The 1,060,898-nt window shown below is 42.3% G+C and overlaps 15 protein-coding genes and 4 long non-coding RNA genes across 41 annotated transcripts; 11 read left to right on the top strand and 8 right to left on the bottom strand.

Annotated features, from left to right (window-relative positions):
* The first annotated feature begins 6,726 nt into the window (after window positions 1-6,726).
* Window positions 6,727-34,383, top strand: RIC8B (RIC8 guanine nucleotide exchange factor B). 2 transcript variants are annotated; one of them, XM_082241197.1, is made up of 10 exons: window positions 6,727-6,917; window positions 9,339-9,386; window positions 14,240-14,848; window positions 16,191-16,285; window positions 25,019-25,181; window positions 26,760-26,855; window positions 27,510-27,654; window positions 28,359-28,503; window positions 29,344-29,463; window positions 34,003-34,383. In XM_082241197.1, exons 1-10 carry the CDS (start codon window positions 6,837-6,839, stop codon window positions 34,112-34,114), a joined length of 1,614 nt encoding a protein of 537 aa, XP_082097323.1. In that variant the 5' UTR covers window positions 6,727-6,836; the 3' UTR covers window positions 34,115-34,383. The 2 variants fall into 2 exon arrangements, with proteins under 2 accessions (XP_082097323.1, XP_082097324.1); XM_082241198.1 differs by having other exon boundaries at window positions 6,733-6,917; window positions 9,344-9,386.
* Window positions 34,384-51,669: 17,286 nt separating this feature from the next.
* Window positions 51,670-65,073, top strand: TMEM263 (transmembrane protein 263). Of its 4 annotated transcripts, none has more exons than XM_082241232.1 (5): window positions 51,670-51,887; window positions 54,686-54,734; window positions 56,966-57,045; window positions 60,599-60,668; window positions 63,056-65,073. In XM_082241232.1, exons 4-5 carry the CDS (start codon window positions 60,605-60,607, stop codon window positions 63,340-63,342), a joined length of 351 nt encoding a protein of 116 aa, XP_082097358.1. In that variant the 5' UTR covers window positions 51,670-51,887; window positions 54,686-54,734; window positions 56,966-57,045; window positions 60,599-60,604; the 3' UTR covers window positions 63,343-65,073. The 4 variants fall into 4 exon arrangements, with proteins under 4 accessions (XP_082097358.1, XP_082097361.1, XP_082097360.1 ...); XM_082241235.1 differs by having other exon boundaries at window positions 56,951-57,045; XM_082241234.1 differs by lacking the exon at window positions 51,670-51,887 and adding an exon at window positions 52,187-52,451 and having other exon boundaries at window positions 56,951-57,045.
* A 1,085-nt stretch (window positions 65,074-66,158) lies between these two features.
* On the bottom strand, window positions 66,159-69,524 carry MTERF2 (mitochondrial transcription termination factor 2). The gene is made up of 2 exons (XM_082241224.1): window positions 69,241-69,524; window positions 66,159-67,716 (listed from the first exon to the last, which is right to left on the bottom strand). The coding sequence occupies exon 2, from the start codon at window positions 67,679-67,681 to the stop codon at window positions 66,515-66,517; it is 1,167 nt and encodes a 388-aa protein (XP_082097350.1). The 5' UTR covers window positions 67,682-67,716; window positions 69,241-69,524; the 3' UTR covers window positions 66,159-66,514.
* A 5,909-nt stretch (window positions 69,525-75,433) lies between these two features.
* On the top strand, window positions 75,434-106,897 carry CRY1 (cryptochrome circadian regulator 1). 4 transcript variants are annotated; one of them, XM_082241185.1, is made up of 14 exons: window positions 75,439-76,227; window positions 92,114-92,222; window positions 93,353-93,495; window positions 94,424-94,608; window positions 96,523-96,611; window positions 97,294-97,434; window positions 97,534-97,845; window positions 99,046-99,197; window positions 99,295-99,497; window positions 100,279-100,380; window positions 101,552-101,647; window positions 102,835-102,906; window positions 102,994-103,101; window positions 106,223-106,897. In XM_082241185.1, the coding sequence occupies exons 1-13, from the start codon at window positions 76,070-76,072 to the stop codon at window positions 103,095-103,097; spliced, it is 1,866 nt and encodes a 621-aa protein (XP_082097311.1). In that variant the 5' UTR covers window positions 75,439-76,069; the 3' UTR covers window positions 103,098-103,101; window positions 106,223-106,897. The 4 variants fall into 4 exon arrangements, with proteins under 4 accessions (XP_082097313.1, XP_082097312.1, XP_082097311.1 ...); XM_082241184.1 differs by having other exon boundaries at window positions 75,440-76,227; window positions 102,832-102,906; XM_082241187.1 differs by lacking the exon at window positions 102,994-103,101 and having other exon boundaries at window positions 75,434-76,227.
* LOC309541954 lies at window positions 76,339-78,366 on the bottom strand. Its single transcript, XR_014224017.1, has 3 exons — window positions 78,086-78,366; window positions 76,926-77,972; window positions 76,339-76,886 (listed from the first exon to the last, which is right to left on the bottom strand). It is a non-coding gene; the product is annotated as an uncharacterized lncRNA (long non-coding RNA).
* Window positions 106,898-146,785: 39,888 nt separating the features above from the next.
* On the top strand, window positions 146,786-361,336 carry ABTB3 (ankyrin repeat and BTB domain containing 3). Of its 6 annotated transcripts, XM_082241163.1 has the most exons (19): window positions 146,786-149,599; window positions 279,504-279,653; window positions 288,085-288,289; window positions 303,022-303,174; window positions 316,584-316,749; window positions 322,383-322,472; window positions 327,414-327,515; window positions 331,725-331,818; window positions 331,909-332,044; window positions 335,327-335,365; window positions 335,729-335,949; window positions 338,774-338,952; window positions 341,219-341,290; window positions 347,305-347,410; window positions 349,386-349,488; window positions 351,492-351,573; window positions 352,774-352,842; window positions 354,527-354,640; window positions 356,232-361,336. In XM_082241163.1, exons 1-19 carry the CDS (start codon window positions 148,378-148,380, stop codon window positions 356,439-356,441), a joined length of 3,513 nt encoding a protein of 1,170 aa, XP_082097289.1. In that variant the 5' UTR covers window positions 146,786-148,377; the 3' UTR covers window positions 356,442-361,336. The 6 variants fall into 6 exon arrangements, with proteins under 6 accessions (XP_082097289.1, XP_082097292.1, XP_082097290.1 ...); XM_082241166.1 differs by lacking the exon at window positions 327,414-327,515; XM_082241164.1 differs by lacking the exon at window positions 335,327-335,365.
* Window positions 361,337-367,283: 5,947 nt separating this feature from the next.
* Window positions 367,284-372,092, top strand: LOC309542427. Its single transcript, XR_014224234.1, has 2 exons — window positions 367,284-367,817; window positions 367,849-372,092. It is a non-coding gene; the product is annotated as an uncharacterized lncRNA (long non-coding RNA).
* A 1,614-nt stretch (window positions 372,093-373,706) lies between these two features.
* On the top strand, window positions 373,707-390,835 carry PWP1 (PWP1 homolog, endonuclein). 2 transcript variants are annotated; one of them, XM_082241219.1, is made up of 16 exons: window positions 373,707-373,871; window positions 375,003-375,061; window positions 376,401-376,579; window positions 377,701-377,786; window positions 379,468-379,564; window positions 380,642-380,752; window positions 382,213-382,343; window positions 383,436-383,509; window positions 385,104-385,200; window positions 386,789-386,850; window positions 387,254-387,365; window positions 387,805-387,895; window positions 388,366-388,487; window positions 389,089-389,194; window positions 389,591-389,707; window positions 390,798-390,835. In XM_082241219.1, the coding sequence occupies exons 1-15, from the start codon at window positions 373,806-373,808 to the stop codon at window positions 389,701-389,703; spliced, it is 1,506 nt and encodes a 501-aa protein (XP_082097345.1). In that variant the 5' UTR covers window positions 373,707-373,805; the 3' UTR covers window positions 389,704-389,707; window positions 390,798-390,835. The 2 variants fall into 2 exon arrangements, with proteins under 2 accessions (XP_082097345.1, XP_082097344.1); XM_082241218.1 differs by lacking the exon at window positions 390,798-390,835 and having other exon boundaries at window positions 389,591-390,712.
* Window positions 390,062-408,152, bottom strand: PRDM4 (PR/SET domain 4). Of its 5 annotated transcripts, none has more exons than XM_082241174.1 (12): window positions 408,133-408,152; window positions 403,069-403,202; window positions 402,410-402,586; window positions 400,914-401,702; window positions 399,534-399,683; window positions 398,805-398,852; window positions 397,628-397,746; window positions 396,732-396,817; window positions 394,543-394,670; window positions 393,734-394,048; window positions 392,784-392,952; window positions 390,062-391,059 (listed from the first exon to the last, which is right to left on the bottom strand). In XM_082241174.1, the coding sequence occupies exons 2-12, from the start codon at window positions 403,199-403,201 to the stop codon at window positions 390,747-390,749; spliced, it is 2,427 nt and encodes an 808-aa protein (XP_082097300.1). In that variant the 5' UTR covers window position 403,202; window positions 408,133-408,152; the 3' UTR covers window positions 390,062-390,746. The 5 variants fall into 5 exon arrangements, with proteins under 5 accessions (XP_082097300.1, XP_082097302.1, XP_082097298.1 ...); XM_082241176.1 differs by lacking the exon at window positions 408,133-408,152 and adding an exon at window positions 407,640-407,942 and having other exon boundaries at window positions 400,914-401,597; XM_082241172.1 differs by lacking the exon at window positions 408,133-408,152 and adding an exon at window positions 407,640-407,940.
* A 3,575-nt stretch (window positions 408,153-411,727) lies between these two features.
* On the bottom strand, window positions 411,728-424,316 carry LOC309542432. The gene is made up of 3 exons (XR_014224239.1): window positions 424,256-424,316; window positions 423,037-423,207; window positions 411,728-413,499 (listed from the first exon to the last, which is right to left on the bottom strand). It is a non-coding gene; the product is annotated as an uncharacterized lncRNA (long non-coding RNA).
* ASCL4 (achaete-scute family bHLH transcription factor 4) lies at window positions 414,033-415,868 on the top strand. The gene has a single exon (XM_082241231.1). It carries the CDS (start codon window positions 414,947-414,949, stop codon window positions 415,511-415,513), a length of 567 nt encoding a protein of 188 aa, XP_082097357.1. The 5' UTR covers window positions 414,033-414,946; the 3' UTR covers window positions 415,514-415,868.
* A 7,353-nt stretch (window positions 424,317-431,669) lies between the features above and the next one.
* RTCB (RNA 2',3'-cyclic phosphate and 5'-OH ligase) lies at window positions 431,670-442,180 on the bottom strand. The gene is made up of 12 exons (XM_082241217.1): window positions 441,989-442,180; window positions 440,613-440,691; window positions 439,970-440,037; window positions 439,411-439,510; window positions 438,415-438,571; window positions 437,827-437,983; window positions 436,685-436,844; window positions 436,268-436,443; window positions 435,615-435,803; window positions 435,109-435,219; window positions 434,575-434,694; window positions 431,670-433,594 (listed from the first exon to the last, which is right to left on the bottom strand). Exons 1-12 carry the CDS (start codon window positions 442,079-442,081, stop codon window positions 433,487-433,489), a joined length of 1,518 nt encoding a protein of 505 aa, XP_082097343.1. The 5' UTR covers window positions 442,082-442,180; the 3' UTR covers window positions 431,670-433,486.
* Window positions 442,181-444,068: 1,888 nt separating this feature from the next.
* Window positions 444,069-465,641, bottom strand: BPIFC (BPI fold containing family C). Of its 4 annotated transcripts, XM_082241222.1 has the most exons (17): window positions 463,899-465,641; window positions 463,541-463,638; window positions 461,309-461,443; window positions 459,577-459,688; window positions 457,880-458,008; window positions 456,687-456,842; window positions 455,202-455,265; window positions 455,046-455,106; window positions 453,163-453,254; window positions 452,430-452,603; window positions 451,388-451,441; window positions 451,039-451,209; window positions 449,873-449,940; window positions 449,168-449,210; window positions 447,330-447,393; window positions 446,237-446,313; window positions 444,069-444,744 (listed from the first exon to the last, which is right to left on the bottom strand). In XM_082241222.1, the coding sequence occupies exons 3-17, from the start codon at window positions 461,409-461,411 to the stop codon at window positions 444,658-444,660; spliced, it is 1,455 nt and encodes a 484-aa protein (XP_082097348.1). In that variant the 5' UTR covers window positions 461,412-461,443; window positions 463,541-463,638; window positions 463,899-465,641; the 3' UTR covers window positions 444,069-444,657. The 4 variants fall into 4 exon arrangements, with proteins under 4 accessions (XP_082097348.1, XP_082097346.1, XP_082097349.1 ...); XM_082241220.1 differs by having other exon boundaries at window positions 463,541-465,641; XM_082241223.1 differs by having other exon boundaries at window positions 456,687-456,839; window positions 463,541-465,641.
* A 2,353-nt stretch (window positions 465,642-467,994) lies between these two features.
* FBXO7 (F-box protein 7) lies at window positions 467,995-482,124 on the top strand. Its single transcript, XM_082241199.1, has 9 exons — window positions 467,995-468,322; window positions 470,495-470,798; window positions 471,664-471,891; window positions 473,276-473,417; window positions 474,274-474,357; window positions 476,389-476,481; window positions 480,293-480,469; window positions 480,806-480,843; window positions 481,438-482,124. Exons 1-9 carry the CDS (start codon window positions 468,201-468,203, stop codon window positions 481,798-481,800), a joined length of 1,551 nt encoding a protein of 516 aa, XP_082097325.1. The 5' UTR covers window positions 467,995-468,200; the 3' UTR covers window positions 481,801-482,124.
* Window positions 482,125-484,154: 2,030 nt separating this feature from the next.
* Window positions 484,155-668,122, bottom strand: SYN3 (synapsin III). 2 transcript variants are annotated; one of them, XM_082241196.1, is made up of 14 exons: window positions 667,742-668,122; window positions 649,468-649,935; window positions 641,272-641,329; window positions 639,471-639,562; window positions 625,683-625,839; window positions 618,841-618,930; window positions 515,173-515,235; window positions 500,756-500,898; window positions 499,685-499,759; window positions 497,189-497,291; window positions 491,778-491,912; window positions 488,711-488,783; window positions 487,489-487,786; window positions 484,155-485,812 (listed from the first exon to the last, which is right to left on the bottom strand). In XM_082241196.1, exons 2-14 carry the CDS (start codon window positions 649,779-649,781, stop codon window positions 485,680-485,682), a joined length of 1,734 nt encoding a protein of 577 aa, XP_082097322.1. In that variant the 5' UTR covers window positions 649,782-649,935; window positions 667,742-668,122; the 3' UTR covers window positions 484,155-485,679. The 2 variants fall into 2 exon arrangements, with proteins under 2 accessions (XP_082097322.1, XP_082097321.1); XM_082241195.1 differs by having other exon boundaries at window positions 667,805-668,122.
* On the top strand, window positions 565,410-614,784 carry TIMP3 (TIMP metallopeptidase inhibitor 3). Its single transcript, XM_082241230.1, has 5 exons — window positions 565,410-565,895; window positions 602,112-602,194; window positions 606,523-606,634; window positions 607,441-607,562; window positions 609,604-614,784. The coding sequence occupies exons 1-5, from the start codon at window positions 565,760-565,762 to the stop codon at window positions 609,799-609,801; spliced, it is 651 nt and encodes a 216-aa protein (XP_082097356.1). The 5' UTR covers window positions 565,410-565,759; the 3' UTR covers window positions 609,802-614,784.
* LOC309542434 lies at window positions 666,415-667,718 on the top strand. The gene is made up of 3 exons (XR_014224241.1): window positions 666,415-666,648; window positions 666,728-666,804; window positions 667,514-667,718. It is a non-coding gene; the product is annotated as an uncharacterized lncRNA (long non-coding RNA).
* A 23,392-nt stretch (window positions 668,123-691,514) lies between the features above and the next one.
* On the top strand, window positions 691,515-743,075 carry LOC309542420 (uncharacterized protein). Of its 2 annotated transcripts, none has more exons than XM_082241229.1 (3): window positions 691,515-691,772; window positions 692,727-692,984; window positions 742,768-743,075. In XM_082241229.1, the coding sequence occupies exons 1-3, from the start codon at window positions 691,730-691,732 to the stop codon at window positions 742,803-742,805; spliced, it is 339 nt and encodes a 112-aa protein (XP_082097355.1). In that variant the 5' UTR covers window positions 691,515-691,729; the 3' UTR covers window positions 742,806-743,075. The 2 variants fall into 2 exon arrangements, with proteins under 2 accessions (XP_082097355.1, XP_082097354.1); XM_082241228.1 differs by lacking the exon at window positions 742,768-743,075 and adding an exon at window positions 696,058-696,919 and having other exon boundaries at window positions 691,606-691,772.
* On the bottom strand, window positions 721,729-1,041,790 carry LARGE1 (LARGE xylosyl- and glucuronyltransferase 1). Its single transcript, XM_082241177.1, has 15 exons — window positions 1,040,694-1,041,790; window positions 953,866-954,049; window positions 896,396-896,697; window positions 886,330-886,412; window positions 871,753-871,876; window positions 858,768-858,939; window positions 801,186-801,290; window positions 787,535-787,647; window positions 784,105-784,230; window positions 772,937-773,092; window positions 759,540-759,703; window positions 751,588-751,866; window positions 741,785-741,931; window positions 737,035-737,230; window positions 721,729-723,445 (listed from the first exon to the last, which is right to left on the bottom strand). The coding sequence occupies exons 2-15, from the start codon at window positions 953,969-953,971 to the stop codon at window positions 723,248-723,250; spliced, it is 2,271 nt and encodes a 756-aa protein (XP_082097303.1). The 5' UTR covers window positions 953,972-954,049; window positions 1,040,694-1,041,790; the 3' UTR covers window positions 721,729-723,247.
* Between the last annotated feature and the right edge of the window lie 19,108 nt (window positions 1,041,791-1,060,898).

Here is a 1,060,898-nt window from a genome sequence, read left to right as displayed (position 1 = left end):
TCAGCCTATTAGGCTGGTAGGATCATAGAATGCAACAACTGATTGGCCTGCAGGAAAAGACCAATCAGGCTCCAGGAGGGAAGCAGAATCAGCCAATCAGACAGGACTCATTGTGTAAATAATGTACATAAAAGCCTGAGGTTTTGGGGGAAATTCAGTCACTGTTTTACAAGCTGCAATAATGAGCATGAAATCACTGCAGGACTCTGAATATATTTCATTTTCGAACTGCTAAGTTGGCAGGAGCTGGGACAAAGCAATGGGTGCTCACACTGTCGTGCAGATTCAAACTGCCGATCTTCCAATCAGCAAGCCCAAGAGGCTCAGTGGTTCAGATCACAGCATGACCTGCATCCCTCTATGGAATACAAATGGGGTAGTATGGTGAGTTACTCCAACCAAGCAAGATTTTACTGCTGCTATAAAGCATGGTTATTTTGGTGTTTTCTACAGGTGTCATGCAATTGGCCTAAATTAGTTACAGCCTCACTAACCATTGAAAGTTGCTGTATCTGAACTGAGTTCCTGCTCCGTAAACATAGCTGTTACAATTTGCCAGCTTCACAAGAGCCAAAGCTCCTCAGAGAATGCCAGAGGTATAACGGACTTGAAAACGATCCAATCTAACTCTCAGAAATAAATCTACAAACTCCTCCGCTCATTAACCCACATCTGCCCCAAATTACGATAAATCTTCCTCCCATTTTCCTGCTTGTGAGCCCCAATTTATAGTCGCACCTGTATGGAGTCTGCATTTCTATAATCTCACCACAGGAGTTCAGAAATGGATATTGAGTGGAGAAATAGGTATCCTGGGAAAAAATCATTGATTGCAAAAAGAAGTTTCTAGCCTTTGAGAAATGTGTTGGAGAAATTACAGTGAGATCTCAGAGGTAGGAGAAGTGGATTTCCCAAGGCCAGAAATGAACACTTCAATGCCTTGTACATCACACTAGGAGTGTCAGCTGGGTAGTTGCAACCTGGCCTCGGCTATTAATTCACTAAGGTGCACGGTAGGCTTGACTGCAGCAAGCCCATGCCTTAGTACTGTGTCATTGCCAATTTATCGCAAACCCAGAGTCGGCCACGACTGGACCTAATGGTGAGGGGTCCCTTTAGGCATGTCCAAAGTCGTTTCAGGGGCCCAATGCAGCCCGCTGGTTGGTTTAATCCGACCCCAGTTTATTTCCTGGGTGGAAATCCTAAAAAAAGCTCAACAACTTTTCAAGTCTAAGAGAAGGTCAACAACTTTGGTTGGCCCTTTGGTCGGCCGTCACGCATGTTTACTTAATCAAATCTGGCCCTCTTTGAAAAAAGTTTGGACACTCCTGCGAGAGAGGTAGTTGAGGAATTAAATGCAGCATAGGTGTGTGGAAGAGGGGTGTTTATATTCTGCTCCCACCCATCGTTCCCCACCTACGCTGCAAAACTCTTCCCTGTTGTTTTCCTTCCAGGGAGTGCTAAGGCTGGAAATAAGCCCCATTAGGAGAATAGCATCTGTGGAGAAGTCCAGGATGTTGCACAGATGACAGAAAGGTGCAGCATGTCCCTCCTGCCTATGCTGTGCTTTAAGCCCCCTTCCTTGGCTTTGTAGGTCTTTGCCTGTGCCTGGTACTAGGCCACCCACACTCTCTCCACCAGCCTATCTCAGACAGCGGTGATATTAGCCTGCCTTTCCAAGCCTTGTAAGGACTACGGATAATATGGGAAGTGTCTGAGTGCTTGATGTACAATATATACTTGCTAAATATTAGTAGCCTCAGAACAAATTATGCAAATTGAGAAACTATATGCAAATACAATTAATTTGCATAAGGGACTCAGATTGAACAGTGTTTTGTTTTCTTTGCACAGGTTTTGGTATTATTATTGTTATTATTATTAGTGCAGCATACACACAGCCCTAATTATTGTGCCCTCCAAGCAGAGTGCAAGTACAGAAAGCAAGATGTGTGCTACAGGGGGGTCCTGGCATGTTCAAAGAACGAAGCAAACCAAATAGAGCCAAGCTGTGACGTGAAGGGGAATGCAAGCCGTGCCCTGCACCTGGTTCGTTCAAACACCTCAAAGCAGCTTTCTGAGCAGCAAGGAGATATCCCACTTAAGCACTCTTTTGAGGCAGTCTTTTGATTTAGTCACGTCCTAAGTGCGCCATGTTTTAGTCCACCATTCTAATCTTATTCACAAATTTTACATGGTCTTTAAGGAAATGTGCTGGGGTGAGAAATCCAGCCCATACTTTTAACTAATGGCAGATGGATCCAAATTATTGCCTCCATTCTTTAACTTACTGGTATAGCTCCTTAAAGATGCTTTGTTGGGCTTCTTCTGTTGTCCCCGGATTCCTCTTTGAGTAAAATGGCATGTGGCAGTGCTCCAGTTTACATGTAACTTTGTATCCATGACACATCTTTCTATTGATCAAATAAATGTTAGTTTGCAAAGTGGAAGACATAGAGTACTGGGTGAATTGCTGACTTGTTGGCCGTGTTTCTGTGCTGTGTTATCACCATAAAGGTAATGGGCCCATAATGACAAGGAATGCCTTGCCACCTTGCGTGTGTCAAGAGCTCATTGGTACCAACATACCTTCCCCCCAGTTGTCAGTTCCACAATTCCAGTAGGCAAGTAGCATTGGCCAAGCGGCTCACTCCAAGGTGAGGTCCTTCCACACATTCACATCCTTGGGAATATCCCAGAGATTGAGCTTCTCTAAGTCCCCACACACATCTCTATTCCTGCCTTCCCTAGTTGTCTGTGAACCGGTCCAGAGGTCTAGGGGAGAGTAAGATGCTGGAACTTTGGAAGGGTCTCATGGACTGAACATCTTGGTCTAGATGCACCCAGCAGGGTAGCAGCTAGGAAGAGGGAATATACAAGCTCCTATACAAGCTCCTTTGGGGCACACTTCTCTGTGTGGGGGGACAAGTATTTTTGCAGCCAACCTAATGGCACAGGAAACCTCATGATCAGTATTGTCAAACTGCACAAATGTGTGAGAGTTGCAATGCAACACATACACACCTAAACAAATCCTCTACTTACCTACAGCTTAAAATGAACTTCATTCCCAGCTTTCTTGCCAGGACAGTTCCATACACTTGTACAGAACTCAAAGTTGTGCCTTTGAACCTATGCTGTGTTATGTATGTGTGTGCGGGAAATTATTGTATTTTGGGGGGGGTTTCCCGTTGGTATTTTTTGTCAGATTCATAGCTCTTTGTCAAATTTTTTTTGTTTGTTTGTAGAAAATTATTAACATAGGGGTTTTTTGCTTCTGTATTATATATATAAAAAAGAAAAAGCAGCAAGCAATTATGGTGGACTTATTACCCTATGGGTAAGATATAATTACATGGAAATATGACATCAGGCATTTTAATAATTGTTTTGTAAATAAAATATTTGATAGCACTCGACAGTGGTGATAACCGTGTTTATGGTTAAAATGGAAATGTGTTATTTGTTACCCAAGGTATATGAAGGATTTTCACACTTAAATAATAAAAACAATCCCCCAAAAATGAAATCAGGGTTCTTAGCTTGATTAATAGGAGAAAGTTTGAGTTGCAAGCTGGTGATGTGTGAGGTGGTTTCCACAATGTAGACCAATTCCCAAATCGTGTTCCAGGGGACAGCAGGTAAACTGATTTGCAAAAATTGCCCTAAATTAGGCTTGGATCTTAGAAAATTTAAGGACTTGAGATTTACAGGGGGGAAATGGTGGTATCCAACTAAGATGTATCATTAGTGCAAAGATTAATGCACAAAGGAACTTTCCCCTGCACTCTCACTAATTATGAAGAGTTGAGGTGACCCCCAGGAACAGATTTAGGGGACACGTGGATAGGGAAAAGAGAGAGGGAAGTTTCGCTGCACAAGTACAAATCCTTGAGATGACAGGGTGAGTTACTCATGCTATGTTAGATACAACTCATTGTTTCCCATTCTCCTTTCACCTCAAGCTCTCTCTGTGCCTCATCCCACCCCTCGCCTCCAAGGTTTCCCCCCAAGCAATCAGAGACTGAGTCTGCACATTGACACCAATCTCTCCTCCGTCCTTTTCATGCTTCTGATTCTAGGAAACAAGGGGGGAGGGGAGCTTTTTGCAGTCGGAGGGGGAGACACCCATGACTTTTCAGCAGCCTGACTCATACCTGCCTCTTGGCCTCCCTCCTCACTTGCTTCATCCTCTGTCTCTGATTCTGGACTTCTCTGGCACGGGCTCTCCCAGCTCACTATGCCCTGTTAACCCCCCCCCTTCAGTTTCTGACACCTCCTCTTCCCCATCTTCTCCCTGTGACCACTTATCATTGTCCCACCACTGCTCTGAGCCTTCTTTCCTTGGTGGTTCCCCAGCTGGTTCCTTCCACCATTCCTCTATATCCAACCAGTCCCTCAAAGAACTGTGATAAGATGCCCCTACTGTTTACTCCCATTCCCACTTGCATCAGGTCTCCAGGCTCTGGAGCATTTGTGGGTGGGTGGTGGGGACAGTCTACCTCTGGCTTTGAAGTTATTCTCCTTTGACCAAAATGACCCCTGACTTTCCCCAGTTCAGCAATTCCATTATGAACCCCCCCCCCCAAAAAAAAACTGCTTTCTGAAGCTGAGCTAAAGCTAACTGTTTTTATTTATTTATTGTACAAATTTATAAACTGCTTCACAGCTTGAGGGCATCAAAGCAGTGTTTGCTAAGGGTTGTTGGGAATTGAGACTGTGTTTCAAAATGTGCTTTAAAGCTATAGCCTGTACACAGCTGAATAAAGCTTAGTTCAGCTCAGCACAGCAGCAAAAAGATGGGAGGCTCTAAATTCCACTTTGGGAGCCTGCATGCCATAGTTTTGGCTTAGCAAGATGTGTGAACCAGGCCACTGAATCTAAGAACTAATACCCAAAAAAGTTTATTTGAGGACTTACTTGGATTGCTTTTGGGAATTCTGTGAATTGTTTTCCTTCTATCAAATTAGGAGGATTGAGTGGCAAGATTTCCCATGGTCATTCAGAAAGTAAAGTGAATATTTTTCAGTATTCAAATTGTAGATTGTAAGCCCATACATTAGCCAGTAGGCTCTTTTATGTTTGATTTTTAAAAATATTGGTATGAGGGGTTATGCTATAAATTAAATTTACTGAGGGACTGTATTGTAGTTAAGGGCAAATGTTGTTTTGATGGCTGTGCTCTACCTCTGCAGCCGCAGGCAGGAATGTTTCCATATATCAGTTGCTGGAAACCACGTGAGGGAAGACCGCGCTTGTGCTGGGAACCTGCTTGCTGGTTTCCTATAGGCATCTGGTTGGCCACTGTGAGAGCAGGCTGCTGGACGAGATGGGGCATTGGCCTGATCGAACAAGGCTCTTGGGTGCTTATGATAAGGCCAGTCCAAATCTCACTGAAAGCGGCTAGGAAGGTGCAATATGGGTGCAAAGGTGTGCATCTAGGCGGAGGCACTGCCCGCTGCAAAACACTTCTTACATAGCCTGCAATCCGACATACACTTGCCAGTGTGTAGGTGATATTGAAATCAATGAGGGTTTCCCTCCTTTCTTCTGAAGACACATACAGTGGTACCTCAGGTTAAGTACTTAATTCGTTCCCGAGGTCTGTTCTTAACCTGAAACTGTTCTTAACCTGAAACTGTTCTTAACCTGAAGCACCACTTTAGCTAATGGGGCCTCCTGCTGCTGCCGCGCCGCCGGAGCACGATTTCTGTTCTCATCCTGAAGCACAGTTCTCAACCTGAGGTAATATTTCTGGGTTAACGGAGGCTGTAACCTGAAGCGTATGTAACCTGAAGTATATGTAACCCGAGGTACCACTGTACAGAACTGCACTAAAGCAATGACAAACCTAGACAGCATCTTAAAAAGCAGAGACATCACCTTGCCGACAAAGGTCCGTATAGTAAAAGCTATGGTTTTCCCAGTAGTGATGTATGGAAGTGAGAGCTGGAACATAAAGAAGGCTGATCACCGAAGAATTGATGCTTTTGAATTATGGTGCTGGAGGAGACTCTTGAGAGTCCCATGGACTGCAAGAAGATCAAACATATCCATTCTGAAGGAAATCAGCCCTGAGCGCTCACTGGAAGGACAGATCGTGAAGCTGAGGCTCCAATACTTTGGCCACCTCATGAGAAGAGAAGACTCCCTGGAAAAGACCCTGATGTTGGGAAGGAGAAGGGGACGACAGAGGACAAGATGGTTGGACAGTGTTCTCGAAGCTACCAGCATGAGTTCGACCAAACTGCGGGAGGCAGTGGAAGACAGGAGTGCCTGGCGTGCTCTGGTCCACGGGGTCACGAAGAGTTGGACACGACTAAACGACTAAACAACGAGAGTTTAAACTGGTCCGCCAACCCTAGAACAACAACGTCAGTCAACCAGACAAGCCTCCCGTAAGAGATTCTTTTGTCAAAGATGACCGCGCCCTAATCAGTAGCTAGCCAAGGAGCCCCACCATGCACTGCGCTCCGCCGGAGGGTTTGCAAAGCTCCTCGGGAAATGTAGTCTTCTCTAAAGAGCCGCCTCGGCGAAGCGCTCCCCGAGGTAAACAGAATCCAGCCAATAGCAAGTGAGCCGCCCGCCCACTCGGCCCTCTGCCAGCCAATCGAGGAGCTAACACTGCTCTCCGCGGGGCGGGGCTTGCTGCTGCGGCTGCTTCTCCCACTGCGCGTGGCGTAATCTGAGGTGAAAGGTAGAAGGGTCAGGGGAGGCGGCCACGGAGGCTGTTGCCATTGAAGCTGCCGCGCGCCGGCGAGGGAGGAGGGGGAGGAGGCGGCGGCAGCGGAGCAGAAGAGGCGGGAGGGGCTGCCTGGCCGCGCCCTGCCTCAGGGATGGCGTTGGAAGCGGCGCTGGCGGCGGTCGGTGGGCGCGGCGGCGGGGCCGAGAGGGACCTGAGTCGCTTCAATGAGCAGGTAACGACGAGGCAGCCGGCTGTGCTCGCCCCGCCTCGGAGCGCCTTTCCTTGCTCATGGCCCCTCAGGAGAACGCCCACCCTTCTCTCGCCGGGGGCCCCTCGGAGCGGCGCCGCGCCGGGTGGTCCGTTGGAATGCGGAGGGAGGGGCGGGACCCCGGTGGGCTGCTACTGGCGGAGCACCGGCAGGCCCCGTTCTTGGGTCTCCGAAGCGATTCGGAACCTTCCCCCCCACTAACAGCTCTTCTCTGGCCATAGGGCATTTAGGCTGCATTTGGCACTCGCTTCCCAGAAGAACTGGGTCCTCGGTGCCCCCTTCGTGGCTGCGAGCAGATCTTTGCCAAATCTATCCAATCTGAAACAAAACAAAATTAAATATTTGATTTTGTTTTGTTTCTGAAAATCAATAGAAAGCATTTAAAAAAACCACAACAGATCTATCCAATCTGATCAACCCAGATTAATTCTTGTAGCATTTACCCCAGTATCTTAATATTTTGCTGAAAGCCGCCCAGAGTGTCTGGGGAAACCCAGCCAGATGGGTAGGGTATAACTAATATACTGTATTATTATTATTATTATTATTATTATTATTATTAGCAGCAGCAGCTCTGTGCAGTGTTAGCATTTCTTTCCCTGTGGGAAGCATTATTTGTCTAATCTACTGTGTTTCGTATTGTAGGCAATCCTAATTATACTTGCCCTCCTTCCCCTGTCACCACCATCAGCAGCCTGCAGTTTCTCTTATATTTATTTAAATAGGTTCTTTTTATGTTTTCCAATCATCTTCAAATCTGATAATGACCCCAACAGAATGCACACCTTCCTAATAGATGTTATTATTTCTTTTCTTTTCTTTAGTATAATGGTCTCTTCCCTTTCTTAAATGGTTGCATATTAATGCAAAGATCTGTAACAAGTTCAGAGTGTGTGTTGTAGCAAATATGTGTGGCCATAGCTATGCACATCTCTGGGTAGACTAAAGGGCACGTATTATAGCATGAGGAGGTTTGGAAACAAGGAATGCTTTAAAAAAAACACACCAAGGTGCATTAAAATAATGGCTATCTTCCTACAGTGTTGTGGCTACTAGAAGCTCCCTCCCCCAAATTTGTAGTATTTCCTGTTAGTTAGATTATTATTATGTGGTATTTCCTGTTAGCTAGATTAGACAGCTGTCATACTCCCCCCACCCTTGTGCTGTGGATTGATCCATTAAGCATCCATGCTGCTTTGAGTTGAATGCTCTAAGCAAGGTTACCTTTGAAGCTTCAGTTGGCCCACCAAGCTGGTTGCTTAGTTACTGGAGTGCCAGCTATAGCAACATTGTTCCACTGATCTACATTGCATTCTAGTGTATTGCAAAGGTAATTAAAATGTCTGATCTAAAGCCGACTGGTTGAAATATTTATTTCTTGATAGGTGTGTATTATATTCAAAGTGTATTATATCTGGGTTCAGATTTCAGGTTGCAGCCCATACCAGGAGATAAAGATACGTGTTTAGTAGTTTTACATTTCTATATGGAGGTCAAATTGTCAGGCTCCTTATGCACCATGTTTAAAGGCCCTCTCTCTTGTTCTGCTCCAGCTGTGCATTCATCCTGAGCAGGGCAGTAAAGGGCCTCTCCTTCGGATCTCCGGGAGCAAGCAGGATAGGAGGAAGTGATCCCTAAAATATCCTTCTAAGCCAGGGGCCTCCAGTCTTTTAAGACCAGGGGCCACATTTGGAATTTTGGGAGGTTGGGGTGGGTATATGTCACAAAAATTAACTGCCGAAGGGGTGTGGTATAATGGTTTCAACATAGGAGAAGCTGAGCCAGTGCAAACAGGAACTGAGCAGGACACACAAGCCGTCTCTCATAAATTTCCCAGAAAATTTCCCAGGGACTTTTTGTTTTTCTTTTCTTTCTTTAATAAATTTCAATACCACCCTTCATCCAAGGATCACAGAGGAGGTGGGGGTTTACAATATAAAAACATAAAAAATAATTATTCCCACACAGTTGAAAAGGTCATACATAGATTGTTTAATTAGCCAAAAGCCTAACAGAAGAGGAATTAACTGGTGCCCCCTGTCCTAAGCCATTTAGGGCTTTAAAGATAATAGCTGGATCGGTGTAATGTGATTAAAGGCCATCTTAGCAAGTGGTATACCTATAGTCTTGGCAAGCATCACTTTGCTAATAAATTGAGTATCTGATAATAATACTATTAGAGTTCAAACCTAAACGCACATACTAGGGAATAAGCCCCACTGAGCTCAGTGGAACTAACTTCTGAGTAAATGTGCTTGGAGTTGCACTGTTGACATCCTAAGGTTAGCCTCTGAGGGGATGATAAAGCATTTTCTGGCAAAATCAGAAAGCTTGTATGAGGACTATTTAAAACGTTTTGAAGAATGGATTTTTGTTTTTTTTCAGAATAGGTCAACCTTCAAATTTGAAGCAACAGATGAAGAGAAAAGAAAGGTAAGAAACACAGAAACAGGCGTGCGGGGGTGTTTCTTCAGGGTACACTGAGTTATAGGGTTCTTACAGGCTATAGGTAGTCTGTTTTCCTCTCCCTGCTTTGCGTCTGTTATAACAATGCCAGGATTTGTTGGTGACCATTATACTTAGGGTTGTTTCTGTTGTGTATATTTGAGGTTTGTTGAATTTAATAACTTAAAATCAAACTTGGGCCTGGGCCTGTTGTTGTTCAACATCTTTATAAATGACTTGGATGAAGGTATTGAGGGAATGCTCATCAAATTTGCAGACGACACCAAGCTAGGAGGGGTAGCCAATGCTGCTGAAGACAGAATCTGGTTTCAATATGACTTTAACAGATTAGAGAACTTGGTCTAAACTAAAAAGAAAGAAAGAAAGAAAGAAAGAGGATTTCTATAGCTGCAAATGTAGGCAGGAAAAACCATCTTCACAGATATAAGGTGGGGAACACCTGTATTGACAGTAGTACATGTGAAAAGGATCTAGGGATCTTAGTAGACCACAAGCTTAACCTGAGCCAAAAGTGTGATACAGAAGCGAAAGCAGCTAGTGCTACAGTAGCATTGTACCATCAGCAGGCGTTCTGTTCCCTTAGATTAGAAGATGTCAGTGTGGAATCAGCCCCCCTTTTTTGTTTGTGTATATATAGGTTTCACCTTTTTTTGGTATCATAATTTGTAAACACGAAGTTGCCGAAATTCAGAACAATATTCATTGTTGGACATTAGTAATTTTGGGCATTTTAAAAGTCACACCTTCCAAATTGCAATGAATCCAGAAAATAAGCATTAATATGTATAGAAGGGCTTATTTTTGCATGTGAAATTATACAGATAACTATATTATCATGTTTTATATACTCTGATTGCACTAGTAGTAAATTTGTTCCTTCCGATCAACAATATAACAGTTGAAAGCTATGGGGAAATGGGCAAGAAGGTAAAATCTTTTCCTTCTTAAAATAGGAAGAGACATAGTTGCCACATCTTTAAAGAATTAACATTTCATATCAGTTGTCCCAATGCATACATCTGTTGTTAATGTGAATTGATCATTTTATTTTACTTTAGAAGATGTATTCGTACAACTATTTGGATTTAAGAGATGATAAGTTATGTTTGTGACAGTACACTTTCTTTGGGGAAAAACGGCTTTATGGGTCATGATAGTGACTCTGCCTTTTCACCTTATTTGTGGTGAAGTTTAACAATGATATAGACAAGTAGGTTTCTAATTTGTTACAATGGTAATTTGCTAGTTCATGGAGATGTCCGTATCCACTCTTTGACCGCCAAGGATTTTATAAATTTTGCCTTGGGTTGCCTGTTCACCATAGTCTCTCTTTAGGGCAGGGATGTGAAAATCTGTGGTCCCCAGATTATTATTATTATTATTATTATTATTATTATTATTATTATTTTATACCCCGCCCATCTGGCTGGGTTACCCCAGATGTTGCTGGTCTAGAACGCCCAACATGGCCACTTGTCAGGGATGATGGGTGCAACTGGAGGGCAACTGGTTTTTCATCTCTACTTCAGCACATCTAGATTATGGGTCACATGGGGAGACACCATAGTATACCTAAAGTCAGTGGAAGATGCAGGTGAATGAGTGAATAATATTCACCTGCAAATTTCACATAAGCGCTAGTACCGTTGGTTGATAGAGGAGCCTTTTTGGCACTGCTAGTGTATGTGTAATTACTGCCTAATGCATTAGAGACCTTTTTGTTGTTCCTCAGAGTCTGCTCTTCTCCCTTCTCTCTCCCCACCCCCCTCGCCACAGTAGATGAGTCATCAGTTGCAATGCAATCAGGGGTTTCTCTGGAGAACATGCTTTAAAAAAAAAAAACCCACATATTACAAGCTGTCTTCTAACTGTAATAAGTACATATCAGATTCTTAAAAGATAGGTGAATGCTGATTGTCTAGGCCTGATTGCTTTTGCCTTAAGGTGGGGAAATGAAAGTAATTGGGAAAATAAACACTAAAAACAAGAACTGAGTGTAAAGAGATGACTTATGGCTCCCTGAGAATGCTGGCAGTCTGGAACAATATGGAGGCAAGGCGTATAATTCACTGACTCACTAAATGAACTTAATCTGCAACTTAATAGGGGTGGTTCAAATTCTGTTCTTTTAAATCCTTAATTGCTGGCTGTTCTAGTCACTAAGTTATTCAGCATAATTCATTTTCTCCATGACTAAAACGTTTGTCCTTGTTGTCTTCACCAGTATCATACTATGCTGACAAAAGAACCCGTAAGCAATGCAGATAAGAAAAAAGTGTTAATATTTTTTCCCCAACCCAAAATTGTGTTTTGCTAACCATAGGTAGCAGGAACAAATTATCCGTGTAGGGCTCCGCACGATGTGATGTGCCTTCTTACCGTGTCATGTTCCATTCTCATGCTCTGAATACTCCCCCCGCCTCTCCAGTTTAGCCACCCCAGGAGCACAGCATGCAAAAATATTTGACAGTGGACTCTATTATTAGATTCTAAATCACTAGCATGCAGCTTAAATTAAGGTGCCATGGTTTAAGTGGCACCAGGGGTCAACAAAACCCACCTTTCCTGATTGTCGTAGTAGACTAATGAATTTCTCTCTCTTTAATATATCTTAGGCCAGTGTTAGCTGGGTGTTGGCTGTTATTTTAGATCACAATTTCCCACCATCCCTGGTCATTCACCATGTTGTCTGTGGTTGATGGGAATTGGAGGTCACCATGTTGGATACCCCCTGCACACCTGCTTTGGCAGCAGCTGCTATCCATATTGTGTGTAGCTGGGCAATACCAGAAATATCTAGAATCCTCCTGCATCATAGAGACTTACGTGTTTTGTGGTATAAACTTTCACTTTGTCAGATATATTAGGTGATGTTTGTGTAGGTGTGCCTTGTTATGGACAATTGCCAGCTACAGTTTGCATGGCACAACAACTTGCTGGTCTGTGTTTGGCAGAATAGGATGTTTTGCCTCCCTTCCCCACCCTCCCAGGCCAACTTGGGTTCAACTTGAATAGCACTTGCTATTCTCAGGGGCTATTTTCAGGTCAGATTTTAACTAGCCTCTTTATCCTGCATAGGCAACAGTAGGAATGCTATTAGCCCATACAAGAGTGGTGTGAGAATTATAGAGTAACTAGACAGAGATTCCAGCTTATTTATGGACTACTTTATTCCCAGAGTTCTCATTGACTTGATTATAGTCATTCTGACCAATGAAAGGCTTCAGAACTCAATTGAATTCAATAAATTAAGAACATGCCTATCTCATGAGCCCCCTAGGGAGGGCTTAATTAAAATCAACTGAGAATTTAAAATTGAGAAGACCCTGGGTCAAAAGACATAATGAACTGCAAAATCTTAAGGCCAGGCCAGGAGAAGGAAGCATGACATGATGCCAATTATTATTTGTTTGGGAGGCTAGGAACATCATGTACTTTAGTAAATAATCCCCAAGGAGACTAAAATACTAGGGGCTGCCAGTGGCCCTGTTTAGTGTGGTACGTGACACTTTTTTCTGGCTGGGCAATTTTGTAGGGTGTTTTTTTGTTTTGCTTCTCTGCTCTTTTTGCTTCCCAAGTGTTTCTAGAGCAAAAAACACCCCACCATGTAGAATTTTCAGTGGAAGCTTCCACAAAACAGTCCTTTTTGTATTGTTTGGTCTCTACATCGATGAAAACAAAATGGCTGCAAGGTTCAGTAAGATCTTTGCAATTCCACAATGGCTAGATGAAGTATTTTACTTTGCTATATGTGGGAAACTGCATTTGGACAACCCCATGGGGGTTCTGCATTCCTGCATGCCTTTATCTGATCTGTTTACGGTAATGGATTTGGAGTTGATAGCAGAATGCTCTCTGGCCAACATGGTACTCACTGGTTTTAGAGTGATACTTGTTGCTTTATTTCTAATCTCTTATTAAGCATTTATGAACCTAACACAAATCAATGTCTGAGTTAGTGCACCGAGCAAATAAAAGAAAGTTCAGCTGCGTAGGTGATAAATGTTGAAGAGAGAATTTTCTCATGTCTCAGAAATTATCTTTGTTGTACAGAGTACACACTATGCTTACATTTGTTAGCAACCTGGCACTGTTACTTGAAAATGACACAAGCCACTATACAGCTTTGTAGAGCTTTAATATGGTCATCAGCCCCTGAACTTGGCCATAATTTGTACATAAATGCGGTAGGTTTGTGCCATATACTTGCAAGTTTGTGAGAGCTGTACCCTAAGAGGCAGTCTAAAACTGGTAATTTAAAAAAACTTCTTGATTTGATAACCACTTTATAATGTGGTAGTACATAAATTTTGTTAAATAAATAAAATATTTTGTTTGTTTTTTTAACCTAAGTTAAAGGATGCATCAATAGTAGTAGTAGTAGTTACTGTAGTCCAAAGTGCCTACAGCTATATGCATGGGTGCAACTTGCTTTTTACTTAAAAAACTGAGTTCCTGTGATTATATCATCCTATTCAGGAGCATCCTATACTTTCTGTGGCACAACTGAAGACATTCCTGTATTTTGATGCTTTAGATCAGAGCCAGCAATTGATATGCTAGAGAAAAGCCAAGTTGTACTATTCTTATTTGAATCCATTTGTTGACCAAATCAGACATAATCTAGTTCTGATTGATGCAGCCTTCCTTTTGATATAATTTCACAAGCTGTGAGCCACACAGCATACGATAAGCTGAAGCTAAAATATTTTTAATACCATTGATACTCTATGACAAATCAGAGGTGGGGATGGGTTATGGGTGTGTTACATTGCAGGGCAGAATAGTAAAATCTCATTCCTTTTTTCCTGTATGTTCAGCAACTATGTGAAGGAATATTGCTTTTACTGGACAAAGATATAAAAACATCCTGTAAAGTCATTTGCCTGGAGGCTCTCCGCATACTCTCAAGAGACAAAAAAGTATTGGTTCCTGTAACAACAAAGAAAAATATGCAGATCTTGATGAAGCTGGCAAAGCTGGACACTATGGAGGATTCTTTGGAAGATGTGACAGATTTCCCTGTCATAGTGGAAGCTTTAAAATGCCTTTGCAACATTGTTTTTAATAGTCCGGCCGCACAGAAACTCAGTCTGGAACTGAACCTGGCAGCTATGCTTTGCAATCTCCTGAAAAAATGCAAGGATCAACAATTTGTCGAAGACATTAAATGCTTTGATTTGCGTCTCCTCTTCCTCCTCTCCCTTCTGCACACAGATATCAGGTCACAGTTGCGTTATGATCTCCAGGGATTGCCACTGTTGACTCAGGCCTTGGAAAGTGCATTTAGCATAAGATGGACAGATAAATACATCACAGCTGAAGACCAGGAAATGTCACCGTTGTCACTGCAAGAGACAGATTGTGCCGTCGAAGCACTGAAAGCTCTCTTTAATGTAACTCTTGACAGCTGGAATGTACACAGTGAGGTAAGATTTGAGTCTGACATATCTTGCCCAGGGTTATTTCTCTGCCAGAGGATTGCAGCTGAAACTACAGTTTTACATCCTTGTCATTGCAACAGTTGATTGGGAGTAGCATCCCAAACACAATGCAGGATGCAGCATAAATTTCAAAAGCAGAGTCATCTGTTTATCTGAAATTGAATTTTCCAGTTTCTGGAGTCCAAGCTCAAGTGTCAGGACAATAGGACCTATGATTTAGCTAAGTGTTGCATAATGGTGCCCTCATTATATGGCACAGACTATTCTGTCCATATTACTTGAACTATTGTTTGGATGCAGTTTGGCTGACTAGAAAGGCCCCACCACCACCAAGCAGAAAAGTAATTCTTCTTGGTAGATGTGAACACACCAGAAGAAATAGGAGTAACTTAATCTCCAATGTGCTGGCCTGCAAACAGTGCCAAAGAGAAGTACTACTCCTGTTTGAGTGTGAAAGAAAACACACCATATGTAACTTTTAGCTGCCAAGTTTTAATTGTAAGTGGACATTTCCAAAAGATATTCAGCATGGCTCATTATGAAAGAAACCTTGTCTTACATTTCTAATAATCTAAAAGTACTGTAAATGGTACACTAACAACAGAATTGCAAGATGTTGCAGATATACCGTATTTTTCGGCCCATAGGGTGCACCTAGTTTTGGGGGGAAATAAAAAAAATATTTTTGGGATGCAGGCAGCTCCGCTGTGCGCCCCGGGTTTCGGGATGCAGGCTGCTATCCGCAAGCCTAGGGTGCCCGGCGGGAACTCCCGTGGGCTCCCAAGGCTTGCAGATAGCTTCCTGAAGCCTGGAGAGCGAGAGGGGTCGGTGCGCAAATTAATGAAAGTAACATACTATTTCTTCCCATGGGCACAGTATTGCTTCTTGCATGTTCTGCCCCATCTTGTTTTGGCCCTTAGTAAGGAGAAGAGCAAAGGAAGCTATGGGGAAGGGCAAGACTGAACTGTGGATGATCTGACTATGTATGTAAGAAGGCAGTGTTGATGCGGTGGGGGAATTGTTTGTTTTAACACCAGATTTGAAGAACTGTCAAGAAGAGCCAATTAGAGTTGTGGAGAAAATAATACCTGTCAAGAATGGCATGATTTTGCATGAATAATAATTGAAGCCTTACTTCTATTACTTATTTTGAAGACTGAGAAAACACGTGAACATATGAAGCAAAGTTCACACACCCATACGGGTTTTGTACTGTGCCAGCCCTTTTATTTTAATTTAATCCCTGTTCTAATTAGGACTCTTAGAAGTCCCCATTTGCAGCCTTGATAATTAATTATGTTTCTCTTCATAATTTGTATGTCCACAGAACGATTCTCATGAATTTCGTTACATGACTGCCATTCTTCGTCACTGCTTATTAACTCTGGGTCCTACTGAAGACAAAACTGAAGAGTTGCACAGGTTAGTGAAATTGCAGGTCCATTTATTTTAGAGATAAATGCTTCTTGTTTGGCTAGGTCAGGGTTAGGGAACCAGTGGCCCAGGCATCTAGCAAAATCTGGAAGGCCGCAAGTTCCCCATCCTAGGGGTAAGTGCTTGTCTGCTTGATCTAACACATATTTGCTTGCAGCACTCTGTTAACCTTTGGGTTGTTTTTTAAAGTGAAATCAAATGCATGTAAAATCTTTTTCTTTGAATAAGTAAAACATAAGGGTTGGTGCGGAATTATTGGAATAAGACTTTTGCCAGTTGCCTCAAAAGCAGTACTGTTCGATGGCAGTAGTTTGCTGAGCACTTGGACATGTTGCCAATCAAACGACTTACCTAACAAGTGTGTACATGTGTGCAGAGAAGTGAAGTGGATTACCTCTACTGGAGCAAGGATGTACAGTGGTGCCCCGCAAGACGAATGCCTCGCAAGACGGAAAACTCGCTAGACGAAAGAGTTTTCCGTTTTGGAGGTGCTTCGCAAAACGAATCTCCTATGGGCTTGCTTCGCAAGACGAAAATGTCTTGCGAGTTCCTGCGGGTTTTTTTTCCTCCCCCCCTTTTTCTAAGCCGCTAAGCCGCTTATCAGCTGATCCGATAAGCCGCTAATAGCGCTAATCCGCTAATCCGTCAGTGGGCTTGCTTCGCAAGACGAAAAAAACGCTAGACGAAGAGAATCACAGAACGGATTCTTTTCGTCTTGCGAGGCACCACTGTATACTGAAAGCCCAGAAAGGCTGATGATTTGTTTTTTTGGCACTGGATACATATTGTCTAAGCCAGGATTAATTTCCATCCTTCCTGAAGCATTCACGGTGGTGAATCTAAGTAAAAGTGTGGATCTTAAGATACAACATTGTGTTGGAGGATATTTGAAAGCTTTTTCCTCTGTTGTATATATTAAATGGAAGATTAAATTTTGATTCAAAAACTCTGGAAATATAAGACTGTGTTGTGTGGCCCTGTACCTGCCATTGCATATTTCCTTTGTACACCAGACCAGCACATGGCTTCCAATGGTGGACTCTCCTTCATTAGAGGTTTTGAAGCAGAGGCTAGATAGCCATCTGTCATGGATGCTTTAGCTGAGATTCCTGCATTACAGAGGGTTGGACTAGATGACCCTCTGCGTCCTTTCCAATTCTGTGATTCTGCAGCCTTGACAAAATGGTGGAAGGGCTCACCTGAGTGAATTGGCCTTAAGGATAGATAGGTTGGGGGGGGGGTTGGGCTGCTGCTTAAGGCACAGTCTGGTAAGAATTCTAGTTCTGGGGTCAACAACCAGAGACAGCACAGTCAAGTCATTTGTGTATGGGCACACAAACATGCCCCTTAATACTTTGGTCCTCAAGCTCTGAGCCTCCATATGTATGTATGGTACTTCAAGTAAAAGTCAGAATCTGCTGTAAATAAGAACATAAGAGCCTGCTGGGCCAGGCCAGTGGCCCACCTAGTCCAACATCCTGTTCTCTAAGTCAGTGTTTCCCAACCGGTGTTCCGCGGCACACTACTGTGCCGTGAGACATTGGCTGGTGTGCCGTGGGAGGGAGGCGGGCGAGTCGGGCGGTGAGAGGCGGCGGCGGCGAGGATCCGCGTCGAGCCGGGGGCGGCTCCGCGGTGGTGGTGCCGAGCGGCGGGGCAGCGCGTGCAAAAGGGAGGAGCGCGAGACAGCGGAGGAGGAGGAGGCCGGCATGTCCGGGCAGCAGCAGCAACAACAGCAGCAGCAACTCCCGGCGACGGCTCCTCAAGCCCCGCCGCCGCCCCCTCCTCCGCCCGCCACCACCACAACAGCCACCGCCGCCTCAGTTGCCGCCGTCCCTCAGTCCCTCGCTCTGCTGCCTCCTCCCACCCCCAAAGCTTGGAGGTTCCCTGGCAAGGGGGAGGGAAAAAACTTTCACTTTCGTGCGTCCCTCCCGGCGTGACGCTGCGCGTTGACGTCACGGGGCGGGGCTTTAATGGTGGTGTGCCGCGAGATTTTTTTTCAGTAAACAGGTGTGCCGTTGCCGAAAAAAGTTTGGGAAACACTGCTCTAAGTGGCCAACCAGGTGACTGTAGGAAACCCACAAGCAGGATTTGAGCACAAGAGCACTCTCCCCCCCCTCCCCTGCTTCCCACCCCAACCCCATGGTTTCCAGCAGCTGATATAAATAAACAGTGGCCTTCTGTACCAGGTACCATTGAGATACCTAGAACCTCATTAATTGCTCACTTGTTTCCCTTCTTCCCTGCCAATATCTCAAAACATTTGTGGGTTGGCCTTGGCATTAAGAGCATAACCTGAAGCAAAGCCTGCCAAAGGTGAGTTTCTTTATCTTGCTAACGCCTAGCTCTGCCTGATCCCTTATGTTAGGCATTTAACAGCTGCAGCCACACTACTGTGTTAGTAGCGCTCTGTGATCAACCCTGCTCCGTTATTTCTGACTCCAGACCCAGTTCTGCAGTCTTCCCTGGCTCATCATAACCTAGTCTTTCTACCCTGCACTCTGTAGTTAACAATTCCGTTCCTTGTTCTCAATAGCCCTATTCAGGCATTCTTAATGTCGCTTAAATGAATACATGAGGAGCATAGAGCATGCATGAATGTGCATAACTGTTCTCCCTCTGCATATTCAAGGGCAACTGTCAGCAGTAGGAAGGCTTCCCTTCTGCAAACAGTTGCCATTCAACACATGGAGATAGGAATGATGGAGCAGAGCTAACAAACTTGTGCACTCTTTCCTTCTCACCTGTTCATTTAAGCCCCATTTACGTACACCTGAATAGGGCTAATATGTTGTTTTGTGCTGTTACCTGCTCATATCTACCTTAAGGCCTGTTCAGGCATTACTTTGCTCTTCCCCTACATGGTGAGTTCAGGGACAGTCCTCAAACTCATGCACTGCATCTCTGCTCCGTGTTCCTGTGCATAAAGAGGGTAATGCCCAAACCATCATTTGAACACTTGGTCTCTCTTGACCTGGATATCTAACACACACACACACACCCTTCTGACAGTGAATGGGGAACAGAGAATGAACACAACCTCAAGGTTCATCTTGCTTGAAGGTGAGGACGGGGGAGTAACATCTGAACAGGCCGTGGGATAAGAAACCCTTTAGGATTCTCTCCTGTTTGGTACTATCCAGTGGTTGGTGCTGTAGTAGTAGTAGTGTGTAGCCGTTTTAATATTTATATTTGGCTCTCACATGACTTGATATTTCTTCATTTGGACCTTCTTTGGCTAAAAAGGCCAGGTGTTTCTCTGCTTGTTCTGTTATGTCCCTGTTCTATATCATCCTGAAACATGTAGGCCTGTTAATATATCCTGGAGGAGGCAATTTTCTTTCTTTTTGCTAATGCTCGCTTTCTTTTTGGTCAAAATCACTGTGCTTCATTCTCGCTAAGCTCAAGCTGTCAGGAAGGCTCATGACTGTAGAAGACCTAGACAACTACATGTCCTACCAGGTGTTTCCATGAGATTTGGTGAGGGAATGCTCCTTGCTCTTTGAAAATTTAATGGCAGAAATAACATTAAGCCTAGTTCTGATGTGATGACACACCTGCCTTTTTTATTTAGGAAGTATAAGTAGTACTTACTCCACATTTTTGTTCAAGAGCAACTGTCTGAACTGAAGTTTTATGCTTGCTTCTGATGTATTTTTGAATGATATGTTAATTGTTAGTAATGGAGTACATAACCATAAAAAGTTACTATGACTCTATTACAGACTTCTTATTTTAGTAAACTGCTTTGAGCACAAAAATGGTTTGTACTTTAGTATTTTTATTTTGCTTTTTATGTTTTCCTTTGAAGGCCAATAAGGTGGAAAAGCAATCTAAAAACCTAAAAATATTTTGCGGTGGGTTTCTTTGTAACCATAGAGGATTGCAAACTTTATAATGAACAGATACTTGACTCATTGTGGTTAGCATGCAAATGATCAGCCTTGTCAACCCAATGAATTATATAAGATGGATGGAGGCTTATTGGTGGTATAGTCCTGTGCTCGAACAAAATTGTTAATGTGCGCAGAGGGGTGAGAGACCACAGAACTGCTTCACTCTCTTTGCATGGAAGATTTAGGTCTCTTAACAGAAGGTGTATCAAAGTCGTCAAAGAGAAGGGTTGGTTTTATCAAAGAAATTTATTGGTGGTTATAACAATTTAATTTTTTGTTTACAAATGTTGCCCCTTATTCACCGACCCCAAATTGCTCCAGAGGATTGGGGATCATATAGGAGGAGAACAGGGAAGTTCTCTTTCACTCACAAACTGTATTCCACATACACCAGGGGTCAGCAACCTTTTTCAGCTGTGGGCTGGTCCACCGTCCCTCAGACCATGTAGTGGGCCGGACAATATTTTTTTGGAAAAAATGAATGCGTTCCTATGCCCCATAAATAACCCAGAGATGCATTTGAAATAAAAGGACACATTCTACTCATGTAAAAACACCAGGCAGGCCCCACAAATAACCCACAGATGCATTTTAAATAAAAGGACACATTCTACTCATGTAAAAACATGCGTCCGCAGGCCGGATTGAGAAGGCGATTGGGCCGCATCTGGCCCCCGGGCCTTAGGTTGCCTACCCCGGATATACACAATTATTTACTCAGATACAACCCAGAACATTTTCATTGTCCAATAACACAATCCACACCCTTGGTTATGCAGCCCTCAACTGCTTATGAGTGCAATTGTGAAATTTAAAATTTAAAATTTATACCCAAGTAAGAAACACGCGGGTGGTGCTGTGGTCTAAACCACAGAGCCTAGGACTTGCTGATCAGAAGATTAGCGGTTTGAATCCCCACAACAGGTTGAGCTCCCGTTGCTTGGTCCCAGCTCCTGCCAACCTAGCAGTTCAAAAGCACATCAAAGTGCAAGTAGATCAATAGGTACCACTCCGGCAGGAAGGTAAACGGCGTTTCCTTGTCCTGCTCTGGTTTGCCAGAAGTGGCTTATTCATGCTGGCCACATGACCCGGAAGCTGTACACCAGCTCCCTCAGCCAGTAAAGCGAGATGAGCGCCGCAACCCCAGAGTCGTCCATGACTGGACCTAATGGTCAGGGGTCCCTTTACCTTTACCTTTAAGAAACTAAAGAACCGCTTGAAGTAGAATTTTCTATATGCGAAAACTGATATTTGTTTCAGAATAGTGTGTGTGCATGACATAGAAAACAAATAGCCATTCTATTGGCCTAGCCTGAAACTTTAACATTTTCAAATAGAAGGACAATATAGTCATACCTCGGGTTAAAGTTGCTTCAGGTTGAGCGTTTTCAGGTTGCGCTCCATGGTGATCCGAAAATAACGGAACGTGTTACTTCCGGGTTTCGCCGCTTGCGCATGCGCAGATGCTCAAAATGATGTCATGCACAGAAGCAGCAAATTGCGGCACACACAGGCGTGGGTTGCATTCTGCTTTGGATGCGAATGGGGCTCCGGAACGTGCCATTTTATCATAAGTTGAATTCTTGACCTTTAAAAGTAGCAGGGGATGGAGAAGTCTACCTGAGACCCCAGAGAGCTTCTTAGGCGTATACTTTCTGCTTTATTCATTCTTCTACATTGAAAAGCAAGCTCTAATTCTGTGTGCTTGTTATATGGACATGGATTTAGTTTTAATAGACCGTGAATAGAAACCTAAATATATATTTTTGGAAACTTGGATATATATGTTTAAATTACATTTACATTTAGAAATCATTTTAAGGGGAAAAAATAAGGGACAAATTACTTTTAAAAACACTTATATAAATTGGTTGCCTTTAAATTATAGAATACTTTTTATTCCTCCCTGTTTCTAACAGGATGCACATGAAAAGCTTATATATCTTATAGTGCTATCCATCATGTCACTTAAAATATTTGAAGGTACTCTTTAAATTATTGTATGCATTAAAGTAAATGCCATGTTTGCCAACTAACAAGATTTTAATCAAGGCTTTCAGTGGTGCTAAACAGTTGTTTGCTTTCACATTTGCATATCAGGAGGGGGCTGAGAGCGTGAGTAGGTGGGTGTCATGTCCCAGTGATTAATGATCTCTAAGAAGCTGAGAGAGGGGATAATATACACAGCATTTCTACCCCCTGGAGGAAGAATGCAAACACCATTGTGCAGATCTGTGCACAGTCACTGACTTCCTGGTAGCTGGAGAATTTCATACACTTCTTGGCCACAAATAAAACTGTCAGGCGGAGTGACAAAGATCAGAAAGCCAAGCTTTGGTTATTGAAAAGAATAGCTCGAGCACAGTGATCCAGAAAATTAATTTTGTAGGTGTTTGGGAACACCATTCTTATTAAGAAACCAGTAAAAAGGGGCCTTCTGTGGAAACTATCCAAGCTGCCAGTCCCCATCCCCACCCCTGATTCGATTTTGCTGTTTTCTTGCCAATTCAGTTTTACTGAAAGCAAGTTACCTTGCAAAATGTGAGGTAGCTGCAGCAAAACCCAGCCTCCCATCTTGTGTTCTGCATCTCACTTTCTCTTGATGCTGCTTCCAGAAAGTAAAAAAGGAGAATGAGCTATACAGTAGAGGCATGGTGAAAGATGTTGTGCAAAAAAGAACTTCTGGTAACTACTTCTAAGTAAAACGTTTGCACAAAGTGAGATAAGAGACAAGAATTAGTGACTGAAGCCATTTGCTGACTTAGATACACTAGAAATCAGTGGAACTTGCCTGTATGGTCTGTATGAATCAGAATAAAAGTGAATGTATGTTTGCTCTTTGCCTGTGCTAATGTTGTGGCTTAAATGCCTTCTAGGTACATAATGCAAGCAGTTTGTGAACTTCTAAATTTAATGCCAAGAAGAGATGTCTAGCCTACAGTGTTATCTTTCAGCCATCAAAATTGTAACACACTAATCTTTGGAAGTATGATTTTAAGATTAGCTAGCTACACAGGTAGTTTGGGTGGGGGTGGAGGTTGAGAGAATGGAGATTTTGAAAAACAAAGCTTATCAAAATTGCTTAAGAAAGCCTTTTGCAATGCTTTTCAAGCTAACAACTTCCCAGAATGGAAATAAACCACAAAACAAGGAATACAAATGAGCTAGACTAGATAAGCCTAAATTGCAGTTCCCACTACATGATATCTTAGTGGTGTGTATTAGAATAACAATGCAATTTTCTCCTAAAACCCTTCTCTAGGTTGAATCTTGCTATTCTAGAACATTATTTTTTCAGCATGGGAACTTTTAATTTGCTTAATACATAGAAACCATAAAGTGCTGGGTCATAAAATTTATATACAACAGGAAAAGGAATGCAAATTATACACAAACAGAACAAAACCACTTATCAAAATGCAATATAAATCCTAACACAACTGCCAGTGCTGAGTAAGCATTGTAAAGGTTTTTCTTCTTTTGCAAAAAACAAACCCAGAACAGACAAATTGGTATAAATTGCTATTCCCAGTGCATTTCAAGAAGCATCTCTTACCTAGGGAACTGAAGCCTGCTAACAATCTTGACGCTGCTGTTTACCAAAGCAGCTATTTCCTTTGTCTCCAAGCTATTGCTATATAATAACGTAGGATGACTCCTACTGAAGCAGGTCAAAGGCCCATCTAATCAACATCCTGTTCTCACAGTGGCCAACCAGAAGCCTGAATGGGTGGTAGGGTTATATGTATAACATCACTGGTGCACAAATTCTAATGCAGACTGCTCACTTGTGTTCTTTCCCTCAGACTTCGCCTTACTACTTTCCCATAAGACTTTTCTCTCTACTGCCAGTTGCCTGTAGGATTGCCAGTTCTTGAAGTAAAAAATTATGGAACTTAGGCAGGGCCCACCTAGGGGAGTGTGATCCTTTTGTGGCTTCACAACAGTCCTTGCTGCCCTAGGGCTTGTTTGAGAGAAATGGCGAGATCTGGATTTATTATTATTTTTTTATCACATAATCTCAGGAAAGCCTCTATTTCATTTGAGTCCCTGCCCACCATGTAGTACTATCTGTGCATGCCGTTGGGCCCCTGCACAGACCACAACACACTCCAGGCTATATATGTGGCACAATGAGAAGGCAAAACATACTCACAGAATATATGCTTCAAATGGGCCAAACCCCAGACTACATGCGACATCATGTGTTCGTTACATGGCCAAAGACTTCGGTGTGTGTGAAAGAAACAAAACAGAGGTTTTCTGTGTGTGCCCATTCATGGGAAGCTCTCACACCAGGGAGTAGCTTGGTCTCTTCAAACAAGCCTTTAAAGTAGAGATCTTTCCCAGTCTGCATCTGTATTGGAATTATTTGTAGACATGTTATTCTTTGGGCGTTTGCCACTCTTGGGCTCCTTTGAGAGGAAGTGTGGCATATAAATCTAATAAACAAATTTCAAAAAGGCTAAGAACTTGCTGCTGCTTAAAAATGCTAAGAATTTTAGGAAGATGAATTCCGTACCTTCTTCTACACTTCATGCTTCCATTCCATTGAAGTATACCTGCAATCCTGTTGTTATTTAAACTTTGGAATTTACCTTCTCCTTTATCTGATAATCTCCCCAAAGTCTACCAAATCCCTGAAAATTATTTGGAATCTAAGATGAAATCTTAGAATGGGGTGTACAGGTACAGCATTATAATCTGCTGTTATGCTAGAACATACAGGTTCTTCAACACAAATGCTTGGCATTCAGATGTGGTGTTTGCTGGCACGGTATGAAGAAAATAGTGTCATGAATGAGAATGTTTTTAAAATCTGTTTCAGCAACGCAATCAACCTTTTAAGCAACGTTCCAGTTTCTTGTCTGGATGTCCTTATCAGTCCATCGACACAAGAGGATCCCGAGGACACAGATATCAAATACAATGGCATGAATATGGATGCAATTCAGGTGCTATTGAAGTTCATGGAGAAGAGAATTGACAAGGTTAGATTGTTTAAAATAAGAGCTAAAATCATTGCTTTTATACATTAATTAGATGTTCGTTGTGTTGTTACAAATGCCATCTTTTAAAACAGCTGTGCGTGGAAAAGCCACCTCTGGAAAGACTTTGGTTTGGAGAAAAGCATTAAGCATCCGCCTCACCTCCTGGTCACTTCACCAATCACATTCACGGCCTTTTGTCACTTGAATAAAAGCACACATTGTTGCGAAGCTGTTATATGGTTTGCAGTATAATGTCTTGTTGGGCCTTAAAAGCTGACACAAGCTATCTCTTAATAACAAAAAATGGGCCTGAATCAGAAATCCCCAAGTTTTTACCTATTCTTAACCATCTAATGTTTTCAAGGTTGGAAGATGGCCTCGGGGAAATGCAAAATCAGGTAGTTGGGTCTACCTAGGTTTTTTATTTTAACAAATTGTGTTACATATTCAGTGTTTGCCTGCAAACCAAATCACATACAAGTGTGTAGAAAGATGAGTGTGATTGATATCAATATTTTGATTAGATACTAGGGGGGCATAAAAACAAATATTTATGCCATATTTGAAGGATCCTCTGTACAGAGCAAACAAAACAGCACGTGTGCACACAAACATACAGCTATTTCTCACTGAAGCACTGCTTTTAATATCAAACCCACAAATGAAACATAGACTGATTAGTTGTATTAAAGTAAAAGCTATTTGTTGCTTCTTACAATCAGCGGAAGTCCTCGTGTGTGTGTGTGTGTGTGTGTGTGTGTGTGTGTGTGCGCGTGCACGCAAAGGTACACACACACACACACACACACACACCCCAACATATCATCACATAGCCATTAAAATAATACAGTACAGATGAAACACATCATTCATCCAAAATCAGAAAATATCATTTCCTAGACAAGAATGAACACCAAACAACTATTGAAAGGCAGACCGCTAGTGCTGTCTAATACATGGAAGGCAGTGTTGGGACCAAGTGAGCTTCCTTGTGCAAGGTGTTCCATAATTGGGGGGCTACCACAGAAAAGGCCTGTTATCTTCTTGCTACCCTACAAGTATCTCTTGGTGGAGACACACAGGATGTCTTCAGATGATGATCTCAGTGTTTAGATAGGCCTATACAGGGGAAAGGATGCCTTAAGGTATTGGTGTCTTGAAGCTTGGAGGTCAAAGGCAGCACTTCAGAGTGGCAGCCAATGTAGTTTTGACTGCGTAGTCCCAGTTCATGTTTTGGCTGCTACATTCTGCAGTAGCTTTGATTTCGAACCTTTTTCAGAGATAGCCCAATGTACAATGCATACATCATGATCAGGAATATTTGAAAATCATCCGCATGTCTGAAAACATGTCATAAACACGCCTGGGAACATTAGCAAATCACAGCTCTGGAGGCATTCATTTGTGAATTTTCAGGTGTGGAAATGCTCTTTAAATGGTATGGGAAAGACACGAGGGACCTGCTGTGGAAACTTGGTGACCTGTTTTGAGAAACACTAGAGCAGGAATATGGAGTATGACAGAAAATCCCAGTGTTCTTGGAAGAAAAATGATGTGTCTTGTGATTTCTTATTCTAGGGGAGCAGCTATCGGGAAGGTCTCACTCCAGTTCTCAGTTTGCTAACAAGATGCTGCCGATCTCACCGGAACATAAGGAAGTTTATTAAAGCTCAGGTGAGATACCACAGAGATAAAGATAACAAAGGAATGCAAACACTTGACAGGAAGGCTATTTTAAATATTAAGGGATCTTGTTTATATTTTCACAAGGTATATAATACCTTTATCTTGCTTTATAGCCCTGGGAAGCCCTTAGAGTTGCTTGCAAAATTATTGCTTGCAAAAAACTCACATTCAAGTGGGGGAACCTTTGCCCATTGAGATGGAGTTGGAATCTAGCAACCATTGTCCCTGCCCATTGGCCAGGCTGACTGAGACTGACAGGAATTAAACACCAGCAGCTTCCGGGGCGGGGGGCAGGTTTCCCATCCCTGGAGTACAGGAAGGGAAGCTGCATGATGCCCATATGGAACCAAGATTATTCAGGCAACATTTCTTGCTCTTATCCTTTTCCCTTGGTCTCCTACCTGGCACTGTTTCCCACTGATGACCTCTGAGGCAAGCGAGTGGGTCTGAGCAGCTGGGTCTCTTCCCTGTATTCTCTTACTAGTAGTTGCTCAGCAGCAACAAAGGAATGGGGCTAAGACCTCGTTGTAGAGCTAGGCAGAGTGTTAAAGCAGAATTTTTACAAATACTTTTGAATAAGAAAGTGTGGTGAACACTTTCCACTGGAGATTAATTGCTCTTATTACTTGTTTTTGTCTTTAGGTGTTGCCTCCCTTGAGAGATGTATCTAATCGCCCTGAAGTTGGCACAACACTGAGAAACAAACTAGTGCGACTCATGACTCACGTTGACCTAGGAGTGAAGCAAATCGCTGCAGAATTCCTTTTTGTTCTTTGTAAGGAGAGAGGTACAGGCTGGTTCTTATAATGAAAGTGGGTGGTTATTCCAGACTTCTGAACAATTGCTTGCCTGGTTATCTCTTGACAAATAGAATATGCTTCTGAACAATCACAAATGAAAGTTTTTTTAAACTGGTAGAGTTTATTGAAGTTGTAATATGTAACAAATGCCTACTTGAATATGGGCAGGTGGGACAATAAACCTAGTGGGTTTATTTTGCATGTCTGAATTAGAGGCAACGCTTTGACTCCCCCCCCACACACACACACATTAACAGTGTTGTCATTTCACCAGTATGGACAGTTGTACTGTATAGTTATATATAAACATCTTGCATTTTATGTAAGAAATTGGAAATACAAGTATTTAGTTGCCACAAGAAGTGTAAAATTCTAAAATCAAGGTTTAAATTTGATTATTTTAGGTGACAATATTTTCCTTAAGCCCTGCATGCTGCTTTTCTTAGTTGAAGAATTTTTTTCTTTTTTCTTTTTCTCAACTCTTAAGTTCTGTAGAAAAGCAGAAGACATGCCAACTTCACTGGCATCTTAAAAAGAGAACTGTTCCATGCCACATCAGACAGGGCGCATTCAGACAATCTGAAGACTTCGTTTTGTTTGAATGTGACTTAAATTTAACAAACTTGTAGAACTTAAAACAATAGCTTAAAGATGTTCCCAAGTCAGCTCTTGTCTCTCTCTCACTTTTCAGTTGACAGCTTACTGAAGTACACTGGCTATGGCAATGCAGCTGGGCTACTGGCAGCAAGGGGCCTATTAGCAGGAGGAAGAGGGGAAACCTGGTACTCGGATGACGAAGATACAGACACTGAAGAATACAAATCTGCAAAGCCAAAGTATGGTACTGCTTGGGTCTCTCACCTCAACCCCCCTCCCCTCCAGTGTGGTAGCCAGCTTTGTATCCTCCAGATGTTTGGAGTACAACTCATATGACCTTTGCTGATGAAAGTTGTAGTCTACAACCTCTGGAGGAGTACCATGTTGCCCACCCCTGGTCTCATCTCTAACGTTGTCTAAGATATGTTCTTTATCACAAAGGGCTGAATTATGGACTAAAACTTTGATTACCGTATTTTTCGCTCTATAAGATGCACCCAACCATAAGACACACCTAGTTTTTAGAGGAGGAAAACAAGAAAAAAATATATTCTGAATCAAATGTTGTTGAAGAGGCTTTGCACAGCTATCCCTGAAGCCAGAACAGCAAGAGGGATTGCTGCGTAGCTCTCCCTCTTGCTGTTCTGGCTTCAGCGATAGTTGCGCAGCCTGCATTCGCTCCATAAGACACACACACATTTCCCCTTTTTAGGAGGGAAAAGGTGTGTCTTATAGAGTGAAAAATACGGTAGCTTCAAGTGACCTTGATTGCAATGGGTGCCCAAGGTACTCCTAGAATTGCCTGCCTGGTGAGCTTATTACTAAGAGTTCTTTGGTAGATAAGCCAAACTAGATAAGCCATTGTAGATTTGAAAGTTGGGGCTACTCACAGGTTTTGGTGCCATTAAGCATTTAGGTATGTTCATGTGTCTTAGATGTCAGCTATCAAGTCAATAAAGAATAAGCTTTGTGAAGGATTATTGGTTATATTTGGGTTTTTTTAAGCTGCCTCATGTAAAAAAAATCTTATTTTTTCTTATATTCTCTTTCCCCCTCCCTCCCTGCCCCTGACCACAAAGCATTAACCTTATTACAGGTCATTTAGAAGAACCAATGCCCAACCCAATGGACGAAATGACTGAAGAACAAAAGGAATATGAAGCAATGAAACTTGTCAATATGTTTGATAAGCTTTCTAGGTAATGTAACTAAGTTGCTTTTCATTTCTGAGGGAGAAATTCTTTGTCTCTATAGATTGGGCTTGAGACTAAAATGGCCTGGGTAGCCCTGACAGATGATTTCTGAGATAGATGGAGTCTCTTATTAATTTTCCTGGACCTGTCAGTGGTTTTTAGTACCATCAGCCCATAGTATTTTACTGGACACACTTGGTGGGTTGGAAGCAGAAGGCACAGTTTTGCAGTGGTTCTGCAAACCAGGCCAGTTCCAGAGGATAGCATTGAGAGGCTTCTGTTTGACCCTGTGGAAGTTAATCCATGGGTTTCCTGAGGGCTCCATTCCATCTCCACTGCTGTTTGACATCTGTATGAAGCTGCTTGATGAGGTTACCTGGAGCTTTGGAGACTAGTTGGCATCCTTCTATTTCGAGAGACAATGGAGGAGTGTGCCTTTGGGGGTGAGATCAAGCTGTTGGAAGGTTGTAGCGCCTGCTGTGGCTGTAGAGACTGATATGGGAAAGATATGTTTTGTTGCAGCTGGGGCAGATGAAGACATCCAGCTGTGCTGCTGCAAATGCACAAACCCAAATATTCCTCAATAGCCATATATTGAGCATGGAGCTTTCCAAATAATTGGATAAATGGTTTGTATTCTTTTGGGCCTAGACACATTTTCTTCATAATTTAGATGTTATGAAGAACATCAAGGTTGTTTGACTTGGAGAGTCTTAGTAGGATTCCTTTTAAATGATGAATCATGTAAATACTCAAAGAGTAGCAGTAGAAAGCTTTGCACAGTATTCCAGAAGAGTGCTAGATATCTCATGTTTAAGAAACTGTTTTTCCTAATCTGTCAGACACTGGCATTCCCAAAACTGCCCTCTGTTTTATAAAATGTAAAATATAGCTAAATTAAACAACTAGTCTGCAATTCTTTGTGTTTGTATATCATGCATGCCTGGATGTTTTCCGTATTAATTAAAATGCTTATTAAATACTTTTGCCTGCAGTTATAAATTGGTGGCACAGTTATGAATTAATAGTCTGAATTAAAACGACAGAGTGCTTTTTCCAAGCCAATGTTGTATTAATAGCAGGAATGCTTTTGCTGATGAAACAGTCCCAATTACCATAGTTTGGGTTTTGTTGTACATTGACACGAAGTCAACAAAACAAGTATGCCACAGAACTGGCCTAAGTAGCAGCCTTACTCATTAAAAATACAGAATTAATCATGGCAGTGACTGAAGAAAGCAACGCTTCCATAGGTTTTTCCTCGCCTTTTCTAATTGTGGAACAAAATATTGTACATAAAAGGATCGGCACTATTATGTAGCACTCAATTACAGGGAGGTGAATAGGTCCCCAATACACTATTTTATCAAAGGAACAGGCCGGTGTTTGCAATGTGATTGTTTCATTACAGAGAACCGCCATTAGTTCCATGTGTTAACACTGACCTGTTGTGCACAGGGCAGGCAAGAAAGAAAGACCCTTGAAAACAAGGGAATGGTTTTGGAGTCGTTATCAAGCTAAATGGCAAGCAAGAGGCAGAAGCAAAGATTGTGTAGGTGAATCTGAAGGGATTAATGGGGTATCTGCTAACAGAGAAGGAGAATGCATCATGTTAAGGTTTTCATTATGGCATGTTTTCTAAGAATTGTTGAATATAATCCTTTTTTATTTATAAAAAAAATCCTCCAGACTTATTTGGCAGTTCTCAATCAAGGGTCAGTCAAACATGTTCATAAAATATATTAATACATGTATCTCTGTTTGGGAAAAAATTATGAAAAGTGCCCCAGAAGTCATAATTCTGCCTTGTAAAATGTTTGGTTCTGATGGTTTCCCCTTTGCTTCATTTAGAAGATTAAAAGATTCTGTGTGTGAAATAGTTTTCTTATAGTGATGGATTATGGGCCATACTTCATATTTTAGAGGACAGAGCTAAAATTTCTACCCTGTGGTGGTCAGGTTTTTGGAATGTGGCAAGTAGTTCTGTATTACGGAATTATTGCATAGGAATGAAGTCCACTATTCTCTTAATTTTCCTGTAATCTTCCTGCACCTGCATTACTCAGAACATGTGTTGCTGCGCTATTGAGTTTGTGGCTATATTTTATAATAAATTGCTACTCCGTTATATATGTTTAATCGGAAATAAGCTCCATTAAGCTCAATGGAACTTAAAGCCAGGTAAGTATAGGGGTCGCAGCCTTAATTGGTGGAAGTTGTTTGGCTCAAAGTACCCTATTTCATGTCTCTCTTATAATCTTGGTGATTTCATTCTTTGTATAACCAATTTTGACACTGTGATGGGTCTCTCCTAAACCAGTTTTGAAACACCTGCGAGACACCTGTGAAGAGTGATGTATACTTAAAAAAATAATCTCTGAAAATATGGTGTGGGGGTGATGGGGTGTGGGGGTTTTTTTTTGTGTGTGTGTGTGTGTGTGTTTGGAGGATCAAAATGTTGCCCTCCTTGGCCTTACAGCTTTTTCCATAATCCACATATAATAAACGAGATTATAATCAGATGTGAGGCAATGAAAGGCTTAAATAAATCTTTGCTAATACTGTTTGATTGGCTTAATCAATAATTAATCATCTTTACATGAGGCTGTAGCTTGTGGAGTAGATATAATTGGATTAGCTGTGAGAGGCCTTCAGAGCTTTGAAGAGATTAAAATGGCTGTCAATCCTGTAATTAAACAGCTGCAAACAAAAGCAACAGTTTAAAAAAGAAAAAGGAGGGGTGGCAGAGAGAGAGAAAGCTGACTGAATCTAAATGAATCCACAAGTCCTTAAGCACCACTAGAGGCTGGCTGTGTCGCCCAGATCTCTTTTCCTGACTGACTACTTTCACTCAGTGAAATGAATATGTATGCAGTTGTGGTTTTAAGCAGGAGGGGTAGCTGCTCCCCACATGACAGGTGGGATATCGACAGCCATGTTAGCAGGATTTAAGAATTAACAAAGGCAGTTTCTTTATTTCCCTATTTTTACTTAAACAGAGAACCTGTTCTTTGTCCTTAGCCCATTAGTGGTTGACTTCTCTTTTTTTCATATTGGTCTTAATTGGCTCCATCAATGTGGCCTGCCTGAATTAGGTCTTTATTAGTGTTGTGCTCCTGTTTCCCCCACCAATCAATTTTGTATGAAGCTCTGTTCACTCTTTCATAGTAAGGATTTGAGCTCCCTCAAAAATGAGAATGACTTAATATCTGGATTTTTTCCCCCAATTAGTGTTGGCTTTTTCATTTAGATAATTATTCTTTATCTAATGAAAACATACAGTTCAGTATATACATAATTGGTCTATTTGCTAATGCTTTTATATACTTCTAAATATACATATTAAAATTATGACAAATTGTCAATAAATCTAAAACATGTTATTGCCTAATTATGCTTCAGAGCAAGAGAGGGTACTTCTTTTCATTCCTTTCCTTCTTTTAAATAAAAAAATGATCTACTCCTTGAGATTTTTAATCCTTTTTTGTACATTGTGTTACTAAATTCAAACTCCTTATAATTTCTAAACATTTTTCTGTTTTGAGTCATTTGTTCCCAGAGTTTCCTTACTAAATCCATTCTATTAGGTTTCTGACTATTTTTCCAGGGTTTTTACCAGTTATAATATGCAGTGCTTGCTTCTGATGGTTTGGGTTTATTTGATTTTATTTTACTTCCATAATTCAACAAAAACAAGAGGGGATTCTATGAGATTTCACAGCAATACATATATATATATATATATATATGCTTTCGTAGATTTTCACGGGTACAGGAATGTAGGTTTTGGTGTCTTCGGGTGTCTTCCCGTGTAAGAGTCGGGGTGTCTGGGCGACGTTTCGACGAGGTCTCACTCGTCATCTTCAGGCTGGTGCTTTCGGCTTCTTGTTACTGGAACAGAGCAGAATCTGGTGTTTGAGTTCTTTTCTGAAAGCAAGTGGGAGTGGCCCAGCTTTCAGAAAAGAACTCAAACACCAGATTCTGCTCTGTTCCAGTAACAAGAAGCCGAAAGCACCAGCCTGAAGATGACGAGTGAGACCTCGTCGAAACGTCGCCCAGACACCCCGACTCTTACACGGGAAGACACCCGAAGACACCAAAACCTACATATATATATATATATATATATATATATATATATATATATATATATATGAGTGTTGGTGACCATGGACCAGAAAAATATGCATCAGAAGACATTTTGAATTCTCTTTTTAATAAGGTCTGCTTTTTCAAAAGCTACCTAGTGGGGAAATGAGGAGAAGAGATGGCAAATGTTGGCACTGTGGTAGAGATAAAAGTGATTTCATCCACCTATGGCGGAAGTTTGGGAAACCTATAGTTTTGTTGTAGGCCTACAATTAATCTGACGCACAGAGCTACTGAAGTGATCTTGAATTATGAGAACAGAAAAATCACACTTGAGTAGCTGAGCATTACACTTACAAGTATGTTGTGGAGGCACGTTGCCTGTGAGGTGAATAGGCTAGTTCTCTCTGATCTTATTTTTAATTAAAAAAACTTATATACTTTTCTTTTTTGCAGGGACAAGGTTATAACACCAATGGGAGTGCGACCAGATGGCACAATGACGCCTTTGGAAGAAGTAGTCTGTCAGTATCAGACCAATGAGCAAGAGAGTTCAGACTCTGACTAGAATATCAGCTGCTTTTCTTTCGCATCCACCTTCCCTTCACCCACACCATCTTTTATTATCTAAATATTAGACCCTTCAGTGTTGCAGCAAATGTTTTATCCATCAAAATGGATTGAATTATAAATTTTGTGGTGTAACTATACTAGCATTTCTAAGGCCTCGATTTATATAGCAACAAAACACCCCATTTATTAACTTAAAAGCTAATTGTATGGGATGAAAAGTGTAGTGTGAAGTTTTAAAATAAATAAATGTTAATATTTATCTGATACACACACCCCTTTTTTTAGATGCCTTACATCAGCCCTCTGTCAAAAGGCAGGAAATAGATTGCCTAATTAGATGGATAAATGTTAAATACATGTTAGGGGAAATGTTAAATAAAAGTTGACACAGTAAAATTGTCACTGTAGTGGAACAAGCAACCCAAAAGGCGCATCTTTTTAAATCTCCGCTCTGTGTGTGTGTGTGTGTGTGTGTGTGTGTGCGCGCGTGCGTGCGCCTGGCTGTCATAATTAAACAGTCTCTGAAGGATGGCCAAGTCTTATTAAAGCATTCAGATTTAGATCAACTGAATATCTATTTTGTTAGAACACTTTCATTTGTCCCCAGAGATAATGGGCTTGAATCCTGTGACTGCAGAGGGGCTCTCTACGTGGCCTAGGTCAGGCATGGCCAAACCTGGCCCTCCAGCTCTTTTGGGACTACAATTCCCATCATCCCTGACCACTTATGTGAATAATTCTATTTAAAAAACCACACACACCCTGGTCTTGGGACAGTGGCTGGCCTGGAAACATGGGTTGACAAGGCTTTATAGAGGCTTAAACTAAAGAGTTGGGAAAATGCCGTGTTAAACATTCCTTTTTGCTGCTCGGATGTCTTTATAAAGAATTATGTATGAAAATAGTCTCTAATGTATGAAGCAATGGAAATGGAGGGCAGATTGTGTTGAATTATGTTGCTTATGTGGAAAGAACCTAACTATAATAAATGCTCAGTGGCGGACGTGTTGCATTCTATCAATAAAACTTTATATAAATTAAATATGTAGCATTGTGAATTTTTAGAACTGAAATTCCCATGTAATTTCGCCACTCCTCCTTTCCTCCTTAATCTACCAAGAAGTGTTTGCTAACTTCAATGGGGTTTCCACTGTAGAACTTCCTAGTAGATTGTGTCCTTGCTCAATTCATTTCCCTGTCTGTAATAAGTTTGGGTTCAATACATTGAGGCAAAACATTATTATTATTATTATTATTATTATTATTATTATTATTATTATTATTATTTATACCCCACCCTCCCCAGCCAAGACCGGGCTCAGGGCGGCTAACAACCAATAATAAAAACAAGTTGATTAAAATACAACTTAAAAAACAAGATTAAAATAAAACATTAAAACATTAAGATGCATCCTCTTCACAGGAGGTGAAAGGAAAAAAGAAAGGGGGGGAGGGAATCAAATTGATTCTAAGCCAAAGGCCAGGCGGAACAAGTCTTACAGGCCCTGCGGAAAGAAATCAGATCCCACAGGGCCCTGGTCTCATGAGACAGAGCGTTCCACGAGGCCGGAGCCAGTGTTGAAAAGGCCCTGGCTCTGGTTGAGGCTAATCTAACTTCCTTAGGGCCCAGGACCACTAGGGTGTTGCTAACACAGTGAATTTCATGAATTTGCAGCCACAACTAGTTTTATGCTGAAGCCCCTTCAGCCAAACAGGCTTCATTCACCCCATCACACTGTTCTCCAGAGATCATCTTGACGCTCCGATCCCAATGTTTCTTTTAAAGAAATGTCTTTAAATTACTACAATCATGACTGTCTAAATTGCTTGATGGGATAATTCATGGTTCCGGTCATTGGACTGTACCCAAAACTAGTTCTACAGACCCATGAAAGTTAATGGACTTTGGTCTATTAAGGTCAGTGGATCTGCTGTGAATTGAACTTTGATGGTTTCTACCCATTGTATTTGTTCTTCACCCAACCACATATGGTATTGTCTGCATCTTTGTTTAGGAATAAGTTGGTAAAATTTTTAAGTTGATGAAGTGATTGCTGTCGAGTAGCTGTTGCTTTGCATGGTTTGAGCACCAATAAGTCATTATCCATTCTATGGGCGGGTTTTATACCAAGTAGCCACCCTGCAGTCATCGCTAGGAGTATGCAGCCTGCTATGGCAGTTGTGTGCAGTTGTCATTTGTGTGGATCGGGTCCACGTTGTGGGGAGTTTACATGGCGTTTAAGGACCTGGGATAGTTCAGTCAGTACAGCATGGGACTTTTAATCTCAGGTTTGTGGGTTCGAACCCCTCACTGGGCAAAAGATTCTGGCATTGCAAGGGTTTGGACTAGATGACTCATGGTTTTTTGCAGCTATGATTCTACACTTAGCCATGATTTCAAGGGCAGACTGAAAAGAGGCCCCTGTACCAATTTTACCAATCCATGGTGAATCCATCACGTTCCTCCATCAGACCTATTCACAGTAGCCAACTAATAGTACAGTCTCTGGGCCTTTATTGGCCCAGATATTTCCCTTTGCACTTCTTACCCCAGCTCCATCAGATCTAATATTGTAGATGATGACTGTATAATTCTTCCTGCAAAGGGCATGGAGAAAGTGAATCAAGTTGTTGGTAGTTCTGCATTAAGATTCTCCAACATACTTGAGGTTTTCCTGTTCTGAATCTCACTTGTTTTTAAACAGTCTACAGGTGGGGTAACATGAATACCAGCTTTCCTCTTGTAAAGAGAGCTTATAGGAATTGCTCTAAAATGTTACAGTTTGGAGGGGAACAGAGATCTTGCAGAAATTGTCCGTTGAAAAGGGAGTAGAAAGGAAGCAAGGGGAATGAAATCAGCCTCTGCTTCTTGATACCGGTCTCCTTGGTATTCTTTGCAAAACAAGTGTGAACTCAAGGGATCCTGTTATAACAAGTGTATAAATTTTGTGTCTGATGTAAGAGCACATGTGTATTCTTATACTCAACTATATGTGTGTTGCACGATTCTGTGATTTGCATGGTGCAGATGCTTTGTGCAGAATTCACAAGCTTTGACAACCTTTAAAAAAACTTTTTAGCATTTGATGCTAGAATGAAAGTTAAGTATACAAAAGTGGGCTAAAAAACTGAAGCTGGAGGGCAGTAGTTTCCAGTGGTCAAGGCATATGCCTTCACTGTCTCCTGCAGCTCTGTGCTGCTTCCCTTGACAGACAGATAAGAAATGTGTGTGTGTCAGAACAATGCTCCTTTTTCTCCAGTGGGAACAGAGAAAAAGAGATAGCAAAACTATTCTAGAAGGTGATGAACCTGCCTCAATTGCCCAATACTGCATGGACATCATTATTACGATGTTATACAGTCACATCAACACAGGCAAATCTGAGCTTTGGTGGAGCATCACAAACAGGACAGCAATTTCTAATATGTGGACCTGATGGAAATCATTGTTTTTTCCTCAGTTTTTCAACAACTGTGGATATAGGTTTTTTAATTTTTTTAAAAAAAAAAAACTTTAAAACTTTTAAAACATTTTTTTAAAAAACAACTGGGCAGGATTCACCTATCAAATCCTATCATCAAGAGGCCTGCACAATGGCTTCTGCTTGTACAATGGGGATTTCCCCTAAAACTGGCTATGGGTGAATCAGGAGAACACCAGAACAATCTTGCTTGAAGGAAATGTTTGTAATGGCGCAATGTTGAATTCTATCCATTATATTAATAATGCAAAGAAGCTGCCATTTTAAAAACCACATTTTAATGTGAGACCATTTTTCTTTTTCTTTTTTACTTAATATGGATTTTGTATATGTAGACCTGCCAAAAGTTTTTAATGAGTTCTATTTAATCACAACGCAATTATCATTTTTTTAATTAATGGCTATGAGCTACCTCGCTAAAATAGTAAATACCCACAATGGTTTTAATGTACGACATTCCCTCCCCCCCCCTTCCAGTAGAGCAAACATTACCATATTAATCCACCTCTTGCATCTTATTCAGAAAGAGCAAAGTAAACTGTAGTGTATGCAGAATTCTAAATGAGAATTCCATCAGATTCTCTTAGCACAAAACAGCTAATGAAATCCTGGACTTTAATAAGACAGGCTGTAAAAAGACTGTTCTACTGCTCAAACTGTGGAAAAAGAGACTTTACAAATCTTCGATGAATAACAAGTTAAACAAGCCAATGTGCAAGACTGAGTCTTTTCTAATGCACCTGTCAAAGATACACATTTTTATTTTATTACATTACACGTGTATACCACTCTTCAGCCAAAGATCACAGGGCAGTTCACAACATAAAAATACACATTAAAACAAAAACAAACCAATAGCCCCCCAAGCACATTTTAAAATGCATAGACTGTTAATCAGCTAAAGGCCTGGTTAGAAACATTTTCACCTGGTGCCTAAATATGTATAATGATGGCGCCCGGTGGGCCTCTCTGGAGAGAGCATTCCACAAATGAGCAGGTATGTCAGCATCTCCCTAGAATCTGTTAATGGAAAATACCGTATTTTTCCATGTATAAGACTAGGGTGTTTTCTTTACCCCCCCCCCAAAAAAAAGCTTTAAAATAGGGGCTCGTCTTATACACAGGTAGTGCTGAGGGGTGTTTTCTTAATTTGGAGCCCCCCAAAATAGGGGGCATCTTATACATGAGAGTGTCTTATACACGGAAAAATACAGTAATTGCTAATATTTGCTTTGGGATTTTTAGAAAAAGAAACTGATTTGTGCCAGCCAGGTATGCAGCCTTTGGATCGGCAAGTTCTGAAATTAATTTGACTTTTACATCACACTGTTACATCACACTGAAACCACCGTGATAGAAAGGCATGTCTATCAAAATTCACAACTGCCAAAAGAAGACCCTCCAAGCGCCCCTAATTTCCAGGGATGTCCATGATTTAGAGAAACCGTCCCGGTTTCTGATTTGATCCCAGAATGTGTCACTTTTCATTAGGAAGTCCCTATTTTCATTGGAGAAATGTTGGAGGGTATGGAATTATCTGACCCGTAAGCCGTCTGAAGGCAATCCTGTATAGGGAAGTGTTCTTTTTAATGCTTTTTTATGTTTTTATATATGTTGGAAGCTGCCCAGAGTGGATGGGGCAACCCAATTAGATGTAGAGTATAAATAGTAAAATTATCAGTATGGAATGAGACGTCCCTATTTTCATTGGAGAAACATTGGAGGGTATGTACAGTGGTGCCCCGCAAGACGAATGCCTCGCAAGACGGAAAACTCGCTAGACGAAATAGTTTTCCGTTTTGGAGGTGCTTCGCAAAACGAATTTCCTATGGGCTTGCTTCGCAAGACGACAATGTATTGCAAGTTCCTGCTGGTTTTTTTCTCCCCCCCCTTTTTCTAAGCCGCTAATCCGCTTATCAGCTGATCCGATCAGCAGATAAGCCGCTAAAAGCCGCTAATAGTGCTAATCCGCTAATCCGTCAATGGGCTTGCTTCGCAAGACGAAAAAACCACTAGACAAAGAGAATCACAGAACGGATACTTTTCGTCTTGCGAGGCACACTGTAAAAGTAAAGGAGCAGAACAGACCAACTGATCTCAAGTTTAGGTTCTCCTTATAACATATAAAAATCATTGAAGCACCATTCTATGGAAGAAACAGTAACTTGATTAAAAGCAGACAGATTAAAATGTATTCCTCTACTAATTTAAAAGGCAAAAGTATGATAGTTTGTCTTAACTTAAAATCTGCTAGAAAAGCATGGTTGTCGAATAATGATTTCAACGGTTCCATATGATAACTGCAACAGGTTGTAAAATTAACAGGCTATGCCCTACGTAGTACTTCAGCATTCATGCCCATGAATTTGTAGGTGTGTCCTCTAAGATGTATCCAGTCCCATCACAGATAGATGTGCCAACCATATAATACTTACCTGAGAGTAAACTGCACTAAATAAAGTTTCTGAATAAATATGTGTGGGATCATACTGTTATCTTCTAATGCTGAAGTCCCCCCCAGTACACCCAGACAAACACCCTTCCATGCACCTGTCAAATAATAATAATAATAATAATAATAATAATAATAATAATAATAATAATAATAATAATGTTAAGAGTTACAGTATTGACATTTTGCTGTTGTTTGGGAGGATTTTGTGTGCTTTGGAGGTGTTCCCTGCTTTTTTGCCTGTTTTAAATTTTTTTTTTTGGGGGGGGAGATTCTGAACATTATCAATTTTTTTGTCTATGACATTAATTATTATTGTTTGAAAAATTCATCCTTCCTTCTTCCCAGAGAAGCCCAGAGGAACACAAACAACAAAGTGGCAATTTTAAAACAATGCAATTTTTAAAAAATAAACATTTCAAAACATTGGGTGGCATTCAACTAAGCTTTATGCAGAGCCAAGCCTATTTATATTAATAAATCTAACTCATTCATTTCAGTGAGTCTGCTCTGAGTAATAGTTAGTTGAAGACCACTCATTAATAATATCTGTAAACATCTGCCTATCCAAACAGCTAATCATTTAAAGATTGCCCAGAACAATATCTGTCTCTCCTGTTGGATGAAGAGGAATGCTTTTAAATTCCGCCTCTAGGTTTATAATGAGGAAATCAGATGGGCCTCAGGGAGATTATTCCACAAATTGGGAGCTACCACCAAGAAGGCCTTGTCATGGGTCAGCACCACTAACTTCCCTGCCAATGGAAGGGCAAAAGTATTCGGTGGTGCCCATGACAGTTTGTTGGATTTTGAAAATCTAACTGCCAAAAGGTTGGGGATTGTTTGAGAGAGGCTGGGGTGAGAGAGCGCTGAAAATGGAAGAATAACAGTGCCAGAAACTTGCACTTACAAACATTTTAACAAACCATCCCTAAAAGGCCAAACCAGGGACAATTTACCAGCAACAACTTCTAGGAAATGTCAACCGTAAATAGGGACAGTTGGGATGAATGCTTTCCTTCCAGATTTCTAGACATCTTTAAGGGCAATTAGTACTTTCTTTTACAAAACACAAATGCTGTTCTTTTATTTATTGTTATTGAGCTGTCTTTAACTCCCAACTGGAGAAGAAAGGTTTGCTCATTCCAAATTGCAATATGCATGCATTATACAAGATGGAATTGGTGAGAACAGAGCCAAACAAACCCACATCTTCCTGGGCACACATCACACTGTTGTGTGTTTTGTACAAATTAGCATATTATGAAGCCTGATTGTTGCTTTCTCTTTTTTATTCTTCAGAGAACTAATATCTGACAAGCTTTTCTCAAGCTCTGAACTCTTCCACACTTTTGCTTGATTACGGCCAAGTGACCCATATTTTAAAAAGCGTTTACAAAAAAATTAATAGCTCTTGCTTTTGTTCTCCTGGCTTTCCCAGTGAAAAGCTAAAATGTTTTTAAATTGTCACTTTTTGACGGAGGTAATGGCTGTAATATATTTAGTCTCTTTCTCCTTCTTGTGCTTAGAATGACTATGCTAATAAAGGGCACAGCTGTAGATTCTTTATGGCTTGCTTTTGTGGGGGGGGGGTGATGGAGGACATGGGGGGAGAGAGAGAAACCTCAAGCCCAGAATGACTGTGTGTGTGTCAACAAATGCAGCTGGGAAAGAGAAAAAGAAGCCCCTTGCAGGCCTCTGCAACTTAAAGTCCAAGATAAATGATGTTCCCATTTTAAAAAAAGGAAAAGAAAATGGAGGTTAGAATTCAATAAAAGGGAGGCTGAAAAAAAAGGAGAGAATTGCCTAAAACTAAAGCCTTTCTCCCTGTCCAGACAGCTTACAAGAGAAATGAGCAAAACTGAGCACAAAAAGAGGGGAGAAGCTCGGAAAAAAGGGAAAACAAAGACTTATCTTGCAAAATATATTGCACTACCAAATTATCAGGAGTGCATTTTCCCTTGGGGCTAGTGAGAATACAGTTAGATGGGGATGCAGTAGCCAACTTTTAGAACCTTATCTGTTGGCTAGGCAAGGAATAGGCTTTATTTTTTGGTCAATAAATCCAGTATTTCTGTGCACTATGAAATATGGTTTATTGCAACTGTAAAAGTCAGCTATGGAGTCAGTTCAAACATGTATTGAAGAGTTTCTGAAAATATGCAGCTCAAACGTGGTTTTGCTTGGTGCCAATTGGGGACTAATCCAGATTATACATTTAAAGCACAAACAACACACATTTATTCGCCCCTAAGAATCCTGATAACTGTAGCTCAAGGAAGCTGAGAATTGTAGCTCTCTGGGGAGAAAACTGGTGTTGATCTGCCCATAGTGGGCATGAGGGAACTTAAAACTGAATTTGAGTTTTAAAATGAATTATTTGAAATGCCTATTTTGGGGAAACACTTTCCACTAGAGTCACCTTTTGGGAATCACTATTTATATCTACCAGGTTCTAGCGCTTTGAATTGGACCCAGAACCTAATCAGCAGTCAGTACAGCTGGGACAGAATTGGTCTTATAGGCTTGCCTATAACCGTCAAACCGTCTTCAGAGTCTTGCCAGGGGAAAAGGTGAGGTATAAAATAATAATATTATAATAATAATAGGCAGTCCCATGTATAATGAGTTGTAATAATTTAATCTAGTTGATGGGCTTTTCGGAGCTAGCCAGCCTGACGGGAAGAGTCCGTGACCAGAAGGAGGAGGAGTACCAGGAGGAATGGATTAAATTTAAAGACTATTTATTTAAAATGTTAAGATAACTTAATTGGGAAAAAAAACTTGCAAACACCAGATTGTCTTAGGATTTAAATATGTGATGTTAGAGAATAATATGTTTAAAGTTAAAATGAAAAGAAAGAAAGACGTTAAGTGATTAAGTTAATTTTATGAGAAAATTGGTTTTGGAAAACTGTTACAATGATATACATTGAAATTCATCCAAAGGGATTAGAGAAAGTCACTTAACAATGTTACTAAGATTGGATTAAGTACAGTTAAGATTTATGTTTGTTTGTTGAAAAATTTGGAAAATCAATAAAAAAAATTGAAAAATAAGAATAATCATCTAATCTAGAGGTTACCAGAGCATAGACAACAGAAGTTAGGCTATCTCTGCCCAGTTAGGGGTGCAGCTGGACCACCAGTTGAAGCTGATGGAAGGCATTCCCTGCCACTGAGGCCACCTGAGCCTCATGAGACGGCAATGGATCCAGGAGTACCCCCAAGCTACATACCTGCTCCTTCAGAGGGAGTGTAACCTTGTCAAGAGCAGGTCACCTCCCATCCATTCATTTTAGGGAACCACCCACTAACAATTTCTCACTCTTATCTGGATTGAGCTCCCCCCCCCCACCCCGAGATTGATATTTCTTTTGTGAAATGGTTAATTTCTCCCCACGCACGATGCCTCATACTTGCGAAATCCAGTCTTCAAAAACATTTGCATTTAAAAATTTCCAGTTTGTTACAATCGCTAATCCAGCTGCAGTTAATAAAAGGAGGATGAGGTCGTTCTTGGTTATGGTATGTTCTTAATCTGAAGAGTGAAATAATATGGTAGAGCTAATTCTGGCAGTAGTGATTGTTCCATCATTTGATTGTATGTATATTGATAAATATTGATGTCAATATCACCCTGTGTGGGTCTGTAATATATGCATTTGTACACCAAGCAAGCAATTTACATGCTCAGTTTCATTTCATCCGGTTAGGCCAACAACTGCTCACAAGACGCAGTGTATCTGATATCGGTGCCTTGTTCTTATTCATGCTTCTGCCTTCTTTGCGAAATCTTCTTGGTTTTGTTTTGTTTAAACCCCCAGGGGAGACTGTTTTTTAAGAAGCTACTCAGGCTGACACTCCCCCATTTTCATTTTGAAAGGTCAGGCTGAGAGTTGGCAGTTGTATAGGAGCCTGTCTTCTGTAAAGAAAGTCTTAACTAGCCAGGCAGGGACTTAACCCAGCCATCTAAAAACTAACATTGTCACTAGGATATGGAGAAACCATGGTGAAGAACTAGCAACAGCCCGGCCACGGCAGAGTGAGCGGTCGGCATCTGCTTGGCGGGCCTTTACCGTGTCGTGTTGTTTGTACGATTCAAAACGCGCAAGACGATTGTTGAGATGATGTAGACAAATTGACTCAAATTAGTTTAGCATGGGCCAAGCAAAGTTTAAACGCGCTGCGTCCAGACACATAGCAACAAGTCCGCTGCACTTTTGGAAAGGCGTGTATTGGAATTGCTAATTTGAGAGAGAGAGAGAGAAGATCGTTGGGAACGCAATGAGGGCTGCTGCTTTTTTGCTTTTTTAATACAATAATAATTACAGTGGAGTTTTCGTATAAAAACAGATTTATCTCTAGCAGTAAATGAATTTGTAGGAGTACTTATGTGCTTGAACAGTTTTATCTCGGGAGTGTTATTTGATGGCAAACAAATTCACAAAGAACTACTCCCACCAAAAAACCCCCAAAAAAATTTAAAAGGATTTTGAGGGGTTTTTTGTTCTTTGCTTTCAATCAAACTTTCCCAAATCCTGCAGCATAATACTTTAGTGCCCTGTGCCATCCATGGACCACCAGGGGTGAGCATCTTATAGTATTTACAGTAATCTAATTACACCAGGTCTTCAATTCACAGCCTGCTTTGGTATACAGGCTTTCAACTTCCAGTCAGGGTTTCAATTTTTTAATCTTTTAAAATAACAGGGTAACAGACAGAAGGGGAGTGAATTGGAAAAGTTAGTTGTGACTAATCCAATTCCATTGCTTTCATGACTAATGTTTATTGAATTGTGCCTAATGTGTGAATTGCCATATTACCGCTTTTCTATTTTTTAAAAAGACACTTTTTTATTAATGTTGCTTGATATATGGACATTTATTAACTTCTAAGAAGATACTCCACAGGTGAGAAAAAGTGAGAAATGTGTCCTCCTGAAATCAATGGGACTTAGATAAGCTTTGGCTGGATCTTTCCCAAACTGTCAAATGGAAAAAGCCATGTTGGTACTTCTAATTGTCTGTCTGCATGGCTACAGCAGGAGAATAGAATGTTGAAATATTCTGATTGAATTAAAGAGTACAATTTTATTTTCTGTATTAACTTCTAGGAAAGCTTCAGTATTCAAACTTGTTACTGATACCTACTTATTTTTTATTTCCTTTATATATAGGTTGGGAGAGATGAATGGAAGCCATGAATGGAAAATTGGCTCCCCCAATTTCTACCAATTCCTCCTTCCTGCTGCAGCCCCCCATGCCACATTCCACACCTTTCCAGAGGTTCCCCCAATCCAATTGAATAGTTTTTTCAGGGTGCAATGAAGGCAGGAAAACCCTACCATGCAAGTGGAGTTTAATTTGCACATGTTTGGGTCCAGTCCTTAGAGCTTGACCCAAACAAAGCTGTATGTGTTGCAGTCCAAGCCTATTCACATTTACCTGGAAGTAAATTTAACAAAAGTAATTCCCAAGGAATATAACTGTAGCATTAGTGCCACATAAAACCATTGAAGTAAAATATTCAGATACACCATTTAAGTCTCTTGAATAAGACTGTTATCTTCTTCTAGATTGCACGCAGTGTTCCAAACTACAAATTCCACACCCAACAACAGCATCAAAAACCTAATGGGGCACCTGGCATGCAACAAACATGCCAGATTTATGGGTTTTTATGCTTTTTGCACATGTGGTCCTATATGCATCCAGAGCCATGTCTGCATGTATATTTCCAGCGAATGCACACACAGAGGTAATTTGGATATATATGTGTATATACAGTAGGGAACATACAAGTAGGGAACATCCCATCTACCTGAAATACTTAACTAGATATGCCAGTGATTGAATTTGGGATCTTCTGTATTCAAAACATGTGTTTTATGTGTTTATTTTAGCAAGATTTATATATCACTTTGTCTCCAAAACAGTCCTAAGTGGTTTACATAACAGTATTTTAAAGCAGAAATAAAAACAGACTTCTTCAAGATAGCCTCAAGTAGTGGCACCAATGTGTGCTTCTCTTTCCCTCTCTCTTCTGCTTACCTTAATCTCAGCAAATTCACTTTGAGCCGCTGTAATTGGGCATGAAGTTTTGCATATTGGAGGGAAGAACTGTAGAGACCTTGTCAGCTCCAGAAGAGAGCCCCGCTCCTTATGAAATAGTTTGCTGGCATTGTTTCTGTCCCCTCTGCTGACAAGTGACCTTCTGCGTCAACTATGCTGGAAGAGGCCTGTGTGGACATAGGAGGTTTTTCTGTTTAGGTATTGAGATTTACCACCTGCCAAAGGGGTCCAGCAGATGAAGGGCAAGGAGCCCAACGGAAAAACAGACAAGATCCGGAACAAACATGAAGGCATTGTTCCAGCTCCATCTATACAAACTTTGATCAAAAATACCCTTACTTTTATTGTAGATTGTAAAAAAACAAAAGTCAATCCTTCAAGAAGCTACAAAAACTACCTAATGGATGTGCCATTACTGCCATCTAGCTGTACGAGGAAATGCTTATTCCTTGAAGATAGTGTATTTATTGGGTTTTTAGCTATTCTAACCTGTCTCTCCAAATGAGCCCAAGGAGACTTACAATAAATGAAAATAGTGTCATCTGAGACCACAAACCAGCAAACTAATGCAGCACAGAATGAAAAACCGAAACAGCAACAGCCGCAAAATCCAAAAACAAGAGAACTCCCAAAGATAGATTCTTCATTCCTCATAAGCCCACGACAGGGGAGCTTAGTATGCCCTTCTAAAACCAAAAAGGAAGCGCACTGATGGGCCTCCTTTCAAAATTTTGTGAGATGGCACCACTGCTAAGCTATTTTATATCAGTTCAAACTATCCATTTAGCCCAGTTTCGTCTACTCTGCCTGAGAGTCCGGATACAGCATCCGTGAGCCACATTGTTTAATTATTCTTTCCCCCTTACTAATCCCACCTATCTTCCAAGGAACATAAGGTGGCATACATTGTTCTGTCTCTCCACACCCGTTTAAATCTCGCAACTGCCCCATTTTGAAGGTTAGGCTGAGAGATGGTCACTCAATGGTCAAATGGGGATTTGAGCCTAGGTTTCCTGGACTGACGCTCTAACTGCTATGCCATATTGACACCCAGGTGCATCTTAGACACTCACTGGCAAGGCATAAGGGAGGCAGCCATGCCATATTGCTCAGCCTCTGGTAATATAGCGATGTGGTTCCCTTGGGATCCATTTTTACATTCTTCTCACTCAATTAAGGATAATCGCATCCACTGGAATTGTGCAAGAAGAGGAAGACGCTAAATCTGGTCAACCTCCACTGAAAGCTATGCAGGTAATTTTGTCTTGCTGTGTGCTAAAGGAATTCCACTGAGCCCAGGACCCATGAACAATGTGGGGCTCAACAAACCCTTCACCCACCCACATTTCTGTCTTTTAATTACTATGTTATTAATCCAAAGCAACTATATGATTTAAATTCAAGTGCATTGCTTTAAATATTTTGTGGATTGGCCTTATTGGATCTGTTTTTGTATTATTAGTATTGTTAACTCATTTGACTTATTTTTAACTTGTTTAAAAAGCAGTTGCTTAGCTGGACGGAACACACTGTTCCAAGGAAATGCTGTTGCAAGAGCTCCACCTGCTGTCATTTTAAAAGCATTGCTTCTCAGCAAACATTAACAAAAGTGATGCTGGCAGATTCTTCCTAATCTGGGCTGGAGACAGACCAATAACATGTTTTCAGGGAGTTGAAGGGTGGTATGATAAAGGCATTATGTTTTATGCACTCACTTTTCATTCTTCAAACAGGTGTTGTATAGTTTTTGTAGTGTTCTGATAACTCAAGGTTCTTGTCAAGTGCAAGAAAACGCAGATGAGCCAGAAAGAACAAGAAAGCAAAACAGTCCAGTCCAAGGCACCAATTTACTTATTTTCCCCTGGCTGACTGCTGAACAAAAAATGAGGCATGTGGATGGATGACTAGGCATTGGCAATGCTCTCCTTGCTGGGATAGCAGGGCATAATGAGACATATGCTATCTTCTATGAGGCTAGCTATGAGGCTCGGAGGAGTGTCTCCAGAGCGGAGCAGCTGTTCTGGTTGTCAAGCCAATGGTTGCTAAAGTGCAGAGAGACTTTTGGGAATGTGATGCTTCAATCTGAAGGAATCTGAAAAGTGTCATGGGCTTTGAAGACACTCGAACTCAGGATGACACGGAGAAACGTGCTAAGAGGAAGGCACGCTTGGCAAACCCTCACCATGATCAATTCCCGCCCAGAAACTTATGTCCCCACTATGGAAGGATGTGTAGATCCAGAATTGGCCTCCACAGTCACTTACAGACACACTGTTAAACTGTGTTCATGGAAGACAATCTTACTCGGCTACAAGTGATCACCAAAGAAGAAGAAGAAGTCTGTCTGAAATATCTTGCATCTGGTAAGTAAACAGTTTTGCTTTCTATGCGCTTGCCTTTCGAATGGGACAATTTGAGGTTGGGATCATCTTGCCCTTCTAAAATAAAATCCATTGCATACTTATAATTTTTGCAGTACAGAGATGGGATTGTGGTTCTGGCCTGTCATTCAAGGGACCAAAAATAGAATCACTGTATCCTTTAATTTTACTAGAATAGATGTGTTGATTCTGTTAGCATCTAAACTTCCTGCACTGAGAGCAGCAACATGCTGAGAACGCATCTAAAATTTAGCACTGAAAAATCTGTTAGCCAAGATTTGGCTTTTAGTTAACTGATGATGAATCCATTAATTGCACATATGAATAAAATTCTATGATGATGCATCCAGAATCCTCTTTTCCACAGTGGCCAACCAAACGCCTCCATGAAGTCCACAAGCAGGTCATGAATGAAGGCAAGGCCTCCATTGTTTGCTTTCCCCCCACTGTTTGCTTCAGCAGCTATTGCCTAAGAGAGATTTACTGCTTTTCACTCAGAGTAATGTATGCTGTTTTGCTGCATTTTTGTACTTTTACAGTACTATTTTTTCCTGCTTGGTTTTTTTTAAAAGTAATCTGCCAATCTTTAGAGCTGTTTTTGTTTTGTTTCTTACTTTGGGCTGTGTCCCACACTGTAAACCACTTTATATACACTGCTTAGAAACACTCGTGATGAAGCAGTATATAAGTGCCTTAAATAATATAAACAAACACTAAAGGGGCAAAGTTCCATTTGTATAATGGGACTTCCCCTTCCTCCCCATCCCCAAGCATTCCTAAAATCAGCACCAGATGGTTCTCCAGCCCTCTGGGGCAGGTTTTGAGGGTGCACAGGAGGCTGTAGGGGGCAGGGGGGGATTCAAGCAAAAGTGCGGGATACAATTATTTTTTCTGCTACATCAAGGTTTTTTTTAGGTAAAAGTGACTAGCAACAATTTGGAAAGAAACAAATGGATTATGATAAAAACAAGGCACTGAGTCAAAGAAGAAATAATGAAATAAAAAATGGAACAGCATAAAAAGTTATGACTATTAAGAGACAGGGTCTAAAGTGTTCAGTTACTCAGACCAAAGGCCCAAAGGAAAAATATGTTTAATTATGCGTCAAAATGCCAAACAAGGGGCCATTTGAGCTTCTCAAGGAAAAGTACTAAAATCTGGGTGTCACAACGAAAATATATCTGTCACACACTTTCACTTTAATGGAATGTTGTTGTTGTTGTTGGCATCCACCTGTCTCACTTCCAGGGGTGAAGTCAAACCACTTTAACTGTTCGCAGAACCAAAGTGACCTCCCCAGGGCACAAGCCTCAACAGTGTGTATGGAGGTCCTGGGCTGCCCAGACAACAAGGAAAGCAGAGCAATATGTTTGGCAACAGCTTGGCTGCAGGAGTTGCCAGAAGGAGGTGTACAAGGCACCATCGAGCCATCTTTGGGACTCCCTCCAGATTTATGTAGGGGTTACTCCTTAGCCTTTTCTTCTCCCAAAGATATCCCACAAGAAAGCAGGGGTTTAGGATCAGTTTTCATTCTCCTGGATGGGCTACCTTCTCAGGTTGACAAGCCTCATTTGCCCCTCACTTTCCGCTGCAGCACATGCAGAAACCACCTTCTTGACAATATTTGGTTGTGTCCACTCAATCTACCAGAGCCTGTCTTCGCATGCAGGGGAAATCCCTAACTCGCTGAGGGTTTGAGACCCATCGGCCATGGGCATAGCCAGGATTTTTGTTGGGAGGGGCAGTTAGTTAAGTATTTCTGTTGTTTTACTTGATCTAGGGGGGCAGCTGCCCCCCTGCCCATGCCCATGCCATCAGCTAACCTCACCTGGTTTAGCCGGCCAGTAAAAGCTGTTCCCAAGGTGTGGCTGCTGTTACATGCTGACAACTTCTAGGAACCCCGGGTGGACAAACTACCCCAGAAGGAGCATGACACCAGAGATATTAACACCCCATACACCTACTCAGACTAGCAGTGGCTTTTCAGGATCACAGACAGAGAACAGGCTTTCCCATCACCTGCCCTCTGATTCTTTTAACAGGAGATGCCAGGAACTGAATCGGGACCTTCTGTATGCAAAGTATGCCGCTGAGCTATGGTCCACTGCAACCATGTAACTGGACAACCTTCAAACATAGCTTTCCCCTGTTACCTAGCTCATATATGTTATTCTGATATCTGAGGACACATTATCAATTGACATGTCTCTTGCTTTCATTTGTGAATGAAAATTATAGTTTAAAGATTATGATTTTTTTCCCTCCAGGGCCAGCAGCATTTTTCTTTTGTGGTATCTGAATATGGCAAAGTGTAAACCTGTCTATGCTGCCGTGTACATGATGCAAAATATACAATTGCCATTTCATCAGCCCCTGAAATGAGTAATTGCTCATGCATCCTGGGAGAAAGAAATCAGCGGCTGCTGAGCACAAACAAGGCACCACAATAATTAGCCATTAGAAGCCTGGGACAGGCTGCCAACTCCGCTTCCGTTATTGGGACCTTGTGCACATATTGTTGTGGATTTTGGCATGGCCACTGGAATTCCTGCGCTCATGACTCAGATAGGTTGTACCTGCACAGAAGCCATTGGGTCGAGCCAACCTTTCGGGATCTGATCTCTGACTATGCCTAGGGCATAGTCTTCTTATTTCCAAACCCAGCTGACAACTGCTGGCAAGAACCCCATGCATGTGAGCGGGTAGCAGCAATGCCACCTCTTTCTCTTGTTTTGCTTTTTTCAGTGACCGGTGTTGCTTTCCCTGTGGTAGCCCCTTCTGGCAGAAAAGGCTTTGCCTCTCTTGCATTTCTGCCTGAAAGGCGGCACAGGGTCGCTATCTTGAGGAAAGAAATGTTGGCAACTGTAATAATTAGCCAGGCAAATGCTGACTTTTGGACACATAAACCCGTCCTTAGTGACGGGGAAATTGGGAGATGGGGGAAAGGGGTGTGTGTGTGTGTGTGTGAGAGAGAGAGAGAGAGAGAACATAAAACGTATAAGGTATATCTATATCTATATATGGCTGCTGTCCCCTTCATCCCTCCTTTTGGTTCCTCAGCATCAGAAGGCGCCGGCGGAGGAGCGAAGCGCCCGTGTGGACGGGCCTGGGCCTAGGCTGAAGCGCCTGCGCGCCCCTCCGAGCGGCGGGGGGCGCTGGGGGCCGGCCCGGGGCGGGTTCTCCGGGCGGAGACAGGGCGAGGTGCGTAGGTCGCCACGTCGGCAGGCGCCGAAGGAGCAGCTTCCACAGCAACGCGAGGGGAGCCCGAGTTCGCTCCGCCGTGGGGGAAGACGCTGCTGCCGCCGCCGGCGGAGAGGAGAGGGGCGAGCGGAAGATCCCTCGGCCAGGCGGAGCCGCGAGCGAGCGGGCAGGACGGAGGTGAGCCCGAGACGCGGCCTAGTCAGCCGCGGAAAGAGGGAGGCGAGGAGGGCTGGGCAAAAGCATCTCTCCCCCCCCCCCATGGGAGAAAAGAGGGGCGCGACCCCCCTCCACCTCGCCCTACCCTTAAGGGGTCTCCTGTCGCCCTCCATCCGTGGACTCTGGGGAAGGCAGGAGGGAAATGGGGGGCACTGAATGACACCCCCCAAGGGTGGCTTAGGAAGGGGAGCTCGTAACTGAATGGCAGGGTGTAGAGAAATGGCCAGAGGGAACCAGTTTTGAACAAGGGCGCCCACAGACGCCGCCTCTTTTCCTCCGCTCCCCAAACTGCAGCTTTTCGGGGTACGCCAGGAAAACGGGGGGGGGGCGGACGGCGCGGGGGCAGTCTGGAAAATAAAAGAATGTCCGTTTCGTTCCAAAATAAACAAATGCAGTTGAGTTTTTGCCTTGGAACGGTTGTTCTTTCCTGCTCTGGAAAACGGTTTACAGGGCAGCCCCCCACCCTCCCAAACCGTGTTTTCTCCGAATTAAGTCCCGCTGTGTTCAGTGGAGCTGACTCCCCAGGTAAGCGTGCACGGAATAGCAGCAGCCTTAAAAGCCGACCTCCTAAAATGGCCAGATGTAGGTCGTCGTGGAGCAGGAGAACTTGGGGTGCGTTTTGTGTGAGAGGGGAATCTGTGCAAAGTATCAGAAGCTCCCAGTCTTGTCTTTGCATATAGACATTTGCCATATATGATGTCCACCAGCCTTCCCTAGAGAGCCTGTTTGTGCAGTTCTGTTTACAGCTGGAATGGAGCGCGGGGGAGGGGTGGCGGGGGATTTGAGGAAAGACATTAATTCACAGTAGAATTTGCTTCTGAGTGCAGATGGCATGAGAATCTGTAAATGGAGGAGGGGGTGGTGGTGGTTGTGGCAGGGGGGGAGAAGGCGGGGGTTTCCTGCCAGTGCTGTTCTGGCAGGAGACTTTGAGCACCTTCTCTATTAGAAAGGAGCACCGTGTTCAACGTGGAAGAGCCCTTTAGAGGGCGGGCAAAAGAATCCAGGCAGCAGCACGTCAACAGCTGCATGGTTCCAGGTTACATCTCTCTCTCTCTCTCCTGCCACGTCACTGCTGTGATATAGATCCGTGATTTTTTCCTTGTGTCTTCAGGGTTCCCATTTAAAGCTTCCTGCAGCAGAAAGTAGTAATGCTCCCAATCTGCCATTTACAGGCCTGTTCTCAGCTTGTTTTTCTGCTTCTTTCTCTCCCAAGACTCCTTTGACTTGATGTACCTAATGCTATTCCTGAAAGTTTCTGCTCCATAAACCTTTAGTGCTAGATGCCTGGCCAGGCTTATTAAACTGCCTAACCATTCATGCAAGGCTCCATTTGTGTGAGTCCCAGACCTAGAGAAGATTGATAGGGGACATGCTCTTCAAATATCTGAAGGGCTGTCCCATAGACTGGAAAACAAAGATTTGACCTGCCTTCAGGGACAGCACAGCACAAGCTCTAATTGGCTTAAGTTACTGGAAGGTAGATTTTGGTGGAAAATTAGAGGAAACTTAATGATGTTAAGAGTGGTTTCACAATGAAACAAATTACTCAGAAACATGATGGACTCCCTTTCTTTGGAACTATTCAAGCCCTCTAGATAGCCATTTGCTGAGGATTCTCTGATGGTGGATTTCCTGCATGAAGCAGGTATTTGGACTAGATAGCCTACAATACCACATCTTACTCTATGATTATCTCACCATCTGGATAATGCCCTTAGAATCATAGAATTGTAGAGTCGGATTGCACCCTGAGGGTCAGCTAACCCAACCCCTGCAATGCAAGAATCTCAACACACAATCCCTCATCCAATTTGAAACCATACTGGACCCTGCTTAGTTTGCAAGTGTGCTAGCAATTATATGTCTGCACCACTAGGAGATGCTTACTTCAGCTTTTGCTATTCTAAACCCAGAATAGGCAAGCTTTATTCTCCAGAAGGCTGTGGGATAGAGAGCGGCTGGAAGTACATTCTGTTGCTCAACACCCCGCACAGTGCTTTATTATAAAGTCTGAGTAACTATTAGCCAAAGCGTTTCTTTGGGGGAAAGTGAGTAGAACTATGGAAATTTTTAATAATACATGTAATTTGTTTTGGGTAGAATTCAATGGAGAATTGAGGTGGTGGTGATTTGGCCAGCAGATTCCCCAGTTAGCAATAATTGCTAAACCACATTCTTCTAGACGGTTGCTATTTTCAGGTGCGATTCAGTCACATAACTGCACATTCAGGTTGCACAATTATAGTTGATTTGACTTTCTTGCCTAACAATCCCACTTATTTGACTTTTTGTGACAAGGGAAGTGATGGGAAAACGACAATTCTCTCCCCCCCCCCATTTGCTTTTCTTCCATTCTTTCTTTTCTGGGACACCAAAGTACATCATACACTTCAATGGTTATACAACCTCCCCTTTCTCTTGATTTTCCTGGCATGTGGGGAGGCTGAGTACTACTAACTGAACTCCCTATGCTTCCTCATAGTTAAGAAGCTTGATAGATGCCCACAGAGATAGAGTGTAGGAACTTGATTATTAAAGCAGTACATTTTAAATTATGGCTAAATGGAAAACTTGCTCTGGGGCATCTTGATTCGCCTTTCTTAGCAGTTCAAAGCTTTGCATTAATTATAGTTCTTTAAAAACCACATAAATAACTTGCATTTCTTCAGGCCATTGTGTGTTGCAGCTGAGATTTAATTGACATTCTGAGAAGTCTATTGTACAGTATATAAATGTTAATAAGCATGTTACTTTCCTAGGTTTTCATATAGGAAACCACAGTAGGACTTTTGAATACAGAAACAGTTGGTAAGTCTTGGTTTTTATATATATTTAGTTTTAAGTAATTTATTTTTTTAAAAAAAATAATTTTAATTAACCGACCAATCAAATCAAATCACATCGCATCACATAAATTCGGAATTACAAAGCCGAATTTTAAATTTTTGTTGAGGGGACCCATATTTCAAGTTCCGAGGGGGAATTCCGATCATCTTCTTGCTGCTGCGTTAATATCCACAAATCTGTCCAAATAATATTCATAATTCTATCCAGTCTTATCTTGCTGTTTCTATTTAGTTTTAAGTAATTGTAGGTGTACCGTAAGTAGACACTGAGAAACCTAAATGGGGGCAGAGGGGATCAAGAGAGTACAGTCATACCTCGGGTTGAATATGCTTCATGTTGAGCGCGTTCGAGTTGTGCTCCGTGGCAACCCGGAAGTAACGGAGCGGGTTACTTCCAGGTTTCGCCGCTCGCGCATGCGCAGACGCTCAAAATGACATCACATGCATGCGCAGAAGCGGCAAAAAGTGACGTGTGCGTGCGCAGACGTGCCATCGCTAGTTACGTTTGCTTCTGGATGCAAACGGGGCTCCGGAACGGATCCCGTTTGCATCCCAAGGTACCACTGTATTTGCCAATGACAGATGCCACCTAACTTTGCAGGAAAGCATTGGAAACGGGTGATTCTGACCTCGCTTCTGCATTTGCCACCACCAGCCCCCAAAACATGGCCTGCTGCAAGGTTGCAAATGTGCACTTCTCTCAGCTGTTGGATAATATCCCATCAGTATAGGAAAATGCAAGGGCAGAAGAGTAAAGCTGTGTAGGAAGTCCAGGGAGGAAGGCAAAGGCAGGGAATGTTCATAAAGGTGCAAGTCCATTCCAAACGTTGACATAGAATTAATGTTATGCATTTCGTGTAGAATGTGGTCTTGTATTCAGCTGAATATTTGCAGGGAGGCAGTTTGCAGTGTAGTGACAATACATCAATCCTGATTTCTTAATTTATTACAGAATACTCTACTAATTAACCCAGTCAAAATAGTTTGTTATGCATATTGTTGTGTTCACCTTACCTGTAAATATGAAGAAAAGTACCCTACTGCAAACATTTAAGATACTGAAAAATCACTCATAAAACAATAATCTGGCCAGTTTGCTCACTTGTTTTACATGGTTGTTGTATAAACCATATACTGTGGATGAGGAAAGGAACTGAGGTTGGCTTGCCTCGGGTTGCATCTGGTGTAGGGATGATGCTCTCCAGATGTTGCTGGACTACAACTCCCAATTCCCATCATTGGCTACACTGGCAGGGCTCACAGGAGAGTGGATTCTAACATCTGGACGGCTGCAGATTCCCCACCCCAGACCTTTTGTCATGGCAGAGGCAAGATTTGAACCAGGAACTCTCTGGCTCACAGCTTGGGCTCTTAGCCTATACACTATACAAACGGAGGACCTATTTACACATTTTTACTATATCGATATTGGGGAAATTGTTTTCAGTAAAATAACTGAGAGACAGATTTTGTATGGGATACCACTTCATGTCAGAAATGCCATTAAATCTGCTTTTATACTATCACACATGATGGATGGACACACACACATCTACTTATGGTGAAAGTCCCAGTAGATGGCAGAGTTCCCTGAAAAAATGGGCTTATGCACATTTGTTGCATATGGTGATGTGTAGATAGGCAACATGCAGCTTTCCACAGGAAGAGCCATGAAGGACACATGTGCAGCAGCTCCAAAATGTTTATATTTTAAGCTTTTGGTGCAACCTTCCACCTTGTGCCTATACACTGATAGAAACTTGGATGATTGCAGGAGGCTTGACTCTTTTAGTATATGGTTCATTTGGCACCCCCAGAATAAGTATGAATCTACAAAATTTGTGTGTGTATGTGTTTTTACAATTTAGCGTCTGTCATTTCAGTTGAAATCTGAAGTTGCACAATAACAGCAAGGGCACACATATTTATATGTATCATCCATTAAAATGCTTGTCTTCTTCCTTTGGGTGGTTCTCAAAGATGTGGATACTTGTTTGTTAAACGTATATGATTTAAAGATTAGCCAGTGAAGTGTTGCTTCACTTGAAAAAGCACTCCAGAATGTTTTGGACATATTTTTTTATAAGGACACACCAACCTTTCTTTTACTTCTGGAAATTTCTTATATTATTAAGCTCACTGGATACGTGCTGTTTTTGTATCTGTTGATTTGACCAGTGTTTATAATTGTAGACTGCTGTTTAATAATAAGGGGAAAGAAGGAGAAAACTTGTGCTGGTCATCTTGAAGCTACACAGCAAGGCGTTAAATAGGTATGTACATTATATGTGGTGTAAAATATTTATATTTAATACTACTTGTTTAATTCTAGTGCTGCATAATGCTTCTTAAACAAACGTAGTGTACTTGACACTTATCTACGTGTTAGCTGCTTAATTTTGGTAATTTAATTATTTTTGTTGTGCATTTCTTCTAAAAGCCTAAAACGGAATGTTCAGTTCTGCTTAAATGATAAAAATTCGTCATTGACTTTGGGAAGTGAATTACAGATACGATGAGAATAATAAACCCTGTTATTCAGCACTGAATATGTACACTTCTAAAATGTGTGCTACTTCCAAAATAGCAACTTTCAAAGAAGCTTTTTAATACTACAGTGGTACCTCGGGTTACATACACTTCAGGTTACATACCCTTCAGGTTACAGACTCCACTAACCCAGAAATAGTACCTCGGGTTAAGAACTTTGCTTCAGGATGAGAACAGAAATCGTGCTTTGGCGGCGAGGCGGCAGCGGGAGGCCCCATTAGCTAAAGTGGTGCTTCAGGTTAAGAAGTTTCAGGTTAAGAACGGACCTCCAGAATGAATTAAGTACAGTGGTGCCCCGCAAGACGAAATTAATTTGTTCCGCAATTTTTGCCGTCTAACGAATTTTTCTTCTTGCGAAGCACGGTTTAAACGGTTTAACAAAGTCGCAAGACGTTTTCGTCTTGCGAAGCAAGCGCACAGGGGAATTCGTCTTGCGAGGCAAATCGCGAATGAAAAAACCTTTCGTCTAGCGAGTTTTTTGTCTTGCGAGGCATTCGTCTTGCGGGGCACCACTGTACTTAATCCGAGGTACCACTGTACTGTATTCTAAAGACAGGAAATAGGGATTAATGCTATATCCAATTAAAACTGTAAGAGATATGTGGCTGGAATGTGGCCAATACAGTAGTGTTAATACCACATCTCTTGGCAAAACTGTATCTGATCTCACTGACCCTAATTAAGGACTGGGAAATTAATAAGGCAACATGTCCTGCATGGCATTATTGAACTAACTCTGTTAGATGGTATTACTTGGCTGCCTTCCTTTTAAATGCTTCCGACTGGTAACCTTGTATGGTATGAGGGGGAGGCGTCTGACACTTTATTTTAAACTTACTTAATTGGAATTAAGACCTACTGACTTCCGCAGAACTTGTCTTAGCAGATATATTTAGCATCATGGTATAGTTCTGATCTCTCTCTCACACATTTAACTGTATGTTTCACATTAAAATAACAAGCAGCCATTTAAAAACTAGATAACTTAAAATGTGTCACTTTTAATTAATTAAAGTCAACAAAATTTATATACCACTTACCGGTAATTGTAAATAAAACCTCTAATAATATTTATTTGTTAAAATTGTCAATAAAAATCAAAGTTAAAAAATCAAAATATGACTAAAACCCTCAGTTAAAAATATACATTATAAGTTAAAATTACAGATTAAAATACATGTCTGGGTAGGCTCACCTAACAAAAAGGTTTTTAGCAGGTTCTGAAAGGAATACAGCACCTGCCTAATGTCAGTGGGAAGGAAATTTCAGAGTGTGGGAGTTGCCATGCCAAAATATTTTCTCCTTACAAGTGCAGAATGTATATTATTCCACAGATCAGAGTGGTTGAATGGGCATGTATGGGGTAAGGTCATCCTTTGAGTAAACTGCTACTAAGCTGTAAACACTTTGAACTTGGTCCAGTAACAAATCTGCATCTGGCGCAGACATCTGAGCAGGAATGTTATATATTCACAGGATCTCATTTCATCAGCAGTTGATAAATATTTGCACTTGCGGATGAGCTTGTCCTGGTGATTTTAATATTAATAGCCCATCAAAGTCCAAAAGTCAGTTCATTCATTAGTTCAGCATTTTTTAAAGGGTTGCAATGTAATCTACTACAATGGCACACCACTAAATCAACTTCTTTTGTTTTTGCATTTTCTACTTGTTCAATATCCATGCAACCTCAACTCTTCACTGTTTATTGAAAAACTGTATAAATGGTTGGAATTAAGAACTGTGAGGTTCTGCTAGTGTCCAGGAGTCCATAACTTTTGCTGGGCTTGGTAACATTCATTGTATTTGGTTGCCAGCAAGACTGCCTTCTGTGCCCCTTTTGCACCCACTGCCTTCTGAGTGGACTTTACAGGGGAAGAATAGCAGGAGCTGTGTGTATAGGAAACCCTTTCCCTCAAACCCATGACCCTGAAGATATGTTCAAGCACAGGGCATCCTATTACCTATTTGGAAAACATGCACTTTGCCTCCAGTGGCTGCCAATGTGTTTTGTTTTGGGGTGTTTTTTGTTTTGTTTTGAAAGCTTGTCATTGCTAGGGTGGAGTTTACCAGACGTTTTCAATTCTTGACTGTTCAAATCAAATTTATTGTTGCCCCGATAACCATATTTGAGGATCCCTGCCAATGTGGCTACCCACTGGATTTTATTGCTGAAGAGAGACCTGTTCTCAGCATAATTCTTACATCATTTTTGTTAAGTCGTAGGGAAACATTTATTTATTTATTTAAAAGCATTTCTAAACCGTTTAAAATTTTAAATCTCCAAGTGAACAAAAATACACAAAAGCCCCCAGTAAAATAGTATCATAAATGCAAAACTCTAGTAAGGGCCCAATATTATTGGTCAGGGAAAGACTAAGCAAAAATGTTTTATCATTACAAGATGCCTGAAGCAACTGATGGAAGATGTTTCATGTATGGTAGAACCTTTCTCCGTGAACTAAAAAAATCAGCTTGCTGAACAGGAGATCTTGAATAGGGTGCCAATATCTGGGTAGACTTGTCTGAATGAATACAGTGGTACCTCAGGTTAAGATATTAATTTGTTCTGGAGGTCCGTTCTTAACCTGAAACTGTTCTTAACCTGAGGTACCACTTTAGCTAATGGGGCCTCCCGCTGCTGCTGTGCCGCCGCCGTGCGATTTCTGTTCTCATCCTGAAGCAAAGTTCTTAACCCGAGGTACTATTTCTGGGTTAGTGGGGTCCATAACCTGAAGCATCTGTAACCTGAGGTACCACTGTATTGCCTAATCTGTTGTAAGGAAGGCTGACTCTTCAATTTGTGAAGTATAATTTGTGCAGTATAATTCTTGACAGTAAAGTACTGTTGTTAGAAAGTGAGACAAAGTTGCTTGTTCCTCAAGTATGGAGCTATTCTTGCAGTTTTGTGCTCTTTGAATGGCTGCCCGTGGTTGCTTTTTTTATACTGATGCAGTATATCATGTATTATTCTTTATTCCATTCAGTGATGTTTTTGTTTGTTTTTTAAACCAATGCAGGCTGGATTGGCAGGTTTGTACTTAACTTAGCACAATGTGAAAACTGCCATTGCTGGCTCTTGAACATCAGATTGTAGCACTCATATAATGTCATTATATTGGATTGGCATGGCAGTTGGTACAACGCAACTGGCTGTTGTAGCAAGTATTAGGATTAGGCTGTACATGTTCTTTCCTATTTTAAAGGGAGGTGAGTGAAAGATTGACTTGTGCCTATATTGTAAATGAGAACTCGGTGGTTGTTTTTCTCCCACAGGCAATAATGAACCAAACAGACAGAAATGAACAAGATGTTCCTGCATATCTTAATGAGGAGCCACCAGAAGGTAAATTTCAATAACAAGTTTACCATGGTTCTGTCAGCTTCAAGGTTTCGGCTACTACCCTGTTTGTCCCTGTGTTTCCTGGGTGTAAGTGCCATTGAATCCAGTGAGACTTACTTATCAGTAAACTTGTAAAAAAGAAGAAATATTTGTATGTTACAGTGCTGAAGGATTTCATCAAGCCTACTTCAGAAAATGATTGCTCTTAGTTCTGAGAAGTCGAGCAATGCAATGTGGGGGCTGAAATGTAGTCCATCTATTTATTATTAATCAGTTATTTACTAAATTGTGAATAAGTTTCCCTCTTATGAACTTATTTCAGATTCAAGACTATAGCTGACTCTGCAAAGAAAATCACAAAAAAAATATTTTTTGATTAGTTTAAAATTGTGTTTGCCCATGCTCACACAGTGTGCTTCACAGCTGAGGAGGCATTAGGTTTTTAACAACCAGGTCCAACTCTTAGCATCTTATCTTCCCTGGCATATTCTTTTTGGTAAATTCTGCAAACCTTTGTTTCCCAAAACACTGCTGATTCCTCCCTATGTATGGATGGTGTTGTTTTGGCTGCATAAGGATCCACATTCAGAGAATGAGATGCTGTTAGTGTATAGGACAGCACAGAAGCTGTACATGCTTATATGCCAATAAATCCTCTTTTATTTCTTGCATACCTTGGCCTGTTGGTTTCACTTACGTTCCTGAATTTCTATTTTAGGCTGCATATGTCTTGCTATTACCAGCTTATTGGTTTAAATGAAATTTAGGAATTTGTTTCTTGCATAGTTTGTCATATCCAATAGGCATGAGTTTCACAGTGGTCAATTCCATTTTATTTCATGGACTTGTGTGCTTCATAGCATGTGGTTCAGAAATTCAGATAACTTAGACACTTTTCACATAGAGAACTAATGTTATAAAAACTGAAATTCACAGGCTTCTGAAATGAGTGATCACCTAACTGATCTGTCAACCACTCTTAGGTTTTCTCCTGTCTCCTCTGCAGTACTTAGATACACAATCAGGTTTAAGTGGTTGTTAATACTGGACTGTGCAGTTCTTGAGCATACTTTTGACTTTAGTCACTCTCAGTAGCAACAGTTGAGTAATGCCTATCATCACCATCACCACCACCACCACCACCACCATCATCATCATCATCATATAACAAGGGTGTGGAAAGAAGTATCTCTCATTTCTTAGTGATTATTTTAGAGCTTACAGTCATTGTGTTGGCATGATGGTAGCTGTGTTCTCTGTACTACATGGACAAGCAGCCATCAGCATGGGAGTTGACAGTAGAAGTGAGACTTGTGGGTGCTCTAGAGAGCCAGTAATCTACAAAATGTTATGTCTGGAAGCACCCGATTATTCTACTGCTCTGAACCTGTTTAAGTCTGGTAAAACAAGAAAAAAATGGTGTTAATTCAGAGCTATTCAGAAGCAAGTCCCATTGAGTTCAGTGGAATTTACTCCCAAGTAAGTGTGTAAAGGATTCTAGCCTATTCTTTTCTAACATGGCATGCAGAGTTTGGCACTTAGGAGGTGCATCCAACATTAACCATACACAGAGCAGATCTTTTAAGGCAGGCATGGTCAAATGTCGCCCTCCAGCTGTTTTGGGACTACAATTCCCATCATCCCTGGTCACTGGTCCTGTTAGCTAGGGATGATGGGAGTTGTAGTCCCAAAACAGCTGGAGGGCCAAGTTTGGCCATCCCTGTTTTAAGGGTTGGGTATATGAGCTACTTCTCAGTGGGGAACTGGTATGCACATCTGGAAGAAGCCTGGAAATGACATTGAGGCATTAAAAATAAGAAAACATCCTGGCTCCTGATTATCTGAGGGAATGTTCCATCCTTACTATATTTTGAAAGGCAGGTCAAAACTTTTCTTTTCCAAAGAGAGTTATGAAAATGGTTAAACCCTAGTTCTTCCCAAAGCATACACAATATGCAAGCAAATCATAACCAAAGGTTGCAGGATTCCTTAGAGAGGAAATCAAGGACGAGGCCATTTGTAAAAGTAGGTTTGGGTTAGACAGAATCTTCCATGTGCTCCTGAAAGGTTCTCAGGCTCTGGAAATTTGTGTTATCCCCCCCCCAAAAAAAAATAAGCACTGCTCCAGTTTATTTACAAGACTGAAGTCAAGAGGCAACACCTTGAAAAAGGAAAACGTGGTGCAAGTTTAACAATTACGCAAAATATTTTAATATCTTTTTTGAAAATGTTATCCTTTAAAAAAAAACTTGCAATGGCTTCTTCCAACAGCCATCCCATAGAATGCTTATAGTCCATGTGGTATATGTCATGGTAGAAGGATCTGCAATTGTTTGTCTTAAAAACATTAAAATATGATTTGAACATTTTACTATCTCTCTCCTTCTCAGATTCATTAAAGGATCATCCACAGCAGCAGCCCGGCATGCTTTCTCGTGTGACTGGTGGCCTCTTCAGCATAACAAAGGGAGCTGTTGGTGCCACAATTGGTGGTGTAGCATGGATAGGAGGGAAAAGCCTAGAAATGACCAAAACAGCAGTAACAGCCGTGCCTTCCATGGGAGTAGGATTGGTAAAAGGAAGTGTTTCTGCTGTGACAGGAGGTGTTACAGCTGTAGGATCTGCTATCACAAGCAAAGTGCCTTTAACAGGGAAGAAGAAGGATAAGTCTGACTAAAAGAAAGAGCAACTGAAGCCAAGGAAGTTGCTTCTGTGGTTGTGGAATCTGCAGAAATGGACTGCTACAAAACCACAGGTCTTAAGACTCCTATAAAGAGCTGTGTGAATGACTTTCACCTGAAAGGGACAAGAGCTGTGTGATACCCCAGTGTCTGGAATTTCATTTAAAACGATAGATTTCTTCAAGCACTCATCTGTGAAATGTTACACTTGATGAACATAGAATCAAGTACATGGATCTGAAAGGGTAGCTCACATATGAATATTCACTGTAGATCTTTTTTGCAGTCTTGAACTAAAAATGTGAAAATAATAATGGAGGGGATGACCTAGCAAAAGGTGAAGCACTTTGAAGTCCTGTTGGTCCCAATGGGAGGGGCTAAAGCCTGTGCTTACCTTCCCCTTTAGAATCAGTTGAACATCAAAGTGCTTTAAATATTGGCTAGATCATGTCCTCAGTTGGTAACTTCTACAGTACCATAAATATATTGATGTTCTAGCTGCAAGCCTATGGCGTCTGTATTTTTTTTTTATAAAGAATCATTGAACTGCTTAAAGGGTCTTCATATATCTTTGCTTTTTGAACCTATTTTTATACACTCTATAAACTCTGAATGGTGACTGCATTCACTCTGTGTGTGCATGTGTGTGCGTGCGCCTCTATATATATGTAGTTGTGTGGTATACCAATCTAATCATTCATGCCTTATGGTGAAAAACAATCTATTTTTTCTTAGTGACTGGAAGGATTTTGTAATTTCCCTCATTTCAATGCAGTCTGTGAAAGAAGCTTTACTTTTTTAACACTGTTCATACTGACTGAAGAGAAGACTGCTAAATCTCAGGTGTAACTTGCTGGTTTCCAAACCCCCACCTCAAAATGAAAACTCCTTTGTGCTGTTAGTTTGTTTAAACTGAAGTGTATGTCCAAGTTTACAGTCCATACATTACTGGATAACTTCTAGCTTAGAATAAAAACACTTTTTGTGGCTTCTAGTCCAACAATACAAATGATTCTAAAACCCGCTTCTTGAATACTGCCATGAATTCAACAGCAGCTGCTGCTATGCATCATTTATTTCAGTGTTGCAGATTAAAATGAGTAGAGTCTGTGCAGCAGCCGTGGTTGATGGGTTAGACAATACCATTTTCACTATGAAAACATAGACCTTCCTAGAATTTGCACCTCAGTAGGTAGTTTTGCTGAAAATGGGGGCGGGGGGGGGGAATGATGACAAAATAGCACTGAAGACTGGCAATGATAAAATCCAAGTGATTAAAAATAACTAGGTGACTTGCATAGAAATTAATTTAACACATACATTTTCAAGGTTTCCTGAGCAACATTTGTTCTCTTGCTCCTAATTCATAATCCATTAACTCCAAAGTAGCCCTCAAATTAGTGGACTGTAATGCGGGTTAATGGGGTTCATGCCTTGCAAATTTCATTTGGAAACTCTTCAGCGTGTTCTTGTTGACTTTGTAGTGTTTTTGGTAGTATAAAGATGGCTGAAGTACACATGAAAATTCTGTATGCTGCATTTCCTAAAATGTATGTGTTAAAATCAAGAAAAAGCTAAGCACCTGAGCTTCATTGATTCTAATTCTAAACAGTAGATTAATGTTTTTCATTTTTGTTTTGTTTTCCTGACAGCCAAAAGCCATTGTTTGTAAAAAAATCACTTATTCTAGTTTCTAGAATTTTGTGCATTAAACAGTCTGATATAAATGATCCAGCTGTTGCTATCTATTTCAGCTGCCAAGGGAAATGACAGTAGCTTAAGTGGTAGAACACATGCTCTGCCTGCAGGTTTAACCCTGATTTCTCTTGCTAAAAAAATAAATTATGTAGCAAGGCTGGGAAACATCTGTACTCAAGACCATGGGGGGAGCTGTTGCCAGTCAGAGAATACCATGCTGGAACAATGGTAAGGCAGCTTCATAATATTTTACTTAAAATATTTCTATACATCAAACTTTTGTAAAGGATGAGAGAACAGAATTCTTCAAACCCAGAATGTGATACATCAAACCATCCCAACATAAGGATTTTATCACCGCTACTCTCTGAATAAGTGTTTTTCGGGGAGCTGAATTAAGACAGCAAAAGACTGTAAGAAGGCCATGGCTATATGAGAGCTTAAAAGGAGCTCTTCATCTGGGATACCTTGACTAGCATGATTGCAGATATTGAAAACTTTCAGTTTACTGCTCCATGCTGTTCAGCCACACTCTAACAAAGATTCCTAAAAGCATTTATTAAAGCAGAAACATCCAATTCCTTTTTGTTAAGGATCTTTGTAAAAATCATTCTGAGTGTCTTCCAGATGTTTGACTTTTAATTGGTTTGTATGTGGATATTATTTTTAGAATGAGTAGCCAGACTGAAACAAAGCGATAGAACAGAGAAATATTTAGACATGATGCTGTAGAAATTAATTGCCATTCAAGGTAGCAACCCTCCACTGAGGGTCTTAAACTGTAAATGAAATATTGTGATCACAGTGTTGTCTGGTTACATATGCTTAGTCCTACTGGGGATAAAAGAAATGTAACGTGCAGAATTGATGTGGCTGATTTTAAAAGCATCCTTGCTGATCCAAGCTTACTTAGTTCTCTCTGGTACAGAGTGCCTGCCACAACAACTAGTGCCCCTGCTTAATTATAAAAGCTTTCAAAAAAGTGAAAACCCAGGCTGGTTGTTGGATAGGAAGAGGAGTGCTTAGAATCCAAAAGACTCCCAAAAGACTCTTAAGGAGTGTGGCAATCCTAATAATAGGATGTTAAAATAATGCAACTGTGACACAACAGGGCTATTTCCTTAAGGCATTGTTTTGAAAGCTTTTATTTGTCAACTTACTGAAAACTGATACAGAATGACCTGGTGGGTTTATTTTTCTTTTGGTTAGTTTCAGCAACACTTGTTAACAGCAGCATCATTCAAGTTAAGTTTCTGATAAGATGGTGTCCAATTTGGTGGAGAAACTTGCAATCCCATTACTCACTGAGTTCCATGTTTAAAAAAAAATCATTTAAACTGAAAGAAGTAGGGTGTGAATAAAAGTCCATTTTGAGTATCAATCACATTCAGTGTTCTCCAAGTATAAAAAGTCACCCAAACCTCTTTCATCCCAAACTCCCATGTGGCAGTCTTAAATACATTCCAGAAATTAATCTTCAATGTTTAAAGGAGCAACTGGATTAAATATTGGCCTCTCCTTTTTTTCTTGTATCTTTCCGTAAGTAACTTCAAAATCCTTTTTTGTCCCATTCAGGTATTCTAGAGTTCTGCCTTTTAGACTGTATCCTATGGCATCTAATTTTTTAATCCTATATTGCACTATTTCTGCTGACAGTTCTAACACCGCAGGTGTTTGTTTAATTTGGTCCACAGAAATTCCCACCTTCAATAGCCCCTCCAGTCTTTCTTCCAGAACTGGAACTGAGTAGTAGAGAAGGGCAGGGCATTTAATTATTAGCTCTTTTAATTCTTGATCACTGCATTTGAAGATGTTCTGGGAGAAGAGCAGGCTGTTCTGCATGCTACTAGGGTTAAGCTGAAAAACAAAGCCCTTCAGCTTGGATAGCAGACTCAAAACTTCAAAGTCAGTGAATTTGTTCTTCTGAAAAAACCCCAAATTTTCTTCAACAGCAGCCGAAGAATTTAACAAAATAAATGGGTTTTGACTCAGTAATTTCATCATCCAGTTCTTCATATTCTCCTGTGAACCTCCTAGCCTTATATAGTTACTTTGTAGGGTTTCTATCATATGCTTGTTCTTTGCAACAGGATTATAAAAAATATTTGATGCGCTTGTTAGGAGCCGGCTGATAACCGCATTTTTCAGTCCCAGATCTTTGAAGAACCTAATGTTGGCTTTCTGGTTTTCATAGTTTTTAACTGTAAAAAAGGAGTCTGGGAACCGTTTTATTAATTCAACTAGTTGTTTTTCATTTTGGCAGACTGATAACCACAATTCTCTCTGATAATGGATATCTGTAGGGCTACAAAGAATTGCCTCAGGACAACGTTCAAAAATATATGCCACAGAACTCTTGTCAGCTCCCATTTCTTGCAAAATCTTAGCTGTTTCCTTGACGTGCGTCACCTCTTTTGAGAGCACCCATGGCTTTAGCCTACGGATCTTCTTGATATCCACAGATAACTCATAGAGGCTTTGTACAGTGGCCTTGTTCTCTCCAGCAGCGACATCAGATGTATATCGAAAATGCAGTAAAAAGTTTCTGTTTTGTCTTTGATTCCATAAGGCTGAAAGAGCTGGCAACAGCAGGCGAGGCTGAGATCGCATAAATAGATTTGGAGCAACGTGGGTCATTTCAGTTTGTGATTTAGCACTATGTCTGAGAAGGCCTGAAAGAATGAAAGCATTTGAGATAATATTAATACTGTGCCTGTTCAACTTTTCTTTTTTTTGGGGGGGGGGGAGAGAGAACAAGAAAACAATCTTTTCCCCACTTTCCCCCACTACTCCTGTTTAACAACAATCTTTCCAGGCTGTAATTATGCTCCACTCTGTGGCAGCTGCATTCAAATATTCATATTTAAATAATGGGCATGCTGTGAAGTACTTTGCACCTTCTGTCTCAGTCAGATATAAATTATAAACGACTGTTAATCTGTAGCAGAATTTATGTTAGTAGGTCAACAGAAACTTGCAATGCAAGAGGCTGGTGTAGCCTATTGCTACACCTCCTGAGACCTAATGGGGGTAAAATAAAACCGCACGCTTTAACTGCTGGAGGAATTGATCAAGAGGACTAAGGAATGGATGGGAAAGCACAACAACCTGCTACATCTGTATTGTTAAGGTAAGTGCACCAGTCACCTTCACACACCCATGACAGTTAAATCTATTTGTTTTCATTTTTTTAAAGGTCCCATTTCACAACCTTACTCTCGCCTATTTTGCGAGGCCTCTCTTTTTTCACCATCACAGAAGCAGGTCGCACTATGCTTGTGGCAAAACTTTAAAAGAGCTTCAGTCCCTTGAAGTACCATGGAGGTAGACATGTTACTGAAAAACCCTCCCCACAGGGGCTCCCCTATTGTACAACTTTTGTTATATGCTGAAGACGCACCTCTTTTTTATACTGATAGGAGATTTGGGGGGGGGTCAGTCTGGATGATGCCCCTCTGAGATCCTGGATCTGTGCAAGCTTGCCAAACCAGTTCCTTTATCTTTAATGGCTAGCCATTTAAGCACCGCAATCAGGACAACCAAATAAGTTACCCTGCTTGGAAATTGGGGTGGCGTGTATCAATATATTTAGGATGCATTCCAGTTGTATCTGCTATGGGAGGAATGCTAAAATTGGGTTGTAAAGTCCGCTTATTTATTTCATTATTTTAAGGTTGGCCTAAGCAGGACCGGATTTAGGTTTGATGAGGTCCTAAGCTACTGAAGGTAATGGGGCCCTTTATATGTCCAGCTGTCCTTTGTCAACAACAAATTGTTGCTGTTTTTTGTGTTGAATATATGCTATATGGTAATTTATGGACCTAATAGGTATGCAAAGCCATTTACACATAACAAAATATGTATTTTATCAAAGTAATTGTTGAACTGAAATGCAATTAAGAAGCATATTAATAGTAAAATAATTATTAAGCCCTAACTTTAAATGATTGGGGGCCCATTACTTACATCACAGGAGCCTACACAACACTAAACACTGTTGCTGTATGTAGGTTTTATTTTATTTGGTTTTTTTTTGGTCTTATATTTTGGAAATGTACATTCTGGGGTTTTTCCATTTTGGGGGACCCCCCCCCCAAGAGATTGGGCTTGTTTAGCTGATACGTAAATCCGGCACTGCATTGGTGGCCAGGTGTGTGTCAAACACCGGACTGTCTCTTCCAGCGAGAGATACTTACTAAACCGGAGCTCAACCCACACACCGCCCTTGCTGGATGACCGTCTGTTTCCCTTCCGTAAAGCTGCTGCGGCCGGGCTTTGCTGCTGCCTCCGCCATTCCCTCCAGACCAGGCCTCGGCGATCCCTTGGGCGCTTGACCTTGCACTGCCCCGTCCGGGATCCCCATCCTCATTGCAGACCCCGCGCACGCGGCAGCTCCTCCGGGCCTGAAGTGCGACGGGAGATCCGGAAGCGCAGCAAAGGGGCGCCTGCGTTTCCACCAATGGAGAGGCGGCAGTAACAGCCACCCGGGCACGCTTCTTGGCCATACCATTCATTTTGCGAGGCAGAGGGAGGGGTGTAATGCTGGCGGAGCGAACCATTTCCACTTTTGCAACTCGGGTTGGTGACAAGCCAGAGGAGTGATTTGAAACGGATTTGTTGATGTTGTGATTTTTTTAAAAAAGGAAAAATAAGCACAAGACGAACACAATGTTCCCTGCAACCTCCACTTTTCCATAATAACCGCAAAGGACAGAAACACTTATTTGCAAAAGAGTGGGAGAAACTGAGATACTAATTCACAGCATACATATTTAAAGCACATTTCTACCACTTTTAACACTCGTGGCTTTCCCCCAAGGAGTCTGGGAACTGTAGTGTACGTAATGCCCAGCACCCTCAAAAAGCTACCGTTCCCAGGACTCTTCTGGGAGACCTATTCAAGTGAGCGTTGACACGGACTGACATTTATTCAGCAGCAAGTTTTGAAATTTGAAATGGTGCAAAGTGGACAATGGCTTCACTTGGACCGGTTAATTGATGAAACTCCCTTCATCTGATTGTCAATCTTGACTGACACCAGCACAAACAGAATACATTCCTTCCTGAAGCCATGAAGCACGCAAGTTTAGTATGCAAACTAAACATAAAAGTAAATGTTAATGTAATTGCCTAATTTTTAAGAAGTATGAGAGGTTCTTTTTAGGCTAGATCAGTAACGCAGTAGTCAAAATACTACAGGTATAGATTCTAATTATTATAAAAACAACTTGCAGGAAACTGCATCACGTGGAAATCTTAAAAAGAAACATAACTTTTCAGGTGTGGAAACATGTCATTAAAAGCACACTCAAGCAACACTAACATCACCTTGCACTTAACGTCATAACAAGCACCATATGATTAGCAAATTACAGGGTTTGTTATACTCCTGGCTTTCAAAGACATTAGATGCTTTGGATTTCTTTCTTGCTTCATGGTACACGATGTTCTGCCAAGCCTTAGTACAGTACTTAGTGCAAAGAGAAGTAGTGTGGTCAGGGCCGGATTTAGGTTTGATGAGGCCCTAAGCTACTGAAGGTAATGGGGCCTTTTATATGTCCAGCTGTCCTTTGGGAACAACAATTTGTCACTGTTTTTGTGTGTTGAATATATGCTATATGGTAATTTATGGACCTAATAGGTATCTAAAGACATTTGCACATAACAAAATATGTATTTTATCAAAGTAATTGTTGAACTGAAATACAATTAAAAATAAGGATATTAATAGTGAAATACAATTAAGAAGTATATTAATAGTGAAATAATTATTAAACTCTAACTTTATGTAGGTTTTATTTTATTTGTTTTTTAATCTTATACAGTATTTTGGAAATGTACACCCAGGGTTTTTTTCCCTTTAAATTTTTTTGGGGCCCCCAAGAGAGTGGGCCCCTAAACTATAGCTTGTTTAGCTTATATACATAAATCTGGCACTGAGTGTGGCACAACTATGTTTCTTCAGGAGTTCTTTATCCATCCAACCTTATATAAAGTGGGGGAAATTCAGCTCTTTAAATTGATGGCCATTTGCAAAGCCAAAAAGGTGCCTATTACATGATATTTAAAGCTTTTACTTTGTGGTCACTTTTGAAAGACGCTGCTTGTTCAATTATTTAATGGTTGCTATGCAAAACTGAGAATCCTTACCTTCACACACCTGACTCATTACTACCATAGTGATTATTGCACCCCCTCAACGAAATACATGATTCCGACATGAGAAAATTATTCTTGGCAGTGGTAAGCTTCATTTGTGAGGAAGGTTGCTTATTAATAGCCCAAAATTACTAGGTACTTCCTCAGTGAGAGCTAGTGAAATAGTGAGCACTGGTGAAACGGAGGAGGAATGAGGGAAGGGTGCAATTCCAGGATCCTTTTTCAGAGCAGGGGGTAATGATATCCTCTGCTGGGCACCAGGATAATATACACATCTTCTGCTTCAGCAAGTGAATGAGACTTTCACATTTTCCTATTATTTCCAATAGATTAGCATACAGGAAGTCAGGGAAATAAGGAAAGGTTAGATATATTTTTTCCCTTTTCTTTGATGGGGTTCCCACTAAGGGCTGCATTTCAGCTGGCTGAAGATCTTTTGTTAGATTTCAGTGAGTTTTGTGAGTTGAATTTATCCTATTAGAGTCTGTTCAATGACTGTCAGCAGACTTTATTGAATTGGGTGTTTTTCTATTTGTGCTTGTGATGGTATCTGGGTGGTTATACCTGATCTTGCCTTGCATACTGTTTGCACCTTCAAACATTTTGAGGTAGACACACAGTGCTTCATTCACATTCCTCCACTGCGTTGGGCTTATGGAGAAACCCTTCCCTTGGCTATTAAAGGAATGTCTTTCAAGTCCAGGTCTACCCTTAAAGACAGTGGGCCATGCTCTCTATCCTGAATTCCTCGGTTCCTTTTTCTGTATCTGCATGGTACTTTTGAAGGGGATGGAGGTAGATTACATCTAGCACACATCTAACTCCAGTGGTCAGGCTGTGCCTGCAACTTCATACTACTGTAGTGACACACGTGTCACTATTAATCCATGTCAACTGCAGAATGAACAACCATTGGCTTTGCAGTCTGTGATGCCAGGAGCTAAGTATCCGAACATGTGGAAAACTGCAAAACGTGCACATTTTTTAAACTGCTGATGCAATTGGTTATTTGATTGTATTTCCTGTATTTTATGCTGTACCTCACCTCAGTGCCAGAAGGACACTGACAAACTGGAACGTGTCCAGAGGAGGGCAACCAAAATGGTCAAAGGCCTGGAAACGATGCCTTATGAGGAACGGCTAAGGGAGCTGGGCATGTTTAGCCTGGAGAAGAGGAGGTTAAGGGGTGATATGATAGCCATGTTCAAATATATAAAAGGATGTCACATAGAGGAGGGAGAAAGGTTGTTTTCCGCTGCTCCAGAGAAGCGGACACGGAGCAATGGATCCAAACTACAAGAAAGAAGATTCCACCTAAACATTAGGAAGAACTTCCTGACAGTAAGAGCTGTCCGACAGTGGAATTTGTGCAGTGTGGTGGAGTCTCCTACTTTGGAGGTCTTTAAGCAGAGGCTTGACAACCATATGTCAGGAGTGCTCTGATGGTGTTTCCTGCTTGGCAGGGGGTTGGACTCGATGGCCCTTGTGGTCTCTTCCAACTCTATGATTCACCCTGAGAGACAAAACTGAAGATCAGCTAATAATTTTTTCCAATAAATAAAGCAGTACCTACATTCTTAAGATACACAATCTTCATATGCCCCAGCTTCTAACTTAGCATAAAAGTGAAAGTGTAGGAATCTGGGGTTGAAGAAGCCCTGAATTGTTAAAAATACAGGTCACTCTTTTAACAGGATTAGTTTCCTGTGAAAGAGGAGGCACTGGAGATTTGTGGTGTCTTTGTAGCAATCCACTTAATTGCAAGTGAATATGCTGAGCAGGTCAAGCACACTGTTAATACTAGATTCCCAGCGACATTATTTTGGCCCCATAAAACCTACACCACCTTATAGTGTATTAAATAGAAGCTGTCTGCAACCCCCTCCCTCTCCCAAGCCTCTTAGATGCTGTTAGAGTTAGACCAGGCATGCTTCCAAAGTGGGTGTGACCCAAGGTGGCTTGGATGCGAACACTTATATACCTCATTATCATGAAACCAAAGTCCCTAAGGCAAACTCTCTTCACATAATGTTAAAGATATTATTCTGTTGCACAATCATCTGGATGTGCCATAGGCTGTGTACACACTAAACCTAGAAAACACATTTGAATGGTATTCTTTCCCTCAAAGAATTCTGAGCACTGTAGTTTGTTAAGGGCTGCTGGGAGTTGTAACTCTGTGAAGGGTAAAGTAACAGCGCCCAAAATTCTTCGCAGAAAAGAATGTGTTTCAAATGCTTTGTGTGTATACAACCCTGGTCTTCAAACTCCCACTGAATCAGCAGCTCAACTTACTAGGGTCACATCCATGACATACATTTAAAGCTCATATCTTCCCCCAAAGAATCCAGGCAACTGTTGTCTAGTAAGGGTACTGGAAATTGTAGTTTTGTGAGGGGCAAAGCTACAGACCCCATGATTCTCTAAGTCTAATAAGGGAAGTCATGTGCTTAAATACATGGTATCTTCAAGTGGCTTTGAAAGCAGATATTCTGAGAAAAAATGCACTCTGGGAAAAGTATGTGAATTAATAGTTTTGCTTGCAGCTACTTTCCAAATGGTGTAGAAGAGCAAGTTTTTAAAAAGGCTTCTGTGTAGTAAGAAATGACAGGGTATGTGTTTATTTTGGTGCAAAGTGGATGAAAATGCAGGATAGCCTTGACTAATCTAATGTCTGTTTAATCTAATGTTGTTGGCATAGGAGATACTTCCTATTTCTGTCTAGCTTGTTTAGAGCAAGATTAGGGTATCCACTTTATCAAATATAGACTTTTTCATTTATGAAGTTAGGCTTTGGAGAGGGAATGAGCAATTTATCCCATCAAACTGGCTTTCTCCTGTCCCATTATGGAAGCTGTGAGGGGAGAAAGTAGGACAATGGTTCCACTCTTTCAACCACATTACTGTTATTTTATTATGTTGTAATTGTTTTTGTTGTGCTATTGTCTTCCTTTCTCTGTGGAGTGTGAGAAAGAGGGAGAGCCATTAGATGCTCCAGATTACCGAGGCAGTGTAAACAGTACAGCTTCCAAACATGAGCCATCAAATGTTCCCACACGACAGTAATGTGCATGGTAGAAATAAGTACCAAAACCCGCCTTCCCATCTGTGTCTCCTCATTTGCCTCAGCATCTCCGTCAGTGCTGCAGGTCCTTGGCAGCCAGGGACTGGCCTAAAGGGGCTCTCAGATGACACAATCTGGGTTATCGAGTAATGTGAGAGTTTATGCATTTTGTAAAAATATGCCAGCAAAAACTGCAAATCGAAGGTCTTGAAACTCTCTTTTGAGAAAGGTCTGCAAAAGTCCATTTCCAAGGCACAATTACCAACACTCAGCTGCATCCTCATATTGGTGGGTGAACCTTTAAGTGAACTGGCACTGGTAAATAAAGCACGAGCAGAGGTGGGGTTTTATTTTGCCCTTCGGAAGAGATTCTGGGCTTTTATTTGGCTGCAGAGCGTGGCGAACTAAGTAATAATATTTAAATTAAAACGCAGCGCGTGACTTCGGACCGTAACAGTAGCAGGGCGGAAGCACCGCTGCGAGGTGACAGGGAGGCCGCAGCCGCCTCACGCACTTCAGTTACATAACGACGACTTCTCCAAGGTTCGCAGCGCTGCCTCTCGCCGCCCGCGCGCTCCAGGCCGCCCCCGTCGCCACCCGTGCGAGCGGAAGGACCCGAACAGCGCGCGCGCCCACGCCTCACCCATGTGTTACAAACACGAGCCGCGCACGGGCTGGCCCAGGCGGCTGCAATAAAAGCGGCGGGGGGGGCGGAGTAGAGACACCAGTGCGCGCACCCCGTGCGTACGTGCACGCGCGCATACGTAACCCAGCGGATCCGGCGCCCGCGCGCATTTACGCGGCTCGCCACGCGCTTAGCAAAAACCTCCACCGAAGCCCCGTGCTCATCCGGGACATTCGCGCCCGCCCTGAGGGGCGTTGCCAGGAGCCGGTTAGCCACGCCCCCTGGCCTCATTTTGTATTTGTTTGTCCGTCGACGGAGGACGGCTCGCGGCTGGAGCTTCGCCGTTTCAGACGAGCTCGTCCCTCTGTGTGTGTGTTGACACTGCTTTAAAGCAAGCCGTTAAGTTTTGCTGCTTTGGTTCCCTCAGCCCCGCGTTGCTCCCGAGCTGTGCGCTGCGCGCGCGGAGGGAGATACCCGCTTCTTCCCTCCGCCCCTCCCTCCCTCCCTCCGCCCGCCAAAAACCCGTAAACACATTTCAGAAACGTGAGGCGGCCGGAGGTCACGTGCCGCGCGGGCAGCCAATGGGGAGGAGGGGGCGGCGCTGGGCGGCTCCTGTAGTGCAGGGTTGCTGCGTAGAGTCACAGGGCGGGCGGCGAGGCGAGCGGCGGCAGGTTTGTGGCTGCGTGTGAGGGGAAGAAACCCAGGAGGGGAACTAACCGCCGTCCGTTCAGCTCGAGTCCGTTCAGCTCGAACTCCGCGGAACTCTTCGACCCTCCCCTCCATCTCCTAACCGCCAACGGCGTGGAGCGGGCGCGGGGCTGAGGAAAGAAGGGGTAATGCGTTTCTCGCTGGAGGCCGTCGCCACTGCTACTGGAGCTGCTGCCGCCGCCGCCTCCACAGCCGCAGCTGCCGCCTCCACCGGGTCCTAAAGCCGCCGCTGACTACGGCCCCCCGCTCCCCTTGGCTCCCCTGTTCCTTCTTCTGTACAACCCCCCCTGAGGGTGTTTCCCCTCAGTGGCGGGACCCCGGCTCGGCATGAGCCGCGACGCCGACTTCATTTATTCCTGAACAGCCGGTCTTCCCTCCGACTGATCTTCCCCCACCCGCCGCCTCAACATCCACCGGCCTCCGCCGCCAGGAGAACCTGTGAGGGGAGTGACCAGGCGCCCCTCGGAAGATGGGGGTGAACGCGGTGCACTGGTTCCGCAAGGGGCTCCGGCTCCACGACAACCCGGCGCTGAGGGAAGTCATCCAAGGCGCCGACACGGTGCGCTGCGTCTACATCCTGGACCCCTGGTTCGCGGGCTCCTCCAACGTGGGGATCAACCGGTGGAGGTCAGTGAACGGAATGAGTGGGCGCGAGGATGCGGCTCTTTTTTTATTTAGACGGTCGGTTTTTATAAATCCCCATTCAGAAGGTTCCCGGTTGCGGGTAGGAAAAGGGGGGGGAGGAAATGGGAGAGGTTTGGGCGTCGTCTGCGCACGCGCGTTGGCTGCTGGTTATACAACGCCGTTTCAGGTACTATGTGACGCCGGTGAAATCAATCTTGACGTCCTGGCACTCGGAGCTAATGAAAGGACGGCGCACTTCGGCCACCCGCTTATGTTCTCAGCATGACTTGATTTTTAAAGCTTGCCATTTCCCACGGGAACGGATTGCGTAGTTAACTTCTTAAGCAACTGCGCTTCTCTCACTGCATGCAAAAGAGTGCTGATTTTTAAAGCGGTGAATAAATTCTAGCCCATGTTGGTGGTGTCAAAAGGATTTTTGGGTACTCAGAAAAATTATATAGTTCAATACTTATACAAACAGAGCTGGCCCAATTAAAAAACAAAGCAAAACCCACTAAATCTTCCCTCCGTTTCCTGTTCTCCAGCCGATCAGGGTAACAAATTATTTGTGAAAGGCTCCAACAGTTATACCCATTACGTGTTTGTCACTGACTGCTTTAAAGATGTGATCTTGAGTCTTAGCTTTCACTTTAATGCCCTTGCTGTGCAACAGAGGCTTTGCCGTCCTGGGTTATATACACGTGTGGCCATGATGCTCATCTTCCTCTTGCTGGCTATGACCTACTCCTAATTATGCCCTTTCCAGCCTCTTCCTGATGCTGGCAGCACTGAGGTAGTTGCACTTGCAGTTCCTTCTGTTGCTGTGCAAAGCAAGACATAACCTCACTTGGATATTTCGCAAGCAGTATTATGCTCATTTTCCAAACACAGACACTGTGAGGCTAAGAGGCCTACTAAAAGTTGCTTTGAATCAATAAAACATTGGAGAAACTTGTGTATATTTGTATGTAACTGTTCCAAATGGTGCTGAAAAATTAGGCAATGAGAGCTGTATCTGACTTTTTTTGGTGAGTTCAAACTTAACAGGATAGCTCTTGTCACATAAACACTGTTCAAAACTGGTACCTGGTCAGTAGCAAAGGTAGACAAATGATATGGACCACTTTGACATTCGTGGAGCACAATAAAGATGAAGAGGATTATCAATCGCTGTAAGCGGTGCATGTCTTTCAAAGGAAGCTTCTTAGTCAGTTGCATTCTGAACTAATTAAACCAGTTTATTGTGACGCAGAACTGCCAGATATCCACATGTGTTCCATGGCTAATTCACAGATAACTAGAAAACTTGGTACATAATGCTGCTGGGCAACTATTACTTGAAGTAGAACTGGTGTGGGGGCAGGGACAGGAGTCTAGTCTAGTCTTCTAGTTTATATTATGCTACTAACTATGCAGTATGGTTGGTAGCAATTTCTTGGTCATGGCAGATAGTAAATATTTCTTCCAGGGCCTCTTTTGGGTCTGGATTTAAGCTGCTAAAGGTATGCTATCTGTTCACCATTTTAAAAATTGTGATTTTAGAAGGCAAAAATAGGGTACTGAATGAATACTTGGTAAAATATATCAACACTATATAGTAGGCACAAGGAAATACTAGTGGAGATGCTTAAAACTATACAGATGCTGTAAGATGTAAGGAAAATGCATGGTACACTTGTGAATGAATTTTATCTATTGCTGTCATACTGACATGCCAGATGCCTTATGTGGTGTTACTGACCTCCTTTCTCTTGTCCCCATTCCTGGTGCATTTGTTATAGTTCTCATAATATAAAAGCTTTAAAGTTGAGTCTGAGTCTCTTTGTGTAATGTTTTTAATGCACCTTATTTCTTAGCTAACAAGTTGTTCAAGACGAAAGTGGCTCAGAATATTTGTGACAGATCCTGTAATGTGTTGTAGTAGTAAGACTTCTGTGAATCTTGCTTTGAATTAAGTGGCTAGCTTTCATTTGGATGCTGTTGTGGGAGTCAGAACAGTTTTAGAATTTCTCAAGTTTTGCATTAAATTAACATTGAGATAGTATATTAATTTAAAAATCTACTTTGAGACATATTAAGTGAAGTGAGTCATACATGGCAATAAATATTTCAAAAAAGAAACCAATATTCATCATTTCAAAACTTTTTTTGGTCCTGGGAATTGGTTTGGTTTAAAATGGCGTATTGAATATGTGTCACTTTTGATTATTTGCTGTCACTCCTTGAGTTGTTTTTAGATTTTCTTGGCTAATGGTAAACTTCCTTTTGTAAATTTATTACATGTTCAGCAATACTTCTTATGTATAATTTTTTCTTACATTGTTTAATTAATTGCCAGGGGTAGTAGATGAAGGCAACGTGAAGCATTCTCTTTTTTGTTCTTGAACTCTGGTAAAATGCAATACCAGTTATTGGTTAAACAATTAGCCACAACAAAAGGACTTCATAGGTCGGGGATTATCAGTTATTTTTTAAAAGATCAGATCTAGGCCAGAAGTGTACTTAAATCTTAAAAGAAAATAATATTGTAGTCACTTGTTAAAATGCTTAGGGGGCTGGTTAGACATATATCATTGGGCCATTTCTATCATTAGTCCCAGGGTCCTTCAGTGTCTTATTCTTTAGTTAGCTAGCTTACAAGATTTTTTGAGGTTCTAATAAAGGTATTGCCTGGTAGTGGATTTTTTATTTTCTTTCTTTAACCAACAAAACTTCACATGCTTTTATTGTCTCTTTGATTTGTCTCTGTATACCCGAGGTAAGCATTACCATCATCAAAACTGAGTTCCTTGTGAATGTTGACTTGGGCCCTGCAGTTGAGGAAAGTTGGAGTATAAATAAATAAAAGTTAACTGGTAGTGGCATTCATAATTTGAGTTGAGGAAATTCATTGTGACAGAGTAACTGGAGCAAGTAGATAGAACAGCCTTTCTTCAACATGCTGCCCTCCAAATGTTTTGGATTCAGGTTTCATCATCCCAGACAATGTGTCATGCTGATTGAGGCTGATGGGAGTTGGAATTTGAATCATTTGGAGGGCACCAGGTTGGAAAAGCTTAAATAGAACACTGGACTTCTGTCTCAGCTAGCCACAGATTCAGTGACTTGCCCATTTGTAAAATGAAAGGGGGGGAGCATTTGCAGCGGGTGCTGTAACTATGAATTAAGAATGATTTGAGAACTGAAAGGTCCCACTGCATAAATACGATATATTGTAACTTTGTGTAGTAGCAAACAAACATAACTGCTACTGCTGTATTACTTAAATTAGTCTTCTTGGAAGTGTGTGTATGCCTTGTTCTGGGCAATATAATCATTTGTAGACATGTTTTAAAATTGCAGTGGAACCTCGGGTTACGTACCATCCTCCTTACAAACGCATCGGGTAACGAGCTAACCCAGAAATAGATGCTTCTGGTAGCGAACTTTGCCCCAGGATGCAAGCGGAAGTCGTGGCACAGCTGCAGCAGGATGCCCCATTAGCGAAAGAGCACCTCAGGTTAAGAACGGTTTCGGCTTAAGAACGGACCACTGTAAACAAATAAATGTTAACATTGATCAGATAGGTAATTTTATTTTTTGCATTTGGAACAAGAATCTTTCAAACATGTTTTTAATTGATTTACCTCTGCAAGAGTCATGTCGTGTTTTAACCCATGTTTTCTGAAATGGGTGCATAATTCTGGTGTAGAGCAGGGAGTATATTCACTATATTTTTATGACAATACTTTAAATGAATGGCTTCCCTACTCCCCCTGAAAATCCCCTTGTAAGGCAAATAGGATCCAGTTCCTGGAATCCTCAGAAGGAAAGAGTGCTGTTGTGCTCAGGTCCTGCTTGCAGGCTTCCGTATGCATTAGGATGGCCACTGTGAGAACAGGATGCTGGATTAGGTGGATCACTGGCCTGATCCAGTAGGGCTATTCTTACGTTCTTGTGTAAATATAGTGGGTATAAGAGGAATCTGGTGGAATGGGGATAATCAGTGTCCTTTCAGGGCTCTCCTGAATACATAGAGCAAAGAAATGTGTCTTAAGGGTGGTGTAGCACTGCATGTCAAAGAGGGCATAGAAACCAATCTAGAAAAGATGCAGACTCCCCCACAGAAGCAGGATTTGAAAAATAATGTCATTTCTGGAGACATATTATAATGCTCCTCCCCCCCAATCAAGTTGAACTTGAAATGGAGAAATAAATCGGAGGGATCCAAAGTGTTAATAGTGGGTAACATTGAATAGAGTGATATAATGACAAAGAGACAACGTTTCTAGATAACCTAAATGACTGTTTCTTAAAACAGTTGGCTAGGGAATGAATGGGGAATGGAGCTGGAATTAATTGTGTTGACCGGGACCTAGAACAAGATGTAAGTGTTGCTAAACTAAGGGGAACAGTGACCACAGCGATATGAAATTCAATATACATGTAACTGAGAAATTCCCGGTAGAAATCCAAGGTTCTGTATACGCTATATCTTTAAAGCACATTCTTTCCCTCAAAGAATTCTGGGCACTGTAATGAGGAGTTTGATGGGAGTTGTAACTCTGTGAGGGCTGAGCTACAGCGCCCAGAATTCTTTGAGGGAAAGAATATGTTTTGAACATTCTTTAAAACTATAGTGTGTACACAGTTCAAAATAGTCACTTTTGACTTTGAAAAGTAAACTTATTTTAAAAATGAGTATGACAGGGAGAGTCAAGAGAATCACATCTCTTTTAAAAGCTTAGAGGTTATTTAAAGCCATGGCAATAGAAGGTCAACTAGAACATATGCTACAGATTCAGGGGCAAGAAAGCACCCCCCCAAAAAAAAAAATTGAATAAGCGAACATGAAAGCAAAAAGAAGCAAAAAAATTATGCAAAAGAGGAAAGCAGAGGGAAGGAATTGAGTATATTGTTAGATACATTAGCAGCACAATCCTACATGTGTCTGCTCAAAAGTGAGTCCCATTGAAACTGGCTATAGGGTTGAAGCCTAAAACAATAAAAACTGATATGTTTGAATATGTTGGAAACAAAAACTGTCCAAGACATGGGTCTCTCTTATCATGGATCATGATAAGAGATGGAAAGGTGTGCTAGGGAAAGATGGAGAGCTTGGAGAGAGAGTTCTAGTACTAACTGACAGATCACTGGGGCAATAAATCCACTTGAGTTCTTAAGGAACCTAAATGTAAAATTGCTGATCTTCTTACAATAATGTATAACTTGTTCCTAACATTAGCTTCTATACTAGAGGGCTGGAAAGTAGCTAATTGAACATCCAGGAAGTTACCAGCTAATTATAACAACTGTTCTGTATAAATTGGTAGAAAGCACTATCAAATTATCAAACAAGCTTCTGCCCTGCTAACATTTTTTGAGAGAATCAAGAACTGAAAGGATAGGGAAGATCAAAATGATCAGGAGGCTGGAGTATAGTCCCCACAAGGAAATGTCACACTGGCCTGGTTTCCATGACATGGTAAACCAGACTGACTTCCTGGAGTTGTATGGGCTCCTGGAGAGACGCTCTAAACTTCATTGCTCCTCCCCAGTCTTGAATAGTCCCATGGTGAGCTAAGCAAGAGTTTGACTTAGCTAGCAGTTTTAATCCAGTGCTGTGGTTAAGCACTCTCCTCGCTAACCATGAATTGTAGCCTAGGGTTATTCCTGTATTGCATGTGGACAAGGCTGTTTTGGGAGGGAAGAATTGTTCAATATGGCTCTAAATTTGCATACTGGCCCAGTGTAACAACATGCTATAGTTTGAATATGAATGAGCTGACATGAACTGCAGGCCCACTTGCCAACCTCTTTCCCTTTTTACTCCATGAGAAATGATATAAAGCTTGTATTACTGGTTAGCAACATATTGTTTGTTGCTGCACCCAAACTGGCAAGGAGTTGTTTGTTCACACTACAGATTGCTAACAAGCCAGAATACCAAACCAGGATTGAAGTCTGTCTTGTGTGATTTGCTTCCTACACTTTTATCTCTAGTGTTTTAACCCTTATCTTAAATTGCTTTCAGCACTCTTAAAATTGTCTACAAGTAAAACACATAACTGTTTAAATGTGGAACAGTATTCAGTAACCACAGATTTAATAGGTATAAGCTTTTTACTTACAAGTATGTGTGGTCCCCTGTGGAATAGCCTGTTGTTAGGCCTTCTCTGCATTTATTTATTCATACATACATGCATACATACATACGTACATACATATACCACTTGATTGGAAAAAAAATATTAAAGTGGTTTAGAAAAATATAAAACAAATTTGAGAAAAAATCATAACCATATTGAGTTACTCTGTTTCTGTCTGGGGGCACTGGTTTACTTTACTTTCATATTGACTAGGCATCAGCAAAAAGGTCATTATGTGCTTCAGATTATAGTAACTGAAGGAATCCCTAAAATTCTAAGAAATTCTCATTGTGATTCACTCTCTAGGCTTTGGACAAATTTTCATCCCCCCCCCCCAATTTATTAGTCACTTGCTACCCAAAGATTGAGGGACACAGGTGGCGCTGTGGGTTAAACCACAGAGCCTAGGACTTGCCAATCAGAAGGTCGGCAGTTCGAATCCCCACAACGGGGTGAGCTCCCATTGCTCAGTCCCTGCTCCTGCCAACCTAGCAGTTCGAAAGCATGTCAAAGTGCAAGTAGATAAATAGGTACCGCTCCGGCAGGAAGGTAAACAGCGTTTCCGTGCGCTGCTCTGGTTTGCCAGAAGCGCCTTAGTCATGCTGGCCACATGACCCGGAAGCTGTACACTGGCTCCCTCGGCCAATAAAGCAAGATGAGCGCTGCAACCCCAGAGTCGGTCACGACTAGACCTAATGGTCAGGGGTCCCTTTACATTTACCCAAAGGTCTTGAAGCTACTTACAGCAAAAAAAGACATACAATACACAATACCATAAGAGGGAACTCATCAATATTTCATATAACATAATGTCTGGGAGGGGTAGCAAACAGCATTAACAATACTCAAATAAGAAACAAAGCAATACTCTGACCCATTAATTAGCAAATAAACAAAACCTCAAGCTTCCCCAGTCCAAAAATCATTCACATAAAAACAACACCCTCCTCCCCATTTTAACCTCTCTACTCCACTCAGAAGTATGGTGTCAACACCATCTGTTAGAAATCAGTGGGTGGGTCCAGTGTCTTCCAGGGATGATCTGGCATCTCTCCTCTCCCTTCATGGGGAGAAAGGTAAAAAGCAAAGCAGGAAGATGGTAATGAGAGTTTAACCTGCTTTGCAGTTGACCTGGTCACTGCTCCTCTCCAGTTGTTGGTGAGGGAGTGGTGGGTGATTGTAATCATAACCACCATATAACTACAGGCCATGGAGGTCAGACTAACAGTGCATACAAGCACTACTTCCAGCTTGGGCAAGAGGGGACAGACAGTCATGGTGCTTGCTGTTGCACTTGTAAACTCTGTTCTCCTGGTACCCAAGCTACATAACTGTCCCTTCAAGAAACAGATTCTGGCAGGTAGAATGTAGGTAGGTAGTTTTCTCTTTCTCTTGGTAATAACCTAACTAAGGTGCTTCCTTTTAGAAATTATTTTGTCTCTTAAGTTCGGATTTAGTTTTATGCAGAGTTCTATCTGACTTTATTTCTGGTCCGAAAATGTAAATAAATGTTTAGTTGATTAACAAAAGAGTGAAATAAGCCTGTTGAAATCAAAAGGAATTATTTTAGAACATCATACTTTATCAACCTTATACATGGTGAATGCTGACGAGAGCTTTTGAAACTACAAGACTGACATTCTGAAGCATATTAAAGCTCTTCATAGGACAGTTTGATACTGCTGTCTGGGATATCACTTTTAAAAAAAGAAAAATGGCTTCTGTGTAAGATGATAAAATGAACAAAAGCAGTAGCATCATTAGTCCGTTATTTGCCTGAATACTTCAGCTAAGACACTATAGACCAGTACAGTTGTATAACTAACTGAATGAGTCATCTGTTAAAGAAGCAAGTGTTTTGAGAACTAAATAATGTCAAGCAGTATATAAAGATTTGGTTATATCGGAGAAGACCAGTTTGTTCAGTTATGTATAAATACAGCATAGTTTGTACAATGATAGTGACACAATGGACTTTACTTGCAATGAGCAAATGTGTTTACCTGCTATATTCAATGTGGTATATAGATGATGGAAGAGTCTGTCCTAGAAACCTTTACCTGTTTATCTGGCATAAATTCTATTTATGATAAGCACATGTACGGTAAATAGACTTCACAACACTTTTTCTTCCATGAGTTCTTTCTACTGTTAGTTCTCATTGCAATGGACATTCTTAAATAGCATTTTAATTTTCATTAATGGGAATCCAAATATGGAAGATTTTAACTTTAGTTTTTGTGTTTGCTTTTAATTGCATGACTAGAGTAAATGTTCTCACTAGTTTAATTCTCGTTCATTGAAGCAATATCAGTACTGCTTTTCAGGATCATGGATCCTTCCAAGGCAATTTATACCGCATTTTTCGCTCCATAGGGCGCATCGGACCATAGGGCGCACCTAGTTTTTTTTGGGGGGGGAATAAAGGGGAAAAAATATTTCCCCCCCCCAGCCCCAAAGAGCAAAGCAGCCAAGACAGGCAGCGGGATGGATCCTGCTCGCTGTCTTGGCTTCGTTTTTAGCCGCAGGGCTGGGGCGGGGGAAGCTTGGGCTTGGGCTACCCCAGCCCCCCAAACAGGTCCAGGAGCGGCGGCAAGATTGCGCACAACCTCGCCGCTGCTCCTGGAGCTTGCGGGGCTGGGGGCGTGGGAAGCCCGAGCTTCCCTCGACCACAGCCCCCCAGAACAGGTCCAGGAGCGGCAGCAAGATTGTGCACAACCTCGCCACCGCTCCCGGGGCTTGTGGGGCGGGGGAAGCCCAAGCTTCCCCCAACCCCAACCCCAGCCCCCGGAACAGGCTGCTATCCGCAAGCTTTCTGAGTGCGGCGGGAACTCCCTCTGGGCTCCGAAGGCTTGCGGATAGCTGCCTGAAGCCCGGGGAGCGCAGCAGGAATTGGCGCTGCGCTCCCCGGACTTCAGGCTGCAGGCTGCTATCCGCAAGCCTTTGGAGCCCGCGGGAACTCCCGCCGCTCTCAGAAGGCTTGCGGATAGCTGCCTGAAGCCTGGAGAACGAGAGGGGTTGGTGCGTACCGACCCCTCTCCCTCTCCAGGTTTCAGCGAAAGCCTGCATTCGCACACACATTTCCCCTTCATTTTTGAAGGGGAAAAAGTGTGTCCTATAGAGCGAAAAATACGGTACTTAAAATAAAAGGTGACAGCAATAATGCAACATTGTTAACTACAGAATTGAAATCAATACAATGTTGATATTACAAACAATAAAACAAACCAACAGCAGATGATATAACCGTATGTATTACAGCCACCCCCTCACAGTGGTACCTCAGGTTAAGTACTTAATTCGTTCCGGAGGTCCGTTCTTAACCTGAAACTGTTCTTAACCTGAAGCACCACTTTAGCTAATGGGGCCTCCTGCTGCCACCGTGCCGCTGTTTCTGTTCGCATCCTGAAGCAAAGTTCTTAACCCGAGGTACTATTTCTGGGTTAGCGGAGTCTGTAACCTGAAGCGTCTGTAACCTGAAGCATCTGTAACCCGAGATATCACTGTATAGGATACCAGCTTAACCAATTGGAAATGTAGTTTGTAGGATCTGTCTAAAACAAATCTGAACAGCTGTCAGAGAAGGAAGTTCTATAGATGGGACTGCCACCAAAAATCCTATCTTATATGTCTGCCAGGCTAATTGTACCCACAGCCTCCAAGGCTGATCTTAAGATCTAGGCAGCTTCCTATTTGTAGGTGATCCTTCAAGTATCCCAGTTCCAAACCATTAAGGTTTTCAAACGTCATAACCATCACTTTGAATTGGACCTAAAAATGAACTGGCAACCATTGCAGCTGTTAAAACTATTGTAGTTATATGCTCTGAGCACCTCATCCAACCAACATTTGGGCAACGGCATTTTACCCTAGGTGAAGTTTCTGAAATATCTCCAGAGGCAGCCCCACATGGAGTGCTTTGCAATAGTCAGACTGGATTTAACCAGGACATCACTAACTGATTCAAGATCTGTTTAATCTAAGTAGGGCTGTTGCTGGTACACCAGCTGAATTTGGTAAAAGGCACTCCTTGTCCCACCATCTGTGCTATAAATGCCCATTATGCTTACTCACCTAAATTCTTTGTTATAATTACATTCTATCTAGTGGTGATTCATATTTTCCCAGGTTCAAAAAATAGTGTTTTGTCAGAACTGAAATATGTAATATTTAACTAGATGCTAACTACAGAAATTTATGTAGATAGTGTACAAAAATGAGTGTTTCTTACACACACAAAAGTGATTTTGTGGCACTGCCTTAGAGAAGTTGAGGGAATTTTGGTGGAAGTGGATTTCCTAGCTCAGTTGATAGACTCCCGCACCCCAATTGTATCAGATCCAAAAAGAGGTAATTAATAGGTAATAAAATTAACATTTTTTGAAAATGGAAAAACTCTAATCTAATGACAAGTAATAAAAACATCTTAATTCACAAGGTGAGCCTCCCCCCTTTTTTTTTCAAAATTGAAAAAAAGGGTGAAATTCCATGTTAGTCATACATTTCAGTAGGTGAGCATTAGTATGTCTTGAATGGGTATTGCCTACTCTTTTTATCAGGACATCCAAAGTCCGTTTCAGGTACCTAATTCGGCCCTTCACTTCATCAAATCTGGCCCTCTTTGAAAAAAGTTTGGACACCACTGCTTTATATATGTTGACTTTCAATATTCAGGTTTAACTTCTGTGCATCCAGACTTTGGTCAGTAGCCCTACATAGATATTGTTCTGACTGCTGCCTATAAACGGTAAAAATTACTATTTGTGATACTAGTTTTGATCACATGCATTTGGGAGAATGGAAGAAAACTAGGTTGGTTGGCTTCCTTACACTGTATTATATTCTTTCATGTTGTGGAAGGCTTTCTTATACTATTTCTTACACCTTTCATAGCATAGTTGCAATTTTAAAATAAGTTTTTTTGAGATTTGAATATTGTGTGTTCAAAGATGTAATTTTTCTGCAAATTATGGCAGATAGTTCAGCTGTGGTACCCTTTTTCTGTTTCAGCAAATGTCTGATTTATTTCTGGCTGGTAATGCAGTGTGATCTCTTCAAAACATTGCAGTGATTAACTTGAAATTCTAGTTATGAAACTGTGTTGTAGCATGATCCTTAAAGTAGGTCATTGTGACGGGAGTAGTCCAAACAGGCTGCTGGTTGCTAGAGCAACGACCTATTTAAGAAGCCCTTTCTGTTGATTCATATTGAAACAATCCTTTAGAAATCATATAAGGAAATGAATTAAAAGCTAACACAGATGGAGAGAAATATTAAGGGTTTGTTATACTGGGTGTCTTTCTCTTCCCTACTCCCTTTCCCCAATCTGTTGGGGACTTTGAAGATTAAATTGTATATGTTCTGTTCTCAAGAGGTTCTCTTTCCATTTAGGCCTCCTTTGCACACATAGATTGATTATCATTTTTCTTAAAGCATGCATAGTATTGTTTCATTTAATTCTAACTTGATAAACTTACAAATTATTCAGTGTGTCTGTATATTGAGTTTTCATGCAAAGTACTTAGGCATTTTAAATAGAACAATGTAATTCTGATTATGTGCAAGGAAATAGTTGGATATATTATGCTAATAGCTTGCCTTTTCCTCTGGAAAAGTGAAAATGGCATTTTAACCTTAAAACAATTCTGAAAGAAGTAGCTGAGGCTGAGAGATTATATGTTTGCATCTGTAGTTAGTGAGGAGATTTGATTCTGGATTTCACACATCCAGACTCTAGTCATTGCAACTACACTGTAAGTGTATGCATGGATGTACACACAGAGTAACAAAAACGGATACATACGTATTTGAAAATCTTTGGTTGATCAGCAGAGGAATGCTTTGATCAGCTTTCAACGTAGCATTTGTCTACTCTGTAAAAGTTGAAAAGGTAGATGTGAGAGCCGGGTAGAAAATACTTCTAGAATCTCAGAAGGGATTGTCAGTAGTGGCAGCATCTTCCTTTCATCTGCATTAGGCGAACAGAAAAGCTAATAATGAGTTGTGTATTTTTTCTTTGCTTAGTTTTGCCCTCTAGATTCACAAACAAAGAACCAGTGTGATCTGAAGTTGAGAAATCAGATCAAGATGGAGTGGGGGATCAAATCCTTACAGCCAATAAGTTCACTTGTGGACCCTGGGCCAGTCACTGTCTCGCAGCCTACCTGTCTCACATGATTGTAGTGAGGATAATATGGAGGGAGGAACCAGTACCCTGCACATCTGCAAAACCTGCTCCTGTGTATTGGGGACCTTCTGGAGCAGATTTGGGGTGGGGGGGGGTGGGGAGGAGGAGAAGAGAGTCCTGTTGCATAAACAGATCTTTACTGGTACAGCATTAGATACAGCTGTCTGTGTGCTGCATCTTGAAGCATGTGCTTCTTGGAAGAAGAGGCAGGATATAAAAATTGCAAATGAATAATAAGTGCATGAAGAATATCAGTTGAGCTTGGGCAAATAATATTTTCCATAGCAGAAGATGTCTAAGAATTATGAATAGTAGCTTTCACCATTCAAAAATTAGGGCTTATAATGGAAGTTTGGGGGGCAAATGGGGCTGGGAATGAGAGTCTAGGATCCAGCAGCTATGGGCATCTCTGCCTCTGCTCTAGAAAAGAACCACTTTTTGAGGTTGGCACTGTTCATTTGAAATGAGGTAATTTTGATCAGACTTGGGTGATAATTTAAAACCGTTCTTTAAAATTGTTAATTTACATTTTAATAAATTCATATAGTTGGATGGTTGCTATACAGATTATAGGTCACTTTTGACACTTAAGACTGCATACAGACCATCACTGCTGTTGAATAAGAACAACTTCCTCTTCCACTTGACTGAAGTACCGTATTTTCCGCCCTATAGGGCGCACCGGCCGATAGGGCGCACCTAGTTTTCGGGGGGGGGGATAAAGAAATTTTTTTTCTTTGCCCGCCCCCCCCCAGGCTGGGGTGGGGGAAGCCCGAGCTTCCCCCAACCCCAGCCCCCAGAATAGGCTGCTATCCGCAAGCTTTGGGAGCCCAGCAGGAACTCCTGCAGGCTCTCCAGGCTTGCGGATATCTGCCCGAAGCCCGGGGTGCGCTGCTCAGAGCGCCCCAGGCTTCAGGATGCAGGCTGCTATCCGCAAGCCTAGGGAGCCCGGCGGGAACTCCCTCAGGCTCCCAAGGCTTGCGGATAGCTTCCTGAAGCCTGCATTCGTCCCATTGGACGCACACACATTTCCCCTTCATTTTTGGAGGGGGAAAAGTGCGTCCCATAGGGCGAAAAATACGGTACTATGTTTGGAAATAAGATGGGTGTTACATAAATATCTCCTATAGCTTCATCTCTGATTATATGGGCTAAGAGCACTCAGGTTATAATATCAGACTTGTAGTGTACATAATAGAAGTCCTCTAAAAATGAATTATTGAATTGTGGCTGTTCAACTGGTTGCCAGTCTGCTACTGGGCCCAAGTTCAAGGTGTTGCTATTATTATACAAAACCCTTAATAACTTGGGACCAGTTTACCTACGAGATTGCCTACTTGACTGCTTCAATCAGCGGAATTGGCACTAGTATAGGTGCCACAAAATACCCATTCCACATTTGTGAGAACTCAATTGTTTAGTGTGGCAGCACCTGCACCTTGGAACTCCCTCCTTATTGATATCTAGCAGGCATTTTCTTTGTATTCTTTTTGGCGCCTACTAAAAACATTCTTATTTAGGCAAGGCTACTGAGATGCTTAGAAATGCTGGTGTGAATTTTAATCTGTTTTAGTATTTTAATGTTTTGTTGTTTTAAAGAATTTTATTTATCTTTTTGTAAACCGTGGTGAGGTGTTTTTTGTTTTTGTTTTACAATCAAGCTGTTTATCACTTTTATGAAACAAACAAACAAACAAAAATACTGATTGCTAGAAAGAAAGCATTCCAGTTTGCAGTTTTCTCTCTCTTTGCCACTCAGCTGCATTTTTTTGGTCACAGTGAGGTTTTAATGCAATCCTTTAAAACAATAGTTGACATGTAAGTCTGTCTTAAATATCAGTGCACATCTGTGTTTCTGAAAAATGAGAAACATACCCATCAAACTATAGGAATATTGCAGAAGACCTGTAGGATTAAGCAAGGCAGGCAGTTGACTTAGTATTGCTATTCTATAATTACAATTGTTCTAAGTCTGATAATTCAATTTAATAAAGGAATTTAATTATGCAACAATGAACTATTAAACATTTCTAGGAATGCTACCATAAATATATGAGATAAACTAGAAAAAGCTTAAAGGTAAAGACTTATACATTTCTTAACAAAACTGCTGATCTCAGCCCCCTTCCCCTGGGGTTTGGCTATCTCATGCTTAATTGAAAGCAAAAAATAGGTTAGCAGCTTTTTGATGCTTAAATTAAAATTGTTTCAGGAGAAAAATGCATTTTAAAGTGTATATCTAAATTTATTCATTCTAGTTGACCCTGCTATTATAGCTCTACTTAAGCATTCTGTGTTGAACCAGACTCTGATCCCTAAAAATTAATGGTGTGATAAATCTGTTATCATTAAGGTGCCATAGGGCTCTTTGTTTTTGCTGCAAAAGACTAACTTGGCTAACGTTCTGGAATTTCTTACAGTGTAAGATCACTCTTGCGCCATTCAGGAAAATGAAGCTAACTGTATTAACATTTCAAGGTAAAGGACCCCTGACAGTTAAGTCCAGTTGTTAACGACTCTGGGGTTGCGGCGCTCATCTCGCTTTATTGGCCAAGGCAGCCAGCGTACAGTTTCTGGGTCATGTGGCCAGCATGACTAAGCCGCTTCTGGCGAAACCAGAGCAGCACACGGAAACACCGTTTACCTTCCCGCCAGAGCAGTACCTATTTATCTACTTGCACTTTGACGTGCTTTCAAACTGCTAGGTTGGCAGGAGCTGGGACCAAGCAACAGGAGTTCACCCCATCGCGGAGAATTGAACCACCGACCTTCCAGTCAGCAAGCCCTAGGCTCAGTGGTTTAACCCACAGCGCCACCCGCATGTATTAGGCACATTTAGCAGCACATAAAATTCAGTAGTTTCCCATAAATTGTTGTACCTGAAATATAATATAATATGAAATTAAAATTAATGTAGCAAAGTACCTGAATTTGCTTTGATGAAGAAAGCAAAAGTGTTTGACAGCTAATAGATTCTGTGGAAAACATTCTGTGCAAAACATTTAAATCCTGTCTGAGCTTAATCGTCTTAAGAGTTCCAAAAGTGTATATTGGTCCTGCTGTTATTCCATTACAGATATAACCAGAGTAATACATCTCTGAATTTGCTGACATCTTTGACATCCCCTGTAAACTGCTCTGTGATCCACAGATGGGCAATATTTAAATTTATTTAATAATAACAATAATCTTGACTATTGATTTGTTTGGCAAATCATCTACACAGTGAAACTATGCACTGAGAAGATGTGAGCAGTTGCGTGTTCCCCATCCTAGTGCCCATCTACTACATGCTGTTGGTCTGGAAATAATAATCTCTGACCATAAGATATGCTAGCCAAGACTGGTGTAGTGCAGCAGTATCTAGGGGGTACAAGGTTGGGGAAGGCTGCTAAAATGTGAGGTTTTATTATAATCCCAGTTTTTACACTATTAGAACATTAACATGAACCCTTGAATGTGGCATAATTGTGACAGTTGGGTCACAACTGTTCCTTCATGCAGAAAATCTTGTTAACTTCAGGGAGGCTTTTCAGAAAATAAATGTATTTTTTTTCTTATATCTTCCTTACAGGTTTTTGCTTCAGTGTCTTGAAGATTTGGATGCCAACTTACGAAAGTTAAATTCTCGTTTGTTTGTGATTCGAGGGCAGCCTGCAGATGTGTTTCCCAGGCTTTTTAAGGTAAAATCTGATGCTTTTCTCCAGTGCTGCTTCTGTGCAACTTCTATACATTTATCAAGTTGTTTCAACGTAACGTAACGTATTCACATTTGATTTGGAGAGCTCTTGAAGCACACAGGAACATGAACAGATCCAGCTACTCTGGATCAATGTTCTTTTATTTGAGTGCTATGGCAAAATTTGAAAAGCAGTACACACAACAAGTTCAGGTGTGTAACTTTTCTCAGATATATATAAAAATGTTGAAAATTAAAACTCTCTTCAAAAAATGTTTATTTTCATTGTGATGCAATACTGTCACAATACACTGTACACAAACATTAAGATGTTTGTAGCTACAAACAAAAAGCTACTTAGGGTATGTTTCGGTAACAGTTGTATCTGCTCATTCCTTTCTCTTTTGTTCTTCCTTCCTACAAAGCTGTCAAAAATTGGTAGATATTTTTCAAGTGAAACAAAGGTAGAGTGTGTGCAAACAGACTTATGAAAGAGGAAAGGCCTGCTTCCATATATTAATGATCCTGTTAATCTGGATTATGCATCTGATCAGTTAGTCTTTTCAGGCAGTGGCTGAAAAAGGTGAATATTAGGAATATAGTTGTCAAAGTACAGTGGTACCTTGGGTTACACTTCAGGTTACAGATGCTTCGGTTACAGACTCCGCTAGCCCAGAAATAGTACCTCGGGTTAAGAACTTTGCTTCAGGATGAGAACAGAAATTGTGCGGTGGTGGCTAAAGTGGTGCCTCAGGTTAAGAACAGTTTCAGGTTAAGAATGGACCTCCAGAACAAATTAAGTTCTTAACCCGAGGTACCACTGTACTCTTAAGGCCTTTGAGATTGCATTTGGGATATAGGTTCATTTTTCTGCCTGTGCTGTTACAGCTATAGCTTCCTGAGAGGAGGGAGCTATAGATACTATTTCAGTTTGCTTAAATCTTTCATGGCAGAACTCTTGGCTCACATATTCTGTGCAGCCAACTACAGTTTCAGAAATTCAGAATTTTTTTGGCTGTCCATATGCAGTTGGCCACTTGTGTTTTTGGTTTGACTGTATTAATGTTCATATGTTATCCCTATTTCTCCATGTTCTGAAACAACTATCCTTTTAACCCTTTTTCAAAACTGCAGGAATGGAACATTTCAAAACTTTCTATTGAGTATGACTCTGAGCCATTTGGGAAGGAGAGAGATGCAGCAATTAAGAAGTTGGCTAGTGAAGCAGGAGTGGAAGTCATTGTACGAATTTCACATACTTTATATGACCTAGATAAGTAAGTTAATAGTTTTGTGAATTTAAAATGAGAAAGATAAGCTTCCTGGTAACATAATATGCAATATATATAAGTTTTAGCAATAATGTGAAAAAAATTTATTACCATATTTTCCATGAATATTTTCCTATTTATGAATGTATTGCTTCATAAATATTGTCACATAATGATTTGGTACCATACCAGTCAAATTTGGCAGTTTACTTACCAGTGTTTTCAGTGTTCTGTTTATTTTTCACATCTTGGAATACTCAGTATTCACAAAATAATAATAATAATTTCCAGGTGGGGAGGAAAAAAAGCTGCCCCAAAAGCTGCCCTTTGAAAGCAGTGCATGGACACCAATCTTCTCTCTTTTGCGAAGCACTCCCAGGCATCGCTCCTCCCTCCTGTTTGAGCCCTAAGTCTCAATCACCTGATAGGGAGAGGAGCAAAGAAGGTACTTTTTGGGAAACCTCAGCTGCTGGGGGCGAGAAAACCCTTGGACTCTGCACTTTCACCAGTCAGCTGACCTCATGAGAGGCATCAGCTGATGAATAGGTGGGCATAGTCTGGTGAAAAAGGCATTGCAGGCCAAAATTGGCTCTTCATTCCAGATGAAAACTGCAGTGTATGGCTTTCACTAGTTTTCCTGTCACCTTTTTATAAATATTTCTGGTCTAAATTATTTCTATCATTAATTCATAGGTTAGTTGTTTGCCTGGATGTTAATGCTTACACTTGCAGTCTAATACAACTACAGTAGTTGTCTCTTTAGGCCTTTCTGTGGACATTTGATAAAGGAATTTAAGCTCTGTAATTGCAATATAACGTGACTGTTATTTGTAGATATAAGAGAATTCATGTCAAGGGTAAGAAAAATATGCAGTTTCCTACAGTGTTTTGTAACAACATTACCTTAAGTTAAAATTTTCTTCCATGTTTTTAGGATTATAGAATTAAATGGAGGACAGCCACCCCTTACCTATAAGAGATTCCAGACTTTAATAAGTAGAATGGAGCCATTGGAGATGCCTGTAGAAACTATTACTGCAGAAGTAATGTCAAAGTGTACCACTCCAGTTTCTGATGACCATGATGAAAAATATGGTGTTCCATCTTTGGAAGAACTAGGTAATCCAAGAAACTTCATTAATATTCTTCCCACACTACAAAAATAAATGCCAGTATTTTTAATGGCCCTTCTGTTGTACTGTCTGTGTTTAATCGTAGAAAATTGACAATCAGGGCTGCACACAAAAAGTCTGTCCCTGGTTTTCCCTCAGCCTGTGACCAAAGGGATTATAAATCCCTGACACTGTAGGATACAATAGCTGACTTGAAGAAGAATAATGAGCAAATGCTGTTGGTTAGTTAGTATCACATGTTGATAGAAATATCCTTAAATTAATTCACAGTTTGAATGTCAAGAGAAGCATTTTTCCGAATACAGTACACTTAATTTATTCTCCCAGTACCATATTCAAGGTGGAGTGTCTAAAGCTAGTAACTTTTACAAGAAGAATTAATAATCTCTCTTCAGATGACAGTAACACTTTATTGACTTACAACCATTGACTTAAGAAAACTTTGATTATAACAGAAAATAGACTGGGTTTGTTTGACAAGAAATCTCTAGTATTAAGACTTTGTAGGGGATCACATACCTTTTATTTTAGTTAATTACAAACATTTGGTCAAAGGATATAAATCTAGATGCATGGGCATCAGAGACCAATTATAAATTCTGTATTCAGCAATCTCAGAATTGAGGTGGAAGGGATCCTGAGGGTCATCTAGGCCAACCCACTACTATGCAGTGCATCCATAACAGATGGCCATCCAACCTCTGCTTAAAAACCTCCAGGGAAAGAGAGTCCACCACCTTCCAAGGGAGTCTGTTCCACTGTTGAACAGCTCTTAGTACTACTACTACTACTTTTATTAATGCTATATCATATGGATATAAGCATTTTCTCCCATAGCAGGGTTACTTCTGAGATGATGAATGTAAAAATACTGTTATGAATCACCTTCCACATCCCTCTTAAGGAGATGTACAGAATATAATAAACAGCTAAAACAATTAAAAATAACAAGAAAATGTGTTTAAAAAGAAACCTAGTCAAAATACGTGAAGTTGATTGCTATCGTTTATCCTTAAAAATTCTAAGGGAAGCTGTTTTATTACTAAATGAAAACAGCTCTCTGTTGTTCACTTGCTAGACATTATTGCATTACAGCAAACGTTTCAGACACAGCAAGAACAATTTGGGCTGTGTTCAGTGGTGCCCTTCTATTTTCAGAAGCCCATTTCATCCGACAGAGACCTCTAATAGTGGTGGTGGTGGTGGGGTGATTTTTGTAGATTTCTGCACCCTGTAAACCAGCTTTGGAGAGTTAAGAGACCCTTGGGGGTAGTGTGTTGAAAAACAGCTGAAGGGAAATGGGGAATCACCTTCTTTCCCCACATCAGCAGAGACCTGTGGTATTCAGAGAGTACAGTCCTACCTTGGCTGACAAATGCCTTGCGACTCGAACATTTTGGCTTCCAAACGCCGCAAACCTGGAAGTGAGTGTTCTGGTTTGCGAACGTTCTTTGGAACCCGAAATGTCTGACATGGTTTCCGATTGGCTGCAGGAGCTTCCTGCAGCCAATCAGAAGCTGTGCCTTGGTTTCCAAACATTTTAGAAGTCAAATGGACTTCCGTAACAGATTCCATTCGACTTCCGAGGTACCACTATATCTGCAAATGAAGGAATCATTCCATATGTTGAAGGGTATTTATGGATATAGCTACTTGTCTGTTAATTAGGAAATTAAATAAATGATCTTTATTAATTTGGTGGGTAAATATATAGCACTTTTGAAGCCATGCACATCTTTGGAATCTTTTTGGAACCTAGAAGCTTGTAGTATTTGGATATTTCCCCCTCTGTTCCTTGATTCTTAGCATTGACATGCTAGCAAACAATTTCTCACTTGGGAAAATGACATTCTTGACAAAATTGTTTGGCTGCTATATTTATAATTATTTTATCTTGCAGGTTTTGATACGGATGGATTGCCTTCTGCTGTTTGGCCAGGTGGAGAAACAGAAGCTCTTACAAGATTGGAAAGACATTTGGAAAGAAAGGTACATTCACTAGTCTTAACAGACATCAGTTAATCGTGGTTTATTACCTTGTACAGAGGTAAAAAGGTACTGACTAGCATCTGAGGATTTCTATGCTACCTTTCAAAGCACACCACGTGCCATGAAGGCTAAAGTTTGGTACAAAAACTTCTTAAAATAACATCAAATATTAAATACTAAAACACAAAGAGCAGCACAGAACAAAGTAGGCCAACAGACAAACAATTTAAATTGTACCCACCATTTCCCAGAAAGATGAACTGAAATAAAAAGCTCTTTTACACCTACCTAAAAAGCAGATGGAGAGGAGTGAAATGTATGTCCCTTGTAGAGGTGATCTTCCAAATATTCTTGTTAACTCTTCTAAAGAAAAATAATTCAGCTACTTGTTTATGCCTTTATTAACTGGCTCAAGCTTATGGCCCTTGAGGGAGGAGTCAGTATTGTATTGTCGCTGTATTTTCACATAGAGTTCACCTTTTCTCAGTACCTTTTGATTGAAGAGCAATTGTTGCTTCTATAATTCACAGGTAAACAAACTGAAGCTGGTAAACGTCAGTGGTTCCAAATTCTGAAATCTAGGTGTGCCGTTAGCTGTTCCCAAGTTTCCTTATTTTAAAAAGTGATAATAAGGGAAAAAACCTGAATGAAAAATGTACATAACCTTTTCATTTTCCTTAAGGCTTGGGTAGCGAACTTTGAACGACCACGAATGAATGCAAATTCTCTTCTTGCAAGTCCCACGGGACTTAGTCCTTACCTACGATTTGGCTGTTTGTCCTGCCGCCTGTTTTACTTCAAGTTAACAGACTTATACAAAAAGGTATGAACCAGCCAACTTGAACTGTCAAATACTCATTTAATAATAAAATAAAACTTTCGTTTTTAAAAAAATGAATAATTTATTGTGCTATCATTTCAGGTAAAAAAGAACAGCTCTCCTCCTCTTTCTCTCTATGGCCAGCTGTTGTGGCGTGAATTCTTCTACACAGCAGCCACTAATAATCCACGCTTTGATAAAATGGAAGGCAATCCCATATGTGTGCAGATTCCATGGGACAGGAATCCTGAGGCTTTGGCAAAATGGGCAGAGGGCAGGACAGGATTCCCTTGGATTGATGCTATTATGACCCAGCTACGTCAGGAAGGCTGGATCCACCACTTGGCCAGGCATGCTGTAGCATGCTTCTTGACTCGAGGCGATCTGTGGATTAGTTGGGAAGAAGGGATGAAGGTACACTTCCTTGTTCCTTAATTGATGATGATTTTTCTTTAGTATTGGCATTTTAAGATTTCAGTTTGATATTTTAGTTATGCAGATATTTCTAAATTTCAGGCAGCTTTTGCTACACAACCTATTTATACAGAATATGTTGTATCTAGTGCTGCATCGTTGGTTTTTCTGTTCATCAAGTTATATATATTAGGCATAGTATTAGGCCATGGTATTTGTCTCATCCTTTGAATAAATACTCTGAGAAGGCAGTCCTAAACACACGTACTAGGAAGTAAATCCCACTGATGATGGAATTTACTTTTGAGAAAACATGCTTAGGATTATACTGTAACGGTAGATATTGCTATGGCTTTAAAGTGGAATTTATAGTCCCTTAAAAAATAGTGAATGCTATGTGCTACTTGTTATATAACTTAAGCAAGGCTAGCTAAATAGCATCATCTAGTGGAGAACAGGCATTATTACATGCCATGCTCAAAGCTTCCTATGTGAATTTTCCTTTTCTTTACACTGCTCCCTACCTCAAACACAAATGCACAGCTCTAAAGCTGTTGAGAATAATACCATGAACATCTGATCCTGTGGACTGTCTTCATAGCTGCAACAATATGAGCAGTTGCTTGGCCCAGTGCTTCTAAATCAAGTTAAGACACTAGCGAAGGGGCAGCATCTCCCACTACTGCCTTGCTTTCAAAGAACTGAACAAACCTATTATGTTCACATTTGTTCAGTACAGTACGTATCTTATATTTAAGCCAGGTGAGCAGGCAGCAGTGTCCAGGCCAGCAGAACAGCCTAGGATCCCTTAGATCTCCTTTTGCAATGATGCCCATCTTAAGATCTCCTTAGTTTTGTTTCTCATTTTTAGTCTAAGTTTATGTATATGAGCCACTTTGTGCTTCTGGTGCAGATGAACTCACCTAGATAAAATTATTACTGCTGATTAAGCACAGTTTGGAATTCTGTTGGGCTCTGCTGTGTGTATCCTCATATGCCTTGCCTCAACAGGGATTTGGAACAAGAATTTACAGTATACGTTCCTCTGCATTATGTCAAGAGTAGGAGTTTTATGTAACTCGTCATAGTCATTTTAGCAGCCATGACTCTGATGGCTTTGTCTTAATGCTTCAAAACTGTACAGCATTGAAAAAGTATTTCTGAAAAACTGTTTGGGCTAACAAAGTGTTTGTTTTAAAGGTATTTGAAGAATTGCTCCTGGATGCTGACTGGAGTGTGAATGCAGGAAGTTGGATGTGGCTGTCCTGTAGCTCCTTCTTCCAGCAATTTTTCCATTGCTATTGCCCTGTGGGCTTTGGCAGAAGAACTGACCCTAATGGGGACTATATCAGGTTAAGTATCATTGCCAATTATTAGAAAAATTAAAGGGTTAAACAAGCTGTTCCATAAAGGACTCTTACTTAAACTTTTTCTTCTTTTCTTTATAAGACGCTATCTGCCTGTACTCAGAGGGTTTCCTGCAAAGTACATCTATGATCCTTGGAATGCGCCCGAGGGTGTCCAGAAGGTTGCAAAATGTGTAATAGGAGTGAATTACCCTAAACCAATGGTAAATCATGCTGAGGCAAGTCGCTTGAATATTGAAAGGATGAAACAAATCTACCAGCAACTATCACGATACAGAGGATTAGGTATGGTAAAATGTCTTGATTTAGAGAAGTTCACTTCTTTCTGTACTTGACTGCTTCTCTATATAGCCAAAGGGCCCAGGCATAATGAGTGTAACTAGGTGATTGAAAGGATTGACAAATGAAAGACTGTTTCTCTTGTGCATTTCATTCATGGCAACTGTTTTATGTTGAACTGTTGTGTTAAATTTTGTGAACCACTCTATAAAGGGTTTATCCATCTAAGGTATACTCTGAGTAGACCCATTGAAATCAATGGAATTACATAACTCAAATCAATTGATTTGGTGAGAGTACTCTGAGGATGACTTGACCGGATGCATATCGGAATTTTGCAATGATCCATTGGATTAGATTTTTTGAAAACATGGAGTTAGATCCATTTGTTAGTCATAGTAAGTGTCTAACTTTAGTTGGATACAGCTCATTGCATTCTTCTGTCTAGAAAGAGAAAATGAACATCCATATGAAATGAGAATTTGCTGCTTTTACATACTTTGCAGATACGGATCTTGGTGCTGCCTTTGCGCCCCCCGCCCCCCCTTCCTGCATTTAAAAAATCTTTGTATTCGAATTCAGACTATGTTCTCATGCCTGGATGTACATTCATAAATTTAACAATACTGCCAATCCTTGTAATTTTCTTCTATGATCTGTTTCTTGGAGGACCTAATTTTCGTTTTGGATGAAATACAGAAAGGCCACCAGCAGAATTGGAAAATATAGTGACTAAACAAAAGTGTATGTTCTTCATTCTGATGCTAATGTATTTTGTTTTGATTAGGTCTGCTTGCATCAGTGCCTTCTAATGGGAATGGGAATGGAAATAGTGGCCTAATGGGATATTCACCAGGGGAAACCCTTCCTAGTTGTACCAATGCCAGTGGTAAGTTCTACCTATTCTTAATAAAAGTAGGCTGGGAAATAGAGAGCAGTAAAATCTACTTAAGACTCCAGTGACATTGTATTGTTTAGCAAATCTATCTTATCAACTTTCCAAAATTAGAACTTCAACAGCATATGGTCATTATTATTTATAATCACTCAGTTAATAGGTAAAGTGGACATCTACACACAGACTACAGATGGGATAGGGTTTAATTCACTCCACAGCTTTTGAGGGAGCATCATGCCTCTTATCTCAACACCTGGACTGGAACACAATTAGCCAATAGTCAATTACTGCATTTTCCACAAATAAATGCATACTGAAGGCAGTTTAAATAAGTAGTTTCCAATAAAATAAAGTACATAACCATAAAAGGTTAAAAGAACTCCAACACAACACTAACAGTCTAAAAAAAACTAGCAAGGAAAAATGTTTTCATTTTATTTGTACAGCATCCATTCTACTGATACCCAGTTGCAGGTAGAGGTCCTTTCCACTACTAAAGGGGAACTATTCAACTTTCTTAGTGTTTACATCTGAGTATGTAATATGTATATATTAATATTGATAGGATATGTATTAATAATATAAAATTCAGTTGTGATGACTAAATATTTAATAGTTCTTTTCAAAATAATATGCAGTTGTAGTTCTACAATACAGTATTTAGAAATCGGGATTAAGGCCTTTTCTATCTTGGTTACTTTGAACCAAGAAGAAAGTACTTGCAAGTCATTGTTTGCATGTACTAAGATTCCTGTCCAAGTTCAGTTAACATGCGAAAGTAGAGATTGCAGATAGATTTGGTTAAGAAAATGGGCTATGTAACTAGCACACAAATACACATAAGCAGCTCAGGCAGTTTAGTATTTCACATGCTGAAGAAGTTCTCATAGCTTTCAGATTATAATCTTTAAAACCAAAGAAAAATAGTTTGGAGGACTGACCAGAAAGTCTAATTTCTTGAATGGCAAAGGAATAAATGCTTCCTTCAGGCAGGATCATAAATGAATTGATAGTCTAGCCAGAAATTAATTTTATTGTGACTGTGGAAGTGTCTGCATTGCACTGGGACAGAGATACCATTAAAACAAATTAACTATTGATAGGAAGCCTATACCTTCCCAGAAATTAGTAGAGCTAACCATGCAGATTTGTGTTCTTCCAGGATCTCAAATGGGAGCAAATGAAGCCCATTCAGGAAGTGTTCAAACATGCACGTTAGGAGAATCTCATACAGGAACTAGTGGAATTCAGCAGCAAGGTAAGACAACATTGCTTCAGTTTTGCATTAAATTCCTCAGAAGTCTTACTTATTCCAATACTTTGGATTATACCAGTTGAACAGGGGGAATGAGGCATTTCCTGCCATGCTGCCTGTAATTATGTGCACCTTGTCTCTATAGGACAGGTTCCTTTTAAACCTTCTTTAAGTGAATGTATCTGAGCAAAAATATCTGGCCCTCTCCAAGAGGAACCAAAATAAAGTTAAGAGAACTTCATGCTGAAGCATAAGAGTTTGTAAATCAAAGAAAAGTTTTTCTCCCACTCACCCCTACAAAGTTTCAGATGCTTTTAGTACCAATTCCCCGGCTACCCTCTGTGTAAGTGTGTTATTGAGGACCAAGGTGCAAGAGGAAGAATTCTAGAAAATAAATGGGACTTCCTCAAGTGGGATTTGCATTGCATTGCCAGCAATCATACAGGTTGTCATTTAGAGAGAGCTAAGTATGCCTGAATAATTAAGCACTGAAATCTCACTGGCTTTAGAGAAAGTGAGATAGTTCTGTCAGTATTTATCCACCCATATGCTGGAGTTCTACCATTTTCAGCTATGCAAGTTAACCACAGATCCCAGCTGGAAAGGTGGAGAAGGAAGTAAAGCAGGAACACATGGGATTTCAAAATTTTAGCCTCTTAGGTATGCACACAGCCAAAAGCTGTTCCTTAGGGCCAAGGACATGGGCTGCAACATGACCTGCAACAAGACTAATCTTTAGATTTCCCTATGTCATGGATAGGCAAACTCAGGCCTGGGGGCCGGATCCGGCCCAAATGCCTTCTAAATCCGGCCCATGGACAGTCCAGGAATCAGTGTGTTTTTACATGAGTAGAATGTCTGCTTTTATTTAAAATGCATCTCTGGGTTATTTGTGGGGCATAGGAATTTCTTCACACACACCCCCAAATATAGTCCGGCCCCCTCCAAGGTCTGAGTGATAGCGGACCGGCCCCCAGCTGAAAAAGTTTGCTGACCCCTGCACTATGTATTCACCAAGCCTAGACAAGTACCTTTTAAGATTTATGTAGCTTACAAAATTGACAGCCCAGTTGGAGGCACTTACATTAAAATGTATTATAATTGTATGAAGAATTTCTAGAACTTTGATCAGAAATATTTATTGCAGATCTTTTACACATTTCAAAAATATTTTAATGTGTTTTTAGCAGGTTACCCTCAAGGGAGTGGTATTTTGCATTACGCTCATGGGGAAGGCCAGAAAACACACTTAATTCAGCAAGGTAAGTTCTATAAACATGTGTGATGGCATTATCTGAAACTCAAATAGATTCTTAAAGTTAAAGTAGGTCTTTGGTTTCAATTTGCAGGAAGAGCATCTCTTGTTGCTGGAGTGTGCACTGGGAAACGTCCAAATCCAGAAGAGGAAACTCAGAGCATTGGTCCCAAAGTCCAGCGACAAAGCAGTAATTAATTGGGTAAAAATAAGAACTCTGAGGAAGATATTAATGATGTCAGAAGGAAAAACTAAACATGCCTCCTGAATGGTTAAGAACATAGCTTCCATTAGAGGAGTGGACCAAATATCATTGAACCTAACATCCTGCGTGGCAGTGGCCAAGAGTCCTGACATTCAGTTTATGCTTTTAGCAGTTGCATGGGACTACTATATGACTTGTATTGCCAGTTCTGCTCCATTTAGCCTAACTTGCCCTCACCCCTTAAAACTGTACATTAGCTTTGTCTATTTTTTGAGCTTGCTGAGTGATGATAACCATCCACTTCAGTCATCAGGTATTTGTGTAACTTTCTTTGAGCAGGGAAAGGGAACGATTTTGTTTTATTTGACTCCACTCATTCTTATGCTCTTATGCATAGTTTTTGTACTGAGAAAGTGGAAGTTTCCTTTCATTTATTACCATTACATTATACAGTTGTCCATCCTGCAACTTGTTTTTTTCCTCCCTAAGCTGCAGCAGGTCTAAGATACTGTCCTGTTGGCAGCTTCGAATCTGCACCCCTATAAATATTCATGTTCTGCTCTCCCCCTTTAGAGATAATATCCAAATGCATACCCAGTGTAAACACTGCACATAGATTTATCTAGGTTGGTTGCAGTATTTTTCTGTAGTTCTTGCACGTCTTTATGTTGCTGCAAATGTGCATCAGTAGGCCTATGAAGTGTGCGTTTAGAATAAGTAGCCATGCCTGCTCTGAAGCATATTTTGTACTGAAGCAGTTACTCTGTTCTAGCCTGTTTAGAATAGCTGGGGCCATGTGTTTTCTTCTGCAGCTGTAGAGCAGGATTTGGAGCAGTTAACAGAAAATTATTCTGCACAACAAATTACTTAAACGTCCACATAGTTGGGAAATCTCACCTATCTTGCTATGACGACCATACCAAAAAACCTAAATATTCATATAACTGCTGAGTATTATCAGCTGACATAGAAGGGTTGAACAGTTTATTTTACTGTATTTTTCTCTGTATGCCTGAAATATTTATTGTAAGTATGAAGAATTGCTCCAGCAATTACGTTTTGATGTGTCACCTCAGTTCTGAGTTTTGTTTAAAATATTGTGGCATTGTGATCTGAAATATGCCATTATGGATAAACATATTGTCAGACTTCACTTAACATTGTGCTTCCATCAAATTCAATCCATTTTGCCACTCTACACACTCCTTTGCCTCAATCGGCAGCTTCTTGACTAATTTACAAGATGTAAAAACAGCCATCTATTTGCCCTGCACTATTTATATTCTGTTCAAGTTTTATTGACTCCCTCCTTTATTTTACACTTTGAGGTACACCAAAGGTTGTAGGGCTATACCTCAGGGGGAGAGGTCCTAAGTTCCATCTGGTATCTCCAGGTAGAGCTAGGAGAGAAACTGTGAAAAGCGGCTGCCAGTCTGTAAGCAATAGTGAGCAAGATGACCAAGTGCTCCAAGTATAAGGCAGCTTTCAGTGTTCCTAAGATCTAGACTTATAGGTCAAGCTCTTATGGCTAATTTTGTCATATTATCTCTCCAATAGGCCTCTAGAAAGACTTTACTTTTGTGAGTTACTGAAAGTTTAACATAGCATTGTGTGGATCATGTAAAATTTGGTAGCTTACACAAGTACTGAAGATTGGGAAAAAGACCAGTCTGCTCTTCTTAAAAACACAAATAATGCATTCTGTAGCTGCCCATTATATTTGGAAATATTTTTTACCTACTCAGTTTTCACAGCAAATATTTGGCTGCATTCCATCACACACTTCCCTGGGAGTATGCCCAGTTCAACTCAGGGGGGCTTATTTCTGAGAAGACATGCATGCAATTTCATTGTTAGTTTGCAATGCATGTGTGTCTATGGACAGTTGTCTTTTGCCTCTTTTTCTTACCTGTTATTTTTTGACAGGGCTGTTTACAATATAAAACACAAAAATATATAGCATAATAATGATAAACATAAATAATAATAATAATAATAATAATAATAATAATAATAATAATACACATAATTACACACACACACCCCTTTAAAAGGCCACAGATCATTTAATTAGCCAAAGGCTTGGGAGAAGAGGAATGTTTTTGCTTGGAGCCTAAAGATATGTAACAAAAAAAGGGCCAGGGAAGCCTCCCTCGGGAGAGCATTTGACAAGTGGGGAGCCACCTCATAAAGGGCTCATTCTTGTGTTGCCACCTCCAGACCTCTTGTGTAGGAGGCAGATGAAGAAGGGCCTCAGGTGATTACTGCAGGGTCTGAGTCAGGTCATACGGGGAGAGGCAGTCCTTGAGACATTGTAGTCTTGAGCCGTTTACGACTATAGGTCAGAACCAGCACTTTGAATTGGGCCCAGAAACTAATTGACAGCCACTGCAGTCGGGCCAAGGCTGGTGTTATATGCTCAAACCATCTTGTCCTCGTGAACAATTCTGGGCCTAAACCGCGATTGAAATGGATCTAGAAAATTTGTTTCCTCCAAGAGTGCCTAGATCTGGTCTGCGACTGCTCATTCAATAACCTTGCCCAAGAAGGGGAGGTTGGTAACTACTGAGCAGTAATGACTTAGATTACTTGAGTGGTTTTACCACTGCCTCCTTCAAGCCGTCAGGGACCACTCCCTCTCACAAGGAGGCATTAATCACCTCCCTTGCACAGCAAGCTCTCCCATCTCTGCTAGTTTTTATCAGCCAAGAGGGGCAAGGGTCCAGAACACAAGTGGTCACCCTGACTGATCCAAGCACCTTGCCCACAATTCATTGAACATAACAGGATCAGACAGTGCTCTGGTCATCACTTACTTGTGTTCTGAAATTCCCAAATCACCATTCTTTTTTGTTTGGACTTCCACTGCTAGCAAGAAGCTACACATTGTACTCTTATGGCACCTTACATGCAGCACAACTTATGCAAGTGATGAGCCAGTCATTAAATTAAATTATGAACAGACAATGTATGCAGAAAATGTGATTCATTACATATAAAAACATATTAATAAATATTAAAATGTATGCAAGGTATGGTAACAAATTTCAGAAAGCGAAAACATATAATATTTATTGAGAATTAATTCCTAATGGACTGATTCATTTTTGTCTTGCAGCTTTGCTGAAAGAGAAGGATCCACACCCTAAAATTTCAGGGCAAAATTATTTCACTTCATATTGGAATTAAATGTTTTTGTGAGAGTACTTGTATTAAAATGTGCATTTTCATGCATTTATTTTCACACAGTCTGAACGGTTGTAAACAAGTATGTTTTTTAATGCATTGTTTCTAACTGGTATTTCTATGGTTTTTAAACTTTTAATGACTTACAAAGGGGAAATAGAGATTTGTAAATAAAGCATTTGGTGATGAATTTGGTAACTTACTGTAAATATAAACATTCATGATTAGTGATAGACTCATCAATATATTTTTGATATTTCATGTATGGCTTTCAGAAAAGGCTTTAATTGGATGGATATAAAACGGAAAGTGTCCAGACAATGATGACCTTGATCATTTTTAGATTTAATATTTTTAGATTCGGGGCAGGATTTTTGACCCCTTTATGAACCAAACTGTCTTTTCAAAATGGTCAACTCTTATATGTCTGTGTATAAAATATGATAGAGATGTTACTCTATGAAAATACAGCTGTATATAAGTCTCATATGCCAATATATGAAGTTGTCATGTCTGATGTTTTGTCCTTGTATTTCCCACTGCCTTGTTCAATCACAGTGAGGATGCCCTTGTTAATAAAAATGTATATACAGGTTGTTTCATTTAAGTCTTGTTTTTGAGCAGATTTTGTATTGGTTTTTAAGAAGTGCTAGCATGCAAGTTTTGAATTGCTTATACCTTGTGTTTATAGAATTTTATAGCTTCAAATAGCATTTGAAGAGTTTAATGACCCTTACTAGCTATTGTCCTAAGCACCCACAGCCAAGGAAGGCACATATCTGATAGCTAATCCTTTACTGACAAAAATGTGTACTTAAAGCAACTCTTACAGTGCTCCAGAAGTCCAGTTACTGAACTTAAGTATGGAACATGTTTACTTCTGATATTTTGCCTCTTATCAGGGTAGTAGTTCCTGTTATTCCTTTCACAATGAGTCCCTCTGCATTGCTTTTCTGCATTCAGCTGAAAGCAGGTTTCTCCCTAGTTCCATATGGCATTTGTGGCAATGCTATCTTCTACATTGCTATCCTGCAGTGCCAGTACTTGCTCTGGTTTTTAGTAGTAAATATGTGCTTTAGCATACAAAGAATTTAAACAGGATATAAAAAGAAAAGGGCAAACATTGCCTGTTTAATTCCTGGGATCAGGTAACATATTACAGGAAATAGCTGATTTTTTGAATTTAACTGTGAGCAAGCATCATAGAAAAGTGGAGATTTTCTCTGTCACCAACTGCTTCACAGTTCCACTCTGCCATGCAAGGTGAGTTAATACCACTTTCCCAGTTCCCACATGAGAGGTTAGCACTGCAATTGCAATTAAAGTTAGAAAAAACACTGCAGCCCAGGTCTTGAAACATGAAGGACTCCCAGGAAAACACTTGAATGCAGTAGTTTTTGCAACCATTTTGTCTGGATTTCCCAGAAAACTAGAATAAACTACTTAAACACCAGTTCTAGAGAAATGGTTCATATGAAAGCATTCTTTATGGTTTATTACTATCCATATAAATCTTTAGGAATAATAAAAATCCAGTGAATTTATTTGTTAATCTGAATGGTGAAAGTAATCAAGCTTTTGCAGAGTTCTTTTTTATAAAATAAAACCTCTATTATTGTCAAATTGACCTATAGAGGGTGCTCCAAGAGCTCAAGTATGATTTCTTCTTCTTCACCTCATACATCTCTGGGATAGCCAGCACTTTTGTAAACAGTATACAAACAATATGCCCAGCCAGTGCTCCATAATCTAGATTCAGAGAGTAACATCAGTTCATCTCTTGTGAAGAGCGAAGGCGTGCATCTGATGGTCAATAGCTACCTTTCTGAAGGGAATGTGAAAGCCTGCTTTCATCTTTAATATAAACAAGAATGAGTGCCACAGAAGGAAACACTTTATTTCTGAGAACCGCAAGTGCCCCCCATCTGTCTTGCAGTGTGGGGAAGTGCTTTTTAAACCATTCTTAAATTGTAAGCCAGAAAGTGTTTTCTGTTCTGCACGGTAGTAGTTTATTCTACTAAAAGGGCACTTGTGCATCCCTATAAGTATTTGCAGTTGGATCAACACTTACATCCCAGACCTGCTAACTGGATAGAGAGTTGGTGCTTTTTGTTACGACCTGGAGAGAAATCCCTTATTGTAATGAGAACAGTTCTTTATAATTTGTTTTAATACATTTTTGCCCTGCTCTTCAGCCAGAAAGGGATCTCAAGTGACTTACAAAAAAAATCAGCAAGCTGCCTTTGGCCCTCCCTGCCCTCAGCCTTACAGTTAAATTAACAGACACAACACAAAAGGGGGAAAGATGAGGAGGGAGGAGGAAAAAAGTAATCTTTGGCACCAGGTCTTAAAAATTACTGTTCTTAGAATGTTCGGTTGGGATGGGACAGTAAATAAAACGGATCCATTGTTGATTGTGTGGCAAGTGTCAGTTAACTGTTGCTCTTCAAATAGCAGCTTTTGACAGCTCCCCCCCCCCCACTTTTGTTCTTTCTCATGTCTAGACACTTCCTCTCCTCCCTCAGGTCTTATTTGTGCCCAGCATTCTATGCTTCTCCCTGCTACCTACACATTTGAATGAACAGTCAAGATGCATCTATTTGATGCATCCTATTTGATGTAGCATCCTGCTAAATGCTAATCCTAAAGCAGAAATCAAGGGAAGTGGTGAAGTTTTCACCTTTTGACAAGACCTTACAAGTGACCAATTTAGGAAGCAGTTTCATAGCACGCATGCTGTAGTCCCATTTTGTAGGTAACAATTTCAGGCTTCAGACTTGAAAGAGGAATAGAAACTGGATTACAGGGGACTCTGGTGTTCATGCATGCAGGTTCTATACAACATCTACCCACTGTTCTCTTGAAAATACAGTCCCATATTTCCCGTTTAATTGAGATTTACCATTGATACAGAATATCTGAAGTCAAACAAAACCCGCAAATACTGATTAAATGGTGGAGGGAAAATATGGAATGGCCTTTTGATGAAGGCAACACGTGGACACTACCCCCCCCCACTGCATGCATGAATCTGAATACTCACTCTTAAAGCAGTAGCAGCTCCCAACCTAAAACAAAAACTAGTGTCCTGCCTTTTGTATGCCCCTCCAGGTTGTGGAGTATGCTGATCTGGTTCCTATTACGCTACCAGGTCCTGTATTCCCCCCATTGCATTATTTTGCACAAGGAGAAGAAAGGCAAAGGGCTGGATCAAGAATACACAGATGCTTTTCTTTGGTGCTGGGAGAAGGTGCTTCATCATACTGATTATGGAAGGTAAGAAGAGATGAGTAACGTTTTGCAATGGCCGCTTAAAACAGGTGAAGCCTGGGAAGATGGCAAAACACAGTGGGGGAGTTTGTGAAATTTCCAAGTGTTCCCAATTACACTAGCAGAGCCTTAAAATAGTACAGTGATTTGTTCAGCATTTAGCTTTGATACTGATTTGCTACAGCATGCCTGCAGAGTCCTTATTGAAGTGATGCTTAGAGGGTGAACCATGGTCAATGCCATAATCAGTACAAAATAATTTAGGTTTGGGAAGTACAAAATGATGGAAGCATTAATCTGGTCTTCCTTCTGTGCATCTGGTGCAGTAAGTAGTGGTGGTGGTGGTTAAAGATAGTAATTGAAATATTCAGCTAACTTCCATTGGATTTAGTTTAATGTACCAAAAAGCAGATGACTGTAATATTTGCATTTGTAAAATTAAAGGCTGGAATAAATGACTTACCTGGGAGTGTGAGCCCTATCGAACTCAATGGGGCTTCTTTTTGATCAGACATGAAGAAGAAGAAGAAGAAGAAGAAGAAGAGGAGGAGGAGGAGTTTGGATTTGATATCCCGCCTTTCACTCCCTTTAAGGAGTCTCAAAGCGGCTAACAATCTCCTTTCCCTTCCTCCCCCACAACAAACACTCTGTGAGGTGAGTGGGGCTGAGAGACTTCAGAGAAGTGTGACTGGCCCAAGGTCACCCAGCAGCTGCATGTGGAGGAGCGGAGATGCGAACCCGGTTCCCCAGATTAGGAGTCTACCGCTCTTAACCACTACACCACACTGGCTTTCATGTCTTGGGTTGCACTGTCCGGCAGCTGTTGACAGCCCAATTCATTTATTGAGGACAGAGGATGCAAGAATATCGGCAGCTACACACAGTAAGCATCCCTCCTTCCATCATTATCTCTAATATGTGCTAATGACTCTATAGCTAGATAGAGGAGACTGAGTAATTCTGATAGGCCCCTCTGGCCAAGTAAAACTCTTAAGATTTTCATAATTAAAATCCATACAGAGTTCATTAATTGAAGAAAATGAATAGACTTCCCCTGTAATTAACTCCTTCACTCAAAAGGCTAAAAAAGAAAAAAACCAAACAAAAACATAAAAGCAGTTGCGGTCATGTGGTATCAAAGTTGAGCATAAGATAACGGTGTACTTATTCACTCTCATCAGTCCCCTCTAATTAGGACCACAATCTCACTTATTGTTCAAAGTCTTAGCTGTGAATGGTATTCGAGAGATGTTTTACATTAACTCACAGCAGCCAAGGTCCAGCTCATACGGACTTCAGGTTGACACAGGGGCCATGGCAGTAGATTTTATTTTATTTAAATTATCTATTTCCAATGTTTGCTTTGAATACAGAATCCAGCATCCTTGATCATTGGCTATACCGGCTGAGGATAATGGAGGTTGTAGTCCAACAAATTTTGGTTGCCCAAGATTCAAGGAAGGCCATTCTATGACATACCTATTTGGCAATGTCGAGGCCAATGAAAGTGAACAGTAGACAGCAGAGAGACTCAGAGAAGTTGCTGTGTTAAATGTAGGAGGGGGAGTGAATGAAAATGGCCAGCAGGGTTGGTGGTGGGTCACAGGTTCTCCATCTGTGTTTGCAGCAAGCAAAGGGGGGCAGGAATCAAGGTTGCCCTAACAATTTGGGGGAGAGCAGCAGTGGCACATTCTAGTCCTTTCTCTGCTGTTGTCTACTCTCCACTTCCTCACTTCCAAGAGGGAACCCTCCAAGTTGGCACTGCTGTCCCAGTTTAGGCAGAATGGTTTCTATAGATGAGGCCATAGTTCAGTGGTGCAAAATCTTCCTTGCATGCAGGAAGTCCCTGATTCAGTCCCTAGCATCTCCATGTGGAGTGGGAATGTCCCTTTTTCTGAAACCCTGGGCAGCTGCTGCCAATCAATGCTGATCATACTGAGCTAGATGGACCAACACAGTCATACCTCATGTTACGGATGCTTAAGGTTACGTGTTTTCAGGTTGCGGACCGCGGGAAACCCGGAAGCACCAGAACGGGTTACTTCCGGGTTTTGTCACTCGCGCATGCGCAGAAGCGCCAAATCACGCTGGCACCTGCACAGACATGGCGCTTCAGGATGCGAATGCTGCGGGTTATGGACGTGCCTCTGTCACGGATTACGTCCGCAACCCGAGGTTCCACTGTAGTCTGACTTGATATAAGGCAGCGCCCTATGGGTTCTTCTTTGAAGAGCAATGCTCAGACTTGCAGCCGTATCATTTGTTTCATTTACTTGAGGCTCTCAGATCAGCGAGAAAGTTCTCTCTTTTTATGATCAATTATTAATCAAAGCAGTCTAGATTTCACTGAAGACACACAACTTTCTGCAGCAAGATACAGTCGCCCTGATCCAGGGAAATTAGGCTTTCGCACACATATTGGAGAATTGCATGCAGTGATCAGATACTTACCTGAATATGGAAGTCGTGGGAAGAGAATTTCCTCCCTCCTCCCTCTAGCAGCCACTCCACCCCACCCTTTACCGCTCAGGAGGTCCCTCTGACGCCTTGGGGCTAGAGGTACAAATTCTAATGCATGTCCAGCCACATAGATCAGTGAAAGGTGCATAGGTGACCTCCGTATTTGGGTTGTTATTCCATTTACTCTTTATTACTTACTTGATAATAGATGGCAAACAGAAGCACAGTGGCTAATTACTGCTTAATTTCTACCTCCTCCCACCGAGAGGTCCTGTGCCTTTAAGAAGTCTAACAGGCAGAAATAGAACAGGTGAAGCTTTTCCAATCACTACTTTTTCATGTCAGGCAGTTTAATGTGCTTCCTGTCTCATAGTGCTAGAATGATGTTGTGGCAGGAGAAGGTGAAATTTCAGTGATCGGCAATTGCCAGTCAGGAAAATGGGTGACTCCACCCCTTTTCATTTAGTGAAGATGGGATCTAGCTGTTTGTGGGACTTGATAAACACTAGCAGCTCTATAGCACTAACCGCAGGCAGCACTTTGGAAAGGCAAGAGATACTGTATAGTGATGATGCTGGGGGGAAAAGAAGAGAAATTGGGGTCAGGAATGAAAAATACAAAAGATGAAAGTGAAAAGGAAGCGCTGCTCACAGAAATGACTAAGGCGAGTGAAAGAGGTATATTATAAAGAACATCTATTTTAAAAATATTAAAAAGGAAACTGATGCAAAGTCATACAATGTTCCAGAAACACAAGCGAAAGAAAATTTGTAACACTAACAGGAGACAAAAAAATGAAAGAGATGTTTTCAGAGTTAGTATATGCAGCAAATCTTAACTTTCCTTTTTTACTCCCTTTATTCCTTAGAAAAATACCCATTTAGGTCACAGAGTCTGTAATGCACTTTCTCCTGCGGGTTAAGAGGAGAGGATCATCACTGAGGTCCACCAGGCCTTTGCCCTTTGTGTTAATTCAGATGAGACAACATAGCTCAATATGAGCACATGCACAAACCTATAAGTGGTCTGTTCACCTCCTTCTCAGTCCACCTCAGGCATGTATCGTGTGGAGAGCTGACCCTACCACAAGGCAGAATGAGGCCTTGGGCAGGAAATGCTATGGGACAGAAAGTTGACAAGAGTTAATGCAACCATAAATGCAGCCTCAGTTGCAGTGGAGACCACCGTGTTGGAAGCACAATAGCAGGGATCATTAAGAAAGTAAATTAAGGAGTTAATTCTGTTATTGTTCTGGATGGCAGCTGATTCTAATTGGCTGGAGATTGGAGTCAGCTGTGAGGAAGACTGTTATTTGATAGTTGGAACTGGAGGGAAGGAGAGTTCTGAAGCAGTTTTCCTCCTTTATGTAGGCTTGACCTCTAGTTTACTTTTCCTCAGGTTTCTGTTCAGCTTATGAAGTAATATTGGTTTCTTTTTGTCTCTGGACTGCCAGCTATATTTCAGTCACCTTGCTAAGTGGGAGAACCAACTTGTCCTTCACCTCAGACAGCAAAAGGCCTTTGCCTGGCCTACAACTGGGAGGGCTGCTTTGTGAGTGGGGCTGCTGTTTCCTGTGAGGGAGAACATGGCTCTGAGCAAACTGAACTGATGGTTGACTAACAAAGCAACTTGCTCCAAGGTTTGTGGGCTGACTTGCCTTTCAGGTCGCCGCGGCAAGCCCTGACTGGACTCAGAGTCCTCAGAGGATGAACCACACCACAGACCACAGGCCAAGGCTCTTGAGGCGCAGGCAGGACCCCCTGGAACCAGAGCTGAGGATCCCTGCTGAAGAAGGCTTGGGGTTGTCTGGGGAGGAGGTGGGCTCATCCCCCAGCCCTCCAGAACAGGAGTGGCAAAAGGACCAGGCTGCAGAACAATGGCCTAGCATGTGCCTACAGCCATTGTGTGGCTCATGAGTACGCAATCCCTGAAACACCTTTGCTACAAGCAGCTTGGTTTGGGGTTTGCTCTAGGAGGCCAGAGGTTTCCCTCTTGAGTCTTCCCGCTGTTGAAAATGACACAATCTTCTGGAACCTTGCTGCTTATTTCAGCTCACCTCTCCTTGCAGTGCCTGAACTCCTCGTTACATGGACTTTACCTCTGGATTATGTTTTGAACCAAGATGGTATTTCTGTGCTTAACCTTGGTTTGTTTGGCCTGGACTGTACCTGCAGCCCTACCTATCTCTGGGAGCGTTTTGCTAAGAGGCTTCCTTCCACCTCCTGAGATTGGGACCCTAGCATTTGAAGTCACCCACAAAAGTTTGAATTTGTGACATAGATTGGTGAGTACAATAAATTAAATAAACCCACAGCTGTATGTGTGTGTATTTGGCCCTATACTTCAGGGATGAGGAACCAGTGGCTTCCTGATGTTGTTGGGTTCCATCTCCCATCAGCTTCAGCCAGCTTTGCTCATGGGCCAGGAATGATGGGAGCTGGAGTCCAGCAACGTATGGAGGGCCACAGGCTCCCCATTCCTCCCTATAAATGTTCTGGGAAGATTTAAAGCTGTATAAATAATCTTACAAGGATAAGTAGTTATCTCTCTTGACTCCTTCTTGGTCTACACAAATGTCCTATTTGTCCAGTCTAATTAGTGTCAGCTTCTACAGGTGTATAGCATCTGGAGCATATCCAATTAAATGAGGGGACTTTTTACAAAAGAAAACAGACCAGGGTGGGAAATTCTGAGAAGAGTGACTGAGAGCAGAAGCTGAGAAAAGGTTAGCTGAGTTTCCTGTTAAAAAGCTCCTAATTGACATGAACACTGTTTGCTCTGAGGCAAATCCTTGAACAGGAGTGTGGTGGTCCTGTAACTGGGTTGTACACTTGGGGAAAAGCATGTGGGGTTTTTTTTTTACACCGGATGGGCTCTTAAACAAATTGAGGAACTGTAATCCTTTTACTTCGCTAGTTTGTAAAAGCAGTTTACCAAACTACAGTGGTACCTTGGGTTAAGAACTTAATTCATTCTGGAGGTCCGTTCTTAACCTGAAACTGTTCTTAACCTGAGGTACCACTTTAGCTAATGGGGCCTCCCGCTGCTGCTGTGCCGCCGCCGTGCGATTTCTGTTCTCATCCTGAAGCAAAGTTCTTAACCCAAGGTACTATTTCTGGGTTAGTGGAGTCTGTAACCTGAAGTGTATCTAACCCGAGCTTTTGTCTCTCTCTACTGAAATACACTTTTTGTGTCAGCTTTTGCCATATGTTTTCTGCACAGTTTGTCTGTGAAAAGTGGTGGACCAATAACCTCAACCTATGCGGTTTTGAGGTGGCATGCTTGTGGCACTTGTTATATTTGTGTTATATGCTAAGACATTTATTCTAATAAATAGAATTTTACTACTTAACAATAATAAGTTACATACTTAATTAAATACTTTTATTTGCATTTCTAAGTGGTGTGTCCATAAAACCAATCCAGAGAAAATGGGGTGATAAAATGATAAAAAATATCATTAAAAACCATTCCATCAGTGATAGGTTTGATTTCCTGCACCTAAGCGGTTCATGCTGGCTGCACTAACCTATTTCCCCCCTTGCTGCTTCCCTGGCCTAGGAGTACATTCCCACATACAGCACTACTTCTGCTAAACAGGAACACTTCATCAAAAGTAGAAGCTCTGGTGAATAAGCAGTAGTTAGGGGGACCTGTCCAAATACCTAAGACTTGTACTTAGGTATGGGTGAACCTGTCAATTTTGGTTTCATCCAGTTTCTAAGTTCAGTTCTGCACATTTCTGCAACAGTGTACATTTAAAAAAAAAAGTTCTCATGAAAATTCACCAGCATTTGAGTGCAGATTTCTACAAATGTACACATTTTTGTGTGCACTTTTCCCTAATATAATGCATTTTTATATTATTCTCACTAATCTATTTTTATGCATTAAAATATTTTATACATTTTTTGTTTGAAGAACTGAATCGCAAAATTTGCAGAAGTGTGAATTTCAAAGAATACCTGTGTTTTAGTTTGCAGATTGTTTCGGAAAGCATGAATTACTGTATTTTTTGCTCTATAAGACTCACTTTTTCCCTCCTAAAAAGTAAGGGGACATGTGTGTGCGTCTTATGGAGCGAATGCAGGCTGTGCAGCTATGGCTGAAGCCAGAACAGCAAGAGGGATTGCTGCTTTCACTGCGCAGCGATCCCTCTTGCTGTTCTGGCTTCTGAGATTCAGAATATTTTTCTTTCTTGTTCTCCTCCTCCAAAAACTAGGTGCATCTTGTGGTCTGGTGCATCTTATAGAGCAAAAAACACAGTAGGTAGATTCACATTAGAATTCAAACTGAACCAAATTTCTCCCCTACTTGTACTGTATCCATGCTTCTAGTGGCCCACATACTGCAAACCACCTGCAAAAACCTAAGCTGGACGAGTAAAGACTGTACTTGGTATGAATACTCAGTTGGTTAGAGAGCAGTGCTGATAATGCCAAGGTTGCAGGTTCGATCCCTGTGTATTCCTGCATTGCAGGGGCCTGGACTAGATGATAATCAGGGTCCCTTCCAACTCTATAATTGTCCTATGATTCTATGAAATAGGGAGCTTACATCTTTCATGAATTGTATCCTTTCACATCTTCAAATACTGTACTTCAAACTCTTCCAAAGCAGATTTTCATGGCACAAAATTGCCTGATTATTTTGCACACTGCTCTCCCCCTTCCCAATCAGGTTATAGTGAAAATACAGAGCAAAGATAATGCCTTTGCAATACCAACTTCCTAAACATAATAAGTTCCATAAAGGGCTTAGGTATTAATATAAAACCTTATTTTAAAACTCTTAAATTCTAAGCCATTTAAAAGCGGTGGCAACTTAATTCTGTTTAATCTTAATGCTCTTCTGAATGTAATGTTTAACTGGTGTGTGTGTGTGTGTGTGTGTGTGTGTGTGTGTGGTACGTATGCATATGCAAAGCAAATACTCCAAGATAAAAAAGAACCTCACCAGGAATCAGCCAAATAGATCCATTTTCTGTTTTATAGTGTTAAAATAGGGCCCTGCAGATACTGTTGTACTCCACATCCCATCAGACCCAGTCAGTGGCGTAGCGTGGGGGGTGCAGGGGGGGGCGGCCGCACCGGGCGCAACATCTGGGGGTTAGGGTTAAGGGGCGCAAATCCATGGGTTAGGGGGCGCAAATTACTTGCCTTGCCCCGGGTGCTGACAACCCACGCTACGCCACTGGACCCAGTCAGCAAGGCTGGGGGTGATGGGAGCTGAAAATGAACCACATCTGGAGGGCTGCTGTTTCTCCATCCTTGCATTAAGTGTTTGCGCCACTGGAGTAATCCACTCTTCTTAGTGAGAATGCATGTTTCCAAGCTATTTTTTTATAGAGGACTCATGAGCTTGTGGCTCTCTGGGGCTGGTAGGAGTTGCAGTCCAACTGCACCAGGAAGACCACAGGTTTCCCATCCATGCCAATGCCAGTAGAGGCTGCTCCATTGGAGTAAATGGGGTACCCTTTCCACCTCAGTCTTGATTCTTTCAAACCCACCTGCCTTCTTGCTTACAACCAGTTCAGGGAGTGGCACTGGCTCCCAGCTTCCTCCTACTTAGTCTTAGTATTACGGTACTCTTTTAGAACTCAGCAGAAAGGAGGATGACTGCAAAATAAGAACTAGTTGTGTCTGTCTGTCATGGGCTCTAGCTCCATCTGCTGTTAGTCTCCATGTCTTATGCCCTACTAGTCACCACTGGCTAACTACCCCTCTCTGATGTGAATACCATGCAAATGTGGCTTGAAATGCAGCCGGGAAAATGTTTTAATCTGCTAATGTGAACATACTCTTAGAGTGACATTTGTAGGAGGAGGCAGATTAAATGAGTCAAGGTTTGTTGGTTAAACCACAGAGCCTAGGACTTGCTGATCAGAAGGTTGGCGGTTTGAATCCCCACAACGGGGTGAGCTCCCGTTGCTCGGTCCCTGCTCCTGCCAACCTAGCAGTTCGAAAGCACGTCAAAGTGCAAGTAGATAAATAGGTACCACTCCGGCGGGAAGGTGAACAGCGTTTCTGTGCGCTGCTCTGGTTCACCAGAAGTGGCTTAGTCATGCTGGCCACATGACCCAGAAGCTGTACGCCAGCTCCCTCGGCTAATAAAGCGAGATGAGCGTCGTAACCCCAGAGTCGGCCACGACTGGACCTAATGGTCAGACCTTTACCTTTACCTTTATGTTTTCACTGTTCCTCCTTTGGCATGTCCCTTTAAAGTGCCTGGAAAAGTTCTTATTATCAGGCAAGCTTATCTGATGTAGCTTTTGCTTGTCGCCCATGGTTAAGCTTCAGTGGAAGCTAATCAAGATCAGAAAGGTTAAGTGTTCTGCTCTGTTCCTGTGGAATTCTATCTATGAGATGAGACAACTCTCTGTGGTTTTTTACAAGACCCAACAGGACACATATATCGCCACCCCAATCGGCAAGAACCCAGCCAGCCCCAATGAGGACAGAATTCCAGTGAGCTTCCTCTCTGAACCAATGCTGAGTTTGACATGTCAAGAAAAGCTTCTTATTATGGATGCTTTAGTTTAGTTGATATTCCTGCATTGCAGGGAGTTGGACTAGATGGCCCTCAGGATCCTTTCCAACTCTACAATTCTAGGATGAACAGCTGGTCTCAAGGGTCAGCAAGGCTGGGCAACTGCCTTCAACTCTGCAGGGGCCACTAACAAGTCCCCTGGACTGGCTGTAGTGAGACTGTCGGCTCCCTGAGGGTGGATGGGTGGGGGTCCATAGAGGATGACTTGGCAAGGGCCCTAAAAAACCTGAGTTCAACTTATGCTGCCAGCTGAGACTATGCACCTTAGGCTTCCTGAATAAGAATGATGGGGGATCAGGAGGAAGAAGCCAAGCAGTATGCAGTTGCCTCTTCTCTGCCCCGTTGTGCAAAAAACAAAACAAAACCAGCAACACCAAGAACCCATTCATTCCATTTTGACTGCCTTTAGGGTATGTCTAGCTGAAAGCTTCCTGTGCTCGTTTTTGGTGCCTTAACACAGGAAGGGCAGAAGGTATATTCTCGGGGTTATTTGCAGAAGATTAGCAAGACATGCTGATTCCCAACAGGATAGCAGTTGTAGCAACAGCAAAGACTAAATCTCCCCCACTAAATTGAACCGCTGAAATGAAAGCTTAGCTGTGGGGAGGGGAAACCAGGACTGGATTTTTGTGTGTGAAAGGAGTGCGAGCTGGTTCCTAGTACAGTGCTACCTCAGGTTAAGAACTTAATTCGTTCTGGAGGTCTGTTCTTAACCTGAAACTATTCTTAACTTGAGGTACCACTTTAGCTAATGGGGCCTCCTACTGCCGCTGCGCTGCCGGAGCACGATTTCTGTTCTCATCCTGAAGCAAAGTTCTTAACCCGAGGTACTGTTTCTGGGTTAGCGGAGACTGTAACCTGAAGCGTCTGTAACCTGAGGTACCACTGTACTAAAACGTATCTTTTTGGTGAGCATAAGAGGAAATCCCTTAATTTTAAACTTGGGATCCCTCTTAAGCCTAGGAGGGGGAGGAAATAGATAAGCAAAACCGGGTTATCTGCAGGTACTGGATTAATGCCAAAGACATTCCAGTCTAGGTAAGTCATGTTGCCCCACAGGTAAAATGTACATTAATTGCTCTCCCTCTTTAGCCTCTGGCCCAGCCCTTGTCTTTGGAAGGTTGTCTTAAAGGGAATGTGGCCCTTGAGCTGGAAAAGATGGATTACCACTGCAGGAACAGATGACAGGAAGGACCTCTAGCTGTCTAAGACCCTGGAATGCTCCTGCCATTCATGGTAGACACCAGTGGGCTAGATAGACCAATGCTCTGACCTGGAATAAGATAGCTTCCCTTGTTCTTAAGTTCTTCCAATCCAGTCACACAGAAATTAATGGGAGATGTGCAAGACTGCCCAACAGACAAAATGGAGCCTCTTTGCCTTGGCTTTTGATACCTGATATATAGGATCCATTCTATTCATTTACTGTAAAAAAAACCACACAGATATTTATATTGAATCTTTATATTGGTGTAAGTTGTCCCTTGGACCTTATGGTAAAGGGCGGGTAAAAAATCCAATAAATGATATTAGTAATAATCAATAAAGTTCATTAGACTAGATTGACAGATGGACTGTTCTTAAATTCCAACTACATTTTTGCTGATGCACTAAAATCTATGTAATTAATGTGAATATTGACAATGTGTTAGGCCCCTTCACATGTCTACAGGAAGATACATACCTGGAAAAAAACAACAGGAAGATACATACCTGGAAAAAAACAACAATCCCAGCGCCATCAGACAAACATTAAAATTCTGTATTTTTTCCAACATGGGGTAACGTCAATGTTGATGGAAGTGATGGTGGAATGGGAAATGATCCTCGCTGTAAATGCAACTGTTTTTCCTAGAGGCTCTTTAATGAGAATGGGTATTGGCTCAAGTCCATGAGGCCCCAGTCTACTTCCAGTTACATAAAACAACAAGTAGCCCATGAGCATCCTTTACCTGGTGCCTCCCCCATTCAGCTATAGCTTCCAACATTTCCAGCTGGCACATTCCCCAATCACTAGACTTGCCCAGTTCTGGAAATTATCTGAAGCGAGGTCCAGCGCTGAGGGCCTTCTGGCAGTTCCCTCATTGCGAGAAGCAAAGCTACAGGGAACCAGGCAGAGGGCCTTCTCGGTAGTGGCGCCCGCCCTGTGGAACGCCCTTCCAGCAGATGTCAAAGTGATAAACAACTACCTGACATTCAGAAGACATCTTAAGGCAGCCCTGTTCAGGGAAGTTTTTAACGTGTGATATTTTACTGTATTTTTGGTTTTTATGGAAGCCGCCCAGAGTGGCTGGGGAGGCCCAGCCAGATGGGCAGGGTATAAATAATAAATTATTATTATTATTATTATTATTATTATTATTATTATTATTATTAGCAGCTGAGTTCCACTCTGTGGTTGTTCAAAGCAGGACATTTAATGTGGTGGCACCCCTCTAGGTGGAATATTCGACATGCACCAAAGATTTTTAGTCTTTGGCAAATGTTGAAAGCTCATTTGTTTACACAGACTTCCCAGAGCCATTTCTCTCTCTCTCTCTCTCTCTCTCTCTCTCTCTCTCTCTCTCTCTCTCGGGCTAAGGAGATTTTTGATATTGTGCTTTATGTTGCCTTACTAAGATTTATATTGTATGCTTTGCAAATTTGCAAATTTTGTACGTGGCTTGGTGTTTCCCTAAATAAAAATATTTGGAAATAATTCAATATAAATATCCATTAGCATTGGCAGGAAGGGGAAGCACACATGGGGTTTTCTACCTCGAGACTGTTTCAATGCACAAGGGATGAGCAATTCTGTCCATTTCCATTTCTAATTTTTCCAGTATTAAATTCACTTTTTCATCTTTCCACATCAGTTTGCAAAGTTTGAAAAATAACTTCCTGTGAAAATTCACCAGCATTTTCATCTGAATTTCTCTTAACATACACCTTTGCATGCAATTTTGCCTAATACACACATTTTTGCAGAGCAATTTCCCTTAATATTTGCTTCATATGCATTTCTGTACTCATCATTAGGCTGGAGAACTACATTGCAAAATTCTGAGATCTATGAATTTGAAAGCATAACTGGGTTTTGGTTCTTGTATTGTTTGGAAAAGTGTGAATTAGGTAAGTTTGTACTTAAATGCAAACTGAAGTGAATTTCTCTTCCATCTTGGAAGAGAATTGGTATGTGTTGGATGTGTTCACTTGGTATATATGTGTCATTTCCTACTCCACCTCAGACAGCCAAATGTATTGGGCCAGCTCTCCATTGAGCTCATTATGTCAACTGGGCTCAGCTGAACACTTAAGTGCTCCACCCTTACACATAGATCATAATCTTTCTCATAGGATGTTCATAAGCCAAACGAGGACCAGGGCCACAGAAGCAGTTCATATGTGCATGTAATAATGTACCTGGTCTACAGACAATAAAAGTCAGAGACAGCCTTTTTGGACCAGTGGGCACACTTTGAATTTTGAGAGGGTGCTGTGGGCACCAGTTACCGAAAAGCTGCTATTCTGGGGAAGGGCAGCATGTCATAATACAAAATTAGAGAACCTTCCCTCAGAACCTCATCCTTACCATAGGAAGTCAGCTATGTCCTGCTGGTTCTGATTTTGGATATCATACAATATTAGTTTTATATACATTGATGTTGTTGCTCTTTAAGAGCAACAAGGAGCATTACTCAGTACCAAGAAAAATATTCAAAGTGGCAGTGCCACACTCACTCTCATGTCACAGGAATTGCTTAGAGATTACCTGCACATTGTGCCCCATAACTTTCTTTTCATGAGGCCTAGAAACTTATTTGGTTTTAAATGAAGCTTAGAGTTTGGGGCACCTTTCCAGAGGCACCAGTGAAAGCTTTTGCAGGCATCAGGTTTGCAACCCCTGAGATACAATATATGGTTATCATGACAATCACAGCAGAGAAGAACACAATATACATGCGCACAGATGGTGAATTTTGTTATACTCTTATTTTGAAAAGCACAATCAAAATAGTTTTTAAAAGGCTTTGACTCAGAACTTATCTCCCCTTTAAGATGAGTGGCCTAGTTTTGATGGTTACAGTGAGGAACTTGGCTATATGTTCCGTAGTTTTAGGGTTGGATTTTTCCATTAAAATTGAAATGTCTGTAACAAATTATGCTTGTAAAACACCCTTCTGCAAGAGAAACCACAAAGCATGGTTCGCCTAAAACCCTAGAACAATATCTGTAATTAGTAACAATTAAAACCATAATCATCTATTTCTTTAGAACATTTTTGATGTCTCAACACAAGGCCACGATTGCAAATGGTGGCTGAGCAATGGCTGAGGGCATAATTATGGAAAGCACACTGGCTTTTCCTCCTCTGCCAGTTTTAATTAGGACAGATTAAAATATCTAGCCGATGCAGATCTTAATAAATCATTTATAAGCACACATGTGAGATAATTGCATGAAACTGGTCACAGGCATCTTTCAGGGAAAGATAGGCATACTAAACATGGAAAATTGAGTCCAGTAAAATTCTCATTTTAGGTTTACTCCAAATAGTGCCTGCATTCAGATATAATGGTTTATTTTTTATGTAACTAAGATTAGCCTATCCCTGGGTTCATTAGCTCCACCTTCCCCTCTTTCCCTTCAGTGTAGCCACAAAGAGGAGTTTGCATAATGGAATCATAGAACTGTAGAGTTGGAAGGGATCCCAAGGGTCATCTAGACCAACCCCCTGCAATGCAGGAATCCCAGACATATGGCCATCCAACTACTGCTTGAAAACATCCAGTGAAGGAGAGTCCACCACCTTCCAAGGTAGTCTGATCCACTGTTATGGTCAGAAAGTTCTTCCCAATTTTTGATGCTTTCACTTCAATTTTTGATGCATTATACATTGACATTTTGTCTGCGTCTGACAAACTGGGATTAACTATGGCTTAATCTGTCTAGACTAGAGGCTTCTATGCATACAAATTAGCACATGCAATTTTTTTTTCATGGACCTGTTCCCAACTAGTTGAGTTGCCTACCTAGCAATGCACCTGGCTGTAGTCACATTTTCAGATGTACAAAAATCATAACGTGATGCAGCACTGGGACAGGACTCTACCCATAGAACCTGTTATTCTCTCCCTCTTACTATGAGAAAGCTAGCCAGGATATGAGCAACAGGGGACTCAGGTACATTGGCAAAATAAAAGTGCTTTATATGCACTCTTTACGCATTTTCTAACACTATGGTGCCAGATAGTGAGGAACTTGGCTATATGTTCTGGGGAGTTCCGTTTTTGCCAACCTGATTTCTCATCCAAATTTAAAACGCATTTAACTGAAACGCTTCTTTGATGTGTCCAGATCCAGCCCGGGACTTTGCTGCAACAAACTACTAGGGGGGAAAGCTACAGTTTCAGGGTTTGTCATTCTGGTGCTGTTGGAGGGCAAGCAAAATGAAAGAATTCTTGTCACTGTAGTCCTGGAATTCACTGGTTATTTAGTGTAGTGTAATCAGTCTGTAGTGTAAATTAAAGGATTTTCCTGTCTTCACCTGCTTGTGTTGGCTGTCCATGGCCCCCAGGAACACCTTAGCCATCTGTGAATATAAATAGTCTGACTTTGCCTCCCAGCTCCCCTCAGAGAAGTTCTTACCCTTAGGAAGGGCACACCTCCATTTTGTAATCTTAACAAAATGGAGCTGTGCCTTTCCTGAGGGCAGGAAGCCTTTGTTAATATTATCCTTGGTATGTCAGGGAAATGCATGAGGAGGCAGTAAAACCAGCTCTCCTCCTACTTCATTGGTTTCCAAACTGTGTTGTTTGAGCCCAGGCATTCCTCAATCATGGCGGACATCCTTTCTGGAGGGACAGTTTGTTCGGCACTACCTGTCTCCCCCTGCAGTGCATAGCCCAAGGGGCTTATCCTCTCTGGGTGTGATCCTCGCTCATGCAAGGCAACAGGGGAGCCTAATAAGCCTGGCCAGAGCGCCATGTTAATTGTGTGTACCCTAGATTATGCCTCCCCCCCCCAATATTCTGACACATATGCAAGTGTTCTTTGGAACACAAACTAAGAGAATCCCTGAAAGAAGAAAGTTTGGAGACTATGGATCTATTGCAGGATAAACTGCACTGAAAAAGGAAATTGAGATGTGAACCCTGATATCCCCACCTGTGCCCACAGCTAAGGTCTGATATCCCAGTTGCTTCAGAATAGCTATTTCAGATTTTGGGGACCTGCATATCTGATTTGGGGCTAATCTATGCTAAGTTCCAACATCTGAATGGATGGCTTGAAGGGTAGTAAAGCCCACACTTGTCCTCCTTACCTGCGTTAATGTGTGAGTCCAGTGCCATTTGAGGTATATGCTGCTGTTCTGCAAAAAGTTGAATTGGGCTATCTAGTCCCCTAGGTTAAAACTGCCTGGATGGACCTGAGCATGCAGAATGTCCCAGGTTCAATCCCTGACATTTCCAATTGAAAAGATCAGGTAGCAGATAAGGTGGAAGACCCAGTGTTTGAGACCCTGGAAAGCAGCTGCTAGTCAGAGCAGAGAATACAGGGAGAGAGACTGGCAAGGATCTGCTGCAACACTGCTTTTTATGTTGCCTCCCCCCAAAAGGAGTAAAAACAACAATAACAATGCGTGGGCTTTCTTGATTGCCAGCCAATGCCATCGACCCCATGTGGCTTTCAGGGAGTTGCTGTAGCATGAGCAAAGACAGACTTAGCAGCTGCTCTTCACAAACCAGATTTGGTTTGAAGTTTGCCGGTTGCTAACTGTTATCTTATTTGACAGCTTCAGTATCTAGAACATGATTTACTTATTGTTCCTTTGTCACATGAAGGTGGATTAGTGCAAACTAAGGGATGGGATTCCTGCCAACCTAGCAGTTCAAAAGCACGTCAAAGCGCAAGTAGATAAATAGGTACCGCTCTGGCGGGAAGGTAAACGGCGTTTCTGTGCACTGCTCTGGTTCGCCAGAAGTGGCTTAGTTATGCTGGTCACATGACCCAGAAGCTGTATGCCGGCTCCCTCGGCCAATAAAGCGAGATGAGCGCCGCAGCCCCAGAGTCAGTCACGACTGGACCTAATGGTCAGGGGTCCCTTTATCTTTACCTTTAAGGGATGGGAAGAAATTTATTTGAGTTCACATTTAAAGGTGACTTTATCAAATCCACACTTTCCAAAGCAACATGAGAATTGAAACAACCATCCTTCGAAATCCACACTTTTCTGGATTTTGCAATGCAGTTCTTCAACCAAATAATGTTTACCAAAAATTCATGTAATAGGGAAAAGTGCACATAAAAATCAATATATTAAGAGAAAATAAACACACAAAAATCAATTGCTTGCAAAAATTAGTTTGATTTATAGATTTAAAATTTAGTTAAAACTGCATGCAAAAATCTGTTCGTTAGGAGAAATTTGCACTAAATGTTGATTTTCATGAGGATTTTGTTTTAAAAAAATCTGCAGACTTCTTCAGAAATATGGAGAAGTGAATTTAAGATTGGAAAAATGAGAAAATGGGGGAACCAAAATTGACAAAGCCTTCTAGTGCAAACCCTCCTTTTTCTCTACCCCAAAATGTCATCCTGGAGATTGGCATAAAAGAAGATCTTGCAAAGTGCTCAACACAGAATAGGATCATGGACTACCTGCATTCTGCAAGATTGATAATTTGGCCCTGAGCTAAAGTCTACTAGCCAATTGGAAGAGAGCATAAGACTAACCAACACTTGTCTAAGCTTTATGAACTAAAGCAGCTGAAGGGACAGCTCAGAATTAAAATAATAATAATTATTATTATGAAAGCTTCCAGGAGCGGTAAAGCCCTTTAGCTAAAAAGCTCAATGCTATGCGTTGAGACACCCTAGGAAAATATAGATGAGCACACTGGAGATTTATGGTGACTTTGTAACACTATATTTTCTTAATAAGGGAACAGGTGGAGCAGGAATGGCAAGGTTGCAGGAGCAAGCACACAGGCAGTCTGTGTTATTCCCAAAGTAGCAGCAGTCAAGCATTCTGCCAAGCAAACCAGCTCACTGCTAGCCAGACCCAAGCTGCTGCCGCCCAGCTTTTCCAGACAAGCATCAGTACCAAAGGGAGATGATCAAGGCCTTAAGCTTAAGACTGGGTTTACAGAGCCAAGCCTGAATGCAGACACAAGACCATGGAAGGCAACACAAAGGAAAGCATAAAAACAAATGAAGGAGACAGTATACCTGGGGACATCAAAAGTCTCTGGGAGCCCCTCCAAATGTCCTTTTTATTGTGTGTTCATATTGATGGTGCTCGCCATGCTATCGGAGTGGTCATATGCAAGCCCACTTTCAGCACTATTTATACCTGCAAGATTTTTGGTGTTGGTCATGCTGATTCATTTCAGGATAGCTCTGCTCTACTTCAGAAGAAATGCTTCTGAATACCAGTTGCTGGAAACTGCAGGAAGAGAGTGCTCTGCAGCTCAGGTCCTAATTGGAAGTTTCCCATAGGCGTCTGCTTGGCCACTGTGAAAACAGGATGGTGAACTAAATGAGACATCGGCCTAATCTAATGCCTCGATTTTCCTAATGCAAACACAACCCTTGGTTGAATGCCTGGAACCCCCCGAAATCTTGCTACTGCTCAGCAGAGATTAGTGGTGGTGCATAACCTTTGTAACAGTATGAACCAAACTCTCCTGTCCCTAGCTAGGAGGTCCTCCATCCAGCACTATTTGGTCTTACGTTGTAATTTTATGAAAAGTATTATTCAAACATGGTGCAAATGAGTCCCGTGCAGTTATGCACAAAGACTAATCCCTATTATTTGGCTTTTCATCATTCAGTGAAATCGGTACCTTCCATATTCAGAGATAATCTTGTCCTATCTAATATTTCACAAGTATTTTACACATGAAAGCAGTATTACTGCTCTAACACTAATAATGAACCCAATCTACATTTTGCATTATTTTTAAAAACTCCAGTTATATTTTCCAAAGCATTTCAGTTCAAATGCTTATTGACTAAAATAAAAATCAGAATGAAAATATTTGTGCAGTAGATGTAGCTGTAACAGAGGACGGGAGAATCTTCTGCTATACATTTTGGGGAAAAATGTGTTCTCCACACACTGGAAGTTTCCCATAGGCATCTAAGATACGTAAGATACCGTAAGACACCTCTAAGATATGGTAACCAAATTTTGCACGATGTTTGACTTATTGGTCTTTGTAGAATTGACATTGAACCACTATCTCTCAGTTTCAGCCCTCTTCATTGGAATGATAGCATTGGCCTACACTACAGAGCTTGTTGTGAAGGCTATTTACAGTGTATGAGAAGTGTTTCAAGCATGTTGGAAAAAGTGGTGCATGAATGCTAAGTATAGTAATTAAATTAAACATCTATTAGGCAATACACTTTCTTAAACAGGTCCAGTGTTAGACAGCAGAAAGGCAGACACTGAATGGGTCAGTGACTTTCTTATTGCTGCAGGAATAAATTTTCAGAAGTACCAAGTCCCTTTAATGTTTTCCTCCTCTTGATATAACTGACACTGTCAATATCAGAGTTAATCTTCTTTTAACTGCAATTTTAGTGGATTACTGTTGCATCTGGTAGGATGACCCCGTAGCTTACTCTTAAACTATTCATTATTCATTTATAATGCAAACCCTTAATATGTAAATCTTACATATTTGAATTTTATTAGGCAGTCTATCCATTGGTAAGTTGACAGTGATGGATTCCATTTTGATTCTTGCAGAATTTTGAAAATGTTACAAAATATTACGATTGGTGGAATTCTGTTTCAGATAACTTATGCTATGGGGCAGCTATATAAATTCAGTAAATAAATACATAATAAATTCATATTGGGTTGCATCAAATACTAGTTCTACTCTGAGGAGACTTATTGAAATTAATGACTATGACTAACAGATTGGATTTTTAAATTTAACTTATATCTAACTCTGTAGACGATCTCTATGCAGTTTACAAATAAAAATGTAAAAACCATTTCTTAAAAACTCTGATAAAAGCAAACAATAAAATATACAAATATTTTAAAAAGCAACATATTTTTTTAAAAAAGTATATAAATTAAATCTGCCATTTTAAAGTATAATTACATGTCTGGGTAGGCTTGGTGAAACAAAAATAAAATAAAATGGCAGGTGCTAAAAACAATACAGTGAAGTCGTCTGTCTAATATAGATAGGCAGGGAGTTTTAAAGAGTAGGGGCTGCTGTACTGAAAGGTGGGTTCCTTCGCATGGATGGCAAGTTGTCCCATTTTTAAAAAACTGAGCGCTACCACTTGCTCATCACAACTCTAAAGCAGAACTCGTGTTTGATGTGTGCCCATCCATATGTGGATGGATCGTTGGCACTGTAAGCTTCTATGTGCATGACCTACACAAATTAAAATTGTGTCTGGTTCCTTTATGGATTTTTTTTTAAAAAAATATTTATTAGGGTTTTTAACAATAAATCACCAAACACACAAAATACCATCACCAAAATAATACAGACAAAAAAAGAAAGAAGAAAAAGCAAGAAAGTTTACACAGAATAGAGAAAAAAAAGTACAAACAAAATCAAGTGTCCAGAAACCATATTTCCATAACCTTTCGGACTTCCTCACATCTCCCTTTCATGCGTTCCCAGTTAGAAATTATGAACAGCAATTTATCATCTTATTTCAACTCATTATCTATGTAATTTTCAAATATTATATCTCCAGCTTTAGATGTTTTTATCAAATACTTAAATAATTAACTTAGACATAATATTAATCCAGATTTCATCTTTGTTCTTAGACATCACTTATTCTCGTATTTCTTTCAACTAAGTTACTGGTGCCGTGTTGTTTTCTAACCTGCATCTTTTTAACATTCATACAATTTACAATAGGGACGCGGGTGGCGCTGTGGGCTAAAGCCTCAGCGCCTAGGGCTTGCCGATCGAAAGGTCGGCGGTTCGAATCCCCGCGGCGGGGTGCGCTCCCGCTGCTCGGTCCCAGCGCCTGCCCACCTAGCAGTTCGAAAGCACCCCCGGGTGCAAGTAGATAAATAGGTACCGCTTACCAGCGGGAAGGTAAACGGCGTTTCGTGTGCGGCTCTGGCTCGCCAGAGCAGCGTTGTCACGCTGGCCACGTGACCCGGAAGTGTCTGCGGACAGCGCTGGCCCCCGGCCAATAGATGTGAGATGGGCGCACAAACCCCAGAGTCTGTCAAGACTGGCCCGTTCGGGCAGGGGTACCTTTACCTTTACCTTTACAATTTACAATATTTTTGTAGGTAGTCCTTGAACTTTTTCCAATCCTCTTCCACTGTCTCTTCTCCCAGGTCTCGGATTCTGCCAGTCATTTCTGCCAATTCCATGTAGTCTATCAGTTGCGTCTGCCATTCTTCCAGGGTGGGCAAATCTTGGGTCTTCCAATGTTTTGCGATAAGTATTCTTGCTGCTGTTGTTTCCTTTATGGATTTTTTGGGGGGAAACTTTAAACTGCAAAAATATGTGAAAAGTGACTGAGCAGGGATGTTCTAAGGAAACTTGCCAGAACATTTCCCAGACAATGTAGCCTCCTTCTGCTTCTTGATGTTGTTATGGTTCTTATTTGGGAATGCTATGAAAACTCTGGGATATTAGAGAGAATCGAGCAACAAAGCTGTTAAGTGGAAACCTTACTCTGCTCCCTACATTAAATTGACGCTTTGGTTAACTTTCACAAGCTGGTGTGGCAGCTGATTAATGAATGAGAGAGAGTGGCTGCTGGTGTCACAGTGGCTGGCTCCATTACTGCTTTTGCTCAAGCTGTGCCCTTGGGTTCTAAACATAAGCTGAATTGAGTGTTAACTTTGCTAAATTATTTTATTTCTTTGCAAAGGTTGCAAGCTTATTGCCCATTATCATCTTAGATGGAGATCCTGCAGTAACTTGATTTGGGGCTTTATAGTACCGCAAGAAGTGCAGGAAACGAATAATAACCACCAACAGGGATCAGTCAGAGAGTAGCCTAATAGGATGGATGAGAGAGCTCATTGTTAGCAGTAACTGCCTCCCTTCCTCCCAACTGAAATGTTGCACTGGTATATCTGATTAGGAATGGAAAAGAGACTGTGAATTTGTGGTTTTCCACAGGTATGTCTCCAGACTGGATGGGTTCAGTAAAGATCAGTTATGTTTAAGGAAGGTAATTACTATTGCGAAATATGCAGCATTTACAGGGCCGGTCCAATATATTTTACTGCTTGAAGCAAATGACAAAATGGTGTCAACTTCTCCCCCCCCCCCCAATTCCTTATACTGGAGTGGCAGTTGAATCTGACTTCAACAATGGTGATGGGGTAACATCCTCCACCACATCTAGAGCATTTAGCTATCATAGGAGGCTTGGTGTGGGTCATGCCTTTGTCGTCTGTCTAAAACCATCAACTGCTGCCTGACTCTGCCTAATGGTAGAGCTGGGCCTAACCATTAGGTGAAAGCTTGTATCCTGTTCTGCTGGGGCTTGAGGCCCTCAGGGTGTGAGTGAGTGTCGTAATAAATACTAGAGCTGCTTCCAAGCCAGGCCAATAAGGACCTCGAGCAGCTCCTGGACAGTCCTGCAAGCTGAATTTTGGGAAGAAGCTGTCTCAGCTTAGAGTCATCTGAAGCCTTTGAAAGGCTGATAGGCTTTGAACTTCCAGGGCTCTCCCCTTCAGACCTCTCCTCTGGCCCTTGGGACTTTCTGCAGGCCACACCCCTCACTGCCTTTGCGTTACACCATCCTAGAGTGTTTGTGCCAGGCTGGAATGTGTCCTCTGATGTCTCCTGCTTGCCTGAATGGAGGATGAAGAGGGTTATGCATGATGATGTTGTAGAATTGAGTGTTCTGTGTACTGTGCAGTGCTAACATTTGTTCCCATTGCTCTGCCCACTTTTGCCCCTTGCCCCTGGAAGGTTGCCCAGTGTGGTGTAGTGGTTAAGAGCGGTAGTCTCGTAATCTGGTGAACCGGGTTCGTGTCTCCGCTCCTCCACATGCAGCTGCTGGGCTAGTCACACTTCTCTGAAGTCTCTCAGCCTCACTCACCTCACAGAGTGTTTGTTGTGGGGGGAGGAAGGGAAAGGAGAATGTTAGCCGCTTTGAGACTCCTTCGGGTAGTGATAAAGCGGGATATCAAATCCAAACGCTTCAGAAAGGAATGGATTCCACAGAATGAGAAGGGTTCTTTCCCCAATGTAGAATTGGGGACATATTGTAACTATAACTGCCCCTCATCTTACACCTCATCTGCAATGCTCTTCTGCCCTGTATAAGTTTGTTCTAGGCAGTCTCTCTCCCCCCCCCCCTCAAGATCCTGGTACAGAGGGCATCCACATACCTCTCCTCTCCTCCCCAATTAGAGTTGGGGATTAGAGTTGGGTGGGGAGGAAAAGGAAGGAGGGTTGTGGTAGCAGAAGGTGGAAGTAGGCTAACCATAAGTAAAGGCAGATCAGGCCAAATGTAGAAAAGAGGGGAATGTATGTATATTATGGGAAACCCAGCCAGATGGGCGGGGTATAAATAAATTATCATCATTATCATTGTCATTGTCACTGTCATCTTACACCTGCCCCAATTCCCCTCTTCTATGTAACTGTTGCACAGGGATCCTGGCTTCCCCTGATCCAGTCCAATACATAATTGCTCACTGTTGTAAGACTGTAAAAAGCATCTTTACCTAACTATTATAGTGGATATTTCCAGTGCTAAACATATGTGAGTGCAGCTAATTTTCTCTTGATATTGTCTCCTGAGTAATTCAGAATTCCCCCTGCCTTGGAATTATCAGTGAAAAGGGGCCAGATTAGACAATACAAATTAGTGTACCCAGCTCCTCTAAGCCCACCCAAAATGTTCTCCCTAGCTCTGCCATTCATGCATGTATAAATGGGGGTGGAACATCTGAATATTGTATACATGTGTACAGTTCAACACCTATAGGTGAAAACCAGGTGTTTTCTTTAGTACATTAAAGCAACCAGAGATATGAATGGTGGAAATATGTTATGCTGCAGGGTGAGAACTCAATGCAAGGCAGTGCCCAGATTTTTATCCCCCAAGCTTTGTGGTTGTGTGATACATGGATGTGTGCAGCAAATGCCATAGAAACCTAACATGGCGAGTCGCCATACCTGTACAGTGGGCCACAGCACTCCAACCGTGTGATCGTCACTTAAGCAATTTGCTCAATAAGTATACTGTACTGAAAAAAGAAGTTGCACATGCTAATGAAGAAACATCTATGAGGAAAGCTTGTGGGAAAGATTAGTATTGTGATTCTCTCTGATCTCCATTCCTTTGAAGTGAAGGTCTAGTTTGTTCAATAGATTCAAGTACTCCCCACTGGGGAACTGGATGTATGCTATGGGAGACTCTTCCTGTTGCAATATGTATGTTCCTAATTGCTTGCAGCATTGTGCAAGATGGAACCAGATTTTTTTCTTGTGAGCAAAAATGGTTCATTTCAGTTGTGAAGGTGCCATGTGTATGTCATCTGCTCTCAGCTGCTGTGAAAATTCTGAATAGGACTGTGGAGCAAAAGTAGCTTCAGGCTCTGTCACTTTGAAAGCAGGTCTTGCTCTTGCTAGTGGGCATAAATCGTAGTTGAACTGCATGAATACCTCCCCCCCCCCAGCTCCTTTAGAATAGTGGTGTGGAATTTCCAGCACATAGGTCTAATTAGGCCCACCAGGCTGTTTTGGTCAAGCCACGCCTACCTGTTCTACGCATGATGACATAGATTTGCAGGCTCTATCAGCTGATCACTGGAGCTTACGTCTGCAGTGCCATGCAAGCCCTGACAATTAGCTTGCAGGGCACAGGGCAAGGTGCTTTGTAAACCTCCTTAGCTGCCTGAGACAAAGGACGAGGTGGCAACCCCCCCTTTCAGATTTTTTGACAGTTGATTCTTACTTTAATTCTGATGATGGGGCATCTTCTCCCACCCCACTTGAGGGCTGCTTTACAGGGTTCATGGCAAGCTATGTGGCACACACAGAAAGCTCCAGTACCTTCCTGCAATTCGCTATTCTTTTGCATCTGCCCCATGACTTGGCAGCCTCATTCTGCCTAATGGCAGGGCTTTCCTGGTGCACCTTAAACTCAAAGATGGAAGGTGCAAGCAATTCAATGTCCCATCCTTAAAAGATGCCATCAGTAACTAGAATAGCCTCTAAGTCCCTCTTCACCCACCTCTAAGATCCCTAGTTTCATGGTAGACCTCAGCAGCATGACTAAAAATCCTTGGGAATTGTGTCAGTGAATGTAGCTCTGGGACTATTGCTTTGCCTGTAATGTATATATTAGGAGAAAAGCAGACAAATATTTGTATAAATTCTCATGCAGACTTTTAAAATTATTTTTTTTAAAAAAACAACCCTGCAAGTGTTGGTAGAAATTAGGGGAAGGGTGAACTGAACTTAAGACTGGAAAAATGAGAAACTGAAGAGTTCGTCCCTTGTTGCAGCAAATAACAAAGGACTGATCAACTTGAAAATGATAGAATTTTCAGGAGTAAATGAAGCAAGAAGTATTAAATCACAATTAGGTTCAGTGCTCAGAGAACACCTTCTCCACCAATCTTTTAAATCTACAGATTCTTTTTTTGGGGTGGGGTGGGTGTAACACGTACAGTTTGGAACAAGAGCTTTTTGGCAAAAGGAATTGCCACTGTCAGGTGGTGGGTGCCAAGAGACATGGAGCCAAAGCAAGGAGGTATCAGAATTCTTGAGGGAACTCCAAGGTTTGCTGAAGTAGAAAAAAATTTGTTGGAACACCGAGAAGCTGAAAAAAATGGGGGCAGGCACAGACCAATGAGAATATTGTCAAGTAATCAGACACTAAGTCAGAAGCTGCAGGGGCACCAGATGGGGAGTCATTTCAGGGCACAGAGGTGATTGCTAATGATAGAGAGAGCATTGTACCTGAAGCTGTTAGGCAGAAGCTCCTAGAGGAAACTCCCAGGCCTATAGGGACAGAGACTGGGTGCCTTCCACCACATGACAACAGTCCAGTGGTGCAAGGAGTGCACTGGGAGGAAGCCTATGGAACAGAGGAGGGGGACCCCATCTTCAGGCTAGAGAACTTGCCCTTTAGGGCTCTGAAGGTCTCTACAAAGAGGTGAAGACTGAAGGAAAGCATCTGGAGACAGAGGCTTAAAAGGCCTCATTCTACTTCCAACCTTTGCTAGAGCAAGTTTCTCACTTATAGCTAACCGTGGTCTGGCAAGCTTTGACCCTGCCTCACCTTGTCCTTTGTGAAATCAGACCAGAACATGACAGATGTTGTATGTCAACTGGAAAAGAAAAATGGAAACTGAAGATATGGGAATAGAATGGCTTGCTGGAGGAAGGCATGGCTGGAACCATGAAGAGGAACAATCCTATTATGAGTTTATCCTGTAACATATTGTTGCAGGTCACACTCGTAGAACAGGATTCTTGGGGGTTTGCACCAGTCTTTATGTAATTTTGGTCAGCAGGTAACAACTGTTAGATATAAACAAGCATTTTTTTAAAATGCTTAAATATCCACCTTTATGACTCCTTTCTTGTTTGTTACTAATGACAGTTTCCCTCTTAATTATTGTTTACTGTGATCTTATGCTTGTTTCATTGGGCTTATTTCCATTTTGACAGCCACCTTAAATCCTGTGAATGGCTGGGTAAAAATAGCCTTTTCACAAGACTGTCATTCCAATCCAGAGAGAGAGAGAGAGACCCTGAGCATCGGTGTGGCTGATGTGGTGGGTGTGCATTGTGTTGCTACTCCAGCCCCGCTGAACTTAATAGATGCTTCTGATGAGGATGCGGAAGTGAATTCCCCTGGGACCCCGGGTGGCATGTAAACAATAGAACCTATTCTGGTGGTGAAAGCCATTCCTGCAAATTTCAGTCTTGCTACATTGAACAGCGGTGAGCTCCTGCTGAAAAGCCTTTATTAAAACACTATCACTGAAGCATGGTTTGCAGGCTTTTATTTCAAATACAGCTCATTGGGGAGCCGTAGGGCTGCAAAGGAGAAAGTATATCCATTCTCCCACTAGGACACACTCTGCCACTTCACTAGTCCTCTGTACTGCTAAGCCTTTAGGCATCTGCTGACTTGAAGGATATTTAAGTTACAAGAACTGGAAGTGGCAGCTTGGTGGATCATATTTCTCTTAAGTACACAAATCTCTGTTTAAGTCACCAGCTGTGCAAAGTGAATAAACCACAGTCCATTCCCATACTCTAAATAGTTTGTCTGCTACTGGTATGTGAGGGTGGTGTGGTGTTTGGGATTGCCTGAGGGGTTTTCCAAAGGGACAGAATCTACCACTGCATTTAGCCTATTCCACACACCCCTCAATTTCTCCTTTGTTAAGGTGTCATACTTAACCTTCAAGCTATTATCTGAGATCAGGACGTTCAAGGGCAATTTGGGGTGGAGTGAAGGGGCTGGCGCCTTCTCAAAAGAAAACTCTGTTGGAAAAATATATATATGGGTGTGTTCATGGAATGTACTGCATGCACATTCCTCTAGGATCCTGATCCAGACTTATTAAGGATTGTGACAGAATGCACGAAGCTGACTGAGCAACTATAATAACTCTGATCAGCTGGCTAATGTGTGAGATTACCTTCTATGCGCATGAACTACACACACACACCTCATTTTAACTAGGGCTGGAACTTAATAATAACAATTAATTGCTTAATTGTGTGGATTTTAACTGACCATTCTGTTGAGTAAATGTGCCCATCTGGGTAAATGCAGTATTTGTTTGCTTTGAAAATTTAACGAAGAAAAGGATGGGGGAAGAGGGAAAAAAAATTAAAGACAGTAAAATAAAATAAAGAGAATAGATAGATAAAAACAACAACACACCACCCTGCTATTCGATCCATGAAAATAATCCTAAAGCAAGAGGTATTGCCTCTTGTGTTAAAAGAGAAATGAGTGCTCTTCTTTTAAGATGGTGCTTCTTGTCAAGCTTATTTTTATCAGCACTTGTATCAGGGACATAAGTAGTTGCCTTATGTGGATTAGGTGCACTGGTCGATCTAGTTCAGAATTGTTCACACTTACTGACAATGGCTTTCCAGAGTCTCAGGCAGGGGGCTATGTGATAGATAGATAAAATCTGCTGCTTCAATTGTGGTTAGTTGTTGCAATGTTTTAAAATTAATCTAGCCATTTATTACTCTATTAAAAGTTGCAGCTCTAATTTTATCTACCACTAGCTCCTACACACTGGCCATGATACTGTGGCTACCAACTCAAATTAGCTTCCACTTAGTCCTTGTAGCAGATATGACAGATGTGCAGCCTGACTTATTAGGTATTGTGCCACCTTATGCATGTTTAGGAGGGTTAGGATAGGTTCTGTGTCAGCAGTGTCAATGCACTGGAGCAGAATGTCATGTAGTCACAGCAGCACAGGGCAGCGTGCTACAACAATAGCAGCAGCCCCTGTTGCTGGAAATAAAGTAATGGCCTTGCACAATGCAGTTGTATGATGCAGAATTGGACACAGAGGTATGTGGCATTTGGGATTATTCATAAATTACATTGATTTATGTTTAATGAACTCTGCTGCACTGAGAAGCCTGGAATAAATATATTTTATTGAACTAGCTCCAGGTTAAAAGGAAGGAAGCGTTTCCCCACTTCTCTCCCATACTAGGTACCTCCAGCAATGTGGCCCAGTGCAGGGACCAATGAAGAAATGCATTCTATTTGCACCACTAGGGAGGCCACATTTAGAAACTACAGATTGTCTCCTCCACTCTTTTTCATTTAACCCTGAGAAGGAAGGAGGAAATTAGAAAGGAGGTTTGGGGTTGCTCAGTGCAGCCTGTATGTACATTGCCATACATTGCCAAAAAAGAGAGAATGCATCACTAAAGAAAGAGGACCTTAAGGGGGCATGTTGTTGTTGTTTAGTCGTGTCCGACTCTTCGTGACCCCATGGACCAGAGCGCGCCAGGCACTTCTGTCTTCCACTGCCTCCCGCAGTCTGCTCAAACTCATGCTGGTAGCCTCGAGAACACTATCCAACCATCTCGTCCTCTGTCGTCCCCTTCTCCTTGTGCCCTCCACCATAGGCGCCGACTCCATGGGGCCTGAGGGGGCCCGAGCCCCCTCAAAAATTTGTTTGGGGGGGCTCTGCCCCCCCAATAATTTAAGAAAATTAGTTATATTATGCTTTGCCGCACCGGGCGCAACATCTGGGGGGGGGCGCGCAAGTCCAGAGGGCCCAGCCGCGTCGTGCCCTCGGCCCGCCCCTATTGTCAGAGGCTCAGCGTGGAAGTGTTAACAAAGTTTCAGAGGGGGGAGCGAGTGGGGGGGACGCGGGGAGGGGAGGGGGTCCCCGCTTCTCCGGCCGCCTTGCAGAAGCGGCCACCACCCGGCGGCTCTGCCTTTGCTCGCAGGCCTGCCTGGGGGCTCCCTCGGCTCCAGCGCTGAGCTGGCGGCCCCGATCCCGGGAGCAAAGAGGCGTCGCGGGAACGGCTAGGCCTGCACCAGGGCCCTGACCCGACAGCTTCTCCGGCTCCCCAAGCCGAGGACAGCTTCGGCTGTGAAGCTGCGCCTTCTGGGCTGGCCCCTTCTCGGCTGGGCCTCGCCTCTCCAGCTCCCGGTATGTGTGCTCCGCGGTGGTCCCCGCTCCTTCCAGACCCTTCCACTGCCCCCTGCCAAACTGGCTGTAGATACAAGAAGGGCAGCTGGGGTGGGCTATAGAGGACCCTGCCTCCCCCTGCGGGGCTCATCTCTGGCAATTGGCTCAAGGAGCCCCCTGAGTCTTGGCATTGTCTCTCCGCGCCCCCCACCCCCACCCCGCCTCTCTCCAGGAGCTTTATGGAGCCGCCTGGATCGGGTCTGCTTTGGAGGAGGGGAGCCTTCCTTGACCAGCATGGGCCCCCCCAATATTTTTTATAAGACTGACACTCACTAAAGATGGGAGACTCCCTAAGACTTTTTTTGAAATGACCGAGAACATGGACCTAATAGACATTTGGAGAACAAGGAACCCTCTTGAAAGAGAGGGAACCTTTTTCTCCCAAGCACAGATGACCTGGACCAGAATTGATCAAATTTGGATCACTAGTGGAATGGCTCCGAGGATTAAGACGGTAGAGATCTGCCCAAAAACCTGCTCCGACCATAACGCCGTGAAGATGGAAATGAAACTTACAACAACTGGTCAGTTTAGGTGGAGAATGAATGACACCCTGTTTCGAGATAGAGAATTCCACTTGAAGGCCCAAAAAACTTTAAAGGACTATTTCGAAATCAATCTAAGGGGCAATGTGGAAAAAAGAGTGGTCTGGGACGCAAGCAAAGCTGTGATGCGAGGGTTTTTGATTCAACAAAACTCAATAAAGAGGAGAAGGCAGAATGAGAAAAGAGAAAAAATTTTGGAAAAGATAAAAGAAGGAGAGAGAAAATTAAGGTCAAAACCAAAGTCCCAGGAGATTTTGAGGGAGATTAAATTATATCAAACACAATATATGGAATTGATGAACCAAGAGATAGAGTGGAAAATAAAGCAAATGAGACAAAAGTCATTTGAGTCGGCAGACAAATGTGGCAAGCTTTTGGCATGGCAACTTAAGAAAAGACAGAAATTAAATACAGTTACAAGTTTAGAAGTGGATGGAAGGACTATATCTAAACCAAATGAAATAAGAAACTGTTTCGTGAGTTATTTTAAAAAACTCTATTCTCAAGGAGCACAAAATGAAGAAGATATAGATAAATTCCTTAACAAATATGGATTACAAAAAATCTCCCCTCAAAGTAAGGTGGACTTAAACCAGAGAATATCAGAACAAGAGATAGAGGGTGCCATGCAGGACATGCAATTGGGCAAATCTCCAGGACCAGATGGCTTGACTTCCAGATATTACAAATCGCTAAAGGAATGGCTGATTCAACCGTTAAAGGATGTCTGTAATGAGATCTTAGAGGGAAAAAAGGCACCCGAATCGTGGAAGGAAGCATATATTTCACTCATACCAAAGACAGAGACTGAAAAGACTCAATTGAAGAACTACCGCCCAATCTCGTTACTTAATGTGGATTACAAAATTTTTGCAGACATTTTAGCAAAAAGATTTAAAAGAGTATTGATGGAAAAGATCCACAGAGACCAAGCAGGCTTTCTCCCAAAGAGACACCTCTCAGACAATGTTAGGATTATAATAGACATTTTGGAAAAGTTAGAGGTGAATATAAACACCAAAGCAGTTTTGATATTTGTGGACGCGGAGAAAGCCTTTGACAACATTTCTTGGAGTTTTATGAAAAAGAATCTTCATGGGATGGGGGTAGGACAAGGTTTTGAGAATGGTGTGGGTGCAATATACTCTGAACAAAAAGCTAAGTTGATTGTAAATAATGTGATAACGGAGGAACTTAAGATAGAAAAAGGAACACGACAGGGATGCCCAATCTCCCCATTGCTTTTTATTTCTGTCCTGGAGGTTTTGCTGAATATGATTAGAAATGACCAGCAGGTTAAAGGGGTACAGGTCGGAGCAAAACATTACAAGTTAAGGGCTTTCGCAGATGATTTAGTCCTGACTTTACAAGAGCCATACACTAGTACGAAAAAGGTGTTGGAGATAATCCAACAATTTGGCCAGGTAGCCGGATTTAAGTTGAATAAACAAAAAACTAAAGTCCTAGGGAAAAATTTGACAGATATAGAAAAGAACAAGTTTCAAGAAGAGACGGGTTTGACGGTGACTAAGAAGGTGAAATACCTAGGGGTTAACCTAACATCTAAAAATTTGAATTTGTATAAGGACAACTATGAAAAATGTTGGACAGAAATCAAAAAAGATCTAGAAATATGGTCAAACTTGAGATTATCAATGTTAGGCCGAATTGCAGTAATTAAGATGAATGTATTGCCTAGAATGTTATTTTTGTTTCAAACTTTGCAAATACTTGACAAGATGGACTGTTTCAAGAGGTGGCAGAAAGATATCGCGAAATTTGTCTGGCAGGGCAAAAAGCCCAGGATAAAATATAAAATATTAACAGATGCAAAAGAAAGAGGGGGATTTGCCCTGCCGGACTTAAAATTGTATTATGAAGCAGCAGCATTCTGCTGGCTGAAAGAGTGGATGCTCCTCGAGAATACAGATATCTTGGACTTAGAAGGTTTTAATAATGCATTTGGTTGGCATGCATATTTATGGTATGATAAAATTAAAGTGCATAGTGCCTTTAAAAATCACATTGTAAGGAAAGCGCTGTTCAATGTTTGGATGAGATATAAAGACTTGCTGGAAAATAAAACCCCTAGATGGTTGTCACCTTTAGAGGCGAAGGCCCACAAGAAACTCAATATGGAGGTCGGATGGCCAAAGTATTGTGAGATTCTAGAACAAGATGGAGAGAGACTGAAACTAAAGAGCCATGAAAACCTAAAACCCAAAGTACAAGATTGGCTACACTATTACCAAATAACGGAGGTTTTTAAACAAGACAGGAAAATTGGCTTCCAGGTGGAAAAATCAAAACTTGAGACAGAATTGTTAGAACCCAATACTAAGAATCTGTCAAGAATGTATAACTTGCTGTTAAAATGGAATACACAAGATGAAGTAGTTAAATCAGCCATGATTAAATGGGCACAGGACATCGGTCATAATATAATGTCAGCTGACTGGGAAAGGTTGTGGAACACCGGAATTAAATTTACGGCATGTAGTGCCTTAAAGGAAAATGTAATGAAAATGGTTTATAGGTGGTACATGACCCCAGTCAAGCTGGCAAAAATTTATCATTTGCCCGACAATAAATGTTGGAAATGTAAAGAAACTGAAGGTATTTTTTATCATCTTTGGTGGACGTGCCCGAAGATTAAGGTCTTTTGGGAGATGATATATAATGAAATGAAAAAGGTATTTAAATATACCTTTCTTAAGAAACCAGAGGCCTTTCTCTTGGGCATTGTCGGCCAATTGGTGCAAAAAAAAGATAGAACTTTCTTTATGTATGCAACAACAGCAGCAAGAATATTGATAGCAAAGTATTGGAAGACACAAGATCTACCCACCGTGGAAGAATGGCAGATGAAAGTGATTGACTACATGACTTTGGCGGAAATGACGAGCAGAATTCGAGACCAGGGGAAGGAGACTGCGGAAGAAGATTGGAAGAAATTCAAGATTTATCTTAAGGACCATTATAAACTTGAGGAAGTTTAGAATGTCGAGATTCGACAGAGATAAAGGGTTGCAGTAATATAAGATTAGAATAAGAAAGGACTATAATAAATTAGAGTTGGAAAAATATGTATAAGTTGCTGTAAAATTTGGACATGAGGATGCAGAAAGGGGAGGTATGGGGAAGTCCGAGGAAAGAAGTCTACGAAATGACATTATGAAACCACACTTCTTTGTTTGTTTGTTTGTTTTTTTTTTGTGTTTGTTTGTTATAAAAACTTTTGTAAAACTAATAAAAAATATTATAAAAAAAAAAATATTTTTTATAAGTCGGCGCCCCTGCCCTCCACCTTTCCCAACATCAGGGTCTTTTCCAGGGAGCCTTCTCTTCTCATGAGGTGGCCAAAGTATTGGAGCCTCAGCTTCACGACCAGTCCTTCCAGTGAGCACTCAGGGCTGAATTCCTTCAGAATGGATAGGTTTGATCTTCTTGCAGTCCATGGGTCTCTCAAGAGTCTCCTCCAGCACCATAATTCAAAAGCATCAATTCTACGGCGATCAGCCTTCTTTATGGTTCAGCTTTCACTTCCATACATCACTACTGGAAAACCATAGCTTTTACTATACGGGCCTTTGTTGACAAGGTGATGTCTCTGCTTTTTAGGATGCTGTCTAAGTTTGTCATTGCTTTTCTCCCAAGAAGCAGGCGTTTTTTAATTTTGTGGCAGCTGTCACCATCTGCAGTGATCATGGAGCCCAAGAAAGAGGGCATGTAGTTGCAGAAAAATTGCATTTGCTGATTTATATGTATATATGCAAATTTAGAAATACTTGCTATCATGTAAAACAGGAGTGAGGAACTTCTGGTCCACCAGGGGTTCAAACTTAACCTGTAAAGTTGTTTTCCCCAAAATCTCCTGTTCTCCCCAACACTTGACACCGAATGTGATGGCAGGGCAGTTAGAGATGTGGCTGCCAATGCTCAATTGGAACCTTCAAGCATGCTCCTGATTGTGCACTGGCAAATCAAAGCAGGTTTTTATTTTACCAACCAGTGCTGGAGTAATAGCACCAGCAAGTTTCCTAAAGGTGACATCAGGTCACTGGCAAGTTGGCTTCTTTGCTTACCTGTCAAATTTGGCCCACGAGGCTGGGATTCAATAAGAATCTGGTTCATGGAGCCGAAAAGGTTCCCTCACTCTGATTTAAATATAAATGCAATAGATCTTACCTAGAGGGAAGAATGGGACCAGGTGACCTGCACATTCTCAGTCTGCTATCAATCTGCAAGTTGTAGAGGGGCAGCTTCAAGGCTCCTGCTGCTCCTCCTTCTTATGGTTCTTTATCTTGAAACCACACTTGGACCAGGAAACCCTTTGGACAGAGAACACATTCAAATGGATGGCAGCCTCTAACAGTTCCTCAAAGAGGACTGTTCTCTGTCAATTAAGATGCATGGCATCCTATCAGCCAAGGAAAGATGTATTAAAATATGGAGTCATTCTTCTCCCAAGCTTAGGCCCTTTCTACTTTGCCATAGCAAGTGGAGAGGCCACAAGGAGTACAGTAGATTACTCCAAGGCCAGATTCACAGTATACAGAGTTCCCTGTAAAGAGCGATTGATTGTTAAACCACTCTGAGAATTGTAGCTTTGTAACAACTCTCAGAACTCTTAACAAATGACAGCTCCCAGAATCATTTGGGGTAAGCCATGAGTGTTTAAAGAGGTATCATAGTGCTTTAAATGCATGGTATGAATGTGGTCTTAGTCTCTTACACAAAGCAGAATGAGTCTGTGGGCCTAATTTCACAAGAGGGCCATTTTGAGGAAAGGATGAAGGCTCTTGGGCCAATTTCATACACATATCACCCAGGGAACTACTAGCAAGTCCCAATGCCAAGGCCACCAGTCCTTCCATACACTTTCCTGGGCAGAGAGCCAGACCGACACAGTTTATTACATGAAGCAAAAGACAAGATGGCGCCCCGTGCTCATTCCATGTACAGAGGCTGACTAGACTTGTAGGTAAATCTTGTGTCAGTCCTGACAATGGAATGACATCTTCAAGGGTACCTGTGGGCAGCAGGCTAGTTTAGGAGGTGTATGACAGGGTTGTAGATGGCCAGGGTTCAAGAGGAGTTGGTGGGGTGTTGACCTTTAAAGCCCTGCATGGCTTCGGCCCTGTATACCTGAAGGAACGTCTCCGCTCCTATTGTTCAGCCTGGACACTGAGGTCCAACTCTGAGGGTCTTCTGGTGGTTCCTTCACTGCGAGAAGTGAAACAACAGGGAACCAGACAGAAAGTTGTTTTGGTAGTCATACGCACCGTGTGGAATGCCCTCCTGGCAGATGTAAAAGAGTTTTAAAAACTGCATAATTTTTTGTAGCCTTCTGCTTCAGGAAGCTTTTAATGCTTGATGTTATTGTTGTGGTTGTTGTTTTTCCCATATTTTTGTTGGAACCTTCCCAGATTGGCTGGGGCAACCCAGTCAGATAAGTGGGGTGTAAGGAATAAATAAATAAATGTTGTTGTTGGTATGCTGCATCCCAGCACATGAGATCTTGAGGTGATTGCCTCACTCTGCCTAATGGTTGGGCCAGACTTGCCTGGGCAGATGCACTTAAAAGTTAAGTCATGTGATCTTACTTTAGTTAATCACTGTAGTTTATATTGATGGTAATGAGTATAAGGTGAATGTTTATAAATGACTAAAAAGTGTTTCCACAAGAGTTATGAAAATATAACACCTTTGGTTAATAAAAACAGATATCAATCAGAGGCTAGAGAATCGGGGGGGGGGGATAACTCTTGCATCAAAAGAGATATATGTTGGGCTTGTTCCATAGTATAAACTATGCTGACCTCTTACTGTTTTGTTTACAGTGATTTAGTTATTCTTGGGTGGAGAAGGGAGCTAACCTTTGGCTGAGTTCATTTTTACTCCCCTTTTAAGGATGCGCCTCCACCCACAATCCGTTTCTCATTACCCTGACCAAATAATGATACATAAGGGGGGGAAACAGTGTCAGTGTTATGTCCCTCCTGGTATGGTTTGTGGAAACTGCCTGTTTGCTGTCCAGATGGATGGACTGACTTTGAAATGCCTGGCTCACTTCTTTCTAACACCGAGCAAAATAAACTTTAGGAAATAATGTTGAGATCAGCTACATCCTAGTTCTGCTCAGGCAGTTTGGGAGTGTCTAATATAGATGGAATCCATCATCATCAATAAAATAGCAACAACATCAGATTAGAAACTCAAAAGTGTTTTTCCATCCCAGGAAACAGAGGCCCTCAAACATTTCTACTTTCTGATTTGTTATTTTGACCTTATTCGTTCCTGTTACGCAACATAAGCTACAGTATCCACACTGGACTCTTGCTGGGAGAGTCAACAAAAGCCTTTCCATCAGTTCTAGTTGTTCCAGTATGTTGACAGTAATATCTAGTGTGTTCATTGTTCATTTATTAATTGTAATTTTAAAAAATGGTTCTTGGACTCCCATTTTGGAATCCAGCCCATTAGGAAGGGCCTTTGAAAAGCTCAGTGGCATTTCCTATTTGTGTGAACTGCCTGTCAGTTTCTTCTTTATTTACGTGTGCTGTGTGAAATCTAATCTATGTCGCTTCAGGTGAAATCTCATCTGAATTTCTGCAGGAAAATTATTGCATGTTATAATTAATATTTGCTCAGACATTTCCCCCTGGCAGATCAGTATGCTTGGGACAGGCATGACTAATTGCTGTCCCATAGAGGGAGACAAAATTTGCTACTTGTTTTCTTTATTTAACACATTCTTTAAAAAAATAAACAGTAACAGAAAAAGGAGCAAACTCGAGAAAAGATGCACAAGAAAATGAATGCTGATGGTAACCATTGAGAGAGTAGCACATAAATCAGTAACATAAAATACTGTAGGAACCTGAACTGTCTCAAATCATAAACATTTCCAAATAAAACTATATTTTAAAGGGATCTGCTGACTCACTGTCTCTGATGACAAATAGATTACAAATACATTTCTATTTCACCCTTCAAAAATATTGCCCCCGAAGATGCAGGGTATATGTCCTGGTCAACACTGTTTGCCTCTGAGCTCTACCCCCTTGTCCTGCCACTGGTCATGCCTTTACTTTCTGCAACCTCTTCTTAGTTCTGGACCTGGTCTCCTGAAGGTGCTGCAACCACTCCCACTGGCGAATTAGTTAATCCAGTGTGTCGAGAGCAGAAGAATTCCTGGGCAGCCAGTGTGCCAGGTTCAGGTGAAAAGTTTGTGGGTGAAGCATGTCACCTGCCAGGGCTGCCTCCAGGTTTGAGAAGGCCCTTGGCAAAGCGCCATCTTCTGGTGCCCTTTCTATGTCAGTGCCCCTCCTCCTATGTGGGCAAGCTTACCTGTGGCAGTGGAAGGCTGCTGTAAATGGTTACCTGTACTGCTTTCTCTCCCTTCTTGGAACTGCCTCTAAATGTGTTGCTTGCTGTGCTTTTAGCCCCTGGCTGTGTGAGTGTATCTCACTCTCTTGTGGGACTTCCCTGCCCAGCCTCTTCTAGGCTGTTTGGCTCAGCTCTGCAGCTGACTGTTGAGCTAACAGCATGAGCAGGGAGCTGCTGCACCAGCTGTTTCTGACACACACACGTGTGGCTGGTGCTTTAAAAAGTACAGGATGGCAGGTCCCTGCCCCAAGGTGCTTACAATCTAAAACCTTGAGTAAACATAGGGTTACAGTGGATCTTGGTGGCACTGCAAGGTCTTTTGCTGTTTAATTAGTGGGCTTTATAGGCAAACCCCCAAGTGGCCATGCAAGTGTCCTTCCTTTCCAAATGGTCACTGAAATACACTGAGATTGCTGAGTTTCTTCCCAGCCATGCGGAAGCATCAGGAGTACTAGATGCCATTGTTTTTAATGCCATTCCCCATTTGGGGCTTCTTGGCTCTGAAACGGTTCCATTGTGTAGAGATGCTCTATTGAGATGCTCTGTATTAAATCTGATAACCCAGCAGGGCCTGAGGTTTGACATCCTGGCCCAAAGGATAGATGACAGAAGGCTGGGACTCCAACTCCCATCTGCCCCAGCTAGCAGGGGCAACAGTCAGGGACAGTGCGATTTGGAGCCAGCATCTGGAGGGCTACAGCTTCTGCATCCCAGTGCCAAGATATTTCTGGGAAGTGCTTCGTTTTCAGTTTAATGTAACCTGCATACAGTTTCCCCACAGTGAACTGCGTCCTCCAAGGCAGCTCAGGATTAAACATAAACTATCAATACACAGCATCATAATCGTGATTGGGATGTATGTGTATTACAACCAGGCACCTCGAGGGCTCGTGTTTTGAGTTGGCGTTAGATAATCTTGGGCTGGTTAGGAAAGGCTCGAGCAAATCCATTACTCTGCACCACGCAGAGGCTCTTTTTCGTCACCCTCCTCCTTGTTTTGAAGTACGTGTTGCTGCGCCATCTGGGCTCCCCTGTAACGATGCGTTCTGTAGCCAGTGCCAACGGTGCTCGGATCCCTTCACACACACACACACCCCGCCGCCCCACAGCACGCGTTAAGGAAAAGGCATGAGACTACAGGTCCTCACCTGCAGAGGAGATGCCACACATCCCAAAAAGGTTTCCTGGCTCTGAGCTGGAATGCTAATATTTCAGGGCTCTAGTGTGCAAAGCAACTTGACAGGCACTCCGGCAAGAATCTGCAGCTGCCGCTGCCGCAGCCTTCGTATCTTGGTTTCTAATTTCTACTACCTGCTTCAGAGAAATAAATGCATGCCAAGTCTGGAATTTGTAGGGCTGGTCCAGCAAACGAAAATCACTGCTGCTCATTCCCACCGTCTATTTTGGATCAGCTAAATATATCCTGCGGGTTCCTCTCTCTCTCACTTTTGGCCCTATTTTTCCTTCCCCTCATCTCTCTCTCTCTCTCTCCCCGCACTTCTCAACTGCAGAGTAACGGAGAAAGACAAATAAAATCACACTGGAGCGGGCTCCGAGACAGCGACGAAGGAAACCCTCCACCCACTTCCAGCTCAGCGCACCCAAGCGAACGTGGGAGAGAGCGAGGCGGCTTGGAGAGCCTGTGGATCCCACTACGAATTCCAAAAAGAAGAGAGGGGGAGAAGGGGAGGGGAAAGTGACGCGAGGGGAGAGGGAGGGTTGGGTGGGAGAAAGGTAGCAATGAAATTAGCATCGGCGCTCCCATTGGATCTCTCTGCGTGCGATTTGCATTAGCCTCGCCTCTTCTCCCAGCCGCCCCTCCCGCCTCTGCCGTTCTTTGGTTGGCTTGGGTTTTGCGGGCTAGTGCAGTGCAGGAGTCAGGGAACCGAGGAGGAGACAAGCACCCGAGGCGGCCAGCGCTGCTGCCGCCGGGAGTTGGGGAAGAGACCGAGGGACCTTCGACGCCGCGATCCTTTGGCCGCGCTCGCTCGCGCGCTCTCTCCCATGCCTGTGCGCATCGCGTTTGCGGGTGGCGGCGGCGGCGGCATTTCTTTATTTTGATCGCGAAGGAGCAGCTCTGCGCGCGTGCCAAAGCGAGGAAGCTGCGAAATAAGTACGTGAGAGAAGAGGAGGAGGAGGAGGGCGAGGGCGCAGGTCTGTTACTTTCTCTTCTCAAAGTTTCCTGCTGGTGCAGTATGAAGTGCAGCGATGGCAAGGAGAGGTAAGACGGTGGTGAGGACGCTGGAAGATCTGACCCTCGACTCGGGTTATGGTGGTGCGGCAGACTCCGTCCGGTCCTCCAACTTGTCTCTGTGCTGCTCCGATTCCCCCCACGCGGCTCACCCCTATGGAGGAAACGGCTGGCAGCATCTAACTGACTCGATGCACAGTAGACACAACAGCTTCGACACCGTCAACACTGTCCTGGTGGAAGACTCCGAAGTGCTGGACTGCGCCGAGCAGCACTGCTCCAGGCTGCTGCCTGACCTTGAGGAGGTCCCCTGGAGCCTCGACGAGGTGGAGGCGGTTCTCCTCCTCCTGCAGCGCAAAGAGGCCAGGGGGCCGGTGGGGGTGGGCGCCGCCGCCGCTGCCGCCAGCTCCAGCAGCGTCGCCAGCTCCACCACCACCATCAGCAGCAGCAGCGGCGGCGGCGGAGCCCCCCCTTCCAAAGATGCCCTGGCCAGGCTGTCCACCTTGGTCAGCCGCGCGCTGGTCCGGCTGGCCCGGGAGGCTCAGCGCCTGAGCCTGCGCTTCGCCAAGTGCACCAGGTACGAGGTGCAGAGCGCCATGGAGATCGTCCTGGGCTGGAGCCTGGCTTCCAGCTGCACGGCGGCCGCCCTGGGCGCGCTCTCGCTCTACAACATGAGCAGCAGCGGCGGCGACCGCTTCAGCCGAGGCAAGTCGACCCGCTGCGGCCTCACCTTCTCGGTGGGCAAGTTCTACCGCTGGATGGTGGACAGCCGGGTGGCCGTGCGCATCCACGAGCACGCCGCCATCTACCTGACCGCCTGCATGGAGAACCTCTTCCGAGAGATCTACGCCAGGGTCCTGCAGCTGGGCGCCGGGGCCGCCGCGCCCCCCCTCCACCCCCAGCACCCCCTCCAGGCGCAACAGCACCCAAACAACCCCCCTCAGCTGCCGCCGCCGCCGCCACCGCACCACCACCGGGGCCAGTGCTCGGGCGCCGCCGCCGCTCTGCCTCCTCCGGCTCCTGCCGCCGCTCCTGCCGCCGCTTCGGACAACAAGGACCGAGAGAGCAGCGGCAGCAGCAGCGCCGCCGCCGCCGCCAACAGCCACCACCACCACCACCACAGCAACGAAGCGCCAAAGTTTACGCTGGAGTCCCTGGAGCAGACGGTCAACAACGACTCGGAGCTGTGGGGGCTGCTGCAGCCTTACCAGCACCTCATCTGCGGGAAAAACGCCAGCGGTGAGTCAGGCGGGCGATGCGCAGGGCCCTGCCCACCTGTTGTTGTTGGAGTGCCAGGGAGGGGGGAGAGGGCTGCAGGCGAGGCGCGCGCTTGGCTGGCTGGCATGCGTGCGCGCGCGCAGCCTGCCCACTAGGGGTGGATGGATGGGGGAGATGTCTGTGCACCTCCGAGGGCCACCCAGTAGGAGGGACACACGGTGTTTGGCCCTTACAGGAGAAGACCAAACATCTTGTGGGCGGGGAATGGCCAAAGGATGACTTGTATGGGAGTTGCACCTGCAAAGTTTGCTTGCCATTATTGGACTGCAATCCTTATGCAGGCTTGCGGCTTCCAGAGCTGGTGGTCTTCTTGTTCCTTGTGGGAGAGAAGCCTCAGTGAAGAGATGAGACTTGTGTCTAGGGTTGTGCTGTAAATCTGTACATGAACTTGGAGGCATCTCCAGGCACTTCTGTTGTGCTTACTTGGGAGTCAGCTCCCATTGAACTCATTATTTGCTTGTGAAAATTAATGGTATTTCCTGAGAGGTACCTTGGAGTTGTTGGGGTGGGGTGGGGTGGGGAGAGTGGCAGTGCAGTTGGGATGTTATTTCTCATCCACTGTTGTTGGTTTTACATCCATGCTCTTGATGCTAACGCTGAGTGGCTGAACTTGATTTCCACTTACCTGTAACAATGGAATAAGCTGCTCTCCCAAGGTTGCCAATTCACCCCTCTGACATGGCTCCTGTGTAGCATGCCAGAGAGAAATGAGTTGCTGCTCACCACCAAATCTCCATACAGGGAAAAGCTTCAGTTTCTGCCTGCTGTGCAGCTGTTGAATAAGAAGGTCTCTTCCCTGCTCTGGAATGTGACAGCTTCAGTCTACTGTTAATAGTGTTCTTGCATAAGGCTATACTTTGTGCCCAATTTTGATGAACAGCTGTATTCTGTGGTTGTCTTTGGAGAAGGGCTGTACACTGTAAAGACAAGATGTCAGGTGGTTCTAGAGAAGGTGGTATTCTGTTTCCTTTGATAGTATCTGTGTTGAAGTGGGCTGTGTGCTGCATACCTGTAATTGTTTTCAGTGGAGAGATGTACACTGCAATGCTAAGTGTTGAGGAGAAAGCTTGTGAACTATGCTTATCTAAACTGCTCGGAGCTAAGGGTTGTGTGCTGTTCCCAGACATTTCTTGTGCAGAGATGCTCATGGCCATGCTGAATGTGGTTGTGCTTTGCACCCACTTGTGTAGTCACTAGGTAAAATGTAGTTCTGGTAAGAAATCTGAGCAGAAGTGTTCCTGAAATATTGCCTCTTGCTCTGATAATGGTGTAGAAATGGTGAGACTGTGCTGTAAACGGCTGCACTTCATGTCTACCTGTAGTGCATGGAGATAGGTAATAGGGAAGCAGTTTTTTGGGGGGTGGTAGGATGCTCAAGAGGGCTGTCTTTCTCCTGTACCCTGTATGATGCATTGTTGGGCATTCTGGGGGAATTATTCCACCTAGGTTGGCTTCATCACCATCTTAGATTTCTTGCATTCTTTTATTCGCAATGCTTCAGGGATCTGCTTTAAAATCTACCCATCTGTAAACCTGGCTGGCTTCTAGAATAATAACCTACTTCTTAGGGGAAGGGCTATAGCTCAGGGGCAGAGCATCTGCCTTGCATACAGAAGGGCCCAGGTTCAATCCCTGGTATCTCCAGGCAGGGATAGTCTGAAATCTGGAGAGCCCACTGCCAGTCAGTGTAGAGAGGTTTGTGCAATGGTCTGACTTGCTATAAGGCAGCTTTCTCCGTTGTTCTCCTCAGCCTCCCTCAAACCTTCAGTATGTTACATTTATTTATTCATATTTTATATAGACCTCTGAATCATAAAACTGTCTTAAGTGGTGTACACACTAAAATTATCAGTAAAACACAAATAAAACCAGCAAAATATTTTTAAAAGGCCAAGCATACAGAAAGCAATTGCAGTATGACACGGTTGGATAAAACAGTAAGCAAATAGTTGCATTAGCAACTGTTGGGGAGCTGGGCTCCTTAGTTTCACCAAATCCCACTGGACTTTGCGCACTTTCCAGATGTGCCACAGCCAGTTAAGAAGCAGCTGATTTGGCATGCTACAAAAGGGGAAGAAATCCTCAGCCCAGGTGATGGGAAAAGTGCCAGCTCCCAGCTTCCCAGAGACTTCACATTAACGACTTCAAAATGGCTTTGGATATGTCACTGATTAATCTTCGTTGCCACTACTCTAGTTCAGCCACACGAGGCTCATCTATACTGTTGTTTGAAGTGGATTATAAGCTTCCTGCACCTCCATTAATTTGCCATTGTCCATATGACCTCCTCCAAATTGCTATCTCCACACACTTTCCTCTCCCTCAGTCTGGATTTTCTCATACCAAGGATACTCTGGAAAGGGGAGGGTATGTGCAAATTTGTGATCTTTCTTCAACAAAGGTAACCACAGAGGTACCAGCTGCAACGAGTGTGTTGGGTGGAACAGGGCACTGCCCCACTGAGCTCAGTCTGCCCTTAGTTAGCTCCCATCTGTCTACTTCCTCACTTACAATCAATCCAGGGAGTGGCTCTGGCTGCAGGTTTCCTCTTCCTTCATCTCAGTTGGGAGGAGGAAGGAGACAAATTAGCTGGCCCTGCCTGTCATTGGCTTTGGCATCACCTACTGTAGGCTGCTCTGCCTTCTGTTTTACTAGTCCCAACGGGCACCAGCCACCACTTTATGCTCCCTCTGTTCACAGCTGTGACGGTCACCATGTTTCTTGCCAGCTAGTTTGGAAGAGTTTTCCTGCTTGCCTAGTCTGTGGCTGTAGGTTTTACACTGAACAATGAGGTTTGTGGCTGTAGGTTTTACACTGAACAATGGAGGGCTGACAGTGTGCTTCACATCAAACCTTTTGCACACGTGACACAGAAAGCACACGAGGACACTGAAATATGAATGCGGCCCTTAACTGATCCTAAAAACTGGGTGCATGTGCATTCAAAAAGCCATTGCTATTGTCCCCATGCACGTGTGCACACAGCTCAAGGCAAGCTCAAGGTGTCCTCCAATTCGCAGGACAAGGCCTTTGAATCCCGTCCCATTTTTCCTTCTTCTCCTTAGTGGCTCACCACTAAGACAGAGCTTGGTGGTTGCCTTCAGGTTTGGGCTTGAGGCAATCATGAATAAACCCCACCCTGCTGCTTCCTCATTCCAGTTCCTTCCTATGTCCTCTTCATTTTGAGACTGCTAAGTAGGTTTTTATTTTTAATGTGAGGTAGCAGTATAATTATTTTAAGAAACCTACCTTTTTACAGTCCCCAAGTCCTTTCCACCCCTTAACTTCTAACAATTTTAATGGAACATGGAAAAGCTGAGAACCTGGGATGGATACCAGCTTCTTTGTTGAATTTTGCCCCTCTTTTCATTTTACCAGCCCCTTTCCCACTCATCTCTCTCCCCACTCCCATTTGTGAGCAAAGCACTGAACTGTTGGTGGCTACCCATAAGGTTTGAATCATACAGATCTAGGGATGTCTGGTGGGGGGAAGAGACGGGGACCAGGATTGTTATTATTATCTTCACTTGTGCATCTCCAGAAATGTGCACAGTTCTGTTAAGGACTGGTGGCGGAGGCAGGGGAAACTTCCTGACATTCCTGGCTTTTCCTTTTCAGTAGGTATGTGTGTGGATAAGGATAAAAAACACATGTGGTACTCCCTCCCCTCCTCCAGAAACTGCAGCTACAGTGGATGGCATGGTGGGAGGGAGGAAAGAGATATTTGGGGAGGGGGACGTCTCTGAGCATTATTTACTATAACATCTGCAGTGAACTCCAGGACCGAGTGTTTGGCTGAGTACCTCTGTTTTGTCTCCCTCTTCGCTGCTGTGTATATTTTTGTAGAGGCTTCTCATATGTTTGGGCTGCATATTGCGTACACACACACACACACACACACACACACACACACACTTCAAAAGCCTTCGTTTTTCCACAGGAAATGCTAGAACTGTAACTGAAGCTGAGAGACAGAGAGAGAGAAGAAATAAAATTTTGTTACGTGGGAGCTGCTCAACGCAGTCTTTTGCTGGGGAGATTTCATTCATGTCGCTGCTTGTTTACTGAAAGCTTCAGGCACAGAAGATGCAACAAAGCTGATGCATCAGCCTCCCTGGGATAGTTTTTCATCTTTTAAAAAAGGTGTCCAACCAAACTGTAATGCTTCTCCTCCCTGCCAACAAATCCAGACAGCTTCATAATGGGAAAGGCATTACAGTATGTTATTCAGATGCATGCATACTGTAGGTGCAGGGCTGCGGTATGAGCTTTCACGTTCAATGGGATCTAAGCTGTGTTTGCATTATTATGTGTGTCTCACCTCCACCAAGAGATGTACCCTTCTGATATAAACCTTGGGAAGCAAAACCAGAATCTGAACAAGCCAAGGTGCAGAATGGTGAAATCAAGGGAACCAAATTGAAGCAACTGATTGGAATCTCTTGTTCTGATACTCTGTTGTATTTTAAGATTCTTCTAAAGGGCACAAAAGGATATTTCATAATGACCGACTCATGTTTAACACTGTACAGTGCTAGCTTTCCTTTTGTTATTATGGCCCAGTTTGCACATAACACGAAGCCAAACCTAGCATGAATGAGCCAATGTTCAGGCTTCCGGTGAGGAGATTGTCGCTGCTTTGCTCCTCTCCAGTCATTCTGCTCCTGTGCTGATCTTAGACCATGGTTTGGCTTAGTGTGTCACCTAAGCCAGGGCTTGTGGCTTAGCTTTGTCCAGACGGCCAAACACAAGACCATCCATAGACAGTTTAGCTTAGGTCGTAATGACTCTGGTGGTGCAACAGATAAGCAAGTAGCATTATGAGACACAGCTGAAAGGAGGACCTTCTCATTTTACATTCATGGATTACCAGGGCAAGGTTTAGCTGTATCCCTTAGCTCATGCCATATAAGTGATTGGTTAATATTCATTCCTATGGGGGAAATGAAAAAGCAGCATGTGACAAGATTATGCTTGCTAGCTCACTGTCCCAACCCTGCATGGCAATTCTAGGGCATGACTTCATTGATGGATGGGAGGGTGAGGGGTAGAGCAGAAGGATTCAGGTAAGGAGTAGAATCTTCCCATCCCTTCTAATCAAATTTAGCTAGTGTGAAATAATAGTGCATGCAGTTAACAGTAAGAGTCCATCTGTCACTAGAATCAATGGGAAGACTTCCACTGATTACAATGGACCATGATCACACCATCTCTGTTGCAGCTTACTCTAATATTTATGAATGGTCAAGAGTAATGCTAGTTGCTACTCAATGCACGTACCTGGCCATAGTCAATCTTCCCTTATTTGTAAGACAGAAGCCTCCAGATGTTGTTGGACTACAATTTCCATTGGCCATGCCATTATATGTACATTCTAATTTTAACATACTTACCTCTTGCAATATTTGTTGATTTCATCATACAAATAGTTCTCCTTCAATCTAGCAGCTCAGCTCATGCAAAGCTTATTGTTAGAATCACCAGATGCAATGAGACCAGAGATTCTGTACCTCTTAATCATTGTGCAGAAGTAGAGGAAAATTCAGCAGTCACAGCTTTCCTGATCCCTGCATGATGAGTTGCACTCACTGAAGCTCCCTTGTAAAAAGTTACAAGAGCTCTTCTACCCTTTGGTAGAATACACTATCTGTATTGCAGTGGCATGTTCTTGCAATGGAGGTTGCCTTGATCTGTCAGGCTTAGCATTTGCAAAGCTTTCTGTGCTATAGCGTTACTTAACATCACAACACTGGTGCATTAACCCTGGATTTTGGAGGTAACTAAGTCTTACAGTACAATCCTATGTGTGTTTACTCAGATATTGAACTGGTTCAATGAGTTTTGCTGCAATATAAGTGTGCATAGTATTGACAGCATGTTCATAGTAGAGCTAGTTAGTGGTTATAATAATGAATCTTGTCTTATTGGCTACTCCTGCATTTGGCTTAATTTATTGCCAAACAGTACAATGCTATCTTATGTTAAAAGAATAATAGTGTTTAGAAGGCTTGCATGAAGTGTAAACATCTTTTCAGAAGATAAGAACAAAAGCTAAAAGCAAAGGAGGTAGATAAGATTACTTCCCTTTGTTGAAAGCTCAGACATACTCTGAATTTTTAGAATACCAAAAGGGAGGTTTCTGCCCCATATATCACCCTGATTCATGGCTGAATTCATACACCAGAAACTCTTTGGTTCAGGTACAGGTATGGAACATAAGGTAGTAGATCAAGGAATTGGCACAAAATTGGAATTGCATTAATCAAGGTTTCACCCTGAACAAGTACAATGTATCTTTTCCATTCAAATATCTGATGAAGGAATAAAGGTGTATTTCATCATAATGAAGAGTCTGCCAAGGCAGTTCTTTATAAAATTAAAAACAGCTGCCCTCACTTGGTTGCTTCTGTTTAACCCATTTCAGTCTTTTTGGTTTCTGCCTCTCCACTTCTGTGCTGCTCTTTTGTGTACTACTGTTGTTACTGTATTGTAGATGTGTGCTTTACTGTATTGTTTACAGCGTTGGGTGCCATTGGTAGAAAGCCAGGATATAAACAGTAATGAATAAAACAAATAACACGAATTGATTTCATGGGCTGCCTAACAATTTTTGGGCACCATTCAAAGTGGTGATTATGACTTGGGACCAGTATATTTAAATGACTTATTGCTGATAAATGAAACCAACAGGACAGACCTTTCTGGTAGACATACAAAATAGGCATACTTAGTAGCAGTGCACAGACTGTAGAGTTCTTGGTTTTCAGAGATCCATTTATCACCCTCTTTTTGTTTTGGGTGACTTTTGTTCTCCGCTTACCTTGATTTCCTTTGTTTGCACCTTCTGATACTTTTCTTTTTTTAAGGCAACCGCTTTGCTGTTTTTGCGATGGTTGTTGTTGTTGTTGTTGTTTTTATAACGGAGTATGGCAGCCTTTGCTTACCTGTTGCCCTACTGAGGTTTTGGACTAAAGTGCCTATCAGCCTTAGCCTGGCATGTTGACTGCCTTCACCAGGCTGGTGCCCTCCAAATCTGTATGTTGATCAGGGCTGATGGGAGTTGTAGTTCAAAACATTTGGAGGACACCAAGTTGAAGGCTGATGCATTTTTAATTGAGGTTAGTCAATAGCCACCTTGATGTATTTTTAATTGCTATTGAGTGCTCTGTGCTTCAAACTGGAAAAGCAGGTTAACAGTCTCATAATACTTAAACAGCTGATGAAGTGGACTGTAGTCTCAAAATGCTTGTGCTCTAAAAAATAAAGTGCATTAATCTTTAGGGTGCTACAAGTCTTTTCATATTTAACCAGCTACTTCAAACGAAACATGGCTATGAACCTGGAAAGCATATAGTAACTTGTGTTCTTTGCCGACTATTGTTGCTGGAACTTTGGTCTGTAAAGGTGTTATCCAGTATGAAACTTGCTAGATCACTGAAGGTGCTCCAAGAGATGTTACATCCTGTGTCTCATACTATACCAGATATTATACTAATGATGGCATAAGGAGGAGGAGACCAGTACTGTATGTGCATCAAATCCAAGATGTGCGTTTATAGGTAATGCTTCCAGGTGAGGATTTGGAGCTTGTGTTCTCTTGCTTTAAAGTACAGTGGTACCTCAGGTTACATACGCTTCAGGTTACAGACTCCGCTAACCAAGAAATAATGCTTCAGGTTAAGAACTTTGCTTCAGGATAAGAACAGAAATCGTGCTCCGGCGGCGCGGCAGCAGCAGGAGGCCCCATTAGCTAAAGTGGTGCTTCAGGTTAAGAACAGTTTTAGGTTAAGAACGGACCTCTGGAATGAATTAAGTACTTAACCTGAGGTACCACTGTGCTAGATATGGAAGACAGGTGAATGGGTCTGTCATTATATTACATACCCCAGCTGTGGAAAATCTCCACTGCTTTGTTCTCTTATCATGTTTTTCTTTCCTTGGTCCTCCAGGAGTAATGAAGTCATAATAGCTTACAATTTTATTGGGCTGCTGCTAGTCCCCTAAGGTATAGCTTGGATTCTTTAAAGGTGAACATACCTATTTCACACTTTCCAAAACAATATGCGAACCGGAACACAAGCCCTCCTTCAAAATTGGCATTTAGATGAATTTTGCAATGTAGTTCTCTAGCAAAATAGAGCAAGCAAATATGCATCTACTAGCCATAAGTGGGCATATAGTACTACTGCCAATATATAATATATGCATTATATTAGGGGGGAATCCTTTGCAAAAGAAATGTGTACATTAGGAGATGTTCACACTAAAATGCTAATGAAATAATGCTGTAAAAATATCACAAAGGGAATGCAGAGAACTAAAGAGTGGGGAAATGTGATACAGAGAGAAACTGAAACTGACAGGTTTGCCCATCTCTGAGGACTAGCTATGTGCAATGCGAGTGAGAGAAACAAGCATAGTGTGGGGTCTGATATCACTGAACTAGCATGACATCATGTGGGCTGAGCTGGCATATGGTGAAGCAGTAGCATGCTCACAAAACTGTGGTTAATAGCTTGGCTTGATGGAAAATATGACTCTGGCTTGAAGCACATCTATGACTTGTGCACAGTCAAAATCTACCACTGCACATATTCATTTGTGAAAGTAAGAGAGGTGTTTTTTTTCTCTATCAAGCCCTTAGCAAGAATATTAGACCTACAAACACTGGGATGCATGGGTGTGTGGAATCCATGGGGAAGTTCCTTTGCACAGTTTCCCACTGAAGTGAATTGGTTTTGTGCAAAAATGTTTTTTTAAAAATAAAAAAACTTAGTCCTTATTAATTTCAGTGGGGCTTGCACACAGGGTGGGTTGTTTTCAGAATGTTTGTGTCTGAATGTTTGCGTGTCCTGGGAATACAACTTGCAATCAATTTCCCCTTCACACATTCTTAAGAAGGTCCACCTGGTAAGCTGCCTGAAGATGGGTAGCTTTTGTAACATTTGGGTGGTGGGATGAACATCTTCGGATGTGTGTCTGAGAAACACTTTAAAAGCTGTAAAATTATGCATAGTAGCTACCTCCTTGTATCGTTGATGAGAACTGCACATGTCCCTGAAAAGTCACCAAGTGGCCTAATTCTGATTGGGACTGTAGCACATGGGGAGAGGCAGATAGAACTCTTCCACTTGCCATGCCACTTTCTCCAGGAAAAACCCAATATTTACCACTGAATTGGAACAAACGTCAATGGGATTGATGTTTGCTCTGATTTAGTGCTAGTGGACAACTGTTATGCCTTTCCTCCAGCACACTGTGGTTCTGATGAAAACTATTCCCTACAGAAGCTTTTGTTTGACTTGGAAAGGAAGCTCCTGGTGGTCCCTGATTTTGAGAAGCCCCTGTTGCTTCCACCCCTCCTGCACCCAATCCCACTAGGGCTGGCCGAACCACCAGGCAGAGTGAGGTAGCTGCATGTGGTTGCAGATGCTGAGTGGTGATTGGAGCCCCTGTTCTTGATCTCCCTAGCCTCCAGAGCCAGCACTCTGGAGTTGGCAGTGGCTGTTCATTGCTGACCTGGGCGAGGTTGCTTATCTTGCCTATTCATTTTCTCCCAATGCCTCACAGACTGTTAGAATTTCTGCTCCATGATTGCAGTCATGTGTTTTTTGTCTATCACATGACGGTGTATGTTTTGACTCCACAAAGTGGGAAGTGATGGAGACAGGATGTTTGTGTTACTGTGTTCCATGAAGTGGGGCTATTATCCTTTGTTCTTTCTCTTTGCTGTCTGATGCTAGAGAGAGAGGGAGCCATGTTGCAGTGCTCCGTGTGTGTTTATATGTAAATAAAGTAGATTAGCCAAAATGCTGAGTTGCTGAGGTCTGTCACGTGAACTGCAAAGACTCTGCAGATCCCTAACTATGCCGGTGTCTGTTGGCATCGGATGCTGTGATGTTCGGGCAGAAGAAAGCTTTTGAAGCTCCCAAATGAATGGCCAGGAGGGAGAGAACATGCCAGTTGGGTATGTGTCTCTGCCAGGGTCCTACTTGAGAGTAGGATGAGCTCCTGACACAGACATCACTGGGGGGGGGAGGCCCCTTGACCCGAGTGAGCAGGCATTGTGTCTGCCTGATACTTAAAATTGCATTGCAAATGCGTACACATTCTCTGGTGACATGTTGTTATGCTGTTGCCAACCTGTTACAACATTTGTTTGAGCAGCCTGGGATCAGGTGCCAGGTGGAGTAGCGAGTGAGTGGGTGCAAGAAATTGGAGGACAGAGGCACGTGTGTCACATGGCCTGCCATGGCCTCCTCCTCTCCCCTTCTAGCCTTCTGCCCTCAGGTGTGGTGGAGGATGCTCTCTCATTGCCAGTGTTGAAGCAAGATTCAGTGGCCAGTCTGTTTGGCTCCTGGATGTGGAATTTGCTCTTTGCTTCAGCTAGCAAAATATATTGGGGGGGGGGGTGCCATGCCTCTCACACTGTCCAACAGAGCCCAGCAATCCTCCAGAGATGCTCTTCTTTTTTAAGGGTGTGTGTGTGTGTGTGTGTGTGTGTGTGTGTGTGTGCAGGTGGCAGCAGTGGAGTAGAGAGGATGGGAAAGTCCCCTTCTACAGGCTTTATTCTTCTTCAGCATCTCTGGATCCAAGCCATTGTATTATTTAAACCTTTGTTCAAAAATTAAGTTAACGTTTAAAAAATCAATTAATATTTAAAGCACTGCTTGATGGAAGTTCAAGCAGAGAGATTAATAGCAGTGCAAACTTAACAGTATATTGTTGGATTTGGCAGTTGCAAAATGAGAGGGTCTGAAAATCTCTCCTATCCTTCCAGTGTCCTTTGTAAGAGAGTGAATTATGCAAGCAAAGCATGTGAACTCGTGTGTACAAACACAAAATCTGAAAAATTGTACCTACTGCTTTACTTGTCAAATGATTTCCTGTCTATTGAGCCAGTCTGCTATGAAAAACGTAATAGATTGCATGTCTTTTCAGCTTGGTCGAGCCAAACTGATTTTCACAGAGGTAAGGAATTCCTAAGCTGTTCAGACAAATATCAGCGCAGACAGCTCATTTAAAGAAATCCTCTGCTTTGTTCATAACACATCATCAGCATTGTCCAGAGGATCTGAGGCCCCAAATAGCCCTCCATTGCTTTCCTAAAGCGACCTGGTCCAGTTGCACTTGGAGTTCTGAAAAATGACATGTTATATAAGGACCTTGTTAGGCAAAGAGAGGCAGCTAAATAGGGTGACAGGAAGGGGCAGCAAACTGAGACTTGTTTAATGTATTGTTCTTGCATTTTTACTGCCAGGGAGGTGGAGATGTGCCTGTGGGGTTTTTTTTTGCCTAAGGTGCCAAAGCAACCTTTCCTGTGCCTTGAAACTTTGCATTGTGACTTTGGGAAGGGGGTGTCATTTTGTATTGTTTTTTTTTTTAGTCCTGGTACCACCAATAAATTTCAAGGATTGGTAGGGCATTTAAGAAGGGGGAAACTGGAGTCACTTACTGAAAATCGAGAGCGATGGGACGTAAAAAAAACCCAATCACCATGGCGGAAGAAGAAAAGGTAATTTAATTTTGCCCTGGGCACTCAGACTGTGTAGCTGTTTCAGTGCTACTGGGCAGAAACCTAGGAAACCCTCTGAAGACAAAACATAATAAAAGTGCAAGCAAGGCGGTGTAGTAAAACAACTGAGAAGTGCCTTCTTGGTGACCCCCACAAGTGGCATGTCTGATACTAAAGAAGTTCAAAGCATGAATACAGGCAGTGCTTTTTTCCCCCTCTAAAAAAATGGGTACTTCATTTTGACACAAGAAAACCACCATTTTATAGTTCAAATCGGGAAAATAAATACAATAAATAGACAAAAGTACAAAGATTCACAAAATGTTTAGAGGGATGCATACCCCTACGTCCCCCCAGAAAAAAGCACTGAATACAGGTCTGATGGCTGGTGAGGACTGTAGCTCAGTGGTAGAGCATATGTGTCACATTGACAAGGTGCTCCATTCAGTTTGTGGCATCTCCACTTAAAAGCATCCAGTAGTAACAGATGATGCAAAATGTTTTTTTCCTAAGACCGCGGAGAACTGCTGTCAATCAGCATAGACAGTTGGACCATGACTCCCATCATATCTGGCCATTGGCCATGGTGTCTGGGGCTGATGGGAGCTGAAACCTGACATTATGTGGAGTGAACCACATTGGCAACTTCTAGTCTAGATGGACAAATAATCTGGCCTGGTATAAGGCAGGTTCCTGTAATTCCTCAATATCTCAAATTTACATTCCCAGAAATTTGTGTGTGAAGATGGGCAGTGTCTGAGTGGGTGGCTGAGTACCAGCTCCAGTTGCCCTTCCCAATTAAGTTTGCCCACCTTTTCCCCTTGGTCCATACTTCCTCTGTTTCTCCATTTATTTAGATTTTTGTCTATGTACCTTCTTTACCCAAAGCCTGTACTGTCACTCAGTTGCTCTCCAGACAGTGACTGTGTTAGTGCTACTGTGGTCCATCATGCATTGACAATATCACAGTTAGTCTACTTACTGTAAGGCACTGTTGTTCTTGGTTTGGAAACTGTAGCTAGTACAGAATGCAGCAGCTAGGGTGCTCAGTGAGACCCATAGTTATATACACACCACAGCTGTGCTGCAATAACTGCACTGGCTGCCTGTTGGGTATCAAGCCATGTTCAAGTTTTCATTACTGATGTGTAAAGCTCTAAATAGCTTGGGATCTGGAAACCTAACAGACCACCTTCCTCACCTTCCTCATTATCTCCTTGGCCAATCTCTCAGATACTCCAATGAGGCTTTGCTCATAATATCTGTAATTGGCAGAATGTCATCGTATGATAACTTGAAAGTGGGCCTTTTCAGTAGTTGCACCCACTCTCTGGGACACTCTCCTACATGGTGTTTATGAGGAGGAAACAGTGGCAAGTTTCAAATGCTTTCTGAAGATCCATCTAATTGTGCAGGATTTCTCTGGTTCACAAAATTCAGTGCACTGCTCTGTTTTAGTGATTTTTTTTTTTTTACTAATGGATACTCTGCTTTTGTTGATGTTATTTCTTCTTCTTCTTTTGTTCTTATGTGGTACAGACATTTCTTTTTCTTCTTTAAGCATTTTACTGTGTTTTATGTAAAGTACATAGAAATGTTTCATGTTAAACATGGTGTATGTAAATGAATAATCTGGTGCCCTCCAGATTTTTTTTGTACCAGGTTGGCAAATGCTCCAGTAAGCTATGATGGCAGTAGTTTGTGAATTGCAGTGATATCTATTAAAGCTGAATTCAAATCCCCACTCAGCCACATGTGCCATCTTCTTTTTTTATTAACAGAGCTAGAAACACAAGGTGGATGATTAGCAAATATATATATTAAAAACCTGCTGAGCCACTTGCAATGCACTGCAGAGGCGATTGGCAAATCCTTGAAGAGTTGAGCAATGTTTCCTTTGCTGAGCGGATGCCAAGTTTTTCAGCAGCATCAGAAAGCTAAAAAGAAGAAAGAAACATAGAAGGTCTGCATGTGAATCTGAAATAAAATACAATACAGAAAACAACTGGAGAAGGTTTATTTTTCAAAACTTATTCTGGAACCTATTTTATGTCATCAAATGCCACAATACCTGGTGGGTGGGGGAATAAATTACTAGAACTGGTGATATGGACTAATTGGCACATGGCTTGAAGAGAGAGTGAGCAGATGAAACCTTGCACATGTTTTCCTGTGAGTAAGAGCCACTGAACACAGGTGGACTCACTTCTGCTTAGGGCTGAGCCACCCAGGGTTCCAGTTATGACTGACCGGATGCTTATAAGACAGTCATCACAGAGCCTGTTTGATTTGATTTGTGTCTCCCCCACCTTTTAGAAGCCATTTCCATGTTAATTTGAAATTCTCCCCCCCCCTCTTGTGTGTGTTTTGGTCCTGTGCTGGAATGACAAAGATGGGGCAGAAACAAGATTGCACTTACAAATTGCTTTTGAGTTGTCAGCTATCTCTTTTTCTTTATTTCTAGCTTAGACCTTTCTCTATTTGGGGAACCTGTAGTGCTCACCTCACAAGCTTCTCTGGGGGGAAGGGGGGGAGGAACCAGAAATTGTTAGACTGCATTGAAGGTCTCTGGTCCCCTCTGAGCAAACATGAACTTGGCAGACGGTATATGGTTGTGGCACATATGTGGGCACATCCTAGGTCACAGCATTTGGAACAGACTACATGCAGCTGTTCTTAACCTAGCAGAAAAGGCAGATAGCTCATTCTGAACTTCTAAAAGGAGGGTTTGGACTACTTCCTCGTGTAGCTATTAAAATTGAGGGGAAATGCTGATGACAAAAGATTATCTTAAAATGGGTATGTTTTTAAGATTCACAGGGTTTTTTGCATATTTGTTTTGGGGAGGAACCTTCTGTTAAGTTGTGGGTGAACATATCAGACAACACAGCGATTCTTCAAACAGCTCTTGTTTATTCAGAGGCCAGAGCAGAACTGAACTGAAGAGCTCAGTCAGCCTGCTTATATAGAGCTCCAGAACAACGTAACTGTAGCAACTTTTTAAAACTATCCAATCAATGAACATCACTTTCGATCCTTCATTTACATACAAACTATCCAATCACTGAATGTCACTTTCGATCCTTCATTTGCATAACTATCTACAGTATCCCCCTGCTGGCCCAGGGTGAGAACTTCAGTACATAACACCTTCCTTGCACTTTCAATGAACAGCATCCAGCAGTGTCAAACAAAGCTATCAATGGCCACAACCCATGGTGGCTGTGTGCAATCTTCGGTACTGGAAGTAGTATGCCTCTCAGTATCAGTGGCTGAAAATATTCACATGTGGGAAAGTGCTGTTGCATCCAGGTTCTGCTTGTAGGCTTTTGCATAGACATCTGGTTGGCCACCATGAGAACAGGATCCTGGATTAGATGAGCCACCAGCCTAACCCAGCAGGGTTCTTACGTTCTTAGTAAAAGACGCAGAATGGGCAATGGGAACTGGTCCTCAAAGCATCATTACAGAGCCATGTGAAGTAAGCCTCCCCTTCACCACAGGAAGTATACATCTTGACAATCTTAATGGGGGCAGATAGAGCATGAGTGAAAGGGAACCTCAGTGCTGGTGGGGAGATGAAGAGGAAGTGTCCCACAAAACAGTCCTTGCGGACTTCAGTATGAAGCATGGGTACCACATATGAAACAGAAAGCAGGTGTGTATGGCAATTTGGACAGGAGCAAGGGAGCCCCTCAGAGGGATGGCACCCCATTAAGCTTATATACGGTACTTACCTACTGCTTCTACAGCACTAGGGCAAAACTATCCTTAGGAAGTGGAGGAAATGGTTGAGAAGTGATGATTATCAAGTGCATTCCTTCATGCTTTGGATTTGATGCAGCACACTTGCCAAAAATAAGGATGGTCACCACTGAGAGTTATGTTCTGTTTATCATTACAGAGCCACATGGTGCCTGTTTTCCAAGTTGTTAATTTACTTAACTGTTTTGCACAAGGTTAACTATGAAACCTCTAACCATGAATCAGAAAGCTCTAATCCACCAGCAGGCTGTTGGGTGCTTGGGAAAGAAAGCGTTTTGCAAGCCCTATGCTTGGCACTTCCCAACTGCCAAGTGTAGGGCTGGCAAAACCCCTGCACAGCAGTTTCAAGCTGGTTGTAGGACATTTGGGAGACTCTGCGCAAGGGACTTTGACAGCTGTCAGTAACCTGATGTCAATATGATATCAGGTAATTAACAGGTAGCTTGTTCTGCCCACCTGCCAAAGTTGGCCTGCGCGATGGGAAGAGATAAGAATCTTACCCCACTGGGCCAAAAACTTCCCTCCTTTCACTCTAATGTGACATTATACCTCAGGACGGAATCAAGAAGCAGATTTCAACTTTAAGTGGGCAAAGCTCCTGCTGATTTCACATCAGTAGGCTTTGTCTGTCTCCTTCCTATCTTTAATAGAGAAATAACAGGAAGACATTTATAACAGTATTTTGTAGTGTCCTTTCATAGCGCACTTTGAAAATTGATCAGTCACTTTTCGAAAGGATTCCAAGTGGCACAGATCTGCTGGAGGGTAACTTTTTTCTTCCTTTAATGTTGAAATAATAGCTGAGTTTTAGCTTTTAATTTTAGTTTAAAAGCAACTGTGACACATTTAGCTGCATCGCGGACAGATATTTCTAAGGCATAATATTCTTCTGACTCTGTTTGTAGGTGATGGCAACCTAGTACAAAACCTGGATACTTTCTGAGAATCAGATGTTAATTTCCTGACTTTAAGCTGCTTCTTTCTTCAAAACAAAACTCAAAAGGGACTGAATGAGATAAAACACCTAGAATGTTCTCAAAAGCAGCTTGGGCACAGGTTACAAAAAGTACCTGTGTTTTGCATTTGGCAGCTATGGGGTTATGCAAGTGATGTGGAATGCATCTTCACATCAGTGGAAGAGGACTGTTCTTATTTGTGCATAGGAAACTGGTTTGTACCAGGGTCAGACTATCTATCCAGCTCAGCATTGTCTACCCTGACGGGCACTATGTCTTCCCTACCTCAGTTACCAGGTCCTTTTAACTGGAGATGCCAGGGATTGAACCTTTTGTATGCCCAGCACTGGAGAGCCAGTGTGGTATAGTGGTTAGAGTGTTGGGCTAGCCGTGTTTCTCTAACTTGGAACTCCAGCTGTTGTTGGACTACAACTCCCATTATCCTTGACCACTGGTCCTGCTAGCTAGGGCTGGTGGGAGTTTTGTAGTCCCAACAACATCTGAAGACCCAAGTGTGAGAAACACTGGGCTAGGGCCTAGGAGACCAGGGTTTAAATTTCCACTGTTTTTTTAAAAATAATTTTTATTAACTGGCCAATCACATCAAATTAAATCATATCACATAAATTCCGAATTACAAAGCCGAATTTTAAATTTTGTAGGGGGGGCCCATATTTCAAGATCCGAGGGGGAATTCTGATCATCTTCTTGCTGCTGCGTTAATGTCCCAATCAGTCCAAATCAGTCCAAACAGAATTCATAATTCTATCCCATCTTATCTTGCTGTTTCCACATCACATCTTGTTCATATATTTTCTCTTTTTTCTTTATGATCTCTTCTGTTTTTTAAAAAAAAGATTTTTATTGAAGTTTCAAAGATTATATAAAAACTAGACAAAACAATAATACAAACAAACAAATAAAAAAAACAAGTATAATTTTAATCCCTTATTTTCTTGTAACTTACTTCCCTGACTTCCTCATACCTCCCCTTTCTGTATTCCAATTTCCAATTATTAATTCAGCAAATCCTCTCCCTTATTGTCCGTTTAAATTTTTAGCCTTTCTTTTCTTTTTACTTAATCATTACAGCTAGAAGCCACATAATTTCTAAACCAACGTCATTCTAGCATTCCATAATTTTACAATGTTTCCTAAGATAGTCCTTAAATTTCTTCCAGTCTTCTTCCGCTGTCTCTCTTCCCTGGTCTCGGATTCTGCCAGTCATCTCTGCCAGTCCCATATAGTCTTCTGATAGTCTCCTTAAGCCGATAAACACCAATAGTAATAATAGTCCTGTGTGAATTTTCCGTTCTTCCAATCCTCAAATCGAGATGGCTTCCATATACCATCTCCTTCATAGATAACATCACTCTTTCCATCATAGTCTCGTAAAACTGTCGCTCTTTAGTCCCACTGAGGAGTTTAACCCACAATATATAAACAGCTCTATTTCTCTCTTTCTCCTCCCAGACTCAAGACCTCCGACAGAGCTTCCCAATATGGTGATGGCATTTTTAACTGCGTCATTCCAAAGCTCTTACACATTCCATGCTCTTCTTAAAACGTGCTTTGGTTCGAAAGTTTATCTCCACACAGCCTTAAATCCACAGCTTAGGTCCTTAAAACGACATTTCTGACTCGTGAGGGGAGGGGATTCTTGTTTAATCACATAAGAAAAGAAGGGAGAGTTTTTTCCCCCTCCCCCCTCAGTCATTTGCCGTACCTTGTCTTGGCGTATCTTCTCATGTTTTATTCTTATCTTGTTTTGTCAGAGATCTCTTCTGTTAGCAGTCTTTACTCCCCCTTCTTTCTTGAAATATGTGCATTCCTTTCATCCAAATTCTTTGTTTTGAAGTTTTTGCATCTAGTGGCGCGAATCAGGGACGGCGTCCAGGAGTGCTGAAATCCCACAGGAGGGCTTTGTGCCTAGTGCCCCCACCCCCACAAATTCAGGGGTGGTATAGGGCACAGCAGGCAAGGGCCGTCCCCCCCACAATCCTGGGGGGGGGTTAAGGAGGCTAATTACCCCCATCATAGCCTCCAAATTACCTCGTGTGGGTCGGAGAGATGTTATTGTCAGCCATCTTCCAATGCGCCCCTAGTGGCCCCCCGGGTTTAAATTTCCACTTAGTCACGAAGCTCACCTGGAGTGACCCTGAGCCAGTGGCAGAATCTTAGCCTAAGCAACATCACCAGGTTGTTGTGAGGATCAAATAGGGAAGAGAGAATGCTTGACTTCCTTGGAAATAAGGTGGGATATATATGTTTTAATACAATAAAGAATAATAATAATAATAATAATAATAATAATAATAACAACAACAACAATTTATTTATATCCCGCCCTCCCCAGCCGAAGCCGGGCTCAGGGCGGCTAACAACAATAAAATAATGCAGCATTCTAAAATCATTTAATTATAAAATTAATTCAAATCAAATTGATGGCAACCATTGGGCTAGAGTTCTGTGAAGATTGCCAAAGGAGGGAGTCAGGCTGTGCCCTGACCAAAGGCCTGGTGGAACAGCTCTGTCTTGCAGGCCCTGCGGAAAGATGTCAAGTCCCGCAGGGCCCTAGTCTCTTGTGACAGAGTGTTCCACCAGATCGGAGGCACAGCCAAAAAAGCCCTGGCTCTGGTTGAGGCCAGCCTAACCTCTCTGTGGCCTGGGACCTCCAGGATGTTTTTGTTTGAAGATCGTAAGTTCCTCCGTGGGACATACCAGGAGAGGCGGTCCCGTAGGTACGAGGGTCCTATGCCGTATAGGGCTTTAAAGGTTAAAACCAGCACCTTAAACCTGATCCTGTACTCCACCGGGAGCCAGTGCAGCTGGTATAGCACTGGATGAATGTGATCTCGCAGCGAGGACCCTAAATAAGATAAAAAGCCTTTGCTCTGCTTACTAGTACATAGTTATACATGTATAATATAGTTTCGGTGTTTTTGCATGAATTTTGCTGCTTCAGCTATTTTAAAAGCTGTCATATTGAGCAACTTTTCTAGAAACCCTCCCATAGTATCTCAGAGCAGGGCCTTTGGCGCTGCAAAACCAGACCTGTGGAAAATCTGACCTGGTGGACATTTGGCAGGCACCAGCTGTACTCGGTTTTTGATGCCCACTGAAGACTTTTAAAAAATTTAGACAAGCCTTCTTAGAGGATTGATCACAGCTGTGCATACTGTTATTTTATATGAATGGTAAGAACTGCTTTTTTATTATATACAGATGTGTTAAATTCTTGTATTCCACTTTGAAATGTTCTAAATTTAACACAATTAACTTTTTTAAAATAAATATGCACATCATTTTAAAATTATGCCTTTTCCCTTCCAAACCATTGTTTTAGACGTATGCAAATGTATGCAGATAATCTCATCCAAGATTTTTTAAAAAATAATAATTGGGGAACAGTAGCTCTAATATTTATTCCTATAACTTCCAGGATTGCCATCTGCTGAAAGCAAGGGAATGCTCAGAACAGCTTAAATACTTTACTGTTTCTGAGCTAACCAAATAAAACTAGCTTGATGTTGTGTTCTCCATACACGGTGAGCAATATGTCAGGCAGGGCAAAACTGTCCTGTATAACAGGACTGGTTATTTACAGGGCTAGTACCAGACTTGAGAGGATCCTCAACACTGCGCTGCCACTGGGCTCCCAGTCCCCCAACACCCCCTCCATGTGGCTGTGCAATATTTCCCCCCTCTGTCATTCCTGCTGCTGTGCAGGTGGAAGCATCATCATTGAAGGAGCGTATTACAATATAATTGTTCTATTATTGAAGGACATGCTTAAATGTTACATTGCAAATGGGGCCTCGGAATGTCTAGCTTGGGCAGATAGAGATAAAGAACAAGGATTTATTGCCATACCAGGATGAGGGAGGTTGCAGGAAGGAGGGAGAGAAGACCAAGACCTTATATGGTAATATAGGAACTTATTATAAGTTTCGATTTCCCAGAAATCAGGTGGTTTACAAGAAATCAGGTGACTTACAAGAGATCAGGTGGTATTCTATTTTGCAACTCTATATAAAGGGGCGCACCCTGGCTACTGTGTACAGGTTGCGTACTGATCGCCCTGTGCCTTTGTTCTGCATATGCACTTCAAATAAAAACCCTGTTAATAACATGCAAGAGCGTTTTGCCACTTTGTGTGAATCTGTGCTTCAGGGATCCAAATAGCAGATATGTGTGGTCCTTCATCATCACTGACCACCCCACCTCCCAGAGACCCCTGGGCATCTCTCTTTGATGGCTGGGCGGAGGTGCTGCTTTTGAATTGGCTCTAATACTGGCTTCCATCTGCAGTGGATGCTTTCCATCTTAATTTACCCAGAATGCAATACCCTACCCTTGTGAAATGTGGTCTAGAGAGGGGCCCTTCTGAGTCTCTGAGGCTCAGGTTATAGATTTTTTTTGTAATAAATAAACACAAAAATATTCAAAATTTTAATTGAAAACTTGCTTCCTGATTAATTAGGAATTCCTTTTTATAATGCAGCCCTAAACATGTTTACTCAGGAGACAAGCCTATTGAGTTCAGTGAAATTTAGTCTCTAGCCTAGAAAGTGTGTTTACAATTGTGTCTTTTTAAAAAGGTTTTTAGTCTATTAATTTAACTGCACCCTAGTCAATGCTCACAGCAGCTCTGCTTCAACACTCGCAGTGTGAAAATCTGGAAGGCATCTGGGACTGTCAAGCAGAGACTATCAAGCAGATAATATCTAAAGAGTCCTCTAAGGGAATGTTTACAAAGTCTGGGGCTCTTTAAAACAGCCTTGTAAATAAGTCTACTAATGTTACTAGCCTGCATTTTTTAAAATTAGCCTGTTGGGGGTTGACAGAGGTGGGATAAAAACTTGGCCTCTTCTCCAACAGCCTGATGGCTATTTGCATTGGTGTGGAGGAATGGAGGGCCAGAACACCCCATCTGTCTTCTGCCAGCTTTTTCACTCATGGCGTCCTGCAGGAAGGGCCATAGCTCTGTAGTAGAGCATCTAATTTGCTTATGGAAGGTCCCAGGTTCAATGTCTGGTAGACAGTATTGAGCTATATGGACCAATGGTGAGCACCTGAATCCCAGGCTCCTTTAACAAATGCATCTGTGAGACAGATGTGGCTCCCTTTAACTAGATGAAGACCTTCTACAAGGCTGGGTTTGAGACCTGCTCAAACAAAGTTTGTGCCAGTGATTAAAGCAAAGGAAGCAGCCCATTTAAACCGACAAACGAGCAAAACTTTCAAGGAACTCGGCAAAAGAGTCCAGTGCTGAAAAGCAGCCAAGACTGCTGTGCAAGTAAGTACTGGACTGACCTGTTCATTAAATGCAAACGGTGTTTGGCTTTGCTTGATGTATGAGAGGAGTGAGGAAAAACCTTTGCACTGGTGCAGCTGATGCTGTCCCCACTCCCTTTAAGGCACCAGACGCCAAGATGATCACAGAGAGGGACAAGCAAATGTCACAGTGGAGGAGACTCTATCCTGAGCTGTGATTTTGGAACAAACGTCTCTCAAAATTTCCAGATACAGGTAGCTTGACATACAGCCCATGCAAACAAAAGTGTGCCATGGCCTTGGCAAGTGGAAAGGCACCTGAAAACGATGCCATGCTAGTCAAAGGCCTATAGGCATTTAATGTGCACACTTTTAATCTTTAAATAGCAGCCATGGGAGAGGGGTAGAGATTGTGACACATGGGTATTTCCCCTACTATTAGTGCCAGAAGGGAAAATTTCCATTGATGCCAGTGGAAATTTTCCACCTGGGGCTAAGCTGCACAGCTCATAACAGTTAAAAAACATGCTTCCGTAGCTGTGGTCCCTCCAAAATGAGATCAGACTGGCACCCTCCTTGTTGAACTTCAGGTGACATAGAGCAATAGATAAATATGTACATATATTTAACATCATGTGTAGTTTGGTACAGAGAAAAGTCTCAGCAATAACTAAAGGAGCCGTGAGAATAAGGAATAGGTGCCTATTGCCAGGGAATGCTTGTTATCAGACCTGTACTTTTAAGAATCACATGTTGCATTTCTAAGGTGCATCATAAAAACATAAAGCATGAGACTATCCCAAGTGTGGACGGACCAACTTGTTATTACATTTCCATGGTTTCAACTTGGTTACTGGAAGAGAAATAATCATTTTGAGGCCATGCATTATACTATCATTGCATAATTTTATATTCATTCATTTCATTTATATCTGCCGTTTTGCAATGCAACTTAAGGTGGCATGGCATACATAGCACCCCCATTTATCCTCATAAGAACCATGCAAGATAGTTTATCTGAGCGTTAGTGACTGGCCCAGGGTCACCCAGTGAAGTTTGTGACCGTGGGTCTCACTGATCCTAGATTGACACTTGTAAAACTACTATACCACACTGACTCTCAAAGATCAATGGTGACACTAGAGACTGCAGAGATTATCACAATGCTAAGATAAATATTTGTGTAAAACCTCTTTCTCCATTGGAATTGAAGAGGAAAGTTCTATACCATAACTAGGGATGGGGAAGAAATTCTACTCAATTCATGTTTAAATATGAACCTACCTAATTTTCCCTTTCCGAAACAATGTACAAACTGAAATGCAGCTAGCTATCTTTTGAAATTTGTACTTCTCTGAATTTCGCAATGCAGTTCTCTTGTAATGTATACAAAAATACATATACGAAGGTGCATAAAAATGCATGTCTTAGTGAAAATAAGAGACAAAAATTGATTATTTTAGAAAATGCTTTGCAAAATGAGTATATTAGGCAAGGTTGCATACAAAAATGTGTGTATGAGGAGAAATTCACACTAAAATGTCTATGAATGTTCATGAGACCCCCCCTTTTTTTAATACAAACTGGTATGGAAATGTGGAGAACTGTAGAGTAGAAAAATAACAAATTGAGAAAAACTGAAATTGACAGGTTCTCCCATTCTTGCCCTCAACAAATAGTTGAATCAGGGGCTGAATCCAGAAAAAAATGGCTGAATCACATGGAAGTGCCTGTCTTAGTAAAGGAACACATGTTTCCTTTTGACAGTTAGAATGATCACTTATTGTTCCTGAATCTGTTGTGTACTCCTCAAATGTGATGCTTTCAGACATAAAAAATGATGCTTGAAAATCGTCCCCCCCCCCCAAGTTGATCTTCAGTTACTTTCTTCTTTGTTGTATTCTGAATGCCACTATTGAGGGAGGAGAGCTCTGGAGTGATATGCACTTAATCATCCACAAAGTGAACAACTGACACCAGATATAAGTACATATTATATCAAAAGCTTTAGTGTTTCACTCATCTGTAGCAAGCAATGCTGAGACGGATGCTCCCCTCACCTGGCAAATTTGCCATTCCCATCAAGTGGCACAATGACCTGTTGCTATCAGATTGCCTGGTACTTGCTGTCAGAAATAGCTGGCAAAATTCCTCTTCAGGTACTCAATTTTTTCTAAGGGCTTGCTGCTTTAGGGCAATGTCCAGATCTTCAGCTAGTTAGGCATCAGTTTTGTCCAGAGGTGACTTAGTGTTGGATGGAGAAGCACAACACTGAACATGGGTGAATGTTGAGGCCATCCTCCATGAACATTGTAGATGTGCAGTGATTTTACATTTCGGACTTTCAGGCAGTATGCAAGTCTCAACAACTTGGGGCAAGGTGAATTAATGGATCCACCTTGTCACATACAGTATATCCCTGTCTAGCAAGTGAACTCAGATGGGGCAGTGCTCAGAGTATCACATGCCTCAAAGGTGCAATTACTTTGTACTAGAAACTGGCTTTTTAGTGTCACAGTGCCAGCCCTCTGGAATAGAATACCAGCAGGAATTAGACAGGCACCCAGTATTTAGGCACCTACTGAAGATGTTTTTGTATACAATGCTGAACTAAATTGAGCCAACAGTCTGACTCCGTATATGGTGGCTTCCGATGTCCCCTTATGGCCTTCTTGCTTAAGCATGGCTCAGCTGAAACTGAAAGTCTTTGATATTCCTTTCTGCCCAGAAGGATCCAAGGGCCACCTTCAGCAGGCAGTCCAGGGCCAGAAGGTTCTTCACTGTGAAGGCTGCCAGCTGCGGTTCAGTGACACAAGGCCGCTGCATACAGATCCAGCAGTTTCTGACAGGTCACCCTGTTAACAGATGGACAAAGCTTTCCCTCAAACGTGTCAGGTTCACTAGACTCTGGAGTGGGTTAGGGAGGGAGGAAATGGGCATTGAACGGACTGAGAAACCTTTTCCCCGGGCATGTCAGTTTCACTGCAATGGTGAGGGAAAGCAACAGTGGAACTGGGAGGCAGACTGTGCAGAAAGAGGGCACAGACCATCGACTGTAGCCTACCACATCATGATGGGCATGCATTGGAGGCTAGCTGCAGCCATGGAAGCAGAAGAGGAAAGGGGACTGGCCTCTCCCCCCACTAGCTGGAGGGAATGTGGTGACCTTTAAAGTGAGAGAACCTGAATGGAGGTAGTGTGCATTAAACCTGGCGCTGATAAATATTACCAAGTGGCCATGAAAGGGTTTGAAAATGCATGTATGGTTTCAGCCATCTAGCAACATGCTTGATAGGCAGGGCTGATGTCTACATCCTGCTCTAAAAAGTGCATTGTCAAGCCCTTTAATAACAACTTAGTTCTCCTTTCCTTGTTTTTTGCCAACCCTGCTCAGATAATGTTGTATTTCATTGTGCTGCCTTTTCTTTTACATCCCTTAAAGGGGCTCCCTGCCCTACCTTTTGTGTGTAAAAGGGAATGGTTCCTGAATCTGCTTTTGGGAACTGACTGTGGAGTTGGTGCATTCTTTGTCTTCATCTTAGCATAGACAGACCTAACACAACAGCAGGTTGCTGAAATGAGGAGTAGCTGGCTCAGGTTGTGTCTACAGCCTCCAGTGCAGTTTAGGCTCTAGAGATGCTCCTGCTGAATAATTTTATTTAAATGTAAATTTGGGTTACATCCACAGCAAATGGATGGTGTTGTCATGTATCCCATCTCCCTTGGTACTGGGCAAACTTGGGCCAGTTTACTTAATAGTAGCAATTTACTGTATTGTTTTACTGCTCGAGAGAAGCCAGATTTCTGTGCCTTGGAGCAGAGCAGATAATGGAAACCAAATGGAAATTAAACTGTGCTTGCTCTAGCTGCTTTATGCATGCAGAAACTGTAGGAGGAAAGAACATGTTCTTTCCAGTCCTAAGAAATTGCTGGACAATACCCTGTCCAGCTGGCCTGTTTGGAATTGGAGGTCAAGCAGAGGCTCCTTTGTAAATATGTTTCTTCTCCTTCTGAAGATATGTTTCTAGCATAGTCAGAAAGGCAACACAGGAAGCCAGACCAGGGAAAAATAAAATCCCATAATACCTTCAGGGACTTTATCAGAATCTTGCCAAGACAGTTGGCCACATCCAGAAAATCCTGAACATATGATGTATGGGAGTGGGGACTACAATTTTTTTCAAGATACTGTAGGGCCAGTCTCCCTAGCGAAGAAAGATTTATCTTGATGCAGTTATGCAAGCAACTTTTCTGGCATGCTGAAACAGGTGTCTCTTATTGGGTGTTTTGTACGTTCTAAACAGGTATATTATTCCAGTTTTAATCAGTATTAACTTTGCTGTGATTCAATGCTATGGAAACTTGTTAGTTAAACTATGGAGCTCGCTAGCACTTGGGTGGCTTTAGGCAAATTCATGGAGGATAAAAAGGCATCGCTCACTACTAGGCATGATGGCTAGAGGCAGAATGTCTTTGAATACCATTTGCTGGGAATCACAAATAGAAATGGTGCAGTTGAACTTATATCCTGCTCATGGGCTTCTCATAGGCATCAGGCTGCCCACTACAAGAACAGAATGCTGGACTAGATCGGACTTTGCTCTGACACAGGAGGGCTTTTTTATGTTCTTATATCCTAGCAGTTAAACAATGATCCAGGCTTTTGGCAACCACAATCCAGAAATTTCCCTGACCCTCACATGAGAGCTTATATTTCGTGATGGCTTCTACAGTGAACAAGAAGCAGAGTTGGCAACGCTTCCATTGTAAGTGGGAACCATGACCCAGTTTTAAGGTTGATCCCCATCATGCTTTGCAATTTTGGCTATATTACTGCTTCATTAAAATCATTTTGCACCCTTAGCCTCTATTTCTATCAATCTTGTTGTCACTGAGATTTCCTAAAGCATATTAAAAGATATGCAGACTAACCTGACTGCTGTGGACTGAAAGCTGCTTCTTTGCATTATGCAGCCTTCATAGAATAACGTATGCAGCATTAGGAATTATTCCACATAAGCAACAAGTATTCCTACTGCACACATTCTGCTTTCTGCTTGCCATTAATTAGAATACCTGCTGCCTCTAGATTCTGGGTTTCTCTGTATACCTACTAGGCCAGGTTGAAGGTTCTTTAGTTAATTCACAAAGACTTAAGCACCTTGGGTTCAAAGTAGCTTATACTCCATCTTGATTACTGAGATTCTCTGATGTGGCCATGAGGTTCAGTTGTCCTAAACAAGGGACCAAGCTTTTAGGGTGGCAGGTCCTGCCCTGTAGAACTCACTGTTAGAGGTTCAGCAGGAACCAGCCCTGCCTTCTTTCAAATGCCTTCTGAACGTGGTACTATTTAGACCAGGTCTGCACACATATAAGATGGTGGATACCTGGCTTACTAGTAGTACATGTGAAAAGGATCTAGGGGTCTTAGTGGACCACAAGCTCAGCATGATTCAGCAGCAGCAGCAGCAGCAGCAGCAGCAAAAAAGCCAATGCTATTCTAGATCCATCAATAGAAGTATAGTGTCCAGATCAAGGGAAGTCATAGTACCACTCTATTCTTTGGTCAGACTTCATCTGGAGTACTGTGTCCAGTTCTGGGTGCCACCATTTAAGAAGGATGTTGACAAGCTGGGATGTGTGCAGAGGAGGGCAACCAAGATAATCAAAGATCTTGAAACCAAGCCTTATGAGGGGCTGGGTATGGTTAGCCTAGAAAAAAGGTGAGTGAGAGGAGATATGATAGCCATCTTCAAATATCTTAAGGGCTGTCACATGGAAGATGGAGCAAGCTTGTTTTCTTCTGCTCTGGAGGGTAGAACTCGAACCAGTGGCTTCAAGTTAAAGGAGATAGGAGATGCCAACTCAACATCAGGAAGAGCTTTCTGACAGTAAGAGCTGTTCAACAGTGGAACAGTCTTCCTTGGGAGGTTTTGGATTCTCCTTCCTTGGAGGTTTTTAAGCAGAGGTTGGGTGGCCATCTGTCATGGATGCTTTAGTTGAGATTCCTGCATTGCAGGGGGCTGGACTAGAGGCCCTTGGGTCTTCTCCCCAGCTCCACAATTCTTTGATTCTATGAATTTTTCTTTTAACTAACCAGTATTTGTTGATATTTTATTGCTGTTTTTATATTATGTTTTATATATATTTATAGACTGGTTGTATTGTATTTTCATGCCATGAGCTGCCTTGATATATTTTAGGAGTAGTAGTAGTAATAATAATAATAATAATAATAATAATAGCAATAAAATATAGCTGATACAGGACAGGCATCTGTCAGCGAAAGGGATTTGCTCATACTGTCTTTTTCTTCTCTACCTGCACCCTGATCCAGTTCTGACTTCTGTCACTTTTGAGCTATCTGCAAAGAAGACTTGCAAGCCCAGAAGTGGAAAATTACTAACAGCTGTTGTAGCTATGGTTCATCATATTGATCCAAAGGAATGTCTGGAGCTTGAGACAGAAGACATCATCTTATCATAGCTAGGACTACTTACTTTTTGTTTTGTTGTTGCCTACTCTTTTGTTCTACCGTCTTAATGACAGCTCGACCTGCAGACCTTAGCAGGTGATGATGTTCTTTCCATGCCATGAAGTTTCATCTGCTGATTCCTGTTGATCGGTCTTCTGTAAAACGCACAAAAGTAAAGAAGTAAAGCTTGAGTCTTCCCTTGAGTCCTCCCAGCCCTAAGAAGGCACTGTGAATCACAGTCCTGTTGTGAAAGAAAGGTGCTACTGTAAAAGATTTCCTAGATGTGGCTCCCAACAAAAAATTAAAAACACAATAAAACCTCAAATATTAAAAACTTCCCTTCAGATGTCATCTAAAAGTCATATAATTGTTTATCTGTTTGACATCTGGTGGGAGGGTGTTCCACAGGGAAGATCCTCTGCCTGGTTCTCTGTAAATTCTCTTCTGCAATAAGAAATGGCCGAGGCTGTTGAAGGCTTTAAAAGTCAGCACTTTGAATTGTGTTCGGAAATGTACTGGGAGTCAGTGCTGATCCTTTAGGACCAGTGTTATATATGGTCCCAGTGGACTACATATATATACTTGCCCAGGGGTGGCCTGCCCCATTTTGTTCCCTGGGGCAAAATAGGAGGGTGCAGAAGCCCCACTTACTGGGGTTATGTGGTGGTTTACTCAGTCTGCCTAATGGGCGGGCTGGCCCTGTGCTTGCCTCATCATTCTGTGACAGGTCATGATTTTTCTCCTTTTAAGAGATAGGGAAGAAAGATCGATCAATTAAAACTTGCCAAAGGCCATCCAAACTGTATTGTTGACAAGAATTGAGTTCTTCTAGGGCAGCCTTCAATAGCCTGGTGCTCTTCTGATGTTTAAAGCTACAGCTTCAAGCCCCAGCCAACATCTAGGGGGCACCTGGGTGCTGAAGGCTGTTGCAGGCCCAGATGTAATCCTGTATACCATGGGTGCATTCTGCTTGCTGCCATTCCCCCTTCTATGCAGCATTCCTAACCCTTGCATGACAAGATATGCCTGCTGAAATTCTGTTTTTCATTTTTCTTAAAGCTATAGGATACCTTCCCTTTGTCCCTGATCACCCCAGCCCTTTGACCCTTCCTCACTCAATTTGTTGAAATTAATTTAAAAACTTCATCAGTTGAGAAGTTGGGGGGTGGGGAACCAGCTAAATATATTGAAACTTAATTAAATTGTGGGAGTTGCCAACCCTGTAGCATAGAAATAGGCATTTGGGAAGCAAATAATGATTAGCTGAATAATAATAATTTATGCAATACAACCAGGAGCAGCAGCAGCGGTAACTGGAGGACTGGGGTGTTTGTGTCATTGTTAACTACTCTTTTCATATATAGAGCAAAGGAGATGGGTATTCGTCAGTCTTTCAGAAGCTCACACACCTGCTGTAAATGCTTTGCAACACTTATCAAAATGTCTATTGCAGTGTAATTTTCCACTATAAACAGCAGTTGTCCCAGGAGAACATGACAACATTTTCTCTCTTTTTAATGATGCACCACCTTCACACAGTCATGCTTGTGACAGCTTCTTTTTAAAGAAAAGTTTGGAAAACGTCAAATAATATATAAAACTGTATTTTAACGTGTTGTAATGTTAAAGCAGGGATTGCCTTCTAGATGTTGTTGGACTACAGCTCCTAGAATTCTTGATCGTTGGCCATATCCAACACCTTCAACCTTTTCTTATAGGAGTTGGTCTCAAGTCCCTTCACCATCTTGGACACATTCCAGTTTACTGACATCCTTCTTAAATTAGAGTGCTCAGAACTATAGGCGTCAGATGAGGTCTGACTGACACAGAAAGGATAAAAGGGTGGCTTTTAGCCAAATGATTTTGCAGTTTGAAGAAGTTATCTTTGCTCCTGGTTTCCACTATCTAGAAAAAGCTAGCCCCAAAAATTATCCTGCTTACATTGAATATTTCAGCGCTAAAAGATGTGTTCTGAGATCCAAGGCTACGAAAAAGTCACTTGAAATAATATGTGGTTTAGTGAATGAAATGCATGAAAATGAAGATGGCTTCATTTTGGGCTTCTGGGAAAGGGGATATTATGGACAATGCAGGCAGGAAGAAAAATTGATGGGTGATTGAGGATTTTTATCTTTAAATTTGACCATACTGAGATGTTTGAGAATCGCTAACATAAGGAGGGAAATGTGCACATTTTAATGGTGATTTCCATGAGGACTAGTGAACCTGAACAAAGAAGGAAGTGCCCACACCGGTTTAGATAAATTTGATCTGCTTAAGGTTTTAAGACCCCTATTCCAATTAAGAAAAACAAACATATGTTTGCATTTGTTGGCCTTTTGACTTAAAACAATTATAATAAGGCATGCATAGCTTTTGTAACAGAATAATTGTAACTCATAAGTTGTGGGAGCTATAGAAATGAACCTTCAAGTTATAATTTCTAATGTCAAGCTTCTGCAATGCAATCAATATTTCCATACAACAGTAAATAGAAAGATGTTATGTGGATACAGTCTCCAGCTGTGTAGATTAGCTGCCAGCTGTCGCAAGGTAGCTATGCTGTTAGCTTGTTTTTATATGCTAATAATGCCTCTGACTTCTAAATCTATGAACTATTACTATGTTTTAATGCTCAGATGGATCACAGTGGACTCCTTTGGTATCAAAACCTTTTGAAGAACATGAGGTGACGTTCCCTGTGCCTTACTGTAGATTATTTCTTTTTAAAGAAGCTGTGTTCATAAGATTACGTTAAATATTCTGTTTTAATTTCTGAAATTAGCAATGCCTGCATTCACACACCGTGATAAAGTTTGCAGCTAAACCATAGTTTATTGTATGTGAATGAGTCTAGGTGAGCCTTGGGCTTGCATGCTCCCCTCCCCGTAGAACAAAATCTAGTTAATATTAATTACAGTTAGTTGAGTCTGATGAAACGACAAACCACAGTTAAACAAAAAAAAAGGGAGTGAAAGCTTCTGAACTCCTTCTCTGCAGGGAAAAAGAAAGGGGCAGGATGTAAGGCCAAGAGCTGCTTAAGCCCAGTCACATAATGATAAACTGTGTGCGACATACAAACATGTCCATTTTGTCTCCTGCCCTTTTTGTAATGAAGCCACCGGAATTGTGTCTGTACAGACATGTAGTTCTTAAATTGCCCTAACCTAAACAGTACAGGTCACTCCTTCTGTGTGTGCCTCATTTCATACATTGCAGACCAGCTTTCGCTTCACGGCTGCAGTGTAGTGAGCTTCGTTCCAATTTGCTATCCACTTATCGCTTCCCAAATTCTTCCCTGTTGTCTGAGCAAATGCCTTTCATTTTGCACTTGTGCTGTGATTTGTTTTCCCTAAGTGTATTACTGTACATTTATCTAAATGAAATCTGATCCTATTTGAATTTGCCCATCTCCCTCAGATCTCTGGATCATTTTGTACTTTCAGTCTCTTTGCCACTGCGTTGGCAAATCCTTCTAGTTTAGCGTTATCTATAGACTCGATCAAAGGACAATATACTTTATCCTCTTGGCTTTTAATGAAGGCATTGAATAGAAGCTGTACCAAGCACTCCCTCTGGTCATGCACTTCTTCTTTGAGGTCATTCAACCAACTTCACAGTAAAATATTTTTAACAAGGCAATATCTGGGATACTGAGGGCAAGAGTTACGCAAACATTTGAGCCGATGGTTGTGACAGGCTGGGTTGTTAGTGTAAAGGCTGATCATTACTGTCCATTACTGCCCATCATTCCCTGAGCCAAGCCAAGATCAGCTCTTTGAACTCACATCACACCTACAGATCTCCTCACAGTTTTGGTTTGTTTATTTACTATTATTCATTCATTCATTGGACTTCTACCCAATCCTTCATCTTACTGGGCCGTAGGGCAGCTAACAAGAATATTAAAGCCATACAAATGTCGTAACATCATACAAATATCATAAAATAACAGTTAAAATAAGAACAAATCAACATAAACTTTTAAAAATACAGCGGCAAAGCAAGACCTACAGCTAGTAAACCAAATGCCCAACAAGTTTATATGTCTTTAAGCAATGCTGAAACTTCCGCAGTACTGGGGAAAATCTAATCTCAGTTGGAAGTTCTATAAGTGGGGAGCTGGCCCAAAATATCATATGAACAGCCCGTTTGGCTAGTTATGTTGTAGAGATCGTTCTCCCCCATATTTCTTCTATCCACCCTTATTCATTTGCCTTCAACATATGTCACAGAAGTGTTCAGACACTTAACAGAGTTGCTCTGTGCTTGAAATTATGCAGTGCTGTGTCATGAGCACATATTATTTAAAGATAAGCCATGTAGCTCCTCAAACTTTGAAGTGGTTTGTTGAGTCAAACTGAACTATATTGAATTCATTGTCTTCCAGCTCCATTTCCCCCCTGTTAATAGTGACTGAAAAGACATATTGCTTTTTGTCTTGGTAGGACACATATGTACAAGTGTATAAAACCATGAGTTGGGGCTGATGGGAGTTGGAGTCCAACATTTGAAGGGGGACAGGTTCCCCATCCCAGCTATAAAAATAACCCTTTTGTGTTGTCTTTTTGCATTGTGCATGCCTTCAAGGTGGTGGGTGGGGTTTTGGTTGTGGGGAGTCAGCAATAACAGAAAGATACAGGTTTATGATGGGCTTATTGGTCTCATGGTGACTTGTCTGTAAGGATGCAGATTGACCTTAGCTGAGTCATGCAGTACATTATTTGCATGCTTAATGTCCTGGCCTTAGCATCCTCATCTTTTCCACTGGGGAATAGTTCTGCCTGAGACCTAGGGAGCTGCTGTCTGTCAGAGAAAGCATTGTCATGATTGATAGGCAATTAGTAAGACTTGGTATATTGGTAACCTATGTTCCTTTTTTAAAGTTGCAAGTGTGGAGATAGAACAAAACTTAATAGAGCAATTTTATGCATGTCTTATGCATCCTTCACAGAATTCCCCAAAACAAACTACAGTTCTCATGCTTCTTCGGGGGAGGCAATGTGACTGAATTGTATGGTGTGTGCACAGCCTTATTCTTAGTTAAGGAAGTACGGTATATGGACATATAGGAGTTTTGTACCCTAAGATGAGTAACAGGGAATTTGTTCTGTTCTCTGGCTACTGGGCAGTTTTTATGATCAATTCAATTCACTTGTCACATTTAGAAGCTGAACCATTTAGATTAGCCTCTGTTTTCATCTATACTGCTATATATACATATAGATACACAAAATTAAGGTCGTAAGTATCCTATACATGCATGCACACACTCAGCAAGTCTTAGTGAACTAAATAGTTTTACTTCTTTTTAATGTATTTTTATTAAAGATTTCTTGATTTACAGTAGTATGTGCAATGTCTCTTTTTTCAAGTTACATTTTCTACAGATCAGTTTCATTTGTTGAGACATTAGTGTTACATTAGGAAGAAAAGGGGGAAAGAGGTGGAATGGGGAATGGTGAGTGGGGGTGGGGTCGGGTGGCGATGTTTCTATTTTACTTAGTGTATGTGTGGGGTTTTGTGTCAGCGTCGCTTGTGCAGGTTCTCTTTGCTATTTGCTTGTGTTCCTTTGGTAGTGAGAGAGGTTGGGGTTGGCCTAAGGTGTGGTTGTTCGTTTGTGATTGGCTGTGGTGAACTTTGTTTTCATGTGTGAGTGGGGTGGGTGGATGTTTTGGATCAGGTTAGCCATATTGATTCATATGCTGCTGGTGGATTCTTGTCATTGTCTTGTTGGGCTGTGTATGTGATAAAGGGGAGCCATACTGGGGTGAAGGTGTCTCCTTCTATTTGTCCCCGTGTCAGTTTCAGTTTATTGGTTAATTTTTCTAGTAAGGCTGTTTCCCATACTGTTTGGTACTGTTGGTCCATGCTTACTCCTGGCAGGTCTCTCCAGTGTCTGGTTATGATGTTTCTGGTTGCTGAGAGTATTTGGGTTATAGGTTCTTTGTGATGTGAATGGGCATTATTGTCTTGGAAGATGTTTAATACGGCCAGTTCTGGGGTTATTTCTAATACAATACTTGCTTAATTATTTTGCATATTTATTTTATGGTTGTCCAGAATAGTTGGAATTTGGGGCATTCCCACATGTGGAAGTATGTGCCTGTGGAGGTGTACCCTCTCTGGCAGTTTTTTGAGGTTCCTGGGTGTATTAGAGCTAATTTCCTTGGCGTTAGGTACCACCTGTAGGTGAGTTTTAGAGTAAATTCTTTCCTTTTCGTTGATATGGATTTAAAGGGGGTTTAGACCACATTCTGGTCCACTGAGTGGGGCTAATCTCATAGCCTATGTCGTCCTCCCATTGTTTTTTGATTACGTCTAGGGGGTTCATGGGGTTTTGGAGTAGCAATTTGTATATTGCGGATACCATCTCTTTGCCGTGTCCCTTTGTTGTTAGGAGGAGGTTTTCAAAGGTTGTCAGGGGCCTAGTTGCTGCTGATTTTACTACTGAATTGTTTAAGAGGGCATGTAGTTGGTGTTGTGTTAACCAGGACATTTGGGTGTCTTCTAGTTTGTCTTGTATTTCTTGAGTTGATAAGGGTTTGTTATTTTTATAGAAGTCTGTTAGGCGATATAGGCCTTTGGTTTGCCAGGTTTTTATTTGGAGGTTTTGTGCTGCGTGATGGAATAATGGATGGTATGCCAGGGGAATTAGTGGGGATGGGGATGAGGTTGGGGACAGTTTACCTATTTTTGCTTTCCATGCTTTAAGCATGGTCTGGGTGTACCTGTTAAGTTTTGTGGGAATTTTCCTTAGTTTGTTTGGGAGGAATGGGTATGCTGTGGTGTAGGTGTTTTCAACTGTGTCCCTCTCTAGATGTATCCATTGTTTTGTCTCATCTTCTAGAATACATGGGATTATGTGGCATACTTGGTTGGCAATGTAATATGCTTATATGTTGGGGATTCCCCATCCTCCCTCTGAGGAGGGGAGGTGCAGGTATTTGTGGCTTATTCTTGTTTTTTTGTGTGAGAAGATAAATAAGTGTAGTTTTTTCTGCCATTTACGGAGTTGGGTTGGGGGAATCCAGATTGGGAGGGTTTGGAATGGGTAGGTTAGTTTTGGGAGGGTGATCATTTTGATCTGCAGTCTTACTTCTCTGTAGATATGTGTAGGATTGCACTGTACAGCTATGGAGTTATTTTTCAACTCAGTCTGTATTTGTCTATTCAGATGTAAGTTTCACAGAGTTAAATGGAGCTTCATCCAGTGTAAATATAGGTGTGCAGCCTTATATTTCCATGGGGATAGAGTTTAAAGAACAGAATTTAATTAAGCATTTTACAACTGACCTTGAGAAGGTTTACATAAAAAGCTATGCTCTTGTTTGTACACCTTTGCTGTTGTAGCAGCTACAACAATATGACACTTTAATATATAAGAAGTATTCCTAGAACCTTGATAAATTGAGCACTTTTCTAGTGCAGTACATTTGACCTACATAGCATTACTTCCTTTTGGAATCTCATCAATTCTCTGTGGATTTCAAGAAATGATAATTGATGGGTCAGAGTCCATACTGTGCATTTCCTTTTGTCAGACAATCTTCATTCCAGCTTTAACAGGTTTGCTGGCTATATATTTAACAAAATATTAAAATGTGAAGCCTCCCCAGTCTTGAAGGTTATAATCTAAATAATATTATATATTCATATGGATTGATACATTAAAAGCAGATGAAGTGAAAGAATGGTAATTTGAAATTAGCTAGACATTTCTGGGTCACATTCATATATTGTGTCATGCCAGTATGTCACTGATTTTATTTGAGTTTCACAATGGGAGAAAATTGGCTCATTAATTTCAAACAGCTATCCTTTCACTTCTCTATTACTGATTGTTTATGCAGTTCTCATGCAGATTGATATCCACATCTCATCTGTAAGATCTGCTCTCTCAATTTCCCCTTCATCCTTCAAAGAGTTTCTGGCGCTTTAAGGCTAGGAGGAAGACCACAGACTTCTACTGTATAAGAAGGGCTGCTGCAGTCCGTGTCCCCTTTGCATCATTTGGATTGTTAGAAAATCTAGGCCACATTGCAAGAGCCCAGGATGTGGGTCCAGCAGTGCCCTATTTCCTGCTGGAGTTGCAGCATTGGTATGGGAAGTAATTGCATAATGAACTTCCCATTACCAGAGTAGCACAGAAGTGACACATTCTGAATTGGTTCACATGCTGCAAAGTAATGCCGGAAGAGGCCCAAAGACAGTTGTGCATGCAGGCTCCCTAGTGCAATCATGTGGGCAGCAATACGGAGGCTGCATGTGTTGTTTGATGCACATTGATGCACTGTCAGGGAGTAGCAATTATCCAGAGAAAGCTATTGGTGATTAAAGGCAACATTCAAGTTTACATGCTGAGAATGAACTTCAACGATGGCCTATTATGGAAGGATGTTTCAGAATTGGGGGCAGGGACACCGCAAAGAACTCATAACCCACCTACTTTCAGCAGCCAGAAACACCAAAACCAGACACTGGAGAGACCTGTCAGGAGTAAGCATGGACCAATGGTACCAAATAGTATGGGAAACAGCCCTACTAGAAAAATTAACCAATAAACTGGCATGGGGACAAACAGAAGAAGACGCCTTCACCCTGGTATGGCTCCCCTTTATTACATACACAGCCCAACAAGACAATGACAAGAATCCACCAACAGCATACAAATCAATATGGCTAACCTGATCCAAAACACCCACCCACCCCACTCACACAATTGCTGGAAACTGGGGGAGAGGAGAGTGCTGTTTTGCTTATGTTCTGCTCCCTGGTTTCCCACAGGCATCTGGCTGGCCACTGTGAAAACAGGATGCTGGACTAGTTAGGCCATTGGCCTGATCCAGCAAGCTGTTCTTTTGTTTTCATGATTTGAACCTGGGTCTTGCAAATCCTAATCCAACCTTCCAACCGCTGCACTGCGCTGTCAGAGTTAATTACCGAAAGGTGGGCTGTCCATGTTTCCTTGTGTTGCTTGCTGAGCTTTTTTTGTAAAAGGACTTCTGAAATAACGTCAGGTTGCTGAATCCCTACATTATGAGATTGTGAATACTGACAAGCTAGTGACCAAAAATTAATGTGCCCCTTTTCAATTAGCACATTATAAGCTGGTTGAGCTGTTTGGTTCTTGCCATAGGTGAAGTCTAATTTTGTTGTTTGAGTCTCTAGTCCCATGGCCTTTTTACCTATTGATTTGCTTGTTGCCTCAGCATCCACGTACCGTTCCTTGTCGGTGGAGATGACCTTGTGCCCATGAAATACCCAAGTGATAGCAATTTACAGCTGAATCAGTCACAGCCTCTGAAACCCTATCAGGGAATAACATGACTTGATAAAGGTTTGCCATGTACTCAGGGTTCTGTTTTCATTCTGCCGGAATTTAAATATCCTGAGACCTGCTCTAGGAAAACAGACTACTCATTAACAAGGAGCATTTAAAGGTGCATAGACGCCTCAACGCAGGGATCCAGAATTATGCAAGGCTAGAAATGTCCCTGCCATGCATTAAGAAAAAGGGCTGGGGAATAGGTTTTTTTTATTTATTTAGTTTTTTCCTATACTGATTAACGTGTGCAAATAAATATATAATGAAATAATAAAAAGGACTAAAAATAAGTGATGCAAAGCACACTAAAACAACAACAAATGTTACAAAAATACACACCATTAATGTAAATTACTGCTGTAATAAAAAAATACCGTTTAAAATTCTTTTTTCTGACACACTTGCTCAGTCAACACCTTTCAGTCTCCTGATTCTCACCAAAGATGTCTGTCTATTTGTAGTTAGAACTGACATGTAAGATGATCTGTAGACAGAGACAGAGCTGAGGAGTAATGGTAAAACAGTGGCCAGGCTTGAGGGACAATATGGGATGTGTGCCCACCTTACATGAGGAATCTATTTCATACTTCTTTAGCATGACTTTCGTGCGACAATCAATCAAGAAGTTAATCTCCCATCAGGAATTGGAGTAGCATTGGTTGTTTCTGATATTTATAGGTATGTATTTTTCTTTTTTAACAGCTAGATATCCTAGCCAGGGAAATAAAATGAGCCTGTGGAACCGAAGGGAGATGAGCCATCTGAAGGCTGCTCCTTCTTTTTGTTTACCATTTTTGTTGGTTATTCTGGTGACACCCCCCTGAGCCTGGTAATTCTGTTGCTTAAGGTCAGATTGGTAACTGGTAATATACCTCACCAACCAAACATTAAATGCTGGAAGAGCATGCTGACCTGGAAATCTGGTTGAGCAGGGAGAGAAAGTGGTTTATTGAGTCAAGAACTATGGAGGTCATGAACCCTCTTTGACCCAAGTTGTGGTCAAGTCCTACTTTTTTTTGTCAAGTGTGGGCCAGGTGGGCATGGCTTAGGGAAAGCAGGCTGGTAGGCCAAATTGTGCTGGAGTTTCCCTAACCTATAGTAATGGATTGAATTAGCTGATTAAAACATACCTCTTTGCAAGAGCATTCTTGAACACTGCGTTTTAGTATTGGCTCTTTTAGGAATTTTGGATCTCTGCGGTATTTTTGTGTTTTTAGTATTCTATGGTCTTTTGTATTGAATTTATGTTATAAACCACCTTGTTCTTTTATATGAAAGGCAGTCTATAAAGGTTTTAATGTTTTTTAAAAAATAAAAGTGAACACTTGGAAAATGCTATTGAGACCTTTTAGTAGCAAAGGGGGGAAACATGGTTTTTTTTCATGAAATTGTGTGATATGTTTCAAATTAATATCACGGGCAAAATGGTAACAATTTGTTTCACAATAATAATACTGCTTTCTAGTGATGTATAATTAGGATAAATTTCAGACCTCTGTCAATAAAATTTGGAATAAAAATTGGACTTGGGGAAGTTGGATAACTGGGCAAGGGTCAACAATACTGGGATTTTAACAAAGCAGTGTGCAAACATTAGTTTATTTGTGGAGAGCAGATGGAGACAGGTAGTAACATCAGAGAGCAGTACAAAACGGAAGGGGGAAAAAGGCTGAAGTGTTGCCATGTAGAGTTCCTGTCTGAAAACACCCCTTCAGAAACAGAACATGCAGTGTGGTGCTATTGCAAAACAAGCACACACAAGTGATTTCGCAAGTTCCTGCTGTTGTGCCTTTTTAAAGCCTCTGTGTACAATAAAGAGGATTCTGTGGCTAGTGCTGCAAACCATTATTAATTTGACAGTACTTTTAATGCTCACAAATGAGTACATAAAATAATGCTTTGAAGCAGGCCTGCACAAATCCCAAGAGTATGGCATTGATAGCCTACCAGAAGGCTTTTGTAAACAGAGTATAAATAGGCACCCTTAGAGGCTACCTCAGCCATGATGCCTCACTCTGGTGGTGGTTTGTTGGAGTGAGGTCTTGTCAGATGTGAGGTCCTGGAGAGCCCTGCTGGGCTTGCAGTGCTGCAGCGAGGGAAAGAAAAACAGATAAACAAGTGGGTGGCAGGTGGGGGAAGGAGAAAGGGGGGTCAGCGTGTGGGGCAGGGAAGGCCTCAGGCTTGTGCTAGGCCTGTTCTCTCCTGAGGCTGATTTTGAGGTAAGAGGAGCAAAATAAGGAAGTCACAGACCAATGAAAGCGAAGGTGATAAAACACCCATACAGCAGTGGACTCAAACATCCAACATCATTTCATGTAACATAATACAGCTACGGATAGCAACCATTTATTTATTTATTGAATTTATAGCCGGCCCTTCCTCCCCATGGAGCCCATGTGTCAATGTATCAAATACCCATGTGTCAATGAATATACAGTACAAAACTCAGTGGATAAACCAGTATGAAGGCTGTGCAGAACAGAAATAATAAACACTCCCGTACTTCTAATCTTGTTCTCGTGAGTGTTTATAAACACTCCCAAGAAAGCTGTATGTAACTTTCTGGTTTACTGTCTTGAGGTAAGAGAAGCAGGTGCTAGCTACAAAATGTACTCTCACATCAGCACCGTACAATTAAGGCACATTTATACCACTTTAACAGTCATGGCTTCCCTCTAAGTCTCATGGGAACCGTAGTTTAACACAACTACAGTTCACAGGATTTTTTAGGGGTGGGGGAAAGCTTTAAATGTATGTTGTGGATGTGACCTCAGAAACAAGGGGTGATTATGGTAAGAACTGCCTCTTGGATTCAGATTCTTCTGTGCAGGAATGAGAGGTCTAGACATCCCTAGAATTAGGAATTAACTGGATGCTATTGTGTGCTTGCTGTTGAATTGGGTGTGGAGACGAGTTTTTAATTCCTGTTCACATCCCAGCCTATTTCAAATACTCTTCAACAAGATGAACTGGTAAATCTGCCCTCCTAAATTCCAAAATGCATACAGAGTGGTGGTGGGGTGGAGAGAGCTGGTGGTTCATTTGGAAGTAGTTTGTGATGGCCTGGGAGTCTGATTCAGAGGCTGAACCAGAGGAATCCCAGCCTGCACAGGAGTCCCCGCCTCCAGGGCCGGCTGAGCTGGGGCAGGGCCTTGAATCGGAAGCGCCTGCACCTGTGCCGGGTCCTCAGGTGCAGACACCAGATGGATCCACTCTGGCTCCGGAGGTGATTGAGGACCCATTGCCTACAGGTGCGCCTCTCCCAGCCCTGTCAGGGGAAGGTGAGCCTCCCCCTGGGTCCAGTAACCCTCCAGCCTCTCCTGAGCTGCAGAGGCTCAGGGCAGAGAGGTGGAGGGAACTGGTTTCTCCCAGGAGGAGTGCTCGCCTTAAGGCCAGGAGAGGCAGGTCACCTGTGGGCCGGGACCGCCCCTGGCCTCAAAGGAGATAAAGGCCAGTCAGCCCAGTCCCAGGTTATGGGAGCAGGTTGCTGGAAACCTGCTTCTGCTAGCACCCAGTCCTGTTCTTCCGGAGTTCCCGACTCCGCCCGGCTTCTTGCTTCGGATCCCGCTTCGCCCTGTGTGGACTGTCTCTAGACCCGTGACCCAGGACCGGACTCTGACCACGCCTGACGGTAACCTCCCCCCCCCCGGGACCAGCACAGAGTTTGTCATTTCCTGAGGGATAAACCACACCAGCCTAACCTAATCAGGTGTTGTCCATGTTTTGGACTAGAACTCCCACTATCCCTGACCATTGGCTATGATGGGTGGGGGCAAAGGGGAATTGTTGTTCAAATCATCTACAGGGCACCAGGTTTGGGAAGGCTGAACTACACATTACATACAAAAATACACAGAGAAGCTCTGATGGGATTTTTTTAAAAAGTTAATTATTTATTATTTGTATTTTAAAGATGTCATACAGAAAATGAATATTGACCTTAGATAGCTGTCATCCTGAGTGAATGAGATGCTTAGATTTCTCTCATGCATCTGTTCTTCAGCTCAAAATCAGTACCCAAGTTGTCTTTGTGCTCCTGTTGAGGTTCCAGATGGATGTTTAGGGAATGCTGTGGGTTGGAAAGCAGCTGTGGTGGAATTGTGAGCATCAAAATATCTGGCAAGGGAAATTTTGCACTCCCCTTCAAAATTCCAGTCTTCCAAGTCTGTTGAAAACACATCAAACCGCTGAGGCCTTGTTACACATACCAATATGTAATTTGTAGCTTGCTTGTGAATGCATTATTTTCAATTTTTACGTATGTTATTTTAAAGGAAACCTGAGGAAATGAAGCTTCCTAAAGCCTTTAAGGGGCTTGTAATTTCAATTCCCATTAAAGTTAATATGTGAACAGAGCCACCAAACTCCTTAAGTTGGGGTTGAAAACAAGCATCTCAATATTATGTTTCCATGTTAACAGAAAAGTTGCCCTGGGGGTGTCATTTTAATAGATGATGGACAAGAGGGTAGTTAAGAGCTTCACAATAGTGAGAATGAACAGGAAGAGCCATGTGTCAACAGGAAGAGAGGACAGTCTCTCTGGAAAATACTCCTCCGTGCTACAGAAGTGTTTGTAGCACCCACAAGTCCCTTTCTGGCTATTTAACTAGCTTTATGGAATGCATTTCCTCTTAATTTCTTCACCAAAATCAATCCATTTGTTTTATGACATCTTTATACAAGCAAAGAGACTGTCTTCTTATATAGCAACTTTGTCCCAGTCCCTAAAGCAATAGGAAGCTGGTTTCTTAATCCTTGCTAATGATTTAAACCCCCATTCGCTGAACATCAATCATCTCAGCCTCCAGTGCCTAATTTTTCAGTCACTTCCTCAAAAATATTATATAGTTTTCTACAGGCATCCTCTGCACTTTCTTGCACAACATTTTGAAGCCCTCAGCTTCCCCGCTTCAAATAAATTACACACATTTCCAAAATTACAGAACTGTGCTTTTCATGTTTGTTTGCAGACTCTTTAGGATAGAATCTGGAAACTTACGAGGCCTTGAATAGCTGGTGGAGCCAATGGAATGATGGGACTTCGGAGCTATCGGTGGGCACAAATAGTTTCAGATAGTGCCTTGGGTCAAGGATAAAAAAAGGGAATGTAGAGCACAGAACCCTCATCTTTTGGGAACATGGCCCATGATACAGCTTTGGGGAAACTTAGCAAATCCGTATTTGATAGGTTCCTTCATGGAAACCTACTTGGGAGGCCCATATATGGAATGTATGGAATGTAGAGAGTATTGGTTTCAGGCAGTTCCCAATGTTTCTCTGTACAGTGGTACCTTGGTTTAAGAACAGCTTTGTTTGTGAACAACTTGGATTAAGAACTCTGCAAGCCCGGAAGTAGGTGTTTTGGTTTGTGAACATGTTCTGCTTCCTGTTGAGTGTGTTCCATTTGTAAATTGAGTCCCTTGCTGCTATGGGAAAGCACACCTTGGTTTAAGAACGCTTTGGTTTAAGAACAGACTTCCGGAACAGATTAAGTTCATATCAAGGTACCACTGTATATGCAAGTCTGTTCCATCCCCTTTCCATATTTATCTGGGATTTAAAGAAAAACTGCAAGATAATTTTGTACTGAAATGCACTTTTATCACAAAAATACATATTTAAATATATTTTATCTTAATATACTTATTGTACTGTAAAATATGCATATGTAGCACATTTTAGTAGATTTTTTTTTTTTTGAGCCAAGAACTGAGTGGCAAAATTAAGAAAAGCGCAGAATTCAAAGGATAATTATGTTCTGATTTGCACATTAGTCCAGAAGGCACAGATTTGGTTAGTTCACAGCAATCAAATTATTCCATAATGCCTATATTAATGCATATTTTCAAGCTATTATTATATAGAGCATGAATAAAAACTCATTGGGGGAAGAGAAGGGTTATTGGCTTTTTGAGTTTGCATGTTATCAGGCAAAACTGCACTAACCTCAAACCTAAATTCAGTATCTGCAGACATTGCTGATGAGAGAGAGGATATAATCCTATATCAAAGTAATGTAGCCACTGCTATCAGTTGAAGCTCATAGAGATTAGGCAGAGCAAATAGAAATTGGGAAAAGTTGGGTTCCAATGAGATGTGAAGTTTTTACAGAGCCCTGGAAGGTACTTGCAGTCATCTTAATGTGGAAAACAAATGTACAACCTAGAAATATGCTGAGTGAAGGGCTTTTGGTGGCTCCGAGCAGTGTGTGTCAATGCCCTCAGTCCACTCCCCAGAAGTAGCTATTTGTGTATGGTTGTGCGGCGTTTCTGGGCTGTCACAATTAATCTTCAGCATTCCTTTTTGAAAAATTCAGAAATAGAAAAGAAATTATCTTGGTCTTCCCACCCTGTAATTCTGCAGCATCTGAATGCTACTGCAGTATGTCAAAGGGTGAGCGTAGAAATCAAATGTTTGAAGAAACATTGCTTCCCCAAACCTTTATGCCTTTTTCGGATTAGCTTTTTAAAAAAGCATTTGCTCCCACTAGCCCCCATCTTCAGTGAGTTCATTATCACTTGAGATATAATGGAAAAAACCTTTTCATCCCTGCAGTAACATGAATTCCCTCGTGCTTGGAACAGCCCCTTTATTGGGAAATGTCCTCTATAACCTTAACAAAAACAAAATAAAGCATACTGAAGTTTTATGCCTAATAATATGAGGCAGAAAAACTAAAAAGGGATATGAAAAGTGATACCCTTTTATTTTCAAAGGCAATTAATAGGAAAATCTGTATATTTTTGTCCTTTCTTTCTGTTGGACTGTTACCTGTTTCTTTCCACATGCCTGTACAAAGTATATGCAGGTTTGTGTCAGGTCAGTTGGCTTTGAATGGTGGTACTAATGTTGCATTCTTCACACTGTGTATGGAGAGAGGCATATTTTGTGCAGATGGCTTCAGGGGTACAATTTTTAATCTCAGTCTCAGTGTTGAAAAGCTTTCCACTGGAGGGAAAACCCCTAGTGTAGCTATTTCCTATTCTATAGAATACATGGGTCCTTGGGAACATGTATATGTGAAAATATAATGAGCGAATGCCACAAAATACAACTGGCTTTGTTATGGTGGGGTGTTACTATAGCTCGAGGGTCTAATAACCCTCTACATTCTTTGCCAAGTCATTTGCATTTACTTGTCATTACACATGCAAGGAACTGGTATATTTGCTTCAGGAAATGTTCTTAATGACCTTTAAAATACACCTCCCCCAAAGAATCACAGGATCTGGCTTTTTGTAAGATTTCGCATTGGTTGAAGATTTATATTCCTAGATACACTCCTAGACCAGTGAACATTTTTGACTTTCAATGGTGTTGGTTTTCTGCCTAGATGATTTTTATTTTATCTATTCCTCCTCTGTTACCACCATCTTTGGATATGAATGTCTGAGTAGTCCTCAGGGTAAGTAAAGGTAAAGGTACCCCTGCCCGAACGGGCCAGTCTTGCCAGACTCTGGGGTTTGTGCGCCCATCTCACATCTATTGGCCGGGGGCCAGCGCTGTCCGGAGACACTTCCGGGTCACGTGGCCAGCGTGACAACGCTGCTCTGGCGAGCCAGAGCCGCACACAGAACGCCGTTTACCTTCCCGCTGGTAAGCGGTACCTATTTATCTACTTGCCCCCGGGGGTGCTTTCGAACTGCTAGGTTGGCAGGCGCTGGGACCGAGCAGCGGGAGCGCACCCCGCCGCGGGGATTCGAACCGCCGACCTTTCGATCGGCAAGCCCTAGGCGCTGAGGCTTTAGCCCACAGCGCCACCCGTGTCCCTAGTCCTCAGGGTACCTTGTCTTAAATTGTCATGAAATCTTCTTCCCCAGTGAACTGAATGGTTTGCCTTCCAGAGATACTTTAGTTGCGTAGTCTTCAGGTTTTTCAGACCCGCTTTTGTCCATGAACTAATGGGATCTAGTTTTAAAGTTTTTGTAAATGTATCATAGCAACATAAGAAGGTATTGTATATTATGTCAGCCTGTTTAACCATATAACCCATTGTTGTCTACTGAGCCTGGTAGCAGTTCCATAGGCCTGATCACTTTGCCATCACTTGCTATCTGATCCTTTTAACTAGAGATGTCAGGGATTGAACCATAGTCTTTCTGTGTTTTTCTCAATTTAACATATTTTTCAGTACTATAGGCAGGCTTGTTCAACCGTCATTCTTTCCTTTTTTCTAAATATCCATGGGAAACTGTTTGTGGGTGAGTGTAGAAATCCTGAAGAGAATTTTTGCTGCACAGCTATATTGCAGTTCCTCATTGGTTGAATTCTGTACCTGTACAATGGACTTTCCCCTCCTTTCCTCTCGTGTGCCCCTGCACCCCTGAAATTGGCTATGTGTCTTAAAGATCAGCAGCTTGTAGCTCCAACTGTAACAAAAATACGATTTGTAATTGTTGTCTGAGCAAGCTGTAAAGTACTTTTAATACACCAGATGTGACAATTCTATGGTAAACCATGCTACACATGGTGCATTTTATATTGCTAAAGTAACAAAGTGACTTTTGGTATGTAAAGCGTACTTAAGAAAAAAACCAAGCATGGCACCCCCCCCCCCACAATTTTCCCAAGGATTTTCTGTTCCTCTGTAAAACGCAATGGAAAATTATTATTATTATTATTATTATTATTATTATTATTATTATTATTATACTGCCTTATACCCGGAGGTCTATGAAGTGTTATAGTTCTCTTCGTTATATTAGGTTTTGCTGGTAGGTGCCACAGAGGCAGCATAGTTCCAAGTGTTTTAAGAGCTTAGATTTTAAAAGTTCTTTTAAAAAATATTATTGTGGTTTGCTCAAATAATCCTGTGTGCAAATTGGTTATCTCATAGACCACAGGAGCAGAGCTGGAGAGACTTCTCAGTGGATTCTGAAGCTGAGAGATTCTTTGATTACATGGACAGCTGAACTTTCAGTTTCTGTTATATGCTCAAAATAGATGCGCCTTGCTTCCTGGTCTCCTCAGTTTTCATTTTCTTCTTTAGGCCAAGCTCTAGAAGGCAGTACAATAAGTATAATGACTAAGTTATAAGTACATTCTGGTCCTCTACAGATTTTCCCCCCAATAGCAGTGCTGAAATACTTTTGGATGACTTCATCCTGAGCTGATATTATAGCAACTAAAACTTATGGATGTGTGTACGCTTTAAGAGCTTTTTATTTTAATTCAGTTAATTTGAAAAAAATGAGTTTAAGTGCTTAGCTGGGGGGCGTGGAGCCACTAACACAATCTTCCAAGTTGAAGGCTAGCATTACAATTAGCACCAGCTTTTTGCTGGTGCAAATAGCAGCGGGAGGGGAAACCATGGCTGAAACGCCACTCTACTGTATTCCCCTTGCTGCAGCTGTTACCCGGTAAAGAAAAAACAAGTATGGGAGGGCCAGTCATGTTATTCGCATCTACTTTGGCATGTTTGTGATTATTATTGGAAATGCTAGCTACAAATAAGAATGCTGGAATCCCTGGTAGGAAATTGGAAACAGGGACAGATATATACTCTTTATATGTATTATGAACCTCCACATTTCACTGAATTGTAAACTAGTTTTCTCCTCTGTTAATATGCACAGATTGAGCAGGGTCTGAAGGTATATCAAATGTGGCCAGGTTGGCTGACTCCACCCCCACAGCCTCTTGACTCCTGTACATTTTCTATCACGCTCTGGTAGCCATTGGCAAAATTGACAGCATTTTGCTCCTCACACTAAGGGCTCAGCCACACACCAGAGACGTTTTTATTTGGTCCCTGTGCTTTCCCTGGGAAAAGCAGCAGGTTTTCTGTGGGTTGACATTTGTTCTGATTCAGCAGTGTAAACTATGTTTTTCCAGGGAAAGCGGCAAGAAAATAGACCCATGCCTAGAAATCATGGGACAAAGGGAAGTGTGGATGATCCCAGAGCTGATTTCTAATATTCCAGTGTTCTTTTCTTAGAAAGCTGAAGTGTGAAGTATGTTATCCCTGGAGGGCAAAAATCCAAAACAGCTGTTCTGTGTACTTTTTAGATCCTTATGTGCACACAAAAATACATTATGAATGGATTATGATTAGGATTAAGGAGGAAAAACCATTCAGGCATCAGTTACTTTTATTAGATAACAACACATACAGTTTTACAAGGTTTTCTTTAGGCCTTCACTGATGCAGCAAATGGAATTAAACTGTCCAAACAAATTAAAACTATTGACATTATTATATCGTTAGAAAGTTTCCCCTTTCCATGTCATTCAAGATGATTCAGCCAAAGTTTTATCTTCCACAATCATCTGACCTGCATTCCTGCCACACCCTTGCGTTTAGAAGAGTTTTATTTTCTTTCGCTTAGAGACGGTGAACTCTTGACAGTGCATTCCTGAGCAAAGCTAGAGCCAGTGGGTAGGCTTTGGGAGGATATTTTAGACCACTCTTGTGCATCTTTCCCTTGAGTCATCATTGGCTATTGTGAATCCGCTGAACTCCGAATCCTAGTTCAATAAACGTCTTAGCATAAAAACTCCGGGTTTATTTATTTAATTTCTATGCCGCCATTCGTTCGGTCCCAGCGCCTGCCAACCTAGCAGTTCGAAAGCACCCCCGGGTGCAAGTAGATAAATAGGGACCGCTTACCAGCGGGAAGGTAAACTGCGTTCCATGTGCTGCGCTGGCTCGCCAGATGCAGCTTGTCACGCTGGCCACGTGACCCGGAAGTGTCTGCGGACAGCGCTGGCTCCCGGCCTATAGAGTGAGATGAGCGCACAACCCTAGAGTCTGGCAAGACTGGCCCGTACGGGCAGGGGTACCTTTACCTTTACCTTTATGCCGCCATTCATCCAAGGATCACAGGGCGGTTTATAATATGCTAGACTTACTCAGAGTAAACCAACTGGAGTTAAAGGACATGACTAATTTAGGTTCATAAATTCAGTGATTCAATTCTGGGTATGTCTTAGTTGGATACAACCCACCATGCCTTGGGTTTTGCTTTCTGACTTCCTTCATCCCCACTACTTCCACCAGCTATCATAAACTGCGGGAGCCAATCCAGCACCTGCCAGTGCATCCACACATTGCCAGCCTCCCCACTGTCTGAGACATCCCAGTAACTACTAGCTATGCTGCTGGTGTGAGGTCAGGTATGCAGCAGCACCCTTCCCCATCAACCATCTCTGCTGCTGATATGTGACCTCTGATAGATTGCTCCCAAGGGAATGTGGCTCTCAACAGGAAAAAGTTGGTTTTTTTTGCTAATTTCTTTTGTTTTGTTTATTTATCCATTGTAGGATCATTCTGATTACAGAGATGTATAAACCAAAGGTTATAAAATTCTTTCTGGGAGTGACCTGAAGGTTACAGATGCAAATAATACTATTAATGAAAGTAGGCTGGAAGAAAAAGGCAGGTGAATGGAAACTTTAAAAGTTGATGCCAGCACCTGGATTTTTTATATTTTCCCAAGTTGGACAGGTTTGTGAATAACATTCATGGTGAGGGCATTCTGGATTTCCTGTCTTCACTGAAACTTATAGTTTTGACAATTGATACCTACAACATTCTATACAATTTTGGACCTGGTTGGCCAGTTTTATAAATGCAATGTAATAAAGCCTGATTGAAGGCCTCAATTAGTAAACAGGAAAATCCGCATGGCTATCATAATGCCAAACTGTTATGGAATTCTGCAGCTTGGGTAAAATTTAAAATGCAGGTAGGTAGCCCTCATGGTAACAGAGACAGTGATAGGAGGAAATTCTGCTATTTTCTTTTTGCAGAAAAATCTCATATGGTCTATCACCTAGTGCCCATTCTTCTCAGTCTTCCTGCTTTTAGAAATCTATTCTCTCTCTCTCTCTGGCTTTTCCCACGAGCCCAAATCCTTTCTTTGAAGTACAACACAAACATATGAATTCCAGATTCTGAAAAACAGATGGATGGCTTGCGCAAGAGTGAAAACGCCAGAAAAAAATAGTTGGGGAAGGAAAGGGGTGACAAAAATGGAGAGCAGGGATTCTGCCACACAAACTAAGTATAAAACTACTGTGACTGAAATCCAGGGGAAGCGATTGGGGTAGTGGGAGATACTTCGGGGTGGGGAGCCCCCAATTAAACATATCTACATCCCGGTAGATATCTGACATGCTTTTATTGGGTTAAAAGACATTCCAAAAAAGCATTCCAAGGATCAGTGCAATGAAGGCCTATTCATTATTATCTTAGGGCACACCCATCACCCCAAAGCATGGTAAATTGGTTTTGAAAATAATGAAAACCTTGTCTGAAGGAAGCATTCGGTGTCAGAGGCAAATCAGCAGATTCTAAAACATTTCTACATGTACCAGGGGTAACATAGTGCTAGACTGTTTGAATATCCTACAAGCACTCATTGTTCACCCAACAGAGATGTGCATCAGGCTACAGAGGAACCATTACTGCAGAGTTTGGCATTTTTCAATGGCATGCAAATGATCTAGTGAGTGCAGAAATCAGTGAATACCATAGTAGATTTTACTGCTTTGTGCTCTTTTACACAAATCTACCATTGATTTTACTGGCAGCTTTGGACACTTTTTTCATAGAAATGTATGAGGCTACTTTATACTGAATCAGTATAAAGCTCAGCAACTTTGGGGCTTGTCTAAAAAAAGCTCAACAACTACTTTTGGGGTGTCCTGGTTCTTACTTTTTGAAATATGGCAACCCTATTGAAGCTAACAGCCATACACCATTTCTGGGGTGGTTTGAGGGGTAGGAAAGATGGGTTGTTTGGCACCACAATATTTTAAAGCCAAGCCAGAAAGTGTATACTATCAAGAGAGGCCTTGATCTGCCTGTCTGCTCCCCTCCCACACCCAATGCATGCTGGGAGTTCAGAATAAGATTTGCAGCTGATGTCATGGAAGGCTTGCAAACACCCTAATATTTGGGTGCATGAGGGCTATCAATATAGGATAATTTGTGGCAGGCTTCAGCTATAAATAAAATGGATTCTAGGCGTGCACAGATTTCCTTAAACAGCAGCCTCTTCCAGCGCACTTGAGTACTATGGAGCAAGGCTTTTCAGGTAGCTGATATTGTGACAAGACAAGTGTGAACCCCTTTGTAGTAATTAAAAGTTATGGGTGTTATCAATAGGATATTCAAAAATAGCTTATGTGAGGGAAGTGAAAGGTCAGTTGGTTCAGCTGTGCAAAAATTCTCACGGCCCAGGAGCACGAGCAATTGTATTGGCAGGAAAAGCAACCAAATAGAAAGGGAAGCTGAGGGAGGCAGCTTATAGGCGGAATAATTGAATTAAGGGAGCATAGTGGACAATAGGCTGAGGAGGCACACACCTGAAGGCTGCAAAGGAAGAAGCAGCTTGAAGCCTCAGGGAACTGTGCAACTGAGGAAATTAAGAGCAAGAATCTCTCACAGAAGGTTATTTTAGGATCATTCAAGTATAGAGGCTATACTTCCATTACTTATTATGAAAACAGTGGGCTATCTCCCCTGCACCCCAGTACATGTACATTTTCCTTGGTTGCATTGATACTTCAGCTGAACATTTGCTGAATTGCTTCTTTTGGTAGGAAAAAGAAATGTATGCACTGTGGTGCCTTCTCATTAGGAAATGTGCACATGGTTTGCCTGTAGTCATGAGAAAAAGTGTAGCAAAAGCAGTTGACTTGCTACTTGCCGTTGAGAACTATCACTAGCCTAAAAATGTGATCGCTCAAAGAAGCCTCTTATTGCTAATGCTCTCTTACTGTCTGACCTTAAACAGGTTTATTCTGAAGTAAATACCAGTCAGTTCCACAAGAGTTGCTTCCTGATTTGGGCCTAGTTAGTACATTGGTACCTTGGGTTAAGAACTTAATTCGTTCTGGAGGTCCATTCTTAACCTGAAACTGTTCTTAACCTGAAGCACCACTTTAGCTAATGGGGACTCCCGCTGCTGCTGCCGCACTGCCGGAGCATGATTTCTGTTCTCATCCTGAAGCAAAGTTCTTAACCTGAGGTACTATTTCTAGGTTAGCGGAGTCTGTAACATGAAGCGTATGTAACCCGAGGTACCACTGTACTGGGACTCACTGAACTGAATGGAGGGCTAGTTATAACATTTACTTATCCTAGAATAAGCTACCCATTTATTTGTAGATTCATGTGGAAGGAGAGGATGAGATGAAGGAGAGGTGGAAGAACCCCTGATGAAATGTGGAGCTCTTGACTTCCCTCCCTTTCATCTTTGGGTAACTGACCCATGTAAGTCAGGTGTGGGAAGCCTCAGGCCTGGGACCAAACGGGGGCCCTCCAGTGCTCTCTATCTGGCCTGTGGCCTTCTCTGAAGGCCACACCCCTTACAGACCCTACTCCATACACTGCTTGAGTGCTTTTGCCTGACTGGAATGTGTGCTTGAGCTGTGATAAACTTTGTTTCCTGAATAGAGAGAAGTGTGTAGGGATGTGTGCATAGAAACCAGTGACTTGCATGGCTCTGAAAAAAGTTCTCCAGCCCTGTTGTATGCACTAACAGGGTTGCTATTAATCTCTGGCGCAAAGAGGTGACAAGAGTTTTACATCTAACACACAGTAACTTGTAAATGACTGTCCTTGGTTTTAATTGTGCTGTTTTCATTTTTGTAACTCTTATATGGTAGTATTGCGGATGCTTTCTTGTAGCTTCTTCCCATGTTTCTGAAGTTCCCAGCAGTCAATCACAGCATTGGCCTTATTCTTATGGATCCTGGATGCACATGTTACTGGAGCCGTGTGGGAAGAAGTCATAGTGAACCTACACTGCTGCTGGTAACATGTGAATTACTTTCTACTCAAAAGCAATGAGAATTCCATAAAATGGAATGGAACGAAGTGATTCAGTATGCTCTTTTTTTTGCCTGCAACCCAACCAACTAACCTTGTTTATACAGATTGTGTGTTCATTTTTCCCCAGGTCCAGGGTAGCCTGCGTGTTGTCTTCTGGATATTGTTGGAGTCCACCTCCCATCCTCCCTCATCATTGGCCATGCTTGCTGTGGCTGATGCCAATTGGTACCCAACAACATTCTGAGTACAACATGTTGGCTACCCCCTTTCAGGTGTTCCACACACACACAAACTAGCTAGCTTGTGTAACAAGCAAGCTAGCTGTGACTTGTTGCCAGTAGCAAGCTTGTATATGTACCTAGAACATTTCTCTGTGAATAAATCTCTCACCCTGTTGTTGCTCATTAATGAACTGGGCACCAAGAATAGAGAGAATTAATTTGCAGAGCAGATGAGTTTGGAGTCTAAACCCTTTCAGGCTTAAATTCCCCACCACCCTTGTTTTTAAATACAAAGCATAGGCTGTGAAACAGCCATTGGAAATCAACAGAAGCCTTGTATATCTGAGCAATACTATTAACATTAACAATATTAACCTTTGGTAAATAAAAGAAGAAAAGCTGTTCAGCACCTCAAGATATTTGCTCTGTCCGTGACAAAAAGAAGCATAATTAGCTATGAAATTAGACATGACATTGGAGAGAGCATTTTGGCACTTAGAAAAGTCAGCAGTGGCATCGGATGCAGTTTTGTGTGAAGCTCTTGCTGAGTGACGTAGAGCAACCAAATCCTCCCTTGAGGCTTCATCTCAAACAGAGCAATGATCTTCACCAGTAGTACGGCGCTGCAGGAAACTCAGACAGAATACTAATGATAGAGCAATGCACAAACAGAGCCTTGCTTCAGCGTGGGAGGGGAGGAAATCCCCCAAACAAATCAAGAACATCACCACCATGAATTTATTCAACAGAAGTTTTGTTGGTGAAGTTAATAATTTACAATTGTAGCTGATACCATCACACACAATAGCAATGTGCTCACAAGGCTCCTGATGCTATTAAATATGCATGGAACTGCTGGATGAGATTTCAGAGTAATTAGGGTGAGGAAAGAACGGGGCTATCAATATGTAGATGTGTGCACCATAACTCTTAACAGTTGCTCTAGCATAAGATTTTGTCAGGAAGCTGTTCTTCCCCAGCATCTTTCAAATTTAACTGTGTTGTTTTAAAGAGGGATGCTGCTTTCTGTTCCTTTGATGCTGGTGTACAAGAGAGATAAGGGCAAAGCAATAGAAACACCATCAGTTAGCAGATTGGTTAGTTAAACATTAAAATAATGTGAGAATGGACTTTTTCAAATGCACACCTCCTGTTTTGCAAAAATAAATAAATCACAGCTCTGTTGACAGTGATGGCTGGAGCTTCTAAATAGAGCTATTTAATTTAGCGGTGAGGAACCTTGGGCCCTCCAGATGCATAGCTGTCAACTGTCCCTTATTTGGCGCGAAACTCCCTTATCCCAGCGCTGTGTCCTGCTGCTGTCCCTTATTGATGATGTCCCTTAAATTTCCCAGGTTTCAAAGGAAGCAGCTCCTCTCCCTCCCTCCCGGCCAGGGAGGAGCGAGGCTGCAACAGTGTTGCTTGGCTGCGTTGCTCACCCAATAAGGAGTCTAAGAACGACTGGGGGGTGGAGCTTGCATGCCTTGTGCCGATCAAATCGGCCGCGTTGCTGGGGGCTCGCCTTTGCTCAGCACTTCCCAGCGGAGAGGTGACGGTGGTTTTCCTTGCTTCATCCCCTTTGCCAGGTTGCTGCGCTGTGGGAACCACCGCTTGAGGCTTTGTTTGGCTGCTGGCTGGGCTTTCTGCCTTTGGCTCGGAGGGGCTCAGAGGTTGAACATACCTGTGCTCCGAAAATCCCTTATTTTGGCTGCTGATCCCTTATTTTCGAGGCTGCTGGTCCCTTATTTTCAAATCTGTAAATTAGCAGCTATGTCCAGATGCTGTTAAACTACAAGTCCTGCATCCTTGCCCATTGGCCATGTTTGCTGGGCTGATGGGGTTGTAGTTTAGCAAGATCAGGAAGGCCAAAGTTCCCCACCTCTGGTGTAATCTGATGCTGCAGGATACAGTTTTAGCAAGTGCTGCTAGGTGCACAATCCAGAAATCAACACACAATGCCTGTTTTAAAATACAGTAGCTGTATTTGTTGCAGGTTTGTTTGCTGGCTGACTTCATAGGGCTCACATTAGTGTTTAAAGCCTTAAATGGCTTAGGCCTCAAATATCTCAAAGACTGCCTCCTGCTCTACAGATCCTCCTGGCAGAAGGGCCCTCTTGGTAGTTCCAACTCCTTCCTGGGAGAGGGCATTCTCTAAATGGCCCTCAAGATACACAGCAGTACATCTGGTGCCTTCGTTATGTAGGGTTTTTTAAGGTAGTTGTATGCTGAACATGCACTTTTTTACCCTTTCCTTTGACACCTGAGATACATATTTTAGGACCCTATTCTCTTGATCATAATTTGTTTTAACTTTTATTAATATTGTGTTTTTAAAATGTTGTAACTTGCCCTGTGAATGTAAGAAATCTTAATAAAAATAACAATAACAACAATATATAATTAATAATGGAATTGCACTGACCATTGATGTGGTAGTGGATGCATTGTAATCTCTGGTGCACATGTGTATAAGGGCATGGATGGAAACCAAAGCATCATGCTGCACACTTGCTTAACATGAGGATATATTTTGAACTGTTCATAATCATGTAAGAGAACAGCATATCTATAACCCAAATAACAAACACTCTCAGGTTTTTAAACAGTGGAGGATGAAGCTATTGCAGAGTAAATAAATGCAGTGCCAATCTTATGAGGTGGGGTTTTCAGCAATTATGTCAGGGTGGAGGAAGTCTGGGACGCAAACTGTCATAGGAAAAAATGGGTTGCAACAATGTGTGTTGCATTTGTAAAATGTTGAAGGGTATGTTATCGCCTGCTCTCCTTTAACAGACAAGACTTTTTCTAGTTGACTAGATAGGCTTCTTTAAACCATTGTGGTGTAGTGATTAGAATGTTGGGATTAGGACCTGAGAGACCAGGATATAAATCTCACTCAGGAGATTCCACCTAAACATTAGGAAGAACTTCCTGACAGTAAGAGCTGTTTGACAGTGGAATTTGCTGCCAAGGAGTGTGGCGGAGTCTCCTTCTTTGGAGGTCTTTAAGCAGAGGCTTGACAACCATATGTCAGGAGTGCTCTGATGGTGTTTCCTGCTTGGCTGGGGGTTGGACTCGATGGCCCTTGTGGTCTCTTCCAACTCTATGATTCTATAAAGCTAGCTGGGTGACCTTGAGCTAGTCACTATCTCTCAGCCTGACCCACCTAGCGGGGCTGTTTTGTGGATTAAATGGAGAAGGGATTCCCTGTACATCACCTTGAGCACCTTTGAGGAAAGGTGGGATATAAATGCAATAATGATGGAAACGATGTGGAAAAGAGTTTGCATCGTCCGAAGGCATATGATGTAGCAACCATGATAAAGCTGAACATGTGTAGAGTCTCGTCAGTGCCTGAATGGAAGACCACTAGGGAACCCTTTGTATGATGCCTTGAGTTCCACAGAAGAAAGGCAGGACATAAACTTAGAAAATATGTTTTCCCCTTTTGGGCCACTGATGTGCCACATCAGAGTAGTGAAAATGTCTATGGGCTACTGCATTTTATGGACCTGTCTTCAAGCCTACATTAGCAGTCACTAGCTAAGGCACTATCCAGTAGTTTAAGACAGCTTCATGCAGTAGTATTCTGCTTCCTAGTCTTAATGATTCCAATTTGTGGTTTATTTTAAAGTCAAGGTGACCTGAAGAAGCTGTGTGCTGTTTTTAGGGTGGTGGATAAATGAGTCGCTCTTGCAATTACACAGGATACTCCACAAAGCTTCAAACTGCACATCTTGAACATAAATGAAAATGTCCTTTATTTCTCATTGCTTTTTTGCTCACTACTTTGGCCAGGCTCTTCCCATTTTGGTTCTTTTGCAGCACCTAGTGAGCATGGATTGGCACTGAGGTCACTTCCAGACTGTTGCTGCTTTGTGGGTGGAATTCACTCAAATATTAGCAAATTCCGTTTGCTCAGTTAAAGTGAGTATGTTGCTCTCACCAACAGACCCACTTCCTTTTGTGGTAAGGAAAGCAATGCGAACATACACTTTAAAGTGTGGAGTAACAATTGCTTGAAGGGATGTTGTGTAACCTCCCTGCAAACAAATCAGAATGAATGCTTAATAAACAGTTTATGTCATAAAATCTACCTGCAAACATCACAGGGTGACTGCTAAAAATAAACAGGTCATCTGGAAGTGCCTGCCCTCCTCCAAAGCAATTTATGGATAGTTAGCTTTCAAGATGTTTGCTGAATTTTATCTCTAAGTATGATGTGAACTACCTTGGTAGGGTTAATCCCTGAAAGGTGATCAATAAAAAACAAAAGATATTTTCCCAGGCTTTTAATTTTTGATTAAATTGTTTGACTGTTGTTTTTTCTGTTGCTTTGATTACTGTTTTACTGATGCTTTAAATTTTATTGTTATTTCGTAAGCTGGCCTGGAAATGTTTACCACCACTGCAGGCTGAAGTTTATAAAATAAATGCAAAAATTTCTTCCCTGACGTCTAACTTGTATGCATTACTCAAGACAGCGTACAACCTTTAAAATAACTATATCCCTGTAAAACAGCAGTACCAAATGAAATGGAACGCAGTGAAGGATGGCACATCCCTTTATAGCCAGTGGGAAAGGAGCAAGAACAGTCTCAGTTCCCCTTTAAGAATCTGAGATCACAGCATCCGAACTTAAGCGTATGTGTAAAGAAGGGATGTGTGTTTGCCTCATGGGAGATTTGTAGGATCAAAAAGTGTATGTTTGTGGGATGATCTGACGATAACTCAACCCTTCGACTTTTACATTGTTTGTTTTATTATTTGTGTTAGTTTGACTTCTGTTGCATGGAAAGATAAATGTTCTTTGATGGAAAAGAATGCATTGTTCCAAGTGACTCTACCTGAAGTCTATCTAGCTCATTTTGATGAGGCTAACAAAACAGTGTGCCATCATTTCTTAGACCAGTTTTACAACTTTTTTCAGTTAGAATCCAGCTAACTAGAGAACCACATGATAGATCAGCATTGCAACATTTGTCTTGTGCTAGAGTTGCAGCATTTTCTGGCACAAGGCAAGATTCTTAATGAAGTAATGAGCTTATCACAAACCACATTTTTCTCCAACTAATCCCTGAGTGGCAACATTTGTATAAAATAACGAATACTGTATGCCGTAACTCCTAGTCCAAAGTATAAATGCTGAAAGCCATCTCATGCTGTGTGTTGAGGGATCCCTTCCCTCCAGCTATGTCATTGAGCCACACAGCTAAAAATATAAAACTTGGAAGAGGTGGGAGCCTGCACAGATAGAAATGGCTGGCTGCTTCACAAATCACCTTTCCACACATAAGGAGCTGGGATAAAGCCCATGGCTTTGGGGTGGTGGCGGCAGCACTAAACATGTAGCCCCTTGTATCCTTGCACGAGTAACACACAGAGAGGGCTTAATTCATGAGCAGTGCTGCTTTCGTTGTCATCATTATCACTTTCATTTTCTTATGGCTCGATGCGCAAACTACTGCATTCACACTCCTTTTTTTCTCATGGTATTGCTTCAGAAGGGCAGTACTGTAGTGCAACACCAAGATGAAAGTTAGCTCCTACTAATCCAATTAATTGGTAGAATGTATGGTTTTTCCAGTGACTAGAACTCCTTTCATTCTTATTCTCATTTTAATGCATGATTGGGTTGAGGATGAGTGTTAGAGGTTTAACCAAGGGCAACTTTAATGGTTAATAACTTATCAGGGATTTGAAGGCAGGGTTCTCAGGTCAAATCGGTCCATGCTATCTGCTAGGTCATGCCGGAAATTTAGTTAGAGATTACCAGACTAAAATCAGTATTAGGATATGTTGGCCTTTGAGAGTTCCCTTTTTGAACAGAAGATGGGTCCAGACCAGAATTCCTAGTAATTTTTCATCTTGTCTCTCTCTGCTTTGACACCGTTTTTAACACTGTTTTACTTAGATTCCTCCTTGAAGAATTGTGAATGTGGATTTTTAAATTTTCCCTTCCCAGGAACGCAGAAGTTGTCTAGTTGTACCTATCTAAACACTGATAAACATTTACTAAAAAATCAAAATAGAGAGCTGAGGCTTTGCTTGTTGAAATTAGATTAACAAGAACTGTATGCAATGATGTATATTCTCTCTGACCTGCCTCCTACCCATCCTGTGTCTACTCAATCTACTGATTTGGTTGGGAGGCAGAATATCAATCCAGCTCCCAGCTCCTGTTGTTGAGGAGTTGTCCATGAGGTTGTTTCCCACTTTTACCAATGATTAACTGTATTAAAGGATTCCTCTCAGAACCACATGGTTCTGAGCTCTATCATTTGCTTTGATCTGCTTATGTTCTTCTGAGGATAAGAGTGTGGGGTTTTGTGTCATGTCTTTTCTGAATGCTGTTACCTAGACTTGCTCTATTGGAGTTTGGAAAACATCTTCGTAAATGGAAATTTCCTCACCGCATCATAAGGTATTGGGTGAATTCACATTCTCTAGGATCAGTTCATGGAGGTTCAATTTCATAATGCGTGGAAAGGCTGAAAGGGTTGGGATTTTGAAGGAGAAAGTAAAATGACATGTAAGCAGATTGGTCTGTGACTGCTGCAGTTTTTCAAAAGTTTGTACGTGCCATTTTGTTGAAACCACTATGTGGGGCAATCAAACCACACTGCTGAAACGTTTTATCTCCCCTGACTAAGCCCCTCACCAGCCTACTCTATTGAACTGCATTTAAACTGTGATAGACTCTCTTGCTTGCCTGGATGGTGTGTGTGTGTGTGTGTGTGTGTGTGTGTGTGTGTGTGTGTGTGTGTAGCAGCAGCAGCAGCAGCAGCAAGGGTTGTGTACAGCCCCCCAGATCCATTTTGTGACCTATTCCAGCACTTCATGGTAACCCCAACCAGGGTCAACCGGAGTGATCTAACTTGGATGCAGACCACAAACCAAATTTTGTGCTTGCATAGTGTTTAAAATACTAATTAAAATGTGGTTCAGAGGAGAGGGAAGACTCCACTGTATCCTGGATCCCAATTTGGTTCAGGATCTAGGATTCATCTAGAATTGGTGCACAGCTCTATGACATCTGTATGGCTGGAATGTACACTACTGCACATAGCTAAGAGTCATACACATTGATTCCCCTTGTTTTAGCCTTTGGCCCTTTCCACCCTTGACAGGTGTTGCACCTCCTGGAAGATTGGTCATGAAGAAATTCTGCCCTCGGACTGAAAGGGTTCCCAACCCTGTTAGAGCCTTCAACCCTGTTGAATACCTTCTGAATTGGGGAGCACCACACAGCGAAAAAGAAGCCCAAAAATGTAGCAAAACCATGCAAAGTCCTACTGAATGCGTATGTGTATTCTGGACTTGGTTTTTCACATGATAGAATCACAGACCTGGCTGTTCTTCCCGACAATATTTGCGTGTGGTTGAAGATTAGAATAATCGCTAGTGACAACAGTTCTCTAGAGGAAAATGGCCATGAAATTTCCGAGTTCTTTACTAAGGGAATTTAATTACTTTGGACCAGTAATAGCTTTACAGAAAGACAATCCAAAGCCAAATAAATTGCTACAATGAAAATGGATTATTGTCTTTTAAGACAAGACTGTCCATATTATGCAAATTGCAGTGCTTAGCATGCATTGATGTAGAGATTAAAAAAAACATCAATTTATCATGGAGTTCAGGATACTCTGGAGAGCTAAGAGGAACGGAGCATTCCGCATAACATATCTTCTAACATTCTTCAGCAAAGGGAATATGTAAATCATTTTTTCACTTAATTTTTAGCCAATGGGCTATTCAAGCAGGGTAAACTTATGGAGCTAATTTCCATACCTCAAAATGAGAAGTTCAGTTTCCATTGGGGAACATTGGTACGTAGGTCCTGTATATTTAATAACATTGCTGTAGAATTTGGAGGCATTCTTCAAAGAACGGAGTAGGAGGAACATAGATCTGTACTCTTTTATCCTATTATTATAAGAAGAAAACCATCTGGGTACATATCAGCATCTAGTAAATATTCTTTGTCCTCCAATCCACCCAGGACATGGTGATTTTATTAGTAAAGCATCGTGGTGAAATCGGGGTTATCATGGATAGGGCCTGAGAGTTTTAGGTTTACAAAACATTTGCAGTTTAGTGCTGTATCCCTCCAAAGCTGGAGGGTGTTTTTGATTAACCAATTATCCTGAGCCCCTTGAGGGAGATTTTGAGAATTCAGAGTGGGAAGAGAGGATACTGTGAGTGGATGAATATACAAATCTGTTCACTGCTGAGCCATCTAAGCAGCATTTGGGCTATAATCAACTCACTATGTAATGCAAATTAAAGGTCCATATGAAATGGACTCAAGTCAGGGGAATGTAATCGTATCTGTCTGTCTTTGAGGATGAAAGCACAGTCTTCAGAGGCTACTTCTGGTATTGGATGCTATAAGAATTCCTTGACAAACAGAGTGGAAGTGGTGCATTAGAAGTAATTGTGGTTTAAAGGATGGGGAGTCTCCCCCCCCCACACTTTTTTTGTTGTTGAACCTTTCATCGCTTCCTGCTCTCATGCAAACATCCCCCCCCCCCGCCGTTCTGCTAAGTGGTGTAACAGAATGTGTAGTTCAGGGCTGGCAAACCCACAGCTCATGGGAAAGAGGTGGGGTCAGGCAGTAATGAGACTGAACCAGAACCATCAGGCCTTATGGCATCCCGGCTGTTACCATCACCAATAGAGAGTCAGGACTCACAGGCAAAAGCTGAGCCACCTCCAAGCCCAAGAATAACTTCCATACAGGCTGTGAACCTGGTTTCCCTGTGTGTATGGCATCTCTTGCTGATGTTCTCCGGCCTCCACACATGACCTTGGACTGTGGTATGACCTTGCTCTCTGGACCATTCCATAAATGGGCTGTTACATGGCAGTCAGCTGCTCCTTCCTTCTGTTTTAAGAACAGAAACAGAGTACCCTTACTCACTAAACTACTTTACCTTCGTAGAATCCTGGAATTCTATGAAGTTGGTGTTGGAGTGGACCCCAAGGGTCATCTAGTCCAACCCCCTACAGTGCAGGATCTTTCACCTGACATCGGGCTCAAACCCATGACCCTCAGGTTAACAGTCTCATGCTCTACCAACTGAGCTGTGAGCTGGATTTCATCTTCTTCCAGACTTCCCTTTCCTTTATTAATGTGTGTGTGTGCATTGGGAGTTCAGCTGGAGACTGCTCAAGGCCCAAATCCATAGTGGCTTAGAGTCGTTCAAATTCTGTGCTGAGAAAACTATGGAGATAAGTTAATTTGCATAGGTTTAGATTGATTTATTTTGTTTGCAAAATTCAGGTTTTCAAGTCGGTTGCAACTTGAGCAGGAAGAAATCAAATTTGAATAAAAGAACAAATAATGTTATGCGGAGAGTTCAAGGAACTGTGCAGGGCACCAAAATCCCGTCTTTAGACCCCTGGAAAACAAACCCCCAAATTTGCTTCCTCTCTCTGTGTTTGAGACACATGGTCAACACTTTTAAAACACCAGTTTTTCAAGTTTTACATGAGCTTTCAAGTTTTGCACATTTTGAAGTTGTAACTTAAATTCTTAGGCTGACAGACATTATGTCCCATGTTTACGTGATAGATCTGCAGAGATTTTGTAGCCCCTGACTTTAATAGAGCGAATGTTACTCTTTTTAGATTTTTTTTATTTTTATGCATGGATTTTTGTTCAACTAAGCAGAGTCACTTTTGGAGATAAAGGGATTTATTTTACCCTTGCAAGATTAGAAGCTCTGTAAGACTTGCCTTACACTGTCAGGGATGCCCAAGGTGATTACTGAGGCTGTTGATTCACTATCTTTGGTTGCTGTCCGGGGTCACTGTTGGGTGATTTGCTCTGAATTCTAAACTGTGCACACCTCTGCATGCAAATACCAGATAATGGCCTAGAGTGCTTCTTACAACCATTAATCTTCTACTGAAAGAGAGAAATGAAGCAAGAACCCACAAATTATCTGGACATTTTTTCTTTAGCTTCCATCTCCAACTTGCTTCTTATTAACCCTCTGATAAGGTAAACTATTTGAACATGTGCTTAATCTCAGGTTTAAAAAAACAATTTGATTTCTAAATCACCACACAATGCTTTTGTTTATACTTTTTATGTGTTGTATTTAGTGATAGGTGAATCTGTCAATTTCAGTTCCTATGAACAACATCCAAATTTGAACACACAGGGGAGAGATGTCTGATATATCTTCTTTATGGTTTTTTATATTGAGTTCTCCACATTGGTTTGCAGTGTTTCTATCTCTCAAGATTCATTAGAATTTGAGTGTGCATGTCTTCTAATATACACATGTTTACATGCAATTATTTACATGTGTAAATAATCCTGCTCAATTTCTTATGATAACCCCAGTTAGTATCCCACCCCTACTCCCCAACCAACTGCTCTAGGGATCAAATACCCCTTGTAGTCTAGGAGGGAAAGTAAACTAAAAAAAAGTCTTGTCTGGGTTGAGGACGTAGGAGACTGAAAGTCACAAACTCTAGAAATGTAGCAGAGCCACTCAGGTGATGCACCACTGATGATGCCTTGGTTCTTTGTGGGCATGGAAGCCTCTGTATTGACTGTGTTGCAATTTGCTGGCTCTGTTTGTTCTTCTTCAGACTGGCCCAGAGAGCACATAGGGAACTCTTCTGAAACGAAATATCAAAGCTTCTTTTATTAAAGTTAATTTAGCCTACAAAGCAGAAAGTGGTGGTTTGAGAGAAACAAACCAGAAAAAGAACATGTTACATAATTTCCAGCACCCTGTGAACAACATCCAAATTTGAACACATGGGGGGAGAGATGTCAGATATAACTTCTTTATTTTTTTATATTATTTTATTATTTATTAAATTTATATACTGCCCTATACCCAGAGGTCTCAGGGTGGTTCACAGAATAATATCAAAATATAACAACACCCCAATAGCCCCCACCCCCCATTTTAAATGGGCATAGGATGTCAATCAAATCAGCCAAAGGCCTGGTTAAAAAGGAACGTTTTTGCTTGGTGCCTAAGGGTGTATAATGAAGGTGCCAGGTGAACTTCTATGGGCAGAGCATTCCACAGACAGGGGGAGGGGAGCACTGCAGAGAAGGCCCGTTCTCGTGTTGATCCATTACAACGTAAACTGAGCATTGCTAAAATCTTTCTGGCTTCAGGCGGATTGAAATACATTCTTAACTAAACAGATTTGGTTTGCAAAAACAGGAGGGTAGGAGCTTATGTTAAATGTTTAGACCATATTGTGTTTTGTTTTGTTTTGTTTTCTTAAATCACAGATACTTAAGTTTTGTTTTTTTAATGAGAGTGGATTTGCCAACATTAAAATAAGCAACCAGTAAATTTAGAATTGTTCCTGGCACACCTTCAGAAGAAAACATATTTCACTGAATGCAATAGCACACAAACACACAGACAGACAGGCTAGTTATAACACTGGTTAAATAGCTCCATGGTTGGCAATACCCTAGATAATGCAGGGCTAAATAATGCAGTTACAGTAGTTATAACAACTGTGAAGAATGTGCATATCAAATTATCACCATGACCAAAAGTACTGACATACAGCTGTTGGTGAGGGAATGTTACAATGCACAAAACCAGTTATCTTATGCTACCAATACTCATAATGCCTGTCATGGAGGTTTTTAAAACCAATGCATCTGATTATCACTGGGGGTATATCACTATAGTTAATCTTTCCACTGTGTGTCTGTTGGACTAAAGTGTCCTCTTATCAGCTACTTCAACTGGTACTTGGTTGTGGCTTGAGACGTACTAAAAATACTTGATATTCACACGGTTTGTGCCCAGCATTTCTGAAAGCTAGATTTCTTAAAAGCTTATTTGGTTTAACTGGCAGGGACTTAATCCTTTTTTTAAAAAAAATACTTGCTAGTCAGTAGCAGCCAATGGGGCAGTGCAGGTGGGTCTCTGTTGCTCTCCTTGCTTCCCAACACTGCAGGTTGCTGCTGCTTACTGGGATATATAGGATGCAGGGATCTTGATGCAGTGCTGCAAATGGGGGCAGCAGCATTGGATTGGCTGCACCATGTGTTGCCACAAAAGCAACAGTGACCTGCAGTGTTGAGAAGCTGGAAGAGCGACGGAACCCGAGCTGTGCTGCCCACACCTGCTGCGGCTGTTGCTAGTCATAACCTGTAGTTGCAGCTTCAGTAGTTCATTCTGCACTTGTCAAAAATGCTTTTGAGTCTTTTGAGGCATCTCTGCTTCAATAGGGAGACTTATTAGGGGAAGTTAAGCAGCAAATGATCAATACAAATTGCAAAAAATAAGGCTTTGGAAATGTAACATGTACCCAAAATGGGACTTTTGAAAGGGTGATACAAAGAGGATACTGATTGGGGTATAATTATCTCTAACTACATGATGAAAAATGATGGCGAACATAAACATAATATCAGTTGAAATGAATAGCAAAGGATTTAAGATATTTCTGGAGAGAACTAGAAGGCACTGAGAAAATAACCATGGCAGAAAAGGAACAAAATTTGGCGTTACCTTTCTGAGCATGTACATCCTTTAGTACTGCAAAAACTTCCATTGGTAGTTGTATGTACAAGCTAATAGGCTTCTCATTTGGGGGGATTACATCTTGCCCCACACAGTTTCTGCATCTCTATCATCTCCCAGTTTGCTGCTGCTCTGCTCAGCTGTACCTAAAGTGATAGGAGGTGATTATTATTTTTTCCATTGGCATTTCTTGAATTATGTTGCTGCCAGTGGAGATAAGTAAAATAAACTTAGTTGCTGCATTAAGCCAGAATCCACTTAGAAGAGCATCAGTGCAAGTTACTGAAGCAAGTTAAGCTTTGTGAGACATCGCTTTTAAGCTGAGATTTGTAGGAGTTGTCACATTACCCCACCTCCCAAAGATTTAACTCACTTTTCATTTATAAAATGTGTACACTTCTTTTCATTGCAGTTCTTTCTTTTGGGATTTCTTATGAAATATACACAACTTGAAAGGAAAAGAAACATTGAAGGCTGGAATACTGACTGTTTACATGGCCAATGCTTCCTCCCAGCCTATAGGAGTACTGTAATTCCAAGACTGAAGGGCTGAGTAGACTTACTGATTTAATTTATAAATAATTTTCTGTAAGAATCCCAAAACTGTACTTCCAGCGTCAGTCTTAAATAGAAATAAAAGTGCGTCAGCTGCTCGGCTCATTCCTGTATGTGAACCACTGCACATGCATTGAATAACTCAGGAGCCTAAGAAGAATTCTTGACTATTCTTTGCTAATGTGCACACTGGGTAAGAAAACCTTTGCCCCGAATTCTTAGAATTGTAGAGTTGGAAGGGACCACAAGGGTCCTCTAGTCCAACTCTCTGCAATGCACATAACGAGGGTATAGCTCTGCCAAAGCCTGTCTGCTGCTGCTCCTCACACCACAGAGGAAGAGGTTAAAAAGCCCTTTGTGTTTGTGTCAGTAGGGGAAGCAAATGTTGCTGCCCCATCAGCCCTTCCTCAATTCAAATACAGTCATACCTCATGTTACGTCTGCTTCATGTTACGTTCTTTTAGGTTACGTCCCACAGTGACCCGGAAGTACTGGAAAAGGTTACTTCCGGGTTTCGCCGCTCACGCATGCACAGAAGCGCAAAATGACGTCACACACATGCGTAGAAGTGGCGAATCGCAACCCGCACGTGTGCAGACGCGCCACTGTGGGTTGCGTTCTTTTCATGTTGTGAATGGGCCTCCAGAACGGATCCCGTTCGCAACCAGAGGTACCACTGTATGGTCTCTGTGAACAAAAAGGCCCAGAAGATGTGACATCAGCCTTGCCCAAACAGGGAGGAAATTGTCATGGAAATGTGATTGCAGCCCACTCACAGTATTCTATAAATGGCATTGATTTGAAGGCCAGTGACTGTCGGTGTACAATGAAACAAAAATGTTTGTGTGATTATGAATCTGACATTGCACTGTCAGCTAAGGCTGGCGTCTTGTCACGTTTTTGTTCCTGATTCTCTATACTTTCCCTTAACCATGCTAGCTCTTTCAAAGGGCGCTGTTTACAAGATTTAAATGCGGGACTAAAATGGATGTGTCAATATGAACAAAGGTGTAGAAAATTATCCTTATTATTATTATTATGCTTATCACATGCTTGGGGACAAAAACGTGGAGGGCAGACATAATCCTGTCTTCTGATCTTCCTTGGTTGAACTGAAATCATAGAAGGGGTTGAGAGCAAGCCTAGATGAATTGTTACTCAGCATGGAAAGTCTTATGTTCTTAAAGAAGTTAACTGGGCAGCTTAAAAACTCAGAACACCAAGTCTGCAACAATGAAACCACTTATTTTGAACCCATGCCATTTTTTTTTAAGTTAGCAAGGCCACCTTCAGAGTAATTTGTTATAGGTTGGGGTGATTATATATATAGTTTAAGATTAAGAGAAACATTTCTTTGTATAAAGATATCTAATAACGGGAGTGTTTAGACTTGAGAATTGCTGATTTCTCCAGAAACAATTGGCTTAATGATGCTGCATTTATGAGGAACAGAGAAAGAGAAATTGGAAGATTAAACAACAGTAGTGAAAAATTTGTGCTGCAAAACAAAAATTGTATCCTTCTATTCTGAGCGGAAGCCTGCAGTACAGATTTAGCTATGATTAAATCTTACATTTTGCAGAATGTATAAAAACCACCCATTTAAGTTATCAAGGATGATTGCTCCTCATGCATGATTTTGCTCTGAAAAGATGTCGAACAGCATCTTTTCATTCTGTCACAGCAAAGCTGCAGTTTCCCGTTTGTAAAAAACAGATGTTCAGGATTCTGCTTCTTTCCTTCCCAGCTCCAGCACCTGTTCAATTTTAACATCATCTCTCTTCTTGGGGTGCTTTCAGATGTATGCTGTGCAGGTTACTGGTGCTGTTATCCAGAACATCAGCTACCTGCATTGTACGCATTCATAGTGCTGGTGGTACAAACCAGTGCTGTGCCAAAAATATCTCCTGCAGGCTTTTCTTTTAACCATTCTACATCAATTAATGAGAAAAGAAATTGTATTTGAAAGTTATTAAAGAGGAGAGAAGAGTTCAGTGAAATCCTCATAGGTGGGGTGCAAGGGTAAGTTATAACGAGTCAGGTAAATTATAAACTCCCATATCCCTGTTGAATATGAAATATTCTTAGAGACCAACTACGTTTGTTATTGGTATGAGCTTTCATGTGCATGCACACTTCTTCAGATACATCTGAAGTGTATCTGAAGAAGTGTGCATGCACACGAAAGCTCATACCAATAACAAACTTTGTTGGTCTCTAAGGTGCTACTGGAAGGAATTTTTTAATTTTTTATTTTGTTTAGACTACGGCAGACCAACACAGCTACCTACCTGCAACATGAAATATTCTTGTTGAATAGCAATAGATCTTCTTCAAACAAAGGAGGGGGGGGAAATCTAGAGTTGCTGCAGGAGATTAAGGAATTATTTATTTATTTGAAATGACCCCTGCATTCAACAGCTCTTTGATTTAATAACAGGCTATGCCCTAAGAGTGGCTTGTAATCATAGTTAGTTGGGGGATCCACAAATCATGATCCCTGTTTCAGAAGGAACAGAAAACCAAGTCTTCCTGATATAGCTCACTCACGGCAGGGGAGGAGCAAAGTGGGAGTAATCAGGCAGTGTATACTAGCATGCTGCTTATTCACAGTAAACCAGTGTGAGGAATCTTTGTTGCTCCAGATGCTGCTAAACTGCAACTCTTATTCAGCCCAATGTCCAGGCATCACAGGGCTTGTAGTTCAGCAACATCCAGAGGGCCAAAGGCTCCCCACACATGTAGTAAACCACAATAAGCCAAAAAATCTGGCTTATATTGTTGATATGTGCAAAAATGGCAGTGTGTGTGTGTGTGTGTGTGCGCAGTTCTAGCACATCTGCACAGGCAGCCAAGGAAAAGAACATTGGAAAAGAGCTGCTATGCTGTTGAAAACAACAGCTAGTCTTTTGTAGGATCTTTGGATATCTTCCTTATCCTTTTGTTGAACAGTCTTCCAAAAACTTGTGGTGGAAAGCTGGAAATGTGTGTCTCTAACTTTCAGGCTAGGTGCCTCTGTGCTTGAGATATATATGCTGGTGCAGCAGGCACATTAGAAGCAAGCAGATTTGACAGAATCACCTAGAAGGCTATTTGCAGTGAGATACAAGCCTAATTTCCTCTCTGGGGAGACCCTGACATATCTTCAATTGGTCCTAGAAAATTAGAGAGAGACGGGGAAAGAAAGAAAGCTTGTTTGGGGGCAAGGAAGCCTTGGCTCTTTCAGCCTTGGGAGAAATACAGTGTGAAGGAAGAATTTGTGCAGCGACAGTGTGTAATGCAGAAAGCCTGTAGGTCAGAGCCTGAAAGAATGATCAAAATAAAGTGGAGAGATAACTGCCAGGGGGTGGGAGGTTGGAAAAAGCCTTAGACCTTCCTACAGCCTTAGCTTCCCAAGGCAGGATGGTCAAACACCCAGAATTCTCTTGGCCAGTATAGAAATTTACTGCCTTATCTGGAACAGTTCACCCTATGTGATTAATTGCCTGAAACCTAAGTTCACATACTGTTATGTGAGGAAAGGACTCCAGGCCTCTGTGCTTTTTGCCTGTTGTTATTCTTCCCAAATGGCACCTCTTTCTAACTAGTCCAGGGGTAGGAAGTATGGTGCCCTGCAGAGGCTAGAGCTCCCATCAGTTGTAGCTGTCATAGCCAATGGTCAGGGATGATAGAAGTTGCAGCCCACCCTCTCACCAGCTGTGCGGCATATCTGAAGCCCTGCTTGCTGCAGAAGTTGTGGGGTCCTTTTTTTTTTTCATTGACACGCCAGTTTTATCAGCTTCAGGGATTTTTAAATATAAGAAGAGCCTGTGGCCCATCTAGTCCATAGGCCAACCAGATGCCTATGGGAAGCCCACAAACAGGATCTGTGCACAAGAATGCTCCCCTGCCTCTTAGGTTGCATTACTTCCTCCAACCATGGAGACAGAACATATTAGTAGCCATTGGTAGCCTTACTCTCCATAGATTTGTCCAATCCTCTTTTAAAACCATACAAGTTGGAAGCCATCACTGCCTCCTGTGGTAGCAGATTCCATAGTTTTACTATGTGCTGTGTACAGAAGTGCTTTCTTTTGTCTGTTCTGCATCCTCTGCCCACCTGCAATCTGAAGTGCTACAACCCAGATACAAGTTTATCCTTCAGTGAGAATTAGGCCAGTAAAGTAGTGTTCAGATTTTCAATGGCCACCTTGCATATGAGAATGTGGATAATGCTACCTGGGAATACAGCAGAATACTAAGGATTGCTGTGCCGTTTTTAACCAAATCAAGTCAGTAGGTTTCTGCTGTTGGCATTGTTGGAGTTAGGGGTTCATCCCTAGCAAATAATCATCAAAGCTTCTAGATCCTTGGATGAAAGGTACTGTAGATGCTTCAGATACCTCATGTACTTAATTAAATTCATGTTCCATGCAAAGAGATCTGGAGCTCATGTCCTAGATATACTGAAAACATTAATAATCAAAGATGAAAAAAGGTAGACATTTCACTCTCTCTCTTTTTGCTTCCTGGTGTATTTCAAAGTAAGTATTCCACCCCTCCCAAACCTTTATACTAGATTCTGACACTTGATTTTAGAGGATGAATATCTATTTCTCATATTACATTCAGAGAAAAACATGAGTTCTTGCTAGCTGCACAGGAGCCTTGCAGTGCAACCCTATATGTCTACTTGGAAGTAAGCCGTGTTAAATATAGTGGGACTTCATCTCAGGTAAGTGTGTATTGGATTGTACTGTTAATGTGAATGAACATGTAATGTGGTGTTTCAGATGTTACCCAACCTTTGCCAGTCATTCCAACCATGTTCTTATGTCTATAGGTTAAACAGATTGTAGCACCAGAAGAAGAGAAAAGTAGGGACAGGAATTATTCAAATCCAGAGTTTCAGTATGGAAGGGGAGGGTCAGGCTTGGAACATGACCCTTTTGCATTTGGGATTTACAAGCTAGAAGCTGCACAGTGATAACCCCAATGTAGCCTTCCCCATTCAGATTAAGGCATTTCCCCTCCCTGCCTCTGGGGTTAAGTATAGATTCCTTATTCTGCAGAGACTCAGCATCTGAGAAGAGTACCATTTTTGAGAGGCTTTTGAGAGCACCACGTGGAGGTGCTTCTATTATTTGTCGGAAATTGTGAGCTTTCAGTGAACACGGGGACCAAGTGGGTCTGAATTGCAAAAAGACACCCACACATTTGCTTAAAAAAACCAAGGCCTAGACAGTGACCTGATGTGCCCACATGATGGAATGAGGGTGGGGTGGGGGGAGGCTAACAAGTGCTATCGAGTTTAATACTATTTCCCATTCCTGGGTTGAGACCACACTGCACTATACTCTGGGGAATGATGTTACAAACATATTTAGCAGAGGAAAATCTTCCTCAGGGGAGTGTTCAGCTTGTGACCTTTACCAAAAAATTAATTGGTATTGAAGTCAATAATGAATGATGCTTCTGGGCCATTTTGCAGAACCAAATTATCTTGTATAAAACCTGATGGCTCTTTCTTGTTCGTGTGATGCTCCTTTTGTGTGGGGGAGCAGGAAGGTTGCAAGTTAGGGAAGGTGAAACTGAGGAAAAGTGGACAATGTGGCTTATAAATATCCTGCATTAGCAATACTTCAGACACAGTACTTGCTGTTCACTCATCAATAGATCCATTGGTGGAAAGGGCTCCTGTCCGCTGCTTAATCTTGGCTCCTAATAGTCAGCTGATCTACTACATCAGGGTTTCATTTATTTATTTCATAAAATTTATATACCACTTGATTGTAGAAAGCACCTCAATGCAGTTTACAAAAAAAAAAAAGTCTGGCATGAGAGGTGGCAACCCTGCTCAGAGGTAGGGCTGCAGCCAAATGAAATACGGTTTAATTGACAAATCATATGAGTCTTAGTCGATTAATCAAGTAATCTATCAGTTACCTTTGCGTGTGAGTAAAACTATATTCTACACCAAATACATATTTTCTTTGTTTTAGATCATGCACGTGAGCATCGTAGGAGGAGGCGTCTTAAGAAATGATCCTCCTGTGTGTGAGGAAACAAAGAATGCCTCTTTTAAGCTGGTGCTTGCCATCTGCATGTGTTTTTTATTAGCACTTGCATTAACCCCTCCCTGCCCCCCAACTTAAAATATGCTCCTGGATTTATCAGGGCCCTTTTAAAAACCAGTTAATGGTGTAAATCTAAGCAGTTAATCAACTGAATGTTAAAACAAAATAAACAAAATTATTTTGACTACGGCAGACCAACACGGCTCCCTACCTGTAACTACAACTGAATGTTGGCAGCTCTACTCATGAGTAGTCCTGCTCTTTGTCTGCATGGGCTGCACATCTGCAGCTTCATACAGCTCCTAACTGTTGGGGGGAGGAGATGGAACAAGGAGGGGCGACTTTTATTTCCTTCTCCCTGGAAAAAGAGCTACATGGTGCAATTGCAGCCTGAATTGCCAAGGATGCCCTTGACCTGTTTGTCCATATTTTTCTTTTTAAAGCCTATGAGCCATTAATAGGTTGAGGTTGAGTTGTTGCGATGACCTTCTTTTTTTCCAGCAAATAACAAGTGCCTTTCATTTGCTGTCCTTTGCACACCCCTTAGCCTGAGAGGGAGCAGAAAACGCCTGCAGTGATTCTCTGCTCAGCACTCTCTCCCACTAGTTGTCTGATTCTAATGTGGGACTCATTAACATAGAAAAGTCACCACTCTTTTGAGGCACCACTCTTTTATTCTGCCTCCCCCTCGCAGTAATGAATGACCTGAGGGAGGCAGTTGGCAAAGAAGACAGGCCTGCCTTGGGTCAGATGAGTGACCCAGTCAGGGATGTCAAGAGTTCTTCTTGTTTATTTTTTTTAAAGAAAAAAAAATCCCCCTGGGAGGAGAGGGGGGAAATCACTTGCTCATGGCTGGGGTTACAAAACTCCCTCATGTAAATGCCAGCTAAAATCGATATATATGCAAAATAAATAAAGACCGAAGAACAAGGTCAAGCGAAAAGCAACAACTTAGAGTTGAACTGCTTGGAAGAATTCTGTTTCAGAGGAAAAATATTCCGTAATTTTATATCTATCCCCTTGTGATGTATAGGCACGGATAGGAGTCACATGCCTTTAAGGCATGCATATATATGCATTAAGAAGTGGGCATCACCTTGACTGGGAAACAAAGGACTCGCTGGGGAGAAATTTGTCTTCTGTGCAAATCTTTAAAGGTCTATGAGCTGAGTTCTCTTCATGTCTGGACTTTGCAACCCCATTTGTCACATTCCCAGAGTCAATAACCTATTCATAAATAAGAGGTGTCTGTTTTTGAATAGGAAGTATGTCATTTGCCTGATTCCCTTTGACAATAAACACAGTGCCCAGATCCATATATGAATGGAGCCAAAATGTAGTAGTGCACCTTGGTAGTTTTAGACCTTGGATGTAATGATCTTACACCTCCTACCCCCACTTTAGACAGCCATGTTTAGATGCAAAGTACATTGTACTTCATTCCTGATATGTTAGAGGAGAGATGGGCAATGTTAGAGCTGGCAGCCAAATGTGGTCCTCCAGGTCTCCTCCTCTCACTGGCCCATGGAACTCAGGCCACACCCCTTCATTGGCCCTGCTCCATACTTTCCTCAAGTCCTTTTTCCAACTGAAATGTGCCCCTGAACTCTCTCTGCTTGTCTGTGGAGGATAGAAAGATGAATAGGTGTGGGTGGTGTAGAAACCCCTGTGTTTAGTATGGCGGAAATGTAGCCTATTGGAGAAAGCTGTGAGTTGCTCTCATGCTCCATCCTCTGGCACTGTCCACCATTGCTAGGCTACCCAAGAGGGAGTCTGTCATTAAAAAGCAGGAGGGAAATACTCTGAGCATGTCCAGTTTCACATTTGAAACTTGCTTAAATCATAGCACCATCATGAAAACAGGAATAAATTTGAACTTGCTTGTGTTGCCAGGATGCTGAATACATTTACTTGAGAATAAGCTCCATTTTGGAAGTAGAAAAGGATAAAATATATGTTGTTAAATTGAAATATATATCCATGTTCATTCCTAGCCAACTTCCAACAAATTATGCTGGGTGGGGTGGTGGTGGATCTAACCTGTGGCTCTCTAGATGTTGATGGACAACAACATCAACCCTGGCCAGCAACAACTAGAGTGGCAAACACCAGCCACTCTTGGCCTAAGGCAAATGAGGGAAAGGCAGCAGGAGACACACCCTGACCTAGAATCTTCATAGCAGAAGAAGACTATATGTGGCATTGCAAGACTTTCACCTGGAGGGGGAAAATGGGCCCCCCAAAGCTACAAGGCACTTGAAAGAAGTATGACTTTGCTATGAGGAAGAAGCACTTTTAAAAAAATTCACCTATAATATTAATATTTTTCCATTTGTAAATGCCTACATTGAGACTGTCTGAATTGCTTAAGTGCAGTTTTATGGGGGGAAAGAGTACTCAGCCATGAACTGAAAGGATATATGTTTAATCTACGAAGTCTGCCTCCCTGCTTATCTGTCTTTTGACCAACAACAGCTTTGCAGATTGCTTTCCAAGCACAGTGCCCAAGTGACTGTGGATAGATAGTGCTGAGAAACCTCACACTTGGGGGAGAGTATATTGGTTTCGGTGAGTCATCCATTGCTGAAAACTTGATGACACATTATTGCAGTAACAGATTTGGGGAAACAAGTTTGTTTCCTTAAAACACAGGCTGCAATGGAATACATCCTTTCCTTTGCAATGGTGACCTGCAGTATGGCAACACTTAGTCAGCTTCATCAGGTGGTGGAATGTCATACATCAAACATGGATTTTATGGGACTACCTTTGCTGTGCCCTTAAAAGGTCGTCTTTGTTTTTTCTTACCATTCCCTTAGTTGTGGTTTGATTTGATGTGTTCCCACATCTTGTTTGTTACCTTTAACTTTAGGTGCATGTTCTGACATCAGTGGCACTGGTCTGGTTTTCACACGAAACCTTGGCTTATTAAACAGTGGCTTATGGTGTAGTGTTATATGTGAGCCCTGTCCAGCAGCTTAACTATGGTTTGTTTACTGATAAAAATAATCATGATACGAAGCCATGCTTTATTGTTTGCATACAAACTTTTGTTAGTTTTAACTATGGCTTGGTGTTATGTGTGACCATAGCACTCTTTCTTAACCATGGTTTGTCTGACCACTCCCTCCCAGATGCCCACTAAATGTTGCACTATTTTAGTGTTGTTAGCCGCCCTGAGCCCGGCTTTGGCTGGGGAGGGCGGGATATAAATAAAATTTATTATTATTATTATTATTATTATTATTATTATTATTATTATTATTAAACTAGAAAGACACAAGGCAAGAGCAGCTGGAAAACAAAGCAGTCTTTGGAGAAGCTAGCCATGATTTGTCTGTGAGACAAGTTGTGGTTGGCTTGTGACTTGTTAAATGGAACATTGCTTAGCTTAACATGTGAACCAGGCCATTATTTTTAGAATCTTTGCCTTAGGGTGGGTTGAGCCTAATAACACATTTCAGACAATGTTTAAACAATAATAAGCAAACATCTCACCCAGCCTTCTCATAATAGCTGATTGAATGGCTTGTGGTGGCAACAGAGACTCCCTTTTTACCACTGCCCTCTTCCATCTTATGGTGTTGGTTGCGACTAGTAAGCAGGTGGCTTTGACGAAGAGTAGCAGCCGCAGCTGAAACTTCCCAAATACTCTTCTTAGATATTTTTTGGGGGGTAGGGGGTGGGAACAGAGTTTCTTCATTTTATTTTATGCTTGCTTCTTATTAACACCTAGTGCCTGCTGCTGCTACCACCACATTCTTCTTTGTGCCTGCACACAGAAAACAGTGATGAGACTTTTGTGTGCTTGTGCTTCTTTTTGCTATTGTGGTGGTAAGGATGAGCACCTGCAGCAGACTGCTCTGGTAGGTAGAAGGCCCCCTAAGGAGGCATGAACCTTGGTAGATGCTGTTCTGACCTTGAGCAGAGGCCTACAGGGCATAATGCAGCAAGGCAGACCAGTTGCTTCAGCACCATGGAAAGGTCCAAGTGAGCAACTTGCTCACCAGTGTCTGGGAGCTGACTGGAGCCTTTTATGACCCAGATCTAGATCTCCCACTTCCAGAAGTGGTTGGATTCACAGCTCTCATAACGTCTAACATTTGACCATGCTGGCTGAGGATGATAGAAATAGGAGTCCAACAACATCTAGAGAGCTGCAAGCTCCTTACCCTTGCTTTGCTAAGCTTAAAAGACAGCAGGGCTCCCATTTAACTCCCATCAATAGATTGATTGGGTCTCTTGCTTAACAAATGCCATGACCCTGGGTAGTCCAAGGCTACTGGGCATTTTAAAATTGCCCGGTCACTGATATTGAAAAGAACTTATGGAAGCTGCTTTTCTAACTTAATGAGCTGAGCCATGCTTTGCAGGAATGATTCAGTCTTCCACAGGCAGACTTCCATGGAAATGGACACACGTTCTTGCCTGAGATTTTCCATTCTAAATCAAGAGATTATAAATACGTGCAAAAATGGATCTAAAGGCTGACCACCTGCTAGTGTTCCCTACCTCTTAACACAAAGAACAGACCAGCTTCTAGGTGCAAACTCCACCATTCAGAGCTTCACATTTCTGTATCGAAGAGCTTATCTAAAATGTTGTTTCTGCAGGGGGTAGGTAGGAATCAAGCAAGGGCACCCATATGTTGCATGTTGAGTACAGCTCGGAACTGAGCAGTGGGCTGTAGGTTTTGTACTGCTTCTGTATTCATATGAGAAATCTGATTAGCATGAATTAGTTTTGCAGAGACATTGCTGGTGGCTAAAGGTCCGTATAGTAAAAGCCATGGTTTTCCCAGTAGTGATGTATGGAAGTGAGAGCTGGACCATAAAGAAGGCTGATCGCCGAAGAATTGATGCTTTTGAATTATGGTGCTGGAGGAGACTCTTGAGAGTCCCATGGACTGCAAGAAGATCAAACCTCTCCATTCTGAAGGAAATCAGCCCTGAGTGCTCACTGGAAGGACAGATCGTGAAGCTGAGGCTCCAATACTTTGGCCACCTCATGAGAAGAGAGGACTCCCTGGAAAAGACCCTGATGTTGGGAAAGATGGAGGGCACAAGGAGAAGGGGACGACAGAGAATGAGATGGTTGGATGGTGTTCTTGAAGCTACTAGCATGAGTTTGATCAAACTGCGGGACGCAGTGGAGGACAGAAGTGCCTGGCGTGCTCTGGTCCATGGGGTCACGAAGAGTCGGACACGACTAAACGACTAAACAACAACAACAAATCTGGCCATTTCTGTTAACGGTCAGCAATTTGTTGTAATTTGGCATGTTCTATACCTATTAACAGTTTCTCTTCTTGTTAGCACCTGGCATGTTGTCTCGCTTAGCATCTTCATCAGATTAGTATTGGTTAACTTGAGAAATGGTGCGCTTGGACTTCTCTCTCTTTTTGATGCTTATTCTGCTTGGCCCACTGTGATTTCTCTCAGGGGATTGTCCAGCTTAATTTGTATTAGTCAATTTCTGCAGTGAGTTGAACTGCTTACTAGTAACTTTTGAGATTTAAAGATTAATTTGGGTTAGACTGGTGCCTTAAAAAGCCCTGGTTAAATTCATGCATCTAGCAGAATCAAAACAGTTGATTGATGGAAACTTCCTTATCCCAGAATCCTATTTGTGTAACCTGATATCTCTAGCACCTAGCATAGATGTATTCAAACTGCAGTCTGAAAAGATTTTAATTAAATAAGAAAATGTGATGGTGAGATGATCTGTGAAGCCTTATCTTCATTTATACAGTAATTAATTTTATACAAATAAAAATCTATATGTAACATCCCAAGATTTTCTTACTCCCTTCCAAAGGTGAATGCACTGGAAATTCTTCTGTGATGCTTTGTTTTTCTGCTTAATCTTATGCATCGAGAGGTACAGGACTAGGGATACAGTATAAGAAGACATAAGTTTCTATCACAGCCCATGTTCATCATATGCAGCGCTGTTTTGGTTCTGCAGCAGTTTAGCTTCCAATAAAAAATATATAAAATTATGTTTTTATCATGTTACTCCATTTCATTTTAGCGCAAAGGAAACACTTTGCAAATGGGAAAAACTGTTATCAATTACATATTGTTTGAGGACTAAAGACAACAGTGAATACGAATCATATTGACTGGATAACTAACATGGAACTATTCAGTGTACTTTGGTAATTCCTTCTTCCATTTCCATAGGAATTCTTCATCCTCTCTATACCAGACTCATGGGTTGTATTCAACATAGCACTAAGCAGTGCACAGAATTATTTCCCCCTCGCCTCCTCCCATACCCCAAACCCTCCAGAGCAGATTGGGGATGACACAGGTAGCGCATGGGAAGGGGAGAGGGGGAAGATACTGCAAAAAATGTCATTGAATGCCCCTCATGTAAACAGAATATTTAAAAAACAAATATTGTCTAATTTTACAAAAGTTTAGTAGATATTCAAGAATCCTTTTAAAGAAGCAGCATGCGGATGGCTTAGCTTATACATCAACTTTGAAAACTTTATTGTGTGGCTTTGGCAGAATTATTCAAGCCCTGTTAATTTAATTGATTGACTGTATATTTTAAGTAGAGGGGAGTTCTTCGTGTTCATTGGGAAATCTTACAGCCTCAGATGCTCCTTGGCTAATTACTGGATCAAAGTGCGGCATGCAGAACATGAGCAGATGGGGAAAGGCAGATTAAATCCATGATGGACTCATTACATTTTTAGATCTAGAACACCAGAGGGTTGTCTCAGCAATAGTATTCCAATTTTGGAATACCCTCTCCTCTGGTGTTTAGGCTGGTGCCAACTTCGGTCATTTATCAGCATCAGCTGAAGAATCTCCTCTTCTGCCAGGCATGGTGAATGGGGCTTTATGAGCTTGAGAGACAGTATGCAAGCAAGTAAGTGATATAGTCAATAGATGGACATGGGTGTATTTTAAAGTATTTTTTATTAATATGTTTGTGTTTTACATTGTTGTGACCTGTCTTGAGATCACATGTGGTATGGGACAGGATATGAAATAAATTAACAATAAAAAAATAAAAAAATATTTGTATCAGCATCAGAACCAATAATGCAGAGAACATTTCCCCTGTACTGCTCCATCCCAACAGTACAGTAGCCCTATAACTGAATATGAACAACTGAGGCCAAGTCTGACTTCTCTCAGAAGTCTTAGATTTTTTTTATGATGCAACAGATACAGATTTATTGTCATAATGTTAAAAATGTCAGATTGCGAACAAAGGATTTCACTCTATATTTTGTCTACTTGGGGACAGATGGATTCGTTTGTCTGAAGGAAGTTTATGCTGAAATTCTTCCGAGTGTGTGTGTGTGTTTCATCTGCTTTCTTTCTGGACTTGGAACAATGCTTTCAGTATAACTTTGTTTTGTTTTGGTATCTTTGACTGAAAATAATTCATTTCTAAAAAGACAGTTTTAAAGGCTTCCATAAATTCTTTTGCCTGTTGGCATTTCGGATTTGTAAAAAGATTCAACATGAAGCTTTATTAACTGTAGCCATAGTAATTTCAGAGACACTGGTTATGCTGGAAGGCTTTTGGACACTTTGTATTCATAATGTTCTGAGAGTGTCTAAGACAGTGTGATCTATAGCTTTTAATCAGCTAATGGGTTATCTCCCTCGAAAAAAACATAACTGCATTCAATCTTGTTAGAACAGAAAGGGGTTTTCTTAACTTGGAGTAGGATTCCATATGTTCTAGAGCAGGGATGGGGAATTCCTGGCCCTCCTGATGTTGGTGGACTCAAAATCCCATCAGTGCCAAGAGGCATGGATGGCCAATGGTCAGGAGTGATAATAATTGTAGACCAGCAGCCACAGGTCCATGTCCCTGTTCTCTACTCTCTGCTAAAGCTGCAAGTTTTGGGCCATTAGAATGACACAGCAAGTAATACTAAGTTAAAAATAACATACTGTTTTGGTTAAAATACTGGTGTAGTGGCTGAAGCGAGTAAATGTTATAGCTGAACTGGGATCTGGGAGACCAGGGCTTGAGTCTCTCACTCAGTCATGAAGCTCGCTGTGTGATCTTGGGCCAGTCATTGTCTCTGAGTCTTTGAGCTCCTTGGAAAAAGGTGGAATATAAATGTAATACATAAAACAGAACAAACCACCTTGGGATATTTTATTCTGCAGAGGTTTTAACTTTGGAGGGTTATCCTGTCCGGCTTGCCGAGTAGAGAGATTTTCCTATGATGGTAAAAGAGCAGAGTTACATTAGTCAAGCAGAAAATTCATCTTTCGTCTCTGGAATTGGAGATGGGGAAGGAGTGACAAGCATTTACTGGCTTCTAGCTACTCCTCATTGGTCAACGGCACAAAGTCATTCCATCTCACTGTTTACAATGCAATGTGCTTGACAGTCTCCCTCTCAGGGGGAGGATGGACTGATGTGCTAGAACAGAAGGAGGAACAGGACAGGAGTGTCCTGCTAGGCAAAGCCTGCAGGGAGGAATGCACAAGCCAGCTGCCTGGTTAGTTAATTTCTGTGCTATCTGACCCAACATTTCATCTCATTTTAAAAATAAAATAAAGGTAGAGTAGAGAAGATGCTTATACTGATGCAAGGCAATCTATATTTGAGTTATAGCTTGGCTGGGAGCACCTTTTCAGTCATTTTATCTGCTGCATTTTTTCACGTGTCAGTTTCTACAAATATGAAATGTAGGTACAGTATAAAGTGTGCCTTTTTATAATTTCTCTTTTCAAAATGTAATAATAATTAAATTTCCCCCTATTTTGTGCAAAAGAACTCCCTAGTGGGCGTTTAGTCATTTTCTACTAATATAATAATGCTGGAAAGACTGATTACAAAAGTGTAGATATAAGATGCAAATTCTGTAAGGGTAGAATGTCATGATCCAGAAAAGATGATGTTGCACTGTAATGCAGCAAAGTCTGAAGATGTTTGTAGTCAGTATGCAAATGACACTCAGCTCTGTCTCTCTGTTCCATCTGAATTAGGAGAGGTGGCTGAGCTGTTAGACCAGTGCTTGGAGGCAACTATGGGCTGGATGTGGACCAGTAAACTGAAGCTTAATCCTGAGGTGTTATGTGTCCTGAGTTCTCATGTCTGGGAGGTGAGGAGGCAGCCTGCCTAGGATGAAATTGCACTCCCCTGGAAGGAGCAGGTTCGCAGCTTGGGGATATCCCTGGTCCAACACTGAAAGCTCAGCTGACAGATATGACTTGGCCACTGTGCTCCATGTTCTGGTAACTTCTAGATTGGACTAGTACCATGGGGGTACTAAATGGGGCTGCCCTTTAGAAAGCAAAATCAATTAGTCCAAAATGCAGCAGCTAGATTACTGGCTGGGGTTCTAGTTTTGTTTTGGGGGACTAATTCAAGGTGCTCACATTAGTGTTTAAAAGCCTCAAACCAAATCTGAGAGATCATCCCTTTACCTGCAGACCCATTCAGGTCCTAAAGTGGGCAGGGGTCCCCCTCTTGGTAGTTCCTCTGCCCTCAGAAGCTCAGGGGGTAGTAGCCTAGGATTTGACATTTTCTGTGGCACCCCTAAGTTGTGGAATTTCCACAGAGGAGCATCTGTTGTCCCCTTCATTATTCAGCTTCTAGTGGTTGCTTGAAGATGCACCTCTTTACCCTGCTTTTGACAGTTGAAGGACCTACCTTATTTTTGTGATTGTAAGTTGTCTTAAACGGTTTCTAATACATGGATGTTGCAACCTGCCCTGAGACCTTAGGGTGAAGAGTCCCTGAACCAGTATATGGATGGGAGGCCACTTAGGAACCTTAGGTACCATGCTTTGATCTCCTTGGAGGAACAGTGGAATGTATACACAACAACTGAATGCATTGATACCACCTGAAGATTTCATCTCTTGATAGGGTACTTTAGCCATTCTCCTCTGAGTAACACAAAAGCTCAACAGTGCATTGCACCACTCACCTGGGGCATGTAAAATCCCTTCAAGGCAAAAAGCTTTGCAGATCCACTGCTGAAGTCTTTTTATGACTCATGTGCAGGTGGGCAGGCTGGTAAAAAATAACCTGAGTCAACACTGTTCCCCCACCATCCCCTGTACACGTTATGCTTACTCTTCCAGAAAGGGATTTTATCTCAGACTTTCAGTCAGTGGAATAAATTGAAGCCCCTGCTCCAGCTTTCAGATCAAGTCTGATTCCGAATCCTTCTCAGCCATACCGTTGATTAATTAAGTGTTGTTCTTGTTTTGTTGCTGCTGCTCTTGTAGTACTTGATTATTTATTTCATAACATTTATACACCACTCGACTGTAAAAAACCTCAAAGCGGTTAACAAAAGACAAAGTAGCAAATTCAATAAAATTTACAACTCTACTTCAAAACCAACAAAAATTAAAATACTAAAACAGATTAAAATTACCCCAACTTTCTAAGCATCTGGGTAGGCTTGCCTAAAGAGGAATGTTTTTAACAGGTCCTGAAAAGAGTACAGTAATATAGGCACCTTCTTGATATCAATAGGCAAGGAGTTCCAAAGTGCAGGTGCTGCCACATTAAATAATTGAGTTCTTACAAATGTGGAATGGGTATTATGTGGCACCTGTAATAGCGCCAGTTTGCTGATCGAAGCAGTCGAGTGGGCACATGTGGGGTAAGGCAATCTTCCAGGTAAACTGCTCCCAAGTTGTTAAGGGCTTTATATGCTAATAGCAGGGACGCGGGTGGCGCTGTGGGTAAAAGCCTCAGCGCCTAGGGCTTGCCGATCGAAAGGTCGGCGGTTCGAATCCCCGCGGCGGGGTGCGCTCCTGCTGCTCGGTCCCAGCGCCTGCCAACCTAGCAGTTCGAAAGCACCCCCGGGTGCAAGTAGATAAATAGGTACCGCTTACCAGCGGGAAGGTAAACGGCGTTCCGTGTGCTGCGCTGGCTCGCCAGATGCAGCTTTGTCACGCTGGCCACGTGACCCGGAAGTGTCTCCGGACAGCGCTGGCCCCCGGCCTCTTGAGTGAGATGGGCGCACAAACCCCAGAGTCTGTCAAGACTGGCCCGTTCGGGCAGGGGTACCTTTACCTTTATGCTAATAGCAGCACCTTGAACTTGGCTCAGTACAGTGGAACCTTGGTTTTTGAACATAATCCATTCTGGAAGACCGTTCGACTTCCGAAATGTTTGAAAACTAAGGAGCAATGGGCGATCAGCAAAATCCATTGAGAAAAAAGTAAAACAGACAGCAGAAGCCATTCGACTTCTGTTTTTTTTTTTTTTAAAATGATATTTATTGAGAATTTAAAATTACAGGGGGGAAAAGGAAACGGAAAAAAGAGAGACAAAAAAAGGAATTAAACAATACAAGTCAATAAAAAGAAAAAAAGAAAAAACAAAACACACAATACATCAAAACCAAAAACAAAAGCAAACAAAAAATTTAAAAACAAGTCCAATATTCCCAAATCTTTATCTTTCATTAAATTGTTTCATCGACCTCCTCACACCTCCCTTTTTTGTATTCTAGTTATTAATTATCTCAGCAAATCCTTTCCATCTTTCACTATATTCTGTCATTAAATTGCCTTAATTTATTTTAACCTTATCTTACCATAAAAAGCCCTAAAGCTTAAAACCTAAAACTTATTTATACATAATTCCTTATAGCATTTCTACTAAAGCCAAATAGTTTCATTCCAACATTTTTTCTAACACTCATTAATTTTACAATAATTCTCTAAATGAATTTTTAAACTTTCTTCCAATCTTCATCCATCATCTCTTCTTCCTGGTCTCGGGTTTTGTCAGTCCTTTCTATCCATTCCATCTAGTCCATTAACCTGGTGATCTTCTATCCGAGGCTCTTAAGTCTTTTCCATGTCCCTTCTGCAGGTCTTCTTCATGTTTATACTTGCACTTTACTTTCTCTTCTGCTGATCTTATTCTTAATTTCCTTCCTTTCTCACTGAGGGGTAGATCTCGGGGAGACTCCAACCTGACAATATCTTTATCCCTTCTCGACAGGTCAGCCCATTCTCCATAGTCAGCACTGAAATCCAAAAGATATTTGAAGGCATGTTTCAAAGTCCCTCCAAAGTTAAGGGCCCCCACAACTCCAAACTCCCCCAGGCCCAAAACCAGATCCCAGAAATCAAAACATCCCTGCATAGGGGGATCTATCCAACTTCCCATCTCCAAACCAAACAGTACTCCATCTCTCCAAATCTGACTTTCTCCAGGTTCAGTCGTCAAAAACAACAGCTTATGTTCCTGCAAGGCCGCGGCTCTCTCCATTTCTATTACTTGAGGTTCAGCAACCACCTCCTCCTTTGTCTTCTGCACAACTTGCCCTGTCAAAGCAGATTCCTGGGTTGGTTCCTGAGTGGTTTCTATATAGGTATTCACTGTTTGTCCAAAATTGCTAACTGCAACAGTCATCAAATCCATCTTCTCATGTAGCTGTTCCAGTAAAGCGCTTGTCTTGCAAAAAGCAAGCACTAAGGCTGAAGCCTTTTGACTTCTGAGATGCGTTCGAAAATGGAAGCAATTACTTCTAGGTTTTTGGCATTTGGCTTCCAAAACGTTCGACTTATGAGACGCTCAAAAACCGAGGTTCCACTGTAGCAAATTGGAACCAGTGCAGATCTCTGAGCACAGGTGATATATGCTAGCAAGGCCTCACTCCTCTTCCAAGTCGTTCTGGTTCTGATCTGGAGGCTGGGGGAAAGAGAAGCAATAGGTAAAATTTAGTATCGGGATTTTTGGACCAGGGCAGGAACTTTCTTGAACAGGAGCTCTAACTATACAAAACCCTCATCACTTACAATGTGTCTTTGTACTCCTTACTGATGCAAGCTCAGTGCTGTGCCGTAAGGTGACTTATTTTGGTAACTCTCTTCTGAGTTTCAAAGTTGCTTTCATACCCTCAGAGTTTTGCATGCCGATGAAACAGAAGAGCCTTATTTCCATTATTAGCTCTGCCATCAGCTGTTTCCTTTCATCTTTGACATTACAGTTCTGATGCTGCGTTTTAAGCGTAAATAAATAAATAAACCAGATTGTGTGTTTTGAATTGAGTTCTAGGAAATGACAACTCAGTGGAGATAACAGAGAGTGTGCAGTGTTGGGCCAGGAGCCTGAGAAGAGGGTCTTTCCATGAACTGCAGCTACTTAAGGAGTGACAGAAATATTTATGCTCTTCAAATGCCTTGGGTACAGTCAGTAGCTGGGCCGTTCAGAGCATGCAGTAATGCATTAAGACAACTGTGTGTGTGTGTTTTTTTGGGGGGGAGATCTTGACCTCCAGACTGATTGGCTCCAAATTCTATATGATGCTTCAGAGGTTTTGTATTGCTGACACAAGTGTGTTGGATGCTGAACTCTGTAAGACCAATGCATATGACTTTCTAGAGATTCAGAATCATAGAATTTTAGAGATGGAAGTGACTGTGAAGGTCATCCAGTCCAACCCTCAGCCCCTTGCTATCCTTATGCAACTAGAGAACCTTATGCAACTAATGAACTTTTAACTGAATTAAGATTAAAAAAGGATGTGTACAAAAAATGGAAAAGGGGGGAAACCACCAAAGAGGAATTCAAACAAATAGCCAGCACGTGTAGACACAAAGTCAGAAAAGCTAAAGCACAGAATGAACTCAGGCTTGCTAGAGAGGTTAAAAGCAACAAAAAAGGCTTTTATGGGTATGTTCGTAGCAAAAGGAAGAACAAAGAAACAATGGGGTCACTCAGAGGAGAAGATGGTGAAATGCAAACAGGGGACACAGAAAGGGCTGAACTACTCAATGCCTTCTTTGCCTCAGTCTTCTCCGATAAAGAAAACAATGCCCGACCTGAAGAATTTGGAGCAAATGATTCAGCAAAGGAAACACAGCCCAGAATAACTAAGGAGATAGTACAAGAATATTTGGCTAGTTTAGATGTATTCAAGTCTCCAGGGCCAGATGAACTGCATCCAAGAGTATTAAAAGAACTGGCAGATGTGATCTCAGAACCACTGGCAGTCATCTTTGAGAATTCCTGGAGAACAGGCGAAGTCCCGGCAGACTGGAGGAGGGCAAATGTTGTCCCTATTTTCAAAAAGGGGAAAAGAGAGGACCCAAATAATTACCGCCCAGTCAGTCTGACATCAATACCAGGGAAGATTCTGGAGCAGATCATTAAGCAAACAGTCTGTGAGCACCTGGAAAGGAATGCTGTGCTCACCAAAAGTCAGCATGGATTTCTGAAAAATAAGTCATGTCAGACTAACCTGATCTCGTTTTTTGACAGAATTACAAGCCTGGTAGATGAAGGGAACGCAGTGGATGTAGCCTACCTTGATTTCAGCAAGGCATTTGACAAGGTGCCCCATGATATTCTTGTAAAGAAGCTGGTAAAATGCGGTCTTGACTATGCTACCACTCAGTGGATTTGTAACTGGCTGACTGACCGAACCCAAAGGGTGCTCATCAATGGTTCCTCTTCATTCTGGAGAAGAGTGACTAGTGGGGTGCCACAGGGTTCTGTCTTGGGCCCGGTCTTATTCAACATCTTTATCAACGACTTGGATGATGGACTCAAGGGCATCCTGATCAAATTTGCAGATGACACCAAACTGGGAGGGGTGGCTAACACCCCAGAGGACAGGATCACACTTCAAAACGACCTTGACAGATTAGAGAACTGGGCAAAAATAAACAAGATGAATTTTAACAGGGAGAAATGTAAAGTATTGCACTTGGGCAAAAAAAATGAGAGGCACAAATACAAGATGGGTGACACCTGGCTTGAGAGCAGTACATGTGAAAAGGATCTAGGAGTCTTGGTTGACCACAAACTTGACATGAGCCAACAGTGTGACGCGGCAGCTAAAAAAGCCAATGCAATTCTGGGCTGCATCAATAGGAGTATAGCATCTAGATCAAGGGAAGTAATAGTGCCACTGTATTCTACTCTGGTCAGACCACACCTGGAGTACTGTGTCCAGTTCTGGGCACCACAATTCAAGAAGGACACTGACAAACTGGAACGTGTCCAGAGGAGGGCAACCAAAATGGTCAAAGGTCTGGAAACGATGCCTTATGAGGAACGGCTAAGGGAGCTGGGCATGTTTAGCCTGGAGAAGAGGAGGTTAAGGGGTGATATGATAGCCATGTTCAAATATATAAAAGGATGTCACATAGAGGAGGGAGAAAGGTTGTTTTCTGCTGCTCCGGAGAAGCGGACACGGAGCAATGGATCCAAACTACAAGAAAGAAGATTCCACCTAAACATTAGGAAGAACTTCCTGACAGTAAGAGCTGTTCGACAGTGGAATTTGCTGCCAAGGAGTGTGGTGGAGTCTCCTACTTTGGAGGTCTTTAAGCAGAGGCTTGACAACCATATGTCAGGAGTGCTCTGATGGTGATTCCTGCTTGGCAGGGGGTTGGACTCGATGGCCCTTGTGGTCTCTTCCAACTCTATGATTCTATGATTCTATGATTCTATGATTCTAGAGCATCCCTTCCAGATGGCACTCTAGACTCTGCATAAATACCATCAGCAAAAGAGAGCCCAACACTTGCCAAGGCAGCCTGATAACAATATTATCACAAGGCTGCCGTTTACAGTTGCATTACATCTACCAAATTCACAGGCCAGGATTTCTCTGGCAGCAATAAAAACCAGACTTAACAGTGCATTCTGGGTAAATAAGATACTTTTACTGTCTCAAAAATTAGTTCAGGCTCATAGAAGATAAAATGAAGCGTGGGCAGTTGTGGGTGCCAGAACAAGAGCATACAGAAGTATTAGTGCCCAGAAATTGACTGCAGAAGCTTTGTGCTAAATGGTGCAGGTTCCCCACCAGGGTTCTGAAAATAGCAGGATTTTCAGGTGAGCTAGCTGTTTGGGGCATAGACACTTCACACAGTTGGATGAATATGTTTCTTAACTGGATTAAGCTACAACTGCAAGAGTTGAATTGCCATGCAGGAGGTGCTCTTTGGACAAAATGGGTTTCAGCTAAACAAAATAACATTGATTATTCCCTTGGTTACATATCCAAGTCTGGCAACCACATTCAAAGGAAATTGTTCAGCAAGATAAATTCAGTTAGCACAGCCCCGCAAAGAGTAGGCCCAGGAATCCAGGTGTCATCTTGGCAGAGATAGCTGGCTAGAATCTGTTTTTCATCCTGTCCTCCAGTGCATTCTTGCAGAATAGTGTTTGAGCTATGTTAAAAATACTGTTGCATGCCAGCCCACTCTCCGAGCGTTGTGAAACTCCAGGGCTTTGGTTTCTTTGGAATGAGGAGCAGTAAAGGCTGTGGTGTCTTTAGGATATATGGGTTATTTACACACACATATACAACCTGAACATATGATGGAGGGGCTCACAGTATTAGCTCTCTCTTTGCCACTTCCCCTGCCCACCACCAAACCAAAAACAACAATCAGGTTTTTTTGTAAAAAAGAGTTCTCAAGAATTCAAACCTGAGAACCCTCATCCTCTGGTGGTTGAGATCTTGTGACATAACGGAGGACAGTGCAGTTGTCATGGCAGCAGAGGCGGAGCTAGCTGCTCGTGCACCTGGAGCTAGCTGCTCGTGCACCTGCGGGGGCGCCACCTGCGCTGAGTGTCAAGCGTCCCAAGGGGGCTGGGGGCGATGTCACCCCCCTTCCTCCACCAGTGCATGGCAGAAGGAACATCTCAGTTCCATACATTTCTGGGTGAAGCAGATTTCCTTGAGCAGCCTTGGATGTTTGGGACTGCAACTTCCATGGCTGGGGCTGATGGAAGTTGCAGTCCAACAATATCGGGACTGCAGTTGGAGAAGCCTGAGCTTGAGCCATTCCTTATTTATTACATTTTTGTGCTACCTTTCCTTCCACGGTGCTCGGAGTGGACTACATGCTTCAATTCCTGCTCTTTTGATCCCTGCAACAAACATGTGAGCTAAGTTACACAGAGAAATATAGTGACTGACCTACGGTAAGTCAGTAGGAGAGTTTCATAGCTGTGAGAGATCTGGGTCTCCCTTCTCCTAGTCCAGCCATGTCACCAGAGGCCTGCTGATGACTTCATGCAAGAAGTGAGATGTATTACACCAATTCCTCAAATATACACAATTTCCTAACTAACTAACTAACTAACTCACTAAAGCAAGCAAGCAAGCTAGCTTGTATCAAAATTGCATATTTAAAAAGACAAACACTTCTTGCTGGGTATCTTGGACCTCATGCCCCATCCTGCCTCATGTAATAAATTATATCTCCACACATTCTGTTAATATACCTACTTATCCCTTCCTGAGATGCACCTTTTGATCATCCCTGCTGCCCTGCACCCTTTCACTTCCCCTCCTCTCACACATGCTTCCTCATAGTTCTGAGCAGTTGTTTTTTTTTAAAGGTGCCAGTACCCACAATGTAGCTGTTACAATAAGTGCCACACTTTTAACATGGGAGAAGGGGGGGAGGTGCTGGTTCTGCGTACCCTTGAGTACCTCCAGGGGGGGGAGCACTGGTTCTGAGTCTGCTGGATTCATTGTCTGTTCCTCCTGGCTGCCGGCTGCCTCCTTTATCAGTCCCTTGCCTCCCTATGGTGTCAGGTTCTCCATCTTTCTTTCATTCCCTGAAGTCTCAGAATAACAGAAGCATGTGGACTGAGGTGATGCTGGGTAAGAGAGAGTTCCTTTTATCTCCTGCTGCTGCTGCTTTTGAAGCTTAAGTGCCTCTTCTTACAAAGTATGGCTCCAGGCAGCGGCTGCTATTGTAAACCACTTTGGGGGTTGTGATCATGGGGAAGCAGGATAGAAATACAAAAAGTCAAGTGGGACCAGAAATAAGAAGTCTCAGAGTGGTCCTCTTCAAGGTTCAAGCCAGTCATGTCCTTTTCCAGCTCACTTAATTCCCTTCCTCCTCCTCCCCATTGCCACTTCTCAATAGTCACTCAATAGTTTGTAGCCACTAGGAATAGGGGAGCAATTTGATTTTGTCTTCATTCTGATGAAAAACTACCTAATTCACACACCTTAAACCAATACACCAGATGAAAACACAGCTATCCTTTGAAATTTGCAGTTCTCTGAGTTTTGTGATGCAATTCTCCAATCAAAATGTACAAAAAGGTACATATTAGGATAAAGTGTGTGTTATGTTTGTGGAAACAACATTCAAAAAAAATAATGATATAACATTATTATTATTATCCTGCTCTGAAGGAACTCTGGGAGTAGTAATTCATGGTAAGAGTTTCCTTTTGTCCTTCAACTTCTGTATTGCAAATTCAACTTCTCTGAATTTACAATGCAGCTTTCAGCTAAAAAAAAAGATTCATATTTTAGGAAATCCTACTCTGAGCAGACCCACTGAAATTAATGGACCTAAGTTAGTCATGTCCATGAACTCACATTGGTCTACTCTTAGTAGGTCTTGCACTGGATACAAACCATGCAAAATTGAAACAAACTGGAAATAGAATAGTCTCAGTTGAAGGAGTTCAGATTGAATGAAAGGCATGATCAGCTCCTTCAGCCCATGTGTGTCTTCATGCCAAACTGGTCTCCTGCCTGTCTCACTCACTATCCAAACTGCAGGGGATGGTGATTGCTATTCATTTTGCATGGTTAAAACTTTGAACCTGCAAAAAACCAAAACAAAAAATCAATCACTGACTCATTTAAGGTATTCCCCTTATCCTGCTTTCTACTCTGTTTTTCCTTGCAAGCACTGAATGAGAAATTGGGAAGCTGCCACCTGGGTTTGTGCCCACATTTGTTCCATGAATCATAGAGAGATTGATGTTAAATATGTCTGCCAAATCCATAAAACTTCAATGTATAAACAGAATTTTCTTCCAGAACTGACTAGGTTTTGGCTGTACAATTAGTGTACTTATGTGACCGACTTCAGATTCTCCCCGTCCCCTTAGTCTAGTCTATTTTTCCATATGTATAATATGGAGTTTGTCCAGGTATACAAAAGGCTTGCTTTAGACCTTCTGTGCCATTTAAGTTCAGTTCAGGAGGAATCAATCTCAGCTGATACAAGTAAAACTTCTGCTTCGTTCCAATATAGTGGGTGTCATGGGTGAACAATGTCATTTTGTGTGTATTGTAATTGCTTTCGATTCTGTGGAAGTTAGATGAATAGCAAAATGGAATTTTCAGTATTTCTGTAGCAAGAGGTCAAGGGGGAAGGACAGCCCTGTTGCTGAATATATTATACTGAACCAAATCTATGTTGCCTTTTCTCAGCAGAGCCATCTGTTTTTATTGTATAAATTAGCTGGGCAGCAACATCTAATCCCCTAACTGGTTGGTGGAACATCTAATCCTCTAACTGGTTAGATTACTCAATTAATCCGTTATAAACGTGCTCCCGGTTAAATCAAGAAGCAGATTTTTAATGTTTTGAATTTTATTTTTAGTGCAAGAATATGGCTACTGGTCTTATAACAGACATTCCTTCCTGTGTAAGAAAGAATGATATGTGATGCTTATTCTGAGATGGTGTTTGCTGTGACATATGCATTTTTCATCCAGTAACAAAATAATTGTATTGTTTTATTTTAAATTGTTGGGGATTATTTTTTCTCATCTGCAAGTGTTTGTGAAGTAAATTGATTGCTCAACTAAATTCATATGATTAGGCAAATTCATGAAAGATAAGGCTATTAATGGCTACTAGTCATTTTAGCTGTATATGACCTCCAGCATCAGAGGCACTATGCCTCTGTGTGCTACTTGCTGGGGAACAACAATAGAAGAGGGCTTTGTATGGGAATCTGGTTGACCACTGTGAGAAACAGGATGCTGGATTAAATAGACTTTTCTGATCCGGCAGAGTTCTTCTTATGCCTTTATACATAAGCATCTGGAACAATGTGCTTCCTGGGTTTCTCAAAATACTGCAGCTTGAAAGTTAGATACAGGTCTCTTTTTTTAAGCTGAAAGTGATTCTTCTGTTTGACTTACATAAAACTAAGTCTTCAGGTTTTGCAAATGAAGAGGCAGTAATAGTAACTCATTTTCCAGGTCAAAGAAGCTGGCGTCTGGCTTTATGGCTGAAGGTAGTTTTGTGGCAGAGGACATTTAATTGCAAAAGATATTGCGCTCTCAGTTGGTGGCTCAAAATTCAGTCTGTCCTGAAGCAGATGCTGTAAAGCAGGTGTGGTGTGTCATTTTTTGTACAGTTGGCATATTAAAACCCTAGCTGAATAAACAGATGGTAGGAGACCGCAGGTACTATAGCTCTATGCTTAGGTATGTATTCCATTGATAGGTAGAAGAAACATTGGGGCAGTTGTGTATGATGCCTTTAAGTTGCAACCAGCAAACCTTACATACAGCATTTGCATTCTTTGTGTTACTGCTTATAATGCTACTACAACTAGTTGTTATATATCATCTACAGTATCTTCATCCTTAATAAATATTAGCATTGCAACAAAGACTTGATCTAGCAGCCAAAGTGTGGAAATTATAATAGCAAATACAATATCCAGTGCAAAATATGTAGTGTATGTATTACTAAGAATAGGGATTCAGATCTAGAATTGCCATCTGCAGTCGTGGATTATAAGAACATTAAAAAGAGCCATGCTGAATTAGACCAGGTGTCCACCTAGTACAGGAGCTTAGACTTTGAGGTTAGACAGATGATCTAGCTTCAAATCCTGAATGCACTTAACGGTTTCCTATATGATACATGACTTACCTGCTAAGGCATTTGTATTATTTAAATATACCCCTTTATCACAAAACACTAGACTTATTTACTACACATATTATACATATAGTTGCTGGATTGTAGGGTTTCTGTGCCTTTAGAATACAAGGGGACATTCCTTCTTAAAAGGTGTTATGGGTTAGTGGCAGAAGTAGGATACTCTGATATGGGAGGATCTGACTGCCAACCACAACAGATACAATGACTGCAAAATTGATTAAAGATTCAGGTCATCATTTTCTGAGCTACTCTTCCTAAAAGTGACAGCACTATTAGAACACAGTATCTGCAAGTGTTTGTGGTATGTTGTCATTCCACACTACATTCCTGTAATCCCACATCCACCTGCAGAATACAAAAGGGTAACTTCCCTTTTGTTCCCCTGCCTGTGTAATATGTGCTCCAGCAAACAGCTTGATGTGTAGAGCATTTTTTTTGGGGGGGGAGGGGTTTGGTTGCATGGGGTTCTTTGCAGTTACTAGATTAGTGAGGAAACAATGCGGAATAAACAATGAAATATAGTGGCCCAAAACTGGTTAACTGTTTCCAATCTCACAAGCATAGTTTGGAGACTGGGAAAGTGTTGCAGGCTCTTGTACTCCCTCCCCTCTCTTCCGTTTTCAGAGCTAACCATGGTTCAGCCTGGACCAGTGTTGATACAAATGTCCAGCTTCAAGCCAGAGTTTGCAACCATGATTAGAAGCCTGCTTACAGCTAGCCATGGCTAGTGATAAAATCAGTGCTGATAAAGTGCTGTATTTTGAATATGACTAAGAAGGAAAAGGGGGGAGAGCATGCAAACCTGCAGCACAGACTCCATGCTCAAGCCATGGTTAAAATATTGGGGATATAAGTAACAAGGAATCACTGTAGTTTTATGGTCTGAGGGGAAACCCAGTATGTCCCTAATAGAAGTGCTATAGAGCAAATGGATGTATGTGCAAAGAGACTCTTAGGGCATACACATTTTTAAAAGTGTAAATGTTCCTGGTTTTTCCTGGACCCTTTTGAATAGTGTTCTCTTTCATCTATGCTTAATGTTTTCTGACCTTACTGGAAAGTTATGGTGAAATGAGCTAAGGTTTGTATGAAGAAGGGTAAGATTCCCACGGCTGTAGTGTAGTTTCAGGCCTCCTGGAGCACCTAGAGGCACTGTGCATACCACAAGGATGCTCCCTCCCCCAGGAGAAAGCATCCCCAACGGCTGTGCACAGAACTACAAATAAGCCTTTAATTTGAAGTGCTAGTCAAGCTGCCTTTTGCATTTTGTATGAATAAGCTTGTTATAATAACCCATTTACTATGCACCAGTCTCTCCAGCTGCTCTCTTTACATTGAAGCATGTTGTTATTTTGACCACCTGGTCAAAGAGAGCATCTGCTTTAAATTAATTAGGTTCCACTTCTTCTCTTTTTTTTTAGTTTTTAATTAAGAGGCTTCCTGATCCCTTCCTTTGCTTTCTTCCAAATCCTCTCCAGCTCTTTGTATGTGCCGACAAAAAAGGAAGTAAATCATCTGATAAATAAAAAGCAATGTCATATTGGAGTCGAACTACAGTGAGCCCTGCCAAAAAGATGCACAGAGCACTGTCTGAATCCAGCTGATTTGCCCTCCAACTGATTTTGACAGCGTAGTGGCAAACAAAAATAGTAATAAAAAAGGGATCCTGCTTATACTGCAGTAAGCTTAATGAGCAAAGGAAAACGACACAATCTTGCAATAAGAGGATTAGAAGGCAGAGAAGGCACTAGAAATAAGATGTGTAAATCCTGTTGTGTTGAAGGTTCTGGTCACCACAAGACTCCGTGTAGCAGACCCTGCCCATAAAACAATAATTGAGTATGAACGGTAGAGAAACAGACTTCCTCTCCTGTCATATGTGACTCCTCATCTTGTCTACTTCTTGCTCTCTGCTTCAAAGGGGTTGGTTTGCACAAAATAAATTTTCAACAAGCTTACAATGCCTCTCAGCGACTCTAAGCTGCCATAGCTAATGCCCCACCCCAATAACTTAGGCAGCCTATGCAACAGATCATAGAATCATAGAGTTGGATGTGACCCTGAGGATAATCTAGTCCAGCATTTCCCAAACTTGGGTCCAGTGGCGTAGCATGGGGTGTGCAGGGGGGGCCGGCCGCACCAGGCGCAACATCTGGGGGTTAGGGTTAGGGTGCGCAAATCGGGGGTTAGGGGGCGCAAATTACTTGCCTTGCCCCGGGTGCTGACAACCCACGCTACGCCACTGCTTGGGTCTCTAGCTGTTTGTGGACTGCAACTCCCATCATCCCTAGCTAGAAAGACCAGTGGTCAGGGATGATGGGCAGCTGGAGACCCAGGTTTGGGAAGCACTGAACCCCCTGCAGTGCAGGAATATATGGGAATCAAACCTGAGGGAATCATGACACATGTATAGATGAAGGCACCTGAGATGTACTATGAAGTTGCTTTCATTGATTAGTTAAACCAGAGTAACTTATGGATCAATAAAAACAAGGTATCCCCTACCCTCAGGCTCGCGATCTAAAATACAAGACAGAAAAGGGAAGAGATATGTGGGGAAAGAGGAACACAAAGAAATCCAGGCACCAGCTCTTCAAATGGCCAGCTGGAATGGAAATAGCTTTGGGAGAGGATGCAGCAAAAGGAGTTTGTCCCTAAGCAGAGCCAGTGGATTGGCCCCAGGGAGGATAAAAATCAATGTTTAAAAAAACAAAAAAATGGATTTTTTAAAAATTTAAATCAGATTTTTACAATCAAATGCTTTTGGAGGAAAAATCTTTCTAAAGATAGTTTTCTATTTAAGTTACATTCTAGTCCAAAGGCTATTCATCAGGAAATAAAGATTTGTTTTAAGTTTTTCATGTGTGCTAAAACTCAGTGTAATAATAAAAAAAATCATTTAACCAAATCAGTTAACAAACATGCATACATATGCTATAATGTTATTGTTGTAGTTAAATAAATAGTTTAAATTGTTATTAAGGAAATGTTTGTTTTTCTCCTTCCAATAAAGTACAGCAGAAAAGTTGTCCAAATATAAACACTAATTTCATAATTATCTGTCTATGTGTTTCTAATTGTATAACCAAATCAGTAATTTTTGATATAACTGTAAAAACTACTCTGAACATTTATTATTCCAAAAACGAAACCTTCATCTGGTTGTAGACATTAAGATTATATCAGCAAGAACGAGTCTTTCTGTAAAAAAAGATGTAAATCAAGTCTTACACACTGGTGATTTAAATCGTGATTTAAATCAATTTGATTTAAATCAAATCCACCCTGAGTGGCCCTGCTTCCCGTCTCTCTTTCTGCCGCATCCTGATGGAATGGCTGCTGCCTGGTAACAGATGAAGAGGGAAGCTGCTCCAGGAGAGGACTATCCCTCAGATACATCACAGTATTTCTGTACAGTATTTTATTTTTTGGTCTGGCATTTCCAGAATCTGGGTTTGAGAGCAGAGTCATGGAACTACTGCTTCTTTTGTGAAGTGAGGGCACTCTTTGTGTGTAACTGCACAGGATAGGAGGCCCAGGCAGCTTTCTAAGGCTTAATATGGTTTCTAGCAAGGCTTTCTTGACGCATGCCCTTCCAAGTAGTACAGACAGGATATTATGGAGTGTGGCAAAGGAAGGAGGAGCAATTATTCAAAGTACTTTTAATCTTTCTTTAATTAGAAGACATGCTAAATTAAAAGGCCCAAGAGTGATCCCGCAGATGTCAGCTTAGTTTGAGATATTAATTGGTATAAGGAGCTAATGTTGTGCTAAGCTGAATATCTGCATTGTTATGCTTATACATACTGTATTAACATTTTAGCCAACTTGACCTATATACGGTTCATGCAGTGTATTGTCTCCTCTCCACCCCCCCCTCCAGTTCTGATATTGGGGAAGTCTTATTTAGAAGTTAACAAACAACCCGGCATTTCATAATCCCTTCTCACCCCACCCCCCACTTTAGAGGCCAGATCCCCTTTGAACCCTTTGAAAAACAGTGTTCTATTGTGGCAGCTTTGTTGGGGAAGGTAATCAGGATGTATCTGAACTGTATACAATCACAGTTGGATGCTTACAGAAAAGCCATGCCCCTTGCTTTGAAAAATGGAACTTTGTGTGTATTTAGTTAGTATTTGTGCAGCCAGCAAAAAAGGAGGAGAAAGTTAACTGTGTCTCTCCTCTGGTGCTCTCGGCAAGAATCCAATGTGTAGAATTTCAAAGGCACTAGTGTAGATTCAACTGAATGTATTTTCCCCATCCCTCCCAAAAAAGAATCTTAAATTTTGTTCCAAGTCAGCTCAGGAAAAACTGCAGCTAATTTGGTATAGATGGCAGCTTGCTGAAATGAGACCCAAGATGGTTGTAATGCAGAGACTGAAGAAGGCAACGTTTGCTTCCCTGGAAGGTTATCTTTCTTAGGCAGATGGAGGAACATAGAAATGAGCAACTCTGTGTGCTTCTTTCTATAATTTATTTATGAATACAAATGACTCCAATATGTTCCTTGCCATTTTTTTCCTTCCTCAGCAAGCACAAGACCCCTAGGTAACTGAGCATAGATGGAAAAGAGCTGGGCATATTGGATTTAGTATCCACATGCCCTGTTGGTTTATTTGTATCCAGCTTCCTCCTGGTTCACCCACAAAGTCAAGCCATGGTTTGTTAAACAATTGTTTAATGATCATGAACTATCCCACAGACAATCAAACAAGCCATGGTTTATTTCTCCAAAATTTGGGTTGTTTTCCAGCTGCCTTTGTCAGTTGAGTGTCTCAAATGGGATAGCCAAACAAGCCATGTTTAAGGAAGGGTGCTATGTTTTTGCACAACTCCAGGCCATAGTTAAAACAAACCAAGTTCATAAGCCAAAAACAAACCGTGGCTTCAGATGGTTGTTTGTTTACAGTAATCAGAAGGTGGCCAACTTTTTCTGGGCCATTTTGAAAAGTGAGTGTAGCAACCAAACATATTGTTAGGAGTCATTCTGCAAAGAAACAGAACAGATGATTGTAACTTTAAGAACTGTTTCTGTGAGTGGTTTTCTAGGCTGATTAGGTACCGCTGGTGATGAGTACAAAAGGAGGAGAAGTTGCAGTTTGAATTTGCCTGCAAAAGAGAACACCCACATGCTTTCTGTTTGTAAGGTTGTAAATAAAACTCTTGCTTGAGTATTTTACACCTGTCTCACGGTTCTGTCGTCTGCTGACAGGAGGATACAGTGCCAATACATATGGCATCAGGTGACTGAAACTTCAAGTCACTTCTGCAAATGAAGCACCAGGAGTGTAGTCTTAAATGTGCCCCCAATTCTTCCTTTGCAGCCATAGCTTGAATTTGGCGCTTTTATGGCACATTTTTCTGCCACTGTGCAGAAGCTCTTTTATGATTTTATTGTCTAAATTATGTCAATAAAGGCATGAATTCCCATGCCTGATGTCATAGGATTTCAGGCATGGGAAAGGTGGGTCTGGTTCACCTGGCATACACAATCTCTGAGGCCTAATGGGATACATGGGCCAGATGTTCCTCACTATTTCACTGAATGCTTCTGAATATCAGTTTCTGGAAACAGGAGAGTTGAGAATGCTGTTGTTATGCTAAGGTCCTGCTTGAGCATCATATTGCTGGATCTGCCTTGGTACACCTATTTTGTATTGCCACCAGTGCTTAAAATTAGGCACTTAGCACATAGCAACATTCTTAACAGCACAGTGAATTTGCTCATGCACAGCTAAGGGTGACAATACAGGGGGGGGGGACTGAGCAAGCTATGCTCCACTCTGGAACGGGGGAAAGACTTGGACCACTGTCCTATGAATATAGATTTCTCTTTCATATGCAAGAGCATTGACACACACCTGGTTCTGAATAGTTAAATTGGCTTTTATCTCTTGCATCTGTTAGGAGATCTTTCCCCATGCTCTGATGAACATTTCCTTCTGCTGATCAGAGCTCCAGTCACTTGTCACTCGAGTACTTCTGCACCTGACAAGTGAGTTCTTATATGAGCATATAACAAGCAGCAGTATGGGCAATACAGTTGTGTTGAAATGACAATTGTGTGTGTGTCTGGCACTTGGCAATCAAAGTTCTCTGGACATTTATTTACTTCCTTCATTTTGCCCAGGGCAGCCTAAAGCAATTTACAACCAAACAAAACCCCCACACTGATGCATTAAAACCAATTAACACTAAAACCACCCCACCCTGTCTCATTCTCACATTTGAAATACATATTAGAAGATTTTGAATTTGTTCAAACAAATATATGGTAGCAACTGTATTCCTGTTAAGAGAAGTGTGGTTTCTTGGTAAGCTGAAATTAATTGCTAAGTGCAATCAGTGAGACTTCTGATCCCTGTTGAATTAATGGGATTGGAAATATTCAAGGCTGCAATAAAAATGCTGTTAATAACATAGGAAGAGCCTGCTAGATCAGGACAGGCCTACCTAGTCCTTCAAACCGTCCTCACAGTAGCCAAGCAGGTGCCTATGGGAAGCCTGCAAGCAGGACCCAAGCACAACAGCACTCGCCCTGCGGTTTCCAGCAGCTGGTATTCAGAAGCATGCTGCCTCCAACAGTGGGGGAAGAACAGATCCACCAGAGTTGGCAACAGCTGATAATCCACAAATTTGTCTAATCCTCTTATAAAGTCATCAAGTTGGTGGCCACAATCACTGCCTCTTGTGGGAACTAATTCCATAATTTAAGTATAAAGGTAAAGGTAAAGGGACCCTGACCATTAGGTCCAGTCGTGACTAACTCTGGGGTTGCGGCGCTCATCTTTGGCCGAGGGAGCCGGCGTACAGTTTCTGGGTCATGTGGCCAGGATGACTAAGCCGCTTCTGGCAAACCAGAGCAGCGCACGGAAACGCCATTTACCTTCCCGCCGGAGCGGTACCTATTTATCTACTTGCACTTTGACATGCTTTCGAACTGCTAGGTTGGCAGGAGCTGGGACCGAAGAATGGGAGCTCACCCTGTCGCAGGGATTCAAACCACTGACCTTCTGATCAGCAAGCCCTAGGCTCTGTGGTTTAACCCACAGCGTCACCTGCGTCCCAATTTAAGTATGCGCTGTGTGAAAAAGAGCTTTCTTTTGTACCTTCTGAATCTTCCAACATTTAGTTCCGTTGGATGTCCTTGAGTTCTAGGGTTGTAAGAGAGGGAGTGAAACTTTTCTCTACTTTCTCCTTACCGTGCATAATTTTATACATTTCTATCATGTTGCCCCTTACTCACCTTTTCTGTGAACTGAAAAGCCCCCAGTGCTATAACCTTTCTTCATAGGGAAGTTGCTCCATCCCCTTAATCATTTTGGTTGCCCTTTTCTGAACTTATTCCAACTCCACAATGTCCTGTTTGATGTGAGGCAACCAGAGCTGTACATGGTATGCCAAATGGGGTCATATTGGCAATGACTCCAAGAATAGATAAAGAAAATTGAGAGAGGATGGGTGGGAATTAGTAATGTACATTTTCCAGTAATAATTTTTCTAACTTCAGCAGAGTTACTGCAAAAGTTAGGATATGGGTCAGCAGGGAGAGAATGAAAGTAATATATTAGAATTCTTATCCTGTCTTCTAGGACTAGGTGGATTTTGAAACTGTGTGAATGAAGTGGAAATCTTGGCTATGAGGCATGTATGTGTGTGTCTTTTTTATTATTATTCCCTCTGTTGTGGTTTCAACCTTCTGTGATTTAACAGTGTGGTGTAACAGTCATCAAAATCCCCCCACCCTCTCACAGAAGGTTTTAAAAAGGTCTTTGTTTTATGGTTACTCCTCTAGCAATTCCTGTTCTGACACAGGGGAAAGGAGTGACTGAACATTTTTGCAAGCGTTAGTGTCTGCACAAATCATGTTAAATCCACATTCAGAAGGTGATGAAAAGGCTTGGACATATGATTGCACACAATCTACATTGCTGATTTGCAGTGTATAAAGTAAGGTTGGGTAAATCAAATAGAAGTGAAAAGTGATTACAGAATGCCAGCTGAACCTCCCCCCATGTTGTGGGGTGATGGAAAGTGGATGTTGGGGTTAATTAGTAATTAGCAATAAGGCGTTGGGGAACAGCAATGCATTCTTGTGTGAGGTTGGCTTCAGTTATGTTTACTTGAGCATAGGGGCATCATTGTGTGAAAGGCAAGCTAGCAGGAAAGCATAGATAGTATAGTCAGGCTGTGTTTGCAGGTTATGCTAAATCATGGTGGATAAGCTTGAAGAAAATACTGGGCCCACATGCTCCCCTTTTCCACATGGTGAGAACGATGACTTCAGCTGAATTCAATTTCACATTTACAAAATCCCAGATTAACACACTTGAACCAGGAATCCTTGTTTAAAAGAAATTTGGGTTAGTTTAACAAATCATTGTTAACAGCTTCATAACCTATGGTTTGAAGTTGCGTTGATAAGACACTTACATTTGAACATAATACCATGCTGGGATTCTGTAAAAAGCAAAACTAAACTCTGCTCCACATGGGAGAAGGGAAGCTCAAGCTTGTCAGCATATAACACTACCTTCTGGGCACACCCCGAGGATCTAAATGACTTAACTTCCTCTGATTGCACCCTGTTTCTCCAAACTCAAAGCCACCAAAGGAGGGGAGGATCATTGCCTAGTGCAGATAACTCTATAACAGTGGTGCCTACAGTAGAAGCCTTGTCAAAATTGTCTGCCCTGGAGGTTCTGGAGTTTGAAAAGGAACTGAAAAGGAGTTCTGCAGAATATGGAAGAAGTGGACAGTGGTACGTTTCTCTCTTCAACCTGGAGCCATTCAGTGAAGGTTGGATGGTGTTAGGCCAATTTGGATTAGGTAAATTCATGGAGGATAAAGCTATCAGTGGCTGTTCGCCCTGGTGGTTATGTATTACCTCTAGTGTTGGAGACAGAATGCTCTGAATACCATTTTCTGGGAATCACCTGTAAGAAGAGTGCTGTGGATTTTGACCAGATGTGCCTTTGGTCTGATCCAGCAGGGCTCTTCCTAAGTTTTTTTTTATGTTCCAGCAATTAACCAGTGTTAAAATGCCAGTGCTAACACACCCAAACTTGAGTCATTTTGCTCCCAATTTACTGCAATGAAACTAAAGCAAGTATCAGCCTGAGGGCAGCAACAGGTTGCATATCCAGATAATGAGGCACTGAGGATCAAGGATGGTTTCAGAATTCCACATTTAAATAGCAAAAGATCAAATAAATGAAGTAGGGAATATCTTTAACTCCCAAGGAGGACAGACTGCCCTTACGAAAAGGTTCCAGTAGGAACACCCTGTTGACTGCCTTTATATACTTAATTCTTTCACCTTTTCTCCTCCTTTTCCTAAGATTGCATTCCTGTTAAAACAAGTTAGCTCTGTGCTTTCAGATTTGATCTAAGAACAGCCTCCCACCCCCCAAAAAAGAATGGCTTTGTTTTTAGGGAAAATACAATACTGAATTGCAAAAATTCCATAGACTTGAATTCGATTTGCATTTTGTGTTTTGGGAGGGTGAAAGTACATTTTAAAAAAATCATCTGTACATGAGGATTCACTTGCGATTGCTCATGTGATTCTGATTTACAAAGCCACTTCCGGCTTGCCCAGGAGGTGGGGTTGCGGGCTTCACACCCACCCCACGTGAGCGGGGGCTGGTCGCAGCCCCCGCGAGAGCAGGGGAATCCCGGCCGGGCCTGCCCCCCCCCAGCCATTAAATTCTGATTTACAATGTTAGCCATGCACTTCCCCCCACAGCAGTTTTCCAGCTCCAGGCTGGTACAGACATAGCGTCAGCTTGCCTGTTAACTAAGGTTAAGGAAGTAGGAAGAGTGAGCCAACAGAACATGATGTCCCTCTCCCAATCTCTGCCCTACTGTGTACACATTCACCCCACCTACTCCTCCTCTAACACAGTAAGGTCATATTTGTGTCTGAATGCCCTTAACCCTGCTTACACATGGAAGTAAACTCTGAAAACCTTTGAAACCCATTGCTAATCCCTTGACCCTAGTTTAAATCGGAATTGCCACTGATTTGTTTAAAAATGCTATTGTGATTATTGTGAGCCGCTTTGAGCTCAACATTTGTTGTTGGAAAAGCGGAATACAAATATCAAATCAAACCAAATCTATTGACTCCACTAGGATTTTTGTGGGGGTTTCAGGCGTTTGAGGGGGTGGAAAGGCAACAAATGCTTAATTACCATCTGGTATGCCTATGCCTTCCAAACAGGTCTCAAGACTGTGTTCTGACATATTGTTTAGCTTCCAAAACTGATGCATGACAAGTAACAAAGGTATGTATCTAACTCATAGCAATTTTCTTGCAACTGGCAAAGGCTGCAATCCTGCACATTGTTATGCTTCTTAAATCCCATTGAGGTGAAAAGCCGATTGCTATTCTGTGCAGGGATATAGCAGAAGAACTAAGTATCTCAGCATCTTGTAAAGTAGCTAAAATGCACACAGAGGTTACACACACACACACACACACACAGCCCAACATACGTTTTTCAGCGTTAACACTGCAGTCATGCACTCTCTGCCTTGGGAGCAAGCTCATCTGAACTCGGCAGGAGTAGTAAACAGGCATAGGATTGCACTGTGAAATGTTCAGAATCCTAGATACTGGATTTTAGGATTACTTTACAATTCTAAAAAGCTCCCCCCTGCTCCCCCCACCCATCCAAATTATACCGTGTAAAATCAATCTAGTACAGAGGAAACAGTTCAGATCCTGTTTGAAGCCAGAGCCATAATCATCATAATTAGTCTATGTTTCTGTTTGCCTGCACTCTTCCTAGAGAGTGAGAGATGATATTCTGTCAAAATGGAATAAAACCCTTGCATCTGCGGGTTCTTTTGGAAGGAATTGCATTCCATTGCAGCACGCTGGTCTTCCTTCTCTCTCTCTCTCTCTCTCTCTCTCTCTCTCTCTCTCTCTTTCTCTCTCTCCCCACCCCCCTCCATCTCCACCCTTCAACAGTAATGGCAGTGGAGATATGAAATACCTCCAAGAGATGCTGTGGCAGAGACTGGCTGGAAGGAAAAGAGGAGGACAAACTCTCCAGCAAGTTCTACTGGGGAAGCCTTATTGAAAAGGAGAGTTGCACACCAGAGCACATAGTGGTAGTAAATCCAACTTTGACCCAGTCTGGGCTTTCTCAAAGGCATGGGAGCATTATACTTGGTCAGAGCATTGGTCAGTCTGGCTGAAGACTGTGTACACTGACTGGCCACAGCACTCCAGGGCTTCAGGCAACAGACTCTCCCTCACCCACAGAAAAAAGACTACCCAGAGTTTTGGGACTATAGCATTTCATTCACTTCTGTATTCTGGGTTAAGAAAAAGGTGTTTGCAGAGAGAGAACAGATGGAAATTAGACAAATTTTGAGTTATAGATCAAGTTGAATTTATGGCATACACGAAGAATTAATAAACAAGACTAATAAAATAAACTACTATTCCTCCAGTTTCTACAAAGGAAGGCGTCTTTTAAAGTTCCTGCATATTTTTTAAGGAATGACTGCATTTGAGTAGCTCTCTCTGTGTATGTTTGTGGTGTTAAAGCATTGATTTCAGAACTATTCAAGTGTTTTCCCCGGGTCCCATAAGAAAAGAAGACAGAATCTCCAGTAAACTGAAAGAAGGATTTGGAAATGGAAATAACTGAGGAGGGGCTAGGCAGATGTGGCAGAAAAAAATATTTCTATTTAATTTTTTTCCTGTTAATATTCAGATTTTGAGCAGATGGTTTGCAACATCTGTGTGGATTCAACACATATGTAAAAAGGACAGTAGGGCATGTTGAAAAGGATGTGGAGAGGAAAGGCTGTCATGAGCATATGTGGCTGTGTTGTGAATTTTTGCAAAAATGGAATAGAGAAGATTTAAAAGATCTCTAACCATGGTATTTCCCTGTGCCTAAAATTAACCTTGTTAAATGGCATTTAGAGGTGTGTGGACTTTTTAAGTTGCAAAAACATTGGCAATTGATTTGCTTATAGTTGTAAAGTTATTTGCAGCTTTGTATTAGAAAATGTTCAGGTTCCTTACATGGCAAGCATTGATACATTGTAGTTTTGCAAAAAAAAAAAAAAACCCAAAACCCTATATGGACAGTTAATGGTGTTCAGAAGAAAATTGGCCCCCTTTTCTGACAAATAAGAATAATCTATTTCTGAAAGGTTCAAAATCATTTCTATTTTTTATAAAAGCAAAGGTTGTTTATTTTGGCAATCCATCATGAACTGTACATCTTTTAACACCCTAACTGGCTTGGAAACCAGATACCCTAAGTTCCAGTTTCTTGTGTGTGAACCTGCCAAAGTATTAACGCCATCTTTGGAAGCTTGCTTCTGGGCTCTTCATCATTACAGGTGAGGTGGCTGGTGAGGATAGAAGAAGGGTCTTCTTAGTTGTGGTACCTCACTTTAGAAATCTCCTGCACCAGGCAAATCCCCCCCCCCTTTTGTCCAGGCCTTGTAGATCTTTTAGTTCTGTTCTTTGTTGGTGCTGATATTAACATTTTATTGAAAAGTTTAATTTTATACATAAATTATTTCCACCTCGCCTTCTCCCATCTTCCACCCATAGACATACATCTGCAGTGACTAAACAATATGGCAATGTCTCTGCTGCCTTCTTTGGTATGTTAATGTTCTTTATATTGCTTTATTGATTTTTTTATCACTTAGCTTTTTTGGTAAGCTGTTCTGGAAGTCCTTTTTGATTGAAGAGTGTGATATTAAATGCTTTTAATAAATAAATAGAATTATCATGTAGTTTAAAACCTTTGAGTATAGGATGGGACTGTGTGGTTTAATGTTGCTGTTATTGTCATAATGCTCCATCTCTGTTTGGAAGCACATTTTTCTTTAAAAATCAATTAACATAAGTATAAAAAAGAAGAAAAATACATTGGCCAATCTAAGTACTAATGTAATGGGTTAAATCCATCTAAAGTAATGGATTTGCAAAGAAAAAAGTAAAAAGTTGTGTTAACAAATGTATTTATCCTCAATTTAAAAAGGTAAAAGTAAAGGAACCCCTGACAGTTAAGTCCAGTTGCAAATGACTCTGGGGTTGCGGAGCTCAACTCATTTTACTGGCCGAGGGAGCCGGCGTTTGTCCGCAGACAGTTTTTCTGGGTCATGTGGCCAGCATGACTAAGCCACTTCTGGCAAACCAGAGCAGGGCATGGAAATGCCGCTTACCTTCCTGCTGGAGCTGTACCTATTTATCTACTTGCACTTTGACGTGCTTTCGAACTGCTAGGTTGGCAGGAGCTGGGACCGAGCAACGGGAGCTCACTCTGTTGCGGGGATTTGAACCACCGACCTTCTGATCGGCAAGCCCAAGGCTCAGTGGTTTACACCACAGTGCCACCCGCGTCCCAATTTACATTTTAGTATTATCTCTCTCAAAAGACACTGAAGATCAAGACAGCCTTACAGAAATGAAGAGGTTTAGAAAGTGGGGCATGAAAATTATTTTGGACTGAATAGGTGCACTCCAAACCATGTGGAATCCAGATGTTTCTTAAGCTTTCTGGTAATGTAACACATCCTAGAGCTGATGGCTAAACAAATGGGAATTCTGTTACTGAACACAGTAGGACTTTTAAGAAGAGGACGTGAATAGGCAGGGTAAATGCTACTTTGCTAACCCCTTCTTTTATGCTAACCTTTATAGCAAACTGAAAGAATGACAAGGAAATGAAATAAGATATAAAACAGAAAGCAAAATGTTGCCATCCTTCCCACTGTTTGTCACAGTGGTTTTGCTGAGTGCTGTTCTACGTGTCAGCTAGCCTGTCTTCTCTCCCACAATGTGCGCTAAATAAATCCTTCAAGGAGTATTGTCTCAGAATTACCAGTGCTAATTGTTCAGTGGCTTCAATTACTGGTAATTTGTACTGCAAAATTTGAGTGCTTTGGAAGAGAGTTAGGACGTGTTCCAACGTTGTGGCTCTAAGCCTGAATCCAAATTATTTCGAATATTATAGCTATCATAGAGACAAATTTGAGCACTGTTCAGCCTCATTGGGATAGTTGAAGGTTTGAAATAATCTGATAGGCTAAGGGCCAATGTGGGATTCCTTCGCAATGCAAATATCATCTTAAAATGGCTCTTGAGGGCTGCAGCAAGAGAGAAAAGGCTAAAATTCACCCTCCATGCCTCTTCCGACCCTGTTTTCTATCAGTCCCCACAGCCGGATCAGATTGCATTATTTTAAACTGTACGTTAAATGCAAAGATGTGGTAAACGTGACATCTAATGTGTTCCATAGATCATATATTTTTTCCTTTCCTAGTCTTTTCACAATGTCATACTAAGAAATGTTCCTTGGCTGTAAAAGGAGACTGAAACTACATTCCAGGAATATTAGTAGCTGATACGGGTGTAGACAACAGATTTAGATAATGAAATTCTTTTTTGCCAAAAGAAAAGGAGGAAAAAACAAAGACACACACTCCTGTTTGAGAATTAATGACACAGTTTCTAAATGTCACACTGTCAGCATCCTCATAAATTTCAGGCAAACCCTTTGTGCAGACTTCTGCACATTAATATTTGTAGGGTTCTTGGAAATCTGCTGCTGCTTATTATAGCAACGAACCTTTAAATTGACCTTAAAACATATGATATAATGAGATGGCTTTTCATTACAAGAGTATGTTTTAAACACCAGCAAAGTGGAGGGAGCAATGTATTTCCAGAATGTTTCCCAGTCTTTTAGCAGTTATTCAGCTGCCCTACTTAAGGGAGAGGAAGCTGTTGCCTTGGTTAGGCAGGATTTCACATAAGTCCTTTCTTGTGCACGCACACCCCTTTGCAATACAAAGCTTGAATCCTGGGAATTGAAAAAATGTTTTTACTACCCCACACCAGACAAATTTGCTCATTCCTTTCTTCTCAGGAAGGAAACTGGGATGAATGAAAGGCAGAAGAAAAACAACCACAATCTTCTCTGAAACAAAACAAACCCCACCAGATTTGGGAGTAAAGTAGCAAAGGGGTGCTTTGTATCTGCCTTGAAGATCTATCAACTAATGCCTAGATATCTTTGGGAGAATATGACACGCATCTGTTTGATACCAAAAGTAGCAGGGCCATGCCCCTGTCTCCCTTTTCTCCCAGTAATTGCTCCCTGTAACAGCAAACTCATGTGGTGACACTGAGAAATGGAATATCCTGGAAACTGGCTGACTATAACCCTGAACAGGAGCACTCTTCTTAGGAGGTAAGGACTCACTGCAGCCTTTTGTTGCAGGTGGTTCAGTTTGTGCTTGTAATACAAAACACATGACAGGATGTCATCACAGCCCATATTTCCCTGCTTCCTCAAGTGGCAGCCATGAAGTGGAATGGAGCCAAGGAAACTTGCAGTGCAATGATATCACCTCATGGCCATAATCCAGCACAGAGTTAGTTGCATTTATGCTATTAACTATGCCTAAGACTGCATTGGCCTGTGCATTTTGTATTATTAAATGTTACAGGCGAGAGAAGAAGAGGAGATGTGTGGCAGTGCCAAGTGTGGAATTCAGTGCCAAATTGTCTAGTGCAGTGATGGCCAAACGTGGCCATCCAGCTGTTTTGGGACTACAACTCCCATCATCCCAGTGGTTAGGGATGATGGGAATTGCAGTCCCAAAACAGCTGGAGGGCCAAGTTTGGCCATCACTGGTCTAGTGGAATGGGGTGTGTGGCAGGGATTGACAGAGCAAAAGCCCTCTGAATTGGAGATGCAGGTGGGCAAAGAGCATATTGTTTCCATGCTTCAATTGTGAGCTTTGCCGAGGAATCTTCCTATGAGTTTTTGGAAACAAAATGTTCGACTTTGCAAACCTGGTGCCTTCCAGACGTTTTGAACTACAGTTCCCTCAATCTCAGCCAGTACTGCCTGGGTCTGATAGGAACTGTAGTCCAAGACATCTTGAGAGCACCAAGCTGACAAAGACCAGACTAGATGGACCCTTAGTTTAATCCATCAGGGCTCTTCTTAATGCACTAGAAGAAAATATATATAGTGACCAATGGTAATAATAATAGTAATAAAACAACGACAGCAGTTGAAAGCTAGACAGAAGCTGATATACAGTAAGCATCACATTGTAGTTATCAGTTAGGAAGATGAAACAGTAATAAGAATGAGAATTACTGTTTTTCTTCAAAACAAAATTCAGAAATGTTGTGGCTACTTTTTGCAGTAGCCATGGTAACAATGTCATAGTAGAAGATCAAGTCAAACTAAGAGAGAGATACCAGGTGATCTTTCTCCTAGATGAGGTGATGAAATGCACCAAGCACATGAAAAGCATGATTAAGATTCTTGCTGGATTTTTCTTACAGCAAAGCAAGTAACATTAAACAAAGCCAACTCAGCAAAATACAGGAACCTTGGTAACATATAAAGCATACAGGAATAAATAAAAAAAGTGACTTGAGCAACTCGGAGTCATTTCCCCCACGGAAATGTGTTTGTCATTTAAATGTTCCATGTACATTCTCATAAGCTGCTGAATTCTCAGTTCTGTTTAATGTGGGTCTTGAATGTTGTGCACGATTTATTTCCTCTCCATCAGTGGGGTGCAAAATTGTAATAGGTTTTCTAGGAAGAGAGGAGAAATGATGAAGGGGTTGTGTGTGTCAGTGAAGAAAACTACAGCAGATGTAGTTACTATCTCGTGAATGTGCAGAACACTTGTTGCTTTGAAAGCATTGTATATGTTCATGGCTGCCAGGCTGTTGCAAATAATTTAAAAACAGTCAGCTCTGCTGAATTGCAGAAGAATTTTAGATACACCCTGAAGGTGTCTGGTTAGGTTGACATAGTTGCTTCTTGTAGGAGGACCATGTGTCTTTCTTGCTTCAGAGACGACAGTCTTCTATTTTGAAGGGCTGTCAAATGACTCTCATCTGAAAGAGGCCTCTGTTTGAAGGGCTCTCCACTCCAAGCCCAGTTTAATGATAAAGAAACATAGGAAGTAAGAACAACCGTTGTGCATCACACTTAACAGCAACTGGTCAGCAGACTGAGCAGGCACACATGGTACCTGATGTCTTCCCCCCTAGAGTGTGATGTATTGTATTTTCATTTAAATTATAGTAATTGTTTCTGAATTTTCAAAAAATGTATCCTTTCTGTATCCTTTTAAATTTGGATTGACAAGTACAGCTTTAATCAGGAAGTTTCCTTTCCTCAGGAATTAGGTGTTAGTAGATGAGCTATGGATGAGATGCCTCTATTATCAGGCTAGGGTGGATTATGCTGTTCTTTGTGTATTTCCACATTACTTTATTATGTAACTTTTACAAAACGTAAACTTACGCAAACCACTTGCAGAGATATGATTTCAAGTCATATTGTGACCTCAGAAGTTCTTGTGTTTCAGAACGATAGAACAAAGCACTTTTAACTCCAGTGAAACCATGTTAGACATCCTTTCAGAGGTTAGCCTTTTCTTAGTGAATCACTTTAAAGTATTCCCCAGATTATCTGTTAAAAATATATTTTGCAGTATTCAGTTCAAAATAGATCAAACTTGGGTAGCAAACAGATTTGTCTTGTTTCTTTGGCTTTTCATATTACATGCATTATGATTACCTGTATTTGTGTAGATATGCAAAATAAGTATCAGGTTTAATGTTGAACTCACTGAAATATATGGTAGTAGTGCCGATGACAGAGAAAGCAGATTTGAAATCATATTATATAAGCTATGGCATGCTTACTCAAGCTGGATGTATAATAACCCAGTAAAGGAGATTCTGTAGCTGTGCTCTTAGCACCTTCCATTCATATATTGCAGTACTGGCCCTTCCACTAGGCAAAGTGAGACAACTGCCTCAGGCCCAGATGCTGGAGATAGCATTCTCTTCCATTGAGCTGTGTGTGTCACACAGCCTGGCCTGTGCCCCCATAAAGTAGCCTGGTGCCCTCAGTTGCCGTGGAAGATAATATCCCGTTGCCTCTGTTGAAGTAACATTCAATTGCCAGTCCAGTTGGCTTCTGTATGTGGAAAAGGGCCAATGTCTGCCCTTTACTGCAGGCAGCAGAAATTTTGGACTAGCCCTGAAATCTTTGTACACATACTCCATAGTTAATCTGTTGCCACAAAAACAAAGAAGAGTCCTGTGGCAACTTCAAAGACTATCAGATTTTGAAGATGAGGGTTAGTCTTCAAGGTGCCACAAGTTGTCTGTGCAGTCAAGGGCATATACGGTATGTGTATAGGTATTGTCCTTTGAGGTAACTGAATGCAAATCGTGAGCTTCCACTTGAGATCCCCTCTGAGAGAGAGCTGAGGTCATTGCCTGATCAGGTTCACATGGAAGATCCTATTATGGATAAAGGATCATGTATGCTTGACTGCCCCGATTCCCATGATAGTGGTGAGACTTTTTCAAACAACTGCCATCACAGGGATCAGGGTGGCCGTAGATACCTACACATAGACAGTGGACAAGCTAATATCCTGGTGAAGTGGGCAGCATATTCTGCATAGAATTCATTTATGGAGCAAAATGTGGTAACTACTAGCTCAGATGCCTTTAAAAGAGTAACTTAGCTTGGATGTCTTTAAAGGGGAATTAACTCAGCCCTGGAGGATTTAGTCATCATGATAGCTGTGTGGAATTTCCAGTTACGGAGGCGGTATGCCTCTGAACAGCACTCTGGGGAGCAACAGTTGGTGATAACTCGTGCATTTGCACTCTGCTTATGGGCTTTGCAGAGGCATCTGGCCAACTACTGTGGGAAGCAGAACACTGAACTGTATGGACCTTAGGTCACATTCAGAAATACTCCCTTTATGTTCTTATGTTGGCAGCTGCACATGTGAACCAAGCCTTAGCTTCCATTATGTTTAAAATGTTGTTGCTCTTGCTCTGCAAGAAAGATCTGCACGTGAAAAAAGTGTCCAATCCTAATTTTAGTGTGTGGGTGGACATTCTTGAATGCAGTAGTCTGGCTTCAAAAGATTTCAGTCTCGGCAAGAGGAATATGGCAACCACCCAGAAAGCAGTGCCTCCGGCTTTGACTTTGGCCAAAGCCTGTGTAGACTTTGTTAATCTCATGTTTTGGATTGTGCATCTAACCTATACATCTTTTAATCTGCAAAAGCAGTGTGATAGCCAGTGGGACATGTGTGAGCACTGGTGGGTTTGTTCTGCAAGAGCATCAAATCCACTTTGATTGTGTAACCTGAACTTACCAGGGTGCAACCAATAGGCAGTTGAATCCCACCTGCAAAATAATGACTGACTGAAAGCAGCCCTGGTCCCAAACCATTCAGAGCAGCTTTTGCCAAGCTGGTGCTCTCCACTTGGTTTGAAGAAGGAGTTTGGATTTGATATCCCGCTTTACCACTACCCGAAGGAGTCTCAAAGCGGCTAACATTCTCCTTTCCCTTCCTCCCCCACAACAAACACTCTGTGAGGTGAGTGGGGCTGAGAGACTTCAAAGAAGTGTGACTAGCCCAAGGTCACCCAGCAGCTGCATGTGGAGGAGCGGAGACGCAAACCCGGTTCCCCAGATTATGAGACTACCACTCTTAACCACTGCACCACACTGGGAGTTGAGCTACAACTCCCCTCAGCCCCAGCCAGATTGTGCTGGCTGGGACTGAGGGAAGCCATAGTCCAAAACACCTGGAAGGCATCAGGTTGGTGATTGCTAATTTAGGACTTTAAAGGTCAATATTTTGATTTTAAGTTGGGCCCAGAAATGCACCGGCGCCCAGTGCAAGTGATGCTGTATAGATGTCGCATGTTCTGCCTTCCTGCCTCTCACCAGTGCCTGGGCAGCCACATTTTGCACCAGTTGACGTCCTTCAAGGCCAGATGTTGCATGACTGCTACTTGTGTGAATGTAAGCTTCCCCCAAGGACATGACAACTACACAGATAATGCACCCATTTAGGAAACTGCACTTACCGGCTTCATGAACTGCCATGAATTAAACTGTACAAACAAGTCTTGTACGCTTCCAAGGTTAGGGAGAAAGTGGCAAGCCAGGAAGAAAGAAGGCTTATTTTTAAATGAACGATTTTCATTTTAAGTCAGATAACACTTCGGATTTGTCACCCATGACTGCGTCTCATTAATTATTTTTGTACAATTTCATGAAACGTTTTATTTGTTCTGATTATCAGTATTTCTCTTCAGTTGTGACCATTGAACTATATTCCATCTCCCCCTCTCCCTTTCTTTCTTTTTTAAATGGCCATTAGCAAGAGTTGAATGAGCTTTCCTCTAACGGGAGAGAAAAGTGATAAAGGGGTGTGCCAAAGTTTAAACAAAAGCAGATGACTGTGATAGATTCTCTGGCAGGGAATACAAAGGAGTGCCACTATGAATCTCTTGACTAAGTGGCTAGGAGATACTTAGGGAACAGCACAATAATAATTCCACTAGTAGGAATGTTCGTGAAGCAATGTTTTAAAACTAATAGACTGCTTCACTAAAGTACTTTAAACCTCTGCTGAACAGTATGAGATGAATTAATCAAACTCATAACTTAGTTTAGAAAAATGTGTCGTCCCCCTTATTTTATCGGCTTCTTCAGATTGCTCAGGGCCATTAGAGACACCCTTGTTTTATTGGGTGCACTGCACAGCTGCCTCTAATCTTCCTGGGTAACGTTACTGCAGCACAGGCAATGTGGTTGTTTTCGGGAAACCAGTTTCTTACTTCAAACCACTCACTACATTTCTTGGCAATACTTGCCCAAGAAGGCACAAGTATTGTGCATACTTTACTGCAGGGGTAGTCAATATGGTGTCTTCAAGATGCTGTGGACTGCAACTCCCAGTTATGATCCAACAGAATCCAGAGGACACAATGTTGGCCATCCCTGCTTTACTGTATTGGTGGTAGTTCCAGGGGTGTATTGGGTGTTAGCGGAGGGGTAGTGACTCTTGTGAGGGGTCTCCTTCTTTGGAGGTCTTTAAGCAGAGGCTTGACAACCATATGTCAGGAGTGCTCTGATGGTGTTTCCTGCTTGGCAGGGGGTTGGACTCGATGGCCCTTGTGGTCTATTCCAACTCTATGATTCTATGATTCTATGAGGGGCATGTGGTCTCCTTCTGGGGTAGTTTGTCCACCTTTGTTCCCTACCCTACACTCAGCTCGCACTTGTGGCTCCTAGAAGCTGTCCACAAGCAACAGCAGCCACACCCCAGGAAATGGCTTCAACTGGCTGGCTAAACCAGGTGAGGGTAGCTGATTGGATCTCAGAGTTAGGGCTTTTTCTGCATGTGAAGACGGGCTCTGGCAGATTGTGTGGACGAGACCAATAGTGGGTCCAACAGTCAAGAAGGCAGTTTCTTCATGCTGTAGTGAGGGGCAGATGGGGCTCATCAACCTGGGAAGGGAAAATTCTGGCCCTAAACCTCCACTGCCTTGTTGGGATAACTTTGGGAGAAGAAAAGGCTAAGGAGTAAACCCTACACAAATCTGGAGTGGAGTCCCCAAGATGGTTGGATGGTGCCTTTTACACCTCCTTTTGGCAACTTATACAGCCAACCTGGAGCCAGATGTATTGCTCTGCTTTCCTTTGGACCAAATTAGGGCAGTCCAGGACCTCCATACATACTGCCTAGGCTTGTGCCCTGGGGAGGTCACTTAGGTGCTGCTAACACAGCAGTTTGACTCAACCCCTGGAGGGGCACTCTCTTGTTTCTCGAGACTGACTTAGGGGGTAGTACCCGTGAGATCCCTAATAGAAAAGTCACAGGTTTCTTCCCTGCCTCCTTTTGCCATTAAGAACACAAGAAAAGTCTTGTTGGATCAGGCCAAAGGAACCTTTGGAATTATCCAACTGTTTTCAACTGTTTTCCAGCTTTCTTTCTTTCTTTCTTTCTTTCTTTCTTTCTTTCTTTCTTTCTTTCTTTCTTTCTTTCTTTCTTTCTTATGATGCTTTCCAGACTTTGTATACACATAAACTACAGTGAAACAAAACAGCAACATGTACGCACCAAAGCAAAGCTATCCTTTACCCACTTCTATTACATAAGGATATGGATATCACTTTCTGTGGTTTGCACTGCTAAAGACAGAAAAGTGTTATCATCACAGTAAGATAACTAATCTAGAAATGCAACCTCACTCTGTTCTGTTTTAAATTACTCACCCAATCACTTCCACGTTTATATTTTATAACAATAAAATTGCATTTTTGTGCTAAATTAAAGAAAGTTCGGCTAAATGTTTGTTTCAAACTCAAGCCCTAAAAAGCCAGAAAATGCAAATAGATACTTTTAGCGTTTACTTCTTGTGCACAGACAGTCTTGTTATTGTGTGTGGGTTATGGACAAAATCTAGAAGTGAGGGCATATTGAAATTCACCAGGCTGAAATTAGATATGCTCCTTCCTCTGGGTGTATCTCTAGACATTATGGGGAAGAAGATGTATTTCTTGATTCTCTCAACTATGATGGGATTTTCAGAATGCTTTTGGGCTATTGGGATAGAGACATGTGAAGACTTATTTTTTTTCAGCTGCCTTTCCAAATCTAGATATTATTTACTTTTTATGAGCACAGCAGGCAGATATTAAAAGGAAAGGATACATTTCTCCACCTGTCTAGTCAAATTTACTTCTCCCTCTTTATTTATTTTTACTACATCTAGGTTTGCACAGATTTGGCTACATCTAGATTTGCATTGTTTTGTCCCATGCAGCTGCCCCATTTTAAAACAATAGATCTTTTGCTGCATCTTGATTTGCAAAGGCAAATAGATAAATACCTGGGTATTTGCACAGACGGAAGGAAGAAGACAAATAAATGCACAATGGTGAATTGTGAAATGTTGTGGTTTCTGCTTCTGGTTGATTTTTGTGTGGGGGTGTAGGGGCAATGCCTATATCTTTGCATACTGAGAAATAACCTATTCCTGGTCCTCAGTCTATGAGAGAAATATGTGGTTGCATTTAATATGTTCCCACCTGAAGTTCATTCGCAGGTGTGAGGGCGCCCAACAAAAATCACTCTCCTTAAGCTATATTTGCTGCATGAGGTAAATGACAACTGAAACTGAAAGCAGATTCTGGCCCTTAACAGATAAAAACTTCGGGAGATGGGGGTTGTCACTGAGGCTATGTGGAGGGACAGCTTAACCCCCTGCATTCTGGACCCCTAATCCTAAATGCCCCTTTGTTGCTGCTGCTTGAAAAGAAACCCAAGATATGTGAAATGCAATGGTAGATTTCACACATCATCTAATGTGACCACTGGGTTAGGAAGCCAGCATCATCTCCATGCCAGTTAGCATATACAGTGGTACCTCTGGTTATGTGCTTAATTCGTTCCGGAGGTCCGTACTTAACCTGAAACTGTACTTAACCTGAAGCACCATTTTAGCTAATGGGGCCTCCTGCTGCCGCCGCGCCGCCAAAGCACGATTTCTGTTCTCATTCTGAAGCAAAGTTCTTAACCTGAAGCACAATTTCTGGGTTAGCGGAGTCTGTAGCCTGAAGCGCATGTAACCCAAGGTACCACTGTATTGTAACTGTCCTTGCAACTGAGGACATTTTTTCATATGAGGAAACTTAAAATAGTTTTTCTTCTCCCTTGAATTAATCTGCAACACTGCATGTTAAAGTACTGGCTAGATTGTATGTTTGATTTACAAATGGCTCCCTTATGCTAGGAACTGCATGAAAGATGGAAAGGATTTGCTGAGATAATTAATAACTAGAATACAAAAAAGGGAGGTGTGAGGAGGTCGATGAAACAAGTTAACGAAAGATAAAGATTTGGGAATATTGGATTTGTTTTTAATTTTTTGTTTGCTTTTGTTTTTGGTTTTGATGCATTGTGTGTTTTGTTTTGTTTTTTCTTTTTATTGACATGTATTGTTTAACTCCTTTTTTGCCTCTCTTTTTTCTTTTTCTATTTTTTTCTCTGTAATTTTAAATTCTCAATAAATATCATTTAAAAAAAAGGAACTGCAGTTGATTGCAGGCAATTTTTCTTGTGTTTTCATTTAATCCCTTCTGCTTTCTAACATTCACATATGGCAGACATAGCCAAGGAGAGACTCGAAAGAACTTGGTACAGTCATGTGTGCAAACTATTTTAAAGAGAGCGTGTTTCTTGGGAGCAGTGCTTCTGTTCTGCAAGCTATATATAAAAAAAGAAATTGGGAGAGGGAGATGTAGGAGTAGAGTATTATGATTTACCTTCTTTGGTATTGTATCACAGAGATTAATTGTGTAATTGTTGTTAATTGTTCTCAGGATGTATAGTACTATGTATCTCACAGTGTGTGTGAAGCATTTGTAATACTGCTTCCTTTATTGTAGTAATACATCTCACTTTATGGGTCTTATTTTCAAGTGAGATATTTAATCCTCTTGTAATAAAACCTAAGGCACCAATGTACTCATCAAATGCAAGCACTGTACCAATTTAAATTAACAGACTAACAAACTATGAAGCACTTACCAACATACACAGCTGCTTCCACCCCATCCCATGTCCCCCAAGTTTTAATGCTGTTGTTTCTGTTGTGCATTTAACTCTGGATATTTATATTTTAATGTTTCACTTTCTTCTGGTTTTTATATTTTGTAAACAGCTTAGAAGCCTACTGCAACATTAGGGCATGTTTAATTTTTCAGTTTTCAAATGTTAGGGGTACTTAAATGTTATAACATGGCTTGGTAATTCAAAATATATTTTGGTTAAATTAATATAATTAAGTTTTGCATATACGTGTGTGTGTGTGTGTAAAATGTGTGTAAAATTGCATAGAAATAATTTAAAATCATTGCCAAGTACTTGCATATACAGTGGTACCTTGGGTTACATACACTTCAGATTACATACACTTCAGGTTACAGACTCTGCTAACCCAGAAATAGTACCCCAGGTTAAGAACTTTGCTTCAGGATGAGAACAGAAATCGTGCTGTGAGGGCGCAGCAGCAGCGGGAGGCCCCATTAGCTAAAGTAGTCCTTCAGGTTAAGAACAGTTTCAGGTTAAGAACGGACCTCCAGAACGAATTAAGTACTTAACCCGAGGTACCACTGTACATGATTGATAGATAGATAGATAGATAGAGCATTGCTTGACATTTTCAGAAGGCAAAATTAAAGTTCTTTGGTTTTCCAAAAGCAGTTTATGTGCTTTTTTATCAGATATAGACTTTCCAAGCAAAATGTTGTCCAATCACAAAAATAATGGCAGATTTGAATTCCTCACACCCCAAAAACCATTTTTAAGACCCCTTACTGAGAAAATTTGCAAATATTAAGTTTCTCTCCCTAAAATGTCACATCTTACTCTGGCATTCACACATACATAAAGCACACATTCCAGTCATCAGCTATTCCCTCCCTCCCTCCCACACACACAAATATCCACACACACTACCCATCCATTAACCAAAACAAAAGAAAAACCAAGCCAACCTGCTCATGCACCTATGCTGTGTGCTGCCTTCTAGACTAAGGTTACCAGACATCCCCGGATTTACGAATCAGTCCCCTGACAAAATCCATCTATTTAGTAGGAAGTTGAAAAGTGTCCCCCAATTCATTGAAAATAATCTGGTAACCTTATTCTAGACTACTTTATTGCTTTGCGCCCCTCAGCTATGATAGTTCTTCAAAGAATTTAGTGCTGTTGCTGCTACTGCAGAATTTACATTGTAATACATCCCTTCCGTACTTTGAGCTACCTTGGTGGTTGTTTCCCCGGTGCCCATTGTAATTTGTGCCTCTGCCCTGGGAAGAGAAGACCTGGCAAGCAGGAGACCGAAACACAGAGCACACAGAGCAGAGGGTTGTTCTAGCTACTACATTCTGTGATTTGATGGTGTGTGCGTATGACTGCCTACTAGACTAATTGCAGACTTGGGCAGTGGCATCAACTAAGGGGGTATTTGAAGGCACATGAGATGAGGTTCACAGGTTGTCCATCTCTGCTCTAGGGAGGCATAGGAAGGCCAACAATGAGCAGGGGATTCTAGTGAGAATGACAAGAGAGAAACAGAAAGTGGGTCAAGGGCTGAGAGCAAACTGCAGTTGAGTGTGTATCACTGCATGTGACACGTACACTTCATGGTCTTCATGCCACTAGGGACGCACAAGTATGATCAATTCACACATACTTTAGTGTAGGAAACGCATCGTATGTGAAGAAAAGAGTTAATTTATTCAGTTTAGCCCTCCCTATGTGTCCACATGTCCACAATCTGCTCTGCTTCACTTTTAGAAAGCTTAGAGCAGTTTACTCCCTTCCAGTCACTGATCAAGTCTGCACCTCCTGAAGCTTTACCATTAATCTAGGTTAAGGTGCTCCAAGACCACTGGGCAAACTGATGTTGAAGGCCATGGTTAGTGTAATTCACAAGGAAGGATGACACGCCCCATACAGAAGAGGCCCAGGGAAGGTATGCCTTACAAGACAGAATGGATATGCACAAGTAGAGCTTTTTTAATTCGTTTTATGGAGGAGTCACCCCTCTTTAAGCTAGTATTTAAAGTGAACAGTGGCATGTTTCTTTAATAAATGGGAATGTTTTTGTAAAACTAGCTGGCAAAGATCCAAATACTCATTTGCATCATGGACCAAGATCTTTGGCTATGCAAAAATATATATGAATACAGTGGTTGCTTCTCCTTCCTTTAACTTCTGTGACGAGCAGAAAGAGCGAACAATATTGTCCTTGCTTTTATATTTTTTCACCTTTCAAGCTGTGTGCATATTTGTGTTTGACTCCTTATCCTTTACCATGTGTGCAAAGAGAAAAGAGTGTGTTACTGTCTCCTTATCCTTTCCTTTCATAATACATTCTTTGGTGCTGACATTCCAGTTATGCGTCTCCGTAACACCACCTCAATCATAATTGCATTCATCCATGAAAAACCTTCACCCAGCATATTTCCCAGGGTTCAGAAGATATGTCAGAAAGCCTTTTTAAACTTGCTTTTCTCCTATGCTTTTCTACCATTACCTATATTAATCATATTCCCCCCCTACATTCCCCTCTGCATAATAGTCTTGGCATCCCCTGCCCCCCGCTTAGTGAAATTATTTTCACATTGTCATTCATTTGCAATGTATGCTTCTGCCATTGTGGCCTGTTTCCATATCTCCTAATGTATCTTTCTTGCACTGAAAAGCAAATTTTGGGTGAATTGACAATACTACTCCTTGGATATATACTGGAGACAATTGCAAGCTACAGACTGGATTGCATTGGATGGAATTAACTTGTGTAATTTGGAGAAACCAGTCTGAGTATGCCTGCTCTGGGGAGCTAGTGATAACCAGTGTTGTTGCAATTGTAATATGAGTGTGCGTTATGTCTGTGTATTTAAGGGTAAAAAAATGATTTGGGTATCACAAGAATGGCTTTTGTGGGTTGAGATTCCAGTACAGAAAAAGAGTGGAAAGGGTTAGTAGATTACACAGACTTACCCACCCACCCATTACCTGTACCATATGCTCATTTAGTGTTGCAGAGATGAGGGTTGAGGATTGATTTTATATGCAGTCTTGTGGTGGAGTCTTAGAGAACCCCCCACTTGGGTGTAGGGAGAGAGGATGAACAAGGAAGGTGAAAGGTTACCTGCACAATAGTACCGGTAGTTTTTCCCCATCTCACAAGAGCAGATCAGGAAAATAGAGAATGGGGGGGAAATATTACGTCTGGATTTGGTATTACTGTCTTACCATACTGGTGTATACATGTGTGGTAGTATCTTCATCCAACGCTTCATTTGTCATATTCTGTTATCCACTGCCTCTAGAGTTCCCAGACAGTAATATCCTCCTCTCTCTGCCTCTTGCCCCAGGCTCCATTCACTTTCAGGCAGTGGCCAGGTGTAAATTATCCATAGGCAGTATCAAACAGCAAAGATAGCAGGAAGGAGGACTGGTGGGGTACATTTTTTTATTAGGAAGGCGGTTCAAGTTCAGGACCTCTCCATTAGCTTTCTCTGAAATTTTGCAATGTTCTACAAGGCAGGTAAAAATAGAACACTGCAACGTATCAGAGCCCCCAGATGTGCTTTGTGCACCTCTAAAAATAGCTTCAGTGACACTTTCTTCTGCCAATGGTCCTTGTAGGCAAGGATTAAAGCAACCACGGAGAAGTGGTAGACAAAAGACAGAAATACTAAAATAGAACAATGTTGGTGATACCCCAAATATAAATTCCTGGGTCCAATAATAGCTAGTAAATCACAGCACTGGAGAGAGCTTGCTTCAGATTACAGCACTGTCTGCATCTTTGGATTTTGAAGTGGTATATTTGAACTTCAAATGGATAATTATGTCATAAATATGCATACCAAGTTCTGCTGCAAGATCTCATATATTCATATTACAGTGTCTTTGCTTGACAAGCTTCCCCTGAAAATGGGCGTGGGTAGTCAAGCTGATGTCTGAACTCAAATTGAGAGCACACAAGCTGACTTTCATTCCACTCTGTCAATCTTCAAGGGAGCTATCCCATTACGATGCATTTTGCATCTGTCTCTTCCCCCTACTGCCTCCCAGGTCTTTAAAACAGGTGCAAAAGTTGAGTTAGTATTCAAATAGCATTTCCCCCCACTCTGATCAAACTTTTTTTATGGTATAAGGAATGACCCAAATGCAAAATACCATTCTAGTACTGTATAATAATGCAATATTGTTACAATAGTATAAGAATGGATTTTTATCTCTTTCATACCAATGAGCAATTTGTCTTCTTCCACTAATTAGTTCTTCGTTAGAATGACAGCATGTTTGAATCTTTAGATAGGACTTGAAATAATGGGTACTTGATTGATGTACTTACTAGTTTATTAATTGCAGATACGTCTTCTATTGTGGAGCACTTTGATACTGTGTAGGGTTTCAAAGGTTTGTCAATCAGCCACAATCCCAGAGTTCTATGATGCATGTATATTTTACTGGAGGGGAGTATCTGAGTAACACATGTCCATAAACAGAGGCTTCTGTTCACAATGGATGAATTCGTTCCTGTTACTGGGTAAATCTTAAGACATTAAAAGAGAAATAGGGGCATACACAAGCTGAGCTGCTGCTATTCCCCCCCACCCCAATGACAAACAAGTACTATATTGTGCTGTGAAGAAGCTACAATAGTAAAATAAAACAGAAGTGTTTAAGGACCAGAATGTACATCCTAGTTTCAGTGTGCATATAAATGCCTATATTAGTGAAAATAACATACAAAAATGCATTATATTAGTGGAAATTGCTGTGCAAAACCGTGTATATTAGGAAAAAATGCATACCAAATGAGTGTATTAGGATAAATTTGTACTAAAATGCTGATGAATTTTCAGAACGGCCTTTTATATATAAAAAATGCAAACTAATGTGGAAATGTGGATAACTGAATTTGAGAAAAACCAGAATTGACATATGTGCCCATCCCTAACTCACATAGCCACTATTTTGTACCTGACTTTGGTTGGTGTGTAGACTACAGTGTCCTAGTAAAAAACAAATCCAGTAAGCCTAAAGTCTGCCTGCCCCTAGTCTAGCGCAGCCCCTGAGCACTAAAGCCCTCTTAGAATCTGCAAGACCTTGTGTGCTATTAGCAACCTCAGCTGATGGCCAGACATGCTCTTAGCAAAGGGAAGGGTTAGCTTGCCCCCCCCCCCCAAATGGTTGGGAGGGAGAAATTTCCAAATAATCCTCCTTTCTGCTGGAATATACTTTGGACTTTAGGAAAATCAGACTTGGTCCATAACACGTATTTATTTAAATATCATAGGAGCCATATCTTTTCGAATGCAATATTCTACGGCAATTACATACAGTTCCAAGGGCACTGTAAGTAGGTATGTAATAGTTAATAGTACTTTACAAGAAAACTGAGGGGAGATTAGGGATAATTGTAAGTATTTGGGTGTGGAACTGGTGAAGAGTCATTTTATTGCCTTATCTTTCTCAGCTTCCGTCTGTTTACGTGCAGAGAGGTGGGGAAATGATTTTCAAAAATGTAGAGGTCAGTTGTGTCATCAAGTTAATACTCCAAGTCATGCTTAGTCACTTGTCAGTTGGGCAGATTTGTATTTACTATGTTCTTTCTTTATTGTTTTTTACACTCAGTTCTACCTTTCTGATTCTCAGAATTGCCAGTTGTTAAACAGGAAATAGTCACTTCTGTGCCAGTAAACTAGGGGTCAAAATAAAAGTTCAGATTTAACAAAATTATTTCATCATGTTCGAGACAGTTCCCTAAGATGATATATCTTCATTTTGAAACATTTGCCTCCTTGGCTCATATGTTGACCCAGTGCAGATGTTATCATCAATCTCTTTAAATATATTTATGAGATTGGGAGTGGTCCACAGACTTGTGTATTCCTTTCCCTTCCCATGTCTCCTATCCAAAAACCAATTTCTCCACTTAGCATTTATTTTCTTGTCATTAACCATGGTTTCCCATTGCATGTGCACAGATACAGCTTCTACTCTGGAGCATTAAACCATGCAAACCATGGTGTGGAGACATTGCTCCAGATGAGGAACAGCCAACATGGTGTTCTCCATATGTTGTTTGACTCCAAACTCACACCAGTCCCTGAAAGCATGGCCAATGGCCAGTGATGATGGGAATTGTAGCACCAGCAACATCTGAAGGGTGCCATGTTGGCTACCCTTCTTCAGACAGAGAGAAAGGAGGGTGAAGGTAAATATTCACTCAGTTTACATATTTGGACACAAATAGATTTGTTGTGTTGCATCTGCACTGAAGCTCCCTAAACAGAACATCTGGTTGACATTAAGCTTAAATTATCTTTGTATGATTTAACAATATGTTGTTGTACTTTTGTTGTTTTACCATTGAGGGTGATGGTCGGGTTCTCCTTTGCTATTCCATCTTCTTCATAGAATCATGGAATTGTAGAGTTGGAAGGGACCCTGAGGATCATCTAGTCCAACCCCCTGGAATGCAGGAATCTCAACTAAAACATCCATAACAGATGGCCATCAACATATACTTAAAAACCTCCAAGGAAGGAGAATCCACCACCTTCCAAGGGAGTCCATTCCACTGTCAAACAGCTCTTACCATCAGAAAGTTCTTCCTGATGCTAAGTTGAAATCTCATTTCTTGTAACTAGAATCCATTGGTTTGGATCCTTCCCTCCAGAACAGGAGAAAACAAGCTTGTTCCATCTTCCATGTGGCAACCCTTGAAGATGACTATCATATCTCCTCTCTGTCTCCTCTAATTCAGGCTAAACATACCAAACTCCCTCAACTGCTCCTCAGCTTCTCCTTGCTTATCATCTTGGTCACCCTTCTCTGCACCCTTCCGGCTAGTTAATAACCTTCTTATATTATGGTGCCCGGAACTGGACACAGTATTCCAAGTATGGTCTGACCAAAGCAGAACACAGTGGTACTATTACTTCCCTTGATTTGGACACTATAATTTTGTTGTTGCAGCAAATAAAATAGCAAAATATAACCACTCAAGTCCATTTTGATTCTTCCTCATAAACTGGTTCTTCCAAACACATCCCTTATATTCAACTACTTCAAATTTATCTGCATCTCCTGAACACTGAGATAAAAAGAAGATACTTCCTATTACAGTGGATGCTCGGGTTGCATATGTGATCCGTGGGGGAGGCACGTTTGCAACCCGCAGCGCCGCGTCTGCGCACGCGCGGGTCGCGATTCAGCACTTCTGTGCATGTGCAAAGCGCCAAAATCTGGAAGTTACCCGTTCTGGTACTTCTGGGTTTGGCGCGGTGCACAACCCGAAAACACGCAACCTGAAGCATCTGTAACCCGAGGTATGACTGTATTTGTAATCTCAATGCCGTGTAGAGAAGAAAAATAATATTGATCATTGCTTCAGCATCTCAGCTTGAAAGAAAATTGCTGTTATAATAGAATTTTATTGACTTCGTCCCGTATACGTTAACAAAATAAACTACATTTAAACTCCACATAAAAGTATAGTACATTTAAACCTCTACATAAAAGTGTACATAAAATGAAAATCTCATTGTAAAAACACCTCAAAATCAAGCATTAAAATAAAATATTGAAATAAGGAAGATTGTAGTTGTCTAAAATAAAATACAGATACCTTTTCCTAAAACTGGAGGCTTTTACTGCAAAAGAGGCTACCTTCCAAGTTACATATTGATCACTTCCTTGTAACAGAAAGCTTAATTCTTAGGTTACTCTGCAATAGTTCATGTTCTTTCTTAAGGACTTTGAACAGCAACTATAAAGAACCTTATAGATCCTTATAATCCTCTGGGCCTTTCTATCTGGCCTTCATTATTCTCTGCAGGCCACACCCTTCCCTGGTTCTGTTTTGTACCTTCCTTGATAATTTATGTCTGGGTTATGTGTCCTTAGACACATTAATTTTGCTTGCTTGGCTTGAGGGATGTGTCCCTCTGTCCTGTACAAAAGGAAAACTAACATTCATTGCTCCACCCCCTTTGCATTTGGCCCCACCCACCCCTGACCTACAGCCCCTGCGGGTAGCCTAGAAGGGAATGTGGCTCTTGGGCTAAAAAGGCTATAGGGTGTTCTCTAATATCAGAATAAAGCTGACATCCAAGAATATAATGAGGCAAATAGAATTGCTGTTGAATTATGCAGAGTTGCATCCATGAGTACCTTTTATATAATCACATCAGAAGTTTATTTACAGTTAATAGCAGTAACCTCTGGTTCCATTCTAACAACTGAAGTGCAATTCTTCCATTAAACAGAACACTTTGACCTTCTTCTTCCTTCTTTCTGGGCTTGTCACTCTTTCATCCCCTCCTCCCATTCTCATTTTCACTTCAAGGAAGGCAAATAATAATAATCTTGTGGCTCTGCCTTTTGCTGTATTTGTCAAGTGGTGGGAAATATACCTTTGAGAGTGGGAAGGGCTGGTCGTGTCTTCTGGCTAATTCATATAATCGGCAAAAGGGTGAGCTATCGCATACCCTCCAACATTCCTCAGCTGAAAATTGGGACGCGGCTTGCGCTGCTGCGTGAGTCAGCTAACCACCTCGCCTGCCGCAGCAGTCCTTACCTGGCAGTGGCTCACTCCCTTTCCTCCACACTCGCTTCCTCCACCCGCTCTTTACCTAAGACCATGACAGCAGTGGCAGCTTTGGCGGCAGCAGAGAGGGTCTGGTAAGAGCATCGCATGTGTCTCCCACCTCCGCTCTAGTGGTGAACTGCTTCCCCTGTGCACAAGGGCTCTGCTTCAGAAGGGTTCCTCAAGCACCGGCTCATCACCCTCACCAAGTTTGGCAGCAGCAATGCTGGAGGGATAAAACGGGACATTCTGGGATCAAATCAGAAGCTGAGATGGCTTCTGTACCTTCAGGAATGCCCCGGGAAAATAAGGACACTGGAAGGGTATGCTATCATGGGATAGGCCTAATCACATCTCAGCTTTCTCCAGGATGATTGGCCGGGCATGGATGTTTCGCATGACTGGGTTCTGGAAACAGTACAGTGGTGCCCCGCAAGACAAATGCCTCGCAAGATGGAAAACTCACTAGACGAAAGAGTTTTCCGTTTTGGAGGTGCTTCGCAAAACGAATCTCCTATGGGCTTGCTTCGCAAGACGAAAATGTCTTGCGAGTTCCTGCGGGGTTTTTTTCCTCCCCCCCCTTTTTCTAAGCTGCTAAGCCGCTTATCAGCTGATCCAATAAGCCGATAAGCCGCTAATAGCCGCTAATAGCGCTAATCCGCTAATCCGTCAATGGGCTTGCTTCGCAAGACAAAAAAACTGCTAGACGAAGAGAATCACAGAACGGATTCTTTTCGTCTTGCGAGGCACCACTGTAGTTGCAATTGTAATGTCTAGAAGTGTGATTGTCTGATATGTCTTCAGACTATATAGATCAACAGACAAAACAAAGTGCCAGGCTCTCTAGCATGCTTTAGAAAAGCTGTGCTGCTTTTTAGCACTTTTGCAAAGAAGACGAGTGCATGGCTTTTACTACATTACAATATGAGTTCTGACTGTAGGATGGCAGAACTTCCCAAGCAGACTGAGAACCTTCACTTTCCACTGCTAATAACCAGAAGGTTCAAGTTTTGCATATGTTTCTACCCTTTGGGAGTTATTGACTGGAATCCAGACTTAGTCATGCCTGGAGTAGAGTCATTGAAATCAATGGAATTTAAGTTAGTCAGGGTGAGTCTGCTCTGAGCACGATTAAGTCTGTATCCTACCCACTATGTCATTGCTGCTGTACAAAAATGTTTGCTTTTAATCATTTCAAGCCAGTTCTAAGCTAAAAATAATTGGATATATGAAGCTATTGTGTACCACATCACCTAAATAGTCCATTTAACCCAGTTTATTAATTGCCTGCCCTGATTGATAGTGGGTAATCATGGTCTCAAGCAGATTGAATGTAAGGGTTTGTCCACATTTTTGCTTGTCCTGCCACTTTTCCCTGGGAAAACCCGCTCTCTGCTGAATCGAAGTAAATGTCAGTTGGGTTTTCTTCAGATTGATGCTTGCTCTGATTCAGCAGTTTTCCTGGGGAAAGTGGCAGGGCAAACTGAAAACTGCTCAGATCCATGCCTAGGAAGCATGGGACAAACAGAAAACCTCTCAGAACTTTTCTAGGCACCGGACAAATGAATTGTAAATGAGCCCTAAGGTTTTATAAATACACAAAAACATAAGAAAAGCCTTGATGGACCCTGATCCAGAGTCCATCTAGTCTAGCAGCCTGTTCATAGCCATGGTCAGCCAGATGCTTTTGGAAAGTACACAAGTAGGGGAGATGGCAATTGTATTCCCCTCATTGTTTGTTCCTATTATTTGTTACTAAAAGCTATACTACTCATGAACATGGAGGCTCTATTTAACTATTTACTGTTGAGCCTTTTTCACACTCTCAGAGATCAGCACAAATCCACTGAGGATTATTGAAGCTTATCATTTCCATCACACATGGACATACACTAGCCTTGCAAGGGGGTCTATAGAAATTGGAAGTCCACAGTAGGTGCCGAGATACACTTGTGTTAATAATTTCTGGCACATCATCAGTTGTCAGGGACTGTCTGAATGAAGAGAGTGGTGGAAGGCACCAGCTGGGGAACCTCCAAGGGAAATCCCAGAGGAGGAATGCTCAGAGCCCGGGAATTGGTAGTGGGACACTGAGGAGAGGTCAGAGGAGTAGCTGGATACTGAAGGGACAGCAAGGTTTAGTGAGCAGGAGGAACCTGTGAGAGGGAGCAGTTCAGACTGAGGCTGAAGCAGAGGAGATGGGTCAAGAGATTGCTGGAGAACCTGTGGCACTCTAGATATTGTTGGACTCGAGTTCCCATCACCTTGACAATTAGTCATGCTGGATTGCCAAAGGTTTCCTACCCCTGGCATAGGCTTTCCTCTGATAGCTTGAGGGGAATGGGTGTCTGAATCCTGGGCCATGACTGTAAGTAAATGTATGCACAATTAAGCCCCGAGAGCTCCAGGATCCTCAATCAGGTTCATTGTCTATATGTCACTGGAGCAGCACAGATATTCTGGAGAAAACTGAACTGGACCCAGCTTCTGCTGTGTAATGTAGTCATGTGCAGAGTAGAAGTAATGAGGCTGATTGACAGGAGCCAGGCATATGAGGAAACATGCAGTACCAAGTAACAGAGCAGTACAAAGAAAGGACATTTATTAGCATAATTTTCCAGTGACACATGAGAACAGATTCTGCAGTTACGAGTTTATAGAGATGTTGTGCAGGAGTCTTTGATTCAGAATGACAGGCAAAAAATATGGCAGTAATAGCCAGCAAAACAGAAGACATCTCTTGCATATTCAGACTATAGGAGCCTGACATGCCTACCTACTTGTCAGATTTAAACAGTGTGACTGAAGCAGAAAAAATACACAACTCATTAAGACTGTATTGAAATAAGGAAGACCTTGAACTGAGTGGGGGCATATGGAGTGATTGCTTCTTCAGGGATGCTAGGCTTTTCAATTAGAACAGGTCATCTTCAACCTTAACATTTTCTAAATAGAGCTAATGTGGTCTCAGAGCTTGGATAGAAGTGGGATCACATTTTGGCCCCTTACTCAGCCCCTTTTGCTGAGGGGCTGGTAAATAAATAAAGCCAATAAACTGGCCCAATAAACTGGATTTATGTGCTTCTCTCAAACATACCCTTGCTTTCCTGTATAAGCGGTGTATAATAAGTCTAACTAATTCACATAACAACAAAAAAGCTGAGTGAATATATGTTGGCTTGGCTTACCAACCAGTCACTATCTGTGTCACTACTCACTTCCTTTGCCATCTCCTCAGGCCTCTGACATGCGCAAAAGGCTTGGGAGAAATGCAGGGTCTTCTTTCATGTGTTGGAGTATGGAAAAGGCAAGAAATATTGTAAGTCTCTCTTGTTGGTCAGAAAGGACTTGTGCTGCTCTTACCTTCTTGAATACAACAGTATAAAGAAAGCAGATTTTTTTTGTGGCACAAACGTTTGTGAACTAAAGATAGTCCATAATAAAGTTGTTTGTCCTCAAAACTTTGTTGTTCTATAGGATAGTTTTGTACACAGTTCACCTTTGTCCCTCAAAAGTATTGCAGCAGCTATATAGAAGCAAGCTTAGCCAGTGTCCTGCCCAAGCGGTGAATGTTTCCTAAAACACTTTTCTACAACTCTTTGCAAAGCACAGGAATTCTGTGTCCCACGCCCTGGGATTCCGTCTCAGCAGATTAAACTCTGTCAAAAAGATTCCCTGAAGGCAGGATTTTTGAAAAACACAATGATGCATGATGCTGAATTTCTGGAGTGGCTGGACATAAGTAGGACATTCAGCTACCGAGCATGTCACTGCCTCCAGGTAACTGGAGTAACTGCTTCTAGAGTCCTGATTAATTCAGCACAGTCTCCAAAACCTTATCCTCTGCTAACTGTGTGGCAACTACTATTCAGGAGCATCAGCAGCTTTCCTTTATTCCCAGAGGTCTCCCCACAAGTACAACTGAGTTTGTCACAGGCATCAATATTGGCATTCTCATCAGAGAAAGGCCAATTATTTAATGGGGTAGGGAAAATGAATCGGTCCTCCATTTATCAATATTGGGATACATTAGGACCTATTATTAGGCAAAAGGGGCTGAGTGAGGGGACTTGCTGGATTTGCTTTCAGATGTGTATTTAGGTGTATCTTCTTTGGGGAGTGGTGAACATTAGGGCCAGTTTATTGGCTTTGTTTATTTACCAACCACTTTGTGCCCCATTTTTTTTAACCAAAAGTTTTTTGATGACTTGGTCAGCTTCCATGCTGTTTTTCTTCACATATGTTCTTAAGATGTTGTGTTGTAGGAAAGTGACTAGAAGATGAGGAAATTTGTAATTTGGACATCTAGAAAAATGGTCCTGGTGTACACATTCTACTTGGTGAGAGATTCATACAGGAGAAATGATGTGAGACTAGACAGGGGCCATGGCTTGGTGACAGAGCATGTGCTCTTCATGCAGAAGCACCCCCGGTTGACACACTGGCACCTCTGGTTTAAAACGGGCCCCAGGATTCAGTGCTGGGAAATATATCTGCTTAAGAAGCTGAAAGGTCACTGATAGAATCAGTGTGTGGCTCTGATAGAATTGGGGTAGGTGGACCAATGGCTGCGATTCATTACAATGTAGCTTCGTGTGTTTGAACAGACCTTTAAAGTGTCCTTTAAAAAGGAATAATGAAAAGCTGCAGTAGCCTTGATTTTAAAAATTGCACTGAACACCCCCCTTTCCTTCTCTTTTAACTCCAGGTGTCCCTTGCTTGCCAGAAAGTCTGAATCTTCACAAAGACCAGCAAAGGTCAAATAAGCCAGGGGAAGTCCAGATGTTTAGCCAATCAGAGTTACGGACCATCGAGCAATCTTTGCTTGCAACACGTGTGGGAAGTATCGCAGAACTCAGTAAGTACAAAATCATTCCTAACCTTTCCTTCCATTACTTTTTATGAGCAATTATGTTCCGGTTTACATAGAAAAACTCATCAGGGTTGTGGAGGGAACCTGCTGTGGCAGGAAGAAGCAGAGTGACTTTTATACCCTACCAGTGGAGCAGTTTGTAACTCAAGTTTGAATAATGGTTAAACACTTTGCAACGTAAGACCCAGGGAAGAAAAGAAGCCAGCCATTTCAAGCTTGTTCGCAGGATTTTCTAGAATATTGCGTTTTTGTATTTCCAGAGATGGAGAATCAGCTATTGTTTGTTTGCTTGTCACAACAGCTCCCAGAGCCACACACATAAAAGAATGAGCTGGTGAGGAGTGGTACAGTGGTCAGCATATTGGACTTTGATTGGAGGGACCTCAGTTCACATTTTCTCAGCAATGAAGTTCAGTGGGTGGCCTTGAGTAAGTCCTCCTAGCACAGACCTGTCGTCCATTCCCTACCCTACCCAAAACTTAGACTATTAGCAATTACCACTCTGGCAGAAGACATTATCAGTTGCTCTTGTTGTGCTCTCCTGTGTTCCTTCTCCACTACCACACATTTACCCACTTGCCCCTGAAATCATCAGTCAGAGTATACCTCCCCTCAAATTCACAGCATGTTCACTCAGCCCTAAAAAGAATGCACCAAGTGAAAAAATAAAACACCTTTGTTTGCACCTCTATAAATGGAGAAGCTAAATGGAGTATTTGTCTAGTCTTTCACCCAACCCTGCTGCTCCTAATTGTCATTGAAGGACTTCTAAAGACTCCCTTCATCACTGAGCCACCTATTCACTGATGTGCTGATTCTACATTTCTTAAAATAGGCAAATGAATCGGCATGTTCTGTCAGAAGCTGCTGCTGCTGCTGCTCTCTCCTGACATGCCGATAATAGCACCACTATTTATTCAGAATGTGTTTACGGGCTTTTGCATTCTTGGAGAGCTTTTGTTCCTTCAGGCATGGTTAATCAACTGAACTAGAGACCCTGGCACAGGGAGGGGGCAACTGGAATCCATGGACCGCTTTCTCTTCTGACATGTCCTCCAGCTGGGGCTGCAACTTCTTGAACTGGCTGTGCATCCATGACTTTAACACAGCTGGGCACATGGAAATTTAGCAGTGAAAGCTCTCCCTGGCATGGCTATGGGTTGATGGTGGTTGTGGGGAATTAACATGGCAGCTCCCAGCCACCCACTGGAATGCTTCCCACCACTGCTGCTATGTAATTCCACCAGGGTTTATCAGCAGAGGATGGAGCCCACTGGAGGGCATTTCCCCCTAGACTCCGCTCCAACCTGGAGCAGGCTTTAATGGACAGCATAAGGAAACTGCTAGGGCCACTTTTCCAAACACCCCACCAAAGTCATTCTCTTCTCCTCCTAAATTTGTCAAGCTGCCAGCTTTCACGCTTCCTCAACCAGATTTCACCCAAGCATCTGATAAGTAGAATTTTCCCCACCACCCAGCTGTCCACAGCAGCTGATCCCTTCTCTACTCTGTCAGAGCCTAGTTTTGCTTCTGTATTGTAGTAGGGAATGGGGCTTCCTCACCGCAGACACAGATTACATCAAGTAATTTAAACAAGACGTTAAACCTGGGTTTGGATACAAAGGTGCTTGCCTGAGGATGATTGGCAGTTTCTAGCATCCTCCTTGACATGCAGTTTTCATGTCCATTTACGGCTGTTTCCAAAGTAACGTAGTTTCTTGGAATTAGAATATCACTTCTCAAGAAATACACACAATAAAACATCATGTTCGGATGCAAGATCTGTCAAAGAATGCATTTTCTTCCATGGAGGAAAACATTGAAAGCTGAACGGCATGTTCAGAAATACAGCATGGCAGATCCCTCCTGGGAAAATACCACTTCAAATTGAAGGTGGAAGCCCGTATTCCTGAATGTTTCTTTGCAGTAAACAAACTCCCAGCTTGTTGAAGCTAAGGACCTTGGTAGTACAGGGATTCTGGCGAAGGCAAAATTTCAGGTTCGGGCAAAGCAAGACAAGGTAAAACAAAGCAGGACAAGGTCTAGATTCTGCTAGATGACCAAGAAATTGAGGACCAACATAACAGTAGTTTATCATTTTTTGAACTGGGTGAATGTATAAAGAGACCTTCAAAACATAAATTCAGTCTATCCCAAAGCTACTTAAAGACAGCCTCAAAGTAGATTCATATCACCCAATCTCACTGATAAACCAAGACTACAAAATATTAATATCAATCTTGGCCAACTGCCTAAAATGCGTCCTACACAAACTAATTGCCCCAGACCAGACTGGCTTTGTCCCTGATCGCAATATAACAAACCTTGTTAGGAAACTACTGAATCTGAACACAGCTAAACAACCAAATCCACACTGACGATCATGTCCCTTAAAGCCTTTGACTGCATGGAATGGAAATGCCTAATAGAAGTACAGTGGTACCTCAGGTTACAGACGCTTCAGGTTACAGACTCCGCTAACCCAGAAATAGTACCTCGGGTTAAAAGCTTTACTTCAGGATGAGAACAGAAATCGTGCGGCGGTGGCGCGATGGCAGCGGGAGGCCCCATTATCTAAAGTGGTACCTCAGGTTAAGAACATTTTCAGGTTTAGAACGGACCTCCAGAACGAATTAAGTTCTTAACCCGAGGTACCGTACCACTGTATTAACCAACAAGACACTGCAGGGACCTGTCAGGAGTGTCCATGAACCATCGGTACCAAGCCATAAGGAAACCACCCTACTAGAAAAGCTCACAAGCAAACTGAAACTATAGCAGGGACAAACAAAGGAAAACACTTTCACCACTCTGTGGTTCCCCTTTATCACATACACAACCCAACAAGACAATGACCGACCCACCCTGCCATCAACATATGAATCAATATGGCTAACGTAACCTGACAACGACACCCTCACACAAACAAAACATTCTGCTACCAATCAGCCACAACCAACCATACCTTGGGCTCTCTGACCTCACGCTCAGCCAACAAATAAAACACCAGACATGTGACCCTGACAAAAAAGCTCCACTCAAATATTCTCCCTCATCTCTTCCTTCCCCCTCCTAAAATTTCTCTCTCTACTTTCTCCCCCCTCCCCCTCTCTTTCCTCCTCAACTTGACATCGTCTACAACAAAAATTGTTTCAAACTGACTGTAATTTGTTTAAAAACAGAGACACTGAATGTACTTTTGTTACTTACGAAAAATCAATAAAAACATATTTTAAAAAATATAAATTCAGTGTAAATAAAGTAGAATTGAAGTTTAACAATCAAGCATAAGAAAGCAGAACTTAGCTAAGAAACTCAAAGCAGAACAATTTATGTTTTAATGGGCAACAAGATTGCTTTAATTCTGTCTGCACTTCTAGATGATACCATAAAAGAAAACAAGACTTGAAGATAAGTTGCTTTAGAAGCGCATGACTTACGAAATGTAAGGATAAGCTAGGCATAATTAAGCCAAAACCCATGAGATTAATATTTTATATTAATATTAACCAGGTAATTAATATTTTGCAGCAAAAAAAGTTGAAGAAGAAATTGCAAACTTGCTACCATTACTTAATCATTTGTGAACCTTTAATATGATGTCCAATTAATTAATGGTTAAAACTCAATTCCTTTTATCACCTCATCCCTCAAGTCAGAGTTAAAGCTATTGTGCTAAAAATTAGAAATTGCTTAGAAATTAGAAATGCTTAATATTGAATTATTTTGCTTTTGGTCAGTTTACTTGTCTTATCCTTACACCAGCTTAACTTCGCATCCCCCCCCCTTTATTTTAGCCATTGAATGATGATTTTGTTGATGCATTACAAATTTCAGTTATTATGGGGAATAGTAATCAGAGCAACAGATGGGCATCAAGAAAGATACACGACAATAATAATTTACTCTTTGTATTTCAGTATTACATTCTGATATGCTCCATCCTTGATTGAGGACCTGCTGTTGCTAGGCAACTCATAAGAAATGGTCCCTTGTTTAGATTGCTTTGGTTCCAAACAAAACAAGGCAAAGCATTGAAAGGGAAACAGAGGCACAACATCTGGATTAGGAATAACAGCCAGGACTTTTAGGCCCAGGACAATGTTCTCCAATGTTGCATCTCAAATGAAAACTGCCTACCACCTAACATCTTCAAGATACTGAATCATGCTAATCTTAGAATGGTGTGCCTATGCACCCATGATTGGTGGTTTCAAGTATATGCACCTAAAAAGAGAGGAAAGATTAATTTCCCCCACTTGTATACTGCCTAAAAGGGTCATTTCAAGGCGGTACATAATTTCATAGACATATGCATTAAAACAATACAACAATAATACACTAAGTGAAGTGCAGCTGATTACTCAAATAGTTGGAGAATTAGCTTTCTATGTGCACAAATCATATCAAAAAATGCATGGTGTGGTTCGCATGATGTGGAGGTACTGTAAATTACAAGGTATTTCCAAAAGGTTTGTTTCTGGCAGTGCAGTGAGCTGGTTTGCACAACACACTAGGACATGTCCTTTTAGGGGGTGAAACTTAATTTTTGCAAATTTATTCAGTGAGGGGTCTTAAAAATATGTTTTTGGGTGTGAGGAATTCAAATCTGCCATTTTTGTGATTAGACAAAATTTAGCTTGATAAGTCTACATTTGATGAAGAAGCACATAAACTGCTTTTGGAAAACCAAAGAATTTCAATTTTACCTTCTGAAAATGTTAGGTAATTGGTTCAGATAAGTATCACAAATAAAATTATAAAGGGTTTAAACAATAATTCACCTGAACTGAGTAATCTTAGGGTGAGCATCCTGATTCAGGTAGTAGCAGCTCTCAATTTGTCTTCATTTTCCTCTCTATATTTTGATGGAAGTTGGCTAACCAAACGTTTCTACAAAATATTACATGGTTTCAAGGGATTGGTATGCAGTGGAGCACACATCCATTTGGCCCTGATTCTACAGGATGACTGCACACCGAATCCATTCTCCCTTTTTCAATCTTTTGGGGAATTATAAACATCTGAGGGATGTAGGATTCATTCTGATCATAGTCATTTCCTAACAGCAGGAAAAGCGGGTGGGGAGTTGTTAAAATTAAAGGTTTGAGTCATAAGAATATTGTAAAGTAAGCAAAAATTGCAATACTCTGAAATCATGGTGGCTGCAGTTTGTTGGTTTATTCCTCCTGTGCCAGCGGTCATCTTCTGTTTTTGGTTTTAAGACTATATTTTTCTGGATGATTAGTCTGTGCCTTTTTGTATTCTTGCAAGTTACTGCAGCAACAGTTCTCTTGCATGCAGGGACGTGTGTGTGTGTGTGTTTGTACTTACCAGATAGCGCTAATTGATGAATTAAGTGATGACGGCTACATCACACATATACTTACAGCTATGGTGTCCTTCTGCAAGAATCCTTCTTTGTAGCAAGCCCACAATTTGTGATATCTTACCTACTTGATTTCTTGCCAAATTCCAGCCTGAGCTTTCTACCAATACCCCTTATTAAATCTAAGAAATTTTTATGGCATCTCCAAAATTTACAGTGCAGTTGTCCAGCAAAGCAGCACAAATTGAAAACATACATGCGCAAGAGGAGAGTGTTTATAAAAATGCATATATTGCTGAAAATAACTTATACAAATTCATTATATTGGGGGGGGGAGATTGCTTTGCAAAATGTGAACATTGAGCAAAATGCATACAAAAATGTATACACAAATGCACTACAATGATGATGAAGTTTCATGGGAACTTTATAAAAAAATATGGAAATACAGAGACACTGAGAAACCAAAATGGATACATTTGCCCAACTCTGATTGTAATAGGTTGTAATAATATAAAAATAAGAATCCATTAAAATCTCTCTCTCTCTCTCTCTCTCACACACACACACACACACACACACACACACACACACTACCACTACCATCACCAGCAGTCCTTTGTCCACTGGTTGCTGGATGAAGCCAAGCTGGCTTTCTCCTTGCCACCATCTTTATAACTGGTTGGCAGGAGACTGTCATTCCATATGAGACTGAGACTCCAAAACCACAATTCTAGTAAATGAGTGTTGCCAGTGGAGTTTTACTCCCTGTCTCTCACACCTACTCCATTAAGTGTAGGTATTTATATTAAGATCATGGTTATTCTGAAGCGTATTCCAGCTCCACATATGTTCCTATTCAATACTGCATGAATACCAGGAAATCTCGGTTATGCAATCCTAGGTCTCCAACAGAAGATTAGCAGATGTAGAAGAAAGAAGAGAGTTTCTGCTTCTTGAAATAGAGGTGGAATTTGACCATATGCTTTTAGTCACAAGGAAAACAAATACTGTGTGCTGAAATGAATTTCTTGCCAGGAGCAACATATTGGAATGTGTCTGGCTCCTTTTGCCAAAGGAAGTCATCTGATTCAGAAACTGTGGCTTCAGATTTGGGTATAACATATGTTCCATGTGCGATAGCGCTATTTCCTAGTGAGAAAATAGCAGCAGCCTTTTCCATTGGTGGGGGTGCCTTTGAGATATTTCCTGAAGGGAATATGTAGATTTGTCAATTTGTTTGTGTAGTGCCACTTACTACACATTATTTTATTTTAATTGTATTCTATTCTCAGCCCAATATAATGTGCTGCTTCCCCCCCATCCCCTTATACATTACTGAAATTGCAAGATACTCACTACCCTGGGCATATTGTTCAGCAACCAACTGGTGCCTGGACATCATGGGTATATGTAGATGATAGTATCTGAGTGATTGGCACTGAATAACAAAAGGGGTTCATGCATTTTCCCTAAGGATTTTCTGTATTTTCTTTTCTGTATTAAAAAAAGAATGTAGGAAATAGTACTGAGTTAAATCACAGGCAGAGCAGGAGTGCCATGTCTTCGTAGTATTAAGCTGCCTTGTACTGACCAGGTGGAATAAAACATGTCTCTCCTACATCAGTCTCTACAGCCACAGCAGGCGCTGCTACCTTCCAACAGCTTGACCTCACCCCCAAAGGCATACTCCTTCATTGTCTCCCGAGGCAGATGGATGCCAGAGATACTGACCACTGCCTTAGACTGGTGCCACATCTAACCTGGCATTGTCTACTCAACCGTACCAGCTCTCCAGGGTCTAGGGCAGAATCTTTGCCATCACCTGCTACCTGATCCTACCTGGGGTTGCCAGGGATTAAGCCTGTGTGCAATGCATGTGCTGTACCACTGAGCTACAGTTCCTTGGTAAAGCTCTCTAGAGCAGGCATCCCCAAACTTGGCCCTCCAGCTGTTTTGGGAATACAACTTCCATCATCCCTAGCTAACAGGACCAGTGGTCAGGGATGGTGGGAATTGTAGTCCCAAAACATTTGGAGGGCTGAGTTTGGGGATGCCTGCTCTAGAGTCTCTTGCAGGGGTCTTTCCCCTTCTCTCCCACTGAGCCATGGTCCCTTCTTGCTCTTTAAAGTGAACCGAACCTGTACCCTGAGATCATCATCTGAGGCCGTTCTTCGTGCACCCCCTCCACAAGAAGTCCAGAGGGTGGCAACACAAGAATTGGCCTTTTGTGCAGTGGCTCCCTCTTTGTGGAATGGTCTCCCCAGAGATGTTCGTCTGGCACCTTCATTGTACACTTTTAGGTCCCAGGCTGATTAACATATGATACCTTTTAATTGTGTTGTGGGGTGGGGATTATTGGTTTGTTTTTATTATGTGTTTTGTGGGTTTTTTCTTTTGTTTTTATGTTGTGAACTGCCCTGAGATTTATGGATGAAGGGCATTATACATATATATACATACATACATATATATATGAATGCCTGTACTTCTGAGCTGAGCTGTTTGTATGAACATCACCTGGGTAGTGCATGCTCCACAGCTTCCAAGAATGCCTTAGTCCGTTATAAAGAGAGAATAATTACTTCCTGGCTGCAGAATGTTGTTGGATGTTGCTGTGCCTTCCCATTACTACTTTCACTAATACAAAATGGATAGAAATTGAAATAATAAATAACTCTTTCTTGGAAATATATTGTTTTGCCTTAGAGTGTGTGAGCAGGCCTGGTGTTAGGGGTCAGCATGGTTGGGCGCCTGCCCGTGGTCTAGAGTTGATCCTGCTAAGCCTGTAGCATACAGCACAGGGGCTGTGATAGTGGCAGGATGGCAGAGGCAGCACCACCAAGCAGGTGGTGTTGGGCAGGGGCTCAGTGGTAGAACCATGCAGAGGATCTGCTAAAGCCTGGTGCCAACGGCACATCAGTAATGTTTGCTCTTCTGAATAAATCTTACAACCTAACATGAATTGCCACTCTTTATGCAACCACAGCCTCTATATTTCAGAATGGTGCTTAAACAAAAGAAGGCCTGAGGCTGAGATATAATTACACCCAGCCATAGCAATGATCCTGACTTCTCCCTTTCCAGGCGATCTGGTGTCTCGAGCAATGCATCACCTGCAGCCGCTCAGTGCGAAGCAACATAGCAACAGCACCCCCATGCACCATAAGCAGGGGTCGCTCTACTGGGAACCGGAGGCCTTGTACACGCTCTGTTATTTTATGCACTGCCCACAGATGGAATGGGAGAACCCGAACGTGGAACCCTCCAAAGTAACGCTACAGACGGAAAGGTAATGATCTCCTTTACCAACAGATCCACAGTTTTCTTATTAGTTACCGAACGCGGGCTAGGCACTGTAGATTTCTCCATTCAATCTATTTTGGTTATGATTGCTTTTTCTTCCTGGAATAAATTTCGCCTGCCATTAAGTGCTCTGTGGCTGACCCAGAATATATCAAAAATGACACCCAGTGGCTACATACTGCAGATTGGTTCCAGATGTCTATTTTGGAGAGATCTCTTTCACCCCCCACCCCCCAAACTTTGTTCTCTTTTTGTCTCTTGGCTGTGCCTGTGATTTTGGAAAGTAAAATTAGAGGTTCTGTTTGTAGCTTAACAGGTTTGGTTTTAAATGTGTTTTTTTACAAATTTAATGGGCTTCAGCAACTGTAATTTGGGACTCAGGGACTGAGCAGAATATACGCAGTATGTGAAGAACAAGTTGTGGAGTCTATTACATTGCTAGTAATGCCTGTTGACATTCAGAGGTGACTTTGAAACATGTTCATCATTTAAGCCCTAGTTTTCTGGTTTTAGCCAGACTTAGAAGGCCAAAGAAGGGCCAGGATAAGAGTTGCATGCGTACAATGTGTGTATGTGTGAAATAAAATGTCCTAACTTGAGAAATTTGTTTGAAATAAGGGGAAATCTTTTGGGAGATGTTAAAGATCTGCATGCCAGAGGATTCTGGTATAACCTGGGTTGACCAAAAGTCAATAATGCTTCTGTTGCCTTCCAGTAGTCCATGAATAGATTTTGGATCTACAACAGCTGTTTGCAGTAAAGCATCTTGTGGGATCTGTGGCTGAGTTTATCTCAAGAAGTCAGTATATTTTGTTATGGGAGAGCTGCATAACCTGTCACCCATGAAGCCAAACTGAGTCCACCAACAAGGCTGGCTCCATATATGAGGGGCCTCTCAGCTACATGTCATCTAGAGGGCGGCACTAGTCCAGTTCAGCTCCCCCACTTCTTTGCAGACTTGCCCTAGAATGGGCTTGCTTTTAGTACGGTGGGTGACAGCAGCAGAAATCTGCAGCAGCAACCTGCCATCTTGATTTTTTTTCCACAATACCTCTACATCACGGATGTTGCTGAACTACAGTTCCCATAATCCCCACTTTTTGGCCATGGTTGGTGTTCATGTGAGTCCAATAACACCTGAAGGTCTACAGATTCATCATCCCTGCCCTACATAGCATAACTTTGGGGCATTGTAGGAATGTCAGAATGCTTCCCACTTCCTTGCTGCTCTCACACAGTAAATTTGAGGCAAGTAACACAGTTAAGCAGGAGGGACCACCTGAAACACTACTGGGCTTCAGTAGCTGCTCAACTATGCTGGGTACTGCTTTGGGAGAAGGGTTATAGTTCTATGGTAAAGCATCTGCTTTGCTTGCAAAAGGGCCCAGTTTCAGTCCCAGGTAAGCTGAGGGAAACCCCTGCCTGAAACCCTGGAGAGCCACTGCCAATCATTGTTGAATATACTGAACTAGATGGGCCAATGATCTGACAGGCAGCTTCCTGTTCTACTTCCTAGCGGTTCAGTTAAGCTTCTGTTTTTGCTGCAGGCTTTCATACATGGCTGAAGGGCTGCATTTGGTTTGGTGAGTCACAATTGTGCAATCCTGGGTTATGGGTTAGGTCAGTTTGACATGTTTCACCTGAGTTCTCTGTTCAAGTGCTCTCAAACTGATAAAAGAAGAAAAGAAAAGAAAAGAAAAGAAAAGAAAAGGAATTTTGATATATTTAAGTATACTGCTCATATGATCTACTGTTTATTCAGTAGTTATTAATTTATATGCTGTACAATAATAGGGATGGGCAGGCATCAAACTTGAGGGATCTATTATGTTTTTCTCAGGACCCCCAAAGTCTACCAGTTGCAGCCAAGTGCAAAACGGTGGCTTAGAAAGGGAAGGCAGATTTAGAAATAAAGAGCAGGGTGCCTCTGAGTATATATTAGGACAGGAATTACCGATAGTTTTCAGTACCAAAACTGAGCTCACTGTTTTTTTTGTACATTCTTTCCTTGTGTCCCCACCCTCCCACCAAGTTTCCATTTCAACAGCCTAATCTGGGTGGAGTGGGGTGGTAGTGGAAGTTGTTGATAATACTAAACAATTGGGAGTTAAGAAATCCTTGGGGATCTCCTGAAAATCACCTAGAGATCCCAAGCTACGTTTTGCCTGCCTCTTCCATACAGAATGTGGAAGTGGCACAGCCACGGCTAAAAGGAGTTAAAATCTACATTGGGCAAACAAAATTGGATGAAAGAAGTTTGGTCCCTTCACAGGCCTTCCTCATCTGTAGTAGCAAGCAGAAAAAATACAGCTTTTTATCATGGCAGATAGGGCAGGAGTGGGGCAGACGATGCCCCAGCTGGATCCCCCCCCCACCTCCTTGCCATCTTCAAGATTTATGAAGCATTTATTGGTTGCAAACTGGCACCTTTACAAAGAATGGAACAGAACTTAGGGTATATATAGCCAGGTGCATAGAACAATGTGACAAGCAGGCAAGGAGAATTAATGGTGATTCACACAAGGTCATGTTTAGTTGTATATATTATATTTTCCCATCCCTGCTTTCAATAATGAATCTTAGTTTGTCTATTCTCATTCCTTTACACTTATGCACATTTCAAATAACATGAAAATAATAATAAGGAATAAAAATAATAAAAGGTAATAAAATGCAGGCTAGTTTTGACATTTGTCAACAACTGCCCCATCCCCTAATTTAGTTACGCTGCTGCACTTATTAAATTGTTAGTATTCTTGAAGCAGTTGGACTGTATTGAAATCAGACAAAGGTCTGTTCCTTTTTAAGCCCTGTTTGACAAATTCTCTTTCCCTGGAAAACCACTTTAGGAACTGTGGTAATGTGGTAAAGGCCAGAGTAAGCTTTCTGTATTGTTGCCAGGACCTTGTGGTTGGCTTTGGAAGGAACAAAGATACCTTCTGCTGCCTAATCAGATGTGCTGTGGTGTTTAGCAACAGAAATCTCAAGCGCAAAGGATATTATAGAGGCCCAGATCTTTCCATGGACTGAGTTATGTAATCTGCTTTTTCTGTTCCAGTTTTCATGCTGCCTCACAAAAGCAATTGGTTAATGTGGCTTTCAAAAGTTTTCTTTTGTATTTTAATTTCCACCAAAGGGATAACTGGTGGTATTCCCTACTGTAAGTCATCCTTTTTAGTGTGTGATTTATTGGAAGCATTTCCCCTTGTGAATCTCCCTCTCCCTCTCTCTGATGCTTGAAAGAAAAATGAAATTATTCTTAGTCACTTTTTTTCTAAGCATTTTGCTTTATCTTATCTGACTTCCAGGTGTTTTTCTCTATTCTTATTAACTTTGCTCTCATATTTGCATTTTGTTTTGTTTATAATGGAAAGAGTTAGATTGTTTCTCATTCCCTGGCTGTTTTATCTTGGCTTTCTAAATTTGACCCTCTGTAATTCAAAGTGAGATGTCCTTGGATGTTGTCACTGTAAGTGGCTTCCCTGCTTTATACACACTGCTTTATAAACAGACACACCTCTTCCCAGGGCCGGCCCACCCATGAGGCAAAGTGAGATGACAGCCTTAGCCGTCAGAATCGACAGGAACAACAGACCTCGATGTACAGTAGATCTTTATTCCCTGCTTGTTCCTGATATAGATCATCATTCTCTGACAGGGAGGGGGCGCCATTTTGTGGTTCACCTTAGGTACCAAAATTTCTTGTGCCAACCCTCCACCCTCAGACAGAATCTTAAAAATAAGAGCACAGTTGTGCAGATTATTTAAATGGTGGAGCATGAATAGCAAAAATCTATTGCAGGGACGGCTATTCCATCTATCACATGCACCCCTCATATTGTTTGTGCTCCCCAAATTCTCCTTCCAAATTTGTCATTAAAAAAAATTTTTTTGACAGGGCCTCTGCTGTGATGTCAACAATTTATCACCCCAATTTTATCCATTTAAAACAAAAAAATAAACAAACATATTTCCCCCTGACTTTTGTGCTCCCTCAATGCCCTCCAAGATGTGTCAGCCTTAGGAGGAAGGAGAGGAAGAATAACTATTTTGCTGAGCACTTCAACAGGTTCCCTCCTTTAAGTAATGCAAAAAGGTTTTGTGGCTTCCCAAATGTGTCCTTAAAAATAAAGCCACACCCGTTTTTACGCTTTGGCCATACCAGGGAGAATATCACTGCTGAGGTGCTGTAGCATTGTATTTTTCAGTATCCATACAAGTTCATAAGGATCTGGGAGTGTTTACCGCCAAATAATCTACACCCTCTCAGCCTTTCAAGTCTGCTATTGGTTTTGTTTCTCTCCATTCTGTGTGTGCTTGTAAATTTGATATACCCCCCCCCAAAAAAAATAACAGCCACATTTCAGGAAGTGGGGGTAGTGTCTTCTCAGTCTTGCTGCTCCGCCCTTTTGAGCAAATGGTATCACTGCTGGGGTGAGGAAAGTGAGTGTGGCAGCACTCCTGTTCTCTACTGCTCCCACATTGTGGTGTTCCCTACTGACATAGTTTATTTCTGAGCATTATGTCCTATGGGTTTTCTGGATATTAAACAAAATGTATAAGTCAGCCCTCCTTTTCTGGGCCTACCTACATTTATCTTTAAATGCATACTGTTGCTTTACACCTGAAGCCACTTTTTATAGTCCCAACAGGATCAGCAGGACTAAATCAAATTCAGTGGCATGCTTCCTCCTTCTTCAGTGTGCTAACTCAGTAGAGGTGCTACGTTGATTGTTGGGGGTTCCTTGCCAGAGCTGGTTGGCACATTGTCTCTGCTTGCTAATTTGTGTGGGCTTCCTTTCCTTGGTAGCACCTCGCCTGCCAACTATATTGGCACGACCCTTATCATTGCCCCCAAACTTGCTGTACAACAACTTTCTTTTCCTATTATTCTGACTGAAAGTGTAGTTTTAACTGTCTTGGAATCCACATTAATTTTATTTGGCAGCATACTGGAATTCCTCTCTGATGTTTGGGCTGTTTTTTTGGGGTTCATCCTATGGCCTTAGGGTGAAAAATTCATTTTAACATTTCTGCTGTCTCCCCCAACTTTTCTTTTTCCCTTGAAGCCTTAAATGATTTGAAAGAGTCTGTCCACCATCCCCATTCCCTACCCTGCCTTTTAATTTCCAGTCTGACTTGTGTGTGTTTGTCTCATATTGTTGAATGTTATAGCAGGTGTAGTCTCATTTTGCATATGTGTTTTCCTGCCAATGTATAGTGGGACCTGTTAAGAAGTAAAAGGGCAACAGGAGATGGAGTTGGGGCGGTGGGAATGAAGACACATTAAATTAACGATAAACCACCAGAGGGCTTTGTGCATGGCCTATTTTTTTGTTTTAAAACTCTGGGAATATATCGCTAATATTGCTGGCTCCTATCAGTTGTTTCCTGACTAGGTGTCATAGCACATGTCTGCAGTAGTTATAACTATTGTTGTACATAGGAAATTTCCATAAGCACAGATGCTTATAAAACAAAACAATTATTTCTTTATTAAATTGATATGACCCCTTTTGTGCAAAGACCACAGGGTGGCTTACAACACAGAACACAAATTTCCGCAGGTGGCATAATATCTGTACAACATAAAAATCAAAGCAGTTCTATAAATACTACTATAATAATAATAAGGAAACATAATAAGATACATGTTCTCATAATAGCAACAGCATAAAATAGGAGAGGAGCAGTGGGATGTCTAAGTTACAAAAACAGTGCACAGCAACAAAATATTCTGTCTATCCATGTTGTTGTTGTTTAGTCGTTTAGTCGTGTCCAACTCTTCATGACCCCATGGACCAGAGCACGCCAGGCACTCCTGTCTTCCACTGCCTCCCACAGTTTGGTCAAACTCATGCTGGTAGCTTCGAGAACACTATCCAACCATCTCGTCCTCTGTCGTCCCCTTCTCATTGTGCCCTCCATCTTTCCCAACATCAGGGTCTTTTCCAGGGAGTCTTCTCTTCTCATGAGGTGGCCAAAATATTGGAGCCTCAGCTTCACGATCTGTCCTTCCAGTGAGCACTCAGGGCTGATTTCCTTAAGAATGGAGAGGTTTGATCTTCTTGCAGTCCACGGGACTCTCAAGAGTCTCCTCCAGCACCATAATTCAAAAGCATCAATTCTTCTGCGATCAGCCTTCTTTATGGTCCAGCTCTCACTTCCATACATCACTACTGGGAAAACCATAGCTTTTACTATACGGACCCTGTCTATCCATAGGTAGCTCTTATTTCTGACCCCCACTGAAAATGGACAGGACCCCCCCCCAGCTCTCATCTGGGAGCTTTCCTCTCCTCTCCCAGTCTGTTATCCTCAACTTCACTTCCTGCCTTTTCACCATCTATCTGCCACTTTCACATATACCAGAAGTTGAGAATCTTTTTTTTCCTACTGAGGCCGGAATCCCTCAGGTGCAATTTGCTGGAAATTTATCATATGCTAATATGTTTATGTGCAAATCTAGAAATAATTCCTGCAATTCAAATAGGAAAACAATGCATCTTACCGCAGTGGGAAAGGCTTGTGATCTGGTGCATTGTGTACCTGCTCAGTTTTCAGGCTAAGTGCTAACTTTTCATGGACCACTTAAAGGCCCCTGCTTCCCCTCCTTAGGGTTCATTATCTTTAAACCAGGCCTGCCGCAGACAGGCCTTCAAACAGAGGAGTGTCTTCTGTAAAATAGGGCATATGGCCACCTTTTTTTTATTTCCCCTATCAGTCAGGTTTAAAAAAAATGCTGTGTGAGACTGTAAATCTTTTTTTCTGAGAAATGTTTATTTTTTTCCAGTTGGCAAACATTTCCCACAGCCTTTCAGCTCTTCCTTTTGGGTAGCTTTAATGCCTTGCTTGTTGAATAAGGGAAGTGCATGAACGTTATAAATCTTGCAGTTTATAAGTATAAACAAAAAACGCACACACCTGATTAATTCTTACAGGCTCAGACTTGCTAAACAAATTACAGGTATAGCCCCAGATGCAATACCCCACCCCCGCAGCATATTAGACATTGGGGTCACATTTTTCATCCTTCTTTAGTACTCTATTTTTCAACTCTCTCCCCCCCCCCCACCTTTAACGTTACAGGTTCATTATTTGCTTGAGAAGGCATAAAATAAGAAAGAGGTTTCAAGTCTCTTAACGATGTCAGGAAACAGAGAGTGGAACACACTGTATATCACAGTGAATAGCTATGTGGGATATGCCCAATTGGGTCGTTTTTTTGCTCTGAAATTTGAGCTACAAGAAGGAATGGAGAAACTCCAGATCCTGGGACTTGCCACCTTTTGTGCTCTATTGAGCATGTTTGGGTTTGGGTTTATTTTTACAAAACCATATATCTGGTAAAAGAGGTACAAGTTTGTGTTTTATTTACTTTAATTGTTTAAAAATGATATTGTGCTTTTGTGAACACATGCACTCATGAGTTCTCAAGACAGATGAGAATAAGACTCAAGAAGAAGAAGAAGAAGAAGAAGAAGAAGAAGAAGAAGAAGAAGAAGAAGAGTTTGGATTTGATATCCCGCCTTTCACTCCCTTTAAGGAGTCTCAAAGCGGCTAACATTCTCCTTTCCCTTCCTCCCCCACAACAAACACTCTGTGAGGTGAGTGGGGCTGAGAGACTTCACAGAAGTGTGACTGGCCCAAGGTCACCCAGCAGCTGCATGTGGAGGAGCGGAGACGCGAACCCGGTCCCCCAGATTGCGAGACTACATGACCGCAGTTATTGGGGTGGCCCTGGGGACCTCGACACACAAAACTTGCAGCTTTTGAAATATGTCATTTTCAACACATCTAAAATTTGTGGTAGGGGCTTTTAGCAACCATTAGCATCAAATTTCTGAATTTTTATATGGTCACCTAGAAGAGAAAATCTTGATGTGTTCCTCTCTCTGGCCATTGCCCTCCTTCCATTTTCAGTGGCTTTTTAGTGGTGACTATGTACCATTAAGGCAGGATTTTGGAGCCTGGGAGAGAAAAGAAAAATGGAGGGACCTCTTAGGTGTCACCATCATTGAGATATCACTTTGCCACTTGCATGATTGGTATTAGTCCTGCACTCACTGATGCTTTGGTGTTCACAGCCAGGGGCAGGCTGCCTTTCAGATTTTCAATGGATCAACATTTCTCCTTTCCTATTTTGGATGCATCCTAAAAACCACTCACAGAAATACATTCACAGATATTTTAGAAGCTTAGCATTTTGTTTACAGTACTTACATTTTTAATGTTTATATTGTTTAGCTTTTTAAGAGATTATATATGGTTATTTTATACAGAGCTCCTAATTAATACGTAAAGTGCTTTAAAAATAACTTTTTTTAATGCAATCATTTAGAGCAACTAAACTTTTCTGGTTGTAAGTTCAGTTGTGTAGTGAAGAGAAACCAATTAATGCATGCTGCTAATGCAGTGTTGGATTACAGTGTTATCCCACAGAAAGCGATCTCTAGTTTATTTTTATCCTACTGCCTTTCAAATTACTGCACCGCTTTAATTTTGCCTTCCTTATTTTCTTCACAAGATTACACAAACATTTAAAGAAATCCCTGTTGGTGCTCCATGTTGATTCTACCCAATCAAGACATTTCACATATAATTCAGTCCTGCACAATTTGTGACTCACACAACCTATGTGTCAGACCACAACCCACCAGCCATGGATTCAAAGTTTGACAACCAGTAAGCCAATGGCTTGGTGGGGCTGTGCTGCTTCCCTATACCTCCCTCTGACTGAGTCTCAATTGTATTCTGGGACAGAGGAGGGAGGTGGCAGTGGGGACAGCATGATGCAAATGTGCCAATGAAAGCCACTCTGTGCACCGGCCAGAGTGTTTGCACCTCACCACCACCTCACCCCTCCTTATCCACCCTGATATGCAGCAGCAACTCAGTTGGAAGGAGGTCAGGTAAGTGCCATTATCCCACCATGCCACCCACAACTGTTTGATAACCCCACTGCTTTTGTTATACGAGATTGGCAGCAAAAACAGGAGGTTTATCAAGCTCTGGGTGGGTTGCTTGTGGAATGCCCTCCCTTAGGAAGGTTTGCCTAGTGCCAAAGCTGGTATCTTTCTGGCCCCAGGGGAATATCTTTTCATTTGCCTGGGTCTAACAGTATATCAACGTATCTCATTTAAATTAGTTGATTTTATTGATTCTGCTTATTCTTCTCTGCTGTGCTGTGCTGCTTCCTGTGGTTTTACTGGTTTTTTGTTGTTGTAAGGGCAGAGGGAGCATAGCATAGTGCCAGAGTAAATGCTCTGCATGCAGAACATCCCAAGTTCAGGTCCTGGTATCTCCAGTTAAAACGAGCTTAGGTAACAGCTGATGTGAAAGAACTATGCCCTAGACCCTAGAGAGCTGCTATCAGTCAGGATAGACAGCAGGAATGGAGGAGAAATTTGGTCAGTTCAAATTTCACATCTTCAAGGTAGTCCTGATTCAGAAACAACAGAGCAAAATTACATAATTTTATTTATTAAAAGACCCTGATGTTGGGAAAGATGGAGGGCACAAGGAGAAGGAGATGACAGAGGACGAGATGGTTGGACAGTGTTCTCGAAGCTACCAGCATGAGTGCCTGGTGTTCTCTGGTTCATGGGGTCACGAAGAGTCGGACATGACTAAACGACTAAATAACAACAATTTCTTAATGGTTGAGCATCAGTCATGTTGCATGGGCAGAGCATAGCTTTGTTGCCGACCCTTTTAAAAAAAGAAGAAATAAAAAGGCTCAATGCTGTGTGTTCCAGCACATAAGAAGGGAAATGCAAAGTCTGCAGAGAGAGGATTTTCCTGAGAGCTAACACTGATCTTCCGAAGCCAAAGCCCGGAGAAGCTGTTTGACAGTTTCATCTCAGCAGCAAGTCCAGCAGAAGTCTTGAGGCAAAGTCTGAAAGGAGGTTGCAGTGCAATTGTATTTCTTCACATTGTGCCTATAAAATTTTCATCTTGCCCAAAATGAATGGGTACCATATTTGAGGCTTTTTAATCTAGAAAAAGAAATGGCCAGCATAGCTATCCTAACCATGGCCACAACTGCACAATACATTTTAAACAGTATCGTATCACTTTAAACAATCATGGCTTCTCCCAAAGAATACTGGGAACTGTAGTTTCTTCAGGATGTTGGGAGTTGTTTGAACACCTCATTCCCGGTTTAACCCTCTTCCTAGACACAGAGCATTGAGATCCATGCTATTGGAGCTTCAGGATGTGTGTGTTGTCATCTGAGGGATCAGCTTTTGGCCTTGTCTCTGTAGACACCGACTCCTCAGTATCCTGCTCTACCTCAGCAGAGGATGCCTCCTCCAGTTTGAAATCCAAGTAAAAGTGGATCCTGACAGGGAGGAATGCTCCATCTCCCTAAGGACTGGATCCTGCTCTGGACCTTCATGTATTCTCTTCAAGTGTCTTGTGCCCCCAAGGAAGTCTTACCCCAGAATTTGAGATGGCCACAATACCACAATATGGTACAGGCATGAAGAAATCAGTTGCGCTGCTCGTTATCGGTGATGTCATGGAGCAGATATGCTTTCCAAAAGACTCCTGTGATACTTGCATAGACTTTGGTCTTTCGCCTGGGGAAATAATTCCATTGTCAACACTGGACGTTGCACTGAGATATCCTGTGTTCTTACCTGTGAATATGTCCCAGCAGACATGCATAGGATTGCACTGAAAGCTTTATTTATTTATCATTGTTGCTTCAGTTGGAATAAAATGTCAATATCTTGAAATCTATATATCTTCCTTTTTGTGCCTAGAGAGTCTACGCTTTCTCCCTTTACTTCTCTCTTCTGTCCCCCAAGCCTTGTTCTAGCTGCTTGTTCATCTATCATTTATGCATTTCTTTGATTGCATGCTTTAAATATCATACCAAACGTGTCCTGCCTGTCTTTTTGGCTGGAAGCATACATACTAATCAGAGGCTCTGTGGTGGACCAAGGGACTTCTCTCCCCAAATCATATCTCCATCAGAAACTGTATTCCTAAAGGCACTCTTCCCAGCACTGACCACCACTACTGTCAATGTAGATTAAGTTGCTCATGGAGCAATCATGGAAGACAGAAGAGTACTTCCCTGTCAGTCCACTTTGGATTGGTAGCTAGGTTTTTGGGCTGCCTATAGGCCTCTAAAGCTATATATAGTGAGTATGGAGTAGTGATAGACATTCAGCAGGTGATAAATAATCTTGCAGATTTTTTTAAAAGCCATGCATAGTTTAAGGTGCCTGTGAATGCTTCCCATCATGCCCTGAGCAGGTGCTCCAGAAACTTGAGCTTTTTTCTTTTCCAGTAAGTCTGTAGCCCTCCTAGAAAGAAAGTTATGGGGCAATCTGTGCAGATAACTTCTAAGTGATTTATGTGGGGGTGGTGAGGTTACCTTGTATGTTTTTCCTAGTTTTGAGGAATTCTTCCTGCTGTTATTAGACAGCAGCAGCAGCAGCAGCAGTGTTTGTGTGTATTCGTGAGATCACCATAATCAAGACCAACAGAACCTAGCTGACTTCTTATGGTAAACATGAAGATGATGATGATATTTGTACTCCAACCATCTGACTTGGTTTCCCCAGCTACTGCGCGCGGGGGGGGGGGTGTCCTTCTGATTTTGTTTTATGCCTCACCCTCTTCATGGCTGCCATTTTGTGACTGGCACCTCCAGCACTCTTTCACAATTCAAAATGTGTTTGGTAGTCCAAAAAGGATGGCAACCCTTGGTTTGTGTGGGGGTGGGGGTGGCTATTTTTCAAACTTTGAAGATGGGCAGCATATTGAATGTTTATGAACATCCCATAGCATCACAGGAGCTCAGCCACTTGGTGGCAAAAATGGTCCTTTCAGCAATGTAGCTTTCTGCTGCTTCTGCCTTAGAAAACAATGAGAGACAAAGAACCAAAGTGAAAGCTCACCAAGACCATCATAGTGACACTTCTTGCTAGCAACTGGTGTAATCCGCTGTTTTGCCATCCTCATCTTCCCAGTTCAGGTCATCCAAAACTGCAGTTGCTTTCTGTGTGGGGTAATCCCCCTTTGTCCTTACACACATTTTCCTTTTCTGAAATGTTATACCAAGCAATACCTGTAAGAAGCCTAGTGAGGTCATCATTTTTGTACACATTGTGTCATAAACCTGAGCACACCTTTCCCCAGAACTCTGCATCTTTGTCTTCGGTTTGTGTATGTGGGGCAAGAGGAGCACCCTTTAGCCTAGACCAGTGTTTTTCAACCACTGTTCCGCAGCACACTAGTGTGCCGCGAGATGTTGCCTGGTGTGCCGTGGGAAAAATTAAAAAATTCAAAAGATTTTTTTTTAAAAGTCAAATTTTCGATTGGGGCGCCGTCCCCGGAGGGAGGCGGGTGAGTCGGACGGCGAGATGCGGAGCGGCGGCGGCGAGGAGAGGCCGCCCAGCGCGGGGCTCTCGCCGTCTGCCTGCCTGGCTGCCTGCGAGCTCGGCGGGCAGCGCCTCCGTCCGCAGCGCCCGCCTCGCAGCTCTCATTCCCTGCCCCTGCCAAAGCTCACCCAGCCAAGCCGCGCTCTCCTTCCTGCCTCGCTTTGCTGCCTCCCCCACCCCCAAAGCTTGGAGGTTCCCCGGCGCCGGCCCGCAGGTTTGACCCCCTTCTCACACCTGTTTGCGCTCCTTGCACGGAAAGGGGCGGATGGGGAGGAACGGGGCTCGCCGCTGCCTCCGCTCGCCCTCCCCCCTCCTTCGTGCGTCCCTCCTGGCGTGACGCTGCGCGCTGACGTCACGGGGCTGTAACGTGGTGTGCCTCGAGATTTTTTTCATGAGACAAGTGTGCCTTTGCCCAAAAAAGGTTGGGAAACACTGGCCTAGACTACAAAGAAGATTGCCTGAGGCAACCTGTGACTCTCCCCAACCTCCTGGTGATGTTTTTTTGTAGGGAAATGATAAATCTACACCTGGCTGGAGCAGGATGAGAAAATAAGTGCTCCGCTCTTCCTTTGCTGGCTCAGAAAACAAAACCTGGTCTAGTCAGTTTAAAGTATGCAAGGGTAATTATTATGAGGGGAGGCTTGTGGGATAGGGCACCCAGCCAGGTTCAGAACACCTTTCATACAAAAAGGGGAAAAAATTGAATAGACCAAGAGCTGTGATGAGCTGAGAAACTAAGAATTCAAAATAAGATGGGCATACCAGAGAATCTGAATAAAAAATGAATCCTTCAGGGTGACTGAGGCTGGTGATTATGAGCAGAATTGACTGAGAATGGTTTTGAACAAGCCATGGTGGGTTGAATGGGAGTTTCTTGAAAGCTTTCTTATTATTTTGAATGGCTGCAGTGATCATATATAACTCTTGAAAATAAGGGGGAAGGAAATCTGCCCTATTTTCTCCTTGTATCTATGAGGTTTTCGCACTGCAACTGCTTGAAAATAAAGATGACAACAAAGGATTGCAGTGTGGAGTGGAATTGTTCTAAAGTGGTATCAAATATGTCTCTTTTTATGAGATATAAATGTAAGAAATCAATAAAATAAATAAAAACAAAATAAATAAGTTTCAAGAGCTGCAGTGGTAGGAAAATAGAGTAAGAAGTTTGGGCTCAGCTCATAGTTAGGCCAGATATTTCAAACTGATGAAGTTAATTCTCCAAACACCCCAATTCCAAACTTCAGTTGCATTGCTACCTATAATGGGAGAGACCATTCAGGTGTATGCATAGTTTTGTGTGCACACAGCAAGCTTTCTACTGGGTTTCCCAAACTGCATTATTTATCCTGTATGTTCATTTCACCAGTAGATTTCTACACAGGCATCAGATGCTCTTTTCATGATGAAAGTCGGAAGTGCTCACCTTCCTGCAAGGCACTGGGCATGCTACAATGTTAGAATTACAGTAGGAGACCCCATTAGATTCCTGGATCTTCCGGCTCAGAATCAGTGGTTGTCATCCTGAAAAACATTCTCTTGATAGCAGCCTGAAAAGAAACATACTGGTTTTTCATGAAAACTGTAACAGGGTCATCCTTCTTGGTAATTTAAATGTATTTTTAATATTGGGCAGACTTAAGTTCAATCATATTCTGGACCAGGTTTGGCATTACACTAGTTTTGAAATTAAAATTTCATAATGTCATTTTTAAAGCTTCTGTTGCCTTTTATTCAAGAAGGGGGAGTGAATGATCTTCCCTCTCACTCCGTTTTGATCTGGGGTTGGGCAGATAGAGCTTTGGCAAAAAGGTACTTTATAGTGATTTTAAAGAAATCTGGTGGCCGTTTTCATTGTGACTGTGGGTCTGAAGGTTTTAATAAGACTCAGGTTGACACAGAAGCGTGCAAATCTCTCCCCGCAATGTATATGTTCTAGAAAAGAGCACTGACCTGTGAGTTTGGGGACTTGCTGTCTTAGCGAAGCCAATTCAACCCTTCCAATTACAGTTCCTTACAAATTCTCTGCACTAATTTTCATTGCCTCTAGTATAGATATGGATATCATTACCCTGGCTTTTAAGATGTTTTGTTCGGTGAAACCTACTTCTTTTGTTGAATCTATACTGTTCTGTTTGGGTTCGTAAGGTTTTTACTGTTTCACTTGTTTTTATAATTGTAAACTGTTTAACTTCCCCTTTTTATAACTGTTTGATTATATTATTGTAACAACGTTGAAGGGCAGGTAAGAAATATTCTACGCAGCACACAATATACTGCAATGGGAGGAAAAATAGCTTCTTTGTCTTGTTCTTCGTAGGCCGTTCATTGTGCTGCCACCTCTGATGGAATGGATCAGAGTGGCTCTGGCTCACGCAGGGCACCGTCGCAGTTTCTCCCTGGACAGTGATGATGTACGGCAAGCGGCCAGGCTATTGCTACCAGGAGTTGACTGTGAACCTCGGCAGTTAAAGTAAGTCTGTGCAAAAAAAAACCAACCCAAAAAACCCCCAACCTCAATGTGATTCGTTAAAGACATTGCTGTGGTTTAACAAGCTGAGCAAGGGTTCAGTTACATATTCTATCTGCTGATTTGCAAGTTGCTTTCTAATCTCCCCCGCCCCCTTACCATTTCGCTTTTTTAAAAAAAAAACAACTGTATTTCCTTCACATGGACGTTGAGCCAGTTTTGGAATCTGCAAGGCTTATGTGCCTGCATGTTTAAATAGCTAGATCAAGCCCCCTAAGCCTTTTCTTTTGAATTCTGTTTGTATTTCCCCTTCTTAGCCATCAGATGCTGTTTCCGTAATGAGAGAGTGAAGTGCTCACCTAATTAGCTCGGTCTTGCTGTGTTCCTTTGCAAAATTCAGAGGTGTTATCTAAAAGGCATCTTCCCCTTCTTTGCAGCAGCCATGGTTTAAATAGCATATTTTTCACTGAGAAGTACTTCCAGCTCCTGCTGTAAGATTTCTGTTTTTCATGCTGAATTTCTGTTTCTGGAAAAGAGGTTGCTAAGAGGTTGCATTGCATATTTTTAAAATAGAAAAAGTATGCAGCGGTATTGCAGCTAGTGATTTCCAAATGCCGCTGTCAATATGTAAGTTATGCATACATTTTGTATTTTTAAAGAGCTTGTTGCCATTGTGCTCATGTATGTGAAGGTACAAAAGTGTTGGGTTTTGATGTATCCTTCATTGCGGGAGATTTTATTTAGATTCGCTTTTTATATGGAATGACTTATGCTTTGGCATTATGAGCCTGTAAAGGCAGAAATTCGTCATCTAGTTTCTTAGTAGCTTCAGAGGAGAGTGAAGCTGACAGTCCTTGGGCTATTCCTCAGAGACCAGTAGATTCAAACCCATGTGTGCATATTATCATCATCATCATCATCATCATTTATTTTCAGCAGCTTCACAGTGAGTTATAAAAGACTACCTTCTTATATGTGGAAAGGATTATATGTATATCCCTTGAGACAGCAGCCGCTGTGTTGGCAGGGTCTGATGTTACTTGCTGCAATGCAAAAATAAGTCTATGCATCTCAGATTGTTTAGAACCACGAGAGACTGTGCATGGTAGTAGCTTATGGGGAAATGACATCACTGATTAATTTATCAGAAGCCCCTTATTAATGAGCCAGATTAATGAGTTGCCCCTTTTTTGTATGTTAAATCTCCAAGGAAGAGATAGACATGTTTCTGTATGCCTTCCTCTTATTTTTGTAACTTTGCCCTGGTGATTGTGTTGTTGTTGTTGTTTAGTCGTGTCCGACTCTTTGTGACCGCATGAACCAGAGCACGGTGCCAGGCAGTCCTGTCTTCCACAGGAGTGTGATTGTGTTATGGACAGGTTTTTGCTACCCCGCTTATTACACACTTACGTGTATTTCACTGAGCATAATAACATACCTCTGTTTGATCAAACTGAAGGCTTATCTAGTCCAGCCTCAGGGCCAGCCCTATCATTAGGCATAGACTGAGGTGGCTGCCTCAGGTAACAGAAGGGAAGCAGGGCGTGGTGCAAGGTGTTGGGAAGCGGCCTGCCTCTGCCCCCTAAACTAGGCTGCTGCCCCCAGGAGGATGCCAGTGTTAAAATAAGAATGGACTTGCAGTTCTGTCAGCTTCTTTTATGTGAAATGGGGGTGGCATGTTGTCCTTCGCCTTAGGCATTGCAGTGTCTTGGGCCAGTCCTGAATCCAGCATCCTGTTTATCACACTGGCCTACCAGATGCCTATTGTAAACCCACAAAACAGGATATGAAGGCAAGAGCACTCTCCCACTGTTGTTCCCCAGCAATTGATATTGAGACTTGCTGCTTCTCAATAAGTGCTTAGGGCTAAACAAATATCCCCCCCCCCCACATATTAAGGATCACTCAGCATTTTCTCCACTTTTGCTTCAAATGTGAATTTGAGTGAATTGGATCTTGCCTTCTCTTCCCAGAGCAGCTGTATCACACCCACTGGTGTAGTTGGGTAGTAGGATGAACTTGCAAAAAAGTGGTAGCACCCCCCCCCCCAATAATGTGTAAAGTAAATTGTAGCTCCAGTAGTAGCTTGCAGCGGAAGAAAAGAACAAAGATTTATTAGCGCTAGGAGCCAGTGACACAGCATTATCATTTTCACATAAAGACATGATAAATTTGTCTATATATATATATTGCCACAACATAGCCAAGAGGCCAGATTTCTGTTATCAGAGAGCAAATACTTGAGGAATAGGGGCAAAAGCAATTTAAGAAGTAATAAGACCAAGTGTGTTTCAGGTCATCGCTAGAAGCATCAAAGCAAAAAATATTACAGAGATCAACTATGAAAAATGACTCTCTCTCTCTCTCTATATATATATATATACATGTGCACATGTGCACAAACACACACTTAGGGTAATATATATTCATGTGTGTAGACATACACACATAAATACACATATCTTACATAGTATTAAACAGTATTTAACAGAATTTGCCCTTCAGGTAGGTTTGGGCAAGACAATAAGGCTGTGGTATAAGGGACAACAAGAACCCATAGAAATTTTTCTAGAAGTGCAGGATGCAAGTTAGTCCTGTCTCTGTCTGCTCAAGAGAAACATATATGCAATGCAAACTTTTGTGCCACATTTCTAGGTGCACTTTAAAGCTCCAAGTCCAACTGGTTTGTTGTTTTTTTGCCTCAAAGCTCCGTCTAACCCAGCAACCTCTTTCTCATAGTGGCCCACCAGATGCAAAGAGGGTGCTGGATTATAACTCATTGGCAGAACACATGTTTGTATAAAGAAGGTTCTGTCCCTGGCATCTCCAGCTACAAAAATCAGATGATAAGTGATGGGAAAGAACTTGTCAGAGCTTCTCCTTAAGAAGAGCTCCCTGGACCATGAAATGCTAAATGACTATTGCCCAATGGTGAATGTTCCCTTTGTGGGCAAGGTGTTGTGAGTATGTGGTATTGGTGGTCTGGCTTCAGGCATGCTTGGAGGAAACTGATTACAGTGGTACCTCGGGTTACAGACGCTTCAGGTTACAGACTCCTCTAACCCAGAAATAATACCTCAGGTTAAGAACTTTGCTTCAGGTTGAGAACAGAAATCATGCTCTGGTGGTACGGCGGCAGCAGGAGGCCCCATTAGCTAAAGTGATACCTCAGGTTAAGAACAGTTTCAGGTTAAGAACAGACCTCCGTAACAAATTAAGTTCTAGGATCTGTACTAGGATCCATTTCAGTCTGGCTTCAGGCCTGGTCATGGCACTGAAACTGCCTTGGTCATTCTGGTTGATGACATTTGTTGTGAGAGAGATGGGATGGGAGTGTGTCTCTGCTCGTTCTTCTCAATCACTCAGTGGCTTTTGATACTGTTAAACACAGTATCAGATCCTGGAGCATCTCAGGGAGGTGGAGGTTTTGGGCACTGTGTTTCAGTGATTCCGCTCCTGCGTCCACGGCCTCAGAAGAAAGTTCAGTTGGGGCTTGCTCCCACGATTGCAGCCTTCATGTATCATTATTGTTTTGGTATTGCCAAAGAAGAGGAAGGTGCTTGTGGTATTTTCAAAATAACATGGCCACTACTGGGCACTATGCACCTTGACTTTGGGGCAGTAGGGAAATTTGCTGCTTTACCTCCTGCTAGTTCTGCTTCCAGCTTAAATGATGCTATAAAGAGTAGGAAAGCAGGAGGTCTTTTCAGAGCCAGCTAATAATACAAAATGAGTTACCCATCTAATGAGATACAGCACCCTTTTCCTATGCCTCTCTCCTTGAGCGTCCTTGTTCTCATCCCAAATTTTGAATAATCCTCTGATTCCAGCTATGACTGCTGCAATAATTAGGTATGGAAACACCAACCCAGCATGTAGCTGCAAACAAACTCCTTGACAAACATACAGCAGTCCCTTGGTACGGATGATTCCAGAGGATAAAGAGGATTTGAATACTTACAAGGTCATATACAGGTTTCCTGATGGGAATCTCATCCTCTTTTGCTAACCTGGCGTCTAACACCAGTAATGAGGAATTATTGAAGTGTTGTCTCTTCTCCCCCCTAGTTCACTTCAACTCTTAATGCTATGGGAGATACAACTTCAAACATTACCGAATGTATGATTTCCTCTCTTATTCTCTTATTATGTACATGTCATGTTTACTCAAGGCCAAACTGGATGAGACATGAATGGGGCTCTTGAATTGGATCGGCACTGGAAGAGAGGTAGTTAGTTCACCCACCTCATGCCATTTCTCTGACCTAGTTTGCTCCCCCAAAACTAACTGCCCTAGTGGGAAAAACGTACAAGTACCTTCATATTTCCTCCAGAAAAATAAATACAGTGGTACCTCGGGTTACATATGCTTCAGGTTACATATGCTTCAGGTTACACACTCCACTAAGCCAGAAATAGTGCTTCAGGTTAAGAACTTTGCTTCAGGATAAGAACAGAAATCGGGCTTTGGCGGCGCGGCGGCAGCAGGAGGCCCCATTAGCTAAAGTGGTGCTTCAGGTTAAGAACAGTTTCAGGTTAAGAACGGACCTCCGGAACGAATTAAGTACTTAACCCGAGGTACCACTGTAGTAACTTTGGGGAAGAATCAAGGGAAATGGTGCAGGAAAAATACAAAACTCCCAGCTAGCCAAGCATTCAGCTTTGATCCAATTTCCCTCCTCCTATGGTTGAGCAGTCAGTGTCAAAGGGACCCTCCACTTCCTTTTCAAATTTTCAGCCACTTCCAGGTCTGCTCTAAAGCTGCTGCAGAGATTGGATCTCTCACTCACTCACTAAAGTTGCATCCTTCTGGGTCTTCTGATGTACTGTGTACCTTGAGGCTGAACAACATGACTGTAGACCAACTGCAAGCTTTGCATATGCAATAGCCTCCTGGAACTTGGCATACATTTCATATTTCCAGCTGATTGCCTCCAACTCCCAAATAAGAAGGGAGGTGTTGGTTTAAATCACTGATTTCCTGTTTGGGATTTAAAGATCAGAGAGGAAGAATATAGGAAGCCACCTTGTAATAGGTCAGACCATTGGTTCATCTAGCTAAGTATGGCTTGAACTGTCTGGCAGCAGCTCCCCAGGATTTCAGACAGGGAACATTTGCAGACATGCCTGGAATTGATCCTGGGACTTAACTTGCATGCAAAGCAGTTGAGCTAAGCTGCCCTACTGAAAATAAAGCAAATAGATGCGAATTTGTAGCATTTTTAGTTAAACATACTTACTCAAAAGTAGGTCCTGTTGATTTCAGCGCAGCTTATTCCTGGGTGTGTAGATACAGGACTGCAGCCTAAATATATGACTTAAACTACTCAGCCAGTGCTGTTATTGGGAATCCTGCTCCCTGCCTGTTTTCCCCCTCTCTTGTTTTTAGAGCCTACTCCTGATTCTCTTCAAAAATAAGTTTGCATTTCACAAATGAATATATGGCTCTCTTTAAAATGAAATTCTACCCACCAGACAAAACTTTTGTCTGATTGGAATCTCTTTTCCTGTCTCCGTAGGTGGGAGCCAAGTGTTGATCTTTCGGCAAGGATCTTTCTCCCTTCCCGCCCTTGCCTTCCACTGTTGCCCAGCACTCTGCCCCTTCCATTAGTAAAAACAAAAATCTTCATCAGGCAGGAGAGGAGGCCACTGGGGTAAATGGATTGCAAACACTGTGAGACAGGGTACCTTCATGTTGAGTACCTTCAGTTGCCATTTAGCAAGGAGAGGAGAACTTGGGGCTCTCCAGATGGTTGCTAGGTTTTTCTAGGGGCTGGTGTGCCACCTGCCATGGCCTGGTGGGCAGAATCTGGCCTGTTGGTAGTGCTCCCTTTGACCATTGCCAGCTGTGCTTCTGCGGAGGGGATGCTTTCAAGTTCGTCCTGTTACCTCTGGGTTGCAAAGATAGCAGGCAAAGCAGTTTGAGGCTAAGATGCAAGTGGTTCATATGTCTGAATAGTGCTCTAGTCTGTATGAAATACAGTGGTACCTCAGGTTACAGACGCTTCAGGTTACAGACTCCGCTAACCCAGAAATAGTACCTCGGGTTAAGAACTTTGCTTCAGGATGAGAACAGAAATTGTGTGGCAGCAGTGCGGTAGCAGCGGGAGGCCCCATTAGCTAAAGTGGTACCTCAGGTTAAGAACAGTTTCAGGTTAAGAACAGAACTCCAGAACGAATTAAGTTCTTGACCCGAGGTACCGCTGTACTGTATCTTGCTACCAGTTTTGGATTTTTCTTAATCAAAGAAGATAAATATTCAGCTGTCGATATTGTTGAGAATTAAGTGCTCCTATCTTTTTGCATACAAGTGCCATTGTTGTTTGATCAAAGGAAATCTGTTTGATTGCTTTTGCGCTGGAATTTAAATCACAAACAAGAAGGAAGAATACATATACTTTAAAACAACAGGGCATAAATAGCTAATCACAATCCCAGGAGAGGTAGCTGTGTTAGCCTGCTGCAGCAAAAACAACAAAGTCTTAGCTTCTTAAAGTCTTAGTCGTGTAGCTTCTTAAAGACTAACAAATGTTGCTCCAATAAATTTTTTAGTCTTCAAGCTGGTGCAAAAGTCTTTATTGTTTAATTATAAATTACTTTCCTAAATTGAAACGAATTGAGATTATGCTGTCATCCATGCAACCTGAACAATTTAAGAGGGTGCTGGCATGGGAGCACGTGTTGATAGAAAAACTGTCTTTTTCCAAGTAATTTTTTTTCACGTGAGAAGCTGTGATGGGTGGCTGTGTGCTTTTTCAACCTTTTCCTGGAGCTTGCTCCTTTCCAAAACCCGGAGCTGAACTCTGACAACATGGACAGATTCCCGCTACATCAGTTAGGGTTTAAGGATCGCTCCTCTATAGTGCACAGCAATGAATCACAGGGTAGATGCCCTCATGCACATTGCTGGGATTTCCCTGACTGACATGTGTTCAGTCAACTAATGGTGGCTGGGAAGGGGGATCCTTTTAGTTTGAACAGTGTGCAGATTTCCTGCAGTTACGTGAGCAATGCACATTTGATTGTTCTGCCAGATGTGCAGGGTGGTCACTAGGGTTGAGATACATTAGGCACCCACTATCTGTACTTTCCAGGGGTGGGGGGAATGGAATACATTTTTCTTTTCACGAGCTTCTCTAGCTGGATGAAAAGGTTGCTGCCTTAGGTGTTCATTGTGCATAATTTTTAACCTAATTCCAGATGATCATGGCGGTTATAACAAACTATTTTAGCTGTTTTTTAATGATGTGATTGTAAATTGTCTTAAGACATATATGTAAAAGGCAATCCATTAATTAATTGCCTGATACAAAAGAGTACAAGAGTCCTGCACCTTTTAATAGCTGCATCTCTTCTGCACAACAGATAAAAGTGAAAGTGTCCTCTTCTCTTTTGCATCTGGTTACCATAAATGTTGCAGCACCTTTTCTCCTCTCCCCCAGGCATTCACAGATATTTAATTCTTGCTGTTCCTGTGCTGTTTTTGTTTGTTTGTTTGTTTGTTTGTTTGTTTGTTTTGGTATAATAGATTTTAAAACTGGGTTGCACTGATAGCTTCTAGTTTGATTTGCAAGCTGCCCTGGAAACCTTATGGTCAGAATGCAAGATCATCACATTATTCATATGTTGCCTTTCCATGCTCAAAGTGGCTTACAACAATACAAACCAAAATCAACTGTCACAAGTACAATATCATAATAACAGCAATAATAAAATAAAATGCAGCAGCAGAAAAGGCACATTTCAGTAGCATATAACGTCTAGCATCAGCAAAAATAGTGTTAGAAGCATTTTAAGCAAATAACTTGGATAACGTTTTGATTCATGAGAATCTCAGCTTTCCTTAATGCAAAAAAGGCAGAACATTAGTTTCTGACAGTGTGTTTCCTTAGAACTGCATGGGTTGCGTTTCTGATCCACAGTCATATGGCTTTGGCAAAAGACTAGTGTGGTGAAATCTCTGAAAGAGGCTCCCCTGTTCTGAAACACACCTGAATAGTCCTTGTGACCAGCACACAACACATGCACACCACTCAGTGCCTCATCACTGGATGACTCGCACGTAAACCGTCTCGACAGAAAGGATTGTGTAGGAGGTGAGGTGTAATCTGTCTGGGCTGCTTGATTGTGGTAGCTGTTTCATACAAGAACGTCATCCATTGATAAAAGTCATTAGCTGATGTGCTAATGGATGATTTCAACATACCCATATCTTTCCCCCTGACATCACATAACTTCTTGCAACAACAATAAAATATTGCACACCAAAAAAATATGGGGAAAGATGGGGAATGAAGCATATAAATGTTGAGCACACCTCTTGGAACAGACCATAGCTCAGTATGAAATGATGAATATGAAAATGATGCATCACTACATTGGCTACCTCTGAGTAGACTGAGAAACAGCACAAGGTCAAGTGGTGAGCTTCATGGCTCAGTGTGAATTTAAACTTACAATGTCCATTGCTCTAGTCCGGGTTCAATGCTTGTCTCCCCTATAAACTACTGCCTTTCCAGTTCCATTTTCACAATTTATAAGGTAAGCGGTGGAGCCTCAAACTCATTTATTTTAAAAAATTAAAAGAAAAATGAACACTAGCTGATTATCTACTTCTTCATTTTTACAGGCTACATTGCCACAAAAAACAGTAGATTCAGATACACATGCATGGTAGAGGTGAAAGGGGAAATTTCACAGTACTTTGATGTCATCTGTCTTTTCTTGCCAAGACAAATGTGTTTCTTGCAAAGGATTGGCATTATCTTTGGACACATAGTTCTAGCATGGAGCCGGTCCTGTTTTGTGGGTATGTGTGTGGCACTTCAAAACCTGCAAGCAATCTCTTAGGAGCAGATCTGTAAATCTAGACTGCTGCATTTGAGTAGCTTAGCTGTATTTGCATTGGCCGACGTTCTTAAGGGTCACCTGTACTGAAGTTTCAACTTCAGTTGTAGAAATAGTTCTCCTTTGTGGTACCAACTTCACACGCCAGTGCTTCAACATACAGTCCTACAGGTTAACCTTCCCTAACTGTTTCTTGCAGGCCTTTCAATTTGTTCATCTTTTTGGCTTCTTTATTTCTTGTTGTGCCACATTGGCCTAGTGCAAACACAATGGTCCCAGTCTTAGATTGTGAAAGGTGCAGGTCTGTGTGCTGTTCTTTTGTGTCACTGGAACAAATTGTCTTCTCCCCTTTAGTCACAGAAGAGAGACCTAACCATGTTCAAATCTTGGTTAGCTCAAATTTTAGATTATGGTGGCCAACCATTCAGGCATGGGGAGAGAATTCACTTCAGGAAAGGAGTGCAGTCTTGCAGCTCACATTGAGTTGTACCCAAAAGTGGCCTAACAGTGTAAGCCTCTCCCTTCCTCCAAACCTGATCTCAGATGGCTGAAATAGGTAGGTGATAATCAGGTACCTTGGATTGTGCAAGCAAAAACATTTGCTACTATGAGAATTCAGCATTGGCTACAACCCTCCACCTCTAAACTATTGAGCACAGTGAAGGAATTCGTCCCATTCCCATCTGTACTCGCCCTGTGTTGTTGTTGTTTAGTCATTTAGTCGTGTCCGACTCTTCGTGACCCCATGGACCAGAGCACGCCAGGCACTCCTGTCTTCCACTGCCTCCCGCAGTTTGGTCAAACTCATGCTGGTAGCTTCGAAGACACTATCCAACCATCTCGTCCTCTGTCGTCCCCTTCTCCTTGTGCCCTCCATCTTTCCCAACATCAGGGTCTTTTCCAGGGAGTCTTCTCTTCTCATGAGGTGGCCAAAATATTGGAGCCTCAGCTTCACGATCTGTCCTTCCAGTGAGCACTCAGGGCTGATTTCCTTCAGAATGGATAGGTTTGATCTTCTTGCAGTCCATGGGACTCTCAAGAGTCTCCTCCAGCACCATAATTCAAAAGCATCAATTTTTCGGTGATCAGCCTTCTTCATGGTCCAGCTCTCACTTCCATACATCACTACTGGGAAAACCATAGCTTTTACTATACGGACTGTATAATAGTATAAATGCACTGCTGCATACTCATAAGTAAACTGCTTGTTTTGTACTTTCAAATCCACTTTTTCTGGTGAAAGAAGTTCTCAAACTTCGCTTTCCAGAGCCAAATTTGTCCAGAGCAAAATTGTTCAATGCTCCTTGTATTCAGTGTGGGATGCAGTGGCTGTCAAACTGCTCCTTCAAAGTGATATTGCACTGAATGGTTGTTGTTGTTTTAAACAGTGCAGCTGCTTAGCAATAAAAACAACAGCACAACACTTGGTATATAGAAAGGATACTCCATGCCATGAAGCTCAAATTAAGAAAGGGAGGCATTCCTAATATTCTCAAAATTCCAAATGACTAATTGTGTAACTAGTTGGGGATGGTTATAAATAGCCCAGTGATTATCTCAGATCCTGTGGGCCTGATTTACATTTTATCATTCAGAGTGAGTGGCTGATTTGTAACTAGTTGGGGGCAGTTATAAGTAATGCTATATAAGCATCATAAACCCTTTATGCTCTCAGGTTCTGTGGGTTTGATTTGCATTTTCTTTATGGCAGCATAAAGAGTGCTAACTGGACAGGAATTTAATCTGCAATTATTAATTAAGCTATCTGCAACTGAATTTAATGGAATTCTTGGAGGCCTCCTGTAATTATCCTTAGCATGTTTTAATATCAAATCCTCATTCAGAGATGGCAACCCACAGAACTATTTTTAATTATTTATTTTTTTTGAAATCACAGGTTTTCACCTGCACATATTGAACATGCCTAGAGTGTCATTCAAATGATCTTGGCCTCGTCCCCATAAACAAGTGGAGAGGAGGAGAGGCAGAGCTTGTGCACCAGATGGGTGAAGAGGAGCTCCTCTTTGCTTATTGGACCAGATTGGGGGAGATCTATAACCCAACACTGGCAACAAACCAGCAATTAAATGATAATGAGGCAGAACACTTCATTGTATGGAATACAATAGAATGAATAAATTGCTATACATCAAATAGAGCTTGAATCATGGGCTTGGAAGTGATCTTGGAGATCATCTAGCCAGGGATTTCTTTGTGGCCCTCGGGGCTCTCCTTGGCCAAGCCCTCTCCCCAGCCACACATCTCACACATCTCACCAGCTCTGCACTAAACTGTTCTCTCCTGCTGGAATATGTCTTCGAACTGTCGGGGTGCCTCTTGCTTGCTTTGATGGGCTATGGAAATATGTGTTTGCTTGCATATAGAAACCTCTGTGTTTTGTTTGGGTTCAATGTAGCCTACTGTACAAAGACAAGAGTCAAAATAATTGTTCTGGCCACTTTTGCCTTTGGCCCCATCCATACCTGACATGAGACCCCTGGAGGGTTCCCCATGAAGAAATGAGGCCACTGGGCTAAAAAAATTAAAATGTTTCCCCATTCTTGAGCTTGTCCCACCTCTGCTCAGTGCAGAATGCAGCCACAGCATCCCTAACAAATGGCTAGGATAACTGGATGAAAAGGGGGATATGGGGTTCCTACACCTTTAATTATTTGGTAGTAGAGATACTAAAGATGTAGGAGCCCATTCCTCTTTCACCTGGACACCATACAAAGGATGTCCAGCAAAGGAGAGAGCCCACTACCTGCAAAGGCAGTTCTGTTGTACCATCAAACAGCTCTTATGATACACAGATAAATATCAACAGTTCAAGGATTGGGAAGATGTAGGCATTTACACAATCCATTACCTGCCACCCAGAGGGAAAGCAATTCCAAAGAGGAACTGCAAGGTCAGTTAAAAGTCCTCCCTGGTTTCAGGTAGCTCAGGCTCACTCATTTGCACTTCATTTGGAGCACAGGGGAGAGGGCCTACGCATACTTACCTTGTCTGAATCCTTATGCAGCAGGCCAGCATATGAACCTGAAAAGTGCTGCTTCCCTAATATACAGCAAAATTGTACGGGAATCAGATTTAGGCCACCCAATTGGGCATAGACTCCACCCTGCACCACAGAGAACTAGTAGGCTTCCTACTGACCGCAGCATAGTTAGCGATAGCTCAGCAATACTCCATAACATATGGGAAAATAATATCTGGGATGCACAACATCTGAGCACCTCACCAGACACAGGAGGGCAATTAATGGCATTACAAATGGGACACCTTCCGAGAAAGGTGGACCCCTTTCTTTAACTATGTTAATTACCAAAATCAAGGCCTTGCTATACCAACCGCTCAGTATTCTCAGCGGAGAGGTTATGTTAAGTAATATGTTTGAATGTTGAATGTGTAAGTGTATGTCTAAAGACCATGGATAAAACCAATACCATTTGATGTATTGCTGGATAAATGTTTAAAGGTTTTTGTTTTTGTGTTTGTATTTGTTTAAAAACCAATTAAAAATTGTTTTACTTTTATTTTTTATTTTTTAAAAACAGCTCTTTACCTTTAAGAAGTTTCCATTTATTTATTTATTTATTTATTTATTTATTTATTTTACTCCTAGCTTGTCCTTCACCAAATGGTCCCAAGCCACGATGCAAACCATGTCACAAGTACAATTTACATTAAAATCATAAAATAAACTCCCCAAACAACCAATGCCAGGCAAAAATGTTTCTCTATGAACAGGCCTTTGGCTGATTAAGCATTCTATGTCCTTTTAAATGTGCTTGTGGAAGGGAGGTTTTTGGGTTGTTGTGTTTTGGGTTTTTTTGTTACATACTTAGTGTTCTTATTTTGTATTTTTTTGCTGTGAACCGCCCTGTGGACTTTGGGTGTAGGGTGGTATACAAATTTAATTGATTGATTGATTGATTGATTGATAATAAAGCAGCATAGAACAGCAATGCAAGATGTCTAATTAAAGAATCTGGCTAAAATCTGCTTCCCTGAGATTTCTACCCATTGATTCTATTCCTGGTTGCTACCTGAGAGGTGCTTTTTAAGAGCTGCATGACAGGCAAATATCCAACACGTGCTGATTTTGCCATCACTTCATCTCTGCCCTGGAAACATCTACCTAGTCTTAGGTTCCTTCTTGCTGCATAAACGACAGAGCCCCCATCAGTCTCCGTTTGGCAAACATAGCTAGAAGAATATGCACATACACCATAAATTTAGAGCACATACACACACCCCTCCCTGGAATTCTGGAAACTGTAATTTACCCCTCACAGGCCTGCTGTTACCAGCACCCTTAGGAAATTCCAGTTCCCATGATTATTTATGGGAAGCCATATGCTTTAAATGCATGGTGTGTATGCAACCGTGGTGAGGTAGGATTCATTGCGTATAAGCTTTCATTGACAAATTGTCATAAAGGATGTTTGTAGCTATGATGGTCTTTATAGTTCATAGACAAAACGTGGCAGCGGTCAAATGAATGGTGGAAGTCTGCTTTCAGATTATTTCCTAACATAACTGTTTTCTTCAATTTGCAGAATTGACGACTGCTTCTGTGCTTCTCGGAAGCTGGATGCAGTAGCCACAGAAGCCAAATTCAAGCAGGACCTTGGGTTCCGAATGTTGACCTGTGGCCGTACAGATCTGGTCAAACAGGCCATATCTTTGTTGGGGCCTGATGGAATTAACAGCATGAGTGATCAGGTAAAAAGAAAGAAAGAAACTTACCGTATTTTTCGCTCTATAAGACGCACTTTTTCCCCTCCAAAAATTAAGGGGAAATGTGTGTGCGTCTTATGGAGCCAATACAGGCTCCATGGCTTCGCGAAAGCAACGCGAAGCCTGGAGAGCGAGAGGGGTCGGTGCGCACCAACCCCTCTCGCTCTCCTGGCTTCAGGGATAGCCGCCTGAAGCCTCCGGAGCGCAGCGGGAGCTCCTTCTGTGCTCTGGAGGCTGTGTGTTGCTTTCACTGAAGCCAGGAGAGCAAGAGGGATCAGTGTACACTGATTCCTCTCGCTCTCCTGGCTTTGCTTCGCTGGAGAGGCACTGCACAGCTTTCCCTCTCTGCGCAGCGCTCCTTCAGCGAAGCAGGAAGGGGCTCCGTTTCTCTTGCCGCTTCGCTGAAGGGGTGCTGCGCAGAGGTTTTTTTTCTTGTTCTCCCCCTCTAAAACTAGGTGCGTCTTATGGTCAGGTGCGTCCTATATAGCGAAAAATACGGTACTGATTTTTTAAACAATGGGTTGACAATTTGAAATTGTAAAATTGGTCTAAATTTGTTATATATATATATATATATATATATATATGCAGGTTTTGGTGTCTTCGGGTGTCTTCCCGTGTAAGAGTCGGGGTGTCTGTGCGACGTTTCGACGAGGTCTCACTCGTCATCTTCAGGCTGGTGCTTTCAGCCTGAAGATGACGAGTGAGACCTCGTCGAAACGTCGCACAGACACCCCGACTCTTACACGGGAAGACACCCGAAGACACCAAAACCTGCATTCCTGTACCCGTGAAAATCTACGAAAGCATATGCTTTCGTAGATTTTCACGGGTACAGGAATGCAGGTTTTGGTGTCTTCGGGTGTCTTCCCGTGTAAGAGTCGGGGTGTCTGGGCGACGTTTCGACGAGGTCTCACTCGTCATCTTCAGGCTGGTGCTTTCGGCTTCTTGTTACTGGAACAGAGCAGAATCTGGTGTTTGAGTTCCTATAAATACTGTTGAGGGGTGTGGTGTATAGCCTCCAACGTTCTGGGCAGAGAGGAAGTTCCTAGATTAGTGTGCCTTTTCTTCTTTTGTTCCTTAATTACTTGAGGGATATCTTGAGTGATTTCATGAGTGATATTCTGAATACCACTGGGTGGGTCATTAAGTGTAGATTAGTTGCTAAAGCTTTCGTGTCTTGACCTCTTGAGCTTGTGAAGAGTTTTTCTGAGAAGATGGCTGTGCTGCATTTAGTTGTGCTCTGGCTTGGCTTCGTGTATAGGGGCGAGCTGTAATTTTGTGCCTTGTGCCAGCCAGATCTGTGTAGGGATTGCAGGGGGGTGCAGCATCCGGAGGTGCCACTATAGTTTGGCTACTGGATGGAGTCTGTAATATGTCTGTGGAGAGGGTCTGTGTGCCAGAGGCACACAGAACGCCGTCACCAATCAACCACACCAGACCCAAACCCAGACCCTCTCCACAGACATATTACAGACTCCATCCAGTAGCCAAACTATAGTGGCACCTCCGGATGCTGCACCCCCCTGCAATCCCTACACAGATCTGGCTGGCACAAGGCACAAAATTACAGCTCGCCCCTATACACGAAGCCAAGCCAGAGCACAACTAAATGCAGCACAGCCATCTTCTCAGAAAAACTCTTCACAAGCTCAAGAGGTCAAGACACGAAAGCTTTAGCAACTAATCTACACTTAATGACCCACCCAATGGTATTCAGAATATCACTCATGAAATCACTCAAGATATCCCTCAAGTAATTAAGGAACAAAAGAAGAAAAGGCACACTAATCTAGGAACTTCCTCTCTGCCCAGAACGTTGGAGGCTATACACCACACCCCTCAACAGTATTTATAGGAACTCAAACACCAGATTCTGCTCTGTTCCAGTAACAAGAAGCCGAAAGCACCAGCCTGAAGATGACGAGTGAGACCTCGTCGAAACGTCGCCCAGACACCCCGACTCTTACACGGGAAGACACCCGAAGACACCAAAACCTGCATATATCACTCTTCACCTCAAACTATGTAACAAAATCCACCCTGCACTCTGGGACAAAATGCAAACAACTAGCCGTCTGGAGAGCTGAAACTGAGACCTCACATAAGACAGACAGACACACCAACAAACTCTACAAACTAGAGAAACGCCAGAAGCCCAGCCACCCTCCACAACAACCCATGAAACAAACAGTACATAACATATCAGACAGGATCCTCACCCCAACTGAAACCAAAGTACTCTCCAAAGGTTTCAACTTTGCAGTCGCCCCGAGACGCATCCCCACGGAAAACATCATATGCGGAGTCGAACCAAAATCGACCCAGATGAAGCCAATAAAATCAGACTTGAAGTCACCAACATCCTCTGCTCCAGCAAACCACCCAGAAGCAATTTACACAAAGAAGAACAGAAAGCACTCACCAGCCTGAGGAAAGACAACAACATAATCATTCTCCCAGCAGACAAAGGCAACGCCACTGTTGTGATGAACACATCGGACTACCAAGCAAAACTATCAAATCTACTCCAAGACCCTACCTACCAACCTATAAAAACAGATCCCACCACCTATCTGGAAAAAACCACCAAATCCAAAATAAAAGCCTCTCCTATCAGTGAAGAAATCCAGCTAAGAATCATCCCCAGAGAAAAATCATCCAGATGCCCCAAACTCTACGGTCTCCCCAAGATACACAAAGAAGGAACACCACTCAGACCAATAGTCAGCTCCATAGGCTCACCTCTACAAAATCTCGCTAAATTTCTCGCTAAGCAACTTCAGCCCTATGCAGAATCCATCGCTTCACACATTACTAACTCCTTCCAGTTCATAGAAACAATAAAGAAGCAATACCTACATCCCGATGACCTTCTTGTGAGCTTCGATGTTGTATCTCTCTTCACTCAAGTACCCATTAATGAAGCCTTGACAGCCATCCAAAACAAATACAATCCCCCCAAATACATCCTGGACCTGACCAACCACTGCCTAACCAACACGTACTTCATCCACAATGGACAAAGATACAAACAGATAGAAGGAGCACCTATGGGATCACCCCTCTCACCGGTCATCGCAAATTTGTACATGGAACACTTTGAAACCAATGCTTTAGACAAGTCAGAACACAAACCCAAACTTTGGCTCAGATATGTTGACGACACCTTTGTAATTTGGCCACACGGGAAAGAAAAACTAGATAGCTTCCTCACACATCTCAACAGCCTACACCCCAAAATACAATTCACTATGGAAATAGAAGACAACAACCAACTCCCCTTTCTTGACGTCCTAATCTACAAAAAACCTGATGGCTCCCTAGGACACACTATCTACCGGAAAAAAACACACACCAACCGCTACTTACATGCACAATCACACCACCACCCTGCACAAATAAACTCCGTAGCCAAGACTCTCATCTCCAGAACCAAACGCCTGGCTGACAAAGACCACTTGACAACTGAGTTACAGAATCTCTCAAATGTGTTAATCGCCAATGGATACCAGAAAAACAGGGTTACGAAGCTAATCCAAAAAGAAACACCCCCCAAAAACCAAGACACAGAAGAAAACAATGGCATGGCCCTCCTTCCTTATATCAAGGGCACTACAGACAAAATTAGCAAAATCCTCCATAAACACAATATCAAAACAGCCTTCTGCACCAACCAAAAAATAGCCAATATCCTCAGAAACCCAAAAGACAAAATCCAGCTGGAAAACCAAGGGGTCTATGAAATACCCTGCAAAGTCTGCCCAGCCACGTACATTGGACAAACAAACAGACGAATAAATGCACGTATCGCAGAACACAAGAATGCCGTCAAAAAAGAAGAAAAAACTTCCTCTCTTTTCCAACACATGAAAGAAACAGGACACGAAATTAATTTTGCAGATTCCAAATTGCTCTTTAACATGGAACATCACCACAAGAGAATAATCATGGAAGCCATCGAGATAGAGAAACACCCTCACAACATGAACTAGCGTGACGACACGTCCCGCCTGCCAGACATCTGGAAATTAGCCCTCCCCACAAAAACCGACACCAGAACCAGAGGCACACAGAACGCCGTCACCAATCAACCACACCAGACCCAAACCCAGACCCTCTCCACAGACATATTACAGACTCCATCCAGTAGCCAAACTATAGTGGCACCTCCGGATGCTGCACCCCCCTGCAATCCCTACACAGATCTGGCTGGCACAAGGCACAAAATCACAGCTCGCCCCTATACACGAAGCCAAGCCAGAGCACAACTAAATGCAGCACAGCCATCTTCTCAGAAAAACTCTTCACAAGCTCAAGAGGTCAAGACACGAAAGCTTTAGCAACTAATCTACACTTAATGACCCACCCAGTGGTATTCAGAATATCACTCATGAAATCACTCAAGATATCCCTCAAGTAATTAAGGAACAAAAGAAGAAAAGGCACACTAATCTAGGAACTTCCTCTCTGCCCAGAACGTTGGAGGCTATACACCACACCCCTCAACAGTATTTATAGGAACTCAAACACCAGATTCTGCTCTGTTCCAGTAACAAGAAGCCGAAAGCACCAGCCTGAAGATGACGAGTGAGACCTCGTCGAAACGTCGCACAGACACCCCGACTCTTACACGGGAAGACACCCGAAGACACCAAAACCTGCATTCCTGTACCCGTGAAAATCTACGAAAGCATATATATATATATATATAGACTATTGAAGAAAATATTCATGGGATTCTTCTCAAAGAATAACCCATCAGAGTTCCACACACATTTTTCTCTTTCTTACAGTCTGGTTAAACCTTTTTATGAGATGCAATTTGGAATGTGGACTGTGGAATATGGGCTGGGTGTGTACTCCCAAGTGTGGGGTGAAATAACGTCTCTCTTCCAGACCTATTTTCTCACCCGTCCTCAAGTTAAGAATGTGGTTGTTTTTTCCCCTGTGACTTATGTGCTGCACATAACTATTCTTTCCTAACTGCATCTGTGTCTAATGCCATTGTGAAAGTTAACACTAATCACAAGGGATATGTGTTGATCAGCTGCAGTGGGCATTTCAGATTAATACAGATTGCAGCCAGGAAGTCTTTGTAGTGAAGGGTCAGTTAATCTAATTTTCCTCCAAACAGGGCAGCATTTCCCTAGAGCTAGCAACTTTCAACAGTGCTGTCTGGCATTTCATTTAAAATTAAGTCACTGTGTATCATGGACAATTGTACAAAAGCATCTACTCCTCCAACTGTTAGCAATATTGGCAGTCAGTATAAAGTGCCCGAGTCTAACGTGTCAAAAAGAAGCTCATTAAATTGCTAGAGGAACATTTTCACAAAAGAAGGGCCTAATATTCTGATTTTTGTACAAGAGAAGTGTAACACAATGGATTCATGACACTGCAGAAGAAAATGGAATTTTAATGTTTATCTTGAGGAAGGCAAGGCAGTGTTCACAAAAACTCTACTGATTTTTGCAGGAAATTCTTAAAATTATACTTTTATTGAAAACATCCTACACCATAAGTGACATGCCTTCTTATGACATCTACGAATCAAGCCTTAAATAAAACCATCCCATTGGAAGCTGATCAATGTGTTGACTTTAATGTTCCCACAGGGCATGACTCCACTGATGTACGCTTGTGTGAGGGGCGATGAGGCCATGGTTCAGATGCTACTGGATGCTGGAGCAGATCTAAATGCAGAGGTGAGACTGTTTTTGTGCTTACATGCGTTTAGCTCACATTTTCATGAACATGTCAAATTTATGGAGAGCTGCAGCTATCCGAAATCAAGGATGCAAACCTCTTTGGGTCTTCCCAGAGCAACTTGGTATTGAAATAAAATCTATTTAAGAAGACTAAAAAAGAAAAGAAAAAAGGTTTTCTTTGGTGTCAAATCCAGATTAAATGTCATAAGGCTCCCATCCTGAACCATATTCAGGAGCTTCAGAGCTCTCATCCATCTACCACATTTTCTCCTCTGCCACGTATGATACATGGATTTGGTGGAGAGGAGAGAAGCAGCACCCTCTGGAGTCAGGGCTCACTGATATCAGGTGCAGTGGTTAGCTGTCAACACCATCAAAGACCTAGCTCTTTCAAGGTGGTGGTGAATCTGTGTCTGTGCTGTACCACTTCCAATTGTTGTCAGGAATTGCGTAAAATGAGTGTTTTTCCTTTAAAACCAAAACCAAAACGAAAAGCCTCCACACAGCAGATTATGCATCAAACAGAAGAGTAGTTAGGCTAGCATTCTACTTAGTGTGCTAGTTTCCTAAGTTCAGGAAAGCATTTTGTATAGAGGAATATTTGGCTATCTGAGCCCCCACCTGCATTCTGCAGTGGTACAGTCCAGACACAACTTAGCCACTTCAGGAGAAACAGGCCAACAAATGACTTGTTGGTTCAAATCAGAGAGCAGTGTGGAGAAGCAAAAATTACAAGTGACAGAATTTAATCCATATGAGATCTTTGCCTTTGTAGAGGCAGCTGTTTACATATGGTCTTGCCTCTGCTTGGGAACATAAAATACTGTGTGGTTGGGATGATGTTGTTAGTTATTCTTATGCTGGCAACATGCATCAACTGTGTCAACCTACCTACCCACAATTTAGGGCTTGCCCCATACTTTCTAGGCACAGGTCTGAGCAACTTGATTTTGAAAAACCAGTATATGAATTCTGTAAAATGTGGCTGGAATGCATTTTGGTAACTAAGTTTGATTTGGACAGTCTTACAGCACAATCCTATGCATGTTTTTCTGGAAGGAAATCTAACTGTATTCATTGGGCCTAACTTCCTGGTAAGTGTGTATAGGATTGTAGCTATGCAGTGCTCTACTGTGCATACCCACTTAGAAGTAAGTCCCATTAAGTTAAATTGGTCTTTCTCCCATGTAACTTTGTGTGCACACATAGTTGAGATTAAGGCCAACTGAACTCAATGTGACACACTTTGAGTAGACCTGTACAGGATTGTGCTGCACAGCAACAGACTTACTGTACTGTTAATGAAGGAAAGCTTGTTTATTATATTGAATAAATCTGGGGGGGTTTTATTGTGATCATTGTCTGACAGACTCAGTATGCCAGTTTCATTGAATATATTGTGATTATTGTGATAAGAGTGTCTGTATACTATTCTTGGTTAAAGACCAACTTCTTTTCCTGTCTACACCAGAAATTTGTAGGTTATCCATCAAACAGACTCTGCCTGTCTGTGATCTAAACTATCAATATAGAAAAATAGTGTGTATTATATAGCTGTCAAGAATAATAATTTCAGTATATGTTGTCTGAACATACTGGTATATATTTGGTTCATTATTTGTATTCCATTTGAATCATGGCAGCTATCAAGTTAATTTGTCTAAATTAGCATACAAGTTTATAATATAAGAAAAATGTGCTAAACAAACCAAGTCATTGTTTCCACACAGATTGATATAATTATTGTACAGTGACTGAAAAATTGAGATTTAAGTCTGCAGTCTTTATACACCCTTTCTAGGGAGATTGCCCTGTTGAAAGCAGTGGGACATAATTCTGAGTAGGCATGCAAAAGGATTGCATTGCAAATGAGCCCTTTTACCATCCTTACCAAAGTTCCAAAATACGTTAAGTCAGTTTGGTTTGTTAGCAAGTGAAATCCACTATTGTCTGGTTACTGTTTGCTGAAATATCTGGTTGGTTGTTAACTTCAGTTCTCAAGATGTTCTCACCTATCATGCTAAGAGGTCTTCAAGCCTGCAGTGCTTCACTTGAGTGTGTTGCCAGAGTGGAATAGACAGGAGAGAGCCATTTACACATAGAATGTATTTTCTTAACACAGTTGGCTTTGCCATTCATAACAGAGGTGCAGGGAATGCACAAAGCAATTTAAAAAGCATCATTTCTGAAACTTGCTTTGGAGTCGATTTGCACAATAAAAAAAATGCTTGGCTGTGGGTGAAACAGTTGTCACACGTTAGCAATCACAGACCCTTTTTAGTTATGCACTAATAGAATGCAATCCGCTTACCATATAGAAACAGCATGTAAGCAATTAACATGAACATGCTTTCAAATTAAAAACAAAATACAGTATCACCGGTGGGGCCCAAACAGGATTGGAACTGCAACGTGCTGAGAAGGGCGTGTGTGTTTTAACCCTTCAACCTCTGCGGCAGTTCTACGTGTATCCCTCCCAAAGTCCAGGAGGGAGCTTCCTTATGAGCCTATCTTTCCCTATACACTGCAGTCCCAATTTTGCTCTCCCTGCAGCAGCTATTTAATTTTTATTAAATGTGCACATTAAAAAAAAGTATTCTGTTGGTTTTCATAGGTGCATGCTAACTGTTCTCACACAATTAACCTCAAACTTCATTTGGTCCCAGGTTTCTATTCAGACTTTCCAAAGGGGCAGCCATATTACAGCAAAAACAAGCTTATTGTAGCATAAGCTGTTGTGGGTCAGAACCAAATTGTGAGATGTAGTAGTCAGACTTCAGCACATGCCTTTCCTCTGCTTTTTATGTTTTATTTTTACCTTGTGCCAAGGAAAAAGAAATGTACTCCTGTTGAAGCTAAGGGATATATATCCCATCTGCTTTCATACAGTCTGAGCATGAGAACTGCAAAAAGTACATTGCCGAGATTGTGCTGTCCTTTCAATTTCCTTGCTTACCCTCAAACGTCGCAAAGTGGCCTAGCATGGGAGTGCTCAGAGCTGAAATTGAGATTCATGGACATTCTTTGTTATACATGAAACAAAAGCATGATTGGGTTGGCAACTGCTGTGGCACGCTCAGGAGCAATCAGCTGCAACTACTCTCATGAATCCCGAATTCTTACTGTGTTTGGCCACTTTAGAAGCTATAGATATTGCCATAGGGATATCTATTCCCCTTGTGAAGAGAAAGTGCATCTCCAAAGGGAAAACAGTTCCTTTAAAATGATAGATAGATTTCTTTGCTGTCAAATCATCAGCGGAACAGAAAATAATGCAGGGGTCAATTCAGTGTGTGTGTGTGTGTGTGTGTGTGTGTGTGTCTGCACCTAATCAAAATCCACTGTAGTCAATTAAAAAAGAACATGGTGTAATTTTAGGGCTGAAAATGGCATTTAAACATTAAATCTAAATGAGTGATTTTTCACACCATCTTCCTTCAGGGATCTGTTTGCTTTCATTTGTTTCACATTTTTTAGAATACTGACCTCATTTGTACCTTTTGGCTTAATTAATGGAACATAATTATTTTCACATTCACACTTCTCCATATTTTGCAATACAGTTCTCGGTTCAAAAAGTGTACCAAAATGTTAAAAAATTGATATTGTAGGATAAACTAACATTTAGTAATGCACATGAAGATACAGAATGCATAGTTAAATACAAATTTTGGTGTAGATTTTTTTATTACTAGATATCTCACATATGACTTTGGAAACAGGACAGAAAAGATTTATGGATGAATACAGCGATCTCTTTCTGAGAAGTGCATCAGAAAGGAACCCTAGGAATCTGGAGAGTGTTTGGGGGCATATTTTATGGTGCTTACTAAATTATAGTGGGGTATTTGGGTTTCAACATTGCCTTGTAAACTGAAAGTACTCCATAGGACATACAGTACTCACTGTTCCCCTTCATCTCCTTACTATAGGGGGAGCTGTGATCAAGTTGTCTTTCAGGGACGATTGTCCACCATTCCTGATCTTCTCATTCATAAATCTCCATAAAGCTTCCAATGAAGCACATTGTTCTTTGGAATGCAATTTAAAAACCATGGATCTAGATGATAGTTATGAAATCCTCAATCACAGCTCGTAGCTAATAAACTAATAGCAATCAGGTACAATAGAAGTGACATAGGCCTCAGTTAAAGGCACAGAATAAAGTTAAGGAAGTGTGTTGATTTGCTAAGTAACATTTTGATTAGATAAAAGGGGGATGGCAATGCAGAGGGTTGTATCCAGTGGCGACTTTGCCTTGGTGGAAAGGGGTTCCATTAGCCAAAGTTGGAGAAACTGATTTTTTGCTGATCACCCCACCGTGCCTATTTGCAGCTCTCCACCCAGTATCCTGTTCTGTTACAGAAGTCCTTAGGAACAGTTAAGTTGTGGGCGAACATATCAGACGACACCGCGATTCTTCCAAAGCAGCTCTTTATTTGTAAGCTGGAACAGAACTGAGCTGAGGAGCTCAGTCAGCCTGCTTATATAGAGCTCCAGAACAATGTAACTGTTGCCATTTTCAAAAACTATCCAATCACTGAACGTCACTTTCGATCCTTCATTTGCATACAAACTATCCAATCACTGAACGTCACTTTCGATCCTTCATTTGCATAACTATCTACAGTATCCCCCTGCTGGCCCAGGGTGAGAACTTCAGTACATAACAGGAACTGCTTTCAGCAGGGGATGAACCGTAGGGTGCAAGTGGGTAGCAAAACGTGTGAAAAGAAGCACTTTTCCGCAAGGGCACCAGCACTATTGGATGCAACCCAGAGACAATAATGGTCTAGAGTGCCTTTTGCATGCTTGCTTGCTTTTTCCTCTGTACCAAAGTGTGCCTGGCATTCTGACGAGCTTGTTTTGTTTAGATATAGCCTTTTACCCTCCCCTCAAGAGCCATTTATGAAAGAAAACTCCTTTATCTGTTTATAGGTTATCAGTACTCCTCATAAATATCCATCCGTCCACCCCGAGACCCGCCATTGGACCGCTCTGACATTTGCTGTGTTGCATGGACATATTCCTGTAGTTCAGGTATTGCTGTATTTCCCTCTGCTCCATCTCATATTTTCTTTCCCATTTGTTAGGTTTTAATTGGCATTCATCCCCATAATTGGCAGCCATTCTCATATTGGTTCCTCCTGCTTCTTCTTTGTTTGCTGTATAGATAGAGATAGAGATAGATTATATATATATATATAATAGCATTATTATATATAGTTATCAGTAGGACTGCAATCCTAAGCATGTTTACTAGGGAGTAATCCCTAGTGGACACAATGGGACCGACTTCCAAGTAAACATCTGTAGGATTGCACTGTAAGCCAATACGAAGCATAAACAGGGCAATTTTAAAATGAAGCTGTACCAGTTATGTCCTGCCGACTCGTTCTTGGCCATGTGTTTTGTGTTTCTCTGTATTTGTGTTTCTCTGTTTCTTTTTCTAATTTTAGTGAAAGTAAAAGCTCTGTTCCTTTTTTCCTAATGTTAGTGAACATAATGTTAATCTGGTTTCTTCTCCCCCGTCCCTGCAGTCCTTTGTTATGTTCCAAAGCTAAAAAGACTGATTCAACTCATAGATAAGAATAATGCTAAATAAAGAAAATGTAGAGCAGTCATTGCCAACCTGGTGCCAACTTGGACTGCAACTCCCATCAGCCTCAGCCAGCACCTGCTATTCCTCTCTCAGAACACCCATCCAATGAATTCTGATAAGTCAACAAACAAAAAGAAACACTCCTTTGTGCACTGCATAATTAACAGTGGGATGCATGGCCGGGAGATGCTGGTTATTATCACAAGCTTGGATGGAGGATGAATATATCAGTGGTTATAAAGCCTTGACTGCTGAAACTAGAACCTCCACATTAAGCGATGCTGTACCTCTGATGGACCAATTGCTGGCCACAAGCATAGTGACTACTTCTATCACACCCAGCTTATGAGCTTTGCAGGGGCATCTGATGGGTTTATCTCAGCTAACTGTGATCCAGGAAGGCTGGTTTTATGCTGACTGTCTTTAATATGATTTTCCCCATGGCATTATTTTGTGGTGAACGGATGTATCTGCAGCATATCATCTAAGGCCCTGTCTGTTTGTGCAACTGATAGGGCTGTCCTCCTATGGGTCCATGACCAATACAGTCAGCCCAATACATTTTTCCAGTGCTATCTGTTGCCACTTTCACAGTTTCCTTGAGTCAGTCATTTAAAGCATTTTCATTGTTTCTAGAGAAGTGTGGCATTTTTCAACCACACCACATCACTTTTATCTAAGCAAATTACATAGACCAGATTGATCTCTAAGGTGCTTGCCAGTGTGGCTGGGCTGCAAGGTAAAAATTGCACACCTTAATCTAGAGCCCTGCTAAATTGTTATGCTGCTACTTTTGTTGAATGGAGAATGAGGAGATACTCAGAATGAGGCATAGAGGGCACACATCTGACCTGTTCTGTCTCTCTCTCCCCTCCCCCATAGTAACAATATGCATTTCCAATTCTTTCTCACTAGATATACCAGTCGGGATTTATTTAATTTTCCTTGAAAAAGTGGCTATGTAAAACTTCTGAAGAGTTTAATTTGCTGGTGCTTATATATTGTACAATTTACAAATATCTTAGTTACTCTGACAGACAGACAGACAGACAAAAATAATTATTTGCATTCAGAAGGTCCCTGGTTTAGTCCCTGGAACCTTCAGTGAAATGGATCATGGAAGGCTGATCTGGGAGAAATAACTGCCTGAGAACATTTTGTTCATTTTTGTTTATTCATTATTGCATTAATACCCCAACTTCCCTCGAAGAATATCAAGCTGCCGTATGTGGCTCTCTCCCTTTCACAACAACGCTGGGAGGTAGCTTAGGCTCAGCACTAGTGACTGGCCCAAGGTCACACAGCGAGCTTCATGGCTAAGTAGGGATTTGAACTTTGGTCTCCTAAGGTCCTAGTCTGATACTCTAACCAATACACCACACTGGCTTTCTGGAGAATTGCTGCCATTGTGCACAGTACTGGGCTTGATAGACCAGTGGTCAAAAGTCAATAATAATAATAATAATAATAATAATAATAATACAGCAATAATAATAATAATTTATTATTTGTACCCCGCCCATCTGGCTGGGTTTCCCCAGCCACTCTGGGCGGCTTCCATAAAAACCCCCAAACACTAAAATATCATACATTAAAAACTTCCCCGAACAGTAGAAGTTCACATGACTACACTGATCTTAAATAAACTAATGCTGACCTTTAGGTGAAAGGTTTCTCCAAACCCCCTAGCTCTTTTTTTACTGCATCTTTGCCCAACTCCCAGGAAACCCATTAAAGTGAGGGTGGAAGGTGTTTGCCTCAATCTGATGAGCTTCAGAATGATGTTATGAGATGCTTCCCTTATAACATCTATTTCAGTGAAATCGTTGGGGGTTTTAAGTGCACAAATTAGTCATGTCCCATTGATTGCTAGTTCACATAGCCTTCAGGCATGTACATGACAATTAGGTGCACTGTGCAGGGAGTTGTGAATGGTCCATACTTGTTTAAATGGCCAGGTGTTTCTGCAATGAACTTAATGATTGAAAAAAATAAGGCGTGCAGGTTCTTTCCATCTGAGCTCAACTTTTTACAAGCCTTAATTTGGGTATGCCCAAAGAATTTCCTCCATCACTGGCATAGGCTGCCATTTTGTATTTCTTTATTTTATCAACATGTTTTTTTAACAACTTTCAAGGTAAAAACTTTTTCAAGGCAAGAAAATGTAATTCACCAAAACATCTGCATAAAACATTCCACTTGGGTGCTACACAAGCCAGTAACGGTTAAAACTACACCTCATAAAGTGTAGGTTAAATGTCATTAATCAATTAAAAGCAGTCTGAAACATCCAGGTATTTAAGGCTCATTTAAAAACAGGTCCAGGTCACAGACTACATTAAACCACAGCTTTGCTGTTCTCCTGCTTCTCCTGTTGCTGAGTGGAAGCTATGGTTTAATGCAGAATTTGCCAATCTGGCGCCCTCTAGATGTTTTGTAGTACCACTCTCGCAGATGAAGCCAGCAGATGCTGACGGAGGCAGATAGAGTTGTAGTCCAGAACATCTGGATAGCACCAAGTTGGTAAGACTGATTTAATGAGATGAGCTACCCAGGAGTGCTCAGGGGACTGCTTCCCTGCAGACTTGGGCAACATGAAACACGTCGCACTTCTCAAAACCCTTTAAGCTCCGGCTCTAACAGCTTGTCATTCCAATACAAACAACCCCATGCCTAAAGCGTATACCACTCTTAACCTACATATGTTGTCTCTAGAACATTTTCCCAAACCCACACCTTTTTTAATGCCTGTAACATATAAACCTGGTTTATTGCATGAAAATCAAATGAAAAGTTATATAGGAAAAAAAGTGGAACCCTCAAGCAGGGCAATTGCAACGCTGGCCTTAGATATCCTGTGAGAGCGTAGCAGGCAGGAGGATATTTGAGAGCAAGTAGGTGTCTGGCTGAAACCAAATAGCAAGCCAGCTGGTGATGTATCACGACAACCCCCCAGAGAAAGCTGGCAGGGCAAATAAACTTTTGGAACAAGGGTGGAGAACCTTTGTCCTCCAGGTGCTGTTAGATCCAAACTTCCATCATGCATAATCATTGACCATGATGGCTGGGACCGATGGGAGTGAGGAGTCCCATAGCTTGTGGATGATCACAGGTTCCCCACCCATGTTTTGGAACATTTTGAGGGAGAACAAAGAGCATGTGGCTGTTGTTAGGAAAGATGGCTGCCAGGGCAGTTTAGTGGCTGTAGAATTCAGAGGCCTAGCTTCACTTTTCTAGCACCAGGGTTTTTCCAATGGTGGTGCAATATACTTTTTATAGGGAGTCAAGAGAAAACAAGGAAAGGAGCTTATTGGCACCCAGAAATGAAGCACTAAACAGTTGGGTTAGGTGAGCTTAAATGCATGGAACATGACATCTCATTCCATCCAATGCCTTCTTCTTGCCTACTTGTCCGGATTCCTCCCTTTATTGAAGATGAATGAAATACTGTCTGAATAACCAGCAACAGAAGTGGGGTGGACAAAAACATCCCTGGGTGGCCAATTGGCTACCAGTTGTTGTGTAACTTGGCCCTGAATTGGGTGGCCTTTAAGGCAGTTAAACTTCCTTCTGCATCTGTGGAGCCTCCCAAATTCTTACTGTTACATTTAAATCAGCAGCTTTAAATGGTGAATTTCCTTTTGTAGCTGTTGCTGGATGCAGGAGCCAAAGTAGAAGGTTCTTTGGAACATGGTGATGAAAACTATTCAGAAACTCCCTTGCAACTGGCAGCAGCTGCAGGTAAGGATTTTTCTGATCATGAACATTCCTTAGCTTAAAAAAAAATGTGGCTAAAGGGACTGAAAAGCACTCACTTTTATTGATTTACAGGAAATTTTGAACTCGTTAGTTTGCTTTTGGAGCGAGGTGCTGACCCCATGATTGGAACCATGTACAGGAATGGCATTTCCATGACTCCTCAAGGTGATATGAACTCCTTTAGCCAGGCTGCTGCACATGGACACAGGTAGAGTTGGAAATGCTAATTTAAATGTTTTAAATGTTCTCTTTGTGTCACGATGCAAAAATTGCAAACGGTGCTTCTGCGTTGTACATATATTTTTACATACGTAAGCATGCTACCAGATATGTGAATAGATATTAGCCACAGCAGCTAGATGGAACCTAGCTGTATTTCTGGGGCAGTATTTCTGAGTGCCAAAAACATTGCTAGAAACAGACAATGGAGGAAGGGCCTTCTGTCGTTGCTGAGCTATAGGTGGCTCTCGAGAGGGGAGACAAGTCAGCACTGGGAGATCAGCACAAAGAGAACAAGCCAGGAGTCCCAAAAAGGGGAGGAGAGAGAATATAATTGCCTAGACAAAGTTCCAGCCTGAACAGGAAGCCTTTATAGCTATTCTAGACAAGGAGGACTAATGGTCACCCAAGGTGGGCAGAGTCACATATATTATCTAGGGAGATGCTCCAAGCTATAGCTCTGATGGCTCAGGACATTATGTAGCAGTCTGGAGAAACTCCTGACACCTTCCCACCCTGCTTGCAATCTCCCAGAAGCATCTGGCTGCCCGCTGTTCAAAAAGAGCAATGTAACTTTGGTCTAATCTTGGAGGATCCTTATGTTCTTAGTAAAATGTCCGTGAAAGGTAGTCTGCCTGTTTTCTTTTGAAGTTCATCATCAACAAACCTTTTATTGGCATCACGTACAAACATCCAAAACAATCAATACAGAATCACCACTTCCCCAGTGGCACAAAACATTTGCTAAAAGAAAGGAGGCAGAGCAGTCTATCGTCGCATCTCTAGGTCTCCAGGGAGATCAGACGTCTGCAGTGTATTTCGACAACAAAAAACCAAATAGAGATATTTAGCCACTAACTTGGTGAGCTCCTGATCATTCCCCAATAATAGAAAATGTATGACCTCCAACTCTGGTTTCCATTTGGGGATACAGAGTTGATCTAGAAATTACTCACAGAGATCAGCATATAGTTTACAATTAAGAACCATATGTGTAAGGGTTTCCACCAGGTGGTCTTCACATGGGCAAGTTCTTTCTCCTTCCACTCTGCCTGAGAACCTTCCCCAAATGAGGTTGGGGAAATAGAAGTTAAGGCACTGGCTGCAGTCCCATGATCCACAGCTGCATCTTAACTAGATTTCCTCCTTAGTTTTTCTAGGCAGCAGATCTCAGTGTGGCTTTCAGGATTACATGTTCATGAAAAATGGACTTGGGAAGGGGATTCACTGGGAGGTGGTTATGTAGTCCTGTCCATTGCAGAATTGAAAGATCTCAGCTATGGTCCCTGTGCACAGATGAGGAGCTTGGTAAATAGTTGGAAGCTTTGGGAGAGGTCTGTGAGAATCAAAGCTGAGCGCAGGAAGCAATCCAAGAGCTGTTCAGTCTGAAGGACTAGTGAGGACTGCAGGCACAGAACTATTGATCTGCCAAGTCTGGAGAAAGCAGCAAGGCAAGGGGGGTAAAGAACCACAGGAGGTCAGACCTAAAGGGGATGATTTAGAGGCTGGGCGAGAGGGGTCTAAGGACAGAAGAAAGGTCATAAGAAATGAAAGTGATTTTAAGGTGGGAAAGAGAGGAGGAATAAGCATGCCAGATGCACATATCTACCAATGTATGAGATAGAAAGATTGAGGCCTGGTTCATACATGCACATGTATCACTGAAAGGCTGATAACTCTGAATGTTTAAATAGTTCCACTGAAAATAATGACCTCTGAGGTGTCATGAGGTGACAAACAAGCTCTCTATGGTGTTAGATCAGCGATGACCCACTTTCACAGCTATGTCCTACCTTGGTGTTGCAGTGACCAAACATGCACATGCGGTCTCTCTCTTAGAAGGGAAGGGTCTGTTTGTCTGTGCAAGAAGGCAAGGAGTTAAGGTGGAAAAGGGGGACTACTGAATGGCAGTTTCTCCCAATCCACAGTACAAAACCCCGAAGAGTTACCTTTGCCACCAGTCTTGCTTTACTGTTCTCTGAGCCCTTCCAGCAAAGTTCTGCTCCCACTCCCTCATTTCCTTCCTGAGTTTTATTAATTCAGGGGCTGAACTGATACCCTTCTATAGAGGGAGCTTAGCTGTCAAAGCCTGCACTTACTTATCTATTTAAAAATTTTATATATATATATACCACTGTATCAAATATATATATCACCACGGTTTACAATAATATAAAGATATAAAACCAGACAGTAAAATCATAAAAAGTTAAAAGAAGTCAAAAGCATAAATAAAACCAGCAGATCACTACTCGTGTATTCATAATTGCCTTCTGCTTTGTGCTTTGCTTTGAACACACAAACTCTCAATTTACCCGGGAGATCACGGGTAAATGTACAGGGATGGAGAAACTGTGATCCTCCAGATATTGTTGGAGAGCCAACTCCCATCAGCCCAAGCCAACATGGCCAGTGGTCATGATAGGAGCTGGAATCTAACAGCATCAGAAAGGCCACAGACTCCCTACCTGTGACTTAATGTCACCTTCAGGGTCTACAAATGGCAACAGTTGTAACTGAGCACAGAGTACACTTGAGATTCTCAGGAATCTGAATTATCTGCCAGATACCCAGTTCTGCTCGAAATTCTATAAAGATGCGCAGGAAAATCTCAACATCTCTAGCTGTAATGTGGAGTAAGAATTTGCTGCAGCCTCATATTGGCTAAGGATGAATACAGATGTAACATCTGGATAGCAGTGGGCTTGTTTGTTAAGCTAGCAGTGCAAGCATACCTTTCCCCTGTTGAGGGTTGAGCTCTGAATAAACAGATTCTGCATGCTTGTAATCAAATCTGATAAGCTAGTGTGTGCAATGTCACCAAAGAGCCTCTCCCAAACCCAGAACAGTTTGCAACTGTTTATTTTAGTTTTTTCATTTTTTTAAAAGGTGGATGAATGTATAAACAAATAAATGTACAATTGGTTCTTTAACTGAGAAGAGATGTAGCTTCCTTGAAGCTTTCGGTGGTGGCCCCAGGATTCAGTTTGATGGAATTTCTATCTATTGGGCAAATCGTACGCCCAGCCAGGCAGCCAGGCCCATCAGTGAGCATCTCTTTAAATACCACATCTGTCTTCACCCTGAGAGCTGTGGATTGTGCTATTGACTGGAAATATTGAATATGTATCCCCCTTTATTTCATTGCATGGGATAACACACACCCGTCCTCTTGACTAACAGGGGAAATATCTTTCCTCCTTCTATAAATACATTCACACACTCGTTAGCCCATCTGCTCTGGAAACATTGCTTATTCTATCCCCCACAGGACTGAACATGCGCAGCTAGCAAGATCTAAGCATATAAGGTAGGTGGGAGGTAAGGGAGAAGATGCACCCTGGTTTTGATTGATTGTTTCTAACAGTTCATCAATTGGGAGTGTCTCCATTGAAGATGAATGGCATCACACAGGTGTAAGCCTGTTGATGAGCAGAGGATGAGAGTCTCTGTCCTGGATGCTGGACTTGCAGCTGCAAGCCCAAATAAGTTATACTGCGCAAAGAAAGGCATTGCTTGAAAGCTGATTTGCTAGAGGATCTAGTTAGGTGAACTAACTAGATTTAGCATTCACTAGATAGCTAGTTGGCTCTGGCTTAAACTGTTAAGAGTTCCAACCCAATGGCCTTTCTCCTCCCCCACCCCCACTCTCTTTTTGCCCTGTGATTGACAGGAACGTGTTTCGTAAGCTGCTTGCTCAGCCGGAGAAGGAGAAGAGTGATATCCTGTCCCTGGAGGAGATACTGGCTGAGGGAACTGACTTGGCAGACAGTGCTCCAGCTCCTTTGTGCGCCAGCCGCAACAGCAAAGCCAGACTTAAAGCTCTGAAAGAGGCTATGTATCACAGTGCTGAGCACGGATATGTGGATGTAACCATTGACATCAGGAGCATAGGTCAGTTTTGGTTTCCTCCATGCTTTTCTCTCCCATGAGCAATGACTGTCAGAAATCTGGTTTGATGGCCTCTGTCAGCTGAGCTGACCATTTTTTATTTGTCAAGGCAGAAATTGGGTAACTTTCAGATGTGCCTGGGAATTCAGGAGAGAATTTTAATATTAAAAAGGGTTTGAATACATGGCTAGAGGTTTTTATTCTTCCTATCTTTGGCATTTTTGTGGATTAGATAGTAAATTGGGATTGTCTCTATCCGGACTAGATTACCTTTGAAATATGCTAAATGATATAGGTCTGACCATATTAAAGCACTTGTTTAAGTCATGACATCAGAAGCATCTCTTTGGATGTGCCCCACCTGTTCCCCTACCCCCACCTCCTGCCATCTCTCTTACTAAGGAGCTGCAGTTTCTGTGAATTTTCCTATTTCTGTGATCATGTCCCAGTAGACTTTTGTGCTGTACTTTGGGTATTTGTAGTCCGTACACACACAAAGCAGCACAGGCATTACTTTTAAGCAGGGCAGTCACTCTGTTGAAGGAATCATATCCACTTAATTGCTTGAAAGCTAATTGATTAAATCTGGATACACTTGCATGTGAATAAACCATCATTAGCAAGGGAAAAAATGCCTTCTTTGATTTTACACCTAGGCACCTTTTTAATTGATTAAATGATGATTGATTTGATTATGATGACATGCAACCCTCCTCTTAAGTGAGCACGCTTTCATAACAAGAGACTGGTTGGGGGGTACTTACTCATGAATAGATCCTTGGGTGAGAAGGGCTCTGTTTGACATTGCAGGCCAGAATCCTTTGCATGCCAGAAACTCAAAAGCAACTATCTTCTGGTCCTAGTCAATTTTTCACTTTAAAGACTAGGAAGGTCTTTTCTACTTTTGGATTGAAATTGACTAGATTAAGGACTACTTGTTCTGGCATTGAAAAGGGAAGCTGAAGGCCTGTGCCAAAAAAGGAAGAGAGTTAAAAGCAGCAGTATCAAAGGCCCAAGCAAAACAAAAACATGTGTAAATAAGGAAGGCTACTTTATTCCCATTTCAAGAGCAACGCTTTTTCAAGAGAGGAGTTAACACATCTGCAATTAATAAACACATAAATAAAAAATATGTGAAAATGGTATGTTATTCTACAACATCAATAGCTGCTTATTTATCAAAAATAATAATTATGTTGTGGATTTGAGGCATGAAAATATTTAAAAGAGAGGCCAGTGTGAAACCTCTAATACTAATATCAAATAAATCTTTAATTCCTTTAATTTAAGTATGTTAGTTGACTTAAATATTTAATTTAGGTATGTTAGCTTATAAGGCAGAGGTACAGAACCTGTGGCCCTCCAGATGTTGGACAGCAACCCTCTATGCAACAACATCTGGAGGACCACAGCATTCCCATCCCTGTTATAAAGTAAATAGCAAAACCATGCAGGGGAGAGGACAGGTTCAAGGCAACCTCTATGTAAGGGAAGAAACACTTAGTAGGTTCCTTTCTATGCTAAATGCATAGAATAAGGACAGGGATAAATTCAGTTCAGTTCAAATGTTAAGGCGAACCTACTGAATTCCCCCTTTCCAAAACAATATTCAAACCAAAGCACAGTCATCCATCAAAACTTGCCCTTCTCCAAATGTTGTGATGCAGTTCTCCAATCCAATAATGTGTACCAAAAAAATCACCCATCCCTACTAGACTGCTATGGCAGCATATCTGTCATGCTGTTATTTCTTGGTTAAAACTAAAAACACTTTTCCAGCTATATTTTTAAAGTAAAATATTAGCAAAATTCTACTAAAATGAAAGTGTCATAATGCTATGCTGCTAATTTTTAACAAATAAAGTGGGCAGGGGAATCCACTCGATCACTTCCACTTTAGCAATGTGTTCCTCCCCCCAATGATACCTTCAAATGTATACATCAGATCTAAAACAAACATGAAATACCATGGGGTTGTTGGTTTCTTTGGGCATTTCATGGGTTGTAAAGGGCAACCCCATTTAAACGAATAAGTACTTACCGCCAAAAAACCTAATTGATTTATTGTGTTTAATGTTCACTTGTAATTGTTTTCCAAGTGGCTACCAAAGGAAATTGGATTTTGCATACCCATGGGCGTCTATGCCATACCCATTGATGTAGCTGATGCTTAGCAAGATGAAATTATAGGGGGTGGGGAGTGCTGTATAGCAAGCCAGGTGCAGTTCTGCTTGCAGCTTACTTACAGCAGAAAAGCAATGATTTATTAGTACTAGGAGTCACCAATCTGAAAGCAGCTGAGACATAAAAGATATACAGGGATTTATAGCTCATTGGGGGATGTTGACGAGTGTCAGTTCCGGGTGGGGTTTTTTTGTATGTGCGTGCAAGATGCTGTCAGTGTGCCCACCTCCCGCTGAGTTTGTACACTTCCTCCTCACCATCACTGTTGTCGCTGCCTGTTCACTTGCCTCTTCCACTCAACATCTTCTCCCCAAGGGAGAGGTGGGTCTTTCTGCATGTTCTTTTTTCTCATTTTTCTGCCTGCCTGCTTGCTTGAAAGGCCAACTGAAAACAGTAGCAACAGTAAAAAAGAGGAGCAACAGGCCCAGGAGGTTCTAAGGCGTGACAGTGGGCCCCAAATGAGGTGTGGGCTTTGTCAGGTGCCCATTGAGGCCAACTGCTAATGGTGATCCCAGCAGAGGAAACAGAATAGGTGGAATGGAATTCAAAATGTGGTCCAGCATAAGATCTCCATGTCGTTAATCTAAACCTGGGTATTTAAGATATGTGCACATCTTTAAGATAATTTTAAATTTTTATACAGGTGTCCCATGGACTCTGCATACATGGTTAGAGTCCTTGCGAACTGCCTTTCAGCAACACAGAAGACCACTCATCCAGTGCTTGCTGAAAGAATTTAAATCTATTCAAGAGGAAGAATACACTGAAGAACTTGTCACGCAAGGGTTGCCTTTGATGTTTGAGATCTTGAAGGCAAGCAAGGTGGGTGAAACTGGCATTATTACACCACAATTGGGATATATTACTGTTATTGTTTATTACTGCACTGCTCTTCTGTTCGTAAAACACTCAAAAGTGGCTTAGAAAACAAAATGCCCAGATAAAAATAGTAAACTATAATAAGAACATTGCATCACTAAAACCATCACAATTTGAGTGCAGAACAGTCTTTACATTAGCAAATGATCAAATGTTAAAAGCTTGTTGAAATAAAAAAAGTTTTCAGCTGAAGTCACCCTGCTAAGATAGTATGCAGATCCATGTAGGACTGGGAGCAACTGTTAGCCAGTGTCAGCCATACTGGGCTAGATGAACCCATATTCTGGCTCAATGGAAGACAGCTTTCTGTGTCCCTAATTCAGTGAAGGGCACAGGAGTAGGAGTAGGAAGGAGTAGGGAGGGAAGAACATGCAGACACAGCTGTCTTTCTCATAATGCTAAGCCATAGATTCGGGTCTGAGCCACTAAGATCTACACCATACATTTCAAGCACATGCAATTCACATCTAAAGCTCATGACTTCCCCTAAAGGATACTGGGAACCATAGTGTTTTAAGGGGGTTAATGATAGCTCTGCGAGAGGGAACTTTCAGTTCCCAGTATTCTTTGGGGGGACTCATGTGCTTTAAATGTGTGTTGTGTATGCTTTAACTGTATGGTGTGGAACTGCCCTTAGACATTTAGTCAATTTTGCAAATGCATAAAAGCAACTGTGTCGCTTTAAAAAGAGAGAGCCAATGCTCTCCATCCACTGCAAGAATAGCTTAATATTCACACTCACAGTGAGCTCAAGAGCCGACAGAAGCCAAGTCCTTGCGGTAAAAGTGAGAGGCATGCAGATCAGGCAATAAAATACAGGCAAGGGAGGCTGATATCCAAAGGAGCTGAGATGTTAGTTTAATCTAGCTGACTACTTAGAATGGTCCAAGAAGGGAATTGTGTGTGTGTGTCAGTTTTCAGATCAAATGAATTACTTTTCCCATATTTGTTTTCCTCCCTTTAAGATTTTTGAGATGAGTTGATATGACCTATTTGGCTTTTAAAAAACACTCCTTACATGTTTACTAGGAATTTTTTTCCAGGCCCATTTTGAATTTCATGCCAAAGAGTTTGATACAGGCGTATGTTCACACATTTTGAATATTTCCTTTAAACAAATACTAAACAGGTTTTGTTTTTTTTGAAATGCAGTAATTTGACAAGGGTATGTATTAGTATTGTCAGAGATGTGAAACACACACACATACACACACGTAGGGAAATTGGAGATAAACTTTGTTTCACTATATATAAACTATAAAAAAAAGGTAAAGGACCCCTGACAGTTAAGGCCTGTCACAGATGACTCTGGGGTTGCAGCGCTCATCTTGCTCTGTAGGCTGAGGGAGCCGGTGTTTGTCCGCAGACAGTTTTTCTGGGTCATGTGGCCAGCATGACTAAGCCGTTTCTTGCGCAACAGAACATCGAAACCAGAGCTGCGCATAGAAACGCCAATTACCCTCCCGCTAGAGCGGTACCCATTTATCTACTTGCACTTTTTGGCATGCTTTCGAACTGCTAGGTTGGCAGGAGCTGGGAATGAGCAACGGGAGCTCACCCCATCACGGGGATTCAAACCACCGACCTTCTGATCGGCAAGCCCAAGAGGCTCAGTGGTTTAGACCACAGCGCCACCCGTGTTCCTTATATATATAAACTAGGTAACACAATACAGTGGAACCTTGGCTTTCAAGCATCTTGGAAGCTGAACAATTCGGAACCTGAATGCCTAAAACCCAGAAGTGAATGTTTCTGTTTTCGAACGTGCCTCAGAAGTCGAATAGCTTCTGAGGTGCATTTCTTCAATCTCTCGATGGAATTTTCCGACTGCCCATTGTGCCTCGGTTGTCAAACGTTTTGGAAGTCGAACAGTCTTCCAGAATGGATTACATTTGACAGCAGAGGCACTGCTGTAGAATAGAAGATAAGGAAAGGCTTCATTAAGTTCTGTGCATGTGGAAGGAAATAAATTGTGCCAGGAGGAGGGGGAAGAGTAGCATTTTTTCTGAGCTTTTGCATCTCTAGTTACCAAATCAAATAAAAAAGACAAGTTTATAAAATTTCAGTGAACAGGGAAGAATGGAATGAATCCCTTCCCTCTCCTTAAGGTGTGAATTTTCCCCTGAGGTAGATTTATTCTAAATGCTGGTGACTGTTGTGGCATGTAGCATTACCTGTCATCACTTTCAGTACCTCTGTGTTAAAACAGTTCAGAATAACCTGGACCCGAAGTCTCCATAAATGTGCGTCTTGCATTCTCCATATGAGAAGTGAACATCAGGTACACCAATGTGGCATGCTAATATAACATGCAATTAACTACTGTCACAGAAAATATAGTGCAGCAGCATGGATTTATCTGGAAACTAACCTTGGATTACCCTGCACTTAAATCCTTAGTCATAATATCTCCCAAAGGGATATTTCAACAGTGGTTTCACGAAGACCCCTGCTGTTTTTCATAACAAGGAAATGCTTGCTGAGACTTCCTCTAGGACTTGTATGCCCTCTTCTGGTCTGATACTCATAGACCTCAGACTATGTTCTTAAATCTGAGCTTTTGCTACACAGGTTTTAAAAATCCCTTCAAAAGAGAGTCATGTCATTGCTCCCAGCAACAATTTATGCATCACCTCTGATAAATCGTGCTCTGTTGTGAAAGACCCTTAGCTCAACTCTAACATTTTAAAAAATCTATTTTGTCAAGCTATTCACTGTGTCTAGCTGTTACTACCAGCCTCTTGGGGTTCCCTAGCTCACAAATGTTGACTAACAATGATGTATGTGCTTCTTAATAATGTACAAGTAATCTTACAAAGTGACGCTTAATCAGTTTTCATGGAGCTCATACATGATTTGCGTGGCAAGTTACCTCCCCCAGTGAAATGAAGACACGGACACAATGATATAAGGTTAATGGGCGTAAATGACCACAACTTTATTGATTACGAAATTGAAGGTATTGGCCTTAGGCATTGGCTCCTATCGACTACCCGGCATGGTGACCGGGAAGGGTTGAACACAAACCGCGGGAGTCCTGTTGAAGTACGCCAACTAGGATCCCACGGGTGTCACCGCTCGGGGGCGTGCCGGGGGCCCTACCTCGCAAGGCTTCAGACAAGGCCACGCCCCCCGGAGTCCTCTACCGGACTACCCCTTCACATTGGGGGAAGGTGATGGCGCTTCCTTCCCCCCTCCATTTGTCTAACCATTGCCCCATGCCAATGCCTAACCGCCACACGAGCAAAGCTCGCCGCCAATACCTTCAAACCCGCAACCAATCCCTAATCCCTGCACTGATGTCCCCCAACCTCATATCGTTTCCTGCATCTGACAGATGCACGCCATCCCATCTGTAGAGGGCCTCATTGTTGAACTGGATGCCAGGGTGACCTATGACACACCCACCCAGATCTGCCACTCTACGCTCCACAGCCCGCTCCAAGACCTTTCTAGCCTTATTGATTCTCAGCGCAAAGAGAACTAGAGAGAATCAGGGCAGGCTGCCTTTTTAGAACTAAAAAAATGTCCAGGGTAGAGAAGGATGATGTCACGCCATCTGTAGAAACCTAGGATGCTTCCAGACTGCCACTGTTTTCAGGTGGGATTCAATTATATACCAGCAAATTCAGGTTAAACAGTTATAGATGATTGGGAGATCCTGGATAATACACCCTTGTCCCCAAAATATTGGATTTGGGGTGATAAAAAATGTGGCAAGAAAATGCACTGGAAAGTGTGGGGTGCTGCTTGATGCAACATCATATGCAACATCATATAATCTTCCTGCTGCAAGCAAATCGGAATGGATGTTCATTAAATAGCCAGTGGCATCTAATCTCCCTGCAAACAGGTCACAATGAATGCTCAGTAAAGAGGTTATCTGGAAGCACCATCAGCAACAGGATATTGCTCAAGTGTTGAATGAGTTACCACTGGATAAGGAAAAGATGGTCATCTGAAGAGTCTTACACAAGGGCGGGGGAATGACAATAATAATCCCACATTGTTTAATCTTACAGGAATAAGATGGAAAAGCTAAATAGATACTTTGTGTGACAGCTGTTCAAAGATCAAACTATGGAGTGTCTTATGTTTAGGACAATACATTTCCTAGCCTTGTGCCATGTTTGTTAGCATTACCAATTGCTCAACATCTCTTCATTTCAGACTTCAGTCTAGACACTTACTTTACCCATTCATTTTTAAGTAAGCAGTGACCATCAGCCAGTGGTGGACCCTGTGCTTGCGTGCAAATGATCCTAGTTTCAAATGCTCTCAGACAGTAGGGCTGCCAAAGACCTCTGTAGCCGAGAGGAACTTGCCTTGGAGTCCTGCTGCCTGTTGAAGCAGACAGTATGATTTGACTTAAAGCAGGCTGCACAATAAGAATTCATGTGCAGTTCATATATTTTCTCACACTGAACATTGGAGAAACTTGGGGCAGGGTGATGGGAATCTGCCTTAAGCTGAATTATTTGGTCCATATAGTACAGTATAGTTTGCACTGGCTGGCACAGGTCTCTGTGATTTCAGACTGGGGCCCATTGTGGCTGTGAGAAGGCCTGGCGGGGCCCGGCCCCTTGCTTGAAAATTGGGGGAGCCTTGTCCCACCCACCCCTGCCACCCCAGATGGCGTCCCTAATGCACAGTCTCCTTCTTTCCTTTCTGTAATGTATTTAAAACATTTGACTGCCTCTTCCTCTTGGCAGAAAAGAACCAATGTGGGAATGAGAAGGCAACACCTCCAAGGCAGGCACCAATTCTAACTTATCTTCTGTTACAAAGTGTTGAATTTTTATTTTTTTACTGTGCCATTAAAGGATTGCAATTAAAATACATTAGGTGAAATAAATTAGAATTTAATGCTCCTCAGAGACTCTCCCTTCCTCTCCAATTAGAACTTTTTGCTTTGGCTGATGCCCAAGCCTTGGATTACTTATCCTGGAGCAGGTCTACCAACAAGCTCGGCAGAGAGGAGCAAAGTGATCACAAGCTTCCTGACTTACCTTATCTTGTGGCAGTCTGTTTCTTTAAGCCAGGGATAGCCGACATGATGGTGTTGCTGGACTCCAACTCCCATCATGCATCACCATTTGTCATGTTGGCTGGGGCAGATGGGAGTTGGAGTTCAATAACATCTGGAGGACACTCCAGATTTATTTATTTTTTACTACAGCTTCCCTTATCCTCAGCCAGCATGGCCATGTGACTGGGGATTAGGGGAGTTGTTATCCAAAACATTTGGAGGGGACACCAAATTGGGAATGAATGCTTAAAGCAATGGAGTGCAGCAAGTTAAGGTAGGCAAGAAGGTATCATTTTCCATCCTTCTTTAAATATGAATGGGGCAGAGGATGGCGCTGCCCCATCACATATAGTTTGGCTCCTTAAAGGTAAAGGTAAAGGCACTCCTGACCATTAGGTCCAGTTGTGGCCGACTCTGGGGTTGCGGCGCTCATCTCGCTTTATTGGCTGAGGGAGCCGGCGTACAGCTTCTGGGTCATGTGGCCAGCATGACTAAGCCGCTTCTGGCAAACCAGAGCAGCACACGGAAACGCCATTTACCTTCCCGCCAGAGCGGTACCTATTTATCTACTTGCACTTTGACGTGCTTTCGAACTGCTAGGTTGGCAGGAGCAGGGACCGAGCAACGGGAGCTCACCCCGTCACGGGGATTTGAACCGCCGACCTTCTGATCAGCAAGTACTAGGCTCTGTGGTTTAACCCACAGCGCCACCCACGTCCCAGTTTGGCTCCTTAGCTGGACACTAACTTAACTGGGGTAGTGTGTTTTTTAATGCTTCTCACAGTTAAGCATGTGACACTTGACATGCAGAGTACTAGCATGTAAAGTAGAGGGCTGGGTGGGAACCTTTCTCTCTTACAGATTCATTTCCCACAAGTGAGGATATTTTATGTGGGCGAGTATTTCAGCAGCAGAGTCTGTGACCTGGAATCTGAAGCGGAACAATCACTCTACTATGTGATTTTCTGCCCCCTGTCAGAGTCATACATGTTTCTGTTCTTCATGTACACTGTCTCAGCCCCATCACCAAATCTAACTGCATTCACAATGGCATGCACATTTTTGTTTTGTTTTAAATTTGATGGTTTGTACAAATCACCCATTTAATGGTTTGTATATTGCTTAGAGCAATTATTTTATGAGGCAACTAATAAATATACATTTAAAAGCATGCAATTCATCTAGCATTTTTGTGGTTTTCTTCCCTGATTTCCTAATCATACATTATGGTCATTTTACAGTATCCTCTTTCATTACACACTGCCAGGGGACAGAATGCTAACCATTTTCTCATCTTCCCCAGGAGCAGTCAGTTCCTTTGTATTCAATTTTTTCTATCCAGTCTTAGTTCATATCAGTAGATTCCTTTACAGAGTGTTCTCTTAGCTTTTAATTTCAAGATCACCATTTGATTTTAAAATGTTCCTAGCACATGGAGTCTAATTTAGTGTTTGCTCTGTAAGTGAAACTGAATATCTCTCTGCCTATTCCTAACAATCCCTGTGCAGGATTACTGTATGTTAGGTGACCTTTTCTACCTGTAAGTCTTGCTTGCTTCAAGATTCCTCTGAAGGAAAATGTAGAAGATACTGGATTTCTGGTGGCATTATATCAGGAGAAAGTATGACTAAAAGTCTGCCCTTGGCTCTGTGGGATCAGTTCCCATTGATGTCAAGTTACATATACTTCCTCCACAAAAGACTACAATTTGGCCTTTCTTTTTAACACCTGCAGATTTTCTGGGCTTCTCAGGAGCCCATGGCAATACACTTCAGTTTTATTTTATCATTTCTCATAACTAGAAACCATTGTTTTGTTGTTTCTCATAGCTAGAAACCATTGTTTGATTATCAGGCACCAATATGTCTTCAGGTGCTCACCTAGACCATGGGTAGGCAAACTAAGGTCCAGGGGCCGGATCCATCCCAATCACCTTCTAAATCTGGCCTGCAGATGGACTGGGAATCAGCGTGTTTTTACATGAGTAGAATGTGTCCTTTTATTTAAAATTCAACTCTGGGTTATTTGTGGGGCCTGCCTGGTGTTTTTACATGAGTCGAATGTGTGCTTTAATTTAAAATGCATCTCTGGGTTATTTGCAGGGCATAGGAATTCATTCTTTTCCCCCCTTCAAAATATAGTCCAGCCCCCCACAAGGTCTGAGGGACAGTGGACCGGCCCCCTGCTGAAAAAGTTTGCTGACCCCTGCCCTATGCCACTGCAGTAGCACATTTAGAAAACATGGTCATATGCTTTTCTGGACAGGTTGGATTTCTCTTCCCAGAGCAGTGGCATGTCCTTTTTGGCTTATGAACATAGGAAGCTATCCATTTGTCCCAGAATTGCCTATATCAGTGTCTCCCCACCTGTGAGCCATGACTTGCAAGTAGGCCATGTAGCCTGTGCAGATGGGTTGCAAGCTTTATAAGTAAATCCAATATAATTATAGCTTGTAATCCCTAATTGGTATGATAAATACCTCTTAACAGCTTTTTGTTTTGTTGGCATATTATAATGTTGTGTTGACACCTATAACCAAACTTAGGAAATGGTTGAGTCTTTCATTTTAATGCTTGGGGACTGCTCTTTGGTGGCGGAAAAGTCCAAAATCCATGTGACAGTAAATTGATGGGCGAGCATACCAAGTAAATTTGGGCTTGTGGGTTGCCGTACCAAAAAAGTTGGAAGCCTTTGGTCTACACTGACTGGCAATGGCTGCCTAGGGCCTTAGATTCAGACAAAGGTCTTTCACATCACCCTTGAACGGAGACATCAGGAATTAAAGCATAAACCATACCATTAACTTATGATCTTGTCCAGGTAGGTTTTCTCAGTTAAAGCCTTCAGGGATGCAGTCTTGAATACTTAGGTTTCACATGCTGCAGTTTCAGTACACTTGTCTGAGAGTACACAGACCTTTACAGCCTCTGCAGGAAATGTAGGATAATTCAGAAATCCTGCAATTCTCTGCAGCCTTGTCGTGTTTTAACTGAGTGCCACTCTAGATATTCTAGATTCTAGATATAACCACTGTTATATGGATTAGTTGATTTTAGGAGCAGCGGGGGAACCTAATAATGTCCCAGAGCAGTTGTTTGAGATGATGCCAGAGAAAGTTAGAATATCAGCAAAGGTTTGCATGCTCACATTTTCTGGAATCCATGAGCATATGCTAGTCATTCAGCTAACTCCCCAAAGTGAGTCTTCTAATCTTCAAGTTATATTTGCATTTAGTGTTTATTTTGTTGTATTGTTGTTTGTTTTAGAATGAAGTGATTAGTCAACAACTGGCTGTCATATTCACTCATTGCTATGGACCCTATCCTATTCCTAAGCTTGTTGAAATCAAACGCAAGCAGACATCTCGTTTAGGTAAGTGTGCTGTGAGTTGTAGAACATGTGTGGCACTCTCTGTTGATCCGCACTGTTGTGCAACACACATTTGGTTCATTGAGGTTTGTCACTGGGGGAAACCAAGATAAATAACAGAAGTATAGGATCATATAGACATGCTTAATCATGATGGACATCGCATACAGTTAGAAATCAGAAGGGGCCATTAAATCAGAAGGGCTGTCTGCACTCAGCCACATGCATACATAAGGGACTGCATCCATTCATGATCATGCCTTTATACATGAAATACACATGGTTTGGCTAGACAGAAAGGCACACCAGTTGTTCTGCAGCTGTCCTTTCCTTCGGAGGTCACCAAAGCTTGAGGATTGATGTCTTCCAGAAAACTGAAATTTTGTCATCCAGACATTGCCACCCAGGTTTAGAATTTCACACCAAAATCCAAGTTTTGAAATGTGCAATATTTGGAGTGCATATAGCTAGGTTTTCTTCATTGCTATGAATGGTGGAGATGGTAGAAAGAAAATGTCCTTGTCATTATACCCTAGAAGCTGGTGTCCTCTGATACAATTGTTAGGCAGTAAGTTCAGAATTGACAACACGTAACTTGTGGAATTCACTGGCGCATGCTGTGGTCGTAGCTACTAGCTTAAACTGATTTTTAACAAAGTAATCCTGTACTCACAACATGCTGGGATCAGAGCAATGCTACCACTACACTGGAATTCATATTGTAAGAGCGTTGTGCTTTGTGGTGTCACCTTGTTGTGGATCTGAGGGCTTGCCCACACTTCCACTTGTCCCATGCCTAGAAAACACAGATCTGAGCAGTTTTCCACTTGACCCACACTTTCTAGGCATGGGTCTGAGCTGTTTTCCCCTTTCCCCGCTCCTTTCCCAAGGAAAACTCACTCTTTAGTGCTAAATTGGAGCAAATGTCAATCCGGAGAAAACCTGAGTAGCTATTTGCTCCAATTGCACACTAAAGAGCAATTTTCCCCAGGGGAAAGCAGTGGGGCAAGAGGAAGTATGGATAAGCCCTGAGACAGAGCATGGGATATACAGTGGTACCTCGGGTTACAGATGCTTCAGGTTACAGACGCTTCAGGTTACAGACTTCGCTAACCCAGAAATAGTACCTTGGGTTAAGAACTTTGCTTCAGGATGAGAACAGAAATCGTGTGGAGGCAACAGGAGGCCCCATTAGCTAAAGTGGTACCTCAGGTTAAGAACAGTTTCAGGTTAAGAATGGACCTCCGGAACGAATTAAATTCTTAACCCGAGGTACCACTGTATAAGGAAGAAAATCTTTAACTAGCAAGCCTAATACTTTTCATTCAGCACTCTCATTACAATCAGTGAAGGTGATGGTTATGACTGAGGTCCTATTTTGTGTCCATTAGCATGGACAATTGCTTTAATTTGTTGTGTTTGACAACACAGTGGTGTCATTATTGACAAATAATGACACCACTGTGTTGTCAAACACAACAAATTAAAGCAATTGTCCATGCTAATGTGTGCACAGTCTTGTTAATGACGGAAAGGTGCACCAGATTTAAAGATCTGTTTACCTAGCTATGGAAGTTTAAAGAAAATGGTCTAAAAAGGAAACTGAATCTTCCCTAGATTGTCACTATTTTGCCTGAGGGATTGTTGCATACCAGCAAATTTAGGTTTGTACAATTACAGGGGATTAAAGTACTCTGATACAAACCCACTTGTAAATTTTATATATATATATATATATATAAAAATTGATTTTTTTTATTAAAAAGTGACAAGAAAATGGATGAGAAAGTGTGGGATAACAATTGATAGAAAGTTGTCCAAACTCCACACAGACAAATCAGAATGAATCTCAGTAAAAGCACATGCCTGTCTCAGAATGAATCTCAGCTATCGTCTACCATCAGGATCAAGCACACCTGTGTTTTACCTTACTCCCAACTAAAATGTCTTCCCACTCATTTTTGTTTTATGATTCCAGATCCTCATTTTCTTAACAATAAGGAAATGTCAGATGTTACGTTCCTTGTAGAAGGAAGACCCTTTTATGCGCACAGAGTATTATTATTTACTGCATCCCCAAGGTAAATATATATATTTGTAAATAAACCTGATGAAATCTAATTTGAGTATCAGGGAGAATACAAAGCAGGAAGCATTTATAGGTTATACAACAGGAGCTTGCAGTGAAAGTTGTATTTTAGCAATAGAGAACGCATCATAAGCTGCAGAAGTTACCTGTGGATGGTTCCTTGGAAGAACAGACAGAGACAAGCTTTGGGGCTGTAAATGTATAGGCTAGTAGAAAAATCCGTTGGGAGCAAGAATTGGATTTCAAAGTAGGGGAGGAAAGTTTGCATAGAGGAGAGGTGGGTTATACTGTATATGTTATTCAGAGCTGCCAAACTGCTTTCCTGCAGCAGAAAGTACATCTGCTGAAATCCCCTCATTTACACAACTGTTTAAGGTCCAAAAGACCTGTCTTCTATTCTATCTGACTAGCAGTGCAGGAGCCTAGCTTCCAGTGGCTTGTCAAAATAAAAGAGTGCTGGCTGGTCTTTAAAAGGAGATGTAAGCTTGAGCAGAAAGCCTCCAGGGCCATCCCAGAGGAAGCCCTGCTCCTAGGGAATAGCAATCAACCATCCAAGAGAGGTCTTTGGCGGCTGACCTTACATTGTGTAGAGGGAAACGTAAGGGACTCATAGCATAAATATGTAAAATGTCATATTTCCCAGGCAGCCTTTTTGTTCCCCCCTGTATAATCTCCCCCCCCCCCAAAAAAAATGAAATTGGACAGCTTCAGTAAAACATATTAGACCTAGAATGCAAATACTTTTCTTGCTGGATTTGCCAAGTCTCTTGTTTCTGACAGCCTTGTATTTTAATCATGCAGCTGGCAACTTAGGCAGGAAGGAACTGCATGCAAGGGAGTGCGTGGAATGTAGGTGCATCAGCAGGCTGGTGGGTAGGACAGAGTGTTCCACCCCTTCTCTGTGCCCAGCCTAGAAACCCAACAGGATTCCCAGAGAAGGGAAGCCCCCTCTGCCTTGCCCAGACTGGAAATGCAGCAGAGCACTGCTGGAGAGGCTGAGCTCTCTTTTTCTCCTTTGCAAACCTACAGCAAGCCAGTATTTTTTTATTTTTGTTGGCAGGCCAGTAACTTTTATAGGCAATTTTACAAGGCTGTTTTAAAGCTTTCTGCCTGCCAATAAGTTTCATATGGGCAGAGCTCAAAAACATTAACAGTTTGTAGGCAATATAAACAAGTCTAAGCTACTGGGTTTTTTCCAGCCTTGCATATCAGCCTCTTCTGACGTTGCCGCTTTGCTACCGCTGCCAAGTGGCTGTTCCTGTGCCTTTAAGAGACGCTTGATAAAGATATGCAGAAATCAGCAGATGAGACTTTTCATGATTCTTCAATAAACATAACCACTTGCTGGTTGCTATGGATCACACTCTTACTAAAAGGGTAGCTGCAGGATACCTCAGGGACCACCTTACCCCTTAATGTTCCTGTCCCATTGCTGCAATTTTTAGGAGGGACACTATTTCTGGTTCCCCACATGCCTGAGGGCTGCTTCACTTCCACTAGGAAGTAAGGGTTTAAGTCCAGTAGTACCTACCCTATGGTAAGCAGCAGCAACTATGTGCTTTTGACAGTTAATTAAAAACCTTTCCATTTAAGCAGGCTTCCCTTCATATGTGACCCTGCTGTTTATAACTCACTTTGGAATTTTATTTTGAATGTTATATTTTATGTATTTTTAAAAAATTTCTTGCATTAAATACTACTTGATGTGTGCCTCTCTGGTGTTCTTTCGAAGTTTGTCCATATAAATAAATGCAGGGAGCAGCTCAAGAATTGACAACTAATAGCTTGGTACAATTTTTTTGCATTGCATTTAGTATCCCAATCCTAGAATACTGTGACTGTGTAGTTGAGTGACATCTTTGTTATGCTGACATAATATTGTGCTGACGTGCAAGCTGGTAGCCGCCAGCCCATGAATTTTTTCGATGGCACATTATTCTCACAATCTGTCATGAAAAATAACAAAAATCAGTGTGTTTGAATATTTTTGCATAGGTTTAAAGCCCTCTTGTCCAGCAAACCTGCATCTGACAGCACTTGCATTGAAATCAGTTATGTGAAGTATCCCATTTTCCAGGTAAAGTTCAATACACTGCGGTGTCTTTGTATAATAAGCCAATGGTAATTTGCGGGAGAGAGAAAATATAACCAGTTGGAAGCCAGATCACAAGTGAATGGTGGTTAACTGTTTTATGGCCTGTGTATGTAATCTGTGTTGCAGTGTGATATTGTGAAGAGACAATTAAATATGAATTTTATACCAGTGTAACCCAGAGCTAAGGAAATTCTCAAACCTGAAATGATGACGATCAAGCAAACTAGAAGGGCTAGTTGCACAGGACCCTGGAGTACCCCTCCCCTGACCAGTACATCTCCTTCTCAGAGATCCGTGTAGTTCCAGAAATTTCACTAAGTAGGGGATGATTCACACAGATTCAGGCTTATCTTTACAGCTTTCATTATAGTGGTTTCCACCCCCCTTTTCTGATATTCTAGTTCCATTGCGCTTGTTGTCTCATGGCAGGAGAAATCTGCATCTGAGTTTGACATTCCTTTTATCTTTTGCTTGTGCCTGCTCTACATTCACCAGCTTGCTAGATGTTAAGGATGCATCTAGTTCTTTTCTGTATGGAATAGACAAAGGGTGCTTTTCAGACAGGGGCTTAATTTGTAAATAGGTCATTGGTAAAAGTCTGTATTTTTTACGTACCACAAAGGGTAACTCTGGATTAAGGAAAGGAAACGTGGGGTGACATTTTGATGCCAGTGATATCATGTGGACAACAAACATCTGTCTTAGAAGCACCCTTGGTCCTCACTAAGCTACACAATCTCCAGTCTGAGCTTGTCTTAATACCCTGCTTGTATGCAAGGCAGAAGTGGGTCACAAAGATCTCCATTCAGAGACAAAAACCCTCAGGAGCCAAAGTCTGATGTCAATAAAGGACTCCCATGTGATCCATTGCTGGCTGAGATGCTACCTTCCTGGCCATTGTCTTGCCAAAGTAGTACATGCTCTGGTTATCTTCCACCTAGACTACTGCAATGGGATCTATGTGGGGCTACCTTTGAAGGTGACTCGGAAACTACAATTAATCCAGAATGCGGCAGCTAGACTAGTTACTAGGAGTGGCTGCCGGGACCACATAACACTGGTCCTAAAGACCTTACCACTTATTTTATCTTGTGTGCAGTAGCCCATAAATGGGGTGGGAAGAAGAAATACGGAAACTACGCTTGCATTTTTTGTGATCTATCAATCTCTTTGTTATTTCAGCTCATAATGCAGTATCTGTACTATGGAGGTGCAGAGTCACTTCTCATTAAAAACAATGAAATAATGGAGGTAAGAGGCAGCTTGCTCTACTGGTTCATTATAAATATGCAAAGAAACAGTAAAATAAAAAAGTAGACTTCACCAATTGTGAAAGGGCTGTGATTCCACATGAAATAAATTAATGAATCAATCAATTGTCGGAAATATGAAACTGGGAGGGAATAGAAAAAGGAGAAGTTCATTCACCAGATCAAAGTTCAAAGTGTAGTTCAAAGCAGGCACAAAGCCCAGTTAGTCCTCCTGTTACGTTGCCTGAGTATTTAGCCAGCATAAGAACAATAGTTTTCAAAGACTTGAAAACAGTAAGATAACATAGAAAACTGCCTTATACAAATCAGGCCAATAGTTCACATAGCCTAGTAGTTTCCCCTCTGCAGTGGTCGTGGTTTCATACAGGGTTTTAGTTTCCAACCCTTTCTGAAGATTCCTGAAATATGAACCCGGGGCCTTGCGGCCCTTCCCTTCTGCCTCTCATTCTGTCATTGCACACATATGCAGCCATATATTTTTGACCCACGGTGATCAAACAGGTCTTTCAAGCACTATAAAAATCCATGCACTATTTTTAGTAGTGACCACATTTTCATAGGGGGCAGGGGATAAACATGAGATTGCAAAAAGGCAGTAGACTCTGTAATTTTTGGGGTCATCTTATTTTATGCACTTTAGATGCATTTTGAAACCTCCACATTTTCCTCAGTGAAGTCTGACATTTGATCTGACTGGTTTTGTAGCTTGCCATTCACCGGCAATGAGTCCTCTAGGTTTGGTCTCATCACTCTCCTTTCCTCTTTGTGGTGGTCAGAGGTAACATAGCAAGAAGAATTATCTGAATAATATGGTACAAAGATTTGCCTTAATTCAGCTGAGCTTCAGTTTGGGCAGCATAAAACATTTGAAAGAAAAAGAACAGGAAATGAGGTGGGGGATGAAAAAACTTTACTGCTAATGCACACCCCCTCTTGTTCCCCTCCCTCCCTCCCAGGACTCTGGTATATATTGTCACATGGCACCCATATCTCCACAACAGTGTGAGATTTCAGGGTTTCCAGGCACTTACCCAGGGTCTGTGTTTCCTTTGGAAATGAGGCACAGCAGAGACTGTGGTGTCTTTATGATATATGGTTTTATTTACCCACATATACAACCTTAGTCTATATGGAGGGAGTGCAGAGCCTTCACATCCTAAGAGGGTCTTGTCTTCTCCATAAGTACAGCATTAGATTCAAAGAACAGAAAAAAGCCATCCTCTGGGTCTCTTTGTTCCAGTCTGTCATCTCCAGCTCACATGGTGTTCCGCCCCTCCTTCTTCCTCTCACTGCTAACCCAGTGAAACTGTTTCCTCCTACATATGTTATCCAGACTTGAAATCCAGACCCTTCTTGTCCACCAACACATAGCTGGAGCAGGCACCCCATCCCTCCTTTGCCTGGCAGTCTTCACCTTCTGCTGGTTTCCTTGATGGGCCATCACTGGCCTTTGTCCCCTGCTAATGGTCCATTTTAGTGGCTATGCCAAGCTGTCCTGGTTTGTTAGCATAAATTAAATCCAGGGGGTTTCAGCATTGGGCACAGTTTAATCATATATTGTTTAGTTCTAACTTTTACTAAATTCAAGAATTATGGGTGCCCTTGCACCCACAAACTCTGGAACCAAAGCACATAACAATATTTTCTTTTCTCCTGTTTTTCAGCTTCTGTCTGCTGCTAAATTTTTCCAGCTTGAAGCATTGCAACGACACTGTGAGATCATCTGTGCAAAAAGTATCAACACAGAAAACTGTGTGGATATTTATAATCACGCCAAGGTAAAACTGCATTACTCATTTTTTTAAAGCGTTTTTATACCACCATTCATATGGGATCACAGTGTGGTGTACAATCAAATGTGGGACACATATTATTATTATTATTATTATTTTTAAAAGCATGCCCAACCGACAACTGAGCAGAGGATTTCTACCTCAGTGTAAATAGTGACTTTGTAGCTGTCAGGAAACTGACATCAGAGCAACAGGCGAAGGAGAGGCTCTCTGATTCTGCAGGGGAAGGAACAAGCACTAGGGGGAGACGCAGCTTGATGGAGGGGGAAGGAAATCAGCGTAACACCAAGGAGCCAGGAGAGCAAATGGGAGAAGAGGTGGAAGGGCTCTGGGATTCTTCCTTGGAAGTCAGTGAGGAGAGCCCTGGTCCTCCACTACCCACGCCCACCCTGCGCAGGAGACTCCCGCGCAATGAGAGGCGGAGACGGTTGGGAGTCAAACAACTCTTATGCTGGCAACGGTTTAAGAAACGCCCACAGACAGACTCTGCGAGCGACTGAGGCAGCCACGCTGAGATGGGCTGTGCAGTCAGGACGGTTTAACCCAGGTAGCCAAGCTCCCAAAGGGGACAGTTTATGCACGAGTAACTCCAAACCACTACAGGAGCCTAGCCAGGAACATGCTCACAAGACTCCAATGGCACATTCCCTCCTGGCATTCACCATTCTAGGCAGATATACTCAAGAGTCTCTCCAGGTGTCATTGAGCTCCATTGTCCATGGGCTTCTTGTATGTGATATTTTCATGTGTTGCTCTTCGATTGCAGCTCCCACAACTCCTTAAGAGTCTTCACACGACTGCCTAATTTGTCCATGCACGTCCCTTCTTGATTTATCTAGACAGCCATCTTTCAAATTCCTTACTGTGTGTGAGCCTTGAGTGGGAAATCACAGCCATCGCTTTCATCATTCATGGCTTGGAGCAACAAAGCAACTGAACTTAGGCAGGCCCAGTAGAAGTTCTGGTGTTTTTGTCATTGAAGGGCAAACCTCCATGCTAAACTGCACGCTTACATCCAAAGGTCCCTTCCATTTCAGCAGCAGAGTGCCATCTTGCAGCGGAGGTTACTGTTGAAGAAAAACAAGTCCAAATCTCTTGTCTTGTCTGCAGAACTACTTTCACGGAGGGCGGACAAACAGAAGTACACACACACACACACACCACACACACATTGCTAGGCTATGGAACTTGGGACCACACCATATAGTAATGGCCACCAGCTTGAATGGCTTTAAAAGGGAAACAGGCAAACTCATGGTGGAAAAAACTATCAATGACTGCCTGTCAAGGTGGCTGTGTTACTTCCAGTATCTAGGGCAGCATGTCTCTGAATATCAGTCCTGAGTGGGAAGAGTACTGTTGCACCCATATTCTACTTGTGGGTTTCTCATGTGCTTCTGGTTGGCCACTCTAAGAACAGAAGAATAGTTTGGTTTTCTTGGTCTCAACCAACAGGGCTCTTCTTAAGTTCTTATGGATTCTGGCCTATATCTGTGTATAAACTTGACTAATTTTTTTTTTCTTTTCCTTTTCTTTTCTTTCCCCCTGCTCTGGGCCTCATTTCCTCTGTCTTCAGTTTCTTGGAGTAACAGAACTAGCTTCCTATTGTGAGGGTTACTTTCTAAAAAACATGATGGTCCTCATAGAAAACGAAGCTTTCAAACAGCTGCTGTACGACAAGAACGGAGACTCGTCTGGCCAAAACGTACTACAAGATTTACAGAGGACGTTGGCATCACGGATCCAGTCGATTCATTTGTCGTCTTCAAAAGGCTCCATTGTATAAAGTTCAGGAAGAGCCTGATGTTTCTGACGGGGGGGGGGAGGGGGAAGCACCGCAAATGAAAATGTTGCCGGTGCAGTTTCTTAAGAGAATATACAACGCTATTTTTTCCTATGGGAGTATTACATTGCGGTTGTGGGCCAAAGGTGCTGTCACTTGCTTAAAACTTCCTTTGGGCAAAAGGTTATGGTACATGTGACTCCTATGCATTTTTGGAACTACAAGGATGTATTGCTGTTCTGTGAGTTGCTGTTCAGATTCCGAACGCGGAAGTGCTGTCGTGCAGCTAATGCCAACTTCAGCTGGGCCATGCACCCGTACGTAGCAGAAGCCCGTCCTAGACCAAGAATGCCACGAAACAATTATTTGACAAAACCAACACATCAGGTTGTTTTTGTAACACAGTGTCATACTTCTTCTTCTTCGACTTCTTTTGGAGACCTGCGCTCTCCCTGCCCCATAGTCCATTGTATTGTGCATTTGAGAAACATAAGATCTGGTAGTATGGCGAATTTTTAGTGGTGGGAACTTTTTAAAATTGTTCATTAAAAAATGGGGTGGCCTCTTAGGGTTCCCTCCCACTTTATTTTCTGAAGCTCCAAATTTTGTTTTCAACATATTTGAGAATGTATGTTACATGTTAAGTTTGGGGTTCATTTTTTTCTAATTTTTGTTTTTTTATGGTAAGATGTACACTGTGTGAACATACATCTGAAAAGGTTCTGCTCATAAACTTTTCTTTAAAAAGTGGTATAATCTTGCCCCAATGGCTCACGGTTACACCAAAGAGGTGCATTACCAAGGACTCAGTAGTTGGGGTGGGGAAAATTGCATGCTAACTGTGGTTTGGGGTTTAAAACAGCAATGAAATTTTAACATGCATTTGCATGGTAACGGTACCTGTGAAATGTTACGTTTGTGCTTAATTTTGCCAAGAAAAAGAAAACAATGCAATGTTAGTTCTTTGTCAAACTCCATTTGTGAAATATATTTCAGAGTTTCGTTTTCTGGGGGTTCACAATTCCCATGGAGAATAATTTTAGAGAAGATGATTTGTAGTTATTATATGAGAGAGGTCAATACTGGGTCAACAATTCATGGGAAATGTTGGTATTTTGCTACTGGGAAGAGGTTATGAAGAAGATGATTTATTTTAATTATATATTAAATATGTACTATAGACTGATTTCTTGCCGTATAATGAGAATGTGTAAGTTATGTGCTCATGGAAGCCTGTAGCAGGCCTCAAGTTGTTTAGCAGCATATTTTTAGCAAGACGAACCTATTAAGTGCCACACAGATTCCTGACCATTTAGTTTTGCAGGGACCACAGTAAAAGATCATTTCCATCAGAATCTTTATCAAGCTACCTTTTGTTTGATGAAGTTGTGTCAATTTGCTTGCCCTGCCTCGCTCCACCCTGTCGTGCCCCTGGGAAAATTATGTCTGGTTCATAAACTTAGGAAATTTTCATAATGCCAGTTCAAAGTAAATCCTAGGTCTTTTCTATAAGGTGCTAATTCACACTGACAGATTATTTTAAATGTTCAGGAATCCAGGTTTTTTTTATATTGGACAACAAGAAAAAAAGGGGCTGTTCTGTGGCTCTAAGCGTCAAATCCTCCTTTTTTGTTTTATACCATTCCTGCAGCAACACTGCAAAATTGCCTAAACTACCGGTAATGTTACAGAGGCACAGCATGGCAATTGAATAATGGAGTAATGCTCACCCCGGAGCCATTGTCTATAATGGGCAACTTGGCTTACTGTGAATTTTGCACTGCAGTGCTGACAGGGACAATAACCTGACCAGTGTGATTACTGTTCCCTTGGGTGCTTCCTTGCCGTGCTTCCTTGGTCACCGCAAACAGCCGTACACAAGGGATGGGTTGCTGTAACCCTTCTATGACATTTGAAGGGCCTCCTGGGTGTTAACTGCTGAGCTGCCAAAGAGTGAGTGTTGGGGATCAATGCAGCAGGGAAAAGACTCTTGAAGGATGTTTTTCACAAGCAATACCAAGAGTCATCATTTGTGAATGTTGTTAATATGGGGATAGTAAGCAGGGGTTGATGGTTGCTGTTTTTTAAGTTGAATGCATGTTCTATTCAATGCAGTTGGTTGTGCAGTTTTCAAATGCCAAAAGCAATTTTATGCATTATGGTATGTGATACAAGGCCATGGTCAAATTGTGGCTTCTTGTAGGCCATCATTCAGCATTAACTACTTGTGAAAACAACCAGAGGCTATTGTTACTCACAGACCAGTTCAACTCTAATATAAGGGGCAGCCGACCTGGCGGCCTCCATACATCAGTGGACTACAACTCCCATCAGCCCTAGTCAGCATGGCCAATGGTCAAGGATGATGGAATTTGAAGTCTGCTGACATCTGGATGGCACCACATTGGCTACCCCTGACCTAAGGCATACTTTTGTAGCTGAACTGGGTGGGGGAATAGAGGATTATATTCAACTAAGTTTTTCCCATAGCTTTTGAGTTCATTGGGTCTGCTCTGAGTATGACTAGGATTGGGCTACAACCCAAGTTGTAGTCTTGGCTATTAATTTAGAAACTATATAGCACAATGGTTTGGATCTTAAGATAACAGAAGAAAGGTATTCCCTCCCAGCTGCCTGCACCCCATCCTACATTATTCAGGGGGTCTCCTCCTTTGCAGAGGGCTGCAGGCATGAGTGGAAATCTAGCTCAAAAAGACAGAAGGCCCCCAGCAGGTGATATGAAGCGGTGGTCAAGTTGGGGCCCCTTGCAAGTCAAACGTACACGTTAAGCACCTCAGCCAAGAGACAAGCCAAACAAACATATGACTATATAAAAAAAAACCTGAGGTGTTCTAAAGTTTGCTGTAGTCTGTTTAATGGTGTGAATGTATATAAAAATCTTTCGATTAAAATGCCATTTAAAAATAACTGAAAATTAATTTTCTAGGTATTTCAGTTTCATTCTGTTAAGATAACAGAAGTAAACGGTTAAATATGGAAAACCTGACAGAAGTAAGAAGTTAATACCGGGACCTCAGTAATAGTTAAGTGGGCTGGGACTGTGCTTTAAAATAAGTAGGTAAGCTGGTTGTAAAGGTGAATGGGAAAGCTTCCTTGTATGGAATTTCCTTTCTTAGGATTCCAAGCCAATGATGGGGTTGCAAATGGAAATGATGGCAAGAATTGATCGCTTCCTTGCTACAGCAACACCTTCTACTTTTGATTATCCTTCCAGATGTTTCTGCTGTGTTCTTCAAAAAGAAGATTGAAACAGGTCTGCCATTTCCCTCAAATGTCTGAGCTTTACAGGTATATCGCTGTCATTGCATCTTGGATTAGTGTCATGGAACCAATTTAGGTAACCTCCTCTCCTCACTCCCTCCTTCCCCACTTCTCCCTCTAAATCTAAAATCCCTCCATAGATTCCATCCCTTATAGCATTTGAGAAGGGGTCTTAAGGATACAGTATATGGTTCCGAGTCAGTGAAGTATTACAGTGTGATCCCCAGAGGGCATCACGTGAGAGTGAGGCTGTGATTTAGCTGAAACCAGAACACAAGCCATGCTGGATCAGGCCAGTGATCCGTCTAGTCCAGCCTCCTGATTCCCACAGAGGCTAACCAGATGCTGCCAGGAAGCCTAAAAGTGAGCCATGAAGGCAGCCGTCCTACCCCATTGTATACCCCTGGCACCTGGTGTTTAGAGGTGCACTGCTTCTGAAAGCGCACACCCATTTAGCTGCCCTAGTTCGTAGACTTTGACAGGGTTATCCTCCATGAATGTGACTCATTTTTCTATTTGCTCAATTACATAAATATCAAGAAATGAGTAAGCAATCCAGTCATCTCCCCGCCCCCAAACAAGCCATATAATCCAAGCTGGGGATTGTTATACACTTTTTTATTTTTTAAAAAATTAAATAATTAAAGGTTTATTGGCATGAACATGTACAGAATAAAAATGATGGATATGGCAAACAAAAATAAATGTAAAAGTAGAAAATAAAACACCGATACAGAGGAGGGGGTAAAAAAGAAATCAAATCTAGCACAATCTTTGTCTGAAAGATCAACTGTTGGGATTTTTGAAACCTTTCTTTATCATATCTATCCAGGTGGACTGTTTGCTGCATATTAATGTTTATAACCAAGTTTTATATCCGATATCTAAATATTTCTCTGAATTTACTCACAGTTAATATTTCCAACAGACCTTTATGCCTTTAAGAGCTGTGTAGGAAGTATAAATTCAGTGGGTGCAACCTTTACCCTATGATAGAGATACGTAGTTAAGAAAGCCTGTACCTGCACCTTTTGAATATATCTTAATTACACAGTTCGTAAATGTTATCATTTCATCAGCTTCCATTTAGCTCTTCAGCAGTGTGATCCTACACCTGCCTGTTCCAAAGTAAGTCCCACTGATTTCATTGGGGCTTACTCCCAGGTAGGTGAGTATAGGATTGCTGCCTAACTCGCCTCCAAAAACCTAAAAATGACTCTTTTCACTAATAAGTTGGTAATTTTTCACTCTCCCCAGTTTTTCCTAAAATTTCCTTTAGGCATCTGCAGCCAGCTCCACAATAAAATAGCTCTCATCTTCTTCCTTTTTTGTAATTTATTTTAAAATGGTTAGGTAGAGAACTATCCTTAGGTATGACTCTTAAAGGGTGATATTTTCTCTCAAGAGCCTAAAACAGGGCCTTCCAGGGGAGGGGGTGGAATCACACAACTTGTTCTGTATTTCAGAACTTTTCTATATCCTTTTATAAGAGCTAATCTCCATATGTTTTCCAGTAGGAAAATGATCAGTTGCCTATGGAATATACTGTGTTAGGCAAAGCCGTATGGTGAAGTTTATTACCCATAGACTTGAAAAACTGAAACAGGATCATAGGTGGCCATGTGTTTGTACTGAAAACAAACAAAAAAAAATATTCAAAAGGAATAAAATCTGAAGCGAGAGAAGCAGGCTGAGGGCTGGATACAGAATGCTAACTGCACTGGACAATTTTTTGAAAAGGTGACCATGGTGACCTTGAAACATTTTTTTCAAAGACAGGTGTAAGATTTATAGAGCAGTGAAGGCAGGTTTGGAGGGACCCTCACTGCGTTCAATGCAGCTTTGTTTTGTTCTTTCCGGGGTCAAGGGGAAACAGCTATGGCAATGAATTGGCTAGTTCCCATGATGTCACCAAAATACAACCACAATCCTGTAACTTTCCTTTTAACATGCTGATCGAGAAATGTATATGTGTGCCGATAAAGTTACATGTGTGACAGACAGCTTAAAGAATAAAAAGGCAGGCAGTCTGCATGGAAACGGGGGAGGGGAAAACTGACAAGCAAATAACAAGGACATTCTTTTTGTACAACTTCATAAGCAAGGACACAGAACCTGCTGTGACTCCTCTTCAGATGTTACATCTGCCTTTGTTCTTAAAGATGTGAAATAGATCAAGAGTTTCTAAGGTAAAAAGGGAGATTGGTAGTTCCTGTATAAGTCACTTAACTGTTATTTATGGGGGTTTAGCGGTTTCCCATTTGTCCGCAGTGCCTGTTACAGAATAGTTTGCTCTCATTCTGATTCCAATAACTAATCCAGGGATAGGGGATCTCTGGCCCTCCAGATATTGTTGAACTGTAGCTCCAGTCATCCCTGTCCATTGGCGTCCTCATTGAGGCTGATGGGAGTTGGAGTCCAGCAACATCTGGAGGGCCATAGGTTCACCATCCCTGGCCATAGATGGAAGAAATGGAATAGGGACGTAGAGCACTTCCCTCCTCAGGCTGCCAAGCCCCAACCTTGTGCCTGTTTTTCTCTGTTAGAGAAGTAGAAAGTGTTGCATGTGGACATCAACATGAAATGAAAATTCAGCTTTAACTGAGTTTAAATTGTTCCATTGTGTAGGCTGATGTGAATTTGTCTGAATGTACTTTTCTGATCAAATTTGATTGTCTTCATTCAGGCCACAATCTTTTATCCAGTAAGCCCCATTGAATTCAGTGGGACTTACTTCTGAGTAGGCACACATAGGCTTGCATTGTCACCTTTCTTCCCTTTGTACTGATATATTCCTATTGAAAAGTTTGTGGGAACATCAGCTACATTCTCCTTAGCACTTTTCGGAAGCGTGTGGAGAGAAATTCTTCAGTCTACTAAGAAATAATGTGTGTGTAGAAGTATACACATGCTGGGGAGTAAAAGATGAACATGACTATCATTTTATTTTGATTTCTTTTTTAAATTCACATTTGAGCCTGAAAATGACTGGGTTTGGAAATGATTGGGGCACCAAAGTACACCTAGTAATGGCAATCCTAAAGCTAAAGACCAGTATATAATGTTATATTTTTAGGAGCATGCCCAATATATTTTAAATTTACATGTAGAAATATGAAGTGTGAATGCAACAAACACAAATTATATACAGTGCAATCCTATACATGTCTATCCAAAACGAAGCCCCACTGAGTCATTTGGGACTCACTCTCAAGTAAGTGGGTCTAGCACTGCAGTCATATGCCAAGTTATCTGCTATCTGCACTCAATGGCAACCCCATGTTTGCCTCTCTGTGTTGGCCTGAAGCCAGAAATGGAGAGTTTGTGGCCCTCCAGAGGTGGTGGATTCCCATCAGCCCCAGCCAGCCAATAACCAGGGATGGTGAAAACTCTAATCCAGTCACATCTGAAGGTCACAGGTTCCCTATCCCTGCCTTGAGCTTTCAAGCTACTAAAATCAAATCCAAATTTTGAGTCATGGCAATGTTTATTCATCCTGCAACCCTTCTTTGGGGGATAAATTAAATATCCGGCCATTTATTATTCTGGGTTACTTAAATGAATCCTTTCTTTTTTTACTTTCCGTTCAACTGTTAAAACACTCGCCACCCCCCACCCTGCGCACACATATACCCTTGGCCAAATATTCCCGTCTTGTGTTTCGGCTGCCCACAGGCCACAAGCCACTTAACATTTGTGCCACTTCAAAGTAAACAGTCTGTGAACTGCAGCTGTTCTCTTTCTCAATAGTGCCATTAAGCGTTGCAGTATAGGAGCCCCATTAAGTTTCCTCCACAATGAAACCATTATGTAAAGGCAAAAGGATCTCATAACCCAGTTTGTTTTGTCAGAAACCTGAGGCTAGCCAACTGCCAGAGAACACAGGCATTCTTCAGGTTCAGTGTGGGTAACTTTGAAGGTGGTGTCCGTCCGTCCCCCCCACCCGCCACTCACTCACCCACCCACCTTTGCAACAGCATCAGGTCTTGGCATGCCAGTTGCTGAAGGCAACACCTTTCAAAGACTTTACCCCATTAAAGTACCTCTGTTTCTGCTCTCTCCCCTCCCCACTCTCTCTCTCTTTTTAACTGGAATAGGTTCAAGCTGTCAAACTAAAGCCCTTGCCAGATTATCACTGAAGTAGTTACACCGTGCTCAGCAAAATTCCACAGAGAATGTATTTATTTCCTGCCTTTAACTTCTGTGTTGTGCTGTGGGATATTAAACTCCTTATTGTGGCTGTATTCCAAATTAGGTTTTCATCTCAAAATGCCCCTTTTTTAAAAGGACACAAAGGAGCTATGAAGTTCACTTTCCAGGGAGTTCTGTAGAGCAAAGATGCTTTGACAATGTGATCAGCTGAATTCCGTCTCCATTGTTCCATTGGCCTATAGGGGGTTCAGTTAGAGATTTCACAGCGCTGTGGTGAAATTCTCTTTCATGAAAATGTACAGAGCAGTACTGTATGTATGGTTCTCTGGAAGCCTTTCCCAACCTAGTGGCCTCTGGATATTCTTGGACTCCAACTCCAGTTACTCCTAGCCAGCTTGGCCAATGGTCAGGGTCTATGGCAGTTGTAATCCAATATCACCTGAAGGGTAGAGGTAGGGCTAGATCACTGGTATGTTCTGTGGAGGTGAGGATTATTTGTATTCTGTTGGGTTCTGTGAAGTTGTCTGGTGAACTATCTAGAATTCTGAGAAACTTCTGTTGTACAAAAGACCTGTTTGACTACATTGCTCTCTGGAATACCCTGTTTCAAGGTTCTAATGAATGGGTGTATAGTTCTATTAACTCAGGGGTGCTCTCTGACAAAGATACGGGATATTCTTTATTATGTATCCATTTGTGTGTTTGTCTGTATACACATACATGAGATCTAATACAGGCATTTAAGTAAATTGGGGAAGATATAACCCTTCCTGGTTTTCATTCAGGTTCATTTACACAATGGCAGAGACAGAGATTTAAAAGCTCCCGAGTCCTAGAACAGTTGTAAGTCACTTTGGATTGCCTTCGGCAAGATAAAGCAACTGACAAATTTTAATAATAGTAGTAGTAGTGGTGGTGATGGAGAACCTGTGGTCCTCCATATGGTTTTGAACTGCAACTGAGGCTGATGGGAGTTGGAGACCAATAACAGGTACCCTATCCCTGTCTTTGAAGAAGGCCAGGCCAATTGACTGTGCTCATGTTTTAAATATTATTCTTCACTCCAGTTCTGTCTTTGCTAGCAAATTAGTTGTGGCAATAGAGGTGATCAGAATCTGCTTCTTGACAGCAAGCAATGAGAAAAGGTTGTGCACCTCTTGAGATCTCTGTAAGGCCTTCTAGCCACCACAAAGTAGCCTGGGATCAGCCCAGGGACTGGGGGCACATGCTGTAAGTTCCCATGGGCTCCTATGGGAGGAAGCGGGGTATAATAACAATAGCAGCCACAACAACATTGTGATGATTAACGCACTAGATGAAATTGTGACTGGCAAGTTCATCGTTTGATCTGCTGCTTGCTAGAGATAGCCACTTCTAAAGTTCCATTTCTGCCATGAGGTCATACGGTTTGAGCTAGCCACCTCTGAACTCCTAGCCTTGATTTTGCTGTATTTGCTTCAGTGGCCTGATAGATAAAAGAGTTGGATTTGAATCTGGGAGATCTGGTCTGAAGTTCTGTCTTCTGTCGTGGAGGCATGCTGTTCCCTTGCACAAGGCACAATCTCTTTGCCTCCGTTCCCTGAACCTACCTCACTATCTAGTGTGACTTGTGCCTATTTGGGGCATACCCAGTGTTTGATAGGTGGGCGCCTTAAACTCCACCCCAACAAGCAACCCCTTGGCCATTCAGAAGAAGCACAGTACATGTGCATGTGGTCCTATCTTAGTCTGGCAAAATGCCCAGAGGAAGAGAGTGGGCGTTACGCTGCCAGGCATCTCTGCAGGGCCATCACTGGCATTAAAATAGTAGTTCCATGTGTATTATGCAGTTGTGACCAATCTTTTTTGATGAGTACACCACCAAATCCAATCTAAAACTGAGAGGGTGCCACATCCCAAATGAATGCAGCTGTTTCACCTTCATCCCACTTACGACTCAGTGTGGTTTTGCTTCTGGGTCTGATGAGATGAAAAGTGTTGGAGAAGCAAAAACGCTTGTGACCTTTCCAGGAGTGCCACACTTCCCTGCTACTCATGCCACAGGTTGGTCAGCTATGATGGTTAATGGGTGATCCTGAACTTCATGATTTGCAACTTCATGAACTGATTTGCAATCGAGAAGGAAATTCTGCATTAGCCATATGGTGGCTGTTTGCTCCTTCTGTCTCCCAAAATACGACCTGTGAACACACACCAAAATTGATGTCCTGTGTGTGTGCACACTTTTTTTTTTAAGTGCATAGAAAATCTGCTGGTGACTAGAGCTGTGTTGCTTTTCAGGGGACCTGCTGGTTACTTTTGGAGGAGAAAGCACTGGGGAACTGTTCTATAATCGGTTTGTTTTCAGATTCATAGAGCAGATAGGACAGGGATCTCAGAACAAACAGCATTAGATGTGTATCAACCCAGAGCAAATGTAAGTAAACTCCAAACAGATGCCCCCACCCTCGAAATCTCTCTGTAACTTTTCTAATCAGCTCAAAACACAAAAATGGTTGTTTCAAGCTGTCTGTTCTCTGCACCTTTTGCTCTAATGGGTCGAATTAGTTTCACACTTTATTCCCACCTTAGCCAAAATGATTTTCATCTGTCATGAGGTTAGGTCCAGCTTCTGTGCTTAAATTGGGGAGAGGAGTGGGGGACATTGGGGAATGTCTATGGAGGAGATAAACCAGAGTGGTTTATGGAAATATACAATTGTTTTTGCCAAGAATGGTGAAATCATGAGTGTGGGTATGTTGTCACAAACCACCTTGGAAGCTGCAAAGGCAGAATGTGTAGTTGCTCCCATTAGTTTGGGTTTCTTGAATCCTGCTGATGCATTTTGGCATCTGAAAGATGAATTTCCCAAATTCGTCAAAATGTTAGTACCTGCTGTTAGGGATCAGTCAAGCCGTGTCAAAACTAAAAGGAATAATAGGACTGCATGCCTTAGTCATCTCTTCCTCTATGACATAGATAGTCTGTGTGAATATAGCCAAACAATGGCTGTTACAGGAAATTATGTGTTCCAGGGAGACTGCCTCTCAATTACAGTTAGCTCGCCCTGATGACAAGCACTAATTAGCCATGATACCCAAAAGATTTATCTTTGTGCAACACTTGAATATCCACAAATATTTAATACAAAACTCTAAATAGGAATTGGTATATCACATGCACATCATACAGTCGTGCCCCGCAAGACGAATGCCTCACAAGATGAAAAACTCGCTAGACGAAAGGGTTTTTCGGTTTTTGCGTTGCTTCGCTAGATGAATTTCCCTATGGGCTTGCTTCGCAAGACGAAAACGTCTTGCGCTTTTTTCTTAAAGCCGCTTGAAGAGGCGCAGTTGCGACGGACCGTGCTTCGCAAGACAAAAAGACTAGCGGAATGAATTAGTTTCATCTTACGAGGCACCACTGTAGATTTAAAGCACATTTTTACCATTTTAACACTCATGACTTCCCTCAAAGAATCCTGGGAACTGTCATTTATCCCTCACAGAGCTACAGTTCCCAGCATCCTTAATGGACTATTATTGTTCCCAGCATTCTTTGGGGGGAGCCATGTACTTTAAATGTGTGAGCTCCAGTGGAAGATTTCTGCCCAGGCAGAGTGGGGGCCAATTTCATTTGAGCCCAAAGTGGTGGCAAATAGTTAAAACTCCCCTTCCCCCATGTCATGGTTCTGACCTGATTTGAGGCCCTCCATACTAGCTATCGGTTACAGAAAAAACAACTATTCAAGGGCAATTTACGTCACATCTGTAGATTTTAATCCTAAAAACTGTTTTGTAGCATGTGGGAAACTGCAAAGCTTTCTTCCAGGTAAATACGTTTACTATTTTGGCATGCAAGTTATTGAGCAGTAATGTCCACTGTGCAGATGGCAATCAAGTAGAGGCAAATTATTTGGAAGACGGCATTATGAATAGAAAAGGGTTTTTGTTTTTTTCAAATAGTGTAATGGAACAAGTTTGCTGCACTAAGGAAGTAAACAAGTTTCCTGCACTAAGGAAATAATGCAAGGACAGCAATTTATTTTACTCATCCCTTGGAAGCAGAAAAAGAGGATGCCATGTATACAATGCCAGCAGCCTAGCATATGAGTTTCAGTTTGTTAATACGCTACCATTTTGACGTTAGCATTGAACTGGCTTTTTTTAACTGTCAAAACAAAAGGTTTTGTTTTCAGCATAATATATTCAGTAGGCGGCATGGAGTGAATCACATATGTTCAATCACGCAATTAAATGCTGAATGTCTCATGTAATTTTCCAAGAGCACACCTTAGAATATTTTAAGCACCAGTCTTCCTCTTGCTCATTCTCTTAAACCCTCTCAATGAGATTAGGATCCATACTTTTGCCAAATGTAATTTTGCAAATCTGTTTTGCACATTGTATTAGACGCACAGCAACATTTGAGACAAGCAAGTTGTCATTTTAATTGTGTTACTCAAAAACGGGCTAATCTGATTTGCTCTTCAAGCGTAAAATCATTAGCTCTTTCCCGGGAGCCAACTGTACGTGACTTGGTTGATCTAAAGCCAAGAAGCTGGTAGCACAAGAAGATAATTGAGACAGGTTTAACTGATACTATAGAGTCATTAAAAGATGAATCCGGCCTCCCATACAGATCCTCTTATTACTGACTTGACTTGGAGAGGGATAGGGCTCATAGTAGGACAAAATGCATCACCATCACATATAATCTCTTTACATTTTCACAGGTCTGTATGAATTCTCAATTAGAATTAGAAGTTTCAACATGAAAATGTTTTATATGTCTTCCAGATTGTATGGCATGTTCTGGGACCCCGCAAATTTCTGAGCCATAAAGCCCATTGCTCTCTGCTACACTAGAGGCCACTTTGCACAATTAGCCATTGAACTCTCCATCAACCTCTTTTGCTTGTAATTTCAAGAAGTAGAGTGCGAAAAGCCCTGGAAAGATCAGGGGATCTTGATTTAGCACTTCTTCCTTGTTGAATTAAAGACCCTTGAAACATCTGAACTGTGTGGGAGTGAACAAGTTAGATGAGTACTGCTCTACAAAGTTTAAATGACACCCCCCCCAATGTGGGCTGTGACTGAGCTCATGGGTCTTTCCCATGGAAACTGTACTCACCTGGTATGATTTTCTAGGTTCTGTATCTTTGGTCTAGAGAAAAAACTGAAAGGTATGGAGTTGTTAGTACAACTTGCCTGGGGTCCAGTATAAGTATTTTTCTACAACAGCCTTATGGGACTTCTAGTTCATAACATCTGAAGGGAACAAGGTTGAAGAAGCCTGGTGTAGAAGACTCTGGAAAGTCTTATGTGTGTATTTTGACTTGGATAATAACCCCTAAGTGCTGGTCAGTAAACAAGCCCTGTGTTAAATCTACCCTAATGCCTGGGTAGGTACATACACAGAGCTTATTTGTCCCATCCTGTCTTGCCCTTAAACATTCTGCTACAGTTTCCTGGACTTGTTAAATTTTTGTTCTAATTGGCCTGTTCCCCTGGCTGTTTTCAGAAGGAACAACTACTCTGCTTTCCCAAATATGTCAGATTCCATAGGGGTCCCCTCATTGGTTCTGTCTCCTTGCCTGCCCTGGCTGTATTCCCTGGGCCTGAGTTGGCTTCATCTCCTAGACCTGTTCAGGGGCCCCGTGTCATTAAATGGACCCTACTCATAGCTTGATGGAGACAGCTAAAAATGCAAACATAGGTTTTGCCTGGTTGCAAACATCAACACTCAGGCCATAGGCCATTAAAATTCATGGAAAAAACTGGGGCAAAGAAGAAAATGGAAATTAATAGGAAGGTCCTGTTTATGCCTTACAAATCCAAATTATATACCTCTTTTGAAAGGGATAGATCTTGATTCATGATGTGATTGGAATTTTCCCTGTATTATCCAAACCAAATCAGGATACATAGCAATGTGTGTGTTTTTGTGTGGCTTTGTGAGAGAGGACGTTATTGAAATGCTTAAACAATAGCTATTGCAATGTTCAGGCTTATTGACATGATGTTAGGAGATTGCATATCTGGTCTATCTGCTAATCAACATTTAAATTGGTATATGGAAGTAGACTTCACCTATATCAAGAGAGCATGGAAGTGACACTCAATGGTCTAGTTTTTTTGGTGTGTGTGTGTGTGTTTAAAGGGATTCACTGAGGTCATATCTTACTTGCCTTACTCCAAGGTTCGAGATTTCAGTGAGCAAGATTTGGTATCTTATAGTTCAGTCATCACAGTCTGAATGCAGACACAACATCAGTTAGTTTCAGTGAAATCAATTCCTTCCAACAAAAAAATAGTTTTTGTGCCAATTCAGCCTACTTTGTATACATCTGAAAGTCAGCTGAGTGACATTAGAGGTGACTGTAGCCCATTCAATCTACCATGTACTGGGTGAGTTTTGTTGCTTCACAAGGATTGCATTGGTAGGTAGCCAACAAGTGGCTGTATTTGTATTCTGTAAAATGGTCTTGCAGCACAAACAAGTTAAGCCTCTATAGCTGGACTCAAGCTACATTAGCCTTGTCTGCTTTAACTGCCAGCACTCTGGCTTAACTGCTATGTGGATCATGGCTATAGCGACTTCGCAATAAAATAAGGTAAAGAACATTCTTTGGAGCATACCAGGGTAAATAAAGTAGTAAAATGTGTTGCATCTTGATTTTTTTTTAAATGAAGCTTGTTTGTATATATTAATATGCACATTTAAATACCAGAGGATACATTACAAGTCCTCCTCTATTCATACTGGATTAGTTTGTTGATGGTGCTGTGCACTACTGCATTAAAGGGATCCAGATTCTTGAGGATGTGGTTCTAAAGCTGTGGTTTTCAACTTTTCTACCTTTAGGGAAGCCTTTTCACATCAGCTTGTGTACTGAAGGGCCCCTGGTCACCTGCCATTGGCCTGGTTTACATTTAACATTAAGCCATTGTTTGTTTAGCCACCAGTTTGTTCCACAGATGATTAAATAAACCATGGCTTGATTCTCCAAAGCTTGGTTTGTTTTCCAGCTGCTCTTGCTGTTGTAGATTAGTGTCGGGGTTTGGGGGAGGGAGAAACCATGGTTCAGGTAGAGTGCTTGGTTTGCATATAACACCAAGCCATAGTTAAAACAAACCAAGATTCATAACCCAACAACAAACTATGGCTGTGGTTTCTGGTAGTAAACAAACCATAGGTAGGCTTCAGGTTATCAAATAAACCATGCATTAAGAAACTATGGTTTTATTAACCATGACTTAGTGTTGTGTGTGAACTAGGCTATTATTGCAGAGGATCTGGGGGCATTTTCTTGGGAACACTACTAAATGTTGAGGCAACCTATTCCCCATCAACTAAGAGTGCCCCTTGGAAAACAGACAACACTCCCCTGCAACTCCAGATTGAGAGAACAGACTATAGTGGTGGGCAACCTTTCAGGTAAGCTTCTTTGTCATAATTGTGCTAATCAAGGATTCCTTGCTGAAATAACCAGCTATGGTGGACAAGTTTTACTGGAAAGCTTGCCCATCACTGTAGGTGCTCTGATTCCCTGGAACAGAGTTTGAAAACCATTGTTTAAAGGGTGTTAGAACCAGACTACAGCATGCTTGGCATCAAGCAAAATGAAGATGTATGTGGCAACCTCTCACTTCAAATGATCCAAGGACTATGGATTAGAATCAATATTGGCTTTGGAGGTGGACACTTGTGTTGCTGACTCCTGCCCCAACTCCCAGCCAATGGTTAAGTGCCTCATTTACAGGGATCTAAGGTAGAAATCTCAAAGAGTTTATATTGGTGGTCTGTATCGGCAGGTAAATACTCCAAATCTTATTTTTGGATGTCTATAATAAGGACCCCGTAGGGTAGAGTGGGGTGCTTCAACGGAACACAGAAGGGACCACACAAACAGCAACAAAAATATAAGTGTATGTATATATTTATCTATAACCTAATGTTTCTGTATTTGAATGGTTTTTGGAAATGTCAACAAGTGATTGTTCCTATTGTGTTTACTGCTCTGAAATTCTTTGCATGACTTCTGGCATAATAAAATTCTTTAATAAGGAAGTTATCTACATCTATATACATATATCTATATATATTGTTAGCCTGCGAAACATTCTTGTCAGATCAGCCATGTTTTGTGCAAATTGTATATTTCTGTTGTAAGAGCACCATTGGAATTTGACTTTGAATTAGTTGTTGGCATTAAAATATGTTTTTATGGATAATAAACTTGTCATTTAGTGTGCTGGGGCTGGCGAAATGCCGCAGTCATCCTTACAATTTCACAAAGTCACTAGGGAGTGGTGAGTAAATAGGTTGGTATGTATGCAGTGATAGTCTCTTTGCACTTGGTACCGTATATGTGCAAAGCAAGGTATAGCTCTCTTGGCTTAATCAATGCTTCTCATCTTGGTTTGTCTCTTAGCCCAAATCCTCATTAAGAAGTCAAATCAGTGCAGCAGCATGCCCCCAATATTAGGCAAAGGAAATTATGTATATACTTCTGCTATTAATAATTTCTACAGTAGCTTGAAGTGGGTGAAATGTTTTGCCACACAGCTTAATTTACCCCCTCCAAGGCCCCTGTGAAGTAGGTTAAGGTGAGAGATAATGACTTGCCCAAAGCTGTCCAGTGAGCTTAATGGAGTGAGTTGGGATTTGAAGCTGTATCTCCTGTTACCAAATTAAGCCTTCAGCAATGGCATCAGCCTTCCCCAACCTTTCTGGAATGTGAGACAATTTGTTGATTTTGCTGTTATAGCCATTTATTTCACAGATTTCTAGCCTGCTTTTCTGGCAAAACCTCTACAGTGCGAATTACAACACAGGCTAAATAATCAGTCCTTTCAGTGCCTGAATAATTAAAATAACAAATAAGATAGCAGCATATAAAACTTCAATTCAAAGTGCAGTAACCAAGTAAGTATTTAGAATCTCCTAAAGGTCTTGCATACATGGAAAGGGCTATACAGTACTAACTTCCCAGGGCAGTTTCCAATAGATGTGGGTCCACAAACGTTTCAAGACTTATCTTAAAATATGCAGATTTGGGGCGAGAGGACATGACATGTTGATTTTCTGTCTCTCACTCAACTGTGCTAAGAGACACAAAACCTCCATGGGGGAGAGCTCTGGAACCCTAGATGTTTGTCTGACTGATACATTAAACTACCCTCACCATAGTACTCTTCAGATCCGCCACAGATTACCCCCACCCGCCTGAAGATGGCAAAATTGCCATTAGAGAATCGGGAAGATGTATGTGTGTATGTTTACTTGAAAATAAGTCATGTTGAGTTCAATGCTCCTTGCTTCCTAATAAATGCGCAAGAGAGATACGGTAAACCTGTAATCCTTCGGGGATTTTTTTATATTATATTAATATGCATAGGTAATAGAATTATACTGTACGTACACACGTGTGTGTATTTATGTAATTGCCGGACTACAACTCCTATCACCCCTCACGATCGGCCATGCTGACTGGGGCTGATGGGAATTGGAGTCCATCACCGCGACACCCCCATCTCTCTCCCCGCCTCAGCATCGCCTCGCAAAACGAAAGAACCAGAGTGACGCAAGCACAGCTCGTGCCCTATCAGCAACTGCCCCACTCCCTCCACAGCATCTGCGGGTGACGTTGCAAGAGTGGGAAGGCCCGACATCACCCCGCCCACGAGAGAGGGAGGAGCTGGGTGTGTGTAAAGGAATTAGCGTCTCAGGTGCTTGGCGCGTACTGATGACATCACGACCTTTCGCTAAGACCGGAGAAAGCGATAGGTCGTGCGCCAGGCGTAATGATGGGAACGCCGGCAGCTGATAGGGTGGAGGCGGAACGGGAGGCGGGGCGAAGCGGGCCCTTGCCGGAAAAAGCTCGCACGTGTCCAAGCGGGGGACGCTTTCTAGGGGGTCGCGTGGCTTTCTCTTTTGCCAGCTGAGGCCATGAGCTGCCCCGTCACCTGCGCTGCTTGGGTTCCTCGCGGCGTCGCCAAGGAGACGCCCGACAAGGTGAGCGTGGAAGCGGGAAGCGGCTTTCCTTCCTGGCCCCAGCTGCCTCTGAGCGTCTCTCTCGTTAGTCCGAAGCAGCAGCGGTGCAGTCACTTGTAGGGCTACCAATGCAACGAGGGAGCTTTATCAGTGCTCAGGCAGGAAAATGGTCGAGAGAGGGGGGGGGGCGAAGCCAGTTCTGGTCTGCCGTTTGTAACAGCAGCAGCAGCAACAGCGCTGTGGAATTTCTCAGCGCAAGCCCTGCACGAGTCTGTTCAGAAATAAGGCCGTCGAGCTAAGTAGGGCTTACTCCCAGGTGTGTGTGTTTGTATTGGGAGCTTAAGTAGGCTTGGGCGTGTTAAACTGTCGGATGGCAGCAAAGACCGTACGAATAGACAAGCCATATCTCCTGTCTCCTGGAAAATATAAAAGGCAACATTTATTAGGATCTGCTTCTTGGATTGCAGTGCCCTCCCGGTGAGACATGTTCTGATTAATACATTGTGATATATATTATTATACAATGTTTATATCCTGTCTTTCATTCTAAAGTTTATAACGTGACTTAGAACAACTTCTGTTTCATGTAAAATCAATCTAAACCCCCCAGCAAGGGAATAGTCATAAAAAAACCTGTTGCCTCTTTTTCTTTTGCCCCCTAATGGAGCCATGTTGCTACTTTTACCATTTTTGCCCCTTTTCTTTTGTGTAACATCCCTCACCCACCAAGCCTTGGCCCAATATTTACTTGTAGCATTCAGCCGCCTTCTTGTTTTTGCTTGAGGATTGCTGATGGGGCCTTATTGGAGAAGTCTCTAGTCATAATGAAAAGTTGCGTAGAATGTGGATATCTGTTACTTTGGGACACTCCAATTCCAGCTTGTCCACCCAGTGCCTCTCATTGTTGAAAATATTGTTCTAAGGTTACTGCACAGCTGTTCTGTGATGTTATTGATTCTCAGTTTCCATTTGTTTTCAATGGCTTATTTGATTGGGCTGAATAAAAGCATGCTTTTTAAAAAGTCAAGGATGCTACTGTCTGTTAGACTGTGTTGATAGAACTTCTTTACAAACCTATTCAAATGTCCTTTTAAATAAAAACTACCTGACATGAACTGTGTGTACTCTGTACTCTGTGTGTTCACTTTGCAGGTTCATCTTGAAACAGATGAATTGAAACGCTTGGTCTCTGAAGCCAAAGAGAGACTGCAGTAAGTCTTGGTAATATTGAAGCAGAAATTAGGGGAAAGTTAATATATTGTAGGTCATACTGGTGTTTTTTAATCCTAGACAAGTTAATCTAGGAACTCAGCTAGATTTGTAAAGAAAAGGCATTTTATATGTGTTGTATATATGATATAACACTGTGACATCAGGTGACGCTGTGGTCTTTCCCTACCGGATTTCCCTGTATGAGCTTGTAATACGTTTAACTGAATCGCTGCTTTGACTTGCCTAGATAAACTGTAATTTTACTGCATTCCAGCACCTGTCAGGTGGGCAGGTTAACAGAGTGAGTTGAATAAGAACATAATAAGAGCTTGCTGGATCAGACCAGTGACCTATCTAATCCAGTATCCTGTTCTCACTGTGGCCAACCAGATGCCGGTGAGAAACCGTCAAGCAGCAACTGAGCACACGAGCCTTCTTCCCTCCTGTGGTCTCCAGAAACTGGTATCCAGAAGCATTACTGCTTCCAACTGTGGAGGCAGAACAGAGCCTTCATGGCTGGTAGCCATTGACATCTTATTCTACATGAATGGTGAAGAAGCATAGAATTGTATAAGTGAGAATATAAAAGAAAATCGTTTCTTGCGTATTTCTAGGTTTGTTCTTTGTTACACCTTTGTTTGCACATGTTCATAAGACATAATAATTTTAAAAGATTATTGCTCATGTGTTACATTTTTGTACTTGATTGCCACGGAACATCTCTCAGCCCAGGATAGCAAAATAATACTTATTTGCAGGAGTAAACCTGCCAAGAGCAAGGATATGAATGTTAACTTTCACATCCCTGCTTTGTAACTTTTTTGGTCTATAGAGGAAGCAAAACATTTGAAAATAGTATGGGAGGGGAATAAAATATAGCTACACAAGCTGAGGATGCCACTGTGTATAAGGTCATAGTGAACTTATGAACTTGAGTGATGTGGTGGCTTATATGGAGGGTATTTGATTCAGTTTAGGTGCACACAGGTTCCTTCATGTTAGGAGGAGAGTAAAAGCTGTAGCTTTGGCACCTTGATGTTTGGCCTGTTCATTTCTGCCATTAAGGTGGTTGCTGCTGCTACTCAATACTAATACACCAGTGAACCTCAAGGAAGGAGGCGTGAGACTTACAACTGAATCCTTTCCATATGAATGCTTACTTGGGAGAACATCACACTGAGTTCAATGGGATTTGCACCACAAGGAGTGTGTTTAAGACTTGCAGAGTCAGTGGAAAAGAAGTGATACGGAATTGCGTGTTAGTGACTAAATACTAAGTGGTGACATTCTAGTGACATTCAGTTGAGCAAAGTATGTTGTACTTTTTCTTGCATAAAGAGATGCTAGTGATGATGATGATGATGAACAGGAAGAGGCTTCAGGAGGCACCATGGATGTTGCTGATGCTGAGGCAACTAGCTCAGCTCCCAACGATGAGGACCATGAAGAAAATGAAAAGCTGGATGACGATGAACTGGCAGAATATGACCTGGATAATTATGATGAGGAAGATGAAGGTAACATGACTTGTTTCTGTGTTTCCTACCATCCCACCAGCAAATTCTTCACAAGTTGTTGTAATATGTTTGCTCTGAGCATTCGAAGATAGATCACAAAGGGTCAATGTTGCATAGGAAAGAGTATAGAGTTGAAAACACTCCATAGGAATTAGTACTTGTATGAAATCAAGGGAAATGGATTTATACATTTTATGGGCAAGGAGCTTCATTTGAAGTGCCACTTGACTTTCATCTGTTTTTGATAATGCAAAGGAGGTTTGGGCTTCACAGGGTTTGGAAGATCAGAAAGGGCTTTGGGGAAGGATCCTCCAATCCCAGGATCCAAAAACTAAGAATCTACCTGGGAATAAGGCACATTGAATTTAGGGGCACTTATTTCTGAAGGCATGGATAGGATTACATTGCAAAACTTGCAAGTTGAATGAATACCTTCACATGATTTGTATCTGGTTGGCTGCAGTGAGAAAAAGGGTGGCTGATTAACCTTTGCTCTGATCTAACAATGCTCTTCTTATTATCTCAGGAGAGGACTCTTATCACTAAGCCTGTCAATTATTTAAACCCTGAGTGTGGAGGAAAACTTGATCCACCAAATCTTTTTCAAAAGCAATCACTCTTCCCCATTAGGACAGGATGGGGAAAATTTCTAATAAATGGTGGAAAAAGGCTACTACAACTGAAGCACCAGAATAAAAATAATTAGGTATCCATCATCAATTTATTTGGTTCGGTCTTGAACCCAGATGCTCTGTGCTCTAAACACTTTTTCTGTAGCGAGATTACCCTGCAATAGGTGGATATTTTCTCATCTTTACATTTAAATTGGTTCATAGTAAATATATTTCAGTGAATTTTCATTAAGCTCCAGCTTCTAAAACCTTGTGCTGAAGGAGAGCCGTGCTTTTTGCTAAAATGTTGTTTTTTAAAGGCAAACCGTTTTATGACAATTCAAATAGCATTTCATTGTTCCATCATAAAACATTTTATGTTCTCTCTTGTGCTTCATTTTGACCAATAATTTTACTAAGGAAACAGTTGCTTGCTAAGGTTTCACGTCGATGTAAGTTTGATATACCTAGCACAGTCTGCCATGTGAAATTGTTAATATTCTTTTACAGGCACTGAGAGTCTTGGAAAGACCCTAGCAGGTCTCACAGTGTATGGAAGCAATGAAAATGATCCTTACGTCACTCTTAAAGATACAGTGAGTACTTTTGTTGAACAAAAGTGGATGCAAAACCTACTAAACTCTTCCTAGCTGTTTGATCTATTCACATCAAGCAGTGGTACCCTTAGGGTTACATGTGCATGTAGCCTGCATATTTGTGTATTGGGTTTTGTCTTACTTCATATGGTGTCTAGTTATTTAACCCACGTCCCTTGTTACAGAAATATTTAAATTTGTAAAGAATTAGTTGAGTTTGTTCCTTCACTCATAAGTATAGCCTCATTTGGAACTGCTTACACTCAAGACCAGCTTTTTGAGGTGACTAATTTCTCACCTTCAATTGTATTCTGTGTTCAGGGTTCCTTAAACTGACCTCTGTTGATGGTTTTCTCTAAGCGTGAAGTTGGAGTGATGATCTTCTTGTCCTTTTCAACACTGTCACTTACTTTAAGCTGACTGCATTTCCTACTTAAAGTAAAGGTACCCCCTGACCGTTAAGTCCAGTCATGGACAACTCTGGGGTTGCAGCGCTCATCTCGCTCTATAGGCCATGGGAGCCGGCGTTTGTCTGCAGACAGCTTCTGGGTCATGTGGCCAGCATGACTAAGCCGCTTCTGGCGAACCAGAGCAGCACACGGAAACGCCGTTTACCTTCCTGCCGGAGTGGTACCTATTTATCTACTTGCACTTGACATGCTTTTGAACTGCTAGGTGGGCAGGAGCTGGGACCGAACAATGGGATCTCACCCCGTCCCAGGGATTTGAACTGACAACCTTCCGATCGGCAAGCCCTAGGCTCTCTGGTTTAGATCACCTGCATCCCTTGCATTTCATACTTATTTGGGTCTAAATCCCAGTGAAGTAGGTCAATCAGGAAATCCCACTAACCACGCATATTCAATTTATATACTGCTCTTCATCACATAATAAAAGCAAGGTAAACACATGCATGTGCACGCACGCACAAATAATCATATTTTTGTATGATTCTTTGACAGTTTTGTCTGAAGGCATTCTGCTTTATCCTCTGGGAGGCTTGGGGTGAGGTGGATTATCTTGCTACTCTTTTTGTATACTCTGTGGTGGTGCTGTTCTGAAATACGGGGGAAAGGAAGGGATGGCGGGGATGAAATGTAATGGTGCATCTTGACTTTATTATAACGAAATGCATATCTAATCTGTATATGTAGTAATTTTGTTAGGTATGTGAAAATCACAACAATATTACTTGAGGTTTCAATTTTGGGCACTGCTATCCCAGTTCTTCCTGCTAATCATCAAGCTCTTTCTGAATGCTTAGACTGCAACCCTAACCCCACTTACTTGGGAGTAAGGCCCATTGTATTCATTAGGACTTATGTCTGAGAGAGCATGGTTAGGATTGCACCCTTATTTATCCCATCAGGCACAGTGCTGTTTTTGAATGCTTTTTGACCCCTATATTCATAGAAGCTTAAGCTGATATCCAAAGAATCAAGTCACTATTTTAGTACACCCAAAGCAATTGAGATTTTGTTCCCTTGGGCATCAGTTCCCTATATCACATGGCAACTGCTTTTGAAACAGTGGGGAATTTCAAGAGTAAGTAGCTATGTGGAAGGGGAAGTGGGTGGGGGCATACTGGTCATTCCCAAGTGTTTGAACGCACCTAAAATAGCCTTCGATTCTGACCATTGCGTACAGCAGTGTTCTAACATTACTGAGCATTCTCTTTTAGGAGCAATATGAGCATGAAGACTTCATGATTAAGCCCAGTGACAACTTTGTCGTGTGTGGCAGAGTTGATAAGGACCACTGCAGTCTAGAAGTGCACGGTGGGTAAAGCCTTCTTGCTTTTAATATAGTGCTAGCAAATATTTGGTTTATCTGTTATTACGGTCAACTGATTCTTTCGCCTATGGATTTCCATCATCTAAAAACGAGTTAACTTCAGACATTACCTTTTACAGTTGCAGCAGGGGAAGGGAACGTTTTTGGCTTGGTGGGCCAGATCTGCATCTGTTCCCACCCTTGCGAGCTGACTTTGGCAGATGAGAATCGCCTAATGTCCAGGGTGGTTGATAGGTTGGAGTCTGCAGACCAACCGTCAGAGTCCAGTGAGAGAGGTGTTTCCTTGCAGCTCAGGATGCTCTGGTGTCCAAACCAATACGGGATGAACCACAGAGTGGATCCATCTCTTTGTAGCTGCAGTTCCCAGAGGAATCATCCTTTGATGAATCCTGGTCTAGGGCCACAACACGCCTGAGTTGTCATCTTTCACCTTTACTTGCACTATTGTTTGCCCAGTGTGTTTCTTGTTTGGGGTGGTTAGACTTGCTAAATGCAGAAGTCAAACTGTTGCTGTTGACAACACAACTTTGTGTCTCGCTAACGACGCTAGGAGACTTTGTCAGCAACTCTGCAATACATCAGTTTTCCCCGCCTCCTAGAAGGCGGGGAAAGAGGGAAAAGTTCATGCCTGTCAGGCTTGAATTGTAAGTTGTGTGGGCCTGACCTAAAGTAATTATACTGTGGTGCTGAAGGATCTTGGAAATGCTTTCACATACCTAACATTCGGTGTTTTCAGTACTTGATGCACACTGGCATAACTGCATGTTTGCTTCATATTCAAGGGTCTGCTTTGTTAACCAGTCTACTTTTTTTTCTCCACAAGAGGTTTTTTTTAATTATTATTTATTATTATCTCTAAGCAACATACATATGAAAGCTTTCCCAGCAGAATGGTCTCTGCCATGGGTGTCTCTTTCATTTGCTGCTCTTTTCTGTGTTTTTAGCTGTTATTTAAAGCTGTTTTTGTCATATTGTGTGTCACCTTGACATATGTGGAAGAAGTTTAAGATATTATCGACAAAAACAAAAAGTATATAAATTACAAAATTTAATTCATACAGTTTATAACCATGAGGAGGACTCGTTTTACGTCCATCATGATATCCTCTTATCAGCATATCCTTTGAGTGCGGAATGGCTGAACTTTGATCCTAACCCAGAGGATTCCGCAGGTAAGTTAATTGCAAGATTTTTCTAAATTCCATTTGGAGCTTTTTGGATAGCAGTTTTGGCACATCTGGCCAGCACACTCCCCTGCCTCTTCCCTCCCCCCCAAAAATCTTGTTTTAAAAGACTAATGGCTCAGGAATTGTTTTTATTTATGCATTTCTATACCATCCTTCACCATGCAGTCACCATGCGGTGTACAGCATATTAAAACATACTGGAACATATTCTAAACCCAAGGGGAAAATATGAAGTAAATGCAACATAAAATAAAATAGAGGGTGCAATTTCAGACAAGGTATACAGTTCTTTGCTTCCCAAAGCCTAGTAAAGGAGGTATATCTTCACCTTCCTTCTAAAAGAGTACAATGCTGAGGTATGTTGCATCTTAGTGGGGAGACAGTTCCATAGTTTAGAGCTGCCACTAAAAAGGCCCTATTATGCACCCCTATACTGCTGATATGGTCCCTCATTTTTTATCTAGTGCAAGCTGACAACTGCTGTTTATTTTATTGTGAGAATTTCTTATAATTACTCCAAGTAGCTTTTAAATGTGTGAATTTTCACCTTATATTTATATTGAGAAATGTGTGCTGGATTTGGATGTAGGCAACTTAGGTTCAGATTTCCAATTGCCTGTGAAGTTCACTAAGTGTTTTTTGGCAGATTATTGTGTCTCTGAAGGAATGCAGGATACAAAGACAGTGATTAAAATCCTACTCTGTCTCACAGCACATTTTAATTGAAATATATTATGACAATACTATAAGGCTGGGGAACATGTGTATTATATATGTGCATATTTGGTAGTATATAATATGTATGTCTGTTTAAGTACCACAGAAAAATGAACAACTATCTTTATTTTCAATGAGAAGTGGTTTATTTACTTAGCATTTATATCCTACTTACCTATGGTAAACTGAATCTCAAGAAAGCGTACCCATAGAAATCTAACATTGTGAATTCATGAGATGACTTGCTTTAAAAATTGCAATCCTACTGAGGTAGTTCCATGAGGAAATAGCAGACACTAAAGGTAAAGGTAAAGGTACCCCTGCCCGTACGGGCCAGTCTTGCCAGACTCTAGGGTTGTGCGCTCACCTCACTCTATAGGCCGGGAGCCAGCGCTGTCCGCAGACACTTCTGGGTCACGTGGCCAGCGTGACGAAGCTGCTCTGGCGAACCAGCGCAGCACACGGAATGCCGTTTACCTTCCCGCTGGTAAGCTGTCCCTATTTATCTACTTGCACCCAAAGGTGCTTTCGAACTGCTAGGTTGGCAGGCGCTGGAACCGAACGACGGGAGTGCACCCCGCCGCGGGGATTCGAACCGCCGACCTTTCGATCGGCAAGTCCTAGGCGCTGAGGCTTTAACCCACAGCGCCACCCACGTCCCTAGCAATGTGTTAAAAATGTGTAGGATTCATGAAGTAACTTGATTATTTTGGGTGTTCTTCCATCAGGGAATTATGTTGCTGTAGGCACAATGAGTCCTGTTATTGAAGTGTGGGACCTTGACGTAGTGGATAGTTTAGAGCCAGTCTTTTCCCTCGGAAGCAAGAAAGCAAAAACGAAGAAGAAGAAAGGGAAAAAGGTAAGTAAGCTGACTTTATTATCAATATCATAGTCAGTAGTAACTTTTTGGGATGAAGGCCAAAAGGAGCTTCTCACTTTCTGTGCTTACACATTGCATTTTCAAACCATTGGATAGATTTGTTATTTACAGAACCACCGGATAGTGGTTTTGTTTCTTTTGGAAACAGTTTACAGATACCCAAGAGGGGGGAGGAATTGATTGATCATGTTTGGAACTCGGTATTGGAGAATTGTCGTAACTCATTAGGAGTGTCTCTATGCATAGGTCTGAACAGAGAGAGGTAACTTGGATTTAATTCAGAAGTATTTGGGTGGGACTAGTTCCCCGTAGACTGTTCCCAGTGATGATAGCCACTTTGACAAAGATGAGAAGTGGGGATTGGGGGCACTGTGGTTGGAATCAGGTGGAGGTGGGCAGCATCTTGTGGGATCTTCAGCTAGTCCAAAAGTATTTCCTCGAGACATCTAGCCTCTCTTCTTTGAGCTTCAGTTTGTGAAGGGGCTTGTCAGCAGAAGGGCAGAATGGGGGAAAGAGACCAAGGATTTAGGTTGCAAGTTCTGCCCATGGAAAGAGTCTGGCTGTATCTTGGGAAGGGCTGTAGCTCAGTGGTGGAGCACGTGGTATGTGTGCAGAAGGCCGAGCGTTCAATTCCTGGCACCTCTAGGTAGGACTGGGATAGATTTGCGTCTGAATCCCTGCACAGCCGCTGCCATTCAGCATAGGCAACAGTGAACTAGATGCTGGACAACTGGTCTGACTTGGTTTAAGGCTGCTTGCAAGAGAATATAAACTGGAAGAGTTTATAGAATATAAACTGGAAGAGTGGGGCAAGAGAATATAAACTGGAATTGCCTCAGAAGCTGTAGGAACTCTCTGGACCAGGGCTGCGTGTCTTGAAATGATTGGGCCTAGGTTATTCATGTTAATATTGGTGGGCCAGCTCTGAGTAGGATCAGCACTGGCTAAAACCCTGTGCTTTTTCCATGTTTGTTCCATGTAAAGGAGCATTGGAATTGGCTGCTTGAGCATGCTTGCTTATTGAAGTAAATGTGGAAGCTATAAAGGACTTCTTAATGTTTTTATATAAAGAATGCATCTAAAGAAGACCATCAAGAAGGGCATACCGATGCAGTGCTTGACCTTTCATGGAATAAACAACTCAGGTAAGTAAAAATGAAGGTAACATAGCGTAAAGATAATTTGTAGAAATATTTTTGCGCGTGTGTATTCGCATAAAGGTAAAGGTAAAGGTACCCCTGCCCGAACGGGCCAGTCTTGACAGACTCTGGGGTTTGTGCGCCCATCTCACATCTATAGGCCGGGGGCCAGCGCTGTCCGGAGACACTTCCGGGTCACGTGGCCAGCGTGACAAAGCTGCATCTGGCGAGCCAGCACAGCACACGGAACGCCGTTTACCTTCCCGCTGGTAAGCGGTACCTATTTATCTACTTGCACCCGGGGGTGCTTTCGAACTGCTAGGTTGGCAGGCGCTGGGACCGAGCAGCGGGAGCACACCCCGCCGCGGGGATTCGAACCGCCGACCTTTCGATCGGCAAGCCCTAGGCGCTGAGGCTTTAACCCACAGCGCCACCCGCGTCCCGTGTATTCGCATACTTGACAACAGATAACAACAGATATTGAAGAATTGTGCTCAAGTGTATTCGCATACTTGAGCACAATTCTTCAATATCTGTTGTTATTGGAAATATGGTAGAAAATAGATTTCTGCCCTTGCTATGCCATAGATATTTAAGGAAAAAGTTAATCTATGTGGGAAAGGGAGATTTACACCAATTTCTGGTGTAGATGTGTATTTTAAACGTCTATATTTCTCTGGAGCTCCATTTTAAGTCCTTTTCAGATATTAGGTCTAGCCCTCTGTGCGTAAAAGGCCACACGGGGGGGGGGGGCAGACTCTGCAGATCTGCAGTGCCCATGTGCTAAGGCATGCACAAGCCTGTGCTTGTCGATGTACATTCAAATGTAGAGGTAGTACCTGCTGCCACCGTGTGTGTGTGTGTGTGTGTGTGTGTAAGATTAGATCTAATGTCTAAACAAGGCTTTTGTGTTTATTTTTGCTGGGAGTTCACTGGCAACTTTAATTGCTTTAGTTTTTTTAGTGTCTCCACTCTCCAGAGGTCCCCATTCCAATCTGACAGTCTGGTTTATTAGGAATCATGGTTATTAGTTGCTCCAGGACAATTGCAGCAGATGGCTCTTAGCTCAGATGCTTTTTAGTCAGCAAACCACAGGGCCTTGCCCTTTGAATATTCTAGCTGTTGGCTGTGAGACTAGGTAGTGTTGGGTAAGTAGCTGAAACCTCTGCCAGGTAGGCAGCAGCAGCAGCAGGCTGGTCGTCTTCCTCCTTAGCTCTAGCTTGCCCCTGGAATCTCCTACCTTTTGTAAAGGTTAATTAAATAGTTTAGGAAACAGAACTACATTACCCATTAAGATAGGATGCTGGGATCAGGAAGCAAATTGCATCCAGCCTTTGCCAATCTTTGTTTACCTTTGTAATGCAGTCAGCACACCTTTCAAATACTAATATAAGCCATTAAAAACGCATACGCATTTCAGTGGCTGGAATGACTACTTAAAACAATATGCACCCATTTTTTGTATTTAGGCAGCACTGTTTTGTATCTCTGAGCCTACAGCAGAGTTGAAAAGAGACCAAAATGGGTATGGAATGGGTCTACACTTGGGCCACTGGGCATTCACTTTGTTCATATGAATCCACACACCTCTTTCTTTCAGATCTGTGTTGGCGAGTGCGTCAGCCGACCACTCCGTAATTCTTTGGGATATGTTGAGGGGCACACCAGCAGCAACGCTTTCTCTTCACACAGACAAGGTATGTTGACGATTCCAGAACCATAGACTGTAGTATTTTGGCAACAACAAAACAAAAGAAATGTGTGGCGCATTTAAAGTCTAGCTATAAGCATAAACTGCCATGGACTTGGTAACCCATTCCCCCCAGTGTTTAACTTTTTACCAGAAAACAGCAAAGAGAGCGCCCACCAGCCAGCTGGCTTCATGCAAAATTTGTGTGACCACTTTACTGGTAACTAGGTTAATCAGCTTCTTACTGCCTTGCTTGCAGTACATTTAGCACCTGTGTGGCAAATGAGAGTTTATTAAGGCCCCCGGCACAGAGGAAGTTTTACCTGCTGCATTATTTCAGTCTTGTAGTTCTTAAGGACAGGAGCCCTGCCTGAAAAAGCAGTTAGAGCTCTGGGTGTTTATCAAAAGCAATCTCTGATGGTGTATTCCTGCTCTTCTCCCTTCTGGGAGCTGGTAAGATGAATAGTGCCTTTGCAGGTACTCTGTTAATAGCAGAGCTTTCCAGGTGTAAGCAAGATAATGGTAGGAAGGTTTTTATAAGCACTTAATGTGATTGAAGGGACACGTTTATTCCTTTGAGTTTTCATTAGTTCTTGATTTAGATGAAAAAAGAAATGACAGGTTAGAAGAGGTGTGGAACATGAGGCACCAGTCAAGCAAGGTTTTATGACCTGAGAGAAATGTTGTCTGCCAGTTGTAAAACTGAAATGAAACAGATTTTGAAAGAGTTGTTTTTGTAAAAATAATCAGATTTGAATGATTTGAATGTCAGCAGGCAAACATGAAGATGGAAAAAAATCAGCTTTGGGTTCAAAACCTCAAATTCACACTTCAGTCACACCACGTCTAACAAGAGTAATCAAATCCAAAGGTGGCTGGGGCTCATTCCTTTAATAATGGCTATGGGGTGTTTCAGCAGGTGCTCGTCTTAAATGTTGCTTCAAGGATGAAAAAACACCTCTACTGCCATTTTCTGTTCTGCTGTTTAAAATCACAGCAGGCCCACCATCTCTTGCCTCTGGTAACGCTAAGTGCAAATACCACTGAGACAGGTTTTAGCAGCATACGAAACAACTTAAGTTTCACAACCAAAATATAACACAAAGGAAAATGCCTCTTAATTTTGGGTTTCACCTTTAGCTGCAATTTTCTTAGAAGGGCAGGTGGTGGCAGCTCTGTGATGGAAATTGAGGTCAACTATCAAATTTGATTAATCAGGTGAAACACCATTTCAGCTTGTAATGCTCTCTCTCCATCAGGATGTCTAGATTGCAGAGAGATGAGTGCTGTAGGAATGCCTGCTTGCTACTGTCAGAAACTGTAAATAAAAAAAGTAAATAAAATTCTTGGCCAGGCACCAGGACTCTCCTTTTTCTTTCTCCAACATCCGCAACTTTGATCCAATATTTATTTTGCATGCTAAGGAATGGATCTATTTTGTTTAAAGGTAGCAGGTAACCAGATTTCCAGAAACCTGGCTCTTTGAAGAAAAATTCTCTGTATCAGGAATTACACAAAATGAGATCATATACAGTATATCTTGTGCAACTGAATTTCAGTTGAACTGTGTTTCTCAAATCTAATGTTCTTTGCAGGTGCAGACGCTGCAGTTTCATCCGTTTGAAACACAGACTCTTGTCTCTGGTTCTTACGACAAGTAAGGAAGGGCATGTTATACTTTCACTGCTCTATTTGTACAGTGTAGGAGCTGCATGATTGTAACAGGAGTACAGAAATCATAATGTGGCACTAAAAACACTTTTTGCTTCAGTGCAGGGTTTGGCTTACTCTTTTGTTAACCTTATGTTGTCTGACACACTGGTTTGGTTACACTTCCTTCCTCGGTGATCTCTGAACGGTAGTGTTCAGTCTGATTTTCTTACCGTTACAACCTCTGGGGTATGCTATGCTTTTCTCAATTACTTAACCTAGAATTAAAGAGCTTTTGAAAAGTTTGGCACGGGTGTGGAGGGAGAAGGTTGAACAAAAACCATTTGCATTTGACCAAATAAAAGAACTTCATACCCTGCTTGAGTCAACGCTCTGTTTCTGCTTTCCAGATCAGCAATTTTGTATGACTGCAGAAGTCCACAGGATAACCATCGAACCTGGCGCTTCAGTGGGCAGGTTGAAAGAGTGACTTGGAATCATTTTTCCCCTCACCACTTCTTGGCAAGTACAAGGTTCCCAGTTACCTTTTTCTGCCTTGTGTTTTATGTATTTATGTATTTACACCTATTTATAACATACAAAATGAATGGACAGCAAATACTAAATCGGGACATGCCACCCACAAAAATTAAACTAATCATCAGGCTTGAGGTCTGCTATCTATTGCTGTTCCACTGTACCTGCTACCAACAAGCTCTGCCAAAAACAAACTTCCACCAATGGTGATGGGCCAGACACAGTCCCCAATTTCTCCCAGAGACTCTGCCAACTCCTTACTGCCGCAGATGCTGCTCATCCGCACCCCTCTTTTGCTTCTGGGTATGGCTTGTGTGAGGCCTGATGGCATCATTTGTGGGGCTGAGCTTGACCCACGCATTTCCAGATGTTGTCGTATTGATACCTTCTGCTTTTTAACAGTGCTTGGAACTGTTTTCTCTAGGCCAGCACAGAAGATGGATTTGTATACTGTCTGGATGCTCGTTCGCACAAACCAGTATTTACAATGAAAGCTCATAACGAAGAAGTATCTGGTAAATTTTCTGTTTCTGCCCCAAACAAATGCTAGGTCTCATTTCTATATACAATATAAACCGGGATGGGGGTTAGTTATCCTGTATAGACATGCCTGAGACAAACATGTACTTGCCATTGTGCAGTGTATAAGAGATGACAGATGAAATAGGAAATCTAAGATACCTTGTTTTTACCAGAGGAAGGGGAAGCAGTGATTGGTTGGTTGGTACTGCTAACCAAGGACTTTGAGAGTCCTCAGTGTGTGCCCTTAACGTGAAAAGGAAAGAAGGGTGTGTGTTCAAGACAGTAATGCTCTTATTGGGTCCCAAACGCCAATGTTTTTTATTGGGTCAGTAGGTCCTCTGGCAAATATCCAGCCTTGTCAACCTCTAGGCCTTGCCTTGTTTAATGCAAAACTTGGATTTTAGCTCATTGCAATTTCTTTTTTAAAAGTGCTACAGTAGAAATGTATCCTTGTGTTTTGCAGGACTACAGTTAAGCAGCCAGATTAAAGGATGTCTTGTGACAGCATCTGCAGACAAATATGTGAAAATTTGGGACATATTGGGAGATAAACCTAGTCTGGTTCATTCCAGGGACATGAAAATGGTAATTTCAGTCTTTCTAAAAAAACAACAAACAGTCTTCTCTTTTTAGGATTGTCTGGCATATGGTCATTCAAATGAACCAGGTGCAGATCAGTCTTAAGAATTATCTAATGTATCAAGAGTTTCAGAGTTTTAATTATTGCACACTCACAACACCCGTGAAAGATTTGGAAGTGGGTGTAGAATAAAATATCAAATTAAATATCAAATTAGTAGTACACGTCCACCCAAAAACGATTGTAAAACAAATGCTAGTATTATATAAAGCACATGTATTAAATATGAACATTCAAAATACTGAAAGATCAGTAACTTCATTTAGTGGAGAATACATTGGCCCCAGGGCAATGTGTCCAAACATTATGCAAGTTGTAGTCCAGCAGCCTCTGGAAGCCTATAGGTTCCTCATTCCTCCTCTCAACTATTGATACTATGATTCCTATGCAAAGTTTTATACACTAGCTTGAGACTGGATATGTAGCAGGAAGCTGTAGCAGCACCTGTCCATATTAAGCATACATTCTCAAGTCTCTCTTAGGAAAGGTAGGTAGCTGAGTTTCCAGGGGATCACAAACTAATTATGCTTTGTTTTTTGCCCACAGGGTGTCCTCTTCTGTGCAGCATCTTGCCCAGACTTACCATTTGTTTATGCCTTTGGAGGAGAGAGACAAGGATTACGTGTTTGGGACATAAGCACAATTTCTGCAGGTGAGATTGCTGTTTTTATCTGCATTTAGCATTTAGTTCTAGTTGGCGTGTTCAATCCTGAGAAAGCGATGCTTTGACTAGGCAAACTGCCACAGGAAAATAGGGTATAAAATGTCAGAGAAATGATCAACTTAGCATCCCCTACCATCTATTACAAGAGATTACGCCAGCTGCTCCCAAGTGTGGTAGAGTATACTCCTAAGGCTTCCTGAATTTCTTCTGTAAATGAGGGAAGGGATTGTCAAAGGTGTACTGCATCTGTGGATGTCATTGCATTATTTCCTGGTTTAAAAGAAGTGTGCAACAAACACATTAAGATGGCTTACATGGCAATTATTAAAGGCCAGAATTAATGTAGTAGTACTAACAGAACTACTCTTCTTATTTGTGTTACAGTGAATGAAGTGTTTGGAAACCGACAGAGGCTGGTGATTGCCACATCAAGTTCTGAAGCAAAAAATTCTGCTAGTGGCTGCAGCAGTGATCCAGATGCTGCAATGGAACCGTGATCTGGTATTACATTTTGCACTGTATAATATAAAGTGAATATTGATACCATGACTGTGCAAAAATGATTTATCTACACCTTGGAGGATATTGGGCAAATCTAATCTTACAATCTGTTAATGTAAAAGCTTGAGCTGCCCACATAAGCTGTTCTCGCTAATGAGCAGTGAGCAGAAAGGGAAATTACACAAAAAACTCGCCTCAGCACTTGGTTTTCATGCAATGTATTCATTCTTTGGGAAGTGAAGATTTTAAAATATGTATCTAACTTCATCAAGAAGTCCTTAAGTGCTTCAAGGGGGGAGAAAAGATTCCTACATGAGCAGAAAAGGTTTGAGGAAAAGAATGGTAATTAATGCATGCGTTAAAAAGCAGTGTTTTAATTTTTCCATAAGGAAACAGATTTTAAATGAATCTTCATTCCATAAATATATTAGCAGCAGAACTCCCCAAAATACATGGTTATTAGTAACCATACAGGTAATACTATATGGCACTATATACAGCAAATTGCTGGCTCATGCTAAAACCAAATCTGCATTATAAGCATGCTTTCCTGTATTGATCCTGTACTGTATATTAACAGTATCATCTGCAAATACTAGTTGTCTTAACACATGGGCAATTCATTGGTGTACAATGAATATTGATTTAAGTAAGTTCATATTGAGCCCAAACTAATGTATACATCACTTGGGGTGGGGGAGGAGTCAGGGCACTGTTCTGCTGTGATGGCATACAAATCAAATTTATTAACTGTAAATGAGGGTATCTGTTCTTGTTCCAAGCAGCTGACAAGAAAAACTGACAGCTACACTTCTGTATTCTAAAGTCATGCATTGCACTTCAACCAAATCACCAGTAGCAGTTTCCACACTTGAAGTGGATAGGTGATAAGTTTGTTTTTACCCTTCTTGGAAACCTCTGAGTGCATGCGCCATTTTCATAAGGGGGTGAGATCTGGTCCTTGCCCAGAAATTCACTGTAGTGTAATAAACATGATTTTAGGAAGTCGAGTCGATTTATATTTTAAGTCCTCCATTTCTTATTTGTGGCAAGAGAGTGCGTCATTTGTCACATACATGTTTGTATTAAGCCTACAGGTGTCACTCCTCACAGAGTTTATCAATTCCTCTTCCTCTGAAGACTCATCCTCCTCATCTTCTTGGGCTGAGAGACTGGAGGTTGGTCCTTTACAGATTTTTAGGTGGCGAGTGAGATGATATTTTGTTAAATAAGCCTTGGAGCATTTTTCACAGACATAGTCCCGCTTCCCTTCATGAGAATTTAAGTGTTTCTTTAGATGGTTTGTCCTCAAGAACAGCTTCTCACATTGGGGACATTTAAGTTGGCGTTCTCTAAACAAGGAAGAAAATAAGCATTTGTAATTATGATTGAATGTAGACTGATAGAGATATATTTATTTATCTATCTATCTAAAAAAAAACACCACTTATTGATCTGGTTTCCATGTCACCAGTTGAGCTAAGCTGTGGTTTAAAGTAGGGCTGGGTGATAGCAGATATTAAACATGGCAATACACAGTGATGATGAAACAAGCAGCTGCGTTGGCTCCAGCCCTGTGAGGCACCAGGGTGAAACTGCCACTACTCTTAACGAAGGAGCTGAGGTGGTTTCACCCCACCACCTCATGAGGCTGGGGACAGTGCAGCTTGTTCCCACTGCTGGGAACAGGCGGCCCCCACCCTGGTTCCTTGCCTGAACTGCCTTCTGCTGGCGGGGGGAGGGGGTAGGAGCAGTTTAAAGATTCCAGGGATGAACAAGCTGTATTGGCCTGGTGGTACAGCTCGCTTCTCCCTCTGCCACCAGTGGCTTATTTAAATTTCTCCATTAAGAGGCGCCTGGATGCCTGCCCCTCAGCAGAGAAGTCTTAAGACAGCTCCACCTCCAGCCTGCACCACCTCCAGCCTGCACAAGCAGGGGGGAGGCTTTGTTGGCCTTCTCCTCCCACCCATGCAAAGGCAGGTCCGTGTGCTTGCCTCAACCACCTCTGCCTTGACACAGGTGGGCTACCATTATCTCCCAGGAGCAGCGGTAGCACCCCTGTGCGAAGGCAGACTTGTGAACTGAGCCTGAGAGGCTTTGTGCACTTGGCTGCTGTTGCCTGGGAGGGTGGTCAATCACTCTGGGAGTAAAAACACAGCATAATTGAACAACCACACTCCCTCTGTAAGGTGCGTAAGAGACAACACCTGCATTTCTGTAGAAAATCTGGTGTTCTAAATTATCTTTCCCCTGCAAGTTACCGTATTTTTCACTCCGTAAGACGCACTTTCCCCCTCCTAAAAAGAAAGGGGAAATGTGTGTGCGTCTTACGGAGCGAATGCAGGCGGAAGGCAGGCAGGAAAAGCCCCCCACAAACTCCACGCGGCTCTTGCGGGCTTTTCCTCAGGAGGGAGAAGGGACTGATGCAGCCAGTCAGTCCCTTCTCCCTCCTTCTAGAAAAGCCCACAGGAGCCGCGTGCTTCTTAAAGTGTGGGTGGCTCCTGTGGGCTTTTGCGGGAGGTGGGGGTATTGCCATAGCCACGTGCAGCCTCTCCCAGTTGGAGAGGTTGCGCGCAGATATGGCAGAAGCCAAGACATCAAGCAGGATGCATCCCGCTCGCTGTCTTGCCTTCTTTGCTCTTTGGGGCTCGGGGTGGGGGAGGAACCCGGGTTTCCCTGGCAGCCCCGAGAAGCTCGTGGAGCAGCTGCACGCCTTTCCGCTGCTCCCCAACCTGGTATTTCCCTCGCCAGCCCCAAAGAGCAGGTTGAAAGGAACCCGAAGTCTCCAGAGCGTAGCGGGAACTCCCGCCACGCTCCGGAGGCTTCAGGTTGCCTTCACTGAAGCCTGGAGAGCGAGAGGGGTCGGTTCGCACCGACCTCTCGCTCTCCAGGCTTCCAAGGTAGCCGCCTGAAGGCGACTGAACGCACCTTGAAGGGCAGCTTGTTTTAGAGGGGGAGAACAAGGGGGGGAAATTCAGCGCCTCCTGCCGCTTCGCTGAAGGGGCATAATTTTTTTTTCTTGTTCTACCCCTCTAAAACAAGGTGCGTCCTATAGAGCGAAAAATACGGTACCTACTGGGTATGTGTGAGCACATGCTGTTTGAGATCCTGCCGTCGCATGAACAGTTTGTCACAGTAATCACACTTGAGGTTTTTCTCCCCTGTATGGATAACCATGTGAGACTCCAGGTGGGCCTTCTGAGTAAAGGACTTTTCACAGAGAGCACAGCGATAATTCTTCTGACCTGGAATTAGTTAAACAAGGGGTATAAGACCATTTTACATTGTTCCTTCTACCTAATTGTATGAACACTTTAAAACCTAAGCCAGCATCCTGTTTGCCATTAACAAGGAATGATTATGTGCGGCAGCTGCATGTTCACATGCCAGGGAGCGTGTATCCCTGAGCTCTCCTCACATTTTACTACTGACAGGATACTGCATCATCCTATACCCAGTGTGATCCATCACAGGGCCACACAACAGTCCTGCCCATCATAACACATTATCTCCCTGTGTTTCCTCTTTGGAAAAATGTTTCAAATCTGGCTAAAGGCTAAAAGCAGAGCATTTAGTCAAATACGTATTGAACAGAAATGGTCTACTGGGATAGAAGGATGTACAGAAAAGGCATGCAAGCAAGATAATAAAGCTCATTTCCATATGTTCTTTCTATTTTGTGCAGGGGACTTTAAGCAGGGCTCTGGGGCACACAGTATGCAACAGCTGGGACTTTTGCCTACAATGTTCATTTCTAGTGAAAGAGGCTTGGTAGGAAGGAGGAGACACTGCAGCCCAAAGATGCTGCCAAATACCTTGGACTTTCTGACAAAGGCAAAAAAAGAATGCTAATAAAAAATTAACCAAGTCACTTAGAAACAAATTTAGTTTCTTTCACAGAAATAAAAAACTATACTGAGAGCTCATACTGAGTTTGCCTGTGGAAGTTTGTCCACAGCAATACAGTTCATTAACAACCCAGGCAACTCACATTATCAACTCCAGAACTTTAAGGTCTTCACTTACCTGTGTGTATTTTGAGGTGTGTACGGAGATTGCTAGGGTCACTAAAGGCTTTGCTACAGAAATCACACTTGTGTGGCTTCATGCCCATGTGCCCCATGAAGTGAACATGAAGCTTAGACGGTGAGATGAAAGCTTGAGGACACATGGAGCATTTCCACTTTCTCTCCTTACTGTGGCCTGGTCCATGGTTGCTGCTGTGCCCCTGGCTGGGGAAGTGGCTGTGGATGTGACTACTCAGGTGCGCCTTGAATTCCGTGTAGGAAGCACATTCTTTTCCACAGTGACAAGTGTGCACATCAGGATGCTCAGGAACACCTTGAACGCAAAAACAAGATCTCAGACTTTCAAGCACCACAGCTCTCGTATACCTGCAAGCTTGGCTCTGCTTAAAGGTGACTGGTCTTCCCTTTTTATTCAGTGCATTTTGCAGGAACAAAAGACAATAAAATAACCCTGACTAAAAAAAAGGCACAGAAAAAGTTGCAAACTAGTAGCTTTGTGCAAACAAATGGTCAGATAGCGCTGTAAAGCCAACAATGTGCAAATTGGGCATTACAGAGTTTCTGTTCCTTGGTAACTGATGTTGCACAAGCTTCAAAGCTCATAACTGAGCTTCCCAGCCTGCAAAATAACCCAGCTTGGCAAACATTTTGTAAATTACCTAGAATTAGAATTCCACATTCTGGACATGAATAAAATTAACAACATGGAGCTAAATCCATTCAAACATAGCTCTGATAAGAGGCAAACTGAAGGCAAGTGGATGCTTTCTACAGGTTACATTCAATTAAGTGCATCAAACTGCTTACCGATTTGTCTGGCATAATCTCGACTATAGTAAAATAGAAGCTCATGCTCTGGGGGGATATCACGTGAGGTGCAGAAGTAAATCTTTCCATCATGAGGATAAGCCACCAGATTTTGTTCTTCCCGATTCCTGTTATATGCAGGGAAGAGGGGAAACCAATTTAAATGTGACATAGTATTTATATTTATTCCATCAATATTTCTGGAATGCTTAACATTCTTAGTACAAGCTAATTCAAAACAGTAACTGACTAGTTTTGTAGCTGTCAGAAAAAAATATTTCTGCTGAATGAAGAAGTGGACCTTTCTGAAATTCAGCTTTGTAATACAGTGGTACCTCAGGTTAAGAACTTAATTCGTTCCGGAGGTCTGTACTTAACCTGAAACTGTTCTTAACCTGAAGCACCACTTTAGCTAATGGGGCCTCCTGCTGCCGCTGCGCCACCGGAGCACGATTTCTGTTCTCATCCTGAAGCAAAGTTCTTAACCTGAGGTACTATTTTGTAACCTGAAGCGTATGTAACCTGAGGTACCACTGTACTACTCATTTCCATCCAGTGGTCCACACAGTGGGTGACTTCCATCCTGGAGCAGACAGCTTCTTTAGAACCGGGATGGGGGAATGTGTGTCCTTTCAGATGTTGTTGGACTCCAATTCCCATCGGCTCTAGGTAGCATGACCAATAGTCACATTATTCCCTTGCAAGATTCAGATGTCATTGTTTTACTTTTAAACATTCCCAATGTCCACCTCTGGACTCCTGGATCCTATGTCCTTGACACCCTGCATATTTTACTCCCCGCGACTTGCATCCAAACTTACTGCAGCCCATTTCAGGAAAGTCTGCTGTGAATATGCACCAAAACATTTGACCCTTTTTGCCACGAACTTCTGTGCCAAACAATACAGCCGGAAGCTTAGAAGTGGAGGTTAACTAGTTGTACAGTGGTACCTCCGGTTGCAGAGCTCCGGTTGGATTCCGAGGTTTCCGCAGCTGAAGATACTGCTGCGCATGCATGCAGTGAAACACTTCTGGATTTGCCGTTCATGTTACCCAAAGGTAACATAAGCCGAGGTGCTACTGTACTGGTGAAAGGTTTAAGTGGGCCTAAAGAAGGGCAGAGCAATCCTACTGAGGAATGGGTGAAGAATCCATAGCAGAGCTACTGCACTACAGCCTATGCCCTGCTTCCAACTATGACCAAGGCAGGAGGGGAAGCTGTCTCTGTCCCCTTCCATTTAATCACAGTAGGAGCGTATTAACTAACCCAGCCCCAGAGCTGGCATATTTTTGGGACATGTCAGGGCAACAAAGGGGCTTAGGATCTTGTAATATATAGTTTCTGACTCACACCTGTGTGCATGAAAGGTGAACCTGAACCGAAGTTGCCAGTGTGGGTGTGTTAGTATTATTTTTATTATTATGATTTAAACCTTCAGCGGGGAACCTATTTCAGTCTGAGGGCTGCATTTCTTTCTGGGGACCTGTGGTAGGTCAAGAGTGGCAGAGCAGTGAATGTAAAGTTCACCTTTCTACAGTAGGCTAGTTTCTATATACACACACAAACACACCCCTACCTCTATCCTCCATTTATATAAATGACATGGGAGTTCAAGTATACAATGTAGTCAAGCAAAATCACTCCCAGGGACCAGACAGCAAGGCTTTGAAGGCCACATTTGGTCCCTAAGCCTAAAAGTTACATTGCTCTAAGTGCCCCAAATTCAGATAGTGTCTCAGAAGCCAGAACATGTGTCTCAAAAGCCAGAACAGCATTTTCAGTTGGGTCCAGAAACCATCTGATAACCAGTGTAGTTCTATGAGAACACGTATGGTTGGAATAAGTTTTCCTGAATTACACTTCCTGAATATTGGACTAAAGCAGGCATAGGCAAACTCGGCCCTCCAGATGTTTTTCAGACTACAATTCCCATCATCCCTGACCACTGGTCCTGTTAGCTAGGGATGGTGGGAGTTGTAGTCCCAAAACATCTGGAGGGCCGAATTTGTCTATGCCTGGACTAAAGCAGTTAAAGAAAGCAAGAGTGCTATTTCAAGTAAAAATGGGGGCAGAGAAAAGCGAGATAGAATGATAAGGTTCTGATACAATACATGGAGGAATGCATATCATATCAGTATGACTGTTCCACTAAGATACCTAACCCTGCCTAAGTGTATCGTTTTCTCACCTGGCTTTCCGCACAAACATCATCCAGTTACATTCATTTTCATCAGTTGTGATGATATAGAACTCCAGGACATTGTTGTGGTACATCTGATGAGAGAAAAGTAAGACAGAAGTGCCAGTTGAAATGTTTGGAAAATCTCTCCACAGAGACTGTCGCTGCAGCAGCATGGAGGAAATATTACATGGAGGAAATATTACAGCCAGGACTTTCCTGCAGCAAATTTCTTAAGTGCTGGAAACAATCTAAAAAGATGGGGTAAACTAAGCATGAAGACATCATACTATGGACCATCCTTTATTAGAGAATAGCTTCATTTCTAAAAGCACATTCTCCCTCCCACCCCGATTTCCAAGATGCCATGATCTGAACCTTTGTAATGCACTATGTGCTAGAGCTCCCTGACGGCTTCAGTTCACAAGGATGAAAGGAAAGAAGGACGAGGCAGCTATAAAGCCCACAGTAGTAAACTCAATTTTGCCTGCTGTGTAGACAAACCTTAAACAGGTGTAGGGAACCTTTGGCCCTCCAGATGTTGCTGTACTAGAATTCCCTAGTCATTGGCCATGCTTGCTGGGACTGATGGGAGTTGTAGTTCAGCAACATCCGGAGAGCCAAAAGCTCCATACACCTTTCTTAAGAGAACATTATATTTCTTAAGAAAAGCATTATAGCTGGGGAAAAGGAAGGCAAGTCTCAAGCATTTTCAAATGTGAAAATGGAATATTATACATACAGATACCACTTAATTCAGGATAACTTGCCACTTTTCTCACCATACCCAATGTCATGTTGCCATTTTTTTGTGCATGCACACAAAAGAAGACAAGGCAAACCCACGTTGTCTTTTTTGCACAAGGTTCAATAATGAAGAGGAGGACATGACAACACAAACTGACCTTCCAAATGTGATTGGCAGCTTTGTCTGTCCAATCTGCTACTTCCATGGAGTGGCTCTGCTGCCCAATGAGGGGTCCAAAGCAAGTGCGTACAGGAATAGTTTCTCTAGCCAGCACACCTGCCAAGAGGTTTAAAAACAACAATCCACTGATTACACCTAACAAATTCCAACACCACCACTGCAAAGATGTAATGTTGTATAGCACTCAGAGGACTACTGCTAAGCATCAGCCCATGAAAGCATCTACAAAATGAGATAGTCACAGGAACAACTACTATCACATAACACTCTTGGGAGTACGCTCAACTGTTAATCACTGCATCAATCTATTTTTTCTTCTAATATCAAATCATTTACTTTCAGTCGAGTTGTGAAAGTGAGGTCCTGACCTCCTGCGCTCACTTAAGTTTTCAAGGCACTTCCTGCAAAAATAGAAAATTTTTATTTCAGAAACTGCAGAAGCAGCCAGGAATACAGCAAGCATCTCAGGTTGCCAATTCTTTGCACAGTTAGAATAACTTGGTTCTCCATAATCTCCCCAGTTACTCCACTAAACATCTCTGTCCAGGCTGTTAATTCTCACTCCAAGAGAGTGATGCCTTAAGGCGGAGGGTTTTCAACAAAGGGGTTCCAAATGTACTGCTGTAGGAGAGAGATAGGTCATACTATCAGTTCAAGAAGACAAACCCACCAGACCTGGATGGTGTGGCACATAAATTGAATGTTAGCTCTTAGAAGATACCCCAAGATCTCCTGAAAGCCGTAAGAGACATACAAAGGTTCTGTAACAAGTTAGTCGCTGCAGAAAGTGTCTCCTGAAGATATAAAGTTTGAAAGTCATTGGCCTGAAGGCTTTCAAGCCCTTTATGAGCACTGCAGCAACAATGTCATGGCAGTTTTAGACTCAAGCATCACTCCTCCCACCGACTTATCTTTGAGTTTAATTAAACCCTTGCAAAACAGAGATTAGGTCAAATAAAAGTTCCTACTTTAGCGGATCTGGAGCTGCGTTTTCAAGAGCACAAGTAACTAAATATAACGTCACAGGGCTTAAATGAAACATTTAAAGACATGGATATAAATACAACCAATAAGTTTCTATGAATGCCCAGGCCTAATTCCACTAACTGACTGAGTCAAGAGTTTCATTGCCAAAGTTTATCTAGTGGCCATACCCAAGGAGGAAGATCCAAGACATGTTGATAACTGACAATACTGCCCACCTGAAGAGAAAAGGTGACAATCTCTATTAGTGTAAACTAATGTACCTTTGCAGACATAAAAAATATGCTACAGAGAATACTACCTATTAAGAATCTTGCACTGAGTGGGAGTGAAATGACTTGCTGCTAGACTCTTGACATTCTAATTATCTACCCCTGCCTCCAGATCAACTACCTTCCTTAAGGAGCTGTGAGGCACTAAAATTTTATAGGGCTATATAATAGTTGCTGTAGCTAGGTTAACTGTTCTACATAAGAAAATGCAAACATGGTGGGGAAGCAGATGTTGTTAGACCCCAACTCCCATCAGCCCCAGCCAGCATGGTCAAGAGTCACAGATGATGATAGTCCAGTAACATCTCAAGGGCCACAGTGTAGCCACCCCTGATCTAGGCAACAAGTCTCGACAATGTTACTGCTTTCCTCATTAATCACTTAATAATAAGCACTGGCACAATATAAAAATACCTCCCACCATTCTCTGCCTACAAAACAGATATTCTTGTCTTGTACACCCATTTACAAATGAACTGCCCAGACTCAATTTCTTTCCAAATGCCACCTTTTAATTATCTTGTTTTCCACTATTACCATATGAGGTTTTATTCATTTGGGATCTCCTTTTCTCTCCCCAATCAACCATACCCCACCTCATAAAAATCTAGTTAACGGTATCCTTACCAACTTCGGCTCCCATGAGAGACTGGCGGATGACAAGCTGTTTCGGGAGAGAAAGCCTGGCTCTGCTCTCGATTGGGGTGTCTGAAACAAAGGTCACAGGCCCGTGATCTGGACAATCAGATGGGTAGGCCTTGTCGCAGAGCGTGCACCCTGCAGTTGAGGGAGGACACAGAACATTGGGGATATTGTTACTGTAGCAAGTCAGGCAAGATGAGGGTGTCACAAATACAAAAAGTCAAGTTACAAATAGTTAATGCAAAGAGCCTGCAGTCTCCTTTTGCTAATCCTGCACATTTGTAAATACAGTAATGACTTGTCCGGCTCTTTGTGGAAATTAAAAATTGCCTTCAAGTGACCAGGGCAGAAAATATTTGCTCAATTTTTAATTTATTTATTTGAGGGAGGAAATACACATCATTAACATACTGTAGGTCTGCATGGACAAGACCAATTTACACTAAATTAAAATGTGATGGAAAGACAGGTTCTTTATTCTGAGTAGCAGGTGGAGGTGAATTATTCCTATGTGCAGCAGGGATGGGGAAACACATGGAAGGGTGCTTACAAATAGACATAGTTTTAGTTAGAGGAAAGCCTGTTGTGGGAGCATAGCCACTTAAAAGTCAAGACACACAAACTTGATCAAGTTTTTCTTCCAGTTTCTAGCCCAACAGCACTAACTGGCAAAAGGGTCCACCAAACAGGAAACCACCTTGTACCTTTCTTTGGGCAGAGCAGATTTTCAAGGGACCTACTTCTATTGTCTTCTATTCTGTTTCGATTTTAACTTTGCAAGATAATATTGCAACCTGCCCTGGGCCTTTATGGTGAAGTGTGGCTAAGAATGTCTCCAAATAAATATAAATAAGTGCTAAAAAGGGAAACAGGGCTGGTGTTCTTTTTTCAATAATGAAAATAACAAAACACCAAACAAACATGTAAGCAGGGAAAACACTTGGGACAATTAGAAAGTGGGGGGAGGGGCAAAGAACTGAGCTGCATTCACTTTAGAGCCTGTATGTATAGACGTGAGGGAATGAGCAGTGACAGTGGAACAACCCACACCCACTCCTGTGTCTAGGTATGTCTGTATGCACTATGAGCTGAAAAAACTTGTTGTTTTTTGTAATCTGGAAGGGAGAAATCAACTGGGCTGACAAAAAAGGAAAAAATACACACCAAAGTGTTGGTTTCTTTAAATGACAGTTCTGTACAATGTAAGATTTAGCCCAGTTTTCCCCAACTTCTGTTAGATTTCTTTTATGGTTCAGCTGGACTCTGCCACCAGAAGTAAATACGTTTACTGCAAGAAACGTGCTACCTTGCAATGCAAAAAAAATACCTATAGACTGAGGCAAGCATACACTGACAAACACTCACATATGGTAAACAAGGTAGCCATGTTCTCCTTGTTTGAATTGGAGTCCTCCATCTGCAGCGATGACGGCACAAAGGAAAGGTTGTCTGGGGAGACATCCACATGAGTTTGTCCCATGGCTACTTCCTGGCTTATGGAAGTCACAGGCTCCAAACTGAGACCCACTTCATGTAAGGAGACAGATTCCAGGGATGTGAGGTTGTGTGAGGTAGAAAGTGCCACACTCACAGAATTGCTGCTCATGGCCACTGCATGAATGGAGTCGCCAAGCGTCCTGTCAGATAGACCACTGACACGGCCTGCAATGTGGTCAGGCTCCATAACAACAGGAAGCTCCAAGCTGCTACCATGAATAGGGAGGACGCCATTATGACCTACAGTGTCCGTGGTTAAGCTGCTACCCACAGCATCCACAGCTAGAGGCTCATGACTATGGCTTCCATTTGCAATCTGTGAATGATCCCCAGCCACATCACCCATTGTAAGTTCCTCAGCCATCCTGTCAGTAGAGATTGGGCTGGTAACCCTCGAAACACTTTCCATGGAGATTGTGGTATCCAGAGCTACCTCATGGCTGTCGCTGGGATGCAAGCTTTGGGTGCTGTGTGTGTTCACTGAGCGGGAATCCATGGAGACAATGCCTGGTTCGAGACCCACCGTTCCATTGGGCTGGTAGGGATCTAGGCCTGAAGGGTTGTTGGAGACAGATAAAGCTGGATTACTATCAACATTTATATTGTTGGGGTGGATGTACTGAGGTGGAGGTCTGTCAGCTAAATAAGATAAAAGACCTGAAGAAGGAGAGAAAAGAAAAAGAGAGGGGAGAAAAAGAGAAGAGAAAGTGAGAAGAGGATCAGTTTGCAATAAAAAGTCAAGTTTCAAGTGGCTGAACCTAACAGCAATCTATACATACAAATAAAAATCCAACACTTCTAAATCTCTAATAGCCAACATGGTGAATTCCAGATGTTTTGGACTTCAAACCCATCATCCCTGATCACTTGGCAGCACCTGCTGGGGCCGATGGGAGTGTAGTCCAAACATGCGGAGGGTGACATGTTGTCTACTCCTGTTCTAGAGGCTGTTGCTCCTTAAAGCCACCTTGAACTCCTTTGGGATGAATGGCAGGATATAAATTTAATAAATAAAAACTCTAAATCATGAAAAAGTTAAGACTCACAAATAGCAATTCTATGCAGTTCCAAGATTTCTCAAGCCATGAGAAAAAGAAAGCAAGACATACGACTACAATTCTGCAAAAAGCCTGCTTCTGTATATGACTAATGGTTAAACATTTTTTTAAAAATGGGAGAAACTTACTTAACTTACCAAGTTTTTAACCCTTTCCCTGAAATATATATCCTGCCATCTAACCCATGGGGGCTTTCAGGGCCAACATTATTACTCATTCCCCCTGCAAGAGGTTCTCCCATAAACCTTCCTGCTGAGTAAAGACTTTCAGTCTCAACACACATCTCCATCCAGCCGCACTACTCACCAGGTAGAATGTGTCTGAAGTAGCTGCTCTCCAGGTGAGGGTATGGCGGTGGAGGTAGGGTATAGTTTCTCTCTGGTATTCCACACATCACTCCCCGATCCCCAATGCCCATTGGAAGCATCAGGGACAAAGCAGAGGGTAAGGAGGGCCCCAAATTTGGAATTGCAACTGGTAATCCTAGCAGAAACAAAATGCAGATAAAATGCAATTATACTGCCAATAAATTAAGAAGAAGCATGGGGGGGGGGTTAAAATGAGGAGGATCATTGAAAGCATTGGTTTCTATCACAATGGGGGAAATGCTGCTTAAGCTTCTTTTAATAGTTTTTCACCCCCCTTTGCTGCTGTTCTTGGGAGTTGCTTCACAGCAGAACTCTGCACTGTGTGTGGACATTGTATTTTTGGTAGCATTTCAAAAATGCTCATATAACTGAAAGTGTGTGGAATTGCCACCAGGATCCACAGATGCCAAGCTTCGGTGGCAGGAGCACCATAATATGAGACAAAGGACCAAAGTAAGAGCAACTTCCATTGAATAGAGGAATGCAGGCCTCCAACCTTTCCTAGGCTCGGTCAGCTACACACCTTCCCCTAGTCTGAACAGCACAAAGATATACATAACACAAAAAAGAGTCGTCCCCCCCAGCTTGCTATGTTACCTGGTGCTGGTATGGCATTGTGTGTTGGTGAGGAAGCCAACCCTAAGTGGCTTCCCGAGACAGTCAGGGCATTGCTCACAGAGGAAGCCGTCAGCTGCTCCATCCCTACAGGGTTCAGGCTCATTTCATTCATCCTAGACAAAAGAAAACGTGTAACACATGCAGATAAAAAGAAAACGTGTAACACATGCAGATAAAATTCCAGCCAAGCAAGTTTTCAGACCTGCTCCTTATCTTGCCCAAAGTTTTCCACTTAATATACATACATTCACTGCTACAAACAGTACACTACATAGTTATATGTTCTCAAGGGCCTTACAAACCATTCCCCACAGAGATTAGATCAGGGATGAGGAACTGTTGGGTCCCAGCATGTGTCCAATGATCATGGATGATGAGAACTCAAATCACACAGCAACAGACGTATATCAGGTCTACAGAAAAAAACTTATTTATACAGAACATTTCTGCGTACAGCACAATGCAACTCAAAAACTTAAGAGAAGCCTTGCTAGATCAGACCAAAGATTAATCCAGTCCAACATATTTTCCATGGTTACCATCCACATGCCTATGAGAAGCTCACAAGTTCAATTACTGTGATTTATTTAAAAGAATTTTCAGCCATCTAAAATCATCATCAATACAGTGGTACCTCGGGTTACATACGCTTCAGGTTACATATGCTTCAGGTTACAGACTCCGCTAACCCAGAAATAATACCTCGGGTTAAGAACTTTGCTTCAGGATGAGAACAGAAATCAGGCAGTGGCGGCATGGTGGCAGCGGGAGGCCCCATTAGCTAAAGTGGTGCTTCAGGTTAAGAACAGTTTCAGGTTAAGGACGGACCTCTGGAACGAATTAAGTACTTAACCTGAGGTACCACTGTATTGGCAGCATACAATTGCCATTAGATGCACAGGGGTTTTTGCATAATCAATGTTGTATGTGTAGCAGGACCTAGAAATCACATTATTTAATATTGGGTGCCTGTCCAGTGATGTCCTTCTGTGGGCAGAAGGCACTTTGTTCTAATGAAGGCTTCCCTCAGCAAAATGGCAAAGGAGGCCATCTTCACCAATTCACCCTCCTCCCCTCCAGTTTCTTGTGTGACCTCCCATGCTGCTCCAAGAGTTTCTCAATCCTCTGGAGAAGATTCCGTTTTTTTCCTATTTCCCCCCAATTCCCCTCCCCCTTCACACCATTTTCATGCCATTTCTTTTTTTCCTATGCACACCATTTTTGCATCACAAAACAGGCAAGTGTGTATATTAAATAAGCGCAAGTTGTAAGTTATCTGTATCTGCATGGATAGCTTTTTGCTACATGTTAGAAAGTACAACAATTCTATCACTGAATGATAGAATAGTAGGGGAGTTAGCTTAACAAGGTGTAGATACTGATTAAGAAATATTGCAAGCTAAATTAGTAACACTAGCAGTATCGTCCTGTTGCATTTACACAGAAGTCCTTGTGGGTTCATTTGAGACCTTTGCCTAGTTAAGTGTGCTGAGGTCTGTGGCATTTATTTGGACTATTTATGAACTGCTTAACATTACAAAATACCATAGTGGTGTACAATAATAAAACAATAAAAACGTAACAAGTAAGAACAGTTATAAAAAGAAATTAGATACTGCCCACAATTCAACTCCTCCTCCTGGGAAAGCCAGTAAAAATTAAGCTTATAGCATTTGAGAAGTATGGAGCCCAGGTGTATAACACACATAATGGCCCAATATTATTTTACAGTAGTACCTCGGGTTAAGAATTTAATTCGTTCTGGAGGTCCGTTCTTAACCTGAAACTGTTCTTAACCTGAGGTACCACTTTAGCTAATAGGGCCTCCCGCTGCCACCACGCCGCTGGGCGATTTCTGTTCTCATCCTGAAGCAAAGTTCTTAACCCAAGGTACTATTTCTGGGTTAGCGGAGTCTGTAACCTGAAGCGTCTGTAACACGAGATACCGCTGTACAGGTTTTGAAGAAATGAAGCATATGAGAAGTTACTGTTCAACAAACAAAAGTAACTGTGCAGCGCTAGAAGGAAAGGACACCTTTACTTTTTCTCCTTTTTCATCCTCTATTACCTGAACACATCAGAAACAGGTAGGTAGCCGTGTTGGTCTGCTGTAGTCGAAACAAAAAAAATAATTCCTTCCAGTAGCACCTTAGAGACCAACTAAGTTTGTTATTGGTATGAGCTTACGTGTGCATGCACACTTCTTCAGTATCTGAAGTATCTGAAGAAGTGTGCATGCACACGATAGCTCATACCAATAACAAACTTAGTTGGTCTCTAAGGTGCTGCTGGAAGGAATTTGTTTGTTTGTTTGTACATCAGAAACAATGTTCTATCAATTGTTAACACAGAGTGAGTTTACAAGACATAACGATTACAAAATTGGCCCTCATTTTAAGCTGATTAATCAGTTTATTAAAGTTTTCAACTTTAATTAAGACAAATCAAGACAAATATTTACCTTTCCTTTGAATTAAAGTTTTCAACTTTAATTATTACCTAACTAGGCATACACACTTTATTATTTTCCTTCTTCCATCTCTTTGCTCATGTAACTGAATATTTAACTCTGTTATAAATGCTCAGTCACTCAAGACATTACACAGAGAAGCACTCTAGTTGCTTAGAAAGCTGAGGTAATTTTAATCTGTTTTAGTATTTTAACTTGTGTGTTTTAAAGTATGGTTGTAATTTTTTCTCAGTGTTATCTTGTAAACCGCTTTGTGGTTTTTTAGAAGCAACTGGTGTAGAAATTTTAAGAAATTATTTTTTAAAAAGAGAACAGAAGCAAGGAACCCCCTCAAGACAAATATTTAGCTTTCCTTTGAATGCTGTCAGACAATTCTGACAAATAGTCAAATACTTCGTACTGTTTTCTACAGTTTTCTCCAGTTTGCTCTAAAACTCCCTGCACCTGCATAATCTCTGTGATAATCTTGAAAAGAAAACAATGCTCTGCGCTTGCCTTCACAAAAACATGAAGATGTATCACATCCATCCACAACTCTTCAAAACTGCTGATATGGACAAGGATCAATGACTTAACAATATCCACAAAGTGTTTAAGACATCACTTTTTTGTGGCCTTAAGGTCATAGTTTGCATCACCAACATACTGTATGTCTTTAATGAACTTTTTGTTTCCAGTGTTGAACTGTTTCTTGTGAAACTTGTAAACTGCTCTAAGCAGTGCTTTTTTCAGGGGGTACTCAAGGGTACACAGTACCCTTTTTGTTGTTGTTAAAAAACTGTGGCACTTAATGTAACAACTTCATGGTGAGTACCGGCACCTATTTTCTAGGAAAAAGAACACCGGCTCTAAGCAATATAAGGCAAAAAAACAGGCAAAAATAAATGCCTTTGGACAGTTCTTTTTTTCAGCCAGAACTCGCCAGATTTCAGTTCTGGCACCTCTCAAGTGGGTGCCATTGCCATTCTAAGAAAACAATTATTTTTTTCTGTACATTACTGGTGACGTTCTTTCCCTCTATCACCCTTAAAATGAATGGTGAATTATGTAAAAATGACATAAAAGTGCTTGAAGTGCATGGCATGGGTGCAATCTAATTTGTAAACTCCCTGTGTAGGGACCAAAGTAGCAAGTCCATCAATCAGGCAACTTAACTACAACTTTAACAGCAAATATGAGAAGCAGACTGCACTTCCAAAAGGGATTGTGAAACCTGAGGTGGGGTGAACACTCTGTGGGAAGGCACTGTTACAGCTGAAAGGCACAGCATCTTTAGTGTGTTGTGTGCTTTAGCATGTTGTGCATGCTGAGAACCAGCTATGCATACCTCTTGATGCAGACTAGAGTGCTAGAAATTACAGTGAATAAAAAGCCAACAGGCAAAATGGAATGACTGTACTGCCAGCTTCTGCTTTTCAAACCACAAATTCTTTTAATTATTCTCACACCTCGTCTCTCAACATAGTGCTGCAATATTACAGCAATGAAAAAGAGCATCAGTTATCACCTTTTGTTTGGCATTCCAATAAAGTTAAGCATATTTCTACTCTACACCAAACCCATCAGTATCACATATACGTTACACCATGTTATCATATATGATCCTGCCAACTCCCAGTGTTTAATGTACCATCCTCTCCAGTTGGGAAGCTGTTTAATAAATACATAGCTGCCTTAAACCAAGTCACTTCTAGTTCACTATGTGTTTCAGGCAGAAATCCTCTCCAACACCTGAAAACGCCAGGGATTGAGAACCTGGAAGCACCTGCGTGCAAAGAAGCCTCTGAGCTTCAATGCCTGCCTTCGACCCTTCCTAAGACTTAGCATGATAGAAATCCTGGCTCCTGCTGCGACTATTCCGTGAAATCTCCATCTCTGGAGCGCTTTCCCTCCTTGGACACAAGTGCCTGCTGCAAAATCGCAGCCTAAGGGATTAATCGTCTAACGGCACTCTGGACGCGCCCAGAGGCACCCCTCTCCACATAACCCAAGGCTCAACTTCGGGGGGCTGCAAACGAGGCTCGGCAACCGGCGCAAACTCGGCCCCGACACACACAAACGCACCTGTGAGCCCTCTCACCTGTGATGCATTTACCTGGCGAGGCCGGTGGGGCTGAGGGGGACCCGGCGGCGGCAGCGGCCTCCTCCGCCGCCTCCTCATCTGGCCTCCCCGCTCAGCCGCCGCCCTTCTCCGCCCCAGGCAGGCGAGCAAGCGAGCAGGCATCGACCTAAGGCAACAGCAGCAGCGGCCCCGGCCGCCTCCCGCCCCACCTCAGCGCAGGCCCCGGCCTCCGCCAGGGGAGCCTCATGGGAGGAGGCGCGGCGCGCCAGCCGAAGGAACAGCGCCCCCTTCCGGAAGGGGAGGTGGCGCAGCTCCACAGAACAGCCGCTCCCTGAGGGGACGAGGCGCGCGAGAGGGGGGGGGGAGAGCGCGCGCGCTGGCAAAAGCCGGGGAGGGGAGGGAGGGGGAGCCGTGCTCAGAACGGCGATGGCTTCCGCTCCGTTCCGCGTCCAGGAAGCGACCCCCCCCTCCTTTCCTCAGCCCGCGCGCCGCCGCTCTTCTCTAGACTGGCCTGTTCGCCCTTCGCTGCAACGGCTGCCCTTTCGCTCAGGAGTCCTTGCGCGCGCCGGCTCTGTCCTGACGAGAAAGGGCTTCTCACGGCCGCTTGCACCTTCGCGCATGCTCAGCAGTGCTTCCCTCTCTCTCTCGTGCTCTCCATTCCTGCCGCGATTGGGCGGGGGCGAGCGAGCGGGGTGGGGGAGCAGGGAGGGCTGGTAATACGCGTGCCTGGTGGTCGACCCTCGTGCAGCCTAATGCACAGTTACCTCGGAAGTAACACCTCCCCTCAAAACACACACATAACTAGGAAGGGGCTTGCTTGCAGGCAAGCGGGTGATAAGCTCGCAGCTTGCTTTATAATCAGTTTACGACATGGAAGTGATCGCCTAATAAAACCTGTGTGTATTTGCTACCACGCGTCGGATATTTTCTTCGCGCAACTCTGATCTCTTCAGCTTCTCCCCCCCCCCAAAAAAAAAACACAACCCCGATATATTTGGAGAAGGCAATGCAAAACGATCAAGGGCATGAAAATTTTTTCCCCATGAGTATGGTATCTGGAGCTCTTTAAAAACAGGACAAGGGATGGAAGGGAGCCCGTTAAAGGTCCTTGATTACCCAAAGAAAGGGTTGGGGGACATGATGGAGTTTTGGAAGATGGTGTGCGGAGAAAATGGGTAGGGAGACGTTTCTCTCCATATGACTAGATGCGCACAATGAAGCCGAGTGGTGGCGCACTTAAAACTATGGAATTCGCTCCCATGGGATGTAGTGATGGCTACAAACTTCCACGACTTTGAAAGACTAGGCAAATCCACAGCGACTGGCCATGGTGGGCTGTTTTCCCTCCGCTGCTGGAGGCAATAGCCTCTGGGCTCCCTTTGCCGGGAATTGCCAAGTGGGGAGTATGCTGTCACACTTCGTTCCTTCTTGTAAGACTTCCCATGGGCATCTGGTTAGCCACTGTGATACTGGATTAGATGGGCAGCACGGCTTCTCTCAGATTCTTAAGTAAACCCTGTTAATCTTTGTGGGGTTTACTTATGATTTAGATGCACATGGGATTGTGCTGATTGGGGTGGAGTGGGGAACATTAATGTCGCATCTTAAGAGACTGAAGAGGCATATTTCTTTGTCTGATATATTGGCTGATTTCTGCCCCAGCTTTTCATCCAGAAGGAGTGCTCAAGCGACTTGAATGTACCTTAATTATTTCTTGCCAGTAAAACAGAAACCAATGAACTTATAATAAAAAGAAGAAGCACTATAATGAACAAAAAATAGAATACCTCAGTAAGAAACAGAATGACAGCAGTAAAACATCAGTAGTAACACACTGTGAGTGGGCAGTACTAAAATTTCCTTGAGAACATAATAAAACAGCAAGCTAGTGGTAAATAAAAGTTTTTATCATCTTTGAAAGTGTGCATGCATTTAACATGTCCTGTTTTTACATTAAAAATTAGAGTCTCCAGGATTTCCAACCAGGAATGGGACCACATGGAGAGTGGTTTGTTTGCTTATTGCATTTATATCCAACCTTTTTCTCCAAGGAGCTCAAGGTGTACACGGCTCTCCCCTTCCTCATTTTATCCTCACAACAGCCCTGTGAGGTGGTCAGGCTGAGAGGCAGTGACTGGCCCAAGGTCATCCCGTGATCTTCATGGCTGAGTGGGAGTTTGAACCCTGGGCTCCCAACTCCTAGACCAACACTAAATGCTATATCACACAGTCCCTTTCCCTCCTGTTGTGATTCCATTGAAATCACTCCCCGCTTCCAAGCTGTTATTTCCCCCAGGAGGTAATCTGCCATTGGTGGTCTATTGCAGGAAGCATGGAGACAGATTCCTGTTGCTTACCTGCTGGATCAGAGCAGGGAATTCCCAGGCCCAAGGTAGCTTGGATGGAGTCTGCTGGAACAAGCAATGCAAGATAATTTTTAAAGCTTTATGCTCAGGGCTACGTTAACATCAAATGTGTGTCTTGACCTTAAAAGGCTACTTTTTGTTTCTGGTGATTTTGTCATCCATTGTCACTCAGTACTAAGAAGAAAAGAAATATATCCTTCAGTTCACAGAGGCTGTTCTAGGTTTCTGCACATTTCAAACAAAGATGTCATTGGCGGAGCATCATAGATTCTGTTTCAGTATCGTATTTCCCCAGCTCCGTTCTTTAGAGCCAGAAAGCTGCCAAAATCTAAAACACCAACTCAAAAGATAGTGACTAAATTGTTATTCACAGACTATCCTTAGAAAACTATGTCATGTTATTTCTTGCAATCCGCCGTCATGGTGGTTGTATGAACTGTAAGCTACCCACACAATCACCTACTGTACTACCAGTTGATGACACATGCATGCAAGTTGCAAATGCTGCTTAAATCAATCCACAAATTTCTCCCAGACCGTAACAGCAAATCCCGCAAAATGTGGTGGCGTGTGCTGATAAATTTGAAGCCACTGCAGTATTGAAAGGAAGTGCCAGAGGAGAATGTCAGTGCAGGAAGAAACTTGTAGGCATTCGGCTGTCTGTACCTCTACCTTTTGCTCTTATAAAAGGAAACACAGGAAAAAAGCAAAACATTTTCAGAACTCAACAGATTATTTGGTGCCAACCTATCAGTTTCCTATAGTGCATCATCATGCACTGAAAATGTTCATGCACCTACACATTCCAGAGATGGTCCTGTTCTCAGTCACCTCCATTGGTTTCTTCATAGATATGACAAAGTTTTCCTCAAATGAATTCAGAGTTAAAACACTATACAGCAAACAAAGTCACTGCGGACTGCCTCGCCAGAGTGGTGCATGCTCTGGTTATCTCCCGCTTGGATTACTGCAATGCGCTCTACGTGGGGCTACCTTTGAAGGTGACCCGGAAACTACAACTAATCCAGAACGCAGCAGCTAGACTGGTGACTGGGAGCGGCCGCAGAGACCACATAACACCGGTCTTGAAAGACCTACATTGGCTCCCAGTACGTTTCCGAGCACAATTCAAAGTGTTGGTGCTGACCTTTAAAGCCCTAAACGGCCTTGGTCCAGTATATCTGAAGGAGCATCTCCACCCCCATCGTTCTACCCGGACACTGAGGTCCAGCACCGAGGGCCTTCTGGCGGTTCCCTCACTGCGAGAAGCCAAGTTACAAGGAACCAGGCAGAGGGCCTTCTCGGTAGTGGCGCCCGCCCTGTGGAACGCCCTCCCACCAGATGTCAAAGAGAACAACAACTACCAGGCTTTTAGAAGACATCTGAAGGCAGCCCTGTTTCGGGAAGCTTTTAATGTTTGATGTATTATAGTATTTTAATATTCTTTTGGAAGCTGCCCAGAGTGGCTGGGGAAGCCCAGCCAGATGGGCGGGGTATAAATAATAAATTATTATTATTATTACTATTATTATATGAATAGGGATGGTTGAATCTGGAGTGTTGATAGCCTGCTTTTCATTTAATATTTTCAGTCCCAGAGTGGGGAACAAAGTAATTATATACACACACACACACACACACACACACACACACAAAAAAAAAAAAATTACAAAAGTATATAAACAAGCACAATAAACAACAAATTGACAATTCTTTAATTAACGCGGGAGCATCTCATGCTCTCTGCATTTCCCTTGAGGAATACATCAACCCCTTTCTCAAATGAGGTTGGGGAGTCTGTTTTCTAAATCAGAAGTCTCTATGGCTGCAATCCTCACCCCATTTACCTGGAAGCGAGCTACATTGAATTCAATATTCTGAGTAAACAGGGTTAGCACTGTGCTGTAAATGACCCAAGCTAGCTCTGGTCTATGCCTTGCAGTAGCCATTTGAAGCAGTATTTGCATGCTCCACTGACTGCTCTGCCATGTGGCACCTGCAATATGTACCCTGGTTTACTGTGCAGATCTCTACCATCACATGGGGTTTCCATGCCATGATCGGAAGCTGGCAGCTGGGAGGCCTGGTGTTGGCATATTAATTTCCCCTATTCTCAAAGTGTGCCATAATATCAATAAAGGGGCAGCCTGGATTCTCCCATGAGGAAAACGATCTATTCAGTACAGTATAATTCAAAACTTCCAGAAAGTTGGCCTGAACATGTGTATTTTTGTGTGTGTAAAGCCTGATTAAGGTTTTTTTTAAAAAAAAATGCAAAAGAGAAATATAACAACAAAATAAATGCAAGATTTACAATCAAAGTAGGGAGGGAAATCCGAAAATTTACACTTGGGAGCTCCCAACAACATACTTTGATCCTTCCCTGTTAATGAATTTTTGTTGCCAAAGCTCATAATTACCTGGTATGGAATGTGAATTTGCTCAGCTAAATAATGCTCAGGCACAGTAGGAATCAAATGTTACTTCCCTCAACGGTTTGTTGCAGTATAATGCAGCTTTCCTATCTTTAACCACTTTGGTTAACAACTAAATAACCATTTACTCTTCTTTCCAGGTGTGGCTTGATGAAGTTAATTATGATTTATATTGCTGTGTGAAAGGATTCCACTGCTAAGAATTTACTAGGATTAGGAACAGAGGCAGCAGCCTTTTGCTGGCTCAGTACTGAGATGTCTGCACTGGATGGCAACATCTCTGTGTCTGGGGATTCAGGCAGGAATCTTTCCCATCGCTACCTGGAGATGCTGAGGACTGAACTGGGACCTCTGCATGCAAATCATGTGCTCTGCCGCTACTGAGCCATGACATCATATATATATATGAAAGGGGTTGAATGGTGAAACCCAGCTCTACTAAAATCAAGCAAGGGAAGTTCCTCGCCCTCCCTCTCTCATCATATTTTGTTACGCACAGCTAGGATTTCATCCAAAATGGAAACTAGGGTATTAGGAACACTGAAGAATGTGGGGGCCAAGATGCAATGCAATGCATATTTGCTCAGAAATGTGCCTGCTAACTTCAGAGAGAAGTTAGTCCTTGGTAAGAATTGCCTATTCTGAAACAGGACTAGCCTTGTTCAGATTCATATCTGGCACAATGAAATTGCTTGTGGGTTTTCTTTTCCTTTTTGTATATTACAGCCTGGATAGTTGGTTCCTGCGCTCCCCCACCCCCCTTCATAAGCAAGAGATGACATGCCCAATGGGGCATTTTACACTCCAAAGTAATTACTTTCATTTCTTGGGGGCGATAGAGTGCTCTGCAAACCTTTTCAAGACTATTTTCTTTGTACCGCTTGCAAAAAGAAGAATACCATATCATTTTCTCTAATCTCACAAGATGACACCTTTATGCTTACATTAATTTTCTTGCAAACATTTATAAACCTTTTTTTTAAAATGGAAAATGTAATCATCTTGATCGTGGGCTAGAATTCAGCTCAGGAGTAGCAGGTGAGTGTACAGTCTACACTGAAGTAGGGCGTCTAATATCTAGAGAAAGAGGGAGACTTTACACTACAATAATGAAATGTAATTCTGGCAATTGACTTCTGGCTGAAGGGTTTGGGGAACATGGTCCCACTCCAGCTTAAGTTATTTGCACTATTAACCAGCAGCTACTACTAGACTGCATATGGGTATAATCTCTACAGTATCAGAGCTGTATACCTTTAAATACCGGTAACTGGGGATCACGAGTGGGAGAGTGCTTTTGTGCTCATGTCCTCCTCCTGGACCTCCCATAACTCCATAACCGCCCACTGTGCTTCCATATTTCCTTTGTAGCTGTTGCACAAACACACCAGAAAACAAAACAATCCCTGACTTTGTACACATTATCACCTTAAAATGCAGCGAGGTAATTTCCCTCTATTGTGTTTCAAACTTTTGCATGATGTGTTGTACACGTCCATCCAGAGGGATGTGTTTTCACCTGTCTGTCCACACCAGGGAGTGGAGAGGCGGTGTGGATGTCTTCATATGGCTTGTGTTTTCAAATTGGGTTGAAGCTGGTTTGGGGAGGGGAACGCATCAAAATGCAGCATTTCTCAAGAAATTGCAGCAAAGATGTGGATTGTGGTTAACACTGTGTGTTCACAGCTTCACAAACCAGTGGTAAGAATGCACTGGATGTAGAGTAAACCAGATTGTGTTCACAGCCCCTCTGGTGTTTGCAAAGCACATGCTTCACTTGACAGCTTTCAACCACAAGGGAGCACTCTTTCCCTTGATTTTCTATATCTCCCAATCCTACTACCCCCCACTCTCCCCCCCAAAAAAGTAGTCAGATAATGGTATAAGTTTGCAAACTTTTCTATAAGCTTCTTCAGTTTCTTTAGAACAGCGGAAGCCAGAAAGGCTGACCTTACCCCTTTGGATTTTTGGTATCGAAAGCCCTTGGCTAATTTTTCAGCAGACAGGAGATCCTTGCTTCTTGAGAAGGAGGAGCTCTGGCAACACTTGGCAGCTGCCTGTAAACTTTTCAAGTTACCCATCCTTTTGGAGACGGGTAATATCAAAGGGCACTATGGATTACAATACATGAGGAGTGTTTACAGCCTGGAAGATTATTTATGTTTGGCTTTGCCTCTATAGTCACACATCCAAGCTAGGAGAAAAGGAACACAGGAACCCTCTCATTATCTTTTGAAATATGAAGATCAGAGGAAAACCTGGGTTTAACGTGTGGAGTGATGGTCCTAGAAGCCTGCTTATAAATTAGAAGCCATCCTACCTCTATAATAACAGATCCAGGAGCAGAGCTGATATCCAGACACAACAGCGGCTTTCTGGAATCATTACTGCTGCTACAAAAGAAACCTTGGGCGCATACTACTGCTCTGACCACCACAAAGATATATCTGGTCCATTTGGCCTTCTCATCAATGGATTAACTCCGTAGAGCCCGTGTTGGACGCTGGCACAGCATCACTTCAAAATGGGAAGTAATAGCGACGAGGGGCTACTGAACAGGATCTCATTCTCAGGGCCAGCATCCCTCGGAAACGGCCACCTCAACCCTCATGGGTTACCACTCCGAGAACCACTTGGTGTTCCTTTCCATTTTGACCCAGCATACTGGGACCACCAAGCCTACGGTGGATATTCAGGAAGGTTCTCTTACTTGCCCTTTTCTGGGTACGTAGGCGTCTATGACTACTCTTTTGAGCCTGCCTTCATTCGAAAGAGGAACGAGAGGGAGAGGCAACGGGTTCGTTGTGTGAATGAGGGCTACACGCGCCTCCGAGACCACCTGCCCAAGGAGTTTGCTGACAAGCGTCTCAGCAAGGTGGAGACTTTGAGAGCTGCCATTACTTATATCAAACACCTCCAGAACTTGCTGGACCATCAGCCTTTAGGGACAATTCCTAAAATAGCAGTCCCAGCTGCGGAGGCCGCTGGTGCTTCTGATCTTAGCTTAAGAAGGGAATGCAACAGTGATGGAGAATCGAAAACTTCATTAGCTTCATCGCCCTATAGCGAATTTGAAGAAGTCTGCAGTTAAGAAAACACCTTCAGAAATGGACACCTTCTTCAAGCCTGCCTCTTAACTGTTATTATTAAAGAGCTACATTATTTTTCAAAGGACAAAACTAGTCCCCAGCAAAGGGATGAAAAAGGTATCTTCATTATTTGTTCTGGTCAGTTTTTGGCCATAGGGAGGAAAAAATCTGTATTCTTCCTAATGTTTCCTTTTTGTTCCCAGTGTTTTCTTATTTATGCTATTAACAACTGTGTGGGAGAGAGCAGAGAGGGAACTAATAACTGACCTTGTTTTTTTGAAATCTGAAATATTCCTCACTTTCTGTGATCTTTGTTCTGTCTGTCAGCCAAAGGGAACAATAAAACCAAGTGAAAGAGTTGGTTTCAAGATATCTATATGTGGGTATTCATATATGATAAATAATTAGTAGGGCATTTTTTCCTAAATACAAGTGAACATATTGACCCTGATCCAGAGAAAGTTAGTTGAGCTTGAGCCTCATTGAAATCCATGGGACTAAAGTCACAAATATCATAATTTCAATGGAACTTAAATTCATTGTGATATACTTATTCCATTGATTAGAATGGCATTGAAACACATTCAATCCCGCACACATCGGGGCATTTTCATCCAAGGTGTTTGGAGGCTGGAAAATGAGAACAGAAATTCCATTATGTTTCGTCAGGCTGTGATTTCAATGAATGTCATAATAATAGTGATGATGTCATCGTTACAGACACTTATTTAAGTAATAAGTCAGTTAACAACCAACTCAAAGTCCCTTTAGAATCAGTGAACATTTTATCATTAACATACGTTTAGCCTTTATTTCATTATAGATAATTCTAATTTAGAAACATGATATATTTTGCTTCTGCTGCGGTGCCTCGGGAAAATAGGAGCACATAACATCAGTTACTGTGAGATGGATTCCATGTGCATGTGTGTCAAATATTGGGGCAGATCTACTATGAAACTAATTAAGCTTCAGGGTCCCCAATTCCAGAGGGCCCCCAGAAACGACTTTAGTCGCTTAAAAAATCTTATTCACACCAGTGACTTTGACATGTGAGATAATCCAGAGCACCAATTTTAATCAAAATCTTAGATGTAATAGTTTTGTTCTTTTAATGTGGTGGTCTGTTGTGGAACAGCCCCACTGAAGCAGGTAACAGTGATTACCCAGACCTCATTGCTGGTTGTGAAGCAGCCCCCCAGGACTGTTCAAGTTTCAGGGCCCCCCAAAATGTAGGTTTGCCACTGTGAAATATGCCAACACGCTAGCATGTAAGAGTGAGAGAAGGAAAACAGGAAGAAAAAAACACTCTATTTGGTGTGGTTTGTTGGCGGATGATATCCAAAATAAATAGGTGATCAGAAGTCTAAACAAACAAGCAACCTGTATGTGATTAACTAATGGGAGTTGTTCTACGGGGGAGGGTCACAAAGTGCATTTGAATAAATAATTATTCTGCGTAATTAAAATTTCACCAATGGAATTCTACAGGAAAACCCCCCACATCTTCTGAATGAAAAATGTGGGCATTTTAAAGATTAGAAATACTTGCTAAAATATAAAGCCTAAACGTGCTATGGTTGAAGTTTAGATTTAATGTTTTGGCCCTTTAAAGTCATAACTTAGATAACTGAGAACCTACCATGGGCTCATGCCCTCTCTAATGCCACCTCCTGCTCTCTCCTTTCATTGTGTGCTCTAATTAAATTATTTACCTTTCAGCACCAGCTATACTTTGTTGTTCCATCCACATCACCAAACTGTGATTATCACTTGCCATGCAACCCAAAACTGCAAACCAGGATCAAGCCAGTCATCCTGGAGGGCAAGCACAAACCCCAGTTTACCGGTTGTTGTGTTACAGTGCACTATGGTATGCATCCCAGAGCCGGTGCACTGAGCAGGCCTGGACCTCAAACAAGGTAGAGAGCGCTTAAAAGCTCTTGCCAGGTAACCCCAAGCAAACCAGGTGCAAAAAGAGCTTTTAAGATCTCTACCTTGCCTTGGATTTAGCTTGCACAATTTCAACCAGCCTTCCTTCAACCAAGTTTTGTTGAAATTGTGCAACTAAGATGCAATCATACTGTATTTTAAGTGTGCTTTAACTGTAAAAAAATAATAATATTGGTAAAAAGCCCCTGGACGGCTAAGGCCAGTCAAAGGCGACTTGGGGGCTGCGGCACTCATCTCACTTTTCAGGCCGAGGGAGCTGGCATTTGTCCGCAGACAGCTTTCCGGGTCATGTGGCCAACATGACTAAACCGCCTCTGGTGCAATGGGACACCATGACAGAAGCCAGAGCGCACAGAAACGCTGTTTACCTATTTATCTACTTGCACTGGTGTGCTTCTGAACTGCTGGGTTGGCAGAAGCTGAGACAGAGCAAACTGTATGGTGTGTGTGCAGCCTCAGTGCTGCTCTCTGTACAACTCAGCAAAGAGGAGAATGGGAACAAAACTAGATTTAGGGCATGGACATGTTAGTGGCTTAAAGCTAAGTAAGGTCGTTTCCTCCTGCTGCATTTCAAGTCGCGTTTTACTGAGCTGTACACACATTACCCGATTTGCTTCCCTACGCCTTTCTATTCAATGAAGTTGTCACCTGATGTCTGAAATGCGTACACCTCCGCTTTTTAATTAGAAGGAAGCTAGTTTGAGGAGAAACGCTTTAAATGCCACCATGGGAGTGCACTGGAGCCAGAGTAATGTGTAATTGGCCTTAACTGGATCTGCCTGTCATTAGCCGTGGCTCCACCTACTGCCTTACCAGTTCCATTAGGTGCCAGCCATCACTGGGAAGGGGCTCCCTAAAACCATTATGTCCAGAGTCTAAGAGTTAATCCACACTTCCACTTGCCCTACGCTTAGAAAGCACAGATCCAAGCAGTTTTGCCTTTGCCCCACTTCTTCTCCCCGGAAAACCGCTCAGAACAAAGACAATCCATGGGAAACTTGACTGCCGTTTTCTCCAATTCAGTGCTAAATTGCAGGTTTTCCTAGGGGAAAGCAGTGGGGCGAACAGTGTGGATAAGCCCTAAAATTACCTCACTGTGCCCTCTTGTATCCGTAAGCAGTGTAGCTCAAGAGTGGGTTTCTACCACTGTTTTGTTGCATTATATCTAAAGTGAGGATTCCAAGTCACACCCACCATTTTGTGTACAATGCTAAGGGCGGTGTTTATTCTGGATTAACGTGGACTACCTGGGAGTGAGGTTGTGTGTGTGTGGCGCGAATCACATTTTACACTTAAACAGCCGTGCTGAAGCTGCCTTTCATCGCCTATGACTAATGGACATTTACATTCAGAAGCACAAGAGGAACGTTCTGAAGCAAAATTGGGAGCTAAGTGCCACAAAGATGAAAAGCCTTAGACAAGTATAATTATCTTTGCTATTAGCTGTAGTAGTAGTAACAGCAGCAGCAGCAGCAGCAACAACAACGAGTCACTGGAAGAAGCAAACCACTAAGCATCATGGTAGTGGAAGCTCTTGAAAAGAGCCCCTTTTGGGGCTGCCTCCTTTCATTCAGAAGCCAACTTGCATTACTACTGTTCATTTGTTTCCTTTCCTAAAATTTATACACTGCTGGATTGCAAAAAGCGCAATATTACCTCTTAGCCACATGAAAGGAAGTCACTGACCTTTTCTGGGTGTCTTTTTGGTTACTTTTAACGCCTTATGATTATGATTATTACAATTTACCCGCCTTTCACCCTAGAGTCCTAGCGTGGGTTACATCGATTAAAGGACAACATTAAAAACAGTTTAAAACAACTTACTGTCATAGAAATAAGGTGGGTCCTAAAATATACATCTCAAGTGTCAAAAGCCAGACTAAAGAGATGTTGTGGGTGGGCTAGCCTGAGCATCATTTCTTAGCCTGCAGACCTACATCTGAAAGGAGCGAACTGCTTCGTCCAACCCCAGCAGGGCTGTCACCCGTAGGACAGCTGTGTGGGTGGAATAGCATTATTGTGCTTCTTCAACCTTCCCATTAAAAAACACCAAATAAATTATTTTAAATAATAATACATTGGAAGAAACTGCACTAGCCCCTGGGCTGGTGTCAATACCTGGTTTGAAGGAATGCTGGGGGACTGAGAAGACTATAGATCCAAACCTTCCTCTGGCCTTCCCCCCTTATTCTGCCCCACCCATGTTGCAATGTCAGAGCAGGGGCCTTGGAGTGGTGGGGAAGCCCAATCTAAGTCTCCAAGTTCAGAGCTATCTCTCTGGCCCCCACTCTCCCTAATTCAGATCAAAGCTGGTTGGGGGGGAATTAATCAAAACACATAACAAACAACAGGCTAGATAAAAGATAGATTTGGATTGTGGCTTATCTCATGTGGGAGCACAGTGAGGGTGTGCTAGAATCAGAGTAAACAGGAGTATGAACTTCTGTTACTTTCAATGGGGCCATGGCTGCATTCATTTAAAGCACATTTCCTCTCCCAAAGAATATTGGGAACTGTAGTTTGTTGAGTGTGCTTGGAATTAAAGCTCTGAACAGTAAACCACAGTTCCCACAATTCTTAGTGGGAGGGGAGACGCTCTTTAAATGTATGGCGTGTTAAGCCAAGGTTAAGACTAACTTTCGGTAGATTGCATTTTGTCAATTTGATCTGGTTTCTTGCAGTTCAAATGCCAAAACCCTGAGAAAGCACAGTATATTGGCCCCTAAAGATCTCCCAAATACAGATAATTCCAGCCATAAATGCAACGAAATCAGCAGAGGTTTCAAATGAACTGTACATTTTGAAATCTTTCCTAAGATGTCTTTTGTCTAGACAAAGTTTTCTTCAAAGTCTGCAGAGCATATCATTACCAAACTTTGAAAGATAGTGATCCAACTTGTCACTCTTGGAATTAATGTTTTAATAAAAACAGACCAGGAGATGTTTCTCCATGTTGTGTGATTACTGGTTACCATAAAAATACTTCACAGATATTCTTAGGCACATGTTCAAGAATTTTATCAGCTTTCTGCACACTTTATCTATCAAACATGGGTAAAAAAGAAATATAAATCCCCATTAAATTACAAATCAACCAGCACTTTGATACTATCACTATTTTAAAGATGTATAATCCGAGCCATGAGATTGTTTTGAAACCCCTAATAGCTTATAAAGTTGACTTCCCCCTCAGGAATAACTAGCTCCTTTCAAGTTGCATTACTCAGTGTCAGTAAACGGCCAAAGAAAAACAGAAGGAGCTGTAATAAAGCACTCAAAAGTAATTAGTCACTCAATATCTATTTAGAACTTGGGAATGAGCAGGGTAAGCTTCAAAAGGAATTCCTTTTTGTATCCACACAGAGCGTATGTCCCTGGAAATCTGAAATAAGGCTTGAAGAATCTTTTTCATGTTAGACAGATCTGCTCCCCAAAAATTTGTTTGCCAGATATATTTTTTTTACACTAACTTCATCCCCCCCAACTACAAGACAAAAGAATACTGCTATGAAGAAACCCATCTATCTATCTATCTATCTATCTATCTATCTATCTATCTATCTATCATCTATCTATCTATCTATCATATATGAATGTGGTCTCAATTCCCCAAGTGCCAGTAGGCAAGAAAGCTTCACTCACATGAAAGAGGGAGTATCAGCAGGTTTGGGGGGAGCAGACCACCAAAGGTTGCAGAACTATGACCAAACTTTGGGGGTAGGGGAGCTCAGTGAAGACTGAGCATGTCCAGTAGATCTGTAATGCCGATTGATGGCATGGAGAACCAAGAGGGAGGGAGTAATGAAATGGAGTAGTCTGGAAGATGGCTGTTTGCTCCAGTTCCACTTTGCACCTCCATATTGAATAGTGCAGGAGGTACCTTGTTTCAGACAGAACCTTGAAACGACACCCAAATGGGAAAATCAAACCCATCCATTCTTTTCTTCTTCCCTTTCTTCTACGGTTTCTCCATGGGAGGGATTCGTTCTCTCATGAAAGACCTGGCAGCTCCTCTAAGACCTGAACCTCATCCAAGTGATAATTACATCCGTTTGAAATTCCATGAACTGAGAACCAGCCTCCAGCTATTCAACGAACGCTCCTGCAGATCGCATGCTTTCGCAACATGCCCCTTCTCTCTTTGCATTCCTGGCAGCCACAAGTTCTGGGCTACCACTGATTGCCCTCTATTCCTTGGGTCCACAATGGCAACTGGGATCCAACTCTGCAGTGTTTAGGAGCCCTTCTGCTGAAAGTGTCATTGGACTTCTGTCTCTTAAGGTCTACCCTGAGGGTACCTCTGCAAAGACCCTTCCAGAACCGAGGGCGACCCATTCCCTGAGTCCTGCCTTGAGCTTGCCAAAGGTATTGGAGGCCAGGGCAGGCTCTGTCTCTCCCACCGGACAGGAAGTGAGAAGTCCTGCATTCTTTTGTGATGTGTGGGGAAATGTCTCAATTCATAATGGGCTTTTAGGGGCAGAGAGTCCACTTCAAAGAGGCTTATCATTGCTGCCGGCGACCAGAATTGTTGCTCCCTCTTTCATCAAGCTCATACACAAGGCCAGCCCAAGACATTTTACTTCCTGAAGTAAACAGGTTGGTAGCCTGATGTTGCATTTGCATGTGCTTATACATCTGAATACTAACCATGCTGGGCATGAGGGAGCCATTGCAATGCATAATATGGCTCAGAAACTAGATTAAGGTCCCCTTCAGGATGACATTTTATGTGGGTGCATTCTGCAATCTGTTCTTGACACAATAATGGTGCAATAGTGGTGGGTTCATTCTGCTTTGGTTTGTACTGCAATGCTTTCCCTAATGCTACCACATTGTTGCTGCCGGGAGGGGTTATATTGCAACAAAAGCAGGACAAGAACGAAACATTTTTAATGTTTTACAGTCATACCTTGGGTTACAGTTGCTTCAGGTTGCATTTTTTCGGGTTACGGACGCACCAAAACCCGGAAGTACCGGAAGGGGTTACTTCTGGGTTTCAGTGGTCGCGCATGCGCAGAAGTGCTAAATCGCACTTTGAGCATGTGCAGAAGTGCCGAATCGCAACTTGCATGTGCCACTGCGGGTTGCGAACGCTGCGGGTTGCAAATGTGCCTCCCGCACGGATCACATTCGCAACCTGAGCATCCACTGTATTACCAAACATTTGTGGTATAAAAAGTTATGGCATTTAAGCAGGGTGTTATGGGATATGCACTGACGCAGTGTGACCACCCCAAACATTTGCAGGTGCCAGGAGTATTGAACATGGGGTTGTGTGGGGCTGCCCAGATAGCATCATGAGAACAAGGAATCACAAATGCACAACAACAAGAATCTCTGGAGGAAGCCCAACATGTCAAACTATCATGCGAATACTGCAGTGGCTACAAGCCACTCTGGTGCTCATCCCATAAACTCAGCAGTGTGGAACATTAGTAGGTATTTTCCTCTGCCACTTCCAGACTGTAAACAGTAACAGATCATTTACTCGCGAATGAAAGCAAGCTATCTACTTACTTGGGTGTGTGTGTGGTTTTTTTTAAAAAAGGAGAGAGATGAAAAGAAAACTCACTTCAAAAAGGGAAATTTCCATTTGATGTACTGACAATTCAAAGCAAAGGTGAAGTTCCTTCTCCAAAGCAGCTCTTTCTCTTTGGCACCTCCCGTATCAGTTTCTTCTGACAACATCATGGCTTCAGGTCAGGATAAACAAACACCACTTTGCTGGTATTATGTATTATCACTAGCATCAAATGAGTGAAAATTAAGACAATGAGTCACTAAGGAGTAGGCAGAACGTGGCTGCAGAACACAGCTTGATCTAAATAAAAACAGATATACTGTTCTAAGGTGTGGTGGAAAGGCAGCATGTCTTGTTAGTGGCAACACCGCTTGTGTGGATTCCTGCAATGCACTCTGTGTGGGTCTGCCTTTGAAACCTGACTGGCAACTGCAGGGGGAATTCAAAGGAGATCGCTCCGTCAGCGCAAGTGTTTCTGCTTGCCTGATGGAAGGATTTCCCCTCTTCTCCCCCTTGTGCACTGTTCTGGGAGGTTCTACCGTCTCCCCTCTGCCATTGAGCCTATTGGGGAATGCACAAGGTGAGGAGAAGGGGCAGAAGTTGGTTGCACTAGCGGGACTCATTGCACTGGCTTCTGCTAGAGCAACTATCTACTTGAATCTGACCCTGCAGCTGGTGCAGAATGCTGTGACCAGCTCTCAGACTGGAATTGGGCTCCTCTGGGCTCCTCCAGATGACCTGCTCATTCAACATTCTTCCCGATTTGCTTGCACAATGCTTACAGGGTGGTTAGACTTTGCCTGGTCTTTAATGAGCATTTCTTCTGCTTGTTTTTATAGAGCAGTTATACAGGGATAAACATTTGCAGGGGTAGGGCGGAGCAGGTGGAAAGGTTTGCCGCTTGATTGTTCCAGCAGTATCCCTCCCCCCACTGTAGCAATGTTTCCCAGGCAATTCTAGTGTTGCCCCCTGCTCCTCCCTATGGTGTTCTCAGATGGTAATGCTGAACCTGAGGAAGAGGAAGCTTGTGGGATGGGTTTCAATAGGTAGGAGAGGATATATTAATTGCAATTTATCTCTCCAGGCATGCACGTGTGTAGGTGGAACAGAATTTTAAAATCCCATCCTTGGAAGAAAAAAAATAAAAGCATAGGAAAGCCTTGTTTTGAGCAAGAACAGCTAACGAAGTAAACTGGCTTCCCCCTTCTTATCCCGCTTAATCAGGCAGCAACTTGTAAAGTAAGTTTTAAAATAAGGTTTATTTACTTACCAGCCTCCAAAGCTGGTCAAAGGAAGAGAAAAAGGAAAAGGAAGTACTATGTGGTCCTTCCTCTCCAGGAGAGGAGGGGAAATGACATCACACAGAACCCTCTCTACCAATTGTATTCTTATGGTCTGAGTAGCTGCCTATCAGGAAGACAGCCCTGTTATTAGCTCTTTCTCATGGATTTGTTAGGCTTGGCTGCTAATCTTCCACAAAACCAGGGTGTTTTTTTCAATCAGCTGAAACTCACTGGAACTCAGCCCTGCCCCTCTCAGGTGGGTGTCATTGCTATTATAAGAGAACAAGAGAGGCATTTGTGGTGAGTTCAGGCACCTCTTTTTCTAGACAAACAGCATTGCACAAAACTGACAGTCAGGACTACCCCTTGGCCTGGTTAAAAGGAATAAGGCAGGGCAAACGGTGGTTGGTGGGGAGCTGCCCCCTTTGCCCCAGTGGGCCAGCCTCCATTGCTGATATTCAGATAAGAGATTATTGTCTGAAAAAGAATGATTTATTCTCCAGGCAAGAAGACTAGAATTCCCCAAGTGACAGGAAGGATTGGAGGAAAGGAAGGGACATATTCGGAAGGAAGTCAACTATATTAACAGGGAAAATATATCCATTGTTCTCCCCCTCCATGGTGTTTTTTTAAAACTGCATTTTAAAATATGACGTGTGTCTCTGAACAATGTGCTTCGTGTGTCTTTTTCAGGAATTGAAGCTGGCCAGGGACAGCATTACTCTGAGGAGCTGCCCCTGGCAAACTCTTATGTAAAACAGAGGGTAGTCTGGTTTATTTTTCACCAGGAGCATTATTATGGCTTTGAATTTTAAAATTAAAGTTTCTCCAGGGCGGGGCAGGGGGGAACCCAAACTGTATCTGTATCTTCCCTTGGAGACGTCCCTGGAGGTAATTTTTGTTATTGCTGATAGTTATCAGAAAGTTCTAATGCATGTGTTTTTTAATGGAAAGGAGGCCATGTGCTTCTCACTGAAGATCTTGTCTATTTCTGGTCTGGTAACCATTAATGGAAGAGCTATGAGCTCCAGCCTGAGGATTCCATGGAAGGAGGATGTGACTGTTTTCAAAACACAAGTGCTTGGGGTTCTGACTTTCATTTGATGTTTTCTGAAACCAGAAAACAATTGAAAATTATTCTAATCCAGTTTATGCTGTAATAGGATTGGAGTTATTTTTGCTCTGATCTCTGATCAAGGGTTTTCCAGCTCCCCCATCTTCCAGCTTCCTTGACATATTCTCATTTATCTGACTCTCAGAGTATAAAGGGAACAGACACTGATCTGTCATTATCACCAACTATTATATTTTCCCTTCCACTAAACCGCTGATACAAGAGTGAAATAACAAGTTTTACCCTGCTTTTAGTGTGTGTGGTACTTTATAAGAAACTGCCTTTGTTCCTATGATGGACTAGGGAATCTGTGGCACTCCATATGTTGATGGACTACATATCCCATTGGTCATATTGGCTGGGGCTGGTGGGACTTGTAGTCAAACAACAGCTAGAGGGCCTATTAGCTCATGAGTCAGAAGGGATTTGAAGCTCAACGTTCCCTACAAGCAAGGATGGGGAACCAGCGGGGATCCAACCTCTAGGGCTTGGTGGACTACCACTCCCATCAGCTTCAGCTGGTATGACCAGTGAGGATGAGAATTGCAGTTCTGCAGCATCTGTAAAGTTTCTGATTTCTGACCCCTGCCTTTAAAGGACTGCAGTGAAGGCCATAAAGCTGATTGCTGTAAATCTTAAATATGGTGACAGCTTCCTTCCCAAGTTTTATAAATGAAAAAATGTTACTCTCTTGCTGAATAAGACACTTAGATGTTTCATTTTGTAAACTTGGAAAGGAAACTTGTGATGCATTTCCTCTTTTTTTACTGCTAAATAAGTTTCCAGCTTAGAAGCAATAGTTCAGTGGCAAAGCACCAAAGGAATCCAGTTCTCCTTTGGAATATTCCAGGTCCTTTCACTGAATTATCAGCTTAATAAAAAAACATCTCTAGCCCTTTATATATAAAGACAGGCAGCAAAATGTGTTGTCAAAATTCTTGCCAATTGTTCACTAAGAAGGAAGTCTGTTTCTGCCTTCTGGGATAAATGATGAGCATTTCTTTTAAAAAATTAAAGAATTAAAAGTGTATTTTATAATTAATATTTAATGCAATTAATTTGAAACCTATTATGCTGACGGTCACAATATGTCCTACTATACAGTGGTTGGTTCTCCATTTTGAAGGGCTGTCAGAGGACATTACTTGAGGGGATTCTCGGTTTCAGGGCTACCTGGTCCAAATCTGGTTGAAAGATATGGAACCATAAGAAGGGAGAGCAGGAGCCTTAAAGCTGCCTATCCATAATTAGCAGAACCTGGTCAGCAGACTGAGCAGGCACACAGATCAGCTGATGTCTTTCCCACTAGTCATCCCTTCTAAATTTGCATCTATATATAAAAATGACTACATGCAAATCTGTGTCCCTTTTTTGCGACGCAGCCCACCTTTATTGTTTTTTGCCAATGCATAACTGACACCCCTAATTAGGCTGCATGTATGACCTTAGGACTCTACATGCATACATGTTTGGCATGCATAATGCTCCAGGTTTGCTCCAGTTTAAGGATTTAAGGTCCCAGACCTAAGGCAGTGAGGACAGGGAATAACAAGCTGCCAAATGGCCTTTTGGATCTGCTGATTACAAGGCAGCTGAGCTCCTTCTGTTCCTGTTTAGGATGAAAAGACTTCTGTGTTAAAGTTACGGCAGTCTCTGAGCCCAAATTGTTTTTCTGCACCATTAAAAAAAGAAGCCCAAACCAACAGTTTGGTGCTTAGCATAATCCCCAGTAATGATCAGTGGCAGCTAAGCATGCAGCTTGCAAGATGACAATTAGAAAGTTCAGAATTATCACTTTTATGTTCTTCTCTAGGAAGGAAGGGGCAAAGGATATTGTTTGTGGGTGGCAAAAGCCCTGTAATAAAAATATGTGCAACTTATATTTGGCTTCTAGCAGGTAAAAAAATCAAAAAATCATAACACTTTTTTCGTTCCTTTGCATGGAGACCAGCATGGCTCATGTGTGGTGACCAGAAAAATGTGCCATCTAGCCCTTAGAACTGGTTCGTTCAGCAATGTTAGCAGCAAAGGAGAAGTCATATGAAGGGACAGTTGGGTCTTGGCCTCCAAGTAGTGTAAAAGATGGCAGATAGCCATCTGTATCTGAAGCACAGGAGCAGCACTGGGTAAAGACATTTTGCTGTCCAAGACTGACCAACGAATGAACCTCACCACTATGCTGGAGTCAAGGTGCATACTACCAAAGGCCAGCCAAGTTATTTTGACACCTGAGGCACTCTTCTAAATTTTTATAGCACCCTTGTAGCGAGCATTGCTTGGGAATTCTAATAAACCATTAAAAAAAATCAGTGGTTTGGAAATCAGCAGTTAAAATCAGTGTAGTTTTGAAATATGCCACCTGCCATCTTGATTTCTAACGCCGTCTCATCGTATCCAAGCACAGACAAAAAAAAACACTCCTTAATCTGAGGAACCTCTATGTAAAATTTGGTTGTGACAGCTTAAGGGGTATCCAGATTCAGAGAACAGAAGGACAGACAAGACAGCTTTCCAAAATATATAGATTTGCTTTGTGCCGTTGGGTCATATAATTATATCATACTTGAAACATGCCAGGCCATAACATAGCACACTTCTCCCCTCAATTAATTTCTTAGCACCTCATCAGGTTTTCTTTTTCCTTCTTTTTTGCATTGAAGCTAAACTCGTGGCCGGTTAAGTTTTAAAAACCGCTTTGAGGAGGCTAGCAGCTTTGGGTCTCCGCCATGCCTTAACCCATCACCGGAAAAGGACAAAGGGAAAGAAATACCAGCTACAAACCAGGCTCTCGCTCTCTCTTTAATGGAAGGTTTCCGGCTGAAGCCTCGCACACATGTTGATACATGCTTGAGGCAGACTCTCTCTTTGAAGAGAGCAGGGAGCTAGTTAAGCATATTTATAATATAGAAGAACAAAGGCAACAGCGCAGCTGCCTTTGCCAAGGAGGAGTAAGTGCACACTCCTAAAAAGGACTGTGCAGAAGGACCACCAGCTTAGAGGCAGGTGGTATGTGGGTTTGGGAGAGTGTCTACGATGGCCTGACCTGTGGAAAAATATCCCCTTGAAGAGCTGGAATGGAGGGAAGGGGCACACGGTGGACACAGCAACAGAATTGCTTTCTTCCCTTTCTCCGAATACAGGCTTGAGATCAGCCATGGTAACGGACAACTGTTCAGAAAGCTGTTGGGAAGTGCTTCTTTACTGCAGGGGTCAGGTGTATTGGGATCTACTGGAGAATAAGGCTTTCCAACTGGCAACAATTCCAACAATTATTTAACAACTGGCAAGAGAGCCATTTTTTGTTCTTGCTGAACTGGGCTGTTGGAACCCCTATCTGTAATAACTCAAATATAGATTTGTTTTTCATATTCATCTGACATATGGATTACGGGGTGCAGTAAGCCTTGGCCCCCTAAGCTACCATTTGGCATCTGGTTTTCTTCCCTCCTGAGCTACAGTTTGCACTTGGCTTTGGTTGATTGGTAGACTTCAAGTCTCTAGCAAAGACAAACACACACAAAAGAGGTCCCACAAGCCTGAAGTCTGTTCAGTCCTATTTTACACAATGCACGATTCTCCACAGAACTCTCATGTAGGAGCTACATTTGGGGGCCCTGAAGCTTGAACTGATATGGGGGCCCCTTCGCAACCAGCAACAAGGTCTGGAACAAGGGCTTCGGTGGGGTTTTTCCACAACAGATCGCCACTTAAAAAACAAAAAACAACTGCTCCATGGCACAATGGGTCAGTGCATCTCTTTGTTAACCAGAAGGCTGGTGGTTCAAGCCCACCCAGGGACAGCTGTGATTGCAAGGGATTGGACTAGCTGCCCCTTTAGGTCCCTTCCAACGTCACAATATGATGATTCCATGATCTCAGATTTTGATTTAAATGGATGTACAGTCATGCCTCGGGTTGAAGTAGCTTCGGGTTGAGCGTTTTCGGGTTGCGCTCCGCGGTGACTCAGAAGTAACGGAACGCATTACTTCCGGGTTTCACTGCTCGCACATGCACAGACGCTCAAAATGACGTTACGCGCATGCACGGAAGCGGCAAATTGTGACGCAAGTTGCGTTCGCTTCAGGATGCGAACGGGGCTCTGGAATGGATCCCGTTCACATCCAGAGGTACCACTGTACTGGATTACCTCACGTCAAAGTCACTGGTGTGAATATTTCCTATGCCTCAGAGTTTTCAAGTTTTGTGGGGTATGCATGATTAAAGTCACTCCTGGGGACCCACCAGGATTAGGAGCTGTGAAGCTGAAGCTTTGTGAGTTTCATAGTGCATCCGCGCCGCCTACAATGGATCCTCACCTCCTGCTAAGAGCGCTCCTGTGTAGAGTTCCAACCAGCCATGCCATCCTGTAGCAGCAGACTGTTTAATCTCAATTTTCCTGCTCTTGTTTCCCTTTTGCAATGGAGCCTTAGCATTAGTCCTGAGCAACCTCAGTCCCTGTAGCAGACAGCAAGTTGAGCCACCAGTGCCGTCTCTGCCAGGAGGAATAGGTGGAAGTCAGCGCAGTGCAAAAGCACCAGGGATCTGTAATCAGATCTGTTTAAAAGCCCATCTAATTCATCCCTTTGGGATACAAGCTTGTAGGGCAAACGGGCTAGGCGCCAGTGTCACAGAATCATAGATCTGAAAGGGACCCCAAGGGTCATCTAGTCCAACCCCCTCCAAGACAGGATTTTTTTTTTGCCCAATGTGGGGCTTGAACTCAGGACCCAGAGATTAAGAGTCTCATGCTCTACCATCTGAGCTATCCCAGCAGATATGTATTCATGGTTTACTACAAAGGTGGTGTACAGTTTTTTCAGCCCAAGAGCCACCTTCCCTTCTACATAACCTTCTGGGGGCCACATGCTAGCGCTGAGCAGAGCTGGAGGCAAAAGGGGACCAAGTAATGAATGTGCATTTCACTTCTGCCCAGCAGGCTAGTTGATTCACACTCACCCCTGCTTCCCCATTCTCCATCCACGAAAGCAGGAGGTATTGCCAGACTTCAAGAATGTTATTCCAGCCAGGCGAAAGCAGGGCCGACAAAGGGTGTAACTCAGGAAGGTGTGTGGCCTGGGGAGAGGCCCAACAGCCAGATAAAAAGCCACACTTGGTCCCTGGCCCCAAGGTCTCTCATCCCCAGAGAATGGACAGGATATGTAAGTCTTAGTGAAGATTTTGCACTAGCGTAGGGCAGAACTGCTTTCACCAAGTTGTCAGCATGCCACGTTTGCTAGGCTTCTTCTGCCTTCTTAAGTATGAAAATGTGCTCAACGCCACTCTTAAATAGTAGTGCTAAGCCAACATAAGGGGTGAGGCAATTCAGCTTGCACGTGAGTCATCCTAGTGCCCTGGAGGGTAGATTTTATATAGCCATTACAACCATTTTGTTGTTGTTTTGGCCTGTGTTTCAGCAATATTGCATTTTATTACCCCCTTTTAAGTTAATTCCAAGTCACTGCTGACATCAGCAAGCATCAGTTAGAACAATCTTTTCCAGAGGAATCCACGGAACAAGAAAGGGCCAGGTTGGATTCTTTACCAAGCGGCTTGTTTCAAGCTCTCCTAGAGAAGTTACTCCACAGCTTCTGCATTTCTTATGTTTCCCTTTAGCTAGATGCCCCCTACTGACTGTAGTTGGATTTACACCATTTAGCTGGGGGAAAGTCACAGTGAAATCCTACACAGGTCCACACCCCACTGAGTACACTGGAACTTACCGTATTTTTTGCACCATAACACTCACTTTTTTCCTCCTAGAAAGTAAGGGGAAATGTCTGTGCGTGTTATGGAGCGAATGCCTGCGGGTGGCGGGGGAGATCTGCTGCAGTCGTGAGCAGAGGATCCATGGTTTCCCTTCCTTCCCTCCTCCGTGGTTACAAAGCACAGATCCACATGGATCCTCAGGATTTTTGCATTGGGCTACTCCAAATTCACTGTCCGATCACATGTCTGTGGCCACAGCATGAACCACAAAAATCATATATCCACTATTTCGTTTAGAATATTTTTTTTCTTGTTTTCCTCCTCTAAAAACTACGTGCATGTTATGGTCTGGTGCGTGTTATAGAGCGAAAAATACGGTACTTAAATATAAACAAGTATAGCATTGCAATCTCAGATAAGTAAATTGCAAAGAGGTGATTTGCAAAGTTCAAGGTTAACTATTTTTCCACAGCATCTGAGGTAAGTGTGAGGATCACCAGGTTACTTAAGGAGACTTCCATCTTATCTCTAAATTAAATGTAATTTTCTTTACATGAAATATAAATAATGACACTTTGCAGTGACTTTCTTGCATTCTCTGTTTATTTGTCAGTTTAGAGACCTCTCTAGAAAATCACTTCCAGAATGTCAATAAAATTCAAACAATGACTTTGCAAATCATGCTTATTGTGGAATAGAGCAGCCATCACTGTTACTTCATGAGAGGATGGCAATAGTGTTTTCAAAATCTAACCATCCAACAGATCAAGTACTGGAGCACTTTAATGTAAACAGAAAACAGCAGTGCCAGAAGGGGGGAAATAACCTATGCTGGTCCTGCTGAAATCATCCTAATCTGTACCCAAACAGAGGTAACTTTGCTGCTTCCCCACCCATCTGCAATGTGCATGTGCGAACAGCAGCCCATGAGATGAGGAGTGAACAATTCCCCCTTCTACATAGTGAGCCAGTTCACACATAAAGCAAAGTCAAACCATGGTGAGAACACGCAAGTATTGCCAGGGAGGAGACTGCCAACACTACTCCTGCTGTGAGCTAAACCATGGTTTGGCTTAGCATGTCACCTGAACCTAGGATCGTGCTTTGTCTCCTTTAGACAAACCATGAGCTGTGAACCCAAGAATGAACCCTGGTTATAGCTTGTGGTTTATGTGAAGCGAGACAAACCACAAGCTTGTGTACAGACAACACTAAGCCATGCCCAAGTTTAGCTCACAGCAGCAGGACTTGGAGGAGGGAGTGAAGTGGCTTCAATCTCCTCTCTGGGAACCTGCATTTTTGTGATAATTGGTTTAGCTTTGCATTTTATGCGCACAGCTAACTGACATGCTCCTTTGCAGTTTTAAAGAGCAATCTAAAGCTTTACTCACTGAAAAGTAGCAAGACTGCTGGGTAAGTTCTCCAGCTTGCTGCTTTAAGAGGAAGTGTTCCTTACCTTTTGAATGACCAGGTGCAGTGGAAGACAGGACTTATGTACCTCGAATGGTTGCTCAGCTTATGTTTCTCATTTTTCTAGTGCTAGGACACAATCTGTCCATGCCAAAGCAATCACAGCTTCTATAGCACCTGGATGCCCTGATTCATGAGGGACATCAAGGGAGAGTTAGCTTCTCTTCAAGGAATACCAATTTTTCTCTAACAAAGTTTTCCAACTGAGCTGTAATCAGGGATTCCAGTAAACATACATACACAGAGAACCTGCTGTACCAAGTGAATCATGGGCAACACAGCTTGTGCAAACCTACCACCCCTCATTCAACAGAACCACCATGCTAGTGCACTTATGGGAGCAACTATCTGATCATAGACTTTTAAAGTAGAGTACCTGTGACAGTAGTCATGCCACATAGATGAATGATATTGTTCAGGCTTTATTGCAACTCACAGTGCAAAAAAAGATTCCCTTTCTATCTCCAATAGTACAGATTGGTACATTATAAAGGAGATCAAACAACTCATGTCAGGAGAAAAATACAAAAACAACCAAGTGAGAACAGTAGTATTTGTACTTGGTCTACACCAGAGAAAGCCTCCTTGCAGATTGGTGGCTATCAAATCAACATTGGTCAGAATCTCACCATGAAGGGCACAGATAATTTATTAAGAGTGAAGAATCTTCTGAACAAGGTTGCTTTTAGATTCTGCTAAAAGAAATTCACCCAATTTTAGATACCACTCTAGAAACGAAGGGCTATGTGTCTTGATTTAGCTCCTCTTAGCAAAGAGAGCCCCTCACCCCCAGGCACAAACTTACTTTAATGAGTTCTAACATAGAGTCTGTGTCAGTTTGTATTCTAGATGGAAACAACCTTCAAGCACTCTGGTGGGAAAAGGTCTTCAGCAAGAACAGTGCTGGCCTGTTCAGGGAAAGACTTCCTTAGCCTTTGATCACTGCTATGGGTCTCAGTTTAATGGCTTTCTTGCTGATGCCAGCTGCATGGCAGGTGTTAACCACATCCGTCACATTCTTGTAAGATTCAGGTGCCTGGGATAAATGAGATGTAAAAGGAGAGTTAAGAATATGTTTTGAGGTCTTTTTCTGTTAATAATAATAATAATATCAATTTCTATTCCACATCATTCAAAAAGCTACCAGGCAGCTTGTAATACACGAGGCTCTCAATACATGCATACATTCATAAGATTAATATAATGTTAGAATAAAAATCATTTTAACTATTTGATTTAATTTCAAAAATCATCTAAGCAAAATCGCTTAGGCTTTCCTTGATACAAGGCCAGTAATCTCAGATAAACTCTCCAAAATGTGTGCTTAAAAGAGTAATGCCTTCCTTTGATTTCTCAAGATTTTGGTTAAGGGGAGGTTCTTAAAGAATAATTAAGCAGATTGGTGCTACCACTGAAAAGGCTCTTCTTCCTCCTCCTATAGTAGCTCCCTCAAAAAAAAAAAAAGGGGGGGGGGCTTTCAGCAGATCCCATACTACCAAACTTAAAAAGACAGGATAACTTACACAAGGAGAGCACCTATTTTCCCCCCATTATTGTTTATGAAAGACTATATTAAGTCCTTTTGAACAGGTGTACTGTAAACCACCCTGTGATTGTCCGATGAAGGGTGGTATAGAAATGTAGCAGTAGTACTAGTAGTAGTAATAACAACAATAATTTTCAACAAGCTTCCCTCAATGTTTAGGGAAAAAACTGTTTTTTGGGCATCAGAAGAAATAACTGAAATGAAATGTACAACATTCGCTTGCTTTTCAGACTCTATTAGTGATACAAAAGGAATGTTCTGAACAATGACATGGGACACTGGATGTTCCCAAATGAGGGAGGGGAGAGAAGAGGAAACCATTTTAGCCTGGAAGAGGTTTAAGGTTCTTAGAATGGCAGAGTACAATAAAGTGTTGTGTCCCCTTGTTGCTGGGAGACGTTAATACTTCACCAGGAGAGGAAGCTCACTCCAGAAGTAAATTCCCACAAAGAAGTTTATAAATCACCTACTTCTTCCATAACCAGTTTGGGGGATGCAACCCGGATTGCAATCCCCATGTCCGCCAGCTTGTCCAATACGTCCTGGAAATCCAAGTTGCGCCGAGATTTTGCACGTGACAATGCACGGCCCTGAAAACGACAATCACTGTTTCAGTTACTGCCATATACTTCGGGGAAAAGTTAAAGGGAGCGCTGAGCAGAGCCTGGGATACATACATTTTTAGGAGGGAAAGTGCATCTTATGGAGCAAAAAATACGGTAAATGTGAAGCGAGGAAGCACTTGAGTAAGAGCAGTGATGGGCAAAGTAAATCTGGATCTACCAGTAAATCACTGGGTGTTTCAAATTTACTTGCTAAATCTACTGCCTGACTCCCAGCTATTGTTCTCCTGCTGGAAGTATTTCATTGGAAGCATATGTGTTCTGCACAAGGCTCCAGTTGATGAAACTTGGGGTTCTGGTAATAAACAACCTATATCCAACTAGATGGAAAGCTGCCCACCCGCAAGCTGGGTGAAAGTTGAAAGTTGCTTTGTTACTCACCGCTCCATGGCAGGTGGTACCAAAGGTTTCAGTCATGCCTTGTTCGGTACCAGTAAGGACATAGCTACAAGTTCCCATTGTTCCACCAATCAGGACAGGCTGACCAGTCAGCTGCAGAGGCAAAAGAAGGGTGCAGAGTCAAGATGACACATCCCCTCAAGCTGTAAGCATATGCTGCTCAGCAAGGGTCCACTGAAGGTCACTACTGATCCACTCAGGGTCAAGCTTCCATAGTGAATCAAGGAAATGTCAGACAGGAGACATGCAAAATTTGACCAATCGGGATGTTTTGAATGCAATACAGTAGTACAGCAGACACTGAGAAATATAAGTCTTGACAGCCAGAAGGTTGTATGGTTACATGAAAAGGAATAAGGTAGAAAGGTGCACCAATGCAATTGTAGGAACATGAGCTGTTAGGTGTGGAAGTCCACGAGGAGTAACAAATATACTATTTGCAGGACCTGCTGGCAGTGGCAAGAAAGAAAAGGGCAACAAATTTGTACCTGGTAATCAACCGCAATGAGGGGGTGGTGAGGAGGGAAAGCCCTGGTTGTTCCCTTCCGGTGCACCAGCAGGGTCCGTTCTTTTCCATCTACCACATGCTGCTCTACTTTGGCAATGTTGTGAGATACATCATAGATCACATGCAGATCCAGATCATCAGGGGTGGTATTGAAGACTTTAGCAAAAGCCTAGAAAACATTATAGACATAAGCAGCAGTCCTCTGAATTCAAAAAAAGAGCCCAAATAATCTGATGAACACATAACTTACGGCTATTACCATGATGGCAGTGGTGGAAGCCCACCTCTCTGCAGTGCCCTCACATAGCTCTACTGATCGTAACTCAGCAGTTTAAAGTTCAAGGGGAAAGTCCATTTTCCTCCCAAGAAAGACAAAACTCATTAATGGGGCCCAGCCCCATTCATACATCCTGTTTATGAGGAAGATGACAAGGCACTGCACCACCAATCCACAAGCCAGTTAAGCCAATCTCTTCCTACCAACATGGAGTGATATGGACTCACTTCTGTTACAAAATAATTTAATTGTTCCAGAAATGTTACACAGGTGTCAATCAATCAGAATGCAGCTGAATAGATCCCACTGGGGCTTAAAGAGATGGAAGTGAACAAGTTCATGCTCTTTCTTCGCACCTGTCTGGTGAGGAAAGTCATGGAAGAACGATTGACCCATGCATAGTTTCCAGCTGCTGCCATTCCCTTCAAGTAGTCCTGTCCCTCCTGGGAAGCAATCCTGGCACATGCCAGCTGGCGGTCGTTCACTATGATCTTGTCTCGCTTCATAGCTTTTTCCATAGCCACTAGGGCATCTGTAAAAGGGGTGGGGGGTGGGAAGAGAGACAAAAAGCAAATTCAGTGTAGGTCTCCATTAAGCCCATCTAAACTAGCATAGCCAGAAACTGGACATATCTGAGACTTCCACAAATGCCAATGACATGCATGAAGATTGGGAGGAAATAACCCATAAAGCAGTAACTGGAGTTTGTGGATACCTTCAAGAAGGGGGGAAAGTTTCAAGGGCAAAGAAGAAGGAAGAAAAAGCCTAGATACCTGTAGCTACTTGGTGGCCAAGGCCTCTGCTGCCACTGTGGATCATCACACAAACTTGGCCCTTGTGGTCTATGCCCATCTTCTTGGCAGCATATTCGTTAAAAATTTCATCTACAACCTGGATCTCAGCATAATGGTTTCCTGCTCCCAAAGTCCCCAGCTGTCGAATAAAACAAGAAAGCTTAGCAGATACTGAAATGGGGAGCAAAATGGAAGACAACTGGTTTCCCTTAGAAAGGTTGAGGCAATGGCCTGCCAGTCTTTGATGCCATGCGGCATCTCGCTAGAGGAAGAGATACTGCTGAGAGCAAAGGTTTCAGCTATAAGCCTGAAATCTACCTGAGTGTTACAGTTAACTGAACTGTACATTATTTGCCTCAGTTTAGAACTGTGGGAATATAAATTTCCTTGGCCCATGTAGTCAATGCCCTGTGCTTATCTTCATCTGCAGCCAGACACCTCTGCAAAGCTCAAACCCAGGACATTGATGCCATGACCTCCATTGATCAGATGCTGAGGAAGGGTTACTGTATCTGTACATGGAGGTTTAATTTTTAGCTATTATCCTCCTACTTGATATTTCTTGTTGCTGTTGGTTTCATAAGTTAATCATATATTGGACAACGCAAAAATTGACCAATTTTTTTTACATGGGAGCTCAAAGATGAGGAACTTGTTGCCTTCAGATTATTGTGGGACTCTTAACTCCCATCAGCTCTAGCCAGCACGGCCAGGGATGAAGGGAATTACATTTCAACAGGATCTGGAGCAGCATAGGTTTCTCATCCTTGTCCTAACAAAGCAGCATGCCAAGACATTGGTTTTCAGGAAATTCCTTGAGCTTACTCAGAACTGAATGATACTTGAACATAGATTCTGCCCTCCCTGGCTACCAGCAAGTCCAGCACCTTTAGTCAGTGTAAGTTGTTTTAAACTGTTTTTAATATTGTGTCTTAATTGCTGTAACCCCCTGTGGGATATTGTGATATTGTGATTGTGATAGCAATAGCAATAATAATAATAATAATCCTCTCATCAAGACTTATTTTTTCCTTGCATATTCACACTCTGCTGAAATGTACCCAAGAAGTTAGCATGAAGTTCTAAGTAGTAATGCAACATCATCTCAGCAGACCAATTACCTGGGGCAAACCCCTTTTCTTAGCCCTCGCAGAGACTTTATTTGGATCAGCTTGCAGCATCCTCCCATATTCTTCACAGTGCTCTTTATCCTCAGCCCAGGCATAGCCTTCTCGGAGGGACCAATCTACCCCCATCTCCAGAGCCTCCTCTAAATCCCTGGGGCAAGACAGAGAGAGATTGACTTCTAGTAATTGACGCAACTGATTGCTATTGTTGTACTGATTACATAAGAAAAACAATCCTGAACTTTTGTAGATATCCAGATTTTTTTGGTTGCTCTCAGTTAAATCATTTCAGACTGCTGACTGTGGATTCTTACTGTGTATTTTCACTATATACAGTGCAATTTTGGTTAAGGGGGTGCTATTTTTAAAAAAACAATTAAAAAAATACAGGACCGAATTAACAATGACACATGGCTGTTTATTTCCTACTTCAACATGGCTAGATACTTGCCTGTTAAGGTACAGTTAGGGCTTATTAAATTTATACATTGCTTCCCACACAAAAAGACAAGGGTGGAAGGAAGAAGGAAGACACTCTTCCAGTATGGAGATGCTGCTGGAGAAAGGAAAGTTAACACTTACTTGGCGTTCATAGGAATGACACCCTTGGATCCCACACCAACAGGAATGTGGTCAAACATGGCCTGAGCAAGCTGCTCCTTCACAGGTTGGACATCACTCTCATCAAGATTGGTGCGCAAGAGCCGTACGCCACAGTTAATGTCAAATCCGACACCACCTGCATGAGTAAAATAAATACAAATGCACCCTTCAAAATTCATACATACAATTGCAGAACCGACTCATCACCACAATCAAATGTTCTTCAAGAGAAGTTATAGTTAAATATTTTTCAGCAAATGTCCCCTGACGTGGGACAAGTAAAAACATCAACCCCTCAGTTTTGTTAGTCAGAAGGAACACAACTAATCTGCACTGGTTTGGAAGGCACAAATTACAAAAAGATAGCACTTCATGGAACTTCTGCTCAAGGAGCCTGAATATGCAGAATTCATAAGGGTTATTTTATTATTAAAAACAAATATACCCTTCTTACTCTAAAGCAAGCATTCCTAAATTGTATTTGTTTTAAGTTTGCTTCAGGGTAGATGTATTCATTGCTACAATACATTACAGTTAATAGTGTCCTAGGAATGGATTTCAGAGAGTCCAGTGAGACAATAACTGTAAGTTAATTGACAATTTACATATTCATCTGCAATGGTACCTCCATCTGAATGAGTACAGTGGTACCTCCGGTTGTGGACGGGATCTGTTCCGGAGCTCCCATCAGATCCCGAGATTTCCGCAACTGGAGGGGCCGCTTCTGTGTGCGCATGCACATGCGGCAGTAGACCGCTTCTGCGAATGCGTGCACAGCAAAAGCCCGGAAATATACTTCTGGGTTTGCTGCTTACGTATCCTGAAGTTTACGTAAGTGGAAGGATACGTAAGCAGAGGTACGACTGTACTGTGAAACACATTTTGTTTTCCCATCTGGTTTCAATACACTGCATAGATCTGCAGAATAAGGGTTCTCTCCCTGCACAGAGAATATCACATTCAAACTGCTCATACCTGGTGATACTACTGCTTCTGGGTCATTCATATCAAAGGCAGCCATGTTACCAATAGCAAACCCATAGCCTGAGTGGACATCTGGAAGTCCTATAGATCTCTGAAATTCATTTTAAAAATAAACAAAAGAAAGGCAATCAGTCATAAGATGTGAACAAATGAGGATTCGATGACAGCGTGGACTCAAGTTCTACTTGCCCTGCCACACAGACACTGCAAAACGGGCATTTCTTTTAAAAAATCCTGTTCCTAGCCAAAAACTCAGCAGAGTAATGAAGGGCAGCTCACAAATGTAGAAATTGGCCAGAATAAGTTGCATGTAGGCCCCCTTCAAAAGTAAGTGGTGAATGTAAACAGCTGTCATCTTGCCCTGGATTGCTGGTGTTTAAATGTCAGGAAATTGTTGTGATGGGTTAATTTAATGAAGGCTGAATTATTTCAATTTTTTTTTTGGAATAATTAAGAGGGCAATGCTACAAATGCTGACAACACATATGGGGCTTCTATTTTGAAACAATGGGTCAACAGGATATAGGGACAACGCTTTAAAATCACTCACATGAACAATGCCAGGCAGTGCAGCTACATTTCCGATTTGTTTCATGGCTGGGAGGAAGCCACCAGCTCCTACAAAAGATAGATGATGAGAAGCACAATCATCCTCCTTTCATACAAATTTGTGGTTGATGACATCACATCATTACATCAACTTTCCTTTAAATTTACATGACCATGTTACACAGGTGAAAACTTCACTGTGAAGCACATCTACTTAGAACTGGCACAAGGCAAGCTGTGACCAAGAACACAGATGTTTCAAAGCCAAGATTAAGGGGTATTTGGTTTCATTTCAGTACAGTTAAGATCCCTTTTGACAGACCAGTAAGTACTAGCTTAAATTAAGCAAGCAAAATTCTACAGCATGTTCTACTTCTAAATGAAGCCTAAGTCTTAAAATAAGTTGTATTTCACCATAGTCTGACAAATGGCAGATTAATTATAGAGGGAACATTTTCATGAAGGCTCATAATATTTTTCATCAATTAAGAATCACTCTATGGTGCCTGAACATATAGGCAGTCCTAAACTCTAAATGCATTGGTTGAATCTATGTGAATTCTGGATTCATCAAAAGTGAATCTGGAGCTAGGATTCCACACACAACAAACCAGTGAGATTGGGTGACAACAACACATACTAACCTCCACCTCTGCATGAATTTCTTAACTCTTCAAACATTAACTTCTCTAAGGGATCGTTCACGTAGAAGACGCCTTCCACCTACAAACAGAAGAATGAGGAAAAAGGGAAACAAAATGCATCAATTCTTACATAAGGGCAGTAATAAAAATTTACCATTCACGCAGAAGCTGGAATGTAGCTGCATCTAAGCAGGCTACAAGGCTTAGCCACAATTAGGGAAACTTTAGTCACTTCTAGTAAAGGTTTAGATGGACTAAAACTAGGAATATAATAAGCTTGGCTGAACACTTGTTATAGAAGCTGTTGAGTTTCAGTAAGAATTTCAGATATCTTGAATCATGGAACAAAATGTATCTTCTGACCCACGAATGACACCAGTGCTGTAGTTAGTAATCTTCAGTTAGAGATCAAAAGTGAGAACTTTGTTGAGGAGTCCTAGAGACTCTCATCTAGTTGTGACAAAATGAGAGGTAGCTTCTCAGAAGTACTTGAAGCCCTAAACATTTCTAAAATACAGTTTCCTTCTTATGGGGCAATCTGGGAAAGTCTGTATCTTGGCTCTAGGCCACAGAAGCAACCCAGACCACTTCTGAGAACATGAAGGACACCAAGACCTAAATACAGTGGTACCTCTAATTTGTTCCGGAGGTCTGTTCTTAACCTGAAACTGTTCTTAACCTGAAGCACCACTTTAGCTAATGGGGCCTCCTGCTGCTGCCGCGCCGCCGGAGCATGATTTTTGTTCTCATCCTGAAGCAAAGTTCTTAACCCAAGGTACTATTTCTGGGTTAGCGGAGTCTGTAACCTGAAGCGTATGTAACCTAAAGCGTATGTAACCCGAGGTACCACTGTACTGATTGCTGGTAGCCCTTTTTAAGACAGCAAGAATACAGCAACACCCAGCAGTGATGGAAACCTGCTTCAGGAGGCATTTTTTAAAAAGAGATTTTATCATGAATATATAGGTTTACTTTCAAGCGGTTTTAAAACCGGTTGAATACCACATTCATCTCACTAGAGAAAGGTTTCAGCAGTGCTTTAACGCTCCACATGCATAAATAGTGCAATCATAATGCTACTAATAATCCGAATGTAGCATAAACTAACTTCAAACCGGGATTTGACACTTAATGTACTGAAGGATGATGTACGTCAGAAGGCATCCCCGCCCAACCAGGTACGGAAAGCAGCTGGGAATGCGGTTCTTAAATCTTGAGGAAGCGGCACTCTGCACATGCGTAGGGGAAGTCTTAACCATTACTTCACTTAAGTAATAAAAGCGAGCCGGGGGGGGGGGCTAAGCACCGGCTGAGACTGAACCCGCCCCTACGTGCCTGTCCACACACAGATCCCCGCCGCCCTCCGACCCACTCACGTTCATGTTGGGCACGAAGCCCTTCTTGATACGCCAGCAGTGCTTGTCCAGCTTGTCCAGGTACTGCAGCTCATCGTTGTAGCTTCGGCTCATGGCGGCGATTCCTAGCGAGCTCCGCTCTCTGCCGTGGCTCCGTGTCACTGAATTCCGCCAAGGGCGCGCACACGCTCCTCTTCAGCGCCGCTACGGAAGCCGAGGAGGTCGCGCGCGGCCTCCCTCAGGCAGAAGCTGAGGAGGACTAAAGGATTGGACGGCGCCCGCAGAGGCACAAACTTCGTTCCCCTTTCGCGAACCAACCAGTGGCTTTCTTCTCCCCCCCCCCTACCTCCGTTGCAGTGTCCAAAACGGGACCGCGTGTTGAATTAGCTGGTTGTGGAAGTGACCGCGCTTGGTGTGGGTCAAATATCAAAAGAACGGAAGATCTTGTGAGCAGCCTTCTTGCGCCGCTTTAAAGGCTGCAGTTCTTAACCCTGCTTTTCTGGTGAGTAAGCCCCACTGAATTCAGCAGGGCTTGCTTCTGAGTAGACATGGTTAGGGCTGCGCTGTAGCACATTTTTTTTAAGGCATGAGATGTTTACTGCAAAAGATGGGTGGACAAAACCTTTGGAACCTCTCTGGTGCTTTATTGTGGGTATATTCTGCAACATATTCTTGACACAACTGTAGTATGTTAGTGGTACGTTTCTTCTGCTTAGTAGTTATGCAGGGTGGATTTGATTTAAATCAAAGCAATTTAAATCACAATTTAAATCACTAGTCAGTAAGACTTGGTTTAAATCATTTTATTTTATTTTTTTACAGAAAAAAAATTCTTGCTGGTATAATCTTAATATTTACAACTTGATGAAGGTTTCATTTTTGAAATAATAAATTTTCAGAGTAGTTTTTACAGTTATATCAAAAATTGCTGATTTGGTTATACTATTATAATTATAAATAATAGCTATAACATTCTTGTGGGGCTTAATAGGTTAACTGTTTATACTTGGACAACTTTTCTGCTATACTTTACTGGAAGGAGAAAAATAATCATTAGTAACAATTTAAACAATTTATTTAACTAAAACAATTAATATTATAGCATACATATCCATGTTTGTTAACTGATGTGGTTAAACGATTTTTTTTTAAAAAAAACTGTGTTTTAGCACACACAAAAAACTTAAAAGAAATCCTTATTTCCTGATGAATAGCCTTTGGACTATAATGCAACTTAAGCAGAAAACTATGTTTAGAAAGATTTTTCCTCCAAAAGCATTTTATTTTAAAAATCCGATTTAAATTTTTAAAATTCTGATTTTTTTTATTTTTTTTAAAAAAACATTGATTTTTATCCACCCTGTAGTTTTTTTTTTATCCTTCTCCAATGCTCCCCCCATTATTGCTGTCCAGAGGGACTATAATGCACAACATGGAAGACAAAGCCTGTATGGATCAAAGTATTATGCAGGCATGAAGTTTTGAATACTAAGATAACCCTACTTTTTCAATAACTATAATGCTAAAGTGGGATTATGCGGGGGGGGGGGGCATTAAAGGCAAGTTCCAAGAGATTAGGACAAGTTTCCCATTACAAACAACACCTGATGATGCTTCAGAGAACCCACAACTTGACTAATATCTTTTAACAGGCTCTTATTACTTTGAATAGGGACGCGGGTGGCGCTGTGGGTAAAAGCCTCAGCGCCTAGGGCTTTGCCGATCGAAAGGTCGGCGGTTCGAATCCCCGCGGCGGGGTGCGCTCCCGCTGCTCGGTCCCAGCGCCTGCCAACCTAGCAGTTCGAAAGGACCCCCGGGTGCAAGTAGATAAATAGGTACCGCTTACCAGCGGGAAGGTAAACGGCGTTCCGTGTGCTGCGCTGGCTCGCCAGATGCAGCTTTGTCACGCTGGCCACGTGACCCGGAAGTGTCTCCGGACAGCGCTGGCCCCCGGCCTATAGATGTGAGATGGGCGCACAAACCCCAGAGTCTGTCAAGACTGGCCCGTTCGGGCAGGGGTACCTTTACCTTTACCTATTACTTTGAATACCTAATCATTTCGGTCTTAACACAGTCCCTGCAAAGGGCATTAAGATACACATTTGTATAATTTTTAAATTTGTTTTTATTCTGAAAAAGTACAATACAAAATTGCATATAAAATCGTGAGTAAAAGATCAATACGTAACAGTATACTGACATTCTAAGAAACCTCTCTCTCATTCCTTCAATTACTCAGGAATGAATGTAATATCTACAGCATTGTTGAATCAATTCCCAATTCACTCTTGATGTAACGCACAACTGTGTTCAAAGGCTCCCACCATCTGCTTTGCATGCAGAAGGTTCAATGACTGACATCTCCTGGTTGGGCTGGGAATGTCCTCTGTCTGATACCCTGGAGAGCCTCTGATAGTACTGAGCTAGATGAGCCAATGGTCTCACTATGTATACACTATGTATATGGCAACTTCCTATGTTCCTTGTCTGCATTCCTTTCTGAATGGTTTGCTGGCCCATTAACAGATATTACTTCACCTGTTCAATGTCTTTCAAAGGCACTTTTACACACACACACACACACACACACACACACACACACACGACCACACAGAATGTTTTCAATCATTATCATTCACTTTCTTGTTACATCTTCCCTCTTGAAACAGAACAGAATAAATTTCGAGGTTTCATGCATCTATAACGAAAAAGCCTTCATAATCTGCTTGGTCTCCTTCTTCATCATACTCCAGGTCGGTGGAAATCAGCAAATAGCCCTGAGAAGATATACAAACATTTATTTGAAGTTGCCACAAGCTGCAGCTTGCTAATGGCTTGGCCATGACTAATACACCTTCAGATACAGATAGGTAGCCGTGTTGGTCTGCCATAGTAAAAAAAAAAATTTCCAGTAGCACCTTAAAGACCAACTAAGTTAGTTCTTGGTATGAGCTTTCGTGTGCATGCACACTTCTTCAGATACACTGAAACAGAAGTTGCCAGATCCTTCTATATAGTGAGAAGGTGGGGAGAAGGTGAGAAGGTGAGAAGGTGGAACACCTTCAGAGGTATTGTGAACTGAATGTTAGACATACATTGTCATTTAACAGAGAGAGTGTAAGCACTTCTGATGTGTAACTGACATGGATGTCAATAAAGTAGAAGGATGTTGCACAGCAGCTGTGCTTTGTAGATTGCTCTGAGAGGGAGAAAATATATTAAAAAGCCAGTTGTCAGTTGTTCAGCCATGCTGAGCCAGACAGATCAGGTGGGGTGGTGGATGTTTCCCTTCCATCTACTGCTTGCAGTCCCTTCCCTCTTTGCTAAGCCTTCCCTAACTTGTATGGTCCAAGTGAAACCTGGAAGTTTGCAGGAGTCGAAAAAGACTTCTATTAAACACACAAAGGTCTGTAATCAATGTTTACTCTAGCTGGGGTTACTGGTTGCTCAGAAAGTATTCTGGGGTTCTTGTGAAGATACCGTCATGAAGAAACTAAGAAATTCTCTTTAGGTTATGTGATGATCAGAGAAACAATGTAAAACAGAGCTAATCAACTAACGAGAGTGGAGAAGTCAAGATGTAAATATGGTGGTCATCAGAAACTGTTGATCAGGCTTTTTGCTAACCATACACTGCTTGTTTGGTAATTATTGTTTTTAGTGTGCATTGCTTGTTTCCTTACAGTTCTTATGGATTTTAAAATACAAATTATGAACATTGACTTGTTTACACCAGGATACCAACAAATACAAAAACACAGGAAAGTGTTTGTCTTTCTTCCACAATGAGTCACTTTGAAAAATGATGGCCAACCTTTCTCTGAACTACAAAGTGTTCGTCGAAATGCTTGTCTCTATGTACAAGCTTTCCCTCTTTTATTTAAAGGGACTCTCTTCAGCCTGTGAGTCAGGCAGCCTGAAGACCCTAGGACAGGCATGACCAACGTCTGTTTCGGGGGCCTAATCTGGTCTGCTGGACGATTTAATCTGGCCCCTGTGGCAGTATATGTCCTGGGGTAAAATCCTTTAAAAAGCACAACTTTAGAGTAAAATTAAATCCTTAAAAAAGCTCAACAACTTTGGTCTCCCCTCGGTTCATCAAATCTAGCCCTCTTTGAAAAAACTTTGGGCACCCCTGCCCTAGGATGTGAGAACATGGCAACATTCTGATGACAAGTCCCACCAGGATTCAGAACTTGCATCACATCACCCTAACCAACTCTCTCTCGGCACACAGGACAGACAGGTGTGGGCACTGCAGAATCTCACCTGGTAAACTGTAACTACAGGTTCCACAAGCATCATGCTGTCCATTTTAGAGAGAGGAAGTCCTTCCTTCAGTTTACCTTAATAAAAGAGAGAAGAGATTCTAAGCGCTATTGTTTTTTAACAGCAGGCCCTGCAGTTATGAGTTATTATTATTACCATTAGCCTTATACCCCATCCTGCCTCCAAGGAGCTAAAGGTGGCATAACATGGTTCTCCTCCATTGATTTTATTCTCACAACAACCCTGGGAGGTAGGATAGGCTGAGAGAAAAATACTGACCCAAGGTTATTCAGTGAGCTTCATGGCTAAGTAGGGATTTGAACACTGGTTCCCCAACACTCTAACCATGCTGGCTACACAGTTTAATCCATTGCTTTCATTTAAAATCTGATCACAAGTCATATATTACTGCCGAAGCAAGGGCATTTTAAAACGTATTTATTTTATTTTGGGGTTCTTTATGTTGCTGAGAAGCAGAGTAGTACCGTTATCCTGATTTTACACTTTATATGCCCAGTACAATTTTGTTATTTTGTAAATGCTGTAAACAACCAATAAATGGTTGTTAGAAATGCAATACAGACAAGAACTGCAGAAGTTATCTCTTGTCACGTAACTACATACTCATCAGAATATTACAGTGTTAAGTGTACAAAGAGTCTCCAGGGCCAATGCCTCCAGTCATTAACCAGTGATAACTTTATTGCCTTACTCTGAAAGGAAATATACACCAGATCCATTGAAGGAAAGGCAAGAAAGAATAAGCACTCCTTTATCAGCAGTTGTATGCGGACATGTTCACATGGTCTTGTAAATCCAAATTACCAGTAGTTGACAGTGTGTACTGGGTCTTCTGACAAGACAACCGGATTGACATTCTAGTGCAAAGCATTAAGCATCTTATAATCTTATTGGAGCAGTATGTTCCTTAAAGTATTTGCCATAAAGAATGTGATACCAATCACGACACGCCATGCCAAGTGACGAAAATACAAGTTCCATCGCAACTACTTCTCATTCTCCAAATAAGATTTTCTGTAATTTCCATGAAGTAACAATGGTGATGGGGAAACAATCCCAACACAACACTTACCATTGGCTGCTGGTATTACTCCATTCCGTAAAATGTAAGACATGAAGTTCTTCAAAAGTGAAACCTGCCATGTGAGAGAATTTGGATTTAGTGGCACAGGCTGCCTCTACACTTTATTGTGGATTATCTATTGTGGATTTCTCACACTTTTGTCCTCTGTTTTTTGTGAAGCATCTGCTTGACATCATGAGCAAAACACCCTCTTTCCACGTTTCTCCTGTTCAGTTTCTGTTATTTCTCAAAATTTGACATTTTTAACACAATAAAGCAGCTGCACTGCCTAGAGATGACTGATTCAGTGGTATACAAATTGTTGAAATAATAATAATAAAAAATCATCAGGTGGAGATGATCTATCACACAGCTGTTCTGGAAGATATAAGCCAGTAAAGACCTGTATAGATTGAGCTCCAGATATTTCATTTTCTTTGGTCTCTCTCTCTCTCTACCAGCTCTAGTGCCTTCCCATTCCGAATTGCATTGCCTTCCTATCAATTATCTTGCCCCTCTCCGCCATCCTCCAAAATTGCAGGCAGCAAGGGAAAGGGGGAATTCTTAGCAGCAGTTCCGTTTGGGGGGGCACATTTATCCCTTTCCCCACACCAAATAGTTCCAAGGATAGTTGATTCGCTTTCCAAAAATGCCATGATTAGGTGCTGCTATGAACATTCTATATCTTTGAAGCACCTTCTTTCCCTCAGAGAACTCTGGACACCGTAGTTTCCCCCTCACAGAGTTAAAATTCTCAGTAACCCTCAATAAACTACAGCAACCAGAATTCTCTGAAGGACATAATGTGCTTTGAATGTGCTTTAAAGGTATAGCGTGTACTCAGCCTGAATCATCCATATTTGGAAGAACCCAGAGTAAGAACAACAAAGAAAATGTTATGTCAGTTCCAGTTAGAGAACTGCTAAGAGATAATGTTACAAGGCCCACTCTTGCTTTTCTTATCGATACAGTGATACCTCGGGTTAAGAACTTAATTCGTTCTAGAGGTCCGTTCTTAGCCTGAAACTGTTCTTAACCTGAGGTACCACTTTAGCTAATGGGGCCTTCTGCTGCCTCCGCACGATTTCTGTTCTCATCCTGAGGTAATGTTCTTAACCCCAGGTACTATTTCTGGGTTAGCAGAGTCTGTAACCTGAAGCATCTGTAACCCGAGGTACCACTGTATTGTATTATGATGGCTGTGGGCCACCCCCTAGGAAGTTTTGTAAAGTGAAAGCAGCATCTGGATGTAAGAAAGAGAGAGGGGGACTGGTTCCTATGTTATGATTTTAAGCCATTTATGATGGGGATCTAATCATTAGCGCATAAGCACTGCATGACATGTTATGTTCACTGTGCGCCTCCTGCTTTCAAAATCATGCCATCATTCACCACACAGATCAGGCCATTTTATTTGTGTTATTGCAGGTCTGAGTGCAGTGAATTTTGGCAAAAACAGAAAAACACAGTCAGTCTCCGCAGCAAACAGCAGCTGCGTACCAACAGCTCAGCCCATGGTTATGGCCGCCCTGTGGAACCATTTAAAAGCAGGAGATTTGTGATCGTGTCTCCTGACACTTCTTTTTCTTTGTCGAAAGCAGCTCTGGAACTGGTTCTGGAGGGGAGGGCTATCTTACCCTTTCCCCCTGTGCTGTTTTCCTGAACTAAATCACACATAGCCCACACAATGAGGCTATTTGCCCCTTTGGGGAAAGCCTATTTTCTCCAGAAGGAAAACCATGGCTTCAGGAAAGAGGTTTAGATCAGAAAAATGGCATGGGTAATTCAGCTCTATCTACAAGCTGAATCTGATTTGTTCTCTTTAACTCCCCGTCCTCTTTATTTACCTTGAAGAAGCCAACATTGGAGTGGGTCAAGGATAGGTGGAAACTGTGAAAGGAAAGGAAATATTGGAAAAGACATGATTTATTTGTACAAACAGCTCAAGATGGCATACTTGGTTCTGCCCCACCTCTATTCCCCCTTCACAGCAACCCTCTGAGGTAGGTTAGGCTGAAAGGCTGACTGGCTCAATTCCCAAAGTTCCCTTGGAAGAAGGAATCATTGTTAAACCACTCTGGGAATTGTAGTTTTGTGAGGGGAATAGGGGTCACCTAACAAATCTCAGCACCCTTAACCAACTACAGATTCCAGGATTTTTTTGTAGGAACCATGTGATCAAGATGGATTACTCAAACACCCACAGATACAAATATTTAAAAAACGCCACAATTTTAGACCCGCAACCCCACTAATTTGCAATATTTCAGATGCTGTTGGACTCCAACTCCCATCAGCCACAACCATCATAGCCAATAGTCAGGGATGATGGGAGTAATAGTCCAGCAACATCTGCTTCTTTTTACCTGTAATAGAGCAATGCCAGTATTTTAGCTGGAAGATTTTTTATTTTTATGTAATTGCTTTTTTAAAAAAATTATTTATTGTTTTAAATGGAGTGGCAAATTTAATTAGTGGTTTCAGCAATTCAAGAGGCCTTTGGGGGATACAGTGGGGTTAAAAACAACAACCAACCATTCAAATTTTGTTACCTGTCCAGACATAGAGAAGGTATCAGTTTCTGTTCAAATATATTCAGGCTGGCATGGGTTTTGGCAGTCTGTGTGAAAGAAATGTCTGTTTACCACCTAGAGTATTCCTGTTGTATAGACAGGTAAAAATGCAAGGCCTTTTTGAAAGGTAAAAAAGGAAGGTCAGTTACTCTACCTGCTTCATCCAACTCCCCACCCCAATGTATCTCTCTTGCTTTTCCAAGCAGAGCTCAGGTGTCTAAAAGTTTTGCAAAGCCTATCCTGCAGATGGCATTTGTACTTAGAAAGTCTGAGCACCAATTTGTACTCAGATTTTTTGGTTTCTGCTATGATTTACGATAAGGAGCCATTAAAAAGGGAGAGCAGGAGCTTTGACCTTGCCCAACCAAGTCAGCAGAGGGAGGAGCCACACAAGTCACCTGCTTTCTTTCCCACTGTGGTGAGATGTATTGCATTACTATTTAAATTATACACTAGTGGTCAGAATTGTAGAAACCTTATGGGAAAAGTGTGTTTCCGAGGTTTGATGGCTCAAAACACCTGATTGGCTCTCTAAACACTCATGCTCATTGGCTATATTCAGATGAAGGAAAGTTACTGCATATCAACCTAAGGAAGCTGTGCTTCCTTTTTCTGGTTATTTGGCTATAACTTTTGATAGAATACAGATACTTGAACAAACTTTATTGCATTGCAGTCTCCATTAAATTATCTTTCCATTGATACGTAATTTTATGGTATTATGCCAAAAAAGTAGTGTTATGAGCCATCAAACCTCAGAAATACACTTTTTCCAAAAGGTTTCCACAATTTTGGCCGCTAGTGTAGAAATATTTCTAAATTTGCATTTACACCATGTATATTTTTATGCAAATCACACACCCCCTTTGTCCACTTCTTTGGTGATGCAAACCTTTTCTGGCAATGCATAGCTGATGGAATAAAGAAAGGTTTGAGGCTGTTTTGGTTTTGCTATTTTTTTAATGAGTTAGGAGACCCAAGTCCTTGCCAGTTTACTGCAGATTACTCAGATCCTGATCAACATTCTGCACACCCCTTGCTTGTGGTGCCAATTTCTGACGTTGACCCAAAACAGCAACAGGTCATGGCAGATGGGGGGGGAGCCAATGGCTTGAACATTATTCTGCCTGCTGTGTGGTACTTACTATGCTCAAGGTGAACATGGATTGGGTGGTTGAATTCTTCAGGACTACCAACACTTCCATGGAACCAGCAATCTCCAGCACAGCACTGCCATTATGCAGCCAGATCACAGGGGCTGCCGTTGGTTTTAGATCCAGGATTACTGGGCGTGGTGTTTTGTAAGAACGCGCAATCTGTAGAAGTTTAAAAGCAACCAAGAGTTTGAGAGCAGGATTAGATTGGATTAACAGAATTACATAGCAAATAAATTCTTCAGCAGAACAGTTGCTTTGAGGCAGGCATTCTCTGTTGCAGAAGAACTCCCAAAAACATTTCCCTTAAAATAACGGTTATAGATATAAAGGTGCTTACCTTAGGGATAATGGTGCCAAAAGAATTTGTAGTTAATCTGAAGTAAGAGGAAAGCTGTGGAAAAGAGAATAAAATTAGGCTACCTAATTAGAACTTTGTGACAAGCAAGTATTATTATTATTATTATTATTATTATTATTATTATTATTATTATTATTATTAAAAGAAGCAACTATGGTACAAAATCAATTTTCTTACTAGCCTGCAAATAATATCCATGTTTGCAAAAGGAGCTCCATTGCTGCTTTGTCCCTCCCGGCATAATGGTCTTCAATATGTGAATCAAGCACATTGTATGGCCATAACCTAATCATGGTCTGGGCTATTACTATTGTGCAGCATTTTCTGCCCCCATCCTGACAGTTTCAGACTTTCCTAGGATCAAAATACCCCCATTCAAAGGGGGAAGGTCTGGGACAACCCTGGGATAGGGATGGCATCACTTCCCTACAGTCCGGTGTGCATTTTGTTCCAGTGTGGATGAGGAGCTAGTTCCATGTGGAGTGAATTTCTTTTAAACTGATGAACATTCAGTTATACGAGCCCCTTACCTGCTATCGGGATAAAAACAGTAAAAGGGGAGCGGGTGGCACTGTGGTCTAAACCACTGAGCCGCTTCGGCTTGCTGATCAGGAGGTCAGCAGTTCGAATCTGCTCAACGGGGTGAGCTCCTGTTGCTGTCCCAGCTTCTGCCAACGAAGCAGTTCAAAAACACACCAGTGTGAGTAGATAATAGGTACCGCTGTGGCAGGAAGGTAAACGGCATTTCTGTGCACTCTGGTTTCCGTCACAGTTTTCCATTGTGCCGGAAGCAGTTTAGTCATGCTAGCCACATGACCCGGAAAGCTGTCTGTGGACAAACACCGGCTCCCTCAGCCTGAAGCAAGATGAGCGCCGCAACCCCATAGTCGCCTTTGACTGGACTTAACTCTCCTTTACCTTTTTACCTTATCTGGATCTAGGTTCTCATCACCGTAGTTACATCTAGTTCGTCACAGATTATATAAACAGTCTTTAAAAAGACAACAGTTGGTGCTCTCACCTCCTTTTCAATAGAGACATCAAAGGCCCCAGCAGCATAATAAACGAATGAAGCAGATTGCAAGAAATATTCTGAGATTCCTATTTGGAGCATGGAGTTATTCTCATCTGGGATATTGAATGGTGCAGGCTTGAAGGGAGTCTCTAGGTCATTTCCCACTGGGGAGATTGTTCCCTGCAAAGAATTGCATGAATGACAAAATAACAACAACAACAACTCTCAGACTTTGGATTTCAAAACCAGGGACAAAAGCTATCAGGGCATGGATCATCAGTGACCCTTGCACATAGGGACACACTGGCCGAATCATTGCTAGCCGAAGGATTAATATAGGTCAAGCACAGGAAACCTGTGTAGCCCTCCAGGTGTTCCTGTCCCATCATCCCTCATCACTTTCTGGAGCTGACAGGAGCTGGTACCTGGGAAAGGTAATGCCATCATTGTCATTAGAGGTTGCTTGTGTATGTAGGTGCTTGAAATGATAGCAATCCCAAGAGGGGACTCAATGCACAAGCATTGCTTACTGTGAGTAGTCCAGAGGGTAGTAGTTCCTGCTAACCCTCTATACTTTGTTTCTGCTGCTGGCAGCCTTCTCTCCACCACACTCAAAGAAGTGTTCTTAAAAATAACTCTTTAACTAAAGCCATCACGCCCATTCATTCAAGAACAGAGATGCCTCAATGCAGTTCCCTAAATAAATAAATAAATAAATAATAGCAGCCAGTTGTGTTACCTTTATATCAAAGTTAATAGATGTGTCAGAGATCACCGGAGAGTTCACCAGCGAGTAGTCTACTTGTGCAAAAGAATCAATCTGGGCTTGGACTGTTAGAACAGGGGGCAAAACAGCCGTGATGAGATAGTGAAACAAATACCTCTCTTAACTTGATAAGCAGGATCCAAAATGGTTTTGACAAGACCTTTTAAAAGTAATTTTATAAGGACTGTCTTCAAATTATATTTCCTTCCAGTGGGAAGGCACACGGTTCTGTGCACGTTTTCTTGTACGTACACAGCCCCACTAAGCTTATCCAAGCTTACTCCCAAGTGTGTGAACGACTGCAGCCACAGCTACTCAAAGATTAGCACCTGAATAACTGTTGCTGTTATCTGTAGAATTATGATTATTACAGTGGTACCTCAGGTTACATACGCTTCAGGTTACAGACTCCGCTAACCCAGAAATAGTGCTTCAGGTTAAGAACTTTGCTTCAGGACGAGAACAGAAATTGTGCTCCAGCAGCGCAGCGGCAGCAGGAGGCCCCATTAGCTAAAGTGGTCTTCAGGTTAAGAACAGTTTCAGGTTAAGTACGGACCTCTGGAACAAATTAAGTACTTAACCTGAGGTACCACTGTATTAGACAAGAGTAATACAATCATGGGTAAGGAAGCTGAGACCCAGGGGCCAAATCTGGCCCTCCAGGCCTGTTATATCTGGGCCTTGAGACTTTTTCCAGGTCACACCCCTTATGGCCCTGCTTTGCTCCCTCCGTAGGTGTTTTTGCCAGCATGGAATGTGTCCTTGAATTGTGATAAAGCCTGGATGAAGGCGAGAGAGACAGACAGCACACATAGAAACTAGCTTACTGTACAAAGGTAAAATTGGCATGTGTCGCTCTGCCCATTCTGCCTCTGGCCCTGCCCACTGCTAGCATGTAGCCCCTGGAAGGTCACCTCAAGGGGAATGTGGTCTCAATCTGGGGGAAAAAAGTTTCCCAACCCTGATTTGGCTGTACAAAACACCTTACTGTAGCTTTTAGAGGAGGGAAAAGCAAAGCAGAACATAAAACTCTGAAGTCTGTCTGTGCACCGTATTTTTCGCTCCATAAGACACACTTTTTTCCTCCTAAAAAGTAAGGGGCAATGTATGTGCGTCTTATGGAGCGAATGTGTGGACGATCGCTGCCTCCCAATCCAGCCCCGCCCCCTTGCCCAGGCCTCCATTGTTGAATATTCTGCAGACAGAGGCTGTTTGTTTCCCCAGCGACATGTGACTGGCTGATTAGATTATGTGTCTGGAAACTGTAGAAACAGCTCCCTTTCCTTTCCTAAAGAAGCTACAGAACTGTGAGTTGAATCCCATAAAAACAGGATTTTTTCCCTTTGCAAAGTAAGCTCAACAACTTTGAGCTGAACCTCAAAAAAGGGGGACTTTTCCCCTTTGCAAAAGAAGCTGCACAGCTGTGAGCTGATCCCCCCCCAAACGGGGCTTTCCCTGTTTCCTCCTCTAAAAATCAGGTGCGTCTTATGGAGCGAAAAATACGGCATATGTAGGTTCTAGATATCCCATATGCAGGGACATACCTTGCACTGCTGTTGAAACTGAGAGCTAGGAATATGCAGTATCTTTTAAGAGAACATGCCAAGACCTCCTGCAAAAATTGCATAAGCATGTGACCAGGGGCTTTCCTGTGCAATCTGCACTGGTCATCCATTTGTTGTGCAGACCTTAATTCGCTACTTGAATTAGTATTGCTTTTCCCCAGCACTGAAACTGTGTAATATTGTTCCTGGGGAAATGTGGTTATTACTTAAAAGCTCTAATGAAATTGGGGTACCCATTAGCTTCTTTTAAGGAGCCATGCAAGTAGCAAGGATGAAGCATGTGCAACCTACCTTTGTGTTCTCTCAGTTCTGCATTAATTTTTTCGATCTCAGAACCAATGAATGGGCAAATCTGTATAAATACATGTAGCAGTTACTGTTCTGGCCAACAGTTATTGAAGGAGTGATGGTGATGGAAGGATACTATAGTAATACTTGGAGACTTACATTCTTGCTCAGACTGTCACAGATAGGCTTTTCCAGATGATTAACAAAGTATTTATACAGCCAGCTGGGGGGAAAATAAAAGAAATAATATTGTTACAAAATCCCGGTGCCCGCCCCTCTCTCCACCAAGCAGTGGCCAGAGCGCATGGGGTCACAGGCACACATACAGGGTCTGTGTCCCTTTGGAGGGTGGGTGGAGACTTTGAGAAATAGGGTTTATTTACGTATTTATACCTTCAGTCTGCATGGCGGGGGTCCAGATCTTACAGCATGGCCCAAAGCATTGCAAGTAGTTCTTCCTTCCTCCTTGGCAAGATGGATCTCAAACTTTCTTCCTCTCTCTTCTTCCCAGAAGCACCTTGCCCTCCCCCCAGAGCAGTTACCCTGACAACCTTCCAAATCTCCAGTCTCTGGTCACACCTGGACAAGAAGTTCTGTTGTCTTGTTGATGACCCTCAGTGGCTCTTTAATATAATGCTAACAGTCAGCCAGCCAGACTGGTTTGCATAAGTCAGCCCAGGAATTCCCTGTCTGCTACAGCCCTGCAGTTTATGTTTTAGTCCATTCCCCAATTAATCAAAATCTCTGGCATTTATTAATTTCTAGGGTTTACCCCCAAATCTCTAACAATATTACTGTCTATCAGTTATTAAATCACTCTAGCCATTTCTTTCTTTATGGTCCATCTCTCCTCTCAAGGAATCAATATCACTTTAATACTTCTCTTTCCAAACAGCATTGCCTTAGTTCTTTCTCTGTCTCCTCCCCCTCCCTGCACCTGCCAAAAAGAAATACAAGTGGGGTGTTGTCGTTTAGTCGTATCCGACTTTTCGTGGCCCCATGGACCAGAGCACACCAGACCTGAGCCCACTAGGAAGGAACAGTGGGTTATGAATTTAACTACAGTATTTTTCGCTCTATAAGCCGCACCAGACCACAAGACGCACCTAGTTTTTGGAGGAGGAAAACAAGAAAAAATATATATTCTGAATCTCAGAAGCCAGAACAGCAAGAAGGATCGCTGCGCAGTGAAAGCAGCAATCCCTCTTCCTGTTTTGGCTTCTGGGATAGCTGCGCAGCCTGCATTCGCTCCATAAGACGCACACACATTTCCCCTTACTTTTTAGGAGGGAAAAAGTGAGTCTTATAGAGCAAAAAATATGGTAATTAATAAATACATATTTACACTTTTCTCCTCACACCAAGGTCCCAATGAAAATAGCTGCTTCACCATTTGAGGCTGGAAAATAGGGGGGTGGGTTTTTTTTGATTAATTAGCTGCCAAATGTCCTCTGGATTCCACAAGCCTGGGAGCAGAGATGTTCTTCCACTTCCAGCTTGAGGCAGAACAGCCAAGAATGGGCTGTTGCTTTTATCATCTGCAGCTGAAAGAACCCCTAAAACAGGCACATATCTGTTTTGTTCACATATTACACTGAACACAGGTACAAGGTGAACACCCCAAAAATCCTTTATCTACATTACCTAGCATCTTTATCCAGTTCGATGTCAATACTGTCAACTTTTGCCTCGCAGCTTTCAATCAACAGCACTGCGTGACTTGCGTTGTCCCGAGACACTGAAAAAACAGCTGCGAGCGATACACCCGAAATGAGGACTGTCAGTGTTCCAGAATTTCTGCTGACAAGAATGGAACATAATGCATCTGCTTGAACTGTTTCCTTTCAGGTACGTGCCAGCGCTGCTAAAGTTTCATGCTCAAACGGACACAGATTCTTTGACCAAGGATGAAGTGACACACAAATGACAACATTTCCCAGGTCTCAAGGCGGTTAGGTTGATCTCAGCTAGGGCCAGGGCCTTTACAGTACTGGCCCCAACTTGGTTGAACGCTCTGTCACAAGAGACTAGGGCCCTGCGGGACTTGACATCTTTCTGCAGGGCCTGCAAGACAGAGCTGTTCCGCCTGGCCTTTGGTTTGGACTCAGTCTGACCCTTATGTCTCCCTCCACTTATGGTTTTGACTTTTAAAATGAGGCTGCATTTTAAATTGCATTTTAACCTGTATTTTAAATTTTTTTTTCCTTTTCCTTTTTCCTTTTCTTATTATGTTTTTACTGAAATTTTATTGGTGTTAGCCGCCCTGAGCCCAGCTCTGGCTGGGGAGGGCAGGGTATAAATAAAAATTATTATTATTATTATTATTATTATTATTATTATTCCGCTGCTTTCAGTAAATCCCTGTATGTTTCATGTAAACAGCCCCACCTCCATATCTCACCCTATCTTGAAGGAGCTCGGGGTGCCATACACTGGGGGTTGTCTCCCTTTAATCTTATTATCAGCCTGTGAAAAGGGATAGGAAGTGGCTTGGCCAAAGTTTCCCAAGAAGATTCAAGGCTGCAGGAATTTTAACTCACAATATTGACTCTGCCTCTGAGGGCCAAAAAAACCCCACAAGCGTTAACTGCATGGCAGCATATGCATGCATGTTCTTATGTTCACTCATTTGTAAAATTGCAAATTTCATCAGTACTTTACTGGCAAGGAAAGGGTTAAACACTTCCTCTCCTCTTCTTCCACCTCAGTGGTTTCATTGCTGCTTGGGGTTTCCTGAAGCCTGCTGCCTACTTTTCTTTCCTTTATTAAAGCCCATTTTTATTTGGATTACTGCAGTTAACATCACCACCTCCAGTGCCCTGCACAACTGTACTTACAACAGCCAGGACCTCACTCTCCAGTGTGCACTGACGGTTGCTGCAGCATCCTTGATTTCTAGGTTAATCCCAGTCCCAGGTATCAGAGACACTGATGCATTTGGGAATTCAACAGCATCAAATTTTATCCTGCAAAACACAGAGACACGTTAGCAAAGGCTACGTTCCAGGAAAATCTAGGAACATAAATCTTACATGTTTGAGCTGAAGGTACATCAAGGGTGAGGAACCTTTTTCAGCCTGAGGGACACATTCCCTTGCGGGCAGCCTTCTGGGAGCCACATATCAATAGTTGGTGTGGCCACATTTTCCATACAGACAAGCAAGAGACATTTATCACCTTTCCAAGACATATTACAGTCATTAGAGAAGTGGCACAGCAGAGCCAGTGAGAGATGTGGATTAGGCAGAGGTCCCAAGGTCTGACATTTCCTGCCCTGAGGTAAGGTAAAGGTAAAGGGACCCCTGACCATTAGGTCCAGTCGTGACCAACTCTGGGGTTGCAGCACTCATCTCACTTTATTGGGCGAAGGAGCTGGCGTACAGCTTCCGGGTCATGTGGCCAGCATGACTAAGCCGCTTCTGGCGAACCAGAGCAGCACACAGAAACGCCGTTTACCTTCCCGCCGGAGCAGTACCTATTTATCTACTTGCACTTTGATGTGCTTCCGAACTGCTAGGTTGTCAGGAGCAGGGACCGAGCAGTGGGAGCTCACCCCGTCCCGGGGATTCGAACCGTGACCTTCTGATCGGCAAGTCCTAGGCTCTGTGGTTTAACCCACAGCGCCACCCACGTCCCTGCCCTGAGGTAGATCATGCATAATACCATCCAACATTCCCAGGGACACCCTGGGAAAGGTGGGAAGCACTCAGTTTTAAATTGCTGGCTTCATTAGCGCCCCCACTTTATGGTAAAATAACACTCTTTTGCTAGAAATGAGATAACAGAAAGTAATAATATTATTTTCCCTCTCCAATGGGAAATAAAAGATGATTAAAGCACTCTTCATATCCCCCATTGGTGTAATAATAAATGTGGGAGAGGATTGGCAGGATTTTGCATCTTAGCTGTGCCTCCTGCAAACTAATGTGCATAAAGTGCTATGTCCACAGTGCTATATTAGGCAATATTGAGAAGGAAACTTATGCATGTACAGATAGATACATGCCCATAGGCTCCCTGACACTGAACATATGGTCACTGGGAGTCATGGCTGGCATTGTGTTGGTGTGCCAGGTGTGTGGCTAGTGGTTACAAACCAGCTACTTTCCCCATCCCCATTTTAAACAATGGGAAAAAGGCTAAATTAAGGGGTAGTTCAACCAAACAGGAAGAAATAACCCGGAGGAAGCTACTAACTAACATTGCAGGAGCCTTCACTAAATGGGACCTACGTGTGAATAAACATTACAGAGGAACTTAACCATAAGGGAGGGCAATGCTGGATAATAGTAAGTGCTGTGTGTTGTAAACAAAAATTTGCCCTTTCCCCCTTATGGGGTATCCAAGAGTCCTTATGTAGGTTCCCTATTGGTAGGAGAAAATAACAGAGGCCAACCAGAGAATATTGAGAAGCAAAGCAGCTAGTAAGCCTGATCTTTATTGATCTGTTGCAATCACATGTGCAAAACTACTATTTTAATTTTCTGAATGCAGAAAAGCAATAGTTCAGCTGTGTGGAAGCAACCTTTCTTACTCTGAAAGCGTGTAGTCGACGCCACTATATCCATATGTCTCTTGACCGCTCACATTCGCAAAGGTTTGCTCCTTTAATCTTTGCTCCAGGAAATCTATTCCAAGCTGTTTTCCTACAAAGCACAGAATATATTTCACTTACTTTCTATTTGGCTGGAAAGATGCGTAGAATACAGAACAAAGAAAGCCAAGTTTTTGATGTCTGTTTTGCCATCTCCTGCTCTGCAGATCAGTTTGGAGTGGTTGCTAGCAATTACTTCTTTCACCCAAGGTTAATATGGAGGCTTTCTCTCCCCCCTGCGGGATATATCTGTCCTTTGCTATGTTAAGCCAAGCGCCTGTGACTTCCAGGCTTGATTAGTGCAGCACTCTGCCCTTGAAGATGATTCAGATGCTCGCATGCTGCTGAATGCTGCTGTATATCTTTTATCACACACTGAGAGTCATGCATTGTTCCCCACAAGATACAATGGTTACCAATTTACTTCTTGATCCAATTAAGGGTGCTAGTTTTAGCTTTTAAAATAGGAACTGGAGGCTTGCAGCACTCCAGACATTCCTGAACTACAACTCCTATCAGCCCCAGCCAACTGGGCAAGGATGATCAGGAGTGGCTCACCTGGTGGGGTGAAGCTGCAACAATAGCCTCCCAGTAGCAGCAGCAGTACTGCTGTTGGCCAGAAGGTTAATTCGGACGCTTTCTCCCCCTGCGGGAAATATCTGCCATCTTATCCCTTCCCCTCTAGGTGAATGACAGTGTGAACGCTACAAGGAGATTATTGCTGCACCACAGGGCAATCTGATCCTTGGCATGGGCAGCAAAACACTACAAGGTGGGAGTGGGTTAGTTGCTCACAAAAAAGTGAGTGACTGTACCTTTTGCTTTGTATCTCGGGTTCTACAAATGCCTAGGAACTTTCATTTAAAAGCTAGCAATCTGGGGATTATGGTTCATGCATGCACCCATGGAAGATGCCCATACCCCTGGGAAAGACAGAAGTAGAACAACATCATCTAGAGGAACAACAGGTTCTCTAACCCTGTTTTAAAGCCTTTCATGGCCTGAGACCGTCACAGGTTAAGGATCATCTCCCCCAACCCCATGGGTGCACTTGCGGACTGAGGTTTAATCAACAACTTTTGTTGTTCCAGGTTCGGATATTTACCAACTAGATGCCAAGCTTTCTCAGTTATGACTCCCAAATTATAGAACGTTCTTCGTTTAAAGAGGTTTAAAGAGTTACCTTTTTACTGAGCTTGGGAGAGTGAAAGGCGCCTGTAGCCTGTGACCCTCCAGATGCTCTTGAACTACAACTCTCACAATCCCTGATTTGCTTGCACAAAGATTGTGTGGAGACATCCGCTCTTTACTGAGCTCACAGCAATGAACATCTTGATTTGTCTGTGTAAATGTTATTATTCCCTCAATCAATCATTATCCCACACCTTTAAGTATACTTCCTCATCATTTTGTCAATTGCAAAAAAGTCAGTTTGTTAAACACACACACACACACACACACACACACACACACACACACACATTGTGTTGTGTTGTGTTAACAACACAGACAACCTGGCATTTTGCAAGCGAATAAACATGATTTAAAAAGCAAACAAACCATTGTGCTGATTAATGAGGGTCATTTCCTTTTTGTTCTCTAAATTTTTATTTTAATAACGAATAGGGGCATGGAAGAATAATAAGTCTGAACCTGTATATTTCAAACTCACCATAGTCCAAACCGTTCTGTGTGATCTTCACTTTGATTCCAGGCTTAGCATCAAACCGGGGAGTGAACAAGCTCAACAGGAACATAAAGCCACAAACTTTCATTCTCTCCTTCTCTTTCCTTAGTTTATAGAAACCTGTTAAGACACATGGGACCAAATATGGGTTGTAGATCCTATGTCTAGTGAGTGCAAGATGAGCTTGAGCAATAGATGTTCCTGTCCCCCCCACCCGCTGTACTCCTCCCCCAAGGTCTCTCCATAGGGAGGGCGGGATGACCAGGCATGCATTGAGAACATGCAAGCCTGCAATGGGAGGGGGAGAATCCTCCACACTCAGATTTCCATGTTCTTGTATGGCATTCTGTGTGTGCTGAATATAATAAGGGAGAAGAGCAGCATGGACTAGGACATTCACCCAGTGAACAGGGAATGGACCTGGGGTGAGTTAACCTTCACAATAATTATAATTAATTAATTGTATTTATATTCTTCTTGGAACAATCTACCTAAAAACTAAAAATCCTTCCTGCACTATCATCTGTGCAGAAACAAATGCTCTTAATGTCAGTGGAGCAGCTGGAGTTGGACTTGGGGCCATGGCGTGGAAGCAAGCCTCCTTTTATTCCTGTGGTCATGATGGTGCTATGATTTAGTAAAGGTATCCCTGCCCGTACAGGCCAGTCGTGTCCGACTCTAGGGTTGCGCGCTCATCTCACTCAAGAGGCCGGGAGCCGGCGCTGTTCGGAGACACGTCCGGGTCACGTGGCCCAGCATGACTAAGCTGCTCTGGCGAGCCTGCACCAGCGCAGCACACGGAAACGCCGTTTACCTTCCCACTATAAAGCGGTCCCTATTTATCTACTTGCACTTAGGGGTGCTTTTGAACTGGTAGGAGGGCAGGAGCTGAGACCGAACGACGGGAGCTCACCCCGCCGCAGGGATTCGAACCGCCGACCTTGCGATCAGCAAGTCCTAGGCACTGAGGTTTTACCCACAGCGCCACCCGCGTCCCCTAATGATTTAAGTGAATTTAAGTGATTTAAGTGAATTTAAGTGATTTAAGCTATGATTTAAGTGAATTTAAAATACAAAACTGCACGTGCCCATAATTCCCCCCCCCCCATCACGTTTGGCAAACTTGTTTTCTAACATACCAGGAATGCAGAAGCATGGAATGGTGGGGGTGGAGGAGAGAGGAAGGGGAATGTTGTGCCTCATAGCATCTAACGTGGGACCCCATATGACTATGCTGTACATTGTTAAGGACCTAAATTTCGCTAGAAGCACCACTCGATATTGCAGGTATCTATAGCCACAACCGTACACACACATCATGCACAACAGTACATAGCTACATTGGCTTCCTGTCCAACTAAGTGGACAGTCTACCTTGCTAATGTGTTGCTCAGCTTCAACACCCATAGGATTGCACTGTAATTGAACTCAATGGGACTAACTGGGTAAACATGCTTAGGATCACATTGTATTTCCATTCAGTTCTAGTATGAAAGAGTTATAATAGGTTAAATATTTATCTACAACCTATTATAACAATTGTAAGGGACTTAAATAGGCATGTAATATTTTTGTTAATGTCTCTCTCTCACACACAACTCCACATATACACACAAAACACCTTTTCAGAAGACAGCAACTGTCCAGAAGCCAAGACACAACAGTTGGCACATCAAATTAGCCCACATCTTCAAAGTGCTCCACAAATGTTACTTAACACTAGAAGAGTAAATTATCGACCTGTGCAAAACCATTTGGCTGTTTCATTGCCTACTGTTTTCAGAACTCAACAATGTTTGATTTTTGCCTGCCAGGTTAGCATCTTGTCAGACAATATTAATGATCCATTCAGTAGTTCATGATGAATTGGCCTAATATTTAGAAACAAATGAGTACACATTGTGATCCATTTGTCTCAAGAGGCATGCTTCTCTGAACAGAAATAGCAGTGGTCAACTAGTGGGCAAAAAGAAAGCTGTGATTTTCACAGGACTTTCCCACAGGACTTTTCAGAGAACAAACCAACCACAAATTCACAACACACACATACTCATATGCACACCAGTTTCCTAGAAGCTGCTGAAAGGCAACAGTCTTTCCCTTGAAATGAATAGTTATTGTCCCACAATTTCAGATATTTTCAGAAATCATTGGACCCACCCAGCTATCCACCAGCTTGTGGTGGATATAATCACCAAACTAGTTGATTGCCATTACCTCAGTTCTGTCAGGCTAAATCTTGGTGGGCTGCAGGCAACTCTCACTTGAACCCCAGCCGAGCTAGACACTTATAGAGCTGGACATCATTAGGGGGTCTGCAAGGAACCTTTAATTATGTTAAAGCTAAACATTAACCATCCCTTAGGACACACAGAATTGATCAGATCATCAAATGACGTATATGCCAAGGATAGAAGATGACTCCTTTATTTCCATGCAAGTGGTAGATATCTTGTGGTGGCTATCTTCGACAGACTCTTCTCTATCTCACTGATACTTGATAGTTCCTTGGAAGAAGTGTTAGATAAAACTTCTAGTAAATCAGTTTCATCGAAACCAGTGCTCTACCACTCACCTGTGGCCCTTATGACTGTGCTGTAAGGAGCGACCAAAATAAATCACAACCTTATCAGAATGAAAGGTCCTTCCAGACAAAGGCTTCTGGAAGACCAATAAGCATGTTTGACTCCTACAGTGCCCAGATGGACTCTACAGACCCCTAAAATGTTTGCTGTTGGTCCAAAGGGACTAGGAGTTACAGTATATAAACTGGAGTGCCAAAGCAGCAATGGCAGCAGCAAACATTTGCACTACTTATGTTCCCCTTTCCACAATATGACACTGCCATTGCTGACAGAAGTGGTTGTCTCAGAAGATTGTAAAGAAGAGCTGAGCTCCAGATTTTAAACCAACAATTAATAATGACCAGATATAGCAGCATCTATGAATGGCATGTGTTATAAAAGAAACAAAACAAAATGAACTAATTGGAAGGAACTGACACAATGTGCCAGTTACATAGTCCAATTACGCAGTCACTTCATCCTGTTGCACTTGGGCTGCAAATAGTGTAGACTATAATGTTAAAGCACATTCCCCACCACCACCAAAGAATTATGGGCATGGTAGTTTGCTAAGGGCTGATAGGAACTGGAACCCTATGAGGGGTTAACTACAGTACCCAGAATTATTGTGGGGGGAATGCGCTTTGAATGCGCTTTAAAGGTAAATTGTACACGGCCATAGTCCTTGGTTTTATAGTTTCTTCACCCACAATAAATGTAAATAAATGTAAATCATGAGACGGACACAGAGCATTCTTGCGTGTTTGCAACACTTCCACGCACAATGGGTCCCTGAGTCTGACTTTTAAGCATTACTACAATGACAAATGATAAGACAATCAGTGAGCATGTGCGTTTCCTGAACGGAAACTTCCCATCATCCTGAATGTCAACAATCACGGGTCCCAACCTAATCCTTTGCCAAAACTTTAAAGATGGCATCTTTGGCAGAATCACGTAAGGGTTGTGTCAGGTTGCTCTTGGTTAATGGGTGACAAGATAAGGGTGTGGTCCGAAGACCGAGGCTGGATCAAACAGATCAGGGTCCATGGGGCCAGAGACAGGGTTGTGATCCAAATAAGGCAAGGCCAAGGATCCATTTTCAGAGACAGCATGGTGCAGCGGGGCAAAACAAGCCGAGACATCAATAAGCTACAGTACTTGTTACAGCAATGAATCTCTGAAGTCAAGGCTTTGTATATGATCTTTCTACATCTTCTTCCTTTTCTGTCCCCATACCCATACGTGTTTGTGTGTGCACATACATGTTAATGTATGCATCCCTGACAACTGAGGGCAATACTTCATGTACCAGATGAAGTGGATACTAGGACACAATTATGCCACAATAAATATATTGTTTTTAAGATGCTCCAGGAGTCTTTAGTTGATTTTGTGGCAATATCTAAGATAGAATTTTTATCTAGCATAGAACTTTCCCCACCACATAGAAAGGAGTTGGTACCAGTGAAAGAAGTGTGTGAATAAAGTGTTGAACCTTCCCCTGCCTGCACCTGATTTCCCCACAGTCTTCTCCCTCTGGCCCCATAGTTCTGCCCTGACCACAGCTGAATATGCCATTTCAGCTGGAAGAAAAGCTCACAGCAAAGGACGATGGAGATGTAAGCAACAGATTAGGGGAGGTTCCAGTGTCCCTCAAAATTATACCCAATTTGCTCTTATGAGTACAAATTGTTAGGGCTCCGTCAGATTAGTTTACTGAGCATGCATCTTGAAAAGGTTACACTAAGGTAGATCCATTTAAAGCAGTCTTCCCCCAAAACTCATGGGAACTGTAGTTTAAGTATGCTGGGAACTGTAGCACTGTGAGGGGGAAAGCCGAACTTCCCAAGATACTATGGAGAAAGCCATGTGCTTTAAATGTATGCTATAGAATGGCCCTATGTCTGGTCATTATTGAGCATTCAGTCATATTTGTCTGTGAGTTATATGACAATGAGCATTCATTCTGATTTGCTTGTTAGCTTCTCATTTTTCAGGGCCTATCCTGTCACTTTCCTAACCATATAAAGGCTACGGCTTTTAAAAAAACTGGGATTTGTTGTGATAGGACTACAGAATGTTCTAATTCACTTTAATTGCACAAACCTAAATTTCCAGTATGTGCTTGAATTCCGCCTGCAAAAGAGTGACACCCTGAGGCACTCCCATGTCCCTCTTTCTGCACATTTGGAGTTGACTGCCACTCTTTTCATTATCTTTTTTTAATTTTAATTAAAAATTTATTGGTTTACAAAATTACACGCCTTGTCTCTTTTTTCAGGTTGTACAGTCTTTCTTACAGATCAGTTTCCGTTGTTATGAGACATTAGTGTTGAGTACAGTATAAGGTTGGGGGGGGGAGTCCCACAACAGATATGCAAAATAACTAAACAGGTATTAGAACTTACCCCATTACTGGCCCTACTGAACATTTGCCAAGATCATAATCACTCACATTATACAAAGCTTATAACCTACCTGCTCTCAGCAGTCAGAAGCCAGAAACCTGTCAGGAGTAAACATGGACCAATGGTACCAGATCTCCCCACCTTTTAAGGTGCAAATCTACTGCAGGCACATTTCCTTTGGCCCAGAGGTGGCTCAGATGTCTTAACAAAAGATCTCTGGACAGATTGTTAAAGGAGTTTACACAGCGATAGTGTATTGAGTACTTTGGGGATGGGGGGAACCAAGAGACATTTTTATTTCCATTGTGTTAGTAAGCCCCACCTGGAAGTAAACATTACAATTTTTCTGTTCCAAGATGAGAGGATGCTCATCAATAAATAGCTAAATCCCTTTGTATTGAGAAAATGTTACATGTGAATGCTAACAAACTGATGGTCTACAAACCACATTTCTCAATTAAAAGAGCTGCTTGTGCATTGAAGAGGAGTTAATTCTGCTCTCTAGAGGGTTTTGATTGCTCTCATATGCAGTGCGGGTTCAAGTCCAGGAAGTTCTCTCTCTTTTGCCCCTGCTGTGACTCTTGTTCTCCTGCTGGGAGAACATATTGGGGTCATATTCACCTCTTGCCCCTTGTGGGGCTCCAACTCCCAACTCCCTCCCAATCCCCTGCCCTATGCAGTGAGCCAGTAGAGGTTGCTGCTGTCATATTCATGTTTGTGGCTCTCCTGGTTACAGTAGCCACTGGGCCTGACCCTAGGCAATAGAACATCTACCAGGGTTTCCCAAACTTGGGTTACCAGCTGTTTTTTGGACTACAACTCCCACCATCTCTAGCTAGCTGGATTAGTGGTCAGGGATGATGGGAACTGTAGTCCACAAGAGAGACCCAAGTCTGGGAAACCCTGCGTGGCCTACTGAGGTGACTGAACTGATGAGGCCCTGTCTGCACTATCCATTTAAAGCAATTTCATGCCACTTTTAAGTGATTCCTTCCTGCAAGGAATCCTGGGAAGTATAGATCCTCACAGAGCTAGATTCTGTGAGTTCCATGGGAAGCGGTGGAAAACAGCTTTAAATGTACCTCGGGTTACAGACACTTCAAGTTACAGACTCCACTAACCCAGAAATAGTACCTCAGGTTAAGAACTTTGCTTCAGGGTAAGAACAGAAATCGCACAGTGGCGGCACAGTGGCAGCAGGAGGTCCCATTAGCTAAAGTGGTACCTCAGGTTAAGAACAGTTTCAGGTTAAGAACAGACCTCCAGAACGAATTAAGTTCTTAACCCAAGGTACCACTGTATAGTGCAGATGGGGCTTCGAAAAGTTCCAGAGGCTCAGCGCTTAAAGCAGATTTGATTGCATTTGAAGGAGATTACTGGAGAGTTGGTTGGTTTTATTTTATTTTTTAATATTTGAGTTTATATACAAATATAAAAGTTGCGTATAAATGGATGCACAGCTTAAAACCCTCTTCAATGTATTGCACACGTGCAGCCGCCAGAGAATTCCACACAAGTGCTTGAAAGTAAGAGCACAGAACACAGATGTTATCGATCGACGGGAAGGCAGACTTTCCCCATGCCCTGTTACTGAGGCAGGGCAAGCTGGTGTTCCGAAGAAAACCGAGTAGTCGATGGAGCATCGTTGGCTTCCGGGGTCGTTCGACTGCCGCGGCTGGCGAGGCCGGGAAGGCCAAGGGGCGGGCCCTCGCGGCGTCTCGGGGGCGGGGCGGCAGGCGAAGGAGGCGGCGCTTCAACCAACCAAAACCACGAACAACAACAACGGCACCCAGAAGCCCCCGCGCCCGCAGTGGCTTCTTCCTACGTCGCTGCCGCCGTCGCCGCTGCTGAGGGCCCTGGTTCGTCTCCTTCTGGGAGGCGGCGGGGGAAAGGCTCGCCGCCATGAAGCTCCGCGTGCGGATGCTGAAGCGAACGGTTCTGCTGGAGTTGCCAGGGGAGGAGCCAACTCTGGGGGACCTGCGCGCGCACATCTGCCAGACGCTCTTGCCCTCTTGCGGTTACAGGTAACGTGTGAACCGTGGCGGGGAGGTGTGTGTGAGGGAGGTCTACTGCGTCACGAGCGAGGAGCCTCGCGGGCAGGAGTAGCTTTCGCGGCCGCCTTCGCTGGGCTCGCTCGAAGTTACCTGTGGGCCCAGGGGAGCAGCTTCTTTGCCGCCGGGAAGGTCCTGGGTTCCCCCATTTCTTGGCAGGGTGAAGGCGTCTAATTTGGGGTACATAAGGCATATTTATCTTGCTTAAAAACTCTGGCGCGCTGCGCTGCTTACAGAAGAACGAAAAAATTGTCCAATGCGATACAATGGCGATGGCAAAGAGTGGAGGCTGTATATCCATTTGTCAAAAGGAAATAATGGAGGTTAACAACTTGTGCTTGTGTATCTTATGTATATGTATATGTACATATACAGTATATACAGTATATATATGTATATGCATATGTATATGTAGTACACCCTGTCAGACTTTTTAGGAGTCATGTGTAGATGCAGGAATAAAATAATGGGTGAGAGTTTCCATTCACTTCTCTCTTCGGTTGGCTTCATCTTTAGCACAAATCAGACCTAAACTGAAGGCCCATAATGCAAGGCCCCTGAGCTTCTTCACCTTCCCTCCCTTATAGAACTTTTAACCGCTTGTCTTTCTTCTCTTATCTGCTATAAGTTTATGTGAGTTATAATCACTTTTAACTGTTCGTTTTTATCCCTCTCCTCTTCTAAGTCTTATGTGCTTTCTTTTATTCACATGTTTGAATCTTATGCTGGTCTGCGACTAATAGTTTTTTGTTGTTGTTGTTGTTGTTGAAAAATGAGGCCTTGCAGAGCTGTTTGGCACATGTGAAACTGAAAGCCAAGAGCACAGTTTCGTTTACAGCAGAAATAACACCACTATCACTGCTTATTACTGTGTGTGTGCAAGTGAATGATAAGTGAAACAGCTGTGGCTCCTGGAGGTGGAATATTGCAGGCAGCTGCCTTTGAGAGAACTTGGTTGCTATACATTTAAAGTATAAATTGAATTAGAAGACAGAACCGTTACATTTGCTACAGCTGTGTTATTAACAAAACATGCATTGCTGATTCCTTCCACCATTATTTCGGAACTAATAATTTACCAGCTGCAGTTACTAATGAACTGTGGTTGATTCTAAAGTGAAAGTGGAAGTTCTCTGTCACCTGTTTTTGCATGTACTGTAGAGGGAGAATGTGTGACCCTGAGGCTCACTGATTTGTGCACAACTCCCCAAACCATGGCTCTGGTTCACTTCCCACCCATCAGGTGTTCAGTGGAGAGCAGTTGTGCAACTGAAGCACATTCCCTTGCAGGAAGGAAACAGAGGGTATATGTCTCAGCAGAGAGAGAGTTCTGTGTTCCTTGCAAACATGCAAAAAGCAACCCACACATTGCACAGTGGCATACATGCCATTTTCAGGACACACTTGCATTGTGTTAGAGACTTTGAATAGCCTTAAAGCAAGGCTTGCAGTTTCAGCAAACAGTGATGTTTATATCTGGAATTAGGGAGTTATTTTTGTCTTCTGCACAGTCTGGATAATTCAAAGGTGTTGGAGAACCTATTCCTAAAAAATTAACTTCATAAAAAAGTGAAGATAATGGAAGGTGACATCTTTAATTCTTAGTAATTACTCTCAATATTTGTCTCTGTTTCCATAGGGAATAATTAGCATATGTGAATCTGTGTAAGAAGGGTGTGTGATTCTGTTTGGGTCTGGAATGTAGTCCCCCATGACCTTGGGCTACTCTCAGCTTAACCTGCCTCACAGGGTACTTGTGATGAAAAAAATGGGGAGGAAGAGAACTGTATGTCATCATGAGCTCCTTGGAGCAAAGGTGGGATGTAAACATAAAAATCAAATAGTTTTCTACTGGTCTAATATGATCCTCTATCTGGAAAAGCTTCACTCCAGGGTGTCTGGTCCCATCCATATGGGATGCTTATGACCATATGCATGCTGGCAAAGGGCTACAGTAACCATAACAGACATGGGAGAAACAACATGACACAGGTTTCACACATTATCTGCTGTTTGCATTGTGGTGGTGATCTAGCTGATAGAGTTGGGTATTTAGAAATAGCTTGGTTTGCAAAATGGTGTGTGTGCCTCAATACATGTTCCTCATACAGTTAATTTTTTGTTTCTTGTTTTCTTTTTTTGCAGTTCTGATTCCAAGGTTGTAATAACCTTGAACAAGAAAGACTCCCTCACAGGAGAGCAGGAAACCCTAACATCGTTGGGGGTTGTTTCAGGAGACTTGATATGTTTGGTGTTAGAAGAGGCTGATGCTGCACCCAGATTACCTGCATCTGTTTCCTCATCTGTGCATCCATCACAGAATCATGAATCATCATCATCTACTTCAGATCCATGCCAAAGCCAGCCCAGGAGCCCAGATAATGAAAAAAGCAACAGGCACGTAGCAGACCATAAAGTCCAAGACGATGTCCAAATGAGTGACAGTACGGTAAGTCCATAGGAACTAAAGACGCTCTCACTTAATATATATTTTTTAAAAATAAATGCTGTGTCTTGTGTGAAAAGAATAGAGGAGAAATGTGTAGCAGCTTAAACCACATTAGAGATACCACCTGTGTTCTGGAAAGCCACCCATTATTAATTTTTCTCTTGGTCAGTTCCCACAACTGGGTATACATACATCATTTTATTTGTATGCTGCCTTTCCAGAGTTAAAGCCATGCTCAAGGCGGCTTATAACATGAAAAACGTGACATAACTGCAAACATAACAAGAGAAGTCATAAACTTCTCAATAAATAAATATCACTAAATAAAACATCAAAAAGTGTACAACAAAGTTGAACCAAAGATACAAAAAAAATTATTCTCTATAACAGCAACAGCTCTCCTCCCAGCAATGCCCCCCCAAACAATACCGCAACCCAATAGTATGTTCAGCAGCCTTTGTTTTTGTAGCCACAGTCAGTCAGGGCCCCACTCTCCCAGGCCAGGCGGAAAAAGGCCAGCAAGGGAGAGGGAGCAGGTCTTCCAGGACTCACAGCAAAGATGATCAATCCCAAATAATGACAGGGCTTCCTGGTCTATAGGGAGGGAGCCTTTGGTTGTTCAAGGTTATTACAAACTTGGTATCAGAACTGCAAGAAAAGCAAAGTTAACTGCATGGGTTACATATTTATACTGAGGCATACACATCATTTTACGGGCCAGGCTTTTTCCAAATACCCAACTGTATTGGCAGCATTACTACCACAAACAGCAGATAGTCTGAAACCTAAATCATGTTGCTTCGCTTTCTCCCATGCTTATTATGGCTACTTTTTGAATCCCCTGTTTCTCTGCTCTCCTTTCAAGGCAGAATCCAGCCAGGAGTTTGCTCCAGAGACTGTCTCAGGTGACCTTGATATTCCTGAAACTGTTGGTTCCTACCCTTCAGAGCCAATGCTTTGCTCTGAAGCTACAGACGGGCAAGTGCCGCACTCACTTCAGACCCTCTACCACGCTGCAGAGTGTACCAGTGCCAACGATGCCTTGATTGTTTTGATACACCTTATCATGATGGAGACGGGTTACATACCTCAAGTAAGCAAAAAAAGTGAAAGACCAGCTTCCTCTGAAACTCAATGGGGAGGAGAGGATAGTAATGTTGCACTGTGCTAGTTGATCCTGGTGGCTTCATCTCCTCTCCCATCTACTGATTAACAGAGGCCACGTTCTCTTGTCCCCACAGTATACCAACTCAGGTTCAAGCCATAGTTTGTGTCTGATGTGTGGGGAACCATGAGTTGCCTTAGATGCGTCTGTAATGTGAGGAAGTACACATTCATGGGGATAACTCCTAATTTACAAACTTGTCTTTCCAGGGAGCTAGCTTGAAGTCTGCACTGGGGGCCCTGTGTGCTTGCATATTAGGAGATTTTTGTGGATTTTCTTTTGGGCTGGATACTGGATAGTGAAGATAACTTGCAGGTTATAATTGAGGTTGTAAGGCAGAGAGCATGTGAATATAAGCTTGTGGGTGGAGAGAAAGTGTCTAAAGGGATTTCTGGTTAAGAGCTCTGCCTTCATTAAGCAAAGATTATTGGAACTGGAAAAGTTCTTTTATTATTCTCCGTCCCCATATTTTGCTCCTTTCCATCTAGAAAGCTTGGGGTGGGCAGCACTTCTTTAAAGTAAAGTAATATCCCCTGAAAAATGTAAAATTATCAACATTTTGTTTAAAATATCCTTCCTACATGCAGAATCTTTGAATTTTATTTTAAATGTCTTAATTTTTTATTTGATGCTAGTTGTCTTGGACATGGTTGATGGATGTATAAATATTTATAGTAAACTATGAAATCAAGTCCATGTACCATCACAACAAGTATTATAAACTCTGTACAGTCCCCACATAAGAAACCAAATTGAGAAGTTTCAAAACATCTGTAAAGTAGGTTAAACACAAAATATACTGGCTTTGATTTGATGGAGCCTACTGAATTTTTTGGTATGATGGTTTTAATTTGCATTCAGTTCAATGTCTTGAATTTTTAAAAAAAATGTTCTTTGAAAGCCCCCACCCCCAAATATTTGTTTGACAGTCACATGAGAAATCCTTAAAAAAGGTTTTTTTTACTAAATCAACATGCGAGACGGTTAGACTTATGTGAGACCATTGGAATTGGTGGATTTAGATGTGTCTTGCTGTCTGTCTAAATTTAGGCCCTGAGAACGTCTGCTCCCTACCCAAGTCCCATCTTTTCCAGTCCTGCTTGGATTGTACAGTACAAGACAGGGCAGTATAAATTGTACTGCTGTGATATCCTGACCCCTGTAGTGTCAGCTACAAACATTGCAGAATTCAAATGTTCAGAATAAAAGTCTTTGGCCTAGTCAGTCTCTAGTTTTATGGAAATATCACTTTTCAGGAAGAGAGGAGGGTGGGGACTGTCACAGTAACTGGTTTTCCCCCCTCCATTTCCAGGGGACGGAAGCAAAGGCAACATCAATGCCTGAGAACTGGAGAAGCAAAGGTGTCTATAAGCTGCAGTATACCCACCCCCTCTGTGAAAATGGCTTTGCTGCACTTACTTGTGTGACTTTGGGGAACCTTATTGTTGTCAATGGTAAGAGTGTTCTTGAAAATACTCTGGTTGAAAGCTACCTTGTGACTATCACTCTTTGCCTCTCAAGTTTCTTCCAATGCTAGCAGAAGCCTGAAATGAGCTTCCATTGAGTCTGAATATTTTCTGCTATGGCATCAGCACCTGTGGGCTATCAAGCACAACCAAGGTGCTTTTCTGTATTGAAATACAGGACATCTTAAATAAATGTTAGTGTAACTTTACCTCTGGAATGGAAATTGGATATTTTTATTAAGATATGTGACTCACTTCTGAGCTAGTGAATTCTCATTGGTATAGTAATGCAACTATTCAGTATAATTCTATAATAGAAAAGCTGACTTGTACAGATGCTGCTGACTATGTCCATTTCTGCTGGCACTAAGTGCTTCTAGCAAGTGCCTCTTTTACAGTAATTTGTTTGGTGTAAACTAAAATAACCAGTTAAGCATAAATAAGTTATCAAATCATCCCCACAACAGAAAATGAAACTGGGCTGCATCTTCAACACTTGTTCCAGTACGTAACAGAGCCTCTGCTTCCCAATAAATCAAATTGTTTTGCTGTTTCCTTTCCTTTTACCATTTTAGTAATCTTGATTATACATGCCATATTCCAAAATCTCAAACTATTTATCAACAGATTAATATTTTTCCATTTCATGGATCTGGCTTACAGTCAATAAATGTAAAATTTCAGTGTCATTGAATTCCAATGGACCTTTAACATAAGCAGATAGAGCAAAGATTGGATTCAGAATAAGGCTTTCTTTGGCAACTAAATGTTGATTCTTATTTTGAGGATGATCCTCCCCCCCCCCCCCGTTATGTTTTCTCATTGTCCCCTTTGTCTCTTGCAGTAATGTTAAAGATTGCTGATGACATCAAAAGTGTGAAGAGGCTGCAGCTTTTGCCAACATCATTCATTTGTTTTGAGAACTCGGGTACTTTTTATATATAACTTTTCATTACATAATTTAATGTGCTCCTGACTTTCAGGTGGTCAGTCTTGGTCTTCAGTGAAATGAAGCATTAATGGGCTTGGACAAATTTGACAGATGGGTGGGGAATGCCTGCTGAAGCAGGGCAGCAGATGTCTTCCAAGTTTGAAACTGTGTTGTCTTTTCACAGTTTGCTGAAACTGTGTTTGAGATTCCAGAAGACCTTGTGGGCTCCTGGCAGATTTCGAGGTCCCTGAAAGATGATACCACAAAGAAAAAGATAATTGGCTGCCAGTTGTGCAGAAAAGATTCCTTGTGTGTTGCAAGCAGGGGGAACTGGCAACTGCTTGCCACAAAACCTTTCTGAGCATGCAGTGGAATATAATCTTTTATTAATGATGTCATCCACTATAATTATCAAGTTAGTCAAGAAATGTCAAGTTGTCTGTAGCAGGCAATCCTTTCATATTCCTCAAATATTTTAGTGTAGGGCAATGAACCCCCCCCCCCCCGGATAACCTCATAAATTTGAGGATTTAAAAAATGAAACACAGTACAGTGGACGCTCGGTCCGTTTGCAACCCACAGTGGCGCGTCTGTGCACGCGCGGGTTGCGATTTAGCGCTTCTGCGCATGCGCGACCCCCAAACCTGGAAGTAACCCGTTCTAGTACTTCCGGCTTTAGGCGGGTCTGTAACCCAAAAAAACGCAACCTGAAGCATCTGTAACCTGAGGTATGAATGTAGTGCTGTTTAAGTCTTCATTGATGCTGAAATGGTGGGTAGGTATATGTGTAAACACCACTTTACAAGCCTAGCTCCTGACATCCATGAGTCTGCAGATAGACCATGCAAATACACATAGGCTTCTGTATATACACTCTGTATCTTTCCATCTATCCAGGACACAAACGGGAAATCTTGTACTCGTGGCTATGTAGAGACGTAGTCTGTGAAAAGGTGGAGGTTAGGGCTGGAGTGGGTGGTGCAGTGCTGATCTTCCTCTCCTGTCCCACCCTCTGCTACACATTTCTGGAAGGTTGAACTCTGAGCATAACTGGTGTCAATCTAGAAGTCTTCAAGTTGGCCTGCTAGCTTGGTTTAGTCTTGTGTAATGACGGACATTTGGCCAGCAGAGGGAGTTGCAGCATTGAAACTATGGCAGCGTTTTCACATAGGGCTTCATATAACTAGCTCTTGTCTTAAAATACTCCCTCAGTGTTTATTATTTTATATAACTGCTCTAATGGGTTATAGCGAGTGAAGTCATCCTATTAGCACAAGGGCTTCTGATAAGAGCTGCTTCTTCCTGCATGCCTCTGCACTCCCAGATTTGTTCTGGGAGTTCCCCCAACCCTCTGGAACAGATTTGGGAGGAGCAAAGGCCACATAAAGATAGGGAGAGGAATCCTGTTGTGCAAGCGGAAGTCATTGCACTGATGGGACGCCTTCATTGCACACAGCTCCATATATTCTACCCTCCCCTCCAATGGCAGGGACTACTTTGAATTTGTAGTCAAAGCAGACTCTTTTCACCTATATGCGCTACTGCAAGGGTAGCTAATGTTAGCCAACAATATATGGGGAGCGCTAACTCCCACCACCCCCAGCCAGCATGGCCAGTGGTCAGGAGTGATGGGAGTTGTAGTCCAGCAACATCTGAAGGGTACCATGTTAGCTACCCTTGCTCTATAATCATTCAACCTTGTGAATACTATCCCAGAGAAACATACTGTATTTTTCTGTGTATAACATGCCCCCGTGTATAAGACGCCCCCTGTTTTTCTGGACCCAAAATTAAGAAAATGGGGGGAGATTGTATCTGTGCATAAGATGACTCTCAATTTTAAATATATTTTTAAAAGAAAAAAACCTAGTCTTATACATGGAAAAATACGGTAATTGTTGTGGTATATCACATTTGGAACAAGATCAGCTCCTTTTCTGCTTAATTGTTTAAAGGTGACATTTGCTGTAGAAAATAGGGTGAGTAGGAATTTGCAAACCTATGATGTCCAAACTTTTTTTTTTTAAGCGAACGTTGCAGGAATATATAAGGATCTTCAGAAGCTATCACGTCTCTTTAAAGATCGGCTGGTGTACCCTCTTCTGGCTTTTACCCGGCAAGGTAAGAAAAGCACTGAAGGAAGCATATTGTGGATCCTTTGTGAAAACAGTGCTTTGTCATAGTGGCTAAAAAGTATATTAAGAGTGCAGTGCCAATTCTCTTTCTCTGACTTCTCCATTAGTTTCCACGTTGCTTTTGGTTATTAAGTGCATAGACCCACCAGCTTGGAACTCACCACTGAGATGCATTGCATACTTCTGGTATGCTAAACTGTCTTTGCCTACAGACTCTGTAGCCTTGTATCTGTAGCCTTGCTTAGGATTCACCCCATCCTCTAATCTCAAGGGATCAAGATGGGTCCCAGCACTGGAAGGATCCAGTTCCTACGAGTGATTGGGTAGCCAGCCTGCAGTTTCAGATTGCTTTCCAGTATTCATAAATCAATATATTTCTTCCCCTCATGGTTGCAGTGAATGACCTACAAAACTAAATAAGTACCAATTGCTAATTTGGGAAATGTTAATAAAATAGATAAAAATCTGAAACTGCCTTTTGAAGTCTGAAAGAGATTCATGTTTCATTTAAGGGGCAAAGACCTCTTCTGTTGAGCCAGCTGGAGAGTCTGTTTCCTCTGTGGCTTGAGAATATACGAAAGCAATAAAAGGCTGGCTTTGATCTGTATCGGTTCTCTCCCCCCCACCATCCCTGGACTGTTGAAAAACTATAGAATGCAGCATATTGAGCAGAGCTAATGTCATGTTGTAGTTGCCTGAGATTTAAGTTTCCCAGACCTGGGATGTGGCGCTTGTCCAATGTGTATATTTCTGAGGCCATAGAGGAGTTAGGTGATTAGGACCAAATTAGATGTGATGTTTGGTGTTGCATAGGTGATTTAATTGCAACCCCCCCCCCCGAATGGTGGTCAGTTTGTGTGTGTATGTAGGGGCATGGAGAGAAGAGATGGGCTCTAGGCTTTTGCTTCTGCCATAGTCCTGGTTGGAGCTGGAGCCCCTGCCCCAGCCACACGTGCTATTCCCACAATGGAATTTCCAGTTGTGGCAGAGTGTAAAGCTTCCCTCCCATTCAGCTGCCCCAGTCTGGCTCAGCACCCCTTCCTTTCAGGTCGGCAACTTGGTTTCACATATACAGTGCCAAACGTCAGGCCAAATGTCTCACCTGGTTTCCTGGTTTGTCCCATAGTGGACAACCATTCACGCTGCCAATTTTTCCCAGAGAAGCTTGATCTCTTTAATATTAACCGGCCATATGATTACAATGGGAATAGCTGAGAGGTAGAATTATTTTGCTTAAGTGCCACGCCTCCCCCCCCCCGCACACCTGTTTTCTGAATGTGTGTGTGTGAGATGCCTTAGTGAAGTTCCTTGGCCCAGGCTGTTAGCTGGACCTGATACAGAAACACCACATAGCTTGCCCTGTGATCCTTCACTCCCTTTGGCATATCAGTTTTTGCCGTAGAAATGTAGGTGTCACTTGTGGTGGTAGAGCTTGTAAGTCGCTTGGACAAATTCCTGACTTCTGTGTTTTGAACTCTAGCCACTAGTAGCATTGAACATGTACAGCTGACCATTGGAGACCCCCCATAGAAGACCAACCGACTGTTGGTCTGCCTTTTCCAGCTGTAACCATCCTGAAAGGGTCTTGGAGAGACAGTTTTCCTAGTATTTCTGTTAAGGATACTGATATTAGGGATTGAAACTGAGATCCTCTCCATACAAAATCATGTATTTTACTGGCACTTCACCAGACACCTTAGTGATGGAGTCTAAAGCAGTGTTTCCCAACCACTGTTCCGCGGCACACTAGTGTGCCGCGAGATGTTGCCTGGTGTGCTGCGGGAAAAATTAAAAAATTCAAAAGATTTAATTTTTTTTAAAGTCAAATTTTCGATTGGGGCGCCGTCACTAGATGACCCCTGGGGTTCCCTCCCTCCCGCCCGCTCTGCGCCTCCCTCCTCCTCCTCCTCCTCCTCTGGGGAGGCCCTTCCTGGCTCTCGGCCAAGGCTTGGCAGCTGCCACTCACTCGCTCGCCCACCCGTCCCTCCATCCCTGCACCCGGCCTCTCCCCTTCCGTCCCCGGCGCGGGGGCTGCCGGGATCCGTAGTCCCCTCGCCCTTGGCCTCCGCGCCCGCGCGGGGTGCGTAAACTACGTTTCCCAGCGTGGCCTGGCGGGCCGGGCGTTTTGTTTGAAGCGCTCTTCTCCCGGCCATGGAATGAGCGCAGCGGCGGCGGCTGGGCGGGCAGGGGCTCTTCCGCGCAGACCCCGCGCAGCCTGCCTGCGCCCCCGCGGAGATCGGGCGGCAGGATGGAGCCCGGGGATCCCCGCAGAGGCGGAGCAGCGGAGGCGGAGGCTGCCCCCCAGGTAGGGCTGCGTCGGGGGGGTGTTTATTTTTGCAATGCTGCATCCGCGCCGGAGGGGACGCATCGGACCGCGGGGAGACCCCTTGGCGGGCGTGCAAGGCAATGCATGCGTGCAGGCGTTGCATGGAGTGCAGTGCAATGCAATGGCAACGCGGCACCCTGCATGCATGCATGCAACTTCCACCGGCGCTCCGGACTTGGCAGGTGAGGGGGGTCCCCAGTGGGCGGCAGAGAGAGCCGGGAGGGCGAAGGTGAGCCGGGGGGGGGCAGCGCTGCTCCCCGAGCCGAGCCCGGGGGGAAACTTCGGCGTCGTTGCGCCGGGTGTTGGAAGCGGAGGCTGGCGGGGGCCTCTCACCTGCAAAACCTGGTCGCCTCTCATATATTTCGTGCATTGCATTCATCGCCCGCTTTCTCCTCCAAGGAGCTCCCAGGGGCGCGCGTGGTTCTCCCCGTGTTATCCTCGCAACAACAGCCCTGCGAGGTGGGTCAGGCGAGTGGCCCAAGGGAGCACTCAGGGATTGTCCTGGCCAGGTGGGGTGATTTGAACCCTGCTCTCTGCCCGGTCTTCGTCCTCATTTAGCCCCCACATGTGCATGACTGTGCATGACTGAGGTTTTCCCCCCTCGTCTTGGCTATGGTGTGAGTCTGTGCTGTTAATTAATGGGGTTCTGCCTTCAGAGAAGATGAGCCAGCCCTCAAGGAGGTGATTATGTAATTTGCTAGCAATTCATGTCCCTCCCGGCGTGACGCTGCGCGCTGACGTCACGGGGCTGTAATGGTGGTGTGCCTCGAGATTTTTTTCATGAAACAAGTGTGCCTTTGCCCAAAAAAGGTTGGGAAACACTGGTCTAAAGGATGGGCATTAGATGTAGGCTGAATATATTACAGTGGTACCTCAGTTTAACAACAGTCCGGTTTAAGAATGATTCGGTTTACAAACTCCGCAAAACAGGAAATAGTGTCCTGGTTTGAGAACTTTACCTTAGTCTAAGAATAGAATCTGAACGATGGAAGGGCACTGGCGGCGGGAGGCCTCATTAGGTTAAGCATGCCTCAGTTTATGAACTGTTTTGGTTTAAGAACGGACTTCTGGAACGGATTCAGTTTGTAAACCGAGGTACCATTGTACTCTGCTTATATTTCATTTGAAGTGGTGGTGCTTTACTGTACTGGCTTGTATTAAGTGGTGGCTTTATTGTCTCTCAGGCACTGTCATCATTTAAAAAATGAGGCCTGTCAACCATTTTGTAGGCCATTACTAAGTCATAAAAGAGGGCATGGTACTGTATTCTTGTTCATTCCCTTGATAAACAATTATTTTCATTTTGAGGTTTTTGTTCTGAAAGCCACTGTTTTCTAGCTGCATTTTAACAGCAAGCCTTGTATCTGACAGCAGTTTGTGATTGTATAAACCATATTATAATAAACTATATTTTATTACAGCAGCACTGTGGATAATGCCATTTTCTCCACCCCCATTCTGTCTTAACTAGCTTTGAACCTCCCAGATGTGTTTGGCTTGGTGGTTCTTCCACTGGAACTGAAACTAAGGATTCTCCGACTCCTGGATTTCCGCTCACTTTTATCTTTGTCTGCTGTTTGCCATGACCTCTATGCTGCTTCAAATGATCAGCTACTGTGGAGATTTGTGTACCTGCGGGATTTTAGAGGTGAATTCTTACTCACTTCCTCTTATGATGCTTTGAGGTGAAATGGCAGGCTTGATCCCAAACCTAGTTGTATTAAGTAGAGAGCAGCTGGCAAATATAGCTATAACTATTCAAGGAATAGTTATTGGATAAAAGGGTGCATCCACCAGAGAGACTTGTGGTATTGTATCTGCTGGAAGGTTTTTTAATTTTTTTAAAAAAAATTTTTAAATTTTTTAAAATATAAAACACAGTACCAACTTCCTGAATTAACTGGAGTATGTTTTCTGCTGTACAGAAATGTCTTATGGGATTGCTGTATTAGAAACTGATTTCTAATTTGTGATTTCTGCTTAGATTCTGTTACCAGGCCCCGAGATACAGACTGGAAGGAAGTGAGTGACTCTCTTGATTTTAAAAAAATTCTAATACAGTGGTGTCTCTGGTTATGAACTTAATTAGTTCCAGATGTCTGTTCCTAACCTGAAACCATCCTTAACCTGAGGTACCACTTTAGCTAATGGGGCCTCCCACTGTCCCTGCGCTGCCAGCATGCGATTTCTGTTCTCATCCTGAGGTAAAGTTCTTAACCTGAAGTACTACTTCCGGGTTAGCGGAGTCTGTAACCCGAAGTGTGTGTAAGCTGAGGTACCACTGTACATGTTTTTAAGAATAGGCATAGGCTTAGCTTCTAAGCTAAATAAAAGTGCAATCAGTACAGGATACAAGCTTGTACTTGAATACTCAGTTGATGCCAACCTGTATAATATTCTGTGGAATCTGAGTCCTACCATCTCTGGTCTCCTTTTTGGGGGCGGGGGAATTTTATTTAAACCAAAGAAAGGGAGGCCAGCCTAGTTGGACATCTTCCTCTAAACTAGAGGAACACCCTTTGATTTGGGGGCAGTTGTGTTGGGGAGTGTGATACTTTGAATAATGTTTGATCATTATAGTAGGTTAAGCCTTTTTCATTTGTTTTTTCCCCACAGCTGTACAAGAAAAAATATAAGCAGAAGAAGGAAGCCCTGAGGTGGCGACACATGATGTTTCTACCCCCTCTCCTTCCTGTGCCACTTCATCCTAACTCGATATATCCCAATCCTTTCCTTCCCAATCCTCTTTATCCCCCAATGATCATTGGTGGTGAACATGATGAAAGGCCATCAGCTCCATATATTGCAGACCCGATCCACTCCCTCTTTTCTGGCGCTAGGGAGTTTCCTCAGCTTTCTCCCTTAGATCCATTCCTTACTTTCAGGCAACACATTGATTCACTTCCAGATCCTTGCCCCACACTCCGAGGAAGAGGCAGTCGGGTCCGTCCGATTGATAACCGCCGTGCATTCATATGACTGCAGCTTGGTTTTTAGGGCTTTAAACATACCTGCTCATGGGTTTGGTTTCACACCGTAGGATATTTCAGCCACAGGGTTCAGGTGTCTGGTTGTTGTTTTTAATTATGGCAGTGCATATGTACTAGGAGATCTTGATTCTGGGGGTTTGGGCTCAACACCATGCAAAGGACCAGGGCTGCCTCCCTTGGAACTGGAGAGACTTTTCTGAAAGAACTTTGTGGAAAACTTTAATTCTTTTCGTTACCATCTGCAAACTGCTTCTTAGAAAGCAAAAGGTGGTTGGCTTTAGCTACATCAGATAAAGAGCACTTTAAACACAAAGCATTATGTTGGTCTGGACTGTCTTTTTCTTTAAATAGGTCTATTAAATGAATGTGGTTGTGATTTTCCCTGAATAGCTGGCCTGATTAGATTTCTCTTCCATGAGAGAACTTCCTGTTCTATGCAACATCTGACATATGGAAAGCCCATAGCCCCCAAAATGTATCTGATTTGATTCGCTTTCAGATACCACCTGTTGCTAAGTCTTTTTCTCTCTTTTTTATTACTTGAAAAGCAAACTTGGTGTTCAGGACTTCATTGCACAAACAATACAAGGTAAAAATGTTTTTTTGTTTACACTTGAAAGAATAGAACATTGAACAGTTTCAACTACAGACAGTTGAATAACATCATGCTACAATGCAACCCAGAAACTAACCATGAGTAAGAAAGAATGCCAAAAACCGACAATAAGACATTGCCTTTGTGCCTTGAATGATTCTTCTACCAGGAAAGAACATTTAAAGGCATTATAAAATAAGATGACAGAACTGACTCTGTACAGTCAAATATGGTGAGCACTGTGTACTAGAGGTGAATGAGCCCAAGACTTACTTTCACCAATTGTAAGCAAGGGATATTTGCAAAAATACTTAGTTGTGGCTTGTTCTATATGTTTGCATACACAACTGACAGGAAGTAAAAGATGTAACTATCCATAGAGCCAGTCAACCTGATTTGTGTTCAAAGAATCCAAGAGTAAAGAGGGGGTATGGCTGGAAAAAAGGATTGGCTGGTAAGGGGGAATTAATTACAGGTGATTGTTTTTTCTTAATCTAATGTTTTCAGCTGATTCAGATGCACTGATTAATAAGCCAATTTACTGTAAAGTCCCAAGTTTCTTTTGTTTGATTGGGTTTAAATAAGGCTTCACATAATGCTGTGTGAGAGAAAGAGAGCTGATTGCAGCTTTAGATACACATCCCCGAATGGTATGATTTCTGGGTATGTATAGAATGTGTACTCTGTTAAGAATGAGGTTTCTAGTTTAGTTGTATTGCTTTTCACTTCGCTAAGCTTGCTCAAGCAATCGCCCAATTAAAGTTTAGGGATGTCACAGTATTTCCAAGCATGCTTTGTTAAAGGTTAGAAGTGGCCCTTGATACTTGTACAGCTTTGGTGAGGCAGAGTGCTACTGGGTTGTTAAACTTGTGAGCACAGATTTAAACTTAATTTTAGCTTACAATGGGGTAAAGTGCCATAAGCAACTTAAAATGTTTTCAGTTGAGAACATGCCCAAACCAGTGCTTAAATATAGCTGTATAGTTCTGATGTGCTACCAAACAACAAGTGCCTTCTAGATACACTTCTAAGAGTCTTCTGGTACTGTATAGTGGCAGGTTTCCACCAGGCCCATCTGCAGCTCCATACACTGGGTGTAGAAAAAATAGGAGGGCTTTCTCCTAAGCAATACTATTCCACTGGTGTAGTTTGCCCTCCCCCCCTCCCTTTTTGATAAGGTGGCCTATTTGTGGCCCTCATTTCTATAGCAGCCCTTTCTGCACTGAATAATATGTGAATTATTGTATCGTTTTGAGGTAGGTTAAAATGCAGTAACTTGCTTGCAATGGATCTTAACACTCCCATGTAGCGGTGCAGGAAAAGCCCCGCGCTAGCAATCTCCAGAGGACAAGACTGTTCCGATTTCGGCTTCTGTATTCATAAAATTTTTGAGGTCAAAAGGTCCAAGCAGCTCAGTCAAGGGATAGAATAGTCAGAGTTATATTGCTGTGCTTCATGACATTGCAAAGTTGGAGTTAAACATGGCTTTGTTGGAAAGACATTTTGAAGAAAATAAAAGCCTTTGAGATCAGGTCATTATGAACATTGAGCCCAGCATAACATGGGCTAGTGCTGTGCCTAACGAGACAACACAAAACCTTCTTTTATAAACAGCAAGTTTCTGGATCGTAGCCATTAGTATTTCCAAATGCTGAATTATTCTTCAAAGTCTCAATGCAATCCAGATTGCTGTTAAAATTAAAATGCTTGTGATGTCTGTTGCTTTGTTTAGTGTTTCCCCAATGTAAAGTAGCACCAGGACTGAGATCTGTAGGCTTGGCTATTAGTAATGCTCTGCAGGAGAATTGCATATTCAGCTTGTTTTAAAACTGAGTGAACCATACGTTAGGATTATTGAGCTGGGTACATGGTGTGACTTCATGCAACTTCAATCTAATTTAGAGTGCTGAAATGGGAAGTGATCTACTTCATGATAGCCACATCATAGAACTCAGTTGTTGTAGTTACAGGAATGACTGTTCCAGGTGTGGTTCAAAGATTTCCAATTGCTCCCTATCTTAAAATACATTATGACTGTTTTACATTGTAGTGAACTGGAAATGCACTTTAAATTACAGCTGTAAGCAAGCAAAGACTTGCATATTTCCCCCCACCTGTGGATGGTCCACTAACATGAAATTGCATTTAGGTATTTTAACTCATTCCCTGGGATCCATCCAAAGAAGCTGTCTGTTCTAGCTCCAATCTGAGAAGCTTGCAATGCTAATATGCTATGTCCACGGATGTGTTGGATCTCCCATCCAAAGGTTTGATAGCCATTAAATTACAGATGGCTGTCAACCACTTTAGCAGGGCCCTGAAAATTGCTCTGCCTCTTTTTAATAATGTGTTTGGGACATGGGTAACAATTCTGTAAGGTTTGTTTTTTAAAAAATCTGCCAGCCAAGAAGATTTCACTTCTGTGTCAAAAAAAGCTTGCTTTGCAATAATATATAAAAATTACACACTGAAAAGTTATCACTTTTGGGCATGGAGCAATGGTTCTGGTTCCATTGGGGTTTATGTAGGAAACCTTGTTGCATAGCAGAGGTTCTTTAAAAAAAATCAGTGCTGTGATCCTTCAAATTGATTAAACTAAAACACTGATGCTTAAGGTGCTGTGAAAAGGAGACCCAGAAAGACAGCTTCAAGGGATTCTGTTTGCAGAATCTGAACTTCTATGCACACACAGCGCCATTCGTAAGGTGAATGAACAGCAGCAGTTCACCCCACCTGCCACAAGCTCTCATCCATGCACATGTCTGCTTGGAAGCCTGTGGCCGAAGGTCCATGTTCAGACCTTGGCCTAAATGTGGATGCTAAGGGGTGGGAGTAGGGGGAGGAATCAGCAAAAAGGGTGGCCGAGAAAAGGACAACAGTGCCATTATTAATACTGCCTCCAATGGAATGTGGCTCTTGATGAAAAAAAATATTCCTCCCTCCTAGCCTAAATAGCAGTTTTAGAAGTTTGAAGAACTTCACATGTACTGCCAGATATGTAGCCTTTACTCCTCAAACCTGAGGCAGGGAGTAAAGAATGTGCATAGCAGGCCTTTGTTCTGATGTTATAGGGAATATGGATGCAGGCGGGAGGGGGGCCTGGAGTATGGGTGGGCGCACAAGACCCCCCCTTTTTTTTTTGCTGTCCATGTGAATAGGTTTTACAAGAAACTACTCTAGATGCTCCTGGGCAATTCCAAGGTAAACACAGAAAAGAATGAATCCGCAAAAGTAACTCCCCGCCCACAATTGCTCTCACTTGATGTGCAGAGATTAATCGGAAAAGAGGCTAGCAAACGACTTCCTCAGGTTGCGGATGGTTTCAGCTTTTGCCTCGTCTTCATTGGCTGTTCCCCGCTGTGAGGATTCTGAGAGGCTGAAAGTGTTTGTCAGGGACTGTGACTTGCTGAAAGAGAGAGGGGGTGGGTTAAAGAGAAAAATGAAGATATGGCCAATTCTCTCACAAGAACAAACGGGAGAGGGCTGAAAGGTAGACATTTAGGCAGCTATGGAGGCTCCAGGGCCCAGCAGGCTTCAGTTTCAACCCTTGCCCTTCTGCCGCTGAAAATAACAGCAGAAGCTACCATTGCCTGCTACTCCTGAGTGTTACGCTACAGCATCCAATCTTGTAATAGTGGGCATTGTGTGCAAAGGGTAGGAACTTGACCTGTCAATTTTTGCTCTCATTTCCCCAATCTTTAAATACAGTTCTACACATTTCTTCAGCAAGGTGGGATTATTATCATTAAAATCCTCAAGAAAACAAGCACATTCATATGCAGTTCACATTTTTGCAAGCAGTGTCCCCTAATAGGCATGATTGCAGGCTATTTTCACAAATGCATGCATTTTTAGGCACACTTTGCCCTAGAACAGTGGTTTTTCAACCAGGGAGCCGTGGAACGATTGTCAGGGTGGCCACGGGCAGCACCAGCCTCCATCCTTCCCTCCTGCTTGCCCAGAGAGCAGCTCAGAAGTGCGAGTGAGCAAACAGGCAGTCAGGCAGTGTGAGTGGTGCTGTTTCCCTGGGCAAAATGCTGCCTATTTGTCAGTGGCAAGTGGGTTGACTTCCTCTCCTTTCCTTTCCTCCTCTGCCCTCCCTCCTCCCAGCAGGCAGCAGCAGCCTGGATCCCCTGAGCCATGGCACTCTGAGAAGCAGCTGCAGCAGCTATGAGCCCTTCCCACTACCCCCCATGACTCCCCCCTGAAGCCCAAGCAACCTGCCCCAGGTTAGCTGGGTAACAATGGCCACACTTCCCACCCTGCAACTCTTCTCCTGTCTCGCCTAGGCTGCTTGATCTGCAATTTAGAAAAGTGCAAATTTTGAGGTCTCTGTGTTTTGGAAAGTTTCAGTTAGGGAAGTTTGCGCCTTTAAATGTGAACTATCCCTGCAGAGTGGTCATGAAGATTGGGTTCCTCTTCCTTAGCGCTGTACTATTAGGTACACCACTGAGCTTTTCGTATCCCTTGCAACAATCCTTGTGCGTCTTGGTCTGCCTGTGCACAAAAATGAGTCCACTCGTGCCACAGGTGGACAGATGTACATTGACTAAGAAGTTGCCGCTATCACCTGCTGTCTCCCTCTTTTTGCAGTGTACACACACTGTACATGGAAGTGGATGAAGGGCTCCTAAAAGCAGCTATGCAAAGTATAGAATCATATTTCTGTCATATGGAGCAGCCACAGCCTTGTGAATATGTTTGGTAAATTTGGAAAGGGGGAGATGAGAGTTCTCTGCTGGTTAAGCTTCCTCTTAATGGACCTATTGCTGTTTGTGTTGGGGCTTTTTAGCGTTACAGTGCCAGAATCTTGTTAGCAAGCTGGGTGAAGGAACCGGCACAACTATGGTGGAGGCAGTAGTGGGTTTCAACTCCACACAAATGTCCCCTTTATGAAATTGATAGTTTGATTAAGCTATTGCCACTTGAGAGAGAGGGTTGTTGCCTTCACTACTCAGTTGCACGAGTCCCTCGGGGCTTTCTGACCCCTTCTGTACACCTTGTTTGGACTCACTCTCATACTGATCTGAGCGCATCACTCCAATAGTCATGTTAAGTATATTCACTGTAAAAGGCACCTACTTTAGATGAGGATGAGGAGGAGCCTGCTGCCTGGCTGGTTCGCCGGAGCCTTGCTGGCTGGGAGCCCGTCCCTGGGCTGGAGGTCTAGGCTGCTGTGGGGGGAAGGTGCCTGGTTTGGAAGGTTGGCTTGGTGAGCTTCCAGCGGATGATCTAGTTTGCTGGGGAGATCCAGGAGACCTCTGTTGCTGTGGTGAGGTGGACAGGGGGCTCAGAGGTTGCTGACCCTGGGGAGAGAGCCTTTGCTGGGGTGGAGTTCCCGTCCGGGCTGGCTGTGATCCCTGAGGCTGGCGTGGACCCCCTAAAGCAAAGAGGGACACTTAAACAAAACACCAAGTGCTATATGTTGGAAGCAAGAACAATCTCCCTTAAGGTAATCAGACTCCTTGCTGTTAGCATTACAGTCCTTCCTTCGGTACAGTTTCCCATTCGTCTGCATGGCTGAATGCTAAGGGCTCCCTGCTTTGCATCAAATTTCCTTTTCAAAATCTGAATATAGAATTCGCATTCCTCGCAGACAGTACAAAAGACCAGACCAGACCAAACCCAGATCATGCGGAAACCAATCTCCAGATGCTGCAGTGTTCGATATCCACGCTCCCCATCCCCTGCTTGCCTCTCCTGCAGGAATGTCATGCAAAATTATATTGGCCCATTATCTTTTCAAGGTCATCCATTCCTGCAACTTAACAATACAGAGCTTGCCTTTAAAAACTATTTATCATTCTTCTCTTTTCTAATCATTCCCCACTAATAAAATATCTATATCCTCCCATTTTAGGTATCCGATCCTCAGCTCTTAAAATCCATCACTTTGTTTGTTATAAATCATCAGTGTTGTTTAAGTCTTTTTTTTCTGAAACAAAATACCATTTATGACATCAAAAGCTATTTTTGGTATTTGTTACTGTTCTGCAAGTCTCTGCTATTGAATCCAACTGATTCCAGAATATGTTGTCTAGGAATAAAGATTTTTTTTTAATCCTCCCCCTCCCCTCCCCTCCCCCACCAAATAAAATTTGGTGCTTGGTTTGTGCTTTCCAGCTGTGATTCTTGCATTTCAGGGGGTTGGACTAGATGACCGTGGGGTCCCTTCTAACTCTATAGTTCTAGGATTCTATACTTATCGCCCTGGAATTCCTTACTTCTATTCTGCATTCCTAGAGGATTCCATTATATTCTCTTGCAGAACTTACAAGCAAGTAAAGTGTAGTATGACTAGTACCTTGAGGAGGTGGTCGGGGTTGGGAAAGTGGTCCAAGCTGGGGTCCTGCCTGAGTCTGCATCTGTGACTTTGGCTGGAGGTAAAAAATGTTTTTTAAAAAATCAGGTTGTATAGGTGTGCAAATAAAAACATATACTCCAAAGACACTACATTTCTCTATGACCATCGTTCCAAGGAAGCTGAACTCTGGATTGGTGTAGAAATCCCTAAATACTTTCACTGCATGGAAATTGGGGTGCATGCTGCAATATGTTTCTCTAGACTTCATTCAGAAACTTGGGCTTGGTCACCTCCGGTGATGTCAGCTTTGACAGTGCCATAAAATACCTGTTTAGGTGGGATGGGACACGTGATCAGGGCATTCAAAATTGATGGTACTGTGTATTTAAACTGCTTGAAGGAACATCCCCTGCAACCAGGTACTGTATTGGCCTGAGTATAAGCTGAACCTTTCCCCCCAAATTCCAATCATGAAAAGTTAAAATGCAGCTTATATTTGCGACCTTACGGCACTGTCAAAGCGGTGCGGCTCCCCCCCCCCGAGCAGCGCAGAGCAACAGCGCATGTCCCAAGCAGCCAAATTTTAAAGGTGTGGCATATTTGCGGGCGCAGCTTATATTCAGGCCAATACGGTAATTAGATGCAGGCATAATCCATAACCACAGATGTTTGTAGTGCAGAGGCTGTGCAGGTAGAGTCTGCTTTCTTTGTTTAATTGGGGCACGTGCCCCAGAACCTGTCATGTAGGGTGTATTCATGTGCATCTGTAACACCCCACCCCCAGCTCTATGTGCTTCGGCAACTGTGCATAGAGATATAAATAGGAAAGGATCATTTCCAGCTGTTTCCACCACTTTTCTTGGCATATTTCCCTTTTATATTAAGGGAAAGCATCCCACCCAAGTTAGGGGTAGGAGGCACTGGTTCCAGTCCTACTTGGATTAACGTTTCCAGAGAGTGATGATTGGGGTGTGCTGTTTGGCCCTGTGGAGCCGTCAATGTGGAGTTCCTCAGCATTTGATTTTATCCCCCATGCTGTTTAACATCTCCGTGAAACCGCTGAGGGGGTTATCCAGAGGTTTGGAGTACATTGTCAGCAATATGCTGATGCTACATAGCTCAACTTCTCCTTTACATTTGCAGGTGGGGCAGTGGGTGTGCTGAACCATTGCCTTGCCTCTGTAGTGGACTGGATGAGAACCAAGAAAATGGAGCTCAATCCTGACAAGACTAAGGCACTGTTAGTGGGTGGTTCCCTAGATTGGATGGATGGGAGGTTGTCTGCTCTTGATGGGGTTACACTCCCTCTGAAGAAGGTGGTACATAGCTTGGGGGTCCTCCTGCTGTCGTTTGAAGCTTCCACCAGATTCAGCTGGTGGCCCAGTTGACCCCTATTACAGGCCTAATCACTGTTGTCTATGCTATGTTGTTGTTTAGTTGTGTCCGACTCTTTGTGACCCCATGGACCAGAGCACGCCAGGCACTCCTGTCTTCCACTGCCTCCCGCAGTTTGGTCAAACTCATATTGGTAGCTTCGAGAACACCATCCAACCATCTCGTCCTCTGTCGTTCCCTTCTTCTTGTGCCCTCCATCTTTCCCAACATCAGGGTCTTTTCCAGGGAGTCTTCTCTTCTCATGAGGTGGCCAAAGTATTGGAGCCTCAGCTTCACGATCTGTCCTTCCAGTGAGCACTCAGGGCTGATTTCCTTAAGAATGGATAGGTTTGATCTTCTTGTAGTCTATGGGACTCTCAAGAGTCTCCTCCAGTACCATAATTCAAAAGCATCAATTCTTCAGTAATCAGCCTTCTTTATGGTCCAGCTCTCACTTCCATACATCACTACTGGGAAAACCATAGCTTTAACTTATACAGACCTTTGTCGGCAAAATGATGTCTCTGCTTTTTAAGATGTTGTCTAGGTTTGTCATTGCTTTTCTCCCAAGAAGCAGGCGTCTTTTAATTTTGTGACTGCTGTCACCATCTGCAGTGAACATGGAGCCCAAGAAAGTATAATCTCTCACTGCCTCCATTTCTTCCCCTTCTAAGTTAGATTGCTGCAACGTATAGGGCTGCCTCCGAAGACTGTTCAGAAGCTTCAGCTAGTGCAGAATTCAGTGTCCAGGTTGCTCATGGGGGCAAGATGGTTTGAACATATTACACCAATCCTGACCCAAGTGCACTCGCTGCCAATTAGTTTCCAGACCCAATTCAAAGTGTTGGTTTTAACATATAAAGCCTTAAATGGCTCAGGACCACAATACCTTGAGGACCACTTCTCTCCATATGAACCTACCCAGACCCTGTGATCATCTTCTGAGGTCCTTCTTTGCAAAATATAGTAGTAGTAGTAGTAGTAGTAGTAGTAGTAGTAGTAATGGAAAAACAGCATATGCAAATCAATCAAAGTCTTCCAACATTCTTTGAATATATTGTAGGCAGTACTATATGTAGCTGTACCTTTTTGTTAGCAGGTAGAAGTGGGGTTCAAAAGCTGTTTAGAAGGTAATTTCAGGGGACAAAGAGTTAATACAGGAGTAGGGAACTTTCTTCAGTGCTTGGGCTCATGTGCCACCATGTGTAACTTTCTAGGGTGGCAGGGCCAAAGACAAAAGTGGGTTGAGCATTGGTTGTGACCTTTACCTCTGAACAGTTGGCGACATTCTAAGCACATCCAAGTCAGAGGTTTGTAGCCCCCCCTTCCTTAATGCATCTCTCAATCTTTCATCCAGAGAATCAAAAAACATGGTTGCTATTCAAAGCTACATTTCAGCCAGGCAAAAAGGCCCCAGGAAAAGAGCAGAGCAGGACTGATGAAAGGACTGCATTGGACAGCTGAGGTGCTCAGCTCTAGGCTTAAGAGAAGCCACTCCTCTCTAGTCTTCCCCTTCAAACTGCAGCCCACATGCAGAACTACATGCAGGATTTATATGTTAGTATCACTAACCACTAAGTTATAGAGCATCATTTTGTTTTGTCATTGGAAAAAAAATCTGCATTTAGAAATATTTTTTGGTCACTTGAGCTCTTGTTAGGACTGTGAGAAAATGCAGGCTTTGGGGTCTTACCCAAGGCCGCAGAGGTGAAGGGGACGACCCCACACTCAGGCAGGCTTGCGTCATTCTGGAGATAACCAGGTCCACAATTAGCTGCCTGTCTTCTTCCACATGCTCCCCAATCAGAGGCATTGAGCTGTCCATCACCTGCACAAAGAGATGAAGTGAGTCCTTTTATATCAGTGGCAGCCAGATCCTCACCTTCAAACCACCTTTAGACACCTTTAGCTAATGGGGCAAATGCAGAACCCAAGGGTTGGGAAAATGTGGACAGATAAGATGCAGGACCATCATTGCATACCTTCATGATTGCCAATTGGTAATGCTTAAGGTAAGCATTCACTCAGCATAGTGTTAGGCTTTTCAGCCTATCTAAAAAAGGGAGGGGGGAGGAGCATATTGAGGAGCCATTGAAGCCCTGAGAATCAACCTGAATTAGCTTACCTGAGCCACAGGCAATTCTCTTGGGCAACCCCTCTGCCCACCTGTTATCTAACCTGGCAGCTTCAGATTCCATGTGGAAATAGAAGCCCTCTTTACATCTAATGGCACAGGCTGATTTGCGATCACTAGATGGGGCTATTGTACCCTGCAAACCTCGTACTCAAAGCAACATAATAATTGTTATTTAACTTATTTAGGGCTGCCATACTGGGATTTGAAAGGCGGAACTGATGCCCGGCGGTGGGGGGATTTCTGAAATGTGGTGCTTTGTCAATTGAAAAATTGCATCTTTACTTTTTGAAATATGGCAACCCTAATTATACTAATAGCAAATTTATTTTCTGGGTGTAGATCCTTACACAGTCAAAATGGCAACATCCACACACACGAGGGAAGTTATCAGTAGTGGGGGTGAGGGAACTCCAAGGTTTGCAGAAGTATAAAAATTAAAATAAAGGAAGGGGTGCTTCAAAAACAGCCCAATAGTTTGCCCAGGGCCTTCTCGGCCGCGGCTCCAATCTGGTGGAACGCTCTGTCACAAGAGACTAGAGCCCTGCAGGACCTGGCATCCTTCCGCAGGGCCTGCAAGACAGAGCTGTTCCACCAGGCCTTTTGTCAGGGCGCAGCCTGACCCCCTCCTCTGGCAATCTGCACAAAAATTTGCTTGATGGTTGCCATTAATTTGATTTTAATTTGATTTAATTAATGTTATAATGAATGTTTTAGAATGTTGAACTATTTTTATTGTTGTTAGCCGCCCTGAGCCCGGCTTCGGCTGGGGAGGGCGGGATATAAATAAAATTTATTATTATTATTATTATTCAGTGGCCATGAAATACTGAGTGTTCATTGAGAAGTGGGTGGGGGGAAGAAAATGGGGTGCTGGTGGAATGGAGTATCCTAGAAAAGGACTTGCCTGGCACCCCAAACAGGAGCCATCTGTAGTCCACAGAACGGAGTAGGCAGCAACAGTGCTCTCCCCACTTGTGATTCCCAGCACATTTAGAAACATGTATACTTTAAATAGAAATTCAATGCATGTCACTATAACAGGGTACCAGATTATGACCAGGTGGTGTTTATGTTTGCCTGCCTGCTTGGTCTAGGTGTCAGCTGCCGATGGGCAACTTCAAGGTCTTTCTTCTAAAGTTTCTTTCTCTTTAAACCAAATGTGGACTGGACAGCCCTTCAGACAGAGGACTGTCCTCTGTAAAGTAGGGCACACTGATAGGCTGTGCCATTGTGGCGTATTTGAAACACCCACCAAAGGCAGGGCTATTTTGCTAGTGAACTCCAATAGCGGTAATAATGTAAAGCAGGGATGGGCATCCTGCGGCTGTTGCACTCCAACTCCCATCAGCCTCCCCAGCCAGCATGACTAATGGTAAGGGATGATGGGATTTGTAGTCCAGCAATGTCTGGAGGGCTACAGGCTCCCCACCCCTGAAGTAAAGGAAGCCACAGGTCCCTAAGGAGAATGGAGGCTACTTTGGTTATTTCTGCCACACTAGCACAAGAGTTTTCTTTGTTGCCAGATATTAAATAAAATCTGACCTTACAATGCTGAGATAAACACGTGAAGCTAGACACAAAGCTGGCGTATACAAAGCAGAAACATTTTCCCTCCTTCCCTGAAAATAAGACTTCCATGTAACGGCTGAGACAAAACAGAGGCAGGCGTCCCATGTGGCTCCGGCCTTCACCACTGTGCAAGGTCAGCAGCTGTGTCCTGCTGCTACAGCTGCTCTCTCCTGATAAGGTATCTTGGAGGGAGAGGGAGGGAGATGGGCAAAGGATGGGGGGAGGGACCCATACCCCTTTCCCTAGCTATCTCCTCGACCTCTGTGTACTGTGGTGAGACATGAAGGCTAAACTTGTTGCTGTTCTCAGGAGTTAAGAAGAGCAGGGAGGTTGGCTGACTGGAAGGAAGGAAAGAAAGCGCCAATTCCATCACATCAGAGGGATGGTGGGTTCATGCAATGGCAAAATGATAAGTGGGTTTACACACACAAAGCTCTTGGGAAGCCAGCAAAGTCCAAACAGTGGCAAGATGGGCAATTCTGCTGGCTATTGGGGTTGCCAACTGATCTGAAAAAAAAGTGCACCGGCCTTTTCCTGTGCTTTGAACCTCAGTTAGGAGCAGCCTTAGATTGACTCCAAGCTCAGCATGGTTGACCCTGACTGGTAGTGGTTCCCTAAGGCTTTAGACCCAGTCCTACCCAGAGGCAGAATCCCTCTGCCGTCTCTTTTACTTTCTTCTCCCTTCCAACGTTTTAAGACAATGATTATGATATTATTATACCATAATTCTGGAGCGACGTTGTCCCCTACCCCAATTCATACTGAATTTTGTACCAGGGCACTAGTGGGACAGCTTTTTCTGGCCACCCTTGAAAGTGTCCCAGCAGCAACTCAGATGATTTCCAAGAAAAGGAGGGACATCAGAAAAGCCTAAAGCAAACATATGTTCCTCTCCTGGCAGCACACTTGTCTCACACAACCTTTGACCTGCCACCGATTCCTACAGGATACTTGCGCAGCGCAAGAATGTGCCATCGCCACGGGGCTCATGTGGTTCTCATCAGCTTCCCCAAACTCAGTGGGTGGGAGAGTGCTCTCCCACGTACAGCTCTCTGGATGTGTCAGTGGCCCTGGATGTAGCATTCAGCCGGCTTTGCTCATCTTCCTGCGTTGGTGGAGTTTACAGCAGGGCAGACACCGTGTCTCCGTTCCAGCATCCTCACACAGTAACCAAGGACACTTGCTCATTCTTCCGCACAGTCGCCTTGATGATGTCCTCCCCCCACTGAGGAGGTCTCCAATTTCAGCTTTGAGAAATTTCAACAATATATACAAAAAAGATCTCTCTTTTTCAAATGCCCACCCCTTTCTCCAGTGGCCTGACTGACCCGACTCCCACAAGCAAGGACCCCCTTGGCACGGCAGGCCTCACTTCAAAAGGCTAGCTTTTCCAGCCATGGTTTGTCCCAGCTGGTGTGTGTTCCTGGGACACAGCAGTTTATTATTCATGCCACCCACAGACTCCTTGGGGAGTTCCTCTTTCATTTTAGTTACCATCTCAAATAAGTTGCACCTCCAGTTCAAGAGTTCAGAGGTTTCATTTCAGCAGCACAACAGGGGAGCAAAATTAACACATAGGGGCAAAGGCACCTGTTAATGCCCCCCACAAGAGCCTTTAATAATCATTTCATTTGTAGCCAACGCAGGTATCAAAAGATCAAGCAAAGACACACCATAAATCTTTGTTTTGACACCCACATTTTGCTCCTTTTGTGCTGCTATCTTTTACAGCAGCTTTGGGGAGCCTGTGGTCCTCCGAATGTGGCTGGACTGCAATTCCCATCAGTTCCTGCTAGTGTCCAGGGCTAATGGGAGCTATAGTCTGACATCTTGAGGGCCACAGTTTGGCCATCTCTGTTTTACAGGCACCTAGTACTGCACAATGAAATGGTAAGCTGTGCCTCCTGATTTCTACCTATCTGCTGATGTTAAACACACAGGAGCAGGCCAGAGTAATTTATTTGGCCAGGTGGCAATCAGTAATTGCTGCTCTTTGGACTCAGCCAGCCTCCTGTGAGAGTTGTGCTACTGCTCTGTGTTTATCCTTTCTGCCATTCTACCCACCACTCCTTTGATGTGATTAATCAGCTCTTTCCTTCCTTCCTTCCTTCCTTCCTGCCAGCATCCTTGTTCAGTTGAAAATGGCAACAAGTTTAGCCTTGTCTTAATGCAGAAGTGGAGGAGATGGTGGGAGAAAAGGGATGGGGTTCTCTGTTCTCTTTTCCCTGCTCTCAGCTTTCTGATCACTGCAGGGCAGGTGAGGGACAACGATGACATGAACGGATGTATTTCACATATCTGGAAACATTATTTTAGAGGTGCTTGCTGAAAATATTATGCTTTCTTCAGGTCAACACAGAGCTTTTTCATTTAGTATTTCCATTCATAGCATTCCCCACTCCCAACTGATAGACATCTCAAGTTGACTCATGTTCCTAAGAGGCTTGCATGGTCTTGAGAACATAAAAATCTAAGCACTACCTGGATGGGCCATGGCAAGGTCCCGCTAAGGTTCAAATATGCATCCTGCAGAAGACACAACATATTATTGCTCCAGAGGGCAGGACTAGAACCATTGGATGGAAATTTCCAGGAAGCAGATTTTGCCTAAACCTTAGAAGAAATTTCCTACAGCTTGTTTTACAGTGGTACAGACAGCCATGGTGAGCTTTCCTTTGCTGGAGGTATTTAACAGGATTGATGGCTATTAGGGATACTTTAGTTGTATCCTGCATTGGAGATCCTGCACTGAGCAGAGGGGTTGGACCTCAAAGATTCCTTCCTGATAAATGATTCCTTGATAATTGAGTGTTCTGTTTCTCAAACACCTGGAGAGGACTCTCGAGTGGGGAGGGGCATTCTCTGTTGTTTCTCCCCAGCATGTGGGTCTCCCCAAGGCAGAATGCCTCTGAACATGTCAGTTTCATTTTGCTATCCCTGCTAATAGCATCTCAGGCCAGCTAATTTCTGAGAGATCTGCTAGTTACAGACCCAGAGATACATGGCTTGAGAACAGTCTGAGATACCTATGAGTCTATGATCAAGCCATTTGTTCTGATTCAGCATTAAAGAGTGGGCTTTGCTGGGGAAAGCGGGGTGTGTGGGTGGGGGGGGGGAGACACTCAGATACAGACCAGGAAAGTGCTGACCTTTGCCTAGAAAGCGCAGGGCAGAAGTTAAGTGTGGATAAGTCCATTGTCAGATATACTCTGTGCTTCTATTAAATGAATGTGCATTGAATATATGGAGCGTGGTAGAATAAATGAATGAGGGGCACTTGCCATACACAGGAGTTTCTACATACATGCATGCCTCTGTGTGTGTCAAATAATGTAATATATACTTCGTTACACATCCTTTTTGAATGATGCTTACAGGCCACTCATTCAACCTCTCACCTCAATTATATAATCTTTTCCATCCTTGCTGTGGACAGCTTTGACTGCGCAGATGTCAAGGCCTCCAAACATCTCTGCAACGGAATCTGCCCAGAGTCGATATCTGCAAAAACCACATAAGATTGCTTGTAGAAACTGCAAAAAAATAACCCCAAATAGCCCCCTCTTCAGAGATAATCAGTTTTCTTAACTTCCAGCCAAATATATAAACATCTTATGAGGCTTGGAATGCATGGTTGACCCCATAGATTAATTCTGCAGTTGATTTCCTAGGCATTAAAGTAATCACTTTTCTGGCCATAGCCAACAGCTCTGCAACCTAGTGAGAGAGCAGGAAGCAATCCTGGGCAAACACAAAGAGAAATTAGCCTGTTTATTTGTCTAGAGTTGTTATCTATTGTGATAATCAAAATGTCTTCTCTCAATATAGTGCTTCTGTTTGAAGGGCATGGTGTCTATGCAGCACTCAAAGCACACAATTAGTCCTCCAGCCAGTTAGCACCATAGTTGATAAAACAAATGTGTTGTGTGCACAGGACTGTGAAAGTCTTTGGTCACACATAGTGGCCTGGTCAGATTATTACTAGGAACACAAGAGCAGCTCTGCAGGATCAGACCAAAGGCTTATCTAGTCCAATATCCAGTTTCCCACAGTAGCCAAACAGATTCCTATTGGAAGCTCACAAGCAGGATGTGAGGGCAAATGTCTCTTGCTGTTGTTCTCCAGTGCCTTGCATCCTGAGGCATGGTACTTCTAGTTCTGGATGCAGAACATAGCACCACGACTATTAGCTGTGGACAACCTTTTCTTCCACGAAGCTGCCTAATTCTATTTTTTAAAGCCACATTATCTGGCAGTGAATTCCATAGTTTAGCAATGCTAATGTGTGAATATGTTCTTACTTTTGCTTGTCCTGAATCTCCCAACATTCAGATCTTTATTGGCTAGCCCTAGGTTCTCATAAGAGAACCTCATGGAGAAAAATATCCCTCTTTTTCACTTTTCCCACACCTTGTGTAACTTTAATTGTGCACCCTCACCAATTTGCCTGAGCATTTTAGGCTGCTGCCCTTTTCTGCACCTTTCCCAGCTCTACAATATCCTTTCTGAGAGGTGGCTTCAGATACAGAAGTCCTTAGCTGAGGCAGGAGGCATATCTCCGACAACTGCAGCTCATGTGTGATAGAGAGAGAAAGAAGGAGATCTCGATACCATTTCTGAATAATACCACCCTACCCACAATGCCGTTGCCGTTGCATAATGAGGCAACAAAGCCCTTGGAGAAGGCAGAAAGAAAGGGGCCAGAGGTGATCATCTGAATACCTTTCTTGGCAGGGAAGTGGCGAAGTATAAATATATTCATACCGGTGAGCTAATTCTTTCCCACACTGGGTATGTATGAGGAGAGGGGTGCCAGGAATGGGCTGTTGACATTGAGGATTAACCCCATGAATCAGGCAGGTTCTCCATGCTAATACACAAGGCACTGCAAGGCCGGTGCAGCAGGGAGGACCGCATGAAACTGATGAGCAAAGGGCTTTGCACTGTTCATGCAAGGACTGAGGAAGAGGGATTGGAGAGGCAGGATGGTGAATATTTCTTGGTTCAAAATCTGTATAAGTACAGATAGGAAATTTGTTAGCTGGTCTCATTCAAGGCCTTAATGCAGGAGTGAGTGCGGATAACAAGGAGGCACTTCAGTGCAAACTGCAGCTTCTTTCTGTGGATGTGTACATAGGAACTGGCCCTGTATCAAATCAAATCAAATCATTCCATCTACAGTAGCTCAATGCTCTTTGCACTAGTGGTACCCAATGTGGGCTACAGCTCCCATCATTCCTGTCCATTGGCCATGCTGGCTGGGCCCAATGGGAGTTGGAGACCAACAACATTGGGAGGTCACTATTCATGACCTACGCTGACTGGCAGCCATCCTGTGGGGTTTTGCATGGTTCTCCAGCCCTGCTTGGAAATGATGGGGACTGAACCTGGTCTTCTGCATGCAAAGCACATCCTGTACCACTGAGCTGCAGCCCTTCCCCTGAGACGTATTGAAAGATACAGTGTCAATTAAAAAAGATCACATATGACTATCGTCATGTGGGTTGAACCCTGGAAGCTTTCTGTGTAGGAGTCTCATCATTATGTGATCTGAGTCTGAGAAAGAGCAGCTTAAGCTTATTGTGGCTGCCTCTTTTGGCTTTAAGATTAGGGATGGGGAACAGCCATCCCTCTTGTGCCCACCCCATCTGGGCAAAATAATGTTTAGCTGGGGGAAGTAGGCAGGTAGGCGTCTGAGGTGGAAAGGCATGCACAGGAGTAATGCTCTATTTTTTCTGAGAGCCAACTGCTGCTCACCCCAGTCAAGAATGAAAATGCAAACAGAACCTCTGTGCTACAGTGTATTTGGGATAATGGTTAATGAAGCCCAAGGCCCAAGCCTATCAGATTGACCCAAATATTGCATTTTGGCTGCAGCCCCTCCTGCTCATTACCTCTCAGTCATGGCGATCTGTTCCAACATGGCAGAACCTGTGTTTGCTTTCCAGTTTCCAGAGATCGATGTCCTCCTGGGAAAAACAAACACACCACATGCGGACAATAAATTCCCCCAAACACTGTGATTTCCTCTCCATATTAAAGAAAAGAGGGTGGGAATGAGGGAGGGTGTTGGCAGGGAACCCTTCCTCAGCCCTGTGCTCCTCTTTGCTCTTAAGCCATTGCCGACGCCCTAGTCAATGTGTAACTCCATCTGGAGGCTGGGAAGTTCTCTCTGTGTGCTGGCATCCTCCTGCTTAGTTACATCTTCATCCAAATGCTGGCTGGGTAGTCTTATATTGGCCTTGTGAACTCTCTTCTGGGTATGTCAGGCTTTGTACAGTAGAAGAGTCTGTGAAAAGCCTGCGGAATAATTAACCCCGTGCTCTGTAGTGTAGAATTTAAACGGCACAGGAGGCTGCATGCCAGAAGAGCCGAGAGAAAGCTTCCCACAGACATCAGTGGGCTTTAGAGCTGGTTGTGAAAAGGGGGCAATGTGAAACTCTAAAGAAAAGGGAAACACTGGCTTTCATTGAGCCTGCTTTCCATTGTAATGACAGCCTGCTGGAAATGCAGCTATCTCTGCCACCGTAAAGTCAATGGTTCTAAAAGCCACCCACCAGCTTCTCCCGGTGACTTCTCAAGAGTTATTAAAGGGCACGAGTCTCCTTTCTCCTAACTAGCTGTTGATGTCTGCTCATGCTGCTTGTGCCGCTGGCAAACATGGTCTTCCGGGCTTTGCGTTCAGGAGGAGCGCAGCAGTCACAAAGCTTGCCCAGACATATGATCAGACATTGCACTTGTCAGATCTCACAGGCCACAGCTGAGCAACATCAGGACTGATCTGTGTCATAGAATGGGGATCAGAAGAACATTTTTGTTTAAGATACGTTGATCTCCACAATTAGCATTTAGGAGAAGAAAAAAGTGCATTCAGTTTTGAACATGAATACCTTTAAAAATAAACAAACCAACAGAGCAGCTTTGCTTCCCGCCCCACCCAGTCCCAAACTTGACAGCAAACTCACATGTAAGCTTTGTAATTGTTGCCAATTTTCTGGATTCGAATATCATATTTGGAATCAATGAAAGTCTCCGTCGTGACGTATGTTTTGGCCATGGCTACCACGCTTGCGATGTCTTGGAAGTCAAGCTGGTTCTCAACTTTCACCTTTGGTTGATGAAATGTGGAAAAAGAATATGTGTGAGAGTGTGTAAGAAAGTGCAGCATTAGTGTATGAGTACTACAAACTAGCAAAATATTGATCATAATAATATTCTTGCTTATTAAGATTATAAGACAATGACGCTTATGGGTAAATGAACGTGGTTGTTGTTCATTAGCAAATTCTGGAAGTGGAGAAAAAAAGCAACAAAACCATGCTTTTAAGTGTTTTCTAGGAGGTTAGAAGAAAGCTGCCTTCGATCGAGTCAGACTGAAATATACTCGGAGTCGAGTGTGAATTTCATGCTCTTTATTCAGCTCATAGTAGCAATGAATGAAACTTTCCATGAAATGTCTAGCTATATATACATTATTTACACAATGGGCCCCTAGTGATTGGCTAATTCCAGGCTGCTCCTGTAGGCCAATCAGGTTGCTGATTTACTTCATCTAGGAGGCTGATTGGCTGCTCCTGCACTTCCACCTGGAGCTGGATTGGGTGGCTCCTGCGGACGAATCAGATTGCTGCATTCTGGATCCTATTGTTCTAGGATTCAGAACAGTACATAACACAGACTATTGGTCCATCTAGCTCAGTAGTATCGGCTGAGCTCTCCAGGCTTTCAGACAGGGGACTTGCCCACCCCCGTACCTGGAGATGCTGGCGATTGAACCCTGGGACCGTCTGCTTGCAAAGCAGATGTTCGTTCCATTTATACAACCTAAAGCACCACCATGCACAGGGAGAAAGCCCAAGGTTTGTAGGAGTATAAAAAAAAATATTTGGGGGAAATTCAAAATGTGTGTGAAGGTGGGTGAGTGTTTGGGGTGACTCTCCCAAACAGTCTACTGGTGATTGAGTACTCTCAGTGGCCATGGATGACTGCTGGGATGAGAAAAATGGGAAACTGAGGGCGAGGTAGGCTTGAAGAGAGTGCCTGGAAGCCTGAACAAAAGCACTCTATACTGCAGCAGCATTGTTGTTGTTGTTTTAGTTATTCTTTTGCATGTCCTAAGGATGGGGCAGGAATATGTTTGGTCCGTTTTTTCAGCAGTTGATGTGAACCAATGATCCTGGATTTGCTTTTGGGTTGTAATGCGTCTCCCAGTCTCATTAAATACTTCCCAGGATTTTGCAGTGGATTTTTGATGCAGAAAAAGGGTTCATGAAAGCATAGGTTGGTATCCAATGAAGTGCTTCCACTAGCACATGGTCTTTTGGCTGCACAGCAGAACTTCCCACCCCTCTCCTCCAACTGTGTGCCTTCTACACCCTCCCCATATCAGATCCAAGATGGTGGTGGAAAACCCAGAACATATTTAGGGAATGGAGCAGGTGAGAAGAGAAGAGAAGAGAGAGGGAGAGTTTCGTTGCTGAGAAATAAATTCTTGCATTAGTGGAAGTAGTTAGATAGCTATCATTCTTACAGTTTACATTTTTAAAAAATCATTCAAGATTCACATTCTACTGGTGACTGTATTGAAAAGCATGCATTCTATGTAACATTAATTTTTTTTTTTACAAAAAGGTGCAAAAATGCACACAATGGGACCGAGAAGACCTGTGACTCAGTATCAGTGTGAACAAAACAGAATGGAATTAGCAGCTCAGCCCATACCTATTATTTCCCCATAAATGCTTACAATCCAGCTGCCTCCACTAGCATCTATTACACAGATAGGGACATAGGGGACCTGGAACTTGTGTCTTTAGAAGGGAATGATGTGGGCCTAAGAATAGTGTCTCTCACATACAAGTGAATCTCATGTCCAGGCCGTTGTAAGATCTAAATTGGGTTCTGCTTTATCTGTCAGGCCAGTTATTTTATGGGATAGACAGATGGTTGTCACGGAAACCAAGAAGTCCTAAGCTAGTCATCATGAGTCAGCCTTGATCTGTAGCTCTGCAAAACTCTGAGAACAATGAGTCTCTTGTGAACATAATTATTATCCGGCCTGGTACCACACCTATAATTCAAGCTCTAGCACTCCCTAGTATTCCATACTTCTTATGGGGGTGCATCAGATCTCAGATACTAGCATAAACACACAACTTTATCTTCAGCTCCACTTAGTGGACTCCCCTATTCTCCAGTGTGTAGCTTATTTGGAAATTTTGATCTGGTGGGTGTTACTACCAGCTGATAGAAGTGTAGCTTCTCTGTGGAAACAAAATGATAAGCAACAGATGTATTGATGTCAATTAGAGTTTATTTAGAGTCAGTCTGATGCAGAGCGTGCGAGTGTGTGTTTTTTAAAAAATGCTACCACTGATTTGTTGTTGTATTTATATCAGGCCTATTTAAGTTGAAGCACTTTATAAAACTAATAAATCTCATGTCGTTTTGGCAGAATGCCTCTACAGAATCTCGCAACTGAAGTCCTGTCTCCATTAAATGAGGCACAGGCATGAAATGAAAGGGGCAAAATGCAGTCAGTCAGAAAGGATGAGAAAGAGAGCATGCAAAAGCATAAATTAGAAGCTGCATTTTTGAAATCATCATCAATAATAATCATGTATGAGTCCAACTCTTACTCTAAGGAGCAAAGAGGGCTACCTGGAGAAGTCAGGGAATGAACCTGGGACCTTAGGCTGATGCTCTATCACAGAATGACTGCTCTTTCCCAGGTCTGAACAGGGCCACCATATCTCTCTCTCTCTCTCTCTCTCTCTCTCTCTCTCTCTCTCTCTCTCTGTGTGTGTACACATCCATGTTTAAATACTTCTAAAAGAGCACATTCATTTTGACTCCTATTAAGAACGAGTTCAGTATCCCTCAAATGGAACAGACGTCTTGCAAAATCACAAATGTACAATTTACCATCTATTTGCTAAACTGTGATGTCCGTTTGCTCAGCAATGTACTCTTTCTAAAACTATCAGCTGCAGCTTCCTACAGAGATTGCATGACTAGTTGTGAAAGCTTCGGACACTTGTATTGACAAATGCCTTCCAATCAGCACAAAAAGTTTCACCAGAAAGGTGCAAAGAATACATGGCTGGCCCCAAGGGAGGCTTCCCTTGGAATGCAAACAACAGCTTTGGAGAGGCCATTTTTGATGGGACGGTGGCAGAGTTAAGATCCTCCCTCTCATCCCAAGGCTGCACTCAGGCTTCCCTCCCCCTGTTATTTACATAACAAAAATGTGCATGTGGTTAAATACATTCAAGCATTAATCTCATGTTTAGCTTGGGCCTGAGTTTTCATCTTTGATCTTTATTTAGCTTGAGCACCAGTGCTAACTCAGTACTTGTACAGGGTTGCAGTCAACGTTATGGTAAGCTAAAAATCATTTAGCGGTATACTTCTTCCACTGGCAAAACATTTTTGCGCCAGTGGAATGTTATTGTGCAAGACAAAGCGTAAGGAGGTTGCTGGTAACTTTGTCGTACAATAGATTGTGCTGTCTGTTCTGCAACAAGTTTCCACTAGCGCAAGTGTTGCACTGGATTTCTCTGTTGCACAACATGAAAAGTTGCCCGTCTGGTAGCGCAAGACTCCTTGTGCTAGTGGATAGAGAATGTGGGATTCAGTCCGAAGCAACTAAGGGTAGAATGCCCATGACCCCTGGGGGGGCATGCCTTTCCAGGTGCCATGGGATAGAACGGATCTACGCCTTCAGTGTTGGAGACAGAGACCTGATAATGAAGATATGGTGGATACTCTCTCTTGACCTTCACTGGATCCTCCAACTTCAACTGATGTTTTAACATTAGGAGGGCCTAAAAGGGTTGTGCTATGGGGAGGACTAGCCCACCTAGCAGTTCAAATGCACCCTTAAGTGCAAGTAGATAAATAGGTACCGCTTTATAGCGGGAAGGTAAACGGCGTTTCCGTGTGCGGCGCTGGTGCTGGTTCGCCAGAGCAGCTTCGTCACGCTGGCCACGTGACCCGGAAGTGTCTTCGGACAGCGCTGGCTCCCGGCCTCTTAAGCGAGATGAGCACGCAACCCCAGAGTCGGACACAACTGGCCCGTATGGGCAGGGGTTCCTTTACCTTTACCTATGGGGAGGACTAGGAAGCAGCTTAGCACACTCTAAGCCAGTGAGAAAGATAGGCAAGCTAAGAAGGTCATCCAATGCACTCCCTTTTAATTCTTTCTCATTATTTTTCAGTCAGGTGCCCTCCTTGGACAACTTTAATTACCTGCTAAAACCACTTTATCTTATGGCAAACCTACCCAGATACATTTATTATAAAATTCTGTTGATTTTATCTGTATTTTTAATCATTTTATTATGTATACTTGTTTTAAAATGTTGTTAATTTTATTTGTACTTTTTTGAGAAATATTTTACACCATTTTTTTTGGTAAACCACCTAAGGAATTTCCTTTCTTGAATAAGAAGCTTATATATTATGTTGTGTGTGTGTGTGTGTGTGTGTGTGTTAAATTGTTTGCAATGGGAGAGAAGCTGTTTTTTTTTTTTTTAAGTTGCAAAAAGCAGAGAGGACCACTAGAGCATTCCTGTGCCCTCATTTCTGCTCTGAAGGAATTTCCGTGCACTGCTCTGGTTCGCCAGAAGCGGCTTAGTCATGCTGGCCTCATGACCCGGAAGCTGTCTGTGAACAAATACCGGCTCCCTCGGTCTATAGAGTGAGATGAGCACGCAACCCCAGAATTGTCCGCGACTGGACCTAATGGTCAGGGGTACCTTTTAGGCTTGAGCCTGGCAGGGCTCCAGGTATGATAGTTAAACCATTTTTGGATCCCCTCCCTCTAGAACACTGAGGGTGGTCACTTATGCATTGCCCCAAAAAGGGGGAGGTGCTGATTTGCATAAAAGTGCATGTAATAATTTATGTGCATATGTGCAAATTTAGAAATAATTCAAGCAGAAATGCAAGACATCTCACCATAGCAGGGACCACTGACCAGATGGCCTGTGTGTCTGCTCAGTATGCTGTTCAGTTGTTAGCAGTTGGTGGACAAACTTCAGGCTGGCTGCTGTTTTCTCTTCTTATGGCTTTTTAGCTTTAAACCAAATTTGCACCGGACAGCCCTTTAAACAGAGGACAGTCCGCTGTAAAGTAGGGCAGATTGTTATCCTACAAAAACTTGTGTGTGGTGCAAACCAACACATATATCACACCTCCAATCTCCTCTTAAGGGCCTAGGGAGGGAAAAAGGTGGAATTGCCTTCCCTTATACAGTGGTACCTTGGTTTACGAAATATTTGGTATAGGAACTCCACAAAACCGGAAGTATTGTTCCAGTTAGCGAACTTTACCTCAGTCTATGAACGGAAGCCAAATGGTAGAAGGGCACTGGGAGGCCTCACTAGGGAAAGCACATCTCAGTTTAAGAACAGACCCTAGAATAAATTAAGTTTGTAAACCGAGGTACCACTGTACAGGATTTCCCAGATTAGTCTGAGGGCAAGGGTGGGAGGGTGTCCTTGGGATTTTGCTGACATATCCAACCACCTATCTTGGTATTTTGCCCAAATTGGCTCAACCCATTTTTTAAGGTTTTGGTTGCTCTTGCACTATTTCAGATTCTCTATGGGGAGGGAAAAGCAAAAGGGTTTTGTGCTGGGGGAGAAAATTCAGCGAAGTCCAAAAGTCCACTCTTGAATATACTGAAGAATAAATGGTGAAAAAACAGAGTGCTGAATTTTTTTAAAGAATAACCTTGCCGAGCTTCTTTCCATCAAGACAGAAGAGAGAGGAAGATCAGACATATCTCAGGACTCAGGAAATTAGGTTCATGTGTCCCTTATGGCTTTAATTCCTGTGTCACTGCCCTCCTTGCACATCATTCCATCACCCTTCAATTCCATTAACCTCTCCTTTTTGGGGAGTGAAGTTGTACTATAAATGAAAAGTGAAAGTATCTGGAGAACAGATGTATATTTTGGCTCCTTGACAAACAGAAGGTAATGGAAATTTCAAGAGACTGTTCCCATGGAACACATTTTGTTGAGTTTGTGTGTGTGTGTTTCTGTCTCAAGGGGTTTGAATTAAGGAGACAATATGGGTGCTGCTAATTCAGTATTTAATAAACTTTTCTGAAGTTCATGTCACGTATTTGGCCCTTGGTGGGTGGGAGTTGCTACAGCTGTAATTGTGAAACTAGTTTCAGACTAGACATGATTCCTTCCTCTTTTAAAATATAAGCAAAGCTATATTGGGCCAGACCTTTGATTTCACTTAGCTTAGTAACCCAATTCAGATAAGAGGCAGAAAGTCTGTAAGGAATTGAGGAAAAGTTGCTGTTTTCGGAAATAAAGTCTAACTTTCCACCTCCTTAGTATCAACAATGCCCCTTATAGAACTCAGCAGGGATGAGAATGGGGATAAAATAGAATTAGTTGGCTCTGCCTGTCATTGGTTCTGGATCAAGCTACTGTTGATCTCTCTGCTTTCCACCCTACCAGTCTTACTGGGCACCAGCCACCACGGGAAAAGGGTCATGTTGTCTGTTGACACTTGCTCACAGAATTCAGGCTCTAGGTATAGATGCTGGGAACATAACTGCTTTAGGGTTTTATGTAGCTCCCTAGCTGTTGACATCCATCTGTCTTGGGAGACAGTGGAAGAGTGCGCCTTTGGGGGTGAAGTCAAACAGCTGCAGAGTTGCAGTGCCTGCTGTGGCTGTAGAGACAGTGGGAGAGTAAACACTCAAGATGTTAATTGGACTGGTTTAGAGGTGAGCAAGTGTTCTGAACCCTCAGTTGGTGGTTCTACCTGCAAAACCTATGCAGTTTTTCTGGATGCCTTTCTTGCCAGAAAAAGGTGTCTTGGAAGCTGTCATTTGAAGTGAGTCTGCTCTCCTGTAGAGCAGCAAAGTCAGTGTTGAGCTTTCTCAGGTCATGGTCAATGATGTCTATCTTCCATGAGTTGTTGACCTGGAGCAGATTGGCGGACAGCCATGACAGTCCTGGTGTTCCAGCTGTCTGGGCACAAGGAGGTTTGTTTCTTTCCTTCTTTGCCTGATGCAGTAGTTTGGTCCCCTTGTTGAGTGGTATTCTGAACTCCAAGCACTCATTGAAGCAGGTGAACAGTGGTAGGTCAGCACTTTATTGACTGGGGGGCTGCCTAGTTTAAAGTGGGCGATAGCTGACCAGTGAGACACATTGATATCTCCCATCAACAAAGGCAAGTGATAACCTTCATACCATTGCCAATCAAGTTGAGCTTATAACTCATAACGTCTGCCTTCCACATTGTTTTTACTGCGTTAGCAGCACCAAAACAACCTCTCTAGGGCGCAAGCCAGGGCAATGTGTATGGAGTTTGCTAGCAGGCATCCTAATGCAAGCCTGCAGCAGGTTTCTTCTATAACAAGGGAAGAGGGAGGTCTAGAGGCAGGGATGTGCTTAAGAGGACATTACACTCTTAGTTCACTGAACTGAGCACAAGGATGACATGAAGAATGAAAAGAAACTACAATACGCTAGTGCTCAGACCAAAGACTCAAGGCTGAACTGCAGGTTCTTGTGGGTCTGTGCTTGTTACATGACCCACTTCAGCCTATATGCTACTAAAATACTTAAAACCATTTTGTAGCATAGATATGCCCATGGTCAATTACTGATTTTATCAACGAGGAAATGGTACGTTTCTATTCACTAAGTTTTTAAAAAATCTCTGCTCATAAGGAGTAATATTTTGATTTACTTAATCGCTTTTATATATACTCATTCTATATTTAGATTGCTGCTCAATAGTACACAATAAAACAAAATACTTGTGCTGTAATGCTTGATATGTAGATTCCAATAACCATATATTACAAATGTTTGAAATGAGCTTCGGGGGTTTCAAGTAAAGCATAGCATAGTAAATCACTGAAACATTTTCAAAGTATACTTGGAGATGGGCCAAAGTGTCTCCAATGATGAAACTCCCAAGTCATGTTGAATCCTGCATTCTAACCTTTCTCTGTCTTCACTCAACTCCTTGAATCTGCAGCTGAGGGTACAGAATTTCCTTGGCCATCATCCTGATGTTTTCTGGATATATTTAATGCCCATATGTGTTCAAACCACCCCTTCCCTCCTGTTTCTTATTATGGTCTTTCTGATGACACAGATATGAGACTGTCTACCCAGATCATATTGATTTCAATGGGTCTGCTCTGAGCACAACTAAGTCAGTATCCATCCAATTAGGATTTCATGTTTGACAGTATCCTTCTAAGAATGTGCTTGCAGTGCAGTTAATTTCAAGATTGCATATTTTATACACACAAACAAGGCTGATTCCTATGTTTCTTTACATTCAAGGCATTTTACAAATGAAATCTAAGCAGTTAATAGTAAGACCACTGAGCTTACTCCCCGGTAACCATGCACAGGCTGTAGTCAAGCCACATTGTTCATAGGGATGTGAACTCAGATTCTCCTAGCCAAATCCAGACATGCTAACCACTACACCACCCTTTGCCAGTTCCTTATTCTGTGACTGTCAGCAGCTACCCCACTGCTTATTATGCGTCTCAGCTACCGCCATCTAAAACATGGGTGTTCTCAACAACCCACATTACTGGTACTTGCCAGATATTGACATTGTGACACAGTGTTTTTGTATCCAGAAAAAGGCAGCATAAAGACGTTCATTACTTGGGATGCCTCCGCTATTTCCAGCAATGAGTGGCTGCTGCTGATATGAGTCAGAATGTGAATGAATGGTACACTTCACAGTGTGTTACCATCTGAAGTTATTTGTTGTCCTCTCTCTTTAAGAAAATATTTGCCCCTTGTCAAGTGAAGACCTTTTGCTCTTTTGCCTTCATTTTGAAAAGAAACAACCAGTTTTTTCATGCTCTTGGTTTCAGAACATTCTTCTTTTCATTTCCATTTCCAGTCTTGAAAAAGTCATGGTGATGAGTCGGGCCAACCCCTCTAAAAGGCTGCTGATGTTTCAACAAGACGTAGTGACTTTGTTTATTTTTGGCTTTATATGGTGGTTGTTGTTGTTTTTTAAATGCCCACATCCTGCACAAGAAAAATAATGTTGACTGTGGCATTTTGGACAACAAGGTTTTAGTTTCCATTGCTGTAAAACCATTTGATCCATGAATTAAATTGGGAAAGTTCAAAAAAAGAAATTCTGGGCCTGGTATGGACCTGAAGGGAACTCTTTTAACAGGTCTAATTAAAGAGGCCTAAAAATAAAGCACGAGTAATAAAAAAATATACATAACCCATAAATAGGAGCTGTTCTTTTCCTTCACTGTAGTTCAAACACTTATCTCCTTTCCCTGATCTGGTCAAGGAGAGGTGAAAGTTCTATTTTTCACTTGAGTTCTGTCCCTGTGTCACCTGGGCAGTCAGGTTACCACATAAATGGCACACAGTGAGTACTTTGTGTTTTGTAAAAGCCCAGAGGAAGCTGGGGGGGAGGGGGAGATGGTGCCCTCTTGGTCTTCCCTGCTTTTCTCTGTAGCAAGGCTGATAAACAACTCTCTATGAGGCCTCCGTTTTACTGGGTAACCACCAGAAGTTCTATTCTGGGTTTTGGAAGGAAGCAGTTGCCAATAATCCTTTGGCCATGATTTTCAGTGCCTTTGATCCCTGAACTTCCATCCATGTTCTGACTGTCTCACTGTTCCACACAGATCAGTGCTAAAGAAATGGCCCAGCAAAGTCCTAAGACGTAAGGTCTCCTGGCTATTGCCTTTCTTACCAAGCCAAGCCCCAAAGTCTATCTTTCAACCAGATTTGGTTCCATACCCCTGCTCTACAGGAACCATGGAGATATCATTTTACTGAGTCTAGTCTTCAGTTGCAGAGGTCAGGCTTGTAAGAATTTTTCCTCAAGTGATAGAGTGGCTTAAAAGAAGTGCTTACTCATGATTAACAACTACTTGTTGTTCATCAGTTGAAACTTTTAAAGCTACCTTGTCCTATTCATAATTTCAAAATTGGAGTTGCTCGTTTTAGATGTGCAATTTGTTGCTTGAAGTCTCTTGGTAGGGGTGGAAGGTGTGTAAATTTTGGTTCTCTTAGTTTCCCCCAGTCATACATTCAGTTCTTCACATTTTGCAGCAATAATAATAATAAAAACCTATTGAAGGTTTTTCAGCATTTTAGTGCAAAACTATCCTAACAGATTTTTATATAAGGTTTTCACTAATGTACACATTTTTGTGATCAATTTTTCCTAATAAAATCGTTACTGTATATTATTTTCACTAATACAGTCATACCTCATGTTGCATCCACTTCAGGTTACGACTTGTCAAGTTGCATCCCATGGCAACCCAGAAGTACAGGAACGGTTACTTCCGGGTTTCTCCAGTCACGCATGCGCAGACGTGCTAAATTGCGCTTTGTGCATGCACAGAAGCGCTAAATTGCACTGTGCGTGTGCGCACACACGGCACTTCTGGATGTGAACGCTTCGAGTTGCGGACGTGCCTCTGGGACGGATTATGTCCACAACTCAAGGTTCCACTGTATTTGCAATTTTTTTTCGCACACTTTCCCCTAAGATATGCATTTTTGTAAGTGCTGTTTGGCTGGAGAAGTGCAATGCAAAATTCAGATGAGTAAGAACTCTGAAGGATAGCTGAGTTTCAGATCACATATTATTTCAGAAAGTGTGAATTTGTTAGATTAGGCTTTAAATGCATACTGAATTGAATTTCTTCTTCATCGCAATTTGTTGGTGACTGTTCAAAGTGTGGACGCTCCAAGTGGCATCACTCATATGTAGTTATAGACCTCTTAATGTCTATCAGTTTCAGTCAGTGAAGGAAGTGGAAACAGTGAAGGGAGTTTCATTTGTGTCTTTGGAATTGCTAGCTTTGCATGTTGCTGAGTGGTTTTGTGCAAGTGGCTTTCCACATACACATGTCTCCATGTGGTAATGTTTCACATGGTGACCCATTCAACATGTTCAGTGTATGAACTGGGTCAAAGAGGGTTGCATTTCAACATTTTCAGTGCATATGTTTGGGTGGAGTGCAGATTCTAACATAGTAATGAGGATGATTTATTTTATCAAGGCCAAAATAGACTTCTAAGCAGTTTACAAAAATAAAAACCAATTACAGAAACATTTTAAAAAATGTGAAATTAAAATGCACAACAAAACATAAAAAGATAGTGAGGGTAGAGCTAGGAACTGTTAATTGTTCTAGCTTAATTCATCTATAGTTAAAGGATCTTGGTTATGTGATGTAAACAAAGAAGCAAACAGGGATGAAAGGAGTCTGGGATAAAGATGTGCCAAGGATACAGCTGTCCTCCAAGAAATGTCATGCAACCACAAGGTAGCCTACAAATGGACTTTTCATCTTGTTTGCAAGACTAGCTTCCTTTTAACATAAACAGGACACAGTTAAGGTCCACACATCACAGAAAGCAATAGAGCAACATGAAAGGAAATCTAGGGTGTGATTTGATCCCCAAATTCCTCCCTACCCAAAGGATAGCACAGCTGGAAAGCTTGGCTTTCAGATCAGAGTATAACGAACTCACCTGATTTTTGCTTTGCAGTAATGTGGTTGGCAGTGGCCAAACAGATTTCAAATTCATATCTGCTGGCTCTGCTCAAAGTTGGCATTAGATAAACAAAATTTGTACAACTATAATATATTAACATCTCTCTCTCTCTCTCTCTCTCTCTCTCTCTCTCTCACACACACACACACACACACACTCACTTCCTTCCTTGTACAGAGTAAAATGAAATTTTGTATATATTCAACATTTCAGCATTTAAATGTTTTAAGGATTTCAGAAATTTGGAAGTTTGGCTTTGTGAGTTAATTTTACAGGGAGTGTCTGATAATAACTTGTCAAAGATAATACCTTATCAACAACTTTCCACCTTAAGAAAATCTTGGGGCGTCTATAACTGAGGAGGTTGAAACTAATTTAAGTTTAGAATTTGCACACATTTGAATTTCTGGGAGCTTTTCCGAGATTGGGAAAGAATTATCAATCAAATTTTCCTTTCTAAATTTCATTTCAGCACTATTTTCTTTTTGTTTAACAAGTTGTTTCTTTTAAAAATATATATTCATTGAAATTTTCAAAATGAGGAAAGGAGATGTAGATCACAACAGGCCATCAAAAATGATTATTATAATACTGGATTGGGCTCAGCTCTCTCTGCAAGAGCTGCAAGGAACTTCTCAATGCAAGGCAGGCATCCAGAAATGAATGGAGAAAAAGACGGTTCCTGTTATGACTTTATATGCTCGTGTAATCCTGAATTTTGCATATGAAGAAAGAATTGGTTTATTTCAGTCCACACTATGGTATTTGAGGGAAAGGGCAGAGAGAAGAAGGTGGCCATGATGGTGGTATTGAATGGATATTGCTGTGGAGATAAAAATTCATTTAAGTGTGGGAGGGGGGAATCATAACAGATCCTAAATTCCTGAGTAACTGGCAGATAATATTCAGACAAACATTACTTGTCCTAGTGCTAGGGACAACAGTATACATGACCAGAAGCCAAGGTGCTTATAGTAGCTTTGCTCAAAATGCAGATAGTGTTCCATTGGCAGAGGGGAATGCTGCTTCCACTTCCCAAAGTGAAAGAAGCTGCTAATCCATTGAATGCAGAACGATCCCAGAGAGTCTGGGAAAAACAAACAGGTTTGGAAGAAAACTGTTTTTAGGATTTCTCCTTTGGCAAGCTCCCAAACAAAAAGGCAGGAAACTTCTTTCCTTCTCTGTGAAATCCCAGTAAATGAATGCCTATATTTCCTTTAGGGGGGAAAGAGCAAATAACAGGAGGCTGTCATTCAGTAGGATCAAACAGTGGGGTCAGTTACTGATGGTGACCACTTTTTGTAGGCAAGAATACACACAGAGAGGGCCCATGAGCCCCTTGGAGTGCAAGTTAACAACACTTTGAAAGATGACTACCCAATTTTCATTCAATGAAAAGCATGACAAAAGCCTCATAGTTGCTAAAGAAACACTCAAGCAGGTATCCACTCTGCGCTCAGTACATTCCAGTTCAGCATAAGCCTTCCATATATACAATCCTATTTATGTTTCACTGTCAGATGGAAAGCCCTGATCTTAATTGGATCAGTCAATGTTTTTAATGTCCCCTTCCTCCAATGTCTTAACTGTATAATATCACGTGGTGAAGATTTCCAATGTATTTTGTTGCAATACCATTATTTTCAATTATTCATTTTATACATCCTATAAGGATCCTGGGACATGATGTACTATTGTATTAACATATTATAACAATTGTCGCTAATATCCAGGTCCTGGATTTTCAGCGGTGGACATTCTACTGTGCTACTGGTGAATTTCCATGAGCTGAACCTGGGGCACTGCAGCAAAACACCTGTTCATATTGAAAATACAGAACCTTTGTGGGCAGTAATGCAATCACACTTCGGCTCACGTTCCAGGTTTTGAGGAGAAATCTGATTACCCACCCTGTGCATTCTCTCCCCCAACTGACTTCTATCCTAGCACTCTATAGCCTTTCTCTCCCATTTTTGTGTAGTATGGCCTCAGGTTTATGTCCAACTATATGGACTTGCCCCCCTAAACTGAGAGTTGACATGAATCACAGAATCATAGGTTTATGTTTTTGTTCAACCCCCTTCTTGGCATATCCTAGTTGCTAGAAGAGATTCTAAGGATTAGGCAGACGCAGGAAGAAAAAGTGCACTAAAGAGGAGGGGGAAAGCAGCATTTTAGTACTCCAAGGATTCCTGTAGCCTAGTGTCCAAACTACCGTATTTACTTAGCACTCAGTCACAGCTCAGACGTCAACTCATTGGCTAGAAACACTGAAATGCCGAAGCAGCTAGCCTGGCTCAATTTACACTTAGAAGGTTGCCTGCACATTTTGCTTTGTAACTTTCCTTCTGGGAGGGTCAGAAACTTCTTTTTTAAAATGTGAAAGTTCAGAGACTGTGCCCCCTTGTAGGCATGGGTTCTGGTACACTTGCGCCAATTGCACCATCACAATTTAGCCCTGCAACCTCCTGCTCAGTGCAAAATCTGCAACAAAAATGGTTGTCCATCCTCTGCTTAAATACCTAAATTTAGACAAAATCTACTTCCCCAAAATGTCCATCCATTGGTTCTAGTCATATCTTCTGGAGCAAAAGATAACAGGTCTGCTCCATCTTCTGTGTGGCAGCCCTTCAGATATTTGAACACTACTATCATGTCTGCCCCCATTCCCCCCTTCTCTTCTTGAGGCTTTGTCGTGGTGGTGCTGGGAAGATGTGGGAAATTCACTTTGTTCCAGTGAAAGGATTGTATGCTGTTTTGCACACCAAAGGGTACAGAGCATATATGTCATTCTCAAAGTGAGGATATTGTCTCTTGCTTACCTTCCCCATTCCAGCATGAGCATGTCCCAGCTTGACGACAACAGGGAAAGCTGGAGTTGTGAGCTGAAAGGAAAAGGAAGAAATCAGTCCAGAACTGGTACATGGCAAGCACCTTTTTCAATCTTAGGGCTCTCAATTGTGTTTCACACACAGATATAACCACCACAATGTGGTAATATGACTAGTGGCTACATGCAGAACAGGGCTTTCAGTAAAGCACTTCTCTATAGTATTTCTCAATGTATGTTGAAAGGAAAATCATGTGCGGAGAGCATGTCCATATGGCTGACTTTCCACACACGGATGTCCAACATGTGCAGATTTCCCACGCAGCTAGAATTTCACTCAGCTCATCATGCACAGAGGCCCGCAGACATTTCCCAATGCAAAACCAACACAATTTATTGTGGAATTCTAAAATATATGCTAAATTAACTGTCACCTGTCTACTGGCTGAGCTGCTGTGATACCACTGAATGTTCACACACTCTGACTTCTGAAGGAGGATCACCAGTCCTGTCATATGCAACAAGGATGAAACATCAGCTGGACTAAGGGAAAAACATCCCAGGGGGCTTAGGGACATAAATAACTTTGCCAGTAGGAAGGTGTGCAGTATGAAGTTCACATTTTGGCTCAGACCAATTAGCCATATCTCTGGCTACAGGTTTAGCAAAGGAAGGTAGGTGTGTGTGTGTGTGTGTGTGTGTGTGTGTGTGTGTCCACAGATTTCTATGGATAGTTAAAGAGAGCTCATTGGAAACAAGATTTTTATTGGACTTTTCAGTAGAAGCAGCTTCTGAAAACAATTTGGAAATAAAGCCTTTTGCCCCTTATTTTTCCTGACTCACACTTTCTTCATTATATTCTTCTTCTTTAAGTCTCTGCAATTTTACCCCATACTGTACATGAAATTTTCCTTCTCTTCCTCCCCACAAACTGTTAGAGCACATTTTAAAATGAGAGCTATATGTCACCACCATCGTCAGTTAAATTTATATACTGCCCTTCATCTGAGGATTTTTACATACTAGGAACCATCCTCTAAACCTAATGAACTGGAAACAAGTCATTCCCATTTTTCCTGATAATAGCTGAATGGTAGGGAGGAGGAATAGCTGGGGCTGGGGCTGGGGTTGGGGCTGATGGGAGTTGTGGTCCAACATGCCTGGAAGGACCAACAGCTTGGCAGAGGATGCACTAGTCTACATGTAGCTCAAATGAACAGTTCATAAAGCCATAGTGTGCTTTCTCTTTCTCTAATGAGGATGATGAGAAAGGCTGTGATTACTAGTAATGTTAACTTAATTCATCCATGCTTGCATAGTTTAAGACTAATGCTAAAAATAATTACAAGAACAAGAATGACTGATTCAGTGACTCATAAATGATCCTTCTACATATTTATCACTATTCACAAAAGCCCTACCACTTGCCACATGCAATACTCAACATGCAGACTATGCATGTTTACTCAGAAGTAACTCCCACCAGGGCACAGCACCTCACAGAGCCTCCTTAGACTCCATCTCAAGTCTGTGAGCCCAGATGCAGACTCTGACTTCACCACCAGCCAGCCTTTCCCCTCCTCTACTCAGCTTTGGTTTGTTTAGCCTGATAAAGAGTCCTAGAGAACTTGAATCTTTCACACTATTTTGGGATGCGTCATCTGCCCTAATAAAGATGTTACCCAAATAATGTATGCTAAATGTAGTTATCCAATCTCTCTCATATCCCAATACATTAATATGCAAAAGCATTTGCTAGACAGTTGCACAGGTAGACGGCCCTCTGCCCCTAAATATTGCTGCTCACCCAGGAAGGAAAAAAGCAGCATTTTCATCTGTGAACCCAGGTGATTCAGATGGGCAGGGTACAAATAAAATAAAATAAAATAATCATCATCAGGGCAAAATGAGACTGGACTACACTGGAAATGTTTTTGAATGGCTCTTAAGAAGGAATTTTGGCTGATGCAGCTTGTTTTGCAGGTGTGAGAAAGACTGAACCTGAAAAAATTCCCTTTTCTACCCAACTGAGCTTCAGCTTTCTTTGAAGTTAGCCACGAAGATAAATACCAAAGTTTAGTGCAATGGAATCATTAAACAGTTAACATGTGATGATGCATTACCATTTATAGCTGATAAACCAGAACTTTCCAGGTGGAAAAATTGCTGTTGTTCCAATTATCAATTATCTCTAAGGAAAAGAACCTGGCATGACCTAAATATAGATGAGGGTTGTTATCTCCATCTGTGGCAGTTTTATATATAAACACATTTCAGTACATTGTTTTTTGAGGGACGTGTGTGCGTGTGTTGGCATGTTTCCTTTGCATCAAGAGATGTTGGGTAGTGGGAGGATGCTTATACAACTAACATGTCATATTTCCCTTGAGACCAGGCATACCTCCTGGATAGAAACATACATAGTAAGTACAGTTTGTGGACTCTGGCGGCACAATTTCAGCCCTGGTAGTCTGAAGCCTAGGAAAGTGTGGCTACATGCAGGGCTGGATTAACCATTAAGCAAAATAAGCACATGCTTAGGAGGTCTCAGAGTGGTTCACAGAATTAAATCAAACTATAAAACGACAAAACACATAATCAAAATAAGAACAACAACTCAATAACACCCCCCCCCAATGCATTTTAAAAGGGCATAGGAATACATATGCATTTTGATGCATTTTGGTAAGTTCTTTGAGCTGAAAACGCTATTACAAAATTTGGAGAGGTATAGAATTTAAAAGGAGAATTGGGTTCCAATTAGGTTCCATTAGACTAGGCAGTGCAGATTAGGTCAGTTCATATCATAATTCACAGAAATGGAACTCCTTAAACTCTTCCTCATACCTTGGGGTGCTGCTCATAGAACAGGCAATTCTGGCTAGCTCAGGGGTGGAAAACCAATGAAATGAGAAACGGCTGCCTATTTATTGCCCTATATCTGGGGTGGAAAACCTGCAACCCTTCACATGTTGTTGGACTACAACTCCCATCTTCCCCGATTGTTGGTTACACTGGCTGGGACTGATGGGAGTTGGAAATCCAACACCATCCTTAAGTGGTATGGGTCCCCTTTGCACTCAGCATTAGGAACACTAAACACTGCCATATACTCAATCAGATGATGTGGCCTGTGGAAGTTGGTTCATTAGGAAGGAGGATGGGGACAACCCACAGCTATAGATACGGTGGGAAAGCTGTGGCCCTCCAGATGTTGCTGTACTACAATGCCCCTCCCCCACTTCCGACTATTGGTCATGGTCTGATCCAGCAGGGCTCTGCTTATGCTCTTAAGTTCTTAGAATGCCCAGGCAACATCTGATGTAGCCATTCAGCCTGTCAGCTTCAGACAAAGTGAGATGAGGCAGCAAGAACTTCTCCACTGGTTTGGCTGGGACCAGAGGCAATTTGGCTCCAGCCTTCCCATAACTGCCTCCACAAGAAGTCATTCTACTTCGTCATTATGTATGAAACAAATGTGCATAGAATTTCAGTCTCAGTGCTTGTTTGGCTATATAAACGCAGCAAGGGGATATGACAGCCACAAGAGTGAAGCTAGAATTGCTGGAACCAAGTGTGGTATATTTATATAACCTCAGTCACAGTTCTCATGGGAGGGTGTTGAATATAATTAAGAGAGGGCATTGCAAGAGTTTAACCAGAACAAACATGTTTGTACTGAAATCATGGACAAAATAAACCAGTGAACTTCAGAGTATTTGTTTTGTTAAGATTTGCTTTCTTAAGAGAAACAGGAAAACAAACAGGATGAAATCATTTGAATTTTTCAAATTGCCTGCGTTGATCACGCAGACAGAGAACAGTGGGCTTGTGGATTAAGGAGTGAGGCTGTCACATCAGAGATGAATGAGCCACGGTCGGTACAACTAAAGCAATGCAGTCAAGTCCCCAAATTTCAGTTCCACAAAATAACTTGTCATTTGAATGTACAATGTTTCTTTCTATGACCAGTGTACATACATAGTGCCAGCTCAAGACATTTACTGCTGGAAGCAGAGTCCCAATGCCCACGTCCATAGGGAGTATTAGGACTACAACTGGGGAGCGAGTGTGGTGTAACAGTTAAAAGTGTTTGACTAGGATCTGGAAGACCAGGCTTTGAATTCTGGTGTGGTGTAGTGGTTAAGAGCGGTAGTCTCGTAATCTAGGAAACCGGGTTCGCGTCTCCACTCCTCCACATGCAGCTGCTGGGTGACCTTGGGTCAGTCACATTTCTCTGAAGTCTCTCAGCCTCACTCACCTCACAGAGTGTTTGTTGTGGGGGAGGAAGGGAAAGGAGATTGTTAGCCGCTTTGAGACTCCTGAAGGGGAGTGAAAGGCGGGATATCAAATCCAAACTCTTCTTCTTCTTCCTACTCAGCCAATGAAGCTCACTGTCTCTCACAGGATTTTTTGAGAATAAAATGGGGAGAAGAGAACCACGTATACTACCTTGATCTCCTTGGAGGTAAATGCACAGAAATACAATGCATCACAGCGGGGTAGACTGCAACCAAGTGACCTGTGTGCCTGCTCAATCTGCTGTCCAGCTCCTAATTAACATAAGAACCGCACAGCTGGATAAGGTCAATGGCCCATCTAGTCCGACGTTCTGTTGCCAGGCAGATGCCTCTAGGAATCCTGAAAATAGGACCTGGGTACAACAGCACCCTCCCCATTTGTGACTCTCTGCAAGTAGCATTCAGATACATATTGTTGATGAACAACTTCAATGTCCCTGCTGCTCTCCTTTCTTCTTCTGGTTCTTTATCTTTAGACCGGACTTGAACTCAACAGCCCTTTAAATAGAAGACACCTTCAAATACTGTCCTCTCAAAAGTAGGTTACATGCCCACCCCAAGCCTCACTCTGCTTCATGGCAGTGGGGTGCCCCCTTCTCCACACCACATATAGGGTAGAGTTTCCTGGATGGTTGACAACTTGCTACCTGACATACTGGCTTCTCTTTCTAACCATGAGGATGTCCTTTGTTACTGAGTGGTATATCTGCATAGAAATCAAAAGTTACTAATGTTCCTACTAGATGGTGGGCCATTTGGTCAACATGGTAAACCACAAGTGTGGTTGATTCCTTAAAACCCCCACCTAGCACTTTGATGATTGTTTTTCAACAGCAATTATGGCAACAATGTGGAGTCACTTGCATTCTGGAAGAAACAAACCACAGACCACAGGCCCCGGCTCACAATACGTGTTGTGGTTAGAGCATGCCATTGTAGTGGTTGGTGGAGTCCCAGGCTAGACACAGAGCTTTTAAACATTTCCCTCTGACTTTCCAAGTTCTCGTCATTTTAACCAGCTTTTATATATGACTCAAGCGCCTTTCCCCAATGGTCAAATGAGAGCGAGACATAGTTCAAGTTCACTATAAAAGCTCACCCCCCCTTTTTAAAGGTTTTTTCTTTTCATTTTGTCAGCATTTCAGCCATGAGAATTGTAAAAACAAATCCAGACGGGTAGAAGAACAGCAAAGAAATCATATATTCAAAGAGCTGCTCAGGCAGTGGTGAACTTGGGCCAATAAATCCCCAGCTGCCACCTGTCTAAACACAGGAATCTTTTTTAAAGGCAGTACTGAGGGCAGAGAAAAACGTATCATTTCTTCATGAGCAGAATTTGTGTGTAGAATAGACCATGATGAAAGCATGTTGACTAGGAAACAAGCAGGGGATGTTGTTTAAAAATCAACAAACCTGAGGGCAGATGTGCCAGCCCATAAGAAGAAAAAAAAAAACCCCGTATTAGGGCAATATCATTATTAGGCTAACCAAAATGTGGCAAAGTAGCGTGAGAGCTTTTGAGTTCTGCAGAGCTTTTCATCAGGATAGATGATAAGCAAAGAAAGGGGATAGGGAAAAACAGAAAAAAAGGCTGGTAGTGAAGACTCATGTCTTCACAGCCAGCTAATCTCTCTCACCCACACCCCTGCCAACCTCAAGCCTGATGAAGAGTTCTGGAGAACTCAAAAGATTGCACACTGTTCTGTGACATTTTAGTTGACCTAATAAAGAAACAGCTTTATTTAAGCAGGTGAAGCAACAGTGTACTTGTGAATTTGAAGTGTAGGCATGCCCTCAAGGAGAATAAAAAAAATGCAGACAGCTAGATATATCCTCAAACAGCAAAGAATAACAGTACAGAGCTGAATACACAATTTATTAGGATCGCCAGGCAGTCATATAATAGTGAGCTGCTGAAAGGGTAGTGTTGTGGTTAGCGTGCTGGACTCTGTCTGGGGAGATCTGGGTTCACATCCATGGTCACCACACTGGCAACCCCACTAGACTACGGAGCCTGTTGATGCAGGCAGGTCTTCCCTTGCTGGCAGATGACAACTAACAGGCAATAATAGCTCCCACTGATGTCCTCTGAGGCAAGGAAGTGGGGATGAACAGCTGGAACTCACCCAGCCCACAGGCGAGGCAAGTCATCCCTTGCTGCAGTTGCCATTACAGTATTAAAAAAATAAAATAAAGGCTTGTCAAGACACTCACCAAACACTATCCCCCCACCCCACCCCTGCCCCTTACTGCAACCACTACCGTAACTAGAGTCATTATTTTCTTTCTTAAATAATTATGTTTGCACACTGAAGAGGACAGAGACCGGGAATTGCAAGCAGCAGGAACTTGAGAAATTCTTTTGGGAATAACACACAGGTCTCCTTCTTTCCTTGGGCATGTCTGGGGTTGTACAGAGGAGGCTGTGGTCTGTTTAAATCCACTCCATCAGTCATTCCTGTCTATGGAGGGGGAGGGCAAATCCCCTCCTTTTACTGGAAAGTAAAAGGCGGGGGTCGGAGCTGATTTCATCTCTGAGGCAATGCTTCATCACACAAGACTAAATGAGACAAATGTGAACTAGCTGCTCTGCATGCAAGGCAGCAAAACATCTGTTTCTTTCTCCCTGTCGATGCTTTGCTTTTTCAAAGACAACCTGTACTAGGGTTGCCATACATTGAAGAGCAAAAAAGAGGACAGCCCGAGCCACTGCTAACCCGAGCCTGCGACAAACAAACAAACAAACAAACAAACAAACAAACAAACACACCCCAAATCCCACACATTTCCTTTAAAATGTAAAAATCCCTCCCAGATGGGCATCTTGCTCCCCCCAAGAGTACATGCCTGGGATTTCCCAAACCCTTATCTGCACCTCTCATGGGAAAATGTCTAATGGGTTTAGGCTGCAATCCTATACTGTACACAGAATGATCTGGGAGTAACTTACATTGAACTCAACGGGTCTTACCTCTGATATGTATAGGATTGTACAGCTTGATACTGTTATTTCCTGTGGAACTTGGGCCTCGTTATTGTAATTTATATTCCCTAATTAATTGTGTGCTTTGCCTCTGAAGGAAAGCTTTTATAAGATTCAGTACTGATAACCTCACCCTACGGAGATTGCGTAAAGTTGGGAGCTAATCATGATTTTTGAACTGCCCCAAGCGTGTCTCATGCCATAAATCAGATTCAAGTTGCATCAGATAAATGAGTGTCTGCGACATCCCAATTGGATCCTTTTCTGTATCTCTCTGAATATCGAAAATTGCTTCTGATGCATTGAATGGCTATTTAGAATAAGGGATGTGGTAAATCCCAATCAGGGTGATCGTGCATCCCTAACAGAAACTGAGACAATTCAAGGATCTCTGCACACTTGGGTTTGAAGCCCCTTTACCACTTAAGACACATTACCAAGAGGCAGTTTTAGCTGGCCAAGCAAGGGAAGGAAGGACAGACAGCAAGGTACATCTTATTGTGGAAGGGGTCATAATATGGTTTACTTGCAAGATGGCACTGGACTTTGTTGCATCTGGGTAGAGTCAGGAGTTCTCCGAGCCTGCTCTTGTGGAAGACAGACAACATAGTTCTTGCTTAGCTTCCTTGCGGGTGGGTCCTCTAAAGCCCAATTCAGGCCTTCAAAGGCCTGAGCAGGTTGTGAGCCCCAACTCCTGCAGTGTCCTGGTGCATGCCAACCTTCCTTCCTTGACCTCCAACCTTTGCAAACTGAGTGGGAAGATCTGAAGGGTGATTCTGAATGTCTCAGCTGAGCATGCATAGAATCCTCCCTGTAACTTGGAATTCTAAACTTGCATTTAGAATTACCCTTCAGCCCTCCTGCTTAATGTCGTGGGTGGGCTTGGAGTGTTAGTACTGTCATATAATCTAATGGGTTTGCTTTTGTTCTTGTTTTGATTATGTATTTTGCGTTTTTTATCTTGTATTTTTATGTTATGAACGGCCCTGAGATTTACAGACGAAGGGTGGTATACAAATTTAACTAATAAGAATAATAAAGAATTCTACAATCTGACATATTGTGCTTCCTTGCAGCTTAGCTTATCTGCATCTTCATATTGGGTCTTTCCACCCAAACCCTTTTTCTGTATTGGTGACAGGAGCTCCCACAGCTCCATAATATAGATGCTAAGTATTAATATGCAGAACTGTTTTTGCAGGGCCTCTTCTTTGGCTTGGTTCTCACAAGATAAGTGGTTTTTTTCTTTTAATTTTCATATTTTTTCTCATACAGGAAGATTACAAGACGAACGATAAATTTCCTGGTCCAATTTGTTTTCCTGAATGAATGTTCCAAAATTGGATAAATAAAGTATGCTCCTTGGGAAATGATCAGAGCTTTTGTCCTTCCAATGCCCTTACTATATTTGTCACTTAGACTAATTCAGCAACCTGCCAAAGTCTTAATATCCGACCATACATTCTTGGCGCTTCCAAACATTTCCATTTCATTGCTATTTCCATCCTTGCAATAGTCAATAAATTCATCATCTGTTCTATATTAGATTCCTGCACCACCACTCCTGCCCAGTATCTTTTAAGGATCAAGTAGAAATATTGCATAAAACGGCTTTGCTGCATCAGACCAAGGTCAATATAGTCCAGCATTCCACTCTGGACAGCAGCCAGCTATATCTCTCTGAAAAGATGACTTGAAGATGGTATATTTACCCTGTTTAACTCCAGCTTATAGTATTCAGGAGAAACTGGCTTTCCATTTCTGCTGCTACATGGTTTGGATGGTCTCCTCCCCCACTACTTAATGGATCCAACTGGGTTCCAGAGAGTGGTAGGGGGTGCTTTATCCCAAGTTGATGGCCTCTCAGCTGATTCCCTGGTGGCCTGCTGGAACGCGGAGTTAACCAGGGGTATTGACTGTCTGGCTCTGAAGCGCCCTCTCCGATTGCATGGAGCCCAGACACCCCCGTGGTTTTCCCCGGAGCTGAGGGCGATGAAACAATCGTTGAGACGGCTAGAGCACTGGTGGCAGAAAACTCACTCTGAATCAGACCGGACACGGGCTAGAGCTCAACGTCGAGCCTACCAAGTGGCAATGGTGACGGCGAAGAGGGCCTTCTTCGCAGCCACCACTGCATCTGCAGAAAACAGCAGCAGGAGACTTTTTCAGGTGGCTCACAATCTATCGGAAGCACCTGCACCATCGGGGCCTGCTAGGGACCCCAAGATCTCCTGCAATGCTTTTGCAAAGTTTTTTTGCAGATAAAGTCGCTCAGATTCAGAAGGAGGTTAGACTCCAGCGTGGGAGCAGGGCCCAGGCGGGAGAGTGCTAGAGTTCTGTCTAGTCCTGTTACATGGGATCAATTCAAATCTGTTACCTCCGAGGATGTGGACAGGCTGCTTCGACAAGTGAAACCGACCACCTGTCTCCTTGATCCTTGCCCATCCTGGCTGATAAAAGCGAGCCGGGAAGGACTGGGCGATGGGCTCTGCGGGGTGGTGAATGCTTCCCTCTGTGAGGGAGCCTTCCCAGACCTGCTAAAAGAGGAGGTGATTAAACCGCTTCTTTAAAAAACATCTTTAGACCCAGCCAATTTGGCCAACTATCGCCCAGTCTCAAATTTACCATTTTTGGGCAAGGTGATTGGGCGGGTGGTTGCCGAACAACTCCAAGCACGCCTGGAGGATGCGGACCATTTGGATCCCTTCCAATTGGGATTCAGGCCTCACCATGGGACTGAAACTGCCTTGGTCGCGCTGGTTGATGATCTCTGGTGGGCTAGGGACAAAGGTGAGAGCTGTTTCCCAGTTCTGCTGGATCTCTCAGTGGCCTTTGACACCATCGACCATAACATCCTTCTGGACCATCTAGAGGGGCTGGGAGCTGGGGGCACTGTTATACGGTGGTTCCGCTCCTTTCTCCTGGGCCGTGTCCAGAAAGTGGTGTTGGGGGATGAGTGTTCAGACCCCTGGGCTCTTACTTGTGGGGTGCCTCAGGGTTCATTCAGTCCTCTCCCCCATGCTTTTTAATATCTATATGAAGCCGCTGGAAGAGATCATCAGGGGGTTTGGGCTGGGTGTTCATCAGTATGCAGATGACACCCAGCTCTACCTCTCCTTTAAATCAGAACCAGTGAAGGTGTGAAGGTCCTGTGTGAGTGCCTGGAGGCGGTTGGAGGATGGATGGCGGCTAACAGATTGAGGTTGAATCCTGACAAGACATAAGTACTGTTTTGGGGGAACAGGGGACGGGCGGGTGTGGGGGATTCCCTGCTCCTGAATGGCGTAACTGTGCCCCTGAAGGACCAGGTGCGCAGCCTGGGAGTCATTTTGGACTCACTGCTGTCCATGGAGGTGCAGGTTAATTCTGTGCCCAGGGCAGCTGTCTACCAGCTCCACCTGGTACGCAGGCTAAGACCCTACCTGCCCGCGGACTGTCTCACTAGAGTGGTGCATGCTCTAGTTATCTCCCGCTTGGACTACTGCAACACGCTCTACGTGGGGCTACCTTTGAAGGTGACCCAGAAACTGCAATTAATCCAGAATGCGACAGCTAGACTGGTGACTGGGAGTGGCTGCCGGGACCACATAACACCGGTTCTGAGAGATCTGTATTGGCTCCCAGTACATTTCTGAACACAATTCAAAGTGTTGGTGCTGACCTTTAAAGCCCTAAATGGCCTCGGTCCTGTATACCTGAAGGAGCGTCTTCACCCCCATTGTTCAGCCCGGACACTGAGATCCAGCGCTGAGGGCCTTCTGGTGTTTCCCTCATTGCGAGAAGTAAGGTTACAGGGAACCAGACAGAGGGCCTTCTCGGTAGTGGCACCCACCCTGTGGAATACCCTCCCTTCAGATGTGAAGGAAATAAGTAGCTATCCTATTTTTAAAAGACATCTGAAGGCAGCCCTAGAATCATAGAATCATAGAGTTGGAAGAGACCACAAGGGCCATCGAGTCCAACCCCCTGCCAAGCAGGAAACACCATCAGAGCACTCCTGACATATGGTTGTCAAGCCTCTGCTTAAAGACCTCCAAAGTAGGAGACTCCCCCACACTCCTTGGCAACAAATTCCACTGTCGAACAGCTCTTACTGTCAGGAAGTTCTTCCTAATGTTTAGGTGGAATCTTCTTTCTTGTAGTTTGGATCCATTGCTCCGTGAGTCCGCTTCTCTGCAGCAGCAGAAAACAACCTTTCTCCCTCCTCTATATGACATCCTTTTATATATTTGAACATGGCTATCTTATCACCCCTTAACCTCCTCTTCTCCAGGCTAAACATGCCCAGCTCCCTTAGCCGTTCCTCATAAGGCATCGTTTCCAGGCCTTCGACCATTTTGGTTGCCCTCCTCTGGACATGTTCCAGTTTGTCAGTGTCCTTCTTGAACTGTGGTGCCCAGAACTGGACACAGTACTCCAGGTGAGGTCTGACCAGAGCAGAATACAGTGGCACTATTACTTCCCTTGATCTAGATGCAGCCCAGAATTGCATTGGCTTTTTTAGCTGCCACGTCACACTGTTGGCTCATGTCAAGTTTGTGGTCAACCAAGACTCCTAGATCCTTTTCACATGTACTGCTCTCAAGCCAGGGGTCACCCATCTTGTATTTGTGCCTCTCATTTTTTTTGCCCAAGTGCAATACTTTACATTTCTCCCTGTTAAAATTCATCTTGTTTGTTTTTGCCCAGTTCTCTAATCTGTCAAGGTCGTTTTGAAGTGTGATCCTGTCCTCTGGGGTGTTAGCCACCCCTCCCAGTTTGGTGTCATCTGCAAATTTGATCAGGAGGCCCTTGAGTCCATCATCCAAGTCGTTGATAAAGATGATGAATAAGACCGGGCCCAAGACAGAACCCTGTGGCACCCCACTAGTCACTCTTCTCTAGGATGAAGAGGAACCATTGATGAGCACCCTTTGGGTTCGGTCAGTTCACCCTGTTCAGGGAAGTTTTTAATATTTAACACTGTATTGTTTTTAATACTTGATTGGGAGCCGCCCAGAGTGGCTGGGGAAACACAGCCAGATGGGCGGGGTATAAATAATAAATTATTATATTATTATTACATAAGACTGATGTATGAAAACAAACTAAAAACTAAGAGAAAATAGCCAGGGTCTTCCCTGTCTAAGGCCTCAGACTCCTCCTACTCAGGGTCTGACCAGCCTCTCATTGAGACTCGGGATATATATGGACCAACTGTATGCTTCAAAATAAGACAGCTTCCTATGTAATTTCCCCACAAGTGGATCAAATTTGTCCTCACTCTGCCACGTTTTCATGATTAATCCATTTTATGCTGTGGTGTTAAATCATTCATTATAATAACAAACACAGGTGGTAAATGCTACCGGGTATCTGTAACCAATAAAGTTGTGGCCTAAATTTGCCCAGTAACATTAACTTAATATCTGTGTCCTTGTGTCTTACTCATCAACGAGGGGGTGGTCTCAACACACAACCCTGAGTGCTACCTATAGGAGAGAGAATAGAATCATAGAATTGTAAAGTTGGAAGAGACCACAAGGGTTATCTAGTCCAACCAACTGCAATGAAGGAATCTTTTGTCCGACATGGAGGTTTAATCCATGACCCTGAGGTTAAGAATCTTGAGCTTTAACAACAAAGTTGTTTCAGCCATTTCAGCCATTTCTTGTATTGCCTACTTTCAATCATGTAATAACTCTCCTTCATATTCAGAGATATTTAATACAATTAACAACTGATTAAAAGAAAATGTATACCCTCTCTAGCAGCTGGGCATTACGGTTTGCAATTTTCAGAGGAGGAATCCCAAACTGTGCTGTGACTTGTTACCATGTCAAATTGTACACCCCAAGCAGACAACAGGATTCTGGAAGTAATGTGGTGTGAGAGGCTGTGGCAGCCTTTTCTCATGCTTGAACTGGAGATTTAAACAGTGGCGGCTGGTCCATTAGGGTAAATGGGGCACTGCTCCACCAACATCAGTTTGCCCTTGGCTAACTTCCAGTTGCCTCTCTTCTTAATTACAACCAGTTGGGTTGGCACTGTTTGTAATTAGGTCTGGCTTCACCTACTGTTGGCCTCCCTGCCTTCTGCACTACTGGTTGGTCCCAATGGACACCAGCCACCAATGGAATTCAAGGGTGTCATGAAAAGCTTAGAGGACGTACCAGCCAGGAAGCTAGGCAAGCACTTTGCTGTCTCCCTTAAACAAGAAAGAACAGCAACAGTGAACTCCACCCAGATACCAATCAGTCCAGTGCCACCTTGTGCTTAACCCCCATAATGGCCTTCTTTATTTATGCAAAAGGCAACAACTCACTGGTTTCAGGTTAAAAGATGGCAAGTTGCCACTGGCTGCTCCAGTTTTCTAATTTGCCTGAAACACACAATGAAGATAAAATCACCTTTGTAGCATTTTGAAAACTACAGAAGTGAAGTTGTATAAATATCTTAGGAAGAAGACAGAACTGTGTGTCCTTCAATACATGTTGTTTGAGGCAGGAGACACCAGGGTTGGTTTTTTCCATTGTTTGTGAACCCAAACAACACTTCTGTGTTGTTCTGTGACTGGAATGTTCTCGTCAGACCCTTTCCTCAGCTGATAGCTATCTGAGGGCATATTTTTTTTTGTCTGAAGCAAAAATGTCCCATAGTAAAAGAGGCCTACAGACAAAAACTATCTCACCCTCTGTAAATAGTAGTAGGCGGACAGATTGTGCTGTTTGTGCGTTTGGACACCGCCTGGAATATATTTTCAATGCGGCATGTCTAGGCTGTTCTACAAATTCATAAATACTTTGTACCACAGTTCTAACAAATGAGGCTACTAGTCTGCATCACAAACATAAAACAAGAATGTGTTGGGCCTCTAGTCAGGGGCACAGCCTTGAGCAGGCAGTGAAGAGGCTCAGTGTTTTCTGAAAGGCACATCCTCTGCCACAGAAACATTTTCTTGTAATCCCAGATGTGTGGGACTGGCTATGTTCATCACTGTTAAAGGGAAGGCTCTGCATGGGTGCTTTCTTTTTGATTTTTGTCTCACATCTTATTATTCATTTTATTTAACAAAATGTATATTGCAGCCAAACCTTTAAGTAGTTTGCAATAAAGCTAAGTGGTTTGCAAGAAAGTCTAAACAGTTCACAATCTTCCACGGTTAAGCCTTGATATATGTCATGGACTGGCTGGATACAGAGGAGTGGTGGGAGGCACCAGCTGGAGAAACCCCCAACAGAAGAAGGCTCAGAGCCAGGGGATTGGTGGTGGGGCGACAATGAGTGGTCAGAGGGGGAAGACGGAGCAAACTAGGAGGAAGAGGTGTCAGAAGCTGAAGAGTGAACAGGGTTTAGTGAGCAGAAGAGGCTGTGGCAGAGAGCAGTTCAGAAGCAGAGGTAGAAGCAGAGGCTGGAGAGAAGGGGGGCCAAGAGACAGAGATGAGGCAGGCTACTGAAGAAGCCGGGTGTGTGTGTCTCCCCCTGCTGCTGTGACTAGTTCCCCTTCCCCCAGTCTCCCAGAACTCTCAGGTGTATGAAGAGGGTGGAGCAGTGACAGACAAGGAGCTGGAGTCTCTGATTGCTTGGGAGGGACTTGAGGGAGGAGGAGCCTTAGTGAGCTGTAAAAAGGTGGGGACCTTCAGTTTCACAACTGCCTCACTGGAGCAAAACCTGCTGGGAGGAGTTGCTGTGCTCACTAGGCCTGAGCTGTTTTGTTTCTTGGCCCCTTGTGAGTTATTGTTACCTGCTCCTGCCTTGATAATATGGCTGAAACCCAGTTAGCATTGAAACCTGGGTAGCATTTCTGGGTTTAATTACGGGTAGGGATGGGTGAATTTGTCAACTTCATTTTATGTCTAGTTTCTCATTTTTTTTGCTGTTATCCACACTTCCATTTGCGTTTGAAAAAAGCCCTCTAGAAAATTCACCAGCATTTTAGTGTGAATTTTGCCTAATATACACATTTTTGTGAAACAATTTCCACATTATATTTTAAGTGCTATTTTAATGAATATGTTCATTTCAATGCACACATTACCCAAGGACACAATATTTGGCTGGAGAATTGCACTGTAAAATTCAGATTAGTGCAAATTACAAAGGATGTGTTTCAGTTTGCACATTGTTCCAGAAAGTGTCATTCAGGTAGGTTCACCTTTAAATGCGAACTGAATTTAAAATCTCTTTCATCTTTAATCTGCAGAAAAGTCAGGATCACAACCAAATTCCTACCAATAACCCTGCACTGACAATCAATATGTTGATGACAGATATCATGAGGAATATTGTTCCTTAGTTGAGATAGCAGTCTACAGCAGACTTATCCATGCACGTGGAAGTAAGTCCCACTTTGTCAATGTGGTTTACTTTCACCTAAGTTTGAACAAGTTTGCAGCTTTATGCATGAGCAGATCTACTGGCAGAGAGGCATGCTGCCATGCCATTTCAAAATGTAGACTGCAGTCGTTACTTCAGAGTAGATCTGATTTCAAACAGCAAGCTGGCATACCTTCTTATGATATGTCCTGCCTGCAAGTAAACTCATTGGACTGCTATTTGCACGGGGAGCCACCTGCTTATGAATAGAGAGGGCCCAGCCCGTTAACATCAAAAACATATTGACATGGAAGACTGAAAGACAGCATGTTGCTAATGCTGTCAAGGAACGACTACTTCTGCGACTCGTTATCGGTTCTTGTATGGTTTCAGTTCCAAATGTTGACACTGAGCATTTCCTTTGACCTAGAGTAATAACTAAGGGCACAATTGTAAGACCTGCTGCAGTCAAAGCCTGCCTCCTGTGCCAGCCAGTGTGGAAGGCTTGGGGCAGTAAAATTGCTGATTTTCCTGTGCCAGCTCTAGGCTGGTGCAGCAGAGATGGCCAAATAAACTCTACCACTCGTAGGTGGCCCTCCTCACCCCGTTACCAGGTTTTATGCTGGTTACCTTCAGCAGGGATAACTCCTAACTCTACTTTTGGCAGCTGCAGCATATACATTCATGGCAGACACCTCCCCCCAACCCCATGAGTGGAAAGAGGAAAACCTCCACAACATTCTAACCTCTAACGTGATGGATCAGGGCTTATGATTGTTCTGTAAGGTGTTAATGTAAAACCAATTCTACATGTGGGCATTTAATTTCCTTTGGAAATGAAAGCGTTACAGCAAGCAACAAATAAGCATGTGTAAAAATGGCAGAGTTTGGCTGCTTAGTTATGCCAACCCCAGGTGCATAAAAATATGAATATATTAAGCTAGGTTTGAATTACAAAAAATATTAAAGTTTGTTGGGTTGAAGTTAGGGCTGGTTATACATTCGAGGATTATGAATATATTCATTTCAGTTTCTGAACTGAATAATTATGGGATTTGGATGCATTTCCTGGGATAAATGCAAGCCAGGGGTTTGCTCTTATGCTTTACTACTCGACAGCCTTTCAGGGAAGGACTGCAGCTCAGTACTGATGTATCTCCTTTTTATGGCAGTGCATTAGTAGCAGTACTAGTAAGGTAATTGCCTCAGACAACTGATTTTGTGTATCATGAAAGTGGGGCAAATGGTTTGTTATTTAATTGGATGCTGAAGGTCCCAGGTTCAATGTCTGGCATGTCCAGGTGGGACTGGAAATGTCTCTGGTCTGAAACCCTGGAGAACCACTGCTGGTCACTGTAGACCCTACTGAGCTAAAGTGACCAAGTATGCAGCAATTTCTATATCCCGAGCCTTTTCTGAACCAGCCCTGAGTCTGCAGCCAAATTGTGTTAGGTTTTTTTTGTTAACACAGACAACAGATCTCTGGACGATTGAAAGACAAGTTCAGGATTTACATATTTTTTTTGCAAGTCTTAGAGAGGAAGCTAAAGAGGAAATGTCTTTATAATAAGAAACCAGACAAGAACAAAAGTAGCTATCTGAGAATCTAGCTCCATTTCTGCTATTGCTCTGCGAATGTCATCAGAAAAGCAACAACCTCCTCTCCTTTCCTTTTTTCTTGGCTCTCATTCTGTTTCCTGATGTATGCTCTACATTTTGCAGCTTACTGATGGGAACCAGAGACTTGATGAATTTAAATATCCAGGTGCAAACCAAACAACCACTGAACTACAGTAACCTTCATTTCATGCTCATTATTCTCGTCCAACTTGGGAGTTTCAGCTGGTGGCCGGAGCTGTGCACTTGGAGTTGGGATGGTGAACTTGGTGTGTGCGTGTGTATTGGCTGATGACATTATCAGGCACCAGAGTTTTTGTGGGGGTTGGGGAAAGAGTGGAAATGCAGACCGCTGAATATACATCAGTATGAGCAAAGTGGTGCACTAGTCTGATTAGACTGGTGCATAGAATGTTTAGGTTGAAATAGGCTATGCAATATTGTCCTGCTTCTCTTGTGCTGCCACAGGTTTGCAGAAGAGAGAAGTGATTTCCTGATGTGTAATGCCTCCTTCTCCAATTCTGTTGCTCCAGTAGGAAAGTAAACAAATGGAACGGTTATGGAAAGAGAGAGAAGGACTGCCCCATCATGCACTACACCTTATGATGATGAACAGACTACTGAACAGAGTGACATGGAATAGAATTGAACTGTGACATATGCAAAGGAAGTGTATTGCTTCACAAGATTCCCCAAAAGAGCAGGCAGTGGCATATAAGAGACAGCCCATCATTCAGATTATGGCAGGTTTCCCATGGAAATTTCTTTCTTAATGAATGCATATTATGCAGCCCTTCCACCAACAGTTGTATGGCAGCTAACAGCACTCTGTGTGTATGTTTTTGGGTTTTCTGTGAAAATTACTAATATGTCTGGTAAGATTTTGATGCAGGGTGTAAATAAAATTGATCTAGACATTGATTGTCTTCCTTCTTAATTTGACATGAATCACAATAGAGAAACATACTAGTGTCCAGGTAGGCAATTGTTTCTGCTCTTTAGAAGCACAGATCTCAGCTTAAAAGCATTAGAAGTTTGTTCAGTTAGAGAGAGAAAACTGGAATGGAAAGAAAACCCATTCCATATTACTTATGAAGGAAACTGAAAGGTAGATGCAGTCAAAGTTTTACTAGAGACATGTTACATTTCTTCACATGCACTTCACATGCATTTTTCTGAAATTTCTCAGTGTCCTTCCAGACGTTGGTTTTTTGCATGCATGTATTCTGCAACGTGTGGTCGACACAATTATAGTGCATTAGTGGTGTGTTTATTCCAGATAGTCCAAACATCATTTTGCTATATTAATTGTTCTGTAATGCTTCCCCAATGTTATTGCATGATTGCCATCTGAAGGGCAATCATGTGCTATGAAGGGCATCATGTGCTATGGAGCAACAAAAGTAGGGCCAAGAAATAAAAAAACCTGGAACATTTGTAGTATAAATGAAATTATTGAATTTTGGTAGGAAGTTACAGGACATACAGTGACTGGAAATGAAGCAGTATGTCTGCCTCAAAGCTTGTGCAGGTGCAGACAATATAGAAAGCATGACCACACACATGAGCACAATCATTACGAATGCACAATATAAAGGATTTCTGGAGGGGCCTTGAATCTGAGGAGCACTGCTGCTGAAACAACACCCGAGTCCTGTTCTTATGGAAATGCCAACTTGAGCTCTGCACAGCACTGTCCAAGGTACCAACGGTGTGCTACATCTCTTCCACCAAAACTGTGGAAAGTGACTGTGCAAAACAGAACACCTATTTAACTCAAAAGTTATCTCATCTTTTGTGGAAGTATCATCATCAGGGACTGCTATGGGTCACAATAAAGACAAAATGAAAAGCAGCTGTAAGGAGAAAGAGTAGGTAGGTACAGAAGTAAAATGATCTCCAGGGACCTTACAGGAGGCCTGTGTGGCAGGATCAGTTGTTGAATTTATCACCCTCTGTACCCTGACTTCTGGTGGAGTTCTTCAAGCACAAAACAGAATAGATCTCTGTTCTTCAGCACTAATACAAAACAAAGTGTTTTGCATGTGACACATTTGTTATGGCAAGTATAGTCACCATAGTTTGCAATCTAAAAATAAATGGACACACATATGTCTCCCATTTAGAAACAGGTTGGTATACAAGTTTGAACATTTGGATTTTTCTTTATTTTTTTGCCAACAGACAGTAGTTCAATAAATATTTTCTCACCTGGCGTGTCTCTCCCACCCCGACTCTCTCTCCTAAAACCAGCCCTCTGATAGCCATATTTGTTTTGCTTTTTTCATTGACCTGGTGGGAAAATTGCATCTGCTGATACAATGCTAATGCCACTTGTATGCTGACAACCTGAGACTCAAAGAACAAAGGAGCCCATAAACTTAAGTAAGATACTCACAGCTGGCGCAAAAGACCACTTAATACTGGATGCATGTAAGAGCTACACTTGAGCATCAGAACAAATAAACCTCCAGCTCAGTCTAACTAATTAGCTGTCTGCTAATTGACACCCCAAACACAGGGTGCATTCCTTGACCCATTACCTGGCACAATTTGTATAACATGCAGCCAACTCTAAGGGTAGAGTCCCCGTCATATCTGAGAGGCCAGAATGACTGCATTTTTCCTCCTCACACTTTGTGCTTGTAGAATTCAGCATGATTAGGTGACTGGTTTGCATCATGTTTTAGGCATGGCTGCACCCACCTTGTATGCTGTGTCTGCAGTGGGTATGATATTTCCATTACTGGAAAATGTAATGGGCAGCCAACAAAATCCAGTGAACCAAATCCTGGGAATGGTACTAAGGGCTTCAAGTTACCCTATTAAAAAAAGGGAACATGTACGTGAACAAGGCCTCAGATGTAATTCCAGATGGTTAGGTCTATGCTAGAAAAAAAGAGAAAAGAAAATGAAGGATCAATGTGTTTCAAACATGTCATTGTGCTCATGGTGAGCTGGGGCAAAATGGTTATTTTGTGATCCTACTATGGATATACAAAACAGGTTACATCCACTCAGCTAAGCTGTAAAATCTAGCTTGCAACCAAAGGAGAAACAAGACAGGATAAATCACAGCTACCTCCTCTGTTACAGCTATGGGGCTGTTAAAAAGATAGGGGAATTCTCCAGATTAGGACTTGGCAACTAGTAACGGGTGTGACCTTTTAGAATGCATCTATCTGAAGCTGGGGCCCTCCAGATGGAGTTGGACTCCAACTCCCCTAAGCCCCAGTCAGCATGACCCATGGTCAAGGATGATGGGACCTGGAGTCCAACAACATATGGGAGGCTGCAGATTCCCTACCCCAGACATGGATTAAGGCAGGCATCCCCAAACTCTGCCCTCCAGCTGTTTCGGGACTACAACTCCCATCATCCCTAGCTAACAGGACCAGTGGCTAGAGATGGTGGGAATTGTAGTGGAACTGTAATCCCAAAACAGCTGGAGGGCCAAGTTTGGGGATGCCTGCCTAAAACCCCAGTTATGGTAAGTGCAAGGTAGACCAATGGTCTGACTCTGTATAAGGCAGCTTCCTATGCAAGTCCTCACTGTGTGGCACAAGCTTGCACTGCTCAGTGGCTCTTAGCAATGCAGCAGTGGTGGAGGGAGCCCAGTGGCTTGAGGCAGTAGGGTTGCCAGATAATAACCTGGAGAATGAGAGTCGGTTGCACTGATAAAACAGGAGACAAAAGTCATTTTAGCTGCTGCTAGGGTTTTGGCTTCCGGTGCAATGGGACACCGTGACGATTGCCAGAGCGCACTGAAACACTATTACCTTCCTGCCACAGCAGTACCTATTTATCTATATGCACTGGTATACTTTTGAACTGCTAGGTTGGCAGAAGCTGGGACAGAGCAACAGGAGCTCACCCCGTCTTGTGGATTTGAACTGCCAACCTGATCGGCAAGCCCAAGAGGCTCAGTGGTTTAGACCACAGTGTGACCCACGCCCATACAAGTAATAAAAACAATAGTAATAAATTGTGGACATAGGGAGGCAAACTGATTTTAGGTATTATTGAGCATAATTAAGATACTGTCACTTATTCTACCACTTGTTTCTCTTGCAGAGGGAGTTTGTTAATGAAAGTCACATTTTTTCTTCTTAAAATAAAACACTGAATTTTTCCTTCTGGTAATCCTATCAGGTCCTCTCCCAGCTCCAGAGGTCTTGGTATGAGAAGGGTGACATCAGTCCGTGGTGTCAGCCCTCTGAGTCACTCAGTCGGATTGCATGAGAACGATTTTTAAAAGCCACGAGAAAAGCACTTGGAGCAAGTCCGTAGGGTTTCAGCCCACAGCTTGCCTGCTGAGCGTACAGCCTCTGGAACCAGCCAAGGAATCCCTTACACAGGACGTGATTCAGTAACAGACAATAGAACTGCTTGCAGTGACTCACAAGGCCCCTTGTTTTCTCCGGGGATTGAGTAACAGTGCTATGCCCCAAAACATGTGTTTCCCATCATTAAAGGAAACCTCAAACCTTACTCTTGTGGACTGTGGGAGTGTGTGCATGTGTGTGCCCACGTGCCAGGAGGAAAATAGCAGCAGCCCTGCATGCGGGTGGGGGGTGCTGTTTGTTCAGAAATGTGGGATTTGGGGTTTTGCTGGAGAGGAGCAGTTTTAGATTGCACCTCACGTTGTCAAAGACACCACAGCAGCACATGGAGTTGTCGGCTCCATGTCATGTTGACATTCTCGGAAAACAAATTGGATGGAAATTCCTCTGTGCAATTACAGAATTGTAGGGCTGAAAATAAGCAAGACTCAAAAATAAGGCAAGGATGTACTACTTGAGTAGAAAACAACATCTTAGCAGGTTTGGCTTCTCTCATCACCATGGCAGCAGAAGTGACACCTTTGGAAAGTTTTTCTTTCTCTGCAACTATTAGTAGTCACCACAGCTGCATCTTAGGGCTTGTCCACACTTGTCCCATGCCTAGAACGCATGGGTCTGAGCAGTTTTCCCTTTGCCCCTCCACTTTGCCAGGAAAAACTTGCTCTTCAGTGCTGAATCGGAGCAAACATCAATCTGTGGAAAACCCGATTGGTGTTTGCTCCGATTTAGCACTAAAGAGCTGTTTTTTCCCTGTGGAAAGCAATGGGACAAACAGAAGTCTGGATGTGCCCTCAGATTACATTCCCTTCATGTAACCACTGTTAGTGTGGCAGGATCCTGCACAACTAGATTAGCTTTTTATAAGACGATGGTGTGCTCCAGAGAGCAAGAGTAGCCCTGATGTACAATGTCAGAGGTGCCTGCAGTTGAAACAACAACAACAAATTCCAAACGTTTCAGGACAGTGAGCTGGCATGGAACATACACTGCAGCTAAACATTGATCCATCTAGCTCAGTACAATTGACATGAGGTTGAAGTGGCTCTCCAGGGTTTCAGGCAGGGGATATTCCTCACCCTACCTGGAAATGCTGGGAGATTGCATCAGGCACCTTCTGAATGCAAAGCAGATACTTCCAGTGAGTTTCCCTTCCCCAAGCCCTTAAGCCACTTAGTTCTAGAAGAAAACAGAAGAGTGCAAGGGTTCAGGGTCCTGAACCTCTGGCCTACCTGGTCAGTCCAAAGTTCAAAGTCTGAGGATCAATCCACACAAGCAAAGTCCAAAATCCAACACAGTCCAGGGTCAATCTAAGTAGCCAAGCCTGATACAGTCAAGATACAGTCCAGTCAAACCTAAAGCACAGTCCCTTGGAGGTCCAGGAGCATCCAAATCAACATCTATCAACATGAACAGTTGAGCAGACACAACACCTCAGCTCTGCTTCCTTTTTGTACTTTGCCTGCTGATTGCAGCATCTGGGCTTGATGAGGCATGTGACCCTCACCTGTTCCATGCCTACTCCAGCTGAAGAATCACACCCCTCCTCCCGGAGCTAGCAAGACCCACCTGGTCAGCAAGGCAGCTGGGCTGTGGCCCTTGCTTGCCTCAGCCTTCTAGTGCACCCCTTCCACTGTTCCCTACATCTCAGAGCTTGCTGTGTTCATGAAGACAGGGGTCCCTCTGGCTCTGGTGATGGGTCCTGCTGCTCTGGTTCCTGTTCATTGACCCTCATCACCCTGTGAGTACTTCCTTCCCCATCCCCTGCTTGTCCCGTTGTGTCCCAGACCCAGCTACACCCTTCGCAGGGGTCCTGTTCCTCCTCCCTGTTGTCCTGCCAGATCATGACACCCAGACACAATGTAAATGGAGCTTCAGATTGGACCTCAATGGTAATATGGGATCATCTGCCCCTTAGCTCTGCCAGGGTATACCAAAATGAGATGTGCCTAGGAAAGGCTTGTGTCTTCTCCAAAACTAATTTTACTTACCTTTGGGAAGAGGCTTTGCCTGTCACTTTGATAACCACAACTGTGGCAATGAGTCACCAGGCTGCAGGTGGGGAAGGTGCTGGGCCAAAGGAATAGGAAAGAAACTAGCAGAAGCTGCAGCTGCTATATGCCCTGTTTAATCTTTCAGCAGCTTAAAGCTATGGCGCAATATCTAGGTTGCATTTTAGTAAAATCACAATAAAACACTTGGAAGAGTCTCTGTCTAAGTTTCAGGGCCACAAGCACAACTGGTTGCAGACCAAAGGGGGCCCTCAGCAAAGTGGATCTTCTCCCCTGCTAGTGACTGCCTGGTAATTTCATCCAGCGGCAGCAATGCTCTGAATAAAACTGAATGGCTGTTTCTCCAGATAGTACCAGGGGCTTGCCAATGACATTTCCCACAATGCAACAGAGCAATGCTACATCGAGTGTACCAGGGTACTACTGGAAATTCAAAACAGCAGCATGTAGCTACCCTTTGTTCTGGGGCAAGGGAAAGACAGGCACCAGGACTAGTGGGTGCTAATGGAATACAGGGGGCCTTAGCAGCTGCCCATGGATGCTGAGTGCTGATGCTAGTCTGACCGCAAGAAAGAGATGGTGGGCATGCTACTTTGTTACATTTGTAAAGGACAAGAAAACCCACTTGGACGAGGAGGTAATGATTATCCTGCCGATAACAGCCTTCTCTCTAGATGGAAATAAACATGAAATGAACCCCAGACTGCAGCGGAAGCCACGAGTGATTTGCCTTGGAATCCAAGTGTCAGGTGTTGCAAAACAAGAGCAGATTTAGCCAGGATTCAGAGAGCCAACTGTGGTTAGGCAAGAGGAAGATGCTAGCCTAAATGAGCTAAGCTGCTTTTGCCCAACCAAAACAAGAGCTTGATCAGCAGCCTGACAGTGTGTTCCTGCAGATTTAGGCAGAAGGAATGACATCACCTTCAGAAACCAGCCAACAGTATTAGCAATCACAATGCCCACCCTGTGCCAAAAGTACTTGATGTCTTGTGCATGACGCCCAAAGCATGAGGTAAAATATATTGTCTGGTTAGATGCAGAGACTGGCATACCAATTAATCAACAATTAACTTGAGTCCATTTGATTCCATTCAAACATATTTTAAGATCATGGCCTACACCAGCAATATGGTTTTAGGCTCACACATGTTTTCAATCACTGGGTATTTATAATATCTGAAGTTAGATAATAATATCTAAAGCAAACCTCTGCTTTGAAGGTCATACTGCGTAATATTGAGGCAGAACTCCAAAATCAGAAAGGGCCTGGCAAGTGTGCTGCACTTAAAAGCTAGACACATCTATTAAGATTACTGCAAAACTAGTGGCATCTAGCTTGTGGGAGGTACAAGTGACTTTGTCCTAAAAGTACTTAGCAAAAAAATTTCAGTGGACTTCCTTAATAGGCTAAGGTGAAAAAGGTCTTGATCCACTCAGAAAAAAGATTCACTGGATGGCTCTGTGTGGATGCAATGGTGGTGGCAAAGTACTGATAAAGAGGTCAGCTCTAAAGTCTCTCATAGTTGTTTGGCTTCAGGCTTTTGCATGTAAAGCAGGATGGCAGCATATCTCCACTGTCCTGCCTCCCAAGTCATTTGGTGAGCGCTACAACATGCATTTCACCAGATGTGATAGAGCATTGCTAATAGTTACTGCTGCCCTGACACTGGGAGAAGTGTCGGCTTTCAGTCTAGCACAGAGTTCCAGAACCATTTTCAGTCTGTGGCCCACATTCCCTCGAGGGGGCCATATGCCAGTGGTGGGTGGGGCCAGAGGACAAAGTGGGTGGAGCAATGGCTGCAACTCATGCTTTTGTACAGGAAGGCCACATTCCAGCCATGCAAAACATCAAAGGTTTCTACACACACACACCTCTGCATCCTCCATCCAGACAAGCAAGCAGCATGAGCACAGTTCAAGAACACACTTGAGCCAGGCAAAAAGCACTCAAGGAGGGCATGGAGCAGGGCTGGTGTCCTGGAGAAAAGTCTTGTGGGTCAGATAGAGAGGCCTGGAGGGTCCATATGGGTCTGAGGTTCCTTGCTTCTGATTTACCATACAACCCATGGTTAGCCAATCTGGTGTCCTGCAGACATTAGGAACTACAAGTTTTGACATCCCTGATTATTGGCGATTTATGTTCATGCTGTTCCTTGGCATAGATAATATAATTGCCTTGCCACAAGACATGCCATTTCTCTTTCCTGCATTGGGGCCTGATAAGGAATAGCTAGGAGGAAGCATAGGTATTAATAGCAAGGCTTCAGAGTTGTTCTAACAGAGGAGGTAGGGAAGGGGTGGAACAGAGAGGAGTTAACAAGAGTTCTAGTTGAACTAAAGGAAGAAGGGGCTGGGAAGGAGTTTGATGGTATGGCCCTTAATAACAATACCCAATTGGAGCTCTAATAAGGGACTGCTGAAGTGTATTCAGTGGGAGAATAGTGTGTGATGTTAACACCCTGTTCCTAATGAAAAAACTCTAAACTGAACAATCCAGTGGTTGAGGTGATTTGTGCACAGAAAGAGAGGGACCAAAGACATGTAAACAGGGACTTTTGGTGTGCCCTTGTCCATGGAAACCCAACAGAGCTACATGTGGTAGAGTCACTGCTAGCAGGTTGGGATTTGGTTTAGGAAGCCCAAGTTCAAATCTGAACTTGGCTACACAGCTTACCAGGTAGCCTTGTGCTGGTCATATTCTCTCGGCATATGGGGTTTGTAAGATTACAATGCTACTCCTTTCTGAGAATTGTTCAAACACAAATAATTATGTAGGCAAATGAACCACATCTGAATGAGGGACACTGAAATGGTATAATACACAGCTGTGAGTGAAGACAATACAATTTCTGATCTGAAGGCAGATTATTCAATGAAGCAAATGTGTGCTTCTGTTGGTTGTACACTTTGTTCTATATGCATGTGTGTTTTTGGCATGGTGAATCTGTAGAAACATGGAATTCACACAGCCCCGAGCATCACCTGGCAAGCTCCACCAATATAATCACAAACCCACCTTTCTACAGTGTTTTCCACCTTTCAGTCAGAGTTTGGGCATACATATTTATTTTCCATTCAGTCATTATAATATTCAGCAGACGGGGAAAGGCTTCATTGAATGATTGGCTCTTTGTACTGTGTCCAAGAGTTTTAAAAGCCAGTTCGGTTTTCCTAGAACATATGCCATTTCCCATTAATTCTAACCCTTGCTTTCTTTTTTCTTTTGCCTTTTTGAAAAAAGAAATACTTTTCCGCAGTTTGTACACTGGAGAGGGGGAAATAATCTTAACAGCTAAACTGGATTAATGAAGTAGATTTCTCCCAATCCTTTTCACCCAGTAGTATAGCCAGGGTTTGAAAAAGAGCACCTGTCTGTAATGGCTTTTTAAAAAAGGTAAAACAGGCTGTAATATATGGACTAGTTAAAGGTAAAGGTAAAGGTACCCCTGCCCGTATGGGCCAGTCTTGACAGATTCTAGGGTTGTGCGCTCATCTCACTCTAGAGGCCAGGAGCCAGAGCTGTCCGCAGACACTTCCGGGTCACGTGGCCAGCGTGACAAAGCTACTCTGGCTGACAAAGCTACTCTGGACTAGTTACCTGCATCATTTCCCCAAATTAGTGACATGAATCTATTTATATTTTCAAAAGCTCTCCCTAAACATAGGCTGCAAAATTGTGGATACTTGCTTGGAAGTAAGATTATTATTAATAATAATTATTGGATTTGTTAATCGCTTGTTACTCAAGGGTCTCCAAGCAACTTACATTTAAAAACAAAAAGATTGTGTTAATGGAGCTTAGCCCATTTTTATGGTTGTTTGAAATGGACGTGGACCAGGCAGTCTTTCAAATAGGATATTTCTTCTAAAAGGGGATTGTCCTCTGACAGCCCTACAGAGAACTACCTCCTGCAAAGTAGGGTACATGGCCACCATGGTTATAAGACCAATTTTTCAAAACAGACCAAAGGGTTTTGTGGAAGTTTACTATTCTGTTATTATTTGCTACTCCCTTTGACTGAGTTATCATCTGCTTAAATATCCCTAGCAACTTCTCTAAGATTTTCCAGACGCTTCTTAGAATAAATGCCAACACCTTCAAAGGCACCCTCTCTGTTAACGATGTACAGTGTACTAATAACTCTCCATCAGTGCTTCCAATATGTTTGTTTTCCCACCAGGATCTACAGTTTTTGAAGGCACTGCATTCTTTAAAATGGGCAAACCATGGAGCGCCTGCAGTTTGGCATTCCATTTAACTCGCCTCCATGGCCAACCTTCTTTTGCTGAACCCTTTTTTCATTACAAGAATTAAAACTTTGTTATGAGCATATGAAGAACAAATGAATGCTGCTCACTCATCCTTGACTGCCAAAGTATTTACAAGGGAAACACAACATTGAAGAGGGACGCAAAGATGCTAGCCTTCCGCATCCTTTAGCAGCTCATTACCCTCCATGGACTTTAGCGTTGGCTCCTTTGAGAAAAGAGAACAAAAATGTCTGGCCACTGGATTCCTTCTCCAGCTCTGAACAACCCACTTCAGGAACTTCCTGTGGTCCCAGGAGTAAAGGAGAGGAAGTTCCCCTTCAGTTCATTAAATGGCCCCGGGTCTAGCTAGCCCTTGCTTTTTCTCTAGGAGTTTGGGGAGAGCCAGGCAATCTGTTTTCCATTTGCTGTACTTTCACTGGAGCCTGTAATTGCTCTTTGAACCTACAGGAGCAGGAAACCCATTAAAACGCTGACAGGACAGGGACTTCGTTTGGAGCCAGCACATTCCACAATGCCTTTCATCTTGCAAGGCAAATAACTGGGTGAGTTCTCAGGGACTGGGGTGGCATCAGATTTCATGCTGATTTGAAAAATATATTTTGTCACTGGAGTTATTAATGCAAGCTACTGTTATTCTAAGGAGCTGTCATCTAGGGCAGGGATACTCAATTACCTTGTCTGGCAGAGGAGCCCAACTTCCTGGTCTATCATCTCAGGGCCATCTCCTTGTTTTTAAACTTGCTGCTCCCAGCAGCTGTCAACTCACCTGTCTTGACCATTCTGTTTTGTAACATTCCTGTGCATGCACCACTTTTTTATTTTTTCAGTAGCTGCCACATATAAATTAAGGTGGCTGATGGGTTGCCAAAGAGCCAGGTTTTCACAGGTTTGACCAGAATTTCTAGTGTTAGGTCTGAGCTGTATGCAGTCATCAGGTGGTAGCCGGAGAACAAGCCAAGAGCAGGAATAAGCCAGAGCTGGGATATACTATTATTATGCAAAGTCCCAACCATACTGGAAGCCTTTATAGCAGGCGTGGAGAACTTCTGACCCGGAGGCAGAATGCAGCTCTTCAGATCTCTCTATCTGACCTTGGGTTGGGACCTTCCCTTGTCCAGCCCTTAATTGAGTGCTTTTACCTGGCTGGAATGTGTCCTTAAGCTGTAATAATGCACCTTGCTTGCCTGGATGCAGGATGGAAAGATACAAGGGTAGTAGTGTAATTCCTCTGGCTTTTTCATGGCTGGAATGTAGTCTACTGTACCAAAGTAAGATTCACACCCATTGCCCTCTCCACTTTGGCCTCTGGCTCCACCCTTGGAAGGTTGCTCATGAACGAATGCAGCCCTCAGGCTGAAAAAAGATTTCTCTTCGCTGCTTCATACCCTGTCTGGTTGAGGAAAGCCAGTGGCCAGCCTGGGTGAGCAGAACCAATGCAGTTCTTGGGGATGAATTTCTGCCCAGGCAGATTCTTCTGACTGTAGCTCTGGTGATTCATCAAAGGGTACAGCTCTGCAGAGAGGGAGCAGTGGGTTCCTAGTTCTAGGCCCAGCAGTTCCTGATGCCCAGTCAGTACATGACAGCACCTTGTAGTTGCTAAGGATGTGCATGCGTTGTGAAACAAATATATTTTCAGCCCAATATATTTTACTGGCCCAACTTGCACGGCTCTTCAAGAAGGGCCACCCATGATTCTGTGCAATTTCATATATGTATATCTCAGATTATAGATAACTGTGTGTTGTCCAAGGACTGTGGCCCCACACCCTCTGTGGATGCAACACTGCTTAGCTCACACATGGCTTCACTGGTGCTTCTAAAAATACTGTGCCCTATGCAGCAATCGGAAAGGGGCAGCTCAGAGTGGCACCAAGCTTATTTACAGCTGAACTGAAATTAGAAAAAGATTTTGAAACTTAAGAAGTTTATGTCTAAACTGTGTGCATGTCTTCCCAAAACTTGACTAGCTTACTGTCAGTTTGAAGGGAGAGTAGTGCAAAGGAGAAGCATGGCTTGAGATGACTATGATAAAAAGGAATCACCCATTGCTAGGATTGTCAGTCCTTTGGAAAAACCTTTCTACTAATTCATTTCATGCTGCAATGGTTGTGGCTCAGTTTGGAGTCTAAGCAACCCATTTACTAGTGTAAATCATGCCAAGAAGTTTGTGAACTTTACTGTGCTCAAACCTCTGCTTGTTTTTTCTTTCTTTTAAATAAAACAAAACAAAACAAAGGCTAATTGTGTAACAAATGAAAGTTCGATCCCAGAAGCTCTCCTGTCTTATCTGCCACATGCCAACCTTGCGTCTTGTAAGCTGACCCTGGAGTAAATGACAGTGCTTGACATTCAACCTCTGCAGAGCTGGCAAGGAAGCCCAGGAGAGGATGAGATGAGCATTCCTACAAAGTGTTTAATGAGCAGGGTCAATACAGAAAGGTAGCTTTACAAATTACGTACTACTGAGGCTGGTGAGTCATCGCCACTCACAGTATATTCCACATTGTCCCTGTGCAGAAGGACTTAATGATTGATTACTTCTAGAGATTGCTTTTACGCTGTGCATGTGACTTGCACACCAAGTCAACAATGGTGATGGCATCATTTCCGTTTTAAGCTGGAGCAACAGAACTCCAGCAATAGGTAGCAGGAAAATGCCCTTCGCAACTGAGAGGGCAATGACATTGTACACTGATGTCTCAGTAGAGGTGGGGAATGCGACATATTGCTTCATATATCGCTTCACTCTCTAATTACACACTACAAAGAACATGCAGATGAAAATGGTAGTCAAGTTTTCCCATGACCTTCCAATTCCACTTGACCTATGTCTCACATCATTATGAGGTGTGTTTCCTGACTTCACCAGCCACTGTTGGAGCATGGAGCCAGGGAATCATGCATTGTAATGCTTTCAGGAGACAAGGTAAGGCAAGCTAGATATGATATAGGGCCTAGCAGGAGTGGATCAACACAGGATTGCCATTTTTGGCTTCAGTACCATGGACATCTGCTCATAGTCTTACTTAGAGCAGTGTTTCCCAACCTTTTTTGGGCAAAGGCACACTTGTTTGATGAAAAAAATCTCGCGGCACACCACCATTACAGCCCCGTGACGTCAGCGCGCAGCGTCACGCCGGGAGGGACGCACGAAAGTGAAAGTTTTCAATTTTTTTCCCTCCCCCTTGCCGGGGAACCTCCAAGCTTTGGGGTGGGGGGGAGGAGGCAGCAGAGCGAGGGACTGAGGGACGGCGGCAGCTGAGGCGGCGGCGGCTGTTGTGGTGGTGGCGGCGATAGCGGGCGGAGGAGGGGCGGCGGCGGGGCCGAGGTGGCCGGCGGCGGCGGGGGAGGCGGCGGCGGGTGGAGCAGGAGGGCGGCCGAGGCCGGTGAGGGAGTAGGGTTGCCCGGGGCTTGAGGAGCCGTCACCGGGAGTTGCTGCTGCTGTTGTTGCTGCTGCTGCCCGGACATGCCGGCCTCCTCCTCGTCCGCTGTCTCACGCTCCTCCCTTTTGCACGCGCTGCCCCACCACCGCCCCATTGGCTGGGTCCTGTCAGCTGATCCTGTGTTATTTCCTGTGTGTGTGTGTGAGGGGAGAATGGAGAGAGAAACCTCGGCACCACCACCGCGGAGCCGCCCCCGGCTCAATGCGGATCCTCGCCGCCGCCGCCTCTCACCGCCCGACTCGCCCGCCTCCCTCCCACGGCACACCAGCCAACCTCTCACGGCACACTAGTGTGCCGCGGAACACTGGTTGGGAAACACTGACTTAGAGACAACTCACATCAGCCAGGCTACTACAGGACAAGGGCAGGGCAGTGACAAGGTTGGGGCAGTGCAGGAGTGCTGGTGGAGACCATCTGTCTCTCTCGCTGATGAGCCAACATCACCTCAGCCCCACCACTATCGTGTCCTGTCCCATCCCTGTACTATTTCAGTTAAGAAGCAGCAAAGCTGTGGCTGGAAGGCTGGCACCATGCTACCACTCATTCCTGAAGTTACAGCAAGTGTCATTTTGCCTAGTCTGCTGTCCACACTAAGCATCCCAGCAAACAGGTAATGAGCAGAGGTATTCCTCTATGAAAACTGCATTATGATATTAATAACTGTGAATATATTACATGACCTTTGAGGTCCATTGGTGCCTCTGCCTGGGTTGCATGTGAAGCAGGTGACCCTATTGCCCTGCTATGTAACTACACTGCTAGCTCTGCATCTGATCAGACTGGCTTCCTGTGTTTGTTGCAAGGAATCTCCAGAGGAAAAGGCACCTGGAACACTGTGTGCAATATAGCTCTGCACCAGGAGCATGGGAAAATCCTGGATGAAGATACATAGATAAGATGGAGCATGACAACTGGCTGTGGTTCTGAGCTATTTAGTATACACCTTAATTCAACGCTACCCTTGGAAAAATAACTAATGAAGGGCACAGCTCTACATGAAGGGTGCAACAAGCAAGCAACCTTTCTGCCTTCTCCTGTTTCCTGGTAGTTTCATGGCATGCAATCTGCTCTGATGTTACTTAATATGATGTTGAAATTGCAGCTAACCTCCCCTTCACACTGCTCCACCCTCCAACATCATGCCAGAAGTATTTCATCCCCACCCTCTAGCCAAACAAGCACTTGAAGGCAGAGGGATTGCTGGACAGTGCTTCAGGCCTCAATGGCAATCCATTTGTGGCCTCTTTATGGGGTTGCTGTTTTTGGGAGAAGCATCAGACCTGACACCAGCCCTCATTTCCTGATGGCCACAGTTGTATCTCATGAAGCAGTGATAAGATGACATTGGTATGAGAAAATAGTCTGGACTAGGAAAGATAGGGTGCTGGGATATGGACGCAGTGTTCTGCCCAGGGATCCCATATCTGCTTCTTTACTAGCCATGAGAAAAAGATTCCACTCAGGGTTGCCAGTTTCTCTTATTTTGTGAGGTTGTCCCTACTGATTCCACTGCATTAAAGCTGCATTGAAGAAATGAAAAAAGGATATCCTTTATTTCAAAACAACCAGCCATCCAGAGCAGTGTAGATTGGAGACCCATGCTCAAAAGTAATTATCAAGCTTTGGTCTTGCTTTCCTAATTGCCATTAAGCAACTCAGAATAGCTCTTCATGCAAAAATACAGATTCAGGTAGAGGTACCTGGGTATAATGCACACATGTCTGCACCGGTTATGAAGAGTGTGTGTGCATGACAATGTATTCCCCACCACATTTCTTTTAAAGTATTTTTTCTGGAATTGCTGACCAGAAAAAAACTAAGCAGACAAATGCTACCCACATGCATGGAGTGGGGATGAGTGAGAAGTTTGGTTAAGTTCATTTGCATTTGCCAAAGCACTACAGGAACCAAAACACAGCTATCCTTCAAAATGCACACTTCTCTTAATGTCACAATACAGTTATCCAACAAAAAAAGGTTAATTCATGTTAAGCTTGTGGATCCTTTTCACATGCACTACTGGAAAACCAGTTGCCCCTCATCTTATATTTGTGCAGCTGGTTACTCCTGCCTAACTGTAGAACCTTTATGATAGACTGATGGGCAGCATAGAAAGATGGACTTTTCTCCATTTGGCTCCTATAGAATGCTGCCTGTACTGTAGCTACATCAGTGGAAGCCATAGAATTGAGGTGCATCTGGCGGTGGAGGGAAGGTTTTAAGAGACGAAGAATGATGGAAGTGAAAGGAGTTCCTTTGCTTCAACATAACAAAACTCCCGCAGCATTGTTTAGCTGTGGATTAGTTTGTGTAGGGAAGATAATAAACGAGAACTTCCTCTGTAGGCTTTTGCCATAGTTGCAGGGTTTCCACTCTTGAGACCAATGAACAAAATTAATTTATCAGCGTGACTTGCACAGTCCCAGCGGAACTGAACCAAAAGGCCTTCCAAAATCCCCTCCATCTTATCTAGCCACATCTCTGACAATTTATGCAGCTGGCCTAGCCAGGGATGGAAACCCCCCATTAACAGGAAGAGTTTTTCTTCATTATTCAGACTTTGAAACCATGTAAAGAATGGGCTATGTACTGAGCAACACTAATTGCTTTGTTCAGCATGGAATTATAATGGTTCCCATGAGCCTTCTCCATTGGCAAAAAAATTGGCATAAAAGTGGGGATAGGATTGAAGTTTCATATCTTTTGCTTTTTGCAGTATGCAATGCACTCCCTTTTTAGAATGTGTATTTCTTCACAGTCCTGATATATACGGTTATACCCTCTAACTAGGGACGCGGGTGGCACTGTGGGTTAAACCACAGAGCCTAGGACTTGCTGATCAGAAGGTCGGCGGTTCGAATCCCTGTGATGGGGTGAACCCAGCAGTTCGAAAGCACGTCAAAGTGCAAGTAGATAAATAGGTACTGCTCCGGTGGGAAGGTGAACGGCATTTCCGTGCACTGCTCTGGTTCGCCAGAAGTGGCTTAGTCATGCTGGCCACATGACCCAGAAGTTGTACGCCGGCTCCCTCGGACAATAAAGTGAGATGAGCGCTGCAACCCCAGAGTTGGTCATGGCTGGACCTAATGGTCAGGGGTCCCTTTACCTTTACCTGTTTTACCCTCTAACTAATTGCAACATAAAGGTTTGCATCAGTTGTCTGATTTTTTTTATCAATATGTTTGACTCATAATGATAAAAATAGAGAGCTTTTATGTATAATCTTCAGGCATAGTAATCCTAACTGTTTCAGGAAAGCAGCAAGAGAAGGAGGTTTATCAAGTTGCTGGTTGGGCCACCCAACATGGGCAATGTGAGTTGTGCTCCATTTGGTGATTATTTGTAGAGTTTAGACTATGGTAATATCCTGAGCATGACACAAAAGTCAACCTACCGGCACCCTTAGATCCTCCTCTGAGGCTTTTCTCTGGGTTTCTTCTTTGAGGGTGGTTCAGAGGATGATGACAAGACAGAAGGGACTTTGGGGTTGTGGCTCCTCATCTGTGGAATGCTCTTGGCAGTGGCATCTGGCGGGTCCCTTCATTGACTTTTTTGTTTGGGGCCAGGTAATGCCTTAACCCCTCCCGAAGCTTTTGGTGGGTTACAATAATGTTGTATGCTGTTAATTGTGCTGCCAAAGCTTCTGGCTGCTGTTTGGGGCTTGTTTGGTGGATTTTTATATGTTGCAGGTATTTTTATTATAACGTATTTTTACCTAAACTTATGCTCTTAAATGTGTTATAATCTGCTTGGATACCCCTTTTTTGTGTAACAATTAATCATAATAATTTTGGAAAGTAGGGAGATGTCTTATACTGAGTTATACTAGCTCAGTATTGGCCACACTCTCAGAGCAACTCTCCAGTGTTTCAGACAGGTGCCTTTCCCAGACATATCTGTAGATGCTGGGAATTAAGCATGTGCTCCACAGGCACAAAAGGACAGATATATTTCCATCCTGTGTCAGTTTCACACATGTTTGTTTTTAAGTCCCTTCTGTCCTGTTCCTGTGCCAATTTGTGCTTTTTGAAATAAAAAGAAATGAAAATTCCTATTTAAAGACATGTTTTATCACAAAATAAATATTTTAAAATTATTTTATCTCAATTTATGAATGTATTTTGTGGAAAAACGCACAGTTTATGCATTTCATATTATTATTTATTACATTTATCAGTTGCGTTATGCTATGAGATGTCTCAAAATGACTTGGCAAAATAAAATACAACACATAAAATCAATTAAAAACCAGAAAGATGAAATCATAATGATCATCCATCAATGTTTTAATAAGAAACAAGTCCTACCCACCCCACTAAAAGATGAGCACAACTGAAGAATGCTGCCAAATACACCTCCCTGGGAAGAGTATTCCACAGACAATTTTTTCCATTGGGAACTTTATCACAAAATCCAGATAAACATATGTTCTGACTTGAGGATTCATCCAGGGGGTACGAATTAAGTGGGTTCAGTTAAAAGTGCAGAACATAATTTTCCTCCATCACTGTCTGCTAATGAGCTACAGTTGTTCCCCTAAACAGAAACTATACCCCCAAACTATGTCCTTGCTTTGACGAGGCATTTTTAAAGTATACAGTGCTACCCCGGGTTACATATGCTTCAGGATACATACGCTTCAGGTTACAGACTCCTCTAACCCAGAAATAGTACCTCGGGTTAAGAACTTTGCTTCAGGATGAGAACAGAAATTGTGCTCCGGCAGCGCGGCAGCAGCGGGACGCCCCATTAGCTAAAGTGGTGCTTCAGGTTAAGAACAGTTTCAGGTTAAGAACGGACCTCCGGAACGAATTAAGTACGTAATCAGAGGTACCACTGTAATTAAATTATTCTCTCTGATGCAGTTTTCAGTTCAAACAGGGCATTGCTGCTGGGGGTTTTGCATGTGAAAACATATACTCCCTTATTTGGCAGCGAGCGACGGCAAGTCGTGCCCCTCAGCTTCCTGCTATTTCTTCAATTTTACATCTAGCTGTGTTGGTTACTTTAATACAGAGCAGGGTTGCCTCTCTCATCATCTCTCACCCTCACCCACATAGATGTTCCTTGAGGCTTGAGTTCACTGGTGGGTGTGAGAGATAAATGTTGGAGGAAGAAAGAGAGTCAGAGGGGGCCAGTTACACATGACTAAAATTAGCAGGGAGAAGAAGAATGTTGAAGTCTCTGAGGAACATTTGATAAAGGATTCTTTTTATTTATTTTTAAAAAAGGAACTCAACGCCCACTTGTGCTCTTCTTTCCAAGGAACTCTCCTCCACCCAGAATATCTTGAGCGATACACATGGATCTAGCCAGAAGGAATTTCCTTCGTCATATGCATGTTGTCATTTTCTTCTTTTGCAACTGCAGACAATGTGGCCAGGAATTCCTGATATAGCTGTAGGGTTTCCAACTGGAAACAGGAAAGCAAGAACAGAGTTCACAGCCCCTCTTGATAACACGAACGTTGCACCTATACTGAGGGATGCTTGCCCCATATGGTAACAATTTTGTATTCTCTCCTAAATAAGGATGTGGGAAGGCTTACTGGATTCCGAAAGCGAAATTAGATATGACTTTGCCTTTCCAGTCCAGGCCTTGCGCACCGGAGATAACGTTTTCTTAAATAAACTTATGGATTCCGAAAGACCAGTAAATTTGAGGCAATAAATCTTCATGTGACTAGAACATATGGCCTTAGAATAAGAAAAGGTAGAGCAAACAACAGGCAGGAAGCTGATCTGTCGAAGAGAATCCTCTGAGAACTAACCCTAGTAAGGCATTTTTCTCCGCCAAGATGACCCGTTGCTTCCTAGAAGTGCCCAGTGGAAATAAAATACACTTACTGCACCTGCTTCCCCCACCCCGCCCCCACCTTTCCAAGCACAGTGCGCCTTTGTAGAAGGCCATTTGTTATAGAAAGTATTTTCTTGTGTAATCCCACTGGATTTAGGACTCTGGTTGCTTAAAGTTCTTTGGATTGCATTTGAAGCGGACAACACTCCAAAGTGGAGCAGGCCACATTTAAGCAGTCTGAATATGAGAATAATACGGCAAATCCCTCCCTCCCTTGAACATCTCTTCTTTGACTGCAAGGCTTGGCCGACTTATGCAGCAGACAGTGGCAGAAGGCCAAGGTTGTAAAGTGGACTGCACTGGGTAATCTTCCAGGGTGGTGGTTACCTACCAGTGATGGGTGACGCCTGGGGATGTCACTTTCATTTTATTTTCATTTCCCATTATCCCAGTCATAAGTTTAGTTCTCGACATTTCCATACTAGTTGGTGGGTTTTTAAAATAGAAATCCTAAGGATAATTCATAAACATTTTAATGCCAATTTGTATTAATATATACACTTTTGAAAATCAATTTCCCTTATATAATGCATTTTCTAGTACAGTGGTACCTTGGTTTAAGAACAGCTTAGTTTATGAACAACTTGGATTAAGAACGTTGTAAACCCGGAAGTAGGTGTTTTGGTTTGTGAACTTCTTGCCTTGGAAGTAGAACATGTTCTGCTTCCTATTGAGTGTGTTCCATTTGTAAATTGAGTCCCCCGCTGCTATGGGAAAGCACGCCTTGGTTTAAGAACGCTTTGGTTTAAGAACGGACTTCCAGAACGGATTAAGTTTGTAAACCAAGGTACCACTGTAAACAGTATTTGACTAAAGATCTGCATTGCTAAATTCAGAGAAGTGTACATTTGAAAGAATGGCTGTATTTCGGTTCACGTATTATTTTGGAATGTAGGCAAATTAGGTAAAATTGGCCTTCAGAAGTGAAATGAATCAAATTCCCCCCACATCCCTAGCGGGCTCAGAAGCAAAAACGGATGGACCAAGAAATGGAAATTGCACTTTTATACAGTAGGGCAATTACAACATATACTCATACCTCTCTCTAGACCCCATCCGGGCAAGCAAGAAGCATTATCAGAGTTCAAGGACACATTCCAGTGAGGCAAAAACATCAAGGGAAGGTTCAAAATATGGCTGGTGAGAGGCATAACTTGGGGGAGAGAATGGGATATGTATTGCACAACTCTAATTGCTTTGTTCAGCATGGAATAATCATGGTTTCTATGAGCCTTCCTCATTGGCACAAATGTTGGCATAACAATTGGGTTGAGATTTCATATCTTTTGCTTTTTGCAGTGTGGGATGCACTCCTTTTTATAATTTGTACTCAAAAATACAAACAGGCTGTAGCTGGGAAGGGGTGTGGTATGGAGGGAGTCCCAAGGGTCAGATAGAGAATTTGGAGGGCCACATATGACCCCTGGGTCTGAGGTTCCCCATCCCTGATTTATAGCACTGTCCTAGTTGCATTTTTAAATTTATACCATAGTTATACAGTATTACCATCTGCCAAGAAGACGTTACGATTACAGACATTTTTTATAAGGAATGGGAAAGTCCTGAAACTCTGCCATATCTCCCTTTGGTGCCTTTGAGCTGGTAAACAAAAAATTCTAACAAGGAGTCCAAAACAACCAACCACCATAAGTCCAGAAATATCTATGATCTGAGAACCTACCAATATTCAGTTCTGAAATTGAGAAAGGATTTCAGCATGTAAGCGTGGAACATACAGCAGGTCCTCCAACTTCTGGCATTAATATGGAATATTTGAAGCTCAAAGTAATGGGTTTTCAGTTTTCTCTTGAAGAATTTACTACTCTTGATGTAAGAACAGCGGGGGTTGGGATGAGTGAGACAATCTGTGCTTCGGGCCATATATCTGCCACCCTCTTGTCAACTTTCTAAGACTATGCTTGAAAAATGTATGAGGGAAAATTCCATAACACTGAGGAAACAGAAGCCTTGATATATTTGCATCAACAGCACTAGAATTTAACTACCCACTTCAGAGCTTAGATTGACTGTGGATCTGTATTGGAAGGGATAGCCTTTTTGTATTGGAAGTGGGACATGATGAGGTATGCTTTTTTTTTTACTTTGGGCTATTAGGAAATAGATAGTACAGCTTAAAGCAAATTCACTCATACAGGTACGCAGAAGGTTGACCGTGAGCTATGATCTTATATGGAGAACCGCCAGCAGATTACTGAAGGCTCAGTTTCCTGTGGTGACTGGATGCAAACTGTTGAAAGAGGAACTTTCCCCCAGTGAATGCACACATTACCTGTCTGGAGAGCTGCATTGCAAAATTTGGAGAAATGTGAATTTCAAGGGATGGCCGTGTTTCAATTTGTGTTTTGTTTCAAAAAGCACAAATTCAGTACATTTGCCTTTACATGTGTTTCTCTCCCATTCCTAATCCTTATTGGGCTGTTTTGGGTTCCTGCCCCCACCTTAGGGTTCTTTTCCCCCTCTTGAAATATATTTTTGTACTTCTGCAAACTTTGGGGCTTCCCTGAGTCTGCTGCTACCTTCCCTGCCCCTTCTCCTACATAAGGATTCGTTCCTTGTATGTTGTATGTTCCTTGGAAGAATGTCAGAATGTGAAAGATAGATACCAACACACTTCTTCAAATATCATTCATGCCCTGTTCGTCTTAGTGTATCCGACAGCATCTCTTTCAAGATATGCCAATAAGACACTTCAACCGCAATTACAGCTACATCTGCTCCTGAACTCCACCAGCATGCAGCCACAATGCCACTGAGCTGCTTTAAAGTACCCTTAAAAATGCGAAGCATTCCAGACATTTTAATTGCAGCACATTGCATAAGCCAGGAGCTGGTTCACACAAAGGAACAATGGGGGGGGGGCGAGGTAATTTTGATTTTTAACCACTCTATCCCTTATTCAATGCCAGACACAAAAGCACAGAGAATTCCACTGCCTGTTGCCTTTCTGAAGTGCCTCATTTTTCTGAAATCTGTTTGTTTCATTTTAAAAAATCTACTAATGCCTTTCAGAGTTGAATGGTAAACACTTGAAGTTGAAACTGGCTCTCCCGGAATGAAAAGGATGATCAAAGAAAAAGAAGGGGAATGAGTGGTTGGACTAGCTTTCATCACCATTCCCAAGGCTTTTCATTCGGGACTTGTGTGCTAGGCTGAAAAATGGGGTCTCCAGTACTAAGAACCTAGACTGGACCAGCATCCGCTTTCCCACAGTGACAAACTGTATGCTTCTGTGAAGCCCATGAAGACTAGTAAATAGCCCAAGGTTGGCCATGTACTTTACAAAGGACTGCCTCTCATTCAAGAGGACAGTTCTCTGTTTGATAGCATCCTATATATGAAAGCTATTCCGCTCCTGGTTGAGATTTCTTAAGATGAAACTGCAATTGACCTGGTATATAAAGGAATTTCCCAGTGATAGTGTGGCTGACTATTGCTTTGCAAAGCAGCTCTTCCACCACTGAAGATAAGCAACAAAACCTCTTTTACACACCAGAGAATTTCCCAAATTATTCTCCTCAGTGGGTTTTGAACTGTTGCTCCTCTGTGTAAGGGGCTTCTTCTACACAAAACCATGCCAACATTGTTACAAGCAGAACTCCATTCATCTCAGCAGCTAGGCAGCCCCTCAATGTGTGCTCTGTAGCACAACCAGATAAGATAGATAGATAGATAGATAGATAGATAGATAGATATAGATAGATAGATAGATAGATAGATAGATAGATAGATAGATAAATTTATTGTCATTGTCCGTATATACACAGTATACACAACAACGAAAATCAAACACCCACCCAAAGACCGGGTTCACACATACATCTGCACGCATCTCCGACACTCCCATCCCATTCAGACACAATCCATAAAACACAACACAATCCAGAACATAGCATGACCCACTAAAGGCACAACATAACCTAAAACCTATCTCATTCCTTCCTACTCCCTGCTCCAAACAGTACCTTAGTATCAATTTGGAAGCAAAAGGGTGACACTTTAGGGACTTCTTAGGTCTCAGGGAGCCCCCAAGCCCATAAAAACTGCTAACTTATTTTTGGTGTCCCCATTTCCCTCCCAAACTGATAGGCATGCAACCCCTTAAGTGTGCTATTGGAGAGATTGACAATAAGCAATAGATATGGGTTAAGCCTTAAGCCTGACTGACTTGGAATGAACTTTGGTTTTGCCGATGTGTTATTAACAGCATTCTAATCTTGGGTCAAGTGCTCATGTCCTCCATAACTTTTGATGTAAGATCCTTCTGGGATGAGAGTAACTCTAGAAAAAATTAGGAATTCTATCTGCATAATTTATTTGTAATGTGAAGCATGGGGAAATGGTGCAGACCCACCTGCCTCTGACAAGCAGACAGGAAGGTGGATTGACTCCTCTCTAACCTCCTAGAAGAAGTTGAGAAGTTGTTGAAATGTTATAGGCATGTTGAGGAGTGAGAAAGAGCCATAGATGCAGCTTTCAAAGAAACCACAAGGAAGCAATTTTCTCCCTAAGCATAATGTATGAAGAACGCCGACACAAGGAAGGAATTTATGGAGGCTTTATTCTCAGCCTTTCTAAGTGCAAATAAATTGTAGCTCGCAAACACAAATGGCTTTTTAACGTCTCAGAAAAGGTGTCTTGTAAGAGTACAGAGAATTAGATCCTTGTGTTAGAGAATCAACGAAAGGTATGACTCCTGCTTTTAATGTAGCCTGAAATGGTTACAGCGGGATTTCTGACGCCAGGGCACAGTGTGAGGCAAGGGGAGTTCTATAGTTGAGCTGAGGGGGAACGGCTTCATTTCAGCAAGAAGGTGTCTGCTTCCTGCCACTGAAAACATGGGGCTTAGTTACTAGCTGGCATATAGTAGAGAAGGACAGTCTCAAGCCTTTGGTGGGTTAAAAGCAAGTTCTTGCTGGATGCACATTTTGGCACTGCACTGCTAACAACGATCAGTCATCTAGTTATTTGTTTCAAATAATCAAAGTTGCTCCCAAATCCCCAAAAATAAATATCCTGGAAGAAAGGCTCACAGTGACACCTTTGAAGAATGTTCAGAAACTTGGTTCAAATAAAGCTTCTGCCAGGCTGCTGACTGGGACCAGTCGGTGGGAACACTGTATTCTGGTCCATTTTAAAGTACATGCTTAAAGCACTACATGGCTTAGGATGCAGGTAGCTGAAGGGAGGCCTGCTCCTATACCAATATGCCTGTACATTGAGAGGCTCCTCCAGGTCCTCCACCATTGGGTGGTGACCAGAGAAAGAGCCTTCTCAGAGGTGGCACTTCTCTGTTTTTAAAAATTCTATCCCACCCAATTCTTGGAAGGAACCTAAGGCAGCTAACAAATAAGATAATAATAACACAGTATAAAAATAAATAGTCACCCCAGAATTAAGCCCAATTAAAAAAAAAATCAAAAGAGAAACCATAAAAAGCTAAAATAAATTTCACAAAATTCAGAATGACAGAGGAGTCTTCCAAATGCTGAATTTAAGCCAGCAAAACATAATTCAGTCAAAGGCCCTTGCGAAAAGCTATGTCTCCACCCAGGACTTTCCCAGAGAGGCCCACCTGATGCTAACGTTACTATCTTTTCAAGCCCCCAGGAAAAGACTTTTATCTCCCCAAATTTTAAAATGCATTAAAATGTATTAATGATGATGCCATTTGAGTTTTATTTGCATTTTGTTTTTGTAAGGCACCTTGGAAGGTTGTTCTGAAGGGCAGTATGTAATTAATTAAATAAAACAAGCACATTTCCCCCCTCCCTTAAAACATCAGAAATCAAATAGAATGTACTGTCAGAATAAAAAGTTTATCAAAATTTGCCTGGGTCTCTCTCTTGGGAGTTCTGGAACTGTGGGGCAACTCCTGAGAAGGCCCTGCCTCTTATACCTGCCAATCATCAGCCACTGTAGGTGGTGAGAGAGCAGAGTCGAAAACCAATCCTAGGACTCAAGCAGGTTCACATGAGTGAAAGATAACCTAGTCTTAGGCCACTCAGAGGTCTAAAGGTTAAGATGAACACTTTAAATTAAGCACAGACAGTTGGTATAAGAGCCATATAGATCCTACCAGCTTTCTGGCGGTTACATTTTAAACCATTTGCAGTTTCTGAATAGTTTGTTTTTAAAGAAAGCTACATGCTTATGTCTTTATAAGTACAGCCCTAGGTTTAGAATATTGCAATTGTCTAACCTAGTAATTCAGGGAAGGAAGAGCTAATCTTTTTGCTAGTGTCGTAGCTGGATGCCATGCTTGTGAGTTGTGCCTGATTTTTACTGAATGCTTAAAAAAAATGTTCTGCAAGGACATTTAAAACAGTGGGATAATAAAAAGTTCAGACAAATGGGAACACTATTTATAGACTGCTACATTGACGTAAGGCTTCATTGTGGACGCACAGTGAATTGAGATAAGTAGAAACTTATAATAGTAAATGTTAAAAAGGGATACTATCACACACACACACACACACACACACACTGGACTTATAGCTGATATCTACTAATAGAACCATGCTGATAAAGCCAAGTAAGACCATGGTATTTATAGATAGGCAGGGGTATGTTTACAGGTGAGTAGATTATCTCCTCTTTGCAGCTGCTCCCCAACAATGGCTGTCGACCAGAGTTCTCCCGCCTTGCTCACTAAGCAGTAGCCCCCTATTGTAACAGCACATAGCCCTGCATAAGCTACTTCCCACAGCAAACTATAGAAAGGATAAGCGATTGACGAGAACCAGAGATCTGCAGCCAAGGATTTGGTTGGTTATTGTATCAAGATATAAAACATAGTGCAGCCGTGTTGTGTTCTATGGGGCCAAGTCCATCCCCACCAACAGCTCTCCTCAGTCAATGACTGAGGATTTGTTTAAGCCAAACCTTTATGGGTGGCAATATCTCCCTCACATTTCTGCCTTTCCCCTTCTTTCTTTGGCCATTCAGCATCCTCAGCCTGCTTTCTGACTTGGACTGACTAGCCCAGAGCCTCATGCACCACTCACTGTCAATGGCACAAACAGCACTCACCAAACTGAGCTTTTTGGGGGTTTTTTTGTAGCTGCTCTCATTTGTGAATACTGTATGACTTGACCCTTCCCCTCAGCGGTTAGAATATCCATGATTTTTTTTCCTGACAGAAGTTCTACCACGGGGAGGAAATAACAACAATGACAATATTATTAATTATTTGTTGCTCGTCTGACTTTGTTGTCCCAGCCACTCGATTGCTCCCAACAAAATATTTAAAAATACAATAAACACCAAACATTTAAAACTTCCCTAGACAAGGCTTACTTCAGATGTCTTCCAAGTCTGCATGTTTGTAAGCAGGCACTGGTTAGAGCTAATGTTTAACTAGCTAGCTGTATGAAAATGAGAATCTTGCATTCTCATCGCACTCCAGTGTTACCAAGAAACAGAACCCAGGTAGATGAAGGAGTGGAGCTACGAATTCAACATCAGGCTTGATTCTCAATGGCCAGTTGAGAATTGCAAGGAGATTTAGCCCTTACCAATGGTGTCTCCAAGAGCACCCCTTTACATTTCTCCCAAAAGTGAATACAGTGGTATCTCGGGTTACATACGCTTCAGGTTACATACGCTTCAGGTTACAGACTCCGCTAATCCAGAAATAATACCTTGGTTTAAGAACTTTGCTTCAGGATGAGAACAGAAATCATGCTCTGGTGGTGCAGAGGCAGCTGGAGCCCCATTAGCTAAAGTGGTGCTTCAGGTTAAGAACAGTTTCAGGTTAAGAATGAACCTCCGGAACGAATTACGTACTTAACCCGAGGTACCACTGTAGTTGCTTCTCACTTCTATCTTATTCTGCCTGTGGAGGCACACTGACATTGGGGAAAACAGGAGAGAAGGGGATGTGTGATGCCAATGTTTGGAATGGGCTTTTCTTTAGTTTTGGGTGTGAAAGCAATATAGTATGGGGAAAGAAGTATGCATGGTCTATTCTATGTGAGTTAGAATGGAACAGGAAAGTTATGAATAAGATGACTCAAGCAGTGGAGAAATGTGGCCAGTTGCCAATACAATTACATTCACAGGGTTCTGTTGTTTCAGAAGCAGTTACCTTTAGGATTCTAGAGCTCCCTTGCTATTAACTGATAATCTCATTTAAAAATTGAGTAATAGTGTCCTTGAAGATACCAGAGCCTTTTAGTTCCTGTCTAGAGACAGTTCACCCTCTTCAGGCATCTTTTGGGAATGGCATCTCAGATATTCCTTGCTGGGAAGAGAAGTCAGGAGTGAACAACCAAGATGGACTTGGGAATTTGACAGATGGAGAACAGAGGGATCTTAATTGGAATGTAGCAAAGGCAGACCTCGAGAAGCACTGGAAACCCGAGCCATGCAAATAAAAGATCAATTGAATCTTTAATGATCTCAAATGACGAGCAACATATTTTCTTCTTCTCTCCAATAAATCCCCCAAAGCCCCAGTCTCTTGGAACACAGTGCCCTCTAGCATAATTCTCAGACACATTCCAAACTGACTTGGGAAGGGAAATATGTTCTAAAGGAAACTTCTGCTCTGGTAGTGTTGGCAGCCTACTTCAGAAATAACTTATCACCTTTTGAGAGTTGCAAGGTGCACATATTTCTTACTCTATGTTTATCTGTGTACCAATTACAACATAGCATAGATAGAGCTGTGAATGGAAAAGTCTACAATTCAAAAATTTCATCTCCACTAGGAACCCACTAGGTGGCCATAGGCAGGCAAGTGTATTCTGCTCTCATCTGTAATATAATAATATAATGCTGGTCTCCTTTGCCAGGGTGAATGGGTTAAAGGATTAATAAATTCACATCCACCACCACCGTATATTGAAAGCACTATTATACCACTTCCATTGCCATGGAAAATCCTGGGAACTGTAGTTTGTTAAGGGTGTTGGGAATTTTAGCTCTGTGAGGATAGCACCATTAACAAATTACAGTTCCTAGATTTCTACATTGACTGTTAAAGTAGTTGAATACAGCTTTAAATGTATGGTGCGGGTGTGATCTAATATAGTGTATGGGAAGCACTTTGAATATTATAAGTACTACATACGTAAATGCTGGGTATTATTGAAGCAGCTGTCTTAAGCACACTTACTTGGAAGGGAGCCTCACTGAGCTTGGCAGGAGACTGAGTAAACATGCTTATGATTGTTCTCAAGGGCTTGGGCAGGCACCTAGCTGAGATAAACAGTAGGCAAGTGTGGCCCCTTGGGAAAAATACCCCACAACTTCTGAGGTTTCATGTCCTCTGCACAATTTCATAGCAAAGCATATATACCCCCCAACAACTGCACTAGAGAGTTTTCAATTAATTATATAAGGCTTGTTTCAGATTATAGTCTAAGCATGCCAGATAAGAGCTCATTATGCACTATGGGTTACCTTATCCTGGGGTGCAACCTCTTAGCCTCATCCGAGCAAGAACAAAGATAACTTGGGCTTCATTATTTGATGATACAGCACTATTTTAATTTTCTTACAAAGGATATATTTCATGTGACATGGTACACTCTAATTACAGGGTTTTCCATCCTCCCGAAGGAGGTTGGAGAGGAGAAAATTGATCTGGGAGTTAAGGAATTGATTCAAAGTCTACACACAAAGGTAACACAGAGAGGGAATTTCAATTTTGTTCTCTACTGATCCTGCCCCTATTGCAAAACATTAAGTGCGGATATAATGCTAGCTTTTCTTGTTGTTACCATAGCTAATAGATTGGGGCAGGCTGAAAAATTTATATGCTCCCTCACTGCACACCCTGGCACCTCTGGAGCAATATCAAGCACACACCTTATCATGCCGGTTTCAAAGGACTGGTCTCATTTTCATTAAGGTTTATTAGATTTCTTACATTCACTGTAAATTCCAAATGCAGGTTAAAGGTAAAGGGACCCCTGAACTTTAGGTCCAGTCACGGACGACTCTGGGGTTGCGGCGCTCATCTCACTTTATTGGCCGAGGGAGCCGGCGTACAGCTTCCGGGTCATGTGGCCAGCATGACTAAGCCGCTTCTGGCGAACCAGAGCAGTGCATGGAAACAGCGTTTACCTTCCCACCAGAGCAGTACCTCTTTATCCATTTGCACTTTGTGCATTTGAACTGCTAGGTGAGCAGGAGCTGGGACCGAGCAATGGGAGCTCACCCCGTTGAGGGTTTTCGAACTGCCGACCTTCTGATCGGCAAGCCCTAGGCTCTGTGGTTTAACCCACAGCACCACCCGTGTCCCAAATGCAGGTCAGAACAATGTAAAAATACAATATTAAAGCCTATAATATCACACATATACAATATTAAACTTAAATCTTAATTGTGGCATTTTGGGTGATGCTCCGATAATGCAGCTGTGAACGTCTCCCCTCAATAAAGAAAAGAAAAAAGCCCCCTGCGCTGCCATCAGACTTCAGTTGTGGTCTTGAGTATGTGGTGCCTATGGCAGTTTCTCGAGTTTGCGCATGTGCTCGTGGGCCATAAAAGGTTGGTGACCCCAGTTTTAGCAGCACAATGTAGGGCTAGCAATGCCAAAATCTTCTAAATCCCAATAATAGAGTTCTGACATCACACACAGTGGTCTAATGTGATTAATCACCCTGCCCTGTCTTTCCAGGATAATAAGGTTGCCTTGTTACATCTTGCATCTGACAGTTTCCTTTGCTGTGATTCTGTCTCTGCCATATGATCCCACAGGGGAACGGAGCAAAAGAATACAAACAATTCCTCCCCATAAATTGCAGAGAGTATTGCAATTGCTGAAATATGCACCAATATTAAGAGTTGGAAGATGATGGGGCTTTTCCAAACTCAGTTCTAAACAGCTGACTTTATAAACTCATAGTGACAGGGAGGCTTTGAGTGGAACTTTTTTGAGCATTACACAACTCAACATCAAATAATGGTTTTCCAGTGCCAAGACAACATGCATCATTCCCCCACTAGCACATTTGTTTATTGAGGAAAGAAATGTGACATTAATGTGTTGCCGCACTTTCCCCTTACATAAAAAGATAAAAAGGCATTTAAAATGGAATTCCTTTCTACTATCTCTAATTCAGAATTAGCTTGCACCCCATGAACATATCCACACATATAGGATTTAGCTATTTTCTCAAGGCACTCCTTGAGCTGTAAGGTTGTCATAGGTATCGCAAAGCAGAATTATTTGCATCTTCACTATATTTCAGCCCCCAGGATGCTTTAGGAGTAAACATGAGTTAAATTTAAATGAAAAGAACCAAAGTTGGTACATAGCATATACCATTCTTCTTGTGGCTTCCAGCCTGTTTCAAAGGTGTGATAAACACGCAGAAAACCAGGTTTGACTCAGATGACCTGCATTAGCCCAGTTTTGACAGGATCCAGTTTCCACACGATGGAAACTAAGTCAAAGCCTCGTGTGTGAAACATCCACCATGAATGGGGGATTTCCACTTGAGTTTTTCTTAAAAAAAAATAATTAAAAAATCATAGACTTGGATTGCTAGAATAGGTTTGGTAGGAAAATAAACAAAATTAGACAGGTGCTCTGTCCAACCCCCATAAGAATGTAAGAAAAGCCCCCTTGGATCAGGCCAATGGCCTGTCCAGCCAAGCATCCTGTTCTCACAGTGGCCAGCCAGGTTGAAATATACTCAGAGTCCTGTAGTGATTTCATGCTCTTCGTTGCAGCTTGTAAAACAGTGATTTAATTGCCCCCCAAACCTCAGGCTTCTATATACATTATTTACACAATGAGTTCCGTCTGATTGGCTGATTCTGCTTCCCTCCTGGAGCCTGATTGGTCTTCTCCTGCAAGCCAATCAGTTGTTTCATTCTAGGATCCTACTTGCCTATTGTTCTAGGATCCAAGCTTAGTACATAACACAGGTGCCTGCAGGAAGCCCACAAGTGAGACATGAGCTCAGCAGTATGCTGCCCACTTGTGATTCCCAGCCACTGGTATTCAGAAGCACAGGGCCTCTGACAGTGGAGGCAGAACGCAGCCCTTGTGGGCAGGATACGTTGGTAACCTTGCAATCCATGGCTTTGTCTAATCCTCCTTTAAAGTCCTACAAGTTGGTGGCTGCCATTGCCTTCTGGGGGAGTGAGTTCCAAGCAGGACATGAGTGCATCAGCACTCTCAACCACTTGTGAGTCCCAACAACTGGTATTCAAAAGCTATTTATCTGCTTATTGATTAATATCTCGCCTTCCTCCTCAAAGGAGCCCACGGTGCCAAACAAGAAGTGATAAACAATCTCGTTCAAACAATTTTGCAGAGCCTCCCAGAATCTGAAAATATTGCTGGGGAGAGGGGTCCCACTCCACATATTCAATCACAAGATGCTATTGACTATTTGAATGTCAATGTCCATCAACTTGGCCGGGACCCCCTTAAATATTTTACACTCGGGGAGGGGGGTAAAGAATGAAGGGACCTCGGCCCCTAGGATTTGGCTCTTATGTCCCAGAGTGGCTTGCAAAGCATGTCATATGGGGTGGGATGGGCAGCACTGTGGACTAGTTATGGGAGCAGTCATAGGTGTCGACTCCCTGGGGCCCTGGGTGCCCGAGCACCCACAAAATTCTCCATGAAGGGGCCAGGCACCCACGAATTTCGGTGCCAGGGCATGCATGCTGCGTGGCCCTCACAGCCCCAGGCACCCACGGTCGCGGGCCAAGCTGGCACTCCTGGGAGCAGTTCTGTGCCCACTTGGTTCGGTCTTTGGGACGCGCAGTCAGTCCTGCTGCCTCTTGGCCGTGCCCTCTCCTTCCAGCAGTTCTTGGCGACCTGTTGGGTGGGGATGAGGCGGCGGTGGCCGGAGCCTCCTTTGCAGCGTCAGGTAGCAAGAAGCACGTCCCGATTAACCTATTCTCCTCCTCCTCCCCGTTCCTTTTCCGCGCGCACCAGGCGGCTCCTCTTGCCAGAAATCCCGTTCGCAGCCCCCCAGCCAGCGCATACAGTCAACGCACACATTATTCCCTATATGGAGCTGAATGCCTTGTTGCGACCCCGCCTCCAGTGAGGTTGAGTGGTGGTGCTTTTTTTTTTTTTTTGGTAGCCGCTCCCCTTTTCCTGAGGGATGAGGTAATGCGGGGCTCCGATTGGTCCGGGGGGCGGCACCCCAAGAGCCCGAGAGGGGCGCGATCAAGGCTATAACTCCCCGCAGCAGCCGAGAGCGGAGAAGGCAGAGAGGCGCTCAGCGGGGTTCGAACTCGTGCAGCAGAGAATCGAATTTCTGTTGAGAAGAGGTGGAAGGAAACGCAGCAACAGAAAGTCCCGCAAGATCCAGCCTGCAGTCTCTTCTTCTTCTTCGCCGCCGCCGCCGCCGCCGCCGCCAAGTAGAAGAGGGAGGCAGGGGGCTGCAGAAAACTCAACAGTTTTGCAGAGACCCTCCACCCTTTCTCCGGTCCGTGTGAGAGAGTAACTGTTCGGGCAGGATGATCAGGAGCATGTCCGGGTGCGTGCTGAGCCTTCTCATGCTGCTCTGCAGCTGGAGCCTGAGTGACTTGCTGGTGGAATCTTGTACCTGCGTCCCAATTCACCCCCAGGATGCTTTCTGCAACTCTGACATTGGTAAGTGTACAGTTCCCTCTGCAGTCGTCCTGTCCTGCCCCCCCCCGCCCCCCGCTAACGGGCAGCATTATTGGCTCCTGGGGGCTTCTTAACCTCCCTGGTGCCATAGATTTGAAGAACCGGTGGTTGCTTTCAGAAAACGCACGCAGGTGTGCCTGCGTTTTGATGCCCATCGTTTTAACTTTAAGCACTGCACAGTACTGAACCGGTGGAGTCTCAGTGCAAAGCCATTTGACTGAGACGTGCTGTCGGATCTCTCAGTGACACAGACCTGCTTTGCAAGAGAGCTAAGCAGTTTTGCAAAATTCTAAGACAAACCTCCCCGTTGCGTTTCCTTTTCTTCCTCCTCTCTTGTATGCTCTCTTTCTTATACATTGTACGAGTGGAGTTCACGATTGCTTGCGGTGTTATGAAGTTTAGTGATATTCAGAAAGTTCTCTGATCCAGTGTGAGCTGATTATGTCAGGGCTCAGTTTCCGGAAGAATTAGGAAGGAAAGCAGCTTCAGAGCATACCAGAGGGAGCCTAGCACATTTGATGGATTTCACCAGTTCCAGAGAAGGAACAGCGAATAATGCACTTCCGGATGTGCCAATCCTTTGATGTTCTACCCAACCTGACTTCAATTAAACTATGAAATGCAGTTAAAAATAAAGGGGAGAACTGATCTAGATTTCAGTGATGCATGTTTACACTTCTCTCTGTGTTGGCATATTCTTGAAGAAATATTGTAGATAAGTATTTAAAAAACAATGCTTCTTATAATCAGAGAGTCTTCTAGGGTGGGAGGAAAAGTACAACATGGATTTATAGGCTATAGTAACAGACTGTGAAACTGGCTTCTTTCCTACACAGACAAAAACAAAACTGAAGGTGTGTGTGCAGCCAAAATGTCCTTTATACTTGCTCAAGTAGCTGGGTTAGTGTCAAGCAAATACTAAAACAAGAACACGGGACAAATTCTCCTGCTCGAAGGGCCAGTGCCCAGCAACTTGAAAATAGTGTTATTCACAGCAATTAGTCACAACTGTATTTATCGGCTCCTCATTCTCATAATGTTGAACGCAGTGTCAAGGAAAAGACATTGCAGGCTTTCTGTTCAGTGTGCTTTGAACTGGGCAGGTTCATAAACTGTGTCGTGTTTTCAGGGAATCAAAACAAAAGAAGTGTGGTCCTTGGCTTTCTGAAATCACTATGTGTATTCTGTATATATGCACAGTTGTCACAAGGGAGAGAGGAACAAGTTAAAATGGCTCATTTGTAAATGCATTGCGTAGTTTTCCTTTCTGAAAAATGTAGTTCATAAGCACCCTGACTTTTTACAGTCAACCAGTGGAGTAACAGTGCACTCCTCCTCTGTCTGATATGGCGCTATTAACTGACCACATATAGCCATACTTGGTCTCTCAGAGTCTATTGCAACAGTTTTGAAACTTTTTCTTCTGGACACTTACAATACAATTCTGTGCTTAGCATCCCCCTTAGCGGCTTGAAATGGATCTCAGAAGTCCCCTAGCTCCTTGTGCTGCACTGTTATCCCAGAACAATTACTTGAGAGGCTCATCCCAAGACTTTTGTGACACTCATGGTTGCATTTTGACCCACAGTGATAGGGGCCAACGTGGTGCCCTCCAAATGTTATTGAACTATGATCCCCATCATCCCTGATCATTGACCATGTTGGCTGGGGCTCCGCGTTGGCTACTCCTGAAAATATCTTGAAAATGGCATGTCTAGTATATATGCCCATACTCATTATGTCCAGATAATAACAGGCAAAGGTTGTGATCTCTGAGTGACATTTACTGCCAAGTTGGGGATTATGTGGCCCTCCATATGTTGTTGGAATACAGCTCTTATCGGCCTCAGCCAACATGGTCAGTGATCAAGGATGATGAAGAGTACTGCAGTAATCTCACAACATCTGGAGGGCTGCAGGTTACACCCCCCCCTCCCGCTTTACAGAAAGGTAAAAAAGCTGTACGATAAAAGTGGTGCCCTCTCTAGATCTGTTCTGGTAGTGCGGATCCCTTTATACTGCAGATCCAGATAGCTGTAGGGTGAGTGGCTGTGCAAAGGCATCCATCCATGTGGTGGTTTGACCAATATGTTTAATACTCCACATAAGTGCTGCCACTTCCTTTGGGGGGTGAATTACTTGCATGGTATGCTAAACATGCTGGTGGAGCAACCAAGTGGTGAAAGCATTTACATGGACCTCAACAGGCATGGAGGTGATAATACCTCCACTTTTGCTTTTTACACCTGAAGGTGAAATGATGCAGGAAAATGGCCTCTCTTCCGAACTATGCTGTAACTGCTTCATATTGTTTCCTAGTAAAGCTGGCCCTGAATGCTGAGATGGAAAAGGTTTTATAAATATGGATTGATATGGAAAACTCTGCTTTTCTCTCTCTGAATGTCATTCTAAGTAGTTAGCCTATAACTCCCACTGAAAGTTAAAAATAAAATAAAAATCAAGAACGAGGGTTAGAGATTTTAGCTAAGTCCATTTATTCATGTCTAGTTTAGGTACTATGTTGGGAACGGAAAGCCACAAAAAACTTTGCATGTTAAAAAAGTGCTGGGAGAGTTGCAGTTTTACTTGAATAATTTTAGATTGGAAAATCCTGCAAATGGACAGCTGAAAGTTCACTGGAAGATTTTTAATGTTGCTCCTTTCTTTGTGTTGTAGGAGTAGGTGGATCAGTTTAGAGGCCACTGCCATTGAGAGTTTGCATTTTTCTGAAAATGGGAATACTTTCAAAGCTCATTTGTGTGCTCTTCCACGTGCTTCTAATGTACTCTGATGCATGAGATTGTATTGTGCTCTTAATCATAAATGCTGTGATTTCTCAGCGTACTATAAATACTGGTGTCTATGTGGCAGCAAAGAGGGTAGAATTGAGTGTGAATAACAAGAGTGATTTTGGCTGAAGTGAAAATTAATAAGTACGTTTTGGATTAGCTCTACTGCTGGGTTTGCTTTCACAGTCAAGGGGTTGGGACAAGACACAGGGAACAATCCAAACCCAAGTTCTGTCAGGATGAGCGAAGTGTGGAATAGATGGACCTCTGGCTGAGCTGGAAAACCACTCCAACTCATACTTTCTAGGCATGGGACAAGCAGAAGTGGGGGCGAGCCCTGAATTTTTTACGGCATATCAGTAGATACGTGTTTTAAACTCACTCTGTTAAATGAAGCATGAATCTGATCCAGCTGTAGTAACAAATTATTCTAGTGACTCAAAGATAGCACAGTCTCTTAATTGTTGATGGTGTGAATAAGCTCCTAGTAGGCAGACTCTTTATGCTAATTCAGTGTCAAATTCTGAATTATCTACATTTTATTTTTAAATCATAGCTTCAGAATTGGAGTTAGTTGCAAGCTGAACTGAAACTGGGGCAGAGTGTAACTTTTACCACAAAGTGTAAACACTAGAGAACAGCATATAAAGTGGAAGATTAACAGAATTTCCAATACTAAGAGTCTATTTTTCGTTTTAAACATGTCTTATCCACAATGCTGCGAAGCACACTGTGGTCTGTGAAGGGCCAAGTCCTTCGGTCAACTACCAGCCCTGCCAGCATCTCTTTAGTAAACACTGCCATGCTCCTGAAGAGCCAAAAGAGGAAGAATTGGATCCAAACTTCTAGCTGACGAAGACATAAGTGTTTCCATGGAGACTTGTAGCAGTGTACCAGAGCAGGGTTTAGGCAGACTAAACTACATGCTGGTTGATAAAACAAATTGTGTATGTGTAATAGAGTGGGGAGAAGAAGGTTTTTTAGGCTTGGCAGAAACTCTGTACAGCTCTTCAGATTCCTGGCAAAAATGCATGTCTTAGGGAGGAGTCAGTGTAGCAAGAACAGGTGCTTCAGAAAAGGCTGCCAGGACAGATCTGTTCACATTGTCCCTGTGACTCTGCAAGTCAATGAAGTAGTTAGAAAGCATCCTGGAAAACGTTTTCTTTCTTCTTTTTCTTTTTTAAAAAGGAAATGCTAATGTGGTTTCAGAAGGAGCTGGATAATGCTTGCATCTTGTAAAAACACACACACACTTGCTTGAATTCAGGTACTAGGGTGAGCTCATTCATTTCTTTGTACTGGTGTATGACAGCAGCCTATAAGAGGGCAGTTGTGATGGCAGTGGTGAAAGGCAGTTCAAGTTCTATGGAGTCATAGTGACACCAGCATCAGAGGAAGCGAAAAGGTGGTTTTGGATGCAAGACAAGGGAGGAACAGGAAGTATCCAGCCTAGCCAAGGTCGTCTCCTCCCTCAGAGCAAAATCTTGCCTCCCCTCTAACCATACTTAAATTAGGATAGCAACAGGACTGCCATAAATAAAAATATATCCATAATTTGGTCTATGGAGAGTCCATGTTGCCACAACGGAGTACCAGACTGGACAAGAGCTAGTTATGACAGTCTAAGGTCCACCATAGCCATCTTAAATTATATCATAGATTTACTCTTGTTTGCTACAATATTTGGGCCAAACTGTCCTACAGGAAATTGCCAATTTAAGTTCCAACTGGGCTTTTTAATTGGATCCTTGCAGCTTATTTTGACTAACAGGTTATTATTGTTTGCTCCTAAGTTATGTCCTAAATAGGGCAAAATAGAAACAGTGATTTACAGAGAACAATAAGAAGATCAGAAGGGACCATGCCTGGGAAATGAAGAAAGTTGTAGTTATGATACCACAAGTAATTTCCTATATGGAAGGACTTTCACTGAGGGAGCATTCAGAAATGGGACCCTTCATTATACAGTGGTACCTTGGGTTTCATACGCTTCAGGTTACAGACGCTTCAGGTTACAGGCTCCGCTAACCCAGAAATAGTACCTTGGGTTAAGAACTTTGCTTCAGGATGAGAACAGAAATTGTGCGGCGGTGGCAGCAGCAGCAGCGGGAGGCCCCATTAGCTAAAGTGGTGCTTCAGGTTAAGAACAGTTTCAGGTTAAGAACGGTCCTCCGGAACGAATTAAGTACGTAACCAGAGGTACCACTGTAGTCTAATACTGTATAGGCCAGAAAGCAATGTTTGCTCTTTATATGGTTTTACACTATGGTTTTATACTAGTCTTGTGTGCATTTATTTGGAAGTAGGGATGGGTGAAACTGCCAATTTCAGTTTCTCTCAGATTCTTATTTTTCTAATCATAGGGTTGCCTTCAACTATGTTTGACTCAGAGTAGACCCACTGAAATTAATGGACCTAAGGTAGTGATGGCTTGAAAAAGAAGAGAGGACATGACATGAGAGAATTCTGTGAGCCTGACAAAATAGCTTTGCTGCTTCTGCCCCTCAAAGGACACACATTTTGATTCCCCTTTTTGTTATTGTATGTGGAATAATGGAGACAATTGCTTTGTCTCCCCTTACAAAGCTGTGATCATTCCAGCAGGCATGTTGTACTTTTTGTTGCACTTTTTAAAACCGTTTTTTGCATGAGAAGCAAGAATTCTTCAGATTGCTAAATGCAGCATATCTGTATGTTCAGAGAGACCCTCCCCACTTCCTTCTTTCTGATAAAATGCTACAAGTATCTCACTTCACTATTCCACCTGCTACCAACACCCCAATTACACTTAGATAGAAAAATGTCCTACGGCTACACCCTTTCCCCAGCCTTTTCTGACTAAAACTTAACCACTTTTAATGAACGCATGAGCATATGTCCCATGTTATGCAAGGAATTATCTGATGTAATGGGTGGATACTATTGGTCCCTGTTCATCTCAAGAGTTTTGATGTCTAAAATCTTAACTCTTCTTCTTCTTGAAATAAACGTGCCCCATCTGCATGAGTTTGCTGTTGTATAAAGCAGACAAAACACCCTTCTATATTGCCCTGCAACTCAGTTCAGCACCCCTGTTGACATTGTTTAGCAGGGAGCCCGAGTAATCCTAGTGGAGGATCGTACACAGTGGAGAACAGGATGCTGGATCAAATGGGCCATAGGCCTGATCAAGTAGGTTCCTAATTTCTTAAATTAACCTCCATCTGCCCTTAGCCAGCCCCACTTGCCTGCCAGAGAGTGGAACTACCTGTCAACCTCCTCCTCCTCCTTACTCACAGAATTACTTCTGTGAGTTCTACAAACTCGGCAGGAAAAGGGTGGGGACTGGACTAAAATTAGTTGCCTCTGCATTGTCATTGGCTCTGGCTCCACCTGCTGTTGTTATTCTTGCCTTCTGCCCCTCTATTCCTAATGGGCACCAACCATCACTAATGCACTTCCAATTATATGCACATACTTCTGTTAGTCTGGAGTTATTTGCTTCCTGAAAAAAAGCTCTCAAATGATATTTCTGTTAAATCTTCAGGAGCTAATTAGTCAACCAACTTCCCAGGCAGAATTCTGGGTCACAATCAGCTGGTGTCTTTAGATGTGTTACAAGGTATTTATTTATTTTACAAATTGGCAAACTGCTTCCCAGCCTGAGGCTATCAAAGTGCTGTACAAGAGAAGAAGAAGAAGAAGAAGAAGAGTTTGGATTTGATATCCCGCCTTTCACTCCCCTTCAGGAGTCTCAAAGCGGCTAACATTCTCCTTTCCCTTCCTCCCCCACAACAAACACTCTGTGAGGTGAGTGGGGCTGAGAGACTTCACAGAAGTGTGACTGGCCCAAGGTCACCCAGCAGCTGCATGTGGAGGAGCGGAGACGCGAACCCGGTTTCCCAGATTACGTGACTACCGCTCTTAACCACTACACCACACTGGCTATTCCATTCAGCAGCAAAGTATTCTGCGGAAGAGAAGGATACAACCTTCCCCAACCTGCTGCTCTCCAGATGTTTGGGACTACAACTCACAGCAGCCCCATCCAACATGGCAACGTTGTAGTAAAACATCTGGAGGATACCAGGTTATTGAAGGCTGGTTTAGCAGCCAAGAGAAGTGGTTGAGTGACAGCTACAGAGGCTGGCCTGGGGATTTGAGAACACTTGGTGCCTTGTGGAATTTGGCTTGTAATTTGTTACTAGTCCAAATGTTTTTCTTCCAAAAATGCGATAGAAGATTGTGTGTATTACAGTATTTCATAATGCAATTCTGAAGGGTTCTGTTAGTATCTAGTTACCAGGGCACATGCTTACTCCAGATCTCCTGTGGGAAGTAAACTCCTCAAAACCTCAACATGTACAGAAAGACAGATGTTCTAGTTTTGACTCAGGGTTCTTAGTTCCAACCGAGAAAGAGTTTTCTTCCATTTCCTCCTTCTGTGCTCTCCCTGACTGCTCCCTAGCTGGCATTGACTTCTGCCATACTAAATGAGACTGTAACTATGAAAGTGTGTGTGCATTGTATGTCCATTAAATGTTTATTGATTTCATTACCAAGTTTTATTTACCTCCATAGGGAACCTTCACCGTTTCCCCTACATATATAATCCTTAGAATAGCCCATACATAATCCTTAGAATAGCCCAGTGAAGCAAGTCACTATTATCTCAATAATGCCACCTAGTGAATACATGACAGAGATGAGATTTGAAAAAGATTTCCTGGTTCCCATCTCACTTTTGAGCTACACCAGCTTCTCATATCCTTTTTCCTTATTGCAAGAAACCAATTGCAACTACCTTGTAGGATACATTTATTTGTGTGGAAAACCTGTACGGTATTGTTTTTGCCTAACTGGAATTTGTCCTTGAATTCTGATAATGCCTCTTGCTTGTCAGAATATAGCATAGATAGGTGTATGTGTAGAAAACTAGCCTATTATGCAAATATAAAATTAACACTTGTTGCTCCATCCATTTTTGCCTCTGTCCCCACCACTGCCATGTGGCCCTCAGAAGGTTGCCCAGGGGGAAATGTGGCCCTTGGATTGATCAAGGTTTCCCAACCTTGCCTTTATGGAGTCCCTCCTTGCAACACATGGAGTTTTTCCAAACTGAATGTCAATATGGAGGCACTTGTTCCTTGAGAATAGGCAAAACAGGTTAGATCAGGCCTGCAGAAGCTATGGTCCCCCAGATGTTGCTGGAGCACAACTCCCATCATCAGTGGCAATCAGCCATGTTGGCTGGCACTGATGGGAGTTGGAGTTGCTCCAAAGAGATGTGAACAATGGGGAACAGAAGTGGAATTAAAATAGAATACAGTATATGGAATCAACAGCAGATCTCTTAGAATATCTAGGAAATAGGAACATAGGAAGCTGCAAAATACAGAATCAGGCCACTGGCACATTCAGGCAAACTATTGCCAACTACAGCAGCCCTGCTTCCCTAGGCCTTCATGCAGAGGCTTTCCCAGTTACCTGGGAGCCTTTAATTGGAGACACCTGGACCTTCTACTTGCAAACATGTCTACCACAATCTCCCATAAAGGTAAAAAAACCACCCCAACTTATTTTATTCAGATGTGTTTCCAAAAGAAGAAGAAGAAGAAGAGTTTGGATTTGATATCCCACCTTTCACTCCCTTTAAGGAGTCTCAAAGCGGCTAACATTCTCCTTTCCCTTCCTCCCCCCATAACAAACACTCTGTGAGGTGAGTGGGGCTGAGAGACTTCAAAGGAGTGTGACTGGCCCAAGGTCACCCAGCAGCTGCATGTGGAGGAGCGGAGACGCGAACCCAGTTCCCCAGATTACGAGTCTACCGCTCTTAACCACTACACCACAATGGCTCTCACAAAAGCAAAACTGGATAAGCAAAGATGGCATTTTCAAGGCAACATGTTCCATACTGAGCCTGCCCTAGCAAAGCTCTGATCACCTGCTTCCTTAAGACCTCTCTCTGTGGAAGGCTCGCCTTACATTCCCTTTTTAATGTGTTCATAATTGCTTTAATTAAAACAAACAGTTTGAAATAAGCCCATTTTGCCCCAGTTGAACTAAGTCTGTTTGAAGTTGATTTTCCTGTCTGCACATGACTTCAAAAGGTTTAAGGACAAGAACCCAAAATATGACAGCATCAGTTTTATACCCGCTGATCCCCCAAACAACCCTAGCAACCAGTAGCGGATCAAGGAGGGAAGTTTCTGCATACTGCCTCCAGTATCGCAGCATGAGAATTGCAACATAGGAAGAACCCCTACTGGATCAGGCCCAAAGCCCATCCAGTCCAACATCCTGTTCTCGCAGTGGCCAATCAGATGCCTATAGGGAGTCTACGAACCTGCCACGAACACAGTAGTGCTCTCCTGCTTGGTTTTGTTCCCCAGCTACTGGTGTTCAGTGGAATGCTAAATAGCTTTTCTTCTTTTAATGCATGCCACTTAGAAATGCTAATGATTAAGCAGTATATAAATGCCTTAACCAACCAACCAAATGAAATGATGCCTCTGATACTGGACTTAGTACATAGCCACCAGGAACAGTAACCATTAAGAGTCTTAACCTCCCATGAGGTCTTTCCAATAGGGGTGAGTAACTCTGGTGCTGTGCCCTGCCTCCCAGTTACCAATGCAGAATATGTATGGTGTGCGAAGGGAATGGTGGCTCTACCAATCTGTCTTGCTAGCTGTCAACTTTGGGTGACTGGGGACGCTTTGACCCTCCCAATACCCTCCATCATCTGTAAAACTAGTCAATGACTGAACATCATTTTACTCTTACTAGAGATCTGCAGCTAAAGAAGTGCTCAGTTAGTTCAAATCCATTTGTGTACTTAGCATCCCACACAGATGTAGCATGGGATACACTACATCTTGGCACTCACTGCCCCTTTCAGATTGCCTGGTCACTAATCTGGGATAATAAATAAAACCACAGATGGGAGAGTTCTATGTAATTCCTAGAGACACAAGAGACCCCTCATGGCCTTATGCCCTTTGCTTCCCTATGATCCCCTAGCTTTCCTCTCATGCCTCTGTTTCTTCCTCTTTCCCTTAGACTTCTACATTGCACTCCACTGGATACTCTGCCATTTTCTTCTACTCATGTACCTGGGAGTATATTGCACTGAACTGACTGGGGCTTACTTTCCAGTAGACATTGTATAGCGTCACACAGTAAATCTCTTTTCTGTCATTTGCCCCTTGAGGCTACAAGGCTCAGTGCACGAAGTGACGCTTGGCTAAAAACAGCGCAATATTTTTCACAATGCTGATGATTTTCTGTACTCAGCAGTCCTGCTGCTGACTGGGTGAGATTCCAGGACATGCTTAGAAATGAGACAGAGGCCTCTTGAGTTCTGTAGCAGTAAAATTAATGTTGACCTGATGCTGTTTACACAAGCCCTTTCTAGAGAGAAACAGTACTTGGAGAGTGAGACACGTTAAATATATTGCACAGAGAAGGTTGTGATTTTTTTTTAAAAAAAGAACTTTGCAGAAGTCTGCATTAATAAATGACAAGCAATTCCCCTTAATCTTGTTTGTTTCGCAACATACAAGGTGGGAGGTTTCAGTGCTAGCTTGAATGTTCCTCTGTCATTCCATGTGAGCATGATAATCATGCACATTCCCCTCTTAAATACAACACACCTGTAATACACATCCAATGCATATATTATCTTATGAGGAATACCAAGCATAATCACTTAGGTAACCCTTAGGTACCCTTAGGTAGCTATTTCTGGTAAATAACTCCATTTAGAGGAATGCCCATTTGCTGGTCATATGGCTAGTCTTTAATTCTAGCGACCTGTGTCATGAGGCTGTTAGTTTTCCTGCAGCTTATCTGCCTCATAAAACCACAAGATGCTGTTTGTTCCCCAAGGATATGCAATAAGCGCCAACCTGGAACATGGATTAGCACCAAGGCCTGGTGGCCTGACAGCATTGTGTGTGCCTTTCTAACACTAGACCGGAGCTCTAGCCGGGGCTTCCTTTCATTCTCATGAACGCTAATCTCACTTAAGTAATCCTTTTAAGAAATGGAGCTGAAAGAAAGAACTCCTTAATGCCTGTTCCCCAGCAAGATGCAGAGGAAAAAACACATTTGGCTGAAAGTGGTGCAGACCTAATTGTGGGGAAACTAGGCTGAAAAGAATTAGCATGCCATATTCCTGAAAAGGAAAGCAGCCAAGATGTTTTCAGCAACTGCAAAGGCAAAAAATAAGAGTACGAATCTACCTATCCAAGGGGTATCTGTGTGCAGAGTTTCTAGATTTTCTGTCCAGTACAAGGAATGCTGTGGAAGAGTCACATTAGGGGGGTTATTTCTTCATTAAGACTTGAATCTCACTGACTGTGGGACAACCACATGTTACATTTGCTACACAGCTATGTTTCGAGTGCATTTAAAAAATATAAATATGGGACGCGGGTGGCGCTGTGGGTTAAACCACAGAGCCTAGGGCTTGCTGATCAGAAGGCTGGCGGTTCGAATCCCTGCGACGGGGTGAGCTCCCGTTGCTCGGTCCCTGCTCCTGCCAACCTAGCCGTTTGAAAGCATGTCAAAGTGCAAGTAGATAAATAGGTACCGCTCCGGCGGGAAGGTAAACGGCGTTTCCGTGCGCTGCTCTGGTTCGCCAGAAGCGGCTTAGTCATGCTGGCCACATGACCCGGAAGCTGTACGCCGGCTCCCTCGGCCAATAAAGCAAGATGAGCGCCGCAACCCCAGAGTCCGAGACTGGACCTAACGGTCAGGGGTCCCTTTACCTTAAAAACATAAATAGCCAGTGTCTCTCCCCCCAACCCATCTAGGTTGGGACCCTAGCACAGTTCAGTGCAGGATACAGCTGCAACATACCTGATAGATGGCTGTGCAATATCTGCTTAAATACCTCCACAGAGGGAAGTTTAGCCACAATGTCCTAAGGCAGTCAGTTTCACTGTCAAATTGTTCTTACCATTAGGATGTTTAACCAACCGTTTAGCTGAAATCTGCTTCCCAGCGGCTTTCATAAGTTGGTTCTAGTTCTACCCTCTAGTCAGGGATCGTGCTGAGGAGGGCTGCACTGAGGAGGAATGGTGGGAGTCTCCCCCTCCCCCAATCAGAATCCTGAATCTTATGAGGAGCAGTGGGACAGTACAGTGGTACCTCTGGTTATGGATTTAATCTGTAACTAGAGGCACCATTTCTGCTTCTAGTTGGTGTGATAGAGGACTTCTGTGCATGAGCACGGTCCACAGAGTGCTTTTGCGCATGCGTGAGTGGTGAAACCCGGAAGTATGCACTGCGGCCGTAACCTGGAGGTTACGCAACACGAGGTACCACTGTACAGTGGAACCTTGGGTTGTGAACATGGTCCATGCAGGAGGCACATTCGCAACCCACAGCGCCGCATCTGCACACGTGCAGGTCGCAAACCGGCACTTCTGCACATGCGCAAAGCTCAATATAGCGCTCCTGCGCATGTGTGAGTGCCGAAACATGGAAGTAACCTGTTCTGGTACTTCTGGGTTCGGTGAGGTGCGCAACCTGAAAATGCATAACCTGAAGCGCCTGTAACCTGAGGTACCACTGTATAGATTTGGAACAGTGGTTTGCAGAGGGACATAGTTCAGAAGACAAAAATTGGGAAGAACTGGGTGGTGAACACCTAAGGGAAAGAAGAACTGGGAGAGAGAGCGTTAACACTCTCTTTCACTGGAAAGCGTCCAGCCTCTCAGCCTAAGGTCAAGGAGAGCAGATAAGGTGGCAGCACAGAAAGCAAAGTGGTTGTGAGAGCAGGTTGCAAGACACAGAAGTGACGTGGATGACAAGGGGGTGGGGGTGGGTGGAATCCTTAATTGGGAGCACCTTCATTCCTAGAAATATATTCTTTGTTCTCTCACTATGATGATTAAAATTTCTAACTGGTAAGAGACTCCTTTCACTTTGTTCTGCTTATCTACTGCCAAAGGGGGAGGGGGAGGAAGCCCATTTCCTGAAACCTGACACCCCTGGAACAAGAGAGATCAACCCTTCTCTACGTTGATTCCTTCAGATAGCTAACGATTGCTCTCATGTCTCTCCTTAATTTTCTTTTCTGTGATAAACATATCCAGCTCTTTCACTTATTCCTCATGGGAATCATAACAGCAAAATGTTTAAGGCTAAACTATTCCCAGGAACACCAGTGCCTTGTAAGAAGGCTGAGTAAGTGAACAATCCCCTTCCAAACAAGTTTTTTCCATGCTCAAGTAATCTGGGATAAAGTGGTCTTGGTGACAGCACTCTTAGGGATTCTGCTGGTCTTTTTGGTATCTCCAAACAAAAGTGTGCAGGAGTATCAGTGCACAAAACAAGAAAATCTCATGTATTCAAAGATGGGCCTAAACCTAGGGGAGAAACAATAGCATTGTTCTATTCATATTTTACGTTCTTCAGACTGGGGGTCAGGTAATTGCATCAGTTCTAGGAGTGAATATAGGTGTATGTGTGCTGCCACATATCACATAATTTTAGGATAACTGAAAACCTGCTCTGAATTATCCTTGAAAACCATGGTATTTCCCACCCCCCATCCTGCCAGTGCCAACAAGTTTAATTTGTGCTCATTTTGTTTGCAGTAACAGTACCTGCGTGAAAGGTGTGCAAAATTTAAGAGACGTGCCCTGAAAAAAAGTCAGCTTAACACACATCCTACATTCTCGAATTCACCAGGACTTGTGCAAAGGCATGAGAGAGGGTTTTCACATGAATAAATATGTCTCATTCCAGCATTTAAGCAGTTAAAAGCAGCAAGAAGGAGGAGATTTGCTGGTGGCCGGACAGAGGAAAACCACCAGATGTAGAAAAATAAATAGTTCTACCTGACTTTGCAAGAGGGGAAGTGACTAGTATGAAAAGGTAACAGATATTTGAGTTGGAGAGCTAAGCGGATATCTGGGTTAAAGCAACTATTTTCTGTGACATTGCTACATCCCCTCTCAGGGGAAAAAATATTCCAGGCTTGGCCTTGTGGTTTGGCCCCTTATGGACTTTCCAAGTCCCCTCTCCCAATTTCCTACTTCCTGCCTTCCTCTTCTAACAGTGCTAAAAATACCTTCTTTTGCTTTGCTTGTAACTTGAAATATGTACTCGGTAGTTTAAAGCTGTGATTCTATATATGCTTATTTGGGAGAAGCCCCATGGAACAAAATTGCATAGGACTGGGCTGTGCGCACACACACACACACACACCACTTTTTTAAAAAACCTACTCTGAGCCTTTAGGATCAAATTAGATGCAGTACATTTCTTTTCACATGTCTGCCCTGCTTATTTTACGTTTTTCATGACTATACCTCCCTTCAGCCAACGTCTCCCAGGGAGGTTCATAATAACAGTCCAATGAAGTAATACACAGTGCAGTGTAACAAGAAATAGCATAGCTGAAAGGAGAAGATTTGAAAAGAGCAGTGCTCAAAACTTAAAAATACCTGGGAGAATTAAAAGGATTGTCACCTGGCACCTAAAATATAACAAAGAAGATGTCAGGCGAGACTACTTGGGGAAGGAACTCCATAAACAGGTTCCACCACTAAAAACGCCCTGTCTCTACCTTGAGATGGTGAGGGCACTGAGTGGACAGCCTCTTGAGGATCCTGATGAATGAATAGAGTGATTTGGAAACATAGCTGCAATATTCTATCTAGGACAGCAGGGTTTGAAGGCCAACAGAAAGGGACTGGCAAAGCAAAGTTGGTCTAACATTAGCAGTGAAATTAGCAGTAAAATGAGCATCTACGAATAGGGATGGACAAATCTGTCAATTTCAGTTTCTCATTTTCCAACCCTAAGTTTGGTTTGCCCTATGGAACAGACTCATTTGAGAGGTGGTGGACTCTCTCTCCTTGAAAGTTTTAAAGCAGAGGTTGGATGGCCACCTGTCATGTATGATTTAGTTGACATTCCTGCATTACATGGATTCCCATCTCTACAATTATATGATTCTATATCTTTGTGAATTTCTTTTAAGTTTACATGATAATTCAGATACATTTTCATGTGGATTTATCCTAACGTTTGCATCTCCCTCCCTAATTTTACCCTAGCAGAATGACTCTTTATATGTTAATTTCACAAAGATTACATTCTTTGCATGCATTTGTCATGGATGTACACATTTTTAAAGTGTTATTTGGTTGGAGAGTCACACTGCATAATTTGGAGCTGCAAATTTTGAAGGAGAGGTGCGTTTTGGTGTGCATATTGGTTTGGGAACCCCACCCCTATCTTGGAGATGAATACTTTGCCCCTCCCACACCATATTTCCCCTCAGTGAATCATAGAATCATAGAATCATAGAGTTGGAAGAGACCACAAGGGCCATCGAGTCCAACCCCCTGCCAAGCAGGAAACGTGCCCATTGTTCCAGACACTTTCCCCCATTGCAACTCAGTTCCAGGATCAGAGCTAAGAATGGAGAAGAGTACTTATTGTGGAGAGGTGAGGCGTGGGAGCAGGAGAGGTTCAGCTCCCCTTCTTTGCACACACCTTATAGTTAAAGTAATACCTCTTCTCACTTTATATGTGAACAGGATGGGCAAGTGAATGATGTCCCTATTCTTTTTAGTTGGGCCTTTAGATCCCTTTTATAGCTAAAGGTTTTCTTGCAGTGTATTGAACTAACCTGGAGACTAGATTTCAGATTGTCTCACCAGCAACTGCTTTTGCTAAGTAGTTCGTAAATTTGTAAGCAACGCACCTCCTTCTGCAAATAATGTAATATTATAGACACTCCCAGTCATCATACTTAAATATGCATGTGAATCATTCAACCTCCAGGTGTGGGAACATTTTTCAGATTCTCAGGCACCATTCAACTGTGTGTGTGTGTGTGTGTGTGTGTGTGTGTGTTGAGAGACAGAAAGAGAGAGATTGGCATCCAGGTTCCTGGGATTTTTCCAGCCTTGAAAATTATTTACAAATGCAACAAGATAGTGACCTAGTCACAAAGTTGTTTACATCCAAGTGGAAAAGATATTATCCAGCAGAGGATTGGAAGCAGTTTCAGCGGCCCAAGGTCTCTATTCAATTCATAACCTTTTGTTTTAATGTTCTTTTTGTTAAAGTCGTAGGTTTTCTTTTAGGGCAAAGATGAGAAGATCAGTGGGGAGAAATTTAAAGAGTAATAAATTTGCTATGGCATAAGCTTTTATGTACTACATCAGATGCATTAAGTGTTATCCTTAGTTGCAACTGCAAGTGCACATACATGGCAGGGCAAGGGGATTTTAAAAAGTAGAGCCAGTGCTAATTCAATGAAAGCTTGAACATATGGAAAATAAATTCATAACAGTGCTGGTAGGTGGTAATACAATCAATTTAGTAATGTTGAAATTGACATCTGTAGTGGGACAGCAAACCATTGATTCTGTTCAGACCTCAATGAAAAGAACTGAACTTGATAAATTGTAATTCCATAGTAGATTTGGAGACAGAGTAGGCATCTGCATCTGTTGCACTGTCTGCTTCCTGTCTATTACATAATTCTCATTATCTATACTTTTTGCATTTCATTTCTCTCTTTTTGACGTTTATATATACCTCCATTCAAATACCTGCAACTGAGGATAGCACATATATTTCTGATGAAGTGAAATATAGTCCATAAAAATTTATACCATAACAAACTTGTTAAATGTTTAAGGTACAAGATTCTTTGATGGTTTTGCAACAACACAGAATCAACACAGCTACCTACTTGCAAATTGCATTTTTGGCCAGGGGTGGGTTAGGGTTAAACCCCAAGAGTGAAGCTGATTTTTTTCCTGGTCAGCTTTGCTGGAAACTAAATTATTTCCAGCACTGTGGAAACAGTGTTTATTTTGTTTATTGTCAAATGAATTTTCTGAAGCTTAGCAGAATGCTCAGAAAGCAAGATACGTCAGCACTTTTGGGAACCCTGCACAACATAAAGCACCAGCATGTACGCACACAGCCTGCCTTTCAGGGTCAGATGTGTTCTCAAAATCAGTGCATTCCTTTCATTTTGCAAAACAGCAGTCTAACACTTTGACAATACTCAGTAAATACTTGGTGACAGAGTCTGTCTGGGGCCATTCAGATGCTTCATTTAGGTCCTTCCACGGACCATTTGAGGCACGGTATTAATAGCACTAGCAGACAGCACCTGTGTGTATGTCTGGATGGGAATGGTGTGGTAGTCAGAAAAAACACACCCAAATAGATAGGTTCCTTCCTCTGGGATATTCCTGATATGCCTGCTTCCTTCTGCACACTATAGTCTGGAAGGTAAGCTATAAATGAGGAATGCCTTGTCTCCCCACATCAATGAGGAGCTGCATGGTGAATATTTCCAGCCTGTCCTCTATAATTCATTTAATTATAATTGGACACATTAATTAATTCATTTTATTTATGCCCCTCTCTTCCTCTAGAACAGTGTTTCCCAAACTTTTTTGGGCAACGGCACACCTGTTTACTGAAAAAAATCTCGCGGCACACCACCATTAAAGCCCCGTGACGTCAGCGCGCAGCGTCACGCCGGGAGGGACGCACGAAAGTGAAAGTTTTTTCCCTCCCCCTTGCCGGGGAACCTCCAAGCTTTGGGGGTGGGAGGAGGCAGCAGAGCGAGGGACTGAGGGACGGCGGCAACTGAGGCGGCGGCGGCTGTTGTGGTGGCGGCGGCGATAGCGGGCGGAGGAGGGGCGGCGGCGGGGCTTGAGGAGCCGTCGCCGGGAGTTGCTGCTGCTGCCCGGACATGCCGGCCTCCTCCTCCTCCGCTGTCTCGCGCTCCTCCCTTTTGCACGCGCTGCCCCGCCGCTCGGCACCACCACCGCGGAGCCGCCCCCGGCTCAACGCGGATCCTCGCCGCCTCTCACCGCCCGACTCGCCCGCCTCCCTCCCATGGCACACCAGCCAATGTCTCACGGCACAGTAGTGTGCCGCGGAACACCGGTTGGGAAACACTGCTCTAGAAGACTTTCCTGGTTGTCCCTTGTGCTTTTAAACCGCTGTTTAATTTGCAGAAATCAGCAAGGAGAGCTTTTCATGACATGGTGAAATGCCTTCTCATCCTTTGCCAGTGGCTGCAGGTCGAGGTGCATGGCAGCAGGGACTAATAAAAATGTGGGCATCTATAGCCAAGGAGCTCAGAGCACCCTGCCTCAAAGTCTAGCATTGCCCAATTTCTCCCACTATTTTCTTCAAAAACATCCTATTCCCCCCACTCAATTTTTGATTCAATGTATCTCTACCTCCACTGTGTTCCTTTATTCCATCGCTCTCCTTCATGTGTTTAGATAGATTTGAAGCCTGCAAATAGGGAGGAGACATTTCTCTTTGACTCTTATGTTGTAAAGTGCCTTAAGTATCTTTCAGATGCTTACAGCTGCCTCCCATTCAAGCAGATCTGCTTAGCCTCAATGGCAGAACCAAATTTAGGGTGGCGAAAATTGAGGACACAAGAGGATAGCCATATGTCTGTTCTTTCCCTGACATTATTTTACTTTATGGCAACCCTAATAAATATATTTCACTGTAGTGGGGAAGACTGATGAGGTGACATATGCCTGCTCACTCTGCTCTCCTTAAATCAGACTTTGATGAGGCAGTATTTCAAATAGAGGACTGAGAAATAGGACAGATAGCCATGATAAACTAACCCCCAAAATCATTTTCGGTTCCAGGGCTCAGACCTAGAACTGGAACATGTTTATTAATGAAGAGGAATATGCTGCTGAGTATATGCAAAAAAAGCATTTCTCACCTTATGAAATAACCCCAACCACATCCTAGCTATCTAAGGCAAGGATGAGGAACCTGTAGCCCTCTAGGTGTTGTTTGACTACAGCTCCCACCATAGCTGTCTATGAGCCTTGCTAATGTGGGCTGAAGGGAGTTGCAGTCTAAGGAGCATCTCCACCCCCATTGTTCTACCTGGACACTGAGGTCTAGGGCCGAGGGCCTTCTGGCGGTTCCCTCACTACAAGAAGCCAAGTAACAGGGAACCAGGCAGAGGGCCTTCTTGGTAGCGGCACCCACCCTGCGTAACGCCCTCCCACCAGATGTCAAAGAGAAGAACAGCTACCAGACTTTTAGAAGACATCTGAAGGCAGCCCTGTTTAGGGAAGCTTTTAATGTTTAACAGACCACTGTATTTTAATACTTTGTTGGAAGCCACCCAGGGTGGCTGGGGAGACCCAGCCAGATGGGCAGGGTATAATTAAATTTATTATTATTATTATTATTATTATTATTATTATTACAGCATCAGGAGGGCCACATGTTCCCCATTCCTGATCTAGGTGTCCAGACAGGTAGAAGCCTCTCTATCTCTCCTTTTAGAAATTAAGCACCTGTGGTGATCCAATACATTATTATACAGGGATTCCATTGTTGTAAAAGGTTGGAGTTAGGCAGTGCTGTTTTTCTACAAAAAGAGGTGCCAGAGCACACCATGAACACCTTTTTCGTTCTCTTAGAATGGCAATGGCACCCACTGGAGAGGTGAGCGAACTGAGTTCCTGTGAGTTCCACCTGAAAAAAAAGCCCTGGGATTATATAAAAATAGAGTTCATTGGCATTTGTTACTATTACGGAAAAATCAAAATCTGACATGTACAGTATTGTGCAGGTAATAATAGTTTAGGCTGCAATTCTTTACACACTTAACTTGTAGTTACGTTCCACAGAACATAATGGGACTTACTTTTGAGTGGATATGCATAGGTGAGCATAGTTAGTCATGGAACTAACCATGCCCACCTTTGAATACCTGTTACCACTGGTATTCTGGATCAAATCCTGTAGTTCCATCATTCAAATCCTGATTTGGAATTTTATGAAGGTGCGGTATAGAGTATGTCTTATGATAATGACATTCTTTGAATATTTGAGCCTTTCTGTACCAAACCATCTGCATTCCTGCAGCATTTCTGGCATCTTTGTGCTATAGTTTAACCCTTCATGCTGAAGCACCACAATTTTCATAAGAACCAAACTACCTGTAGTGTTCTTGTGCTCTTTTAACCTCTTTTCCTGCAAACCATTTTTATTATCAAGAGACAGATGCACATGTGCAGAAATGACAATTTATAAACCTCAGAAATGGGGGGACGGGACGGACCCAACAACACCATATGCTATAGTATGGGCCTGAGCACAACACATGTGTGTTTTGTGGGGTGGGGTAGAGTGGGGGACGGAATTCCAAAAGCAAGCAATTGGCAAATGGAAACAGCCAAAACTCTAAATAAATAATAAAGTCAGAAGGAGTTTCTGAAGATATCCGCCATTCAGGGTTGGGAAATTGCAATATTGCATGAGGGGCTTACACATGCTGTTTTATTTACTCTCTCATACATACATGCTTGCACGTGTGTGTGTGTGCGTGCGTGCGCGCGCGCGCGCACACACACACACACACACACACACACAGTGTGTGCTCTGTGCAGTACATTTTATTCCTTCCCAGTCTGTCTTTTTGAAATTAACACTGCCAAGTTCTCCTTTTTACCCTATTAAATGATGCTATCCTCTCCAAATGCCACTTTTCATTTTAAAAGGCACTTTATGAATGTATCTTAGTTTCTGCACCAGTTTTTGAGGTTTGTATGGGGCAGGAGTGTCATTATTTTTTCTGCCCTCTGTGTTTATTTATGGAAACTATTTTGTTTTTAGCTTTTGAGGGCCCCAGCGCTTGGAAAAATGCAGGCAGTCTGATCCTCAATGTATTTTGCTCTATTGGGCACACTGCAAGTGAAAGCAGCTCTGTTCTGGCCCCAATGCCAGTGTCCCATGACACAAGTCGCATGTTCAGGGATCATATTTCCCAACAATATATGAAAGGATCTTATTCAATGTTACTTACTCAAATCTTCTCATAAACTGAATTCACTCTGCTCTACCAGGCAGACCTTTGTAACTATAACCAGATGTAAATTACCCCCCATTAACATTTTAAACATGTTGAAGTCACCACCACTTGGGGATAAGCTAGACTTTTTTAGTACAGGAGTGTTGGCTCAGGATTACTAGAACTTTAACACAGGGTTTAAGACAGTAGTGTTTGCTCTCAGTTGCCAACATTTTTCTTGCAGAACTCCTCTGCTTTTCATAGTACAGGCGAAACAATTCTGATGCCTTCTTCCCAACACCAAAAAACAAAACAAAAAACCACCTCAAGACTATTTTCTCCAGTCAGTGTCATAGCCCAAAGTGACTAGGATTGAAGTAAAAAAATGAAGTATTTGCATTTCTTGTGTAAATCTTTTTTCTGATCAGTCAAGCTGAACAGAAAAACTCACTTGGTTAACAGTGAGTTCTGTTTAGCATTGCCAACTTTCTGTTTGCCTTTTTTCTGCTTTTAAAATGTGCATGTTAACCAGACACTCAGCAGCTAAAGCTTCCCTATCACTCAGTGTCTATGCCGACACAAGCTGCACCTGTTGGATTTCTGCCTGCCATTAGGCTTGCCAGCCTCTACCACCCACCCATATACACCTGTATGATAAATGGCGTGGTGGTGGAGAAATAAGCCGGTGAAATTATCCCTGACGTGCAGATATAGCAATAGAAAAGCTTTATCTGCTAAATTTCTGCTTTTCTTAAAGGTAAAGGTAAAGGTACCCCTGCCCGAACGGGCCAGTCTTGACAGACTGTGGGGTTTGTGCGCCCATCTCACATTTATTGGCCGGGGGCCAGCGCTGTCCGGGGACACTTCCGGGTCACGTGGCCAGCGTGACATCGCTGCTCTGGCGAGCCAGAGCCGCACACGGAACGCCGTTTACCTTCCCGCTGGTAAGCGGTACCTATTTATCTACTTGCCCCCGGGGGTGCTTTCGAACTGCTAGGTGGGCAGGCGCTGGGACCGAGCAGCGGGAGCGCACCCCGCCGCGGGGATTCGAACCGCCGACCTTTCGATCGGCAAGCCCTAGGCGTTGAGGCTTTAGCCCACAGCGCCACCCGCGTCCCTTTTTTCTTACACAGCTTTTCTTACACAGCTGTTAAGATGCACAGGAGCTCTGCCAAACAGAAAATAAAAGTAGAAACCTGATGTTTCTTGTAGCAATTATCAGTATAGGAACCTTGCCAGCAATGAGGAAAATCCAGCAATATTAGCTCTTATGTTTTGGCTTGTCTTAGTAACACACAGTTACACTCAGACTTCTATTTCTTGGGTGACTGAGGTTTTCTAAGGTCCTTGTGGTGGCAGCTTATCAGCTACATCAAGGAAGTTGGAGAGTACAGTAAGAAAAATCCATGGGGTTATGTAGGTAAGGCAACTCACCTAGATACTCTTTCATAGCTATCCAAACTGCCTTTAACCTGGGTTGTTGCCCAAGCCCTGGGGCTATTTTCCATTGCCTTGGCATGCTTGTTGAACATCCTAGCCTGGGTGCAGGTATTGTCATCACTCGGCAATGACCTTGATGACTTCCTGAACTGCTCAGCTGTCTGTTTCGCTGTCTGATCATATTGCTAATTAACTGGAACTCTGATCCCCCCCCTCCCCACAACACACACCCCTTTATGCTGTGCACGGTATGTGAATGCAACCAGGAAACTTTTCCCGTGCCCTGGAAGGTGCCTGAGCGCCACGACCATGACCCCTGGCTGAGTAGGAGTGAAAGAGTCGCAGCGCAATGGCTTAGCCAGCTTTTTATTTTTGTTAATAGGTTAATTAAAATTCCGCCTTCCTCTTCACCCTATAGTTATACTTCAGCCTTGGAAGGGAGGGTGCTCTGGAGGGCACAGCTGCAGGGCAACCTTTACTGGTTTCCATGGGAAGACTGCAAGGGCCAAGTCTTACTTTACTTTTTTGTGTGCGTGTGCGCACGTGCACGCTCTGTTATGCATATCCAAAGAGGGGGAAAATTAATGTGTGTGCCACATTAGATGTGATGTGCACATTAATGCATTTCTGGGAACAGATCCCTTTAAACTCCATGAAAGGGATGAGATGGGGAAGAAGTCACATATATTTTAAAGGAATGACCCCATACGTGAATTTGCACTATGTCTGATGCAGCATGCATCTTTGAGAACTCACAACTACTCAGCTAAAAGACACCTGAGATATATATTAGGGACCCATTCTGCTCTGTTGGCTGTAATTTGTTTTAGCTGGTATTTAACTTTGATTTATTTTTAATTTTTAATGTTGAACAGCAGATCATAAATCTTTGCTGTAAATTGACCTAGGTTCTATAAAACGGGAATACCGACTTGTTCTGAGACGTTTTGTAAGAACTGGTAAAACACACACACATTCTGCATAGCAAATTGCAAACAAACCAATTCTGCACACTGAGGATGTAGCTATGTGGCAACCTTTAGTTCAGCACATTAGTGGACAACTAGAAGGGGGGGGGGAATGCATGTTCTTGGGAAAAGAGATAGTTCCTCACTCCATATACCTACAGAATCTAGCCTGCACAACTAATTTAGAGTTGCCAGTTTAGCATCACAAAAAGAGGACAAACATGGGGGGGGGGGAGGAAATGTGCAAATGCTAATATATATGTATAGATGCAAATTTAGAAATAATTACTAGAATTGAAATTGAAATATATCAGGCCATAGCAGACCAAGACTGACTAGCTGACCCTTATGCTGGCTTAGTTTTCATGGGCAACTTCAAGGTCCCTGTTGCTCTCCCTTCTTCTTTGGGCTGGCTTCTGTAAAGTGGGACACATGGCCACCCTATACTCAGTGATTCACTTGCTACTCTCAACTGGTTTGTACAGGGATAGTTGGGGACTGGCAAAGGACCGGCACCAGCTGAAATGGTCATTTGTAAAGACAGGAGGAATTGAAGGTCTTTAGACAGAGGCTGAAATGCTGCTACCTGCTAGGGATGCTCTAGCAGGGGGTTGAGCTAAAGTAAATGGGAAAGATGTGTGTGTAAACCAGCAGTACACAGCTTAAGAAGAAACAACAGCATCTATTAGAGCTGAAAGTAGATTAAAAAGAAAGATACATGATTTAGTCACAGGCTAACTCTCTGCAGGGAGAGTTCCACAGATAGGTGCCACCACTGAGAAGGTCATCTCTGAAGCAACATGAAAGGACTTTGCACACACGGAAGTACCAAGACTGGTGGCATGTCACAATATGAGTCACAGGGCTTGTGACAAACATTTTATCCAGCACCAAAAATGGTCAGCTGATATCTTTATCTTGAGCCCAGATTGTCATGTCGTCAATTGTTAGGGATGCATTTTAGTAGGCGTGTGGTGATTCACAGTCTGGGTGTTCTGAAAATTCAAACTTTCTGCCTGTCAAGCGGATTCTCTGGTAATAATTACCCAGATGTGCAGACATTCAGGAAATGCACCTAGAAGGTTTCCCTGTTTTGGAAAAGTTAATGATCCTTGTAACCTGCATTCTCATCCACCAAGACTCAGAGACAGTCTTACGTGCTATGTAAAGATTATTTTCTTTTAGCAATGTAAGGGGCATTTCCCACTGGAGCCAAGAAAGCACAGCTTCCTAATGGAATAAAGGGGCCTCCTGACTGTCAGTATTTGACAGGAGGGATTCAAGCTCATAACAGAACCTTAGGTTTTCACAATTAAAACCGATTAAAGGGCATTGTTGCCCTAGAGCACACCATACATTTAAAGCACATCACTTCCCCCAAATAATTCTGGGGACTGTAGTTTACCCGCCACAGAGCTAAATTCTCAGCACCCTTTAAAAACTACGGTTCCCAGGATTCTTTGGGAGAAGTGGTGTGCTTTAAATGTATGGTGTGAGCAGCAAATCTACTTTAAAAGAAGGATTGGACTTTTGCAGTTTAGAATGTGTGGGATGCACAGAAATCAGGATAAAAGCTTGACAAATAGGTATTAGAAATCAGGATAAATTTATAGCAAAAGCAACAAGAGTCCATCAAAAGGTCATTGCACACGGCCCTCTTTAAGCTTGTAAGCTTTGGTGTGCCCAGTTAATTCCATTTGTTGTAAAACAATAACCACCAGATAGGAATGTACTGGCACAAGGATGTTTGAAGTGACGTCTGAAGCCAATAACTATTTAAAGTTGCAAAGCATGTGCACTCTCCCTTTCCAGTGCTGGAGTACATAATGGTTATGACTCTCTGTCTGTTCATTTAAAACAGGAATGGGTAACCTATGGCCTGCCTGATGTTGTTGAATTCCAACTCCCATCAGCCCAGCCAGCATGGCCAATGGTCAGGGATGACGGAAGGAGTCTATCAACATTTGGCAGGCCACAGGTTCCCCATTTCTGGTTTAAGAAGTGAGACCAAACATGTTGTTTTCCTCTTGCAGCCAGACCACTCTGTAGGATGACAGTATAATAATCTACTTGTTAGTTCTGTAAATTTAGTATTTAGGGGAAAGTGTGGTAGGACAGGGTTGGTAACCATCTAGATAAGCCCACAGCATGTTTAAGTGCCAGCCTATTCTCAGGTCCCATGCAAATAGAAAATGCAGAGCAGGGTGTGCATAAGTTGTGTTCTAGTTAAAGATATATATATATATGTATGTGTTCCTTATGGCTTGGACAGCTGCTTAATCTATCAACTTGGGCAGGTTTTCTAATATGCAGGAAGGAATTTGTGGGGCCCACCCAATCCCCCTGAAGTCCTTACATGTTTCCAAACACCTCTTCGGCTAACCGCTGTAGATGCTACGTGCAAAAATGTGTGCAAAACATGTGATCAGTAAAGTCTAGTCTCCTTCCAGAAATCCTGGCACTCTTCCCAGTGGGGTGAGGTTTTGGAGAAAGGAGAGATGGCCCTCTGACATGCCAGTGAAGAACTACTCGGAGCTTGTGACTCTGACACTTTCTCTTGGAAAAGGTCATACTGGAAAGGTCAAGAAGATGGCCCGGTTTGTTGGGTTTTGTGGGAAATTCACTCCCAGTGAGCTGATGCAGAACCTTTACTTAGATACCTACCCATTTAGATCTAGGCATATGGTAGGACTGCAGGTGGTATTATAAGTTTGGGAACGGAAGTAAGCAGAGGAAATCAACAGTTTATATGAGAGAATTACAGGTTTCCTATAAAGACAGCCAATGAGACAGGGAATAACTGGTATTTAGAACACTATTCAAAACCCAGCACCCTGCAATTTAAATACTGGTTTGTTAAAATGAAAGTTTTGTCTTACTTGCTCTGCATGTTATAATAAACCTGTAATTCTTCTATAAGGAAAAAGTGATGCCTCTTAAGTAGTTAAATACCTTCTTGCGGCATCATTACCCTACACACTCTTTACTGCCTTGCCAGTTGCTTTGATGTTTAGCCTATAGTTTATGGTCAGAGGGGCAATGTGGTATTTTACTTAAATAATGGACATGGAACATGTTACCCTTTCTGCACACTTTTCCTTCCAAATTACACTTCATTGAAAAGAAGAAGAAGCAATCTTTGTTTATATGCTCCAATTTGTTTGCCATATAATGGCTCACTGGATGGCTTGGGTAACAATCAATACCAGATGCACGTTTCAGGAAGGCAATAAGTGATCCCACAGTAGTAAGTTCTCAGTGCACCAGCTCATTTAATTGAAACGGCATATGGTTTTTGTTGGCCTTAATTGGTCTTCCTATTGGCTCTTGAAATGAAACACTTAGGTATGTGGGTGCCTTGCAACAAGTCAATGGATGTGTGAGAATATGCATCGTGTACATCAGGCCGAATCCCGTCTCTTTGCTGTTTTTTTCCTTCCCAGTAAAGAAGGGGGGGCACTTTGATGTGCAAAGAAATGGAAGGAATGAAGAAGAGACTGTTATCTGTGTAAAAAGAGGCAATGAATTTACTGATATGTGGTAAATGGATAGGATCCAATAGAACAGTGGGTCACATTGACATGAAACTGATTCAAATACAGCGGTACCTCAGGTTACATACGCTTCAGGTTACAGCCTCCGCTAACCCAGAAATAGTGCTTCAGGTTAAGAACTTTGCTTCAGGATGAGAACAGAAATCGTGCTCCGGCGGCACAGAAGCAGGAGGCCCATTAGCTAAAGTGGTACTTCACGTTAAGAACAGTTTCAGGTTAAGTACGGACCTCCGGAATGAATTAAGTACTTAACCCGAGATACCACTGTACACAGGTGGAAGCACATACTAAATATTATCATTGGCCTGTATCATAATGAAGCGCATACAGAGGATCACTTGTTTGAAAGCTGCCTTAAACTATTATTTATTGACCTTATGTCCCACACCTGCCTCTAGAAGGAGCCCTGGGTGGCAATACACAAGAATATACCACTGAGAAAACAGCTGCTTCTTATGTGAAGTTGTACCCCAAATAGGAAACCTTCCTGTCTGGGAGGGTCCTGTGGCTAGTCTGGGTGTGGCCAGTCTAAAATCTGAGAATACCCCACTGCTTGGGGAGATACTCCAACCTCGAGATTTGTGACTCAATTACAAGGGACTGTTACAAGGTTCCTGGTTCTAGCCATGGTAGTTCCAGCCATACAGTATACCCTATGAATCTTATCTTCTTCCGGTACGTCATAATCTCTTTACCCAGAGGTTTCGCCTGCCCACTTTATGAATCTCATCACAAACATGTTTTTCATCTTTGATGAAGGCCAAGAGCTGTAGCCCTTCCCCTTGTTTGACACTTCAAACTTTATGAAGAAGCATGTTTTTTAAAGCATTTCCTGGCAAAGTCCAAATAGGAAAATGTAATATCACAAGTGCAGAGAGGCAACTTTTGGAACTGACAGCCTTACCTCTGGTTTTTGTTTTTTTAAAAAAATACTGCCAACTCAGTATGCCAGTTATCTAGATTCTTCCCACCATGCACAACACATTTTTGTTTGAGTCTGTCTTCCCATCATTGTACTTGGACGCTTTCCTTTCATTCTGCCCAAATCATGCTCCTTTTCATACTGTTCTGGTTAAATCCATAGTTAGTTCAGGATACTTGGAATACACATGCTCTGGCTAACAACATATGCTTTAATTTTATGGCCCAGGTAGCTGTCTCCTATGTGCTGTTCTCTCAAATAGGTTCTGAGTATTCTCTGTTCCCTGTAGAATGAAGGAAAGCTTTTATACAGCTTACGATAAGTCCTCTCTCATTTGTCTTAGCCTGGTTTTTCTGCTTCCTGCCACCTGTGTGCCACAAAGCATTCACAGCAAATACCCTTCTTTCAGGCACAAACCAAGCTGCATGCAGAAATTAAAGCCTTAAGTTAGCAGGCTGTTTTAGCACCAGCTAAAACCAGTTGTTGTTTTTTTGCTTTAGTTTTATGCTGCCAATTTTTGTTTTAATAAATATGTATTTTCTGCCCTGGGACCTTTGTATGAAAGGTGTACTATGAATGCTCTAAATAAAATAAAAGTTACAATATAAGATAAATCATGCAGGACCTTCACAATTAGGTCTCAATATGTTTTTTGTTTAACTTAAAAAGGGTTATAAACAGTGGCAGCAGAGGACACGGTCTTTAACCCTTTCCCCATAATACAGTACTTTTCCCAATCCAAATTCCCCCTCCCAATATTCTCTTAGCACAACAGACAAATATAGGGGCACACAGAGTACACAGCTACTAAAAGAAAGGTTAACATAGAGAGAATTTTTGAGTTATATTCCCAATGCTGTGGTTCTGTTTGTGCAACAGACTGCCATGTGCAAAACAGAGCTTCTGCTTCCTCTCCTGCTCTGCACACCTCAAAATTTGCTCCAGGGTGTTGGGAAATACTCTGGAGGAGATTTGGGGGCGGGCATGAGGGAGGAAAGGAAGAGGAAATGGTGTTGCACAAGCAAGAGTCCTCTCACACAGTGTTGGATACAACTCTCTCCATCTTCATTTATCAACAATCTATTGCAATATAATTCTATTCCAGTATGCAAGTGCTTTGATAATACTGTACCTTGCTTCCTAACCCATTATATTCCGTAAAAGTATACTTGGTGTGGAAAAGGCCAATAGGGAAGACAGACAAGAGCAAGTACTAGTTTACACAGCCCACTATTACAGTACAAGATTCTCTACCACAGGGTATATTGATGGCCACCACATCTCCCATCAGCCACCTCCCATCTGTTTTTTTTTAAAAGCTGTATTTATGATAAATTAACAGTTAATTTAACATAAATGCAGTTTCTCTAAACCATGGATGACAGGAGCTATAGTCCAAACATCTAGAGGTTTAATTTAATATAAATACAGTTTTTATAAAACCATGCCTTTCAGGAACTTCTGATACAGATCTCTTGCTACAGAAGTGAGGTCACATTAGAATCTCTAATGAAAACCGTAGGGAGTATAAAAAAAAAACACCCCTTGGCATTTGTTAACTAGTGAGTGTTTAACTGTTCACCGATTCTTTAAAAAAAAGTATTTTCCCCCTAGAAATAGTATAGATAAACTAAACAAAATGAAAATATAAATTAAAGAAGACAAAAAACAACAACAACCACGCATATTAGAACCCCAGCTGGGTACTTGTTTTTTCAAACCAAATTGGAGGCCCCCTGTACTGGACCCCCTGTACTTGCAAGTGATAAAAATAAAAGCTTGCACTCAGTGGCAAACTACGTGATTAGAGTCACATAGAATTTGGCCCTTAGTGACAGTTTTCACCAATTTTGGGCAGGGATCAGTGAGAATGATTTCCTGCATGTACAGCTGAGTGTCCCAGAAAAAATAGGTTCACCTGTTTCCCACTGATGATTCCCATACTTATTGTTGGGCATTATGGGACTCTATCAGGGTGAGCCCGAATACACATGCACAGAATTGCCATCTGATGAACAAGGCTTATCAGAATGATCACTATAATGGATTTCTTCTTGCCAAAACAGTGCTTTAGCCACACAGATTCTTCAGAAATATGAGAACTTTTCAGTGGCTTTTCATGACCTCTGGTCATAGGTGCTTCTAAAAACAGAGCTTGCCCCAGATGTTTTGCTGGTTGAGGTGGAGCAACAACTGGTACCCATAATCTGCACTCACCCAAACCAAGGTGTGTAAAACCCAAGACCAGCCAAGTTATTTTGGCACCTGTGGCAGTAAATCCTAGAAGCCCCATTTCTGCCCTTTCCCTGGCAGTAAAATACAATGATAACAAATTAAATAACCACCAATTTGCTGTCCTTTCAGGACACCTGAAATCTGCTTCCTTACTGTGCCTAATGGCAGGGCCGGTGCTATCCAAAAATGTTGCTCAGTTGCAACCCTTTTCTTAGGTGAGCCTTTAAAAATGGTATGGTCTGAGCAGTTCAGTCCTATGTAGGTTTTTAAGGCTTCCACCTGTACCTTCCTCTGCAGAAGTTACATTATGTGCTTGGCAAGAACACAGCTGGCTTTGCCTCCTGCCAGTGCACACCATGCACAGGATCGAGCAGTTAGTGTTACTGACAGCTAAAGGCATTATCCATTCAACTTTGAACAAAAGAATCCCTGTCACTTGCAATAATACATCCACCTCCCCAGCTGTGCAAATGATACTAACCGTCACTGAACATCATTCTGCTTCTCTCATAAACTATTGAGGCTTGTTCTCCTGTCAGAATAGAATTCCCCTCTGCTCTTTCTGTACAGTCACAAGCTATGGAGGCAGCTCAACATGGTATTCCCTGCGGGCCATTTTTGTTATGTCTCTAATCTTACCCCCAAAAGCTGTTAGAAATCAGTAAATATGGAAAGATTGCAATCCACACTTGTTGGGTCATAAGAGAACGCCATTCCAGTTGCAAGACAGCTGCAACATAGCTTCCCTCTCACCTTCCTGCTCCCAAGTTGGGCTGATCAGCGTCCAATCTTTGATATACAAATATATCTGAAGATGTAATACTTCCTAGCACCACACCTAGGAGCAATCCACACTTAAGCTCCTTTAGTTTGCAAAACATCCCTGTACTGGTATTTTTCACAAATGCAATTATCATCCATGAGAAACAACTCTGTATCTCCCTTGTTTGCAAAACCATTCCATGCTGCACACCAATTTGAAGTGCAATAAAAAGTATGTGTGTCTTAAGTCATGTGCACTGTTACATCTTTATCACACAATATGGGAACTGGGTAGTACTTGAAAGTTCACCTTTTTTAAAAAGCAACAACAGCAACACCACCATGCACGCACACCTCCACAGTTGATCCAATTTAATGGAGAAAGTGATTTCTGGGTAGGTGGGGCATGGAAGTCTCAACACCCACAGCAAAGACCCTGTTACCCCAAGGGTCCTTTCTGTATGTATGTGGGAGAGGTCTCTCCAACCTGTTCTGGGAATGTACCCTTTTCTCCCCTGCTCCTCCCCTAAGTTAATGGAGAGACCACGCTAAATAAATGGGATTGTTTTTGTATATGAAATTGTTTTATGTATGATTTGAGGAATCAATGAAAGAAAGAAAGAAAGAAAGAAAGAAAGAAAGAAAGAAAGAAAGATATGAGAAGAAATAAAATCTCATTGGTTAGCCCCAAAATGTCGAACTCCAGGCACGCTGAGATTGAATGTCTGCCTGCCTTGAGCTCTGCACGTGTATTGGCAACAACCCAGCAGATGTTGGCTGCTAATGCAAAACCCACAGTAAAAGATCAGATGCAAGGCCTAAAGTATCACGATATTTATCTGCTGTTTTAAAATTGCAAGCAGAATTGCAAAGATATATACGTACTTTCTTTTTGGCACCCATGCTTTATAGCTCTGACTTGGAGAGTTGACCGAGACAGTCAACCTTTTTTGTGTGTGAATGTGTGCGGACTATTAATTTCCAACAAAAAACAAAACACTTCTTTTTTTTTAATATCTGCCCAAGCATATGGAAAATGTATATTTTCAATGTAAATAACTGCAACTATATTTTTCAGTGACAATCAGTTATTATTAAGAGTTGGCCTGTTGGGGTTGTTTTTGGACCAAAGCATAGCTGCCACACTTATCTTATCTGAGATTTATACGCCTATCCAATTTAATATTACATAAATAATTACAAATCATCCGTGAGACCTTGTCAGCTGCTCTGATCCCACAAAATGACTCGACCCGAAACCCCAAAGTACTCAGAAACATTCTTCACAGAATGTTTTCATAGGCACCACTTCAAAGTGGTTGTGGTTTAAAAAATATGCTGCTATTTTGGTGTCCACTTGTGTGGGATAAAATTTCCCATCAGTAATAGTAGGACTGTAATAGGACTCCAGAGGAAATGAGAGAGTTAAGAAGGGTGTTCAAGGTGTCTTTTTACTGGTTAGCATGCAGTATGTTGATGAAATAATATTTAGGAGCCTCTCTTTTTTTCTTGAGGTAACTGTGACTAACTGCAAATAAAGTCAGAAAACACAGAAGTTAATGCAAATTCAGAACCCAATGAGTTGTTAGAGCAGATCTTATATTTGATTCAGTATGCTCTTTCTTATTTATTTTTTACATTTATATCTCACCTTTCTTCCAAGGAGCTCAATGTAACATGCATATCCTCACAATAACTCTGAGAGCCTGTGACTAGCCCTCAGTTTTATGGCTGAGCAGGGATTTGAACCCTGCTCTCCCAGGTCTGAGCCCAAACCTCTAACCACTGCACCACCCCGGCTCTCTAATGGAAATTCTTTGAGGCTTTAGTGAACCACCATGCACGAGTAACAGACTACTGCTGGCTCACATGCTATGTGGATCTGTCTAAAGCATTTACTGCCTCGTGTTAGTTTTGCGATTTTACATAAATCTATACATTTGCATGCATTGATTGCTGTTGGATTTTACGTAAAAACTCAAAAAAGCCTTATTCAGACATCCTATCACACATTAAGTGGTCCTTGCCTAATGGCAGCCAGACATGCCCTTCAGAGGTCACAATTTCAGTGGTAGTGTAGAGACCTACACACTTGCAACTTGGATGAGTGTAGTCCTCCTCCAAGGAAATTCTGGCCACTTGCTTGTGTAGAGGTGGCCAACTTGTGCACATCTGCTCAATGGGCCCCTTCACATTGCCACCAAATTCATGGCCAGTGAGTGACTAGTGGGTGTTGCAGTGCTTGGGTTGTGGCTAACAGGTGAATTCTCATTACCTCCCCACATGTTAATGATGTGGGGCAGGGGGTTTGAAGAGGGCTTATGTAAATATATTTTGGAAATAAACTTCTGTATGTGAGCAAAGGATTTTTGAAATATCTCCTGATAGCAGGTGATGGGTTCTGCAAGAGAAACTGTGCCCGCAAGTGCACAACTATCTGCCAAAAACATATAGAGAGTTTATTTTTCGTGTCCTAAGTACTATGTGTAAATGCAAGGCAGTCATTTCGAAGTAACCACTTAGTTAAGAATAGCTCCTGTGACTTCTATGGAATTATTCTGGATTAAGTGGTTTGTGGATTAGAGCTCTGACCATTTACAACCTCCTCTTAAAATACCCTTTCGCTGTGGCCTTACAAATCAACAAATTGCATTTCTAGCAGGTGCAGCAGAGGCAATGAGCCTTGGTTCCTACCAGAGATCCCATGAGTGCCAGGCACTTAGTATTGAAATGCCAGGCAGTGGCACCTTCTTCCTTCATAGCATTCTATGCCACCTCTGTACCAGCTCAGCAGCACTAGTGGCTTCACTGTGGGATTTAGGAAGATTTATTTACTTGCTCAATTATGCCCTTGTGTCCCATTTTGGTACCCTTAAAAGACCAGTTCTGGCAACAGACTGATCAAAATCACGTTTAGACTTGCTTTCAGGGATGGATGAACATATTTTTTGGAGACTACACACTAGTATTTATGCAGTCACTTAAATGAAGAAGAAACAAAGGAAGAGCCCCATATTAATCAGTACTTATTTAACTTGCTTTAGCCTACCTGCACTGCTACATTCTTTAATTTATTTTAATTAGTGTGTCTGTGTTTGTGTGTTAGGTTTTTATGGAATTCAATAAGAAGTGAGACTTCTTAGCTCTACTGTAACCTAGAAGGGAAAATTTAGGCAGGCACAATTTCTCCCCCCCTCCTCTTCTTCTACAAACCCAAATAGCTGCACCTGCAAGAATCTTTTTTTTCTTTGCCACTTTTAAAGACAAAGAGCATGTTTGACATCTCGAACTGAGGCAAGACTAGTCTGCAAAATATGGGTGACATAGGGAAATACTGCTGTTCTTCATCTGTAAGAAAGCTGATCTCGGTGTCTCTGTCATTTTTGGCATGAGAATCCCTGGCACCTCTCTGAACACAAAGTCTAAGACTTGTGTAAATACCAGGATATGCCTTTTGAAATTCACACTCTCTGCACAAACATTATTGTCCCAAAGAGAAACTTTCCTAAAGCCCAGGTCACATTCTGAACCAACTTCCATTCTTTTCAGATCTGAGTAAAAGCAATAGAATTGCATAACATTGAAACACTATAGTTGTTTGTTCAACACTATAGTTCAACACTATAGTTGAACTAACTTAGTTGGTCTTTAAGGTGCTACTGTAAGGAATTTTTTTTATTTTGACTATGGCAGACCAACACAGCTACCTATCTGTAATTGAAACACTATGTTGGTTTTCATTTGTTTGTAGGACAGGGATGAGGGTAACCAGCAGTTGAATCTAGGATTGCCACAGAAATGGAATTGTGCTTGAAATGTGTGCTTCAATGGGATACAACTTGGGTGCTGGCAGAGCAGACCAATCTGTCAGAATCTGAAAACTTAATACAAAACTAGTCCTCCAAGCAGCACTATGGGTTGGTAACATCACCATGCTGGGACTCATCTATGCCCAAGCATGACACACAGACTCTAGCTATGGATTCATATTGGGCCATAGTTGATTTCCTAGATAATGCTGCAAACTCATTTCTTAGGTCAGGAAGAATAAAGACGACAGTAGCTGTTTCATAAGGCAGGTTATTTTGCTTCAAAGCTGTCATGAAATTAAATATAAAAGCTTGGCTTTTGTTTTAGGCTGTGTATATATTGCTTACAGTCACTTTGGCACTGAAAAATGAATTTGTGTCATGTTCAGAGGTATGTGGACTTTACAGAAGCCCTAGGCAATTGGGTGAATGTCTCCTTTAGTAAATAAACTTCACCATTATCCCTCTTTTTAAAGGAAAAGGTCAAAAGCCTGCATTTGAGCCAAAGCAAATTCTAATCATATTCCTTGCTTCCCTTGGGTAAATATTTATGAACAATTAAAATCTGGGTCAGTACAATTCACCCATGACTGATGGAATCTGAAGATAATATTCACAGGAAAGGAGAAATTGTAAAAGCATTTTGTTACCCTTTATTAAAGTTACAGAGAAGCAGTCTAATTTGGCCCCTATCCTGCCCTCACCCTTGCATATATATATTGTGGCTTTGGCTTATCTGTATTTGCAGAAGGAATTTGAAATTACAGAATGTGCATCCCTCTCTGAGAAATTCTACTAGTCTAGAAACTCTAAAACTCCTCAGATGTCCTGGCTTAGAAGGAACCTTTCAATCTGACTTTAGGTGAAATTAGGTGACAAATCTTAATTTATACAATTTGTTTGATAAAAGTCAACACAGTTATTTCAAAGTAGCAGGCCTTAGTGGGTCATCTTCCTGTTTTTGTACAGAAATAAATTCTCTCCCTTCTCCAGCAGTAAATGGTTTCCTATCCCATCTCATCAGCAGAGTCAAGTCTGCCTCTCACTGGTCTGTGAACGAAACTTGTTAAAGGTGCTTGGCAGACGAGACCTGTTGAGGGAAGGGATCAAGAAAACATGCTGATTCAAGACATCTATGGTATTAGCATATCCATTTACTGGGAGTATGGCTCTCTAGCACTACCAATGGAACAGTATAGCCACATAGTAGAGGGGAAAACTTCTGCTAGGAATTTTCTCTATTTCAAGTGTAAGCTAAGTAATCGTAAAAACCACACCCTGGAAACTTGGCTGTTAATGATAATTTTCAAATTTCCTTTGATATCTGACATGTATGTAGCAAAAGTGCAATTATGCCCCTGGACACACACACACACACACACAGAGAGAGAGAGAGAGAGAGAGAGAGAGAGAGAGAGAGAGAGAGAGAGATTGAATCTTCCCAGCCCTGTAGTTTATGTTATTCATTAAACAGTTTTGGTTGGTTGTTTCTAAGAACATTTATAAATCACAAACTTGTAAGGAAATATCATGGCAGTGTTCTGTAAATCTTTTAAACACTGTAAGATTATAAAATAATATAATACAGAACAAAAGACCAACACTGAATTAAATTAATTACATAAAAATACTTGGTGAAACAAAAATGTTTCCAGAAGCTGATGAAATATTAAATTGTAGGGGCCTGTACGATTTCAATAGGAACAGTGTTCCAAAATACTGGTGCCACTATGCTAAAAGTCTACGTTTGCATAGAAATTAAATAAATATGAGACAACTCTGGGACAGTTGATACGTTTTGTTGATACATACTGTCTTCAGTGCTGAACCAGAGGCCAGAGATGCTATTGACCTGGTGCCAGCGTTGTTCATAAACCCTTCTCTTTTCATTACAGTCATCCGAGCCAAGGTAGTGGGCAAGAAGCTTATGAAGGATGGACCTTTTGGGACCATGCAATATACTGTCAAACAAATGAAGGTACGTACACAATCATACTGGATTGAGACAGTAAAACATTTCAAATTGTGGTAGAAATGCCATTATCTGAGAATAGATCTCATGAAACTCCATGATATGCTAACTATGGATGAATGGATTGGTCTAGTTTTGAACCAGTTTCATAAATGTGAACTCATAAATTTGTTAGCATCAATTTGCTAATTTTTTTTATAGAACATGCAGATTTTCCCAGTACTTTTTAATGTGTTGCTTCTCAAAATGCATATTTTTCTACTTATTTTACCCTATTAGCACTGGAATAAAATCTTCCTTTGGTGTGAATGGGAGCTCTTTTTCCAGTGCAAATAGCTTGTGTGGCCGGGGGTGGGTGGATCTGGCTTGGGGCTTCAGTGGGATAGCAAAGGGTTAAAGCCTACCTACCCTGTGGGTCCTGGTGCAAATAGTCCCACTAACCATGAACACATACCTGCTATTGTTAATTGTGGGAATAGTGTCTCACAATAGTTTGGCCCACAGCCTCTGAAAACACTCAAAACACATGCATGTGCGACAGTCCTTAGAAATAACTTCCCATTCTACTCCAGGTGTTACAGAACAGAATATTATTTGCCTTCTGGGCTTTCTCTCAGTTGTGGGTTGCTGCTCCCTATGCAGGAGGGGTAGTTGTCACTCTGACAACCTAGTTTAGAGACAATTTCACTCTGCAGCCAGGGCATACCATGAAAACAGTTCATGCATGCCACCTTTTTATGTAGGAAACCAGTTGTGTGATCAAGCCAATATTTATTTAGACTATTTATAGCCTGTTACTCATTCTTCACCCAGTCTCAGAACAAGAAACATCATTAAATTACAAGAAAACAATATTTCATTTCAATACAACTTAATGTAAAAAACCAACAGTATGCTATGTAAACAAACAAACAAACAAACAAACAAACAAACTGCATCAGCCAAGTGAGGGACACAACTTTATCAAATGCCTGGTGACCCTTTGTCAAAATGCCATCAGTGTTGGTGCTTGATTGTTCCTGAGAGGTGAGGACATTCCAGAGTTGGGGAGTCACTACTGTTGAGGCGGTGGTGAGTATTATTGTTATCCCATTTATATCCCACCTTCCTCTAAGGAGCTCAAGGTTGCCCCCCCCATTTTATCCTCACATCAACTCTGTGAAGTAGGTGAGGCTGAGACTGGTCCAAGGTCACCCAGTGAGTTTCAAGGCTGAGGCAGGAGCTGAACCTTGGTTTCCCACATCCTGTTCTGACTGAGAGCAGCACCAGCCCATTTAAACGCCCTGGGAGCGGACCAGAGAGAAAACTTCAGCAGCCAGGTCTACTCCCTGGCCCCACTCCCCAAGTGGCCATGGATTAGTGCAAATTCAAATCTGGGTCTTGGGGGAACCCAGAGAGCACCACAGCAAACAAGGAAAGGGACCAATGTCCGAAACAAACATTGCATGGGTCGGGGGGGGGGGGAGGAAGGAGCTGCTGTGCTGCTGGGTTGCAAGTGCCGTCTACCCTTGGACTGGGTAAGCGGCTATTGCAGCTCAAGGGCTTTTTTTACTCATTTCAAGATATTTGTTTGAAATGGAGGTGCATCTTGACACAGCCACCTGACTTGCCCCCCCCCCCCCACATGTTACTTTGCCACAAGAAATATCAGTTCAAGATCTTGAACTCCAAATCTCCTGCTTTCTTAGCTGACAGTGCCAATAAATGCCCACATCCCCCAGAGTGAGCTTAAGCAAGGCAGTGACATATCTGATAATTATATAGGGGCAACTAATTCTTGGACCCTTTGAGCCTGGTTAGATTTTGCCTGCTGACTGTGGAGGGGGCAGAAATAACAGCGGCCTCATTGCCTTCACTTGTGCTCTCTCCTGAACTTTCTAGCCATGAGCAGCTTTTCCTTAAACCTGTTGCTCTGGACATTCCTTTGCCAACTGACCTCTTGTTATGTAATGTTAAAAATCTGCTCTGGTTTGTTTTTCTTGGCTGCAACATCTCAGTCATAAGACTGGTTAAAATATCTTTAGAAGAGGGAGAAAAAAGGAACAAACAGAGACTCTGGCAGTACTTGCAGAAATCTGAAACATATTAGACAAAGCAATGGTTTAGAAAAACAACCACTTGCCTGCTTCCTAATAACAGTAATTCTCTTTATAAGGCATCATCCAGCTAAGTATAAAAGCTGCGCAGCACCAAAGCCATCGCAAACTATACTTGCTGCCAAAACCAACCTCGACACACCTCCTTTCCTGGAGTGGAATTTTTGCTTGAAATCTCAGTTTCCCTTACTTTATTTAAAGCTGTGTAGCTCCACTGGTCTTTCTTTCTTAAAAAATCAAATCGCTTGTGGGTATTGTGTTTATGGCAGTGGTTGATAACAGCTAGAGTCTGCATTTCTCTGAGTAGAGGCAAATGACATCAATAACTTTTGTACAGGCTACATAGGAGCAAGCTAGAGGTTTTGGCAGCCCAACCCATGTGTTAAAACGTAGGCTGTGCTGAATTCCTATAAAGCAGGGATTGATCTGGTAATATAAAGCACCACAAGGTGTAAGCAGATTGGATCCACAGGGTTTGGACACATCCCTGTGCCAAATCTAAAATCTGCCAGGTGAATCCAGTGATGAAACTGTGAAATAGAGGGAGGATGTTGTGAGAATGAGACATTTTGCAACTGTCTGGCTACAGGACACAATGACTTATACTCACCCAAACATAGAGATTTGCTGATAAATATAGGAGACTGGGCTATGCTTGACTTCAACCTACTTAGCCTTACTGAGCAAATAGAAAATATGAAAGCAGTGGCATAGTTGCTTTAACAAATTTAGCTGTTAGACTCTACATAAGTGTAGATTCCAATTTGGGCCTGACAGATTTCATGGTGAGCTTTATCCTACATAAATTTATCTAAACCTCTTGTAAAGCTGTCCCAGTTGGTGGACCTCATTACATTACAATGTATTCCATGGTTTAACTATATGTTGAAACTGTACAATTGCAGTAAACTGTACAGTTGCATGAGTAAACCTTTTGAGTTTGTGTTATGAAATATTATTTTCTTTCCCAACTGCATACTAAAGAGAACTAAAGAGAATATTTCTGATATGGCTTCAGTCCATGATGTTTTGTTATTGCTTGGGAATATAAAGGCAGCGTGTTCTGGGAATTGTCCAAAAGTACTCTAGCTGACCGTGCAACAAAGGAGGTCAGCATTACTACTGACACTGTTGGCGTCTCTACTCAATTTGAAAGGCACACAGCACATGCAGCTGCCAATATCTTCACTCCAGCCCATTCTAAGGCAGAGGATAGGAAAGTTTTTATAGCTGTAAGGGAAAGCAGTTAGTATTTAAACCATGAATTAAAACTCATGAAGTGGCAGCAACCATTCTGTCTCGTGACATCCGTCTTAAGGCCACTGTAAAATGAGATGGACCACATGATTTGTACGTAGATTTTTCCTGCACAGTCTCACCTAATCCCCAGGAATGGAGGATTGCTTAATGGAATGCTGAGTCAGTGGGAACTAGTGCTGTTCTAGTAGGCGCTACCAGGCAATGCTCATTAATACTTTGTTCTCTAACATTCATTTCCTAAAATACAGGACTGTGGAGACAGAAAGATTCTAAGAGTAGTAATGTTGCCTTCTTGACAAAATCAACAGTCTGTTCAGAATTACTCCTGTGTTGGAGTGGGTGCAGGTTACGAAAGATCCCACAGGATTCTGCCCTGAACTAATAAAAGCTGCAGGATATTCTGTGTGTTTTTAAGAACAAAAAAACAATGATTAGAGCTTTCTTTTCAGGAGACTTTCCTTGTTTCCACAGGCTGCCCTTGTTCATTGTACAAGGTAGCAAAACATGCCCATCCATCTCTGAAAAGGAGTTTCAGCATGCCTTACATTACTATCCCAAACCAGAACCAGTTATCGGTAACTATCATAAGCGCTCCCTTCCCAGCAACTTTGGGAGCTGTAGTTCTGTGAGAGGCACAAACATCTGGAAACATGAGGGGCATACATTATAATATAGTTTTTAACTCCTGGAGCTGAGGAAGTCATTCAGTAATGGAAACGGGATATTACTGTGCTCTAATATTAGTGGTCCATTGAGTACACACACTTATGCTTGATGCTGTACAAACCCACCATCTGCCAAATTTCCTGGGGCCACCATGCTAGAAAATGTACTGCAACATATTAAAATGAAGTACAGGGTTGCCATCCTGGAGTTAGCAGTTTGAATACTCAGAGCTAAGAAATTCCAAGCTCGGTTATTTTTTGGTTGCATGATATTTTGTTAAAAATTCTCTCTCTCTCTCTCTCCTTTTTAAAGATGTACAGGGGTTTTGACAAGATGCCACATGTTCAATATATCTACACAGAGGCCTCTGAAAGCCTTTGCGGGGTCAAGCTGGAGGTCAACAAGTACCAGTATTTGATTACAGGTAAAGAAATAGCAGAGTTGTCTGTCACAGCTCGCTTGCAGGCTGTATTTGTTTCAACTGTATTTTTAGAGGAGTTGCATCTTAGTGCTAGTGGATGTGGATTACAAGTATTTAACCTGCAGGTCTCAAAAACTAAAGTTTTGATTTAACTCTGCTTCCAAAATTATCTGTGCCAATCAGGTGTCGTCTGACTGGAACAGGTGCAGGAGAAGTGGCTGTTAGTTTTACATTGTAGAAGACAGTATCTTATCAATGAAAATTCACACAAATTTGGGAATTATCAACATTTCAAAATTCAAAGTCAATTTTATTCTGAACATTTTCCAGTTGAACTTTGAGAGCAGTTTTTTTTTTTTTAAAGGATTTTCAATCTTGGTGAATACCAAATTCAGGTCTTTAACTAACTGGTATTCTTTTCTTAATCTACCATCATTCAGAATTGGAAATATTGGGCAATATTTAGACTGGACACATGTGAAATTGAATTTTTCGCAGTCATATTCAGATTAGCATAATTGCCTAGGGAATTCCTCCCACCCACCTCATCTTCTTAGTGCTAATTATATAGGTGTTGAAGACACAAGCCCTGCATGAAAATAAGCAGGCATGACATAGTAGGATACAGTTCCTTACTATATTTCAAAAGGTAGCCATGCTGTTGCTAATTACTTGCATGTGGGAGGGACTTTTGTAGCTGGTATCAACTTCCAAACTGCAGAAATACTGGCACTACAGATATTTTCCACATCTGGGGATTTAACAAATTATTTACACTTGAATGGCTCATTTGCAGTTTTATTTTCTAGGCCGAGTTTATGATGGAAAGGTTTACACAGGACTGTGTAACCTGAATGAGAAGTGGGATCGACTGACTCTCTCCCAGCGCAAAGGACTCAACCATCGTTACCACCTTGGTTGTGGCTGCAAGGTGTGTGCTGTCTACGGTGACCACTCCTTGAGTTGTCAACAACTTCATATATTGGGGATGGACTGGGAAGGGAGAGGCAATAGAAGGGGAACTTTGGAATTTTATTCTCTGTGAAAATCTGGGAAGAAAAGAGCAAAATGAAAGCTCTGCAAAGGCTAGGAGCTCAGTCACATGGCATGCATCTCCCGCAGGCTTAAGCAGGAGTAAGGAACCAAAGGGCCAGATTCCCTTCTGGGCAATCTTCTGGGGGCCACATACCAGTAATAGGTGGAACCAGCAGCAAAACTGAGTGGTGCAACAAATGTAAATTTTATATTATCAGCAGACTAGTTTCTACATACACATTTCATGGTATCTTCAATCTCGGCAAGCAAGCAAGAGGTATTACAAGAGTCCATGGACACATTCCAGCCACACAGAAATGTTCAAGGACGGTGCACAGCAGGGACAGTAAGGGATGTGGCTGAGGATAGGATGTTGTCTGGGAAGAGTCCTGAGGGCCCAGTAGAAAGTCCTGAGGGCTGCATTTGGCTCCCTGAGGTTCCCCGCCAGGGATGGGGGCTTAGGGTAGTTCCATTAATCAAGGCACAGGTCAAGTTAAAGAATATGATTTTTGGACCGGCTCATTACAAAAATACTAGAAATATACTTTTCAGCTTTACAATTCGGTTGAATTTCCCTGTAACCCATGATCTGAACTCAGAGGTTTCCATATTGACATGCTACAAAACAAACTAACATAGGCACAGGACTTAAGTTAAGGTAAAGGGACCTCTGACCATTAGGTCCAGTTGTGGCCGACTCTGGGGTTGCGGCACTCATCTCGCTTTATTGGCTGAGGGAGCCGGTATACAGCTTCTGGGTCATGTGGCCAGCATGACTAAGCTGCTTCTGGCGAACCAGAGCAGCGCACGGAAATGCCGTTTACCTTCCCGCTGGAGTGGTACCTATTTATCTACTTGCATTTGATGTGCTTTCAAACTGCTAGGTTGGCAGGAGCAGGGACTGAACTGAGCAATGGGAGCTCACCCCATCGCGGGGATTTGAACCGCGACCTTCTGATCGGCAAGTCCTAGGCTCTGTGGTTTAACCCACAGCGCCACCCGCATTCCCAGGCATAGGACTTACCAGGCAGTAAATCAAATCAAACTCAAATGGGGTTTAATTCTGAGCGGGCAAGTATAGCAACGCAACGTTAAGAGAAAAAGCCGCTGTCAGAGCTGCCCTAGGTCCCAGCTCACAAAGGACCAACGCCACTTCGTTGTTATATACAAGAGTCTTTATTGAAGTTCAGTTTGTCTTTCACATCAGCAGCGTGCAGCTCTACGTCTGAAACTCTAGACCGCTGAAGCTCCGTCTGAGTCTCCTCCCCCCATACCCCAGTTTAAGACTCTAGCCTTGCTCCACCTCTTCCTCTGCTCTTTCCTCCTCTGGGCCCGCCTGTCCGCTGGGGTCTCGCCCTTCCTAGACTCTTCTGACGCTGAGTCCCCTGAGTCTTCCCCCTGCCTCCGGCGGGCTTTAGGACCTGGTTCCCGATCGGGGCTTTCTGCTGTCCCGCGCGCCTGTACATTTGAACTTGGCGCGCGCGCCCAGCCGGCAACCTTCCTCCTGACCGTTCCACTGCTCCTGTCACTGCTTCCCCCACTCCCCAGTGGAGGTGTGGTCAGTCTCGACTCCTCTTCTCTCCCTGCTGGGGGAGATGCTGGCTCTGATACCTGGGACTCCTCCCCCCCCCCACTATGCTCTGGTGGGGAAGCTGGCCCTGATCTCCAGCTGCTGCTTTGGGAGTCCCCGCTGGCCCCCCTTGCCCTGACCATCGGCGCCTCCTTCTGGGAATCTTCTGATTCGCTGGAGGAGCTCATGGAATCTCTCGGGTCACTGCTATACCCCCCTACGCTGACCTCCGATTCTTCCCCTTCGCTCTCCATTCCCTCTCTCCCCTGTGCCTCTGTTCCTGAGGCCCTGACATCCGCGAAGCGCCTGACTCTTCTTAAACCATTTTAGCTAACCCCCATCACTTGTTTTCTTTTTGAACCTACAGATTAAGCCCTGCTACTATCTCCCGTGCTTTGTGACCTCCAAGAATGAGTGCCTGTGGACAGACATGCTTTCCAGCTTCGGCCAACCAGGGTACCAGTCAAAGCATTATGCCTGCATCAAGCAGAAGGAGGGCTACTGCAGCTGGTACAGAGGATGGGCACCTCCTGATAAAACAACCATCAATGCCACAGACCCCTGAACACCCCCTTTTCTTTGTTCCTTCCCTCCCATGCGGCTGAGCATTCTTTGGACACTAACTCATATCAGATCATGATGACAACCATGATATTAGTGCCTGTTTCTTGCGAATTTTAGCACTTCGAACTTTGGTGTTTGTTTGTTTTTTAAATCTATGCTGTCTTAACTGATTATCTTTTTTGTTTTTTGTTTTAAATCACTTAAAAACAACAACACAATCGCTATCACCCATTTTTGGTCAGAAGAGATTTATCTGGGAACTTCTGTTTGCACACCAGATAAATAAGGGAGCTTTGGCTCTCAGTTATGTATCACTCTATATAGCAATATAATCTATATTTTTGTAGGAAAACAAAAATCTCAAAAATTTCCCAGATGGGTATTGTATCACAATTCCAGCCCCCTCCCCAAGCTGCTTCTTCACTTACACATTCAATCCTCAGACCATGTAGACACTCTTTTTTAAAAAAAAATATGCAACCAGTTAGGATTAACAATGTGAGCAAATTTAAGCCACACACCGAATGGATGAAAAGAAAGTGATGATGTTTGAACTGGATAGAGCACTGGGGGGATTCAGCTGTCATGTGCATTAAAAGCACTACATCAAAATGCCTGTCTCATTTGAAATGTGAATGTAAAAGCTCCATTGTAGTTCTGGGTTGTGCAAGAGCATAAATAACAGCTTTTAAAAATAAACACCAATTAATGGGAGTGAATCCCTCTCCTAAGTACGGAGCAAACAAGTTCAGAACCAAATCAACACCAGGCATTTTGGGGTTTTTAGCCAGGCTTCCAAGAGGCCTTTTCAACATAAACCCCTAATACATGCAAACGTATCAATACAAAATAAAATAAATAAATACACTTAAACAAAGATACTTGGAAAGAGAGGCAAAGGGAAGTCTGGAGGAAAGGAAAAAAAAAAGTAATCTAATTAAGGCTATTGGCATTAAGAAATTAGATGCCAAAACACTGTTTTGTTGAATGGAAATGTATATAGATATGATGATATAAGCTATTTTTGACAGGACATGGAATTGTTTCATGCTATAAGCAATGACAAGTTTGAATCTTCACATTCCAAGTCACTGGATACTATTTTATTTTTTTGTTTAAAACTAAAGAGGTTGCCTTTCCGGTGTTTCTGCAGTAGTGACAATAATGGGTGTTTATTCCCCATGCTATGTGCTTCCCTCCTCTCCTTTTAGCTGCAATAAGGGCCAATGCACACAGTTATTCGAAGACTGAAAAGTCACTATGTTTCCTCCTCTTCACCAGTCATTATCAAAGCAGTCTTGGGAATGTGCCCTGGTTAATCAAAGTGAAAAACAATTCTGTTTCTAGGACTTTTCATTGTGTGGCGATTATACTACACAGGAGCCTTTTCACACTACCATATTGCCATATGAATACTATGCGGAGAAACACTCCTTGGTCATTCTTTTTCCTCCTCTGAAATGATCTGCATCAGTCTGCATAGTAGCCAGAAAAATACGCTGGATGGGTATATAACACACCCATCTGTGCTACCAGAGAAATACTTAGGAAGTACAGAATTCCCTAAGGCTCTAGAAATCACCTTCTAGCAATGCAATCCTATGCATGTCTTCACAGAAGTATGTCCCTTTGAATTCAGTGGGACTTATTCCTAGGTAAGTATGTATAGGATTGTAGCCTAAAGGAACATTTTAGTGATGTATTACCTTGCTGGCTGTGATTAAGCAGAGCTATGCTTGTGGGCTCAGTAAACCTTCTGGCAATAGGGATGAAGGAGGAGGTTGTCCCACCTTCACTGTGGACTTGGTAATTTGTTTGTTCTTATTATGAAAAAGTATAATATAAAAACATTGTAATAAAAGTACTTTACATTATAATGTTGTCAAGAAGCAGGGTTACTGATGGGATGGGCAACTATATACTTTGCGGAGGCTGTGGAATGGGGTGAAATATTGACAATGAACACAAGTTTTCTTTACAGTACTTTTTAAAAGTTGGTTTTTGTGTGTGTCTTAATTTGCTATCTGTCTTCAATTCATTCCAGTGTAGAAAACAGAGCTGTCATAAGCTGGAAAGCGATCAACTTAAGCATGTGCCTAGCTACCTTCTTAGAGGCAGGGAGAGCTTCATGTGTGCATTGGAGCTCCCACAACCACGCTGAGTCATGACCTGGAGTTCAGGGCTATGATCCTGAAATAAATAATCCCTGTACTGTACACAGAAAACCAGCATATCCCAGAGAAATCTAAGCTAGTTCCCTTTTTGCTGATGTCTTATTTTTCTGTAGGAAGTTATTTTAACACAAGAGAGCATTCAGTCATGCAATCCGTAGTCTGTAGACTGAAGTGGTTTTATCACGTGGTCTGCTGGTTGTGCAGATTGGTCCTAATCTCAAGACTGCACCTATGTTCTTGCTTGCTACACTAGGCCAGTAGCAAAGTTCATCCAGTGTTCCCTCTAGCAGCAGAGTTGGACCCTGAGGCAGTGCTGGATTTAGGGCGGTGCTGGTAGTTCCCCTACATAGGGTGCTGAGCTGCGGGGGCGCAAAATTGAGAAGATCCATTTAAGGGTGCTAAATTTTGGGCTCACACAGGGTGCCATATTATGAAAGATCACCAAAGTCCACCCCTGCCTGGACCTGGGGTTTTTGTACAACGAGCCGGCATCCATAGCAAGAAGTGAGAAAGAGCAAGTTTTGCCAATTGTAAGATAGGACTCAGTGTGCCTGATTTCATACTGGTTTCCAGGGAGGAAATATCGACCCTTTAGGGCACTTATTTTAAAGCCATCATTGTGATGGAATTGCTGACACTTTCACAGAGCTATTGGCAGCAGAAGCATTCTTGAACTTCTGAAGAGCTACACTGGCAAAAACTGCAGCACTAACACTACTTCTAATCCAGCCAAAATCAATGGCATTGTTCTAAAGGCATATCCATTTTAGTATTGAACCACAGGGGTGGAACCCTCTCCATACTTTGGAAATTAAAAGCTGCATAGTGGGCACTGATAATACAGCTTTTCTTTAATGTCATACAGAGGATTGTATGGGCACAAAATAGTGCGCTTCACTACAATATATGAAGACATATGAGAAGCGTTTTAATGTTTTGAACTTGTCAAAACCTCTGCGCAGATTCGCTGTCCCACATAAGGTTTGAGGACAGTAGCTCATTCATAGCCAGTAGGATGCACTCTCCAGACCTGTCTACGTACCTATAAATCAGATCTTGAAAAATTGCCAAGGCCACATAAAATCATATTGAGACTTGAGTTAATCCTCTCTTCACCAAGCCTTCACCCTTCTGAAATGGAAGTTAACAAGTCTAGCAGGCCAAATTCAGTGAAGCCAGTGTTATGACTGATGTGGGCAGGGAGAGTATTTCAGTGTTTCTAGCAGTGGTTGTTATTTATCAGCTTGCTGGAGATAAGGTGGCCTAAGTTCAGTTTGTGTCGTTTCTGAGATAAACCTAACATGAATTCAGATCTTGAAAGGCAAGAAGGGGAAGCAGCTTCCTGTTGACTGGGTTGTTAAAAAATGTGATCTGTATTTCCACTGAATGGCAGCTCCGCATTTGTATTATTTTCACTGACTGTAGAATTTTAAGATCTTAGCTGAGACTTTACAGCTCTGCTATCAAGCTATTGTAGAAATCTCTTTAATTGCCAAGAAGGTATGTGTCTTTATACAGGCTATAATATATGTGTGTGCTTTGTAGGAAAACAAACAAAAAAACAAACAGGCCACCCATAGGGGGGGAAGTAAGTTCTTTTTGTATACAGATTTCCATTGTACATTACAGAAAGTAAAGAGTTGTTGGAGGGCATGCAACACAACTAAGAAGGCAAGGGCAGAAGAGAACAACCTTTCACCACGCTGATAATCAAGCCATCAAAGAGGGTTGTTTGGGGTTTTGTTTTGTTTTAATAAGGAGTCAAATGGAGGGTAAAGATTGAGGGGGAAGAACCCAGCAAAAAATACATTTCTTTTGGGAGATCTCCACATTTTTTAGTGTTACTAATAATCAGTAGTGGATACTGGGGTGGGGTAGTAGCTGCTGCTTACTGGGAGGGAGGGTGGGGGGCAAGGGGGGAAAAGCTTGGTGCTGTGCAAATGCACTGGCAGGAGCGCCATATTTGCTGCATCTGAACAGCATCAAACTCTCTTGCTACCTTGACCTTCCCACCCTTCATCCCAGTAAGCAGTAATGACTCTGCTGCCAGGAAGTCAGGTAAGCACCACTGCCCCATCCTACTGTCTGCTACTGCTAACAATTTTTTATAAAACAAAATTGCAAACTGCTTTATAATCTTTGCTTCATTCCCTTGCACAACAACCCTTGCCATCATTCCCATTTTACAGGTGGCCAGGACAAGAGCGGGACTTGAAACAGGTAACCCTGACCCAAGTGCAACTCTCTATCCACCACACTGGCTTCTCAGCATTATAGCTATTAAGCTGAGCTTTGCACTTGGTGCATGGGCCTGAGCCATACCTGTTGAAGTCAACTGGCACCTTTCCATTGATTCCAGAGGTTTTGAGATGTAGGTCTGTGCAAGCCAAATGAAGAACCCTTATTCATTTCAAAGAAAGCTTAATCCTATGCCTTTCCAAATAAAGGAACCCCACTGAGTTCAATGGAACTTACTCCCAGGCAAGTATGCACAGGATTGTAGCCTTCTGCAGTCTTAGTATGTCCCATCAAACCTAGTGGGGCTCTCTTGTGAACAAACAGGCACTAGGTTGGGCTGTAAATCTGCATTCTTTTCTCTTCTCCATTACTATCAGTCTGGGAGAAAACATCTCCCCAGAAGGAATGTAATTTTTGCTTAGTTTTGTAGCACTGTTTACAGTTTTCCTCCTTGTTTTTGTTATTTATAAATTTTATATTCAATGAATGTATATTGTCTTTTAAGGTAATAATGTTCACTTTTTATAGTGTCCTTTTATTCTAAAACAATAAAGTGTTTTATTTCTATCACAGACATTTTCCCTTCTTTAATTTGGTTGACAGTTTTGAGCTATCTGACTGGCTATTGCTGGTTAGTGGCAGAAAGCTGATGACTCATGTTTTTCAGACACTTAGGGTATGCTCATATTATCACTTACTCCGCAACCATAGTGATCCTTTACAAATGCTTCTGTTTGATGTGCTTTTTCTCAAACCGGCTTCAATCCGACTAGAAAACTTAAGCCACATTCACTTCATGCTTAAGAATAGTGTGTGCATTTAAGACAGCCATCGTGCCTTTGCAGATAAGTGTGCATACACAGAATACAGCTTCATAAATAGGAGTTCTGGGGTGTGGGTGGGTGTTGCAGGGGGCAGAGAAACCAAAAAGGTAATGTATATTGGATGAAGACATCCCTGCCCCCATTCTGATGTGAACTACACTATACAAATGTGGCTTGAAACCCAGTGCGGAAAAACAACCTTGCTGCATTTTAAGCCACTAATGTGAATGTCAGGACTGGTCGTTGTCCTCTTCAGATCACACACATACGCTTCTTGTTCTTTTATAACTTTTTATTGCGTATTAACAAAACAATCTTATAAATGGTTCTTAACTATTATTCCTCAGAGTCACTTCTTTCAGATACCTTCTGAGCTCTGCTTCTCCGTGACCAGCCACTCTCAAAATGGTGAAGGCGCCTTTCCCTTCGCTTTCCCGCTCTTTTTCTAACCTCCTGGCTAGAGCTGGCTTGTATCTCCCCTCCTCCGAATCTGAGCTAGAACTTAACCCTTGCCTTTCCTGTGAACAGCCAGTCCCTCCCTGTTGTTCCTCTTGCTCTCTTCTATTAGATTCACTGCTCTCCTCCCTCCCTTGGGGAATGCTTTCTCCCTCTGAGAAACTGGAAATTTCTAACTCTTCCCTGACAGTGAACATGCCCTTAAGCTCCACAGCTTTCAATTGGTCTTATTCCCAATTCCTTAGAATTCCCACTCTGACTTCTGCGTCATCCCTGGGAATTCTTATTTCCTCTTTCTCTGTGCCAAAGCTGGGAACAAAATCTAGCGTGTGTCGGTCACATAGCTTTCTCATAATTATTATGCATGAAAATTGATTTTTATTTTTTATTTGGAGAAGAAGATAATGATCATATGGGGATCACTGGCCATGTGCAAATGCAAGCAAGATTTGCATTCATTTACATTAGTTCAAGTTCATTTTGCTACTTTCAAAACTGTATCCAGTAGTCAAAACAATATATGGTGTGTCATTTGTGAGGTTCTGCTTTATCCATCTTGAACTGCGAACAGAGTTCAGAAGATTAACAAGTGCAGAACAAAGCTCTAGTTACATGATAAGCTGAAATTCTATACCAAGTCAGACAATCGGTCCATCCAGCTCAGAATCCACACTGACTGGTAGCAACTCAGTCTATCTCAGCCCTACCCAATGATGCAAGGGAATAGAATGGGAATCCTTCACAGAGAGCAGCTGGACTAATCTAGTACAGTGTCCTCTCCTGCAGCAGGGATCCAAGGGAGGTTATGGCACTCAAACTTTGAATAGTAGCATCCTCACTTCTTCTCTTGCAAGAGGGTTCCCCCCTCTGCTCTCCTTACACCTCATAAATTATCAGCAACTCTTGATGCCTCAGCCCTGGCTGCTTTTAATTCTACAAACACAGATGTTTTAGGCCCATACACAGTATTATAATTAAACAACCACTTAGAGGTTTTATTTACACTTAAACATTATACAGCATTTGTTACATTACTAGAAACAAGCTGGTTCAAACTGGGGTTTTTGAATGTTACTGCCCTGAGGCTCTGTACAACAAAAGAAAAAGTTCCCCAGAAAAAGTATGGGATGGTTGGTGTTTTTTGTATTCTAAAAAGAACAGTACTGCTTTAATAACCTCTGTATTTCTTTTGTGGATTAAGTTCTTTCTTTCAAAAGAAAAAGTACTTTTGCTAAGCATATCCAGACCTCTTTTTAAATGTATAAAAATAAATGCACTAAATCTTTTTTTCATGTTATAAGAAAAAATACCCGGACTTCCATGTAAATAGTTATAGTCCTTATTGAGATTTTAAATGAATAACAAGCAGTTCTTTTTCTGTGAGACCTCCAGGTATAGGGTGGTATATAAAGCCTATTATTATTATTATTATTATTATTATTATTATTATTATTAATTTTTAGAGTCCACTGGATCACTGACAGAACCAAAGCTCCCAAAAGGAAAACTTGGGTGAGAGATTGGGAAATATGTTTATAACTAAAGGGAGTCAGTTTGGGTCACATTTTTCAAACAGACTTCACAGAGTAATCCTGATGTAAATGTTTATTAGCAACGGTATCACAGCTTTTTAAGTACTGTGTAGTTCTCATCACTGAAAAGTTCAGAGCAGTTGTAATGCTAAATGCAAACCCACACATCTTTCCAAGTACTGTACCACACAGTCTGCTTTATTTGTCCAAATAGGAGGAACAAATTCCTGCAGAAACAGCTGCATTTACTCTGAATGCAGTCCTGCACAGCAAAAATGATATTGATGGCACCAAGGCATGCGGATAGAAATACAGAGTTATGACCATAGGAAAGACTAGCATAATCAGGCCACATGCACAGCCTCTTCAGACAAGCTTCTGACACATCCCACGTTGCCTGCCCCTCCCATTGCTACTGCATCTTTCTCTGCAGTGCATGGGAGATGCCATCACCCTAGTCATGAATGTTATACTGTTATACTTTGTGTGTAGACAGGCACACAGGCACAAGTATGATAAGGAAACATGGTCATCAGAACTGGGGCACCAGCAGCCATCATGAACACTGCACACATGAGGGAGGAATGGCCTTCAAGGCACCAAGCCTGAAGGTGTAAAACTGACCAAATGGGATGGGCATCTGTTGACAGACACAATGTCACACCCATCAATACTGGCAAACTTGAAGACACAAAAAGATACATATGGAATGCATCCTTCCAGTGGCGTAGCGTGGGTTGTCAGCACCCGGGGCAAGGCAAGTAATTTGCGCCCCCTAACCCATGGATTTGCACCCCCTAACCCTAACCCTAACCCCCAGATGTTGCGCCCGGTGCGGCCGGCCCCCCCTGCACCCCCCACGCTACGCCACTGCATCCTTGTAGTGCCGGATTTACCTATAAGCTAAACAAGCTATAGCTTAGGGTCCCATTCTCTTGAGGGCCCCCCCAAAAAATTAAAGGAAAAATAACCACTGGATGTACATTTCCAAAATATAAGATAAAAAATAAATAAAATAAAACCTACATACAGCAACAGTGTTTTGTGATGTGTAGGCTCCTATTTGTCATGTGAAAATGGCTTTGGATACCTACTAGAGGTCCATAAATTACCATATAGCATATATTCAACACAAAAAACAGTGGCAATTTGTTGACAAAGGACAGCTGGACATTACCTTCAGTAGCTTAGGGCCTCATCAAACCTAAATCCAGCCCTCCATCCTTGTATGAACCAATTACTGTCAAGATCCAGAAGTCTTTATGCATCAGTCAAATATTACTTCACTTTTCTAATGTCCTCCTCCCAGAACCAGGGAAAAAATGGGAATGGGACTTTTAAAAAATGCCATCACATTGCTGCTGCTTTTCTGTTAGGTGTCACTGGGCCCCTCCAGACATGCTTTTTATTGTGCATTCGTTATGATTTGTGTTCATGATGCTATTCTGGGGCGGCCACACTGCATCATTTTTAATCAGTGCATTTTATGTAAATTCCTGCTGAAGTTCCACAGCTTTTTATGCCACAAATGCTCCAGTTTATTTTTGCCCCACTTTTGCGGCAGTATAGCCCCCTCTGGACAGCAATAACGTGGTAGCATCAGGGAACCATCACAAAATAATAATAATACTAAAGTGGAATAAATTCATGATAAATGCACTCTTCTTGTCTCAAGAACATATTGTGGAGTACACCCGTAATAAAACATTAGTCTGGAAGGGCCCACAGAATGGTTTTCTTGCTCTCTCCAGTATCACAGTCCCGTTCTCTATATAACATAGCACACCATCAAAGAAAATAAACCCAAGGTACTTACCATCTGTTTATGGCTTGGAAAGAAGGTTTGCTCCACAAGAGGGAACTTCTCAGGACCCAGAGAGTTGAAGATTTTAATTAGCTGAGAGAACTAAAATGGAAAGAGGATTCATGTAACTTAACAAGACATACATATAACAATTCCTATCCTCAGAAGTGGTCTTTGGTAATATGGCAACCTGAGCAAGGACAAAATCTGCTCCCCTCCTATTTCTTATTTTTACAATAAATTCTTTTGGTAAATTTGCTTTTAAAATGGATATTCTGAATATTATTATTAATAATAATAATAATAATAATAATAATAATTTATTATTTGTACCCCGCCCATCTGGCTGGGTTTCCCCAGCCACTCTGGGCGGCTTCCACAGAAACCAAAAAAACATTAAAATATCATACATTAAAAGCTTCCCTGAATAGGGCCGCCTTAAGATGTTTTCTGAATGTCAGGTAGTTTTCCATCACCTTGACATCCGATGGGAGGGCATTCCACAGGGCGGGCGCCACCACCGAAAAGGCCCTCTGCCTGGTTCCCTGTAGCTTCGCTTCTCGCAATGAGGGAACCGCCAGAAGGCCCTCGGCGCTGGACCTCAGTGTCCGGGCAGAACGATGGGGGTGGAGACGCTCCTTCAGGTATACTGGGCCGAAGCCGTTTAGGGCTTTAAAGGTCAACACCAACACTTTGAATTGTGCTCGGAAACGTACTGGGAGCCAATGTAGGTCTTTCAAGACCGGTGTTATGTGGTCTCGGCGGCCGCCCCCAGTCACCAGTCTAGCTGCCGCATTCTGGATTAGTTGTAGTTTCCGAGTCACCTTCAAAGGTAGCCCCACGTAGAGCGCATTGCAGTAGTCCAAGCGGGAGATAACTAGAGCATGCACCACTCTGGCCAGACAGTCAGCGGGCAGGTAGGGTCTCAGCCTGCGTACCAGGTGGAGTTGGTAGACAGCTGCCCTGGATACAGAATTGACCTGTGCCTCCATGGACAGCTGTGAGTCCAAAATGACTCCCAGGCTACGCACCTGGTCCTTCAGGGGCACAGTTACCCCATTCAGGACCAGGGAGTCCTCCACACCAGCCCGCCCCCTGTCCCCCAAAAACAGTACTTCTGTCTTGTCAGGATTCAACTTCAATCCATTAGCCGCCATCCATCCTCCAACCGCCTCCAGGCACTCACACAGGACCTTCACCGCCTTCACTGGTTCTGATTTGAAAGAAAGGTAGAGCTGGGTATCATCTGCATATTGATGGACACCCAGTCCAAACCCCCTGATGATCTCTCCCAGCGGCTTCATATAGATGTTAAAAAGCATGGGGGAGAGGACGGAACCCTGAGGCACCCCACAAGTGAGGGCCCAAGGGTCTGAACACTCATCCCCCACCACCACTTTCTGAACACGGCCCAGGAGAAAGGAGCGAAACCACTGTATAACAGTGCCCCCAGCTCCCAACCCCTCTAGACGGTCCAGAAGGATGTTATGGTCGATTGTATCAAAGGCCGCTGAGAGATCCAGCAGAACTAGGAAACAACTCTCACCTTTGTCCCTAGCTCGCCGGAGATCATCAACCAGTGCGACCAAGGCAGTTTCAGTCCCATGATGAGGCCTGAACCCTGATTGGAAGGGATCCAAATGGTCCGCATCCTCCAGGCGTGCCTGGAGTTGTTCAGCAACCACACGCTCAATCACCTTGCCCAAGAATGGAAGATTTGAGACTGGGCGATAGTTGGCCATACTGGCCGGGTCTAAAGATGGTTTTTTAAGAAGCGGTTTAATGACCGCCTCTTTCAGCGGATCTGGGAATGTTCCCTCACAGAGGGAAGCATTCACCACCCCGCAGAGCCCATCGCCCAGCCCTTCCCGGCTAGCTTTTATAAGCCAGGATGGGCAAGGATCAAGGAGACAGGTGGTTGGTTTCACTCGTCCAAGCAGCCTGTCCACATCCTCGGGGGTAACGGATTGAAATTGATTCCATGCAACTTGACCAGACAGGGCTCTAGCACTCTCCCGCCCCGGCCCTGCTCCCACGGTGGTGTCTAGCTCCTTCCGAATATGAGTGATTTTATCTGCAAAAAACGTTGCAAAATCGTTGCAGGAGATCTTGGGGTCTTTACAAGGCCCCGATGGTAAAGGTGGTTCCGTTAAGTTGCGGACCACCTGAAAGAGTCTCCTGCTACTATTTTCTGCAGATGCAATAGAGGCGGTGAAGAAAGTCTTCTTCGCCGTCGCTATCGCCACTTGGTAGGCTCGACGTTGAGCTCTAACCTGTGTCCGGTCAGATTCGGAGTGAGTTTTCTGCCACCGACGCTCTAGCCGTCTCAGCGATTGTTTCATCGCCCTCAGCTCCGAAGAAAACCACGGGGCTGTCCGGGCTCCATGCAATCGGAGAGGGCGCTTCGGAGCCAGACAGTCGATAGCCCTGGTTAACTCCGCATTCCAGCGGGCCACCAGGGAGTCAGCTGAAAGGCCATCAACATGGGATAAAACATCCCCTACCACTCTCTGGAAACCATTTGGATCCATTAAGTGGCGGGGGCGGACCATCCGAATTGGTCCCACCTCCCTGCAGAGGGGAAGGGTCGCGGAGAAGTCCAGTTGCACCAGGAAGTGATCTGACCATGGCACTTCTTTGGTTTCATTTTTACTTAGTGTCAGATCACCCACGTCGCTAGAGGTGAATACCAGGTCTAAGGCATGTCCATGACTATGAGTTGGGCCCAACTTATTCAGGGACAGCCCCATGGAGGCCATGCTTTCCACGAAGTCCCGAGCGGCCCCTTGTAAGGTCGTGTCGGCGTGGATGTTAAAATCCCCCAGGACAACCAAACTAGGTGTCTCCAGGAGAACATCCGCCACGACCTGAAGCAGCTCGGACAGGGAATCCTTGGTGCAGCGGGGAGGTCGGTACACCAAAAGGAATCCTGTACTGCCCCTATTGCCCAACTTCCAGAACATGCACTCAGAAAACTGGGTCTTCCCAGTAGGACGCCTGGTGCAGACTAATGACTTTCTAAAAATCACTGCAACCCCCCCTCCCCGCCCACATGACCTGGGTTGCTGTGCGTAAGAGAAACCTGGTGGGCAGGCGGCAGCAAGGACAGGCCCATCTGTCTCATTCAACCAGGTCTCTGTCACACAAGCCAGGTCAAATCCTCCATCCACAATCAGGTCGTGGATGGCAGTGGTTTTATTCACCATTGACCTGGCATTACACAGCAACACCTTCAGGTTATGTGGGTTTCCCCTGTTGATTCCAGTATCCATCTGGTCAAGGCCAGACCCGGAGGCAGGGATAGTCTTCAAACAACGACTAAACCTGCCTCCTCGGTAATGACATGGTCTGGTCTTAGCGTAACTCCGCCTCCTGCCCCCTCATCTCAGCACCCTATGGGGAACTGCCCACACTACCCTAAATCCAGCACTGTTGTCCTGCCCAAGGCCATCATCTTCTGCCCCAAAGAGCAAGAGCAAGAAATGGAACCTGCGGTAGGGGCATAAAGATTCCTAAACCACTCCTACTGAGTTCTATTCGGAAGCACAACCTTGGAACAACTTGGGACATAATTGAGATGCACAAAACGAAATATTCACAATAGACACTGGCAATTCCAGGAGCAAATTTATCCCCCCCCCCAATGTCAAGGCATACTCCTTGACAAGCTCCCCAGTGAATGGATCCTACAGATAAAAGTAAAGTTCATTTGGGAACAATACTTCACAAAGGGCAAAAATTTAGAGGCCAATTATGGGCAGCAGCAGGAGGAGCATTGCTTTCCTCTCCTTTTTGCTTGTGCTCCAAAAAATCCCACCTGTCATAATGAAAGGCCTTTTAACTTAGGGTGCTTCTTAGAAAATTAAAGTGCACATACTCTTTGACCCCAAAGAAGTGTAAAAATTATATGGCATGGTTGTATGCCTCTCAGATATTGCTGGTCTTCACCATTTGTCTAAATAAACAAAACTATTCCTTCAGGGGGAAAATTAAATATTTGAGAAAATCCAGAAATCTTCCAACAGCATGTGACAGTGCAAAAGTCACCAGCAAGCCCAGTCAGAGATCAGTGCATGCGGATAAATAAAATATCCTGTCATTTCCCCCTGCGATTATTGTTGGCAACACAGGCTGTTGACCCAGCATAAAGAAGCGAGATTGCCTCTCTTAACTACTTACACTAACCCTGAACATCTGATGAGAAAAGCAAAATAAAACTGTTTTGACTAGCTCAGTGAGCAAACATAAGAAGTTACAGCTGTGTGTTTAAGTGTGTGTATATGAGAGAGAGAGAGGATAGACACAACAAGCAAAAGAGGAGTGTATGTTAGTCACTGTACAATTATGTAGCACATTCGAATATAAAAACATGTGTGAACTATCTTCTATATGCATGCCGCAGTTCACATGGGGGCAATCCGCCATTCCTTCACCAGGTTATGCCAGTCCCTGGTCCCAAACTTGTACAAAGCAGCAGCACACACAAAAATGTTTATTTATTTGCTTCCAAAACGTATACCCTGCTTTTCAAATGCATTTGCATTGCTCATGGCAGCTGCGTTGCACTGCTCACAACCTGGGCACAGGTAGAGAAGGCCCTCTCTTTTTCATTCTGACTCCATCATGCTTCAGACACTGGTGTGACACAGAGAAAGGCCTCTCCAAGAGATCTAAGAGAGCAAATAGGCTGATAGGGGAGGACCTCACAGCATATCATTTATATATTATGTATTTGTAAATGCTTTTAGCCTGCACTGGAATGCATGCTACCACATACCAAGAATGGGGTATGAAATGCACTTCACATGGATGACCTATAGTAGCTTTCCTACTTCACTTTGGAAAAAAAGATAGAAAGAAAGAAAAATAAGGAAAGGTAATTAAACTTTCACTGTCTCTGGAGGGCCGGCAGAGAAAACAACATTTAACAGAGAATATTTATCCATCTATGGTGGTACCAGTTTGCTATCTCTCCCAGCTGCTTCTCTCTGTCAGCGTACATTGTAGCCTTCTTTATCTTTGAACTCTGAGGCCTTAGTTTTAATGGGCATCTTTAGAATGTACTTGTGCCCACCTGAAACAAGTTAATGGGGAATAATAACCTTTTGCTGAATTGTTTTCCTTGCTTGCTTTGCATACCTTAGTCAAATATACTAATTCATTAATTAATTGTTATGTTTGTGTGACCACAATAAGTGAGCTAACATCATCTGATGGTTTTAGCACCAGCATCTAGATCGGTATCAGGGAAATGAAACTTCCAACCATCCTACCACCAGTTGCCCCGTGGGAAGGATCCTGGTGGCTTTCAATAAGTTGATGCTGTTTATTGCCATTTTAAAGAACATATTTTAATGTATCCTGGAAGGTGGGATATAAATAATTGTCATAATAAGTAACATTGGTAGGGTGCTTTGCTAATTCCAAGTAGCATGAAATACCATCACACTGTGGACAATCTAGTACCATATAGGAAGGTTAAATTTTGACCATGGAAGTAGAATAAATGAATAAAGGAAAACATGCTGAGTGAAAATAAAGAAATAATCTTGTTCTGCAACTCAAGACTTGTTTATTTCTATGTTGTATATGTAGCACATTTTCAGCAAAATATTGATGAGCAGATGCCTAATTTCAAATCTTACTTTGTAGCTTACATATCTGCAATAGAGTAATATTAATTCCCAAAGTTTGCTGTCTCAATTTCTTAATAGTCTGCTATAATTTCAGGTCTGTATTCCTTGCCAGAGATGACCTCAGCAATGTAAGTTGTGCTTGAAATGCATATCTGACCCATATTCAATCAAGTAATCCAAAAACTGTTTCCAATGCCAGTTTGACCTCTTTGATTTTATTAAGCAGTAGTGGGAGAAAGTAGAGTCTATGAGCTTATCAGGACTTAAAGAATCTGGGCAGCCCAATACCATAAATCACCTTATGATTATGATTACACAGTACAAATATTGTATGCCGCACATCCCAGGGGACAATGTGAAGGCACCTGGGACTACCACCTTGTTGAAGCTAAGCAAGTCTGGCTTTGATCATTGCCTACATGGGTAGCCACCTGGGAACCAACCATATCTACATTCACTTGAGTCCCATGATGGAAGAAATACAGGATATAAATGTAATAAAATATACAAAATCCTGCACTTGGCAAATAAAGAACAGCCATGCTTTTCTGCCCCCATCCTGGTTTTATTAGGGGGAAATGGCACACTGTGTTGTGATTCCTGCTTTCCATTCAGTTTTCAGAATTTAAAATCTGCTCTGGAGGATTGGGGGAACAGGTTTGGGGGGGGCACAAGGGAAAGAAAGGGGGGCCAGTTCCATTGTGCAAGCAGTAATACTTGTGCTGAAGGGACCATGGCCTTGTAGTACTTTGAATACCACCCCATGGATCTCTGGAGAGAATGGAACGTTTTAGTCAGACCCTGACACCTGCAGGATGTATCAGTGCCAGAAGTCTAAGCCTTTATCAGGTAAACTATTTGCACACGACAATCCTCCACTCTTCCAGATTACTTAATTCCAGGCCAGTGGAAAATCCAGTGTGTGGTTGCCACATGCCAGACAAACAACACTTATAAAGTACTGAGTTGCCTGTGACAATGTTCTCTCAGCAAAAGCCCAAGGCCTGCTTTCCTCAGTTCAGCTATTTGGCCTGCTAGGTATTGAGTTGCACAGAATCCTCAGTCTCACAGCATACCTGGTGTGCTTGAAACAAAATAACAACAAAATAATTTAGATTTACCAAAACAACCAAAGTATTAAATTGGGAGCTTCTTGCAGTACAGGGATCCTCAACTCCTCTCTCATTTCATGTAAGGAAACTTAAGAATGGCACCTACCACCCAGGGCTTGCTGCAAAAATTGTAGATGGAGAAAAGAGAATTGACACTGTGGACTCCGCCATATTGGAGGCCGATGATGAGGCTGCGGAAGTCCTCTCCTAGTGCCATGCTGTAAGCATGCTGCCGGATGAGAACAAAGTCAGGCTTGAAGGATCTAGAAGACATAATCCGAGGACATTTATTAAAAGTCAGTCAAGTCATCCACTTCCTATCAATTACTTTCTGTTTTGCTTCCAATGCTTTTCCTTCCTATAATTCTAAGATTTCAAAAAAGCACCAGTCATTGTTATTATATTAAAGACATCAATAAATAAAATCCTTCATTTTAGGATTTACGAAACAGAACTGAGAGGACTCCAGGTACATTTCTCACAGTTTCCATTATGGGCTCAGACAGGAAGGCTCATACAGGAATGATGTACAACAAGAACTAAAGATAATAAATTAGGAATGGTAAAGTGTCTTTCCAGCCGTTCTCATGTGAAAACTTTGGATGGATTTGGTGGCAATTTTTTGCAATGTGCTGCACAGATGACAGAGCAAAAGCAGTTGCTGAATTCTTAAAGCTGGAGACCAATTTAAAGATCACCACATGGCATTTATGAATGAAAACATCTATCCATTAAACACATATGTTCACTTTTTAAAGAATGTTTTCCCATAGAGAACACAAAGTGAGCATTGTCTGTTTTGTCATAGGTTGCATATATACCATACATTTAAAGCATAACCCCCCAAAACCTGTTGTTTGTTAAGGGTACTGGGGATTATAGCTCTGTGAAGAGTAAACTACAGCTCCCATAATTCTTTGGGAAGGGGAGTACCTTAAATGTGCTTTAAATGTATGGGGTATATGCAGACACAGACTCCTTAGTTGATAGAAGAGTTCTCCTTTTGAGGTTTGCTTATTTATTAACTAAAATATTTATATACTGCTGTATCACAAAAATACATAGCAGCAGTTTATACCTACCTACCTATCTACACCCCTGCCAAACTTTTTATCATAAAAAGTTAAGAACAAGTTAAAAGCAAAAAGAAGTTAAAATCAAGCACCAATAGACTATTGTGGGAAGGCTGCTGGTATGAATCTACCTAGGATAGAATAGACAAGTATAGAAGAGCTGCTTCTCGCCTCTTGAATTCCCCTCCCTTGTAGATTAAATCTAAACATTTTAAAGCAGTTTTATAACTTGAGCTGTTTATTATTCAGGGTGTTTTCTGATGAATTGGGTTCAAACTTGGGAAAGTGTTTTAATATTTATTGGGTTACTTTTATTTCATTTCACTGAATTACTTTTTAGGCACAGTTTTTCATCACAAGAAGAGCTCTGGTAGATCAGACCCAATATCAAACCAGTCCAGTATCCTGACTCGTACAGCAGCCAGCCATGCCTTCAGGACACCCAAAAGCCAGAAGCAGTGTCTGGGTAAGGCAGAGCCACTGCGTTAGCTTCCTGCCAGGTGGGTCACCATTGCCTACTGAGAGATGAGTGAGGTGGTGGGTTGTCCAGTGCATTTGCTTCCTGCTGATTCCCCTGCTGCCTCACCCCTCTCCCTTCTGGTAGGCAACAGGCCCCCACCTGCCAGGAACCTAGCATAGAGGCTTAGACCCACCTGGCAAAAGCTATACGCCTTCAAGAGATTATTTTCGCATCTGTTGTGGGACACCTGAGTATTTTAGAACACGAGTGAGCAGTATTTAGAGCAGAAGCTACTGATAGATCTTGGGGTGATTTGCAGGGTTTCTTATTTATTTTGACTTCATAAAATGTATTTACTGCTTGATTGTTATAACAAACGAATTACCCAAACTGGTTTACAAAAACAATAAATGAGTAACAATCAAGACATTCAACAAAATTAAACCAGCAACAAATTAACTAGCTGTTGTTTCCCTTTTATTATAGGTCCTTTGATATTAATGTTAGCTCTTAATGTCGCTGCCATATAGGACATCAGGCCAAAGGGAAGGCCTAGCATGTTGAACTAGGCCTGGGGGCGAGATTCCCCATAACTGCCTCATACAGGCAAGATTCAGGTAGGTAGGCATGTTGGTGTGACACAGTCTAAATAAATAAAAATTAAAAAATTGTCCAGTAACACCTTAGAGACCAACTAAGTTTGTTCTGGGTATAAGCTTTATGTGCATGCACACTTCTTCAGATACACTGAAACAGAAGTCACCAGACCCTTATATATAGTGGTACAGTGGGATGGGATTTTTCTCAGAAGGGTGGTAGGAGATGGGCGATTGACTCAATGGGTATGGCAAACCTGTTGACGACTGTTAACGACCGCAATTAGTCCTACAGGAAAAAGCAAGGGATAGTATGCAGACGACCAAAAATATCTTTAGCATATGTAAGGAGACAAGAATCCAATATCTCTATTCAGACCAGGTCTGAATAGCTTATACCCAAAAGCTTATACCCAGAACAAACTTAGTTGGTCTCTAAGGTGCTACTGGGCAATTTTTATTTATTCACACAGGCAAAAAAGAGAGGTCCCCACATTCAAGAATCCCTGCTTGGCTGTCCGGGTTCAGGACCTGCTGTGGGCTTGAACCCTGACAAGCACCATGCTCAGCTGACCAGCATGTTTTGACTAAAGAGGAGATTTGGAACTGAACTGTTTTCTCAGGACTCAGGGCAAAGCAGGGAGAATAAATAATTAGGCAATAAGATGTGACAGGCTGCACACTGCTGTGGTATTATTGGCCTCCTCAGGCAAAGTTCTGAGGCATAAATCCAGCATATATGTCACTTCAGCTAGCTGAGAAGAACGATAATCTCCCAAAGAATGTCCTTTTTCAGGTGTGCCTGAGCTAATAGGAAACAACAGTGATGACCTTAGAACAAACCCCGCGATGAACTGTGGCACCCCATGGACAGTCATTCACATGGGTCGTGCCGAAGTAACAGGGCAGCATTGCTTTACCCTTTAGTGTAAATAGCTGAAATCATACAGTCATATGTGACAGAGACTTCAGGTGTCCTTAGTGTTCTCTGGTTCAAGTAATTGCTGTGATGGCTAAATAAAAACCCAAGACTACAGTGAATCTGAGTCAACTATTCACAGTTTCACAAACAGTGGTCAGCCAAAATTGGCAGCTGCCACAACTCTCTATATTTTCTGACATACAAAGGCTGGGGGCTTGTCTCTGACTTGCTGAGCTTCAGAGACATTCACAGTATCCCAGATGCAAATTATATAGCTTTAGTCCCCCTAACTTGAGCCCCCTGCAATCTTTTTTCTTTTCTTTTTTTTTGGTAGGAGGCGAAGGTTTAAAACTTGCTTCTCCCTGTGATTCCCCTTGTGCTGCTCAGCTGAATGGACTTTCAAGAAGGAAGGAAGGAAAGTAGGAGAAAGGAAGAAGGAAAGTGGGGGAAAGTAACCTTTTTTGGGGGGAGCTGCACCCCTTCTTAACTGATCTGTGGGAGAGTCTGCTATGGGCCATGTGTGATTACCGTATTTTTCGCCCTATAGGACGCACTTTTCCCCCTCCAAAAATGAAGGGGAAATGTGTGTGCATCCTATGGGGCGAATGCAGGTTTTCGCTGAAGCCTGGAGAGCGAGAGCGGTCGGTGCGCACCGACCCCTCTCGCTCTCCAGGCTTCGCGGACCTCTCCGCAAGCAGCGGGAGTGCTCCCGCTGCTTGGGGAGAGTTGCCGGCATCCCGAAGCCTGCGCGCGCTGATCTCAGCGCGTCCAGGCTTTGCGGACCTCTCCGCAAGCAGCGGGAGCCAGCGCTGGGCTCCCACGGCTTGCAGAGAGCTGCCTGTTTGGGGGCTGGGGTCGGGGGAAGCTCGGGCTGCCCCAGCCCCGCGCCTGGCGGGGAAATAATTTTTTCCCCTTTATTTCCCCCCCAAAAAACTAGGTGCGCCTTATGGGACGGTGCGTCCTATACGGCGAAAAATACAGTAAGCATGTGCGATTAAGCAGTGGGTCAGAAGCAGGTCAGGGAGTGCGGATCGCAAACTGCTGAATTAGGGATAGGGGGAAAAGCATGTTCCATGTGCATTGCATAGAATGTGCATATTGCCCAAAACATACACAAAAGCAGTTGAGATATGCATATTCATGAAGGCCTGTTGGAGATTATGCATATTGGCCAGAGAATGTACAGAATTCAGTCAAGATCTGCGCATTCCCCAAAGCCTGTTGGGAATTATGGATAATGGTTGTGAGAATGTACAAAAATCCCCCCCCCCCAATATGTAGGAGAAGAAAAGATCTCATTAAATGTAAATGATATGTACAACTCTAAAAAAAAAGAAATGTATATCATGTAGATACTGTTACCAATATAAATATAACATAAATACAATTACCAATAAGTTATTTTCTAATAATGTTCCTATGCTATGTAGGTGACTATCTTCTTGTGCCTTATGGTGCACACACATGACACACATTCTACAATCTAGTTTTATCATATTTACCAGCTCTCAGATCCCCAAAATTAAATCTTTTATGCTAGGGGTTCTTTTTTCCAGTGGGAAAATTTCCAAATTTTCTAATAAACTTTTTTATTTACATAAGCAAACAATTTAACAAGTGGATTTGTAAGTAAATCATAATTTAACCAGTGGGTCTCTAAGTAAATTGTATCTGGTTATAACATTAATTTTGTTTCTTATAAACCCCCAAATGGACCTGATTTGGGGGCTGATGCCCTCCCATTTCATCACTATTTTCCCTTTATGTTTTAAACATCCGGCCCTCAAATACATTATTTGTCTTAATCAGCCCATTACTATACCTACTGATAGATTGCCTAACAAAGATGTATCTCCCATTTCCTCATTGTAACAAACTATTAAATATGGTGACTCAATTTTCTCTTGTATACTTGTTCTCAACATTGACCATATTCTTTGACTTTTATCAGTTCTTTGTGTATAAATACTATTTTTTCTTGCATGCAGAATAAGTACCATATTTTTCGCTCTATAAGACACAAGACCACAAGACGCACCTAGTTTTTGGAGGAGGAAAACAATAAAAAAAATATTCTGAATCTCAGAAGCCAGAACAGCAAGAGGGATCACTGCACAGTGAAAGCAGCAATCCCTCTTGCTGTTCTGGCTTCTGGGATAGCTGCGCAGCCTGCATTTGCTCCATAAGACGCACACACATTTCCCCTTACTTTTTAGGAGGGAAAAAGTGAGTCTTATAGAGCAAAAAATACGGTAGTTTTCTTAAATCTATGCACTCAGGTTACATACACTTCAGGTTACATACACTTCAGGTTACAGACTCCACTAACCCAGAAATAGTGCTTCAGGTTAAGAACTTTGATTCAGGATGAGAACAGAAATCGGGCTCCGGCGGCGCAGCGGCAGCAGGAGGCCCCATTAGCTAAAGTGGTCTTCAGGTTAAGAACAGTTTCAGGTTAAGTACGGACCTCCGGAACAAATTAAGTACTTAACCTGAGGTACCACTGTAAATACAAATAAAACAGGATTCTCCAGGGAATCCTTCCTTGATATCAAGGTAAAAGGTAAAGGACCCCTGGACGGTTAAGTCCAGTCAAAGGCGGCTATGGGGTTGCGGCACTCATCTTGCTTTCAGGCCGAGGGAGCCAGTGTTTGTCCACAGACAGCTTTCTGTGTCATGTGGCCAGCATGACTAAACCGCTTCTGGCGCATGAAGGACCGTGACAGAAGCCAGAGTGCATGGAAATGCCATTTATCTTCCTGCCACAGCGGTACCTGTTTATCTACTTGCACTGGTGTGCTTTTGAACTGCTAGGTTGGCAGGAGCTGGGGCAGAGCAATGGAAGCTCACCCCGTTGTGTGGATTCGAACTGCTGATCTTATGATCAGCAAGCCCAAGAGGCTTAGTGGTTTACACCACAGTGCCACCCACTCCTTTATATACCAAGGTAGCGTTCATAAGACACTCTCATTTTACCTCCACAACAAGTTAGGCTGAGAGATGGTGCAAACCTAGTCACAAAGTGAGCTTCATGACTGGACAAGGATTTGAACCCTATATATATGCACCATAGTGGATTTTATGTAGATCTTTATAAACAACTTTTCACAGTTATATCTCAGGATAAAGTTCAGATGTTATTTAGAAAGGGGGGTGTGATTAAAAATGAAAAGGGGAAAGAGGGCTTGGAAAGTGGATTGTTTCCCAGGATCAAGTGAAAGTCATCTGGAGTTCCATATGTGAACAACAGAGTAGAATCAGACCCTCAAATGCTAACCTTTGTCCCCCCCCTTTAAAACTAGACTCAATAAAAGGCCATGATGAAAGGAGGCAAATTAAGATAAGAATGATACATGACCAAAAACAAAACAAATTTAAATAGGGCTTTCATCTTTCCTGTGATTTAACTATCAAAAACCTGGGTCCTGGTGAGCGATAACTCCTTCAGATAAGGAATATGGGATGTGAAAGAACTTTGGAAGGTATTAATACCCCCAATCTTTCCCTGCCCTTGTCTGCTAACAGTATTTTTTATTTTTATTTTCTGGCAGCTGCCTCCACTCCAAATGTTTTCCCAATAACTGTCAGCATCTTTCTCACACATAGGCTGGACGCCAGCTGCTGAGGAGTTAAAGAGGGACATTATTCATCCAGAAGATAAGCAAACCCACTACGAGAGTAACCCCCCTGCCCCAAGCAGCTGTTTAATAGCAGCAACTGGAGAAGAGATGGCTAAAGGCTGAGAAAAAGAGAGAACTTTCTATCCCCCCCTGCCACTTTTTAAAGAAATCATGGTGATGGTGACAGATTAAGTCAAAGTAATTTGTATAACTGCATAATTTCTAGACCTTATATATATCAATTTGTCTGGGATGCTTATAGCTAGATCTCATGAGCCACCCTATTGTCAAGTAAGAGTTTTAACATGGGATGAAACGGCTGCTGTGTCATGACTAGCAATATAGCACTCATATTTATCCAGAAAAGAACATTTCAAGGCGGGTAAAGGTATTTGTACACTACCAATAGTCATCATTGTCAGGTGCAATATAGATGCGAGGCTGCTGAAGAAATCCTGGTCTTCTGACAAGTAATATTTCAGTTACATTGGCACCTAATTTGTTTGCTGCCTCACGGTGTTGGTGATGCCATTTAAAGCCCCCAAACACTTTGGGACTCGGATAAATGAAAGATCATATGTTCCCACATGAACCTACCTGCATTCTATAGTCATCAGAACAGGCCCTCTTACCTCTTCCTGCCACTCCATGATGGCAAGACATAGTTAATGGTTTATTGTAAATGCACAGGTACCTCCAGGTTCAATCCTCCCTAGTGTAAGCAGGAGCTGCAAATCATAATCCCTGCTTTAGTGCTATGTCTGAACCTGGCATTGTGGTATGCTTTGTTCCAGGTTTAGTCTTGGCTTCCGACCATGATATGTTTGAGCAAAACAAACCATGGTTTCTGGTTTGGACATTACAAAACTGGTCATTTGAAATCAACATCTACATTTTCCCCTTCCACACTTCTTCAGCTTCAGGCCACGTGCATCTCTCATCTCTTCCATCTTTGTTCTGGCTTTTGTCTCATTCCCTCATTTCCCTGAGTTACTCCATCCCTCCTTTTCAAACCTACACCACCTCCTGTTTCCCTTGGCCTGCTGCCTTCTCACGAAGCTACTGATTTATGCTTCCAGGCAGGGTTGAGAAGACTTCAGTGTTGCATGATCTACTTTGCTTTAGTTATTTGCTAGAGCCCCAAGACCCACCAACTAGAGCCAGTTGCACAACACATACACTTAGAATGAAAGAATGCTGAGCCCAGGAATTTGTTTTGTGTAACCATTTGGGATGAAGCCCACAAGCCTTCCACCCAAAAATGCACTCCTAGTTACCTCCCCCCTCAACATTCTCACCCTTTAGGCTGGTATTTCATGGCAGGTGTCTTCTGCAACATGCGATCGACAGAATAATAGCTTGTTTGTAGAGGATCCATTCTGCTTCATTACTTATTCTGTAATGTTTCCCCAGTGCTACTCTATGATTGCTACCCATAGGTGTTATAATGCATCCAAAGTGCACAATGATGGAGGGGCACATAATGCAACAAAATGTGACAATAATAAACTGGAATATTTGTTACAGAATTCCACAGAAGTCACAGGATGTGCACTAATTGGAATTCAAGAACTGTGAGTGCTTTAAAACTTTTGCAGGAACAAACAGTATTGAGAGTGGGACTGCGTATGTCTACTCCAATAGCATCACAAGCACAAATCACAATGAACGTGCAATCAAAAGGATACCTTTTTGATTTCAGCAATATAACTGGTGGCAATTGTGTTAAATGGGAATGCAAAATCCTTGCTGATCAACTTTAAATCACTCAAAGATCTACAAGTAGATCCTATTCTGCCTTCAGCCCACCCTAGGCTCATGTTTCTCTCCCTTCCCACGCACCACCCCTCCTTCCTTATGGCTCCAATTTGCTCTGCTCCTCCTAGGATATTATCAACAGTTCAGCCAATGGCAGCCAGAGAATGTCTTCTGCTCCTCCCCTCTCTTTTTCAGTCACTTCCATCAGAAAAGCTCTATAGTGTGTTTCAGTACAGAGAAATACAATTTGGGCTAACACTGTGCAAAATGTGGATTTGTTTTCTGTTTTTATACACAGTCCTGTTGGAAATATAGACAAAAGCCATGAAAAAGGAAGGTAACTTCCTTTAATATAGCAGGTTTCCCAAGCATGCAGAGTAAAAGAAGGCAGTGAATACAGTTTTATTCCATGTATTTTATTAATGTGGACTGTTTCAATAATTGTTTTAACTATCACTATTTATGTATTACTGTTGCATTTGCTTGTCTTATCATCCTAATAATCTTGTGAGCTGCCATGAGTACATTTTCTTGGCAGGAAGGTGTGGTAGAAAGCCTGGCAATAAAAAAAATTTTTTTAAACATCATGAAGTTGTCATAAGGCCGTGTATATTCAGGCCACAGACAATCTGGAATTCCTGTGCAACAGGTCACAACTGTGTCAACATTACACACTAGGACTGGCCAACCAGAATCGATAGGAAAGTCACTTTTAATTAAAGGATGAATAGATTTATACCAAGGAAACAGAACAACCCTTGACCTCTCCATAGTTCTGACAAGGGAATTTTAGCCAACCACCATTTTAAGAATGAATGCATTTATACAAAAGCATTGAAATACAGAGACCACAGCATTAAACCACTCCCTCCTGGCACTAAGAATCCCTTTAGGGGATTTGCTCTTCTCCAGGGCTTGACTCATTGCCCTCTCAGCTTTTGTTATCTCCTCTTGATCAGGCAGGAAAACTTGGTTCTTTATACCAAGCCAGGCCACTGGTCCAACTAGCTCAGCATTATTTACACTGATGGACAGTAGTTCTCAAAGTTTCAGGTGGAGGTCTCTCCCAACCCTACCTGGAGATGCCAAAGATTGAACCTGGGACCTTCTACACTAAGCTACCACTAAAATGTATTGATCTACAATGACTACTACTCTTGTGCTTGATCTGTATCTTGGTTTCCATTATCTGTACCTTTATTGAAAAAGGCTTGCCAACAAAGGTCCATCACCTTGCCAACAAAGGTCCATATCGTTAAAGCCATGGTTTTCCCAGTAGTGATGTATGGAAGTGAGAGCTGGACCATAAAGAAGACTGATCGCCGAAGAATGGATGCTTTTGAATTATGGTGCTGGAGGAGACTCTTGAGAGTCCCATGGACTGCAAAAAGATCAGACCTATCCATTCTTAAGGAAATCAGCCCTGGGTGCTCACTGGAAGGACAGATCGTGAAGCTGAGGCTCCAAGACTTTGGCCACCTCATGAGAAGAGAAGACTCCCTGGAAAAGACCCTGATGTTAGGAAAGATTGAGGGCACAAGGAGAAGGGGATGACAGAGGACGAGATGGCTGGACAGTGTTCTTGAAGCTACGAACATGAGTTTGACCAAACTGCGGGAAGCAGTGGAAGATAGGAGTGCCTGGCGTGTTCTGGTCCATGGGGTCACGAAGAGTCGGACAAGACTAAACGACTAAACAACCACAACAGCATAGAGCCCCATAGGTGGTTCTCTAGATCAATCATTGTGGTATATCCATTATGGTATATCTGGGCTTTATCATACTAAATGCATTATACTAAATGGTGGTCCCCACAGCAGCAGAGATTTAGCTTAAAATGGTACTGAAGTTAGCTGCTAACCTATAAACACAGGGTAACTCACAGTTGTGCAAGGAATAAATTAACCAAGAGATCACCGACAGAACTTTATCAAATCCTCATACTCAGGGCCGGATTTAGATTTGATGAGGCCCTAAGTTACTGAAGGTAATGGGGCCCTTTATATGTCCAGCTGTCCTTTGTCAACAACAAATTGTAGCTGTTTTGTGTTGAATATATGGTATATGGTAATTTATGAGCAAATGAGCAAACCAGTGATATTTCAGGGAGCTGGCTAGCATGCGGGGCCCATTACTTACATCATAGGAGCCTGCACAGTGCAAAACACTGTTGCTGTGTGTAGTAGTAATAATAATAATAATAATTTATTATTTATACCCCGCCCATCTGGCTGAGTTTTCCCAGCCACTCTGGGTGGCTCCCAATCAGTGTTAAAAACAGCACAGCGTTATATATTAAAAACTTCCCTGAACAGGGCTGCCTTAAGATGTCTTCTGAATGTCAGGTAATTATTTATCTTTTTGACATCTGATGGGAGGGCGTTCCACAGGGCGGGCGCCACTACCAAGAAGGCCCTCTGCCTGGTTCCCTGTAGCCTCACTTCTCGCAATGAGGGAACCGCCAGAAGGCCCTCGGCGCTGGATCTCAGTGTCCGGGCTGAACGATGGGGGTGGAGACGCTCCTTCAGGTATACAGGACCGAGGCCGTTTAGGGCTTTAAAGGTCAGCACCAACACTTTGAATCGTGCTCGGAAACGTACTGGGAGCCAATGCAGATCTCTCAGAACTGGTGTTATGTGGTCCCGGCGGCCACTGTAGGTTTTATTTTTTTATTTTATTTTATTTTATTTGTTTTTTAGCTTATATTTTGGAAATGTACATCCAGTTTTCCCCCCTTTAATTTTTTGGGGGGCCCCCAAGAGAGTGAGACCCTAAGCTATAGCTTGTTTAGCTTCTAAGTAAATCCGGCACTGCTCATACTATATTTTTGGCCTGAAATAATAATAATACAATATCGAATTCAGTGTTTCTATCTTTTGGCTGATAGGTACAAGTTTATTTTTACACAAAGGTTTAAAAGGGGGCTTGTGTGAAGGGCAGTGTTTTCAGGTCATTTTCAATTCCAGTTGTCCACACATGCGGGCAGCTTCAGCCCATAATATCCCAATGGGCATCAACCTAATAGATGTACAAACAGAACGTGTTCAAAGTTAAAAGCATCTTCAAGTTATATTTTACGATGAATATTATGTAAGGTATGATAGATGCCTGCCTGCTCTTGACTTGCCTAGGACTCTGGACAATGAGAGGTAGGAGTTCAGTCTGGAACATTGGACGGAAATCTGTTTCCTGCCTCCGCACAGATTAATTTGAAGGCTATGGGAATGCTTTCTTTTTTTCTGAATGAAGTTATAGAGGAGGATAAATTAAGGATCCTTTCCAACAGACCCATTAAAAGCATGCTTTCATGCTGACACTGGAAAGCGTGTGAATCTCTTTTCACTCCCCCACCCAGTATCTTCTAAATTACTCCAAGGGTGGTAACACAAGACGGTTGTGCTGCGTTTCCCAAGGGCCAAACTGGCACATGTGTTGAACAAATGCTGAGTGTTTGCAGCAGTATGTCAGAGCAGATATATGTCAAAACACATGCCTTGGGCCACATATGCAAGAATGTCATCCTGAGCACACCTATGCCAGCCAGATCCACAACACTACTAAGCTGAAGTAATTGGAGTTCAACTTTTTCTACCTCAGTGAGTCCAATGGGTCTGAACTGGGTTAAATTTTGGATTCTGGACTGGGCTGCTACGCTCCACAACACACACATCACCCCCCCCCCCCATGTGCTGTCAGACAGAGAAAGTTGTTTACAGCCCCTTGTAATTTCTGTGAGGAGGTTTATCACTTGTTCAGGACGGAGAAAATAAAATAACCCCAGAGGGAACAAGGAGGTGTGAAGTGGGAGGTTATTGGTTTGTGGATTTTTTGCTCTTGTTTTTATTACACATTTTGTGTTTTTATCTTGTATTTTTATGTTATGAACCACCGTGAGATATATGGATGAAGGGTGGTATACAAATTTTAGGAAGAGGAAGAGGAAGAGGAAGAGGAAGAGGAAGAGGGAGAGGGAGAGGGAGAGGGAGAAGAAGAAGAAGAAGAAGAAGAAGAAGAAGAAGAGGAGGAGGAGGAGGAGGAGGAGGAGGAGGAGGAGGAGGAAATAATATAAGGGATGAGTTGAGTAGGACGAGTACAAATTCTAACCCACCCCCCTCTCAGCTAAGGGTCTAGGAATTCAGACAAGAAAAAAGACAACTGTATCTAAAATGAACAGACTGAGAAAAATTAAATGAGTTCAGCAGTTAGCATTGCTGTGCACACCCAGACATCAGTAAGTTTTTGTGTCTCAGGAAAAGAATAGTTGCTCTGTATCCCTGGATGTACTGTAACACAAAAATTCATCCATATGTACTTTTCCTTTGCTATGTTTTTCCCATTCTCGTTGCATTACAATGCATGCCTGTAAAAAGCAGGCACAACCCTGAGGAAATTGCTTTCATGCTAATCAAAATTGTGGTTTAGACTCCTGTAATTTGAATAGAATTGTGTCTTGTGAACATCATTCATGGTCCCAACTCCCCATCAACACCCACAGCCTCTTCTTCCCCTGCACATTCCCAGGGAGTTTGCTCACATAGAGATGCTTGTGTTTGCATTTTGTGTTGTAAAAAAATAAATAAAATGTAATTGTTATCCTGCTAGAATCACAGAGACTGAAACTTTATACCAAGTTGGACCAGCAGTCAATCTTGCTCACTACTCTTTACAGTGACTGGCCTGGCAGTCATGGTTTCAGAGAGGTGCAAAAGCCCTACCTGGAAATATCAGGGTTTGAACCTGAGACCTTTGCATGTGATCCACAACTGAAACACATGCTTTCTTAAAGCAGGCACTTGAGATCATATAGCGTTGAAGTGGTTTCATTTTGCACGAATCCTTTTAAAATACTGGTTCACAAAAGGAATGGCCATAAAATGCAAGGGACAATCCACTTATACACTTTATAAGTTTATAAGTTTATACATACAAATGTACTTCTACATTTTTTTGACCCAGGGAATGAGAATGGGGTGGGCTAAGGTAAGATGGCAATGCATTTTGGATACTTGTGGATAGAATTTTCTAGCAGTATGGACACACTCCAAAGTAACACTGCTCCACTTTTCCAAGATCCAGATTACTATGAAAAACTGCTTCCAAAAGAACCCCTTTCATCAATTAACAAATACACAAACCAAATCAGCCCTTGCTTTCCTGCAGTCCTGACTTTGAATAAACTTCACATTCCATCAGGCTGGTCAGCCCATAACAGGTTGCTCATAATTATCCATCCCAGATAGTAAGAAAAACTCAGAGGGTGGAATTCAGTGTTGGACTATTACAAATGCTCCATGGGTCATGGAAGGTGTGCAGAGGGACAGGGGAAGCTCTGTTGCACAAGCAGAGGTCCTTGTGCAGGGCTTCCACTGATGTGGTTTATTAGGTGAATCCCACCCAGATTGGTTTTTTAAAACAGCAACAAGATTGAGATTAATTGTAAAGGGCAAAAAGTTAATTTCAATCACCTGACCACTTTGGTGCCATTCCTTATGACTTGCATGTCCACCATACAGCCAGTGCCTACATATGAAGCCAAGTTCAGTTCTGAAAACTCTGCCTAGAGTAGAAAAATAAAAATAAATGAGATTAATTGATAACAGCAGAAAACACATGAAATAAAACTGACCTATTCCTGGATTTCACTTTCAAACGGAATGTTTGTCTTAACAAGATTTCTACCAGGTAGCAGCATACTTAATTACCGGTAGTAGTGATTTGTTTGGCAAATGTAAACTGTTTATGGTACAACATTAATGAAACATGATTTATAACCCTGGGTTAGGAATACTGTAATTGTAAATAAAGGCAGATTTAAGAGTGGCCAGAACCAAATCCCAAGAGGACATAGTCTGACTTGGACTTAAATGCCTATTTGGAAACATTCAAGTAGATTTAGTCAGGAAAGTGTCTTTATATTGTTATTTGCTATTGGCGAGAATGTAAGTAAGTGAGGGAACTGGGCTGAAGCAATTGTTGTTTATTATATTTTTACCCAAGTTTTTGATCTGAATCAGAGATGAGGAATCAGTGGCATTGCAGATGTTGGTGGACTACAACTACCATAATCCTTTACCATTGGTTGTGCTGGCTAGTGCTGATGGAAGCTGAAGCCCAACAACATTTGGAGGATCTATTGGACTCTGTCTCCTCTGAGGCACACAGATGATGACTAGCACTAAAATCACAAAACCATACTTACAATCCCCCCACCCCGATTTCTCTGTATTGAAAGCACCAGTTGATTTGTAAATTAGGGGAATCAGGCTCATGCCTACTTGCCTAGAAACCTTTCCAAGAAATCAAGGAAATGGGAAGATTTGGGAGTGGGGGATGCAGAGGGTTACATAGTGATAGGGGAATGGCACAGTCCTCAAGTTATGTGCTGTTATGTTGCAACTTGCAAATAAACAAGGTGTACTAAGGTGTGGTGGCGAATGGTTTATACCATTTGGAAAACTGCTGGGAGTTTAGGAGATGAAAAAAGGCAGAGCCAGGAAGAAATTGTGTATTTTCCAAGCAGATAACCCAAAAGAAAGCCTGACCTTTTTTCACGCCAAGTGTGAAATCTGGCGTGTCAGGAAAGAAGCAACAGATCAAAAGCTAGCCATGGTGTGAGAGCTTATACAGAAGGTGATGGAAAAGAAAAATCAGTGCTGAAGGCTTTCTTTTCCAAAGCCAATAACTTGCAGGGGGGAAACACTATTTGTCCTTCTGTCCCTTCTGCACAAAGCAGGCCATAGTAGAAAATTAGAATGCGCTAAGGGGGAACTGAGATGTTATAAGAATTAAGAAGGCAAACATGTTAATACATTTCAGAATTGTTCCGCGGTGTCTTGAGAAGGTGTCTGTGGATGCACCTGTGCATTAATACTTAATGCACTCTGACAAGAAAACAGGTGGGAAGTGATGTTGTTTGCAGAAGTGTTAAATTGTTCAGACGTTTTCTTCTAAAATATTCTACTATTTTTGCTTTTTTAATAAAACTTAAACAGCAGCAACTTTCTCCCCTCAGAAAGGCCATGTTTTCACCTGCAGCAAGCAAAGTATGAAAATCTGCAGCGTGATTCAGCAGGCACCTGGAAAAACACTCCGGGCCTTGATGAATAAACTACCATAACAGAAAACCAAATTAAATCTGATGTAAGCCAGCTCAAAATGCTTCCTTAATTTCAACTGCCTCCTAGCTGAAATGCTCAGGCACCTGCAAAACAAGTACTGAGTTGCGTGCCTGAGCCAATTTTTGACAGATTTTCATTGCCCACTAACCTGTTCCACTCGGATTTCAAATTCCCCATTCACCTTCTTCCCTTGAAAATATTTAGACCTATGGAGAAAACAAGAGAGAGAGATAGAGGGAGAGAGAGGGAGAGAGTGTGTGTTAAATAGATATAAATGATGCTTTTGACTGCTTTTTTGTGCTGCTGTTTTTTCCTTGATGTTGAAAAACATGAGCCTCAACTTTGGAGCCAATTCAGACACAGAGGTGGGTCCAGACTAAAGTACAATCCTAACTATGCCTATTCAGAAGTAGTAATGGACAAATCTGTCAGTATCTGTTCTCCAAGTTTCTCATTGTCCCAATCTTAAATTCAGAAATTCACCTTTCTGCAAAAAGTTGACTAAATAAAAATCCTCATGAAAACGCAACTTTCTCCTAGTAAACATTTTTGTATGCAGTTTTGACTAATATACATATTTTGGCAAACCTTTCCTCCTAATATAATCCATTTCTGTATGTTATTTGCAAACTGAATTGATTCCCCCACATCCCTATGTAGAATTCAAAGGGGCTTACAGTGGTGCCCCGCAAGACGAATGCCTCGCAAGACGAAAAACCCGCCAGATGAAAGGGTTTTCTGTTTTTTGATGCGCTTCGCAAGACGAATTTCCCTATGGGCTTGCTTCGCAAGACAAAAATGTCTTGCGAGTCTTGCGATTTTTTCCGCTTCCCCCCCTTTTTCTAAGCCGCTAAGCCACTAATAGCCTTTTAGCCACTAAGCTGCTAAGCCGCTAATAGCCGCTAAACCGCTAATAGCGCTATTCCGCTAATAGGGTTGCTTCGCAAAACGAAAAAACCGCTAGGCGAAGAGACTCGCGGAACGGATTATTTTCGTCTTGCGAGGCACCACTATACTTCCAAATATGTGAGGTTAGGACGGCAGTCTCAGTCAGGCTTAGAGGGGTCCTGTGGAAATCAATGGGACTTAAGTTAGCTGTTATTTCAATGGGTCTCTGAGCACGGGTAAGTCCATGTCATATTTTGCAATCACAAAGTGATTTTTCAAAAATGATTCTCTGTAAATGGATGGGCATAAAAAAAGCAGCACGCATTTACAATATCTGTGTTCGGGGCTGATTGTTTTTGGCTGTAAGAATTCTTTCTGTGGAGGGGAAACATGTTTGTAGTTATCTATCCTGTTTCATGAGAGACCGCCAAAGATAATAACAATTCCTGAAGAGGAAGCATATCAGTAAATAAACTAGTATTACAATTGATCGTTTTCCTCTGTTTTCCAGGGCCTGACCTCTTGGGTCTACCCCCCCTGCTCCCCCCCGCCCTTCTGCAGAGCCATATTCCTCCCAGCCACAAAATGTTGGCTGCCACTCTCCCAGATGTTCCTTGAGGGTTTTTGTATAACATGCAGCAACAATTTTGCTTTACACATTATTCAAATTAGTGCATTGTTGGCCTGTCCCCCGTTACTAAGGCCAGACAGCATGCCAGAGATACGCGCAAGAGGGTATCCGTTTGTTGCAAAAGCATGGAAATGCTTATTACAGGCTTGTTTTCAATGGAAACCATCCATATGAACTTTGGGAACAGGTTAACTTGAAAGCCACATGAGATCCATAAATCTGGCCATGTTTCCTGACGGCCAGCCCAGGTTCACTCACGGGTCCCAGCAAACCTTGCCGTGTTTCCTCTACAACTGTACCTGTTTTCTCATTATGGCTGACATCCACGAACCATTTTAGCAGGTGTTCAGTCCTATAAATCCACTTTAGTTGTAAAGAGTGCACAGAATGCTGTGCACTGCCACAGCTAAAGCAGCTCATTTCCTGGAGCTATGCCATCTGCAACTGCAAACACTTAATTATAAGATATTCAGCCTTCCTTTGAGCCAGCCTTCCTTTAAGCCTGTGGTACCCAACATGGTGTCTTCTAGATGGTTGGTGCAGTCAACAGGTGTTAATCAGGGTAGTCAACACAGTGCAGTCCAAGCCAGCATTCCCAAATGGTCAGGGACGACAGGAGTCTAACAACACCTGAAGAGCACCACATTGGCTATCCTTGCTCTAACCAATCACAGACTTTTCTCCAGTCACCTATGAACTATTGTCACGTTTCTGGCCTGTCAGAAGCAGGCCAATGCCATTTTGGCTTCTATAACAATACCTCTCTGGTGGTTCAAGGGAAAGGCAGAACCATAGGCAATTGATCTTCTCAATAATGTTTTATCTTAAGTGTTTGGTTTCATTTTGACATCATTTTATGTTTCCCATCTCTCACAAACAGGCATATACACCCAGGATACCACCTTGGTCTTTTAAACAACAGGCAAAGAGTCTGGAGCAAACACCAGCAATCACTGAGAATGCACTCCTGGTCCTGCTTATATGTTAAATTTACCCTCCCTATGCTCATTCCTAATCTCTGCCACTTCCATGAAATAAATGTATTTATAAATAAATACATAAATGAAATCTGCAGTTAAAATACACATTATAAAATAAAATTGCAAGTCAAAATACATATCCGCTTTACATGTCTGGATAGGCTTGTTAAACAAAAATGTTTTTAGCAGGCACCAAAAACAGTACAGTGAAGGTTCAATTCACCTTTCTACAGCAGATTGGTTTCAACACACACACACACACACACACACACACACACACACAAACACATCCATCTTGGTCCTCCAACTAGGCAAGAACTCCAGCCAGGAAAAAAACTCCACTTGGGATACAAATCGGGGCAGTGAGGGGTGTGCATTGGCACGAGTGCCAAGGACCAGAAAGAAAGGTCTGGGGGTTCACATTTGGCCCCTGTGCCCGAGGTTTCCCACCCCTGCCCTAATGGGAAACCTGCATGCAGGACCTGAGTGCAACAGCACCATATTGTGGTGTGGGGCTTGTTGAGCACAGCCCTGCTATCAAGTCATGTGATGTTAACCACACGGAGATGGATTCTCTGAACAAGGCTGCCATTGTGGTTAGAAGAGTTAATGTGCAACTAATCCATATTTAAGTGCTCCTGAATATATGTCCTAAAGATATTTAAAAACATAATGGTGTTAAACTCGAATTCTTGATCACACCAGCTGTGTAAAAGTTGAAGCATACTAAATTTATAACTAATGGAAACCAACTCTACATCTACCCCCAGGGACCTATTTGCTCGATTTAATACTCATGTCTTTATTTGGTATTGTTCTTACAATTTTGCTACTTTGTGGTGTGTTTTGCAAATGTTCGCTTTTTGATTTAGGAAGTAAGATTTGTTGTATGATAGAATAACAAATGAGCTGATTTGTGGTATCAACATTTAAATGGTTTGTAAGACTGTAAGAAATTCAGATTTAGAGTAGACCCAGCAATATCAGTGGCACATGTCAGTGGGCTTACTGTGAACATGCCTACGTCTGGATCCAATTCTGTTTTCAAAGATAGTATTTTAGAATTTTTTGGGGCAGAACATCTGCCACTTTGCTTAATAATACACTATGAATCTAGGCATTGTCTGCTGAGGGCACAAGACAAAGCCCCTTCGCTGAACCTAAATGGGTCTGGAACTGGTCAGTGCTTGGAAAGGAGACCACCTGCAAACCCCATGTACAGTAAACTGACTTGGGTTCCATGATATACATAAGGAGTATTAATGTACAAAATAAAAAACCCCAATTGCTTGCTTAGTGTAAAATGAGTGTATCTATTTTCATCTGTCAAAAGTTGGAAAGTATGTCACTGGGCCATTCCAAACAAGAATCTATAGGGTTAAACACAGTACACTTAAGGAGACTCTGCTAAAGTAATTAAGGCTACCAAATTTGACTCGCATGACTGTATTTATAACCTAGGAGGGAATATTTTCCAGACCCCTTATGTCTATTTTTGCATCAATGCTAATCCTTCAAATTTCTTGGTCACCTTTCTGCCAGGAGGACTGGATCCCCAAGGTGCTTTAAGTATACACTACAAAAATATAAATACAAGTGGCAGCAGCAGTGGAAACACTACACAGTTATGTGAGAAGTGTTATTTATCATGTTGCTTTGACAGCCTTACCTGAACTCTCTGCCACAATTGGATGACGTCCAGGGTTTTCATTCATACCCAACCCCCCTGTGCAGCTGTCATTTGCTGTAATCCTGCATACAGCTCACTCTGTGCAGGATTGCAGCCAGTTTGTTTTTATTTATGTTGTAATAAGGGAGCATGAGCTACTAAGGGCATTTCACACATGGGGCTTAAATTGGCTTTATTTTAAATCTGCTCCTGATGTGCTTATAAAACCTGGCCAGCCACAGCTTACATTGAATTTCACATCTGAATTCTCCCCCATGTTAACATTATTTGTAAGGGATGCTAATAGTATAAAAGAAGCTCAAATCCACTATGTATGAAAAATGGCAAGAGAACCAAGTCTTCCTGTTGACTGTTTCAAAGGAAGTCCAGAAAGGGTTGCTGCTGCTGGAATCTTGTGGGTCAGAACACTGGTATACATTAAGTATTTACAAGGATTCCAAGGCATCATGTAGTAATGTAGTATAACTCAGGATTCCCCCAACATGTATCACAGATATTAGTGTACAATTAGTAAATTTCACCTGCCATATTATTCTTCAATTTCCTAGCGTTGCATGATCTTTTTGCATCTCTGCATAGTCAAATTTGCACGTAACTATTATGGGAAGGAAATGTGTTTTGTTTGCATGTTCTCTCTCTCCTCTGTTTAAAACAATCAAAATGTGGATATGTGGGATGTGTAGCTGTTAACCCTTTAGAAAATCTTCCAAAACTAATGAGGGGCGGCAGCATTTGTATTATTCATCCAATAGGGCTTGAAGATCCTCCCTCCTTCCCACCCACCCCCTTCAATGGAAATTCTTTTTTAGGTGTTACACCTAAGCAAAAATCTCCAAATTTGCCTTGAATTTTGGTTTCACTGGAATTCAGAGGCAACCTAAGGATGCATAAGCACCCCTACCTTACCCACGGGAATTTTGCAATATTTATTTCAGTGTTTCTATTTTCTGATTTTAACTATTAAAAGTAACTTAAGGGAGATATCAAATGTTTTGCCCAAGGTGGCTTACCTTCTGATAGCATGGCACCATCAGGAGTTGGGGAACAGTGAAGAAGCTGTGATTTTTCACTGTGTACCAACACACTTGCTCATTCATGCAAAACTATAGTTTGATTTAGTGTTCCATGAAAACCAGGCCACCATGCAGAAAGTATTATTGCACCTCACACTGGAACCACATTATAAAGTATAAACTGAGGAAATCATCCAGCCAAAATCATCCAGCACTTTTTAGTCCCACTGATTTTAACCTTTTGATTTGAAAATGATACAATGTGAAAGCCGTTATGTTGTGGCTTATATTAAGCAAATCAGCTGGTGACTGTGGAATAATCTGGACATCATTTAGACAAAACACTGCTTTTGTTTTGAAGATTGGTGGAGTAGCTGATCAATGCATGCAAAATATTTATTTTCTGTAATACGTCGTGTCTCAAAATATGGTATCAATAGAGACAGTGCTCTCTCTCTCTCTCTCGCCCAAAACTGAAAGGGTTAACAATATATAGCCCTACTTTGTATTTGAGAAATTCACTCCAGCAAGAGCATGATTTTACTTAGAAGTGATTTGGGCAAGGAAGTTGCCAGAGGTGGGACGTTTTCCTCCTGGATGAGGTTATGTGTTCAGATTTGGCTGGCTTACAGTAACATGGAGTTCTGCCACTCCGTTTCCTCATGTCCTCATACTGTGAATAAATACACTGCTATAGTCTTCTCTCCACCCACCAGCCAATCCTTTCCCATGTTTGTGGACTCTGCATTTCCACAGGTGTCCTTGGGAAGTTAAACAGTTTTCAAAAATGCACATCCCTGAGGGAGAAAAGCAAGGAATTTTCTGCAGTATCAGCTAGATACACCAGCCTTCTAGGTAGTTAAACTACTTTGTTTTGACAAGCAGGAAGAGAAGACTAAATGAACAATTTGGCTAGGCTGCCCCACCTGTCACCCAAAAGTGCACTCAGACTGTACGCACTACAGTATGAACAAACATCCTCTTCTTTCTGTCACAAGCAGACAAGGATCTTTCCCAAAATTCCACCTAAACAAACAGAAGCACACGCATACACACAAGCCAAGTCCCCATTTTTCTGGCACATGGTGCATCCCTCTTCCTGAGCCAAGCACTCCACAGAGCTCCTAAAACTAGGTTATTCTTTATTTAAGGAGTGCCATAAGCTCCCTGCCACAAATCTATTTCCAACCAGGAACATAGCACAAACTGCCTTGAAACTAAAGCACTAATCACCTCACTTCCAAGGACTCATGTGCACCCAGGGGTAGTTGTGAATTGTATTCAAGGGCAGCACACCAGCTTTATATTTCAGTACAAACTGCTTCTGAATATCCCTTGCATCTCAGAAATGACTTGCTGCTACACAGCCCAATGGGATACCATTGGAGGAAGAAGAAGAAGAAAAGGCTCCATCTGCACTGTACAATTAAAGCAGTATCTTACTTCTCTAAGCAGTCATGGCTTCCCCCAAAGAATCCTGGAGACAGCATCCCTAACAAAACTAATTCCAAAGATTCTTTTGGAAAAGCCATGATTTTTAAGGCAGTATGCTACTGCTTTAAATGTATAGTGCAGGTGGTGCCTAAATCTCCTGGCATTTGGAATTAGTTGCATAGGATTACAAAAAAGCCTGAAATCTAGTTTGTTGTTATATGGCTGAGAAAAGGGGTGCAATGGCACACATATTGAGGATGCATTTAAATGCTCTGATGATGGGGATGCTGCAGTAATATTGGATGCTATAAGTAGCAGGTTTCAGCAGGGGGTTGGACTACTGTAGATGAGCCTTCCAACTCTGTTGATTATACAAAAGAAGCATGGGGAAATGGCTGGAAAGTTGTACAGTTCAAGACTATTGTCCTCCAGTCCAATCGCAGATGTTCTGACCCGATTAAAGTTTGAGCACATGACTTACATGTGCAAAGAAGCTCATCTGGTCATGCTTCCTGCTGATTCATTTCTGAACCGACCACATGGCTAGCAGGTTGTTGTGAATATACTACTCAAGATTGGGTCATCATAATGACCCCTGGAGATGCATTTGTAGCTCCTGTTGAAGGACTGGGCCCTGGATGCATAGATTCAGTTTCATGGTTGTCACTTTGATCTTGACTAGCTTTGATTGCCTGTTGTATCCCTCTTGGGGAAAAAATGAATTGTACCCTAGATTATTAAAAGCTGAGCATTTGACTGGTGCACAGGCAGAACCAGGTAGATGTGCACAACTTTTGGAATAAAGCCTTTTGCTGCATATCCATATCTGGAGCCAAGGCTCTTTATATCTTGTTATTTAAATAAAGGTTTTTTGGGGGGGTGTCCCCAGGAAGTGGAACTCTGAACACTGACAGGTCCAGACGTGTGGTTCTGACATCACTCTTTCTGTGCTGTCAGATACAGGTTGAAAAAACTTCTGGTCTGGATGCAACAAGCTATTGAAATGTGTGAATGTTTGCATGTTCTGGGCAGACTATCAACCATGAAGAAAAGCTGTGAATGAAATGTTTACTCTAGAAAAAACAATGGAGCCGGAGATGGGGGGCATTCCATTCTTTAGTTTCCTCCAGGACTAAAAGTCACAAGCAGGAATGCCAATGACTTCTTGCTTGTGGCTAAAGAAGACTGTGGAATTAGTTCTGCATGGGTGGCAACAGGCACGGAGGTCCATAGAGAGAAAAAGTGAGTTTAGGTTTTAATTTGCAATACTGAATCACTAAATACACCCTGTACTCTAATTACTTTCAACCATTGCCAAACCCAGTCAGAATCCTGAACACTATAGTGTCATATTTCTATAATACATGAATTGTACAGCTCTATCTGGAGTTCCTCAGGAGAAGCAGTGATGAGATTCTGACATCTAGCGTTCCTCTGTTGCCATTACAGGAGACATAAAATTCACACAGAAGCAGGTTAGTAGAGAAAACAGCAGGTGGTATTGGATCCCACCCCCATTACAGAAAAAGAAGGGAAATCAATCCTACTTTATTTAACAACATTTATATACCACCTGACAGTAATAAAACACAAATCCCATCAGCCCCAGCCCCCATGGCCAGTGCTCATGGATGATGGAAGTTGTAGTCTAACAAATATCTGGAATTCATTGTGTTGTCTGCCTCTGTAAGAAAGTATGGGTACTTACCAATCAGTGTGCGGATCGTCAATTACCAATAGGATTTGGGGTTTCTGCTGGACTATAGGGGTAGGGCTTGCTGTGTGCTCCATGAGCCCTGCAGCTGCTTGCGTGGTCTGCTTCATGGCACTGGAGATGGAACTAAAGATGCTGGTACCAGAAGAAACAGAAGCAGGTTGCTGTACAGGCTGCTGCCTCCTCTCTGTTGCTGGGGAAACAGGATTGCTGGTGGAATTATCGGGACGCTGAAGGTCCATCATGTAACCATTTGGCAAGTTGGCCACAAAACTACTATCTGAGAGGCGCCTTCGCAGGAAATTCATTGTGGTTGTTTCCCGAATACCCAGGTAAGACAAAACAACACAGTGGAAGAGTCTAAAGAGCCTTTGGAGTTCTTGCTGCCTTGTTGGAAGAGATGTTCTGTCACTAGTTGTACAGTGGGCAGAAGGACACTTGCTTTCCTCAAGGTAGTTTTACCTGTAAAAAACCCACAAAAAAACCCACAGTAAAACACAGCTCATTTGAATGGATCCCTATCCAGAACCAATTCATGAAAAACTACTATAATGCCAGGCAGGCCACAAAAGCACGATGCTGATGGAGTCCAACATGTTTGTGGGAGCAGCTGGGCAGCCCTAGCCCTGAGACTATACATAGTTGTCCATGATATTTCTATGACAGCTTGATAGTTTGCGAATCACTCTAGAGATGTCGCAAGGGGCATCAAAAGCCCAACCTTGAAACGAGAAAGGATTGTCAGCGCTGGCACTGCACATCATGTCCCTTTGTTTGAAAAAGAGACCCTTTGGATATTAAAACTGTGATTTATAATTTTGAATTTCACAATGCTATTCTTTCTGGCAATGGGAACAATCACATGGCTTGTCGCCTGACCATGGCAGAGTCTTATCATGGCAACTCCATGGGTTGCAAAGGCCTTTTGTGATGCCTGCTTATCAGGGGAGCCAGAGGCAGCTCAGCAAAAGCCTGCAATGCTGCGGAAATAAATCCAGTGCTAATCCTTGGAAATTACAGAAGCCATCTCCATCTTCAAAGTCTTCCTGTGCAACATATTACTTATTTCCCCCTTCCCCTGCAGTAAAGGCCTTTCAAATGAAAGCCTGCCTTTGCACATTCTTGACACAAACACCTCCGCCATCATTAAGATTAAGTCTGAGCGTAAATGTCACAGGCATTCCTCCTCTATCAAAGATTCAAATGAATGCGGGTGACGTCAGTGCAAACTAAGGGCACAGTTAAAATAAAAACTACAGATTTACTGAATCTGGCTCTTTTTTTTTTTTTAAGCCCTGAAAATAATGGGGTTCTTTTGTTTGTCTATTTCTCTCCCCCACTTTTCTGTAGTCTAGTTCTGGGATCTAATGAGAGATGGGCAAATCTATCAGTCTCGGCTTCTCTCAGCTTCTAATTTTTCCTGCCTTAAATTCAGTTTCTCAACATTAGTGGTTTATTTGTTTTTTTATAAAATGGTTCTTGTGGAAATGCATCAGCATTTTAGTGTACACTTCTAATATACACGTTTGTATGAAATTTTCCCCAATATACACATTTTTGCAAAGAAAAGTACAGATTTCAAAGGCTGGCTGTGTTTCATTTCTCGTATTGTTTTGGAAAGTGTGAATTAGGTGGATTCACCTTTAAATGCAAATTGAATCAAATTTCTCCCCCAGCCCTAGGCCTGATGGTACACGATGTTATCTGTGTTTGCAAAAGTCTAGTCTCCCACCAAATGACAGGAGACTATATGGCATCATGACTGGCATTAATAGAGCAGAGCCTTCCTCTACTGAGAGAGATATGGCTTTGAAGTGCACTGATCTGAATAAAATAAGCTGGGTGTATTTAATTCGCAGGGCCTGGCAAGATGCATTAAGGATCAGCTGAGATATAAAAATGCCTATGGGAACAGTTGGAAAGCAACTTGCTGGTTCTCTCACAACAGAGGAGAGCTTTTCTAGTCTCAGCCTGCCCTGTGCTCTGATGTATATAAAATAGAACTCTTCTCACATCATCTCAAAGCTCTCTCTACCATGTGTTTTTATAGCTGTCACAACAGATCCATGTTTTTAAAGCCAGGGTTAAACTGAGCTGTTTTCTTGCTATGGAGCTAAAATGGCCACCTCCGCAAAAGGCAGTCCCAATTTGTACCCTACAAAGAAGATGAGAAAAGGCAGCAGGCTAAGGGAGATGTGTTGTGCTTGTATAAAATATCCTGTCTGAGAGTGCCTTCATATATTATAATCTTGTGAAGAGCCTTAGTACAAATCTGATGATTATTTTTTGTAAATATACAAATCTTATATAATACTATTAATAAAAGATCAACAACATGAAAATTTTATAAATACATGCAAAATCCCCAAACACTGAATGCTAGTAAGCACCAATTACAGATCGCTGGTCAAACATATTTTTTCAACAGTGGGTTTCTCTCAAGCTAAAGCTGGAAGGTTTATACCTGATTTGTTAAAACTGAGCATATTGAACTACTGAATGCTAACTGTGACAGCCAGACTTTGATCCTAACATTTGTGTGTGCACTACATAAATACACAGTCACTATAGGCTCCCAATGTATGCATGTACAAAGTGCACATGCCTCAGCTCTCTCTCCCATTCATAATTTAAACAATCATAAGATGGACTGAATTGGCCTCAGAAGATGCACTTCATCTAAGGCCAGTTTCTCTACTATACCAGGATTGCCCTCCCCATGGATCCTAATGTACTGAATATTGTTAAATCTGGATCAGTTTTTCATATAGTTCTGCCATTGTAGACATAGGGTGGTGTCCAAATAAGTTCTACTCAGAGCTGACCTATTGAAATGCCTGACTAACTTTGGAAATAATCCATAAGAACTAACATGTAAACTGTGTTACTTTTATTGTTGTTAGCCACTCTGAGCTCTGCTTCGGCTGGGGAGGGTGGAATATAAATACAAATTTATTATTATTATTATTATTATGCTGGGTCAGATCAATGGTCAACATTTTTTCAACATTTTTCAACATTTTTTCTAGTGAGAATGATCAAACTGGAGATGCACTTTTGGCATTTGGTCCATCTCTGGGTACCAACTGTATCTTCCATCAACTCAATTTTCAAAAACGTTTATACTAGTTGTGATAAAAATGGCCACCTGAGCCAATAAAGTTCATGGGATGTTGTTGTTGTTACTAGGATTTGTTTTTAATCTGCTGTCACCTGTCAGTTCCAGTGCCTGTCCAATTATGATTCACCATTTGTCACCACACATTTTCTTATGTTTATATCCCATCTTTCTTCCATCATGGAACCAAAGGAAGCATACATCTGGTTCCTAGGCGGTCACCATTCAGGCACTGCCCCAGACTCTGACCTACTTAGCAAGATGGTGACCTCCTGTGCCTTCAGACCATACCCAGCAGCCATAAGCCCCTAGGAATGTATCACTAAGAACAAATTACTACATTGAAGCCTTGTGTGAATTAAGCTTGCAGGTGACTTTTCTGTTGCTTTTTTGTGTGGCAAGGACACATTACACCATTGTATAAAACCAGCTGCTTCCCCCAGGTTCATTAACCCATTGAGAAAGAAAATGTCCAAGTCAATTTTTGAGGCATCAGAAAGGACTCTGACTGAAAAAATCCTCGGGCCTTGTTCTCCTAAAGTTTCTTTTTGTCTTTATTATAGCCCAGGTGCTAGACTGACTATTTCATACAGTTTGGTTGGCGTCTGGGAGAACAGAATGCTGTACTAGAATGCTGGCTTGGTCCAGCACGTTCTTTTTATGTGCTTATGTTAACATGGTTATTGTGTATGGTTCCTTCTAATCCCCCCCCCCCACTGACAGTTTTACTCTTAATGAATTGTGTCTCATCTTGCTACAGAAATCCAATGAAAAACAGGGTGAACATAAAAAACTGGGTGAACATTAATACCCTCCCCCCCATAGTAAATTCATTGCTAAAAAAGAAGTAGTGGATTTGCTTCCATATGCTATTCTATATGTATAAATGCATATTTTAAAATTATTCTTATTTTTACATGGAAATACAATACGGTCACAGTGTGGAAGTCTGTAACCAGGTGTTCTGTGCCTAGTAAGTCAGCTAACCAGGTACTAACTGTTGGTAGGTAACTTCAAGGCTCCTGGTCTCCCTCCTTAGGGATCTTAAACTGGACTTGGACCAAACAGCTATTCAGATTCCTTCACCATTAATTAAAAAACTGCTCTCCATAAAGGATTTAACTACTCTGGGATTTAAGCATACTTGAAAGTCTTTGATATTTCATCCAGCAGGCTGAACTCATTTGAATAGTTATGTGGTTCAAACGATGTGTTATGTTAATTTCATGAAAGCAACAAATGTGCTTGTTTTAAAGAATGTAAACAGCTGCTGTCAGGGGTGGGATGTGGCATATGCCAACCCTACCAAAATGACAGTGGTACCTCTGGTTATGAACTTCATTTGTTCCAGAGGTCCGTTCTTAACCTGAAACTGTTCTTAACCTGAGGCAGGGCCTTGCAGAGCCAGGCAGAGGCCTGGGCCAGGTAGATAATGTGCCCCCCCTTTTTTCCCCTGGGGATAACTGAAGTCTTATAAATCCCCTGCGATTGTGAATATGCTGACCGAGGCCCCCTTTGGAATCGGAGGCCCAGGCCTAGTGGCCCACATGGCCAACCCCCCTGTCTGGGCCTGACCTGAGGTGCCACTTTAGCTAATGGGGCCTCCCGCTGCTGCAGCACCGATGCTGCACGATTTCTGTTCTCATCCTGAGGTAAAGTTCTTAACCTGAGGTACTACTTCCGGGTTAGCGGAGTCTGTAATCCGAAGTAGCACTGTACAACAAAAAACCCACACTCTCAAAGCTGTTATTAGTCCCTGGAGGGAAGCTTCCATTGGTGTTGAATGCCTGGAAATTTGATCAGAGAGTTACCAGGCTCCAAGTCACATGCCCATTTTTAGGTGACAAAATTTATCATGACATCATTTCCCCCATGAGGATAGTTCACAGCCTTATCATGTACAGGCTCTTTCCATAGTCCTATTTAATTTGAAAATGGCTGTGCAAGAACATTAGACTTAGGTTGACAGGGTTGAAGTTCCAATCTTTGTTCAATACATGGCCTCAGGTTTGCCTGCCTCAGTTCTCCACCTGTAAATTGGGAACACGTACTCATCTCATGGTGGGGATGACTATGAAAAGCAAGTAAGACAAAAGAAAATCCACTCCACGGTTTGAATATACTTAGTGGAATGAGCATTTTTTCTTTGAGCAACTGTCCTCCAAGCTACATCAGAAACTGCTTGCAAAAAAGTCTCAATTTCAAAAGTGGTTTGCAGCACAGGAGAAATGGCAATCTGCAACATTCAAGTTAGAAGCTGCATAATTTTTTCACTGAGTAAAAAGATGTTGATAGCTGATCTGGAAATGCTATGATTTATGTCCTCTTTTAATCTGTAAATCGCCACATGCTCACAGTAAGACGGTATACATAAAAGTTGGGGGAACACACACACACACAAACAACTGTCTCTGCCCCAAGGAACTTACAATTTAAATTTTGAAAAGTGTGTGTGTGGCAAGGGGAGAGACAAGGAAGCATAAGAAGTGAAGGAAAAAACACAATAGAGAACAAGAAAAAGGGGAAAGTTGAAAGTAATGGGGAGTGAATGGAAACAGAGTTCCATTACAAGTACCTGGGGTTTGTTTTATTATAAGCTACGACTTTGCTGCCTAAACCAGCAAGCAACCACTTCCCTCTTGTAGCCTTGCTAATAAAGATAAAGGGGAGAGGTCACAAAAGTGGGCTGGACTGAGGAGACCATTGCTTGGAAGCCATTAGCCATATTACAGAGCATTTAGCATTTGAATGAATACATTCACAATCCTACCAACAGCTTTGGCTATTACTGTATAGTCTTTCACGAGAATGGAAAGTCTATATCTTTTTTCAAATCCCTAGGGAAAAGTATACCCCCAATTAGCACACATATATTTGAGGTATTATAATAGGCAGGTTGGATATTAACTTATGTAAGACAATGAAGCATTTTATTTTTCCACCTAGCTATCGCACCTTACATGGTGGAGGCCTCTGGAAGCAGCCCTGGGTAGGGCAGACAAGAGTACTCTGGACATAATTTCTCTAGGCCTGGTATCCATTTCTAATACAGCCCCCACCCTCCGCCTACCCAATAATCTCTTTATATTTTTGGCAAGTTTGGGGGTGGGGTGGAGGATTGATCGGTGCTCTTTAGGCCCCCACCCCTTTCTTGTTTAAGCTCCTTATGTTTCTGGCTGCCTGATTTAGGTATTTACAGGCATAAACTGCAGTATGGCATATATATATATATATATATATATATATATATATATATATATATATATATCAATACATAATATTATACACTTAAATATATGTTAACAAATGCCCTTTAGGAATTCTTCCTTGTTCCTGGGATCTAATGACATGAATTTTCTTCAGTGCGCAACGATGCTAGAGGCATAGCTTATTTATTCACATACTTTCTGATGCCCATAAACCTATTCGCAGCCTCAGCTCACAGTCCCTGGGATGTCAGTGTCTCTGGTTATTATGGTGCTTATTCCTCTTTCCTGTTGCCAGTCAGCTCCCACACTGGGCCAATCCATCTCCTCTGCCTGCAGAAACCAAAGATCTGTGGAGCTTGTACTTCTTAAGAGAACATGCCATGTAGGAGACCCACATTTCTCAAGTCTCTCAGACTGCAAGGCCTACAGTTTCTTGTATTACCAGGCTGTCTAGTGAATTTTCCGTACTTCAAAAAAAAATTTTTTAAGGCAGGCTTTCCTGAAAAGTATTAAATCTAATGCCTTCGTTTGTTGCATCTGTCTCTGCTTATATTGTATCTATTTTTTAATATTGTGTTTTTGGAACATTATGATATTTTGTAATTGATTTTATGTGGCGCATAAGCACTAGAAGTGTGGGATATAAATATTTGTGTAAGTAGGTAGATAGATCCTAAATGCAGATATAGGAAAATGAATCTGCTTAAGTATCCTCAAGCATGGTCTACAATTTAGACCAAGGGCAGGGAATATTTTTCAGCCCAGGGTGACTACCCTGGGGTCACATGCCAGTGGTGGTCAGGGTCGGAGCAAAAGGGGTGTTGGCTGGATAGTTTAGAGAGACTTGGCTGTGTTTGGCCCCCAAGCCTGAGGTTCCCTGCCCCTGGTTTAGTCATGGTTATGGGCCCCCTTGGGCCTCCTAGCTCAGGTAATTCCCACCCTCAGATAATCTGGGTCCTGTGTGAACAGCATTTTCTGTTGAGATGGATCCTGTGTGTGTTTTGCCACCAGCAAGTGGAGAAGAACAGAACAAACAGAAGTGAGAAATAATAAATGGAATCAGAGATAAGCTTTGGCAGATGGGCACATGTTACTAGCTTTTCAGGAACCATTACTGTGAAACAAATAAAGTAATTATAATGCATAACATGAACTGGAGCTTGCACGGAAGCAGCATGCAACACTGCCATTGAAAGGTTTGTCTAAACACTGCAGAGGGTAAATCAGGTTATCCTTCATGGCAAATTGCGGGTGGGTGGGGGGTCCCTCTCATTCTCTTTACCTCATACAGAATTCAAACTGCTTCTTCTATTCAGAGGAATACCACATAGTGATCTGAACATTGTTCTTCAGTGCTACCTGCAAACCACATCAAGCCTCTCGTGGCATCTCTGTATTACAGCCTAAAACTGGCTTGAAAGTCATCCAGTCTTCTTTATATAATCTTGGGAGTTGTAGTTTAATAAGAATTATAGGCTTGGTGCCCTCACAGAACTATTGTGCCAAAGGTGCCCTGTCAAGAATGAGTGACTTATACATTTTTGTTGCTGGATTAATCAGCTATGGCCTGGTCTATACACTCAGCAGAAAAATGTGGTGGTACTATGCCAGGGTGCGCAGAGTGGGCTGTACCACTTTAGACTGCGGACCTGAGAGATTTCCCATGTAAAAAAAAAGCCATTCAGCATGTAAAAGAACAAAGCACCTAAAAGCACCTAAGGGAGAGATTATTCTCCAGCCTGACCTTTGCTGTGCTACTTTTCTGCTCGTAGACAGTTTTATTTTTTTTAATGTGGCAAAATAGAATAGATCATGAAACACTTTCAGAATTCTACCACTGCATTCCCACTTCATTCTTCTTATATATGTGGCCAAAAGTACTATAGAGGCTATTCCTGAGACGTTGCACAATGCTGATGTCTCGTCTCAAACAGCTGTACAGCAATCTCGTGGCCAACAGGACCTATACTCTCTTGCCTTGTCTGACTGCTCTGCTCCCTTCCATTTTCCTCTTAACTGTTCTGCTTCTGGCTGTAGAAACCATAGGGAACATGCAGAGTTATGAAGTTCCATCAGCATGCCTCTGATTTACAGTGCTCCTTTCCTGACACCTATCTCCTTTCTGTTTAGATTGACTATCGCATTTTGCAGAGCAAAGCAAAAGCTGGACTGTAAAGTCATGGTAGCATGATCCTATCTTGGATTTACAACTGTGCTGCTAATTCTCTTCCTGTGTCTAGCGCAGGTGAGTAAATTTAAGAGGGAAGCAAGGGAGAGTTTATTGCATATGATAACCCCTTTGTATCTTGTCCATAAGCTACAACCAGTGCACAATGCAGTGGTGAGACTGCTCACAAGCAGTGGCGTAGTGTGGGGGGTGCCAGGGGTGCCGGCCGCACCGGGCGCAACATCTGGGGGGCGCGCTCGCTGCCTCCGGAGTCGCCGAAGAGCCTCGGGGCGCAGGCTGTAGCGGAGCCGCATGTCTCGCGGAACCGACGAGCTGTGCGCGCATCCGGGCTGAAGGCGCCCGGCAGGCAGCGGCTCTCAGCGCTCGCCGCGGAGGACGCGCCAGGCAGCCCCTCCTCACAGCCCTGCCTCCGCCGGTGCTGCTGCAGCTGCTGGGCCGTTGCATTTTCCTCGCCTCTCTGCCCCCCTCCTCCTCCGGGCAAGCGCCGTCGTTTGGGCGGCAGCGCCAGCGGCAACTCGCAGGTTAGGGGTTAGGGGGGCGCAAATTACTTGCCTTGCCCCGAGTTAGGGGGCGCAAATTACTTGCGTTGCCCCGGGTGCTGACAACTCACGCTACGCCGCTGCTCACAAGAGCTGGTTACTGGCAACATGCTACTCCTTTGCTAAGAGAGCTGCACTGGCTGCTGATTTGCTGCTAGGCCAGGTTCAAGGCTCTTGTATTAATTTAAACAACTTGGGCCCAAAGTGCCTCATGGACGACTTCACTGAGATCTTCTGATGGTGCAATTTTCTGTGGTCTCCAACATCCCCAGGGTTTAGTCAGCCCTGTAGTGAGGCATGTCTTGCAATGTGGAACTCCTTGCTGTTATTTTTATTGATTATAGTTTGGTAATTATTTCTTGTCAATGTTAAGAGTGAATTTTTTTGTTTAATTATTGTTTGCTTGTGGTTAATTTCATTGTGTACTATTATATTCTAATGGATTAAGGAACATTACTTTATTTGATATAAGCTGTTTATTTTAAAGTTACGTTTTTATTATGACTTTTTTTTGTACTGGATCAGATTGTTATATAAGGTGTGTGATCTTTGTTGTTTCCTCAGCTTGTAAACGGCCTTGCCTGTAGTAATAGTTGCTGTAGTACAGCACTGTAGCCACATTTCAATAACATCTCTTAAAGTTCTTGCCTTAAGATACTGAAAGCAAACTAATTGCAACCTCCTCCCACTGTCTCACGATGCTGTTGGTGGAAGACAATTTGACTCTCTACTATCCCAAAAACATTTCAGCCACCACTGAGCCATCTGACACAAAACTAGGCACCTAAAATTGGGTAGTAAACTACAACAATTTATTGAAAAAGAACTTTAAAATGATACAAGTCATCCTAAAACAATGTCCCTTTCTCAGTCACTTAAAACCACATACATATGCATGTATTTAAGTCTTAAATCTTATTATCATTATTTTCTACGAAATTTTTTTTTATCATGACAGGCATTGAACTTCATTTGTTCTGTTTTGTCTTAGGCTAGCATCAGTTCAATATGCAGACTTTCTTAGCAATAATTGCTTCCTGCCTGTAGTTGTAGCCCAAATGTGCACCTGAGATTTTCAGTGAAGAGAGTTTAAGCTCTGGAGACAGGAGCTTTGTGTTAGTTGAATTTTGTAATTGCAGCGAGCAACCTTTAAGCTTCAGAAATGTTCCACCTGAGAGAAAAGGTCAAGCTGCTTCTGGTTTTCATCAAAGTCACCAAAAATATTTTGAATTTTTGCATTGTTAGCATGGGGAAGACAATAATGATTGAGCCAAGTGGTAAAGCAGATTCAAAGGCTGCATTACTGTGAAGGTGGGGGGTGGGGAGTCCCTGCATAATTCTGCAATTACAGGACTTTCAGAAAAACAAGCCATTTGTTAAATGAGCAGTTCAGTGCACAGCTATTAAATATTGAGCTCGTGCTGATGTCCATATGTATGCACATACTAGTTTATCATGGAAACAACTTGTACATATCATTTCTATGTAGATTCAGTAATGGGTATCGCTGAGTGATCTATTATTCATAACACAGAGTAATCTAAACCAATCCATGATTTTCCATGGTGCCACAATACTTTATAGCAATATAAAGTCTTGTCGCTTAGTATCATTCCTCTATTGGTATACAGGAAGGAAGATTACCAAAAGGAGTTACGGTATGAATTAGGCAAATTCTCCAGAAGATACAACGGCATAGTGTGCTACAGTAAGTCAGCTGCAGCCATACAGCTCAGCACAGCCACAGTAATAAACATGCTCAATACTATCCCCCATTAGTTAGCTCTATACTAAACATAGCTGGAATAAAGAGCTTCGCATAGACAGAAGAGATTTCGGCAGCCTATGTCCCAGTTATAAAAGGGTGGCTTGGTGTGTACTACCTGGGAGTAACAATGTAGTTTGCAATTTCATCTAGGCATTGCTATTAGCAGGTTCCACATCCTAAGCAAATTTTAGAATTAAGCTATGGGTCTAATTATGGATTACAAGTATAGCAATCCACAGTACTTTGGTGGGGGGCATGCAGGGGTACGCATACGCCAGAACATTTTGTGAATCTAAGTTTGGCCTCATTGAGGGGCAATATTTCAATATGAGTAGGAAAATGAGAGTACCCCTAAACATTTTTTTTTAAAGAAAAAAAGCACTGGCTATCCATATAAGCCAAACTTTCCATCTAAGACACAGCTGAGAGGAGGCTATTGCTGTCCCTTCCCCCAGAGGTAGTGAATAGGTTTAGTCCTCGCTATAATGGTGTCCTTGAGGAGACCAATCCTCTTTTTCTTCAGGGCTTCACAATTCTGTTCACTGTCTTCTCTGCAGAAAGTGCCTCATTGTCTTGTGGCAAGTCTAATAAGAGGAGCCCCAATCTTCCTCTCTGGCTTAGGGATCTCCCTTCCACAGCTCCACTGAACTTCAGAGGGCTCATCACAGTGATGGGGAAGCTCCATGCCCCTGCCCATCTCCAGGCTAGAGAAGGTGGTCAGGGTGGCCATTTTGTACAGAAACAGCCTTTAGCTCCCAAACAAGTTCCTTCTCCTCTCTCCCAGCTGAGAATGTTTGGATCAAAGGAATGTTTAGCCCTTGTTTTGACCACCCCAGAACTCTTACTCCTGGAGCCATTGTAATACATCTGTTGTTGTCTATAACTGTTCTTTCCCCTTCCTCTCTAATACTCTATGTTGAGATTTTTTTCTAGTGCATGGATAGCTGGAATGATTATAGTAAGAGTGCAGGTTGGGGGAGGGGGAGGACCCATTCTCTGGATAATAACCAACATCTTAGTTCGTAAAATCTTGACTATAAATATGCAAATCTCTATTCAGGGATCAGCTACTATAAGCTCTCTTCTTTGATTGAGTCCTTAAGTCACTATGTTTTTCCAGCGGTTTCTAATGTGAAGGCTTACTGCGTATCAAAAATGAATATGACATAAAAGTCGGGTTGGAGTGGGACTTAATCTATACCATAAGGGAAACTGGGCTACCAAAGGATGATCCATGACTCCTTGCAAATAATGTATTTGTACACATTAGGGGAACACACACACATCTCTTCTGTTCAGTGTGTGTGTGTGTGTGTGTGTGTGTGAGAGAGAGAGAGAGAGAGAGAGAGAGAGACAGAGTGCAGAGATGCAGAACTGCCTCAACCAGTCCTTGAGGAGTCAGGGAAACTCGCCCTTCTCCTTGTCTTTTTTTGTCTTTCACTCCTGAGGCTGTAAAGCAATAGTAGCATTTATATCAATAGGATCTCTGGGTAGAGTGGGAAAATAGCACTGATGTTGGAAGCTTCTCTCTTGGAGTTTGTGACAGGTAATGCCTAAAAGAAGAGGAGAATGTTTGGGGAGTAGGAAGAATAGACGAGTAGGAAGAATAGACACAGGTGCTTCTCTATTTAGTCTTTGCTCTGCCTCCACTTGCATTGGGGAGACACTTGACCAGTGCTCTGCTCATGATGTGTGACCTGAGGGCATATTCCTTAGTCTGAGGATGGAGCTTCCCTTCATTCATTCTCTTACCTCTCTGTTAGTTCCCAGGCAGGGCAGCCTGTATGCAGAATGTTGCAGAAGATCCTATCTTTGCTCCCATAATAGGAGGCAAGTGTGCGCAGTGAGTAGCTCTCTTTTCTCTCCTCTAGTCCAAAGGAGAATTCTTTTCAGTAGTCACAGGTAAGGGTAAAACATGCCTGCCACACCTTGATTTCCCTTTTGCTCCCCAACCCAGCACTGCAGACTGGCTGGCAGGTGAAAACATCATTGTGTGCAGACTCAGAGGCACCCTCTGAAGCAAGGTTGGGGCTGCCAATAATCGGCAGTGTGTTTCGGATGCAAGCCCTGGTACAATACCTAAAATGGACACAGTTGTTAGAACTGCCTGCCCTCCAGCTGCCACAGTTCATGATCTAACCAGTGCAGGGAAGCAACATTTCATTAATTAATCAATTCAGCAACCAGGGGGAGAGCTTGGTTGTAGAGCATCTGCTATTCATGTAGTTCAATTCCTGGCATGGGGAATGGGAACATTTCCTGTCTGAAACCCAGGAGAGCTGCTGCCAGACAGTGTTGACAATACTGAGGTAGATGGACCAATGGCCTGACTCTGTATAAAGCAGAGCCCTATGTTCCTAACAAGAAAAGCAACCTCAAATTTCACCTGCACAATGCCAGTGGACGGGCAATGAGATTATATGTCCTGAGGAGCGCTTGGCATTTTGCCCCAGTTTCCAAATCAAAATGTTAATGCCAAGGATGGCGCAAACAATGGATTCAACCAACCAGGGAGAAAGGCTGTAACTGCATCCCATTCCCTGTCTCCTATTGCAGCTGTGTTCCTGAGAACAGACACCTAATAAGCTTTATTAGTGCACTTTTCAAGGGGGAAAGCAGCAGTTCAGTTTTACTAATAACCCTGAAGAGCCTCTGCCAGCCAGTGTATACAGTACTGAGCTAGATGAACCAATTTTCTGACTCAGTAGAAGGCAGCTTCCTATTCTTACGTACTAAAAAAATCAAAGCAATGGTTACAACAGCTGTATTGAAAGAGCCTTCAGCCTTTTACAGTATATATAACATAAATGTGTTTGCTGTTGTTAACTATCATTATTGCTGCTATTATTTGCACCCATTTAAGTAGCAAAAAGCCAGACATCTTCTGCAAGGAGCTTATGTTCTATCTAGAATTTGACATGAGGGAGATAACAGAGGATGTGGAGAAAGAGAGAAAGAAATCGGGTAAACTGGGGAAGAAAATGTGCTATTCCTTAGATAAGGAAAATATTGCTTCAGTTCCAGGAATTGCACCTCTGCTTCATTCATGTACTTCAGGAATGAAGCAATATTGTACTGCCTGTCATTTCAGTGTAAGTACACGGCCTTACATTTTGTGAAGCCTCCCTGTTACAAGTGGTAGAATATGGTCCCAATCCAGAAGTAGACTCGGGCTGTGTTCAATTGGCCTTTCAAGGATGTACGCATAGGCTTGCTGCTTCAGTTAATTTGATTTCAATATGACTAAATTGCATTTGCAATGATTGTGTATAACTTTTTGTTACCTGCCTCAAGCTCTTGCAATTAGGCACAGCTAATTAGGTCACACTTCTGTCTCTGTAACTGTTACACCTGCCAAGCAGAAAATGTGGCTGGGGAAAATGGGTTTCCAGCTGTTGACCCTTGCAAAGCAACTGTTGCTTTAACACCCCGCAAGTAGCAATATATTATAAGGATATTATGTCCCTTACACTAGTGTTGCAGCCCATTCTCTGGCCCTGTCTCCCACCAATAGGGCGGTACTTGCTATAATCCAGCTAGGATTGAGAGAGGAGCTGGGAAGGGACAGGGGGAGCCTATACCAGAGGCAGTTTTAGGGTAGCCCAACCACTCAGCTCTACTGGGTGTTCACACCACAGGGAGCACCACAATAATAATGTAGAACAGAGTGCAAGAGATGGGGGGCACTAAATTTTTGTGTCCCACTGAAATTTGAGAACCTAAAGTCTGCCATTGCTACATGGGCAGAGAGCCATTATTTCTGAATAATATCTTACTCACTACCTACGAGTTATTTGATGGGAAGCCCCATTGATCACAAACCGATTCCAGAAAATTAGCAGAAAGGGTTTTGCTCTGGAGGCTCATTTTCCAAAAATGAGAGCCTTAGCCTCTCACAAGCCTCCTGTCCCACTTACAGCCAGTCCAGGTTGTGGCACTGCCTAATAGCATCCTTCTCCTCCTTAGTCTCAGTGTTGCCCTTGTAGAACTCAGCAGGGGAAAGGATGGGGACAAAACTAGAGTTAGTTGGCTCTGCCTGTCATTAGTTTTGGCTCTAGTTACTGTTTGGGCTCCCTGCCAGTCACAATGGGCACCAGCCACCAGTAGAGTTTGGGTGGTACTTTTTTCCTTTCACAAGTAAGATGTATAAGAGTGATAGCAAGTGCAGGGTTTCTGTTGGAATGCTCTGTGCATGTGCAAGCCACCATAACTCTGCGTAAGCCCATGAAATCCACATCACTTGAACTGTGATAAATATTTAGAAATACAAGCCTTACTAAATTACCACCTAGAACGACTACACGGTATAGCTAGACCAGCAGCTGCCAGAAATAAATCCTGGTGTTAGTCATTCACACTTTCTCCCCCATGCTATGGAATCTGATTACACAGAGCACTTAGCATTGATTTCTGCTTGCCAAGACACAAAGCCCGGGCTTGCCTGCCCCCTACTCATTACCATCTCTCACCACAGAGGAGAGATTCTCAATCTATAGCACACTGAGGCTTTCCAAAATGAGCACAACAGTGTTCAAGTCCTTCCACTAAGCCTGCTTTCTTTTGGTAATGTAGGAGTGATAAATTCTATATAATAACATATTTGAAAGAGAAGTGAACAGCTAAATCCTCTCCTTAAAAGACAGGAAGCCTATAGAAAGGCACAATGAATGTAAAAGGTTTCTGTTTTCTTTAAAAAACAATCTTTAGGACCCCCCCCATCCCCAGGTTCTATAACAATATAGTGCTTGGGAATCTTTATGCGAAGCTTGACTTGTAAACAGAGGTGCTGAGATCCACTTCCTACACTCATGTAAAGTTTAGGCATGGATGGGAAATGGGAAATGGGCTGCTATCATGCCTTCTAGAGTGCAAAGCACAGCTTCCAAGTGGGTTTTAGGCTTGTGTGTTGCCATCTGACCAACAATATAACGTGTTATGCATCTGTATATATAGATCATAGAATAATAGAATTGTAGAGTTGGAAGGGACCGCATGGGACATCTGGTCCCACCTCCTGCAGTGCAGGAATCTCAACTAAAGCATCCATGACAGATGGGTCACCCAACCTCTGCTAAAAAACCTCCAAGGGAGGAGAGCCCAACCTCTTGAGGGAGTCCATTCGTTCCACTGTCGAGGAGCTCTTACCGTCAGAAAGTTCTTCCTGATGTTCCATGCAACCATCAAAAAGAAGGGGACAAAGTCTGAGTGACAGGGTGAGACATGTCAATCTTTTTCAGGGCCATATATGCTAATCTCCAACATCTCTCTCCCTTTCCCCCCTTCTTTTAGGAACTGTGTGCATTGTCTGTGCATACAGATGCATTACATGCTATATTGCAGGTGTAGTGGGAGCATGGAAGCATTTGTGCTTCCCCACCAAAACTATGCAGGGGTTGCAACTCCCACTATCCCTGGCCATTGGCCAAGCTTATTAGTATCATTAGCTTATTTGAGATCCAGGATGGATATAAGGGCAAATCTGAGACCATACCTGTTGAATTAGCCAAAAATCCATGCATCTCACTGTTTCCAACGATGGCCAGCCAAATGCCTTTGGGAAGCTCACAAGTGGAGTGTGAAGGCAACAGCCTTCCCATGTCGCTGGTCTGCAGGATCTGGTATTCAGAGGCATGTTGCTTGTGAGGGTGGAAGTTGCATTTAGTTTCTGTGTCTGATAGCTCTTAATGGACCTAGCCGGTATCCAGTTTCTCTAATCTTTTTTTTTCAAAAGCCTGCAGAACTAATGGCTATCACCACTGTTTGCAGCACTGAAGTTTGCAAGCTAAGGTAAGTTTCTTCTATATGTCCCAGACCTACTGCTAATCAATACTTCTACTACTTCTATGGGTCACCCAGTAATAATTTATTAAATTATACCCTATATTTATTAAATTATACCCTGAGACCTATACCCGCAGGTCTCAGGACAGTTCACAACATAAAATCACATTATATGAACACAAAATACATAATAAAAACAAAAACAACTCAATAATCCCCCTCCTTCCCATGTAGTATTGTAAGGTGACAACTTTTCCCAGATCTTCTTATGCCCTTACCATGCCAAATGCATAGTTTCTCCTAGGTGTGGTAGGAGAATCACCCCATACACAGGCCTATATACAAGGGGAACAGAGCTGCCCTGTCACTGAAAAAAGCACCTTGCATCAATGTTTAAATCATGCGATTTTTCTAGGGTGACTATGCATTCTTCTGAGAGGACCACCCTCTATCTGAAGGGCTGTCTGATCCAACTCTGCTTTAGAGATTAAAAACCAAAAGAAGGGAGAGCAGAAGCAGCTTTGAACCTGCCCACCAGCACAGGTCACCAGGTCCCAGCCTTCCCCACTATGGTCAGTTGTCTTGCGATCCTATGTAACTATGTGAATTATTTCTAAATTCTTCTATTTCCCCCCTGTGATGTGCCATCAGGTGCCCTGTGCCTCTCTATATGCTGTGTGATATCTGTGAAGGTTGCAGGCATGTGCGTAAGGGTCAGGGTGCTACAGGTAGGCTCTTGCCAATGCCACAATATAGTTGTTGATCTTCAAGTTGCCATAGAACTCTTTTTTGCTGCAACCAACTGATGGCTACAGACACGCTCTTCAGGAATTTGCGTCAACACTGGAAGACAGCACTTGTAAGGAATAAACATTGCCTTTGGTCTTGTCGCATGCAAATCTGTACTCATCCTAAGCACATGCCACATACTAGGATGTAAGGCTCCAATCCTGTGCACACTTTCTTGGGAGTGTGAGTAGAATGGGAACAAACACACATAGGCTTGTATTCTGTATCCATTTGAAACCCATTGGACTGACTTCTGAGTACATATGCTTAGGATGGGGGCAGAAAGAGTTGATTCATGATTTTAAGATACCTACAACTTCAGAAAGGTGGTTTTTTTGGGGGGAACACCTTGCTTCTCTTGCTCCTTTTCTGGTCCTCCTCTCTTTTCAGTCCCTCTCAGTTTCTTTCTTTAAACCACTTCCCTTTACCCCCTTTTCTTAATTTATTCTATGCCTCTGCTTGTACAGTCATGCCTTCAGAGGGAGGTTTGTCTCACACTTCAGATGGAAGCTATTCGAGATTTTAAAGATGCGTACCACTTTAAAAAGAATAATTACAATACTACCGGGTGCCTTCTGATTCCATTCGCCCCCAAGGGCTGGTCTGTGTGTCCTTTCTTAATTGGTTTTTGTTCCTTTGATTTTACAGACACAAATGCAACGTGCCACTGATTATGTAGCGTATGGAATGCACAATGGAAACAGCTATTTGTACGACAGCTATTCGGTTACAGATATTGACAGCGGGTGCATGCAGACAAAAGACACAAAAGCAGTGCAAGCCTACATGCCAGCTGCATGCGTTTGGCTTCCACACGCCCATGGTTCCCTCCCCCATAAATCGGAAAATACGTCCTTAGTTAAGGATAATTCTTACACACAAGGTCTGCATTGTGCTGCTTAATCCTCTGGACAATCCAGATCCACACTTGACTCTTACCTTCTGGACAGTCTCTTAATCCAATGGCTCCCCTGGATCCAATCCTTTCCCCTTAACCCGCACACGGAACTGCTTCTCTTTCACATTCACAGCATACAAGCAGGGTTTGCTGTCACCCGGTTCTACTGCAGCCTTACCGCCCGATTGGCTTGAAGCAGGCAGTAAATTAAATCAAGCCCCTCCTTATACCTTAGTTATCATGGGAGCATAATGAATTATTTAGTAAAACTACTGGTGGGCAGGCTTGGATATCACACAGCCCTGCTGGAGAGGGCAGGAGAAGGCTTTTCCCGAAAGGCTGCTGCATTGAAGTAGCACCCAGAGACAGATTCAGTGACTCACCCTATCAGCATCCTAGGCAGAGAGGCAGAGAGAGAGAGGAGAAGATTTGGTTTGAGGGCAGAATTGTCTATCTGTAACCTTTCCTTCCCTGCCAGCACCAAACCTTCATTAGAGATTGTTTCAGAGGAGACCAAATAATGCTTGGGGCTAGGAGACAGGAAATGTTCCCTTCCACATTCGCCATTGGTACTGGCTCAAAATAATATGGGTCAGTTCTAGGTTTGGGGCTGTGTGTATTCTGCAGTTTTCACAGCTGTGAGCACCGAAATCAGCATTCAAAGTCTCTGCTTTCCTTTAAAAACAAACCCAAACATTTTATGAAATGGGGGAGGGGGAGGGGGAGGGAAACAGACAATTTTTGTAAGTAAAGAAATGAACACCCAAAATATAACACCTGGAGCTTGACAGGAAAGATACACAGTCATTACATTTCTGTAGTGGGACTTAGTTTGGAATTGAGTTACACAGCACCAACAAGTTTCTAGCTTCTACAATTGAGGGTGTGACATTAAATGTGTGATTGTATTTAACCTGTTTCCCTGCTAAATAACAGATATCTGAGAGAGGGTGTGTGTGTGTGTGTGTGTGTGTGTGTGAGAGAGAGAGAGAGAGAGAGAGAGAGAGAGAGAATTATGATTAGGACTGTGGTGCATACAAAACAAAGTACTTTTCTTTTACGGCACATTGTTAAAACTGTGGAGTTTTCTCCCATATGCTATAGTGCTGGCCCCCAATGTGAATGTGTCTAATTCTCTTTAAAAGATAATTAGACACTTTCACAGAGGATGAAGCTATCCAGTGGCAGACTTTGGGCTCTCAAATTTCAGTGGTGCCCTGTATGACGTTAAAATTTGGCACCCCCTGCCTCTTGTGCTCTGTTCTACAGCATTGTTGTGGCACCCCCTGCAGCACAGCACCTAACCAGTTTTGCTACCCTAAAACCACCTCTGGGCTACCACTGGCTACTAGCTGTGGATGGATAAGGTTTAACTCCACTGTCAGAGGAAGTATGCCGCCGAATGCCAGTTGTTGGGAGCCATATATGACAAAGCTGCTGCTGCACTCAGGTCTTGCTCTTGGGCATCCTGGCCAGTCACTGTGAAAACAGGATGCTGGATTTGGCCTGATCCAGCAGACCTCTTCTCATGTTCACAGAGTCTTGATAGAAACCACCACTTCAAGCTGCTTTTGTTCCAGCACAGAAGCTTCCATTCAAGCCAAATCGGTACAAAACCCACAATCTCTAATTGTAATGATGGGAAGCTGCTATTGTCAATTGTGTGTATTATGCTTTGCGTCATGGTACAAAAAGTTTATCTAGATACATACCACAGATATTGTTTCACTCTTGTATCTACTTACCTGCGTTTTTCTACAATCAAGCAGTATATATAAGCCGTTTCAAGAGTTTAGAGCAGGCATCCCCAACCTTCAGCCCTCCAGATGTTTTGGACTACAATTCGCATCATCCCTGACCACTGGTCCTGTTAGCTAGGGATCATGGGAGTTGAAGGCCAAAACATCTGGAGGGCCGCACGTTGGGGATGCCTGGTTTAGAGGTTTTACTACAATCAAGCAGGATATATAATTCTTTTTAATGCATAAAAATAATCCCTGCTGAACTCAGTCAAACTTCATACCTGGGCATGCATGTGCATAGGATTACAATGAGCCTCCTAAGTAGCAAGTCCTATTCAAATCAATGGGACTCCACATTCTGTCCAGGTATCACCCCATTGCTTGCAAGGCGACATGGTTTGCAAGGCATTTCCCTGAATTGTGTCCCTTGTATTTATGAGGTTATGATAACCACACCACCTCCTCAAGAGCAAGAGGTGATTTTACTGATTCTGTAGTCCTTCCCTGTCCATGGTACTGAAACTCTTTGAACTGTTTGATCTTATTTGCTGTTTCCTCTATGGAAATTGTTTTCAGTAACGCCAGAGCTGCCCCTGGCAACAACAACAACAACAACAACAACAACAACAACAATGTAATATCATGTTAAGCTGTTGTTGGTAATATGCTGTTGTTATATGACATTGTTGTTTACAGTCCTTTGTGGTTTTTCCCCAGCAGCCTTGTAAAGTGGGTTGCAAGAGGGAAACTGGCAGCTGAATCTGCTTGGAAAAACATGCAGCACAGCCTTCTAGGGACTGTACCATTTCAAAATAGGGATGCGGGATTGCATCTTTGAAACTTGCCCCACCCCCAGTAAATAATTTAATATATAGGTGATTTTTTGATTTGCCACGTTTTGTCAAGGGAACATCTGCCCAACTTCCCTTTAAAAAATGAGATAAAGTGAGAACTTCTAGAACAGTGAAACTAGGGTGCAAACACTGAGCAAATGTCCCAGAAAACCAAATAAATCAACATTCTTTTCTCAGACTTTGTTTTCCTTTTTTGTATTCAGCTATGGTCTTACCAAAGGACAAACACGTGTCTAAAAGACAAAAAAGGTCTCTTGCTGCAGGCTGCTTTCCCTTTCCAATTAAGAGGTCATGACGACTATGCTTGTTATCATGGTTACTTCATAGCTGTGCTAATAAGAATCCTAGAGGCCCTAATCAGCATCCAGGCTCCATTGTGTTAGACGGAACAAAAACAGGCATAAGCACAAAAGGAGGCCTAATCTATTGTCGATTATGCAACAGGGGATTACTGAAAATTTAACAAGGATATCAGCATGATGTGCAGATAAAGAGAAGACAGACAGGACAAAAGGGAAATTCCATCTGATTGGTTATGGGTATGATAGGTGCACATTTTATGGACTATATATGGGACATGAAAGGATCCATCTCACTTGATTGTTGGGCTACTGGAACAAATTCACTGATAGGATATCTATGGATTTAAGTCTGTTTATTTCAAGGGACTACTTTGAGTATGACGAATGTTGGATATCCACCCATTATCATTATTATCCAGCAGTTGTACATACATAAGCAGAGCCATACTGGATCAGAGCAAAGGCCACATCTCATTTTCAAAAATAAATGAAATCCCTCCCAAATTCACATCATGTGAATAGTGGTTGAAAATTTGGGGAGGCTGTTTACACCCCACCCTAATATTACACAGAACTATGCTAAAACCCGTCTTCCTGACATCTATTTTTCTATGTTCAAGGAGCTTTTGTTGATTGGAGGAGCATTCAGCCATATGACCTCTTCTCCCTTAAATCTCAAGTGGTACAACTGAGACACAAGTTTATCATTTCACCTATTTGTTCATTGCTTGTTTTCGGAACTAGGTCAAAGATAATACCAGTCCGGCCAGCCAGCCAGCCAGCCAGCCAGCCAGCCAGCCAGCTCATACTGAAGACAAGCTCTCTCCACTGTGACACTGATAGGAACCCTTATCTCCTTAGGCTCATCTGCAGTCTCATACTATGCGCCCTTTGCTTGGTTGCCAGGCAACTATTTAAGAAAAACCACCACATTATTTTTGCAAGGGATCTTCCAATACAGACTGCTTTGGAAGTCAGTCTCTTACTGTTGCATTTGAATACACACAAGATCGAGATAGGCACATCTCATTAATGAATTGCTGCCTATCAGTATCAATGGCAGAATTGCTCAGGTCTCGGTCATGAATGCCAGGACATGATAGCTGTTGCTAGTACTACTGATGGACTGATTAACATTTGTCTACTTTTGAGTGGTTTGAAGCTATGATAATCCTTTCTTTAGTGATCTTAACTAAATAATTATTTACCTTTTAATGCTTTGGGGTTTTTACAAAAACATCTCAAAAGTACACCATGTAAACAATAATTATACATAATTATAAATAAATACATGTTAAATCATTAATCAGGGCTCTTAATGGTACAAGATGATGCTTTTTATTTATATCCACATTACATTGTTGTTTTGTATAATAAAAAAATGGCACCCAAAATTGTTCATAAAAGTTGTCCTTCATTTAAATGAGACCACAAGATTTGCCACATATCTGCCTCTAGAGCATTTAGAAGCAGCCCAATCCATTTGGAATCTACTTTGGGTTATTCTAATTAGATTATTTATTTGAGTTCTAATGTGATTCCTTTTTTGGGTGGTGCAGAAGGGGTAGAATCTGCTGTTCTTCTCACTTTGGAAAGATAAAGTCAGAAGAGGGTTTTAACTGAGGAGCCATTTCATGCATTCTGAAGTTGCTACAAGGAAATGTCTCTCATCTATGATGATACATGCACATCTATTTACTGAATTTCCATTTGTTGGGATGCTGTGGCCAACAGCAACTTTCTAGCATGTGTGCACAGAGCAAAAGGTTCATTAACACACGCTTGATGTGCCTTTTATTTGTATGGATGTATTTGCTTGCTTGCTTGTTTTGTATTTATGTACAGTGGTACCTTGGTTTAAAAACAGTCCTGTTTACGAACTATTCGGTATAAGAACTCTGCAAAACTGGAAGTAGCTAGCGAACTTTACCTCGGTCTACAAACAGAAGCCAAACAGTGGAAGGGCACTGGCAGTGGGAGGCCTTAAAAATGGCTTTAGTTTAAGAACGGACTTCCGGAACGGATTAAGTTCATAAACCAAGGTACCACTGTATTATGTTTGCTGTAATTGGTTTTAGTATTTCTTTTGCAAGTCACTCTTGAGTGATTTTTATGACCAAAGCAATAATAATAATAATAATAATAATAATAATAATAATAATAATGAGCTATGTGCTTTCAGTCAAGGAACAACCCTTAATGGGTTCCCAGAGATTGCAGAATTATAGGACTGTGCAGAAAAAAGTGTGTGTAAGGATACATATACATCTTTCTCTTCCCTTTTTGTAATATGAATTCACCTTTCCTGTTCATCAGACACTAACACATTTCTGGATATTCTAGTCTGAACTGAATACTTAGTGTTGCTGCTGCACCAGGCACCTGTCACTCTGTTCAGATTGATGGATGCAACCTAGCAGCAGGAGAGCCAGTAGAAAAAAGTAATGTCTTAGCTTTGAGCTCAGGAAGGCTGCAAACAATAGGAAGCAATCCCAGTGTGTGTAGAACCTCTAATTAAAAGGAGTTTGCAAAGTTCATGCATAATTAAGGGATAGGAGAATTTGGTTCCAGAATTACTCATTTTGTTTTCAACCGAGGTACAATTTACAATCTCTTCCGCAAACCATTGCTCCTTTTTATACACATGCACTTCTTTATAATTATGTTCATAATCAAATAGGCCAGGGGCAGAGTCCAGCTACCAGTGACCATATGAATCATGCTTCTGCTAGGGGCAATATGCCACGCTCAGCCGTGTGTTTTCTTGTGAAGCAGATTCCACCGTTTACGGTAGGAGGGATGGAATCCACCTCCATATGTTTTGCTAAATGTGTCTGTTGAGTACTAGCGATGGGGAATATTAGCTTTGAAATGTGTGAGGCCCCAGAAAAAAACTGGAGCCCTTTGCACTGGGCACTGTTCTAATTAATATGATGGAGCACCAATCTGTTTAGAAGCAAAACAGGGCCCTTCAAAAATTATAGATCAAGGAACTTCCTATATCCGCAGAAGTACATGCTTGTAAATCAAAGTTTTGGTTTTTTTTAATTATAAATTAACACACACACACCCCAATAATAATCCCAAACTGACAAGAACCTGTGAGCTTTCAGGAAGTAAGGAATGTTGATGGAAGTTGACCCTGAGCTTAATTTAGTAAACTTTATTCTCCTGCAGAAAGACTGGACAGCTCCACAAAGCTCCTGTTACAAGCTTAGGGGCTGGAAAGAGGATGAAACAGTCCCACTTGTCATCTGTAAGCATCAAGCCAGGCTCTAGGCTAAGTGATTTTTCCAAGGTAAATGCTGTTAATGACTGGGAGGAACTCAATTCTCAAGTGGATGCAGGCAATTTATCAGGTTATAATTAGGATCTTGGAGCTTTCTCCAGAAGGAATAAGTCAATCAGCATTTTACCCTGGCCTTCTAGATAATAATGGAGGGGGATGGGGGAAATGAACAGAAAAATAAAAGAAGATTTACTCATATTAAACATTGCCATAAACTGGGGGTGGTCAGTATCTCCAATCTTGAGGGGCCAACTCAAGTCTCCAAACACCAGTAGTGCATTTTGCTGTACAGTCTAAATAGCTCACAAATGGCCTGGCTGCCACAATAAATTTCCCACCACCTAGTTGTGAGGGCTTCACAGTTTTAGAGAACATGCCCACAGACACAGTCAGGCCATAATCTACAAAATCCAAGTGAAAGAGACAGCAATATTTCTCTCTTACTCACCTTGGTGCAACATTTGCAGATAGCCTTGTTTTCCTTATTTCTGAAACCATTGGCAAACTTTTTTGGAATCCTGGAAGTGAAGGCCCAAATGGGATGGGGGCAAATACTCTTTGATTAGAGAACCCCAGCAGAGATTTAACTTGCAGGAAAGAAAAGTATGGAAATATAGGCTGTAAAACTTTTAAAAGGTGCCCTTCCAGTGAGCCCCAAAATGTCACCTTTTAAAAGCTCCTTCCATACTATCCCACATTCCAGGTTTACTTACAAATCTCTTCAAAGATCAGATTCATGTGCTTTTTCATACAACAGTTAGAAAAGATGCACAGGCAGTTACAAATGTTTCTAATCTGTTGCAATAGCAAAACCCTAGTTTCAGGCTTCATTCTAGTCTGAAACAAAAGAGACTACTTAAAGTCATGTGGCTAGCTGGAGCAATCATCTCAGAACTCATTACATACTGAAGTCCACATGTAGAGTGAGAATAACAAAGGCTTGTTAAATGAGGAAATGACAACATAGGCTAAGCCTGGCAGGAAAGCTTACTCTATCGTTTTAACCCTTTTGTGCACTAATTAGACCAGGGGTCAGCAAACCTACTGTGCCTCGAGCCAGTGTCTCCAGTGCCGATCGTGTGGTGGGCCAGAGGGCGGAGGAGCGCGTGCCCATAGAGTTTCAGTTAACACCTTTGCATATAACAAACTTTGTTACACTTAAATGAAACCGAGTTGGAAAAGGGCTTTTTAAAAAGTTGGTGTAGAATTTATGACAAATGAATCTCCCACTCTGCTGTGCCATTTTTTTCTGCTTCAACTGAATAAAAAGTCAGTGAAAAATGACTGTGGTAGGCAATGATGACAGAGAGATAAGAACATCATTTATCTTTGCTGATGGATGAAAATACATCACAGGTTGTTGAGGTGGGGGGAATACACAAAGATAGAGTCCAATCCAGCCAAAGTTAATTATTTGCATGTCACATTGTTATAAAGATGAGAGATTTAAGCACCTGCCTAATTCTCCCATTGAAATAAATGGAGCTCAAAGTGTTTAGCTTTGGCTGGACCCTGCCCAATGTAGCTTGTGTTTTTAGGTGCCTGCGTTGAAAGATGGACTAGCACCATGCATTGTCCATCAAGGATCAAACCAGAAGATATTGTGCACCTGCATAGCTACAGCCCCTAAGATAGGATGAGCAGGGCATCATCATCTCACCCCCACAACTTAAACCATTCATTCCATAGTCAGGAAGAGCAAACCAGAGGCACAACACACTGAACTGTCTCCCAGTCCTACTGCCCAATCCCATTTTATCTGCTTTTCCTTCCCAGGCTGCCTGATGAAGCTGGACTTTAACCATGGTCTGTGGTTAAAAAGTCTGCAGGTACTCTTTCCATCCCTCTGTCACCAAACCCGATAGCACTTTCACGAATAGAACAAATGGCCTCTGCCTGTGCCTTGGTTGCTTGCAGACAAACATTCTCTGCTATTATTTGCAGCGTTGCTTCTCCCCCCCATCCCATCTCCCTCTCTGGCAGGTGTCTCTGTGCTGAGATTGTTCAGCCTTCTACTTATTTATATGGAAGAGCAGATGGTTCGAGGGTTGGGTTCTCTTAGACACTCTTTGCATGCCAGCATATGCACGTGTGCCATTTTGCATGGGTAGGTTAACTCTTGCAGAAGCAATATGGGAAGAGAACGCCAAGGACAGAAGAAAATGGGAAGCCTTAGAGATCCAGTACAGTCTTCTCCTGCCTACCTTCTGCTCAGCTAGTCAAATGAACATATTTAAAGTGCTACTGTTTTGTTGTCAGCATGGCCTAGAACCACTTGCCGCGTCTGTATTTCCCTTTGCTCATTTTGTGTTCCTATGACTGAATAAAATGCATTTGCTGAGATCACTACAAATTATTTATAAAAGTGGCTTGTTTCATTTACTTGTGATGCATGTTCAATCAACTCTTCCCCACCCTTGTTGACATTTCTAAGTAGCATCACTGTTAAGGCCAGATGTGGGGAGCAGGTTTGCCCCCCCCAGACTGCCAACCCAAATACCCCACAGTAGTAACTTGCTACTAGTGGTATTAGCTTGCAAGGAAGCAAACGGGGGGGGGCAGACTCTGGCACAGGAAGGCGGATTCTTCTCACACATACAACACACTCAAGGAACATCTTGGCGCAGGACAAGCTCTGAGCTTTGGGTATTCTGTTGCTTGCCTCTTCCTCTCACTGAGACCTTACTCAGAACAACTAAATGTCAGGGCTCGTGATTCTGAGCTGAAATAATGCAAGAACCAGAGGCATAGGATCTTTGGCCTGGGCACTTAGTGCTGGCATCGACATACAGATACACACATCCATCTTCAGCTGCAGCAGTTCATCTAAGCCCTGGATAAGTAAGCTGTTCACCCCTTCCTTGTCTTCCAGAATCCCATGCCAAATTGACACACTCCCGTCCCATCTTTTTTCTTCTGCTCTTTCTAGCCTAGAACTCTCTCTCTTCTCCACTTTAGGGTTCTGAATGCAATAGGTTATTAGACAAGAAGCACTAGTGGATTTATGTTTTATATACCGTACCGAATTGTACTTAATGTTCACATGTTAAATGTGCATACATTTGAGTTTCCAGAGATATGAGTAACAGAGTTCCTACTAGGAGTCTGGGCTGTGAATCAAGAAGTCCGCAGTGAATCTTAATACTGTCCAGAGGGGCCTCTGCCTCCACAAACATGGTGGGCTCTCAGATGTAGGAAGTAGTGGGTGGAGTGCTCCAGGAGGCTGAGGCAGGCAAGGGCCACAGCCCAGCTCTCTAGTTGGCCAGGTGGGACTCACTAGCTCTGGGAGGACGTGTGTGATTCCTCAGCTGGAGTAGGCTTGGAGCAGGTGAGGGTCGCGTGTCTCATCAAGCCCAGATACGGCAATGAGCAGGCAAAGTACAAAAGGGAAGCAGAGCTGAGGTGTTGTGTCTGCTCAGCAGCCCATGCTGAGGGACCTCAGTTTGGAAGCCTAGGATCACTGCAGGACTTTGGACATGCGGGTTGACCCAGCACTGGGGACTTGACATACTGACTTGCCACCTGGTAGGACAGGGGCTCAGGACACTGACTGACCTTTCAGGGTTGCTGGAAGGATTACCAATAGATGCATGTGGAGTGCAATGAATGTTTGAAAGCACTACACAAATGTTAAGTATTATTAATGGCCACCCTGAGCAGAGGGTTTAAAATAAAAACCCTCCAACTCTAAAATTATTATTTGTTGTCATTGCAGGCAAGTTACTGCACATAAGACGTGTGAATTGATCTGTTTTGGCACTTGGAGAACATACATCTGTCTCAGTCAGTACTAATGATTAGGATTAAGAATTTAACAGCATGCTTGCAAACCAAGCTGTGAGCACAAGAGTCTAAATGGTGGAATAATGTTGGATAACCCACCCTTTTTATATAAAAAAAAGCATGCATCATACTCCAGGAGTGTGTGGGCAAACCTACACACACATTTAAACCCCCTCTTTTTAAATTTGGTATGATTCCTTCACACACGCTGCTTGAAATATAAATAATGACACAGGGGTCAGGATCAGGGCACAAGAAGCAGAGGTAAAGCTGAAGGGGAGGGGGCTGCAAGCAGGGGAAAATTTTGTCCATAAAGAGAGAGAATACCCTTCATTCCCTAGGCAACAATGATGGTGTTTCCTCTTTTCACACTATTAGCCAGCTTTGAGTGGCTACATAGTGATGTGATATCACATTTATTATGTAATCCCCAATTGTGTAGTGAGGGAGGAGCAGCAGAAGGCAAGAACATTAGCTGAAAAATGGCCTTGAAGCAGAATAACATGTTTGTGTGTGTGTGGTTTTGCAAGTAACCCTTTGCATTCCAAACTTCGCCCCCCCTTTAGCCCCTCAAAAGTTAATAGCTAATAATTCAGCCACTGGTTACAATCAATCTGGCTTGCCGATAGGCTCAGACAAAGCATGCACATTTCAGCACATTGGTCAGACTGGAAATTCAAATCTGCATTTTCCTAGACTCAGTTGATATATGAATGTGCCGCTGAAGCATTGCCCGTTTGATTCTGTATTAAAATATACAAAAATTATCTCTTCCTCTTTGACTCAAGTCTGATCTTACTGACTGTGGTTCTCATTGTTAGATTTAGAAAGAAACAGCTGAAGCCATCCTTTCATCCATAAAGGCTTTTAGTGCCTAGAACTTAATACTAGTCTAACACAACATATCCCTGTTCCTTAGCATGCCAACTGCACCGTGTTAGGTTGAGATCAATCACTAAGCCGTCTCTTTATGATATCAGAAACGGCATATGGCATGACAATCGCGACGCTGGTCCCTCCTGCCCTGCCATGTGTTTGTGACACAGAATCTGGCCAGTTCCAGAGTAGCTCTGCTTTAGAGCCACTGAGAATGCAGATAGGCTGAGCTATTTATGTCAGTTGAGCAGAACAGTTGCTGATTTCCCCAACGACTAATACAGCAACGTTCCAAGCAGCCTTCATTTCTGACACAGTCTTCCGAGCTCAACACTTCCCGAAGACCAGATGCTTTCTTCATTAGAGGGAAGAGCTGGAATGTTTACTAAACACCAGCTGGCATGGGCTTAGTGCCCTGTTGCATCCACCGCTTTCACCTCCATCAGCAATGGCTTAGATCCCATTATCCCCATGCATGAACGGAGAGCATATCCACATGCATGGCAGATGGTGGACTGCCAGTTCTCTCTTGGTTGCAGTCCCTTGCTCCCATTGTATGCATGCCACTTTGGAAGGTCACTTGACTCTCTGGACTGGGACAGAATAAAGAGCTACAACCAGGGCAAATGTTGATGGACACTTTCTGTACAAATGGGAGGATGTTGGGATTCAAGCTGATGTGTGGGTCCAAGTCACTATTTGGTCCACAAATTTTAAAAGGAAGGCAATGAGCAATTCATGTCTACTCACTTAGTACAACAGATTGTTTGTGATGTTATTAAAATTTGAATCTTTCCATGCAAACCAACTGAGCTGCACAGCCAAACAGCCTGGCCAGTTTGGAATATTACCTAGTAATTCAGTGTACTTAATTGCAAACCACTTTCATATGGTAGAATTCTGCGTGATCTCTGATTGCTGTTGACCAGGAAGCAACTGCATTTGAAAGATTGCCATTTCAGTTCTGTGTTCTGTATGGCACTTCAGGTTATCACCACTTGTTACAGCTATCTTATGTATGATTGAATAAAATAATGCAAATCACATTTCACTTGGTCTTAAGAAACAGGAAGACTTGGAGTGCACGCTCAGATCAGGAATTTGTTTTCAGTACCAGAACTGAGCCCATAGTCCTTTCATATAAAAATCCGCCCCTGGTTTGCTTCCAAGCTTTCTTTATTTCAGCACCATAATTTGAGGGGAGAGAAACATTTTAATTGTTCTTGCTGAACAGGTGAAAGTCAGAGACCATGGCCAATATAGGCAAATCATCCAAAGATCTACCTTATGGCCACACCCAACTTATTGCATGTTCTAACATCTTGACATTGTGCATTTCGCAGTCTCTGCTGCTCATCATTGCTGGTAGAATAAGATAGGCTGAGCATATGCCCCAGTGTCACAAAATGGGGTAAGTGGTAACAGCACATTGTGTAGACAGGGGCCTGGAGCTCTTGCTTCACAGCCTATACCTTTTTCGTATTGTCTAGTTCCACCCTTCAGGTACAAAGTTCAAACCTATAGATCAAAATCCTATTACAGCCAGAAGGATGCATACTTAGGTATTTTCTCTCTCCTGTTTCCTACAAAGCATTGCCCAGATGACAGCAATATGTAGCAAGAGCAGAAGAGGGTGGAAGAAGGAACTATTTAGCCTCTCAGCAAAAGATGGATATATCAGAGGGGTAATGGCACAGTTTGCTCCTTTTGGTTCATTTCCCTCCATGGAACTCATCAGGAACAATTCATATTCCACCTTGGAACAAGATAGATCCTTTGACTTACCTCCCAAGAAATCTTCACTCTGATTCTGAGATTCTTTTTCACAAGGTTGCAGGGTATCCTGGGGCCCTCCAGACTGGCGTGTTGTTGTTTTGTGTGCGTATTCTGCAACTTGTCAAAGCAATAATAGTTTATTAAGTGGGGGATTTATTCTGAACTGTACACATATCACTCTGCTTTATTAGTTTTTTTGTGATGAAGGGTGGTATACAAATTTAATTGATTTCATTTAATCTAATCTATTTTAATTATTCAATTATTCAATTATTCAATTATTCAATTATTCAATTATTCAATTATTCAATTATTCAATTATTCAATTATTCAATTATTCAATTATTCGATTATTTGATTATTTGATTATTTGATTATTTAATTATTTAATTATTTAATTAATAATAGAAGCTCACCTCTTCCCCAGTGGGTGTCGGTTGCAGACCTTTGTTCATCTCCTTCCCAGTTGGCTGGACCTGCATGGATGTTGGCCAAGGGGGGGGGTTCCCTTTGGCCATCGCGACTGTGGGGGTGTTACCTCCTGGCCAGTAAGATGGCTCTGTGACTGGGTCTGCAATAAAGAAGAAGAAGAAGAAGAAGAAGAAGAAGAAGAAGAAGAAGAAGAAGAAGAAGAAGAAGAAGAAGAAGAAGCTGCTGCTGCAGGATTTCAGCAGAAACCTATGGGGCTGATTGGAAATGAAGCAGTGTTTGCCATGAATCTTCTGAAGGCACAAACAGTATTGCAAGGGTATAGAAGTGGCCCCATGCCGTCATGAACACAAAGAATCAAGACTGCAGAATAAAAAGTATACCTGAAAGGGCCCATGGTGTCCCTTGCTGCAGACCAACCAGCTTCTGCCCCTTACTTCTCTGCCTTTTGATCCAGGTTCAGTATTGCTCTTTCTCCTTGCATGGAGATGGGGCATAGCTTGGTGGTAGAGTATTTGCCTGGGACAAAAGGTCCCCGTTTCAATTCCCAGCACCTTCAGCTAGGGCTGGAAATGCTCCATGTCCAAAATCCTGGAGCACTGATGCCGAAGGAGACAATTCTGATCTAGATTATACCAAAGCTTGAAGGTTTGACTGTGCCAATTCTGAATGTATTGGATTTGCGACCATTATGCTCAGTTGCCTTCAGTAGCAGTAAAGCTCTGCTGGATGAAGTGCAATTGCTTCTGGTCTATTTTTGGGGAACTCTGCAATGTGTTAAAGTTTTTTCTCCTCTGGACGACAGTAGGCAGCAATGCTTTGCATAGTTACCTGGTAGTAAATCCCACTGAATTCTGTGGGAGTTACTTCTGAGGCACAGGATCAGGCTGTTCAGTGATATTTCTTTTGTGCATAGTAGATTCCTGCAAAAAACTGAAATGTGCAGGTCCAGACTTCTTTTTCTTTGCTTTAGAAAATCTATTAATGAAGCATTCAGGGATGCAGAAAAGCCTTTACTTCCTGGCGCTCTAATGTATTTCATTGGGCTCTGCTGAACTTCTGACCTGCCCACAGCTTTTTCTCTGGTATCTCTTACAACTGCTTGATTGAATTACTGTCTTGTCAATGGTGAAGCTACAACTGCGCAGTTCTTCTTGGACGCAGGATATGCTGGGAACAAAGGGGACAATGACTCAGAACCTTCCATTTTCTGATCAGCTCATCGTCATCAGTAATCATTTCTGGATATAATATTTTTGTGTGACTTGGACCAAGGCTCTTAGTTCTATATGCTTTTATTTCAGATCAAATTAACCTTTGATTAGCATGTAAAGGATTTCCAGGGAGATTCCCCTCCCCATGAAGTCTGAAGTGACTGACTCATAACAGAAGACTATAACAGAGAGAGAAAGGACATCAAAGATCTAGCAAGGTGTCATCTGCACTACATATTTAAAGCAGTCTCAAATCACTTTAAACAGTGTCCCTCAAAGAATCATGGGAACTGTAGTTTATTATGGGTGCCGGGGGCTGTAAGGAGTCTTCTATTCCTCTCAGAGAGTGACAATGCTCAGAATTCCATGAGAAGAGCGACTGACTGTTAAACCACTCAGGGAACTGTAGCTGTGTGAGAGAAATATCACTCCCCTAACATCAGTGGCATGCTGTTGCTTTTAATGTATAGGGCTGTTCTGTTTTTATTATTGGTATTTTAATAGAATTGTTTTAATCAGGGGTGCCAACTTAAATAAAAAATTGGGGGGGCAGCCTGCATAATCAGTCACATGACATGATGCAGGCACACCATTTGAATGGCAATGCACATTAACTTGAGGGCCCCCCAGCCCCTTCAAATATTCTATTGGATGCCCAGAACTCCCTCAGCCCCTAGGAGTTGGCTCCTATGGTTTTAATTCTATTTTAGTTTAATTACTTTTAAACTATTATCCCTTATATGTTTTCAGCTTTCTATATTTTATCTGTGTTGTTGTTCCTGGTTTGGGGGAAAAGGTGGGATATAAATAAATACAATAACAATAATAAATAATGGAGTTGTGCTGTAAAGCCTCAGGAAGCCTGAGTTTTATGAGATTTATGCACTGGTAAGTATGCTTACAGTTCAGCCTTAGTTTCAGTGTTTTGGGTGAAATGCCAGAGCTAGTGGCATACGGATTGTGAACTGGACGTTACTTAATCTTTTTATTTAGTCATCCAACTAGCTGACTAAAGAACTGGCTGTGTCCAGTCCCTCAAGCGCACAGCCATAATTAAAATCAGAAGTTAAGTGGCATGCCCTAACTGTCCAAACCGAGGGCTAAGGGATGATCACACGCAAGGAAGCTGATACTGTTGTACAAGGCAAGGCAAAACGGAGATGCTTAAGAGAGAAGCATGAGGAGCTGAATGGGATCAACAGCTCCAATGGCAGCTGCTTTTGTTCCTGGAAAGGAAATGCGCTGAATTATTCATGCTCGGCTTAAACTGCCAATGCGCCCAGCTTCAGCCGAGCATTTCTCCTCTATTATTCATACGATCCAGCCAGTGGAGACGCAGCAGGAGATTTCCGCAAATGGATGAATGGGACCTGTAAAGGGCTTGCTGCTGCCGCCGGAGTTGAGACTGGCTGTTTATTGAATGGAGGCAGGATGAGCTCTTGTGGTTCCACCCCATGCCAAAGCTAGCAAACGCTGCAGGACAGGCATGTATGGCCATGTTGCCTTCCCAATTGTTCATCCTACTTAGGCGTGCAAGTCCGTAATAATACATAGCATTTAAGGCAGCACTTTGCATGCATTGTTTTGGTCACAGAATCATAGAGTTAGCAGTTACGTTAGAAGTTATCTAAGGCTGCAGTCCAGCACTCCTGCTGGCCTCTGAAGGCAAAGTGATTCCAGAATCTCCACTACCACAGAGCTCCCTGTTCTACCCATCAAATGTAATGAAACATGACTTCAGGCTGGCACAGCAATTTGCTTGCCCCCTTGGCTTTCACCCCAGATGCTGCCCTGTTTGGGATTGGATTGTCCTGTAATGTAAATCCCTGCCAGTTAAAGAACCCCACTGCTACAGCATCCTTGAAGGATTCTTCTTAAAAAACTGGAACAAAGGAGCATTCACCACCTTCCAAGAGAGTCTGCCTCACAACCTAGTAGCTTGTTTTTTGGGGGGAGTTATTCCTAATACAATATATGCATCCCTTCCTTCCTTCCTTCCTTCCTTCCTTCCTTCCTTCCTTCCTTCCTTCCAATGGAACCCAGGGTGGCAGACACAGCAATTATATATCTGTTAAAAGAAGTTAAAACATTCTCACCAACTGATTTCTGGATTGCCAGGAACAATAATGAGGGAGACAGACACACCTCACTATGGACAGTATTCCAGAAACAGAGAGCCACCATTGAAAAGTCCCTATCAAGGCCTCACCTGAGATGATTGATATTGGGGAAGGCACTCTTTTAGAAACCTGAGACTCAGCTTTATAGCTGCAAATAAAACATTTTAAGTGTGCTGCAAAGTGCATTATACAAATGTGACACCAGATGGCGATGGAGAGCTATGGCAAATGCAATATTTTTCAAAACTTTTTTTTTTTTAAAGCATTTTCACAACGTTTTTTATTTGTGTCTAAATTCCACCTTGGGCCCTAAGCCATTTATGATTCTGTATCTTGAATTTGGCCTGGTAACTCACTGGCAGCCAGTGCAGTGCTTTCAGGGCTCCCCCACTTAACAAACCTAGCAGCCACATTCAGCATCATCTGCAGCTTCTGGACAGTAGTCCAGACAGGAGGTCACTGGAGCATGGTCAACTGAGGCCAGGCTGGCCAGATAATCACAATTCTTGTAATTGGTTCAGGTTTGGGGCAACAGAAACCAAAGTTGCTCCATCAGCTATATGGCAGCTTTGCAACTATTTGAAGATGGCTGTTGCCTCTTAAAAATCCCTTTCCCAGGTTTACAACAAGGTAGGTCCCCATTAGTATCTCCCTGGAAGGCGATGTGTTTAACTCCAATCCCGTTTTCTGGCCATGACCAGATTATTTGCAATTCAGTCAGCTCAGCCTTCCTCTTTATTCTCTAAAACCCATCAGATGACCAAGCCCACATGTCTGGATAAGTAAGTTCTCCCAAATCTGGGAGGTGTATGTGTGTGTGTGTCAGTATGCTTGCAAACAGGATAGGTTCAAACTTGGGAGAGGGAGTCAGAGTGGGAGCTGGGTCTGACACTACTTCCCTTAGGATGGGGAACTTTCGGCCTTTTTGATTTTGGTGAACTACAACTCCCACCATCTCTGACCACTGGTTAGGCTGGTTGGGGCTGATGGGAGCTACAGTCTAACAATATATGGCGGACCACTGGTTCCCCATCCCTGTCTTAAAGGATACAGCTGTGTTTGCTTCCATTTAGAGGATATTTTTAACATCCTGTGCAAACAGAGCTTGTAAAACAGCAGTGATAAGGTGCAGATGGTGTTCCCCTCTTGGGGCCCAAGGAAGGCAGCAAGGATTAGGTCTATCTAAGCATCTCATCTTAAAGCAGATTCAGTGATCTGGATCCAAGATCCAGCAATCTGAATTTAGCCTGAAATTGTGCAGATCGCCCAAGTGGGAAATCCTGTCTCTTTACACTGACGATCCACCTTGCAGCTTCTGCTTTAGACAACAATCTTACAGGAGCAATAGAAAGCATTGCATTCATTTGTAAAAACACCACTGCTTGAGATAATAAAACATGACTTCCCTCTTGGGCCATATCACTGTTTCTATTTATTTAGCACGAAACGCGAGAGCTTGTCTAGAAACGTGTTATCATTGCCTTTGGGTATAGTGATTCATCCTCACTGGTGTGCAATTTGACCCCACCAGGGAGGTGGCCAATTGTTTAACTCAGAACAGCTATTCCCTTCCAAATAACAAGATGGCATTTCCACAAGTGATTAAACACTTCTTGCTTGCTCCCAATGCTCATGACATCACAAATGCATTTGCATGGGGGCTTTGAAGGACTACAGGCACGTACAGCACACATAGTGACCCAAGCTCCAGGTAGGGTTGGAAAGGGGAACCTCTATTGAATTGTGGAGAGCCACTGCCTGTCAGTGGTCTTATTCATAGAAGGCAGCTTCCCGAAGAGCTACATCAGGGGTCAGCAAACTTTTTCAGCAGGGGGCCAGTCCACTGTCCCTCAGACTTTGTGGGGGGCCAGACTATATGTTGGGGGGAAATGAACGAATTCCTATGCCCCACAAATAACCCATACATGCATTTTAAATAAATACACACATTCTAATCATGTAAAAACACGCTGATTCCCTCACCATCCGCAGGCCAGATTTAGAAGGCGATTGGGTTGGATCCGGTCCCCGGAGTTACATAGTTTTATTTATCATAGCATACCATAGGCTGCCCTCTATTGGCAGAAAAATATATAAGGGGGAGAGGGTACTGCCTCCAAGCCTGTAATGGATTTCGAATATTCTTTGGTAAGCATGCTTGTTTAATTGTACATTTAAATGGAAAATGACTCTCAATGTGTAATGCGAAAGATAACACTGAAGAAATTCCATTAAAGCTAGGAAGAGCTCTCTGAGTACCTGGTGGGTTGATAATTAACTGTTGATGTGTCTCTCTGCTAGCTCTGATGTGGTGTTTAACTTTAGATCATATGAGAGGTATTCAGTTGCAAATCACCATTTTGAGGGTTTCTTTTTTGTTGTTGTTGTTCTCTCAAGCCACCAAAGAAAGGTGTGCTAATGATTCTCTCTAGGAGGAACAGTCTTGGGCTGGAATGAAGGCTAATGGAATCTGTGTGGAGAGAGAGATCTTTGATTTCAGGTCTGTTTAGAGTTATGTCATATTTGTAAGAAGCTGAGTCTATGCTTGGACAAGCATATGACGTTTTGCAACTGTCTTGATATATCATTTATTGTTTTGTGTCTGTTGAAGAACGTTTTGTTAGTATAGCTTTAAAACCATATTTTGGGTCTGGACAATTTTTATTCCAAGAGGAGTTAGTTTTTATTCATACTATATTGCTTCAATCTATGCAATCTGCAATATTCTCCTAGGTCAAGCAGCCATTTTCATGAATGTGCCAGTGTTTCAGTGCATTGTGCTTGGTGGCTTCTTTCATTTTCTGCACCAAAAGTTTAGACATATTGAGACAAGTTTGTCTCAATAGGAAGCTAACTTAAATCAAGTGGGGAAAGAGCTGTGGCTTAGTGGTAAGGCAACTGCTTTGCATGCAGAAGATACCAGGTTCAATTCCTGGCATCTTCAGATCGGGCTGGGTTAGAACCTTGACATTCTGATGAGCCACCACCTGTAAGACTATAACAACATAGATAGACCTATGGTCTGACTCTGTATAGGTCTGCTTCCTATATGCATTGGTTCATCTAGCTCAATGTTGTCTGTGCTGCTGTCTGCAACAGAACTCCAAAGTTTTTCAGATGGGCATGTTTACCGGATGCCATGCAATGAAGCTCTAGAACCTTTCACCAATTATCTGCTCTACAAGGTTGATTACAAGAGGAAATATACAATTGAACATAACACAGTAAGGACACTTCCCAAGTAGTCCTGCTGATACACTTGAGGTCTATTGACATCAAGTAGGTCCCTTCACTGTGCTCTTTTCAGCGCCTGCAAGCCCAGCATGTAGAATGTTGACATGTGTTTTAATCTGGTTTTCAGCTCATTGTTGATCTTTTTCCTCCCTTTTTTTTTAAAAAAAGTTGTTTTCAAACTGTTTCTTTGCTGGTAATTTTATGGTTCTTTTTCTTTTTGTAAATTGAGGTTTTATTACAATCAAGTGTGAATAAAATAAATAAATATGCTTGGCTCAGCTGTGGTATGTTGTATCCATATGAACTATACACTAATTGAACATTACACATATTAGTATGCAGTTCAGCTATTTGTGTGCACAGGTACACAGATTGTACATTCATTGCATGTAACTTGTGAACACCTCGTGTAACATTCTACCTGTCTCTATTTTACATACCACCTTCAATTCTTTTGGGGGGGGGAATCTGTCTCGATTTTAGCATATCCTGGGCTGACATCTAGTGGCAGTTTAAGGGAACAAATAGAGATTGAAGGATCTGTCAGTTTCTCACCTTAAATTCAGTTCCCCAAATTTCTGCAGCAATTTCTGATTTATTTATTTTTTAACTCACATGAAAATTCTTCAGCATTTTAGTAAGAGAAAGGCCAGAGTTAAGAGTTGAGTGATCTGAGCTAGGAACAAAGAAGCAGGCTGGGAAGCCAGAGTGAGAGATGCTTGATTTCTGCTCACATCCAAGGCTGTGGCTATGGGTGATGCAGGACCCTCTTGAAGTGCTACTGCTGTGAACACCTTCATTATAGGCTCAGGTTGTATATATGTGTGTAAATAAACCATATATCCCAAAGGCACCACAGTCTTCACTGTGCCAGCATGAACCCTGGGTAAGTGCCTAGAACCCCTGGAAACCTTCACTGTTCAGAGTTTGGGGTGGTGTGCAACAATATTTTTGAATGCAGCTTTGACTAATATGCACGTTTTTGTAAGCATTTTCTCCTAATATAAAAGGGAAATCGACCCCTGACAATTAAGTCGAGTCAAAAATGACTCTGGGGTTGCAGTGCTCATCTTGCTTTACAGGCCAAGGCAGCCAGCATTTGTACACTTCCGCAGACAGTTTTTCTGGGTCATGTGGTCAGCATGACTAAGCCGCTTCTGGCAAAACCAGAGCAGTGCATGGAAATGCCATTTACCTTCCCACTGGAGCGGTACCTATTTATCTACTTGCAATGGCATGCTTTCAAACTGCTAGGTTGGCAGCAGCCGGGACTGAACAACGGGAGCTCACCCCATCGCAGGGATTTGAACCACTGAACTTTTGATCGGCAAGCCCAAGCAACACAGTGGTTTAACCCACAGCACCACCTGTGTCCCATTCTCCTAATATAGCACATTTTAATGTTTTTTCCATCAATAAATTCATTTTATGCACACTTTCACTTAATATATGATTTTTTGTAAACATTGTTTGCCTAGAGAACTGCATCACAAAAATTGGGGTGAGTATGAGTTTGGAAGGGGGGCTGTGTTTTGGCTCTCATATGGTTTCAGAAAGTGAATTTGACAGAGCTGCTTTTAAACCCGAATTGACTTGAGCTTTGCAAACAAAGTATTTGCATGTCCAGAGGACATGCTGTCGCTTACAGCAAAAAAAATAATAATCTGGTTCCACCCAAGTTCTTTGGAATTTGGTGGTGGTAGAAGGGCATATATTCAGCCCTATGGGAAGAACAGGCATCATAATGTGGCTTGTGTTTGTTTTACTGGCTGCCCTCATCTAAAATGTTTCTTTGAAGCCAATTTGATGTCTGCTTGGGGGGAGGAACTGCTTGCTGCTCTGGCTCAGGCAGCAAAAATTATTGGGCTAATGACCCTGTGGCCCATGGCCTTCAGCAGCTGCCATTCAGAGGAATGCTGATTCTGTACCTATTGCACATAACTGAATCAATAATTGTTCAGGATTTCTACACCACACCATCCTGCAGCACCAAAACAGAAAGGATTTCATATGTGGATAGATCTCCTACTTAAAAGAAACTGAAGAGAACTGCAAATAGTCAGGCCACCAGTATGGCTTGTCTGTTGAAATATGATTATTATATATCAAGTGTAAAGAGGTGTTTAAATTGCCCGGAAACTGTGGCTAGTCTAACGTGTTTGTTTCTGCAAAGCAGCTATACTGTTACATTTCCCCATGCTCTCCTGCCTGACTCTTCTGGCTTAATTAAATGAATACATTGCATTTGCTCACTATTCAAAGTTTAAGGAGTTACTATACAAGGTTAAACTATTGGTCCACTACCAATACAGTAGTTTTTAAATCAGGGTTGTGGGGAGAGGGAGCACAGGTATTTTAGAGCAGCACCCAGGCCTGCGCGGAGCTTGTCTGAGGTTGGGGTAGGTCCATTAAATCCCTGGTTGGCTGGGAAGACCCTGGTGCTTCCCTTCAGCCAACTTAGCCCTCCGAGGCCTGGGGCAAGTATACCCCCCCACCCTGCCCTGCATGGTGCTGGCAGCACCCTTAGTAAAAACTGAGCATGCCTGATAGGAAATCTTTGACCACCAATAATGTAAGCATCTAAAAGTTTAAAGGAAACAAGTCATTCAATCATACAGCAGCTTCAGTGTGTACGCTGGGGAAAGAGAGAGATTTCAAGAGGCAGATCACAATGCAAAATATCTCACAAGTTCTTTTGGCTGGGTTAGGTTTTCTATTTTCAGAATTATTATTAATAACTGAACAATGGGTTTAATTCTACTGCTGGGGCAAGGATAGTGGAGGATAGTGGAGGTTCTTTATTTCTTCGATCCACGAAGAAATAAAGAAAATACTAAGAATATCATATAGTAAAGGGCCAGAGGCATTCCTTTTAGGAATTTTAAATGATGATATTCCAAAAGACAAAACTAAATTTTTCTTATACGCGGCATCTGCAGCAAGAATCCTAGTGGCTAAGTATTGGAAACGGAATCAGTTACCCACTAGGGGAGAATGGTTATGTAAGCTTTCAGAATATTTAGAATTAGCCAAATTGACAGATATAATAAGACAAAAACCAAAAAGTGAAGTGAAAAAGGAATGGAAGTGCTGAGAAATCTGGCTGAGTTTGGAATAACCTTGTGAAGTGAAAGGATAAGAAAGAGGGATTTATATCTAGATGTTAGGATAGAGATGATCAGGAAAACAGGAAAATATAATGAGAGGTAAAGGAGGTGCTGTGGGATTGGTGGAAGTCAATGTTTCTTTTCCTTTTTAGTGTTTATATTATTGATTTGTAAGATTTGGATTAGTTTTTTATATGCTTGTTTTTGTGTATTGTTATTTTTTGTTTTTTGTTGTTGTTGTGTGGAAAATACTAATAAAATTTACTATTTAAAAAGAAAGAAAGAAAGAAATGACATGACATGGTAGTTCAAAACCAGAGCAAGACACCTGGCTTTTCTTTCAATGCCTCTGAAGGCAATGTTGAGGATGTTGCCCATAGTTTGAGACCAGAGCACTGGAAGAACCACCTTCTGCCACTTCCGACATACTTTTTCCACTGCTTGGCAGTTATCTGCTGATTTTTGAATGATTTTTATAAGTGACATTAATTTTGTTATACAGAAGAAAACCCTCAGCATCCCAAAATGTTTTACATGTTATTCCTATCCATACTCAGTAGAAGACAGCTTCCTATGTTCCTACGGTTCTACATTACCTGACAGCTGTCTATGTTCTGCTTTAATGGAACGGGGAAAAAATCCAAAGGATAATTTATTTTGAATTTCCTGTTGTTTGAAAAAAGATAGAGAAATGTAATCACAAAGGCTACCAAGTCCATCTCTGTGTTGAAATGTAATGTTTGCACATAGTGGGTAAAGAGAAGGGAACTTGCTTGGATAGAAACTTGGCAAGACTTACTTTCCTCCCTGACCTTCAGCTTTATTCTGACACTCTGACATGACCATATGGAAGATTTTTCCACAGAAGATATTCCACATGCCATATTTATTTACTATGTAAAAGTTCAACTTTCAATAACTCAAGGGCCTTATCTGCTCCACTATCTGAAGTGTCATTTGCAGGAAACTGATGTTGAAATAGGCTGAGGTGATCGTCCCCACCCCAGCCCCTGCTCTTTTGGGAGCAGAGGAGAATGGAGTTCAGGTCTTTTACACGAAGAGTAAATATTAGAGAAGTAGAAATGTTGGGAAATTCCTTCCTGGATACAAAAACTGCAGCCACCCATTAAAGAGCTATAAATGTGACAAAGCTGTTCAAACACACTTAAACCTCAGAGAGTGCTAAGGAGGAATTGAGAGAAGAACTGAGATCAGTTTAAAACCCCCAAAAAACATCAAGATGATGCTGGGAACATCAAGACCCTGCAGCTTCCTTTGTCCAGGTAGGTTTTTTCATTTCTGATAATAGGTTTAATTCTCTTCCCAAAACCATGACAAGCATGCAAAGTGGTGCTGATTAGCTGGCATTTCATCCAGGGCTTGTAAGAGCAATACTGGGAATACACAAAGCTTGGGGCCAGGGCACACTAAGAATGGTCTTGTGGCTCGTTTGCCCTAACATCCAGACATCCCAGATGTGAAACTCCATCTCTGTCAGCTCTCGGCCAGCCTGGCCAGTCACCTCATGAAAGCTGTAGTCCAGTAACATCTGGAGGGCAAGAGGCTCACAACCTTGGCCCAACCAATTTTAAGATCATCTAAGGATGCCCCACTTAAAATGCTTCCAGGTTCTGAAATGCGCTACAGGTTGTCCCATTCTCCTCATGCATGATCCTTTGCAGAAGAGGCAGCTAAGCTCACTTTTGTTTTCTGAGCCTCCTGAGCATTATTGTTAAGGCTTGACTATTGAGATGGGTGTTTGCTGCTGGATGAGGTGACTGCTTCAAGTGTCAGGATCTACAGGGGCAGCCAATCTGTCCTCTGAGGAATGTATTGCCTGCTGCTGCATGCTCCTTGGAGACCTCCTTCACAGCCCTCCCCCAATAGGGAGAAATTTATAATTCTGTCTTCTTCTTTTTTAGCAGCCTCCCTGGGACCTCTCTCAAGATAATTATATTTTTCTCCTCAATGCGAAGCCTTCTTTTAAAATTAGTTTGTAATATTCTATCTCTGAGAGCTACAGAGTTCAGACATACTAAACAATCACCTAGCCATTTATTCGCCTTTGCTATAGTAGAATTGACTCTAAAGATTTTATCAATCTTTCTGCCCACTTTCATGAGTGATGTAATCAAGTAGAAATTAAACTCATGTAGTCCAAATGTGACTGCCTATGTGGCTATCTCTTTAGCTATCAAAATGCTAAGGTAGTTTATTTCTTTTATCTTTTGCTTCAGGTGTCTGGATTTTGACCATAGTTTTGGCCAGAGCTGGAGAAGTTCAAGCAGATTCTTCTGGTATTCCCAGTCCACCTGGTCCTCCTGGTCCTCGTGGTCTTCCTGGTCTTCCTGGTCCTCCTGGTTATCCTGGTATTCCTGGTCCACCTGGTCCACCTGGTCCACCTGGTCCACCTGGTCTTCCTGGTCTTCCTGGTTTCAGTGGTCCTCCTGGTCCACCTGGTCCTATAGGTGCTCCCGGACCACAGGGGGCACCAGGTATGATCTCTAGCTTAATTCTCAGCCATTTTTTTACTACTAGTACTACTACTAATACCTTTATTGTCAGTGTACAACCTGTGTACAATGAAATTAACCGAGCCTCCCCCCCCCCACAAACACTCAATCTCATTGCACTCTGTGTGCTTGTCGTACAACACACCAACCCCGAAAGTCAGTTGCACTATATTATTTTCCATTCAGCAGCCTTACAGCCCACGGACAGAAACTGTTTTTTAGCCTGTTGGTACAACTGATTATACTTCTATATCTCCTGCTCAAGCAACAGAAATCAAGTTCTTGGTTATGTTTACCAAATAAACAAAGCAGGTGCTGGGTTTAATCCTGGATTGCAGATAGAAACAGCTTTGGTCACCCTGTTGGTCACCTGTTTTAGGGAGAGGGACTGGGAGGAGAGTCAGTGTCAGGAGTGAGCCAGCAGTAAATCACACTGTTCAAGTTAGAGTTAAGTATTAGCAAAAGCACAGTCTGCACAGACTTGGTGGAATGTTAGATCTAATGAGCACCACAACCCATCCCCAGTAGGTCCTTCCCCATGAAGCTGTTGCTGAGACTGAAAGTCTCTGCCTATCCACAGCTACCTAAGTCCCCTCCTCTCCAGGATTCCCCCCCCCCACCAAAGCAATCAGAGATGTCATGTTGATCCCCAAGTATTTCACCTTCTTAACCACAGTTAAACCTGTTTCATTCTGGAACTTCTCCCTTTCAGTAACTGTTAGATTTTTCTCCAATATCTTGGTTTTTTGTTTGTTCAACTTAAATCCTGCAACTTGACCAAATTCTTGAATTAATTCTAAAACCCTTTTCGTACTAGTGTCTGGCTCTTGTAAAGTAAGTACCAAGTCATCTGCAAAAGCCCTCAATTTATACTGTTTGGCTCCGACCTGCACCCCTTTACATCCCGTTTTAATTTTTACTTGCAATATACTGTTGCTATTCGTTTTCATATTCTTTTTAGGAAATTTTGCGGAACATTGTTGTATTTTTAAAATTGTTTTTTAGTACACCACTTGGAGAGATTTCACTATATCAAATGGTATAATTTTTATGATTATATAAAACCAAAGAATGTCAAAACATGGTAAGAAACAGCTACAAATTTTAGAAACTGCAATATTGTGTTGTTGCTTTTTTTTGAAAAAGTATAGTAAGGGAGCCGAGTTCTGTTCAGGTTTCTGAACACCTGAATGTCTAAACTCCAGTTCAGTTCTGGTTCAGCCACTAATCTGAACTATTTTTCAGCCTGCTGAAATGCATTTCATATAACTGACCACACAGAAGGCAAGCTACCAGCAATCACGAGGTCTACCAAATGCCTGAAACATCCCTTTTTTTGCTATTCAAGGAAAGTAGCTAAAAATCAAGTGGTTTACTGAGAGACTGGTGGGCCATATTTTGTTTTGCACAGGGTTAATATCCTAAACATTAACAATTTACTAACAATTAACAATTCTATAATATTAAGATAATGCTAAATATGTAGCTTGAGAATTATTTTTTCCCCAGTACAAATCCTCATCACATCCTCTATAAGTCCATCAAAGTCCAAAAATTAGTGTATTAAAGGTAAAGGTAAAGTGACCCCTAACCATTAGGTCCAGTCGTGACCGACTCTGGGGTTGCGACGCTCATCTTGTTTTATTGGCCGAGGGAGCCTGTGTACCAGCATGACTAAGCTGCTTCTGGCAAACCAGAGCAGCGCACGGAAACGCCGTTTACCTTCCCACCGGAGCGGTACCTATTTATCTACTTGCACTTTGACGTGCTTTCGAACTGCTAGGTTGGGAGGAGATAATTACAATAATTAGTGTATTAATTGGTAGTTATTGCTGTCCCACTTCATCAATAATGCTCAAAACAGCTTACGGCATTAACATTTTGCATTGGGAATTTCAGGGAGAGTAGGTGTGGTTGACACTGAAGGTATTCTGTGCATGAGCCTACAGAGCAGCTGGTTTGGGGTACCTGCTCTGTTGCTAAGGCCATGCAGGTGCAGAACCCTGTTTTGCCTTCCCAGCTGGCCAAGACCTTTGTGGGGAAATGTTGCTCGATTCATAATACAACTAAGCATTGCAAGCTGAACAAATTTGAATTCCAAACCAGGAAATCACAACCTTTGGCAACATCTTAGTGCCACAACAGCAGGAGATGGATAAACGTGAATATCCAAACAACTTCTTCTCCCTTCTCTATTCTCCCACTACTTTTCCTCTGTAAAATCACCCCTCACTCCAGTGCATTGGTAGAGGAAAAATCAGGCATGAGTGTTGCAATACCTAATGCCGTTTAATCCTATATACATCATTTTATCTGTATGCCATCTTCCCACATTTAAAGCTATGCTCATTACAAGCCATTACAAACATAGCAAAAGTAGTCATAAACAATAAATAAAACACATCAAAAAGCACACAATGGAATCAAAATATTTCCGCATAAGTCATTATAATACAGATAAAGATACAAAAAAAAAAACACCCCCAACAAAAAAACCCCACACCAATGACAGCAACACCAACTTCACAACAATGCCCTCCTTAAACAATACGTCAAGTGTCTGGTCAGCAGTCTCCGCTTTTCTAGCTGGAGTCAGACAGGGTCCTGCCCTCCCAGGCCAGGTGGAAAAAGGCCTGCAAGGCAGAGAGCAGGTCTTCCAGGACTTAAAGCCAAGATGGTTTAGACCAGATGTTGATGAACTACAGCTCCATCATTCCTGACTACTGAACATGCTGGCTGGGATTGATAGCAATTGGGGGTCCAACATTTGGGGGGCAGCAGAAATCCCATCTCAGCTCTAGAGATTCTGAGAAAGAAATTATTTCTACAGTGTCTGGATGACAACTTCAATGCACTGCTAACTTCTTTTTTAACTGCCAAAGCTGAGTACCTGTGAAGACTCTGTCATTCAAACACTGCTTTTGTGCCTGGGCCCTATGAGTGGTTGGAAGAGTCTGTACCCAAACAGCTGCAGGCTATTTTGATTTGAGACAGACATCTTTCCCTGCTTTTTCTGCTAAATTGTCATCCGCCTCTCTCTTCAATTTTTAAAAAGGTTTGCCAGGGACTCCGGAATTGATATGCCCTCATGGATTGCCAGCAGCTGATGGTCAACCAGGCCTGAGAGCACCACCAAAATCTGCATTTTCTGCAAAAGTGGGCAAAAGCTATCCAGCACCTAATCAGCCCATAGGATTTCAAAATATTCTATACAACGAGCAGCAAGTCTTTGATGAGTCATCTGGCATATTCACCTGCCAAATCCCAGGAGTCTATTATTGCACCTACAACCTGGAGGGACACCAGAATTCACATATGATCCTGGCAAGGAATGGTACAGAGGTGAAAGCATCTGATCAGATTACCTCAGATGCTTATGAAAACCTGCCGCAAAGTGCAATCCTTAATTTAGAGAAAGGAGATAGGGTGTGGCTGGATGCAAAAAAGGCTCATGATGGGATAACAGAAGGAAGCTATTTTTTGTGCTATCTCATATATGACTCTTAGATTATGCAGTCTCTGGATCCAAATGACTCGCGTCATAATTTGCCCTGCAAACATTTGGCTAGATGGTTTGTTTTGATCTGCAAGAAGTACACCTAATCTATAATAAGTACACTTAGGGATGGGGAAGAATTCTAAATGGGAAGCTAGGAAGTGGGACTCATTGGACATCTGAGTAAACATGCCTAGGATACAGTTGGGTTATGGCACACCAATGGCTCAGAGGTATTGTTTTACAATTTTCATAGAAATATGAAAGCAGAACATGAAGTGTGCATTGATTTCCATGAAGTTTATTAGAAGGCTACTGCTTCTATATTTACGAATCAAAAGGATGTGCTTCACATTGTTTCCACATCTGCATAAGTGCATGCATGTAATCATTTGTTTAAAATTAAAGGTTGTGTCATAAAGCAACTGAATGCTACGGAATATTTATATGGGGAAACTAAGTGCTTTAAATAGGTTTTGGTGTTTTTTAAAAAAATATAAACAAAAAAGGCAGTCAGGGATAGAGGAATGGTGGAGCAGATGGGTAGGGATGGGAATAAATGTGTTTATCTGGACACTGTATAAATATTGGGCACAATCACAGCCTTTCCGTGCTAACAGCACAGTGGAGGTGCAAGTGGAAGTGTAGAGATGACTTTATGGATTCATGGATAAGTACCCAGGGTTATCAACAGACAGAGGATTTATCTGAAGAATAATGAATACAAATCTACAGTAAACCAAAGTCAGGGCTGAATGGGATTAAAACGACTAATATCCTAAACACATTCCTATAACTTCACTATTTACTGAACTTCAGGAACATTATTCAGTTATCAACTCACAAAACTCAGTTATCAACTCACAAAATTTGCACCTCTCAACAGTCATCCCATGCTCCCTTGAAATCCTCCTCCTCCTAACCTGATTATTCAGTACAGTGGTGCCTCGCAAGACGAAATTAATGCGTTCTGCGAGTCTCTTCGTCTAGCGGTTTTTTCGTCTTGCGAAGCAACCCTATTAGCGGCTTAGCGGATTAGCGCTATTAGCGGTTTAGCGGCTATTAGCGGTTTAGCGGCTATTAAAGGCTTAGCGGATTAGCGGCTAAAAGGCTATTAGCGGCTTAGCGGCTTAGAAAAAGGGGGGAAAGCGGAAAAAAATCGGAACACTTGCAAGACGTTTTCGTCTTGCAAAGCAAGCCCATAGGGAAAATCGTCTTGCGAAGCAGCTCAGAAATGGAAAACCCTTTCGTCTAGTGGGTTTTCCGTCTTGCGAGGCATTCGTCTTGCGGGGCACCACTGTATCCCAAGCAAGCACCCTCTCCTGTTTCTAAATCAAACACAAACACCAAACACTGTCCATTACAGTTACATGGCTGGGCCAAGATAGACGTGCCCACTAAGTCTTAATTATTTTGACAGATGCAAGGTGTTAATCATACTGACAGATATATATATATAGCTTGGATTATATTGACATCTTTATGGCTGCATCTGGCTCATTATAACTGCTCATTATAAGTTATATATAATAAAGCTGCATTGAAACCAGGAAGCGCCGCCTACCGGCCATATCTGGTCTAGCAATACACAGGGATGCTGAACCCATGGCCCACTGGCTGGATGCAGCCTGCCAAGCCACTCCAAGTGGCCTGCCAGCTCCTGGCAAAATCAAGCACCTCTAAGTTATGTAAATTCACCACAGAGGAAAGCAAGATGAATAGTGTAATTTTGGTGGAAGGCAAACTTCAGCAGAATGGAACCAGTGCTGTGTGCAACAAACACAGAGTGGAACGAAAAGGTTGCCTTATTGCAGCTGTGCTCCATACATCCACATGTGTAGTTTTAGACTGTCTCGCTTTCATTTCCACCACTGGAAGTAACAACAGTTAAAGCAAAAACACACTAAAACTACATGCAACCCATGGATATAAAAACAGAACAAAGAGAAACACTCTGAAAGTCACTGCAAACATTGTGGTGGAACCAGGCGTCAGTTTTGGAAAAGGCCGCAAAGAACTGGAGGGAGTTATTTATCATTCCGCATGCCCCGTTTCAAAAAGTCAGTGCACATTTTTGTGTGTGTGTGTAAATTTCACTGCACAAATATGCACCTTGAAACCTTCTTTGAGGGCTTTTTAGTACCTTCCACTTGGTGACAGGCAAAACATTTCCAGAAAGGTAGCGATCTCATCAGACAGAAGATCTGGGAAAACGCACACAAAGCAACACAAACCAGAACTGTCAGAACTGATGCCCCAAACAAGCTGGTGACATTTCCCGTGACCTAAAAGAATGTCCTTGGTTTCATTTCCGAGAAAAATAAAATGACATGAACTAAAGTAAAAAGTGGCTTTGATGCAAAGCTAGGATGGATCTGTTCCCCTAGTGCTAAATCGTACTGGGGGGGAAATGTGGATTTTGCATCTTTTGATGTGTGTCCCATGCTTGACACTGGCTTGCCATTTTCTCAGGTTCCTGGGGTGATTACTTTGATGAAGTGTTTACATAAATCATGTCCCTGCTGGAATCTAATTGGCAGGAAGGTGCAGGAGAACAGGCAGAAGAAACCTGCGCTGCAGCGGGAGCTAAAGATATATGAGACCTGCTTACAAGCTTCGGTGAAAAATGAGAGAATAATGGCACCAGTTTTACACGGGACTTGATGTATGGTTCCATACATCTTAAAATCTTGGCAAACGTGCACTCAAATGACTTAGAAATATGAGAAATTTACTGCACGCTAAACACTATCTCCCTGCTACCACCAGCAACTTCATCCCCCTATGGAAAGCAAGACTCTGTCCCCCGCCTCTCTTCCCCTGTTCTTATCATTCATCTATCAGTGAGGGAAATTCACAGAGAGCACTTAGAAAAATATGCTCCATCCTCTCTGTTTTATGCCTTATTCTGCTCCTTATTTCAGCAAAGGCTGTTTTACATTACCAGCCAACCAGATAGCCTGATTCATGAGATCCCCAACAGTAGTATGAACGAGAGACAGGCGTCTGTGGCCAAACACATAAATATATGAAGTGCAAAAGCCTCCTGCTTTTCAACTCCTTGACATGTCCTGAGTGGTAATGTTTTCAGGTTTTCTGTGTGTGCAAGAACAGGGTTGTGATCAGGTTTTCTGTGTGTGCAAGAACAGGGTTATGAGAATGGTGTGAAACTAGGGTCTGCAAACTCTTTACAGCACATGCGTGAATGGGTTCTGTGAAACAGGGGTGAGAGGGAATAAAATGTCCCTGAAAAAGCAGTGCTTTTCAATGTATTTCTTTGGCTGTTTACAAACCAAAGCGGCAAACCATTTACTAAACCACAGTGTGGGAAGAAGGGGCAGCTTGCCTAAACCAGGCTGAAGGACCACATAGCCCTCATGAGCAAGACTTGCGAAGTGACTCTGTGTCACTTGGTAAGTCGCTTCTGGCATCAATGTGCAAGCAGCCACTGAGAAGCTAGGATTCCAGCGTAGCTCTGCTCTTCATACAAATAAAAGGAAGGAAGCCTTAAGTGCTTTGTGGATTTGAAATCCTCCCATCCACAAGTGTTATAAACAAAAAAACAGAGTGCTGGGAAAGTTTCTGCTTCCTTTGAATGAAACCTGTTTCTACCCCAATAGCAAATCTTCAGGTTTTGCCCTCCCCCTTTCCTTGCCCCCACCACCAGCAGCCTCCCCTATAATTGTTGCTCTCCCATCCTTACCCTACTCCCAACAGAATACTTCCCAATCTTATTGCAGTGGCTCTCTGACAAGAATCTGCTTCCATGGCAACAGACCAACATCATGTTGTGATTTCACTGTGGGAAAGAGCAAGGAAATGTGGGGGAAATGCCAGAGAAAGCCACCAGTTATGTGTCCTTTTGGCCCAGCTTTGCTTTGGAAGGTGAGGGTGAAAGTACACATTACACCCAAACAGGTGTCACAAAGCTCCAACAGAATGTTTCATTGAGAAAAGCAGCTTTTGGAGGGGGGGGCGTGTTGTGTGGAAAACTGACAGGGTGAAGTGGTGCACAATCCTTTCCCCAATTACCATATTTTTCCGTGTATAAGACACCCCCTATTTTGGGGGACTCCGATTTAAGAAAATGGGGGAGATGGCCTCCATGTTTAAGACACCCCCACATTTTTGATATTATTTTTAAGGGGAAAAACCCTAATCTTATACATGGAAAAATACGGTATTTTGTTCTCATTGCACCTGGTGTGAGTGTTTTAGGATTCCAGTTACATGTTGGGATCCTACAGGGTGGAAAGCAGCTTGGCCAGGGGGTGGGTGGATCTGTCCGTTTGGGTTTAACAGTTTCTCATGCTTCCATGCTTTCTTAGGTTCAGTTCTTCATATTTCCACACCTGTTTGTGATTCCCCGCCTCCCCCTCATGAACATGCACAAGCATTTTACAGAGAATTTCTTGCAATATGCACGTTTTTGTGTGCGCTTTTGCCTAATACACTTTAAAAAAAAAACAACTTTTCCTAATATAATGCGTTTTGGTATGTTATTTCCATGAATATGTGTGGTTTTTGTACACGTTACTTGGCTTGAGAACTGCACTGCAACATTTGGAGAAGAATTGTGAATTTTGAAGGATTTCTGTGTTTGGTTTGCATCTTGTTTTGGGAAGTACTGATTTGGTAGGTTCACGTTCAAAACCAGCTATCAAGTTTCTCTCACAACCCTAGCAGAATAAAAGTAGGCAGGAGAAGGGTTAAGCATTCCCTCCAAATCACTACTTCTCCATGCGAAAACACCTCTTCCCAATACTACTACACATTGGGACATTACGACATGCACTGTGTAATGTTTACCCCAAGAACCCATAGTTCTGTTAACCTAATTCAGAGGTTGCTGACCTGTGGCTCACCAGATGTTGTTGGACTCCAACACCCAAAAGCCCCAGTCACCATAGCCAATGGTCAGAGATGATGGGATTTGGGGTCCAGGAACATCAGGAGGGTGGGAGGCACAGGTTCCCTTGGGAGGTGGTGGACTCTCCTTCCTCGGAGGTTTTTAAGCAGATGTTGGATGGCCATCTGTCATGGATGCTTTAGCTGAGATTCCTGCATTGGGGGTGGTGGGGGTGGTTTGGACTTGATGGCTCTTGGAGTCCCTTCCAGATCTACAATTCTGTGATTCTATGGTTCCTCTGTCCCATCTCTAAGGCAATACTAATTTTTAAGTCCGAACAAGCTCACATCATTCCAGGGTGTTTTTACTACACATTTTTGCCACCAACCACCTTACATTATTCACAGCTTGCAAAGTGTCTACTCAGAATGGTGACCTCCACCCTGGCACTGCAGTACCAAGACAGATGTAATCACACCGTGTTCTCTTTATTTTCACAACACAGTACATAATAACATTCATAAAAACGTGGAGAACTTTGAAGGTTTTATAGTATTGTTGCTGAGTATGCCTGAGAGTGGCAGCACGGGGGTGGGGGAACCAAACAGGAAGTAAGGCAAAAAATCATTGCAGCTATTATTTTATCTAATTTATTATTTTGTTTGGACAACAGCTCTCTTGGCCCTGCAGTTTAGCATCTCATAATTTCTAGCCTGGCAGACCTTCTCTGCTAACGTCCAGAACAATCATTAACCATAGACGCCAGTACAACTTTCTTAAAAGGAATATATGAGGTGTTTTCTTTTAAGGTAGTCTTTTTAGCACACAGTTTAATTGCCAGTGGTTCCAGGTTTGGGAGTCCCTTGGATATTATGTCCTCAAAGGCCCTTTTCCTGATTAGTCTCATCATCATCTCATCAGTGCTTTTATTACTTATTTATTAATATGCCGCTTACTGCCAAAATAGACTTTTAAGCAGTGTACAAGGTGTAAAAACCTGCGACACAAACATTAAATATATATACAGCCATAATTAAAAGACACAATAAGCCCATTATAATATCCATGATTAAGATAAGCAATAAATCAAGCACGTTAAAACAACTCAGTGCCTCTAATGCAGGGGTCTGCAATCTTTAAGACAAAAAGAGCCACTTGGACCCGTTTCCGAAGAAAAAAAAACTGAGAGCCGCAAAACCGGGAAGGTGACGTCGGGACGGTGCGTGACTAACGCACGCACCGCCCCCATGCGACGTCACAGCCAGTACAGCGCCAGCCACAGTGGGGAGTGTCGGGGCGCACAATGCGCCTCCTCCCCTCGCTAGTATCCGCCCCGGAGCCGCAGCAAAGGTGTAAAAGAGCCACATGCGGCTCCGGAGCCACGGGTTGCAGACCCCTGCTCTAATGGAACAGTCTCCATTGGCATTGTTCATACTGGCTGAAGCTGATGGAAGTTGGAGTCCAACAACATCTGGAGGGCCTAGGTTCCCCATCCCCGCTTTACAGAAACTTCAGAATGACAAGGGGGGATGCAGAAAGGGCCCAACCTCAGGCCACCCAACGCAGGTCACAGACTGCTCAGTGGTCCCAAGTTCTCCATCGACTCCATCCAACCTCCTCACTCATGCAAAACAGTATCCAGAGTGAACAACTCCAAAAGCAGCATGCTGGGTGTGAAGAGAGCTGACAAAAACTGGAGGAAACATCTTAAAAGAGGAAGCAATATTTACAAGCAGTAAAAAATAATGGCTGGGAATTTAAGGGGTCTGGAAATTTTTCTTGGTTCTCCTTTTGTAACCATCTCTCTAAGGAACTCCAAGGTACAAATGTGACATTACATTGTTGTCAGATTTATTGCCCACCCTTCACCCTAAGGCCCCGAGGCAGGTTACAACAATTTTTAAAACAACATTAAAGCCGTTTAAAACATTTCACAACCACAACAATAGGGTGGTTCCTAAAATTATACCTATCAGGTGACAAAGGCCAGGGTAAAGAGCCATTCACCGAAAAGTGTATAGTGAAATTGTCAGACGCAGCTATGTAGGGGCTACCATAGAAAATGGTCTCTCTCGGGCCACACACACCTGCTTCTGAGTGTGCTACACTACCGAAAAGGCCCCCTCCACTGATCCTAACACCCTAGAGGGTTTGCAGGGAAGGAAGTGGTCTCTCAGATGCCACTACTGCTTTTGCAAATCTTATTAATTTCTTCAGAAGCCACATATCATTTTTGCTGCAGAAGTGAATCCTGTTGCAATGGCTTGGTTATATTCATACATTTTGCCAGCCTCTGACAAAAGTGCCAAGGGATTTGAGACCCTGTGCCCCCAAAATCAGCTGCACAAGCCCAACCCTTGACCTACCTTCTCACACCACCCTGTGTTCTAGCACCACCAAAAACCAACTGGGAACCAACTGGGAAACTACCAGCAGGAAGGTCAGCAGGAAACAATGGGATGACCCTGAGGTCCTGCATTTTGCCCGCACAAATAAGTTACCAAAATATCTATCAATCTAAACAGTAGAGGGCAGCAATGGTACATGATACAACTGTAGAACACCCTCTGTTTTAAAGTCTCAGTAATGTCTGTGTGAGAAGGCTTAAAAATAAAAAATTAAAAAATTAATTGTTTCAGCCTCAGCATCCTGTCACATGGATAGGCATATGAAGCAGATCAGGCACTCTATGCCACTGTGTGGCACAGAGTCAGGGCCAAGCTTAACACAATGCTAAGCTAGGGAACGATTTGGCTTCACCCTCAGAGGCGCACTCCATTGTCTCTCGAAACAGATGGATGCCACCTCCACCAGATTCTCTAATGTTATAAACATCCTAGGAAAGAGAAGGATAGCTTTAGATTCCTAACTGTGGCAGGTACACTTTTGCAGTTTTTGCTTTCAGAGACATTCAGGAATGTTTGTGGGTGAGGGTGTAGAAGTAAGGGGCATAGCAAGGGTTCTGAGAAAGGGCTTAAAATCCAGGTCAAGGAAGATAGTTACAATCAGAGACTCATGGGAGATACAGTACTGTAGTGCATACAGAGATAAGAGGCCTTGACAATCTTGTGATAATATTTTAGAATGTTGTATTATTTTATTGTTGTTAGCCGCCCTGAGCCCGGCTTCGGCTGGGGAGGGCGGGATATAAATAAAAATTTATTATCATTATTATTATAAGGGGAGAATGTGAACATAATGCATTTCTCTCCCCTCCCCTGGTTTTAATGGATCTATGTGAGGATGTTTGTTTGGTGTTAGGGTTGTAAGTTGCTTTGGTTGCCATGGGCAAAAAATAATAATGAATAATACATTTAAATAAAATAATAATAATAATTTCTAGATAAGTGTGTAATATAGGAGTAGGCAAAGTGGTGCCCCCTAGATGTTATTAGACTCCCACAATGGCTACTCATGTTGTTATATCGCTGCGCAGAAGCCAGTGAGGGTTTACTTCACGTAAAATGTAGCAGCATTATACAGATGAAAGCATCAAGCTGCTAGTAGGATTTGATGTGGTTGCACATCAAAATAATGAAAATAATATCACACTGACAGGTCTCAGACAGTTCTTTCTGAAGTCAGTCAGCCACAGAATAAGCAAGTACATTGTATTCCTTTCAGATAGTGATCAAACACCTTCATGAAAACCAGAGGAGGGAAAGCTCTCTTTTATAAATTGCAAACTGGCTCGTCATGGTGAAGTTGGTGCCTGAATTCATTATGAGGGCCTGCTATATGTTGTCCCAAACCCCTGGCCGACCTGGCAGCAAGTCAATATGTCAAGCCCCCCGGTCCAGGGTCAATCCGTGTGTCCAAAGTCCAAACTGAATCACAATCCCATAGAGCTCCTGGAGCATCCAAGCTGAGGTCCTTCAACGTGGGCAGTTGAGCAAACACAGCACCTCAACTCTGCTTCCCTTTTGCCTCCTGATTGCAGCATCTGGGCTTGACGAGGCCTGTGACCCTCACCTGTTCCAAGCCTAAGCCAGCTAAGGAATCACACACCTCCTCCCAGAGCTAATGAGTCTCACCTGGCCAGCCAGGGAGCTGGGTCCTTGCCTGCCTCAGCTTCCTAGAGCATGGGTAGGCAAACTAAGGCCCGGGGACAGGATCCGGCCCAATCACCTTCTCAATCCAGCCCGCAGACAGTCTGGGAATCAGTGTGTTTTTACATGAGTAGAATGTGTCCTTTTATTTAAAATTCATCTCTGGGTTATTTGTGGGGCCTGCCTGGTGTTTTTACATGAGTAGAATGTGTGATTTTATTTAAGCTCTCTGGGTTATTTGTAGGGCATAGGAATTTGTTCATTCCCCCCCCCCCCAACATATAGTTCATTTCCTCCTCCCCGTCGTCCTGCCGGTTTGTCACATATGTTGCCAAAAATGAGGATTCACCTCACCAAAAAAGAGGGGTGGGACAAAAGAGAGCAACAATTTGCATAGAGCTCAGCACATGACAATTCATAGATATAGACACACATAAATGAAAAATTATTATAACTGAAATAGATATGTGACACATCTTACTGTGGCAGGCAAGACGCCAGGTGACTGACATGCGCCTGCCCTGTTGGCTGACCAGGTGTTGCTCCGTGTAGATGGGCAATTTCATGGCTCCTGCTCTCTCTTTTTATGGTTCCTTGTCTCTAAACCAGCCTTGAACTGGACAGCTTTCAAATAGAGGACACCTTGTAAAACAGAACACTGTTTTCTGACAGCCTTTCAAAGCTGCCCTTAGTTCATTAAGGCACATGGTCACCCCATGCCATCTTTACTGGAGACAAAGCACACTTGTGATGCTGCACACACCTATAAATGGATCAAGTCCTTGTTAAGGAATGCCACTAATGGGTTAATTTCATTAGTGAGGAAAGAGCTGACTCATTCCTGAGATGTACCTGTCTGAATCTGGTGACTTCATTAGCAGTGTTACTGGGCAGATTAGGCATATAACTTTGTGTATATAGGGCTTAGATTACAGCAGTGGGTTGTTGGTTGTTGGTCATGGGTTGTAGTCAGGATGGAGTGGATTGTTGTGGAACTGTGTTATCTGAACACTTTGAGCTTGTCTGAGAAGACGACTTTGAGAATTGCCTCAGGACTCAGCTGTTGCAGGACTCTGTGAAAATTGACTTAGAACTTGTGTGTGGACTTTGTTCAGCAAGGACATTGAAGTACAGAAACCCCTCTGGGACCAGAGGGAGAAAAGCATTGGTGTAACTTGTATATAGTGTGCAAATGTAGAGTATGCTGTTTTGTGTGTGCCAAGGAAAACAACTTTGCTTAAAACAGCCACAGTTTCATGTTGGTGAGCTTAACCACACAGAAAGATCAAGAGTTACAAGTTGAAGACCAACAGTTGAGTGGCAGGAATGCAGGAAACTGCCAGCCCATTGGTCCATTCAGCTTAGTATTGCTTACCCTGACTGGCCATGATCTCCGGGGTTTCAGACTAGGGTCTCACCCAGACCTATCTGAAGATGCCAGGGATTGCATCCGGGACCTTCTGCATGCAAGGCACATGCTTCATCACTGTCTGCAAATGATGAAAATAATTACAATTCATACTTTTGCCGCTTGATACTTCTGTCTTTGAAGTGGATCATTCCAATTCTTTTTTTAAAAAACCCCAAAAAACTAGGGAACTGTGGATGGGAGGCATCTACAGGAAGCGAGAGGAACTTACTCAAGCCCATTGGAAAACTAGTTAACTGCAACCATTGCAAAAGCCATCCCTTCTGCACATAAAGGAAGTACTCTGTACCACTCAGGTTTGGCCCCTCCCCATAATTACATATGAAAAAAAGTGAATTTATATGAGGTGGTGGTGGAATCATTGTCATCTCTGACTGGCAGTGGTTTTCCAGGGTCTCAAGTCTTTTCACATCACCTACTTCACCTTTTAGGGACGCAGGTGGTGCTGTGGGTTAAACCACAGAGCCTAGGACTTGCCGATCAGAAGGTCGGCGGTTCGAATCCCCGGGACGGGGTGAGCTCCCGTTGCTCGGTCCCAGCTCCTGTCCACCTAGCAGTTCGAAAGCACGTCAAAGTGCAAGTAGATAAATAGGTACCGCTCTGGCGGGAAGGTAAACGGTGTTTCCGTGCGCTGCTCTGGTTCGCCAGAAGTGGCTTAGTCATGCTGGCCACATGACCCGGAAGCTGTACGCTGGCTCCCTCGGCCAATAAAGCGAGATGAGCACCGCAGCCCCAGAGTCGGTCACGACTGGACCTAATGGCCAGGGGTCCCTTTACCTTTACTTCACCTTTTGCAGCCCAAGGGACACCTTGCTTGGTGGACAACCTTCTAGTGGCCACCTAGCAGCACCGAGGCCAAAATGAGCTACGTAACGGACATGACTCTGACTTTTGCAGACTAAAGCATGCGAAAAGTCAGAGGTTTCTGCACGCATACACCGAGCTCTCCGTCCTGCAAGCAAGAGGAAATACCACTTTCAAGGACATGTTCCAGGCAGACAAAAGCCCTTCAGGAGGGTGCAGAGCAGGGCCAGTAAGGGAGGGTGGCCAGGGGAGAGTGGCATAGCCTGGAGGACCTGATTTGGCCCCTAGGCCTGAGGTACCCTACCCCAACTGGTGGTGCCTGGGGCAGAGGGTTTGTTTTGCCCCTGAGCCATGGCCGCCCAGTAGACTTGGCTCCTCTCAGGAGGTGCTCAGGAAGGTGGCAGTGAAGAAAGCTGCACTCTGGAGATGAGTTTCTCTCAGATAGGTGCTTGTAAAACAAAGCAAGCGTGCGAGTTCCTTCTCACCCCCCCTTTCCCAAAGCGTAGTCTCCAGGTTCATCCACAGCGGGTGAGTGAGAAAAAGGTTCACCGATAGTTCAGGCCACTAGGCTGCCGCATAATTTTAAAATTTAAATTCCTCGGTGAGATGTAACTCGCAAGTAAATGACAAACATAATTTCATGCACCGTTCACCAAAAGGCTCATGAAACTGTAGGTTCTCCCCCTAAAGAATGTAAACACCGCATGTGTCACGACTAAACAGAGTGCAATTCCGGAGCAAACCAGGCTAAAACGAAAATGCAACATGGGTTCATTCGTTTGTTGGTAATGCTTTTAACCCTGAAATATTATTGTGCTGTATTGTACATGGGGCCTTCTTCACCTTCTTCAGAGTCCAGGTGGCAAAGGCATGCCGTGCATCATTTCCCACAATGCTTTCCCAAGTATCTAGCGCAAGTGTTGTCTACAGGGTGACTAACAGAGGCTCCTTGGGAGTTCACAGCCCCATCTGGGGTTGAACCTAGGACCTTCTGCATACAAAGTAGTTGCACATTCCTTCCCCAAACGAAGGAAAGGACCTCTATTCATACACTTGCCTTTTTTATATATACTTATGTCTTTTTATTGGCTCATTCTGAGTCCTTTTTTAAGCTGGGGAATTGTGGATGGGAGAAGTCTGCAGGAAGCTAGAAAAAATTACTCCAGCCTACTGCAGGGACGCGGGTGGCGCTGCGGGTAAAACCTCAGTGCCTAGGACTTGCTGATCGTAAGGTCAGCGGTTCGAATCCCCACGGCGGGGTGAGCTCCCGTCGTTCGGTCCCAGCTCTTGCCCACTTAGCAGTTCGAAAGCACCCCTAAGTGCAAGTAGATAAATAGGGACCGCTTACCTAGCGGGAAGGTAAACGGCGTTCCGTGTGCGGCGCTGGTGCTGGCTCGCTAGTGCAGCTTAGTCACACTGGCCACGTGAACCGGAAGTGTCTCCGGACAGCGCCGGCTCCCGGCCTCTAGAGCGAGATGAGCGCGCAACCCTAGAGTCGGTCACGACTGGCCCATACGGGCAGGGGTACCTTTACCTTTTTACTGCAAAAACCAGTTAGTTGTACACTATTAACCTGTTCCAGCTGCATTTAAGACTTCCAAAAAAAAAAAATGGAAGTAAGAAGTGCTGTGATCATGTATGCAGGTCATGCCATGTCTGGCCACAACGTCATCCCTTCTCTCTTGCTTTCCATTTAAGGCTAAGGCAGCTCCTCATGTTTAGTGAGCCCAAGAGCCACATTTTGCAATATTGGCAGCAGCAGGATTAATATGCAGTTCTAGGTTTCAGGGGACAGCTCTGATAGGGAAAAGACAGTTGTGGTCAAAATGTAGATATTATTTCACGAAAACTTCAAAAAATATATACTGCACTGAAACCCCAACTTCATGCCTATATTAATCATAAAAGTCAGAACAGAGCAGTTATTTAGAGGACCAGTTATGATTTCTTACAACGCAGTAAAGCTACATTTAGCAACTGTCACTGGCATATAGATTTACCTTACTTCCTTGACAGTGTGTCTGATAACAATTTGTAAAAGACTTCCCAGGGATAATTGACTATCCATCTGCTTGCCTCTTCCCATTGACCAGGTGCACAGTGGGAGCTTTCCCTATCTCTTCGTTCCATTATGACTAGGTAATTAAGTAGGGTTTTCTCCTGGCTGATTGGGGATTGAGCCAAACTCTGGGGTAAAGGGCAGCAAATATGGGTGTATGTAGCCCATGATGAACCCCCGTGACCCATATTTGCAGTCTAGAGCATGGGTAGGCAAACTAAGGCCCGGGGGCCGGATCCAGCCCAATCATCTTCTAAATCCAGCCAGCTGATCCAGGAATCAGCGTGTTTTTACATGAGTAGAATGTGTGCTTTTTTAAAAAATGCATCTCTGGGTTATTTGTGGGGCATAGGAATTCATTCCCCACCCCAAATATAGTCTGGCCCCCCACAAGGTCTGAGGGACAGTGGACTGGCCCCCTGCTGAAAAAAATTGCTGACCCCTAGTCTAGAGCATTTTAATTCAGAGTTCTGTCACCCATTTCTGCATATTGTAGAGCAGGTGTGGGAATGCTGTGGCCCTTCAAATCTTGCTTGACCATGGCTTTCTTCTTCCCTGACAATTGGCTGTGCAATCTCACACCTCTAGGAATTGGAATCCAACAACATCTGGAGGGTCACAGCTTCCCCATCTCTGATGTAGAGAAGGGCTCCCAGCCAAGAGCAAAGACTCTCCAATTGTCACTCAGCAGTAGACATGGCTCCTTGTCCCAAGCCAAGCCAAGCAAGGAAAGAATAGGGATATGGCACCATTCAGGCTTCTTCCCAGCTTTTCCTAGTCTGTTCCTGCTGGGAACAAGGAATTATGTTATCTGCTGGGTAACCATGGAAAGTGTCTTTGGTTCAGTGAAGAGACATTTAAAATTTACCTAGCAGCAACTACGGTGGCAACATTGGGGTAGTTGAAAGGAGGATGGGTAGTTGGGGTATAGAAGGAAGGTCTGGGCACATTCAAGAAGGTATTGGATTGCTAACACCAATCCAAGGTGAAAAAATCAGCACCTCCATTTTCATTGGCTGAGCCTGCAAGCAACCACTGCATCCTAGCACATGCCTAGGATGTCTAGAGTCCATGAGATGTACTGCTGGTCATTGTGGTGCTAGCTCCACAATACTTGCAATAATTTGCAGTAGCTACCACCCATGGTGCCCACCCATCATGGGGACTTCAACATGGCATGGTCCCAAATGAAGTTCAGAGTTGGAGGAAGAGGGCCAGCCAAGCCTGGGGCTGCTGTGCCACTGTCTGGAGAACTGAATAAAGTTCTGAGGCCAGTGGATGGGAGGTTGCAGATCCTGAGTCAGAATCCTCAGTGAGCTTCTTCTGAGCCAGACCTGGTAGAAGAGTCAAGTGTCTCCCATACTTCCCATACTGTGGTACCTGGATGAGGCTCCTGATGGTCGAGCCTGGTGTTCGAGTCTGGGCCCTCACAGATGTTTTTCCCCTGAGCCTGACTTCCTGGCTTGCATTAGCATGTCTGCTAACACAAGGCAGGAGGGCACTGAAAGGCAAAGTAATAGTCACCTTTAGGCTGGGGAATCAACACTTTACGATCCATATGCCCCATGGCAGCAGAGCTTGGGAAGAGTGGATTGGAGACCTTAGGCCACTTCTCTTTGTTGGAGGAACTTGAGCACTTGCCAGAAGGCGGCAGCCCTGCAGATCAGAACATGATGTGCAGATAGAGCTCTGTGCAAACAATGGTTTCTCCAGTCATTTCAGTGTCGGGTAAAGCTCTGCATTTACAAACACAGTTAAGCACCTTTAAGTCCCATTGATTCCCAATGTCATAAACATTTAAATTGTGAAGGCTTTGAAAAGGTCATTATGTATTTAAAGTAACGAGTCTGAAAGTTGATCATTACAGCTTTGGGAAAGGCTCTTATTATTGTACACTGATAACACTTGCTTTTAGAGACTTGGATTCCCCCAAGCTTTTTTCCAGTTCTTTCCAAGGGCAGGCATTGAAATAACATTCACTTCTAAAGGAAGTGACTGTGTGGCTTACCATGCTTTAATATTATGAGGAAGAAATTCTATTTTAGATTAGCCACAGTTTAGTGTAGGGTAGTGTAGGGGTGGTTCATCTGTGGCCTTCCAGATGTTGATGGCTAGCCTAATAACATCTGGAGAGCCATAGGTTAGTCATCCTTCTTTTAATGGTGTGCCTGAATTCTAAATATTAGTTAATCTTAACTATGATTAGTGAAAATAAGCCAGCTTCATAACTTGTAGTTTGGTATTGGCTTATTTACACTAAACATTGATGTTAAAGGACATTACTAAATTTCATGCTTTTCAAGGGGTTTACCCTGTGCATCACTTAGTTGGATATACAGTGGTACCTCGGTTTTCGAACGTAATCCATTCCAGAAGACCGAAATGTTTGAAAACCAAAGCATGCATTTCTGGAAGCATTTACGTTTGGAAAAGTCAATACAGAAGCTGCATGGCACATCCAGCTTCCGAAAAACAGTTCTTCCAGGTTTTCAGCATTCAAAAGCTGAAACGTTCGACTTCCAAGACGTTCGAAAACTGAAGTACCATTGTAAACCCATGATCCTGGGCACAACTGTAATAGGAAGTCAAAGTTAACTGTCACTTCCATTTGTGCCATACTAGGAATGAAATAGTATTGGAGACCAAATGCTGCTTAGTTACAGCAAACTGAGATAAGTCAGAAACCATGGTTTATTGTGAGTACAAAGACAGCTGTTATGTTTGATAAGAGTGCAAAAACATTTTGGGCTCAATAATTGCCTTAATATTTGTGCTTGCTCAACCAAGTAGTGTTGTTATGGTCAGCTGAAGAAATAATGCATGTGCTATTAGAAATAAAGGAACAAACATTTATTTAGCAGATAAAACCAGATCAGTCTGTTTATCCACCTATAATGAGCTTGTTAAAGTCAATTGGTCAAGAATACATACGGAGCTTTATAAAACTCATCTTATTAATGTCACTTCCATTACCCAGCTTTGAAATTTCCTTTCTTGGGTTTGGTTCACATAATTCTTAACTGCAAAACCTGTAAATTCAGTGTAAAAACTATATAGATCCAAAGAAAGCTGCAGGATACTTGCCTTGCATGCAAAATGATGTGTGACATGTGTTCTGTGAACTGGGCAGGCAATGGCTTTGTGAACTAGTCCTATGAGTTCCACTGATCTCTCTCTCTCTCTCTCTCATCTGAAATGTCTGACAGTCCAGAAATATTAGTTGCAGGATTGCTAAAGCCAATGTTGATGCTGCCAAGGCTAATTCATATCTACTATATATTTTGAAAATGTGTTTGTTGACTTTGCATTTGGACATCTGTTAAGATGTCCACAACTTGCATGGTGGTCCCTGAGTTCATGGAGCAGGTTGGATACAGTTGGCTGTCATTTTGGATCAATACGATGGACTGACCCTTTCAAAACTGCACCACTTATAACCACATTTTGCATGATTCTTCCTGAGATCTAGGAGCGGGTTTTCCTTTATGTTTAGATACAACTGGATTCCATTTTGAATCAAGATGGTGAACGGAACTTTTCAAACGGTGGCAATTTTTTTGTTTCTTAGAATTCGTATGCAACACCAGGCACGAGGCTGCTCGTTTATCGTTTAAAACATTTGTATATAATCTGTTTATGTATTTAACCACTCCACATACAACACCTTGATGTGATCTGCACAACCACTGCTGTAAGAAGAGGGTAGAGCTGAGGCTGAGAGAATAGCGGAGTCTGCACAAGGCCACCGAGTGAATTCATGGCAGATGGAAGATTCAACTCAGAAACTTCATAAATAATCCTCTTAGCAAATATACCGTATCAGATGTTGCAAATCATTTCACTCCAAAGGAAATTGGGGGGTCATGAGAGGACTATGAAGTTCAGATAAGTAACCAGACTTTTTTTTTAAGTGCTCAATATACAGAAATTCATGTTGGGGGGGGGGGAATGTTGAGTCAAATAGTGAACCCACTTGTCAGTCCAGTGTATGCCCAGAGTTCACTGTTCAAACTTGGGCTTCCCTATTCAGTTCACTCTGCTTGATTAGGCTTGATTAGCCAGCAATGCTTGGATCTGAGTATTTTGGAGTGCAGAAAGATGCTGTGTATTGAATCAGACCAGAGGTCCATTGTGACCAATGCTATGTTCTCTGCTTAGACTAGCAGCAGTTCTCCAGGGTCTCAGGCAGAATTTCCCCCTATCACTTGCTACCTGATTCTCTTCGAAATGGGTTATTTGGAGGCTCTTGCTGGCTGTGTTCAGGATGCCAGGAGATTGATTCCTCAGAGCTTGTGACTACACAGGCATCCATTTCTCATCTGCCTAAGCATGGGCCATGAGTGATCTCTAATAGGTGATGCAACCTTAAGCATATCAGAGACAAATGATGGATTGCCAGATACTGTATATATTTATGTTATTTAGGCTTCCATCTATGAATTTCAGTCAAATAGTCATTCCTGTTAACCCACATCAGGCACACAATTGAAGATATATTAGACTGGACCTCACATTTCTTTTTTTCTTTTTGTTAATTTTACTCTTTAAACGCCTACTAATGTTTATCCATAAGTTTCTCCTTCACTTTCTAAGATGCTGCTTAAAATATTAATACATTAGTCAGCTCAAATCTTGTAAGCTCTTAAATTACTTCGATGCAACCCACAATTTAAATTTGCTGACACATTTAACCTCCAGAGTGGTTAGATAAATGGATGCTGAGTGCAAAATATATCTCACGGAATACGACATTTGCCTCTTGAAAAGCTTTGTGATAAATACCAGTTGCGAACCTGCTCCGGTTATGAGGGTCCTGCAGGATAACGGTAAATCGCACATCACAGGATGCACGGAATGCCATTTTAAGCAATATTCTGATGCTAAAAATAATGGGAGTCGATCCAAGAAGCTTCATGGAAAGCATGCAGCAGTGTCAAGGGTGTGGAATCGGTGACCTTCCAAATGCTGGTGGATGCCAACTTCTATCATTGGCCGTGTTGGCTAGGGCTGATAGAAGACCAATAACACCACAGACTCCACACCCTTCAGTAGACCTCCTATGCTATCTTTGGCCCCTGCAAAGCCAGACGGCAAACTTTAGAAGCAACCTCCAAGACAGCCTCAAAGGACGTCTGTGGTGGGAAACACTGGCCACCTGGGCAAACGTTGAAGTTCTTTCTGTTTGATTTAGCTGTTCATTCAAATGGATTCCAAGTGCAAAACATGATGTCACATGGCTGATAAAGTACAAGAAACTATACACTGACTGGGAGGATCAAAGGTTGAAACTCACTTCTGATTATCTTTCATAGATAAGCTGAGAGTTTGGCTCGTCCTGATACTTCCAGAATATCTGAGAACATTTGAACCCTGGTCTCCCAGGCCCTAGTCTGACATTCTAACCACAACTGCGTTTAGAAATGCAGCTGTGGTGTCTGGGACTGAAGGGAGTTCTGATCCATAACTTCAGGAAAGCACCAGGCTAGCGAAGGCTGTATAACTGAACGCATGCTGCATTTTAACGCTGAATGGACAGGACTTTGGAAAAACAAAACAACCCCCCTTGGTCTTGTGAATTGCCGCAGATGGGACTTGTTCCCCTTTTTGGCCTGTGATATACAGATGCCATCTACAGTAAGGATGAACACTAAAAGTGCCATGCAGTGGCTTTCAAAAAGGATTTGACTAGCTTCCTTGCAGGGACATCTACATGGAAAGGAAACTAATTATTCAAAGGATGGAGGAGTAAATTACTGTCATGGTTTATTAAACACTAGCTAAAAGTTGGCAGAGTCAATTTTCAACTTGGCCTGAAGCATGTGTGCTGGGGTCCAGTGCTGCTGGATGCATCTATTAATTATCAGGCAAAGCAGGGGATAGCCATTCTGGTGCCAGCATCTGGATGGAGTGGTACAAAGCTATTCAGGTGGGCAGACTTGGTGCATGTCTGTGAACCCACTGGGGAAAAATTGAACAAAGGTATCTCATTGGGCTTGTAGATGAAGGTAAGAAAACTCATAAAGCATGAGCAGTGCAATTCTATGCATGTTTACTCAGAAGAAGAAGAAATCTCATTGTGTCAGTGGAGCTTATTGTCAGGGTAAGTGTACACAGGATTGTAGCCTTAGGCCATCCTTCCCCATCCTGGTACCCTCTAGATAGTTTTGATTACAATTTACCATTGGTTAGGCTGGCTGAGGCTGATGGATATTGTAAGCTAAAACATCTGGAGGGCATCAAGTAGTGCAGAAGAGGGAAAATTCAGCAGACATGGCTTGCATGACAAGCTACACCAGCTGAAATCCCATCTTCTGCACAACTCTGAAAGGTGTTGGAGCCCGGGCCACCCCACACCTTAGGCCAGGGGTAGAAAATGTGGTGTCCTCGAGATGCTGTGGGGTATAACTCAACTCCAGCCAGCGAGGTAATTGGTCAGAGATAAAGGGAGTTGTACTATGGCAACTTCTGGAGGATACTATGTTGGCAAGACCTGCTGGAGATGCAATAAATTGACTGTGTCCAAATTACAGCCAAAGTTATTCACTTTCAAATGTGATTGCTTTTAATGGGAGAAACATATATTTACGTAACAGTAGCCTTGTCTGGGTGCTCTCCCTCAGAGGCAGAGAGCAGGGTGTCTGCTGGCCTTGCTCTGCTGGATGTGCCATCCAGCCCCACTGTCCCCATGTTGGGGCAGGGATGCTTGTGTGTGTGTGAACCCTGTTCTACCACATGTGGCAGGGGCGGGCGGCAGTGGTAGGGGCGCCCCCCTCTGGAGTTGGCGCATGGGTCCGAGTGGTTTACCCTGGAAATCCTGCTGAATTGGAGCAAACATTTTGCAGGAAACTTGATTGACGTTTGCTCCAATTTGGTGGTAAAGAGTGAGTTTTCTCAGGGGGAAGCGGTGACAAGCAGAAGTGTGGCTGAGCCCTACAATGGATCTTCTTTCATTATTTGTGAAGCAGGCAACACACTCTGAGGTTTGTGAGTTGAATTGCTGATTAAGAGCTGATGTGAAGGGCACTCTGCTTTTGTCCTCCCACTCAATTAGTATTTTTCAACCATTATTTAAAGGGCACCAGCTTGTTAATACCAACGAGAGTGTAGAGATGTGAACAAGCTTCCCCTCCATATCAGCAGTTTGAAACCCCTTCACTTTGCACTGATATGGATGGGATAGATAGCTCTCTTTCCTTTGTCTCCATAGTTCTTCCTTCAAGTAAGGGCATTTGCGCAACAGAATATCATTATTAAATTATGTGTTCCACCAGGCTAGTGGTTTTCCCAATTAACCGGTACAATACTCATAATCCCTCTGATTAACCAATTTAAGCTTCTTATCCTAATGACACAGGGCTCTGGTTATATTCAGGGCCTGATTTCAGCCAGATTCTGATTGTTATCCTGTTGTATGCAATCACTTTATCAAATAGCTGATATGAGACTGACAGGAGCTAAAACTATGGCCCTGGCTATTTCGGGGGTACATTTCTTTGAGTCCATTGCAGTTCGACATTGCTGACTGCAGAGTTTTGTGGAATGCACAATTAGCAAGAAATGTTATCTGAAGTTGACTTGTGATGGTGACCTTTCCTTCTTGATATTAATGCACAAAGATCTATGATCTTATAAAAACTTCTCATTAGGCAGTATGATTCAACACTTCCATTAGAAAGCTACGTAAGAGTGAACCTTAGTTTTGACTTATTTTATATACTGGCTGGGGGGGCAGGAGCCATATTAAATAGTGTTAGAGAAGCTATGCACTAACTTGATTTAGGTCAGGGGTGGGAAACCTTTCTACCCAAGGGCCGAATTCCCTTCCAGGAAACTTTCCTGGGGCCATATGCCAATGCTGAGTGGGATGAGAGGGAAAGGTGGGGAGAGCAATGAATGGAACTTGCCCCTTTGTAAGATAGGCTGCTTTGTACACTCACACACCCCTCATCCATGCCAGCAAGAGGCATAATCAGAATTCAAAGACACATTCAAACAGGATGTGAAGCAGGGCCAGGGAGGGTTGTTGCTAGGGCCAAGGATATGCCATGGGGAGAGTCCCAAGGGCCAGACAGAGAGGACTGGGGGGCACATTTGGCCCCTGAGCCTGAGGTTCCTCACCATTTTAGGCTAATGTATAGAACCAAATGGTCTAAGCTATGTCATGTGTTGCAGGTGCAAAAACTACCAACCACATAATTACTTCCCTCTCCTTGTTTACAACTTACCTGTATCCTGATGGCTCTGGGGGAACCAGGTAGGAGATGCTTGCTTTGGTTGTAGCCGTATGCATGTTAAAACACCCAGTTTGTCCCAGTTATGATGTGGCACATCTAGAAGTAGCCAGCAGTTCAGTGATCAGATTTGGATGCAACACTGAACTATGCTCCTACCCTCTCCTTCTCCAACATGGCTGCAAGATTGGAAGTATTCACTTCTGCTTTCAGTTCATCATGGTTAATAGGCGTATTCAGATATTCACCTGAATGTACAATTATTGAAAGTGTGCACAGGGAAAGGGGTGTGCACGCAAGCTCTGCCTCCATGCCCAACCTTCTCGATGTTGCATGGTGAAGATCTGCAGGAGGCTCTGTCTCATGTTTGCTTGAATGGAGCTGGGGGACTTTGCTTTAACAGGACCTCCAATCTTACAGAAAATCCAACTCACCTTCAAGTGAATGTGACTACAAGCCCTCTGCTGAATTTCCCTATGTAAAACAAGCAAGACTTCAGATTGAGCAGCGGGTGGAGCATCTGCATTATGTCTGACCCCAGAACTGTGGTTCACCTTAATTCTGCTTTGCAGTCCTCATCTACATGTTTCGGTCCAAGACAGTATGGCAGAGTGTCAGAGATTATGGGAGATGTAGTTCAAAACATCTGAAGCGCACCAGATTGGGAAAGGATAGTTTAGAGAAAGAAGCCAATTACAGTTAGAAGTTGGCTTGTTTCTCTAAATCGTTATTAAGACACACCACAGTTTGTCTGGATTTAGACATGACAATAAATTGTGGTTAATTAAAAGCAGAAGCAACAGTTTCAATTGTCTTGTGGCTGTGCTAGAGGAGAAGGGATCTCACAAGCCCAAGGCTCATTTATCTTAATGTTTAACCTTAATTTAGCACTACATCTGAATAAGGCCACTCTAGCATAGTCACCGAAGAGTCATATCAAGATGTATGGTAGCCAAAACCAGTGTCTTAACCACATCTCCAGGCAGCTACTTGCTCAAGATGCTAATGATTCTCTGAACAAATGGATCCCATTCATCCGACGGCAAATTAATATCTAGATCCATTCTACCTGAGATGCAGAGATACAGGCCTCTTTTGTGTCTTAATCTGTAGTAATTGAATTGTTTTCGTTTCTGAAGTTGTACAGACCAAGACTTCCTTGAGCAAAAGCAAACAGAGTTTTGTATAGTTTAAAATAATTTAAACCGGAGTGTGATGGATCTCTCACACAGACTCTCACTGGCTGGCAAATTAGATTAGAAATGTAGAATCAGCCCAGAACTGTATGATTCCCCTGTAATTCCTTCTCTTAACTTTCTAGTACATTACCCAAGAGAACAATAGGGATCCATAATACCTAAATGTGAATTTTATATTTTATATTTCTAGGTACATTCTAAACATTCCTTAGACATTTACCAGGGATTTCTTAATGAGAAAATAAATAATGGCAGTAGTACACATGAAAAGAATCTCAGGATTGCAGCTGATCACAAGCTGAACATGCGTCAGCAGTATGACAAGGCTGCAAAACAATTGCTAATGTTATTTTTTGCTGTTTTATTAGAACTATTGTTTCCAAGTCACAAGAAATAATAGTTCCACTTTAGTCTGTACTATTGAGGCTTCATCGGGAAAATAGCATGCAGATACAGACAAATTGGAATGGGTTCAGACGAGAGCAATGGAAATGGCCAGGGGATGTGGAAAACAAAACAAGTTATATGATTATAGGTTGAAGGAACTATGTTAAGCCTGGAAGAGACTGTTGCTGGGGCAATATAACATTCTTCAGATACCTGAGGGGCTGTAACACAGTTGGACAGAGATACCTGTTCTCTTGTGGCTCAAGTTGCAGTTATGTTTTCTGTATTTGGGAATCTTATAGCTGTCAGTACACCTGGAGAGCAATGATGAGCTTCACCTTGGGGAAACCACTTTCATCACCATGTTGTCTCTCCTGACAGGGGAACATAGATCTAATGGCCTTGGTGTTAAGAACCTCAAAGCATGGTCAGGATCAGGCTTGGATTGGTAGGATCAGACAGTAGGAAGAAACAGAGGGAAGGAAGGGGAATTGTGGGAACCTGGGTGAGGTGATCTTTCCTTTTTGCCCTGACTTCAGCTACATTAGAAGGGGAAGCAGGGCTGCTGTCTCTCCCATCTGACCTGCCTGCAATTGAGGAGCCATAGATGAGGCTGGGGAGGGCTTTGATTAGCTGATAGGGGAGTCTGAACAGGAAATGGTGGTGTCTGAACAGAAGGGTGCAGTTTTGTTGCCTAGATCTGGATGCTGCCTTCGCAGGACCTCTCCTCCCCCCCATGGAGTACACACTTGCAAACTCAATATTCCCGTAAGGCAAGAGCCTTGTGAGTGAGCGTCCCATGCCTCATCTTTAAAAGCTTGGCAGGAAAAGCTTGTTGGGCCATCTTTTGTCACTTCTGTCCAGTTCTGAATTTCTTGCCCTGCTCTGAACTGCTGAATTATGACTCAACTGTTGAGCTTGTACTGCTATTTCCCTAAAGCCACAAGTAAGAGCCTCTTGCATGTATATTTTGGGTGGGAACCAGAGCGCTTAAGTTATAGGAGGGTAGATTTTGGTTGAACATTGGGAAAACCTCCAAATTGTAAGACTAGTTTGACAGTGGAGCCGATTTCCTGTGTGTATGTTCTCTTACTTACTGGAGGTCTTCAACCAGAGGCTGGATAGCCATCTGTTAGGGATGCTGTAGCTCCAAATTCCCTCTATTAAGCAGCGAGTTGGTCCAGATGGCATGCAAGTCTCCCTCTAATGCGATGATCCTAATGGCAGCCGAACTTCCTCCAGGGAACCCCAGCTTTCTGTCGCAGCATTACTGTGCATTGCAGAGGATTCTGGAAAATGCTCTAAGGCACACTTGGTTTATGCAAGGCCCATTTGTTCAACCTACAACATAGCTAACTCTCTCTTGCAGCTGCATGTCACAGAGGAAGATGAATAGTGATGGACAACTTGTGTTTCAGTTCAGCTGCAATTAGCCCTCTTTTTTTGTCATTTTCCCCTGACATGTACAAAGGAGTGAGTATTCAGGGGTTAAAGGTCTCCCAATGACTTGTGATACATCCACCATGCACAGTACATTTGGTAAACTATCCCTGGAGTTGGCAAAAGGGTACACGCATGTAGCTGCCTCTTCAGATCTTGGTGTAAGGCAGTGCCTATGTTGGAAGCTGACCAGTGCACCATATGTGGTTTCATCCAGCAGCTCCTCTAGAGCTTCTCAGACTTTTCATGCAGTTTGTTAACCCAAAGCCACCTCTCTTACTCCCAGAATGAGTCAAGTCATCTCTTAGGAGCCAATTGACATGTCACCCATTAGTGGAGATGGATGCATCTGGGCTAGCAATTTAATCTGTGATCTCCAGATAGCTCCTGTGTCTCATGGATTTTGCTGGCGGGGAGAAGTCCCAAATACACATGTTACATCAGAAGAAAGCAGGAATAGGACACAACTGTATTTGTCGTTTGCAAACAGGGAACTCTTCCAGTTTCTTGATCAGGAGCTGCAATTTGGTTTGCTTTCTGGGGGGGGGTGATGTAGCTGTCACTCATTAGCCTCTGAAGCATGGGACATAGAAAACCACCACACACTCAAGTAACTTAAAACAGTAGATGGGAGAACTCACATAGGGCAATGAAGAAGCCAGGAGGGCATACCTGGTAGCAGCCAAACGACTAGCCCATAAAGCAAACCACCAAAACCCAGTGACTTGTATAGGGTGGGTGAGTGGTAGCAAGACCTTTTGCATTGTCAGGGGAAGGAAGAAAGACATGTTTCTCATTTATTCAAATTCTGCTCTCTCAATAACATTGCAACCAAATACAAGTAGCCCCAAGTAAGGGTAGTGCATTAATCCTCATCTCCTCCACCCATGTAAACACAACATTAATTCCAAAGAAATAACGAAAATAATAATAATAACAAAATGTCCAGTGTCTGGTTTTGTGTGTGTTTCTATGTGTTGCTTGTTCGCACTCCTTGCCTACCCTCACCAAGTATTCCTATATGTAATAGTGGCTGTGAATTGAATCAGTTTCCATCCAAACAAAAGCCGTCAATATCTCCTGCTTCTCCCTACCTCAAATGGGGAGTTATTTCCTTTTAGCTCCTAATAAACTCCTTTACTGAAGCAATCTCTCAAGAGTCTGTAGCGCCCCATGGCTACTGAAGCTAAACTTGCTTGTTCCGTGACAACGTCCACTTACAGCCAAAGGTACAGAGTCTTTTTTGCAAGCAGGTGTGCTGTGGAAGAGCCAATGGTCTGTGATTTTCCCTAATAATAATAATAATAATAATAATAATAATAATAATAATAAAATGACCTGTATGTGTGCCAACACTAATACTTAAAACTTCTTCTTTTTTGAAAAATAACCCCACCCCACCAATGGTAGTCAGAAATCCACTTTGGCCACTTGTTTCATGAAAGGTGCATGAAAAAGCTCTCAAGTGGAAGCAGAGCTTAAACACTGTGGTAAAAGCACAGACCTTCTGGCATGAATGGCCAGAGCTGGAGATGAACATGGAGTGCAAAAGGGTGCAATTTGGATTGAAAGGAAGGTACATGGCCAGAGTAGGTGGCAGCGGTGAGGAACTGGAGGAGAGTCCATCATTGCAGCATTAGAGAAAAATGTCTGTGTGATGCCACAGAAATGCTTACACAGTAATACTGCGTATATTCAATATATAATAAACCACAAATCCTGTTATGTTAGATATAGCTCCCCTTCATCTGACAGGCAGAATTTGGTTCATCCTGCTCTATAGCATTCTTCTATGGGTAGACAACAGCTGTTTTACAGATGCAAATTCAGTTTCTAGAAGGGACTTTCCCCCCCGTTTTGTTTTAATTCACCGGACAGTGACCTGAAGATCTTCCTTTACATATTTTTAAAAAATGTGGAATTATTAAATAGCAACATGAAAGCCTATATTTCAAAGAATATCGTTTTTGTTTTTTTGCTGTGCGTTTTTAGGAACAAATGTCCACTCCCTCCACTGTTCCTGCCACCCTGGGTGCTGCCCATAGATGCAGGCACTGCTGCTCTCTGCACATTTACCCACTAAAGGCCTTAGAGAGGCGGGTGGGTGGCAGCTCATGAGCACAGTCTGGAGAGATCTTGTTCCAAATCTCTACGGTTAGAACTGCTTGGTGTGTTTTTCCTTTTTTTAAAAAAAAAATCCCCAAAACAAAGGTGTCTCTCAGTTCCAGGCTAAAAGACTGGGCCGCACACATTCAATGGCTCCTCCTTTCAGTCTCTGTTTTCCACAGCAGTCCAAGTGGTGCTAGCTGTTGTTCTCTGCCGTGAGATATTTCAGCGCTGCAAAGCCATAGCGACGTGACATATCCTGCTGGAACTCTTCCTTGAGGGTCTTGAGACAGATACGGTATTGCTTGTTTGAGCGGAATTTGGTGATGTCAAAGCTGGGAGCATGCGGCATGTGGATCATGTAGGCGTTGGGCAGCACTGTGAATTCATACTCCTAAGAAGACATAATAATAATAATAATAATAATAATAATAATAATAATAATAATAATTTATACCCCACCCTCCCTGGCCAGAGCCAGGCTCAGGGCAGCTAACACCAGTAAAATTACAGTAAAAACATAATAGGGGGAATAAACCCCAATTTAAAATACAGGTTAAAATGCAATTTAAAATGCAGCCTCATTTTAAAAGTAGCCCATAGATCAAAACCATAAGGGTAGGGAAACATAAGGGTCAGACTGAGTCCAAACCAAAGGCCAGGCGGAACAGCTCTGTCTTGCAGGCCCTGTGGAAAGATGTCAAGTCCTGCAGGGCTCTAGTCTCTTGAGACAGAGCATTCCACCAACTTGGGGCCAGTACTGAAAAGGCTCTGGCCCTAGTTGAGACCAATCTAACCACCTTGCGACCTGGGACCTCCAAAATGTTGTCATTTGTGGACCTTAAGGTCCTCCGTGGGGCATACCAGGAGAGGCGGTCTCGTAGGTACGTGGGTCCTAGGCCGCATAGGGCTTTAAAGGTCAAAACCAGCACCTTAAACCTGACCCTGTACTCCACTGGATGAATGTGATACCATAGCAAGGACCCCGTAAGGATCCTCACCGCGGCATTCTGCATCCACTGGAGTTTCTGGGTCAGCTTCAAGGGCAGCCCTTCGTAGAGCGAGTTACAATAATCAAGACTGGAGGTGACCGTCGCATGGATTAAGAGTGAGCATCATAGCCAAGGTCTCTGAAATAACCCTCTTCGTTCCTTGCTTTCTATCCTGACACATAAACACACACACACACACACACACACCAGGGTCTTCAGTAGCGCAGCTGCCCTGAAGCTGAACGTTGGAAGATTCAGGACAGACAAAATGAAGCACTTCTTCACACAGCATATGATTAAATTATGGAATCCGCTCCCAAAAGACACAGTGGTGGTCACCAACTTGGATGGCTTTAAAAGAAACTTAGATTCATAGAGGAGAAGATGTAAAAAAAAGAAGGAACATCTTATCATATGTGGTGGGAATGTAAAAAAGTAAAGAACTTCTGGGAAATGATATATAATGAGATGAAAAAGATGTTGAAATATACATTTAAAAAAAAAAAAACCAGAAGCATTTTTACTTGGTATTATAGGTCAGGACATTAATAGGCAAGATGTTAAATTGTTTTTATATGCAACTACTGCGGCAAGAGTATTGTTAGCCCAGAAATGGAAACAAGAAGAAATTCCGACGAAAGAAGAATGGCAGATGAAATTAATGGACTATGCAGAATTGGACAAAATGACAGGAAGGATTCGAAACCTGCTGGACCAGAGATTTACAGAAGATTGGAAGAAGTATATGAAATATTTGAAGAGCAACTGTAATCAACAAATTATGCTAGTAGGACTACAAGAAGTTTTGTAAGGAGAAATATACGAAGTGTTACAAAGTAGAAAAAGATAGAGATATTGGGTATGAGTTTGAAATGTAATAGGGAAGATAAGAAATGCATGCTGAGAGATTAGCTTGGAAAATTTTCAAAAATTTGAATAAGATGTAAAAGTATGTTTAGTTACTGTTGAAAATGATAAGTTAAAAAAACTATATAGCGTATTTTTCGCTCTATAACACGCACCTGACCATAACACGCACGTAGTTTTTAGAGGAGGAAAATCTGTGTGTGTGTGTTTGTGTTTGTGTGTGTGTGTGTGTGTGTGTGTGTATATATATATATATATATATAGAGAGAGAGAGAGAGAGAGAGATTCATAGAGGAGAAGGCTATCCATGGTTAATAACAATGATGGCTAGACTCTTCCTCCACTGTTGGAGGCAGTACGGATACCAGGAGGGGAGAGTGCCTGCTTGTGGGCTTCCTATAGGCACCTGGTTGGCCACCGTGAAAAATGAAACCTCCCGATTCAGCAGGCTGTTTTATTACATTGTTATGCAATAATTATAGAGTGGAGCTGATACAGATGCAACACTGGTTTTACTTTAGTTTAGCACAGGGGTTGTCAGCCTGGTCACTACCACCCACTAGTGGGCATTTCAGGATTCGAGGTGGGCGGTAGGGGGTTCTATGGCACAAGCTGAATCCTCCTACCACCGAGCACTGGTGGGCGGTAAGGAAATTTTACCATCAATAAAGATGCATTAGTGGGCGGTAGATATAAAAAGGTTGAGTACCCCTGGTTTAGCATTATATCTGCTCCCAATTTAAGCATGCAGATTGACTGATCAGGATTCCCATCTTAATCAAGACTCTATAAACTAGTTATGATATGCTGGCCTGCGCATATTCTGCAATAAAAACAAGTTCATACCACAACTGCACGAAATTCTGCAACTCATATTAGACTGTTCTGCCAGTATGCTTTTTATTATGTTTTTATTATGCTTAATAATAATAATAATAATAATAATAATAATTGCCCCTCAGATTTAACTAAATAACTGCTGGTCTTGTTAGGATATTTCCGTTCCACCTTAAAAGGGAGCAGGCTTTGTGAGTCACAGAGTCTGCGCATGTCCTGTTCACAGGATGTTTATGTTTGCTATTCCTTTTGATTTTGCAGTCGGTCGGAGACACTGACTCAGAACGGTCATGTTTTTCTTTGTTCTGTTCTACGCTAAATAAAGTCTGTAAATATGCTAAATATGCTCTTCTGCGGTGCAGCTTTCTGCCTGTGTTTCTGCTGATAAACAGTGTGCACAAGCCTGGAATGTGGCAATCTATTTCTGAGGCTTCGTGTCGCTAATTGCTGGATCTGCGTGACTACGGGAGATCGATGGACGTCCGGCAGCCGGCTTGGGGCCATGATGGACTATATCTCCCTGGCAGTTTCCCAACAACAAGGTTTCGGGCCCAGATTCACAGCACCTACAGGAGAGTAAAAGCTGCAACAGACTGCGTTTGAGAGGTATGGGGGAAAAGCGAAAGAAAGGGAGGCTTTTCTGTTTACCTCGGAAGGAGTCTTTGAACTCCGGCAGATTAATGGCCTGGGAGCCGCGCCACAGAGTTCGTGATTAATGAGCTGCCAAGATAAGGAGTCTCTGAAGTTAAAAAGACTTACGGCTAAAGCAAAAAGCTGGAAATGGAGTTTTTCCAAGCTTCTGAGGCCACTGTGTGCCCGAAGTTGGATGGGCAGAATTATAAAACCTGGGCAAAATGGTGTGAGAGCTTGTTGCGTCAGTTTGGGGTGTGGCATACCGTGTCTGAGCCCCCCCCCCGTTTCCTCTGACAGAGAAATGGAAAGGCCAGAATTCGAAGGCCATTGACATAATAGTTTTATCCGTCTCTCTTGAGGAAATTAAGACGCTTGCTGGCAACACCACTGCACGTAAGATGTGGAATGCTTTGAAAGCTGCTCATCTGCCAGTAATCCCAGCCCAGAGTTTGACTGCATCGGAGGTCCTAGCTGTTTCCCAGAATGCGAGTGAATGCAGGGATGCTGAGGGCACCGGTTGCAAGCTGCAGGGGGAGCTGACCGTCACATCATCCCAGGTAGCGTTCCAGCCTCCAGGGGGAGCCAAGGAGTCGGCAGCTGAGAGCTCTGTTTCTCGTGGGAACCAAGGTCATCGCCTTTGCAGAGGCCGGAAAAGCAAAGGTAAACAGAGGCAGACGTCTGCAGATGGCCAGAAGCAGAGGGAGGGTGAAGAGCCCGCGCCAGGGAAAAACAAGGCTATGTTTGCTGGCACAGCTTCACCAAAGGCTAAAGGCACGTCTGCTGGCCAGGAGCAGGGGGGCAAGCTGCAAAAGCCCACACTGGTGGAAAACAAGGGTTTGCTTGCTGAAAAGACTGCTCCAACAGCCAAAGGCAGATTTATTGTCGATTCAGGTGTGAGCCGCCACGTCACCAAGGACCGCCATCTCTTTATCTCCTTCAAGCCTCAAGAAGGTGAGATCCACCTGGCTGACGGAAGGACGTTGCAAATCGCAGGAGAAGGGACTGTGAAACTTGCAAGTCTGCACACAACCATCAGTGGTGTACTTTATGTTCCGGACGCTGCGAGCAATTTGCTCAGTGTCCCACAGCTTACTGGGCGTGGTTTTCAGATTTCCTTCAAGAGGAGCGTCTGTGTCATCAGTAAAGGCAAAGAGGACTATTTGCATGCAAAGTTTATGGATGGTTTGGGACTTCCGGGTTGGCGCCATCGCCGAATGGCGGACTCCCTCCGAGCTCCGGAGGGAGTCTGCTCGGCAGGGGCTGGGTCCTACCGCGCTGGCGACGCGGGGACCCTTAAAAACCACGGGCACGGAGCCCGTGGACATGGTGACTCAGCTGGTACCGCGAGCGCCCTCCCGGCTCGTGAAGGAGCCTTTTTAAAGGCTACGGATCGGGTGCCGGGGAGCGGCGTGGTGCTGTGAGTCCTCCGCTTCCCCTGCCGAGCGCAGCCGCATGCCATTCGACGGAGAGCGCTGGCTTCTTCCAAAGGAAATTCGGACATTTAACAACAACCCGTGAGTAATTGGCAAATGGGTATAAAAGGAGGAAAAAAAGAAATTTTTTGGATTCGGTACGAGCGGGGGTGATCTAAAAAGGAAGTCAGTCCCCCCCCCCTGATTGTAAACATGCCAAAACAAGGACTGGGAAACCAAGATCGATCTAGAAGTTTATTGCTGAGAAAAATTACTAATTCCACGATGGAAAACTACAAGAATTGTGCTGGAGGAGAAAAGTGGTGGGTGAGAGGGAAAAGGCAACCCCCCCCTGGGAACCGGGGCGATTCGGAGAACCTGGCGAAGAGAGACGGAGAATTTGACAGCTGTCAAAGTAGCTGTCAAATCTCGAGAATATAAAGAGGACTTTGTTACAAGTATCTTGCTGGTTAATTTTGTTACAATTTGATATAATATGGACATAAACTGTCGGGGGAAAAAAGAAACAACAATTTGACTTTTGGATTAGAGGATACAAAGTTATTGCAATCCCCCTAGAGGGGTTCCGGGACATTACAAGTGGCGTATGTGGAAAACTACTCTGGGATGTGTACAGGTCTTATCTTCTGGGAAAGCTGCAAAACTGAAATAATATTTTGTCTACAGAGGTGACTACATTACAATAGAATCTTCTATTGAAACAAGGAAGGAACTGGACGTAAGTTTTAGTTCCTGAACAACAAACCTCTGTAGAGATACTAGATCTCGGAATAAGAATGTTTTAGCAGCTGAACAAGACAAGAAACCTGAGACAGTAAGAACAAAAGAACAAAGGACCAGCTACGACACGGAAAGAACAATGGGAGGAGCAACAATGATCAAGGAAAATTAAAGGCCTCTATTAGACTGGATAATTGAAGTCAAACATCATTAAAACAAACAAACTTAAAGAAAACCGGCAAGAGGGAAAAATTTGGCTGTGGACTTGAGATCTCCAGGCCGACTACACATAGACTGATGGACATGGGAAATCCAAACCGGGGAAGGGAGGGGGAATTTTAGAATCCAAAGGCTATGTAACCAACTTTATGAATCTTTCTATATCTATTATCTTTTATTTCTTTATATAACTTTGATATTTTGATCTAACATGTTTTTTCTAAAAAAAAAGGGGAATTCGTGGAAGGAAATGGGAGCAGATCTTGGGGTGAAAATCTTTTTTCTAGTTTGTTAAAGATGAAGAGTGATGCTGAGATTGTATAAATTTAAATTGGCTAATGGGTACAACATATTAGACTTAAATTGGGAATGAGAGCTTGTGGAACCAACTTAGGGAAAGGGGAATACAGTCGGGAGGGGAGGGAGGGAGTCCCAGAAAGAAGGCTATGAAAATAAGGGTTTAAATTTGTCTTTCTTTTCTTTATCTTTTTTCTTTTTTCTATTCTGTTATTATTGGAAATTTTAATAAATATGATTATAAAAAAAAAAGTTTATGGATGGTTTGTTCCATATAACTTATGACTACAATGGTGGTGCTGTTGTGTCTAATGCTGATTCTTGTTGTGTTGCACAAACTAACAAAGTCCTTCATGCAGGTTGCATTCACGATGCACATCGAAGATTTTGTCACCTCTCTTGGAAGGCACTGGCCAAGATGCCAGAGGTGGTTGAGGGTTTGAACATCAAACCCTGTAAATTTCACATGAAATGTGTATCTTGTGCAGAGAACAAGGTGAAGGTTGCTCCAAAAGGCAAGGAATCTAGCAGGCAGGCTTCCAAACCCTACCAGCTAGTGCATGCGGACCTGGTCGGTCCACTTGTGCCCTCTTTAGGAGGAGCAAGGTACTTCATGGTTCTAATTGATTCTTTTTCCAGGTACATTCATGTGTTTTTGCTCGAACAGAAATCACAAGCGTTTCTGAAGTTTAAGGCATTCTGTGCTTGGTTGGAGAATGTTCATGGTAAACGTATTGGCTCTCTGTTTACCGATCGGGGCGGGGAGTTCACTTCTCAGCAGTTTGAAGCTTTCCTGACTGAGAAGGGAATCCAGCATGACATGTCAACGCCCAGATCGCCATGGATGAATGGGCTTGCGGAGCGAGCAAATCAGACATTGCTGCAAGGAATGAAAACCTTGTTGCATGATGCCAATCTCCCTGATAAGTTTTGGGGGGAAGCTCTGGGGAATTTTGTTTACACTTTTAATCGCAGATTGTCATCACCCATTGGCTGTACCCCCTATGAGAAGATGTTTGGCAAGAAACCCAACATCAAACACATGAAAATCTTTGGTTCTGACATGTGGGTACACTCCCCACAAACCAATAAGCTTGGGAAGCGTGGGGCACATGGTTTGTTCATGGGGTACGAAAAAGGTGCATACAGGGTATGGATGACTAACTCTAAGTCCATTAAGTTCACAAGGAGTGTTGAGTACAATCCTAAGTGGGGGAAAAATGTGGGAATTTTCCAGAGTTACCTAGAGGAGGATGAAGGTGATGTCAAGCAAGCAGCTAAAGCTGAGAAAGCTGCTGAGGATGATGATGATGATGATGATGAGGATGAGGATGATGATGATCAGAGTTCGGATTCCAGTTCAGTGGGCGGCGCTGCTGCTGGTGTCAGTGACAGTGATGACACAGCAGACTACAAGAGCGCAAAGGCCTCAGTCAGACCATCTGATGCGTCTGACAATGAACTGGAAGAACCACTGTTCACCATTGGTCATTTTTCTCCTAAGAAAGAGGAGATGAGTCAAGAAGACTTGCGTCTAGTACGCAGATCTGAGAGAGCCACAAAGGGCAAACCTCCAAAGAGGTATGCTGATGAGTTTGCTAAGACAGCAACTGCTGTTCTTAGTAGCTCAGAGAAGGTGTGGGAACCTTCAAGCTTCAAAGAGGTTCAGGAGTTAACCTCTAAAGATGCTGAGCCTTGGCTTAATGCCATGAAGGCTGAAGTTGATTCCTTGAACAGGAACCAAACTTGGGAACTGGTACCGGTAGTCCCAGGAATGAGACTGGTTGGCAGCAAATGGGTCTTCAAGGCCAAGACAGACCAGAATGGCAAGGTAGTCAGACACAAAGCCAGATTGGTTGCCAGAGGTTTTTCACAGGTACCAGGACAGGATTACCACGAGACCTACTCACCCGCAGTCAAATATGAGAGCATTCGGCTGATGCTCAAGGTCGCTGCGGAGGAGAAACTACATGTTACCCACCATGACATTAATACAGCTTTTTTGTACGGGTTTTTGAACGAGGAGCTGTTCATGCTTCCACCTGATGGGATGGAGATACAGAAGGGAATGGTCTGTAAACTGCGGAAATCTTTATATGGTCTCAAGCAGAGTGCCAGGTGTTGGAACACAAAACTCACTGAGACATTGCTTTCTCTAGGTTTTCACCAGGGCAAAGCTGATCCATGTGTGTTTGTCAAGGAGGAGGGGCAAAACAAACTGTATTGTTTATGTTTTGTTGATGATCTTCTGATGTTTTGGAAGAATCAGGCTTTTTACCAAAGCACCCTAGCTCAGCTGAAGGAGCACTTTGACATGAAGGATCTTGGTGAGGTATCCAACTATCTTTCTCTGCAGGTGGAGAAGGACCAAACAGGTAATTTTCTGGTACACCAAACACAGAAAATTGCTGATGTGTTAACCAGGTTGAATTTGGTTGATGCAAACCCAGCAGACACACCGATGGTGACAGGTTACCAGGTAGACAGTACTGCTGAAGCGTTTTCTGACACAACGCTGTACAGATGCATTCTAGGCAAGCTGAATTTCATTGCCAGATGTTCAAGACCTGACATAGCTGTAAGCTGTAATCTGCTTAGCAGACATGCCAACAATCCTACGGTTCAGGATTGGAAAGCTCTGAAGCGCATAGCCCGCTATTTGAAAGGGACTATGCACTACAGGCTGAGGTTCACCAGTCAGAAGACTGGAGGTCTTGAAATCTTTGCAGATGCAAGTTTTGGAAGTGACACCACGGATGGTACAAGCTCTTCTGGAGTATGCTACATGTACAACCACTGCCTGTTTGACTGGTTGTGCGAGAAGCAGACAACAGTGAGCCTAAGTTCCTGTGAAGCAGAACTCAATGCTCTGTCATTTTCACTCATGGATTGTGAATGGTTGATGCAACTGTTTAAGGACATCAGAGTGTGTGTGAAATGTCCTGTACAAGTGTATCAAGACAATAGATTGTGTTTGGCTTTGCTGAACTCAGAGAGTTGCAAGCAAAGAACCAAGTACTTGCAGATTAAGCTACATCGTGCAAGGGAGTGTATTCAGAAAGGACTTATTCAGGTGTCCTACATGCCAGGAAATGAAATTCCTGCTGATCTGTTGTCGAAGGTTGTTAACAGAGAACAACTTAAGGTATATGTACAAAGGTTGCAATTGGGTTGAACCACAGGTACTAAAGGTTACACGGAAAGGGGGAGGATGTTAGAATATTTCCGTTCCACCTTAAAAGGGAGCAGGCTTTGTGAGTCACAGAGTCTGCACATGTCCTGTTCACAGGATGTTTATGTTTGCTATTCCTTTTGATTTTGCAGTCGGTCGGAGACACTGACTCAGAACGGTCATGTTTTTCTTTGTTCTGTTCTACGCTAAATAAAGTCTGTAAATATGCTAAATATGCTCTTCTGCGGTGCAGCTTTCTGCCTGTGTTTCTGCTGATAAACAGTGTGCACAAGCCTGGAATGTGGCAATCTATTTCTGAGGCTTCGTGTCGCTAATTGCTGGATCTGCGTGACTACGGGAGATCGATGGACGTCCGGCAGCCGGCTTGGGGCCATGATGGACTATATCTCCCTGGCAGTTTCCCAACAGGTCTAACACTAGATGTTGTTTTTTGAATTAATTTTTTTAAAATAATATACTTGCATATTTCCCCCGTGTAGCTCTTGTCTGTTGTCTGGTTGATAAACCCCTTTTGAATAAGTATAATTTGCCCCAATCCACACCATGACTCTCAGTTAATAACCTCAAAAACCATGGTGGATTGGATACAAGTGCACACCTTTTTACACATGCAGATGAAGATGTGTAGTTACACTATGTATGATGATGTAAAACTAAGGTGAAGCCTGAGAAAGGAAGGGTTGAAAGAGAGGAAGGAGGAAATGCACTTTCACAAGCCTGGTACCTGATTTGCAAACTATGGTTTTCAAAAAGCTAGCATTGTGACTGCATAAAACTGCAAACGAAAGCATATGTGGGAATTCCAGTTTTAAACTCTTAGAGAATGCCAGAATAAAACTGTTAAGTTCTGCCCATTTCTTCTCTGTTTTTGGTACTGAAGTAGGAGGCAGCACATTTCTGAGCCGCATCCAAAGACATGGGGCATTAAATCTCGGGATTTTGCCATCACTAAAGAATGACAGCTGAAATGCTGCTCAAGTCACTCAGGGCTGCTATTTCAAAGAATTATAGCTTTGCAACCCAGGGCCACCTGAGCTGCTCACAAAAGCCTCCTCTCCACAGAGAACTGAACCTCCAAATTAACTGCTCTGCATTTATTGCAGGGTCTGGGTGGAAGGACTGGCATCTGAAAGGGTCTGAAATCTGTGTCTACATCAAATGTGCCAGCCTCCTAATGAAACAGTGCTAGCATAACATTATAGAATTCTTAGGGGCGGGGTTCATCCTCACTTATCACAGAAATTCAGAAAAAGGCATAACCCCTTTCCCCATCACACTTGTTCTGCTCCTGCAACCTCAGGATTAATGTTGATCACCACAAAATGACATGTAAATCCTTCCTTAAAATGTGCATCCAAACATTATTGATACATCACGGTAGACTGAAGAGAGGGAGCCTGTATCCTTCCAGCTGTAGTTGGACTTCAGCTACCATCAATCGCAGCCAGTATGGCCAATGGCCAGGGATGATGGGAGTTGTAGTCCAGCAATTTCTGGAGGGCCACAGCTTCCCCACCCTGTACTATTTGTTCTGGTGTTAAAAATGAGCAGTAATGTCTTCGTAGTATTTGGTCTGGATACATTGCACATGGCAAAAGTGAATCCATATGCTTAATCAATGTTCGTTTTCTTTTAATGAGGAATTTATTATACACATATATGTTAGTTTACAGTCAGATCTACTTATTCCCAGCTCCACTGGAGAATTTTGCAGCCTTTATGAAGATTAATGTCTCCTCCTGCATGAGGGCTATGGGCTTTAACTGTCATCAACATCCTCCTCGGCTGCCCTTTCATCCATCCTCTTTATTCAGCAGTGTTGCTGTTACACCTCATCAACCCCATCCTCTCTAGGAGCAGTTATTTCTCTCCATTGCTTATATATCTTATGGCAAGAAGAAAGCTATTCCATGATAAAAAAACCCCACACCTTATATCTTAGGAATCTCAAGCTTAAACCCATTGACAATTTTGGAGCCTATTCAAAGGCAAAGAATCTGCCTGTTCTTGGCCAATTTAGACTATGGATACTTCTACACAAGAGTCTTTTAGAGCTGCTGAAGTGTTGCTTTCCTACAATCCACCAGAAGAAAAATTATAAGTGCATCTTCAAAGCATTTAATACAGTGTTATATTACCTGGCGTTGTCCATTTCCATGGCCAAGGCCTTTTTGTAATGCATATGCCAATCAGCAAAAGTTCCTCACAACTTCGGTTAGAAGCTTTGTTCTTGCAACTTCTGCCTTTAATTCACGGATGGGGAGCTTGTGGTTCTCCAGATATTGTTGGACTACAGCTCCCAGTATCTCTGACCATTGGCAATACTGGCAGGGACAAATGGAGTTGAGAGTCCAGCAGCATCTGGAAGACCACAGGTTCCCTATTCCTAATCTAATTCCTTTCTGTTCAAGAGACATGGCATTAGGGATGAATTGTCTGTAACCAGACCTTTAATTGGTTCTTGAACTCCAATGGGGGACTTTAAGTATAGGTTTTATCTCATTTTTCTTTCCTTTTTAAAAAAGCAAAATAGCCTCCTTTCATAATAATGATAAGAAAGGTGACAGTGAGGGCAGATCAGTAATTCGCTGCCTCAGCAGGAACTAGAATTCACTAATTAAAGGACAATGAAAAGGGATTTCATCAACAGTAATGCACCACACTGAACTGGAAACAATTATAGACAGAAGCCACAAAGAGGAAGTTTCTAATTAAAGGCACAGTAGTCTTGAAAAATATATATCCAGTAATGTGATGCTAGGCTACACTGAACAGGCTGAATATGCAGTTGTGGGGAAATGGCATAAAGCAGGTCTGGAGGAAAGCAATACAACAGAGAAAATCAGGAATGCAGTAAGTAGGCTAAGAACAACACTGTCAGAGTTGAGTGAGTGGACAGAGTTTGGCAAATCCAGGTAGCTGCAAAAAGGAGATGGTTAACCCCATGTGGAAGGTTTTCAATTTCTCTGTTGTCCTAGAGCAGTAGTTTTCTCCAAAAAGCTTCCTGAACCATAGTTCAGTGGTAGAGCAAAAAAGGTATATGTAAAATTCCCACATTGTCAATATGAATCCTAGAAAGCCACGGTCAACTCGTATAGATAGTACTAAACTAGATGGACTAGTGGGGCCTGACTTAGTAGAATACATCTTTCTGTGCTCCTGCTACTTTTCCCAGGTATGGGCATAGAATGTAGAGCGGGAGCTCCAAGGTTGCCATGTGACTCCAGAAACAAACTTTCAAATATGCTGTGATTAAACAGAAGATGTGCCCTCACTGACTAAAAGACCAAATTGCCATCCAAGACAAAGACTCCTTGAACAAGGCTGTTACATGTTAACATTAGGAGGGTAAATTTTGACAAGAAGGATGCTTAGGTAAAGGACGTTCTCCTGTATTTAATAATAGGTCAGTTAGCAAAGCACAGGGCCTTATAGATTGACAGATTATGGAACAAGATGACATATTTACAGGCAAGATCAAAATTGACCTTCTCTGATAACAATCACCCAGGCTGGCAGAGATCTGAAACTGCTGAGGAATAGCAAGTGGGAAGGGAAGTAAAATAAATCATAAAACCAGGTCTGGGGTTTATAGGGGCCAGAGTGATTTCAATACCTGATAACCAAGGGCAGCATTAGCAAAAGTAAACATGTGTCACATTGCAGTGTTTGGTGGAGAACCAGGTTGGCTTCTCGGAACCCACCATTCTTTACATTGCAACTTAAGAAATTCCCATGTGGGATTTCCCAGTCTCCCTCTTCAATAGCTTTGGGAGCTTAAGCAGTAAAAAGCAAATAGCAGTAAAAAGAGAAGCAATCCAGAAAACTATCAGTATTCCCTGACCTGTCTTGGCAAACTGCTTTGCCATGAGAGAAACATGGATGTTGCTTGTGGATCTGAACTCCAGCTTTAAAATGCTAGGTGCAAATTTAAACAAGGTGACTATGGTTTACCCCCCCCCTTCTTGGGGGGCAAGTGGGAGGCGAGGAGTGACTGTCTGCACTATGCATTGCTTGGCACAAACAGCATTTTTTGTTTGTGTGGAGAGTGCCTCTTTCTTTTTTTATTTTGGCGGGAGGTTAATTCCTCTCCCCAAACAACAACTTTTGCACTGTAAAGAGAATTAAGACAAAAATTTAGTGCAGCATTATTCTTAATGGCAAAGAGCTATGCTACATGGTCAGCAGATGGACACGGTGTATTTGTTGCTGGACGGCATGACTTCATGGGGTCTGAATGTTTCCCCCTAACAGAAGAGCTCCTCACACATCCTAATGGCAGAACAGAACAAGGAGAACAAATTCAGACTTGCAGTAAACCAAAAGTTCAGAAGCGATCTGATAGGTAGTCTTAAAGCAACTGAGGTGGTGTATCTCCACACAACATCTCTGAGCACAGTTGCATTAGGACTAGCATCCAACAGGAACAAGCGATAAGGAGAGATTGTAATGTGTCTCCTGTCAACAATGATGATTAGTTACCTTTTAGCTGTGACAGCTTATGTAAAGCTCACATCTCTTATTTCCAGTGAATTCCAAGCAAGAATGTTCCTTCAGTAACAGCAATGCGAAACTTGTGGCCCCACGAATATTCCTGGACTGCAACTCCCAACATCCATGAGCATTAAGCAATGCTGGCTGGAGCCAATGAGAGTTGGAATTCAACAATATCTGGAGGGCCACAGGTTCCCCAGCCCTGATCAACAGTTTGTACTACAACCTGGAGAGGAGCAGGCCTCTTTTAAACTGTCTGCACATACATGCCATATTGGAACAAAGATTTCCTCCTCACCTGTGCATCCAATTCCATGATGTGGGCAACTTTGTTCCAGCCAAATCCGACAAATCTTCTGTCATACTCTGGACAGTCCTGCCTTACCACGACATATGGCTCAAAATCTGCTTCCCATTCAACTCGATATGGTGTGGTGGCTGTTCGCCACTTGGCAAAATTGGTTGGTGCATGCCCTTTTGTCCAGACATGATACCTTGAACAGATGTAAAATCATTGGTCAGACAATTCACTGAAATGGGGCAAACGCTGGAAACTACCTTACCTTGACTGCTCATGGAATAGCTGGAAACATGGACATTAGGGCTATAGCATCGAGCACATGGTTCTAATGAGCAAAAGGCAAACCATGACTGACTAGGGGAGCATTCTTGAACTATGACACTTCATTTCCGTATTTTAAAGTAATTCCAGTCCTGGAACATAGCTATGAGATGTTGACTTTGAGATAAAGCAACTGAAAATGAGCTAACGTATTGTTCCTAGTGATGATAAGGGCTTGTTTTTCATTCTGCAGCTTGTTTCCAAGGCATGCAGAATTCTGAAGTGGCACTTCTTTGATATCATGACAGAAATTCAGATCGATAAACACATTAAACAAAGCCTTGATAAATACTTTCAGTGCCATCACAGTTCTCATTTTGTTGCTATGTGCCATCTACACAATTCCATCTAAGACAATCAATTCAATTTACAGGAAGGCATCCTTTTATATTTTCTTAATCTTATTCACGTCACAGCAAGGCCTATTCAAGCACAGCTTAAGCTCACCCTATTAAGACAACGATCAATAATTTTCTCTTGCACTTGTGCCTTTCCTGAAATCACTGACATGGGCCCTCGCCACATGATTATTGATTAAACTAAGAAATAATTACATCACAGGCAGCATGTATTACAGTGCGCTCAAATGTTTATCATAAGAAACAGTGCAGTCAAGTCAGCTTGACATGTTCCTGTCAGACATCTCAGTTCACCCACAAACTCTCTGAAAAGGTTGGGCTTGACATGGAGGTTCGGCTTAACCTAGGAATCCTTGGGATATTTTGCATGTTCCACAGAACTAGCTAGTGAGTAAGCACAGATGAGTTTTGCTAGGATCTGAAGAAACAGCAAAAACAAATTTCAACAAAGCAAACTCTTAGTTGTATAGATACCAAACCATCTAGACATTTTCCAGAAGATATCCAGAATCTGTGCACTAAAAATAATTGTCCTTGCCCTTTCATGGAGATGGTTCATGGAGATGCTTTTTTCTGGGTGTGAAATATTGGAAAAATATGACAGGAAAAATCGCTTTCTTGTTTTCTGGGACTACAATTTTCATCTATATGGAGTGGTCACACATGAAGCTTTGGACATTGTGGAGGACCAGCAGGGACTGACCCACGGCCCTCTGCTTTTCCTCCCTGAAAGGATGCAGGATCATGGCCCTCTTCAACAGGGCTTACTGGTGGAGAAGGCTAGGATGCAAGCCTGCAGCCAGACAAGACATCCAATTCTCCCCTGTGCAGTGTGACTTTATAAAGCAGATAAGGAACAGCTGGGGAGAGACACAGCTGTTGACAGTGGGCCTTCAAAGTACCTTATAACTGAGGAGGAAGGGAAGGGGCAGAGAATTCCAGACTGGAATTGCAGCTGAGCCAAAGTAGGAAGAAGCTTGAGGGGCTGACAAGTCACACCTCACTAGTGCCCCAATTTGCCAGATTGTATTCAGTGTGGAAACAGAGTATGATGTCGCACCCTGTCCCTAATAAACTGCTGTGAACTGAATAATCCAGTGGTTGGAGCTATGCAAAGAAAGGGGGCCTCAACCAGGGCCTTTTGACGTACTCCTGCTCATGTAAGCCTAACAGACATGGGTAGAATCTACACACATATAAAAAAGTGAAAATGCTTTTTAAAAGTTTTATATATATATATATATATATATATATATTGAATTTGCCATAGCTCACAATTGCCATCTAGTTTCACATTTGTATAATGCACTTTACAACACACTTAAAATGCTTTATTAGCAGTTGTATAGCTGAGTCCATGGGCAGGCCATTGTTGCTATACATGAGAATCAGAACAAAAGACTCTACTTAGTACATAAGCTCCCTGGGATGAGGGAGTGTGTTGAATAATAAGAAAACACTCTACAGTGCCTCTCCAGGTGTCTTAGCCCCAGACAGCATAGTTACAACTCCTTCAACAGCATAAACAGCACTGATGTACTTGTAACCATGGAAAAGGGAGAATGTGCCACCCCAGCATGAATGTGATGCATGTAGTTTGGTAGCAACTTAGTATGTGGACCTAGGAGCAGCAGCAACACACTTGGCTGGACTTTCATTGTGCTGAAGAGCCTAACCACCTGGATGTCTCCTTTAGCAGGCCAAAGCTTAATAGCTTGAGTCTTCCTGCCGCAAGGGAGCTGGTCACTTTTAATAAGAATGGCTTGGTACAAAAGGCAGAATGGAGTCATACATTAATCTCCAGTTATGAAATTCTTAGAATAGCCAGGCAACCACAGAATTTGCTGAGAAGTGGACTGAAAGGGTGGGGAGGAATTTACAAGGGAGAAGTACTTTATATTTCTCTGCTGCCCAAAGGCAGGAAAGGTCATGAATTTGGGAAAGAGGTGACAAAAGCAATTTCACTGAGGGAAAGATTGCAATCTAGCACTTGGTGAGAGGGTTTGGGATGCTGCAGGCATGATCAGCAATCATTGTCACGGAAGCCCTCCCTCATCAACTTGGCCTCAATGGCTACTAATGACTTATTAAGCCAACCTGAAAATAGAGGTGGAAATTGTCAGCTGCTTTTCGGGCAGGGTGGGTGTGGGTGAATAGAACTTGGAAGAATTAGACAGGCCAATAAAAGTAGGAGAACTAACTATGCAGTGATGGTAATAGCACAGAAGCCCAGCCCACCTTTGTTCTCTGCTGTTAATTAGAAAAAAGAGGCAAGCCCCTAATGGGAAAATAAATGCTATGCAAGCGGAAAATTTGATTGATGAGGGATCATAAAAGTGAGGTCAACACTTAGAGGTTTTATTTCCCAGTAGATTTCTTTTTAGCTAGAAAAGATTCAGTTATTTTCCTAATTACAAAAAAATCTGTTAAATTATTACACAATTTAGGAAACAGAAGAGGCAAGAATATTTTTGGCACGCACTATGTTCTTTTGTGGGACATGGGTGGCACTGTGGGTTAAACCACAGAGCCTACGACTTGCTGATCAGAAGGTCGGTGGTTTGAATCCCCGAAACCGGGTGAACTCCCGTTGCTCGGTCCCTGCTCCTGACAACCTAGCAGTTCGAAAGCATGTCAAAGTGCAAGTAGATAAATAGGTACCGCTCCGGCGGGAAGGTAAACGGCGTTTCCGTGCACTGCTCTGGTTCTCCAGAAGCGGCTTAGTCATGCTGGCCACATGACCTGGAAGCTGTATGCCGGCTCCCTCAGCCAATAAAGTGAGATGAGTGCCGCAACCCCAGAGTCGGCCACGACTGGACCTAATGGTCAGGGGTCCCTTTACCTTTTATGTTATTTTGTATCAACACACAATCTTACTCCTCACATTCATCAACTGTTCAGTTTGGAATTGTTAAGTGCTTGAAGACGAAGCTATGTGAAATGGGAGCACTCCACTGAACACTAAGACCAGGAAGCCGGCGTCTATGTCGGCAAGGCTTGAAAAGGCCCCATCATCAAAAATGGGTTAGAAAACGCACACCCTCCTAATAAGGGGTCAAGAATATTCTAGGTCTTTTATGTAGGACTCAACAGGAACCATCAAAAGAGGACACTTAATTATTGTGCCTTTGCCAGAGGAACTATTTAAAGAATTTATGTTTTAAAGAATTTAAAGCTCTGAGTCCTGAGCAGTCCCAAGCAGCTGTTGAAGTCTGCCTGAGCGATCAACACTAAGGCCAAGGCCACCTGCAAAAACTCTGGATGGGAGGCTTCAGGATAGTGAGGTGGGTGGTACACAAATTGGTGATAGCATTCCACATTTGCCCCAAGTGACAAACATAAGATACACACACTCCAAATCAGTACCCACCTGGCTGGAGGCCTGGAGTGGGATACAGAATTCCCAAGGATGACAGCAATCTCCCCTCCCTGATACTCCAGCCTCTGTTGCTGTTGTCCTAAATTCCCATGCAGGCACAGCTGGGAGAGACTAACTCATCCCATTGCCTGGTCCCAGTAATGCAAACCAGGCAAAACCCCTCATTCATTTTTTAAATGATGGAAGTATGAGATTTTGTATCAACCTAACTGGCAAAGAACAGTGCTGGCAAATGCTAAAGCTCCATATTCAGTACAATTTATGCAGCTCCATATGGCTTGGACCTTTCATGCTTGTGTACATCTCATTCTGTATATACTCCACTGAAATCACTAAGGCTGAGTGATCTTCACAGTCTTACCAAGTTTGAACAAGAAAAACACAAAGGCAATTGTTATGGACTCCCTCGTCTGGAGAACCTCCTATATTGCAGAAAAAGGGATGAGTTTTGGTGGCTGAGATGAAGCAATAAAAAGGGTGGGGAAGCTATAGCCTCCAGTCAGCATAGCCAATGACAACAAAGGATAGGCCTTGTAGTCCAGCTAGGGAGGGTCACAGGCTCCCCACCCCTGCAATAAAGCGTGGGAGTGAGTTTTCACAAACTTTTATATGTTTTTAACAAAACCTTAGTATTCCCTGACCGTGGGTGAGTAGGTGGGTGTTGTTTTTAAAAAGATGCATGCAATACCTGAATGTGAAGAGGGTCCCCATGTCCAACATAGACAACAGCTCTGCTTTTGACTTGGGAAAAGAGAGGCGATAGCGAAGGGTCTCAAAAGCAGGTACAATGAGAGCCTTTTTTGTATTGGCTAAGTCCAGTTGGACAACAGATTTCCTGGAGGAGAAAAATGAAAAGAAAAAACCAAAACCAATTAGCAAAATTTTTAATTAGCTTTTTAAAGACTTACCTGAACAAATACAGTTGAGAGGTATTAGCTCCCAGTGAGTACATTGCATTTGTTATAGTCACCCATTGTCTAAACTGCAAGTTCTCATTTGCAATTGGAGCTTTTGCGGATAAGTGGTGGAAAAAAGGCATCACCGGAGGCATGTACTTCCAATTCTCCAGGCTTCCCTGTTATGGCCAAAACGTGGTTTCCATATTTCCCCTGTGAAGAGGTGCACAGCTTCTGCTCTGCCACACAGCTCATATGCACTAGCAAAATCACTGCTCAAAGAGGAAATGTTAGGAAGACTAATAATTTTGCCATTGGGATTTTTAAAAGTACACAATTTGTCAGTTGCTGAGGTTTGCAGAAGTCACATTAGAAACAAACAAGCATTAGTGTTCAACATTTCTATACTCTAACAATTCCTGAGTTATTTCTGCAAGACTTACTTTGTACAGTTTTCTTTCCTAGTCAGAGAGGGGGTGGAGATTACCAATCAAACTTTATTTTGTACATTAATAAAACTGGCGCTCACTGAGCTGTTATTTCATGCCTGAGGTCATACATTGTGAGATGATTCTCCACTGCTTTGAGTCTGAGCTCAAACCCCATAGTCTGGATATATTTAAACCTGTGACTCTCCAGATGTTGCTGGACTCTTCCATCAGCCCCAGCCACCATGGCCAATGGTCAGGAATGATGGAAGCTGTAGTCCAACAATGTCCGGAAGGTCACAGATTCTTCATTCCTGCTTGAAGACTTTTGTCCTGTTTCTCTTCAGATTCTTCAAAGAAGACAGGCCTGCTAGTGGGATATTAATTGCAACAGCTGGAAAAGAAACCTTCACTCAGGGAGGTCGATTGTGGGGGCAGACAGCATGGGTTGCCTATCACTTTCTTGTATACTTTTGAACATCTCATGGGCTTCTTCAGGGTACTGGAGACAAGAAGTCAAACAGATAAACTACACAACTTTCCGAAGACATCTGAAGGCAGCTCTGTATCAAGAAGTTTTAAATGTTTGACATTTTGCTGTTTATTATGTTGGAAGATGGGTGGAGTATAAATAAAAAATGCTTGTTATAAAACACATGCTCAACAACTGAGTTATTTCTTCTTGAATGGCCATTCAAATGTCTCCTGCAGATTGGGATATTTTATTTTATTCATTATGTTTATATTCTACCTTTCCTTCAGGATGGCACATATGGTTCTTTCTCTCCTCATTGTATGTTCACAGCAGCCCTGTGAGGTAGGCAGGGGTAATGTGTCCCATTTTGCCACCTGAGGCAAAATGGGAATGTGTTACAGTACCACCTCCCTTACCTGGGTTCTGCAGCGTCACCCATGAAGTGGTGGTGGCAGCAGTGGCAACTTCTGGTGAGATCTCACTGAAATGTTGCAAGATCTTGCTGAATTCTCATGAGATCTTGTGTGTGTTGCGATATCTTGCAAGATTTCAGTGAGCTCTCCCTGCTGCCAGCAGTGGCTAGGTGTCTGCAGGGGAACTGCCTCTTGGGTTTCCACCACCCAAAGTAGCTACCTCACTCTGCCTCGCGAGTGTGCAGCCCTGGAGGTAGGTTAAGTTGAGAGAAAAGGAGTGTGACAGGCCCAAGATCACCTACTGAGCTTCATGGCTGAGTGGAGATTTGAAACCAGGTCACCCCAATCTTAGTCCAACACTTTAACCAGTACACCACATATATTACATTATAGACACATATTCTGCTCACACAGGTGGCTGACAGAACATCTGAATGGGTCTGACTGCTGTTGTCATAAGAAACAGTGCAGCATCAATTTTTTTTAAAAAAAACATTTCCTTAATAAAGTCTCATTCTCCACTTATGTCAAATTTGGCTCCCCTTAACAGGATTAACTGTAATGATGTTTATGATACTGCTGTGAGCCTCCAAGGGAAATATTAGCAAACTCAAGAGCTCCAAGTTCAAGATTCTGATTATTACAAATGAAAGTGAGCCACATCCTAGGATTTGCTGTCACATCTGCTGTGGGGTTGGGAAGTAAATTGTCTGAATAAACTTTAAGTTTGGGGGATTTCATAATAGTTACCAATCAAAGATTTCCCCTCAGGCCTCTCTGTGTGGATGTTCCATAAAATGAGGTAACTCTTGGGAAACTTTTCTGAAAGTTGTTTGAAGAGTCTGCATCAAATTTCCTTGTCAGTGTGCAAAGGTTATTGAATTTTATCAGCTTCCCATTATAAGTTTTGGGTACTTTTTCTCTATTTCTTCTCCCCCTACCTTCCATCAATTCTAATTGACCCAGGCAACTGCTTCTAAATAGAAAGTTCTTTTACAACCAGCCTCCTCCAGCTGCCAGAATTATTCAGCGTTCGTGACACTCTTAATGATTCCACCCACTGCTTTAACTTGTGCCTTCTTCTGTAGATTTGGCACAGAACTTGGCAAGACCCACAAAGTACTGAAGCAGGAAGAAGGTGCACTGAAGCCATTTGCATCTCATTAAATGCAGTGGGGCTAAACTAGTTAAAATGCTTTCATATTGGCCTAATCTGTAGATCATTATCTTGACTTTCTCTGCTATTACTGTAGGCTTCCCTCAGCTTTATTGTGCAAACAGGAGACAGAACTGGATTCCTACAAGTACAGATAGGTTTTGCAGGACATTTCCAGGGAATCAGTTTTCCAGCTGACACCCAGAAGCTACACTGCAACTGTACATTGATCACTGTGTGATGACTGATGTTGGTCCAAATGACAAATCAGGGCACTGCAAGATCTGTCTGCGTGCATGGCCAAAACAACTGTAGCACACGTATCACAAGAGCTGGTACTTCTACCTAGCAGTACTATTTCTGCACCCCTCTCCTCCAGTTTAGCATTAATCCAAGGCATCTGAAGGCAGCCTAAGTAGTATTTTGGAAATAGCATCTTGTGTTTGATGTTGTTTTTGGAATTGTGGGAATACTTTGAAAAGGTTAAGTCCTCTGTTGCATTAGCAGCATAAAAAGACCCTGCCCTGCCCCTTTCTTGTCCTTTGTAAAAAGGAAGATGCAACCAATGGTTAAGAAGAAATGGGAGACAAAGTACCACTAGAGTGGCAGTCAAATGGCTACAGGTATATGACTAGGATGCTCTTAATATGCTTGGTACATGAAACATATGGATGATGATTATGGTCACAGCATTATTCAACAGCTCTGATTTCTGCCCTGCTCCAGAAAGACTGCAGTAATAATGCTGGATCTCCAGATTGCTACTCTAAGCACGTGTCTCATCTATAAGCCACACAGCTGTGGAGAACAGCTTTAAAAATGCACATGGTGTGCAGCACTGGCACCAGTGGAAGCCTGAGCTTTGCTTCCAATGGTGAGCAGGTTGGTCATGTGCTCCTGGTAACCACTTCAGCTGCTGCCATGACCAAGTTCTCCATAGACCACTCTCCCATATAGTCCCTACTATTCCTCTCCTAAAGTTCTACAAATTGTGATAATCTAGATGAGCTAAACAAACTTGGGGTGGGTGAATCTGTCAGTGAGCACAACTGGCAGCAGTGGGACATTGACTTCTTCCTTCTTTCCTTCCTTCCTTCCTTTTCCTGCTGCTCCTCGTAATAGTAACAACAGAGACCCTGTGGCAAGAGCCCAGCTGCCATTTTGCTTTGGCCACAGTGTCCCAGATCAGGAGCAGACCTTGGTAATATGCAAGGCCAAGATTTGACACCCACCCCAGCCCTCGTGGTGCCGTCCCAAAGCTGGATAAGGGAGGTGCTGGGCTTTGGGATGGAGGGGTGAGGCTCTTGCAGGGGCCTGGAGACCTCCCTCCTCCTTCCCAATGTTTGGCAAGCACTAGCTAGGCTTTGGGAAGGAGGACTCTAGGATCCTGACAGAGCCCTCAGATGTTGCATCATCTGAGGACATTGTGTGTTAATGTGGGAAATGATGGCTACCATACAAAAAAGTGATTTCCTGCAGCTATCAGGAAACGCCCCCTAAAGTTCAGAAAGAATGAGTTACTCTGTTGCTATTAACGAGGCCACCCACAAACTCCACCCCAGTCCCACCCTCCAATAAACAAAACAGGGTAGATACTTAGTTTTGTCTTCCCCCAAGTTAAGCCAAAAGTTCTCTCATCTCTAGAGTGGGACAGGAATCTCTAAGAGAATCCTTACCCAACTATAATTCTCAGCCCCTCACCCAACTATAATTCTCAGGCTTCTTAGGGCAAGGCCATGACAGTTGCAAGTGGTAAACGGCTAACTAATTTTGCAATGCAGATAGGTCAACTCACTGGGTAGCTTGGTTGGTTACAGCATAGTGCTGATTATGCCAAGGTTGCAGGTTCGATCCAGCTGCACATTCCTGCATTGCAGGGGGTTGGACTAGATGATAATCAGGCTCCCTTCCAACTCTAAAAGTGCCAAAATGAGAGGTGTAAGCTAAGGAAGATAAGCCTCACCCAGAAATGGGAAGTGAGCAGTATGTGAACTTTGTTATTCCTTGGGCCGAAGAGCTGCCTGGTTCCATTACTAGGCAGTACTGGAATGTCAACAGTATATGAGCTTCATAATGGGAAAGGATCTATGTTAAGACTCAGGATATTATATCTGAATTTGAGGCTTCATGCTGAGGATCTATCATTAAGTGGACATTTCTTCCAGTTTGCTCAATTAAGGACAGTTTCGGTCGATCACACTTGCATTAAACGTAGTGCTTCTGTAAGCTGACTCAAGTGTGACTCAGTACTTCTAATATATTTATATTATGTGCCGGGGTGTTTGAAGTAGAAAGATTTGTGCAGGCTACGTATTTATTTCTAGACAATGCCTGAACAGATTGGTTCAGGTTTCACACATAAATAGCTGCTTTCCAGCACCTACTTCTCACCCACATTCTAAAGACAAAGAAAGAGCATGGGGAAAATCATATTTATGATTTTTCAAAACAACAACACGCCCCCTGCAATCCCAAGGCATGCTTGTAACAATCCTTCAACAAAGAGCTACGTATTGACCAGACTGCAGATCATGAGCTAAATGATGAAGCAATAAGCAATAATAATGACTATGCAATGACTCAGTGAAGTGGTGACTCAGCCTCCAGCATTTGCATCACTGGATGTGAACCTGAGGTTCTCCACTTGTCTTTGGACTACAGGTCCCTTTGGACTACAGGTCCCTGACCACTGGAATTGCTGGTTGGTACTGGTGTGGCACTGTGGGTTAAACCACAGAGCCTAGGACTTGCCAATCAGAAGGTCGGCGGTTCGAATCCCCGCGACAGGGTGAGCTCCTGTTGCTCGGTCCCTGCTCCTGCCAACCCAGCAGTTCGAAAGCATGTCAAAGTGCAAGTAGATAAATAGGTACTGCTCCAGCGGGAAGGTAAACGGCGTTTCCGTGAGCTGCTCTGGTTTGCCAGATGTACTGATGGGAACTGGAGTGCAACAGCATACAGAGGACCACGTGAAGAGTTCTGCATCTCTGATCTAGAGTGCAAAAGACTGAAGCTGGAAAAGGTCTCTGCCTGAGACCTCAGAGAGCTGCTGCCTGTTGGGCTGGATGGAAAAGTAATCTGACTTAGTAGAAGACAACTTGTAAGTCCATGTAGTCAAACCAGATTGTAAAAGATCACTAAATTATAAATATAATATAATTATAATAGAGTTTATTTTCAAGTGGAATTGTTCCTTACTTTTCTATCAGGCTAGGCTAGGACAAATAGGGATTTCATTTCGTGGTATTAGGATCCACTATGGTATTTTGAGGGACGCAGATGGCGCTGTGGGTTAAACCACAGAGCCTAGGACTTGCCGATCAGAAGGCTGGCGGTTCGAATCCCTGTGACGGGGTGAACTCCCATTGCTCGGTCCCTGCTCCTGCCAACCTAGCAGTTTGAAAGTACATCAAAGTGCAAGTAGATAAATAGGCAGGAAGGTAAATGGCGTTTCCGTGTGCTTCTCTGGTTCGCCAGAAGCGGCTTAGTCATGCTGGCCACATGACCCGAAAGCTGTACGCCGGCTCCCTTGGCCAATAAAGCGAGATGAGCGCCGCAACCCCAGAGTCGGTCACGACTGGACCTAATGGTCAGGGGTCCCTTTACCTTTACCTTGATGGTATTTTGAACACAGTATTTGTTATGCTATTTTGTGTATGTTGATTTGCATATTTTTGTACTGTGTCCTTGTAAACCACTTAGAGGCAATCATAGTTCAGCAGTATATAAATTGTGGACATAACTAACAAACTGTATACAATGCTAAACTGTAAATGTTAAACTGTAAATGTTTAACTGTTAGTTAAAAATGAAGCTTCCAATTTCCTCCTCACACCTGCAGTGGACAAACTGTAACTTAATTGTTCAAGAATAACCTATCAAATATATATTTTATATTACTCCCTCAGAACTGTTTCACCAGTAGTATGTCATCTATCAGGGGAAGGGAATTCTTCTATGTTAGGGCATAAGCAATGGAGCAAAAGAGAGGGCTATGTCACAAATGTAATAACTACATTTCAAGAAGCGACAGAAAAGGACCAAAGTGGAGTGTGGACTCCTAAAATTAGATGGTTTTTCTATTCAGTGTCTATTTTCTAATCAATAAGTTGGTTTGCCTGTTCAACACCTTGAACTGGAAGACTTTTCTAAGACTCTCCAAGGAACAAAACACAGCTCACCTCTCATTTTCCAGAGCCAACATAAACATGTGTGTGCTTGCACACAAATATGCAGAAATTGCTGGCTCTAAGCATTTGCTACAGTTCCTGAGCAGGGCCTGTTGGAAGGACTGTAGATTCTGCTCAGCTGAGTTTTAGAATGTACACATTGACCTTGGCCAAGGTGGTCTGGAACATGGAATCCTAAACTGGAGAAAGTGAAGTGGTTCATAAAACTTTCAGCTAAACTGCAGACAGCAAATAAGGAATAAAAAGTATCTATCAGAATAATCTATCACATGTATTAAAATGGATATGGGCAGAAAAAGAAGATGTGATAGGTGTAAAAATGGGTTTGGTGAAAGTTGGGTAAAAACAACAACATCCCTCTCTAAAAGAAGCAGCTCATGAAAATCAAGGATATTGGATCCTTTTTCTGACCACATGGTGTCCTCCTTGTTCCATGTATTGGAAGAAGGTAAAGGGTGGGGGGAATCTTCATTAAGAGAAGCCATGTAAATAGAGCAGAGGTCTGAAGACCACAAAACCCAAATTGTTCATATTTATTGCTATACAATCATACACACTGAAGTCACTCCCCCCACCTCCAAAGTTCAGTGTAGTAATTATTCTGCTTTGACAAGATCTTATCTTTCAATCACTTATCTAACCTGCTTGGATCACAGCTCCATTTTCAAGGTACAGTGCTGGGTTAACAGTATGTCAGGGAGATAACAACTTCAATAACATTTTTCACATCCCCTCTTGTTAAAGACATCCTAGAAGAAAAGATATCAGAGATGGGAGAGACCTGTGGGGCACTCGGTCCATTTCCATGCCATTTCAGGATGTGATTGTACATTTAGTATAGCTTTTGAGCATTTTTATGTTTAAAAGTGCCTCATAGCAGAGACTGTCACAATCTCCCTTTGGAGTATATTATCTAGATTCAAAATTTTGAACACAATTTCATGTTTTGTAATATTTAAGTTTCACTATTTCTACTATCACGAACTTCTTCTGTGTGATGGAGCATTGAGTATTCTATAATATTCCTGTTTCCTGGTGGCTGCAGGATGGGTGGGACACAAGGTAATTTAATTATGCTTTATGGAAATTTATCAACTGATTTTATTATATTTTGTATGCTGCAAGCCACTTCTACATATTTTATGAAAGTGTCCATTATGAATCAATCAATCAATCAATCAATCAATCAATCCTCAGCAGCACAGATTGCCTTCCATCAGCTTTGGCTGGTGGCCCCGCTGCACCCCTATCTGGACAGGGATAGACTAACCTATGTTGTCTATGCTCGGGTAACCTCTAGGTTCGATGACTGCAATGTGTTACACATAGGGATGCCTCTGAAGGTTAAGAAACTTTAGCTAGTATAGAATTTGGTGAGCAGATTGCTTAAGACAGTTTGAGCATATTACACTGATCCTGGTCTGACTGCACTGGCTGCCAATTAGTTTCCAGGTCTAATTCTAAATGCTGTTTTTGACCTATAAAGCCTTAAACAGCTCAGGACCGCAATACCTCAAGGACCACCTCTCTCCATATGAACCTTCTTTGTGTGCCTCTTCCACAAGATGTTTGGAGAGTCAGGGATGGAGGTAGGAGGGACGGTCCACCCCTGGTGTCATCACTGGGGGGGGGGGTGACATTCGGCGGCACACTGCCTGCCCGCGACTCCCAAGCCTACCCTGAGCCGTCGGATGAAGGGGCGGAGCTGCGCCACCTTGCCAGCGACCTTCCCCCCTTCCCCCTTCATTTCCACAGCTCGGGGGAGGCTTGGGAGTTGCGGGCGGGCGACATGCCATTGCCCCCCCACTCCCAGGCTGCTTAGGGGGGGAGCCTCCCCTGAGCTGTCAAAAGGAAGAAGGAAGGGAGGAAGGCTGCTGGCAAAGTGGCTCGACTCCTTCTCCCCCCTCGCCCAGGAAGCAGCCCACCATGCGTGGCTCCCTCCACCCCCCATGGGCAGCTCGCTCCGCACCCCATAGGTGTCTCACTCCCAGAGATGCTCACCCTGCCCCCATGGCCCCACAGCATGTGTGCCGCTCTGGGTGCCGGAGCAACTAGCTCTGCCTCTGTGGAAAGTATTGACATGAGAATGGACCTTTACTGCAGTAGCTCCCCATTTGTGGAATGCTCTCCTCAGGGAGGTTCAGCTGGCACCTTCATTATACATCTTTAATCACCAGACAAAGATGTTCCTCTTTAACTACGCCTACATTGGCTCCCAGTACGTTTCTGAGCACAATTCAAAGTGTTGGTGCTGACCTTTAAAGCCCTAAACGGCCTCGGTCCAGTATACCTGAAGGAGTGTCTCCACCCCCATCATTCTGCCCGGACGCTGAGGTCCAGCGCTGAGGGCCTTCTGGCGGTTCCCTCATGGCGAGAAGCAAAGCTACAGGGAACCAGGCAGAGGGCCTTCTCGGTAGTGGCGCCCGCCCTGTGGAACGCCCTTCCAGCAGATGTCAAAGCGATAAACAACTACCTGACATTCAGAAGACATCTTAAGGCAGCCCTGTTCAGGGAAGTTTTTAACGTGTGATATTTTATTGTATTTTTGGTTTGTATGGAAGCCGCCCAGAGTGGCTGGGGAGGCCCAGCCAGATGGGCAGGGTATAAATAATAAATTATTATTATTATTATTATTATTATTATTATTAAGCTGATTGTGTTGCGGAAGGGGGAGATTATTGGTTTGGGTTGTTTTTTTCTTATTTTTCTTATGTATTTTGTGTGTTTTTAATGTTGTAATTTTATGTTGTGAACTGTCCTGAAATCTACATGTGAAGAGCAGCAGATTTAATAAAAATAAGTAATAAATGAAATTATATGTAGGGCGGAGAGAGACTCGCTGTCTGAAAGCCTGGAGAGTCACTGTAGAAAATACTGAGTTAGATGGACCAATGGCTTGACTCTTGTGACCCTGTCAGAACAATTCATGTGCTTACCTGAGGTACTCGTAGAGTCCATACATAGGCAAGAAGTCAATGTCTGACAGGAACATGTATGGCGTGCTGATATGTTTCATTGCCACATTCCGTAAGAGGTTCACCGGATAAAATTGGCCCTCCTTGTACACTATGTGGTATCCAATGTTGTGACGGCTCATGAGGACCTCAGAGCCTTGAGCGTAGCGCAGAAACTGCTGTGCCTCTGCATCAGAAAGGTAGAGTGCCAAGCTGATTGGTCCTTCCCAGTGTTTGCAGATAGCTTCAAGCATCTGGAGTCTAAGAGAAGAAAGGAAGGGTTAGAACAGAGAATTTTTTACCACAGGATGTCCCCCTTTTCTGTTTAAACTCTTGTACTGGGTAACCTCCATGCAAATATTTCCACATATGTTGATACTTTGAAGTCAAAAGATCACTTGGAGATCCATCTCCGAAATGGGAGCTTCAAAGACCAACTAAAAACTGGTACATTTTACATCTTCTCTAGAATGAAAGAAACATTAATTTTAAAGATTTTGTCCCATCACAGAGAACAAGGAAGGGGGAGATGCAGCAGATGAGGGCCTCTGGAATCATTGGAGAGGCAAAAATCACCTTCAATATTTTGAAAGAATGAAACCATTTAAGTAATAAAATAGGTAATGGTTTGTTACGTCTTTCCCAACCTGGTACTATGCTGAGTAGCTGACAGAAGTTGTAATCCTCAACAATCCAGGTTGGGGAAGGCAATGGTATACTCAAGAGTCAGTGCCTACCAATACACTGTATTGCTTCATTTATTGCTGTTGTATTTTCTGCTAAGGAAAGAAATGTTTAGCTATGCTGCTTATTTATATATATAAGTTTTCCTCAGCTGTGGGAAGCTGCAGTACTTCAGGGAGCCCTAGTTAGGTTACTAATATTTACTTAGGACATTTATTGGTTGTTATTAAGTGGTAAATTCACAAGGAGTTGAATTTATATTGAATTTCTGTTTCAACATTCATTCTGGCATTTTATCACTTATTTAGCTCCGTGAACTACAGTTGGATGTGTCCATAGTGTTGCTGAGTTTTTTTATTTGGCTAGCCATACTTTCCTGTTGAACGCAGATGGCTTGGTTGCTCTTTAATGCTTTGAAAATGCTTTGGGATTGTGGTAGAGTGTAACAACTTCTGCCCTCTTTGATAAAAAGTGGTAGAGTGCTCTTTCCAAATAACACCCCTTGATGCTCTTGCTTCTCTGTGGCGTTTGCAAAGTAGTTGCAGTAATAATAATAATGATATTATAGAATTGTGAACTACCTTTCCAACTGTAGACAACATACAATAAAAACAAAATTTTAAAAATCCCAGATAACCTTAAAACAACTGTGTTTTTTTAACCCAGCATTGTTCAATAGCAACTAGAACCATACTGATGTGCCTGCATAGAATTGAAGTGCCGGTACTTAAATGCTGATGTTAATGCAGATTAAGCCTTTCTGTTTTTTGAAATCATGTGCATGTGCTGGGGTAGAGATGTAGGAAGAATCTTTTGAAATCAAGACTAGACTTTCAAGTGGATTTCTTTCCACCTGCCCATTTGACCCCCATCATGGCACAGATTCTTGCTATGAATGATGCTTGCCTCGGTTCTTTTTAACATATTCCCATTATACCTAAATAGATGCATAAATTGCTTTGCAATATACACTATTTACATATTCATTGATGTATAATTGCTGCTGTCCTGACAGGTGCCTCAGCAATTTTCTTTTTTCTTAGAAGTGTTGTTTTTGACTGCATATAAGTTGTTTGTTGCTAGAGACAGTCAACATGGACAAAAATCCGCTTCTTACTGTGAATTTTTTAAAAATTGAATGCATTATGGCTCTTTTAATATGGGAAGACGTGATCTCTTTTGCTTTCTGTACACTTCATCTGTGTTCCTTAATTAAAGTCTCTTTGTCAAAGTAGGGGGGAACCAACTGGATTTTACTGCTCATTTTCACCCTCCATCTGTCCCCTAAATCTTTGTTTTAAAATATTAAGTGCCCTTGCTCCAACCCCAGACAAATTTCATCCCCCCACTGAAGTTGTTGACTTATAACTTCTAGTTATTTGCTAGTGGCAGCCTATACAGACCTATTCAATCCTCTTTGTACTGTGAATTTAAAAACCAAAGGAACACATCATCATTATTGTTCTTTTCTACATGGCACAAAAACAGATTTCAAGCTGTCAAACACAAAATCATGTTTAGTATAAACATTTAAAACATAAATTAACTTGAGTTTTATGTTTTAGCAGACAAATGCATGCAACCATTTTCTGTATAAAATATGTATTTATGAAATAAAATGTTGCAATTAAATGATCTATGTGTAATTAAGTGGCATTGCACCGAGTGAAGATGAGTGCCTGTAAAACGTTTAATACGTCAAAAGGAATCCATACAATCTAGAACAGAAAGAGCAAAATATCAACAGGGTGCTAAATTGTCTCTCCCGGATGTCCGAGTGAGGAAAACAGTGCAGGGTGACAAGTTTATATTGAACTATGGAATCAAGATAGGGAGACAGGCTGCAATGCTACTCCATTTGCCTTGGAGTAAGCCTCATTGAATTCATTAGGGATTGCTTTTGAGTAGACATGGTTAGGATTGCATGGTTAGGATTGCAGTCGTAGACCCACTTTGTTTTTAAGGTGCCACAAGACCAGTTTGAAATGGAAGACACATAAGATAACTGATCTGTAGATATGTGTGTCTATCATACTGTACTGTATGACATATGTATAATAAAAGGATATTTATGCATCAGCTGATGACAAAACAGAAGAACCACTTGTGCAAAATTAAAACTATTGCAGCAGAATGGAAAATACCAGACAAAAGTGCAAGTGAACATTGGAATGGATTGAGGCAAATTAATTATTCTTTACCCAGGGGTCAGTAAGTGGCCACCAGTGAACCTAATCTCAGCTCTGGAAATCCCTGTGGTCTTCCAGTTGCCAAGCTGAAGGTGAAAAGTTTTTGGGGGGAGGTGATGGCATTTGTGGCAACTGAACTTGCTGGCAGGCTGCTCTCAAGGGTGACTTGACGCTCCGCTATTTTCCCCCTCTTTGGTAAATGTTCAGGAAAGCTAGCCACTGATTACATGTGTGAATCCTCAGTAAACACACTCCAAGGGGCAGAGTGTGGTGGGATGCAGAAGTCTTCTATCACATAAGGAAGTTCTTCTGTATGTGTAGCTGAATGGTGTTTTAGATTAAAATGAAAAACAAATGTAAAGCCAATAGCTGTGACAGAAGTTGGGTGCCACCCTTACTTCTGTAGCAAGATACCAGAGGGTTCTAGGCATTCACCCAGGGTCTGTGATCCTTTGGAGAATTGGGACACGGTAGAGACTGCTATAGCTTTAAAAAATATGATTTATTCACCTATTTACACCTTCAATCTGCATGGAGAGATTCCAGATCTTTTAGCATGGTCATTTCAAGAGGGACTTGCAGCAGTGCAGTCCTGGAGTCAAAGACATCTCTCCTAGCCAGCCTTCAATCAGCCTGTCCAAGATGGATCCCAGTCTTTTCTCTCCCTCCTTCCCAGCACACCTTGCTCTAAAGACTCTCTTTTCCTGACACCTCAAACACACACCCCATCACCATGGCAACCCCTGTCCAGGTCCAATAATTCCCTTTGATGGGCCATCAACACCTTTTGTCATGTTAATGCCTCTATCCCAAGTAAGGCCCTGGCTTGGATAGGAAGTTTAGCTTGCAATATTCCCTTCAAATAATCAAAACTTCAGGGTTTTTTTTTTGGGGGGTGTCCCCCCTAAATCTACAACATAACATTTTCCATGTATATCGCTGAATTAAATCTTGCCTAGTCACAGTCCCCATCCTCTGTAGCAAGAATAACTATAGCAGCCATAAGGATGTGAACAAGTGTTTGCTAAACCAAACCTCTTATTTCATTAATCTAAAGAGAAAGCAGAAAAACCAGCAAAAAATTAACCCCAATCCCCCTAAAATATCAAGACATGGCAGTTAGATTTTCTTCTGCATCTCCCAAATCCCTACTACCATAACCTCCCTATTAATGTTTATATGAGGCACAAGAATCTTTTTTTCTTCATCACAGTAATCAAAAATAATAATAATTGTTTCCTTCTCCCACCATCTTTCCTAAGCTGTGCAGCAGAAAGAAACAACATGTTCAAACCGGCAAATATAAATTCTGATTTCAACATTAATAGCTTTTCCCTGCAGTTCTGAATGATCCTGATGACATCCAAGAAGCTTTGCTTCCCTAGATACCAGAGATTACGTTTGCTAGTCTATACCTGAATCATTATTTTGTCCTTTTTTAATCTATTATTGAAATGATGGTTATTATTGGGTGTGACACACACTTAAATTAGAAATAGGGATCGATACAAACAAAAACACCCCCAAAGGTATGTGCAAAGCTTTAGCTAGCCCGTGTTAGGAATCATAAATAAAACATATGATGCTGTTAAAAAATATACAGTAAAAAGCACAGTGGATTTCTCTTCCCTATTATGCAACAAAAAGCAGACAATCAGCATAGATGGATCAAACTGATTTCAGATAAAGCTCCCAACTGCTTCAGTGTGGTCATGGAAAAGTCTAGCAGGGTCCCTGGGCCCTTTCAGGGTGTCTGACATACTGCAAAAGTTTACCTGTGGGAGTGGAAGGATATAGGATTACTACCTGGCTAGTATTTTATTGGCCTGCTTGGCGATTCAATGCCTAGGCAGATTGTTGGTCCTCCAAATGCTATTATTCAGCAACCACCATCTCTGGGCTTGTGGAGAGGGCCATAGAGTTGGTGTGATTTGTTGCAGACTGCAAGAATTCAAATTGACACTCTGTCTCCTCCACAACAGCTGATCAGCGGTACAGTACTGCTGCTTCTAGGGATGGTATTTTGCAGCAATGGTGTCTCGCGGGAATGGGTAGGTTAAACATGCCTTTATAGGTGAATCTACCAAATCTGCATTTTTGGAAACCACCTGGGAACCACAGCACAGTCCACCCTTCAAAACTCACACCTTCCCAAATGTTTCAATGCAGTCCTCCAGTCAAGCAATGTGTACAGAAGTGCATATACTAGAGTAAAATGTGCATGAAAATGTATACATAGCTGAAAATAAGATACAAAAATCCATTATATTAAGAAGCATTACTTCGTAAAACTGCATACAGGCATGTATTTTAAGAAAAAAATCACACTAAAATCCTGATGAATTTACATGAGGTTGTTTTTTTTTAAATCACAAATTGTTGCAGAAGTGTGGAAAACTGAATTTAGGATTAGAAAAATGAGAAAGTCTTCTCTCAGGTCTGCACCCCAAAGCATTGCCCCCCATAGGCCGAGCATGTTGCTGATTTGCCCTCTAGATGAGGCCAGCACAGTGACATCAACTGACCAGGGAGCAGCAACACTCCCAGCGATTGTGCTGCACGAGCACTGCAAAATAGCTCTGCTACGGATGGTGGTGAGGAGAGACATTTCAAAGCATCCAGCCCACTCTCTTCACAGCATTCACTGAAAGAACAAATGCTCTAGCCTCATCTATTACTGGTATTTGCACCTCTCCTTGCCAATGACAATAACACACAATACAAGTGTTGTGGGAGGAATGTAATAAAGAAAAACAGTTTTAAAAAGATAGTGAAAAACAACTGAAAGGTGCAAGAGGAAATAAAATGGCTAAAAGCTTCTTTGGTAGGGATATTATTTATTGATTTTAGCTGAAAGAGAGAATCTCCAACCCGAATCAATGAATAACAACAACTTACTAACCAACTTGCGTGGAAAGATTATTTTTCCTCCTGTCAGGCCAATTGCTTTCTCCTTTCTGAATAAAGATGGGCATCCATGTCTATCAATACAGCATGTTCCCTGAATGGATCCAAAAAAGCGAAACAGATGCTCAACTGCTGCATTGTTGCCAGCAAAACAGTGCTGAGCTGCAGTTCGCTCCTTTGAATTAAAATCCTGGAGGGAAAACATACACAGCCTCATTTCCTTCTCTAATTCATTGTGGCATTCACACAGGATTTGTGTGAGATTCTTCTCTTCGTCTTTGTTTAACTCAAAAGGCATGCACGAAAGCCCCAAACCCCACCACCCCAAGAAATGTTTTCCAAATTAAAAATCAATAGAACAGGCGCTGGTGAACGTGGCGAATGATGACTGAATGTGCCAGATGCATAAGCTAGCAGCCAAACAGTGCAGTGGTTTTTGTGGGCTTATGCTCATTTCTACAGCAAAATCAGCATGCATTTAGTCAGCCTAAGTTCCTAGGGTCTCCCTATGGAGGAACTGACCTTTCTGTGTAGTCAACTAGAGGGACAGAGGTGTTGCACATGCCTCATGTTCTGCTAGGTATGTGCTCTGCCTAATGCAATGCTGACTGCTTGCTTCTTTTGAAGATGGGCCTCTTCCTTCCTAGAACTAACTCTACCAACCGCCGGGAGGAAGGAGGGCTTCAGGTATTGGGATGGGGGGATTCTGCTGCTGCATTTCAGATGAGATGCTCTTGGTTTCGGAACAAAAGTGATGCACATTTTACAGGCTGCTCAAAATCTCTGTGAATGCACATCCCGGGTTTATCCAGGCTCTCGGGATGCAGCCGCTTAAAAACCAAATTTGACAGGATAAAAATTGCCAGCTCAATACAGCTTCTGCTCAAAGAAAATTACAAGTGTGCCCAAAGCAAAAGCAAGACAGAAAAAGCATGGGCTATCAAGGACAGAGCTAGCTCTAGGACAGGAGCATGGAAGAGGATCTAGCTAGTGGGCCAGAACTTGATTTCCACCTCCACCCCTGCAGTACAAGTGTGCATCTTTCCTTGAGAAGCACTACTCCCCTGAGAAGCATGACTCAAGGGGCTTTGCAAGCATCAAAACCTCTTTAATCCAAGACTCACCTTTGACTATCCCACTCCTAACATCATATATGGCACCAGGGTGGGCATGGCTTGCCCACCCTTATGGACCAAATGGAGAGGTCCACATATGCTGTAGAACAAAGAACCTATTTTGTAAAATCCCCAGCAAAGCAAGTGGTACAGAAGGTAAGGGAGAACTAACAAAAACCCTCTGCTTGAGTCACCAATCAATGTTATCTAGGTTCTTTCCTTTCCTGACTCACCACATGTTTTTTTACACTCATTTACACTTTTGATGTATTTTAAATGAACTCAAATGACTGGATTGACATTGTTATACAGCATTGTCATGTACCATAAGTATGAATTGCTGTGCTTATGTTGCCTATCCTGCATAACACTTTGAATATGGTTCCAGTTACAGATAGGTAGCCGTGTTGGTCTGCCATAGTCAAAATAAAAAAATTCCTTCCAGTAGCACCTTAAAGACCAACTAAGTTAGTTCTTGGTATGAGCTTTCGTGTGCATGCACACTTCTTCAGATACACTGAAACAGAAGATCAGCTATCTGCCAATCTCCCATTCCCACCACCCTTCTGAGTAATACCCCTCCCCACCTTCTCTCTATATAGAAGGATCTGGCAACTTCTGTTTCAGTGTATCTGAAGAAGTGTGCATGCACACGAAAGCTCATACCAAGAACTAACTTAGTTGGTCTTTAAGGTGCTACTGGAAGGAATTTTTTTATTTTGACTTTGAACATGGTGTATTTTGGGGAACTGATGCTAACTACCAGCTAGGGTGGATCAGGCCATTTCCGGGGTCGTAACTTCCTACCCTGCACCTGAGCACTGAAGTCTCTGACTCATCATGTCCCTGTTTCTGTACAAAACAACTGTTGGTGCTTTCCACAAGAAGGAAAGAAAATGGCACTCATTTACTGTCAGTGAATCCCAAATGTTCTTTTCCCCACCGACATAAGACCTTGTGAAATTTTCTTGAACTCATTAGCTGGTGCTAATTGCATTTTCCAGAGTTCTTGGTGGGATAATAAAATGGCATTTCTTACCTGTCCATTGAGAGTTGAGCCACCAGCGTTACATCAGTGTTGTCTGGAGCAGACTCATACTCGTAGTGTAAAAAATACAAGTGAGTGCGATGGACAGTGAAACGCTCCCGTCTAAACTCATAACACAGGTCATCTTCATCCAACTCAGACAGCTGTTTCTGGAGCTGTAGTGGGGGTAGGGTAGTGGAGGGGAAACCACAAGTATATATATTACTAAATCTCTTTTAGTGAAGGGTAGTCGTTTGTTAAGATTAGGTGCCTCACTAGCATCTTGTCACTTTCATTCATTGCATGTATGAACTTTCTCGCAGACCCCAAAGTCATCTCACTTACAGATCCTAAAAGAAACAGAAGGCCTACTTTGCACAATGCATAATTAACTTACAGAACTCATTAACCAAGCATATTTTTATAGTGGCCATCAGAACAAATAAACTTTTTAAAAGGAACACGGGAAGTTGCCTTATACTGAATCAGATCATTGGTCCAGCTAATTCAGTAGTTCACATGGGTAGTGACTCTCCACATTTTCAAAAAGGAAACATTCCCAGCCCTACCTGGAGATGCCAGGGATTGAACCTGGAACCATCTGCGTGCGAAGTAAAGCCCTTCCAGCAGCACTGGGTATGCCAGTGGAAACTAGCCAGGATAGCAAAAAAACAACAACTCATCTAAGGTTTTTGAGAGAAGCTAAAGATTAACCACTGGGAGGGGAATACATGTATATCATCACCATCATATCCTCCTATGAACTTTCTGAAGACATATGGGCTGGCAAAATTCTGCCTCTGTATATGCCGTTCTGGATCCAGCCTTGTTGCAGCAGTGATATAGCAAGACTTACTTTTAGGCAGTGCACCAAATACTCTAGTTTCTGGCAGGGATACTTGAAAGCTATGCCATTGGCATTCTGGAAAAAACACATCAATGGTTCCTACGGCTGCAGGTATGTTTTCTTTCAAAGAACCATCCTCAAAATTCGTGCATGACTAAATGGCTCACCAAACAAAACAGCAGAAGAATTGATTATAGTTTGGGGGTTGCATTTGCTCTTGGCCAACCTTCCAAGGGCCCCATGCCAGTGGTGGGTGTGGTCACCTCACACCTTCTCATGCACGAACAGAGGACATACCCACCAGCAGACACATTCAGCACAGACCCGCTCTTCCCATTCTCAGCCTTGGATCAGCCGAGCAGGGGGATTATTGTCCTCTCTCCAGTCATCAAATGATCAACTGATGGCCAGAGATGTATCCTCATCTTCCTTTAAAAAAAGTCTTTGAGTTGCACACACATCCCTGCCCACTACACCATTGGCCATGCCCAGATATTATGAAAGCTGTAGTCTATAAAGTGATGGCTGATTTTCTCCAATCCTTGTCTCCATGTGTTTCTTCCTCTCTTTCTCTGTCCTACTCTAGTCACCACTGTGGGCACAAATTCTCCATCATCTTACATTTCATTCACCACTGAAAACCTCAGTTCATCACACCCTCGTTCATTTCATTCCCCTAAGCACAAATAACATTTTAAATAAAGCCAGAAATGACTAGATGAAACATCTTAATTTCCTTCCATGGAAAGACATTAGCATTCTCCCCTTATCAGTTCTATTCATCAGCCTAAGTAGAAATGGTTAGAAGAGCTGTACCATACCACTCCTTCGAGATATCATAGTATCTTCTTCTTTTTTTAATTTCACAAATAGCCAAGCTATAAGTTGGTAATTGCAAAGTAGCCATTATCTAGGTAGTCACTGAGTGATTATCAGATTACTTCAGGCTTCTAAGATAAAAGGATATAACAACTTAATTATGAGCTATGGAATAGCACTATGGACTAAATTATGTCTCTGACTACTGCAGAGGAATGGAATAAAGAAGGATCACATTTCATGCCCTAGTATTTTAATCGGGGGTGGGATGGAGCCAGAAGGGAACCAAATGCAAGTTTAATATTTATGTAACATCTTTCCACAGTGGAAATGTTACGTTATATTAATTAATTAATTAAATTTTTATCCTGCCCTTCCTCTTGAAGGAGCTCAGGATGCAAAAAAAAGAGGGGGGGAATTGTCTCTTAGGGACAATTCCAATACAGAGCTAGCCAGATTCTGTATATATGCCCCCCCTTTGATCTGCAGATGGTGGCCCAGAAATGTATTTTTGTCCAACAGAAACCCTTCATTGGTGTTCAAGCTTGACCATAAAGTTTGTGCTGTCTTTCAATGAGAACTTCTATGCTCAATATGCTCAAATATTATCAGGGCATCACATATGAAATCCAGGAGAATGTAATGAACAACATGTAGTGAAAGCGTGTGTGTCGCCGCCGCATTTGCTGGCCCGGCATTGTCTCTCTTGCCAGCCAGCCCCATACTACCCAAGTCTGCAAAAGTTTTAATTGGCATGCTTCACATTTAAGTTTCCTGAACACAATATGTGACAAGCCAATACATTTTGACCAGAGTGTTACGCTACTCAGTTTCTCGATGATCTAGAGATAAGCAAGAAATCAAAGTTTGATAAAAGTTGTGTGCCTCCTTGGTATCTTAGGCTTCAGCGCATTTCACTTCCAAATACCTCAGCAACTTTTTCGACTCAAGACCTAAGGCCTCAGATGCTGCTTCTGCTCACTCTGCTGAAGATGATCCTTGTATTCTCTTTAAATTATGCCAAAGAGCAAGTAATAATGCAACTCATATTTTGAATAATTATAGCCTAATCTATGTGAAAGATGCATGCAATTAGTCTGTATCCTCAATGTGTCTACAGTGTTATTAAATTACAATGCATGACCAGAAAACTGGCAGGACACGAACAAATTTGCTGAATTATACACATATTAGTTATATACCCAAATTTATAATGAAATGCAGGTTCCAACCTATGCATTTGACTTGCCCTTTAAATGCTGTGTTTAGGCAGACATCTTCGTAACTTCTGTTCATGATATAAAGAAGTGTAAGAAGATTTCCATTTACAGTGGTACCTTGGGTTGAGTACTTAATTAGTTCCGGAGGTCCGCTCTTAATCTGAAACTGTTCTTAACCTGAAGCACCACTTTAGCTAATGGGGCCTCCTGCTGCTGCTGCACCGCCAGAGCACAATTTCTGTTCTGATCCTGAAGCAAAGTTCTTAACCTGAGATACTATTTCTAGGTTAGCTGAGTCTGTAACCTGAAGCGTATGTAACCCGAGGTACCACTGTATAAGAACAAGCTTTAGATAAAGGGGACCGTGCAGCTGTCCAAGTGGGCAGTTTCTTACTGATTGTATGTATTAAGCTGGAATAATTTTTAAAGCCCTTGCAATCCTCCTTCAATAATCCCCCCCCCAGAGAATGGTTCCACAGATACAGGTGGCAACTACTTTCATTAGATTTTGAATAAAATAATGTAGAATGTGTAAGAAATACAAAACAAAAAACTACCAAAGAGATAACAGATTTCTACCAGCTCAAAAAGAAAATAAGAGGAGATAAAGGATATTTTCTAACTTAGTTATTTGGACAGTGAACTGGGGCATGCGTCTCAACTTCAGATCAGAGGAAACTGCTTTTGAGGTGGACCTAGACTAGGGATGGGGAATTTGTGGACTTCCAGGTGTTGTTGGACTCCACTCTCGTGAATCCCAGCCAGCTTGGTCAATGAACAGAGACATTAGAAATTGTAACCTAACTCATCAGTGGTGGAGGGTGACTCCCTATCCTTAGCTTAGACAGACATACTGTAATCCATCTACCTAGACAGTTGATTAGCTGCTCCTTGCTGTCTATCACAAAAAACCTTAAACAAGAAAACACGATAGTCCGTGAAACAAATTCTACTACATGAGGGCTGGTTTGCTGTACATGCAATCAACTGAAAGTTGATGTGACAAATTGCATATGTTCACCTTTTGACTGGTAGTCGCCTGCTACATTTGGTCTTCTATAGCAGCTTCATGATATATTAATATTCACACAAGCCATATGGGAAAATGAGCCAAAGGATTGCACAGCTAATTCTGCATATTCAAGGGGACTTTGGGTCTTCTACCTCCAGACAGCAGGTCCTTGTGCACCATGCCACAAACTGAGGTGGTCTTTCAAATGCAGATTATAACACAACGCAGCTTTCTCCTATTCAAAGAAGGAGAAGAAGATATTTGCACTAAACATGCCCAAGTCAAAGGACAAGCTAAGCCTACCATGGCCAACCTTCTGTTTTAGAATTCTCGGTACGTTAATTAACTACTAAAGCTGAAAACAACAACCCCTCAAAGAAGTATTTATAGCCTGGGGGTCTTGTACAGAGTGGGCCCTACCATTAGGCTGAAGGAGGCAGCTGCCTTAGGCAGCTAGTTTTAGGTGACATGAAAGGGCAGCAAACTGATGGTTATTTAACTTATTACTTTTCTGCATTTGTACTGCTGGGAAGGGAGAAAGGTGCTTGTGGGATTTTGTGCCTCAGGTGCCAAAATAACTTGACCAGCCTTGGGAACCGTGCACCCTGACACGGGAGGAAAGAGCTATCTGCTGCTCTGCCTCAGGCAGCAAAATGTCTTGAGCTGGCCTGCTTGTCCGCATGGACCTAATTGTGAGATTAAAGGCTGTCCTTGATGGATACAGTTATCTTTCAGTGCACAGTAACTTCCAACTTCTTTTGCAAATGGATTTTTTTAATTAGGGGAAGAAAAGCTTAAAACTCTCCCCCAACATCTCATAACAGCAACGAGCACAAATCTCCTTCTAAACCAGTTTAAGGTCTTGCACTTGCAGAGCTGCTCTTACTGCTCTAATTAACATGGCTCCCTCTTTTGAAAGGAGGATTATTATTAATGCCAGTAGGCGGTCATAGTTTTACAGCTTGTGGTGAAATACCAGAGAGGACGAGGTTTCTGAACCTTTCTGAATCTTCAGTAACTGCACAGAAGAGGGGCTGTTGACAGGTCTAGTATTTCTCTCCCCCAAAACACTGAAGCAGGACAAGTGCATCATCCAAAATTATCTCTTCCCAACAATTTACAAGCACAGGGACCCTGCTCTCTAGTCAACACTTTTGTCTCCTTCCCAACTTCCAGTACAGTTCAAACTAGTGCATCTACAGCCCTGCTAGGAAGGCTGAAGAACACGGGGAAGCTGCCCAATACTGTGTCAGACCACTGGTCCATCTAGGTCAGTATTGTCAACACGGATTGGCAGTGGCTCTCCAGGGTTTCAAACAAGAGTCTCTCCTACCCTAAACGGAGAAGCTGATGATTGAACTCAGGACATTCTGCGTGCAAGGCAGGTACTCTACCACTACAGCTGTTGGGGTAGAAAACGGGTGGCATAAAGATGGCTGCACCAGCCTAGAAGTGGTGCAGTGATTGGGCTCATATCAGGCCTGGTGGCATCTTGTCACATCAGTGAAACTGGTTTGGGATCCAGGCCGTTTTTGTCCCTCCCACTCAACATCCCCCTAATGGCCTGTTCCAAGCTCATAATGGCCTGTTCCAAGCTCTTCCACTTCCAGTGAAGATCTGGCTGGTGGCATTTTTTACCCACTGGAAAGGGAAGTGCTGTGCTGATGGCGTGTCCCTTGGGCCACTCTGTTGGCAGTGACTGGAGCGAGGCAGGATTAGCTAGCACAGCTGTGTAGGGGAACACCTCTGCCCAATCCAACCCCCCACCTCAAACAACAGGGCTTGGATTGCTCTGATAGTCACAGAACTCTGTGTTCCATGTTCTGCATGGTTATAAACTTTCTCTCACACACAGCAAGCATGCTGTGCCTTGCCTTTACAGCTTTCACTGGTTGTTTTTTTCTATGGCTAGCCAAAACACATACCTGCTGTGGCTCTTCTGTGGCTCTCCATTTAGGGGAAAGGGGACTTTTTTGTATGTGTGCCTATATACAAATAGTTGTGTCGGTTGTCTGCTTATATCAGTTTAATTTAACTTATGTGGTTCTATGGTGTGTTGTTTTTTTAAAAAAAACTTCAGCTTGCTGAAAGCAAACAAACCTTTGAATCAAGCCGAGCAATTTAGAAGTGCATATACAACCTTAGCTTTAAAAGCAAGTCTCCATTTGGGCTGCATTATTCCGAAGGAATTGTCCAGGAACTTCTATGAAGGAGCTGTTAAAATGTTCTGCATTCCAAAACAGGCTCTAGATAGGCAATGCTATTCCACTGGTGTGCAGAGACTAATTGCAACAGTATTTTTCGTCTTGTTGATCATGCGCTCCCAGGCACAGCAGTTAGCTGGTCTGAATTTATAATCGGAGTGGTTTCAGCAGCTTTTAATTTTCCTGCTGTTTCCTGCCCTCAGCTGCTGTGCTTTCAGTTCAGTCTCTGCTCTGAGTATCCCTACAGTACATTCTAAAGTTAAAGGATGTACCTTGCCTCCTCCACATTTTCCAGGCTGCTCTTTGGAGACACGGAAAAGGAACCGTGAGTGGACCCCCATTTTGTGTGCCATTTCCAGGCCTAACTTCATGTTGTGCTTTGGTGGTTCTGCCTCTGGAACATATCTTGAAGTATGTGTTATGAGAAGTGATGCTAATCAGGAAGGGTGGTTGCCATGGTGACTGCAACATGAATATATGTGGATCCTGTTTTTGACCCCTGCCCACTAGCTACTATTCTACCACACAAGACTTTGGGGACAGAAAAAGTGACGTGAACAGCGACTTCAACCAATTATTATATGTTTATATTACATCCTTATTTACAGGTTGTCTAGTAGGACACAGCCCTCACAAGAAGGCTTACATAATCAATCAGTATTTCCCCATAAGCTATTCCTTACTCAGGACAGGAAAGTTCCTCAAATGCCTACATTTTGGCAATTGTTTTCCCCCCCCCCAAAAGCTACCATCCAACATGTTTGCACTAGACTTCAACAGAACTGAATAAATCCTCAAAACTCCATGTATAAAAATTGGATCCCACAGTGGCTGGGCAATCAAGTGGCTGGGATTTCCCCCCCTGGCACAGCTCTTTCTGGAGGTAATTAAGCATTCTTTGTTACTGGCAGGGTAATTCCCTTAAAACTGGTAACATGCAAGTTCTTTCAGTCACAAAACTGCTCTACCCTGCACCACAGCTTTTATCACTGCCACTGCTCTCAGTAGTTTTGGTGCTTCATCATATGAATGCCCCTGACAGAAGTCGCTGCAAAAAGAAAAAAAAGAGAATACGGAATGAATATGAGGCCTTTATTAGAGAAATTATATCTTGCCTTACAGCTTTTGCTGTGAAGTCACAACTGGGTATACTAAACATACTACAGAACAACCCTGCGCTTTACAAGTAGGTCCTCTGGTAATGGAATGCTGGACATAAACATTAAAGGCCTATAGAAAGCTCATAAATAAGATATTATAGTGTGCATTGCTTTTATGACTTTCATTGGAAACTTACTTTCAGCATTAAAATAAGAAGAGGCGGGGAAGAGGAGGATGAGACAGGCAACAATGCTTGATCTAAAGGCCACTAATCCTGCTGAGGTCCTTTCCACTTACTTCAAGGGCTGTAAATTCCCCCTTCCACGTTTCATGCCATGCATGAGATATGGAGCAAATTAGTGCAGAACCCTTGTTAAATCTGGTGGCTCATTTAGCAACTGTGAAAGCAAAGTCACCAGATGACACGGGTGGTGCATCACATATATTAGGCAGCATAAAAAACCCTTCAATAGTTTCCATTTTACAGGCCCTGCACTTAGCACAAAACACTTCTTTTTCTTACCATAATTTCCCTTTTTGTACCAAATGTGCTCCCCTGTTGCATTTGAACTAATGGTATCAGATCTCTCCCCTTCCCTCCATCTGTCCAAACCCAAGCACGCAAGTTCAGTTGCCACAACAGAGATTAAAAATATATATTTAATGTCAGGATACTCATATCCCTCCTCTATAGAAAGCTAAGAAGCAGCAGAATAACCAAACCGTAAACATGAGGAAGGAAAGAAAAGTTTACGAAGCCCGATAACAGTCACATGCTACAATAAGCTACCATTGACAAACATTTCCAGCATCTCTGCTCTGAAGTCGAGTATGTCATGTTCTTGGGCTTCTTCCCTTGATAATCTCTGCTATCTGTGTGCTTGTTATAACTAAAATGAATTCTTCCAGTAAGCTTTTCAGGACATTCCATCACATTAACTCCCACGTCTCAATCTCTCCTTACGTGTTGCTATGATCAGGTACTGGCAACTTCACACAGGGGGATGCTGAATTGGGTTTTCCCAAAGAAAGCTTGGTTTTAAAAATGTTACACAGGGGGAAGAACTGTTTTGACATATAGGAAACTGTTGTTGTTGTTGACCAGCCCTTCACTATGAGGTCCCAGGGTGGGTTACCAACATTAAAACACAGTATCAAAAACAGTGTAAAACAACTTACAGTCACAAAAACAACATGGGTATTAAAAATTTCCACACCAAGTATCAAAAGCCAGGGTAAAGAGGCGTCTCTTCAGCATTTGCCAGAAGCTGTGCAATTAAATGCCTATTTCTTGTAAGGAATAATGTTTCAGAACAGGAAGGGGGAATTGGTGGCCCTCCAGATGTTGCTGGAAAACCACTCTCACCAGTTCTGACTACCTGTGATGCTGGCTGGGGCTGATGGAAGCTGCATCCCAACAGTACCTGGAGGGCCAGAGGGTCTCCATCCTATTTTAGATCTCAAATTTTACTGACAGGAAGAATGTACAAATTTAATACATAATAATAATGTTGAAGACAGCGTGAGACTTTGCTCTGCCCACCAAAACCAAGAAACATATTTCAATGGTAAGCAAAAGACTTGGTTTCAGAAATTAGGCCCCTGGTTTCCCCTGTTGTTGTTCTTGTTTAAATATTTACTTAAACTTCCAGCCTATCCTGTTTCAAATGCTTCTGATGTCAAACCATTACGTGAAAATGGTGTTCTATCCCTGGAGCAACTACAAAATCATTTTAGCATCTGTGAATGATCTCCTTCACCACAACCCACAGTACAAAAACTCAAACTAGGGAGGGAAATCACAAAAAGAAGAAACCACCAGCATGCAGCAGAATGCATAATATACAGGAGAAATGAGCTACTTTGCATACAGGCAAAAAACAAGGAGCATAAGGAAAAAAACTATAAATCTAATTTATGCTCTCTGTAATGCCTCTTCTTAACACTAGTGTGCTGTAATGAGGCCAAAGCATAACTGAGGGCAGTATAAAACCTATTGAACTCCATTAGGTATTTAACAGATATTTGCATTCCAAACAAGCTCTCTTAATTACAAATTAAATTCTAAATGCAATACCTCTAATAACATGAAGTAGCTAAGTTGTAATAGCTTACATATTGAAATGACCCCTTGAGGGTAAATTCTGACACAGCCAGATTGCAAGTGACAGGCATAAGCCATTGATCTTGTAAACAATGAAAGCTACCATTCAACCAACCCTCAAATTATCTGAGGCAGAGCTGTTTTAAATCCTGTACTAGTATTTTCTCTTGTGTGGGGCTAGCCTGCCCACTGGGCAAATGTAATTTCCACCCCTCCCAGCACCAGAACTACAAGGAATGCCAAGCAGAACATTTTGGCGAATTGGCACTAACATTCCCAGCGGGAACATAGGAAGCTGCCTTATTATCCTGGTTCCCACCCAGATCATGATGAGAGAGGCTCTTACTTGAGAGTAAGGAAGAGATCTTCATTGAGACAAATAAGATATACAAGCTCAGCAAAATTTAGTGATCACAATAGCAGCTACGCTCAGGTTAGCTTCCAGGAAATGAAAGGTTAGCCAGGCTAGAAGCAGCAGGTCAAGTCCAAGGAGTCAAAAATCAGGGAAAGGAGGCCAGAACTGCACAGGAAAAATGGAGTTGTCCCAATGGGGTGCAATGCCCACCTGCCAAGCTTTTAAAGGTGGGCCAAGGGCGCCCACTTGCAAATCTCTTGTACCCAGGTCTCAGCCCCCCCCATGTCATCCTTCTGTTTTTCCTCCTTGTCCATCTCAGTCTGCCATTCCCGAGCCTGGTGATGCCTCAAGACTCATGACAGGACATTGGTCTATCAAGCTCAGTATTGTCTACACTGACTGGCAGGAGCAAACCAGGGTGTTAAACAGGAGATATTCCTCACCCATCCCTGGAGATGCCAGGGACTTTTTGCAGGCAAAGCAAAACTGAATGACAGCCCTTCTCTTGTAAGGAGCAGCCTCCATATGTGCTGCTGCCATCTATCTCTGAGCGTATTCTTTATTGTCTTACCTCCCCCAACTCAACTTGATCATTTGCTTTTTGGAAAAGGGAAATATTACAATGAATGAATGAATGAATGAATGACATTTGTATTCCATTCCATTCCATTCCATAAAGTTACCTCTGTGCTAAGGTATGCTACATAAGAGTGCTGTTAGCCAGGCTTTTAAAACATGGGGACAACTGACTTCACGTAGAAGTAGAGCATTCTGTGTCACTGGTCCCATGCTGAGGAATACTCTTCCAGCAAAGATTTGGCCAGCATCCTTGCTGCTAATTTTCAGACTTCTCTTCAAGCCTATCCAGCTGTGCTAAGTTTCTCAAGGTGAGCTAGTCATTTTTATCTTGTACTTGCCTATTTTGTTGATATTTTATATGAGAGGGCTATCTGTATATGTTTTAAAATAAATGAAATAAAAATAAATACATTGCAAGGCTTCCCTACTTGGTAAACTGATAGTCTGTGTTAACAATTTATGGCAAGTGACACAGTGGAGACTATAGGCTCACAACTAGAATTGCCGTTTAAAGGAACAGCCCCTCCCTTCTCTCCGTGGTTTTCAGATGTTAAGTTTTCAGACTTGTATTCTAAATGTTGTTCACGTAGTTGGAATGATTTCTTTTTAAAATTGCAGGTTTTGTAAGGTATTTTGAAATATCTACTTAATTTCTTCTCTGTGTTGTTAGGAACACCTTTTAAGATATAAATAAAACTCCTCCTCACTTTATTGCAACTAAGAAAGGAGTACATTTATTGCTGGAATGCACTGAGCAGAAGCTGAAAGGAACTAGTGAGCGAAAATAAACTTAGAATAAAAATAATGATGAACTACAGAGGCCTCATTGGAATGTATTGCGATAAAAATGAGATTTTGCTTCCAATTTTAACCAACCACAGCAATGGAGGATTGTGTCCAAACCTAGCCAGATCATGGTTAGTCTTCGTGGAGTGAGGAAATAAGCCAGCTTCAAACCATAGTATGTGAAGCTGGCTTGCTTCCATAAACCATAGCTAAAATCAACTGCAATTTATGGTTCAGAGATATTAAGATAAACAGTAGTTAACTGAAACTGGAAAGAAAAGTTTATAATCTTGTTCTCATGGTCACATTGACATAGGAGAAGGGAGCATACGAGCTCCAGGCTTGTATATTTTACATCTAAACTGGGCCAGTGTGTTTGAGGGTTTAGTTTCTTTGTTTTTTTAAATGAAGTGAGAAACTGTAGTTCTATCTCATAAGTTAAAGTTTTGTGTGTGGTGTGATGCTTGAACTAGGGGAGTATATCTAGAGGTATATGTAATTACCCTTGATTTTCAGATATGAAATTATGCACAATAGTTAGCTTCGTGAGTTCTAAAGCAACACGACTGTCTCTTTAAGAAGTCAAGAAAAGAAGGAAAATAACTCCAAAGGTGTGGGGGGGGGGAAATCAACAGTGCTCCCTCCAATTGCAAGTGCAGATGCCTGGCCAGACTGGGAGCTGAATCTTACACTGGTGACCGCACAGCCTCTTCCACTGCACCTGAGGGCAGAAAGCTAGCTTGGGGGATGCAGGGCAAACAACAGAGCACACATAGTTCTGTCTGGCTACTGCTTCCCAATTGCCAGCATGTGCTGCTGCTGGAGGCATCCACCTCACTTTGCCCTGGTCCTGCACAGAGTACTAGATCTTCACTCTATGGTTGGTAAAAACATTTTCATTTTGCTGAGAGTTGTGAAACTCCACATGCTCAGAGTAGTACTCGTAGTCCACAAAAGGTTATTCCAAATTTTTTTGTTAACTTTTAAGATCCTACAGGACTTAATTTGCGGCACCTAATTTCATTGGGTGGGTGGGTGTGTCCTATTTTGGGAACTGCACCAGGACCCCCAACCACCCTAATTCAGCCTTGCATTTATTCACCATTTGTTTGAAGTGTGACCAGCTATATACATAGAGGAAGCCTAAAAGTAATTGTTCAGTATGTATTCCTCTGCCATCAGCAAAGCCCTCTTCCTCACAGGGTGGTTGTGAGCATAACACATACATCAGTTATAAACTATCGTGCATATTAAATTGCAGAATTTAGGTAATGAGGAATTTTGGGGTGCCCAAACTCCTTTTCTTATAGGGGCACCTAAAATTATCTGCCTACCTTGTTTCTGCTAGTGAATTCTCTTGTAGGTGGCTTTGCAAAAGTCTGATTTAAATCCATCATGCACTAAATCCTGCCTCTAACATTTTAAACAAATTGATACTGCATACACAAAAGAACACACCTTTATATATAAATATCCCCACATTTAACTTAAAAAGGATCATTTTGCCTGAGGGATTTGAATTGCAAGTTTTGTTCTACTTGTCCTGAACACTGCTATTGTGCTTCATAGGTACATCGAAGGAGGAAGAACTCAGCATATAGCTATTACGGAAGGAAACTAGCTGTAATTTCAAACAATTTCCCACAATAATTGCACCTTCAAACGCTTTCCCATTATACAGCTTGCAATATATATGCAGAAATATGAAGACACATAACTTTTCAAAAGTATAGGTCTAGCTACTTCCATCTCTTCATCATTTCAACAATGTAGACAATTGAGACTGGGGGACGTTTTGTGAATCCAGTCTCTTTTCCATTGCATTTCTACTTGGGAGTGGGCAGGGAAAGAATCATAACTTAATGACAGATCACATGCTCTGTGTGCAGAAGGTCCCTGGTTTAATTCCCAGCCTCCCCCATTAGAAGAATTTCAGGTATTAGGGCTGGAAAAGTCCTTGAATGGCTTGTGCCAGTCAGAGGGAAAGTAGGGTGGTAGAAAGTGAGAGACAGAGAAAAGAGGATGCCTCACCTACTTTTGGCTTGGCAATCACCAACAAATTACCCATGAAGACACAAGGCCCATGGCAGAAAAGGGTTCCCCACACCTGCTTAAGGATACTGGAGGTTCTACCCCTTTTCTTGATAAATTTGTAAAATAATCTGTGGGAGTCAAGTCTGAATGACTGTTATGAACCAGTCTGTAGGTATCTGGGAAAGCTATATTCTGAAAGTTGAGGGAGAGAGAGAAAGAAAGGCAACGGACTCTACAACAAACCTGTACTCTTTCACCTGGGATACAAGCCCTCCTCCCTCCAAGTTGCAAAGGTCCATGCAAAACAAAAACCCGCCCCCATCTTTAAGCCACATGCTTCCAACTTACATTTTCGCTGTTGACGTCAGCCTCACTGGGGCATCCAAAGAGTTCCCGCCTCAATAAATTCCCGTCATACTCTAGAAAAGTCAGGTAGAGGTTGCGGAAAAATTCAACGTGCTTGTTCTTTACTCTCAGCTTTTTGGGTGAGTTCCAATGGATCACCTAGGAGAAAAAACAAAACAAAGCAGGCATTCCGTCATGAAAACGCAGCCACATTTGCCTGTTGCCTTTAAGGAATATTTTTCTCATTATTGTTCCAATCATTTTACTTCGTCCTTTCTCAGTGTTGGAATCTGAATGAGGATTGGAGTGGGTGGGCACTATTTAGGGTCTTCCACAGTTACCTTTTCTTCAAGGAAGCTGGAGAACATGAAGCAGTGGGAAAACATCCCTATCAAACAAGGACATACAATAGGACTCTATCTCATACTCCTGCATCCTTACAAACAGTGGTGCATAACTTGAAGGCTTGCTGTGATGTGAATTTTCTGGGAAAGTTTGAATTTGAAAATTCAAGATTAGTTTGCACTGGGAAATTTTTTTTCCTGAGTGATATAACTTAGCATGCTTATTTTACTTGTATTGAGTAAACAAAACAAAAACTTTTGAAACTGTCAAGCTTGCCTAATGTTTAGTTGCAGTTGGCACCCATCCACTGCTACTAATGAACTTATGAATTGGAAAAACCTTCTGCAGAAAAAAAAAATTAAGCACTGGGAAATTTTCTTCTCCACACCGCTGAAGTCTTGTGCTGCATTGTGCATGAATACCGTGTCCTGCCAGCTTCAACAGCTCACCTACTATGTCTTCAATAGAGGCCAGGCAGCCCATTTAAAAGGTGTCACCCCACCATTTTCTACCCCCAGCCCAATCAACAAGCCACCATTCATTCTGGTTTGGCAGCGTAATGGGGAGATGATAATAGGGTGAGAATTAAAGGCCCTGAAGAAAAACCTCCAGTGGGGATCAAGAAGTGACAGATTGGAACAAATTCATTTTATGGAGATTACATTTTAGGCATAAAATGGATTCTTTGTTTCAAGCATTAGCTTCTATGAATTCCAAAGAGGCCAAGATGTGTGTATGCATGGAGGAAGGGAGAGAGAGAGGATTTTGTTGGGAACTCTTCCAAACTGGGGCTCCTGAAGGCTTTGTACATCCATTAGAGAAATTACATGTAGGGGCGGCAGCACTCTAAGCAGCAAAAAAATTGCCAAGAGCTGAGTAAGCAGTGGCTGCAGTGCTGTATCACAGCTTTATTTAACTTCCTCGTGGCACTTCTTATTACTAATCTGAAAGCATCTTCCTTAAGCAATGAGACCAAACCTATTTGGAATTTCAGAGTGCCGACTATGCAGCAAGGCCAAAACCAACTGCTGAGGGATAAAACGAGCTATATAAACAAAAACAAGAAGAAATGAAGCCATCTCAAATCACTTAGGATCATACACTACTTCATGTTCTCCAGTTTCCTTGAAGAAAGGGTTTAACTGTGGAAGACCCTAAATGGTGCCTCCCCACTCCAATCCTCATTCAGTATGTGATGCTGGCTAAAACTTTGTCTGCTTGTAAAAATGGATGTTTTTTGCTGCTTATGTGGAGTGTCTAGTTTTAGCTCCAAAAGACCAAGCCTCTGAGTGGTGCAGTGGGATGGTCATGTAATAAGGCACAGCGAAATTGTTTGCTGGTCTGCACTACATTCAAATCTTTCCATGTGAATCACCCCTGGAGAAATAGGCTCACCTTCTTTTTTAGCCCATTGCATAAAACCTAAAAAGCAGAGTGTGTTAAAGCATTACTGAAATGAAGTTGCCTTACTTGGTGGAAGCAGAAAAATAAGTGAATGCAAGCGAAGAATGCTTAAGCTGCAGCTAAACAGCTTTAGAAGGATGCAAGTAAGTGATTTTGCCCAAATGGCAAAGGATGGGAATTATTGATCACCTAAAAGGTGGGGAGGAAGACTATTTTAAGAGCACAAAGGAGAAAATGAGGAAGGGAAAAATAAGAACATTGCTATCATTTCAAGCTATAGTCCTCAAAACTAGAAGATAATTTCCTTTTCCAGTGTTCTCAGTAGAGCCTGACTGACTGCCACAAATTTTCAACCTGGGATTCGGAACTGAGCCAGTACGTAGCTATTACTAATTATGATCAAAACAGCCATTAATAAAACCAGTCTTTTAAAGAGCAATTTCCTGTTATTGGAGCAAACTGGGTTTCAACCCCGCAAAATAAATTTGGGCAGTTTATTTGTTCAGGACTTTGAATGTTGCTGGAGCGGATCTGCCAAGCTCTACAGGAAAACCAGCCATCCGACAAGAAGAGGAGAATGATAGAAAAATAAAGGTTTTTGTTCAGTTGGATCCATCCACTCCACTCTTCTTGCTTTGGTAGAGTAGATCTAGAACCCATTTTTCTGACCTTGCAGGCAGCTACAATCAGAGCTGTGCACACATGGCCTTCCAAAAACTTACCGCCATCTTTGCAGGCAGAGAAATTGTGGGGAACATTTCACTGAGGTTCTCCAAGGGAGTAGAACTCATACAATAGTTTCTAGGGGTTGGGCCTCACCATTAGCAGAGGCATTAATACTGTTGGTGTAGCATTATGCTAGGGCACTGTGGGCAGGGGGGGGGAAAGAGAAATTGCAGGGGAGTGAGAAAAAGAAAAAGAGAGACAGAATTTTCCCTCAACTCAGCTCTAAACAGATTGTATTTATTTGGGGTCTGGAAATCCATTTGGTAGTGCATACCTCTGAGGACCAAAATGGTCTCTGGAAGCATGAAGCCCAAATTGAGTTAGAGATACTGTAAGCCCTGAACGGTTGGCACCTTTTAGATTTGTGGGTGCACTATGGCCAGTCTAGATATTTGTATTTGTTAGCCTCAACTCTCCAGGCAGCTGTAAATTGAAAAGTTTTCGCATTTCCAAAAGCTAGTGGGTATCAAGAACTTGATATTCATGATTTAATCGGAGCTGAAATGTGTGTCAGGAATCTGTATGTGAACAGATGTCCAAGAGAGCCTGGACTGGGGTGAATGAAAGTTGAACGGAATTGAATAGTGTCCAGAATTTTTTTCTTTGAAGGATAGGCAGGTGTTAACATGGTTAAAGGACAGGAGAAAACAACCAAATTTTTAGTAGTGCAGGTGTTGTTGTTGTTGTTTTGTAATTAATACCCCTCTATTAATTTCTGCAAACACAGTAGGTGTGTTATCTAGCAATGAAATTACAGGATGAACAATGACAAAAATCAAGATACAATAACTGCTGCAAAATCATTTAGTGCTTGAGGTGCTCAGTTCAACCAATGAAAATAAGTGATCTAGCTGGAAAGATAGCTGAGAAAGTGCAGTTCATTCTTTTGTATGGAGAAAGACTGGCAGGCTAGACTACAGGGATGGGAAACTGTGGCCCTTTGGATATTGTTGTATTCCAGCTCCCAACATTCGTGACCATTGGTTATACTGCCTGAGATGGATGGGAGTTATAGTCCAACAACCAACACACCCTTAACTTTAACACTGGACAAGTCTTGCTATAGTTGCAAGTTGTGTGGATATTACAGCAAAGCACGAAGTGGTTCTGAATCATTCCAATCAGATTCCAGTTTCATATCCATCAAAAAAATATTTCCCAGAATTAGAAATCCATGATGCATGGATTTGGGAAAAAGAAAGAAAGATTGCATGGAAATGGCTCATTACTGGTACTCCATTGTTCAGGATTACTGTGTGTTTTGTTGTAACAACCACTTGAGTTATATTTTTGAGGCTAATAACCTACTATAACAGTTGCAGGGAGGGGGGTATTGTTCTGTTCTGTTCTGTTCTTGTTTTACTGTGTATTATGTGTTTCTTATCTTGTATTTTTATGTAGTGGACTGCCCTGAGATCTATGGATGAAGGGTGGTATAGAAATGTAATAAATAAATTAAACAAATAAATAAATAAATAAATATGTACTTGGAAGCCCAATATAGCACTATTCTGTATATACTCCGCTCTTGTATTTGTGTTGGGCTTGTTGAAAAAAGGATAGTATTGGAGAAACACATGTTCAGCTGTGTGTGGTTCTTTGCATTCTGGCCTATAGTCCTGTGTATATCCTTGTAAACTTCTCTGAGCAACTGGAAATTTACACTTTTTGTAAATTCATTAAGCACCCCACTGCACAGGTTATTGGGCTGGACCCAAATGCAAATTAAGAGCTGTTCATGAGTAACTGCACAGAACTCAAATGCATTTATTTACAAATGAATGTGCTGTAGAACTGCAGCCTATTTGAAACCAATATACATAATTAAATCCTAATTCGGCTGAAGTCAATACTACAGTTACACATTTCAAATTCAAGAACTCTTCAGTACTGGAGGACACTGAATTTTAACTCAGCATTTCCATCTTAAACCCACAAAATCATAAGCCCTTTACTACTAAATGCTCAAATAGAGATTGGGAATACTTGCTTCCCAGATCATGGCAGGCTTATGCACATTTCTGAACTAACACTGTCTATTTTATTTTTATTTATTTACTGCATTTATATCCCAGCTTTTCCACCAATGAGCTCAAAGTGGCACACTTGGTTCTCTTCCTTCTCATTTAATTCTCACAACAACCCTGAAATGTAGGTTAGGGTGGGAGGCAGTGACTGGCCCAAGGTCACCCAGTGAGCTTCCTGCCTGAGTGGGGATTTGAACCCTGGTCTCCCATGCTGTGCCATGCTGGCTCTCTCATATATAATATGACATTAAATATCAAATACCACCTATCTACAGCTACATATAGGACCAAAACTGCAATGTGTTATTTTTCACTTATAAAACCCCAACTCAGCTAGCCTTACCTTCTGAGAAATTCAAAAAAAACATGGCTAATTTCTATTTGTATTTTTCATGTTAACTGCCTTAAAGGGCAAATACTTCTTAAAGGTCACATGCTACTTAATTTGAGAAAATAAGATGGCCTTTTCAATGCTGTTGTTTCCCCCTCGCTTAGGTTTTATCAGAGAATATGCAGTTATTCTTTTAGTTTGTCTACTTCTTTTTTGAAATGTTAAGGCTGCAATCCTATACCCACTTGCTTGGGAGTTATTCAATGAGGCTTACTTCCAAGTAAGGTGTAAGGTGAATTACAGTTGCATTGTTAAGTTGAATATGAATTTCCCACAGTCTGACATAAATATAGTACACTGTCTACCACTGATAAATTGTATAGTACAGCGGTGGTAATTATGTTTTGGTAACTATGAAACCAGCATAGTGTAGCAGTCAAGAGAATGAGTGGAGAGTCTTAAGTTCATATTTCAGCTCAGCTGTTAATTTGCTGGTGGCCTTCCCAAACAGCCTGGCCATGGAAATGCTGTCAATTGACAATATGAAGAGAACAATCCTTCATTGAGGAAGTGAGCTTATCACGGTGCATGGATCAAAGACATGAGGAGCCCAGTTTTGGACAGAAGGGCTCCGTTAACATTTTTCAGCTGCCACGATTGTTTTGCTAAGCTAGAGAGTTTCCAGGACACCATTGCAATGAGTCAGCTCGGTCTTCAGTTGCAGTTGGACTTGCAAGAGGTTCAGCAGGTGAAAAATGTTTGAGGTGAATCTGAAATGACTGTTTTGGGTTAAGGCCTCTGAAAAATGCAAATATTAGCAGACAAGTTTCACCAGGTTGTTCCAGTTTGGAAAACATGGCCGAGGAAGACAGGGTGACTCACATCCAGCTAGTTCATTTTTCATATGGAGAGATTTGATTAGGATCACAATCCAAGCATCTGTTGGTTCAACATAGATTACATTCAAACTGATTGCAAATGCCAGGCAATGTATTTCTGGGGCAATTTCTTTTTGTTTTTAGAAAAATAAGAAGTTAAATGAATTTCTGTTGAACTATCCATTCTTCTTACCCCCACAAAAGAAAACTATGTCTTCTCTCATGATTTTGAATGTCCAGAATATCTATGTTGTATCCTTGACAACCAGCAAATTCTCTTGCCTGACTCACTCAGTGAGGTCACAACTCATTGTTGGGGAAAATCACAATTCATTAACTTGTTGTATAGGATTTCACTGCCGGGTGGTCTTTGTCAAAATGCTGCAACTGAAAATTCATTGCACAGAGAAAAACACATTATTGCTTGAAATGTAAAGAATCTAATCTGAATGTAGTCTCTATCCAAAAGTGCTGTTGACTGAGAATTAAATAGGACCTGCTGTATCCTACTGTATACCCTACAGCAGGGGTAGCCAAGTTGGTGCTGTCCCTATGTTGCTAAACTACAACTCCCATCAACCATGGTCATTGGTCATGCTGGTTAGCGTTGCTGGAGTTCAGCAATATCTGCAGGGCATCACATTGGCTAATCCTGCCCTCTATCAATGTACATAGTATGAGTTTCATGTACCGAATTGGACTGAATATAAGCCACACTTTTTTTTTCCAAATTCCGATCTTGAAAAGTTAAAGTGTGGCTTATATTCACGACCTTACGCCGCTGGCAAAGCGGTGCGGCTCCCCCCTAGAAAGCAGTCCAGGAGCACGGGGCAACGGCGCAAGTCCTGTCAGCCACTCCCAAGCCTCCCCCAAGCCGCCAGATTTTAACGGTGCAGCTTATTTGTGGGTGTGGCTTATATTTGGGCCAATACGGTAGATAATTTTAACGTTTTCTTTTTCTTTTGTAAACTACTTAGAGGTTTTATTACAGTCAAGCGATATGCAAATCCTGCCAGCTATTATGCTATCTCACCATTCCCTAAGATGTGAAATACAGTCATACCTCGGGTTAAATACGCTTCGAGTTGAGCGCATTTGAGTTGCGCTCCACGGCAACCCGGAGTTGAGCGCATTACTTCTGGGTTTCGCCGCTTGCGCATGCGCAGACTCTCAAAATGACGTCACGCGCATGCACATAAGCGACGAAAAGTGATGCGCGCAGACGTGCCATCGCTAGTTACGTTTGCTTCTAGATGCAAACGGGGCTCCGGAACGGATTCCATTCGTACCTAGAGGTACCACCGTACTAGAAGCTATGTCTAGGCCAGCCTTCAGCAACTTCCTCCAAATAACTATAGCTCCCATCACCTGCATTGGGTGGCAGCCCCATATTGAATACAGTGTCTAGCCCTGCTCTGAGAAACTGCAAGGGGAAAGTGTGTCTCTTCATTCAAAAGAAGACAGCTGTTGTCAGAGTAAATGCAATAGTACATAGTGTGTCAACAATGGCAGTAAAGACCAGGAAGCTCCCTTTGCCAGGAGTGCTGGGCAAGGTGAGCAGGGGGTGGGTAGTTTGTGCCTGTGTCCTTGGTGGCGTTCTCCAGATGTGGGTCAGTGGAACTGACTGCTGGAGAAAGAAGTCTACTTGCTGCTTCATCATTAGGACAATGTATCAATTAGGTTTAAGCCATCTTAGATCTTGAGTTGGGAGCACGGAGGAAATTGTTTCCAAGGTATGGCGACTATAAATCTGAAGACAGATGACAAAAAAGAGGGGGTAATATTTTAATTTAGAAGAAGAAGAAGAAGAGTTTGGATTTGATATCCCGCCTTTCACTCCCCTTCAGGAGTCTCAAAGCGGCTAACATTCTCCTTTCCCTTCCTCCCCCACAACAAACACTCTGTGAGGTGAGTGGGGCTGAGAGACTTCACAGAAGTGTGACTGGCCCAAGGTCACCCAGCAGCTGCATGTGGAGGAGCGGAGACACGAACCCGGTTTCCCAGATTACGTGACTACCGCTCTTAACCACTACACCACACTGGCTCTCATTTACTTGGTTGGTTGATCACTACAAATTAACAGCCTGTCTTAATTATCCGTATCTTCTTATCTCTTGTTTGCTGTGATCTAATAAATATTTTCCGCATGCAACAACCCACTCACTCCCATTCAAGTGGAGCATTTTAAATAAGATGTTCAAGATAAGCTTGACTCATCTGAATTGAAAAGTTTCTCTACTCATATATGGGGAGCCTCCAGTTTCATAACTCCTGCTGGGTACACAACAGCTGTGATACTCCTATTGCACACACACAAGGCTATTTTCTTCTACCACCACTGGGGGCAACAGGAGAGACCTGTTAAAACATGGAGTCCACTTCACTACTTAGCAGCTACATAGGTCTATCACTCAAGATTGTGAACAGAGCAGCAGAGAAGTGCACCCATAGCAGAGCAACAGCCATTGATGAGGACACCCGAAGTCTGAAACATAAAGTTGGGTCAGTGCAATGATGACAAATCCCCAAACCTCAGTGACTTCCGGGTCAAATGGAATTAAATGGATGCCTTTTCAGTTTGATAGGAATAATTTGGTTCCATCTGATTTGAGGAATGCAAAGGCCAGGTCCAGCTTAGTTTGGAATTTAAAAACTCCTTCTGTGTTTCCTTCTTCCCACACCATTCTTCTTAATCCTCTAACACCAATGTATACAATTCATCTTTTTCTCTTCCACCCACAGGAGGCTTCTGCTACATTTTTCTTCACTCCAGTCCTATTCAGTATAAAATACATAATGTGCCAAATATACTGTATTGTGCCATTTATTTTAAATGTCACTGGAACTTCCTAATTTCCAGGTTGTTGTTTTTTTAGAATCCACCCTGTGCTAAATATGTCAGCCACATTTTCTCCCTAAGGACTACATGCAAAGGCTGCTAATATGTGTCTGAACCAGAGATCTTGGCTTAAAACAAACTCTGGTTTCATAAACCATCGTTTGACAATGGCTTGTTAAAAAAAACAAAAAATAAACATAGCCAAGTTTGCTTTAAAGTAAAACCCTGATATGAATTAAATGCTAAGCCAGGATTCTTTACAAATTAAACTAAATTCTGCCAAAGTCTTCCTCTTGGCTATGCAGGATGAGCAGAAGGGATGGGGAAAGCACATGTATCTGATGCTTCATTCTGGCTTGTCTAGGTATGTCCACAAAGCACTAAACCATCAACCTTATGTGGGAATCAGCCACTGCCTCGGCTCCACATTTTGGAGGGTCCATAGGACCCACTCCCACAGTGAGTCCTGCTCCTTCTTATCTTGATTATTGCTGCCACTTGCTTACTGTTAGACAGTGAGCCAACGATCAAGCAGGCAGTGGCATCTACTGATCTTCCTTCATCCACCGCTCCACCACTGACTGAGCCAGAATAAGCAGCTGGTGAACAACCAGGCTGCAGTGACGAAGAGGAGATACAGGTTGAGATGGCTTTTATTAATGGGTCCTCTGCTGGGCTGTTGGCCCTTGGCAGATGCCTGACCATGCCGATTCTGGTCCTGACATTGGCCCTGAAGCCAGGTAGTGACAGGTAGAATTTGCATCGCAAATTAGAAGTAGGGCAATCAAAGAGTGAGATCTGTCTTGAATGGAATGATCAGTCCAACTTAAAGTAGTCAACAGGAATCATTCCTTAAGCATTAAGAATTTTAGACTGTAGCTATCTATTTTGGAAATACTCTATGACCTGTTTGTTTTTGTTTTTTAAATCAAGGACCCAGATTTTGTAGGCACAAACTGCGGGACTGCTTATATGTTAGCCTACCATTCACTAAACTGTCACTATGATGCCAAGGAGTGTGGTGGAGTCTCCTTCTTTGGAGGTCTTTAAGCAGAGGCTTGACAACCATATGTCAGGAGTGCTCTGATGGTGTTTCCTGCTTGGCAGGGGGTTGGACTCGATGGCCCTTGTGGTCTATTCCAGCTCTATGATTCTATGATGCCAACACAGAGCTGCTTGCCTAGCTGCACCTTTGGTTCATAGTACAAACAAGGAAGAAGGCATTCCGCTTCCCCCCACACCAACAGAATACAGGAAGGGCAGGAATTATGTTAGCTGTTAGAGGCTTCACTTAGAAAGAAGCTGTATTTGTTTTAGAGACCATTTCGCTGTGAGTCCTGGAAGACCTGCTCCCTGCCTTGTAGGCCCTTTTCTACCTGGTCTGGGAAGGCTGGGACTGGACTGACTCCAGCTACAAAAGCTGAGGCTGCTGAACAGACTCTTGGGCTGGACTATTGTTTAGGGTTTGTTGTTGTTGTTATTGATATTATTATTTTTTGTATCTTTATTTTAGATCTTATTATGATTTGTGTGGAAATTGTTTCAATTTGGTTGTGCACTTGTTTATTGTTTGTGACTACTTTTGTTATGTTTGCAGTTATGTTATTTTTTTTTCATGTTGTAAGCTGCTTTGAGCATGGTTTTAACTATGGAAAGGCAGCATAAGAATAAAATGATGGAAGGATGAAGGATGTATTTTATCCATGCAAGCGCCAGTGGGTTTCTTTTCTGCATTTGGGAAGCCCTACTGCAGATGGCACCCTATTGCTGCTTGGGAAAGTTCCCTGCATAAAACAACTGTGCTTTTATGCTAAATACAGTACATTTTATTTAATCCTTTCTACCCACTTCCAGAAGGCAGAAGTGCAACAGGCTGGGCCCATTCACCTGAAAAGGCTGAAGGTGATAACAGGTTCAAGATAGTTCTGTTTCATCTCTACATGTAGCCACTTTTAAGTGACTGAGGCTGTGACCCTATGCATGCTTACAGCGAAGTGAACCCCACTGACCGACAAATTCTGAGTAAAGGTGCATAAAATTGTGCATTAATGTGTCCAAAGTCCAAGTGTTGGCATTTACAGCATATTTGCAATTTCCTCAGCAAACGAAACTACAAAGTAGCTGGCAATCATTAAAATGAACATTTTCTCCCTCCACTCCCAGTGGCATTTATTGTAGGATACATCTTGGGTGCTTAATACCATGAATATGTCGAGGGCAGTCGGGGCACTGTGGCATCAGATGCCTTCTCATTCTGAATGTGCAGGAAGGTGCTTTATGAGTGTATAGATGCATGTTTATAAAGCCCCTCTATGCAAGGAGTGACCTATGGAGATCTTTGCACATGTACATCAGGACACATGTAGCGCTTCATCCTGCATATTTTGAATGTGTGGACATTAGCTGTGGTGCACAACCGCAAGGGGTGGGGAATGGGGTTTCCTGCTTTCTTTCAACATGTAGAGTGAGTTGTCTGTACCTGCTGTTATATGCATTGCTTATAACATTTCCCAGTTGCTTAAAAGGGCATCCCTTAAATTGCATTGTGGGAAAACATCCATTTCATTCTCTCTAACCCCATGCAGGATTAGTCATAATTAAGCAGTTTTGTTCAACATTACCTTTAGATCAGACACATCCCGGTAGCACTGTTCAGAGCGGGTGTGGTCTGACAGCTGCACATTCCAGAAACAAGGAAGCTGGTACACAAGAAAGGGGTTCTGTTTGATGACTGCATTGAAGATGTCCTGCCAGACAAGAGAAGAAAAAAATTGCCACTTTGTAAAAAACACACACAAAGTTTTCAGCCTTTGGAAAACAAGTAAAAGTGCTGACATCTTTGTTGTTGTTGTCGTTGTAAAGACTAATGGATACTATGATGCTTCCCCAAAAGCCCACATAATCATACTTCAGACTTAATATTTCATGCATTATAAGATGCCAGGTGGCGGTTCAGTCCCAATAGCATTCAACAAAAAGGAAGGATGGAATGCAGACAACCTTGCCTTTGAAGTCCTAGGTTGAATAGTGTCTCTTTTGGTCAAAGAATTTCAATCTAAACTCAATCTAAAGCTGTAGACCCGAAACAATATGCACTCTGGAGTAGTCCCAGTGGTTTTCAGCATACTGTTCTTAAGAAAATTGGCTTCAGAATGGCAGCCAAACTTGGCAGGAGTTTTAAAATGGACTTTGATAGGTTTTGAATCAGAACATTAATCGCTCCACATCTCTGCATCCCTTCTGCAAAATGGGGGGTAATGAGTCTTCTCTAACTCCCAGCTGTGCTGCGAGGATAATATCCTTAATGTCTGTGAGGTGCTCAGATTGTATGGCAAGGGATGGAAGAGAGGGAGGTGGTTGCAATTGCTGGAGTCAGATGAAATCATAATGACTGTTTGCTGAACTGAGAATGACAAAACCAGTAGAGAAGGAAATAGTATTTCCAGGCTTCTTAGAAGCCTGTAGCCTTTTGTTTCAAAGGAAGAAAATGACATGCATCTCTTTATAAAAAAAAATCTGCGTGTGCACTAGTGGCGAAAATGTTAAGTTTTCTGAAATCACAGGACAAACAACCATCAACAGCATTCCTCAAATGCTCAAGAGCTAGTTCTCCATTTTTTTAAACCATCTTTTCTGTTTTAGTTGAACTGAGTAAAATAGACAACACTGGGGCTGCCGGTGCAAACCATCATTCCTCTCCATTCCTTTCCATGTAGTTCTGAGCCATTCTGTGGAGGTGGTGGAGAATAGCAACAGGAGGAGGAGGAGGAGGAGGAGGAGGAAGAAGAAGAAGAAGAGGAAGAAGAAATTATTATTTATACCCCACCCATCCGGCTGGGTTTCCCCAGCCACTGGGCGGCTTCCAACAAAATATTAAAATACAATAGTCTGTCAAACATTAAAAGCTTCCTGTCAGGGAACTGACATCGGAGCTAGAGGCGGAGGGAAGGCTCTCAAATGATGCTGGAGAGGGACCCAGCAGGGAGAGAGGCAGCTCCGCAGATGGGGAAGCAAATCAGCGCAACACCAGGGATATAGAGGGGCTGATGGGGGAATTGGCGAGAGGGCTCCAGGACTCTTCACCGGACACCAGCGGGGAGAGCACGGGTCCTCCGCTACCCACGCCCACCCTGCGCAGAAGACTTCCGCGCAGAGAGAGTAGGAGGAGACTGGGTGTCAAACAACTTTTATGTTGGAATAATTTAAGAAACGCCCACTGACGGATTCTGCTAGTGACTGAGGCAGCCACGAAGTGAAGGGCTGCCCAGACTGAAAGGTTTAGCAAGGCAACAAAGCCTGGAGAGGCGGCAACTTACGCACGAGCAACCCATACACACTACACTTCCCTAAACAGGGTTGTCTTCAGATGTCTTCTCTGAGCTCTGAAAAAACACATTTATACCCCACAAAAGGAAATTAAGAAGCAACCACTGCCAGTGCCCCTAGATTTCATTCCTCTCATCTCCCATTGTGAACCAAAAATTAGCAACCAAAGATTTTCAGCTCAGCTCAGCCCTATCTTAGCAGGCAGCAAAACCATGAGATTTATGAAAAGCTGCCCTACATGACTAGCAGGCTGCATTTGGCTTGATGGGTTAGAGCTGCAGGGGTCTAAGTGCACAAGAGACATCTGGCTACCACAAGATGTAAATGGCCCAGAAGTTGCTAACTTCTGGTAGGGCCTCCTCTCGTATGTAACTCCCCAGCCCCTTTGATCTGTGCTCCATGATTGTCCTACAGGGTTGAGGATGGTAAGGGTTAGGGTTTGGCTTTTTCCATAATGACATTCATTCTGCATGGAAAGCTCTCCATGGCAAGGTTCAATTTGCTGCTGACTGGTTTTGGCTTCTCCAGAATGTTTTCTGTGCAGGCTGATTGGCCTTGTCTTGTTTTTAACACAATGCATGGCTTCCAATTACAGGTTTTTAAAATCCAGTGTTTTTCATTGTAGAGGTGCCATGGATCTGCAAACTTCTATTTCATTTGTAAGCCGTTTCAAGATTCAAGTGAACGGCTGAAAATATGGCACATAAGTAGGTAAATAAACCACAGAGCCTCCACATGTACAATACTCATTTTGAAAGTTCTCACTCTGAACACCTGCAGCCTGACCAAGGATATGATTCTTGAAAGCTCACTTCTAGCATTTATTTATTTTTATAACTATGTTGATCCAATGAAGGGTACTTATTCATTTATTTGATGTTTACAAGCAACCCCACCATCCTGGAAAGTTGTTGTACCTTTTCCATGCTTCTATGCACCTACCGTATTTTTCGTCCCATAGGACGCTCCGTCCCATAGGACGCACCTAGTTTTTTTGGGGGAAAATAAAGGAAATTTCCCCCCCTTTATTCCCCCCCCCAAACCAGGTCGGGGAAACCAAACCAGGTCAGGGAACAGCAGGATGGTGGCACTGCGCCTCCCCACTGTCCCCTGAGCTTGTGGGGCTGGCCGATGTCTGCCCGGCGTGCGGGGCGCTCTGCTTCAGGGCGCCCACGCGCCGGACAGCAGGCTGCTATCCACAGCCTAGGGAGCCCTGCGGGAGTTCCCGCAGGGCTCCCCAGGCTACGGATGTCTGCCCAGCGCGTGGGGCGCTATGCTTCAGGGCGCCTCGTGCGCCGGGCGGCAGGCTGCTATCCCCAGGCTGCGGATATCTGCCCAGTGCGCGGGGCGCTCTGCTTGAGGGCGCCTGTGCGCCGGGCGGCAGGCTGCTATCCGCAGCCTGGGGAGCCCTGCAGGAACTCACGCGGGCTCCCCAGGCTTGCTGATAGCTTCCTGAAGCCTGGAGAGCAAGAGGGGGTGGTGCACACCGACCCCTCTCACTCTCCAAGCTTCAGCGAAAGCCTGTATTCGCCCCATAGGACACACACAGATTTCCCCTTCATTTTTGGAGGGGAAAAAGTGCGTCCTATAGGGCGAAAAATACGGTAATTCCCAACATGTTTCCAGGGGAATCTTTGCAGCAATCATCATAGGCTAGGAAAGTTGTGTCAATTTTCTCTCTCCCCACCCCTTACTTTCAGGAGCAACCTTGAACTGCACACTCACCTGGTCAGCCAATGAGGTGGAGAGCATGCTCATTAGCTCTCTTTCAGCGGTGAGCCTCCACATCTGCTCCCACTTCATCTTGCGCAATTTATCCAGAAGTAGCAGAATGACCCCTGGAATCAACAACAGCAACAACAATAAATGCAAAGAAAAGAAAATGAAAACAGGGAAAGCAAAGGCTTTCATGTTTCAGTGCTGCACTGGGGTTATTATTATTAATTTGTACCCTGCCCATCTGACTGGGTTTCCCCAGCCACTCTGGGCAGCTTCCAACAAAGACCAAAAATACACTAAGATGTCACACATTAAAAACTTCCCTGAACAGGCTGCCTTCAGATCTCTTCTGAATGTTAGGTAGTTGTTTATCTCTTTGACATCTGATGGGAGGGCGTTCCACAGGGCGGGTGCCACTACTGAGAAGGCCCTCTGCCTGGTTCCCTGTAGCTTTGCTTCTCGCAGTGAGGGAACCGCCAGAAAGTCCTCGGCACTGGACCTCAGCATCCGGGCAGAACGATGGGGGTGGAGACGCTCCTTGGGGTATGCTGGGCCAAGGCCATTTAGAGCTTTAAAGGTCGACACCAACACTTCGAATTGTGTTAAAAGCAAGCACTTTCTTTAAAAATGGGAACCAGCCCATCATTTTACAGAAAACAATTAACAGAGGAAGAGAAAGAAACTATCCTGATCAGAACACAACCAGTTTTATTGCTGTTGTTTTGTTTTTAAAAAATAAAGAAGTAGCTTAATAATTGTGAAACTTTGGACCAAACTTGTTAAGTTAAAGACACTGTTTGCCAATGTATGCGTTTCCTTTTAAAAGAAGCAGGAGAGGGGTAGGAGCTACTAACTGCCATGGACTGGCTGGATGCAGAAAAGTGGTGGGAATCACCATTGGGGGAACCCCCAGGGGAAGAAGGCTCAGAGCCAGGAGTTGGTGGTGGGATGATGATCAGGGGTTAGAGAGAGAAGAAGGAACAGACTGGGAGGAGGAGATGCTGACAGAAGAGGTAACAGGCTGTGGCAGAGAGAAGTTCAGATTCTGAGGCAAAAGTGGGGACTGGAGAGAGAGACAGGCTGCTGAAGAAGCCGGGGAGTCTCCCCTTCCGGCTGAGACCAGCTCTGCTCCCCTCCTCACTGGTGCCCTAGACACAGAGAAATGAAACGGGCAGAGCAGAGGGGGGTTGTGTGCAGGCACTGCCTGAGACTGTGTGGGAAGGACCCTGGAGAGGAGGACTCCTGGTGGGCACTGGGAAGGTTGGGACCTTCAGTCCTCACAACTGCTTCATTGGGGTAAGACCTCCTAGAAAGAGTTGCTGAGACCACTAGGCTGGAGCTGTGGTTTGTTTCCTTGAATAAAGAGTTAATTCCATTGGCACCATGGGTGGTTGTTGTTGTGTTGTTGTTTTTTGAAGCTGACATATACATGACTCCGGCTCCTGACATTAACCATTTCCCCCTGCACAGGACTGATCCCAAAACATTTTCCTGCTTGAGACAGAGCACTTAATGACATTCCTGCCCCCTGCCACTCAAATCTAGGTGCCAAGGCTAGAGAGGGGTTGTTTTGGCAGCTGAAGCAGGAAATCCCACAAATGCCTTCCCCCCTGACAGCATGACTGCAATAATGATCAATTAAACAAGTTACAATTTGCTGTTATTTCATGACAATTGACAGCAGTTTGGCCCAATGGTAGGGCTGACCCCCCCACACCATGGTCACAGTGAAAACCCCCAAATTCAAAGCTCCAACTTGCCTCCAAAATGAAGCTGTCACTAAGCAACCGACTTCCTCTCCCTCTCCACTTATCACCCCCATTGCAAAGGCTTTCGAGAATGAAGCACCTTCCCATTGCATTATTATTATTTCTTATTATTATTTATTGAATTTATATGCCACCCTGTACCCATAGGCCTCAGGGTGGTTCACAGAAAAGATCAACATAAAAACCGCAATATGAAGTACACATGAGGACAAACTGAGAGGACTAAAGTAGTTAAAATCTATTATGGTGGACTGTTGCAGTGATGACAGGGTTAACACAGAAATCAGCATGCAAAACAGGCTGCAGTCTATTCATTATACTCCACTGGGTCTCCTCCCTCCCAGCTGTTCCGTACATAGCTGAAAACCAAACTTCAAAAAGCAGTGGATGAAGGTGATGTAGTACAAACCCTGTATCTGCTTTCGGTGAAACCTTTAAGATAGAGTCTCAGGGGACTGCCTCAATAAGAAATACCAGTGGACATAGATAAGAACCTCATTTTGGGGAACTGCTTGTAAGTTGCTAAACAAAAAATGGTCCTGATAATGGCAGCCTCTAATGCAAGCAGGAACCGTCTAGAGGGATCAGCGATAGGCCCTCTCTCGCTTAACATCCTCATTACTGCAACAAAGGAGCGATAAGAAACAGAATATAGTTAAACTTGGAGATGCTGTAAAATTAACACATCAGGATAATAACCAAGGAGCAAGACAGGGGCTATAAGCTGCAATCACCTGCAATAGGTGAAATACCAAGGGTAGGGGGGAAGAACAAAAGCAGAAACCAAAGGGGAATGCTAAATAAACAACTCCTACCGAAAAGGGCAGAAGACATCCAGAAAGGGTAAGTGTGACTTAAGACAATCAGAAAGGCTTCCTAGGTAGGTTGTAAAATTATATTCACAGGAACTTATTGCCACCTCCATTTCATGTCCTGTCTCAAACTACATTGATTAAGAAATATGTATTCTGAACCAGCCAATCCACTGGCTGGGTGAACCACAGGTGGTTTTTAAAGAGCAATCCTAGACATGTATACTCGGAGGTATGCCCTATTCAGTTCAGTGTGACTTACTCCTCCGTAAGTGTGCACAGGATTGCAGCCTTATTGACTCATCCTATTGCTAAAAGTTAAGGTGTTGTTGTTCGCTTGTTTTTTTAATATAAAGATTGACATCTAGTACGGCAGAGTTTTTTTGTCCAGGAGAGAAAAATGTTCCCAAAATTGGGGGAGAAAGGTTATGGATTTAACCTGGCGCACTACTACTCAACCAGAATCTATTGCCAACAGAAGAATTTGTACAATAAAAAAGTGCATTTAAGTCCCCTCCCCAAGTGCATTTGAATGACATTTTTCACAATGATCCATCTGGTATTGAAGCATTCCATTATATCCTCTTTGCTTTCCTGCTGCAAGAAGTCGTCAGAGGAGGAAAAGGTCATCACCATACCCAAAATCTGTCCTGATGAAATGCTAGCCAACCTCTCTTCTAACTGGCACAACTGATTTTCTTTTTTCCCTTTTTAATCCCCTGAAACATTTGCCTGGAAAAAAGAGCTTTAATCCTGTCAGGGGTTTGCGTGTGTGACTGAGAGTGAGAAAAAGCATTTGTGGCCACGAATACCACCAAGGAATGATTGGTTGAGGCTGAAGGTCATTGTAAAGTGGAATCTTCCCATCATAGATAGATAGATAGATAGATAGATAGATAGATGATAGATAGATAGATTAGACAGTAAAGTAACAACTCCCCTCCCTGCTGTGGATTACCTCCAGACAGCAAGGACTTTGGTTATAAGAATAAGGTATAGAGAGAGGAATAAAATAAACCATCCCTCACTCAGACCCTTAGGATGTGTAAAACTGGTTTTACATTTACATTTGAAAAACAGGAAATATGATCTAATAAATACTTATTTAAGGGAGTGCTGTGGGGGTGGCATTTATTGTTATTTCCCCCCTCTGTTTCCGCATTCTTCTCCCAGGCTGGCAGATTATGGTGTCACAACTAAAGAGATTAAGGGGTTATCAACAGTGGCAGCTGAGAGGCAAAGACTGGAAGGAGACCAAACACAAAGGCTGAAAAATGCAACACTATAAGATATTTGACTCAAGAGCATCTAAAACAATTTCAGAATCATTATTACTATTACTATTACTACACAGTGGCATGGACATTCATTTAAAATCATCCTGGAATGGATGTGTAAATGATTCCCACTCTTAATACATAGAAAGGATACTTTTGAAAATATTGCTGAACCATCCAGGGTTTGAACACCAAAAAAGACAGAGATGCAATAAAGGGCAGCTCAGCCTGTTGCAGTTTGCAATGTTTACTTCTAAAAAGGGCACAATTTCTATCAGTGTTAGCAAGATGAAGGAGTGTATGCCACGGGGATGAATTTATTCTATTCATTTCATATTAGCAGCATCAAAAAAGCCCCCAAAACTGAAGTAGGCAATAAAGGAGTTTTTGCTTTCTAGAAGCCAGGGCTCAAACTGGTATTCTCTCCAAGATTCATGACCCTCACATTCGTTAAGAACTGCATTCAGCTGTGGGAGTGTATGTGACAAGAGAGTTGCCTCACAAAGTCCTTCCTTCCCCCAGAGTCATGCTGAGTGCAATTCAGGCTAGATTCAAGATGACAAACAGCAGAATGCAGGGCAGAAAGGGATTTGTCCTCATCTGTTTGTGCTGGGGGAGAGAGAGATGGGAGGTGGGAGAACAGGGGAAATCAAAGGATTTTTCCCTTCCTTGGACATCTGGCTCCAGCTGCGATCCTTTCATCTTCCAATGACAGCGTAGCAGCATATTTTCCCTTATTCTCCCACCCAGAAGGAAAAGGGGGAAAGTTTGCCAGCACATAAGCACAAAAGAGTGAAAGGCAGATACAAGCAGATCTTCTTGAATTAGCAGGGTGACAACTAGTCAGACAAGACTCATCTAACAAATAAGGAGCAATGTTATAAAGGCATGGAGGTCTCCTGTAATTCATGTTCAGGCCTGTTGCTTGGGGCTATGGAAATGTAGTTACTTAGAGACACTCTGCTTTTAAAAAAACCTGTTTCTTGGCTCACTCTCCCAGCCTATTTTAGGAACTACATTAGTCTTAATCTCACCAGTGTGAAAGGCAGGAAAAGGTCTTGCCCATCCTCAGATATCAACCCAACCCTTAACAAAATAAAATAGATTATTTTGCTTTTTGTATCACAGACTGTGCCTACATTTTCGACCTAGAGGGCAACTGAATGGGCTTCTTTATCACTGCAAATCAAAACTGAATTTGTGCCCCAATCCAAAGTTCTCAAAAGAAGCTATAACAGACCCAAAGGACAGTTGTTTGTGTTACAAACTTACCAAGTAGTTGTAAATGTTTACCCCTGTAAATGAATTATACCTTTTGGGGATTCAGCCCCTAGTGGATGTTGCTGCAGCTGAAGAACTAAGCAGATTCAATGAGTCAATGAATCAAAAATCTAGAATCTACTGTATGCTTTTGTTTTATTGCTGGTCTGTTGACTGTAATGGATCGATTGATCCCAGTGACAGCAGGCTGCTGCCTTCATGCCCTGCTTGTGGGCTTTACATAGGCATCTGGCTGGTGACTGTATGAAATACGATGCTGGACTAGCTAGGTCTTTAGTCTGATCCAGCAGAATACTTCTTATGCTTCCACTTAGGCTCTCTCTTGCTCTCATCTCTGCCCCCATCTATTATGTAGGGATATTATTATTTAATCAATGTAGGGAAGCAACATGGGTAAAGGGGATGAAAGCATTCAGTAAGTGAGAATCATCGCCACTAGTACCGCTACTACTATGTAGTTTCATGGAATCCCCATTACCTATTATAGGGCTTTTGTTCAGTTTAGTCACCAGGACAGCAACGCTTGGCTTTGATGTGCAATTCTTCTGTCTGGGCTAAAATTACTGATGAGAGGCCTCCCATCACTAGAAAGGGAAGAACACTCCTGAGATTGGAGCAGCATAATTAGTTATATTCTTTGGTTCTTACTTCAAAACGTATGCTTCCTTCAGTGTCCACAGCAGGATGGAGGGAAACAAGAATTCTTTTGTACAAGCAATTTAGAGTGCAACATACACATCTCCATACATTTATGCTCTGATAATGGGGTCTTAAATCAAACTACAGTGGCATTATTTCCTCATTTAAAAGCGGGAATTGAGACGTGTCCTCCTCCTTAATGGGATTACTTTATATTCTTCAGAAAAAACAAGGAATGCCAAGAAGTGAACCAGAGCAACAAACCAGTTATTAACAAAGCTTAAGGTAAAAGGGCCCCAGTGCTTATTGCTTCAAATAAACAAGGCATTATTGTGTTCTAGATCAGGGATGCTGAACTTTGCTTTCTTGGGTGTTGCTCTATGCTCCAGACAATGGTCTGGGAGCCAGAAGTGTACAGTGGTACAGAAGTGTACACTGGTTACGTACTTTATTCGTTCCGGAGGTCTGTTCTTAACCTGAAACTGTTCTTAACCTGAAGCACCACTTTAGCTAATGGGGCCTCCCGCTGCTGCTGCTGCACCGCCACCGCCCGATTTCTGTTCTCATCCTTAAGCAAAGTTCTTTAACCTGAGGTACTATTTCTGTAACCTGAAGCGTATGTAACTTGAAGTGTATGTAACCCGAGGTACCACTGTACAGTGGTACCTCAGGTTACAAACTTAATTCATTCCAGAGGTCCGTTCTTAACCCGAAACTATTCTTAACCTGAGGCACGCTTTCACTAATGGGGCCTCCCGCTACCGCAGCGCGATTTCTATTCTCATCCTGGGGCAAAGTTCTCAACCCGAGGTACTACTTCTGGGTTAGCGGAGTTTGTAACTCGAAGTGTTTGTAACCTGAAGTGTTTGTAACCCAAGATACCACTGTACTTTATTAAACAAACTGGCATTCCCATAAGTGGCCATGTCTCCCTTTCTTACAACCTGGAGTCATTATATATTTTCCTTAATGAAACAGTAGGAAAGGTTTTTTATGTCTCATTGATTTAGCTGGAAAAGTTCCTTAGGGGGACACAATCTGGCCTATGGCTGCCTAGCTGGCCACCTCTCTTGTAAATAATTTAGCTACACAAGTAATTACATTAACTGCTAAAAAAACAACGGTTGCCATGTCAGCTTTCCCCAAACTGGAAACCTCCAAACGTCATGGACTACAGCTCCCATCATTTCTGACCATTGGCCATGCTGGCTGGGGCTGATGGGAGTTGTAGTTCAAAACATCTGGAGAGTACCAGGTTAGAGATGGCTGCAATACATATGAGAATGTTAGAAAGAGAGGACTAATTTATCCACTGCAATGCCAATTTAGGTCTATTTTTTTTCAGAGTAGGCAATGGCTATTCCATATTTAATGGTCATACAATCATAGAATTGTGGAGTTGGAAGGGACACCGAGGGTCATCTAGTCCAACCTCCTGCAATGCAAGAATTAAATGAATTCCTCCTGGACTGCCATCCCTAAAGTGCATAAACTAATATAAGCTGATAATGAGATGTGGGGAGGATGTGGGGGGGGGGAACCTGAAGTTCACTTGCTGAGTTAAAGCCAGTTTTGGGACATCTAATATGTAAATGTTGAATCAGTTCTAAGACTCTTTTTGTACTAGATTCTGGCTCCTGTAGTGTTAACACCAAGTCATCTGCAAAAGCTTTCAGTTTGTATTGTTTCGCTCCGACCTGTACTCCTTGTACCTGCCGGTCCTTCCTAATCATATTCAAAAGCACCTCCAGGACTGAGATAAATAATAGGGGAGAGAGAGGGCACCCTTGCCGTGTTCCTTTTTCAATTTGGAACTCTTCTGTCACTACATTGTTCACAATCAACCTAGCTTTTTGTTCTGAGTAAATTGCTTCTAGACCATTTTCAAACCCCCGTCCCATTCCCATCCCTTCCAAGTTTTTCTTCATAAACTTCCAAGAAATGTTGTCCATAAAGCTTTCTTCTCAAAGCAAAGTTGATCATCACATTGTCCTGATGCACTCAGACCTCTAGTAAGTTCCATATATTCACCAGCATTTAAAAACAAATCAAATTCAATTAAGTTTTGTGTACAAGCATATGTGTCAGCAATATGCATGCATACATGCCATGGTATGCAAATGAAAAGAGGTTTCAGAAAGGCCACTAGAATGGAATCATTAAACAAAGATGTGTATTGTTTAATTACTGTAATAGGGATCTTCAGCTATCACTGCCACTTCCACAGTTGCTCTTGCCTGCCTATAGACCTATAACCTGATCTATTCCACTAGTGGAAACCTCAATGGCATCAATAGGGCCTAGGGCAGAGGAGTCCATAGAAGATCAAACTGCCTTTTGATGAAGCAGCACACTGCGTCTTAGTGGAATATTGGCTCAAATACTACAAGTAAAGAGTGGCTGTCAGTGGATTTTGACTTTGACCTGGGTTTTTTTTTTGAGATAAAAGACAGCTAATGATGTGTGCCATCCTGTGAAATTTTAATTCCAGACAAGAATCTAGCTTTCGAGCTCTCCAGAACTCTCTGTTAGACATTAAACATGGCTGGAAAGAATGGGGTGGAGAAAAAGGTTTGGTAGGTGGCGAATCCATGAGTCTGCATTGGGTAACTTCTAGCCTACACAACTGGATCTAAATTACATATTTCATCAATTTAAATTCCAAAATTCATTATTAATGCAATACCTGTGTCACAAAATAGCATGCAAGCCTTCAAACCCACCAGAACACCATCTAACTATATACAAAGAAAAACAATGGCTGGCAGTGAATCTATGAATGTGTAGCCTGCCCTGGGACAAATATTATAGTTTTGCTGAGGCCCTGAGGCAAAGCATTAATGAGAGCAAAAGTAGGGACAGTTTTCCTTGGGGACGTTTTGTAAACTGTTAAATTCAATTAATTGTGCTGATCTGAATATGACTTCACTCATGCTTTATTGAAGAGGCAAATAGTGCTGCCTTCCTTCCTTCTCTATTTCTCCAGTAACCATTAGGGTTGACAGTTTCTTTAAAGCTTACTTTTCCATTCTAGTCTAAATAGTTCCAGAGCTTGGTCCATTTGCTTCTCCATTATGGCACCATGATTGATTTGCCTGTGGCTTTCATCTTTCCTCTGCCATTTTCTAGAGATTTCTGCCCCCCCTCCTGCCACCAGTTGTGTTATTTGACAGCTGCTCTAATTTACTGAGCCAGTATCTGATAAGACTTGAGTTTCCTCCACTATTTCTTTACCTTCCTCAAGAGATTTATGTCTTTGTTCTCCTCCGGGAGCATTGAGTCAAATAATACATTTCAATTTTTACTGGATTTCTTTATGGCAGGGTATGCTGACTCTGTCAATAATCCATCCTTCGCTGTCTTCAAGAGGTTGAGTGTCTCACTCAATGACCTCTTGTTCCACATTTTTGAAAAATGTTGTTCCATTTACGGCAACCTCCTATCCAATCTTCTTTCCTTTCACCGGCTTTCCATTCACCTCTCCACCCACTTTTTAGATTCTCCTAATCATACAAGCTGAAAAAGGGTGAGGTTTAATAGATCTGTCAGATACAACTGAAAAAGTAGAAGTATGAGTAGACTAAGATCTATAAGAATGATAATGCGTGGGTATGTAAATTTGCAAACACAGAAGAACCACTATTCAAAGTGCACATCAACTATTCTAACATGCAGTGAAGATGCTGCACACAAAAGTACTTAGACACAAAGGTCCAATTTGCTTGAATCTTCTTCTTTTCCTTAAATGAGATATTACACAAATGTAATATGGCTACACTTTACCCTATGTGCAATGGTGCATGCCAGTTCCTCTGCCATGGGAAAAATACTGTTGACCAGCTATGGGAGCCAGTGTGGTGTAGTGGTTAAGAGCGGTAGACTCATAATCTGGTGAACCGGGTTCGCGTCTCCGCTCCTCCACATGCAGCTGCTGGGTGACCTTGGGCTAGTCACACTTCTCTGAAGTCTCTCAGCCCTACTCACCTCACAGAGTGTTTGTTGTGGGGGGGGGGAAGGAGAATGTTAGCCACTTTGAGACTCCTTCAGGTAGTGATAAAGCAGGATAAAGCGGGATATCAAATCCAAACTCTTCTTCTCTTCTATATGAATGGGCCTAGCAATGAAGGGACATGAGTCCATCACCCTGTCATAATCTTATTTTTATATATTTTACTGTTGTTCAGAATACCAGCTACAGAACTGGAAGAAAGAAAAGTCGTTCTAGTTCAATTACCTTGTCCAAATGTAGCACACCACCCATCACCCAATGCTGCCTATACAATCCTTATCATAACATCAGAAAGTAAATGATGTTCAGCAAATTTGCCTCTTGCGTCAGACTTCTCTGTCCCCACCTGTTGCTGGCAACTTCTAGATTACGCTTCCCTGACCAGGTGCCCTCCAGATGTTCTAGGCCACCATTTCCATCACCCCGGCAGTTAGCAATGTTGGCTGGGGGTGATGTCTAAAACATCTGGAGGCGGCCAGGTTGGTGAAGCATGTTCTAGGTCTACAAGTCTCCCACAACCACTCCAGATCATGGATTTGAATCTGGCTCTCCCTATATTAAGACCAGCACTCTAGCCTGCTACTAGGAAGATCACTGTGATTGAGAAGATAAGTTTAATATGCTCAAGAAGTAGGTGCTACTTTCTCTTTGCTCTGTGCAATGTAAAGGTAAAGGTAAAGGGACCCCTGACCATTAGGTCCAGTCGTGACCGACTCTGGGGCTGCGGCGCTCATCTCGCTTTATAGGCCGAGGGAGCCGGCATACAGCTTCTGGGTCATGTGGCCAGCATGACTAAGCCGCTTCTGGTGAACCAGAGCAGCGCATGGAAACGCCGTTCACCTTCCCACCAGAGCGGTACCTATTTATCTACTTGCACTTTGACACAGTGGGGTAGCGTGGGTTGTCAGCACCCGGGGCAAGGCAAGTAATTTGTGCCCCCTAACCCGTGGATTTGCGCCCCCTAACCCTAACTCCCAGATGTTGCACCCGGTGCGGCCAGCCCCCCCTGCACCCCCCACTCTACGCCACTGCTTTGACATGCTTTCGAACTGCTAGGTTGGCAGGAGCAGGGACTGAGCAACGGGAGCTCATCCTGTCGTGGGGATTCGAACTGCCAACCTTCTGATCAGCAAGTCCTAGGCTCTTGTGGTTTAACCCACAGTGCCACCACATCTGTGCAATGAGTGTGGTGCTATTGCAAAGCAACAGAGGAAGCAAACCTTGGCTTGAGTGGGCTGACTTGCATGGGCATGGGATTGAACAGTAACTTCAGAAGCCATGCACAGAAAAAAAAAGTTTAGTTAATTAATTATCTAATGCAAACATATGCCCTTGTTTGGCCCTACAGACTTCCTCCAGCAAGCATATTCCACTGGTAATCATGCTTAGTCTAAATTTACTCTTCCTGGGAAAGTACCACCGACTTTCCCCATGAGGAGCACCTCAGTCATCTGGATGTGAATTCTGATTGGCTTGGTAATGACCACTCTGCCATTCTGCAGTAGTGAAATTATATTGATACGTCTGGTAATGACTCAGTATTTGAATTAATTAACATTTAATGAACCCTCTTTCCAGTACTATCATTAAGGTAATCATCCTTTGTGTTAGAGCTAATGTCCATCAGAAAGCTTCTCTCCTATAACTGTGTTTCCCACACATCCCCAAACTATCCAGCCATCTGGATACTCCAGAGAGCTGCTCTACATTCCTTCTCCAAGCCTGCTTTGCCTGTGGATGGCTACGGGAGCACACCTGCCTTTCACTTAGCTTGATACTGTCCCCCTGCCTCCTTGCCTCTCAGATGTGTTTGCTATTTTCTTCAGGTTCATCAGGACTCTTGTATCATCAACATCATCATCCCATCTTTTCCTCCAAGTAGCTCAAAGTAGTGTACATGGTTTTCCCCGTCCTCAGTTAATCCCTACAACAAACCTGTGAGGTAGGTTGGGGCTGAGAGGCAGTGAACTGGCCCAAGATCACCCAGTGAGCTTCATGTCCGAAAGAGGATTTGAACCCTGGTCTCCCAGATCCTAGTCCAACACTCCAACCACTATACTTCTATTTTTAAAAAAGTAGGAAACAAAAGCTAGTAATATCCCTTCATGGAAATTGCTTCTGGTTTGTTTGTTTTTAAAATTACATTAGGAGACTTCTCAGGAACCCAGGGTGGTAGTCAAACTTTGACTTGAGACCCCCCTTTTTTGCCTGAGCCTTTGGTGTCTGTTCAGGAAGCAGGAAGCTGATATGCTGAGTACTGGAAGGACAGGGCGCCCAGTCAACTGAACTGCTGTAAGGAATTCGTATGCCGCAACAATATCAAATAAGCAGGTCACATCGAAACTCAGGAAACAATAGCTCCTTACTCTCCCTTCCTTGGGGCAGGTAACTATTGGTGTTCATCTTTTCCTCTAAACTTTACCTTTCTTAGTTTCCAAATCTTTATATCTTTCTGTCTTTGCGTTATCCAAACCCCAGCCACCTGCACTTGAGCATTCCCTTGTAGCCATCCTGCTCTATATATTGCAACTCCATCTTTTCCTACTGCTCTCATAGAAACAGTTTTAAGCTACTGGCCCAGGCAAATGTGGGTTTGGGTAGCTTGTGTAACAACTAACCATCTTGTTATTTTAAATGACTGAATTGGAGCTTCAAGTCACAGCCCTTTTACTCACTGCCCACAATTTTGTGTAAATAAATATTTTGCCTGAATTCATCTTGACATGTGTTATTCCTTGCTAATCCCCTCTAGTAAATGTAATTGGCATTTATAAAGTGATAATGGCACATGGTGCAATAACCACCGTGGCATGCATTCATCTTCAGATTAAAGATCCTCAAAGGTTTTGCTTCCTTGAACTCGTGTGTAACATATGTATTCAGGTACATGTGTAAACAGAAACATGAGCAGTCCTGTTAACAAGATGCTCTCCCACACATCATTGCTTTACTAGCTTAGCCCAGACTATCGAAGTCCAAACAAGAAGAGAAACCTTACAGTGGTTCTGAACATAACCAAGCTCTAAGGAATGGTTGGCTCCAGAGTTGAGAGAGAGCTCACAGAACACTTTTCTAGATATCCTTGCAGTATTGACTAACAACTAAGGTGGTATAAAACTAAAGGGCACCCTCATTTCATGTTGCAAATTATGAAGGGGCATGGAAACAATCTGAACAAATTAATGTAGACCAGAAGTAAAATATTAAAAATATGAATGTCAATTTGGATGTAGAAACATGTGGCAAACAATCAAGAGGGGAACAGCTGTTAAAATTGAAAGAGTGATTTTTTTAAAGTGATATTGAGATGGGGAAGGAAATGACAGAGAAAATATAAATGGTAGCTTTTGAGTATTCATAATTTTTAAATTTCAGCTGGAACTTTCAAATCTAGGAATGCAGATACTTATATTTCACCAAGTGAATCCCCCTCTCCAGCAACTGAGTGCAGGAGGCAGGGAAAAACCCCAACCAAAGTACTGTGAAATGAACTAACATATAGTTTGGACAAGTTATAATGCCATTAAGTACAGGTTTAGGTAGAAATGCAAGAGAGGATTTGGGCAGCCCTCTCCGTCAAATACTTTCTAGCTTACATCTGTCTGGCTATGATGGTCTTCAGGTGGGATGCATTCTCCTGTTTTTCAGAGACTGCTCATAAATTGGAAGAGTCAATGTTAACTTGAGGGCAGAGGGTCTCTCCCTCTAAATCACCTGATAAGAGGCATTGGCAGGAGCTGTGGGGAAGAGGCATCCTGTTCTCTCAACATGGTCCAACATGCCCCTGATGGCAGGGATTCATAGCCCTTCCCTCATATCATTTCACTAATCAGAGTTATTCAGTTAGTTCCATGTTGCAATTTGGCCTACCTGTATTGTAACCTCTCCCAAGAGCTGGCCAGGGACGATGGTTCTTCCAGAGGTTCCCAAGGTACCAGTCACTCTGGTTCTCCACTAAACCAAGAACCTGCTGGCCTGGAAAACAAAAAACAAGGACAAACTCTTAGGAAAGACAGGCAAGCACACAAATGCCAGAGGGACATAATGCACATAGAATGAAAACATGTTGCATGCCATTGTACCCTACACAAGCTAATCCTCCTGTTTAGAAACCAAATCAGCCCTGTTCAGAGGCTTCTCTGAATGCACCTAGCTAGTCCTGCCCCCTAGACACTAATGCAAATGCTGGCCACATCCCCCAGAGGGAGAGGACCCTATGGGCATACAGATGTACGGAAAAACCCCTGTTTCATAAGACCACTCGGAGCCTATTTAATGCCTCTGCAATCCCTGACAGAGAGAGCTAAATATCCTATAGCCTAGACCTTGGCTTAGGAAGGGCTTAATCATCACAGAACCCAAAGCTTTCATTATATTTACTCCCCTGCCCAATAAGCCTGCTTTTCTAGCTCCATAACCTCCTTCCGAATCCATAGATAACAAAGCTTACCTTGGTCCCCATTATTCCTCACATCACAGACTCACAACCTTTGCCACCCTCTTGCTGGTCTCTCCTACCTCTTATAGCAGCTGCTGGGGCTTGGATGCCCTGGCACCTTGCCCACACCCATTTCCTCAATGCCAACATCATGTTCTAGTGAATCAACATCAGAACCAAACTTGGCGGAATTTCCATTCCAATCCCTTATAGGCTGTATGTACATAGGGCTCCCTCCTCAGGGACATGAATCCTGATCAACCAGGAGTGCAACCAGTACATGAGTTGGCATCTGGGGGTGAAGGTAGCCAATTGGGTATTGAATGCCTGAGCAGGACTCTCATGAGACACTTAAATAAGGCACTGTTTTTCTTTCAAGTTTTATTTACTTATGTTTATATGACACATATTCAACAGAATGAAATGCATAGCAAACATATTAAAAAGATGAAGTGCTTAATAAGATACAGTACTAATCAATAAGGAACTTAGTGCAAGCTGCCCCGGAAAAGGTTCAAAAGGTGGGATACATAAACTCTTCAAATGAATCCATAAAATAAAAGTAAGTTTTACACATTTGCCCTCCAACCAGACTAAAAGTTAATACTTTGATTTTAACCAAACCTGTAAAATCTCTCAGTCCGATAGCATCTAAAAGTGTTCATTCATCATCTCTCAAACATTTCCCTAGTAGGATCATTCATATCTGTATCTAGACGCATATATGTAATTCTCCCATGTGCGTGTGGAGAAAAAGTCAGTATTAACTGTCTCATTTTGCCTTGGAGGCATTATTATCTCTTAGTCCAAACTACCTCACAGGGTTCTTGTATGGATAAAGTAGGATACACTCATGGCGAAAGGTCCAAGGCATATCATTTTCTGAGGCAAATATGGTGCCTATCGCATTCTATATGTACAAAAGAAATCAGACTAGCAATTGAATCCTACATAAACTATGCTGATGGGGTGGCATCCTCCACTGTACTGGAGGCACCTATCTTCCAAGAGAGCAGAATGACCAAGGGAATTAGGAGGAACAACCTGGCAGCTGCCACTGTTGTTCTACTGCCTTCCCACAACAAACTGTTGCCTGAGGCGGTTGTCTCACTTTGCCTAATAGTAGGGACCAGCCCCGAAGTTCATATCCACTGTCATGAGCTCCATGAAAGAAGAGCAGAACAGAAATGAGACAAACAAAAAGCCTTAGACTTACGTCTGGCTGGCCTATGGTATCAATGATTTTCATTAGAAAATATCCCCCAAGGCAAACATGGTAAGATGAAAAAACAGCAAAGGCAGCAGTGCCTTTATGAAGACGAACTGAAATGCCACAAGATTATGCTAAGTTTTCAAGTTCTCTACAATTTTTCATCAGGCAAGATGTTACACAAAGGCAGGGGCTTTGTGGTGGTGGGGGAATGAGAAAAAGAAAACCGGGTGAGTAACACTTTTTAAAACATGCAAAAAACAGATTCCTTCCAAATCCCACCCCTGCATTATTTTTACTTTGCCCTTTGTATCTTCCAAGCCTTGAAGTAATTTATCAATGCTGGATAGTTACCCCTTATTGGTCCCCGAAAACTGCCACTGGCTAATGCCCTAATCCCCCCTTCGCCATTTAAACGTTTATTACAAAGGATTTAACTTGAAAATACTGACATTTAGAAGGTTTCCTCACAGCTTTCTATTTTATTTCAGAGAGAGGAATCATATGGCTGCTTATTATAACGTCACACAGTTATGTTAGGTTATGTTGTTCTCTGAAAGAAGCCTCCCATTGATTTTGCTGTCTTAAACTCAGCATGGTAAATAATTGGCAACAGTGGTGAAACGCCTGGACTTAATTTATTTCTATAAGCATCCCAGACTCTTAATAAGTGTGGGATTAATATTTTATCTTTAATTGAACTTGTTTCTTTCTTTTCATGTTTGCCAACATGATATGCTGAATGAGAAGTTTGTTTTAACATTGTTCTAAACTATGGAACACTTTTGAACTTCAAGGTCAAATAAATGTGTTCATGCTACCTACTGTGATTTGTATTTGGACGGAAGGCACAAAACACAGTTGAACTGTTCAGGGTAAAGAAGGTTTGGCAATATAAGATGCCTAGATAGGATATCACCAAGGAACTGTATGTAAGCTATTTTCTTTTTGAGCTTTTCGAAAGAAGAGTGCAGAATAAAGAGTGTGTGTTTGACGACAAATTCTTGGTCTAATCCATGTTGATTTTAAACAAGATTATTTTGCTTTCTTTCGCTTTTTAAAAAAGGAAAAAACAATTCTGGAAGAACATAAGACCTGTAAGATTGTGATTACCTCTAGATGCTTAGATTAGTTCAACCACCACGAACCATTTTGCTTATTTCTGTGATTGTAAATTGTTTTAAACTATTTTTAATATTGTGTTTTAATGTTGCAATCTGCCCTGGGATCTTAGGGTTAAGGGCACGTAAACAACAACAACAACAACAACAACAACAACATCACCATAGGAATATAAACAGCCTGTTTAAAATATACGATATAATTAGTTAGTGAAAACACTGGGTGGATCTAGAAATAGGTTAAAAATGCTATAAATAAGTCAGAAGTTAATTTGTTACAACAAAAGGGGGGGGGAGCCTATGTAAAAATCCATAGAAACTATTTTTGCTCTCTGGTGCCATCTGGTGTTGGATGTTTATTCAAAATGTATTATTTTGACGAATGTAACTGAGTCCACCACGTATTATTTCTTAAAGCTATATGAGAAAAGCTCATGAAGGCAGGTTTACTATCACAATGGAATGGTCAATATCAAGGGTGTATATCACCTTTTGATGAAGCCCACACACTCTGGATGCATCTGGATCACCTCCAAGGTTAAGTGGGCTGATCCCAAAGCTTCAGACCAGCTTCAGTGCACGGTTCTCAGTTACAATTTGGTAAGCCAAAAAGTAAAATTATTTTGAACGTCCCACAGAAAAGCTAAGATATTTATCACCAGGCACAGAGAAGGAGAGGAAGGGGGTATCCTTTTGTCACTTCCAGCTTTAAATGGAGAATGACTTGACTGTTGTTTAGTCGTTTAGTCATGTCTGACTCTTCGTGACCCCATGGACCAGAGCACGCCAGGCACTCCTGCCTTCCACTGCCTCCCGCAGTTTGGTCAAACTCATGCTGGTAGCTTCGAGAACACTGTCCAGCCATCTCGTCCTCTGTCGTCCCCTTCTCCTTGTGCCCTCCATCTTTCCCAACATCAGGGTCTTTCCCAGGGAGTCTTCTCTTCTCATGAGGTGGCCAAAGTATTGGAGTCTCAGCTTCAGGATCTGTCCTTCCAGTGAGCACTCAGGGCTGATTTCCTTCAGAATGGATAGGTTTGATCTTCTTGCAGTCCATGGGACTCTCAAGAGTCTCCTCCAGCACCATAATTCAAAAGCATCAATTCTTCGGTGATTAGCCTTCTATGACTTGACTAGGGTTCTCCTATTGTAGCTCCTTTGGGAGCAGCATTGAAGTAACATCATAAACTGTTCATTATTTCTCACTGTTCTTTGCAAGCTGACTCTCTGAAAAGAAGAAACATCTAACAACTTTGTGGAGTTATCACTGGTTGTATTTTGTGTGTGTGACCTAACCTTTTATTCCTTTCCATACCAATCCCATCTCTTGTAGCCTTTTTTTTTTTTTGGTAAGATCGCACTCACTGTTGTTTGTCTGCCTTGCTGTTATTATTACTAGGTAAATCATTTCCCTTCTCTAGCAGCATTTAATTTCATTTCAGTGTTATTTGTAAGTCTGCGTTTGACTGATTGTCTGTGAACATAATATAGTAGCTGTCTGACTCTGTCTCTGTGTTTTGTGCTGTGCGTCTTCAGTGTGCGACCGTCAATTGTGCAGAAAACAAAGAAGACTCAAACTGTTTTTCATTCATCAAAACTCATTAAAACCTACAGTGTGTAGAGCCTTCACTTATCCTTCTGTAATTTTGCAAGGCAGGAAGCTTACCTAGGGATTACTTCTTGCTGCTCTGCATGTTAGGGCATCCTTTTCTGGAACACACATACACTACTCTTAAAGATTCTCTACCGAAACCCCTTGCATATTTGTCTGAAATCTGGAAGGCTTCAGCCCCTCTGAAAAATATTCCATGCCTGTAACTTTCATCCCATTCTCTCTCTGTTTGTGGACTACTGGGCAAAGGTAAGGTGTATACCCTTCCATCTTTGCACTTTTGCCTCTGGTCTCTCCTATTTGCTTTATATTTAAATTTTTATATATTGCTCCCTCACAAAATACGAAGGCAGTGCACAGCAATATAAAAACATTTTAAAAAATAAATAAACAAAATAAAAGCAGCGCAGTACTATGACTGGCATGCAGACCCACAGACAATTTTCCATAAAGGAATATCACCCTTGGGTTGAAAACCATTCACCATACTAGGTTATAGGCCGGACAATGATTTGGTTGCCTTTGTAGTTGATGACCTTTGTGTCATGAATTCTGCTCATATTGATCCAGAGCAGACTCCAATGTGCAGTTAGCAGAGTCAAAACTTAAAACACGTTGTAGGATTCCCCCAAAATAGACCAGAGGCAAATTAGCTTTATCCAACAGAGTTTATTGAAGACAAATGAGCTTATCGGTCACAAATCCATACATCTTCAGGATTGGCACAGTTCATAAGAAATCCAGTTGCAGCAGACTTAACTTGTAATAGGACTGAAACCTTAACGCTAAGCATACTATATACAGAACACCACACCAGAGGGAAAGAGCGACAGAAAGTGAAACTCAGGATTCTTGACAGAAAGAGATAACAGAACCAGTTTCAACCAGCTGTTCAGCTTCTCTGAAAGAATAACCAAAACATTAGGAACCTTCTGCCTGTTTCTAGGCAGAATAGAAGCTTGCTTGTTAGCTAGAAACTTCCAGCTTGTATCACACAGAAAGCTTCCAGAACCCTCTTGAATTAATCAGAATAGGAAAGATCTCTACACTTTAGACCAATACATTTTGCACCAAAAAATGCAAACTGACACTTTGTTGGGGACTGGACAAGGGAAGTGCACCCTGTTCACACTTCAGGACCTCTTAGTGGCTTCTGATACCATTAACCGTGAGATCACTCTGGACTGGCTGCTGCGATGAGACTGTTGAAGTGGTTCCAGTCCTTCTTGGAGGAGTCGTTTCAGAAGATGGAGCTGGGGTGGCCATTAGCCTATGGTGTCCCAAAGGGTGGGTTCTGTTCTATCCACTGTGTGTGCTGTTTAGCATCTAGATGGCACTGCTGGTCGAGGCTGTCCAGGTCTTTGGTGTCATCTGTATTCAGACAACATCCAATTCTGTCTCACTGTCACAAAGAAAACTGCTGATGTTCTGATACAATTTCTGGACTAGTTGAGGCTGGGCTAATTGGGACTTAATCCACCTAAGACAGAGGTGTTCCTGGCTGGTAGAAAGGCAAATCAGAGAATAGGAGTTCAACTGGAACTGCATTTGAAGAATGTTTGGGAAGTGCAACTGGTTCAGAATACTACAGCCAGGCTATGGGAGCAAGTGGCTCCAGGGTTAAAACAGTTACAGCTGCACTTGCTGCATGCCCAACTCCAAGCAGAATTCCATGCACTGGTTATTATCTATAAAGCCCCAGATGACTTGGGAGAAGGCTACCTGAAGGGCTGCCCGCCGTGTAAACTTGCCTGAGCATTAAGATCTTCAAGGAGGCCCTGGCTCTCTGTTCTGTCAGCTTCTGAAGTGTTTGGTAGGAACCCAAAAGAAAGTCATTTGCAGTCACTGCACACAAACTTTGGAACTCCCTGATAAGGGAAGCACGTTTAGTCCCCTCATTGATGCCCTTTTGCCTGCAGGTGAAAACCTTTTCATTTAAGTACATGCTTGTCCTACTTAGCAGATTTGTTCTTCTCTGCTAGTTTGTGTTTGGTCAGTATTTAATGTGTTTTTAACTAACATTTCTTTTTTACTTTTATTTTCTCACATATGCCCAATATGCTTTTATTGGGCTATTGCTTATTGCATTATATGGAATGGCAACTTTCTACTGTAGTTTTTATTGTGGCTAGCCATCTTGGGCATTTTAGGAAAAAGTTGGGTGAGAATGTAATAAAAAGAATAAAGACAGAATCAAGTCCTAATTGGTGCAATTTAGCAATCCTAGAACTTGGCTCAGGTGGAACCAAATATTACTGGTGAGAAGAACAAGCTGACTTTGTCTAATGTCCAGCAAGGGATTTCATAACTCAGCGGTCTAGAGAGTCTTCTCAAGTAGTTACAAACTGCATTAAAAGAAAAATGTGAAAATCCTATCTGCAAGAAGTCAATATTGGATTCCCTCTCTGTAGACTACCCATCTGCTTTCATTTTACTCTCTCAAACTCAAGGCACACAGGTCAGTCCTCAGACTGACTCATAATTGATAATGGACAATCCTTGTTGGTTGCTAATGGATTTCTTCTCTCACTTGGAAGCCGTATCCAGGTTTGTTTGTTTTTTAAACACCCGTATTACCCAATTTGCAGAGGCGGAGCTAGCTGCTCTGGCACTCAGAGTGGCGCAAATGCTGTGTACCCGGGGGTGGGGTGAGCCTCACAGGGGGGCAGTGCGGTGATGTCACCCCCCTCAGGGATGACACCCAGGGCGTCCCGCACCCACCGCACCCCCTTCCTCCGCCAGTGCTGATTTGAGCCCGTTTTGCCATCCATTAAAAATGATAACAAAACAGACAGACAGGCAGAACCTGTGACAAAATGTTGCAGGATGAAGTGCTCCTGTTCACTGATCCAGTCAGTCAGGCCTGTGCTCTTCCATGACACTCCATTTCATTCTCTCAGTTTTGAGGAACCTCACTCAATAATCAGCCAGAATTTGTGGCCACTGAATATACGTAGTTCACATTGTGCTGCTTCCTCCCCACCAAATAATTTGTACTTCTGCAAATGTTGGCATCTCCCAAGTCTGCTGATACCTCTACTCTTGCATGTGGGTGGTGCCATTTTAGCTATATAAGCAACATCACTAAGTGACTGAATTTTAGAAACAGAAGGGATAGTTGAAATGGAACTATACCTTTACAGACTTTTATTTAGATTTGGTTTCCTTCTCAGCAACCAGCTCTCAGGCAGAGTTGTTAGTTTGAACAGTGGGGAACAAATTACCCCTTTATAAGAAATAAAAAACAGTCTTCTAGAAAACACAATTTGAATGCCCTGATGAATGAAGAGCCCTGTTTTCAGCTCAAATTACACTGGCTACTTTTCATTAAAAAGACTTCCCTCCTTAAGTAAGGGACTGTTATTCTGTGTGGTTGTGTTGTTGTTGTTTTGGTATGACACTATTGAGATTATCCCTTCTTTTCTGCAGTGGTAGTGGTGAAGCACCTATTGTCATTTCTATCAAATAATAAAGCTAAACTTGTACCACATAGACCTCATTGCAGTCCTGTTTTATGTTGTTTGATAGAATCATGCCACGAGGGCAGACGCTTCTGTGTATGTGCTATGCACCTAATGGTACCCACCCACTTCTGGTTAAATCTGTGCCAGTGCTGCATTCTGCCACCAGGTTAAGAAGAAGAGAAGAAGAGTTTGGATTTGATATCCCGCCTTTCACTCCCCTTCAGGAGTCTCAAAGCGGCTAACATTCTCCTTTCCCTTCCTCCCCCACAACAAACACTCTGTGAGGTGAGTGGGGCTGAGAGACTTCACAGAAGTGTGACTGGCCCAAGGTCACCCAGCAGCTGCATGTGGAGGAGTGGAGACACGAACCCGGTTTCCCAGATTACGTGACTACTGCTCTTAACCACTACACCACTTTGTGACTGCATCTTTCTGAAGCTCAAAGTGAATGGAGCAGGATCTTGTGACACAGCTCAAACATAATGTAAAATCAATAAAACATCGTTATCGTTATCATCATCATCATCATCAACACGACACATGGATCCAGTTAGCGCAGGTATTTCTCATCTCCACCAATGAATGCTAATAACCAAAGGCCTAATACTGTTTGAGTTGTTACTTAAAACCCAGCATGATTGTCATTGGTCAAACTTGAGAGGAGTGGGTATTCCATAACTAGGGGCACTATTATAACAACAACACCCTCTCATGTGCTGCCACATAACGAAAGCTCGATCAGTGTTAAGAAGGCTTTGTAACAATAAATTACTGCCGCCATTGGTAGTTTCCTGAAAAGTCAAGCTATCTGTTTCTTCCCTCATCAAACCCAAGGTCATGTACATGTGATTCTCAAGTGACCACCCATCAAGGCAGTGACCAGACCCAGTCCTGTTCAGCTTCAGCAAGCTGGGGGCCTGATGCTCCTTCTGGCTGTGCCCTGGGATCTAACTAGTTTCCTGTCAAGATAGTATGGACTCACTGGAGGAGGAAGAGGAGTGGGGGGGGAGTGCACCGCCCCTGGCAGCGTGATCCTGGTGGGGTGCCATCGCGGCTGCCCCCTGCCCACATTGGAAGCCACGCCCCCAGGATGCGCGCAAGCCCCACCCCCGCCTGCTCTCCACCACCCGGTGCCGGAGCATGAAGCTCCACCACTGTATGGACTTCCAGCCTCAGTCACTGACACATAGTTCTTCCAAAAGCAGCATCTACCTTTGGGTCTCTCCAGAGAAGAAATCACAGTGCCAAGCCCTCTGGGAGCTCTGTTCTATTATGATCAATCCTCCAACTGGGCACTTTACCAACTCATTTCACTTCTCACTGTGTGCTGGCATTTCAAACCTAGATCTCCTGAGGTGAAGAATTAGCTCCTCTAATCTTTTGCGCCCCTGGAAAAGGGAATGGATCCCTTTTTTGAAAGACAAAGCAAACATCACGATTCTTTGCTAGATGAGAACATAGCAGTGACCACAATGCATTTCAATTGCTCTGTACTCTGCTCTGCCTATCTCTCCTTCTTAAGAGTTATTATAGTAAAACACCGTGACTAACAGCAAAAGCTTTGTCATTGTTTTCTGCTCTAGACCCACAGTTATGATTAAGTGCACTCCACTCACTCCTTCCTACTCCAGGCACAAGTTTAGCTTATGAAAATGAAGATGTCTTCTTTACTTATACATACATCATCATTAATAGCCAGACAACAGGGGCGGGGGGCGGGGGAGAGAACCCACAAACACCAAGGTTGTGACGCCGGCCATGACCACAGAGAAAATTTATCAAGTTGGGCAGAATTAGAACAGGATTATTCCAAACACTGTAGCACCCTGAAAGAGGCTTTGGTCATAAAACAGATTGGGGAACCCTCTGGATTTTGCAAAGAGCAGCCTTCTAATATCTCTAGTTATGAACTGTTTTGCTCAGAATGTAAGCTCTACTGTAGTTAGGACTAGAGGATACAATGGAGAAACAGCATAGCAAAGCTATGCTGACCTTACAGACAAGACATGTGTTAGTGTTTCATAAGAATAAAGTTATTGGACTAGGTCTCAGGAAAATTATGCCAATGTGGTGCAGTAGCTAAAACACTAGCTTTGGATGTAAGAAACAAGTCTCTGCTATATTTTTCAGCCTTTTGCAGCTCATAGGGCCCTTTCTTGCCATTTTTGGAGTTAAGATCATTGGAATATGCACCAAGTTAACACCCACCTGTTTCAGAGGGTAGAAGGAGGCTATAATATGTTTTCCTCATCTGACTCTGAGAGTGTAGACACAAGGTAAACTGACAAGAGACAACCTGGATTTGGATGTAAGAAGATGCCTTTAGATTTTCAAGCTAATATTATTTTGCAGCTAGTAATGCCACTTTGCGTGCTTGTTCCTGCACCCTATGACTTGCAGGCTGTTATCTTTGAAAACCCATCCACATGAACACACACACAAACACACACACAAAATTACAAGAAATGAAAGTCTTCGGTCTTTTTTCTTCCTAACATAAGACGTATCCTGTGCATTGCTGTACTACATAAGGAGCAACATTCTTGTTTCAATAAAATGAAACTCTATGATTCTATGATTCTATGATTCTATGAAAATGTGAGAGCAAGTTCCTGGTATAGTCATAACCAACTCAAATGGGTAAGATGTGGAACACATAAACATTAACTTCAAAATATGCATTGCCCTATGACAGAGAAAGCACAATGAGATGTCGTATTTGCCACCCCGCTTAAATATTTGGGATTTTGAAATTCAGGAAATGCTAGAAGGATTGTAAACATGAGCCGGTGAGCAAGGTGCAATTTTTATTTTGCCTGCAAATTGTCTCAGTTGTAGGCCCAGCTTTAAAACATGCCATAGTTGGGTAAGTACTGGGTGCCCCAGAGAGCTCATACTTGCACCACTTCATCATCATCATCGTTGTTGTTGTTGTTGTTATTGTTATTATTATTATTACAATTTTAAAGGACTTGGCACTGAGGGAAGTGTTGGGTTGAAGTGGCTGCTATCTCTTCACCCCAAATACATTCTTAGTTTCCCCTCTGCCTCAAAGTAGCATCCTTTGGCAAAATATTGATGGTTGGAAGCATATGGTGGCCACTGCAGCTGCCCAGCTTGGCACTTCTCCACTCAGTGCCATGCCAACGATAAGAGAAAAGTGGGGCCAGCTTCACAGTCTCAGGAACAGAGGAAGCTGCCTTATCCTTAATCAAACCAACAGTCCATCTAGCTCAGGCAGGGGTTTAGACAGAGGGCTTTCCCTACTTCAGTGTAGATGGTGGGGATTGAAACTGCATGCAAAGCAGATTTTCTTCCACTGAGTTACAGCTATAACCTCACTGGAAGGGGCTGGAAGAGACGCTTTGAGAGGCCTCTTCAGACCTGCTCAATTGGTGAGACAGCTCACTTGTTAGATAGAAACTGTGGGGCAGTTTCTGTACTCTTAAACAAGGCAGAAAGTGTCATTAGAAGGTGTGTTCAGCAACTTTGATGGTGTGAGGGTCAAGTGGCCATAAATCCCTTGGTTTTCATTCAAGCCTTCATCCTTGCAGTGTAATTCACCTTGAACTTGGCTGCCCTTAATACAGTTTCTGCACACCACTCAAATTACCCCAAAAAACAGATGTTGCCTCATAGGACAGAAAAACCTCACTTTCTTGTACCACCTAAGTTCCAGGCATCAGCCAGCCAAGTGTGATGTCATTTAGAACTGTTGCTACTTCCAGTCCAAAAGGAGAACGCTTGGTGACCTTTCTGCCAATAAAGTTGAAAATCCATTTCCACAGCAGTGAGATTCAGTTTTATTACCAAATGCAGTTCTCCATGATGAATTATAATTCAAATCTACTTCCCAGCCTTAAGAACAAGTACTGAAATGTGAAGGTTTCTAGCGGTAATAACAAACCACCCACAAACACCACTGATTCACTATCTTTATCCCAATACTTTATGCTGTAACAATTGCATCCCAAAGTAACAAGCAATCGCCTTTCCTTCTAGCTCACAATTATTTCCCGGATAGGTCATTAATATGAAGAAGCGATTCAGAAGATAGCTTGTTTTCCTCATTGTGCAAGTGGACTTCAGTTGGGCTTGCCCTGTGTCATAGGATCCAGTTCTTAGAAAGCATTTTTAAACATGCATAAATAGCATATTAAAAAATACAACCCACAGTGATCCCCATCCCTTCCCTTCTCACTTTCTCTTCAAACAGGCTTTATCCTCGCTGTTTGGTCTGTCTGCAGCATTCAGCTTGTAAGACTTTGGGGCAGAGACCATCCTTCCATGTCCTGCATACCGCCCAGCATACGTGCAGTGCAAACCGGATATAAAGCATCAGTAATGCAAGGAAAGCTGAATTTTCGATGTGTACCAGGTTTAGGAGCACAAGTCCATTAAAAAGCACAGGGAACAATTTACCTGGCACAGCAAATGCGTGACTACTATCCATTTCAAAGGATTTCATCAGGACCCCTGCATTAAGCCCTTTGCAGTGAATGAAGGCTGCGTAGGAGTAACACGCAGTGTATTGTGGGGACAGTATGAATCAGTACCGTGAAGAAATGCACTTATGGGATAAAGGTTCTTTTTTCCCTTCATGCCTCTAAGTGATAACGTAGTGAAATGATCTTGAAGGAATGTGCTGAATGCATGAAAGTAATTGCTCATGCACCATGACCGTGTCTTTCACAGATGCATTATTTTATTATTCAAGAGGATAAAGCTCTGTGATAAGGCAGGTACTTAGCACGAGTCCTGTCAGAAGAGTGCATCCATGTAATGGAGAATAGTAAAATCAGCCAGTGGCTGGACTGTGATAGATTTACCAGGGCTGGGCTCCATAAGCTCAACCCTATTTCTTTCAGGGGTGTAGCAATCAATTCTGAAGTGCAGGTGTTCTTTGTGACAACCTGCAAGGCTGTGCCACTTCTAAGACACTGCCACAAAAATGAATTTTTGACCAATACAGATATTTTGGTTTCAGTTGCAAGACACTTGAAAAAAAACCAAATTTCTGGAATTTTTCAAGAGAAAAGTGGCAATTTAGCCTTAGTCATGCATGCTAATGCAACCTACCTCTTCCTCTGCTTTGCTGCTTTGCTTATTTTGGCGGACTTCTCTCCCTGGGAAAAGCTTATTTATCTGGCATGAAGAGGATTGGCAAATCACGACACAGGAGATGATGTCATCCCTGCTGTGAAATAAGAGGCTGCGCTTGGTCCCTGACCATCCCTGCTCTTACTACACCACTGAACACAACCCTGGAAAAGGTGGAGCATGAGAGGCAGGAAAGCAGCTTCGGGGAGAAGGGGAGAGAGCACTGAAATCAGAAAGTTTGTACAGCAACCAGTGAGATACACAGCTATGGCTCCCAAAGAAGAGAGAGGTCCCAAAATTGTTCTGGTTATTACTGGCAGGAAGCAGTCAATTTAATTGTGGGAAATCACCTGATCATTCTAGTGCAGGTGCGTGGTTATGCATGCATGAAGGCCTCAGCTAATGCCATCAGCTTACACAAGCTATTGGAGGTCTCAGCACAGGAGCAATGTGGCTAGAATGTGCCACCTTAGCCATTGCTCAGGAATGGCTACCAGTACACTCACCCAGCTCCTTGCCACCACCCACCCAGCCTTGGTGGATTGAATGGCTGACAGCCAGTGTGGTATAGTGGGAGACCAGGATTCAAATCCCCACTCAGCCATAAAGTTCACCAGGTGACCTTGGGCCAGTCCTTACCTCTTAATCTAATATGATTGGGAAAGAGAAGTATGTACACCATCTTAAGCAATTTGGAGGAAAAGGTGGGCTATACACTGGTACCTTGGGTTAAGAACTTTGCTTCAGGATGAGAACAGAAATCGGGCTCCAGCGGCATAGCGGCAGCAGGAGGCCCCATTAGCTAAAGTGGTGCTTCAGGTTAAGAACAGTTTCAGGTTAAGTACGGACCTCTGGAATGAATTAAGTACTTAACCTGAGGTACCACTGTATATGCAAATAATAATAATGATGATGATGATTAATAATAATAATAATAATAATAATAATAATAATAATAATAGATTCCTAGTTGAGGTTGGAGATCAGGCTGCGTGAAGACTGCACAGCCTATTTGCAACACTTGCAAGTACAAAATGTGTGGCAACTGGCTGGCTTCAGACATATTGTTAACTGATTTGATGTTTCCGTCCTTCTTTGGAGATGCAAAATAAAATGTGAAGGGCCTATTTCTCTAGGGGTACTAATGAACCTGCCGAGATGAAAACATAAAATATTCCTGCTTCCAGCAGACTCAGACTGCTGTTTGTAAACATATATACCTATTGCTTCTTACAGGGGCGATTGATTTGTTTTTATGCAGAAGCCAATTCACATTGTCAACGTTAGGCTTCCAGACAAGTTATAGATCCAAATCGTTCTTACAGAGAAAGATTTAAAAGCTGGGAGTAGAAGGTACTAACAATTCCGAAGGTGTAAATGACGGTCCATTAATAAGGCTCAGACAATGAGCTAGTCGCGTAGCATGTAGGAACGATGACAAATCTTCATGTTTTGAGTAGAATTCAGCCAGATGTTTACCTTGAATAACCCTGAATCCCAACAGGACATCCAGCTTGGATAAGGAAATACTCTGTGTCTTACAGAGGAATCAGGGTTTTTGTAAAACAGTGTTATAAGTCACCCACAATGAAGTGGCCAGGGAGTAGATACTGTATGCACTGGGCAGGAAACATTATGTCATTATGTTCACATCCAGGCTTTTGGTTTGATTTCTGAGACAAACCATGAATGATAGGACAAACCCTGGCTTCTGCTCATGGTTCTGCCCATGATCCTGGGTTCAAACATAGCATCAACACAATGGTTTATTTGCTCACCAGGGCAGCATGAGCTGAGAAAGAAGAAATTGGTAACTTTTGAGCAGCATGTACCAACCCGCTGTTCATTCACATTAAACCATAGTTTATTTTGACTATGGTTTAATGTGATGTGTGAACCAGGTCATTGCCTTTTCCTATTCTTTAGCCTCAGAATGCTACCTGACCTACTTCCCAGGGTTCTTAGGAGGGCAAGAAAAAGGAAACATTGCAAAGCACTTTGCAGATGAGAAGTGTTATATAAATGTGATAAAACAGCAGCAGAAGTACATTGCAGCCATGGCATAAGGGTTTATATTGATGACCTTCACATTTCTGCCAGTTCTTCAATTCTATGATTCTTTATAAGCCACCCCCCAAGAGAAAATACCAGGTCTGAGAAAACACTATTAGAAAAAATATTCCCCAAAGAGAATGAAACTTATTTGCTGATAAAAAGAATAAGAAAGCATTTTTCCAACCTTTGCCGATAAGAAATGTTTTTTTTTAAGGGGATTAACAGAAGTCCATTCTATTGCAGGCATTTTTCATTCCTCACCATTTATTTACTTATGGCTGAGGATTTCCCCTCATCTTGAAGAATATCATTGCAAGGAAAGGGAGGGCATAACAGACAGTTCAGAGGAAAGTGTAGAGGGAGCCATTAAATGCTATGTTCATCTCTTTGGCCTCTCACTCATTCACTCAGTTAACACTATATGTGCTTTAATTATAACAAATATCTAACTAGTTCAGAGGGTTCCAAAATCATTGACATGAGCCAGAGGCATTCTGAAGGGGTGCAAAAAGGCTGAGGTTGAAAAGCAACTAGGTAGGAGATTAGCAGGAGGTTTTCATTAAGTAAATCTAAGTTGGGTGATAATGGAAAGAAGGATGGAGAGGAGACAAGACTCTGCCAGAACACAAACAGCCCCCATTATGAATTCTGTGCACCATCTCCTTCAGTTCTATAATATTTCATTCATTGATTTTATTGTCAAATGAAAAGGCGCTTGTTCCAAGTGGCATTTAGTGAGACAGATGGGGGAGAGACTCAGACTTCATTACTTGGAGTTTGCACACTGGATAATGTTGGTATTATATGGGCAGAAGGCAACAGGGTGCAAAAAGTCTACATGCCTTGACATCGACAGAGCCTCTGCGGTTCACTTCCCAGCAGATGAAGAGCTCCTTCTCCTTCCCTGCCCTCCTTCTACTGCAAATGTCCCTCTTAGTATGGGTCCTCAAATTATAATTGAAAAGATTGCAAGAGAAAAATTTCAGTGGCACATTTTCTGCACCTGTTTTCTGCATGTGGTGTAATGCTTTCCAGACTGAATAAGGCTCTCTACAAACCTAGTGACATGGGTGTTATCCCACATTGCTGGTACATGTGTGGTGTGTGGTATGCTTGTGAAAACAATTTCAAATGTATGGATGGGGCCAATGACATGCCTTCAGGAGGGAGAGTGCCAAGGTGAGAAACATGCACAACTTAAAGCAACTGCTGTCTCAGTAGAGTATATGGTGTTGCTAGTACCCTATCTAGGGGAGTGGTGAGTCATCCATATTCCACAATGAGGAACTCATCAGTCTTGCAGCCGTGAGTGTTGGAAGGATGCAGCACAAAGGGAAAAATGGGTTGCAATCAGCACTCAGAAGTTTAAACTGACATGCCCCTCCCCAACAAAGACAACATTCCACTTGTGAAGTTTATTAAAAAGCCATATAGCTAATGCACCACTATGAGGAAGAAGAGAGATTTCTGAATTAGATAGCAATGTGATTAGCATGTTAACTAAGCACATAAAGGAAGCGCTGCTGGAGCAGGCTGAGTATTGATCTAGTTGAGCACCCTGATTTCACAGGAGCCAACCAGATGCCTCTAAGGAAGACCAGAAGCGGGGCATGGAGGCAACATCCCTGCCCTTCTGTGCTCCTCAGTGCACAGTTAGTATTCAGTGACATACTATCTTTGAATGTAGCTATCATGAAAACAGCTACTGACAGCCATGTCCTCCATGAATGCCTCCACCTATATTGTTACTACTATATATACTATATTGCTCCTACTCAGATCTCAGGATGAGGCCCTCTTGGCTGAGGAAATACACCTTGAATCAATCAGGGAGAGACAGTTCTCTGCCACGGTGCCTAGTTTATGGAGCAATCTCTTCCCCCCAAGGAATATGGCAGGCACCAACCTTGCTGAGTTTTTGGTGCCTTCTTAAAAACATTTATTAATCCAGGCCTCTGGGAATTACAGATAACTGGGTTTGATCACTGTTCTAGTTACTAAACTAATTTGTATTTATTTTGATGTTTTAAATTGTTTTGAGGTCACTGAATTATCTTTTAAGGTTGTAAACCACCTTAGAATTGGTATGGACAGTGGTGTGTTCTTCAACCCTCTGATAAATTTGGTTGTACTTTTTGACACTTTTTCCAACTCAACAATTTTTTTTGGAGCTGCGCTAGCTAGAACCAAATGTAGTCACAATGCCAATTTGCATAAAGCCATTACAATACTGCAAATTGTATCTACAGTTCCTTTCTAATTATATCTAGCATAAAATTTGCCTTTTTTCACAGCTACCACATGCAGAGTTGACATTTTCATTGAACTATACACCCAACCCCAAGATTTCTTTCCTGGCTAGTTATCACTGCTTCAGATCTGAAGTTAGGAATTTTAGCCCCCACATGCATCATTTCCCACATATTGAACCTTATTTGCCATTTTGTCACACATTTATTCTTTGCAGTCTGACTTGAATAATTTTGGGAGATTGTAAACTTGGGCTCCTCACTGCTCACTGTTCAGCTTAACAACAGATCATTTATGAAGATGTGAAGTAGTACCAGTCCCAGTACAGAACTTTGAGGAGCCCAATTCTTGCTCCTCTCATTTGTCTTTCCCTCTGTTTCTTGCCATGTAACCAGTTATTAATCCACAAGAAGACCTGCCCTCTTATTTCAGATTTACTCGGGAATCTTTATCAAAAGTGTTTGAGAAATTCCAGCATATACTTTCATCCAGTCTTATTCACATTCTTGTTGAATTCTCAAACTTCAAAAAGTTTGGTGAAACATGACTTAACATTGCACAGGCCATGCTGATATTCTTAATATCACAGTTTATTCAGAGCTAATATTCATCTAATCTGCCCAGAATTTCCTGGACCTATCCAGGATATTTTTTTTTTTATAAAAAAAATAGTGTTGTGTTGACTACTTCCCATTCTTCTGATAGAGGCCAATTTAGGGACAAGGTGCATATTTTGACTACAAGTCTAACAACGTCAACTGCACATTTCCCTTCTTTCAAAATTCTGGAACCTGGATACAGTTTTTGCAAATAAAAAAAATCTTAATAGGAGAGAGCTACTTTATCAATTAATCCTCTCTTTCTCTACTAATGCATGCAATGGAAGCAGAATTCCCCTTTATAGTGCAGTAAAACCATTTTTATGGGTGTTCTAGCCATCTCATATCTTGATGTATTTTTTAATCAAAATGTATAAGAACAAAAAGTCAAGTGAGCATAAATCTCTCTTTGCTTACTAAGGCAGAGAAACCCTTTTTGGATATATTTTAATATCCCAGCTTTCTATAAATTATACCTTGTCTTGAGATTTACATGAAAGCGAGATAGTCAGGCTACAATCCTATGCCTACTTACCTAGGATTAAGCCCCATTGAACACCACCAGATTTACTTCTAAGTAGATACAGAAGACCCTCAAGCTCCTTTCCAACTATACATTTCTATGATTATATGATTTCCAGGATTGCATAATTTTCAGAAAACAATCAGTGCATCCCTGAAGTAAGAAAAGTCTTACTTCAAAGTCTAGTTCCTACATCATTTTTATATGACAAATTCAGCATGATTTGAGTAAACTTTCATTGATCTCATGAAGGGAGTAGCACTGGCTTCCTCCAAACCATAGTTTGCATTTTGGGAGCCAGTCCAAGTGAAAAACATGTGTTCCCTTTCCACTCCCTGTAGCAATTTCCCTCATCTCAGCACTAGCCACAGTTTCATGTGCACTGTTATAAACTATGGTTAGAACAAAACACAGGTCTGATTTTTATTTTTATTTTACTTTGGTTTGCAACATACTTAAAACATGGTTTCTGTCTCTGGTTCATGAAAGAACTATGGGTTGTGTAGGTGCAATGCAAAACCACAGTTAATGATGGGAAACTGTTCCGGAGGACAAAAGGGGAGAGAAGAGTATATTGCCAGTGTTCCATGTGCACTAGGACATTTTCACATGTATGTTTTCTCACTCTCAAGCAGACTATAAAACTAAACAGCTGAGAAGAAATTCACACACTATTTTCTGGAAAGTAAAAAATGACTGCTACAGCAATTCGACTTTTAACTTGGAATTCTACAAAAAATGTAAGAAATTGAGAAGAGTCCTGCTAGGTCAGGCCAAAGACCCATTTGCACCACCCTTCTGTTCCCACAGGGGCCAACCAGATGCTTATGGGAAACCCACAAGTATACACTACCTCGCTGTTCCCTGGCAAGTGGTAATCAGAGGCATATTGCCTCTGATATGGTATGATATATTATACAGCCATCATGTCTATTAAAAGACAAACCAAGCACTAATGCTGCATATTAGCTTATTGACCTTAGCTACCACCTTGGAAAAAACCTCAAGGACCTGGATCTATAATTCCCTGGTCCTATTAATTAACAAGCACATAACACAAGGTTTATATTCATGGACCATATACAGAGGCAAACTGTGGACAAAAAAAATGAGAGATACAGAGAACAAAAGCACTGAATCTGTGGCAGCCTGGACAGTCATCTTGATGAAGGTAGTTAAGAAGATTAATGTATACTCTAAACTCAACTCCCCCAGCTGGCTAGCACTCAATAATTTTAGAAGACAACATCAGAGCCTTCATTTCAAGGTGATAGAAAATTCTGATGATGAAAGAGGCGGCTGAAAACTTACTTTTAATTAAAGAGCAAGCAGGCTGGAACTCCCCTGTGCCTTTGCAGGATGCAAAAGCATTTAGGCTATAGTAGTGGGACATGATTATTTATTTAGTTGGTTTTATTAACTTAGCAAATAAAAAAGATCCAATCAATACGGTTCCTTCACAAGATCCCTAATAATACAAGGCTATTACTCACCAACATAATGAGAAAATAAAAGAAATGAGATTAGGGACAAGAAAGAGCACAATTAGGTAGACAGATATGCAGCTGGAAGGCAAGGGTGTAATGACCCACAGAATGAACGGGATGGATAGGCAAGAGTGCCCAAATACCTTGTAAAATATTATGGCGGGTGGGTGGGGAAACACAAACAGCAGGCAAACGAATGAGTAGTCAAGGTAAGAAATATGAGGAGAGATGAATGGAAAGAAACAGAGAAGACAAATTACTTATAGAAGAGGGAAAACACAAAACAGTGTAAAACAGGGAGATGATCAGATGGACTACCTACAGGGCAGTGTGGTGTATGGCAGCATGTGTTTAGTTTAGCAGGGAGCAATACATTTAGCTCAATAAATCTGGTCTCATGTTGTAAAAGTATAAGGAGTTATAAGCAGCAAGGCAAAAAAATTATTTCCTTACAGGGCTCCGTGTGGCCTCAGAAAAGCTTCCATTGCCAATGGAGAATTGCAGTTCACCATCATCATGATCAGCCATGAAATTCTGCTGACTTCCTTTGTCCTCTCTCTGCTGCTACGAGACAGCAATAGCAATATTATGGTAATGGCAGAGGAATTCATGTATACAGGCCTCCTTTCACTTTCTGTTGAGGAATTGAGAATCCCATAGACACAGGAGGTCAGAAATTATGTCTAATAAAGTTTATGTCAGATGCAGCCCTTGTACAACTGACCTTTATTTTGTCCCTGTGTAGGGAAAATGAGGGGCGGGTGCTGTCAGTTGTGATCTCTGACATCTCATTTTAGATTGAACACTCATGTTTCTGGCCAATTCATTACTTTTGCACAGAGTGACTGTTTTTAGAAATAATTAATTTTACCTGTTATATCACTAAGTATTATTACATTACATTACATTACATTACATTACATTACATTACATTACATTATATTATATTATTATAGTGTTGTGTTGTGTTGTTGTGTTGTGTTTTATGTTATATTGAAAGGAACAAAACCTTTTGGTTTGAAAAAGGGGGATTCCTGTTTCCCTGCATCATTGATTATATCACTAGAGTTATTGTGTGTGTGTGTGTGTGTGTGTTTAATATATATCTCATAGAATTGTAGAGTTGGAAGGGACCCTGAGGGTCATCTAGTCCAAACCCCTACAAAGCTGGAATCCTGCCCACAGCTGTCCCTGGATGGGCTCGAACCACCAACCTTCTGGTTAACAGCATTTTTATATTCTTGAAATATGCAGGTTTGTTGCCATTAAAATATGAAGGTACCCAATATGAGCCTCTAGATCTTACTGACTGTCCTGAGATCTCTTTCCTGCAACTGAAACAGTATGTGTTCCAAATATATAGCTACTTGATCTGCAGGTACCATGGGAGGCTATCTAGAAGCTAGCATGTTAAAACACCACTGCTTAGATACTCAAGACAGATAGTAAGATATCTTACATGTGTGTCTTGTATTTACTTCCATGTAGTTGCTGTGTGAAAATGAACCAACTACAGTGGTACCTCAGGTTACATACACTTCAGATTACATACGCTTCAGGTTACAGACTCCGCTAACCCAGAAATAGTACCTCGGGTAAGAACTTTGCTTCAGGATGAGAACAGAAATTGTGCGGTGGCGGCGCAGCGGCAGCAGGAGGCCCCATTAGCTAAAGTGGTGCTTCAGGTTAAGAACAGTTTCAGGTTAAGAACGGACCTCCGGAACGAATTAAGTACTTAACCCAAGGTACCACTGTATTTTTAATCTACGAATCCCTATATAGCTGGAGACTTGGTGAACTAAGAATTGGCTTCACCAATTGTAATTGTTAGGGATATGGATATAGCCCAGCATTCTAACCCAATCCCAATTAGCCCGAGAAAACGCTGAGGCATTATTTGTTTCCTCTGTGGGCGTTACAATTGTACGTTCATGTTGCAGGCATTTCCCATGTGTCTCAGATTGACCCATTAAAACTCTCTGTCCTGTTATATGGAGTCTTTTAGTCTTAAATTCCGAAGGACTCTTTTTGTTCGCTTTATTTTTCACCCAAGTAAAAGTGAAAGGATTAAGGTCTAAGAAGACAGAAACCATCATGCAATTTGGGCACAACCTGACAGCAACTGATAACGTGAGTTCTTAAAGGGCAATGAAGTCCTGATGGTTGTTGCCCTTTGAGAATGAGTGTCGGTAATCGCTGCCAAGCGTTGGAATTTCTGAAACAAGAGACAGTATTTGCTTTGACCTGCTTGAATGTTGCTAAGTATACACTTTTAGAAAATTTATCCCCTTTCCTATGTTTATGGCATTATGCTCTCTGCTGTTCCTTCTTTTGGCCCACTATTATATGGTTACAGACTAATGTATTATGAGTGCTGGGATAGTAAGCTCTATGCACGGTGGTTGGACTAAATGTTCTTTACCCCTCTGATTCAAGGATTCTACAAAACCTCCAAAATATATTAGATTGTTTCTTGGCACACAGTTTGTGGAAATTGGTATATATTCAGCCAGAAAGCAAGATGGGTAAGAAAAGGGAAAGACACAGACACAGCAGTTACCAGAGTATTAGCTAAGAAGGTTTCCTTTATTCCTCTCCACAGCTTGAACAACTAACACTAGTCCTCCCCCGCTGTTTCAGAAGCCTGAACAAGCCCATCAATCATACAGCAGAGGTTTAATGTGGAAAACAGTCCATTAAAGACTCAGATAAGGCTACTAAACACATTTCATTAATCACACCACAATCTAGATCTGAACCCACACCTTCCAAGGCCTAGGAGGTTTATAATGGTAGCTGTGTTCTTATCTTCAACAGTTATCACTGAATGAAGAATTTTTGGGCAGCACCATGGGGTTATTTTCCTTATCTGTTCAAGAGAACTAGACAGGCCTCTGAGCACCTGCATTCTGTGTACTGAATTACTACAGAGTCGCACAATGCATTCTTGGTTTACCAGGTTCAAGGGTGTTCTAAACGGGGAACCAAACTATAAGGAAAGTATCAGATATCACAAGCTCTAACTGTTCAACTCTCATGGAATAACAAACACACAATTCCACACTTATCCCCCAATTTATTTTGTCCCTTTAAGCCTATATATTTATCTTTGTATGTAAAGCCACTTTGCAGATTTCCTCCCAAACATTCTCCATCCTTGTTTTGTGGTGGCTACCATCCTCAGCAATACACTGTGCAGGATGCAAAATGGTGACCAAGGTGCTGAAACAATTGTTGCTTGCAGTGGCAGCAGCAACCACCATCAACATCTACTTAGGAGACAAGAAAAGAAAAATGTTTAACTTCACCCCTAAGAAAGTGTTGGATAGTTACTCCTCCCATTGGAGAAATGGTCTCCCCATTTTTTTCTGCACAGAAATATGGTGACAAATTTCCAGTGGCCATTTGCTCACAGCTCCAGTTTCAATGTTTCAGTCTCTTTAAATTTAAGTGTGTGAGAGTGCAGGAGAAGCAAGACAGAGCATGAGCCTACCTTTGGGGACACTGGTGAGGGCAGCTGCATTTCTTCAGCCACCATTGCCCTACATAAGCTGCTTCTGGAGGTACATATGGGTGAGGGTGCCAGTATTTCCAATTTACAGAGCTCCAGCACTGGATACGATCACTCCTACATGTCCTCTCCTACCTTGAGAACTTGCTCAGTTCTATGGATGATCAGAGCGAGCTGGGGGTGATGAAACAGACTGGGAGGTGATTACAGTACTAGTGACAAAATGTGACTCTGACTAAATACATGAGAGCCCTAACTTATTCTACTCTGTGGCAGTCAGGGTAGCAAAGAAGCGACACTTCACCACTACCATTACAGCTTGGGTGAGATGTCCAGCAATACCTTCTAAGGGGATAAGTACTGGCTGGGACTGCTCTAAACTGGCCCTTATTTTGCTGAGTAGGGATGTTTGGAAGTAAGCTGTAATATGGTTACTAAGTATATAGAGGAAAATATTGCTTTCATTTGACTTGAATTGGATTGTCACTAAGTGTGCAGGCCAGTTAAGGTCCCTAGAGCACTCTCTACTCCTATTCTATGGGATTATTTCAATTGCCACAGCTTTTCCATTGTTGCAGCCTGAGGGTGTGGACATGGTGCTCATCGTGAAAACCAAATGTGGGAGCCGTAAGATGGCAGGAACATCAAGGTGGCAGCCCCGATATGCTCCTTTATTGATCTGATCCTGTGTAAGTTTTCAGGAGGGGAGTTGGGATTGACCCTCATAGCAGTAGTCTGCTCCCATCAAGCATTGGCTAAGATGCACCATGGGATTTTTCCACCAGTAGATCAGCTGAAGCATGGAAAATTCTTAATAAGAAGCTAAAAGTAAATAGCATCTCCCTTTCCCTACATTATCCTTTTTAATGAATTGTTGGGCTTTAGTATTTATCAGCTGCTTCCCAGCCCATAACCAAGGAGAGCCAGCAAGCCCTTTCCTTCCTGCTGAGTAATTGGCAGGTTAAGGTAGTTACATGCCAAACATATCTGTTTAACCCCTGCTGACCCAGCATGCCTCTCTGCAGCTGATACACAGATGGCATGTTTTCTTTCTAGGAAACAAGGTGGGGAGGCACACTTTCAACTTGATTCTTTTCCTAAACACAGCTGGGCATGCAGCCGCACTGCCAAAGTAGCTCCTGGATACCCAGCATTTAAATCTACTTGAAAATATCACAGCTCAACTTAATGCATTGCAGGCAACGTGGTCACAAGAGGCTTTAAATTAAAACAGAATTCAAGGAAGTGAGTGTCGGCCATAAGCACAGCATAAGTACAAAAGGAGGATTAACTTTGAATTTAGTGGCACTGATGAAAAGGATCTTGAGATTGTGGCAGGAAGCAAAATAAACTTGGAGGAAGGTATTAGTCTGGCCATATCCCAACTAGTTATCATTTTACTCAGAATTGTCCTTTAGCAAGACATTTTCCATGCTGAGGATAAGAATTTGAGGTTAAAAACAGCCATGCCTAAATTCCAAAACAAACACCAACTGCAGGGTGGCACCCGCCATGGGAATAGTTTGTGCTACTTGCATCTAGAATGGGGAATTAGCTACATTTCTACAGCCCAAATGTGACTTCAAATTTGAAGTGAGGCAAAAAGCCCTCAAATGTGTTCCCATCCAATTCTGATCACAGTTGTGTGTCTCTAGTGTGAATTTGTAGAATTCTTGTCTCTGCACCCAAGGTCACAAAAATCTGCAAAATTTGGCTTTGCTGACATGCCAAGCTAGAGGTCAAAAAGTTCCTGTAACTTATGGGGAAATAGAAATAATACATTTAGGGAGCCTTGCTATTTAATGCATGTCTTGTTCCAACACCTCCAACTCTTGCTCAGGTCTAGCTAAGAAAAGGAACTAGTTTCATAGAAACAAAAGATTTCCTGCTATAGTTATGCCCAATAATGTGCAGAGAACTCTGACCTCAGCATACAATTTCATGAGCATGCTGTGTCTTGTGGCAAAGGTTGAAAATGCACTTTAGAATTGGAAGAATGAAATTGTTTTAAGATGAATTCAGTGTGCTTCATCTGTGTAGACCACTTAACACAAGTCAATGCAGTAGATATAGAAGAAAGCCCACAGCCTGTGTGTGTGTGTTCACATCACCCTTTGTCTTACAAATCTCACAGATCTGTAACATAATGAATAATGATATCTGTTGACCAAGCTATAATGATGTCCTATGGAAATCAAGTAAACTCAGGGCAGCTGCCTGGCAGTTTCACTTCTATTATAAACTTCTAGCTTGTTACAATGCAAAAGGTGATTAACGCACTATTTTGGGACTTTGCCATGGCAGACCAAAGGCCTTTGGTATTAGTGCACAATCTCTATTCTCATCACACCTACTATTCTTATGTTGCATACATTTTGTTTGATAGCCATTGATGACATAGTAGCACAAAGCATGTTGTAGCCCTAGTAAAATGTCACATGGCTGGGAGACCATGTGTTGAGATTCTTACAGTCCAGGGGGTTGAACTAAATGACTCTTGGGGTTCCTTCCAACTCTACAATTCTATGATTCTAAGTTGTGACTTTAACAATGACAGAACAGGACCTTATCACTAATTCCTATGCATTTTTCTATCAGTGCAACATCTCACACAATTAAGCCATCATCAATATCTGAACTGGAACTATCCATTCTTTACTTGAAATTGATTAGGCATCATTTATTAACTATTTAACAAAATTTTCTATTTTGTGTAAAGTCCAGTTCTTATGATCAAAATATTGATCAAAATATTCTTCCACATCAATGTGGTTAGTATTTCTTTTCAAGGTACCACCACATGGCAAAATCTGGTATCTAGCACACAAGGAGTCCCCTTGAAAATGTTTTTCCCTTGACAGAATACAAACTACTTTTGACAATATGGCAGCCTCTGCAAATGAGATATTTAGAGAGCTAGTCTATGCATGTCTGTCTATACAAATTGAAGTCCCACTTAAATCCGTAATATTTACCTCCAAGTAGGCATGTGTAGGATTTCAGCCTGTTGCGGCTACGAAAACAGGGAGACCTAGTAACCCATAATACCCTGCTAGTTTGCTGCGCCTCATTAGGTGGGTCAGAAGTTGTGGAGGCCTGGTCTATGAAAAACAAAGCACTGGTAATTTGAAAAACCCATTTATGCTCTCTATAGGGCCAATAAAAGCCATTGTTATTATCCTGAACGGCAAATAAATTTCTCATTCAGAGCTCTCTGCCGTCTGCTCCTAGCCGTTCAGGGTAGCTGACACTCTTATGTAAGAGTGATGGCTGCAAACTGGCTGAAATTCATCATCCACTTTATAAGGACATAACATTCCTGAAAACAGACTGGCAAGCTTGGGGCAAAACAAGGCTCTGGTTGTTGTGTTGGGAGTTATGCTATGATTAAATAGATAGAAAAGAGCTGTTCATTTGAGCTCCTACCCATTTAAAAGGTAGAAGAAGAATACATTAACAATACAGTGGTACCTCGGGTTACATATCCTTCAAGTTACATACGCTTCAGGTTACAGACTCCGCTAACCCAGAAATAGTGCTTCAGGTTAAGAACTTTGCTTCAGGATGAGAACAGAAATCGTGCTCTGGTGGCGCGGCAGCAGCAGGAGGCCCCATTAGCTAAAGTGGTGATTCAGGTTAAGAACAGTTTCAGGTTAAGTACGGACCTCCGGAACGAATTAAGTACTTAACCTGAGGTACCACTGTAGATATCTGGCTGCACTTGAACTCACCTAATACCTGAATGTCGAATAATTCTTTGAGGCAGGGTTCGCTGACAGAGGGAGGATGATTTGGCACTAGGTCTCCAAAGAGAACTCCATGTCTAAGTGGAAAATTGAACATAAGTTTCTGATGTTCATACCAAATACTTTGTCCAGTGTTTCACACTCTCCCTGCATGGATTAAGACCATTAGCTGCTACTACTTCTTATCTAGAAATGCCAGTGTGTTTCTTAAGTTTAACACTGGAATCCTAACCATGCAAACTCAGAACTGTGTCATACTGAATTCAATGGTTCTTGCTCCCTGGTAAGTGGAGTTAGGATCACAGCCTTAGTTGCTAACTTCAGCGCCTTTCTCAACCATTAAACTCAATATTACTCCAAAAATGGAAGGCTAGTATTTTTCTTTCTGGATTATTTCAGTGAATGCATTCCAGTTCTAGATTCCAGCATAGTTAAACTACCAGAAGTGGGGGCAATGATATAAAAGCTGGAATTTGCAGGATTATTTTTAACTTTTTACATTACTGTGATCTTGTGGAGGTGTGAGGAGCAGGATCACACTGTCCTGTTCTGGCCAGGCTCCGCAATCAGAAGGGAAGCATATTGAATAGTAGAGCCTGCTAGCAGGGCAGAATAACAGCAGATAAGGCAGAGTCGCATCTGGTAAGGTCAGGCCATGGTTGGAAGGAAGGGCAGAGTCAGGTGTGGTAAGGTGAGATATAGCAGCTATAGCAGATTCACATCAGTTAAGGGAAAACTACAGTGGTACCTCAGGTTACATACGCTTCAGGTTACATACACTTCAGGTTACACACTCTGCTAAATAGTGTTTCAGGTTAAGAACTTTGCTTCAGGATGAGAACAGAAATCGTGCTCTGGCGGCGCGGCGGCAGCAGGAGGCCCCATTAGCTAAAGTGGTGCTTCAGGTTAAGAACAGTTTCAGGTTAAGAACGGACCTCCGGGACGAATTAAGTACTTTACCCGAGGTACCACTGTATAGCAAAATCAGCCAGGTCTGACTTAGAGAAGACCAGGTACTGTCACTGTCAGGACCTTGGACAGAGCACTATGAGAACGCTGACTGGAGTGCTCTCATCTACTGAACGAAACTGCTGCTTCTGCAATAAGGCCTTTGGGAAATTGGCCGGATTAGTCCTGTTGTAGACTTTGTCTGCTCTGAGGAGCAGTCTGTGCCCTGATATAGGCTATAGACTTAATCTGCAACCATTTGTTACTATGGCATGGGACTAGCAAGAGCTGCCCTAGGAATGAGTCTTCTGAACTGCAGAATTCTGGCAAATAAACATCCTGTGGCCTGGAAGGACTCAGGAGTATGTGGCAGAAACCCCTCCCTTAGGAATTAGCGGTGGCTATTAATCTGAAGAAATGCAAGAAAGCAAAGTGGCTGTCCAACGAGGCCTTACAAATAGCGGAGGAGAGAAGGCAAGCAAAATGCGAGGGAGATAGTGAAAGATACAGGAAATTGAATGCAGATTTCCAAAGAACAGCAAGGAGAGACAAGAAGGCCTTCTTAAACGAGCAATGCAAAGAAATAGAGGAAAGCAACAGAATGGGAAGAACCAGAGATCTGTTCAAGAAAATCGGAAATATGAAAGGAACATTTCGTACAAAGATTACCATAATAAAGGACAAAAGTGGTAAAGATCTAACTGAAGCAGAAGACATCAAGAAGAGGTGGCAAGAATACACAGAGGAATTATACCAGAAAGATATGGATGTCTCGTACACCCCAGGTAGTGTGGTTGCTGACCTTGAGCCAGACATCCTGGAGAGTGAAGTCAAATGGGCCTTAGAAAGCACTGCAAATAACAAGGCCAGTGGAAGTGATGGTATTCCAACTGAACTGTTTAAAATTTTAAAAGATGATGCTGTTAAGGTGCTACACTGAATATGCCAGCAAGTTTGGAAAACTCAGCAGTGGCCAGAGGATTGGAGAAGATCAGTCTACATTCCAATCCCAAAGAAAGGCAGTGCCAAAGAATGCTCCAACTACCGCACAATTTCACTCATTTCACATGCTAGCAAGGTTATGCTTAAAATTCTACAAGGAAGGCTCAAGCAGTATGTGGACCGAGAACTCCCAGAAGTGCAAGCTGGATTTAGAAGAGGCAGAGGAACCAGAGACCAAATTGCAAACATGCGCTGGATTATGGAGAAAGCCAGAGAGTTCCAGAAAGACATCTAACTTCTGCTTCATTGACTATGCAAAAGCCTTTGACTGTGTTGACCACAGCAAACTATGGCAAGTTCTTAAAGAAATGGGAGTGCCTGATCACCTCATCTGTCTCCTGCGAAATCTCTATGTGGGACAAGAAGCTACAGTTAGAACTGGATATGGAACAACTGATTGGTTCCAAATTGGGAAAGGAGTACGGCAAGGCTGTATATTGTCTCCCTGCTTATTTAACTTATATGCAGAATTCATCATGCGAAAGGCTGGGCTGGATGAATCCCAAGCCGGAATTAAGATTGCCGGAAGAAATATCAACAACCTCAGATATGCAGATGACACAACCTTGATGGCAGAAAGTGAAGAGGAATTAAAGAACCTTTTAATGAGGGTGAAAGAGGAGAGCGCAAAATATGGTCTGAAGCTCAACATCAAAAAAACGAAGATCATGGCCACTGGGCCCATCACCTCCTGGCAAATAGATGGGGAAGAAATGGAGGCAGTGAGAGATTTTACTTTCTTGGGCTCCATGATCACTGCAGATGGTGACAGCAGTTATGAAATTAAAAGACGCCTGCTCCTTGGGAGAAAGGCGATGGCAAACCTAGACAACATCTTAAAAAGCAGAGACATCACCTTGCCAACAAAGGTCCGTATAGTAAAAGCCATGGTTTTCCCAGTAGTGATGTATGGAAGTGAGAGCTGGACCATAAAGAAGGCTGATCGCCGAAGAATTGATGCTTTTGAATTATGGTGCTGGAGGAGACTCTTGAGAGTCCCATGGACTGCAAGAAGATCAAACCTCTCCATTCTGAAGGAAATCAGCCCTGAGTGCTCACTGGAAGGACAGATCGTGAAGCTGAGGCTCCAATACTTTGGCCACCTCATGAGAAGAGAGGACTCCCTGGAAAAGACCCTGATGTTGGGAAAGATGGAGGGCACAAGGAGAAGGGGACGACAGAGAATGAGATGGTTGGATGGTGTTCTTGAAGCTACTAGCATGAGTTTGATCAAACTGCGGGAGGCAGTGGAGGACAGAAGTGCCTGGCGTGCTCTGGTCCATGGGGTCACGAAGAGTCGGACACGACTAAACGACTAAACAACAACAACAACATTAATCTGAAAGACAGTGAAAACAAAGCAACCAAAACAAAGCATACCTTACCCTATAAACCAAACAGGGCGTTGCTTTCAAACGTATCAATAAGTGATACAGAATAAGAACTATAAAAGTTTTCAGATCATATCATTCTGACCTGGGTACCCTGTTCCTCATCTCTATATAAACCAAGGTCTATTGCAATTACATTTCTACTTGTTTCCTTTGCCTTTTAGTTGTCTACTCTCCACCCCACATACATGGATTTGAAAAGGTTCTGGCGCTCGGTGGAGCCGAGTGCACGTGGCTCACCAATTAGTGTGATCAGAAAGGGCCACTTCAATAAGAGCTAGTCATGAATATTCCACCAGCATTTTCTCAAGGCCAAGGGAAATACAATAACTCTTCATTTAATCCCACTGGGCCAGTCCTGAAGGTACGCTTTACTTGAAAGTAAATGAATTTTTAGAAGGTAAGAATGGAGTCAGGTACAATTCTGCATATTCATAGGTATCAGAATCTGATCCATTGTGAGCCCCAGTCCCCAAGCAAATCATAGAATCATAGAATCATAGAATCATAGAATCATAGAGTTGGAAGAGACCACAAGGGCCATCGAGTCCAACCCCCTGCCAAGCAGGAAACACCATCAGAGCATATCATATCCTCTTCGCTTTCATTTCGTTTCAGCAAGTACTGCTGGGTGGAAGGAGGATTACGATACCGATGTAAATGGCAGAGGCCTGTAAAGTATTGCAAAGATAAGTGCTAAGTACAGTATTATTTGATAGCGGAGGGCAAATTAGCCATGAATTTGCAATGGGATATAAAAACAAAAAAGCCAGTACATCCTCTTGCATGGATAAGCATAGCATTGGCCTTCTAGAATGAGACAAGAGGGCTTTAAGTATCTCTAGGGTGGAAAATGTTTATGTAGCAGGATCGGATTTTAGGTGCTGCATGGGGAATAAGGATTCTCCCCCGCTTCACCACTCTATCTTGCTGTGCTGTGGAATTTTTGCCTGACCCTGGACAAGTTTATCCTGCCTCTTTCACTGCCAACAAAATGTGAGCAATAATACGTCCCGGGCTTGTGCTAATTAATTCATTAATATCCCTGAAGTGCCACTGGCTCCCTGGAGAAACAGTGCTTATACAACTGCACAACTTATTTTATTATTAGTTTGAGAAGCATTGTATCAGGATCAAGCGGAGAGATGAGCTTGTCTTCTCCTTAGTACAGAGGTAAGAAAAGCAACCTTGTTAGACTAGGTCAGGGGTAGGCAACCTAAGGTCCGCGGGCCAGATGCGGCCCAATCGCCTTCTAAATCCGGTCCATGGATGGTCCAGGAATCAGCGTGTTTTTACATGAGTAGAATGTGTCCTTTTATTTAAAATGCACCTCTGGGTTATTTGTGGGGCCTGCCTGGTGTTTTTATATGAGTAGAATGTGTGCTTTTATTTAAAATGCATCACTGGGTTTTTTGTGGGGCATAGGAATTTGTTCATCCCCCCCAAAAAAAAACAGCCCACCAAATGGTCTGAGGGGCAGTGGACTGGCCCGTGAAAAAGGTTGCTGACCCCTGGACTAGGTTATTCACTATTGGGGTAACTGCAAGAAGATATACATTAAGGTCAACAGAACCCTTTGCAAACACCTCCTTTCCCCAGATTCCCCATGTTTCATGTACACTTTTTCTTCTCCCTCCTTTTTTATGGGGAAGGGAGATTTAAAAAGGCAAGCTACTCTTCCTAGAAAGGGCTCTTGAAAATAACTGAAGTGTCCAGGTGTGGTTTGATATCCACTCCAGCCTAGCTTTGCAAAATTGCGCTTTCAGTAACAGAAATTAGAATTTTCTCCGTCTTAGAGCTGTTGGCAACTGCAGTGTGAATACTTTTTGTGGGCAGCTCTGAATTGTTGGGCTTAGCTGCAAAAGAAGCTTCAGTCCCACCAGTGCAGATAATTGATAACTGACGCTGAACAGAGGCAGTGTTTGCATGTTGCAGGAGGTTGCAGGCTTGCACACCACCCCTGTCCTCTCCTCCCATGTGGCCAGGACAACTTTCACTTTCCGTTTCCATTAAAATGGGACTTGCCATTGCATCTGAAGTGGGGATCATGCTTTAGCACTGACATCTCAAAGCCTTTAAGACCATCTTTTGGAATTGAACATCTAAATAGGGGAAGCCTGGAGAATCCACACAGTGGCCTCACACATCTTAAAGGTAAAGGTAAAGGTACCCCTGCCCGAACGGGCCAGTCTTGACAGACTCTGGGGTTTGTGCGCCCATCTCACATCTATAGGCCGTGGGCCAGCGCTGTCTGGAGACACTTCCGGGTCACGTGGCCAGCGTGACAAAGCTGCATCTGGCGAGCCAGCGCAGCACACGGAACGCCGTTTACCTTCCCGCTGGTAAGCGGTACCTATTTATCTACTTGCACCCGGAGGTGCTTTTGAACTGCTAGGTTGGCAGGCGCTGGGACCGAGCAGCGGGAGCGCACCCCGCCACGGGGATTCGAACCGCCGACCTTACGATCGGCAAGCCCTAGGCGCTGAGGCTTTTACCCACAGCGCCACCCGCGTCCCGTCTCACACATCTTACTCTCTTCTAATTGTTAGTGGGAAGCAACTCACTATTGGGTCCCTGACCTAAATCTAGTGGTCATAGCAGTTATGAATATGGTCCTCAGCAGCTATAGAGTTCACTTCCAAATTAACTCTGAGGTTGAGGCATTGAGACTTGAGGTTCAGACCAGCTTCCTTCCAAGGAATATTCAGGGCTGGTGCCAACATCCTTGAGCTAAGGCTGGACCCTCGGCATGGCCCACCAGCCACTGATGCCAGACCATTGGGGAGGGGGCTATGCAAGATAATACACCTCTACTGAAATATCTAGGCAACTGCAACATGTTTTTTCACTGACATGATACACACAGCAAAGAATGGCACGGTGCATACAGATTTAACTCTTTCTTTTCAAATCATAAAGGTTTACTTCAGAAAGTGTGTGCTTTGCGTTTGGAAGGAAAAGGAGCTGCGAGTGCATGTTTAATCCACTGCTATTTTCCTTCATAAAGTCATCATTAGTGCTAATTACATCTTCATTAAGACACTGAACAGTAACTGACAGTTATTGAACTACTAATTGCTTTTAATTTAGACTCCCTGCTTGTGCCAAAGCATGCAGGACCTTATATGGTTTTAGAGAAGCATTCCTGAGAAAGGGGAGAAAAGGACGGTGTTTCTGAATCCTGCTTAGATAAATTATGTCTCCTCTGAGGGGAAAAAAGTGATGACTCCTTTTTTACATATCAGTTCCCTTTCCCTCAAAGGAAAAAAAATAATCCAGCTAGCAATCCAAATCCAAAACAAAAGGCAACAAAAACCCTGTCATTGTCATTCTATACCCAGAAATCTATTAGGACACAGGATATGAAATTCATTTGAATTCTCATGTTAGATTTCCATGGTTTATCTGAGGCCCACTTCACAGCTTATTTGGAATAGTAATTAATTCAGTCTTGTGACAAAGAAAATTAATATTTGCTGGTTCTAAAATAAAAGCAGCTCTATCATCAGGACAGCTTGATAGGCACATGGGTTCCCAGTCCATGAGAAGAGCACACAGGAGTTTGAACAATGGAGAAAAGATCATTGGACAGCTGAATAATTCCCCCACCCTCCCCATGGTCACAATGAACCTGGGAAGCGTCCAGATAAGGAGATGATTTTTTATTGGATAACCTGGCAGCATGCACCATGCATTCTCTAGAGCAGGAGTTACCCAATGTGGTACCTTCTGGGTATCATTAACTATAGCTCCCATCATTCCTGCTCACTGGCCTTGCTGGCTGAATTCCTGCTCCAGATAATGAGGTCAAATTCTGAAGTTGTTATTCCCTAAGTTAATCAGATCTCCAAGCCCTTGGCGGTGTATAATTATGACAAAACAGTTTTGGCACACACCCAGTTAGTGCTGAATATACCGAACTATTTCTGGTTTGTGTCACTTTCAAATGTGTTCAGTAATAAGTCCATTCAATCCCATTTTTGCATTAAATTGCACAAACTTTAAAGAGATATATGTACAAAAATGTACATTTCAATATGCATTGAAATACTTAACTTTGAACATATTTCCCCCTCTCAAATATGCATTTTTAAAGCATTTCAAGGCTTTTGATCCCAGAACTACATTGCAATATTTGAAAGAAGAAGAAAAAAGCAACACCTTATGCTCTGACCCACACATTACTCCAGGAGATTCAGGTAAGGTCAGCTCACAATTGTAAACTCACAGATATGAAATTCCTTGAGTGTTACTGCCAGGTACAACCTCGGCTTTTGTACCGGAGTGCTTTTGATTCAGGAAGAAAATTCACACAGTGACTTGGACTTAACAAATGGGATGTCTAATCCAATAGCTCCACAGAAGGCCACAGCTGCACCAAATAAATGCTGAATAAAATAAGCCAATCATTTTCCACTGCTCGGTCTCCAAATTGCTCTCACCTTGGTTTTTATATTACAACTGAAGGTGGCATTTCAACAATCTCTCCACAGATGCGTGCATCCCACAGCATGCCCATCAACGTCTATTCCGATATGATTATATGGATGGGGAGAGTGGAAAATAACTATCAGGATTTGTGCCTAACTGTCCACTAAATAAAGATCTACGGCTGCCAGCGAGAAAACACCAGTCACTTATAACAAATTAAAGTGTAAGGAAGGCGATTGCTAATAGAATGCAAGAATGGGCTGACACAGGCAGTTCCAAATTATAGGTGGGAGGACAACACTGGGAAAGGATTTGTATTGAATGCAGCCAGTTAGTAAGATTAATGAGGGCAGAAATCACATTGCACGGTGGTCAATCTTCAATAATTTAAGGGTAATAGAAACTAATTTCAAGGTGATGATATTTTTTTAAATAAAAAAAAACCCTCCTTTCTCTTTGTCTGAAATTAGGATGAGGCTACTTCATGCTTCAGAGTTCACCCAGTGTGAAGTCAGAATGCTGCCAACTATGAAGGGAACTGAGAAACACTGCATCAATAATAATTAGTATTAACTTCTATCCTAGGCAGTGTTATAGCCAGGGACACTGGTTCAGATGGAAGATGGGAGCAAAATGGAATGTGATTTCTGTTTTTTGTTTTGGTGGAAGGAACCATTTCCAGCAAGGTTAAAGGCCACCTTCTTAGATATAGTCAAGAAAAAAAACACACCAAATGCCCAATTCTCTTGACTAGTGTGGCTTCTCTCTGTCTTTAGGCTGAAATCCTATGTACATTTGCCTGGGGGTAAACCACAGTGGGGCCTACTTCAAAGTAAACCTGCATAGGATTGAATGATATAGCAATATTATCAAGGATAAAGAGTATCACACCAAATATACAACACAAATGGGTTTTCACCTTTAGCATGCACACAATGGTCTGTTGTAGTACAATACACATTCAGTGACCTGGTTTGCACATAATGCCAAGTGTGAACCAGCAAGCGTAAAAACAAGAAGCATGGCCATTTTGCTCCTCTCCATGGTCCTGCTACCATTATGTTACTTGGAACTAAGCTATGGTTTGGTTAAGTGTTATGTGTGAATCCAAGCTTATGTCTTGCTCTAAATAAACCACAATCTGATGGGAGAGTACATATGACATCAAAACTCCTTTGAGCAGAGTTATTACACTTTTTATTTTTTATTTTTTAAGAAATAAGCTTGTAGACATCAGAGTTGTTGGACAAATGGTCGTACTGCCCATCACTGCTAGGGACTGAAATTGTCTTGGCACTCATACATTTTTAAACATTGCTGTGGCTCATCAGTAAACAGGGAACAGCTTCTTGATGCTGTGCTCTGGATGAATAATAAAAAACAACAACATGAGACATCCTATTGGCGTTATTTGTGGCTGAAGCCCATGTTTATAATATTAGGAGGTTGTCTCATGCACCAGAGTTTTGAAATCCTATGTTTAATTGTTTCATTACTGATTTGTTATACTGATTTGTTTACCGATTTGCTATTCTGTATTTCACAGTCACCTCACAGAGTAGGTGACATGCAAATCTTAACGTAAAACAGAAATTCAAAAAAGAAGACAAATCAAAATACAAAACAATTCATATGCTCAAATGTCCCTACCATTAGGAACAGTGAAGCAACTGCTCCAGGTGACAGATGTGGCAGAAGAGGCAACAACAGTAATCCCCTCCTATTCTTTCTGAGTCACTTAGTTGTTCCTTTCTGTTGGAGGACAAAACTGTGTTGCACAGCCAGCTGTGTGTCCCTTAAGCTAGACTGTTACCCTCAGGTGCAGCGAAGTATTCACTCAGCCCCAGTTTTACAGTAAGACTCAACTGCTAGGCCAGTTGGCTTCTGCACATAGAATGGGGGACATCTTGTTCTTTGCCTTAGAGAGCAAATGTCTTGGGTTGGCTCTGTTCACGCATAAAAATAAGTAAGTATCAGAACCAGCAAAAATCATTTGATCATATAAAAGAGTTAAAACACTACAAACAACTTAAACCAACTAATTGCCACCAACGTTGCAGAGGCTAATATGAAATAACTATGACCTAACATTGAAAAATGTTTAAAAGGTCTTGAAGAATACGAAGGGATTTGCCTGGCATCAATAAGGACAATAAAGTGGACATGTGGCAGGGTTATTAAACATTGTTTTAGGCTGCAGTATTAGTCCCATTGACCTCAACTACTTCTCTGAGTCAATATGCATAGCATAGAACTGCACTGTCACATTATGTGAGCTACCTTGGAAGCACTAGGAAGAGAAAAATGGGATAACATTAAACTCCTTGAACAAGGAAAGATGGGGTATAAATATTTACACAATTAAAAAATAACCTGAAATGGCTGCTTGATTTCTATTATTGACTTCTTATTTATATAGATGCTTATATGTAGGGCTGAGCTGAAAGCTACACTTAAACTCACAGAGCAAACCTCCTTTTTGGTGCCTGCTTAAAGTGCTCTCCAGTTAGACTCTAAAATTCCTGGCAATACCCCTGGTTGTGGGAAGCTGCCTTAGCAAGCATTTGACTAAATCAGGAAGGGTTGTCCACCCTCTAAATCAGGAGTGCTTTGTGGTCCATGAGCTTCATTCAGGTGGTACATGGCATGTCTGCATTAAATAATCTTCTTTTGTGTTGTATTTTCTTACTTCTTTTTATTTTATTTTATCATATTACAAATTCAATTCTATACAACCTATTTAAAAGAAATAAAAGCAGTGAAAAAAATACAATTTAAAAACATACAGAATCCAGAATATTGCATTATAATTGCTGCAAGAAGCAGAACTAATATTTAACTGCTCCACCAAGACCATCAACAATTTTCAAGTGGTTCATGGAGAGAAAAGTTTAAAAACTGCTCTAAATTTATTTCATTGGCCTTCAGTGACATTGGATAGCTAAATCTAATCAATACAGAATTGTGGCAGTATCCTGTTGAGTCTGTGAGCCCTGACTGCTTGTAATCACCCATATGACTAATCTAGAAAGAAGGAGTAGGAATAATTAGGAGGATGGTATCAAAGCAGCAGCAGAGAATAGAAAACAAAGGCAGTGAACAGGATTGGGGAAAGGTGAATATTGCCATGATGAAAGTCTCAAGAAATTCTGTCCTAGAAAGCAGCATTTTCAACACAAAATCAAAATGAGTCTGCATTTGTACAGTCTTAATTAAGATTTTTTTCTACTCACAAGCCAAGTTTTCTTTTTCATGACTATATCAATAACCTGATTTTTTCCTCTTCTGTTATATATGACCAAAATCTTATGAAACATCTACAGTGATGTGGTACATTTGCAAAAAAGGTCGTTATATAAAAACAAGTAATGTGCTGTCACAAAGCCAAAAAAGAAATAAAACTGAAAAGTGGGGAGGGGACACCCATGATAGCAGCCTGTTCCTATGGTAATATAAAAGAATGTTTCCTGTTGTTATGGAAACTAGTCCTTTAAAAAGCAATCATATAAACTCAAAAGGAAAGAGCCCAGGCATCACTATTCTGAGTGATTCCAAGTTATGCAACAAATCTAATTCTTCGTTCCAGCTAAGCCATAACACATATTTGGTTAAATTATGGGGTATATGACCATAATGTGCAAAGTGGGTGAATCTATATGCTTGACTATCAACGTAACTTCTAACACTGCAACCTGACGGTGCACAGCACTGCGTGAAAAATGAATTCATATTAGTATAACAATATTCTTTAGGTAGGACTTAGGTAGAATCCTATTCTTGCTCAGAGCAAGTCTCAGCTTTCTGCAGGAGTGCAAAGTTATGCCTTAAAAATAGGTGACCAGAATCAAAACATTCCCAATGAAGTTAGTAACCATTTCTTGCAACCATCTTTTATCTATCTCCAGGGAAGCCCTTCAAAAGGTGCAGGGGCAGCGCCATCCTCCAAACGTTCAAACCACAAACAGGTCTTCTAGCAACAGAAGGGACCATTAGAAAACCACCTGTTTCCATGTGGACTTACTGAATTTTTTGTGCTCCTGGGCTCTTTTGCTTCTGAAGAATACATGACAGATGGCAATGCACAGATTCAGGGCTTATCCACACTCACCTTTAGCCATGCTTTTTTCAGGCACAGGTCTGCTCTTAAAATCTCTGATTTATTTATTTTTTTGCCCTGGAGCTTTCCCCTCAAAAACCTGTCCTTCAGTGGTCAATCTGAAGAAACATCAGTTGGGGTTTTCACACAGATTGGCGTTTGCTCTGATTGAGCTTTAAAGAGCAGGTTTCAAGGGGGAAGCTCTGGAACAAAAGAAAAAATGGGGCTGGGGGCACTCGAACACAGAGCTTTAAAGCAGAGACTGTGGATGGAAAGAGCGGAGGAAAGGTATGTCTGGAGAAGTCTGCAGTGGTACTCAACAATATGGGTTATGTTCTAGTTGCTGTTCTTTTGCCATCTTGCAATTTTAGTGAATCAAAGTTCATGCATAAGTAGAAAGGATGGCAACTCCATTCTGTTGTGAGGCTTTCCAGCTCACGCTGCCATTTATGTGATTCGGAAAAAGCTGGAATTGTGTCAGCTGTTTTCATCATAATCAGCAGATTCCTCTCCCCAATTGTGACTTCAGTTGTCTTCTGGATAGTGCATAGGCTTGGAACCTCCACTGCCCCCCCACCAGGTGTGAAAGTCTACAACTTGCCCTGAGCCTTTAGAGCAACAGGTAAGGTGACAGGCGAGCCCTAACAGCTCACTGTCTTCTTGATTCCTAGTTTTTGTGTGATAACAGACCAAGCAGTGGATGACAGGCATTAATGAGGCAAGCCCTACTGGGACAATAACCAGCAGGCACAGGCAATGAATGTGGGGAGATGTGGCAGGATGGGGTGAAGAGGGATGGGCAAAATGACAGGCATATACACTGTTATTCTTGAGTTTTTCATGTTGTGGCTGGGAGTGCAATATGATCACAACACAAATGCATCAGCCTTATACTAGTATATTCATGGGGCAGCAGCTGGCAGCATTGTTGGGCCATAGGATTGGGTTCCAGATCTTGATGGAATGATCTTGTTTATATGAAGGAATGTAAAAGGCATACCATTTTGTACATCACCTTTAAATCCAAACAAAATCAATAGTAAGATCTTTTTAAAAAAGGCTTCCTAGAACACGTAAAAGGAAAGAAAATTTGGGAGATAGAGGACATCCATTGTTAACGTACATTTCTCTCTGCAGTTCTTTTTTTAATTTTGACATCCTGTTTTGTATGTCTGAATGAATTATTTAATACTGTATTACTGAAAATAGAAAAAAGAGAGATTTTTTAAATCTCCGAGTAAACAAACACTTTTATTTAGCCGTGACATAAACTACAGTGAGAAATGAGGAAAATGTGGTGGTGTTGCCAGTCAGCCTCTGCAGCCCCTGACCCATGGATTTCTGGAGCCAATTGTACAAAACCTGCTATGTCTAAGCTATGCTCATCATATTTCTTTTACTTGAACCAGCTATCTGGGAAGGAAGAGAGACAATGTGATGAAAAGTTGATTGCCTTAGTCACACTGCACCACCTTCACATTTTGACTGTCTTAGATCTTCCTGCATGTTGAAAAATGTCCCTGTTGTGTCTGGTATATCCAAAGGTCTTTCCAGGACCACTTTACCAGTTGTCTGTATTTTTACTGCCCCCCCAAAAAAAAACTCATAAAGAAGGATCAAAGTCAGGGTAAGGTTATTACAGTCACTTGTCAAAAACGTCTGGGTTCAGTCCTCATAGTTTTGAACTTGGCTCCCTGGCAACAGATGATAGGAAACGTTCATAGCTCCTTTTTCTTCTGAGCTTTTCTGCAGGTGAAGTTAAATTATTTATGATGTATTTATTTTAAGCATGTTTACTCCACTTTTCAGCCGACAAAGCTCCCAGAGCAGCTTATGTAAGATCAGGAAAAATAATAAAAAGTGGCTAAAACAGTAAAAAGTGCATATGGTCTTTAAATTGCCAATTTAGAAGAGTGGTGGTGATGACGACAATTCACTTAGCTGACTGGTATTTTGGTCACCTCCAGACTGTCAGTATTTTGCATGAGGAATTCAAGCACATACTGGAACTTTAGCTTTCTACGATTAAAGTGGATTAAAGTGCTCTGGCCGTGCCTACGCCATACATTCAAAGCATATGGCTTACCCCAAAGGATCCTGGGAACTGTAGCTTCACACTACTCCAATTCCCAGCACCCTTAACAAACTACAGTTCCCACAATTATTTGGAGGGGAAATTGTATTTTAAATGTATGGTGTGTATGCAAGCACTGGTGCAACAAATCCACTTTGCAGTTAGGAAAGTGATGAGGAAACATGTTGAAAAGTGTGGGGTGAATGATCAATGGGATGGCATGTAATCGCCATGCAAGCAAATCAGAGTGGATATGCAGGATGAATGACCACTGCTGTATATCTTTCTCACAAACCAATGAGAATCATTGCTGAGTAATGCTGAATAATACAGCCTAACCTCCTAATAAGCTTTGTGCAAAATAATTTGGATGACTGCTCAATAAATAGGTGGTTTAGAGGAGGTAGTTCTCTCTCTCTCTCTCTCTCTCTCTCTCTCTCTCTCTCTCTCTCTCTTAGTTCTCCTTGCCTCTGTGAAGGAAAAAGAGGCTCAGTCCTAGCTGGTAAAGCAGCAGCATGTTATGTTGCAAAAGTTATTATGGCAACTCACTCCTTACATTCAGCGGTGGTGCACCCTTCTTATGAATGAACACTCTATAATCCGAAGGTCAGTTTTTGATCATTCCTCAGGAGGTGACTAACCATAAATTTCACCATGTCAGGATACTTTCACAAAAAAGCTTTCTTAAGGGAGAATAAAGGAGAAAAAATGATCAAGTAGTGGCTCTTTCCTATAATAAATGACTATATATACACTCAGGGGCAAACTAGGCATGATGTTTGTCATGTAGGTTGCCCTTGCTTAGTTTATTTTTTAAATGAAAAAATATAAACCTTTGCTGGACTGGGACTGTGGGAGGGGTCTTTAACTCTTTACTGCTACCTGGGTTCCAACTGGAATAATGCCCCATACCTGCCAGCTGCAGGGGCGGGAAAGCTCTCCTTAGCGCCAGTAGGTAAACAGTCATTTCTCCTGTTACTGCATGGCAGTAATTTTAAGTAGGACAATGAAGGACGTTATCCAACTACATTCCCAGTTTGCTCCCTGCCCCACAGTGATAGCGATTTCTTTTGTTTGTTTTTTAATTCAACTATATGGCAATACTCACATCTCATCTGGTTCTCAAACTAAGAGTGCTTAGCAACACAGGCCATTTCCAGATGACCCATTTATTGAACATTTCTCTTGGTTCGTTTGCCCCAAGTTTGCAGGAAAGGTTATACAATGTTACATGAAACAATCATTATCCCACACTTTCCAGTGTGTTTTGCCCACCACTTTCCTTCTTGCAAAAAGTCCAATTTTAGGGGGAAGGAGGTTTATGGTGCAAGAGCGCCAAATCAGCTTTCACTGTGGAAACTGAATTTGCTGGTATATGAATGACTCCGAGATGAAAATAGCAACAGTCTAGAACAGTGGTGGCAAACCTATGGCACATGTGCCAGAGAGGGCACTCAGAGCCCTCTCTGAGGGCATGTGCTCCGTCATCCCAGCAGGGCCGTAGCTTCCATGCTGGGGGTGGGGCGGGAGGGCTTGTGTGCAAGCAGGAGTGGAAGCTGGGATCTCTCAGAAGTGGAGTGGAGGCTTCATGCTGAGAGATCCCTGCTTCCACTCCTGCTTGCACGCAAGTAGGAGCGGGATGGGGTAGCTCAGCTGAGGAGCGCCTGGCTGCCTTCAGGTGGTGCAGGGGCTCTCAGATGCAGCTTCTGGGCTGCCTCCACCTTCCCTAACCCCAGCAACTATTCAGCTTGGCTGCCTTCACGGGGTTGCAGGGGATCTGATGCGGAGGTGGGGGCTCCTTTAAACTTCTCCTTTGAGGGGAGTGCAGCTGTGAACCCCTCAATGGAAGGTGTGACGGAGCCTGCACCTCCCCAGCTGAGCAGCCCCCGATCCAGCTCCTGTTCCCATTAAAGCTGCAACGCTGCCTACCCAATTCCCCTTCTACTTGCCTGCAAGCAGGAGCAGGGTGGGGGTGGTGCCAACATTCCTTGCCTGCTCACTTGCTGCCTGGCCCGCTTTCCCTCACTAGGAAAACGGAAGTGTGGCACTCAAAATGAAAGTTATACTTAGAACAGAGAATGTTTGGCTTCCAAAAAAGGTTCCAAAACTGGAACACTCATTTCTGGGTTTGAAGTGTCCAGGTTCCAAGTAGTTTGAGAACTAAGCTGTTTGAAAACTGAGGTATCACTGTATTTATTTTTCTCAATTTGAGCAGTTTGGAGGTCTTCATTGTTCAAAGCTCAGAAAGGAAGAGAGAAAGAGAAAGAGAAAGAGAAAGAGAAAGAGAAAAAGAGAGAGAGAGAGAGAGAGAGAGAGAGAGAGAGGTTGGGATATCCTTCTACCTTAGACCAATATGTTTGCTATTGGAGTAGAGGAACCAAATGCATTCCAAGGCTGCTGCTATTGCAGAAAGTGCTTTGACAGCCGAACCTTGCAGATAATCTTGCTCACCAGCTGTCAGTTTTAAAGATTATGTCACAAGTCCCCTGTTGTGAATTTTATGAACAGCCTTTAGTTGCAGTATTTGAAGTGACCAGTACTTTAAAAAAATCTACTGGTACAGAAAAGTAATAATCTAAAACAAATTTTAAAACATAAAATTGGAAAATAAAAGATCCTCTATTTAACTGAGCTATATGGGCATATGCTCAAGATAAAGGGAACATGGTAGGAATGTGTGAGGCCTCCGTGAATACAAACTACAAGAGAAATAATGAGGGATTGGTGCTAATTCCATCACCATGCATTTCTCTTCTTTCATGGGATGCATGGATGTGGAGCTCAAGGAAACATACTTCTCAGGGACACACTGCATTTCAAAAGCAAGGGTATTTCTTCCCTTTCACAGATTTACAACAGTGTATTCACCACCTCATAATTGGGGACAGTCAGGTCACTGAACCCTGTGCAGCGCATCTCACCTTTAGTCCTGGGTCTGCAACTGCAAGGCAGATGTGTCCCTATGCCATTGTGTACCTTGTGCAAATTGGTCTGCTGCCAAGCACAGCATTGCAGACATGATTTGTAGCATCAACCTCCAAGGTAAAACCTCAGACGAGAGCTTTGTAATTGGAAATGGGGCCTTAGGTCCTTAGAAGTAGGGTTGTTACTACCATGGCCCAGGTGTTGTCGACAGTGAGCCAGGCATGCTCTGAGAGGGTAGGATATCAAGCGATTACCACGAAAAGCCAATGTGTTTGATAGATTGCATGTGATAGTACAAGGGCCTTAGGCAATGAAGTCTTAGGTTTGAGTTTATAAACTCCCTGCCTTCCTTTATGCAACCAGCAAACCTAAGAGTAAACTTCCTTAGTGACATAACGGACCCTGGAGTCCCATTCCTTAGGGTCATTTCTGTGTATTCTGAGCCAGATCATCATTACAGATGTAAACTTAAACATTGCTGCAATGATGGGCTGGTGGCTCCTCTGTCCACATACACCATTTGTTTATTCATCTACTCTGTTTACTATCAATTAACTAATTTTGAGCTATTAGCACATGTGAGCTAATGAGCAAACTGCCCTAACAGAGCTTTAAAAAAGGGTGGTGATGGAAGGTTGTATATATTATTTTTTAAAAAATATTGTATTTGTACTCCACTCTTAAACAGCACTCCAAGTGCTTTCCCATCTAATGAAGAACTAATAAAGTTTACACCAGCTTAGTCTATAGCACGACCATGTGTCCTATTTTACAGAGGGCATTCCTCTATATGAAGGAATACTTACTTTGTCATCCAATCCAGTTTAAATAAAAAGATCCATAAAAAACGAGTGCAGGGGCCTTGAAGTTGCCCATCAAACAGTCAGCACCTTGACAGCAGCAGAGTCGGGCACACAGGCCACACAATCTTCCCAACTATGTTGATAAGTATTGCATTTCTATTTAAATTGCAAACATTCTTTTTGCATTTGCATCTATACAGATAAATCAACATATGCAAAACAGTGTCGTCCTCTTTTGTCCCTGGTGTTGGTCTCTCTATTTTTGGGTAATGCATAAAATCACCTCCTCATTTGTGTTGGGCACCAGAGGAAGTGAGTGTACGTCACAAACCATATCGTCCAGATAGCCAGCTACTCCTTTGCATTTTGACTTCTTGGCAAATCTGGCTGGTTAATCACAGCCTCTCTGAACACTACCAGTTGACCTCAGAGGGCAACCCTTAATCATTCAGGCTCCTGTCTGAGCAGCTTATCTTGAGCTATATGGGCATATTCTGCTTGCTCTTCTGCTGTCTTCGATCATGACTCGTGCAGGATGCAATCTGATACTCACTTTCTGCCCTTCAGTGCCTCCGTTGCTACTACTATTGCTCTTGTCCCCTGTCTCATTCCTGTCTGTGGCTCCTCTGATCCTGAACTGCCTTTTGGGAAGTTAGACCTTCTAACTGGCTATGAGGAAACCCATGCCACTGGACTCTGATCTATGTTCTCTAAAGTTGACTGTACCTGTTTTGGACCATGCTCCCATTTCCTGCCCTCAACTTCCCTGGGTCTGGACCTGTGCTATAGTATCAGGTATTTTAAGGCAATGTACTGTGCTCAAAGGTGGAAATATTATCTTGAGGAATAGTGTATGTAAAAAATTGGAAAAAAACCCAATTTTGGCCATCTTAACTTTCACCTGTTCTTCAATATACTTCTAAAATGTTTACTATCATATTTCTTTGAGAACTGCCATCTAAACATATATATTTGAAGTTTTTGTATCCATAGTTTTCCCTGTGCAAAAGTTTCCAAGCCAAATATAAGAAGTACTGCAAAGTTTGTAAGCTTTGCAAGCAAAATCTTTCATAGATTTCTTTTTTTAATAGTGAAATGTAATAAAAGGGTACGGTTGAAAAACAAAACCTATGTATAAGGGACTGGCTGCAATCTAGTTTACTTATTGATGCATTTAACACTTTTATGCTCCACCTCTCCCATTTTGGCCAGATTAATGCATTTGCCAGGCCAGTGATCCTCTTTTCAAGGTCAAAGACTAGGTAAATGTTCCCCTGCTACACTCACAGCTTAATGTGTAATGAAAATATTTCATGTGGCAAGATCAATTTGTCCCCCATTTTTATTTAGTTTTAATGAGGATGAATTGTCCAGATTAAGACTCTAGTTACACTCTGTACATAGCACCTGCCGTATGTTATATTCTATTACTTGGTTTGCACATCATGGTAAACCATGAACATGCTGACTCCAAGGAAGAAGCTCACATCAACTTTGCTTTCACCTGGGCTAATTAGCTTAGTGCAAGATGGCAGCTAAACCAGCGTTTGGTTTATCATGCCACCTAAACTCAGGATCATGGTTAGCGTCTTCTCTACTTAAAACATGAACTGTAGCCATCACTGGACAAATCATATTGTGCAAAAGGAGTAGAGAGAATAACCACAATACCTGGTTTGCACAATATGCAAAGCCAAACCTTGGTTTATCTACCATGCTGTGGCAAGCTAAAAAGCTTGGGGATGAAAAAAGTAGCTGCAATCTCTTTCCCGGATCCAGTGCATTTGCATAGTCATAAACCATAGTCTAGAGTGGCATAACATGCAAACATGGCCTATGAGTGCAACAGGGAAAGGTGTTTGGCAGTTCCTCTAACACACCAGGAGAATCACTGACCCACCAACAGGAGAATATTTACAGTTGCTTTTAGCAGATAACTACATACATGAATGCAGAATCTGAATTCTTAAAAGCAATTAAAAATTAACTACTAAAAAAAATCCACTTGAAATAATTTTTCAGTGCCGTGAAATTCACATATCCTAGTCACATTGGTTAGGAAGTTGAGTTTCTCTATTAATTTCATTTTATCCAGGTTGGTCCTAAGTACAAGAAGTGAGGGCTCCCCACTTAAACTCATGTCATCCTGGACCTTGGAGTACACTTTGAGAGACATGTGCTGTCTCTTACCTGCTCTAAAGTCCAGCATGTTGTGAGACAGTCCCCTGGATCCTGTAGCATACTGACACAAGGTGTCAGTGGCAAGCACAAATCATGACTTGCACAGACCAACATTTGTACAACCCTAAACACTGGACCACAGAAATAATCAATCTCTGAATAACAAGCAGTGACTGTCACATAACACATGCTGAAGAATACTTTGCAATATCTTTAATTAACTCACTCCAATACACCATGGCTTCCTTTTTCTTGGAAAAAGACACACAAGGATGCTATGCTCTAAGACCCCCATGCTATAAGACTCAATATGTTAGATGGCAACATGTAAAAGGCCACAGTCGTCTTCCACGTGCTGAGCATTATCAGTGAAATAAATCAAAAGCAATAACTTTTGAAAATAGTAAAAGGGAACACATTTGCAATGCAGTTTTCAGGCGCCTGAAAGCTTAAATAAGCAGAGTCCCCAAAGGAACCTTTAAGTCAAAGTGTAGCACAATTTTGCATCTGAGCATTTTGTAGCCCAACTATTAGACATTTATACAGGTCCAGCAGAAAGGAGCAGATGTTCTTTTTATAGAGTGAAGACAAGTGTTATTCAACCTTTCAACATATCTATAAAAATTCAGACACTTTAAAACTATTTTAATAGCTGCCTGACAATTTTATTAATGCACTCTGTGGTCCCATTTCCTCCTTAAACTGGCTAGCCCATATTGCGGATTTTCACACATAACAAAGATGAGAGTCACTGATGCTGTGTCTTAATTAGCAGGAACATGAAAACCTATTATGTAGCCTGCTAAATTAATGAGAATGATCACTGCAGGATTTGAAAAGAGATGCTTCTACTTGTACAGGCCTTGAGTTAGAATGCTCTAGGCAAGCACAAATAATTCAGGTACGCAGCACAAACCCAGAAGCTGCGTGTATCACGGATGGGGTCGCTGCGTAATATCACTCCAGTTGGGGGAGAGAGAAAAATACTTTTTTTCTTTGAAGGGCATGAGGGTTCCATCTTTCAGCCTGATAAACTGTGGATAGCCTGGCCCTTCATTGCATACCACAGAATTAGCAAAAAAACCAGAGCAAGAGCCCTGTCACAATAGACCAAAAGTTTGCCCAGTCTACCATCCTGTTTCCCACAGTGGCCAAACAGATGCCCAAGGAAGACCACATAGGGCATGTGCTGTTGCTTTCCACCTACCAGTGTTTCTGCACCTGAATCTGAAGGTCCTATATAAGCACCATAGCTAATAGCCACTGATAGACCTATCCTCCATGAATGTGTCCAATCTGCTTTGGAATTCTAAGGTATGTCTACCAACACATATTGTGACAATGAGTTTGCCTAGTCTTTGACGCTTGAAATGTTTATTTTTTAGGACCCACCCTATTCTTGTAACTTGTTTTAAACTGCTTTTGATGTTGTGTCTTAAATTGTTGTGACCAGCCCTGGAATATTAGTTCCTGTAGTAAATTAATAACAACAATATCTGCGCACTGTCAAAGTTCTTTCTTTTGCTTGCCTAGACACATTGTTTAACATATTAAATTCGGATCTCAGAATGGATATCATAGATCATATGAAACACTATGCTTTCTATAAAACTGCTTTCCTATGTCAAGGTTTTTAAGTAACAACTGTATCTGCTATTGCATTTTGCTGCCTCTCAAAATCCTTTTTAATTAAACCAGAAGAAGAAGAAGAAGAAGAAGAAGAAGAAGAAGAAGAAGAAGAGGAGGAGGAGGAGGAGGAGGAGGAGGAGGAGGAAGAAGATAAAAGCTGATCAGGACACACAATTCTCTGTTCTCAAATAGATGGACAATTCATCCATAGCAAGTGCTCCTGAACAACCCGTAACAATTATGGGCAGGTGGCAACTGAAAGATGCATTGCTACCAGCAGACTTCCCTTGCCCAATACTGTCCAGGTGTCTTGGATTGTAGTTCCCATCTGTAGCTGGAGGGCACCAGGTTAGGGTAGGATGAGTTACAATACTGAAAACAGATTAAAGTTTACACTAGCGTTCTAAGCGTTTGGGGAGGCTTGTCTAAACAAGAATGTTTTTAGCAGTGAATATGGTGAAGGTGCCTACTTGTGATGCCTCCCCTCTATATTTTTGGACTACAACTCCCATCAGCCCCAGCCAGCATGGGCAATGGTGAGGGATGATAGGAACTGTAGTCCTCAACATCTGGAAGGCAGCAGGTTGGTTATCAGTATGCGAAACATCAAACACATGGCACTGCATTTTTTTTCTTTGCTAGTCTTCCAGGAGTTTTGAAACTTAAATATTCCTCAGTCATGGAATTCTCTAAGCAGATGTGAAGTGGCATAAGGTGAATTTTGTTATTGTACGCCCAGGCCTCGCTGGTCAAAATGATTCAGTTACTGTTTGTCTGCTACAGAAGATGTCTTATATTACTTTTCTCTCTTTTCTTGCCAGTTAAATGCAATTTTTTTTGAATCTCTACATGGAATTCTGTTCAGTGTTCAGAAAGGAACTGCAAAGCATACAATATTTAAATTAAAGCAAAAATGACAATCCATTAGTGAATTGTAAAGTACACAGGCATAGTCAATTCCATTTCATTTTGGCCACCTCATGTAGCCTCTCACAAAAAACCTTGCCCCAAATCCTAAAGGCACACTGCCCTGTGAAGACTGCTTCAAAACAAATCAGCCCTGGAAGCTCCCATGTGGACCTGGAGCCAAGTTCTGAACATCTGAAAGTACTTAGCAGAGCTCCTTGAAGAAAATGAATTTTATCTTGTCAAAACTATGGCGGATTGTATTTAAATCGCCAGTTTTAACTGTGATTTAAATAACCAATTAAAATCCTTGATGGTATCCATCTGTGCTTCTTAGCAATTTTCCTAAAGAAAGATTGCATTCTTGCTGAAGGTTAGAGCCTTTAAACATGCACAATGAATTATTTACAACTGAAAACAACCTATTTCTGACTGATTTTGTATTACAGGAGGCTAGGTAAGCTATTATTGCTTATATTTTCCCCAGTAATAGAATTTAATACACAAACTGATTGCTCTGGTTAGAAACTATTTATATACTAAATTACTAAATTTCAGTCCATTTATTTATATGTGATCTTAGATGGAAACTGAAGTTCAGTTCACAGGCACAGAAGTCGCATTATAAGGTTGTTGAAAAATTATTTGTATGAGATTATAGTAAACACACTGAAATTACTTTAAAAGGGAAAGAATTGCTAGTTATTTACCTGAATGGCACTTTGGCTGAATTGAAACTATCTTATAATTAACTTCAGTCATGCAAGAGCAAGATCGAAGGGATGTATTATATGAAGATTTTCTCAAATGTGAAGTGCTACTAATTTCCTTAATGGGGCTACTTATTATGCTGATCTGTACAGTTGCACCTTTCAGAGGCAGGAGTGCTGGTGGTACAAAGATGTACCAGTGTGCTTAGGGCCCTGAATGGTAAAAGCCCTAACTACAGTCAAGAGCTGTTCCAGGAGTCTATGACCAGGATACTTAGTGGACCGCCTTACCTCATATAAGCCTGTTCAATTATTACAATATGCCAGAGATGCTCTGCTTCACATGCCACCACTACCCGAGTTGTGTCTTGTTGGAACATGGGAGGAGGACTTTTTCAGTAGCAGCTTGAAGGTTTTGGAACTACTTCCTGGTTGAAGTTTTTTTTTGTGTGCGCGCATGCGTGCGCACACATACACAGCTCATACCATTAAAGAGCCATATTTTATCTTTTCTTTTGTATTGCTATTATTGGATAGTTTTACTGCTGAGCAACTTGGGTGGTGTGCTTATTACTGTACAGACAGGAGACAAATATTTTCAATAAACAATCTCTCTACGTCAGTTCAAAGGGCAATGAAGGAACTGTTCTGTTAATCTCACTCTTAAGAAAACACATCCTTTTTTAATGTTTATAATTTCTGACAAATAAAATACAATTGATCAAACATTCATGTAAAAAGTCAACTTCCCTCCCACCCTTCTGTGGTTTTCTCATGATTATCTTTTGCTGCTGCATATTATAAGTAATCTATACCTTCTTTTCCCCCTCAGCTTTATTCTCAAAATAACTTGTACTGATGAACTTACTCCAAACCTGCTAGCGTGCTAACATATTTACGGTAATTTTTAAAAAATCTACAAGCATTTTCCATTCCTCCTTGAAAACTTTCATTAACTGATTTTACCAGATAGACTTGCTAATTTTGCATATCCCAACATTGAAGAAAACACCTCCTAAGGAGTTTCTTAATGCTGACAAAATATAGCGTTGATACCTCTAGCCTAGAGTGCAATCTTATTCATGTCTACTCAGAAGCAGAGTAGAGCCAAGGAGGCTTGCCTGGCCCCTTCATTACCTATCCTTAGGCACCAGGCAAAAAAGCTTCTCTTCAACCAGGGATTTGGCTGATTAACATTCAATGGTTTTCTGAATGTGTTTGTGGGAAGTCCATTTGCCCTCCTAGGCAGGCGGTTTTGCAGACGGGCTTCGAGCCGCTCCAGTGAACCAATGAATGGCTGGTTGGATCATCTGCCTGCCACATATTGGCCTATGGTGGTGGCAAATCTTGGGTGTTCACCTGGGAGAGGGGCCAACTGACCAATGACGGCATTTGGCCCCACACCCAGGGACAGGATAAATTGCACATTGCCAGGCCAATTGTAAATTTCATTGACCAATGGACTTTATATAGTTAAATGAAATACTTGCAGAATCACAGCCACATGATACATGGATCATGGTTTTGTTCTTCATTCCAGGTGTCTGAACCATTCTGTGTGCCCAACAAGCTCCCGTGGGCCCTGTTCTTAGTTCTTCCCTGTCTGTCTACCTAGAGCCAGACCTGACACAGTGCTGCTTACTGCTTGCTGTCTGATAGATCTGATCCTTCTGGAACTTTTCTCTAGGCAGATCCAATTGTACAAGTCGGCCATTAACACAATTGGTGTCAAATTCCCAGGGGCAAATGTATGACCTTCTTTGTAGAGATGAATTTATTTTGCAGGCCTACAAAGGCTGTTTCACAGCAACTTTCATGCCAGTAATGCTCCCTGTAAGAATACCATCAAGCAGGCTTTAAAAATGTGCTTTATTCCTTCCAAAAGAGCTGCAAAAACTTCACATAGTGAGATTGTTACCTTAGGCACTCTGAAGAGCAATATACCAATGCCTCCACATGCTGGGAGCTTAAAGATTTAAAGTTCCAGACTGACTATGTGCCAATCCTTCCTCAGCTTTGGGCACTTGTGCCTGCACCCAAATCGCTGGTGACCTTTTCTGGTATTTATGATGTCAGTACAGATTTTTATTACTGTTTGAGCTGCTGCGCAAAGCAAACAGGTTCCGTAGCCTGTGTTTATCCAGGGAAGATAGAAGCACTGGGATGTCAGTACTTTTGTCTTTAAGACAACAACAACACCAACCTGCATCACCAGCTGTGTAGATGACCTTAAATCTAATTCTTTTTTTAAGTGGGTGTGGGGGAAGGTTTTCAATACATAGGAGTTAAATAGAAATTTATGTATAAAAGCTTCGGAAGGGTATTTAAATAGCCTTGAGTCTACTATTAAAATGGAGAGCCTGGATTGTCTGGGACTCCCTTGAATGTTCACTTGGTGCCATGTTGCTGAGTACAGTGATACCTCGGGTTAAGTACTTAATTCATTCCGGAGGTCCGTACTTAACCTGAAACTGTTCTTAATTAGAAGCACCACTTTAGCTAATGGGGCCTCCTGCTGCTGCCATGCTGCCAGAGCACGATTTCTGTTCTTATCCTGAAGCAAAGTTCTTAACCTGAAGCACTATTTCTGGGTTAGCAGAGTCTGTAACCTGAAGCGTATGTAACCCGAGGTACCACTGTAATGCCCATTGCCATGCATATGGGTTTATTTATTTATTTTCAATGCTGCCTTTTCTCTCTGTTCTTCTGGTCTATTTCACACAAAAAATAATTATTGTTGCTTGTTATGTTTATTAGTGCCTTTTTTCACAAACTCAAGAGTGACTTACAAAATAATGAACATTAAGAATATTAAGAAGTAGGATAAAACCACCTAAAATATGCAAGTAACATACAGATGAAAAACATAGCAATATTTACAGCAGGGAAGCTACAGAACTGGGCCAGGGCAGTGCAGCCCTTTGCCTTAAAAAACCCCAATTCAAAATAAAAGCTGTTTTTGTCCTGACACATTGGCCAAGAATGGCATATAGTGTCACCTTAACAATAAATCATATCCATGCTGCAAGTTTGATGAGGGTGTAGACAGATATTCACAGTTGCTCTTCAACTTCCTCTCTATTTTAAACTCACCAGATTCATAGTTTTCTTGAAAACCCGAAAAGCATTCCTTTTTTGCAACAGAAATTCACCAACCTGGTACACTTCCAGATGTTTTGGACTTCAGCTCCCATTAGCAGCCCCAGCCAGGGGTAACAGGAGGGATTCTAGGTTGGTGAAAGCTAATTTTGTAGCCAAGATTCAAAATTACTAGGGGTGTATAAACTACTTAGGATTAATTTTGAAACCTACTAGTGTTTATGCAATTACACTTACACATTAAGAATTTGAAGGTTCAACTTTCACATTTTATATATGCTGTAGCATCATCTGCAAAAAGCAACCAATTTCAAAACATTATACCCTGCCCCCCCACAACTCAAGAACTATGGTTATTTAGGCTATATGGCCGTAGGTTTCCTGAATAGCATGGGTGTAATATTTCTCCACCTCTCTATTTAATATTACAGCGTGTAGACTAAAGCTGGCTCTTCCGCACTTGACATCTATAATAGTTCCTTTCTCTCATGTGTTTCTGGAATGCTGCTCTCATATAAAAATGGCTGTAATCCTGTCAGTCTCTGTCAGCTGGCAAACTGGAGCAAGGGTAACATATGTCAGCTGCCACTAGACAACTGGGAGTGATTAAACAGACTTCTATATGAGGCTCAGAGGAACAGAAATATGGGTTGCCCATGCAAATCACACCAGCACAAAGAAAACCCACAGATCCATTAGTTTTGTGGCTTAGAAAGAACCTCAGTATCTGCCGGAGGATTTTATCCATCTACAACTGCAGCTCCTGTAAAGTACACAGTGGATCCTACTGTGCAATGACCTTCTCAATGACAGTAGAAACACCACCTGCTCCTCAAAAACAAATTGTACAGTAAAATATTTGGAGAAAACTTCTGTTCTCCCATAAAGCACTGCAGAAATTAGCACAGGTGTGCATGATCAGAGTTTGATGAATTTATTTGCCTTATGCCAATTCAGTATCGATATCTACATTATAGTACCAGACACCAACCTATTCTCTTACTCAGACCTATAGCCACAGCTAAAAACCAACCCTTCACACAAGGAATGGGCCCAGGGTGACATGCTTAACAGGTTTGGAAGCAAACCTTAAAAAATACTGTGTGTATGCAGAAGTGAGCAGCTACTAGAAAGTCATGTATACACCTTTCTACCACTTGATGGAGTTGCAACTTAGAGGAATTCGGTCCACACAAATTATGCAACACATGTGCATTAGGTGATCTCATTCATTATCACAAGATCACCAAAACTAAATTATTAAACGTACATATGCATGCATGCATACACAAATAAACAAAGAGAAGATTTCTGCTTCTTATACCATCTTAAGAAAAGATCCCAAATCTTCTCTGCACAAACATCTAAGAAAGTGAACCACCATCATGGACTTATCCTGCCTTATTTCTTCAATAAATCCTGAAATATTTTAGAGACAGCCAACCTGATGCCCTCCATATGTTGTTGGATACCAACTCCCATCATCCCCGCCTAACAAAGCCAATGATCAGGGATGACTGGAGTTGTAGTCCAGCAACATCTGAAGGACACTTGGTTTGCCATCCTCACTTTAGTGGATTGAAAAACAATTTCAACATGATCTTAAGTAACAGGAAAGTGTGAAGGAAACATGGCCTTTTCAGCAGTGGTGCCCACAGAATGCTCTCCCATGAGAGGCTCGCTTGGCATCAACTTTATTTATGCCCTTTTGATGTCAAGAGAAGTCTCCACACAAACATACAGTCTTTTTAATCTGAAGAGTATTATTCTCTCTTTTTTTTTTGGCTGCTCTTTTAAAATTGGAATAAAAAAAAAAAATCCCCCTTTAAATCTTGATGTTTTTATAAACCAGTCTATGACCTTGTTGAAAGGGAGGCTATAAATCTCTAAAACAGACAAACAGCTTCATAAACAATAGTTAGTGCCTGTGTTTGCTTTCCATCCACCCTTCCAATCCCCTTTCAGATTGTAAGCCTTAAGGTTTGCTTATTTCTGACGTTTGTAAGATGCCTTGCAGCTCTACTGGCTGAAAGGTGGGTTAAAAGTGTTTTAAAGAAAGGTAGTGGTGGCCACCAATTTGGCTAGCTTTAAAAGAAGATTAGACAAATTTATAGAGGGTAAGGCTATCAAAGACTACTAGTCATGATGGATAGGTTCTGCCACCACTGCTGGAGGCAATATGCCTCCCAAAATCCAATGTTGGGAGACCCAAGTGACAAGAGTGTTGTGCTAGATTCCAAAGGCATCTGATTGGCCAATGTAAGAACAAGATGTTAAGACTAGAGGGGCCTTTAGCCTGGTGCAACAGGACTCCCTTTACGTGTTTGAATATTTGAGGTTGGGCAAAATCCAGTGGATTACTAAATTCTGGTCATTGCATTAGATCAAGAAGTGTGTATCAGGCTTTTTCATATAGGAATCTGCAAAGTACAAATTTCTTAAGCATGCCTAAGATTAACTATAAGGGAGCTTGCCACTGCCGAGAGGGGAATGGTAGCTGTTAGTTCCGGCTAACATTAGCTCCATCATCGACACACTCAAGCAAAACGCAAGTTATTCCCATCCCAAATCATAATTTGCAGTTGGATTATTTAGGATGATTTGCAAGCATTCAAATGCCAAAGAGCATGAGTCTTTCATGTAAATCTGAACAGGCTGAGCAAAAATTGCTTCTTCTTAGCATCTCAGAAGACATTCTATTCCTCCTTGCACTACCTGCTGTGAAAATTATTTTATCTGCTCAAACAATATCAAATCTGACAAGGGTTTTGTACAAGACAATTCTAGCCAGCGATTGGGTGCCTGAGCAATTCTAGTAAGAAAGTCAATGATTTCAAAACTACACTGAAGGATGGAGCAGAATATGGAGTCAGGAGGAACTCTCTTCTAAGGACAGTATTATTACCCTTGTGTTAAGTACTTTTCATGAAGCATTTTGTCCCAAAGAGGTTACTTTAAACTTGCTATGAGATGTTATAATAGGAAAGCAGAGGAAGGACTAAAGAAACAAAAAATAATCACTAAAAGATAGATTTTTTTCATGTGATGATCCAGCGATGGACAGAATTCATATCTGTATTATGGAATCAAATGTAATGAGAGTGCCAGACATTGTAATAAGAAGAAGGAAAAAATCAAAGCAAGCAAAGTGTGAATATTAAAATAGCTGAGAGGAGGATGGGATGAACAGCCTAGTACTACAAAAAGAGAAACAATGAGAGATATGTTTCACAATGTTAATATGAGTTCCAGCAACTCCATGCAGACTCCTGCTGTAGTTAAAATATGCGGTCGGTAAGCAGCTAAATTGGGAAAATGATAGGAAACTTGCTTGAACATGAACATTATTACCTGCAGATGCCTTCACCATTAAGTTAACAGAAGCAGTACATGCTAAATGACTGGATCTGTCTCAATCAAAGCTGCATTCATAACTTATGTTAGCTAAGCCAGGTTCTCAGTCTAATCTACTCTGTACAAATGCATGAAGGAATATATATGTAAGAGATTCAGCCTAGCTTTTCCAACACAAATAAAATTGAACTCTTAAAAAAATTGCCACGTGATACCTGCTCCATAACTCTGGTTAATTTTTGAACTGTGTTTTCAATACACATTATTGCTGTCAACATACTCTGAAAGTTACTTTGAAAAACTCTACTGATTTGTTTTGCAAGGCCACAATAGGAAACAACATTAAGCTTCTTTTAAGAAACTGCCGCCCTCCTAACACTGATGCACTCACTGCATTTTGAGTACATGTTGCCATTCTGATTTTGCTATGGGATTTCTTGGCTGTGCCTTAGTTGGTAGCCCTGTATTCCACTATAGCCTCTTCCTCCTGCATCAGCAATTAATTCTCTCTTTGTAAAGTTCCACTGACCTAGTCTCCAATGTACACCAACAGCAATGCAACCCCCACCACACATTCACACCTTACCACTTATCCTGTTCTACAATATAATATTGTGTGCAGAACCACCCCCCAAATGGTACTCTAATTTACCGTTGGCAGTAAATGAATAGGCAGCAGACTATGAAAGGAAAGTAACAGCAGGCAGAGAATAGTCATCTCAAACAACAGAATTCTCTATACGTCCTGGATGGTTAACAAAAAGTATGAAAACGTAAGGCATTACAATACCTTTGAACTTGTGAAAGACAGCCCAGAGCTCAGCAATGTCTGTAGCAAAGGTAATATCTGTATCAAGTACAATGACTCGTTCGAGGTTGGCAGGCAGAGTCTTTGTCAGAACCAGCTTCATCAGCCCATATATCCCAGAATAGTGTTTGTTGGGTATCCAGGACACTTCAGACTAATAGACAGAAAGGACAAGGAAGAGAGAAGGAAGGAAAGGAAAAGACAAGCTTTATTAGAGATAGTAGTTCTTGTAAAAAACAGGTTTCTCAGCATTCTTCCTAATGCTTGCCCTTGAAATCTAAAAAAGTGCTGCTCAGTCACCCTTGATTAATACAGATAATTGTTTGGAGGAACAAGGGCTCTGTGCACACTCCAAAGGTCTCAAAAATAGCCAGAGTTGCACATAAGCAGAACCACAAACTGTCACATTGACATGATCTGAGCCAAAGCTGCCAAGATAAGGGGTGGGGTATTGTTTTTGTTTGTTATTATGTTGTGTATTTTTGTGTTTTATGTTTTACGTTGTAATATGCCCTGTGATCCTCGGGTGAAGGACAGTATAGAAATTTAATAAAATCAATCAATCAATCAATCAATCAATCAATCAGCCAAATGCAACATTCTGTGCCTTCACTACTCAAACACACTTTGGGAGGAAAATAAATAAAGCTTGGATATTGAAGTCCAAATTCAAAAGCTACCCCCATAATGTGGTGGCGGCTGCTGACTCTTTGAGTTCCACTGACCTCTGGTGACATCAATTATCAGCTTCTCATATAGGTTAGCCCAGATTTGTATGCCTGAGCTTTGCAGGTTTCACTACAGTGACAACATCTAAAAGTGGGTTAAAAGATCCACATGGAATGTGAGAGGACATGAGTTTCAGAAGAAGATTCCAAAGCCCATCTTGAAGTGACCCAGCAATGAGTGTTTCAGTAAAATAAGGAGTAATCTCATATTTTATGGATTGGTCCACAAAGCTATATGCCAGTAGAGGCAGCAACCACCACAAGCCTCTTGTCACCTCCTTCGTAGGTCTCAGTGGCAGCAGGATGAACTCAAGGGGGTAATAAGAATAGCTGGCTGAATGTCAGGGCACAAAATGTAGAATTGCAAGGGGAAAGGGGCTAATGAACATTCCCCAGAAGGTGTAAACTCTCCTTACCACTGGCTCCCCCATCCCTGAAGCTTCTTTTGGGTTCCATCTGTCAAACATGCAAAAGCCAGAGGTCCCATCTGCGTTATACTTTTGAAGCAGCATGATGCTGCTTTAATCAGTCGTGAGTTCTTGGGAACATGGACTGATTGTGAAACAGTTCTAGGGACTGTGGCTCTATCAAGTGACTATGAGCCACCTGAAAACTTTCAGAACCCCTAACAAACTACAGCTCCCAGGATTCTTTAGGGGAAGCCATGACTATTTCAAGTGGTATGATTGTGCTTTAAATGTATACTGCAGATTGGGTCCTGGTCCCACCCCTGAACCCAAATAGTTATCTGAAATTCATGCCGATTTTATGGTCTGAAACACAACTGAATCCCTAAAAGCAAGAATAATTTCTTATAACTGAATCACTCTGTCTACCCTTGCAAGATGTAAACTGACTTTGTAGCCCTGTAGTGTGCTGAATTATCATCACGAAAACATTGTGCTTGTAGACCACTGGAAATTAAATACACCATTATGCCAAAGTCATATATCCACTATAGTCTGCCCTGGAATTTGAACTAGAGGAAAACAACGAGGTTTAAACATTTATTCTGAGGACACAGAATAAATCATTTGCATTGCAATGCTTTTTGGATGCTAACTGAAAACCAAAGGGCTTTAAATTAGGGGAGGATGCTGGCCCTACATTTAAAAATGAAAAGGGAAAGGTTAATTCTTTAAGGAAAAGACAAGCAGGGTCACCTTTTCAGTACAGACTTTATTTCAACGGGATAAGAATGGTTATATTTTGGGACCAGGCACTAACCTATATCAGCAAATGTTTACTGCTTTTAAGTACATTATAGATTATGTCACTGTTATAACACCCAAAGCCTAATTTTACTGACACAATGTTCCACTGTCAGACTTCAGTTTTGACACTTCCCACAAGGTAGTTTTGAGGAACTACCTTGTGTATTTATACTTTGGAGAATGTAACTGAGAAAATCAGCAATTCTTAATTGCAGCATTTGCTAAGCAGATGCAGAGTTGACATACTTGCTTCACATCTATCTATTCCCATCCATCTAGTATAGTTCCAAGCATCATCCTCAACCTTCTAACCCTCATTTTCCCCTCAACATCTCCACTCTCTCTCATTAAAAGCTACCACTGGTGTCCAGAGTTTATTTAGACGAAAGGGTCAGGAAAAGGCTAAGAGTCCCTGGCTGTAGGGATTTCACTCTGTACTCTTTAACAAGGCCTGCCTTTTATCTTGTACTCTATTTTAGCTCCAAGCATAGAACTTTATTGCACCATGAACATGTTGTCCACTAAGAACAATATAAGTGGCAGACCTCTTCATTACAGCTTTAGGGACCAAAGCAGAGCACAGAACCATACAGTTGTTTTGTTTAAAAGGAGGACTTTCTAAAATGAAAGAAATGTGAGCTTTGTAAAAAGAAAGTGAAAAATGGTCTGTATACACACATACAGTGTGATTGCAGTTCACAAAAGAGCTCCAAACCAGAGGCAGCACAGATATGCAAATTCACTCATAGCCAAATGTTGCCTGCTGGAAGGGAAGGGGCACTCCCACATGGACAACATCTCTGCATCTCCACTGCCAGAGGAACAAGACATCCAGCTCTCTAGTGGGGAAGCAGCAGAGGCAGATGAAGAAAGGAGAAACCTAGTTCCATTGACTATGGAAGGGAGGAGCAAAAAAGCTCCATTCTGGCTTTTTTCTTCTGCTTGCATCTCTCTCTATCAGCCTCTCTCTTCCCTTCCGCAGCTGGGGTTTCTTCTTCCTCCAGAGAAGGATGGGAGCCAGGATATCTTCTTCCTCCATCTCCCTCTGCTGCAGCATGCAACTCATCTTTGCAACTGTTGCCCGGAATGCTGTGGCTACCGTCAGAGTTGAGCGGGTAGAACTGAATTTGCACAAGTAAAATGTGCGTAAGATGCAATTAAACCATTTGCGAAAGGATTTGTATGCACAATCAGCTCCATTTCATATGCTGCAGCAGTATAAGGTCTATATATTTGAAGAAATTACCACAAGGAGACATGTTTAATAGTTACAGCAGGAATTACATGCACTCCTGTTTCAGCAAAGTCAGCTTCTGAATACCATTGGATGGGGGTGGCAAAGAGCAAGAGAGGTGTTGGCTTAATGCCCTGCTTGGAGGCTTCCTGAAAGCACATGGCTGACCATTACTGGAAACAGGATGCTTGGCTACTTAGATCCTGGGTGTCACCAAGAATGGCTGTTCTTATATATAGTGGGAGGGTGGGGTGGGGTTTTCCCCCCAGGAGGGTAGTAGGAGATGGGCGATTGACTCAATGGGTATGGTAAGCCTGTTGACGACTGTTAATGACTGCAATTAGTCCTACAAGAAAAAGCAAGGGATAGTATGCAGATGATTAGCATATGTAATAAGACAGGAATCCAAGACAGTGGTACCTTGGGTTACATATGCTTCAGGTTACATACGCTTCAGGTTACAGACTCTGCTAACCAAGAAATAGTACCTCAGGTTAAGAACTTTGCTTCAGGATGAGAACAGAAATCGTGCAGCGGCGGCATAGCGGCAGCAGGAGGCCCCATTAGCTAAAGTGGTGCTTCAGGTTAAGAATGGTTTCAGGTTAAGAACGGACCTCCAGAACAAATTAAGTTCTTAACCCGAGGTACCACTGTATCTCTGTTAAGACCAGGTCTCTCCATAGTTTTCAGTTTAGTGATAAGTTGTAATTCAGCAACTTCTCTTTCACATCTGTTTCTGAAATTCTTTTGTAATAAGACAGCTGCTTTGAGATCCTGTATTGAATGTCCTGGGAGACTGAAGTGTTCTCCTACTGGCTTCTCTGTCTTGTGATTCCTGATGTCAGATTTATGTCCATTTATGAAGGTAGGGCGTAGGGTTTTGCCTGTTTGTCCAATATAGAGAGCTGAAGGGCACTGCTGGCATTTGATGGCATACACAATGTTAGAAGATGAGCAATTAAATAGGCCTGAGATGGTATGTTTGATGTTGTTGGGTCCTTTGGAGTTTGCCCATAGTGACCCTCTCATTCTATTTGCCTGCAGCAAACCCCAGCTCACTTTCCTACTTCATGCTACACAACCCCTTCTTGCTTGACCTGCCCCACTACTGCAAGCCCAACTCACACACCTGCTTTGCTTCCTACTTGCTCACCCATGCCACTGCAATGCCCTCACTCTCAGCACTTTCACCATTGCAGGTCCAGCACATTCTTGCTCCAACCTCTTGCTGGAGGTCCCTCCCCCCATTGCTTGCCTGCTCTGTCCCCTCTGCCCCCCCCCACCTGCTTGTCTCACTACTGCAAGTTCAGCTTGCTTGCCCCACTGCCTGCCTACCTGTGATGCTTCCTTCATCCTGGAACATGTGCTGTCTGTCACCACCAGTGTGACAGTGGACTGGTACAAATATAGCAGAGAGATAAATACTATCATTTGCCAATGAATAATTGTGTAAAAGTGGCAAGAGAAGATCTTGGGGAAACTAAGAAAAGTGCAAGGCACTGAATATTGTCAGCATCAGCTACTCCAGCAGAAGTGATAATAGCAGACTATTAATGAGCACATACACAAATGCATTTTTAAATGAAGTGTCCTTGAAGCTCACTTTAATTTATCCTTCCCTGTCTCTTTATCACAGATGTATTATTTGGCTACTTTGAAATAAATTTGGGGGTAGCTCTCAGAGGTTCCTGGTTATCATTACTTTCTCTGAATAGAAATGAGAACAAAAGAAATGCAATTTAATATTGGATAATAAATTGTACCCATGTATGCAATCAAGAAAACAAGTATTGTATTTGGCAAAACCTATAAGAAAATAAATAAAAGTGCCTCCAGTTTCAGGACACCCAGGGCTCAGGCATTAAATGCTTCTCTTGCAAGCCTTTTTTAAAAAAAAAACATTTATTCATGCTAAACATTACATTAACCTATAGACATCTTGATCCTGAAACCAAGCAATCATATTGTTGCGCACCACTACAAGCTCAGAGCAGTGAAAGATTCCAGGGGTTCCAGGCACTCACCACCCAGGGTACATTAACTCTCTGAGAAATTTAACTCATTGAAATAAAGGCTGATAAGTCATTGTAATAACTGCTGTTTCACTGGGGCTTTATATGTTTTTTATGTGAAAGAGTTCCAAGTTGAAGTATTTCTTAAAACAGAGGGAATCTTTTCTTTTTCACAAGTAAGAGTCATTTGGATGGATTCAGGAAGGATGTTAAGGACCCAAATTTGATTTTAGAACCAGATTGACAGATGATATTGGTTCAGGCAGGAAAGTTGCTTGTATGTCTACTATGCATTTGGACACCTCTTAAGTTAGCATAACCAATTTTTGCATGATGGTTCCTGATGTCAAGGAGGTTTTCACTGACGTTTGTACAGTGGTACCTCGGGTTACATATGCTTCAGGTTACATACGCTTCAGGTTACACACTCTGCTAACCCAGAAATAGTGCTTCAGGTTAAGAACTTTGCTTCAGGATGAGAACAGAAATTGTACTCCGGCGGCACGGCAGCAGCAGGAGGCCCCATTAGCTAAAGTGGTGCTTCAGATTAAGAACAGTTTCAGGTTAAGTAGGGACCTCCGGAACGAATTAAGTACTTAACCCGAGGTACCACTGTATATGACTGGATGGTGGGCTGAAACTTTCAAAACTGCACTGATTTTAACTACTGGTTTCAAAACCAATTCTTTAGTTTCCTAGAAATCCCAAGCAAAGTGGGATACAAGGTTGCTAGTTATACAACGTGTTAAGTTTAAGTTTATAATCACACACACACACTCTATATATTGTTCTTGCATATTACATGGATTCAATATCTTTATGCATTTTTGTATTTTAAGATCATGCTTGTGGAAAAAATCATTTGAAGATTGTGTCTGTGTATGAATACACTTTAGGACTACATTTCGCTTATTAATTTTAGATAGCATTCCCCAGCCTATTAAATGGAAAGACAATATTGCGTGACAATACCACCTGCAGTGGAAGATTCATGCACAAAGCAGAGAAAGCAGCAAAAATGATACCTGCCCTGAATTAGAAGAGTCACCTTCAAACAGCTACTAATTCCTTTGCTCTCAGGCTATTACCCATGGCAATATGTCAATGCATGGCTGAGAGTCACTTCTGATTGTTCTTTTAGGTATGTCAATCACTGTTGTGAAACCAGACACTTTTTTTCTGAGGTTAACCTTGAACTTATTATGGAAGTTCTCTAGGCCAAATGGCCCCTTGGGAACATGTTCATAATGCCGAATTCATCTCTGCAATCTAAGCCAGCCGTGAACTACAAAGCTGTGTCAATTCTAATTCTTTTTAATGACACAAATGGGAATCAAACAATTCGTCACAATTTTGTCCCAGTTTGTGTAAGGTGCCGGAGGGTTTGATCTGGGGGATTTAGCAGAAGGACCTAGCCAACTTGCTTCCTGCACCACAAGTAAAACTCATGGGTAGAGAGTACTCTTTTTGACCTTTGAGGTCAAAAGCCTCTTCCCACATATATCACCCCTGAGGTCACTCTTTAGCAGATTTCCCTTCTCCAACTACCTCTGCCAAATATCTTTTCAGTGGTGGCACCCCAATTGTGGAATGTGTTCTCCCCATTGAGGCTCATCTGGCACCATCTTTATACTCTCTTTGCTGCCAACTGAAGCTCTCTTTTTATATTTTCATACTTTTTATATCTGTGCCTTTTTTATTCTGCTTTTACTGATGCTGTGTTTATATTATTCTACTGTTTTACTTGAGAGCCAGTGTGCTGTAGTGGTTTAGAGCGATAGACTCATAATCTGGGGAACCGGGTTCGCGTCTCCGCTCCTCCACATGCAGCTGCTGGGTGACCTTGGGCTAGTCACACGTCTTTGAAGTCTCTCAGCCCCACTCACCTCACAGAGGTGTTTGTTGTGGGGGAGGTAGGGAAAGGAGAATGTTAGCCACTTTGAGACTCCTTTGGGTACTGATAAAGCGGGATATCAAATCCAAAATCTACTGTTGTGATTTTCACATACAGACAGCTGAGCTAGGCAGCTGCAGTTCAAAGGGCTCCATAATTTAGAGGTGCTGAAAATTTCAGAGAGTGATGGTCTCCCTGTTAGCATTTCACTCCTCCGTTGCTGGATGTGTAATTGTTACATCACATGTCTGCGTTTACTTTCTAGGCCTTTTATTAAGATGTTTCCTACGGTTCAAAAGATGGCATGGCAGACAATAAAACAGGTGTGGCTAAACTGTGACTGTTCAAATGTTGATGAACCACAACTTCCATTGCCCCTGATCACCATGCTGAGTGAGGTTGATGGAAGTTGGAAGTCCAAAACAGATAAAACAGTGCACAAAAAGAACAGATGAAAGGATACGGTGGGGACATGATTCAGTGTACATTAATACGTATGAGCATCAAATATTCCTTTTTCTTGGGGCTCTATCCTAATATTTCCAAGAGTTAATAAGCAAGGAGCTTAAGGATTCAGAACTGCATAATAAGGGCTCCCTAGGCTACCACTAGTCTATTTCAAATTTGATATCATGTAACTTCATCCCTTCACTCCCAGTATAACTGCATTTATAGAAACTAGGCTATACAGAAAATAAATAAGAAATAATAAAAAGACCTCAAACTAAGCTTGAAAGAACAAGCAGTAACACAATTACTGAGAGAAGTGCTACTGACAAACACAGAGGAATGCCAGAGTCAACTGTACATGCTAATCATGTTCCTGTCAGATTTTTCTTTCTACAATGCCTGTCTTGGGAATAAGAGTTGCAGATTCAGCAAGCGAAACCTTCAACCTGTCCTGATCTTCAGTTTCAGGGAAAGTGTACTCAAGCAAGTCCTTAAGCGTGGCATTTAGTCTTTCCACCTGCTAGCCAGATGAAGTTAGGGGCTAGAATTCTACTCCTCTGCCCAGACAACCTTAGCTGATTTCCACATTCTCTCACAACCTAAGATATTATACAACCAATTTTCGTACCAAGGATATTGTACAACCAATTTTTGTTATCATGTGTGAAATCTGAGACGCTTTCTGTATACCTTATTGGCTCACGAGCTGTAGCCCACTGCTACATATGCAGACCCATAATGCTGCAGAGAACAGACTTTCACAGCTGCATAAATGGGTCTTTACCATGAATGTCAATTTGTTAGGGTTTTAGTTTTGGTTTAAATGTATTTGCTGTTGGATTTTTTGCATTTTTTATTATTTTATGTGTAAATCACCTTGAGTTGGTGGCTTTGAAGGTGATTAAATAATTTATTTGTTGTAACATTGAGAGCCAGTGTGGTGTAGTGGTTAAGAGCGGTAGTCTCGTAATCTGGGGAACCGGGTTCGCGTCTCTGCTCCTCCACATGCTGCTGCTGGGTGACCTTGGGCCAGTCACACTTCTTTGAAGTCTCTCAGCCCCACTCACCTCACAGAGTGTTTGTTGTGGGGGAGGTAGGGAAAGGAGAATGTTAGCTGCTTTGAGACTCCTTAAAGGGAGTGAAAGGCGGGATATCAAATCCAAAGTCTTCTTCTTCTTCTTCTGACAACAACAGCTCTCATCATCTCTGACCATTGGTGATGCTGACTGGGGCTGATGGATGGGGAGTCCAACAACATCTGGAGGGCCACAGCTCCACACACTTCCACCCCCAGCCATCATGATGTGTATGTCTAACTCACAGCAATATATTTGCAGCTCCCCAGCAGCAAGTACGAAGATTCTTTTAATTATGATAAAAGCTGATGACATCATTTGATGCAGATTACTGATGTCTTTACAGAAGCTAAATGGAAAAAAGAAAGGTATGCACAAGGCACCACCAACTGAACGTGGTGGGTCCTCGTGGAGCTCTTTCCAGGCTACCTGTGATTTTTCTCCAAAATTGCACTGGAGAAAGTGAATAAGACTGCAAAAATCCAGTTCACCCTTCAATGAATACTGGAATATTATGGAATTGCAGAGAGACCTCTTCTGCTTGCTAGATATCAGCAGACAGCTCCATTTTGTGAATATTTTCAGGTTGTTAAGAATGTGGCCAGTTGCTCACAATCATTTAATATTTATAAAGCACCTACAGTATGCTACTAGTACAATATAAATGAGTTGTAGGCTAATGCTCCCAACTTTAGGGTGACCCTTCAGGACGACCTTTCAATATGATTCATTCCAGCTATTTCGGTGCAGAAGCAATTCCAATATATGAGTTAATGACATTTCTAGTAAGCTCAACACCAAGGAGCAGTCTCTGTTGAGAAGGGGGGGAAGTGACAGCTTCGGTAGAAACCACCATGTTTAGCAAAAAAGCTTTTTAGTGGATAAGCTATAAGACATTGTAAGACAATAAGCAGTGGTACACCTAAATTTCTGTTTCACATACTGACCATAGATTCTTGGTCAAAAGTAAAAAAGAGACACATTAACCTGAATGCTTCCTCAAAAGGATATATAATTAGGGATGTTCTAGAGTTCTCAGGGTATTGGCTGGATAGTAGGAAATCCTTTCACAATAAAGCTTCCATGTTTTGTTACTGAAAACAAGGTTCTACAGTTACCTCTATCTGATTCCTAGATCTACTAGTAATAGTTTTACTATGCCTATAACTATTTATATCAATGGTTGTCAAGGAAACCAGGTATCAGGCATAAACGTGGAACTTATGTACAATACATTCTGACTGTCAGGAGTGCATGCAGGAGCCAGGCCCTGTGACCAGTAGGGCTTCGCAGGATTGGGGCTTTGCTAAGTTTGTTCTGAAGAGGCAAGGCGCAGCCGCACAGGTGAGGCCAATTGGTTAACTCACAGCACCTGGTGGCAAAAGTCGGGAAGGGATATAAGGTCAGCATTTCCCTTTGGCTGTTTGCCACAGCAACACACATCCTGACTTGCTGCGTTTGGCTTCTTGACTCATGGTTTCATGACCCTTGGACCCTTGGCTTCCTGACTCCTAGCTTCCAGACTCCCATTTCTGCTCCCACCCTGCCGTCTTGTCCCAGGTCCTGACGTCCTCAGGTGGGACTTCAACCACCCATAAACTGGACCGTGACACTGACTCTATACAAGGAGAAAACAAACCACCCCAAGAAAGGAGCTGATGGACTTTACACAATATTATTTTTGTAACCCATAGAATAACATACCGTATTTTTCGCCCTATAGGATGCACCGTCCCATAAGGCGCACCTAGTTTTTTGGGGGGAAATAAAAGAAAAAAAATTATTCCCCCCCCCCCGGTGCGGGGCTGGGGCGGAGGAAGCCTGAGCTTCCCCCGACCCCAGCCCCCAGAACAGGCAACTCTCCGCAAGCCGTGGGAGCCCAGCGCCGGGCTCCCGCACCTTGCGGAGAACTGCGCGAAGTCTGGGTGCGCTGAGCTCAGTGCGCCAGGCTTCAGCATGCAGGCAACTCTCCGCAAGCCACGGGAACCCAGCGCCGGGCTCCTGAGCTTTGCGGAGAGCTGCACGAAGCCTGCATTCGCCCCATAGGACGCACACACATTTCCCCTTCATTTTTGGAGGTGAAAAAGTGCGTCCTATAGGGCGAAAAATACGGTAATTTGGCAGGAGGTGTTGTTTCATGGAAAGCTGAACACTTGACCTTATTGCATTAACCATGAAAAACGGTGCAAGACTAGAATTAAAAATACAACTACTACTGAGAACTTCTGCCCAAACTGATTAAAACAACTTTGGAAAAAACCCACACATTTTTTCTTGTTCAGTATACAACATGCTGTGCTATGTACTGTACCTTTGCTTCCACAAGATACATTAACTGAGATAGAAGCTGCAACCACGCTACTCTCAACACCTCTCAAACACAACCTTCGCAATCTTCAACATACCATATGTATGTTGATTGTGAACTAGTTTTATGACTAGTGGTGCACAAATATTTTTTATAATAAACAAGCAAATGTACAAACCTCAATCTGAAACATCCCCTCCATCCGTACCCACACAACACAGCTAATGCCTAGCCAACCATTTGCCACAAAAATCACTGAATGCATTAACCATAATTTGCAACCAGAGCATTAAGGGCAGTATAGTATCAAGGAAACAGCAACATAAACACTCCCTCCCTGTCTCCCACTCACGTAAGGCCTTACTCTATACCAAGTCTCTCACACAGGGTAGGAACCTTCAAGCTAAAGTAAAATGGTTGAGTAGAAGTGGCTTAACAGGCCACAAAGAGGTGCGTAAGGGATTGTTAGAGGTCAGACATGACAGACATGTATAGGACAATGCTGCAGTCGGTGGAAAAAAATGGTATTGAAGTGTTGCAGATCTGCCTTTATTTGCTCAAGGTGACAGGACATGAAGATGTGCTACTGCAACAAATCAGAACTCAAAATTTACTGGTGTCACGTTCCCTCCTTGGGCCCTTGAAACAAAGTCACATTGTCAGATTCTGAGGGTAGCTTTCTCATTGAACTTCCAGAAATAAAACAGGAACAGATGTATCCTTCATCAGCAGTAGCTCAGGGGTGAGCATCCATATACAGAGAAGATGTCCCAGAGCATACAAAGGATTCTTGAAAGGTTCAAGAGCACTTGATAAAAAAGCTAATTCACTTTCCCAAATTTGGTTTTCTGCTGAACAGCAAATCATAAGCATCTGCTCTGTTTATCTGCTCTACAGTGTCCTGCATGGAAGCAATTTGTCCAACCATTTGACTATATGAAGTTTGTGAGCAAATTGACTGCCATCTGGATAGAAAATCAACCTGGAAAGAACTTAAGCTTCTTAAAAGCATGGTACTCTCCAGATTTTTCAGACTACAAGTCTCCTCATCCCTGATCGCTGGGTAGGCTGGCTGGGGTGGATGAGAGTTGTAGGCCAAAATATCTGGAAGGCACCACATTGGCTAGGATGAGTGGCAGCAGCCATCACAAGCAAAATACTAGTAAAGCCACCTCAAACAATGGAATAAATTCTCTCTTGAAGTTGTGAAAATGAAGAGAAAGGAAGCAACTCTGAAGGAAAAGATTGCAGTTTTAATTAATTAAATAATCTATTGTGTATGGATTCTGTGTTTTAAATAATAATGAAGCCTCAATTTTCCTCAAAATGCAGTCCTCAGCAGGAAGATTCATCTAGGCCAATATTTGTCTGCTGCTTAATATGTGAAACATCCTGAAGTCATCTCTTTCAATTTTTTTAAGTGAGAGTATTTTCTGACATATGATCCTTCCCCTTTGCCATTTCTTCTAATTATAATCTGTTTTCACTTCCTCCTAACACATGGAGTGGTTTGAAATTTCCTTAATTAGCAGAGCAATTTGCTAAATTTTGTTTCTACCTTTTTACGGGATTTTAATCAAGTTTAGCATGGAACTGATTTGATATGGCATACAAATTACTGCCACAACCTTCAGATGCCTCTGTCTTCAGATGCCAAGTTTCTAAACATTTTCATACAAACTGGAAATCCCCCCCCCGGCTGCTTCAAATCATTTCCCTGTCCAGAGTATGACTACTTGGGTGTGTAAACCTTGTAACTGGGATGGGTGAGTCATGTGGCACCTCTTAAGACCATAATTGGCCCCCAAGCCTCTAGTTCAGGCATAGGCAAACTCTGCCCTCCAAATGTTTTGGGACTACAACTCCCATCATCCCTGACCACTGGTCCTGTTAGCTAGGGATGGTGGGAGTTGTAGTCCCAAAGCATCTGGAGGGCAGAGTTTGCCTATGCCCGCTCTAGTTGTTGATTCTTCAATTATATACAATTATGAACAGGGTGAACAGACAACAAAACAGCCTTTGGATTATGATGGCATTTTGTTTTACTTTACCTTCAGCTCATCTGCATCATAGAAGTCTATGCGCACTGCAGGCACCATCCAGGTCTGGAAGAGAGTTGCCAGGATCTGTTTTGCAATGGCATCTGCAATGAGGTGGAAGTGAAGAGGGTTCCGTCTGATGGAAACAAAAGAGAAGGAAATAACACTGGTAAGAGCTTCGAGCTCTGTTTATAAAAGGAGCTCTCCCCATTTACAACCCATACTCTTTTATAATAGGTGTGTGCAGCTGTATAATGAGCTGGGATTTTTTATATATATATAGTTCGGTTGTGGTCTAAAGCTCTCTCATGCATTTGCTCCTTCAAAGGCTATTAATTCTCTCTCTCTCTCTTTTGTGTACTGAAAGTGCTAGTCTGATTTGCTTTGAAGTTTCTGAATTACCTTGTGCCGACTTGGTGTAATAAGAATGTCTCTCCCCCAGCTCCCGAAAAAATAGAAGAATAGAGCATAAAGATTATTATTTTTTTGGTCAATAACCAACACTGTCACGTCTATGCACTTAGTGACAAACTTACTTCTAGAGTAGCATGGAGATCTCTTATGTGACCCTTATGTCCCTTGGGATATGATGGAATTATAAACATCAGGTTTGCACTCCCTCGTATGCTTCCCTTTCCAGGAGAAGCAGAACATTCCACAGCCAATCTCAAAAGGAACAGATGGGAAGAGATAAACCTGTGTCTGAAACGCACCACTGCAGGCAAGGGCTCAGATGGCTGAATACTACTTACACCCTGCAAACAACCACCACCGCCTTGCACAGTTCTAGTCTATTGTTCTTCCTGACATATTACTACTACTACTACTACTACTACTACTTATTATTATTATTATTATTATTATTATTATTATTATTATTATTTATACCCTGCTCATCTGGCTGGGTTTCCCCAGCCACTCTGGGCAGCTTCCAGAAAAATATAAAAACATAATAATACATCAACCATTAAAAACCTCCTGACATGCAGATTTGGTTCCGCTCTGCTCTTCGAGAACTAGACCTTAGTCAATCTGTGTGATTAAGTTGCATGGTAGGACGAATAATGCAATTTATCTACCATTGTGCAACTTCCTACTAAGCATGGAAGAATAGAAAGAAAAAGCCACTAAAACAGCAGATGGTCCAATTAGCCTTTAGCATCCTTCTCAAACCTTTTCCAGTCTTCTGAATGGCACAATGTGCCCTCATTTACTTGGAATTTATAAAGTTAAATAGTTGTATCTGTCGAGTACCATTCTTCATCCATGATGGGATGCTTTATAAGGTGCTGCAATAAGTGTGTGTTTGGCATGATTGCGTAATCCTAGTACACTTTAATTTGGTTGACCCAAAGTATTGCTCTCTTTCCTAATGTCTAACTCAATATAGTAATTTAGTAATATAGTAATTTAGAAATGTCTGTCTGGTCCTTTTTGGTTCCTCCTTAAGTGTGCTATAGACATTTAAAAGCAAACAATGAATAAAGTCAACTAGAAACAAATGGGGGCAAGGAAAACAGAGAACCATTATGACAGTATTCACCATCAGGAGCGCATATCTTCAGTATTCAGGATGTAAAGAACATAAGCAAAGGTTCACAGATCTTCAGTGAGCATATGAACTACAAGCAAAAAGATGCTTTCTCACTGATATCAATGCACATTGAAAGCACTTTTTTGAAGCTGAAATGAACAAGGCAGTTCCTTGGGGCCACAGAGCTCTGCACATGCACTGCAACCCTACATGTGTTCATATAGCCATTGTAAGAGAGCCAAGAGGGTTATTTTTGTTGTAAGCTCTAATTTTGCAACAACAGCCAATTCCAATACTTGTTTTGCGTGACCCTAAAGGTTCTACCAAATTCAAGTGCTTTGACCAAAGTGTTGGATACAGACACAGAAAACACAGTAATAAAGTCAAAGGGACACAAGAAAAACCCACAATTCGAACCTTCCTCCTTCCTTCCACACGAAAGGGGTGTGTGTGGAGAGATCTCAGTGCAAACCACATTATTACTATGATGCATATGACAAAGTATTTAGATTTGGCTGAGTGTTTCAAAAACCTCTATAGTCCAACCACTGTTGTCCATGTGCTGGTAACCTCCAGATTGCATTACTGCAGCATGCTCTATGAGGTTGACCCAGAAGCTGCAACTAATGCAAAATCTGGTAGCTTGGCTGCTCACTGGGCACATATTATGCTGCTGCTGAAAGAATTACACTGGCTGTCAACTAGCTACTGGGCTAAATTCAAGGGGCTGGTACTGGTGAAGTCCTATACAGCTTGGGACCAGGATACCTAATAGATCAAATCTTTTATATACCCAGCCAATCACTATGAGCTGCAAGAGAACATTTTGCAGACACCATCTTCTCAGGGGGGCTGTTCTGCATAATGTCTGAATCAGGCCTTTAGTGTGGATTGGATCACCACAGATCAGACAGGGACCATCTCTATTGCCTTTTCAGTGCCTGCAGAAGACCTTTCCCTTTCAGCAAGTCTTTGAAGTGGAGGCTTTTATCTCAGTCAAGCATCAAGAATGGATTTCAAACTGTTTTTATACATGCAATCGTTTTAACAGTTTTTAGATTCGCAATTGTTTTACAGATGCTTTCTTCTATTGTGAAATTACTTTGAGATGCTTCATAGGAAGCAATTCATAAGTGAAATAAATAAGAGCGATAACTAGATGGAACAGACCAAGCCAGCAGCCCAATGTCCCTCTATGGGTAACCTCAGGGAATGGCAGCTTTTGCTGACCAACAGGTATGAATTGAGTGCCATGTCATTAAAGAGAATTCAGGCATTTCACCAAGACTGCAGAAAAGAGAATGTCATTAAGTTGGAAATGTTACATACTCTCATAGGAGAGATTAGGAAAAAAAAATTTCACTTGAAGACAAAAGGTCAGGAGAAACAAAGTACAAAAATCAGTGAATTGGAAAACACAAGTATTAGAGTGCAAGGCCCTCAATTCCTTCCTTCAAAGAGGGAAAACAGCTAAGGATTATGTGTAACCTCTTGGGAATATGGTTGCACAACAAACACTGTCAAAAATAGAAGAGGAAGGGGGGAAAACCCAGATCTTTTGCTGGTGTCAGTCAGTGAAGTTGTATTGATTTGTTCCAATTGAGGAGTTGATATTATGGAGTTCTAAAAGTAGAGCACACCACAAATATGTGGTATTTTTGCTTCCAAAAATCTGGAACACAATATTGTTATTGGCAGTTGTCTGCCATTGGCAGAAGCATGTCTGCACAGCTCTCTCCGAATGTGACCTTGTCTCTGAATCCCTTGAATAATTATGTGCAACTCTATATTCATCTAAACCAATTAAAACTTAAAGATCAGACTCAAGAACACTAACAAAAAGCCTGATCAAAACACTTGAGGTATTTGTTTTAAAAAGGATTTCTACCTACACAGCAGGTAAGCAAAAAGCAGGAACATTATTTTTGCACCATATATATATTTGCTACCCTGCAGATGCTTTAAAATTAGCCCAGATTAGCAACCACTTCATATATTCTGGAGGTTTCCTGGGGGAAGTTTTGCGACAACTTGTTGGTAAATAAGAAATGGTTCTTTGGTTATCAAACAATTACACTGCAATCTTATACTCCCTTAACCTGAGAGTAAGCCCCATTGAATTGTAAATGTCATTCATTCACTTATTTATTAAATTTACATTTTACCTTTTAGTGATTGTCTTCAAAACTCAGAAAGACAATTAAAAACACAATGTTAAACCGGTTTAAAACTGGTTTAAAACCGGTTTAAAACTGGTTTAAAACTGGGTGGCAGCAGGAAAAACCTGTCGAAAAGGCTTTACAGAACAATGATGTTTTCAGCTCTCCTAAAAGGAAACAAGTGTTGCGTGTTGAGTCCCACAATTGCCACCCCAAAAAATTCACACTTCACACATCAATTTTTGTTTAGGTTTTTGGCATAATTTTGGCCACAACTTTATTCAAATACAAAAAATGTGAGTGGTTGCTTAGGCATTGGTTATGACTATCTGTCCATCCCCTCAGGGACAGAGCTGGCATTCTGGACACCAACGGAAGCCAGTGTGGGAGACAAGTATTGGGTGAGAAAGTGAAGCTGGGCATCAGTCTCCCACTACTCACCCTCATGTTCCGGTGGGGCTTGCACGGCCGCAGGTCCGACTCCGGGGACAAGGACAAATTGTATGGCAAGCCCCTGGATTCCTTTAACGGAATTCCCTTCGCATCATTTGGAGGGGTAGGCACTTACCCCTCCAAGCACCAATTTAACCAATGCCTAACCGCCAACCTTACAAGTTGTGACGATTTGCTACGCAGTAGGCGAAAACCAAATGGCACCAGCCAATCAGCCAGATGGCAAAATTCCTACCAGGCCCCCGCACCAAGGCGGATGACCCCATGACAGGCATAGCAAGGTCAAGCGAACAAGAAAAGAACCCTATTAAAGGGAGGGAGGGCGGGTGATCCGATGCAAAACGGCCAAGAGGAGGTCCAACGTCTGGCCCCTGTATTTAAAGACTCTAACCCCTCCTCCAAATTTGGCAACAACAAAACTGCCCCAGCAACCCAATCTTAACCCCTTAGGAGGCTTGGGTCTCTCACAAATCTGCCTAGTCATGGCAAGGTGGCTTGTTACCCCAACCCACGTGCTCTCTGTTAGGGAGAACACGCTTTGTTGTCAGGCAAGCTTTCTGGGAGGCAAGAATTACACAGCATCAAGCAATTACTGAAAAATCCCTTCTCCTGGTGGAGGCTAGTTTTGCACATGATGCTACTCTGATATATCTTAAAGCACAGGTAAGCAACAAGGTGCTTTGCTGATGTTGCTGGACTTCAATTCCCATCAGATCTAGCTGGCAAAGCCAATGGACAGAAGCACTGGAAGCTGTAGTCAAACAATCTCAACAGATTCACTAGTCCATCGCCCCTAATCAGAATTTAAACTTTCAAAATGAGCAACATAAAATTGTGCCTTTGTTTTGTTTTTTGTTTTGTTTTGTTTTGTTTTGTTTGGATACTGCATTAGCAAGAACATATTTCAAGGTGACTTCTCCCCACCTGCCTCTCTCGCTTTCTCTCTCCCTCTTTTGGAAGATTGAAATCCTAAAGGTACCAAACAGAAATAGAAACTCTCCAGATAAAATGTTGTGGGAGATCATGCAGTTGTACTTGTTTTCTAGGCCTTTCAAGATAATTTATTCATATAATTCTTATCAGGGGGGAAAATGAAATGTTAAGATAAGAACAACAAAAGACTCCCATCACCTAAAAACCATCGGGGAGTTAAGTATCAAGTATGCTAAATATTAACAAATGAAATTAGCCACATAAAATGGAAAGCAAATTGGGAAATAAAGATGTTATTGATGTTTCTGGCTGATTTCTTAGTCCCTGAACAGATGGAATGTAAATGGCGGTCTGTGGATGAGTTTCCTACAAGGATATAAATAAATAATTGTATTTCTGCACAAGCACCACTTTCAAGGTTTTTGATAATGGTGCAAATTGAGTAAACTTTGAATTAGGGCAAGATAGAGCCACAGATATGAACAATTATAAATTCAATCCATACAAGTCAGTGAGGAGTACTACTAAATGTATTACATATGTGTTCCAAATGTTTAGCTGTCATGGGTGAGCAAACCTAATTGGCACAAAATGCCATAACATAACATCCCATTTCCTTTCCTTATTCTTAATACAAATATACACAAGAATTGTAATGGTCATCATGTTGGACAGCGTGAGAAGTCGGGTCTTCCAAGCTGGATGAGCAATAGCTCTGAAATTATCAACTACAACATCTTCATAAATCACAATCTAGAGTGCCATGCAATTTTAAAACAATGGCTTTCAGGCTAACACTTTACCCTTAAAAATCTTTGCCTGCATTTCCAGATTAGAATAAACTGCAAGTTCTTGAGACACACCCATGTTGCTGTATCTTATCTGGGAACCTAGGGGATGAATATTGAGCCCTATGACACTGAACTGCCCCCTGCCAAGTCCTGATCCTGTACCACACAGCATGAGAGAACTTTATACGTTAACTTCTGAATTAAGGGACAGGAAAATCAGAAATATTTGCCTAACAGTGGAAAAGGTGAGAACTCTAATGTATTTTTGCACCATTAATTTTAAATGAAGAAAACATACGGAATAGGTTGCAACAGTTGTAACACTTAAAGGCTACGGATGTCCCAGGAGCATTTGCAAAATGGATTTAGAGAGGATCTATTATAAACCACCACCTACTGGCAGAATGAATGGTTTGAACTCTAAACTCCTTTCATATCACAGTGATGCTATTGTTCTCTCTTATCAGCTAAAGGTGCTGCTAAATCGCCAGCAGTAAGAATCATGGTTAGCAACCAAAACAACCTACAGAAACAGGTAGGTAGCCTTTCTCTCTTGAGCCATAAACTGTGTAAGCCTTTTGAAGCAAATCTATTCCATTAGTCTGTGCTAATTATTTGCAATTTACATAATAATTGTAATGTGCAATGGGCTTTTCATTTCCTGGCAAAAAATAATAATCATTATAATACTCAGTTTGAAGATAGTCTTGTGACCTCTTGAAGCTCATAGAGGTTTCCATGTCCAGGAGATTAGCCAGTTGTGTGCTTTGGACATAGGTGCATTCCTTCTTGAAAGAACAGGTTCAAAGTTTGGGGGACGCCCCTAAATAATTCTTTGTCATTTGAGCCTCAGGCAGCCTCAGTGGCTAGGAGTGCCTTTGACCACTTACTGCTAGCACACCAACTACAGGTGCCATTGAATTGGGATAGCCTGGCCACGTTTATTCATGCATTGGTAACCTCAATGTGGGGCTGCTATTGAGGCCTAGTCTGGAGGCTTCAGCTGGTGCAGAGTTCTGCTGTTAAGATGGTTGATGGTGTTTAGGAGCTTCCACTGGTTGCGAGATGCTACCAGGGTCATGTTCAAGGTTCTTGTACAGTATTAATTTACAATTAATAAATTGTAATAACTTGAGTCCCGGATATCTTAAGAACTTCCTGGTTCCTTGTATCTATGGCCAATCACTGAAATCTTCAGAGGAGTCTGTTAGTGGTTCCCTGTGACTAAGATGCATGGTTCATAACCACCAGAAGCTGTGCATTTAGTACTGTGGGTGGAGTGCATGATGTGGTTCACTGCAGCTTATTCATGTAAGGGGTTAGAACTATGGTTTACTATTCTATTCAAATCAGGCCCATGCCTGACAATGACTATGGCAAGTTCACATGTGCATTTTTCCTTTCCCAATGACTGCAACAGCTATCGCAGGCTCAATATCACAGGTACATAGAACTCCTTGCTAAGCTTCCAAGAAAGCAACATATACATTTAGATAAGAAAAATCCAGTAGGCTCACTAAGTAAGGACATATTGTGTGACTTATGGGCATGAGTGAATCAGGGGGATCACAATGACATGCTAAAGGTACTAGGCAAGGTGTGCAGAAAGACAACTGGGAAACAGATACCTCAGTTAGAAAAGAGTTTGCATCAGGTGGGCTGGGAGATGGTATAGGCAGATCTCTGCAGAGATAAACTGAAAGGACTACAAATCCACCCCTTACAGAAAATGATGCATCACGGTCTGAAACAGTATTTTCTGCAGTGGGAGGAGGAGGACAATGCCAAACCTACACCTCAGAGCACACCAGGATTCTTATTCTTGGAAGAGAAGCTGCAAAAGAAATCTGTGGACGAGGAGAGGATATACACATTAAAACTGGGTATAGCGCAGATATACACAGAGAGGATAGGCTAGCCCTACGGATAATTCACTGGAAAGAAAGAACAGAGGATGAGTTAGTGCTGTTCTGTGCTACACGAGGTCCAGTCCTTGGTGGCACACTTACAAATGCTAGCCTAGTTTGTATTGGGGAAATATCTGCATCACTTCAGAGACCGGAGATTGATGAGGGGTTGTTCAAGCTTCCATCTATGCAGCAGTACCAATGAATATTTATTGCAGCTTGCAAGCACTCGAGAGCTATTCTATTTCTCCTGCTCAGTTGTGTCAAACTGACTTAAAAGTGCTAAGGATTTCTACAGAGTGGGCACATACGTTTGCACATCTAGAGATACTAAACTTCTTTTTTTCATCTGAAACCTCAAGTGCGGTTTTGAAACATTTTGCTGGGGCAAAGCAAAACAAAGATGCAGACGTTATCTACTGCAGCTTTTGGAATGATAAATAAATAAAAATGGGAGGAGGAACATAATTCAAATTATGAATTATGAGAGAGGTTCTGAATTATATAAACTATGTTTCTAGAATATGTGTGGTTTTAGAGATTGCAGCCCATGGAATTTTACTGTATGGCAGTGGATACTGGCTACTACTTGTGCAGTCACTTGTGTGGTACACTCCTTGTAAGACTCTGTTGGAGTTCACCTCAGCCCTGGCAGATCCCACAATGCCATTCCCTTCAAAAGTGAGAAGAGACCCAGCTGCAAGTTAAGGAGAACCCGGAAGACTCATAAAAGCAACCCCAACAGGTGGTACAGGGAAAAGAGTACCAGATAAGGTTTATGATTTATTTTTCTAGTTGTTGTGTTTTAATGTTTTGCTTACAAACCAGTTTTTTCAATATGTCTTCATTGTTAATGTTGGGCCTGCTTATCAGACCTAGAATTCATAATCAGAAGAGCCAGTTTGGAATATATATATATATGCGCTGGTACAATCAAATCTCAGTTCTCGAATGGCTCCGTTTTTGAACGTTTCGGTTCCCGAACGCCAAAACCCCAGAAGTAAATGCTCCGGTTTTCAAACGTTCCTCAGAACTTGAATGCCAATGCAGCTTGAGTGCAAAAAGCTCTTGCAACCAATCACAAGCCATGCCTCAGTTGTCGAACATTTCGGAAGTTGAACGGTCTTCCGGAATGGATTACATTCGACAACTGAGGTTTGACTGTAATACTTCTGACATTGCATTTCTCCTGTCATATATGTTGTACACATGGGAATTAATATGGCTACCATGAAAGCCAAGAGCTAAGAGCATCTCAAAAGTTAAAGAATGTAGAATGGGCAAGCTTGCATAACCCTGCACTACCCCTCTGTCTCTCATTCACACAGCTTCACTTTTCACCATCATTCCAGCTATCTAAACACACCAGCTATTTAGCATCCTGCTGCCTACCAATCCCAAAGCCTACTAATTATACTGAATTACATGGCTGCTGTATGATGTGCCCTAGTCAAGTGGAGGATGAGACCTCTCTAAAGCAATCTTCCCTTTAAAATCACAACTAAAATGATAACATATTCAACCTCTGAGCCAATCATTTTCAAGTGCAGTTCAAGGCTGCATCAGGAAGATCCACACGAGTGTTTGGTTCTGGCTTGGCAGCAGGATGGTTCTTGCTAATTGAAAAGTCCTTTGCTTCCTGTCACCTTGATTACAATTTTCAAGAAAAATATTGTTCCACTTGCAGGAAAGGCATTTGGTTATGCAATCAGTTGCATGCACTGATACATGTGGAGTGCAGAAGGCACATAATACCCCTACCTGGGGTCAAAAAGGGGGGCCTGGGAACCAAAGGAGAGAGCCAGGAATTCCCTGGGACCTCAGAAAACATATGCATATATTGTGTGAAAACTAACATTTACATTTTGTGTAAGCTTACATAAAACACCAGAATATTTCTTCCCCCGGCCACTTTGTCTTCTGCCAACATGCTGCCACCTGCTTCTCCTAATATATCCAGAGAGGTGGCACTGAAGTCCCAGCGAAAGATAACATGAGTGGGCGAAGCTAGAAGACAGGCTTGACTTGGTTCTCCTGCTGGTGACAAGCTCCACCTACAGAGGGGACTGCCGTTTGCCAGTGAAGGGCAGTGGGTGATGTCACTGATAGCAGTCTATCTTCAAGTAGTGAAGGGCAAAACAGCTCATTGCCACCACTATCATCACGAACTGATGAAGAACTGTATACAACCGGTAAAACTATATTTTCCAAATAACTCTAATAAAAACCAGGAGGTAGTTAATATTTGTAAAGGTATAATAAAAGCAACAACAAAAAGTCCCTTTAAAAACCCCTACCTAAGATATTTAATTGTGCTTTGATTTATTAATACTATGAATAGAGGATTAGATGATTATTCATCTCTGTGTATTTTAATTTGGGCTTTTGCTGACAAAAGGTACTGTTAATTTGGAATTATTGCTTAACCTGAGAAACAAAGTTGCTCAGATATAATTAACAAGGAATTGTAAAGTCTTTTTACAACTCAAGTTCTTTTGGCCAATCTGCAACGAGCTGCAAAGTTTGCAGGTGAGCTCTTGCTACTTTGTTGTTGTTTTGATCAAGCAAGCACAGCTGTACCTTTTACTTATATTTATAATATTGCTTATGAATAAAGCCGAAACTGACAGAAAGAGTGGTGAAGCCAGGAGAATATTTTTAAAGTTGAACAGAGGGAGATCAGTTATAGCATTCAGTATTTTACTACAGTGGAACCTTGGTTCTCAAACTTAACCCATTCCGGAAGTCTATTCGACTCCTAAACCATTCGAAAACCAAGGTGCGGCTTCCAATTGGCTGCAGGAGCTTCCTGCACTCAATCAGAAGAGTTGTCGGATGTCCAGCTTTCAAAAAACGTTCAAAACCTGGAACACTTACGTCCGGGTTTTCAGCAGGAGCTGATTTGTTCGTCAACTATGCCGTTCGAGAACCAAGGTATGGCTGTACAGAGAAAAGGAGCAGCTTTAAATAGTCCCTTCCCAAGAGCATCACTACAAATACATCCCCTTAGAGCATGACAGAAAGCATACTGAAACTCCAAAGTACTAATGGAGAACTACATGTGGCTTGCCTGGAGTCAAGAGAAACAAACTTTATGTAGCTTTCCATGTCAATTATATTGGCAAAAGACAGTCAATATTACCACTTCTGTGCCTAAGTCTGCACTGGTATTTGCTGAAGGCTGTGATTCTAATGGGAAGTGGCATAAACTTTCCTACAGGATCCCAAAACATTAAAAGAGCAACAGTCACAGAGAATGTTACCTAGCTTGGTGAGAGAGGAGTTGACATCATCTTAGAAGCATCAATCAAAACTGAAGCTGTGAAATGGTACAACCCATAGCTGTCAACTTTCCCCTTTTTTAAAGGGAAATTCCCTTATTCCGAATAGGATTCCTCGCAAGAAAAGGGAAAAGTTGACAGCTATGGTATAACCTTTTAAAGCATTTCATCAGTGCTGTACTCTTCTTGGGAGAGCATGGTCTACCATTTAATGGTTCACCCATCAAAATGGTGATTCCAAGAATGGAAACTTTTTTAGGAATCATTGAACTGTTCTCCAGGTGGAACACCAGCCTCCAAGAACGCATGCTAAGTGTAGAGGAGTCACAGAAAAGGAGTAAGAGGCTTCAAGTTCATTGTCTGTCCACAGACTCACAAAATGAATTTATTGCAGAATGCTCGAATCTTGTGAAACAAGACATTTTGCTTGAGAGGCAATCTGCAAAGTAGTTTGCGGTAATAGTAGATTCCACACTAGATTCTTCCCATTTTGAACAAACAACATTTCTTCTGAGATATGTACTTTTAAGACAAACAGGGTAGGAGATTCAAGAAAGATTTCTCAAGTTTGCAGATTGTAGCAACAAAAGAGGAGAAGAATTGGCTCAGTTGCTAATGCATAGATTGAAGGAACGTGCTATTTCTCTCAGTGATTGTAGAGCTCAAGCCTACGATAATGGGGCAAATATGGCCACAAAATACAACGGCACACAAGCAAAAATACAGGAACAATTCTCAACAGCAATTTTTTTTACCTTGTGGTTGCCATACACTCATCTTATGTGGAAATTATGCTGCGGAATGCATATCTGAAGCAATAGCCTTTTTCAGAACAATTCAAACTGTGTACCACTTTGTTCAGTACCAGTTCTAAGTGGTGGGAATTACTACAAAAATATATTGGTTGTGCTCTTCATGGTATGTCTGAAACAAGGTGGTCAGATCATGCGGAATGTGTAAAGCCTTTTGCAGCCTACTTGCCTGCCATTAAATTACGACTAGAAGACCTCCTAGGACTAAATGTGATGGCCAAAACAACATATGAAGTCCATGGAGTTTTATTATATACGGCATCTTTTGCATCAAACATAAATATAGAAATAAAACTCTCCTGTATATGTGATGGAGTTAGGCACAAGAGGGCAAGGTTGCATGACGACAGCACACCTGATGCTAACTTGGAATAAGTGAATGGCAGAGGTGATACTCCAGAAGAGGCCTACTTCACAAAGTGTGTGTTTTATGTTTTGGTAGACAGTGTTATAGCAGGATTAACTGTTCACTTCAGTGCTGACTTCTTGTGGAAATATCTTACGATGTCCAAAAATGATGTGGAGAGAAAAGCTTTAACTTTATCAGAGCAATGTCCTGCTGACCTTAATGGGGGTGATTTTGGAAAAGAAATGCAACATTTACCCTCAGTACATAAAACAAATTTTATAAATGCACAGTTAAAGCCATTAGATCTGTTGAACTTGTTGACAGAGTACAAACTCGGTGACCTGTTCCCATTATGTTTATGTTAGCTTAAGAATACTATTAACATTCACAGCAACAGTAGCTTTTGGAGAGAGGTCATTTAGCAAATAATTAAGAATTATTTAAGGCCTACAATGTCTCAGGAACATCTTGCAGATTTGGCCAGGCTAAGTATTGAATCAAACGTTGCCAGAACAATTAATGTTCATGCTGTGATTCGAAATTTTTCACAAAAAAGGACAGAAAAGCTCTTTCTAAAAAGTGAATAGTAAGTTTATCTACTTTTTTTTTTTTTACTAATATTAATGTCTTCTGATCTGATCTGCATTGCAATATAAAAGGTAGTTTCAAAGAGAATTCTTTCTCCTTATCAGTATTGTACCATAAACAAAGATGTTCAAATAAACAAAGATGTTCAAATCAAATGTGCTTTCTTATCTCTGATCCTCTTGTTTTATGTATATTTATTTATATTTATCATGGAGGGCGTATAAGATTTAAATGCAGAAAATGAACAGAGCGCTCCACTCCACTCCTTTCTCATCTTCCATACCCTTTTTGACCTTACAGGCTATAGTTCATGGCATGATGGATAAAAACAGAACAACTAAAGGAGATATTAAGTGGCCCCAGAGAAAGTTTGCACCCCCTGATAAAATTCCTTTCAGAGGCCCTGTATGGATAACACTGATCTGTAGAGACTAGAGATCAGACCACTAGCTTTATCGGGGGGGGGGGGGGCTTTGTGAGCTTTCCAGATGAGTACACACACCAATTATACCACAAAAAACCCAACAACCGAGCTTTGTTTGAGCAGAATAAATTCTAAGTAAATAGAATGGATTTGGTTTTTATCTTGACTAGGAAAAGTGGCCCAATTTCCAGATTTAGCTGTTCCCTGGTGTAGTTCTTGGTAAGAACAGTTTTATCTCAATGCTGGAAAGCTGGGAGCTTAGCTTGCATAGCTGAATACTGAACTAAAGTGATTTTTCACATCTGTTCCAATACAGATCCACCTTTACAACTACATGTCATCTGTAAAAACTTTCCAAGGAAAAACATGAGCAGTTGTCAAATCAAGGCATGCCCACTCAAAATCAGACAGATACCATGTAAATTTTCACTATTTCTTTTTTTTTAGTAAAATGAAAAATAATATCAGCTAGAAAAAACATGGATGCCACATGTTCTGTCTGAAGAAGTTATGCAATGAGGAGACTGCAGGTTTAATGCTTCTATAATGTCTGTAAACTTGCTTATGATTTGTTGAAGTCCATGTAAGATGAAAGCAGCAACAACAAAAAGCTAGGCTGACCATTGCAAGACAAAGCAATAGTGACCAGTGCAAAGCCACATCATTTTGTAAGGAATGTATTTTTTTACAAACTATCTATAATTCAGCTTGATTGCATTTTCAAATTTTGCCTTGTAAGATGCAAATATAGTTACTATTATTTTGCTTGGCTAATGTAATATGCTTCATGTATAACTGTACGTATGAATAATTTGGAAGCTTCAGTTTGTGCAGAATAGGGTAGCCTACTGTCAATGGGTTCCTCAAAGGGTATTATAGCACTTCTCTATCATTATTGGATTCCCTACTAGCCTTTGAACACAACTTTAAAAAAAATCTGATGTTGATCTAAAGCCCTTTACTGCTTCGGTGGAAGAGATCTAAGAGGTCAGTTTTTGCCTGTTTCCATAATAAACCCAACTATTGAGAGAGAATGTGCCCAGTTGTTATTAGAAAAACTTGCTGAGGTGGTGATGCTAACATTTATCAGATAATAGCTATAGAAGCATGCAAACAGGAGAAGCAGCCAGACACACCCAGTGGTAGTACCCATACAGAATTGCTGCCAACTTTCTAATGGATGGCAAAGTACATATAGTACCTAATACACATTCTTCACAGAGGACATTTAGATTGGACTGGAAAGTATTGTTTGCATGGGCTAGGATCATGGCATTACCCAAAGACTGTACTGAGAAGGAGCAAAACCCTATTTGATTATGTTTACAAAGAAACATGCAACAAGATAAAGGTGTTACCTGTGAAACAAGACTGATTTGACGAGTGTGACAACATCCCGACTGGCATTGTATCCAGCACAGACAATGGCGACATGGATTGTCTAAGTAGAAAGAAAGAAAGAGACAATGAAAGCAAGGAGAATAAGAGCAATTAAATTTTTCACTTTTATTATTTATTAAACAGGAAAACAGTCCCACTATCGAATAATGCCATTTGTTGTTCTTAATGCTCATCTGACACTTGTATGTTAAACAGCAAGTATGTTAAATATTTGTAACACCATATACATTTGAAATCATTGCTTCAAGGCACCTGAAGTTTTATTATGTAGACTGATGATAGATAGATTAGATAGATGATAGATAGATAGATAGATAGATAGATAGATATAAATAGATATAGATAGATAGGTATAGAATATGATGCAGGAAAAGGAGATGGTAAAATTCATGATAGCTAGCCTTCAAAAGTTCACAAATAAGTTGAGACTTCCCAAGTTTATGACTAAACGAAAACCCTTTCCAGGGAGTGTTCACATGTTCTGGGTCAGGCATAGGCAAACTCAGCCCTCCAGATATTTTGGGACTACAACTCCCATAATTCCTAGCTAACAGGATTGGTGGTCAGGGATAATGGGAATTGTAGTCCCAAAACATCTGGAGGGCCAAGTTTGCCTATGCCTGTTCTAGTTAGGCAGCCAATAACATCACTATCATTGATAATGGAGGCTAGATTTGAGATCTCCTAGAAGAGAAGACCCTAGATAAGAAGAAGAAGAAATCCTAGGAATAAAATGAGAAAGTATTTGGAGTCAATAGACAATCTCCTGACACAAGTAAGTACTCAGCTGCATTTATATGCTCTGCTGAGAGAAGCTAAGAAGTGTGTGCCTCTGTGATAAGTAAAGGTAAACCATTAGGTCCAGTCGTGACCGACTCTGGGGTTGCGGCGCTCATCTCACTTTATTGGCCGAGGGAGCCAGTGTACAGCTTCTGGGTCATGTGACCAGCATGACTAAGCCACTTCTGGCAAACCAGAGCAGTGCACAGAAACGCCGTTTACCTTCCTGCCAGAGCGGTACCTATTTATCTACTTGCACTTGACATGCTTTCGAACTGCTAGGTTGGCAGGAGCAGGGACCGAGCAATGGGAGCTCACCCCATTGCAGGGATTCAAACTGCCAACCTTCTGATCGGCAAGTCCTAGGCTGTGTGGTTTAACCCACAGTGCCACCTGCGTCCCATGCCTCTGTGATAGCAGGTCTACAGAAGACGGGTTAAATGGATACTGTTCACAATGGGCTATGTTCTATCTCCACTGTTGGAGGCAAAACGCCTCTGGATACCAGTTGCTGGGGATCACAAGTGGTGAGAGCGTTGCTGCATTCAGATCCTGCTTGTGGGCTTCCCATAGGTATCTGGCTGGTCACTGTGAGAAGAAGACGCCGAATGAACCTTTGACCTGATCCAACAGGGCTTTTCTTATGTTCTTACAACTATACTGAAGTTATGTATCAATGCGTTTTACAAAACATGAAATCCCAAGTGCAGTTTCTAGCCTTGGGATGCTTGGCCTGGTTTGCATTCTTCCTAATGAAGGTACATGTCAGTAAAATTTGTGCACAGAACACATCTGTCTGCGGTTCTTTAGCTTTGATTCCTGCACTGCAGGAATTCTATGGCTCCAAGAATCATGGACACGGGGAAGTGCCATCCTGCTGGAGGGGATGGGGAAGGTAAGAAAAGCTCGTGTTTCCTTTAGCAGCAGCCCTCCAGCCCCCATGAATTTGAAATAGGGTTGCAATAGGGTTGATTCTTGTGAGCAGAATCAAGGCAAGAAGTATCCCATCATGCTGCTGCTCACACAAAGAACCCAGCAAAAATTGCCACCCAGTTTATCTCAACCAAGGAACAAATAAACTAACCACAGGGAAGATACCTCTCAATATCTGATCCCATTGAGAATCATAGATCTGTGGTTTAATTCTAAGCATGCCCCTAGTCTTGTTGTTGTTGTTGTTGTTGTTGTTGTTGTTAAGAAGATTTGAGAGGCTGCCATTTTTAACAGAGAAGTACTCCAGCCAGCCATACTCCAAGCTGATTTTCCCATGTGGCATTCCAGCTGTGTGCTTATGTGGTTAAGTCTGCTTCTTTTTGAGTGAATTTCTAAATGACTTTTGTTTTTAACCACAATTTAAATTGTGGCAGTATTGTCTTTTTTCTTCTTCACCAAAACCCATATAAACAACAGAGGCCACTGGTGGAGATCTCTGTCCCCAAACTCAGTGATATTTCATGGATTAGTCAGATTCAATATTGAATGCACTTAATAATTGTTTTAGCTTTCCTTAACAATTTCTTATACAACACACTGACTCTCACATACACAAAGAAGCAAATAATCACATCAAGGTATGTCCTCTAAGGCCCGAAAAAGAAAACAGAAGAAACATCCCTGTTACTCTTCATTTTAATTACTTTGACATTATTGTCTTTTTTTGCTGAAACTCGTGTAAACAGCAGAGACAGCTGGTTCAAATCTCACCGGGTGGCCTTGAGAACACGAAGTCCCGCTGAAACGAGACTAAAGGTCCATTTTGTTCATCATCCTGTTCCCAGCAGTGGCTAGCCAGATGCCTGTGGGAAGTCTCAACTAGGGCTTGAAGACAGCAACTCCCCCCATTGTATATCCCCCAGCAACGCTATACTTCCTTTGCAACAAAGTGATTACATTCTATCTCCCATCAATTTCTCTACTCTCTTTATAAACTATCTAAGATAGTGGCTATAATCACTTCTTGGGGCAATCAATTCCATAAGAGAAATGATTCCTTTTGCCTGAACCTACCACCCAACTATTTCATTTGTAACAAATTGTGTAATTTTATGAACTCTAATGCCCTCCCCTAGTTATATTTTTTCTTAAACAAAGAAGCATCTAAGAAAACTCTCTGAAATTTCAGGAGCTCTTTTCTGTACCCAGTACTAGGATACCCTCCTGAGGCGAAAGAGCTGGAACTATACAAGGTTTCCAGATGAAGACACTCCACAGAAGACACGCCCATTCCTAATAATTCCCCATATTAAATTTGCCTTTTTCAGTGCTGCTCCCCACTGAGTTGATATTTTTAAGTGAGCTCTCCATCATGAAACCAGAAGAACTTCCATAGTGAAGGCCTATTCAAATAGTTCATTTAACTCCTCTCTTTTTCAGTTCTCCTTTAATGCTACTGTCATCTGAAAGGTCCTGCTACCTGTCCAGGTGATTAGCTACTCCAGTTTTAAAAAAAATATTAAATTTTTTCACATCTTTAGCAATTTTGTCCTCCAGTAAACTCAATACTCCAAATGGGAATAATAGTATTTTATTGTTGTTGTAAAACCAGACATATGAATCAAAAATTGTTTTTGGAACAAAATTGCTAATGTTGTTAAATTTATTGCATTTTTACTTGAATAGATCATATAACTCAATAGGATAGGGGCAGGGCAATTTAAATATAAAAAGAAGGAATATAACAAGGAGGCATGTAAAATCCAACACCACATGCAGGAATGGGAAGCTGGACTTGAGCTGCAACATATAGTAACAAAAGGGATTCTATAGTCAGATGCTCTGTAATCCATTACCTATAGCATTTCTCAAAATATGATCCTCAGAATCTTAAAGAATTTTAATTTTTATTATGATGAAGTGGGCAGAGGCATCCCTTTTCAAACCCCAGAGGGTCTCAATCCCTTGTGTATGCTTCTAAGCAGAAATGTCGCAAAGCCAACTCTGCCACCTCCCTCCCAAGAGTCCTCCAAGTTTATCTAGAGTAGAGGAAAAGGGAGGCACGAGTGCTTCAGCTCTGGGTCAGCACTCAATTTCCTACCAAGGAGAGAGGTGAGCTGAGACTCTAGGTCTCTGCTGGGAATGTGACTTTCCACTGATGGAGACCCTTTGTCAGAAACTGATGTAGCAACATCACATTCCTACTTGGGACACTGACTTGGATTCCTAGCTCCCTTGGCAGCAAAGGGCACTCCACTGAGGTGCTTGAACACTGTCTTCCTTCCCATGCCAGTGTGGTGGGTCTGTGGGTGGTGATGGTGGTGGTAACATTTCAGCTGGAAGCTATGCTTATAAATCATATCTATTTCTGACAAGCTGAACAGAGGCACTTGCTTTTTTTGGGAGGGGGGTTGCCCCTATCAGATTTCTCCTGGTCCTCCCAAACAATGCAATAAGAGGAGGGCTAGTGTTGATTTATCTCTCTGTTTTCTGCTATATCACACAATCCTCCCCTTAACCTCCCTTTTCTGGCCTTAATTCTCCCCTACCTTGAGGGAAAAGAAGCTAAAATAATGTCTTACTATGGATGGGGTGGTGGTGGGGTGGAGTGAAATTGGACCTCTCTTGTAAACACATAACTGGCATTTCCAGTAATAGGATAAATGATGAGAACCCAGAAGGCAAATCTGATAATAAGGATGTTTAAATTAGGCTTACATTCTGTCGCTGAATTACTGTGTGAATCTTTTAAGAGGAAAAAGTTAAAGCTATTTCATTATCAAAATACTGTGTGGTTAAGATAGGTGCATGGTGAGAGCGGGGAAGTTTCATGTTTTACATAACCATTGCCTGGGGCATAACACTAATCCCCTGCTGAGCAAGTAAATTTACTGGTAAAAGTCATTATAATCTGGAAGGCCATCTAATCTAGTCACCCCTTTTAGCCGCTATTCCCTTGTCCAAAATTGGCTGCAGCACATATACCTCTAGGCCTTAAGAGATTCAGCCATCCAAATTTCTGCAGGAGCACAAGAAAGATGGGAGAGAGCTGAAATCATCCTTCAACAACTCAGTGCCTTCTAGGTGTTTTGGACTGCATGCAGCTCCCATCAGCAGATGGGGCTGACGGCCATTGTAGTCCAACGCATTTGGAGCGCACTAGGTTGGAAAAACTGCTTCATGTGCATTTCCTAGTAAAGCGAATAGTAATCTCCTAATCCCACCCCTGCAAAACCCACCCCCATTACTTAAAAATGATCTGCAAGATTTCAAAAGCATGGGAATATCATTATCAAACTGCTGCTGAGGAAAATATGGCCTAAGTGAATTACTTTAACATGACAGTGGAAGAAGATAGTGGAAGGTTTTCTTGCCACTGAATAAGACTGCATGTCGAATGCGCTGGACATATTATATACCACAACAGATTTCTGGATTTCACAGATTTTTAGCTTTCACAGACTTTTTTCCATAGCTGTCAACAACAACAGCTTCATGTTTCATCCACCCTGTGCCTACCATATGTAATAACGATGCATCATCATCATATTGCAAATCATCTGCCAACAATAGCCTTCTTTGTTCTGTGTAGGACAAATGGCAAAGCAATTGATGGGCATAAATCCAACATCAGAAATAGCAATAACCAAAAAACAGCTGGACATTTTAACTTCAGGATACTCAGGATTGACTTTAAGGTGGCTATACTAGAACCAGGAAACATCAAAGGTAGACTACAATTTGAAAACCCTGAATTACAATTCATCAAGAGGTTCAGTGTGGACAGAATAGAAGCAATGGATTTTCCACCACATTACATGTGTTAGATGGCTTACCAAAGCCAGGATGCCTGTGTCATCAACTACTGTTTGGTTTTTGTGACCGGCCACTTTTAATAACACAATGATCATAGTCTGTAATTTTCTGCATTTCGTATCCTTCTGCTGCAACAGAACACAGCCACCTCTCTGGAAATTACCAAATCCCTGTTCCTTTTCACTGGGTTCTGCTTGCAGAAGACAGATAATCTCTCCAAGTGATGATGTCACATCATGCATTCTCTCTTATTCAATTATTAGAAAAAGTGAATCAAGGGAAAGAAATGGGACTGTTGATTTGGGCGACAAACAAATATCCTGCAACACCTAGTGATGACTGTTAGGATATTTCCGTTCCACCTTAAAAGGGAGCAAGCTTTGAGAGTCACAGAGTCTTTCCTGTTGACAGGAAGTTTATGTTTTCTGTTGCTTTCATTTCTCTCTCTCGGTGCCTGAACACTGAAGCAGGCAGTCATGTTTTTTCTCTGTTCTGACTAACACAGAATAAACTTATAAATAATGCTCTCCTGCGTGCATCTTTCGCTGTGCATTATCTGCTGATAAGAGCGTGCATCAGCTCTGGAATGTGGCAAGCTATTTCTGGAGCACGTGTCACTAATTGTTGATACTGCGGGTCTACGGGAGATCGATGGACGTCCGGAGGTGACGTGGGGCCATGATGGACTTTGTCTCCCTGGCAGTATCCCAACAATGACTGTAGGTGTGCTAAAATGAGGATATGTGTTCTTTCATTTTCTACTTATTGTCTGGTCTCCTGATTCCTGGGGAGTGGGGGATGTTAATTGAATTCATTAATGTTAATCCAGGGAACTGATGTCCTTGCCAAGGAAGCGATGAAGAAGAAGAAGAAGAAGAAGAGTTTGGATTTGATATCCCGCCTTTCACTCCCCTTCAGGAGTCTCAAAGCGGCTAACATTCTCCTTTCCCTTCCTCCCCCACAACAAACACTCTGTGAGGTGAGTGGGGCTGAGAGACTTCACAGAAGTGTGACTGGCCCAAGGTCACCCAGCAGCTGCATGTGGAGGAGCGGAGACACGAACCCGGTTTCCCAGATTACGTGACTACCGCTCTTAACCACTACACCACACTGGCGATGACTTCTTAGAATCCCTTGTATCTGATGGGTTTTATTAGGTAGGTGAGGGAATATAATTAGCTATATTTTATCGCCCTACAAACCTATGTGTGTTGGTTAACAGACAAAAGAATCAGACAAAAGAATTACTACTGGCAGTTAAAAGCGCGGGAATGAGCAGAGTTTAAATCTCATCTTAAGCAGTTTAATTGGAAGCAAAGGAATTAGCTGCTAGGCTGATTTCCCACTTCGTTACCTTGTTAGTTAAAGGAACAGGCTACAGACTGAAAAGCAAGTTTAAAGCGTATATTTTACTCGCAGGCAAGCATTTGTCTCTAGCAGCAACAGCATTAAAAGTAAATGCAGGTAAAATACTTGTGTTTACAGCAAAACCAGCTGCAGGCATGCTGGAGCAATCAGAGGCATGTCTTCCTCCATAGCTGGCTGAAGAGGGGGGTGGGGAGTGAAGGAACAGGAAATACTTCTTTTGCTTTTTCCTTCCCAGGAGAGGAGGGGAAATGACATCACACAGAGCCTTCTCTGCCAGTTACATCTCTATGGTCTGAGTCTGCCTATCAGCAATACAGTGCTAAGTCCTTAACCCCTTCAACATGCTAACCAGCAAGAATATGCATTGTTAGATTTGACTACCTTTCTCCCACAGTCTCACCTAGGTGAGCATAGGATTTCTCCCTCTTTGATTGCTACAGTTTCAGATCAAACTCATAAAAAGTAGAAAATAAAAAGAGTAGCAAATCATCATCATCCTGTATTCTTTTATTGATTTATGTAAAGAATCTATAGACCACCTACCATTTGGGAAATATTGTGGTGGTGTAAAAATTCCCTTGACAAATATGACTCAGAAGACAGTTACCATATAACCCTATGCATGCTTACTGGTAAGCAAGTTCCACCACATTCAGTGAGATTTGTTCTTTGTGAAGTGGGCACAGAAGGCAGATCTAGAACTGCCAAGAGATTTCCTTTCAGTTGTTAAGGTTTGTTGATTGGTTGGAATTGTGTGTGTGTGTGTGTGTGTATGAGAGAAAGAGAGAGAGAGAGAGAGAGAGAGAGAGAGAGAGAGAGAGAGAGATATTTTGGCCAGCTGTTCCCATCTACAGCTTCTCAATAGCTGCTTGCAGCTATTTTCAGAACTTGCCGATACCATTGTTTATTGATTTCTCCTTGGTGTATTCTGTTAAGTGCCCTCAAAAAACTTGGCTTTCTTCTACTCAAGTGAGGTATCACCTCCTCCCAGCTCCTTTTGAAATTGAATGGATATAGTTCGCAAAATGAGAGTGAGTGACAATCACAAATACATCTTCGAAGAAAGAACACAATGGAGTCAGTGATGCTGTGTAACAACCATGAAAACCATTGTCATATTTACCGCTGCGCATCTTTGGGGAAACTGACACATTTTCAAGGTCTAAATGAAGCTGACATGTCTGCTGTATTCAGAGGGTCTTAGAAAGTCTGTGGAGTCTGATAGAGGAGTGAGCTTGCACCCATGTGTTTCCAACTGACTTTGAAGAAAACTAAACAAAATCTGGGGAAAACACACACAAAAGCTTGGGGAAATGAACCTGCCTCCCTGATCCCCAAGAGTCCCTCCTTGCTAGCCCCCCAAAAACATCCTCCTCCCTTACCTCTTGCTTTAATTCCAGCACCCAGTATCTCCAACCATTGACCATGCTGACTGGGGTTGATTGGATTTGCAGTGCAAAATAGCCAGAGGGTGCCATGTTGGGGAAGCGTTTCTAAAGGGGAAGGCGGGGGGGGGGGGATGTTTAGGAGACTGAAGTGTTGGCAGGAAGGGTGTTTGGGGACCAAGAAGGGAAACCAGGGATTATTCTCTGCTTGGCAGGTTATTCTAAACCAGAGAAGAATTTAGGGCAGGCATAGGCAAATTTGGCCCTCCAGATGTTTTGGGACTACAACTCCCATCATCCCTAGCTAACAGGACCAGTGGTTAGGGATGATGGGAATTGTAGTCCCAAAACATCTGGAGGGCTGAGTTTGCCTATGCCTGATTTAGGGGCTTTCAAAACCTGCCTCTCATTTAAGGTAGGATTTTGCAAGCCCTCTGAGCCCGACTTGAGGGGATTTTGCTAGCATCCCTCTTCAACAGTATGAGGAGAGGAACCATGCTTGTGAATATGTGCAAGAAATTGAAGATATGGAAATTAGATAGACGAGTTAGGATACCCATGGAAACTGCAGGGAATTATAATAGATTATCTTTCCTGATTTGGGGTCAATGTAATCATTACTTATAGGGTGTTCATAATTTGTACATAACAAGGTACATTCAAATAATTTCTACAACCTTGTAAAACTAGAGACAGTCACATTTAAAGGTAAACTGAGGATAAGTGAAAATGACAGATCAAAACCTGCCTATTGCACCAAGCACCCTTGGTAGATTTTACATTGTGATCTTAAAGCAATCAGTGGACCAAGTTTAACAAACTTCCTACTGGACTTTGAAAATTGTGGTGCAACAGCCATTAAATTAGACAATATAATTGATACAAACACCAATGTTGTCCTATGGAACTTGCCAACTTGCCAGCATTTTACTGAGTTGCTGTCATTGGACATGATGGTACTCTACCAACTCTTAACTACAAAATTATTTTATACCATATAAGCAAATGTCTTTTCTCTTTAATATCACTTTTATTTCCAGTCTTTCTCATATTTTTGTGCACTGCTTCCAACTTTCCTAAATTATATATTACTAAATTACATATCAACAAGCACACAGCATCACCACTGACATGACTTGCTTGCTTCCACAAAAGGAGAAAATATATATGGAATCTAAAAATTATTTGCCAATGGCCCATGTCGTGGGTATAGCACTGAAAGCAGGCCAAGGCCCCAATAAAGCCAACCAGTTCTCAACAGAGCAGGGGAAAGGAACCTGTTTGCAACCCGCAATCTTCATTCCTTCATTGGCAACATCTTGGTGGCTGCATGCCAGAAGCTGGTAGAGCCAGACGCAAAAAAAATGGGCAATTACAAAATACATTTTAATCCCTATGCAGTTTAGACAGCAGGAATGTGCTACTATATAATCAGTTTCATGTTGGCATGCAAGCCAGAAACTTCTCAGGGCACAGAAAGCTTAGGTAGACAGATGTGACTCTTACCTTTGTACAATAGGTGCATTCCAGCAACCCAGTTAGGGGTCAGAGGTTTCTATACCACCGCACCACATCCATCTCCCCACCCTGGTAAGCAGTTCAATGACCCATTCAAGCCAGACAAAAGCACTCAAAGAAGCTGCAGAGCATGGTCGTCCCTTTCTCACACATGCATCCATGGAAAAGTTGGCCTACATCTCATTGGGAAGCATGGCCTGAGATGGAAGAACAATCTACCTACCTCACATTTCTCCACTGCTGGCTGTTGTCCGCACTCTGAGCTGTTCCCTGCCACGATGCCAGCCCGTAGACTCTCACTGTCCCCAGTCCCTTCCTCCATGGAGTAAGTTTTTGAGTGGTTGCCTCGGCGATGGGACAGGCCCCGGCTCTGCACAAGACTGAGCTGCTTGCGAAGTGCCCGGTTCTCCTCTTCCACTTCTCGCATGCGTACCTCCAGGCTCTCTCTTTCACGTTGACTTGTGGCTGTGTAACGAGGGCTGTGGGGCTGAGATTCAATTGGAGACAATGACACTGGCTTTCCATCTAGGATGAAAGGAGGGGAAAAAGAGGCAGTGATACAAAGGACACTTAAAATTTAGGTTTCAAAAAGGAACAGAGAGAACCCTTTTCTGTAATAAGTCCTGAATTGCTAAAAAAAGAACACAACTATGCCGATGATTAATCCAATATATCAATTACCATTAGGTCACTGGCGGAAGAAGGGGGTGCAGTCTGCCCCGAGTGTCATCCCTGAGTGGGGGTGACATCGCTGCCCTGCCCCCCTGGGATGCTCACTGTGGGTGGCACCCCTGTGGGTTGCTAAGCACGCTCCCGTGGGTGACTAGCCCTGTTCCAGGTGCACAGCATGTGCGCTGTTCCAGGCGCCAGAGCAGCTAGCTCCACCTCTGCATCAGGTATGTCCTATCTTTCTTGTTATATATGTGATGTAGTTGATGCTTGTTTGATTCTGTCTCAAGACCTTCTGTTAATGTAAGACTATAGAAACCATAATAGGCAACCAAGTTCTACTCATAGAATCATAGAATCATAGAATCATAGAATCATAGAGTTGGAAGAGACCACAAGGGCCATCGAGTCCAACCCCCTGCCAAGCACTACTCTACTCAGAGTAGATTAATTAAGATTAATGGACCCAAGCTGGTCCTGTCCACAACTGTCAATAGGTCTCCTCTGAGTACAACTAACATTGGATACAACCTATGTAGGAAGACCAGAAACACATGAGAAACCGCACTCTGGCATCAAACTTAGGTGGCATCACCACCAGAGCATTACTGTCGTTCTTGTCATCTGATCCTGTGCCTGCCATATGCTTTGCTATTGTTGTTGCATTACCAATGTGATGTGGAAGAGACTTGCAACAGAACAACAGTCACACCAATCCTGTAACTCGGGAATCAGGTCAGAGTGGCACCTTCTGTTTTGTTCAGCAGCTAGTTATTCTGCAAATTTAAATGAGTTGCACACAGAATCCATGTCACTTTCTTTGGAAGTGATTGGTCATGGCAAACCCACTTCTCTCTAGCTCCAACACGATAGATTTGTTGTGAGGCCTGGTTACAATCATTGCAATCTCTCTCTGCATCATGGATTTCAATCGAGCAGCTTGTCTGAAACGTAGGAAGGTTTGTAAGTTGAGAGATATCTGTTGCATAGTAACAAAGATGTGCTCTCCCAAGCCCACAGCATGTTCACACTCCTGTCTCAACAACGTCTACCCTGGCTTGGTCATGTCCACAGAATGGAAGATGGCAGGGTCCCCAAGGACCTGCTCCACAGGGAGTTGGGTTCAGGCACCAGGCCAATTGGCAGACCAACTCGGTGGCTGCAAATGTGACATGAAGGTTATAATCCCTTGCAGTGCCTGGAGACAGTCAGTCAAGTTGTGCATTTTTAGCAGTAACCAGAGGAGAAATGACCGCTGGGAGGAGACAGAGATAAGAAACACCATGGTGCATCTGCAGCAGCACAACTGGATGGCTTCATCCGTCCCAGCTGCAATGAAACTTGTCTCTCCCACACCAATCTCTACAGCCACAGGAAGTACTGCAACCGTCCAACAGCTTGGCCTCACCCCCAAAGGTGCACTCCTCCATTGTCTTCCAAGACAGACGGGTGCCAACAAAAGAAGTTAGGTCATGTAACAACTCACACTAGTGTTGCAAATGCAGAAAACGTAGGATGCTGCTTTGTACTCAATCAGAAGATTGGTCCACTAGCTCACAGTATTGACTCTACTGCTTGGCAGCAGCTCTTGGAAGCTTTACTAGAAGAGTCTGTCCCAGCCCTACCTGAAGATGCCAGGGATTGAATCCAGATATTGAACTTTCCGCATCCAAAGGTTGTGCTCTTCCAGTGACCTATGACCTCTCCTCCAAACTTAACAGCATTGTAGAGTTTAACAACAAGGAGCCTCTCAGAAATGAAAGTGGTCAGGAGGTTTAAGCAAAACACTATACAAGACCAGGAAAAACATTTTGTCCACATCCAGTACCAAGTTTTGGTGTCTGGGTATTACAATATGGAGCTTGGGGTGGGAGACTCTTGTAATACACTACTGTGTAGACAATTATAGAAAATAGGAGAATAGAATAATTTTGCACATGTTTCCAATCCCCAAGTTCTCTCCTATATTTTCCACAGGGCTTTTTTTCAGCCGGAACACTCCAGAACTTAGTTTCAGCACCTCCTCTGAGAGTTCTGGTATACCCCGGATGGATGGACTGGGAGTTGGTGCAGCATGCATTTTCAGTGCTTTTTAAGGCAGCATTTCTTTTTCTAGAAAAAAAGCACTGTTTCCCCCCATAATCTTTATTTCTGATATTATCGGTGAGCTATTCTATTATTAATGGCTCTGATACATCTACTGCCAGAAAGCAGTTGTGTAACACCAACGTGTTAGGCTCTATCAGATATGTAGCCATTACCAAGTATTTTAGTAGTTATGAACAGCTGCTAAAACCACAGTGATGTGTGTGGGCATGCAAAACAACTGGTGGTGATGGAACTGTTCTAGATAAACAACTGAGTACTATTAATGCTATATTACCACAGTTATTAAGGAAGACTATTTACAGTGGACATTTCTTATTATCGCTAGTGGTAATCTTACTGCAGTGGTTCACATGAAGTTATAAATACCCAACTTTACTCCCAGAAAGCACATCCATATCCAATGAAGGGGAAAAAACACAAAACAGTGGTTCTGTTTGAAGTACACAAGTATCATTTTCCAGAGGGTTCCAAGCCACCCTCTTTTTTCCATAGTTACGCAGGGCAGAGAAACAGACTTTCTATTTTATGTTTGGCTTTATTTGTGACAGGAGTAGAAACAAGTAACCCACAGGCCGCATGAAAACCCAGTTTCCCCCCTCTTTTTTTTTCATTTGAAGGAAAGAACGCCTTATGCTTCATATCCCCATCTTTGTTTTCATCTACACCTGCCTACCCACCTACCCCTCACATGATTTCTAAAACCAATTTATAATGTCTGAGTAGCTGACTCTTTTAAGAATTCAAGAATAAAGATAAAACAAAATAAATAAATGCCACATACCCAACTGGAATGGCAGTTTCGCACCCACCTTTTCCAAACAAACATAATTCAGTCCCAGGCTGCTTTGGAATGCAAATTATGTGTTGCTTTAGGACAGCCAAAATTCTCATGACCCTACATGAATATGTTTAGCAACTCAAATCCAAATATTTCTTCTGGGAGTGTATGGACTACATGTTATACAAGTAAGGTGGTCCTTTCTTTGGACAGCACATTCAAGTTCTTTCACTCTGGGGCTGACCCTCTTCGGTCATAAGGGTACAGGTGCCAGGAAAGTGAAGCAAAGTGAAGTTACGCTTCACTTTGTAACAGAACATGAAGCAGAGGTAGACAACCTATGGCCCTCCACTTTTTTCACGGTGGCCCCCAAGCCACCAAAGAAGAAGAAATGTCTGTCTGTCAGAAAGGCATTCATGTGCACGTTGGCCAAGCACAGAGCTAGGATGGTCCTTCAAAGTAGTATGGTTCCCTAACCTCATATAGAGGAAATAAAAAAATTCCTTCCAGTAGCACCTTAAAGACCAACTAAGTTGGTCTTTAAGGTGCTACTGGAAGGAATTTTTTTATTTTGACTATGGCAGACCAACACGGCTACCTATCTGTAACTCATATAGAGGAGTCCTTTAGAATGCCACTCTAGGAACCATTTTCTGTGGTTTATCATCCAGACCACTTCTGGACAGTTCTGTGTACTGGGAATCAATTGCTGCTTTACTGAAGGCAGATAACTGGTGGAGGCAGGCTAGCAGATTTCTTTTTTTGGGGGGAGAGGGTGCCACAGTGAGTGAGTGCTCTTGAGTCGGGGGAGGGGAAGGGAGGAATGAAGGAGAAAGGGAGAGAAAGAGGGAGAGAAGGCTTACCTGTTGGTAAACTTTATGCTCACCTCCATTTCTGAGATATTTTAAACAAACTGTTAATTGTTAATATTGTGTTGCAGTGGTATTATGATTTCTCCTGTTTACAGATAATGTACAGTACTACTACATTTAGACTGTTTACATTGAGCACCAATGTATTTGTGGAAAATGTGTGAAATAAACAAACTGACTATTACTATGATTAGAAAAGAGAAAAGGGATGCCACCCTGGTGTGTGTGTGTTGGCCCCACTCACTGACAGTATGAAGCCCCCAACCACATTTACCCTAAAGAAATGTGGACAAAAGTCCCCAAAATATTCTCCATCCCTGGTCTTAGAGGGACAGTCAACCCAGAATTTACAATCAGATAAGAAAATTAAACTAAGTTTGTGTGGCATGTGTATATACATCTTTCTATCTATACAAAGATATATGAATTACAGTAACTTCTAAACAGACATGCTGGAGGATTCAAAGGAACCAACTAATTTCACCACGCTCTGCTTGAACATTTGGGCCAAAAAGAAACTCAAATTCCAAGCTAAACAGATATGTCCAGAACTTTTTATTAATCCTAAACCAACTGCTTGGTAGAAATATGTGGTAAAAATTTAATATAAATAAAGGAGTCCCTAAAAAAATAGGGTAAGCAAATAGTGGATGCTCAAAAAGGCAAGATAATACCTGCACATCTGTATTCAGTCTAATATGTTTCACACCCAGTGGGGGTGGGGAAAATTTGGAAGAAAACCCCCAAAATGAAACAAAAGGGAAGAGGTATTTTTCCTAATGAAATGTTTTATATGTTATGATGCACACACACACTAGTAATACAAGAATAGTAACACAAAACACATTTCATAAGTACAGAACACAAGGAGCTTAAAAATAAAGCAAGAATAGAACAGAATGTGTTGAGCTGCAGGAAAAATGCTCAGTATAATTTTTTTTTCAATTCTGAATTTGTTGGCTGCTGCTTTGGCTGTCTATAGACACCTGGCTTTACAAACTGCTCAGATGGATGTCAGCTGCTGGGATGAGGCTGTTTTTGCTAACCATTTGGTGTTTCAATGCCTGCATCTCCACACAGCAATCGCAGTGCATGCTAAGAAACTCATTCCCACACCCACTGAGAATTTTTATACCGACGTGTCCTACTGTAAGTTTTTAAGTTGCTCCGAGGTAGCATCAGCTGGAATTAGAGAATGCTGCCTGATGAGCTGTTTTGACAGCAGCCGATAGGACTGCTGAATGAAGCTGAGCAATTTTCTCCAGATGTCTGCACTGTAAACAAGGCATCTTCTAATTCTGAAATGAGTGAAACCTCTGAAAATGCTTACAGAATGAAGGAAGTTTTAAGAGAATAGTATAATGAATCTGGAAAAATGGTACCTCAAGAACATTTTGAACACAGTGAGCAACTGCCACATGTACAGGTTCAAATCTCCTTGCCTTGATGAAACCAGTGACAGCAACAGTGAAGTGTAAGGTAGCATGAAGGTACTTTGCTGTCACTATAAATTGGACTAACAGCAATTTTTTTCAGCATGGATCGCACCAACAAACAGGTGACTATTTTTGGCTGCTGCAAAGTCAAGTTCCAATTCAGCAAAGCATTGAAGGAAATGATCCGGTTTGAAAAACTGTAACAAATTCTGGGGAAGCTTTTTTATAAGTGAAAAGTTATTGAATTGCTCTCTTGATTTGTGAACCATCTTACTTCAGCCTACTTAGGTATCCATTTATGCATCGCTAAAAAAGAGGAAATTTATAATAAAATGAGGAGACATTGATTTGCATGAACTTTGTACCTAGTGATTTATAAGTATAGATGCAAATTTAGAAATTACAATAATGATTAAAAAAGAAGGAAAATAAATTTCTACAATGGTTTTAATTTAACAATCCAAGGTTTGTTGTTGTTGTTGCTGCTGCTGCTGTTTGGAATGAATGAATGGAGATGTCACTTCCAAATGTCCTATTTATTGAGGATTCACCCTGACTTGTTTGCACAAAGTTTGCAGGGAGATTATATAATATTCACTGTTTATTGAACAGTCATTTGGATTTGTTTGCAGGGAACTTACACAGTATCATGTCAAGCAACTGTTATCCTACACTTTCCCGTGTGTTTCCCCATCACTTTCCTTACTGTAATAATAATAATAATTAATAATAATAATAATAAATTTTATTTATATCCCACCCTCCCCAGCCGAAGCCGGGCTCAGGGCGGCTAACAACAATCAAATAATCAAACAATCAAATAATCCAATATTCTAAAAATATTTCATTATAAAAATTAATTAAAATCAAATTGATGGCAACCGTTAAGCAAAATTCTGTGCAGGTTGGCAGATGTTTTCTTTAAGAGTGGGCGCACCACTGCCTCCTTCAGTTCCCCTGGGAATATCCCGGTGCCAAGGGACAAATTGATGATATCCCCCAGGGGGGCCCACACCTCATCTGGACACGCTCTAATCAGCCATGACGGGCACGGGTCAAGAGGACAGGTGGGCTTTCCAGCTCGGAGGAGTCTGTCCACATTGGCTGGAGATATCCGGTCAAAGTGGTCCAATACTGGACCCGAGGACAGTCGAGGGGGCCTCCAGTTCCTTTATTGCATCCAAATTGGCAGGGAGATCATGGCGGAGCAACAGGACCTTCTCCGCAAAAAAAGCTCGCAAATGCCTCAGAGCTGTGTGTCAGATTGTTATTTAAATTTGGCTGTCCTTCAAGGGACGTTAAAGACCTAATTATACTAAATTATTGCGCCGGGCGAGAGCTAGCGGATGCAATGGAGGCCGAGAAGTAAGACTTTGTAGCGGCCTTCACTGCCATCTCATAGGTTTTCATAAAAACCCCTATAAGATGTTCTTGAGGCTCCGTCACGGGCACCCCGCCATACTCGCTCTAGCCGTCTGAGGTCCCGCGTCATTTTCCGAAGCTCCTCGGTAAACCAGGGAGCTCGGTTTCTGCGGGGTCGCAGAGGGCGCTTAGGTGCGATCTCATCGATGGCTGCCAGGAGCTGGATATTCCAGCCCTCAACAAGCTCAGTCAATGAGTCGCCAGGGGGAGCGAGGTCCCGCAAGGCTTGACGGAATCTATCAGGGACCATCAGCCTCTGAAAGTCCAATTTCCCCGAATTGGATTTGTTGCACAAGAGTGCCAAATCTTTGTTAGCTGTGCAGCCTCATTTTGTTAATACAAGACTGAATCCCATCTGCAATATATAAAATTATAGCTTTTAATGCATAACATTACTTGAAGTGAATTCCCGTACATGCTTCCTCAGAACTACTTCCCACTGCATTTAATGGGCTTACTCTCTACAGTGTAGCGTTGCCACATTAGAAGCTGCCATTTGACATATTAGAAAACACATTAAGAGACTTCTGCTAGAGTCAGAATCTACATATACAGATACGGCACTATTGCCATTTTGTCTACATATTCTAAGTATATAAGCAGAGACTTATCTCCCATCTTAGTGATGTGGTACTTAGCACCAAGACTGGAGATGAGACATCTCCAAGCCTGATGTCATATGGTGTCAAATAGGTGTGCTTTGCCCAAAATAGGAGGTAAATGCCACATTTCCTTACAGTAGATGCTAAATCTACCTGCTTGTCTATAAATGAAAACCAAGTAAGGAGAAGTGGCCAGCTAGTTAACAGGGCAGTCTTCTGCATGCCTACTTAAAACTGTCACACAAAGTTCCTCTCAGGTAAATGGAATATGGAGCTACAAATGATTTGCACTGTTATTTTCTCAGCCTTCCATGAAGCTACTGCCTTTTTACTTTCGTCCCCAATCTTTCTCCTGCAACCCACTTTATATGACCTAGGGAAATGTACAACTCTGCCGAAAAGAGAAGTCTTTAAAAGAAACATTTTCCTCCTCCATTGCCCTTTTTGCAGAGAGTGGAGTCAAAAGAAAACAACATTTTATCAGGCTAAGCAGTGAGTGAAAAATAAGATTTTATCGGAGGCTTGGCTTGACAAAGATAACATGCTATCAAGAGGGGAGGCTTGGCAAAGATAACACATTATCAATATCAGGAGCGAAGCTTGGGGGAAATAGTGTGTTAATACCTATTAGGTTCTAAATCAACCATCTGTGCTCTTGATGAATTATTTTCTCAAACTCCAGCTACTGCAAAAACATTCCCTGCTCCCAGCACTTTAGGCCTCAGATAACACTTAGTGGGATACGGATTGTGGGGAACAAAGATGGGAATATCTTTTCCAGATAAAATGAGATTTTCCAGCTCTTATACCCTGTTAGATCCCCATTACCTTTGCTCCTCTAGCTTTTCCTGTACCCAAAGATACCTGGTACCCTCAAAAGATACCTCACTTTTTCCTTGCTGCCCCATATCTTTGGAACGTCATCTTAGAACACCTGCATGATACTACCTCTCTTATTTCATGCAAATCTTTCCTGAAAACCTTGAGAAGTTAATTTTCAATCCGTGCTCCACACTCTTAAACATGGATAATAGCTTCAGTTTCTATTCATCTCTTTCTTAAATGCCCCAAGCAAGCACTTGCTAACATGAATTTGTGGTACAACAACAGACTCTTTTTAACCTTGGAGTTGGGGGCACTCCCTACTGCTGTCATGTCTGGCTGAGAAACAAGACAGACCATTGCCAGAAGAGTAAAAGGAAATTTGGTAAATTCACAAATGCATGCCTCAGATATGTTAAAATCATGATGCAGTAAATATCAATGGGTGAAAAAAGGCTAACTCAGCACCCAGATGTGGTTAATTCAGATTCTCTTGCTGAATAGTCTCAGCTGCTCATCAGCAGAAGACTCCAGCTGCTAATTATTGAGTTAAACTTTTGAGCAGTATTTGCCTATGTAAAAGGATTCTTTCCCCTGCTGACGCAACTATGGAGACTGGAATTTGTGTTCCGATTGTGCAGCACTGATTTTTCAGGGACAAAGGTGGCATGGTGAGCTTTGCGTTTCTCTTTCAGTACAATGAATGAAAGGATGTTAACAATTCAACAAATACAGCTATTCTTTCTAAGACATACATACACATAAGCAGATGTAAAAACTCATCTGCTTGTACCTTGGAATTAAGACATGTATTTTATTGAAATCATTCTTCTAAGAAATCACACACACAGTAAATGTTAGGTGGATATGTTCTCTGGAAGCATTTTCAAAGCTGAAATAATACGTCCACATGAATGGAGTTTTATCTTCATCACCCTATCCTCCCAACTGTTGTACTATATAGAATCAGAGGGGTGCAGGAGGGATTGTAGGCTAGTCCATCTAGGAAATATGCAGGTAATCCAGAGCAAGTGTGCTCCAAACAGATGGCTGTCCAGTCCAGTCTCTGCTTGAAGATCTCCGGCAAGAGAAAACCACCACCTCTTAGGTAACTGGTTGGTTCCACTAACAACTCTAGGGCACCGTGTTGGAGTAAACTGATCAAAATGTTTCTTCTAATGTTCAACCAACCAAAACCTTAAGTCCAACATATCTAGTCCTGCCTTCTGTAGTAACAAAGACCAAACCCTTGCCCTCTTCTGTGTGACAACCCTCAAGATATTTTTAAAAGTAGCAGAATGTCTTGCCAGCCTACCAGTCTTCTCTTTTTCAGGCTAAACACATCCAGTTCCACAACTCTTTCCTTCTTCATTACCCTCCTCAAAATATGCCCCAGTTTGCATACGTTGTTTTTAAAGTATGGTACCTAGAAATAGACACAGTACTCCAGATGAAGTCTGATTAGTGCAGAATGAACTATTACTTTTCATGACTTGGATGTTTAAGGGGCTTCTGCATTTGTTGTTTACAATGAGTCACTGTTCAACTGAGACACTTGTAAGAAGCATGTGCATACCTGCCATTGTCTACATTAACTTTTGCCAACGTGGTGCCCTATAGATGCACTGGACTATACAAATTCCATCAGCACCAGGCTGCCAGAACAACTAAGCCAATGCATCTGGAGGGCACAACTGTATTGGCTGAAAAAAAAAAAGTGAGTTGTGGTCCAACATCTCAGGGAAGCACCAGGTTAAGAAAGGCTGGTCCATGTATTGCCAACTGCAGAATATGACGTAGAGCAGGGATGTGGAAGAGTTAATATGTTGTTATCCATCCCCCCTGCCCCATATTTTTTACTCTCTTTTTTAGAAGATTTTCATTCATACTTCATTATAGTTCTGCAGGGATGTAAAAAGGCATGGATTTCTGACTCATATTTCGCTGATGTCTCTTCCAGACAATGGACGAATAAGCGAACTTTGGCAATTTCTGGTCCCATTTGTCAGAATTCTCTGACATTCCTAGCAGTGGCACATGTTCATTAGGTGAGCCACAATGAAAAACAAAAAAGGGGGGAGGGGAGCACAATCTGTTAGAAGCAGAGATTATAGCAGCCTTTTGGTGAAAATGTGGCTATGATAATGTTGCCTGTGCTTTTCGTTTAATAAGACTTAGGAGGAGCATGGAGAGTAAACTACTACACAGAGGCTGCTTCATTATCTAAGAGTAAATGCAAGCAAATAATCTAAATCTGATGAGGTACTAGAATGAGTTAATTATTAAATTGTACTGTGCGCAATTAGAGCAACAACAACACATCCAAAGGAAGCGGCACTGCATGTAAAATATAGTAACTTGTTTGTTTGCAAATTCCCATCACGCCTGTGGGTCTAGCTGCAGATGTGATTGTGTGCATGCAACACGAACAACACAAACTAAGTTCCCAGGAACACATATTCTCCAAGAGGTGCAATAAAGGCTACAACCGAGGATGGATTTCTGACGCGGTTATGGAATTTCTGTGAATGCTTGTACAGGTGTGCATCAGCATATGAATAAATGGGATGCTCTGGAGAGGCAATAATTCATAAAGCCTGGTGGGATTGATGAAGAGGAATCGCCAGGCCCTAAAACTAGGCTGACAGTGCCATAGCAGCACTGGGGTATTTCTCCCTAGGAATCAATACATCTGCTGTCAGACTTGGGTGCAGCTGCTGCTTATAAAACTCTAGCAGCCCCCATAGAAAGAGAATTCTATTTCCCCCCAGTACCTGTCTCAATTTTCAGGTAAATAAATACCGGATATTTTTACATATCAATTCACCTATATTTTGTAGCTAGCCTATGAAATGAAGCTACTGTTGGCTAACACCTGGAAACCAACATATGGTTGTACTTCTGTTGCAGTTCACAAGGCAGCAACACTGAGAGATAACCAAGAAGCAGCAGGAACATCTTTGAAAGGTAGTTGCTTGATTTTATCCAGTCACTCCAGAAATGTGCAAGCCTAGGCAGAGTTGACCTAAACAATGTGTTAAGCTGCAAGGGTGATAAAGGCATTTAAAGCCAAGGGAGGAGAAGAAGAATGTGTCGAGATTCTTGGCTCTAAGGCCCCTAAAAGAGGAGAAATATCCGAGATGGCCAAACTGAGGAAGAGTCAATAAATGTACACACATGCAAAGATTGTACATGCATTTTGGATAAGAACAAGGCAAGGGTCTCATCTCTGCACTCTCGGTAGGATTGTGTGTACTTCAAACCCCAAACATTATGTTTCCGCACCCAAACAATTTAAAAAACCAAACCCACCCAACAAAAAGAATACTTCTGCAACCCGTATACATTAAGCAAAATAGGAAAGCTTACATGATTCCTCTTACTTTGCATAGTTTCCTCTGCACTTTTTGTCACTTTCTTGTTGTTTTTTTGGTCACGAGGTATAGGTAAAACACTGACTTTACCGCCATCCCTTTTAACACTGGAAATCTTACATTGCCACCTCTGTGCCCTCTGCACAGATGAAATAAATTCCATCTATTTGCAGCCAGCACCTATAAGCACCTAGAAACTTGCTTTCAACAACAACAAAAAAGGAAATTCTATAGAAGAGAAAAATATTCTGACACGGTCCTGGCTTTTAGGGGGGATGACAGATGTGAAACCTCTGCTTCAGCTCATCTGTTAGTAGTATATTATATCCAAATCGCTGTCATTTGGATGTCCGGAACACAAAAATTGGGCTAAAGAAAGATCTGGGCACCACTGATGTGGATGTACACTATCAGCAGTTGAACAGAAGCATCAGTGACTCTCTCGCCTGTGATTTCTACTAACAATACAGCATCCACACTGGACCTCTGAAATGCTCTTGGATGCCTCGTACAACATCATCTTTCCCCTTTTAATATATTACATATGCATGATGCACACTGGCTATTGTCAAGTTGGTTTATTAAACAAACACCTGCGATATTCCAGTGATGAAACAGCAGTAAATGAGATATTAATAGATTCCTAGTGCTTGGAGCTTTCTATTCTCCCTTGCTTTCCCAGAATTTTTGATTCAGTGCACCTGCTATTAAAGTCACTTCAGTCCTACAAAGCAGGGAAAGGAAAAATGCAAAATAATGGCATATTCAGAATACATGATGACTGATCTCTGTTATGACACTTATTTTCACTTGTGAGGAGAGACAAGCGACTCATGAATTAGCTCCTCTCTCCCTCCCTCTTTCCATCTCTTTTTCAGGAGGTGGAAAAAAAGAAGAAGCCCTAACAAATCCTCTTCTAGCAAATGCAGCAAAGAGCCTCAGAAGGAGAAAGTGAAAATCATTTTGCTGCTGTGACGCAAGCAGACCTCGTTTGCTCGGTCTTTCCCCAATTCCGAAGCAAAAGATTGAAAGGCTATTTTTTAAAGACTTAAGGAAAAATTAATGGCAGCATGTGCTATCTTAAAATTAACTGGATTAATTTCCTCATACAAAAATATAGGGTGCAACTACAATTTGAACACTGTATACTGGTACCTAAGGTTAAGAACTTAATTCGTTCTGGAGGTCCGTTCTTAACCTGAAACTGTTCTTAACCTGAGGTACCACTTTAGCTAATGAGGCCTCCCACTGCCGCCATGCGATTTCTGTTCTCATCCTAAAGTAAAGTTCTTAACCCGAGGTACTACTTCCGGGTTAGCGGAGTCTGTAACCTGAAGCGTTTGTAACCCGAGGTACCACTGTATACAATTTCTGGTCACTGCACCTCCAAAATGATAATGTAGGAAGGATATATTTGGGGATTTTAAGTTTCATTTGGGGGAAAAATAAGTCAGGCAGAACATCACAGATAGAGGTGCATAAGACTGTGCATGATGCAGAGAAACTGGACAGAGAGAAGCCTGTCTCCTACTTTCATAAGACTAGAACCAATAAAGCTAAATGTTGGGAGATTCAAGACAGGTAGAAGGAAGAGCTTCTTCACACAGCGCTATGGAATCCAGTCCAGCAAGTGGCAGTAATGGTCACCTGCTTGGATTGCTTTAAAACAGGATTAGACCAATTCAAGGAAAATAAGACTATTAATGGCTGCTAGTCATAATTATTATATATATATATATAACCTCCAGCTTCGGAGGCAGGATACCTCTGAATATCAGTTGCTGGGGAACTTGAATGGGAAAGTTTTAATGAATTCATCCTGCTAGAGGACTTGCCAGGGGAATCGAGCTGGCCACTGTGAGAACAGAATGACAGAATAGATAAACCTTTGATCTGATCCAGCAGGGTTCTTCTCATGTCTGTGTGTGAATATGTTAATAACTTCTGTTATCACAACCTTCCTCAGTACAGGCTATTTCTCACAAAATAAAAATAAAAATGAACAAGGCAGATCTAATTTTTGTTTAATGAGGGGGGAAATGGTTGAACCCAATAAATTGTTTCCATAAAATATTCCTGCTACCATAAGCAGCTGGAGGGTGCTGGGAAGAACATTAATACAGTAGTAACTTGAATAAGATTATATATCTGTTGTCTGGTTCAGACAGGCCTGTAATGTTTAATTCAGGTAAATTTGCAATGAAGGCTGCTCAGCTTAGACAAGGTCATATGGCCACCTTCAATATTTAAGATTCTATTTTTTTATTCTGTTTTATTTACTGTATAGGTCAACTTTTTATTTTTATGTATATATCTTACATATCATAGACTCATAGAATTGTAGAGGCAGAAGGGACCCCAAAGGTCTCTAGTCCAGCCCCCTGCAATGCAGAAAACTCAACTAAACCATCCATGACAGATGGCAAGTCAACTTCTGCTTAAATACCTCCAGTGAAGGAGAGTCCACCACCTCCTGAGGGAGACTGTTCCATTGTTGAACCACTCTTACTGTCAGAAAGTTCTTCCTGGTGTTTAGTTGGAATCTTCTTTCCTGAACTTGAAGCCATTGGTTCAAGGCCTGCCCTCCGGAGCAGAAAACAAGCTTGCTCCATCTTCCATGTAACAACCCTTTAGATATTTGAAGATGGCTTTCGTAGCTCCTCTCTGTCTCCTCTTTTCTAGTCTAAACATACCCAATTGCTTGCTATATGTCAAAGGCTGTGTCTGGCAGTATCGTTTGTAACCACATGAATCAGAAGGACAGGGTGGTGGTCATTGGACATTAGGCAATTTTTCTGTCACATTGTGAATCTTTGCTCCTGAAGTTAGGACACGTCTAGGGAAATCCTGTTATCTCTGTACTTGCTACCCTTGTTCTCCTCAGCAGGGAGTCACCTACCTCCACCACATGTCTGTTCCTTCTTTGGGAAGTGGCAGGAATCATTCTGTACACTGAACCTTCCACAGCCACGTCAGTGTGCTCTGAGATCTGCAGCTGCTGTCCTTGCTCCTCTGGTGCAGAATTGGTATCTAAGGTGAGGGCATGGAACTGATTTTGCAGCTCAAGTGACACAGCATGGCTCCTTACAGTCCTGCTTCTGTGTGCCATGTACCTCCAGGAGCACATCTCCTGGAAAGGATGATCTTCTTCCTCTCTAGGGGCATGCACCCTTCAATGCTGTTCCAGGACAGTTCACTCTGCTCTAGTGAGAAATCCCTAATCTTGGCCAATAGCTTGAAGTATGGATAGGTGGGCCTCCAGTTACTGCACCTTTTCTTCCAGCAAGGCAACCAGCTTGCACTTGCTGCAGGTGTAGCTTGCACATTCTCAGGCAGGAAGACAAACACAGCACAGGTGCTACAAGTCACTGCAGCAGCTCCCTCGCTATTGATCTCTTGGTCCAATGTACACGGTGAGACAACAGTCCAGGCCTCCCCCTCAAATGCCACCACTAAACACCCCTGCAAACACCAACTCTTTGCAAGTCCACAAGCTCCCAGAGACTGCAATCAGCTAAATATAATGGTTGCTGGCTGCTAACTCCTCCCCCAACTCATTTTCTTGTTTAGCCTGATCTCCTCTCAGCAGTAGCCCACCCCCTTCAGAACCTGTGCTCTAGCACAGCACACAGCCACACCCACAAACAAACTCACAATCAGGCCTCCAAACAGCTCATATAAGCAACCAGCCTTAATCCAAGAGACACAAGTCTCTTCAGTCTCCTCCACCAATCCCTAGCATACTCCCTTGTTTCCAAGTCCTGGTCATAAACTCCCAGTTCGATTGTTTCTCTTTGGCTATAACCTTTCTTTGGCTGCCTTATTAATAAATTTGTATTTGAATTGTGGCAAAAGCTTTTGTGGACCAGATTCCTCTTCAAGCTTTTGCCATAATAAATTTGTTAAGTCTTTAAGGTCCCAATGAGAGACTCTTCCCCCCACCTCTTTTGCTGTAACAGGCTAACACAGTTACCAATCTACAACATTTAATCAATTATGGTAATTTTATTAAAACTCAATTTCTTTTGAGGGTAAAAGAAGAAGAAAGTAATAGAAAGTAATAGAGATTAAACTTGTTCTGATGAAAAAGCAGAATTATGGAAATTTGTTCTCCTCACTACCCAGGATCATTATATTCCACTTAAATATATCCATATGGGAATTTTATGAAAATAAGGACTTCATGGTAAGAGTAGCAAGAACCAAGGCTGTATTACATATATGGCAGCTTAATTCTTTGATTTTCATTTCAGGCCATCTTTTCATCCACCTTGCTGCTTCTGCCAAGGCAGAATTACATATATAAGGATCTGCACATTCATCCTTAACTTTGGTGATGAATGACTGTAGTCAAAATACAGGCAAGCTATTGATCTCACTCTTTTTCTTACAAAGGAAATATGGCATATTCTGAGCCTAATCTTACTCTTGCTGAAGGCTTTGGCAGAATTCATTGACTTCTATGGAATCAGCAATGAGCCTCATCTTTCCCAAATTTTACATGCGTAGAGCATGGTGTTCTAAATCATTTTTATGTAGCACCATAAATGTAACACGACACTGTGCAGCAGTAGGTCAGCATGTGGTCGGCTCCCTGGTGCTACATCACAAACCAGCGGTGTTTCTTGCACAGCAAACAAAAGGAAAAACTCTCCCTTTCACAGTGTTCTCATATATTATAGACATGGCCAGGCAAAGGGAACCAGGACTCACGAGTAAGGAGTATGTGGTTCAACAAAGGAGATAATAATGTGCTTTCTTAAACACAGAGACACAAGGAACCTTGCCAGAATGTTCCTTTATACTCCACACATACAAGTGTTAGGAACATGGGGAGTTGCCTTTATACAGAATCTGACCACTGATTATCAAGATTATCTACACTGAAGGGCACTGGTGCTCCAGGGTTTCAGAGAAGACTTAGGTAACTACTGACCAGTCAGCTTGACATTGATACCAGAAAAGGTCCTAGAATATATAAGTAAATGGTCAGTCTATGAGCTCTTAGAAAAGGATGCTGTGATTACTAAGACTCAGCACAGGTTTATCAAAAACAAGTCATATCAGATGAATCTCTTTATATATATAGAGAGAGTTACAAGCTTGGTGAATCAGGGGGATGCTGTGGACATAGTGTATCTTGATTTCAGTAAGACTTTTGAGAAATTCCCCCAGGATATTCTTGTGGGAAAGCTGGTAAAATGTGAGATGGATGAGGTAACTCTTAGATGGATTTGTAGCTAGCTGGCTGACTGAACCCAAAGAGTGCTCACTAATGGTTCCTCATTATTCTGGGGGGAAAGTGACAAGTGGGGTGCCATAAGGTTCCGTCCTGGGCCTGTTGTTGTTCAATGTCTTTATAAACAACTTGGATGAAGGAATAAAGGGGCTGCTCATGCAAGCTGGGCGGGTTAGCTAATGCCGCAGAAGAAAGAATTGGCATTCAAGATGACCATAACAGATTGGAGAACTGGGCCCAAGCTAACAAAATGAATTTCAATAGGAACAAATGAACCAGCTGTACCAATATAAGATTGGGGACATCTGGCTTGTCAATAATACATGTGAAAAGAATCTAGTGGTCTTAGTAGACCATAAACTTAATATGAGTCAAGAGTGTGATGCAGCAGCAGCAAAAACACACACAAAAAAACCCTAATGCTGATGTAGGCTATATCAACAGAAGCACAGTGTCCAGATCAAGGGAGGTAATAGTGCCTCTCTGTTCTGTCCTGGTGAGACCACAACCAGAATACTGTATCCAGTTCTGGGCACCACAATTTAAGAATGATGACAAGCTGGAACGTGTGCAGAGGAGGGCAGCCAAGATGATTAAGGGCCTGGAAACTAAGCCTTATGAGGAACTCTTGAGGAAGTTGGATACGTTAAGCCTGGAAAAGAGGAGACTGAGACAATATAGAACTATCTTCAAATATATAAAGGGCTGTCACACAGAATATGAAGCTCCTGCTTCAGAGAGTAGGACCCAAACCAGTGGCTTCAATTTACAAGAAAGGATATTTCAACTAAACATAAGGAATAATTTTCTGATGGTAAGAACCATTCTACAGTAGAAAAGACTCTTGGGGAAGGTGGTGGGTGGGAAGGTTTTTAAAGAGAGTTTGGATGGCCATCTGTCATGGATGCTTTAATTGAGATTCCTGCATTGTGGGGCTTGGATTAGATGGCCCTTGGGGTCCCTTCCAACTCTCCAATTCTATGATTCTATGATTTTATAAAGCCTATTTGCAGATGCCAGGGATTGAATCTGGGCTGTCTCCATATAAAAAACAACAACCCCATGCTCTACCAACTGAGGTATGGCTCATCACATTGAATATTTTTCACATTATCTAGGATTCTTAAAATACATGTAGGAAAAGTGATCCAAGAACATTTAAATGTGAAAGCACCACATTATTTTAAAAGCTTCTAAAAGATAGCAACTGTTGTTTGCATTCAAAAGACAGGGAAACAAAAAAGTACTGATGAATTTCACTGAGAAATTAGCATGGCATGAGAGGATAGGATGTTTCTGGAATGAAGTTTCTTTTGAACAAACCATGAGTGTGGTTCTGTATATAAAATTAAGCCAGCCTCCACCTTGTCTCCTCCCTAGCATAGCAACAGCAGGAGCAAAGTGAGAACATTTGAGTAATCTGCACTAATACACACTGCTTATTTTTAGCCTTATTTTTAAATCTTATTTTATTTTTATGTTTATTTCATAATGTATTTTCATTATTATTTTAAAAAAATTATTTGTAACCACATTAACTATGTTTTAACGTGAGCTGACAACTGATCCACACTCTTAATGTAATGTCCATAGGATAACAAGCTTTTTTAGTTTTAATGCCTTCAATAGAGAACCCTCCAGTGGGTTGAAAGTTCAAGGGGCTTTGCTGTCTTAAGCTCTTCCTCAGCATCTATTTCTATCATTTCATTACATTTGCATCATTTTCTATTACCCTTTTCTCCACAATGTGCTCTTAGATAAAACTCAGCCTTATTTTTAAAAGACAAGGGAGAGGATTGATAAAACAATTCATGTGTCCCCAAAAAATAAAAATGACAAATGACAACCTAGTCATTCTGAAAACTTCCTATACCCACCCATGTTAATGCTTTTAAAAGGTCATATTAAAATAAAGCACAGCCAGAAGATATTGTTTCTCCCTATTTCTAAATTTTCCACTCCTTCACATTCATAACTTTTGATGAACAGAGGACGCACAGTCCAATACAGGGAAAAAACAGAGAACGCTATTTGAGAATGTTCTGTTCAGATTTAATTTTAGCAGTAAAACATGGCTGCAAAGGCTAAAAAGCCTAGCAACAACTGATTTAGCATATCTGAAAATAAGTAAAAACAAAAAACTGAGATGAATAAATACCACCAACAAAAGAATGATGAGTATTCAACATGGAGCTCATCTTATACCAGTGATGTTTAAAGGAATGCAACTTTTAAAAAAATATGGATAGCTATTCCAATTCTATGATACTTGAAACATGACTTTTTATTAGAAATACTGCATGTCCAAATAACACAAACCCTCTCATAGCCTTCTTCATCCACTCAATTGTTGGGCAAGCAGACACTGTAGATGCACACTAACTCCCCTCTTCCTTGGCATGAAGAGAATGTTTGCAGATGTGAGCTTCTTATTCTTAATCACTGCAAATCATTTTAGCTTCTAGCTAGCATTACACCATGTGAGAAATAAGCTTTCCGACTCAACCTGGGCAATAAAAACAAGCACCTGGGGTCAATGCCACCACATTATATAAAATTTAAAAATTCATATTAAAATACCCACAGAATTACACCATGAAGGGGGGGAGGGATGCAAAACCACAGCTCATTAAATATTTATGTAACAGTCAACTGCGGTTTGTTTAACACTGGAAGCGGAAACTTCCATCCTCCTCTTTGCAGTCATAAAAAATGAAGTGGGGAGCATATGAGCCCAAAACTCACTACAGAGGAAAACCGTAGTTTCCCATTACATATGCATGGGCCTACATTATTTCCAGAAACATTCTTTTTTCTTTCTTTCTTTCTTTCTTTCTTTCTTTCTGGTGCAAACTGTTACAGTGGCAACTATCTTAAACCTTTGCATGCTTCAGAATTCCTGAATGCAAGACTGACATTCACAAGAAAAAGGAGCCATTTAAGAGCTATAAATGTTCCTCATTTAACTTGGCCATTTAAACAGCCATCCTTTTTATTATCATTATTAAGATGAATGTTTTATTTGTAGCTCTTCACAACTTTATAAGCCTGGCCCTCTCTCTTAATAACCAAGCTTTCAGTTTGCTGCTTTAATGAAAATGTGCTTCATCAGACACATTCTATATAATGAAATCCAAGTATCCAGTTGGATGATCAATTCTTTTCAATAATTTAAACCCTTTATTGGCTGCTACTTGGAGTCTTCAGAAAACAGTTGGATCAATAGCAGTGATATAAAGTATTAACAGCTTATTATTGAAAACAGAGGATAGCAGAATGTTAGATAGCGTACTTCAAATAAATGATTTAAGAGGCTGTTCATTGACCTTATAGCATTGTTGGAAAATTTGTTTTCTTTAAAAAGCTATTTTAAAAGTAGCCAGAAAACATTTGAATCAAATACAAGTAACCCACATCTTATGCACATTTAACTTGAGCGATCTCAACCATGCAAGAGAAAGTTGGGGATGCTCTCATGACATCTCACAGGAAGTTGGTTTGTCCCACAATATATTGGGGAAGCATCCCTAACACTCCTGGACCCAGCACACCAAGTAGGCTTTGCCTGTGAAGCAAGATTGAGAGCTTAAAAACTCTTTTCGTGCCAGATCTGCTTGGGGTTACCCAGCACAAGAGCTTTTAAGTTTTCCTTTAAAGCTTTTAAGCTTTTAGCCTTGCTTTCTGGGCAAGCCTGACTCAGCACACTGGCTCTGGGAGCAAAAGGAATGCCATTACTCACCAACCACAGGGCACTAACTATGGGGCAGCTCCCAGGATAACAAAATTTTGGCTATACACAATGTTTTCATATATTGTATGCGTCACCCTTGGAACTGAACCCTCATATAAGGTGTGGATTACCTTTAAACTTCAGTTAAAAAGCATATGCTTTTCTGGATACTAGCCCAGTTAACAAGCATTGGTGAAGATTATGGTCACATCCCTGCGATGCATTTAAAGCACTCTTCTGCCACTTCAACAGTCATGGCTTCCCCCAAAGGATTCTGGGAACTGCCATTTGTTAAAGGTGCTAGGAACTGTAACTCTGTGGCTTATCACCCTTAAACTACCATTTTCAGTTTTTGGTTTTTGTTGGGGTGGAAGGAATCCATAACTATTAAAGTGGCCTAAGAGTATTTTAAATGTTTGGTGGGTGTGTAGCCTACCTTAAATTATTTTGGTTTGCAACCTTTTAGCACAAAAAGCAAAAGACAGTTGTGCTGGCACAACAAAAGGTAAAAAAAACCCCCTCCAAATTCCACAGCTGGGCAGTACTTTAATCAGGATCAACAAAAATATAGTAAGAGAGTAGCAAGCTTTAAAGTTTCCCTGAATTGTCCTCTTGCAAGCTTTTGCAATCACTCAGTTTTAAAATTTCAAACTATTAACCTGAACTGCAAGAGACTAGAATACCAAAAATAAAACAGAAATAAGAGATTGGGGAGCAAGAGGAAAGGATTCAACCACAACCTGGCTTCTTTGTTTCTTTATTGGACTTGCTGTTTCAGAGTAGCAGTTTAAATGGTGAAATTCCTTGTGAGATTGTTACAAGTAGTAGAAACACAGTTACTGAGCACCATCATAATTTATAGGACCCTGGATATAGTTACTGTACTACCAGGCTAAACTTGCTCCGAAGGTCTGCACGAACATGAACACAGTCAGCTTGCATAAGGTCTTATGGATTCTGTGCAGGTGCAGTATGAAAGCACCTCCCCAGTGCTCCTACCTATCCCAAGTCCCTGTGTAGAGGTGTCAGCTGGAAAATGCAATGCCACTCAGCAATGGTTGTCAGGCACTGGAGTATGCACTATGAACACAGACTTCTGCTGGCTAAGGCAAAACAATGCACAGCTTCAGTCTCATTTCCCCCCATGTATAAAATTAAAATCATAATTACTTGCTTCACAAGGAAATTAAAGAAAAGAGAGCTGGGATGAACCCGGCACATTACTATAGGCAACATACAGTATGGACAATAGCATTTAGTAGGCAAAACACAGAAGTCTGGTTATGAGTTATAGCGGAGTAAGTTGCTGTTGTATTGCTTAGAATCAACAATGCATTTGTTGTGGTCCCTGTTATACAATGCATGTTCCTGAACCAGATGGATGTCTAAATTATGCCACTCTATACTTAATCATGAATAGATGAAGGCAAATTAAGCATGTGGGTGAAAGATGCAAGACATTAAATACAAAGGAGGTTCGATCTTAACAATGCAGAAGCAGACATATGAAAAACCAGCCCAGTTTCAATGCTGGCATTAAATATATACAAAAATGCCACAATGCCTTTCAATCTGAGATGTAGGCTTTTATGCACAGAAACTTTAAAGGCTCAGTGTTTGGATGACAATGTTCAGCAGTAAAAAGCTCTTGCAGCAAAGCCAATAAAGAGTCCCATGACACTTCACAAAGTAACAAATTTATATTTACCATTGACCATGTTGGTTGGGGCTGATGGGAGTTGGTCTATAACAAAATATAAATATGCAATTTACAAAACATTATCAATCCTTCCCAATAATTTCTGTCAGCCAAAAAAAAAAGGGGGGGTGGGGGACAGTGCAAAAGCCTGAAAAGAAAAACAGAATGTAGAGTGTTTTGATAGAGAAATTGTGGCCCTACATGGGGAAGGCATTCTGGAACATGAGCACCAGCATCAAGAAAAATCTGCCACATTCCCATCTCTCAGTAGAAGGCATCTTTTCCTCTTACTGAAGTGAACCAGAGGCCTATGTGGGGTAATTACATTTCCTAAGTTATGTAGAACCCAGGCCAATGAAGAACTGAAATGGGTAAAGCCATGCTCTCCTGGTCTTACTTTTTTGCTTTCTTTTTTTAAGTGACATGAATGTAGAGTGCTTGGTATGAATTTATCATATTCCACAATGATGAAAGGAAGTCTCTGACCACCAGGACTCTAAATTTGGCCCACACACCTGTCAAGTCACCTGAGAGCATATGGTGCAGATCTTAGTACTAAGCACAACAGTGCAAGAACAAGAGCCAAGGTTACATTTGATCTTAGTACCAAGATCAGAGGCAATCCTCTGTCTGCTCTTTGATAGTAAACTCTCTTTTATCTCTGACCTTAGTGCTATGATCCCACAGTACTAAAATCAGAGATAAGCCTCTGCTTCCTCCTCAGAAATAAGGGGTGACAGCAGAGGCTTATCTCCAGTCTTGGTGCTCTGGGAGTACAGCCCTAACTTTGGAGATGGTCCAGTGCCTACTCTCACAACTTGACCTACGAACCAGCAGACATCATATGGCATCAGGTGATTAGCAAATCAGTGGCTTTACCCACCTGCCCCAAAAATGCCCTGCAGAGGGCCACCATTGGCTACAATATGCTATAGTAGTTTGAGTCAAAGTTTCAAAATGTGCTTGGAGAACAAAATGTGCTTGAAAGAACAAAAACTTTGAAAATTATAAAATGGAGACCCCTTAAAGGAGAAAAAAATCCACCCTTTTAAAAACTTTATCATAATGGATTTCTATTCAAGATCTCTCTTGGCAAAGTTTCATACATCTATGGATAAAAGGCAAAGCAGATTAGGATAATTTATTAACTCTGTCCCTTCTGTCCGCTCATTTTCTCTACTAAAAGGAGATCTATAATTTAGAACCATCAAGCATTCAAGGTAATAAGAGTTGGGAAGGGATATGTACTTATGCCATCTTTCATTAATGCACATGGTTTCTATTGTCTGATTAAAGAAGAGAAATGATAGCTTACAAAGTAATGGCACGCCAAAAAGTTATTTCCTTTAAGAAATAAAATGAAGAAACTTCTGCTTTTGTTTTGACCATGCAGAATTTGCAAGACAGATTGTGATATGTGAGTAAGCAGAATTATTATTAACCCACCCTTCTTCCAAATTACAACAATTGAAACATGGTATTAAAATCAGGTGGTTTTTGTTTTTTTTACTTAAAATCACAGAAAGAAGGTGGTTCCTAAAAATAGGTGTCAGGTAGGGATAAAGAGGCATGTCTTCAACATTTCTGAAAACTATATTATGAAGGTACCAGATGCACCTCTGTGGAGAGGGAGTTTCACAACCTAGAGGGCTGCTGAGGAGAAGGACTGAAATTTCATACTCAAAAACATCAGTTGGTCCCAAAACATGCAGTTGTTCATATAGACCAATATATCTTCCCCCCTTAAGGCAGGCTTCCTCAACCTCGGCCCTCCAGATGTTTTGAGACTACAATTCCCATCATCCCTGACCACTGGCCCTGCTAGCTAGGGATCATGGGAGTTGTAGGCCAAAAACATCTGGAGGGCTGAGGTTGAGGAAGCCTCCCTTAAGGAATAAATCAGATACATGACCATACCATTGTCAGATTTTTTTAAAAATTTCAGTGGGAGGACCAGACACCAAGCCCAAGGGTCATCCCAATTGTGGACAGAAACAGGTGTCAAAAAACCCATGTAGAATTCATCTGTTAGTAACCAACACCCAGACAAAAAGGAGCCCATTTGTTTGCAATACAGACAAGCCTTAATAGCCATTACAATAGATATATTCAGCAACAGCAGCAAAATGAGGACTGATTCACAGAACCCTAATATGAATTTGCTTAATAACTGATAATATATATGTATAGATGCACACAGAAGGAAAAATATTGCCAGTCTCATTTAATGAAACCCAAAGCCTACTGCACTCTCAAGTTTAGGCCACTGATCATTAATCAGACTTCATATCAGGGCAGTGGCAAAGGGATAAAGCATACACCTGGATCCATTTTCCTCCATACCCAACTGCAAAGTCAGGCAGGATTTATTGCAACACACAAGTCTCAAGAAAGAGGAAGAAAGTACAAAGGAAAGATTAGAAACTAAAAAGCAGAAACCTGGAATGTACATTATACGACCATGGCTGGCACCAATGCATTTGACCATGTCAAATGGTAATTTCTGTGCAAAGTGCTGGAACAATCTGGCATTGAAGAGGGTTTTCTATCAAATCCTAGGGTGTGTGTTTTTTTATTGGCTTCCATTACCAGAATGTGTTGCTGCATGGCAAATATATTTATCTCCACAATACTTCCTGAGAAGTGAAGTACACCTATCCTCTCTCTCTCTCTCTCTCTCTCTCTCTCTCTCTCTCACACACACACACACACACACACACACACACACACACACACCATTTACAAACAGAAAACATGAGGTCCTGGGAGAGTTTAATTTTCCCACGACAAAGCAATCAAGGCCAGTCTTCTAAGAGGCAAACAGACAATCTTCAGAGGAGGTCCCCCAAACACCGTGTGTTTTTACTACCGGAGTGAAGCCGTCAATTGGAGCAGTGAATGGGATCAAAGGGATCAAAACCAGTAGGAGAGAGTGGGAAGATTCTGCATGGCCATCTCTACATGGGTCCTAGAAACATGCAAAGATTCAGAAAGGGCTGGATGAGTGGGAAATTTGCCTAGTTGTATTGGACCCCAATTCAACTCAACCCTGACTGTGAGGTTCTATTCCATTTTACACACCACTGGTACCTTGGTGCAAACCTTTCCCCATTTGCTCTAGCTGAGAAAGTTCCAAATTGAATGCAATTTCAAAAGCTTATGGGCAAGCAGTAGAACAAACTGACGGGCAATTTCCAGCACCAGAACACAACAGTATTCTGTGGGTGAGTTTCAAGCTAGATATACAATGGAGCAACAAGTCTTGTGCTTTAGGCAAGGTGTGGTTGTGGATGTAATGGTAGCATCTGTATTTGCACTTTGTCATGAACCTCACGAGCACTACATCTTGCACTTCACATAATTCCCCTTTGAAGAAGAACATTCTCCTATTATTATTCATCCCAGGACAGTGCCAAAACAGCATCAGACATAGACAAAGCCTTCTGGTGTCAATAAATTTGAGGCCAACCCTTGTAATTGCAGGTCCTCTCTGATTCAAACATGCAGGTAGTCCCAAAGTGACAGTAGCAGTAAAACACTTTGGAATAGTAGCCCCTGTAGGCTCCAGAGCAGCACATAAATAGAACATCTTGCCTAATTCAGAATACTATTAACAGGAATGTTGTATGAATGGTTCACTTACCTCCCATTGGGTGGAATCTCTTTAATTAAAATGAAAATCTGTCCCCATTTGCTCTAGCATCTCCAAGTGCCATTGCAGATATTATTTCCCTCTAGAAATCATTGGTGGGGAAACTAGTCACTAAAGGACTAGTCTCTGATGGACTTTTATATGAAGAATATTAAAAGGCCTGTCTCTCGATTAGGATCACAATTAGTGAGAAGGCAGGATTTAAAGGTAGAATCCCAAGTCTTCCATGCAGATTATCTTGAGACTTTTGTTTGACCTAGTATACAAACAGCTGGAATAATACATTTAATATAAGCTCACAATAACCACAGCCAATTGCCTGGGGAGGTGGCTATCCACCCCTCCTTCCACAACTTGGTGAAACATTTTATTCCACTGTCGAATTTTCTCATCAGGAGTAAAATAAAAGGGGTCAGCAGAGAGACATCTGCCTTTAAAATTCAAACCAGAAGTATTACTCCTGACCAAATGGTATGTCTATTGACACTATAATATTAAGACTTTGTCTATATATTGTTACTTTATTGACAATGTCATGGGATGAACAGGGGTGTAATTAGAAAAGGAATTGTGTGAAGTGGGACTCATTTCTGTTACAATCTTACCTCCCCAATCTGTTAAAATATTGTAAAAACAATACTCTAGAGCTTTAAAAAGGAAGAAGAAAATTACACCTTACAATTTCATTTTGAATATAAATTCAACCTTGAGCAACGCTTGTACTTCCTATGCTTTACTGCTTTCTGAAAGTACGATAAAAGACTTTCTACTCCATACTCTAAGTCAGCAGTCTTCAAACTTGTTACCATGTGTCCTTGGTTGCAGAAGGAACATGTGTTTGGGTCTTAAGCCAAGAATCATGGTGTGTTACAGGGACAACTGGCTCCCACTGGTATGGGGGAAAGAATTTGGAGCAAGACAGAAGAGCCAGTAACAGAGTAATCAAATGAGTAATTTATTACAATATTACAGAAACAAAAGGTTATTTACAGATGCAGCATGCATACAGTATTGGTCAGGGAATTGTGGGGCTAATTCTACCGAGGACAAATAGATTGAAAAGAAACAAGGAGTTTTTGCTATACAAGGAGGATGCAAAAGGCTGGTGTCAAATAAGGAGATGGGAGGGTGATAGAACAGAAAAGTTAGGAGATTAAAAACTGAGAGAGAGTTTGGGTAATCTGCAAAGGGAAGACAGAAGACAGAAATTAAAGAGGGAAAAATACTAGGATGCAGATTTTACCTTTTCCAAGTGGAAGGAGAAAAGACAGTCTTCTGGTGGGGGCAAAGAGGTCCATTTAGCTCAGGAGTGGGGACCTGTGGCCCACTAGATGTTGTTGGATTCCAAGTCCCATCAGCTCCAGCCAATATGGCCAGTGACCAGGGATGATGGGAACTGTAGTCAATCAACATTTGAAGGGCCACAGGTTCTCCACCCCTGCTTTAGCCTACTGTTTTTAGGGTAAAGACTTGGAGGGGAACCATGAGGCCACACATTCCCTTGGAACCCTGACCATAAGAGAATACAAACAAAATAATAAACGAAGGGGAAAGAAGCAAGGTCTTTTCATTTTAAGGTGTCCTGCCATATCAAGCCCTGACCTGGTGACATTGAATCAACAAATGTTGAACCAGACACTCCACAGGTCAAGGAGAGGAGCAGGTAGGGCTTCCTGGAAACAGTGTTGAGGATCCCCTGGACAGGCCTTCTTGTGAGAGACATGCTGAAGAAACTTGGAGCTGTCACAAGTAGGAGTTGGAACTACCCCTCAGTTTTCTTGAGCATTAGAAACCTGAGCCCAGGCTGAAGAGCAACAGCACAGCATGTCCTTACAGACCTAGAGTTATCACACAGCTCATGGGTTTTGGCTTACGAGTGAGCAAGCCATCCCTGGAACTTCTTTGCTCTCAGAAGCTGTGGTTAGGATGAGATCTAGGTGGCCACAGTATATAAGGCTTCCCTCTTGATCCTTCCAGTTAATGGAGAAAACACAGGTCTCTGGATCCTGATTAAAGTTCTACCTCTGTCTGATCTCTCTGTGATATTGACCTTGGACTGTTTCCTGACATTGCTTCTGGATCATATTTTGGACCCAAACTGATTCTTGATGCAAAATCATGCTACAACTGGAGCCCACTCTCTTGGGTAAGTGGTTTGGTAATAGGCTTTTACATCCTTGGACTGAGACACTACCCCTAAGGACACCCCCTAGAACATGACATAAGGGTTTGGGGGGGTCATAATTTGGAAGGAGGTTCCTAATGTTGATTGATGCTAATGGGTGAGTACCTATAATGTGTTCCCAGTTCATGCAAACTTGCTTTATCGAGGCTTTAAGTAGGCCAATTAATGGACACATCTTAGATCAGAGGTTGTCAACCTGGTCCCTACTGCCCACCAGTGGGCGTTTCAGGATTCTAGGTGGGCAGTAGGGGGTTCTATGGCACAAGCTGAAGCCTCCTTCCATTGAGCACTGGTGGGTGCTAAGGAAATTTTACCATCAAGAAAGATGCATTAGTGGGGGGCAGGTATAAAAGGTTGACTACCACAACCCCAGAGTCGGTCACGACTGGACCTAATGGTCAGGGGTCCCTTTCCTTTACCTTTACCCAGTCTTAGATGGTTCAATTTCCAGTTATTAATACAGAGCTTAAGGTGAAAATTTGACCCAGCTACTGTAGGTGGAAATGGATGGAATGTTATTGTAACTATACCTTTTCCTAATGTATTTGTTTTATTTTTCTGGACTGCCCTGGAGCAATAGTGATGAAGAGTGGTATAGAAATATTTTATTATAAATAAAACAACAATAGGACCCAGAGTGGAAGGCACTTGCATTTTCTACAGTTCTCATGCCTTTTTTGCATAATTGGTAAGAATCACTCTTAGTGAATCAGTTAAAGTTGATGTCATTCTGGTTCCCTAAACTTTAAGTTAAGCACCTTGACTGGGAAGGTGAACTAAGTAGATACAATGGTGCCTCGGGTTACAGATGCTTCAGGTTACAGACTCTACTAACCCAGAAATAGTACCTTGGGTTAAGAACTTTGCGTCAGGATGAGAACAGAAATTACACCGTGGCGGCACAGCAGCAGTGGGAGGCCCCATTAGCTAAAGTGGTACCTCAGGTTAAGAACAGTTTCAGGTTAAGAACGGACCTCCAGAGTGAATTAAATTCTTAACCTGAGGTACCATAGAATCATAGAATCATAGAGTTGGAAGAGACCACAAGGGCCATCGAGTCCAACCCCCTGCCAAGCAGGAAACACCATCAGAGTACTCCTGACATATGGTTGTCAAGCCTCTGCTTAAAGACCTCCAAAGCAGGAGACTCCACCACACTCCTTGGCAGCAAATTCCACTGTCGAACAGCTCTTACTGTCAGGAAGTTCTTCCTAATGTTTAGGTGGAATCTTCTTTCTTGTAGTTTGGATCCATTGCTCCGTGTCCGCTTCTCTGGAGCAGCAGAAAACAACCTTTCTCCACTGTACTTTCTCCAATTTAAGTCCAGTTTGTAACACAGGGCCATGTGTCCCGCCCCCCATTTTTACTTCAGTTCTTCTCCCCACCCCTTTCCCCTGTTATCTCTCCCACTGTTCTTCTGTTCTCTCTAAAATGCTATAAATAAAAAGAAGGTGCATGCTGTGCTGAGTGGTATTTAATGCAGCAAAATGCACTTAGAAAGTGGTGGTGAAACCACAGGTGCTTCAAAGGTGAAACCATCACAATGAGGTTGTTGGACCTTACACGATGGTCTAATTTGGTCATTAATATAAAATGCAACAGTAACTGCTGGCTAATACCTGTATGTAGCAAAGAAGAGAGGCATATTGAGTTCAGCAGGAAAAAGCCTTCAGCAAGCTAAAAAGCAAATGGCTCCCCACCTCCCCCAAAACCCCAGGGGGCTTAAAAATAGATGTGCTGCGTAAAGTGGTTGGAAGGAGGAGAACCTTAGTCTGCAGGATGAATTGGGGGGCAATGTTAAAGTACATATACAGATCAAGCTAAAATGTTTACTCATAAGTAAGCCCTAGTGAATTTAATGGACTGTGGAGAGGACTTGAACTTCAATTATGTATGGCACACACAAAAAGGTATCTGGTTACAGGGGCATGACTGCTCCCACTTTGGAAAGCTAGTACAATGATACCTCGGGTTACATACGCTTCAGGTTACAGACCCCACTAACCCAGAAATAGTGCTTCAGGTTAAGAACTTTGCTTCAGGATGAGAACAGAAATCATGCTCCAGCAGCACGGCAGCAGCAGCAGGCCCCATTAGCTAAAGTGGTGCTTCAGGTTAAGAACAGTTTCAGGTTAAGTACAGACCTCCGAAACGAATTAAGTACTTAACCCAAGGTACCACTGTAGTTATTTGGTAAAAACTAACAGTCACTGGGGGGGGGTTTCTTCCTTTTTATGAACTCAATGCACACTCATTTTTTGACGCTCATTACATTCAGGGAGAGAGAAACTGTGGCCTCCCAGACTACAACTCCCATCATGCCTGACCACTGTCCATGCTGGCTGTGGAGGATGAGAGTTGAAATCAAACATCTGGAGTTTTCCCATCCCAGCTCTTAGTCCTCCTAGTAAAGTCACTGCCCTGCTGTTACTTATGGATTCCCCCTCACCCCCCCCCCACAATGGACCAACATGGTGACCTGAAATTATTGAAAATGTTATACAGACCTTTACTCCTCCTCAACTACATACAGAGCTTTCATTTTCAGTTCAAAAGCTGTTGCATAGCTACTGCTCTTCAGTGCAGCTTAATTATTAATATTGTTTTATTGTGGCTTTATCCCTTTATATCATTTTATTGAGAAATATGAAACATCTTATTGTTTTAAGACAGTATTGTTTCACAGACTTGAGCAACCAATGCAATGCAGGTTTTAGTATTACTAGAATTATTTCTAGTTCTATTTCTTTTTAAAGAATCTTATAGGAAACAGGGTGAATATGGGAGTCCCCTTGGAGAGCATCATCCTTATTCACCTTGGAATGACAAAGTACAAACCACATACACAGCTGAAAAGACCCTGGAGCAGGAAGATGGAAATAGACTGTGTAAACAGTTCTGAGATGAGACAGCAGCCAACAACCAGACAGAAACAAGGTTGAAAGATATCAGTAAGTTATCTCATGCATAGAGAGAAAGTGTAAATATCAATCACATCAAGAGCCAAAAAGCATTCTGCAAACTTTTCCTGTTGTTCAAGTGCCATTCAAAAATAAATTTTGAAGTTCTTGAACCGTCAAGCAAGTAGGAGAGGAGAGGAGGTGGAAAGATGCTTAGCATGAGATCAGGGTAACACAAACAACTTTTGACTGGCAGCTAGAGATGTCAGAATCATATCAGCTCTGCAAAGCTGGTCTAGCCCAGAATTCCATGCCTCTCAGCTTGATCAAGAAAGTCCTTTGAATCCCAAATTTCTGCACAAATGCAAAAGGAGAAAGTTTATTGTTTCTGGAAAAAGGAAAAGGAAAGCCACACTTTCTGCAGATTCTAAGAAAATGTAGGGGTGGGGATAAAAACGTAGCCAATTTAAAGAAAAGGGTTTTGGAAGTTTTAGAATTATAAACATTTTCATATGTGCCCCCAAAGGCTCTCTTATTTTGCCCCTTGGGTTATTCCAAAGCCACACCCCTAGTCTACATAATATATTTCTGGTTTAAAGAAGAGACTGATGATGTTAAAGATGGAGGAGAAATAGGTCATTGCCAGGAATTTGCAGGAAACCAAGAAGCAACACTATGGGGAAATGCTAAAAATGTATGGGCAAGCGGTTTGTGCCACATAGGAAATGGAACAGAAAGCCAGTGTAGCACACTGAGGAGGGGCATCAGATGGATGAGCAACAAGAGAGATTACCGCAGTTTTCCATGTATAACATGCCCCAATGTATAAGATGCCCCATATTTTTGGGGACTCAAAATTAAGAAAATGGGGGGGAATTGCACAGAGTTGTTGAGCAAATGTCTGACTGCTCTCAGCCAGCAGCCGCCTATCGCCTGCCCAATTACTATTGCAACAGCCAATTAAAAAAAGCACTTGCCGCAGTCACCAATCACATGCACTACCGCCGCTGATAATCTCCTACTCACAGCAGCAACCAATCCCCCATCCCCCCTCTGAACTACCCATGTATAAGACGACCCTATTTTTTAAAACATTACTTTAACGAAAAAATCCTTGTCTTATACATGGAAAAGTATTTTTTGTATTACTGTATAGGGATCAGAGCAACTTTATTTGGTGACAAACAAAAGCCAGGGAGCAAAGGAGAGAAGCCAATATAAAGCAATGCTTCATACTTTGCCCACAGGATGGATGGTGATCATCAGCAAATATAGAGTGTCAATCAAGAAGGCAGGTTGGTTAGGTGGAAAGCTGCCGTGTACATTATGTACAGATGCAGTGTGGGAAATAAACTCATAACTTAATATTGGAAAGGCAGGCAGCACAAAAATATAAATATGGCTCCCATAAAGCACAAAATTTCCAACCCCTGTACATCAATAGCACATTTTTGTTGCTGTTTATGTTGGTAAACCTGTTCCCTGAAGCATAGGTAGCACATTACCAAGTTATGTTTCCCACCACAGCTGTAAATGGGAGGTTCTCAGCTTTTGTGCATAAGGCTGCATGGAAGCATTTTTGCACTGAATTTTAATGTGTTGTTTAAAGCAAATATGCATAAAAGATGCAAAATATCACACTGTAATAGCTCAGTGCTGTAGTTGATGTTGAAAAGGTAATAGGAAAGCATATAGTTTATCTTCATATTCTGTAATATTCAGGTATGCAAGCATGTTAGTTATGCATACCAACTGCCATGACAATATATGATCTAATACATTCTCAGTACAATACATTCTTTATAGAGGTTGCAGTTTATACTAGAAAAAAAGTGTGCATTTGTGATTGATTGCAGTGACTTCTGTACTCAGCACTGAGAAACCTAAAGCATACACAATGTGGAACGGCCATAGCTCAGTTGAACATAGTCAGTGAACAAAAATATCTGGTTCAATCCTTAGCATCTCTGTTAAAAGGATCTAAGGAAACAGAGCTGCAAAAAAACTCCAACTGGACTTTGAAGGCTGCTGTTAAGCCAAGACAGACACTACTAGGAATGGTCTGATTCAGAATAACACAGACTCACTTCCACATGAAAGCCATTCAGCAGACACAGATTTATGTACTGATTGAAATATTTATAGACCACCCGTAAAGAAAATTACAGCATATAAAATTACAATAAGAAAAATAAAAACATTCATTTAATTATCATATAAGGTGCCTCCTAGTGGTGTAGCAATACACCTGCTAGTACATTTGAAAAGCTAAGCCGGGTCCAGTATGGTTTCAATTTGGATGGGGGACTGAGTGTTGAGATTCCTGCATTGCTGGGCATTGGACTACATGGCCCTCAGGTCCCTTCCAATTCTATGATTCTATAAGGGATCAGACAACCCTTAAAATACTTTGGGCTCAAGGGCTTGTAAATTAAGAAAAGAACCTTGAACTTGACCCAGTAGCAAATTGACAAGCAGTGCAGAGGAGTAACATACTGCCAGTAGCCTGCTCCTGTGAGTAGTCTGGCTGTTGCATTCTACACTAGCATAAAGTGGGTTACCGTAATCGTTGCAATGGAGATGAGTTCACGATTTGGGAATGGACACAGAACTATTGTTATCCTTTAAAACTTCCTAAATTTTATTCCTAAGTTTTCTAAGTGTACAAAGAAAGGCAGTGTGTGATGTTTGATTTGGGTTCAACTCAAGAGAAAGAGAAGTATTTGGTTACATCACCAGATACTTTTTCAAAGTGACCCTGCCTTAGTCCCTTTACACCATTTAGGATACAATGATTATTATCTTGATTTCCAGGGAGTACATGGCAATTACCATTGCAAGCCCCACATGACTTTTTCACAGCACAGTGTCAACCGTGCCTGATCAGATTTCAATCTTATTTAGCTGTAAACTCAGACAAAATGGTATGAAATGAGGAGCTGCAATTAAAATTTCACCAGAGCAAGGTTTTGCAGAAAATGCAAAACATCAAAGGTATTTTGAGGAAAAATGGAAGAGTTTCAATGAGACTAGAATCATTTCCTAGCAGAAGTCCAACAAATCACTAGAACACTGTTCTGCTGGAGCTAGCATGGAAAGTGATAGCTGAAAAACAGGCAAGGCTGTGAGCTTGCAAGGCCTGAGCTTGCAGGGCAGCGGTTTGATCCATCTTTTAGATTTAGGGGAGCTAATCTCAAACGTTTGTTGGGGGAGACCTAGGTTTTTTTGGGGAGTTATTTGTCCTGTCTTCACGCTTTTAAAGATGGAGGACCACTGTAGCCACCCCCAACCACATGTTTTCAAGATGGAGGGTGAGGGAACAGCTGCAGTCGCCTGCAGTTCCTGCGCAATGTTTGCCATCTTGCCAAAGGTTGCAGGCAGCTTTACCTGCAGCAATTGTATGTTGATTGCCCTCTTAGAAGACAAAGTCCAGCAACTGGAGGAACGTGTAGCTACGCTCCAAAGAATTAGAGAGCTGGAGCTGTTTCTTTGGAGGTCTTTAAGCAGAGGCTTGACAACCATATGTCAGGAGTGCTCTGATGGTGTTTCCTGCCTGGCAGGGGGTTGGACTCAATGGCCCTTGTGGTCTATTCCAACTCTATGATTCTATGATTCTAAGGCAGAGCAGGCAGATACAAAGGAAATCAGATCAGGACCTTGGGCAGCTCCCAGAAGATCCTGTTGGCTAAGCTTCTGGAGATCTTTTCTTAGCAAAGGATAAACATCATGTCTCACTCACTGGATCATTACCATGTTGTGGTGAATGGGCTTGCACATTCCTGTGGTCCTTGTGAGTGAAGTCGTCAGGAATCTCATACTCCCAGTAGGGTCACCCAAGGCAGTAAGGTCAAAGGGGAGGAGCTAAACAAAGAATGATCCAAGAAGTCCTCAACGGCAGAACAGGCAGAAGATAACAAGTGGTATGTTACAATTGCTGTGAAAGTGGATGAAGGCTGCAGCAGATAAGAATCTATTGGTCATTGTGATACTCATGCCATCAGAATAGAGCCTTACTGCGAAGACTATGTATTGGTCAGCGTGCACTGATCGCTACACATTTCATATGCTGGAGTCTTCCAAAAATCCATCCCCAAACTGACCATGAACTCAGGGTAAAAAGGAGAAACAAGCTAAAAGGAATGCACACTTGGCAAACACTCACTGTGATCAACTCTCACCCAGAAACCTAAGTCCCTACTGTGGAAGAACGTGTGGATCCAGAATTGGCCTCCATAGTCACTTACAGAATCACTGTTAAGACTGTGTTCATGGAAGACAATCTTACCCGGCTACAAGTGATCACCAAAGAAAAAGAAGAAGCAGCATCATGTGAAGGTTGAGGAGGCTGGAAGTGCCTTCCCTTGGAGGAGGGGGAGGTCTTCCTGTGCTTTCCAGAAGAATTGCCTGCAATCGTTAAAGGAACTGTAGCTGACTGTGTAATCACATGCTACTGCATGGCTGTGGAACAGGAGAAGCTACAGAGGAATCATTACCCGAGTCTGAGAATAATGGGAGAGCCACATCCTCAGACCTAGATGGTGCAGAATGGAATGTCAATGACTCATTCCCTTGCATCGCCAAGAGGGGTGACCTAAATACCCACTGGAGAAAGATTTGTACCTAGATAGAGGGGACATGATACCCAGAGCCTGGACCTAGCAACTATAAAACCCCTGCTTTGCTAAAAGCTCAGAATGCTGTCACTGGGAATAATTTTTAGAAGCTGCTGCTGATATAATTTTTTTCCCTCTGATTCTTGGCAGAGAATGGAGGGAAAAGGTCTGGCCTCTAAATAACAGGGCATGTACTTGCCCAATGAATCACTTATTATTATTTGCACATCTTTCTTAAACTACATTAATCAAAACCAGATTGTGTATTTCAGCTATGATGAACCTGTATTAAGGAGAGGGGTCTTTTGCACCTAATCACATTCCACTTATAAAACAAGGCTTTCCTGCCTCTTCCTACTGCAGTCCTCGGTGATCCCTAAAGCTACTCCTGAGAACCAGGGGAAACTGCAGGATAGCATTCCATGGTGAGCAGTGGGCTGCAACTGCTGGACAGAAATTGGCAGAAATCAGAGTAACACACCCACCCTGCTCCATAATTGGAATTGCCTTCTGCTTGGACACCTTCCAGTTTGCAACCCCCAATAACTGGGACATACAGTGGTACCTTGGGTTAAGAACTTAATTCGTTCTGGAGGTCCGTTCTTAACCTCAGGTACCACATTAGCTAATGGGGCCTCCCACTACCGCCGTGTCGCTGCGACACAGTTTCTGTTCTCATCCTGAAGCAAAGTTCTTAACCCAAGGTCCTATTTCTGGGTTAGCGGAGTCTGTAACCTGAAGCATCTGTAACCTGAAGCATCTGTAACCCGAGGTACCACTGTATTTGCAAATGTATTTATTTGATCATCCCTATAGTATGCATTAATCTGGTTTCCCTCTGATGTATGTACCTATGCTACCAGATCAATAGAAGCCCGATCCTTTTTCCTACCCACCCTTCTGCAAAGCAAAATGTTTTGCTCCAACAGCTAAACGATTTTTTCCCTTAAATACCAATACAATTCTACCCTATTCATTTTGCTTTGCAGCCTTTGTAGGAGTTGAACCCTGCATTAAGCTTTATGTGCTACCTCTCAGCTCTAAAGGGGTTATTCTTCATCTGAGAAATTCCCTAAACTATAGATATCCAGTACTTTAAAACTTTTTGGCCACAACTAAACAAGGAGGGTAGAAAAGCAATATAAATGTTAATGAGAAACTGCCCGTTTCATTTTATTTAAAAGTCAAACTAATGCTATAATCCTAACAAACAAAAATATTAGACGGTAACCTCAAAGGCAACATAAAGATGTGCAAATGGAGCTGGCCTAGAAGGAACCTGGAACCAGGGGTGGAGTGTGTGTGTGCGTGTGTGTGTGTGTGTGTGGCTGATTAGCTAAAAGCCAAAGGGAAGGCAAAACTCAACTCAAAAGTGTAAAAGGAGCCAAGACCAAAAGAGCTTTAGATGTAGAGCTTAAATATCAAAGGGGAGTACATGCTTTATGTCAAAATAACCTGGGATCCGGTATTCAAGTAACTCTTCAGTAGCACAATTGAACAACGGGTTGGAAAGCACATTAACACTCTCTCAGGCCCCATTCACACACTTAAAGGTTCAAGACACAGGGGAATTATTTTTTAAGTGAAGCAATTATAAATCACTGTCAACAGCTGGCAAAAGAAACAAATACATACTCTGAAAGAGTCAGAAGATTGTTATGCTATGCACACAATGGTGGCAGAAGATGAGAAATGATTATGCAACTTCCATTAGTTCTGTGTGCTTTTTGACACCCTCCAAGATCTGTGTATGATTTGCAACATGGGATAATGCAAAAGCCATACTGTTTCTTCCTCAGCAAGTTTTGTTCTTCCATATACCTAACAATTCCAGGCATAATAAAGTTCATCACTAATGTAATTGCCATACATGTTATTCACTGGATATTTTCTTTTTAAAAAATTGGTATGGAATCATTCACCTTTTGACTTTTCTTCTATTTTGTGTGATACCGTTGGAGGATATAGGTACAGAACTTCATTTCATTTGGATATTTGTGGTGTAGTGGTTAAGAGCATACACGTTAAGGTGAACGTAAGCTGAGCTGTTAATGTGCATAACAACCAGCCATTGTGCGCATTTAACAGGCCGCATGGAGAATAATCCTAACATGAAGAGGCCTGGTGAATGTGCACAATGGCTGGTTGTTATGCACATTAACTGCTCAATTTAAAGAACGGAATGGAATTAGTTTGAAAAATTAGGTCTACTTAAAAATATATATTTCAAATATTAGAATTTTCACCACCTACATATTTCTTCCTTTGTATATAATCTGTAGGGTTATGCATTCTCTTCTATATGGGTTATGCATACTTTACCCTGGTATATGCATTTTGATACATATTACATAGCTGCAAATGTGTAGTAGGGAAATGCATTTACTAGGGTGACCAAAATGCCACATAACGGTGAGCAAGCAACTGTTCATCAGACTGGGTGTTAAGAAAAGCAGGTGGAGAAGGGAAAAGCTGATTTGGAGCTAAAGCTATAAAGCTAGGTCTTGAAAAACATGTTAGATTAGGTATTTTCTATGTGCTGGAGATGGTTATTCCTAGGGCTGCTAGGATGTCCGATTCCCACTTCTTGAAAAATATAAAAGCTAAATCTGTTACAGAGTGAGGAGTTGATTATCCACGTTAACTGTGGCTACAGCCGGATTCAGCTGGAGCAGATATTCCTTACTGGTACACGAAGGTATGGGAATAAGCCCTGCTAGAAAAAATTGGAATATAAACTGGGAACCTCTAGAGGTCAAAAAAGATGGGACAAATTTCTTTGTGTCTGGTATGAGTTTATTGTTTACGTTAATAGTGCAGAATGTTACCAATCTCCCCATGCTCTTCAGCCTATGGAGATTATGTACACTCAGAAAATAAAGTCTCATCCTTTGGGTTCAAAACTTGAAAAGTGATGCGGTAAACAAATAAGGAATATCACGTTTCCTCCACTCCCCCTGACAGAAGGAAAAGGGCTAAATTGCTAAGTGAGTACCTTCTAGTTCTGATCACTCTAATGAACAGAACAGGTTGTCACTTTAGAAAGCAACAAAAGGGAAGAAAACAACTTAATTTGCAGACACCTTCATAAACTGCATTTGTCATTCAAATGTAGGTTCTTCCCCTTTCCTCCCCTTATTTTCACTTATACATCTCACAATGCAGTGAGACAGACATAGCTCTACAACTAATTTTTTTTAAAGAAAAAATTTAAATTGCTATACCACCCTTCATTTGAGGATCACAGGGCACTTTACAATACAAAAAACACAAAAATACATAACAAATAAAAACAACCCCTTCAATTGCCTTCTTCATTTCCCCTCCAAATAATTCCTATAGATAAAATATAGTTATGCTAGAACAGCTATCTTCCTCATCAAACTTGGCCGTATGTGCCCTGCTTGCAAGCTCTCATTCCTTTATCTTCTCCTTAATGATTCTGGGAATATGATGTATAAAGACTGAAATTTCAAAATATTGCATTTGCACAGGGGGGAAAGATCTTCCTTGCTGTGACAAATTCCTAGTCAATATCTGCTGATGTTTTCTAATAACATCAATTATACTGAGGTATTTATTAGAGGCATTTCATCACCACACAGAGGCAGCCACAAGCCCTGAAGTATCATTAGCCCTTCTGGGAGACATCAGCCTATGGCAATAAATTCTAAATATTTGTCAGAAATAGGGGAGGCAAAGATTTGTAAAGTTATTGAACAAGTGCACTGCCTTTTACCCATTAATCTTGGCCACCAAAACAGCACAATAAATTATGTTCAATTTTGTGCTGTGGGAATCCTGCATGTGATCTGTACTAGTGATTAGGGGAAGCAAGTAATAAACTCAATGTTCAGACCTTTCAGACAAGAAAAAGAAGAAGAATGCAGAAAGTCTAGCCAGGCTAAGAGAGAACCACAATTCAGAATAAATGTAAAGATCAGGCGCAGTGAGTGGGTGTTATGGATTTAGTCATGCAAATGATGTTTAAAGTATGAAAAGGACTATCAAGGGCAATGAAAGAAGCCAATATCTTGTTATTTATTTAAAACGTTAGGTAGGATTAGTCACTCAGGTGTGAGAACTATAACAAGTTAGAAAACAATTGAAAGTGAGTTAGATAATGCCGGTTGATTTCATGACCCTGCCAACGAGGAGATAAAGATACTCTTAAATTCCATTTCCAATAACTGTTGCCAAGAATGACACATTTTTTTTTAAAAAAATAAAATCTCTAGAATATAATGGTAGTATAATTTTGTAAATGAAAATTACAAATAAAAAGGCTGGAATACAGCATGCAAACATGCAGCAATATCAGCATCCAATTGGCGATTATTAAATTATTTTACTATTAATTTTGATAAGATGTACTAGTTGTTTTGCAGTGTGGAGCTAAATGTCTCTCTTAATTTTTCAAGACTTTATAATGAAGTTAAAATAATCCAATAATAAATATGAAATTAATAAATATTCTATCTTCATTTTTTTTAATATACTGAAAGCCTGTGGTTGCTAGTACGGAACCTGAACTAAAAGCTAACACAAACTAAGGAGTGGATGGGAATACAGGATTGTAATTTAGAGTTCGTCAAGAATGCAACGTCTGCATAATCAACATTTACTACAACTACATTTCCTACATATATTTCTTTTGTAGAAGTTATCACTGTGAAAAAAACCCCATTCAGTCAAATGTTTAGGCAGTTGCTTAAACACATGATGGGCTAAACCAGAAATGAGATGGGCACACATGTGAGCTCCTCCTCAATGTCCTCAGGAACACCAGTTACTCCTTTGATCTTCGCTAATTAAACAATGGAGCAGTCTTAGAAACTGTCCTCGCAATCAGGAACTACAACAAGCATGAGTCTTGCTCATGGAATGGTTCAGTTTAATGTACCTTTAAAAGCCTTTCAGACATTTACACTAATTCCACTAAGAATTAAAGAGCAGCTGGCATACTGAGAGGCATTGGGAGTGGAGCTGCCTCACCTCCCAATTTAATCCTTTATGTGTTCAGACAAATGCCTGAACACGGCTGTTGTGAAATAAGAAAGCATATTTGTGAGCAAAAATAACTTTGGGTGCATGAACATGGCTCAAGTTGTTTTCTGAATTAGGTTTTAAAAAGAGCCCAAAGAAATGATGCTCAAGTTAAGTTCAAAGGTTGCCTCACCTGTAGGTATCCAAATACTGACAGAGCATTTGTTGGGAATCTGAGGCGTGATACCCACATAGTGGAAGTTTCCGTCTGTTCCAGACACTGCACAGAGGCAGCTTAAGGTCCAAAATAATTACTGCTGTAGGTTTCAGTAATACGGTTCTGGACGCTGATATATACACAAAGCTTGTAGGCTGTGCAGATACAGAAATATATACAAGAACAAAGCATATTTGTTGCTCCAGCTTCAAGATGTAACACAGACTCTGGCTCACAGACAAATAAAGTGACTGTCTAATTAATTGATGCGCCTTAATCACTTATATAGATGGCACTGCACTGTTGCCATAGCAACTGGCTTGACTGACCTAGCACCTGGTGGCTTATCTCATACATAGGGTGATTTGTGCCCACGAAAGAAATCAACCCCTTCACCCCATGTCCAGTTCCTCCAACAGCATGTTGTATATACCTTACCAGTTCCCTCCCCCCTGTAAGCTCTCGTATGTAATGTTAATGTGTAAATTGAACACTAGTTTTGTGATTTTGTCACATTGTCAGATATGCAAGTCTATAAGAAATAATTAATATTTGATTTCTTCTTTCAGTTCCACCTGTAGTTTCTCTTTCAATATCTTCTGTAAGGAGGGAATATATGGCTCAGTGTGAAAGACTCCAGAGTAGGGGGAAGCCCATCATACGTTGCTGGACTATAATTCCCATAAACCTTGGTCTTTGGGGCTAATGGGAGATGGGGTCCAACAACATCTGGAGTGCAATTCAATGGCTAAACTATAAAAATGTGGCAACCCTGTCTTTTCCATTTGATATATAAGTAGTTCAGATTCTGTCTAAGCAACTCCAGTTCCCCATTGGCCACAATGCAGATGTGCTCTAAGGAGTTCAATTCTTAAAAACAAAATAAAAATCAGCATGCATCGGTGACACTTGAAATGAATTGAAGTGTAAAATGCAAAACAGAAACCCGAAAAACTGCTATGGGAAGTATCCTGCCACCAACACCTTGATCAGCAGCAAAAGGAAAAGGCACTGATCGTAAGCATGGAAGACTAAGCAAGAGTAGAAATCAATGCACGAGTGAGCAATAGAGTGTGGCAAACTGACAGGCAGTGATACAGCCAGAGACAGCACAGATAAGGAAACCAGTGAAATGGGTTTCTATGATGCATTTAGTGCTTATGTTTTAAATTCACAATCTGTCAGAAAGTAAACTTAAGCTGGAAGAATCAGAGCACTTAGTAGCGGGAACTTGGAAGGTGGTGGGCTCCTGTCCGGTTTGGATTCACAATCAGGCCCAGGTTCAAAAACTCTCATGCTAACTTTAATCTCCCGTCCTTGTTTGTTTGTTTGTTTTTGTTTGTTTCAGCAGTTGATTCTACTTTTGTATGCAATTCATCTTGCATGTGTTTAACGAGCATCAATAAAAATAAAAATTAAATAAATAAATCAGGGTATACTTCATTGCAGAAATTTAACTCAACCCCATGCATTTCAGTTTGGTTACCTTTTGAATGGCTCTGCATGCATCATACTGAGATAGATTGTAGCCCCTTCCATCTCAGCGTTGTCCACCCCCTCCCAAGTAATATCTTCACAAGCCTTCCTTTCTTATCTCTTCTGATAGCAACTGTGGGGAAACCCTACCATTCTCAGCAATATGAAAACTGATCTCTCCCATTTCAAAATTGTCATAGAGGAATTTCACATTTAAGACTTCATAAGGACATTTTGGGACGCGGGTGGCGCTGTGGGTTAAAGCCTCAGCGCCTAGGGCTTGCCGATCGAAAGGTCGGCAGTTCGAATCCCCGCGGCGGGGTGCGCTCCCGTCGTTCGGTCCCAGCGCCTGCCAACCTAGCAGTTCGAAAGCACCCCCGGGTGCAAGTAGATAAATAGGTACCGCTTACCAGTGGGAAGGTAAACGGCGTTCCGTGTGCTGCGCTGGCTCGCCAGATGCAGCTTTGTCACGCTGGCCACGTGACCCGGAAGTGTCTCCGGACAGCGCTGGCCCCCGGCCAATAGATGTGAGATGGGCGCACAAACCCCAGAGTCTGTCAAGACTGGCCCGTTCGGGCAGGGGTACCTTTACCTTTACCTTTAAGGACATTTTGACTCCTGTATATAGTACATCTCTCCCCCCCCCCAGCAGGTTTACATAATGCAAACATAGAAAGAAAAAGCACTTTCTACACAAGAAATGTTTTGTAGTTCTGGTGTGAATGAATCTTCCATGATTAATTAATTGTTAATTAAATGAGCTTAAAATATGAAATGTCAACTTATTTGTTTCATCTAGCAATGAATCCATCTACTTTAAATCTCTGTAAAGGGTTACTTACATCCCAGGTCTAAATGCTTCTAATTCTGTTTTTTCCGATTTCCCCCCTCACCCCCCTTTGGGTTACAAGAATCACCTACTAATCTCTTAGCATTTGGAAATGGGGTCAAGGATGGTAAAAATGCATAGACACAGCTCCTGAGGGAAGCTGATAAACCAGAAAGCATGAAACAAAAGTGCTAAATCATTGCTCTCAGTGACAGCGATGGTACCCAAAACATCTCACCTTTTTACCATCAGCATTCTACTCTTCCACTTGAGTGGCACACTGTGCTCAGAAGCATCTGAAGCAGCACATTATCTGCTTGAGACAAGCAGAAATCCTTTCCTTTTCTGTTGCTTTGGAAGCCTGGATGACATTTTATAAAAGTTACCCGCTACTTTCAGATGTGGCTATTTTTGTAGTTACTTCTGTTCAGTCAAATCCAATGAATGAAATACACTTACCATTCAACAATTGTCATCCCAGGCCATTTCCCCTTCTTGCATTTTAAGATACATGCTAGGAAATGCGGAAGAAGGTCTTTGTAATATCAGAATGAAATGCCAGTATCATTTCACTTGCTCTACACCTCTTGCTGTGGGTGCAGGAGAAAACAAGCTTGCTTCAGATATTTGAAGATGGCTATCGTAACTCCTCTCAGTCTCCTCTTTTCCAGGCTAAACACACCCAACTCCCTCAACCATTCCTCATGAAGCTAGACTAGACCCTGGATCATCTTGGATGCCCTCCTCTGCCCACATTCCAGCCAATATCCATCTTAAATTGTGGCACCAAGAACTGGATACAGTGTTCCAGGTATAGTTTGACCAAGGCAGAATAGAGTGGTGCTATTACTTCCCTCGATAAGGATACTATATTCTGTGCAACCAAGCAGTAGCTTTTTTTGCTGCTGCATCACACTGTTGACTCATGTTAAGCTTGTAGCCTACTAAGACCCCTTGATCCTTTCCACATGTACTATTGGCAAGCCAGATGTCCCCCATCTTAAATTACTGCAGCTGGTTCTTCCTGCCTAAGTGTAGAACCTTACATTTGTTCCTATTGAAATTCATTCTGTTAGTTTGGGCCCAATTCTCCAACCTGTTAAGGTCATCTTGAATGCCAGTTCTTTCTTCTGCGGCATCAGCTACCCCTTCAAGTTTGGTATCATCTGAAAATTGCATGAGCAGACCCTCAGTTCCTTTGTCTAAGTCATGTGGAAAGATGTTGAACAACAACAGGCCCAAGAGATAACCTTGTGGCATCCCACTTGTCACTTTTTTCCAGGATGATGAGGAACCATTAGTGAGCACTCTTTGGGTTCAGTCAGTCAACTAGCTATAAATCCACCTAACAGTTGCCTTGTCCAGCCCACGTTTTAGCAGCTTCTCCACAAGAATATCATGGGGACTTTGTCAAAAGCATTGTTCAAATCAAGATATACTACATCTGCAGCATTTAAGTTTCTGACTCATTTCTCCTCCAAAGGAAATTATCAAAACAACCACTCAGTCCTTCTGGTTCTCAGAGCAGGACTGCATTTGGGAAAGCAAGAAGAAGGTAAAGCTTCACTGCAGAAGTAGATCCAACAATGGCAGATACCTGCTGCCTGATGAACCATCACTAAAGGCGGTTCATAGCAGATGATACATTTGCCACAGAGGCACTGTTGAAAATAATGTCCCCAAAATGAGTTACGGGCTCCTAACTACAAGTTAGAAACAGCAGGACCAGCAAAGGATAATGGCTCAAGATAAGCCCAACAAATGCATAGGTAGCAGGAGTGGAGCACTGTCAAAGCAACAAAGCAAATGAGGCTTCCAATGTTCCAAAGGTAGAAGGGCACAGCACAAAAGCAATCTTCCTCCCAGTCAGGCAGGTGAGCACACATCTTGCCACAGCTGCAGCCCTGCCCCCTCCTAAAATTGAAAGGTTCTTTTGCTAGGTTTCTAAATGGGAAGTGCACACAAGAAAACCTAGCCCTTACTTTTCTCTCCTTTATGAAGACCAATCACACATTGCTCTGACTCTGCAGAAATTGCTCTACAGTCAGACAACACAAAATCACTGCAACGTTTTTAGCCTTCTGCATAATGCCAATATATTTATATTCCTTTTTATTTACTAGGGGATATATGAGGCAAACAACTTCTTTAATAATTAACAATAAGGCTGTTTGTTTAAATAAGCAAATGTTTGCAAGCCTAAGCTGCTTGCAAAGATGATGTACAGAAGTGCACATTTCCCCTCCCTTGTGCATGGGATCTCATGTTTTTATGATTGCCCAACATGCTCTAAAATTTTCTCTACGAAACTCCATTATTTCTTGCCACAGACCAGCACTGAATAATACTGTATACACAGATCCCTTGTGCAAACCTGCAAATAAAACAATGATGCCAATTAAAGGGAAAATGTTCCTGATGGTTTTGAATTAGTTTTTTTCCCTTTACAGCAAACACTTTTCAGGTTGTAAAAATATTTTGTTCTGAAACTAATGTCATTTTGTCCCATTTTACTACCAAGGTGTATCACTGCTCCCTTACGTCATTATTAATGGCAATTAGGCTCTTCTTTGGCTGTGATAAAAATAATGAAAAATAATGAAAGAAACTTGTACCACAGTGCCATTCAAAGATACAGCCAAAAGAAACCTATTTGACTTGACATGTTCTTATATTAGTGGAGGGAGAAAGGACCTGTGAAGGTCTTTGTCAAAGGTATAGTGCAGACACAAGAGTGGATCTCTGCAAACCATGGTTGGTAGATCAGGAACCCGCTTCAAGAAAACATTGATACACACACTGTTCCTCCTCTAGCACAAATTCCCCCACATCCTCTTACAATGGTAAACCATGGTTAAACTGACAGCTGCACCAAATGCTAAACATGATTAAGAGTACAGTAATAAATTTCCCTCTTAACCATGGTTAGCAAGCTGTCTTAACCAGGATTTGAAACCAGGGATGAAGATGGTCAATGCCAACCACTCTCCCCATGGTTAGCATTGGGGAATATGCAATACTAATTCATGATTAAAGCTGACATAAGCAGGGAAGCATATAGCCAGCAGTTTCCTATTTGCATTCCCCAGGAGCTCTTATTCAGAGTCATGCATTGGTTCAGCACTGGAGGCAGCATGACTCTGAATAAGAGCTCCTGGGGAATGTTGATAGAAAACTGCTGCTGTGCTCATGCCCTGCTTGTGAGCTTCTGACTGGCCACTGTGAAAACAGGACACTGGACTAGATGTGGTTTTAGTCTGACCCAGCAGCGCTCTTCTCAAATTCACACTGAAGAGGGAAGGAAGGGTGGGAGTAAGCATTTTTAAAGTTCTCTTCTAGTTTGATAACCACAGTTTACAGAGTGCCTGCGTTATATATCTTCTAAGACATGGGAAGGCAAACTAAGGCCTGGGGGCCGGATCTGGCCCAATCACCTTCTAAATCCAGGAACCAGTGTGTTTTTACATGAGTAGAATGTGCCCTTTTATTTAAAATGCTTCTCTGGGTTATTTGTGGGGCATAGGAATTCATTCATATCTTTTTTCAAAATATAGTTTGGCTCCCCACAAGGTCCGAGGGACAGTGGAGCGGCCCCCTGCTGAAAAAGTTTGCTGAACCCTGTTCTAGGACAAAGTCCTGTGTAAAAAGGCAATCATATTCTTTAGTTCTTGAGTGCAAACCTTATGTTAAAAATTAAAAGGCATTTAGATTCAAAAAAAGTCAGTGATTGTCATATTTTGATAAGGATTATCTAAAAGGTATTCAGGTTAAAGCTGGATTTTTAGATTTGATCAATAAGACTCACTGCAGTCTCAGCTAACGTGGTGGTTTAAAGCAGATTTCCTTCTAGAAATCTACCAATCAATTTAAGATATGCGGCCATCACAGATGACCAGTTCCTTTGAACTGCTCTTGACATTTACACAGCTGAAGCAACTTCTTATCTGTGCTTATAAAAATGCAAGTCTGCAACAATCCCATGGATAGGTTTGCCTTCTGCAATTAGCAAGCAGATCTGCCATGAAGATTAATATGTATGCAAGCTTGCCAAAGGCTATGATCCACACGCCACTCTGAAATATTTTTGATAACTTTAATGGAACTTAATAAATGACTTAATAACTATTTTTAAAGAATGCTCACTGTATTAACAAGCAGGCAATGTAAGTCAAATCTTATGCTCCGCCTTCGTACTTTGATGAGCACTACAATTCTAAACGGCGAAGAGTTCATGATGAGTCTCCTCTTCCAATCACCGAAAAAGTCTAGCCATACAGATGCTCAATGGAGCATGGAGGGATGCTTAGAAAGCTAGAAAGAATTCTGCAAGAAACTCCCAGATGTGACCATGTCCTGATTTAATTTATCCAGCTCTAGCAAAAACCATCAGCTGCAGAGACAGCTTTGCACAAAGGAAAGACATTTTCCCCTCTGTTTCTTGACAGTGGTCTTCAATTACAACCTGCAGTGATGAAATTCAGCAAGAGTGAAGGAAGAAATAAAAAGGAATGAAACCACCAGGATGAGTTTGTGGAGCCAGATTATTAAAAGTCCCACAGATGTCGGTGCAAGTGACAGCCGCCAGAGCTTCATGAGGTAGGGAAATAGAATATGGAAAATTAAATTCCCCATTGGACCTGAACAAGATTAATATCTTCTTTGATGAACTGAATGTGTTTAATCTGGACTGCTAATATTAAATTTCCTGAGGTGCACATAGAAAAAAAGTTTTTGTGTGTGTGGGTGGGGGACATGTTAAAGGGTAGCAGTGACCTATAAAAAAATAGGTCTTTTTTTATTCTCTGAAAGTATATTCTCTCCAACCACTAGGTAAAGCTGGCATGTATTGGGTTTTAGGGGATGTGTAGTACCTCTGGTGGGATGCGGGTGGCACTGTGGGTTAAACCACAGAGCCCAGGACTTGCCGGTCAGAAGGTCGGCGGTTCGAATCTCCGCGACAGGGTGAGCTCCCGTTGCTCGGTCCCTGCTCATGCCAACCTAGCAGTTCAAAAGCATCTCAAAGTGCAAGTAGATAAATAGGTACCGCTCCGGCGGGAAGGTAAATGGCGTTTCTGTGCACTGCTCTGGTTCGCCAGAAGCGGCTTAGTCATGCTGGCCACATGACCCGGAAGCTGTACGCTGGCTCCCTCGGCCAATAAAGCGAGATGAGCGCCACAACCCCAGGGTCGGCCACGACTGGACCTAACGGTCAGGGGTCCCTTTACCTTTACTAGTACCTCTGGTGAGGGACATGCAAACTGCTAAATCAGTCCATGTGTATTTCCTCATCCCAGCATCCCTAGATCAAATGTGTGTGTGAGTGCATGCAGGGGGAGAATCTCCAACCTAGGAGCAAACAACATTGGCTTGGCAGGAGCCCAAGTTTGGTCTGCAAGGTGATTCCCCACAAATCATGGCCACCTGCTAGGGACAGATGGGCAGGATAACCTACCTCTCAACCATCTGGCATCATTATGGCATCAGGTGATTGGCAGGTGGACCACTGTCTCACCTGTCAAAGCTGGCCCATGGAGGTGTGACAGATTATGATCTAGATCCCAAGTCAAAAAGGTCCCCTGTCTTTGGTCTAATGTGTAACCCTTAACAGGTGGATTGTCGCCAGGTTTCCACAAGCCACTCCTACAACGGTAGGTGGGCTACAAAATGGCTTGCTGCATGAGCTACATGACACAGAGAAGGATATCTAAGGGGCCTCCATGAAATAGCCCACCTTATTTGAAGTGGCCCCTTTAAGTCCCATTAGACTTCCAAACATTAGGACAGTGCACGCTATATACTTTCAGTGAAAAAGAACATTTCTGTCTCACTTTAGATGTATAAATGACCTCACCCCACACTGTAAATTCAAGTGAACTTTTAGATTTACTCACTTCACAATTTATTGGCAAAAGTCCAGAGAACATTTGTTAAAGCTGCTGGAGAGCAATAATTATGTACGCACAGACAAGAAATTTGTACTCCAGCTCATATAAAATATTCTATGATCTTTCCTTTGAGACAGTTACCTTTTTTATATTAAAAAACAGACTTTGAAACAGACTAGGAAGTTGTTATATTTAATACTTCTGGGAAAGAATATTGCCCTGGTATTCAGTTCAGAGATTAAACAGGTCAACTCAATGAAAATGATTTGAGAAGGTTTTTTATGAGAACCATACCCATCCTTGTAATACCAAGGCCTTATTTAAATTTAATGCAACAAACGCACACCATGGGGTTGGATCCAGCCTCAGTCATGCTTCGAGCAGACCCACTAAAATCAATGGAATTTCTAATTTAAGTTCCTTTTTTTAAAAAACAAAATTGCTCTCCTCTAAGCATGACTAAGTCTGGGTTGAAACTCAGTAAGTTTGTGCACATGTGCAATTAGATGGTTGATGGCCTATTATTCAGTGTAAGAGTATGTAATCCCAACCTCTTAGTTGATGCAATACCCTTTCACACACTGGAGACAACTGATACTTCTGCCCTGTGGTTTCCTCTTCAAAGTGAGTGTTGTGGTGGGAAAGTGGTATGGGGAAGAAAGAGACAGATGGAGGGAGTCTAAGGATAGTCACAAAAAAAAAACAACAGGCAAAGGAGTGGAATAGAATGGAGAGTTACTCTGGTAAGAACAGACAAAGTGGTACCTTCTAGCTCCTGAGTTATTTTAGAGTTAGAGTTAATCTATCTGAAAGATTGTATTCCCTCATATGATCCTGCCCAGGTTTTGAAATATTCATGGCAGCCCCTTACTTTGGTCCTGCTACCCACAGGCACACTTGATGAGGACACAAGGAAAGGGCCTTCTCAATGGCTGCTCCCAGACTTTGGAACTCACTGCCAGGAAAAGCTAGACTGGCACCCTCCTTGATGTCCTTCTGGCAGCAAGTGAATACTTTTTTGTTTCAATAGGTTATAGGGAATGAAAAGGCTGGTGCTGTGCTGTTTTAATTGTAATTATTGATACGGTTTTAACATATTTTATATACATTTATAGTTTTAGTTCTACAAATGTTCAATTGTTTTTCATGATTGGTTTTCTCCACATGAAATTTTATTCAAGCTTTTTCATAATACAAGATAAAAAAACCTAATCTAAATAAGGTTTTTCCCCTATGTTTTAAGCAGTTATTATTTTTTCCTTTAAGCTGTCTTGAGTCCCCATCAGGGGAAAAGGCAAGTTATGAATGAATGAATGAATAATAAACTAGGACCAGTGAGCCATGAAAAACACTGAGCAGCCTTGGCCATTCATGATCTCTTAGTCTAACCTACCTCAGAGGGTTGTTGTGATTAATTGGAGCGGTGGTGGAGAGAAACATAGATATAACCCTGAGCTCATTGGAAAATAGGGAGTTAAAATGCAGTAAGTAATAACTGATTCACAACTATTTGCAAGGTTACTTGAATAAGTTTCAAGTCTCTCCATGGCAAACTGGTAATTTACACTCTTTAAATTATTAAAATAGTTTTTTGCATTAGTGTACTCATGATGTAAACATTTCTAAAGAGTAAACACCTTCCATTCTTAATGCATAAAAGATTACTAGTAAACATCATTTCATTATACATTAATTGCAAGTTTTATTTGGTGAACCTAATATACAGATGCTATTAAGTGATGAAATTAAATCCTTATTTGCATGAATAGTTATTTGACATGTTAAACAGCTATTTAAAACTATTCAGTTTGATCCTCTTTGTGGAATTATTTTTAGATTTCACAATAGTTATTAGGCCAGAGAAGTTGCTTTTCTACCAAAATGGACAAGGCTGAAAATGAATATATTTAAAAAAAAAACACCAATGAAATTTGCTGCTCTGGTTTAGTGAAAGGAGGGGGATTAAAGGTTGTCGATGTAATCAAGAAGAATAGTATTCTCCAGAAAATAATTCCCTAGGGAAGCATTCACAGATCAATTAGCTGAATTCAGACTGCCAACTCTGTCTTACCCTATATGGATTTGAAGCGGTCAACCAAATCCCACTTTGGCTGAAGTCTCACCCCTGCTGACCAAAATTGGTAGTACCTGACATTTACTGCGGGGGTTCTGTTCCTGGCTTCTGCATGCCCTGCCTCGCCTCATTCCATCCCACCCTTTTAGTGGCATCTTTTGGACATGCATTAATCAGTCGTTGCCTGTGATTTTTCCAAACCATTTTTGCTCATGGAAGCTGTACAACTTAGAGCAGCAAATAAAACTAAACTACTGTAATCAAACTGGTCAAACCACAAGATGTGCTGGGTTGGGAGGAGTGTGTGAATGGGATGGGGAACTCACTGCGCAATGCCCACTTAGCATGTCTGAATGCTGTTTTCAGTGGGCAGATGAAAAGTACTTCCACTGAACGTGGATGTGATTATACAGAAATATTCATAATACTTTTACCATTGCTATTATCATTTCGTAGGATTGCATTTTAAATGTTGTAAGCACCATGAGTAGATTTAATTTGAAGTAGAAGCTGATTAATCCCACAAACCAACAAATAAACAAATAAATTGGACCCAACCTCTCCAATGCTGGCAATCCATTCCCAGGTTCTTTAAACCCAGATACCACAATCCAAAGGTTTGCTAGAATAGTTGGAATGAGTGTGATAACGATCTAAGGAGTGGTGGGAAACATCAATTAGAAATCCACTTTCTCCCTTTCAAAGTCTTCAATGGTAAAAACTGCAGGTTAGAATAACTTGATTCTGCTTTGGGTAAGAATTAACTGGAAAACATGAATACCCCATTCAGTTTAACATCCCTGGATTTATTTTCTTTTTAAACATCTGAATAAATGGGCAGACTTTGGTACTATGGTGCCCTAAGCTAGGCAAAAATCCTCCCCCAGCACCCACACAGTGCTGGGCTTTGGGAAGGAGGTTTGAGGATTCCAGGAGGGTCCTAGAGCCTTTCATCTTCTCCCCAAATCTTGGCAAGTACTAACTAGGCTTTGGGAAGGAGAATGGAGGGCTCTGGGACCCTGCTGGAGCCTACATGCCTCCTTCCCATAACAGGGCACCTTCTCTGCTCAGAGCTCAGTGAGGGGGAAATGGTCAGCTGCCCTAACTCTGCCTCTGCTGAACACTCAGATTATGGTAAGAGACCTTGGCTCAGTGACAGAGCACATGCTCTGCATAGAGAAGGTGCTAGGTTGAGTCCCTAGTACCTCCAGTTACAAAGGATCAGGGCAGGTGTTGAGAGTTTCCACGACCTTGGACAGCCACTGCAAGGCATAGTAGATGATACTGAATGGGCCAAAGGTCTCATTTGATGTGAAGCAGCCTCATGTATTCATTACTTCAAACTAAGGATCATGCAATTTTCCTTCTTCTAAAGCAGACCAGCACAATGTGTGACTTACCAAGTCAAATGCAGCCCATCAGTTAAAATAGTGTCATCTGTCAGGTTGGGAATTAGTGGCAATTAAATTTATGGTTTTGCTACCTGCCTAGAATTACAAAATTGGGGTTGGGGTTATCTAGTTCCTTGCAGACTATCACATGGCTGTTGGGTTGCATTCATCCAGGGGAGTCACAGAAGCTGTGAAAGCCTGTTCTGTTGCAAGAACAGTGACCACAGGCAATTCCCAGGTGGAGGGGGAATAAGGTTATATGAGATCAGTGTTTTAGTCTTGGCAAGACATCTCAGTTCCTCTCTCAATCTGACAGAAACTAAAGTTACTTTTGAATCACTGCTCATTCAAATATTGCTTATGTATGCACCGGGGAATAAACCTCATTCTCTTTTTCATGCTTCAGTATTAGCTTTGTCTTTCAAGATGTTAGCTAAACAGATGAGAGTCCTTCATCTCCTTTGGGTTTTGAGGTGCTGAATTGTAAGATCGGAAAATTTAAATCCCCCAGCCTATAAAGGAAACAGCCACTGCTGCAAGAAAAAAAGGAAAAGAAAGAAAGGGGGTAGGGAAGCTGAGATTGTCTATTTGGAGTCTGCCAATGTAAGGAAGGCTTGAAAACTGGGGTAAGCTGAACTAAAGCAAATGGACAATTAATTCCTAAAACTACTGTTCAGAAGCTGGTGTCCTCTGTCAAAGCCAAAGCCAGTTTCCTAGTTGCCCAACTAAAGGTAGGAGATAGGAAAAAATATAATTGTCATAACAGAACATGGTAGAAGATCACTTTGCTGACCCATGTACTCTCACTCTGCATTTGAAGTGCCCCTCTAGAAAAAAACTAGTTACTGACTATGGCCACAAAACTTATGTTACTGGTATGCACTGGAAGAGGCAGTGATTACTGCAAGGATGGGCAGCCTGTGACCCTCCAGATATTGTTTGATTTTAACTCCCAACACAACTGATCATTAGGCATGCTAGATGTGGCTGATGGAGTTGTGTATTGTAGGCATCCATCTGGCTCGACAGACCATTAGTGCGCCTCTGAGGGTGAAATCAAACTGCTGGAGAATCACAGCACCTGCTGTGGCTGCAGAGTCCATTAACTTGTAACTGTTGCCTCCCACAATGTTTCTGCTGCGTTAGGAGCACTGAAGTGACCTTTCTGGGGTGCAAGCCTGGGCAGTGCGTATGGAGGTCCTGGGCTGCCCAAAAGACAAGACACCCCCCCCCCCGCCGCCTTCTCAGCCTCACTGATGTGGTCCAAAGGAAAGCTGAACAATGCATGGGAAAGGTTTAAAATGAGAACACTATCTCAGTGTTGAAAAAACTGTTAAAATGCCATCCAGGTATTATTTGTGTTTCTTAATCACTGGTTGGTTTTATTAGGGTAATTAGATCTCTTTCAAGTTCACTGTCTATATATCCAGATATATATATATATTAAGATAGTTATTGGATTCATTTGTTTGGCAAATAATGGCTCAAGAGCTAATTAGTTCTCTTTTTCCTTTCTTTTTTAAAATTATTTGTTATTATTTTTCTATTTTGTTGAGAGTTACTGACTTGTATTTTGCATTTGCTATGTTGTTGTTTACGTTGCTTGCTGAAATGATAATGAAGCCTGGAGTACAATGTTAAAACCAAAAGAGCTATTTTATGTTTATTTTGTAAGCAGTGCAATTTATTGGTGAATACCTCCCCCTTTCTTTGTAATTAGAACAATTTTGTATTGTTGTAACATTCGATATTGCAGAAGGTTTTTTAAAACTCAAAAAACCTCCCTACAAATCATTTTCTAAATAATGGGATATCTTCTTAGACACCACAAATGCAACAACACACATGTGGTGCTGATAATACCAAGACTGCAAGTTTGATCCCTGTAAGGAACAGCTGCATATCCCTGCATTGTAGGGGGTTGGAATGGATGACCCTCAGGGTCCCTTCCAAATCTATGATTCTAAGATTCTATGGTGTGGGTGCAGGGGAGAAGTTTCCTTATACCAAGTAAGACAGCACAATGTATGGGGAAGGGAGAGACAGACAGACAGGAAGCTTCTTTACAGATGCCAACCACTGGCCCATCTACCTCTGCATTGTCTACACAATGGCATCAGCTCTCCAGGGTTTCAAACAAGAGCCTTTTCTAACCCTTCCTGCAGGTGTGAGAGACTGAGCATAGGACCTCTGGAATTCAAAACGTACTTTTACTACTGAGCTGGGTCTTTCAAACCCACCATGCTCATAATTTGAATGCTTAGGAGACACAAACCTGGACAAACTATCTTCCTATCTAAGCTGCTGTCCTCAAGCTGTTTGATTGCCTGCTGCTCTTGCATTTACTTTGGGGGTGGGGTGGGAGGAAAGAGCCAGACACCTGTTGCATGACACACTCCAGATTCGTAAATGCCTCTAAGCAACTGGGAGATGGGATTATCTACAGCTGGACTGTAAGACAAAAGATAGGAAGTAATAATTTGGAATGTAAGTCACCTTTTTTTTTTAAAAGGAGAGCTTTGAATTATAGAGCAAGGAGGGGCAGGGGAGAAATCAAACCTCTTCAGCATGCAAAAGCCATTCTGATTTCAAGAAGCCAATTTCTCACTCTTCCATTAATGTTTTATTCTAGAAAGCACTTATGCAATGACTATGGGACAGCCAAGTTGTAATTAACTAAATACTTGCCTATGTAAGCATATGTCGACATCTGCAATGACAACATCAGCAGAGAGTGTGACATTCCATTGGCTGGAATCTATAGTACTCCAGAAGTTGCTTACCTACATCTCCCATCATTGCTGACCACTGGACGGCCACAGGTTAGCCACACACCCACACCCACCCCCTGTACAGTGTTAACCTCAGTAAGAGAAGCATGAACCAGGGTTGTTTCATCCTGTGAGCCTACAACTTCTTTATAACTTCAGGTAGTTGGTCAAGACACATCTTTTTCAGAGGGTATATGGAGGAGGAAAGGACTTAATTGACAACTACTAATAGCAGCAGCATTCAGTAATTTGTTGTTGTGTGTGTTTTAAGTGTTTGTGTATATGTAGACCTTTAAAGCCCTTAATGGCTTCAGTGCTGTATACCTGAAGAAGGTCTCCACACCCATGATTTAGCCCGGGCACTGAGGTCTAGCTCCAAGAGCCTTCCAGTGATTCCCTCATTGTGAGAAGTGAAGTTATAGGGAATCAGGCAGAGGGCCTTCTCGATTGTGACACCCACCCTATGAAACACTTTCCCATCAGATGTCAAAGGGATAAATAATTATACAATCTTCCATAGACATCTGAAGACAGCCCTGTATTGAAACAACCTTCCATAGACATCTGAAGACAGCCCTGTTTTGGAACACTTTTAATGTGTGATGTTCTGTTGTTTTGTTGCTGTGTTTTTGTATATTATGTAGGGGACGCGGGTGGCGCTGTGGTCTAAACCACTGAGCCTCTTGGGTGTGCCAGTTTGAAGGTCAGCAGCTTGAATCTGCATGACGGGTCGAGCTTCTGTTGCTCTGTCCCAGCTTCTGCCAACCTAGCAGTTTGAAAGCACATCAGTGCATGTAAATAAATATATACCACTGCAGCGGGAAGGTAAACAGCATTTCCATGCACTCTAGCTTCTATCACGGTGTTCCGCTGCGCCAGAAGCAGTTTAGTAATGCTGGCAACATGACCTGGAAAGCTGTCTGTGGGCAAATGCTGGCTCCCTTGACCTGAAGTGAGATGACTGCCACACCCCATAGTTGCTTTTGACTGGCTTAACCGTCCAGGGGTCATTTACCTTTTTTACCTGTATATTATGTAGGAACCTAACCAGAATATCTGGGGCAACCCAGTCAGATGGGCGATGTAGAAAAAAATAAGCTGCTGTTGTTGTTGTTGTTGTTGTTGTTAATAGATTGCATTTCTTATGGGCTTAATGCATTCTTATTTACTTGTTATTTTTACTGTAAACCACACTGTGACTTGTGCAAATGGTGGTATAAAAATAAATAGATTTTGTTTTGATGTTCTTTGTGAAGTGCAGAATCTCCCTTTCCCCCAACAAATTGTAAGAAAAAAATTAATTTATATTAGGCAATCCTTTTATCAGACCTCCACTAAAACGTAGATTTATTTTTCTTCATTTTTCCAAGCACAGAGTTTGAATCATGAAATGTACTCCGATTGCTTCCAGCAATGCTGCCACCAGCTCTGAACTGCCAGTTGCAGGGGACATGCATTTATGAAGAGGAAAAAATTCACTCTAAAAATGTTGCTCTGTTTTAAACACTGCTCAGATCATAAATAGTTAACTGTGTGAAGATGGGAAGCAAAAACTGGTCTTTTACTCCTAGCTGAAGGCAAACAGCTTGTATTGTACTGGGGTTCAACTGGCAGTCTGCACAAATAAACTGATAAACAAATACTGTTGCTGAAGGAAGGTGATATATATAAAATCAGTCTATGGTTCTAATAAATCAGTTTATGCTACAAACCTCAAAATAGGCACAACCACAGAAGTTAGCTAACTAGGAGGTCTGGAAAATAGATATTGAAAATGTCAGGGTGAAGAGACAGCATCGCCTCCCCCCCCTTTTATAGTGGGTGGGGAAATGGGGGAGGCAACAGATGACAACTTCATCCCATCTGTCCAAATACTGCTAGATCTAAAGTGACAGCAACAAAAGTCCCCAAACTCATCAGCTCCCAAAACCCATCAATATTAGACAGGCTTTTTCCTCTTACCTTCAAAGCTCCCAGCAAACAGGTAAATCCAGGTTACAGCAGGAACGAAAAGGAGAGTCAGAGAGGCAGCCAGGAATTTCCGTCGCCCTCTGCAGATTCCCAGCATTCTCTCAGAAGTGGAGATTCCTAATCTGGTTCTGTTCCTATGTCGGAAGCATGAAGTCCACAGTCTCCCACATATTCCCTGAAAGAAAGAGAAGGAAGCAATACATTATCAGTGCACATTAGCACCCTGCCGTTCTCATGAGCAAAGTTAGACTCCTCCAATAGTCCCTGCAAAAACACGGGCAAAAATAGGCCACACACACTGCAAAAACACAGTCCCAATTTCAGTATTCTGTAAAATGTCAAAAACAATAAATGTGTTCCTTAGAAGCATCATGAAAGAGCATAAATCAGTAGCGTATCTTATCATATCAGTTACACGCGACATACATTTTATAAAAAAAGCAGCCATTTTTATGCTGCCCTTTGAAAATAAAGAAACCTCCATTCTCCTTGATGTCTCTGCACAGGTGGTATTCCTGGGTAGATAAAACAGGGCCACCTGTTCTGCCGCCTCTGCTTCCAAAGAGCAGCAGGTACACCAGCAGCAGCCTGAAAGCAGAAGAGTCAGAAGCAGTAGCAATCAGTAGTAGTAAGCAACAATGTTCTCTCAGAGTTGCTTCATACACAATGCTTTCTAGGTGTGCACTTAACATGCTTCGGGTATTCAATGAAAACATGTGAATGTGGCAATCATTTACAAACATGTAAGCCATTCAGGTTCACGTGCCAGGAATCGGCAACAAAAAGCAATTTCTTGTTAAGTCTTGTGTTCCGTTCTGATTTCAGATCAGTTACTGTGAAATGTAAAACTGAAGTGTAAGGTAGCCTTTTAGGGCCCTTTACACTTCACCATTTCGGTTTGCTCCTTAGCACTGCTGTGGCACTTGCACTCATCCAGAATCAACAGCTTGGGCATAGCTCATGTATGAATACAAGTAATCCCACCACAAAATGATTTTCACAGATGCAGTCTATTTAAAACATTTAAACCCACCTTGTGGGCTGTGGCTGCTATAAAAATATAGTAAGTACCACTACTATCATCATCATCATCATTATCAATTATTTATTAACTGCCTTCTTAAAAAAAAAAGTCTCAAGGCTTTTTACACTAAAGATAATTAAAAACGAGACATGAAAACCACAACAAATATATTTAAATCAAGACTAAAGCCATACAAAATAGATACTTGGGGTAAAGACCCATTTATCCAGCTAGAAAAGCCTGTCAGAACACAAATGTCTTCAATTGCTTCAGAAAAGTGCATATAGTGGGCACCTGCTGTACCTTGACAGGACTGCCATTCCACAGAATGGGGCAACTATATTACAAGCCCTGCTCTGAGTTATTGTGAAACAGGTTTCTGAGATCTTTGAAACTTGCAGAAGAGACTTTCCCACAGACAGCAGTGATCTACTGGCTGTAAGGCATAAGGTGCTCTGTCAAGGAACTTGGTCTTGAGACTTCTCTGCTAGTGCCAGAATGTTGAACTCAGCCCAGTAGCAGATTGGCACCTAGTGCAAATCCTGAAAGCAGGGTGTTATATGATGGTGGCAGCTTGCCTGCACAAGCAACCTAGGAGCCCTGTTCTGCACCAGATTCAGCCTTCTAATCATAGGGTGCATTGGACTAATTGAACCAAGAGGTTATCAGTGAATGGACAACTGTTGTCAAGCTATCCTGATCTAGGAACAGTTGTAGTTGTCGTATCAACCCAAGTTGGTAAAAAGCACCCCTAGACACTGAGAATACCAGCATCTCCAGTAACAGAGCTGGATTCAGGAGCAGCCCCATTGCAGGGGAGGTAACATACCAACTTCCTGGAGCTGGGAACTATTCCTCCACAGTGCCTCCATCTTACCAGTATTTAGACTCAGTTTCTTTGGCCTCATCCAGGGCCTTCTCAGTCATTCCCAATTCAGACATGAAAGAGAAATGGAGTTGGGTATCATCAGCATATTCCTCCCAAACTCCTAAAGACTGCTCCATGTGGATGTTAAATAGCATCAGAGACAATACAATGCCTTGTGACACCCTATAGCTAAAAAGCCAGGAGACCAAGAAGCACCCATCCAATTCTACCACCCCTGGAGATAAGATGGAACTACCAAAGAACACCCCCCCCCCCCGCAATACCCATCTCCAGCAGATAGTCCAGGAGGATACCATCATTGATGGTATCAAAAGTTGATGAGAGCTACTGCAACACATTCTGCAATAGCTGTTAATGTAATACAGTGGTACCTCGGTTTATGAACTTAATCCGTTCAAGAAGTCCGTTCTTAAACTGAAACCATTCTTAAACTGAGGCATGCTTTCCCTAATGACGCCTCCCATGCTGGTGCCCTTCCACCATTCGGATTCCGTTCTTAGACAGAGGTAAAGTTCACAAACCGGGACACTACTTCCGGTTTTGCGGAGTTCTTAAACTGAATAGTTCGTAAACAGGGCTGTTCTTAAACCGAGGTACCACTGTACATTAATTTGTGCATTACAATGCTACAGAAAGCATTGTAATATTTTCTAAAATGGAATCAGGAATTTCATTCATGTGTGACACACTGTATTGAGTCGAATTTGTTATACATTCATCCACTTTGTATTAAAACCCAGTTATTTACTTTACTTCTTAACTGATATACCTTTCAAGTATACTTTAAAACCTATCAATTTTCTCATGATTTCACTGGCTAGAGTGGTGAATGATTACATTTCACTCTTCGTATATTTACCGATGTTATTTAAGAGAATAACAACAGTCTTGGAGGTTCCTAGCAATATGAGAGTCAATTTATTTAAAAAGTAAGTAACTCTGTTAAGTAAAAATGTTTTCTGTATTTCATTTGTTATAAAACGAACTCTTGAATGTGGCATGGGTATTTGCAAGCAGGCAAGACTGTACTGTGGGTACCCAGTTTTCACAGCAACAGGTCAAGCAGCCCTCACAGAAACTTGAAATGTCATTTTATTTTATGCCTTTTTTAACATAGATACACTCTGTCCTTTTTGCAGATGTACACCTAAGGCATTAGCTACTTTAAAAATACCTTAGCTTTGCTATTATTTCTATTTTCCTTTCAACAGTCTTTCCACAAGACAGATACCCTTCCAAAAGTGGGATATGCACCACTAACAAGTATTGATCAACTCAATTTACTATTTGTAAGCTTTCCTTATCTATGCATTTTCTATTGGATTGTCTCTCATATGGTCTTTAAAACCATTTCTGGATCATAGCTGTAAGAGATTGGCTCCCTTGCATGCTGAACTCAGTGGTGCTTTCAAGATGAACCTTGAATCAGACATGGTATGTACTTTGAATTTAGCTCGGCTTTGACTTTAGCCCAGCTTTCTTTGGGTGAAATCAAGCTCAGCCTCCTGGATTAATCTTTTCTTCCCCATGGTTGCCAGACAGGGATTTGTGCTTTCAGGTGGAAGCTGCAGAAGAGTTGGGGTGGGTAGGAGATACTCTATGTTTCTGCATTATTTCAGCTCTGAGTCAGGCAAAACACACAAACACACAGTGACACACAGAGCCAAAACAAGAAGAGTAGCAAAACACACACGCACAATCCAAGTTTCACACAGCTGTATTCAGGACTGCTAAGTTCATTACAAGGCCTACCAGCAGTGAATGTCAATAGCTGTAATAGGAAAAGCTCTTCTTGCATCAAAAGTTCAGCTTGCATTCTCCCCAAACCATTCACAGTATTTCAGCAGTTTCCAATATACCAGCACAACCATACCAGCACAACTTGGTCAAGGCATACATGGTTGGCTTATATATTGGATGCAGTATGCAAAGCTGTCCTCTGTAATGAGGGTATGTTCCAAGCTTGGGGGTATACATCAGGCAAGATAGATAAGGTTAATTACTTGTCTAACCCTGTATATATATTTTGGTCTATCCCCGCACCCCTCAGAATATGAGAAGGGTGGAAGAAATTCTATGTATCACTCCTCATCACATTTAAATACAGTATATTTCAAGTTATATATCAAATTGAAAGGACAAAGGAAAAATCGCAGTGCTAAAACTTAGCTGTTAAGAGTCATATTATTTAGCAGACCATACTGCTGTTAAGAGGGCAGCAGAAATCTCACACATTAGAAAAAGGTGCCTTATAGTCTTCAAACTATATCTATTTTAAATAGGAACAAAAAGTTTTTAAAACTATGCATACCAAGTTGTCAAAACTGCACCGAATTCAATCCTAAAACTTTTTTCAAAGAAAATCTTGAGGGAAAATGCCATTAGTTCATACTGTTGTGGCTTGCTTGTTCAAATACCTTGAACACTTAATCAGACATATGTTGACTATTTACCTTTGTCAAATGTTGAGAGGATATGAAAGAACCATGTAGTCCCTGCTTCCAAGGAGGATGGAATAAACTGTTTGTTTATGATCCACAACAGTGTGCTGTGGAAGGCAGAACATCCATACAGCGAATGTAATCTCACCAATCTAGCTTGGTTTAGGAAGCCACAGCTTGCTTAATCCAGGAGTAGACAACATGATGTCCTGCATATGTGTACTAGACTACAACTTTCAACATCCCTGACCATTGGTCAGCCTGACTAGGGACGATGGGTGTTGCAGATCACAACATCTCGAAGATATATATATTGTTTATTCCTGGCTTATATAGTAGATGCAATATGCACATCTCATTTTATTTCTTTTTTTAATGATACACAAAAGCCTTTCTATCAAAAGAGCATCTTAAAAAAAATTACATCTAAATTTTATGATTTTGAAGAAAATTACCGGTAATCCACAGATGAATGCAGAATGCCACTACTCTAGTTAACTGGAACAAGTTAATAAATTACATCACTGAAGTCTGGATGTATCCACAACACAGACATATTCTGTTGGAACTGGCATTCCCTCTTTAAGAAAGTTGGACATGTAGTTTGAAGTGGGGTAGTGGCACTACGAATCTCTAACAAGAGGTCTGATATTATACCAGACTACAATTATAAGGATTTTATGGGGAAATGCTATGACAGTTAAAACAGATAAATGTTTGTAGTGTAAATTTGTCCTTGAAGTTTTAAAGGTATTCAGAGTTTAAGCAGTAAGCTGTATGTTCAGATTCAAAACCCAGTGTGAGATTATTCATTCATCTTTACTCTGAAACAGCATAGAAAGAGGCTCCTCTCAAACTCCCCTTCAGTAAAAAAGCAAACAAAATAAGTTCTTTATTAAACACTTTGTCCAGAATCAAATAAGAAATATTTCCAAAACTAGAAATTAATCACAAAATGAAGACTCATTTTGGTGACTCAAACTTATAACATTCATAAGCGGTAAGAAAATTGTTTGCATCTTAAAAGGAGAGAGAACATGTTAATGTTCATGTGATGCGAAGATTCCAAATTGCTTTCTTTCTTTTTTTAGATCATAAGTGGTATCCTGCAATGTAAAAGGTTTTGCAAACCTGTCAGATGCAAGAGGGTTGCCCAACCCCCTTGCTAAGTAACATCCTGATATTTTGATGCTGCAGGAAATCTACAAGTCAGATCAATTCATTGCCCTTGGGACACCTAAGAAATACAGAGTGGGTGTAATACTTGCAACTTCACTATATCCAGCTTCAATTTGGTACCTTCAAATGTGAACTCCAAGTCCTCAGAAACTAAATAAATAAAGTTAGAATAGGCAGGTGTGCCACCTTGCCCCTGCAACAGTGGGTGCCCAGGGTGTGCTGACATCATGTCTGCATGTCGCAGGGGTGTGATGACATGGTGCACACATGTCCGGGGGTGTGCTGATGTGACGTGCACATCTCAGGGGCTTGGTGATGTGGTGATATGCATGCACCACAGCATGCTGATGTCATGTGTGCATGCTGCAGGGCACGCACGCACTGCCAAAGACATTCTTGGGGTACCTAGCCCCTTCATTTAATATTTGTGGGTGCCTGAATACCCATGGGCCCACAAAGTTGGCACCTATGAGAATAGGTTATCACAGGCAGCCAAAATATGGATTAATATCTTGTCAGGACTCTTATTCCTCTTATTCCAAGCAATCTTCATACAACAAACTTCTAGGAGCCACAAGTGAGAGCTCACAGAGGCCACATCCCAAGAACAGCTTTGACTAGCCAGCTAAACCAGGTGAGGATCAACCAGGAAAGGTAGCACATCTAGAAGAAGGAAAACTCTGATCCTAATCCTCCACTGCCTTGTGGGATATTTTGGGGAGAAGAAAAGGCTAAGGAGTAAACCCTATACAAATCCGGAATGGATGGCACCTTGTATGCCTCTTTCTGGCAACTCCTGCAGTCAAGCTGAAGCCAAACATATTGCTCTGCTTTCCTTTGGACCACAGCAGTGAGGCCAAGAATGGAGTTTTGTCTCCTGGGCAGCCTAGGACCTCAATACATACTGCCCAGGCAAGGTTGCTTCGATGCTGCTAATGCAACGATTTAACTTCACTCCTAGAGGTGCACTCCATTGTCTCTTGAGACAGCTGGATGCCAACAACAACTCATATACAAACTCCTATCTTGACCAATAACCAAGTTATTGTTAGCTTTTATGTGATCAAGGTGGAAGCCAAAGTTCAAAAGAGATACTTGCAGCAGTCCCCAGTCAAAATGCCTTCCAGCAGTACCACTTTGAGTACCGTACTATGCCACTGAGCAACCCAGATTTCTTCTGGAACTGATCATTGCTTCCCAGCCTATCAATGCACACACATATATCAGACAGTTCCCCCAATGTTCTTAGCTTTTTTCTAGTTTGGCTGTAAGCTGTCTTATGTCCCTCTCAGGGAAAAGGTTGGGATATAAATACAACAGCAGCAGCAGCAACAACAACAACCCTCCAGATACCTTAACATGGGCTTGCCATGGTGACAGACCTAGGTGTATCCTTGTAATGCTCTGTGACTGAGGACATCACACTTACATGGGAATAATGGTAAAATGAAAAATATAACTGGTTCCTGGTCTGCTTCCACTGACTTCAGTGCTGCACCTTCTAGAAACTACAGCATACAACAATGCCATAGGCTTTCCTGTTTGAAAATAACAGTATTATACATTGGTTGATTTGATGGATAAAGGGGAGCCTCTCTCCTATGCAAAAGTCTTGAAAAAATTTGAACCAATCTCACTGTATTTGTATTGATATTTGCAACTATATCACTTTCTTACGCATACTCTCATTGAACACAAAGACCAATTCCTACTTTTTTATTTATAAAATACATTTTGAATCCTTCATAGATGTTCGGTTAAAGTTTGATACCATCTATTTATAATATCCTCTAAATGCCATTTTGGGATGACAGTGTCTGGGCAAGGGAGAATGATGGAAGTGAAACTCTGGGAAATTAATATTGGTGTTGTCTCTAACTTTTTCACAACCTTATCAACCAACCAACACAAATGTAAAGGAAGATTAATATCTAGTTTTCAATAGGTGGTACATTACTCTACTGTGGGAAGGGGTGCGGACAGACTGCTTCATACTTTGAACCAACATATCCACACTGAATTGAACAATGTAATGCTTTTGCATAAATTTGAACCTAAGGACACTGGATTCCTGCATAAAGGCCTTCTTAAGCAATTGTATATAAAGCAATAAATCTATGTACAGCACATCATTGGAAGATTCCCAAGCAACCTTCTAAACAATGGATCAATAACATTTGGAAGACTATGATGATGTGCAAGCTTACTCAACAAGAACAGGCAATAAATCTCAATTTAAAAATATTTTATGGTGCCATGGTTTCCCTTTTATCACTTACTTAAAAAACCTTCAAGTTTCTGATCAAATTCGCATAAAGTTCAGTTGCACATTCCCCCTCCCCAACTATTATTCATGTCATGGATCCTTGGTGCCACTCAGGTTGGGATACAGTTGACAGGATCTGCCAGAAGAGGAAGGGAAGAATGATTCACAGTTTGGAGGTGGGGAGGAACTCAAGCAGTGGCACATTTTGTCCTGCCCCTTTGTTGCTGGACATCACAGAAAGGAAGGGGGGTTGTTTGACTCAGTCTTTACTCCACCTCCTAAGAACAAAGTTCCCATGGTAGCTGAGGAAGCAACCAGTCTGGTTGGAGGCTGAAGGAGATTCAGAGGGTTGGACTCAGGTCCCATTGCCAAGGATGAACAACCATTTGCACCAGCATAATCCCCTGCAGAAATGAGAACCAGGTGAATGAGTTGGGAAGGAGGGGCATGCCAAGTGTTGGGACAACACCTTAGCTACACCTAGCCTTGTATCCTAGAGATTTACTTACTGTTTATTGATTTGGGAATCCTTGAACTGATGCTGAGAACGCATACTGATTTCTTAAATGAAGCTTTTGGGTTCCTTTAAGCCAAGAGACTGAGTAGTATGTCAGAGGGTGGGAACCAGGGCAGTTCAGCTTCATAACTTCACGACTCTCTCAATAGGTAATGAGCTTTTCTTTAGGCTGTTTCTCAAATTGTCCTGCAAGCTTTCCCATGATATACTAAAAATTGTAATCAATGTTTCCTTTCTCTCTTAATTAGCAATCCTGTTGTGCTTTTGTGTGTCCTGTTTCTTTCTGCAGTCTTTAATTTTAACTTTACATCAGAATAAAATTCCATATTATTATTATTATTATTATTATTATTATTATTATTATTTAAAAAGAAAGATGTAAGGGCTGAAGATCTGCCTTATTCTAATTTTTTTATTAAATGTAACCATCAACAATTATTCAAATGCTTCATGAAATCAATCACATTTTGTCACTGCATGCCAATAAAACCGCACATCATGAACCTTAAATCTTAAATGTAACATTTATTATGATTTCATGAAATGCATATCTCATTCACCCTCACAGTGATCCAGGACCATAGGTCAATTCCATGATGACATTAAAGCTAAAGGCAGTAAACTCAGAAGAGGGTGACTTTCCCAGGACAAGAACAGAAATCTAAACCCTGAATCCCATACACAAGTTCATCAAAGTGTCCACTGAAGCACACCGGAACTCTACATGCTTCCCACAAATGCTCTGATTCCGTTGAAGAATCTTGACAAAAACTCAGAGTCTAATACTGCCCTCAAGGAACCAGTTCATCATCCTTGCTTTGAAGAAACAGTAAGTATTTGAATTATGAATGCAGCAGAACAAACAATAATGGATAAGATGAAGGAATATGTATTCTATGATTGGCACTGCTGTCTAACCCAATTTGTACAAAACCATTTGTGAAACCATCTGAGGGATATAAAGCCAGCCTTCTTATTTTTCTCCTCCCACAGTTGATATTAAATAATAGGAAGCTTTATTATGGCCAGGGGGGAAAAATGATTTTAAAGTTAGTAGAAGATTTTTCTTTTCTTAAAGGAAGAGACTGCAAGGAAGTACTAGCTGCATCCCCAAATTTAAATGACAAGGAAAGGATTTAATTCAGTATTATCTTGAGACCAAATATTGTTTTAAAAATGACTGCTTCAGGATTACACTAAAACCTGCTTGATCCAGAACCTGAACCAGCGGCAATACCTGGATTTAAGCTACTATGAAAACTAAACTGATAAGCATTGTGGCTTACCTGGTTTCTACATTAACTCACCTTGCCACAGTACATGAATGGTATATTGTATATCACTAAATTATACTTAAGTAGACATGATGAGATTAATGAACCAAAGTTCACCGTGTCCATTACTTACTCTGATTTGGATTAGCATTGGCTAAAACCCTGTGTATTTGCCAATTACTATTTTTCTCATTGAATTTTAACATATGAATCTGCAACTCCTTCACTAAAAAATAATGCTACAAAGAGGCAACCAACATGATCAAAGGTCTGAAAACCAACCTTATGAGGAATGGTTGAAGGATCTGGGTATGTTTAGCCCAGAAAAGAAGAGACTAAGAAGAGTTACAATAGCTAATTTCAAACATCTAAAGGGCTGCCACATGGAAGATGCAGTAAGCTTGTTTTCTCCTGCTCTAGAGGGTAGGACCTGAACCAATGAATTCAAGTTGCAAGAAAGGAGGTTCCGACTAAACATCAGTAAGAGCTGTTCGACAATGGAACAGACTCCATTGGACGGTTGTGGACACTCCTTCCTTGGAGGTTTTTAAGCAGAGGTTAGATGACAGTCTGTCATGGATGCTTTAGCTGAGATTCCTGCATTGCAGAGAGTTGGACTACATGACCCTCAGGGTTCTTTCCAGTTCTACAATACTAAGATTCTATGATGACTCTATTATTAAATATAATAGATGCAATATTTTACAGATGATAACTAATTAATGGTCATGGATGATGGGAATTGTAGTCTATCATCTAGGGGCACCTGCTCAGAGAAGGATGATTTAATCAACGGAACTGTACTCTAACATTTTATAAATGTTCCCAGTTCTCAATCAGGCACCCTTCCTATAAGGCGTAGCATAGTTTCACACATCCAAGGAAAATATTTCTAACATTATGTACACTTGCAAATAAATGGAAATTTGCAATGTATAAAAGAAACCATGAAACAAGTTATTTCCCCCTCTCAGACTGCAGGGGTGGGGGCAGAAGTGAAACTTGTAGGACTTAATCAGATCTGAATGCATTAAAAAGTGAGAACAAGCCTGCATGATGTGGCTTGGACCCAAAAGACATGAAAATGTAGTTTCAGAATTAGCAGAAGAGTGCTGTGTGAGAAAAATGGCCCAGATCCAGAGTTCTTCCATTTGCACAAGCTCCTTCTTGAGATAGTTAATTCAGTTTACATGTTACAGCCTGTGTCTTCCTTGTTTACTGGTGTCTCATACTGTATCCCAACTCCTGATACATTGTGGTGCTGCAAGAAAACTTATTTAGCTTGCATAAGTGTTTATGGAACAGTACAGTGGTACCTCGGGTTATGTTACCTTTGGGTAGTGTAATTTCGAGTTGCGAATGTATATATTTCCGGGTTTTGCTGCATGCTCATGCACAGAAGTGGTGTATTGCGCCGTGCATGCGCATGCATAGAAGTGGCACCTCTGGATGCGGACTTTTCGGGGTAAGTACAGACCCTCGAGATGAATTAAGTTTGTATCCAGAAGGTCCACTGTAATGATATTTTCTTGCTCCACTCAAGATTCTCTGGATCCAAGCCAATACTTGCCATCTCCAGTGTAATTCTAGCTTAGCTTCCAAGCAGTTAAAAAAGTAACAGAAAGGAAAGCTCAATACTTTGACTTAGTGGGTAGCTGCAACTTTCTCTCAAGGTTAAAGGCAGTAAACCTTAATGTTCTTAACTCTCAACAAATGTTAAAAGTAGTATTCAGAACATTCTACTAGAACAAAGGATCTGAGAGGAAAAGTGAGTGAATCTGATAAAACATGTAAGACATTTAAATTGGAAAATAAATCTCCTGCTCCCCTCCAACAACAGCCAATAACAAAACACTCAATGAAAAGGATCATTACTTTAAATTGCTTTCTTCATTTTTTAATCAAAACAGCAATTATGTTCATTTTAAATTTTCATTTTTACAACATTTCTTGGATAGGGTGGGGTCAGGAGGAAGATGACTAGCCAACTCAATCTAAAGTGAAGAAGAATAAGAAGAAAAAGAAGCAGGTGAGAAGAAAACACCAAAGTCATAATATAGGAAACTGATGTTACCACTCTCAAGAGAGAAGATATCCGGGAATGGGGATTGCTACTGTCACTTCAAGAGTTTTGAATGTATCTTAAAAAAAGAAAACAGGCTGCTGTACAGAACATTCAGCTTTACATGCACTGCTTTCGTATACACCATCCTCCATTAGTTAAAAGTCAATTCTCATGAGTCTCATCTACACCAAATACATTTTAAGTACTGTACAAAAAGTTGCACTACAATGTGGTCAGTTGTAGTAAATCTGCAATATCCTACAAAATGAGAGAAGGTATTTCATATGCACAAGAAGAAGGCAGAAAGTGTAGGGGTGCAGTGTGGTGGAAAATCACACACCCCCTTTTGACCAGCCACCCATGCTGCTGAAACTGTATATGCATTATATCTTGCAGCCTAGAGCATTGGTTCCTTAAGCATTGGCCTGAAGGCACATCAGGCTTCCACACTGATAAAGCTAAGCATAGTTCAGGTCTGGTTGGTGCTTGGGTGGGAACCACATTAATGCCTCCTTGGGTTACATGACAGGCCCTGAAATGCTGGGCAGGTTGACATTCCTCCCAAGTTATGTCACACCTGATTAGGACTACTCTCTTTTCAAATCATAAATATATGTATTACTAGTACCAGGATGTCTAATTCATCAAATATTATCTTTTAGACTTCCACCAATTCCTTGGGGCTTATGCACTGCTTTAAGGAATAATGGATTATTCCAAGCTCTCTTCTTAACGTACAAAGACATAGAGAAAGATTGATATGAGTAACAAAGCTATTCCTGTTGCGTGGTGTCAAAATAACACAATGTCAACAACAGAAAAAGATTTCATCTAGTCAATTTAGCTCGTGATAAGTTGTTGCATATTTCAGAGAATCTACATGGTAAAAACAAAAGAATACACACACTCTAAAATGAGATACTTTCAGATATCTTCAAAGCAATTCTCAAGCATTTTGACTCTGAATACTTCTGTGATTTAACATAAGATTTGTGTAACTGAGCCATGTAACTGAGCCCGAATAGCTTAAGGAGGAAATGGACCATTGTAATTTAACCATGGATTGCAGTACATTTTGCTCAAGAAAAATCACCAACGATAAGCCAAGAACAAATCTTGGTTTATCAATGTGATTTGTTTGGAGTACAACAAACCATGATAATCCAGGTATTGTGGTTTGTTTCTTCTAGTAGTAGTAGAAGAAGAAGTAGTAGGTCTCCCCAGCCAGTAAAGTAGATCATTTGGCTCATACCATGAGCAATAGCTTATATTTTGCTGTGGCACATAAACCCAGTCATGCTTAACACATTTAAAAATAGTAATCTGGGAATAAGCACCCTCTTGTTATTAGTAAATAGAAATAAACTGTTTTCATTGTTCTTAATAAGATTTTAATTAAAATGCCAATACTTATTGACAGAATCTGAAAGTGCTCTCTCCATTTCCAATACGCACTCAATGCTCTAGAGTGATGTAGCATTCTAGCTTTTATGCCAAGCCAGCCTCTCTTTTTACCTCCTCACGTACAAAATCAGAAGGAAGGACAGAATAGTCTTAAATATTTGAAATGGAGTGGTGGGTGGGAAGAGTCAAATGCTATAGAGTACATGTAAATGAAGCACATCATGGAAACATGCTACAAAACATGCAAGCATGCTACAAAACAGTGATTTTTCTGCCATAATGTGCATCATTTACATGTGTTTATATTGAACAACACTCTTCACATATCTTTTTGAGCATTTTCATCACATTGCTGTCATGGGAATGTAGGACTATTTTTTCCATTGCAGCATGCCTATCCTAGGTGCATTTAATTTGCATGGTTTTAACTACATGGTACACCCTCCAGTCTCCTCTTAGCATACAAGCAAATGAGGTCTTTCTGTAGCCAAGAATAAAGTGCTGGCATTGGTGTTTTGAAATACCCTACCAGTGTGTCTTGTGTAAGCTAGTTTAAATCTGTAGCTTTTGTTAGAGCTTTTAAACATGTTCTGAGCCTCTTGTTTCCCAGTTCAAACAAAAAGGGTGGCTCACTTAAGAACTGCTATCTCCTGATCAATGACAAAAAGAAATTCTCAATTAAAAAAAACAACCACAAATAGGTGCAAAGTACCCCAATGTCTACATCCTACTTTACCACTATGAGCTAAGTTTTGACAGATTTGCTGTATACTTTGGGGGCTTTGAGATAGCATCTCTATGTAAAGTATTCCTTTGCCTGATGCAAAATAGAATGGGCCCATAACTTTACCTTGGTTTTTCTTCCCACTGTTGGTATGGTATTCTATCAAGCCTTAATTTCGAGAATAGCAACAAGCATGGAAATTATGCTAGTGTTAACACTCTCTATGAGGACCCAAAGATACATTTACACAGTTCCATAACATTCATAGACTCCTGCATTCAGTGGAAGATGTGTAATCTCACCTTGGAGGTAACAGCACAGAGAAACACAGGCATTTATTGTTATGTAAATGCTCTTGTGCTAATTTTATTATAAGTTCTCCAAATAGCTATCCCACTAAATTACTTGTACAGCACTTTGGCTCAGCATGTGCCATGATGTTCATAATATTAAGATCGATATAATGTAATTGCTTATGCTTGCAACAGTGATCTATCATAGCAATTCTAGGACTCTCACTGAGACTGAGTGACTGGGTTACATCATCCCAAATTGCTCTGGTAACATTTGAAACAGTTATTCCCACTGCAAGAGCAGTGACTATGTGCTTCATGAGGATGTGCTTCATGAGAACTTATCATGTCCAAGATGGTGAGCAGAATTAAAACAGCCTGGTTTAACAAGGTCTACCAATCCATGCTCCCACTTTGTACAGGAAGGGGAAACGTGAGCTCTGCTTAAAATCACTAATCTGGCAATAGCACTAGAGAGGGGTTGTCAAGACCAATAACCTTGTCAAGGCTAATGATCTTGTAGTGTGCATGGAGGACTCCAATATCAGTACCTTAATTCTGGGCTCTCCAAGAAAACAGACCTGCCACTATATTTTGCAGTACACCTTTATCTCCAGCTCTGTGGATGCCAAGGACTATAGAATAAGGTGTGTGTCCTTTAAATCACTCAGCCAGCTCTAGGGAGGCAGAACCTATTTCACTCCTGATATAGTCAGCCTACACAAGGCTAAGTCTGGCTCTATTGCCCTGCAGAAATAACTTCCTGTAGTTGCCTTAATAGGTAGCCAGTAGGGCTCCTTTGGAGCTCTCCAAGATCATGTTCTTGTCTGCTTACTGCTTTGATCTACTTTGACCTTCTTCCACCAGATACAGTGTTCTGCCACTGCAAACCTCAAGCTGCCACAGAATTGGAAAAGGGTATTATTATTTTTTAAACGATGCATTTATAAAAGCTCTCTAAAGAAAACCAAATGGGCTCCTGCAGTTCAATCCAGAATATTCTTTTCCCCCTTCAGCAGCAATGAGGAGCCTTAGAAAGGGATTCACTTGGCCTGAAATCCAAAGGTAAATGCAGGAAGACAGCTGAATTTGCCTTGGGACTTGAAAGTTGAGAAAATTTTGCATCACCCCTAGCTGGGAAATTTAACACATGAAAGCACACACAATTGGAAAAGCACAGTGTTGGTTCTGGTGGGAGGTAAACAAACAACGGAACAACATTCTAAGTCTAGGCATACCCATGAAGAAAAATAATAAGTTTACCCATTCAAACTTCTAATTCTAAATACCCTAGGTGGTATCCAATGAAGTAGATCCTATAACACAATGACTTTTAGTTGTGCAATGGAACCTATCCTCCCAGTCTTTCCCCTGTGTGTCCCCTAAATCTGTTCAGAGGTCTCTTCCAACCTCCAGAACAGATTTGGGGAGGGTGCAGGGGATGTGTGGCAAGAGAAAGGGGGGGGGGTTCTGTTGCACAAGCAGACTTCTTTCTGCTACTAGGTCTGTTTCGCTGGATACCACCCACTTATTCCAATACTGTATTTTTGGATTAATGTAGAAGAGCTGGGTGCTTAGGTGATTCTCAAGCAATGTGAATCAAGCATGTGTCAGCTAGAGCACAGTGGCATTTAAATCAGCATAGTGAGCAGACTTAATATTTTACCCAAACCACATGTACTGCCATATTGGGCAGCATATTTTGGGAAGATATTGGTGATTTTATGTTTTAGATGGGATGTACTTCCTGAAACACAATTTTTTGCAAGCTGATTCTACTCTGCCTCTGTCCTATATTTTATTATTTATTGTACGTGGATCATTATGATACTGACATTTTATTTAAGGAAAAAAACACAGTAGCTGATAACAAACAAAAGTATCAACAAAATACAGGGTTCAGTGTTGTCTTGAAGTTTGTCAAACACAATGAAGATCTTCAACATTTCAAAAAACTCCATCAGTTTGTCTTCCTTCCTGAACAAGTGCTAGATTTGATTCCTTCAGCGTGACAGCAATTTCCCAATTTCTACACAAATATTGCATTAATGTGGGTGGGCTGGCCCTCCTCCAATCCTTGGTAATTGTCATTATGCTGCTGCTAACTCCTCCTTTTCAACCATGAATTCTAGATAACCAAACAAGCCCACCAATGGAATTTGGTACACAGTGACGTGTAATAGTTGTTCATAGTAAGTTCCTGAAGTTTGATAGGAGGGCATGAGAACAAAAATTCATGTAAAAAGTAAGACCATTAATGGTGCCTGCTCTAGCAACTGTCATAATGTAGTTTATATTGTATTTAATTATAAAGAAAAAAGAAATGGAAGCCACTTCCCAAAAATACTGTACCTACTTCTCTTTAATGCATGCATGTTTTCTGTAATGCACACACAGTGTTACTGAAATGCTCAAACAATAATAGTCTCTGACAGCATCATATTGAAAGGGTGTCAAAATGTCTCTTAGAAACATGATATCCTAAAACAGAGGTCATGCATGCATAGGGACAGAACTGTCTATCCTCATTTAGCTAGGGACACAGGACAGTGTTTCAAATATGCCCTATCACAGCATAGAGAACACCAGTCTCTGATCATGACTAGACCAGTCTCTGTTCATGACTAGTCAAGAAGCCGGAGCCACTGCACTGCAAGATCTGCTGTCTCTTTGTGTTCCTAGAACTGTACACTGGATGACCCAAACAAACTCTAGGCACTGTAAGACAGTGTGGGGCAATGGCCAATGCACAGCAATCTTCAGTGAATGCAACTTTCTCTAGGAAGTCATTGAGACAGTGCAATTCCATGCATGTTTTCCTGGCAGTTAATCCTACATGTTCAGTGTGACTTACTTCCATGTCAGTACACATAAGACTGCAATCCTCCCCCCCCCCCAATGAGGCAATTCCTTTAACATATCACCAAACATTTCATAGATACACAAATTATTCTCACAATGAAATCACAATATTACTTATTTCATTATGTTACCCAGTTTGAATTTAGAGAAAGTGAGAAAGAAAATAGCGTACCATAAATCCCCATTGCTTTCATCCAAAAGGGAACTGAACACTGTCATGCTGCCTTTCTGCCACTTATCATTTTAAGGAATTTGAACAAACATTTAACAACTCAGTAAGTTCAACAATACTATCTGTTCAGGAGCTGACGGAAAAGATACCCAGGCTAGATTTTTTTAAAAAGAATTCTACAAATCATCCCTCTGGTGATCTGCAACCAAAACTCTATGATGTCCTCATCTGGGCTTTCCTGTAAGTGTCAAAGGATGAAAAGCTGTCTTTTTAATAGTGAAGTCTTTTTTTTATTTTTAAAGCAATCAGTTCAGGGGGGAAAAGGTAAAAAGAAGGATTCCCCTTAAACTATAAGCAAATGCAAACAATTCTCAGGTGTTCAGTAGTCACCCTTCCCAGAGTCTGACCCAGAGTCATGAGTCAACTCTTCTCATAAGGCTTTTTGAGACCACAAAGCATAAGAATCTGAGGAGGCTGCAGAGTATTGGGGAAATGTTTGCTAAAAGGAACAACACACATATGATGCACAACCACCTTGCAATGCTAAAGCAAGCTCAATCCTGCACCCACCAGGAGTATAAAGAATTTCTAAAGTGTCCTGTATAAGAGGCAGAAAAAGTATTTTACAGGTGTATAAAACCTTCAGGAAAATGGAGGGTTAGATTAAAAAACACAAATACTTGTAGCCTCAAACACAATGGTTTTGAAGAAGGTACTTCATGCATTCAGTTCACATTGTTATTGAATGGGGATGTTATTGAATGCACTTCTGTGCAATGGTTCCAAAATTCAGGCTCTGTTCAACCCAGCTCTAGCTTCTGATTTTGTTTTTAATTAAATGTTGGTCCCACTACAGCCAAGGCACCCTAGTATAGCTGTACCCTCTAACAATAATATAAGAGTGTCAGAGAGCTGCAATCTCTACAGCAGATTCAATACTGTATTCTGTACTTTTCCAGCAGATTCAGTATTCAATATTCTGTGTACCAAGAAAGTACACAGCTCTGCCTCTACGTACATCCAGATTATCTGATACAAGGGTCAGATAAACCATGGTCACAAGGTTTCCCTCTTGAGAAACTTCAGAACCTTTGGTGCCAACTGGCATGTGACTAGATCTTCAGGGCTTCCCTTGAGCAGAACAAAGGTTAGATGTCTACATCCATTTCAGAGGACAACAGTACACACAACATTTCTACCTGCCCTTTTCACACTGAACCCAGTCTTGTCGCAATTCACTGGCTATGATGCAGGGCCTGAATGGATAATTCAACGGACAAAGGACAAAACAAAATAACTGTGGGGGGAGGAATGATGAAACCAAATTTACCCAAAGCTCTGGGTTTTGCCAAGAGTTGTACTGGCTCTTTGGATTTAGAATTTAAATACTCCTAAACAGAAAAGTGAAGATATGGAAATTGAACCAACAAATATTTATGTGAGCATCATTAGCATTTCCTACTACTAGTTGGAAAGCTTAGCAGCGTAATCATGAAACTACATATCATGTTGCACTCACTCCCGTCTGCTTACACGTATTACTTTTGGGGGGCATACAGTGTCCTGTCCACCCCCACAGCAGCACTGCTTGGCATTTCTATGAAGCATAACTGCACTGCACAGCTTTGGAGCTACAGCAAATTTCCAGGCAAGGAAAAGCACTCTTCAGAGATCAGAAGAACAAAGTTGTTTAAGATGATAGGTGCAGAATTGTAATGAGGGCACACAGGTCGCTAATGCAACATTGCATAAACAAATTATTTCAAGAACAACCACAGCAAAATGAGCTTCCCTTTCTATTATAATGTAATGGGTTCCTAAAAACAAATTAGCAGAGGAATGTTCAACCCACCCAATTATTTCTTTCCTTTCTGTCACAGGAATATAGCAAGCCTTGCAGTCCATGGTAGCAGCACACACTTTTAGGGTGGCCTGGCCCAAAACAGGAGAACAAGCAACTTGTGCATGCTCCTTCAGTGTCTTTGCAAGGGGCAAAATTGTACCTCTCTGCTGTGGGCACACAAGCAAGCTCTACATGGAAAATGAGATGCGTAAACTGCCTGAATGACTACTAACGCCAAAATCTGGTATTCCCACAAAACCTCAGCTCAAGCTCTGCTCTTGTTTTGTCTTCCCACCTTCAAATATGTGCCTGACATTCATGCCCAATCCACTTCCAGCGCTCAAAACAACAGAAGTGTGAACATTTCCTGTGTTAAAATATGAGTCGTTTATAGCCGTTATAACAATATATCACTGAATAGTCTGAAGTTTGAAAGCAACTTCGTATACTAGCAGCAGCGGTGTAGCGTGAGTTCTCAGCACCCGGGGCAACGCAAGTAATTTGCGCCCCCTAACCCGGGGCAAGACAAGTAATTTGCGCCCCCCCTAACCCGCGAGTTGCCGCTGGCGCTGCCGCTTGCCCGGAGGAGGAGGGGGGCAGAGAGGCGAGGAAAATGCAACGGCCCAGCAGCTGCAGCAGCACCGGCGGAGGCGGGGCTGTGAAGAGGGGCTGTCTGGCACGTCCTCCGCGGCGAGCGCTGAGAGCCGCTGCCTGCCGGGCGCCTTCAGCCCGGACGCGCACACAGCTCGGTGGTTCCGCGAGACATGCGGCTCCGCTACAGCCTGCGCCCGAGGCTCTTCGGCGACTCCGGAGGCAGCGAGCACGCCCCCCCCAGATGTTGCGCCCGGTGCGGCCGGCACCCCTGGCACCCCCCACGCTACACCACTGACTAGCAGTATTGCAGTACATACAGTTCTTCAAATATCCAGTAATACACATGCTGGGTAGGAAATTTTGTTACACTGGGCCATATCTGTTTTTGTCACAAGAAGATAGGAAACTGCCTTATACCCAGTCAGAACAATGGTATTTCTCGCTCACTACCATCTACTACAGTGGTACCTCGGGTTACATACGCTTCAGGTTACAGCCGCCGCTAACCCAGAAATAGTACCTTAAGTTAAGAACTTTGCTTCAGGATGAGAACAGAAATCGTGCTCTGGCGGCGCAGCAGCAGCAGGAGGCCCCATTAGCTAAAGTGGTGCTTCAGGTTAAGAGCAGTTTCAGAACAGACATCTGGACCTCCAGAACGAATTAAGTGCTTAACCCGAGGTACCACTGTACACTGATTGACAGAGCCTTGCCAGGCTTTCAGATAGAGAATATTTCCCAGTCCTACCTGGAGATGCCGGTGAGTGAACCTGCGAACTTCTCCAGGCGGTGGCTGCTCTACCAATGAACTACAGCCCTTCCTCTTTCACCTTATATAGAGAGACAGGGCAGGGAAGATGCAACAGAGCATTATCTCTTTAGTAAATCTAAACCAAAGCATTCTGCCATGCCGCGCCAGAATGCTTCCTAGTAACTAACTGCTTGAAATCCATAAAGAGAATAAGGGTGTGCAACTATTGCTATGCAACTCCCTACCTTGATGTTAAATACAAAAGAAATAAGCTTGCCATTACAATAAATAAATATTGTGAAATTTGTGTCTCGTCCTGTCTGTCCTTCTACCAGTAGTTCTTCAGTTTTGCCATTATCTCATTGATAAAAATGATGTTTTTCTAAGTCACACTCATGTCCTAGTGATAAATTCAGCATATTTGCAAGGTACTTTCACTCTGAAGAGATTGCAGTGTGCAGCATATATATATATATATATATATATATGCAGGTTTTGGTGTCTTCGGGTGTCTTCCCGTGTAAGAGTCGGGGTGTCTGTGCGACGTTTCGACGAGGTCTCACTCGTCATCTTCAGGCTGGTGCTTTCGGCTTCTTGTTACTGGAACAGAGCAGAATCTGGTGTTTGAGTTCCTATAAATACTGTTGAGGGGTGTGGTGTATAGCCTCCAACGTTCTGGGCAGAGAGGAAGTTCCTAGATTAGTGTGCATTTTCTTCTTTTGTTCCTTAATTACTTGAGGGATATCTTGAGTGATTTCATGAGTGATATTCTGAATACCACTGGGTGGGTCATTAAGTGTAGATTAGTTGCTAAAGCTTTCGTGTCTTGACCTCTTGAGCTTGTGAAGAGTTTTTCTGAGAAGATGGCTGTGCTGCATTTAGTTGTGCTCTGGCTTGGCTTCGTGTATAGGGGCGAGCTGTGGTTTTGTGCCTTGTGCCAGCCAGATCTGTGTAGGGATTGCAGGGGGGTGCAGCATCCGGAGGTGCCACTGTAGTTTGGCTACTGGATGGAGTCTGTAATATGTCTGTGGAGAGGGTCTGGGTTTGGGTCTGGTGTGGTTGATTGGTGACGGCGTTCTGTGTGCCTCTGGTTCTGGTGTCGGTTTTTGTGGGGAGGGCTAATTTCCAGATGTCTGGCAGGCGGGACGTGTCGTCACGCTTGTTCATGTTGTGAGGGTGTTTCTCTATCTCGATGGCTTCCATGATTATTCTCTTGTGGTGATGTTCCATGTTAAAGAGCAATTTGGAATCTGCAAAATTAATTTCGTGTCCTGTTTCTTTCATGTGTTGGAAAAGAGAGGAAGTTTTTTCTTCTTTTTTGACGGCATTCTTGTGTTCTGCGATACGTGCATTTATTCGTCTGTTTGTTTGTCCAATGTACGTGGCTGGGCAGACTTTGCAGGGTATTTCATAGACCCCTTGGTTTTCCAGCTGGATTTTGTCTTTTGGGTTTCTGAGGATATTGGCTATTTTTTGGTTGGTGCAGAAGGCTGTTTTGATATTGTGTTTATGGAGGATTTTGATGATTTTGTCTGTAGTGCCCTTGATATAAGGAAGGAGGGCCATGCCATTGTTTTCTTCTGTGTCTTGGTTTTTGGGGGTGTTTCTTTTTGGATTAGCTTCGTAACCCTGTTTTTCTGGTATCCATTGGCGATTAACACATTTGAGAGATTCTGTAACTCAGTTGTCAAGTGGTCTTTGTCAGCCAGGCGTTTGGTTCTGGAGATGAGAGTCTTGGCTACGGAGTTTATTTGTGCAGGGTGGTGGTGTGATTGTGCATGTAAGTAGCGGTTGGTGTGTGTTTTTTTCCGGTAGATAGTGTGTCCTAGGGAGCCATCAGGTTTTTTGTAGATTAGGACGTCAAGAAAGGGGAGTTGGTTGTTGTCTTCTATTTCCATAGTGAATTGTATTTTGGGGTGTAGGCTGTTGAGATGTGTGAGGAAGCTATCTAGTTTTTCTTTCCCGTGTGGAAAAAAAAAAAAACTAGATAGCTTCCTCACACATCTCAACAGCCTACACCCCAAAATACAATTCACTATGGAAATAGAAGACAACAACCAACTCCCCTTTCTTGATGTCCTAATCTACAAAAAACCTGATGGCTCCCTAGGACACACTATCTACCGGAAAAAAACACACACCAACCGCTACTTACATGCACAATCACACCACCACCCTGCACAAATAAACTCCGTAGCCAAGACTCTCATCTCCAGAACCAAACGCCTGGCTGACAAAGACCACTTGACAACTGAGTTACAGAATCTCTCAAATGTGTTAATCGCCAATGGATACCAGAAAAACAGGGTTACGAAGCTAATCCAAAAAGAAACACCCCCCAAAAACCAAGACACAGAAGAAAACAATGGCATGGCCCTCCTTCCTTATATCAAGGGCACTACAGACAAAATCAGCAAAATCCTCCATAAACACAATATCAAAACAGCCTTCTGCACCAACCAAAAAATAGCCAATATCCTCAGAAACCCAAAAGACAAAATCCAGCTGGAAAACCAAGGGGTCTATGAAATACCCTGCAAAGTCTGCCCAGCCACGTACATTGGACAAACAAACAGACGAATAAATGCACGTATCGCAGAACACAAGAATGCCGTCAAAAAAGAAGAAAAAACTTCCTCTCTTTTCCAACACATGAAAGAAACAGGACACGAAATTAATTTTGCAGATTCCAAATTGCTCTTTAACATGGAACATCACCACAAGAGAATAATCATGGAAGCCATCGAGATAGAGAAACACCCTCACAACATGAACAAGCGTGACGACACGTCCCGCCTGCCAGACATCTGGAAATTAGCCCTCCCCACAAAAACCGACACCAGAACCAGAGGCACACAGAACGCCGTCACCAATCAACCACACCAGACCCAAACCCAGACCCTCTCCACAGACATATTACAGACTCCATCCAGTAGCCAAACTACAGTGGCACCTCCGGATGCTGCACCCCCCTGCAATCCCTACACAGATCTGGCTGGCACAAGGCACAAAACCACAGCTCGCCCCTATACACGAAGCCAAGCCAGAGCACAACTAAATGCAGCACAGCCATCTTCTCAGAAAAACTCTTCACAAGCTCAAGAGGTCAAGACACGAAAGCTTTAGCAACTAATCTACACTTAATGACCCACCCAGTGGTATTCAGAATATCACTCATGAAATCACTCAAGATATCCCTCAAGTAATTAAGGAACAAAAGAAGAAAATGCACACTAATCTAGGAACTTCCTCTCTGCCCAGAACGTTGGAGGCTATACACCACACCCCTCAACAGTATTTATAGGAACTCAAACACCAGATTCTGCTCTGTTCCAGTAACAAGAAGCCGAAAGCACCAGCCTGAAGATGACGAGTGAGACCTCGTCGAAACGTCGCACAGACACCCCGACTCTTACACGGGAAGACACCCGAAGACACCAAAACCTGCATATATATATATATATATATATATATATATATATATATATATATATATGGTTTTTAAAACTGCTCTTCTATGCAAGAATTTTAGATCTTCTCATAACTTTCACTAGCACTAAAAAGTTCACAATTCAGTATGTTGTGGGAAATCAGAGATAGAAATAGACCTGAGAGCATGGTATGGTGGCCAGACCAGAGGGGTAGCTCCACCCAGCAACATTTTACTGAACTATATCATAAGAAATGCTACTGAAATAGGACAGCATTATGTTGGTAGACTAAGGATGCTGGAGAATTCCAATGAAGGGAGAAACAGAAGCAGAAATTGCAGTGTTCACTTATTCATCCCATGTCTCAAAGGAGATAAATCTGGAGAAGGTACGTATTTGCTGCTGCTTGTTGCTTTCAGTCTACAAATGATACATAATCAATTACATTGTTCCTAATTTGCACTGAGTTTCCTTTCCACTGAACTCAAAGGGGTGGAATAACATAATGAGATTGTAAGTTACAGTGGACACCAAGATAAAAAATGTCAGTTTTGATGGAAAACAAAATGCAGAAGAATGGAAAGTGCTGAATGCAATGAAATCAGGATGAAACCAGAATATAATGCCTTCTTACACCCCTGTGGAAGGCACAGACCTGCCCACGGTCAGCAGAGATCCTAGCTAACATGGCACGGTACTATTTTGGGGTGCTTGAACTGCCCATGGACTGCAGATCTTGCATGTATGTTAGATGTACAGCTATCCTCCCTCAATACCACATTGTAGACAATGGACCCTATATGCTGAATAGTGCCTCTCCCCCATTTCTTCAAAATCTTCAATGTTCATTACCTACATTTCCCACCTTTCAAGCCTTATTTCTGCTGCTGCTTTCACTCTGCCTATCCTTATTAGTGTTATTTATAGCTCAGTTGTCTTGTGCAAAAAAAAGTCTCTAGGCAACTTACAACAGAATAAAACCACACAAAATTGTAAATAAAAAGCACTATCAGTAGTTAACATTAAAAACAAGCCCAAACTCATCAAGGATACAGAGCAGCAACAGGATTAAAACATCACCAATACATGGACTACATATCAACTCATCACATTCCATCAAAAAGAAGAAAGAAGTTTAACCTGGTACTGGAGAATTAAAGTTACTGCCAGATGGCTTTGCTTGAGAAAGAGCATTACAAGGGGTTTTTCATTCTGTCTAAACTAAAGTGACCCCTCTGGGCAAAAATCATGCAACTCACACATTGCATTCTGCACAGTACCCTGGAATACTATCCAATACATGTTAAACCACAGTGGTGATAATTCTGCAACAAATTGACTGTATGTGGCAAGAGAAACTTTCATTCATTTCAATATGAGAGGGATAAAATGCATATAACCAGTCAGCAAAAGCTCTTGGTGACACAGTGCCCAGTATGCTGCAAATACTCTCCCTTTATGCACCCCATAATGTATTCTGAACATATTATTTCACTTTCAATAGCGGCTATTCCACAGATGCTCCGTTTCAGAACAAGTCCTCCTATTCTTTGTAATGAACACAGAAATTAATCAAATATGCTTCACTATCTTCCCTCTTCCAAATGCCTATCTGATTTATTCTCCCTGCCTCTTGTCCAACTCCCAACCAGCCATGCAAAAGAGATGGTATGTGGGTGTGTGAGGGGGTTAAACATTAGCACGTATTAGGTTTTTTTGTATTTAAATATGCTGCCTCCTGCATGACCATTTTAAAACACCCTTTCAACATTGCGCAAAGTCTCACCCCTATCCTGCAACTAGTATGTTTTTCTATTGCATGTATTTGGTTGTAACACCATGCAAGTCTAAACTGACCAGCAGAGCCATTAATTCAGAATGGGCTCATAACTAAAAAACCATGATAGTCTGAAAGGCAAGGGCCAGATAATGCACAAAGCAGCACAAGTAATTGCCAAGGGTGGTTGTATTTTTAGTGACTCAAATTGAAGCAGCATGAAATCCAAGAGTTGAACCCTAGAATCCCTTGTAATGTCACAGAGGATGCTGAAGCTTAACTCTTGGATCATTTGCGGCTCTACACCAGTCTCTCCTTATTCTACGAGTGTCATTATACAAAGAGTACAGCCCTGCCTCTTTATGACTTTATTTCCCTAAAAATGAATTATGTCTTGGCCAGTCTCTTCACCCTTTGCATTAAACAGAGGGCCAGAGAAATAGAGGAAATGTTTCTTTTCTTTGTTGCAGCATAGAAATATTGAATTCACCAATTATAGAACTTTAAACACAAGCCTAAGTGCCAGTTTTTAGCTATGAACATGATTTGGCATAAGTTTTTTGGGGGCCCACACACTACCAGAGGGATCACTGCCAACCAGAGCCCACAAAGTAGCTGCCTGGAAGAGAGTACATTGAACAAACTGAGTACAGCAGATTCCTACATATTTCTAAACGCTGCCACCCTTGCTCCAAAATAACTGTACCTTTTTGGTTAACCACAAGGGAGAAGGCTACTTCACAGGCCTGGGCTCAAGAGGCCAAGTTTTAAGCTAGTAAGCCTGTCACAAGACACCTTGCCTGTTAGCTCAAATAGCTAGGCTAGTAGCAATGGCGAACCAGCCCCAAACATGCATTGCCTACCAGCCACAGCTGGCCCAGCAGTTTCCTCTTCTCAAAGATATCTGAAGCAGCAGCAATGAAATATATTTGCAATGTTTCTTCAGAGCCAGGTGAGGCATAATGGAGATAGCAGTTTTAAATTGCAATAGAACAAACTCCTGGTTTTGTCCATGTTGCATCACTCCAGTTTTGCCACCCCATTTGATGTTTCCATGGCTAGAGAAGTCAAAACAGCAGCAGGCTGCTGGAATAGTCTGCAGCCTATCCCAGGGAACAGCTCAGTGCCTCATTCTTTGCCTTGGGCATATTCACAGCTCAGCCAAGAATCAGCACCTGGCTTACTTACTGCATTTGTTCCAATGGCCTCCTCCCCAGTTGCTGCTGCTAGAGAAATGCAAGTCACAGCCCTCAAGGAGCCATGAGTTGAACTCTGCTCGCCCAGCTGCCTAGGAAACAAGTGGCGTTTTACATAGGAGCAGCTTTTCTCCACCTCTATCTGCAGCCAGGTGTGCTCCCCCCTCCATTCAGCAACATAAACTATTTTCATCTCCCACTGGAGCATGTAAATAGTGTTCAGCTAGGCCTTGGGAAATCTGGGTTCAAAACCTTCTTAAACCATGAAGTTCTCTGTGGGGCATTGAAGCAATCACTGTTGCAGCTCATATGTAACACTCATACTTAGTGCTATGTAAATGCTTTGTTCAGGCTTCCTCATTTTTCTGTAGTCAGGTGGGTGGTCTTCAGCCAAGTTTAGCTTTGCAGTCAAATAATTTGGCTATGTATCAACCAGATATTGTGGTTTTAAACAATCCAACTTAACCAGCCATGATTTATTCATTTATTTATTATTACACTTACTAGCCACTTGTAACCCAATGTTTCCAAGTGACTTAAGTTGGAGGGGGAAATGCATAAATATGTTATACCATTCAAAAGAGGGGGAACATATATCACATGAATATTCCATAAAACACATTGTGGAGGAATCCATCTACCCTGTATAACAGCAATGATGCAATAGAGCACTATGCAATAGAGAAAACAACAACCCCACTCACAAACTAGCAAATTTTTAAAAAACTTCAACACTGACCCCTTGTTCCCTAGCCAAAAAATCATGCACATTAACCTGTTGGTTTATTTGTTTTTTAAAATATCTGCACCCAAACCAAGAAGTTTGGCATCAAGGCCAGCTGCTGTAAATCACTGCTAGGTGGCTAGGTCCTTCAAGAATGGTCAGGCATCTCTTCTCTCCTTTCACGGGGAGCAGCAGGAAAAGCAGAGCAGGAAGTTCACAAAGGTTTTTACCTGCTCTGCAGTTGTCTCAGATGGTCCTTCTCTCTAATGCAACTGGTTGGCAGTTCAAAACCTGATCTGTGTTTCTTTTAAACAAGATTCCTGGTTCATACATAACTCCAAGATTCCTTAAAAGTGGAATTAAAGCTGGCAGGCATTCTCTTGACTGCATAGGAAAAGAGAGGAAGGGGAGGATATGAACCTGGAGCTTCATTTAATGAAACCTGATCTTTACCTTATGAAGCCTCATCCTCCTAGCACTAAACCATGGTTTAGTGTTACAAGTTAACACAACTGCTTTCTCTCTCACACCCTAACCTGTCTCTCTGAAGGGGAAAACCATGTCCACCAACTTAAGCTCCTTGGAGGAGACGCAGGGTATCAATACAAGAACATACAAATAAATTTCTGACATCTTGCATGAACAAAAAGGGTAGGGAAATCCTCTTTCATTTTTCAGAAAAGAAGAAAAGGGAACTGATAGCGTTTTATCTTAATGCAAACTAGATTTTCTCCCTCCGTATTATATTTTTATTCTCTGCACTTAACATTGTTTATTTTGCCTTCTTGCATGGCTTGTTTTCTTATTTCTTGCCAGTTCTGGAATCAATAAGGTGAGATTTTATTTGCCTTTCTGTGGGCTTAAAAGCTGTTGTAGACCTACCATGATGTCATTTGCAACGAGGTGCAAAACTAAATAACATTGTTAGTGTTTGTGGCAAAGTATTCCTTCTTTATACTCAGCATTATTTTTCAAAGAAGCTCGCTCAACAAAATCCATTTTCCAGTATGTCAAATAAATAGTAATATTTAGATTTAAAGCACATTTTCAAAGCTGTAAGTGGATAAAAAGTTTCAAATTTATTTTTAACTTCATTTGTTTAATATTTCTAGTAAGAGCTATATTGTGTTTTTAAAATATTCTGGTTTGAAATTAGAATTAATATAATTAAGTATTTAATGTTTTGCCTTAAACTGAAGCAAGAGGGATTAATGATTCAATCACCATCAGATTGGACTGAGCTTATGTGTGCCCACTACTTCCCTCCTGAAATCTACCTTTGTCAGAGGCAGAAACTTCAGGGCTCTTAGTCATTAGGCCAGGGATCACTGGGGTTTGTCTTAGTGAGTCCTCCTAGTGGTGCAGCAATAAAACTGCTGGCACATTTGAAAAAGTTAAGCAAGGTCCAGTATGGTTTCTATATTGGATGGGGAACCATGTGTTGAGATTCCTGCAAGGCAGGGGTTGGACTCTAGATGATCTTCAGGGTCCCTTCCAACTCTACAAACAAGCCTATGATTCTATGAAGATCAGAGTAGCAGAGAACATAGGTTAATTTTAAATTAGGGCCAAGGTGACTTTATGTTGGGAAATGTAAGTCCCAACTTTGTCCCAATCGATCACTTATAGGGGAAAGTCAGTGATGGAAGGTGCCCTGAACACCATCATGACCCAATGATTATACCCTGCAGATGTCCCTCCCCCTGCTCAGTGTTCTTAAAATTCTCCTCCCCTTTCAAGACCCAAAAGTCAGATGTGAAGCTAGCTTGCAATAATGAATCAATAACTACCTGGGGTGCATGTGCAGGGTAGAAAGAAAATGAGGAAGATGGGCAAAAAAGATTCCTTCATCCAACAATGCGTCTGAGCCCATACATTGCCATTACATGGTAAATGTGGGTTGGGAATCCTGCGTTCCTTGTAATGTCTACTATTATATAGAACATATTATTTAAGGGCAAAATATTGAACAATGTGTGGAGGGAGGGGCTGACCTGTAGTCTCCAGGTGCTGCTGGACTAAAGAATCCATCCTCCCTGACCATTGGCTGTGTTGGCTGGGACTGGTGGGAGGGTCACACCTTAGCCACCCCCAGTATAAAGGCTTTGTTAAGTAACAATTATGTATATTTTGATTTTTATAGAAACAAGATAGCATACACAATCACCAGGAGAAAGATTGATCCATCAATAGATATTCTGAACGGGGAATTTTTTATTTAAAACAATTGTGACTAAATCTACCTCCCCCCCCCCCTGAAAGGTACATTGAGCTAAGTCAATCCCCCTTGCAATCTCATTTTAACATGCTTCCTTCCTGATCTCTGATACTACCTACAGAATATGGTGCATAAATTTGAGAAGCAAGAAACCACTGCCAGAGCTATTAAAAATTCTATATATCATAAGCACTTTTTATGAAGATCCGAACAGCTTATCTACTTGGGGGGAAAGAAGAAAAAAGTAGGAAGCCTCCTGAGCCCAATTATCTGAAAATCTGTCTTCTTTTGTTCAATTTTCTCATTAAACTAGCTAAAAAAAATTAAGAAATGGTTGGCTCACTGTTTCTAGCTCAGGCAGCCCAGCTCCATCCTTGTTGAATGCAAATGCAAAACTAGAGCAACTCACTTTAGTCCTATAGAATGTCACCAAAGAAGAGTACAAGACTAAGCAGAATTATTCCGGTGCAGCACACTCATTTGTGCTGCATTTCATTTGCTCTATGTGCCTTTGTCATGACTCTCACATTAAACCCACATACCTAAAGACCTGAACCATTTTCCTTTGGTGTGCCCGGTATTGCTACATTAAAAATAGGGCACTCTTGGTCACTTATATCCTGCCATAGGCCCCATCCATATAAGATTTTCAAGGCAACTTAAAAGCAGCTCAAATGTCAACTCACCTGTGACAAACACAAGGTCAACATTTCAAATACAAAGATATATGAAACAGATGCAATAGCTAGGGGATGAGTGCACATGTTTGCATCAAAAGTTTGGCTTTCTGGGAAGATTTCTACTAGCCACTCATGTTTTCCACCAAGTTTGTGAGCTGTTGCAAGCACTGGGGCAGGGAAGATGGGGGCTTTCAAAAACCTAGTGCTTTCATACAGCATTCGAAACTCACATTGTTCTAGGCACATTTTGCAACAGGGAATTTCATTAGTGGGAGCAATTTCAGAGCTCTGGGTGCAGTATTGCACCTATGATTTCAGATTAAAACTGCACAGTGGAAGGAAATGTCTGGGTTTTTGAATGTCTGATGTAGATTTTTTTCAATTTCATTGTTCTGTATGGGACAATGACAATAAAGATTATTGTATTGGAAGGAGGACCTTTTTCTGCCCCCCCACTTCCAGCCACTCTCTGAAAACTGGAAAAGAGACCCTCTTAAGAATATTAGGGGGGCAGGCAGGAGAAGCATGGATTTGTTTTTTTGCAGTCTTCAGTTGAGGACATGACCAAGTGAAAAATGAACCTAAGATTTTAGCTTTGTATTCTTCTTATAAAAAAAGGGTGCCGAGACTCTCCGTCGTTGCACCCATAACCTAGGTTTAAGTTGCCATTTAGCTCCCAGCTTTCATATCTCAGTTTCTAACACTGCTTTCATACCATGTTTCCCCAGCCTCTTTTAGAACTGCAAGGTCTAATTCTGCCTGTTCAAGAGGTGAAGGACAGTTTGTGTCTTCATGTCCCAATCGATGTAAATAGCCAAAATTAACAACAATGGAATGGAAGCAGGGCAGAAAACAACCCACTGCTGAAGACCTTTGGGCTGTGAGAGTCTCCAGCAGTAGGTTGTTGTTTTTTTTGTTCCATCCCAGCTATTTTTAGAGTTTCAGTCTGAGATCATGGCACTGAAAACACTCACAATCTCAGGCTGCAAAAGGCAGCTAGCCCATACAGCCTTAGGAGAAGGGGGCAGATAATGTCACAGTTGAGGTGTGAACAGAAGAGGGGCAGGGTGCCTTGCTTAAGGTGAACTATGTACTCCTTTTTTGCATGCAGTCACTTAAGCAGGGGTGTTCACATATTTCACTGGCCCTGCTTCAAGTTTTCACCTCATTGCTAAGAAAAACACATATCTAATTGCAGCAAAGATTCAACCCCCCAAAAATGGGTTTCCAGAAAATTTGCCACTATACTTGGCAGGCCTCCCTAAGGATGGTGTTACACAAACAAGGCTCCTTTAGGGGAAAGGCCTTGCTATCACCAATCTAACTTCTGAAGCCTATACACACCCAAGCAAGATTACCTCAAATAAACAAGGAGGATTAAAAAAGAAAAAGGCACATTAGATGACAGTTAAATTTCCAGATGGGCCAATAAGAAAAAAACCATCTCTCCCTTCTGCTCCCTATAGCCATGCTCAACTCTGTGTAGCCAAGCTAGTCTCTTAGGATCTAACCTCTCCACATTTTGAGTCAGCATGCAATTTACCCTCAGATCTCATCTCTGAGAGATTGTATTTTTTCACCTTCCCCTATATCTGGGTGAACTAGAAGACCACCTCGTATCTACCAAGAGCACAGAATGTTTTACTACAGAAGTGGGGAATCTTTTATCTCCCCCACCTCATGGACCAACTTTGACCATTGTGTGGGACAAGCCATCTGTTAGTCATCTAATATCATAACAACATCGTATGCTCAAGGATCTCTGAAGCTCATATGTAGAAATGGGGACACAGCAGCTGGGAAGTAGAACAATGGCACTGGAATTGAGCAGGTTGAGGCCCCAGGAAGCAGCACAGAGGAGCACCAAGCACCCCATGAGGCTGGTTAACTCGAGTGCCAGGAGGGTGCCTTTGTCCTTGGTAGGCCAGGCAGGTGGGCACAAGTGTTTGGAGTACTGGGTACAATTCTGATCACCACACCTCAAAACGGGTGTTTTAGAGTTAGAAAAGAAAAGAAACGAGCAACCAGAATGATCAAGGGGTTGGAACAACTCCCACATTAGGAAAGGTTGAGCATTTGGGACATTTTAGTTTAGTGAAAAGGTAAGCAAGAGGTGACGTGATAGAAGCATATAAAACTATGTGTGGCATGGATTAAGTCTATCATAGCACTAGAACTCATGGGCATCCAATGAAGCTGAATGTTGGAAGATCAGGACAGATCTTCAGGCAATGGAGAGTTATGGAACTCGCTCCCTCAGAAAGGAGTGATGGCAAGCAACTTGGTTGGTTAAAAAGAGAACTGGACAAAGTCATGGAGGATAAGGCTATGTTTTGCCTCCTGAATTCCAGCTGTTTATGCTCTATTCCTGTTCAAGAAACATTTATTATATCTTATCTGTTAAGAACTTATGGGAATCACATCAAACTATTAACTAGAAGGACATAGAATTCAATATCTGTATGATCATCATATCTTCAAAGAGTTAAGAAGATTATCCTTTGCACTGTTTCAGAGTCTTCCACCTGGTTGTCCCTGGGGAAGAGTACTTCCTCCCCCTGTTACTAAGCTTTGAGACCAAAAAGCCAAAGTATAGCTTTTATGCAGAGCGAGGTAGAAAACAAGAAATCAGAAGCTCTCATTTTTGTAGCACTTAGCCAGTAAGCACTTACCTATTTTCAGAGACTCTCAAACTATCAGTGTTCATCTATTATCAGGCTGTCTAGCAATGCATCTCTGCTATTCCTATTGGTTTTGGCTTTCCTCTTCCTTTATCTCCTAAGTGATAAGCTGTAATTTAGTTTGCTGCCAGAGAAAAGGAAACAAATTCTGTCAGGATGTAATTCCAGATTCCCTTTAGCACTGAAGACACTTTGTGTCTGTTGAAGTAAATAATGCAACACATGAGTTCCTGGACATAATCATGTCATTCAGGGCTCTCCTCCCCACTCCGTTTATATAAATTTTCAGTATTCAAATATCCAACCACAATAAGAATATTGGGCCACGGCTATAGGTGTTCAAACAAAGGTAAAAATGGTAAAAGTAAAGGACCCCGGGATAGTTAAGTCCAGTCGAATTTGACTATGAGGTGTGGCGCTCATCTCCGCTTTCAAGCCAAGGGAGACAGCGTTTGTCTGCAGACAGCTTTCCAGGTCATGTGGCCAGCATGACTAAACCGCTTCTGGTGCAAAGGGACACCGTGACGAGTGCCACAGTGCATGGAAATGCCGTTTACCTTCCCACTGCAGTGGTACCTATTTATCTACTCGCACTGGTGTGCTTTCGAACTGCTAGGTTGGCAGGAGCTGGGACAAAGTGACAGGATCTCACCCAGTCCTGTGGATTCGAACTGCTAACCTTACAATCAGCGAGCTCAAGAGGCTCCATGATTTAGATCAAAGTGCCACTGGCATCCCCAGAATATAGACATGCTGACCAGCATGGGCTTGCCCCTTTTCTGACATTGATACATATAGCATGAATGTCTACAGAAAATGTGACTTTGTGCATACAATCATACCTTGCATTGCAATTGCTTCATGTTATGTCTTTTTGGGTTACGAACGTGGCAAACCCGGAAGTGTTTACTTCCGCGTTCACCACAAGCGCATGCGCAGAAGCACTCTATCGCACCGTGTGCACGCACAGAAGCTGTGATCTAGTTGTGGACTTTTTGGGGTGCAAACGGCACCCCGGAATGGATCAAGTCTGCAACTAGAGGTACCACTGTACAACTGAACACATGAATGACAGGGAAAGGGGCAAACTGGCAAGCACAATGTCAGGGGCAGGAGTATTTGCTGTGACCTCATGCATAGATTGAATGAGTGATCTTTTTGTAAATTCTCTCAGTAACCCTTACAATAATCTTTTAAGATAGACCAATGTTCTCCAAGAGGGAAACTCAGTTATTGGGCTGATGCAATACTAATAAAGCTGATGAAATACTTAGCACTGACACCCAAATATCTACGCTAAGGACAGAAAAACTGTATTTCCAGTTTGTCACTTTCACATGTTTTTATGCATAGTTCTGTTCCATTCATATTTTTCACAATAATCTGAAAGATTTTTTATTTTAAGTCCTCAAAATGTGTGTTTAAATGCATATTTTCTCTAAGAGTACTTATTAAAATGCAAATTTCAGTGTGTTTAAACTGATGAGAACTGTAGCACAACATTCAAAGAAGTGCAAAATCTGGTAGACAGCCAAGTTCTGATCTGCACGTCCCAAGAGCTGCACAGTAGGTCATTTTGTGTAAGAATGTGCAAATTTCAAGCAAGTCAATACCAACTTTCATGTGCACATGAAGACATGTGGTTCTTCACTATGAAAGAGTAAATAGTTTTAAATTCATATACACAAGTATAAAAAGTACCTAAACAAAGTGCAGCTGTCAGATGATAAAGGAGAGAATGCTATAATATAGTGTTTGAGTATGGTCTGAATATGCTTACCTCACAGTTCCATAGACATCATTTGTGAAGGATTAGTTTGAGAGACATTACATAACTGCTTCCCACTAAATAATATTTCTTTTAGTTTGAACAGCTGGTTAAATTGGAGGTGTGAAACCTTCCCACTGTGCTCTATTAGGATAATTGTGCCAGAGGATTTAATTATTTGAGAGATAAAGAGTTTTTAAATTGGCAAAGACACCCCCACATACTTAGTTTCTTTTCAATTCAAATACAAAAGACTGCTATTGATGTGTGCCTTCTGCGCTCACATTCTGTAAAGAAGGGACAGCCACATATAAGCATCTTTGTCATGTGAGAGTTGTCAAATAAAAAGTCAGAGATACAGAAACTTAAGCATCAGGGTGGGGTGGGTGATTTATGGCATACTAACTGGGAAATTCAAGCTGTTGTTGTTGGCATCTGTCTGTCTTGCAGCACTAAAGTGACCTCACCGGGGCACAAGCCTGGGTAGTGTGCATAGAGGGCCTGGGCTGCCCTGACAACAATACCCCCCCCCCCGGGCCTTCCTGATGTGGTCCAAAGGAAAACAGAACAGTATGTTTGGCACCAACATGGCTGCAGGAGTTGCTGGAACTTCCCAGGTTGACAAGCCCCATCTGCCCCTCACTTCCCTCAACAGCTCATGCAGAAACTGCCTTCTTGACCATTGGACCCACTATTGGTCTTGTCCATTCAACATGATAGAGCCTGTCTTCACATGAAGGGAAGTCACTATCTTACCAAGGGTTTGAGACCCGTTGGCTACCCTCACCTGGTTTAGCCAGCTAGTCAAAGTCATTTCCAGGTGTGACCGCTGTTGCATGCTGACAGCTTCTGGGAGCCACAGGTGAGAGCTGAGTGCAGGGTGGGGATCAAAGGTGAACAAACTATCCCAGAAGAAGCACAATCTGTCACCCACCAAAGGTACTACCCTCCCCTTAACACTTCATACAGAAAGAACAAACAAACAAACAAGCAATTAATGACTGTGTACATTCTAGGCCATGGGGTGGCCAACATGGTGCCCTCAAGATGTTGCTCCATGCAGCCCTAGACAGTATGGCCAATGGTCTGGGATGATGGAAATTGGATAGATATGTCAGCAGTAGTCCTTAGATATCTACAATGAAATCAATACAGGAATTTCTTCAGATCTATGACTGTTGCTCCCTTGAGTGAAGTACAAAATTTGTGGTTCTTTTTTAATGCATGTGGGGATCATTCATGTGCAAAGCCAGAATATTTACCTTTTTAGGAAAGTTTACTTTACCCATCACCACTTGCTTTAATTATCAATTGCTACATTACATTTTAAGGGATGCGGGTGGCGCTGTGGGGTAAACCACAGAACCTAGGACTAGCCGATCAGAAGGTTGGCGGTTCGAATCCCCGTGACGGGGTGAGCTCCTGTTGCTCAGTCCCAGCTCCTGCCAACCTAGCAGTTCGAAAGCACGTCAAAGTACAAGTAGATAAATAGGTACCGCTCCAGCGGGAAGGTAAATGGCGTTTCCGTGAGCCGCTCTGGTTCGCCAGAAGCGGCTTAGTCATGCTGGCCACATGACCCGGAAGCTGTATGCCGGTTCCCTCGGCCAATAAAGCAAGATGAGCGCCGCAACCCCAGAATCAGCCACGACTGGACCTAATGGTCAGAGGTCCCTTTACCTTTTACATTACATTTTAAAATGTATTTGGTTTGGCTTTTTTAAAAGTGTGAATAGAAGGAAGTTCTACAGTACAGTAACAAGTAAGGCAAAGCTAGTTTTTTCTATTCAGGCAAGAATGCATGGGGAAATTTTTTTTATTCATTCCTAACATACCGGTCACTAGATCTAAAAATAATGCCAAGGCCATTAAAAAATGTGCTTGCAGATTTATTCTTCTGCTAATGAAAATGAAGGCACTACATTGTTGGCAAAAGAGCTATGCATACTGCTAGCAAGCACTGAACAAATTTCTCCTACAGAGATTTGCCAATATACTTCATGGTTAATCTGTAATCTCAGCTCTCCAAATCAGTTCGCTTTTGTGAATAAGCTGTCAAACTGCATAGCATTCTGACATTGCAGGCAGATGTCCAACAGGGAATTAGAAGGGACCACTGAACTTATTTAGCTCGTAATAGCCTTTGGCTTTGAACATTGCATTATTGAGTTCTTTCTCAACATTTTTAAAATTAAATACACAGGTACATATAACAAGGACTGTCTTCTGATTAAAGATTTTTCTTTATTATTATACAGCATTTAGTAAAATTTAGATAAATTTAGATTTAGATAAATGCACATATAAAAGATCTTGATATAGTTGCTTTTTTAGGATGCTGGAGGAAGTAAGTGTGGTGTAATTTGCTATTTAAAACAAAAAACAAAAGATACAGCATACTGTCAGAAGAAAAGAACACCATCATTCATATTTTCCTCATCAGATTGGGACATAATATACTCATTCTTTTTTCTATAGAATTCAATTTCAATTTCACTGAGGTTATGCAAATGTTGAATACACACACACAATTGGTACCTCGGGTTAAGAACTTAATTTGTTCCAGAGGTCCGTTCTTAACCTGAAACTATTTTTAACCTGAAGTACCACTTTAGCTAACGGGGCCTCCTGCCACCGCCGCGTGATTTCCATTCTCATCCTGAGGTAAAGTTCTCAACCCGAGGTACTACTTCCGGGTTAGCGGAGTTTGTAACCTGAAATGTCTGTAACCCAAGACACACACACACACTAGTGCAAATGAAAATTTAACACTCACAGGTGTGTGCACACAAACACACCAAGGTGCTAAAATTGCTTTGGGAAATGTAAGAGCGTCCAGATAGGGAAAAATTATGTAGTAAAATTCAACTGTGGGCCCAACTTTCTTAGTGTGGACATTTTTTTTTTAAAAAAAAGCTTATCATCTGCTTCCCCAATACTCAAAGCACCTTACAGCAATAACAATAGATCTACAAAATACATTAAATCATCATCAGAAAATACCAAACTCGTACAAAATTAAAATTCCTAAATAATCCAAAATGACTATGAAGGTTTTTCAGGGCTCCTGTGCCTTTAAACTTAACATGGCCTTCTTTGCAGTTTCAGCTGGTTTTATTACTTCCTTGTGATCTTGGGTATAAGGAAAAAACCTCCACCTTGATTAGCCTCTCTGTGTTGCCTCATATCAGTTTCTGTTCCCAACAAGGGGTGGGAGGAATCTTTCAATACTGATTTCCTTGTATTCCCTCCACTTAGCTATTTATTATTTACTCTCATTATTATTCTGATAAGAGGGAGCATCTACAGACGGTATTCTTTGCAAAACTTACTATTTGAAGCTCCTAACAAACCTGGAGCAGCTTGACTTCCTCCCTGACAGCCTTTGGTGGGAAGGAAAATCCTCAGGACTGAACTGAACTGGTTCTCTCTTCTGGCAGATATGCACCTTTAATGAAAAGCCCCACTAATTGGGGGGGGGGAGGAGGTAAAATGCATTCACTGCAAATTTTACAAACAGGATGGCTGAGAGAAGTGGATTTTTTTTAAAAGCAAAACTCTTTCCTTTCACCACCACAAAATAAATAAAATGAAACTGATTATGAGGAGCAGAGGAATCAGACTGCCATCTGGCTAGTCAGGGACCCTCCTGAGTGCAGACAGCATTGTCATGCAGATAATGAAGATTAAAATAACATTCATTCCTCAGGACAAGCTCACAGGAGATCCACCTACAGCTGCTGTTTAACTCCTTCAATGGCAGGATAGCAGGGACGACATGTGTGGGATGGGGAAAGGAAAACACTTCTCTGGAATATAAGACGCCAAGTCAGCTAGCCAGAAAGCCTCTCCTGAGATGAAGGTAGTGGAAAAGAAAGAGATTAAGGCTTCATGAGGTGAGAGTGGCTTGCTGCTGAATAAAGCATGTCTGTGAAGGCATAAAATACAGTAAAAAGGGAGGGCAGAAGTGACAGTGAAGTTTGATCTGCAAGGCAAAGAACACCTGGGGATAAAAGATGTAGGGGAACTGGCAGATGGACCATGAAGGTATTACCATCAACAATAAAAAAACAAAACCACAGCCCAAAGGCCTGGGAAGGAACCTGATAATATTCATAAAGGATTTGCAGCAACAACAAAAATGCATGGAAATACAGAAAAGCTATTATTTTCCTCCCCTCTCGCACTAAAACTATACACTGGCAAAGGAAGAGGAGTGTGGGGGAGTGCACCGTCCTTGGCAGCGTGATCCCGGTGGGGTGCCATCACGGCTGCCCCCCCCCACGCTGGGTGCCACACCCCAGGACGTGCACCATGCCTCTGCAGGCAGAGTGCCCCACCCTGGGATGCACACCAGCCCTGCCCCCGCCTGCTCTCTGCCCCTCTCCCCCCCCCCGTGCCAGAGCATGAAGCTCTGCCACTGAAGCCATATACAGAGAGAGAGAGAGAGAGAGAGAGAGAGAGAGAGATTGGGAGAGAGAGCGCACACGATGTAGCTTGGGGGTGGGGAATTTTTCCAGCATTCTCTTCTAGGAACCTTATGGGAGCCACATGATAAGTCATGGAAGGGACTATATATACAGTGGTACCTCAGGTTACAGATGCTTCAGGTTACATACGCTTCAGGTTACAGCCTCCGCTAACCCAGAAATAGTACCTCGGGTTAAGAACTTTGCTTCAGGATGAGAACAGAAATTGTGCAGCAGCAGTGGGAGACCCCATTAGCTAAAGTGGTACCTCAGGTTAAGAACAGTTTCAGGTTAAGAACGGACCTCCGGAACGAATTAAGTTCTTAACCTGAGGTGCCACTGTATATGCCTTTGTACAGTAGGCGAGTGTCTACACAAACTTGTACACAATTACACAAACTCCACCCAGGCACACAGCAACACAAACTCCAGCCAGGAAATCAAGAGGCATTATCAGAGACACATAACAGACAGGCAAAATCTCTTGTAAAGGTTGCAACTTGGGAGGGGGTGTGGCTGGATGAGACTCCCAAGGGCCACATAGAAACATTGGACCCTAGGTCAGAGATTCCCCACCTGTTAGCTTTTCAGATTCCATAAAGTTACTTTACACAAACCAAAATGGTATTCTTTCCACCAAGTAACCCAAAGCGAATTTAGCCAGAAAGAACCACCTCCTATCTCTGACAGAAAATGCTTGCGCCATTTGCAACAATATGTCTGTAAAATGCAGCTCCACTTGCTCTTAAATATTTAAGCTTACCAACTGTCATGTGTTTGTAATTATGATTTCTTCAAACTGGGGCACCCATTGTAAAAGAGGCAAGAACTGAATAAAAGCAGCCAGCACAAACAACCACCTTTGAAAAGCATTTTTTCCCTAGATTCCAATTCTTCTACAATACTGGGCACCTTAATGCTCATAGCTCTAGATTTTTCTAAAGAGATGTTTTAAACACACACACAGAGAGAGCAGAGGCCACAGACTCACTTGGCAGCTTAGGGAGTGATCCAGTTCTGAAACATGAGAACCTACCTCAAATCACCCTGATGAACATCTCTAGTATTCATTAACTTCAGTCAGCTTACTCCTAACAATGACTGTTTTATAGGTGATTTATGAATCAACTGTACAATAGTTGTGCTCTTCCAACTTTCAATTGACAAGGCTGAAATGCATTCTGCTTTCACCCCCACCACCTATTTTATTAGTTTGCATTTGATAGATGTATTTCCCCTCCCTCACACATCTAATGAAAATTGAAATTTGCATAGATCAGTTTTAGGCACAGTAATTTTATTCTGTACTCCCCTGATGAATTATGTCAAAGGCCAGAGCAATAAATATATGCCTACCTGATTCTATAAGTGATGTGGCTCTTGGTTTTGCATGTGATTGATTATTAAGCCTTCAGAAAAAGGTAAAAACTGTTGCCTTTGTATTCTAGAAAACAACATTTTCCAAGAACCAACAAGTGGTGTTTAATAATTAATTTTAGAATGCAAAAGAAAACTTTTTCTGCAATTACTAATTTGCATCAATTTTAATTCCACTTACAGGAATAGTTTTTAAACCCAAGTTTAATAATCCACTAAAATAAATGTTATTGAACAGTTGGGTGAAGAGATACAACTTGTAGCTAAGAATTGGTACCCAAGTTTACCTATTTCCACCTCCCTCCCAGTCCATTCTCCTTTTGTGTCATAAAATCATAGAACTGTAAAGTTGGAAGGTACCACAAGGGTCATCTAGTCCAACCCCCTACAATGCAGGAATCTTTTCCCCAACATAGGACTTGAACCCACAACCCTGAGATTCAGAGTCACAGGCTCTACTAACTCAGGCTCTCTTTGCTGTAGATTTAGATCGTAAGCAAAGACTTACTGGGTTTGATGATTTTAAAGATATACAAACAAGGAAACAAAAACTTGACAGATTATCTCTGTGCATAAAATAATATACAAGTTCATGTTAGCAGTCTTTTATTGCTCTGTAAGTTTCTTCACAGATTATTGTATCTGTCACAATAGCTTAGTTCGCACATAATACTAAGCCATGTTTAACAAACATTGAGTTAGCCATGATGACCAAATAATGGTTTTAGATTCAGGTAGGTAGCCGCGTTGGTCTGATGCAGACAAAATAAACATTTTTTTTTTAAAAAAATTGTCCAGTAGCACCTTAGAGACCAACTACAGTGGTGCCCCGCAAGACGAATGCCTCGCAATACAAAAAACTCGCTAGACGAAAGTTTTTTCCGTTCGCGATTTGCCTCGCAAGACGAATTTCCCCTATGGGCTTGCTTCACAAGACGAAAACGTCTCACGGCTTTTTTTCCTTTGTCTAAAAACAAAGACATGTTTTGTTTATAAAGTTAATTTATTTTCCCTTAAATTTTTGAACTGCTCTTTACAGTATGTGTGACTTTAAAGAGCAGTTAATAAACTGTTGTTGTACCAAATTTGGCTTTGTTTGGACTTTTTTTGACCATAGGAACGCATTAATTGATTTTCAATGCATTCCTATGGGATTTCGTGCTTCGCAAGACGAAAAATTCGCTAGACGACAAAAATTGCGGAACGAATTAATTTCGTCTTGCGGGGCACCACTGTAAATTTGTTCTGGGTATAAGCTTCCGTGTGCATGCACACTTCTTCAGATACACTGAAACAGAAGTCACCAGACCCTTATACAGTAGAACCTCAACTTACCACCGCCCCTACTCGCGAACAATCCGACTCGCAACCGTAGCAAACCCAGAAGTAAATACCGGGTTTGTCGCGATTTGTGCACATGTGGAAGCGGCTTTTGCAGACTGCACATGTGCAGAAGTGGCTGCTGCCATCTGCACATGCGCAGAACGGCGCTGCCACCGAATGCATCTCCCAGCGACCTGGATTGACTCATGAACGGACTTCCAGAATGGATTCCGTATGTGAGTAGAGGTTCCACTGTATATAGTGGAAGGGTGGGATGGGGTTTTCTCAGAAGGATAGTAGGAGATGGGTGATTGACTCAATGGTATGGTAAACCTGTTAACAACTGCAATTAGTCCTACAGGAAAAAGCAAGGGATAGTATGCAGATGACAAAAAAATAGTTTTAGCATATGTAACGAGACAAGAACCCAGTATCTCTATTCAGACCAGGTCTCTCCATAGTTTTCAGTTTAGTAATAAGTTGTAATTCAGCAACTTTTCTTCCAAGTCTATTTCTGAAATTGTAATAAGATAGCTGCTTTGAGATCCTGTATTGAATGTCCTGGGAGACTGAAGTGTTCTCCTACTGGCTTTTCTATCTTATGATTCCTGATGTCAGATTTATGTCCATTTGTCCTTTGGCGTAGGGTTTGGCCTGTTTGTCCAGTATAGAGAGCTGAATGGTTCATCTCTCACAAGTTTGATTTGTGTTCCAATTGCTTTTACCTTACACCTTTGCAGTTTGGTAAGCATCTGGACTGTGGTAGTGAAACAAACCATGCCAAAAGAAGGATGCTAGCCCCATCTTTGTACCTTATCAGCATCACCCTCCTTGAAGTCAAGAGGAAACACTTTCACGGGACACACCTCAGTCCCTCAAGTTATATTTGGTACTCTCATATCCTCCGATGACTCATATAAGAAGCACAACACATCTGTTTGCTGTAATGAAAGGTGCTTGGGAGGGAATATGCCAGAAGATGCTGCACGGGCTGCAAATCCTCTCAAAATGAAAGGAGATACACACAAATTGCCATTCCCAAGCTGCATTATCATTCAGCCCAAGTGTGACCCCCCTCTCCTCTCTTTCATTTTTAAATTCAGAGATACTGACAACTCAAAAAGCAAAGCAGGATTGGAGTTTTAGCCAATAAAGTGTTAGTGTATACACTTAACTTAAACCACACATGTTTAATTGCTCAAATCACTCTCCCCAAATGTGTGTTCAAGAGCTTTATGGAAAAGGGATAACTTCGAGGACATTTGAGTTTGTGTAATGGTACCTTGCAGCCTGGAAAGGATCCTTGAGTGGAGAGATGAGGATTCTTCAGCCTGATCGCATCATGTCACAAATATTACCTCAAAGCATTAAAATTAAGATCTGTAAGTCTCAAACATACTTACTAGAAAGCATGCTGGATTGAATTCAGTATCTGGGGGATTTTACTTGTAGTCTCGGGGTTGGAGACACCATACAAATGTTTGTATTTTTTGCATGATTGCTTTATCAACAGCTGCAATTCAGAGTTTAACAATTTTGACAAAGATTACAAAATAATCTCGAGGGGCAGGGATAAATTTGCTGAAGAAAATTAGTGCCTAGAAGTCACAGGACAGAAGTGTCAATGAGCTAGTAGTTCTGGACAACCCAAGTTGAATGTGTAGATTTGCCAAATGTCATTAAAAATAGATGAAAAACTTTACAAAAAAAAAAAAGCTCAACACTTTTTGAAATATGGCAACCCTATTATAGTTAGATATAGATATAAATTAAAGGTAAAAAGTAAAGGTACCCCTGCCCGTACGGGCCAGTCTTGTCAGACTCCAGGGTTGTGCGCTCATCTCACTCTAGAGGCCGGGAGCCGGCGCCATCCGCAGACACTTCCGGGTCACATGGCCAGTATGACATCGCTGCTCTGGCGAGCCAGCACCAGCGCAGCACACAGAACGCCGTTTACCTTCCCGCTATAAAGCGGTACCTATTTATCTACTTGCACTTTTAAGGGTGCTTTCGAACTGCTAGGTGGGCAGGAGCTGGGACCGAAGGACAGAAGCTCACCCCGCCGCGGGGATTTGAACCACCGACCATGCGATCAGCAAGTCCTAGACACTGTGGTTTTACCCACAGTGCCACCCGCGTCCCTATATAGATATAAATTAGGATCCTATAAATGTGATTGCAATTTGTTTAAAACTGCTTTTAATGTTGGGTTGTATTCAACTTTTACTCAAAGTAAAGCCATTGAAAATAATGGGCCTAAGTTAGTCATGGTCAATAATTTTAACGCATCTACTCTGAGTAAAAGCTAGCTGCATACAACCCACTGTATTTTAAAGTTGTTGTGACTGGCTCTGGGATCTGATGGTGAATGGTGGGTAATAAATGAAATAGATTAGCTATCCATCCACCTCACTCTCGAAAACTAGGAAATATGAAACCTCAGGGGCAGTATCCAATGTACTCATTCCTCCTCATCCCCCTGCACATGCTCACATCTTTTCCAAACCTGGTCCAGAGGGTTTGGGAACCCCATGGAACAAATTTAGTGAGGGGGGGGGTAGTTCCACTGCACAAACATAAATCCTTGCACTGATGGAATGAGTCATGTAACACTATTTAATACAACCCAAGAAGTTCAGAGACTGGAGTGGATTTATAAACAAACTGCAGAACACTGGGAAATTCTCTGCAGATGCGTGAAATCCAACTGTGGCTGATCCCAAGGGAAACATTTATGATGATGCAAGTCCATTAATTTCTTCTTCCCCAAATGAAGGGGAGGGGAGGAACCCAAGATCACAGGAAGGCAGCAGGAATTCCTTCTCAATTCCAGATTGGACCACAATTGAACAAGATATCCATTTTTATTAAGACAGCTATTTTCAATGAACAGGACAGATCTAAATCAATACCCATCCCACATTCTGGAGACTATACACAGAATTTTGCTAGCTAAAGCACACACACAGTAAGATTCATGGTGCTTTGTTTCCCCCTCTGTCTTCCCTATTTTTAGTCCAGCTGATCTAAAAATAAAGTGATCAGCACCAACTGTAGCTAGGCCTAAATATTTTAAACAAAAACAAAAACAAGGCGTCCCTCTCTGAGGAAGCCTCACTGAAGCTGAAGCTTTTTTTATAACTCTTCACACTTGAAAATCACTGCCTAATATCACTGATGATTCAACCTTTTAATTAAAAACAAAACATAAAACACGATTGCCCGTTTTAATTTTTCTAACAGTAATACTAACCTTTGAAAGGGCACTTTAACTCATGTGAAGCTACATCACCATTTAGAGTATATTATAATTACATCTAATTACAGGGCAAAACAGATAGCTCATTCCTCCACCCGGCTTGTAGTTTATTTAACATGGCAAACAGCAGTTCTAGCCAATCTTGAGAGTCAGGAGATCATTCAGCAGTGAGGATGGCTTGAAAATGCTTTTTCAAGAAAGCAGACTGCTATTCATGCAGCATCAGCTAAAACCAACCTTTTTTTTAAACTTTATCTTTAAATTAATATTCCACTCCACCACAAATCTCGGAGCAAAATACCAGACCCTAAAACAACTAAGGCATCAGACCAAAAGTTAAAGCAAGTCTGCAATTGGATATAGCAGGAGATATATATATAGATATATAGAGAGAGGGAGAGTCCACACCAAGTCTTCACCTTTCAAAAGACTGTCAGAAATAGTATGTACAGCTGGTATAGTAGAGTGATTAAAATGCTGGACAAGGAACTGGGAGACCCAGGTTCAAATGCGCACCCAGCCATGAAGCTTATTGGGTGAACAGTCACTGCCTCTCAGCCCAAGTTACCTCACAGGGTTGTTATGAGAATAAAATGGGTTGGAGGAGAACCATGCATACACCTAGAGCTCCTTGGAGGGAAGGCAGGATATAATATATTTTATTATATAATAAAAATATACACCTCTTGAGAAGAGAAGACTCCCTGGAAAAGACCCTGATGCTGGGTAAGATGGAGGGCACAAGGAGAAGGGGACGACAGAGGATGAGATGGTTGGACAGTGTTCTCGAAGCGACAAACATGAGTCTGACCAAACTACGGGAGGCAGTGGAAGACAGGAGTGCCTGGCATGCTCTGGTCCATGGGGTCACGAAGAGTCGGACACGACTAAACAACAACAACATACACCTCTTAACCAGGGTCTCGTGCTTGAGTATGGGCCAACCCTATTCTTGTGCCTATGTGTTCTAAACAGTGTGGTGTAGTGGTTAAGTGCGGTAGTCTCATAATCTGGGGAACCGGGTTTGCGTCTCCGCTCCTCCACATGCAGCTGCTGGGTGACCTTGGGCTAGTCACACTTCTCTGAAGTCTCTCAGCCCCACTCACCTCACAGAGCGTTTGTTGTGGGGGAGGAAGGGAAAGGAGAATGTTACCTGCTTTGAGACTCCTTTGGGTAGTGATAAAGCGGGATATCAAACCCAAACTCCTCCTCTTCTTCTTCTTCTTCTTCTTCTTCTTCTTCTTCTTCTTCTTCTTCTAATATTGCATTTTTAATTGTGGTGACCCACCTAGGGAATCTTATGGTAAAAGGTGTGTCATAAATCAAAGCAATATTAAGTAATAATAACAACAATGTGAAAATAAGCCGCTGCTTAAGAGGCTTGGAGCACACCTTGAAAAGGCTCTGTTCTGTCCGTCCTGCCACTGTTATTACATCTTTCAAAGTTAGTGGAACGCCCTCCCTTCAGATGCGAAGGAAATAAGCAGCTATCTTATCTTTAAAAGACATCTGAAGGGGACGTTTTTAATATTTAATGCTGTATTGTTTTTACACTCGATTGTGAGCCACCCAGAGTGGATGGGGAAACTAAATTATTATTATTATTATTATTATTATTATTATTATTATTATTATTATTATATATAGCTCTGGAGACTGATCTTAATTAGTAAAGCTGTTTTCAAAGCAAATAATTTGTTATGCATCTTGAAGTCACTCATTTAGGCATATGCTTGGCCAAATGGATAAGGTCAATGTGTGGGAGTCACACAAATAGCCCTGACTCCAATTTCATGATTGTGATCTTAAGCACAAGGGGTCCGTGTTATGTGGTGTGGAGGCAGTGAGTACAAGGCTGCATTTACAGGCATAAAATATAGCCTTTGTTTGAGTACAGATGCTGCAAAAACCTCCTAGATATTGTTTGTTACCTGGGGTTTGATAACCTCATGATGGTTAAACATATACCATGCAGATGGTTTATAGAAGCGATGTTCTTCCCAACTAGCCTTTTGAAAATAAATGCTGTACTGTTCCACCAGATGCTGAGAAATAGCATTTTTCAAAGCCCAGTTTACATCGGACCCATACAAAAAAAACAAACACAAAATGTTTTTTGCTTCCTCTGCAGCTGCAGCTAACAAACTATTCCCAGATCTTAGCAGAGATCAGTCAGTGATTATCATGTAAAAATAAAAGGAAGTAAACAGAAACATCATGTGTCATGTTAAGATCAGTCTTGAGCAAAAGCTTAAGAGAATGCAGTGGGCAGAAGGGGTGGGAATGCCAAATTGAAATCAAGTGCATCTTGAAGTACAAGAAGATGTGCAACAACCTAAAGGCAGAATAATAAACTGGACACAAAACCAGGATATTTTAATTGCATTAAATGACAGGTTTTGTCTTTTTAAAGCATTGTAGTCTGTAACTTGGTAGCCACATGGATAAGCTTTACAGCAAATGACCAACACAAAAACCAAGTCATGCCTAGAAAGCCTTCACACTCATCCATGTCCCCCTGCTCCTAACATCCATGCATTAAATTCATATAATCCAAACCAACAGGGCACAAGAAGAGCACAGAATCAAGCAGGGAGCCTCTTGCAATGGTTCCTACAGATGACTAAAGTAAGTAAGTCCATGAGACATCAATGTACTGTAAAGATATTTGAGAATCGCCACCTTTCACCTATTTTTACTTGTACATTTTGTAAGAAGCTTCTGAACTTGGGAGTATTTTGTTCACCCAGTTCAGAAATGCGTACTCTGACTTACAGCAGCTCCTGGGATTTTCTGAGAGAGAGGTTTTCCTCATTACTGCTGCCTACAGATTGACCCTGGGACCTTCTGCATGCAAAGCATGTGTCCTTCCACTCACTCCCTTGGGGGGCGGGGGAAGAGAAGAGCCACCACTCTCAGAGAGAGGAAACCCACAACACTTTGCATATCAAATGAGCCATGACCAGTGAATCACTAGAAATGTGGAATATTATTTTGCATTTTTAAAACTCAACTTGCTCAGCATTTAGGTTGAGAAGCAAATAAATAAATGAAGTGCAAACAAAACAAAGCCAATCTGGAGATCCAACTCCTATAACAATTCTGAATGGGTAAGCAACTCAGAAAGATGATCTGCAAATATATATATATATATATATATGGTGGTTTTGGTGTCTTCGGGTGTCTTCCCGTGTAAGAGTCGGGGTGTCTGTGCGACGTTTCGACGAGGTCTCACTCGTCATCTTCAGGCTGGTGCTATCGGCTTCTTGTTACTGGAACAGAGCAGAGTCTGGTGTTTGAGTTCCTATAAATACTGTTGAGGGGTGTGGTGTATAGCCTCCAACGTTCTGGGCAGAGAGGAAGTTCCTAGATTAGTGTGCCTTTTCTTCTTTTGTTCCTTAATTACTTGAGGGATATCTTGGGTGATTTCATGAGTGATATTCTGAATACCACTGGGTGGGTCATTAAGTGTAGATTAGTTGCTAAAGCTTTCGTGTCTTGACCTCTTGAGCTTGTGAAGAGTTTTTCTGAGAAGATGGCTGTGCTGCATTTAGTTGTGCTCTGGCTTGGCTTCGTGTATAGGGGCGAGCTGTGGTTTTGTGCCTTGTGCCAGCCAGATCTGTGTAGGGATTGCAGGGGGGTGCAGCATCCGGAGGTGCCACTATAGTTTGGCTACTGGATGGAGTCTGTAATATGTCTGTGGAGAGGGTCTGGGTTTGGGTCTGGTGTGGTTGATTGGTGACGGCGTTCTGTGTGCCTCTGGTTCTGGTGTCGGTTTTTGTGGGGAGGGCTAATTTCCAGATGTCTGGCAGGCGGGACGTGTCGTCACGCTTGTTCATGTTGTGAGGGTGTTTCTCTATCTCGATGGCTTCCATGATTATTCTCTTGTGGTGATGTTCCATGTTAAAGAGCAATTTGGAATCTGCAAAATTAATTTCGTGTCCTGTTTCTTTCATGTGTTGGAAAAGAGAGGAAGTTTTTTCTTCTTTTTTGACGGCATTCTTGTGTTCTGCGATACGTGCATTTATTCGTCTGTTTGTTTGTCCAATGTACGTGGCTGGGCAGACTTTGCAGGGTATTTCATAGACCCCTTGGTTTTCCAGCTGGATTTTGTCTTTTGGGTTTCTGAGGATATTGGCTATTTTTTGGTTGGTGCAGAAGGCTGTTTTGATATTGTGTTTATGGAGGATTTTGCTGATTTTGTCTGTAGTGCCCTTGATATAAGGAAGGAGGGCCATGCCATTGTTTTCTTCTGTGTCTTGGTTTTTGGGGGGTGTTTCTTTTTGGATTAGCTTCGTAACCCTGTTTTTCTGGTATCCATTGGCGATTAACACATTTGAGAGATTCTGTAACTCAGTTGTCAAGTGGTCTTTGTCAGCCAGGCGTTTGGTTCTGGAGATGAGAGTCTTGGCTACGGAGTTTATTTGTGCAGGGTGGTGGTGTGATTGTGCATGTAAGTAGCGGTTGGTGTGTGTTTTTTTCCGGTAGATAGTGTGTCCTAGGGAGCCATTAGGTTTTTTGTAGATTAGGACGTCAAGAAAGGGGAGTTGGTTGTTGTCTTCTATTTCCATAGTGAATTGTATTTTGGGGTGTAGGCTGTTGAGATGTGTGAGGAAGCTATCTAGTTTTTCTTTCCCGTGTGGCCAAATTACAAAGGTGTCGTCAACATATCTGAGCCAAAGTTTGGGTTTGTGTTCTGACTTGTCTAAAGCATTGGTTTCAAAGTGTTCCATGTACAAATTTGCGATGACCGGTGAGAGGGGTGATCCCATAGGTGCTCCTTCTATCTGTTTGTATCTTTGTCCATTGTGGATGAAGTACGTGTTGGTTAGGCAGTGGTTGGTCAGGTCCAGGATGTATTTGGGGGGGTTGTATTTGTTTTGAATGGCTGTCAAGGCTTCATTAATGGGCACTTGAGTGAAGAGAGATACAACATCGAAGCTCACAAGTAGGTCATCGGGATGTAGGTATTGTTTCTTTATTGTTTCTATGAACTGGAAGGAGTTAGTAACGTGTGAAGCGATGGATTCTGCATAGGGCTGAAGTTGCTTAGCGAGAAATTTAGCGAGATTTTGTAGAGGTGAGCCTATGGAGCTGACTATTGGTCTGAGTGGTGTTCCTTCTTTGTGTATCTTGGGGAGACCGTAGAGTTTGGGGCATCTGGATGATTTTTCTCTGGGGATGATTCTTAGCTGGATTTCTTCACTGATAGGAGAGGCTTTTATTTTGGATTTGGTGGTTTTTTCCAGATAGGTGGTGGGATCTGTTTTTATAGGTTGGTAGGTAGGGTCTTGGAGTAGATTTGATAGTTTTGCTTGGTAGTCCGATGTGTTCATCACAACAGTGGCGTTGCCTTTGTCTGCTGGGAGAATGATTATGTTGTTGTCTTTCCTCAGGTTGGTGAGTGCTTTCTGTTCTTCTTTGTGTAAATTGCTTCTGGGTGGTTTGCTGGAGCAGAGGATGTTGGTGACTTCAAGTCTGATTTTATTGGCTTCATCTGGGTCGATTTTGGTCAGGCTAGCTTCGACTCCGCATATGATGTTTTCCGTGGGGATGCGTCTCGGGGCGACTGCAAAGTTGAAACCTTTGGAGAGTACTTTGGTTTCAGTTGGGGTGAGGATCCTGTCTGATATGTTATGTACTGTTTGTTTCATGGGTTGTTGTGGAGGGTGGCTGGGCTTCTGGCGTTTCTCTAGTTTGTAGAGTTTGTTGGTGTGTCTGTCTGTCTTATGTGAGGTCTCAGTTTCAGCTCTCCAGACGGCTAGTTGTTTGCATTTGTCCCAGAGTGCAGGGTGGATTTTGTTACATAGTTTGAGGTGAAGAGTGAGCAGATCTTTGTTGGTTTGGTTTAGTAGGTATCTTTTCTTATGTATTTCGTTTCTGATTAGGGATAGTTCAGTTCGTTTCAGGATCCTTTCGGTAGCTGGGGTTTTAGAGTGGAATTTAAGTTGGAAGCATGTGGGAGTTAAGTTGTTGTCTCGGCAGTTGCGTAGGAACAGGAGATCACATAAGATGGTGGCTCTTCGGATTTCTAGTTTCTCGTAGGTTCTTGTCAGCTGGAAGGTTTCCTCCCCGTAGAGGTGAGATATTTGCTTTCGTAGATTTTCACGGGTACAGGAATGCAGGTTTTGGTGTCTTCGGGTGTCTTCCCGTGTAAGAGTCGGGGTGTCTGTGCGACGTTTCGACGAGGTCTCACTCGTCATCTTCAGGCTGGTGCTATCGGCTTCTTCTAAGCAACTTCAGCCCTATGCAGAATCCATCGCTTCACACGTTACTAACTCCTTCCAGTTCATAGAAACAATAAAGAAACAATACCTACATCCCGATGACCTACTTGTGAGCTTCGATGTTGTATCTCTCTTCACTCAAGTGCCCATTAATGAAGCCTTGACAGCCATTCAAAACAAATACAACCCCCCCAAATACATCCTGGACCTGACCAACCACTGCCTAACCAACACGTACTTCATCCACAATGGACAAAGATACAAACAGATAGAAGGAGCACCTATGGGATCACCCCTCTCACCGGTCATCGCAAATTTGTACATGGAACACTTTGAAACCAATGCTTTAGACAAGTCAGAACACAAACCCAAACTTTGGCTCAGATATGTTGACGACACCTTTGTAATTTGGCCACACGGGAAAGAAAAACTAGATAGCTTCCTCACACATCTCAACAGCCTACACCCCAAAATACAATTCACTATGGAAATAGAAGACAACAACCAACTCCCCTTTCTTGACGTCCTAATCTACAAAAAACCTAATGGCTCCCTAGGACACACTATCTACCGGAAAAAAACACACACCAACCGCTACTTACATGCACAATCACACCACCACCCTGCACAAATAAACTCCGTAGCCAAGACTCTCATCTCCAGAACCAAACGCCTGGCTGACAAAGACCACTTGACAACTGAGTTACAGAATCTCTCAAATGTGTTAATCGCCAATGGATACCAGAAAAACAGGGTTACGAAGCTAATCCAAAAAGAAACACCCCCCAAAAACCAAGACACAGAAGAAAACAATGGCATGGCCCTCCTTCCTTATATCAAGGGCACTACAGATAAAATCAGCAAAATCCTCCATAAACACAATATCAAAACAGCCTTCTGCACCAACCAAAAAATAGCCAATATCCTCAGAAACCCAAAAGACAAAATCCAGCTGGAAAACCAAGGGGTCTATGAAATACCCTGCAAAGTCTGCCCAGCCACGTACATTGGACAAACAAACAGACGAATAAATGCACGTATCGCAGAACACAAGAATGCCGTCAAAAAAGAAGAAAAAACTTCCTCTCTTTTCCAACACATGAAAGAAACAGGACACGAAATTAATTTTGCAGATTCCAAATTGCTCTTTAACATGGAACATCACCACAAGAGAATAATCATGGAAGCCATCGAGATAGAGAAACACCCTCACAACATGAACAAGCGTGACGACACGTCCCGCCTGCCAGACATCTGGAAATTAGCCCTCCCCACAAAAACCGACACCAGAACCAGAGGCACACAGAACGCCGTCACCAATCAACCACACCAGACCCAAACCCAGACCCTCTCCACAGACATATTACAGACTCCATCCAGTAGCCAAACTATAGTGGCACCTCCGGATGCTGCACCCCCCTGCAATCCCTACACAGATCTGGCTGGCACAAGGCACAAAACCACAGCTCGCCCCTATACACGAAGCCAAGCCAGAGCACAACTAAATGCAGCACAGCCATCTTCTCAGAAAAACTCTTCACAAGCTCAAGAGGTCAAGACACGAAAGCTTTAGCAACTAATCTACACTTAATGACCCACCCAGTGGTATTCAGAATATCACTCATGAAATCACCCAAGATATCCCTCAAGTAATTAAGGAACAAAAGAAGAAAAGGCACACTAATCTAGGAACTTCCTCTCTGCCCAGAACGTTGGAGGCTATACACCACACCCCTCAACAGTATTTATAGGAACTCAAACACCAGACTCTGCTCTGTTCCAGTAACAAGAAGCCGATAGCACCAGCCTGAAGATGACGAGTGAGACCTCGTCGAAACGTCGCACATTTTCACGGGTACAGGAATGCAGGTTTTGGTGTCTTCGGGTGTCTTCCCGTGTAAGAGTCGGGGTGTCTGTGCGACGTTTCGACGAGGTCTCACTCGTCATCTTCAGGCTGGTGCTTTCGGCTTCTTGTTACTGGAACAGGGCACCCGAAGACACCAAAACCTGCATATATATATATATATATATATATATATATTTAATGCCTTTACCAGTGGTAAGCCTGTACTGACACGCTTTCTAGTTTTAAAACAATATACCGTACTACTGAGGTCGAGCCCTAGAAATGCCAACTACTTAACTCTATTGCACCACTGAAAACAGAACTCACTCTCACATTTCTTTGGATTCAGAATAATACAGTTATGGGGAAACTCTGAATCAGCCCTCTAAATGCGTTTATGTAATGTTGAATTTCTCTTTGCACCTCAGACACGCACTCTTAGTGTACGTGGTGTTTATTTTTAAGCTATATGCCTGCATTAAGTCAGAGGACATTTAAGGAGTTAGCTTTCATTCCCCCCACCAACAATCTATTTAGTCTCAGTACCCTTTTTTTATCCCATAAGCTGATAAAGAAAGGTCAGTGAGCACAGGAGCAAAACTTAGTATTCTCAGCAGAGCATCGTGTCAAAAGAGAAAAATCAACAGCTGCAAGGAATTAAAGTAACTCATTTCTATTAGGATAATGTCTGCGAGTAGGAGCAGGCAATGCATGCGACGGAGAGACAAGCAGTCCGTGTGAAATAGAGGTTTTGTTGCATCAGGAAGTTGTCATTAGATTAAAATTTAAATTGCTAAAAAGATAGAAAAGTCTGACCCCTGCTTCTGGCTGATACTGTATAGTGCTTTCTCTCCTTCTCTAGCTGCTACTGTTCTGGTTCCTGAGCAAACCTGTTCCTGCTTTGGAGTCTTTGGCCTAGACCAGTGTTTCCCAAACTTGGGTTTCCAGCTGTTTTTGGACTGCAACTCCCATCATCCTTAGCTAGCAGCAGCACCATGGTCAGGAATTATGGGAACTGTAGTCCAAAAACAACTGAACACAGAAAACACTGGCCTAGACCATGGATGGGAAATTTGTGGCCTTCCAGAGGCTGGCTGGGGCCAATAGGAGCTGAGCCTTAACAACATCTGGAGGGCTATAGGTTCCCCATCCCCCACACTCAATTCATTCTAACTCCTGAACAAAGAGAGCACTAGGAGTTACAGGTCACCTTTCAGTTAGGGGGCGGGACAGGCAACTACTGCTCAGCAGAACAATCCAACGCTTCCCCCATCTGCCATGCCTGAGGGGGTCTGAATGGTGCAAAGACCTGCTCAACTCCACTGGCCTCTGCTATTGTGGAAGCTCTTCTATTGAGGAGTGCTCCAGTGTGCCTGCCAGAAAGGTGGGCAGAAGGCAATTCTCACAATGGGTGTTTCATGACTGGGAAAGGGGCTGGGCCAGCACAGAACCTCCTGCATTCCTGGGCCCATAACTCCATATAAGGTTATGCACTTAATACACTGCAAGGCACGGACATGCAGGTCACCGAGGCACCAGGTGGCGCTACAAGCCTTTGCCATGACTTCATGGCTCCCACACTGTGGTACATAAAAGGAAGCTAAAGCGCAGATAAGGATCCTGTGCATTTTGGCTATTGTAATGTTTCTTGTGGTGTATGCACAGATGCATTACATCAGACCCTGAGATCTCGTTCCCAAGTGAAGTGACATCAATCACATAAGTGCATGAGCCCTAAGATGGGGACAAGCTTCCAAGGGTCACATGATGCTGGGGTAGGTGTGGCCAGAGGTAGAAGTAGGCGGAGCAATCAATGTACAATTCCCCTTTTGTATTGTAGGCTAGTTTCCATGCACACTCTCACACCTCTCTATATCATCTATCCATACATGCAAGAGACATTATCAGAGTTTAAGGGCACTTTCCAGACTGGTAAACACACTTGGGGTGCAAAGCAGGGCTGGTGAGGGGTGTGACCTGGAAATAATTATGGAGGCCTGATGAAAGTGCCTGGAGAGCCACACTCAGTACTCAGCTCTCCACTCCTGCCTTAGAGAAAAGAAAAAGCCGTTATAACTAATTTTAACAAACCTATGCAGGGGGGAAATTGAAAAAATTAAATAAAATCAAAGAAGGGTTTTTTTCTTTTAAGAACTCAATAGCAAAAGTTGCAGCATGGTATTATAACTTCAGCTATTTTTTCCAACAATTTTCCCTCTCTTCCTAGATCTCCTCTTCCAAAGATGTGTGACCTGTCTCAGTTGCACTGCAACATTTGTTATGTACTAATCAAAGCCGCCCTCCTATTGGCTGTTTTTCCCCACCCTGAGAAAGGAACAAACTTGAAATTAACTGGCAGGCTGCAGTGCACTCTCCCACCAAGCTTTTGAATCACAGCTATTTCATAAGATCCACTATGTCTGGACCATGTATTATCTCATTCATTTAAGATGTTCCTTCCTTCAAAACTGAAACTCTAGCTGTGATAGTTTAATATACAGTTGTCAGAACTTTTTATTTGTACATAACCCCATGAAAACTCTCCCAAGTTCCTTGTAAAAGAAGTTATGCTGATAAAGAGCACATATAAAAACTTGACAAGTGTTAACACAAAATAACTTGTACATAGGTCTCTACAGATGGAAATCAAGCAGCTATCACATAACTGAAATCCAGTGCATAGATGCACAAGTGTGAGTTCAATTTATTTTTTCCAGTGAGGCTTAATCATTAATAAGCTCATTCTGGAATATGACCTGTAAACTTTCTGTCCCTTGATAGGCTGTACCAATAGAATCCAAATCTTACTAGTGAAATGATAGAGAGGAGTATTGCTAAGTACATCATCTTACTGAATGGTCATTCTAAGAAAAATAAGCAATTCCAGTGTCCATCTCCTAGCCTGGGTTGGGTTAGTATTTCAATTGTCTATTTATTTAATATACAGAAAAGTTCATCTAAGGTTGGGCATCCATCTAAATATCTACTGCACAATGTTCTTAAAATGAAAAACCTCAGGTTGTCTCTTCTGGTTGAAATATTCCAATTTGGCCAATCTGGTTTACCCATGGTCTAGCAAAGTTCTGAAATGGATAATTCCAGGCTGCAAACCTAAGCACACTCACTAGGAACCAAATCTCACTGAACCCAGTGACATGTGCTTAGGGGTGCCCTGTCATAATTGGTGGTCAGCAAGAATTTTTTGAGAGAGAGGTGGAAAGAAAAAGAACAGACATCTGCATTATGTTGATGGCAGTGGAGGCAGGGTGGGGATTTAAGAAGTTTGATTTTGATTGAAGATTTGGGGGGTGGGAAAGAAGATGTGGACTGGGAGAGAGCAGCTTAGGAACACAAAAGCCATGAGGCAGTAAAAGGACACATATGTATGCTTCCAGATGTCAGCTCCTGCAGCAGAACACAGAAAATTTGCCAGTGAAGTGGTACTTGCTAGCACAAAAGTTGGCTGGGCAATGCATCTGCTACTGTTGCTGATCCTGCTAAGCTATTTCAGCCTGGGCACTGACACAGCCACCCATGTGGTCTTACACACCAAATACCAGAAGCTCAGTTGTGTCTTCACTCTGGGTTTCTACATGTTCTGCAAAAAGCGAATCACTTTCAAACAACACCCAAAAGCTAAAAATGATGCCATTTTGGAAGCAGAACTGCTGCTGAAAGGGTGTTACTTCTATATCTGCATACATAGCCAAAGAGCTTGTGTGAATGAGTAATACATATCCCTCAATCTGCGGCAGACCTGTGCAATTGAAAACTTCCAAAAAGTTTGTATGTCAAGGAATGAGACGCATCTGCCCATGGCTGCAAAATATAAGAAGCCACCATGCTTAGGCGGTCCTTTGCAAAAAGAATGCAGCACCAATGAAGTTGGCCAACATGAGCTGAAGCTCATAGGGACATAGGAAGCTGAATACACCATGTCAGCTCATTGGTCCATCTAGCTAAGTATTGTCTATGCTGACTGACGTGCCAGGATTTCAGACAAAGGTCTTTCTCAACCCTACCTGGAGATGCCAGGAAGTGAACCTGTTTCACTTCCAAAGTTGTCCAGGAACTTTCATCCCCTTCTCTTTCCAAAACACGGGGGCTGGGGGCAGAAGGGATGAATTAAAAGTGTACTGATTGGTGAGTCCCCTAAGTGCATGCTCTGCCAAAGCAGGAATAATTGCTAAGGTATTTGCCAAAGAATGATTACTACAAACCACGGTCAAGAACAAAAAGTGAATTTGTACTACATGAGTGATGGGATTTAAGATCCCAGTTAATATTGGAGCTGGATGAACAAAGTTGTCTTAGCAAAATGAGCCATATTCATTTTCTCTCCTTCTCTACCCCGCAATTACCCAAGATCTGTATGAGTCATAGTATATTATGCACTCAGCCCTCTTCTTGTGCCACCCTTTGCTCACAGACCATTATCCAGCACTCTGCTATTTTAATACTCATAGTAGTATATCTGTCCTGCAATACTGGCATTATGTTGTGACATGAGTCACTGCAATGCTACATTGGCTTGGGGTTTAGAGCACACTGTCCTAAGAACTTCCTTGCTGGCATAGTACGTTTTGGGGACGGGGCCATAAATATTTGGCCAGAATCATACAGATGGCATGTGGCTGAAGAGCAAATTGAATCCAGCACAGGCTTACTTCATAACCATAGGTTGCATATTTATGCTTCCAAATTTATTGGAGTAGGAGTTCAGTCCTACAGCAATGATTCTCAAACAGTGTAATAACGGGGGAAACAACAGCAGAGATTCATCTTTGTACAGGATTGGCATATTACAATTAGTCACCATAAAAAGGTGGTCATGCTTAAGCCTTATCTCCCCAGATTTACACTATCATCAGAATGGCAGCTTGCAAAGGAAGAGTTAGTTCTTTTCCATATTTCAGAAATAGCATGTTTTGGTTTACAGACATTCTCAGCTCGCAATCAGCATTATAAATTCTACAGAGATGAATGGAAGTCTTAATTATGCTATTGTTCCTTGGGTTATTATTGATCCCTGCATTCCACCTGCCTTCTGTTTTGACTTACATTTCAGAATTCACACATGCACATTTTGCAGCAGCTGTCTTCCTTGCAGCAACTAATGGGCATGCACATATCAGGTTAAAACAAAGTGCAAAAAAGGAAAGTCTCTGCGGTCAGATTATTGCATCAGGTTCATATTTCCAATGTTATATCAATGTGCATGCATAGCTGCCTGAAGCAGCTTTAAAAATGGAAGACTGATAACTCAAGAGCCATTCCATAAAGAATAACTGGGGGGGGAATGGAATCTCAAAATTTGGGGAGAAATTCAGATGGGGAGAATTTTGTGAATATCCATAAGAAAATAATGCTAATACATTTAAAAGGGGTGTGTGTGAAGAAGAAATGCTTGTTCCCTTCACCCTGCCTTCTGCAGTCTTTTATCTATTTCTAAGGTCTGGTATGGGGGGGGGGGAGTATAAATGTCTTTACTATGGAACACTTCAAAGGATCATAGAGTTGGAAGAGAGCCCTAAAGATTATCAGGCCAACCCCTGCTGATGCCAGAAAATTGTTTCTACAGCATCCCAAATGATGGAAATCTAGCCTCTGTTTACCTAGTGGTCATTTACATGCATTACAAGTGAAGTTCACCTTCCAGTGCTATCTTGAAAAATGTACAGTTGTACCTCAGGTTAAGTACTTAATTCGTTCCGGAGGTCCGTTCTTAAACTGAAACTGTTCTTAACCTGAAGCACCACTTTAGCTAATGGGGCCTCCTGCTGCCGCTTCACCGCTGGAGCATGATTTCTGTTCTCATCCTGAAGCAAAGTTCTTAACCCAAGGTATTATTTCTGGGTTAGCAGAGTCTGTAACCTGAAGCGTATGTAACCTGAAGCGTATATAACCCGAGGTACCACTGTATTAGAAATAAACAACGCCTTACAGTAACCTGACAAGAAAGGCTCCCACAATTATCTGTTGCCTTTCAATCCACTATTTGAGAATTTTGTGTTCAGACTTGCCACAGTGGCATTTGCAGGTGTACCAGCAATGCACAAATAAAAACCACACACCATTTTTGTATGGCTTTTGTTTAAAAGAAGTGGTTCAAGTTGAGGCATTTCTTTGACAAGATGCTTCCTTCCATTATCAGTAACCTGGACCACCTGTCTCCCATTAAATCCTATTCATGTACCACACATTACTTAAAATTGATCTCTTTTCCTATTGTGCTTCCTGTGATAAACTTAGCAAGGCTCCATTTACCCAAATAACTCCCTTTCAATGCCAACCAAAAGGAAGGAGACTCATTTGTCATGCAATTCATGCAAAAGGTTTCACCAGGGAAATCATAAAATACTAGTAGGGAAGGCAGAAGAGAAGGAAAAGTTCCCGACTTTCTTCCTCCAATTATGCATATCCTGAGACGACATCATCTTTAAAATAAGTTCTTGAAATGTCTTTGTCTAGCAAATGAAACACTGGAATACTTTTGTTTCATCTCTTATGGAGGAAAATATGGACAGGTTTTAGTGCTCATAAAAACAGCAAAGGAAAAGAGTTACAGATTGATGGTACTGCAAGAAAGGAGATTTCAGTTCTGTTCATGCTTCAGTAATGACTTGCCAGCCACATCTGTTTCTCCAAACTTTCACCTACCCCACTAGGGTTGCTAAGCCTCCAGCATCACATATTTTATATCATCTGGTGTACATCAGATTTGGCCCTACAGTTATAGGCATACCTCGGGTTACGGACGCTTCAGGTTGCACGATTTCGGATTGTGCACCGCACCGTACCTAGAAATACCGGAACGGTTACTTTCAGGTTTCGGTGCTTGCACATACGCAGAAGCACTAAATTGCGCTTTGCGCATGCACAAAAGTGCTGAATCGCGACTTGCGCGTGTGCAGACGTGCAGGTTGTGAACGCTGCGGGTTGCAAATGTGCCTCCCACACGGATGACGTTCGCAACCTGAGCGTCCACTGTACTAACCATGCTTGCTGGGGCTGATGGTAGTTGTACAGGGTGAGTCTTTTAAAAGAGGCCCCATGGAACATGTGTTCTCTGTATCCACGGGGCTAAATACTTCAGCAATATCTGGGGAGCCAAATGTTCCCTTGATCCTATTGTCCCCACTTACCTTCCCCAAATGAATACCTCCACTTCCCTGGACATTCCACACTAACCATTTATTATGGAGCTCAAAGACCATGTGTGGCTTGTGGCAATTTCATGTGCAGCATATCCATTTTTGCACCAGCTCACACTGTTGCTGCCACCCTCTTGACACTTGTGGTAATGTAACAGTGCCAAAGTTACTATAAGATAGTATGCTAAGACATTCCTATTCAGCAGGGGCAGATTTATGTATTTTAAGCAAACTGATGTATTTGCTATTGTGGAAACCTCATTCAGCGAACCCCACAGTGTATGAAGGGAAGGGACATTTCTGGATTCAAGGAGGCCCTCGAATCATAACTCTCTGAATCATGTCTCTCACACTCCGTGTTTCCACACACTTCATGCCTTAAATGTTCCCTGCAAGAGATGCATAAAAATACATATGTCAAAAACATTATTCAGTTGAAGTGTGACTTTAGCCTCAGTGTTGGCTACATAACAACTTTATAAGGTGTTTATGAGCAGGAAGAACATGGAGGTGGCTTTAAAAAAGATGACATCTGTTGCAAGGTTGGAGCAAAGATGTGGATATAAATAGAGAAAATGCTTGTGAAAGGAATCGGTGCTATGTGTATATATGCAAAATGTACAGTAGCATGTGTTACATTCAGACACAATGTAAAATATGCAAAAATCCTTTAAAAATAATGTAAACTGTTTCTCGGGGTGGGGGGATCTTGCTGCAACTGAATTCTCTCTCTAGTGCAATGACCTCCTTTGGAGGCAATGCTAAACTATAGTTTAGCATTATAAGAATGAGCTACTGTTGATTCCCATGATTACATGTTCTCCCCTTCCCAGCAATGGTTGCCAGGCAGAAATTGGAAGCTTCTACTTGCATTTTAGGTTTAGCATGTCGTATGAAGCTTTAACTGTGGCAAAACGTAAGTGTGATTTGTTGAGACAAGAAAACTTCAAAGCACAGTGTAGAAATTCCCAATCTCCTTGAAGCCAAATGCACTCACAACAACTTAAGTGCCAAGATATAGTATACTTATTGCCCTGCCTAGATAACATGCTGGTGCAAATATTGACAAAAGGGGGGGGGAGCTATGCCAGGTTGTTGTTCTATAACTCTATTAGGCAGGGACATACTCACAGAGTTTAGCTAGCTTTACATTCCTCATTACATTAACTCTTCATTCTGCCCTGCTGTCCTTGGGGCTAAGGTCAAGTAAAAAAAAATATCCAAACAATTCAACATAAAATCTATTAAATTATTGATAGCTAATGTATTGCTCCCTTGTTTCCCCTGTGCCAAATTTTAGACTGTACACTCTTCAGAGCACAGACCTATTATCTTGTGCTACGCACAACTGATGACACCAATATTATTTTCTTTAATTACATTTTATATCCCACCTTTTCTCCAGTAAGCTGAAGGTAGCACACATGGCACCTCCTTATTTTATCCTCACTAAAATCTAAAGAGGTACAGTGGTCTCAGGGTGCATATAAATGATTCAAGGTCACCCAGGAAGTTTCATGTATGAGTGGGGATTTGAACCTGGACCTGGGCCAGTCTTACTGGAGAAAAAGAGACTGTATCATAAGTTCATCAAGCATTTTCAGAGCATGGATCAGAATTTTTCCTTGGTGAAAGACCACATAATCTGCCCCCAAGCATTGCAAAAATCTGGTCTACAAATCTATGTAAGTAACAAGAAAGCCAAGAGACTGAGCATACTGCAGTACAGGATCAGCTTCTTTTAGAAAGATAGAAATCATTATAAAGGAGGGGGAGGGAGAGAAAATGAATGGAAGAAAAACAGAATACCATCCTTACTGAATCTGAAATAGAAGCAACAAGGACAGATTTATTGTAGAAAGAGGGACAAAAAAAAAAAAAAGGTGCTCAAGGGTAGAATGGTTCTAAAAGAAATGAGGAGAAAAGTCAGAAATGGGGAAAGGAAACTGGCAAAAGGTTCTGAAAGACTGAATGGATATATTTTGTACCTTTTGATCTTGAAATTCTTTTTTGAATTTGGTATTTCCAAGCTGTAATTTCTCACAGCCACTAAGGTAATGGATTCTTTTTTAAAAAAGAAAAAAGAAAAAAAGATGAACTTATTTCTCAGGTTCCACCATAAGGTGGCACCTTCCCAAAAGTGGATAGAAGAAAACTATTTCCCTTATTTAAACATAGAAGAGCTTGGGATCATTAGAATTCATAGCTGATCAGCAGTAGACCCAGGACACACAGAAGAAAGCACAGTTTCACATGACATATCATTAAATCACAGAACTCGCGCAATAAGCACTAGGCTTAGATGGCTTTATTAAAGGCTAGGCTAGGGTAGATGATATCATCAGCATCATCCTTTCTTAAATTTGTTAGCTGCTTTATCTTGCCCAGGGCAACTCAAAGTGACTTGCAAACAAACACACCCACATAGTAACATTAAAACCAACGAGGAAAAGAAGTACACTAAAACCATCCCACCCATTTTTAAAAGGCCGCAGATAGTTAAAGGCCAAAGGCCTGGTTATATAGGAAAGCTTTTGCCTGCCACCTAAAGATATCAGGAGACATTATGTCATGTGCTCCAAATGTTACTGGACTCCAACTCCCATCAGCCCAGCTATCATGGTCAGGAATGAAGGAATGCATACTCAACAACATCTGGATGGCTCATTGTTGGCTACCCCTAGTCTACATACCAACTTAAAGCCTCGATTTATTGAAGCATTCCATGCTGAACATCAGATCTCTGGAACAAACAGCCAAAGATGGCCATCACCTTTGTGCGCTTTCCAGAGTCTAGCTGCTAGTGGAGACTCAGTGTTGGAATAGGGAGCTCATTGGGATGGGGTTGGTAAAGGTGACATGGCAGAAGGGTGTAAAATTATGCATGATGTAGAAAAAGTGGAGAGATTTGTTTTTCTTCTCATATAGTGCTATGGCTCAGTGTCCTTCAGTTAAGTTGAATGGTAGGAGAAGAGAAAGTACATCATTAAAATATGACATTATCTGCTATAAGTTGTAGTGATGGCTACCAACTTGGAGAACTTTAGAAAAGGATCCAACAAATTAATGGTGGATCAATGGCTAGTCTATCAATGATCACCCAGTCATGGTGGCCATATTACCTCCTGTATCAGAGTCCCTGGATACTAGTTGTTGGTATTTTAGAAGGGCTTTGGTACTCATGGCTTGCTTACAGGCTTCCCCATAGCCATCAGGTTGGCCACTGTGAGAACAGGGTGGTGGACTGACTGGACCTTCTGACTGATGCAGCAAGGCAATTCTAAATATATAAATTACAGTACAGTGCAATGAAATGCAATGCAAGATTCCAGTGTAGCCTTGGAACCAGATTCCACCCTGTCCCCAATTTGAAATTATGAATTATTCTCAAATGAATAGCTGTAAAAAAAAAGTATGTAGCTTTCTTTTTGCCTTCTACGTTATAAAGATATTTGATACCTCTGAAACGAGGATATGTCTGATGACTGCAAACTAGTAAGGGACACTTATTGGGACAATCATTTTAATATCACACCCTAGGATTAAAAATGGGTGTGCATGTATACACACACACACACAGAGAGAGAGAGAGAGAGAGAGAGAGAGAGAGAGAGAGAGAATGTGTGTGTTTTAAACAGTATACGCCACTGCAAAGTGAATTTCTATCACCTACCCTGTAGGCAGAAACACTTAAGCGATTAGAATTCACCAAGCAATAATGTCGATTCTTTCCTTGGGCGTTTGCCAACCACCTCTCTTTTCCTCTGGTTAAGGACACTATTAATTTAATAGTCTGCTGCAACAAATGCCTGTATCTGTGCTATTAATAGGCCAAATTGGTAAACATGGGAATTTATAAATGGTGATAAGTAAAAAGGGTTTTTCCCCCCTCACACATGGGTTTTCACTCTTCTCAGTCTGAACAAGGGAGGGGGTATAAAATCAAGACAGCTTACTGCTTGTGGTTTGAATACTGTCAGACCCGTGGTAAACATCTGCAGTACAATAGTAATGGTGAGTGCACTAGTAGGAGAATCCTAACACAACAAACCACAGGAAAGCAGGAATTTGGGCTAGCAGGGAAATTTCTGTCCACAGAGGCACAGGAGCAAGGCCTGGATTAGGAGCAGGCTGTTGTTCACAGGTCTGGAGATAAGAGTGAATGACCAATATGACCTAATACTACTCCACTTTGACTACAACTCCCATCATCCCTAGCTAACAGGACTGGTGGTCAGGGATGATGGGAACTGTAGTCCCAAAACATCTGGAGGGCCAAGTTTGGCCATGCCTGGCCTAAAACATAGAAAGAAGGAAGCTTCCTTCTATGAAGGGCCTGTTATCGCTTATGAAAACTGTTCCACCTAAAAATCCAATATCCTTGGCACGATGAATTTTCTTTTTATACAGTTTTGTAGCCTTTTGCCAGTGGGGCATCATGGCTAGGGAGGAAAGCACTAACATTCCTCTCATGCTGTGATCCCCAAAACAACTGACTTTCCACTTCTTTAAGAAGAACAACGGATGTAGTTGTATGGTATGCATTAAGCTGAACTTCAGTTTGACCCAGAGGCAAGGCTCTCTATCCAGGGTAGGGTAGCTGGAACACCACCCAAGCTGGCAAAAGACACTCTGGGCCATGGAAGCTTCCTTTACCTCCAGGCAGAAAGAAAGGACCAAGGAGCACATCAAACTGCACGTTTGTTGCTTAAGGGGCAGCACAACCCCATCTTGTACAGGATAAATACAACACCGCTGGGCAGATGAACCACTCAACCACAATGCCACCATCTTACTGAGATTAAGCTTCAGTTTAATGGCTCTCTAGTCCATCCTCACAGCCAGATATCAATTTAGCTGCTAAATCTTAGCACTTCCACTGTTTGATCCGAATTTGTTGGACTTCAGCTGCCACCTCTACCTGTAAGTTACAGATAGCAACTCATGGTTGTAGCAACCTAGTCTTAAAATGTACATCATCCAGCATGAAAAATGCTTAGAATTAGGTTTGCTAAACATTGCCTATTCTGTCTAATCAAGGTGACTTTCGTCTTCTTTTCCTTAAACAGCAGCTCTGATCCCACAGGGCAAATGCTTCCAAAAGCGAGAGAATTGTGGGGGGTTTCCATCAATCTTGTTAATGCATGGTAGACCACTGTTTAAAGTGAATAATTCCACTAGGTATGCAATAACCCTTGGGCACACTTGAATAAGCTTTTTAGTTCCCAGTACCAATACCAGTACTGCTACTTAGGTGTGTGTGTCGATTGTTACTCTGGAATCACAGTGTAAAATTTGGTATTGGCCAAAGAAATCAATATCCGAATAATATTTTTATTGAAATTTCCAATCCAGGCCTTAATGCTATTAAGCCTGCATTGGAAGTGTTTGGGATTGCAACCTAAGACTTTGGAAACATAATTGCACAGAGGATACACAAATACGTTATCTTTCTTTAATCTGTTATTGTGCAGAATTGGTTAATAAAATTTCACCCCACCATGGATATAAACACCTTATGAGTTCAGATTCTAAGCTATAACATCTAGTGCACAAAACAAAAGTGAAGCTGCACTATTTGCATTTAATCCAATTCACATCCCCAATTCTAAACTTTATGTGGAAGCAAGTCCCATTGATTTAATGGAACCTGGTTCTGAGTCAATGCACTCAGAATGCATATAGCCTTAAGCATCATTGAGTTGAACAAGACTATTGGCCAAACCCTAAGATTTACAGCACAAGCAAATGAACGCTTAGGGAAAGGAGTAGTGAGTGCAATTCCAATCCATCACCACAGACCATGTCAATATACCTGGGCAGATAACCCAGTACATACATTTACAATGGAGGTAACCAGTCTTCCGCTTAAATCCTAAACTCTGGAGCTTTCTGGCTTGTGAACTTGGCTGGCCATCTAATTTTCTGTAGTGGTGGGAATATCTCGTTACAGACAAAAGAACAAAGGAATCAGTAAATCAACTAATAAACTGCAGTGCCATATCCAGCTCCTATGACAACCAAAATAGAGGTATGCTAAGACTCACCTCCAGTTTATAATAAAAGCATTTCATTTCCTATGGTATATTTGCAACACACAATATTATAGGGCACACACCTGTCGATTCAAACAGGACAATATACAGCCATAATAATAAAAGGTAAAACAGAACAAAAAGCTCCCACTCATTATGGATGACTTGAGTTCCCATTTGGGTTTATTATTTCCACAGTACCCAAAGTCTTTGGCTTGGTTGTGAGTTATTTCTTTTTTTAACGCCTACTGGCATTAATCACATACAGTACCATGTACTGTCACTATGTTAGAACACCAGCTCTTCTCTGAACTAATTATGTACATTGTACTCTGCTACAGTTCATTTACATTGTGCAATCTAATTCGTAGCATAACTAATCCCATATATATGTACCAGAACTTGGTTAATCTGTGGCTGCCCAATCAAAACCTACTGCAACTCCATTTCAATCAGCATTTTCCCCTAGTCTTGATCCTTGAAATGCACATCTTTTCCCCAGGGGGAAAATTTTTTTTTCGTTTCCAAGCGTAAAAAGTATCTACTCTAAGGATTGCACCTTTGATTTTGGATGAATGCCTTCTTATTGGAAGGAGACATGCTAGAGAAATGACTCATACAGAGAAAGCAATGGACAGCCTCCTCTTTGGAGGAAAAGAAGGTTCCCTTGTCATTTTATTTGCTCTAAACAAACATATTGTTGTAGGCTTCCTTTTTCAAATGAATGTGAGAACTAAGGGTGTGTTCACATTACCACTTCAGAATGCAGTGAAACTGCCCCCTCTCCCCACCCCTGGTGTATTTCACAGTTCTTTCACCCCTGGCTATTCACATCAGACAGCTTTATTAATGTCAGATTCATTTTTGTCTCTGAAATGAATTCTGCACGCCAGGGCATTGACTGGGTGGGACATTGAACATCTTTACCCTATGGAAAGGTGTTGGCTAGAAATGAATTGGAAACAGTTTAAGGACTCGAATCGGTGTGAATCTGATGTGAGAAGCAACACATCAAAGAGTAGAATTTTATAACAAAGTATGGGATACCTACGCATTTGGGGTAATGTCGTGTGAACACAGATTAAAAACCCACTGCTAGAAATGCAGCGAGTGTACAGTAAGTGGAAGTGTGAACACAGCTTAAAGTCAAATTAAGATAAAATGGAAGCAGAGTGTGGAAAGTGAAGACAGTGTTACATACACTAACCTCTTGTAACCCACTAGGGGATGGTGCTTTCAAACCTGTAACTAATTGCTGATCTCTATGCTGCTTCTGCATGCAAAACAAATGTTATTACTTCAGTATTCACACTGACAGCTCCAATTAATAGTGCAACAGAAAAATCTTGGCAGAGGGAGCATTCTGGCTGAAGATAATAATGCAGCAATATTAGCCTATAACACTGTTGGATTCAGAACCTTGTCCAAATCAGTGGTTTTGAATCTTCTTTCTTTTTTAAAAAAAATCACATAAAATTAGCAATAAGCAGGTTCCCCTCAGAAAGAATCAAAATTGGGTGGGTATATTGTGGGTTGGGGTGGAACTCTTTGAAGAATTTTTAAAAGCTTGTATTCACGCCCCCTCACCAAGAATTCTCTCCCAGCTCAGAATGTGTGCACGCATATTATACCAGCCCCTGCAAACAACATTTTGGTTTCATCTTCTCTGAACCCAACACCAGACTCCATTAGCTATGGTGAAGAGCTGCTTTGAAAGTTAAACACAGCAATCATCCACAGTTTCACTGAGAGGAGTTAATATTAAATAACTTCGGAGCTTACACCTACACAGAAGACCACACTTTGGGCATCTGTGCTGCTAAAGGTTGGTCTGATATACATTCTAAGTTAGAGGAAAGGCTTATGTGGGAAACAATGTTCTATTTATAATACAGCCAAGCACACTACGAGCTGGACAAATTCATACACCAATTATGGGCTTCAAAAACACCAGTAATATAATTCTGTGTGTCTACTTGAGAAACAGTTTTTCCTGTCAACTAAATCCCGAGTAACAGATTTGTAGTTTGCAGTTCTGCATGAAAATTTCAAAAGCTAAATATTTTCAAGCCACCTTTCATAATACAGAAGCATATTGGGGGAAAGGGTAGCCTAGGACCTTTTCCCTGGCAGGTAAGTCTAAGAGTGTAGAGAATATCTAATGCAGGGAAACATTTAGAAATTCTATGCACTACCTGATATATCATATGGTACAGCCCTTCAGCAGATATATCTCTGGGGGCTTCTGCTCATGCATTCATGTATTCAATAAGTGTCAAGTATACTAGAAATCAGCCCTGAGTGCTCACTGGAAGGTCAGATCATGAAGCTGAGGCTCCAATACTTTGGCCACCTCATGAGAAGAGAAGACTCCCTGGAAAAGACCCTGATGTTGGGAAAGATGGAGGGCACAAGGAGAAGGGGACAACAGAGGACAAGATGGTTGGATAGTGTTCTCGAACCTACCAGCATGAGTTTGACCAAACTGCGGGAGGCAGTGGAAGACAGAAGTGCCTGGCATGCTCTGGTCCTTGGGGTCACGAAGAGTCAGACACGACTAAACAACAACAACAACATACAAGAAGGAGCTGAGTTTAAGTCATACCCATAAACTCAATGTGGTACCAAGCCTCACACTCCTTTCTAGCCTCAGTTCTTCATTTGTAAAGAGGAAAGAGTGACATATGATTCTATATCATTATTACAAAGACAAACAAAAGGCTAAACTCTTCACACATAAATTATGTGCTACTACTAAGTTAACCACCAATGAAGCTTCAAATGAATTAGAAGTCCATTGTCCTGGGAAAACAGCACAAGGAAAATTCTTTAACAAGTATCTAAATTGCTGTTTCATGGAGGTGTCATATTTATGCTCGGTTGAAAAAAATGTAGCCGAACAGTTCAAAGTAGGCAAAATATTATGAATTCTTTTTTAATGCAAGCATTAAGAAAGGTACACTGACTGGAGTCTGGTTATCCATTACAGCAAGCTGTTAATTACCGACTTCCATTCTGTTTTAAGAGGTATCGGGTTGAAGGAAGAAATGGGATAGCCTTGCAGGGAATCGCATCTGCATATTTCCTGATATAGTGCTTACCAGCTTAGCACAGACACATGAATTCTCACCTCAAGGAGGAATCTTTGAGTGCCAAGTAGTGAACTGACAGCTCCCCACCCCACCCCGCCGACACCTTTACAAATTATCTTGATCAACAAACACATTTTTGTCCCTGAGAGAATGCATTTGGCTGCCTTTTCAGCCAGATCTGGAATCAAAATGCAGGATGTACCATTAAATCTAAATATGAATTCTCAAGAAGTTGCATTCCAATTCTCTCAGAGTAAGCTTTCTTCTGATGCATGCATTCTGTTACCTTGCTTTCAACTAGCTGTTGGGCAATGTTACCACAGAAGATTTACAACTGGCAGATACACTATTATGTACAATCATACTGTATTGAGCTACAGGAAAGATGTTGTTTTGTTTGGAAGCCAATACTACCATAATCAAATTTACAATGTTAATGTTGGTGGATGCCATCTTCCAAAAACTTAAAACTCATAATCAACCAAACAACATACCACAAGCTTAGAGAAAAATCTAGACTGCAGCAGAGTCATTTGTCATTTTGTTCAATCCTGCAAGCTATGGTTTGTGCTTACCTGGAAAAAAAACTGGACTCAAACAATGGTTTCCAACCTTGATTTTCATCCAAATGGCTTACCTCAAACTGGAAAATGAGGGTTAAACTGCCACATGCAAGGGAAGTGTGTTACTCTGATGGTTCAGCCAGGCTCATTTACATAGGACCAAACCATGATTTGGCTTCATGTTGGAACCCCTTCATCTCACCCCAATACCACTCAGTCAAGTTTAAACGAACATAGAGATGTATCCATCGCTGAAAAGAATAGCTTCAGTGTTCTTCTCTTAACAATGAAGAGTCCATTACAAATTATTGGCTTTATTGTTGTTAGAACTAAAATTATTCAAATTGCAGTTAAGTACTTAGAGCCTACAGAACAGGCTAAACTATAAACAATGCAAAGTATCAGGAATTATGATCGAAACTGCTTTCCAACTTTAAAAAGTAGTTGAAATTGATGTAAAAGAAAATACTAATTATATTTTTAAATACTTGCAAAGCCTTCAGCACTTTGCCAATTTATTATACAGACAACAGAAAGAGAGATGGGAGGAAAGAAACAAAGTACTTTAGAACATTTGACACAGATTCCATATGGCAAGTGTTGCATTCCAGATGCTACTCCCTGCATTTGTCATTTTCCAGATACTCTTGCAATTGCCTCTGGAGGGAAAACATGATATTGCACAACTCACACTTGAACAGTCTACACACATCCAGAAAACCAAGTGCTCTATGGACAGACTGTAGATACTATCCTACGACTGCAAGAAATAAATGAGAAATTAGGACATCATCAGAAATCAAGCTTGGATTTAAGCATACATGTGCCCTGCACACCTAAATCACTGTTTCTTAATGTTCCTGGCTGATACTGACCCTTCGTTGCATGAAAACGTATAACCAAATTGTCTATGAAAATATAGTCAAAAGTCGCCTATGAAAATATAAAGTGCAATCCTATGCATGCTTATTCAGGAATGGCTACCACCAATTCCAGTGCTACTCACTCTAAAGTAAGGGTGGATAGGTTTGCATGGCATACTGCCTATCAGTGGTGTAAGAGGTGCAAAAAAAGAAGACGGAAAAAAGGAAACCCTCTGCAAGGTTTAGAAGTAAGAGAGAAGAAGGAAACCTGTATCTGAATCCCTGCAGCAATCCAAATGCCATGCAAAGTCTGGGGGATGAGACTGCACTCCATTTGTTACTGATAACATTGGATAGACCAGTATGTGAAAGAGCCAGAAATCATGTTCACATGTATGGTCAAGGCAATGTTCTAAGCAAGTCAAACTTTTTAGGTCACCTTTGCTCCAAACACATGGGGAGTTGGAAGAAGGCATGGTGCTTAATCAAAGATCACCTGGGCTTAGATGGGACCGATTTCCCCCCTGACCTCAACCCTTTATTTTAGACACATCCATCCCACTTGCATCTAAATGAATGCCTGAGTTTCCAGTAGGTAGACATAGCAGGGACTAGTACCTCTCTTATTTATTTAATAGGATTTTGTATCTGGGCAAAAACTGCACCCTGTATTCCAGTAAGGAGCTGCCTTTTATCCAATTTCTGCGTGCACGCGCACACACACTCGTGTGTACCTGTGTGTGTATACATCCACACACTTATTAGGAGGCAATAAAATTCAATGTACATGTTCAAATCCTGCCAAAATTTGCACCTGCCCTTTCCAACAAACAACAACAGTAGCAGTGGCATTTGAAGTGGTACTTCAAAGTGTGTTCAAACTATTTTGCACACATAATTTCAGCGAACTCTTACAAATGGTCTAGTGAAGCAGGCTAGTATTATTTTCATGCAAAAGGAGGAGGTGTTGAAGCTGACAGAATGCTGGCTTTCCAAGACTGCCTAGTGAGTTCCTGGCTGTGAGATCTGAACTGAGAGAACATTGTGGCTCAGTGCTCAGGCATTTTTGGTGACTATTCTATAGCACCTCTTGAACTTCAATCTAAATCAAGTTAGACTAGATTCCATATGAACAAGCAATTAGAAATTCAAGTCCTCTAACATGGGGACCAGATGTTGTCTACCATCATCTGGGGGCAAGGCTCATCTTCAGACCACCTCCAGTCTGCCCCACAGAACCCTTTAAAAAAAAATCAGGTCCACAGCCTCTCCTCAGGTCCACTCTCTCTTCTGGCGGTTCTGTAACCCTCCTCACTGCCCAGTTCTCTCTTCACCTTTAGGAATATGATGCCTCTTCACTGCCTTCATAAAACAGTTATTAAAGGAGGGTTCTGTGGCAGAGAAATGATACTTATTTCAGAAAACCAAGTATATTTACTGCAGAGAGTTCTGCCAGGTACCCGCTGTCTTCTACAAGAGAATGGGTTTTTCATTGTTACTGATATTTTTAGTTATTTCAGAGTTATTGAATTTCTATAACACCTCTTGCTGATATCAAGGTGTTTTACAGCTTAACAAATGCCATATGAAGGAGGAAAGAGCTAGGATTCAAAGACAGCTAGACTGCAATGTAGTACTGCTCTGTTCAGTTGAATATCCTTGAAGTGCTAATTCCACTCACACAGAGTAACTAACAGGCCTCACTAAGAGTCCATTCAAAACCACTCCCTTGGGCTCCTCACCTGTTTTGAATCCAGACTCAAAATGGGCTTGCGATTATATGGACAAGGAAAGATGGTGATTCTGCAGCCTGCTGCTCAAAAAGAAAAATGCATTCATTTACTTAATTTTTAGCAAATGCAGAAAGCTAGTTAAAAGTTTCCCAAATAACCATGTTGCTTGGAGTGTCAAAAGAAACGGATGAAGTGTGGAGTTTGTGGGTGATTAAAAAATTGTTGGCTAGCTGGGATGGGGTGGATCTGAGTCTCACAGGTTTACCTGATGGGTTAATTTGGATCAATTAGCACAATTTATGTGGGGTCTGAAAGCACATGAGGCCACTAAGCAAGTCTGGTGACTGCATGGATGGTGTCTGGGAACCACATCTATGCCACACCTGGGTTCCATGCTAGAAGACAGAAAGGATATAAGTTATATATATAATCAATATGAATCCAGTGCCAGTCTACAATGAAGAGGTAGACACGATGTACAGCACATACATTTTTTAAGTAAACAAATATGAATTACGTAGAAACTCATATTACGTAGATTAAGGCTCCAACATTATAACTCCTACCGAACTGAATAGAACCTTCTTCTGAGTAGCATGCATTGGATTGAACTACACAAACAACTTAGGTGTGAACAACAGGTGCTCTTGGTGCTTCAATTTATTACTTGCCCTTCACCCTAAGGTCCCAGGGTGGGTTACACCAATTTCAAATACAACATTAACAACAATTTTGAAACTTACAATTACAAGAAAAAATGTACTCACAAAAATAGGGTGGGTTCCGGAAATATGCACCTTATATATACTACAATTTACATATGCCACAGCAAGCATGGCCAGTGGCCAAGGATTATGGGAGTTGTAGTTCAGCAACATCTGGAGAGCCAAAGGTTCCCCCCAGCTAACAGTGAAGAAGAAAGGCAGCCTTCTTTGTGCCACCACAACAAAGAAGGCACTGCACCAAATTCCTCTGAGCAACCGAACACAAAGCAAAGCCTCATCTCTTCCTAGAGAAATGTCAAGGAGTCTCCTTCATATGGCAGCTTTTACCACACAGGGAACCATTTATGTATAGCATTTCACCAAAGACCGGACAAGGTTCACAATGCCACAGCAAAACATCCAGAATGAATGCTTTAAAGCGAAGGGATGCCCAGGGCATGTGGCAGGCTGCTGCATGAAGTTTATCATGTGGAAGGATTCACCACATGGATTGATTCCATTTCCTGACTGCTGTTGTTGGTATCTGTTTTAGGAGTGCACCTTTGGGGTGAAGTCAAACAGTTGAAAGGTTGCAGCGCCTGCTATGGCTGTAGAGACTGATACGGAAGAGGCATGTTTTGATGCAGCTGGAGCAAATGAAGGCGTCTGGTTGTTCTGCTGCAGATGCACCATGTTGTTTCTTTTCTCTGCGCTCCTCCCAGCAGTCATGGCCTGTCTGTCTCCAGCCACTGCAGTCATCTGTAAAGGATTCCCACATGAAGGCTTGCAACCCTTCATGTCATGTCTGCAGAGTTTGTTCTGCCAACAGGCCTAGTGCCTGAAGCCTGTAGAGTATGTCTCTGGGGATCCTGCCATCTTCCATTCTGTGGACATGACCAAGCCCATGTAGATGTGTAAAGCCAAGCTTCAGAAAGAGCTACAGAAGGAAACCACAAGTTTAAGCCAAATTCTCTGCCCAAGGCAGGAGATTCAAATCATTAAGATGACCCAGAAGAGAAAGCAAGGGATGCCAAAATTCAGCATGCCAAAGGCATGTGCAAGAAAACAAAATCATTTTATGGGTGATACTAGGTAAGACACACACAGGAGACCAAGCTGCAATTGCACACAGATATTATAATTAGCACAGGCATTAGAAACATACTTGGAAAAGTGCTGTGCAGACAGCTTGGCTATGGGAATACAATTTAAGATGCTGAGGGCATAGCACGTATCCCAGTTTACACTTGTGACACATGAGCCAAATGGCTTGGTGAAGTGTACAGACAGAATAAGCAATCTCCTCACACATCTCAATATTTCCGAGACCCCTGGAAGCAACAGAAAGACTGTGCAATGAAGGCAGTCTCACATATCATTCAATAAGTTATGACAAACAGGTGGAGCAACAGTCAACCTGTGAAGGCTGTTTCTAGCAATCACAACATAATTATGGCCTTTGAAATGTTTTGTGGGTTTTTTTAAGAGGGAAAAAGCTGGTTATCATACCTGCCTTTCCGCTTTCATTGTACAATGTGGTTTACAAATAATAAAAGTCTTTATGGGCTAATAGCCGTAAATAAATAAATGAATGAATAATAAAAGTCAAATGAATACATAGTCAGTGTATGAAGCCCATAGGTGTAAATCCAGAATCCAATGGGTAGGGAGAGAGGGAGCAACCACAACAGAAGAGCAATAAAGCCACCATTCATTAAAGCAGGCATGGGCAAACTCAGCCCTCCAGATGTTTTGGGACTACAACTCCCATCATCCCTAGCTAACAGGACCAGTGGTCAGGGATGATGGGAATTGTGGTCCCAAAACATCTGGAGGCCCGAGTCTGACCATGCCTGCATTAAAGGCTCCAGAGAATAAAGCAGACTTCACAACACTTACAACTTATTTCTTTGTCTGTCTGTCATTGCTACCTCCCATTCTTTCCCCAGGCAGAAGTAGACGGCAGCTCACCATAAACAAACAAATATAAAAATAAAACAATGATCAACATCACCATCAATCAGTAGCAGTAAAAATACAAAGTTGTTTATAATCTGAAAGCCTAGACAAGAAAACAAAGTCAGCAGCAAGCCACTGTTTCTGCAATGGGAAAGCACCTTCTAAGCAATTTCTGTGAAAGGAGAGAGTGTGTGGTGTGTGTGGCCACCTTGTATATTTTTCCTAGTACTGAAGAATGCTTCCTGCTATTATACAGCAACAGCATCATTTTGTGTATGTGTTGTGTGATCTCCACAATTAGGATTAGCAAGACATGGTTATTTCCATGGTAAGCCTAAGGTTGTTGGGGCTGGTTGTCTCTTTAATTTTGTGCTATGCCATGCACCCCTTGGCAACTATTTTGCAGTATGCCCCCCTCTACAGCTATTTTGTGACTGGTGTCCATGGCATTTTCTCAAAATTCAAAATGTGCCCACTGTTCCAAAAAAGGTTGGTGGCCCGTGGCCTAGATCTCTCTTACATATATGAGCTCACCAGCCAAATACTTAGTTAGCTAGCTAAAGTAGTGCTGCCTATTTTATTCACCAGCAAGAATGTGTCTTTATCCAAGGACTTGCATTCATAAAATATTGATCAATGGGCATGGACACAAATAGATCCTAAGAAGGAAGAACAGAGGAACATGCAAGAGTAAGGAAAATGAGAGAAGTGAAGCTGTTAGAAGTTGTTGGGTGAAGACGGAAGGTGTTTGCATCTAGCCTATTACAGTGATTTTGCTTATCATCTAAGTGCAACACATAGAAGTCACCAGAAACAAAGTAAATCCTCTGAAGCTATGAAATAATGCATGATTGAAGTCACAGCAGGGGAGCCAACTGCCCCCCCAAAAAAGTATTGGCCCTAGAACAAGTGTGTTTTTGCATTACAAGGTTATGGCTAAAAAGAGAAAAACATTTTAATTTACCACAGAGTCATGAAGGGAGGAAGGAAAGGATGCTTTCATTCATTATTTCCTTTCAAGAACACAGTGGAGAATCAACATCTCCAGATCTGATTCCCCATTCAAATGCACCAACATAAAGACCAAACATCCACCACAGATCCACCTTATATAGCCAAACTAATAAAAGTTGTGTGTTCCACTACCACTCAAACAAAACAGGATCTGAAGTGGTTCTAATTCAATGAAGTTGTCTACTCAAATTCACCTTGATTATTCCAAAGCTGGTACTGCACATATAGCACACTGTTAGAAATATAACCCTATCTGCACCCAAAAGCAATCAGAATGAGAATGTCTTTCACCACTTCCATGAGATGCTCAGTGTCAAATTGACCTACAGGCTGTACTGTGTATTAAACTTTATTTATAGCCATCTTGCCTCTAAAACCAGCAAAGCGTAAATTTTTACACCTTCTATCCTATACTATCCCTTGCTCCTGAGCAGACATTGAAAAGATTCCTATCTTTCTCTAGCTTCCTCTATGTTCTCAATTTGAGCTCTCCTATCAGGGGGAGAGGAAAAAAATCTGAGCCTTTAGGTAGTGAAATGTGTTTGACTTACTCTGGCCTGTCACACAACACACAGATATGAACTTTCTCCCAGAGAAGGAAATTATATAGCTGAGGGCCATCTACTGTAAACACCTTTTAATATTATTATGCACATAGTTCCCACTCTTAAGCGATTGTCCTCATTATCGACAAGCGCAAGCCAGTAGACAAGCCAGACTAACAGTCATCAAAACTAATAGGGCAAGACTGAGCCTCCAACACATCACACTCTGGCACTGTTTTATGAAAGGTGAGATTCCAAAGCCCAACTGAATTTAAATGATTTTGTCCTCAAAGCAGGTGGCAGGTTCATCACAGCAGGTTGACAATGTTTCAGTGGAGACAATGCAGATTCGCCTGCCTATTCACCACCAGAAGTACTCTGCAGGATGGCACTTTGCAGACACAATGGCAACTAAGCAGAAATATTTCTTCAGAGTACCACTGCTATCATATAATCTTCAGGAATGGGCTATATTCAGGGTTGCACAGATGCTGCTAGAGCAGAGGAAATCTGTAGAATATGGCATTGTGCATAGAATTCAGCTTCCTGGGATTCTTAACTTTGCTTATTAGGTTTTTTCTTTTTTTTTTCTTTTAAAGATTCTAAGCCATTGTGATTGCAGAGATCAGGTTAAAAATGCAAAATGTCATCTACTGAAATATCAGAAGCCAGAGTTGGGGAACTAGATTTCTAGGAGTTAGAAGGAAAGATTTATTCAGGTTGCAAAACTGATTTTTCTAATGGTGCAGCATCTGCATTCTCTCAATACAGATTTTTTTTAAGCATAAAGAACACAAAGCCCAGGCTGTACTTTCGTTACCTGATTCTGGCTATCTCCCTTCCACTTACTTTTGCTTCAGGCCCCTTGTGAACCAGAGCCACTTATTTCTATAAGACATTTGTAAGCAGTGCACGTAAAAACAATATATAGAAAACGGAGCAAGAAAACAAGAAAAATGTACCATAAAACCAAACACTACTTTAATAATGCCTGCTGGTACAAGAAAGTCATAGTCACACACCTGACCTTGCGCTGGGAGGATGCCTGAGGACAGTCATTGTCACAGTGGCTACAGTCAAGCCACTATTCTACAGGCTGTGAAGCCATTGAGAGAATTTATCAAGGCTAGTGGGCAGACCCCACCTAAACTCCAGGGCCTGGAGAATGCTGGGATCCTGTTGACTCCATGTGGGATACCATCCAAATCAAGTAAGATGTTTACTAAAAGTAACAGGGAATCAGTGATAGGAAAGAGAGGTGATGAGAAAGCATATGAAGGGCATGAGAATGTAAGACCAAGCTGGATCAGGCCTGTGTCCCATCTATACCAGCATCCTGTTCTCACAGTGGCCAACCATATGGCCAAGCAAAACATCCTGCAGTTTCCAGGAACTAGTATTCAGAAGCATACTGTTTCCAACAGCAGAGGAAGAACATATCTAGCATGACTAGGAGCCACTGGTATCCTTCTCCTCCGTGAATTTGTCTAATCCTCTTTTAAAACCATCCAGGGTTGGTGGCTATCACTGCCTCTGGTGAGAGTTTAAGTATGCACTGTGTGAAGAAGTGCTTTATTTTGTCTGTCTTCAATCTCCATATATTCAGCTTCGCAGTGCAGTGCAGTGCAGTGCAGTGATTAGAATACTGACTAGAGCCAGTGAAATCTGGGTTCAGATCTGCCTTCAGCCACAAAGCTCATTTGATGAGCTGAGAGTGCACTGTCTCAGCCTACCCTACATCACAGGTTGCTGGGAATGTAAAATAAGAGAAAGGGCTGTGTATGCCACCCTAAGTGACTTGAAGGGCATGAGATAAAAGCAATAAATAAGAATAAGAGTTTAACCTGTGGCATTGTGCAGGTGTGTAGCGCCACCTGTGAATTACTTTAAAAAGTAGTTTCTCTCATTGACTTAAAGAGTCTCCCCCCAAGAAGTTTTGGGCCAGCCTGTATGATCAATTTGCCAGTGCAAGCTTTCGAGTACTGGAGTTATGTATGAAAAAGCCATCTCTGGGAAACTGGAGGCAATGCTTTAAGTGAACAGAGACAAATCACTGCCTTCTATCCTTCTGTGCCCATGTATGAGCTATGAAGGAGCTGAAGCAGCTGGTGGACCTTGGAGAGCTTATCAGCATGAGTCATATCAGCGAAGCGGCTGAGAAGGTGGACATCAGTCAGGCAAACAGAAATCACAAATATGGCTGTAGCGGTTTCTTTGAGTTCTGCCTTCAGAACCAGGTCTTTTATACACCTTAAAACCGTATTCCAAAGTCCGCAATTGCAACAAACGCTACCAGGAATAAACCAAAGCTCTTAATAAACATCAAGACTAGTTTCAAGCCTCTTGAATCAAAAATAATTTGCTTAAAACGAAAACACAGCATTTTACACAATACTTTTCATCTCCAAGACACTTCACAAAGATTAATTAACATGTACCAAAGTTTTTGTTTTGTTTTTTTAAAGACTGCCATCTTATCAGAAAGAAAGCCAAATGTTTTTGGTAATGAGCAGGGCGTGGAGGCATTAGCAGTTCCTCATTGTGTGTATCTCAGCATCTGTTATTTTCAGTTACAGTGCTTCTGAACATGGAAATCACATTTAGACACCATTGCTAATAAACCATTAATAAAAGTATCTACCTATGAGTTTTTATAACCTTTGATTAAAACATCATCACATCATATGTTAGTGAATTCCACAGGTCCTTTTTTTTTGTCTGTCCTGAATCTCCTATCAACAAATTTCATCGTATGCAGTGCACTTTCTCCATACTATTCCTGAATTTATAAACCTCATATGTCCCCCTTGGTTTACTTTTCTAAACTTAGAATACCCAACAGCATTCTGGTTGAAAAACACTCCTGACAATGCTTCCTGCCCTCTCTCTGACTTGGCTTTGTGACATCGTCATATTGTCAAATCTGATTGGCTGCACCATGTCATCACAGGGCCTACATGACCCTTGATTGGCAAGAATATTCTCAGGAGGAAGCCACTTAAAAAACAAAAAACATCAGCTGCAGATTGTGGGATGCAGCAACTATCAACATGTAATGTAAGCAAAGAGTTTGTTGAAACTTAAAAACCCCCTTCTCACTCCAGAATATGTGGGCAAACACTCAGCACAACCACAATTGACTAACAATGAGTGGTTATCAACATTCCTGATGAGACTGACCAAGAAGCCTGAGCTCTAGGAAATTATACTAGAGATTTCCAGCAACAGACCTGCTCTAAACCCCATGGAAGATTGGGCAAAGCCTCTTGGGGAGTTTAACAAAATTTGGATTCGTCTTAATGGTATAAATAGGTAAAGGTAAAGGGACCCCTGACCATTAGGTCCAGTCGTGACCAACTCTGGGGTTGCAGTGCTCATCTCGCTTTATTGGCTGAGGGAGCCGGCGTACAGCTTCCGGGTCATGTGGCCAGCATGACTAAGCCGCTTCTGGCGAACCAGAGCAGCTCACGGAAACGCTGTTTACCTTCCCGCCAGAGCGGTACCTATTTATCTGCTTGCATTTTGACGTGCTTTCAAACTGCTAGGTTGGCAGGAGCAGGGGACTGAGCAACGGGAGCTCACCCCGTCGCAGGGATTCGAACTGCTGACCTTCTGATCGGCTAGTCCTAGGCTCTGTGGTTTAACCCACAGTGCCACCCGTGCAAATGGTATAAATAAGGAGCAGCCAAAACCCCGAATTAGGTCCAAAATGGAAATGAAGCCAGAGGAGCAGGAAATGCAATGAATGCACAATACATTCACATTGACTAGGATTTGCCCTACCATTAAGGTGAGCATCTAGCTTCCATAGATTTAGTGGTTCACCACAAAGAGAAAGGATTCCACACACAAGTTCAAACCATTCATTGAAGAACACTGCACGTCTATATTCTTTACACACTTAATGCTTCCCCAAGGCCAAACTAAGGCAATTAGGTCCAAAATGGAAATGAAGCCACAAATGAAGCCCCTGGGGCAATTCCCCCCAAAGCTGCCCCCTTCCTCCCTGAAAGTAATGCATGAAATGACTTTTTTTTTTTAAAAAAAAGCTACATTTTTCAAAAAACAACAACACAGACATGACTTTGCCATTCTGGGTGGTCCTATTAAATGTATTGTAACCATATACTGGCTATTGGCTTCTTCTAAGGGACTGGCACAACTATTGGATGCATATAATTATATGTCCATCATTATATGAGGACAGTTGACATGCAGCTTAATCCTATGCATGCTTATTCACAAGTAGGTCCCACTGTAAACATCAATGGGCACAGGATAGTACATTTCAAGCAGCAACCACCAAAAGGAAATAGTAGTGATTATTATTTATTAAATGTGTACATCACCCTTCATCCATAGATCTCAGGGTGGTTCACAACATAAAATTACAGTATAACAAACACAAAACACATAATGAAAATAAGAACAAAACCCCCCAATAATCTCCCCTCTTCCAGACTATCACTTTTCCTTGTAATATGTTGCTGTAGGGGAGGGACTGTGAGCAGCGTTTGAAATTCACCAGGTGCATTTTGCACCTGGCTTGTGGCCACTTGAGACCAAATGAAGTTTTTTGGGCGCCAGGATGGTGCCTGACGTCTACGCCATGTGGAGGTGCGTGCCTGAGGATCCTTGGATCTTGACTACTGACAAATCCTGTAGAATCTGTTATGTTTTATCTGCACAATCAGAATGAATTTCGGGAACCAAAAAGTCATATTGAAAAATGTGACTCTTGCCCCCAAAATGGAAACTATGCATTCAGTTTTGGTGACTGTAACCCTAGTTTAAGGAGCCATTGGGCGCCTAGCTTATATATCTGAGTTTCTGACATTGTTTATAGGTAACATCATAGGAGGGATGTTTCTATAAAGAAGTGCAACTTGTTATTATTTTTGCTACTTTCAGGAATTTTTGCTACTTTCAGGAATTGTAATGTTGCCAATGTAATGCTGTTACATTCATAGTATCAAAATGTTTTCTTTGTATGTTGTTACATTTGCTATTATGTTCCTACTTTTTTTTTTATTCCTGCTACAAAATTGTTTTTGTTACAGATAGGTAGCCGTGTTGGTCTGCCATAGTCAAAATAAAAAAATTCCTTCCAGTAGCACCTTTAAAGACCAACTAAGTTAGTTCTTGGTATGAGCTTTCGTGTGCATGCACACTTCTTCAGACAAAATTGTTTTTGTGATTGTTGATTTTGCAATGCGTTGTTTTCCTTTCATAAGCCGCTTTGAACAATTTTTATAGTAGGTGATGAATTCCTACCACCAGCAGCCAGCAGCTTTTGAATCACCAAGCAAAAAGCTACTCACTTTCCGAAGCCAGTTTGCACCGAAATCTGGGTTACAAGAAAGGAAAAATATTCATTAAAAAGGACTGGATTCTGAAGAGCAACATGCAATTACTCCTGTCAAAATGAACAAGAATATATATCCCTGTACTTCGTAACGCACTGCATCTTGGTACAGAATTTATAAGAACGCTTCATTTCCACAAGAGACGTACAAAGCAACATATGCTCAAGAAAACTCACAGGAGAGATGTTCTGTGCACCAACACAATTTATCTGTCAAGAGAATGACCTTACCTAGGTGAAAATGTACTTACAATTATCATTCTGTGCCAGAAAAGGACACAAATATTTTGTTACAAGCTCACAGAGTATAAATTCTACCTTCTTCTGCGCTGCAGTTTATTGAGAGGACACTCTTTAGAATTCCAGAAAAGTTCAATAGCTTGCAGACGGTATCTGGCTTTTTAATATTCAGTGCTATTCCTAGCTCTCTTTCACACATACTCCAACATCTGAAAGGATTATTATCCTTCTGTATAATGCAACCCAAAATCCATCATATCTTATGTGAAAACAGAGGAGAGCAGCCAGACCCTTGCCGATTTGTTTAAGCCCTCTGTATAGTCTTCCCTACGCATTTCCAAAGTATATTAGAGGAAGAGTATTTGCTAATGGGTTACATCAATGGAGATGTTCAGCCACAGCACACATTCCAGACAGGATACATGAAAGCAACAAAGGCAATGGGGGGATCCAGCCTTAATATCCATTAACTAACTTATGGGTTCTCACCCCCCCAAGCTACTAGCCCATCAATGACTCTGCAGTAAGTTCAATGTGGATTTTACATTGCCACTAAGCCCTGCTGACCACAGGATTTGTAAACCACCACAGACAACCAAAACAGCAGGACAATCCAAGACCTAGAAAGTTTAAACTTCAGATCTGTTTGCGTTATTATAGATTTGTAGTTGACAAGGCCTGTCCCGCAGTCAGTTCTGAGTCCTTATAAAAACACACACCCTGAGAGACTGCATCTAAATGCTTTGCAAGTTACCATTTGGTACATCATGCTCAACTGTATCACACCTCAGCATTCCGATCTGCTTAGGTTTAGTTAAGATATTTCCCTCTGCTGCAAGTGTTTACAGATACCAATTTCTCTTAAGCACAAGACCTCTTGGCAATAAGGGCTTGGTACTCTGGCTTATTATAGCGGCTTATTGTGACAGTATCTAGATTTCCAACACTGGGGCGGGCAGGGGGCTGAGGAAGTAGCAATACTAGTCCCTCTAGCATATTGCTGAAGTAAGAGGCTGAAGAATACAAATAGCAACACACTCAGCACTATTTCTGTGTTAAGTTAAAATATTGCCATTTCCAGCAGAGCACTTCTCGAAAGTGTAAGCAACCTTAGGTTAATTTATCAAAGTTCCTGTACTTCTTAGGTGCAAAACTGTCAATAAATAGTAATTTATATGATATTTTAAGTTTAACTCATTCACATGTACAAGTCCTCTTTCCTGTGGGAGTCACCACCAACAGACAGGGAACCAAGTTTCAAGAAGGTACACATGTATATATCAAACACTTACTCTGATTTAGTTGTTACTCTCAGGTACACACAGTTAGTAAGGTGCATAATTTAGACTCTCCACTGCATATGTATGCTTGAAAGAATGGTTTTCTTAAAAAAAAACCAAGTAATATTGAAAAGTAAGTAAATATTAGAGGGTGGTTAAAGGTGTGTTAAGGCTAGGACAATAAACATTGTGTGACTTGCCTAAGAACCTAGTCCAGAATTAAGATCCAGACTCAAACTACTGAGGTCCAATCCAATGGCCATTTCAGTTCTCTCCAACTCAGTTTGAGAAAGAAAAAACATCTGTGAAAGATTCCATTAGGCAGGAAACATTGATCAATTGGCATTTTCCAAATGATGTTCTAGGACTCTGGGTTTAGAATTTGTGCCCTTGCCAAATTCCTCTCCATTCCACTTTCAAGTAGTAATTTGGATTGGGGGGGGACTGAATAATGACTCCCCAACTCAAAACATCTGCATTGGCACATTTGCCTGCAACACTGGCATAACATCATAATTTGTAATGAGCTCTGGCATAGTGGATGGCATGCCCCATTCCAAGCATTTGTTAGCTAATGCAGTAAGTCTAATATCCATAATCTTAACACACATTTACTTGGTAGTAACTCCCAATTATTTCAGTTGAACGTATTTCCAAATAAACATGCTTAGGAACAGACTAAAAGAGGCAGCATTTCCTGAGCTGTTCTGTCCAAAGACCAAACAATGTGCAGCCCATGCAAAGTTTGATATACCCAATCCCAGCTACACTGAAGCTGTCCCCAATTTATGTAGCACTTTTTAATATGTGAAATGCATTTTTTTACACCTTGTATTAGACACCCCTCTGCCAAGTTCTCACAGGTCCCATACTAACCAAATTCTATACATGACAAAGTGAAAGGTGCATCCTTGCACACAGTGCCAACTACTCAAAATTCTGCTGCAGTTTAATTAATCCATTTTCACATATGCCTCTAACATCAGTCAACCAGGAAGAAAGCCTTTGGTTGCTAGCTGGCAACAGCACACCTGCCCAGTAGTTGTTTCTTCTTCTTTTTTTTAATGAATGTAAGACAGAAAAAGGAAAGCCCCCACCCCACCCCAATTTGAGGTATTGCTCAGAAGAGAAGCATATCAGATGGGCTCTGGAATACATAATATGAACCAGGAACCTATCCAACAGCACTTACATGAAGCACTGCCAAACTTCATATTATCTCTACAGAGTCACTAAGTTGTTTATTTGTTCCCCAAGGAGATCAGCTAAATGAACTAAATGACACAATTCACACAGGCTGATAACAGCAGAAATCTGTTCAAGACACCAAACCTAAAGCAGTACAAGGGAAGAATCCGCCCCAATTAAACAGCCATCTAGCTGAAAGCAATCTGTTCCTTGAAAGTGTCCCATTTAACCAGATTGTCTATTAAGAGGGTATTGACTTTAATAAATTCAGAGAGGACTGAAATAATGTTTACAGCCCATTCATCCTGGAGAAGAAGTGGACACAGCTGATAATGTGACAACTCCTTATTGAACCTAATCGCTTAAGTCAAACCAGCCAGAAAGCTTGCTTCTTGAAATGTTGAAGTGACCTTTCAAGCATGCTCATTAACTCTCCCTCCCTCCTTCCTCATGCCCCCCATGCAGATACACAGCAATTATTTGTTGATACAGCAGAAACGCTTTTAAAAAAAATCTATTATACAAGGTATACAACAAAGACCTTTTAGCCCGCGGAATAGGCAAGTTTTCAAGATACACAGGGCTGCACATTTAAGCACAGTTCTTCATCAATATCTCCTGCCCAGGGCTAGCTTTGATGGTTTTGCTGTCCAAGATTCTCATCTCTCCACACATTAAACAAAACAAAACAAAATCCCTAAGGCTGCAATCCTAATGACCTATGCTAGTAGAATGGTTCAAGAATTGAAGCAAGTTGTAATTGACTCCTGAGCATACATGGTAAGGTTCAAAGAGAGCCTATCTGCCTCCTTTTTCTCCCCAATCTCAAAATCTGCTCCTCTACTTGGTGGCTAAGATCCATACACACATACTGAGACCCCAACAGACAACAGTTTATCCATAAACTCTGAACAGGTTCTTCTGTCCATTCCACCCTGGATACTTTTCACAAGTTACACACAACTGAACAGTGATGTTGAGAGGATTCAGTTCCATCAAACATTTTGCTCTTTACTTTGGAATTCATGGGGGTCTTAAAGCTTCGCTTTGAAGATCGTCTGTTTTTGAGTACCAACACCCAAATGACACCCTCTCTGAACAGCAAGTACCACTTAAAAGTAAATAAAGTCAATAGCCCACTTCTTTGCTTACAGAGGTCTCTGTGGCTTTAAATAAATCCTTTGCACATCAGGGAAGTGAATGCAGGTGGCAACTGCCATCTTCCTGACTTTTGTATGTCTTGGAGGGGCAATAAGCATCATAACTATTTTTTGAGCAAAGTGTATGCGAATGAATCCAGTCCTAGACAAATGACTTGCCTTCCAAATCAAACCCGGTCTCCTTTTAGCCACCGCCAATGGAGATAACTGGCGGTGGTGCGTTCCTTCGACCGGCTCAAGACGACTGCGATCCTACCAACATTCACGGAAATCTGGGAGGCTTGCTTCGGAGTAACCGTGCAAACAACAATGGGCTGCACAGAAAGGAGCGCAGCTCTTGAGAGATGGCTGCGATTGTGTATCTCGAAAAGAAGCCCAATTCGTCAGGAAGAAGAACACACAAAACGAGGCAGCAGCAGCAGCAGCAGCAGCAGAAGTGAGGCTGGAATTCCATCCACGCCTACTTGGGGATGAACTCCAGTGAACAAAACGGGACTTTCTTTCACGTAAAATGGGCGTCGGATCGGGCCGCACGCTTATTTAAATGGGGTTTACGGAGGAGAAAGAAAGAAGAGTCGGAAGATGCTCCCCCTCTTCTTTCTCACAGAGCAATACCCGGCTCAGCATCACCGCCCAAGCCCAAAACAGCCTCTTACCTTCTCTGTTGCTGCCGCGGCTGCGGAGAGGTGCTTTGCCAAGGGAGGGGGGGATCCCCTGCGAGGCTGGCCGCTTCTAAGCCGGGCAGCTGTTGGGCTCCTTCTGGGAACCAAAGGCACCCGGAACAGACGCAGATCCCCTTCTTTCTACCAATCTAATTTGCTCGCGGGAGGGGGGGGGAGCGATGGTCAGGCTGCGCGAGAGAAGCAGGCGCCGATCCAGCGCTTTCGGAGGATCTCTCGGTCGGTCCCAGACTACAAGGCAGCTCAGCTGGTCCGATCTGCGTGCGAGCAGCGGAGGAGGGGGGGGGGAGAAGCAGGAGGAGGAGGAGGAGGAGGGAGAACCGGGAGCCCCCTCCCCGGTCGCCTGCTCAGGGCCTGCCGGCTCCTCCTTCCCCCATGCTGTCCTGGGGGGGAGGCAACCCCCGTGGCCCGCCGGGCGCCTCGCGCTGAGCCCAGGCCCCCTCGCGCGGCCCGCGGGGTTGGCCCGGGGAGGGGCACGTCCCGTTAGCTCCGCTGCGGCCTCCCCGGGGCCTGCAAGCACGCCGGGCGGGGGAAACCCAGGCCCGGACAGGGCTCGGAGAGGCTGGTGTGGGGAAGCCCCTCAAGAAGGTCGCGGGCAACGAAGAGGCGGCGGCGGCGAGGCAGCCCGGTCTGCGCGGCCGCTGGGTGCCGCTCGGGCTGCCTTGGCGGCGGCGGCGCTTCAGTCACTCGCTCTCCTTCCCAGCAGTGCCGCGCCGCGCCGCGCCGCCCCGCCGGCTCTCCAAGTGCCACCACTTCGGCAGCCGGCTTCGGCGCTCCCGGGAGAGCCGGGCTGCCCCCCGCCCGGAGGGATAGCAGGCAGGAAGGCGGGCTCCGGGCGGCGCTAAGCGAGGCTGGCCCCTAGTGTGGCTACTGGCAGGCAGGCAGGCAGCTTCTCTCTCTGTCTTGCTCGCTGAGGGCGAAGCCGACTAAGGCGCCGCCGCCGCTGCTCCGCCTCAGCTCCCGTTGCCAGCAGGCTGCGCGCCCTCGCGCCCGCCCCAGCCCGAGGAAGCGGCCGCTCGCTCAGCGGCAGCTGCAGCCACTGAGGATCTGTGTCATGTCTGTCTGTGCAGCGGAGGGGATGGGCGGCGAGGAGCCGAGGCGGGGCCAGCCCGCCGACACACACACGCCGCCCTGTGACAGGCGGCGAGCCAGGGCCCAACCAGGAGCGGCCCCCTGCTGCAGAGCCCTCCCCCTTCCAGCCCTCCTCCCCTCGCTTGTCGCCTCACTGAGGAGAGAGGCAGAGAGAGGGGAAGGGAGCGGAGCTAGGGAGTTAGCGGAGAGGGTATTTCCCCTCACCGCGGTGGCTAGACTGAGGAGAAAGAGCCGGAGGGCGAGCCTCTTCCCCGCTCTTCCGCTTCTTCTCTGTCCCGCTTCTCGCACCTCCCGGCGGAGGCGGTGCCTCGCTGAGGGAAAAGTCCGGAGAAACCCCGCGAAGTGCTGACGGCGGGCACCAGCGCGGACACGCTCTCCGGCTCCTCGCGCGCCCGCCTCCTGCTTCTTAGGGGAGCCTAGAAGGAGCCGTAGAGGCTGCTGTAATAATCCGAGTGAAAAACGGCCGCCAGCTTCTAGCCACGTGCGTGTGCCTCTAGGCAGGGAAGTGGCGGTGGCTCCTTCTCCCTCGGGCGGGCTGCGGCGACTCTGGGCTTCCTTTCGACAGAAGCGCCGGATCCCGTCTTGCCCTCCTCCGCCTCTTGCGCTCCGCTGGGCCGGCCGGAGTTACACGGGGGGGGGACGAGGTTGGAAAACCCTCCCCGGAGCCGTTCACACGACGACGCCTTCGCGTGTTCCAGAGCGGGGGGAGGCCCTGTGCAAGTTCTGGGGCCAAGAGGGAGCCCGGCACAAAGGGCTTTGAAAGCGGGGGCGCAGTTTTAGCGTCTCCGAGCTCGCTGCGGTCTCTTCCGCAGTTTCCATGGGGACAACGCGGCGAAGTTAGCGCCCTCAGCCCCTCACGAGCTTTGCGAGCCCGAGCCTGTGGTGCAGACTCGTGTCTAGTCCTGGCTAAGTGTTGCCAGCGCTCTGTGCACTTCCAGGGACAAAGGCGGAGGACAAAGTCAATGAGGAGCCCTCCAGATGTTGTGGACTACAACTCCCATCAGCCCCGGGGAGTCCCAGCAGCAGCAGGCAGGGCAGCGCGTTGGCGGCTCCTTATTCTGCTGGACTTCCAGCTGCTCTTGTCTCTCGCAGCGGGTTTCCCATCACCTGATCCTTTAACCTGGAGATACCAGAGATTGAACCTAGCCATCCTCCCACTGGACTCTCTTTTTCCAGCAAAGTAAATATAGGTGTCTTAGGAGTGGACTGCTAAAATTGTCCCTGAACCATAGCTGTCAACGTTTCCCTTTTGTAAAGGGATATTCCCTTATTCCGAATAGGATTCCTCACAAGAAAAGGGAAAAGTTGACAGCTATGCCCTGAACCAGTCTGACCTTGGTTTCAAATCGAGATCCCTTCCTTTTCATGTTTGTTACTCACAGCTGTAGAGTTGGACTTCTTTCCATCCCTCCCTTTCCTCATAAAAGATGTACTGTAATCCCATATGGCTCACAGGTGCATGATGTTTCAGCGCAACAAAATAACATCTAATAATTATGCTGCCATCAAAATGTCAATATTCCACATATTAAAATAATATTTAATGTCCTGGTCCCATTAACATGTCAGATTTTAATGCCACTTTCTTGAACTCATTTCTTCAAAAATAAAAATAAAAAAAGAATAAAAATGTAGCAGAGTTTGTTCTTGTGACACCTTATTTTTTGACATGTGTGGACCAGGGGCACCTGTCTGCGAAGTACAGCGTTCTTCTAACTCATTTCTTCCCCTCCACATAGGCGCCGACTCCATGGGGCTTGAGGGGGCCCGAGCCCCCTCAAAAATTCGTTTGGGGGGGCTCCGCCCCACCAATAATCTCCGGCGCCCCTCCAGCAGAGTGCCATCGCCGCCCCTCCCCCAGCCCAAAATGCACAGGGTCGGGCTGCCTGCATGCCTCCTGCCCTCCCTCCCGAGCAAAAGCTCCACCCAATTTCCTTTGGAGCTGATTAATAGGCGCAGCACACTCTCCCCTATTCGCTCACGAGGAGGTGGCGCCACTTTATTTGCATATTCATGAGCTTATTTATTATTCATGAGCTTTCCCGGCCCCCCCCCCCAATATTTTTTATAAGTCCGCGTCCCTGCCCCTCCATTAGGGGGATGCAAAGTGGATTATTGCCATAAATCAACCTATTAAGAAAGAGCCTTTGTTTGAGAATAGCCCAAGGAGTTAAGCATAAAGAGAACAAAACATTTTAAGCCACTGAGAGAAGCACTTAACAAATAACAGTTTATTTTTTTAAACCCTCTGAGTTGTTTCCATTTAGCCCACCCACCCTTTTCACATGGGGGTGGAGGTGTGAGCATATATGCCATGAATAATAATGTAAATATTCATGTGTGAGAATGATACAACTAAACATTCACTGCTGCTTTTTTTTTTTAAAAAAAAACAACTTTCCAGAGCAGTAACAGAAAATTATGGGGAGGAATGACATCTTTGGAAAGCTTTAGACTACCACAGATACTTCAAATATTAAGTTGTTTCCTCGCAACAGCCACTTAAATAGGATGGCTTGCTTAGGAGTGGGGAGTGTTTTATTGAAGGTTTAAAGAAATCTAGGAGCTTTAAAAATAATATTTTGCAGCAAAGTCTACCAAAATATCTTGAACTTCAGAACTGTTTACTTAAGGGAAGATAGCATTTGCCATACCACATCAATGCATTCGTCCATCAAGTCTAATATCCTGCCTCCAGCAGTGCCCACTGCTGAATGCTTTACAGTCAGAGTTATATCAGATGAACTGAAGTATACCATAAAGCTCAACATGGCAGTGATATCATTTAACTGTTATGGACTGGGACGGTTGACATGCAATGACACCCCGGAAAACCATATGAAAAATATCTTGGCAAATCTACAGTAGCTGCTGAGTTCCAACAAGAAATGATGATTTGGAGAAACACTGTATGATATGCTGGCAGTTCTTTTCTCAAGCAAGGAGGACAACTGCAAGCACCCTACCCTAGATAATTATTCTGTACTAAGGAACAAGGCTGGCACTTAAGCAGTCTTGGCTTTTAACATAGCACATTCCTATTGTCTAGAATGAAACCATAGGCCAAAGGAGAAGGCATAGATTGGTGTATCTGAATGAGTTTCAGGAGATCTAAAATACTTTAGCCACTTTAATGCATTACATGAAGCAAAACAAAAAAACAGGATCACTGGGGCAAGTGTCCTCACTTTCCATCTCCAAATAGTATAGTCAGCTAGACACCAAAGTATGAACAACAACCAAGCCTCTTGAAAAAGGAAATGTTATAGCTGTAAGTTTGTACCATGTGGGAAAAGACTGTGTTTCAAGGGGTGCTTTGCATGAAGCAAGTCCCACCTGGTAACTCCAGGTGGGGCTGAAAAAGACAAAGGTCTAAAACCCTGGAGAACTGCTGCTGAACCAAATGGACTGACTTTTGTGGAAGTTAAGGTATTTTCCTATCTTGTTTCTAACTGTGCCTGGGAGAATCAATTCAAGATATGGGAAGTGGCAGAATTGCTTCACGAGTATGTATATTTTAACCATTGAAAATCCCTCACATTTACATAATGTTTGAAGTAGTCTAGGATGTGGCAAAGGAAATGAAGAGTAGATGGTTAACCACTGGTATTTAACCACAAATGAATTTGGCTTAAAAGATTGAAGTTCCTCCATTAGTCTAGGCAACAAGAGCCATAAAGAAGCTTTCCCCAGGAAAAGCAAATCAATCATCAGACTAAGGCAGAAAGTAATGATTTGCTGCTCTATTTATTGAATTGTGAGTCACCATAAAAGCTACCAAATGCGTGCAATAAAAGCAAAAAGGGGGGGAAACTGCTTCTCACTTAATTGGCATTTACTTAGACAATAAAGCAAACAATCTTACATGATAATATACAAATTGTGTGACTTGCATATGAAATAAAAGAACTACTCTTGTCAACTTCATAGGCCACACTTTTACTCCTGGGGACTGATTACTTTCATTGGGTTTGTATCAGCTGGCACTTAGCAATGGGTCAATAAGCAACCATCTGAAGAGATCTGAAGAGGTTGTGACTTGGACACCGATTTGGGGACTGGGGCAATGGGGCAGAGGATCAGGTACTGATTACCAACACAGGCCATAGTCACACCATACATTTAAAGCATTATACCATTTTAAACACTTTAAACAGAATCCTAGGAACCGTAGTTTGCTAAGGGTGCTGAGATTTGTCAGGAGACCCCTGTTCTCCTCATAGAGCTACAGTTTTCAGAGTTCCCCGGGAAGAGGGATCAATTGTTAAAGCACTCCAAAAAATGTGGCTGAGAGGACTAGAGGGCCTCTAACAACTTTCAGCACCCATAAACAAACACACTTTCCAAAAAATCTTTGTAGGAATTCATGGCTGTTTAAAGTTGTATCATAGTGTTGTAAATAGATTACGTGAATTTGGCTACAATCTGGTCTTGGGATCTTCGTTCCAGTTGGGGCCCCATCTGAATCGCACAACTAGTTTAATGTGGTTCCTCTCGCCATGCATAATCCTTCAGGCTAGTTAAAATGCAAGCAAATTATTCTGCAGTGTAAATATCAAGGGAGCTTCCAAATTCAACCCGTTTCATCAAGGTTTCTCAATGTAGCAGGGAGCATGAAGAGGTAGGTGGCAGGATTTTGCCCTGCTGGTTCTCAAGAAGATAATGCACGATAGTTGGCTATGTTAATGGGGTTCTGTCAGGAGATAAAGGAAATATATTCCACACTGCTATGATCCTTCTCTCCCTTCTGGACTAAAGATATGCTCCCCCACCATAGCAAAAAAAGGAAGGCAGCACCATATGCACAAATATGTCATAAGCTACCCTATAGGCTTATGCATGCTTAACCCTGCTTCCAACGCTTTGTTGCATTTACCCAAGAGAAATTACTTGTGCAGCCAGATCATGTCCATGCAATTTACTCAGATGCTGCATGGTAACTTCACCCCCCCTTTTTTTTGCTTGTGACACACTTGTACTTTGCTTTGCACATGCGCAGAGGCAGCTCCTGTATTAGTAACTCATCCCTATACTAATCTAGGAGCACTGAAAACAGATTCTAGTGCTGAGCTCTTATGATCCATGGCTCGTTCCCTGTATTTTGAGTGGAGGGAAGCATATTTCTTTGCCTCCTCCAAACTATCTTGTCAATACAATTAGAGTCAAATTATGAAATGAGCTTTCTATTACCAGAACCCTATGATATGTACCATTTCAGCTGTAATCTTTTAATTATTTTTTTTAGGCAGGGGAAAAAAAGTTGTGTAGCTAGCACCTATAAAACATGGCTGGCTGAATTCATTTTACTCTCAAAAGGTGTTGAAATTAAATCTCCTACTCTCTGCAGATGGTTGGAGATAGGGATCAAAACATTGTTAACCCTTCCCACACATAAATGAGAAAGCATTACAGACATAACTGAACAAGAAATCAATTTAAAACCAACAACCACAAAACAATTTTCAGAGGGGTAGCAATGTAAGTATATTACGGGAAAATCAACAAAGTCTTGTAGCACCTTAAACCATAACAAATGTATTATGGTCCAAGCTTTCAGACTACAATCTGCTTAATCAGGTATATAAACTGGTGGGTAGGTGGTTGGTGGAGAGAGGAACTGTTAGATAACAGAGAAATGAAATGCAAAAAGTCCAAACTATTACGGTTATATTAAATGTGTTTTATGTAAATCATCATGATGACCATTTACAAAGCAGTGTGGATGATGTTACAAGTATCCTGGCATTGATAAGCCAATGAACACCTGCAGTGATAAAAACCCATTATCTCGTTTTAGGGCCCAGGTGATAGAACTTCTTGAGAAGTTGTAATTCAGTGGTTTTATACTGGAAACTCTAACTGAAGTTTCGTCTTCAAGAATAGTCCCCTAAAAGTGAGTAACACAATGTCCTGAGAGGTTGAAATGTCCCCCCACTGGTTTCTTTGACTATGTCTCTCTCTGATATCAGACTCTTATCCATTTACTCTTTTCTATAGAGACTGGGTTTTTTTTTGGTCTTATGTGGAATGCAGAAGAGCATTGCTTGCAGATAATAGTATATATCAGATTAAATTAAGTCCAGGTGCAATTTTTATTTGGCACATGTGGTGTTGGATGTGGGGCAGATAAACTCATGGCTGCAAAGGAACCATTGGAGGCAGCAATTTCTTCACTTGTGATTCACAGCTACTGGCATTCAGAGGCACACTGCCTCTAACATTAGGGATAAAGACGGGCACTGACAGAGTATTCCTTTTGGCACCTGGTTAAGACACCAAGACTTTTTGCACAGGATTTTAAATTTTACTATATGGTTTTAGCTGTCTGAATGGTTTTGGTTTATTAGCTCTCCATTTTTATGACATTGCTTGATTTGCTATTGATTGTTTTAATATTGTATTGATACTTGGAATGTTTATACATGCTGCCCTTTAGAACCCATGTTTGACTGAAGATGTTGTATTAATTTTCTAAATAAATAGAGTGAATTAGAGTGGCTGGCAAATGAGAGGGCAAAAGAAAGTGTCAATTGGAAATGGCTCTGATCATCTGTATCTGCCTGTGCAGCCAACAACTTCTGAATTATCCAGCGGTTTGCTACATGGTTGGTAAGCTATTACTATGATTCCCTATAATTTGGTTTGAGAACATATGCACATGTATTTTCCAATCATTAAATCATAGAATTGTAGAGTTTGAAGGGACCCTGAGGGTCATCTAGTTCAACCTCCTGCAATGCAATGCTTACATGTCTGCTAATTAGAGTGGCCATTTATTTATTGCCAAGCAAGAGAAAAACCTTTCCCCAAAAGAGGACAATAGAGAACTCAAGTCTGGGGGGGGGGGAAATGCATCTGTTAATTTATATGCATAAATGCAAATTTAGAAATGACTAAATTAAATAGTAACACAATACAATTCACCATGGTGTGGAAGACTGGGACCAGGTGGTCTGTGTACCTGCTTAGTCTGCTGCCCAGGTGCCAGCTATTGATGGACAACTTCAAGGCCCCTGCTCATCCTGCTTATAGTTATTTATTTTGAAACCAAACTTAGACCAGTCAGCACTTTACGCAGAGGACTGTCCCCTGGCTGTACTTCACTAATGTCCTCTGTAAAGTAGGACACATGGCCACCCTGGTACTAATTAAACAGGCAGTTGGCTGCAAATTTCTCTCTCCTGTCCAGTATTGTGGGTGTATCTTCTAAAACAAAACAAGAACTGAACAAAGAGAGAGAAAATTCTTCCACAAATTAGTAACTGCCTTCCTCTGTAGGTTCCTTCACACACACTCCGGTCATCATCTGAGGCGCTGCTTGAAATTCCTTTACCTCCAGAGTTGAAGTTTAACAAAGGGAAAACACATCTGAATAAAAATTACAAAAAGGAACTTAAATAATATGGACACAGGTTGAATTCAAATTATATATGTGTGTGTGTGTGTGTGTACACACACACAGAGAGAGAGAGAGAGAGAGAGAGAGAGCCTTACAATTCTGAGTTTTCCTAGTGAACTATATCATTCTCTATACGGAAATTATTATTCCTATTTTGACTTTCACATTTCTGCCATTTTTACCATATAACCTGATATAAAACATGTAGGGCAGCAGTTGAAGAAGGAGCAAAAAGGGTTTTCTTGTGTGTGTGTGTTTCCTTGTGGCTGATTAGCTGTTTTCCCTGTGTAAAGGTCAGAGGGGGCAGGGTTTCTGTTGAGGCAGGGGATTAGCTGTGGGAGGAGCTTATCAGAGTTTGTAGGGCAGCAGTTGAAGAAGGAGCAAAAAGGGTTTTCTTGTGTGTTTCCTTGTGGCTGATTAGCTGTTTTCCCTGTGTAAAGGTCAGAGGGGGCAGGGTTTCTGTTGAGGCAGGGGATTAGCTGTGGGAGGAGCTTATCAGAGTTTGTAGGGCAGCAGTTGAAGAAGGAGCAAAAAGGGTTTTCTTGTGTGTTTCCTTGTGGCTGATTAGCTGTTTTCCCTGTGTAAAGGTCAGAGGGGGCAGGGTTTCTGTTGAGGCAGGGGATTAGCTGTGGGAGGAGCTTATCAGAGTTTGTAGGGCAGCGGCGCGCGCCTAGCGGCGCGTGCAGTTGTACCCATCTTTTAGATTTAGGGGAGCTAGTCTCAAACGTTTGTTGGGGGAGACCTAGGTTTTTTTGTGGGGGAAGTTATTTGTCCTGTCTTCAAGCTTTTTATGATGGAGGACCTCTGTAACCACCCCCAACGACACAATCTCAAGATGGAAGGGGAGGGAACAGCTGCAGTCGCCTGCGATTCCTGCGCAATGTTTGCCATCTTGCCAAAGGTTGCAGGCAGCTTTACCTGCAGCAATTGCATGTTGATTGCCCTTTTAAAAGACAAGTCCAGCAACTGGAGGAACGTGTAGCTACGCTCCAAAGAATTAGAGAGCTGGAGCTCTTCTTGGAAGCAACAGAGCACACCGTCCCCACCAAGGAGGAGACAGGGGACTCCCCTGAGAAGGAGGCTAATTCACCAACTCAGGAGCCAGATATATGGAGAAACGTGACTCAAAGAAGTAGGAGGCCCAGGGTTCACTCTGATTGTTTAGAAATACACAATCGCTTTGAGGTCCTTTCCCCTAGCATGGAAGACGAAGAGCAGACTCCATTTGAGGATCTCTCCCTCATTACAGTCGATCAGGTATATGAAGACGAGCAGCAAAGTCAGTCCTCAGGGAATGTGCAGGCAACCTTGGAACGGACAGCTCACGGAAGAACCCCGACCAAACCCAAGAGGAGGCGTGTAGTGGTGATAGGGGATTCCCTACTGAGGGGAACAGAAGCAGTGATCTGTGGGTCTGACAAGATGTCTCGGGAAGTGTGCTGTCTCCCTGGGGCTAAGATCCAAGATGTAACTGAACGACTGCAAGGAATCATAAAACCCACTGACGAATACCCCTTCCTCTTGGTTCATGTGGGAACCAATGACACTGCAAGCAATAGCCTCCAGAAGATCAAAAGAGACTACGAGGCTCTCGGCAGGAAATTGAAGCAACTAAATGCACAAATTGTCATCTCGTCTGTCCTCCCAGTTGAACGACGTGGCCCAGGGAGAGAGGGGAAAATAGTGGAAGTGAACAGCTGGCTTTGCAAATGGTGTAAACAGGAACGGTTTGGATTCTTAGATCACGGACTGCAGTTTCTTGAAGATGGACTTCTGGCAAGTGATGGGCTGCACCTCACAACGGTTGGGAGAAATGTTTTTGCCAAAAATCTCAGAAACCTCATCAGGAGGGCTTTAAACTGACTAATGTGGGGGAGGGAGACAGTGCTCCTGAAGGTAGGAGTCTATCAATTAATGAAGATGATCATCCAAATGTCATAGACCAAATGGAGCAAACAGCACGCGGACCTAGTGGTGGGAGGAAAAAATCCTTAAATAAGAGACACGGGGGAATGATTAATGGACTTCAATGTCTGTACACTAATGCGCAAAGCATGGGAAATAAACAAGATGAGCTTGAGCTCTTGGTACAGCAAACTAAATATGACATAATAGGCATCACTGAAACCTGGTGGGATAAGTCCCACGATTGGAATGTAATAATGGGGGGATACAATCTATTTCAGAGAAACAGACCAGACAAGAAAGGAGGAGGAGTGGCGTTATATGTCAGGGATGTGTATACCTGTGAAGAGATCCAAGATTTAGAACCTCGAAGCCAAAGTGAGAGCATTTGGGTCAAAATTAAGGGAGAGAAGAATAACAGAGACCTCATTGTGGGAGTTTACTATAGATCCCCAAGCCAAACGGAGGACATAGATGATGCCTTCCTGGAACAGATGGCCAAGCATGCAAAAGGAAGGGAGATAGTAGTAATGGGGGACTTCAATTACCCGGATATTTGTTGGACGTCAAACTCAGCCAAGAGCATAAGGTCAAACAGATTCCTCACTGGCCTTGCAGACAACTTCATTGTCCAGAAAGTGGGAGAAGCAACAAGAGGAACAGCCATTTTAGATCTGGTCCTAACCAATGTTGATGACCTGGTTAGTGGGGTAGATGTGGAAGGATCATTAGGCGCGAGTGATCATGCTCTTCTGAAGTTTACTATACAGCGGAAAGAAGCAGCCAAGCATACTAGGGCTCAATTTCTTGACTTTAAGAAAGCCGACTTCATAAAACTTAGGGAAGTGCTGGGTGAGATCCCATGGACAGCAATACTAAAAGGAAAGGGAGTTCATGATGGCTGGGAGTTTGTTAAGAGGGAGATAGTAAAAGCACAACGTCAGGCAATACCAATGAGACGGAAACATGGAAGGTGCCTAAAGAAGCCAGGGTGGCTATCTAAAGAACTTTTAACTGAATTAAGATTAAAAAAGGATGTGTACAAAAAATGGAAAAGGGGGGAAACCACCAAAGAGGAATTCAAACAAATAGCCAGCACGTGTAGGCACAAAGTCAGAAAAGCTAAAGCACAGAATGAACTCAGGCTTGCTAGAGAGGTTAAAAGCAACAAAAAAGGCTTTTATGGGTATGTTCGTAGCAAAAGGAAGAACAAAGAAACAGTGGGGTCACTCAGAGGAGAAGATGGTGAAATGCAAACAGGGGACACAGAAAGGGCTGAACTCCTCAATGCCTTCTTTACCTCAGTCTTCTCCAATAAAGAAAACAATGCCCGACCTGAAGAATTTGGAGCAAATGTTTCAGCAAAGGAAATGTTTCAGCAAAGGAAACACAGCCCAGAATAACTAAGGAGATAGTACAAGAATATTTGGCTAGTTTAGATGTATTCAAGTCTCCAGGGCCAGATGAACTGCATCCAAGAGTATTAAAAGAACTGGCAGATGTGATCTCAGAACCACTGGCAGTCATCTTTGAGAATTCCTGGAGAACAGGCGAAGTCCCGGCAGACTGGAGGAGGGCAAATGTTGTCCCTATTTTCAAAAAGGGGAAAAGAGAGGACCCAAATAATTACCGCCCAGTCAGTCTGACATCAATAGCAGGGAAGATTCTGGAGCAGATCATTAAGCAAACAGTCTGTGAGCACCTAGAAAGGAATGCTGTGATCACCAATAGTCAGCATGGATTTCTGAAAAATAAGTCATGTCAGACTAACCTGATCTCGTTTTTTGACAGAATTACAAGCCTGGTAGATGAAGGGAACGCAGTGGATGTAGCCTACCTTGATTTCAGCAAGGCATTTGACAAGGTGCCTCATGATATTCTTGTAAAGAAGCTGGTAAAATGTGGTCTTGACTATGCTACCACTCAGTGGATTTGTAACTGGCTGACTGACCGAACCCAAAGGGTGCTCATCAATGGTTCCTCTTCATCCTGGAGAAGAGTGACTAGTGGGGTGCCACAGGGTTCTGTCTTGGGCCCGGTCTTATTCAACATCTTTATCAACGACTTGGATGATGGACTCAAGGGCATCCTGATCAAATTTGCAGATGACACCAAACTGGGAGGGGTGGCTAACACCCCAGAGGACAGGATCACACTTCAAAACGACCTTGACAGATTAGAGAACTGGGCAAAAAGAAACAAGATGAATTTTAACAGGGAGAAATGTAAAGTATTGCACTTGGGCAAAAAAAATGAGAGGCACAAATACAAGATGGGTGACACCTGGCTTGAGAGCAGTACATGTGAAAAGGATCTAGGAGTCTTGGTTGACCACAAACTTGACATGAGCCAACAGTGTGACGCGGCAGCTAAAAAAGCCAATGCAATTCTGGGCTGCATCAATAGGAGTATAGCATCTAGATCAAGGGAGGTAATAGTGCCACTGTATTCTGCTCTGGTCAGACCTCACCTGGAGTACTGTGTCCAGTTCTGGGCACCACAGTTCAAGAAGGACACTGACAAACTGGAACGTGTCCAGAGGAGGGCAACCAAAATGGTCAAAGGCCTGGAAACGATGCCTTATGAGGAACGGCTAAGGGAGCTGGGCATGTTTAGCCTGGAGAAGAGGAGGTTAAGGGGTGATATGATAGCCATGTTCAAATATATAAAAGGATGTCACATAGAGGAGGGAGAAAGGTTGTTTTCTGCTGCTCCAGAGAAGCGGACACGGAGCAATGGATCCAAACTACAAGAAAGAAGATTCCACCTAAACATTAGGAAGAACTTCCTGACAGTAAGAGCTGTTCGACAGTGGAATTTGCTGCCAAGGAGTGTGGTGGAGTCTCCTACTTTGGAGGTCTTTAAGCAGAGGCTTGACAACCATATGTCAGGAGTGCTCTGATGGTGTTTCCTGCTTGGCAGGGGGTTGGACTCGATGGCCCTTGTGGTCTCTTCCAACTCTATGATTCTATGATTCTATGAAAACATTAGTGTGAGGGAACATGAACCAATAAAATTATTAATCTCCCTAGCAGGACACAGCACTCTCCCTTTAACATAATGGGAAATGTGCAGTCTTTGCAGCTACATTTGTATCTTTTCCACACAGCAGATCAATAATGCAACATGATCAAGGCAATTCCTTGTGCTGGGATCTTTTGTATACTACAGGGGCAGTGCAAGAGTCCAACGCGGGGATGTGGCTTACCACATAGTCTCACAACTTATGAATTGGACCATTGATTTTAACTACCCAAGTCTCTGGTGATACGATGATTCAAGAAGAGTATTGTTTGCGGTAATAGGCCCTGTGCAGAGGTCCTAAGCAGTGCTGGATTCTTCCCTTTGAAATGTGAAGAAGGCTGAGGGAGCATGCAGGAGGTGGTGGTGAGGTGTTTCATAGGAAATGTGCTAAGCACTAAACATCCAGTTCCCACTTTGCCACTGCACTGAACACAATTACATTTACAGCAGGGGCATGCAGGGCTTACCTAACTTGGATCAGCAGGACAGCTTTCCATCAGAGTACAGCTGAAAGCTTTGCAACAGAAAATAGACCAAATGTAATCCTTCCAGAAAGCAAGCCCAAGCCCCACATCATAAAGTAAATAGGTCTATTGCACGATGGCAACAAAGACCCAGGAAAGTGCAAATGTTGTTAAACAAAGACTGGAGGGGAGTGTTTGGGAACGGGAATGATTCATTCACTTATGCTGACACAATCCTATTAACCAGTATGGTATATTGCCCTCTGATACTATAACACATCTCAAAAGTCTTGCAGAGGGAGACCATTGTACCTTGTATTCCAGTTGTGTGAGGCTGAGCTTAACTGGTGTATGAGAGAGAGCAACAAAAAGAAATAGGCAGGCAGCCATGAAACATTTTTATCAGTGATATTGCAAAGAGTACCACTGTAAAGCTCAGAAATCCCCTCCCTTCCAAATTTCCTGACTGTTTGCATTTGGGAAAAGGATGCAATGCCATTGAACCTGATAGTTAAAATAGTGGTCTGAGTTTCAGTACAGTAGCTAGCTGAACCTGGAAGCTGCCTACCGGTAATTATATTAGGTGTCATGCACTAAGGATATCACCACAAGTTGGCTGGGAAGTAATGTAAAAAGAAGCAGATAAGAAGGAGCAGCAATACAAGCAGGTGGGAAACAGGAGGAACAAGCAAGTGGACAACCACACTGGAATTTCCATTCCATCTGATCAATTAGGCTCTTATCATAAAAGTTCAATTTGTGGAAGCTGATGCTATCAATAGCTAGTAGCCACTGTGGCTAAGCTCTGTCTTCCCTGTCGGAGGCAGTAGACCTCTGAATCCCAGTTGCTAGGAATCACAAGTAGAGAAAGTGCTGTTGTGCTCAGGTTTTCCTTTTGTCTTTGTGAGTGCTGGACTTTATAGATCAGTGGGGCTCTTCTCATGTTCTCAAATTGTTAGGGCGCACAGGGAAATTGTCCTTTAGGCCCATTGCTAAGGAGCAGAGCCAGCAGCAGAAGCCCATCACAACTAGTTTTAGTTTTGTGGAAAATGATATTTACAGGCTTATCTTTAAGTACAATGGAACAAGGCAGATAGAGGTCACATGCATGCCATACATTTAAAGCACATTGTTTGGCCCTCAAAGAATAATGGAAACTGTAGATTCTGGAATTGTAGTTTTGTGAGGGGTTAACTGCCGTTCCCAAGATTCTTTTGAGGAAGCCATGTGCTTTAAATGTATGGTGTGGATTTGACCAGAGAGACTAGGAAAAATTGGACAGATCCTGCTTTAGGACCAGCTCTCCTTAAGAGCTGTTACTTTGTGCATGAACAAAATGCTAATACCTTACTGCAATTTCTGTTGCTTTCTAATTGACACACTTTTATTCATTTTATTTATATAATCTCTGTGTTGCATTCCTCCCTCCAAAGAAAATGTTCAAGCAGTTTACAATCTTAAAATATCAGATAAAACTTTACAAAATGTAAAAATAAAGCATTACAAATGACAATTGAATACAAGATCCACATTTAGGGCAACATAATTAACAGAAAAACAATATATTCTCTTAAGCATTAAAAAAAATTGCAAATAAAAATAAAATACTATACTGCAATTTAAAAAATCCACATATACAAGGCACATTTATAGAAGCTTCACCCACATTTCTGCAGCCCAGGAGCAGCTCCCAAACACATTCTTAGCAATCCTTCATACAGAAACCGCACTCTCAGACATTCTCACCAACCATACCCAGCCATCTCTTACCAACCAATATCTGACGTACCGCGTGGTTTTACTCAGCACCACATCCTTCCCATGAGCCTCCATCATGGCAGCACCATGGACAAGTTTTATCCTGCATGATAATATCATTTGCTACTAAGGATAAATAAATGGATTCTCCAATTATTGCTCCGTAATGTAATGTGAGCAAGTAATGACACTGAGGAAAACATGAACTAGTTCGCATCTATTTGTAATTAACATTCGCTTCCTTTCCTGTCTATACTAGAAAGAAGAGGATGTATCTATATTTAACTCATAGTTTAATATTGTATCTTAAAACCAGATTTACAGACAATTCTATAGCTGAGGCAGGAATGAAGATTTTACTCCTGCTCAAAATGGAACACTTCATTTCCATTAAAATTGTGTGTCTTTTATACATGGAAGGCTTAATTGTTCCCAGAATTGCCTCATTAACTTCAGAAAGGTTTACCATTACAGACCCCAGAACCATGATGCTAATTAGAAAGGAACTGGCTTTAGTCTGAGGGAAGAATTGTGTCTTCTTTGAGAGAAGGCTCATTCAGTCATTGACAGAGAGTGGCTGCCAGACAGTAGAAATTACTGCCAGGTATATAAATTCAGAGAATACCTATAACAAATGCATCAGTCCCAGAGCCAAGCACACTAAACTAAGATACTAAAATAAGCTACTCTGGCATTTAAATAACAAATATTGTTAAGCAATCTGTCAAGCCCAATGCCACCCAACCAAATTAATCATGAATAGTCTCCTGGCCACAGGCTCCTTCTGCACCCAACCAGTGCATTTATGATACCCAAAATGAGGATTCACTGCCAACATTTAACAGCTGCATCAAAGCCCATAGAGGAGTGGACTGAATTGGGTGAAGCCCATTTTCATTTGAAATATATCTTAACCCTCCTGGTCTGGAAGCTGCAGTCAGGGCAGAATGCAGCTGCTAGGTTGATGAGTAGGGCAGATCAACACAAGTATATATAACTGGTCCTGGAAGTCGATTCTGTACCTGCTGCCTCTTTAAGGTGGTAGTGCTAGCCTATACTAGTTCAAACCAACAGATAAATAAAGCGAAAAGAAGTGACTGAAAATCTGGGGGTGGGGTGGGGGGAACAGAATAGAGAAAAGTTCCCCAAACCACTTAACCCAAGGATAGGGAACCTGTGACCCTCCATACATTGTTGGATTCTAACTCCCATCCATTCCAGACATCACAGCCAATGGTCAGGAATGATGGGAGGGCATAAATGTACAACATCTGGAGGGCCACAGTTTCCCCATCTTTGCTTGAGCAAATAGGGAGGTCTTCGCCAGATGTTGCAAAGCTTGTAATGTTAGCACTGGAGAGGTGTCTGCATTCCAAAGTTGGGGCTCTACTGCAGAAAATATCATGTTCTTTGCTGAAGCACAGTGCACCTCTCTTAAAAAGGGTAGTGTACTTGGAACAGGGCCTTGAGAAAAGATCTGAAGACATGGGTAGAATAAGATCCTGGAGGATGTGTGTGACAACAGAAGAGTGAAGGTGAAACTAATTGTATGTACAGCTAAAGAAGCATTGTGGATTGAAACAAAACAAAACACCACCAGGTCCAATTCTTGCCTTAAAACACTTGGAACAGACAGCTTGTCTCTCCTCCTCAGTGTGCTGAATAGGACTATTCTGCCAAGAGGAAAATATTCAATTGCCCAAGTTATGCTTGCATGCTGTGGCACTTCCGCCCACTCTAATTGAATGTGTTCATGTGCAGTTTCCTGATGGGCTGGATTAATGTGTCAGAGGTTCTGTGTCAAACGGTGCACTGGACGCTCATTACCACTTTGGTTCTTCAGTACCGGTATATCATGGTCCTTCCTTAGCCTACTCATAAAGAAACAACCATACAGAGTGCCCAGGGAAGAGGCATCGGTTGTTAAACCACTCTGCAAGTTGAAGCTCTGTGAGAGAAATCAAGGTCTCCTAACTATCAGCACCCTTAACAAACTACATCTCCCAGGATTCTTTTGAGCAAGCCATGACTATTTGAATGGCACCATAGTGCTTTACATGTATGGTGCCAATATAGTCTGTAATGTAGATGGCCACATTTACACCACACATTTAAAGCACTCTTATACCACTCTGACAGCCATGGTTTTCCCCAAAGTATGCTGGGAGCTGTAGTTTGTTAAGTGTGCTGGGAACTATAGTACTATAAGGGTTCTCCTAAGAGTCCTCAGTTGCCAGGATTCTCTGGTGAAAGCAATGACTGTTATAGTGATATCATTGTACTGTAAATGTAAAATGCAGATCTTCTTACAAATATTTGAAGGAGAGGAAGTGGATATACTGTAAGAGGAATCATATTAATTGCGAATCATAGAATTGTAGAGTTGAAAGGCACCATGAGGGTCATCTAGTCCAACCCCCTGCAATGCAGGAATCTTTTTGCCCAACACAGGGCTCAAACCCACGGCCCTGATATTAAGAGTCTCATGCTGAAGGTTATGAACTTATTTACAGACACCTGTAAATTAGAGATGCCCATCCATTTCCTTTTCCAGCTTTGAGATGAGCCTAGTCTTTCCCCCCAGATAAATTGTTATATAGTCTTGTCAGCTTTTGAGTAGGTATGGATGCAGAGCTGGGGATATCCCTGACAGCACTGAGAAAGAAAAGGTCACCTCTTTTCAGCAGTGAAACTGTCAGTGCCAAGGGATAATCTTCTTCATCCTCATCAGCGGTTGCTGGGAAAAGCTGGTGCTTAGGTCAAGCAACATGATAGCAGCAAAGCCAATGGCAATTAGCCTGTCAGTATCAAACAGCTCTGCTTTTGTGTTTAACAATTTGCCGGCATTTTATGATTCCAAACATTGCTAGACCCTATGATTTTCTCTCTGCCTTCCCCACTTTATTATATTCTGTGGATCTTGAAAGGACATGAATTACTGGGGTCTGAGTTGATGAACTTGGCTATACCAATGGATGAGCTTTCAAAGCTGACGCAAGGCATTTTGCTGCGATAAGTGAAGGACAAGATGGCATCCCTCCCCAAGGGTGTGTCGTAGTCATTAATGATGTAAATCTTCTAATGGGGCTCAAGATAGCATATATAACATATATATTTCCTTCCCTCCTCCATCCTCATAGCAAATAGTGTAATGCACTGTGAGAAATGAATGAGGTAGTCCTATTTTGTATAGGTGATGGAAATAACTGGGGGAACAAACCAATAATGATAGAAGGGATGCCAGTGTGACAACTTGTTTCCTTTGCCATATTAACCAAGCAACAGTTGAAGCCCTTAGCAAGGCTAGACTGGGTGGTACTTCTTTGAAACACAAAGCAAAATATTTTCTGTACTCATAAAATATAGTCAGGACCTCCCTAAACTATGCTAGAAAATACCATATGCTAAGAAACTGTTTTGAATTGTGAAAAGAAAGTGTTCAGCTGAAAGCACACTTTCCCTAAAAAGCAAGTTTTACAAACTAACCCACATGTGAAAATTGCTAATTGCCAGCGCTACTGAATTTGAATGGACTTACAGTCTGCACTGAATTTTTGTCCTCGTTGTGAAACCAAGAGCTCAAGGTCATGGCTAGATGATCAATAGATCTTTCTGAAGTCATGGTACACTTTTTTAATGGCTCAGTTTCCCATCACTTATTGATTTATGGTTCCACTGTCATTCTGTATTGAGAAAAGTGAGGGAACAGCACCAAGAGGGAGAGGCAGGCGCACAATTGCCAGGAGTGGAATCTTCAAGACATAACAAATAAAGTAGTCACAGTCAATGCAACTTGTCAGAACGTTTGAGTATCTATGAGAAAAGTGTGTGATAGCACTTCAATTTAAAAATTACATGGGATTGTGCAAGCTCCCTCTCCCGCCCTGAAAAGCCAACTGCTGTTTTGATCAGTAAAACAAACACCAGTGTTGCCGAACTCAAAGAAATTGTGTTTCAGTCTAGGGGTATGAAACCTATGGCCTTCCTGGTGTTGCTGGACTACAGTTTCCATTATCCATAACCATTGGCCAAGTTGCCTGAGGTTGATGGGAGCTGCAGTCCAACAACATCTGGGAAGCTATAGGCTTCTTATACCTGTTTTAATACATAGGCTCGGATCCTACTCTACTTTTGTACAATAGCCAGAGCTGCATGTGCACAACCCCAGTCTACTACTACTACTACTACTAATGTTATAATTTGTAACCCACACTCTAGGTGACTTCCAACTTATATAAAAAACATAGTAAAACATTACACATTAAAAAACTTCAGGGCTGCTTTCAGATGTCTTCTAAAGCTTATAGTTACTCATCTCCTTGACATCTGATGGGAGGGCATTCCATAGGGTGGGTGCCACTACCGAGAAGGCTCTCTGCCTGGTATAATAATAATAATAATAATAATAATAATAATAATAATAATATACGAGGAACCACAAGCTCTTCACAGAAAGGAGGAGACTGGGAAACTAAATCCAAGTCCCTATATAAACACTTTATATTCCCAAATCTGCTATTCTAAGTGTAGATTCCAATC

The sequence above is a fragment of the Podarcis vaucheri genome (assembly GCF_965113315.1).
Source record: "Podarcis vaucheri genome assembly, chromosome: 10".
Lineage (NCBI taxonomy): Eukaryota > Metazoa > Chordata > Lepidosauria > Squamata > Lacertidae > Podarcis > Podarcis vaucheri.
Note: the sequence above shows the minus strand (reverse complement) of the source record. Positions and strands in the feature narration are given on the sequence as shown.

What these genes read in the sequence shown, in the direction of transcription:
- ASCL4 (XM_082241231.1), top strand. Translation starts at nt 414,947, where the DNA reads ATGGGAAGTAATAGCGACGAGGGGCTACTGAACAGGATCTCATTCTCA.
- LOC309542420 (XM_082241228.1), top strand. Translation starts at nt 691,730, where the DNA reads ATGATGCTGGGAACATCAAGACCCTGCAGCTTCCTTTGTCCAG. An exon ending in CTGCAGCTTCCTTTGTCCAG is followed by an intron (nt 691,773 to 692,726) that starts GTAGGTTTTTTC and finishes CTTTTGCTTCAG; the next exon opens with GTGTCTGGATTTTGACCATA. An exon ending in CGGACCACAGGGGGCACCAG is followed by an intron (nt 692,985 to 696,057) that starts GTATGATCTCTA and finishes ATTTTTAAAAAG; the next exon opens with GTTTGCCAGGGACTCCGGAA.
- CRY1 (XM_082241184.1), top strand. Translation starts at nt 76,070, where the DNA reads ATGGGGGTGAACGCGGTGCACTGGTTCCGCAAGGGGCTCCGGCTCCAC. An exon ending in ACTTTATATGACCTAGATAA is followed by an intron (nt 93,496 to 94,423) that starts GTAAGTTAATAG and finishes CCATGTTTTTAG; the next exon opens with GATTATAGAATTAAATGGAG. An exon ending in CCTAATGGGGACTATATCAG is followed by an intron (nt 99,198 to 99,294) that starts GTTAAGTATCAT and finishes TTTCTTTATAAG; the next exon opens with ACGCTATCTGCCTGTACTCA.
- ABTB3 (XM_082241163.1), top strand. Translation starts at nt 148,378, where the DNA reads ATGGCAAGGAGAGGTAAGACGGTGGTGAGGACGCTGGAAGATCTGACC. An exon ending in TTATTTACTGCATCCCCAAG is followed by an intron (nt 349,489 to 351,491) that starts GTAAATATATAT and finishes ATTTTTGCATAG; the next exon opens with GTTTAAAGCCCTCTTGTCCA. An exon ending in TGAAGTATCCCATTTTCCAG is followed by an intron (nt 351,574 to 352,773) that starts GTAAAGTTCAAT and finishes TTGTTATTTCAG; the next exon opens with CTCATAATGCAGTATCTGTA.
- MTERF2 (XM_082241224.1), bottom strand. Translation starts at nt 67,681, where the DNA reads ATGACCCACGTTGCTCCAAATCTATTTATGCGATCTCAGCCTCGCCTG.
- SYN3 (XM_082241196.1), bottom strand. Translation starts at nt 649,781, where the DNA reads ATGAATTTCCTGCGAAGGCGCCTCTCAGATAGTAGTTTTGTGGCCAAC. An exon ending in CAGATCGCCATGACTGAGAG is followed by an intron (nt 497,292 to 499,684) that starts GTAATGAGCAGG and finishes TGGTTTTTGCAG; the next exon opens with ATATCGACTCTGGGCAGATT. An exon ending in CCTCCTCATCCTCATCTAAA is followed by an intron (nt 485,813 to 487,488) that starts GTAGGTGCCTTT and finishes TCTCTCTTTCAG; the next exon opens with CAAGTCACAGTCCCTGACAA.
- LARGE1 (XM_082241177.1), bottom strand. Translation starts at nt 953,971, where the DNA reads ATGCTGGGAATCTGCAGAGGGCGACGGAAATTCCTGGCTGCCTCTCTG. An exon ending in ATGATGCAGATGAGCTGAAG is followed by an intron (nt 858,940 to 871,752) that starts GTAAAGTAAAAC and finishes TCTGTCTATTAG; the next exon opens with TCTGAAGTGTCCTGGATACC. An exon ending in GCTCAACTCTCAATGGACAG is followed by an intron (nt 751,867 to 759,539) that starts GTAAGAAATGCC and finishes TTCTTCTCTTAG; the next exon opens with ACTCCAGATGCTTGAAGCTA.
- TMEM263 (XM_082241232.1), top strand. Translation starts at nt 60,605, where the DNA reads ATGAACCAAACAGACAGAAATGAACAAGATGTTCCTGCATATCTTAAT. An exon ending in TAATGAGGAGCCACCAGAAG is followed by an intron (nt 60,669 to 63,055) that starts GTAAATTTCAAT and finishes TCTCCTTCTCAG; the next exon opens with ATTCATTAAAGGATCATCCA.
- RTCB (XM_082241217.1), bottom strand. Translation starts at nt 442,081, where the DNA reads ATGAGCCGAAGCTACAACGATGAGCTGCAGTACCTGGACAAGCTGGAC. An exon ending in GCTTCGTGCCCAACATGAAC is followed by an intron (nt 440,692 to 441,988) that starts GTGAGTGGGTCG and finishes TTCTGTTTGTAG; the next exon opens with GTGGAAGGCGTCTTCTACGT. An exon ending in TGACTTTCCTCACCAGACAG is followed by an intron (nt 435,804 to 436,267) that starts GTGCGAAGAAAG and finishes AATGTTTTCTAG; the next exon opens with GCTTTTGCTAAAGTCTTCAA.
- TIMP3 (XM_082241230.1), top strand. Translation starts at nt 565,760, where the DNA reads ATGATCAGGAGCATGTCCGGGTGCGTGCTGAGCCTTCTCATGCTGCTC. An exon ending in TTTCTGCAACTCTGACATTG is followed by an intron (nt 565,896 to 602,111) that starts GTAAGTGTACAG and finishes TTTTCATTACAG; the next exon opens with TCATCCGAGCCAAGGTAGTG. An exon ending in ATACTGTCAAACAAATGAAG is followed by an intron (nt 602,195 to 606,522) that starts GTACGTACACAA and finishes TCCTTTTTAAAG; the next exon opens with ATGTACAGGGGTTTTGACAA.
- PRDM4 (XM_082241172.1), bottom strand. An exon ending in CAATGCCATACCAGCACCAG is followed by an intron (nt 402,587 to 403,068) that starts GTAACATAGCAA and finishes TGTTTCTGCTAG; the next exon opens with GATTACCAGTTGCAATTCCA. An exon ending in TCTCATGGGAGCCGAAGTTG is followed by an intron (nt 398,853 to 399,533) that starts GTAAGGATACCG and finishes TTTTCTCTTCAG; the next exon opens with GTGGGCAGTATTGTCAGTTA.
- PWP1 (XM_082241219.1), top strand. Translation starts at nt 373,806, where the DNA reads ATGAGCTGCCCCGTCACCTGCGCTGCTTGGGTTCCTCGCGGCGTCGCC. An exon ending in TAACCCAGAGGATTCCGCAG is followed by an intron (nt 380,753 to 382,212) that starts GTAAGTTAATTG and finishes TTCTTCCATCAG; the next exon opens with GGAATTATGTTGCTGTAGGC. An exon ending in TTTCCCCTCACCACTTCTTG is followed by an intron (nt 387,366 to 387,804) that starts GCAAGTACAAGG and finishes TGTTTTCTCTAG; the next exon opens with GCCAGCACAGAAGATGGATT.
- RIC8B (XM_082241197.1), top strand. Translation starts at nt 6,837, where the DNA reads ATGGCGTTGGAAGCGGCGCTGGCGGCGGTCGGTGGGCGCGGCGGCGGG. An exon ending in GCTGGAATGTACACAGTGAG is followed by an intron (nt 14,849 to 16,190) that starts GTAAGATTTGAG and finishes GTATGTCCACAG; the next exon opens with AACGATTCTCATGAATTTCG. An exon ending in TGTTCTTTGTAAGGAGAGAG is followed by an intron (nt 27,655 to 28,358) that starts GTACAGGCTGGT and finishes CTCACTTTTCAG; the next exon opens with TTGACAGCTTACTGAAGTAC.
- FBXO7 (XM_082241199.1), top strand. Translation starts at nt 468,201, where the DNA reads ATGAAGCTCCGCGTGCGGATGCTGAAGCGAACGGTTCTGCTGGAGTTG. An exon ending in TTGCCCTCTTGCGGTTACAG is followed by an intron (nt 468,323 to 470,494) that starts GTAACGTGTGAA and finishes CTTTTTTTGCAG; the next exon opens with TTCTGATTCCAAGGTTGTAA. An exon ending in TCTGGCTTTTACCCGGCAAG is followed by an intron (nt 476,482 to 480,292) that starts GTAAGAAAAGCA and finishes TGTCTTAACTAG; the next exon opens with CTTTGAACCTCCCAGATGTG.
- BPIFC (XM_082241220.1), bottom strand. Translation starts at nt 461,411, where the DNA reads ATGAAAGTTTGTGGCTTTATGTTCCTGTTGAGCTTGTTCACTCCCCGG. An exon ending in AGTAATACCAGCAGCCAATG is followed by an intron (nt 446,314 to 447,329) that starts GTAAGTGTTGTG and finishes TCTTTTATTAAG; the next exon opens with GTAAACTGAAGGAAGGACTT. An exon ending in CTGTAGTTACAGTTTACCAG is followed by an intron (nt 444,745 to 446,236) that starts GTGAGATTCTGC and finishes ATATCTTCTCAG; the next exon opens with GGCTATTTGCTGATTTCCAC.